This window comes from Trichomonas vaginalis, chromosome III, assembly GCF_026262505.1.
Source record: "Trichomonas vaginalis G3 chromosome III, whole genome shotgun sequence".
NCBI lineage: Eukaryota > Parabasalia > Trichomonadida > Trichomonadidae > Trichomonas > Trichomonas vaginalis.
The window spans coordinates 12486669-13593159 of NC_067205.1; the positions used below are offsets into that span (position 1 = coordinate 12486669).

At 32.3% G+C, this 1106491-nt stretch overlaps 492 protein-coding genes, 1 non-coding gene and 74 pseudogenes across 567 annotated transcripts in view, besides 127 other annotated features; 297 read left to right on the top strand and 270 right to left on the bottom strand.

Annotated features, from left to right (window-relative positions):
• The window catches only part of TVAGG3_0689310 (SNAP receptor protein), a gene marked incomplete at both ends in the record, with an annotated part of 949 nt that extends 413 nt beyond the window's left edge, over nucleotides 1–536 (top strand). The window contains one exon of the mRNA XM_001311568.1: nucleotides 170–454. Within this exon, the coding sequence (XP_001311569.1) occupies nucleotides 170–454 (285 nt within the window).
• Nucleotides 537–714: 178 nt separating this feature from the next.
• Nucleotides 715–1645, bottom strand: TVAGG3_0689320 (uncharacterized protein; the record flags this gene model as incomplete). Its single annotated transcript, XM_001311567.2, has 1 exon — nucleotides 845–1639. One exon carries the CDS (start codon nucleotides 1637–1639, stop codon nucleotides 845–847), a length of 795 nt encoding a protein of 264 aa, XP_001311568.1.
• A 2086-nt stretch (nucleotides 1646–3731) lies between these two features.
• Nucleotides 3732–4670, bottom strand: TVAGG3_0689330 (uncharacterized protein; the record flags this gene model as incomplete). Its single annotated transcript, XM_001311566.2, has 1 exon — nucleotides 3759–4655. The coding sequence occupies one exon, from the start codon at nucleotides 4653–4655 to the stop codon at nucleotides 3759–3761; it is 897 nt and encodes a 298-aa protein (XP_001311567.2).
• A 447-nt stretch (nucleotides 4671–5117) lies between these two features.
• Nucleotides 5118–5872, top strand: TVAGG3_0689340 (classic zinc finger domain-containing protein; the record flags this gene model as incomplete). The annotated part of the gene is made up of 1 exon (XM_001311565.1): nucleotides 5119–5811. The coding sequence occupies one exon, from the start codon at nucleotides 5119–5121 to the stop codon at nucleotides 5809–5811; it is 693 nt and encodes a 230-aa protein (XP_001311566.1).
• A 347-nt stretch (nucleotides 5873–6219) lies between these two features.
• Nucleotides 6220–6627, bottom strand: TVAGG3_0689350 (uncharacterized protein; the record flags this gene model as incomplete). The annotated part of the gene is made up of 1 exon (XM_001311564.1): nucleotides 6220–6627. One exon carries the CDS (start codon nucleotides 6625–6627, stop codon nucleotides 6220–6222), a length of 408 nt encoding a protein of 135 aa, XP_001311565.1.
• Nucleotides 6628–6695: 68 nt separating this feature from the next.
• Nucleotides 6696–7348: a mobile genetic element.
• A 118-nt stretch (nucleotides 7349–7466) lies between these two features.
• Nucleotides 7467–7596: a mobile genetic element.
• A 464-nt stretch (nucleotides 7597–8060) lies between these two features.
• Nucleotides 8061–8225: a mobile genetic element.
• A 761-nt stretch (nucleotides 8226–8986) lies between these two features.
• TVAGG3_0689390 (uncharacterized protein) lies at nucleotides 8987–9223 on the bottom strand (the record flags this gene model as incomplete). The annotated part of the gene is made up of 1 exon (XM_001295156.1): nucleotides 8987–9223. One exon carries the CDS (start codon nucleotides 9221–9223, stop codon nucleotides 8987–8989), a length of 237 nt encoding a protein of 78 aa, XP_001295157.1.
• A 1323-nt stretch (nucleotides 9224–10546) lies between these two features.
• Nucleotides 10547–12064: a mobile genetic element.
• A 622-nt stretch (nucleotides 12065–12686) lies between these two features.
• TVAGG3_0689410 (HNH endonuclease family) lies at nucleotides 12687–13391 on the top strand (the record flags this gene model as incomplete). The annotated part of the gene is made up of 1 exon (XM_051242992.1): nucleotides 12687–13391. The coding sequence occupies one exon, from the start codon at nucleotides 12687–12689 to the stop codon at nucleotides 13389–13391; it is 705 nt and encodes a 234-aa protein (XP_051089579.1).
• Nucleotides 13392–31761: 18370 nt separating this feature from the next.
• Nucleotides 31762–33283: a mobile genetic element.
• Nucleotides 33284–34556: 1273 nt separating this feature from the next.
• TVAGG3_0689430 (uncharacterized protein) lies at nucleotides 34557–34793 on the top strand (the record flags this gene model as incomplete). The annotated part of the gene is made up of 1 exon (XM_051242993.1): nucleotides 34557–34793. The coding sequence occupies one exon, from the start codon at nucleotides 34557–34559 to the stop codon at nucleotides 34791–34793; it is 237 nt and encodes a 78-aa protein (XP_051089580.1).
• A 1003-nt stretch (nucleotides 34794–35796) lies between these two features.
• Nucleotides 35797–35870: a mobile genetic element.
• Nucleotides 35871–38161: 2291 nt separating this feature from the next.
• Nucleotides 38162–38803, top strand: TVAGG3_0689450 (proteasome regulatory particle assembly; the record flags this gene model as incomplete). Its single annotated transcript, XM_001316709.1, has 1 exon — nucleotides 38162–38803. The coding sequence occupies one exon, from the start codon at nucleotides 38162–38164 to the stop codon at nucleotides 38801–38803; it is 642 nt and encodes a 213-aa protein (XP_001316744.1).
• A 674-nt stretch (nucleotides 38804–39477) lies between these two features.
• Nucleotides 39478–40227, top strand: TVAGG3_0689460 (phosphatidate phosphatase protein; the record flags this gene model as incomplete). Its single annotated transcript, XM_001316710.1, has 1 exon — nucleotides 39478–40227. One exon carries the CDS (start codon nucleotides 39478–39480, stop codon nucleotides 40225–40227), a length of 750 nt encoding a protein of 249 aa, XP_001316745.1.
• Nucleotides 40228–40444: 217 nt separating this feature from the next.
• On the bottom strand, nucleotides 40445–40990 carry TVAGG3_0689470 (protein modification by small protein conjugation; the record flags this gene model as incomplete). The annotated part of the gene is made up of 1 exon (XM_001316711.2): nucleotides 40533–40976. One exon carries the CDS (start codon nucleotides 40974–40976, stop codon nucleotides 40533–40535), a length of 444 nt encoding a protein of 147 aa, XP_001316746.1.
• Nucleotides 40991–43311: 2321 nt separating this feature from the next.
• TVAGG3_0689480 (cysteine S-palmitoyltransferase protein) lies at nucleotides 43312–44851 on the bottom strand (the record flags this gene model as incomplete). The annotated part of the gene is made up of 1 exon (XM_001316712.1): nucleotides 43456–44805. One exon carries the CDS (start codon nucleotides 44803–44805, stop codon nucleotides 43456–43458), a length of 1350 nt encoding a protein of 449 aa, XP_001316747.1.
• Nucleotides 44852–45174: 323 nt separating this feature from the next.
• Nucleotides 45175–45700, bottom strand: TVAGG3_0689490 (Nbl1 / Borealin N terminal family; the record flags this gene model as incomplete). Its single annotated transcript, XM_001316713.1, has 1 exon — nucleotides 45215–45685. The coding sequence occupies one exon, from the start codon at nucleotides 45683–45685 to the stop codon at nucleotides 45215–45217; it is 471 nt and encodes a 156-aa protein (XP_001316748.1).
• A 1446-nt stretch (nucleotides 45701–47146) lies between these two features.
• On the bottom strand, nucleotides 47147–47362 carry TVAGG3_0689500 (uncharacterized protein; the record flags this gene model as incomplete). The annotated part of the gene is made up of 1 exon (XM_001316714.1): nucleotides 47147–47362. The coding sequence occupies one exon, from the start codon at nucleotides 47360–47362 to the stop codon at nucleotides 47147–47149; it is 216 nt and encodes a 71-aa protein (XP_001316749.1).
• A 364-nt stretch (nucleotides 47363–47726) lies between these two features.
• Nucleotides 47727–49073, top strand: TVAGG3_0689510 (uncharacterized protein; the record flags this gene model as incomplete). The annotated part of the gene is made up of 1 exon (XM_051242994.1): nucleotides 47727–49073. One exon carries the CDS (start codon nucleotides 47727–47729, stop codon nucleotides 49071–49073), a length of 1347 nt encoding a protein of 448 aa, XP_051089581.1.
• Nucleotides 49074–49222: 149 nt separating this feature from the next.
• Nucleotides 49223–65474: a mobile genetic element.
• On the top strand, nucleotides 50900–51580 carry TVAGG3_0689530 (uncharacterized protein; the record flags this gene model as incomplete). The annotated part of the gene is made up of 1 exon (XM_051242995.1): nucleotides 50900–51580. The coding sequence occupies one exon, from the start codon at nucleotides 50900–50902 to the stop codon at nucleotides 51578–51580; it is 681 nt and encodes a 226-aa protein (XP_051089582.1).
• Nucleotides 52811–54442, top strand: TVAGG3_0689540 (phage tail repeat-like family; the record flags this gene model as incomplete). Its single annotated transcript, XM_051242996.1, has 1 exon — nucleotides 52811–54442. The coding sequence occupies one exon, from the start codon at nucleotides 52811–52813 to the stop codon at nucleotides 54440–54442; it is 1632 nt and encodes a 543-aa protein (XP_051089583.1).
• TVAGG3_0689550 (uncharacterized protein) lies at nucleotides 55065–55730 on the top strand (the record flags this gene model as incomplete). Its single annotated transcript, XM_051242997.1, has 1 exon — nucleotides 55065–55730. The coding sequence occupies one exon, from the start codon at nucleotides 55065–55067 to the stop codon at nucleotides 55728–55730; it is 666 nt and encodes a 221-aa protein (XP_051089584.1).
• On the top strand, nucleotides 56137–57591 carry TVAGG3_0689560 (annotated as a pseudogene). The gene has a single exon. A coding segment is annotated over exon 1 (1455 nt).
• Nucleotides 58129–58446, top strand: TVAGG3_0689570 (uncharacterized protein; the record flags this gene model as incomplete). Its single annotated transcript, XM_051242998.1, has 1 exon — nucleotides 58129–58446. The coding sequence occupies one exon, from the start codon at nucleotides 58129–58131 to the stop codon at nucleotides 58444–58446; it is 318 nt and encodes a 105-aa protein (XP_051089585.1).
• Nucleotides 58925–59197, bottom strand: TVAGG3_0689580 (uncharacterized protein; the record flags this gene model as incomplete). The annotated part of the gene is made up of 1 exon (XM_001316717.1): nucleotides 58925–59197. The coding sequence occupies one exon, from the start codon at nucleotides 59195–59197 to the stop codon at nucleotides 58925–58927; it is 273 nt and encodes a 90-aa protein (XP_001316752.1).
• TVAGG3_0689590 (integrase core domain containing protein family) lies at nucleotides 59219–60736 on the bottom strand (the record flags this gene model as incomplete). Its single annotated transcript, XM_051242999.1, has 1 exon — nucleotides 59219–60736. The coding sequence occupies one exon, from the start codon at nucleotides 60734–60736 to the stop codon at nucleotides 59219–59221; it is 1518 nt and encodes a 505-aa protein (XP_051089586.1).
• Nucleotides 60860–61954, bottom strand: TVAGG3_0689600 (CBG23764 family; the record flags this gene model as incomplete). Its single annotated transcript, XM_051243000.1, has 1 exon — nucleotides 60860–61954. One exon carries the CDS (start codon nucleotides 61952–61954, stop codon nucleotides 60860–60862), a length of 1095 nt encoding a protein of 364 aa, XP_051089587.1.
• Nucleotides 62146–64370, bottom strand: TVAGG3_0689610 (annotated as a pseudogene). Its single transcript has one exon. A coding segment is annotated over exon 1 (2225 nt).
• Nucleotides 65090–65564: a mobile genetic element.
• Nucleotides 65565–67324: 1760 nt separating this feature from the next.
• Nucleotides 67325–68302, top strand: TVAGG3_0689630 (solute carrier family 35 member F6 family; the record flags this gene model as incomplete). The annotated part of the gene is made up of 1 exon (XM_001316718.1): nucleotides 67325–68302. The coding sequence occupies one exon, from the start codon at nucleotides 67325–67327 to the stop codon at nucleotides 68300–68302; it is 978 nt and encodes a 325-aa protein (XP_001316753.1).
• Nucleotides 68303–68617: 315 nt separating this feature from the next.
• TVAGG3_0689640 (uncharacterized protein) lies at nucleotides 68618–68851 on the bottom strand (the record flags this gene model as incomplete). The annotated part of the gene is made up of 1 exon (XM_001316719.1): nucleotides 68618–68851. The coding sequence occupies one exon, from the start codon at nucleotides 68849–68851 to the stop codon at nucleotides 68618–68620; it is 234 nt and encodes a 77-aa protein (XP_001316754.1).
• Nucleotides 68852–70889: 2038 nt separating this feature from the next.
• Nucleotides 70890–90325: a mobile genetic element.
• Nucleotides 71623–72053, bottom strand: TVAGG3_0689660 (protein of unknown function, DUF4107 family; the record flags this gene model as incomplete). The annotated part of the gene is made up of 1 exon (XM_051243001.1): nucleotides 71623–72053. A coding segment is annotated over one exon (431 nt), but the record flags the coding sequence as incomplete, so codon positions are not given.
• Nucleotides 72282–73158, bottom strand: TVAGG3_0689670 (annotated as a pseudogene). The gene has a single exon. A coding segment is annotated over exon 1 (877 nt).
• Nucleotides 73208–73615, top strand: TVAGG3_0689680 (uncharacterized protein; the record flags this gene model as incomplete). The annotated part of the gene is made up of 1 exon (XM_051243002.1): nucleotides 73208–73615. The coding sequence occupies one exon, from the start codon at nucleotides 73208–73210 to the stop codon at nucleotides 73613–73615; it is 408 nt and encodes a 135-aa protein (XP_051089589.1).
• Nucleotides 73616–73828, top strand: TVAGG3_0689690 (protein of unknown function, DUF4106 family; the record flags this gene model as incomplete). Its single annotated transcript, XM_051243003.1, has 1 exon — nucleotides 73616–73828. A coding segment is annotated over one exon (213 nt), but the record flags the coding sequence as incomplete, so codon positions are not given.
• TVAGG3_0689700 (protein of unknown function, DUF4106 family) lies at nucleotides 73829–74062 on the top strand (the record flags this gene model as incomplete). The annotated part of the gene is made up of 1 exon (XM_051243004.1): nucleotides 73829–74062. A coding segment is annotated over one exon (234 nt), but the record flags the coding sequence as incomplete, so codon positions are not given.
• TVAGG3_0689710 (uncharacterized protein) lies at nucleotides 74557–75105 on the top strand (the record flags this gene model as incomplete). The annotated part of the gene is made up of 1 exon (XM_051243005.1): nucleotides 74557–75105. The coding sequence occupies one exon, from the start codon at nucleotides 74557–74559 to the stop codon at nucleotides 75103–75105; it is 549 nt and encodes a 182-aa protein (XP_051089592.1).
• TVAGG3_0689720 (uncharacterized protein) lies at nucleotides 75371–76135 on the bottom strand (the record flags this gene model as incomplete). Its single annotated transcript, XM_051243006.1, has 1 exon — nucleotides 75371–76135. The coding sequence occupies one exon, from the start codon at nucleotides 76133–76135 to the stop codon at nucleotides 75371–75373; it is 765 nt and encodes a 254-aa protein (XP_051089593.1).
• Nucleotides 76153–79017, top strand: TVAGG3_0689730 (organellar and viral DNA polymerase type B; the record flags this gene model as incomplete). The annotated part of the gene is made up of 1 exon (XM_001316722.2): nucleotides 76153–79017. The coding sequence occupies one exon, from the start codon at nucleotides 76153–76155 to the stop codon at nucleotides 79015–79017; it is 2865 nt and encodes a 954-aa protein (XP_001316757.1).
• On the top strand, nucleotides 79078–80163 carry TVAGG3_0689740 (integrase core domain containing protein family; the record flags this gene model as incomplete). Its single annotated transcript, XM_051243007.1, has 1 exon — nucleotides 79078–80163. One exon carries the CDS (start codon nucleotides 79078–79080, stop codon nucleotides 80161–80163), a length of 1086 nt encoding a protein of 361 aa, XP_051089594.1.
• On the top strand, nucleotides 80423–81046 carry TVAGG3_0689750 (uncharacterized protein; the record flags this gene model as incomplete). The annotated part of the gene is made up of 1 exon (XM_051243008.1): nucleotides 80423–81046. A coding segment is annotated over one exon (624 nt), but the record flags the coding sequence as incomplete, so codon positions are not given.
• On the top strand, nucleotides 81261–82202 carry TVAGG3_0689760 (organellar and viral DNA polymerase type B; the record flags this gene model as incomplete). Its single annotated transcript, XM_001316723.1, has 1 exon — nucleotides 81261–82202. One exon carries the CDS (start codon nucleotides 81261–81263, stop codon nucleotides 82200–82202), a length of 942 nt encoding a protein of 313 aa, XP_001316758.1.
• On the top strand, nucleotides 82546–83373 carry TVAGG3_0689770 (KilA, N-terminal/APSES-type HTH, DNA-binding family; the record flags this gene model as incomplete). Its single annotated transcript, XM_051243009.1, has 1 exon — nucleotides 82546–83373. One exon carries the CDS (start codon nucleotides 82546–82548, stop codon nucleotides 83371–83373), a length of 828 nt encoding a protein of 275 aa, XP_051089596.1.
• Nucleotides 83664–84137, bottom strand: TVAGG3_0689780 (uncharacterized protein; the record flags this gene model as incomplete). Its single annotated transcript, XM_051243010.1, has 1 exon — nucleotides 83664–84137. The coding sequence occupies one exon, from the start codon at nucleotides 84135–84137 to the stop codon at nucleotides 83664–83666; it is 474 nt and encodes a 157-aa protein (XP_051089597.1).
• TVAGG3_0689790 (organellar and viral DNA polymerase type B) lies at nucleotides 84229–85575 on the top strand (the record flags this gene model as incomplete). Its single annotated transcript, XM_051243011.1, has 1 exon — nucleotides 84229–85575. One exon carries the CDS (start codon nucleotides 84229–84231, stop codon nucleotides 85573–85575), a length of 1347 nt encoding a protein of 448 aa, XP_051089598.1.
• Nucleotides 85681–86538, bottom strand: TVAGG3_0689800 (uncharacterized protein; the record flags this gene model as incomplete). Its single annotated transcript, XM_001316724.1, has 1 exon — nucleotides 85681–86538. The coding sequence occupies one exon, from the start codon at nucleotides 86536–86538 to the stop codon at nucleotides 85681–85683; it is 858 nt and encodes a 285-aa protein (XP_001316759.1).
• On the bottom strand, nucleotides 86563–86823 carry TVAGG3_0689810 (uncharacterized protein; the record flags this gene model as incomplete). The annotated part of the gene is made up of 1 exon (XM_001316725.1): nucleotides 86563–86823. The coding sequence occupies one exon, from the start codon at nucleotides 86821–86823 to the stop codon at nucleotides 86563–86565; it is 261 nt and encodes an 86-aa protein (XP_001316760.1).
• TVAGG3_0689820 (uncharacterized protein) lies at nucleotides 88928–89398 on the top strand (the record flags this gene model as incomplete). Its single annotated transcript, XM_001316727.1, has 1 exon — nucleotides 88928–89398. One exon carries the CDS (start codon nucleotides 88928–88930, stop codon nucleotides 89396–89398), a length of 471 nt encoding a protein of 156 aa, XP_001316762.1.
• On the top strand, nucleotides 89447–89683 carry TVAGG3_0689830 (uncharacterized protein; the record flags this gene model as incomplete). Its single annotated transcript, XM_001316728.1, has 1 exon — nucleotides 89447–89683. One exon carries the CDS (start codon nucleotides 89447–89449, stop codon nucleotides 89681–89683), a length of 237 nt encoding a protein of 78 aa, XP_001316763.1.
• A 114-nt stretch (nucleotides 90326–90439) lies between the features above and the next one.
• Nucleotides 90440–91459: a mobile genetic element.
• TVAGG3_0689850 (integrase core domain-containing protein) lies at nucleotides 90629–91459 on the top strand (the record flags this gene model as incomplete). Its single annotated transcript, XM_051243012.1, has 1 exon — nucleotides 90629–91459. The coding sequence occupies one exon, from the start codon at nucleotides 90629–90631 to the stop codon at nucleotides 91457–91459; it is 831 nt and encodes a 276-aa protein (XP_051089599.1).
• Nucleotides 91460–91930: 471 nt separating this feature from the next.
• On the bottom strand, nucleotides 91931–92455 carry TVAGG3_0689860 (uncharacterized protein; the record flags this gene model as incomplete). Its single annotated transcript, XM_001316729.1, has 1 exon — nucleotides 91931–92455. One exon carries the CDS (start codon nucleotides 92453–92455, stop codon nucleotides 91931–91933), a length of 525 nt encoding a protein of 174 aa, XP_001316764.1.
• Nucleotides 92456–92624: 169 nt separating this feature from the next.
• Nucleotides 92625–94539: a mobile genetic element.
• Nucleotides 93155–93414: a mobile genetic element.
• Nucleotides 93745–93818: a mobile genetic element.
• An 865-nt stretch (nucleotides 94540–95404) lies between the features above and the next one.
• On the bottom strand, nucleotides 95405–95917 carry TVAGG3_0689900 (protein ubiquitination; the record flags this gene model as incomplete). Its single annotated transcript, XM_001316730.1, has 1 exon — nucleotides 95405–95917. The coding sequence occupies one exon, from the start codon at nucleotides 95915–95917 to the stop codon at nucleotides 95405–95407; it is 513 nt and encodes a 170-aa protein (XP_001316765.1).
• An 88-nt stretch (nucleotides 95918–96005) lies between these two features.
• TVAGG3_0689910 (protein ubiquitination) lies at nucleotides 96006–96617 on the bottom strand (the record flags this gene model as incomplete). Its single annotated transcript, XM_001316731.1, has 1 exon — nucleotides 96006–96617. The coding sequence occupies one exon, from the start codon at nucleotides 96615–96617 to the stop codon at nucleotides 96006–96008; it is 612 nt and encodes a 203-aa protein (XP_001316766.1).
• Nucleotides 96618–97112: 495 nt separating this feature from the next.
• Nucleotides 97113–98387, top strand: TVAGG3_0689920 (uncharacterized protein; the record flags this gene model as incomplete). Its single annotated transcript, XM_001316732.1, has 1 exon — nucleotides 97113–98060. One exon carries the CDS (start codon nucleotides 97113–97115, stop codon nucleotides 98058–98060), a length of 948 nt encoding a protein of 315 aa, XP_001316767.1.
• Nucleotides 98388–98457: 70 nt separating this feature from the next.
• Nucleotides 98458–98832, bottom strand: TVAGG3_0689940 (protein of unknown function (DUF4326); the record flags this gene model as incomplete). The annotated part of the gene is made up of 1 exon (XM_001316733.1): nucleotides 98458–98832. One exon carries the CDS (start codon nucleotides 98830–98832, stop codon nucleotides 98458–98460), a length of 375 nt encoding a protein of 124 aa, XP_001316768.1.
• A 288-nt stretch (nucleotides 98833–99120) lies between these two features.
• On the top strand, nucleotides 99121–100152 carry TVAGG3_0689930 (protein ubiquitination; the record flags this gene model as incomplete). Its single annotated transcript, XM_001316734.1, has 1 exon — nucleotides 99121–100152. One exon carries the CDS (start codon nucleotides 99121–99123, stop codon nucleotides 100150–100152), a length of 1032 nt encoding a protein of 343 aa, XP_001316769.1.
• A 277-nt stretch (nucleotides 100153–100429) lies between these two features.
• Nucleotides 100430–100569: a mobile genetic element.
• Nucleotides 100570–100771: 202 nt separating this feature from the next.
• TVAGG3_0689960 (protein ubiquitination) lies at nucleotides 100772–102292 on the bottom strand (the record flags this gene model as incomplete). Its single annotated transcript, XM_001316735.1, has 1 exon — nucleotides 100772–102292. The coding sequence occupies one exon, from the start codon at nucleotides 102290–102292 to the stop codon at nucleotides 100772–100774; it is 1521 nt and encodes a 506-aa protein (XP_001316770.1).
• A 130-nt stretch (nucleotides 102293–102422) lies between these two features.
• TVAGG3_0689970 (ribosomal protein import into nucleus) lies at nucleotides 102423–105108 on the top strand (the record flags this gene model as incomplete). Its single annotated transcript, XM_001316736.1, has 1 exon — nucleotides 102430–105036. The coding sequence occupies one exon, from the start codon at nucleotides 102430–102432 to the stop codon at nucleotides 105034–105036; it is 2607 nt and encodes an 868-aa protein (XP_001316771.1).
• Nucleotides 105109–105782: 674 nt separating this feature from the next.
• On the top strand, nucleotides 105783–106348 carry TVAGG3_0689980 (uncharacterized protein; the record flags this gene model as incomplete). The annotated part of the gene is made up of 1 exon (XM_001316737.2): nucleotides 105857–106237. The coding sequence occupies one exon, from the start codon at nucleotides 105857–105859 to the stop codon at nucleotides 106235–106237; it is 381 nt and encodes a 126-aa protein (XP_001316772.1).
• A 1212-nt stretch (nucleotides 106349–107560) lies between these two features.
• On the bottom strand, nucleotides 107561–108326 carry TVAGG3_0689990 (arfaptin homology (AH) domain/bar domain domain-containing protein; the record flags this gene model as incomplete). The annotated part of the gene is made up of 1 exon (XM_001316738.1): nucleotides 107667–108314. One exon carries the CDS (start codon nucleotides 108312–108314, stop codon nucleotides 107667–107669), a length of 648 nt encoding a protein of 215 aa, XP_001316773.1.
• Nucleotides 108327–116614: 8288 nt separating this feature from the next.
• TVAGG3_0690000 (Ankyrin repeat family) lies at nucleotides 116615–117154 on the bottom strand (the record flags this gene model as incomplete). Its single annotated transcript, XM_001316739.1, has 1 exon — nucleotides 116615–117154. One exon carries the CDS (start codon nucleotides 117152–117154, stop codon nucleotides 116615–116617), a length of 540 nt encoding a protein of 179 aa, XP_001316774.1.
• A 667-nt stretch (nucleotides 117155–117821) lies between these two features.
• TVAGG3_0690010 (proteasome regulatory particle assembly) lies at nucleotides 117822–119201 on the bottom strand (the record flags this gene model as incomplete). Its single annotated transcript, XM_001316740.1, has 1 exon — nucleotides 117822–119201. One exon carries the CDS (start codon nucleotides 119199–119201, stop codon nucleotides 117822–117824), a length of 1380 nt encoding a protein of 459 aa, XP_001316775.1.
• Nucleotides 119202–121138: 1937 nt separating this feature from the next.
• Nucleotides 121139–122279, top strand: TVAGG3_0690020 (protein disulfide isomerase family; the record flags this gene model as incomplete). Its single annotated transcript, XM_001316741.2, has 1 exon — nucleotides 121152–122151. A coding segment is annotated over one exon (1000 nt), but the record flags the coding sequence as incomplete, so codon positions are not given.
• Nucleotides 122280–127505: 5226 nt separating this feature from the next.
• Nucleotides 127506–128654, top strand: TVAGG3_0690030 (uncharacterized protein; the record flags this gene model as incomplete). Its single annotated transcript, XM_001316742.1, has 1 exon — nucleotides 127506–128654. One exon carries the CDS (start codon nucleotides 127506–127508, stop codon nucleotides 128652–128654), a length of 1149 nt encoding a protein of 382 aa, XP_001316777.1.
• Nucleotides 128655–128705: 51 nt separating this feature from the next.
• TVAGG3_0690040 (uncharacterized protein) lies at nucleotides 128706–130310 on the top strand (the record flags this gene model as incomplete). Its single annotated transcript, XM_001316743.1, has 1 exon — nucleotides 128706–130310. One exon carries the CDS (start codon nucleotides 128706–128708, stop codon nucleotides 130308–130310), a length of 1605 nt encoding a protein of 534 aa, XP_001316778.1.
• A 563-nt stretch (nucleotides 130311–130873) lies between these two features.
• Nucleotides 130874–133599, top strand: TVAGG3_0690050 (uncharacterized protein; the record flags this gene model as incomplete). The annotated part of the gene is made up of 1 exon (XM_001316744.1): nucleotides 130879–133404. One exon carries the CDS (start codon nucleotides 130879–130881, stop codon nucleotides 133402–133404), a length of 2526 nt encoding a protein of 841 aa, XP_001316779.1.
• Nucleotides 133600–135203: 1604 nt separating this feature from the next.
• Nucleotides 135204–135645: a mobile genetic element.
• Nucleotides 135646–136968: a mobile genetic element.
• Nucleotides 136967–157048: a mobile genetic element.
• On the bottom strand, nucleotides 137925–138158 carry TVAGG3_0690090 (uncharacterized protein; the record flags this gene model as incomplete). Its single annotated transcript, XM_051243013.1, has 1 exon — nucleotides 137925–138158. One exon carries the CDS (start codon nucleotides 138156–138158, stop codon nucleotides 137925–137927), a length of 234 nt encoding a protein of 77 aa, XP_051089600.1.
• On the bottom strand, nucleotides 139412–139987 carry TVAGG3_0690100 (uncharacterized protein; the record flags this gene model as incomplete). Its single annotated transcript, XM_051243014.1, has 1 exon — nucleotides 139412–139987. A coding segment is annotated over one exon (576 nt), but the record flags the coding sequence as incomplete, so codon positions are not given.
• On the bottom strand, nucleotides 140015–140338 carry TVAGG3_0690110 (uncharacterized protein; the record flags this gene model as incomplete). Its single annotated transcript, XM_051243015.1, has 1 exon — nucleotides 140015–140338. A coding segment is annotated over one exon (324 nt), but the record flags the coding sequence as incomplete, so codon positions are not given.
• Nucleotides 141013–141647, top strand: TVAGG3_0690120 (annotated as a pseudogene). Its single transcript has one exon. A coding segment is annotated over exon 1 (635 nt).
• On the top strand, nucleotides 143352–144219 carry TVAGG3_0690130 (Prim-pol domain family; the record flags this gene model as incomplete). Its single annotated transcript, XM_051243016.1, has 1 exon — nucleotides 143352–144219. A coding segment is annotated over one exon (868 nt), but the record flags the coding sequence as incomplete, so codon positions are not given.
• Nucleotides 145346–145675, top strand: TVAGG3_0690140 (uncharacterized protein; the record flags this gene model as incomplete). Its single annotated transcript, XM_051243017.1, has 1 exon — nucleotides 145346–145675. The coding sequence occupies one exon, from the start codon at nucleotides 145346–145348 to the stop codon at nucleotides 145673–145675; it is 330 nt and encodes a 109-aa protein (XP_051089604.1).
• On the bottom strand, nucleotides 146819–147280 carry TVAGG3_0690150 (KilA, N-terminal/APSES-type HTH, DNA-binding family; the record flags this gene model as incomplete). Its single annotated transcript, XM_051243018.1, has 1 exon — nucleotides 146819–147280. A coding segment is annotated over one exon (462 nt), but the record flags the coding sequence as incomplete, so codon positions are not given.
• Nucleotides 147881–148629, bottom strand: TVAGG3_0690160 (annotated as a pseudogene). Its single transcript has one exon. A coding segment is annotated over exon 1 (749 nt).
• TVAGG3_0690170 (keratin-associated protein family) lies at nucleotides 149285–150281 on the bottom strand (the record flags this gene model as incomplete). The annotated part of the gene is made up of 1 exon (XM_051243019.1): nucleotides 149285–150281. A coding segment is annotated over one exon (997 nt), but the record flags the coding sequence as incomplete, so codon positions are not given.
• TVAGG3_0690180 (uncharacterized protein) lies at nucleotides 156547–156867 on the top strand (the record flags this gene model as incomplete). Its single annotated transcript, XM_001291515.1, has 1 exon — nucleotides 156547–156867. The coding sequence occupies one exon, from the start codon at nucleotides 156547–156549 to the stop codon at nucleotides 156865–156867; it is 321 nt and encodes a 106-aa protein (XP_001291516.1).
• Nucleotides 157049–157359: a mobile genetic element.
• Nucleotides 157360–157656: a mobile genetic element.
• A 2171-nt stretch (nucleotides 157657–159827) lies between these two features.
• Nucleotides 159828–182030: a mobile genetic element.
• Nucleotides 160610–160930, bottom strand: TVAGG3_0690220 (uncharacterized protein; the record flags this gene model as incomplete). Its single annotated transcript, XM_001296888.1, has 1 exon — nucleotides 160610–160930. The coding sequence occupies one exon, from the start codon at nucleotides 160928–160930 to the stop codon at nucleotides 160610–160612; it is 321 nt and encodes a 106-aa protein (XP_001296889.1).
• TVAGG3_0690230 (uncharacterized protein) lies at nucleotides 160978–161220 on the bottom strand (the record flags this gene model as incomplete). The annotated part of the gene is made up of 1 exon (XM_001296889.1): nucleotides 160978–161220. The coding sequence occupies one exon, from the start codon at nucleotides 161218–161220 to the stop codon at nucleotides 160978–160980; it is 243 nt and encodes an 80-aa protein (XP_001296890.1).
• On the bottom strand, nucleotides 161371–161727 carry TVAGG3_0690240 (repellent protein 1 family; the record flags this gene model as incomplete). The annotated part of the gene is made up of 1 exon (XM_051243020.1): nucleotides 161371–161727. A coding segment is annotated over one exon (357 nt), but the record flags the coding sequence as incomplete, so codon positions are not given.
• On the bottom strand, nucleotides 163363–163787 carry TVAGG3_0690250 (uncharacterized protein; the record flags this gene model as incomplete). Its single annotated transcript, XM_051243021.1, has 1 exon — nucleotides 163363–163787. A coding segment is annotated over one exon (425 nt), but the record flags the coding sequence as incomplete, so codon positions are not given.
• Nucleotides 163851–164105, top strand: TVAGG3_0690260 (uncharacterized protein; the record flags this gene model as incomplete). The annotated part of the gene is made up of 1 exon (XM_051243022.1): nucleotides 163851–164105. The coding sequence occupies one exon, from the start codon at nucleotides 163851–163853 to the stop codon at nucleotides 164103–164105; it is 255 nt and encodes an 84-aa protein (XP_051089609.1).
• On the bottom strand, nucleotides 165078–167966 carry TVAGG3_0690270 (annotated as a pseudogene). The gene has a single exon. A coding segment is annotated over exon 1 (2889 nt).
• On the bottom strand, nucleotides 168021–168896 carry TVAGG3_0690280 (organellar and viral DNA polymerase type B; the record flags this gene model as incomplete). The annotated part of the gene is made up of 1 exon (XM_051243023.1): nucleotides 168021–168896. A coding segment is annotated over one exon (876 nt), but the record flags the coding sequence as incomplete, so codon positions are not given.
• TVAGG3_0690290 (uncharacterized protein) lies at nucleotides 168989–169462 on the top strand (the record flags this gene model as incomplete). Its single annotated transcript, XM_051243024.1, has 1 exon — nucleotides 168989–169462. One exon carries the CDS (start codon nucleotides 168989–168991, stop codon nucleotides 169460–169462), a length of 474 nt encoding a protein of 157 aa, XP_051089611.1.
• On the bottom strand, nucleotides 169479–170087 carry TVAGG3_0690300 (KilA, N-terminal/APSES-type HTH, DNA-binding family; the record flags this gene model as incomplete). The annotated part of the gene is made up of 1 exon (XM_051243025.1): nucleotides 169479–170087. One exon carries the CDS (start codon nucleotides 170085–170087, stop codon nucleotides 169479–169481), a length of 609 nt encoding a protein of 202 aa, XP_051089612.1.
• Nucleotides 171355–171675, bottom strand: TVAGG3_0690310 (organellar and viral DNA polymerase type B; the record flags this gene model as incomplete). Its single annotated transcript, XM_051243026.1, has 1 exon — nucleotides 171355–171675. One exon carries the CDS (start codon nucleotides 171673–171675, stop codon nucleotides 171355–171357), a length of 321 nt encoding a protein of 106 aa, XP_051089613.1.
• Nucleotides 172635–173038, bottom strand: TVAGG3_0690320 (annotated as a pseudogene). Its single transcript has one exon. A coding segment is annotated over exon 1 (404 nt).
• Nucleotides 173665–175101, bottom strand: TVAGG3_0690330 (keratin-associated protein family; the record flags this gene model as incomplete). Its single annotated transcript, XM_051243027.1, has 1 exon — nucleotides 173665–175101. One exon carries the CDS (start codon nucleotides 175099–175101, stop codon nucleotides 173665–173667), a length of 1437 nt encoding a protein of 478 aa, XP_051089614.1.
• Nucleotides 176217–176640, bottom strand: TVAGG3_0690340 (organellar and viral DNA polymerase type B; the record flags this gene model as incomplete). The annotated part of the gene is made up of 1 exon (XM_051243028.1): nucleotides 176217–176640. A coding segment is annotated over one exon (424 nt), but the record flags the coding sequence as incomplete, so codon positions are not given.
• On the top strand, nucleotides 176869–177430 carry TVAGG3_0690350 (annotated as a pseudogene). The gene has a single exon. A coding segment is annotated over exon 1 (562 nt).
• Nucleotides 178994–179514, bottom strand: TVAGG3_0690360 (annotated as a pseudogene). The gene has a single exon. A coding segment is annotated over exon 1 (521 nt).
• Nucleotides 179564–180163, top strand: TVAGG3_0690370 (annotated as a pseudogene). The gene has a single exon. A coding segment is annotated over exon 1 (600 nt).
• On the top strand, nucleotides 180670–181145 carry TVAGG3_0690380 (annotated as a pseudogene). The gene has a single exon. A coding segment is annotated over exon 1 (476 nt).
• Nucleotides 181342–181698, bottom strand: TVAGG3_0690390 (uncharacterized protein; the record flags this gene model as incomplete). The annotated part of the gene is made up of 1 exon (XM_001290356.2): nucleotides 181342–181698. One exon carries the CDS (start codon nucleotides 181696–181698, stop codon nucleotides 181342–181344), a length of 357 nt encoding a protein of 118 aa, XP_001290357.2.
• A 1650-nt stretch (nucleotides 182031–183680) lies between the features above and the next one.
• Nucleotides 183681–184683: a mobile genetic element.
• A 4489-nt stretch (nucleotides 184684–189172) lies between these two features.
• Nucleotides 189173–195554: a mobile genetic element.
• TVAGG3_0690420 lies at nucleotides 190462–190953 on the top strand (annotated as a pseudogene). Its single transcript has one exon. A coding segment is annotated over exon 1 (492 nt).
• On the bottom strand, nucleotides 191240–191764 carry TVAGG3_0690430 (uncharacterized protein; the record flags this gene model as incomplete). The annotated part of the gene is made up of 1 exon (XM_051243029.1): nucleotides 191240–191764. A coding segment is annotated over one exon (525 nt), but the record flags the coding sequence as incomplete, so codon positions are not given.
• Nucleotides 191790–192191, top strand: TVAGG3_0690440 (uncharacterized protein; the record flags this gene model as incomplete). The annotated part of the gene is made up of 1 exon (XM_051243030.1): nucleotides 191790–192191. One exon carries the CDS (start codon nucleotides 191790–191792, stop codon nucleotides 192189–192191), a length of 402 nt encoding a protein of 133 aa, XP_051089617.1.
• TVAGG3_0690450 (protein of unknown function, DUF4106 family) lies at nucleotides 192188–192811 on the bottom strand (the record flags this gene model as incomplete). Its single annotated transcript, XM_051243031.1, has 1 exon — nucleotides 192188–192811. The coding sequence occupies one exon, from the start codon at nucleotides 192809–192811 to the stop codon at nucleotides 192188–192190; it is 624 nt and encodes a 207-aa protein (XP_051089618.1).
• TVAGG3_0690460 lies at nucleotides 193206–193972 on the top strand (annotated as a pseudogene). The gene has a single exon. A coding segment is annotated over exon 1 (767 nt).
• Nucleotides 194196–194722, top strand: TVAGG3_0690470 (annotated as a pseudogene). The gene has a single exon. A coding segment is annotated over exon 1 (527 nt).
• TVAGG3_0690480 (uncharacterized protein) lies at nucleotides 194867–195301 on the bottom strand (the record flags this gene model as incomplete). Its single annotated transcript, XM_001284309.2, has 1 exon — nucleotides 194867–195301. One exon carries the CDS (start codon nucleotides 195299–195301, stop codon nucleotides 194867–194869), a length of 435 nt encoding a protein of 144 aa, XP_001284310.2.
• Nucleotides 195555–197203: 1649 nt separating the features above from the next.
• Nucleotides 197204–198207: a mobile genetic element.
• Nucleotides 198208–202656: 4449 nt separating this feature from the next.
• Nucleotides 202657–209035: a mobile genetic element.
• On the top strand, nucleotides 204228–204440 carry TVAGG3_0690510 (uncharacterized protein; the record flags this gene model as incomplete). Its single annotated transcript, XM_051243032.1, has 1 exon — nucleotides 204228–204440. One exon carries the CDS (start codon nucleotides 204228–204230, stop codon nucleotides 204438–204440), a length of 213 nt encoding a protein of 70 aa, XP_051089619.1.
• On the bottom strand, nucleotides 204637–205251 carry TVAGG3_0690520 (uncharacterized protein; the record flags this gene model as incomplete). Its single annotated transcript, XM_051243033.1, has 1 exon — nucleotides 204637–205251. One exon carries the CDS (start codon nucleotides 205249–205251, stop codon nucleotides 204637–204639), a length of 615 nt encoding a protein of 204 aa, XP_051089620.1.
• Nucleotides 206528–207273, top strand: TVAGG3_0690530 (uncharacterized protein; the record flags this gene model as incomplete). Its single annotated transcript, XM_051243034.1, has 1 exon — nucleotides 206528–207273. A coding segment is annotated over one exon (746 nt), but the record flags the coding sequence as incomplete, so codon positions are not given.
• TVAGG3_0690540 (protein of unknown function, DUF4107 family) lies at nucleotides 207776–208213 on the top strand (the record flags this gene model as incomplete). Its single annotated transcript, XM_001280390.1, has 1 exon — nucleotides 207776–208213. The coding sequence occupies one exon, from the start codon at nucleotides 207776–207778 to the stop codon at nucleotides 208211–208213; it is 438 nt and encodes a 145-aa protein (XP_001280391.1).
• TVAGG3_0690550 (uncharacterized protein) lies at nucleotides 208359–208793 on the bottom strand (the record flags this gene model as incomplete). The annotated part of the gene is made up of 1 exon (XM_001280389.2): nucleotides 208359–208793. One exon carries the CDS (start codon nucleotides 208791–208793, stop codon nucleotides 208359–208361), a length of 435 nt encoding a protein of 144 aa, XP_001280390.2.
• A 1648-nt stretch (nucleotides 209036–210683) lies between the features above and the next one.
• Nucleotides 210684–211686: a mobile genetic element.
• A 343-nt stretch (nucleotides 211687–212029) lies between these two features.
• TVAGG3_0690570 (uncharacterized protein) lies at nucleotides 212030–212449 on the top strand (the record flags this gene model as incomplete). Its single annotated transcript, XM_051243035.1, has 1 exon — nucleotides 212030–212449. The coding sequence occupies one exon, from the start codon at nucleotides 212030–212032 to the stop codon at nucleotides 212447–212449; it is 420 nt and encodes a 139-aa protein (XP_051089622.1).
• A 424-nt stretch (nucleotides 212450–212873) lies between these two features.
• On the top strand, nucleotides 212874–215174 carry TVAGG3_0690580 (positive regulation of protein exit from endoplasmic reticulum; the record flags this gene model as incomplete). Its single annotated transcript, XM_001301818.2, has 1 exon — nucleotides 213242–213727. The coding sequence occupies one exon, from the start codon at nucleotides 213242–213244 to the stop codon at nucleotides 213725–213727; it is 486 nt and encodes a 161-aa protein (XP_001301819.1).
• Nucleotides 215175–215265: 91 nt separating this feature from the next.
• On the top strand, nucleotides 215266–217428 carry TVAGG3_0690590 (surface antigen family; the record flags this gene model as incomplete). Its single annotated transcript, XM_001301817.1, has 1 exon — nucleotides 215266–217428. One exon carries the CDS (start codon nucleotides 215266–215268, stop codon nucleotides 217426–217428), a length of 2163 nt encoding a protein of 720 aa, XP_001301818.1.
• A 213-nt stretch (nucleotides 217429–217641) lies between these two features.
• TVAGG3_0690600 (glycine-rich protein family) lies at nucleotides 217642–218909 on the bottom strand (the record flags this gene model as incomplete). The annotated part of the gene is made up of 1 exon (XM_001301816.1): nucleotides 217662–218678. One exon carries the CDS (start codon nucleotides 218676–218678, stop codon nucleotides 217662–217664), a length of 1017 nt encoding a protein of 338 aa, XP_001301817.1.
• Nucleotides 218910–218945: 36 nt separating this feature from the next.
• Nucleotides 218946–219729, top strand: TVAGG3_0690610 (uncharacterized protein; the record flags this gene model as incomplete). Its single annotated transcript, XM_001301815.1, has 1 exon — nucleotides 218999–219676. One exon carries the CDS (start codon nucleotides 218999–219001, stop codon nucleotides 219674–219676), a length of 678 nt encoding a protein of 225 aa, XP_001301816.1.
• A 334-nt stretch (nucleotides 219730–220063) lies between these two features.
• Nucleotides 220064–221332, bottom strand: TVAGG3_0690620 (chromatin remodeling; the record flags this gene model as incomplete). Its single annotated transcript, XM_001301814.1, has 1 exon — nucleotides 220207–221316. The coding sequence occupies one exon, from the start codon at nucleotides 221314–221316 to the stop codon at nucleotides 220207–220209; it is 1110 nt and encodes a 369-aa protein (XP_001301815.1).
• A 606-nt stretch (nucleotides 221333–221938) lies between these two features.
• On the top strand, nucleotides 221939–223009 carry TVAGG3_0690630 (protein of unknown function (DUF3447); the record flags this gene model as incomplete). Its single annotated transcript, XM_001301813.1, has 1 exon — nucleotides 221939–223009. The coding sequence occupies one exon, from the start codon at nucleotides 221939–221941 to the stop codon at nucleotides 223007–223009; it is 1071 nt and encodes a 356-aa protein (XP_001301814.1).
• A 1756-nt stretch (nucleotides 223010–224765) lies between these two features.
• Nucleotides 224766–226260, bottom strand: TVAGG3_0690640 (chaperone protein, calreticulin/calnexin family; the record flags this gene model as incomplete). Its single annotated transcript, XM_001301812.1, has 1 exon — nucleotides 224806–226248. One exon carries the CDS (start codon nucleotides 226246–226248, stop codon nucleotides 224806–224808), a length of 1443 nt encoding a protein of 480 aa, XP_001301813.1.
• Nucleotides 226261–226790: 530 nt separating this feature from the next.
• Nucleotides 226791–227480, top strand: TVAGG3_0690650 (small Rab GTPase Rab6b; the record flags this gene model as incomplete). The annotated part of the gene is made up of 1 exon (XM_001301811.1): nucleotides 226803–227378. The coding sequence occupies one exon, from the start codon at nucleotides 226803–226805 to the stop codon at nucleotides 227376–227378; it is 576 nt and encodes a 191-aa protein (XP_001301812.1).
• A 705-nt stretch (nucleotides 227481–228185) lies between these two features.
• Nucleotides 228186–229023: a mobile genetic element.
• A 948-nt stretch (nucleotides 229024–229971) lies between these two features.
• Nucleotides 229972–230000: a mobile genetic element.
• Nucleotides 230001–230474: 474 nt separating this feature from the next.
• Nucleotides 230475–231239: a mobile genetic element.
• A 361-nt stretch (nucleotides 231240–231600) lies between these two features.
• Nucleotides 231601–232441: a mobile genetic element.
• Nucleotides 232442–232687: 246 nt separating this feature from the next.
• On the top strand, nucleotides 232688–233397 carry TVAGG3_0690700 (transcription-initiator DNA-binding domain ibd family; the record flags this gene model as incomplete). Its single annotated transcript, XM_001301810.2, has 1 exon — nucleotides 232693–233328. The coding sequence occupies one exon, from the start codon at nucleotides 232693–232695 to the stop codon at nucleotides 233326–233328; it is 636 nt and encodes a 211-aa protein (XP_001301811.1).
• Nucleotides 233398–233738: 341 nt separating this feature from the next.
• TVAGG3_0690710 (carbohydrate transport) lies at nucleotides 233739–234812 on the bottom strand (the record flags this gene model as incomplete). The annotated part of the gene is made up of 1 exon (XM_001301809.1): nucleotides 233784–234797. The coding sequence occupies one exon, from the start codon at nucleotides 234795–234797 to the stop codon at nucleotides 233784–233786; it is 1014 nt and encodes a 337-aa protein (XP_001301810.1).
• Nucleotides 234813–235056: 244 nt separating this feature from the next.
• TVAGG3_0690720 (CKK domain domain-containing protein) lies at nucleotides 235057–239036 on the bottom strand (the record flags this gene model as incomplete). Its single annotated transcript, XM_001301808.2, has 1 exon — nucleotides 235072–238752. The coding sequence occupies one exon, from the start codon at nucleotides 238750–238752 to the stop codon at nucleotides 235072–235074; it is 3681 nt and encodes a 1226-aa protein (XP_001301809.2).
• A 1100-nt stretch (nucleotides 239037–240136) lies between these two features.
• Nucleotides 240137–257626: a mobile genetic element.
• On the top strand, nucleotides 240261–240689 carry TVAGG3_0690740 (uncharacterized protein; the record flags this gene model as incomplete). Its single annotated transcript, XM_051243036.1, has 1 exon — nucleotides 240261–240689. One exon carries the CDS (start codon nucleotides 240261–240263, stop codon nucleotides 240687–240689), a length of 429 nt encoding a protein of 142 aa, XP_051089623.1.
• On the top strand, nucleotides 241262–242627 carry TVAGG3_0690750 (DNA/RNA polymerase superfamily; the record flags this gene model as incomplete). Its single annotated transcript, XM_051243037.1, has 1 exon — nucleotides 241262–242627. A coding segment is annotated over one exon (1366 nt), but the record flags the coding sequence as incomplete, so codon positions are not given.
• Nucleotides 244962–245836, top strand: TVAGG3_0690760 (annotated as a pseudogene). The gene has a single exon. A coding segment is annotated over exon 1 (875 nt).
• TVAGG3_0690770 (uncharacterized protein) lies at nucleotides 246413–246709 on the top strand (the record flags this gene model as incomplete). The annotated part of the gene is made up of 1 exon (XM_051243038.1): nucleotides 246413–246709. One exon carries the CDS (start codon nucleotides 246413–246415, stop codon nucleotides 246707–246709), a length of 297 nt encoding a protein of 98 aa, XP_051089625.1.
• Nucleotides 248562–249503, top strand: TVAGG3_0690780 (organellar and viral DNA polymerase type B; the record flags this gene model as incomplete). The annotated part of the gene is made up of 1 exon (XM_001296941.1): nucleotides 248562–249503. One exon carries the CDS (start codon nucleotides 248562–248564, stop codon nucleotides 249501–249503), a length of 942 nt encoding a protein of 313 aa, XP_001296942.1.
• TVAGG3_0690790 (organellar and viral DNA polymerase type B) lies at nucleotides 249667–250222 on the top strand (the record flags this gene model as incomplete). Its single annotated transcript, XM_051243039.1, has 1 exon — nucleotides 249667–250222. A coding segment is annotated over one exon (556 nt), but the record flags the coding sequence as incomplete, so codon positions are not given.
• TVAGG3_0690800 (KilA, N-terminal/APSES-type HTH, DNA-binding family) lies at nucleotides 250354–250680 on the top strand (the record flags this gene model as incomplete). The annotated part of the gene is made up of 1 exon (XM_051243040.1): nucleotides 250354–250680. The coding sequence occupies one exon, from the start codon at nucleotides 250354–250356 to the stop codon at nucleotides 250678–250680; it is 327 nt and encodes a 108-aa protein (XP_051089627.1).
• On the top strand, nucleotides 250816–251223 carry TVAGG3_0690810 (uncharacterized protein; the record flags this gene model as incomplete). Its single annotated transcript, XM_051243041.1, has 1 exon — nucleotides 250816–251223. One exon carries the CDS (start codon nucleotides 250816–250818, stop codon nucleotides 251221–251223), a length of 408 nt encoding a protein of 135 aa, XP_051089628.1.
• TVAGG3_0690820 lies at nucleotides 252276–253176 on the bottom strand (annotated as a pseudogene). Its single transcript has one exon. A coding segment is annotated over exon 1 (901 nt).
• Nucleotides 257627–258760: 1134 nt separating the features above from the next.
• Nucleotides 258761–258976, top strand: TVAGG3_0690830 (uncharacterized protein; the record flags this gene model as incomplete). The annotated part of the gene is made up of 1 exon (XM_001299312.1): nucleotides 258761–258976. The coding sequence occupies one exon, from the start codon at nucleotides 258761–258763 to the stop codon at nucleotides 258974–258976; it is 216 nt and encodes a 71-aa protein (XP_001299313.1).
• A 1187-nt stretch (nucleotides 258977–260163) lies between these two features.
• On the top strand, nucleotides 260164–262307 carry TVAGG3_0690840 (armadillo (ARM) repeat-containing protein family; the record flags this gene model as incomplete). Its single annotated transcript, XM_001299313.1, has 1 exon — nucleotides 260164–261501. One exon carries the CDS (start codon nucleotides 260164–260166, stop codon nucleotides 261499–261501), a length of 1338 nt encoding a protein of 445 aa, XP_001299314.1.
• Nucleotides 262308–262487: 180 nt separating this feature from the next.
• On the bottom strand, nucleotides 262488–263509 carry TVAGG3_0690850 (vacuolar protein sorting-associated protein 26c family; the record flags this gene model as incomplete). The annotated part of the gene is made up of 1 exon (XM_001299314.2): nucleotides 262608–263498. One exon carries the CDS (start codon nucleotides 263496–263498, stop codon nucleotides 262608–262610), a length of 891 nt encoding a protein of 296 aa, XP_001299315.1.
• An 814-nt stretch (nucleotides 263510–264323) lies between these two features.
• Nucleotides 264324–264623, bottom strand: TVAGG3_0690860 (protein of unknown function, DUF563 family; the record flags this gene model as incomplete). Its single annotated transcript, XM_001299315.1, has 1 exon — nucleotides 264324–264623. The coding sequence occupies one exon, from the start codon at nucleotides 264621–264623 to the stop codon at nucleotides 264324–264326; it is 300 nt and encodes a 99-aa protein (XP_001299316.1).
• A 519-nt stretch (nucleotides 264624–265142) lies between these two features.
• Nucleotides 265143–265207: a mobile genetic element.
• A 2088-nt stretch (nucleotides 265208–267295) lies between these two features.
• Nucleotides 267296–282684: a mobile genetic element.
• TVAGG3_0690890 lies at nucleotides 267332–268163 on the top strand (annotated as a pseudogene). Its single transcript has one exon. A coding segment is annotated over exon 1 (832 nt).
• Nucleotides 268658–269657, top strand: TVAGG3_0690900 (annotated as a pseudogene). Its single transcript has one exon. A coding segment is annotated over exon 1 (1000 nt).
• On the top strand, nucleotides 271394–271966 carry TVAGG3_0690910 (DNA/RNA polymerase superfamily; the record flags this gene model as incomplete). Its single annotated transcript, XM_051243042.1, has 1 exon — nucleotides 271394–271966. The coding sequence occupies one exon, from the start codon at nucleotides 271394–271396 to the stop codon at nucleotides 271964–271966; it is 573 nt and encodes a 190-aa protein (XP_051089629.1).
• TVAGG3_0690920 lies at nucleotides 272091–273406 on the top strand (annotated as a pseudogene). The gene has a single exon. A coding segment is annotated over exon 1 (1316 nt).
• On the top strand, nucleotides 273667–273963 carry TVAGG3_0690930 (uncharacterized protein; the record flags this gene model as incomplete). The annotated part of the gene is made up of 1 exon (XM_051243043.1): nucleotides 273667–273963. The coding sequence occupies one exon, from the start codon at nucleotides 273667–273669 to the stop codon at nucleotides 273961–273963; it is 297 nt and encodes a 98-aa protein (XP_051089630.1).
• TVAGG3_0690940 (organellar and viral DNA polymerase type B) lies at nucleotides 275515–276243 on the bottom strand (the record flags this gene model as incomplete). The annotated part of the gene is made up of 1 exon (XM_051243044.1): nucleotides 275515–276243. The coding sequence occupies one exon, from the start codon at nucleotides 276241–276243 to the stop codon at nucleotides 275515–275517; it is 729 nt and encodes a 242-aa protein (XP_051089631.1).
• Nucleotides 277258–277686, bottom strand: TVAGG3_0690950 (KilA, N-terminal/APSES-type HTH, DNA-binding family; the record flags this gene model as incomplete). Its single annotated transcript, XM_051243045.1, has 1 exon — nucleotides 277258–277686. A coding segment is annotated over one exon (429 nt), but the record flags the coding sequence as incomplete, so codon positions are not given.
• Nucleotides 278058–278756, bottom strand: TVAGG3_0690960 (phage tail repeat-like family; the record flags this gene model as incomplete). Its single annotated transcript, XM_051243046.1, has 1 exon — nucleotides 278058–278756. One exon carries the CDS (start codon nucleotides 278754–278756, stop codon nucleotides 278058–278060), a length of 699 nt encoding a protein of 232 aa, XP_051089633.1.
• TVAGG3_0690970 (uncharacterized protein) lies at nucleotides 281243–281870 on the bottom strand (the record flags this gene model as incomplete). The annotated part of the gene is made up of 1 exon (XM_051243047.1): nucleotides 281243–281870. A coding segment is annotated over one exon (628 nt), but the record flags the coding sequence as incomplete, so codon positions are not given.
• Nucleotides 282685–284542: 1858 nt separating the features above from the next.
• On the top strand, nucleotides 284543–284758 carry TVAGG3_0690980 (uncharacterized protein; the record flags this gene model as incomplete). Its single annotated transcript, XM_001321176.1, has 1 exon — nucleotides 284543–284758. The coding sequence occupies one exon, from the start codon at nucleotides 284543–284545 to the stop codon at nucleotides 284756–284758; it is 216 nt and encodes a 71-aa protein (XP_001321211.1).
• Nucleotides 284759–286913: 2155 nt separating this feature from the next.
• On the bottom strand, nucleotides 286914–288760 carry TVAGG3_0690990 (sphingomyelinase DDB GG0288017 family; the record flags this gene model as incomplete). Its single annotated transcript, XM_001321175.1, has 1 exon — nucleotides 286971–288023. One exon carries the CDS (start codon nucleotides 288021–288023, stop codon nucleotides 286971–286973), a length of 1053 nt encoding a protein of 350 aa, XP_001321210.1.
• An 806-nt stretch (nucleotides 288761–289566) lies between these two features.
• Nucleotides 289567–290243, top strand: TVAGG3_0691000 (uncharacterized protein; the record flags this gene model as incomplete). The annotated part of the gene is made up of 1 exon (XM_001321174.1): nucleotides 289567–290109. One exon carries the CDS (start codon nucleotides 289567–289569, stop codon nucleotides 290107–290109), a length of 543 nt encoding a protein of 180 aa, XP_001321209.1.
• A 1805-nt stretch (nucleotides 290244–292048) lies between these two features.
• On the top strand, nucleotides 292049–294166 carry TVAGG3_0691010 (cysteine proteinases family; the record flags this gene model as incomplete). Its single annotated transcript, XM_001321173.2, has 1 exon — nucleotides 292049–293716. The coding sequence occupies one exon, from the start codon at nucleotides 292049–292051 to the stop codon at nucleotides 293714–293716; it is 1668 nt and encodes a 555-aa protein (XP_001321208.1).
• A 302-nt stretch (nucleotides 294167–294468) lies between these two features.
• TVAGG3_0691020 (uncharacterized protein) lies at nucleotides 294469–294690 on the bottom strand (the record flags this gene model as incomplete). Its single annotated transcript, XM_001321172.1, has 1 exon — nucleotides 294469–294690. One exon carries the CDS (start codon nucleotides 294688–294690, stop codon nucleotides 294469–294471), a length of 222 nt encoding a protein of 73 aa, XP_001321207.1.
• Nucleotides 294691–294766: 76 nt separating this feature from the next.
• On the top strand, nucleotides 294767–295753 carry TVAGG3_0691030 (S1-P1 nuclease family; the record flags this gene model as incomplete). The annotated part of the gene is made up of 1 exon (XM_001321171.1): nucleotides 294767–295753. One exon carries the CDS (start codon nucleotides 294767–294769, stop codon nucleotides 295751–295753), a length of 987 nt encoding a protein of 328 aa, XP_001321206.1.
• A 26-nt stretch (nucleotides 295754–295779) lies between these two features.
• TVAGG3_0691040 (uncharacterized protein) lies at nucleotides 295780–296464 on the bottom strand (the record flags this gene model as incomplete). Its single annotated transcript, XM_001321170.2, has 1 exon — nucleotides 295858–296427. One exon carries the CDS (start codon nucleotides 296425–296427, stop codon nucleotides 295858–295860), a length of 570 nt encoding a protein of 189 aa, XP_001321205.1.
• A 4142-nt stretch (nucleotides 296465–300606) lies between these two features.
• Nucleotides 300607–302626, top strand: TVAGG3_0691050 (annotated as a pseudogene). The gene has a single exon. A coding segment is annotated over exon 1 (2020 nt).
• Nucleotides 302627–302927: 301 nt separating this feature from the next.
• Nucleotides 302928–321899: a mobile genetic element.
• On the top strand, nucleotides 304040–305078 carry TVAGG3_0691070 (annotated as a pseudogene). Its single transcript has one exon. A coding segment is annotated over exon 1 (1039 nt).
• On the top strand, nucleotides 306887–307577 carry TVAGG3_0691080 (annotated as a pseudogene). The gene has a single exon. A coding segment is annotated over exon 1 (691 nt).
• TVAGG3_0691090 (Poxvirus D5 protein-like family) lies at nucleotides 308491–308841 on the top strand (the record flags this gene model as incomplete). Its single annotated transcript, XM_051243048.1, has 1 exon — nucleotides 308491–308841. One exon carries the CDS (start codon nucleotides 308491–308493, stop codon nucleotides 308839–308841), a length of 351 nt encoding a protein of 116 aa, XP_051089635.1.
• TVAGG3_0691100 (protein of unknown function, DUF4108 family) lies at nucleotides 308880–309298 on the top strand (the record flags this gene model as incomplete). Its single annotated transcript, XM_051243049.1, has 1 exon — nucleotides 308880–309298. A coding segment is annotated over one exon (419 nt), but the record flags the coding sequence as incomplete, so codon positions are not given.
• Nucleotides 309315–309767, bottom strand: TVAGG3_0691110 (uncharacterized protein; the record flags this gene model as incomplete). The annotated part of the gene is made up of 1 exon (XM_051243050.1): nucleotides 309315–309767. The coding sequence occupies one exon, from the start codon at nucleotides 309765–309767 to the stop codon at nucleotides 309315–309317; it is 453 nt and encodes a 150-aa protein (XP_051089637.1).
• Nucleotides 309805–310680, top strand: TVAGG3_0691120 (protein of unknown function, DUF4106 family; the record flags this gene model as incomplete). Its single annotated transcript, XM_051243051.1, has 1 exon — nucleotides 309805–310680. One exon carries the CDS (start codon nucleotides 309805–309807, stop codon nucleotides 310678–310680), a length of 876 nt encoding a protein of 291 aa, XP_051089638.1.
• TVAGG3_0691130 (KilA, N-terminal/APSES-type HTH, DNA-binding family) lies at nucleotides 311172–312017 on the bottom strand (the record flags this gene model as incomplete). Its single annotated transcript, XM_051243052.1, has 1 exon — nucleotides 311172–312017. One exon carries the CDS (start codon nucleotides 312015–312017, stop codon nucleotides 311172–311174), a length of 846 nt encoding a protein of 281 aa, XP_051089639.1.
• On the bottom strand, nucleotides 312106–312516 carry TVAGG3_0691140 (organellar and viral DNA polymerase type B; the record flags this gene model as incomplete). Its single annotated transcript, XM_051243053.1, has 1 exon — nucleotides 312106–312516. The coding sequence occupies one exon, from the start codon at nucleotides 312514–312516 to the stop codon at nucleotides 312106–312108; it is 411 nt and encodes a 136-aa protein (XP_051089640.1).
• TVAGG3_0691150 lies at nucleotides 313634–314574 on the bottom strand (annotated as a pseudogene). Its single transcript has one exon. A coding segment is annotated over exon 1 (941 nt).
• Nucleotides 315586–316446, bottom strand: TVAGG3_0691160 (uncharacterized protein; the record flags this gene model as incomplete). The annotated part of the gene is made up of 1 exon (XM_051243054.1): nucleotides 315586–316446. One exon carries the CDS (start codon nucleotides 316444–316446, stop codon nucleotides 315586–315588), a length of 861 nt encoding a protein of 286 aa, XP_051089641.1.
• On the bottom strand, nucleotides 316595–317185 carry TVAGG3_0691170 (DNA/RNA polymerases family; the record flags this gene model as incomplete). The annotated part of the gene is made up of 1 exon (XM_051243055.1): nucleotides 316595–317185. One exon carries the CDS (start codon nucleotides 317183–317185, stop codon nucleotides 316595–316597), a length of 591 nt encoding a protein of 196 aa, XP_051089642.1.
• Nucleotides 321900–325311: 3412 nt separating the features above from the next.
• Nucleotides 325312–326238, bottom strand: TVAGG3_0691180 (cysteine-rich, acidic integral membrane protein-related family; the record flags this gene model as incomplete). Its single annotated transcript, XM_001321162.1, has 1 exon — nucleotides 325312–326238. The coding sequence occupies one exon, from the start codon at nucleotides 326236–326238 to the stop codon at nucleotides 325312–325314; it is 927 nt and encodes a 308-aa protein (XP_001321197.1).
• Nucleotides 326239–326660: 422 nt separating this feature from the next.
• TVAGG3_0691190 (solute carrier family 35 member F6 family) lies at nucleotides 326661–327839 on the bottom strand (the record flags this gene model as incomplete). Its single annotated transcript, XM_001321161.1, has 1 exon — nucleotides 326690–327829. One exon carries the CDS (start codon nucleotides 327827–327829, stop codon nucleotides 326690–326692), a length of 1140 nt encoding a protein of 379 aa, XP_001321196.1.
• Nucleotides 327840–327872: 33 nt separating this feature from the next.
• Nucleotides 327873–328161: a mobile genetic element.
• Nucleotides 328162–328527: 366 nt separating this feature from the next.
• Nucleotides 328528–329177: a mobile genetic element.
• A 187-nt stretch (nucleotides 329178–329364) lies between these two features.
• Nucleotides 329365–331146, bottom strand: TVAGG3_0691220 (protein serine/threonine kinase protein; the record flags this gene model as incomplete). The annotated part of the gene is made up of 1 exon (XM_001321160.1): nucleotides 329686–331131. The coding sequence occupies one exon, from the start codon at nucleotides 331129–331131 to the stop codon at nucleotides 329686–329688; it is 1446 nt and encodes a 481-aa protein (XP_001321195.1).
• Nucleotides 331147–331558: 412 nt separating this feature from the next.
• Nucleotides 331559–333220, bottom strand: TVAGG3_0691230 (uncharacterized protein; the record flags this gene model as incomplete). The annotated part of the gene is made up of 1 exon (XM_001321159.1): nucleotides 331578–333218. The coding sequence occupies one exon, from the start codon at nucleotides 333216–333218 to the stop codon at nucleotides 331578–331580; it is 1641 nt and encodes a 546-aa protein (XP_001321194.1).
• Nucleotides 333221–333882: 662 nt separating this feature from the next.
• On the top strand, nucleotides 333883–336753 carry TVAGG3_0691240 (uncharacterized protein; the record flags this gene model as incomplete). Its single annotated transcript, XM_001321158.1, has 1 exon — nucleotides 333883–336753. The coding sequence occupies one exon, from the start codon at nucleotides 333883–333885 to the stop codon at nucleotides 336751–336753; it is 2871 nt and encodes a 956-aa protein (XP_001321193.1).
• A 1427-nt stretch (nucleotides 336754–338180) lies between these two features.
• On the bottom strand, nucleotides 338181–339275 carry TVAGG3_0691250 (surface antigen family; the record flags this gene model as incomplete). The annotated part of the gene is made up of 1 exon (XM_001321157.1): nucleotides 338181–339275. One exon carries the CDS (start codon nucleotides 339273–339275, stop codon nucleotides 338181–338183), a length of 1095 nt encoding a protein of 364 aa, XP_001321192.1.
• Nucleotides 339276–339350: 75 nt separating this feature from the next.
• TVAGG3_0691260 (ribonuclease inhibitor domain-containing protein) lies at nucleotides 339351–340142 on the bottom strand (the record flags this gene model as incomplete). Its single annotated transcript, XM_001321156.1, has 1 exon — nucleotides 339351–340142. The coding sequence occupies one exon, from the start codon at nucleotides 340140–340142 to the stop codon at nucleotides 339351–339353; it is 792 nt and encodes a 263-aa protein (XP_001321191.1).
• A 1213-nt stretch (nucleotides 340143–341355) lies between these two features.
• On the top strand, nucleotides 341356–342662 carry TVAGG3_0691270 (proteasome assembly; the record flags this gene model as incomplete). Its single annotated transcript, XM_001321155.2, has 1 exon — nucleotides 341373–342593. The coding sequence occupies one exon, from the start codon at nucleotides 341373–341375 to the stop codon at nucleotides 342591–342593; it is 1221 nt and encodes a 406-aa protein (XP_001321190.1).
• Nucleotides 342663–343424: 762 nt separating this feature from the next.
• On the top strand, nucleotides 343425–344219 carry TVAGG3_0691280 (cell division; the record flags this gene model as incomplete). Its single annotated transcript, XM_001321154.2, has 1 exon — nucleotides 343425–344219. One exon carries the CDS (start codon nucleotides 343425–343427, stop codon nucleotides 344217–344219), a length of 795 nt encoding a protein of 264 aa, XP_001321189.2.
• Nucleotides 344220–344258: 39 nt separating this feature from the next.
• Nucleotides 344259–347264: a mobile genetic element.
• On the top strand, nucleotides 344968–346643 carry TVAGG3_0691300 (annotated as a pseudogene). Its single transcript has one exon. A coding segment is annotated over exon 1 (1676 nt).
• An 80-nt stretch (nucleotides 347265–347344) lies between the features above and the next one.
• TVAGG3_0691310 (uncharacterized protein) lies at nucleotides 347345–349440 on the top strand (the record flags this gene model as incomplete). Its single annotated transcript, XM_001321152.1, has 1 exon — nucleotides 347440–349173. The coding sequence occupies one exon, from the start codon at nucleotides 347440–347442 to the stop codon at nucleotides 349171–349173; it is 1734 nt and encodes a 577-aa protein (XP_001321187.1).
• Nucleotides 349441–349667: 227 nt separating this feature from the next.
• Nucleotides 349668–350839, bottom strand: TVAGG3_0691320 (motor protein; the record flags this gene model as incomplete). The annotated part of the gene is made up of 1 exon (XM_001321151.1): nucleotides 350128–350808. One exon carries the CDS (start codon nucleotides 350806–350808, stop codon nucleotides 350128–350130), a length of 681 nt encoding a protein of 226 aa, XP_001321186.1.
• A 127-nt stretch (nucleotides 350840–350966) lies between these two features.
• On the top strand, nucleotides 350967–351998 carry TVAGG3_0691330 (beta1,3-galactosyltransferase family; the record flags this gene model as incomplete). The annotated part of the gene is made up of 1 exon (XM_001321150.1): nucleotides 351149–351982. One exon carries the CDS (start codon nucleotides 351149–351151, stop codon nucleotides 351980–351982), a length of 834 nt encoding a protein of 277 aa, XP_001321185.1.
• Nucleotides 351999–352195: 197 nt separating this feature from the next.
• Nucleotides 352196–352674, bottom strand: TVAGG3_0691340 (cellular response to nitrogen starvation; the record flags this gene model as incomplete). The annotated part of the gene is made up of 1 exon (XM_001321149.1): nucleotides 352287–352658. One exon carries the CDS (start codon nucleotides 352656–352658, stop codon nucleotides 352287–352289), a length of 372 nt encoding a protein of 123 aa, XP_001321184.1.
• A 1332-nt stretch (nucleotides 352675–354006) lies between these two features.
• TVAGG3_0691350 (uncharacterized protein) lies at nucleotides 354007–358152 on the bottom strand (the record flags this gene model as incomplete). The annotated part of the gene is made up of 1 exon (XM_001321148.1): nucleotides 354610–358152. One exon carries the CDS (start codon nucleotides 358150–358152, stop codon nucleotides 354610–354612), a length of 3543 nt encoding a protein of 1180 aa, XP_001321183.1.
• A 1508-nt stretch (nucleotides 358153–359660) lies between these two features.
• Nucleotides 359661–360307, top strand: TVAGG3_0691360 (RRM Nup53 like domain-containing protein; the record flags this gene model as incomplete). Its single annotated transcript, XM_001321147.1, has 1 exon — nucleotides 359661–360233. One exon carries the CDS (start codon nucleotides 359661–359663, stop codon nucleotides 360231–360233), a length of 573 nt encoding a protein of 190 aa, XP_001321182.1.
• A 1344-nt stretch (nucleotides 360308–361651) lies between these two features.
• On the top strand, nucleotides 361652–366650 carry TVAGG3_0691370 (uncharacterized protein; the record flags this gene model as incomplete). Its single annotated transcript, XM_001321146.1, has 1 exon — nucleotides 361674–366530. One exon carries the CDS (start codon nucleotides 361674–361676, stop codon nucleotides 366528–366530), a length of 4857 nt encoding a protein of 1618 aa, XP_001321181.1.
• A 438-nt stretch (nucleotides 366651–367088) lies between these two features.
• Nucleotides 367089–372078, top strand: TVAGG3_0691380 (aggrephagy protein; the record flags this gene model as incomplete). Its single annotated transcript, XM_001321145.2, has 1 exon — nucleotides 367393–372078. One exon carries the CDS (start codon nucleotides 367393–367395, stop codon nucleotides 372076–372078), a length of 4686 nt encoding a protein of 1561 aa, XP_001321180.1.
• A 187-nt stretch (nucleotides 372079–372265) lies between these two features.
• Nucleotides 372266–372443: a mobile genetic element.
• An 86-nt stretch (nucleotides 372444–372529) lies between these two features.
• On the bottom strand, nucleotides 372530–374563 carry TVAGG3_0691400 (spectrin binding; the record flags this gene model as incomplete). Its single annotated transcript, XM_001321144.1, has 1 exon — nucleotides 372530–374563. The coding sequence occupies one exon, from the start codon at nucleotides 374561–374563 to the stop codon at nucleotides 372530–372532; it is 2034 nt and encodes a 677-aa protein (XP_001321179.1).
• A 445-nt stretch (nucleotides 374564–375008) lies between these two features.
• Nucleotides 375009–377687, bottom strand: TVAGG3_0691410 (microtubule binding CLASP family; the record flags this gene model as incomplete). The annotated part of the gene is made up of 1 exon (XM_001321143.1): nucleotides 375009–377687. The coding sequence occupies one exon, from the start codon at nucleotides 377685–377687 to the stop codon at nucleotides 375009–375011; it is 2679 nt and encodes an 892-aa protein (XP_001321178.1).
• Nucleotides 377688–377845: 158 nt separating this feature from the next.
• Nucleotides 377846–378289, top strand: TVAGG3_0691420 (uncharacterized protein; the record flags this gene model as incomplete). Its single annotated transcript, XM_001321142.1, has 1 exon — nucleotides 377846–378289. The coding sequence occupies one exon, from the start codon at nucleotides 377846–377848 to the stop codon at nucleotides 378287–378289; it is 444 nt and encodes a 147-aa protein (XP_001321177.1).
• Nucleotides 378290–378872: 583 nt separating this feature from the next.
• On the bottom strand, nucleotides 378873–379468 carry TVAGG3_0691430 (uncharacterized protein; the record flags this gene model as incomplete). The annotated part of the gene is made up of 1 exon (XM_001321141.1): nucleotides 378998–379468. One exon carries the CDS (start codon nucleotides 379466–379468, stop codon nucleotides 378998–379000), a length of 471 nt encoding a protein of 156 aa, XP_001321176.1.
• A 2918-nt stretch (nucleotides 379469–382386) lies between these two features.
• TVAGG3_0691440 (uncharacterized protein) lies at nucleotides 382387–382740 on the top strand (the record flags this gene model as incomplete). Its single annotated transcript, XM_001321140.1, has 1 exon — nucleotides 382387–382740. The coding sequence occupies one exon, from the start codon at nucleotides 382387–382389 to the stop codon at nucleotides 382738–382740; it is 354 nt and encodes a 117-aa protein (XP_001321175.1).
• Nucleotides 382741–382790: 50 nt separating this feature from the next.
• On the bottom strand, nucleotides 382791–383168 carry TVAGG3_0691450 (uncharacterized protein; the record flags this gene model as incomplete). Its single annotated transcript, XM_001321139.1, has 1 exon — nucleotides 382791–383168. One exon carries the CDS (start codon nucleotides 383166–383168, stop codon nucleotides 382791–382793), a length of 378 nt encoding a protein of 125 aa, XP_001321174.1.
• Nucleotides 383169–383536: 368 nt separating this feature from the next.
• On the bottom strand, nucleotides 383537–387239 carry TVAGG3_0691460 (uncharacterized protein; the record flags this gene model as incomplete). Its single annotated transcript, XM_001321138.2, has 1 exon — nucleotides 383537–387239. A coding segment is annotated over one exon (3703 nt), but the record flags the coding sequence as incomplete, so codon positions are not given.
• Nucleotides 387240–387304: 65 nt separating this feature from the next.
• TVAGG3_0691470 (uncharacterized protein) lies at nucleotides 387305–388829 on the bottom strand (the record flags this gene model as incomplete). The annotated part of the gene is made up of 1 exon (XM_001321137.2): nucleotides 387305–388829. A coding segment is annotated over one exon (1525 nt), but the record flags the coding sequence as incomplete, so codon positions are not given.
• Nucleotides 388830–389495: 666 nt separating this feature from the next.
• On the bottom strand, nucleotides 389496–390681 carry TVAGG3_0691480 (uncharacterized protein; the record flags this gene model as incomplete). Its single annotated transcript, XM_001321136.2, has 1 exon — nucleotides 389496–390681. A coding segment is annotated over one exon (1186 nt), but the record flags the coding sequence as incomplete, so codon positions are not given.
• A 705-nt stretch (nucleotides 390682–391386) lies between these two features.
• On the top strand, nucleotides 391387–393090 carry TVAGG3_0691490 (growth factor receptor domain family; the record flags this gene model as incomplete). Its single annotated transcript, XM_001321135.1, has 1 exon — nucleotides 391393–393051. One exon carries the CDS (start codon nucleotides 391393–391395, stop codon nucleotides 393049–393051), a length of 1659 nt encoding a protein of 552 aa, XP_001321170.1.
• Nucleotides 393091–393129: 39 nt separating this feature from the next.
• TVAGG3_0691500 (cysteine-rich, acidic integral membrane protein-related family) lies at nucleotides 393130–393808 on the bottom strand (the record flags this gene model as incomplete). Its single annotated transcript, XM_001321134.2, has 1 exon — nucleotides 393130–393804. One exon carries the CDS (start codon nucleotides 393802–393804, stop codon nucleotides 393130–393132), a length of 675 nt encoding a protein of 224 aa, XP_001321169.1.
• A 460-nt stretch (nucleotides 393809–394268) lies between these two features.
• Nucleotides 394269–395653, top strand: TVAGG3_0691510 (NADP biosynthetic process; the record flags this gene model as incomplete). Its single annotated transcript, XM_001321133.1, has 1 exon — nucleotides 394279–395379. One exon carries the CDS (start codon nucleotides 394279–394281, stop codon nucleotides 395377–395379), a length of 1101 nt encoding a protein of 366 aa, XP_001321168.1.
• Nucleotides 395654–396721: 1068 nt separating this feature from the next.
• On the top strand, nucleotides 396722–397513 carry TVAGG3_0691520 (uncharacterized protein; the record flags this gene model as incomplete). The annotated part of the gene is made up of 1 exon (XM_001321132.2): nucleotides 396722–397201. The coding sequence occupies one exon, from the start codon at nucleotides 396722–396724 to the stop codon at nucleotides 397199–397201; it is 480 nt and encodes a 159-aa protein (XP_001321167.1).
• Nucleotides 397514–397777: 264 nt separating this feature from the next.
• TVAGG3_0691530 (RNA splicing) lies at nucleotides 397778–400936 on the top strand (the record flags this gene model as incomplete). Its single annotated transcript, XM_001321131.1, has 1 exon — nucleotides 397783–400893. The coding sequence occupies one exon, from the start codon at nucleotides 397783–397785 to the stop codon at nucleotides 400891–400893; it is 3111 nt and encodes a 1036-aa protein (XP_001321166.1).
• A 563-nt stretch (nucleotides 400937–401499) lies between these two features.
• On the top strand, nucleotides 401500–402441 carry TVAGG3_0691540 (HMG-box family; the record flags this gene model as incomplete). Its single annotated transcript, XM_001321130.1, has 1 exon — nucleotides 401500–402441. The coding sequence occupies one exon, from the start codon at nucleotides 401500–401502 to the stop codon at nucleotides 402439–402441; it is 942 nt and encodes a 313-aa protein (XP_001321165.1).
• A 788-nt stretch (nucleotides 402442–403229) lies between these two features.
• TVAGG3_0691550 (cysteine-type peptidase protein) lies at nucleotides 403230–404611 on the top strand (the record flags this gene model as incomplete). Its single annotated transcript, XM_001321129.2, has 1 exon — nucleotides 403230–404588. One exon carries the CDS (start codon nucleotides 403230–403232, stop codon nucleotides 404586–404588), a length of 1359 nt encoding a protein of 452 aa, XP_001321164.1.
• Nucleotides 404612–405057: 446 nt separating this feature from the next.
• TVAGG3_0691560 (glycoprotein 38 family) lies at nucleotides 405058–406692 on the bottom strand (the record flags this gene model as incomplete). Its single annotated transcript, XM_001321128.1, has 1 exon — nucleotides 405058–406692. The coding sequence occupies one exon, from the start codon at nucleotides 406690–406692 to the stop codon at nucleotides 405058–405060; it is 1635 nt and encodes a 544-aa protein (XP_001321163.1).
• A 640-nt stretch (nucleotides 406693–407332) lies between these two features.
• Nucleotides 407333–407755, top strand: TVAGG3_0691570 (cysteine-type peptidase protein; the record flags this gene model as incomplete). The annotated part of the gene is made up of 1 exon (XM_001321127.1): nucleotides 407466–407690. One exon carries the CDS (start codon nucleotides 407466–407468, stop codon nucleotides 407688–407690), a length of 225 nt encoding a protein of 74 aa, XP_001321162.1.
• A 175-nt stretch (nucleotides 407756–407930) lies between these two features.
• TVAGG3_0691580 (glycoprotein 38 family) lies at nucleotides 407931–409547 on the bottom strand (the record flags this gene model as incomplete). Its single annotated transcript, XM_001321126.1, has 1 exon — nucleotides 407931–409547. The coding sequence occupies one exon, from the start codon at nucleotides 409545–409547 to the stop codon at nucleotides 407931–407933; it is 1617 nt and encodes a 538-aa protein (XP_001321161.1).
• Nucleotides 409548–410248: 701 nt separating this feature from the next.
• Nucleotides 410249–411289: a mobile genetic element.
• Nucleotides 411290–411375: 86 nt separating this feature from the next.
• On the bottom strand, nucleotides 411376–412671 carry TVAGG3_0691600 (protein serine/threonine kinase protein; the record flags this gene model as incomplete). The annotated part of the gene is made up of 1 exon (XM_001321125.2): nucleotides 411376–412671. The coding sequence occupies one exon, from the start codon at nucleotides 412669–412671 to the stop codon at nucleotides 411376–411378; it is 1296 nt and encodes a 431-aa protein (XP_001321160.1).
• Nucleotides 412672–413550: 879 nt separating this feature from the next.
• On the bottom strand, nucleotides 413551–414797 carry TVAGG3_0691610 (annotated as a pseudogene). Its single transcript has one exon. A coding segment is annotated over exon 1 (1247 nt).
• Nucleotides 414798–414867: 70 nt separating this feature from the next.
• Nucleotides 414868–433419: a mobile genetic element.
• On the bottom strand, nucleotides 415701–416171 carry TVAGG3_0691630 (repellent protein 1 family; the record flags this gene model as incomplete). The annotated part of the gene is made up of 1 exon (XM_001582480.2): nucleotides 415701–416171. The coding sequence occupies one exon, from the start codon at nucleotides 416169–416171 to the stop codon at nucleotides 415701–415703; it is 471 nt and encodes a 156-aa protein (XP_001582530.2).
• On the bottom strand, nucleotides 416202–418232 carry TVAGG3_0691640 (annotated as a pseudogene). Its single transcript has one exon. A coding segment is annotated over exon 1 (2031 nt).
• On the top strand, nucleotides 418278–418550 carry TVAGG3_0691650 (uncharacterized protein; the record flags this gene model as incomplete). Its single annotated transcript, XM_051243056.1, has 1 exon — nucleotides 418278–418550. The coding sequence occupies one exon, from the start codon at nucleotides 418278–418280 to the stop codon at nucleotides 418548–418550; it is 273 nt and encodes a 90-aa protein (XP_051089643.1).
• TVAGG3_0691660 (HNH endonuclease family) lies at nucleotides 419483–420049 on the top strand (the record flags this gene model as incomplete). The annotated part of the gene is made up of 1 exon (XM_051243057.1): nucleotides 419483–420049. The coding sequence occupies one exon, from the start codon at nucleotides 419483–419485 to the stop codon at nucleotides 420047–420049; it is 567 nt and encodes a 188-aa protein (XP_051089644.1).
• Nucleotides 420145–422304, bottom strand: TVAGG3_0691670 (organellar and viral DNA polymerase type B; the record flags this gene model as incomplete). Its single annotated transcript, XM_051243058.1, has 1 exon — nucleotides 420145–422304. One exon carries the CDS (start codon nucleotides 422302–422304, stop codon nucleotides 420145–420147), a length of 2160 nt encoding a protein of 719 aa, XP_051089645.1.
• On the top strand, nucleotides 424048–424503 carry TVAGG3_0691680 (uncharacterized protein; the record flags this gene model as incomplete). The annotated part of the gene is made up of 1 exon (XM_051243059.1): nucleotides 424048–424503. One exon carries the CDS (start codon nucleotides 424048–424050, stop codon nucleotides 424501–424503), a length of 456 nt encoding a protein of 151 aa, XP_051089646.1.
• TVAGG3_0691690 lies at nucleotides 424546–425630 on the bottom strand (annotated as a pseudogene). Its single transcript has one exon. A coding segment is annotated over exon 1 (1085 nt).
• Nucleotides 425864–426178, bottom strand: TVAGG3_0691700 (phage tail repeat-like family; the record flags this gene model as incomplete). Its single annotated transcript, XM_051243060.1, has 1 exon — nucleotides 425864–426178. One exon carries the CDS (start codon nucleotides 426176–426178, stop codon nucleotides 425864–425866), a length of 315 nt encoding a protein of 104 aa, XP_051089647.1.
• Nucleotides 426346–426971, bottom strand: TVAGG3_0691710 (annotated as a pseudogene). The gene has a single exon. A coding segment is annotated over exon 1 (626 nt).
• On the top strand, nucleotides 428510–429040 carry TVAGG3_0691720 (uncharacterized protein; the record flags this gene model as incomplete). Its single annotated transcript, XM_051243061.1, has 1 exon — nucleotides 428510–429040. One exon carries the CDS (start codon nucleotides 428510–428512, stop codon nucleotides 429038–429040), a length of 531 nt encoding a protein of 176 aa, XP_051089648.1.
• On the bottom strand, nucleotides 429304–429821 carry TVAGG3_0691730 (annotated as a pseudogene). Its single transcript has one exon. A coding segment is annotated over exon 1 (518 nt).
• TVAGG3_0691740 (protein of unknown function, DUF4106 family) lies at nucleotides 430342–430770 on the bottom strand (the record flags this gene model as incomplete). The annotated part of the gene is made up of 1 exon (XM_051243062.1): nucleotides 430342–430770. A coding segment is annotated over one exon (429 nt), but the record flags the coding sequence as incomplete, so codon positions are not given.
• On the top strand, nucleotides 431551–432126 carry TVAGG3_0691750 (uncharacterized protein; the record flags this gene model as incomplete). The annotated part of the gene is made up of 1 exon (XM_051243063.1): nucleotides 431551–432126. The coding sequence occupies one exon, from the start codon at nucleotides 431551–431553 to the stop codon at nucleotides 432124–432126; it is 576 nt and encodes a 191-aa protein (XP_051089650.1).
• A 465-nt stretch (nucleotides 433420–433884) lies between the features above and the next one.
• Nucleotides 433885–434584, bottom strand: TVAGG3_0691760 (DDE endonuclease family; the record flags this gene model as incomplete). Its single annotated transcript, XM_001298881.1, has 1 exon — nucleotides 433885–434584. A coding segment is annotated over one exon (700 nt), but the record flags the coding sequence as incomplete, so codon positions are not given.
• Nucleotides 434585–437520: 2936 nt separating this feature from the next.
• Nucleotides 437521–438257, top strand: TVAGG3_0691770 (uncharacterized protein; the record flags this gene model as incomplete). The annotated part of the gene is made up of 1 exon (XM_001298879.2): nucleotides 437532–438137. One exon carries the CDS (start codon nucleotides 437532–437534, stop codon nucleotides 438135–438137), a length of 606 nt encoding a protein of 201 aa, XP_001298880.1.
• Nucleotides 438258–441337: 3080 nt separating this feature from the next.
• TVAGG3_0691780 (uncharacterized protein) lies at nucleotides 441338–443211 on the top strand (the record flags this gene model as incomplete). Its single annotated transcript, XM_001298877.1, has 1 exon — nucleotides 441450–443111. One exon carries the CDS (start codon nucleotides 441450–441452, stop codon nucleotides 443109–443111), a length of 1662 nt encoding a protein of 553 aa, XP_001298878.1.
• A 1132-nt stretch (nucleotides 443212–444343) lies between these two features.
• TVAGG3_0691790 (uncharacterized protein) lies at nucleotides 444344–445168 on the top strand (the record flags this gene model as incomplete). The annotated part of the gene is made up of 1 exon (XM_001278938.1): nucleotides 444433–444674. A coding segment is annotated over one exon (242 nt), but the record flags the coding sequence as incomplete, so codon positions are not given.
• Nucleotides 445169–446225: 1057 nt separating this feature from the next.
• Nucleotides 446226–446462, top strand: TVAGG3_0691800 (N-acetylmuramoyl-l-alanine amidase family; the record flags this gene model as incomplete). Its single annotated transcript, XM_051243064.1, has 1 exon — nucleotides 446226–446462. One exon carries the CDS (start codon nucleotides 446226–446228, stop codon nucleotides 446460–446462), a length of 237 nt encoding a protein of 78 aa, XP_051089651.1.
• A 1369-nt stretch (nucleotides 446463–447831) lies between these two features.
• Nucleotides 447832–458074: a mobile genetic element.
• On the top strand, nucleotides 450275–450613 carry TVAGG3_0691820 (uncharacterized protein; the record flags this gene model as incomplete). The annotated part of the gene is made up of 1 exon (XM_051243065.1): nucleotides 450275–450613. One exon carries the CDS (start codon nucleotides 450275–450277, stop codon nucleotides 450611–450613), a length of 339 nt encoding a protein of 112 aa, XP_051089652.1.
• Nucleotides 452559–454187, top strand: TVAGG3_0691830 (phage tail repeat-like family; the record flags this gene model as incomplete). The annotated part of the gene is made up of 1 exon (XM_051243066.1): nucleotides 452559–454187. One exon carries the CDS (start codon nucleotides 452559–452561, stop codon nucleotides 454185–454187), a length of 1629 nt encoding a protein of 542 aa, XP_051089653.1.
• Nucleotides 454979–456079, top strand: TVAGG3_0691840 (uncharacterized protein; the record flags this gene model as incomplete). Its single annotated transcript, XM_051243067.1, has 1 exon — nucleotides 454979–456079. The coding sequence occupies one exon, from the start codon at nucleotides 454979–454981 to the stop codon at nucleotides 456077–456079; it is 1101 nt and encodes a 366-aa protein (XP_051089654.1).
• On the top strand, nucleotides 456163–456830 carry TVAGG3_0691850 (annotated as a pseudogene). Its single transcript has one exon. A coding segment is annotated over exon 1 (668 nt).
• On the bottom strand, nucleotides 457416–457736 carry TVAGG3_0691860 (uncharacterized protein; the record flags this gene model as incomplete). Its single annotated transcript, XM_051243068.1, has 1 exon — nucleotides 457416–457736. The coding sequence occupies one exon, from the start codon at nucleotides 457734–457736 to the stop codon at nucleotides 457416–457418; it is 321 nt and encodes a 106-aa protein (XP_051089655.1).
• Nucleotides 458075–459378: a mobile genetic element.
• On the top strand, nucleotides 458171–459298 carry TVAGG3_0691880 (Mariner transposase; the record flags this gene model as incomplete). Its single annotated transcript, XM_051243069.1, has 1 exon — nucleotides 458171–459298. One exon carries the CDS (start codon nucleotides 458171–458173, stop codon nucleotides 459296–459298), a length of 1128 nt encoding a protein of 375 aa, XP_051089656.1.
• Nucleotides 459379–460690: 1312 nt separating the features above from the next.
• TVAGG3_0691890 (DNA/RNA polymerases family) lies at nucleotides 460691–461773 on the bottom strand (the record flags this gene model as incomplete). The annotated part of the gene is made up of 1 exon (XM_051243070.1): nucleotides 460691–461773. The coding sequence occupies one exon, from the start codon at nucleotides 461771–461773 to the stop codon at nucleotides 460691–460693; it is 1083 nt and encodes a 360-aa protein (XP_051089657.1).
• A 3486-nt stretch (nucleotides 461774–465259) lies between these two features.
• Nucleotides 465260–465657: a mobile genetic element.
• A 1326-nt stretch (nucleotides 465658–466983) lies between these two features.
• Nucleotides 466984–468226, bottom strand: TVAGG3_0691910 (Ankyrin repeat family; the record flags this gene model as incomplete). The annotated part of the gene is made up of 1 exon (XM_001303200.2): nucleotides 467266–468207. One exon carries the CDS (start codon nucleotides 468205–468207, stop codon nucleotides 467266–467268), a length of 942 nt encoding a protein of 313 aa, XP_001303201.1.
• Nucleotides 468227–469020: 794 nt separating this feature from the next.
• On the top strand, nucleotides 469021–470178 carry TVAGG3_0691920 (Rad51-like protein A; the record flags this gene model as incomplete). The annotated part of the gene is made up of 1 exon (XM_001303201.1): nucleotides 469142–470131. The coding sequence occupies one exon, from the start codon at nucleotides 469142–469144 to the stop codon at nucleotides 470129–470131; it is 990 nt and encodes a 329-aa protein (XP_001303202.1).
• Nucleotides 470179–470628: 450 nt separating this feature from the next.
• Nucleotides 470629–471803, bottom strand: TVAGG3_0691930 (protein of unknown function (DUF3447); the record flags this gene model as incomplete). The annotated part of the gene is made up of 1 exon (XM_001303203.1): nucleotides 470991–471668. The coding sequence occupies one exon, from the start codon at nucleotides 471666–471668 to the stop codon at nucleotides 470991–470993; it is 678 nt and encodes a 225-aa protein (XP_001303204.1).
• A 297-nt stretch (nucleotides 471804–472100) lies between these two features.
• Nucleotides 472101–472219: a mobile genetic element.
• Nucleotides 472220–472505: 286 nt separating this feature from the next.
• Nucleotides 472506–474596, bottom strand: TVAGG3_0691950 (spectrin binding; the record flags this gene model as incomplete). Its single annotated transcript, XM_001303204.2, has 1 exon — nucleotides 473198–474570. A coding segment is annotated over one exon (1373 nt), but the record flags the coding sequence as incomplete, so codon positions are not given.
• A 389-nt stretch (nucleotides 474597–474985) lies between these two features.
• Nucleotides 474986–475216: a mobile genetic element.
• Nucleotides 475217–475297: 81 nt separating this feature from the next.
• Nucleotides 475298–475389: a mobile genetic element.
• A 493-nt stretch (nucleotides 475390–475882) lies between these two features.
• Nucleotides 475883–477646, top strand: TVAGG3_0691980 (uncharacterized protein; the record flags this gene model as incomplete). The annotated part of the gene is made up of 1 exon (XM_001303205.1): nucleotides 475883–477640. The coding sequence occupies one exon, from the start codon at nucleotides 475883–475885 to the stop codon at nucleotides 477638–477640; it is 1758 nt and encodes a 585-aa protein (XP_001303206.1).
• A 290-nt stretch (nucleotides 477647–477936) lies between these two features.
• TVAGG3_0691990 (glycine-rich protein family) lies at nucleotides 477937–479331 on the bottom strand (the record flags this gene model as incomplete). Its single annotated transcript, XM_001303206.1, has 1 exon — nucleotides 477968–478885. The coding sequence occupies one exon, from the start codon at nucleotides 478883–478885 to the stop codon at nucleotides 477968–477970; it is 918 nt and encodes a 305-aa protein (XP_001303207.1).
• A 1055-nt stretch (nucleotides 479332–480386) lies between these two features.
• On the bottom strand, nucleotides 480387–480653 carry TVAGG3_0692000 (uncharacterized protein; the record flags this gene model as incomplete). Its single annotated transcript, XM_001303207.1, has 1 exon — nucleotides 480387–480653. One exon carries the CDS (start codon nucleotides 480651–480653, stop codon nucleotides 480387–480389), a length of 267 nt encoding a protein of 88 aa, XP_001303208.1.
• Nucleotides 480654–480678: 25 nt separating this feature from the next.
• TVAGG3_0692010 (protein serine/threonine kinase protein) lies at nucleotides 480679–481662 on the bottom strand (the record flags this gene model as incomplete). The annotated part of the gene is made up of 1 exon (XM_001303208.1): nucleotides 480679–481662. The coding sequence occupies one exon, from the start codon at nucleotides 481660–481662 to the stop codon at nucleotides 480679–480681; it is 984 nt and encodes a 327-aa protein (XP_001303209.1).
• A 593-nt stretch (nucleotides 481663–482255) lies between these two features.
• TVAGG3_0692020 (uncharacterized protein) lies at nucleotides 482256–484425 on the top strand (the record flags this gene model as incomplete). The annotated part of the gene is made up of 1 exon (XM_001303209.2): nucleotides 482256–484292. The coding sequence occupies one exon, from the start codon at nucleotides 482256–482258 to the stop codon at nucleotides 484290–484292; it is 2037 nt and encodes a 678-aa protein (XP_001303210.1).
• Nucleotides 484426–484672: 247 nt separating this feature from the next.
• On the bottom strand, nucleotides 484673–485404 carry TVAGG3_0692030 (acetylation-dependent protein binding; the record flags this gene model as incomplete). Its single annotated transcript, XM_001303210.1, has 1 exon — nucleotides 484785–485255. One exon carries the CDS (start codon nucleotides 485253–485255, stop codon nucleotides 484785–484787), a length of 471 nt encoding a protein of 156 aa, XP_001303211.1.
• Nucleotides 485405–487020: 1616 nt separating this feature from the next.
• Nucleotides 487021–488517, bottom strand: TVAGG3_0692040 (protein of unknown function, DUF563 family; the record flags this gene model as incomplete). The annotated part of the gene is made up of 1 exon (XM_001303211.1): nucleotides 487021–488517. The coding sequence occupies one exon, from the start codon at nucleotides 488515–488517 to the stop codon at nucleotides 487021–487023; it is 1497 nt and encodes a 498-aa protein (XP_001303212.1).
• Nucleotides 488518–488546: 29 nt separating this feature from the next.
• Nucleotides 488547–488718: a mobile genetic element.
• Nucleotides 488691–488731: a mobile genetic element.
• A 954-nt stretch (nucleotides 488732–489685) lies between these two features.
• Nucleotides 489686–489722: a mobile genetic element.
• A 1179-nt stretch (nucleotides 489723–490901) lies between these two features.
• Nucleotides 490902–490939: a mobile genetic element.
• A 3578-nt stretch (nucleotides 490940–494517) lies between these two features.
• Nucleotides 494518–494707: a mobile genetic element.
• Nucleotides 494708–494868: 161 nt separating this feature from the next.
• Nucleotides 494869–494957: a mobile genetic element.
• A 162-nt stretch (nucleotides 494958–495119) lies between these two features.
• Nucleotides 495120–495208: a mobile genetic element.
• Nucleotides 495209–495369: 161 nt separating this feature from the next.
• Nucleotides 495370–495458: a mobile genetic element.
• Nucleotides 495459–495619: 161 nt separating this feature from the next.
• Nucleotides 495620–495708: a mobile genetic element.
• Nucleotides 495709–495869: 161 nt separating this feature from the next.
• Nucleotides 495870–495958: a mobile genetic element.
• A 161-nt stretch (nucleotides 495959–496119) lies between these two features.
• Nucleotides 496120–496208: a mobile genetic element.
• Nucleotides 496209–496369: 161 nt separating this feature from the next.
• Nucleotides 496370–496458: a mobile genetic element.
• A 161-nt stretch (nucleotides 496459–496619) lies between these two features.
• Nucleotides 496620–496705: a mobile genetic element.
• Nucleotides 496706–497069: 364 nt separating this feature from the next.
• Nucleotides 497070–497110: a mobile genetic element.
• A 70-nt stretch (nucleotides 497111–497180) lies between these two features.
• Nucleotides 497181–498272, bottom strand: TVAGG3_0692190 (attachment subunit-related family; the record flags this gene model as incomplete). The annotated part of the gene is made up of 1 exon (XM_001279380.2): nucleotides 497181–498272. One exon carries the CDS (start codon nucleotides 498270–498272, stop codon nucleotides 497181–497183), a length of 1092 nt encoding a protein of 363 aa, XP_001279381.2.
• Nucleotides 498273–498741: 469 nt separating this feature from the next.
• On the top strand, nucleotides 498742–499035 carry TVAGG3_0692200 (protein of unknown function, DUF4106 family; the record flags this gene model as incomplete). Its single annotated transcript, XM_051243071.1, has 1 exon — nucleotides 498742–499035. A coding segment is annotated over one exon (294 nt), but the record flags the coding sequence as incomplete, so codon positions are not given.
• Nucleotides 499036–499058: 23 nt separating this feature from the next.
• Nucleotides 499059–520004: a mobile genetic element.
• TVAGG3_0692220 lies at nucleotides 501841–502268 on the top strand (annotated as a pseudogene). The gene has a single exon. A coding segment is annotated over exon 1 (428 nt).
• TVAGG3_0692230 (uncharacterized protein) lies at nucleotides 502692–503342 on the top strand (the record flags this gene model as incomplete). The annotated part of the gene is made up of 1 exon (XM_051243072.1): nucleotides 502692–503342. The coding sequence occupies one exon, from the start codon at nucleotides 502692–502694 to the stop codon at nucleotides 503340–503342; it is 651 nt and encodes a 216-aa protein (XP_051089659.1).
• On the bottom strand, nucleotides 503569–504059 carry TVAGG3_0692240 (annotated as a pseudogene). Its single transcript has one exon. A coding segment is annotated over exon 1 (491 nt).
• On the top strand, nucleotides 506000–507043 carry TVAGG3_0692250 (keratin-associated protein family; the record flags this gene model as incomplete). Its single annotated transcript, XM_051243073.1, has 1 exon — nucleotides 506000–507043. A coding segment is annotated over one exon (1044 nt), but the record flags the coding sequence as incomplete, so codon positions are not given.
• TVAGG3_0692260 (phage tail repeat-like family) lies at nucleotides 507239–507649 on the top strand (the record flags this gene model as incomplete). The annotated part of the gene is made up of 1 exon (XM_051243074.1): nucleotides 507239–507649. The coding sequence occupies one exon, from the start codon at nucleotides 507239–507241 to the stop codon at nucleotides 507647–507649; it is 411 nt and encodes a 136-aa protein (XP_051089661.1).
• On the top strand, nucleotides 507669–508754 carry TVAGG3_0692270 (integrase core domain containing protein family; the record flags this gene model as incomplete). Its single annotated transcript, XM_051243075.1, has 1 exon — nucleotides 507669–508754. One exon carries the CDS (start codon nucleotides 507669–507671, stop codon nucleotides 508752–508754), a length of 1086 nt encoding a protein of 361 aa, XP_051089662.1.
• Nucleotides 509655–510482, top strand: TVAGG3_0692280 (KilA, N-terminal/APSES-type HTH, DNA-binding family; the record flags this gene model as incomplete). Its single annotated transcript, XM_051243076.1, has 1 exon — nucleotides 509655–510482. The coding sequence occupies one exon, from the start codon at nucleotides 509655–509657 to the stop codon at nucleotides 510480–510482; it is 828 nt and encodes a 275-aa protein (XP_051089663.1).
• On the top strand, nucleotides 513367–514205 carry TVAGG3_0692290 (organellar and viral DNA polymerase type B; the record flags this gene model as incomplete). The annotated part of the gene is made up of 1 exon (XM_001324891.2): nucleotides 513367–514205. A coding segment is annotated over one exon (839 nt), but the record flags the coding sequence as incomplete, so codon positions are not given.
• TVAGG3_0692300 (organellar and viral DNA polymerase type B) lies at nucleotides 514661–515236 on the top strand (the record flags this gene model as incomplete). Its single annotated transcript, XM_001290941.1, has 1 exon — nucleotides 514661–515236. The coding sequence occupies one exon, from the start codon at nucleotides 514661–514663 to the stop codon at nucleotides 515234–515236; it is 576 nt and encodes a 191-aa protein (XP_001290942.1).
• Nucleotides 515318–515860, bottom strand: TVAGG3_0692310 (uncharacterized protein; the record flags this gene model as incomplete). The annotated part of the gene is made up of 1 exon (XM_001290940.1): nucleotides 515318–515860. One exon carries the CDS (start codon nucleotides 515858–515860, stop codon nucleotides 515318–515320), a length of 543 nt encoding a protein of 180 aa, XP_001290941.1.
• Nucleotides 516200–516472, bottom strand: TVAGG3_0692320 (uncharacterized protein; the record flags this gene model as incomplete). Its single annotated transcript, XM_001293901.2, has 1 exon — nucleotides 516200–516472. The coding sequence occupies one exon, from the start codon at nucleotides 516470–516472 to the stop codon at nucleotides 516200–516202; it is 273 nt and encodes a 90-aa protein (XP_001293902.2).
• Nucleotides 516518–516946, top strand: TVAGG3_0692330 (uncharacterized protein; the record flags this gene model as incomplete). Its single annotated transcript, XM_051243077.1, has 1 exon — nucleotides 516518–516946. One exon carries the CDS (start codon nucleotides 516518–516520, stop codon nucleotides 516944–516946), a length of 429 nt encoding a protein of 142 aa, XP_051089664.1.
• On the top strand, nucleotides 516974–517521 carry TVAGG3_0692340 (uncharacterized protein; the record flags this gene model as incomplete). The annotated part of the gene is made up of 1 exon (XM_051243078.1): nucleotides 516974–517521. A coding segment is annotated over one exon (548 nt), but the record flags the coding sequence as incomplete, so codon positions are not given.
• On the top strand, nucleotides 517763–518354 carry TVAGG3_0692350 (uncharacterized protein; the record flags this gene model as incomplete). Its single annotated transcript, XM_051243079.1, has 1 exon — nucleotides 517763–518354. A coding segment is annotated over one exon (592 nt), but the record flags the coding sequence as incomplete, so codon positions are not given.
• Nucleotides 518579–519049, top strand: TVAGG3_0692360 (repellent protein 1 family; the record flags this gene model as incomplete). Its single annotated transcript, XM_051243080.1, has 1 exon — nucleotides 518579–519049. The coding sequence occupies one exon, from the start codon at nucleotides 518579–518581 to the stop codon at nucleotides 519047–519049; it is 471 nt and encodes a 156-aa protein (XP_051089667.1).
• Nucleotides 519099–519335, top strand: TVAGG3_0692370 (uncharacterized protein; the record flags this gene model as incomplete). The annotated part of the gene is made up of 1 exon (XM_051243081.1): nucleotides 519099–519335. One exon carries the CDS (start codon nucleotides 519099–519101, stop codon nucleotides 519333–519335), a length of 237 nt encoding a protein of 78 aa, XP_051089668.1.
• Nucleotides 520005–520289: 285 nt separating the features above from the next.
• Nucleotides 520290–521294, top strand: TVAGG3_0692380 (kinase-related family; the record flags this gene model as incomplete). The annotated part of the gene is made up of 1 exon (XM_051243082.1): nucleotides 520290–521294. A coding segment is annotated over one exon (1005 nt), but the record flags the coding sequence as incomplete, so codon positions are not given.
• An 810-nt stretch (nucleotides 521295–522104) lies between these two features.
• Nucleotides 522105–538419: a mobile genetic element.
• Nucleotides 523185–523956, top strand: TVAGG3_0692400 (uncharacterized protein; the record flags this gene model as incomplete). Its single annotated transcript, XM_051243083.1, has 1 exon — nucleotides 523185–523956. A coding segment is annotated over one exon (772 nt), but the record flags the coding sequence as incomplete, so codon positions are not given.
• Nucleotides 525710–526492, top strand: TVAGG3_0692410 (uncharacterized protein; the record flags this gene model as incomplete). Its single annotated transcript, XM_051243084.1, has 1 exon — nucleotides 525710–526492. One exon carries the CDS (start codon nucleotides 525710–525712, stop codon nucleotides 526490–526492), a length of 783 nt encoding a protein of 260 aa, XP_051089671.1.
• Nucleotides 526538–527773, top strand: TVAGG3_0692420 (uncharacterized protein; the record flags this gene model as incomplete). Its single annotated transcript, XM_051243085.1, has 1 exon — nucleotides 526538–527773. The coding sequence occupies one exon, from the start codon at nucleotides 526538–526540 to the stop codon at nucleotides 527771–527773; it is 1236 nt and encodes a 411-aa protein (XP_051089672.1).
• TVAGG3_0692430 (protein of unknown function, DUF4108 family) lies at nucleotides 527812–528231 on the top strand (the record flags this gene model as incomplete). The annotated part of the gene is made up of 1 exon (XM_001581977.2): nucleotides 527812–528231. The coding sequence occupies one exon, from the start codon at nucleotides 527812–527814 to the stop codon at nucleotides 528229–528231; it is 420 nt and encodes a 139-aa protein (XP_001582027.2).
• On the bottom strand, nucleotides 528248–528685 carry TVAGG3_0692440 (uncharacterized protein; the record flags this gene model as incomplete). Its single annotated transcript, XM_001581978.2, has 1 exon — nucleotides 528248–528685. One exon carries the CDS (start codon nucleotides 528683–528685, stop codon nucleotides 528248–528250), a length of 438 nt encoding a protein of 145 aa, XP_001582028.2.
• TVAGG3_0692450 lies at nucleotides 528922–529593 on the top strand (annotated as a pseudogene). The gene has a single exon. A coding segment is annotated over exon 1 (672 nt).
• Nucleotides 529967–530383, bottom strand: TVAGG3_0692460 (uncharacterized protein; the record flags this gene model as incomplete). Its single annotated transcript, XM_001293463.1, has 1 exon — nucleotides 529967–530383. The coding sequence occupies one exon, from the start codon at nucleotides 530381–530383 to the stop codon at nucleotides 529967–529969; it is 417 nt and encodes a 138-aa protein (XP_001293464.1).
• Nucleotides 531031–531972, top strand: TVAGG3_0692470 (organellar and viral DNA polymerase type B; the record flags this gene model as incomplete). Its single annotated transcript, XM_001293462.2, has 1 exon — nucleotides 531031–531972. The coding sequence occupies one exon, from the start codon at nucleotides 531031–531033 to the stop codon at nucleotides 531970–531972; it is 942 nt and encodes a 313-aa protein (XP_001293463.2).
• On the bottom strand, nucleotides 532261–532898 carry TVAGG3_0692480 (uncharacterized protein; the record flags this gene model as incomplete). The annotated part of the gene is made up of 1 exon (XM_051243086.1): nucleotides 532261–532898. A coding segment is annotated over one exon (638 nt), but the record flags the coding sequence as incomplete, so codon positions are not given.
• TVAGG3_0692490 (His-Me finger endonucleases family) lies at nucleotides 532924–533325 on the bottom strand (the record flags this gene model as incomplete). The annotated part of the gene is made up of 1 exon (XM_051243087.1): nucleotides 532924–533325. The coding sequence occupies one exon, from the start codon at nucleotides 533323–533325 to the stop codon at nucleotides 532924–532926; it is 402 nt and encodes a 133-aa protein (XP_051089674.1).
• TVAGG3_0692500 (DNA/RNA polymerases family) lies at nucleotides 533342–533800 on the bottom strand (the record flags this gene model as incomplete). Its single annotated transcript, XM_051243088.1, has 1 exon — nucleotides 533342–533800. The coding sequence occupies one exon, from the start codon at nucleotides 533798–533800 to the stop codon at nucleotides 533342–533344; it is 459 nt and encodes a 152-aa protein (XP_051089675.1).
• On the bottom strand, nucleotides 534507–535480 carry TVAGG3_0692510 (uncharacterized protein; the record flags this gene model as incomplete). The annotated part of the gene is made up of 1 exon (XM_051243089.1): nucleotides 534507–535480. A coding segment is annotated over one exon (974 nt), but the record flags the coding sequence as incomplete, so codon positions are not given.
• Nucleotides 536130–536294, bottom strand: TVAGG3_0692520 (uncharacterized protein; the record flags this gene model as incomplete). The annotated part of the gene is made up of 1 exon (XM_001298389.1): nucleotides 536130–536294. The coding sequence occupies one exon, from the start codon at nucleotides 536292–536294 to the stop codon at nucleotides 536130–536132; it is 165 nt and encodes a 54-aa protein (XP_001298390.1).
• On the bottom strand, nucleotides 536314–536715 carry TVAGG3_0692530 (uncharacterized protein; the record flags this gene model as incomplete). The annotated part of the gene is made up of 1 exon (XM_051243090.1): nucleotides 536314–536715. One exon carries the CDS (start codon nucleotides 536713–536715, stop codon nucleotides 536314–536316), a length of 402 nt encoding a protein of 133 aa, XP_051089677.1.
• Nucleotides 538420–538803: 384 nt separating the features above from the next.
• On the top strand, nucleotides 538804–539652 carry TVAGG3_0692540 (uncharacterized protein; the record flags this gene model as incomplete). The annotated part of the gene is made up of 1 exon (XM_001298391.1): nucleotides 538804–539652. One exon carries the CDS (start codon nucleotides 538804–538806, stop codon nucleotides 539650–539652), a length of 849 nt encoding a protein of 282 aa, XP_001298392.1.
• Nucleotides 539653–539656: 4 nt separating this feature from the next.
• On the bottom strand, nucleotides 539657–539899 carry TVAGG3_0692550 (serine threonine-protein phosphatase family; the record flags this gene model as incomplete). Its single annotated transcript, XM_051243091.1, has 1 exon — nucleotides 539657–539899. The coding sequence occupies one exon, from the start codon at nucleotides 539897–539899 to the stop codon at nucleotides 539657–539659; it is 243 nt and encodes an 80-aa protein (XP_051089678.1).
• An 18-nt stretch (nucleotides 539900–539917) lies between these two features.
• TVAGG3_0692560 (uncharacterized protein) lies at nucleotides 539918–540280 on the bottom strand (the record flags this gene model as incomplete). Its single annotated transcript, XM_051243092.1, has 1 exon — nucleotides 539918–540280. The coding sequence occupies one exon, from the start codon at nucleotides 540278–540280 to the stop codon at nucleotides 539918–539920; it is 363 nt and encodes a 120-aa protein (XP_051089679.1).
• Nucleotides 540281–540419: 139 nt separating this feature from the next.
• Nucleotides 540420–541237, bottom strand: TVAGG3_0692570 (annotated as a pseudogene). Its single transcript has one exon. A coding segment is annotated over exon 1 (818 nt).
• Nucleotides 541238–541492: 255 nt separating this feature from the next.
• Nucleotides 541493–544514: a mobile genetic element.
• Nucleotides 541630–542255, bottom strand: TVAGG3_0692590 (zinc ion binding protein family; the record flags this gene model as incomplete). Its single annotated transcript, XM_001285545.2, has 1 exon — nucleotides 541630–542255. A coding segment is annotated over one exon (626 nt), but the record flags the coding sequence as incomplete, so codon positions are not given.
• A 15-nt stretch (nucleotides 544515–544529) lies between the features above and the next one.
• Nucleotides 544530–566266: a mobile genetic element.
• On the bottom strand, nucleotides 545899–546219 carry TVAGG3_0692610 (uncharacterized protein; the record flags this gene model as incomplete). The annotated part of the gene is made up of 1 exon (XM_001297040.2): nucleotides 545899–546219. The coding sequence occupies one exon, from the start codon at nucleotides 546217–546219 to the stop codon at nucleotides 545899–545901; it is 321 nt and encodes a 106-aa protein (XP_001297041.2).
• TVAGG3_0692620 (uncharacterized protein) lies at nucleotides 548106–548720 on the top strand (the record flags this gene model as incomplete). The annotated part of the gene is made up of 1 exon (XM_051243093.1): nucleotides 548106–548720. The coding sequence occupies one exon, from the start codon at nucleotides 548106–548108 to the stop codon at nucleotides 548718–548720; it is 615 nt and encodes a 204-aa protein (XP_051089680.1).
• Nucleotides 551701–552543, top strand: TVAGG3_0692630 (keratin-associated protein family; the record flags this gene model as incomplete). Its single annotated transcript, XM_051243094.1, has 1 exon — nucleotides 551701–552543. A coding segment is annotated over one exon (843 nt), but the record flags the coding sequence as incomplete, so codon positions are not given.
• TVAGG3_0692640 (integrase core domain containing protein family) lies at nucleotides 552809–553431 on the top strand (the record flags this gene model as incomplete). The annotated part of the gene is made up of 1 exon (XM_051243095.1): nucleotides 552809–553431. A coding segment is annotated over one exon (623 nt), but the record flags the coding sequence as incomplete, so codon positions are not given.
• Nucleotides 553446–553894, top strand: TVAGG3_0692650 (annotated as a pseudogene). The gene has a single exon. A coding segment is annotated over exon 1 (449 nt).
• On the top strand, nucleotides 554197–555137 carry TVAGG3_0692660 (annotated as a pseudogene). Its single transcript has one exon. A coding segment is annotated over exon 1 (941 nt).
• On the top strand, nucleotides 555687–556097 carry TVAGG3_0692670 (organellar and viral DNA polymerase type B; the record flags this gene model as incomplete). Its single annotated transcript, XM_051243096.1, has 1 exon — nucleotides 555687–556097. One exon carries the CDS (start codon nucleotides 555687–555689, stop codon nucleotides 556095–556097), a length of 411 nt encoding a protein of 136 aa, XP_051089683.1.
• TVAGG3_0692680 lies at nucleotides 556186–557012 on the top strand (annotated as a pseudogene). Its single transcript has one exon. A coding segment is annotated over exon 1 (827 nt).
• On the bottom strand, nucleotides 557241–557714 carry TVAGG3_0692690 (uncharacterized protein; the record flags this gene model as incomplete). Its single annotated transcript, XM_051243097.1, has 1 exon — nucleotides 557241–557714. One exon carries the CDS (start codon nucleotides 557712–557714, stop codon nucleotides 557241–557243), a length of 474 nt encoding a protein of 157 aa, XP_051089684.1.
• On the top strand, nucleotides 557806–558639 carry TVAGG3_0692700 (organellar and viral DNA polymerase type B; the record flags this gene model as incomplete). The annotated part of the gene is made up of 1 exon (XM_051243098.1): nucleotides 557806–558639. A coding segment is annotated over one exon (834 nt), but the record flags the coding sequence as incomplete, so codon positions are not given.
• On the top strand, nucleotides 558690–559781 carry TVAGG3_0692710 (annotated as a pseudogene). The gene has a single exon. A coding segment is annotated over exon 1 (1092 nt).
• On the top strand, nucleotides 560273–561325 carry TVAGG3_0692720 (annotated as a pseudogene). The gene has a single exon. A coding segment is annotated over exon 1 (1053 nt).
• TVAGG3_0692730 (organellar and viral DNA polymerase type B) lies at nucleotides 561350–561580 on the top strand (the record flags this gene model as incomplete). Its single annotated transcript, XM_051243099.1, has 1 exon — nucleotides 561350–561580. The coding sequence occupies one exon, from the start codon at nucleotides 561350–561352 to the stop codon at nucleotides 561578–561580; it is 231 nt and encodes a 76-aa protein (XP_051089686.1).
• On the bottom strand, nucleotides 561662–562379 carry TVAGG3_0692740 (annotated as a pseudogene). Its single transcript has one exon. A coding segment is annotated over exon 1 (718 nt).
• On the top strand, nucleotides 564889–565359 carry TVAGG3_0692750 (repellent protein 1 family; the record flags this gene model as incomplete). The annotated part of the gene is made up of 1 exon (XM_001296543.1): nucleotides 564889–565359. One exon carries the CDS (start codon nucleotides 564889–564891, stop codon nucleotides 565357–565359), a length of 471 nt encoding a protein of 156 aa, XP_001296544.1.
• TVAGG3_0692760 (uncharacterized protein) lies at nucleotides 565407–565643 on the top strand (the record flags this gene model as incomplete). Its single annotated transcript, XM_001296542.1, has 1 exon — nucleotides 565407–565643. The coding sequence occupies one exon, from the start codon at nucleotides 565407–565409 to the stop codon at nucleotides 565641–565643; it is 237 nt and encodes a 78-aa protein (XP_001296543.1).
• Nucleotides 566267–566465: 199 nt separating the features above from the next.
• On the top strand, nucleotides 566466–566735 carry TVAGG3_0692770 (uncharacterized protein; the record flags this gene model as incomplete). Its single annotated transcript, XM_001296541.1, has 1 exon — nucleotides 566466–566735. The coding sequence occupies one exon, from the start codon at nucleotides 566466–566468 to the stop codon at nucleotides 566733–566735; it is 270 nt and encodes an 89-aa protein (XP_001296542.1).
• Nucleotides 566736–566784: 49 nt separating this feature from the next.
• Nucleotides 566785–567404: a mobile genetic element.
• TVAGG3_0692790 (zinc ion binding protein family) lies at nucleotides 566793–567266 on the top strand (the record flags this gene model as incomplete). Its single annotated transcript, XM_001296540.1, has 1 exon — nucleotides 566793–567266. One exon carries the CDS (start codon nucleotides 566793–566795, stop codon nucleotides 567264–567266), a length of 474 nt encoding a protein of 157 aa, XP_001296541.1.
• Nucleotides 567405–568064: 660 nt separating the features above from the next.
• Nucleotides 568065–568862: a mobile genetic element.
• Nucleotides 568863–569426: 564 nt separating this feature from the next.
• Nucleotides 569427–569789, top strand: TVAGG3_0692810 (uncharacterized protein; the record flags this gene model as incomplete). The annotated part of the gene is made up of 1 exon (XM_001307646.1): nucleotides 569427–569789. The coding sequence occupies one exon, from the start codon at nucleotides 569427–569429 to the stop codon at nucleotides 569787–569789; it is 363 nt and encodes a 120-aa protein (XP_001307647.1).
• Nucleotides 569790–571494: 1705 nt separating this feature from the next.
• Nucleotides 571495–588260: a mobile genetic element.
• On the top strand, nucleotides 571921–572790 carry TVAGG3_0692830 (phage tail repeat-like family; the record flags this gene model as incomplete). The annotated part of the gene is made up of 1 exon (XM_051243100.1): nucleotides 571921–572790. One exon carries the CDS (start codon nucleotides 571921–571923, stop codon nucleotides 572788–572790), a length of 870 nt encoding a protein of 289 aa, XP_051089687.1.
• Nucleotides 572805–573350, bottom strand: TVAGG3_0692840 (uncharacterized protein; the record flags this gene model as incomplete). Its single annotated transcript, XM_051243101.1, has 1 exon — nucleotides 572805–573350. A coding segment is annotated over one exon (546 nt), but the record flags the coding sequence as incomplete, so codon positions are not given.
• Nucleotides 573763–574164, top strand: TVAGG3_0692850 (uncharacterized protein; the record flags this gene model as incomplete). Its single annotated transcript, XM_051243102.1, has 1 exon — nucleotides 573763–574164. One exon carries the CDS (start codon nucleotides 573763–573765, stop codon nucleotides 574162–574164), a length of 402 nt encoding a protein of 133 aa, XP_051089689.1.
• On the top strand, nucleotides 574184–574336 carry TVAGG3_0692860 (uncharacterized protein; the record flags this gene model as incomplete). Its single annotated transcript, XM_001330290.2, has 1 exon — nucleotides 574184–574336. One exon carries the CDS (start codon nucleotides 574184–574186, stop codon nucleotides 574334–574336), a length of 153 nt encoding a protein of 50 aa, XP_001330325.2.
• On the top strand, nucleotides 574356–574940 carry TVAGG3_0692870 (phage tail repeat-like family; the record flags this gene model as incomplete). Its single annotated transcript, XM_051243103.1, has 1 exon — nucleotides 574356–574940. One exon carries the CDS (start codon nucleotides 574356–574358, stop codon nucleotides 574938–574940), a length of 585 nt encoding a protein of 194 aa, XP_051089690.1.
• On the top strand, nucleotides 576667–577125 carry TVAGG3_0692880 (DNA/RNA polymerases family; the record flags this gene model as incomplete). The annotated part of the gene is made up of 1 exon (XM_051243104.1): nucleotides 576667–577125. The coding sequence occupies one exon, from the start codon at nucleotides 576667–576669 to the stop codon at nucleotides 577123–577125; it is 459 nt and encodes a 152-aa protein (XP_051089691.1).
• Nucleotides 577156–577413, top strand: TVAGG3_0692890 (uncharacterized protein; the record flags this gene model as incomplete). Its single annotated transcript, XM_001287904.1, has 1 exon — nucleotides 577156–577413. The coding sequence occupies one exon, from the start codon at nucleotides 577156–577158 to the stop codon at nucleotides 577411–577413; it is 258 nt and encodes an 85-aa protein (XP_001287905.1).
• Nucleotides 578190–578774, bottom strand: TVAGG3_0692900 (uncharacterized protein; the record flags this gene model as incomplete). Its single annotated transcript, XM_051243105.1, has 1 exon — nucleotides 578190–578774. One exon carries the CDS (start codon nucleotides 578772–578774, stop codon nucleotides 578190–578192), a length of 585 nt encoding a protein of 194 aa, XP_051089692.1.
• On the top strand, nucleotides 579471–580055 carry TVAGG3_0692910 (uncharacterized protein; the record flags this gene model as incomplete). Its single annotated transcript, XM_051243106.1, has 1 exon — nucleotides 579471–580055. One exon carries the CDS (start codon nucleotides 579471–579473, stop codon nucleotides 580053–580055), a length of 585 nt encoding a protein of 194 aa, XP_051089693.1.
• TVAGG3_0692920 lies at nucleotides 580067–580283 on the bottom strand (annotated as a pseudogene). Its single transcript has one exon. A coding segment is annotated over exon 1 (217 nt).
• On the bottom strand, nucleotides 580751–581626 carry TVAGG3_0692930 (protein of unknown function, DUF4106 family; the record flags this gene model as incomplete). The annotated part of the gene is made up of 1 exon (XM_051243107.1): nucleotides 580751–581626. One exon carries the CDS (start codon nucleotides 581624–581626, stop codon nucleotides 580751–580753), a length of 876 nt encoding a protein of 291 aa, XP_051089694.1.
• On the top strand, nucleotides 581663–582121 carry TVAGG3_0692940 (uncharacterized protein; the record flags this gene model as incomplete). The annotated part of the gene is made up of 1 exon (XM_051243108.1): nucleotides 581663–582121. One exon carries the CDS (start codon nucleotides 581663–581665, stop codon nucleotides 582119–582121), a length of 459 nt encoding a protein of 152 aa, XP_051089695.1.
• Nucleotides 582138–582527, bottom strand: TVAGG3_0692950 (protein of unknown function, DUF4108 family; the record flags this gene model as incomplete). Its single annotated transcript, XM_051243109.1, has 1 exon — nucleotides 582138–582527. One exon carries the CDS (start codon nucleotides 582525–582527, stop codon nucleotides 582138–582140), a length of 390 nt encoding a protein of 129 aa, XP_051089696.1.
• TVAGG3_0692960 (uncharacterized protein) lies at nucleotides 582595–583779 on the bottom strand (the record flags this gene model as incomplete). Its single annotated transcript, XM_051243110.1, has 1 exon — nucleotides 582595–583779. The coding sequence occupies one exon, from the start codon at nucleotides 583777–583779 to the stop codon at nucleotides 582595–582597; it is 1185 nt and encodes a 394-aa protein (XP_051089697.1).
• TVAGG3_0692970 (uncharacterized protein) lies at nucleotides 583863–584333 on the bottom strand (the record flags this gene model as incomplete). Its single annotated transcript, XM_051243111.1, has 1 exon — nucleotides 583863–584333. One exon carries the CDS (start codon nucleotides 584331–584333, stop codon nucleotides 583863–583865), a length of 471 nt encoding a protein of 156 aa, XP_051089698.1.
• Nucleotides 584665–585201, bottom strand: TVAGG3_0692980 (protein of unknown function, DUF4106 family; the record flags this gene model as incomplete). The annotated part of the gene is made up of 1 exon (XM_051243112.1): nucleotides 584665–585201. The coding sequence occupies one exon, from the start codon at nucleotides 585199–585201 to the stop codon at nucleotides 584665–584667; it is 537 nt and encodes a 178-aa protein (XP_051089699.1).
• Nucleotides 588261–589443: 1183 nt separating the features above from the next.
• TVAGG3_0692990 lies at nucleotides 589444–590626 on the bottom strand (annotated as a pseudogene). Its single transcript has one exon. A coding segment is annotated over exon 1 (1183 nt).
• Nucleotides 590627–591473: 847 nt separating this feature from the next.
• Nucleotides 591474–592300, top strand: TVAGG3_0693000 (attachment subunit-related family; the record flags this gene model as incomplete). Its single annotated transcript, XM_051243113.1, has 1 exon — nucleotides 591474–592300. A coding segment is annotated over one exon (827 nt), but the record flags the coding sequence as incomplete, so codon positions are not given.
• A 148-nt stretch (nucleotides 592301–592448) lies between these two features.
• Nucleotides 592449–592886: a mobile genetic element.
• Nucleotides 592887–592942: 56 nt separating this feature from the next.
• TVAGG3_0693020 (uncharacterized protein) lies at nucleotides 592943–593095 on the bottom strand (the record flags this gene model as incomplete). Its single annotated transcript, XM_051243114.1, has 1 exon — nucleotides 592943–593095. One exon carries the CDS (start codon nucleotides 593093–593095, stop codon nucleotides 592943–592945), a length of 153 nt encoding a protein of 50 aa, XP_051089701.1.
• A 428-nt stretch (nucleotides 593096–593523) lies between these two features.
• Nucleotides 593524–593668: a mobile genetic element.
• A 942-nt stretch (nucleotides 593669–594610) lies between these two features.
• Nucleotides 594611–594728: a mobile genetic element.
• An 853-nt stretch (nucleotides 594729–595581) lies between these two features.
• Nucleotides 595582–596056, bottom strand: TVAGG3_0693050 (attachment subunit-related family; the record flags this gene model as incomplete). The annotated part of the gene is made up of 1 exon (XM_051243115.1): nucleotides 595582–596056. A coding segment is annotated over one exon (475 nt), but the record flags the coding sequence as incomplete, so codon positions are not given.
• A 505-nt stretch (nucleotides 596057–596561) lies between these two features.
• Nucleotides 596562–596951, top strand: TVAGG3_0693060 (protein of unknown function, DUF4106 family; the record flags this gene model as incomplete). Its single annotated transcript, XM_051243116.1, has 1 exon — nucleotides 596562–596951. A coding segment is annotated over one exon (390 nt), but the record flags the coding sequence as incomplete, so codon positions are not given.
• A 1986-nt stretch (nucleotides 596952–598937) lies between these two features.
• Nucleotides 598938–616311: a mobile genetic element.
• On the top strand, nucleotides 600017–600420 carry TVAGG3_0693080 (uncharacterized protein; the record flags this gene model as incomplete). The annotated part of the gene is made up of 1 exon (XM_051243117.1): nucleotides 600017–600420. A coding segment is annotated over one exon (404 nt), but the record flags the coding sequence as incomplete, so codon positions are not given.
• On the top strand, nucleotides 601204–601614 carry TVAGG3_0693090 (protein of unknown function, DUF4106 family; the record flags this gene model as incomplete). Its single annotated transcript, XM_051243118.1, has 1 exon — nucleotides 601204–601614. The coding sequence occupies one exon, from the start codon at nucleotides 601204–601206 to the stop codon at nucleotides 601612–601614; it is 411 nt and encodes a 136-aa protein (XP_051089705.1).
• Nucleotides 602922–603314, top strand: TVAGG3_0693100 (uncharacterized protein; the record flags this gene model as incomplete). The annotated part of the gene is made up of 1 exon (XM_051243119.1): nucleotides 602922–603314. One exon carries the CDS (start codon nucleotides 602922–602924, stop codon nucleotides 603312–603314), a length of 393 nt encoding a protein of 130 aa, XP_051089706.1.
• On the top strand, nucleotides 603758–603862 carry TVAGG3_0693110 (uncharacterized protein; the record flags this gene model as incomplete). Its single annotated transcript, XM_051243120.1, has 1 exon — nucleotides 603758–603862. A coding segment is annotated over one exon (105 nt), but the record flags the coding sequence as incomplete, so codon positions are not given.
• Nucleotides 604613–605031, top strand: TVAGG3_0693120 (annotated as a pseudogene). Its single transcript has one exon. A coding segment is annotated over exon 1 (419 nt).
• Nucleotides 605048–605494, bottom strand: TVAGG3_0693130 (uncharacterized protein; the record flags this gene model as incomplete). The annotated part of the gene is made up of 1 exon (XM_051243121.1): nucleotides 605048–605494. One exon carries the CDS (start codon nucleotides 605492–605494, stop codon nucleotides 605048–605050), a length of 447 nt encoding a protein of 148 aa, XP_051089708.1.
• Nucleotides 605531–606406, top strand: TVAGG3_0693140 (protein of unknown function, DUF4106 family; the record flags this gene model as incomplete). Its single annotated transcript, XM_001297257.2, has 1 exon — nucleotides 605531–606406. One exon carries the CDS (start codon nucleotides 605531–605533, stop codon nucleotides 606404–606406), a length of 876 nt encoding a protein of 291 aa, XP_001297258.1.
• Nucleotides 606884–607084, top strand: TVAGG3_0693150 (uncharacterized protein; the record flags this gene model as incomplete). Its single annotated transcript, XM_051243122.1, has 1 exon — nucleotides 606884–607084. The coding sequence occupies one exon, from the start codon at nucleotides 606884–606886 to the stop codon at nucleotides 607082–607084; it is 201 nt and encodes a 66-aa protein (XP_051089709.1).
• Nucleotides 607114–607698, bottom strand: TVAGG3_0693160 (uncharacterized protein; the record flags this gene model as incomplete). Its single annotated transcript, XM_051243123.1, has 1 exon — nucleotides 607114–607698. The coding sequence occupies one exon, from the start codon at nucleotides 607696–607698 to the stop codon at nucleotides 607114–607116; it is 585 nt and encodes a 194-aa protein (XP_051089710.1).
• TVAGG3_0693170 (uncharacterized protein) lies at nucleotides 608417–608713 on the top strand (the record flags this gene model as incomplete). The annotated part of the gene is made up of 1 exon (XM_051243124.1): nucleotides 608417–608713. One exon carries the CDS (start codon nucleotides 608417–608419, stop codon nucleotides 608711–608713), a length of 297 nt encoding a protein of 98 aa, XP_051089711.1.
• On the top strand, nucleotides 608735–609319 carry TVAGG3_0693180 (uncharacterized protein; the record flags this gene model as incomplete). The annotated part of the gene is made up of 1 exon (XM_051243125.1): nucleotides 608735–609319. The coding sequence occupies one exon, from the start codon at nucleotides 608735–608737 to the stop codon at nucleotides 609317–609319; it is 585 nt and encodes a 194-aa protein (XP_051089712.1).
• TVAGG3_0693190 (cytochrome B-C1 complex subunit 6, mitochondrial family) lies at nucleotides 609352–610071 on the top strand (the record flags this gene model as incomplete). The annotated part of the gene is made up of 1 exon (XM_051243126.1): nucleotides 609352–610071. The coding sequence occupies one exon, from the start codon at nucleotides 609352–609354 to the stop codon at nucleotides 610069–610071; it is 720 nt and encodes a 239-aa protein (XP_051089713.1).
• On the bottom strand, nucleotides 610121–610387 carry TVAGG3_0693200 (uncharacterized protein; the record flags this gene model as incomplete). The annotated part of the gene is made up of 1 exon (XM_051243127.1): nucleotides 610121–610387. One exon carries the CDS (start codon nucleotides 610385–610387, stop codon nucleotides 610121–610123), a length of 267 nt encoding a protein of 88 aa, XP_051089714.1.
• TVAGG3_0693210 (uncharacterized protein) lies at nucleotides 610418–610666 on the top strand (the record flags this gene model as incomplete). Its single annotated transcript, XM_001286588.1, has 1 exon — nucleotides 610418–610666. The coding sequence occupies one exon, from the start codon at nucleotides 610418–610420 to the stop codon at nucleotides 610664–610666; it is 249 nt and encodes an 82-aa protein (XP_001286589.1).
• Nucleotides 610674–611366, bottom strand: TVAGG3_0693220 (DNA/RNA polymerases family; the record flags this gene model as incomplete). The annotated part of the gene is made up of 1 exon (XM_051243128.1): nucleotides 610674–611366. A coding segment is annotated over one exon (693 nt), but the record flags the coding sequence as incomplete, so codon positions are not given.
• Nucleotides 611373–612683, bottom strand: TVAGG3_0693230 (uncharacterized protein; the record flags this gene model as incomplete). The annotated part of the gene is made up of 1 exon (XM_051243129.1): nucleotides 611373–612683. A coding segment is annotated over one exon (1311 nt), but the record flags the coding sequence as incomplete, so codon positions are not given.
• On the bottom strand, nucleotides 612857–613441 carry TVAGG3_0693240 (phage tail repeat-like family; the record flags this gene model as incomplete). Its single annotated transcript, XM_051243130.1, has 1 exon — nucleotides 612857–613441. The coding sequence occupies one exon, from the start codon at nucleotides 613439–613441 to the stop codon at nucleotides 612857–612859; it is 585 nt and encodes a 194-aa protein (XP_051089717.1).
• Nucleotides 613461–613625, bottom strand: TVAGG3_0693250 (uncharacterized protein; the record flags this gene model as incomplete). The annotated part of the gene is made up of 1 exon (XM_051243131.1): nucleotides 613461–613625. The coding sequence occupies one exon, from the start codon at nucleotides 613623–613625 to the stop codon at nucleotides 613461–613463; it is 165 nt and encodes a 54-aa protein (XP_051089718.1).
• Nucleotides 614614–615021, top strand: TVAGG3_0693260 (uncharacterized protein; the record flags this gene model as incomplete). Its single annotated transcript, XM_051243132.1, has 1 exon — nucleotides 614614–615021. One exon carries the CDS (start codon nucleotides 614614–614616, stop codon nucleotides 615019–615021), a length of 408 nt encoding a protein of 135 aa, XP_051089719.1.
• A 1444-nt stretch (nucleotides 616312–617755) lies between the features above and the next one.
• On the bottom strand, nucleotides 617756–617998 carry TVAGG3_0693270 (serine threonine-protein phosphatase family; the record flags this gene model as incomplete). The annotated part of the gene is made up of 1 exon (XM_001307647.2): nucleotides 617756–617998. The coding sequence occupies one exon, from the start codon at nucleotides 617996–617998 to the stop codon at nucleotides 617756–617758; it is 243 nt and encodes an 80-aa protein (XP_001307648.1).
• Nucleotides 617999–619577: 1579 nt separating this feature from the next.
• Nucleotides 619578–620565: a mobile genetic element.
• Nucleotides 620566–620634: 69 nt separating this feature from the next.
• Nucleotides 620635–641357: a mobile genetic element.
• Nucleotides 621438–621908, bottom strand: TVAGG3_0693300 (uncharacterized protein; the record flags this gene model as incomplete). Its single annotated transcript, XM_001296442.1, has 1 exon — nucleotides 621438–621908. The coding sequence occupies one exon, from the start codon at nucleotides 621906–621908 to the stop codon at nucleotides 621438–621440; it is 471 nt and encodes a 156-aa protein (XP_001296443.1).
• TVAGG3_0693310 lies at nucleotides 621939–623422 on the bottom strand (annotated as a pseudogene). The gene has a single exon. A coding segment is annotated over exon 1 (1484 nt).
• On the top strand, nucleotides 623468–623728 carry TVAGG3_0693320 (uncharacterized protein; the record flags this gene model as incomplete). The annotated part of the gene is made up of 1 exon (XM_001296443.1): nucleotides 623468–623728. One exon carries the CDS (start codon nucleotides 623468–623470, stop codon nucleotides 623726–623728), a length of 261 nt encoding a protein of 86 aa, XP_001296444.1.
• On the top strand, nucleotides 624312–624608 carry TVAGG3_0693330 (uncharacterized protein; the record flags this gene model as incomplete). The annotated part of the gene is made up of 1 exon (XM_001289465.1): nucleotides 624312–624608. The coding sequence occupies one exon, from the start codon at nucleotides 624312–624314 to the stop codon at nucleotides 624606–624608; it is 297 nt and encodes a 98-aa protein (XP_001289466.1).
• TVAGG3_0693340 (organellar and viral DNA polymerase type B) lies at nucleotides 624690–625595 on the bottom strand (the record flags this gene model as incomplete). The annotated part of the gene is made up of 1 exon (XM_001289466.2): nucleotides 624690–625595. A coding segment is annotated over one exon (906 nt), but the record flags the coding sequence as incomplete, so codon positions are not given.
• On the bottom strand, nucleotides 625862–627099 carry TVAGG3_0693350 (annotated as a pseudogene). The gene has a single exon. A coding segment is annotated over exon 1 (1238 nt).
• TVAGG3_0693360 (organellar and viral DNA polymerase type B) lies at nucleotides 627497–628532 on the bottom strand (the record flags this gene model as incomplete). Its single annotated transcript, XM_051243133.1, has 1 exon — nucleotides 627497–628532. A coding segment is annotated over one exon (1036 nt), but the record flags the coding sequence as incomplete, so codon positions are not given.
• Nucleotides 628627–628959, top strand: TVAGG3_0693370 (uncharacterized protein; the record flags this gene model as incomplete). The annotated part of the gene is made up of 1 exon (XM_051243134.1): nucleotides 628627–628959. A coding segment is annotated over one exon (333 nt), but the record flags the coding sequence as incomplete, so codon positions are not given.
• On the bottom strand, nucleotides 629118–629426 carry TVAGG3_0693380 (uncharacterized protein; the record flags this gene model as incomplete). Its single annotated transcript, XM_051243135.1, has 1 exon — nucleotides 629118–629426. One exon carries the CDS (start codon nucleotides 629424–629426, stop codon nucleotides 629118–629120), a length of 309 nt encoding a protein of 102 aa, XP_051089722.1.
• On the bottom strand, nucleotides 629508–629945 carry TVAGG3_0693390 (KilA, N-terminal/APSES-type HTH, DNA-binding family; the record flags this gene model as incomplete). The annotated part of the gene is made up of 1 exon (XM_051243136.1): nucleotides 629508–629945. A coding segment is annotated over one exon (438 nt), but the record flags the coding sequence as incomplete, so codon positions are not given.
• On the bottom strand, nucleotides 630034–630282 carry TVAGG3_0693400 (organellar and viral DNA polymerase type B; the record flags this gene model as incomplete). The annotated part of the gene is made up of 1 exon (XM_051243137.1): nucleotides 630034–630282. A coding segment is annotated over one exon (249 nt), but the record flags the coding sequence as incomplete, so codon positions are not given.
• Nucleotides 630813–631133, bottom strand: TVAGG3_0693410 (organellar and viral DNA polymerase type B; the record flags this gene model as incomplete). The annotated part of the gene is made up of 1 exon (XM_051243138.1): nucleotides 630813–631133. One exon carries the CDS (start codon nucleotides 631131–631133, stop codon nucleotides 630813–630815), a length of 321 nt encoding a protein of 106 aa, XP_051089725.1.
• Nucleotides 631160–631754, bottom strand: TVAGG3_0693420 (organellar and viral DNA polymerase type B; the record flags this gene model as incomplete). The annotated part of the gene is made up of 1 exon (XM_051243139.1): nucleotides 631160–631754. A coding segment is annotated over one exon (595 nt), but the record flags the coding sequence as incomplete, so codon positions are not given.
• TVAGG3_0693430 (integrase core domain containing protein family) lies at nucleotides 632072–632557 on the bottom strand (the record flags this gene model as incomplete). The annotated part of the gene is made up of 1 exon (XM_051243140.1): nucleotides 632072–632557. The coding sequence occupies one exon, from the start codon at nucleotides 632555–632557 to the stop codon at nucleotides 632072–632074; it is 486 nt and encodes a 161-aa protein (XP_051089727.1).
• TVAGG3_0693440 (keratin-associated protein family) lies at nucleotides 633226–633615 on the bottom strand (the record flags this gene model as incomplete). The annotated part of the gene is made up of 1 exon (XM_051243141.1): nucleotides 633226–633615. The coding sequence occupies one exon, from the start codon at nucleotides 633613–633615 to the stop codon at nucleotides 633226–633228; it is 390 nt and encodes a 129-aa protein (XP_051089728.1).
• On the bottom strand, nucleotides 635052–635934 carry TVAGG3_0693450 (annotated as a pseudogene). The gene has a single exon. A coding segment is annotated over exon 1 (883 nt).
• On the top strand, nucleotides 636273–637053 carry TVAGG3_0693460 (annotated as a pseudogene). Its single transcript has one exon. A coding segment is annotated over exon 1 (781 nt).
• On the top strand, nucleotides 637918–638319 carry TVAGG3_0693470 (uncharacterized protein; the record flags this gene model as incomplete). The annotated part of the gene is made up of 1 exon (XM_001317153.2): nucleotides 637918–638319. One exon carries the CDS (start codon nucleotides 637918–637920, stop codon nucleotides 638317–638319), a length of 402 nt encoding a protein of 133 aa, XP_001317188.2.
• TVAGG3_0693480 (protein of unknown function, DUF4106 family) lies at nucleotides 638316–638963 on the bottom strand (the record flags this gene model as incomplete). Its single annotated transcript, XM_001317152.1, has 1 exon — nucleotides 638316–638963. The coding sequence occupies one exon, from the start codon at nucleotides 638961–638963 to the stop codon at nucleotides 638316–638318; it is 648 nt and encodes a 215-aa protein (XP_001317187.1).
• Nucleotides 639169–640101, top strand: TVAGG3_0693490 (uncharacterized protein; the record flags this gene model as incomplete). The annotated part of the gene is made up of 1 exon (XM_001317151.1): nucleotides 639169–640101. The coding sequence occupies one exon, from the start codon at nucleotides 639169–639171 to the stop codon at nucleotides 640099–640101; it is 933 nt and encodes a 310-aa protein (XP_001317186.1).
• A 68-nt stretch (nucleotides 641358–641425) lies between the features above and the next one.
• Nucleotides 641426–643700: a mobile genetic element.
• Nucleotides 641628–642098, bottom strand: TVAGG3_0693510 (uncharacterized protein; the record flags this gene model as incomplete). Its single annotated transcript, XM_001317149.1, has 1 exon — nucleotides 641628–642098. The coding sequence occupies one exon, from the start codon at nucleotides 642096–642098 to the stop codon at nucleotides 641628–641630; it is 471 nt and encodes a 156-aa protein (XP_001317184.1).
• Nucleotides 643701–644258: 558 nt separating the features above from the next.
• TVAGG3_0693520 (Chain a 40s Ribosomal Protein S26) lies at nucleotides 644259–644615 on the top strand (the record flags this gene model as incomplete). The annotated part of the gene is made up of 1 exon (XM_001317148.2): nucleotides 644259–644615. The coding sequence occupies one exon, from the start codon at nucleotides 644259–644261 to the stop codon at nucleotides 644613–644615; it is 357 nt and encodes a 118-aa protein (XP_001317183.1).
• Nucleotides 644616–644798: 183 nt separating this feature from the next.
• On the bottom strand, nucleotides 644799–646260 carry TVAGG3_0693530 (uncharacterized protein; the record flags this gene model as incomplete). Its single annotated transcript, XM_001317147.2, has 1 exon — nucleotides 644799–645977. The coding sequence occupies one exon, from the start codon at nucleotides 645975–645977 to the stop codon at nucleotides 644799–644801; it is 1179 nt and encodes a 392-aa protein (XP_001317182.1).
• A 471-nt stretch (nucleotides 646261–646731) lies between these two features.
• TVAGG3_0693540 (methyltransferase protein) lies at nucleotides 646732–647812 on the top strand (the record flags this gene model as incomplete). The annotated part of the gene is made up of 1 exon (XM_001317146.1): nucleotides 646747–647415. One exon carries the CDS (start codon nucleotides 646747–646749, stop codon nucleotides 647413–647415), a length of 669 nt encoding a protein of 222 aa, XP_001317181.1.
• Nucleotides 647813–648301: 489 nt separating this feature from the next.
• TVAGG3_0693550 (cysteine synthase family protein domain-containing protein) lies at nucleotides 648302–649674 on the top strand (the record flags this gene model as incomplete). The annotated part of the gene is made up of 1 exon (XM_001317145.2): nucleotides 648455–649354. The coding sequence occupies one exon, from the start codon at nucleotides 648455–648457 to the stop codon at nucleotides 649352–649354; it is 900 nt and encodes a 299-aa protein (XP_001317180.1).
• Nucleotides 649675–650878: 1204 nt separating this feature from the next.
• TVAGG3_0693560 (bifunctional inhibitor/lipid-transfer protein/seed storage 2s albumin superfamily protein family) lies at nucleotides 650879–653737 on the top strand (the record flags this gene model as incomplete). Its single annotated transcript, XM_001317144.1, has 1 exon — nucleotides 650879–653737. The coding sequence occupies one exon, from the start codon at nucleotides 650879–650881 to the stop codon at nucleotides 653735–653737; it is 2859 nt and encodes a 952-aa protein (XP_001317179.1).
• A 5249-nt stretch (nucleotides 653738–658986) lies between these two features.
• Nucleotides 658987–659449: a mobile genetic element.
• Nucleotides 659450–662599: 3150 nt separating this feature from the next.
• TVAGG3_0693580 (DNA/RNA polymerases family) lies at nucleotides 662600–663222 on the top strand (the record flags this gene model as incomplete). Its single annotated transcript, XM_051243142.1, has 1 exon — nucleotides 662600–663222. A coding segment is annotated over one exon (623 nt), but the record flags the coding sequence as incomplete, so codon positions are not given.
• Nucleotides 663223–664585: 1363 nt separating this feature from the next.
• Nucleotides 664586–673778: a mobile genetic element.
• Nucleotides 666293–666729, top strand: TVAGG3_0693600 (Prim-pol domain family; the record flags this gene model as incomplete). Its single annotated transcript, XM_051243143.1, has 1 exon — nucleotides 666293–666729. A coding segment is annotated over one exon (437 nt), but the record flags the coding sequence as incomplete, so codon positions are not given.
• On the top strand, nucleotides 666752–667417 carry TVAGG3_0693610 (uncharacterized protein; the record flags this gene model as incomplete). The annotated part of the gene is made up of 1 exon (XM_051243144.1): nucleotides 666752–667417. The coding sequence occupies one exon, from the start codon at nucleotides 666752–666754 to the stop codon at nucleotides 667415–667417; it is 666 nt and encodes a 221-aa protein (XP_051089731.1).
• On the top strand, nucleotides 667447–668571 carry TVAGG3_0693620 (uncharacterized protein; the record flags this gene model as incomplete). Its single annotated transcript, XM_051243145.1, has 1 exon — nucleotides 667447–668571. One exon carries the CDS (start codon nucleotides 667447–667449, stop codon nucleotides 668569–668571), a length of 1125 nt encoding a protein of 374 aa, XP_051089732.1.
• Nucleotides 669263–670094, bottom strand: TVAGG3_0693630 (keratin-associated protein family; the record flags this gene model as incomplete). Its single annotated transcript, XM_051243146.1, has 1 exon — nucleotides 669263–670094. A coding segment is annotated over one exon (832 nt), but the record flags the coding sequence as incomplete, so codon positions are not given.
• On the bottom strand, nucleotides 671434–671973 carry TVAGG3_0693640 (uncharacterized protein; the record flags this gene model as incomplete). Its single annotated transcript, XM_001290632.2, has 1 exon — nucleotides 671434–671973. A coding segment is annotated over one exon (540 nt), but the record flags the coding sequence as incomplete, so codon positions are not given.
• Nucleotides 673779–675642: 1864 nt separating the features above from the next.
• On the top strand, nucleotides 675643–675858 carry TVAGG3_0693650 (uncharacterized protein; the record flags this gene model as incomplete). The annotated part of the gene is made up of 1 exon (XM_001317142.1): nucleotides 675643–675858. The coding sequence occupies one exon, from the start codon at nucleotides 675643–675645 to the stop codon at nucleotides 675856–675858; it is 216 nt and encodes a 71-aa protein (XP_001317177.1).
• Nucleotides 675859–675876: 18 nt separating this feature from the next.
• Nucleotides 675877–676113, bottom strand: TVAGG3_0693660 (N-acetylmuramoyl-l-alanine amidase family; the record flags this gene model as incomplete). The annotated part of the gene is made up of 1 exon (XM_051243147.1): nucleotides 675877–676113. The coding sequence occupies one exon, from the start codon at nucleotides 676111–676113 to the stop codon at nucleotides 675877–675879; it is 237 nt and encodes a 78-aa protein (XP_051089734.1).
• Nucleotides 676114–676173: 60 nt separating this feature from the next.
• Nucleotides 676174–678601: a mobile genetic element.
• Nucleotides 676612–677571, bottom strand: TVAGG3_0693680 (zebrafish ch211-108c17.2-related family; the record flags this gene model as incomplete). The annotated part of the gene is made up of 1 exon (XM_001317141.2): nucleotides 676612–677571. The coding sequence occupies one exon, from the start codon at nucleotides 677569–677571 to the stop codon at nucleotides 676612–676614; it is 960 nt and encodes a 319-aa protein (XP_001317176.1).
• A 1320-nt stretch (nucleotides 678602–679921) lies between the features above and the next one.
• TVAGG3_0693690 (uncharacterized protein) lies at nucleotides 679922–680674 on the top strand (the record flags this gene model as incomplete). Its single annotated transcript, XM_001317140.2, has 1 exon — nucleotides 679943–680620. One exon carries the CDS (start codon nucleotides 679943–679945, stop codon nucleotides 680618–680620), a length of 678 nt encoding a protein of 225 aa, XP_001317175.1.
• Nucleotides 680675–680771: 97 nt separating this feature from the next.
• TVAGG3_0693700 (flavodoxin-like fold) lies at nucleotides 680772–681467 on the bottom strand (the record flags this gene model as incomplete). Its single annotated transcript, XM_001317139.2, has 1 exon — nucleotides 680784–681452. One exon carries the CDS (start codon nucleotides 681450–681452, stop codon nucleotides 680784–680786), a length of 669 nt encoding a protein of 222 aa, XP_001317174.1.
• Nucleotides 681468–682591: 1124 nt separating this feature from the next.
• On the top strand, nucleotides 682592–684260 carry TVAGG3_0693710 (uncharacterized protein; the record flags this gene model as incomplete). Its single annotated transcript, XM_001317138.1, has 1 exon — nucleotides 682870–684210. The coding sequence occupies one exon, from the start codon at nucleotides 682870–682872 to the stop codon at nucleotides 684208–684210; it is 1341 nt and encodes a 446-aa protein (XP_001317173.1).
• Nucleotides 684261–684358: 98 nt separating this feature from the next.
• On the bottom strand, nucleotides 684359–685282 carry TVAGG3_0693720 (zinc ion transmembrane transporter protein; the record flags this gene model as incomplete). The annotated part of the gene is made up of 1 exon (XM_001317137.1): nucleotides 684378–685277. The coding sequence occupies one exon, from the start codon at nucleotides 685275–685277 to the stop codon at nucleotides 684378–684380; it is 900 nt and encodes a 299-aa protein (XP_001317172.1).
• Nucleotides 685283–685791: 509 nt separating this feature from the next.
• Nucleotides 685792–686574: a mobile genetic element.
• Nucleotides 686575–687098: 524 nt separating this feature from the next.
• Nucleotides 687099–687903: a mobile genetic element.
• A 641-nt stretch (nucleotides 687904–688544) lies between these two features.
• On the bottom strand, nucleotides 688545–689303 carry TVAGG3_0693750 (glucose import; the record flags this gene model as incomplete). Its single annotated transcript, XM_001317136.1, has 1 exon — nucleotides 688545–689303. One exon carries the CDS (start codon nucleotides 689301–689303, stop codon nucleotides 688545–688547), a length of 759 nt encoding a protein of 252 aa, XP_001317171.1.
• An 86-nt stretch (nucleotides 689304–689389) lies between these two features.
• On the bottom strand, nucleotides 689390–689801 carry TVAGG3_0693760 (glucose import; the record flags this gene model as incomplete). Its single annotated transcript, XM_001294098.2, has 1 exon — nucleotides 689390–689801. A coding segment is annotated over one exon (412 nt), but the record flags the coding sequence as incomplete, so codon positions are not given.
• Nucleotides 689802–691098: 1297 nt separating this feature from the next.
• Nucleotides 691099–691565, top strand: TVAGG3_0693770 (glucose import; the record flags this gene model as incomplete). The annotated part of the gene is made up of 1 exon (XM_001294097.2): nucleotides 691099–691565. A coding segment is annotated over one exon (467 nt), but the record flags the coding sequence as incomplete, so codon positions are not given.
• A 31-nt stretch (nucleotides 691566–691596) lies between these two features.
• Nucleotides 691597–692355, top strand: TVAGG3_0693780 (glucose import; the record flags this gene model as incomplete). The annotated part of the gene is made up of 1 exon (XM_001317135.1): nucleotides 691597–692355. One exon carries the CDS (start codon nucleotides 691597–691599, stop codon nucleotides 692353–692355), a length of 759 nt encoding a protein of 252 aa, XP_001317170.1.
• A 970-nt stretch (nucleotides 692356–693325) lies between these two features.
• Nucleotides 693326–693962, top strand: TVAGG3_0693790 (iron superoxide dismutase; the record flags this gene model as incomplete). Its single annotated transcript, XM_001317134.2, has 1 exon — nucleotides 693342–693926. One exon carries the CDS (start codon nucleotides 693342–693344, stop codon nucleotides 693924–693926), a length of 585 nt encoding a protein of 194 aa, XP_001317169.1.
• Nucleotides 693963–694577: 615 nt separating this feature from the next.
• Nucleotides 694578–694838, bottom strand: TVAGG3_0693800 (glucose import; the record flags this gene model as incomplete). Its single annotated transcript, XM_001317133.2, has 1 exon — nucleotides 694578–694838. The coding sequence occupies one exon, from the start codon at nucleotides 694836–694838 to the stop codon at nucleotides 694578–694580; it is 261 nt and encodes an 86-aa protein (XP_001317168.2).
• An 80-nt stretch (nucleotides 694839–694918) lies between these two features.
• TVAGG3_0693810 lies at nucleotides 694919–695518 on the bottom strand (annotated as a pseudogene). Its single transcript has one exon. A coding segment is annotated over exon 1 (600 nt).
• Nucleotides 695519–697701: 2183 nt separating this feature from the next.
• Nucleotides 697702–698347, top strand: TVAGG3_0693820 (glucose import; the record flags this gene model as incomplete). Its single annotated transcript, XM_001317132.2, has 1 exon — nucleotides 698081–698347. One exon carries the CDS (start codon nucleotides 698081–698083, stop codon nucleotides 698345–698347), a length of 267 nt encoding a protein of 88 aa, XP_001317167.2.
• A 406-nt stretch (nucleotides 698348–698753) lies between these two features.
• On the top strand, nucleotides 698754–706289 carry TVAGG3_0693830 (guanyl-nucleotide exchange factor protein; the record flags this gene model as incomplete). Its single annotated transcript, XM_001317131.1, has 1 exon — nucleotides 698754–706289. One exon carries the CDS (start codon nucleotides 698754–698756, stop codon nucleotides 706287–706289), a length of 7536 nt encoding a protein of 2511 aa, XP_001317166.1.
• A 202-nt stretch (nucleotides 706290–706491) lies between these two features.
• On the bottom strand, nucleotides 706492–707886 carry TVAGG3_0693840 (spectrin binding; the record flags this gene model as incomplete). Its single annotated transcript, XM_001317130.1, has 1 exon — nucleotides 706492–707886. The coding sequence occupies one exon, from the start codon at nucleotides 707884–707886 to the stop codon at nucleotides 706492–706494; it is 1395 nt and encodes a 464-aa protein (XP_001317165.1).
• Nucleotides 707887–707919: 33 nt separating this feature from the next.
• TVAGG3_0693850 (uncharacterized protein) lies at nucleotides 707920–710679 on the bottom strand (the record flags this gene model as incomplete). The annotated part of the gene is made up of 1 exon (XM_001317129.1): nucleotides 708024–710672. One exon carries the CDS (start codon nucleotides 710670–710672, stop codon nucleotides 708024–708026), a length of 2649 nt encoding a protein of 882 aa, XP_001317164.1.
• Nucleotides 710680–710796: 117 nt separating this feature from the next.
• On the bottom strand, nucleotides 710797–712070 carry TVAGG3_0693860 (peptidyl-threonine phosphorylation; the record flags this gene model as incomplete). The annotated part of the gene is made up of 1 exon (XM_001317128.1): nucleotides 711005–712045. The coding sequence occupies one exon, from the start codon at nucleotides 712043–712045 to the stop codon at nucleotides 711005–711007; it is 1041 nt and encodes a 346-aa protein (XP_001317163.1).
• A 2068-nt stretch (nucleotides 712071–714138) lies between these two features.
• TVAGG3_0693870 (STKc PLK domain-containing protein) lies at nucleotides 714139–716299 on the top strand (the record flags this gene model as incomplete). The annotated part of the gene is made up of 1 exon (XM_001317127.1): nucleotides 714434–716005. One exon carries the CDS (start codon nucleotides 714434–714436, stop codon nucleotides 716003–716005), a length of 1572 nt encoding a protein of 523 aa, XP_001317162.1.
• A 109-nt stretch (nucleotides 716300–716408) lies between these two features.
• Nucleotides 716409–717262, top strand: TVAGG3_0693880 (uncharacterized protein; the record flags this gene model as incomplete). Its single annotated transcript, XM_001317126.1, has 1 exon — nucleotides 716656–717018. One exon carries the CDS (start codon nucleotides 716656–716658, stop codon nucleotides 717016–717018), a length of 363 nt encoding a protein of 120 aa, XP_001317161.1.
• Nucleotides 717263–717365: 103 nt separating this feature from the next.
• On the top strand, nucleotides 717366–719401 carry TVAGG3_0693890 (glycine-, glutamate-, thienylcyclohexylpiperidine-binding protein family; the record flags this gene model as incomplete). The annotated part of the gene is made up of 1 exon (XM_001317125.1): nucleotides 717366–719333. One exon carries the CDS (start codon nucleotides 717366–717368, stop codon nucleotides 719331–719333), a length of 1968 nt encoding a protein of 655 aa, XP_001317160.1.
• Nucleotides 719402–719624: 223 nt separating this feature from the next.
• On the top strand, nucleotides 719625–720785 carry TVAGG3_0693900 (histidine acid phosphatase; the record flags this gene model as incomplete). Its single annotated transcript, XM_001317124.1, has 1 exon — nucleotides 719625–720785. One exon carries the CDS (start codon nucleotides 719625–719627, stop codon nucleotides 720783–720785), a length of 1161 nt encoding a protein of 386 aa, XP_001317159.1.
• A 528-nt stretch (nucleotides 720786–721313) lies between these two features.
• TVAGG3_0693910 (foie gras family) lies at nucleotides 721314–722984 on the bottom strand (the record flags this gene model as incomplete). Its single annotated transcript, XM_001317123.2, has 1 exon — nucleotides 721318–722970. The coding sequence occupies one exon, from the start codon at nucleotides 722968–722970 to the stop codon at nucleotides 721318–721320; it is 1653 nt and encodes a 550-aa protein (XP_001317158.1).
• Nucleotides 722985–723124: 140 nt separating this feature from the next.
• On the top strand, nucleotides 723125–723947 carry TVAGG3_0693920 (uncharacterized protein; the record flags this gene model as incomplete). Its single annotated transcript, XM_001317122.1, has 1 exon — nucleotides 723129–723929. One exon carries the CDS (start codon nucleotides 723129–723131, stop codon nucleotides 723927–723929), a length of 801 nt encoding a protein of 266 aa, XP_001317157.1.
• Nucleotides 723948–724189: 242 nt separating this feature from the next.
• TVAGG3_0693930 (WD repeat and HMG-box DNA binding protein family) lies at nucleotides 724190–727429 on the bottom strand (the record flags this gene model as incomplete). Its single annotated transcript, XM_001317121.1, has 1 exon — nucleotides 724231–727404. The coding sequence occupies one exon, from the start codon at nucleotides 727402–727404 to the stop codon at nucleotides 724231–724233; it is 3174 nt and encodes a 1057-aa protein (XP_001317156.1).
• A 4212-nt stretch (nucleotides 727430–731641) lies between these two features.
• On the bottom strand, nucleotides 731642–732769 carry TVAGG3_0693940 (protein of unknown function (DUF3447); the record flags this gene model as incomplete). Its single annotated transcript, XM_001317120.1, has 1 exon — nucleotides 731642–732769. One exon carries the CDS (start codon nucleotides 732767–732769, stop codon nucleotides 731642–731644), a length of 1128 nt encoding a protein of 375 aa, XP_001317155.1.
• Nucleotides 732770–735479: 2710 nt separating this feature from the next.
• Nucleotides 735480–735731: a mobile genetic element.
• Nucleotides 735732–736408: 677 nt separating this feature from the next.
• Nucleotides 736409–743252: a mobile genetic element.
• TVAGG3_0693970 (uncharacterized protein) lies at nucleotides 737034–737222 on the bottom strand (the record flags this gene model as incomplete). Its single annotated transcript, XM_051243148.1, has 1 exon — nucleotides 737034–737222. One exon carries the CDS (start codon nucleotides 737220–737222, stop codon nucleotides 737034–737036), a length of 189 nt encoding a protein of 62 aa, XP_051089735.1.
• Nucleotides 737433–737887, bottom strand: TVAGG3_0693980 (annotated as a pseudogene). Its single transcript has one exon. A coding segment is annotated over exon 1 (455 nt).
• On the bottom strand, nucleotides 742885–743250 carry TVAGG3_0693990 (uncharacterized protein; the record flags this gene model as incomplete). Its single annotated transcript, XM_051243149.1, has 1 exon — nucleotides 742885–743250. The coding sequence occupies one exon, from the start codon at nucleotides 743248–743250 to the stop codon at nucleotides 742885–742887; it is 366 nt and encodes a 121-aa protein (XP_051089736.1).
• Nucleotides 743253–744208: 956 nt separating the features above from the next.
• Nucleotides 744209–744464: a mobile genetic element.
• Nucleotides 744465–744510: 46 nt separating this feature from the next.
• Nucleotides 744511–744603: a mobile genetic element.
• Nucleotides 744604–745902: 1299 nt separating this feature from the next.
• Nucleotides 745903–747888, top strand: TVAGG3_0694020 (spectrin binding; the record flags this gene model as incomplete). Its single annotated transcript, XM_001317119.2, has 1 exon — nucleotides 745924–747810. One exon carries the CDS (start codon nucleotides 745924–745926, stop codon nucleotides 747808–747810), a length of 1887 nt encoding a protein of 628 aa, XP_001317154.1.
• A 65-nt stretch (nucleotides 747889–747953) lies between these two features.
• TVAGG3_0694030 (cysteine S-palmitoyltransferase protein) lies at nucleotides 747954–750110 on the bottom strand (the record flags this gene model as incomplete). Its single annotated transcript, XM_001317118.1, has 1 exon — nucleotides 749301–749909. One exon carries the CDS (start codon nucleotides 749907–749909, stop codon nucleotides 749301–749303), a length of 609 nt encoding a protein of 202 aa, XP_001317153.1.
• A 180-nt stretch (nucleotides 750111–750290) lies between these two features.
• Nucleotides 750291–751658: a mobile genetic element.
• Nucleotides 751659–752439: a mobile genetic element.
• Nucleotides 752439–772329: a mobile genetic element.
• Nucleotides 753164–753691, bottom strand: TVAGG3_0694070 (protein of unknown function, DUF4107 family; the record flags this gene model as incomplete). Its single annotated transcript, XM_001317117.1, has 1 exon — nucleotides 753164–753691. One exon carries the CDS (start codon nucleotides 753689–753691, stop codon nucleotides 753164–753166), a length of 528 nt encoding a protein of 175 aa, XP_001317152.1.
• TVAGG3_0694080 (protein of unknown function, DUF4106 family) lies at nucleotides 754846–755700 on the top strand (the record flags this gene model as incomplete). The annotated part of the gene is made up of 1 exon (XM_051243150.1): nucleotides 754846–755700. The coding sequence occupies one exon, from the start codon at nucleotides 754846–754848 to the stop codon at nucleotides 755698–755700; it is 855 nt and encodes a 284-aa protein (XP_051089737.1).
• TVAGG3_0694090 (organellar and viral DNA polymerase type B) lies at nucleotides 757846–758722 on the top strand (the record flags this gene model as incomplete). The annotated part of the gene is made up of 1 exon (XM_051243151.1): nucleotides 757846–758722. A coding segment is annotated over one exon (877 nt), but the record flags the coding sequence as incomplete, so codon positions are not given.
• TVAGG3_0694100 (ATP binding) lies at nucleotides 759181–760932 on the top strand (the record flags this gene model as incomplete). Its single annotated transcript, XM_051243152.1, has 1 exon — nucleotides 759181–760932. The coding sequence occupies one exon, from the start codon at nucleotides 759181–759183 to the stop codon at nucleotides 760930–760932; it is 1752 nt and encodes a 583-aa protein (XP_051089739.1).
• Nucleotides 760952–762037, top strand: TVAGG3_0694110 (integrase core domain containing protein family; the record flags this gene model as incomplete). Its single annotated transcript, XM_051243153.1, has 1 exon — nucleotides 760952–762037. One exon carries the CDS (start codon nucleotides 760952–760954, stop codon nucleotides 762035–762037), a length of 1086 nt encoding a protein of 361 aa, XP_051089740.1.
• Nucleotides 762275–762822, top strand: TVAGG3_0694120 (annotated as a pseudogene). Its single transcript has one exon. A coding segment is annotated over exon 1 (548 nt).
• On the top strand, nucleotides 763698–764199 carry TVAGG3_0694130 (annotated as a pseudogene). The gene has a single exon. A coding segment is annotated over exon 1 (502 nt).
• Nucleotides 764398–764778, top strand: TVAGG3_0694140 (KilA, N-terminal/APSES-type HTH, DNA-binding family; the record flags this gene model as incomplete). Its single annotated transcript, XM_051243154.1, has 1 exon — nucleotides 764398–764778. The coding sequence occupies one exon, from the start codon at nucleotides 764398–764400 to the stop codon at nucleotides 764776–764778; it is 381 nt and encodes a 126-aa protein (XP_051089741.1).
• Nucleotides 765490–767582, bottom strand: TVAGG3_0694150 (uncharacterized protein; the record flags this gene model as incomplete). The annotated part of the gene is made up of 1 exon (XM_051243155.1): nucleotides 765490–767582. A coding segment is annotated over one exon (2093 nt), but the record flags the coding sequence as incomplete, so codon positions are not given.
• On the bottom strand, nucleotides 768485–768743 carry TVAGG3_0694160 (annotated as a pseudogene). Its single transcript has one exon. A coding segment is annotated over exon 1 (259 nt).
• Nucleotides 768789–769222, top strand: TVAGG3_0694170 (annotated as a pseudogene). Its single transcript has one exon. A coding segment is annotated over exon 1 (434 nt).
• Nucleotides 770854–771312, top strand: TVAGG3_0694180 (repellent protein 1 family; the record flags this gene model as incomplete). Its single annotated transcript, XM_051243156.1, has 1 exon — nucleotides 770854–771312. The coding sequence occupies one exon, from the start codon at nucleotides 770854–770856 to the stop codon at nucleotides 771310–771312; it is 459 nt and encodes a 152-aa protein (XP_051089743.1).
• On the top strand, nucleotides 771360–771596 carry TVAGG3_0694190 (uncharacterized protein; the record flags this gene model as incomplete). The annotated part of the gene is made up of 1 exon (XM_051243157.1): nucleotides 771360–771596. The coding sequence occupies one exon, from the start codon at nucleotides 771360–771362 to the stop codon at nucleotides 771594–771596; it is 237 nt and encodes a 78-aa protein (XP_051089744.1).
• Nucleotides 772330–772520: a mobile genetic element.
• Nucleotides 772521–776653: a mobile genetic element.
• A 644-nt stretch (nucleotides 776654–777297) lies between these two features.
• Nucleotides 777298–779292, top strand: TVAGG3_0694220 (uncharacterized protein; the record flags this gene model as incomplete). Its single annotated transcript, XM_001329282.1, has 1 exon — nucleotides 777298–779292. The coding sequence occupies one exon, from the start codon at nucleotides 777298–777300 to the stop codon at nucleotides 779290–779292; it is 1995 nt and encodes a 664-aa protein (XP_001329317.1).
• A 238-nt stretch (nucleotides 779293–779530) lies between these two features.
• Nucleotides 779531–779568: a mobile genetic element.
• Nucleotides 779569–780737: 1169 nt separating this feature from the next.
• Nucleotides 780738–780775: a mobile genetic element.
• Nucleotides 780776–781239: 464 nt separating this feature from the next.
• TVAGG3_0694250 (molting protein mlt-4 family) lies at nucleotides 781240–783165 on the top strand (the record flags this gene model as incomplete). The annotated part of the gene is made up of 1 exon (XM_001329283.1): nucleotides 781240–783165. The coding sequence occupies one exon, from the start codon at nucleotides 781240–781242 to the stop codon at nucleotides 783163–783165; it is 1926 nt and encodes a 641-aa protein (XP_001329318.1).
• Nucleotides 783166–783406: 241 nt separating this feature from the next.
• Nucleotides 783407–783533: a mobile genetic element.
• A 220-nt stretch (nucleotides 783534–783753) lies between these two features.
• Nucleotides 783754–786807, bottom strand: TVAGG3_0694270 (5'->3' exoribonuclease family; the record flags this gene model as incomplete). The annotated part of the gene is made up of 1 exon (XM_001329284.2): nucleotides 783754–786807. The coding sequence occupies one exon, from the start codon at nucleotides 786805–786807 to the stop codon at nucleotides 783754–783756; it is 3054 nt and encodes a 1017-aa protein (XP_001329319.1).
• A 641-nt stretch (nucleotides 786808–787448) lies between these two features.
• On the bottom strand, nucleotides 787449–790001 carry TVAGG3_0694280 (uncharacterized protein; the record flags this gene model as incomplete). Its single annotated transcript, XM_001329285.1, has 1 exon — nucleotides 787712–789379. One exon carries the CDS (start codon nucleotides 789377–789379, stop codon nucleotides 787712–787714), a length of 1668 nt encoding a protein of 555 aa, XP_001329320.1.
• Nucleotides 790002–791890: 1889 nt separating this feature from the next.
• TVAGG3_0694290 (protein serine/threonine kinase protein) lies at nucleotides 791891–793444 on the top strand (the record flags this gene model as incomplete). The annotated part of the gene is made up of 1 exon (XM_001329286.2): nucleotides 792104–793048. The coding sequence occupies one exon, from the start codon at nucleotides 792104–792106 to the stop codon at nucleotides 793046–793048; it is 945 nt and encodes a 314-aa protein (XP_001329321.1).
• Nucleotides 793445–793872: 428 nt separating this feature from the next.
• Nucleotides 793873–795764, top strand: TVAGG3_0694300 (HSP70 NBD domain-containing protein; the record flags this gene model as incomplete). The annotated part of the gene is made up of 1 exon (XM_001329287.2): nucleotides 793882–795729. One exon carries the CDS (start codon nucleotides 793882–793884, stop codon nucleotides 795727–795729), a length of 1848 nt encoding a protein of 615 aa, XP_001329322.1.
• Nucleotides 795765–796121: 357 nt separating this feature from the next.
• TVAGG3_0694310 (dolichyl-phosphate-mannose-protein mannosyltransferase protein) lies at nucleotides 796122–796637 on the bottom strand (the record flags this gene model as incomplete). Its single annotated transcript, XM_001329288.1, has 1 exon — nucleotides 796122–796637. One exon carries the CDS (start codon nucleotides 796635–796637, stop codon nucleotides 796122–796124), a length of 516 nt encoding a protein of 171 aa, XP_001329323.1.
• Nucleotides 796638–800332: 3695 nt separating this feature from the next.
• Nucleotides 800333–819376: a mobile genetic element.
• On the bottom strand, nucleotides 802780–803293 carry TVAGG3_0694330 (annotated as a pseudogene). Its single transcript has one exon. A coding segment is annotated over exon 1 (514 nt).
• On the top strand, nucleotides 803357–803893 carry TVAGG3_0694340 (protein of unknown function, DUF4106 family; the record flags this gene model as incomplete). Its single annotated transcript, XM_051243158.1, has 1 exon — nucleotides 803357–803893. The coding sequence occupies one exon, from the start codon at nucleotides 803357–803359 to the stop codon at nucleotides 803891–803893; it is 537 nt and encodes a 178-aa protein (XP_051089745.1).
• Nucleotides 805217–806212, top strand: TVAGG3_0694350 (uncharacterized protein; the record flags this gene model as incomplete). The annotated part of the gene is made up of 1 exon (XM_051243159.1): nucleotides 805217–806212. One exon carries the CDS (start codon nucleotides 805217–805219, stop codon nucleotides 806210–806212), a length of 996 nt encoding a protein of 331 aa, XP_051089746.1.
• TVAGG3_0694360 (protein of unknown function, DUF4108 family) lies at nucleotides 806250–806669 on the top strand (the record flags this gene model as incomplete). The annotated part of the gene is made up of 1 exon (XM_051243160.1): nucleotides 806250–806669. One exon carries the CDS (start codon nucleotides 806250–806252, stop codon nucleotides 806667–806669), a length of 420 nt encoding a protein of 139 aa, XP_051089747.1.
• On the bottom strand, nucleotides 806686–807138 carry TVAGG3_0694370 (uncharacterized protein; the record flags this gene model as incomplete). The annotated part of the gene is made up of 1 exon (XM_051243161.1): nucleotides 806686–807138. One exon carries the CDS (start codon nucleotides 807136–807138, stop codon nucleotides 806686–806688), a length of 453 nt encoding a protein of 150 aa, XP_051089748.1.
• Nucleotides 807175–808050, top strand: TVAGG3_0694380 (protein of unknown function, DUF4106 family; the record flags this gene model as incomplete). Its single annotated transcript, XM_051243162.1, has 1 exon — nucleotides 807175–808050. The coding sequence occupies one exon, from the start codon at nucleotides 807175–807177 to the stop codon at nucleotides 808048–808050; it is 876 nt and encodes a 291-aa protein (XP_051089749.1).
• TVAGG3_0694390 (uncharacterized protein) lies at nucleotides 808582–808746 on the top strand (the record flags this gene model as incomplete). The annotated part of the gene is made up of 1 exon (XM_051243163.1): nucleotides 808582–808746. One exon carries the CDS (start codon nucleotides 808582–808584, stop codon nucleotides 808744–808746), a length of 165 nt encoding a protein of 54 aa, XP_051089750.1.
• TVAGG3_0694400 (KilA, N-terminal/APSES-type HTH, DNA-binding family) lies at nucleotides 808795–809601 on the bottom strand (the record flags this gene model as incomplete). Its single annotated transcript, XM_051243164.1, has 1 exon — nucleotides 808795–809601. The coding sequence occupies one exon, from the start codon at nucleotides 809599–809601 to the stop codon at nucleotides 808795–808797; it is 807 nt and encodes a 268-aa protein (XP_051089751.1).
• Nucleotides 809690–810304, bottom strand: TVAGG3_0694410 (organellar and viral DNA polymerase type B; the record flags this gene model as incomplete). Its single annotated transcript, XM_051243165.1, has 1 exon — nucleotides 809690–810304. One exon carries the CDS (start codon nucleotides 810302–810304, stop codon nucleotides 809690–809692), a length of 615 nt encoding a protein of 204 aa, XP_051089752.1.
• Nucleotides 810361–810551: a mobile genetic element.
• On the bottom strand, nucleotides 811195–811389 carry TVAGG3_0694430 (uncharacterized protein; the record flags this gene model as incomplete). The annotated part of the gene is made up of 1 exon (XM_051243166.1): nucleotides 811195–811389. The coding sequence occupies one exon, from the start codon at nucleotides 811387–811389 to the stop codon at nucleotides 811195–811197; it is 195 nt and encodes a 64-aa protein (XP_051089753.1).
• Nucleotides 812376–813236, bottom strand: TVAGG3_0694440 (uncharacterized protein; the record flags this gene model as incomplete). The annotated part of the gene is made up of 1 exon (XM_051243167.1): nucleotides 812376–813236. The coding sequence occupies one exon, from the start codon at nucleotides 813234–813236 to the stop codon at nucleotides 812376–812378; it is 861 nt and encodes a 286-aa protein (XP_051089754.1).
• On the bottom strand, nucleotides 813292–815430 carry TVAGG3_0694450 (uncharacterized protein; the record flags this gene model as incomplete). Its single annotated transcript, XM_051243168.1, has 1 exon — nucleotides 813292–815430. One exon carries the CDS (start codon nucleotides 815428–815430, stop codon nucleotides 813292–813294), a length of 2139 nt encoding a protein of 712 aa, XP_051089755.1.
• On the bottom strand, nucleotides 815497–816081 carry TVAGG3_0694460 (His-Me finger endonucleases family; the record flags this gene model as incomplete). The annotated part of the gene is made up of 1 exon (XM_051243169.1): nucleotides 815497–816081. One exon carries the CDS (start codon nucleotides 816079–816081, stop codon nucleotides 815497–815499), a length of 585 nt encoding a protein of 194 aa, XP_051089756.1.
• Nucleotides 816236–816820, bottom strand: TVAGG3_0694470 (phage tail repeat-like family; the record flags this gene model as incomplete). Its single annotated transcript, XM_051243170.1, has 1 exon — nucleotides 816236–816820. One exon carries the CDS (start codon nucleotides 816818–816820, stop codon nucleotides 816236–816238), a length of 585 nt encoding a protein of 194 aa, XP_051089757.1.
• TVAGG3_0694480 (uncharacterized protein) lies at nucleotides 817012–817413 on the bottom strand (the record flags this gene model as incomplete). The annotated part of the gene is made up of 1 exon (XM_051243171.1): nucleotides 817012–817413. The coding sequence occupies one exon, from the start codon at nucleotides 817411–817413 to the stop codon at nucleotides 817012–817014; it is 402 nt and encodes a 133-aa protein (XP_051089758.1).
• TVAGG3_0694490 (uncharacterized protein) lies at nucleotides 817431–818390 on the top strand (the record flags this gene model as incomplete). Its single annotated transcript, XM_051243172.1, has 1 exon — nucleotides 817431–818390. One exon carries the CDS (start codon nucleotides 817431–817433, stop codon nucleotides 818388–818390), a length of 960 nt encoding a protein of 319 aa, XP_051089759.1.
• A 1345-nt stretch (nucleotides 819377–820721) lies between the features above and the next one.
• On the bottom strand, nucleotides 820722–820834 carry TVAGG3_0694500 (annotated as a pseudogene). Its single transcript has one exon. A coding segment is annotated over exon 1 (113 nt).
• Nucleotides 820835–822893: 2059 nt separating this feature from the next.
• TVAGG3_0694510 (uncharacterized protein) lies at nucleotides 822894–824066 on the bottom strand (the record flags this gene model as incomplete). The annotated part of the gene is made up of 1 exon (XM_001329298.1): nucleotides 822950–823282. The coding sequence occupies one exon, from the start codon at nucleotides 823280–823282 to the stop codon at nucleotides 822950–822952; it is 333 nt and encodes a 110-aa protein (XP_001329333.1).
• A 75-nt stretch (nucleotides 824067–824141) lies between these two features.
• On the top strand, nucleotides 824142–824899 carry TVAGG3_0694520 (uncharacterized protein; the record flags this gene model as incomplete). Its single annotated transcript, XM_001329299.1, has 1 exon — nucleotides 824180–824887. The coding sequence occupies one exon, from the start codon at nucleotides 824180–824182 to the stop codon at nucleotides 824885–824887; it is 708 nt and encodes a 235-aa protein (XP_001329334.1).
• A 450-nt stretch (nucleotides 824900–825349) lies between these two features.
• TVAGG3_0694530 (protein tyrosine/serine/threonine phosphatase protein) lies at nucleotides 825350–826717 on the top strand (the record flags this gene model as incomplete). Its single annotated transcript, XM_001329300.1, has 1 exon — nucleotides 825350–826717. The coding sequence occupies one exon, from the start codon at nucleotides 825350–825352 to the stop codon at nucleotides 826715–826717; it is 1368 nt and encodes a 455-aa protein (XP_001329335.1).
• Nucleotides 826718–827087: 370 nt separating this feature from the next.
• TVAGG3_0694540 (uncharacterized protein) lies at nucleotides 827088–828489 on the top strand (the record flags this gene model as incomplete). Its single annotated transcript, XM_001329301.1, has 1 exon — nucleotides 827815–828402. The coding sequence occupies one exon, from the start codon at nucleotides 827815–827817 to the stop codon at nucleotides 828400–828402; it is 588 nt and encodes a 195-aa protein (XP_001329336.1).
• Nucleotides 828490–828552: 63 nt separating this feature from the next.
• On the bottom strand, nucleotides 828553–831758 carry TVAGG3_0694550 (regulation of cell shape; the record flags this gene model as incomplete). Its single annotated transcript, XM_001329302.1, has 1 exon — nucleotides 828559–831753. The coding sequence occupies one exon, from the start codon at nucleotides 831751–831753 to the stop codon at nucleotides 828559–828561; it is 3195 nt and encodes a 1064-aa protein (XP_001329337.1).
• A 215-nt stretch (nucleotides 831759–831973) lies between these two features.
• TVAGG3_0694560 (uncharacterized protein) lies at nucleotides 831974–833105 on the bottom strand (the record flags this gene model as incomplete). Its single annotated transcript, XM_001329303.1, has 1 exon — nucleotides 832000–832794. One exon carries the CDS (start codon nucleotides 832792–832794, stop codon nucleotides 832000–832002), a length of 795 nt encoding a protein of 264 aa, XP_001329338.1.
• Nucleotides 833106–833160: 55 nt separating this feature from the next.
• TVAGG3_0694570 (amino acid transmembrane transporter protein) lies at nucleotides 833161–834687 on the bottom strand (the record flags this gene model as incomplete). Its single annotated transcript, XM_001329304.1, has 1 exon — nucleotides 833217–834647. The coding sequence occupies one exon, from the start codon at nucleotides 834645–834647 to the stop codon at nucleotides 833217–833219; it is 1431 nt and encodes a 476-aa protein (XP_001329339.1).
• A 1008-nt stretch (nucleotides 834688–835695) lies between these two features.
• Nucleotides 835696–837960, bottom strand: TVAGG3_0694580 (von Willebrand factor A domain-containing protein 5A family; the record flags this gene model as incomplete). Its single annotated transcript, XM_001329305.2, has 1 exon — nucleotides 835744–837960. One exon carries the CDS (start codon nucleotides 837958–837960, stop codon nucleotides 835744–835746), a length of 2217 nt encoding a protein of 738 aa, XP_001329340.1.
• Nucleotides 837961–838308: 348 nt separating this feature from the next.
• Nucleotides 838309–839013, bottom strand: TVAGG3_0694590 (uncharacterized protein; the record flags this gene model as incomplete). The annotated part of the gene is made up of 1 exon (XM_001329306.1): nucleotides 838309–839013. The coding sequence occupies one exon, from the start codon at nucleotides 839011–839013 to the stop codon at nucleotides 838309–838311; it is 705 nt and encodes a 234-aa protein (XP_001329341.1).
• A 252-nt stretch (nucleotides 839014–839265) lies between these two features.
• Nucleotides 839266–839817, top strand: TVAGG3_0694600 (bromodomain family; the record flags this gene model as incomplete). Its single annotated transcript, XM_001329307.1, has 1 exon — nucleotides 839304–839702. The coding sequence occupies one exon, from the start codon at nucleotides 839304–839306 to the stop codon at nucleotides 839700–839702; it is 399 nt and encodes a 132-aa protein (XP_001329342.1).
• A 239-nt stretch (nucleotides 839818–840056) lies between these two features.
• Nucleotides 840057–841482, bottom strand: TVAGG3_0694610 (spectrin binding; the record flags this gene model as incomplete). The annotated part of the gene is made up of 1 exon (XM_001329308.1): nucleotides 840461–841069. One exon carries the CDS (start codon nucleotides 841067–841069, stop codon nucleotides 840461–840463), a length of 609 nt encoding a protein of 202 aa, XP_001329343.1.
• Nucleotides 841483–841810: 328 nt separating this feature from the next.
• On the bottom strand, nucleotides 841811–842775 carry TVAGG3_0694620 (uncharacterized protein; the record flags this gene model as incomplete). The annotated part of the gene is made up of 1 exon (XM_001329309.1): nucleotides 841867–842769. The coding sequence occupies one exon, from the start codon at nucleotides 842767–842769 to the stop codon at nucleotides 841867–841869; it is 903 nt and encodes a 300-aa protein (XP_001329344.1).
• A 359-nt stretch (nucleotides 842776–843134) lies between these two features.
• On the bottom strand, nucleotides 843135–844201 carry TVAGG3_0694630 (uncharacterized protein; the record flags this gene model as incomplete). The annotated part of the gene is made up of 1 exon (XM_001329310.1): nucleotides 843197–844201. The coding sequence occupies one exon, from the start codon at nucleotides 844199–844201 to the stop codon at nucleotides 843197–843199; it is 1005 nt and encodes a 334-aa protein (XP_001329345.1).
• A 391-nt stretch (nucleotides 844202–844592) lies between these two features.
• TVAGG3_0694640 (carbohydrate binding) lies at nucleotides 844593–845919 on the top strand (the record flags this gene model as incomplete). The annotated part of the gene is made up of 1 exon (XM_001329311.1): nucleotides 844606–845889. One exon carries the CDS (start codon nucleotides 844606–844608, stop codon nucleotides 845887–845889), a length of 1284 nt encoding a protein of 427 aa, XP_001329346.1.
• A 1517-nt stretch (nucleotides 845920–847436) lies between these two features.
• Nucleotides 847437–848339, top strand: TVAGG3_0694650 (RNA polymerase II transcription regulator recruiting protein; the record flags this gene model as incomplete). The annotated part of the gene is made up of 1 exon (XM_001329312.1): nucleotides 847437–848255. The coding sequence occupies one exon, from the start codon at nucleotides 847437–847439 to the stop codon at nucleotides 848253–848255; it is 819 nt and encodes a 272-aa protein (XP_001329347.1).
• Nucleotides 848340–849911: 1572 nt separating this feature from the next.
• On the top strand, nucleotides 849912–852938 carry TVAGG3_0694660 (phosphorylase kinase regulator protein; the record flags this gene model as incomplete). The annotated part of the gene is made up of 1 exon (XM_001329313.1): nucleotides 849912–852938. One exon carries the CDS (start codon nucleotides 849912–849914, stop codon nucleotides 852936–852938), a length of 3027 nt encoding a protein of 1008 aa, XP_001329348.1.
• Nucleotides 852939–853046: 108 nt separating this feature from the next.
• Nucleotides 853047–853084: a mobile genetic element.
• Nucleotides 853085–853660: 576 nt separating this feature from the next.
• Nucleotides 853661–853697: a mobile genetic element.
• A 265-nt stretch (nucleotides 853698–853962) lies between these two features.
• Nucleotides 853963–853993: a mobile genetic element.
• Nucleotides 853994–855555: 1562 nt separating this feature from the next.
• Nucleotides 855556–858464: a mobile genetic element.
• TVAGG3_0694710 (MULE transposase domain-containing protein) lies at nucleotides 856275–857723 on the top strand (the record flags this gene model as incomplete). Its single annotated transcript, XM_001329314.2, has 1 exon — nucleotides 856275–857723. One exon carries the CDS (start codon nucleotides 856275–856277, stop codon nucleotides 857721–857723), a length of 1449 nt encoding a protein of 482 aa, XP_001329349.2.
• A 147-nt stretch (nucleotides 858465–858611) lies between the features above and the next one.
• Nucleotides 858612–859111: a mobile genetic element.
• A 729-nt stretch (nucleotides 859112–859840) lies between these two features.
• On the top strand, nucleotides 859841–860456 carry TVAGG3_0694730 (uncharacterized protein; the record flags this gene model as incomplete). Its single annotated transcript, XM_051243173.1, has 1 exon — nucleotides 859841–860456. A coding segment is annotated over one exon (616 nt), but the record flags the coding sequence as incomplete, so codon positions are not given.
• Nucleotides 860457–861739: 1283 nt separating this feature from the next.
• On the top strand, nucleotides 861740–862226 carry TVAGG3_0694740 (uncharacterized protein; the record flags this gene model as incomplete). The annotated part of the gene is made up of 1 exon (XM_051243174.1): nucleotides 861740–862226. A coding segment is annotated over one exon (487 nt), but the record flags the coding sequence as incomplete, so codon positions are not given.
• A 505-nt stretch (nucleotides 862227–862731) lies between these two features.
• Nucleotides 862732–863304, top strand: TVAGG3_0694750 (DNA/RNA polymerase superfamily; the record flags this gene model as incomplete). Its single annotated transcript, XM_051243175.1, has 1 exon — nucleotides 862732–863304. The coding sequence occupies one exon, from the start codon at nucleotides 862732–862734 to the stop codon at nucleotides 863302–863304; it is 573 nt and encodes a 190-aa protein (XP_051089762.1).
• A 56-nt stretch (nucleotides 863305–863360) lies between these two features.
• Nucleotides 863361–863813, top strand: TVAGG3_0694760 (uncharacterized protein; the record flags this gene model as incomplete). Its single annotated transcript, XM_051243176.1, has 1 exon — nucleotides 863361–863813. One exon carries the CDS (start codon nucleotides 863361–863363, stop codon nucleotides 863811–863813), a length of 453 nt encoding a protein of 150 aa, XP_051089763.1.
• A 24-nt stretch (nucleotides 863814–863837) lies between these two features.
• TVAGG3_0694780 (integrase core domain containing protein family) lies at nucleotides 863838–865373 on the top strand (the record flags this gene model as incomplete). The annotated part of the gene is made up of 1 exon (XM_051243177.1): nucleotides 863838–865373. One exon carries the CDS (start codon nucleotides 863838–863840, stop codon nucleotides 865371–865373), a length of 1536 nt encoding a protein of 511 aa, XP_051089764.1.
• Nucleotides 863838–871933: a mobile genetic element.
• TVAGG3_0694800 (uncharacterized protein) lies at nucleotides 865393–865713 on the top strand (the record flags this gene model as incomplete). Its single annotated transcript, XM_001329315.1, has 1 exon — nucleotides 865393–865713. One exon carries the CDS (start codon nucleotides 865393–865395, stop codon nucleotides 865711–865713), a length of 321 nt encoding a protein of 106 aa, XP_001329350.1.
• On the bottom strand, nucleotides 866462–868840 carry TVAGG3_0694810 (keratin-associated protein family; the record flags this gene model as incomplete). The annotated part of the gene is made up of 1 exon (XM_051243178.1): nucleotides 866462–868840. A coding segment is annotated over one exon (2379 nt), but the record flags the coding sequence as incomplete, so codon positions are not given.
• Nucleotides 870123–870780, bottom strand: TVAGG3_0694820 (annotated as a pseudogene). Its single transcript has one exon. A coding segment is annotated over exon 1 (658 nt).
• TVAGG3_0694830 lies at nucleotides 870813–871618 on the bottom strand (annotated as a pseudogene). The gene has a single exon. A coding segment is annotated over exon 1 (806 nt).
• Nucleotides 871934–872459: 526 nt separating the features above from the next.
• TVAGG3_0694840 lies at nucleotides 872460–872882 on the top strand (annotated as a pseudogene). Its single transcript has one exon. A coding segment is annotated over exon 1 (423 nt).
• A 365-nt stretch (nucleotides 872883–873247) lies between these two features.
• On the top strand, nucleotides 873248–873473 carry TVAGG3_0694850 (annotated as a pseudogene). Its single transcript has one exon. A coding segment is annotated over exon 1 (226 nt).
• A 3958-nt stretch (nucleotides 873474–877431) lies between these two features.
• On the top strand, nucleotides 877432–878061 carry TVAGG3_0694860 (surface antigen family; the record flags this gene model as incomplete). The annotated part of the gene is made up of 1 exon (XM_001278276.1): nucleotides 877432–878061. A coding segment is annotated over one exon (630 nt), but the record flags the coding sequence as incomplete, so codon positions are not given.
• Nucleotides 878062–878901: 840 nt separating this feature from the next.
• Nucleotides 878902–881506, bottom strand: TVAGG3_0694870 (notochord cell vacuolation; the record flags this gene model as incomplete). The annotated part of the gene is made up of 1 exon (XM_001329318.1): nucleotides 878925–881261. One exon carries the CDS (start codon nucleotides 881259–881261, stop codon nucleotides 878925–878927), a length of 2337 nt encoding a protein of 778 aa, XP_001329353.1.
• Nucleotides 881507–881664: 158 nt separating this feature from the next.
• On the bottom strand, nucleotides 881665–882887 carry TVAGG3_0694880 (protein localization to nuclear inner membrane; the record flags this gene model as incomplete). The annotated part of the gene is made up of 1 exon (XM_001329319.1): nucleotides 881838–882710. One exon carries the CDS (start codon nucleotides 882708–882710, stop codon nucleotides 881838–881840), a length of 873 nt encoding a protein of 290 aa, XP_001329354.1.
• Nucleotides 882888–883702: 815 nt separating this feature from the next.
• On the top strand, nucleotides 883703–884513 carry TVAGG3_0694890 (protease family; the record flags this gene model as incomplete). The annotated part of the gene is made up of 1 exon (XM_001329320.1): nucleotides 883917–884435. One exon carries the CDS (start codon nucleotides 883917–883919, stop codon nucleotides 884433–884435), a length of 519 nt encoding a protein of 172 aa, XP_001329355.1.
• A 455-nt stretch (nucleotides 884514–884968) lies between these two features.
• Nucleotides 884969–885613: a mobile genetic element.
• A 176-nt stretch (nucleotides 885614–885789) lies between these two features.
• TVAGG3_0694910 (ATP binding) lies at nucleotides 885790–888187 on the top strand (the record flags this gene model as incomplete). Its single annotated transcript, XM_001329321.2, has 1 exon — nucleotides 886525–888015. The coding sequence occupies one exon, from the start codon at nucleotides 886525–886527 to the stop codon at nucleotides 888013–888015; it is 1491 nt and encodes a 496-aa protein (XP_001329356.1).
• A 505-nt stretch (nucleotides 888188–888692) lies between these two features.
• On the top strand, nucleotides 888693–889324 carry TVAGG3_0694920 (jerky protein homolog-like; the record flags this gene model as incomplete). Its single annotated transcript, XM_001329322.2, has 1 exon — nucleotides 888693–889274. One exon carries the CDS (start codon nucleotides 888693–888695, stop codon nucleotides 889272–889274), a length of 582 nt encoding a protein of 193 aa, XP_001329357.1.
• An 823-nt stretch (nucleotides 889325–890147) lies between these two features.
• Nucleotides 890148–890648: a mobile genetic element.
• Nucleotides 890649–890679: 31 nt separating this feature from the next.
• On the top strand, nucleotides 890680–891339 carry TVAGG3_0694940 (protein kinase regulator protein; the record flags this gene model as incomplete). Its single annotated transcript, XM_001329323.1, has 1 exon — nucleotides 890680–891339. The coding sequence occupies one exon, from the start codon at nucleotides 890680–890682 to the stop codon at nucleotides 891337–891339; it is 660 nt and encodes a 219-aa protein (XP_001329358.1).
• Nucleotides 891340–891549: 210 nt separating this feature from the next.
• On the bottom strand, nucleotides 891550–892618 carry TVAGG3_0694950 (RNA lariat debranching enzyme protein; the record flags this gene model as incomplete). The annotated part of the gene is made up of 1 exon (XM_051243179.1): nucleotides 891582–892589. One exon carries the CDS (start codon nucleotides 892587–892589, stop codon nucleotides 891582–891584), a length of 1008 nt encoding a protein of 335 aa, XP_051089766.1.
• A 621-nt stretch (nucleotides 892619–893239) lies between these two features.
• On the top strand, nucleotides 893240–893831 carry TVAGG3_0694960 (protein of unknown function (DUF3447); the record flags this gene model as incomplete). Its single annotated transcript, XM_001329324.2, has 1 exon — nucleotides 893241–893726. One exon carries the CDS (start codon nucleotides 893241–893243, stop codon nucleotides 893724–893726), a length of 486 nt encoding a protein of 161 aa, XP_001329359.1.
• Nucleotides 893832–894360: 529 nt separating this feature from the next.
• Nucleotides 894361–894699, top strand: TVAGG3_0694970 (Ankyrin repeat family; the record flags this gene model as incomplete). Its single annotated transcript, XM_001329325.1, has 1 exon — nucleotides 894361–894699. The coding sequence occupies one exon, from the start codon at nucleotides 894361–894363 to the stop codon at nucleotides 894697–894699; it is 339 nt and encodes a 112-aa protein (XP_001329360.1).
• A 377-nt stretch (nucleotides 894700–895076) lies between these two features.
• Nucleotides 895077–898286, bottom strand: TVAGG3_0694980 (nuclear export signal receptor protein; the record flags this gene model as incomplete). Its single annotated transcript, XM_001329326.1, has 1 exon — nucleotides 895161–898268. The coding sequence occupies one exon, from the start codon at nucleotides 898266–898268 to the stop codon at nucleotides 895161–895163; it is 3108 nt and encodes a 1035-aa protein (XP_001329361.1).
• Nucleotides 898287–898417: 131 nt separating this feature from the next.
• TVAGG3_0694990 (uncharacterized protein) lies at nucleotides 898418–899529 on the bottom strand (the record flags this gene model as incomplete). Its single annotated transcript, XM_001329327.1, has 1 exon — nucleotides 899025–899519. The coding sequence occupies one exon, from the start codon at nucleotides 899517–899519 to the stop codon at nucleotides 899025–899027; it is 495 nt and encodes a 164-aa protein (XP_001329362.1).
• A 529-nt stretch (nucleotides 899530–900058) lies between these two features.
• TVAGG3_0695000 (uncharacterized protein) lies at nucleotides 900059–900987 on the top strand (the record flags this gene model as incomplete). Its single annotated transcript, XM_001329328.2, has 1 exon — nucleotides 900234–900875. One exon carries the CDS (start codon nucleotides 900234–900236, stop codon nucleotides 900873–900875), a length of 642 nt encoding a protein of 213 aa, XP_001329363.1.
• A 404-nt stretch (nucleotides 900988–901391) lies between these two features.
• Nucleotides 901392–903340, bottom strand: TVAGG3_0695010 (chaperonin subunit zeta CCTzeta; the record flags this gene model as incomplete). Its single annotated transcript, XM_001329329.2, has 1 exon — nucleotides 901747–903333. One exon carries the CDS (start codon nucleotides 903331–903333, stop codon nucleotides 901747–901749), a length of 1587 nt encoding a protein of 528 aa, XP_001329364.1.
• A 612-nt stretch (nucleotides 903341–903952) lies between these two features.
• Nucleotides 903953–905836, bottom strand: TVAGG3_0695020 (acetyltransferase (GNAT) domain-containing protein; the record flags this gene model as incomplete). Its single annotated transcript, XM_001329330.1, has 1 exon — nucleotides 905303–905836. The coding sequence occupies one exon, from the start codon at nucleotides 905834–905836 to the stop codon at nucleotides 905303–905305; it is 534 nt and encodes a 177-aa protein (XP_001329365.1).
• Nucleotides 905837–906072: 236 nt separating this feature from the next.
• TVAGG3_0695030 (Ankyrin repeat family) lies at nucleotides 906073–907262 on the top strand (the record flags this gene model as incomplete). The annotated part of the gene is made up of 1 exon (XM_001329331.1): nucleotides 906073–907239. The coding sequence occupies one exon, from the start codon at nucleotides 906073–906075 to the stop codon at nucleotides 907237–907239; it is 1167 nt and encodes a 388-aa protein (XP_001329366.1).
• Nucleotides 907263–907988: 726 nt separating this feature from the next.
• TVAGG3_0695040 (spectrin binding) lies at nucleotides 907989–909914 on the top strand (the record flags this gene model as incomplete). The annotated part of the gene is made up of 1 exon (XM_001329332.1): nucleotides 908737–909741. One exon carries the CDS (start codon nucleotides 908737–908739, stop codon nucleotides 909739–909741), a length of 1005 nt encoding a protein of 334 aa, XP_001329367.1.
• Nucleotides 909915–909986: 72 nt separating this feature from the next.
• On the bottom strand, nucleotides 909987–910646 carry TVAGG3_0695050 (LysM domain-containing protein; the record flags this gene model as incomplete). The annotated part of the gene is made up of 1 exon (XM_001329333.1): nucleotides 909987–910646. The coding sequence occupies one exon, from the start codon at nucleotides 910644–910646 to the stop codon at nucleotides 909987–909989; it is 660 nt and encodes a 219-aa protein (XP_001329368.1).
• Nucleotides 910647–910957: 311 nt separating this feature from the next.
• On the bottom strand, nucleotides 910958–911305 carry TVAGG3_0695060 (uncharacterized protein; the record flags this gene model as incomplete). Its single annotated transcript, XM_001329334.1, has 1 exon — nucleotides 910958–911305. The coding sequence occupies one exon, from the start codon at nucleotides 911303–911305 to the stop codon at nucleotides 910958–910960; it is 348 nt and encodes a 115-aa protein (XP_001329369.1).
• Nucleotides 911306–911710: 405 nt separating this feature from the next.
• Nucleotides 911711–913759, bottom strand: TVAGG3_0695070 (spectrin binding; the record flags this gene model as incomplete). Its single annotated transcript, XM_001329335.1, has 1 exon — nucleotides 911711–913759. The coding sequence occupies one exon, from the start codon at nucleotides 913757–913759 to the stop codon at nucleotides 911711–911713; it is 2049 nt and encodes a 682-aa protein (XP_001329370.1).
• Nucleotides 913760–914522: 763 nt separating this feature from the next.
• TVAGG3_0695080 (endothelial differentiation-related factor 1 multiprotein bridging factor 1 family) lies at nucleotides 914523–915073 on the top strand (the record flags this gene model as incomplete). Its single annotated transcript, XM_001329336.2, has 1 exon — nucleotides 914537–914875. The coding sequence occupies one exon, from the start codon at nucleotides 914537–914539 to the stop codon at nucleotides 914873–914875; it is 339 nt and encodes a 112-aa protein (XP_001329371.1).
• Nucleotides 915074–915537: 464 nt separating this feature from the next.
• Nucleotides 915538–916613: a mobile genetic element.
• Nucleotides 916614–917898: 1285 nt separating this feature from the next.
• Nucleotides 917899–920613: a mobile genetic element.
• Nucleotides 919179–919312, top strand: TVAGG3_0695110 (uncharacterized protein; the record flags this gene model as incomplete). Its single annotated transcript, XM_001329337.2, has 1 exon — nucleotides 919179–919312. A coding segment is annotated over one exon (134 nt), but the record flags the coding sequence as incomplete, so codon positions are not given.
• On the top strand, nucleotides 919419–920471 carry TVAGG3_0695120 (uncharacterized protein; the record flags this gene model as incomplete). Its single annotated transcript, XM_001329338.2, has 1 exon — nucleotides 919419–920471. One exon carries the CDS (start codon nucleotides 919419–919421, stop codon nucleotides 920469–920471), a length of 1053 nt encoding a protein of 350 aa, XP_001329373.2.
• Nucleotides 920614–923023: a mobile genetic element.
• On the top strand, nucleotides 921415–922811 carry TVAGG3_0695140 (annotated as a pseudogene). The gene has a single exon. A coding segment is annotated over exon 1 (1397 nt).
• Nucleotides 923024–923255: 232 nt separating the features above from the next.
• Nucleotides 923256–923277: a mobile genetic element.
• Nucleotides 923278–924018: 741 nt separating this feature from the next.
• Nucleotides 924019–924649: a mobile genetic element.
• Nucleotides 924650–925998: 1349 nt separating this feature from the next.
• Nucleotides 925999–927302: a mobile genetic element.
• Nucleotides 926095–927222, top strand: TVAGG3_0695180 (Mariner transposase; the record flags this gene model as incomplete). Its single annotated transcript, XM_051243180.1, has 1 exon — nucleotides 926095–927222. The coding sequence occupies one exon, from the start codon at nucleotides 926095–926097 to the stop codon at nucleotides 927220–927222; it is 1128 nt and encodes a 375-aa protein (XP_051089767.1).
• Nucleotides 927303–928750: 1448 nt separating the features above from the next.
• TVAGG3_0695200 (DNA/RNA polymerases family) lies at nucleotides 928751–930151 on the top strand (the record flags this gene model as incomplete). The annotated part of the gene is made up of 1 exon (XM_051243181.1): nucleotides 928751–930151. One exon carries the CDS (start codon nucleotides 928751–928753, stop codon nucleotides 930149–930151), a length of 1401 nt encoding a protein of 466 aa, XP_051089768.1.
• Nucleotides 930152–931369: 1218 nt separating this feature from the next.
• Nucleotides 931370–932672: a mobile genetic element.
• On the bottom strand, nucleotides 931450–932576 carry TVAGG3_0695220 (annotated as a pseudogene). The gene has a single exon. A coding segment is annotated over exon 1 (1127 nt).
• A 118-nt stretch (nucleotides 932673–932790) lies between the features above and the next one.
• On the top strand, nucleotides 932791–933222 carry TVAGG3_0695250 (uncharacterized protein; the record flags this gene model as incomplete). Its single annotated transcript, XM_051243182.1, has 1 exon — nucleotides 932791–933222. The coding sequence occupies one exon, from the start codon at nucleotides 932791–932793 to the stop codon at nucleotides 933220–933222; it is 432 nt and encodes a 143-aa protein (XP_051089769.1).
• Nucleotides 933223–933737: 515 nt separating this feature from the next.
• TVAGG3_0695270 (phage tail repeat-like family) lies at nucleotides 933738–934127 on the bottom strand (the record flags this gene model as incomplete). Its single annotated transcript, XM_051243183.1, has 1 exon — nucleotides 933738–934127. One exon carries the CDS (start codon nucleotides 934125–934127, stop codon nucleotides 933738–933740), a length of 390 nt encoding a protein of 129 aa, XP_051089770.1.
• Nucleotides 933738–938592: a mobile genetic element.
• On the bottom strand, nucleotides 937170–937780 carry TVAGG3_0695290 (uncharacterized protein; the record flags this gene model as incomplete). Its single annotated transcript, XM_051243184.1, has 1 exon — nucleotides 937170–937780. A coding segment is annotated over one exon (611 nt), but the record flags the coding sequence as incomplete, so codon positions are not given.
• Nucleotides 938593–938742: 150 nt separating the features above from the next.
• Nucleotides 938743–940088, bottom strand: TVAGG3_0695300 (annotated as a pseudogene). Its single transcript has one exon. A coding segment is annotated over exon 1 (1346 nt).
• A 361-nt stretch (nucleotides 940089–940449) lies between these two features.
• Nucleotides 940450–940664, top strand: TVAGG3_0695310 (annotated as a pseudogene). The gene has a single exon. A coding segment is annotated over exon 1 (215 nt).
• A 3427-nt stretch (nucleotides 940665–944091) lies between these two features.
• TVAGG3_0695320 (uncharacterized protein) lies at nucleotides 944092–944746 on the top strand (the record flags this gene model as incomplete). The annotated part of the gene is made up of 1 exon (XM_001329341.1): nucleotides 944103–944663. The coding sequence occupies one exon, from the start codon at nucleotides 944103–944105 to the stop codon at nucleotides 944661–944663; it is 561 nt and encodes a 186-aa protein (XP_001329376.1).
• Nucleotides 944747–946052: 1306 nt separating this feature from the next.
• TVAGG3_0695330 (protein transport) lies at nucleotides 946053–946973 on the top strand (the record flags this gene model as incomplete). The annotated part of the gene is made up of 1 exon (XM_001329342.1): nucleotides 946060–946833. The coding sequence occupies one exon, from the start codon at nucleotides 946060–946062 to the stop codon at nucleotides 946831–946833; it is 774 nt and encodes a 257-aa protein (XP_001329377.1).
• A 310-nt stretch (nucleotides 946974–947283) lies between these two features.
• On the bottom strand, nucleotides 947284–948680 carry TVAGG3_0695340 (regulation of vesicle fusion; the record flags this gene model as incomplete). The annotated part of the gene is made up of 1 exon (XM_001329343.1): nucleotides 947468–948565. One exon carries the CDS (start codon nucleotides 948563–948565, stop codon nucleotides 947468–947470), a length of 1098 nt encoding a protein of 365 aa, XP_001329378.1.
• Nucleotides 948681–948829: 149 nt separating this feature from the next.
• On the bottom strand, nucleotides 948830–950095 carry TVAGG3_0695350 (uncharacterized protein; the record flags this gene model as incomplete). The annotated part of the gene is made up of 1 exon (XM_001329344.1): nucleotides 949022–950095. One exon carries the CDS (start codon nucleotides 950093–950095, stop codon nucleotides 949022–949024), a length of 1074 nt encoding a protein of 357 aa, XP_001329379.1.
• A 345-nt stretch (nucleotides 950096–950440) lies between these two features.
• On the bottom strand, nucleotides 950441–951455 carry TVAGG3_0695360 (phosphatidylinositol transporter protein; the record flags this gene model as incomplete). Its single annotated transcript, XM_001329345.2, has 1 exon — nucleotides 950478–951320. One exon carries the CDS (start codon nucleotides 951318–951320, stop codon nucleotides 950478–950480), a length of 843 nt encoding a protein of 280 aa, XP_001329380.1.
• Nucleotides 951456–951733: 278 nt separating this feature from the next.
• Nucleotides 951734–952573: a mobile genetic element.
• Nucleotides 952574–952678: 105 nt separating this feature from the next.
• Nucleotides 952679–952707: a mobile genetic element.
• Nucleotides 952708–953236: 529 nt separating this feature from the next.
• Nucleotides 953237–976149: a mobile genetic element.
• TVAGG3_0695400 (uncharacterized protein) lies at nucleotides 954206–954664 on the bottom strand (the record flags this gene model as incomplete). Its single annotated transcript, XM_001329347.1, has 1 exon — nucleotides 954206–954664. One exon carries the CDS (start codon nucleotides 954662–954664, stop codon nucleotides 954206–954208), a length of 459 nt encoding a protein of 152 aa, XP_001329382.1.
• On the bottom strand, nucleotides 954695–956269 carry TVAGG3_0695410 (uncharacterized protein; the record flags this gene model as incomplete). The annotated part of the gene is made up of 1 exon (XM_051243185.1): nucleotides 954695–956269. One exon carries the CDS (start codon nucleotides 956267–956269, stop codon nucleotides 954695–954697), a length of 1575 nt encoding a protein of 524 aa, XP_051089772.1.
• On the bottom strand, nucleotides 956297–956731 carry TVAGG3_0695420 (uncharacterized protein; the record flags this gene model as incomplete). The annotated part of the gene is made up of 1 exon (XM_051243186.1): nucleotides 956297–956731. The coding sequence occupies one exon, from the start codon at nucleotides 956729–956731 to the stop codon at nucleotides 956297–956299; it is 435 nt and encodes a 144-aa protein (XP_051089773.1).
• On the top strand, nucleotides 956777–957031 carry TVAGG3_0695430 (uncharacterized protein; the record flags this gene model as incomplete). The annotated part of the gene is made up of 1 exon (XM_051243187.1): nucleotides 956777–957031. One exon carries the CDS (start codon nucleotides 956777–956779, stop codon nucleotides 957029–957031), a length of 255 nt encoding a protein of 84 aa, XP_051089774.1.
• TVAGG3_0695440 (uncharacterized protein) lies at nucleotides 957056–957913 on the top strand (the record flags this gene model as incomplete). Its single annotated transcript, XM_051243188.1, has 1 exon — nucleotides 957056–957913. One exon carries the CDS (start codon nucleotides 957056–957058, stop codon nucleotides 957911–957913), a length of 858 nt encoding a protein of 285 aa, XP_051089775.1.
• On the bottom strand, nucleotides 957974–958534 carry TVAGG3_0695450 (organellar and viral DNA polymerase type B; the record flags this gene model as incomplete). Its single annotated transcript, XM_051243189.1, has 1 exon — nucleotides 957974–958534. The coding sequence occupies one exon, from the start codon at nucleotides 958532–958534 to the stop codon at nucleotides 957974–957976; it is 561 nt and encodes a 186-aa protein (XP_051089776.1).
• Nucleotides 958972–959845, bottom strand: TVAGG3_0695460 (organellar and viral DNA polymerase type B; the record flags this gene model as incomplete). Its single annotated transcript, XM_051243190.1, has 1 exon — nucleotides 958972–959845. A coding segment is annotated over one exon (874 nt), but the record flags the coding sequence as incomplete, so codon positions are not given.
• On the bottom strand, nucleotides 961102–961886 carry TVAGG3_0695470 (organellar and viral DNA polymerase type B; the record flags this gene model as incomplete). The annotated part of the gene is made up of 1 exon (XM_051243191.1): nucleotides 961102–961886. A coding segment is annotated over one exon (785 nt), but the record flags the coding sequence as incomplete, so codon positions are not given.
• TVAGG3_0695480 (uncharacterized protein) lies at nucleotides 962371–962844 on the top strand (the record flags this gene model as incomplete). The annotated part of the gene is made up of 1 exon (XM_051243192.1): nucleotides 962371–962844. One exon carries the CDS (start codon nucleotides 962371–962373, stop codon nucleotides 962842–962844), a length of 474 nt encoding a protein of 157 aa, XP_051089779.1.
• TVAGG3_0695490 (uncharacterized protein) lies at nucleotides 963110–963427 on the bottom strand (the record flags this gene model as incomplete). The annotated part of the gene is made up of 1 exon (XM_051243193.1): nucleotides 963110–963427. The coding sequence occupies one exon, from the start codon at nucleotides 963425–963427 to the stop codon at nucleotides 963110–963112; it is 318 nt and encodes a 105-aa protein (XP_051089780.1).
• Nucleotides 964169–965422, bottom strand: TVAGG3_0695500 (Prim-pol domain family; the record flags this gene model as incomplete). Its single annotated transcript, XM_051243194.1, has 1 exon — nucleotides 964169–965422. A coding segment is annotated over one exon (1254 nt), but the record flags the coding sequence as incomplete, so codon positions are not given.
• On the bottom strand, nucleotides 965790–966460 carry TVAGG3_0695510 (annotated as a pseudogene). The gene has a single exon. A coding segment is annotated over exon 1 (671 nt).
• Nucleotides 966716–967431, bottom strand: TVAGG3_0695520 (integrase core domain containing protein family; the record flags this gene model as incomplete). The annotated part of the gene is made up of 1 exon (XM_051243195.1): nucleotides 966716–967431. A coding segment is annotated over one exon (716 nt), but the record flags the coding sequence as incomplete, so codon positions are not given.
• Nucleotides 972016–972439, bottom strand: TVAGG3_0695530 (uncharacterized protein; the record flags this gene model as incomplete). The annotated part of the gene is made up of 1 exon (XM_051243196.1): nucleotides 972016–972439. A coding segment is annotated over one exon (424 nt), but the record flags the coding sequence as incomplete, so codon positions are not given.
• TVAGG3_0695540 (uncharacterized protein) lies at nucleotides 973976–974170 on the bottom strand (the record flags this gene model as incomplete). The annotated part of the gene is made up of 1 exon (XM_051243197.1): nucleotides 973976–974170. One exon carries the CDS (start codon nucleotides 974168–974170, stop codon nucleotides 973976–973978), a length of 195 nt encoding a protein of 64 aa, XP_051089784.1.
• A 2637-nt stretch (nucleotides 976150–978786) lies between the features above and the next one.
• Nucleotides 978787–980166, bottom strand: TVAGG3_0695550 (bifunctional inhibitor/lipid-transfer protein/seed storage 2s albumin superfamily protein family; the record flags this gene model as incomplete). Its single annotated transcript, XM_001329349.1, has 1 exon — nucleotides 978787–980166. One exon carries the CDS (start codon nucleotides 980164–980166, stop codon nucleotides 978787–978789), a length of 1380 nt encoding a protein of 459 aa, XP_001329384.1.
• Nucleotides 980167–983457: 3291 nt separating this feature from the next.
• Nucleotides 983458–983505: a mobile genetic element.
• Nucleotides 983506–985906: 2401 nt separating this feature from the next.
• Nucleotides 985907–986833, top strand: TVAGG3_0695570 (guanylate cyclase protein; the record flags this gene model as incomplete). The annotated part of the gene is made up of 1 exon (XM_001329350.1): nucleotides 985907–986833. The coding sequence occupies one exon, from the start codon at nucleotides 985907–985909 to the stop codon at nucleotides 986831–986833; it is 927 nt and encodes a 308-aa protein (XP_001329385.1).
• A 79-nt stretch (nucleotides 986834–986912) lies between these two features.
• TVAGG3_0695580 (guanylate cyclase protein) lies at nucleotides 986913–990095 on the top strand (the record flags this gene model as incomplete). Its single annotated transcript, XM_001329351.1, has 1 exon — nucleotides 986913–990095. The coding sequence occupies one exon, from the start codon at nucleotides 986913–986915 to the stop codon at nucleotides 990093–990095; it is 3183 nt and encodes a 1060-aa protein (XP_001329386.1).
• Nucleotides 990096–990696: 601 nt separating this feature from the next.
• On the top strand, nucleotides 990697–992642 carry TVAGG3_0695590 (uncharacterized protein; the record flags this gene model as incomplete). Its single annotated transcript, XM_001329352.1, has 1 exon — nucleotides 990715–992634. One exon carries the CDS (start codon nucleotides 990715–990717, stop codon nucleotides 992632–992634), a length of 1920 nt encoding a protein of 639 aa, XP_001329387.1.
• Nucleotides 992643–995418: 2776 nt separating this feature from the next.
• On the bottom strand, nucleotides 995419–995491 carry TVAGG3_0695600. Its single transcript has one exon. It is a non-coding gene; the product is annotated as a tRNA-Met (tRNA).
• A 509-nt stretch (nucleotides 995492–996000) lies between these two features.
• TVAGG3_0695610 (ubiquitin-like family) lies at nucleotides 996001–996456 on the top strand (the record flags this gene model as incomplete). The annotated part of the gene is made up of 1 exon (XM_001329353.1): nucleotides 996001–996456. The coding sequence occupies one exon, from the start codon at nucleotides 996001–996003 to the stop codon at nucleotides 996454–996456; it is 456 nt and encodes a 151-aa protein (XP_001329388.1).
• Nucleotides 996457–996692: 236 nt separating this feature from the next.
• On the bottom strand, nucleotides 996693–997383 carry TVAGG3_0695620 (NAD(P)H nitroreductase YDGI-related family; the record flags this gene model as incomplete). The annotated part of the gene is made up of 1 exon (XM_001329354.2): nucleotides 996817–997377. One exon carries the CDS (start codon nucleotides 997375–997377, stop codon nucleotides 996817–996819), a length of 561 nt encoding a protein of 186 aa, XP_001329389.1.
• A 322-nt stretch (nucleotides 997384–997705) lies between these two features.
• TVAGG3_0695630 (glycoprotein 38 family) lies at nucleotides 997706–999142 on the bottom strand (the record flags this gene model as incomplete). Its single annotated transcript, XM_001329355.1, has 1 exon — nucleotides 997997–999106. The coding sequence occupies one exon, from the start codon at nucleotides 999104–999106 to the stop codon at nucleotides 997997–997999; it is 1110 nt and encodes a 369-aa protein (XP_001329390.1).
• A 149-nt stretch (nucleotides 999143–999291) lies between these two features.
• Nucleotides 999292–1000336: a mobile genetic element.
• Nucleotides 1000337–1000748: 412 nt separating this feature from the next.
• Nucleotides 1000749–1001839: a mobile genetic element.
• Nucleotides 1001840–1002302: 463 nt separating this feature from the next.
• On the top strand, nucleotides 1002303–1003143 carry TVAGG3_0695660 (RNA polymerase II transcription regulator recruiting protein; the record flags this gene model as incomplete). The annotated part of the gene is made up of 1 exon (XM_001329356.2): nucleotides 1002303–1002779. The coding sequence occupies one exon, from the start codon at nucleotides 1002303–1002305 to the stop codon at nucleotides 1002777–1002779; it is 477 nt and encodes a 158-aa protein (XP_001329391.1).
• Nucleotides 1003144–1003427: 284 nt separating this feature from the next.
• Nucleotides 1003428–1003465: a mobile genetic element.
• A 673-nt stretch (nucleotides 1003466–1004138) lies between these two features.
• On the top strand, nucleotides 1004139–1004642 carry TVAGG3_0695680 (uncharacterized protein; the record flags this gene model as incomplete). The annotated part of the gene is made up of 1 exon (XM_051243198.1): nucleotides 1004139–1004642. One exon carries the CDS (start codon nucleotides 1004139–1004141, stop codon nucleotides 1004640–1004642), a length of 504 nt encoding a protein of 167 aa, XP_051089785.1.
• Nucleotides 1004643–1004699: 57 nt separating this feature from the next.
• Nucleotides 1004700–1005802: a mobile genetic element.
• Nucleotides 1005803–1006512: 710 nt separating this feature from the next.
• Nucleotides 1006513–1006549: a mobile genetic element.
• Nucleotides 1006550–1008319: 1770 nt separating this feature from the next.
• On the bottom strand, nucleotides 1008320–1008805 carry TVAGG3_0695710 (uncharacterized protein; the record flags this gene model as incomplete). The annotated part of the gene is made up of 1 exon (XM_001329357.2): nucleotides 1008320–1008796. The coding sequence occupies one exon, from the start codon at nucleotides 1008794–1008796 to the stop codon at nucleotides 1008320–1008322; it is 477 nt and encodes a 158-aa protein (XP_001329392.1).
• An 8-nt stretch (nucleotides 1008806–1008813) lies between these two features.
• On the top strand, nucleotides 1008814–1009400 carry TVAGG3_0695720 (uncharacterized protein; the record flags this gene model as incomplete). Its single annotated transcript, XM_001329358.2, has 1 exon — nucleotides 1008827–1009294. One exon carries the CDS (start codon nucleotides 1008827–1008829, stop codon nucleotides 1009292–1009294), a length of 468 nt encoding a protein of 155 aa, XP_001329393.1.
• A 235-nt stretch (nucleotides 1009401–1009635) lies between these two features.
• Nucleotides 1009636–1010177, top strand: TVAGG3_0695730 (uncharacterized protein; the record flags this gene model as incomplete). Its single annotated transcript, XM_001329359.1, has 1 exon — nucleotides 1009639–1009860. One exon carries the CDS (start codon nucleotides 1009639–1009641, stop codon nucleotides 1009858–1009860), a length of 222 nt encoding a protein of 73 aa, XP_001329394.1.
• A 1923-nt stretch (nucleotides 1010178–1012100) lies between these two features.
• TVAGG3_0695740 (spectrin binding) lies at nucleotides 1012101–1014023 on the bottom strand (the record flags this gene model as incomplete). Its single annotated transcript, XM_001329360.1, has 1 exon — nucleotides 1012120–1014021. One exon carries the CDS (start codon nucleotides 1014019–1014021, stop codon nucleotides 1012120–1012122), a length of 1902 nt encoding a protein of 633 aa, XP_001329395.1.
• A 115-nt stretch (nucleotides 1014024–1014138) lies between these two features.
• TVAGG3_0695750 (serine-type endopeptidase protein) lies at nucleotides 1014139–1016292 on the top strand (the record flags this gene model as incomplete). The annotated part of the gene is made up of 1 exon (XM_001329361.1): nucleotides 1014361–1016223. The coding sequence occupies one exon, from the start codon at nucleotides 1014361–1014363 to the stop codon at nucleotides 1016221–1016223; it is 1863 nt and encodes a 620-aa protein (XP_001329396.1).
• Nucleotides 1016293–1016436: 144 nt separating this feature from the next.
• On the bottom strand, nucleotides 1016437–1017537 carry TVAGG3_0695760 (uncharacterized protein; the record flags this gene model as incomplete). The annotated part of the gene is made up of 1 exon (XM_001329362.1): nucleotides 1016437–1017537. The coding sequence occupies one exon, from the start codon at nucleotides 1017535–1017537 to the stop codon at nucleotides 1016437–1016439; it is 1101 nt and encodes a 366-aa protein (XP_001329397.1).
• Nucleotides 1017538–1017643: 106 nt separating this feature from the next.
• Nucleotides 1017644–1047378: a mobile genetic element.
• Nucleotides 1019397–1024348: a mobile genetic element.
• TVAGG3_0695790 (uncharacterized protein) lies at nucleotides 1019594–1019830 on the top strand (the record flags this gene model as incomplete). Its single annotated transcript, XM_051243199.1, has 1 exon — nucleotides 1019594–1019830. A coding segment is annotated over one exon (237 nt), but the record flags the coding sequence as incomplete, so codon positions are not given.
• Nucleotides 1020084–1020698, bottom strand: TVAGG3_0695800 (uncharacterized protein; the record flags this gene model as incomplete). Its single annotated transcript, XM_051243200.1, has 1 exon — nucleotides 1020084–1020698. One exon carries the CDS (start codon nucleotides 1020696–1020698, stop codon nucleotides 1020084–1020086), a length of 615 nt encoding a protein of 204 aa, XP_051089787.1.
• On the top strand, nucleotides 1020724–1021125 carry TVAGG3_0695810 (uncharacterized protein; the record flags this gene model as incomplete). Its single annotated transcript, XM_001329363.1, has 1 exon — nucleotides 1020724–1021125. The coding sequence occupies one exon, from the start codon at nucleotides 1020724–1020726 to the stop codon at nucleotides 1021123–1021125; it is 402 nt and encodes a 133-aa protein (XP_001329398.1).
• Nucleotides 1021122–1021745, bottom strand: TVAGG3_0695820 (protein of unknown function, DUF4106 family; the record flags this gene model as incomplete). The annotated part of the gene is made up of 1 exon (XM_001329364.2): nucleotides 1021122–1021745. The coding sequence occupies one exon, from the start codon at nucleotides 1021743–1021745 to the stop codon at nucleotides 1021122–1021124; it is 624 nt and encodes a 207-aa protein (XP_001329399.2).
• Nucleotides 1022252–1022908, top strand: TVAGG3_0695830 (uncharacterized protein; the record flags this gene model as incomplete). The annotated part of the gene is made up of 1 exon (XM_051243201.1): nucleotides 1022252–1022908. A coding segment is annotated over one exon (657 nt), but the record flags the coding sequence as incomplete, so codon positions are not given.
• Nucleotides 1024346–1033064: a mobile genetic element.
• On the top strand, nucleotides 1024620–1024825 carry TVAGG3_0695850 (organellar and viral DNA polymerase type B; the record flags this gene model as incomplete). The annotated part of the gene is made up of 1 exon (XM_051243202.1): nucleotides 1024620–1024825. A coding segment is annotated over one exon (206 nt), but the record flags the coding sequence as incomplete, so codon positions are not given.
• Nucleotides 1025180–1026473, top strand: TVAGG3_0695860 (annotated as a pseudogene). Its single transcript has one exon. A coding segment is annotated over exon 1 (1294 nt).
• On the top strand, nucleotides 1026527–1027218 carry TVAGG3_0695870 (organellar and viral DNA polymerase type B; the record flags this gene model as incomplete). The annotated part of the gene is made up of 1 exon (XM_051243203.1): nucleotides 1026527–1027218. A coding segment is annotated over one exon (692 nt), but the record flags the coding sequence as incomplete, so codon positions are not given.
• Nucleotides 1027901–1028393, top strand: TVAGG3_0695880 (annotated as a pseudogene). The gene has a single exon. A coding segment is annotated over exon 1 (493 nt).
• On the bottom strand, nucleotides 1028475–1029192 carry TVAGG3_0695890 (annotated as a pseudogene). The gene has a single exon. A coding segment is annotated over exon 1 (718 nt).
• On the top strand, nucleotides 1031701–1032171 carry TVAGG3_0695900 (repellent protein 1 family; the record flags this gene model as incomplete). The annotated part of the gene is made up of 1 exon (XM_051243204.1): nucleotides 1031701–1032171. One exon carries the CDS (start codon nucleotides 1031701–1031703, stop codon nucleotides 1032169–1032171), a length of 471 nt encoding a protein of 156 aa, XP_051089791.1.
• Nucleotides 1032221–1032462, top strand: TVAGG3_0695910 (annotated as a pseudogene). The gene has a single exon. A coding segment is annotated over exon 1 (242 nt).
• Nucleotides 1033293–1033712, top strand: TVAGG3_0695920 (protein of unknown function, DUF4108 family; the record flags this gene model as incomplete). Its single annotated transcript, XM_051243205.1, has 1 exon — nucleotides 1033293–1033712. The coding sequence occupies one exon, from the start codon at nucleotides 1033293–1033295 to the stop codon at nucleotides 1033710–1033712; it is 420 nt and encodes a 139-aa protein (XP_051089792.1).
• On the bottom strand, nucleotides 1033729–1034178 carry TVAGG3_0695930 (uncharacterized protein; the record flags this gene model as incomplete). Its single annotated transcript, XM_051243206.1, has 1 exon — nucleotides 1033729–1034178. One exon carries the CDS (start codon nucleotides 1034176–1034178, stop codon nucleotides 1033729–1033731), a length of 450 nt encoding a protein of 149 aa, XP_051089793.1.
• TVAGG3_0695940 lies at nucleotides 1034394–1035087 on the top strand (annotated as a pseudogene). The gene has a single exon. A coding segment is annotated over exon 1 (694 nt).
• TVAGG3_0695950 (organellar and viral DNA polymerase type B) lies at nucleotides 1035488–1036429 on the bottom strand (the record flags this gene model as incomplete). Its single annotated transcript, XM_051243207.1, has 1 exon — nucleotides 1035488–1036429. One exon carries the CDS (start codon nucleotides 1036427–1036429, stop codon nucleotides 1035488–1035490), a length of 942 nt encoding a protein of 313 aa, XP_051089794.1.
• Nucleotides 1037090–1037452, bottom strand: TVAGG3_0695960 (uncharacterized protein; the record flags this gene model as incomplete). Its single annotated transcript, XM_051243208.1, has 1 exon — nucleotides 1037090–1037452. One exon carries the CDS (start codon nucleotides 1037450–1037452, stop codon nucleotides 1037090–1037092), a length of 363 nt encoding a protein of 120 aa, XP_051089795.1.
• TVAGG3_0695970 (uncharacterized protein) lies at nucleotides 1037678–1038052 on the top strand (the record flags this gene model as incomplete). The annotated part of the gene is made up of 1 exon (XM_051243209.1): nucleotides 1037678–1038052. One exon carries the CDS (start codon nucleotides 1037678–1037680, stop codon nucleotides 1038050–1038052), a length of 375 nt encoding a protein of 124 aa, XP_051089796.1.
• Nucleotides 1038167–1039027, bottom strand: TVAGG3_0695980 (uncharacterized protein; the record flags this gene model as incomplete). Its single annotated transcript, XM_051243210.1, has 1 exon — nucleotides 1038167–1039027. The coding sequence occupies one exon, from the start codon at nucleotides 1039025–1039027 to the stop codon at nucleotides 1038167–1038169; it is 861 nt and encodes a 286-aa protein (XP_051089797.1).
• TVAGG3_0695990 (His-Me finger endonucleases family) lies at nucleotides 1039053–1039637 on the bottom strand (the record flags this gene model as incomplete). Its single annotated transcript, XM_051243211.1, has 1 exon — nucleotides 1039053–1039637. One exon carries the CDS (start codon nucleotides 1039635–1039637, stop codon nucleotides 1039053–1039055), a length of 585 nt encoding a protein of 194 aa, XP_051089798.1.
• TVAGG3_0696000 (uncharacterized protein) lies at nucleotides 1040816–1041691 on the bottom strand (the record flags this gene model as incomplete). Its single annotated transcript, XM_051243212.1, has 1 exon — nucleotides 1040816–1041691. A coding segment is annotated over one exon (876 nt), but the record flags the coding sequence as incomplete, so codon positions are not given.
• Nucleotides 1041732–1043654: a mobile genetic element.
• Nucleotides 1042855–1043114: a mobile genetic element.
• Nucleotides 1043447–1043605: a mobile genetic element.
• TVAGG3_0696040 lies at nucleotides 1043797–1044381 on the bottom strand (annotated as a pseudogene). Its single transcript has one exon. A coding segment is annotated over exon 1 (585 nt).
• Nucleotides 1044584–1044984, bottom strand: TVAGG3_0696050 (annotated as a pseudogene). Its single transcript has one exon. A coding segment is annotated over exon 1 (401 nt).
• Nucleotides 1046228–1046820, bottom strand: TVAGG3_0696060 (annotated as a pseudogene). The gene has a single exon. A coding segment is annotated over exon 1 (593 nt).
• A 3514-nt stretch (nucleotides 1047379–1050892) lies between the features above and the next one.
• On the top strand, nucleotides 1050893–1051567 carry TVAGG3_0696070 (uncharacterized protein; the record flags this gene model as incomplete). Its single annotated transcript, XM_051243213.1, has 1 exon — nucleotides 1050893–1051567. One exon carries the CDS (start codon nucleotides 1050893–1050895, stop codon nucleotides 1051565–1051567), a length of 675 nt encoding a protein of 224 aa, XP_051089800.1.
• Nucleotides 1051568–1053968: 2401 nt separating this feature from the next.
• Nucleotides 1053969–1054795: a mobile genetic element.
• Nucleotides 1054796–1055450: 655 nt separating this feature from the next.
• Nucleotides 1055451–1055487: a mobile genetic element.
• Nucleotides 1055488–1056668: 1181 nt separating this feature from the next.
• Nucleotides 1056669–1056706: a mobile genetic element.
• Nucleotides 1056707–1057082: 376 nt separating this feature from the next.
• TVAGG3_0696110 (porin domain-containing protein) lies at nucleotides 1057083–1058235 on the top strand (the record flags this gene model as incomplete). The annotated part of the gene is made up of 1 exon (XM_001305024.2): nucleotides 1057094–1058137. The coding sequence occupies one exon, from the start codon at nucleotides 1057094–1057096 to the stop codon at nucleotides 1058135–1058137; it is 1044 nt and encodes a 347-aa protein (XP_001305025.1).
• Nucleotides 1058236–1058646: 411 nt separating this feature from the next.
• TVAGG3_0696120 (tautomerase/mif family) lies at nucleotides 1058647–1059010 on the bottom strand (the record flags this gene model as incomplete). The annotated part of the gene is made up of 1 exon (XM_001305025.1): nucleotides 1058659–1058907. One exon carries the CDS (start codon nucleotides 1058905–1058907, stop codon nucleotides 1058659–1058661), a length of 249 nt encoding a protein of 82 aa, XP_001305026.1.
• A 2591-nt stretch (nucleotides 1059011–1061601) lies between these two features.
• Nucleotides 1061602–1063047, bottom strand: TVAGG3_0696130 (uncharacterized protein; the record flags this gene model as incomplete). The annotated part of the gene is made up of 1 exon (XM_001305026.1): nucleotides 1061602–1063047. One exon carries the CDS (start codon nucleotides 1063045–1063047, stop codon nucleotides 1061602–1061604), a length of 1446 nt encoding a protein of 481 aa, XP_001305027.1.
• A 4432-nt stretch (nucleotides 1063048–1067479) lies between these two features.
• Nucleotides 1067480–1069146, bottom strand: TVAGG3_0696140 (Ser-tRNA ligase family; the record flags this gene model as incomplete). Its single annotated transcript, XM_001305027.2, has 1 exon — nucleotides 1067522–1069027. One exon carries the CDS (start codon nucleotides 1069025–1069027, stop codon nucleotides 1067522–1067524), a length of 1506 nt encoding a protein of 501 aa, XP_001305028.1.
• Nucleotides 1069147–1070310: 1164 nt separating this feature from the next.
• TVAGG3_0696150 (bifunctional inhibitor/lipid-transfer protein/seed storage 2s albumin superfamily protein family) lies at nucleotides 1070311–1071831 on the bottom strand (the record flags this gene model as incomplete). The annotated part of the gene is made up of 1 exon (XM_001305028.1): nucleotides 1070311–1071831. The coding sequence occupies one exon, from the start codon at nucleotides 1071829–1071831 to the stop codon at nucleotides 1070311–1070313; it is 1521 nt and encodes a 506-aa protein (XP_001305029.1).
• A 553-nt stretch (nucleotides 1071832–1072384) lies between these two features.
• On the bottom strand, nucleotides 1072385–1072966 carry TVAGG3_0696160 (uncharacterized protein; the record flags this gene model as incomplete). Its single annotated transcript, XM_051243214.1, has 1 exon — nucleotides 1072385–1072966. The coding sequence occupies one exon, from the start codon at nucleotides 1072964–1072966 to the stop codon at nucleotides 1072385–1072387; it is 582 nt and encodes a 193-aa protein (XP_051089801.1).
• A 2731-nt stretch (nucleotides 1072967–1075697) lies between these two features.
• On the bottom strand, nucleotides 1075698–1080418 carry TVAGG3_0696170 (guanylate cyclase protein; the record flags this gene model as incomplete). Its single annotated transcript, XM_001305029.1, has 1 exon — nucleotides 1075746–1079996. One exon carries the CDS (start codon nucleotides 1079994–1079996, stop codon nucleotides 1075746–1075748), a length of 4251 nt encoding a protein of 1416 aa, XP_001305030.1.
• An 8679-nt stretch (nucleotides 1080419–1089097) lies between these two features.
• TVAGG3_0696180 (guanylate cyclase protein) lies at nucleotides 1089098–1089727 on the top strand (the record flags this gene model as incomplete). Its single annotated transcript, XM_001298062.2, has 1 exon — nucleotides 1089098–1089727. One exon carries the CDS (start codon nucleotides 1089098–1089100, stop codon nucleotides 1089725–1089727), a length of 630 nt encoding a protein of 209 aa, XP_001298063.2.
• Nucleotides 1089728–1090016: 289 nt separating this feature from the next.
• On the top strand, nucleotides 1090017–1090720 carry TVAGG3_0696190 (guanylate cyclase protein; the record flags this gene model as incomplete). The annotated part of the gene is made up of 1 exon (XM_051243215.1): nucleotides 1090017–1090720. A coding segment is annotated over one exon (704 nt), but the record flags the coding sequence as incomplete, so codon positions are not given.
• A 414-nt stretch (nucleotides 1090721–1091134) lies between these two features.
• On the top strand, nucleotides 1091135–1092220 carry TVAGG3_0696200 (guanylate cyclase protein; the record flags this gene model as incomplete). Its single annotated transcript, XM_001296382.1, has 1 exon — nucleotides 1091135–1092220. The coding sequence occupies one exon, from the start codon at nucleotides 1091135–1091137 to the stop codon at nucleotides 1092218–1092220; it is 1086 nt and encodes a 361-aa protein (XP_001296383.1).
• A 4969-nt stretch (nucleotides 1092221–1097189) lies between these two features.
• Nucleotides 1097190–1098363, top strand: TVAGG3_0696210 (DDE endonuclease family; the record flags this gene model as incomplete). Its single annotated transcript, XM_051243216.1, has 1 exon — nucleotides 1097190–1098363. A coding segment is annotated over one exon (1174 nt), but the record flags the coding sequence as incomplete, so codon positions are not given.
• Nucleotides 1098364–1098563: 200 nt separating this feature from the next.
• On the top strand, nucleotides 1098564–1099127 carry TVAGG3_0696220 (cysteine proteinases family; the record flags this gene model as incomplete). The annotated part of the gene is made up of 1 exon (XM_001298085.1): nucleotides 1098564–1099127. One exon carries the CDS (start codon nucleotides 1098564–1098566, stop codon nucleotides 1099125–1099127), a length of 564 nt encoding a protein of 187 aa, XP_001298086.1.
• A 1509-nt stretch (nucleotides 1099128–1100636) lies between these two features.
• On the top strand, nucleotides 1100637–1100999 carry TVAGG3_0696230 (uncharacterized protein; the record flags this gene model as incomplete). Its single annotated transcript, XM_051243217.1, has 1 exon — nucleotides 1100637–1100999. The coding sequence occupies one exon, from the start codon at nucleotides 1100637–1100639 to the stop codon at nucleotides 1100997–1100999; it is 363 nt and encodes a 120-aa protein (XP_051089804.1).
• An 18-nt stretch (nucleotides 1101000–1101017) lies between these two features.
• TVAGG3_0696240 (serine threonine-protein phosphatase family) lies at nucleotides 1101018–1101260 on the top strand (the record flags this gene model as incomplete). The annotated part of the gene is made up of 1 exon (XM_051243218.1): nucleotides 1101018–1101260. The coding sequence occupies one exon, from the start codon at nucleotides 1101018–1101020 to the stop codon at nucleotides 1101258–1101260; it is 243 nt and encodes an 80-aa protein (XP_051089805.1).
• Nucleotides 1101261–1101264: 4 nt separating this feature from the next.
• On the bottom strand, nucleotides 1101265–1102113 carry TVAGG3_0696250 (uncharacterized protein; the record flags this gene model as incomplete). The annotated part of the gene is made up of 1 exon (XM_051243219.1): nucleotides 1101265–1102113. One exon carries the CDS (start codon nucleotides 1102111–1102113, stop codon nucleotides 1101265–1101267), a length of 849 nt encoding a protein of 282 aa, XP_051089806.1.
• Nucleotides 1102114–1102566: 453 nt separating this feature from the next.
• Nucleotides 1102567–1106491: part of a mobile genetic element that runs on past the window's edge.
• Nucleotides 1104511–1104910, top strand: TVAGG3_0696270 (annotated as a pseudogene). The gene has a single exon. A coding segment is annotated over exon 1 (400 nt).
• Nucleotides 1105321–1105686, top strand: TVAGG3_0696280 (phage tail repeat-like family; the record flags this gene model as incomplete). Its single annotated transcript, XM_051243220.1, has 1 exon — nucleotides 1105321–1105686. A coding segment is annotated over one exon (366 nt), but the record flags the coding sequence as incomplete, so codon positions are not given.
• The window catches only part of TVAGG3_0696290, an 859-nt pseudogene continuing 192 nt past the window's right edge, over nucleotides 1105825–1106491 (top strand). Inside the window, exon 1 of the mRNA in view lies at nucleotides 1105825–1106491. This exon is cut by the window's right edge and continues 192 nt beyond it. Coding sequence covers nucleotides 1105825–1106491 — 667 coding nt within the window.

Below are 1106491 nucleotides of genomic sequence, written 5' to 3' on the forward strand. Positions count from 1 at the left end.
TACCACATTAAACGAAGAATACAAGAAGCTTCATCATGAATTTAAGCTTCAACAAACAACATTTCAGACTCAATATTTTAATTTAGACAAACAGACTAACGATGATTCAAATTTACTTATAGAATTCGAAAATATATATACAGGAAATAATAATTCCAATCAGAGATCAATGGAAATGCAACAAAGGCAAAATAATCAAGAATTAGAAGAAATGACACGAAGAGCAAGAGAAGTACAAGAACTATTCTCAGATTTAGCAACAATTATTTCAGATCAAGGTACAATTATTGATAGAATTGATTATAATATTTCTGAAGCTTTAACCAATGCTCAAAAAGGTCATGAAGCTGTAGAAGAAGCTGAAAAATACCAAAAGGGATCAAAGATGTGGATCTGCGCCATGATTATGGGAATATTAGTTTTAATTTTATTTATTATTGCTTTGTTAAAGTAAATAAACATGTTTATAATGAATAAATTATTTAAACAAAGATAAATAAGTAAAAACAAATTTCGATATTCTGAATTGGAAACGTTTTTTAAATATTTTCGATCTTATACTGATAGTGCTTGGAATAGAAATATCAGTAAATTCAAGAGAACGAAGAATTTCTTCAGAATTGAGAGAAATTAAAATATTGAAAATAATAGTTTCATCTGGCTTGATTGTAATATTTTTCCATGTGTATGTATATCTTGTAGTGCCATCGAGGAATTGTGTCATATGATAACCTGGATAATTATACTCCATACCATTATATATAGGGAAATTTAATGAATTTCAAATATTTTATTTAACAATATTTATAAAAAACAAAAATAATACAACACAGAGTAAATCTAATTAGATCTCTTCAAAATCATCAGTAAATCCTGTCTTTTTAAACGATATTGTAGATGAATATTTGGATATTCCTTTTGAAGTGGTCGTAGTTGTAGTAAATGTAGATTCTTTCTGCATAGTATTCATCTTAGACTTATTTGCTTCACTAGCTGTCTTAAATGTTGAGTGGCCTTGAAGAAGACTTTTATCTGATTCAGATTCATTATGATGAGTAGAAATACTTGAAGAAGATGATAATATAGATACTTCTGAGTCTTCGATTCCAGAAGATTGATGCAATTGTGTGTCTTCGAGCTTTGGAGTGAAAACTTTTTCATTTGGAGGTGGAATAAGTGGCTGTGAGGCAATGATTTCAACCGTTTTAGAATGCTCGTTACCAGGGAAGTATTCAACTGTTGCTGTTAAATATAATCTTGCAACTTCTTTTCTATTTGAGTCTCTCATGATGGCTTCAATATCTTTTGACTTACTTCTACCTATTAAGATTAGTGCAGAAGCAAGCATTGGTTTAAATTCGTATTTTGTCGTTCCTAAAATAACAGAATCTTTTTTCATTCCAATGTTGAAAGAAACAGGCCAAGATTTGATTGCGTTAAATAAGTCTGTTGAAATCATAATTTGATATGTCTTTTTAATGTCCCAGGATGTGTTTTCAAGTTCATCTTTGTCTGGTTCCCATGGAAAAGCTGTTGGCTCATTATCAGCAACAGTAATTGATAGTTGTGGATCGAATATATAATCTGCTTTGATAATAAGTTTTTTAAGTTCGATTTCAACAGCAAAAACAAGACTCATTTTTAAACGTATACAAAATGTGACAATTTTATAAAAAAGTGTCACTTAGATTTAGAAAAACAAAAGCTTTTAACCTCAAGGAAGTCCATCAGCTGCCTCGCATCATTACAAAATGATTTATATAAGAGCATTTAGATGTGCTTTTTATTAGCATCATCTATAAAATAAGTATTTTTCAATTGATAAAATTGAAACAATGCCGTGTGAAATAATCGGAGTGTTCATACAACTTATATGATTTAAAAATACTCTCATAGAGATTCATGCCCAATATCAAAACGAAGCTTTGATATCAAAGGCTTATAGTTATAAGCATTACCATAAATCTGCATGTATCAGGATGCTACACGCCTGTAACTTATATCTTATTATCTTTGAATTAATGCCAAATGGGCGTAAGCATGCGCTTGAAAATTTAATAAATAGTTATTTTATTGTAAATCCTTTGAATCTTGGATCCGAGGACCCACAATTTTTAATGAAATGATGAAATTTTATACAATTTTATGAAAAAGTAATATCAAAAAGAAATAATAAAATTTCTTTACTAAAAATTCTATCAATAGTAATTCTTTATGATAAATGTAACTCGTGATTGATTCAGAATTCTTTTTAAGTTTTTTGTTTAAATTAATTTTCAAATAATATCTGCATGTGTTCTAGGTGATGAAGCAATTTCATCCTTGTGCAATTGATTCTTCTCTGATTCAAAGCTGTTTACGTTGAAATTTCGTTTCTCGTCACTTCTTGTTATTGCTCCTGTTTTGGGATCGACAATATATATTGTTTCGTTTTCACATTCATAATTCCATATAATTTTCATGAGATTGCGTGCTTTGGTAGCCATGGTTGGAAAATATGTAAACCATTGAAAATTTGATTTGAATTAGAACTATTAACGCCAACATTCTCAAAAATATTACTATGCATGCCCAGGATGAACACTTTCTATAAAAATTTTATCGATAATATCTCAAATGTTTTTTTACGGTTTATCTCAATTATTTCCAAAATGACTATGATCCTGACAATTTTCTTGACTTTTGCTCATATTGCAATTTTGTGATAATTTAATGATTTTGGCCATATCTAACCTAATTTTTATATGTAATTCCAATAATGATGAAGTGAGGTTAAAAATATCAAACAATTGATATCATATTTTCAATACCCTTGATTCATGGAATGAGAGCTTTGAAGAGATAATTTAAAATACGACAAATATATGACAAAAAAATCAGAATTTCAAAAAAATATTAATAATTCATGTATAAATCCGATACGAATTCGCAACACAATAGTATCTAATAATTCGAATGCTAGTTTGAGATTAGTTCAGGTCTTTTTTATATTTATTTTAAAAATAATAAAATGCGAGCGAACCACTAACTTTATAAGGTAAAGTAAAATTGAATGGGAAAGAGATATGAGAAAATTTAAGATGTAATTTGTTTATTATAATAATATTGGAAATATTCTAGTATTGTGCTTGAGTTGATATTTACATACTGTGGACGGCAAAATATACTGCGACGCCAAGTGTAATAATGAAGCTAACTAATAATAAAACGAAAAGTTTATCATTTCCGATGATTAATGTTTCTTCACTTTTGTTGGCAGCCTCTTTTGAACCTTTTGTGTTCAGTTTTTCTTCCTTTGCTTCAATTTTTGCCTGGTTTTCTTTTCCGCTCATATAAATGTCACTTTTTGAAAATTTGATCGTCACTAAAATTTTAGAACAAAAATATTTCTCCCTTATTGAAGTGCAATATTAAAATTATTTGAGCTAATTTGCATTTTTCCCACATACTTTTTAAAAATTAGGAACTTATTTTATTTGATTTCAAATTAATTTTGGAATTGATCAATAACAGTGCAATTTATAATGTTCCTAGAACTTTCTGTGCACATAAATTGTAATTATGTAACCTCAATTTATCTTCCACTTACTTTTTGATCCAATATTTTATAAATTGTTAAATTATTTAAACAAGAACACAATGGAATTGTTAGAAAACCTTTAATTGATGACCTTAAGGAAACTAAATCATTGGTTTTTATATAAATAATTTCTCATTAAAAAAATTGGATTTTTTTTACTTCTATACAATAATATTGTTTAATAAACTTGATTCATATTATTTGGGAATGGTGGTACAGGTATCTGTCCCCCGAAATATCCGAAAATATTATAATCTATTGGTATTCCAGCAACTTCAGGAGGTAAAAATAGAGTAGGAGCTGACTGTTGAATGAATGGTTGAGAAGGTGGAACTTCTGGCTGAGAAAAGCCTGGTGGAGAACTAATTGTTTGTGGAAATGATTCAAAGGAAGAAACAGGAATAGAATCCATGCGCGGTGAATTTACCACTGAATCAAAGCCTTTCTGGTAAGTGTTTTCGATCTGTGGAGGAGTTTGAACTGGTTGATTAAGAATAACAGGATTTAGTTGCATTGGAGAAACAAATTTCGGTTCAGAAATTGGTACATCTGATTGATTTATTGATGGCATTGTTGTTGGCTGATTTTGATTTGATATTTTTTTTCTAGGTACATAAGTTTGTTGTTGTTCACGTCTATTGTAAGGTCTACGATTTTGATAATCTTTTCTTTCATAATTCTGTGAGTTTTGATTTAAGGATGGATATTCATTTTGAGAATTTGTTCTTGTTCTATTTTCTTGTTGCTCGTTTCTTGTGGTATAATGCTGTTGCTCTGGTTTGAATTTCTGCTGTCTTTGATTTAAATTGCGCTCTTCCCTAATGGGTCTTTCATTATTTGTTTCATTATTTGTATTTTGAACTTTTTGAACTGGTGCAGACTTAGGAGTTAAATCCTGTTGTACATATAATTGCTTTTTCTCTGGTTGCTTTTGCTTTGATTTGAACTCTTCAAAATCTCCTGAAATAAGTCTATCAATAACCTCATCTTCTGTGCGAAGCTCCGCAAGAAGATCTTGAATGGTTAATATATCAACATTAGGAAACATTTCTGCAATTCTTGCGGCTTTACTCATTATTTAAAATGTTTTTTCTGTTTCTGTTTATAAAATTGATTCTGTATCTCTGTATGACCAAATAAGTTCTATCGTCCTGAAAAATCTTCATCTTGAGTGAGTGTTTTTTACAAAAGCCTATATATTCAGTTAGTGACATTTGAAATAATACAAGATTCCGGCTAATTTCTCTGTCTTACAACCCTTAACCTCTATTTTCTTGTAATACACATTTAAATCGGAAAACTGCCATTTAAATTAGCTGACATAGTCTATATTTACAAAATATGGTTATTACATCCACATTGAATTCAAATTATTCTACTGTTCATTAATTTTTCAATTAAATTTCATGCAATTTCATTGGATTTTGAATTGATGCGTTATGGCATATCTCAGTGATATCATTTTCAGCTGAATTTGGAGTCAGTAATTGATTTGTTTCCACATGAATAAAAAAGTGACTAAAAAGTGACAATGTTAAATGAACTGTCCTCTTTGCGACTTTACATTCCAAACAAATTCTCAATTTTTAAAGCATATATTAGAAGCTCACGACAAAGACCATTTCTATTTTAACAATTTAATAGCCGGATTCAATACTTGCAAAGAATGCGGCACAAAATTGTCAACAAAACAAGAAACAATATCACATATTTCTACTTGCAAGACAGACAAAACGCTATACTTCATATCAAAAAAGGCAAACAAGCGTGCAAAAAAGCATGTTGAATTACTTGGTCCGTTTTGCTTGAAGCTCAGTCAACAGAATAAGCCACAAAATCAGAAAAAGGGATATAAGAACGATCAACGTCAAAATCAGCAAGAAAATATTGATGATTTAGTTGAAGATGAGGAGAATGAAGAATATATTAGGTTTATTGGTGATACAATAGCAACAAACGGATTGGATGTTGGAAAAGCCGATGTAGGTCCTATAGCTCCAGTCACTGCTGAAACAAAAGAAACTCTTGATCCAAATTCTGTTGCTTTGGATGATGAATTCTGGAAGCAACTTGATAAAATAGATTCGGCAATGAGAATGCAGAACAAAATCGATATTGATGAAGATGGAAACCCAACTTGCACACTTTGTAAACAAACTTTCCATTCCTTGGCCCGACTTCTTCAGCATTACTGGACTACACACAAGGGAATGCTTTCTGAATACAAATAATAGTGTTTAAAGTATAGAATTTAATAATATTTTACGTTTTTTCTTATAACTCTAATATTTGTCTTACGTGTTTATGGCTCATATGTAGACGTGATCAATTATATAATATATATTACATTTCAATGTAATATTTGATATGATTTTGATTAACGTTTCCAATTCAATTAGAAATTCTTTATATGCATTCCTTATATTATATAATTATGTATTTACTCACTTATTTTAATAGAATACAAAATCTAAAATCTCAATTTTTGATCACATGAATAATTAGTTCATTTGAAGCATTGATTGTATAAACAAACTGATAATACTAGTTTGTAGAAAACAATTTTTTTCGCATTCATGAATGATAAAGTATTTATAAACAAAGTATTACAATCAATCATCAACAATTAATTATCATGGTTAAATAGGAGAAAGTAGATTTTCTGCGCGAACTCGTAGTGTTTCCATATAATCTGATAGGCTATGGAGTTGATTTACGACTTTTGCAATATATTGATTCTTTTGGATTAGATTTGGTGATAAACCTGAAATAAGTCTATCTATATCTTGTTGAAGCACTACAATTTGGTGAATTATAATTAAAGAGTCTGCGTTAAGATTATTAATTTCTATTTCCTCTTCTTCTTCAACATATTCGTATTCTTCTTCTTCTATTTCTGGGTGTTCAAAAATAAATGGCTTTTCTGTTATTAGTTTATCGACTGCATCTGCAAAGTTTTGAGAAAGTTTTACTATCTCCTTCTGACGAGAAACAAATACTTTATCATCCCATTGCTCTTCTTGGAGTGTTTGAACATTGTTAGTCATCAGATTTCAAATGTACGTTTATTTGTGATGTTTACAATTTTTCTTCAAAATCTCATACGATTCTTAAGGGTGGACACGAGAGGATCATGTAAACTTCAGAATTTAGAACCTTATTTTTAGGCATTATCTTGGCTCCCTATTTAGGCTCGAAAAGCAAAAAATATCAAAAAATACAACTTGACTCCATTATGACCCTTTCATGGAGGTAGTTTTTATCCGCTAGTATTTTCCCTTTGAATCTCTTTACAATTCGAAATCAAATTCAAATCTCAGTAGAAGAAAGGAAGAATCGACTTACTACGGTTGTAATACGAATAAATACATATATTTAATTATTTTTATTTACATAATAATTGTTTGAAGCTCATATTCCATCAAATTTTTAAATAAAAACATTAAAATGTTGAAAATGTTCATATATTTTAATAGGGTTTTGGCACTTTATTGAGGAATTACTACATACATAGTCGAACTGAACTTGATATTTTGAAATTTAAATTATTTATCAAAATTAAAATTTAACTTGAAATTTATAATTATTTAGTCATATTTTGCATAATTCTAAGTAGATTTTGCAAAAAATCAAGAAAGAAAAATTTTAACGTGCTTTATTTTTTCTTTTTTATAATAATACATATTATTATATAATTAACATATTCATAATGTTTCACCCTTTCAAAAATATAATCCTCCTCCTCTCAAATAAACGTACATACGGGTGGCCTCTTTTTTCAAAAAATTAAAATTTGAAATTTTGGGCTCAAATATTAGAGATTTTTTCAACCTTCAATAGGGCTGTACAAAATCGAGAAAAACATTGCCGTGCGGTAATATAGGGTCAAAAAAATTGCGCCTCGGCGGCTCCGCCGCCTCGGCACTATTAAGTGCGCATTATATTTAATATGTCCTTCTTTTTTTTCTTTTTTCTTCTTCTTCTTTTCCTTTCCTTCTTCTTTTCCTTTCCTTCTTCCTCTCCTTCCTCTTCTTTCCTTCTCCTTCTCTTTTTACAACAACGTCGAAGATCTTCGAATTTGATTGTTGGAAAAGCATCTATTTCAGATAAAGGATGCCTTTCTCACAGTCAACATACAAGGGTCCTGGCTGAAACGTTCTCAAAAAGCCTGAGATGGTAATTCTCTGATCACTCATAGCTGGGCAGGTAGTCATTGCTGACAATACCTGTCTTTATGCATGTACGCTTTCATGTATATGGGTTTACACTATCAATTCGCAAAGTTGTTCCGAATTCTTCCAAAATGGAAGGACCCGAAACAACTTTGCTTGTTAACGATACAGACGCATTACTTTGCATTGATACTGTGCTGAGTTGTGTAGAAAGTTTGATTAGAGTTGTTTTGTTCTGGTATCTCTCATCTTCTGATGAGAGAAATCAAAGCAACACAACTCTAATGAGTTTGTTTTCACTCATTTATATGTAGGTTTTTAGTTCGATTGGAGCTGCTTCATAATGAGATCTCTCATCAATTGATGAGGGAGATCATAACAAAGCAGCTCTAATGTATATGCTCGTATTAACCGGGTTGTAATGCGTTGTAACGTCAGCTTGTAGTTCGTTTGGGGCCACTTCACATTGAGATGAGAAGAAATGATTAAAGGACTCTGAAAGGCTTTGGCCGTTGATGTTGTAATCGCATTACTTGGAACTAGCTGGATGCTAAGCTAGTTAGTATGGTTAAGTTGGGTACGGCGGCACTGCGTTCCACCTTACCCAAGTTAACCTTAAATATTTATGAAACCGTTAACGTAAATTTTACAACACAACCATAACACCAACTTAACCTTAAATATTTACAAACCGTCTGACACATAAATGACTTCACTAACGAACTCACTAATGTAAAAAATAAACGTTCTCACTATCGTTCTCACTAACGACTTCACTAATGTTCTCATAAATTTTCCTCAATATCTTCATCATCAGTGTTAACCCTATTGTAGTCATACTTGAAGCCATAAACTTTCTCTAACTTCTTAACGTACAATTTACATAACTTACCTTCATCATCGTATGGTTTAATGATATAACTATTTCTATCTTTATACACAGTCAATGAAAAGTCAACTGGTCTCGGATGCATTTGAAAGAACATGTTATGCTCAGGAAGGAAGAATAAATGTTTAAATGTATGTTTGTTATATTTTTCGATTTGTATGAGTTGCTTTTGTTCTGTCATTTACATCCAAATAAAAATTTTCAGTAAAATAAAAAATACAATAAAAATTAATGATATCACCACTCCCACACGTATGAAAACATAGCACAAAAATAAATTTAGGTGAAGTGGTGAGATCTCACCTCTTTTTTCACCTGTTTTTTCACCCTGTTGAATTCATTGCTTTATAACTCTCTTCCTTTCTCCAACTCTTCTAACTTCTTCCTAAGTTCAGCAATGTTGTCCTCATGAAGTTTAATCTTTCTCAAAATTCCTTCTTTATCTAATGGTTGCTTTATCTTTCTAAACTGAACTCTACCATCCTTCATAGTATGAATGTAAAAACCTTCTGGAATAGTTCCTGATTTAATGTATTCTACCAAAAACTTTTGTTTCATTGCTTCAGTGACTTTATTTGTCATTTTACTCTAAGGTGAAGCTAGCACAGCGATAATGGATTTCATGACTTTTTAGTATTTCATGCAATCTTAACAGATAGCCTTATAAGTACTTCCAGTGTCCCTAGCTATCCCTCCTTTTTATATAACTCCATGACATTTATAATCTCGCGAAACTTAACAGGTAGCATAACAGATTAAAATCAGATGAGGTTTTGAACCAAAATTTCTAAGCAACGTTGTCAAGGATTTTTGAGGAACTAGGGACAGAGTGTGGCAAAGTCCAAGATTTAATTTATCTTCATCTGTTTCATCAGCTATCTCATCTAATATGCCAATATTTTATTCATAACTCGTGGCAAACCCACTAACTTTCGTTATGTTCATCTGCGTGCTTCATCTGATAGAAAGTATGACTTTCATTAACTCTGTGAGATAATGAAAACTACTAGGGACAGAGACCATGACAAAGTTTATGACTTTCATTATTTCCAGAACTTAATGAAAACTACTAGGGACAGAGACCATGGCAAAGTTCATGATTTAATTTATTCTCTCACTAACAACAAACACAAACTCCAACACTAACGTCAAGTACTAACCTCAGCACAAATGACAAACACTAACAACAAACACAAACTCCAACACTAACGACAAAAATAAATGTCCTCACTTCTTAACAAAGTAATATGTGCTTCTTACACCACCATAGCTCAAACGTTTCTTTTCAAACATCGATTGAAACTTATTTTGAGCCATTGGCTTTAGTCTCTTTTTCTTCAAATACGCCAAGAAATCTTCTTCACATCTTTTCACTTCATAGCCTTCTTTAAACTCCTCCTTGTTAAGTTCTATGAAATCCTTTATCTCATTCTTTGTTGCAATGGCTTCTTCACGAACGACATCGTGAACTATTTCATCATTGCATTCATGTATGACCTCCTCACTGTTCTCATGAACTATTTCATCACTGTTCTCATGTATGACCTCCTCACTGTTCTCATGAACTATTTCATCACTGTTCTCATGTATGACCTCCTCACTGTTCTCATGAACTATTTCATCACTGTTCTCATGTATGACCTCCTCACTGTTCTCATGAACTATTTCATCACTGTTCTCATGTATGACCTCCTTACTGTTCTCATGAACTATTTCATCACTGTTCTCATGTATGACCTCCTTACTGTCTTTCATAAGCGTTTCAAAGTCTCCTTTACTCATTACTTCAATCTCATGCTGTTCACAGTAGTACTTAAACTCACTGTATATGTCTTTGTTGTATGTTATATTGCTTCCCATGTACTCCATGAATTTTTCAAGCACTTCCTCATAATTCACTGTTTCTTTCTTTCCACGACCTTCTAATATCATACTTGCTTCGTAAATATAACTTCTTGCAGAACCGTCTCGCTTTCTACTTCTCTTCACAAATTCTCTCATCTTGCCACCAAATACATTTGAACTACATGCAAAGAATTCATTCTCCTTCGCAAATTCTTTATATCTTCTGTAGCACTCTGTACAATTCCATCCGGATACAAACTTTTCATAGAACTCCTCGTAAAACATTTGGTAAGGTGTTTTGTTCATTTCGATGAGTTCTTGTTTAGCCCTGGTGAATGGTATCTTCCTTACATCAAATTCACTTAAATCTTTCTTCATGAAGTACGTCAGTAAGTTTGAATAAAACTCTTCATTAAAGCTTTCAATGAGATTTGAGAAATATTCGTAATTTCCTTTGTATCTGCTGCTTACGTCAATGACAACAAATCTTCTGTCGTCTTTGTCAATCTTTACTGAGTTGAAGTTGTTAGATATCATGATAATATTACAAACATTTTATCTTTCTTACTGGCTGACACTTCTGATTTAAGTCCAACTGAGTCTCTGTTACTATTGACTTTAGTGCGTCGTGGTTCATGACCTTAGACGTATCGCATGAGCTTAGTTCATTGCATACGATGAGCTTCATGTTCTCAATAGCAGCATTGAATCTACCAACCACATTCTCTATTGCCGTTATATTATTGTTGGCGTACTTGCTAATGAGCTCGCATAGAACATTACTAAGTATATTCTTACCAGTTCCTTGCTTTCCTGTTAACAAAAGTACTGTTCCAGTCTTTCCACAAGGATTTTGAACGATGTAGGCGAACCAGTTCAAAACATACTCATAAAGCTCTTCATCCTCATTACATATGACATCGTGAACATGTTTCAAATATCCTTCAATAATGCTTTCATCTACTTCATTCAGTACCTCATACTCATATCCTCTGAAATAGCTGTAAATGTCATCTCTTTCGTCAAAGAATCTCATACCTGACTTCATAAGATAGTTCTTGTTCTGACCCGCTTCATAAATCATCAGTGCGTTCACATCCTTCTCTCAATACGTCCTACATAAACACTCTTCATGAGCTTATTGAATTCCTTGCTATCTACTGACACAAGTGTTGTTGTGTCTCGTATTCCATCATAATCTTTCACTAGATATGTCATACATGCTCCGTCAATAACGACAACACATCTTCTTAAGTCATTTATAACACTAGCTATGTCAATACCGTCCTCACTCATGTACTTATTTCTTCTCAAGTCCTTTAGTGTGAAAGTGTCTCTAAGTTCTATTTCAAGCAATTCATTTACACATCCTTTGCAATACTTCTCTATAAAATATTTCTGTCGTTCTTTACTAAGTTTCTTAACAGCTCTGAAGAACCATGTGTTTTGACTCAAACATCCTTCACAACTTCTCTCATTCATTCCTAGTTCTTTTATGTCATTATCTTCAACCTCTATGGTCTCATTGACTAAGGTCAAAGGGTTCTTAGTCATTGCTGGTCTTATCTGAAACAATGTTTGTGCAACAGGTTTAACTAGTTCAGCAACGTCCTTCCTTAATATGAATAGCTGTTTCCACTCATCTTTGCTAACAGTTCTTTCATAACCACTGACAGTAATAATTTCATTTGCTGACCTTAGACACTTATGTTCTATCATTTGTATTGCTTTTGTGTAAGGCTTTCGTGAGCATAGGTTGTATATGTCATTCCTGCAATGTTCATTCATGCCAATAGTACTAAATCCTTTCTTTGCTGTTGAGTGCATAATATCCATTAGTTCCTGTGTTCGTATTGCTGTCTCATAAAATACAATAAGACCTTTGTCATTTATGACGTACTTACCGAAAACATTGCTTATATTCTTTAACCATGAAATAACATCCTCATTCATGCTGTCAAACATGAAGTAAGGTCTTACATACTCTTCACTTATAAGATACTCCACAAAATACTTGTTAAGCTCTATGTCCTCGTGAGCGATTTCATTAGGTTTGATATTAGTTCCTTTTGTCATTGCTGTCATGTACTTCACTCTCATAGTTCCTTTCAATAGCGTAAAAATACTTCATTGTTTCATAACTGCTCTAAATTCTGTTCAAAATTCGTACAACATAACTTTTTAACATTAGTGAAAGAACATGAGCGAAACAACAACATCTAACATTACAGAAGAAGTCAATGACAATGCCGATGAAAACATTACAGAAGGAGCTAGTGAAAATATTGACGAGTTCAGTGAGGAAGAAGATATTGAGGACGTCAATGAGAACGTTAGTGGGGAACAAACTCAATGGGAAACATTGAGAAATCATGAAGATTATGAGATTTGTACGACATATCCTTTTACTATTCGTCGAAAGAAAGACAAACATATTATGAGTGAATGCTTAAATAATTATGGTTACATTATGCTTAGTTTAAACAACAAAATGTACTTAAAGCATAGAATTATTGCAGAACAATGGATTGAAAATCCAAACAATTTGAAAGAAATAGACCATATAAATCATGATAGAACGGACAACAGAATCTCAAACCTTCGTTGGTGTTCTAGATCTGAAAACAATAGAAATAAAAGCAAGTACGGCGATATAGTTTATGAGTTTGTTGATGAAATATCTGACGAAGCTGTTGAAATAACAGATTATGGTAAGCATTCGTTTGAGTTCTACTACTATGTTGAGAATGAGGACGCATTCTATTATTATACAGGTCTTAACTATCGAAAACTTCATATAAACTTTACAAAAACAGGTGCTGCTTATGTTTGTATGATAGATACAGAAAACAAGAGTGTAATTTTATTCATAAACAAATTCAAACGCTTGTACGGCTTCATGTAGGACAAACATTATTTTTCAACACTAACGCCAACACGTAGGACAAACATTCATGACTAACATTATTGTATAAACTTCGTCGTAAATGTTTTGTCAAGACTTCATCGTAAATGTTTTGTCATGATTTCATCATAAACACTTTGTCATGACTTCATCGTAAACACTTTGTCAAAACTTCATCGTAAATGCTTTGTCAAACTGCATCGAAACTAAACGTAAACACTTTGTCAAGACTTCTTCGTATATGTTTTGTCAAGACTTCTTCGTAAACACTTTGTCATGACTTCTTCGTAAACACTTTGTCAAGACTTTGTCATGACTTCTTCGTATATGTTTTGTCATGATTTCATCGTATATGTTTTGTCAAGATTTCATCTTATATGCTTTGTCAAGATTTCATCGTATATGCTTTGTCATAATTTCATCGTATATGCTTTGTCATAATTTCATCGTATATGCTTTGTCATAATTTCATCGTATATGCTTTGTCATAATTTCATCGTAAATGCTTTGTCATGATTTCATCGTAAATGTTTTGTCATGATTTCATCGTAAATGTTTTGTCATGATTTCTTCGTAAATGTTTTGTCATGATTTCATCGTATATGCTTTGTCAAGACTTCTTCGTAAATGCTTTGTCAAGACTTCTTCGTATATGCTTTGTCATGATTTCATCATAAATGCTTTGTCATGACTTCGTCAAGATTTCATCATAAATGCTTTGTCATGACTTCGTCAAAACTTCATCGTAAATGTTTTGTCATGACTTCGTCAAGATTTCATCGTAAATGTTTTGTCATGACTTCTTCGTAAATGCTTTGTCATGATTTCATCGTAAACACTTTGTCATGACTTCATCGTAAATGTTTTATCATGACTTCATCGTAAATGTTTTATCATGACTTCATCATATATACTTTGTCAAAACTTCTTCGAAACTAAACATAAACACTTTATCATGACTTCATCGTAAATGTTTTGTCATGACTTCATCGTAAATGTTTTATCATGATTTCATCGTAAATGCTTTGTCAAGATTTCATCGTATATACTTTGTCAAAACTTCATCGTAAATGTTTTGTCATGATTTCATCGTATATGTTTTGTCATGACTTCATCGTAAATGTTTTGTCATGATTTCTTCGTATATGTTTTGTCATGATTTCATCGTAAATGTTTTGTCATGACTTCTTCGTAAATGTTTTGTCATGATTTCTTCGTAAATGTTTTGTCATGATTTCATCGTATATGTTTTGTCAAGATTTCATCGTATATGCTTTGTCAAGACTTCTTCGTAAATGCTTTGTCATGACTTCTTCGTATATGTTTTGTCATGATTTCATCATAAATGCTTTGTCATGACTTCGTCAAAACTTCATCGTAAATGTTTTGTCATGACTTCGTCAAAACTTCATCGTAAATGTTTTGTCATGACTTCGTCAAGATTTCATCGTAAATGTTTTGTCATGACTTCTTCGTAAATGCTTTGTCATGATTTCATCGTAAACACTTTGTCATGACTTCATCGTAAATGTTTTATCATGACTTCATCGTAAATGTTTTATCATGACTTCATCATATATACTTTGTCAAAACTTCTTCGAAACTAAACATAAACACTTTATCATGACTTCATCATAAATGTTTTGTCATGACTTCATCGTAAATGTTTTATCATGATTTCATCGTAAATGCTTTGTCAAGATTTCATCGTATATACTTTGTCAAAACTTCATCGTAAATGCTTTGTCATGATTTCATCGTATATACTTTGTCAAAACTTCATCGTAAATGTTTTGTCATGACTTCATCGTAAATGTTTTGTCATGACTTCATCGTAAATGTTTTGTCATGACTTCGTCAAGATTTCATCGTAAATGTTTTGTCATGACTTCTTCGTAAATGCTTTGTCATGATTTCATCGTAAACACTTTGTCATGACTTCATCGTAAATGTTTTATCATGACTTCATCGTAAATGTTTTATCATGACTTCATCATATATACTTTGTCAAAACTTCTTCGAAACTAAACATAAACACTTTATCATGACTTCATCGTAAATGTTTTGTCATGACTTCATCGTAAATGTTTTATCATGACTTCGTCAAGATTTCATCGTAAATGTTTTGTCATGACTTCATCGTAAATGTTTTATCATGACTTCATCGTAAACACTTTTGTCATGACTTCATCGTCAAAACTTTTATCATGACTTCATCGTAAATGTTTTATCATGACTTCATCATATATACTTTGTCAAAACTTCTTCGAAACTAAACATAAACACTTTATCATGACTTCATCGTAAATGTTTTGTCATGACTTCATCGTAAATGTTTTATCATGATTTCATCGTAAATGCTTTGTCAAGATTTCATCGTATATACTTTGTCAAAACTTCATCGTAAATGCTTTGTCAAGATTTCATCGTATATACTTTGTCAAAACTTCATCGTAAATGTTTTGTCATGACTTCATCGTAAATGTTTTGTCATGACTTCATCGTAAATGTTTTATCATGATTTCATCGTAAATGCTTTGTCATGACTTCTTCGTAAATGTTTTGTCAAGATTTCATCGTAAATGTTTTGTCATGACTTCATCGTATATACTTTGTCAAAACTTCATCGTAAATGTTTTATCATGATTTCATCGTATATGTTTTGTCATGACTTCATCGTAAATGATTTGTCATGATTTCATCGTAAATGCTTCATCGTATATGTTTTGTCATGATTTCATCGTAAATGATTTGTCATGATTTCATCGTAAATGCTTCATCGTATATGTTTTGTCATGATTTCATCGTAAATGTTTTGTCAAGATTTCTTCGTAAATGTTTTGTCATGACTTCATCGTAAATGTTTTCAGTGTCACCACGTCACCATGTCACCAGGTTAATTAACTTCTCTTAAAATTACTGACAACATGACATTTTGACAACATCAACAAAGGAATTTCATCGTAAATGTTTTGTTATGATTTTATCATATATACTTTGTCAAGATTTCTTCGTAAATGATTTGTCATGACTTCTTCGAAACTATACATAAACACTTTATCAAGACTTCTTCGTATATGTTTTGTCAAGACTTCTTCGTATATGTTTTGTCAAGACTTCATCGTATATGTTTTGTCATGACTTCATCGTAAATGATTTGTCATGACTTCATCGTAAATGTTTTGTCATGACTTCTTCGTATATGTTTTGTCAAGACTTCTTCGTATATGTTTTGTCAAGACTTCATCGTATATGATTTGTCATGACTTCTTCGTATATGTTTTGTCAAAACTTCATCGTAAATGTTTTGTCAAGACTTTGTCATGACTTCATCGTAAATGATTTGTCAAAACTTCATCGTAAATACTTTGTCATGATTTCCTCGAAACTAAACATAAATACTTTGTCAAGGTTTCATCGTAAATGATTTGTCATGACTTCATCGTAAATGATTTGTCATGATTTCATCGTAAATGTTTTGTCAAGATTTCTTCGTAAATACTTTGTCAAGGTTTCATCGTAAATGATTTGTCAAGACTTTGTCAAGACTTCTTCGTAAATGATTTGTCATGATTTCATCGTAATGAGTGTAAATGACCCAAAAATAATGTTTAGGTGAAGAGGTGAGATCTCACCTGTTTTCTCACCTAATTTTTCACCCTCATGAATTTGTCAAGGTTTCATCGTAAATGATTTGTCATGACTTCTTCGTATATGTTTTGTCAAGACTTCTTCGTATATGTTTTGTCAAGACTTCATCGTATATGATTTGTCATGACTTCTTCGTATATGTTTTGTCAAGATTTCTTCGTAAATGTTTTGTCAAGACTTTGTCATGACTTCATCGTAAATGATTTGTCAAAACTTCATCGTAAATACTTTGTCATGATTTCTCGAAACTAAACATAAATACTTTGTCAAGGTTTCATCGTAAATGATTTGTCATGACTTCATCGTAAATGATTTGTCATGATTTCATCGTAAATGTTTTGTCAAGATTTCTTCGTAAATACTTTGTCAAGGTTTCATCGTAAATGATTTGTCAAGACTTTGTCAAGACTTCTTCGTAAATGATTTGTCATGATTTCATCGTAATGAGTGTAAATGACCCAAAAATAATGTTTAGGTGAAGAGGTGAGATCTCACCTGTTTTCTCACCTAATTTTTCACCCTCATGAATTTGTCAAGGTTTCATCGTAAATGATTTGTCATGACTTCTTCGTATATGTTTTGTCAAGACTTCTTCGTATATGTTTTGTCAAGACTTCATCGTAAATACTTTGTCATGACTTCATCGTAAATACTTTGTCATGACTTCATCGTAAATGATTTGTCAAAACTTCATCGTAAATGTTTTGTCAAGACTTTGTCATGACTTCATCGTAAATGATTTGTCAAAACTTCATCGTAAATACTTTGTCATGATTTCCTCGAAACTAAACATAAATACTTTGTCAAGGTTTCATCGTAAATGATTTGTCATGACTTCATCGTAAATGATTTGTCATGATTTCATCGTAAATGTTTTGTCAAGATTTCTTCGTAAATACTTTGTCAAGGTTTCATCGTAAATGATTTGTCAAGACTTTGTCAAGACTTCTTCGTAAATGATTTGTCATGATTTCATCGTAATGAGTGTAAATGACCCAAAAATAATGTTTAGGTGAAGAGGTGAGATCTCACCTGTTTTCTCACCTAATTTTTCACCCTCATGAATTTGTCAAGGTTTCATCGTAAATGATTTGTCATGACTTCTTCGTATATGTTTTGTCAAGACTTCTTCGTATATGTTTTGTCAAGACTTCATCGTATATGATTTGTCATGACTTCTTCGTATATGTTTTGTCAAGATTTCTTCGTAAATGTTTTGTCAAGACTTTGTCATGACTTCATCGTAAATGATTTGTCAAAACTTCATCGTAAATACTTTGTCATGATTTCTCGAAACTAAACATAAATACTTTGTCAAGGTTTCATCGTAAATGATTTGTCATGACTTCATCGTAAATGATTTGTCATGATTTCATCGTAAATGTTTTGTCAAGATTTCTTCGTAAATACTTTGTCAAGGTTTCATCGTAAATGATTTGTCAAGACTTTGTCAAGACTTCTTCGTAAATGATTTGTCATGATTTCATCGTAATGAGTGTAAATGACCCAAAAATAATGTTTAGGTGAAGAGGTGAGATCTCACCTGTTTTCTCACCTAATTTTTCACCCTCATGAATTTGTCAAGGTTTCATCGTAAATGATTTGTCATGACTTCTTCGTATATGTTTTGTCAAGACTTCTTCGTATATGTTTTGTCAAGACTTCATCGTAAATACTTTGTCATGACTTCATCGTAAATACTTTGTCATGACTTCATCGTAAATGATTTGTCAAAACTTCATCGTAAATGTTTTGTCAAGACTTTGTCATGACTTCATCGTAAATGATTTGTCAAAACTTCATCGTAAATACTTTGTCATGATTTCCTCGAAACTAAACATAAATACTTTGTCAAGGTTTCATCGTAAATGATTTGTCATGACTTCATCGTAAATGATTTGTCATGATTTCATCGTAAATGTTTTGTCAAGATTTCTTCGTAAATACTTTGTCAAGGTTTCATCGTAAATGATTTGTCAAGACTTTGTCAAGACTTCTTCGTAAATGATTTGTCATGATTTCATCGTAATGAGTGTAAATGACCCAAAAATAATGTTTAGGTGAAGAGGTGAGATCTCACCTGTTTTCTCACCTAATTTTTCACCCTCATGAATTTGTCAAGGTTTCATCGTAAATGATTTGTCATGACTTCTTCGTATATGTTTTGTCAAGACTTCTTCGTATATGTTTTGTCAAGACTTCATCGTAAATACTTTGTCATGACTTCATCGTAAATACTTTGTCATGACTTCATCGTAAATGATTTGTCAAAACTTCATCGTAAATGTTTTGTCAAGACTTTGTCATGACTTCATCGTAAATGATTTGTCAAAACTTCATCGTAAATACTTTGTCATGATTTCCTCGAAACTAACATAAATACTTTGTCAAGGTTTCATCGTAAATGATTTGTCATGACTTCATCGTAAATGATTTGTCATGATTTCATCGTAAATGTTTTGTCAAGATTTCTTCGTAAATACTTTGTCAAGGTTTCATCGTAAATGATTTGTCAAGACTTTGTCAAGACTTCTTCGTAAATGATTTGTCATGATTTCATCGTAATGAGTGTAAATGACCCAAAAATAATGTTTAGGTGAAGAGGTGAGATCTCACCTGTTTTCTCACCTAATTTTTCACCCTCATGAATTTGTCAAGGTTTCATCGTAAATGATTTGTCATGACTTCTTCGTATATGTTTTGTCAAGACTTCTTCGTATATGTTTTGTCAAGACTTCATCGTATATGATTTGTCATGACTTCTTCGTATATGTTTGTCAAGATTTCTTCGTAAATGTTTTGTCAAGACTTTGTCATGACTTCATCGTAAATGATTTGTCAAAACTTCATCGTAAATACTTTGTCATGATTTCCTCGAAACTAAACATAAATACTTTGTCAAGGTTTCATCGTAAATGATTTGTCATGACTTCATCGTAAATGATTTGTCATGATTTCATCGTAAATGTTTTGTCAAGATTTCTTCGTAAATACTTTGTCAAGGTTTCATCGTAAATGATTTGTCAAGACTTTGTCAAGACTTCTTCGTAAATGATTTGTCATGATTTCATCGTAATGAGTGTAAATGACCCAAAAATAATGTTTAGGTGAAGAGGTGAGATCTCACCTGTTTTCTCACCTAATTTTTCACCCTCATGAATTTGTCAAGGTTTCATCGTAAATGATTTGTCATGACTGCATCGTAAATGATTTGACAAGACTTCTTCGTATATGTTTTGTCATGACTTCATCGTAAATACTTTGTCATGACTTCATCGTAAATGATTTGTCAAAACTTTGTCATGACTTCATCGTAAATGATTTGTCAAAACTTCATCGTAAATACTTTGTCATGATTTCCTCGAAACTAAACATAAATACTTTGTCAAGGTTTCATCGTAAATGATTTGTCATGACTTCATCGTAAATGATTTGTCATGATTTCATCGTAAATGTTTTGTCAAGATTTCTTCGTAAATACTTTGTCAAGGTTTCATCGTAAATGATTTGTCAAGACTTTGTCAAGACTTCTTCGTAAATGATTTGTCATGATTTCATCGTAATGAGTGTAAATGACCCAAAAATAATGTTTAGGTGAAGAGGTGAGATCTCACCTGTTTTCTCACCTAATTTTTCACCCTCATGAATTTGTCAAGGTTTCATCGTAATGAGTGTAAATGACCCAAAAATATATTTTAGGGTAGAAGGGTAGATCTAACCTCATTTCTACCCTCTTGAATTTTCATGAATTTGTCATGATTTCATCGTAAATACTTTGTCAAGACTTTGTCAAGGTTTCATCGTATGTTTTTGCCAGATTGATTTCATCGTAAATGATTTGTCATGATTTCTTCGTAAATGCTTTGTCAAGACTTCTTCGTATATGTTTTGTCATGACTTCATCGTAAATGATTTGTCAAAACTTCATCGTAAATGTTTTGTCAAGACTTTGTCATGACTTCATCGTAAATGATTTGTCAAAACTTCATCGTAAATACTTTGTCATGATTTCCTCGAAACTAAACATAAATACTTTGTCAAGGTTTCATCGTAAATGATTTGTCATGACTTCATCGTAAATGATTTGTCATGACTTCATCGTAAATGATTTGTCATGATTTCATCGTAAATGTTTTGTCAAGATTTCTTCGTAAATACTTTGTCAAGGTTTCATCGTAAATGATTTGTCAAGACTTTGTCAAGACTTCTTCGTAAATGATTTGTCATGATTTCATCGTAATGAGTGTAAATGACCCAAAAATAATGTTTAGGTGAAGAGGTGAGATCTCACCTGTTTTCTCACCTAATTTTTCACCCTCATGAATTTGTCAAGGTTTCATCGTAAATGATTTGTCATGACTTCTTCGTATATGTTTTGTCAAGACTTCTTCGTATATGTTTTGTCAAGACTTCATCGTATATGATTTGTCATGACTTCTTCGTATATGTTTTGTCAAGATTTCTTCGTAAATGTTTTGTCAAGACTTTGTCATGACTTCATCGTAAATGATTTGTCAAAACTTCATCGTAAATACTTTGTCATGATTTCCTCGAAACTAAACATAAATACTTTGTCAAGGTTTCATCGTAAATGATTTGTCATGACTTCATCGTAAATGATTTGTCATGATTTCATCGTAAATGTTTTGTCAAGATTTCTTCGTAAATACTTTGTCAAGGTTTCATCGTAAATGATTTGTCAAGACTTTGTCAAGACTTCTTCGTAAATGATTTGTCATGATTTCATCGTAATGAGTGTAAATGACCCAAAAATAATGTTTAGGTGAAGAGGTGAGATCTCACCTGTTTTCTCACCTAATTTTTCACCCTCATGAATTTGTCAAGGTTTCATCGTAAATGATTTGTCATGACTTCTTCGTATATGTTTTGTCAAGGTTTCTTCGTATATGTTTTGTCATGACTTCATCGTATATGATTTGTCATGACTTCATCCTAAATGCTTCGTCAAGATTTCATCGTATATGTTTTGTCATGAATTTACATCGTAAATGATTTGTCATGATTTCTTCGTAAATGATTTGTCATGATTTCTTCGTAAATGATTTGTCAAGACTTTGTCAAGACTTCTTCGTATATGTTTTGTCATGATTTCATCGTAAATACTTTGTCAAGACTTTGTCAAGATTTCATCGTAATGAGTGTAAATGACCCAAAAATATATTTTAGGGTAGAAGGGTAGATCTAACCTCATTTCTACCCTCTTGAATTTTCATGAATTTGTCATGATTTCATCGTAAATACTTTGTCAAGACTTTGTCAAGGTTTCATCGTATATGTTTTGTCATGATTTCATCGTAAATGATTTGTCATGATTTCTTCGTAAATGCTTTGTCAAGACTTCTTCGTATATGTTTTGTCATGATTTCATCGTAAATGCTTCATTGTATATGTTTTGTCATGATTTCATCGTAAATGTTTTGTCAAGATTTCTTCGTAAACACTTTGTCATGACTTTGTCAAGATTTCATCGTAAATGTTTTGTCATGACTTCTTCGTAAACACTTTGTCAAAACTTCATCGTATATGTTTTGTCATGATTTCATCGTAAATGATTTGTCAAGATTTCATCGTATATGTTTTGTCAAACTGCATCGAAACTAAACGTAAATGATTTGTCACGGCTTCATCGTAAATGCTTCATCGTAAATGATTTGTCAAGGTTTCATCGTAAATGATTTGTCATGATTTCATCGTATATGCTTTGTCATGACTTCTTCGTATATGTTTTGTCATGACTTCTTCGTAAATGCTTCATCGTAAATGCTTTGTCAAGGTTTCATCGTATATGTTTTGTCAAGACTTCTTCGTAAATGATTTGTCATGACTTCATCGTAAATGCTTTGTCAAAACTTCATCGTAAATGCTTTGTCATGACTTCTTCGTAAACACTTTGTCAAAACTTCATCGTATATGTTTTGTCAAGATTTCATCGTAAATGTTTTGTCAAGGTTTCATCGTATATGTTTTGTCATGATTTCATCGTATATGTTTTGTCATGATTTCATCGTATATGTTTTCAGTGTCACCACGTCACCATGTCACCAGGTTAATTAACTTCTCTTAAAATTACTGACAACATGACATTTTGACAACAGGTACGAAAGGAGGAAGGCATTTATGAATTATTTTTGAAGAACTGAAGGTGTCACCACGTCACCATGTCACCAGGTTAATTAACTTCTCCTAAAATTACTGACAACATGACATTTTGACAACATCAACAAAGGAATTTCATCGTAAATACTTTGTCAAGACTTTGTCATGACTTTGTCATGACTTCTTCGTAAATGATTTGTCATGATTTCATCGTAATGAGTGTAAATGACCCAAAAATAATGTTTAGGTGAAGAGGTGAGATCTCACCTGTTTTCTCACCTAATTTTTCACCCTCATGAATTTGTCAAGGTTTCTTCGTATATGTTTTGTCAAGACTTCTTCGTATATGTTTTGTCAAGACTTCTTCGTATATGTTTTGTCATGACTTCATCGTAAATGCTTCGTCAAGATTTCATCGTAAATGCTTCATCAAACTTAAACGTAAATGATTTGTCATGATTTCATCGTAAATGTTTTGTCAAACTGCATCGAAACTAAACGTAAATGATTTGTCAAACTTCTTCGTAAATGCTTTGTATAAACTTCTTCGTATATGATTTGTCAAGACTTCTTCGTAATGAACGTAAATGACTCAAAATATATTTTAGGTGAAGAGGTGAGATCTCACCTGTTTTCTCACCTAATTTTTCACCCTCGCCGCTTAGCGGCTCAGACCCTTTGGATCTCGTGAATTTTCATGAATTTATATATTAATGTTTTCGTGAATTATGAAGGTGTCACCACGTCACCATGTCACCAGGTTAATTAACTTCTCCTAAAATTACTGACAACATGACATTTTGACAACACAGCAGGATTAATGCAAAAATGAATTCCAATCATACAAACATAAGCGATGTGTCATAATGAGTGTAAATGACCCAAAAATAATGTTTAGGTGAAGAGGTGAGATCTCACCTGTTTTCTCACCTAATTTTTCACCCTCATGAATTTGTCATGATTTCATCGTATATGCTTTGTCAAGACTTCTTCGTAAATGATTTGTCGAGATTTCATCGTATATGTTTTGTCATGACTTCATCGTAAATGATTTGTCATGATTTCATCATAAATGCTTTGTCATAACTTCATCGTAAATGCTTTGTCATGACTTCTTCGTAAATGCTTTGTCAAGGTTTCATCGTAATGAGTGTAAATGACCCAAAAATAATTTTTAGGTGAAGAGGTGAGATCTCACCTGTTTTCTCACCTAATTTTTCACCCTCATGAATTTGTCAAGGTTTCATCGTAAATACTTTGTCATGACTTCATCGTAAATGATTTGTCATGACTTCATCGTAAATGCTTTGTCAAGGTTTCATCGTAAATGATTTGTCATGACTTCATCGTAAATGCTTCATCGAACTTCATCGTAAATGCTTTGTCATGACTTCATCGTAAATGTTTTGTCAAAACTTCATCGTAAATGCTTCATCGAACTTAATCGTAAATGCTTTGTCATGACTTCTTCGTAATGAGTGTAAATGACCAAAAATAATGTTTAGGGTAGATGGTTAGATATAACCCAATAACTACCCTCATTTCATTCTATACACAATTTACATCATAGACGATTTAATAGATAAAATATATTTTATGTCTGTAATTAATTAGTTAATAATGTAGCGGATGAACTGCAGAAATATATTTTATCGTTAATGTTTTCGTAAATATTTTTAGGATACTTTCACCAAATAATGTTTATATCAGATGAAACAGTAAAGTATTTTATTATTAAATCGTCTATATGTAAATTGTGTATAGAATGAAATGAGGGTAGTTATTGGGTTATATCTAACCATCTACCCTAAACATTATTTTTGGTCATTTACACTCATTACGAAGAAGTCATGACAAAGCATTTACGATTAAGTTCGATGAAGCATTTACGATGAAGTTTTGACAAAACATTTACGATGAAGTCATGACAAAGCATTTACGATGAAATCATGATAAAACATGAGGGTGAAAAAACAGGTGAAAAAACGGGTTATATCTAACCATCTACCCTAAACATTATTTTTGGTCATTTACACTCATTACGAAGAAGTCATGACAAAGCATTTACGATTAAGTTCGATGAAGCATTTACGATGAAGTTTTGACAAAACATTTACGATGAAGTCATGACAAAGCATTTACGATGAAGTTCGATGAAGCATTTACGATGAAGTCATGACAAATCATTTACGATGAAACCTTGACAAAGCATTTACGATGAAGTCATGACAAATCATTTACGATGAAGTCATGACAAAGTATTTACGATGAAACCTTGACAAATTCATGAGGGTGAAAAATTAGGTGAGAAAACAGGTGAGATCTCACCTCTTCACCTAAAAATTATTTTTGGGTCATTTACACTCATTACGATGAAACCTTGACAAAGCATTTACGAAGAAGTCATGACAAAGCATTTACGATGAAGTTATGACAAAGCATTTACGATGAAATCATGACAAATCATTTACGATGAAGTCATGACAAAGTATTTACGATGAAACCTTGACAAATTCATGAGGGTGAAAAATTAGGTGAGAAAACAGGTGAGATCTCACCTCTTCACCTAAACATTATTTTTGGGTCATTTACACTCATTATGACACATCGCTTATGTTTGTATGATTGGAATTCATTTTTGCATTAATCCTGCTGTGTTGTCAAAATGTCATGTTGTCAGTAATTTTAGGAGAAGTTAATTAACCTGGTGACATGGTGACGTGGTGACACCTTCATAATTCACGAAAACATTAATATATAAATTCATGAAAATTCACGAGATCCAAAGGGTCTGAGCCGCTAAGCGGCGAGGGTGAAAAATTAGGTGAGAAAACAGGTGAGATCTCACCTCTTCACCTAAACATTATTTTTGGGTCATTTACACTCATTATGACACATCGCTTATGTTTGTATGATTGGAATTCATTTTTGCATTAATCCTGCTGTGTTGTCAAAATGTCATGTTGTCAGTAATTTTAGGAGAAGTTAATTAACCTGGTGACATGGTGACGTGGTGACACCTTCATAATTCACGAAAACATTAATATATAAATTCATGAAAATTCACGAGATCCAAAGGGTCTGAGCCGCTAAGCGGCGAGGGTGAAAAATTAGGTGAGAAAACAGGTGAGATCTCACCTCTTCACCTAAAATATATTTTGAGTCATTTACGTTCATTACGAAGAAGTCTTGACAAATCATATACGAAGAAGTTTATACAAAGCATTTACGAAGAAGTTTGACAAATCATTTACGTTTAGTTTCGATGCAGTTTGACAAAACATTTACGATGAAGTCATGATAAATCATATATGTTTAAGTTTGATGAAGCATTTACGATGAAATCATGACAAATCATTTACGTTTAAGTTTGATGAAGCATTTACGATGAAATCTTGACAAAGCATTTACGATGAAATCATGATAAAACATGAGGGTGAAAAAACAGGTGAAAAAACGGGTTATATCTAACCATCTACCCTAAACATTATTTTTGGTCATTTACACTCATTACGAAGAAGTCATGACAAAGCATTTACGATTAAGTTCGATGAAGCATTTACGATGAAGTTTTGACAAAACATTTACGATGAAGTCATGACAAAGCATTTACGATTAAGTTCGATGAAGCATTTACGATGAAGTTTTGACAAAACATTTACGATGAAGTCATGACAAAGCATTTAGGATGAAGTTCGATGAAGCATTTACGATGAAGTCATGACAAATCATTTACGATGAAGTTCGATGAAGCATTTACGATGAAGTCATGACAAATCATTTACGATGAAACCTTGACAAAGCATTTACGATGAAGTCATGACAAAGTATTTACGATGAAACCTTGACAAATTCATGAGGGTGAAAAATTAGGTGAGAAAACAGGTGAGATCTCACCTCTTCACCTAAAAATTATTTTTGGGTCATTTACACTCATTACGATGAAACCTTGACAAAGCATTTACGAAGAAGTCATGACAAATCATTTACGATGAAACCTTGACAAAGCATTTACGATGAAATCATGACAAAGCATTTACGATGAAATCATGACAAATCATTTACGATGAAGTCATGACAAAGTATTTACGATGAAACCTTGACAAATTCATGAGGGTGAAAAATTAGGTGAGAAAACAGGTGAGATCTCACCTCTTCACCTAAAAATTATTTTTGGGTCATTTACACTCATTACGATGAAACCTTGACAAAGCATTTACGAAGAAGTCATGACAAAGCATTTACGATGAAGTTATGACAAAGCATTTATGATGAAATCATGACAAATCATTTACGATGAAGTCATGACAAAACATATACGATGAAATCTCGACAAATCATTTACGAAGAAGTCTTGACAAAGCATATACGATGAAATCATGACAAATTCATGAGGGTGAAAAATTAGGTGAGAAAACAGGTGAGATCTCACCTCTTCACCTAAACATTATTTTTGGTCATTTACACTCATTATGACACATCGCTTATGTTTGTATGATTGGAATTCATTTTTGCATTAATCCTGCTGTGTTGTCAAAATGTCATGTTGTCAGTAATTTTAGGAGAAGTTAATTAACCTGGTGACATGGTGACGTGGTGACACCTTCATAATTCACGAAAACATTAATATATAAATTCATGAAAATTCACGAGATCCAAAGGGTCTGAGCCGCTAAGCGGCGAGGGTGAAAAATTAGGTGAGAAAACAGGTGAGATCTCACCTCTTCACCTAAAATATATTTTGAGTCATTTACGTTCATTACGAAGAAGTCTTGACAAATCATATACGAAGAAGTTTATACAAAGCATTTACGAAGAAGTTTGACAAATCATTTACGTTTAGTTTCGATGCAGTTTGACAAAACATTTACGATGAAGTCATGATAAATCATATATGTTTAAGTTTGATGAAGCATTTACGATGAAATCATGACAAATCATTTACGTTTAAGTTTGATGAAGCATTTACGATGAAATCTTGACGAAGCATTTACGATGAAGTCATGACAAAACATATACGAAGAAGTCTTGACAAAACATATACGAAGAAGTCTTGACAAAACATATACGAAGAAACCTTGACAAATTCATGAGGGTGAAAAATTAGGTGAGAAAACAGGTGAGATCTCACCTCTTCACCTAAACATTATTTTTGGGTCATTTACACTCATTACGATGAAATCATGACAAATCATTTACGAAGAAGTCATGACAAAGTCATGACAAAGTCTTGACAAAGTATTTACGATGAAATTCCTTTGTTGATGTTGTCAAAATGTCATGTTGTCAGTAATTTTAGGAGAAGTTAATTAACCTGGTGACATGGTGACGTGGTGACACTGAAAACATATACGATGAAATCATGACAAAACATATACGATGAAACCTTGACAAATCATTTACGATGAAATCATGACAAAACATATACGATGAAGTTTTGACAAAGTGTTTACGAAGAAGTCATGACAAAGCATTTACGAAGAAGTCATGACAAAGCATTTACGATGAAGTTTTGACAAAACATATACGATGAAATCATGACAAAACATATACGATGAAACCTTGACAAATCATTTACGATGAAATCATGACAAAACATATACGATGAAGTTTTGACAAAGTGTTTACGAAGAAGTCATGACAAAGCATTTACGATGAAGTTTTGACAAAGCATTTACGATGAAGTCATGACAAAACATATACGAAGAAGTCATGACAAAGCATATACGATGAAATCATGACAAATCATTTACGATGAAACCTTGACAAATCATTTACGATGAAGCATTTACGATGAAGCCGTGACAAATCATTTACGTTTAGTTTCGATGCAGTTTGACAAAACATATACGATGAAATCTTGACAAATCATTTACGATGAAATCATGACAAAACATATACGATGAAATCTTGACAAATCATTTACGATGAAATCTTGACAAATCATTTACGATGAAATCATGACAAAACATATACGATGAAGTTTTGACAAAGTGTTTACGAAGAAGTCATGACAAAACATTTACGATGAAATCTTGACAAAGTCATGACAAAGTGTTTACGAAGAAGTCTTGACAAAGTCATGACAAAGTGTTTACGAAGAAGTCATGACAAAACATATACGATGAAACCTTGACAAAGCATTTACGATGAAGCATTTACGAAGAAGTCATGACAAAACATATACGAAGAAGTCTTGACAAAGCATTTACGAAGAAATCATGACAAATCATTTACGATGAAATCATGACAAAACATATACGATGAAACCTTGACAAAGTCTTGACAAAACATATACGAAGAAGTCTTGACAAAGTGTTTACGAAGAAGTTTTGACAAAGTGTTTACGATGTAAATTCATGAGGGTAGAAAAGAGGGTAGAAATGAGGTTAGATCTAACCATCTACCCTAAACATTATTTTTGCAGAATTCAGCAACAAAATGAACGAGGTCAGGATGTATGTAAATACCTTTGAATTCATTCATAACGCCCTTAGTAAGCTCATAAAATGCTTGTTTTGAGGTTGAGCCACTTTTGGCTCGACCGTATTCTTTCAACCAAAACTCAAGAATTTCCTGCATGAATTTTGTATAAAAAGCAACAGTCTGAATTCCGGCGGTTGCTATATTCTTCACAAAACGCCTTATAATACTCTTCCCAGGACTTATTTTCCAACAACTTTCTAAAGTCTTTCCTAAACTGACGGCACAAAGTGGCTTAACGAAAACATTAATATGTAAAATTCATGAAAATTCATGAGGGTAGAAAAGAGGTGAAAAAACAGGTTAGATCTCACCTCTTCACCTAAAATATATTTTTGGGTCATTTACACTCATTACGATGAAACCTTGACAAAGCATTTACGATGAAATCATGACAAATCATTTACGATGAAATCATGACAAAACATTTACGATGAAGCATTTACGATGAAGCATTTACGATGAAATCATGACAAAACATATACGATGAAATCATGACAAAACATATACGATGAAATCATGACAAAACATATACGAAGAAATCATGACAAAACATATACGATGAAATCATGACAAAGCATTTACGAAGAAGTCATGACAAAGCATTTACGATGAAATCTTGACGAAGCATTTATGATGAAATCTTGACGAAGTCATGACAAAACATATACGATGAAATCATGACAAAACATTTACGATGAAGTCTTGACAAAACATTTACGACGAAGTTTATACAATAATGTTAGTCATGAATGTTTGTCCTACGTGTTGGCGTTAGTGTTGAAAAATAATGTTTGTCCTACATGAAGCGTACAAGCGTTTGAATTTGTTTATGAATAAAATTACACTCTTGTTTTCTGTATCTATCATACAAACATAAGCAGCACCTGTTTTTGTAAAGTTTATATGAAGTTTTCGATAGTAAGACCTGTATAATAATAGAATGCGTCCTCATTCTCAACATAGTAGAACTCAAACGAATGCTTACCATAATCTGTATTTCAACAGCTTCGTCAATATTTCATCAAACAAACTCATAAACTATATCGCCGTACTTGCTTTTATTTCTATTGTTTTAGATCTAGAACACCAACGAAGGTTTGAGATTCTGTTGTCCGTTCTATCATGATTTATATGGTCTATTTCTTTTCAAATTGTTTGGATTTTCAATCCATTGTTCTGCAATAATTCTATGCTTTAAGTACATTTTGTTGTTTAAACTAAGCATAATGTAACCATAATTATTTAAGCATTCACTCATAATATGTTTGTCTTTCTTTCGACGAATAGTAAAAGGATATGTCGTACAAATCTCATAATCTTCATGATTTCTCAATGTTTCCCATTGAGTTTGTTCCCCACTAACGTTCTCATTGACGTCCTCAATATCTTCTTCCTCACTGAACTCGTCAATATTTTCACTAGCTCCTTCTGTAATGTTTTCATCGGCATTGTCATTGACTTCTTCTGTAATGTTAGATGTTGTTGTTTCGCTCATGTTCTTTCACTAATGTTAAAAAGTTATGTTGTACGAATTTTGAACAGAATTTAGAGCAGTTATGAAACAATGAAGTATTTTTACGCTATTGAAAGGAACTATGAGAGTGAAGTACATGACAGCAATGACAAAAGGAACTAATATCAAACCTAATGAAATCGCTCACGAGGACATAGAGCTTAACAAGTATTTTGTGGAGTATCTTATAAGTGAAGAGTATGTAAGACCTTACTTCATGTTTGACAGCATGAATGAGGATGTTATTTTCATGGTTAAAGAATATAAGCAATGTTTTCGGTAAGTACGTCATAAATGACAAAGGTCTTATTGTATTTTATGAGACAGCAATACGAACACAGGAACTAATGGATATTATGCACTCAACAGCAAAGAAAGGATTTAGTACTATTGGCATGAATGAACATTGCAGGAATGACATATACAACCTATGCTCACGAAAGCCTTACACAAAAGCAATACAAATGATAGAACATAAGTGTCTAAGGTCAGCAAATGAAATTATTACTGTCAGTTTATGAAAGAACTGTTAGCAAAGATGAGTGGAAACAGCTATTCATATTAAGGAAGGACGTTGCTGAACTAGTTAAACCTGTTGCACAAACATTGTTTCAGATAAGACCAGCAATGACTAAGAACCCTTTGACCTTAGTCAATGAGACCATAGAGGTTGAAGATAATGACATAAAAGAACTAGGAATGAATGAGAGAAGTTGTGAAGGATGTTTGAGTCAAAACACATGGTTCTTCAGAGCTGTTAAGAAACTTAGTACAGAACGACAGAAATATTTTATAGAGAAGTATTGCAAAGGATGTGTAAATGAATTGCTTGAAATAGAACTTAGAGACACTTTCACACTAAAGGACTTGAGAAGAAATAAGTACATGAGTGAGGACGGTATTGACATAGCTAGTGTTATAAATGACTTAAGAAGATGTGTTGTCGTTATTGACGGAGCATGTATGACATATCTAGTGAAAGATTATGATGGAATACGAGACACAACAACACTTGTGTCAGTAGATAGCAAGGAATTCAATAAGCTCATGAAGAGTGTTTATGTAGGACGTATTGAAGAGAAGGATGTGAACGCACTGATGATTTATGAAGCGGGTCAGAACAAGAACTATCTTATGAAGTCAGGTATGAGATTCTTTGACGAAAGAGATGACATTTACAGCTATTTCAGAGGATATGAGTATGAGGTACTGAATGAAGTAGATGAAAGCATTATTGAAGGATATTTGAAACATGTTCATGATGTCATATGTAATGAGGATGAAGAGCTTTATGAGTATGTTTTGAACTGGTTCGCCTACATCGTTCAAAATCCTTGTGGAAAGACTGGAACAGTAACTTTTGTTAACAGGAAAGCAAGGAACTGGTAAGAATATACTTAGTAATGTTCTATGCGAGCTCATTAGCAAGTACGCCAACAATAATATAACGGCAATAGAGAATGTGGTTGGTAGATTCAATGCTGCTATTGAGAACATGAAGCTCATCGTATGCAATGAACTAAGCTCATGCGATACGTCTAAGGTCATGAACCACGACGCACTAAAGTCAATAGTAACAGAGACTCAGTTGGACTTAAATCAGAAGTGTCAGCCAGTAAGAAAGATAGAAAATGTTTGTAATATTATCATGATATCTAACAACTTCAACTCAGTAAAGATTGACAAAGACGACAGAAGATTTGTTGTCATTGACGTAAGCAGCAGATACAAAGGAAATTACGAATATTTCTCAAATCTCATTGAAAGCTTTAATGAAGAGTTTTATTCAAACTTACTGACGTACTTCATGAAGAAAGATTTAAGTGAATTTGATGTAAGGAAGATACCATTCACCAGGGCTAAACAAGAACTCATCGAAATGAACAAAACACCTTACCAAATGTTTTACGAGGAGTTCTATGAAAAGTTTGTATCCGGATGGAATTGTACAGAGTGCTACAGAAGATATAAAGAATTTGCGAAGGAGAATGAATTCTTTGCATGTAGTTCAAATGTATTTGGTGGCAAGATGAGAGAATTTGTGAAGAGAAGTAGAAAGCGAGACGGTTCTGCAAGAAGTTATATTTACGAAGCAAGTATGATATTAGAAGGTCGTGGAAAGAAAGAAACAGTGAATTATGAGGAAGTGCTTGAAAAATTCATGGAGTACATGGGAAGCAATATAACATACAACAAAGACATATACAGTGAGTTTAAGTACTACTGTGAACAACATGAGATTGAAGTAATGAGTAAAGGAGACTTTGAAACGCTTATGAAAGACAGTAAGGAGGTCATACATGAGAACAGTGATGAAATAGTTCATGAGAACAGTAAGGAGGTCATACATGAGAACAGTGATGAAATAGTTCATGAGAACAGTAAGGAGGTCATACATGAGAACAGTGTTGAAATAGTTCATGAGAACAGTAGGAGGTCATACATGAGAACAGTGATGAAATAGTTCATGAGAACAGTAAGGAGGTCATACATGAATGCAATGATGAAATAGTTCACGATGTCGTTCGTGAAGAAGCCATTGCAACAAAGAATGAGATAAAGGATTTCATAGAACTTAACAAGGAGGAGTTTAAAGAAGGCTATGAAGTGAAAAGATGTGAAGAAGATTTCTTGGCGTATTTGAAGAAAAAGAGACTAAAGCCAATGGCTCAAAATAAGTTTCAATCGATGTTTGAAAAGAAACGTTTGAGCTATGGTGGTGTAAGAAGCACATATTACTTTGTTAAGAAGTGAGGACATTTATTTTTGTCGTTAGTGTTGGAGTTTGTGTTTGTTGTTAGTGTTTGTCATTTGTGCTGAGGTTAGTACTTGATGTTAGTGTTGGAGTTTGTGTTTGTTGTTAGTGAGAGAATAAATTAAATCATGAACTTTGCCATGGTCTCTGTCCCTAGTAGTTTTCATTAAGTTCTGGAAATAATGAAAGTCATAAACTTTGTCATGGTCTCTGTCCCTAGTAGTTTTCATTATCTCACAGAGTTAATGAAAGTCATACTTTCTATCAGATGAAGCACGCAGATGAACATAACGAAAGTTAGTGGTTTGCCACGAGTTATGAATAAAATATTGGCATATTAGATGAGATAGCTGATGAAACAGATGAAGATAAATTAAATCTTGGACTTTGCCACACTCTGTCCCTAGTTCCTCAAAAATCCTTGACAACGTTGCTTAGAAATTTTGGTTCAAAACCTCATCTGATTTTAATCTGTTATGCTACCTGTTAAGTTTCGCGAGATTATAAATGTCATGGAGTTATATAAAAAGGAGGGATAGCTAGGGACACTGGAAGTACTTATAAGGCTATCTGTTAAGATTGCATGAAATACTAAAAAGTCATGAAATCCATTATCGCTGTGCTAGCTTCACCTTAGAGTAAAATGACAAATAAAGTCACTGAAGCAATGAAACAAAAGTTTTTGGTAGAATACATTAAATCAGGAACTATTCCAGAAGGTTTTTACATTCATACTATGAAGGATGGTAGAGTTCAGTTTAGAAAGATAAAGCAACCATTAGATAAAGAAGGAATTTTGAGAAAGATTAAACTTCATGAGGACAACATTGCTGAACTTAGGAAGAAGTTAGAAGAGTTGGAGAAAGGAAGAGAGTTATAAAGCAATGAATTCAACAGGGTGAAAAAACAGGTGAAAAAAGAGGTGAGATCTCACCACTTCACCTAAATTTATTTTTGTGCTATGTTTTCATACGTGTGGGAGTGGTGATATCATTAATTTTTATTGTATTTTTTATTTTACTGAAAATTTTTATTTGGATGTAAATGACAGAACAAAAGCAACTCATACAAATCGAAAATATAACAAACATACATTTAAACATTTATTCTTCCTTCCTGAGCATAACATGTTCTTTCAAATACATCCGAGACCAGTTGACTTTTCATTGACTGTGTATAAAGATAGAAATAGTTATATCATTAAACCATATGATGACGAAGGTAAGTTATGTAAATTGTACGTTAAGAAGTTAGAGAAAGTTTATGGCTTCAAGTATGACTACAATAGGGTTAACAGTGATGATGAAGATATTGAGGAAAATTTATGAGAACATTAGTGAAGTCATTAGTGAAGTCGTTAGTGAGAACGTTTATTTTTTACATTAGTGAGTTCGTTAGTGAAGTCATTTATGTGTCAGACGGTTTTGTAAATATTTAAGGTTAAGTTGGTGTTATGGTTGTGTTGTAAAATTTACGTTAACGGTTTCATAAATATTTAAGGTTAACTTGGGTAAGGTGGAACGCAGTGCCGCCGTACCCAACTTAACCATACTAACTAGCTTAGCATCCAGCTAGTTCCAAGTAATGCGATTACAACATCAACGGCCAAAGCCTTTCAGAGTCCTTTAATCATTTCTTCTCATCTCAATGTGAAGTGGATGTTTTGATATGATTTTTCTCATCATAAGATTGGAGGAATCATAGCAAAACAACTCTAATGGGTTTACCATCATCTACTTGTATGTAGATGTTTGGGAAATTGTCTTGTTAATCGATTTTCGAGATGACTTTCAAATGCTATAATCAAATGACAAACAAGTCTAAGATTTCTCGACAATACATCAAAACATGATGTTTGTAAGTGCGATGAGATTAGAGTTTTTGAAGGAATGACAAGAGAAGTAGGGAAGCTCGGCATTCGCCGAGCAAATTAAAAATTAACGTATGGATTAAATTTTAAGAGGAATTCAATTTTAATTACGGGTTGTTCAAATATTGATTAATATAAATTTATTAATAAGAATAAACAATTTTTGTTTTTGAATTTATTCAATTTATAGCTTTACATATAGTTTCAAAATTGTACAACTATGATTATTTCAACAAAAAATATCTTACTTTTTCACTTCACTTTCACCCTCACTTTTTCCGTAATTCAAAATTCAACATTATGTATTTTAATTCCTTATAGTATTTTTAACATAATTAATCAAATAATAATTGGAAGTTCTGAACTCACTTTTTCCGTAATTCAAAATCAAAAATATGAATAATATATCTATTTATTATATACTAATGCTATTTTCAACTAGAAGTGAGGTACGGTAATCTTACGGATTCCCGTAACTCAATTTTACGGAAAAAGTGCAGTAAACTACTCAATTTACGGAAAAAGTGTCGTAAACTATTGATGTGGCGGTAAAATCACGGTAATTCACGGAAAGCTATATGCGAAAATTTGAAATTATACAAAATCGAGCGAAACACTTTTAAATAGGTTGTTCTCGTATTTAAAATACTATTCCCAGATTTATTGTCGTCAGAATATTTCCAAATTTTTGCCGATTTACAAAAAATGATTTACAAAGCATATTTTTTAATCTAAAAAATTCCTAAAAAAAGGAACCGGTGTGCGGAAACCTCGGTAAATTACCGCGGTTCCCGTTGGGACTGCCATAACCTTCAACGATATATGTTGTCTATATCAGACCTCCTTTCTTTTTGATACTTAACATTGTTCCTAAATCTTAGCCGTTAAGGCTGTTCTGAAAATATTTTTTTTCGAAAAAATTCGAAAAAAATTCTTAAAATTCAAAAATCCCTTAATTCCTGAGGATTTTGGAAAAAAGTTTTTACATGAACATGTGTATATTATATGAAGTATATTGATAAGGTAAAAATCAAATTTTATTGCATATTCATCGAGAAAATAAACTAACGAATCCCTCAAAATTGAGAGGGTAATCCTCCTCCTCTCAAATAAACGTACATACGGGTGCACCCTTAATATCATAACTACAAATATAAATCAATCGGTGCATATACTTAGACTTGCACTTAGACTTTTAGAATACTTTAGATATAATATTGCATTGAGAAAATAGATTTTATTCATGAACCCGTAATGTTTCCGTATAATCTAAAAGGTTGTGGAGCTGCGAATATTAATATCCGAAATCTTCGTGGACATTGTTTTCCAGATTTATCTAATGCCATTACCATGGTAAATTATGTAACATGGCAATTGGAAAAATTTTGCCGCATACGATTATTTTCCATTCAAAAAAATTGAATTCGAAATATAATAAATATTGCTTTATTCTAACAATATAAAGGATATCTCGTAGTGGGTAACGAGTTTACTAAGCATCTAGCTCGTGGAAATTGGGTTCCTACGATAATTTTTTGGGAAATGTAGATTTGAAATCTTCAATTCTGGTTTAATAAACGCTGGTATATCCTTGGTGTTTGAAATAAACTGCGACAAATGTGTTGGATTCGGTTTCAGTATGGAATTTCTGGCCTGTGGGAAAAAGTCACCTTACGCTTCCATTTTATTCAATTTTTTTGAGGGAAAAAAACGAAATTATAGGTGGCAGATTTTTTATAGGAACAAACGACAGACTTTAAATTCGCAATTCTGATTTCAAAGGTGAATCGCAAAAAATCATACACACATGAAATATAATCTAAATTTTTAATTTTTAACTCTCGAAAATTTGCATCAAAATTTTTCTTAATGTCCAAGAAAGACTTTCCTCCAAAGTCATACAATGAATTGCGAAGCACATACACAAACTACATCGACGCGTACAATGCATTGTATCAGCTGATTACGGAAAATGAAGAAGAATTAAACTCAATTTACAAAATGATCAAAACAGAATTGATTGAATCCAACAAACAACTTCCTAAAAATATTATAAGAGACATCGCATTTATAGTTCGCTATAATAATCGCTATATGAAGTCGTATTTATACCTTGCCAAACTCATTTCTGATGAATATCATGTCACGGACGTCAGACGTATTGAGATTGTTTTTAATTTCTTTTTTTATAAAGAATATGGAATTAAACTATGCATTGAACACGGTTTCATGACTATTAGCGAAGAAAATACGGATTTTCTTACAAAAAATACAATTTACAGAGCCATTATGAATGATGACAAAGAAGCATTCATTTCATTCACGCAAAGAGAAGGATTTGATAAAAAACAAAAACTTGAAAGCAGAAATATCCAAATATGAAAGAGAAAAAAAGATATGGAACTTTTGATAAAAAATATACATTACTTGAATTATGTTGTTACCACGGAGCAGTTGATTGTTTCAAGTTTTTAAGAACAACATATGATTCAACACCAAATAAAGCATGTCTACGATTTTCATTTTTAGGTCGAAACAAAGAGATCTTGAGTGAATGCTTGAAATATGAAAAACCAGATGATGAATGCATGAAATATGCAATTATTTCGCACAACATTGATTTTGTTACATTCTTGATGAATGAACATAAAATGAAAATCAATCCATATGATTGTGGGCTTTATAAAAATCTCGAATCATTTTTGGTTTATTACGATCAAATTCATAATTATCACAAATGTATTGTTCATTCCGCGATGTTCGCTATTCCATCTCTTTTGGAATATTTTGTTTCACATGGTGGATATATCAATAAAAGTAATCAACGTGGAGATACAGCTCTTCATTATGCAGCACGTTTTAATAGTAAAGAAATGGCGGAGCTTCTTCTTTCATATGGTGCATATATCGACAAAATGAATAATTTGGAAGAAACACCTCTTCACACTTCAGCAATCTACAATAATATGGAAGTAGCCGAATTTTTTATTTCCCATGGTGCAAGCAGATGGTTGTCTTAAGTTTAGATATTTAACCTTGGAAACTTCAAACTAAACATTAATATAATATTGAATAGATGAAATTTCTTTATTTCTGAAAGCCAGGATAATGTGTATGAATAACTATTATTAATAGGGATTTAAAAACGGTTTCGCCAAATGGCGAATTACTGAAAATTCGCTAACTCAGCCTTTATTTTTCGAATTCGGCGAACTCAAAAAGTGACATTATTAATCTCGCTATAATCATTCATAATTTTTGCATATGTCAAATAGTTACAGTATGTTTATAACTTTATTTCGTATAGTCATGATGCTCATGATAACCATTTTGAATTTAAGTAGAAACAAAGAGATCTTGAGTTAATCATCCTCAAAAAATTCCAAAAAAAAATTGCAAAATCCAAAATTTGTTAATGAAAACTACATTTTTTCTCTAGTGTAATCATCCACAACGACAGAATCCGACGGCTCCCGTTGGGAAATACATAGATTATAGGCATCAATACTTGTTTTTGGAAACTTATCATATAACTTCAAATAAATTAATACAGTACCATGTAAGGAAAATTTCACATAACTCAGCCTTAAACTTCTCATTAGGAATTTTAAAATTCAAAGGAAAATTCCTTAGCAATTGTCACTTTTTAATCTGAATATATTTTTAGAATTTGATTTTTCACAAAAAAAACACAATGAAGGAATATGTAAAAAATAACTGGAAGAAATTAGACATACCGAACATGATTATTGCAGGTATGATGTGTTCGATCTACGAAATATTATTTTATTTTGTCAATTCAGATCCATTATATGTACCACCAGAAGATTCAAATTCACAATTTCCTTATAGATCTAGTACAGTTGCTTTTGATAAATTGATGTTGTATCAGTTCTTTATATATTTCTTTTCAATTATTGCTGCCTATCTTTTACAAAGATTCTTTCCTAGATTTTTCAGAAAATTTAGACCATTTACGCTAGCTTGGAATATAGTTACCATTGAATTTAGTACAGGTATTATTATATCTATCTTCAAAAACTATGTTGGAAGAGCAAGACCAAATGTTTTCGATAGCTGTAATAGTACAAATGTTAATGGTGGCAAGTCGAATTGTCCAAAAGCAAAAACAGATGAATATTATTATGAATCATTCAGAAGTTGGCCATCAGTTCATTCGCAGATGGGTGTTTCAGGAATGACTGTTCTTGGTCTGTTTATTCAAAGGTTAATTAAAACAAAAAATATGTTTGGAATTCTTATATCATCAGCACCGATTTTGTATGGATTCTATGTTGGTGCTACGATAATCAGAGATTTTAAACATCATCCAGATGATGTTCTTGCTGGTTTTGTTGTTGGATTCGTTTGGGCTCTCATTGGATGGGATATCATGAACGATTCTATATTCAAAAAATCGAATAATGACCAATACTTTGACTAATGGCATGATATTGCAGCAACTGTTTCTAAAAAGTGCAATTTTTATCATAAAATGTAAAATTCAAATGCTTACCATGAATTATATATATGAACTCATTACATACATACAATATTTAACATCAACGAATCTCGAGAAATCATTTTTCGAGGTAATTTTATTTTTTCGCATCGGAAGGAATGTAATCGATGATTTACATTATTAAAAACCACTTAGGACATTGTTGTAAGTTGAATGAATTTTTAGAAGAAAAAAAAGTCGGAGATAACAATTATTTTTTTGTTTTGAAAGCATTATCTTTTAAATGTTTATGTAGCATACTTGCGTGTCCATTCACGGGCGTCGCGCTCGAAAGCAGCCTTGTCAGCCTTATATTGACGAGCAATATCTGGAACAAGAGGATCATCTGGGTTTGCATCATTTAACAAAGAGCAGATAGAGAGAAGAACTTTAGAAATGGTCAAAGCTGGGGCCCATTTATCTTTAAGAATATCGAGACAAATAGCGCCACGTGGAGAAATATTTGGATGGTAAACACGTGTCTTAAAGATAATATGTGGTGGCTTGAATGGATAGTCTGGTGGGAATTGAATGTCGAGCATGAAAACGCCAGATTCATATGGTGTGTCCGGTGGGCCAACGATTGTGCCTGTCCAGTGGAAAAGATCTGGTCCCTCTGGTCCAGCCGAGCAATTGCAAGGTGGATCACGAGAGATTTCTTGAAGCTCTTTCTGAATTCTTCGAAGAGCCATTAAAAAAATTAAATCGCACTTTTTTTTCTCTGACCACTTAATTCTGAAAAAACGGTTGAAATTTTTTCATGGAAAATGTTTGTATTTATAACTCAATTAAAGCCTAATAATATTTTGAGCGATAAAAAAATTCTGAGCTTTATAGGCTTTTGACAGTGTAAAGTCATAATTTTTATTCAGCTAATGGTTGTTTCTATATAAATGCAGCAATTTGAACAGCTATTTCTAAGGATGTCAATTCGGAAAATTGTTTTCATTTTAGGAGAATATAATTTTCCTTTTGGAAAATTTAAAAAGTGAGACGCGCAGGATTCGAATTTTTAAAAAAGTTGATTTAAATATATTCTAGTGTGATTTCTAAGGATAATATCATATTTAAAATAAGAATATACTAGTTTGGGTGGTATAATTTTTTCGATAAATTTGAGAATATGTACGTTTAGGGTATCAAAAGTGTCAATTCGCTCAGCGAAAGCTGAGCTAGCTTCGTTCTCGAAAGAATAGGGAAGGAGTGAAAGAGAGTGATACAGATGTTGACACATTCATATCATTTCAACAAATTTTGATCAAATTGAAATTCAATGAAATTCAATTCACTTCATATCCTTCAGTCAGTACATTGACATCCTTCTACATCACAATGATAACTCGTACATCAATAGTTCTACAACTAACTCAGAAAAAACAAGATTTTTACTTCCAGCTTACAGCTTTTAAAAAGTTTCGATGATAAAAATCACTCTACTCTTGTTTATCGATATGTTGTGATAGTAGGTAAACGTATTCTTATCGATATTAATAAAAATATTTTTACGAAAATCTGAACCAATTACAGAGTTATTCATAAAGTTTATGATAACTGTAATTACTTCATCTTTGTTTTATATTTGAATAAACAATTTAATTTAATTTAATTTGCATAATTTTTTTTAGTTGAAAAACAGGAAACTTATTTGAGTTTGTATTATTTTTATCGTTCAATTCATTGTATCAGTGAGTGATCCAGGTATTTAAGATATTTAGAAAAAATTTATTAATTTGATTAACAAATTTTAATCAAAATAGCAAAAATCTATTTGATAGCTGTAAGCAAATAATAATTTCTATTTCAAGCAAAATCACTTATTTTCATCTAAACGTATAAAATTGTCAATTTTATGAGAATAAATTTAAAATCTCATGAAATATAAAGAAGAGTAATATTTTTCAATTTTCTTTTTTTCTTTGTCTCAAATATTTTCTGTTGGGAATTTTCTTGTTATCAAAAAATAATTTTAATATTTGTTTATTTCATTACATACAATAAAATTTTAAAAACTCTATTTCTTCTCAAGAAAATTTTTCCTTCATATGAAGAAACATTTTGTTCTCCATTTGATGCTGAGTCTAAATCTCGATTTTTGAATTTTCTTCTTTCCAAATTTCTTTTTTCCAAATTAGAAGTTTAATTCAAATTTTCAATAGTTTATATATTTTCTCAAACCGTCTTAGATTTTCTTACTTTTTGGGGATTTTCTCTCAAAATATACAAAAATAGTAATATCAATACATGTGTCTAATATACTTTAAAACCATCGTGATAAAATTCAAAAACGAAGAGATCTTCTCTCCAAATTTTTTTCAAAATCAAAAAAATGAGATAAAAAAGCACGTTTGGAAATTCATTTTTAGCATTTTAGGAATTTTCTCACTTTTCTTCCAAATTGACATCCTTACTATTTCTACAAAATATTAGCGAATGTCAATCAAATTTCCGAAAATTTTGCAAAAAACGATAATTTTTCCATCAAAAAAAATCTTCTTGAAAAAATGTATCATTTTATAATTGCAAATAAATATAATCATTAAATATATACTAATGATGTGGTTATTTAGTTTCATTTCCTTAGATTTGAAATGAAATTTCGAATCTATTTGAAATCAGGCTTATCCATTAAAGGACTTGATGTGTTTCATGATAGAAATACTTTTTATGCTAATATCTAAAAATGTGTCCATGCTCAAATGTGATCTCATAAAAGTGACATTTGTTGAGCCATAATTTTTAAAAGCTGTTCCAAAGAGTTACATCTATCATTGGTAATAGCCGATCTTTGATCAAAGATTAGATAATATTAAAGTATGTATTCACCAACTGCGATGATGAGAATTCCTCTCGTTCAACATCTTCGTGTCGAGATTATTCTTAATCACTAGCACCCTTTTTATTTCAATACTAACACACAGTTATTAATCACTCTTACTTGTTTTCCCTCATTCTTTCTCTTTAGACTAAATAATTCTAAACGTATTTACAATTTTTCTTTTTATTTATCATTTTTTAATCTTTTTACTTCTGGTCTATTAAAGATTTGATTCATTTATTAATGTTAATACTAAAATTTGATAATTTTTTTTGGTAATAAAACAAAAATAAAAGAATCTTTATTTAGAAAAATTCCTAAACATAATTAACAAAATTCTATTATATCGGTTTCGATTAAGCCTCGATTCCTGAGCCAGATCCAGATTGATCTGGTGCATCTGAAACATTTTCGATATCTTGAGGAGCTTCTTCGACTTCCTCCTTCTTTTCCTTTTTCGCCTTCTTCTTCTTATCCTTCTTATGCTTTTTATCTTTCTTTTCTTTTTTATCCTTCTTATGTTTCTTTTCTTCCTCTTCCTGTGGTGGCTGCTCTTCATTTGCTGGAGGATTCTCAGGATCCTTTGGCGGAGGAGTCATTCCTGTTGGTGGTAAAAGTTCGAAATCTGGAATGAGTCCATTGGCAACCTGTTCATAAGTAGGTACTGGCTTTCCACGCTCATTCTCTTCTACTGTTGGACAAGCTCTAACGTATTCTTCAGTAACTTTCGGATATTCGGGCAATTGGTCAGGATCATTATCTCTGTTAACTTTCCATTCGTATCCATCATTAACTCTTGGGATTGGGAATGGGCAGAGATAAACTGGGCAGTAACTGCATGGTCCGCATGTTTCTCTGATATTTGCACAGCAACCGAGATCGTAATAGTTATGTTTGTCTTCTAAGCTGGCTTTCTTGAACTCTCCGAGTGTTGTTTCGTTGTGGAAAAGATATTTTGTATGGCGTAAAAATATTGTCATGAAAAACAAGAAGAAACCGAGGTCTGGAAGTATTAATATGCAAATTAAAACACGCGGAGCTGTAGCAGTGAACTTTTTAGCATCAACGATACTCCATATCTCGAGACCAATTATAACAAAGAAAACCATGAAAGTCCAGAACGTCCAGAAGAGCTGAAGGTAGAATAATCGATAGTTTTTGAGACCAATCCAGTTTGATACCCATTTGCAAACGTGATCTGCGCGTAAAACTAGTCTCCTCGCTTGAATACTAAGAGAACCGCGCTGAGGACGATCGTTACTTTTAGCAAAGTTAAATTGATCGTTGTTGGTGATGATACCATCCATTTGTTCTTCATAAGTATATTCTTCCCTTCTTTCGACAGCCCAATAAAATGGGACGTATCCTGGCGAACGACACATGCACAACATGTAAGAAATGAACCAAAGCATGAAAACTATTGATAAAACAACTACAATAACGATCTTATATTTTTTCGTGATTTTGTCATTGGCTATTGCGGACCATAAGCCAGCTACTAATGATAAAAAGAAGAGAATTAAGACAATTGGAGGAAATTTACAATTGCATTCCCATTGATTGATAAAATAAGATTTAATTTCTGGAAAATATGCAATATTAAAGCAGCAAATTTTCCCTTTTCTTTCCCATTTGCTAAATTGTGGTATTATTTGATCGCAATGTTCAATATTAAGCACCTTTCCCTCATAAAGATGAGGATCCATTCTTATCCAAAAAAATTAGGTACTTTTTGAATTTAATGGTTTTTCATTGATGTTATATAACCTTTGTGGACTCCATATATCTAATTTTAACTCTTTTTTTCAACTTCGGAAATTTCTTACAGTGAAAACATTTTAAACGTTTTTATATATCCAATAATATTCCATCATTTTTTTTTCGATGATTTAAAATTGTGATAATTGAAAAAGTAAATTCAATTTTTGATGTCGCTGAAGATAATTCTTATATTTCAATATAGAAGCGTTTTAAAACAAAATAAACTTGAAAAATCGTAGATTTTGTAAATTTTACTTGATCAAAAGACCCAAAAATCATTCGTAAATATAGATTTAGAAATAACATAGAAAGGTTTAATATTTTACAGATATTTCAATTAAAATTGGTATCCAATCATAATTTTGCCGCAATTTTTCTTGGGGTAGGTTTTTCTCTAGTAGGTGTTTTAGGTCTTGCACTTGATGCTGGTAACTTAGGTGGAAGGCGTCCCCTTGTAGGAGTTTTTCTTCCCGAAGATTTTTGAGCCATTTGAGCCTTTTGGTTCAAAAGATCTGAAAGAGAAGCATTTTGATATAATGCATTCTTTGTAGGCTTTTTAGGAGTAGTTTGTCCTTTTGTTGGTGTTTTCATTGGAGATTTCGGAATGAAAGCGCAGGCAGCTTTTTGAATATCTCCTCCAAACTCTTCAACAAGTCGTTTCATTGGCATTTTACGAACAGAATCTGGAATTGATAATAAAGTTAATTCGAGAGCGTTTAACATGCCATTAATTGCAGTTTCCATGTTCTTAAGAATTACTTCTTTCCTAGAAGCTGTTTCTTGGTCGAATTCAAGAATGAGTTGAGCCGGATCACAATCAGTCATACTGGTTGCTTAAACGTACATTCTCTCAATTTTTTTATGAAGTGTAAAGAATTTTATGAAAATTTAATATCAAAATCGGAGATCTCATGAAGCTCAAAGAGTAACTAATAAATCTGATGTTAAAATTAATAGAAGCTCAATATTTTTAAATATCTAATGACATTTTCATTAGTAATACATAGTACTGTTATACCTAATTATTCTCAGTGAAACCAGGAAAGTATTTTGATTACAGACTAAATACTGAAAATAATTTTTCTAAAATTATAAATTATCTGCTTCTCAAAATCTTTTTTCATGTTGTTATTCCTCTAATATGTTTAAATTCATTTGATAGGATCGATATTAATGCATAAATAATAGTGGAAATACTCCAAGTAGTATATATGACGGGTTATGTGACTTTTTTTGTAAACGTAAGAATTCATACAATATCGAGCGATTTTGTATCATTTTTTTTAACATATGAAGTAAAAAATGTATGATTCTTACGGTTTTTATTCTTACGTTTTTGAATAAATCAAGATTTAAAAATTTTCAAAATTGTAAGACATTTACACTCAACCCATACATAATGAAATAAACACATTTTAAAAAAATTAACATTAATTTTAAAATAATTTATTTTTTCATCTTTTATAAAAGAAGCTATATATATAGATGATGTCAGATATTCCGCGATTAATTAAACATTGTTTAAATCCTGAATGGAATCAATGGAGTCATAATCAAAGACCTCATAAACGAGTAAAAAGAAATTAGAAACTAATGATTATTTGAATTTATGAAATCAATTATTTGATTCATTCTTTCTTCAATCTCTTCTATTCTTTTTGTTAAATCATCAATTTTCATTAATGAGGTGATTCTTGATTGAGGAATAGATTTCAAACTAATCACCCCTTTTATTTTTGAAATTTTGAATCCATCAACTTTAAACATTTTATTCAATTTACACGTTGTCAATTCTTCAAATAATTTTTTATTATTAGCATAATAGTCATTAAATTCTTCAACAGATGAAAAAATTTTTATTTCAGTAATTGGTTTAACAACGTTTATTTTTTGTTGAACATTTTCACTTTCATTTATTTCTTCCTCCTCTGTTTCATTTATTTTTAAAAACGGTTTCATTTATTAATAAATAAAAATTAGAATATAAGTGATGAAATATATTTTTTTAATTAATATTAAATCAGAAATGGCGGCAGGATTCTTTAAAAATTATGGGATGGAATTAAGAAAGCTGCAGGTTGGGTTCATAAAAAGATTATTAAACCCATTGCAAACTTTTTGGCACCAGTAGCGAAAACGGCAGGAACTATCATAGGTGGTGTATTAGGTACTAAAGCAGGTAATCCGGCGATGGGAGCACAAGCAGGTAACGCAATTGGTGGAATAGCTGAAGGAATACTTAATAAAATAGGAGGTAGATAGTGGAAAAATAAATAAATATTATTTTTAGCTTAGTATCGGTTGTAGTCTTTGATAAACTTTTTCTCCTTTATTTAAAATTTCTCTTATTGGGGCAGCTTTTGGCGTTATTGATTCAGCTATTCCACTAATTGCTTCTTTATTCTTAAATATCCAATTTGCTCCCTTCTTCAATGTTTCCCAAACTTTACTCGCCCCTCTTTTTACTCTATCCCACAGTTTCTTAAATATACCTGCAGCCATAGTTGATTATTTCATTAAAATTAAAAATTCATTTCCATCTTTTAATTTTGATTTTTTTATTTATTAATAAATGACGACTAACTATTTAGTGCCAAACACTAAACCGATTAATGGAAATGTGTTTCATTCATTCGAAAAGATAAATGAAATATTCGCAAAGAATGATGGTAGAAGATATTATAGAGAACTTGAAAGTTCATGCTATGACTCTGATGCTCCATATTTTGATGATAAACAAACTCATTTAAGAATTACAAACCCAGCTCATGATGTGAACCAATTAGGTGACACATATATTAAACGCAAAGTTAAAGCAACTCTAGTTTCAAATAAAGCTTTCACATGTGATGCCGCTTTTAAATGTATGCGTTTATTCGTTGGTTACAAATCATCAAATCAAAGCTTTAAACAATTAGAAGTAGAAACCGAAAGAGGTGATGCCGGTTATCTTCAGATGGATTGCGCCCGTGAATCTTTTGCATTTGCAACATATAAACCAAAATCAGAAAGGAAAGTTAAAAAGTTTGTTCATTCGTTATATAATAATGTTCAAAAATATGATAACTCAGTATGTGGTAAATATATTGACCCTTCAGAAGTTTTCAAGAAAGCAAATGAAGAAGTTGATGTCACTTTTGATATGATTATTCCGGTAAATGATTTGTTAGCATTTCAGGCGTTCGATGATTATCCTAAATCATTTGGTGATATCATTCTTAAATATTATGTTTTCAGGGATACTTTAGTATTTTGTCAGGTTGACCCGTTAAGAGTTGCTGATTTACAAAATTACGTTTATGAAAAGATAACTGATGAAAATTATGAAAAGATTATGAATCATGTTTATAAATATGATCGCAAATTCCAACAAATCGGACTTCCTACCAAAATAATTACAAACATAGCCGCTACATCTGCTGACGCAACAGTTGATGACGTTATTATTTCATGCACAAAGATGGAAGTTTTAGAGGATAAATGCATTACACCAGGATACGGTTTAATTGAAGAATCAGTTAAAGCAATACCACGTTTATTTAGTAAGGAAGATCCATTCATGATTCCAGCTCAACATATTGACGTTTGTTCACTAAATGGAGGTTGCATCACTCCTGAAGGTATTAGCTCAGATTTCTCATACGCTCTTCATAATGTTACAGATGTTGTGTTAACATTTCCGAAGAATGCAATGCAAAGAACAGTTTTAGAAAATCCAATGCTTCGAGGTCTTCAGGTCACTATAGATTCCAGAAACTTCCCCGATCAAGCGATGACCACAGTGGGTGACATATTCTTTACACGTATGCTTCGAGCTTCTGATTTAGATGGAGTGAATGAATGCACGGAAGAATACGAGGACTCATTAACTAGACCACTGAATGCAGATGATGGCACGCCATTAGCTAGAACATGGAAAGACCAAACTTCATTCTTATGCACTATTCCAGTTCAACGTGATGGAGCGGGTATATTCTTTGATGGATTAGAAACTTTCAACTCACAAGTTACAGTACAAGTGAAAGCTTATCCAATCATTCAGGGTGGAAATGACACTTACTGTTCAAAGGTGACAAATCCTCCTCAGGTTTGGTTTACTAGGACTACATATTGGACATGGACACCAGACGAAGGTTTGAAATATCATCCAACAGGTACACCACCACAGTATAGAAGTTCATATGATGAAATATTGATGAATAGAAATGTTTAAAATTATAAATTTATTTTTGATTAAATGGATTTAAATTCATCCACTCCTTATGAAGAATTAGCAGGAGTATATAATACATACGTAGATGATATGATTAATGAAGCATTGAGTGATAATAGAAATGCTCTATCTAAGGAAAATTAATGAAAATTCCATATTCTGAATGTTACTTAAATTCAATCACTGCAGCAATTGGTAAACAAAATAAAGGTAAAACATTAACGATATTAAAACAAATTATCATTATTGCTAACACTTCCCCCCATTCACATGTGTTAATTTATATCAACCGTTCAGGTTCACCTTCAGATGATACATTTGAATCTTTAAAGCATTTAATCAAAATTCCAATTATTTATTTATCACAAGAAGAAGCAGAAGATTATTTAAAAAACTTTTTAATGTATAAAAGAATTATATAATACAATCAAGAAGCAAGGATTAGAGGATAAAATTATTGATAAACAACGGGATGAATTATTTGAAACACTTTCTATTTCAAAATTTTGATAGAGAATTTTTGCATTCACTCATTTTTCTTAAGATGATGCAGTGAAATCAAACTAATAACAAATGAGAAATCATATTTTAATCAGTTATTAACTCAATGTCGACACATTCAGTGTTCATTCTTTATGGCTGTTCAATATTTCAAAGCATTAAGCACAAACATTAAATCAAATCTATCAACACTTTTCATTTTCAGTGGGTTTAGTCGTCAACAGTTGAACGTTATGCTTTATCAAGTGAATTTACCAATGAGCATTAATGAACTTTACACACAATATCAGCAATTAGGTGAACATGGAAAAATAATAGTTGATTTAAATAAAGGAGGTGTTAAATTTGATTAACTTTTTATAATTAATTTTATTTTTTATTAATAATTAAACATGACAGAAATAGCAAATCTCTCTACAAGTTCCATTAAAACAAGGGACAAACAAAAGGGGTGCATATAATAGAACTATGAAAGTTCCTGAGGAATGAAAGAATTAGTTCATATTGTTGCTGGTCTTCAAAAAGATGTTAAAACAAATGAGAAACGTTTTAACATTACCAGAAGCTCAAGCATATGCCAAACGTCATGGTCCAAATTGGGAAGCACACGAAGCAGACATTACGGGTCCAAATGGAAAACCCGATGGTATAAATGAAGTTTTCGTTACTGATGGTCAAGGTAATATTAAAGTCATAAATGGTTACAAATTAACTATATCTGATTATCCTAAACGTAAAGCATATAATGAACGTTATCCTATGCAATTTGATGAAAATGGAAAAGCTGTTAAACAATACATTGGAGAAGGTGAAAATGGTCCAATTAATTCATACCGTCATAATCCATATTCTTATTTCAATGAAGAATTAAATGCTATTGAAGAGGGACCGGATGGATTACCACGATATTCTAACCAGTTTGATGGTCAATATGCAAATATTAGACCCGAAATTTCAGCTAAGAAATTCTTTAAAGTTGCTTTATTCGATCCAGTTTTCGCAAATGTTAAAGATGAACTTAAACAGCAATTCCAACCAATTATAGTAGCAAGAATTGCATCGGGTGCTTTATCTCAAGCATTCAAAGATTTAATTAAGAAACCATTATATCAGCAACGAGGTTTAACTTATGATTTAGTTAAGGAATCAGATAAAAGAAAATTTGAGAAATCAGATGATTATAAGAATGCAATTAATGAATATATTAGGTCTATTAATTTCGATGAAACAGCTAAAAATCAACTTCATGAACAAATACAGGGAATAATAGATTCAAAAGTTCCAGTAAAATAAAAGTTTAAATATATTTTTTTATTCGATTATAAATGAGAAGACGTTTCACTAATCAAAAGAACACTAACGCAAAAGCAGAGATTACGGTTGGTTATAACGTAAATGATGATAAATCACGAATTATTCAAAATGTTAAAGTTAATGTTAGCCCTGAATTAACAAGGTCAGCAACTCAACCAAATTTATTAACTCGTGACTTACCGAAGAATGAGGGGAATGAGGAGAATGAAGAAAACTATGAGAATGGAGACCCAATCATTTTATCTGAACCTGGTAAAGAACCCGTTGAAATTCCCACTTATCCAACATACCCCCCACCTCTTTCATCAAACATCGAGAACCCATATAAAATAGACATTAATTCTGAATTAATGAAAATTTACCGTGATATAATAACTGATAATTATGATTCAATAATAAATTTAATTGACCAATCCGGTTTAATTATTTTACCTTATGAATCATTAATTCGCATTATCGCCATTCTTTGTGATGTTCAAGATTCAGACGTTAAGATTCAATTTTTCATAGATGATGAGGTTTCATGCTGCGGAACAGTTGCAAAAATAAATCCTATAAAGGATATTAGCACAATTAAGATATCAAAGAATGGAACAACAACAGAACTTCATTTAACATATAATGATATTTATAATAAAATAGTTGATGAATATAAAATATCACTTGAAAAATTCTTTGTTAAGGCTATTTAATATTCAAGCATTAACATTATCGAATAATAATCCTTTGAATCATAATCAATAATAATTGACCTTTCACCAGTTTCTATCGTTTGTTTTATTTCTTTTTGTTCCCCACTATCCGGATCGGACATTGTAATTGTTTTTGTTATAGTATCAGCTTTATCTTTAACTTCAATCTTTTTTCCATCGGGATATTTAAACCAAAATTCCAAAAATTCGATATTGTCAATCTGTTCATATTTTAATCTATCAATTACATTTTTAATACCATCTGAAAATCTTATGAAATGGTCATTATATGGGTTTGATTGAACTAAATTTGAATGAAGTGAAATATAACCTGTTGATGAATATGACATCGACTCATATTTTCTGAAAACACTAAAATTTATAACATGAATGAATTTCTTATTCGTTGAATTTATGAATTCTTGAGGTAATCTTATTCTAGTTTTATTTATCACTGGAAAATAACGCTTTACCATATTTTTAATCGTAATAAAAATGTCAATTATCAATATTATTTCGAATAATAGTTGTGAATTAAATTTAACAGTTAGCGGAATTTATAATGTTACTCTCGTTTCTGTGAGTGGTAAATTTAATCCCATTCTTTTAGACCCTTCAGATTATATATCATTTATTAAAGATGACCATGAAAAAACGTATGATATGTATATAAATAATGTGATAGCGAAATGGGATATTAACACGATTTTAAGTTATTTAAATGAATCATTTATCGTATGGTATGAAGAAAATTTTAAATCAAAACCTGATAAACTTTTTGAACTTGATGAAATAAATAACCTTATTAAATTTCCGCTGAAAATTAAATTTTGTACTCCTCATCTTTGTTCATTGTTGGGGATATTAAATTTTGAAAAAGATGTTGGGGATGTTTTGTATTCTGACACTGGTTCCAATTTCATTTTAATCAAATGTGATAAAGTTAATACCCCAATGAGATTTTCACATCAAACATTAGACCCTAACTCTTACCCATCAATACAAAACATTTTATCCATCAACTTAAACACATTTTCTTTATCATATCCGTTTCAATTATCCGGTAATTCATTTATTCTTCATTCAAAAGATTTATCAAATATTAAATTTAGAATAACTGACCTATTTGATTGTGATTTAGAATTTATGAATGAAATATTATGGCAATTTCAAATAGAGAAAATAGCTGATGAGATAACGGATTAAATATTTATTTTTAAATCGTAATAAATGATTAAACAACAGCGACCACAGCAACTTAAGGCACAAAGCGCCCAGGTCCTTCAAACCATTACATACGCCATATATGCATATAATTCAAAGATGGCAGAACAAACGCAAAGGTTGAAATATGGAGATTTGGAGATAGTATTGAAAAATGACCATTTTGAATTCGTTTGCAAAGGTGGTGCAGTGATATCAAATATAAAAGAAATTTTATTTATGAATTCAAAAATTAAAGGAATAACAGATGATATAACATCAATTCCACCAGAAGAACAAAGATATTACGCATTAAATGCATTTCCTAAAGTTTTGAAGATTGGAAGATTTAATTTAAATGAGGAATTCATAAAAGGTTTCCTTAATGACATAATGAAGAAGGCAGATAAGGAATATGTTAATGGTGAATTAATGAAGAAGGCAAATTTGGTTTATGTTGATGAAAAAGATAATGAAATTAAAGAAAAGGTTGAATGGTATCATGAATGGGCATCAAATATTTTTAAAACTAAAGCTGATACAGGATGGGTTTCAGGATGTTTAGACCTTAAAGCAGATAAGGAATATGTTAATGGTGAATTAATGAAGAAGGCAAATTTGGTTTATGTTGATGAAATATACCAAAGTTTGATAGGAACAACAAAAAATATTGAAACTATTGTTGGTGACTTTTCTGTCAATGAAGAAAATAAATATTTTAGATGGCAGTTTGTACAGTCCTTAAAAAATGGTACACGGTGTAAACTCATTCCGAAAAATAACAATGAAATGTATGTAAGCTATAAAAAGAATGATGGTACACAAGTTAAAGTTCCGTTAGACAACAACTGCTACTTAAACTTATATGGAGACGAACAAAAGAAATATATAAGAGTTTATGAAATGGCAGATATGACATTGCCTAACCCAGCTCCAGCACCATATTATTATGACTATGGAGATAACAATAGAACACCACGTGTAGATGAACAAAAGCTAACATTATATTTAGATTATTATAGATATAAAAGATATAATGCAATAGAAAAAACGAGAATAGTATATTATTATACAGATGACAGAAATAAATATTATAGTCAAGATTTTACCTACCCTGAAAACATGAGATTATATTATAAAAAATATTCTGACACAAACCAGAAGAAACCTGAAATAGTTGCACTATATTTTAAGTTCAAAAGAGACAATCCTATATTATCTCATATGTTTGATTTAATGAACCCAGTAGGTTCTATTTATACATCTATGGATGCAAGAGGTCCTCAAGTAATGTTTGGTGTTGGTGCATGGGAACAAATAGTCGACAGGTTTTTGTATTGTGCAAACTCTTCAAAGGAAACAGGTGGAAGTAAAACAATTACAGGCGAAAATTTACCTGCACACAGTCACTACATAGATTTAAGCACATCTCAAGCAGGTTGGCATAAGCATAGATATTGGGATTGGTTAGGAATGACAAAAGGTAAAGGATATGATGTTAAAGACGACGTTAAGTTTGCTATAAATTGCTACTGGAGTGACACTCAGGGAGAAGGAAACCATACACATTTCGTTTCAGGATATACACAAACAACGGGACAAAGTAAAGAATACATGCCACCTTACATGACAGTTTACGCATGGTATAGAGTTCAATGAACGCTCAATGTTTGTAAAAAAACTTTAGAACGGACTGAAAGTCCTGAGCTCCAAAAGAGCGAACGGAAAAATTTAAATTTTTATTTTTAGTATAAATGAAGATTCTACCATATGGTGTTATTGGAAGAGATAAAGATGGAAACCCAATATTTGATCCAAAGTTAAAATTAAAGTTACTGACAAGACAACAACTTGAAAAGTTGCTGAAACCAAAACAGGATGAGAAAATGAGAAAGAGAAAAATTTAAATTTTTATTTTTATCATAAATGACAAAATTAATTAAACCAACTATTTCTAAATTAATGATACCAATGAAATCATTTCATGGAGTACTTATCCCAGGTTCTTCACAATTAGCCGGGGCAAGTGTTGTGACTCAAGGTGGAACATTAGCGAATCCATTTAAATTATTAACTAAAGATGAACTTAATAAAATGATAACAAAATTTTATTTCAGTGCTACCGGGTCACCAGGTCACCGGGTCACCGGGTCACCAGGTAATTTAACTTCTTTTAAAAAATGAGACAACATGACATTTTGACAACATCACTGGAGGAAGGCGATAATAAAGTTAGTTTTAAAATTATTTTTATTTTTTTATTTTGTATGTAAGAACAGAAATGTCAGTCGAAGCACAGACGTTCACAAACAAATCTAATGGTGAAACATTCACAAAAGGCAGTTATAATGGTATTGAAGTCTTACGTAGAGACAAGGATGGTTACATTAATGCAACAAAGATGGCAAGAGAAGCGGGAAGGTTAAACCATTTAAACAGATTTCTCAATAGTACTAAAATGCAGGAAATTCTTAAGTTTTGGATGAACGAATACGGTCGAGCCAAAAGTGGCTCAACCTCAAAACAAGCATTTTATGAGCTTACTAAGGGTGTTATAAATGAATTCAAAGGTATTTACATATATCCTGACCTAGTTCATTTTGTTGCTGAATGGTGCTCAGTAAAGTATGCATTTTATGTCAAAGATATTATGAACTCCATAGACAAGAAAGTTCATAAGAAATTAGATGAAGAAGAACTCGAAGATACAGTAGAGAATGCTAAACATTTGTTTGAAGAAGAAGTTGGAAAAATGTGCGAAAAACAATTAGAACATGAACATGAGATATGTTATGGTTATAGAGATTCTTCATACGAACTAGACCAATGGGAACAAGAAGATTTAAAGAGAGAATTTAGAGAATATGAACTCGCTAAGATAGCATTTGAAGCTGCAGAAAAGAAGTTAAAAGTTTGGGGTCGTTTTGTACAAAAATATTGTGAGTAAATGAACCATTTATTTTTATCATAAACGACTGGAAATATGTTTTATCGTTAATGTTTACGTTAATGGTTTCAGGTTATTCAATAATTAATTATTTTTGAATAACTGATGGGGTCACCGGGTCACCAGGTCACCAGGTAATTTAACTTCTCTGAAAAAATGAGACAACATGACATTTTGACAACAGTCCTGGAAATATGTTTTATCGTTAATGTTTATGTTAATGGTTTCAGGTTATTCAATAATTAATTATTTTTGAATAACTGATGGGGTCACCAGGTCACCAGGTAATTTAACTTCTCTGAAAAAATGAGACAACATGACATTTTGACAACAGTCCTGGAAATATGATGCAGTCCAAAAATAAAGTTAGTTTTAAAATTATTTTTATTTTTTTATTCCTATATAAATGACGGCAACAAACAACAACAGCAACTTTATCGTTTCTGATAAAAAAGTTATTGATTCATTAGTTGAGGAATTAGTTGTGGCAGAAACTAAAACCCTCAACGAAAGAATTGGTGAAAACATGATTGATTTACATAACTACCTCAAACATGATGGAGGAAGAGGAAGGAAAACTGGTACGGCTTTATTAGTAAATAAAATATCAAATTTAACGATTATAGATGTTGATATCAATAAATCGTACAATGATGAACTTAAAGAAACAGTTAGAAAAGACATTCTATCAAAACTTTCAGATAAAGATGTTATCGTTAAAACCGCTTCAGGAGGTCTTCACATTTATTGCAACACTAATTTCTTCTATGCAGTTTCGAACAGAATGATTAAATGTTATTCCTGCAATGATTACGATATTGACATAATGACTTCTATGGATGATTCAAAGCGTTCATTAGTGGTTATGGCTGATTCAAGAGTTCGCAAGAATGCAACAGAACCACAATACATACTCATTCATTCGTGGAAGTTACGATTCAACATTAACTAGAACAGTGAATGATATATTAAATGATTTGAATATTAAGGTAAGAGTTGAACAGAAGAATGAAGAAATAAAGAGTATAATGAATGAAAACAAAGATGTAAACATTGACGATAAACTTGCCCAGAGCATAGTTGATGGCATCAGTGATTTTGAAGTACATAATGACGGTGGAAACATGAATTTAGAAAAAGAAGTTACATTATTCACACTGTTTCAAGCAATTAATTCGTTACCTAATCATTTAATTAATGAAGCATACGATAACGTTTATAACTTCTGCAGTTTAACAGAAAATGCAAAAAGTAATTTTGATAAAGCACGTAATAGATATGCACATTTAATGACTTCTCCATTTGTTTTGGTGAAGATTCTAAAACTATATCAAAAGGAATATTATGATGAATATGTTTTGCCTTTATTACGTAAGCCAAAAATAACATTTGATATAAAACTTGATGACTCGTTTTTGATAACAGATATTAGACGCAAGGCTGAAAATCATCAGTATAAAAACAGTTCTGAAGTAATTGAGGATTTATCACGTGTAATCCGTTTTGTAGATTGTGGAAATAAATACTTCATTCAAAAGGACTATAATATCCACGACAAAATGAATCAAATATCATTCGTTCTTCAATCAAACATGAAAGAGTCACTCAAAATGATTAAATTATTTAAAGAAGAAGGTAAAACCATAACAGCATGGGATGTACTACTAAATCAATTGTCTTCATTAACCGTTAAGGTGTTTGCTTTAAATCTGATTCCCCAGATGTTTTCTCAACGTTTCAAGGTTATAAATACAACATTCTCGAAAAACCAGATTACTCAAAAATTGAGATGTTTATGAATTTCATTAAAGAAGCCGTTTGTGATAATAACGATGAAGTGTATAAATACCTACTCGGCTGAATTGCATCAATGATTCAACATCCTGGAATCAAGAATGAAACAGCAATTATTTTGAAAGGACTTCAGGGAATAGGTAAAAACAGATTTACAGACATTATTTCTGAACTTCTCGCCGGTTATTCATGCAAAAACATTACTGAAATAAGTGAGCTAACAGGTAATTTCAATTCAGTAGTTGAGAATAAAATGTTTCTTGTACTTAATGAACTCAAGAATGTTGGTGAAGACAAACTCGCAAACTTCAACGCTTTGAAATCAATTATTACGGATAATGAGATTAGAATTAATGAAAAGAATCAACCCAGAAGAACTGCTCAGAACGTTGCAAACTTCATTTTCGTAACTAATAACGTTTACCCTGTCAAAATTGAAGTTGGAGACAGAAGATATGTAGTTTTAAGAGTTAATGGTAAATTCAAGGGTCAATTTGATTACTTCAAGAATTTGATGAATTCATGCACTAAGGAATTTTATGATAATTTACTGACGTATTTTATCAATTACGACCTTTCATCATTTAATGTACGAATCATACCGATGACTGAAGCCAAACAAGATTTAATTGAATTATCAACAAATCCTTTAGATGTATGGATAAATACACATTATGATGAATTGTGCGCAGGTATGAAGTGTAAAAATGCGCTATTCTGCAAACCATCAGACATGAAAGACAAAAACTTTCAAATGAGCATTAAGGATAAATGTGATAGGAAACAAAGAAAAATAGATGGTAAACAGACATGGTATTATGTTTTGAAAGAAGAAATGAAAGGATTATATAAACAGGTTGAACCAAACGATAATGAGGATTCATTTACTGACGATGAAATACCTGTAAATGAAGCTTTATAAAGTATGATTTGAATTTATTTTTGCATTAATTCCCCTATGTTGTCAAAATGTCATGTTGTCTCATTTTTTCAGAGAAGTTAAATTACCTGGTGACCTGGTGACCTGGTGACCCCATCAGTTATTCAAAAATAATTAATAAATACCTTCCTCATTAATGTTTTCAGGTTCTTCAATAATGCTTCATAAGTACCTCTCCCTATGTTGTTGTCAAAATGTCATGTTGTCTCATTTTTTCAGAGAAGTTAAATTACCTGGTGACCTGGTGACCCCATCAGTTATTCAAAAATAATTAATTATTGAATAACCTGAAAACATTAACGATAAAATAACTGATAACAAAATTTAATTTTTATATAAATGGATACCCCACAAGCTCAAAATTTACCACGAATCATAACAAGGGAGGAAATGATAAAAATGATGCAAGAACAAATTAAAAACAACAAACCACGAAAACTGAGAAGATGAGGAATAAAAATTAAATTTGGATTGAGTTTAAAAATTCATCTTTATTAAATTCATCTCTTCCAATCAATTTATTTATTCTATTAAATTCTTTTATTTTTGCTTCACTCAGTTTAAGGATTGAACGATAAGTTTCTAATTTTTCGATTATTTCTTTCCTCTCTTTATCGTTTTCAGCCCCACCACATTGCTGCTTCTTTTTGCAATAGCATATTTTTGATTTAATTTTGTTTAGTTTCTTTTTATATTCATCATCTAGACTCTTGGCAGCTTCATTGTCACTCATTTCTTACGAAATAAAAAAAAATTAAATATTATTTAAATATAATGGAGTAATAAAATAAATCGGAATTTCTATTAATTTATTGTCAACTTCAACTAATACATTGCCGTTAATGTATCTAACAAATTCAGCTATTGTGTCAAATCTTCGTCTTCTTTTTGTCATTGATTTATCAGTTTTTCCATAATCGAGATGAATCAAAACTTTATCCCCTTGTTTAAAATTCATGAGCCCCGAATTAATTTGTTCACGTTTAACATCATTCAACCTTTCCATTTGCTTTCTAATATATTCCCATTCTTTTGAAATATCATTTTTCATTTCCACTGGTTTCATGTTTATAGTTCTATGCCATGTATTATTGTAATAATATACTAACTGTTGTATGATGGAGTCATGATTTCCATCCCAGTATATCTGACCGTTAACCCCTAACGCATCTCTAAGAGTTCTCATTACCGCATCAACTATTTTATTATGAAACGTATATGGAGAGGATGAAAAGAAAAAATTAATTTGTGGGAAATAATGAGCCATAGCTGCCTGAAATCCTTTATCACCATCACCCCTGATATTATCTACTCTTTCATGATCTAGTAAGTATTGTATAGCTCTTCTTGTTTCCTGTTCTGTTTTCCCTTTCACCGGAATGCAATATAAATATCTAGTGTTAATGTTAATGGCAAATAAATAAGTAACGTTTCCTTTTGAATATTCTAAATGATCTATTTCGTATGAATATGGATATGGAGCAAATGAAGGGCGACTAAATTTTTCCTTTAACGGTTGAATTTTCGGGTCAATTGGTTTATTTAATATCTTGAAATCCTTTTTAAAATCTTTTTGCTTCTTTAATGTTTGAAATGGATATAATAAAGTGAATGATGAAGGATTAACTGAAGGAGGAGGTACTGTCGTTGGAGGTTTTGGTGTTGCAAGTGTTTTAATTTTATCTGCTTTGATTTTGGATGATGAAGTTTTAGTTGTTGATTTTCCTTTCATTAATTCTGGATGTATTCTATTCATTTGTTTTAAATATGCTGTATATAAAGGTTTGATATACTTTCCCGCTTCGAGTTTATGTTGAAGGATGAATTCCAAAAGTTGATCTTCATTTAAAAGTCGGGCTGAACATGGTTTAACTAATGAATCATAAATTAAAGCTTGTGCATCATTTATGGTCTGAATGACCTGGGCGTTTTGCCCCTTTGTTTTTTGCGGCTCAGGATTATATAAATTATATAATTCATCAATATCTTCTTCTGTTAATACTTTATTTTTGAAATCTTTCAATTGTTTAACTTGTGATTTAGTTTTTCCCTTTGCATATTCATTATTTTTAATTTTGTCTTTAATTTTAGAAATTATTTTATCATGATATTTCAAAATTTCATTTTTATAATAATGATAATAATAATCCATATCATCACCCGTTATATTTTCATCATATTTTTGGAGATATGCTTTTAATTCATAATAAGTAAGAAAATTTTGATTAAATACTAAATCATCAATTAAAATTTTTAAATCTACATTATCCATTTATATAAAAATAAAATAAATGTTTTAAGGGCGCCCACCTCTTTGATCAAGAATCAAAACCATCATTAACGGTTCCTTTTGTCTCTTCTGTGGCATTTCATTAAAATAAAATTTTAAATTGTATTAAATAAACGGCATACAACATCCATTTTCACAACATACAGCCTTAGTGTGTGCTCCTGTTAATGCAGTCTTACCAATTGTTAAGCGAGTCATCATCCTGTTTTTAAGTTGTAAATTAATATTCTGACCATCAAATATCACTTTATCATTTATTATATCCAAATAATTTTTAGGTGTTAATTGTTTATTTTGTCGTAAACTAACACCTTTCATTTTTTGTGCAATCTTTTTAAAATCACCCCCATCAATTGAACCGTTGAATGATGTATAACACTTGGGGCATAAAGCAACCATGTTATCACCTTGTTTCTCAATTGCTAAACCCAATAACTTCTTCTCATGTGCTTTTTCTTCTGCTTTATTCTTTAATTTAGGTTTAAATTTCTCATCAAAACAAAAGAAATCAAAAGGTGCGAATTTGAAAATGTTTTTATCATAAAATTGTTTATCGGTTACAATTGCTTGAAATGCTTGAGTGTTAGGAAGATTTGGGTCGCCAGCGATTGCCCAATAAGATGAATCAGTATCACCTTCAATGAAATGAAAACGATTAACATCCATGCATTTATACATAAAATCATAAATGAAAACCAAATACCAGTATTTTGCGTTATCTAAAGTGAAGAATGCCTCTTGTAAACATGTATCACATCTATAAAATCTATCTTTGAGCATCACTTGATATGTATCTTCACCTATTTCTCTTATGTTTTTAAACTTATTTGACATACATGCAACGCGTGCCTTCTCTGCATTTATTATTTTAGTCTTTGTGTAATTTTGTGTATTCATTGCATCGTAACCATATGATCCATTAAGCGAAATCTTGCAAAATAAACTTTTTCCTTTATTTCCTTCTAATTCAGCCTTTTGTCTTTCGTTCATAAATTTGTTCGCAAATTCATTAAAACAAGTGTTTTTAGTAAATGTTAAAATTGATTGAATATCATCGATGATAAAATTAAACCTGTCTATTAGATACCAAAGATAATAAGAAGAAAATGGTTGATATTGGTTGTGTGTTGATGCTAACTGAGTTAATTTTCTCTGTTTCTGGTCAACTGGTAGATTGTTTGATTTCATGTAATTATACATAAAACTACCAATTGTTTTTTCATCTGTGATAATATCTAAGTTTCTTATTATCGGTAAAAAGTTTATGTAATCATTAATGTATTTTTCATCAATGTGACCCTTTACTTCAGCCACGAATAAAGTATTTTTCTTCTTAATAATTCCTAATGCTTTTGCTTTCTTTGTTGCTGTATCACAAATGATAACACCATTCAATCTTCCTGGCATATACATTTTATGGTCAGTATATTGAATGAAATCATGAGGATTAGATGAAAATGATGAAGGGTATATTGAATGAAATCATGAGGATTAGATGAAAATGATGAAGGATATAATGAATTAAAATCAACACCAACGAAATGAGTCATAATGTTGGTGGTGTCCTCATTTGATACAGTTTTAGTTTCTGGACTATATGAAAGTTTATTAATGTGCGTGATTCCTTTAAGATTTACTCTATGTTGAACATTTGATAGACCACCAGTAATTCCATTACGGAGAATGTGATAAGCTTCAACTGAATCTAAAGTCATTGGTAAATTATTTTTTAATGCATAATTTCTTAAATTGATTCTTAAACGTTGAACATCTTCATCTTTATTTGATTTTACGACATTGCAATAACAACACATTAACTGACAATTTTCTTTGGTATGTGGTTTTTCATTATCGATTCTATCCAATGTTGGTTTATTTGCATATGTAAACGCTTTACCACACATTTTGCATTTAGATGAAAGGATTAAATCGTGATAGTATTGAAAATCATCCATTGAAACATTATTTTTAGTATCTCTTTCCGCTTTTTCATCTTGTTTCTTATATGATTCAATTTTATATTTCCAATACTTTTTCGTTAATTCAAAACTTGATTCTATCTCTTCCTCAAGATATTTTTCATTAGGATTAAAGTCTTTATATGCTAAAGCGTAACGAATCATTGAAGCATTCGATGATAAAGAAAGATTATGAAGCATATCAATTTTATAAACAAATGTTTCTTCAATAATTTTATCGATTGGGTCAATCATAATTTCAACATCTTTATTGCAATAATGAATAAAATATTCTAATCTATTCTTAAAGTTTTTAGCATCATTGAGATATATTTGATAATCACTATCTGATATAGTTTCTTGAGTTAATGCTGAATAAAATGAATCTTGAGTGAATGGTTCCACTTTATATAATTCTTCTTCGTAATTTTCCCACGTGATGAATTGATAAGGGAAAAAGGATTTAACACGTGTTTTATTGTTTCCGAAATCTTGAGTGAATTGGTCTAATGTCCCACCCGCTATATAATTTCTGATGTCAATAAATCTTAATTCATATGGAGCGTTTGTTTTCTTTACAATGATTTGCTTAAATTGTGAAGATGAACCCAGCATTGATTTTATTTTCCATTTTGCAGTGTTTAAATCACGAAGAATTAAATTTAAATCAAACTTTCCCGAATTAAAACCTATGATATTCACTTTATTGAATTCCTCATCTAGAAGTTCTTTAAATGCTTCCTTCTGTTTTTCATTTAATGTATGGGACAAAGTCCCCGCCGTTTGCGACTTCAATAATTCTTGTATTGACTCATATTTGATTTAGCAACTAATGAACAGGTTGAAAATAAAAACTCAATCCAATCAGAAATAAAAGAATCACTCGAAGTTAAGCAAAAATTCCTCGTATATGTTTTATCGTTTAATTTAACCGTTGATGATACCATGAATGGTTTTAAGTAAGCGTTCAAAGTTGCACACTCAGAAAGTTGTAATTCTTCTTTAGTCTCTAATGTTTCGAAGTCAAAAGTAATATAATATCTTGTCGGTTGATAATATTCCTGCAAATTATGAGCTAATAACCACTGATATATCTTCTGTTTCGTAATATGTGGTGCATATGGTTGCTGTGTCTTTTGCAACTGAACGTCTTGAATTAATCTCCCATTATTTTCTTTACATTTCTCACAATGCTTTAAAAATCTTCTTTGGTTTTTCCTTTCTGGATCATCACGGATAGAATAAACTTCTTCTTTACAATATGGACAAACTTTATAGCCGGTGGGTGCTTCAACGTCTGTTATTCTGTCAGCGTGAAGTTTTCCACATGGACTCTGTGTTAATAAAATATTTACTGTTTCAAATTCTGGATCTATCATTATTGATTCCACTAATGGAAAGTCTACCTTATTTATGTCCACGTCTTCTGGTTGAGGATCACAATAATAGAAATCAATATTAACATTTAACATTCTCGCTAATCTCTCACTTTCTGATGAAATGTCAAACCCTTCATATACATCTAATGCTTCATTTAAATAGCTTCTACGAGTTTTAGGATTAGCACCATCAGGAATGTTATAGAAGCGTTTAAATAACCTTCTACCTTCTGCTCTAATTTGATTATCATTCATTTTAGCTGTTCCGTTTTTGTTCATTTATGTAAGAATAAAAAATTAAAAAATAAACTTTATTTTTTAAAGCCCATAAAATGAATTAAGAACACATAAATTTTTATCATCTGCGACGTGACAAATACATTTTAATTTACTCAAGAATGCGTACCCCGATACATTAAATCTAATTCCTGTCTTATTTAATTTCACAACTTTGAAAAGGAATGTATGAATAGCTATAAAATGATGAGAAGATGTTTTATGGGTTGCTTCCATTTTTTCTGAAATAAATGAATAAATATAATGCTTATATGTTTTCATATCTTTTATGTTCTTAATAACGAATGGTATAGACCTTTCCACTTCGTCTTCCTTCGGTGCTGTTCTTTCATATGAAACATTATTGGTATCTTCAATAATGAAACCACAATCACATAAAATTTTATAGGTTCCAATGGTTTCTTTTGATATTTTATCTAATAAATCAAAAACTTTATCAACACCTGTGCATTTATTTAAATAATAATTTGTGTAAATATCATGATCTTCTTTCTTAATCGTATTAGTTGCATATGTCACGTTTTTTAGTGCTTTTTTGAATTTTTCGGAATCTAAAGGTGGTGAAAGTAGGATACAGGGGTATTCTTCATTATCAATAAATTGTAACTTATGTTTACGAATAAATTTAGTTCCTTCTTCTGAAAGTGTTTCGTCTATTTCACCATCTAATAAATTTTGTGTTGATTCTGAGACATAATTTTTATATCTTTCTTCATGAGATTTCTGAACTTCTGATTCTGAAGCTGGGATATTCATTAAACCCTCTACTTCATTTTCATTATATTTTTCAACTTCTCTTAATTCCTTAATTTTTTCATCTATTTCATCTCTTATTTTTTTCAGTCTTTCAATTTCATCGTATTCATCATCTTTAATCCGTTCTTCATAATATTCAGGGAAAACATCAGGTTCTTTAGGTTTTTCTTCTTCAGATGTGGGATATAAGAAATTTATAACATCATCTTTATTCATTTTTCCATCATAATCAAAATCATTTAAGAACTCCGCGAATTTTTTACAATTTCTTAAATAATATTTATCAACTTCATAACCCGCCTCCTCTAATATATTTTTTATTTCCTCGTTTGTGAATCCCAATTTTTTAACGTTGTTAGTTTTGACGCTCATTTTCATACATAATAAAAAATAATAAACATAACTAAGTTTCTAATTTCTTTTTACTCGTTTATGAGGTCTTTGATTATGACTCCATTGATTCCATTCAGGATTTAAACAATGTTTAATTAATCGCGGAATATCTGACATCATCTATATATATAGCTTCTTTTATAAAAGATGAAAAAATAAATTATTTTAAAATTAATGTTAATTTTTTTAAAATGTGTTTATTTCATTATGTATGGGTTGAGTGTAAATGTCTTACAATTTTGAAAATTTTTAAATCTTGATTTATTCAAAAACGTAAGAATAAAAACCGTAAGAATCATACATTTTTTACTTCATATGTTAAAAAAATGATACAAAATCGCTCGATATTGTATGAATTCTTACGTTTACAAAAAAAGTCACATAACCCGTCATATATACTACTACTCCACTTCAAAGTTTATTGCTCAAACAAACTGTTCTTTTAATAGTAACAGCGCTCATTGTTTAAAATAAAATAACTTATCATGCAAATAAATGCCAGAAACGTGAAAGGAGCACTTTGAAGATTAAAATCAAATCTATATTTACACTAAATAAAAATGTTTAGTATATTGGAAATTAATTTGAGAAAGTTCTTCATAGGAATCAGGTGATTTAGAGTTTTTTTCAGAAGAATCGCATTTGAATGTTTGGTAGAATGATAAAATGCTACTTTCATAAATCGGATTTTCAGTAATTAAAGGAGAGCCAGATGTTGAAGATATATAGTTTCTCTGTTCGATGTATGAATTCTTAATTGTGACTGAAGAACGAACAGCGCAAAATAAATAGTGTTTATCATTTTGATCATTTTTGTCAAAAAAGCAGTTTTCAAAAATAGAATTTTGAGTTTGGTAGAAATAAATCAAGCCAGCAGATTTAGTGTTCTGATTCAGTTTTACAAAATTAGAATATTGAACTGTTATTGGAGCTGAATTAAAAGTTAAACTTTGATGAGTTGATAATAATCTATAAAAATTCGAAAAATTGATGATAGATTGGGAATTTATATAATGACACGAACAAGATGATTGTTCATTAGCAGTTAAACTCGTCATATTCGTAGAAGAAAGTACAAATAAACCATTTTTAATGTAAAATGTTGAATATCCTAAATACGTTCGGCCACAGTCATATATTGATGATTCAATAATATAATTTTTGGATTGTGAATCATTTACTTGGCAATATGAAAAATGCCCATTAAAATTTTCGTTGGATGATAATCTACATTTTATGGCGCAGAATCTTCTTTGAATAACTTCTGAACTTCCATTACCAACAAATTGTAAAGCTGCACCGTTTATTTTGCTGTAACAATTGTAAAATATACAATTAGAATGTAGTAATTTAGCATCAATGACTGATATGAATTCAATTGGATGATGTTCTAAAAATGATATAAATTTGCGATTAAAAATGAAGCATTCGTTTCGAGAATTAAAATTAATTGTGATATTTTTCTTATCAACGTAATCTCCGTCATTGATTGTGGTAAAGTATTGATTCCATACTTCTCTTGGAATGCCTGAATAGCGGAACTTGTTAAATAATGTGAAGAAAACTGAGATAATTTATAAAATGAAAAATTGATGTTTTGAAAAGGATCTATCGTCAAAAAGTTTAACAAATGTGACCAAGTTAAACAATTCGATTGTGATGAGTGTCGGCATTTTGTTTTCATTAACAATTCTTTATAGAAAATTCTTTCTGAACCTTTCAAAAAAATTGAGAAAGCTCTTAAATCTGATCAGAATTTAAATTCAATTGGATATCAATTTTTCAGAATGGAGAAAGAAGCTGATTTTGGGAGAACACGAAGAATATGGTATATTGCCGGAGTTGTTGCAGGAAACTTATTAAGTTACTATCTACGAGGCCTCTTTTATACTAGAAAGTCACAAATTTGGAATGGATGCCCTTTTATTATATTTAAACGACCATGGATGGGTACTCTCGTAATGACAATAGGTATTTCGCTTTGTACACTTGTTTATTATATCAAAACATTGTTAGATCCAAAAAATCATCCAAAATTTTCTCATACACCCACTTACATCTATCTATTCATTGCTTTAATAGCATTTTTAGACATATTTATTTCAATAGTTCCATCATATACAATTTCCGAAAATTTAGGTCCATTTTCAGTTGCAACTCGATATTTTGATCTATTATTCATCATTATTATACAGAATGTATTCATGACGCCAATTCGTTATGCATATCAATGGGTTTCTCTAGGAATTGTTGCATTTGGAATTGTTTTTGTTGCAGTTGGAGTCTTTAAGAATAAAGAAACAAGACTAAAGCTATTACCTTCTTTGTTACAATTAGCTTCACAGCTGTTTATTTCAATTAGAACTGTTTTGATCCAAAAAGTTTCGCATGAAAATGATATAAATCCTTGGTTTTTAACTGGATTCGATGGAATCTTTGGATTCCTCATTGTTCTCTTCGGAGGATATCCTTTAGCATATTTCCTACCCGAAAAATCATTCTCTTCTCTTCATGAAAACCTTTGTTCTTCTGCTTTATTGACTTTTCATTCGATTTCAATCATTATTTTATTTTTGATTTATATTCCAATAACATGCATATATAATGCATCTATCACGGGAACAATCACTACTACTAATGCTGTAGGATACACGATTGTTGAGATGATTTGTGGATCAATAAATTGGATTATAGATTTGATAATTTTTCATGCTTTCAATGGAAAGTTCATTCTGGAAGCAGATAAAAAGTTTGGCGTTGAATGAGATAGTTTTAGCTATTTCAGATTGTTAGGATCATTGACATTCCTTCTTGGAGGAGCCATATATTTGAAAATAATCAAATTCCCGTGCTTTAGCTATCCTGCACCTTCTGTAACAAAAATTAGTATGTCTGAATCTGCCTTCGAGATGAATTATAACGTAGCAATTAATGTTTAGAAACAACAATCATAATAATGATTGAAAATTGTTTGTTGGTTTGGAAATCCAAAATTAAATTTATATGAATTTAGTTATATCTAGGGATTTTTAAATCCTTTTATCCATAAACTTGAATACTTTCCTTATGTCATTATTTTTTTATATACTAATAAAGAATATCATGTAGTGAGTCTGCAAAAAGATTTTAACTTCTGATGTGGAATACGTAGAGTATACAATATGATAAACTGTTGAGTTGACTCCGGTGATTGTTGGATAAGATCTGAATTCGAGAACACGCATGTCACTGTGATTGCTTGGAGTTGTGAATGCTGTGATCGGTGTGGATGAGAATGCAAAGAAATGAGCTAAGGAGTAATCTTGAGCTGTCATGTTTCCTGATTTATCATCTTCTTCAACGAGACTGAATTTTTATACGTGTGTTGGAGTGGCAACAATGACATCGTTTGTGGCATAATATGAAACTACGTTATAATAGCATAAAACTGATACTTTGGCAAAATGATTTTTCATTATGACTTGGTTTGAGGGTAATTTCAAAAGATTCTTATATACGAAAAAAGGAGATTTGACAGAATGTCAAATCTCCTCAAAAAGTGACAGTTTACATGGCAAACAATTGCGAGCAATTTTTAGCCATTTTGGCTGAGAACTAGGGTCTGCGAGGTACATAGATAGAATCACTACCTCGCAGACTCTAGTTCTCTATATGGCGCCGAGAAATTTTGGTGAAATGTCGTCGCATTTCACCAAAATTTTCTCGACGCCATAGGATGAATTGGAGGGTGTGAGATACTATTACATATAATAGTACTCACACCCTCCAAAACCTCGAAAATCTCAAAATTTCCTGCAATTATCATCAACTTTGCATAGCACAATCGACCAAAAATTCATTCAATTGTCCTTCTTCTCAATATTTCTTAACTCTTTCGATTTCTTTCAAAATATCTTTCAATAATCTTTCAATGATAAATATTATACAAAAACGATTAGTATGAAACTTTTTTGCATTTTAAAAATATTTTATATTTCTGTTTTTATTTCAATTTTTATATTTTTATTTTCCTTTTTTTTAGATGAAACTTATTTGTTTACCAATATTCCTTATCTTATAAATTTTTTCAATTGAATACTACAATAATTTTATCTCTCCTTTATTAAATTTTCGATTTTTATGTTAATTCTAATTCTTTGCACTATTTCTTGTCTAAATCTTCTAAAATTTTTATTTTAATTTAATTTGACACATAATCATCCTTTTAATTTTCGATTCAAATCCTTATCCTCTTCATTATTTTTCAATAATTTTTTTCATCGTAATTTGTAAAATTCGTTCTTTTTTAGCTGTTTAAATAATCCAAAACCATGATATTTATTATTGTTAATTATTCCTAATCATCTTTTTTCCATTATTTTAATTTTTATCTGAACCATTTAAATTAATTTTGTTAAGAATATTTTTTCAATATAGACTTCTGAAATAATTAAATTATTCTCAAATTCTCACAAATTATTTCATTTCAAATTTGTTTAAAATGAATTTGTACACCTTAGTTGATTCAGCTTGGCTTGAAACAGCTCTAGCACAGATTCAAAGGCGCACACCGTTAGCCATTGTTCTCACAAATGTTCCACTAGTCAACAACACTATTCGTTTATCAATTAACAAGATAACATTTTACACAGCTCTCTTATGTAATAGACTAATTACTATTGAAGAGTACTTACATCATACATACAAACTTCAAGAGTTTACTACTTTCTACATTAAATATAATAATCGACTCTACGAGTGTTCATCCATTTTGAAACACAGAGATGACACTCTCCTTACCGATTATTTGATATTACAAAGTTCAAACGACTCTCGTATACAGGACGAACCCTCATCAGCCAGCACTCCTCTACAACGCCAGCTTTCATCAGCCAGCACTACCAACTCTGTTCCACAGCAACAGCTCTCAACAGCCAACGCTCCTCTACAAAGCCCACTTTCTGCCAACACCCCGCCACAACGCCAGCTCTCTGCCAACGCTCCTCTTCAACGCCAGCTTTCATTAGCCAGCAGTACCAACACTCCCCCACAGCAACAACTCTCTGCCAATACTCCTCTTCAACGCCAGCTCTCTGCCAATACTCCTCTTCAACGCCAGCTCTCTGCCAACACTCTTCCACAGCAACAACTCTCTGCCAACACTCCTCTTCAACGCCAACTCTCTGCCAATACTCCTCTTCAACGCCAGCTCTCTGCCAACACCTCGGCACAGCAACAACTCTCTGCCAACACTCCCCCACAGCAACAGCTCTCTGCCAATACTCAGCCTCAGCCTCACCCATCTGTGTCTATTCCCCTTAAGCGCGGGAGACCCAAAGTTAATGTACCAAAAGATCTTAAGGTAACTATTAGAAGTTAGTATGGGTTAGTTGGGTACGGAGGCACTGCGCGCCTCCTTACCCATTATATGTGAATTTGACACTTTACGAAACCGTTAACGTATATTTTACAACATGAACGCAAAAACTAACTTAACCTTAAATATTTACAAAACCACCAACCATTTCACCTCACTAACGAACTCACTAATGAAAAAATAAACGTTCTCATAAATTTTCTTCAATATCTTCATCGTCAATGTTAACTCTATTGTAGTCATACTTGAAGTCATAAAGTTTCTCAAGTTTTGAAATGCATAGTCTTGTTAACTTACCTTCATCATCATAAGTTTTTATAAAACTACCATGACAATCTTTATAAACAGTCAATGTATAATCTACTGGTCTAGGATGAAGTGTAAAGAACATGTTATACTCAGGAAGGAAGAATAAATGTTTAAATGTATGTTTGTTATATGTTTTGATTTGTATGAGTTGCTTTTGTTCTGTCATTTATATAAAAATAAAATAAAAAATAATTTTAAAAAAATAAACTTAAAAATAAATGATATCACCACCCTCACACGTATGAAAACATAGCACAAAAATAAATTTAGGGTAGATGGGTATATCTAACCCGATTTCTAACCCGATTTCTATCCTGTTGAATTCATTGCTTTATAACTCTCTTCCTTGGTTTCTTTTTAGTTGCTTTCTTAACATCTGTCTCCAACTTGACTGTCTTTCTTCTTCGGCCGTAATGATACCAGTTACTTCCACCAGTCAATGGGTCAAATGGTCTTTCGTAAGGGTTTCCATACATTCCATAGGGACCATACGGAAGAACTACTGGTGGAGAAGAAACATTTTCTTTAGTTCCATCGAATCTATTTAAATGCATTGTTTCACCTTTCATCTGGTCATTAAAGTCTTTTGCGTGTTTTGCAAACTCATCGTCCTTTCCTAAAGCATTTTCTGACTCAGTCGCAACCAAATTGGATGCTTTATTTATGAGCCCTATTTTATTTAATCTTAACTTCTTTGCAACCCAGCCTCCAATCTTCCCTTTATTTGCATCTAATGTCTTCGAAACCCTTCCTCCACTCATTTTATTTACTGCGTCATAAGCTCCAAGTGCTTTTGCTCCAAATGCTAATGCTTTTGTTCCCATTGCGCCTAAAGCTGCCCAAGCTACCATTTACACCATATTAAAATCATCTCTCTTCAATATTATCTCATAAAAGTTCTCGTTACTGGAGAAAGTCAATGAAACATAAGCGTTCTCACGGGCTTCGCCCTCACCGCTTTGCGGTCTATCTAACTTCTTTCTTATTTCATCTATACGCTTCAAAATGTCTGAACAATTGCTAACATCTTCTACAACAGTTATTTCATCATGAATGACCTTCAAGAACAAGTTCATTTAATATGCTATTAAAATCATCTCAATAATGAGTCCATCCTTTCCATCTTTAGGTAGCACAACATCTTTCATTGAAGAAGGTTCGACAAGTCTTATGTTAAACTTACTGACAAAGTTTGTTATACTATAATGCTTCGGCGGCGAATACATGTAGTTTGAAAGACATAATATAGATTCTTCAGCAAATTCACTTATACTGGATTTTATAACAATGTTTTCACGAGACCAAATGCCACCAATTGAAACTTGTAAGCAATCCTGCTGAACCTTCTACTGTAAACGTCGATGGTAACATTCCACGAAGGTCATCTATTGACATCGTTGAGTCACTGAATTTAAAGATTTTCTTAAAGCAATCGTCATTATATAACCATGCAATAGCTTTGAAGTTTTCATTCGAATATACATCTGCTTCATTAAATGTAAAACCTGACTTCTTTGCAGAGACGACTTTAAAATCTATTGAGTTTGTTTCAAAATTATATGCTATGGTAACTTCTGAAGGTAATGGATGTCCTTCCGCAGTAAGTTGTTCTCTCACTACCGTTTGAAGCTTTGTGTTAAAAACTTTCATGTCATCTCCTGTGTCTAGGTTCACATACACAGCAACAGGAAAACTATCTTGCTTCTTTGTTTCATCATTATACCTCAAAACATTAAAGTTCTTCAATAATATTGTTCTTCCTACTGGAATACTTCTAACTTGTCTTATTTCAATAGCTTTCTCACCTCCTACATACTCTACCCAGTGTCTTGGATATTCATAAGTATACTGACTTTCTTGAATTTTGGTTGGTTTCATCATAACGTGTTCATAGTATATCTTTATACTCTTGTCAGTTAGACTCGGTGCTATGTTCTGAATATTTCTGACTTGCATTTTTAATGGAGATAAAATGAAGCATTTAATACATGACGTAGATGAAGACATGAATGAAACTACAGACAAACTTAACTCTTCTCTTATTCTTCCTTTCAGTAAGGACTATGCGTTCTGTTCAAATGGTGTTTATTTCTATTGTGGAAAGATGGGGTCAGGAAAGACATTTAACCTCATTCGTTGTATACTCATAACAGAGCGTTTAGGAAATGACTCATATTATGACCAAATCATTATATCAGCAACTTCAGACTCTATGGACTCAACAGCGAAAACATTCATGTCAAAAGTTCAAGCCTCAGTCGTTAAAGTTCCAGATAGCAAACTCATTGAATTTCTTCAACGTTACATTCGACGTAAGAGAAAATATTATGCCATCGTAGAGTTCATACAGTCAGGAATGCAAAAGACCTCGGAAGAAATGGAAAGAATTATTGACAAACACCACTTACGTTAGTACTCAGGAGTTTACGATATGAAACGACTGACAAACTACATTCTATCAAAACTTTCAAAATACCCCTTCAAAAAGTATCCTTCAAACACTCTGCTCGTTTGTGACGACTTCGCTGGAAAAGGTTTAGTGTCAAAGCCTGACTCACCATTAGCTAACGTCATTACTAAAGTCAGACATTACCACTTAACTGTAGCAATACTTATGCAAACATAGCGTTTTCTTGCTTTAAACATAAAACGTCTCATAACTGACTTCGTTATCTTTCAAGGTTTCTCACGTTATGATATTGAACTCATTTGGAAACAGTCAGGTATAACATTACCTTTTGAAGAAATTTGGGAAGCATATAAGTCTCTCATCTCTCCTCGTTCATACCTTGAGATTCATATCATGACTAATACCATTAAAGTTAAAAATATTCCATGGGAACGACCAACATTGTTTTAAAGTTTAACCTTCAATTGACTGATGGTAAACAAATTCCATGCATCTCTGTCGCCATTTCTGTTAATATTTTTGCTGTCATTCATATCATCCACTTCCCCATCCGTTAGCTTTTGAGGATATGTGTTAGAATAGCTGTTCTTAAATGAAGGCTTTTCACCTTGAGAGCATAAACTCTATAACTTTCTGCATACTTTATGTTTGAACCTCCTGAGCCATCATTGACATAAATTTTTATAGGCTTCCACCCTTTGTTCATGTTCCTGCTTCTTCCCTTAGCTCTTTTGTTCAGTAGTCCTACATCTTTATACACAGCACCTGTCTCAGTGAATTCAACAATATTTTCATTCGTTAGCTTTACATTCAAACCCTTGTCGAGTATATTGTTCATTTCATACATATAAAAGGTTTTTATTCTATATGAAATAAGAAGCAAATCCATCTTAGCTGGTGCCGTTAATGTTCCAATTGAACCAACATCAAATGTTGACTCACGAATGACAAACAATATTGTCATAAAGAACTATAGTTCAGAGTGTTTGAAAGAAAAAGAACCAGAACTTAAGTCGGTGAATTTAAACTCAGCTTCAAGTGCAAACGCTAACGCTACATCAGATGTTAAGTTAGAGTATCCACCACTGGACCAAATTCTTTCAAGAGAAGCCAACGACAACCCTTACACAAATGTTCAAACAAATCCTTCAGATAACGTAGACCATTACCTTCTTCAGTTATACCAAACAATTTTACTCAAAGACGATAAGAAGCTTTTGACAAATCTTATAAGTAAGAACCAAATAATTCTAACAAAGGAGGACCTTGAAAATGTTATCTCACGAATAACAGGGAAACAATGTGTCATTGACTATCTCGACCCTGAAATCGAATGCTGCGGTCAAACTCCACTATTCATGAAAATAGGTAACATCCGCATCATTGAAACACCAGGAACTACAGGAGTTGAGTTTAAGTATAAATATTCGAACGAGTATACAAAACTTTCAACAGAATATAAACTTTGTTTGAAATATGTTTTAGTAAATTAAAGCAGTCAGGAGGGCTCTTTGAGCCCATCTTGGCGCTTTGCGCCGTCAGTCAAAAAAAAATTTCAAGTTAGCAATTTGTAATATCTATCCAAAACTTCTTCAACAGTATCGAACTCATCTTCATAATGCAAACCTAATCTTATTGACTTGGTGCAGTTTTCACTAACACAATATTTTTCTGTTCTCTTGACTGACATAACTAACTCATTTGTTTCATCAAACAGCAACAACCAAAGTTCATGACCTAATACATAACATTCATACTTTATATTTTTAGCTCTGAGTTCTCTTGTAAGCTGATGCATTTAATATTATCTAAAAAGTCTACTTCAACAGTCATTCGCACTGGTGCCTTCAGTTCTACAGGCTCTCCTTGAAAGTCAACAAGTCTGAATTGCATATCTTTCAAATTATGAGGACTAATGCGAACCCATTTACCTAAATGAGTTGCTATGACAGGAACGTTTGGAATGAACATTGAATTTACTTCATAACAGAAAGACTTATATTCTACTGAACCTTTACTATTAACTCCTGAAATACCTGTGACATTAGCTATTTTTGACTCAATGTACAAACAATTACCATAACATACGTATGGAACAGATTTCATCTCAATCGTTTTGTCAACACTTTTCAAAGGAAATGTCATATGGTATGCTCCCAGAAGCAATTGAACTCTATGACTCATTCTTGGTATCTTAAACTCTTTCTCGCTGCTGAACTTCAATGTTCCCTCAGAAGAGAGTTCGACATCTATGTTGTCAATAGTTTCTTCATTTATGAGAGTATCTATGACTCCAGCAATTTTATCTATTCTATACCCAACTCTGTTAGGAAATGTTACAACACTTCTTTTGTCATCTATTTCAATCTCTATGAAATCTGTTTCATCTGTTATGACAAAAGTTGCGATAGTATTGAAGTCAACAACTCTGAAAGCAAGCGCTTCATTCTGAAGACCTAAGTTTGTTTGTAGTTTTACTGTCCCGTATTCGTTCGGGTCTGTACTTTGTAAATAGAACAACATTTTATTCTTATTAAAATATGAGTATTGCTGCATATGCGTATGAAACAAATGAAGCAAGAAGAGCACATGAAATAGTAAATGAAAACTCAACTTTAACAGTGGAAGGCAATGATTTAGTCATTGACGATGGAAAAACTAAAAAAGTCATTGATTTCGATACTTTTAACACTTATGACCCATTCATTACAACAAGCAAGGTTCCCATCATAAATGATGGAACGGTGCAATATATAAATTCAACAGTAGATGCCTCATTAGTGAAAGTACTAAATGTTCTCATTGAATTGTTAAAGAGCTTTCGATTTGACGACAACATTAAATGCCTAAAGAATTTAGTCATGAATGAGAAACAAATTCTCGGCGTTGCTGGTAGCAGTAATGATGTACACCTTATGACATTAGAATATTATAACGAACATAAAGATGAACTGAAAGGAGAGAAGGGTGACACTGGAGCTCAAGGACCACAAGGACCACAAGGAATACAAGGAATACAAGGAATACAAGGACCTCAAGGCGAAAACGGTTTGGATGGTGAAGATGGAAAGGATGGAAAAACTGCTAAATCATGGATATGGAACCTTATAAATACTGGTTTAACAGCTGCTTCATATGGAGTTCTTCAATACCAAATCGGAAAGATATGGGCAGTACTTGGTGAAGAAGCTTTAGATGACGTTAAAAATGCTTTGAACTTCATTTCAAATGGTTCGGATACTATTAAAACTTTATCTGGTTGGATGCAAGAAACAAGGAGTCAAATAGATACTGTAAGACGTATAGCAAACAATGCACGTACGGGATTGGATACTTTACGAGAAGCACAAAATACACTAAAGGAAGCAAATGATATTCTTGGCTCAGTATCAGACATGCATGAAGATTGGCTTAAAGGTATTGACAAATCTTTAAAAAATCACAGTCAGTCTATTGCTGACTACAAGAAAAGTATAGATTTTTTACATAGTGCTATGGACGTACATGATGGAAGCATAAGGAACTTACTTAATGCTAACAATAACTTACCAGGAACTATTAAAGCATTTATAAAGTCCTTTGTAAAACCTGGTGCTCTAACATTTAGGTCTTTGAGAGCAAGAGCATTGAAGTCAAGAGATGCAGAAACTCCAACAGAACCTACAGAAGGAACTGAAACAACAGAAACTCCAGAAGAACCACCAAAACCAACAGCTAATGAAATATTGTTCGAATATTTTCCAAGGTACTCTGTTCTCATTGCATACATTCAAGAAATACTTAAGAAAGCAGACTTGACTTTAGGAGATGATGAAAGTTCTGTATATCTTTCGTTCCAGTTTCAAATAGCAGAACTTTTGAGACAGATATGCTTAACGTATGACAACATCTCTGATTTCACAAGATATGATGACGACCATGACCCCGAACACGGTGAAGAAGAAGTTTTAACACAAAGTCTCATTATTGACACCGAAGATGGTGAAGTGGATGTTCTTCAAGAGCTGAAGAAAAATACTTCTTCGGGAGGTGGTGGTAGGCATGAACTTGAAATAAATGAGATAGAAGAGAAATTAGCCGAAAAAGCAGATAAAAACCATGTTCATTATATAAGTTCAGACGAACAAATTATAACGGACTACCACGGATATTTAATACAGGATGAACAAATAAGCACTGAAGATATTAATGAAAGAAGATATAAATTCATTCGTGCTAAAGGTTATGACATACACTGTACTGTACAGTATGACACAGGTAAAGCACCAGAAGCATTTGGTTATAACAATGAAATTTATGCTTCATACTTCTTTGTTAACGGTGTATTAGTTGAACCAAGATTTACATTGAGAGTTAAGACAAAAATAACTTTTGAAGATGCTATTAAAAGTAAAGCTGACAAAGATGAACTTGACGCAACGAACAAAGTTTTGAAATCTCATAAACACAATATCTCCGATATAAATGAACTTCAAGCTACATTAAATAGTAAAGCTGACAAGAACCATACACATGAATCCTTCACTACTGTTAGAGCAGACGACATAATATTGAACTATACCCTTGGTTCAAGTGCACCTTTAGAGAATCCAAGTACAAGCGTAAAAGATACTCTTAATAGTTTAAATAGTAAATGTATGAACATTGAAGGTCATGTCAGAAACTTTGAAACATATAAACTACCAGCAATGTTAGATAAGAAAGCAGATAAAGAACATACACATAACTCCTTCTCAACTGTTGCTTTAGAAAGTATTGAAGGAACGGTTGGCGGAACTGGTGGGGATGCATTATATTATAAACCTCCTAACTTTCCACAAGGTTTAACATCGAATGAAGACATAACAACGAAGAAAGAAATTAGCTGTAAAAATGTTTATGTCATGGATGATGAAAATAGTGTTAAATTCACTGCTCAAGATTTATATGATAAGAAAGCAGACAAAACAGAGCTTCAAACATTAAAGACTGAAATACTTCAAACATTATATCCTGTTGGTTCTTTATATACATCAATGAACTCAACAAATCCAGCAACAGTTCTGGGTTTTGGTACATGGCAGCAGATTGTAGATAAATTCTTATACTGTGCTAACTCTTCAAAGCAAACAGGAGGTTCGAAGAAAATTTTAGAAGCAAACTTACCTGCGCACACTCATACAGGAACTACAAACTTTTCTGGCGACCATAGCCACTCATTAAGAGACCACCCATTATACAACTCAGACTATAAAGCTGGCAATGATGTTTTATCTCCATCTTATAACAATTCAGCAAAAAAGACTTTTCGACCAACTGAACCAGGAGGAAATCATATCCATACTTTCACAACAAATCCAACAAGCTCGGGTGAAGATTATATGCCACCATTTATGACTGTATTCGCATGGTACCGCGTTCAATGAACGCGCTTGAGCCTGTTTTGCAGGCTTACCGTACAGCTTAAAATCTTTATTTTTACATAAATGAGCTTGAAAGAAGTATTCGAACAACATCCATGGAGGTCATTTAAGAAGTTCAATGAAGCTGCAAAGAGTTGGGGATTTACTAACAGAGCTGAGGTTAAAAAGTTCTTTGACAAAAATGTTGTACATCAAACAAAAATAAACCCTTACGACTACTTTTTACCAATTTACTCCAACACTCCTGACGCATACCAATTTGACACTCTCATTCAAAGCAGAAAAGGAGGACATAAACCATTCCTCATCTTCATTAATGTTAACACTCGCAAAGCTTTTGCGTATATAATGAAAAATAAAGGAACTCGTGAAGTGTTAAGAGTTTTACAAAAGTTTGTAGCTGAACATAGCCCAAGTACTTTAACATCAGACCAAGACAGTGCATACCTCAGCAATGAAATCACAGATTTTCTCATTAAGCATAACATAACTCACTACACTACTGAAGACCATAACCATAACATACTCGGCATCATAAACCGCTTCATAAGAACGCTCAGAGATTTAAACCAAGAGCGAGACTTTACCGAAGAAACAATGAAACATTTTCTCGAAGTATATAATTCCTCAACACATTCTACAACAGGACATACACCAAATTCAATGACACAACAACAAGAAGAAAAGTATATACAAAAGAAACGAAGCCAAACACAAAATATCAGAAATTCAACACAATTTACCCTCATTCCTGGTACAAAAGTTCGTGTAGTTCTTGACGACAAACCGTTGACAAAGAAACGTTTAAGGTTAAGTCGAAATTATTATATCGTAGACTCTACGCAAGGTAATGGATATCTTATAAAAGCTGCTGACGACTCCATTGCATTTTACCCTCGACATAAATTAGTCGAAAGTAGTAATGGCAAACTTGCTGAAACCATTGACGAAGCAAAGCGAGGAGTGGTTATTGAAATACTTGGCTATAACACAAACGATGACACTTATAAAGTAAGATATGAAGGAGGCGTTGAAGATGTTATACCATCTAAGAACTTGAGAGAGTCGAAGCCAACACATCTGGGACCATTAGAGCGGGAGTACTGGAAAGATAAAAATATGCCAGAAAGAATAAGAAAATTCTTCTAAACTTTTTCATTAGATGTAAATCAGACATGAACGAGAACAGTCATGATATCATTAATGGTACCATTTATTTTAACATAAAGACGCAAAGCGGCGGGGCATAGCCCATGAACAAAAATAATTTTTAGGGTAGATGGATATATCTAACCTCATTTCTACCCTCATTTCTACCCTCATGAATTTTCATGAATTTCCTTAAGATAGAAAAAATAAAGTTAGTTTTATTTTTATTTATTTTTTTATTTTGTATGTAAGAACAGAAATGTCAGTCGAAGCAAAAACATTCACTAACAAATATAATGGCGAAACATTCACAAAAGGCACTTATAACGGTATTGAAGTCTTACGTAGAGACAAGGATGGTTACATTAATGCAACAAAGATGTGTCAGCAGTTTAGGAAAGACTTTAGAAAGTTGTTGGAAAATAAGTCCTGGGAAGAGTATTATAAGGCATTTTGTGAAGAATATAGCAACCGCCGGAATTCGGACTGTTGCTTTTTATACAAAATTCATGCAGGAATTCCTGATGAAATCAAACAGGTTAGAGGAACGTATGTAGACCCAAGACTTATAAACTATATAGCAATGTGGGCTTCTCCAAAATATTGCATAGCAGTTGGAAAAATTATGGACTCCATAGACAAGAAAGTTCATGAGAATTTAGATGAAGAAGAACTCGAAGATACAGTAGAGAATGCAAAACATTTGTTTGAAGAAGAAGTTAGAAAAATGCATGAAAAACAATTAGAACATGAACGTGAGATATGTTATGGTTATAGAGATTCTCCATACGAACTAGACCAATGGGAACAAGAAGATTTAAAGAGAGAATTTAGAGAATATGAACTCGCTAAGATAGCATTAGAAGCTGCAGAAAAGAAGTTAAAAGTTTGGGGTCGTTTTGTACAAAAATATTGTGAGTAAATGAACCATTTATTTTTGTCATAAACGACCAAAAAATAATGTTTAGGGTAGATGGTTAGATCTAACCCGATTTCTAACCCGATTTCTACCCTCATGAATTTTCATGAATTTCCTTAAGACAGAAAAAATAAAGTTAGTTTTATTTTTATTTATTTTTTTATTTTGTATAAAAGATATGATTTCAACAATCGGCACAACAACAATTCAAACAACAACAGCACCAAACTCGTTAGTCATGAATCCAACATCTATGTTAGTAGAGATGAAAAACTTCATTCCTTCTTCATATAGTTTTGGAACAGAAATACAAAGAATAAAACAAGAACTTTTAACAAGTAATTTAGACTGTACCGCACAGGATGAAGAAAATGAAGAATATCTTTATGACATGCAGGACATTATTGACCATTTACCCAAATTGCCTGAAATCCAACAACAAAAGCTCACTATTCCTGAATTCGATGAAATTGAAGTTAAAGTTAGTGATTCTGCAGAAATAAAGAAGTTCATACGAAAGGTAAATTATGAGTTTCTAGGATATCATTGCAACCATAAAGTTATGGATAAAGATTGCGACATGGTATATAAGAACATCTCTGACATATATAAATCTGGGGAGTTTAAGACATACGACAACTTTGTTTCATTAGCTGCAAAATGTGTATGGCAGATAAGAGATAAAGATAGAAGAGGTAAGGTATGGCATGAACAGATAAAACCAACTGCTTCAGATTTAAAGAAAACCATTGACGCCTTAGTTGTTTTAGCAGGTAAGGTTTCAGAATATAACGCAAAAATGAATCCGCAATGTTCTAAATGTAAAGCAGCAATTAGGAAATATAACTATTCAGTAAAAGAGATAGAACGTATGCGAAACGACTATGCTGACTTAAAGAAAGAAGCAGAGAAACCGGCAGAAAATAAAATGAACATGTTAGAATTTCTGAACAAAAACTATCCAACTGCTGACGATTTCCTTCTATCTGATGTCAAGAAGAAGTATAAAGAAACTTTCGGCATTGTTAAAATTTTTGATATCCTCAGCGAAGAAATAGAAGCTACAAAACTGTTTAGAGTCTCACGAATTCATAACGTTTACCATGTAAAACGGTTATAAAATAACTGGGGTAGAAATGAGGGTAGATATCGGGTTAGATCTAACCATCTACCCTAAACATTATTTTTATTGAATTCAGCAACAAAATTCTGAGTAAAATAATTTTTAGGGCATGTGTCAAACCGTTGAGTTTTCACAAAATTCCAAAAATAACGTTTACCATGTGAAACGTTTATAAAATAACTGGGGTAGAAATGAGGGTAGATATCGGGTTAGATCTAACCATCTACCCTAAAATATATTTTTATTGAATTCAGCACAAAAATAATGAATTTCCTTAAGATAGAAAAAATAAAGTTAGTTTTATTTTTTTTATTTTTTTATTTTGTATGTAAAGACAGTAATGTCAACATCAGAGAACACAACAACTGCTATCGTTCATGAAGCCATAAATGAAGAATACGAGTACATACAGTATAACAAACAGTTACGTCTCATTCGTTCAGTCAAAGATGACATGTACCAAATGCAGAGTATAATGAATGCTCTTCGTTCTACAAAGCAAGCATATCATTGGTTTGAAAACCAACAGACAAAAGAACTTTTAGAAGAATTTCCTCATATGATTGCTTCCCTCGGAAAACCGGGGGAAGAGATTCCGTATGAAAATCGCAAGAATTTGGCTCCTGGTTTGAAAGGTTATTATGTTCATAGACTTTTAGTAAATGCTGTAGCAATGTGGGCTTCACCTCGTTATGCTTGTTATATTTTCATGATGTTAGATGAACTATATAAAGCAGAATGTGGAGAGATGGAAAAGAAACTTCAAGCAAAAGATGAAGTCATTGAATCCAAAGACAAAAGCATACAGAAAAGAATACCGCGTTCAGTACCAAAAGGAAAGGAAAAGAGTTATAAGTATATGATATATACTGAAGAGTTGGAGAAAGAAGAAGACAGTGACATGGTTATGTTGCATTTAGTGAGAAGAAACAACAAGAGCTTTTACGACTTAGCTAAGATATATAAATCTGACAGAAACTGGTTCTATCGTGAAAACTTACCGATTTCAATGACACCGAATGAGCAAATAAAGGAAATTGTCAAAAATACTCTTCCTCAAACACACTATGACATCAAAGGTTGCACAATACTTACATTCAAAGAAGACTTAACATTACTGAAGGAAAAAATAACAGAATATTTCGATAACTTCAAAGAGGAAGAATAAAAAAAATCTAAGCTAATTTTATTTTTTTTATAAAATTTTATCTCATATGAAAGAACATGAATTTAGAATATTCGGAACTCATGACAGAAGAAGAGAACGAACAACATGTAAAAGATTATGCAAAATTTCTGAAGACATACAAAGCATTTAAACAATATCTAAATGCTTCTAAAGATTATGCAAAATTTCTGAAGGTATATAAAGCTTATGAAAAAGCGTATGAAAAGTTTATACATTGGGGAATTGTTGTAAAATATCGATATGAAGACTAACCAAAAATATATTTTTGCTTAAATAGCTTCAGGGTCTATTTCTTCAACCATTTCACTTCCTTCGTCAATGTCAATAGAAGCTTCTTCAACCTTTGGTAAGAATTTCTGTATAACATCTTTGTTCGTTATTGTCTTCAGAGATGAAGGATAATATTTCACATTTGTTTCACCTTTCTTATATTCTTTCTGTTCGGAAAGATTCATAGCAATACTGAAGAAGTCAATGTTAGAGTTCTTTATGACAGTATAATGAGTATCTTTGACATTCACGAAGAAACTCTTTTGTTTCAAAACTACTGCTAACTCTTGTGAAGTATAACGTTTGCGGTCAATGACGATAGCTAATGGTCTGACATACTGACCAAACTTAGATTCTTTCACAAACTTCTTGTTAAAGATAACATTAACGTTTGCAGCACCATTGAACTCATTCTTGATGGCAGTAGCGAGAGCATTGTATGAAAAGAACTTGCAATCTTGCATGTGTTTCATTAAAATAAAAATATTAAATTATTTTGAAAAATAACTTAAAAAAATCTAATCTAATTTTTTCAAAAAATATTTTTTTTATTTCCTACTAAAGATGTATCGGAAGTTGTCTAAGTTAGAACACTCGGAAATAAAACAACTTCTTACAGAAGCTAATATAGATGTTGCAAAACATTACGCAACAAACAAAAAAGCACTCGCTGACATCCTCAATGACTATAATGGTGCAATAAGTTATGATAGAATTCATGAGTTCATAAAGCCGCAACGCAGCGAGGACGAAGTCCATGCAAGAGCATTTCCTTTAAATGACGTTGCTATTGACTTATATCATAGACGTTCAGTACCTCATGAAGTAAGAAGAGAAATGTTTGACATAACAAATGCAAACGTTGGTGAAACAAGAAGAAGAGACGACATACTGAAACAACAGAGAAGAGAGATGTTTAAGAGCGCTATAGAACAAGTTCGCAAAGCTAACGATGTCATTCGTTCCATTGACGACAAACCAAAAGAAGGTGAGAGATGGTTAAAGAAAGATGAAGAGAATAGGAAGAGAAATGTGAAGTCAGGCAATAGACTCATTGACTTTAACATCGAAGCTTTAGATGAACCAAACAGAGACTACTTACACAAACATTTCGGTAAGGTTTTCATGAGACTCTTAGAGAAAATTAAAATAAACTCACAACAGAGATGGATGGTATGTTATAAACTTGGTGGAAAGTATGAATGTTCTACGTTAAACCTCAATAATATTGGAACATTACTACATCAGCTCTTGAAGGAGAACTTTATATCAGAGATAGAAGCAAATGCTGCAGGTATTGTTGAAATGCACTATGACTTCTTCTTGACAAACATAAAGAATCTTACCGAAATAAAGATGTATGATTTAACAGAATATGAAGGCTTAACGATGTCAGATGTAAAGAAAGGCAAACCAAAAAAGAGACCATATAGAGATGAAAGCACACTGACAAATGACCAGAAAGCCATTTTGGAAGCTCTTAAGCAAACAGGAAACCCAGCACTTATAGAAAGCTTTTGGAAAGATAATGGTGAAAAGAAGTTTTATAAGAAGAGAAGCGGTCAGTTCTGGAAGTATCTTTGCACATTACCTATAAATCTTGAACGCTACCAAATTTTCAATGAATTGAACAAAAGAACTGCAGCACTTATGACAGAAGACAATTGTTTCGTTTATGCTTGCATTCAGGCTGGAGTAAATGAAGAAACTATTGACCACATGAGAGAAGTCATTCGTGTTAGAACATATGACAAAGACTCTGAGTTCAGTTTAATGAAACTTTACAAAGCACTTTATGACGGTCAAGAGATTGCATTCGACTTATGTAAGTCTGCTACACCTGCATTTGAAGAGAAGTTTAACTTTTCTATTCAGACTAAGACTTCATTCATAAGAAAGCTTAAGTTCTGAGGTCATGAATGAGAAAAATAATGAGGTCATTTATTTTTGTCAGCAGTGAGACCATTCATGATAAAAATAAGCCGCTAGCGGCAAGGGCGAAGCCCATGTGGTCATTTACAATACTGCGATGGTAGAGTTTAAGAGTTGTGCTTCAATGTAGAGACAGTCCTTATGGTCTGGAGGTAAGAACACTGGGCAGTTATGGTCATGAGTGGAGAACATGTCTATCCAAAACTCACGATTGAAGCCAGTTAATTTATAGTATTTAGGGTTAGGAAGTGGTGAAGTTCTTGTATGACCAATGAACTCATTTTCAACTCCCTTACTTAAGTTTGAATATAATATAGCTTGCTTTCTATCCCAAATGCCAGGTGTTACAATCTTTGAAAATTCATTTTTCCTCGGAAGCATTGCATCATAATTGAAAACATTCTTGAAATCATCACCTGGTTCAGAGATTTGAAATCTTATACGTAATGGATTTTCTTTCTCTTTAGCGACTTCATTGAATGGTGAGAATACAACAAACTGACAGTCATGTGTTCCATCTTCATTTTCATTAAATTCATAATGAAAGTCTAGAAGTTGTGGCTGACTACCTTCTTCTTTCAGTTGTGCAAGAAACTCACGTAAAGGCTGTAAAGTTTGTACTTCAATGTTGAACTTTTTCTCGAACATCTCATTAAATGAAATCATACATTGTTGCAATGTTGTATCGTCTTTAAAGTATTTGTATATGTGAATGTTTTGGGCGCTTAAAGACTGTTCGTCATTTTCTATCTCGACTTGAAGTATAAAGTCAACCTTTCTGAAAGCACGTGTTATATACATAGATGTTATGCCAATGTACTTCTCTTCATTTATGTTCACAATCCAGTCTGTTGGAAACTTAAACGGTACTCTGTTCCCCTTTATTTTGACGTCAGGGTTTTCACTACTGAATGCAACAGATAAAGGTATTTGTCTATACATTTAGTTCCGATAAAAATAAACCATTTACTCTTTCTTTGCTTCAGCTTCTTTAGCTTTTGCTTCAGCTTCTTCTCTAGCTTTCTTCGCCAGCAAACGTGGGTTCTTTTGTCTTCCAGCAGCTAATGCAGCAAGTTGTTTTTCACTAAGTTTTCTCTTTGGTCTCTCTGGCTTTTGTTCTTGTTTTTGTTCCTTCAGTTCGGATAAAATTTGCTCACGAATTTCTTTCTTCAATGCTTCAACATCTATTACCCCTTGGGTCTTGTCCGTAGGGCTTGTCTGAGTCATTTGACTGCAGATAAAAAACAAAATTAAAACTTTAACCGATGTAAAATGAGCTTGTCAAAATCAGAGCGAGAAGTCTATTATATTAAATGACGCAAGAGGAATACAACATCCTTTCTATTACGTAAGTCAGAGTAAAGATGGTAAAATATACGTAAGAAAAAAGAGGTTCATTAGCGAATGCAGAAAGCGACAACATTAAGGTGCATGGCACCGAGGCGAAGCCCATGTTAAGCCTTCTATTCAAACTGAAAAGTCAATAGAACCAGAAGAAAAGAAGCCAGATGTACTTTCAATAACGAACCAAGAGCTTATTGCAAAGTTCGTGAATTTCATTGAAAAACAAATCGAGTCAAAGAATCCTGACCCGCCAGTGAAAGAAGTTGAGACAAAAGAGAATGTACAGTTCATTGAAAATGTCAAGAAACAACTTCCACCACGAATGCCAAGAAGAAGAGTGAGAATAATCAAGTAAATAGATATTTTTATCTGAAGTAAATACATGCAGAACGAACAGCTAAACGAATTTACTCCAGCAGAGCATATTCATCAGATTCGCTCATATTTCAATATCATAGACAATGCAGTTCAAATTGGTGACACTAATAGAAAATATTGCTGACGCAAAGATTCCATCACAACCTGGAACTGCTAAAGATAACACATGGGTAACATTCAATCTCTCACCTCCTGGTGAAAATATGTTGGACCTTTACAATACATTCATTACGTATAAAATGGAAGGTCAATTTATTGTAGATAAAGAAATTGGTTCAGGTTCCAATAAAACAAACCCACCAGGATTTTGGATTGGTTTCGATGACGCTTTCTATGCAGTTGCTGGATATCAAATCCTTGCAAATGGTCGTATCGTATATTCTCAGACAACGCAAGAGAAGAAGCATATATAACTTCAAACTCACAAACTACCGAACAAATAAAGAAAGTAGATGTTTTCTCAAAGACTCGACATGAAGATGTATGGAGTCATTCGGGAACATGCAGAACAGGACAAATTGTTAGTGGTCCAATTACAGCAGGAAAATCATTTGATTTTAAGCTTCGTTTAAGAATTCCTGTTAGAAGATTCCTTCCATTAGAAGCTATTCGATTTATTCCAGCTTTTGCAGGAAACATTCAGCTTAAAGTAAAGTTCAGTAGCGACGCCTTACAATGCACATCTATATCTGTAAATGATATCATTGCTTTCAATCCAACTCTTAAAGTTGCATTTGCTTCAGATTCAAATCCACCGACAAATAAATTTGTTCCATGGAATGAACCATTCACTATGATAACGAAGGCAGTAGAAGCTAGTGGAACAGTTACTATTACAACTGTAACCCAGCAACTATTTCGAACAAAGATGGATTTTAATGAATGTTTCATTAATCCAAAGTCATTCTCTTTAGACCCTAACATTATACAGAACTTGTAGAACATTATACAAACGAGGCTTTATGTTTTCCTGTTAAAGTTATGGATTGGATTCCTATGGACGGTTCATTCTCAAAGAATACAGATAGTTCAAGTGCAACATTTACAGCAGCTTATACGCCTATTAATGTTAAAAGTATTTGGGCACTATTTAGAAAGAAAGACAACTATTATGTTAATTTTGAGAACCCTAAGTTTAAATATCTTCAGCTTTCCATGGGAGCTTATGGAAATATGCCTGCAGAACCTGAAAAATCATATGGACCTGTATTTTTATGAATGGTTGCGAAACGCTTGCAATACAAACAATGATATGATTGGATTTAATGAAGATGTTATGAGGTCATTGGTGGATGATGGTAGTGTGGAACATAAATGGGATAGCTATGACAACACACATTTCTTATGTGGTTTTCCAACAGAAGTGGACTTTTGCTTCCAGCAAGGTCAAACATTTACTGCTCCAATAACATACAAATTGTCTGTTAAAGGACCTATTGAACTAGCAACTGAAAATGTACCAAAGCCACTTATTGGATTTATGAGGGATTGTTGCTTTGCCATTCAGGTGCGTGCTAATGGAATCCCAATAATAAGATTAGATGACTATAACTTAGCTACGGACGACGGTGAGGAATAAAGGATGAACGTTTATTTTTAAAGCTTATAAATGAGTTCTTCATCAAGCTCTCGTGAACCTTCACCATCTATGAAACAAACTTTACCAAACGATTATGGAGCACCTATTGAATATTTCTTACGAGCTGCACAATGGCAAAGAGCAGTCTCACCAAGGTTAGGTGTTCCACCAGCTCCTGTCAAAAATAGCATTTGGTCAGGTCCTTATATAAGATATGGTCTCCCACTAGGTTTGCTAGCTACAGCAGGAGCAGTTATGATGTTGAAAAGAAATAAAGCAAATGTTGTAAATAATACTGAAGTAGCTGAAGTTAAACAAACTCTGACACCTTCGCCAAAACCAACGTCAAAACCAACACCTTCACAAACAACACCTTCAATGACTCCTGAACCTATGAAAGTACAAACTCCTGTTCAAAAGTCAACTCCTAAACCGACTCCAACATTTAAACCAGAACCTACTCCTCAAATAAATCGTAAAACTCCTGCGTTTCCTTACTGAAAAAATAACGTTATTTTTATTTAATATTAAAATTTTTATTTGATTGAAATGACGACTAAAGTCACTGAAGCAACGAAACAAAAGTTTTTGGTAGAATACATTAAATCAGGAACTATTCCAGAAGGTTTTTACATTCATACTATGAAGGATGGTAGAGTTCAGTTTAGAAAGATAAAGCAACCATTAGATAAAGAAGGAATTTTGAGAAAGATTAAACTTCATGAGGACAACATTGCTGAACTTAAGAAGAAGTTAGAAGAGTTGGAGAAAGGAAGAGAGTTATAAAGCAATGAATTCAACAGGGTAGAAATCGGGTTAGTTATCGGGTTAGATCTAACCTTCTACCCTAAATTTATTTTTGCGCTATGTTTTCATACGTGTGGGAGTGGTGATATCATTAATTTTTAAGTTTATTTTTTAAAATTATTTTTATTTTATTTTTATATAAATGACAGAACAAAAGCAACTCATACAAATCGAAAAATATAACAAACATACATTTAAACATTTATTCTTCCTTCCTGAGTATAACATGTTCTTTACACTTCATCCTAGACCAGTAGATTATACATTGACTGTTTATAAAGATTGTCATGGTAGTTTTATAAAAACTTATGATGATGAAGGTAAGTTAACAAGACTATGCATTTCAAAACTTGAGAAACTTTATGACTTCAAGTATGACTACAATAGAGTTAACATTGACGATGAAGATATTGAAGAAAATTTATGAGAACGTTTATTTTTTCATTAGTGAGTTCGTTAGTGAGGTGAAATGGTTGGTGGTTTTGTAAATATTTAAGGTTAAGTTAGTTTTTGCGTTCATGTTGTAAAATATACGTTAACGGTTTCGTAAAGTGTCAAATTCACATATAATGGGTAAGGAGGCGCGCAGTGCCTCCGTACCCAACTAACCCATACTAACTTTAGAAACCTAATTGAGCAGCATGGCCATCTTGGAATAATCTCCGCCTATAACCAAATAAATAAAGATATCGAATATGCCAAATCTCATTTTGAAGCATTTTTGGACATGAAGACGGGTATTGTTCCACAGCCAACGCCTACCCAAGCATGGTTCTCCGCTATTGAGCGTTTTAAGCCCCTGAATCAAATTTCTTCCACAATTCCTTCCGGACTTATGATTGAAGAGTCTCCATTATCATTTCCATCTGAGCTGAGGAACATTAAATATCTTACAAACCCTCTTCCACATCCCCCTCAAGACATATGGTAGAAAGAGCTTTTAGAGAGCTAGGCTTGGCACGTCCAAGGGGACCCTATCGGCCAAAAGGAAAGACAAGATACTCAGCTGCCTTTCCTAACCAAATATGGCACGTTGATATCCACTCTCTTGGCAAAAAGAGAAGTCAGATTCTTTATGCTGTGATTGATGACTGCACAAGGCTCATCATAGAATGGCAGCATCTTTCGTCAAAACATGCTAGCCAAACAGTGAAAGTAATTAAGAGAGCAATAGCCCGTTATGGACCACCACATACAATTTGGTCCGATAATGGCGGCGAGAATAAAGGCGAGTTCCTAAAGGTTATGAGGGTTCGGGGGATCAATAATGTATATATTGTCCCCCATTGCCCATACCAAAATGGGAAAATCGAGCGCTTGTGGCCTAACATAGAGAGCATAGAGTTGTCATGGGCAAAGATTCAACAATGGGTTGAGTACTATAATGCTAAACCTCATCTAGCATTACCAACTCATTATGTGAATGGAAAACAAATTCACTATAGCCCATCTGAAATGTGGAAGAAACTTCCAATTTGGAAGAGGGGAATACCGGCAAAATGGATTGTGGATGGAGTCTCTCAAGATTTTCTTCCAGGTTCACTTATGGCCAATGAGATGCCAGAGCTCCAAGGAATCGAAGAAGATGAATGGGAAAAAGAAGGCGAGGAAGTTGAAGAAGAAGAAAATAAGGCGAATCTGGTTGAAATAGAAGAAGATAGTAATGAAGAAGAAGAATACGAAGTAAATTATGAAGAAGAATATCAAGAAGATTATGAAGACCCTTATGAAGAAGATTATGATGATTCATTTTAATATTACGAATATAATATCACTTTTTCTATTTTTGACACGTAAAGTTGTCACTTTTCTGTCAAACTGTTTTTATCATTTTCGTATATAACAAGATGGCTTCACAACGATATTTAAAAAGGCTCAAAATTTGAAGTTCTTAAAAATTGAGTTCTTTTTTTCGTATCGTTTGTCCTCTTATTTCCCAGTAACGTTATGTCAGACGATTTTTTTATTTTTTCAGACAAATAATCACACTTTGAGATTACATTCATCCATATATCTATACAATATATCTTTTCTACCGAAATTCCGAAGAAACTCAAGAATTATATTTTTTGTTATTCATTCAAGAATAGTATGTTATTGTTATTCATTCAAGAATAATGTGTTATTCATCCAAGAAGATAATTCATCCAAGAGTTTTTTGCTGAAATATATTCAAAAATTTAGAATCCAATACGATTTTCTCCAAAGGAGGAAAATTTTTTTTAATTACCAACTAAAGGCATGGACCATCCCACCAATGAGCCCTCGGTTGGAATTTGAACCCATAGCTTGGGCTTCCGGGTAAGAGAGAATTAACATTCGTAGTTCTGGGACAGGAGGTAGTCTTCCGCAATCATGAATTTTGCACCAACCGGGGTAAAGTTCACCTGATGGACAGTTCTTTTCTTCTTCACTCCAACCAATACGCCATCGCCCTGTTGATGCTATGGGATCAATTGGAAATGGTTTCCATTGGTAATTCTCTTCAAAAGGATATGGTTTTCTTTCTCTATCGAGTTTCGAAAGCAATTCTTTAAATTTTATTTGATGACCCCAAGGTAATGGAGTATTCGTAGTTGAGATTGGTTTTCTTGGTGTATCCAATCCTACAAGTGGTCGGGTAAGTATCTTTTCTTCTAAACTCCAAACAGGCTGGATAATTCTTCTTCTTGTCCTAGAATGACTAGGATAGGAAAGACTTAAGCTTGAAAGCACAAATAACATAATAATTTTACTTTTTTCAGATTCCATTGAATTTTTTGTTTATTAAATTTTTAACAAAATAGTTCATAATTAGTTAAAAAAGGATTATACAAACTAATTTTTCTGTCATATTTGTCAAATGACATCGATGTCATTTGCCAAATATGACAGAAACTAGAAGTAAGTGTGTCCTCACCATTTATAGTATAGATAGAATTAGGGCTGTACAAAATCGAGAAAAACATTGCCGTGCGGTAATATAGGGTCAAAAAAATCGCGCCTCGGCGGCTCCGCCGCCTCGGCACTATTAAGTGCGCATTATATTTAATATGTCCTTCTTTTTTTCTTTTTTCTTCTTCTTCTTTTCCTTTCCTTCTTCCTCTCCTTCCTCTTCTTTCCTTCTCCTTCTCTTTTTACAACAACGTCGAAGATCTTCGAATTTGATTGTTGGAAAAGCATCTATTTCAGATAAAGGATGCCTTTCTCACAGTCAACATACGAGGGTCCTGGCTGAAACGTTCTCAAAAAGCCTGAGATGGTAATTCTCTGATCACTCATAGCTGGACAGGTAGTCATTGCTGACAATACCTGTCTTTATGCATGCACGCTTTCATGTATATGGGTTTACACTATCAATTCGCAAAGTTGTTCCGAATTCTTCCAAAATGGAAGGACCCGAAACAACTTTGCTTGTTAACGATACAGACGCATTACTTTGCATTGATACTGTGCTGAGTTGTGTAGAAAGTTTGATTAGAGTTGTTTTGTTCTGGTATCTCTCATCTTCTGATGAGAGAAATCAAAGCAACACAACTCTAATGAATTTGTTTTCACTCATTTGTATGTAGGTTTTTAGTTGGATTGGAGCTGCTTCATAATGAGATCTCTCATCAATTGATGAGGGAGATCATAACAAAGCAGCTCTAATGTATATGCTCGTATTAACCGGGTTGTAATGCGTTGTAACGTCAGCTTGTAGTTCGTTTGGGGCCACTTCACATTGAGATGAGAAGAAATGATTAAAGGACTCTGAAAGGCTTTGGCCGTTGATGTTGTAATCGCATTACTTGGAACTAGCTGGATGTTAAGCTGTGTAGAATGTTCGATTAGAGCTGTTTTGATATGATTTTTCTCATCATAAGATTGGAGGAATCATAGCAAAACAACTCTAATGGGTTTACCATCATCTACTTGTATGTAGATGTTTGGGAAATTGTCTTGTTAATCGATTTTCGAGATGACTTTCAAATGCTATAATCAAATGACAAACAAGTCTAAGATTTCTCGACAATACATCAAAACATGATGTTTGTAAGTGCGATGAGATTAGAGTTTTTGAAGGAATGACAAGAGAAGTAGGGAAGCTCGGCATTCGCCGAGCAAATTAAAAATTAACGTATGGATTAAATTTTAAGAGGAATTCAATTTTAATTACAGGTTGTTCAAATATTGATTAATATAAATTTATTAATAAGAATAAACAATTTTTGTTTTTGAATTTATTCAATTTATAGCTTTACATATAGTTTCAAAATTGTACAACTATGATTATTTCAACAAAAAATATCTTACTTTTTCACTTCACTTTCACCCTCACTTTTTCAGTAATTCAAAATTCAACATTATGTATTTTAATTCCTTATAGTATTTTTAACATAATTAATCAAATAATAATTGGAAGTTCTGAACTCACTTTTTCCGTAATTCAAAATCAAAAATATGAATAATATATCTATTTATTATATACTAATGCTATTTTCAACTAGAAGTGAGGTACGGTAATCTTACGGATTCCCGTAACTCAATTTTACGGGAAAAGTGCAGTAAACTACTCAATTTACGGAAAAAGTGTCGTAAACTATTGATGTGGCGGTAAAATCACGGTAATTCACGGAAAGCTATATGCGAAAATTTGAAATTATACAAAATCGAGCGAAACACTTTTAAATAGGTTGTTCTCGTATTTAAAATACTATTCCCAGATTTATTGTCGTCAGAATATTTCCAAAATTTTGCCGATTTACAAAAAATGATTTACAAAGCATATTTTTTAATCTAAAAAATTCCTAAAAAAAGGAACCGGTGTGCGGAAACCTCGGTAAATTACCGCGGTTCCCGTTGGGACTGCCATAACCTTCAACGATATATGTTGTCTATATCAGACCTCCTTTCTTTTTGATACTTAACATTGTTCCTAAATCTTAGCCGTTAAGGCTGTTCTGAAAATATTTTTTTTTCGAAAAAATTCGAAAAAAATTCTTAAAATTCAAAAATCCCTTAATTCCTGAGGATTTTGGAAAAAAGTTTTTACATGAACATGTGTATATTATATGAAGTATATTGATAAGGTAAAAATCAAATTTTATTGCATATTCATCGAGAAAATAAACTAACGAATCCCTCAAAATTGAGAGGGTAATCCTCCTCCTCTCAAATAAACGTACATACGGGTGCACCCTTAAATTGCGAACATGTCATAAATTAAATTTCAATTCTTCTTCTCAAAAATATTTTACTTTTCTTGAAATAATGCATGCAATAATCTGCTCGAACAAATAAAACTTATTACAATACAAATGTTCAAAACTTAAGCAAGGCATTTCCCAAATGATAAAGAACGAAAACTATATTGAGATCTACAGGCGTGTAGTGTTTTCTTGTTGTAAAGTTGACCAAATTTGCACAACTTTTCCTGCAAATTTGCACAAATTAATAACATCATATACTCAAAAAACATCAAAATACTCACATTTGTATATCTGATTTCTTCATTCATGCAAATAGCTTTTATGAGCATTTTATTTCTTTTATTATTTTGCGAAAAAAGTCACTTCATATTGGCTTGGAGTCCACCAGAAGTTCAGCCACATGTTGCTCAAAAATAGAATGACAAATACTTTTGATATGCATCATATATAATGTTTATTACATTTTCAAGTGTAAAAAATAACTTTTTAGGTATCTGAGAAGTATCAAAGATGCTAAAAGTTGAGAGGATCACTTCACTTGGAGAGAATCCTTAATATTTGCATCATGTGAAATAAGAAATTCAAATATTTCTTTATTACCATGAATTGTTGCATAATAAAGTACTGTTTGCCCTAATTTATATTTTTCATTGATATCTGCACCATGAGAAAGAAGGAACTCGATTGTTTCTTTATTATTATTCTTTGTTGCATAATAAAGTGCTGTATTTCCATATTTATCTTTTTCATTGATGTTAATATCTTTTTCATTATTGTCGACTATAATTTGATTGTATGACTCAAGTAATAATCTACAAATATCAGAATTTTGCGCTTTACTTGCGAAAAGAATAATTCCACAATTAGTGCGATTATCTTTGTTAGAAAATGTATTGTTTTTGAAAATATCTATAGTTTGGGGAAATGCAGCAGCCCATGGAAAGATAATTTTTTTGTTCCTTTTGAATAGAATAAAAACAGCATTAAGGTTTTGATATGTGATGATATCTTCATAAATGGATCTATATTTTTCATCATGCATCAAATTCTTTTCTTTTGCCGATTTCCAATCTTTTCCGTATAAAACAGGAACCCTGTATAAACTTCTATCTAAAACGTATTCAAACAATTTATGATTGTGTTCTTATAATACTCCTGAGACAATTAATGTCCATTTTATTTTCTTTCAAGCATTTGTTGATGATGTCTTGATTTCCTCCAATTACTGCGTAGTTAAGACAGTTTTCAGTTATTTTACTAATATCATTTGAAATTAAGAAATAAAATATGTTAACTGATCCAAAGTAAGCACAAGCTTCGATTAGTGTTAACTTTACATTAATACCTTGTACGAAAGCATCAATATCGAAATTAGGAACTTTGAGAAAATCTTCATCATCAGATATTGAATGCTGAACTGTGTATTCCTTGAACTTATCAATTTGATCATGCATAACTATATATTCGATCGAATCTTCCTTTTCAAATTCGAAATCCCAAAATGAGAAATCGGCGCCGATATGTTTGAGTATTTTGAAGTAATTTGCACCAGATGCATAATTATATCTAATTGCTTCACGAATTAACTTTGTAATATGCTTGATGGAAAGATGATATTTCGAAATCAAAGTATTTGTAATTGTATTACACATATCTTCGATGGGCTCATTAGATTTTATGTGGAAGAGCCTTTCTAGCGCCGCTATAAAGTCCTCATATTGTTGAGAATAGTCAGAACTCATAATGAAAAATTTTTGACTAATTTTTTTTTACAATTTGAAGATTAGTCAAAAGTTTTTGAAATGCTATGTCATAGTTTTATTCTTCTGTTTGCCTGCACAATATGGTTGTAATTACATTCGATAAGAATACTTTTGAAATTTTTATTTTATCAATAAAAAATAAAAATACAATAGCATCAAATTTTCAAATTTGAGGTTACAGCAGGCTCCAGTTTTAAGGAAACAGATACTTTAAAATTATATATCGGAAAAAAAGAAGACTTCGTTTGCCTTTAAACAAAACAGTAGTAAACATAGAGATATCGATTTACTGAGGATATATTGCATTCCAACTTGCATGCCCTGTGGGATTAATTACTTGATAAAATCTGAAGATAATTCGGATCTTTGAAAACTAAATTTCTCTGGACTTATTTGCACTACAATTGACATCTTTAGTAAACAGTATTATTTTAGTATTTAAATGTTGTCTTAATTTTTTTGTCATTTTTTTATATGAGTTCCGATGATTTTTCAAGTATTTTAACTTCTATTGATCAGTGGTTCATTGAGAACGGGGAAACGTGCAGCCCAAGGTCAAATGAGCTATCTTTTAAAGGATTTCTGCTCGTTTCTTTAGCAAAACAAAGAGATGATAAAAACCTTGATTTCGATGAAATGATAATCAATAATCTTATCAGATATTCAATAAAAACGAATTCATACGATTTACAAATACAACTTATTCAGACTTTAGCAGAAAATTACATTGATCGAAACAAAAATGCTGATTTCTTAATCAAAAATCAATTATTTGATTGGATTTATAGCAGATTCAAAGATTCAGTCACAAAATATCCACAATTAAAATTGGCATTGTTTCATTTAGTTTTTAACTTGATTATATATACAAATGACTTAGCTTGGCTTCCACACGATTTCTTTTTCGAGCTTTTCCCATCTAGTTTAACAGATGAATTCAGATTTCCAATTGATATTTTTATTTCTGAGGTTTTACCAAAAGTTTTCATCCAAAAGAATTTAGCCGATGCGAAATTACCAAATAACCAGTTCTTAATTTTATGTTACGAAATAGGAATTGAAGATCAAAATTTTTTAAATTCGATGATCAAATATTTTCCAAGATATTTCAATTTTTCGGATAGAGAAACACAAATACCTTCAGAATTATTTTCAGCTCTGCTAAATTACTTCAATGAAAACCCAAATAACGAATTTTACTTGAATTTCCTTAAGATATTTGATATTGGAGTTTCAAATGAAGATTTGATGCTTCTTTTCATTTCAATGTTTGAAAATATCTTCAACTTTGCGAAAGAAAACGAAATTTTCAACAATAACTCGATTCCTATTTTAATTTCAATAAAACAGAAACTTCCACGTGATGTTCCAGAGTGTGCTTTCATTAAAACTGCAGATATCGGAATACAAACCCTACAATAAAATTTTCAAAAATTATTACTTCGATTTTACCGGAAAGAATCATCTTTTTTTATAATTCTAATAAACATGTTGTTTTTCTATAAATTTCTTGATTATTTTTCATAACTTTTAAAAATCATTAATTGAGCAAAAAATACATGATTCCTATTTGCAAACAATATAAAAAGAAACGATTAAAACCCAAAGCTTACATTATTATACTAGATTTTTCAAAATTTCAAAATAGAAAGTGGTAAATTCACACGAAAGCTTTATTCTAAATAGTTTAATCATTTGTTCAGAAAGAATAAATAAAATTATAAAGTAATTTAAACACAAACAACAAAGTAAAAATATAAAAAAAGTGATAATTTAATTTTTCATATTTGAATTATTTATTTTGATGGGTTTTCGTTATTCAATTTTGAGTAAAGAATGAATAACAAGACATCCCCATGACATTGACAGTCTTTAAGGGATTTGGAACGTCGTTTCTGTTGTGGCACCAACAACCGAGTTCTTTGAATTCAAGAAGAAATGAAAGATCTTCGTTCTTGAATTTTTCGTAATATAATTCAAGACATCTTTCAAGTCCATATTCTTTGACTTTATATGGATTCTGCAGGCGAGAACCAACTGCTCCAGGAACATATTGACTCATATCTCTTCCAATATATAAATGATCTTCATCGCTTTTCCACTGTGCAAAACTTTTATATCCACGTTGAAGAAGACTTTCTTTGTGGACATCAACAATTTTAGGATACCTGACATTAGCAGCAGATGTAGACATTGCAAACAATAATCTCTATTGACAATAAAGCTCCATCAACATTTTTTTTCAAAGTCTCCTATATTCCTACTGAATTTTTTTAAGATTTTTTTTGGCGTAATTTTGTTCTTTTGATAAATATGATTCCGGGGCTATATTAAAGAAGATATTAAAAAATTAGAAAACAAATTATTTATTTTTACCATCTAATTTTAAAAAAGCCAGAAAAGTTTGTGTATAACCTCAATTGATTATGAATCTTATGCCAAAACTATTTGCAATTGGTACAATGATGAAGATTTTGTTGGAATGAGAACAGTATCAGAACTCACTAAGATCTTGGATCTTTGCGTTTTATCACCAAATCAATTTAATACATTATTCCAAATCATAAGTAATAAATATACCAGTTCAGAAACATTATTCATTTTGCAGCATTCTCAGATAGGTGCATTTGAAAACTTTAAACTTGCAATTGATGTTTTGGAAAACATTTCAAGAATATTTAAAATCAAAATAATTCAAGATATTTGCAATTGTTTCAAAAGAGAAAATACATGTGACAAAACTCAAATAAAAAACTATCAAACGAGAATATTGAAATTCAATAAAAATTCAGCTGACTTTGAGAAAATATACGCTTTTCTAAGGCTTGCATTAGAAGACAATGATCAAAATGCATTTAATCTTGCATCAGAGCATGGATACATTAATGTGAAAGATAAAAATGGAAAGACATGTCTCCATCATGCAACTTGTGAAAGTAATCTCAAATTACTAAAATATCTTTGCTCTACAACAAACATTGATCTCGATGCAAAAGATTCCTTGCAAAATACAGCTCTGCATTATGCGATTCAAAATCATGACAACAATTGTCTCCAATATCTCTGTTCACTTCCAAATATTGATGTTAATGCGAAAGATAAATTAGGGGAAACAATTCTACATCATTCAATCAGAAATAGAAACCTCAATCGCATTAAATACATTTGTTCAGTTAAAAATTTAAATATTAATGCAAAAAATAACGCAGGAAAAACAGCTCTTCATTATGCAGTAATTATAAATGATACAAACATTTTACATTTTATTTGTTCTCATCCAAATATTAATTTTAATGAAAAAGCAAACTCTGGAATGACAGCTCTTCATTATGCAGCTAAAAGAAGAGATTTAAACAATATTAAATACCTTTTATCTTTTCCAAACATTGATATTAATGCAAATGATAATGATAATAACTCAATTCTTCATTATGCAGCTCTGAATAGTAATGTTGAAGTTATCAAATATCTCAATTCGACTTATAATCTGGATATTAATGCAAAAAATAATTAATGATACACCTTATGATTACTCTATTAGCACAAATGTAAAGAAATACATTTTGCAAGTCTCAAGCATTACAAATGTTGGCAACAGAAAAAGGCATAAGTATATTTTTGCATATAACGAATTTAATGATGATCATTTTAGTTTTTATTCATCAGAAGACTTTACACCTAATTATTGAAGATTTTAATTCTGCATTTCCGTTTTTCTAAGTATAAGCTCAACAATGATACTGCTCACAATTGTCAGAAATTTTTTAAACTCAGAAAATTGTAAAAATTAAGGGTGCCCTATAGACGATAAACCACCCTCAGAAAAGCACTTTTAAGGCTATTATATTGAGAACTAGAATCTGGATAATCCATTCATTCGAGTTCTAATAAGGTTAATTTTGTGATGTTTACATTATCGTTATAGGGCACCCTTAATAAAAAATTTCAGTTTTTATAAAAAAATATTATTGATTTAAACATACAATTTATTATTACAATATAAATCTTGCTCCACCGACGTCATCTTCTTCATTTGGCTCTATCATTTGAATAATATGAGATTTCCGAGAAAATTAATAAAAAATTTCAGTTTTTATAAAAAAATATTATTGATTTAAACATACAATTTATTATTACAATATAAATCTTGCTCCACCGACGTCATCTTCTTCATTTAGCTCTATCATTTGAATAATATGAGATTTTAGTTCTGTTGCTCGATCATTATTAGGTCTAAGTGATAATGCTTTGTCTATATATTCCAGTGCCTTCTCATATTGCTTCATATAAGTGTAAACTTCGGCAAATTTGTAATAAATGAAGAAAATGCTCTTACAATCAGAGAATTCTTGGAGCAACTGTATTGCCATTTCAAACTGTTGTGATTCACAATGGCAATCAACAAGTCTACCAAGAGCTTCCATGTTTTCTCCGTCGCATTTCAAAGCTGTTCGTAAAAGTTCAAGGGATTCGTTTGGTTTGACTCTTCCTTGGGCTATAGCTAATATTGTAAGTGCCATTGATCCTTCAGGAGTATTTTTATCAGAGAATTTTTGGCAAGCTTCTAATGAAAGGACAGTTGCTGCTTCTGTGTTACCAATAAACATCTCACAGTGGACAAGAGCATCATATGTGTATATTTCGGCGTGTATCTGATGAGCTTTAAGGAAAGATTCTTTCGCTTTTTTCACACTGTTGATATCCCCTTTAGAAAACCTTAGCTCTCCCTGCCTAAAATATGCACGATACGATTTCGGATCCAAATTAATGGCGTGGCTCGTAATATGAAGAGCACGGTTTGAATCTCGTTTCATCTCTTGCAGATGGCTAAAAGCGAGCCATGCATTAGCAGATTGTGGATTGTAGTTTAAAGCGTCGACTACTAAATTGCTTAATTCCTCTTCTTTGCCTTGAGATTTTAAAAAATCTGCTCGAAGATCGATGATTTCGAGCTCATTCCATGGTAATTGTGATACAAATAGCTCAAGTCCTCTATCATCTTTCATCATATGGCAACAAATGCAAAGTTGGACCAAAATTGGCCGACATTTTGGGAATTTCTTGTCTAATTCGAATAAAATATCTTTTGCTGCTTTGTATTTGCAGAAATATATATTTTTTCTCGCTTCAACGTATTGATTAAATAAATCATTTCCTGGATATTCCTGAAAATCTGTGAATCCAAGAGCAATTAAGTAATCAATTATATCTATGGAATAAGGAAATTGCGAATACGCTGTAAAGAAAAACGGGAATGCACCATTTCCCATTCCTTGTGTTTGATCAATTCTTAAGTAGCATTTTCCAGCCAATATGTTAAGTTTAAGACTTTTTTCGATTTCATTAAATTGTTGGCTATTTAAAATCCCTGATATCATATCAAATTTGTTTAATTCGTAATATGATTCGAGTAAAACTTCATAAAATGTAATTTTTGCTTGCTCATTTGTAATATTTTCTGGTTTAACGGATTCTATCAGTTGAATTGCATCAACAAATCGTTTCTGGTTGACAAATGAATTTGCTTTTGCGATTAAATATTCTAAATTCGACGGATTATGTATATCACTCCAAAAAGAAAGAGAATTATTCAATCCAATTGAGCTCAATTGCATCAAATCCTCAAATTTTGGTGAGAAAACTTCATCTGACATTAAATTTTTGACATATAAAAATATAATTAATCTAATAAATATCAGTTCCTCTATGTTGTTAATAAAAATAACTTAAAATTAGTTAAATTACGGAAAAAATGTCAAATTTTTAAACAATTTTTTTTGTGAAAAAAAATATGGAACTTTCCTCAGAATTAATAACCGAAGCTACAACGGTATTAGAGAATCTGAGGGAATTCAACTCAGAAATTCGTAATCCTGCTGAAAAATGGATTCTCGAATTAAGAGAATCAAATCCTGAATTATATATGTTCCTTTTAATGAAGATTATCTCCGATTCCAATATAACTGGTGCCTCAAAGCCATATGCAGCTGTTTTACTATATGCATTTTTTCGAAAACGCACTTCAGATCAACAAAGAGAATTTAATACGTATTGGAGTCAAATAGATATCAACATCCGCAACGAATTTTTTCTCGGTACTATGTCATGCATTAACAATGGCAATGAAGAGCTTCTAATTCAAAGCGCAAACTTACTTGGCGCATTTTTCGCAATTGAATATCCTCTCGAAACATTTGACGAGCAAATACATCAACTACTAGAACAGACAGACCTATCATATCCACCGCATGAACGTGCTGCAGCTTTTCAAGTATTTTTATGCTTTACTCGTTGTTGCACAGACTATTCGCCAAACTGTGGCAAAGATCAGATCTTCCACCAGTTTTCTCCGATACTTTTCCAGCGAATTTTGGCTCAAATGAACGATCCATCGGATGAAAATTTACAATATTTAGCTGCATCGATATTTTCACAGAACTTATCATTCTTCTACAGAGTTATGTCATTCCCTGACGTTTTTAACTCAATGATTTCAACAATTTTCGATTTTATTCGATTAGAAAATCCAAAACTTTACAGAGAGGGCTTCAGCATACTCATGAAAGCAATAGATTACTTCTATCCGCTTCTCGAAGACTACAAAAATGACATAATTGAACTTATCGGACTAAATCTCGACTCAGGGAACGAAGAACGCATTGATCAGGCCTGTTTAGTACTCCAGCTTATCGGAGAAGTCGAATTCGATGTCTTAATCGATGATAAAAGTCGAATAAAATTGAGACATCGAGATTTCGATCATTTCCTTGGATTTTCAATATGCGTATTCGATAATTTACTTACAGCTCTTGTCCATTTAACTCTTTCCATTGATGAAAACGCATCTCTTGAATTTTCAACCGAAATTTCTGCGTTTTTATCACTCGCAGACCTTGCCTGCACAGTTGGCGAAGCCCAGAGAGATACAATTGTTGAGTTTGTCGACTCAAACATCAATTCTCCCGAATGGAATATCAGATTTGCCTCAGTTCTCATGATTTCCGTGGCTTTACGCATTCCTTGCTTCAAGTCCATACCTCAGAACATACTCAGCACCCTCGGAATCTACATTACGATGCTGGATGATCCAATTCCCATCGTAAAAGAAGCCGCAATGTGGTGTCTCGGCCGCTGCATTCAGAAATTTTCAGAACTCGCTATGAATTCGGAGCGGTTTACCTTAGTTGTTCAGAAATTATCCGAAATTGTATCGGCATACTCGAAATTATCGGGCAGAGCATGCTGGCTTCTTAAGCAGTGCATCATGTCCATTGCGGATACCGCGGATGTTTCAGTTTTGACCGATAATTTCGGAGTATTATCACAATTTTTATGCGATGTAGCAGATACACAATCCACAGAATCCTCAGACCATGCCTATGCAGTTTCCGATCATGCATTTGCTGCTCTTACCCAGTTAATTGCATGCACACCCACTCCATCCCCTGATGAGTGCATGATTGTGCTCGACAGAGTTGTTTCTCAGCTCCAAATCAACATGCCTAGTGTTCATCTCAAAGATACACCAGTCCACACTGTCAGCAAGATGATATGGATCTGTTCTGTCGTTGAAAACATTTTATTTGTTCACAAAGAACTTGTTTCAACAATAGAAGACAAAATGATGGAAATGTTGTTGCAAATCGTTCAAGCCAACGACATTGATTTAGTTCGAGAATCACTACCAGCGATGGGTGCAATAGCTTGTTCAATTGGTCCTTCTTTCATGAAATATTTAGACCAATTGTTGCCTATTTTATATCCATTGCTAAGTGGTCAGGTGAACCCAAAATCCATCCGACCAGCCGCTTTATTACTTGGTGATTTATACATCGCTGGTGTTACTTTACCCCCTGAAGTAATCACAGAGTTCATTGGCTTGTTGATACAAAGATTAAAAGCAGAAGATGCAACACCAACAACGAAATACTCCATTATTACTGTTATTGGAAATATTTCAGGTTTAGTTGGTGAACTCGCTTTTAATTGGCTGGATGAATTGTTACAAACAATTGCAAATGAACTAAAAAGTGTCAAAGAACAACATGATGAAGAAAGTGGAGATATGATGTTGTTGTGCAAACTCCACATCTCTGTTTTAAGTACTTACAAACAATTACTTCCAATTCTCTCAACAGATAGAAATGGTATTAAAAAAGTGAAGTCATTCTTCACAATTTTTGAGATAGTTTCTAGATGGACGAAACGAGATAACGAAGTTTTGTCTGCAGCTGTTGATTTGATCGCTGAAATAGCAGTAACAATTGGAAGACCTCTACACGTAATTTTGAATTCAAGTGTAGTTGTGAAGTTACTGGAATTCGCAATAAGTGAAGGAGATACTGAACAGTTGCAACAAAAAGCATCTGAAGTATTACAGCATATAACGAAATGTTAATTATTTTTTGTATTTTTATATACTTTTGTTTTTTTATTTTTTTTTGTTAATAAAAAGTAACTGAATTCGGACATTTCATAATCTATTTGATTTAGCATTTTAGTGCAATTACAAAAGAATAATTTCCACGATTCTTAAGAACATATGAATTAAAGTCAGATTAGCTTTAGTATCCCCTTAAATCGTTTTGAAGAATTCATAATTCAATAAATAGTTAATCAAATCGGATATTTCATAATTTATTTTTTAGTATTTTATATATTTGCTATATGATTAATGATTGCTTTAAGAGTTCACATACGCGAGTTATTCATTAATTTCAGCAATTCTGCATGCCATATTTCAGAAATCATTGAAAAAATTCTTTCTCATGACAAAGACAACAAGGCAAAGAATATTTTTGATATTGTTAACTATAGTTTTAATGAAGTGGGGAACTTTACTAATGAATGAGGAAAAGATTTATTGAATGTACAGCTATGCGATAGTTTAGATACAACAAAACCATTGAAATTATAACAAATATATGATACAACAGTTCCCAATCGATTGCTACGTCCAATAACTCAGCTATGATGTATTGTAATGGTGTCACTTTTCCAAACGAATTCAACAAACTTCCATTTTAGTAATGGAATAATATTTTTAACTGAATCTTGAAAATTTTTATCGTTATGTTTTTACAATTTATGACACTCAAAAATTTGAGAACTTATGGCGGGATGAAGTATAAAAGTGTCATTTTCACAAGAAATGAGTGACGAGATCCCAGAGTTCGAGAAGCCAACAAACCATACATTTGTTGCAGGCGAGCAGATCTATGTTATTGATCCAAATGGTTTTGATCTTTATGCTGCAGAAATCAGAAGCATTGGCGAAAACTCATGGCATATCCACTACCCATTGTACCCAGAAGATGATTTCACTGCTAAAAACACCAGCCGCTTCCTCCTCAAAACTGAAAAGAATACAGCTATCTTCAACGAGCAGGAAAGCATCAGACTTGCCAAAGCAATCGAGGAAGAAGAAGAGAGCACCGGCGAGCCAGATGATCCATCAGACGAAGATGCTCATGTCGAAGAGGAAGAGTAAGTACAATTTTTATTTATTTCAATTATTAAACGATTGTTATATTTATACATTAATTTTTTTGACATGTAAATTTATTTTATTGGCAAAAAAACCCAAAAATCGGAAATGATTCCTTTATTTTTAGCGTTTGGGACTTCATTTTGTACATATACAGTAAATGTTGATAATAATGAACCAACACAATACACATTTGCTCTTGAAGAAACTGAACATATCTGTATAAATTCATCAGTTCCTTATTTATCAATAGTTTTCGATTCATCATCACTGGTAAAAATGGAGATTTATGAAAAAAGATACAGTAACATAAGTTTTCGTGAGACACAATATTTCCCAACTGTTCATACCGGTTATGATTTTTCAAACTCAATAGTTTCATTTGATATTGAACCATTACTATCTTGCTTAGTATCATTCAAACTATTTTCTTTTCCAAATGATTGCGATTATCGTTATATTTCAAATTTCAATTACGATGAATTTACAATACATTCGAAATTCGGCAAAGTATTATCACACAACAAAGTGTGCATTTGGTATACAAACAGAAGATCTCAAATCTCGATAGATTCAACAGAAAATTTAAATTTATCTGAACAAATTCAAGTTTGCACGTCCGAAAATGCATGCAAACCTTATAACAGTAATATGAAAATGCCAAATAAAAACTTATATTTGACGATTTCGCACATACCCGAAAATTATGAATCCAAAATAGGATTTTCCTTTGAAGCTCTTGATCCTGAGATCATTGTACATCCGTTTTCCAATATACTAAGCAAACATCAACCAACTTTATTTGAAGTTCAAATAATCCATTTCTCAGCTAAAGAAAATGATGAAGATTATGATGAAAGCGAATTGGATCTTGTTCTTGTAGTTATTTTCGTTATTTTGGTTTCAATTTTGATATTACTCCTTGTATTTTCATTTATTGCTTTGAATTGGCTTAGAAAACCCAAAGAAATCGATGATTCAACAAGATCTTTATTAAGGCCTGATCAAAACAATGAATTTCCTGCGAATTATTATCCAACCGCCTTCCCTTATCATCAATCACAAAACCAACCTCAATATTTCGCTCCTGGAGTGTTTGTACATTAATTCCTATATCTTTTGTTTTTAATATAGAGTAAAATACTACTATTTTAGTTAAATCATGTTCAATCTTTGTAGTTTTAATGGATCTGACGCAATGGTGAATAATAAAATAATCACAAGTATCTTACTTATCACCATTTTTTCAGAAAATTCTTGAATGAATTCAATAGAGAAATGATGAATGAATTCAAAGTTTACATTTCTCATCAATATGTAATCAAAAAAATATCTTATAAAATCGAGAAAATTCCTGATATTTTATCAAATAACAACTCATGGGGAATTGTCTGTAGGAAGTAAAAAGTAATGGCTTTTAGAATTGGATATAAAAACGAGTATTAAAACATTTTTTATTGTCAGGATGTGACAAAATAATACCGAAATTAAAAATAATAATAATAAATAGAATTCAGGTACCTCGAGTTGGAAACATAATTTTAAAATTTGTTCATGTAGTTCATAAGCAAGACATATGCCAAACGGAATAAATTATTTAGTGGTTGTTCAATAATTTCGTATTGGTGCTCCCAAATTTCATCAACTTGCGTTATGTACATCTGAGTATATGTTTCCATTTCATTCTTTGCGTCTAAGTATTCTTTTTCAGCTTTTTGAATTTTAACATCAGTTCCTTTTTGATGAACTGATTCTAAGTTACTTTTTGTTGAACTGTAAAGTAAGTAAGCCTTTCTTCGCTTATCTTTAATGCTTTCAATGCTTTCTAATTTAACTTTGATTTCATGAATATGCTGTTGAATATATTTAGACTCGTCTTTAATGAAATCACTGTTAATGCACTCCATTAAATCACCAAACATCTTTGCGAGCTGTTTTGCAGGTTTTGATTGAGAATTTTGGCAAGCAATAGCATTCGTTGTGGCAGCGTCTGAAAATTCTTTGCCGGTAATTGCAAGAGGCTGGATACCGCGGATCAACAAAAGCATATCTTCAAATAATGATGTAACTTTTTCGTGAATTATTTCAAATCTTTGTCGTGCATCTTCATACTTGGGATCAACTTCTTCATTTGCCATGCCTGTCTTTTCTTTAATAGCTTGAACTCCAATCTTGAAAAGTTTCGACATATTTTTTTATATAACGTCAGAAATTAATAGGGTTTTTTGACACGAATTCAAAATTGAATACATTACAAATTAATAGATGGGAATTCTCTTCTAAAGAATTAAGAATTTTAAAGTGAGTCAGATAGATGAGAAGACCTATTTCTGATTAACGTTCGCTTAAATATTCAAATGTTTCGGAAGTGTTGTGCATGAAAAATAGTGTGACTTCACTTTTGACAGAAAGTGACACTATTTCTGATGGTTTTTCTTTATTGTCAGATTTATAAATGGATAATAATGCTGTAAATCAGATATTAATTAAAAATATTTAAGATTTATGTTCGAATTGAAAAGCAAAATGATATTTTTTTTAATTGAAAAACGTTATTATCTGATATTTTGAAGTTTTTAATATTTTTAGTATCTTAAATTATTGAATGCATACGTTTTTTATGTTCTCAATTTTAAAAAAAATTGTGAAGAATTTAGTTTTTTGGAGATGGATGTTTAATATTTGTGAGTGAGAATGCAAGCAGGAGTTTGGTACTTTAAGGCTAGGTTGAGATAGATTTCCCATTTATTATCTGTGAATCTATTGTTTGAAAATTCAAGATATAAAAATAATTATCAAAAAATTTTATATTTTTAAATACAATAGGGTGGAAGTATAGGACGATGAGATAGCAAATGATATATTTTATAATGGGAGGTAATCTGAAATAAGTAGCAAATTTTATGCGATTTTTGATTGGAGTTGGAGGGTGTGAGTACTATAGCATGTAATAGTATCTCACACCCTCCAATTCTTCCTATGGCGCTCGAAAAATTTTTGGTGAAATGCGACGACATTTCACCAAAAATTTTCGCGCCATATAGAGAACTATAGTCTGCGAGGTACTGATTCTATCTATGTACCTCGCAGACCATAGTTCTCAGCCAAAATGGCTAAAAATTGGGTGCAATTGTTGACATTGCACCCAATTTTTAGCCATTTTGGCTAAGAATTGGAGGGTGTGAGTACTATAGCATGTAATAGTATCTCACACCCTCCAATTCTTCCTATGGCGCCGAAAAATTTTTGGTGAAATGCGACGACATTTCACCAAAAATTTTCGGCGCCATATAGAGAACTATAGTCTGCGAGGTACTGATTCTATCTATGTACCTCGCAGACCATAGTTCTCAGCCAAAATGGCTAAAAATTGGGTGCAATTGTTGACATTGCACCCAATTTTTAGCCATTTTGGCTAAGAATTGGAGGGTGTGAGTACTATAGCATGTAATAGTATCTCACACCCTCCAATTCTTCCTATGGCGCCGAAAAATTTTTGGTGAAATGCGACGACATTTCACCAAAAATTTTCGGCGCCATATAGAGAACTATAGTCTGCGAGGTACTGATTCTATCTATGTACCTCGCAGACCATAGTTCTCAGCCAAAATGGCTAAAAATTGGGTGCAATTGTTGACATTGCACCCAATTTTTAGCCATTTTGGCTAAGAATTGGAGGGTGTGAGTACTATAGCATGTAATAGTATCTCACACCCTCCAATTCTTCCTATGGCGCCGAAAAATTTTGGTGAAATGCGACGACATTTCACCAAAAATTTTCGGCGCCATATAGAGAACTATAGTCTGCGAGGTACTGATTCTATCTATGTACCTCGCAGACCATAGTTCTCAGCCAAAATGGCTAAAAATTGGGTGCAATTGTTGACATTGCACCCAATTTTTAGCCATTTTGGCTAAGAATTGGAGGGTGTGAGTACTATAGCATGTAATAGTATCTCACACCCTCCAATTCTTCCTATGGCGCCGAAAAATTTTTGGTGAAATGCGACGACATTTCACCAAAAATTTTCGGCGCCATATAGAGAACTATAGTCTGCGAGGTACTGATTCTATCTATGTACCTCGCAGACCATAGTTCTCAGCCAAAATGGCTAAAAATTGGGTGCAATTGTTGACATTGCACCCAATTTTTAGCCATTTTGGCTAAGAATTGGAGGGTGTGAGTACTATAGCATGTAATAGTATCTCACACCCTCCAATTCTTCCTATGGCGCCGAAAAATTTTTGGTGAAATGCGACGACATTTCACCAAAAATTTTCGGCGCCATATAGAGAACTATAGTCTGCGAGGTACTGATTCTATCTATGTACCTCGCAGACCATAGTTCTCAGCCAAAATGGCTAAAAATTGGGTGCAATTGTTGACATTGCACCCAATTTTTAGCCATTTTGGCTAAGAATTGGAGGGTGTGAGTACTATAGCATGTAATAGTATCTCACACCCTCCAATTCTTCCTATGGCGCCGAAAAATTTTTTGGTGAAATGCGACGACATTTCACCAAAAATTTTCGGCGCCATATAGAGAACTATAGTCTGCGAGGTACTGATTCTATCTATGTACCTCGCAGACCATAGTTCTCAGCCAAAATGGCTAAAAATTGGGTGCAATTGTTGACATTGCACCCAATTTTTAGCCATTTTGGCTAAGAATTGGAGGGTGTGAGTACTATAGCATGTAATAGTATCTCACACCCTCCAATTCTTCCTATGGCGCCGAAAAATTTTTGGTGAAATGCGACGACATTTCACCAAAAATTTTCGGCGCCATATAGAGAACTATAGTCTGCGAGGTACTGATTCTATCTATGTACCTCGCAGACCATAGTTCTCAGCCAAAATGGCTAAAAATTGGGTGCAATTGTTGACATTGCACCCAATTTTTAGCCATTTTGGCTAAGAATTGGAGGGTGTGAGTACTATAGCATGTAATAGTATCTCACACCCTCCAATTCTTCCTATGGCGCCGAAAAATTTTTGGTGAAATGCGACGACATTTCACCAAAAATTTTCGGCGCCATATAGAGAACTATAGTCTGCGAGGTACTGATTCTATCTATGTACCTCGCAGACCATAGTTCTCAGCCAAAATGGCTAAAAATTGGGTGCAATTGTTGACATTGCACCCAATTTTTAGCCATTTTGGCTAAGAATTGGAGGGTGTGAGTACTATAGCATGTAATAGTATCTCACACCCTCCAATTCTTCCTATGGCGCCGAAAAATTTTTGGTGAAATGCGACGACATTTCACCAAAAATTTTCGGCGCCATATAGAGAACTATAGTCTGCGAGGTACTGATTCTATCTATGTACCTCGCAGACCATAGTTCTCAGCCAAAATGGCTAAAAATTGGGTGCAATTGTTGACATTGCACCCAATTTTTAGCCATTTTGGCTAAGAATTGGAGGGTGTGAGTACTATAGCATGTAATAGTATCTCACACCCTCCAATTCTTCCTATGGCGCCGAAAAATTTTTGGTGAAATGCGACGACATTTCACCAAAAATTTTCGGCGCCATATAGAGAACTATAGTCTGCGAGGTACTGATTCTATCTATGTACCTCGCAGACCATAGTTCTCAGCCAAAATGGCTAAAAATTGGGTGCAATTGTTGACATTGCACCCAATTTTTAGCCATTTTGGCTAAGAATTGGAGGGTGTGAGTACTATAGCATGTAATAGTATCTCACACCCTCCAATTCTTCCTATGGCGCCGAAAAATTTTTGGTGAAATGCGACGACATTTCACCAAAAATTTTCGGCGCCATATAGAGAACTATAGTCTGCGAGGTACTGATTCTATCTATGTACCTCGCAGACCATAGTTCTCAGCCAAAATGGCTAAAAATTGGGTGCAATTGTTGACATTGCACCCAATTTTTAGCCATTTTGGCTAAGAATTGGAGGGTGTGAGTACTATAGCATGTAATAGTATCTCACACCCTCCAATTCTTCCTATGGCGCCGAAAAATTTTTGGTGAAATGCGACGACATTTCACCAAAAATTTTCGGCGCCATATAGAGAACTATAGTCTGCGAGGTACTGATTCTATCTATGTACCTCGCAGACCATAGTTCTCAGCCAAAATGGCTAAAAATTGGGTGCAATTGTTGACATTGCACCCAATTTTTAGCCATTTTGGCTAAGAATTGGAGGGTGTGAGTACTATAGCATGTAATAGTATCTCACACCCTCCAATTCTTCCTATGGCGCCGAAAAATTTTTGGTGAAATGCGACGACATTTCACCAAAAATTTTCGGCGCCATATAGAGAACTATAGTCTGCGAGGTACTGATTCTATCTATGTACCTCGCAGACCATAGTTCTCAGCCAAAATGGCTAAAAAATTGGGTGCAATTGTTGACATTGCACCCAATTTTTAGCCATTTTGGCTAAGAATTGGAGGGTGTGAGTACTATAGCATGTAATAGTATCTCACACCCTCCAATTTTCCTATGGCGCCGAAAAATTTTTGGTGAAATGCGACGACATTTCACCAAAAATTTTCGGCGCCATATAGAGAACTATAGTCTGCGAGGTACTGATTCTATCTATGTACCTCGCAGACCATAGTTCTCAGCCAAAATGGCTAAAAATTGGGTGCAATTGTTGACATTGCACCCAATTTTTAGCCATTTTGGCTAAGAATTGGAGGGTGTGAGTACTATAGCATGTAATAGTATCTCACACCCTCCAATTCTTCCTATGGCGCCGAAAAATTTTTGGTGAAATGCGACGACATTTCACCAAAAATTTTCGGCGCCATATAGAGAACTATAGTCTGCGAGGTACTGATTCTATCTATGTACCTCGCAGACCATAGTTCTCAGCCAAAATGGCTAAAAATTGGGTGCAATTGTTGACATTGCACCCAATTTTTAGCCATTTTGGCTAAGAATTGGAGGGTGTGAGTACTATAGCATGTAATAGTATCTCACACCCTCCAATTCTTCCTATGGCGCCGAAAAATTTTTGGTGAAATGCGACGACATTTCACCAAAAATTTTCGGCGCCATATAGAGAACTATAGTCTGCGAGGTACTGATTCTATCTATGTACCTCGCAGACCATAGTTCTCAGCCAAAATGGCTAAAAATTGGGTGCAATTGTTGACATTGCACCCAATTTTTAGCCATTTTGGCTAAGAATTGGAGGGTGTGAGTACTATAGCATGTAATAGTATCTCACACCCTCCAATTCTTCCTATGGCGCCGAAAAATTTTTGGTGAAATGCGACGACATTTCACCAAAAATTTTCGGCGCCATATAGAGAACTATAGTCTGCGAGGTACTGATTCTATCTATGTACCTCGCAGACCATAGTTCTCAGCCAAAATGGCTAAAAATTGGGTGCAATTGTTGACATTGCACCCAATTTTTAGCCATTTTGGCTAAGAATTGGAGGGTGTGAGTACTATAGCATGTAATAGTATCTCACACCCTCCAATTCTTCCTATGGCGCCGAAAAATTTTTGGTGAAATGCGACGACATTTCACCAAAAATTTTCGGCGCCATATAGAGAACTATAGTCTGCGAGGTACTGATTCTATCTATGTACCTCGCAGACCATAGTTCTCAGCCAAAATGGCTAAAAATTGGGTGCAATTGTTGACATTGCACCCAATTTTTAGCCATTTTGGCTAAGAATTGGAGGGTGTGAGTACTATAGCATGTAATAGTATCTCACACCCTCCAATTCTTCCTATGGCGCCGAAAAATTTTTGGTGAAATGCGACGACATTTCACCAAAAATTTTCGGCGCCATATAGAGAACTATAGTCTGCGAGGTACTGATTCTATCTATGTACCTCGCAGACCATAGTTCTCAGCCAAAATGGCTAAAAATTGGGTGCAATTGTTGACATTGCACCCAATTTTTAGCCATTTTGGCTAAGAATTGGAGGGTGTGAGTACTATAGCATGTAATAGTATCTCACACCCTCCAATTCTTCCTATGGCGCCGAAAAATTTTTGGTGAAATGCGACGACATTTCACCAAAAATTTTCGGCGCCATATAGAGAACTATAGTCTGCGAGGTACTGATTCTATCTATGTACCTCGCAGACCATAGTTCTCAGCCAAAATGGCTAAAAATTGGGTGCAATTGTTGACATTGCACCCAATTTTTAGCCATTTTGGCTAAGAATTGGAGGGTGTGAGTACTATAGCATGTAATAGTATCTCACACCCTCCAATTCTTCCTATGGCGCCGAAAAATTTTTGGTGAAATGCGACGACATTTCACCAAAAATTTTCGGCGCCATATAGAGAACTATAGTCTGCGAGGTACTGATTCTATCTATGTACCTCGCAGACCATAGTTCTCAGCCAAAATGTCAAAAATTTCGGAAATTCGAAATAATTTTTTTGAGAAAAAATTAACCGTTTAACATTGCCAAAAATCTAAAAAACTCACAATTTTTTTAAATTGATAACCCTCAAAACGTTTCCAATCAATAATTTGAGAGTCTATATGATAATGTAAAAGTTAAAACATTCAAGTATTTAAGTATTTCTTTAAAATATTAAGTTTTTTATTTTCCAATAAAATTCTAATATCAAATATTTTTATTTAACGATTAATTTTATTTATATTTTTATAGTTTTTTTTAAGAAAAAATATTGTTAGGGTTTTATGGATTTTCAATTAATATACAAGATAATTCATGAATGTATATATTTCCAAGTTTTTAAGGATGCAACACTTTACATTTGTAAACTGTCAAAAGTGAAGTCACGCTATTTTTCATGCATTACACAAATGTTTCGGAAGAATGATTCAAAATCTGTATAACATGAATTGCCAAAAAGTCATATTGATAATGAAAATATGAACAGATTATCAGTAAACACTTTTGAAATATGAACAAAACTTGCATGTTCAATCAATATATAGAGCAAATTTATAAATGTTGTAAATGTCAAAAAAGTCATGTAAAGTTCTCAAATCTTCCTATTATGAAATCAAATTCAATTTTGCAAATCAAGAATCTTCTCATATATAAGTTACATAGTAAAGAAGCCATTTCAGCTTACTTTATAAAGAGAAATCCACAAATGCATGATAAAATTGCAATAATTTGTGCTGAATTTACCTTCTATGAGAGTTTTAACTTACAATAGATATGCAATTATCAGATTAGCTATTTAATTGAAGTAATATTTCAGATGATAAAAGTTTTATTTATTTTATATGATAAATTACTAAATTAAACAAACTTTTTAAAACAATATGAAAATATAAAGATATTGAACAGTTAACCTAAAAGAAACAACAGAATTATATTTACAACTTGGACATTTTGAATTAAAATAGTAAGAAAGATAACAAACGCCTGTTTCAGAGCTATTCAAAGCTGTTGTTGCCTTCCCAAAGATCGATGAAGGACCGTTTTCATATACAAAAATTGTAACATGTGGACTTAAAACAAAAGGTTTAATTGCAGATTTTTCAACAATATTTCCGCAAAAATACACAGATACATTTGAAATTATTAATCCTAGAAAACTGCTTCCAATTGAACTCAGATTTGTACCAAATGGAAAAACTACTTTTTCAACCCTATGAAAATGATATATACTTTCATTGTCGATCGTTGTGAGAGTTGGAGGAAGAACAAGAGTAGTTAGATATAAATTTCGAATTCCATTTTGGCCAATTTTAGAAATAGGAGCTAATATGATGAGTGTCCTAAGATAATCTGCATCTTGTAGTGCTGCATGACCAATTTCTGTAATAGGATACCCTTTGAAGCTTTCTGGAATTATTAATTTGTTTATTTTGCATGAATGTCTTCCATGAAATCCATTCAGTTTGTTATATAGATTTCCATCACCTAAGATATAATGATCTGTAGAAAATGTGTAAACAAGATCACAAGGATTGATGCTCGAAACTTTTTTTAAAAGGTTTATTTCGAATATATCTAGAATTTAATATAAGAAGCTAAGGATTCTTTAAAAAACCTTCCTAAATTGATACTAAAGCATAAATCACATTTTGAATGATTCATTTCTATCTCATTATGCAGTTGAAGGATGTCCTAGTACATACTTTTATGATAAAGATGTATCAGATAAAAAAATTCAAAAAGATTGTTAAGAATGTTTATAAGCTTTCATTAACTGCAGTAAATATATTTATTTTCAATTAATATATAGAACGAAGTGTATCAACTCACATCATCATATCTGAGCTATAAATTAAAATGCAGAAATTCAAAATTACCGTTTGAGTATCTTTTGAAACATTTGAATTTCATTTTCAAGCTTATAAGTTCTTTAAAAGGACAAGATATTCTTAAGTAATGCAATTAAATAGTTTCATAATGTTTGTTCAATGTAAGTGTGATTCATGCTATTTTTCGATAAAAATTAATATAAAATAATTAAGCTAGTTTCATATCATATATTTTATGAGTACAAGACATATATATTAATAATTTTTACAGTTCATGAGAGCTTTATTCGACGGCATCATGTTGCATGAGAATTGTTGCAATTTTACGGCTATAGTTTAAAGCAATATCAAGGGGAGTTTGTCCTTGATTATCTGCTGAATTTAAATCTGCACCTAATGAGATAAGTTTTTCAACAATGCCAACTCTGCCATTTTCAGCAGCAATATGAATTATTTTTCGACCATTATTATCTTTTGCTTCGATATCTGCACCTTGCGAAATAAGAAAATCTACAATTTCTTTTCTACATTGATGAAGTGCATAATGAAGAGGAGTTTCTCCATAATTATCTCTTGAATTGATATCTGCTCCAAGTGATTTAAGGAGAGCAATTATTGATTTTTTATTATTTTCGACGGCGATGTGTATTGGAGAACGCCCAATATCATCGTGTGAGTTGATATCTGCTCCATTTTCAACCAAATGTCTTATTAATGCTTTGCTATTACCTTTAGCTGCTAAATGGAGAGCAGTTTCTCCAGAGTTATCTTTTGCTGTGATATCTAATCCTTTCGTTTTAAGAATTTCATTGATAATTATCATTGATTGATAAATTGCGATTGCATAATGAAGAGGAGTTTTCTGATAATTATCTTTGGAATTTATATCTGCACCGTTTTGAATGAGAAGTTTTATAGTATTTTTACCATTAGATATTGCTGCTATATGAAGAGCAGTCTGCCCTTCATTATTCTTTGCATGAACATCTGCCCTTTTTTGAAGAAGAAATTCGGCAACTACTTTGTTGTTGTTTTTAACTGCAAGATGTAGAGGAGTTGTTTCATTTTTATCTTTCGCATTAACATCAGCACCACGTATAACAAGAAGCTCTTCTAAATCTTGACATTCATCTTCATCATCTTCATCATAATAATTACTTACAACAGCATAATGGAGAACAGTTTTGTCATTATTATCTCTGTCGTTCACATCTAGACCTTGAAGAATGAGATATAATGTGATTTCTAAATTATAATTTCTGGCTGCTAAATGAAGTGCTGTTGCTCCAGTATCTGTTTTGGCGTGAATATCAGCATCATGCGAAATTAGAAATTTAATGAAATCTAATTTTTCGCTGTCAACTGCTGTATGTAATGGGGTAAATTGATTATTATCTTTTGAATTGACATCTGCACCATGCGATATGAGGAGCTCTGCAATTTCTAAAGTATTATTTGCAATTACCGAATTATGAAGAGCTGTCTGTCCATTATGGTCTGTAGCATTTATATCTGCGCCGTGAAAAAATAAGAAATTCCACTATTTCTTTCTTATTTTCAAAGACTGCACTCAGAAGAGGAGTGAATTCTTTAAACTTTGTCTTCATATTGAGATCTGCACCAAGTGAAATAAGAATTTGTGCTGCTTCTTTAGAATTATTTTCAACTGCAATATGAAGAGCTGTGGTATTATCATATCCATATGTTGCATTGATATCAGCACCATGTGAAACAAGTGTTTCAATCAAAACATTACAATTTTTAGTGACAGCATAATGAAGAGGCGAATAACTTCCATTATTTTGTGCATTAACATCTGCGCCATGTGAAATAAGAAGTTCAACCATTTCTTTGTTATTATTCTTAATTGCATAATGGAGAGCAGTTTTGTCAGGAAATTTGAATGAATTTATAAATTTTTGATCAGCAAATGATGAATTCAAAATCAATTTGCATATTTCGATATTATTGTGTAAACATGCAAAATGTAAAATGTTTTTGTCGTATTTGTCTGTCTTTGTTAAATTTAGATTTTGAATATGATCTCTTAAAATGTCGATTGATTGTGGAAATGTTGCACACCATGGAATAATTGAATCTTTATCTTTATCGAATAGAAGGAAAACTCCTTTCAAGTTATGAGACATGATGATTAATTTGAATGAGAAATCTTCTGGTTTACACAAATCTCTTTCGAGAAGATATTCGAGGAATTTATTGTTGTGAGAAGTCATAACTGTATCAAGCATGTTTCTATCCAATTCATTATTTTTCATGCATTCATTGATAATGTCTGTATTTCTACCAATAATAGACATTTCAAGGCATTTTTTGTTGATTTCAATTTCATAATTTGAAATGAGGAAATAAAAGATATTAACAGATCCAAAATAGCAACATGCTTCAACAAGAGAGAGATTGTAATATTGCATTGCATCCATTGAGAATTGATCTATTGAGTGATTTGTAACATATTCTCTAAATCTATCGATTTGATCATACATAATAATGTATTGAATTTCATCTTCTTTTGGAAACGATTCTTCGATTTGATTGATTTCGGCTGAGCCAAATTCTTTTGTCAAAAACAATTCAACATTTTCATCAATTATACTTAAATTTGGAACATCATAAAGTTTAGCAAGAAGATGCACAATAATTTTGAAATATAAAATTATTGATCGATAGTTAAATTGAGCTGCTAAGAGAACACTTCCTATAATATCGTTCACTGGTACTTTATACTTTGTGATAATAATCGATGATATCAAATCAAGAACACGGTCTGCTGAGTCAGTTGAACTTAAGCAAAATAGCTGTTCGTATGCATCAATAATGTCGGCATATTTGTGTAAATATTCAGAGATCATGACAAAAGTGTTTGTTGAGCCAAAACTTCAAAAGTGACATAGAAACATTAGAATCAAATCTTTTTTTCTCTCTTTAGTGTTATACTCTTAAATGTACTTATGATTATCAATGATTTGACCGACCATGGATAAATGTTATTAGAAATATGGTCTTCATGAATGAACAATGTCTTTAAATTGATACAAATCTATACGATTTTAGCATTATATTTGATATTGAAGGAGAAAGATACTAATTAAGAAATGATTAAACGTGATTTATGCTTTACTATCGATTTAGGAAGGTTTTTAAAAGAATTCTTATCTTCTTATATTAAATTCTAGATATATTCGAAATAAACCTTTTAAAAAAGTTTCGAGCATCAATCCTTGTGATCTTGTTTACACATTTTCTACAGATCATTATATCTTAGGTGATGGAAATCTATATAACAAACTGAATGGATTTCATGGAAGACATTCATGCAGAATAAATAAATTAATAATTCCAGAAAGCTTCAAAGGGTATCCTATTACAGAAATTGGTCATGCAGCACTACAAGATGCAGATTATCTTAGGACACTCATCATATTAGCTCCTATTTCTAAAATTGGCCAAAATGGAATTCGAAATTTATATCTAACTACTCTTGTTCTTCCTCCAACTCTCACAACGATCGACAATGAAAGTATATATCATTTTCATAGGGTTGAAAAAGTAGTTTTTCCATTTGGTACAAATCTGAGTTCAATTGGAAGCAGTTTTCTAGGATTAATAATTTCAAATGTATCTGTGTATTTTTGCGGAAATATTGTTGAAAAATCTGCAATTAAACCTTTTGTTTTAAGTCCACATGTTACAATTTTTGTATATGAAAACGGTCCTTCATCGATCTTTGGGAAGGCAACAACAGCTTTGAATAGCTCTGAAACAGGCGTTTGTTATCTTTCTTACTATTTTAATTCAAAATGTCCAAGTTGTAAATATAATTCTGTTGTTTCTTTTAGGTTAACTGTTCAATATCTTTATATTTTCATATTGTTTTAAAAAGTTTGTTTAATTTAGTAATTTATCATATAAAATAAATAAAACTTTTATCATCTGAAATATTACTTCAATTAAATAGCTAATCTGATAATTGCATATCTATTGTAAGTTAAAACTCTCATAGAAGGTAAATTCAGCACAAATTATTGCAATTTTATCATGCATTTGTGGATTTCTCTTTATAAAGTAAGCTGAAATGGCTTCTTTACTATGTAACTTATATATGAGAAGATTCTTGATTTGCAAAAAATTAATTTGATTTCAGAAGTGTTTCGACCCCAGACCTCAATGCCCGAGCCAGTGGCTTGGTGAGTAGATATCATGTGACATAATAAATATATTAATATTGTTTGTTATCGAATCTATCACTTTTTACACTCAAATATATTTAAAATTGCTTTTCATTTCGAAATTTTCATTGCCACTTTGTATATTAATAGATATATTGATATATAGAAATATTTTAAAGTATGAAGATCGTATATGAATGCAATTTTGAGAAATTTGCAAATTATCCAAATATTAAAAATTTAATGCAATTATTAATCACAAATAAATGTAACTTATAAAAACATCCAAATTTTCTCTTTAAATTTGGATTTAATTTAATTTCTGAGAATTTTTCAAAGGTTTACTTCATCACAATTTTTAAAAAGATTTAAAATAAGAAGTTCTTATTATAATAAACATAATGGTTAAGAAATAAATTTACCCTTGTCAGACGATTATTTTATTTTTTCAGATAAATAATCGTATTCCTGGACTAGGGACTTCCATAGTAACTATTTTTACAATATATATTTTCTATTTCTGCAAGAAAATTTACCCTTTTCTATCAAATTTTCTGTCGAAACACTTCTTTGATTTCATATATGAGGAAGATTTGAGAACTTTACAAGACTTTTTTGACAAATTTTTTAAAAATGTTTTATCTCTTCCTTCAAGCTTCAATTTGCGAGATTCCATATCTCACATTAGCAGAAGCAGACAGGTTACTAACAGAGGAAAAGCATAAACCGGTTTTAATTTCACTTGAATCAGTTTGGTGTTCAAGATGTAACGAATACAAGAATGTTCAAGCAAAACTTGATTCATTTTTCGAAGATAATGATAAAATTATTATGAAAAAGATCTCATGCGAAAAAGAACCAGTATTATGTAAAAAATTTCAAGGAGAAGGTGTTCCTAGAGTATATATGGCCACAACAACAGCCGAAAAATCACGTTTATACAACGAATCTCGCACATATGAAGAACTAAAATCATTTATTCGAAAATATATTGAACCTCCTGTGATTCAGATTGAAGATGAAGAACAATTGCAATCAGAATTAGAAATAAATCAGAATTTATCATTATTCTTCTTACAAGATCTGCAACGCACATCTTATTCAGAATTATTTTTAGAATTTGCGACAAAATATGATGAATATCCAGCCAGATTCTACAATTTCTCATACAAGCACTATAACACTGACAAACCACTCTTATATTACCAATTTCCCTTATTAAATCAGACTTTAGAATATAATCAAGCATGGGAAGCGAAAGAAGTCGAAAGATTCATATACGCACATCTGTATCCTAAGTACTGTAATCCTTCATCGCTATTTTTCAAAATTCAGAAAGATTTACACGAACCTTTTATTATTTTAGAAGATTACTATAAAAAGCACACATTAGATGTTTTTAACATTACTCTACAACTTCCTGATGGTATGAAGATCGCAGATACCGATTGTTTGGAGATGGAAACTTATTGTCGTTCAATTGGCGTCAATCCAGCTCGAAGACCATTCTTTGCAATCCACAATAACTATTTGGACATCTGGTATGACTTTTTGGACAATTATGACAAAGATAAAGTCATTGAATGGGCAATTAAAGTTTGGAATGGGAAAATTTCAGGATCAGGACCAGGCGCTGGTATATTAGGTATCTATAGAAGGAATCTGCAGCCTTATGCTAAGAAATTCGAATTTTTGTTCCCTTATATCGGAATTTTAATTTTAGTTTTTATTTTTGTTTATTTATTTGTAACATATTGCGAAATTTATAGCATTGATGATGTTGATCATGAGAAAAATGATTGATTTTCATCATTTTGAATAAAATTTTTTGTTTTTGCAATTTCACAATTACTCGTTTTTTAAGTGAATATTGATTCTTAGAGTTTTAATTCGGCTTATTTATTCTATTTTTTTAAAACAATAATGTCCACATATGGATTACAATGGTTCCTCAAATCTCCAACATCATCAGCAAGTGGATAAACGCAGCGATCAAGTCACAGATTCAACAGCATTGTTGTACTTGGCAGAAAATGATATTGGATTAAATGACCACAACCAATCCAGTATTATGATGCAGCGTCACCAATTCATATTGACTTTGGTGACTCAACTAAAGGTCTTTTCAATCGAACTTGCTAGAACATCTTGTATGTCATGTGTTAAATGCTAAGCCAGTTTATTTATATATAGTGGAAATCTTTAACCGATAACAAATATTTGCGGGTAATTCTTGTTGAGTTCAATTCAGATTTCATTGATGCAGATTGTGCATTTTCATGCATATAAATGAACAAGTTTCAATGCTTATTAAAGAAGCAAGTGATTCGACACTATACATTCGACATTTCTTTTTATTATGAATTTTATGCAAATTCATAATAAAATTTTTGAGGATGTTTTATTGTCGTCTGGAAAAAGTGACAAAATTATTATTGTCGTCTAAAAAGGTGACAAATTATTATTGTCGTCTGGAAAAGTGACAAAATTATCATTGTCGTCTAAAAAATAGATTTTTCAAGCATGTTTCGGTACCTAAATAAAGGAAGAACATCAATTCCATCTATGTATATAGTATGCAAACACGCATGATATATGGAGTAGCTCTTTATCTGGCTAAAAATCCTATTATTTGAAAATTCGCATTGTCGTCTAAAACCGCCAGACGACAATAATAATACCCCAAAATTTTTATGACCATTAATTTGGACAAATGTATGAAAAATGACATTGAAATTCAAGTAATCACCAAGAAATAAGAACATTGTGTAATATCATATCTTTAATAACCTTCAAAGAAATATAGAATCATGAAAATGTAATTAAAATCCGATATTTAAAAAATTAAATTACTCACTTCGCTAATATTTTCTATAAGTGTGACAATCTTTCCCCAATGTATATATGGAGGTCATTTGATTCCACTAATGAAGCATTGATAAATTAGTTGAAAGATTATATTTACAATATCTTTTTGACAATACTTTTTTGACACTTTTTAAAATATAATTACAACAAAATATGTCATGTTCAGAGGAGGCAGCAATTGATGATTTCAATGATTTTAGCAATATTAATCCTATTGATGTATTCGAGTACCCATGCAAAGCATCCAAATTAATTTGGGATATCAACTCAAATAATGTTTTACAGCAATCATTACAAATCATAGAACTTATTAAATCAAACAAAATATCCATTCAAATGGTATTTCACTTGGTAGATATTTATTCAAGACTTCGTTATAAAGATGTTGTAAATTTTGCTGATTTTTATCAAAAGATATCAAATGAATTTTCTTACTATTTTTTCCTGAAACTTATAGACTAGCAAGTGCATTATTTTATAAAGGTTTTAAATTTGGAAACTATATGAACCTCAATTTACTAAAGAAGAAATACTCAATGTATTCCCAACAGAGTCTCCTTTATATTACATTGCATGGGACAAGGTTGATGATCTTAAAAGGAAATTCCCAAATCTTGAATTTAACATTGATAGAAGGTATGGTTTGGATCCATTTGAGTGTGCAATTTTATTCGGGTCGGAATTATGTTTCAATTACTTGAGGAATCAAGGATCTTATTATTCCAGAGACTCAGAAAAGTATGCTATTCAGAGTGGAAATGCATACATTTTTTCCCAAATGATTGAAGATGGCCGAAAATTTGATAGAATGATTAACATTGCATTGGGAAATAGACATTATGATATTGCTGAATATCTTAAATCAAATTTGGGACAATTTCCTGACGCACTTGCAGAAATTCTATATTACGGAAATTATGATGTTGCATCATATTTACTTTCAAAAGGAGCAGATATCAACAAAAAATTCAATTTTTTGTCTATTCATTTACATCATTGTTTTATAGAATTCTATCTATTGTTATATCCATCTTTGCTTATTATAATTCTCTTTGTTTTCAAATCTTTTATTTGATTATGGAATTGTTTCCAATTTCACACCCTTCATTATTTAATTATATCCCAATTCTTTTAATATCTCTTGTTGTTTTATTGTATTCGCTTAGATTTATTATTATTCATTGTAATATATAATTCCATATCTTTTAATATCTACTATTGTTTTATGAAATTCCCTTCGAGTTTATATCTATCATTGACTTAAGATGTTATTTTAATATTCATGTTCATAATTGATTAATGAAATTCATTTAATATTAATTATTGTCCTCTTTGTGATGCAATCAGAGATCATTTAATTGAAATTATCAAATTCCTAATAGAGCATGGTGCTGATGTCAACATAAGACTTTTTATCTTTCTTCTTATATTAATTGTTTCTTTATTCTATTATTTTTATATCTATATTTATCATTGTTCTATTATATTCTCGTTATTATCAAATTTATCATTAATTTATTTGATTCGTTTTAGTATATCTATTACTGTTTTATTATATTCTCCTAATTATTATATTCTTCAATAATTAATCGAATTCTTTTCATGTTCATATTTATCTTATTTTAATGTAATTAGTTTTCTTTTTATATTTGTCATTGTTTTTTTATATTCTCATTGTTTTAATATCCATTATTGTTTTATTGGATTATCTATGTATTAACATTTATCTTCGAATTATGCAATTTTCTTTGATTTTATATAATTCATTGATTTCTAACATTCTATAAATTTATATATTTTCATTTGTCTCATTCAATTTGGTTTAAACTGATGAAATTCCACTAAGTATTGCAATTAACGAAAATTCAATTGAAATGGTCAAACTGTTAGTTGAATATGGTGCAGATGTCAACAAGATACATTTTGTCTTTAATTTCACATTAATTATTTTTTCAGTGGATTAATTTTCATTTCATATTTCCCATTACTTTTTGACAATCATCTTCTTTTCATATTTATCATTAATTTATCGCATTCAATTTCTTTTCATATTGACCTTTGAATTATCGTATTTTTAATGACTTCATATTTACAATTGTATTACAGAATTATCTCTTTATAAATATCTATCATTGAATAATAAGATACATTTATTATTAATCAATGTCCCCTCAGTGATGCAATCAAAGTAAATTCCTTCGAAATTGTTCAATTCTTGGTTGAACATAGTGCATATGTAAACATGAAACTTATTCTCTTTATTTTCATATCTATCAATTTGTTGTGAAGTGCTATTTTTTCTCATGTTATTCAGCGATTTATAAAACCATATTTCTTTTCATATCTGTCATTGGTTTATAGAATTCTATATATATTTATTATATCTATCATTGTTATATCAAATTATCTTTACTTTATTACTTATTATTTACTTATGGAATTTCATATAAATGTCCTCTCAGTTATGCAATCCAAAAGAATTCTTTCGAAATTGTGAAATATTTGGTTGAACATGGTGCAGATGTAAATATGAAGCTCTTTCTCTTTATGCTAATATCTATCATTATCTTATGGAATTTTCATTATTTTCAAATCCATATTATGTTAATCCAAACGAATTTCCACTAGATTCCTCTATGATCATGGCGCAAAGACTGATCAATGATTTTATATTTTAAATTAAAATAAAAATTGCTTTATAAATGTGTTTTTTCTTTTCATTAATTTGAGCAAATATCCTCTTTATTCTATATATCGCATTTGAATCTTTTTTTATCTTTGATAATTAATTAGATTTTTATATATAAATTCAAACCTTGAATCATCTCTCGAAGTCCGTATTGGTGTTAACAGTGGATGTCCACTAATCTGTGGTGTCCTTGGAAGCGACAAACCAACATTCTACATCATCGGTGACTCAATAAATTCTGCCGCATGATTAGAGTCTAAAGATATCCATGGACGTGTTCAAATTTCAGAATGCACGAACTCCCTCATCGATGGTATCGACTACACCATCGAAGAACGCCGCGAGATCTTTCTCAATGGCAAAGGAAACCTGAAGACTTACTTTTTTTCTCTCCCTAACAAAAATAACAACATTGAAAACTCTTTGTTAATAAATTTGGGTCTTCAATCAGAAAAATAAGAATAGACACTTTAATCAAAATTAAACAATTTGAATGTATAAAAATTCTATTTTTATATTCTTTTTTTTATGAGCCTCCTTAATAAGAGAATGAGTGTGATCATTATTTAAATTGTTTGATCATAGGAAATAAAGGAGAATATTTATTTTCCAGAAACCAATAATTTATTTGCTGGATGCCAAGGAAATGTTGGAACACTGTCATTAAGCTATAACCAATAAATTCTTTATTTTTGTACTTTTTGTTACGAATAATATAAAAAATTAGTTTAATATCGATTTTAAATTTCAAATGACATTTTAATTACTGAAACTCTCGGGATATGTGCTATCGTATAGAATCTAACCAACTTTTAAAAAAATCTTCATTAATTAAATTTAACTGATCTTCATGATACTATCAACTTGAATATTCAATTTATAACACGGAAATGAATTTTAATTTCCTAAAATTATTTATTACCGGAAAAGACCTTCAATTTCTTTTCTCAAATAAATTCAATCAAGCAAATCAAAATCATTAAAATAAGTTTTAGCAAGATAAATAGCTAAAAATTAGTGGTATTATTTTGAGAAAAATAAAACGATTTTTATAATCTATTCAATTTTCAATGCTTGATTTTTATAATCTATTAACAAAACGGAGCTTGCATTTTAAAATTGTTTTAAATTTTATCAGATCATTTCAGAAGATTGAAAACTTCTCTGAAAATTTTGATAAAATTCGTTCTAAATTTAAAATTCTTTCATAAAAATAGCATAGAATGCTATTTAAAGGTCTCAATAAATTTTCCAACGGCGCAATTTTTTTTCCTTTAATTTGTGATAAAGCAGATTGAAATTTCAATAAGTCATTTTATCATTCTTATTCCTATATATTTTTTGGTAATATGATTGTTTTATAAATCAAAAATATCAATTGTATTGATCGTTGAATGTAAACTTATGAAATATTCATTACTTTATATTAAATGTACCTCTTATGGCTTCTTGCATTTGATTATCACTTCCCAGAATGCACCGTAAAGGAAAAGGAAGATGCCAAATATTATGAATTCCAAACAATTACAATTCCACCTGGACAATGCTTCGCTACATGGAGCAGTGCAATGATCGGAACTCTTGATAATGAAACAAAATATAAGGTATCTTACAAAACAATGCCATGCGAAAATGGTGAGGGAATTAGTAACGAAATTGAATATAAATATGAAAATCCATTATTTTTAAATAAAGACGGAAGTTCAGTAGAGAATTATTACAAAATACAAGCTGTTAATCCTCAAAAGGAAATTGTTCTCTTCTTTTCTAAAATTAATCCAACAATTAGATCCCAATTTGTGACAAGGGATAGTTTTATTGTCAATTTAAATTCTGGCAATTTTAATATAATTTCTGATAAAGACAAAGATGTTTGCATTGCCTTTATCTTAAAGTATCAATATCAGCATGTAAATTTTGCGTCAAATGCAAGTATGGAATTAAAGAATGGCACTACGACCCATGACGGGGACTCTCAAAGTGTGACCACCGCTAATCCATATATTTTTGAAATAAAGTATGACGAACCAACCAGAACAACAATTGATTATTATATTGAAATGAGTAATTCAGTCTATGATTTAAATAAGCACATATTTTATCAAGGAATCGTTCCTCTAATCAACGGACCAATTACATATCAAGAAGCATTGAAAGCAACATTCGATTACAATCAGGCATACCATGACAAAGTAGATTCATCTTACTATTCTAAATGCCAACACTCATATACAAGGAATGATAATGCAGTCAAAACATTCAATCTTAAGTCAGGTGAATGCTTGCGAACTTCAACACCAGTAATTCTTTCTGGAAATAAAAATTATGATGCTGAAGGAATAGTCATAGATAAAAAGGGAAGATATCAGGGAACATTTACATCACAAAACCCACTGTTCTTGTCAGTTAAAGATGAAGAACATAAGGTTTATTCAAAGATAACATGTCATGAAGCAAAGGAATGTTCAGTTCAAGTATCAAAGATTATACCAACTACTGATAAAACAGGATCATATGTAACTACAACAAATAAACATTTCAATAATAAATCATTATTTCATGCTTTTTTGCATATTTAAATTTGAATCGAATTTCGCCGTTGGATGTAAACTCCAGAATTCATAATTTTAATGATTTCACTCTGGATTATCTCCATAGATAATCCATTTCAAGAATGTACTGTAAGCATCCCAGTAATACTGGCAAAATACCAATTTCAAACAATCGAAATTCCAGCTGGACAATGTTTGGCCACAAATGCTGATGCAATGATTGCTACATACTCTGATGAAGAGAGGTATAAATTATCATACAAAACAACAACTTTTGAGAATGGTCAAGTGAAATTTAGTGATGAAATTCAATTTGAGGTTGAAAATCCTCTCTTTTTGAATCATATTGATAGCCAAAAATATTACAAAATATCTGCAGTTAATACATCAAAGACAATCAATCTTTTCTTTATGTTAATTGATGGGACAGGAAATGATGGATCAATTCATGAAACTTACATTGTTAACATTGCAAAAGGAGATTTTCAAATAGTTTCAAACAAAGATAAGAAAATTTATATTGGTGTGATATATAAAAATGCTTTAGAACACTTAACAATATCATCAAATAATTCAATAAAAGTTCTCTATAAAGATAAGGAAGAATCTGGTACTTTTCAAATGTATCAAGAACAAGGTCCGTTTGTTCTTGAAATAACAGCTTCTGGTCCAACATTAACCAAAGTTGATCATTATGGAACTTATAATGGTATTTTTGATGCAAACCAATTTCAAGTTTATGAGGGAATTGTTCCCGCAATTAATGGGCCAATTTCAAGTACAGATGCTTGGATTGCAGAGTCAAAACGTAATAGAGCAATCCAATACGAAATAGATGAATCTTATAATGGTGAATGTAATTATTCTTACACAGAGAAAGACAGTATTATAAAGACATTCAATCTTAAAGCAAATGAGTGCCTAAGAACAACCGTTCCTGTAATTCTTTCTGCTAATAAAAATTACTCTGTCAAAGGACAAACTAGAGATTCACAAGGCACTTGGACCTCTGATTTTACAGCAGCAAGTCCATTATTTTTAAACGTAAATGATGGCGGTCGTGTTTATTCAAAAATTACCTGCGATGATTGCAAAATTCAAATTTCTCAAATTATACCATCCACGAAAATAACTAATTTATTTGTTGATACTGTAATTAAAGGACTATATAACGGACAAGCTTCAAAGACAGCAAAGGGGTACTCATTTATATCTTTGAAACCATTAACCATCACGATCGAATCCGAGTTAGGAGCATATTTTGCAAGGCCTACAGATGAAGAGTCTACATTAATAAAAGGGCAAAAAATTATAAAAACACAAGGATCGGATTTATTCCAACTCTACAATAGTGGATTTGATAGTAAATTCACAATCACTCTTTCCGGAGGAAGATCATCAACTGAAGATGAGGAATTTTTATTCCCCGATTATTCAGGTGAAGTTCCTAGTAACAATGGACCAATAAAAATAACAGGAGTAAATAGCGTGAAAGAGAGTCCAAAAGGATCAAATGGTGGTAGCTCTGTATGGATTCCAATTGTCGTTGCAATTGTTGTAATTCTTGTAATTGCAGGAATTGTTGTTGGACTTGTTCTTTTCTTCATCAATCGGAAGAAGAAAGAAGCAGAAAACGCCCAAGATTCACCAGATACTAAAGAAAATAACCCAGCCCAACCTTAAGTTAATAATAAAAATCAAAATTTTAAATTATTTTTAAATTAACAATTGCACTCAATTCCATGAAAATTATAAGAATACATAAAATCAGAATGTGAATGGATTCTTCCAATTGATATGAAAAACTAGTAAAATTTTGATTGAATGAAATCATCGGATTTCTCATCTATTGAATAGATGGAATTCATTATTAAGTTGTCATTCTTTCAAAATCCAAAACATGTATTACTTGTTATTAATGAATTATCTATCAGAAGTGTGAATGAAAATACATTGTTGATATTTTTATGCATTAATTACTTGTACACCATGAAATAATCTCAAATAATGAAGTCTGACTTTGTTTTACAACTATGAGTGTTAAGATTTCAAACAAATCTTCTGTTTTTTTTAGTAAATATCCACCAGAAATACAAAATAAAGTAAAGTATACACGAACATCAACTCAACAAAGTAAATTCTATGATTGTACACTGAAAAATCTCAACTATTGAATTTCCGATTAAAGTTTTTTAATTGTAAAGTCCTGAAAAATTTGGCGAAAATTTTATTTCATTTTTTTCATAATTTGATGCAACTTCCACAGAATTTTGATTATCACTTAACTCCAGCTGAGCAAAAAGCAATAGAAAGGATAGTCCCACTTCACCAAGCGAAAATTCACCTTGCTTTCCGAGCAAATTTCATATATGAAAACAAAGAATACAATAATGCGGCGATTGCTTTATCAGAGCATATGATTACAATATGTACACCAGGATTTTTAATCTTTACATTGAAATTCTTTACATCATTTCATCTATTTAAGATTACATCAATTTCTACATTAGATGATCGAACAGCTGTCATTGAATATGGTAATGAATCAATTACTATATGCACTCCAGTATGTATGAGGTTCATCCGCAGCATTCTTCGCAATTTTATTTTATCAAATCCGTCTTTACCTGCAAATCTAAGGTTTAAATTCACTTGCCACAACATGGACTTCTTCCCTCCATTCCATCCGAGCCTATCTCCTTCCCAAATTTTCCAATTTACTTATAATGCTTTTTGTTCTTATTACGATACGACTTATTACCACGAGATTCCTATGTTTTACCACAGCCTGTTAACATCAGGAAACTGCATTTTCGATTTGACCAAACTTCCACTGAAAATTTTGGAATATGGCTTACAAGATTCAGCAGAATTGCGACCAATTACGTCCAGTTTAGTCTATACGCCATTTACGTATGGTTTTGTCTGTAATAACTTCACTCGCCACGACATTTTTCAATCAATAGCTCCGATTATCGAACAAAACGAAAGTATCAGGATAATTAAGATCACTGATGCCGAAGCTGTCGATGGCTGCGTTCAAATCGCTCATGCAATGGAAAATTCTCAAAATTCAAATATAGTTTACTGGGATTTCTCCAAAAACAAGCTTACAGACACCGAGGCATTCACTGCAGCATTGTCAACATACAGAGCACCCGTGAAATCGATAAAACTGAACTTTTGCGAGTTATCAGATTTATCAATTTCATTACTCTTCCAAAGCATCACGGCGAACGAATATATGCATGACATTGAAGAGATATCTTTATTAGGATCAAGAATTAACGCTTATAATGCGGATTTGATCATGGAATTCCTTCAAGAAATATTTCATAACGAATTCATACGATTAAAGTCATTACATTTATCGTATGTTAGTAATGTAGGCCAAATAATAGCATTTATCAGCCAGAGCGGCTTCCAAATTGAAAAGATTTCGATAACAAATACAAATCTTTCTGATTCCGGGGAAGTTCTTTGTGATTTCGTCCACAATGCTCCTAAATTAAAATACCTATGCTTAGATGGCTGTAAATTCCTAAAGGAAGACATGTTAATGCTGATAAATTCAATTGGAGTGAACGAACACGTAGAAAAGATAGATTTATCATTGGCCGATGTAAATTTCAGTTCCGATGATTTTGAAGAGATTTTCAATTTCTTTTCTGAAAAAATTCCATTGAAAATCAGATCCCTTGTATTAGATGGCTGCAATATTTCTGTGGATAATCTAAGGTCATTTGTCCAGAAGTCCAGCGACTTCGTTCGTCTCTCCAAGCTTTCTCTTTCGAGAATCTTCAAAGAAGGCACTCCGAACATCTCCTACGAGTTATCGCAGATTGCAAACATCTCCACCTTGGAGTCTATCATCATTAGAGGTGACGATTCGCACAAATTAGGAAAAGATTTAATTCAATTAATTTGCGCTTTAAGAATTTCACCAACAATCAAGATGATTGACTTTTCCAATAATAATATAGGCGATATTGGCTTAAGATGTCTCACCAATCTCGTTTTGAGTTGCACAAATATCAAATCTGTTGTTTGTGACGGTTCCCATCCATCAGATTTCTCCCAAATAGCTTCTTACATGGATACATTGGCAACTGATTACTCCCTGCTCGCTGCTCCGCTTCCTGTTGAAGACATTTTCGATTTAATTGTCGGAGAAGAGGAAAATCTCATGAAAAGACGCATTTCGGAGATCACAAACCTCCAGACAAGGCTTGAAAACAACTTATCTAAGAACAGAGCACGCGAGGGAGTACATTCTGACCTTACAATGCAAGATGATGAAATTCTTAATGAAATTATCGACAAAGCAACAGTTGATTTAGCTGGATTGTTGTCTAATTATGAACTTAAGACACATGCTGCTATTACAAACGTTGTTGGTTTGCCTCTTCCGTTCGAACCTGAAATGAAACAACAAAATTCAATAGAAAACGATACAGAGGACACAGAAAACAACAACAATTACGTAAACAGCGAAATGATGGAAGTTGTGAGAGAAAATGGTTCCGAAATCGACGGATTACAGACATTACAGTTTAACTCACTGTTGATAAGACGTCCTGATGCTGCAGAAAGAGTTGGAAAGGCTGTTCACAGCATTTACCTCTACGAACTAGGTGAATCTGATTCTTATGACGATTACGATGAAGAAGAAGAGAATTTCGAGATTGAAGATGAAGAAGAACCAAAACCATCCGAATTCAATGTCGATGATGTAGAAATTGAAGAAAAAGATGCAGATGAAGAAAATACAAAATAATTAACGAAAATGACTTGTTTATTATGTTATATACTATATACATATTTGTTTTATATACTATAAACTGTTTATTTTTTTCATATTTTTTCTAAAATTAATCAAAAATAAAAAATAATCATGTAAGAAATAAAAAATAAAATAAAACTCATAGTCACTAAACTAATTTGTGGAAGGTTTAATAAATCTGATTTTTTATAAACCGTTGAAAATAAAATTCAATGTTTTTCTCAATTTTCTGACATATTCAAAAATATAAAAATTTATAACAGAAAATTATTTCTGATTGTCATAAATATTTTAAATCATTAAGGATGTCAATTCGGAAAATTGTTTTCGTTTTAGGAGAATATAATTTTCCATTTGGAAAATTTAAAAAGTGAGACGCGCAGGATTCGAACTTTTTTAAAAGTTGATTTAAATATATTCTAGTGTGGAATCTAAGGATAATATCATATTTAAAATAAGAATATACGAGTTTAGGTAGTATTATTTTTTTCGATAAATTTGAGAGTATGTACGTTTAGGGCATCAAAAGTGTCAATTCGCTCAGCGAAAGCTGAGCTAGCTTCGTTCTCGAAAAAATAGGGAAGAAGTGAAGGAGAGTGATACAGATGTTGACACATTCATGTAATTTCAACAAATTTGATCAAATTGAAATTCAATGAAATTCAATTCACTTCATATCCTTCAGTCAGTACATTGACATCCTTCTACATCACAATGATAACTCGGGAATCAATAGTTCTACAACTAACTCAGAAAAAAAACAAGATTTTTACTTCCAGCTTGCAGCTTTTAAAAAGTTTCGATGATAAAAATCACTCTACTCTTGTTTATAGATATGTGATGATAGTAGGTAAACGTATTCTTATTGATTTTAATAAAAATATTTTTACGAAAATCTGAACCAATTACAGAGTTATTCATAAAGTTTATGATAACTGTAATTATTTCATCTTTGTTTTATATTTGAATAAACAATTTAATTTAAATTGCATAATATTTTTTGGTTGAAAGACAGGAAACTTAGTTGAGTTTGTATTATTTTTATCGTTTAATTCATCGTATCAGTGAGTGATCCAGATATTTAAGATATTTAGAAAAAAATTATTAATTTGATTAACAAATTTTAATCAAAATAGCAAAAATCTATTTGATAGCTGTAAACAAACAATAATTTTTATTTCAAGCAAAATCACTTATTTTCATCTAAACGTATAAAATTGTCAATTTTATAAAAATAAATTGAAAATTTCAAGAAATGTAAAGGAGAGTAATATTTTTCAATTTTCTTTTTTCTTTGTCTCAAATATTTTCTGTTGGGAATTTTCTTGTTATCAAAAAATAATTTTAATATTTGTTTATTTTATTACATACAATAAAATTTTAAAAAACTCTATTTCTTCTCAAGAAAATTTTTTTCCTTCATATGAAGAAACATTTTGTTCTCCATTTGATACTGAGTCTAAATCTCGATTTTTGAATTTTCTTCTTTCCAAATTTCTTTTTCCAAATTAGAAGTTTAATTCAAATTTTCAATAGTTTATATATTTTCTCAAACCGTCTCAGATTTTCTCACTTTTTAGGGATTTTCTCTCAAAATATACAAAAATAGTAATATCAATATATGTGTCTAATATACTTTAAAACCATCGTGACAAAATTCAAAAACGAAGAGTTCTTCTCTCCAAGTTTTTTTCAAAATCAAAAAAATGAGATAAAAAAGTACGTTTGGAAAATTCATTTTTAGCATTTTAGGAATTTTCTCACTTTTCTTCCAAATTGACATCCTTAAAATCATTTAATTTATTTTATTTCAAAATTTAAAATTTTAATATTTAATTATATAAATTAAAATAAACATTTTTACAAATTTTTATAAAAAAATATGTGACATATCGTTTTACCACAATTCAAAATAATTAATGTTGATAAATGTATTTAATATGTAATATTAAACATATTTTGCGCGAGAAGTGAGTTGTGGTAACTTTCGTGGATATCCATCGTTCATTTTATGGTAAAAATTCTCAATTTGTGGGGAAAGTTCTCAATTTTGTGGTAATTTTTATGTACCACAACTCAATTTGTGGTCACTTCATCTTACCACGTGGTAAGTTTTTATAAAACTCTTTATTTACCATTGATTTCTGATTTAATATCAATATCTTGAATAATCAAGCATATCTATCGCTTTAAATTTTATTCTCTAATTCCAAAAAAAATTCAAAAATCAAAAAAGAGAAAGGGACAGACTAGCCCATTGTCACTTTTTAATTTCGCAAATGAACGCTTATGGAGTGGAGTTTTTTGGGTAAATCTGATTTGCTTATAAATGAAATAAAATCAAAAGAAACCATATTGGCATTATATTATGCAAAAATAAATGATCTTACTTAGTACTTTTAAAGTTAATTTCAGAAAAAATTTGACACAATGGTATCCGGCACATACAAGTTGTGTACAACCAAAATATAAGTTGGTTTAAACATATATTGCTATATCTCATGATCTTACTTAGTACTTTTAAAGTTAATTTCAGAAAAAATTTGACACAATGGTATCCGGCACATACAAGTTGTGTACAACCAAAATATAAGTTGGTTTAAACATATATTGCTATATCTCATGATCTTACTTAGTACTTTTAAAGTTAATTTCAGAAAAAATTTGACACAATGGTATCCGGCACATACAAGTTGTGTACAACCAAAATATAAGTTGGTTTAAACATATATTGCTATATCTCATGATCTTACTTAGTACTTTTAAAGTTAATTTCAGAAAAAATTTGACACAATGGTATCCGGCACATACAAGTTGTGTACAACCAAAATATAAGTTGGTTTAAACATATATTGCTATATCTCATGATCTTACTTAGTACTTTTAAAGTTAATTTCAGAAAAAATTTGACACAATGGTATCCGGCACATACAAGTTGTGTACAACCAAAATTTCATATCCCTAGTTTTACATTTATGTTTAGTTTTATTTCACCTAATTTTCAAAGATCATAATTGAATTAGATGGCCAAGCTATTCAAAACATGACCAAGCTTATCAAAATAAGATCAATATATTCAAAATTCTTTATTCTTTCAAATCATTTCATTTTAATGCAGATCCAAGATCACGAACTCACATATATCGAGTTGCTTAAGTATGGAGTGCAACAAGAAATCCAAGCAGGTTGTAGTTATTCATATAAAACTAGGAAAGAAAGAAATCAAATCCAATTTAATTGTAAGTGGCCGAATTGTCCATGTCGCTTCCTTGTTGATACACTTCCCGATGACAAGTACCACATACGAAAAATGTATTAACACCCACAATCATTCTGCCCCTTTTCCAAACAAATCACAACAAATTACATCATATTTTTATAGATCTTATTTAACAAGATATTTTGAATCAAATCAAGACCGTGTTTACGCACAATTAAGGTGTTTCAAAGATCTTAATATCCCATTTGATAGTGGGATCATTCCGGAAATGTTTCAACAAGAGATTTCGAAGAAATGACACAATTTAAAAAAAGTCGAATGCATCAGTATGCTTGAAGTTAGTATACATATCAAGGGTACGACGGCACTGCGTTCCACCGTACCCATTATATGTGAATTTGACACTTTACAAAACCGTTAACGTATATTTTACAATACAAACGACAACACTAACTTAACCTTAAATATTTACAAAGCCGCCAACCACTTCACCTCACTAATGTAAAAATAAACGTTCTCACTTACAAAAGTATTGCAACTCCTCCCATTGCTGTGCTTCATATAACAGCTCATAATCTTCTGACTCACTTTCTTCTTCATATAGGTCAAAATCACTGTCATAGTTTATACCTGTAAGTTTTGACAAAGCTAATGAAACACGCTTACCGTTTGTATCATATGCTTGTATAAACTTTCCATTATGCTTGTAGTCATAAACGCTCAAACTAACTTTACCCTTTCTCCCTCGTATCTGATAGAATGTATTTTCACGAGGAACGAAGAACAAATTCTTGAACTCATGACCGTTGTAGTTTGTTATCTCAATAGTTTTCGTCATTTATATAAAAATATAAAAATAAAAAAAAAATAAAAAAAAAAAAATAAACTTAAAATTAATGATATCACCACCCTCACACGTATGAAAACATAGCGCAAAAATAAATTTAGGTGAAGTGGTGAAATCTCACCTCTTTTTTCACCTCTTTTTTCACCTCATGAATTCATTGCTTTATAACTCTCTTCCTTTCTCCAACTCTTCTAACTTCTTCCTAAGTTCAGCAATGTTGTCCTCATGAAGTTTAATCTTCCTTAATATACCTTCTCTATCTAATGGTTGCTTTATCTTTCTAAACTGAACTCTACCATCCTTCATAGTATGAACGTAAAAATTCTGGAACCGCTCCTGATTTAATGTATTCTACCAAAAATTTTTGTTTCATTGCTTCAGTGACTTTAGTCGTCATTTTACTCTAAATAAAATGTTCAAATAAAATAAAACTAACGTTATTTTTTTTCAGTAAGGAAACGCAGGAGTTTTACGATTTATTTGAGGCGTAGGTTCTGGTTTAAATGTTGGAGTCGGTTTAGGAGTTGACTTTTGAACAGGAGTTTGTACTTTCATAGGTTCAGGAGTCATTGAAGGTTTTGCTTGTGAAGGCGTTGGTTTTGGCGATGGTGTCGGAGTTTGTTCAAATTCAGCTACTTCAGTATTATTTATAACATTTGCTTTATTTCTTTTCAACATCATTACTGCTCCTGCTGTAGCTAGCAAACTAGTGGGAGACCATATTTTATATAAGGACTTGACCAAATGCTATTTTTGACAGGAGCTGGTGGAACACCTAACCTTGGTGAGACTGCTCTTTGCCATTGTGCAGCTCGTAAGAAATATTCAATAGGTGCTCCATAATCGTTTGGTAAAGTTTGTTTCATAGATGGTGAAGGTTCACGAGAGCTTGATGAAGAACTCATTTATAAGCTTTAAAAATAAACGTTCATCCTTTATTCTTCACTGTCGTCAGTTGCTAAGTTATAGTCGTCAAGTCTTATTATTGGTATGCCTGACTGTCTTACTTGTATTGCAAAGCAACAATCCCTCATAAATCCAATAAGTGGCTTTGGTACGTTTTCAGTTGCTAGTTCAATAGGTCCTTTAACAGACAATTTGTATGTTATTGGAGCAGTAGATGTTTGACCTTGCTGGAAGCAAAAGTCCACTTCTGTTGGAAAACCACATAAGAAATGTGTGTTGTCATAGCTATCCCATTTATGTTCCACACTACCATCATCCACCAATGACCTCATAACATCTTCATTAAATCCTATCATATCATTGTTTGTATTGCAGGCGTTCGCAACCATTTCATAAAATACAGGTCCATATGATTTTTCAGGTTCTGCAGGCATATTTCCATAAGCTCCCATGGAAAGCTGAAGATATTTAAACTTAGGGTTCTCAAAATTAACATAATAGTTGTCTTTCTTTCTAAATAGTGCCCAAATACTTTTAACATTAATAGGCGTATAAGCTGCTGTAAATGTTGCACTTGAACTATCTGTATTCTTTGAGAATGAACCGTCCATAGGAATCCAATCCATAACTTTAACAGGAAAACATAAAGCCTCGTTTGTATAATGTTCTACAAGTTCTGTATAAATGTTAGGGTCTAAAGAGAATGACTTTGGATGAATGAAACATTCATTAAAATCCATCTTTGTTCGAAATAGTTGCTGGGTTACAGTTGTAATAGTAACTGTTCCACTAGCTTCTACTGCCTTCGTTATCATAGTGAATGGTTCATTCCATGGAACAAATTTATTTGTCGGTGGATTTGAATCTGAAGCAAATGCAACTTTAAGAGTTGGATTGAAAGCAATGATATCATTTACAGATATAGATGTGCATTGTAAGGCGTCGCTACTGAACTTTACTTTAAGCTGAATGTTTCCTGCAAAAGCTGGAATAAATCGAATAGCTTCTAATGGAAGGAATCTTCTAACAGGAATTCTTAAACGAAGCTTAAAATCAAATGATTTTCCTGCTGTAATTGGACCACTAACAATTTGTCCTGTTCTGCATGTTCCCGAATGACTCCATACATCTTCATGTCGAGTCTTTGAAAAAACATCTACTTTCTTTATTTGTTCGGTAGTTTGTGAGTTTGAAGTTATATATGCTTCTTCTCTTGCGTTGTCTTGAGAATATACGATACGACCATTTGCAAGGATTTGATATCCAGCAACTGCATAGAAAGCGTCATCAAAACCAATCCAAAATCCTGGTGGGTTTGTTTTATTGGAACCTGAACCAATTTCTTTATCTACAATAAATTGACCTTCCATTTTATACGTAATGAATGTATTGTAAAGGTCCAACATATTTTCACCAGGAGGTGAGAGATTGAATGTTACCCATGTGTTATCTTTAGCAGTTCCAGGTTGTGATGGAATCTTTGCGTCAGAATATTTTCTATTAGTGTCACCAATTTGAACTGCATTGTCTATGATATCGAAATATGAGCGAATCTGATGAATATGCTCTGCTGGAGTAAATTCGTTTAACTGTTCGTTCTGCATGTATTTACTTCGGATAAAAATATCTATTTACTTCATTATTCTCACTCTTCTTCTTGGCATTCGTGGTGGAAGTTGTTTCTTGACATTTTCAATGAACTGTACATTCTCTTTTGTCTCAACTTCTTTCACTGGTGGGTCAGGGTTCTTTGACTCGGTTTGTTTTTCAATGAAATTCACGAACTTTGCAATAAGCTCTTGGTTCGTTATTGAAAGAACATCTGGCTTCTTTTCTTCTGGTTCTATTGACTTTTCAGTTTGAATAGAAGGCTTAACATGGGCTTCGTGGACTTCACCCTTGCCATGCACCTTAATGTTGTCGCTCTCTGCATTCGCTAATGGTACCTTTCTTTTTCTTACATATATTTTACCATCTTTACTCTGACTTACATAATAGAAAGGATGTTGTATTCCTCTGGCGTCATTTAATATAATAGACTCTCGTTCTGATTTTGACAAGCTCATTTTACATCGGTTAAAGTTTTAATTTAGTTTTTTATCTACAGTCAAATGACTCAGTCAAATCCTACGGACAAGACCCCAAGGGGTCATAGATGTTGAAGCATTGAAGAAAGAAATTCGCGAGCAAATTTTATCCGAACTGAAGGAACAAAAACCAGAACAAAAGCCAGAGAGACCAAAGAGAAAACTTAGTGAAAAACAACTAGCTGCATTAGCTGCTGGAAGACAGAAGAACCCACGTTTGCTGGCGAAAAAAGCTAGAGAAGAAGCAAAAGCAAAGGAAGAACAAAAAGCAAAGGAAGCTGAAGCAAAGAAAGAGTAAATGGTTTATTTTTTCCGAATTAAATGTATAGACAAATACCTTTATCTGTTGCGTTCAGTAGTGAAAACCCTGACGTCAAAATAAAAGGGGAACAGAGTAACGTTTAAGTTTCCAACAGACTGGATTGTGAACATAAATGAAGAGAAGTACATTGGCATAACATCTATGTATATAACACGTGCTTTCAGAAAGGTTGACTTTATACTTCAAGTCGAGATAGAAAATGACGAACAGTCTTTAAGCGCCCAAAACATTCACATATACAAATACTTTAAAGACGATACAACATTGTTGCAATGTATGATTTCATTTAATGAGATGTTCGAGAAAAAGTTCAACATTGAAGTACAAACTTTACAGCCTTTACGTGAGTTTCTTGCACAACTGAAAGAAGAAGGTAGTCAGCCACAACTTATAGACTTTCATTATGAATTTAATGAAAATGAAGATGGAACTCATGACTGTCAATTCATTGTATTCTCACCATTCAATGAAGTCGCTAAAGAGAAAAAAAATCCATTACGTATAAGATTTCAAATCTCTGAACCAAGTGATGATTTTAAGAATGTTTTCAATTATGATGCAATGCTTCCGAGGAAAAATGAATTTTCAAAGATTGTAACACCTGGCATTTGGGATAGAAAGCAAGCAATACTTTACTCTAATATAGCCAAAGGCGTTGAAAATGAGTTCATTGGTCATACAAGAACTTCACCACTTCCTAACCCTAAATACTATAAATTAACTGGCTTCAATCGTGAGTTTTGGATAGACATGTTCTCCACTCATGACCATAAATGTCCAGTGTTCTTGCCTCCAGATGGGAAGGACTGTCTCTACATTGAAGCACAACTCTTAAACTCTACCATCGCAGTATTGTAAAATCTACGCTAGCTTTATTTTTATCACGAATGACCTCATTGCTGACAAAAATAAGCCGCTAGCGGCAAGGGCGAAGCCCATGACCTCATTCATGACCTCATTGCTGACAAAAATAAGCCGCTAGCGGCAAGGGCGAAGCCCATGACCTCAGAACTTCAACTCAAAGAGTCCGGAGACAAAGTCTCATGGTTTTTAGGTTATTCAATAATTAATTATTTTTGAAGAACTGAAGGTGCTACCATGCTACCATGTGCTACCAGGTCATTTAACTTCTCTGAAAAAGTGTGACAACATGACATTTTGACAACAGTTCAGGAGGAAGGTAGTTATGAATTATTTTTAAAGAACTGAAGGTGCTACCATGCTACCATGTGCTACCAGGTCATTTAACTTCTCTGAAAAAGTGTGACAACATGACATTTTGACAACAGTTCAGGAGGAAGGTAGTTATGAATTATTTTTAAAGAACTGAAGGTGCTACCATGTTACCATGTGCTACCAGGTCATTTAACTTCTCTGAAAAAGTGTGACAACATGACATTTTGACAACAGTTCAGGAGGAAGGTAGTTATGAATTATTTTTAAAGAACTGAAGGTGCTACCATGCTACCATGTGCTACCAGGTCATTTAACTTCTCTGAAAAAGTGTGACAACATGACATTTTGACAACAGTTCAGGAGGAAGGTAGTTATGAATTATTTTTAAAGAACTGAAGGTGCTACCATGCTACCATGTGCTACCAGGTCATTTAACTTCTCTGAAAAAGTGTGACAACATGACATTTTGACAACAGTTCAGGAGGAAGGTAGTTATGAATTATTTTTAAAGAACTGAAGGTGCTACCATGTTACCATGTGCTACCAGGAAACTTCTTCAGTGTGACAACATGACATTTTGACAACAGTTCAGGAGGAAGGTAGTTATGAATTATTTTTAAAGAACTGAAGGTGCTACCATGTTACCATGTGCTACCAGGTCATTTAACTTCTCTGAAAAAGTGTGACAACATGACATTTTGACAACAGTTCAGGAGGAAGGTAGTTATGAATTATTTTTAAAGAACTGAAGGTGCTACCATGCTACCATGTGCTACCAGGTCATTTAACTTCTCTGAAAAAGTGTGACAACATGACATTTTGACAACAGTTCAGGAGGAAGGTAGTTATGAATTATTTTTAAAGAACTGAAGGTGCTACCATGCTACCATGTGCTACCAGGTCATTTAACTTCTCTGAAAAAGTGTGACAACATGACATTTTGACAACAGTTCAGGAGGAAGGTAGTTATGAATTATTTTTAAAGAACTGAAGGTGCTACCATGTTACCATGTGCTACCAGGTCATTTAACTTCTCTGAAAAAGTGTGACAACATGACATTTTGACAACAGTTCAGGAGGAAGGTAGTTATGAATTATTTTTAAAGAACTGAAGGTGCTACCATGCTACCATGTGCTACCAGGTCATTTAACTTCTCTGAAAAAGTGTGACAACATGACATTTTGACAACAGTTCAGGAGGAAGGTAGTTATGAATATTTTTAAAGAACTGAAGGTGCTACCATGCTACCATGTGCTACCAGGTCATTTAACTTCTCTGAAAAAGTGTGACAACATGACATTTTGACAACAGTTCAGGAAATATGATGCAGTCCAAAAATAAAGTTAGTTTTAAAATTATTTTTATTTTTTATTCCTATATAAATGACAGCAACAAACAACAGCAACAACTATATCGTTTCTGATGAAAATATCATTGATTCATTAGCTGAGGAATTAGTTGTGGCAGAAACTAAAACCCTCAACGAAAGAATTGGTGAAAACAGGATTGATTTACATAACTACCTCAAACATGATGGAGGAAGAGGAAGGAAAACTGGTATGGCTTTATTAGTAAATAAAATATCAAATTTAACGATTATAGATGTTGATATCAATAAATCGTACAATGATGAACTTAAAGAAACAGTTAGAAAAGACATTTTATCAAAACTTTCGGATAAAGATGTTATCGTTAAAACCGCTTCAGGAGGTCTTCACATTTATTGCAACACTAATTTCTTCTATGCAGTTTCGAACAGAATGATTAAATGTTATTCCTGCAATGATTATGATATTGATATCATGACTTCTATGGATGATTCAAAGCGTTCTTTAGTGGTTATGGCTGATTCAAGAGTTCGCAAGAATGCAACAGAACCAATCAAAACATACTCATTCATTCGTGGAAGTTATGATTCAACATTAACTAGAACAGTGAATGATATATTAAATGATTTGAATATTAAGGTAAGAGTTGAACAGAAGAACGAAGAAATAAAGACTATCATGAATGAAAACAAAGATGTAAACATTGACGATAAACTTGCCCAGAGCATAGTTGATGGCATCTGTGATTTTGAAGTACATAATGACGGTGGAAACATGAATTTAGAAAAAGAAGTTACATTATTCACACTGTTTCAAGCTATTAATTCGTTACCGGATCATTTAATTAATGAAGCATACGATAACGTTTATAACTTCTGCAGTTTAACAGAAAATGCAAAAAGTAATTTTGAAAAAGCACGTAGTAGATATGCACATTTAATGACTTCTCCATTTGTTTTAGTGAAGATTCTAAAACTATATCAAAAGGAATATTATGATGAATATGTTTTACCTTTATTACGTAAGCCAAAAATAACATTTGATATCAAACTTGATGACTCGTTTTGATAACAGATATTAGACGCAAGGCTGAAAATCATCAGTATAAAAACAGTTCTGAAGTAATTGAGGATTTATCACGTGTAATCCGTTTTGTAGATTGTGGAAATAAATATTTCATTCAAAAGGACTATAATATCCACGACAAAATGAATCAAATATCATTTGTTCTTCAGTCAAACATGAAAGAGTCACTCAAAATGATTAAATTATTTAAAGAAGAAGGTAAAACCATAACAGCATGGGATGTACTACTAAATCAATTGTCTTCATTAACCGTTAAGGGTGTTTGCTTTAAATCTGATTCCCCAGATGTTTTCTCAACGTTTCAGGGTTATAAATACAACATTCTCGAAAAACCAGATTACTCAAAAATTGAGATGTTTATGAATTTCATTAAAGAAGCCATTTGTGATAATAACGATGAAGTGTATAAATACCTTCTCGGCTGGATTGCATCAATGATTCAACATCCTGGAATCAAGAATGAAACAGCAATTATTTTGAAAGGACTTCAGGGAACAGGTAAAAACAGATTTACAGACATTATTTCTGAACTTCTCGCTGGTTATTCATGTAAAAACATTACCGAAATAAGTGAGCTAACGGGTAATTTCAACTCAGTAGTTGAAAATAAAATGTTTCTTGTACTTAATGAACTCAAGAATGTGGGTGAAGACAGACTCGCAAACTTCAACGCTTTGAAATCAATTATTACGGATAATCAAATTAGAATTAATGAAAAGAATCAACCCAGAAGAACTGCTCAGAATGTTGCAAACTTCATTTTCGTAACTAACAACGTCTACCCTGTCAAAATTGAAGTTGGAGACAGAAGATACGTAGTTTTAAGAGTTAATGGTAAATTCAAGGGTCAATTTGATTACTTCAAGAATTTAATGGATTCATGCACAAAGGAATTTTATGATAATTTACTGACGTATTTTATGCAATATGACCTTTCATCATTTAATGTACGAATCATACCGATGACTGAAGCCAAACAAGATTTAATTGAATTATCATCAAATCCTTTAGATGTATGGATAAATACACATTATGATGAATTGTGTGCAGGTATGACGTGTGAAAATGCTCTATTCTGCAAACCTTCAGACATGAAAGACAAAAACTTTCAAATGAGTATTAAGGATAAATGTGATAGGAAACATAGAAGAATAGACGGTAAACAAACATGGTATTATGTTTTGAAAGAAGAAATGAAAGGATTATATAAACAGGTTGAACCAAACGATAATGAGGAATCATTTACTGATGATGAAATACCTGTAAATGAGCCGCTAAGCGGCGAGACCTGAAGGTCTAGCTTTATAAAGTATGATTTGAATTTATTTTTGCATTAATCCTGAACTGTTGTCAAAATGTCATGTTGTCACACTTTTTCAGAGAAGTTAAATGACCTGGTAGCACATGGTAGCATGGTAGCACCTTCAGTTCTTCAAAAATAATTCATAACTACCTTCCTCCTGTGTTGTTGTCAAAATGTCATGTTGTCAACATGGTAACATGGTAGCACCTTCAGTTATTCAAAAATAATTCATAACTACCTTCCTCCTATGTTGTTGTCAAAATGTCATGTTGTCACATTTTTTCAGAGAAGTTAAATGACCTGGTAGCACATGGTAACATGGTAGCACCTTCAGTTCTTCAAAAATAATTCATAACTACCTTCCTCCTGTGTTGTTGTCAAAATGTCATGTTGTCAACATGGTAACATGGTAGCACCTTCAGTTATTCAAAAATAATTCATAACTACCTTCCTCCTATGTTGTTGTCAAAATGTCATGTTGTCACATTTTTTCAGAGAAGTTAAATGACCTGGTAGCACATGGTAACATGGTAGCACCTTCAGTTCTTCAAAAATAATTCATAACTACCTTCCTCCTGTGTTGTTGTCAAAATGTCATGTTGTCAACATGGTAACATGGTAGCACCTTCAGTTATTCAAAAATAATTCATAACTACCTTCCTCCTATGTTGTTGTCAAAATGTCATGTTGTCACATTTTTTCAGAGAAGTTAAATGACCTGGTAGCACATGGTAGCATGGTAGCACCTTCAGTTCTTTAAAAATAATTAATTATTGAATGACTGGGAAATAAATTCACGAAAATTCAAGAGGTGAGAAAAGAGGTGAAAAAAGAGGTGACATCTCACCTAGCCGCTTTGCGGCTCTGACCCTTTGGGTCTCTTCACCTAAACATTATTTTTACTGAATTCAATAAAAATAAATGGTTCATTTACTCACAATATTTTTGTACAAAACGACCCCAAACTTTTAACTTCTTTTCTGCAGCTTCAAATGCTATCTTAGCGAGTTCATATTCTCTAAATTCTCTCTTTAAATCTTCTTGTTCCCATTGGTCTAGTTCGTATGGAGAATCTCTATAACCATAATATATCTCACGTTCATGTTCTAATTGTTTTCACACATTTTCCAACTTCTTCTTCGAACAAAGGTTTAGCATTCTCCACTGTATCTTCGAGTTCTTCTTCATCTAACTTCTCATGAACTTTCTTGTCTATGGAGTCCATAATATCTTTGACATAAAATGCATACTTTACAGAGCACCATTCAGCAACAAAATGAACGAGGTCAGCATGTATGTAAATACCTTTGAATTCATTCATAACGCCCTTAGTAAGCTCATAAAATGCTTGTTTTGAGGTTGAGCCACTTTTGGCTCGACCGTATTCTTTCAACCAAAACTCAAGAATTTCCTGCATTTTAGCACTATTGAGAAATCTGTTTAAATGGTTTAACTTTCCTGCTTCTCTCGCCATCTTTGTTGCATTAATGTAACCATCCTTGTCTCTACGTAAGACTTCAATACCGTTATAAGTGCCTTTTGTGAATGTTTCACCATTAGATTTGTTCGTGAATGTTTTTGCTTCGATTGACATTTCTGTTCTTACATACAAAATAAAAAAAATAAATAAAAATAAAACTAACGTTATTTTTGGTCTTTTGTGAAAATTCACGAAAATTCAAGAGGTGAAAAAAGAGGTGAGAAAACAGGTGAAATCTCACCTAGCCGCTTTGCGGCTCTGACCCTTTGGGTCTCTTCACCTCAATTATATTTTTGGTGTAAATTTATGACAAAAATAAATGGTACCATTAATGATATCATGACTGTTCTCATTCATGTCTGATTTACATCCAACGAAAAAGTTTAGAAGAATTTTCTTATTCTTTCTGGCATGTTTTATCTTTCCAGTACTCCCGCTCTAATGGTCCCAGATGAGTTGGTTTAGATTCTCTCAAGTTCTTAGATGGTATAACATCTTCAACGCCTCCTTCATATCTTACTTTATAAGTGTCATCGTTTGTGTTGTAGTCAAGTATTTCAATAACCACTCCTCGCTTTGCTTCGTCAATTTCAGCAAGTTTGCCATTACTACTTTCGACTAATTTATGTCGAGGGTAAAATGCTATGGAGTCGTCAGCAGCTTTTATAAGATATCCATTACCTTGCGTAGAGTCTACGATATAATAATTTCGACTTAACCTTAAACGTTTCTTTGTCAATGGTTTGTCGTCAAGAACTACACGAACTTTTGTACCAGGAATGAGGGTAAATTGTTTTGAATTTCTGATATTTTGTGTTTGACTTAGTTTCTTTTGTATATACTTTTCTTCTTGTTGTTGTGTCATTGAATTTGGTGTATGTCCTGTTGTAGAATGTGTTGAGGAATTATATACTTCGAGAAAATGTTTCATTGTTTCTTCGGTAAAGTCTCGCTCTTGATTTAAATCTCTGAGAGTCCTTATGAAGCGGTTAATGATACCGAGTATGTTATGGTTATGGTCTTCAGTAGTGTAGTGAGTTATGTTATGCTTAATGAGAAATTCTGTGATTTCATTGCTGAGGTATGCACTGTCTTGGTCTGATGTTAAAGTACTTGGCTATGTTCTGCTACAAACTTTTGTAAAACTCTTAACACTTCACGAGTTCCTTTATTTTTCATTGGATATGCATATGCTTTACGAGTGTTAACATTTATGAAGATGAGGAATGGTTTATGTCCTCCTTTTCTGCTTTGAATGAGAGTGTCAAATTGGTATGCGTCAGGAGTGTTGGAGTAAATTGGTAAAAAGTAGTCGTAAGGATTTATTTTTGTTGATGTACAACATTTTTGTCAAAGAACCTTTTCACTTCAGCTCTGTTAGTAAATCCCGAACTCTTTGCAGCTCCATTGAATTTCTTAAAAGACCTCCATGGATGTTGTTCGAATACTTCTTTCAAGCTCATTTATGTAAAGTTAAAGATTTTATTCTAGGCTCAAGCGCGTTCATTGAACTCTATTCCATGCAAATACAGTCATAAATGGTGGCATATAATCTGCACCCGAGCCTGTTGGATTTGTTGTGAAAGTATGTGAATGATTTCCTCCTGGTTCAGTTGGTCGAAAAGTCTTTTTTGCTGCATTGTTATAAGATGGAGATAAAACGTCATTGCCAGCTTCATATTCTGAGTTGTATAATGGATGGTCTCTTAATGAGTGACTATGGTCGCCAGAAAAGTTTGTCGTTCCTGTATGAGTGCGGTGGAAGGTTTGCTTCAGTAATTTTCTTCGAACCTCCTGTTTGTTTGAATATCTAGCACAGTATAAGAATTTATCTACAATCTGTTCCCAGTACCGAAACCCAGAACTGTTGCTGGATTTGTTGAGTTCATTGACGTATAAATAGAACTATAGGATATAATGTTTGAAGTATTTCTGTCTTTAATGTTTGAAGCTCTGTTTTGTCGGCTTTCTTATCTAACATTGCTGGTAGTTCATATGCTTCAAAGTTTCTGGCATGATCTTCGGTATTCCTGCAACTCTTATCTAAATTGTTAAGAGTATCTTTTACGCTTGTACTTGGATTTTTCTAATGGTGCACTTGAACAAGGTCAAAGTTCAATATTATGTCGTCTGCTCTAACAGTAGTGAAGGATTTATGTGTATGGTTCTTGTCAGCTTTACTGTCATATAAATCTTGAGCAGTGAATTTAATATTATGTTCATCCTTCATGACATAAACATCTTTACATCTAATGTTTCTCATCGTCGTTATGTCGTCATCCGATGTTAAACCTTGTGGAAAGTTAGGAGGTTTACAATATATTGCATCCCCACCAGTTTCTTCAACCGTTCCTTCAATACTTTCTATACCAACAGTTGTGAAGAAATCATGTGTATGGTTCTTATCTGCTTTCTTATCTAACATTGCTGGTAGTTCATATGCTTCAAAGTTTCTGGCATGACTTTCAATGTTCCTGCAACTGTTATCTAAATTGTTAAGAGTATCTTTTACGCTTGTACTTGGATTTTCTAATGGTGCACTTGAACCAAGGTCAAAGTTCAATATTATGTCGTCTGCTCTAACAGTAGTGAAGGATTTATGTGTATGGTTCTTGTCAGCTTTACTGTCTAATGTAGCTTGAAGTTCATTTATATCGGAGATGTTGTGTTTATGAGATTTCAAAACTTTGTTCGTTGCTTCGAGTTCAACTTTGTCAGCTTTACTTTTAATAGCATCTTCAAACGTTATTTTTGACTTAACTCTCAAAGTAAATCTTGGTTCAACTAATACACCGTTAACATTGAAAGTAGAGGCATAAATTTCATCGTTATAACCAAATGCTTCTGGTGCTTTAGCTACATCATACTGTACAGTACAGCTTATGTCATAACCTTTAGCACGAATGTATTTATATCTTCTTTCATTAACATTTTTTGTCTTCACTTCATCACTTCGTGTTAAATATCCATGGTAGTCCGTTATAATCTGTTCGTCTGAAGTTATATAATGAACATGGTTTTTATCTGCTTTTTCGGCTAATTTCTCATTAACATCATTCACTTCTAATTCAACTCTTCCGCCAGAACTCTTATTATCATCATTAATCTTTTTCATTAATTCGGTAATTACGTCATAAAGACTATATTCTGTTTTCGGTTTTGTAAATAATGAGTCAAAATTTCTTTTCATCATTACATCGCTGACATTAATGATATCACCAATTCCTTTTTCATTTATTCTCTTCATTAATTCTGCAATAATGACGAATATATAATCTGTTAATTTATTCTCTTCATCGAGGGTTTATAGAATGTTTTGAAATTGAATCATTAACTCCTCTAAATAACAATAACATATCAGAGATACGTTTTTAATGTCTTGAATAACCCGACAGTATCCTCGCCACTATGGTGGCTCTGAGCCCGTTGGGCTCTGTTGTTCATGTTCTTCGTTCCGTCGTTACGTGGTTTTATATCTCTAACCATCATCAACGCAGCCCTAACCGGAGGGTTTGTTGCTACCTGTTCGAAAATCGTCCGTTATGTATGGTATATCTAAATAATTTCTTTGTGTTTGTTAAAACATTTGAAAACAAGTCTTTTAAAACCATCTAAAAATTTCCTGTTTCACCTAATGTTCTTGCAGCATTTACAAGCTCACCCATTCCCGCTTTTGACCCCAAAAACGTCCATATTGCATTTATTTCACTCTGTATAGTTGTCCATTCAGCGAAACTAACACCCGCATTCGCTAAGCTGAAAATGAAATTCAGTGGATCGAACTTAATTCCACTTCTTTTTCAATTTCAACGAACTCACTAACATGAGATTTTAAATATTCTTTCGTTAAAATTGTTTTCCCCGATGTTATGTCATTAACGAAACTATCACGTCAAAAGTTAACGAATTCAATTTCGTCGTTGATGCTTTTATTTCATACACCGCTTTATCGATAGTTTTTGGCTCACCTTCTTTAGAAGCATATGAAACATTAATGAATGAATTATATGTATTCGTGAATGAGTTAAATCAATGATTTTCATTAATGACGCCTTTAATGATTCATTAACTGTTGAATCCCTTAAAACAATTATGAACTGTCCTTTATGAAAGGTACACTGCAAACCGTCGAGTTTGGATCAAATGCTGTAGTTGGTGCAGGAATATTAATGATATAAGTCATTAAATCATTAAGTGACGTAAATAATGTTGTCGTTTTTGATTTAATTTCTTTAGCATCTGTTATATATGGTAATTTTATTTCTGTAGTTTCTGAATTAAAGATATTCGCTAAAATGTTTTGTAAACTGTTTTGAACAGCAGTATAACCGTTGAATCCGGAACCTCTTACGATTTACCATCCTTAATAAAAGGCATTGTACATGACGTAGTGTTGGGTCAAATCTTTCGGGATTATAATTCAACATAATATTCTAACGCTTCATGAACAGACTTATATACTGTTGTGTCGTTCTTCATGACAACTTCACCATTTACAATGAATGGCATTGTACATGGAGTTAAAATAGGGTCAAACTTTTCATAGTCCTTCCATGTTATGTATTTCTCGGTATTTCCATCAGAAACAATATTTGTCAGTAAGTGTGAGAGAGTATTGACCAAAATATAAACGTTTAGCTCTGTCAGCTTCATACGCATATGCAGCAATACTCATATTTTAATGAGAATAAAATGTTGTTTTCTATTTGCAAAGTACAGACCCAAACGAATACGGACAGTAAAGCTACAAACAAACTTAGGTCTACAGAATGAGCCACTTGCATTCAGAGTTGTTGATTCAATACTATCGCTTCATTCGTTATAACAGATGAAACAGATTTCATGGAGCTTGAAATAGATGGAAAGAAGCATGAAATAAGATTTCACAATAATGTAGAATATAAGATGGAAACATTAGCTGGAGTGTTAAATGCGCTCATAAATACTACAATAAACAAGGATAACGAAGAAAACTTAATGAATGTTAAACTTATTGCAGGAGTTTTGAAGTTCAGTTATGCGAAGGAGTTTAAGATAACACGAATGAGTCATAGAGTTCAATTGCTTCTGGGAGCATACCATATGACATGTCCTTTTGAAAAGTGTTGACAAAACGATTGAGATGAAATCTGTTCCATACGTAATGTTATGGTAATTGTTTTATACGTTGAGTCAAAAATAGCTAATGTCACAGGTATTTCAGGAGTTAATAGTAAAGGTTCAGTAGAATATAAATCCTTCTGTTATGCAGTCAATTCAATGTTCATTCCAAACGTTCCTGTCATAGCAACTCATTTAGGTAAATGGGTTCGCATTAGTCCTCATAATTTGAAGACATGCAATTCAGACTTGTTGACTTTCAGGGCGAGCCTGTAGAACTGAAGGCACCAGTGCGAATGACTGTTGAAGTTGACTTTTTTAGAAAATTTAAATGCAACAGCTTACAGAGAACTCAGAGCTAAAAATATAAAGTATGAATGTTATGTATTAGGTCATGAACTTTGGTTATTGCTGTTTGATGAAACAAATGAGTTAGTTATGTCAGTCAAGAGAACAGAAAAAGGCGTCAAAGGCGCCGAGCGCAAAGCGCTATAATTGTGTTAGTGAAAAATGCACAAGTAATAAGATTAGGTTTGCATTATGAAGATGAGTTCGATACTGTTGAAGAAGTTTTGGATAGATACTATAAGTTGCTTTAATTTACTAAAACATATTTCAAACATAATTTATATTCTGTTGAAAGTTTTGTATATTCATTCGAATATTTATACTTAAAACTCACTCCTGGAGTACCTGGTATTTCAATGATGCGGATGTTACCTATTTTCATGAATGGTGGCGTTTGACCACAGATTCGATTTCAGGTCGAGATAGTCAATGACACATTGTTTCCCTGTTATTCGTGATATAATTTTCAAGGTCCTCCTTTGTTAGAATTATTTGGTTCTTACTTATAAGATTTATCAAAAGCTTCTTATCGTCTTTGAGTAAAATTGTTTGGTATAACTGAAGAAGGTAATGGTCTACGTTATCTGAAGGATTTGTTTGAACATTTATGTAAGGGTTGTCGTTGGCTTCTCTTGAAAGAATTTGGTCCAGTGGTGGATACTCTAACTTAACATCTGATGTAGCGTTAGCGTTTGAAGCTGTGTTTAAATTCACGGATTTCAGCTCTGGTTCTGGCTCTTTCAAACACTCCGAACTATAGTTCTTTATGACAATATTGTTTGTCGTTCGTGAGTCAACATTTGATGTTGGTTAATTGGAACATTAACGGCACCAGCTAGATGGATTTGCTTCTCATTTCATATAGAATAAAAACCTTTTATATGTATGAAATGAACAATATACTCGACAAGGGTTTGAATGTAAAGCTAACGAATGAAAATATTGTTGAATTCACTGAGACAGGTGCAGTGTATAAAGATGTAGAACTACTGAACAAAAGAGCTAAGGGAAGAAGCAGGAAATGAACAAAGGGTGGAAGCCTATAAAAATTTATGTCAATGATGGCTCAGGAGGTTCAAACATAAAGTATGCAGAAAGTTATAGAGTTTATGCTCTCAAAGGTGAAAAGCTTCATTTAGAACAGCTATTCTAACGCATATCCTCAAAAGTTAACGGATGGGGAAGTGGATGATATGAATGACAGCAAAAATATTAACAGAAATGGCGACAGAGATGCATGGAATTTGTTTACCATCAGTCAATTGAAGGTTAAACTTTAAAACAATGTTGGTCGTTCCCATGGAATATTTTTGACTTTAATGGTATTAGTCATGATATGAATCTCAAGGTATGAACGAGGAGAGATGAGAGACTTATATGCTTCCAAATTTCTTCAAAAGGTAATGTTATATGACTGTTTCCAAATGAGTTCAATATCATAGCGTGAGAAACCTTGAAAGATAACGAAGTCAGTTATGAGACGTTTATGTTTAAAGCAAGAAAACGCCATGTTTGCATAAGTATTGCTACAGTTAAGTGGTAATGTCTGACTTTAGTATATGATGTTAGCTAATGGGAGTCAGGCTTTGACACTAAACCTTTTCCGGCGAAGTCGTCGCAAACGAGCAGAGTATTTGAAGGATACTTTTTGAAGGGGTATTTTTGAAAGTTTTGACAGAATGTAGTTTGTAAGTCGTTTCATATCGTAAACTCCTGAGTACTGACGTAAGTGGTGTTTGTCAATAATTCTTTCCATCTCCTCAGAAGTCTTTTGCATTCCTGATGTATAAATTCAACGATGGCATAATATTTCCTCTTACGTCGAATGTAACGTTGAAGAAATTCAATGAGTTGCTATCTGGAACTTTAACGACAGAGGCTTGAACTTTTGACATAAATGTTTTCGCTGTTGATCATAGAGTTGAAGTTGCTGATATAATGATTTGGTCATAATATGAATCTTGATAAACGCTCTGTTATGAGTATATGACGAATGAGGTTAATGTCTTACCTGACCCCATCTTTCACAATAGAAATACACCATTTGAAACAGAACTCTAGTCCTTACTGAAAGGAAGAATATGAGAAACTGTTGAGCTTTTCACTGCTTTCATTCATGTCTTCATCTACGTCATGTATTAAATGCTTCATTTTATCTCCAATATTAAAAATGCAAGTCAGAAATATTCAGAACATAGCACCGAGTCTAACTGACAAGAGTTAAAGATATACTATGAACACGTTATGATGAAACCAACCAAATTCAAGAAAGTCAGTATACTTATGAATATCCAAGACACTGGGTAGAGTATGTAGGAGGTGAGAAAGCTATTGAAATCAGACAAGTTAGAAGTATTCCAGCAGGAAGAACAATTATTGAAGAACTTTAATGTTTTGAGGTATAATGATGAAACAAAGAAGCAAGATAGTTTTCCATTGCTGTGTAATGTGAACCTAGACACAGGAGATGACATGAAAGTTTTTAACACAAAGCTTCAAACGGTAGTAGAGAACAACTGACTGCGGAGGACATCCATTACCTTCAGAAGTTACCATAGCGTATATTTGAAACAAACTCAATAGATTTTAAAGTCGTCTCTGCAAGAAGTCAGGTTTTACATTTAATGAAGCAGATGTATATTCGAAATGAAAACTTAAAGCTATTGCATGGTTAGATAATGACGATTGCTTTAAGAAAATATTTAAATTCAGTGACTCAACGATGTCAATAGATGACCTTCGTGGAATGTTACCATCGATGTTTACAGTAGAAGGTTCAGCAGGATTGCTTACAAGATTGTCAATTGGTGGTATTTGGTTCGTGAGAAATTGTTTATAAAATCCAGTATAAGTGAATTTGCTGAAGAATCTATATTATGTCTTTCAAACTACATGTATTCGCGCCGAAGCATTATAGTATAAAAACTTTGTCAGTAAGTTTAACATAAGACTTGTCGAACCTTCTTCAATGAAAGATGTTGTGCTACTAAAGATGGAAAGGATGGACTCATTATTGAGATGATTTTAATAGCATATTAAATGAGCTTGTTCTTGAAGGTCATTCATGATGAAATAACTGTTGTAGAAGATGTTAGCAATTGTTCAGACATTTTGAAGCGTATAGATGATATAAGAAAGAAGTTTATGAAGCCGCAACGCGGCGAGGACGAAGTCATGAGAATGTTTATGTTTTCATTGACTTTCTCAGTAACGAGAACTTTTATGAGATAATATTGAAGAGAGATGATTTTAATATGGTGTAAATGGTAGCTTGGGAGCTTTAGGCGCAATGGAACAAAAGCATTAGCATTTGGAGCAAAAGCACTTGGGCTTATGACGCAGTAAATAAAATGAGTGGAGGAAGGGTTTCGAAGACATTAGATGCAAATAAAGGAAAGATTGGAGGCTGGGTTGCAAAGAAGTTAAGATTAAATAAAATGGCTCATTAAATAAAGCATCCAATTTGGTTGCGACTGAGTCGGAAAATGCTTTAGGAAAGGACGATGAGTTTGCAAAACATGCAAAAGACTTTAATGACCAGATGAAAGGTGAAACAATGCATTTAAATAGAGTCGATGGAACTCTTCTCTCCACAGTTCTTCCGTATGGTCCTATGGAATGTATGGAAACCTTACGAAAGACATTTGACCCATTGACTGGTGGAAGTAATTGGTATCATTACGGACGAAGAAGAAAGACAGTCAGTTGGAGACAGACGTGAAGAAAGCAACTAAAAAGAAACCAAGGAAGAGAGTTATAAAGCAATGAATTATGAGGTGAAAAAAGAGGTGAAAAAAGAGGTGAGATTTCACCTTCACCTAAATTTATTTTTGCGCTATGTTTTCATACGTGTGAGGGTGGTGATATCATTAATTTTAAGTTTATTTTTTTATTTTATTTTTTATTTTATTTTTTATTTTATTTTTATATAAATGACGAAAACTATTGAGATAACAAACTACAACGGTCATGAGTTCAAGAATTTGTTCTTCGTTCCTCGTGAAAATACATTCTATCAGATACGAGGGAGAAAGGGTAAAGTTAGTTTGAGCGTTTATGACTACAAGCATAATGGAAAGTTTATACAAGCATATGATACAAACGGTAAGCGTGTTTCATTAGCTTTGTCAAAACTTACAGGTATAAACTATGACAGTGATTTTGACCTATATGAAGAAGAAAGTGAGTCAGAAGATTATGAGCTGTTATATGAAGCACAGCAATGGGAGGAGTTGCAATACTTTTGTAAGTGAGAACGTTTATTTTTACATTAGTGAGGTGAAGTGGTTGGCGGCTTTGTAAATATTTAAGGTTAAGTTAGTGTTGTCGTTTGTATTGTAAAATATACGTTAACGGTTTTGTAAAGTGTCAAATTCACATATAATGGGTACGGTGGAACGCAGTGCCGTCGTACCCTTGATATGTATACTAACTCTTGAAGCTGTTCAGAAAGGTCTGAAAAATGATACACTTGATCCCAACATTGTTTACTCAACATTAAAAATATTATTGCAAAGAAAACATTTGATTTAATAAACATTTAATTTATTATAATTAATTTTTTATTACAGTATAGTAAAAAATGCTATAAATAAATTATTATATTTTATTAAAATGTGACTTTTAATAGTAAGTGAATAAAATAAATCAGGAATTGGGAAAGAAATAAGGTTAATTAAAAATAATGAAAATTACAAGTTTAAGGTTAATGAAAAAGTGACAATGGGCGAGTTTGTCCCCCACTCATCAAAAAATGAAAAAAATATTTAGAATTTTTTCCGTCAAAAATAAAAAATGTTCCCACTGAGTGGTTTCCATGGAAAGTTACTACTGGGTCCCACAGGGATTGGCCTAGGGCTGTACAAGATTTAAAAAAACATTGCCGGGTTACCGTAGAGGCCTAAAAAATCGCGCCTCGGCGGCAAGCCGCCTCGGCATTAAGAATGCGCATCTAAATTTTTATATGTCCTTCTTTCTTTTATTTTTCCCTTCCCTTTCTTTTCTTTTTCTTTTTTCCCTCCTCTTGCTCTCATTTACCTTTTTTTCCTTTTCTCATCATTTTTCAAAATTTAAAATTTTTATCAAAAATCTTGCCTATAAAAGCAGACTATGGAACCTTTTAATGCCTCTTAATCAATATTATACAGCATAAAGCATATTAAATGAAAGTAATTACGTATAAATTTATTTTATTATCTTATTTATTAATTCTTTAGCATGTATTGTTTAATATTAACTTTTCTGTACATTAAATATGATATCTCCAAAGTATGAATGCCTTGTAACGAAACGAAAACTTAATTTTATGTTGAATATTTGTCACAAACATTAGATTATTAAAATATATGTTGGATATCCCTTAGTATGAGACTTCATGATTCTTGTTGTCTAACGTGAGCTTTGGATTGCAAGCTCTGTGGTTAACGAACATAAATTAATTGTAAAGTTTTCAAAAATTGTCATCGTTTCTATCAGCATCTATTTTTCCTTTAAAATAATATATTTGTATGAATACAATATTTAGTAATTTTTTTATTTCCCATAATTTCATTCAAAATTTCAGAAAAAATTAATTTCTATTCAATATTATTTCAGCTTCAAAACACTTCATTCTTATAGATGTTGATTCAATAAAGTGTGATTCTATTTATATGAGGTAGGGGCATGAGGCTCGGCAAGTCTTATTGCTTTTTACCTCAATTTAGGTATTAAATAATTATAATGATTCATAGTGGCCGCTGCTGACTGGCCATCAGCAGTCCCCTGGCCAAGATTAATATAATTATTTAATACTTATCCAGTTTTACATCAATAACAACAAAGCTAATCAATCATCATTCAGAAATGCGGGAAATTACTACTAATATTAAAGATTGATAGACATTAGGCTGGCCACCTTCTGTCTAATATCTTTACGAATAAAAATAATACTTTTTAAAACAAATTATTTAATAAATTTTATTAAAAAACAAAATCAAATATCAAATTGATCATCATTCAACTTGATGAAGAAGCGGCATGCTACATATTCTTCTTTGCATGATTCGTTCATTGAATTTCTTGTCTTTCGCAATTCAGATATTACACGTTCTACATCTGCTTCACTGCACGAAAGTGACATCATCCTTTTTCCAATTGGTCTTATTGCTTTTAGTTGCTTTATGCCATTCATGTACCAAAACTTGCCATCATTTTGAGCAAGATGATGACCATTTATAAGATGGGAATCATCTTGCTCTATGAAGAAATCGTAAGCATCACTCAATTCCTTGGCTCTATCGTCTTTATTGATCGTTGGATCAACTGTTGATTCGGCAATTGCTCTTTGTCTGAGGATTGTTATCATGAATGTGTATAGATCTTTTATCTCTTCATCTACAACATCCCAGACCAAGGAATTCCTCGAACCATCGGCATTTGTTTCGGCTGCATGATCGTCGTTAAGCATTTGTTCCTCTTCTGCTTGCTGGATCTCTTCATCATGCTCGGCTACCTCGTCAACACGTTCTGTTCGTTCTTCTTCAAGGATTTCGCCGAGTTTCTCAAATGTGATCTCGCGATTGATGATCCTCAGGGAAGGAATCGTTGGGACTTGCACATCTTTCAACTGCATTATAGGTGGATAGCTTGTCTTTCCTCCAAAACCCTTCTTGTCTCTGATGATCTTCCTTGCTAACGGTGTAAAGCCGAAAGCAAACCGAAGCAAATCAATTCTACCATATTCTTTCATATCATTTTTGAATATTGTAGTGATTGATCGGAGAATCTCTTCACCATCTGGCGTTAATCTTCCTGCCATGTCATCCAACATCCCTTGGCACTGTTGTATCATCAGGAATGCATAAGCACCCATGGACTTGTTGGATTTCAGCCATAATTGAAGTTGCTTTAATGACTTGAATATCATTAAAGCATCTTTAAAGAGTGGAGGAATTCCATCACGTGTCCATTGTAACTGTTCACGTGTAGCTCTGGAAAGGGATAGTAGAAGATCTCCACTTCTTAAAGCAGTATTAATTGTTTCCAGATTATCAAAGATGAAAAACAGAGTATCATATATGTAGAGCCAGCGAGTTTCCGGGATTGATGGAACCCTGATCTTGTATCTCGCTCTCATATCGTGATTCTTAAAGATAATGATAATCTGGTGAACTCTATTCATCAATTCATTCAACAATGGACATTGCTTACGTGCGTGGACAATAGCATTGTTAGTTAGTATGACTATCTTCAGTACTGTGGCACTGCGCGCCATCTTACTGAAGATATGTCAATCTGACACTTTACAAAACCGTTAACGTATATTTTACAACACAACCATAACACCAACTTAACCTTAAATATTTACAAAGCCACCAACCACTAACGACTTCACTAACGAATTCACTACCGTCCTCACTAAATAAAAATAACCTTATTTTTATTTTTTTAAATTTTTTATTTCATTACAAAGACATGTCTGACTACATTTACTATGACTCTTTCCCAGAACGTTTCCGTGAGCTGTTTAAAACTCAAGTAAAACTGAGGAACATGCATTTTAACAAAGACAGACCCATTGACGATGAAAGAAACCCTGAATATATTACAATCCCATATGACGCAAAGTTCATTGCATACATTCCTTATGGTCGCAGAGGAACGAAAACTATTTCAACAAAGAACAAAAATTATTTCTGGAGCGATGAAGAAAATTGCCTTATCTACATAAATGAATACTTAAATAAAGCTACATATTGTACAAAAGAAGGTTGGACTGGATTTGAGCTCTACATATACGACGACGATGGAAACAGACGTTGTGTATACCCATACGATAATATGTACCATTGTTTTCATCAAGCATTAAACGAATACATAGTCAGTAAGGGTCTCATTCCTGTTGAGTAGATATGCTTTATTTTTGTTCTGTCATTTATATAAAAATAAACGTTCTCACTAACGTTCTCACTAATGTTTTCACAAACGACTTCACTAATGTAAAAATAAACGTTCTCACTTACAAAAATATTGCAACTCCTCCCATTGCTGTGCTTCACATAACAACTCATAATCTTCTGACTCACTTTCTTCTTCATATAGGTCAAAGTCACTGTCAAAATAAATGTTAGTAAGTTTTGACAAATGTAATGAAACACGTTTACCGTTTGTATCTATTGCTTGTATAAACTTTCCATTCTTCATTCCTTCATAAACGCTTAAACTAACTTTACCCTTTCTCCCTCGTATCTGATAGAATGTATTTTCACGAGGAACGAAGAACAAGTTCTTGAACTCATGACCGTTGTAGTTTGTTATCTCAATAGTTTTCGTCATTACATCCAAATAAAAATTTTCAGTAAAAATAAAACTAATGAAATATTTTATTCCTCACTGTCGTCTGCTTTCTCCAACTCTTCTAGCTTCTTCTTAAGTTCAGCAATGTTGTCCTCATGAAGTTTAATCTTTCTCAAAATTCCTTCTTTATCTAATGGTTGCTTTATCTTTCTAAACTGAACTCTACCATCCTTCATAGTATGAACGTAAAAACCTTCTGGAACCGCTCCTGATTTAATGTATTCTACCAAGAACTTTTGTTTCATTGCTTCAGTGACTTTAGTCGTCATTTTACTCTAAATAAAATGTTCAAATAAAATAAAAATAACGTTATTTTTTCAGTAAGGAAACGCAGGAGTTTTACGATTTATTTGAGGCGTAGGTTCTGGTTTAAATGTTGGAGTCGGTTTAGGAGTTGACTTTTGAACAGGAGTTTGTACTTCCATAGGTTCAGGAGTCATTGAAGGTGTTGTTTGTGAAGGCGTTGGTTTTGGCGAAGGTGTTGGAGTTTGTTTAACTTCAACTACTTCAGTATTATTTACAACATTTGCTTTATTTCTTTTCAACATCATAACTGCTCCTGCTGTAGCTAGCAAACCTAGTGGGAGACCATATCTTATATAAGGACTTGACCAAATGCTATTTTTGACAGGAGCTGGTGGAACACCTAACCTTGGTGAGACTGCTCTTTGCCATTGTGCAGCTCGTAAGAAATATTCAATAGGTGCTCCATAATCGTTTGGTAAAGTTTGTTTCACAGATGGTGAAGGTTCACGAGAGCTTGATGAAGAACTCATTTATAAGCTTTAAAAATAAACGTTCATCCTTTATTCCTCACCGTCGTCCGTAGCTAAGTTATAGTCATCTAATCTTATTATTGGGATTCCATTAGCACGCACCTGAATGGCAAAGCAACAATCCCTCATAAATCCAATAAGTGGCTTTGGTACGTTTTCAGTTGCTAGTTCAATAGGTCCTTTAACAGACAATTTGTATGTTATTGGAGCAGTAGATGTTTGACCTTGCTGGAAGCAAAAGTCCACTTCTGTTGGAAAACCACATAAGAAATGTGTGTTGTCATAGCTATCCCATTTATGTTCCACACTACCATCATCCACCAATGACCTCATAACATCTTCATTAAATCCTATCATATCATTGTTTGTATTGCAAGCGTTCGCAACCATTTCATAAAATACAGGTCCATATGATTTTTCAGGTTCTGCAGGCATATTTCCATAAGCTCCCATGGAAAGCTGAAGATATTTAAACTTAGGGTTCTCAAAATTAACATAATAGTTGTCTTTCTTTCTAAATAGTGCCCAAATACTTTTAACATTAATAGGCGTATAAGCTGCTGTAAATGGTGCACTTGAACTATCTGTATTCTTTGAGAATGAACCGTCCATAGGAATCCAATCCATAACTTTAACAGGAAAACATAAAGCCTCGTTTGTATAATGTTCTACAAGTTCTGTATAAATGTTAGGGTCTAAAGAAATGACTTTGGATTAATGAAACATTCATTAAAATCCATCTTTGTTCGAAATAGTTGCTGGGTTACAGTTGTAATAGTAACTGTTCCACTAGCTTCTACTGCCTTCGTTATCATAGTGAATGGTTCATTCCATGGAACAAATTTATTTGTCGGTGGATTTGAATCTGAAGCAAATGCAACTTTAAGAGTTGGATTGAAAGCAATGATATCATTTACAGATATAGATGTGCATTGTAAGGCGTCGCTACTGAACTTTACTTTAAGCTGAATGTTTCCTGCAAAAGCTGGAATAAATCGAATAGCTTCTAATGGAAGGAATCTTCTAACAGGAATTCTTAAACGAAGCTTAAAATCAAATGATTTTCCTGCTGTAATTGGACCACTAACAATTTGTCCTGTTCTGCATGTTCCCGAATGACTCCATACATCTTCATGTCGAGTCTTTGAGAAAACATCTACTTTCTTTATTTGTTCGGTAGTTTGTGAGTTTGAAGTTATATATGCTTCTTCTCTTGCGTTGTCTTGAGAATATACGATACGACCATTTGCAAGGATTTGATATCCAGCAACTGCATAGAAAGCGTCATCGAAACCAATCCAAAATCCTGGTGGGTTTGTTTTATTGGAACCTGAACCAATTTCTTTATCTACAATAAATTGACCTTCCATTTTATACGTAATGAATGTATTGTAAAGGTCCAACATATTTTCACCAGGAGGTGAGAGATTGAATGTTACCCATGTGTTATCTTTAGCAGTTCCAGGTTGTGATGGAATCTTTGCGTCAGAATATTTTCTATTAGTGTCACCAATTTGAACTGCATTGTCTATGATATCGAAATATGAGCGAATCTGATGAATATGCTCTGCTGGAGTAAATTCGTTTAGCTGTTCGTTCTGCATGTATTTACTTCGGATAAAAATATCTATTTACTTCATTATTCTCACTCTTCTTCTTGGCATTCGTGGTGGAAGTTGTTTCTTGACATTTTCAATGAACTGTACATTCTCTTTTGTCTCAACTTCTTTCACTGGTGGGTCAGGGTTCTTTGACTCGGTTTGTTTTTCAATGAAATTCACGAACTTTGCAATAAGCTCTTGGTTCGTTATTGAAAGTACATCTGGCTTCTTTTCTTCTGGTTCTTTTGGTGGCTCAGTTTGAACAGAAGGTTTTATATGGGCTTCGCCCTCGGTGCCATGCACCTTAATGTTGTCGCTTTCTGCATTCGCTAATGGAACCTTTCTTTTTCTTACGTATATTTTACCATCTTTACTCTGACTTACGTAATAGAAAGGATGTTGTATTCCTCTTGCGTCATTTAATATAATAGACTCTCGCTCTGATTTTGACAAGCTCATTTTACATCGGTTAAAGTTTTAAGTTAGATTTTTATCCGCAGTCAAATGACTCAGACAAGTCATATGGACAAGACCCAAGGGGTCATAGATGTTGAAGCATTGAAGAAAGAAATTCGCGAGCAAATTTTATCCGAACTGAAGGAACAAAAACAAGAACAAAAGCCAGAGAAACCAAAGAGAAAACTTAGTGAAAAACAACTTGCTGCATTAGCTGCTGGAAGACAAAAGAACCCACGTTTGCTGGCGAAGAAAGCTAGAGAAGAAGCAAAAGCAAAGGAAGAACAAAAAGCTAAAGAAGCTGAAGCAAAGAAAGAGTAAATGGTTTATTTTATCCGAATTAAATGTATAGACAAATACCTTTAACTGTTGCGTTCAGTAGTGAAAACCCTGACGTCAAAATAAAGGGGAACAGAGTAACGTTTAAGTTTCCAACAGACTGGATTGTGAACATAAATGAAGAGAAGTACATTGGCATAACATCTATGTATATAACACGTGCTTTCAGAAAGGTTGACTTTATACTTCAAGTCGAGATAGAAAATGACGAACAGTCTTTAAGCGCCCAAAACATTCACATATACAAATACTTTAAAGACGATACAACATTGTTGCAATGTATGATTTCATTTAATGAGATGTTCGAGAAAAAGTTCAACATTGAAGTACAAACTTTACAGCCTTTACGTGAGTTTCTTGCACAACTGAAGGAAGAAGGTAGTCGGCCACAACTTATAGACTTTCATTATGAATTTAATGAAAATGAAGATGGAACTCATGACTGTCAATTCATTGTATTCTCACCATTCAATGAAGTCGCTAAAGAGAAAGAAAATCCATTACGTATAAGATTTCAAATCTCTGAACCAAGTGATGATTTCAAGAATGTTTTCAATTATGATGCAATGCTTCCGAGGAAAAATGAATTTTCAAAGATTGTAACACCTGGCATTTGGGATAGAAAGCAAGCTATATTATATTCAAACTTAAGTAAGGGAGTTGAAAATGAGTTCATTGGTCATACAAGAACTTCACCACTTCCTAACTAATACTTAAATTTGGCTTCAATCGTGAGTTTTTGGATAGACATGTTCTCCACTCATGACCATAACTGCCCAGTGTTCTTACCTCCAGACCATAAGGACTGTCTCTACATTGAAGCACAACTCTTAAACTCTACCATCGCAGTATTGTAAAATCTACGCTAGCTTTATTTTTATCACGAATGACCTCATTGCTGACAAAAATAAATGACCTCATTCATGACCTCATTGCTGACAAAAATAAATGACCTCAGAACTTCAACTTACGAATAAAGCTTGTTTTAGTCGTTATTGAGAAGTTAAACTTCTCTTCAAAGCAAGGTTGACATGACTTACATAAGTCAAATCCAATCTCTTGACCGTCATAAAGTGCTTTATAAAGTTTCATGACACTGAACTCAGAGTCTTTGTCAAATTTTCCTTGCGGAACCATTAAACCTTTATCTTCATTGTAATAGCATTGTATAGCTTCAGGAAACATTTCATTAGCGGTTAAAGCAATAACATCTTGCTTCACGCCTTTCATTCTGCAGTGAAATGCAACTTCATTTAAATCGTTAGTGAGTAAGTCTATGTAGGTCTTCTTTCCACAAAATATTGACTTGTATGCTAAACTTTGTTTTCCAGGTGTTATTTCTGCGAAGTCGCTATGAAACTGACCAAGGTTTTTACCAATGAGAACTCTTCCATAACGTTTCTCAAACTCTTCAGCTAAACGAGGGATATCTTCATTGTAGAGATGCATACTGTCGGTATCGCTATAAAAGATGTCCATTCCTAAGTCTTCAGCAGTACAGAATACTTCACACATTATTCTCTTCGACATAGATAGAATGTTAACACCAAATGGACAGAAGTTAAAGTGTCTGCAAATGCTTTTCGTTAGCTTGAAAATAGTTTTATCTGAACCATCCAAACCTTCGAACTTCACTATATGGTTGTAATTTCTTATAGCATATCTTATAGCATCTTTGTCATCTACTATGGTTATTTTTGACTCAATAGGAGATAAAATGGTTTTGCCATAAATGCTGTTCAGAATGAGTTTTATAATTTCTTGTAATGGGTTTTCTTCTTTCTTATACTTTAACCTTAACTCAAACAATTTCTTAACTTCATCTCTTATTCTCAAATCTCTGTTTCCATCGTAATAGTATCCTTGCAACACTTCACATTTGACACCTTGATATTTTATGAGGTCTTGTAATGTTATATGGTCAACATACATTAAACAGCAAGTGTTTGAACTTCTGGGAACGTTAAGTTCTGGATTTAGTTCAGGGTCACAAACTATTAAAGGAAAGTGTCTGTGTATACCAATCTCTGTTATCTTAATGAGAACAAAGAAGCCAGACATAAACTTTTCACCAATGGGTTCCTTTTGGTCGTCATCGAATAAATGTCTCATGAGATACTCTGTGCTTAGCATCTCATCCTTCATAACCTTTGGAATTCCTTCCAAAGTATAAAGTCTTGCTATAGCTGATGGATATAATGAAACAGCGTCGAAATCAGCAATGAGTTTCTTTTCGCTCTTTTGTTTCATGTTATCTGACAGCATACATCTTCCACCTTGAATGCATCTCGAAATAAATTCTCTTGGTTTATTTGAGAGGTCATAAAGATTTCCATTCGGGAAGTACACTCTGTTCTCAAATAATTTGTTAGCAATAAAACAAATACTAACGTAGTCATAAACGTTTAAATCAAACTCTTTCAATAAGTCATTGCGGAACTTTACAAAACCTTCTCTTAAAATTCTTACATCTTGTTTGCAGTAAAACGTGCTATATTTTTCTAAGTCGAAGTGGTTCTCATCTATTCTGCAACCTTTGATGGAATCTATGTTCTTCATGAACGTTTCAATATCTTTTACAAACTTACACGCTTCAGAAATGACACCAGTTCTGTTGTCATTTGCTAACAAAGTACTGCTGTAGTAGTTGTATGGAAATACTTCTTTCGGTCCTGTTTGTAAGTTAAACATAGCAGGAAATAGTTTAAGCTTCTTATTTATAACACTGTAAGAGTCTTTTATAATAATTGCCCGTCCTTTATATAAACCAGTTATTTGCATTGTTCGTGAACCTTTAATGATGGGAGTTCCTTTCACTTCTGTCATGTGTCTTAAGATGAAGTTTATATCATAACTGAGGTTATGGAAATATATTAAACTCTTGTCAGGAAGTCGCTCCAAAAATTCTGTTGCAGTTTGACCCCATATGCTTTCACTCACTGAACCATCTTCACTGTCAAACAGATGTTAAAAGCTTTATGAAAGCCATCGGTACTGCACTCAAAGTCAGCAAAGAAAACGTGCTCAGGAATGAACTTGCACTTATTTTTATTTACTTCTTTTGACTCTGCTTTCTTCTTCAGTTGTACACAATACTTTGGAGCATATGTCAAATCTTTAAATGGTGCAAGGTTCTGTTTATATAAGTCAGTCGTATATGTGAAAAGTTCTCCATAAGAAATAGGTTCGAAATATTTGCACTCCCACAATGTTTTCATAACATCCCATAACGGTGTTGTTCTATCATAACGAACTACATATTTGTTCTCTCTCTTTGTATAAATCTTCATCTGTTTCTCAATGTTCATTCCACCACAAGCTTTGAGAATTTCTTTATAGTTTCGAATGAAGTATGTTGTCATTGGTAATCTTTCATTTAGCATGTAGTGGTGTTCAACAAGAAGTAAGTCAATAGTTCGAGCAGTTTCACATTCTTTTGGTATGTAGTGAATTATTCTGTTATCTTTGGAGTTGTCGAAATAACCAATGGTAACATTAAATGCTATACCAGTTGCGTCAGAAATTTCTTGTACTTTACTTTGAGGAAAGTCTCTAACACGAATGACTTCTCTCATGTGGTCAATAGTTTCTTCATTTACTCCAGCCTGAATGCAAGCATAAACGAAACAATTGTCTTCTGTCATAAGTGTTGCAGTTCTTTTGTTCAGTTCATTGAAGATTTGGTAGCGTTCAAGATTTATAGGTAATGTGCAAAGATACTTCCAGAACTGACCGCTTCTCTTCTTATAAAACTTCTTTTCACCAAGGATTTCATTCCAGAAGTCATCTATATCTTGTTTATCTCCTGTTTGTTTAAGTCTGTTCAATAATCTTTTCTGTTTCTGTCAGTGTGCTTTCATCTCTATATGGTCGCTTCTGTGGCTTTCCTTTCTTTACATCTGACATCGTTAAGCCTTCATATTCTGTTAAATCATACATCTTTATTTCAGTAAGATTCTTTATGTTTGTCAAGAAGAAGTCATAGTGCATTTCAACAATACCTGCAGCATTTGCTTCTATCTCTGATATAAAGTTCTCCTTCAAGAGCTGATGTAGTAATGTTCCAATATTATTGAGGTTTAACGTAGAACATTCATACTTTCCACCAAGTTTATAACATACCATCCATCTCTGTTGTGAGTTTATTTTAATCTTCTCTAAGAGTCTCATGAAAACCTTACCGAAATGTTTGTGTAAGTAGTCTCTGTTTGGTTCATCTAAAGCTTCGATGTTAAAGTCAATGAGTCTATTGCCTGACTTCACATTTCTCTTCCTATTCTCTTCATCTTTCTTTAACCATCTCTCACCTTCTTTTGGTTTGTCGTCAATGGAACGAATGACATCGTTAGCTTTGCGAACTTGTTCTATAGCATTTTTAAACATCTCTCTTCTCTGTTGTTTCAGTGTGTCATCTCTCTTTCGTGTTTCACCAACGTTTGAGTTCGTAAGTTCAAACATCTCTTGACGAACATCATGAGAAAGAGCTTTACGAGTATGACCAACGTTCGCATTTGTTATGTCAAACATCTCACGCCTTACTTCATGAGGTATTGAACGTCTATGATATAAGTCAATAGCAACGTCATTTAAAGGAAATGCTCTTGCATTTATGAACTCATGAATTCTATCATAAGTTATTTCACCATTGTAGTCATTGAGGATGTCAGCGAGTGCTTTTTTGTTTGTCGCGTAATGTTTTGCAACATCTATGTTAGCTTCTGTAAGAAGTTGTTTTATTTCCGAGTGTTCTAACTTAGACAACTTCCGATACATCTTTAGTAGGAAATAAAAAAATATTTTTTTGAAAAAATTAGATTAGATTTTTTTTAAGTTATTTTTCAAAATAATTTAATATTTTTATTTTAATGAAACACATGCAAGATTGCAAGTTCTTTTCATACAATGCTCTCGCTACTGCCATCAAGAATGAGTTCAATGGTGCTTCAAACGTTAATGTTATCTTTAACAAGAAGTTTGTGAAAGAATCTAAGTTTGGTCAGTATGTCAGACCATTAGCTATTGTCATTGACCGCAAACGTTATACTTCACAAGAGTTAGCAGTAGTTTTGAAACAAAAGGGTTTCTTCGTGAATGTCAAAGATACTCATTATACTGTCATAAAGAACTCTAACATTGACTTCTTCAGTATTGCTATGAATCTTTCCGAACAGAAAGAATATAAGAAGGGTGAAACAAATGTGAAATATTATCCTTCATCTCTGAAGACAATAACGAACAAAGATGTTATACAGAAATTCTTACCAAAGGTTGAAGAAGCTTCTATTGACATTGACGAAGAAAGTGAAATGGTTGAAGAAATTGACCCTGACGTCATTTAAGCAAAAATATATTTTTTTATTCTTCCTCTTTGAAGTTATCGAAATATTCTGTTATTTTTTCCTTCAGTAATGGTAAGTCTTCTTTGAATGTAAGTATTGTGCAACCTTTGATGTCATAGTGTGTTTGAGGAAGAGTACTTTTGACAATTTCCTTTATTTGCTCATTCGGTGTCATTGAAATCGGTAAGTTTTCACGATAGAACCAGTTTCTGTCAGATTTGTAAATCTTAGCAAGGTCATAAAAGCTCTTGTTGTTTCTTCTGACTAAATGCAACATAACCATATCTTTATCTTCTTCTTTCTCCAACTCTTCAGTATATATCATATACTTATAACTCTTTTCCTTTCCTTTTGGTACTGAACGTGGTATTCTTTTCTGTATGCTTTTGTCTTTGGATTCAATGACTTCATCTTTTGCTTGAAGTTTCTTTTCCATCTCTCCACGTTCTGCTTTATATAGTTCATCTAACATCATGAAAATATAACAAGCATAACGAGGTGAAGCCCACATTGCTACAGCATTTACTAAAAGTCTATGAACATAATATCCTTTCAAACCAGGTGCCAAATTCTTGCGATTTTCATACGGAATCTCTTCTCTCGGTTTTCCGAGGGAAGCAATCATATGAGGAAATTCTTCTAAAAGTTCTTTTGTCTGTTGGTTTTCAAACCAATGATATGCTTGCTTTGTAGAACGAAGAGCATTCATTATACTTTGCATTTGGTACATGTCATCTTTGACCGAACGAATGAGGCGAAGTTGTTTGTTATATTGTATGTATTCATATTCTTCATTTATGGCTTCATGAACGATAGCAGTTGTTGTGTTCTCTGATGTTGACATTACTGTCTTTACATACAAAATAAAAAAATAAATAAAAATAAAACTAACTTTATTTTCTGACTTTCACAAAAGACCAAAAATAAACGCTTTACATGTATTTTTCAGCAACTTCGTCAAATAATTTTATAGCTTTATCTATCTCATCTACTTCAAACGTTTCTTTACCTTTCATGGGAGCACCATACATTTTCTCAAAAACTTCAAGCAGTTCTGTTTCAGCAGCTCTCATATCATTAACGAACACAACCTTGACTCTATTGACTGTACTGTCATATCTTTGAGTTATATTATATGTTCTTCCTATCTTATATCTCTTTGTATTGAAGTCCTTCGGTTTCTGAACGATGTAAAGTAAGCCTTCACTGCAACGTTCTGAGTCGAATGAACCATATGTTATGAAGTTATATCCAACAACTGGGTCTAACCATAACAAAACTATTGGTATAAGACTTTTGTCTATAAGATATGCTCTTGTTCCATGAAATGCTACTGATATCATAAGCTCAGGATTTCTTGTCAAAATTTTCTGAGTTGAAGCATTTCTAACCCAGTCGTTTGTTTTCTTTCCAGATGGAGATATAATGTCTGACAAAGAATATTTGTTGTATTTCTTTGAGTATCTTACGTTTAAATCACCTATTCTAACCACTTTGGTGTCATTGTCTATCTTTCTAACTGTTTCAAACTCAATGTTTGTCATTACTGTCTTTACATACAAAATAAAAATTTTTCTTAGAAAAAAAATTAGCGTTATTTTTTTATCTTAAGGAAAATTCATGATTTTTGTTGCTGAATTCAATAAAAATATATTTTAGGTGAAGAGGTGAGATTTCACCTGTTTTCTCACCTAATTTTTCACCCCAGTTATTTTATAAGCGTTTTACATGGTAAACGTTATTTTTTAAATTTTGTGAAAACTCAACGGTTTGACACATGCCCTAAAAATTATTTTACTCAGAATTTTGTTGCTGAATTCAATAAAAATATATTTTAGGTGAAGAGGTGAGATTTCACCAGTTTTCTCACCTAATTTTTCACCCCAGTTATTTTATAAGCGTTTTACATGAATTGTACGATGTATATTTGAAATTCTAAACAATTTCGTAGCTTCTATTTCTTCTGTCAGTATGTCAAAAGTTTTAACAATGCCGAAAGTTTCTTTATACTTCTTCTTGACGTCAGATAGAAGGAAATCGTCAGCTGTTGGATAGTTTTTGTTCAGAAATGCTAACATGTCCATTTTATCTTCTGCTGGTTTCTCTACTTCTTTCTTTAAGTCAGCATAGTCGTTTCTCATACGTTCTATCTCTTTTAGTGAGTAGTTATATTTCCTCATTGCTGCTTTACATTTTGAACATTGCGGATTCATTTTTGCGTTATACATTGAAATTTGACCTGCTAGAACAACTAAGGCGTCAATGGTTTTCTTTAACTCAAAAGTTGTTGGTTTTATTTGTCCATTCCATATTTTACATCTTTTATCTTTATCTCTTATCTGCCACACACATTCAGCAACTAATGAAACAAAGTTATCGTAGTCTTAAACTCCTCAGATTTATATATGTCAGAAATGTTTTTATAAACCATGTCGCAATCTTTGTTCATAACTTTATGGTTGCAATGATATCCTAGAAACTCATAGTTTACTTTACGTATGAACTTCTTTATTTCTACTGAGTCAGTTGGTTTCACTTCTATTTCATCGAATTCATGAATAGTGAGCTTTTGTTGTTGGATTTCAGGCAATTTGGGTAAATGGTCAATAATGTCCTGCATGTCATAAAGATACTGTTCATTTGTTTCATCTTTCGCACTACAGTCTAAATTACTTGTTAAAAGTTCTTGCTTAATTCTTTGTATTTCTGTCTCAAAAGTATATGAAGAAGGAATGAAGCTTTTCATCTCTACCAACATAGATGTAGGATTCATGACTAGCGAGTTTGGTGCTGTAGTTGTTTGAATTGTTGTAGAACCTATTGTTGAAATCATATCTTTACATACAAGATAAAAAAATAAATAAAAATAAAACTAACTTTATTTTTTCTATCTTAAGGAAATTCATGAAAATTCACGAGAAAGCTAAAGCAATCTGAGCCGCTAAGCGGTGAGAAAACAGGTGAGAAAACAGGTGAAAAACAGGTGAAAAAGGAGGTGAGAAATTAGGTGAGAAATTAGGTGAAATCTCACCTCTTCACCTAAAATATATTTTTGTCTGATTTACATCTAATGAAAAAGTTTAGAAGAATTTTCTTATTCTTTCTGGCATATTTTTGTCTTTCCAGTACTCCCGCTCTAATGGTCCCAGATGTGTTGGCTTCGACTCTCTCAAGTTCTTAGATGGTATAACATCTTCAACGCCTCCTTCATATCTTACTTTATAAGTGTCATCGTTTGTGTTATAGCCAAGTATTTCAATAACCACTCCTCGCTTTGCTTCGTCAATGGTTTCAGCAAGTTTGCCATTACTACTTTCGACTAATTTATGACGAGGGTAAAACGCTATGGAGTCGTCAGCAGCTTTTATAAGATATCCATTACCTTGCGTAGAGTCTACGATATAATAATTTCGACTTAACCTTAAACGTTTCTTTGTCAATGGTTTGTCGTCAAGAACTACACGAACTTTTGTACCAGGAATGAGGGTAAATTGTGTTGAATTTCTGATATTTTGTGTTTGGCTTCGTTTCTTTTGTATATACTTTTCTTCTTGTTGTTGTGTCATTGAATTTGGTGTATGTCCTGTTGTAGAATGTGTTGAGGAATTATATACTTCGAGAAAATGTTTCATTGTTTCTTCGGTAAAGTCTCGCTCTTGATTTAAATCTCTGAGCGTTCTTATGAAGCGGTTTATGATGCCGAGTATGTTATGGTTATGGTCTTCAGTAGTGTAGTGAGTTATGTTATGCTTAATGAGAAATTCTGTGATTTCATTACTGAGGTATGCACTGTCTTGGTCTGATGTTAAAGTACTTGGGCTATGTTCTGCTACAAACTTTTGTAAAACTCTTAACACTTCACGAGTTCCTTTATTTTTCATTATATGCAAGCTTTACGAGTGTTAACATTAATGAAGATGAGGAATGGTTTATGTCCTCCTTTTCTGCTTTGAATGAGAGTGTCAAATTGGTATGCGTCAGGAGTGTTGGAGTAAATTGGTAAAAAGTAGTCGTAAGGGTTTATTTTTGTTTGATGTACAACATTTTTGTCAAAGAACTTTTTAACTTCAGCTCTGTTAGTAAATCCCCAACTTTTTGCTGCTTCATTGAACTTCTTAAATGACCTCCATGGATGTTGTTCGAATACTTCTTTCAAGCTCATTTATGTAAAGTTAAAGATTTTATTCTAGGCTCAAGCGCGTTCATTGAACGCGGTACCATGCGAATATAGTCACAAATGGTGGCATATAATCTGCACCCGAGCCTGTTGGATTTGTTGTGAAAGTGTGTGAATGATTTCCTCCCGGTTCAGTTTGTCGAAAAATCTTTTTTGCTGAATTGTTATAAGATGGAGATAAAACGTCATTGCCAGCTTCATAGTCTGAGTTGTATAATGGGTGGTCTCTTAATGAGTGGCTATGGTCGCCAGAAAAGTTTGTAGTTCCTGTATGAGTGTGTGGGGGTAAGTTTGCTTCTTTAATTTTCTTCGAACCTCCTGTTTGCTTTGAATATCTAGCACAGTATAAGAATTTATCTACAATCTGCTTCCACGTACCAAAACCTAAAACTGTTTCTGGATTTGTTGAATTCATCGACGTATAAATAGAGCCTATAGGATATAATGTTTGAAGTATTTCAGTCTTTAATGTTTGAAGCTCTGTTTTGTCTGCTTTCTTATCATATAAATCTTGAGCAGTGAATTTAACATTATTTTCATCATCCATGACATAAACATTTTTACAGCTAATTTCTTTCTTCGTTGTTATGTTTTCATTCGATGTTAAACCTTGTGGAAAGTTAGGAGGTTTATAATATAATGCATCCCCACCAGTTCCGCCAACCGTTCCTTCAACACTTTCTATAGCAACAGTTGAGAAGGAGTTATGTGTATGTTCTTTATCTGCTTTTTTATCTAACATTGCTGGTAGTTCATGTGTTTCAAAGTTTCTGACATGACCTTCAATGTTCATACATTTACTATTTAAGGAGTTTAGTGTATCTTTTACGCTTGTACTTGGATTCTCTAAAGGTGCACTTGAACCAAGGGTATAGTTCAATATTATGTCGTCTGCTCTAACAGTAGTGAAGGATTCATGTGTATGGTTCTTGTCAGCTTTACTATTTAATGTAGCTTGAAGTTCATTTATATCGGAGATATTGTGTTTATGAGATTTCAAAACTTTGTTGGTTGCGTCAAGTTCATCTTTGTCAGCTTTACTTTTAATAGCATCTTCAAACGTTATTTTTGACTTAACTCTCAAAGTAAATCTTGGTTCAACTAATACACCTTTAACAGAGAAAGTAGAGGCATAAATTTCATCGTTATAACTAAATGCTTCTGGTGCTTTACCCGTGTCATACTGTACAGTACAGCTTATGTCATAACCTTTAGCACGAATGTATTTATATCTTCTTTCATTGGGGTCTTCCGTCTTCACTTCATCACTTCGTGTTAAATATCCATGGTAGTCCGTTATAATCTGTTCGTCTGAAGTTATATAATGAACGTGGTTCTTGACTTTATCACTCAGAGCTAAAAGCTCATTTTTGTCTGCTTTTTCGGCTAATTTCTCATTAACATCATTCACTTCTAATTCAACTCTTCCGCCAGAACTCTTATTATCATTAATCTTTTTCATTAATTCGGTAATTACGTCATAAAGACTATATTCTGTTTTCGGTTTTGTAAATAATGAGTCAAAATTTCTTTTCATCATTACATCGCTGACATTAATGATATCACCAATTCCTTTTTCATTTATTCTCTTCATTAATTCTGCAATAATGACGAATATATAATCTGTTAATTTATTCTCTTCATCGAGGGTTATAGAATGTTTTGAAATTGAATCATTAACTCCTCTAAATAAATCAATAACTTCAGGATACACGTTTTTAATGTCTCGAATAACCCGACCAGTATCCTGTTGTTCATGTTCTTTGTTCCCGTCGTTACGTGGTTTTATATCTCTAACCATCATCAACGCAGCCATAACCGGAGGGTTTGTTGCTATCTGTTCGAAAATCTGACCGTTATGTATGGTATATCTAAATAATTTCTTTGTGTTTGTTAAAACATTTGAAACAAGTCTTTTAAAACCATCTACAAAATTTCCTGTTTCACCTAATGTTCTTGCAGCATTTACAAGCTCACCCATTCCCGCTTTTGACCCCAAAAACGTCCATATTGCATTTATTTCACTTTGTATAGTTGTCCATTCAGCGAAACTAACACCCGCATTCGCTAAGCTGAAAATGAAATTCAGTGGATCGAACTTAATTCCACCTTCTTTTTCAATTTCAACGAACTCACTAACATGAGATTTTAAGTATTCTTTCGTTAAAATTGTTTTCCCCGATGTTATGTCATTAACGAAACTATCACCGTCAAAAGTTAACGAATTCAATTTCGTCGTTGATGCTTTTATTTCATACACCGCTTTATTGATAGTTTTTGGCTCACCTTCTTTAGAAGCATATGAAACATTAATGAATGAATTATATGTATTCGTGAATGAATTAAAATCAATGATTTTCATTAATGACGCCTTTAATGATTCATTTACTGTCGAATCCCTTAAAGTAATTAATGAACTGTCATTTATGAAAGGTACACTGCAAATCGTCGAGTTTGGATCAAATGCTGTAGTTGGTGCAGGAATATTAATGATATAAGTCATTAAATCATTAAGTGACGTAAATAATGTTGTTGTTTTTGATTTAATTTCTTTAGCATCTGTTATATACGGTAATTTTATTTCTGTAGTTTCTGAATTAAAGATATTCGCTAAAATGTTTTGTAAACTGTTTTGAACAGCTGTGTAAACCGTTGAATCCGGAACTCTTACGATTTCACCGTCCTTAATAAAAGGCATTGCACATGGTGTAGTGCTTGGGTCAAATCTTTCGGGATTATAATTCAACATATATTCTAACGCTTCATATACAGACTTATATACTGTTGTGTCGTTCTTCATGACAACTTCACCATTTACAATGAATGGCATAGTACATGGAGTTAAAATAGGGTCAAACTTTTCATAGTCCTTCCATGTTATGTATTTCTCGGTATTTCCATCAGAAATAACAATATATTTGTCAGTAAGTGTGAGAGAGTATTGACCAAAATATAAACGTTTAGCTCTGTCAGCTTCATACGCATATGCAGCAATACTCATATTTTAATGAGAATAAAATGTTGTTCTATTTGCAAAGTACAGACCCAAACGAATACGGGACAGTAAAGCTACAAACAAACTTAGGTCTTCAGAATGAGCCACTTGCATTCAGAATGGTTGACTTAATACTATGCTTCATTCGTTATAACTGACGAAACAGATTTCATGGAGCTTGAAATAGATGGAAAGAAGCACGAAATAAGATTTCACAATAATGTAGAATATAAGATGGAAACATTAGCTGGAGTGTTAAATGCTCTCATAAATACTACAATAAACAAGGATAACGAAGAAAACTTAATGAATGTTAAACTTATTGCAGGAGTTTTGAAGTTCAGTTATGCGAAGGAGTTTAAGATACCAAGAATGAGTCATAGAGTACAACTTCTTTTGGGAGCATACCATATGACATTTCCTTTGAAAAGTGTTGACAAAACGATTGAGATGAAATCTGTTCCATACGTATGTTATGGTAATTGTTTGTACATTGAGTCAAAAATAGCTAATGTCACAGGTATTTCAGGAGTTAATAGTAAAGGTTCAGTAGAATAAATCCTTCTGTTATGCAGTCAATTCAATGTTCATTCCAAACGTTCCTGTCATAGCAACTCATTTAGGTAAATGGGTTCGCATTAGTCCTCATAATTTGAAAGACATGCAATTCAGACTTGTTGACTTTCAAGGAGAGCCTGTAGAACTGAAGGCACCAGTGCGAATGACTGTTGAAGTTGACTTTTTAGAAAATATTAAATGCAACAGCTTACAAGAGAACTCAGAGCTAAAAATATAAAGTATGAATGTTATGTATTAGGTCATGAACTTTGGTTGTTGCTGTTTGATGAAACAAATGAGTTAGTTATGTCAGTCAAGAGAACAGAAAAATATTGTGTTAGTGAAAACTGCACCAAGTCAATAAGATTAGGTTTGCATTATGAAGATGAGTTCGATACTGTTGAAGAAGTTTTGGATAGATACTATAAGTTGCTTTAATTTACTAAAACATATTTCAAACAAAGCTTATAGTAAGTAGATAGTTTTGTATACTCGTTCGAATATTTATACTTAAACTCAACTCCTGTAGTTCCTGGTGTTTCAATGATGCGGATGTTACCTATTTTCATGAATATTGGCGTTTGACCACAGCATTCGATTTCAGGGTCGAGATAGTCAATGACACATTGCTTTCCTGTTATTCGTGATATAACATTTTCAAGGTCCTCCTTTGTTAGAATTATTTGGTTCTTACTTATAAGATTTATCAAAAGCTTCTTATCGTCTTTGAGTAAAATTGTTTGGTATAACTGAAGAAGGTAATGGTCTACGTTATCTGAAGGATTTGTTTGAACATTTATGTAAGGGTTGTCGTTGGCTTCTCTTGAAAGAATTTGGTCCAGTGGTGGATACTCTAACTTAACATCTGATGTAGCGTTAGCGTTTGAAGCTGTGTTTAAATTCACGGATTTCAGCTCTGGTTCTTTTTCTTTCAAACACTCGAACTATAGTTCTTTATGACAATATTGTTTGTCGTTCGTGAGTCAACATTTGATGTTGGTTCAATTGGAACATTAACGGCACCAGCTAAGATGGATTTGCTTCTCATTTCATATAGAATAAAAACCTTTTATATGTATGAAATGAACAATATACTCGACAAGGGTTTGAATGTAAAGCTAACGAATGAAAATATTGTTGAATTCACTGAGACAGGAGCTGTGTATAAAGATGTAGAACTACTGAACAAAAGAGCAAAGGGAAGAAGCAGGAATATGAACAAAGGGTGGAAGCCTATAAAAATTTATGTCAATGATGGCTCAGGAGGTTCAAACATAAAGTATGCAGAAAGTTATAGAGTTTATGCTCTCAAAGGTGAAAAGCCTTCATTTAAGAACAGCTATTCTAACGCATATCCTCAAAAGCTAACGGATGGGGAAGTGGATGATATGAATGACAGCAAAAATATTAACAGAAATGGCGACAGAGATGCATGGAATTTGTTTACCATCAGTCAATAAAGCATAAATTTAAAACAATGTTGGTCGTTCCCATGGAATATTTTTGACTTTAATGGTATTAGTCATGATATGAATCTCAAGGTATGAACGAGGAGAGATGAGAGACTTATATGCTTCCCAAATTTCTTCAAAAGGTAATGTTATACCTGACTGTTTCCAAATGAGTTCAATATCATAACGTGAGAAACCTTGAAAGATAACGAAGTCAGTTATGAGACGTTTTATGTTTAAAGCAAGAAAACGCCATGTTTGCATAAGTATTGCTACAGTTAAGTGGTAATGTCTGACTTTAGTTATGATGTTAGCTAATGGTGAGTCAGGCTTTGACACTAAACCTTTACCAGCGAAATCATCACAAACTAATAAAGTGTTTGAGGATATTTTTTGAAGGGGTATTTTGAAAGTTTTGACAGAATGTAGTTTGTAAGTCGTTTCATATCGTAAACTCCTGAGTATTGACGTAAGTGGTGTTTGTCAATAATTCTTTCCATCTCCTCAGAAGTCTTTTGCATTCCTGACTGTATAAATTCAACGATGGCATAATATTTCCTCTTACGTCGAATGTAACGTTGAAGAAATTCAATGAGTTCACTGTCTGGAACTTTAACGACAGAGGCTTGAACTTTTGACATAAATGTTTTCGCTGTTGAGTCCATAGAGTCTGAAGTTGCTGATATAATGATTTGGTCATAGTAAGAGTCGTTTCCTAAACGTTCTGTTATGAGTATATGACGAATGAGGTTGAATGTCTTTCCTGACCCATCTTTCCACAATAGAAATAAACACCATTTGAACAGAACTCATAGTCCTTACTGAAAGGAAGAATGAGAGAAGAGTTAAGTTTGTCTGTAGTTTCATTCATGTCTTCATCTACGTCATGTATTAAATGCTTCATTTTATCTCCATTAAAAATGCAAGTCAGAAATATTCAGAACATAGCACCGAGTCTAACTGACAAGAGTATAAAGATATACTATGAACATGTTATGATGAAACCAACCAAAATTCAAGAAAGTCAGTATACTTATGAATATCCAAGACACTGGGTAGAGTATGTAGGAGGTGAGAAAGCTATTGAAATCAGACAGGTTCGAAGTATTCCAGCAGGAAGAACAATATTATTGAAGAACTTTAATGTTTTGAGATATAATGATGAAACAAAGAAGCAAGATAGTTTTCCCTGTTGCTGTGTATGTGAACTTAGATACAGGAGATGACATGAAAGTTTTTAATACAAAGCTTCAAACGGTAGTGAGAGAACAACTGACTGCGGAAGGACATCCATTACCTTCAGAAGTTACCATAGCATATAATTTTGAAACAAACTCAATAGATTTTAAAGTCATCTCTGCAAAGAAGTCAGGATTTACATTTAATGAAGCAGATGTATATTCGAATGAAAACTTCAAAGCTATTGCATGGTTAGATAATGACGATTGCTTTAAGAAAATATTTAAATACAGTGACTCAACAATGTCAATAGATGACCTTCGTGGAATGTTACCATCGACGTTTACAGTAGAAGGTTCAGCAGGATTGCTTACAAGATTTCAATTGGTGGTATTTGGTCTCGTGAGAACATTGTTATAAAATCCAGTATAAGTGAATTTGCTGAAGAATCTATATTATGTCTTTCAAACTACATGTATTCGCCGCCGAAGCATTATAGTATAACAAACTTTGTCAGTAAGTTTAACATAAGACTTGTCGAACCTTCTTCAATGAAAGATGTTGTGCTACCTAAAGATGGAAAGGATGGACTCATTATTGAGATGATTTTAATTGCATATTAAATGAGCTTGTTCTTGAAGGTCATTCATGATGAAATAACTGTTGTAGAAGATGTTAGCAATTGTTCAGACATTTTATTGAGAATAGATGAGATAAGAAAGAAGTTAGATAGACCGCAAAGCGGTGAGGGCGAAGCCGTGAGAATGTTTATGTTTCATTGACTTTCTCCAGTAACGAGAACTTTTATGAGATAATATTGAAGAGAGATGATTTTAATATGGTGTAAATGGTAGCTTGGGCAGCTTTAGGCGCAATGGGAACAAAAGCATTAGCATTTGGAGCAAAAGCACTTGGAGCTTATGACGCAGTAAATAAAATGAGTGGAGGAAGGGTTTCGAAGACATTAGATGCAAATAAAGGAAGATTGGAGGCTGGGTTGCAAAGAAGTTAAGATTAAATAAAATAGGGCTCATAAATAAAGCATCCAATTTGGTTGCGACTGAGTCAGAAAATGCTTTAGGAAAGGACGATGAGTTTGCAAAACACGCAAAAGACTTTAATGACCAGATGAAAGGTGAAACAATGCATTTAAATAGATTCGATGGAACTAAAGAAAATGTTTCTTCTCCACCAGTAGTTCTTCCGTATGGTCCCTATGGAATGTATGGAAACCCTTACGAAAGACCATTTGACCCATTGACTGGTGGAAGTAACTGGTATCATTACGGCCGAAGAAGAAAGACAGTCAAGTTGGAGACAGACGTGAAGAAAGCAACTAAAAAGAAACCAAGGAAGAGAGTTATAAAGCAATGAATTCAACAGGGTGAAAAAAGAGGTGAAAAAAGAGGTGAGATCTCACCACTTCACCTAAATTTATTTTTGTGCTATGTTTTCATACGTGTGAGGGTGGTGATATCATTTATTTGTATATAAATGACAGAACAAAAATAAAGCATATCTACTCAACAGGAATGAGACCCTTACTGACTATGTATTCGTTTAATGCTTGATGAAAACAATGGTACATATTATCGTATGGGTATACACAACGTCTGTTTCCATCGTCGTCGTATATGTAGAGCTCAAATCCAGTCCAACCTTCTTTTGTACAATATGTAGCTTTATTTAAGTATGCATTTATGTAGATAAGGCAATTTTCTTCATCGCTCCAGAAATAATTTTTGTTCTTTGTTGAAATAGTTTTCGTTCCTCTGCGACCATAAGGAATGTATGCAATGAACTTTGCGTCATATGGGATTGTAATATATTCAGGGTTTCTTTCATCGTCAATGGGTCTGTCTTTGTTAAAATGCATGTTCCTCAGTTTTACTTGAGTTTTAAACAGCTCACGGAAACGTTCTGGGAAAGAGTCATAGTAAATGTAGTCAGACATGTCTTTGTAATGAAATAAAAAATTTAAAAAAATAAAAATAAGGTTATTTTTATTTAGTGAGGACGGTAGTGAATTCGTTAGTGAATTCGTTAGTGAAGTCGTTAGTGGTTGGTGGCTTTGTAAATATTTAAGGTTAAGTTGGTGTTATGGTTGTGTTGTAAAATATACGTTAACGGTTTTGTAAAGTGTCAGATTGACATATCTTCAGTAAGATGGCGCGCAGTGCCACAGTACTGAAGATAGTCATACTAACTTTGTTCAAGACGTGGTTAAGGCAACGAATGTACACGGTTTGTAAGCCAGGGAAAAGGGCTCCTTCTGGCCTCCAGTGGCAGAGTCCTTTAACCTGGGCTGGCAAACCATCTCCGACTACTCCAGCTACGTGGTTTTTATTAACGTTAAGAGAATCAAACCATGTATGGTAGTCCTCGTATGTCCAATTAGTCGAAATTGTTGTGTCGAAGAATTGGTGGCGATCTGTTTTGCCTGGATTGCACACACAAGAGAATAGACTATGACAGCTGCTGTGTGTTCCGCAGTCCAGGGAAATTGAGAAGATGCGGAATTCCTCGCAGAACTTTAGGCCCCGAGAGGAGTCTGTTTTGCCTAAAGTAATCAATGCCTCTCTGACACCGCGCCGTGTGAACTCAATGTCTGGGATTGTAAAGTTGATGCCCTGTTCGCGATTGACTTTATTTTTAAGCCATTTGGCGAAGCTCTCTAGGAAGCTTTTAAATGCTGGCTTCATTGTGGCATAAAGGCTTATATCTAGGCTCGCAATAAGCCTGGCAATGATCTCTTCTAACGAAGGATCATTACCAGAGCCAACTGCTTGCTGAGTATTCTCAACTTGGTGCTCCGCAGGAACGTAGTTGGGCATTGGGAGTAAAAATTTGCACTTATGATCTTTAAAATCATTTTTCCTGCTTTTTTTAATGCATCGCACGAACTGCCCTTGAACTAATGTTTCACTACATTCGGCACAGTATGTAAAGAGCCTTCCTTTGTCTGATTGATTAGGCTCATTCTCATAATAGCCGATCGTAGTGAAACATTTTTTCCACACTTTGTTTCCAATTTTTCAGGAGTTGGTGGATATTTCGTCTTCTTAAATGGAATCCACTCATCATATACATGAGGATCCCATGCAGTCATAATAAAAATAAAGCTTTTTGAATATATTCAATTTTTAAATGATATTTTCACGGGTTAAATATAAAATAAAGAATAAGATGTAAATTATTAAAATATTTAATTTTAAATTTTGAACCTGTGATAAATATTTTTTTGCATTGTTATTAATAATGAAAAATAAAGCTTATTTCAATGAAAATTGTTCTGCAAATTTATTTCACTTTTGACCTCACTTTTTCCGTAATTCAATTTTTTACTTTTAATATTTTAGATCTTCATAATATCATTTGAAAAATTAACCATATAAAAAAATCAAGTTATCAATTCACTTTTTCCGTAATTCAAAAATCAAAAATATAAATAATATATCTTTTTATCAAATATTATTATTATATTCTATGAAAAATGAGGTCCGGAAATTTTGCGGATTCCCGTAACTCAATTTTACGGAAAAAGTGCAGTAAACTATTCAAAATACGGAAAAATTGGTGTAAACTAATGATTTTACGGTAAAATCACGGAAAGTCCCGGAAGAATATATGTGCCTATATGAAATTATACAAAAATGAATCAAACGCATTTTAAAAGATTGTTCTTGTATTATAAATGCTATTCGCAGATTTATTAGTTGAAGAAAATTACCAAATTTTTGCCGATTTACAAAAAATGATTTACAAAGCATATTTTTATAAGGCTTTAAAAATCTTTAAAATGTGACCGGTGACGGAAATCCATGGTAACCAACCGCGGTTCCCGTTTGGAATGCCATAGATTGGCCTAAGTATTTCTTAATAGAATGTGAAATAAAGTAAAATTAACTATATTCAAAATGGAAAAAAATCCAAAAAAATTTTGAAAAAAAGAATTTCATGATAAAAAGCATAAATTTTGCATCAGAAAATTAAATTCAGGTATTTTTTTGAAATAGAAAGAGTCCTAAAATTAGTTAAAAATCATTTTTTATTCAAAAGAAACGCTATTTTTAAGGAATTGAAAAGAATTTTATTTAATAATATTTTATTTATAGAATTTGCATATATCATATGCATAGACATATTGAATTGTAAACCTGAGAACACTAATTACATTAACTTGTCGTTCAAATTATTGCATCGAGAAAAAAGTGCTATAAATTTACTCAATTAGTTTACAAACGTAAATATTTGGCATAAACTTTACGTTTGTAAACTAATTTGGTAAACTCGTAGTTCAAATTATTGCATCGAGAAAAAAAGTGCTATAAATTTACTCAATTAGTTTACAAACGTAAATGTTTGACATAAACTTTACGTTTGTAAACCAATTTGATTAAATTTAGTAAATTTTAGTTCGAATGCAAGTTTTCTCGGTAAATCATTTTTTAGACCTCAAATGAGATGTATGATCATATGAGTCACATATGATTTAATCCGAATATGTGTGAGAATTGAGTTTAAAACGAAGTTTATTTTTTGGACTATATTTCGCCATTTTAAAATGTGTAATAATGATATAATTCGCATGAAATTGAAAAATATTGACTGGATGTGTAATGGTTTTATAATTGCAATGTTGATTTGATCGAATTTAAATGAATATATAACGCGATGAAATTTCGAATTGCTCAAATGTCTGTAATTCATATATGGTGCACATATTAATATTACATTTCGTTGATATTTACCACATAAACCTTTAAATATTAAGTCATTTTAAAGTTATATGCGATTTAGTTTCAAAATGCACGTTTAGAAAAAGACGATAACGATTAAATTACAAAATCGATAACGACCCGAAAAAAATTGAATGCACTTTCAAAAAAATTTCAAAAGGTAAAAGTTGGCTTTTTATACTTGGTATATGCACTTAATATATGATAAATATTCATTTTAATTTCAATACTTCCTAAATTGTTCTAAAATCAGTCTGGTGGGATTAATTTGTCTGCCATGTCAAATTTTCAAAAAAGTATGCAAATAAAAGAGTATACGAATAACATATTTAAAACAGAAAAAAGAGTCTAGTTTTGGATAGTGTAATTCGATTTCTTGGAAATTTTTTGAAAGAGTATTCAATTTTTTCTCATAAAATTTAGGGCGTATGGATATTTAAAAAAAATATTTTCTTCATTTTTAAGATGGGTAAAACATCTAAGTTACACACTCGCATTGTCATGGTCAATGACGTTCGAAATGGTCAAGTTTCAGGAACTATATACTGCATTGGAAAGAATGGAATGTCGATTCTTACTACAAAATTCGATTCTTTCAGAGGGCATTTGAAACAAACAGCAGAGCCAATCGGAATGGAGTATCATGAAGTAGAAAGGAACATCTTACGGTGCTCATGGAATCCTCAATCTTCAGAAATACAACTTCTTGAAGATAATGGAGTGAGAGTTGAAGATCAACCTGTAAACACTAGAACAGAGACACAACGCTATGATCAAGATACTCAATTACTTTCAGATCTTACAACTCCTCCCAATAGAGTAAATTCTCAACCTACTTCTAATGATACCAGCTATGGATTCCCTGACTTCTTAGATCCACAAGATGACCAATTCATATTTAATAATAGTAATATCGATATCCAAATTGCTGATGATTTTCTCTTAAATTATTAATACTTTTTACTTTCAATTTTTGCAAGTAAAAGAAACTATATATTGACCAATATTTCATTCATCACAAAAATAAGATTCATGAATATTTTAATCTCACAAAAGTATTACATATTGTTATATTCTATAAATATCTTTGTTAAATTCTAATATTTGAAGAATTATTGCTTCTAATCGGCGCTTGTCTACACCCACAACTTCAGCACATGATTCTTTTAAAAAGCTTTGAGCTTGATTATTTGCTCAAATTTTAAATTCTCTTTTATGAGATTTATTGGAATTATTCAGCTTCTCTTAATCTGCTGAAAATTACTGGTTTCGATATCAAATAGTTAACAACATTTTTTTTCAAAGAGATAATTGATGCTTTTTCTTTTTGCAAAAAGATCAATTGCTCTTTTCCATTATAACCAGAACCAGTTAATTTTGCAGCCATCAGACAATATTAATGTAAAATTTAGTGGTATTCGATCGAAAAAATTTCCTTTCCAATATAATTTGAATTTTGGCAACGCAATATGCCAAAGTAATACATCGAATAGTATTAGGTCGTCATTTGGACAAAATATTCTCGGTGATTTCAGAACTAAAACCATAGAAAACATTAATTTTTTAGAAGATCAAGAATTTTCTTGCAGATGCTTCCATACTTTATCAGAAGAACAAGCTGAAATACTCAATTACCTATCCGAAAACGATTATCTTTCTTTATTTTCAGTTGAAAAATTTCAAAATGAAACAAGGATTTCATATTTCTGAAGGAAGATACTTCCTTACTAAATACAAATTTGATATACAATACGCAACGGAAGTGAAATCAAATGTAGTTCATTATAAAATCATTGATATTGTTCCAAGTCAAGAAATTGGACACCAAACTTCTTATAGTGATAATGTATGCACAGAAATTACAAACACCTCCCATTATCAAAGAAGGAACAAATGTTAGTTTAACTTATCAATTCACTTTTACAGAAACAAAGCTTTATCCACCTTCAACAATGCAGCCAACATTCGCATTATCATCCCTTAAGTTACAATTACTTATTAATATTGCAATTTTAGCATTTTTGTTATATTTCACACCAAAGTACTCAAATTCATTTGGTCCATTAGAAGAACAAACAGACGATAGTGTTTGGTATTATTTACGTGGTGATTTGTTCAGAATGCCACAAAATATTTCGATTTTATGCACATTTTGCGGGATTCACAATTAATGGCGTTTTTTGACAGTTTATGAAATGGCACTGAAATTTCTCTTTCTTACTGATGATAAGAATAATTTCGATATAAAATACAATAATGAAAAATTTACTAGGTATACCGAGGAGTTTTCTCTACAAATTTTGTTGTTGATGGTTACGAAAAATACATTTTAGGAAAGGAAAATGGAAAAACAACATTCAAGAATTGATATTTCGAAAAATATTTCCTAATGAAACTTATCCTTATACTGCTTATTTAGTAAAAAACGAAGACCGTCAAAATCACAAAATTGATATTTACACGAATTTTGTTTAAATGTTGATCGTGCAGTCACCTATAACATTGAAGGCGATAACGGTATCAAGATTGAACTTAACAAAAAAGGTGATATTACATTTTTATATAGAGACAAACAAGTTAAAAATGTCTCTACTTATTGGTATGGATCTTATAATTCAAATTATAGATATTGGTATACAGAAGGATCCACTCAGAAAATATATAGATTTGGGGAGTATCATTATAATTATCATTACACACCATTTATAGATGTCTCGGGAAGATTTACATATACATGGAAAGATATTACTATCACACCAAGTGAAACTATTATATTCAATATTTTAATTTCTCTCTATTCTGTAGAAATTCTCCACCCTCCTGTTATTACTAATATTTCAATTCCAAACATTTTCAATACAGGATCTAAAATATTTAATGTTGCTATGAATGTTACAGATGTTGATAAAAATTCAAATTATTCAATCTTTTATTGCTTTGATAATTGTGTTTCAAAAAATGAAACAAAAGCATATCAATCAAATGGTTGGATAACAGAAAAGATAGTGATCCCATTTAACGAAGGAAATCATTCAATATCAATCTGGGCTAGAGATTATACAGGTCTTTCTTCTCAAGTATTTACAGGAAACTTCATTGTGGTAAACAATTCTCAAACGAAAGATTGGGGTAACTTGAATCTGCATAAATCAATGCTTAGAGTTAAACGCAGAAAGTAATTTTGATACGTTGCATTTTTATTGAGCTCCTTTATCAATAAAATTTCCAGACATGAATATGAACATTATTACAGATTGTCGTCCCAATATATAAAGTAAACACTGTTTTAATTCTCAATTTGAATTCGTCTCCAGTATCATCAGCACATACTCTCTTCTCAAAGCTCAAATCGAAATTTTAATTATTGAATTCAGAAATATAAAGATATGAAATTTACATAAATGGGATCTTCTATTTTTGATTCTGATAAAAATCCCAACATTATGCATTTTTTTCTCATTGATTCAAATATTCAAAATAGCTAGCACTATATGCATATTTGTTTCATATATTATAAATTGTTTATTTTTTCATATTTTTCAAAAAAATTTTAAATGCCAACTAAAATATCGAAATAAATTACTAAAATAAATTTGTAAAATGGTGATTACTTATGGGAAAGCAAGCTGTTTCAAAATATATTTGCCGATTTTTTTTTGATAAATTTTGACATGCGAAATTCTAAAAAAATATTTGCATTGATGCTTGATGAATATGCTCTTTTTGGCAGTTATTTACAAGGATATTGATCCAAGCTGCTATTCAGCCGATGGTAAAAACCTTACTAGTGTTAACGATACTTCTTCATATCTTAGAATTTCAGCAAAATGTGAAATAGTAGAATATAGTTGTTTCTATGGACTAAAGTCGTTAATTTCATTTACTTTTGAAGAAAAACCTAATTTAACATTAATTGGTCCAAATGGTTTTGGTTTTTGCGATCACCTTACAAAAATTGATTTATCTTTTTGTCATAAATTGAAAATCATATCAGCATATGCGTTTTATTTTTGTGATGCAGTTGAAGAGATTCTTTTACCAGAAGGACTTTTAGAAATTCATGGAATTGCTTTTGGATTTATTGATAAAGTAAAGTGTATAACAATTCCAGCTTCTGTGAAAATAATTCAAGATTCTGCATTTAGTGAATTCACTAGTCTTCAAAGTATTACATTCGCAGAAGGTTCAGAATTAACTTATTTAGATAACATTTTTAGCGGTTCTTTTTTAATAACTTCATTTGAAATTCCGGAAAATGTTACAAAAGTCAACGGAAATGTTTTCTTTGGTACAGCGGTTAAAAATATTTCAATTCATCATAAAAACAAATATTTAATTCTCGTGGATGATACTATTTATTCTTCAAACAAAAGTATTTTATTTTGCTCATTTAAATATTCATCTGGAGAATATGAAATTCCAAATGATGTTATAACTTTAGGAGAAAGATGTTTTTATGGGTTAACCCTGAATAATATAATAATCCCAGAAAACGTGAAAAGAATCGAAGAATATGCTTTTGCACTTTGTTACGATTTAAATTCTGTAACAATTAAAGGAATTTTAGAATATATTGGCGATAAAATTTTTTATGATTGCTTTAATATGGAAACTATTTATTTCACTCTGTATAGTTGTCCATTCAGCGAAACTAACACCCGCATTCGCTAAGCTGAAAATGAAATTCAGTGGATCGAACTTAATTCCACCTTCTTTTTCAATTTCAACGAACTCACTAACATGAGATTTTAAGTATTCTTTCGTTAAAATTGTTTTCCCCGATGTTATGTCATTAACGAAACTATCACCGTCAAAAGTTAACGAATTCAATTTCGTCGTTGATGCTTTTATTTCATACACCGCTTTATTGATAGTTTTTGGCTCACCTTCTTTAGAAGCATATGAAACATTAATGAATGAATTATATGTATTCGTGAATGAATTAAAATCAATGATTTTCATTAATGACGCCTTTAATGATTCATTTACTGTCGAATCCCTTAAAGTAATTAATGAACTGTCATTTATGAAAGGTACACTGCAAATCGTCGAGTTTGGATCAAATGCTGTAGTTGGTGCAGGAATATTAATGATATAAGTCATTAAATCATTAAGTGACGTAAATAATGTTGTTGTTTTTGATTTAATTTCTTTAGCATCTGTTATATACGGTAATTTTATTTCTGTAGTTTCTGAATTAAAGATATTCGCTAAAATGTTTTGTAAACTGTTTTGAACAGTGTAAACCGTTGAATCCGGAACTCTTACGATTTCACCGTCCTTAATAAAAGGCATTGCACATGGTGTAGTGCTTGGGTCAAATCTTTCGGGATTATAATTCAACATATATTCTAACGCTTCATATACAGACTTATATACTGTTGTGTCGTTCTTCATGACAACTTCACCATTTACAATGAATGGCATAGTACATGGAGTTAAAATAGGGTCAAACTTTTCATAGTCCTTCCATGTTATGTATTTCTCGGTATTTCCATCAGAAATAACAATATATTTGTCAGTAAGTGTGAGAGAGTATTGACCAAAATATAAACGTTTAGCTCTGTCAGCTTCATACGCATATGCAGCAATAGTCATATTTTAATGAGAATAAAATGTTGTTCTATTTGCAAAGTACAGACCCAAACGAATACGGGACAGTAAAGCTACAAACAAACTTAGGTCTTCAGAATGAGCCACTTGCATTCAGAATGGTTGACTTTAATACTATTGCTTCATTCGTTATAACTGACGAAACAGATTTCATGGAGCTTGAAATAGATGGAAAGAAGCACGAAATAAGATTTCACAATAATGTAGAATATAAGATGGAAACATTAGCTGGAGTGTTAAATGCTCTCATAAATACTACAATAAACAAGGATAACGAAGAAAACTTAATGAATGTTAAACTTATTGCAGGAGTTTTGAAGTTCAGTTATGCGAAGGAGTTTAAGATACCAAGAATGAGTCATAGAGTACAACTTCTTTTGGGAGCATACCATATGACATTTCCTTTGAAAAGTGTTGACAAAACGATTGAGATGAAATCTGTTCCATACATATGTTATGGTAATTGTTTGTACATTGAGTCAAAAATAGCTAATGTCACAGGTATTTCAGGAGTTAATAGTAAAGGTTCAGTAGAATAGAAATCCTTCTGTTATGCAGTCAATTCAATGTTCATTCCAAACGTTCCTGTCATAGCAACTCATTTAGGTAAATGGGTTCGCATTAGTCCTCATAATTTGAAAGACATGCAATTCAGACTTGTTGACTTTCAAGGAGAGCCTGTAGAACTGAAGGCACCAGTGCGAATGACTGTTGAAGTTGACTTTTTAGAAAATATTAAATGCAACAGCTTACAAGAGAACTCAGAGCTAAAAATATAAAGTATGAATGTTATGTATTAGGTCATGAACTTTGGTTGTTGCTGTTTGATGAAACAAATGAGTTAGTTATGTCAGTCAAGAGAACAGAAAAATATTGTGTTAGTGAAAACTGCACCAAGTCAATAAGATTAGGTTTGCATTATGAAGATGAGTTCGATACTGTTGAAGAAGTTTTGGATAGATACTATAAGTTGCTTTAATTTACTAAAACATATTTCAAACAAAGCTTATAGTAAGTAGATAGTTTTGTATACTCGTTCGAATATTTATACTTAAACTCAACTCCTGTAGTTCCTGGTGTTTCAATGATGCGGATGTTACCTATTTTCATGAATATTGGCGTTTGACCACAGCATTCGATTTCAGGGTCGAGATAGTCAATGACACATTGCTTTCCTGTTATTCGTGATATAACATTTTCAAGGTCCTCCTTTGTTAGAATTATTTGGTTCTTACTTATAAGATTTATCAAAAGCTTCTTATCGTCTTTGAGTAAAATTGTTTGGTATAACTGAAGAAGGTAATGGTCTACGTTATCTGAAGGATTTGTTTGAACATTTATGTAAGGGTTGTCGTTGGCTTCTCTTGAAAGAATTTGGTCCAGTGGTGGATACTCTAACTTAACATCTGATGTAGCGTTAGCGTTTGAAGCTGTGTTTAAATTCACGGATTTCAGCTCTGGTTCTTTTTCTTTCAAACACTCCGAACTATAGTTCTTTATGACAATATTGTTTGTCGTTCGTGAGTCAACATTTGATGTTGGTTCAATTGGAACATTAACGGCACCAGCTAAGATGGATTTGCTTCTCATTTCATATAGAATAAAAACCTTTTATATGTATGAAATGAACAATATACTCGACAAGGGTTTGAATGTAAAGCTAACGAATGAAAATATTGTTGAATTCACTGAGACAGGAGCTGTGTATAAAGATGTAGAACTACTGAACAAAAGAGCAAAGGGAAGAAGCAGGAATATGAACAAAGGGTGGAAGCCTATAAAAATTTATGTCAATGATGGCTCAGGAGGTTCAAACATAAAGTATGCAGAAAGTTATAGAGTTTATGCTCTCAAAGGTGAAAAGCCTTCATTTAAGAACAGCTATTCTAACGCATATCCTCAAAAGCTAACGGATGGGGAAGTGGATGATATGAATGACAGCAAAAATATTAACAGAAATGGCGACAGAGATGCATGGAATTTGTTTACCATCAGTCAATTAAAGCATAAGATTTAAAACAATGTTGGTCGTTCCCATGGAATATTTTTGACTTTAATGGTATTAGTCATGATATGAATCTCAAGGTATGAACGAGGAGAGATGAGAGACTTATATGCTTCCCAAATTTCTTCAAAAGGTAATGTTATACCTGACTGTTTCCAAATGAGTTCAATATCATAACGTGAGAAACCTTGAAAGATAACGAAGTCAGTTATGAGACGTTTTATGTTTAAAGCAAGAAAACGCCATGTTTGCATAAGTATTGCTACAGTTAAGTGGTAATGTCTGACTTTAGTTATGATGTTAGCTAATGGTGAGTCAGGCTTTGACACTAAACCTTTACCAGCGAAATCATCACAAACTAATAAAGTGTTTGATGGATATTTTTTGAAGGGGTATTTTGAAAGTTTTGACAGAATGTAGTTTGTAAGTCGTTTCATATCGTAAACTCCTGAGTATTGACGTAAGTGGTGTTTGTCAATAATTCTTTCCATCTCCTCAGAAGTCTTTTGCATTCCTGACTGTATAAATTCAACGATGGCATAATATTTCCTCTTACGTCGAATGTAACGTTGAAGAAATTCAATGAGTTCACTGTCTGGAACTTTAACGACAGAGGCTTGAACTTTTGACATAAATGTTTTCGCTGTTGAGTCCATAGAGTCTGAAGTTGCTGATATAATGATTTGGTCATAGTAAGAGTCGTTTCCTAAACGTTCTGTTATGAGTATATGACGAATGAGGTTGAATGTCTTTCCTGACCCATCTTTCCACAATAGAAATAAACACCATTTGAACAGAACTCATAGTCCTTACTGAAAGGAAGAATGAGAGAAGAGTTAAGTTTGTCTGTAGTTTCATTCATGTCTTCATCTACGTCATGTATTAAATGCTTCATTTTATCTCCATTAAAAATGCAAGTCAGAAATATTCAGAACATAGCACCGAGTCTAACTGACAAGAGTATAAAGATATACTATGAACATGTTATGATGAAACCAACCAAAATTCAAGAAAGTCAGTATACTTATGAATATCCAAGACACTGGGTAGAGTATGTAGGAGGTGAGAAAGCTATTGAAATCAGACAGGTTCGAAGTATTCCAGCAGGAAGAACAATATTATTGAAGAACTTTAATGTTTTGAGATATAATGATGAAACAAAGAAGCAAGATAGTTTCCCTGTTGCTGTGTATGTGAACTTAGATACAGGAGATGACATGAAAGTTTTTAATACAAAGCTTCAAACGGTAGTGAGAGAACAACTGACTGCGGAAGGACATCCATTACCTTCAGAAGTTACCATAGCATATAATTTTGAAACAAACTCAATAGATTTTAAAGTCATCTCTGCAAAGAAGTCAGGATTTACATTTAATGAAGCAGATGTATATTCGAATGAAAACTTCAAAGCTATTGCATGGTTAGATAATGACGATTGCTTTAAGAAAATATTTAAATACAGTGACTCAACAATGTCAATAGATGACCTTCGTGGAATGTTACCATCGACGTTTACAGTAGAAGGTTCAGCAGGATTGCTTACAAGTTTTTCAATTGGTGGTATTTGGTCTCGTGAGAACATTGTTATAAAATCCAGTATAAGTGAATTTGCTGAAGAATCTATATTATGTCTTTCAAACTACATGTATTCGCCGCCGAAGCATTATAGTATAACAAACTTTGTCAGTAAGTTTAACATAAGACTTGTCGAACCTTCTTCAATGAAAGATGTTGTGCTACCTAAAGATGGAAAGGATGGACTCATTATTGAGATGATTTTAATTGCATATTAAATGAGCTTGTTCTTGAAGGTCATTCATGATGAAATAACTGTTGTAGAAGATGTTAGCAATTGTTCAGACATTTTATTGAATAGATGAGATAAGAAAGAAGTTAGATAGACCGCAAAGCGGTGAGGGCGAAGCCCGTGAGAATGTTTATGTTTCATTGACTTTCTCCAGTAACGAGAACTTTTATGAGATAATATTGAAGAGAGATGATTTTAATATGGTGTAAATGGTAGCTTGGGCAGCTTTAGGCGCAATGGGAACAAAAGCATTAGCATTTGGAGCAAAAGCACTTGGAGCTTATGACGCAGTAAATAAAATGAGTGGAGGAAGGGTTTCGAAGACATTAGATGCAAATAAAGGAAGATTGGAGGCTGGGTTGCAAAGAAGTTAAGATTAAATAAAATAGGGCTCATAAATAAAGCATCCAATTTGGTTGCGACTGAGTCAGAAAATGCTTTAGGAAAGGACGATGAGTTTGCAAAACACGCAAAAGACTTTAATGACCAGATGAAAGGTGAAACAATGCATTTAAATAGATTCGATGGAACTAAAGAAAATGTTTCTTCTCCACCAGTAGTTCTTCCGTATGGTCCCTATGGAATGTATGGAAACCCTTACGAAAGACCATTTGACCCATTGACTGGTGGAAGTAACTGGTATCATTACGGCCGAAGAAGAAAGACAGTCAAGTTGGAGACAGACGTGAAGAAAGCAACTAAAAAGAAACCAAGGAAGAGAGTTATAAAGCAATGAATTCAACAGGGTGAAAAAAGAGGTGAAAAAAGAGGTGAATCTCACCACTTCACCTAAATTTATTTTTGTGCTATGTTTTCATACGTGTGAGGGTGGTGATATCATTTATTTTTATATAAATGACAGAACAAAAATAAAGCATATCTACTCAACAGGAATGAGACCCTTACTGACTATGTATTCGTTTAATGCTTGATGAAAACAATGGTACATATTATCGTATGGGTATACACAACGTCTGTTTCCATCGTCGTCGTATATGTAGAGCTCAAATCCAGTCCAACCTTCTTTTGTACAATATGTAGCTTTATTTAAGTATGCATTTATGTAGATAAGGCAATTTTCTTCATCGCTCCAGAAATAATTTTTGTTCTTTGTTGAAATAGTTTTCGTTCCTCTGCGACCATAAGGAATGTATGCAATGAACCTTGCGTCATATGGGATTGTAATATATTCAGGGTTTCTTTCATCGTCAATGGGTCTGTCTTTGTTAAAATGCATGTTCCTCAGTTTTACTTGAGTTTTAAACAGCTCACGGAAACGTTCTGGGAAAGAGTCATAGTAAATGTAGTCAGACATGTCTTTGTAATGAAATAAAAAATTTAAAAAATAAAAATAAGGTTATTTTTATTTAGTGAGGACGGTAGTGAATTCGTTAGTGAATTCGTTAGTGAAGTCGTTAGTGGTTGGTGGCTTTGTAAATATTTAAGGTTAAGTTGGTGTTATGGTTGTGTTGTAAAATATACGTTAACGGTTTTGTAAAGTGTCAGATTGACATATCTTCAGTAAGATGGCGCGCAGTGCCACAGTACTGAAGATAGTCATACTAACTTTGTTCAAGACGTGGTTAAGGCAACGAATGTACACGGTTTGTAAGCCAGGGAAAAGGGCTCCTTCTGGCCTCCAGTGGCAGAGTCCTTTAACCTGGGCTGGCAAACCATCTCCGACTACTCCAGCTACGTGGTTTTTATTAACGTTAAGAGAATCAAACCATGTATGGTAGTCCTCGTATGTCCAATTAGTCGAAATTGTTGTGTCGAAGAATTGGTGGCGATCTGTTTTGCCTGGATTGCACACACAAGAGAATAGACTATGACAGCTGCTGTGTGTTCCGCAGTCCAGGGAAATTGAGAAGATGCGGAATTCCTCGCAGAACTTTAGGCCCCGAGAGGAGTCTGTTTTGCCTAAAGTAATCAATGCCTCTCTGACACCGCGCCGTGTGAACTCAATGTCTGGGATTGTAAAGTTGATGCCCTGTTCGCGATTGACTTTATTTTTAAGCCATTTGGCGAAGCTCTCTAGGAAGCTTTTAAATGCTGGCTTCATTGTGGCATAAAGGCTTATATCTAGGCTCGCAATAAGCCTGGCAATGATCTCTTCTAACGAAGGATCATTACCAGAGCCAACTGCTTGCTGAGTATTCTCAACTTGGTGCTCGCAGGAACGTAGTTGGGCATTGGGAGTAAAAATTTGCACTTATGATCTTTAAAATCATTTTTCCTGCTTTTTTTAATGCATCGCACGAACTGCCCTTGAACTAATGTTTCACTACATTCGGCACAGTATGTAAAGAGCCTTCCTTTGTCTGATTGATTAGGCTCATTCTCATAATAGCCGATCGTAGTGAAACATTTTTTCCACACTTTGTTTCCAATTTTTCAGGAGTTGGTGGATATTTCGTCTTCTTAAATGGAATCCACTCATCATATACATGAGGATCCCATGCAGTCATAATAAAAATAAAGCTTTTTGAATATATTCAATTTTTAAATGATATTTTCACGGGTTAAATATAAAATAAAGAATAAGATGTAAATTATTAAAATATTTAATTTTAAATTTTGAACCTGTGATAAATATTTTTTTGCATTGTTATTAATAATGAAAAATAAAGCTTATTTCAATGAAAATTGTTCTGCAAATTTATTTCACTTTTGACCTCACTTTTTCCGTAATTCAATTTTTTACTTTTAATATTTTAGATCTTCATAATATCATTTGAAAAATTAACCATATAAAAAAATCAAGTTATCAATTCACTTTTTCCGTAATTCAAAAATCAAAAATATAAATAATATATCTTTTTATCAAATATTATTATTATATTCTATGAAAAATGAGGTCCGGAAATTTTGCGGATTCCCGTAACTCAATTTTACGGAAAAAGTGCAGTAAACTATTCAAAATACGGAAAAATTGGTGTAAACTAATGATTTTACGGTAAAATCACGGAAAGTCCCGGAAGAATATATGTGCCTATATGAAATTATACAAAAATGAATCAAACGCATTTTAAAAGATTGTTCTTGTATTATAAATGCTATTCGCAGATTTATTAGTTGAAGAAAATTACCAAATTTTTGCCGATTTACAAAAAATGATTTACAAAGCATATTTTTATAAGGCTTTAAAAATCTTTAAAATGTGACCGGTGACGGAAATCCATGGTAACCAACCGCGGTTCCCGTTTGGAATGCCATAGATTGGCCTAAGTATTTCTTAATAGAATGTGAAATAAAGTAAAATTAACTATATTCAAAATGGAAAAAAATCCAAAAAAATTTTGAAAAAAAGAATTTCATGATAAAAAGCATAAATTTTGCATCAGAAAATTAAATTCAGGTATTTTTTTGAAATAGAAAGAGTCCTAAAATTAGTTAAAAATCATTTTTTATTCAAAAGAAACGCTATTTTTAAGGAATTGAAAAGAATTTTATTTAATAATATTTTATTTATAGAATTTGCATATATCATATGCATAGACATATTGAATTGTAAACCTGAGAACACTAATTACATTAACTTGTCGTTCAAATTATTGCATCGAGAAAAAAGTGCTATAAATTTACTCAATTAGTTTACAAACGTAAATATTTGGCATAAACTTTACGTTTGTAAACTAATTTGGTAAACTCGTAGTTCAAATTATTGCATCGAGAAAAAAAGTGCTATAAATTTACTCAATTAGTTTACAAACGTAAATGTTTGACATAAACTTTACGTTTGTAAACCAATTTGATTAAATTTAGTTAAATTTTAGTTCGAATGCAAGTTTTCTCGGTAAATCATTTTTTAGACCTCAAATGAGATGTATGATCATATGAGTCACATATGATTTAATCCGAATATGTGTGAGAATTGAGTTTAAAACGAAGTTTATTTTTTGGACTATATTTCGCCATTTTAAAATGTGTAATAATGATATAATTCGCATGAAATTGAAAAATATTGACTGGATGTGTAATGGTTTTATAATTGCAATGTTGATTTGATCGAATTTAAATGAATATATAACGCGATGAAATTTCGAATTGCTCAAATGTCTGTAATTCATATATGGTGCACATATTAATATTACATTTCGTTGATATTTACCACATAAACCTTTAAATATTAAGTCATTTTAAAGTTATATGCGATTTAGTTTCAAAATGCACGTTTAGAAAAAGACGATAACGATTAAATTACAAAATCGATAACGACCCGAAAAAAATTGAATGCACTTTCAAAAAAATTTCAAAAGGTAAAAGTTGGCTTTTTATACTTGGTATATGCACTTAATATATGATAAATATTCATTTTAATTTCAATACTTCCTAAATTGTTCTAAAATCAGTCTGGTGGGATTAATTTGTCTGCCATGTCAAATTTTCAAAAAAGTATGCAAATAAAAGAGTATACGAATAACATATTTAAAACAGAAAAAAGAGTCTAGTTTTGGATAGTGTAATTCGATTTCTTGGAAATTTTTTGAAAGAGTATTCAATTTTTTCTCATAAAATTTAGGGCGTATGGATATTTAAAAAAAATATTTTCTTCATTTTTAAGATGGGTAAAACATCTAAGTTACACACTCGCATTGTCATGGTCAATGACGTTCGAAATGGTCAAGTTTCAGGAACTATATACTGCATTGGAAAGAATGGAATGTCGATTCTTACTACAAAATTCGATTCTTTCAGAGGGCATTTGAAACAAACAGCAGAGCCAATCGGAATGGAGTATCATGAAGTAGAAAGGAACATCTTACGGTGCTCATGGAATCCTCAATCTTCAGAAATACAACTTCTTGAAGATAATGGAGTGAGAGTTGAAGATCAACCTGTAAACACTAGAACAGAGACACAACGCTATGATCAAGATACTCAATTACTTTCAGATCTTACAACTCCTCCCAATAGAGTAAATTCTCAACCTACTTCTAATGATACCAGCTATGGATTCCCTGACTTCTTAGATCCACAAGATGACCAATTCATATTTAATAATAGTAATATCGATATCCAAATTGCTGATGATTTTCTCTTAAATTATTAATACTTTTTACTTTCAATTTTTGCAAGTAAAAGAAACTATATATTGACCAATATTTCATTCATCACAAAAATAAGATTCATGAATATTTTAATCTCACAAAAGTATTACATATTGTTATATTCTATAAATATCTTTGTTAAATTCTAATATTTGAAGAATTATTGCTTCTAATCGGCCTTGTCTACACCAACTTCAGCACATGATTCTTTTAAAAAGCTTTGAGCTTGATTATTTGCTCAAATTTTAAATTCTCTTTTATGAGATTTATTGGAATTATTCAGCTTCTCTTAATCTGCTGAAAATTACTGGTTTCGATATCAAATAGTTAACAACATTTTTTTTCAAAGAGATAATTGATGCTTTTTCTTTTTGCAAAAAGATCAATTGCTCTTTTCCATTATAACCAGAACCAGTTAATTTTGCAGCCATCAGACAATATTAATGTAAAATTTAGTGGTATTCGATCGAAAAAATTTCCTTTCCAATATAATTTGAATTTTGGCAACGCAATATGCCAAAGTAATACATCGAATAGTATTAGGTCGTCATTTGGACAAAATATTCTCGGTGATTTCAGAACTAAAACCATAGAAAACATTAATTTTTTAGAAGATCAAGAATTTTCTTGCAGATGCTTCCATACTTTATCAGAAGAACAAGCTGAAATACTCAATTACCTATCCGAAAACGATTATCTTCTTTATTTTCAGTTGAAAAATTTCAAAATGAAACAAGGATTTCATATTTCTGAAGGAAGATACTTCCTTACTAAATACAAATTTGATATACAATACGCAACGGAAGTGAAATCAAATGTAGTTCATTATAAAATCATTGATATTGTTCCAAGTCAAGAAATTGGACACCAAACTTCTTATAGTGATAATGTATGCACAGAATTACAAACACCTCCCATTATCAAAGAAGGAACAAATGTTAGTTTAACTTATCAATTCACTTTTACAGAAACAAAGCTTTATCCACCTTCAACAATGCAAGCCAACATTCGCATTATCATCCCTTAAGTTACAATTACTTATTAATATTGCAATTTTAGCATTTTGTTATATTTCACACCAAAGTACTCAAATTCATTTGGTCCATTAGAAGAACAAACAGACGATAGTGTTTGGTATTATTTACGTGGTGATTTGTTCAGAATGCCACAAAATATTTCGATTTTATGCACATTTTGCGGGATTCACAATTAATGGCGTTTTTTGACAGTTTATGAAATGGCACTGAAATTTCTCTTTCTTACTGATGATAAGAATAATTTCGATATAAAATACAATAATGAAAAATTTACTAGGTATACCGAGGAGTTTTCTACAAATTTTGTTGTTGATGGTTACGAAAAATACATTTTAGGAAAGGAAAATGGAAAAACAACATTCAAGAATTGATATTTCGAAACAATATTTCCTAATGAAACTTATCCTTATACTGCTTATTTAGTAAAAAACGAAGACCGTCAAAATCACAAAATTGATATTTACACTGAATTTTGTTTAAATGTTGATCGTGCAGTCACCTATAACATTGAAGGCGATAACGGTATCAAGATTGAACTTAACAAAAAAGGTGATATTACATTTTATATAGAGACAAACAAGTTAAAAATGTCTCTACTTATTGGTATGGATCTTATAATTCAAATTATAGATATTGGTATACAGAAGGATCCACTCAGAAAATATATAGATTTGGGGAGTATCATTATAATTATCATTACACACCATTTATAGATGTCTCGGGAGATTTACATATACATGGAAAGATATTACTATCACACCAAGTGAAACTATTATATTCAATATTTTAATTTCTCTCTATTCTGTAGAAATTCTCCACCCTCCTGTTATTACTAATATTTCAATTCCAAACATTTTCAATACAGGATCTAAAATATTTAATGTTGCTATGAATGTTACAGATGTTGATAAAAATTCAAATTATTCAATCTTTTATTGCTTTGATAATTGTGTTTCAAAAAATGAAACAAAAGCATATCAATCAAATGGTTGGATAACAGAAAAGATAGTGATCCCATTTAACGAAGGAAATCATTCAATATCAATCTGGGCTAGAGATTATACAGGTCTTTCTTCTCAAGTATTTACAGGAAACTTCATTGTGGTAAACAATTCTCAAACGAAAGATTGGGGTAACTTGAATCTGCATAAATCAATGCTTAGAGTTAAACGCAGAAATAATTTTGATACGTTGCATTTTATTTGAGCTCCTTTATCAATAAAATTTCCAGACATGAATATGAACATTATTACAAGTCACCCACATGAATGATCTCAGAATTGCGTCCAGTATCATCAACATACTCTCTTCTCAAAGCTCAAATCGTTTTAATTATTGAATTCAGAAATATAAAGATATGAAATTTACATAAATGGGATCTTCTATTTTTGATTCTGATAAAAATCCCAACATTATGCATTTTTTTCTCATTGATTCAAATATTCAAAATAGCTAGCACTATATGCATATTTGTTTCATATATTATAAATTGTTTATTTTTTCATATTTTTCAAAAAAATTTTAAATGCCAACTAAAATATCGAAATAAATTACTAAAATAAATTTGTAAAATGGTGATTACTTATGGGAAAGCAAGCTGTTTCAAAATATATTTGCCGATTTTTTTTTGATAAATTTTGACATGCGAAATTCTAAAAAAATATTTGCATTGATGCTTGATGAATATGCTCTTTTTGGCAGTTATTTACAAGGATATTGATCCAAGCTGCTATTCAGCCGATGGTAAAAACCTTACTAGTGTTAACGATACTTCTTCATATCTTAGAATTTCAGCAAAATGTGAAATAGTAGAATATAGTTGTTTCTATGGACTAAAGTCGTTAATTTCATTTACTTTTGAAGAAAAACCTAATTTAACATTAATTGGTCCAAATGGTTTTGGTTTTTGCGATCACCTTACAAAAATTGATTTATCTTTTTGTCATAAATTGAAAATCATATCAGCATATGCGTTTTATTTTTGTGATGCAGTTGAAGAGATTCTTTTACCAGAAGGACTTTTAGAAATTCATGGAATTGCTTTTGGATTTATTGATAAAGTAAAGTGTATAACAATTCCAGCTTCTGTGAAAATAATTCAAGATTCTGCATTTAGTGAATTCACTAGTCTTCAAAGTATTACATTCGCAGAAGGTTCAGAATTAACTTATTTAGATAACATTTTTAGCGGTTCTTTTTTAATAACTTCATTTGAAATTCCGGAAAATGTTACAAAAGTCAACGGAAATGTTTTCTTTGGTACAGCGGTTAAAAATATTTCAATTCATCATAAAAACAAATATTTAATTCTCGTGGATGATACTATTTATTCTTCAAACAAAAGTATTTTATTTTGCTCATTTAAATATTCATCTGGAGAATATGAAATTCCAAATGATGTTATAACTTTAGGAGAAAGATGTTTTTATGGGTTAACCCTGAATAATATAATAATCCCAGAAAACGTGAAAAGAATCGAAGAATATGCTTTTGCACTTTGTTACGATTTAAATTCTGTAACAATTAAAGGAATTTTAGAATATATTGGCGATAAAATTTTTTATGATTGCTTTAATATGGAAACTATTTATTTCACTCTGTATAGTTGTCCATTCAGCGAAACTAACACCCGCATTCGCTAAGCTGAAAATGAAATTCAGTGGATCGAACTTAATTCCACCTTCTTTTTCAATTTCAACGAACTCACTAACATGAGATTTTAAGTATTCTTTCGTTAAAATTGTTTTCCCCGATGTTATGTCATTAACGAAACTATCACCGTCAAAAGTTAACGAATTCAATTTCGTCGTTGATGCTTTTATTTCATACACCGCTTTATTGATAGTTTTTGGCTCACCTTCTTTAGAAGCATATGAAACATTAATGAATGAATTATATGTATTCGTGAATGAATTAAAATCAATGATTTTCATTAATGACGCCTTTAATGATTCATTTACTGTCGAATCCCTTAAAGTAATTAATGAACTGTCATTTATGAAAGGTACACTGCAAATCGTCGAGTTTGGATCAAATGCTGTAGTTGGTGCAGGAATATTAATGATATAAGTCATTAAATCATTAAGTGACGTAAATAATGTTGTTGTTTTTGATTTAATTTCTTTAGCATCTGTTATATACGGTAATTTTATTTCTGTAGTTTCTGAATTAAAGATATTCGCTAAAATGTTTTGTAAACTGTTTTGAACAGCTGTGTAAACCGTTGAATCCGGAACTCTTACGATTTCACCGTCCTTAATAAAAGGCATTGCACATGGTGTAGTGCTTGGGTCAAATCTTTCGGGATTATAATTCAACATATATTCTAACGCTTCATATACAGACTTATATACTGTTGTGTCGTTCTTCATGACAACTTCACCATTTACAATGAATGGCATAGTACATGGAGTTAAAATAGGGTCAAACTTTTCATAGTCCTTCCATGTTATGTATTTCTCGGTATTTCCATCAGAAATAACAATATATTTGTCAGTAAGTGTGAGAGAGTATTGACCAAAATATAAACGTTTAGCTCTGTCAGCTTCATACGCATATGCAGCAATAGTCATATTTTAATGAGAATAAAATGTTGTTCTATTTGCAAAGTACAGACCCAAACGAATACGGGACAGTAAAGCTACAAACAAACTTAGGTCTTCAGAATGAGCCACTTGCATTCAGAATGGTTGACTTTAATACTATTGCTTCATTCGTTATAACTGACGAAACAGATTTCATGGAGCTTGAAATAGATGGAAAGAAGCACGAAATAAGATTTCACAATAATGTAGAATATAAGATGGAAACATTAGCTGGAGTGTTAAATGCTCTCATAAATACTACAATAAACAAGGATAACGAAGAAAACTTAATGAATGTTAAACTTATTGCAGGAGTTTTGAAGTTCAGTTATGCGAAGGAGTTTAAGATACCAAGAATGAGTCATAGAGTACAACTTCTTTTGGGAGCATACCATATGACATTTCCTTTGAAAAGTGTTGACAAAACGATTGAGATGAAATCTGTTCCATACATATGTTATGGTAATTGTTTGTACATTGAGTCAAAAATAGCTAATGTCACAGGTATTTCAGGAGTTAATAGTAAAGGTTCAGTAGAATAGAAATCCTTCTGTTATGCAGTCAATTCAATGTTCATTCCAAACGTTCCTGTCATAGCAACTCATTTAGGTAAATGGGTTCGCATTAGTCCTCATAATTTGAAAGACATGCAATTCAGACTTGTTGACTTTCAAGGAGAGCCTGTAGAACTGAAGGCACCAGTGCGAATGACTGTTGAAGTTGACTTTTTAGAAAATATTAAATGCAACAGCTTACAAGAGAACTCAGAGCTAAAAATATAAAGTATGAATGTTATGTATTAGGTCATGAACTTTGGTTGTTGCTGTTTGATGAAACAAATGAGTTAGTTATGTCAGTCAAGAGAACAGAAAAATATTGTGTTAGTGAAAACTGCACCAAGTCAATAAGATTAGGTTTGCATTATGAAGATGAGTTCGATACTGTTGAAGAAGTTTTGGATAGATACTATAAGTTGCTTTAATTTACTAAAACATATTTCAAACAAAGCTTATAGTAAGTAGATAGTTTTGTATACTCGTTCGAATATTTATACTTAAACTCAACTCCTGTAGTTCCTGGTGTTTCAATGATGCGGATGTTACCTATTTTCATGAATATTGGCGTTTGACCACAGCATTCGATTTCAGGGTCGAGATAGTCAATGACACATTGCTTTCCTGTTATTCGTGATATAACATTTTCAAGGTCCTCCTTTGTTAGAATTATTTGGTTCTTACTTATAAGATTTATCAAAAGCTTCTTATCGTCTTTGAGTAAAATTGTTTGGTATAACTGAAGAAGGTAATGGTCTACGTTATCTGAAGGATTTGTTTGAACATTTATGTAAGGGTTGTCGTTGGCTTCTCTTGAAAGAATTTGGTCCAGTGGTGGATACTCTAACTTAACATCTGATGTAGCGTTAGCGTTTGAAGCTGTGTTTAAATTCACGGATTTCAGCTCTGGTTCTTTTTCTTTCAAACACTCCGAACTATAGTTCTTTATGACAATATTGTTTGTCGTTCGTGAGTCAACATTTGATGTTGGTTCAATTGGAACATTAACGGCACCAGCTAAGATGGATTTGCTTCTCATTTCATATAGAATAAAAACCTTTTATATGTATGAAATGAACAATATACTCGACAAGGGTTTGAATGTAAAGCTAACGAATGAAAATATTGTTGAATTCACTGAGACAGGAGCTGTGTATAAAGATGTAGAACTACTGAACAAAAGAGCAAAGGGAAGAAGCAGGAATATGAACAAAGGGTGGAAGCCTATAAAAATTTATGTCAATGATGGCTCAGGAGGTTCAAACATAAAGTATGCAGAAAGTTATAGAGTTTATGCTCTCAAAGGTGAAAAGCCTTCATTTAAGAACAGCTATTCTAACGCATATCCTCAAAAGCTAACGGATGGGGAAGTGGATGATATGAATGACAGCAAAAATATTAACAGAAATGGCGACAGAGATGCATGGAATTTGTTTACCATCAGTCAATTAAAGCATAAGATTTAAAACAATGTTGGTCGTTCCCATGGAATATTTTTGACTTTAATGGTATTAGTCATGATATGAATCTCAAGGTATGAACGAGGAGAGATGAGAGACTTATATGCTTCCCAAATTTCTTCAAAAGGTAATGTTATACCTGACTGTTTCCAAATGAGTTCAATATCATAACGTGAGAAACCTTGAAAGATAACGAAGTCAGTTATGAGACGTTTTATGTTTAAAGCAAGAAAACGCCATGTTTGCATAAGTATTGCTACAGTTAAGTGGTAATGTCTGACTTTAGTTATGATGTTAGCTAATGGTGAGTCAGGCTTTGACACTAAACCTTTACCAGCGAAATCATCACAAACTAATAAAGTGTTTGATGGATATTTTTTGAAGGGGTATTTTGAAAGTTTTGACAGAATGTAGTTTGTAAGTCGTTTCATATCGTAAACTCCTGAGTATTGACGTAAGTGGTGTTTGTCAATAATTCTTTCCATCTCCTCAGAAGTCTTTTGCATTCCTGACTGTATAAATTCAACGATGGCATAATATTTCCTCTTACGTCGAATGTAACGTTGAAGAAATTCAATGAGTTCACTGTCTGGAACTTTAACGACAGAGGCTTGAACTTTTGACATAAATGTTTTCGCTGTTGAGTCCATAGAGTCTGAAGTTGCTGATATAATGATTTGGTCATAGTAAGAGTCGTTTCCTAAACGTTCTGTTATGAGTATATGACGAATGAGGTTGAATGTCTTTCCTGACCCCATCTTTCCACAATAGAAATAAACACCATTTGAACAGAACTCATAGTCCTTACTGAAAGGAAGAATGAGAGAAGAGTTAAGTTTGTCTGTAGTTTCATTCATGTCTTCATCTACATCATGTATTAAATGCTTCATTTTATCTCCATTAAAAATGCAAGTCAGAAATATTCAGAACATAGCACCGAGTCTAACTGACAAGAGTATAAAGATATACTATGAACATGTTATGATGAAACCAACCAAAATTCAAGAAAGTCAGTATACTTATGAATATCCAAGACACTGGGTAGAGTATGTAGGAGGTGAGAAAGCTATTGAAATCAGACAGGTTCGAAGTATTCCAGCAGGAAGAACAATATTATTGAAGAACTTTAATGTTTTGAGATATAATGATGAAACAAAGAAGCAAGATAGTTTCCCTGTTGCTGTGTATGTGAACTTAGATACAGGAGATGACATGAAAGTTTTTAATACAAAGCTTCAAACGGTAGTGAGAGAACAACTGACTGCGGAAGGACATCCATTACCTTCAGAAGTTACCATAGCATATAATTTTGAAACAAACTCAATAGATTTTAAAGTCATCTCTGCAAAGAAGTCAGGATTTACATTTAATGAAGCAGATGTATATTCGAATGAAAACTTCAAAGCTATTGCATGGTTAGATAATGACGATTGCTTTAAGAAAATATTTAAATACAGTGACTCAACAATGTCAATAGATGACCTTCGTGGAATGTTACCATCGACGTTTACAGTAGAAGGTTCAGCAGGATTGCTTACAAGTTTTTCAATTGGTGGTATTTGGTCTCGTGAGAACATTGTTATAAAATCCAGTATAAGTGAATTTGCTGAAGAATCTATATTATGTCTTTCAAACTACATGTATTCGCCGCCGAAGCATTATAGTATAACAAACTTTGTCAGTAAGTTTAACATAAGACTTGTCGAACCTTCTTCAATGAAAGATGTTGTGCTACCTAAAGATGGAAAGGATGGACTCATTATTGAGATGATTTTAATTGCATATTAAATGAGCTTGTTCTTGAAGGTCATTCATGATGAAATAACTGTTGTAGAAGATGTTAGCAATTGTTCAGACATTTTATTGAGAATAGATGAGATAAGAAAGAAGTTAGATAGACCGCAAAGCGGTGAGGGCGAAGCCCGTGAGAATGTTTATGTTTCATTGACTTTCTCCAGTAACGAGAACTTTTATGAGATAATATTGAAGAGAGATGATTTTAATATGGTGTAAATGGTAGCTTGGGCAGCTTTAGGCGCAATGGGAACAAAAGCATTAGCATTTGGAGCAAAAGCACTTGGAGCTTATGACGCAGTAAATAAAATGAGTGGAGGAAGGGTTTCGAAGACATTAGATGCAAATAAAGGGAAGATTGGAGGCTGGGTTGCAAAGAAGTTAAGATTAAATAAAATAGGGCTCATAAATAAAGCATCCAATTTGGTTGCGACTGAGTCAGAAAATGCTTTAGGAAAGGACGATGAGTTTGCAAAACACGCAAAAGACTTTAATGACCAGATGAAAGGTGAAACAATGCATTTAAATAGATTCGATGGAACTAAAGAAAATGTTTCTTCTCCACCAGTAGTTCTTCCGTATGGTCCCTATGGAATGTATGGAAACCCTTACGAAAGACCATTTGACCCATTGACTGGTGGAAGTAACTGGTATCATTACGGCCGAAGAAGAAAGACAGTCAAGTTGGAGACAGACGTGAAGAAAGCAACTAAAAAGAAACCAAGGAAGAGAGTTATAAAGCAATGAATTCAACAGGGTGAAAAAAGAGGTGAAAAAAGAGGTGAAATCTCACCACTTCACCTAAATTTATTTTTGTGCTATGTTTTCATACGTGTGAGGGTGGTGATATCATTTATTTTTATATAAATGACAGAACAAAAATAAAGCATATCTACTCAACAGGAATGAGACCCTTACTGACTATGTATTCGTTTAATGCTTGATGAAAACAATGGTACATATTATCGTATGGGTATACACAACGTCTGTTTCCATCGTCGTCGTATATGTAGAGCTCAAATCCAGTCCAACCTTCTTTTGTACAATATGTAGCTTTATTTAAGTATGCATTTATGTAGATAAGGCAATTTTCTTCATCGCTCCAGAAATAATTTTTGTTCTTTGTTGAAATAGTTTTCGTTCCTCTGCGACCATAAGGAATGTATGCAATGAACCTTGCGTCATATGGGATTGTAATATATTCAGGGTTTCTTTCATCGTCAATGGGTCTGTCTTTGTTAAAATGCATGTTCCTCAGTTTTACTTGAGTTTTAAACAGCTCACGGAAACGTTCTGGGAAAGAGTCATAGTAAATGTAGTCAGACATGTCTTTGTAATGAAATAAAAAATTTAAAAAAATAAAAATAAGGTTATTTTTATTTAGTGAGGACGGTAGTGAATTCGTTAGTGAAGTCGTTAGTGGTTGGTGGCTTTGTAAATATTTAAGGTTAAGTTGGTGTTATGGTTGTGTTGTAAAATATACGTTAACGGTTTTGTAAAGTGTCAGATTGACATATCTTCAGTAAGATGGCGCGCAGTGCCACAGTACTGAAGATAGTCATACTAACTTTGTTCAAGACGTGGTTAAGGCAACGAATGTACACGGTTTGTAAGCCAGGGAAAAGGGCTCCTTCTGGCCTCCAGTGGCAGAGTCCTTTAACCTGGGCTGGCAAACCATCTCCGACTACTCCAGCTACGTGGTTTTTATTAACGTTAAGAGAATCAAACCATGTATGGTAGTCCTCGTATGTCCAATTAGTCGAAATTGTTGTGTCGAAGAATTGGTGGCGATCTGTTTTGCCTGGATTGCACACACAAGAGAATAGACTATGAGCTGCTGTGTGTTCCGCAGTCCAGGGAAATTGAGAAGATGCGGAATTCCTCGCAGAACTTTAGGCCCCGAGAGGAGTCTGTTTTGCCTAAAGTAATCAATGCCTCTCTGACACCGCGCCGTGTGAACTCAATGTCTGGGATTGTAAAGTTGATGCCCTGTTCGCGATTGACTTTATTTTTAAGCCATTTGGCGAAGCTCTCTAGGAAGCTTTTAAATGCTGGCTTCATTGTGGCATAAAGGCTTATATCTAGGCTCGCAATAAGCCTGGCAATGATCTCTTCTAACGAAGGATCATTACCAGAGCCAACTGCTTGCTGAGTATTCTCAACTTGGTGCTCCGCAGGAACGTAGTTGGGCATTGGGAGTAAAAATTTGCACTTATGATCTTTAAAATCATTTTTCCTGCTTTTTTTAATGCATCGCACGAACTGCCCTTGAACTAATGTTTCACTACATTCGGCACAGTATGTAAAGAGCCTTCCTTTGTCTGATTGATTAGGCTCATTCTCATAATAGCCGATCGTAGTGAAACATTTTTTCCACACTTTGTTTCCAATTTTTCAGGAGTTGGTGGATATTTCGTCTTCTTAAATGGAATCCACTCATCATATACATGAGGATCCCATGCAGTCATAATAAAAATAAAGCTTTTTGAATATATTCAATTTTTAAATGATATTTTCACGGGTTAAATATAAAATAAAGAATAAGATGTAAATTATTAAAATATTTAATTTTAAATTTTGAACCTGTGATAAATATTTTTTTGCATTGTTATTAATAATGAAAAATAAAGCTTATTTCAATGAAAATTGTTCTGCAAATTTATTTCACTTTTGACCTCACTTTTTCCGTAATTCAATTTTTTACTTTTAATATTTTAGATCTTCATAATATCATTTGAAAAATTAACCATATAAAAAAATCAAGTTATCAATTCACTTTTTCCGTAATTCAAAAATCAAAAATATAAATAATATATCTTTTTATCAAATATTATTATTATATTCTATGAAAAATGAGGTCCGGAAATTTTGCGGATTCCCGTAACTCAATTTTACGGAAAAAGTGCAGTAAACTATTCAAAATACGGAAAAATTGGTGTAAACTAATGATTTTACGGTAAAATCACGGAAAGTCCCGGAAGAATATATGTGCCTATATGAAATTATACAAAAATGAATCAAACGCATTTTAAAAGATTGTTCTTGTATTATAAATGCTATTCGCAGATTTATTAGTTGAAGAAAATTACCAAATTTTTGCCGATTTACAAAAAATGATTTACAAAGCATATTTTTATAAGGCTTTAAAAATCTTTAAAATGTGACCGGTGACGGAAATCCATGGTAACCAACCGCGGTTCCCGTTTGGAATGCCATAGATTGGCCTAAGTATTTCTTAATAGAATGTGAAATAAAGTAAAATTAACTATATTCAAAATGGAAAAAAATCCAAAAAAATTTTGAAAAAAAGAATTTCATGATAAAAAGCATAAATTTTGCATCAGAAAATTAAATTCAGGTATTTTTTTGAAATAGAAAGAGTCCTAAAATTAGTTAAAAATCATTTTTTATTCAAAAGAAACGCTATTTTTAAGGAATTGAAAAGAATTTTATTTAATAATATTTTATTTATAGAATTTGCATATATCATATGCATAGACATATTGAATTGTAAACCTGAGAACACTAATTACATTAACTTGTCGTTCAAATTATTGCATCGAGAAAAAAGTGCTATAAATTTACTCAATTAGTTTACAAACGTAAATATTTGGCATAAACTTTACGTTTGTAAACTAATTTGGTAAACTCGTAGTTCAAATTATTGCATCGAGAAAAAAAGTGCTATAAATTTACTCAATTAGTTTACAAACGTAAATGTTTGACATAAACTTTACGTTTGTAAACCAATTTGATTAAATTTAGTAAATTTTAGTTCGAATGCAAGTTTTCTCGGTAAATCATTTTTTAGACCTCAAATGAGATGTATGATCATATGAGTCACATATGATTTAATCCGAATATGTGTGAGAATTGAGTTTAAAACGAAGTTTATTTTTTGGACTATATTTCGCCATTTTAAAATGTGTAATAATGATATAATTCGCATGAAATTGAAAAATATTGACTGGATGTGTAATGGTTTTATAATTGCAATGTTGATTTGATCGAATTTAAATGAATATATAACGCGATGAAATTTCGAATTGCTCAAATGTCTGTAATTCATATATGGTGCACATATTAATATTACATTTCGTTGATATTTACCACATAAACCTTTAAATATTAAGTCATTTTAAAGTTATATGCGATTTAGTTTCAAAATGCACGTTTAGAAAAAGACGATAACGATTAAATTACAAAATCGATAACGACCCGAAAAAAATTGAATGCACTTTCAAAAAAATTTCAAAAGGTAAAAGTTGGCTTTTTATACTTGGTATATGCACTTAATATATGATAAATATTCATTTTAATTTCAATACTTCCTAAATTGTTCTAAAATCAGTCTGGTGGGATTAATTTGTCTGCCATGTCAAATTTTCAAAAAAGTATGCAAATAAAAGAGTATACGAATAACATATTTAAAACAGAAAAAAGAGTCTAGTTTTGGATAGTGTAATTCGATTTCTTGGAAATTTTTTGAAAGAGTATTCAATTTTTTCTCATAAAATTTAGGGCGTATGGATATTTAAAAAAAATATTTTCTTCATTTTTAAGATGGGTAAAACATCTAAGTTACACACTCGCATTGTCATGGTCAATGACGTTCGAAATGGTCAAGTTTCAGGAACTATATACTGCATTGGAAAGAATGGAATGTCGATTCTTACTACAAAATTCGATTCTTTCAGAGGGCATTTGAAACAAACAGCAGAGCCAATCGGAATGGAGTATCATGAAGTAGAAAGGAACATCTTACGGTGCTCATGGAATCCTCAATCTTCAGAAATACAACTTCTTGAAGATAATGGAGTGAGAGTTGAAGATCAACCTGTAAACACTAGAACAGAGACACAACGCTATGATCAAGATACTCAATTACTTTCAGATCTTACAACTCCTCCCAATAGAGTAAATTCTCAACCTATTTCTAATGATACAGCTATGGATTCCCTGATTCTTAGATCCACAAGATGACCAATTCATATTTAATAATAGTAATATCGATATCCAAATTGCTGATGATTTTCTCTTAAATTATTAATACTTTTTACTTTCAATTTTTGCAAGTAAAAGAAACTATATATTGACCAATATTTCATTCATCACAAAAATAAGATTCATGAATATTTTAATCTCACAAAAGTATTACATATTGTTATATTCTATAAATATCTTTGTTAAATTCTAATATTTGAAGAATTATTGCTTCTAATCGGCCTTGTCTACACCAACTTCAGCACATGATTCTTTTAAAAAGCTTTGAGCTTGATTATTTGCTCAAATTTTAAATTCTCTTTTATGAGATTTATTGGAATTATTCAGCTTCTCTTAATCTGCTGAAAATTACTGGTTTCGATATCAAATAGTTAACAACATTTTTTTTCAAAGAGATAATTGATGCTTTTTCTTTTTGCAAAAAGATCAATTGCTCTTTTCCATTATAACCAGAACCAGTTAATTTTGCAGCCATCAGACAATATTAATGTAAAATTTAGTGGTATTCGATCGAAAAAATTTCCTTTCCAATATAATTTGAATTTTGGCAACGCAATATGCCAAAGTAATACATCGAATAGTATTAGGTCGTCATTTGGACAAAATATTCTCGGTGATTTCAGAACTAAAACCATAGAAAACATTAATTTTTTAGAAGATCAAGAATTTTCTTGCAGATGCTTCCATACTTTATCAGAAGAACAAGCTGAAATACTCAATTACCTATCCGAAAACGATTATCTTCTTTATTTTCAGTTGAAAAATTTCAAAATGAAACAAGGATTTCATATTTCTGAAGGAAGATACTTCCTTACTAAATACAAATTTGATATACAATACGCAACGGAAGTGAAATCAAATGTAGTTCATTATAAAATCATTGATATTGTTCCAAGTCAAGAAATTGGACACCAAACTTCTTATAGTGATAATGTATGCACAGAATTACAAACACCTCCCATTATCAAAGAAGGAACAAATGTTAGTTTAACTTATCAATTCACTTTTACAGAAACAAAGCTTTATCCACCTTCAACAATGCAGCCAACATTCGCATTATCATCCCTTAAGTTACAATTACTTATTAATATTGCAATTTTAGCATTTTTGTTATATTTCACACCAAAGTACTCAAATTCATTTGGTCCATTAGAAGAACAAACAGACGATAGTGTTTGGTATTATTTACGTGGTGATTTGTTCAGAATGCCACAAAATATTTCGATTTTATGCACATTTTGCGGGATTCACAATTAATGGCGTTTTTTGACAGTTTATGAAATGGCACTGAAATTTCTCTTTCTTACTGATGATAAGAATAATTTCGATATAAAATACAATAATGAAAAATTTACTAGGTATACCGAGGAGTTTTCTACAAATTTTGTTGTTGATGGTTACGAAAAATACATTTTAGGAAAGGAAAATGGAAAAACAACATTCAAGAATTGATATTTCGAAACAATATTTCCTAATGAAACTTATCCTTATACTGCTTATTTAGTAAAAAACGAAGACCGTCAAAATCACAAAATTGATATTTACACTGAATTTTGTTTAAATGTTGATCGTGCAGTCACCTATAACATTGAAGGCGATAACGGTATCAAGATTGAACTTAACAAAAAAGGTGATATTACATTTTTATATAGAGACAAACAAGTTAAAAATGTCTCTACTTATTGGTATGGATCTTATAATTCAAATTATAGATATTGGTATACAGAAGGATCCACTCAGAAAATATATAGATTTGGGGAGTATCATTATAATTATCATTACACACCATTTATAGATGTCTCGGGAAGATTTACATATACATGGAAAGATATTACTATCACACCAAGTGAAACTATTATATTCAATATTTTAATTTCTCTCTATTCTGTAGAAATTCTCCACCCTCCTGTTATTACTAATATTTCAATTCCAAACATTTTCAATACAGGATCTAAAATATTTAATGTTGCTATGAATGTTACAGATGTTGATAAAAATTCAAATTATTCAATCTTTTATTGCTTTGATAATTGTGTTTCAAAAAATGAAACAAAAGCATATCAATCAAATGGTTGGATAACAGAAAAGATAGTGATCCCATTTAACGAAGGAAATCATTCAATATCAATCTGGGCTAGAGATTATACAGGTCTTTCTTCTCAAGTATTTACAGGAAACTTCATTGTGGTAAACAATTCTCAAACGAAAGATTGGGGTAACTTGAATCTGCATAAATCAATGCTTAGAGTTAAACGCAGAAAGTAATTTTGATACGTTGCATTTTTATTGAGCTCCTTTATCAATAAAATTTCCAGACATGAATATGAACATTATTACAGATTGTCGTCCCAATATATAAAGTAAACACTGTTTTAATTCTCAATTTGAATTCGTCTCCAGTATCATCAGCACATACTCTCTTCTCAAAGCTCAAATCGAAATTTTAATTATTGAATTCAGAAATATAAAGATATGAAATTTACATAAATGGGATCTTCTATTTTTGATTCTGATAAAAATCCCAACATTATGCATTTTTTTCTCATTGATTCAAATATTCAAAATAGCTAGCACTATATGCATATTTGTTTCATATATTATAAATTGTTTATTTTTTCATATTTTTCAAAAAAATTTTAAATGCCAACTAAAATATCGAAATAAATTACTAAAATAAATTTGTAAAATGGTGATTACTTATGGGAAAGCAAGCTGTTTCAAAATATATTTGCCGATTTTTTTTTGATAAATTTTGACATGCGAAATTCTAAAAAAAATATTTGCATTGATGCTTGATGAATATGCTCTTTTTGGCAGTTATTTACAAGGATATTGATCCAAGCTGCTATTCAGCCGATGGTAAAAACCTTACTAGTGTTAACGATACTTCTTCATATCTTAGAATTTCAGCAAAATGTGAAATAGTAGAATATAGTTGTTTCTATGGACTAAAGTCGTTAATTTCATTTACTTTTGAAGAAAAACCTAATTTAACATTAATTGGTCCAAATGGTTTTGGTTTTTGCGATCACCTTACAAAAATTGATTTATCTTTTTGTCATAAATTGAAAATCATATCAGCATATGCGTTTTATTTTTGTGATGCAGTTGAAGAGATTCTTTTACCAGAAGGACTTTTAGAAATTCATGGAATTGCTTTTGGATTTATTGATAAAGTAAAGTGTATAACAATTCCAGCTTCTGTGAAAATAATTCAAGATTCTGCATTTAGTGAATTCACTAGTCTTCAAAGTATTACATTCGCAGAAGGTTCAGAATTAACTTATTTAGATAACATTTTTAGCGGTTCTTTTTTAATAACTTCATTTGAAATTCCGGAAAATGTTGCAAAAGTCAACGGAAATGTTTTCTTTGGTACAGCGGTTAAAAATATTTCAATTCATCATAAAAACAAATATTTAATTCTCGTGGATGATACTATTTATTCTTCAAACAAAAGTATTTTATTTTGCTCATTTAAATATTCATCTGGAGAATATGAAATTCCAAATGATGTTATAACTTTAGGAGAAAGATGTTTTTATGGGTTAACCCTGAATAATATAATAATCCCAGAAAACGTGAAAAGAATCGAAGAATATGCTTTTGCACTTTGTTACGATTTAAATTCTGTAACAATTAAAGGAATTTTAGAATATATTGGCGATAAAATTTTTTATGATTGCTTTAATATGGAAACTATTTATTTCCCATTTTCAACAATGATAGTTAATGCTGAATTGTTTTGTCCATTGCATTCTTCAAATTTACGAATGATATTTACTAACAAAACATTATTTTCTAATGATGCAATTGGAAAAGAAACGAAAGTTTCAATATCATATCTGGATGAATCAGATCTTTTTATTTTTAAAAATTCATTGATTATGAATTCAATTCAAACATTGGTTTATGAATTTTGGGGATACAATTACACAACAATTACTATTCCTAACTCAGTAACAACAATAAAAGAAAGAGCTTTTGAAAGCTCTTCACTTAATAATATACATGTTGAAAAGGATTCTAGTCTATCTGTAATAGAGAATCTTGCCTTCAACAATTGTTCAAATTTAGAATCCTTTGATTTAACAAATTTGCCCTTAAGTTCCATTGGATTTTCTGCATTCAAAGGATGTTCGAAATTGACTCATATCAGATTTTGGTTATCTAAATTGATTTTAATGGATAATGCATTTGAAAATTGTATAAGTTTAAAGAGTGTTAGTAATATATTTAATATTCCTGAAAGATGTTTTGCTGGATGCATTAATTTGAGGGAAATTTCTTTTTGTGAAAATACAGAGATCATTGGAATTCGAGCATTTGAAAATTGCTATTCCTTAGAAACAATAACAATTCCAGCATCGGTTCAAATAATATCAGAGTATTCATTCCTTAATTGTAGAAAACTTAAATCAATCACATTCAGTTCAATAAATAGTTTGTCTTTTATTGCAGTCAACTCTATCTCTGTTTGTGATTCTCTTACAAATATAAGTAACTTTGAATCAGATAAATACAAATCAATTGATAATACACTTTACAGAAAGAATGAATCAGGAGAATATCTAATTTATCATTTGAGTAATTCTATTAATGATATGCTTACTGTCAATTGTGATACTATTTGTAGTTATTCGTTTAATCACAGCAACAACATTCAGAAAATTAAAATAGTTAGTGTTTATTTGATTGAAGAATTTTCATTCAATAATTGCATCAACCTTAAATATATAAATTTCCCTCTTTCAGTTCAAACAGTTCAACCTATCGCATTCAATGAATGCAGATCCATTAAATGTCCACTTATTATTGAAAATCAATCAAGCACTTACATTAAAATGCTTGTTGATTCTGGTATTCCTCAATCAATAATTACTTCATGTAAAAATTCTCGTAGTCCTAATATAGATAAACTACTTTTAGATAATTTCAGGAAAGCCAGAAGACATTAAATTTAATAAGTATTTTCCACAAATTCTAATTTTCAGTTATGTTATACTTTGTTATTATGTAATGAAATTAAGTTTTACATAATAGTACAAGAGATTAAAGTTCTAACATTTGGATACATTTTATATTTAATCTCTTAATTGAGCCGTTACTCCATGTAAATTAGATTTAGATCGAAAAAAAGAGCCAAAATTAATATATATTAAATGAGCTAAAACATTATTAAATATATAGTTTATTCACTGATGAACTCAAAAATGAATAAGAATAGAGATATATGATAAACATTTGTTATGCAAGAACACTCATTTAAATCACTCAATATAGTAATTCGGGCAAATCCATTTCCTACATGTCCAAGTTCTTCAAATCCATCAACTACATTTAGTGCAGGCATGTCAGAATTTCCTTGAATAGTTTGAGTGTTTTTGAAGGATAATCCAGAAGGGTGAATGTTGGTTTCTAAAGCTCTTCCTCGATCATCCATCGCAATACAGCCTAGATGACCACTAATAAAGGAACTTCCACCGCCTCCCCCTGAAGTATATTGATCAGGATAAGAAACTTTTCCTCCAAATCCGCCGTAGTACCCTCCTCCACCGCTCCCACCTGTTGACTCGCCATCTTCTCCATTTCCTCCTTGGTAAACTTGGTTGCCAGTCGTTTGTGTGGCACCTGAGACAGGGGGAAGAGGCGAACCGGATACAACAGCTCCATTCGTCCCGTTGATTCCACCGCCGTGGCCACCAAGGCCAGCACGTATAAATGATCCGCTACTTCCACCACCAGCCGCCACCATAATTCGATCATAAATGGTAGGGCTGTATGTGGAAGTTTTTCGAAATCTCATATCAGTGGATCCTCCGGATCCAGCAGATGGGCCATCACCTTTGTTAGTATCAAACCCTCCAGGAGCTCCACCATTGAATCCTGCAGTTCCAACAGCAGACGAACCTGCAGTAGTGTTACCTCCTTTAGTACCGACAAAAAAAGTAAAATATGTTTTTTGTCTCAACTCAATCTCACCTCGAGTATAGCCGCCTTTACCACCGGGATAATTATATCCACTACCAATTGTGTTCCCAGCACTCGCTCCCCAAAGCTCAATTCGATATTTTCCCTTTTGAAATTTTGTTTTATAAATTCCATTATTAACACCATTGAATATATAGCAATTAAATACCTTATCATGCTTGGCAATATAGTATTCTTCATTACCAGGAGAAGTATAATATTCGCATGCGTTTATCATGAATCAAATTGATTAATCTAATCATTGATGAAATGGCTCTCAGGAATGAAAGGCTGATACAAGCAACTCCATAATAGAAAGAAATCAAATGGTTTCAATGATAACGTTCTTAACTCTAGATCTAAAGTTTTGAGTAAAGAGTTCATCATTATGTATGAGTTCCTTGATATGGTAATGGGAAAAGGTATTGAAGTTTGTGATAATTTTATTGTATTTGTTATGAATATTGTCTTTCTAAAATTTGATTTTTAAAAAAGTGACGTGTAAAAATGGATGTTTTTAATCTTCTTTTAATTCTATTAATAATAGTATTTTCTATTATGTTAATACAGACACAGTTCATGGAAGATCTCAGATATGAGATTAGGAAGTTTTTCAGGCGTCCTTCAACTCCAAAAGTTGCAATCCAGAAATCTAAGTCCACAGTTTCATTAGAACGTCAAGTATCAGATGATGAAGAAACTTCAACATATGTTCCAACATATAAATCAAATTCTTTCGCACCATCTACATTTACAAAAGTTTTACGCTCACCAAGGACAAATAATCAAAAACCAAGTCATTATATTCCACCTTCATTCATGACAGAACCATCTTTTGTTAAAAATCAAAGGCTTGCGTTTTCACAATCAAAATCAGAACAAAAATCTACGAAATATGCTCCTGCAGCTGAAGTAAATACAGCAGCAAATCAATACTGGAGCAAAATATCGCCTGCTTCCAAGCTCCGTTTAATTGAAGAAGCCACAATTCCAACAGTTTTACATGCTACAGTCAAAGAGACAGAAAAATCATCTGGTACTGCGGGCACATCAGATAGTGGTAGTTCTGCGGCTGCTGCACCTGCAAAACCAGGAGGTTTGTCTCTTGGAGGCGGAAAGATGAATTTCTCACTTCCATCAAAGCCAAAGAACGATGACAGCAGCTCCACAGGAAATACCCTTGGTGGTGGGCTCGGTGCAATGCCAAAGATTCAATTAAAATTAGGCAAGAAATAAATATAGAGAAAATTTTTATGAATAAAGATGAAATGTTAATAGAAAAATACTTCTTTTTATCAGTCATTATAAATATATTCTTTTACATTCATTAAAAAAATTATGAAAAAATATTCCAGACAATTTAATATATTAAGCAATGTATTGGTTTCTTTTGACAATACTGATACTTTTGAAGAATGTTTTGTTCAGTTTTAAATAACATATTGAGATATTCAAATATCGAATTAAAAAAGATAAATGATATCATGCAAAATTGAATTACTCATAATAGTGACTTAAAATGCCAATATAGAAATAGATTTTGAACAAATAAATATGAATTATTCTTTCTTATTCAATGGTTTTAAGAGCCAGGAAATGATAATATGATTGTAGTATGTGTTTAAATGATGAATCAACAATGATAACATTCAGAATAGATGAAATCTTTATAAATAAAGAAAATTTTTTTAATTTATTAGATAAAAAATCATTGTTTGTAGTTCTAAATGACATCTTTATTAATATACAACATGTAAACAAGAAAATTAAGCATTTTTAGACTTTTGGATACAAGAATTCTTTGTTTCAGCGGTAATTTCGTCAATTTCAGTATCAATTTCATCCCAGTTTGGTTTTTCATCCATTGCTGGCATTTCTGGTGTTTCTGTCTCAGGATCTGCATTAAATTCGAAAAATTCGTTGAGATCCGACTTATGTTGGAACTCATGACTCATTACAGAGTTCATAGTAGTAAAATCACCTTCTTTGAATCTAAGAGCTGTAACTAAACAATCTAAAGGCGATGTATTGGGTTTCTGCTGAGTATTTGTAACAGGAGCCTTGTTGATCTCATTAGACTCCATTGCCCAGTCAGTTATGCCTTTTTCAAGCTGATCGGCGAGTCTTTTCTGTATTTCGGCATTTAAAATGGTTGTTGGAGGCATTTGAGGCTGATTGAAAGTCCTAAATTCAAAAGCAATGTGTGATGCACCGATTTGCTTAAAAGCAATGCTGTTTGTAAAGCATTTAGGACATAAAACGATACCTGGGTATTTTTTAGAAAGGAAATGACCATCAGAGCACTCAGATTTGCAAAGAGTGCATGGCATTGTCAAATGATGAGTCTGTATGTTGTTTTGTTGGAAAATTAATCTTTGATCGAAAATTAATGAATATTCATCAGATAGCGTCTTTCCATCAGGTGTAACATCTGATTCTCCTTGAAGAGAGTTCTCGAAATTGATCAATCCCCATAAAGCTAAGAACCTATGAATTCGTTTAATTAAAGGAAAGTTTCCACCGTGAATATGACAAACGGTTGTGACTCTGAGTGGTTGTGTGGGGAATAAACGGAAGAGTTTAACGCATAAGTTGCGAATATTTTTATATTCTTCTTGATTTTCGTATTCTTTCAGCTCAGGAAACTCTAATTTTTCAATTTCATGGATTTTATCGAAATCGAACCATCTAGAATGTGCTGGAATTACAAATGGCCAGAAACTTTTTCCTTTTGGATGCGCAGAACGTGGATAAACTGACGGTTTAAGCGTGGTTTGGCATACTCGTGACCTTTTTGTGCTCATTGATTCGAGCAAAGTGTCCGGTTTCAGTCTCTTGAACCAAGGTTTCTCGATTTGCTCGAAGGGATGAGTCATTTACAAAGTTTACAAAAATTTACAATATTTTACAAATCAACAATCTATGTCATGATTAAAGAACCATCCATTTATTAGACAAAATATTAAATTAATTCCAGTTACAAATTTTTATCAGAACCAGTCATGTATTATTTTTGACACTTTACAAATTATTTTTGACGCTTTACATGCCCCTCCCTGAGTTCGAAAATTATTTGGTCGAGTCCCCAAATGTCCCCCACGCGACATCCTTAAGAAAAAAGTAAAAGGGAAAAGGAGGAAAAGAAAGAAAAAGGAAAAATATAGGTCATATTACATATTGGATGACTTTAACTTTGTGTTGTTCATGATCGGAGGTTGCGACGCGCCTGAATGGCTAGAACTGCCGCCGAAGGCCCGATTTTTTTACAAGATTATTTTTTTTTCCAAGATCCTTTCACAGAATTTGGGTTTATCATCCAGAAACGGCCACCACATTCGACCTTCTTATTCTTATAATGTTATTTTATATCTGTGAACTAAATTGAAATTCATAATTTTTATCCGACATCTTTGTGATCATTGCATTTTTTTTTCTTCTAATTATTTTAAAGGATGTTTTGTATGGTAAAAGGAAATTTTATGGCTTTTAAATTTTTACATGCCGAGGAGGAGGAAGGGTAATCCTAAACAATACTTCCAATTGCGAAGTATCAGCAAATACTACATCGATTCATATAATGCGTTATACCAGCTCAAAACGGAAAAGGAAGAAGAATTAAACACAATTTACAAAAATGTCATAACAGAATTGATTGATTCAAAGAAACATTCACCCAAAAATATTATGGAGGATATTTTAAATATCATTCCGTATAATAATCGCTATGCAAAGTCATATTTATATCTTGCCAAACTCATATCTGATAATTATCATGTCGAAAAGGCCGACAGTCTCGAGAAGATTTCCAACTTCCTGTTTTATAAAGAATATGGAATTATATTAGACAAATTTTTTGGTTTCAGTGATATCAAAACAGATAATCTTGATATTCATACACAAAATACGATCTACAGCGCAATTATGTATAATGACAAAGAAAGATTCATCATATTTACTGGAACAGATGAATTTGATAAAGATCAAAAACTCAAAAGTTATTTATATCCAGATTCTAAAAAAGGATATTCATTACTTGAATTATGTTGTTATCATGGAGCTGTTGATTGTTTCAAGTTATTAAGAACGAAATTTAACTCAGAAATAACCAAAAAATGTCTAAAATTTTCATTTTTAGGAGGAAATCCAGAGATCATGAGCGAATGTTTGAAATATCAAAAACCAATTTATAAGTGCATGGAATATGCAATTATTTCACACAACATTGATTTTGTTACATTCTTGATGAATGAATACAAATTAAAGATCGATTTAAAACACTGTGGAATTTACAAAAATCTTGATACATTTTTGGTTTATTTTGATAAAACTAATCATATTAATGAATGCTTTATTGAATCGGCGAATTTTTCTATTCCATCTCTTTGTGAATATTTCCTATCACATGGTGCATCTGTCAATGCAAAAGATAGTGATAAAGAAACCGCTCTTCATTTTGCATCAATTTATAATTGTAAAGAAACAGTCGAAGTTCTTCTTTCACATGGTGCAAATATAGATGAAAAAGATGAATTTTCTGAAACATATTGCTTAATATTCTATTTGATTTGAAATACATCTATTACTAATTGAATTACAATTTTTCCTTTATTAAGATATTGCAAATCTGACAAGACTTTTGACTTATTATAACATTATTTACTGTGAGGCATTTTATATTTGCAGATACAACTTTCATGGAAAATTGAATGTTTTTTAGGGGTTGGTTTCTGGTTTTCCTACAAGTGCAAAAAATGCATAAAAACGATTATTTTGCATTCAAACTGTGCAAGAAAGTCAATCATTCGTCAACTCTTTTTGGCACTTCAAGGAAGTTATTCCGAATATTATTACTTCATAGATGATTATAAGGAAAAATCCGATAACGAAACTATATCAGGAAGCGGTAATTGTTACATTCATCAAGCAATATTTTCATACTATTATGTATTTCTGCTAGCAGAAAGGAATTACGTGAAGTATGTATATTTTATAATAACAGTTCCACAGAAAATGGTGGATCATTCTATATATCAATCTGAATGCGTCCTAGTTCATATTTGTATATTACTTTCATCAAGCACTAGTTATGGATGCGGATATTACATTGAATCAGTTCAAGATAGTACCGATAAAAGATATGCAATTGAATGTTCAGTTTCGAAATGCAGAGGAGAGTGGTTTTCTTTTTATCATTCGCATGGAGATATCCAAGTAAGCAATATGAATACATCTTACCATCATGACATTACTTCTTATGCTGCATATTCAATTGGCAATCCAACAGATACATGAATAATGAATTTCACAACAGCATCAAATACATCATCCTCTGATCAAGGTGGAATGTTCATTTATGGTTTCAATAGTGAAAATATTTAAAAAATGAATATAATATATAAAATGAGTCTTCTGAGATCAGACTAATTACCTGGTAACTGATATTATGTTTAGTAGCTTCTGCAAAACTGAATATTAGCATTTCAATATAGGGATTAATTTGCTTATTTGATGAACAATTCAACATTGAATATATTTCTTAAAATAATGGCAAGTGTTCATTAAAAAAAATTAGTCATGTTTGTTAGGATATACAAATTATAATGAGCATTATCACTGAGGTTTCTGGGAATATACCTCATAAACTAGAAAAATTGGGAAATTGTATCAAACAAAAATCAAAAATTAGTATTCATCCTTCATGGTATTGTGATCTCTTTTGATAGTCATCACCTCAGGACATTGTATTAGGTGTAATGTGTCACTTATGCACAATATATTTGGAATAACTTTGTAGACATATTTATTATGAAAACCAATAAGGGCGCAATTCCAACTTTCTGAGATAACAGGCACAAAACTTATGCGCTTTACCTATCTGATTTAATATGACTTGCAACAATATTCTGGTATTAAATAGGAATGGAAAAAATTTGGTTTAATTTACTGTGAAATCCTCTTCACAGTTAGAAATTGTCAAAAAATTGAGAAAATGTCAAAAAGTGGTAAATGCACCATTTAGGGCTAACATGAGGGAGATTTTATATGTTCACTATTCCAAGACACTTCGAACTTTTCAATATAAATGTAAAAGTTTTCATTCATCAAAAGCACATCTCAATAAGGTCGCAAAAAAAATGCGGAAATTAAAACCAACAGTTTGAGTACTTTCTGAGAGTCTGTTCGTCAGAAAGTATACATTTGTAAACTTTCTGACACTAAAAAATTTTTGTCCTTTCAAAGTTTTTGATATTGTCAAAAAGTATACATCGGCGCTCTCAATTTTCCTCTCAAACGGCGGTTTTTTAAAAACGCTTATAGATAATAATAATAAAAAAATATAAACTCACTTTTATTTTTTATTTTTTTTATAACTCAGTTTCTTCTTTAACACCCATGTTGAAATCTTCCTTTAACTCCTTCTCAGCGCGATTCTTATCACGGTTCTCGCGGAGTTTATCTCTTGCCTCCTTCGATGCAACGTTTAGAGCGAAAACTTCCTGTTTCATGAAGTACGGATTGTTGTCGCAGTTGTAAGGGAATTCAAAGTCCTGGATTGATGGCTGCGGTGGCAATTCCGAAGTAGAGAAGATGAAGTTTCTATCTGTTTCACCATCATCTTCTGTACTTGATGTACTTGACGTTGCAGAACTCGAGTAGAAGTCAGCATCTGTCTTTTCTTCGGCCGATTTATGTCTCAGTTTGTGGAGTTCTTCTTCAGCCCTCTTTTCTCCCCGGTAGCGCTTCATCGCTGCTGCCTCGTCATCTCTGAGGACAAGGAAGTTCTCTCTGAGCTTCTTCTCGGCGTAAGAAAGGTCATCTGTAACTAAAAAGTTGTCAAAAATCGTTCCTGGCTTCGCCTGGAAGACTTCTAAGCCCATGAAGCCCATATCTTCGAATACGGCGAAGTTTGGATCATCTATGAACTCTGGATTGAGAATCTGTTTAGGAATCCAGTCACCTTTGTAATTTGGATTTGGAATCATCTTCGGTTTCCATACTCCAAGGAAATCTGGGTTCTTTATCATCGGGCGAACCCATTTTCCTTTAATAGATTCGCGCCAATCCGATGGTTGTCGAGCATCTGGATCTGGAATTGTTGGACGCTCATCCCAATCGGCTGGTTTCTTGTCATTAGGATCTGGAATCTCCTCACGATCATCCCAATCCTCTGGTTTGAGGTCTGTTGGGTCGGGGATGTATTTCGGACCTCCGATTTCGAAATCTGTATTGATATTCTCACCATGGAGTACTGGCTCGCCATCTATGCGGACTTCGTATGTCTTGTTCGCAAAGATAATCAATGTATAAGAGTGTGTTAACTCATCATGTGGAACATCAATGTATTTGTGAACATCATAAGATGTTTCGTTTCTGGTAATGAATAAGTATAACTTATGCTGCTTCTTTTCGCATACATCTGGACCGAACATGATTTGATATGGTGTTGTTGGATTGAATTTCAATGGTTTTTCATTTTTACCAAGTAATTTGATGTAAGCACCTGAGCACTCATATCCGCCTTCAAATTTAACTGTATATTGAACAACAAACGTTTTTCCGGATGTATTAAATGGTTTTTTGAATTTACTTGTGATTTGATAATAACCACTTTCTGATACTGTTTGAAGACCACGTTGGATTTCGGCATTTGCATAATAGTTACCTGCTGTTAATTGAAATTGGCCCATAATACCATCACCTTTTGAAGGACGATGCTTACTATAGACCCATCTCTGCTCCCAGTCATCATCTAATTCATCTTCAAAATAAACTGTAGAAAGTGAACCGTAGACCAGGAAAAGAAACATCTTTATTTGGTTACGACGATTATTTTTTTGTTCAAATCACTTGATATGTAACTATTTCTTACATTTTCGAATCAAATATGACATATGTAAGGACTAAAACAAACAAAAATCTTATCAATTTTGAAATATGTTATATTTTTCATGTGATTCAAATATCTTCTACTCCAAAACATTATTTTTCAATGTAATTTATTGTACTCTTATATAGTAAAATGCATTTATAGGATATATAAGTTAGTTCAGGCGAACATACTGAATAATATTTCATAAAAATTGATATTCAGAATGATTTTAATGGTTTTTCTATGAATGATCATATGCATATATAGACTATTATGTTTTCTCGTTTAAGTCATTGCATTCAATGGTTCTAATATTGAATACATTAAAATGAATATCGTTAGATCTGAATTGATCACTAAAAATAATGATCATTGATTGTTGAAACCGAATGTCTATAAGAATATATACATATACTCTTATATTGTTTAATGATTATGCATGGAAATTGAACTCTCGTTTATCAGTAGAAAAAAAAAACTTTACGATTAAATATGTCGACAAAGTGCAAAGTTGTTTTCCTCGGTTCGGCAGGTGTTGGAAAAACATCTCTCCTCAACAGATTGATGACAGATGAATTTTCTAATCAGTATAATACAACAATTGGCGTTGATTTCTTCACAAAACCAGTACAAGTTCAAGGAAGAACAGTAACTCTGCAAATTTGGGATACAGCAGGTCAAGAAAGATTCAAATCTCTTATGCCATCATATATTCGAGACTCTTCAGTTGCTGTTATCGTTTACGACGTCTCAGATGAGAAATCATTCGATGAGGCACAGGAATGGTATGAAACAGTAATGCACGAAAGAGGTAATGAAGCTAAATGCGTCCTTGTAGGTAATAAAATTGACTTAGAAAGAAGAGTTGACTTAAAACATGTTGATGATTTCGCAAAACCACGCCAAATGCAGACAATTGAAACTTCCGCAAAAACTTCTTCTGGAGTAGCAAGATTATTCAAATTAATCAGCGAATTAGCTCCAGATGTTACAAAAATTCCTCAAGTTTACGTTCTTCCAATAGAGCCAAAACCAATTGAACAAAATAGAGAAGGTTGCCAGTGCTAATGGTTTACAATTTCGATAATATTATTATCAATATTATTATATATATATACTTTCATTTATTTAAATCATAACATAGTTATACCTACTTTATATGTATTAAAGCATTACATTATGTAAATACTTAAAAGTTCATGTTATATTTAATCGATTTATTTTTTCAACCGAAAAATTGAACGAAAAGCAATCCTTAACTTTATTTCTATGCAAAACTTGAGAATTAGATATCCATAACATAGGAAGAAGGAGAACAAATAATAATATTGGGAAATATGTTCAAACTAGAAGGGTATCAACATCATATCATAATGAGATATTCTAATAGAATCACATAGTCAATGAGCCATTCTTAAATATTGTGCTAAGCCTCCCAATACCGTTGAATTAATGAAAAAATGTAAAAGCCTTACATCGCATATATAGAAAGCCCTATCATTCTATATACAATTTTAATTATAATGTAAAGAGAGCGAATACTCCTTCGAAAAAAGAAATCAATTTTGGAAGGTGGCCTGGTTTCAAAAGTCGTGACCGATACTGTATTATTTCTTGTTAGTACTAGTCATTGCGAATAACAATCATTTGCGGCCAAAATGACCAACATTTTGATTTTGTTAGAAAAAGATGATTATTTGAGAGCCCAGACAGTTATATAAATCGATATTAACTTTAACTGTCAATTTTAACCCATAAAAACTTTTGTTCAAAATTTAAATTGAATGATAGAAAATCAATATATCTAGAATATGATATAAATCAATTTGATCCAATAATTTTCATTCTTGGTCAAATGAGTGTCAATTTCTCCTGTTATAGACCGAAAATAGATTTTTTCGGTTTTCTCTTCAAATAATTGAAAGAATGATACTATTGTAGGTTTATTATATTATATAGCATATAATCATGCTATAGCCGAAAATTATAAGTTTTGAGAAGATTGAATATAACACAAATAAATTTGAATGTAAGTTAAATTGCTTGTTGTTTTTAATAGCTATTTAATGAGAAATCCAATATTGCAAAATTCAAATTGAATGATTGAAAGAACAGAAAAAGTCATTCTTTTCAATTTCGAATATGTTTCATTGTATTTATAATTATATGGCAAATAAGATATTTAAACTTGATTTTTGAAGGAAAATTCACAAAATTGAATAAATTCAAATAATTTTTATTCAAAAATAAACTAGTTATTTGAGTTTAATACTAATTATCAATTAAAACTACAAAGTTTGTAATTTAAAATATTTTGTGAGATCAGATTGAATTAATTCAAGGTTCTTTTCAATTAATATTAATGACCATATTACGCATTTTCGAACATTCTAAACCAAATATATAAAAATGGGAGACGAATGTTAAATTTGCTAGACATGGGGGAGTTGTTTACCGAGTTTTAGCTCTTATCTCTAACAAAAAATTAATTTTTAAAAAAATGACCGAATACGTTTCACAGCGAGAAAAAAATAAAAGGCAAGATAGAATTTTCTAGACATAAAGAAGTTGTTTACCGAGTTTTAGCTCTTATCTCTAACAAAAAATTAATTTTTAAAAAAATGACCGAATACGTTTCACAGCGAGAAAAAAATAAAAGGCAAGATAGAATTTTCTAGACATAAAGAAGTTGTTTACCGAGTTTTAGCTCTTATCTCTAACAAAAAATTAATTTTTAAAAAAATGACCGAATACGTTTCACAGCGAGAAAAAAATAAAAGGCAAGATAGAATTTTCTAGACATAAAGAAGTTGTTTACCGAGTTTTAGCTCTTATCTCTAACAAAAATTAATTTTTAAAAAAATGACCGAATACGTTTCACAGCGAGAAAAAAATAAAAGGCAAGATAGAATTTTCTAGACATAAAGAAGTTGTTTACCGAGTTTTAGCTCTTATCTCTAACAAAAAATTAATTTTTAAAAAAATGACCGAATACGTTTCACAGCGAGAAAAAAATAAAAGGCAAGATAGAATTTTCTAGACATAAAGAAGTTGTTTACCGAGTTTTAGCTCTTATCTCTAACAAAAATTAATTTTTAAAAAAATGACCGAATACGTTTCACAGCGAGAAAAAAATAAAAGGCAAGATAGAATTTTCTAGACATAAAGAAGTTGTTTACCGAGTTTTAGCTCTTATCTCTAACAAAAAATTAATTTTTAAAAAAATGACCGAATACGTTTCACAGCGAGAAAAAAATAAAAGGCAAGATAGAATTTTCTAGACATAAAGAAGTTGTTTACGCGAGTTTTAGCTCTTATCTCTAACAAAAAATTAATTTTTAAAAAAATGACCGAATACGTTTCACAGCGAGAAAAAAATAAAAGGCAAGATAGAATTTTCTAGACATAAAGAAGTTGTTACCGAGTTTTAGCTCTTATCTCTAACAAAAAATTAATTTTTAAAAAATGACCGAATACGTTTCACAGCGAGAAAAAAATAAAAGGCAAGATAGAATTTTCTAGACATAAAGAAGTTGTCTACCAAGTGTCAGCTGTTACTTCTTCTCAATACTGATAAAATAAAAATCTTTATTATTTATTTAACCTTTATTGTTTCATTAAACTTCATTTATTTTATATTATAGTTTTATTCTTTTAGCTACTTGTAAAATAATCTAATTTTATATCATCATTTTACCGGATTATTCTTCAGTACATCGATTGTGTATCTAAAATAATATCATTATCCTTATTCTGTTTTTTCCAAAATTCTTTTAACTATCTTTTTTGGTTAGATTACTTTATACTTTTTACTTTTATTTTTTAATTTCAAAAAAAATCTGGTGATTGTTCTATTCTGTTACAATGTGCATTATCATATTCTAATGAATTATTCATTACATACATTTAAAAAACTTGTTAAAAATGAAATTAAAAAATTATGTTTATTATTACGCTGTGAATGTGTCAACAGCGGTCATGCCTGTATCTGTATCCCATATTTGCCACAACCTTTCTGTATCTGCATTTGTGTATTTCGGTTTCAGCTGATACATTTGATTTGGCGTGTAATTTGTTCCAGTTAATGGATTAATTGGGAGATCTTCATCATGCGGTGTGTTATTATTGTACTCCCAAATAAAGGCAGGAATAGCCTGAATGCTTTGGCAGCGCTCCAATGTCGGCCAGAATCTCTCAATCTTCCCATTTTGGTAGGGGAGAATGAGAGTCTGTATGCCGCCATTGGACGCCCCAAAGATCAAGTAGATCTTGAAAGGCGCCCCTATTTTCTGAACCGTTGTCGGTCCAGAAACAATAAGGGGCGCCAAATTCAATGAAGGCGGAAGCCGCAACGTTCGCTGTCGTCGCTGCCAGCATATCTGGTATTTGTATACACGCTAGGACTTTGCGGCTAAAATCGTCGATTATGCCATAAATATACTGGCCACGAACACCCCTAAAATAATGAACATCTGCGTGCCAGATAAGATTGGGTGAAAGCGCCCAATATCTTACTGCTGTTTCTGGCCCGGCATGCTCTAATCGCGTCTTGGTGAAATGATTTTCTTTGAAGTATCTGCATACTTCTCTATAAGATACATCAATTTGTTGTAATTTCAAACGTTTCCATTGTTTTGTTTGACCACAGGGAAAGGCCCAGTGGTCATGTATCACAGCAAGAGCTTTGATTTGGTCGTAGGGATTGACCCTACGACCTTTCTTGCCTTTAGGCAATGGGATATTCTGTAAGCTAAATTAATTTTGTAAAAAAGATTTTGAAACATCTAAATATTTGAAATCATTTGATTGAAGGGTTGGGGCGATGGGAACATGGGTGCAAGCTTCTTCCCATGTCATTTTACCTTCTTCAATCTGATTGGAAATACCAATTAGGTAAATTCGATCGACATACCCTTTGTAAGGATTCATTCTAATGAAGTACGTTAACAATCAAAATATTCTATAAGTGTCTAGTATGGAATTCAAAAGAATAAAGAAAATGGTAACGTAAATAAACGTATTATGAAATAATTTATAATTAAAATGAAAAATAGAAAAAATAATAAGTAAAGTGACTGGAAATGAAAATGAAAATCAGTGTACATTTTTATTTTTTTCTCGCTGTGAAACGTATTCGGTCATTTTTTTAAAAATTAATTTTTTGTTAGAGATAAGAGCTAAAACTCGGTAAACAACTTCTTTATGTCTAGAAAATTCTATCTTGCCTTTTATTTTTTTCTCGCTGTGAAACGTATTCGGTCATTTTTTTAAAAATTAATTTTTTGTTAGAGATAAGAGCTAAAACTCGGTAAACAACTTCTTTATGTCTAGAAAATTCTATCTTGCCTTTTATTTTTTTCTCGCTGTGAAACGTATTCGGTCATTTTTTTAAAAATTAATTTTTTGTTAGAGATAAGAGCTAAAACTCGGTAAACAACTTCTTTATGTCTAGAAAATTCTATCTTGCCTTTTATTTTTTTCTCGCTGTGAAACGTATTCGGTCATTTTTTTAAAAATTAATTTTTTGTTAGAGATAAGAGCTAAAACTCGGTAAACAACTCCCCCATGTCTAGCAAATTTAACATTCGTCTCCCATTTTTATATATTTGGTTTAGAATGTTCGAAAATGCGTAATATGGTCATTAATATTAATTGAAAAGAACCTTGAATTAATTCAATCTGATCTCACAAAATATTTTAAATTACAAACTTTGTAGTTTTAATTGATAATTAGTATTAAACTCAAATAACTAGTTTATTTTTGAATAAAAATTATTTGAATTTATTCAATTTTGTGAATTTTCCTTCAAAAATCAAGTTTAAATATCTTATTTGCCATATAATTATAAATACAATGAAACATATTCGAAATTGAAAAGAATGACTTTTTCTGTTCTTTCAATCATTCAATTTGAATTTTGCAATATTGGATTTCTCATTAAATAGCTATTAAAAACAACAAGCAATTTAACTTACATTCAAATTTATTTGTGTTATATTCAATCTTCTCAAAACTTATAATTTTCGGCTATAGCATGATTATATGCTATATAATATAATAAACCTACAATAGTATCATTCTTTCAATTATTTGAAGAGAAAACCGAAAAAATCTATTTTCGGTCTATAACAAGTGTCAATTTCTCCCAAGTGTCCTACCCCCTGTAAAATCATGTGTGTACTAATCTTCCATCAAAAAATTTTAAGATTGTTCGAATATAAATTTATTGTGCATATCGTATCTCTTTCAAAATTTGTGAGTTTTTACAATTTCCAAAATCGGTCGAATATAAACCATTAGTTTTCGTCAATCGTTTTAAATAGGAATAATTTAAATAAGATATAATTGTGAAGTTTACTATAAATTTTACTAAAAAAATTAATGATCGATGACCCGACGCTAAACCATTTAATAAAGAAAGACCCACTCATTGGACGCTTTTCATTGCAAGATCAGCGCGAATATTTACAGTTATACCAATATTTCCAATCATGTGACGAAAAAAATAAGCGAAATCATGGTATGGATACCTTCATAACGCACTTAATCAAAGTTCATCAATTTATTAATCAAAAGGACTGCTTCGATATTTATAGAGGTTTTGTTTGCGGCATAGAGTTCGGCAGAGGTTTCATAATTGTTAATACAAAACGCCTGAAAAGGCTCATGTGGCGTTCAAAATCATGTGTTAATGGATGCCTTCAGAAGTTAGGCTATCAAATGAATAGAAAAGAACAAGATGTTTCAGGATTCTTCACAACCATTCTTCCAGGAGTTGAAGCTCAGCTCTGCAATAGCCGTCAATGGTGTGTAAGAAAGAGAACTAGCTCTTCACCTGTATGCTTTGTTTCATTCTTGCCCTCTATTTTGACTGATAGATACGGTTTTCCTCAGCCATGCGATTTGGATGACGAAGATTACGAAGAAGAACCTGAGCCACCATCATATCAGGATCCATTCCCTTATCTCGATGTTAAGGCGCTGTTGAATAATCATAAATCTAATGTACTTGTTTAATTAAAATACTCGAAATAATAAAATTTATTTTAATTTATGATAAAATCTTCATTTCCTTAGATTTAATATTTTTTTATTTTTTTGTTTTTCGGTTTTGATATGTTTTGAGTATCGGAAATTAGAAATTGTCTCTAGTCTAATCTATTTTAATAAGAGATATTAAACGTTAGTCTCAATTGATTTTTTCAACGTTGATTACAAAACAAAATAAAGCTTCATGATCTTGAAATTGAAATGCCATGGATATGATAAAATTAATGATAACAGTTATCCACGTTAACACCCAAAAATTAAAAAATGGCAAAAATAATTTTAAGATTTCGATGGATTATTTAGCTTATTTCAAAGTCAAATGGTGTATATATCCTATAAAAACCAGAATTATATAGAAAAGAAATAAAATTATTTATGAATTTTTTTTGTATGTATATAAAACAAAATATAAGATAGTTGTATTAGTTCTTTGTCTCTTCAGAACCATTGCTGTTGATTTCAGCCTGGCTCTTTGCAGCGAGAAGTCCTTCTTGATCGTTATCTTTGTCATTCTTTGAAGGAGCTGGCGGAGCAGCTGTAAGTTTGAGGTATGTGTACCAGATGCAGCCAAACATTGAGACACAAAGTCCGATAATCTTTTTGATGAATTGTTCTCTTGTTTCGTTTTGGTTTCTAAAGAAAAGGATGCCGAAGATGAAGATGAGGATGGACTTCATGTGGCCGCAAACTTGGTAAGTAATTGCTGATGTTTTGCCAATAAGGAAGAATGAGCAGATATTAACGGAAACGGCGATGAGGCCTGTGGAGAGGATGACAGGAATTGTTCTGATGGTAAGATCTTGGTTGAAAATGGCGTTTGGACCCCAAGATTCGAGAAGGAAGCCAACAATCAAAGCAACAACGAACTGTGGGTAGGCAGTTGTATGCTGAAGCTGGAGTGGGCTAAGAGTGAACTCTTTTTGTTTGGATCCTGTGTAGATTTGGAACAATGAAACGCAGCAAACAGCAATAAAGGCAATAATGGAGCCAAGTATGTTGAACTGGATATCATTGATTGAGAAAATGCCAATACCAACAAGGAGGATGCCAAGAGAAAGAAGAATTGGGAAACTTGTTGTTTTTCCTTGGACAAGGTAGTCATAAACAACCATAAATGGAATGCAGCAAAGCTTAGAAAGCTGATAGAATCCGACTGAGTTTAATTGAAGGTTGAAATTCATGAAAACGACGGCGCCAACACCAATTGAGCCCATTTTCCATTTTTCAAATGCTGGCATTGATGTACCACGCTCGAATGCTCCTAATCTGCACATAACTTCAAGAAGACCCCATGTCAAAAAGAAATGATACGCTGTAAGTAATGTAATGGATGTAAAACCAAAATTATCCATGACATGCTTGTTTGTGATGATAATAACAGTTGAAGAAAGGATACTTCCGACAATCCAACCAAAAGTTGCGATTTCAAAAACCATTTTTTTTTCTTTTTTTTTTATTGTTTATTGAGTGGCCACCGTTTTTTGTACTGATATAATCATCTTGATTTCACATATATAATTATATTCACATCCTAATAAGTATACTTTTTAAATGGTAGTTGTTCGATTTCCTTTAGAAATAATTATAAATATTTTTATAATTATCGATAATTAATACAATATTATGATATTATCTGTTCTTGGATCTGTATAATTAAAAGATATGCAAATTACATAAAAATTTTTAATTCATAACAAAAAACATAATATTTTACCACGATTGTGGTTCTAAATCTCTTTTCAGAACAATAGCATCTGTTGTTTGTGTGTAATGGAATGTATCCAACTTATCAAATTTCTTTGTTGACGTATTAAATTTGAAGAAAACTCCAACATCTTTACAATGAATCACGCTTGGACCTTGGCCATGAAATCTAACGCATTTAGTGCAATTCTCATCAAGAATATAAGATCCTTTGTATTTCATGTTGATTGAAGACATCAAAAGAATAATTCTATCTGAAGGAAAACCTGATAAAGCTGCAATTAAGTCATCTCTTCTTGAATCATTTCTTTCACAAGGAAGTAAATTAAATGTCAAAGCAAGTTTTATAACGCCAAGGTTAGGCATGATGGTTGTGTTGCGAGCTTGTATTTGACGCTTCTCTTCTTTAGTGAAATCATTGAATTTGAAGGAATTTATTTCAACTTTTCCTGGAATTTCACTAAATGATTTTCTTGGAGGAACATCAAAGAGATCTTCTGTGTCATCCATCCTTAATGTGCGATCTCTATGTATTGCAGCAACTAATGTTTGTGTTTCAGCTGTGTTTGTCGGTGAAGTATTTTGAATCATCATATCTTCTTTAACAACTTCCATTTTTTGAGGTCCTGTATCTTCCTTTGGGTCATGAGAACTGCCCTTCTCTTCTTTTTCCGTTTTCTGAGTTAAATTCTCTGATATATTTGGTTTGATTTCAACATATCTTGATTTTTCTTGGAAATCTTCACTATGTTTGTCTGACAATTCATCATTACTCTTTACTTTTTGATCTTTGTCTGTTTGACTTTTGGTTTTGCTTTTTTTAGATTTTCTTTCTGAATTTTCAGAGACATCTGCTTTTCTCCTGCTTGCATGACTAATATCTGAATATTCAGAATATTTGTTGCTACTATCACTGTCTTTCTTAACAGTTTTTGTTCGATGTTTTGAATAATCAGTAGAATATTCATCAGAATCACTACTTTTGCTTAATCTTATATCAGATGATGAGTCATGGTGATGCTTTTTATTCTTCTTTTTCTTCTTTGTATCAGATGAATTCAAATCAGGTTCAACTTCAGAAGTTTGCACTGCTTTTGTTGTTTTTGTGTTACCATCACCAAATATATTTGATGATATCTCCATCAGCATCCTAGGAATAGAATCATCTCTTGAAACAACCCTCTTCAAAATGGAAAGTAAAGTGTTTTCAACATTTTTAACTTTGTTTTCATTTGCATATTTTCCATACTGCATTCTAACAGATTTCCTGAGTGTTTCTGCGTTTTGTCTGCTAGGAGGCAGTGAATAGAAATACCTCAAAGCATCAGCCATCGCTGCGGAATCATCTTCGTCTAATTCTCCAAGACAAAGAGTCATTTCTTGTGATTCTTTGTTCGTTCTCTCGAAATTTGGCTGAGAACTGGTCCTTGTAAGTATCTGTTGTGGAGTATTTTGTGTGAAATATGGTTGTGAATAACTTTGTTGGAAAGGAGGCATAAATTGAGGGGGAGGAACACCATAGAACGGGGGATATCCTGTGTTCATGTAAGGATTTGGCATTTGAGCGGTGAAATAAGGATTTGGATATGGATTCGGATATTGTGGAGGAGGTTGTGGTGGTTGATACATTGTTTGATACTGAGTTTTGTTTTCTTCTGGTGGTTTTTGTTGAGATTTCGATAAAGTTTCGGCTGCTTGAGATATTTTAAGTCTGCTTGCCTCTAGTGCAAGTCTTTGTGCTGCTCTTGCAATATTTTTCGCTTCTGACTTCAAACTTTGTGAGTTTAAATTTGATTCAATTTCTGAACTCAAATTTCGGCTGGACTTCGATGAAGAATGATGTGATTGCGACTTGCTACCAGTTGATATTGAAAAATGCTCTGATTTTAGCTCATCATTCTTCGAATAATCTGATTTCATTGTATCACTTGTGTTTGATTCGAATTTGGAGTATTGGTTATGATCTGATGATGAAATATTACTTGTATGTGATGGTTTTCTATGTTTATGGCGAGATCTACTCGAATATGATTTCTTAGATTCGCTTGGATCATTAACATGTGGTTCTGAATCAATACTTTCTATTGAGTTATCAGTTTTGCGGCAGCTTTCTCTTCTTAAGAATCCATCGTCATTTGTTTTTGCAGAAATTTGGCTAGAAACAGATAAAGGAGCATGTTTATCTGGTTCTGAATTAAAGTCAGAGCGTTTAACAGCTGATGCTTTGTATTTCATTTTGTCTTCATTCTCTTTTTGATCTGTATCTGATAGAACAATCACTTGGTTGAGAGAAGAAGAACTTAAATGATCTGATTTGTTTGATTTCTTAGAATGACTTGATTTGCTTTTATTTGATGAATTTGATTCATGTAAAGATTCTTCTTGTAATTGTGTGAGTCCATTTTCACTACTCTTTGATGATTTACTTGATAAACTTAATCCAACTTCTTTTATGCTTTCTTCCTTGAGTTCATTTGTTTTCTCTGTTTCTTTGTTTTTGTCATTTTCTTCATCAGAAATATCTCTTTCTTTAACAAGTTCTACTTCGTTGTTTTCTGTTTCTTTTTTATCATCTTGGCTTTCATTTTCAATTGGAATTTCTTGTTTTTCAACTTTTTCCTTATTTTCTCCCTTTGTTTCATTAACTTCCTTATCTTTGTTTTCTTCTTGAGTTTCATTGACATCTTTATCTTTGTTTTCTTCTTCTGTTTTTCCATTAAGATCTTTGGTCTCATTCTCTTTTGAAACATCTAAATTTTCACCTTTCTTTGCTTTGTTTTCTTCTTCTGTTTTTCCATTAAGATCTTTATTTTCATTCACTTTTGAAACATCTAAATTTTCATCTTTCATTGCTTTGTTTTCTTCTTCTGTTTTTTCTACGTTTTCTTTTGTTGATTCATTTGATTGTTCAGGCTTTGTTTCATTGGTTTTTTGTTCTTTTTCTTTTGTTTGATCTTTTGATTTCGTATTTTCTTCTTTTTCAGTTTGTTTTTTCTCGGATTTTTGTTTAGGTTTTGTTTCTTTTTTGGCTGGTTTTGGTTTCTCGGGAGGTTTAATTGGAGCAACATAAGGAATGTATTGTTTTGGAAGTTGCTGAACTAATTGTTTTGGTGGTTCTTGGCTTACAGGCATTGGAAGTAACTCTATTGGCTTCGGCTGATCAAGTTTAACAAATTTTTTAGCTGCAGGACGAGTTGATGAAAAAATATCTGCGATGAAAGTGTATAAAAGCTGCTGACTGAGTTTTCTTCTTGGAGGAACAAATGCATTCAATGAATCTGTTACTTTATGTATTAAATCCCAATTTTTGTTGATTTGGTCTTCATTTAAATTTTCTCCAATTTGAATTTCTTTTTGATTAATTAGTTGCGGGAAAACACGTGAAAGAACAGCTGCCATATGCTGCCCATTAAGTAAATTCGTTGATAAATCTTTGCACGGAGGTAAATTTTGTATTGTTGAAAATTTTGAAAGCCAAAGCAAAACTGCTTCATCAAGCATAGTAGGTCGATGTTCTAGTATAAAGTAGGAGCGAGGTAAGCGTTGAAGATCTTTACAAATATCATCTATTGTTAAAGATTTATCAACAATTAGCCATTCTAGCACTAAACAAAGCGCAGTATGGTGTGTTAAGTTTTCATTAGCTAATTCTTGCGGTATACAGTCAGATGATGGCTTATATCCCATTTTTGATAGTAAATCTATTATTGATGTGAACGTTATTTCCGGATCTTTGTATTCTACTTGAGATTCTGATATTGCATTGATTATTATAGCATATGGTAATGCTGTTTTGATATCATTTTGTGTAATTTCGTTATTTGGATATTTTTGATGTTCAAATTTTCGAATTGGTGCGCAAAATTCTAGTGATAATAATGGAAGACGTGTCTCTTCACTTTCATAGCTATCTATTCGTTTTACTACTGTTTTTAGCCACGAAAAATGAATCTCAAATTCATCAGTTTCACCTTCAATCATTATGAAGATTTCGAATATGAGAGAGTAAGATTTTTAATAATATCCTAATTGTAAATGAGAATTGCAAGAAAATATTTGATTATGAAGAGTAAAATTAATTTCAAAATGTAGTAGTAGGATAGGAAGGGTTGTGTGACTTTTTTTGTTACGTCTATATATAGATGAAGGTATATTTTCACATCTTCTATATATAGATGATATAAAAATTTTTTCTTACGTTTTTTAAGTCATGAATTCGTAAGAAAGCGCGACATTATTAAATAAATTAGTAATAAATATTATATACTAAACACATTTTAAAAAATTAACATTAATTTTAAAATAATTTATTTTTTTATCTTTTATAAAAGAAGCTATATATAGATGATGTCAGATATTCCGCGATTAATTAAACATTGTTTAAATCCTGAATGGGTTAAACTTCAATTTAAAAATGAAGATTGTGAATTATTAAATGAATATGAAAGCCAAAATAAGCTAATGAGGTATAAATATAATGATAAAGAATATTTAATTTCATGGAATCAATGGAGTCATAATCAAAGACCTCATAAACGAGAAGAAGAAATTGAAAATAATGAAATGGAAATCATTGATGACATTAAAGAGGATGGAATTCCTAAATTTTGTAGAAAAACCTTTAGAACTAAGTTAGGAGCATATAAACGTAGAGTATTAAATCCTGAATATCTTAAACATATATTTAAAAAGGAAGACTGTGAATTATTAAACGCTAATGAATATGAAAATGCTAAATCAAAACTGAGATATAAATATATTGGAAGTGATGAAAGGTGTAAAGATAAAGATAAAGTTTATTCAGTTTCATATAATAACTGGCACACGTTAGGGATAAGAAAACATTTAGGAGATTATGGGAAATGTTCTGAATTCTTTAAATCTAGTATGTACGAGAGAATAAAAGAAATTAGAAATAATTATTTTCATGAATGAAAGATTCACTACCATAATGAAATAAAAAATAATTTTTTTAAAAAATAAACTTTAAAAATTCATGTCTTACATTTTTGAATAATTTATTTTTTATTTTGTATGAAATGAGCGTCAAGACTAACGACGTTAAAAAATTGGGATTCACAAATGAGGAAATAAAGGATATATTAGAGGAGGCGGGTTATGAGGTTGATAAATATTATTTAAGAAATTGTCAAAAATTCGCGGAGTTTTTAAATGAGTTTGATTATGATGGAAAAATGAATAAAGATGATGTTATAAATTTCTTATATCCCACATCTAAAGAAGAAAAACCTAAAGAACCTGATGTTTTCCCTGAATATTATGAAGAACGAATTAAAGATGATGAATACAATGAAATTGAAAGACTGGAAAAAATAAGAGATGAAATAGATGAAAAAATTAAGGAATTAAGAGAAGTTGAAAAATATAATGAAAATGAAGTAGAGGGTTTAATGAATATCCCAGCTTCAGAATCAGAAGTTCAGAAATCTCATGAAGAAAGATATAAAAATTATGTCTCAGAATCAACACAAAATTTATTAGATGGCGAAATAGATGAAACACTTTCAGAAGAAGGTACTAAATTTATACGTAAACATAAGTTACAATTTATTGATAATGAAAAATACCCTTGTATCTTACTTTCACCCCCCTCTCGATTCTGAGAAATTCAAAAAAGCTCTTAAAAACGTGACATATGCAACTAATACGATTAAGAAAGAAGATCATGATATTTACACAAATTATTATTTAAATAAATGCACGGGTGTTGATAAAGTTTTTGATTTATTAGATAAAATATCAAAAGAAACCATTGGAACATATAAAATTTTGTGTGATTGCGGTTTCATTGTTGAAGATACTAATAATGTTTCATATGAAAGAACAGCACCGAAGGAAGATGAAGTGGAAAGGTCTATACCATTCGTTATTAAGAACATAAAAGATATGAAAACGTATAAACATTATATTTATTCATTTATTTCAGAAAAAATGGAAGCAACCCATAAAACATCTTCTCATCATTTTATAGCTATTCATACATTCCTTTTCAAAGTTGTGAAATTAAATAAGACAGGAATTAGATTTAATGTGTCAGGATATGCATTCTTGAGTAAATTAAAATGTATTCGTCACGTCGCAGATGATAAAAATTTATGTGTTCTTAATTCATTTTATGGGCTTTAAAAAATAAACTTTATTTTTATTTATTTTTTAATTTTTTATTCTTACATAAATGAACAAAAACGGAACAGCTAAAATGAATGATAATCAAATTAGAGCAGAAGGTAGAAGGTTATTTAAACGCTTCTATAACATTCCTGATGGTGTTAATCCTAAAACTCGTAGAAGCTATTTAAATGAAGCAATAGATGCATATGAAGGGTTTGACATTTCATCAGAAAGTGAGAGATTAGCGAGAATGTTAAATGTTAATATTGATTTCTATTATTGTGATCCTCAACCAGAAGACGTGGACATAAATAAGGTAGACTTTCCATTAGTGGATTCAATAATGATAGATCCAGAATTTGAAACAGTAAATATTTTATTAACACAGAGTCCATGTGGAAAACTTCACGCTGACAGAATAACAGACGTTGAAGCACTCACCGGCTATAAAGTTTGTCCATATTGTAAAGAAGAAGTTTATTCTATCCGTGATGATCCAGAAAGGAAAAACCAAAGAAGATTTTTAAAGCATTGTGAGAAATGTAAAGAAAATAATGGAAGATTAATTCAAGACGTTCAATTGCAAAAGACCCAGCAACCATATGCACCACATATTACGAAACAGAAGATATATCAGTGGTTATTAGCTCACAATTTGCAGAAATATTATAAACCGACAAGATATTATATTACTTTTGACTTTGAAACATTAGAGACTAAAGAAGAATTACAACTTTCTGAGTGTGCAACTTTGAATGCTTACTTAAAACCATTCATGGTATCATCAACGGTTAAATTAAACGATAAAACATATACGAGGAATTTTTGCTTAACTTCGAGTGATTCTTTTATTTCTGACTGGATTGAATTTTTATTTTCAACCTGTTCATTAGTTGCTAAATCAAATATTGAACAATATGAAGAATTATTGAAGCCGCAAACGGCGAGGACTTTGTCCCATACATTAAATGAAAAACAGAAGGAAGCATTTAAAGAACTTCTAGATGAGGAATTCAATAAAGTGAATATCATAGGTTTTAATTCGGGAAAGTTTGATTTAAATTTAATTCTTCGTGATTTAAACACTGCAAAATGGAAAATAAAATCAATGCTGGGTTCATCTTCACAATTTAAGCAAATCATTGTAAAGAAAACAAACGTTCCATATGAATTGAGATTTATTGACATCAGAAATTATATAGCGGGTGGAACATTAGACCAATTCACTCAAGATTTCGGAAATAATAAAACACGTGTTAAATCCTTTTTCCCTTATCAATTCATCACGTGGGAGAATTACGAAGAAGAATTATATAAAGTGGAACCATTCACTCAAGATTCATTTTATTCAGCATTAACTCAAGAAACTATATCAGATAGTGATTATCAAATATATCTCAATGATGCTAAAAATTTTAAGAATAGATTAGAATATTTTATTCATTATTGCAATAAAGATGTTGAAATTATGATAGAACCAATTGATAAAATTATCGAAGAAACATTTGTTTATAAAATTGACATGCTTCATAATCTTTCTTTATCATCGAATGCTTCAATGATTCGTTACGCTTTAGCATATAAAGACTTTAATCCTAATGAAAAATATCCTGAGGAAGAGATAGAATCAAGTTTTGAATTAACGAAAAAGTATTGGAAATATAAAATTGAATCATATAAGAAACAAGATGAAAAAGCAGAAAGGTATACTAAAAATAATGTTTCAATGGATGATTTTCAATACTATCACGATTTAATCCTTTCATCTAAATGTAAAATGTGTGGTAAAGCGTTTACATATGCAAATAAACCAACATTGGATAGAATCGATAATGAAAAACCACATACCAAAGAAAATTGTCAGTTAATGTGTTGTTATTGCAATGTCGTAAAATCAAATAAAGATGAAGATGTTCAACGTTTAAGAATCAATTTAAGAAATTACACATTAAAAAATAATTTACCAATGACTTTAGATTCAGTTGAAGCTTATCACATTCTCCGTAATGGAATTACTGGTGGTCTATCAAATGTTCAACATAGAGTAAATCTTAAAGGAATCACGCACATTAATAAACTTTCATATAGTCCAGAAACTAAAACTGTATCAAATGAGAACACCACCAACATTATGACTCATTTCGTTGGAGTTGACTTTAATTCATTATATCCTTCATCATTTTCATCTAATCCTCATGATTTCATTCAATATACTGACCATAAAATGTATATGCCGGGAAGATTGAATGGTGTTATCATTTGTGATACAGCAACAAAGAAAGCAAAAGCACTGGGAATAATTAAGAAGAAAAATACTTTATTCGTGGCTGAAGTAAAGGGTCACATTGATGAAAAATACATTAATGATTACATAAACTTTTTACCGATAATAAGAAACTTAGATATTATCACAGATGAAAAAACAATTGGCAGTTTTATGTATAATTACATGAAATCAAACAATCTACCAGTTGACCAGAAACAGAGGAAATTAACTTAGTTAGCATCAACACACAACCAATATCAACCATTTTCTTCTTATTATCTATGGTATCTAATCGACAGGTTTAATTTTATCATCGATGATATTCAATCAATTTTAACATTTACGAAAAACACTTGTTTTAATGAATTTGCGAACAAATTTATGAACGAAAGACAAAAGGCTGAATTAGAAGGAAATAAAGGAAAAAGTTTATTTTGCAAAATTTCACTTGATGGATCATATGGTTACGATGCAATGAATACACAAAATTACGCAAAGACTAAAATAATGAATGCACAGAAGTCACGCGTTGCATGTATGTCAAATAAGTTTAAAAACATAAGAGAAATAGGTGAGGATACATATCAAGTGATGCTTAAAGATAGATTTTATAGATGTGATACATGTTTACAAGAGGCATTCTTCACTTTAGATAACGCAAAATACTGGTATTTAGTTTTCATTTATGATTTTATGTATAAATGCATGAATGTTAATCGTTTTCATTTCATTGAAGGTGATACTGATTCATCTTATTGGGCAATCGCTGGCGACCCAAATCTTCCTAACACTCAAGCATTTCAAGCAATTGTTACCGATAAACAATTTTATGATAAAAACATTTTCAAATTCGCACCTTTTGATTTCTTTTGTTTTGATGAGAAATTTAAACCTAAATTAAAGAATAAAGCTGAAGAAAAAGCACATAAGAAGAAGTTATTGGGTTTAGCAATTGAGAAACAAGGTGATAACATGGTTGCTTTATGTCCTAAGTGTTATACATCATTCAACGGTTCAATTGATGGGGGTGATTTTAAAAAGATTGCACAAAAAATGAAGGGTGTTAGTTTACGACAAAATAAACAATTAACACCTAAAAATTATTTGGATATAATAAATGATAAAGTGATATTTGATGGTCAGAATATTAATTTACAACTTAAAAACGGGTCAATGACTCGCTTAACAGTTGGTAAGACTGCATTAACAGGGGCACACACTAAGGCTGTATGTTGTGAAAATGGATGTTGTATGCCATTTATTTAATACAATAAATATTTTATTTTTAATGAAATACCACAGAAGAGACAAAAGGAACCGTTAATGATGGTTTTGATACTATGATTCAAAGAGGTGGGCACCCTTAAACATTTATTTTATTTTTATATAAATGAATAACACAGATTTAAAAATTTTAATTGATGATTTAATATTTAATCAAAATTTTCTTAGTTATTATGAATTAAAATCATATCTCCAAGAATATGATAACACTATAATGGGTGATGATATGGAATATTATTATCCATATTATAAAAATGAAATTTTGAAATATCATGATAGAATAATTTCTAAAATTAAAGACAAAATTAAAAATAATGAATATACAAAGGGAAAAACTAAATCACAACTTAAACAGTTGAAAGATTTCAAAAATAAAGTATTAACAGAAGAAGATATTGATGAATTATATAATTTATATAATCCTGAGCCACAAGAACCAAAGCCAAAGGAACAAAAACAAAAGAAACAAAACGCCCAGGTTCTTCAGACCATAAATGATGCACAAGCTTTAATTTATGATTCATTAGTTAAACCATATTCAGCCCGACTTTTAAATGAAGATCAACTTTTGGAATTCATCCTTCAACATAAACTCGAAGCGGGAAAGTATATCAAACCTTTATATACAGCATATTTAAAACAAATGAATAGAATACATCCAGAATTAATGAAGGGGGAATGAATTCCAAAACTTCATCATCCAAAATCAAAGCAGATAAAATTAAACCACTTGCAACACCAAAACCTCCAACGACAGTACCGCCTCCTCCTTCAGTTAATCCTTCATCATTCACTTTATTATATCCATTTCAAACATTAAAGAAACAAAAAGATTTTAAAAAGGGTTTCAAGATATTAAATAAACCAATTGACCCGAAAATTCAACCGTTAAAGGAAAAATTTAGTCGCCCTTCATTTGCACCATATCCATATTCATACGAAATCGATCATCTGGAATATTCAAAAGGAAACGTTACTTATTTATTTGCCATTAACATTAACACTAGATATTATAATTGCATTCCGGTGAAAGGGAAAACAGAACAGGAAACAAGAAGAGCTATTCAATACTTACTAGATCATGAAAGAGTAGATAATATAGGGGTGATGGTGATAAAGAATTTCAGGCAACTATGACTCATTATTTCCCACAAATTAATTTTTTCTTTTCATCCTCTCCATATACGTTTCATAATAAAATAGTTGATGCGGTAATGAGAACTCTTAGAGATGCGTTAGGGGTTAACGGTCAGATATACTGGGATGGAAATCATGACTCCATCATACAGCAGTTAGTATATTATTACAATAATACATGGCATAGAACTATAAACATGAAACCAGTGGAAATGAAAAATGATATTTCAAAAGAATGGGAATATATTAGAAAGCAAATGGAAAGGTTGAATGATGTTAAACGTGAACAAATTAATTCGGGGCTCATGAATTTTAAACAAGGGGATAAAGTTTTGATTCATCTCGATTATGGAAAAACTGATAAATCAATGACAAAAAGAAGACGAAGATTTGACACAATAGCTGAATTTGTTAGATATATTAACGGTAATGCATTAGTTGAAGTTGACAATAAATTAATAGAAATTCCGATTTATTTTATTACTCCATTATATTTAAATAATATTTAATTTTTTTATTTCGTAAGAAATGAGTGACAACGAAGCAGCCAAGAGTCCAGACGATGAATATAAAAAGAAACTAAACAGAATTAAATCAAAAATATGCTATTACAAAAAGAAGCCACAATGTGGTGGGGTTGATGCCCATAAAACTAATGGAACTGAAAACGATGAAGAGAGGAAAGAAATAATCGAAAAATTAGAAACTTACCGTTCAATCCTTAAACTGAGTGAAACAAAAATAAAAGAATTTAATAGAATAAATAAATTGATTGGAAGAGATGAATTTAATAAAGATGAATTTTTAAACTCTATCCAAATTTAATGTTTATTTTTCTTTGACAACATCTCTCTTTCCATCATTACTGCATAACCACATTTTCTCAGTTTTAGTGGTTTGTTATTTTTAGCAAGTTCTCGCATCATTTTTATCATTTCCTCCCTTGTTATGATTCGTGGTAAATTTTGAGCTTGTGGGGTATCCATTTATGATAAAAATAAAAATTTGTTATCAGTTATTTTATCGTTAATGGTTTTCAGGTTATTCAATAATTAATTATTTTTGAATAACTGAAGGTGCTACCATGTTACCATGTGCTACCAGGTTAATTAACTTCTCTGAAAAAATGAGACAACATGACATTTTGACAACAACACAGGAGGAAGGTATTTTATCGTATATGTTTTGTCAAGACTTCTTCGTAATGAGTGTAAATAACCCAAAAATAATGTTTACGTTAATGGTTTTTAGGTTATTCAATAATGAATTATTTTTGAATAACTGAAGGTGCTACCATGTTACCATGTGCTACCATGTTAATTAACTTCTCTGAAAAAATGAGACAACATGACATTTTGACAACAACACAGGAGGAAGGTATTTATGAATTATTTTGAATAACTGAAGGTGCTACCATGTTACCATGTGCTACCATGTTAATTAACTTCTCTGAAAAAATGAGACAACATGACATTTTGACAACAACACAGGAGGAAGGTATTTATGAATTATTTTTGAATAACTGAAGGTGCTACCATGTTACCATGTGCTACCATGTTAATTAACTTCTCTGAAAAAATGAGACAACATGACATTTTGACAACAACACAGGAGGAAGGTATTTATGAATTATTTTTGAATAACTGAAGGTGCTACCATGTTACCATGTGCTACCATGTTAATTAACTTCTCTGAAAAAATGAGACAACATGACATTTTGACAACAAGCCCGGAAATAAATGTTTACGTTAATGTTTTGTCATGATTTCATCGTATATGCTTTGTCATGACTTCATCGTATATGCTTTGTCATGACTTATGAAGGAGGCGTTGAAGATGTTATACCATCTAAGAACTTGAGAGAGTCGAAGCCAACACATCTGGGTCCATTAGAGCGGGAGTACTGGAAAGACAAAAATATGCCAGAAAGAATAAGAAAATTCTTCTAAACTTTTTCATTAGATGTAAATCAGACATGAACGAGAACAGTCATGATATCATTAATGGTACCATTTATTTTAACATAAAGACGCAAAGCGGCGGGGCATAGCCCATGAACAAAAATAATGTTTAGGGTAGATGGTTAGATCTAACACGTTTTCTAACCACTTTTCTAACCTCATTTCTACCCTCAAGATTTACAAACGTTTAACGTGATATACGTTATGAATTTTCATGAATTTTATATATTAATGTTTTCGTTAAGCCACTTTGTGCCGTCAGTCAGTCAGTCAGTTTAGGAAAGACTTTAGAAAGTTGTTGGAAAATAAGTCCTGGGAAGAGTATTATAAGGCATTTTGTGAAGAATATAGCAACCGCCGGAATTCAGACGGTTGTTTTTTTATACAAAATTCATGCAGGAAATCCTTGAGTTTTGGTTGAAAGAATACGGTCGAGCCACTTTTGACTCCACCTCAAAACAAGCATTTTATGAGCTTACTAAGGGCGTTATAAATGAATTCAAAGGTATTTACATACATCCTGACCTCGTTCATTTTGTTGCTGAATTCAGCAAAAATAATGTTTAGGGTAGATGGTTAGATCTAACACGTTTTCTAACCACTTTTCTAACATGGTCTAAAACTCTCGAAAATCATGAATTTTTGACATTTCCTTATGAAAGAAAAATAACGCTAATTTTTTTTCTAAGAAAAATTTTTATCTTGTATGTAAAGATATGATTTCAACAATACGTTCTACAACACTTCAAACAACAACTTCACCAAACTCTTTAGTTATGAATCCAACATCTATGTTAGTAGAGATGAAAAGCTTCATTCCTTCTTCATATACTTTTGAGACAGAAATACAAAGAATTAAGCAAGAACTTTTAACAAGTAATTTAGACTGTAGTGCGAAAGATGAAACAAATGAACAGTATCTTTATGACATGCAGGACATTATTGACCATTTACCCAAATTGCCTGAAATCCAACAACAAAAGCTCACTATTCATGAATTCGATGAAATAGAAGGGAAACCAACTGACTCAGTAGAAATAAAGAAGTTCATACGTAAAGTAAACTATGAGTTTCTAGGATATCATTGCAACCATAAAGTTATGGACAAAGATTGCGACATGGTATATAAGAACATCTCTGACATATATAAATCTGGGGAGTTTAAGACATACGACAACTTTGTTTCATTAGTTGCTGAATGTGTATGGCAGATAAGAGATAAAGATAAAAGATGTAAAATATGGAATGGACAAATAAAACCAACAACTTTTGAGTTAAAGAAAACCATTGACGCCTTAGTTGTTCTAGCAGGTCAAATTTCAATGTATAACGCAAAAATGAATCCGCAATGTTCAAAATGTAAAGCAGCAATAAGGAAATATAACTACTCCGTCAAAGAGATAGAACGTATGCGAAACGACTATGCTGACTTAAAGAAAGAAGTAGAGAAACCAGCAGAAGATAAAATGGACATGTTAGCATTTCTGAACAAAAACTATCCAACAGCTGACGATTTCCTATTATCTGATGTCAAGAAGAAGTATAAAGAAACCTTCGGCATAGTTAAAATTTTTGATATTCTTCGTGAAGAAATAGAAGCTACAAAACTGTTTAAAGTCATGAACCATCGCAACATATACCATGTAAAACGCTTGTAAATAGTTATGTTAGAAAAGTGGTTAGAAAACGTGTTAGATCTAACCATCTACTCTAAACATTATTTTTGTCTGAAAAATGACCAAATTTCATGAATTTCATTAGTTAGAAAAATAACGCTAATTTTTTCTAAGAAAATTTTTTATTTTGTATGTAAAGACAGTAATGTCAAACATTGAGTTTGAAACAGTTAGAAAGATTGACAATGACACCAAAGTGGTTAGAATAGGTGATTTAAACGTAAGATACTCAAAGAAATACAACAAATATTCTTTGTCAGACATTATATCTCCATCTGGAAAGAAAACAAAGGACTGGGTTAGAATTGCTTCTACTCAGAAAATTTTGACAAGAAATCCTGAGCTTATGATATCAGTAGCATTTCATGGAACAAGAGCATATCTTATAGACAAAAGTCTTATACCAATAGTTTTGTTATGGTTAGACCCAGTTGTTGGATATAACTTCATAACTTATGGTTCATTCGATACGGAACGTTGCAGTGAAGGCTTACTTTACATCGTTCAGAAACCGAAGGACTTCAATACAAAGAGATATAAGATAGGAAGAACATATAATATAACTCAAAGATATGACAGTACAGTCAATAGAGTCAAGGTTGTGTTCGTTAATGATATGAGAGCTGCTGAAACAGAACTACTTGAAAAGTTTGAGAAAAGGTATGGTGCTCCCATGAAAGGTAAAGAAACGTTTGAAGTAGATGAGATAGATAAAGCTATAAAATTATTTGACGAAGTTGCTGAAAAATACATGTAAAGCGTTTATTTTTGGTCTTTTGTGAAAGTCAGAAAAAATAAAGTTAGTTTTAAAATTATTTTTATTTTGTATGAAATGACAGTAATGTCAACATCAGAGAACACAACAACTGCTATCGTTCATGAAGACATAAATGAAGAATACGAGTACATACAATATAACAAACAACTTCGCCTCATTCGTTCGGTCAAAGATGACATGTACCAAATGCAAAGTATAATGAATGCTCTTCGTTCTACAAAGCAAGCATATCATTGGTTTGAAAACCAACAGACAAAAGAACTTTTAGAAGAATTTCCTCATATGATTGCTTCCCTCGGAAAACCGAGAGAAGAGATTCCGTATGAAAATCGCAAGAGGGTAGAAAACATGTTAGAAAAGGTGTTAGATCTAACATTCTAACATAAACATTATTTTTGGGTCATTTTCGTAACTAACAACGTCTACCCTGTCAAAATTGAAGTTGGAGACAGAAGATACGTAGTTTTAAGAGTTAATGGTAAATTCAAGGGTCAATTTGATTACTTCAAGAATTTAATGGATTCATGCACAAAGGAATTTTATGATAACTTTTTAACATATTTTATCAATTACGACCTTTCATCATTTAATGTACGAATCATACCGATGACTGAAGCCAAACAAGATTTAATTGAATTATCAACAAATCCTTTAGATGTATGGATAAATACACATTATGATGAATTGTGTGCAGGTATGACGTGTAAAAATGCTCTATTCTGCAAACCATCAGACATGAAAGACAAGAATTTTCAAATGAGCATTAAGGATAAATGTGATAGGAAACATAGAAGAATAGACGATAAACAAACATGGTGTTATGTTTTGAAAGAAGAAATGAAAGGATTATATAAACAGGTTGAACCAAACGATAATGAGGATTCATTTACTGACTATGAAATACCTGTAAATGATGCTTTATAAAGTATGATTTGAATTTATTTTTGCATTAATCCTCCTGTGTTGTTGTCAAAATGTCATGTTGTCTCATTTTTTCAGAGAAGTTAATTAACATGGTAGCACATGGTAACATGGTAGCACCTTCAGTTATTCAAAAATAATTCATAAATACCTTCCTCCTGTGTTGTTGTCAAAATGTCATGTTGTCTCATTTTTTCAGAGAAGTTAATTAACATGGTAGCACATGGTAACATGGTAGCACCTTCAGTTATTCAAAAATAATTCATAAATACCTTCCTCCTGTGTTGTTGTCAAAATGTCATGTTGTCTCATTTTTTCAGAGAAGTTAATTAACATGGTAGCACATGGTAACATGGTAGCACCTTCAGTTATTCAAAAATAATTCATAAATACCTTCCTCCTGTGTTGTTGTCAAAATGTCATGTTGTCTCATTTTTTCAGAGAAGTTAATTAACATGGTAGCACATGGTAACATGGTAGCACCTTCAGTTATTCAAAAATAATTCATAAATACCTTCCTCCTGTGTTGTTGTCAAAATGTCATGTTGTCTCATTTTTTCAGAGAAGTTAATTAACATGGTAGCACATGGTAACATGGTAGCACCTTCAGTTATTCAAAAATAATTCATAAATACCTTCCTCCTGTGTTGTTGTCAAAATGTCATGTTGTCTCATTTTTTCAGAGAAGTTAATTAACATGGTAGCACATGGTAACATGGTAGCACCTTCAGTTATTCAAAAATAATTCATAAATACCTTCCTCCTGTGTTGTTGTCAAAATGTCATGTTGTCTCATTTTTTCAGAGAAGTTAATTAACATGGTAGCACATGGTAACATGGTAGCACCTTCAGTTATTCAAAAATAATTCATTATTGAATAACCTAAAAACCATTAACGTAAACATGAGACTTTGTCACCGGACTCTTTGAGTCACTTAACGTAAACATTATTTCTGCAGTTCATCCATTACTTCATTACCTAATTAATTACAGACATAAAATATATTTAGTTCATTCGGTAAGCCTAAACCCTTTGGGTCAAGTCTCAAGCACATTCAATGAACGCGGTACCATGCGAATACAGTCACAAATGGTGGCATGTAATCTTTACCCGAGCCTGTTGGATTTGTTGTGAAAGTGTGTGAATGATTACCTGTGGTTCCACAGAAAATACCTGTGCTTGAATCTACTGGGTCAGTTGTGATATCATCTCTATTCATTCCCCATCTATACGAACCCGCTGCAAGATTTGTATAACCTCTTTTTGTTATTGAATGTGAATGATTTCCTGTTGTGTTTGTAGTTCCTGTATGAGTGTGCGGTGGAAGGTTTGCTTCTTTAATTTTCTTCGAACCTCCTGTTTGCTTTGAATATCTAGCACAGTATAAGAATTTATCTACAATCTGCTTCCACATACCAAAACCTAAAACACTTGCTGGATTTGTTGAGTTCATTGACGTATAAATAGAACCAACAGGATATAATGTTTGAAGAATTTCATTTTTCATGCTTGTAATCACATCATTTACTTCCGACTTCTTTGCATAATTTTCATTCACATATGTTTTATCTGCTTTAAGGTCTAAACATCCTGAAACCCATTCTGTATCAGCTTTAACTTTAAAAGTCTCCGATGTCCATTCATGATACCATTCAACCTTTTCTTTAATTTCATTATCTTTTTCATCAACATAAACCAAATTTGCCTTCTTATTTAACTCACTATCCACATATTCCTTATCCACCTTCTTCATTATGTCGTTTAGGAAACCTTCTATGAATTCCTCATTTAAATTAAATCTTCCAATCTTCAAAACTTTAGGAAATGCATTTAATGCGTAATATCTCTGTTCTTCTGGTGGAATTGATGTTATATCATCCGTTATTCCTTTAATTTTTGAATTCATAAATAAAATTTCTTTTATATTTGATATCACTGCACCACCTTTGCAAACGAATTCGAAATGTTCATTTTTCAATACTATCTCCAAATCTCCATATTTCAACCTTTGCGTTTGTTCTCCCGTCTTTGAATTATATGCATATATGGCGTATGTAATGGTCTGAAGGACCTGGGTGCTTTGTGCCTTAAGTTGCTGTTGTTTAATCATTTATTATGATTTAAAAATAAATATTTAATCTGTTATCTCATCAGCTATTTTTTCTATTTGAAATTGCCATAATATTTCATTCATGAATTCTAAATCACAATCAAATAGGTCAGTTATTCTAAATTTAATATTTGATAAATCTTTTGAATGAAGAATAAATGAATTCCCGGATAATTGAAACGGATATGATAAAGAAAATGTGTTTAAGTTGATGGATAAAATGTTTTGTATTGATGGGTAAGAGTTAGGGTCTAATGTTTGATGTGAAAATCTCATTGGGGTATTAACTTTATCACATTTGATTAAAATGAAATTGGAACCAGTGTCAGAATACAAAACATCCCCAACATCTTTTTCAAAATTTAATATTCCCAACAATGAACGAAGATGAGGAGTACAAAATTTAATTTTCAGCGGAAATTTAATAAGGTTATTTATTTCATCAAGTTCAAAAAGTTTATCGGGTTTTGATTTAAAATTTTCTTCATACCATACGATAAATGATTCATTTAAATAACTTAAAATCATGTTAATATCCCATTTCGTTATCACATTATTTATATACATATCATACGTTTTTTCATGGTCATCTTTAATAAATGATATATAATCTGAAGGGTCTAAAAGAATGGGATTAAATTTACCACTCACAGAAACGAGAGTAACATTATAAATTCCGCTAACTGTTAAATTTAATTCACAACTATTATTCGAAATAATATTGATAATTGACATTTTTATTACGATTAAAAATATGGTAAAGCGTTATTTTCCAGTGATAAATAAAACTAGAATAAGATTACCTCAAGAATTCATAAATTCAACGAATAAGAAATTCATTCATGTTATAAATTTTAGTGTTTTCAGAAAATATGAGTCAATGTCATATTCATCAACAGGTTATATTTCACTTCATTCAAATTTAGTTCAATCAAACCCATATAATGACCATTTCATAAGATTTTCAGATGGTATTAAAAATGTAATTGATAGATTAAAATATGAACAGATTGACAATATCGAATTTTTGGAATTTTGGTTTAAATATCCTGATGGAAAAAAGATTGAAGTTAAAGATAAAGCTGATACTATAACAAAAACAATTACAATGACCGATCCAGATAGTGGGGAACAAAAAGAAATAAAACAAACGATAGAAACTGGTGAAAGGTCAATTATTATTGATTATGATTCAAAGGATTATTATTCAATAATGTTAATGCTTGAATATTAAATAGCCTTAACAAAGAATTTTTTAAGTGATATTTTATATTCATCAACTATTTTATTATAAATATCATTATATGTTAAATGAAGTTCAGTTGTTGTTCCGTTCTTTGATATCTTAATTGTGCTAATATCCTTTATAGGATTTATTTTTGCAACTGTTCCGCAGCATGAAACCTCATCATCTATGAAAAATTGAATCTTAACGTCTGAATCTTGAACATCACAAAGAATGGCGATAATGTGAATTAATGATTCATAAGGTAAAATAATTAAACCGGATTGGTCAATTAAATTTATTATTGAATCATAATTATTAATTATTATATCACGGTAAATTTTCATTAATTCAGAATTAATGTCTATTTTATATGGGTTCTCGATGTTTGATGAAAGAGGTGGGGGTATGTTGGATAAGTGGGAATTTCAACAGGTTCTTTACCGGTTCAGATAAAATGATTGGGTCTCCATCTTCTTTATTTTGCTCCTCCTCCTTTTTCGGTAAGTCACGAGTTAATAAATTTGGTTGAGTTGCTGACCTTGTTAGTTCAGGGCTAACATTAACTTTAACATTTTGAATAATTCGTGATTTATCATCATTTACGTGATAACCAACCTTAATCTCTGCTTTTGCGTTAGTGTTCTTTTGACTAGTGAAACGTCTTCTCATTTATATTCGAATAAAAAAATATATTTAAACTTTTATTTTACTGGAACTTTTGAATCTATTATTCCCTGTATTTGTTCATGAAGTTGATTTTTAGCTGTTTCATCGAAATTAATAGACCGAATATATTCATTAATTGCATTCTTATAATCATCTGATTTCTCAAATTTTCTTTTATCTGATTCCTTAACTAAATCATAAGTTAAACCTCGTTGCTGATATAATGGTTTCTTAATTAAATCTTTGAATGCTTGAGATAAAGCACCTGATGCAATTCTTGCTACTATAATTGGTTGGAATTGCTGTTTAAGTTCATCTTTAACATTTGCGAAAACTGGATCGAATAAAGCAACTTTAAAGAATTTCTTAGCTGAAATTTCAGGTCTAATATTTGCATATTGACCATCAAACTGGTTAGAATATCGTGGTAATCCATCCGGTCCCTCTTTAATAGCATTTAATTCTTCATTGAAATAAGAATATGGATTATGACGGTATGAATTAATTGGACCATTTTCACCTTCTCCAATGTATTGTTTAACAGCTTTTCCATTTTCATCAAATTGCATAGGATAACGTTCATTATATGCTTTACGTTTAGGATAATCAGATATAGTTAATTTATAACCATTTATGACTTTAATATTACCTTGACCATCAGTAACGAAAACTTCATTTATACCATCAGGTTTTCCATTTGGACCCGTAATGTCTGCTTCGTGTGCTTCCCAATTTGGACCATGACGTTTGGCATATGCTTGAGCTTCTGGTAATGTTAAAACGTTTCTCATTTGTTTAACATCTTTTTGAAGACCAGCAACAATATGAACTAATTCTTTCATTCCATCAGGAACTTTCATAGTTCTATTATATACACCCCTTTTGTTTGTCCCCTGTTTTAATGGAACCTGTAGAAGATTTGCTATTTCTGTCATGTTTAATTATAAATAAAAAATAAAAATTAATTATAAAAAGTTAATCAAATTTAACACCTCCTTTATTTAAATCAACTATTATTTTCCCATGTTCACCTAATTGCTGATATTGTGTGTAAAGTTCATTAATGCTCATTGGTAAATTCACTTGATAAAGCATAACGTTCAACTGTTGACGACTAAACCCACTGAAAATGAAAAGTGTTGATAGATTTGATTTAATGTTTGTGCTTAATGCTTTGAAGTATTGAACAGCCATGAAGAATGAACACTGAATGTGTCGACATTGAGTTAATAATGATTAAAATATGATTTCTCATTTGTTATTAGTTTTGATTTTACTGCATCATCTAGAAAAATGAGTGAATGCAAAAATTCTCTATCAAAATTTGAAATAGAAAGTGTTTCAAATAATTCATCCCGTTGTTTATCAATAATTTTATCCTCTAATCCTTGCTTCTTGATTGTATTATATAATTCTTTATACATTAAAAAGTTTTTTAAATAATCTTCTGCTTCTTCTTGTGATAAATAAATAATTGGAATTTTGATTAAATGCTTTAAAGATTCAAATGTATCATCTGAATGTGAACCTGAACGGTTGATATAAATTAACACATGTGAATAGGGGAAGTGTTAGCAATAATGATAATTTGTTTTAATATCGTTAATGTTTTACCTTTATTTTGTTTACCAATTGCTGCAGTGATTGAATTTAAGTAACATTCAGAATATGGAATTTTCATTAATTTTTCCTTAGATAGAGCATTTCTATTATCACTCAATGCTTCATTAATTATATCATCTACGTATGTATTATATACTCCTGCTAATTCTTCATAAGGAGTGGATGAATTTAAATCCATTTAATCAAAAATAAATTTATAATTTTAAACATTTCTATTCATCAATATTTCATCATATGAACTTCTATACTGTGGTGGTGTACCTGTTGAATGATATTTCAAACCTTCATCCGGTGTCCATGTCCAAGATGTAGTCCTAGTAAACCAAACCTGAGGAGGATTTGTCACCTTTGAACAGTAAGTGTCATTTTCACCCTGAATGATTGGATAAGCTTTCACTTGTACTGTAACTTGTGAGTTGAAAGTTTCTAATCCATCAAAGAATATACCCGCTCCATCACGTTGAACTGGAATAGTGCATAAGAATGAAGTTTGGTCTTTCCATGTTCTAGCTAATGGCGTGCCATTATCATCATTCAGTGGTCTAGTTAATGAGTCCTCGTATTCTTCTGTGTATTCATTCACTCCATCTAAATCAGAAGCTTGAAGCATACGTGTAAAGAATATGTCACCCACTGTGGTCATCGCTTGATCGGGGAAGTTTCTGGAATCTATAGTGACCTGAAGACCTCGAAGCATTGGATTTTCTAAAACTGTTCTTTGCATTGCATTCTTCGGAAATGTTAACACAACATCTGTAACATTATGAAGAGCGTATGAGAAATCTGAGCTGATACCTTCAGGAGTGATGCAACCTCCATTTAGTGAACGAACGTCAATATGTTGAGCTGGAATCATGAATGGATCTTCCTTACTGAATAAACGTGGTATTGCTTTAACTGATTCTTCAATTAAACCGTATCCTGGTGTAATGCATTTATCCTCTAAAACTTCCATCTTTGTGCATGAAATAATAACGTCATCAACTGTTGCGTCAGCAGATGTAGCGGCTAAGCTTGTAATTAATTTGGCAGGAAGTCCGATTTGTTGGAATTTGCGATCATATTTATAAACATGATTCATAATCTTTTCATAATTTTCATCAGTTATCTTTTCATAAACGTAATTTTGTAAATCAGCAACTCTTAACATGTCAACCTGACAAAATACTAAAGTATCCCTGAAAACATAATATTTAAGAATGATATCACCAAATGATTTAGGATAATCATCGAACGCCTGAAATGCTAACAAATCATTTACCGGAATAATCATATCAAAAGTGACATCAACTTCTTCATTTGCTCTCTTGAAAACTTCTGAAGGGTCAATATATTTACCACATACTGAGTTATCATATTTTTGAACATTATTATATAACGAATGAACAAACTTTTTAACTTTCCTTTCTGATTTTGGTTTATATGTTGCAAATGCGAAAGATTCACGGGCGCAATCCATCTGAAGATAACCGGCATCACCTCTTTCGGTTTCTACTTCTAATTGTTTAAAGCTTTGATTTGATGATTTGTAACCAACGAATAAACGCATGCATTTAAAAGCGGCATCACATGTGAAAGCTTTATTTGAAACTAGAGTTGCTTTAACTTTGCGTTTAATATATGTGTCACCTAATTGGTTCACATCATGAGCTGGATTTGTAATTCTTAAATGAGTTTGTTTATCATCAAAATATGGAGCATCAGAGTCATAGCATGAACTTTCAAGTTCTCTATAATATCTTCTACCATCATTCTTTGCGAATATTTCATTTATCTTTTCGAATGAGTGAAACACATTTCCATTAATTGGTTTGGTGTTTGGCACTAAATAGTTAGTCGTCATTTATTAATAAATAAAAAATCAAAATTAAAAGATGAAAATGAATTTTTAATTTTAATGAAATAATCAACTATGGCTGCAGGTATATTTAAGAAACTGTGGGATAAAGTAAAAAGAGGAGCGCATAAAGTTTGGGAAACAATGAAGAAGGGAGCAAATTGGATATTTAAGAATAAAGAAGCAATTAGTGACATTGCTGAATCAATAACACCAAAAGCTGCCCCAATAAGAGAAGTTTTAAATAAAGGAGAAAAAGTTTATCAAAGACTTCAACCGATACTAAGATAAAAATAATTTATTTTTCCACTATTTACCTCCTATTTTATTAAGTATTCCTTCAGCAATTCCACCAACTGCGTTACCTGCTTGTGCTCCCATCGCCGGATTACCTGCTTTAGTACCTAATACTCCACCTATGATAGTTCCTGCCGTTTTCGCTACTGGTGCCAAAAAGTTTGCAACGGGTTTAATAATCTTTTTATAAACCCAACCCGCAGCTTTCTTAATTCCATCCCATAATTTTTTAAAGAATCCTGCCGCCATTTCTGATTTAATATTAATTAAAAAATATATTTCATCACTTATATTCTAATTTTTATTTAATGATAAATGAAACCGATTTTGAAAATAAATGAAACAGAGGAGGAAGAAATAAATGAAAGTGAAAATGTTCAACAAAAAATAAACGTTGTTAAACCAATTACTGAAATAAAAATTTTTTCATCTGTTGAAGAATTTAATGACTATTATGCTAATAATAAAAAATTATTTGAAGAATTGACAACGTGTAAATTGAATAAAATGTTTAAAGTTGATGGATTCAAAATTTCAAAAATAAAAGGAGTGGTTAGTTTGAAATCTATTCCTCAATCAAGAATCACCTCATTAATGAAAATTGATGATTTAACAAAAAGAATAGAAGAGATTGAAGAAAGAATGAATCAAATAATTGATTTCATAAATTCAAATAATCATTAGTTTCTTAAAGTTCAATGTTGATTCTGAGACATGAATTTTTAAAGTTTATTTTTTATTCATTTTTCTCGTTTATGACTCCATTGATTCCATTCAGGATTTAAACAATGTTTAATTAATCGCGGAATATCTGACATCATCTATATATAGCTTCTTTTATAAAAGATAAAAAAATAAATTATTTTAAAATTAATGTTAATTTTTTAAAATGTGTTTAGTATATAATATTTATTACTAATTTATTTAATAATGTCGCGCTTTCTTACGAATTCATGACTTAAAAAACGTAAGAAAAAATTTTTATATCATCTATATATAGAAGATGTGAAAATATACCTTCATCTATATATAGACGTAACAAAAAAAGTCACACAACCCTTCCTATCCTACTACTAAATGTAATTTGTTGTAACTATAGCAAGCAATTAATAGCTCTGATTATTATTCAAGCGATTAACGCCTTTTATGATCTATTTTCACTTTTTATTTCATTTTTATTTATGGAGGATCCTGATTTTGACGAAGAGGTAAAAGGTACTAATGAAATAATAGAAGATATTCCAGAAAACTTAGGAAAGAAAATGGATGTACACTATATAAACCTGTTTATAGAAAAATTAGAAAGTTATAATAATAGAACCATTGAAAGTGCTTTAATAGATATCCTAAGAATCCCTTTAAACAACTATCTAGAACCAAAGCAATTTCCAATAACATTTAGAGAATCAATTTTAAAAGTTTTCCAAATTAATCACAAAAAAATAATAAATTTAGCATCTCAGTTCTTATTATCTCTTGTCAAGTATAACTCATTGTTCCTAACACAGATTGCTGGATCAGTCTTGTTATCAATTCTCATTCCAAAACTTGAAGATTTTGCAAATGATGAAAAAACACTTTTTTATTTGCTAGAATTATGTTCTTGGTATACGACGTCAAATCCAATAACTCAAACGGCCTATCAGAAGGATGTAGCACAAATCTTGATCAAGCATTATGATCTTTCTCATTCAAAAATTTTAAATTTTTTGTTGATAATTTCTTCATCAAAGTATTTTGTTTGTTTCGAAGAAGAAGAGCAAATTCTTACAATATGTTCTAGCATAGCTTTCGCTGATAATCGTCCCCCAATTGAAGAAATTGACTATTCTCTAAGAATCATGGAGAAAATCATCAAAAAGAATCCAACATCAAATTTTGTCACTTTTTTGGAAAATAAGAATGATTTATTTAAGCCGATTTCCTTGATTACAGAAAGTCAACTTGTATTAGATAGTTCGTTGTTATTCTATATGACTATATCAGAAATAAGTGATGCGATATCAAAGATGATTCTCGATGAAAAAATTTTAGAAAAATTCATTGAATCTATTCAACCAGATAATCTTCCAATTTTCAAAAGATTTATTTTTTCTGTTGCTCAGACTGATAGATGCAATACTTGCACTGCAATTTGCAATAATAAAATGATTGAAATTATTAAATTGGGATATGAATTAAATGCTGACATTAGATTTGCGTCAATATATATTCTATGTTTTATATTATGCGAAGTATCTGATTATAATGTTGCTATGGCTGTTTTTTCAGATTCCGAAATTACAGAATTCCTCAATACATTATATGGATGTGGATTTAGTGACTTATTTGGAGCTGTTATAAGATCGGTGAATATTCTTTATGAAAGAGGCAAAAATCAGAAAAACTCAGAAGAATTTTATCAATTTATTAAATCTGATGAATTACTATCAGAAGCAAATGAGATAGCATCAAATGAAAATAGTAAATACTATAAGGATGCTATCTTTTTTACTGAAATTTATGATCAAATCGATTAAATCATATGTGTATGTATGTTTTCAGTGTAGATCTAAATAGTGTTGGTTGTTTTGAATTAGTTTGTTTCTTAAATGTTTGATTCTTAAAAATATATATGATTTTTTTTACAATTTCTTAATTTGTTCCAATAAGAAAGGCTAGCTGAATTTTGAAAAGAATAGAGGACAAAGCATTGAAGATTTAATCAGCAAAAAAACTGATATCGTATTAAAAAGATTGAAATAATAAGAAAACAAATATAGAGTTTATTTCTAATAAGTAACAAATTCATCTCTAAAGTAAATTATATTGATGTTAGAATCATTCGTTGATAATTAGGTTAACTAACCTGAATCTCGGGCTCATGCTCTTGAAAAACAGTACTATTAGCTCTAAAACTATATGGTTCTTAATATTATCTGAACTATCTCGAGGTGGTTGTACTAAAATTGTTAAAATTGAAAATATAAATAAGCAAATAACAAAAGAAATAATGACATAACCTGTCGAACGATTTAATCGAATATATGTAGCAATAGGTATGATCGCTAAAATGATTATTACTGCTAAATACGTGTTGAAAACTAATTTTGAAGTTGAATATTTAACTTTTTGGACAACAACTATGTCTTGTGTAATGCAATCATCTAATTCGAGTAATTTTCCATCTTGAATAAGTTCCAACTCTGCGTTTAATTTTTTAATTCTATCTAATGAAGAAATTCTTGAGAACATTTGCTCAGCACTGCAACTGAATGGTACATTGTTAAGCAAAATCTCACTTTTGTCTGGTAAAACTAATGATACGTTATGTCGAGATTCCATCAAATTAATTGAACAAATAAAATATAATTCAATTTCCCTCAATTATTGATTTTGATTGTGTATTAATTAATAATTTTACAAGTTGCTCTATGAAATATTTGGAAATTATCAAAATTGAATTGGAAATTTAGAATTTAGTATGTTATAATTAGGAAATGCTTTTCTTTATGGATGACTATGTGTTTGGTAATAATAAAAAGAGAAATTTACAAATAAAGATTAATTTTCTGTTTTTTTACTTTGTAATGAAATAAAAAAAAATCACCTACTAAATACTTTTAAATGAATTATATAAAATTATTTAGTAAGCAAGATCGTGATAGAGTTTCAAAGGAATAGTTGTTGAAGCGTAAGCTCCGTTTGTGAAGACAATACGGACCTTAAGGCTTGTTGATACTGAGAACAGTGGGGTCTCTAAATCTGCGCTAATATGGATGCGAGACCATTCAATGTTAAATGGAATTTGGATTCCATGTGGAGGATCATTTTCTGCGATATATGTACGGCTCTTTTCAGAGTTTAATGTCTGTGGATTTGTTCTGTCGATTAGAATTGTTTCATTACGAATGTATGAAACTGTAATTGCTTCAATCGGAGTATCTGAGTCGACAATAGTAATCCAACCGGTCGGAGGCTTCGTGAATGTGGCAACATTAGTATTGAAATGAATGTGAGCTTTAAAGTTTGCCTTCTTGCCCATTGACCTTTGCGGGTTAACTTTATTAACATTAACTTCAACGGGTTCGCCTGCTGGAATATTTTTATCTAAATCGGCAACAATGAAGAATCCTTTCGTGCCAACAATGTCAGATGAGAGAAGACCTCTCTTTATTACGAATTCAACAAAGTAGTCAACGGAAATGTATTTGCAACGAATGGATTCTGTCATTTTGCTTTCCTTAGGAACTGTAAATTCAAAAGGAAGAGTATATCCATCTTCAATTACAGTTGGAGCTGGATTAATCGGTATATTATGTTGCCAAACAATACGATCTGCAACTTTTGGAATTGGATCGTCGAAACTTGTAAGGCCGTGACCATTTGGATCAACAGTTCTGATGCAATATGCTGTGCATGTTACTTCTTTTGGTTTTATTTTCTCTGTTGTTTTTACTTTAACAGCACCTTTTATTTTCTCTCCAGTAAAGTAAGATCTTGTAAATCTGTCGTACTCAAATGTAATTTCGGTCATTTATTATTTCGTAAACTTGTCAATTTTGATGTCACCTTTAACTTATGTTTTTGGCGATGTCGCAGAACATAGGTGTTTTAGGACACGCAAACTCAATGTCACTCCTTCAATCAAAGAAAGGTCCAAAAAAAATGGAAATTTTTGATGACATCATAAAAGCATATTCTCTATGAATATAAGGTTCTGTTAGAACTTTCTACGAGAAATATATGGATGGTATGATATACCATTGATCCATATGAAGCATCTGAATGAAAGTCATTAAATATTGTTAAATTTAACATTGAAAAATTATAAACCATTATGGATAGTCTGTATTAAGGTAATGCACATTAAAAGTGTTAGTTTGCAAAAGACAAAATTTTATTATATACAAAAAATAAAAAAAAATTAAAAATATATTAGATAAAGTAATTGAATTCGGCAATTTGAGGCCATTTATGATGCTCTGTGACATAAAAGGCCAAATCAATAGCTTTTAATGACTCTGTAATATTAACATTAGTTATAGATGGCTGATAATGAAGCAATCCTGGATAATACAAGTTAATTTGATATATCTCAATTGATATTGGAACAACAATATTGCTTACGTCAATTCCGGGCCCTATCAGTTTAATAACGCATGTTTTATCAGCCATATACATAATATTATTACAAGAAGAGCCTGTAGTTGTCATCATAATTCTACAAGTCGAATATGTTTTAGCGGCCTCATGCGCAACTAACGTGTCTGGAATAAGAAAGAAATCATAATCAGGATATTTCTTCTTTGCGGCTTCAATCAATGCTGCGTAGTTTTCCACGACTCTAAGAGGTCCTTTCCTATTCAAAAACCCCAATTTTTGTCGGAACAATATGAGATACGTTAAAAGTTTTTCTAAGTACAATATGAAGATTATCTATTGCTGGTCCGTAATACCCTCCATGAGGTCTTGGTTCAACAACTGTATAAAGGTTCTCACAAAAAATCCATTGCTCTGGTTGAAGTACAATTGTTCTTCCTTCGAACCCAAAAACAATCATGATTTCCTTCCACATAGAAGGATCTCCTTTTACAATGATATGTGACTTCTTTTGTATTTCATCCGGGAAAAGTACTGTCTGGGTCAAAACTTCATTCATCAAATGTCCAAACATGCCTGCTTCTATATGGCCAAGGACTATAACGTTCTCATATGCACCAACAACTCTGCCAGGTTGATAATAAAAGTTGTCTACAATGATGTTGATATCTCCTAATGCAAATACTGTATCTCCTAATACAAATAATTAGAGGCATACATTTTCTTTGCATGTACCCAATTTCCATGAAAATGGCTGGCTTGAGCAATTAGAGATTCTCTGCGTTTAATTATTTTATGTATAAATAAGTTCATTTTTTCTCCGTAGAATAGAGCGAAATCCTTCCTTTTAGTTGGGAAAGTCTTGCTTAACTTGAATAATGATTTAAAAATAGTTGATGGGCAATAACTTTTTTCTTTCGTCGAATTTACTGCATATAATATGTATTGATACTTGGATCTTGTAGCGGGATAAGTTATCATCATAATGTTGTAGATGGAAAATGATGCTAAAAAGATGATTGTGTGATATTTTTGGAACAAAATAAAAAGAAAGGAACTTGAAAAGACATAAATCGGATCCTAAGAGGTACTAATGTAAACTATTCAATTTTTGATAGATTTGCATCAAAATTGAATAGTTTACTTTTATCTTGAAAGGATAATTGAATAGCGGGGATCCATTTAATGACAAAAATTTGAATCCCTTTACGTACATATTCTATGATCTAATTCAATGTTATATTTGTCATTATTTTTTAACTTTTATTGACCCACCTAAAAAACGCCATTTTCCACACGAGTTATTACGTATTTTCCATACAATTGAGCTTAAAGCCACTATGCCGAGGTTATGTACATTAAAAATCTGTCAACTTAAATGAGTTGATTTGATCTCTATATGCGTCTGACATAATTTAAAATGTGACACCAATTTACAAATAATATCTAAGTTTTTGTTTTGAATAGAAAGATCAAATCGTGCATCCTGATAATCAGAAATGCAATATCATGATACTTTTATATCTTAAATTTAATCTTTTTGTTTGAATTGACATGCTTTAGAAGCTTTATATATATATTGTCTCTAATACTCTAAGTAGTATCTTAATTAGCTTCTCGATTGTTTAATGGGATTCACCAAGATATGAGCTTGCAAATTGAAAATTTTGAGAGATACGTTGTCGATCAGAGCCCTTAAAATTGGAGATTCAAGACGATCGCGTTTTTGGGACAAGTTAAAGAAGTAGAACTTCATGTTAAATGAAACAATCACCAAAATGATTTTTATACTTCAGGAGCTCTGTTTGCGAACGAAATTGATGACTCAACACCAAAGTGTGATGTAATGTAGTTAAACTTCTTGTTATCAGCCTCAAGTTTGACAATTCCTGAGAGGATATTCTGTTTTTTTGGAAACCTTGGGCTTCTGTATCTTGCTATTTGAAGAGCTTAATAAGAAATTGCCTATAGAAATATGTACTCGCATAAAATGGAGCGTATAGCTAATATATTTTCATTGAATGAAAGCAATGCTGTATCGTTGGAAAAAGGAATTTTAAAGCCAATATTAGGAAAATATAAATTTATTATTTTAAAGTAGATATATTTACAGCAACATATAGAGTTTTATAAATATCCTTAACAATATTTTTGATGTCTTTAATTTTGAATTTTTGCTTTTTGAATGTTTTATCTGATACATTCTTATTATCAATTAATGGAGCAGGGCAATTATCTGTTGTATAATGTATTATTAATGAATCTAATGGTTTAACTGATTCATAAGAAACTGAATAATACCAATCTACAGTTGATGTGATAGTGTTTTCAGAAAAATAACAATTCTCAACAATTTTTGGTTTATGGGATAATAAAAAGTTTGCTTTATTCCCAATGAATGAACAATTAGAAAAAATAGTTGATGTTTCACAGCTAATTATTGAAGCTCTATCCCCTTTATATTCATTGTTTAAAAAATTACATTTTGTAAAATTAGTAGTATATGTGGAAGGGTTGTGTGACTTTTTTTGTAAACGTAAGAATTCATACAATATCGAACGATTTTGTATCATTTTTTTTAACATATGAAGTAAAAAATGTATGATTCTTACGGTTTTTATTCTTACGTTTTTGAATAAATCAAGATTTAAAAAATTTTCAAAATTGTAAGACATTTACACTCAGCCCATACACAATGAAATGAAAAATAAATCATTAAAAAATTAACATTAATTTTAAAATAATTTATTTTTCATCTTTTATAAAAGAAGCTATATATAGATGATGTCAGATATTCCACGATTAATTAAACATCATTTAAATCCTGAATGGAATCAATGGAGTCATAATCAAAGACCTCATGAATGAAAGATTCACTACCATAATAAAATAAAAAAATAAACTTTAAAAATTCATGTCTCAGAATCAACATAGAACTTTAAGAAACTAATGATTATTTGAATTTATGAAATTAATTATTTGATTCATTCTTTCTTCAATCTCTTCTATTCTTTTTGTTAAATCATCAATTTTCATTAATGAGGTGATTCTTGATTGAGGAATAGATTTCAAACTAACCACTCCTTTTATTTTTGAATTTTTGAATCCATCAACTTTAAACATTTTATTCAATTTACACGTTGTCAATTCTTCAAATAATTTTTTATTGTTAGCATAATAGTCATTAAATTCTTCAACAGATGAAAAAATAAACTTTAAAAATTCATGTCTTACATTTTTGAATAATTTATTTTTATTTTGTATGAAATGAGCGTCAAGACTAACGACGTTAAAAAATTGGGATTCACAAATGAGGAAATAAAGGATATATTAGAGGAGGCGGGTTATGAGGTTGATAAATATTATTTAAGAAATTGTCAAAAATTCGCGGAGTTTTTAAATGAGTTTGATTATGATGGAAAAATGAATAAAGATGATGTTATAAAATTCTTATATCCCACATCTAAAGAAGAAAAACCTAAAGAACCTGATGTTTTCCCTGAATATTATGAAGAACGGATTAAAGATGATGAATACAATGAAATTGAAAGACTGGAAAAAATAAGAGATGAAATAGATGAAAAAATTAAGGAATTAAGAGAAGTTGAAAATGAAGTAGAGGGTTTAATGAATATCCCAGCTTCAGAATCAGCAGTTCAGAAATCTCATGAAGAAAGATATAAAAATTATGTCTCAGAATCAACACAAAATTTATTAGATGGTGAAATAGATGAAACACTTTCAGAAGAAGGTACTAAATTTATTCGTAAACATAAGTTACAATTTATTGATAATGAAAAATACCCTTGTATCTTACTTTCACCCCTCTCGATTCTGAGAAATTCAAAAAAGCTCTTAAAAACGTGACACATGCAACTAATACGATTAAGAAAGAAGATCATGATATTTACACAAATTATTATTTAAATAAATGCACGGTGTTGATAAAGTTTTTGATTTATTAGATAAAATATCAAAAGAAACCATTGGAACATATAAAATTTTATGTGATTGTGGTTTCATTATTGAAGATACCAATAATGTTTCATATGAAAGAACAGCACCGAAGGAAGATGAAGTGGAAAGGTCTATACCATTCGTTATTAAGAACATAAAAGATATGAAAACTTATAAACATTATATTTATTCATTTATTTCAGAAAAAATGGAAGCAACCCATAAAACATCTTCTCATCATTTTATAGCTATTCATACATTCCTTTTCAAAGTTGTGAAATTAAATAAGACAGGAATTAGATTTAATGTATCAGGGTACGCATTCTTGAGTAAATTAAAATGTATTCGTCACGTCGCAGATGATAAAAATTTATGTGTTCTTAATTCATTTTATGGGCTTTAAAGAATAAATTTTATTTTTTAATTTTTTTATTCTTACATAAATGAACAAAAACGGAACAGCTAAAATGAATGATAATCAAATTAGAGCAGAAGGTAGAAGGTTATTTAAACGCTTCTATAACATTCCTGATGGTGTTAATCCTAAAACTCGTAGAAGCTATTTAAATGAAGCAATAGATGCATATGAAGGGTTTGACATTTCATCAGAAAGTGAGAGATTAGCGAGAATGTTAAATGTTAATATTGATTTCTATTATTGTGATCCTCAACCAGAAGACGTGGACATAAATAAGGTAGACTTTCCATTAGTGGAATCAATAATGATAGATCCAGAATTTGAAACAGTAAATATTTTATTAACACAGAGTCCATGTGGAAAACTTCACGCTGACAGAATAACAGACGTTGAAGCACTCACCGGCTATAAAGTTTGTCCATGTTGTAAAGAAGAAGTTTATTCTATCCGTGATGATCCAGAAAGGAAAAACCAAAGAAGATTTTTAAAGCATTGTGAGAAATGTAAAGAAAATAATGGAAGATTAATTCAAGACGTTCAGTTGCAAAAGACACAGCAACCATATGCACCACATATTACGAAACAGAAGATATATCAGTGGTTATTAGCTCATAATTTGCAGAAATATTATAAACCGACAAGATATTATATTACTTTTGACTTCGAAACATTAGAGACTAAAGAAGAATTACAACTTTCTGAGTGTGCAACTTTGAACGCTTACTTAAAACCATTCATGGTATCATCAACGGTTAAATTAAATGATAAAACATATACGAGGAATTTTTGCTTAACTTCGAGTGATTCTTTTATTTCTGATTGGATTGAGTTTTTATTTTCAACCTGTTCATTAGTTGCTAAATCAAATATTGAACAATATGAAGAATTAATGAAGTCGCAAACGGACTCTTTGAGTCCTGAAGGTCTTTCAGACCAAACGGCGGGGACTTTGTCTCATACATTAAATGAAAAACAGAAGGAAGCATTTAAAGAACTTCTAGATGAGGAATTCAATAAAGTGAATATCATAGGTTTTAATTCGGGAAAGTTTGATTTAAATTTAATTCTTCGTGATTTAAACACTGCAAAATGGAAAATAAAATCAATGCTGGGTTCTTCTTCTCAATTTAAGCAAGTCATTGTAAAGAAAACAAACGTTCCATGTGAATTGAGATTTATTGACATCAGAAATTATATAGCGGGTGGAACATTAGACCAATTCACTCAAGATTTCGGAAATAATAAAACACGTGTTAAATCCTTTTTCCCTTATCAATTCATCACATGGGAGAATTACGAAGAAGAATTATATAAAGTGGAACCATTCACTCAAGATTCATTTTATTCAGCATTAACTCAAGAAACTATATCAGATAGTGATTATCAAATATATCTCAATGATGCTAAAAACTTTAAGAATAGATTAGAATATTTTATTCATTATTGCAATAAAGATGTTGAAATTATGATTGACCCAATTGATAAAATTATTGAAGAAACATTTGTTTATAAAATTGACATGCTTCATAATCTTTCTTTATCATCGAATGCTTCAATGATTCGTTACGCTTTAGCATATAAAGACTTTAATCCTAATGAAAAATATCCTGAGGAAGAGATAGAATCAAGTTTTGAATTAACGAAAAAGTATTGGAAATATAAAATTGAATCATATAAGAAACAAGATGAAAAAGCAGAAAGGGATACTAAAAATAATGTTTCAATGTATGATTTTCAATACTATCACGATTTAATCCTTTCATCTAAATGCAAAATGTGTGGTAAAGCGTTTACATATGCAAATAAACCAACATTGGATAGAATAGATAATGAAAAACCACATACCAAAGAAAATTGTCAGTTAATGTGTTGTTATTGCAATGTCGTAAAATCAAATAAAGATGAAGATGTTCAACGTTTAAGAATCAATTTAAGAAATTATGCATTAAAAAATAATTTACCAATGACTTTAGATTCAGTTGAAGCTTATCACATTCTCCGTAATGGAATTACTGGTGGTTTATCAAATGTTCAACATAGAGTAAATCTTAAAGGAATCACGCACATTAATAAACTTGCATATAATCCAGAAACTAAAACTGTATCAAATGAGGACACCACCAACATTATGACTCATTTCGTTGGAGTTGACTTTAATTCATTATATCCTTCATCATTTTCATCTAATCCTCATGATTTCATTCAATATACTGACCATAAAATGTATATGCCGGGAAGATTGAATGGTGTTATCATTTGTGATACAGCAACAAAGAAAGCAAAAGCACTGGGAATAATTAAGAAGAAAAATACTTTATTCGTGGCTGAAGTAAAGGGTCACATTGATGAAAAATACATTAATGATTACATAAACTTTTTACCGATAATAAGAAACTTAGATATTATCACAGATGAAAAAACAATTGGCAGTTTTATGTATAATTACATGAAATCAAACAATCTACCAGTTGACCAGAAACAGAGGAAATTAACTTAGTTAGCATCAACACACAACAATATCAACCATTTTCTTCTTATTATCTATGGTATCTAATCGACAGGTTTAATTTTATCATCGATGATATTCAATCAATTTTAACATTTACGAAAAACACTTGTTTTAATGAATTTGCGAACAAATTTATGAACGAAAGACAAAAGGCTGAATTAGAAGGAAATAAAGGAAAAAGTTTATTTTGCAAATTTCACTTGATGGATCATATGGTTACGATGCAATGAATACACAAAATTACGCAAAGACTAAAATAATGAATGCACAGAAGTCACGCGTTGCATGTATGTCAAATAAGTTTAAAAACATAAGAGAAATAGGTGAGGATACATATCAAGTGATGCTTAAAGATAGATTTTATAGATGTGATACATGTTTACAAGAGGCATTCTTCACTTTAGATAATGCTAAATACTGGTATTTGGTTTTCATTTATGATTTTATGTATAAATGCTTGAATGTTAATCGTTTTCATTTCATTGAAGGTGATACTGATTCATCTTATTGGGCAATCGCTGGCGACCCAAATCTTCCTAACACTCAAGCATTTCAAGCAATTGTTACCGATAAACAATTTTATGATAAAAACATTTTCAAATTCGCACCATTTGATTTCTTTTGTTTTGATGAGAAATTTAAACCTAAATTAAAGAATAAAGCTGAAGAAAAAGCACATGAGAAGAAGTTATTGGGTTTAGCAATTGAGAAACAAGGTGATAACATGGTTGCTTTATGTCCTAAGTGTTATACATCATTCAACGGTTCAATTGATGGGGGTGATTTTAAAAAGATTGCACAAAAAATGAAAGGTGTTAGTTTAAGACAAAATAAGCAATTAACACCTAAAAAATATTTGGATATAATAAATGATAAAGTGATATTTGATGGTCAGAATATTAATTTACAACTTAAAAACGGGTCAATGACTCGCTTAACAATCGGTAAGACTGCATTAACAGGAGCACACACTAAGGCTGTATGTTGTGAAAATGGATGTTGTATGCCATTTATTTAATACAAGTTACAATTTATTTTTAATGAAATGCCACAGAAGAGACAAAAGGAACCGTTAATGATGGTTTTGATACTATGATTCAAAGAGGTGGGCACCCTTAAACATTTATTTTATTTTTATATAAATGAATAGCGTAGATTTAAAAATTTTAATTAATGATTTAGTACTTAATCAAAATTTTCTTAATTATTATGATTTAAAAGCATATCTCCAAAAATATAATAATATAACGGGTGATGATATGGAATATTATTATCCATATTATAAAAATGAAATTTTGAAATATCATGATAGAATAATTTCTAAAATTAAAGACAAAATTAAAAATAATGAATATACAAAGGGAAAAACTAAATCACAACTTAAACAGTTGAAAGATTTCAAAAATAAAGTATTAACAGAAGAAGATATTGATGAATTATATAAATTATATAATCCTGAGCCACAAAAACCAAAGCTGAGGTCTAAAGTAGCAAATGTTCAACAGCTAAAGGAACAAAACGCCCAGGTCCTTCAGACCATAAATGAAGCACAAGCTTTAATTTATGATTCATTAGTTAAACCATATTCAGCCCGACTTTTAAATGAAGATCAACTTTTGGAATTCATCCTTCAACATAAACTCGAAGCGGGAAAGTATATCAAACCTTTATATACAGCATATTTAAAACAAATGAATAGAATACATCCAGAATTAATGAAGGGGGAATGAATTCCAAAACTTCATCATCCAAAATCAAAGCAGATAAAATTAAACCACTTGCAACACCAAAACTTCCAACGACAGTACCGCCTCCTCCTTCAGTTAATCCTTCATCATTCACTTTATTATATCCATTTCAAACATTAAAGAAGCAAAAAGATTTTAAAAAGTGTTTCAAGATATTAAATAAACCAACTGACCCAAAAATTCAACCGTTAAAGGAAAAATTTAGTCGCCCTTCATTTGCACCATATCCATATTCATACGAAATCGATCATCTGGAATATTCAAAAGGAAACGTTACTTATTTATTTGCCATTAACATTAACACTAGATATTTATATTGCATTCCAGTGAAAGGGAAAACAGAACAGGAAACAAGAAGAGCTATTCAATACTTACTAGATCATGAAAGAGTAGATAATATCAGGGGTGATGGCGATAAAGGATTTCAGGCAACTATGACTCATTATTTCCCACAAATTAATTTTTACTTCTCATCTTCTCCATATACGTTTCATAATAAAACAGTTGATGCGGTAATGAGAACTCTTAGAGATGCGTTAGGGGTTAACGGTCAGATATACTGGGATGGAAATCATGACTCCATCATACAACAGTTAGTATATTATTATAATAATACATGGCATAGAACTATAAACATGAAACCAGTGGAAATGAAAAATGATATTTCAAAAGAATGGGAATATATTATAGAAAGCAAATGGAAAGGTTAAATGATGTTAAACGTGAACAAATTAATTCGGGGCTCATGAATTTTAAACAAGGGGATAAAGTTTTGATTCATCTCGATTATGGAAAAACTGATAAATCAATGACAAAAAGAAGACGAAGATTTGACACAATAGCTGAATTTGTTAGATATATTAACGGTAATGCATTAGTTGAAGTTGACAATAAATTAATAGAAATTCCGATTTATTTTATTACTCCATTATATTTAAATAATATTTAATTTTTTTTTATTTCGTAAGAAATGAGTGACAACAAAGCAGTCAAGAGTCCAGACAATGAATATAAAAAGAAACTAAACAGAATTAAATCAAAAATATGCTATTACAAAAAGAAGCCGCAATGTGGTGGGGTTGATGCCCATAAAACTAAAGTAATTGAAAACGATGAAAAAGATAAAGAAATAATCGAAAAATTAGAAACTTACCGTTCAATCCTTAAACTGGGTGAAGCAAAAATAAAAGAATTTAATAGAATAAATAAATTGATTGGAAGAGATGAATTTAATAAAGATGAATTTTTAAACTCTATCCAAATTTAATTTTTATTCCTCTTCGACAACGTCTCTCTTTCCATCATTAGTGCATAACCGCATTTTCTCAGTTTTAGTGGTTTGTTATTTTTAATTCGTTCTTGCATCATTTTTATCATTTCCTCCCTTGTTATAATTCGTGGTAAATTTTGAGCTTGTGGGGTATCCATTTATGATAAAAATAAAAATTTGTTATCACTTATTTTATCGTTAATGTTTTACGTTAATGGTTTTTAGGTTATTCATTAATTAATTATTTTTGAAGAACTGAAGGTGTCACCAGGTCACCAGGTCACCAGGTTAATTAACTTCTCTGAAAAAATGAGACAACATGACATTTAGACAACAACACAGGAAGAAGGCAGTTATGAATTATTTTTGAAGAACTGAAGGTGTCACCAGGTCACCAGGTCACCAGGTTAATTAACTTCTCTGAAAAAATGAGACAACATGACATTTAGACAACAACACAGGAAGAAGGCAGTTATGAATTATTTTTGAAGAACTGAAGGTGTCACCAGGTCACCAGGTCACCAGGTTAATTAACTTCTCTGAAAAAATGAGACAACATGACATTTAGACAACAACACAGGAGGAAGGCAAAAATAAATTCCAATCATACTTTATAAAGCTTCATTTACAGGTATTTCATCGTCAGTAAATGAATCCTCATTATCGTTTGGTTCAACCTGTTTATATAATCATTTCATTTCTTCTTTCAAAACATAACACCACGTCTGTTTATCGTCTATTCTTCTCTGTTGTTGACATATCTGTCTTTATATTCCGGATAAAAAAATATTTTATAAAAAACTAACTTTATTTTCTGACTTTCACAAAAGACCAAAAATAAACGCTTTACATGTATTTTTCAGCAACTTCGTCAAATAATTTTATAGCTTTATCTATCTCATCTACTTCAAACGTTTCTTTACCTTTCATGGGAGCACCATACCTTTTCTCAAACTTTTCAAGTAGTTCTGTTTCAGCAGCTCTCATATCATTAACGAACACAACCTTGACTCTATTGACTGTACTGTCATATCTTTGAGTTATATTATATGTTCTTCCTATCTTATATCTCTTTGTATTGAAGTCCTTCGGTTTCTGAACGATGTAAAGTAAGCCTTCACTGCAACGTTCCGTATCGAATGAACCATAAGTTATGAAGTTATATCCAACAACTGGGTCTAACCATAACAAAACTATTGGTATAAGACTTTTGTCAATGAGATATGCTGTAGTTCCATAGAATCTTACCGATATCATAAGCTCAGGATTTCTTGTCAAAATTTTCTGAGTTGAAGCATTTCTAACCCAGTCGTTTGTTTTCTTTCCAGATGGAGATATAATGTCTGACAAAGAATATTTGTTGTATTTCTTTGAGTATCTTACGTTTAAATCACCTATTCTAACCACTTTGGTGTCATTGTCTATCTTTCTAACTGTTTCAAACTCAATGTTTGTCATTTCTGTTCTTACATACAAAATAAAAATATATTTTAGGTGAAGAGGTGAGATTTCACCTGTTTTCTCACCTAATTTTTAACCCCAGTTATTTTATAAGCGTTTTACATGAATTGTACGATGTATATTTGAAATTCTAAACAATTTCGTAGCTTCTATTTCTTCTGTCAGTATGTCAAAAGTTTTAACAATGCCGAAAGTTTCTTTATACTTCTTCTTGACATCAGATAATAGGAAATCGTCAGCTGTTGGATAGTTTTTGTTCAGAAATGCTAACATGTCCATTTTATCTTCTGCTGGTTTCTCTACTTCTTTCTTTAAGTCAGCATAGTCGTTTCTCATACGTTCTATCTCTTTGACGGAGTAGTTATATTTCCTCATTGCTGCTTTACATTTTGAACATTGCGGATTCATTTTTGCGTTATACATTGAAATTTGACCTGTTAGAACAACTAAGGCGTCAATGGTTTTCTTTAACTCAAAAGTTGTTGGTTTTATTTGTCCATTCCATATTTTACATCTTTTATCTTTATCTCTTATCTGCCATACACATTCAGCAACTAATGAAACAAAGTTGTCGTATGTCTTAAACTCCCCAGATTTATATATGTCAGAGATGTTCTTATATACCATGTCGCAATCTTTGTCCATAACTTTATGATTGCAATGATATCCTAGAAACTCATAGTTTACTTTACGTATGAACTTCTTTATTTCTACTGAGTCAGTTGGTTTCACTTCTATTTCATCGAATTCATGAATAGTTAGTTTTTGCTGCTGAATTTCAGGCAATTTGGGTAAATGGTCAATAATGTCCTGCATGTCATAAAGATACTGTTCATTTGTTTCATCTTTCGCACTACAGTCTAAATTACTTGTTAAAAGTTCTTGCTTAATTCTTTGTATTTCTGTCTCAAAAGTATATGAAGAAGGAATGAAGCTTTTCATCTCTACCAACATTGACGTAGGATTCATGACTAGCGAGTTTGGTGCTGTAGTTGTTTGAATTGTTGTTGTGCCAATTGTTGAAATCATATCTTTTATACAAAATAAAAAATAAATAAAAATAAAGTTAGTTTTATTTTTTCTATCTTAAGGAAATTCATGAAAATTCACGAGAAAGCAAAAGCAATCTGAGCCGCTAAGCGGTGAGAAAACAGGTGAAAAATTAGGTGAGAAAACAGGTGAAATCTCACCTCTTCACCTAAAATATATTTTTGTCTGATTTACACTCATTACGATGAAATCATGACAAAGGATATACGCTCATGTTTGACAAAACATTAACGATGAAACCATGACAAAACATTAACGATGAAATCATGACAAAACATTAACGATGAAATCATGACAAAACATTAACGTAAACATTTATTTCCTGTGTTGTTGTCTAAATGTCATGTTGTCTCATTTTTTCAGAGAAGTTAATTAACCTGGTGACCTGGTGACCTGGTGACACCTTCAGTTCTTCAAAAATAATTCATAACTGCCTTCTTCCTGTGTTGATGTCTAAATGTCATGAGGTTAGAAATGAGGTTAGATCTAACCATCTACCCTAAAAATTATTTTTGGTGAATTCAATAAAAATAAATGGTTCATTTACTCACAATATTTTTGTACAAAACGACCCTAAGCTTTTAACTTCTTTTCTGCAGCTTCTAATGCTATCTTAGCGAGTTCATATTCTCTAAATTCTCTCTTTAAATTTTCTTGTTCCCATTGGTCTAGTTCGAATGGAGAATCTCTATAACCATAACATAACTCACGTTCATGTTCTAATTGTTTTTCACACATTTTTCTAACTTCTTGTTCGAACAAAGGTTTAGCATTCTCTACTGTATCTTCGAGTTCTTCTTCATCTAATTTCTCATGAACTTTCTTGTCTATGGAGTCCATAATATCTTTGACATAAAATGCATACTTTACAGAGCACCATTCAGCAACAAAATGAACGAGGTCAGGATGTATGTAAATACCTTTGAATTCATTCATAACACCCTTTGTAAGCTCATAAAATGCTTGTTTTGAGGTCGAGCCACTTTTGGCTTGACCGTATTCGTTCATCCAAAACTCAAGAATTTCCTGCATTTTAGCACTATTGAGAAATCTGTTTAAATGGTTTAACTTTCCTGCTTCTCTTGCCATCTTTGTTGCATTAATGTAACCATCCTTGTCTCTACGTAAGACTTCAATACCGTTATAAGTGCCTTTTGTGAATGTTTCGCCATTAGATTTGTTAGTGAATGTTTTTGCTTCGACTGACATTTCTGTTCTTACATACAAAATAAAAAATAAATAAAAATAATTTTAAAACTAACTTTATTTTTGGGCTGCATCATATTTTCGTAAATGTTGTCAAAATGTCATGTTGTCTCATTTTTTCAGAGAAGTTAAATAACCTGGTAGCACATGGTAACATGGTAGCACCTTCAGTTCTTCAAAAATAATTAATTATTGAATAACCTAAAAACATGAGACTTTGTCTCCGGACTCTTTGAGTCACTTAACGTAAACATTAACGTAAACATTTATTTCTGCAGTTCATCCATTACTTCATTACCTAATTAATTACAGACATAAAATATATTTAGTTCATTCGGTAAGCCTAAACCCTTTGGGTCAAGTCTCAAGCGCGTTCAATGAATGCGGTACCATGCGAATACAGTCACAAATGGTGGCATGTAATCTTTACCCGAGCCTGTTGGATTTGTTGTGAAAGTGTGTGAATGATTACCTGCGGTTCCACAGAAAATACCTGTGCTTGAATCTACTGGGTCAGTTGTGATATCATATCTATTCATTCCCCATCTATCCGAACCCGCTGCAAGATTTGTATAACCTCTTTTTGTTATTGAATGTGAATGATTACCTGTTGTGTTTGTAGTTCCTGTATGAGTGTGCGGTGGAAGGTTTGCTTCTTTAATTTTCTTCGAACCTCCTGTTTGCTTTGAATATCTAGCACAGTATAAGAATTTATCTACAATCTGCTTCCACGTACCAAAACCTAAAACTGTTGATGGATTTGTTGAGTTCATTGATGTATAAATAGAACCAACAGGATATAATGTTTGAAGAATTTCATTTTTCATGCTTGTAATCACATCATTTACTTCCGACTTCTTTGCATAATTTTCATTCACATATGTTTTATCTGCTTTAAGGTCTAAACATCCTGAAACCCATTCTGTATCAGCTTTAACTTTAAAAGTCTCCGATGTCCATTCATGATACCATTCAACCTTTTCTTTAATTTCATTATCTTTTTCATCAACATAAACCAAATTTGCCTTCTTATTTAACTCACTATCCACATATTCCTTATCCGCCTTCTTCATTATGTCGTTTAGGAAACCTTCTATGAATTCCTCATTTAAATTAAATCTTCCAATCTTCAAAACTTTAGGAAATGCATTTAATGCGTAATATCTCTGTTCTTCTGGTGGAATTGATGTTATATCATCCGTTATTCCTTTAATTTTTGAATTCATAAATAAAATTTCTTTTATATTTGATATCACTGCACCACCTTTGCAAACGAATTCGAAATGTTCATTTTTCAATACTATCTCCAAATCTCCATATTTCAACCTTTGCGTTTGTTCTGCCGTCTTTGAATTATATGCATATATGGCGTATGTAATGGTCTGAAGGACCTGGGTGTTTTGTGCCTTAAGTTGTTGTGGTTTAATCATTTATTATGATTTAAAAATAAATATTTAATCCGTTATCTCATCACCTATTTTTTCTATTTGAAATTGCCATAATATTTCATTCATGAATTCTAAATCACAATCAAATAGGTCAGTTATTCTAAATTTAATATTTGATAAATCTTTTGAATGAAGAATAAATGAATTCCCGGATAATTGAAACGGATATGATAAAGAAAATGTGTTTAAGTTGATGGATAAAATGTTTTGTATTGATGGGTAAGAGTTAGGGTCTAATGTTTGATGTGAAAATCTCATTGGGGTATTAACTTTATCACATTTGATTAAAATGAAATTGGAACCAGTGTCAGAATACAAAACATCCCCAACATCTTTTTCAAAAATTAATATTCCCAACAATGAACGAAGATGAGGAGTACAAAATTTAATTTTCAGCGGAAATTTAATAAGGTTATTTATTTCATCAAGTTCAAAAAGTTTATCGGGTTTTGATTTAAAATTTTCTTCATACCATACGATAAATGATTCATTTAAATAACTTAAAATCATGTTAATATCCCATTTCGCTATCACATTATTTATATACATATCATACGTTTTTTCATGGTCATCTTTAATAAATGATATATAATCTGAAGGGTCTAAAAGAATGGGATTAAATTTACCACTCACAGAAACGAGAGTAACATTATAAATTCCGCTAACTGTTAAATTTAATTCACAGTTATTATTCGAAATAATATTGATAATTGACATTTTTATTACGATTAAAAATATGGTAAAGCGTTATTTTCCAGTGATAAATAAAACTAGAATAAGATTACCTCAAGAATTCATAAATTCAACGAATAAGAAATTCATTCATGTTATAAATTTTAGTGTTTTCAGAAAATATGAGTCAATGTCATATTCATCAACAGGTTATATTTCACTTCATTCAAATTTAGTTCAATCAAACCCATATAATGACCATTTCATAAGATTTTCAGATGGTATTAAAAATGTAATTGATAGATTAAAATATGAACAGATTGACAATATCGAATTTTTGGAATTTTGGTTTAAATATCCCGATGGAAAAAAGATTGAAGTTAAAGATAAAGCTGATACTATAACAAAAACAATTACAATGACCGATCCAGATAGTGGGGAACAAAAAGAAATAAAACAAACGATAGAAACTGGTGAAAGGTCAATTATTATCGATTATGATTCAAAGGATTATTATTCGATAATGTTAATGCTTGAATATTAAATAGCCTTAACAAAGAATTTTTCAAGTGATATTTTATATTCATCAACTATTTTATTATAAATATCATTATATGTTAAATGAAGTTCAGTTGTTGTTCCGTTCTTTGATATCTTAATTGTGCTAATATCCTTTATAGGATTTATTTTTGCAACTGTTCCGCAGCATGAAACCTCATCATCTATGAAAAATTGAATCTTAACGTCTGAATCTTGAACATCACAAAGAATGGCGATAATGTGAATTAATGATTCATAAGGTAAAATAATTAAACCGGATTGGTCAATTAAATTTATTATTGAATCATAATTATTAATTATTATATCACGGTAAATTTTCATTAATTCAGAATTAATGTCTATTTATATGGGTTCTCGATGTTTGATGAAAGAGGTGGGGGTATGTTGGATAAGTGGGAAGTTCAACAGGTTCTTTACCGGGTTCAGATAAAATGATTGGGTCTCCATTCTCATGGTTTTCTTCATTCTCCTCATTCTTCGGTAAGTCACGAGTTAATAAATTTTGTTGAGTTGCTGACCTTGTTAATTCGGGGCTAACATTAACTTTAACATTTTGAATAATTCGTGATTTATCATCATTTACGTTATAACCAACCGTAATCTCTGCTTTTGCGTTAGTGTTCTTTTGACTAGTGAAACGTCTTCTCATTTATATTCGAATAAAAAAATATATTTAAACTTTTATTTTGCTGGAACTTTTGAATCTATTATTCCCTGTATTTGTTCATGAAGTTGATTTTTAGCATTTTCATCGAAATTAATAGACCGAATATATTCATTAATTGCATTCTTATAATCATCTGATTTCTCAAATTTTCTTTTATCTGATTCCTTAACTAAATCATAAGTTAAACCACGTTGCTGATATAATGGTTTCTTAATTAAATCTTTGAATGCTTGAGATAAAGCACCTGATGCAATTCTTGCTACTATAATTGGTTGGAATTGCTGTTTAAGTTCATCTTTAACATTTGCGAAAACTGGATCGAATAAAGCAACTTTAAAGAATTTCTTAGCTGAAATTTCAGGTCTAATATTTGCATATTGACCATCAAACTGGTTAGAATATCGTGGTAATCCATCCGGTCCCTCTTGAATAGCATTTAATTCTTCATTGAAATAAGAATATGGATTATGACGGTATGAATTAATTGGACCATGTTCACCTTCTCCAATGTATTGTTTAACAGCTTTTCCATTTTCATCAAATTGTATAGGATAACGTTCATTATATGCTTTACGTTTAGGATAATCAGATACAGTTAATTTATAACCATTTATGACTTTAATATTACCTTGACCATCAGTAACGAAAACTTCATTTATACCATCAGGTTTTCCATTTGGACCTGTAATGTCTGCTTCGTGTGCTTCCCAATTTGGACCATGACGTTTGGCATATGCTTGAGCTTCTGGTAATGTTAAAACGTTTCTCATTTGTTTAACATCTTTTTGAAGACCAGCAACAATATGAACTAATTCTTTCATTCCATCAGGAACTTTCATAGTTCTATTATATGTACCGTTTTTGTTTGTCCCTTGTTTTAATGGAACCTGTAGAAGATTTGCTATTTCTGTCATGTTTAATTATAAATAAAAAATAAAAATTAATTATAAAAAGTTAATCAAATTTAACACTTCCTTTATTTAAATCAACTATTATTTTTCCATGTTCACCTAATTGCTGATATTGTGTGTAAAGTTCATTAATGCTCATTGGTAAATTCACTTGATAAAGCATAACGTTCAACTGTTGACGACTAAACCCACTGAAAATGAAAAGGGTTGATAGATTTGATTTAATGTTTGTGCTTAATGCTTTGAAGTATTGAACAGCCATGAAGAATGAACACTGAATGTGTCGACATTGAGTTAATAATTGATTAAAATATGATTTCTCATTTGTTATTAGTTTTGATTTCACCGCATCATCTAGAAAAATGAGTGAATGCAAAAATTCTCTATCAAAATTTGAAATAGAAAGTGTTTCAAATAATTCATCCCGTTGTTTATCAATAATTTTATCCTCTAATCCTTGCTTCTTGATTGTATTATATAATTCTTTATACATTAAAAAGTTTTTTAAATAATCTTCTGCTTCTTCTTGTGATAAATAAATAATTGGAATTTTGATTAAATGCTTTAAAGATTCAAATGTATCATCTGAATGTGAACCTGAACGGTTGATATAAATTAACACGTGAGAATAGGGTGAAGGGTTAGCAATAATGATAATTTGTTTTAATATCGTTAATGTTTACCTTATTTGTTTACCAATTGCTGCAGTGATTGAATTTAAGTAACATTCAGAATATGGAATTTTCATTAATTTTTCCTTAGATAGAGCATTTCTATTATCACTCAATGCTTCATTAATTATATCATCTACGTATGTATTATATACTCCTGCTAATTCTTCATAAGGAGTGGATGAATTTAAATCCATTTAATCAAAATAATATTTATAATTTTAAACATTTCTATTCATCAATATTTCATCATATGAACTTCTATACTGTGGTGGTGTACCTGTTGAATGATATTTCAAACCTTCATCCGGTGTCCATGTCCAAGATGTAGTCCTAGTAAACCAAACCTGAGGAGGATTTGTCACCTTTGAACAGTAAGTGTCATTTACACCCTGAATGATTGGATATGCTTTCACTTGTACTGTAACTTGTGAGTTGAAAGTTTCTAATCCATCAAAGAATATACCCGCTCCATCACGTTGAACTGGAATAGTGCATAAGAATGAAGTTTGGTCTTTCCATGTTCTAGCTAATGGCGTGCCATTATCATCATTCAGTGGTCTAGTTAATGAGTCCTCGTATTCTTTCTGTGCATTCATTCACTCCATCTAAATCAGAAGCTTGAAGCATACGTGTAAAGAATATGTCGCCCACTGTGGTCATCGCTTGATCGGGGAAGTTTCTGGAATCTATAGTGACCTGAAGACCTCGAAGCATTGGATTTTCTAAAACCGTTCTTTGCATTGCATTCTTCGGAAATGTTAACACAACATCTGTAACATTATGAAGAGCGTATGAGAAATCTGAGCTAATACCTTCAGGAGTGATGCAACCTCCATTTAGTGAACGAACGTCAATATGTTGAGCTGGAACATGAATGGATCTTCCTTACTGAATAAACGTGGTATTGCTTTAACTGATTCTTCAATTAAACCGTATCCTGGTGTAATGCATTTATCCTCTAAACTTCCATCTTTGTGCATGAAATAATAACGTCATCAACTGTTGCGTCAGCAGATGTGGCGGCTAAGCTTGTAATTAATTTGCAGGAAGTCCGATTTGTTGGAATTTGCGATCATATTTATAAACATGATTCATAATCTTTTCATAATTTTCATCAGTTATCTTTTCATAAACGTAATTTTGTAAATCAGCAACTCTTAACGGGTCAACCTGACAAAATACTAAAGTATCACTGAAAACATAATATTTAAGAATGATTTCACCAAATGATTTAGGATAATCATCGAACGCCTGAAATGCTAACAAATCATTTACTGGAATAATCATATCAAAAGTGATATTAACTTCTTCATTTGCGTTCTTGAAAACTTCTGAAGGGTCAATATATTTACCACATACTGAGTTATCATATTTTTGAACATTATTATATAACGAATGAACAAACTTTTTAACTTTCCTTTCTGATTTTGGTTTATATGTTGCAAATGCGAAAGATTCACGGGCGCAATCCATCTGAAGATAACCGGCATCACCTCTTTCGGTTTCTACTTCTAATTGTTTAAAGCTTTGATTTGATGATTTGTAACCAACGAATAAACGCATGCATTTAAAAGCGGCATCACATGTGAAAGCTTTATTTGAAACTAGAGTTGCTTTAACTTTGCGTTTAATATATGTGTCACCTAATTGGTTCACATCATGAGCTGGATTTGTAATTCTTAAATGAGTTTGTTTATCATCAAAATATGGAGCATCAGAGTCATAGCATGAACTTTCAAGTTCTCTATAATATCTTCTACCATCATTCTTTGCGAATATTTCATTTATCTTTTCGAATGAGTGAAACACATTTCCATTAATCGGTTTGGTGTTTGGCACTAAATAGTTAGTCGTCATTTATTAATAAATAAAAAATCAAAATTAAAAGATGAAAATGAATTTTTAATTTTAATGAAATAATCAACTATGGCTGCAGGATTCTTTAAGAAACTGTGGGATAAAGTAAAAAGAGGAGCGCATAAAGTTTGGGAAACAATGAAGAAGGGAGCAAATTGGATATTTAAGAATAAAGAAGCAATTAGTGACATTGCTGAATCAATAACACCAAAAGTTGTCCCAATAAGAGAAGTTTTAAATAAAGGAGAAAAAGTTTATCAAAGACTACAACCGATACTAAGATAAAAATAATATTTATTTTTCCACTATCTACCCCCTATTTTATTAAGTATTCCTTCAGCTATTCCACCAATTGCGTTACCTGCTTGTGCTCCCATCGCTGGATTACCTGCTTTAGTACCTAATACTCCACCTATGATAGTTCCTGCCGTTTTTGCTACTGGTGCCAAAAAGTTTGCAACGGGTTTAATAATCTTTTTATAAACCCAACCCGCAGCTTTCTTAATTCCATCCCATAATTTTTTAAAGAATCCTGCCGCCATTTCTGATTTAATATTAATTAAAAAATATATTTCATCACTTATATTCTAATTTTTATTTAATGATAAATGAAACCGATTTTAAAAATAAATGAAACAGAGGAGGAAGAAATAAATGAAAGTGAAAATGTTCAACAAAAAATAAACGTTGTTAAACCAATTACTGAAATAAAAATTTTTTCATCTGTTGAAGAATTTAATGACTATTATGCTAACAATAAAAAATTATTTGAAGAATTGACAACGTGTAAATTGAATAAAATGTTTAAAGTTGATGGATTCAAAATTTCAAAAATAAAAGGAGTGGTTAGTTTGAAATCTATTCCTCAATCAAGAATCACCTCATTAATGAAAATAGATGATTTAACAAAAAGAATAGAAGAGATTGAAGAAAGAATAAATCAAATAATTAATTTCATAAATTCAAATAATCATTAGTTTCTTAAAGTTCTATGTTGATTCTGAGACATGAATTTTTAAAGTTTATTTTTTTATTTTATTATGGTAGTGAATCTTTCATTCATGAGGTCTTTGATTATGACTCCATTGATTCCATTCAGGATTTAAATGATGTTTAATTAATCGTGGAATATCTGACATCATCTATATATAGCTTCTTTTATAAAAGATGAAAAATAAATTATTTTAAAATTAATGTTAATTTTTTAATGATTTATTTTTCATTTCATTGTGTATGGGCTGAGTGTAAATGTCTTACAATTTTGAAAATTTTTTAAATCTTGATTTATTCAAAAACGTAAGAATAAAAACCGTAAGAATCATACATTTTTTACTTCATATGTTAAAAAAAATGATACAAAATCGTTCGATATTGTATGAATTCTTACGTTTACAAAAAAAGTCACACAACCCTTCCACATATACTACTAAAATTATATTTACCAAAATAACACGACACTACTGATAAAATTATAGTTGATGAGTTTGATGCTGTAGTGAAATTTACAATTCCTGTATCTGTTATGTAATCAATTGCAAATGCAGAATAACTAGTAATTTCATGACAAGATGTATTCATATTACTTATATGGACATCACCACGCCTATGATAAAAAGAGGCAGTTTCTCCACTGCATTGTGAAATTGAACATTCAAATGCATAACTTTTGTTGTAACTATTTTCAACTGATTCAATATAATATCCAGAACCATAACTAGTGCTTGATGAAAAATATATACAAATATGAACTAAAACGGAATCAGAATTTTTGAAATAGAACGATCCACCATAATATCTGGAGCTATTATTGTAAAACGTACATGTTTCAAGTAATACTTTGCTATTAGAATTAAGGGTGATTGCTGTTTTTTGAAAATGAAATGAAAATATTGCATGGTGAATGTAATAGTTGCCATTTCTTGATATAGTTTCGTTTTTAGTTTTATCAATAGGCTCAATTGTGCCGTAATAATCCGAAAAACTTCTTTGAAGTGCCAAAAAGAGTAGATGAGGGATCGATTTTCTTTAACACGAATTTCTGAATGTTGAATCATTCGAATAATATTGGAAATACCGTTAAATATGATTTACATGTGGTTGGGAAAGCAATTTAAGGGCATAGAACTTTCTGACATCCTCGCACAAAATCAATCATAAGGTTGAAATCTCAAGAATATAATGATCTGATGTTTAGATATCCAACGAAAAATTGATGTCCATGTTTATACAAGTTTATTTGATCACAGACACTATAATTTGTATCTTATTAAGCTTCTCGATTGGTAAAAGCTGGGCATCCTAGGAGTTCAAGAGATTGAACTTTAAGCTATATGAAATCTAATATTTTGTACCTTATTAGAAACTAATTTATTATTCATTCACTCCATATGTTATAGATGGAGGTAATTCTTGAAGCAAAATGTTTAATATAAAAATATAAGCGATATTAGTTATATTTATTTTTTTAATGGTTATCTAAAAAAAAAATTAAAAGTTTTTATGCTTCAGGAGCTCTGTTTGCGAATGAAACTGTTGATTCAACACCAAAATGTGATGAAATGTAGTTGAACTTCTTGTTATCAGCCTCAAGTTTGACAACTCCTGTAACGTGAGCACCAATGTAGTAAGGACCTTCGAGAGGGTTGAAAGCGATGACGTAATCAGTTGACAAGTTCTTGTTGATGTCACGTTTATCAGTAATAATCTTGTCGCCAGCTCCATAAGTTGGAACATGATCATGCTGAGAGTCGTAAAGGAGGTCGATGAACTCGCACTTATCAACTTTGAATGAATTGAGGAGTCTTTCGTATTCGTTTCTGGTTAATTTTCCGGCTGTGATTGGTTTGATGGAATCAATGTTAAGATTGCCGAGAACAATGACTGGGAATTGATCCTGTGTATGGTTTTTAGAGATTAATCTCATTGTTTCTCTTATTTGGTTCATTCGTACAGCTTGGCTCTCTGGAATGGAGTTATCCGTGAGAGATTGCAAGTTTGTAGCTATTACATGGATGTACTGTGTCGCTGTTGTTTGGATTCTTGCGTAAACTGAGCCCTTGGAAACAAAATAATCTTGTCCACAGCAGAGTTGGAATATAGTGTAGTCATGTTGAAGGATTGGGAGCTTTGAGAAGATTATAACGCCACCATCTGCAACAGCAATTGATGCCATCTCAACATTTGGTAATCCACAGGAATAATTGAATCCTAATTCTTTCATGCTGTTGGCAAAGCTCTTGATACTGTGGAATGGAGATGAATGTGCTTCGTTAATTGCAACAACGTCATACTGCTTAACGTGTTTAAGTAATTCATGAATTCTTAACTCGTTGTTCTGATCGTGAAATGGATGGAAGATCTTTGGGTGCATCTGCATATCAATCGTAAGGAAACTAACATGGTCGATATTAACGTTAGGATCTGGTTTTGATACAGGTGTATTTGCGTTATAATGGACTAAACGTCCGATAATCTTCAAATAGATATACCCACCAACAACTAAGAAGAATACACCAATAAGGACATTCTGTATAATTACTAAAGCGTCCATTTTTGGATTTTTATTTTTCTAATGTAATGATAAATTTTCAATAACGATTAATTTCTTTCAAATTTTTTTTTAGTGAGTTTTGAAACTTTGAAAAAATGATATTCTTGCTGATAACCCAGTCTTTGGGTTTCAGTAATGAGACGTTATCTTTCAAGAGTTGCCAAAAAGGTAGTATATTTAATATTAACTCGGCAAATTTAATTCATTCACCAAAATTTCCAGGAGACCAAGTGAAATTTTCATTAGACCTTGAGCTTTTTGGTCGTGTCATAGATCCTATTATTGAAATTCATCTTTATAAGCTCAGGACACCAGATATTCGATATCGTCAAAAATTATGTGATCTTAGTCTCATGAAATGCCCATCTCATTTTGCAGAATTCGTTTACGGTACTAGTTTTACAATTCCTCCAAATTTACAACATGGAAAATATCGTCTTCGAGTTTTATTCTTAGAAGATCATCAAAAAGTTGGTTGTTATGAATCTCAATTAATAGTAGGCAATAATTCTCATTAGAATTAGATAATTTCAGCGAAATTCATTAAAAAAACGTTGAATCTTATCAATACAAATAAAATTCAAATATCCAACAGCCCTTGTATAGTTATAAGATCTTATTATTGAACCATTTTCAAAAAAAAATTGAAAAACAATCAAAATAGAGTAAATTTATATCAATGATATGAAAAATGAACGATGTTGTAATGTAATTTTCTAAAAACTTCGTTATCGAAATAATCTAATTTTTTGATGTTTTTTAATTTCTGAAACATATGAAAAAATAAATAACAATGTGTGCATAAAAATGTATGCTCTTCTAATACTTATTCAGAAAAATACAATTTCTATCATAAGGAAAAAGTATTTTCAAGCGCCAAAGTTGTTTCAGTCATTATTTGATCTATGCTATGGGATAGTTTGAATGCCCATAACTCTCTTTAAATCAATTTATAGGAAATATCCTATAATTATCAAAATAAATTGTCATTATTCATCAAAAAATAGATAAACTTATGCCAATTCGATGCATTCCAAGTTATAAACCGGAATATATAATATTAAATAAGTTTTTTGAAATCAAGCAAACGGCAAAATATGGCTTTAACAAAATACTACAACGGAGCGAAGATGTGTCTCAAAAGTTGCACTATATGGTTAATTCTTGTTTATTCTAAATTTGTTGTATTGAATGAATCGCAAAATTGAATCAAATAAACCGTTTGATTCAAAATTGGATCTAAATTCAATGGGGCTCGGCGTTGATTCAGCTTTTTTGCTTTACCTCTGAGCAAAGTATCCTCGGTTAATGATAAAAGCAGCCTATCCCAAGACTGCTTGCGATTATTGTATGCCAATTTTTCAAAGAAAATTTCAGATCCAAATTTTGGACCTCTTTCTCCATAAATTATTTCACTAACACTCACTCCGTTCTACATGTATTACTTTCTCTCAATTTGAATTGACAAAAACTAAAAAATGACGCGGCAAAAACGGCTATTTTTTTGAATTAAATCGGTTTTTCTTTCAATAACATTTTTTCCATGTTCCTTCTTTGTCTTGTTAACTTAGGAGAATCCAGACTGAGACGCCCACGTCATCATATGAGAGAACATATACAGGCAAACAGCTGGTTTGGTTGCCATGAAACCAAAAATACATACGCAGAAAAATTAGTTATTAACCGTGTTGATGGTGATAAAGACACAGACACAGTTTACACAACTGATATATCATCTCTTCGCGATCTAGTTGCAACCAAATATCCTCTTCTTCTTCCTAACTTTGAATATTATGACGGTAGTGCACCCTATCATGAAGTCAAGTATTCAAGTAATACTGGACATTTTGTCATTGAAATTCAAAAAGTCACTCCCTATAGAGAAGGAAACCAATATCGTGTTGTTTTCGAAAAAGGACAAGGATCCTGTGATTACACAGCTCAGACAAAGACTGTTTACACTAAAAAATGTTACGGAAAGAAGATGAATCAGAGAGAAACATTTGAAAACAGAGCTCTTTCAAGTGAAGAGTTCCAATATCTTCTTACTGCCATTCAAAATAAGATTGGCTGGAAATTCTTATGAATTTCAAATTTAATTTTACGTAAATAATTACGATTTCAGGTAAATATTAAAAATAATATTATTCATTCTAATATAGAATATATATTAGTGATACAATAACTTATTTCTGAGGTTACATTGTTATTGGAATATAACATTGTCTGAATATTGAGTAATTTAATGATCTAGAGAGTGTTCATTATGCTTTGCTATACCTTAATTATTATAATGATTAATTAGTTAAATTACAATGATTTGAATTAAATTATGAATTATTTCAAATTATGTCTTATCAATTATAATGATATAGGATCACAAATTACTTACTAATACTATGCGGGCTGCAACAGATTTCAAATCAAGAACTCCATTTAATGATTTGGAAAACCACAATCATTAAACTCCATTATAGTGGAGTTTCACTAGATGCAATGTCACATCTTTAAACATATTAAAACACAAGCATGCCATTAGATTTATCACCCTATAACTTATTAGATGATAAGAATTATGATGTTAGGTTTCAAATTGTATTATACTTTAATGTTTTGCGAAATCTATCAAAGTATACTCCAAATGGGTTCATACTTAATTGAATGATTATTTTTCCCCAATATGCAAAATAGATTGCCTCAGCTGGTTATGAAATCGAGATGAAATCTCATTATAGCATGCCAGTACCTGAATCCCAGCATTTTTGGAAAAATAGACTTGCGATTGGCTCTCGTCTAAACTCTCATTTAGATGAGAGTTCAGCATAGGAAAAATTTGAATAATACTTTAATTTTGTTCAATTGATCGTTGCACTCCATGCTGCGAATCCGGACATTTCTTTAATAGTGACGAAAATATGACTAAAGTTAGACCTATCTAAGATAGATGGAGAGGTCCATTAATGGAAATGCTAAATGGTACTACCTATTTAACAAATGGAAATGGAAGAGTACAATTTTTTAACGATGAATTGGTGTATTCTGTAATAAGAATGGAACTTGTTACTCTGCATTTTATCTCATAAATGTATCTACAACTTACCAAGTAACTGTTGACAAGAATCCTAAATGCATTTGAAAGATCAGAAGGGTATTACATGTAATAAAGATGGAAATAATGTAACCATGCAGCAATTATTAAATATGATGGTGTTGTATTAGAAGAAGGAAAAAGTAAAACAGTCTTGATTGTTGGCCTTGTTGTTGCCTTTATTGTTTTAATAGTAATTGTTGTAGTGATTATATTAATGGAGAAGAAGAAGAAATATAACAGCAAACAATCTAATGACGACGAAAACATTTAAAAAATATCACTATATTTCGTTCGATACTTCACAGTAAAATATATCAAATTTTAATTTTTATATCACAAAGATTATATCGGTGGGTTTAAGTGTATCCCTCAAATGAGTAGTAATTATAAACAACAGGTTACAAATTTTCAATATTAGTAAATATCACCAAAGCATTTATTTATGTTTCAAATAGTGGTTTCTTACTAATCTACAATGACATTCATCGATTGAGCAAACAAAAATAGAATAATGAGAAATCAATGCATAACAATTCAACGATGAAAGATATATTATCATATAAAAATAAACTAATTGTGAGAATATAATAAAATTCGGAAGGTTCAAATTGAGTATTGAGTGGATTTGAAAATGCTATCGTACACCACTTACAGAACCAGAAGTCAGCATTATCTATGATATTGTTAGAGAAAAGATTTCTCATTAAATAAAAACTTAATTTAAAATAAAAATACTTCGGACCATTTAAGGGATTGGTCTGTAAAATTTAAATATAAAATATAACTTTTGAAAAATTGCATTGAAAACAAACTTTGGATATTTATTACAGAATGAAAGAAATTCACATTACTTCAATATTATTAATTTTTTTAATTCAATTAAGGATGTTCACCCATTCAAATTTCAGTGCATTCAAAATGAAAGTTCATTTTGATGTTGTCAATTATTTTAAGTCATATCGCCTGTGAAACAGATCCACAGCAGATTATTAGGAATATAGATTCTTGCCTCCAACAAACTCCAAGAGAAATCGATTTTCGAAATGCAAAAGTTTGGATTCATGGAGTAAATATTTCATTTTATGACCCTTCAAACAATAATTGGAGTGTCGAAGCAGATTCAAGGTTTTATTGGTATCCAGGATCTGGTTTCTATGATGTTAATAAACATTATCCAAGAAATCGAAATCCTTATAACTCTGATGATAATATGTGTTGGGCTGGTTCAGCATCTAATGCACTATTATGGTTCCTAAATATAAATGATGACGAAGTCCAATATTATTTGAAGAAACATCCATATATTGCTGAAACACTCCCATCATATAAATTCAACCAGGTTGGATATGATCCAATATTCGACTACTTCCATGAATATTTTGAAGACCAACAATCCTGGCCAACCAAAGGATTTCAATGGTTCCTTAATGGTGTTCCAAGTGGAGGCAGAATCAAGAGAAGAAGTAACTTAAGCTTTGAAGGATTCTTCCATGATATTTTCACAGGCAAAGAACTTTTCACAAATACAGTCAGAATGCCTAAGAAAGAAGTTTTCAATGCATTTATTAAGGAATCTCTTAGAATGAACAGAGCCATTGGCTTTGTTGCTAATCTGAAAAACACAGGAAACCATGCCATGACCTTTTGGGGATTCGAATTTGATGATGAAGGAAATGTAAATTACGCATATGAAGCTGATAACAATGAATACAATGACTTTGATAGGTCATTTGTCAGAAGAAGAAAGATACAGTATTCAAATTATGCCGGACAATATGCAACACTAATGAATACTGGGTATGAATGGCCAGTCACAGAAGTTTATGCTGTTGATGCTCAAAAAGCTATTTGGAAGCGATACATTTCAAAAGAAGAAAATCCAAGTGCCTATGAAGAAGAAGAAGAGAGACTTCAAAGAGAGGAAGAAGAGCGTCGTCGTAGAGAAGAAGAAGAAAGACGTCAGAGAGAAGAAGAAGAAAGACGTCAGAGAGAAGAAGCAGATAGACGTCAGAGAGAAGAAGAAGAAAAACGTCAGAGAGAAGAAGCAGATAGACGTCAGAGAGAAGAAGAAGAAAAACGTCAGAGAGAAGAAGAAGAAAGACGTCAGAGAGAAGAAGAAGAAAAGCGTCAGAGAGAAGATGATGATGAAGAAGCAAAACGTCAGAGAGAAGAGGAAGAAAAATGTCAGAGAGAAGAAGAAGAAAAGCGTCAGAGAAAAGATGATGAAGAAGCAAAACGTCAAAGAGAAGAGGAAGAAAAACGAGAAAAAGAAGAGGAGGAAAGGCATGAAAAAGAAGAGGAAGAAAAGCATCAAAAGGAAGAAGATGAACGGAAAAAGGAAATTGACGAAACTGAGATAAAGAAGAAAAAAGAGGAAAATAAAGAACAACAAGGAAATGATGATTCGAACCGCAATGAAGATTTGCAAAAGGAAGCTGACGGAAAATATACTAAAATCATTGGAATAACATCCGGTATAGTTGTTGCTATTGTTGTTGCTGTAATAATTATAGTTACTGTTATCATCATCAAATCAAAGAGGAATGAGAAAGTGAATGGAACTTCATCATCAGGTGATGATGACTGCACATATATTTCCTAAAATATTACTTATTTCATAGTTGCAGACTTTTAAAAAGAAAATATTTGATCAAAATAAAAATACTCCTAGAGAAATTGCTGGTTTTTTGATAGTGGATAAAAAATTGCAATTATAGTTTGGTTACTATAACATATTGGGAATAGGAATTCATTGTATGAGCTTTGCCGTACAATTGGTGATAATTTCATTTGCAATGAAATTTTACATATTTTTCATTTAAGAACAAGATATCAGTTCCAATGTCACCAGGTATTGCATTGATGTAATGTCTCATTTCAATAAATTAGTGTCACAATAAATTCTAATAGAATTTTCTAAAGTATTCGCTTATACAAAAAGTTTGTCTTATATAAGAAATCAAACATTAATTTAACTTCCTCAAATATAATTGAATGGACTCATATCATATAGCAACTTGTGGACTGAAATTATATTAAATTAAATTTGATTTTTTTGGGCCAAACAATCGTGGTATGCTTATGTATTCATACAATCGTATTCAGCTCATTTAGACAAATAGAAACATGATACGCATGTTATTAAATTTTAATTTCTATCTTTTTTTTGTGCGGCTAATATTACAAAGCTTCTATTTTCTTTCATCCATATATGTTTAAGCCATTATAACTCAAGATATTAAAATCTCCATAATGAAATCGAGAAATTGAAAGCTCCTGGAAATATAAACTCCAAAATATTTTCATCTCTCTTAAAAATGATACGTAATTTGTCATATAAAATAATTAACAATATCATTCTTTATTTATTCCTCCTTTAGGTGCTGAAGGAATATCCTTATCTTTAGTGGTTTTGATCTTGTGGATCTGGTCGTCAGCAAGAGAGGTGTCTTCGTGGTTGGCACCTGCTACGATAATCTGATCCTCAAAGGCAACCGTTTTGTTGGACCAGATTCTGGTGCCTTTCGGGACTCTAAAAACTATGCCATCGATATGCACTTCTACGTTTTGATTCATTAAATTTAATATCCAATATGATAGGAAAAAAACGATAAAATCCAATTCAATAAAATCAACAAAAAAAAATTAGATAATGTTATTTGTTTTTTCATTGATACGAGTGAGTAAATCATGGTGGGGTGCTCCTCACTATACTGTAGCTCGTTTGGCTGAAACTAGGCTCTCTCCAGAGCAGTTAAAATACATTAATGATATTCTTGAAACATGGACAAGTGAAAAAGCCGTTTTTCATGATACAGCAAATTGGCATGATGATATCAAAGCTGCAAATGTTGCTATTATGGCCAATTGGCATTTCCGAAATCAACCAATATTTTCTTCTGATTATGAAGGAGACTTTTCATATCCAACAACTTACAACATTACTGATGCCAGTAAAGACTGTATCAATACTATAATGAGCGAAACTACTACAAGCCAATGGATTTTAGGTTTTTGTTTCAGAACATTGTCTCATTTTGTTGCTGATGCTCATTGTCCAGTGCATTCAGCTGGTAGATGGAGCAAAGCTTTTCCAGATGGCGATAGAGGAGGAAACTCCCAAGCGGTTGTCTGCACTTATGGCCAACCATGCAGAAATATGCATATGCTTTGGGATTCTGCATGCCTAGATTTCCAAATATGGCCATTATCCAAGAATGATGTGGACGAATACGAAAAAAATCTTACAAATCTCTTAAATAATTATCAGCCAAAAACATATCTCCCTGAAACATATCAAAGTACTGATCCAGATGTATGGGAAAATGAAGCGTATCGGTATGCTTCGAAATATGTTTACGGAAATTTACCCGATGATTTTACTGCCAACGATACTTACATCAAAGAAGGTGCTAATGCCGCTAAGCAGCTTATTTCAGCTGCCGGATATCGCTTAGGCGAAGTCCTCCTTAAATTCTTTGAAGCTAGGAAAAATAGTTTACCTCAGCTTTATGAGAAGCCTAAAGGAACATGGTTGATAGTCGCATGGGTAATTAATGGTATCCTTATTTGTGTGAGTGTCGTTTATACTGTTGGTGAAATTCGTTCTATTGGAAAGAATCGTCACCACAAAATCTAAGATTAATAAAAAATTAAGTATCTATCTTAAAAATAATAAACATTTACTCTATATATAATATACAAATAATCTATATTCAAGGAAATAGAAAATGAATCGGAAACTTAAGCGTCAATCTCTGGGACGAAGTAGTTCATTGACTCAACGTATGAGCCAACAATTGGTATTGAAGTGTTTGAAAACATAAAATCGTAATCATCATCTTCAACTCCGTAAATTGTATTCGCTGGTGTATCATTAGTGTTGGCCTCATTGGCATCAAAGAGGCTGTAGTCATCGTCGTCCGATGTCATTCTCTTGAAGAAAGGAAGGAAACTCTGAGGAATTAAGTCCTCTGTAGATTGAGCTGTCGATAAGACAGTATCATCGTTGCAGTCTATTTGATTTGAAACCTGTATAAAGAGGTTATCATTTGATTGATAAAGATGATAAGATTTCTTGCAGCTGTAGCAAGATAAAATGATATGATGCTCATTAACTTTAGTAAGTTTAACGCATCCAAAGTCTAAAACAGAAACTGAATACATTGGAACATGATAGACTGGAGTTTTTCTTCCCAAAATTTCTTGCTGTTCTGTTTTAGATAAGCCTGTGTGCTTAGCTTCGCATATTTCAGTGTCGTCTATTGTTATGTTGTTGCACTTGCAGGCCAGGCTTCTTGATTGTGTGAACATTTATGAAACTGAAAATTAAAATTTTAATTCAAAAAAATTTTTACGGCCATTATATGAAAATTCCGCCAAGTAAAAATGAAATATTTGATGACACAATAACTCACCAAAATATCCAAAATAATTTTGCAAATTACCTCAGACTTTTCAGAGGATTGAGTGGCAACTCAATCCTCTGAAATAGTCTGTGGTAATTTTTAGTTTCTACACTATTTCAATATAAGCTCCATTTTTAAACAGTTTTTAAAAATCGAGCATTGAAAAGTGTGATGAGACTATAGAATCTCAAATTGTTCTCAAAAAACTCATTTAAAAAAGTTTTCTCCATTAAAAAATATTGCTATTTGCACTGTTGTCCACATAACAAGTATAAAATTTTCTCATTGAATTTGAATTCAATAGGGACATGATTTTCATTCAATTTTTTAGGTCGAATTATATCATTTATTTATAGCAAAGGAATCGATTATGTAACTGAAATTTTTCAATTACGTTAAAATATATTTTCATTGATCGTGGTTTATTGAAAAAGGTGATCAATGGGCCAAACTTGGAATGGTCGCTGACATATTTCTTCATTAAACAGTTCTCGTTTTAAATTGTATATTTAAAACTATTTTCCCATCGTTCAAGTTACAGAAATGGCATCGGAAATTACTCAATTTTGAGTAATTTTTATTTTATCTAATGGGTATTACTATTAATATATGCCATCAGTATACATATGCTTTTTTGCAAAAATAATGCTCAAATCTTTGAAAAAAAATGAGATGTCATGAATGTTAACTCCATTCTTGTTTTCTAATAAAATCTAATACGTTGGTATATAATTTAACAATGTGTGTACACCATTAAACGATCCTTGATCATCTTTTAAGGTGATAAATTGAGAAAGTGGTCGCCTTTACATTAGAATCTTATAATGCATCCTTTGATGTGTAATTATATTGGGTAATATAAATTTATCACATTAGTAAATGATAATCATAGATAATCTGAATTTAGAAAGGTGACCAAACTATTTTTTGAAAGTCCGCCATAACTTTAATGGTACTATTTCAGCGTGTACAATGAATACAAAAATTCTAAGAGTGCCACATAAAATAGTACTTTAGACTTGAGTTAATGCTACCAAGCAAATGTTAAAAAGATGACTTTAGTGTTTTGATAATCAAAGATTAAAATCATTATTGTCTAAATCAATAATCATAACGACAGAAGTTAATGTTTTTTCATCAGTGCTTTAAATCCATTTTTAAAAGTATACCTCAAAAATCAAAATATCAAAAAAAAATTGGCCGATAGGTTTGGCTTTAATTTTTGTCTGCTTTTATGATTTGATATGGATGTTATAATTTTAAAAGTTGAGCCAAATTCACCAATAGATTTTTGAGATTTGCAAATACTCAATAATTTTCAGCGTGTTATCTTTTATTAAAAGAACTATTTGGTTTCAGTATCATATAAATTGATATTTACTTTCTATTTGAACCTTCATTTAGCTAATGATTTAGTAATACAGATTTCATCTAATCCTTATAAGAGAATTTTGAATTTGTTATAATAAAAAAACAAACAGATATAGCTTACACTTCTATAATAAAGATACCTTTTATAGAAATCAGTATGAAATGTGTTTTTTGACACGTAAAGCTCTCAATTCATTATAACATGTTTGTCGATTTTTATATATTTTTCGCTTTCATTATCTATGATATTAAAAATTATGTCATCAGAATGTGAAATAATTAAACAAATGCCCTGCGGGAAGTATTTTATACTAGAATTTATAAAAAAAATCACTGTACGTTTAGCCTACTGGTTATGTCGTGGGGTTCAAAGGCAATATGTTCAAATCAGTAAGCACCCAGTTTTTTTTTTTTTTTATTTTTTTTAACAAGGTGAATATAACTTTTGATCGAAATCAATGAGTTACATGAATTATCATTTATCTAACTACAATTAAATTGTGAAAATATACTATCCAATATTAGCGTTTAATAAAATCAAAGATTATTGACTTATATTTTGAAAGTAATCTAAGCAGAATTTAGATATCCAAATTCTAAATATCTTCATGCTTAGATGCTAGATAATATATTCTTATTTGAAAAATTTATAATGTTATTATTTTCTTATTTGATATTTACTACAAGCAGAAAAGCATTTATATTGTAAATTAACAGATTATGATAATTATACTCGTTTTTATATGTTCTTAATGAAGAATATCAAACGTATTTCTATGAGTTTTAAAAAATGAAAAGTTTTAATATGGCTAATATATTTATTATCATTAATAGAATAAAAAAGTTTTTTTCGCATATCACTCGATGATTTACCTTCGAGTTTTGATAAATTTCGAAAAAATTTAAGGAATGCTCTTTGAATTTCTTTACCTATAAGCATATTATCTGCCGTATTATTTTTCGCTAATTGTAGAATTTTATTTAATTTTAATAATTAACCTTCTAAGCTTATTGAGAGATCACATTGTATATTTGATACGTAGTACATATGCTAAATCTGTGAATTAGATTGTAAGATATTGAACAAACGTTCTTAAACATTTTAGATTTTAGGGAATTACTGAATTAAACTATATTTCTTATATGATATCTTCATGTTTGGATGCTTTGGGTATAATTTATTGGGCTTTTTCTATCCAAATGTTTGGCAATGGTAACCCAATTTCTAACAAATTTATGATGGAAAAATTTATGACTTTTATGGAGCCGAAAAAAAAGCATAGAATGAATAAGACTATTAAAGATAAGCTGTAATTTGATTGTGAATTTTAAGAAAAGAATTTGGATTAAAATTTGAAATTCTTTTTTTTGAAAATTAGCCGATGATATGCTTAAGCTAAAAATTACTAGAAGCGGTGTGATATAATTTATATAAAAACAAAATACAGCTTGATTTATATAGTAATTTATGCTTTACATGTATTTTATATAAATTTTTATTGAATTCAAATATTCAATAGTTTTTTATGCTAGATTAGTTGTATTTATTTAAATATATTATATTGGCAACCCTTCTTTACCCTGTCCTAATAAACGCATTTTGTAAAAAAATATAGTGCATCAGTTTCGAACTAGCGTCCCCGGTACCCAATAGTATGGGGTAATAACCATTCGACCATTTGCCACGTAAAGCATCGCCAGATTTTTTTTGTATTTAATCACTCCCAAAACACTGTTTTGGCTTATTGGAAGCATATCAGACATAATCGCCATAATCAAAAAATCTATATACCCAATAACTAATAAATTTGTCGATATAGATTTTCCATAAAATTAGTTTTTAGTCTGATCTTAAAATAAATTTAATTTTTTATAAAAAAAATCACATTTAAAAGTACCTTTTTAGTAGCTCGAAATCCTGTTGGTGGATTTCGGGCGTACTTCAAAATTAGCTTTTCTTCTACATATGCAAGCTATATTTTAAATATGGGGCAAATCGGATCGGCGAAAGGAGTTTAGTTAACTTTGAATTTAGATAGAATTATCTATATAAAGTTGTATTGGCTTCAGAGTTTGTTTGCTATCAGAAGCAAATCGATTTCCAATTAAATATTTAATGTCGGGATTACTAATTAAGTAATTTGAATTAAATTGACAATAAATTGCCAAAAAATATATTGCAATTGCAGAAAATGCACTTTTGTGAAAGGTATGCTGAGGTTTTATATCCTATTGTGTAAATTATTATATTATCGAAAAAATTGTCATATAGCAAGCTAATTCTTAGAAAACGATTCATGAATTCAATAAGTATATTGCAAATATGTGAAAGTCATACCATCAATTTATAATTCAAATGAGATCTACAATGATTTGAAAGAAAGAACCGGATATTGGAAACTTATTCATTGTCTCGATATTGCCCGATATTTTGAAAAAAAAAAGGTAGTGGGGCCTCCAGGCACTTCGTGCCCTCTAGCCCTGAAGATGTTTAGTATAACTTTGTCCGGACAAGTAAGGGTCTATCGTCGCTACAGGAAAAGTTACGGGCGTTCCAAGGAAGTATACTTTGAGAAGCCTTTTCTCCATTTTAAAACAAGATAGGACGGTTATTTTACAAAACTGACAACACTTTGACCGAGTAGTTTTTTTGTGCTGAACAAAAAGTGTCATATAAACATCTGTCAAAAACCGCTTTTTAACTTCACTTAAAATGCCACGTAAGCTACGTAAGAATATACGTAAGAGGAAGAGAGCATTGAAACATCCAATAGTAAAACTGACACCACAACAACAGTTGCAACAACAAATTATGAATGACCCCACTATGTTGCAACAAATGTCAAGCAACCCTATGCTTTTAAACCGAGTTATTGGTGCACAGAGTGGAGGTTTAAGAGCGGCACTTTTAGCGAAAATGGCAGGCTATGGTGGAGCTGCAGACGGAACAGCTTATAACCCTCAAAGTCAAATGAATTTGAGTTCACTCAAAAATCAAATAACAGATGTCAAAAAGTCAAACATAGACATACAGAAACAAATAAGTGAAAACGAAAAGAAACTAGAATATGACAGACACACAAAGAAACTCAATGAGTTAAACGTAGAGAAAAAGAAAAGAAAGAAGAACAACTGAAAGAACTAAGTACAGAGGAATATGCGAAAAAAGTGTCAGAAAAAGCAGCAGAAGTAGCAAAAATGGAACAAGATGTTATAAATTTGAAAAACCATACTACTCAATATAAAGTACTGAAAGATGAAGAAATAAAACAAAAAGCCCTGAAGACATATATGGATAGCGATGAGTATAAAAAAGAAGTTGAAGCAAATGTAAAGGCAGAAAAACTTTTACAGTTGCAAACCAAACCGTACAGTATGAAAACTTAGCACAAGAAAGTAAAAATAACGACGCAGCCATGCAAAAGGCAATGAAAAGCGCAGAATATATAAAAGCTAATAATGACTGGTTAGATGCCCAAGCCAACGCCAAAGCAGCCCAACTTATAGGGTCAATAAGGACAAAAATACAAGCGGATGAAGACAGTTCAAATGAAGCTTTAATGAATGCTGACTTTAAGAACGCCTTCGAAGCTCTTCATAGTAAGGTGAACTAGTGAACGACTTCTCATCTGGAAAGAAACTGAAGTCTGAAGGTTTCGACAAAGAGTTAAGAGAAGTAGCACAAAATATGACGAAAATAACAGATGCAGCAACGAGACAGGCAGTTCAAAGTGCCTATGACGCCGTTAGAGCAACTGTTGTGGAAAGTCAAGAAAAAGAGTTACAACAAGACCAAAACAGACCTAGTAAATGCTTTCTTAAAAACGAAAAGTCAGGTAGGACATTATGCTGCAGATGGAACATATGTGCCAGCTGGTGGAACTTATATACCAGCTGGTGGAACTTATATACTAGCTAGTGGAACTTATATACCACCAAACCCTCCAAGAGAAGCACCTGCACCAGGACTACCTAAAACATTTACATCGTCACATGGACACAGACACAGGCATGCACCAAAACCAACACAACAACCAACAGTTCAAAATCCAGCACAACAACCAACAGTTCAAAACACTGCACCACAACCAACAGTTCAAAACACTGCACCACAACCAACAGTTCAAAACACTGCACCACAACAACCACAAACAGAGCAAGGACATAAAAGAAGTAGAGAACAAGGAAACCAAGAATTCTTAAAAATGCTTAAGGAAGACTATGGTTACCCAGATACTCTTGACTTTAGTGACAGATATAAAGAAGCTATTAAAAAGTTCAAGGAAGGAAATGCTGACCCGAACCTATTTAGCTTTATGGTTCAGCACCAAATCGGATATAATTTCAAACCTGGAAAATACAAGCTCGCTAAGGGATATGATTTAATAGCATATCATCCAAATGACATGACTGAATTTACTCCGAGATATTTGGTGTCAGAGCTAAATGATAATTCAACTCTCTTCATGAAACGCGTAAAAAATAGAGACGGAACGAAAGAAGAAAGGCTTATGAGTCCGGATGACTTAGATGGGGAATTTGTTAAAAACGGTCTCGGAATATATGAAATGCCAGCAGATGAGGTACAAGAAACTCCACAGGAAGAAGTTCAGATACAACCAGACATGGAAGAAATAGTTCAGCAACAACAGCTAGAAGAGCCTGAAGGAAACGAACAAGTTCCTCCTTTGGAAACTAACTTCACAGAACTAGATGAAGATTTGGAACAGCCGAAAAATCTTGACCCTCAACAAGACTATGAGGTGAATATGGAATCTTTCCAAGAGTCTAAGAAAAATTCGGCTGACATAGTAGAAGAATATCGAAAAATGTTCGCCGACATACAAAAGACTCCAACATCAGATGAAAATATTCAGCATAGAATGGAAGAACTGAAAGAAAGTGTACGCAAATACAACAATCCTTTTTACTTACGACCATATAACGTTCAATCTTTGGCTGAACTCGGTGAAAAATAAAAGGTTAAATTTCACCAAAACATATAGAAATGAAACATTGTTTAAAGTTCATTCAGAACCTAACCAATATGGAAACAAACCTACTTTTGTTTCTGCAGACTATGGAACTACAATGAGATGGGGTCATAAAGCTAATCCGGATAGGTGGTTCATAAACTTACAACCACAATTCCAAGAAGTTGTAGACGCAATGGAAGTGAATGGTGAACCAGATATAGCTGGTATTTTCAGCGCGGCTTTAATGCCATTGAAAGATATGAAAGATGCAGATATTTTGAACCAGTATGAAATGAACATGGCTGATGGAAATATAACACCTGACGTTCTAGAACATTTATCTCAAAGAACTACACAGAACCATAGAGATGGTATATTTGGTGAAGAGTTTAGAAAGAAAGTTAGGGAGAGAGAAGGAAGAGAACCTATTGTACATGACCTTGCAAACGAAAGTTTGCAAAATGTCATAAAAACTTACTTTGCAGACAATGAACCGAGAAGGGATGAATATTTAAGAAAACTCAAATGGACAGTACCAAATGAAATGTTAGTATTGAAAAAACATGTTCCTTGACAAAATAAAACCAACTACAGAAATAAATGACGCAAGACTGAAACATTGGGTAAAAGCTTTCCCATTCACAAAAGATATTATTGGTAACATGGAAAGAAAACCAGAATGGCTACAAAAACATATATTTGGAAACGAGCTTATTCCATATGGACAAGCTCTGTTTGAAGAGCTTGAACCGGAAACTCAGGAAAAGTCATGCAAACAATACGCGAAGACTCAAATAAAACTATGACAAAAATCTTTCTAGGATATAGGTTACCTGAGATGGGCGACCAGAGCCCAAAGGCAAAAAGGACATGGGAAATTTACAACATACTAGGTGAACATGAGGCAAAGATGCAACAACTTGAAGCAGAGGGCAAGTTACCAAAAGCGACACCAAAGAAGAAGAGTAGAACAAAGTGAAAATAGTGAAGAAGTAACTTCATCTAGTGAAAGTAGTGGCAATGAAGGAAAAAGAAGAGTTAAAAAACTCAGTCAGGAAGAAAGTAAAGCTTGGTACGAAACAATTATGACAAATAAATCCAACTATTCTATATTTTTACCCATATGAAATGTACGCCGCTCAGAATATAACACCAACAGTTTTGGATGCCATGAACGGAAATGTTTCCGAATGGTATAACGAATGCGACAATGCCATTAGAAGGTCAGAAATAGTTCCTGGAACTTACGAATATACAACTGCTGTTTCTTATGGAAACGTAGGTGAGTTTGGAGAAGGTTCTTCAACAACAGTAGATATTGCTTGCGACAGGTTTCATATTATTTCTATTGACAACTCATTCTTATACGTGGAACAAGACATTGAAATAAAACCTTCTGCCAAGTTGTCTGACAAGAAAGGTTGCAATGGAATTTTCTATGTCGGATACCAATATGCTCCAGAAGTTTTCATGGGATATAAGATATATTCTAACTCTAACTCTGACTTAGTTCAAACAGTAACATGGGCAAACTATGAATGGTTCGCTTTGAGAAACTCAGTACAACCACAAGCTAGAGAACAAACAGACCAGTATGCAAATATTGAGAAAATAAGAAACTTGACCCTAACGTTCCAGGAGTTTATGTTAACCTTTCTGGTTCAGATGGAACTGCTGCCACTAAAGTAAAACTGAAACTTAGAGTTCCTTTGTCATCTTTCCTCATCTTCAGGTTTTTAAGATACTTGCCAAACTGGGCAGGAAAAATTTCTATTGAACTTACTCCAAGCAAAAATAACTTAGTCATTGCACCAACACAAGACCCATTCACTCTTACAGACGTAATGGGAACAAATAAAACATCATTCGCCGACTTTTGCAAAGACAAAGTTGACTTAGACTTTGGTTTCTCAAACTTCAACAATGAAGTAAACTATTATTTCAATGCTGCTGGAACTGCTTGGGACCCAGTTAAGTTCACATGCGAAAAGTTTGAATGCAAGAGAATAGAAAGCAGACTTGCAGTCTATATGTTGGACCCAGATATTTCAAATGCTTTAGCTGCCAAATATATTGCAGTTCCACTTATGTTCCCTATACACCAAATATCTGTCAAAGACTTTGCAGGTGAAGTTGGAAACCAAAGTGCTGACCCAGGTGCAAGAACAGATATTGCTTTAACAACTGCAATGAAACATGCAGATACTATGTTTGTACTGTTCAGACGAACTATAAATGACTATTCTTGTTTCTACAACCCCGGTATTAAATATCATATAAACATAGATGGCAAAATATTATCCAAGAGAAGAATATTCTACAGTTGAGGATATGAGGTCATACAACTTGACATTAGATGCTATGAACTTTAACAACAATTTCACAACAACCATTAACCCTGAAATGCAAAGTTCTATTATGCCATATGTGAAAGTATGGACTCATACAGGAGGTCAAAAAACTCAATATACAAATATGGAGACCGTTCAAACTTTTGGCTTGGCATTCCATTTGCTGACTCAGAAGACTTTATGGGTGGTATTTCAACTGTTTGGTACAGTTCAAATACAATATACTGGTGACAGAGACGGTCCAGATGAATTGAGAGCAAAGAAGTTTACAAAACCAATAGCACTTTTCACGGAAGATGCTCTTTTGAAGATTCGTTCGATGAAACCTGCTGGGGCTCCTCAGATTGGCATAACGACAGCTTCCATCGAGCAGATTTTGGCAGCAGGTCAGTAAGTTGTTCTTGAACTGACTTCTCTCCGTCAAATATTGACAGTACGCCAGTTTTGACATAATATTGTATTATAAACTTTCCTTTAGAAATATCTGTAAGTTTTGAAGTTATATTTTTGTCTGCTTCAAGAACTTTCACCATTTCAGTTATACCAACTTTCTTTGCTTTATGAAAATATTTAGGTTCAGCAAATATTGCTATTCTATAACATTTACCATTGTTTGTATAAAGAACTATTCTGTCAATGTATTTGTATTGTTTGTGTGTGTAAACTTTGTTCTGCTTCAATTCGAAGAGATACTCGAATACGTCCATCTTTTTATTCTAAGTAAAATGTCATTTCCGAAAAATAGAAGCGTGAGTGTTTCAAAAGGTTTAATGGCGGTGGCAGATGTGAAGTTAAATTCACCAACTCAAACAAACAGTCAAAGTGTTATTGTCAATGTCAAAGACAGAGATGTTGAAGTGGGGAAACCATACGAAGACGAAGATGGTATAGCAATTGTTCCTGTAAAAGAACAACCAACATATCCTGAAAGTTAGCAGAGACTTAAGTTCTGTTGCAGATATTCGAAATGACACCAACAACTTAAAGACAAACTTCAAACTCAGGAGAAGATTTGTCAAGCTTTAGGTATAATGTTAAACTTGGTCGAACACAACCCTGTAAAAGTGAACTCATATGTCATTGCACCTCATGAAGTTTTGAAAGAACTATTGAAACTTTTGACAGAGGCAGACGATATAAACATCAAAGAAATAGAACCCGACATTAGTTGCTGTGGTGTTTCATATAATGTCATTGACAAGATATACGTTATGAAAGGAGGTGAAACGTTGAACTTAAAGTATAGTTTCCCAGACGTCATAAAAATATTTGACGACCACAACATTTCATTAAAATTTATTTGCTAAGTAAAAATGTCAAACTTCTTGAAAGATGTTTGAAGAAAAATAATAAGACTTATTTCATGTAAAGGACTTTACACACTTTTGAACGATATGAAAGACCCTGTTTTGTTTTTCGTGTAGACAAAGGAAAGTTCTATGTCTTTACAAAATATTTGAACTTCTTAGACAGAGAACTTCAAGAAACGCCATGTGAAAGTTTAGATGAAGTCTTCTCCACTTTCAGAAAAACTTTTAAATATATATAAATGGCAGAAGATATAATGGTTTATACTATTACGACTAAAAACCCTGAGTCATATAATTCTATAACAACAAACTTACAAAGTCCTCAAGGACGGTATTGTAAACTAACTTTAAACACAATGACGACTAAAGCCTGTTTTGCTCTTTTGACACCAGAAGACTTTATTGTTGTGAATGGTAAAAAATACTCCTTTGAAGATACTTACTCAGATATACCACCAACAGGTTTTGTTGACTTATTTAATACTTTAAGTACGGGTGTAAACATGTGCTGCAACTAGAGCAGGTTTCATTATGTTTGGATGTCCGACTGAGTTTACTATAAACGATATGAGCTATAATACAAAACTTATTTCTGGTTTTTACTACCAACAGTTTCCTATAACAGGAAAAGGTGTCATACAAGGAATGTCTATTCCATTGACATTAAGCACACCAATCTTATATATTGTTTCAAACTTAGGTTCAAAGTGTTATTCGAATGTTGACAGAAACTATTATGACCAAAAGATACTTATGCGTATAAACAATACTTTCTCTGCTGGTTTGCCTATTGTTCATTCGAATGCAGAATTTTCAACCTTAGTGAACTCAAACACTTTGGCAAGTATAACGTTGACATTAGTTGACGCAAACTTTGTTCATGTAAAACTTTTATGTCCTATGTATTTGTCAATGACGGCAGAAAGTTTCGAATTGGAAGATGCAACTGGTGAAAGTATTGTATTACAAGAACAACTTCAACAACAAATAGCTCAAGAACAACAAATGCAACAAATGCAACAAATGCAACAACAAAGTCAAGAATAAAAAAAATATTTTTTTTATTTTTATAAAAATGTACAGAATAGATGTTTCAGATTTTTATGACTTCCAAGCATTCAGAAATATGTGTCCATTTCGAGACTATAACAAAGCAGTCGAGAATTTGAAACGTTTAGTCATTTATGTCGACTCTGCCCCAGAATGTTATGTTATGAAAGAATGGGATGTAGTCTTTAACAAACCTAAAGCAACAATAGTTTCAGAACAAGAATGTAGACAGAAACTTAAGAAAATAAAAGTCGTACAAGTTGGCATGAAGATGTTAGATGCTTGGGATATCTTATTGTCAAAGTTAGAAGATTTTTCAGTTCGAGGTATAAAGTTTTATACACCTTCTCCAAACTTCTATTCTATCTTCACTGGATATAAATATGAACAAGTAGAATGGAAAGAAAATATTATAGAAGCTTGGTTAGACCATGTCAAAGAAATTATATGCAATGGAAACGAAAGAGTCTATGAGTATATCTTATGTTGGTTTGCAAACATCTTACAACATCCAAGTGCTAAGAATGAAACTGCTCTCATTATAATTGAAAAACAAGGAACTGGTAAGAACACATTCTTTACAGATATTTTGTGCAAACTGTTAGAGGGCTATTCGAATCCGAATATGACAAACTTAGAAAACATCTGTGGCAAGTTTAACTCCTCAATAGAGAATATGAAACTTATAGTTTGTAACGAACTTCAAAGTATAGATACAACAAAAGTTTTGAACTCAGATGCTTTGAAGAGTCTTATAACAGACAAAGTTGGAGTTGTTGAAAGAAAGTATAAAGACCAAAGAGTTTGTGAAAATGTTGCAAACTTCATTATGGTTTCAAACAATACTGTTCCGATGAAGTTAGAAAGTTCTGACAGAAGATATGTAGTTGTCAGAACGTCAGATTCTCATATGCAAGATACAGAATATTTTGACGACTTAGCAGAAACTTTGACATCTGACTTTTACAACCACTTGTTCTCATATTTCATGACATTAGATATTTCTAAGTTCAATCCAAGACAAATTCCACATACCGAAGAGAGACAAACATTGTTAGAAGCAAACAAGAGTGTATATGAACTGTTCATAGATGAAACTGACTTTGAGTGTTTAGATGAAAGGTCATTGTACGATTCGTATAAACAATATTGTCAAGAATATGGTTATATGACAGCGTCTAAACGAACATTCTTGGCAAATGTCAAAAGTCTTTTAGACGTACAGAATGGTGTATATACAAAGAAAAATTTTTCTGAGTAAATTTTAAAAAAAAAATATTTTTTTATCCGATAGAAAAGATGGCAAAATTCATCTCAGTAAACAAGTACATGTCAGGACTTAAAGAAGAACTAGACCCATTCACATATTTGAATGTTTACTTCTACCATTTTGAAAAGTCTTCATTCAGCAAAGTTTGGAACATCGAACCAGTTAAGTTTGCTGTCGTGACTAAAAATGGTGCGAAATTTGAAGACTTAGACATAGAAGGTTTGTTAACAGTCAAAGAAAGTTTTGACAGAAGGTTTTCAAACCTTAAAGAAGGCAAAGCATACAAACTTGTTATACCTTATGAACCAAAGAAAGCAGACGACTATGAATATTATGAGTCTAAAGTTGTAGAAGTTCAAGGTAAATTGGGTAAAAAGATTTTAGAGTCTAAGCCAGTGTTTACTCCTAAAGAGGAGAGAACATTGACATTGACCCAGAAATGTTCTAAAAATAAAAGTTTATTTTTACATGTCAAATTTCTTTTTCTCTGGAACTGGTTCAGGTTCTTTCTTCTCTTCTTCTACTTTCTTTTCTTTCTTTTCTCTCTTCTTCTTTTCTGGTGGAGTTATGTCAAATTTGGCGCAACTATATTTATGTAAAAGTTCTTTGTCCTTTAATAGCTCATCTATTCTGTTTTCTATTTCATCTTCAAGAACAGCGCATGTGTCTTCTTTGCATTCTAAGAACTTTTGTTGGACTTCATCTTTCCAATCGGCGTCATCTCTGTCAACAAGTCTGTCATTGACAAATTTTAAGACTGCTCTGCTTAATGTTTTATGGTTCTTGTCATATTCCCAGAAACAGAACTTTAGAACAAATTCACCTTTCTTGTTTACACTATGTAAGATTTTATGGTCGACAGATGTTTTGCTGTCGAAAAGCTTGTCTCGAATATAGATAGCGAAATCGCTAGACATTTTCTAAAAGATAAAAATTTTAATTTTTTCTAAAAATATGTTAGAAAAAAAGTTTGCTGACATTGACAAGAAATTTGAGAATGTTTTAAACAAGAACAAGAGGAAGTTAGAAAATGCTCAGATAAAGCCTATACATGAAAAGTTCTTATTTGCTCAGAATGGTATAACAGGTCTAATTGCACCACCTGGGTCTGGTAAGACTTTCACTTATCTTAAAATGGCTGCACAACAACAAGAACTAGATGAGAAGAACCCATTCTATGAGTTAGTTGTTATTTGTAGTACTTCTGGTCAATTTGACCAAACCGTCAATTCGTTCAAAGATATTATAAAGAAGTCTAAGTTAGTATGTATAAAGGATACTGAGTTGTTAGATTGGATAAAGAAGTACCAAAGAAGGGTTTTGAAGTACAATGCTATAAATGAGTATATAAATTCTAAGTTTAAAGACCCAAATGAGGAAATGCAGAGAATATTAGAGAAGAAACACTTCAGAAACAAACAGAAAGAGATAGAATACATTTCGAAGAAATTGCAATCTTACGATTGGAAGACATACCCTCATAGATGTCTTCTTATCTTAGATGACTTTGCTTCTCATCCTTTGCTTAAGAATAGAGAACAAGATATGTGTCGAATTCTTAAGAAGCTCAGACACTTTAACATCTCAGTTGTCATTTGTGTACAGACAGCCAAGAGTTTAAGTAAGGATGTAAAGAGAATACTTACTGACATTGTACTTTTCCCCGGATTGTCCGAAGACGATTTCATGGAACTTATGAAAGAGTCCATGGCAGGTAAGTTTGACAGATATGAACTATGGGAGAAGTACAAAGTCATACAAGACCCTCATACTTCTTTCAGAATTCATATCTACGCGAACATAGTTCAAATTGTAAAAAGTCAAGCGTAAAAAATCTAAGTGTTTAGTCTTAGTAAGTAAGTCTGTTGTGGTTCTGCAGCTTTCGGTTCTTCTGGCTTTGGAAGGCATTCAGGAAGAGGAACGTCAGTCATCCGTTTGTGTCCTGTCGGAAGGAAGAACTTTTCCTGTCGGAAGGAAGAACTTTTCCTGTCGGAAGGAAAAATTTTTCCTGTCGGATGGAAAATTTTTTTCTGAAGTTCGACCAAAAAGTTCTCAATTTTCGAAAATTTGAATGGTTTACGGACGGACAACTGGAAAAATTTTTCCTGTCGGATGGAAAAATTTTTCCTGTCGGAAGGAAAATTTTTTCCTGTCGGATGGAAGAGTTCTTCCTGTCGGAAGGAAAATTTTTTCCAGTTGTCGGGAAAATATTTTCCTGTCGGATGGAAGGACTCGGAATGCAAGAAAGACTTGACGAGGCAATTTACCTAATTGAGCTACCTGAGCCATCTGAAGTCAAGCGTAAAAATAAAGAGTGCAATTTACTCTACTTGTTTGAAGTTGTCAAAATACTCTGTTATTTTTTCCTTTAACAATGGCAAATCTTCTTTGAAGGTAAGAATTGTACAACCTTTAATATCATAGTGTGTTTGAGGTAAAGTATCTTGAACTATTTGTTTCACATCTTCATTTGGAGTCATTGAAATCGGTAAGTTTTCGCGATAGAACCAATTTCTGTCAGATTTGTAAATCTTAGCAAGGTCGTAAAAGCTTTTGTTGTTTCTTCTGACTAAATGCAACATAACCATATCTTTATCTTCTTCATTTTCCATCTCTTCAGTATAAATCATATACTTATAGTTCTTTTCCTTTCCTTTTGGTACCGAACGTGGTATTCTTTTCTGAATGTTTTTGTCTTTTGCTTCAATGACTTCATCTTTTGCTTCAATGACTTCATCTTTTGCTTGAAGTTTCTTTTCCATCTCTTCACGTTCTTGTCTATGAATTTCGTCAAGAAGTCTGTAAACATGCCATGCATAACGAGGAGAAGCCCACATTGCAACTGCATTTACTAAAAGTCTATGTACATAATATCCTCTTAAATTTATTGGCAAATTTTTACGATTTTCATGTGTTTTATGCAAGACCGAAAAAAGTCGGTCTAGAGAAATTTCACTCAAAAGTTCTTGTGTGCTTTGGTTTTTGAACCAGTCGTCTGCGTGTTTAGTGTCTGGAGCAAAACATGCTGTCAAAATACTTTGCATTTGGTACATATCGTCTTTGACCGAACGAATGAGACGGAGTTGTTTGTTAAACTGTATGTACTCGTATTCTTCATTTATAGCTTCATGGACTATAACTGTTGTTGTGTTCTCTGTTGTTGACATATCTGTCTTTACATACAAAATAAAAAAATTTGTTAGAAAAAAATTAGCGTTATTTTCTGACTTTCACAAAAGACCAAAAATAAACGCTTTACATGTATTTTTCAGCAACTTCGTCAAATAATTTTATAGCTTTATCTATCTCATCTACTTCAAACGTTTCTTTACCTTTTATGGGAGCACCATACATTTTCTCAAACTTTTCAAGTAGTTCTGTTTCTGCAGCTCTCATATCATTAGCAAACACAACCTTGACTCTATTGACTGTAGAGTCATATCTTTGAGTTATATTATATGTTCTTCCTATCTTATATCTCTTTGTATTGAAGTCCTTCGGTTTCTGAACGATGTAAAGTAAGCCTTCACTGCAACGTTCCGTATCGAATGAACCATATGTTATGAAGTTATATCCAACAACTGGGTCTAACCATAACAAAACTATTGGTATAAGACTTTTGTCAATGAGATATGCTGCAGTTCCATAGAATTTTACCGATATCATAAGCTCAGGATTTCTTGTCAAAATTTTCTGAGTTGAAGCATTTCTAACCCAGTCCTTTGTTTTCTTTCCAGATGGAAATATAATGTCTGACAAAGAATATTTGTTGTATTTCTGAGTATCTTACGTTTAAATCACCTATTCTAACCACTTTGGTGTCATTGTCTATCTTTCTAACTGTTTCAAACTCAATGTTTGTCATTTCTGTTCTTACATACAAAATAAAAAAATAAATAAAAATAAAACTAACTTTATTTTTTCTATCTTAAGGAAATTCATGAATTTCATAGAGTTTTGGCGACTAAGGTTTCTTACCTACTCGCTGTTCTTCACTGTTTTCATACGGAATCTCTTCTCTCGGTTTTCCGAGGGAAGCAAGCATATGCCATTTTTTGACGAAGTGAAGGTTTGCACTTCGTCAAAAAAATCCCTGAAATCAAGAATTTTGTTGCTGAATTCAGCAAAAATAAAGTTTAGGTGAAGAGGTGAGATCTCACCTGTTTTCTCACCTGTTTTCTCACCTGTTTTCTAACATGGTCTAAAACACACAAAACTCATGAAATTTGGTCATTTTTCAGCAAAAATAAAGTTTAGGGTAGAAGGTTAGATCTAACCTCATTTCTACCCTCTTTTCTACCCCAGTTATTTCACAACCGTTTTACATGGTAAACGTTATTTTTTAAATTTTGTGAAAACTCAACGGTTTGACACAAGCCCTAAAAATTATTTTACTCAGAATTTTGTTGCTGAATTCAGCAAAAATAAAGTTTAGGTGAAGAGGTGAGATCTCACCTGTTTTCTCACCTGTTTTCTCACCTGTTTTCTAACATGGTCTAAAACACACAAAACTCATGAAATTTGGTCATTTTTCAGCAAAAATAAAGTTTAGGGTAGAAGGTTAGATCTAACCTCATTTCTACCCTCTTTTCTACCCCAGTTATTTCACAACCGTTTTACATGGTAAACGTTATTTTTTAAATTTTGTGAAAACTCAACGGTTTGACACAAGCCCTAAAAATTATTTTACTCAGAATTTTGTTGCTGAATTCAGCAAAAATAAAGTTTAGGTGAAGAGGTGAGATCTCACCTGTTTTCTCACCTGTTTTCTCACCTCTTTTTTTCACAAGCGTTTTACATGAATTGTACGATGTATATTTGAAATCCTAAACAGTTTTGTAGCTTCTATTTCTTCGCTGAGGATATCGAATGTTTTAACAATGCCGAAGGTTTCTTTATACTTCTTCTTGACGTCAGATAATAGGAAATCTTCTGCTGTTGGATAGTTTTTGTTCAGAAATGCTAACATGTCCATTTTATCTTCTACCGGCTTTTCTGCTTCTTTCTTTAAGTCTGCATAGTCGTTTCTCATACGTTCTATCTCTTTGACGGAGTAGTTATATCTCCTCATTGCTGCCTTACATTTAGAACATTGCGGGTTCATTTTTGCGTTATATTCTGAAACCTTACCTGCTAAAACAACTAAAGCGTCAATTGCTCTCTTCATCTCAAACATAGCGGGTCTTATTTGTTTGTTCCATACCTTACATCTTCTATCTTTATCTCTTATCTGCCATACACATTCAGCAACTAACGAAACAAAGTTGTCGTAGGTCTTAAATTCTTCAGATTTATATATGTCAGAGATGTTCTTATATACCATATCGCAATCTTTGTCCATAACCTTATGGTTGCAATGAAATCCTAGAAACTCATAATTTACTTTACGTATGAATTTCTTTATTTCTACTGAGTCAGTTGCTTTGACTTCAATTTCATCGAATTCAGGAATAGTTAGTTTTTGCTGTTGGATTTCAGGCAATTTGGGTAAATGGTCAATAATGTCCTGCATTTCATAAAGATACTGTTCATTTGTTTCATCTTTCGCACTACAGTCTAAATTACTTGTTAACAGTTCTTGCTTTATCTTCTGGATTTCTGTTTCAAAAGTATATGAAGAAGGAATAAAGCTTTTCATCTCTACTAACATTGACGTAGGATTCATGACTAACGAGTTGGTGCTGCTGTTGTTTGAATTGTTGTTGTGCCGATTGTTGAAATCATATCTTTTATACAAAATAAAAAAATAAAAAAAAATAAAACTAACTTTATTTTTTATTTCGGGAAAATTCATGAAAATTCAAGAGGTGAAAAAAGAGGTGAGAAAACAGGTGAGATCTAACCTTCTACCCGACATTCTCGTCAAATACAAAAAAATACAAAAAAATGACACTTTTTCATTAGATAACTGTTATTTTTTGACGAAGTGAAGGTTTGCACTTCGTCAAAAAAATCCCTGAAATCATATCTTTTATACAAAAAAATACAAAAAATGACACTTTTTCATTAGATAACTGTTATTTTTTGACGAAGTGAAGATTGACACTTCGTCAAAAAAATCCCTGAAATCATATCTTTTATACAAAATAAAAAAATAAAACTAACTTTATTTTTTCTATCTTAAGGAAATTCATGACAAATTCAAGAGGTGAAAAAAGAGGTGAGAAAACAGGTGAGATCTAACCTCTTCACCTAAACATTATTTTTGGGTCCTTTACGCTCATTACGATGAAGAAGTCTTGACAAAACATGTACGAAGAAGTCATGAAAATTCATGAGGGTGAGAAAAGAGGTGAAAAAACAGGTGAGATCTCACCTCTTCACCTAAATTATATTTTTGGGTCCTTTACACTCATTACGAAGAAGTCTTGACAAAACATTTACGAAGAAGTCATGAAAATTCAAGAGGTGAAAAAAGAGGTGAGAAAACATTTACGAAGAAGTCATGACAAAACATTTACGAAGAAGTCATGAAAATTCAAGAGGGTAGAAAACAGGTTAGAAAACAGGTTAGATCTAACCTTCTACCCTAAATTATATTTTTGGGTCCTTTACACTCATTACGAAGAAGTCTTGACAAAACATGTACGAAGAAGTCTTGACAAAACATTTACGAAGAAGTCATGACAAAACATATACGATGAAATCATGACAAAACATTTACGAAGAAGTCTTGACAAATTCACGAGGTTAGAAAACGTGTTAGATCTAACATGCTAACATAAACATTATTTTTCAATACTTTTTCAGCACTTTTCCGTAGTTATATATGAAAGACAATTCGAGATAAAAGTCATAGTACAATGGAATAATATGTTGCACACCATTTGTTGTGAACCAAACTTGAAAGTCAGAGAAACTGTTACTAGGTGGTTCGTAGAATTTAGAAGCAAAGTCATAAAAGTCCTTACCAATACATAGAAAACTATTGTTGCTTGAACTGAAACTTGCATGACACATAACATTTTGAGGGTCAAACACGTTTCTATAAACTGTCAAATCTGCTGGTGGAAGTATAAATTGAAATGGACCATCTGGTGGTAATGGTTCGTTCTGGTTTAGTAACCGAAGAAATTGTGCCCAAGAACGTTTGTCTACTTTCCAAAATAAAAACTCTGTATCTCTTGGAGGGTTAATTTCAATCTTTTGAAATGAAACGGTGGAGTTCATCTTGTCATATTCTAGTTTCAGATAGTATGTTCCATTTAGTAAAGAGTCGTATTTTTCTTGAAATTCCCAATAATATTTGTTCATTTGAGTTTGAAAGTCATTTAGAGTTTTCTCAAGACTTTCGTCTGAACGAACTGTAAAGATTCTCATTTCGTCAAATTTGTCTATTAGACCATCAGAACCTTTATACTGCCCATGAAAATATACTGCGAACATAAATGCGTTAGTTCTATTTGAAAACAAAACTCTTCTAAATCCTATTGCCTTTGCATCTGAAGGACTTTGAAGCCAACGAATTGGATAGTCAAACCTGTATGTTCGGGATGAAATTTCTTCATCTGAAATAGTCCTACCAGCATTTGTAAAGATATAGTCTAACGGTTTTGTATCTGCTACTTTTGTTCTTTGTTTTTCAACCTGAAGCATTTAATATATGTAAAAATATATTGTTTTAAAATGGTATGCCATTTCATATTTCTCATCTAACAAACAAGTTTCCCAACGGTCTTCTCCAACAAACTCAGCGTACATTTCAAATAAAATTAAAAAATGTCACTTTTTTGAAAATAATTTTTTATTTCATGCAATGTTTTATTTCTGTGCCGTCTTCAAGTATGCCCCAGTACTTACGCTTGGAGAGGACATGAACTTCGGAAAATACCTTATCTAGCTTAAAACAGCCCATCTTTTCACCGACCATGCCCATTTCAATGAGTTTGTTGTACCCTTCTTCGTTCGTCATGAGTGCGTCAATGTTCTCATAGTAAACCTTCACTTTGGATTTGACTTCGGAGAAGAATTTGTTGTAGTTGTCAAGGACTGCCTTTGCGAACTGAGGGTAAGACCAATGTTCGACAATAGGTTTTAATGTGGTTACTAAGCCACTTTGACCTTGAGTGAATTCGTACTTCAAAACAAAAGGAGAAAACCTTTCAACAAAGTTGTCGACCTTCTCATAATGTTTACTCTTCATCTCTTGAGGTTTCTTAATGGAATATCCCCATGTCGAATTCATAAGCAATTTGAGTGTCATTGCAAGTTTGGGGTTTGAAGCTTTCCTAATATCATACAGTTGTTGTATGACTTTTCCAACTGTATAGTTCCTTCCCGGGAACTCACTATCTTCGTTTGGAATTCCAGTCGGAATATATTGGACAAACCTCATGTACGCAGCGTTAAGGTCGACATAGTATATCTTTTCGTTTGAGTCGAACTTGTCGCAACCAATTGGTCCAGTTTGTGGAAATTCAAGTGAGTCTCTTATCTTCTGAGAAACTGTTATGTCATAAACATCGTCGAAGGCAACCTGTTTCATCATAAAACCTTCTGACCTAACCAGATGCTTTACCAATACAAATTTTGCCCGTCAAATTGGATGTCTCATGGAGTTTGTTTGATCAGCATGCGTTGACAAGTTCTAGCAACCTCATTGGAAGTTCTTCTGTTAGGTTTTGTATCCGAACATTCCAAACTCCTTGTGGGCTCTGTGTTTCTTTGTACTAGAAGTTTGTCTGGAACACTTTTGGTCTTGCTCAACAATGAAAAGTTTGTTTCGTCTTTTGGTACAAATTTTTACTGTCAGCTTGTCATCTGGATTGGTTCCAACAAACCTTTCTCGAAAAAGAATGTTTACAGCTCTGACAATGTTGCAACTTGCCTTTTCCGAACAATGGGTTTGTAAGACTTTCCGTCAACATGAAGTGGTTGTGGACAATTACATCATCTTCAACCATGGTAAATTGAACTCAACAAATAGTCCGTAATGTGAAGAACCTTTAGCTGTAGGTATGTTGACTCGGATATTGAACATTGCCAACGTGCAGATTTTGCCCAATTGAACCTTCTGGAGAATGTAACCTTCGTCTTCACACATGAGCTCAAGATAACTGTCATCTTTCTTCTCTGTAATCAAGACCGAGTTTTCCTGAGACATGTAAGAATTGCAGGTTCTTGAACAATTGTTTTCAAATTGAATTGTAAATTCCATACCTTGTCAAGTCAATGTCGACTTATTTATGAACGGGAAGTATCCGCATGTTTGTTCTGACTAGCTTGAGGGTTAGGTTGGTACCATTCGAACTTGACACTTGCAGATTCCTTCCAATTGCATTCAAATGATCTGAGTCGGATTCAACCATTTTCGTTCTCTCTTCTGTAAGTCTTGAAAGCGTCAAGAAGCATTGCAGCTGTTGTGACATGCCATGTGCATAGTAAATGTGACCATCCAATCTTCTTAATGGTCAATCTAGATTGTATCCCTTTCTTATTTTCCATCTTGTAATGGCAGCAAGTACTCCCATGAAGACTTCTTTGTTTCTTTCCTTCGTCCAAAGTTAACTGTAAAGGTTCGATCCGAGAATGTAAATTTGACTTCTAACTTCACGATATACTTTTCATATCATATCTTGTTCTTTTCCATGGGAGCATGAACCATACCTCTGCCTACCTTTTTTTCCTTCTCAAAGGATGCAATTGTTCGTCATGTTTCCAGTAGAATCTTGGCAAAGCCGTCGTGTCCTTCAACTTGAGGTTCACTAACACATCGAAAGGCAATGTCCATAAGACGTTCTTCTTCTAACTCTCTAGTCTGTTTGGATAATTGCACCGTGCTGTTTCCAAATCCATTTCGTAGCGAAGCACCAGCAATTCTGTCATAGACTTTTATGGTCTTCCTTCCTATATTTAAACTTCTTCGAAACTCTCCAACCATATCTTTGCAACTCTGCTTTTATTGCTAGCAGATTTTCTATCCATTCAATAGGGGGCATTTTTATAAAAATAAAAAAATATTTTTTCTTTACTTTACATAACCGCCTGCTGCCATAAGTCTTTGACGCCAACCCATACCAGCTAATGAAGGTTGACTTTGGTTTTTTCCCAAACTAAACTTTGGTTTTGGTTTATCTTCAGTTTTTGGTTTTTCTTCTTCTATCGGTTTTTTCGTCACTTTCGGTTTCTCTCGATTTACTTCACTGCAGGACAGTTGTGTCGTCAACATCTTCATAAATACTATATGCCATTTGTTTTTTTTTTCCCTTTCAACTTTTGTGTTTGTTGTAAGTTTTAGAATATTTTCGACTCTAAGTCAATGAGATGTTCTTATAATGAACTGTTGGTCAGTGAAGTAAACTTTTCCATCTGTTGTCTCGAAAGCTCCTTCAGACTTCAATATTTATTGTGAGAGTCTGTTTTCTTTTTTGAGATACTTGCGTTTCCATTTTTATGAAAAGTGACTTTGTTTTGTTAGGGTTTTGTATTTCCAGACCTGGACTTTCTATTTGATTTTTTTCTTCTCATCTGTAAGTTCTTTGACAGGTTTTTGACAATGGTTCTGAACTTTTTGTTTGGGTGTCAAATCTACCGTTTCAACTTCTTCGGTCATTTCATGTCAGTAAAAAAATTTTAGTTTGGTTTGTTTTCAAACTGGTTGTTTAGGTTTTTTAAGTCGGCCTAAAACTTCTGAGGTATAGGAAGAACTTGACAAACCCGTTGTGTAACTGCTGAAGCCGACAAATCCATCTTGAACCCCATTTGTTCAATGCTGTATTGTTCATTTCATCTCAGTAAAAAACTTTACATTCCCCACGTTGAGGCGGTTGAGGTTGGTTATTTGTTTACCCACTGTTGTGCATGGTTTATCCTTGTTAAAGAATCTTTCACCTTGGTCCATATAGTGTCCCTGTGTGTATAGTAGTCATTTGTTTGTTATAATAAATATTCCTGCTTTCCTTCCATATTGTCCATCCCATCCTTGACTTTTCCTCTTGTTTCAGGATTTGGAATAAGATTTGTTGCATCTCGTGCTACATCCAACCTTTCTGTACAGTTTGTATAATAGTGTGCTTTCTCTTTCAGTACAATCTAATGTACTCAAAATCTTCCTTCCAACTCCAAATACACCTTGCTATTGTTCCCACGCGGGCAAAAATCTGGATGCAACTCCTGCTAATGCGCCAAATAAACCCATTTCTTATAGGATAAAAAATGACGAATCCAAACAAGGACCCTATGTTTCTAAAGCGACAAAAGAAAGCACTCATGGTAAAAATCTTTAGTTCAACACCAAATGCTTGTTTATGGATATCTTGGAAAACATTCCGAGTAATAGAGAAGATGGACCACCATATGGTAATATTTGTTGGTCAAAACACAAGATAGTGTGAAGCCAATACCATTACAAGTCCAAAGCTATTTTAGATATCTTAGCACTTTGACAATATTCGTTGACAAAATACCATCCAACAAAACTGACATCTGACTGTGAAAGTTCTTTCAAATCAATGATGTAAAAAAACTATCTGCGTTCAAAAAATGTAAACCAAATATTTCATTGTCCCGACACAAACCATTTCTGCTCTTGTGTCATTGACGTTGTATAAAAAATGTAAGAGACCTTAAACAACCACAAGTGTGGTGAAGCAAATGAAATGTCATATACGACAAATATAGACACTTCTCCATGGCAAAGATGAGAACAGTTTTAATATTTACAATAGCCTGTAAACAAAAAGGTTGGGAAACCACTCCCCTGAAGAATGAAAAACACCCTGACTTAGAGAAAGACTATATATTTTAATAATTTTAGTCAAAAGAGACAAACAAGAAGAATGCCGGGCTTCAAACTTAAGAAAGGCGAAAAGTAAAATAGAATAACCTAAACGCGACCCATATGAAATACTATTGACTATGACAACAATGGGAACCCGCAGGTACTCACATTCGTGTTCGTAAAAATAGAAGAAAGTATACAAGAAATATTATGAAGTTTTGGCAACCATGGCAAAAATGTACACACTGCAAGCAGAAGAATAAACTACTATGTCAGACCTCGTTTCAAACTTGTCAAAGTTCAAGTGGTATACTTTCAAAGACACGTTCCTAACAAATATAAGACAACTCCGACGAAATATGCTAAAGAAGTTGAAAATGACGACTAAGCATTTCTATACCATGCGTAAACTGTCATGTAAGGTGGCATGTCGTCTTTACTTTGTCCCGTTGTTTGGCGTATATCCCCGAAACGCGATGTGTATGGTTTCCATCTCCTGAGTGTTACCCCAGAAACAATTTTAAGCAAACTGACGCGTTGTCTTTAACATCATATCCTTTACCTTTTGTCTTGCTGACCAATCCCAAATTTATGCTTATGCCAACCTGCTTGAGTGTACTTAAATCTATGTAGTGACTATGTGCAGGTAAATTTTCACCTGAAAATCGTTTTTACTTCCACCTGTTTCCTTTGAAGAGTTTGCACAATACAAAAACCTGTCGACTATTTGAGTCCAAGTTCCAAAACCAAGTACTACTTCTGGTCTGGTAGAGTTCATTGACGTATAAATAGAGCCTGTAGGATATAATGTTTGAAGTATTTCTTGTCTTTAATGTTTGAAGCTCTGTTTTGTCTGCTTTCTTATCTAACATTGCTGGTAGTTCATATGCTTCAAAGTTTCTGGCATGACTTTCAATGTTCCTGCAACTGTTATCTAAATTGTTTAGTGTATCTTTTACGCTTGTACTTGGATTCTCTAAAGGTCACTTGAACCAAGGTCAAAGTTCAATATTATGTGTCTGCTTGTAAAAGTTGTAAAAACTTGTATGTGTATGGTCTTATTTGCTTTCTTCTCTAACTCATCGTTAACATAAGTTTTCTCTGCTTTAAGGTCTAAAACATCCTGAAACCCATCCTGTATCGGCTTTAGTTTTTAAAATCTTCGATGTCCATTCATGGTACCAGTCAACCCTTTCTTTCATTTCGTTATCTTTTCATCCACATATTCCTTATCCGCTTTCTTCTCTAACTTACTAGCCACATATCCCTTATCTGCTTTCTTTTCAAGGCTAACGTTTAAGTCTGTTATTTCAGATATAGAATGTATATGAGTCTTTTTAGAATATTCGTTTTCAGCTCTTGTCACTTCACTTGACATTTTTATTGTCAACATATGTTTTGTCTGCTAGTTCAGGATGAGTATGTTCTTTTGTTGCAATAAGCATTGTTAGTCTTTCTTCTTCTTTGCTATTGAATCGTCACATATTCTTTGTCAGCTTTGTTGTCACATCTGTTTTCAAAAGAAGTTCATTTATAGGTTTCTCGTTTAAGTTCCTTTTGTTGGATTTATACAGACAGTATTGTTCTTCTTGTCTTGAAATAGAAACTCATCTGTCATTGGTTTAATGTCAGTTTTAAGTTTCCTTCTTTCAATGACTCAGATATCTTAGAATAGTTTTGAAAAGTTTGTTGTGTTCTTATTTAGAGCTTGCATAATGAGTTGTCGGTTGTGTTGTATTTCTCTTATGGAAGCAATATCTTTCGACATTTTTATTCTAGATAAATATGCTTCCAATAGAAAAAGAAAATTCAAGAGTTGCTACAACTAAACCATTAGATGAACTTTTACTAATGTCGGTCAAAAGTTTGAGACAGAGACCGTAAAGATGAAGGCTATCGTTTTGACTACCCATTAAGATGGTTAAGAGACCCATCTGCCACAAAAGCTATTGGCTTTCGTAGAATGAAGTTCATTTCAGACGCCATACATGGTTTCCCATTTACGGTCGGTTTTGAAGTTCGATACTATAACAAAGAAAAACGTATGTATGAGAAATTTGAACAGGGAAAACTTTTACAAGTTAGTTTGCTTGTAAACTTAGAAACAACTCTTCAAGCTTTTCAAGAAAAAATAAACGATATCTATATCGAATATGCAAACCAGTATACATTGACGAGGGAGAGTACCATCTCGATATTATTTATGACAGGAAAAATGCAACTGTTAAAATCAATAGAATAGAAGACCTTGGAGAAAACGTTTATATTTCTACAAAATATAACAACTTGCATGGTATAGATTTATGAGGATGTTAAATCAGCCTGCAGCATATCCAGTACACCCAGACTTTTATGAAGTCGAAACCTAATGGAACATATGAAATGTTTTCGACCAAGATGCTATTATTGTTCATGCTTCATTTTCTGGCGCCAAAACTCTTTTGTTATGCTTGGCAAATGACTTTTACGAAAACTACCAAAGTTATACGAACCACCAAGTGGAAGTATTTCAGACTTTCAAGTATGGTTTACTACAGATGGAAGAAAAGAATAATTCCATTATACCATGCGTTTACTTAGAACTTAGTTTCATATACAACTACTATCGAACGGTAAAAATATAATTTTTTATACGGTTGAGGTGTGTGGATTTGGTTGCCAACTAGACTGTGGTGCAGGTTCAGGCTGTTGTATAACAGAGCTTGCTCTTCTGGTTCAGGGTCTTTAGGTATAATACCAACGAACTGACCTACTCTTTACCACATTTTTGACTCCGTTCCAAATTCCTCTTCCTACGGTTTTTATTCCATCCCATATACCTCTTCCAACATTTCGAAAGAAGTTTCCTATCTTACTGAAGAAACCCATTTTACTATATGTAAAAATCTAATGTCCGCCTATCTCTTACGTTTCCTGTTGAGTTCCATAGCATTCTTTAACTGAGCTCATACATTCTGTTTCTCCTCTGGTAGAAAACATATTCTGGGTCAACTCCTGTGTTCGCGTCAATCTGCATAAAGTTGTTTATATCCCACTTCAGGGTTTGTATAAAACTCTTTCATCTCATATTTGCATACCATGGTGGCAAACTAACGCAGCGTCATTTGACATGGCAGTTTGCATTTGTACATCTGTTGGCACTTGCCATAGTTTGCCATTGCAGTTTGTATTCTAACTTCATTTGGAATATTCTCTGGGTTTGGTTGTCCAGGTTGCTGTGCATTCGCTAAGTTCTGTGCGTCCATTTAATATTAGATAAAAATATCTCTTAGAGTACATATACTGGACATTTGCAGGCATTGGTTCATCTTCATATTCTCTGTACTTTTCTGCCACGTCAAAGAAATAAATGACACAATGGAAAAAACTAAAACAAGTAGTCCTATTTCAAACCACATTTACTTCTAATAAAATTTCTTTGTTATGACACTTTCTCCGGTTATAGGACCTCTCTCATATTCTATCTTGTCATATCTAAACTCATAGTCATGTATGTCCTCTAACCATCTCATAACGGTTCCACCACTTTTATCGGATGTAAAGTAAAAGCATGGATGGTTATGTAAAACGTCTAAAGTTTCTAAAGAGTCTCTCAAAGTCCAGTCTACTTGGTATTGAAAATCCCATGTGTTTATAGAACGGCGGGTCCACTATAAAGAAAACATTTTCCTTGTCTTTATATTTTTCATACAATCTGTCCAATAACATCTCACAAACTCTATACCCTCAATATATTTTTCTATGTCCTCTTTGAAAACATTTGTATAGTTAAGTATAAAACTTTTGACATAAGTGTTTCAATGTCATGAACTCTTATAGAACCACTTATAATAGTCTAGCAGATATACTTCCCAGTCTATATATTCTGCTTTTTTCAAAACCTCTCTCACAATATTTTTCTTATCTAATGGTATACGTTCCATCTTACCTATAGGTATCTTTCTTTTAACTCTTTCATATATTGTTTGTGTCTGGAATATGTTTGAGACGGTCCATATAGTTGTCGAAGTCATTGCATATAATCTTTGAGTCTGGGAATATTGTATGGCACAATGGGATATATAGAAACTTCCACCGAACAAATCTACAAATGTTAGACCATTCGGTAGTTTCTTAAGTTCTCTCAATATAATATCTTTACATTTACTCTTATTTCCAAAGAACGGTAACGGAGGTTTTGTAAAATTCATTTATATATAATAATAAAAATGTTTTTACCCGAAAAGTGACAGAAAAGTGACAAAGCATGAAAACATATATAATTTGTGAAAAGCGACACATTATATAATGTTTTCGACCCAGAAGAAGGCTTCTTCCCAGAAGCAATGGAGGAAGAAGAAGAGTCCTCCGAATTCACACCAGAAGACTAACAATTTTCCGAATAAAAACTTCATTTATACTAAACATCTTCAGGGCTAGAGGGCGCAACGCGCCTGGAGGCCCCACTACCTTTTTTTTTTTTGATATTAATATTTTCTAGAATTTTCAATCTTGGAAAATTATTGCTTTATTGGATAATAGATATTTAGTTTAATCGGAGGCCATGGATCTTCTTGTGTCGAAGATGCTCGTATTTTCAATATGTTTTCAAGCAAACAATTCATTCAGGTATTCAACAAAAACATTTGGTGTAGTTAGCACAGCTGTTGTATGCATAGCAAGCAAATGTATTGTATTAAATGCATTGTATAAAAAATGATTTAATTTGATAAAAACTTTGAAATATTTATTTTATCAAAAATTTAATTGTTGCAGTGGCAGTCAGCTCCACACTTGCATCCTTCGTTGCAATTGCATCCTTCTCCGCAGTGGCAGTCTGGAGAACACTTGCTATCCTTTGTGCAGTGGCAGTTGCTTCCACACTTGCATCCTTCGTTGCAGTAGCATCCTTCGTTGCAATTGCATCCTTCTCCGCAGTGGCAGTCTGGAGAACACTTGTTATCCTTTGTGCAGTGGCAGTTGCTTCCACACTTGCATCCTTCGTTGCAGTAGCATCCTTCGTTGCAATTGCATCCTTCTCCGCAGTGGCAGTCTGGAGAACACTTGTTATCCTTTGTGCAGTGGCAGTTGCTTCCACACTTGCATCCTTCGTTGCAGTGGCATCCTTCTCCGCAGTGGCAGTCTGGAGAACACTTGTTATCCTTTGTGCAGTGGCAGTTGCTTCCACACTTGCATCCTTCGTTGCAGTAGCATCCTTCGTTGCAATTGCATCCTTCTCCGCAGTGGCAGTCTGGAGAACACTTGTTATCCTTTGTGCAGTGGCAGTTGCTTCCACACTTGCATCCTTCGTTGCAGTAGCATCCTTCGTTGCAATTGCATCCTTCTCCGCAGTGGCAGTCTGGAGAACACTTGTTATCCTTTGTGCAGTGGCAGTTGCTTCCACACTTGCATCCTTCGTTGCAGTGGCATCCTTCTCCGCAGTGGCAGTCTGGAGAACACTTGTTATCCTTTGTGCAGTGGCAGTTGCTTCCACACTTGCATCCTTCGTTGCAGTAGCATCCTTCGTTGCAATTGCATCCTTCTCCGCAGTGGCAGTCTGGAGAACACTTGTTATCCTTTGTGCAGTGGCAGTTGCTTCCGCATTTACAACCTGGGCAACATTGGCATTTGAACCATTGGGACTTGCCGGCGTTTTGCTTGTTGCAATCGCATGTTTTCTGTGAAGACATCTTCAAAAATGACCTGAGATATTTTTATAGGAACTCAAATTTATTTTCAATACAAAATTTCCTCGCTCTCAAAAAATCTTTCTCAAATTTTTAATTCAATGTATGGTTTTAACAAATATACTTATCATTATCTAAGCATCAATAATCCTTCAAAAAAATCTAAGACGTAAATCTTTTGAATTTTTCAAGATTTATCTTCTCAAAAATATTTTGCTAGTGTCAAGCCGCCAGAAGAGAAAGCGTATGATTCGTATTGATGAATTTTTTAATTGTGAAAATAAAAGAATGCAAGTTACTTACTATTGGAGGTTGTTAATACCTTCATATATTGATGAAAATTTCAAATTTTTGAAATTATCCACAAGTTATTTTCGGACTTTTGGTTTTAATCTATTTAAAAAAAATATCTATTATATAGATAGTATTTTATTAAGAACAAAATCTAAAATATTTAAACTTCAAAATTCACTTCAGATGGAGTTTCAGATATATTTATTTTCGTCACAGATGCAGCCGGATACTTAAAACATGGGAATTTGATTATTTTCAAATAAATAGCTCCTCCTAGAAGGAAAGTTAATGATCCAATCAATCTAAAGTAGCTTTTATCAGTCCATCTAACTCCAAACTTTTCATCTGATCTCAATATGAATTTTCCATTGAAAGCATGATAAATAATCAAATCTATAATCCATGCAATTGATCCACTGATCATTTCAACAATAGTGAATCCTACAGCATTAGTAGTCATGATAGTTCCTGTTGTACAGCCATTATATACACAAGTAATCGGGATATAAATCAAAAATAAAAGAATAATCGTCAAAGAATGAAAAGTCAACAAAATTGAAGAACAAAAGCTTTCATGCAAAGAAGCAAATGAATGTTCAGGTAAGAAATTCGCAATTGGATAGAATCCGAAAAGAACAAGTAAAAATCCATATATTCCGTCAATTCCTGTAAATAACCAAGGAGAAACATCATTTTCATGTAAAATTTTTTGGATAATGATAGTTCTTATTGACATGATTAGCTGTGCAATTAACTGAAGAATGGTAGGAAGTAGCTTTGCTTTAAATTGGGAGCCTAAAAGAACTCCAATTGAAACGAATATAATTCCAAGTGTTACGATTCCGAGTGCAAACCATTGATATGCATAATGAATTGGAGTCATAAATATGTTCTGTATAATAATGACAAAAAGTAGATCGAAATATCTAATTGCAATTGAAATTGATCCCGTATTCTCTGAAATTGCAAATGAGTAGATTGCAGATATCAATATATCTAATAATGCTGGTAGAACAATCATTAAATAGATGTATAACGGAATGTGTGTAATTTTTGGATAATTTTTTGGATCTATCAAAGTTTGAATATAATAAACTAATGTACAAATGGAGATGCCAATAGTCATTACTAGTGTTCCTATCCACGGTCTATCAAAATTAATATATGGACAGCCACTTTTATATCTTGACTGTCTGGAGTAGAAGAGTGTTCGCATATAGTAACTTGCTAAGCTTCCCAACATCGAGCCTGTGATATACAAAATCCTTCTTGGCTTTCCGAAATCGACTTCTTTTTCCATTCAAAAAAACTTTTCATACAGTTAGATTCAAAATATTTAACCTGAGTAGGGGTAATTTTAGCTAAAAGTGACACACCTATAAAAAGTGACACGCCCGTGAAGGGTGTGATTACCGATTGGTAATTTCGACAGTTTAGAATTTAAAATTTTTTATGGAACTGTTGCGAGTTTCATAAAGAATTTAAGGAATATAAGCAAAGATTTGAATCAAAATCTTCGAACTAAGCCGCTCGCTTCGCTCGCGCAAATTACAGAATTTGGATGCAATACCCCTCAATTCATTGTTGAGAATGCCAAGTCTTTTCAAGATAAAATTATTACAGATTTCCACCGAGAGAGGGTCAAAGTTGCTATTTGTCACTTTTCCACAAGAATATAATGGGGAAAAAGTTATCATATAGTTGATCTCATTCACTGAGGTGAGAGATGCATGTAGTGTAATTTGATAAACAGTGGGATTGCTGCTCTAAGTCCTAGGTTCGAGATACATTGGCTTCATTTTTCTCTTTTTTATTGACGTAAACTATTCAATTTTTGTGTTATCCATTCAAATTTCAGAATTTTTTTTGCAGATTTCACGCTACATTCGAAGTTACCTTTTGTAACAACCACCACCGCCTACGAAAGACGAAAGTGTGTCACGATTTCACCCGGAAATCCGACGGTTGTTTAAGAGTAAGCACTTTTGGCACCTACTCGATTTCCACCTTCAAATTTATACAACATTATAAAAATTTATGAATAAAAACTTGATATAAAATAACATTTTTATTTTTACTTAAAAAAGGTTTTTGATAATAAATTTATTTTATTTCGAAAAAGTAGCAATAATCGTAAAAGGGTATTGATAGGCTTGCTAAAGTAACTAATTTTAGCTGTCAAATACTTTTGTATTTTGAAGTAAATTAGTATAAATTTGTTTTTACTTTTATTTCGAAAAAGTAGCAATAATCGTAAAAGGGTATTGATAGGCTTGCTAAAGTAACTAATTTTAGCTGTCAAATACTTTTGTATTTTGAAGTAAATTAGTATAAATTTGTTTTTACTTTTATTTCGAAAAAGTAACAATAATCGTAAAAGGGTATTGATAGGCTTGCTAAAGTAACTAATTTTAGCTGTCAAATACTTTTGTATTTTGAAGTAAATTAGTATAAATTTGATATTATTTTAACTCCCTTTGAAAACCTCAATTTTCCATACAGAGGGAACGGGAATAGCATCCAATATTCCCTGAGAATGGTTGCGCATTCTCAGTTCCCTCTATATTTCGAACGAAGCTCTCATCGGTCTTTTTTTTAATACTAAACGTTTTTTTCCCTGTCACTTTTAGCTAAAATTTGGGTTTGCCGAATCAATCGGATTTCTGAAAAATTCAGTAAAAAAAATTCAATGGGGTATTTCTATTTTGCCCTGGACACGATAGGAGAAAGGTAAGCTGGACAGTTTTCGGTTAAATGCATCTTCGAAATATGGATAGTGACCAAAAAATATGATTTATCAGAACCAAAATTTAAATTAACTTAACAATCAGCTGTGTAAATATCTCACATACATCTTCAGCTCATTTTCTGTTTTAGCTGCATAATTTGATGCAAAAAAAAGATAAAAATGAAAAAAAAATAATATGAAAAAGTTGAAGAAAGACAAAATAGAGCTAAATAACTTGAGCTAATTTTCATATTAGGCAGCAATATAGGCAATAGATAGTTGGAAAGAAGTAGCACATTCAATGAGGGATTAATACCAATTTTTGGAATAGGAAAGTGATAAGCAAGAAGTCAACAAGGAAGATATAATAAGAAAAATCATATTTTAAACACAATACATAACACAAAAAATGAATCCTAAAAAATTATTCATGCCCATGGCGGAATAACATACTTATATTGTCCTCGTGGCGCTGCGTTGACATTTGATTGTTTTGGTGGATAAGCCCGAGGAGGTATTTTGTTTGCGAAGCAATATCTCGGGGATGGTCTTGGAGCATAGTAGTTTGCTGGTGGCCATCTGGCTTCTGCTGGAGGTTGTGGCTTGTAAATCTTATTATGGATTGGTTGTTTTTGTGGATTTACATTTTCATCATTTTGTCTGTGAATTATATGCCTTGGAACTGGTTTAGGCTTTGGTTGGATGATTATTGGTACCTTTGGCTGTTGTATAATTGGTGGAACACTAGGAGATCTCTGTGATAAAGGTTTGCTCTCACGTCTATCAGATTCAATTTCATCACTGATTTTGAGCTTCTTTGGTGACCACCAATCATGATCAGCAACCATCATTAATTCTCTTGTGGATATTAAATCAGCGTCTTTTTCTGTTGCTGGACCTCCTTTGACATGTAATCTTTCTGCCATAGGTCTGACCAAATCCTTATCATCTTCATAGTTTGGGGCTGGGAATGCACACTGATTGATCTTTCTTGGAACTTTGATTGTTGGTAAAATATCAAAATCATCATGAGAATGTAAAAGTTGCTGTTCTTCTGGGAGCAAAGAAGCAATCAAGTGCATTCTATTCTTAATGCATGGCATATTCATAAGTTCCTCAGAACTTGGTCTGTTATCAGGATTTGTTTGAAGTAATAAGTTGACAATATTCTGAATCTCAGATGAATAACCGTTTCTAATTGGGCCAATTCTACCAGCAAGAATACGGCGGCCTAACTCCTCTGTTGAATTTGCAATGAATGGGAAGGAAAAGTTGAGCATTTCATAGAGAACTACTCCAAGAGACCACATGTCACACTTGGCATCGTATGGGCGACGACGCCAGATTTCAGGTGCAAGATACAATGGTGTACCTATCTGAGTTTTAGCGAATTGATGAGAGTGGAGGATTGTACTAATTCCCAAGTCACCAATTTTAACTAAATCTGGTGCGCAAAGAAGTAAGTTAGCACTCTTGATATCTCTATGAACAACTCCTTTCTCATGGAGAACTCTGAGACCTTCTGTAACTTGAATCAGGAATCTCCAAATATCATCTTCAAGGAGTGGTCTATTTGTCCTTTTCCTTCTATCAATGAGTTTGGAAAGATCTCCTAAGCGTGCGTATTCCGTAATAACGCATAAACGTGTTTGTAATGCAAATGCTTCATAGAAACTTATAATGAATGGTGAGTTAAATGATGCCATCAATCTGATTTCGTTGACTGAATCTTCTAATTCTCTTTTGCACATTCCTGCTGTATTAACAATCTTAACAGCATATGATTGATCATTAGCTATTCGTTTCGCTTTGTAGACTGTACCGTATGAACCCTTTCCGAGAACCTTCTCTTGTAGAAAACCAGGAATATTCATTGGTGTACGTTTAAGAAATCTTTTATTCAATTTTTGAGAAGAATATTTTTCAACAGATTTTACAAATTATATTGAATTTGAAAATGGCAGATGTTCGATTGCAATACAGAATTTTCGGTTTTCAAGAAATTTTATAGGAAATTGTGCTCAAATAGGAAGAGTAATATAAACTAGAACTCTGGAAGCCAAAATCAAAAATAATACTTTATATAATTATTCAATCAAGTGCATCCAAAGTTCAATCTTTGATTTTTTTTGAAAATTGATCTCATATCTGCAAAGATATGATTTGAGTTTGAATTATATCTGTTTTTAAAGATATAGATTAGTGATATATTACGTCCATAATTCTGTATTATTGTTTCTTTTTGAAGAGATTTTGAGATTTCAAAAAAATGAAGACCAAAATAGCTATTAATGAATATAACAAGTATAAAACGCACACTTTATTTCTTAGAAGATCCACTAAGGAATCTAGTTACAGAGATAATGAAAGAAAAGAATAAAAGCCAGAGAAGAAGCGCCTTGTTGTTAGTGAATTCTTCATATCCTGTGTATTGGAAGAAATCCTCAGCGCTTGGAAGTACTTTTTCTTCTTCAGATAAATTAATATTTTCTTCAACTGGTTGAACAATAGAAATCACGTTCATAGATTTGAGTTTAACATCAATTGAATCATTGGATGTCTCCGGATCAGGAATCTTAAACTTTGGAATGCATTTCGGAACAATTTTTAGATTTCTAACTTTGTTTCCTGACTTTGTTGACTCTTCGTCAGCACCTATTGATTGTAGTGATGGCGAAATTGTCAATCCTGGGTTTGACATCTTAAACAAACTCTCTTCTGTCGAACTTATCGAATCAAACTCGTTTTCTGCCAATTTATGAATGGGAGCAACAACAGCAATCTCTTCCTCGTTGTTTGGTAACTGGTCTGTTTTGGATGGATCGTTGATTTTGATGTCAAATTCGGTACTTTTCGATTCTGGAATCACAAAGTCGGCGAATTTGCATGTAATGATATCATCGATCGCGGTTTTGATGATCTTGGCGCGTTTGGTCTTCATGGCCCACTTAACTTTCGAGTCAAACTCGACAATTAAATTTTCGCCATCATAATACGTTTTTCTGAGGTAAGTAGTGAGTTCTTCATCGACAATATTGGTGGACAAGTCTTTGGTAATGTAAACGCGCTGTTGGGATATGTAAATATACCTTCTTTGGTAAAATAATCCTCCGACCACTTTAAACTTGACTTTTTCCATGAAACCGGCCTGGCAACCGTCACTGATAATTGTATTGAAGTAGTATTGCTTGGCTGTCTTAGGATCTGTAACTTTGTTTTTCCTGATATGAAAAATTGTTCGTTCTATCAATTCGCTTTCGGAAGAATTCTTGACTTCTACTGGTACGCAACGCGATATATTCTGGCGAACGTATGTTTCTGTAATTTGAGGTATTTTTTCTGATAAAAATTGAAATGCGGCGATTTTACCCCAAGCATCGAGAGAATAAGCCGAAATTGACATTTTGTTTGCAAGTCTGAAGTTTTCTAAGTAATTTGCGATTGTTGTTTCAGGATAATTCCAAATATCTATTGGAGGAATTTTTTGAACGATAAATAATGTATCATGGAACCAGCCTTGAACGCATAATGGAAGGGAGTATGAAAGCATCTTGTAAACAATGTTTTTCTTGCCTTCGCGTTGATACTGGTAGCCCATTAAATAAACTAGAGGAATGTCATTAAGAACGTCGAACATAATGTGGAATACTGGCTTCAAAACATCTATTTGCTTTTGAGAATATGTTTCGCATTGCTTGAAACCGCATAAAACAAAGCGAGGCATGGCTTTCAAATTAATTTCGCCTTTTGCACTAATTGAGCCGATAGTTTTAGTATCTTCGAGAACGTCAAAGTTTCCATTTGCTTGTTGCTCTATTATAATAATGTCTCCGTAATGAAAAACGTCAATTTTGTTTTTAAGTCCTTCTTTTAACTTTCCAATTGTAGATTTCTCTGGTAAATTCATACTGGCAAAGAGAATTTTGGCATTGGACATAAAGCTTACATTGACGGCTTTCATTTTTAAAATTGGATTAAATTTTTAGAAAAAGTGACGTTTCCGATGTCAAATTGTAAACTATTCAATATTAAGAGCACATTAAAAAAACAGAAGATAACAATACTTAAGAGCTTCGGATGAATCTGGCAAATTACATTACTCGAAACAGATCAGAGGACTCTTTATTGTCTAAATAATAATGAATAACTAAAATATATAACTCTAATATACGTGTTAACCATTCCAAGATATGAATATACTTGCCTTATTTCTATGAATGTTATATTTAAAGTATTGCATAGTAGTAAGTTCTTTGGATGAAGAAAGCTAAAGATATTGCCTTATAAGGAATGCAAGAATGGTGTGTTACTATGCAATAGCTTGTAAATCTTTATTTTTTGTATAAACATTTTGTTCTTTATGTAAGACAATATGAATTCAATTACATCGGCATGAGAATTGAAATTATGAATCCGATTAGTGATGAACATGATTTGACTTTCCAATGCAAGTATGAATTTGAGGGAAAATTTAAATAGATTGCAATTATTGATTTTGATGACAGATTTGTTGTATGAAAAAAATCTTTTCAGATCCCAATTCGTGTGTTTTCAATATTATTAGATAGTTGTTTATGTCAATGTTACAATATCACTTTCCAACTCCTTCAATTTTGTATAAAAAAATGACGCGTTCTCCAACTTTGATTCTCTCGCACTTAATTAAAACTAAAATCCTAGAAGATAATGGTGCGGATGAAGTCCTAACATTGCTTGAGCATGATGCTGCATCTTCCATCGCTGTAACAACTGTTTCTTCTTTCTCTACCGATGGAAGTTTCCCAAGACTTGACTCAGAATTCAAAATAAACTGGATGATGCAAGCTATAGCGTATTGCTTTTCATTATCAACGCTATATCAAGATGCTATTTCAACAGCTTTAGATATCTTTCATCGCTGGTTGACTAGCTCTAACTTTTTCAAGGATAAAGAAACACACAACAAGTATGCTCAACAAATCTTTCGTTACATGTCATTAGTTGTTGATTTTCAAAATGATAATTTATATCCAGGTGCAAGACAGAAACTGATTGAAAAATTGCAGCGTGTTTTACGTGATTGCATTACAAAATCGAGTTATTTCGACGAACAAACATGGGATACTTTAATTCGTGTCCTAATTGGCTGTTCTGACTTCCTAACAACAGAATACATTGTTCAAACACTGTCAGATACTATAAGAATTCCTCTTCTCGAGAAATTCTTGGAATTGACATTTTTAACAATTTCTTTTTCGAAATTGACAACAGAAACAGTTTGGGAACTAATCAGGAAGTATATCTCAAAGTGGGCCTTTATTGAACAGTTTATGCATAAATGGAGCCTCGCAATCCAAAACGAATACGAAATAATTCTGACAACTTTATTTAACGATAAACTACAGAAGAACGAGAACATTGATAGGAATATAATATCCGGTGCTGCTTTCCGTATCTCCCAGTACACAAATTCCGTCAATCCTGATGAAATTTCCAAAGAAATTCCGTTATTTACCATTTTCTCTCTTATGTTTGAAAAACTGATGAAGATCAGTCAGAACTTTGTTGAAAAGTGCAAAGACCTTTATATTCCTCGTTTTCCGGCAGATTTGTATTTTTCATTATTTGGCAAAAACATTTTTGAGCCATTTGCCAAGTACGATCCTGTTCTCCTTAAAATCCACTCATCCATTCTTATGTTCATTTGCGGTTCCTGGGACCTTTCCAACTCAAAATGGGAACCATACGTTTTGACAATGGTTTTGAAGTCAATTAAAGAGCAGATGAAGTTCATAACGGTTATGACAGGCTACCAGTTACTGTCAGGATACATGAATGACCAAATTGTCGATTCATTTTTGAATATGTTAGTTGCACCAAATCCAGTCTTCTATACAGATGAAATTTATTACTACAACTATGCAATTATTATACAGCAGTTGTCAGAAGTACGCTTAATTGATCAATCAATTTTCAGAAATATTATTTCTGGAACGGAAGAAGCCAGAACGATGTCTCTTGTATTTAGCATTGTTTCTAAGCAAGATCCATCTCTTTTCGTTGAAGAATTGGCTAAAGTTATTAACAAATATTCTTCATCTTCTTTTGTTGAGAATATCATACTTAATGTCAACTTAATTGTTGCAGCTTCCATTCCATTTAATGATATTTCACTCAAACCATACATGGACATTGTTCTTCCTGTGATTTCTGAAAGAGGATATTCAAATTCTGCTCTTCTTATGTCATTTTTAGTTCTTGTTGCACAGATATCACTGATTGGCAACCAAGTTCTCAAATCTGATTTTACTGAGCAGTTTGTTCAATTCGCTGACCAAAATCAAAATTCTGGTGTTAGCCGCTACATCAATTATACTGTTGGAATGCTTTGTGCGCTTCCTCTTGATACATCCCTTCTTAACAATACCTCGTTTATCCGTGCCGTTCCTCCAAAAGTAGATGACAGATTATTATTAAAGCCTGTGTTCTCAGTTCTTGTCGGAGATGATCATTTGATCTTTCTTGCAGGCGATAAGACCCGTAAATCGTCATTTATTGTTCACATTAGAGAACCAAGGGGTTCATTTGCCTTCGAATTAACAGATGAACCAGCCCCGAACAATTTATCAGAGATACCAAAGCCATCTGATCTTCATCTACCTCCTTCCACCGCTGTCAATCCTGTTGAATCAGATCCATGCAGAATTGAAGGGGCAGAAGACAGAATGATGAAGGTCCATGCAACAGATAAAAGCTATTCAGAGCCAAATACCAAGAAATACCAGCATATTTCCATTCGTTCTGAACAAAAAGACGATGAAGAAGGAAAATTAGTCATGTTACGCCACAAATTCATTGATTTCCTGTTCCAAACTGGTCTCCAGAACAATATTTACAAGGTAGATGATGAATTATCTGTCATTAAACAGTTCGATGTGATCGAATCTGTTCCTATCATTCCAATCAAGCTTATCCACTTATCCCATGAGAAAATTGATGACGAAACACCTTCATATTCACGTTTCAAACAGAGTTTGGGATCATTATTCATTAATAATAATCTTATTTCGGAGAATGGCGGATCATTACAGAGCAGAGTTGCTGATATGGGTGTTTGCAGGCTTAATTTCGATGCCAGAAACACTGAATCAGAAATAGCCGTCATTTTCTCAGAATCATCAATGAATTTGAACACGAAATCGCCAGATTTCCCTCACCACAAGCTCACAATCATCGTAGAGCAACATTCAGCAGATGGATACAGGATCAGCGTTCTTTCTACGAGGAAAGCTTTCGTTTGGACAGAACCTGAATTCAGATTCATCAAATCAGCGAATATTGGAAAGGAAATTGCATCAATTGCGTTCATCTACTTCATGACTGTTAAACCAGAGTCTGTTTTCAAATCAATAGAAATGAGGAACGAATTCTTCCAGAAATTGAACAAAACAGCTCTGAATCCTTTCGAAATTGCAAATAGTCTTCCACCTGATAATTTCAAACCAATTTTGGTTTGATATTAAAATTTTTTTTATCGGAATTTTGTTAGAATAAAAATATATATATTGTATTTTATCTCTCTTTTTCATGATGTCAGTATCAATATAAAAGTTTATAATGGGATCAATAGCACTTCTTATAACCACAAACTGTTCTATCAAAGATTATTTCACGTTGTCGAGATTTCGCAATTAAAAATCTTCAAGTTATTGTCATCCTTACAACGAGCTTTTAGTATTTAGATTGTATTAGGATCTGAGTCACCATCTAAATACTAAATAGAGTTCAACAGCAAATGTATTTCCAAACGTATCTCAATTTTTATGGTTTGATAAACTATTGAAATCAAATATTGTCGAGTCTCATATATAGTAAATATTTTAAAACTAACCATTCATGTTATATTCGAATTAATTAAATAATTCCTCGTCATCATACACTGAACATCTACCCAGTGAAACTACAAATGGGTAATAATTTTTACATAATTTTTTTTTCAACGTTCAAAAATATACATGTAACATATTTACTGACTAGTGGATTTGATGTTAATACTAAGATTTCTTAGGAAATATCATTTAGTCTTATGTTTCTCTAAAATTTCGTGAGAAAATAATTGAACTTTTTATTATCGGTCACTTATTATCATCAGTTCTATTAAGAAAATAATGTTCTTTTTTACTGATTGACTTGAAATCAAAAGAATATGAAATTATAATTTAAATTGTCTCTACCAACTGCATACTGAAGTGCAGTAGATCTGACTTTGTCTCTTGAATTTATTTTAAAGTAGATATATTTAATGCTACAACAAATGAAGATTTAAAATGTTTTTATGTATAAATAAAGAAAAACAATATTTATCTACGAAGAGTGCTATTTTGAGAAAATATATTATGATAATCAAACTTTGTAGAATTGTTATTGCTTAATAAAGGAATATTATTTACACGAAATATCAAATATCGATGATCAAAGTCAATACTTATCATTTTATATCTATTCATATACATTATTCAATATATGAATAGGTAAATATTGAAGTATTAATGGAAATTTGATCTAATGATCGAGAAAATTATGAGACAATATATAGATACCACTGGGTTATTAATGTCCTCTATGGATAAACATTAATCGTTAATCATTGAAACAAGTTTAGCTGAGAAATAATTGTTAGTGTTGATTTACTTCTTATATTTACCATAAAATTTCATACATAGCCTGTTTTTGTAGATTATGTATTTGAGTATGTTGAGGTATTGATAATTCCTTTTTCGAGTGTAATAGTTGTGAACTCATTTTGGAATGATTATTGAATACTGTTTCCAAAATGAAAAGGTATAAGCAGAGCAATCATCATTATTTCATAGAAATAAAAATTCATATATGTATTTCAGTTAAATGATATTATTGATATAAAAGTAAATTGAAAATAAATTTTTTAAAATAGTCCAAAATACAGAATAACAGTGAATGCATAGAGAAGTGATGGTGTGATTTCTGCGTTGATAACTCTGCATTGACATGTAAGGAAGTCACATGAGTATATAGCTTTAGGGTTGAGAAGACATTCTGATATGATTTTACGAATGAATGACATTGTTCGATTCTCGATGATGACACCACATCGGAGATGATCACACCCGAAGAAGAGAGAACTCTCGACGTTAGTGACACACTTAGGGATGTTGATAGTGGTCAGTGAAGAACAGTTCGCAAACGCATATTGTTTGATGTTCGTAACAGAGTCGTCTGGGATAGAGATGCTGATGAGATTTCTGCATCCCATGAATGCGCCTAAAGATATAGTACGAAGTGTCTGTGGGAGATTGAAGAACTTTATCTTTGAAGCTGGTGGGAAGCAGAAGAGGATTGTCTTTGACTTGTTGTAAAGAGCGCCGACATCAGCTGTGAAGTAGTCACTTCGTGGACACTCGATGACTGAGAGAGATGAACATCCTTCGAAGAACAAATTTCCAATGCTTTGAAGAGAGCAGTCTTCAGGAATTGTTAACTTGGCGAGATTTTTGCACCCTTTGAAGACGTAGTCTGACATGTACTCTGTTTGATTTGGAACTGTGAATGTTGTGATGTTAGTGTTCTCGAAGCAATTAGATCCAATCTCTTTGACATATGGAGGAAGTGTGATGTATGAAAGATTAACACATTTGCTGAAGCAGCCCATGCCAATAGATTTAAGTTTACTGTCAGCAGGGAATGTGATATTCGTTATTCCTGTGTTGTAAAAGGCAGACCTATCAACATTCTCTAATGAAGATGGGAAAACAACTTCTCTCAATGACAAACAATTTAAGAAACTTGAATCTTGAATCAATGTAACATTGTTTGAGAAAATAATATTTTTGAGATTCTTACAATCAGAAAAAGCATATTCTTTGATTGTTGCGTTTTCGCATTCAGAAAATTCAATTGTTTCAATACTTGTGCAGCCGTAAAAAGCATGAGTATATATTGTTTTCAGATTATTCCCGAATTTAATTGTTTTGAGTGATGTACACCCAATAAAAGCACGCATGTTGATTACTTCAAGAGAATTTGTCAAATTCTTGTAGTTAGAAAATGCTGAGCCACTTATAGTTTTAAGCTTCGATTAGCCATCAAAAATAATAGTTTTTAGATTATTATTGTCACTAAATACATTGTCATGAATCAATACAACATCTTCTGGAATTGTGTATGATTCTTTTTCACTCAAACATAATGACAGAACTGTTCTTGAATTAAATATGAGATTTTGATCATCTCGGATGAATGGAGATCCTTCTTCAAAGGTAATATTTGTATGCGAAGAGAAACATCCGCCCCCGAGACTTGTTACTGATCTTGGGATTGTTACATCAATCAAATTATAACAATATGCAAAAGCTTTAAGGCCAATACTTCTCAATGTATTCGGAAATACAATACTAGATATATTTGCTTCCATAAAACATAATGAGCTAATACTAGTGACTCCATTCTCTATAGTAATTTCATTTAAGCTTTTGCAGCTTTGAAATTGTCCAAAGCCATTTAAATTAATGGAAGATGGAAGATTTAATGACTTTAATTGGGTGCCAATAAATGCGTATGTTTCGATTGTTTTCACGTTTGGTGTGAATGTAATGGATTCGATAAAAGATAATCCAAATGAATAATATCCTATATTTTCTATAAAGTTTGGAGTTGTAAATGATTTGGAGTAATTTATTGGAAAGAAAACTAAAGATTTTTTATCTTTCGTATATAAAATGCCGTTAACTGATGTAAAAAATTCACTTTCTTCATCGCATTCAATTGTCTTAAGTGGTTCTGGGGATTCTAGGTTTGCATTCATCACCGAAACATATTTTGGAATAAAAAGAGTTTTAAGAATTGTTCCTTTAAAGCAGCCGGTATCCATTGTTTGAAGTTCAGAATCTGATGTAATGAAAACATTCTCAAGTTTGGAACAATAAATAAAACAATGTTTTGACAATACTTGGACTGAAGATGGTAAAGATATATTTACTAGTGAACGGCAACTATAGAATGCATATGTATTGATTGTTCTAAGAAATTGACAATTTGAAAAATCGATCGAATTGAGTTCTGTGCATTGATAAAATGCACAATCACTGATTGTATTAAGTTTGGAATTCGCTTGAAATGTAACAGATTTGAGAGTGCGTCTGCTACCTTCGAATGCATGATTCCCGCAATACGATGGACCAAGTTGTCCAAAAATAACCTCGCACCCAGATTTGATCTCAATATTTGTAACACCATTAGTAGAATACAATATTCGATCATTGTCCTGATAATTTTCTTCAATTTGTATTTATTGGTGCATTTTCGGAAAAAAATTGAGAGAAATAAGGTTACTTTTCGGATCCGCCAAAATACAATTCATAAAAAGTACAGTCATACTAGATATGCTTTATAACATCTAATTGGCCTAGATATTATTTTGATATAAGATTCATTTTTCTATATAATACTGATATACCTCTTGTAATAGATATTTAGACACTGGTATTTAAGAGATATTTGTAGATGATTAGTGGTCATAATATAAAAATAAATTTTATATCAATTCAAGACTTGAAAATTAAAGGCTTAACAATTTCCTGATTATCCAGAACAGTTAAAAAAAATTTAAATTTGTTGACATTTAATTAACTATTGGATGTTGAAAGATTTTGCATGAATTAATTACCAACTTATAATATCTCGAACTAACAAAAATTGTTCATTGAAAAAGATAAACTTGGTCCAACACCTCTTCATTGTGCATTCAAATAAAAAATTTTAGATGCGTCTGATTTCATACTTCGAAGGGAGAAAACATCTTTGAAGTAGTCAAATGGATATTATGTTTTTAGATTGAATCAAAATTTGAACTTCATAAAAATTTTTGCATATGAACTTAAGGAAAATCTTATCATTTCCTATATAATGAAAAATAGATATAATTTTACAGCAGAATTTTAGTGATCAAAAATTATTTCACCAAAATTTTTCCGAGTTTCGACAAAATTTTAACTAATTTATATTTAACAGAAAACTTCTATTCCGATGCACTACTAATTTTTCAAAAATTTTAATATAAAAATCTGACCAATCAATTGTTGTCACTTTTTCTAATTTATAAATGAGTAATTCATACCAAGCCGTTGTCATGATGATTGATAACTCAATCACCTCCATTAACGGCGATTTTTATCCAAATCGTCTTGCTGCGCAAACTCTTGCCGCTGATCGACTTCTTGCCAGCTATCACAAGAACTCTGCTAAAAATCAGTTTGCTGTTGCAACAATTGGCTCGGGAAACTTCGGTATTCAATTATCACTGTGCAAAGACATGATCAAAGTCAGCCACGCTTTAGATGCAATCACAATTGGTGGAGAAATTCGTTTTGAAAACGCTATTCGCTGTGGATTCTTAGCTCTTCGTCACCGTGATCAAGAAGTCTCTATCAAAAGGATCGTAATCTTCGTTGGTTCCCATCATGATTTTACACAAGAAAGAATCGAAGCTCTTGTACGTGATACTAACAAGGAAGCCGTTGGTGTTGATATTATAGCCTTTGGTGATGATGTTAACTCACCAGAAATCTTAGAAAGTTATATTAAGCAATTAACTCAACCATCTCACTTTATCCGTCTTCAAGTCAGCAAGACAATTCTCTCTGACTTAGTTTTACTCTCTCCAATCGGCCCGGGAGATGCTGGCGATCCAAATATTGTTGATGATGACATTCAACAAGCCATCAACGCTTCTCTTCAAGAATATGCCGATGAAGATGAAGAATTCCGTAGAGTCCTCGAAGAATCTAGGCATGAAACAGAAAATCAAAATTATCTCAACTCAGTTCGTCAATACATCAACGAAAACAACACAGCAGATGGCGGCGCTGATGAGGAGATGGATCCCGAGCTCCAGGCTACTCTTGCTGCTTCAAGAAACGAAGCACAACAAAATTCGGAACCTAAGCCAGCAGTTCCAGTTCCAAAGGCTCCAGATATGGGCGAAGATGATCTGAATGACCCAGAATTACAGAGAGCATTGAGAGAATCATTACAGGAGGCAGAAATGAACGATCCTGAATTACAAGCAATTCTAAAGGCTTCTATGCAAGATGCTCCAAAGGAAAATAATGATGATATTGATATGGATGATCCTGAATTAAAGGCAGCTCTTGAAGCTTCTCGCGAACTTCCAGAAAATAATAATGACAAGATTCAACAGGAATTAGAGGATCCAGATACATTAAATAGCATTTTGTCTGGCCTCCCTGGTGTTGATCCAAATAGCGACCTCTTCAAGAAGGATAAGAAGAAAGATGACGAAAAAGATAAGGACAAGAAGTAAATAAATGCTTTTATTGATATTGATTTTATATGAATTTTTTAATTATTTCCCTTTTTATACCATTAATAAAAAAAATTCAAAATATATTTTCAATTATCATTTAAAATTGGGTAATTTTTAAGCTAAAATTTCAATTTCAGAAGGAAATTGCATGATATTGTATTGTAACCTTTTCTATTTTCAATATGAAACTTTATTCATACTATTTTAACTTGTATTAACTTATGTAAAAGGAATGTGACTCAAGTCAAACTTGCTTAAACCGAATTTGCAGTTTATATTGATTAGTGATCTCAAATCAGAGAAATATCGTTTACAAGAAAGCCGAAAAGGCAGAGTGTGAAGTGTACATTTATGACTTCATAGTAGATATATAACAGCAATTTTCGAAAAATTAAAAATTTTCAAAATATTTTAAAATTTCTTACGCTATTATATATTGTGGAAATAAGGAAATGCTTTTTCATTAAATTTTAAGAATTATACTATTATCACTAAGATAAAATTGTTGAATAAAATTTGATGTTTCTAAATTTATTCATTTGAGTGTCCAAGACCATAATAACATTGATTTTCTTGTGGAATAATTCATGAATATTTCATAATAACGTTCCATATAGCAACTTTTTTCGGGTGGATTTTGTTTGACAATGCAACATACGTTAAATACTCAAACGAACACACCGTGTGCAATATATTACAAGTTCCTAAAATAATTCATCATATACATTTGCCGATAAACAATTTACTGCGTTCTTTTCAAATTTCTAAACGTCTATTCTCTCAATTTTTCTTACATTTATTTCGAGAAATCATAATTCTCCTGTCACTATGATAGAGAATCAGTCGGTAGATTTCTTAAATAGTACAAATGCAAGCTTTTCTGAAGCTTCAAATCTTACTTCGTCGTTTATTGCATGTGGAGAAGATCAACCATTGTTCGTTTTTCAGCAAGAAAGCCAAAATCCTAATCACGAACAACGTTTCAAGAACAAAGAATGTCCTATCGGTGATCCCAGGAATATTTTAGATGTTACGCAGTACCAACACATCATTTACCGATCTTTATGCCAAAATGAGCTTGAAATCAAAAGAAACTTCTTTATTCAAGATGAAATAAACTTCTTGGATAGAGGAGTTGCATTTGATTCAATGTCCCATGTACATTATAGGTTAAACATGGGAACTAACGGATTATACATTGCTTTTGGAATCATGGACAAGTATATGACTACACACCAATTACCACGCAGCAAACTGAAACTTTATTGCAATGCTGCTGTTTTCATTGGTTCGAAAGTTGAAGATTACAGACCGCCACGTGTGAGAGACTTAATAAGAATGGCCGATCACTGTTTTGGTGGTAATACTTTCTCTTCCAGAGAACTTTATGAAGCTGAACATGACTTATTAGCCACAATTGGTTTCAATATCACATTTGGCACTCCATTGCTCTATATGACTCAATTAATGAGAATATCTGGTCATAATACTGAGAATATTCTCATTGCCAGATACATTTTAGAAATTATGCAGACTAATATTAATTTTGTTGGATTACCATATTCAATGCATGCCGCAGTCGCTGTTATGGTAGCAAGAATTTTCGAAGGAAAGAGTCGCTAGACACCAGAGCTTGCAGGGTACACAAACTACTCCGAGAATGAGTAGGGGTAATTTTAGCTAAAAGTGACACACCTGTAAAAAGTGGCACACTCGTGAAGGGTGTGATTACCGATCGGTAATTTCGACAGTTTAGAATTTAAAATTTTTTATGGAACTGTTGCGAGTTTCATAAAGAATTTAAGGAATATAAGCAAAGATTTGAATCAAAATCTTCGAACTAAGCCGATCGCTTCGCTCGCGGCTTTCTTTATTATTTTAAATTTGCATATTTCCATCAAAAGTTCATAAGGTAAAAAATTTCGTTTATATTATTGCAAAATAAAATCTTCATTATCAAAATAATATTAAATGATAATATAATATAATTTATAAACAACTATTATTTAATAGAGTTTAATTGCCAAGGTTCATCTAATTTTTTGATTTTTAATGTTTTATGAATTTTATTTATCATGTATATATCTAATGAAGATTATATATGTAGAAGATAAGTACCTTAATATGTACGTAAAAATTAATGAAATTTATTTTGAATGTAGAACCGAGCAATTTTCAAATTTTGTGCTTTTTTTGAATTTTCTCGATACCAGATAAGTTGTGTTGGCTAAATAATATATGGATACAATGTGTCTTATAGATGAATATATGCACAAAGTTTAAGAGGCCATTTTCTTTCAGAAACCGAGATTTGTGAATTTTTTCAAATTTTGTGCTTTTTTTGATATTGAAATTTCATTTCATTTTTTTGATGCATATCGATGCACCATGCGAACTTAAAGAAAGGCTATCTTATATAGATGCTATGAAAGCTGTCATTGATAACGAATGCCATGCAGGTTGTCCATATCAATTAAAAAAAAATCCAAATTTAGGGGGGAACAAAATTAAAATTCAGGTGCAGTGCAGATAAATGTGAAGCATGTATCTCATTTCTAAAGGATGATGAAGAATATATCCTAACAGAATATAATGGAACACATAATCACAATCAAATCAAAGATGAGACAAAGAAATACCACACATTATCACAATGCTATCGTCGGGTACTTATTAATTTTATAAAACAGGGGGGTGATCCGAAAATGGCTCAAATTGAATGCGACAAAAAACTTGATCTGGATGATCCACTTAACAGGCCATCTTTTTTGAATGCATCTTCAGATCAAATGAAAACAATTCAGGAAAAAGGAAATAAAAAGATCAAAGGTATTCAAAAGTACGATGATAATCAATTCAAGTCAACTCAATTATTTAAGGGTATCAAAGAACAAGAGTCACCAAAAGATTTAATTTATTTCGATGTCGATAATTACAACAAACCAAAGAAATTAATCTTTTATTATGCTTCTTTCAAATTTCTGGACATAATCAAAATTGTGAAAGAGCATTTTATTGATGCAACCCATTCATTACTTGAATTTAAAATGTTGTTTTACATGATATCAGCCAAATTTCCAAATACACATGCATTCCCAATTTTTCAATTTGTCGTTTATCCAAACACTTCAGAAAATATTGCATTCTGTCTCAAGGCATTTTTTAACTGGGCAAAAGTAAAACCAAAATATTTTATGTCAGATTGTGCACAAGAAATCGAAAATGCGATTATCAACTCTTTTCCAGAAGTTATCCTTCATTGGTGTGCAGTTCATGTAATGAGGGCGTTCAGAAAAAATTTGAAAGATTATGCATTTGAGAGTTCAGACAAATTGATATTAGATACAAAAATGAACTATCTTGCATACGGCAGAAATGGCAAGAAAGAAATGGATTGAACCAACGTTCAAAAAAATTCTGGAAATAGCCGAAAAATTCCCAGAATTTTCAAAATACATACAAAATCAATGGATATCAAACCAAGAAAGATGGACAGCCGCTGAAAGAGATGAAAATTTAGCTCTCACAAATAACATTTCAGAATCGATTAACAAAAAAATTAAATATTACTACTTTGGCGGAACAATTTTCATGAGATTTGATCGATTTGTGATGAAATTAATCGATTTTATCGTTCCTTCATTTTATTACAGAATTTCTCAAGATATAAGGCTCAGAGACAAAATTCCAAATCCGTTGCCATCTGAAAAAAAGCCAAAAAAGTCTACAATCAGACTGGATACAGAAAAATGTATAATGCTCACTGATAAAATTAAATCGTTAATAGTTAACTCATCAGCAAACTTAAATACGCTTCAATTGGGTTTAGATGACCTACTTGATAAAGTTGTCAAGGCAGCAAAGGTTCAAAAACGAATGACCCAGTATTTTTCGAAATTAAGTATCCCAATGGAAATCAAGCTTAGTATTCTCACGCAAATTACAGAATTTGGATGCAATACCCCTCAATTCATTGTTGAGAATGCCAAGTCTTTTCAAGATAAAATTATTACAGATTTCCACCTTCAAATTTATACAACATTATAAAAATTTATGAATAAAAACTTGATATAAAATAACATTTTTATTTTTACTAAGAAAAAAAGGTTTTTGATAATAAATTTATTTTATTTCGAAAAAGTAGCAATAATCGTAAAAGGGTATTGATAGGCTTGCTAAAGTAACTAATTTTAGCTGTCAAATACTTTTGTATTTTGAAGTAAATTAGTATAAATTTGTTTTTACTTTTATTTCGAAAAAGTAGCAATAATCGTAAAAGGGTATTGATAGGCTTGCTAAAGTAACTAATTTTAGCTGTCAAATACTTTTGTATTTTGAAGTAAATTAGTATAAATTTGTTTTTACTTTTATTTCGAAAAAGTAACAATAATCGTAAAAGGGTATTGATAGGCTTGCTAAAGTAACTAATTTTAGCTGTCAAATACTTTTGTATTTTGAAGTAAATTAGTATAAATTTGATATTATTTTAACTCCCTTTGAAAACCTCAATTTTCCATACAGAGGGAACGGGAATAGCATCCAATATTCCCTGAGAATGGTTGCGCATTCTCAGTTCCCTCTATATTTCGAACGAAGCTCTCATCGGTCTTTTTTTTTAATACTAAACGTTTTTTTTCCTGTCACTTTTAGCTAAAATTTGGGTTTGCCAAACCACAATGTGATATTGAAAATGAAATCACTAAAACTAAATAAAAAGGAACAACATAATAAATAGATTTGATAGCTCGTATAAATCAAATGTGTATAAGTGTTCGTATCAAATTACGTATAAATATGGTCTGAAATGCAAGAAAAGAGTTCATGACGATTATTTTCCTCATAAATGTTTTGGATTTTGCCTATAGTATCAAGCATTTGGCTTGGATATGAGCTGATCCCATTTCTCAAAGTCAGAGACCTTAATATAATGATGAGAATATTCAGTGGATGGCTTTTAGGCGTTCAAATCACAGCAATGGCATTATACGTTATTAATTTCATTATTCCGTTTAATTTTGTTATTGTTCTTATAATTTCTGGTGGAGAAATCGCTGGATCTTTAGTTCTTCATAAAAAAGGCCAAAAATCTACATTATCATTTGAAAAAGCTCCCTGGTTTATTGCTTTTATTGCATTTGTTGCTGGTTGCTCATTCAAACACTTATCTGGTGTTTACAAATTGGCTCCAGAGCAATCTCCAACAGCATTAACCCCAATTATGGACAGAGAGTTATCTTTTATTCATTCAGTTCTCTATGGATTGAATAACCGTCGCAGAAATGTCTTATTTTATGCAGATCCAATGATTTCAGGCAAATATTACTACGGATATTCCTTACCACTCTTATATACAGCCTCCTTAATGTCCACAGGCTTATCATACAGCGGAGCATCAATCGTAATATGCTTTATTAACACAATGGCAACTGCTTTTTCAATATTTAATTTCGCAAAGAAATACACACGTTGGCCAGCCTTAGCCGCCTTCGTTTACATGTTTTCAGGCAGCTGGGCTGGCTTTTTATACTTCAAAGCCGCAAATCGACTCAATCCAAACAATGATTTAGTTCATCAGCTTTCCAAGTCACATACAACAGTTTGGTATCATTTATTCGGTTACTTACTCAGTCTCTCCAAAGCTACGTCGTTTACTATTGCTTATTCTCAGTATTCTATTTTCTGGATGCCATCCGACCTCAGCGCGATCTTTGCGGCATGTTGCCCGAGTGTTGCCAGTTCCGCTGCATTATTTGCAACCCTCTTTGGTATGCAGAATGAGAATAAAATGCTGATTGGCTGTACATTGACTTTAATCTTGCGAATCTTCCCATTTGATTGGACTTACAAGCCATTATTCAGAGAAGCCGAAATGCGCGGAACATTCTTCGCGCCAATAGTTATTTGGTGGGTCGGTTTAGGACCAATTTTCACCATAATCGCTGTTTTCTTTTGGGTTCTTCCGAAAAGTACGTTTAAATATTACTTTTTATCGACAGTTGGACCTTTCCTGCTGCTGAATTTCTTCAGGGAAGGTAATGACCACCTGCAGAACTCGCTTGCTATTGCTTGTACGTTGTATCCGCTTTCAATTGTCGCATTCGTCGAATTAATGAGGAGATTCATCAATTGGCCGGACGATGAAGAGAACAAAGGCATCGCAGCATTCTTCATGACATTTACAATCGCTTTCCTGTTGTTCGGAGGCTTTATTGTCTCAAGAAGATTAGAATTTCCAAGACAATACATGATTTCAGATGAAGACAAAGAAGCAATACAATGGCTTCGAAAAATACCAAAAGATTCAATCGTTTACGGTTCTCCTAAGCAAATGTCGCCGATTGCTGTCAGCGGTCGTCAGCAGTTCTTAGGAAACAAACACGAATTGTTCGCTCTTGGAGTTAATATCAAGAAGAGGCTGGAAGAAGTTTCTCAACTTTCAACTGAAGATATTAACGTTTGGAAGCAATTAAAGATTACACACGTACTTGCTGAACCAGTAAGTAGCATCGTGGCACCTGATGGTTGCGAAGAAATTTCAAGAAACGCAAAATACTCTTTGTGCAAAATTCCCCAGTAGTTAGATAGGAAATTGATCCTTTTTATTTGGTTGTTATCGATTAAAATATAATTGTTGTTAACTACATCTATTGCTTTTCATTTTTTCCCATTAATATCTTCATAAAATCACTTAAAACTATTAAGAAAGCAAAAATTCGACTGGAATTGTATTTCAACTGTCAATGTCACCAAGTTTTCATATGTTATTTTAGTATTCTTGTCTATTTAATAAAGAATATCTAAAACGTTTGAATTTTTATATTATTGTAAGTTAAATAGAATTGATATCATAAGGTTAATATAATACCATGTTATTGAAATTCCAAAAAAAATTCAAAATTTGATTTTTAATTTCATTTTCAATAAATTTTTTATTAAAATTTATATTTTCCAATTTTTTTGGAAAAAATTAAAACTATATAATTAATTTAAATTAAATTTTATAACTAATTCAACTTAAAACTTCTTGATATCTTAGTTTTGTCGAAATTATTTTTTTATTTTTCGCTTATAAACGTGTTAAATATTATCCATTCCATATTTTAGAAATTTTTACAGATTATTTTTAAGGTTCCATCTCATGGTAAGAAAAACGATTCATTCTCTCAGATTCTCACAACAATTAGCCACGATAAACCAATAGTCATCATATCCAATAAGTATGTGATTATAAGGTGATATATTGATAGATAAATAGACGTTTAGCGATCATTTTGGGTTCCTAACCTTGGTGTTCAGAAATGTTGATAAGCTACATCTATTCAACATGTAATGATATGACATTTCGTAATTAAATAAAGGTTATAAATTAAACGATTTTGAATTCATTTTGGTTTTTGTCCTTAGAATGTTTTCCAAAAAGATTAGACGCATTCAAGAAGCCAAAAAAGAAATTCCAAACAGCATTTAGTAGTAGCATAATTTGATATTTTTAACAAATGAAATCTAAAAAAAATAGAAAATTATATGTACATTAATGAGTAGCTGGAGGTCTAGCAGTCTTCGCTTTGATGAATAATGTCATGCGAACTCCATCATTTGCGCGAACGAAATCGAATTCGAAGGAAGTAGAGTCATCTACATCAAATTCAAGGACATTAGAGAATTTGATTTCCAATTCTCTATTTGTAATGGCTTTAAATCTGTCCATCAAGACCTTCATCAACTCGATTTTGAAAGAAGTCATGATAAGCTCTGAATTATATTCTGGTAGATGAATAACGACTGCATTATCTGTTTCCAAAGATGTCGAAATGGACTTAATATCGGAAATGGGAATTGGATTTGGAATAATGTAAGCGTTTAAGCGAGTATTGGTAATACATATGTGATTTGTTGTAACAATAAATCCACAATCTTCCATGTGGTTCCTGTTTGTCAAACGAGTGCAGTGATCAGCAAAATACAAATCTTCTGGTGGGCTGAAAGAAAAGAGAATTTGGTCAACTACATTATCTTCATGCATACCTAAATGATCGCCAATATAGTATTTACTTGCGGAAGACTCACGACGATGCTTTTTACCTTTGAAAAAAGCGTCTGCAGCCTGTTTTCTTGCAATTTCTTCTGGTGTTTGATCACCACCTGATGTGAGACGCTCTCTTCTCTTTGGAGCAAGGCTTGGCTGAAGAGGCTGGTCTGAAGGAGTAGACATTTATTTTTCTTATGAAATGATCACGTTTTTGAATTTCTTCACTTTTTCAAATTTCATATTGAAATTTTATCACAAATATTGTTCATTAATATTCTGGGATTCCGGAATTTCAGAATATAAAATCACCAAAAAGTGACAATCTATAGCAGTGAAATTTCCAGATAATTTAGCATCAAACGATCGGAAGTTTTTACTGTATTTAACATATTCAGTATTTGTAGGTTCAGTACTAATTATATCTATAATATATTCACTTTCTCTTCTATCTTTGATTGAAGAAAATCCATTAATAATTGAAAGTGCAAATCTATCATACGAAAAGAATATCTACATTGCCGTTATGTCCGGTGCATCATTAAAAGATAAAATTGATTTCACTTATTCGCAATGGTATGAAAAATTGCGTTATTCCAACTTTACGTCCGGAATGGGATTCTTCATTGACGGCAAAATGAAATCAATAAGTGGGGAAATACCATATCATTTTGTAAATGATCCCGATGATATATCTACCCATAAATTAATTTCAAAATTGTTCGCCGCGCTTAAATATTTTCTTGAACACTCCAATGCAGGTTGGTTTCTAAGAATATGCGAAGATACTGTAATCAATCTTGATACATTCCCATTATTTTTAAAAGAACTTAACGAAAATTTTAATCCATATCAAGATTTTGTTATTCAAGGTGCCTGCCTTGGAAAAATCAATACTACATATCTTCAAGGAGGCTCTGGCTTCGTATTTTCCAGAAGAGCAGCTTATCAAATTTATCAAGATTATTCTTGGTTCAGAATGATGACAAACATTAACAAAGCTGATGACAGACTTCTTGGCTACTACCTATCCAAAATTGGAGTACCTCCTGCAAACTTTACTTCGCGTTGGTTTCTTGGCCATTCTTTCTGGAAACAGGAGAGTGCTCTTAAAGCTGTCACTAATGTGTCTAACATTGAAAAGTGTACAGTGCCTGTTTCAAGGAAAGGATGCAGAAAATTCCTTACAAAAGTGAAAGATATCACTTTTTGGCATGATAGAGTGCCTTTTGATGAGTTTGTTCTTCAGCATGAGAAAATAAGAGCAGCTACACCCGATAATTTATACTTTTATGTTCCAATTAACAAACCTGTTTTATGTTTAGGTGATTCAACAACCGAAGCAAGATACTATGATTAATATTATATTATAAAACTTATAGAGTAAATGTTTGTTCTATCTATTAACCAAACTATGCATTTTTTAAATAAATTTTACCGTATTAAAAAGTTTTCGTATTAATTCATTAGGAAAAGGCAAATAAAACTCAATAGTTAGTTACATGTCCTATAAAACCGTACAAAATTTTTCGAATTTTTAATCGGAAGAAATTTTGAAAAGAAAAGATTTTGGTTGTAGTTGGCATTAACAATAGTTGTTTATTTCACATATTCGATTTATTGAATCGGGAGTGATTAACAATCTTCATGAAAAAAGATTTAATTTAATTAGAGCCGAATGAGTTATCAGAGCTGTATAAGCAATACATAAATCCATCCTCATCACGGTTTTCTTCGTAGAGAGCTCCCATTGTAGAGTTTGGTGGTGGGAGTTTCTTATTAACAAATAAGAAAATTGCTTCAGCGGATTGAAGATTGATTCTCTTACGGACAACATAGATGAATTGTCCGATGGATAATTCTGATGGGACAAGGAATTTTTGTCTTTCGATATCAGGCAAAGTGCATTTTGGATCTTTGTCAACAATAACTGGAACATGAGACTTGAATTTACGAATGATACCTGCTGACTCCTGGCATCTGTCAGCGAAGGACTTTTCGCGTTTGTAGCGAGATTCGTTCTTTGATGAAAACATTATTTTTTTTTTGAATTCGGATCCATAATTAAAAATTATTGAGGGGGAGAATCGGATACTAAAATTTTTAGGAAAAATTTTTGGTGGATCACCAACGTTCATTTTGGAATAACATGGAGAAGTATAGTGGATCAATTTTACTTCTCCATAAAAATTCAAAAAAAAATAGTTATCTTCCCAATTTTTTTTTCACAATCCACTTAGATCAATCACTTTAGATTCTGGATTGTAGGTATAACAAACTTTTCATGAAACAAGTGTGGTCTTGAGGTTAACGAATAAAGAATCCCATTAATTGGCATTATATTTCTTGGCAGGGTTTTTCCTATCCATAGCAAAGCAGTTCAATTGTTAATAAACCTATGTTATTAAGTCCTTTGAATACATAAACGTTTCAATTCCGAGATTATGATCGAGACTCACTGATAATGGCCTAGAACGAGGTTATAAGTTGCGCATAATTTTGTAAATGTGATTTGATCATCTTAGTATTTTGCATTATTTCTTTAAAATCGTTTTAAACGTTCCAATAATAAAGTGGATAATATTGTTTATGTGTTTAAATATAAAACATATTGGTATTAGAGAATGAATAGACCTTAAATACATGATTTTGCTTAAAGAATAAAATCTAATCTTAATTTTTAACCACAACAAAGTTTAATCTAATACGTTGAAGGTATTTGAGGAAAAACAATAATGATATTTACTTATTCTCTTCTTCGTTACTGTATATTTCTTTGTGTAATGCGCGATCAAAGAATATATAACTTCTGAGAATGAAAATATTTATAATTTTCACTTTGTGATCTAATGTTCTCTTATTCATACACAAGAAAACACGTGTTGTAATCAATTTTTAGAAATTTTGAAAATTTTCTGGTGAAAAACATCTAAAGAATAAAACCTACTGAATCGAAGACCATTCTATATATCAAAAGTATATGAATCAGTATGTTCCAAGAAATCTTTTGTTCCGGGTGTCATAACAAAAGTTGTAATCCCACCTTTAAGGAATGTTACTGGGTCTTTAACATCTTTATTTAGTTCTTGTGCTACTTTCGATATTTCATGAGCAGCATTAACAGAGCGAGCTCTTCCAAATTTGCAATATTAATATTATGAAAGAATATTTATGATTACTTAGCGTATTTTTCAAAAGATCAGCTATTTATGCATCAGTGATTGAGAAAAAAGGAAAATGAATTGCGCCTTTTATGACTCCAAATTCGCCATAATCAGTATCTCTGACATCTACAACGCCAATCTTACTTTTCTTTTTGAGAAGGTCAAGCAATCCTTCGGCAGTGATACCTGTAGGTGCAAATTCTCCCATTTTTTGCTTCACTTCTATGGTTTACTTTTGAAGGAGGAAATTATATTGAGCTTATATGCATATTACTTATTAGCAATACACACTTCCAAATTATCGACGCAAAAGGAAGCTGGTATTATAGTTGTTCAGCTAAATTCTAAAAAAAAATATGGTATGGTGAGCGAATCATAATCATATGATTAAATTTAGCGATTACAAAGATTAGAAAGATGAGTCTTAATGGATGATTGAAACCAAAGCAGTATTTTACTCGAAATGAAAAATCTGCCATGTAGAGTTATTTCAAATATTTTGGGGTAAATGCACCGGCAACCCATGCATGAAAACTCACCCACGTTATTCTTTTTTAAATCCATGCCACTCTTCATCGTCAATACATCAATTATAGGAATCAACATATATCACCAATACTTTAACCTGCATATAAACTAATTATTTACTAAAGTATTAAATATTTCATTTAAAAATTAATACTAGTAACTTCTAAATTTAGTTTGTGCTGATTTCATTATCAATTACTCATTCCAGTCAAATGAAAAAGATTTCATATTCAAAAGGTAAAGTTCATAAGTTCACATCAACAAGATGATTTGTATAAAAATAAATTGTTCAAACTTATACCTCATAATTTGTTAAAAAGTCTTCTTCTTCTGCTCCATCAGTTTGTTGCTGATAATCTTTGAGTACTGAGTCAAATTCGGTTGTTTTTTCATTATCAATATCTTGTTTTGTTTCTTCGTTTTCAACGTTATCTTGAGCAGTTCCTTCGCTCCACTCGTATTCACCTGATTTATATAAATACCAATATGCGAAGTATGCAGCAGCCGCAATGACAGCAAGCAAAAGAATAACACCGATTACAATTCCAGCAGCTTTACTAGAATTATTCGGTTTCGATTCTTTTGAAATACTCTTATATTCACCAATTTCATTGTGAACAATGAATGATCTCTCTTTCTCTGGGGATTCGTTTTGGATTGTTACTTTAGCTTCTTCATCATCACTGGCAGTGTTATGGATGTAGATAATAACTGGACCATCATATTGATCATCACTGGAAACTCTTCTTGTATTACTGAGTTTTGTTCCATCAATACTATAAACTATAATGATGATCTTACTGTTTGTACTATGGAATTTTGTCAACGCTTTTGAAGAGAATTGAGCTGCAAAGATCATGATTGTTTGGTTTTCCTTCAATACGTATTTAACATCCTTAGATTTCTTATTTCCGATGCTGAGTTCAACAGTTCCAACAAGTGATATTTTATCTTCTGCCTGTGGAATTGATTCTTGATTGAAAACAAAAACTTTAACTGTTCCTGATCCTGAGATTTCGAGTGTTCCTTTTTCATAAAAATCAATTGAGTAAACATTATTGCTGATAACATCATACTTTGATGAACCAATCTTTGCAACTGCCTCGATATCATTGTTGTCTTCTGGATTGAAGACAATGTTAAGGTTTTTAGAAACCACATAAGTTTGACCATCCTTCGATAATGTTAAAAGATACTTTCCTGGATTCAGATCTGTTGAAGGTTTTGGATCCGGTGCCTTTGTTGGATCCGGTGTCTTTGTTGGATCCGGTGTCTTTGTTGGATCTAGTGCCTTTGTTGGATCTGGTGCCTTTGTTGGTTCAGGGACTTTTTCTTTAATGATAAAACTATTTTCGCCAAACTTGAAGTTTCCTGAAATATATGAATCTGTGTACTTCTGATTAACATCAATAGCATTTTCGATTCCATATTTGTCTTGATAATTTTCGTCAAATCTGAAATACATTGCCATGAAATTCAGATTTTCGAACTTAGAATCTTTATTGGCTTCTTTGATCTCTTGGGAATCAAAATCAATTGAATATTTCATATATTCTTTTCCTCTAATATGCAAATTTGTTTCTGGAACGGATAGATAAACGACTGCATATTGTTTTGATGCTTCTAATTTAGACCTATCCAAATAATATCTATATTCATACCCGTGGATAACAACATCTAACGAATCAGATTCTGCAATCTTCAAAAGTGCAACTTTAACTTCATCAGTATTGTTTAGTAAATAATATTTACCATATGTTATTGGAGAAATATCATCTGAAACCTTGCTAAGCATTGTAAAATAGCATGACTCATTTGCTGGTGGTGCAATTATATATGATGAATTAGTTTGAGGAACTGAAATAATTCCATAGTTACCAATAAAGCCATCACTATCATATACCTGTATTTTAGCATTTGCAGACTGAGGATCTATTGTTAATTCTGTAATATTTTCATAAATATCCAAATTTTGATTGCTGCCATCGAGATATTCTAGATTGATGACCTGAAGGCGTTTCTTAAAGAGCAAATGGATTTTTTCATTAAATGTCAACTCGGAATAATAATCAACTTCCATTATATATTTAACACCATCGCTAACCAAATCTCCCATGTTACTATACCTATTATAGATAAATTGTGTATCAACCGATGGTACAATATCTGATATATTATGTCTTGTTATCATAATTTTGATTCCACGATCGATATTGTAGTATGAATATATTTTACATACATTTTGATTTGATATGAAAAACCTTTTTCCAAACTCCGACCTGACATTGTTTATAAATAAACTTTCCTCTTGAGATGCAGTTATTAATATATCCATTGGAATATTAGATGCTAATATATAACGGTTGGAATTATAAAAAGATAATTCATAATAGCCACCGATATTATTCATTATAACTGTGTAATGAACACGGGTTACATCATCTAATGAATCTTGCACAAGAACGTATTTCATTATTTTCGTCCTGCCACCATATGGAGTGAATACATTAGTAATAAAAGTATATCGATCATAATAAAAATCCCGTGGATTATTCTTAAATTCTGTGGGATTAATAATGGCAAGGTAATGACTATATCCTGTTATATTAAAAACAAGCGCAGCTCCTTCTGCAGGAATTTGGACTTCACCAATTGAATCTTCGATGCGTATTCCATATTTTAGCTCTGATTTTCTCTCCCAGACTTGAGTATCAACACTTTTGTATCTATATGAATTTGGAGATAATGATGTTGGCTGGGTTGAAAGTAATGAATTTATGTAAAGGAATTCATAATTCAGCCTATGAACGTATTGGTTTCTGATTGCAAACCGTTTTAATTCTCCAGAAATACGTACTGAATAATCCATATCAAACGGATAAGAACCTACAATGTATAAATTATAATATTCACGGCCACGTTTTCCATTTTTTAATACATATCCAAAGTGGTCGATACATACATCAGAATATACGTTCGAAGACTCTCCTAAATTAAAATCATAGTAAATGAATTTCAATTCAGCATATATTAATCCTTTTGTATAGAAATTAATTCTTTTTGAAAATTGTCTAGCTTGCAGTTTAATCAATTTTTCAGCCCGAGTTCCATCTTCATAATATAACTTATCATATTCAGTTACTAAGCATACATAGTTTTGTGATGACGAATTTGCTGGTACTAGAATAGAAAAATTTGTATGAGAAACAACACCAATGGTTTTTCCATATTCTAAAGCTCCGGCATATATGAGATCATCACTGAAATCCATATCATAATTGCTTGCTTTAGACCATTGATAAAAATTCTTGGGATATTCTTTTATATTGACTGTAGTTGTTACTTTAAAATATCCATTGCTGAATGAAGATCCATATTTTGAAATTTCTAAATGCATAAATGTCGATGTAATTAATGACAAATCATTTTTCTCGGATCCATTTAGTTTTATCTTAAGATGTTCTGGCTTAATTTGGTAATTGATTGGAATTGAGCTAATGAAGACAAAATCATAAGAGACACCTCCGAGATCTTTGTCGAGTTCTGTTCCTATTGCATTGTAATAGATTCCATCAACTTCATAATCAAATATCCAAAATTCTACTTCATTATTTTCATCTAATCTACCTTCGAAAAAAATTTTATTTTGAACATCATTTGAAAACCATTTATTATCTCCAAAAGGATAGGCTAATAACTTTTCATTAGGACAAACAAAAACAGATGCTTGTTGTAAACCATTTGGTAGGGACACTACTGTATAGCCATTTATCGTTATTTTATTATAGCCCAATAAACCAGTAATGGCTAGAGTGTTCTGGATTAAAATGGAAAGCATTTTAAAAAAATGACTTTACCAAAAATTAATGTATATTCAAATTCTTTTAAACTTTTTCAATTAACTTCACAATTTTTGGATGAAATTCCAAAATGCTCTAAATATAATTGGGCTCTGTTCATTAAAATTAAAATTCTAATTTGACTTTTCTAGTCAAAGGTGAACAGTCAAAAACGGTATCAAAATTGCCCTATATATGAGAGATCAGGCAATGGTCATTAAAAAAAATAAAGCTTTCAATAATTTTGAATAGTTTCGAATTTTCGTGTTTTTTTATAAAAATAGGACTAAACTTTCCATTATAAATGATATCTATTTTTGGCCGAAAAATTTGTGAATACGAAAAAACGTTCGTTCAAATGAAGTGTACGGCCACTCAAAACCAAAGAAAGAATATCAACTTTATGTATGAAATTGAGACTTCGTCTCAATTTCATACATAAAGTTGGAAATTTTTTTAACTTAGAATTCGGAGGGGAAAAATGTGAAAATGAAAATTCCTAAACTAGAATTGGTTTATAAAGAGTATAAAAATGATTTGAGAATCTTATTCTCGATTTTTAATAGAAACATTTAATTCACAATATTTTTTATTGATCCATTCTGCAAATGTTGTGATATCTGATCCAAGGAAAGCCATCCAATAGAAACTTTTGCTATGCAATTTTCATCTTTGTTGCAGTAGTCATTTATAACAAAATCATTATTACGAGCATTATTAACAACTTCTTTCATGTCAACTACACCGTTTTCGGATGAAATTTCAAATGAAAATACAGATGAAAATTTATTTCCAAAAATTTTAACGCATTTAATCTCTGAAAATATGCCATAAAGCTTTTCTGAGAGTCTGTTTACGTATTCCAAACGTGCTGATCCAAGAGTTTTGAGGAAATCGATTGCATCTGCTGCAGATATGATAGGCAAGAACGGAAGAGAGCCATCTTCAAGTCTTTGTGATGGTTTGAGGCGTAACTTCTCAAATGACTGCGTTGTCAACGCGTAAACAAGTGTTCCTCCACCGATTGATATGAAAAGAAAGAAAATATTATTATAATATAATCAATATGGAAAGAATGGTAATCCAATTATAAAATGATTGATTTGAAAAGAAATCGAGAGAAAATGATGATTAATATCGAGAGAAATTGATGTATTATTTTATTTCAAAAGATTTTTTTGGACGCTATCTTTGGACGGAATAGACGAGTTTCAATCCACTCTGAGGACTGGGGCAGCATCTTGTGTCACTTTTTGAATTATTCTTGATTGCAGACACGCTTTGAGCCATCATGTATTAATTATCAAGATCGATTGCTTATATGTTGAAATCCTATGATTCGTATTCAAAAATGAAAATCTTCAATACGACCAAAAACATATCATCGAAAATCATTTTTGAATCCGAATCATAGCATTTCAGCATATAAACATTCGATCTTGATAATTGATACATGATGGCTCAAAGCGTGTCTGCAATCAAGAATAATTCCAAAAAGTGACACAAGATGCTGCCCCAGTCCTCAGAGTGGATTGAAACTCGTCTATTCCGTCCAAAGATAGCAACTGCGAAGGTCTCTGATAGAGGACTTAAACGAGGTAGCTTCAGGAATATGTCAGAGAAAGCATTATTCGGTAAAACTGGTCCTGAATATCTTGGCGAACCTCCAACAAATTCATTATACGATATTACTCTTCACGAATCAGTCAGCGATTTATCATCGGTTTCTTCTGGGTGGATAACAGTTTACGGAAATTCAACTATTTCCAAAAATGAACTAATTCACTACTTTATTAAATATGGAGAAATAATTAGTGTCGAGTATCAGGCGTGCAACTGGATCTCGCTTGAATTTTCAAAGAGGACTGAGGCCGAACGCGCAGTTAAGGAAAATTCAAAGCCAATTTTGATATATGGTAGATCAGCGGTATTTGCACGAATGGGAAGACATCAAGCGAATAAAGAGAATGAAGAGCAAGAAGAAATACAAGAATTAGACACTTTAGAGAGCACCGAAGAACTGTCACTTCTAACTCAGATACAGCTATTCTTGGAGTCACTTCTTTACATGTTTATATAATTTTTCTTTGATTTTGTTTTTATTATAAATAGAGAATAAACTTTTGTACTTTCTTAATACAATCTCATATTGACTTGCTTCTACAACATAATAACTTTTTCTTTTTATCCATCACTTTCATCAAAATTTATCATATAATAACATCAGATTGCTCCAATAAGTTAACCATAACCTTACGATCATCTTATTATGCTTATTCATTTACATCTTTTTGCTTGTTTTAAAACTAAATTCTCTTTGAAGTTATCAAAAGGAATTTATGCTTTAAATCATAACTATCTCAATAATATTCTCTCTGAAAATAACAGCGGTGATTGATTTCCATCAGGAATAACGAATAACAACTTATTGGAAATAGACGTTTACACTCAAATACAATAATACTGCTCACATGAAATTTCATGCCTAGTGTTATACCAAAATAGTTCAGTAATTTAGAAAGATTCCAAACCAATGATATTTGGGTCTTCAATAACTTTGATATTCGATGAATAAACGATCTTTTAATTCAAATCATTGCAAATATTAAAGACAGCGAAGAGTCTTTCTTAATTAAAATGATCCCAAGATGAATTCAATTTTTCTTGACTTCAAAATGAAGGATGACACACATTTAATTAATCAATGCTTAAACACCCGAAAGATTATCTTCTCCATAATTCATTATTTGCAATTTTATGAATATTTGGATTTCAATTCTGCTTGAAATAAAGGCTTTCTTTTCAGCATAAAGAAATTTATTTGGAACCTAACCAAAGGTGACCAAAGATTCACTCTCCTTTGATTAATAGGTTCTATCTTCGCCCAAAATCATCTTGTAATATCTTTAAAATATGTAGATCGATGAATAATATAGCAATAATATACAAAATACAAACTTATTAAAGGCTTATAATTGATCTGACTAGTCGCAGGTTTTAGTGATAAAAATATTCATATGCCAATGAAAAAAAACGATAAAATATTTTATGGACGTTGTTTCTTCTGCGTAGTTATAGAGTATCAAAAAGAAATGTTAATTTGCATTATCAATTTTTTTTATCAGTCTCAAACTTTGTGAGCAGTTTTGTGAGAATAGCAATGTGCACATTAACTCTAATTTCTTTTTATACTATTTAGAATCATTTCTAATTATATTTCCTTACTTATTTTAAATAAACAACAGAAAATTAATAAAGAACTTCTGAAATCCTTATTACACACTGGAATGAAGTATGTTTATTTAAATTCGTTTGTATTGAAAAGTATTCAATGTGGGGATTGAGGATGTGCAAAATTTCGGACTTAGCTATATAACATATAGTTTAAAAAGCTGTGATTGATGCTCTCAAAAATGTGAAAACTTATTTCAAATATTTAAGTATTGTAAACAACTTTTTGTGTAAGTATTCAAATTCCTCTAAAAAAAAAGAAATAAAAAACTAACTTATTTTTTTTGGTATGGAAAATCCTAAGATCGTTCTTGGTTTAAAGGCAGAGAAGAGGATTACGCCACCAGATGAACTAACTGATGATGATGGTAATTTCTTTTCAACAAGTTCCGACGAGGCAAAGCCTTTATCGCTACAAACGACTCCCGTTGTTGCACTTACTCAACCCGGAAAGCGTTTTAACATAGTAGGATTTTCTGATGCCTCATCCAGAATCACAATGATTTGTGCCGCACTTAAAGAATACGAAAGACCAGAACCATATAAAGGGACATTAAACTTTATTCCGGATAAAATTATTTCACCAAATGACATTTCTCAACTACAACAATATCTAATCGGCAACATTCAAAAATTTCCAATTGATAAAACAAGTTTTAACGATTTAGTATGTGCACAACTGACTCTTGTAGAATTCTTAATATCGAAAGATAGGAAAATACTCGAAAGATTTACGAAAATTAAGATTGATTCGAGAGTTATGATGTTAATTAATTATTGTTTAGCTAAATCAACACAAGATCATAGTGTTTCTTGTTACTATTATCTATCAACATTAGAGGAATTCCTCAAAATCAATGCTTATCCCCCTCTAATTTGTTTATTCCCTGATTGTACAATAGAAAATTGCGGTTTACAGATAGCGATTGATATGATGACCATATTCCCTAAGCACCCTATATTGCCATCTGTACTCCATAGCCTTGCCGCTTACAATAACGATATTTTAACAATATCTAATAAGGTTTCAAGCTCAACAGACAGTGATGATGACTTCAGTGATAGTTTTTTCGAATTCGTCAAGCAAAAGCAATCTTATATCCCCAAAAACTTCTCTACATCCCTTATTACATTAATCGAAGAGAAACCACAGAACCCACTTGATTTTTCTGTAGCTCCCATGAAGCAGGAAACAATTTCTGTGTCAGTTACAATTCCTCCAAAAACCGTTACTTATTATTTTGACGAAGAGAACAAAACGAAGCTTTCTACTACAGCATTTTCGGATTGGATCATTTCCCTACGATCAATTTTTAAGAAAAAGTCACTTGCTGCACTTGATTGGCGCAAGAGTATAAAATTAAACCCGTTCAGAGAATCTACGTCAGCTCCGTTCTTACCAATAGTCAATGAAGCAGAAGCAAACATCAGCCAAGGCATATACAACGCGCAAAGTTATATAAAATTATATTCTTTGATTGGAGATCCAAATGCGTTATTACAATCACTTCCTAATATTCCTCAGAACGAGTTTTTCCATCTTTACTACCCAATTCTTCAGATTTTGAACACATCATCAAATACTTTAATTACAAAGGGCTGTATCTTCCCAAACCTCATTGAACTTGAGTACATGGCCCATAACGCCCTTAAGAGTGCCGGCTCGGGCAATCCATTGGAAGGATTGTTAGATTTAGTTCCAAGTGACCCAATTAACAGGTCAAGCTTCGATCCACTTGAACACAGAAGGCCAATGCCAGATCTAGAGGTCGAATACAAGGAAAATATCGTTAATTACTTGGCAGCTGCAGATATCGAGTTAGTTGCCAACGGAAGATCACCATTTACATGCCAAAGGTTATCAACAAAGCCACCAATAGTACTTTCCAATCATCCTATCCTCAATAGAGTACTTAGAGCTTCTTATCTTTGGGATGCATACAAAACTAAGAATTTCCCACCATTCTTTGCCTTCAGGATTGGCTTTGCAGCAGCTCTAGCCGCTATAGATATCGACAGCTATTTTTCCTGCGACGTAATGTTCGAAATAATCAGATTAGTTTATCTCAAGATGCCAGATCTCGTCAGGAGTCCTGCAGTACGTTCCGCTGTTCTCTTCTTTGCAGAAACACTCGAGCGCAGTGATAGATATTACCATGCTTCACTTGTATTAGATAATTATTTCTTATCCGACGTCAATGACTCAACAAGTGCCACAGCCATAGCCCAAATAGCCCAGAGAAACGGAGATACAGTCCGTGCCTGCTTCTTCTACTCCGAAAGCCTCAAATCTCTTATTACTCAACAAAGAATCGACGAATCTCTCTACATCGGCCAGATTCTTGCACAAATATACTTCGAGAACGGCATGTTCCATCTCGCGATATCCGTTCTTTCCTTTTTACTTCGAAATTCCTACAACATCGCATCAAACGAGCGAAATGTCCGACTTTTTTCGAAATCCAGTGGTACAATCAAGAGATACAGAAACAGCCAGCATTTAACTATCCCCGAGTTCAATCCAAACCCGAATGCCATCAATACAATGTTAGTTTGCTGTTCTTACATCGATACATTGATAAGAGCACGAATGTTTTCACAAGCGAACTTAGCATTGGATGCATTTAAATCAACAATGGAAGCACCGATCCTCAGAACAGTTTTGGCTTATTTGGATTCTCGATTACTCCTGAAATCGAATAAATACGAAGAAGCCATTGAAAAACTGCCAAATTTTGACATCCACGACCAAAGATCGAATACAACACATATTTCTTTATTGAGTGGTGCGCAATTTGACAATTCAACAGCTGTTCTCAACATGATGACGCGCGGTTCATTGCACAGAAGGTTCTTCAGAGATGGACACGCGTGGAGTGAATTAGTAATTCACGCGAAATCATCATACAGAGCGTTGGGATACGGATATTTCTGGAGAGGACAAAGTTTCGCAATTGCATTGAGCGAAATGAATTTTAGATCGAGTATTTCGATGTCTACAAATTTGAATCACATTCAAAGCAGATACTTGAAATACAAGGATGAAAACAAACTTTATAATGAAAGAGAGTTAACTAATGAAAGTTTGAGTTGTTTCGCTTTGGCAAGGGTTTATTTCGAAAGAGTTGGCTGCATAAGGAAAGAAACTGAAGCTGCACTGAAATACTGTGATGTTTTATTGAGACATTTCTTCGATATTACAGGCGAAGAAACTGAATTTGCAACAGTTGTTGTCACACAACCTGTATTAGATACAACATGCAAATTCGCAAAACCAAGAGGAGATCAGTTAAAAGTCGCTGAACACGTAATAACTCTTGAGAATTTCGCTGATGAATGCTCAAGAATTTTGTATTTCGCAGAGAAAAACGCGGAAAAATTAATGATGCCAACATTGATTTTATACGCTCAAGCACTATTAGCAAAACTTAACTTAATAAAGAACAGAAAAGAATTGGCACAAACGTACTTCGATTACGCATTTAACTGCTTCATGAAGTACTCAGATAACGGAAGATTTATTCCAAGAGTTATTGCTAATTCTACATTGAGAATGTTCGAAACAATTCTTGAAATATTATGTGATACGTTAAGTTGTTTTGACTCTGATTTCATTAATGATAGAATTGCTTTGTATGACATTTTGAATGATTTAAGAACTCTTTTAGTTAATAGAATAAGGAATGTATCAATGGGAACAAAGAAAGGAGTAATTGGATCATTGGATATGGATACAGAAGCTTTGACATTGGCAAATCCGAAATTGCCATCATTTAACTCTGTTTTGGTTGAAGGAGGATATCTAAAGAACGACGACGGAGACTTCACTGATTCAGAGACATCATTCATAGCAATCTTCAGAGCTATCTCAGCAAACATAAGATTGTTCGAACAGCAGAAGATTGACCAGGATTCACTTCACATGAGAAACAAAAAATATTGTGTCATGCTTGAAAAAACCGCTCAAAAAGTCAAAAACATGACAAATTTGGATTTAAGTTACAAAGCGGCCAAATCAAATTCCGAACTTGCAAACAATGTTATACTGATGATGAGATTGTCTACAGCTATATTCACATACGTGCCAAGTTCAGGAACAAAGCATTTCATGAAATTCAAACAGTTTTCTCATTTGAATAATATTTCAATCGACCAATTAAATGTCAAAATTGACTTTTCCGCTGACAGTTTTCCTTTGTCAGTTTTTGAGGCACTTTTCTCTTTTATTTACGTTGACAAGAAAGGCTCTGGCGACAAGTTTATTCAAGGCGAGAAAGGGATCAAAGATCTTCAAATTCTCAAGGAAAGTTTGTTCGGAGATCTTTTGGAGAACTGTCCGAATTTGAAGTACAAATGCGCAATAACTCCCGACGAATTGCCAAGCGACAAAAAACTTGTCTTCTCAAAACCAAAGGGCCAATTAGTCAACATCGATCCATGTGTAGGAAACGCTGTTTATTTCATAACAAGTAGAGAATTGAATGGTCTTCCTTTAGAAGTTTTGTTCAAAGAAAACCTTGTGTTTAGATTGCCATCGTACGCTGCTTTGTTTATGAAACCAAGTCACAACATGGGCGGTATCCAGAAGATGATTGTTTTCAGAAGAGAAACAATGAACCCGTTGCAGTTAAGACAGGAAGGAATCCAAAGATCTGCTGAAGCTTGCCAAGGAACATTTTCAGCAATTGGTGCTTCAGAGTTTCCGAAACAACATGTTGAAGGATTGGAAAGAACATTGCCTTGTCCGTTCCCTCTTTTCTCTTCCAACAAAAACAATGATTTCTATCTCTCGAAGTACAAATTCATTTGTGTCGAAGAAGTTAAGCCGGGATCAGTGGCAATGGCAACTTCTTCCAAATACTTGTTCGTGTTCACTTACACTGATTTGTGCGAGATGCCAACAATGGTTGAGAACTTGTTGTCTAACGCTCCGAACTCTTTCTTCATGTTCATTCCAAGTTTCGCTGTTAGAGATTGTTTCAAGGAAATGAGCGACATCGTGAAGAGAAACAAAGAAAGACAGATTGGAGGTGAAGAACATTTGAGACTGTTGAATAACGCTACTGCTTTTGTTGCTGCAATGCAAATGACTTTGATGAAGAAGATTCACGCTCCAATTCCTGTTTTCATGCCAAAGTACGAATGATTTACTTTTTATTTGTTTTTTATTATATTTTTTTGTTGTTTGTATAGTTTATATTTATATAAATGTTTGTTTGTTTTATGTATACTTACAAAATTAATCATTTATTTAACTTAATTATAGAAGATGAGATTAAATCAATTTTGATTTTTAGATGAGATGTATTTGTTGTACTCATAAATTTTTATGCTTTAGGAAATATGAATATACTATGAATTCAAGCTAAGATATTGCCTCAAAATAAATTAAATCAATAACAATTTTCATCTTGATATCTTAATGAGTCAATAAGAAGCTTTTAATCATTTTCAAATAAACTAATATGATATGATTAACTTCTCAAATTGAGTAATATTTTACTATATCAAAAAATGTTAGTTCTATTGACTAATTGCTGTGCTTTATAGATTCCTGTCACTATGTATTTGTAAGACTATGAATTAAATTATCCAAAATTTCAACAGTGTTATAAAATCTTGAATTTTTTGGCAACTCGCTTATTGCTATACTAAATTTTTGACAAAATTATGCATTATAATGAGGGTAAATTGTATATAATAATATACAATGACATTTCAAGCTGATCAAATTTCAAAATAATTATTGAGCAAATTCAAAAGTTAAGGCATATAAGTATCCATTATAGACGAGAACAGAGCATTATCCTTTGTTGAGAATCAATCCGTCAGATTCTTCATTCTGATATCATCTTTCCTATAACAAAAGAAAAGTAAAAGGGTGATCTAATCATCAATACAAGAAACAAATAAGGAACAAATGACACTCATTTCACCATCCGCTAGAATTGTTTGACACTCTGTTGATTTCTCATAAAAAAATAACGAAAATCCTGAAAAAAAAAAGAATGCGCTCAAGAAAACATCCAATTCAAAGTCTTCTTGAGACTGCAGCCGCCGCAAACACTCTTGCAGGTGATCTTCACGAGGCAATTAAACTAACAATTATCCCACGCATTCCAAATCTCGATAAAAATCAAAGATTTGAATTAGGTGAAGATGTGAAAAATAAAATGAAATCAGTTGATATATTACGTAAAATGGGCTTTAAATTAGTTGTCGACGAACACTTATTCGATCCTGTTCCAAAAGAATTACTCGATTCTCGGTATTCCGTATCCATTCAGTTATTAATTGTATTCTATCAAAGTGTAACATGGGCATATGATCCTAATCATACTAAAACTTCAGAAGAACTCTCTTACATTTCTCAAGAAATAAAACCTATTTTAGATAAAGTAGGAGTAGCAGAGAACCAACTTGAGTATTGTTTCAAGAAAGCTGTTAAATCCTTCTTTCGCGATCCAAATGCTAAGCTATCCGAACAAGCTGCCTTAGATTTACTCGAAATCTTCGACAAGTCCAAATTTTTTACAAAGAAATTAACGAAAATATTTTCTAGACTAGTAGTACTATCAAATAACATCACTATCCAAACAAGAAATGCTCTTTTGTCATTTTTAGTTCACGCATCATCAGAAAAACGACCTTATTTTATCAATTCAGATCTTTCTACAATCGGAGAAGTTATTAGTCAAAATATTAGTACGTTAGATTCAAAAGGATTAATGATATTAGGATATATGAGTAAATATGCACCGAAAGAGATCATGGTTACGCTTATACAGACAATACCATATTGTTTATACTCACTTATACCTTCAAGTGGCAAAGTTTACAACGACAAACCTGATTCTCGTTTTGAATTAATCGATGTTTTTCAATTACCTCTAGATTTCTTCGATATGGAGTTACAATCAGATTCTTTATACAACTTCACATTTCCTACAGAGTTTTCTTTCTCCAAAACAGCTTTAGCGGATTATTCAGAAAAAATTGCGAATTCTTTAATACCTTTATCAAATTTCTACAGAGATATTTTCTTCAGGACATGTCAAGAGATCATTATGCACGAAAATACAGGTTCTTCAATCACTTTTACTTGTTTATTAATATTAATCATAGAAAAACTAATGATTGTCACTAGTGTTAGCAACTCATATAATGTTATTACAGAATCAAAACTCATGAGCATGTCATCACAGAATATTTTTGAAGAAATTGATGATGATATAAATTATGGCCGACAAAAACTGTTCAAAGTACTTTGTCGACATTCCCCTGAACTTATTATTGACTTATTTGCCAGATTTTCCAACTCTCCACTTTTAATTGCGGAGTTTATTGTCAGATTGTTTTCCTGCAACATTTCTAAGTTTTCTTTGAAGTTCCTTGTCAACGATGGCTTCATCAACTGTTTCATTGCATCTATCTATCAACTAGAAAACTACAAGAAACCGAGATGTATCATTTTTGACTTTCTTTCTTTCCTTTTACAACAAAATGAAACGGAATACCTCTGTTTGTCATCATCAACATTCTCCAAACTGTATTTCAGATTCTTGTTCAACAGACAAGTAGGTTTAAAAATAATTCCTAATGTCAAAAATTTCTATTGTTTACAAAACGATATCAAAAAATTTAATTCGTCACTTTTGTTCCTTAAAAAAGTATTGGATTCGTGTGCAGAAAACATCTCTAAATCAAACGAATACGCACCTTTGGCTCATTCAATAATTGACTGTATTTTGGCGGTTATGTCACATCACTTTTTAGATTTACCATTTATGTTATCATTATTTGAAGATCTTATACAAATCAACAAAACAGTTCTATCAAAAAATTATTTGTTGGAATTTCTCTATCGTTTAACTTTACAATTTCCAATGGTTGAACTAAAAAGTGACAGTTTTACAACACTTGTAGAAATTATGATGAAAACAGAAGGTAAAGAGCCATCGGATGAAACATATGATTTGGTCGGAAAAATTACGAATCGTGGCAGTTTTGACACTTTACATTATCTGCCAATTTTGACACATATTGGTCCATCAATTTCTTTTGCTTTGTTTGGCCAATCCGAGCGATTTACAAAGATTTTAGAAGCTTTCCTGAGAATGATTGATTTGCAGACATCTACTGTTTATTTACTACATGATTATGGTGTTGATTCGATGCTTATTCAGTGTTTTACTCAAGACACAGATATTCCTTATGTCACTTTTTGTAATTATGTTTTACAAATAAATTTGACAGAAAAATCGTCAGATTTAGCCATTAAATTGATATCTAAGATTATTAGTATATCATGTAACAAGAACATCTTGAATCATTTCACGCAAATGCTACAACACAAACACTCAATAAAAGCGAGTCGTTTGATTGATGAATCATTTGCAAGATCTTCTTCTTATGGTGGAACAATCTTTGCATTGGGATTTCTTCCGGAACAGTTCACTATAAAGAAAGTTCCAGCGGAGATATTTAATAAGAGCTTCTCTATAAAGGTGAGATTCACTACTGATACTGTTTTGATGTACAAAATGTTGGGAAACGTTTTTCTTTTCAAAATTTGTGATGAACAAAATTCATCAATTTCGGTTTTCTTCTGTAGAGGACAAATTTTTGCTGTTTATGATGATAAAGACACAGTGACTACTGCTTGCTTAATGAGAACTGTGGACAGCGGAATTTGGTCTGACTTCATTTTCTCTTTCAAAATTTTGAATGATCCAATAATTAAGGTTATAACTTTCACCTCACTTAACATGAGTGGCTGCAGCAGTGACATGAAATTTGTTCCTTTCGTAGGTGACACAGTTAAAGTAATTGTTGGTGGATCAGACAGATCACAAGAAAACAGACAATTCGGACAGTTTTGCTCCTTCAAAATTTTCAAAGGAATTTTTTCGTCAATAAATGACATTGACGATAAAAATACGTTAGTTTTTGATGGCTCCAATTTGCCGTTGACAAACAACGACATCAAAATTGATAACGTTACTGTTTTCGCACGTACAAGTAATCCAAACATCTTGGAAGTCGCGTCAACAATTAATTACGCAAATGTTTTGTCACATTTATTAAATCTGACGGATATAAATTGTTTTGACAACATTTTGTCAATTTTGCGTCAGATTTTTACAGTCACCATTGACTTTGACGGGTATGAAAGGATAATCAACTTCATTTTGAGTCATCAAGAGTTGATTTGTTTCGATACATTTAAGAAATTGTTGATTACTTGTGAAACTCTTCGAACTGATTTGAAAGAATACTTTTATTCAGCAATTATAGGAAATCTCTTCATTTGGGCGAAATCTTCCAAGAAAGAGTTCGAAAAGATCATGCTTTATTACGCAAAGATCATGCGCATAAATGCAAAATTCAATGTATCAAGATATTTCTTCTTCTTTTCTGATCTTTTCGGAAATCAAGGTCAATGTAGAAAAGAAAAAGTGACAAGAGATTATTTTGTCACTTTTATGAACAAATGCATTATATTTGCGAATGTTAATGATGCGCAGTATTTGCAGGAATTGATTATGAAGAATACAAATAATCACGACATTTTTGTTGTTTTCCTGAATTTGTTTGTAAGAATTGATGACAAAACTTTGGAAAAAATGTCAGGAAAAGAGCAGATTTACCAAGATTTTGTTAAATCAATTAACTATGATGTTGAAGAGTCATCTCTTCTCTTCCACGCCATTATGAAACTCTCGAGATACAATGATTTGAGTTTGATTTTGGTTGTTGTCAAAAAACTGGAATCTTTGCAGATTTCTTCTCAAGTTTTCAACGAATTATTCTGCCAAACATATGATTATCCTGAGATGAGTCTTCCTTTGTCTTTCCTGGCACTCGGTCTCGACTACAAAGACAAGAAATTCATTTTAACTTCGATGGCAGATTTTGCAATGAATAGTTCAGGAGGAAACATAATTCTTGAGTTCCCTTATTGGTTTGTTTGTCCAATTTTGCTTTCAATACAACTAGGAAGAGACATTTTCTATTCTACATCGTCTTTCTTGGCTTCTGTAATAGAAAGATGCCAAACTCCGGATCAAAGAAGTGAACTGATAAAAAATGTCTTCCTTTTCTTAGTTTTTAGCGGTTTGACGACTCCTGACCGTTTAGAAATTCTTATTTCTACTTTTATTGACGAGATATACGAGAAAAATAACGATCTTACTTATACATTGATTTTTGTTATTTTTAATTTTATTTTCTTCAGATTTGACAACCAAAATTTGTCACTTCACCTTTGGCAAAAGTTCCATGATTTCCAGTATTTTGGAGATTTCGGATCCCTCAAATCTCCTCTTCCTGAAATCAAATCTTTCTCTGATTTGAACAATGTTTTGAATGTGAATTTCAGAGAATACAATCCTATATTTAATTTGCACATTGATTCAGAGCATAACTCATGGAATGATGCAGGAAAGTCTCAGATTCTTTTGCTATTGATTGATAAAGTCGTTTACGAGGATGATTTTATCAGACACTTCATTCCTTTCTTTACAAATAAGTCTTCACTAGAAAAGGATGAAGTTATAAAGATCTTCAATAGACTTGATTCTTATGTCAACCAAAATGCGAATTACTTCAAAGATGCTTTCATCTCTTTCATCGATTCGATTAAGATTTCTTTGAAATCTTATGAAGATAACGCTGAAAAATATTTGAATTAAAATATTTATTATTCATTGTTTGTTTTAATACTTAAAAAATGTTTATTTCGTAATTTCATTCCTTTAACTTTAAGAGGGCTTTTACACTCATCATAATCCCAGTTAACTTCTGAATGAAGGCCATGCCATAGGGGTGTAATTACACCCTTAAAGTGGAGTCTCAAAAAAATTGTTTATTTCAAGAGGTTGACATTCTCCAAAAATTACAATATATCTTTATTGAGATTGTAAAAAAGTATAACAGTAATATAAGGTACTAAGTAGTTATTTAAAATAACTTCTTCCCCTACATAGTTAATGACTATTTACCTTAGAATATTGGGATAGAAAGTTTGTGTGTCAGAAAGTGGTAAGTGTACCCTTAAGCAATATTGTTAAAAAAAAAACATTTACTACATAAATCATATGGGTTTTCCTACAAGTGCACCATATGTAAAACCCAAACATATAATTATTTAATTATGTGAATTAGGGGCCGACTATGGATATATTTTTTCTCTGTTTTTACACAACCATTTCTACTCAAAAAGTCAATAACATCTTGATGATTGTTTTTAATGGCCAAGTCAAGTGGTTTTTCATTTCGATTGTTTGTTGGATTTCTATCAACTTCTTTCTTTAATAAGAGAAGTTTGCAAGCATCAATTTGTCCAGCTGATGCAGCAATATGAAGTGGAGTTCTTTTGCCCTTATCACTTTCATTAACACCATGGTTTATAAGCGCAAATTCGATACCTTCGACATATCCAATTCTACAAAACTCATGAAGAATGAAATCATCTTTAGAATTGTATCCACATTTCTCGAGATATTGAATGAATCCGAGATTTGCCATGCTTGCAGCTTCAATAACAATATTTGTTAATCTGTCGCCAGCTTTTGTAAGCTTCAGATATTCGTGTTTGACTGCATATTCAATTGTTTCTTGGTCATTATTCATAAATGAATCCACAAGTAATTCGAATATTATATCAAAGTTTCTTGGCTCTTTTGGAATCTGTTGAAGTTTTTCGAGTGGTGATAAATCTTGTTGAATGCTAATAGTTTGATGTCGTTCATCATTTATTATAATTATATTATTTGGAGCTTTTAATGTTTTTTGTGATGATGATGGAGTGCATCCATTGCTTCTCAGATAATCAATAACTTGTTGATGACCTTTTTTAATTGCCAAGTCAAGCGGTGTTTTATTATTAACGTTTTTTGGATTTTTGTCAATTCCTCGTTGTGATAAAAGAAATTTACAAGCACCGAGTTGTCCTGCTGATGCAGCATTGTGAAGTGCTGTCCTTCCACCATCATCTTGTTCATTAACATCATGATATTGAAGTGCAAATTCAATACCTTTAATATCACCAAGATAACTAAACTCATGAAGAATGATGTCATCTTGAGGATTGTATCCACATTCAACTAAAAATTGGATGTATTCAAGACGTCCTTCGTCAAGGACTGCCATAGCCATAGTTAAAATTCCACCATTTGGATTTTTAAGTTTAAAATAATCATTTTGAACTGCATATTCAATTGCTTCTTTATCCTTTATATTGATTGCATCAAGAATAACTTGTAGTATTATTAGAAAGTTTAATTGTTTTTTAGGAATCTTTTTAAGCTTTTCAACCGGAGATAAATCTTTTAGTTCATCAATTATAGGTAATATTTCATCTTGCTCGTCTGCGTTTAATTTTCGGATACGTGGCGGTATGCTTATTTTGGTTTCAACTTCTTGTTTAGTTTGTTTATCAGATTTTTTGTGTTTTGGTGGTGGTCTTTCATCAGGTTGTTGATCTATTGGATTATCTTTTTGCTTTGTTACATCTTGTTTAGTTTTCTTATCAGATTTTTTGTGTTTTGGTGGTGGTCTTTCATCAGGTTGTTGATCTGTTGGATTATCTTTTTGCTTTGTTACATCTTGTTTAGTTTTCTTATCAGATTTTTTGTGTTTCGGTGGTGGTCTTTCATCAGGTTGTTGATCTGTTGGATTATCTTTTTGCTTTGTTACATCTTGTTTAGTTTTCTTATCAGATTTTTTGTGTTTTGGTGGTGGTCTTTCATCAGGTTGTTGATCTATTGGATTATCTTTTTGCTCTGTTACATCTTGTTTAGTTTTCTTATCAGATTTTTTGTGTTTTGGTGGTGGTCTTTCATCAGGTTGTTGATCTATTGGATTATCTTTTTGCTCTGTTACATCTTGTTTAGTTTTCTTATCAGATTTTTTGTGTTTTGGTGGTGGTCTTTCATCAGGTTGTTGATCTATTGGATTATCTTTTTGCTTTGTTACATCTTGTTTAGTTTGTTTATTAGAATTTTTATAATTCGGTGGTGGTCTTTCATCAGGTTGTTGATCTGTTGGATTATCTTTTTGCTTTGTTACATCTTGTTTAGTTTTCTTATCAGATTTTTTGTGTTTTGGTGGTGGTCTTTCATTAGGTTGATTTTGATTTGATATGGCATCAATTACATCCCCATGTTGTTGTAACATTATTTAAGTTCACCTATCAAATTGATTTTTTTGACTAAATGATCGTTAACAAAAAGTGATATTTTTTTGCTTTTTGAAATTTTTATTTAGTCAGACTAATAAGTAGTCAAAATTTATGTTTTTGATAGCACTTTTTCAAAAATTGAGGGAATAAGGCAGAATTTTAAATTTGAAAGAGGGATACTAAAATGAGGCTATAGCAATATAAAATCAATTATAACAAATAAAAATACAATTATGTTCTGATGGTTTTAGTATAATATTCTTAAAAATGGAAAATTTCAATTATAAATTGCAGACTTCTTTCTTAATATTACTCAAATAGAAGCTGTATCTTTACATAAATGACCAACGTATTATATATTCATATAAATGTCTTCATTTTAAATTAATTTTGTGCCGTAATAAAAAAAAAATACAAAAATTAAAATATACAAACAATTTATTATTGATTAAGCTTGCTAACATATAACGAAATCAATCTTTGCTTTGAAATATCCAAATCTCGTGTGACTTGCTCAGCTATTTCTCCATACGTATGGATTAGCAATGCAATACAAAAAACAACACTTTTTCGAACAAATGTATTAATATGATTAACATTATCGCATAAAACTTTCGAGATCTGCCGAACGAAAGGCTTAATTTTATCTGGGTTCGCTTTAATCACAGAGTAAAGCTCATCAACATATTGCGATGCCATTTTATTTGTTGAATTAATTCCATTAAGGAAAAATCCAACTAGTTTTTCAGAATCTGCTCTTGCCTCTAATAATCTGATCAGTTTTTGAGAGTTCGGAGTTGATTTGTCCATATCAATTTGACATATTGCGCACTCAAGAAGAATTTCAAAATTATCGCAGCCTTTTTGATCAAGACAGTCGCACATAACACCAAAAAGCTTATCAGCATCTTCAATAACATCATTGTGGTGATGAACTGCATTAACAAGTGATGCATAAAACTTTTTTGATGTTTTTACGTATTCAGCAGCGCTGATATTTCTTAAATACTGTCTAACATTAGAGCACAATAGTTCTATGTTACTTTCTGAGTCAATATCAGGACTTTCTTGAGATTTCGCATCCGAATAATTCAAAATCGAGTTCAAATATTCCGAAGTTAGAAGGTCATATTCATGGGAAAGGTCAGTGAGAACGTTTCTGTTTTGGCGGGCGATGGAAACAAGTATTGTTTGGGCTTCATCTGGGCATGATTTCATGTGCATTATTCCTAATTTCGCAAGTTTTTTAGCAACAACTAAATTTGATAGATCAGTTTTAGGATTTTCGGTTAAGGAAGCTGCAAATTTAGTTAGTCTCGCTGAAGGAACTTGAGTAAGAACGATTGCAATGAGATCATTTGAATTATAATTTTTTCTAATTGTAGAGAGAAGATTTTCGAGCAGCTCTTCATTATCTGATGCTACAATATCACTTAATAAGCCGCCAAATAGTATTTCAAACATTGATTGAAGAGAAGACTTAAATTCATTAGGGAAAATATCCATCAGAGTCGAAATCAGAGACATGGACTTATTAGATAGAGCTCTAGACTTGCAGTTAAGAGTAATTACAAGTCCTGGAACAATATATCTCATTTGAGAAAATAATTCTTTTGTTCTATTCTGATCAAGGTATTTGGATATTTGATCAACCAGTTCTTTTTCATTGCCTTCTTCAAGCAGGATTGCGCTTTTTCGGAGAGGAGTAAATTCATTATTTGCAGGAGAAGATGCTCGCTTCTTTCCAAGCCTTGGAGGCGGAAGGTTCTTTTCCATAGGTTCTGATTTTCGCTTGGTTGTTTTCTGTTCGTTAATTTTGATTTCTTCATCTGATAATTTCGGATTTTTATCAATGCTCCTTTCGGTACTTTTATACCTTATATTGTCATCATTGTTCTGCTTTTGATGAGGACTGAAATTCATTTCATTTCCATAATTTGAGACTCTTACTGAGCTTGATCGATGTTTGTTAGACATTTTAGACTTCTTCTTTGATGGAATTTGAGATGGAGACTTTGATCTTGCTATATCAGCTGTTTTACTGAAAATCGGAATCATTGATGGCTTTTCAACTTGTTTTTTCGGCTTCTTTTTAAATGGAAGCTTACTTTGTCTCTGATTTGGATTAAGTTCATCGGGTTTTGTTAGGCCATTTTGCTCAGCAAGTCTCCTTTTTTCAGATTGTCGCTTAACTTCTTCTATATATGATTTTGGAGAATGAGGGGAGAATAGTAAATGTTCTGATACTTTAGTTTCTATTGGAATTACAGGTGAACAATGGACTTCAGGAACATCATCTTGAGTTTCTTTAATTGGAGGCGTTCCTGGAGGAACTTCAGCAGACAAAACAGCAGATTTAGTCTTGGAGTCTAATGTTGCAAGAAATAGCTCTGAATATTTCGAGAATTTTGATGCAAATAATTTTGAAGCAATTCTAGCTGAATTCCGGACAAGTGGTTGTGAGTCAACCAATAATAGTCTTAATGTTCTCATTACTATTTCGTTATATTGATCAAGAATGTGTTTTCCCCAAAAATTTAACATTAGAATAAAAGAATCTGCTGAGATCTGTCTATTTTCACCAGCTTTGGATTTTGACAAATCAACAATGCTGAAAAATACATTTTTCTTTGGACAATATTTTACAATTTCGAAAATTGCTAATTTGCAGCTTTCGGCTATAATCAATGTTCCATGCGTAGTTTGTTTTGACAAAGGCGCTATTACTTCACCAAAAACAGCGAATTTTTTGCGTAAATTATGAACTAATTGCGCTATAAATAAACATGATTGTTTGACTAATGCACTTCGTAAATTACAACATCCAGCAACAAGTCCAGGTCCTAAATTTGAAAGCTTGTCTGAAAATTCATCAAATTCTAAGGCTCCGTCATTGACTAGACCCATTCCTCGTTTTATTGCCTTAACTTGTTCATCCCATTCAACGCCTTGAGCAATCTTTTCAGAAAGGTATTCTATTTCCTTGGAAGCTTGTGCTGCATTTCGAATATTTACCGGAGGAACATCAAAACCTGCTTTTTCGAATTCAGATCTCGTGTCCTTAGCTATATCTGCAGCAGATGTCATATTGTTTTGTGCAGATTTTTTGCTACGGATCATACGAAATTTCAGAAATTTTTATAAAAAAATGAACGTTTAAAAATTTCAATTCAATGAACATTCGTATCGGATTAGATCACGATAATATAGTAGGACAACTAGAGTTGCATAGACCTCATTCAAATTTGATTTTAGCGTAAAAATGTCAAAAAATTTTCATGACTGATTCATCAGAAGCTGACCATAAACTGGATAATATTGATTGCACAGATTTCTTACATATTTCTCCATTTTATTGCTATTGCTTGGTTCTAAAAGGATTACCACCTTCAAAGATATCTCATGATGAAAGAAAAAAGATGAAAGATAGTTGGAAGGATCTCAAAACATCATTCAAGTTATACTATGTCGATATGGCAAACTCAAAATGTGGTGGTAAATGGAATTCAGATAAGTTTTATGAAAAAGATGGGGTGATAATAGCACAGAAAACACAATTGCCTGTTCAAAGATTTACCCCTATTACAGATATTATTGATCTCCAAAATAATCAACAAAATAATGATTTTAATTCAGTTTTAAATAAAATAGAAAATACAATCAATCTTACTACTAAGATGCATTTATATGATACAAACAATTGGGCTGGATTTTCAAATTGAAAATTTTGATATTTTGTTTCTATCTTAATGCTTACATGCACACTTAAAGATAAGTAGACTGAACAAAATCCTAGCTTTAACCTAATTTAATTTTTAATTTTTGTTGTTTTTTTGTATGAAAAATCAAAAAAAATTAGACATTATACAAAGTTATATGATAGCTATCATTTGTAATTGTTAATAAATACCAGAGGAATACCCATACTCTAAATAGTTTTTACTTAAACCATTATTTATGCTACATCTCATTAATTTTATCTTTCTATTCAAATGATAAGCTTTCTATACTCTGCCAAGGTATAGTACATTCAGCAAATCAATCAATTTTTTTTTAAGTTCTGCTATTTATCCATTATGAATATTAAATATATTTTGAAAGTTCTTATTCTAGGAATATTTCCTACTGTAGAGTTTCATTTGGTTTGTCCTGTTAATTCTTGAAACCGCTATATTAAGGATTGATATTCAACTGATCTAGGTTGATGAAACTCTATAATATAGGTTTCCTTTATTTTAACTCTCAAAAACATTTCTGTGAGAAGTGATTAGTATCAAAAATCTGAAAAAAATAAAATAGAAAAATAAAAAACTATCATGGTGTTTATTTTAATAAAATTAAGATTGTAAACCGAAAGAAGATCCGAATTTTGATTATATCCGATCGATAGAATTTATATTTAATTTTTAATTTTGAATTTGTGCAGATTGTTACTGATATGGATTATCATTTTGTGTCTCTGGAGAATACGCTTGCGGCTGATATTGTGGAGGTTGATATGGCTGAGATGCATTAACCTGTGAATTTGGTTGAGGTGGATATCCTTGTTGTGGATAGTTTTGTGGTGGATACTCTTGTTGTGGGTAATTCTGCGGTGGATAATTTTGAGGGGGATATGGTTGTGGTGGGTAACTTTGTGGGGGATATTGTTGTGACTGAGCTGGTTGCTGAGGATATGGTTGTTGATAATATTGCTGTGGAGGATATTGTTGCTGTTGAACGCTACCTTGAGGTTGTCGATGCTTTTTGCTGCTTGAACTCGAAGATTTTCTTTTATCTGTGCGTAAATGATCTGGAGTACAGCATCCTTGTATTGTTCCTCTACGACACAAAATAAAAATCAGAAGTATAATGGCAAAAACCAATACGAATATATAACCAAAGTAACCAAAACTAGCCATGATTAAATATTTCAAATCTTTCAATTTTGTGTCACCAAAGAAAAAATAATAGTTGAAATTTTACTTTATTTATTTATATATAGAAAATTAAATTATTTTTATTGATGGGAAATTTCTGATTGTACGGTTTTTAAAATAATGAATATCCCTATGCAATATGCATATTTAATTATAATATGAAGAACAAGATTGAATGAAATCGGAGCATTTTAATAGCAAATTAAATATATTGTTGGGGCATTTTCTTAGGAGAGGGTAAATTTGAATACCATTCAAAAGTAAAAATTCACAATTTGTTCGATTTGGACATATAATCTATTATTATATATAATGTAATTAAGAAAAAAAATAAAATGACCTGCATATATTAATTATTTAGATTGCAAGATTCAAAAAAGCTATTAAAATTAGAGACTAAATAAATAGCGAATTGATTCATATGGATTTATGTAATTGTGAACATTAAAAGAGTTTATTTATTGATCTAATAAAAAAAGATAAATATTAATGAGAAAATTGAAAGAATAGAGTGTCCCATTCACTCGTGTTGGTCGCCAATGTATCATTCTGGGAGAATTGCCTCTGCATGTTTCCCACAATGGCACAACAATGTTTTGGAGAAAGACCTGGAAGGGGGTCCTTTCTCAAGGTCAGGGCCCCTTCTAGTCTTTTCTGGTCCTGAAGGAGCGCTTCTGACTGGTCTGTGCGCTGCTTCCAGGAAGATCAGGAGATTGCGCCAATAAGCTCCTATCAACAAATTTTGACTAAAAATATAAAGTATCCTTTTGTGATTTAACGAATAGCTCAATTTTAAAATAGATTTGATTCTAATAATAAATTGAATGAGTTTCGCTTACGTTTAGAATTTAATGATTTATATGATTTTTTCGTTCACAGAAGAGTCATTGATATCCAATATCAAAAAAACAGCAAAGACACACCATAATAAATGATATTGTGTTGCATGCTAAGATCAGTCATAATGTAAACCTCTCAATTTGATTGTCGTGGGAAGTATCTCAATTCCTTCAAAAAAATTGAAAAACTATTTAATTTTAAAAATATAATACTTTTAATTAGTTAATTAATTGGAGATATTTTTAAAAAATCACTTTTGATAATACTTTTGAGAACTTTAATTAAAAAAATATATTCAAAAATATCCAGGATATCAAGAGGGAATTGTTCCTTATGAGGTATATAGTTATGATGTATACCTCATAAGGAACAATTCCCTCCTTAAAACGAGAAAACTTGTTCGAAATTGTTTATCATTTCGAACAAGTTTTCTCGTTTTTAATAAGAAACTAAAGGCTATGAGGCACTGATTATATATTAGTGCCTCACAGCCTTTAGTTTCTAATAGATAGCTGGGAAACTTTCTCCAAATGATAAGTTATTCAGAGAAAGTTTCCCAGCTATCAAGAGGGAATTGTTCCTTATGAGGTATATAGTTATGATGTATACCTCATAAGGAACAATTCCCTCCTTAAAATCGTAGACATTTTTATACTTATTAATCAACCATTCAAAATCATATTCCTCTGAAAAGTTATTTTATTAAAAATTTAGAATTTTAATAAATATAGAGTTTGAATTTCATACAATACCTATATATTTTCAATAATGGAATTTGAAAACCATTCTCAAAAGTTCTCAGAAAACCTTTTTTTCATTAATTTTAAGAAATCTGAGTATTAAATTAAGTGATAAATTCGTTTGACACTACTTTAATTTTTAAATTCAAAAAATTATATGTGCTTCTTAAAATGACTCAAAAAAATTTTATTATAAAATAATATATAATATTAAAAATCCCACAACATTTTTTACTTTACATAATCGTACTTCCTCGACGATTAATTTCCACTCAATTTCTATCGTTGACCGAACTTAGCATGCAACAATTGAAGCTAAATATTACATATTTCAACATATCTAAAAAATTATTATAAGATTAGATCTTATGCAATGCCGAGCAGTTTCCTAAAGCATAATTACTTATTTATACAGAATCAATTATATAATATTCACATTGCAAATTATATACATTCTCACGAAGCAACATGAAATAGACTGTCCGAATTTGAATTCAAATAGAGATCTACTTCAAAAGGATTTCTTACAATATGTAATCTCGATGTTGATCACTGGAATACAAGGGATGCACGTAATTTACAATTTGTTGCAAAAATAGTAGTGCAACAAAAATTTTATTTTTAGCTTGTCACTTGATATATAACAATTGCAAAAACTCAATCAAAAATAGGATTTGAACAACTTTTTAAAATTGTGAGAAAAATTCTATCGGCACATTCTATTCAATTTTAAAGTATTTCTTTCATATTCCAATCGATTATTCAATATTTGCCAATCACAAATTTTAGTTCAAAATTCAAAAAATCCCTAATTTTAATTTCAGATGAAATCTCGCAAAAATAACATTGTTTTAACCATATAAATATATATTTTATATATTGTATAGTGATTTTTTAATATTTTTATGAGTAAAATCGAGAGTGAAGAAATGTGGACTACAAAAAACGATAGAAATGAATAGTTTACATGGGAATTCAATACTTACAAGTATTCAATGTCACTTTTGTGCTCGAGATTTTGACTCTAGTATAGATCACTTTTTAAAGCATAATTAGCTAAAATCTTTAATTGAAATTTTCAATGCTAATACAAATTTGATTATTAATACTAAATATCATATTCTTTGTAATTCCATAAGAATATTTTTCTAAATCTATTGAAAATTGAAATGAAAATTTTTATACGATCGCATTATGTACTGATAACTTTTTTGATAAAAAAAGATTTTGATTGTAAAATTGCAATGTAAAGTTCTCAATTGATGCAAGAAAAACGTTTGGATTTTTGTGATAAATATTTGACTTGTTTGATCAACTAAAATGAGTTTCGAAGGTCACTATCACTCCAGCTTACTCGCATGCTTCTCAGATCCTTGTTTATGTGTTTGCGGATTCTTTTGCACCCCATTTCTTCAATTTGCAAACGCTTATTCGTTAAGTACATATACTCCAAATTGCGTTACTGCATGCTGCTTGTTCATCCACCCATATGCTGTTCGTCTTGAAATCCGTAACAAGGAACATATGCCACTAAGTTTATTCACAGATTGCTTAGTAACCAACTTTTGTGCTCCCTGCGCTGTCATTCAAGATGCAAAAGAAATAAATCACATGCGCTACAATATGATGAGATATAATCGTCCATCAAGTAGACAAGTTTCACCTAGAATGTAATTTTATTTATTAAAAAAAAGAGGGCATTATTAATATTTTTAACCATTTATTCAAATATCAACATTATACTTTGTTGAAATAATTTTCTTTAATTCCTTGAAATAAGCTGTCTTGTTAAACTTACTCTGTTCATCCATCAGCATACATTTAACTTCAGTAAAATAGTCACTATGTCCCGATGAGTTTGCTTTCCAAAGAACATTTTCGGTCAATTCCTCTTCATCTCTGTCATAACAAATTGCTTTTGCTGTTGCAAATTTTTCCTTTCCGGTTCTTTCTTCTTTAGTTTCTGTACTTGAGACAAGCATCAGCAATAAAATTATCGCTTTGAGCTTGTCATCAGGTGAAAGTGTTTGTTCATTGTCATCAGGTGTAAGATTTTCTTCAGATGTTTTGTCATCTTTTTCAAAGATTCTCTTTCTTAACATTTCTTTACTAAAAGCTTCGTCTTGATCATCAAAACCAAGCGAAGATGACAGATTTAAGTTCGTTGAAATAGAATCACTTATACTAGTAATGAAATCTGAATCAAGGAACTTGAAAGAGAAAGTTGATGTCTGTTCAAGAATTTTCTTAACAATCTCTGTTGAAACTTGAACTGGGTTGAATTCAACACTCAACGTGTAAGATTTTGTACCATCTTGGAACTTGTGGAAATTATCGAATTCATTTTTAACAATAGCGAACAACAAACCATTGAGTTTCGCTTGAGAAAGATCAATATAATCTTTGCTTTCTTGTTTTTGGATCTCTAAATTGTAGTTATAAATCAATCTAATCAAATTATATGTCTTTGTCAATTCTTCGAGATAAGAATTGATTTGATCTTTGAAAGATCTGTCTTTGAGTGAAGGGTTTTCATTGATATATTCTCTGAAATCAACTAATTCTCCAGAATCTTCCGTTTTTCCAGATTTTTCCAAATCAGTAATGAATTCAACAAACAAATTATCCCTTCCGAGTTTTGATTTAATTCCAAGCAATTTATCATAAGAATATGATAAGCACAAAATGTAAAGAGCTTCGAGATGGCATCTGAACATTGCTTTCCATTTTTCCAAGAAGTCATAAACTGGCTTAATGTGTTTCGTTCTTTCTGCTTTTGATTCTTTTTCTTTAGAAGGTTTGACAAATTGTTCTAAAATTTCCAAAAACTTCATTTTCTGTTCAGAACTCTCGTTCATAAACAAATAATAAGTAACAAATGATTTGATAGTCATCAAACAATACTTTGTCGATTGGTAATTATTATCACTAGCTGTTACAATGTGGAATATCAATGCTTCTTGTGAATTTTCGTTAATGAAAAGTGCCAAATTTTTGTTGGCACTTTCTTCTTTTTCTTCTTGCCCTTCAAAGTGAATTTCATTTTCAAGGAAGAAACTGTTGACGAATTTAGAATTTTCCAAAGATTGCTCATTCTTGAAATCATTGAGCATGTCTTTGAAGAAATTACCTTTGTAGTACTTGATAAATTCGAACAATTGTGGATCAGTGTATGCTCGATCTCCTGCTTGAATTTCATGATCAAAAAGGTCAAAAATCAAATTTCTTGGATTTTTACCTTGGATTTTTTCTTTCAAAGTATAGTATTCGGAGCTAATTTCGGCCTTGTTTGTATCATCAATTTTCGATACTGCCAAGTCTTTAGTCTCATCTTGTTCAAAGCAATCTTTCAAATCAGGATTTTCGCCATAAATCTTCCTATCAATCGTGTTTGCTTTGATTTCATTACCTGTTAGACCTTCTGAATCTTTTGGTTTAGGAGTAAATTTGTCTTCTTCAAGCATCTTTGGAGAAAGGAATTCTTTCATTTGCTTAATTTCATCTTCAAATCGATTATTATCATTATGATTAAATATGTAACAGAAAACATATGATAAACTTGAAAAATTATTTGCAGAATTGAAAGATTGTACAATATTTCCTTTGATTCCTTGTTCATCCAAGCTCAAAATGAATCGTTTCGTTGGATAATCCAATTCTGAAAATTTCATTTTGTTGTCTACAATCTTAATAAAATCTATTTCATTCTTGAATTTATCAGCATTTCCTGTATTATCAGTGTTTTTAGCTATTTCTTCATAGCGCTTCAGCATGAAATAGAATTTATCATAGAATTCCTCCAAAGTATTGCAGAAACAGTTAATGAAAACTCTGTTCAAGTTTTGAATGTTACTTTGATTTTTGTTACTTTGATCTTTGTTACTTTGATCTTTGTTACTTTGATCGTTGAATTTCTTTAAACATTTACCAGCGTTTTCCTGGATATACTTTTGAACAAATTCACGAAGAATCTCCTTTTGTTCTTTTTGTATTTTTTTGTGTTTATTTTCCAAGTGACTCAAAACTATTTCATTAAGTGGATCGTAATATTTAGATTTGATTTGCTTATGAATTGCAACAATTTGATTTGCTCCAAAATTCTTTGATGGGGTATCAATCCAGTAAACAGGCCATTTACTTGTCGAAATAACGTAATCTGGGATTTTTGTTCCTTTAACTTGAAGAACGATGGCAACATGATTTGTACATTTTGTTTTATTGAAGAAATCTTCAATCAACGATGTGTAATGATACAATTCGTTATGGTCTTGATGAGAGATGGAAATGATTGTGTTCTTATTTTGTATGTAATTGAACAACATAGTTTCATTCGCAACCATTTCATGAAGAACAAAATCAATGTTTGATTCAGTTTCGAATTTGAAATCATTCACGTAATCGTTTGTGACACAAATACACATTTTCTTGTTTTGAATGTAATCGCTCAAATTCAAATGCATGTCTTCAACTGCAGGATCTTTAATCTCTTTGATTTCCTCTACACATTTTTTAAGATCTTTGTCATTTTTAATTTTCTCTTCATATTCTTTAACATAAGCTTCTGTGAAATGTTCCATTCCATATCTAATGATCCTTGCTCTAAGTATTTCATCATCGTCAATACATTTGTGATATTTTTCTTCATCATGATGAATTGCTTTGAATTCATCAATTATTTCCTTTAATTCTTCATCGTTTTGACTTGATTCGAGTCCGATATGGAAAAATTGATCATCAGTTGCTCCCAAATAAAACAATATCTCGTATTGAGAAGAAAATCCATTAAAGATTAAAGGTGTTTTGAATCTTTTAAGATGCTCAATCAAAATTTTCGCCGAACTTTCCTTCTGCTTATCTTTCTTCTTTTTTGCAAGCCATTGCTTCCTAAGAATTCCAATGTTTGATTTCTTGAATTCCCAAACAACTATGATTCCATCAATAGCATTTCCAGTATTGTTAAGATCTTCAAGTGTTATTGGAGAAACAATCTTTATTTGTTCATCTGGGCTGATAATTTTTTCCAAGTAGAAATTGACTTCAGGACTAATGGCAATTTCTTGCTTTGTGAAGCTCATTGAGCAAACGTTAATTTGATTAAGATCACATTTATTGTATTTTTCGATATCAGAAAGATCGTGGTTACAAGGTTTATCATCACCTGGGGACATTTTTCTGATTCTCATTGCGTCGAATTTGAACTTTTCAAATTTATTCATAAGTTCGTTTTTATCATTTTGTGTGAGTGTATCTTGAGCATCAACAAACTCTTCGAAATTCTTGATGTAATCATTAAAAGACAAAGTGATTGCGTTCAATCTATCCTGCATAGAAAGAGGAACATTGTTTACCAAATCTTTTTTGTTGCAAACCATCAAGAAATGCATTCTCGGCATCTGTTTTGGATTAAGATGAACAGAAAATCCATCAATATGCGTGTAAGGATTGTAGTCATCACTTGGATCATCAGGATTCGAGTAAGGTTTCTGTTGATTGACGATATCCAAGTTTAATTCTATACTTGGATTATTTCCTTGGATGAGGAAAATTAAATGTTCATTGGATCTTTCCTTCATGAATTGCTCGCAAATCTGGAGAGATGATTTGTTGGCGTAGATATTACGAGGCTGCTTGAAATTGTTCTCGTATAAATTGATGATAATGAATCGCTTGAAATAAGATAAAACATCCAAGAATTCATTAACAACTGGAACACTTTCATAGTGTTTAGTGATGAATAAAATGGATCTAGCCAATCTGTGGTCAAACAACAATGATTTAATGATACATAATACATTGTTATACTTTGGCAAGTTGTAATCATTATGTGGAAACTTTTCTCTCCAAATTGCTTTTGTTTTTTCAACAGCGTCTTTAAATGTTTCGCCAAGAGAAATGAAAGAAGAAACAACAATCGGATAATGGATTTCAATCGGATCAGATTGTTGCATGATGATTGTGTAGACAGGTCGCATCAAACTCTGACTGTTGTTGATGTATTTCTTGATAGAATTAAAGAAATTTTGTGTTGATTCATCAACATCATCCTTCGTAATTTTTTCAAGTGTCTTTGGATCATAATCAATATGTCCATATTTTTGTTCTTTTGTTAATGAATCGAAAAACTTCGCTTCGTCGGAATCTGGATTTTTAATGGCATATTTTTGTTTCTTCATAATAGAAAAGGCTCTGATTAAATCATCGGTTGTCGGCCTTGATCCCGAAATAACAACAGATCTATTCATAATAGCGTGGTCGATTTGGTAATTAGATGCTCCGACAGGGAAAATTTTTTCGAACTTTTCTGAGATGTCTGAAATATCATCTGATAATCCTGTATTTTGTTGATCTGTTTTGATCTTGTAATGAATACCTTTATCAAAGATATAATAGAGTTCTTTGATGTACAAGCTTGGATTGAGATTTCCAAATCCCAATTCATCAAGGAAAACCATAGCTGTGTATAGTCTAACTTGGTTATCTCGATGATGATGTCTCATGCAATCATAGAAATGAGATTCCAAACAACTTGTTTGAGAAATGATACTCGTGAGAAATGTCGAACAATAGAAATCATTTGATTCACCTGGTTCATTTGATGTTTCATTTGTTACAGGTTTATAATGATATATCTTGAAATATTCGACAGCCAAAGATTTAGCTGTTCCTGGTTTTGCAATCAATAAAATGGGTAACAATTCATGCATGTAATGGAATATATTGTATCCGATGTCAAGAGCAGCGAGATTGAACATGATGCTGTTAAGTTTCAAAATTTTTGGCTCTGGAATGTATTTGTAACATTGTGCAAAACTGTATTCATACATTTTCTTTTGAATATCAAAATTATAATTCTTATTTAAATGATCCTTGAATGCTTTGTTTAGAATCTTGTTCGCTTCGTGTGTGATGTAGCCTTGAACATCAACATTGAGCATCTTATTTTCACCGTTTTGGAGATATTCAGCCTTGTTGTCAATTTTAGCAAAACCAGGATTCAAAAATTGTACGAAATCAGCTCTGAAATTACGTTCTTCTACATCTTTATCTTTATCTTTTTCATCAAAAAGATTTGAGAATTCCCAGTATTTTTTGAGATTATTGATAGTGAAATTACTACTTTTGTCATCTTTGTCATCTTTGTCATCAATGAATTCGGCATTAGTCGTATAAGGCAAAATAAATCTCATGTAAATGCCAACAGAAAGAGCCAGCTCGAAATTTCCTGTTTGTTTATAAACCAACTTAAAAATGTGTGAAAAATGAATGGCATTTCTATAAGAAATTGCTGCCTTTTCGCGAATGATATTGTATATAACTTTATACAACTCCCAAATGCAATCTTGGATTACAAACCTTTGTTTTGACTCCAAATTAGCTGAAAAACCATCATTCTTCTTCCTCTTTTGTTTTGTTGTTGTATCATCATCACCATAATTTTTCGTTAATTCTGTTTCAATGATTGTCATCATGCATTGTTTTTCATCTTCATCGTTGAGATTAATTTCGTATTCGATTATTGCGAATTCGATCATTTCAGGAATATCTCTGACTTTGTAAGTATAGTTAAAGTGATTGATACGGAACAATTCCTTTTCTTCTGATGTTTGGAGATCCATGAAATTAATGGATTTTGTTGGCATAGAAATGAATTGTTTGTTGCCAATCAATGACAATTTCTTGGAGATTTCATTGGAATTGATCAATGGATTCGCTGCAACAATGAAAGAGATGTTTTTCTCTTTCTTCATGAAGATCTCTCGCATCTTGTGAGCGATGTAACAACCTGCGGTACATGTATTAGCTTCATCAACAAAAATGAGGTATTTTTTCGATTTGTTTTTTTGTACATCTTCTTCAATAGCTTCAACAATTCTTTGGATTTCTAATAACTCTGTACCACCATTGCAATTGATTGTCTTTGTAAGACTACCAGTAATTTTTGACAAAATTTTAGAAATGACATTAGAAATTTTTGTTTTTCCTGTTCCTGTGTTTCCAACTAAAATTACTTCTTGATGATTATAAACTCTCAACAAAGCTTTTAATAGTCGTTTAGCAATGGAATCATTCAATCCAACTTTAATATCATACTCCCTTGAAAGAAAGGTTTGGAAATCATTAGTATCGCATCCGTAAACATCACTTCCGTTCAAATTTAATTCATTGTCGAATGTGCCGAGCTTAAAATATTTCTTATTTTCCTTGAACCTGTCTGGAACTCGGATGAACATTCTGTCTTTATTATCGAACTTATCTGGTATAATATTCCATGCGTAAAGAGCTGATATCCTGTTCTTTTGGCTTTGATCTTCTTTTATCAAAGCAGTAACACGATTAAAAATGTCTTCATTATCTAACATATCAATATTTGATTTAGGATCAATTTTTGGCCAATTCTTTCAGTTCATTTCTTAATTCTGCCAGTTTCGTTATATCATTTGTTATTTCGTTTTCATAATGTGGTTCGTAAATCTTGAATGCATTGTCTGTCCTCAAATCAGAATCCCAATTATTTCTTAAATTGTTTAAATCAAAAATAAAGCTCAAATACTTTGTATTAGAAATATTTGGAGGGAACTCGAAAATGATCTTTTCAAAAACATTGTTAATATCAATGAATTCTCCAGTCTCATTGTATCCTGAGTTACCTGTTAACTTGCGCATAGAAATCAAATATAAATCATCAAAAAATTCTGGACATGCGTTTCCTTTGAATAGTTCTGGTGAAAATGTCATTAATATCTTTTTGTTGCTTCGAAGATATTCAAGGATCTTGAGCTGATATGATTTTTCTGGATCTTCTATATACATTCTCACACAATCTTTGATGTCATTTGTTAATATCTTTTGTTTGATTTGATCAAAGTCAATGTCTTTTTGTTCAAATTTAATTTCTTTTAGCCCTCCTTCTTTAAACAAATTTTCTTGGGCTATTGATGAAACAATGCATATGGCTTGCTGTGTTTCAGATGACCAATTTGAAGTAAGTTTTTTGATGGATTGGATTTCATCAGGAGCTAATGTTTCTGGATGAACAAAAATGACGGGTTGGCGGCCAATGAGTTTGTTAACGAGTTGCATTTTGTCTTTGAATCTATCGCCTGAACGACAGAAGATACGACAGTAATTGCGAGATTGTGGCAAATTTTGATATCCGGAAAAAACTTCGTATGGATGATTGACTTTGATGTATTTTATCTCTTTTTTGATCTGTTGTTCCTTTATGGAAACATGATCTGTAACGTATTGAAATCCTGTTTTCAAGAATGAATTAAAAGTATTAGATCTCTGGTTTTGTGAGAAACAAACGTCGAAGTTATCTAATGATTTTATCTTGCCTTTCATTTCGATGTCTCTGCCGATCTTCCATATTAAGCTGTTCTGAATATAATTCCTTTTATCTTGTTCGGGCTTTTTATTCTTCGCATTGATCATTCTAAGAGTTTTTTTCATGCTCTTTACTCTGTCTAAGGTAATTTTTCGTGCATAAAGCGGTGGATATCCTTGGTCTCTGAGCTTGATCAGAATTTCGCGGAGTTCGAGAACAGGTTCATAAAACGTGTTGAATTTTGCTTCAATATCAGTCTCACATGAGTGCTTAATTTGTGTACTCATAGCATTCAATTCGGAAAATTGAATTCGGATTGTACTATTAGTAACAAAATTTAACTCTACAAATGTCTCTTGAGGAGAAATGGTCCATAGAGGGTTGTTCTTCTCGTCCGCTATGTCCGAAGTTTTCATTCTTAGTTGTTTTTCACCTACATCCATTTTTTTGAATTATAATTTTGTTGGAATTTTAAAGTTTTTTTTTATTCCATTCCTTTCCATAAATTATCCAACAAAAAACAATTTCCTAAAGTATTCAATTTCGTGCTCATTGTTTAATTGATTTTTTCCACTTAAACTACTTACTTAACATATATTTTCCTTAAGTGAATGATTCAAGGAGAGATAATGAGAATTTAGATCATGTTAGTTGTACTCATATCATATACATTAAAGTTGGAGTATTTGTTTATGCAATTCATTTATTTATGAATCTGATATAATCTATACGAATCTATCATCTATTCATATGTTACTTTGTTCTCATATAGCTGAGATTAACTTTTCCCTAGAAAAAAACACACAATTATATGAAGTTTTGATAAAACATGCTGGGAAACCATTTTCAAGAAGCTTGAAACAATATTTTATTTATTCTCACAGCATTCTAAAGTATATTAGTTATTAATATTGATATTTCTCCATCAAATCCTTATCTTTGTCAAATTTTCATTGAAATTCAGTTCCACAGTTTTTTGACACTTTTGACAAAAAAAAATGATTTCTTTCATATTTACGTTATCGCTTTCTGTTTCGGAAGAAATAAATAAGACATCCAATATTAGTAAAGCGCATACAATTAAAGAAAATATTAGTCAGATTACCAAATCATCAATTGTTAATAATTCAAGTATAAATTTAACAAAGAGTCAGCGTATAGCCAATAAAACTAGAAAGTATAACGAATCAGTAGCTGATAAAGCAACTCCACAGCAAAAAACTATAAATCATTCCATAAATTCAACCAAATCAAATATTTCTAACAAAAATCATGCAACTTCATTAAACATTTCCAGCAAAAATTCTACAATTCCACACGAAATTAAAAATACAACAAAATATACCAATGAAACAAAAATAAACAAAAATTCAACTCTGAAAAACCAAACAAAGATAGAAGAAGTAATACCTAAGCATGAGAAATTACCAGAAAAAGCAAAGGAAACACAGAAAAAGCCATCCAAGGAAGTAGAAAAAGAAGATGAAACCAAAGATACACAAGATGATCATCATACATCTGATCCGGGCATGGAAGATGAAGATAGTCAAGATGATGAGGAAGATACAAGAAGACCAGTCCCCGGACAAGAAGAACAATTTGAATATGGTTTTCCAACGTTCAAATTACCAGAATTTTGGAGGGATAGTATTACAAAGAAGACATATCATTTCCCGCAAACACAAGAAGAATTCGATGCCCTCCCACCTAAATTCCAAAAAGCAATTTCAAAAATTTTGGAACAGAAGAAGAGCCAATACCTCAACATGATTATGTCAAATCCAAGATACAAAGCCGCATATGAAGAATATTTGCTTAGAAGTCAACAAAATCAAGATCCACCACAAAATTACGAAAATCAACAGACAAACGATAATTACGAAACCGTAAGAGATTACTATGACACAGAAAAATACCAAAGGCAATACAGATCCCAACAAAAGTACCGTGATGAAGATGTAGAAGAAAATGAAGATTATCAGCCTAAACCTCAACGCCAGGACATTAATCCTAGATCCAGATTACCACCTAATACCGAATTCGATGGAGAAGGCAGACTTACTTGCGTACAAGGATTTTTCGGATTTGAACCGATCGATTATCATGGTTGCTGGACATGCCATCCATCATGTCACTACAGAGCTGATTGTATCAACCCTGGATACTGCAAATGCGCTGACGGATACACTGGAGATGGCGTAAAATACTGTAATGCGCCAACACCGTTTATTCTTAAGGCCAAGAGTGTGAAAGGAGTATTATCAGCTCAGTACATTGGTGTTAACAAGGATTTCATTGTTAGAGAAGCTTATTGCAGATTTAATGAGAAAATTATTACAAATGCAACAAGTTATGGTAACAATACTATATTCTGCAAAGTTCCTGCTGGTCAGAGATTTGACCGTATCCGGATTTCTCTCGATGGATCCTCTTGGAGCGAAGAAGCTCACATTTTTAATATGTTTTCAAACAAACAGTTCATTCAGATATTCATAATCACGTTTTGTGTAGTTGGAGCAGCTGTTGCATGCATAGTAAGCAAATGTACAAGAGGAAATAGGAAGTATTACGATGAAGAACCATTGATGGCTAATAAGAACTCAATTCAAAATACTTATTTAGAGAATGGTGCAAATAATCTTGATGAAGCTCTTTAATTTTTGTATTAAATGTATTTTATAAAAATAATGATTTAATTTGATAAAAAATTTATTTTTTTTTATTTTATCAAAAATTTAGTGGTTGCAGTGGCAGTCTGGAGAGCACTTGCATCCTTCGTTGCAGTGGCATCCTTCTCCGCAGTGGCAGTCAGCTCCGCACTTGCATCCTTCGTTGCAGTGGCATCCTTCTCCGCAGTGGCAGTCTGGAGAACACTTGTTATCCTTTGTGCAGTGGCAGTCAGCTCCGCACTTGCATCCTTCGTTGCAGTGGCATCCTTCTCCGCAGTGGCAGTCTGGAGAGCACTTGCATCCTTCGTTGCAGTGGCATCCTTCTCCGCAGTGGCAGTCTGGAGAACACTTGTTATCCTTTGTGCAGTGGCAGTCTGGAGAGCACTTGCATCCTTCGTTGCAGTGGCATCCTTCTCCGCAGTGGCAGTCTGGAGAACACTTGTTATCCTTTGTGCAGTGGCAGTCAGCTCCGCACTTGCATCCTTCGTTGCAGTGGCATCCTTCTCCGCAGTGGCAGTCTGGAGAGCACTTGTTATCCTTTGTGCAGTGGCAGTCAGCTCCGCACTTGCATCCTTCGTTGCAGTGGCATCCTTCTCCGCAGTGGCAGTCTGGAGAGCACTTGTTATCCTTTGTGCAGTGGCAGTTGCTTCCGCATTTACAACCTGGGCAACATTGGCATTTGAACCATTGGGACTTGCCTGCGTTTTGCTTGTTGCATTCGCATGTTTGCTGTGAAGACATCTTCAAAAATGACCTGAGTAATTTTTATAGGAACTCAAATTCATTTTCAATACAAAATTTCCTCGCTCTCAAAAAATCTTTCTCAATTTTTTAATTCAATATATGGTTCGAGCAAACATGCTTAGTTATCAGTAATCAATAGGAAAATTCGAATTTTGTATATTTCATTTTATCTTTCAATTTTTCAGGCTCACTTCCTCTCAATTCTATTTTGCTGGTGTCAAACCGTCTTCATTGGGATTCACAAGTGCCTAATATTACTGTACAAATCTATTAATGCTAAGATCAGAGTCCTAATCCTAAGTAAACTCTCGAAATTCAACCAGAATTCTTAGATATTTACAACTTCCATCTTATATATACCTTTGAATAGAATGGTATTGAATGTAGCAAGTTATAATATTAGTTTGGGCTCAATCTCTATATACAATCAAGATTTTAACTTTTTGTCAAATGTCAAGTTTTCAAAATTGAATGCAAAAAAGACTTAGTTTCTTCAACGGAGCAGTTCTTGAATCATGCTCTCGTTTGGACGATATTATTCCTAAAACTAATTTTAGAGTCTCTCCATTCAGTTTATTTGGCGAAAAAGATGGATCTATGCATCTTGAGTGGATTCATCGTCCATCCACTTGTCTTCTTATAGAAAAAATTAATGACAAAGTTGCCAGAGAGTACCTAATTAAATCTGCAGATTTCTTAGCAAAAGTTAAACATTTTACAGTTTATGTTGAACAATATTTATACGACGCGGAAAAAGCATATACATTTTGGCAGCCATATAACACAGATCAACATGGAAACATAGATTTTATTCTGATTTTTGGAGGAGACGGAACTCTTCTCCATGCATCTTATTTATTCAACGAATTTTGCCCACCAATTTTATCTTTTGCAGCAGGATCGCTTGGATTCCTTACACAATTTCAAATGGAGGAATACAAAGATGCGATTGACGATTTAATTCGAGGAGTTCTATACATTAACTCCAGAACTAGATTATTTGGAGAGCTTAAGAACAGCGAAGACCAAATATTAGATACAATACAAGCCACAAACGATATAGTTATTATGCCAACTATCGCTTCTTCAGTTTGTTCGATAGATGCTTTTATAGATGGAGAATATTTCACAACCGTTATCGGAGATGGACTCATCGTATCAACAGCTACAGGTAGTACAGCTTATAATCTTAGTGCTGGTGGCTGTATGGTTCATCCATCTGTTTCTTCAATTCTTTTCACTCCAATCTGCGGCCATTCTCTTAACACACAACCAATAGTACTCCCCGATTGCTGCGAAATTTCTTTCAAGATTTCTGAATCAGGTCGAACAAATAGTCCATATAATATTAACTACGATTCAAAGAGAACTACTATCTCGAAAGGGAATGAACTGTGCGTAAGAATATCCGCATTTCCTTTACCAACTGTTTGCAAACAGTCTCCAATTGGAGATTGGCTCCATTCGATTTCAACAGTTTTACGTTGGAACCAGCCAATGATAAATATGACGGCTGATAACAACGAAGCTATGAAATCTTGCAATATCTCTGATAGAAATACTTATCATTAATTAATATTTATAGAATTAGTAATTCTTATGCAACTTAAGATAGAGAAAATCCAAAACTCTTTATGTTTATGATTTTGAATTTGAATTTTTTGTAAATTATCATTGTAATTTTATATTAACTATTTCACTATCTTTTTTAGCCTAATGTAATCATATTGCCTTTCCGTTCTACTGTTAATGAACAAAATTGAAATTTCAATATTAAATTCTGTATATTTATTATAAAAAAACACTTATGATGTAGTTCGCATTCTCAACGTATGGGATAATAAAGGAGAGATATACACAAATGATATAAAAATCAAAATATATATCTAATTTCCAATTTATTTTGCATTAATTGGATCATTGAATAAATAAAAAGTCTCTTCTAGTTGTTTTGTTGCTACATCTAGCTCTTTCTAAGTTCAAAATAACATCAAGACTTTCCTTGTTGAAGGAATAAAATCATCATTATTACTATACATGATATTTGTATAGTATATATCATTTTTATTATTATAGCTGAGATTTTATCACCTTTAAATTGATGAATGAAAAAAATTTAATATCAGAATCAAAAAAATGTTGGTTTTTTCCACTTCAAAAGGATTGAACTTAAGAGTTTGGATAATAATAAAGCTAGCAGGTTTTCCAAAAAATATTCAAAATCTATTTTTTCATATGAAAAATCAAATATTTGATTTTCATTTTTCTTTTTTCGATTTTTTTTTGGAATTTTCACTTATGACATAGGACAGAATGAGTATCTTAATTTTATTACAAATCGTATGATATGATGAATTATATTATTATTTTAAAAATACATTTTTGATATCAAATATCAAACCAAATAATATTCAATTTTAAAACAAACGTATTACACTGTTTACAAATCTAAGCTAAATTAGTAGAGTACATCGATGAAAAGAGTATATAACAGGTTTTTAGTATATTTATTTTCATATTAGATGTTTCAACACACAATATTAAAATTGTAGTTGGCACATGAGATATCTGAACTTGTTGGCACTAGGTGCATGATAAAGTAAGCTTCAATTTTATACCAATATTGTAAATTGAACCAATTATACGGCATTGTATTGATGTACAATTCGATTTATGATATAAAACTGATATACTACTTGCACCAGATTGTGCCATCGTAACATTTAAGAGATTTCACGAGATAATTCTGGATGATTATATAACTCAGGATTGGCTTAGCCGATTTTATCCAAACTACATATGCATAGTCGGCATCTGGAGTTTTAGGCCATAATTTTGGTTAGATGCGAGCGTTTGTACCTTTGATTTGACGTCTAATAAAAATTGAGATAAAATTTTAAACGTCACTTTTTAAATGAATGATTTTGATTATAAATACCATAAAAGATCACCTAAAAGGTGGAATTTTGATGAGCTTAATAATGAAAAAGAGTACCTAGATAACATTGCTATCGATATTTTAAGTACTTGCAGAAGTGAATTTACTGATCCAGAAAATTTTCAATTTAAGCCAGTTATTACACCAACAATTTCCTCACCACATCGTTTAAGCACCGCAAGTTACTCAAGTATTTCATCTAAATCTGTTTCTAGTCAATCATCAAATTCATCAACTCCACCAAATAGAAATAAATCGCAGACAAGTAATAATTTCGAGTCAAATTCACATCAAAGTTTTGCTTCTTTTCTGTCTGATAGCGATCATGAAACATTTAGTAGCTTTGAGAAGAAACCTAAGCCAAAAAAGCAACCAAAACCATATAGAATCAAGAGAGATCAAGAAATAGATGAATTTGTCGATAATATTACGGATTATACAAAATGGAGAACATAAGAGGTATTTTATCCTTGCTGCCCATATCACTCCTTTTACAATTGATCAGGAAGAATCAACAACCGATTTATTTCAAACAATTTTGCGATAATTTTGATTTGATATCAATTTTATCAATTAATTTCAAATTTTATTGTCCCTTTGCTTTAAGTAGATTATTTCGAATTGAATTACCATGATATGGTATTCAAATAACTTTCTATTTTAACAATATGAAATACCATATTGATTTTTATAGATATTGAACCTTTCACCACGCTTACACACGAAGAATGTTACGATCGAATAAAAACTTCATCATCTTTTACCAAATTTAATTTTTTTTATTATTTTGCTTTTTGTTTGAATAGCTAATTAGAATCATAATGATTTCGGTTAAAATAGATTATATAGCTCCAATTATACTAATGTACTTTAAAATCGATATTCTAACATGTTATTAATGATATTAACATGCCATTATGCGGACAAATTTAATTTTTGCACTATGAATTACTTATATTCTGATTTTTATGCTAATTGTCTGAAAGCAGGAAATCCAGAGAAGAAGTTTGTAAAGTTCTCAAAATAAAGCATTGCAGATGAGATATCTCCATACGACAATTCAAAACAGCCAAAAGATTCTGCAATGCATATCCCTTGACCAAAATGAACAGGAAGGCATGGTGCTAGAAATTTTTCGAAATTATGCACAAGTTCTTCTTATTGAAAAAATAAATCAAGAAGTACAAATAACAAGACATGAAATGTACCCGTTTGGTGTTGAAATTAAGCACGTAGTTCCAATTGGCTCCCACTTGGCCGTCATTACTAATGATTGTCACTTGATGATGACAGAATCCACTCCTCCTTTCAAGCGTGTATCATGCGACAAGCTTTACAAAGGTAACACTCCTACGAGCATCCCTATTGCTCACTGCGCAGCGTCAACAAACGGAGAATTTCTTGTTTGTTGTGGCTATGTTGGAAACGCAGTTGTAGCTTCATTCGATTCAGAAGATAAACCAACAATCAAAACCATCAAATTCCCAGAAAACTTCATCATTCATAGCGCAGTTGCTACAGAAATGCCAGAATATTTTGCATTTTTAATCTCATCTATTGAAACCAATCAAAAGCATATCATTAAAATCGATGTCAATGATTCAAAGCTCTTCGAACACATAGAAGTTGATAATGATTCTCGCGAATTAATTTCAGTTTTTAACAACGAAGGTTACGCAAAGCAATACTTATTCACTGACCACAAATTCAAAGCTGGAGTATTCCAAGGTGTTGTTGAAGTACCAATTGAAGCTCCTGTCGCTTCTTATTTCTCAAATATGGCAGGTGAACTTGCTTATCAATTGACCAACGGCAAAATCTACGTTTGCGATCCGAAAGACTTCCAAATCACACCTCGCGGAGAACTACCTTTGATCTCTCATTTCTGTCCCCTACCAAATGACCTTCTTCTATGCGTTGCAGAGCATGGAGATGCGTTCGTCGTTCAAGTAGCTCATACAAGCGGTCTCTGCAATAACTCAATTAACTTCGAATACTTCCCTAGAACTCCAATTCCTTTAATGCCCGTAATTTCAAACGCTCAGTTCGTAGAAAACGATATGGTTGTTTGCAGTGGTGTTGGCAAGTACACAAACATCGTTACAATAAGCAATACAATACCTCATACGATATCTCAGATTGATTACAACCAACAAGAGTATTTTTCACGTAATTGCCCAACATTCAAACAATTGTCGAAATTCCCGAACCACCAATTACAGTTATTTGCACTCCAAGAAGGAATTCTTGTTTCTACGCCGAAAGCAACAGTCAGCGTTACAGGAAGCTTCAGCAAAGCCTTACAATCCCAGAAAACCATCAAAGCAGGAGTTTTCAATGGCGAAACTGTTCAGATTCACGATCATGGTATTGCATGCTTAACTTCTGGCAAACAGTGGTATAGCGACAATATTCTCGTGGCAGCAGAGATCACAAATGATATGATCGTGGTCTGTGAACCAACAGGGGATGTCTCATTATTAGGTACAGACTTAACCGTGGTCGCTAAGACAAATATACCTGCAGCGAAATGTTTCTGTTTCTGCGACGAACTACTCGCTGTCGCATCCGATAGCGATAAAGGAACGGCCATTATTACAATTTACTCGAAAGACCTTACGCCAACGGACAATGTCCTTCAGCTTACAACACCCGTGAACAGTATGGTCTATATTGAAGAGCAGAATGCTTTGTTCGCTTCAGCTTTCAGTGGTAATGTAAATAAATATGCTTTCGACAACCTCGGTAACATTGTTCAGAGCACACAGACCATCCTTACGACAGCAGTCCCTGCTTCGCTTCTCAAATTCCATGATTCTGTTTTAATTATTGCAGATAAAGTTTTTTACTTCTTCGGAGACGAACTATTCGCAATGAGACTTGATACAGAAGAAATCATTGCGGCTGCCTCTCTTCCGAACGAGAAATCTTTTGTCATTCTCACTAAAAACGACAAACTCCAGCAAATAGACGTAGAAAACACCGAAAACGACGTAAACAGAGTCTTGTTCCCCGTCAGCCAAATGCCAAGAAGGGTTATCGTTGATGGAAAACGCTCATATATCATATGCAGGTCGAATCGTGGCTTAAATACCATATCAAGCATTGTTGTCATAGATAAGGAGATCAATCTCGGTACTTATCCAACAAAAACTTATGAAATGGGAATTGAAGTCACTTCACTTACTGTTTTACCTGGCCATTGCATTATCGTATGCACGAACAACTACCACAAAAACACATGGAGCCTGACGAAGTACGATTGCACGAATCCAACATGTTTTGTCGAAATTATCTCGAAGAAACAATTTGGATTGCAATCTCCGCAAGCCGTTACGTATGTTCCATCACAGAAAGCAATATTATACAGTAGAGCTGGCGATCAGTCCTCATTGATGGGCGTTGACGAAGATTTGAAGAGTGATTGGAAATTCCGTATAGTTTTCAATTCATTTTCAATGCTAACTGTTATAAATAATACTGTATGGTGCGCTTCTTCCATGGATAGAGTCTCCGCGATCAAATTTATCACTGATTCAAAGACACAAACACAGAAAACAATTTTGGCGACTGAAGCCATGCCAAGGCAGGCCACAGCTATCGTAGGTTTAGACGATAATTCAGTTGCTGTAGGAGATAAATTTGGAGGAATCACAATCCTCAGACTTAGCGATGATTTCGCTGTCGACATCCCATGGAAGTTCGCAACATCATCTACCGCATTAATACAATACAGCGAAGGCCAGAAGAAGCCAATTCCATTAGATGTAGGTCGAATTGACAGAGTTGCTTCTTTCATGGTCGGAGAGATGGTCACTTCACTTATGGTATCTCCTGCATCAAAGACTTTGTATTATACAACATTACTTGGTCAGATTGGTGTTTTGATTCCAATTTCAAACGAAGAAGAGTTTAACAGCTTGGCTTCCGTTGAAACACAGACAGAGAAGGCTTGCTCGAACTTCTTCGGATTGATGTATCCAAAGGCTATAGATAGCGGAAGAATGGGTATCTTAAACTGCGATATGATTGAGATGCTCAGATTATTACAGGAATCAGATCAAGAGAGAATAGAACAGGGTCTTAAGATCCATAAAGAAGCAATAATGGGCCTTATTTGCAGACTCAAAGCCAGTGCAAAGTTTTAGAAATAATATTATTTTTATTTTTTATTATAATGTCATAAAATTTTATTATACAGGTTTTAAAGATGCACTCTTTTTATGCATTACTGTTACATAATCTAGAAAAATGAAAAATCAAGATATATGTTCGCGAAAAGCCTGAAAAAGTAAAGATTCAAGAAAATATATGATTTACTGCATTATGCAAATTATATTTAGGCTCCTATTGGAAATCAATTGATTCTGGATGAGATGATGATCATATTTGAAATCAAATTATATGTTATTAGTAAAGAGATTGTAGCTATGCCCATATCACATAAAAATCTTTCTATATAGACCCATCTCAATCGTGCTTCTATGAGTTCATAGCTCTAATTTATGAGATTTGTCCAATCATCTTTAAGATAGTTCGTTTTGGTGTAATATTTTATAACTTGGAAGTTTTCTATTGAAAGTAATTGAATATCAGACAATGTTTGCTGAGATCTGTTCTAAAAAGATCTCAAAGAACTGAATAATGCTTATTTGGAGCAGAATTTGCTGATATAGAGTGGTAGCTATATTGGGAATGATCGCTAACATGCTTTTTAGTTACAAGTAGTGAGAATTTCTCAAAAGTGACAATAAATGGATTCTGAGAAAAAGAAAGGGAGAAAACCAAAGAATGCCAAGAATGAGAAGCCAACAAAGGAAAAAGGAAAGAAGGGAAAAGGCAATAATAAAAAAGATGCAGCAATAAAAGAGGAAGCAAAGCAAGATAAGCAAATTAAAAAGAGATCCGCATGGAATTTCTACTTTGGTGAAGTTCGCCAGCAGCTTCAACAAGAATTTCCAGATAAGACCTTCCCAGAAATCACAAAAATCGCTTCAGAACGATTTAAGAACCTTGATCCTAAACTGAAAGAAAAATACAACGAACAAGCCCTTAAATCAAAAGCTATATACGAAAGTACTATCCAAGCTCAAAATCCAGAAAATGCTCCGATTTCCAAAGCCGAAAAAGAAAGGAAACAAAAAATTTCTCCATACTTTAGATTTTCTGTTTTGAAACATGAAGAATTAAAGAAGAACAATCCAGACATGACATACAAAGAGCGTGCTGCAATAGTTTGGGATGTTTGGAAATCTTTATCGATGATTGAAAAGACATATTTCGAAACAGACGCAAGTGCTGCTACAGCCTCTCTTGAGCATCACGAAGAGCCAAAGGATGAGGAAGAAAAGAAGAATTCTGACGCTGAAAAAGATAATTCCGATAAAGAAGACCATTCAGACAACGAAACAGGAAATCAGAGTAAGGATACTACAGATGATCATCCAGATGATCAACCAGATAACGAAGAATCAAATAATCAAGAACAAGATGAAAATCAACACTCAGAAGCTCAGCAAGAACATTCAGAGGCACAACAGGAGCACTCTGAAGCTCAACAAGAACATGAAAAAGAGAAAACTTATACAGAAACAAAGAAAAATGAAGAAAGTGTAAATTCTGAAAAAATCAATCCAGAAAATACAAATAACGATGTCAAACAAGTAGAAAACGAGCCTGCTAAAGCAGAAAATTGATTTGTATATTGTTTTAATTTATATATTAATAAATTTTTGTCTTTATTATTGTTGTAATTCTCATACTTCTACCATTTGATAGCCATTGTATTTTATTGCAAGTAACACACCTAGATGTTTTTTTTTATAACTTAGAATATGATATCTCAGAATTTTCATAGAGGTAAACTTGTGAAATATATCTTGCAGTAATTTACCATTGAAGGGACTTCTTTTTATTTAGAAAGAAACGCTAAATGATCTTTACATTATGGTGTTTTATGGATCTATCCGAATAAATTTTATGGGTTATCAAATTTTCTTTTTTTTCTCATAATAGACATGTTTTCATTCCATGTAAATATGCTCATTATATACATCAGTCCATATAGATACATATTGCTATAAGGGATTTACTCTCAAACATTTTATATGATGAGCTAGATGCAATTAAACTATACTTAAATTGAGTTCAATTAAGATTGATTTTTATGTTACAAATGGGACTTTGAGTCCAGTATACTATGATAAAATCGTAAGCATATCGTACCTAAGGCAAATATATACCAAAAGTTATACTAGTTCAATCCATTGCCTTTATCTCAAAATACACTGGATAACTTGTGTCACTTTTCCAAAGATATGAAAAACAAAAAAAAGTTTGATTCCTTTGATTTGTTAGTTAGAGTTTTCTGTTCATTTAATCATTTAACTATTATACATGCTTTTTATTATATCAAATAGTAATTTTTAAAATATTTTTTTGAGGCGTCGGTTGAAAAAATTGAATAAGTGAAGTTGCATTTATAATGGTCCTTTCGTTTTTGTTTGCATCATTATGTCTTAGTGAGAACCTCCCACTTTGGCCGAAGACTTATCATCTTCGAGGCAAGTGGCAAATTCCTTACCAAAAAATCAATATTCCTTTCCTTGTTCAAACAGATTTAAAGAAAAACAGGCAATCAGAAACAAGCTACGAAAATCTCCTTAACGAAATCCATATTTTAGGCACTGGTGTTTATCAGCTTCAAGTTTCTTCAGAAGTTGGCCCAACCTGCCACTTATCTCCAGTTGATGACCCAGATGATGATGAATTAACAGAATACCTTCCAACAGACAACAAGCAGTGGAAATACAAGGGAACAACTGTTATCAATGGCAAAGAAGCTAAATATTGGCAATATGACTATGAAGGCATCGACAGATGGTACAATCGCTTCTATGTTGAGAAGAATACAAATACACCACTTCGCTATCTCATGAATGGTCCAAGTATTCGTGGATCACACGCCTCAGTCTACATTTTCGATATTGAAGACTTCGGTCCAGAGCTTGACGAATCTCTTTTCTTAGTTCCAAACGGCTGCATCAATTCCACAGAGTCATCTGGTCGCCGTCGTCGTGATCTTTCTCGTCCACGTCTTCCAAAGGGATCCAATGCCGAAACATGCCCAACATACGATCAGAAGGTCATCCAGAACCTTCCAGAGTCATTTTCATGGCGTAATGTCCCATACGTCCTCGAATATCCACATGATCAAGCTGTTTGTGGTACATGCTTCGCATTCGGTGCATCCGAGGCTATCAATGGTCAGTTCTCTCTCAGAGCTAATAGATCAATCATTACTTCAGTCCAACAACTCGTTGATTGCACATGGGGCACAATTAACTACGCATGCGATGGCGGCGAGCACGACGAAATCTACAGGATCCTTAGGGAATCAAAGATGGAGCTCACACTCGAAGATGAGTATCCATATCTCGGAGTTGGCAGTTATTGCGGCAAAAACTTCAAGCATACAGTTGGCTACGTCAAGGGATGCTATAAGATCCCAGAGCACGACAACGAGAAGCTCAAATCCGCTCTCTTCGAGCACGGACCACTTGCTGTCGGAATTATCGCTGATCAGGATGGTTTCGGCACATTAACAGACAACATCTACGATAACGCTAACTGCTACGTCCACGACAAGGTAAAGATCGACCATTCCGTACTTCTTACAGGATGGAAGAGAATTAACGGCGTCGACGCTTGGGAAATCATGAACTCATGGTCAGACGTCTGGGGCGATCATGGCTTTGGATACATTGTAATGGGAGATCACGATTGTGGCATCACGGAGGACGTATTCTTCCCAATTGTCCACTTCGAAGAAAAATTCTATTAAATAATAAATAATCAGTTCTTATTACTTACTTTTTTTCCTTCTCTATTTACTTTATTTTCAATTTTGATATTTTGAAAAATTCAAATGAAAATTCTCTTGACCAGATATTCAAATAATAATATTTTAAAGAATTCGAATATTCCCCACATTCTCAAATTGATCTAATGAATCATTCACTGAATCATATTGAAAAAATAGTTCATTACCATTTAAATTCAGCCGCGAAAACATAAATGCGAAATTGAACAATAGTTGAGAAAAAGTCTTCTTAAAAAATTTGATTTCTTAGACTTTTAATATTCACTATAATATATAAATTTGAAGTACATCATGAAAACTCTTAGAAAAAGAAGTATAGTGACTATAAATAGACCAATATTATGATCATATATGATGCATAACTAATAAATTGATTAATAAAAGCAAGCAGAGCAAAATATATTAAAAAAAGTTTTAAAAATAATGAAATTTATACTTTTTCTCCTGATCCAGATTCACTCGATTTCTTCCTAAAAACGAAGAACCAAACAAGAACGCAGATAATTACAATAAAGGCAATCACACCAATTACGATGCCTGCAATTGCGCCCCCACCAAGACCGTTCGATTTAGTCTCTTCGTCTTCATTGCTTTCTTTAACAAATGTTACGTCGCTATCTGCTGAATGAGCCTTAACTTCTTCCTCTGTTTTGACACCAGGTGGAATTTCGTAGATAATATTGCTTGCAAAATATGATGGGTTTTTTGCATTTGCTGTTTTTTCAGGCTTAATAGTAATATGAATTTTTGACTCATCAACATATTTACCTTTTTGCAAATCAGGAAATGCCATTATAGTGTGGCCTGAAATATTTCCTTTCTTTGATTCCTCAGAATTATTCATCAGAAAGAGATCGAAGTTATTGCTTCCTGTTCCTTCAATTTTCTTGCTTTCTGGTGTATATGCAGTTAAACCGAATGTTACCATTTTATCTTTCGTATATAAAACTTTTTGATCAAATTCAAATTCGTTCTTTGTTGTAAAGAATGAATAATTAGTTACAGAATCAGTATGAATTGGCTCTGTAATTGTGGCAAGTTGAATTATGCATTTTACTGTAGAGTCAGAACATTTAATAACACTTAAGTATTGAGATCCACCTACACTAAATAGATTTTCATATGTTTTACCTTTGTCGTTTTTATTAGACCTATCATAAACTGTAACTTTGTATTTTGACGTTGATGCGAAAACAAAACTTCCATCTGCGCATATTGCTTCACCTTCTGGAATATAGAGCTGTTGATGATATGGATAATCATAAATACTTAATGCTTCCTTGCATTCATCTGGATACGCATACTTTTCATTTATTTCTTCTGTGAATATATTCTTATTATCCTCAGTAAATTTGCTAACTTCTTCAAGAGTGAATGCATCATCACCTGGAAGAATGTAGAACACATCTTCTCCAAATGGATTTTTGAAATTAGAAGCTGTTTGTTTTGTTGTATCTTCTTTCCATACAACATTAATTTGCTCAGCAAGTTGCTGACCTAAAGTGGATAAGCCAAGATAGGATGCAGCACCAAAACTATCTGAGATATCACTGAAATCTTTAATAACCGAATGAGGGTTCACAGTGAAAACTGGGGGATATTGAGTCCATGTAAATAGTCCTAATGATCGTAGTGGAGAAATAACAATGTACTTATTGAATGATTTCATTGTCGTAAAAACGGTAAAAGATTTCTTGTTATTAATACTTGGATATGAAGAACTCAATCCTAAAATGCTTACTTGCAAATCCGTAGAAGGGTCCTTTGCTTCTATCTTCATTTCCTGAATATTGGAATAAGATCCAAAGTAAAATGGATTTTCTTTCGTTCCTGTTTTTATAATAATTTCTTCTTCATTGATGCCTCTTTTAGAAATCTTATATGTAGCTACGAATTGATTATCAGATTTTATAAGCACTGACCCTTTTATGCATAAAACTGAGCCTTTCGAAACAGTTTTTGTAATGAGTTTTGATGGCGGATATACATCGATTGAGTTACTATAACTGCATCCTTCAATGGATATATCTGTTGAGCAAATATTGTTCAAGAAAAATGCAAACATAATGTGATTTGAAGTAATATTGAAATATAACCGCTATTTCTATTGAATTATTTTATGTTTAACACACTATAAACATTTCCAATTACAAACAATAATTTCATAATTTTGAACAAAAAACCGTTGCTCTGCTTCTAACGACGATAAAAAATTCTATGAAACCATTTACTTTTGATGTTAAAGTTTATTTCGGAATCAAAAACAGATCTACTCTTTTGGATGCCTTTTAAAAAAGGGGTATTATTATTGTCGTCTGGCAGTTTTAGACGACAATACGAATTTTCAAATAATAGGATTTTTAGCCAGATAAAGAGCTACTCCATATATCATGCTTGCTTGCACACTATATACATAGATGGAATTGATGTTCTTCCTTTATTTAGGTACCAAAACATGCTTGTAAAATCTCTTTTTTAGACGACAATGATAATTTTGTCACTTTTCCAGACGACATTGATAATTTTGTCACTTTTCCAGACGACAATAAAACATCTTCTTTAAAAAACAGCTTTTAATAAAATGCAGATTAATAATGTTGGATTTTTCATTATTGAAGTATCAAAATTAAAACATTTAACAGACACATTTTATGTTTGTTTGTCTTAATTTGTTATTTTTCTGGGTTGACTTTTTCCGATTCTAATTTTTCTTCATTTTTCTCTTCATCATGCATTTATTGAACTTCGGAGTGTTCTTGATATGACTATGAAGGCATCGACAGATGGTACAATCGCTTCTATGTTGAGAAGAATACAAATACACCACTTCGCTATCTCATGAATGGTCCAAGTATTCGTGGATCACACGCCTCAGTCTACATTTTCGATATTGAAGACTTCGGTCCAGAGCTTGACGAATCTCTTTTCTTAGTTCCAAACGGCTGCATCAATTCCACAGAGTCATCTGATCGCCTTCGTCGTGGAATGTTTGTATTTAAAAGAAGTTTAATCTCCATTGCATTCTCAAATAGATCCAATGAATCATTCATTGAATCGTATTGAAAAATAGTTCACTATCATTTAGATTCAGCTGCGAAAACAATACCTAAATCCATAAAAGTTTAGCAATTCTTGTATTACCTGTTTGCACAATAGCTGAGAAAAAGTCATCACGAAAAATTTGATTCATACAGCTTATAAAACTCACTGAATAATACAATATTAAAGCTCATCATGAATATTATTAAAAAGAAATATAGTGAATATCGAAAACTATGGTTTTAAAAAGTGTTTATAAGCAATTTATACTTTTTCTCCTGATCCAGATTCACTCGATTTCTTCCTAAAAACGAAGAACCAAACAAGAACGCAGATAATTACAATAAAGGCAATCACACCAATTACGATGCCTGCAATTGCGCCCCCACCAAGACCGTTCGATTTAGTCTCTTCGTCTTCATTGCTTTCTTTAACAAATGTTACGTCGCTATCTGCAGAATGAGCCTTCACTTCTTCCTCTGTTTTGACACCAGGTGGAATTTCGTAGATAAGATTGCTTTCAAAATATGATGGTTGATATTCACTTGATGATTTTCCGCGCGCAATAGTAATATGGAATTTTGACTCGTCAACATATTTTCCTTTTTCCATTTTAGGCGTTGCCATTAAGACTTCATCACCATAAACATCTTTGTACTGAGAGAGGCCGAGGTTATTGCTTCCTGTTCCTTCAATTTTCTTGCTTTCTGGTGTATATGCAGTTAAACCGAATGTTACCATTTTATCTTTCGTATATAAAACTTTTTGATCAAATTCAAATTCGTTCTTTGTTGTAAAGAATGAATAATTAGTTACAGAATCAGTATGAATTGGCTCTGTAATTGTTACACATTGAACTCTACATTCTTTAACAGAGTCATCGCATTTAATAACACTCAAGTACTGAGATCCACCTACGCTAAATGGGTTTTCATAAGTCTTACCTTTGTCGTTTTTATTGGTCCTGTCATATACAGTAGCTTTGAATTTTCCTCTTGATGCGAAAACAAAACTTCCTTCTGTGCATATTGATTCACCCGATTTGAGATTTGCTATATTATAGTATGGATGATCATAAAGACCTAATGGAGCCTTGCAATCATCTGGATACATATACTTTTCACTTATTTCATCTGTGAACATATTCTTATTATCCTCAGTGAATTTAATAACTTCTTCAAGAGTGAATGCATCACCACCTGGAAGAATGTAGAACACATCTTCTCCAAATGGATTTTTGAAATCGGAAATAGGTTGTTTTGTTTTATCTTCTTTCCATGCAATATTAACAGGCTCAGTAATTTCCCTACCATAAGTGCTTAAAGCAAGATAACATTGGTAACTATTCTCAAAATTTGTCCTACTGTAATTATCGAAATCTTTATGAATCGTATGCGTGTTTACATCGAAACTTAGTGGATATTGGCTCCATGTATATAGTTGTAATGATCTTAATGGAGATATAGCAATGAACTTATTGAATGATTTCATTGTCGTAAAAACGCCGTAAGTGTAAAACATACTCGTTTCTGACGGTGCCACTCCAATAATTTCTATTTGTAAATCTTGGGAAGGATCTTTTGCTTCTATCTTCATTTCCTGAATATTTAGATAAGATCCAAAGAAAAATGGATTTTCTTTTGTTCCTGTTTTAACTATCGTTTTGACTCGTGTATAGTCTTCCTTGGTAATTTTATATGTAGCTACAAATGGTTTATCAGATTTTATTAATATTGCTCCTTTAATGCATAAACTAGTACCTTTCGAAACAGTTTTTGTAATGAGTTTTGATGGCGGATATACATCGATTGAGTTACTATAACTGCATCCTTCAATGGATATATCTGTTGAGCAAATATTGTTCAAGAAAAATGCAAACATAATGTGATTTGAAGTAATATTGAAATATAACCGCTATTTCTATTGAATTATTTTATGTTTAACACACACTATAAACATTTCCAATTACAAACAATAATTTCATAATTTTGAACAAAAAGCCGTTGCAATGAAAATCCTATGAAACAATTGATTTTTGATGTTAAAGTTTATTTCGGAATCAAAAACAGAGCTGTTCTTTTCTCGAGGCACCAAATGAACAAAAAACCGTTGCACCAAATGTTATGAAACAATTTACTTTTGATGTAAGAGTTTATTTCGGAATAAGAAAAAACAGCTTCCTGATAAAGTTGCAATTTCTATGATAGAATTATCAGAACTAAAAACATAATTCACTATATTCATTAGTTATTTTTTCTGGATTGATTCTATTGGATTCTAAAGTTTCTTCATTTTTCTCTTCTTCATGCATTTGTTCAACTCAATGGTGTTCTTGCCAAGTATATTTTTAATTAAATGATGATTAAATGATTCATGAACAATAAAAATGGATTCATGTCATTATATGAGCACAATCGCTCACTTCCTTTATTTATTGTAAATTGTCTAAAATCAATAATTTTTTTATTTCAGACTCATTAATCAAAGAAATGGCTACATTGATGATTTTATGGTATTTCTTCTTATTTTATCATATACGAAATAATTTCTTTCATTTTGTAAGAAAAATCAAGAAAATTTAAGGGGGCACCCGTATGTACGTTTATTTGAGAGGAGGAGGATTACCCTCTCAATTTTGAGGGATTCGTTAGTTTATTTTCTCGATGAATATGCAATAAAATTTGATTTTTACCTTATCAATATACTTCATATAATATACACATGTTCATGTAAAAACTTTTTTCCAAATCCTCAGGAATTAAGGGATTTTTGAATTTTAAGAATTTTTTTCGAATTTTTTCGAAAAAAAAAATATTTTCAGAACAGCCTTAACGGCTAAGATTTAGGAACAATGTTAAGTATCAAAAAGAAAGGAGGTCTGATATAGACAACATATATCGTTGAAGGTTGAAAAAATCTCTAATATTTGAGCCCAAAATTTCAAATTTTAATTTTTTGAAAAAAGAGGCCACCCGTATGTACGTTTATTTGAGAGGAGGAGGATTATATTTTTGAAAGGGTGAAACATTATGAATATGTTAATTATATAATAATATGTATTATTATAAAAAAGAAAAAATAAAGCACGTTAAAATTTTTCTTTCTTGATTTTTTACAAAATCTACTTAGAATTATGCAAAATATGACTAAATAATTATAAATTTCAAGTTAAATTTTAATTTTGATAAATAATTTAAATTTCAAAATATCAAGTTCAGTTCGACTATGTATGTAGTAATTCCTCAATAAAGTGCCAAAACCCTATTAAAATATATGAACATTTTCAACATTTTAATGTTTTTATTTAAAAATTTGATGGAATATGAGCTTCAAACAATTATTATGTAAATAAAAATAATTAAATATATGTATTTATTCGTATTACAACCGTAGTAAGTCGATTCTTCCTTTCTTCTACTGAGGTTTGAATTTGATTTCGAATTGTAAAGAGATTCAAAAGGAAAATACTAGCGGAGAAAAACTACCTCCATGAAAGGGTCATAATGGAGTCAAGTTGTATTTTTTGATATTTTTTGCTTTTCGAGCCTAAATAGGTAGCCAAGATAATGCCTAAAAATAAGGTTCTAAATTCTGAAGTTTACATGATCCTCTCGTGTGCACCCTTAACTAAATCAATATAAGATATTTATATTCCTGTAAAAATTTATAATAAAAATCCTTGGATTGAAAAAAAAAGAAAGAAAAATCATCAATTCATATTGGAATCATAGTATGAGAATCCCTGAACTGCGCCATCATCGCCAATTGCCGGCTGAACGAATGAATCAGCAGCAATTTCACTTGTAAATTCAGGATCGAAGTTCTGAGTGTTGAGGGGATCTTTAACTTGTGGTACGAATGATGGTGTGTAGTCACGGTTGTAAACTTTGACCCAATCAAATCCTTCGAAGAAAGGATGAGATTTGAGATCGTCGAATTTAGCTCTCTGTGCTGGATCCTTAGCGAGTAATTTGTTGATAAAGTCGATAATACGATTGTCAAGGCCTTGTGGGAAAACTGGTGGTTCATTGACAATTTTGCCAAACATAACAGCTTTGTTATCATCGTAGAAGGGAGTAACACCGAGAATCATTTCAAAAGCAAGAACGCCGAGTGCCCATTCATCGATGGCGTAAGAATAAGTTTGTTGCATAATAACTTCTGGAGCAAGGTATTCTGATGTTCCGCAGAAGGTAGATGTTGATTCCGAATCGATGAGTGATTTAGAGAGACCGAAATCAGTAAGTTTGATGTGTCCCTCAGCATCGAAAAGAATATTTTCTGGTTTTAAGTCTCTGTAAACAATACCCAATGAGTGGAGATATGAGAGGGCAAGGCCGATTTCAGCGATGTATAAGCGAGCATCGTTAAGTGGGATTGTACCGACTTTATCCATATGATAGAAAAGTTCGCCACCTGCAGCGTATTCTAAGCCAAGGTAAAACTTGGCTGGTGTCTGAAATGCGAAGCAAAGATTGACTAAAAATGGATAATGAGCTCTCATCATAATATTACGTTCGGCCAAAACGGAGTTAGCTTTTCCGGGTTCGTTAATACGTGACTTGTGGATTGACTTAATTGCGTACAAGTCTCCTGTATCGAGTTTTTGGACGAGCATGACTTTACCATAAAAGCCTCTTCCGATAACAGAGATAATCCTGAAATTATCCATTGTTAGATGCTGCATTGGTAACTTGATTTGATTAATAGCTGCAACCCAGCGAGCAACTTCTTCTGGAGAGCCAGCTGTAAATAATAATGGATCAGCGCCAGCTGAAGGAATAACTTGGAATCTTGGTGTTGAAGCACCAGTTACTATCTCGGCAGTAGTATCTGGTCCCAAATCAATCACTTGCTCGATATGAGTCTGTTCTTCATCTTTTGAAATAACAATTTTCTTTTCATTTAACGTAACGAAACGCTTATGCCATAAACCTTGATTGGTGCCTTTTTTCTTAAGCCAGCTTTTAAGTCCATAAAGGTCTGGAGTATCTGTTGAACTCATATTTTATTTTTTTGAAAAAAAAAAGTTCTAAAAAAAGTTTTCAGGCTGTCAGCGGTATTTTAAATATAATTGAATGAAAATAATCGTTACATTTCTACAGATATGAAATTTTAATATTTTTTATTATTAATATCATTCTCTAATACATATGAATGATTTCATGAAATACTGAAAATTGAGAGGAGGAAATTTTAATTACCGTACCTTGAATAACCGGCGAACCATTCAATTGGTCATAGACCAATTTGAGATACCCTTTTCAGAGGAATCTAAAATGTTGTTTATATGGTTATTTATATATTATTTAATCATTTTCTTAAATAAAAATCATAAGTTCTCAATTTTTCTTCATAACGATTCTTATAAATTTTAATGTTTTTACTATGAGTGCTAAATATTATTAATTACTAAATGATTTTAAAAAGAATAAACATATTTTTACTTTGTACGTTAACATACGTTAATATCACTTCGGCTATGGATAGAGGCCAACAGCGCCTTATTAATGAGAAAAACATTAGCCTCTTATCAATGAGATGGAAGTGTATTCGTGGATTACAATTGTGAATTCAGATACACTTCCATCTCAAAAAATGCAATCAAATTTGTATTGAATTGCATTTTTTGAATACATGCTATTGGCAGTTGGGTTTTTAGTGCATTTATATTATATTGGTACTAAGGCTTTTGGAAAATTTACAAAATAAATTTAATATTTTGTAAATGTTATCGGTTCTTACGCTTTTGGAAGGAGGGATGGTATTTTTGGAGCATTTATATTACATTGGTACTAAGGCTTTTGGAAAATTTACAAAATAAATTTAATATTTTGTAAATGTTATCGGTTCTTACGCTTCCTCTCTTCATCAAGATGCTTCCTCACTCCATCATGCATCCATCATGAAGCTTCCTCTCTTCATCAAGGTGCTTCCTCTCTTCATCAAGATGCTTCCTCTCTTCAACAAAGTGCTTCCTCTCTTCTTCAAAGTGCTTCCTCTCTTGATCAAGATGCTTCCTCTCTTCTTCAAGATGCTTCCTCTCTTCAACAAAGTGCTTCCTCTCTTCTTCAAAGTGCTTCCTCTCTTGATCAAGATGCTTCCTCTCTTCTTCAAGATGCTTCCTCTCTTCAACAAAGTGCTTCCTCTCTTCTTCAAAGTACTTCCTCTCTTGATCAAGATGCTTCCTCTCTTCTTCAAGATGCTTCCTCTCTTCTTCAAGATGCTTCCTCTCTTCAACAAAGTGCTTCCTCTCTTCTTCAAAGTGCTTCCTCTCTTGATCAAGATGCTTCCTCTCTTCTTCAAGATGCTTCCTCTCTTCAACAAAGTGCTTCCTCTCTTCTTCAAAGTACTTCCTCTCTTGATCAAGATGCTTCCTCTCTTGATCAAGATGCTTCCTCTCTTCTTCAAGATGCTTCCTCTCTTCAACAAAGTGCTTCCTCTCTTCTTCAAAGTGCTTCCTCTCTTGATCAAGATGCTTCCTCTCTTCTTCAAGATGCTTCCTCTCTTCAACAAAGTGCTTCCTCTCTTCTTCAAAGTGCTTCCTCTCTTCAACAAAGTGCTTCCTCTCTTCTTCAAAGTGCTTCCTCTCTTCATCAAGATGCTTCCTCACTCCATTATGCAGCTGCTTCTTTTCTTCATCAATTCCTCTTCACCCTGGAGCTCCTCAGCTTTATATCATTTTAATTGGATTTTTTGAAATCCACCTGCAGTAGGATAAAGGAGATGTAACTCACGACTAAGAACCTGGCCATATGCTCCATTCCAGGCCAAAACAGATTGCATAGCCACAAACAGATTGAAATACCAATCCTGTTGCTGCATGGGGCGTCCATATTCCATTTGGAAGACTTGCATCATCACATTTGGATCTGTAAGGACTTTGTCGTTGACAAAATTGGGCCTTGCAGGAGGAACTCCATTTGCTACAATGTATCTGGAAGCAAGAGGTTTGTTCATATCCAATGGATAGATTCCTGTTGCTTTAAAAGCATTTTCGATGTTTGTAGCTGTGCAAGACACACTACATGCATCAAGGAAGCTGCGAACCATGATATAGCGCAGTTCTCTGGCGTTCCATACATAATTGATCACCATATGCCCTTGCTGATCGTACCGGATAGTCGCCATAAGTTAGTATACAAGTCTTGGGTACGGCGGCACTGCGTTCCACCTTACCCAATACTTGTGAATTTGACACTTTACAAAGCTGCCAACCACTTCACCTCACTAACGAACTCACTAATGTAAAAAATAAACGTTCTCACTATCGTTCTCACTAACGACTTCACTAATGTTCTCATAAATTTTCCTCAATATCTTCATCATCAGTGTTAACCCTATTGTAGTCATACTTGAAGCCATAAACTTTCTCTAACTTCTTAACGTACAATTTACATAACTTACCTTCGTCATCGTATGGTTTAATGATATAACTATTTCTATCTTTATACACAGTCAATGAAAAGTCAACTGGTCTCGGATGTATTTGAAAGAACATGTTATACTCAGGAAGGAAGAATAAATGTTTAAATGTATGTTTGTTATACTGTGGAATTCGAATGAGTTGCTTTTGTTCTGTCATTTACATCCAAATAAAAATTTTCAGTAAAATAAAAAATAAACTTAAAATTAATGATATCACCACCCTCACACGTATGAAAACATAGCGCAAAAATATATTTAGGTGAAGTGGTGAGATCTCACCTCTTTTTTCACCTCTTTTTTCACCCTCTTGAATTCATTGTTTTATAACTCTCTTCCTTTCTCCAACTCTTCTAACTTCTTCTTAAGTTCAGCAATGTTGTCCTCATGAAGTTTAATCTTTCTCAAAATTCCTTCTCTATCTAATGGTTGCTTTATCTTTCTAAACTGAACTCTACCATCCTTCATAGTATGAATGTAAAAACCTTCTGGAATAGTTCCTGATTTAATGTATTCTACCAAAAACTTTTGTTTCATTGCTTCAGTGACTTTAGTCGTCATTTTACTCTAAATAAAATGTTCAAATAAAATAAAAATAACGTTATTTTTTCAGTAAGGAAACGCAGGAGTTTTACGATTTATTTGAGGAGTAGGTTCTGGTTTAAATGTTGGAGTCGGTTTAGGAGTTGACTTTTGAACAGGAGTTTGTACTTCCATAGGTTCAGGAGTCATTGAAGGTTTTGCTTGTGAAGGCGTTGGTTTTGACGTTGGTTTTGGCGAAGGTGTTGGAATTTGTTTAACTTCAGCTACTTCAGTATTATTTACAACATTTGCTTTATTTCTTTTCAACATCATAACTGCTCCTGCTGTAGCTAGCAAACCTAGTGGGAGACCATATCTTATATAAGGACTTGACCAAATGCTATTTTTGACTGGAGCTGGTGGAACACCTAACCTTGGTGAGACTGCTCTTTGCCATTGTGCAGCTCGTAAGAAATATTCAATAGGTGCTCCATAATCGTTTGGTAAAGTTTGTTTCATAGATGGTGAAGGTTCACGAGAGCTTGATGAAGAACTCATTTTTAAGCTTTAAAAATAAACGTTCATCCTTTATTCCTCACTGTTGTCCGTAGCTAAGTTATAGTCATCTAATCTTATTATGGGGATGCCATTAGCACGCACCTGAATGGCAAAGCAACAATCCCTCATAAATCCAATAAGTGGCTTTGGTACATTTTCAGTTGCTAGTTCAATAGGTCCTTTAACAGACAATTTGTATGTTATTGGAGCAGTAGATGTTTGACCTTGCTGGAAGCAAAAGTCCACTTCAGTTGGAAAACCACATAAGAAATGTGTGTTGTCATAGCTATCCCATTTATGTTCCACACTACCATCATCCACCAATGACCTCATAACATCTTCATTAAATCCTATCATATCATTGTTTGTATTGCAAGCGTTCGCAACCATTTCATAAAATACAGGTCCATATGATTTTTCAGGTTCTGCAGGCATATTTCCATAAGCTCCCATGGAAAGCTGAAGATATTTAAACTTAGGGTTCTCAAAATTAACATAATAGTTGTCTTTCTTTCTAAATAGTGCCCAAATACTTTTAACATTAATAGGCGTATAAGCTGCTGTAAATGTTGCACTTGAACTATCTGTATTCTTTGAGAATGAACCGTCCATAGGAATCCAATCCATAACTTTAACAGGAAAACATAAAGCCTCGTTTGTATAATGTTCTACAAGTTCTGTATAAATGTTAGGGTCTAAAGAGAATGACTTTGGATGAATGAAACATTCATTAAAATCCATCTTTGTTCGAAATAGTTGCTGGGTTACAGTTGTAATAGTAACTGTTCCACTAGCTTCTACTGCCTTCGTTATCATAGTGAATGGTTCATTCCATGGAACAAATTTATTTGTCGGTGGATTTGAATCTGAAGCAAATGCAACTTTAAGAGTTGGATTGAAAGCAATGATATCATTTACAGATATAGATGTGCATTGTAAGGCGTCGCTACTGAACTTTACTTTAAGCTGAATGTTTCCTGCAAAAGCTGGAATAAATCTTATAGCTTCTAATGGTAAAAACTTTCTAACAGGAATTCTTAAACGAAGCTTAAAATCAAATGATTTTCCTGCTGTAATCGGCCCACTAACAATTTGTCCTGTTCTGCATGTTCCCGAATGACTCCATACATCTTCATGTCGGGTCTTTGAGAAAACATCTACTTTCTTTATTTGTTCGGTAGTTTGTGAGTTTGAAGTTATATATGCTTCTTCTCTTGCATTGTCTTGAGAATATACGATACGACCATTTGCAAGGATTTGATATCCAGCAACTGCATAGAAAGCGTCATCGAAACCAATCCAAAATCCTGGTGGGTTTGTTTTATTGGAACCTGAACCAATTTCTTTATCTGCAATAAATTGACCTTCCATTTTATACGTAATGAATGTATTGTAAAGGTCCAACATATTTTCACCAGGAGGTGAGAGATTGAATGTTACCCATGTGTTATCTTTAGCAGTTCCAGGTTGTGATGGAATCTTTGCGTCAGAATATTTTCTATTAGTGTCACCAATTTGAACTGCATTGTCTATGATATCGAAATATGAGCGAATCTGATGAATATGCTCTGCTGGAGTAAATTCGTTTAGCTGTTCGTTCTGCATGTATTTACTTCAGATAAAAATATCTATTTACTTCATTATTCTCACTCTTCTTCTTGGCATTCGTGGTGGAAGTTGTTTCTTGACATTTTCAATGAACTGTACATTCTCTTTTGTCTCAACTTCTTTCACTGGTGGGTCAGGGTTCTTTGACTCGGTTTGTTTTTCAATGAAATTCACGAACTTTGCAATAAGCTCTTGGTTCGTTATTGAAAGTACATCTGGCTTCTTTTCTTCTTGTTCTTTTGGTGGCTCAGTTTGAACGGAAGGTTTTATATGGGCTTCACCCTCGGTGCCATGCACTTTAATGTTGTCACTTTCTGCATTCGCTAATGGAACCTTTCTTTTTCTTACGTATATTTTACCATCTTTACTCTGACTTACGTAATAGAAAGGATGTTGTATTCCTCTTGCGTCATTTAATATAATAGACTCTCGCTCTGATTTTGACAAGCTCATTTTACATCGGTTAAAGTTTTAATTTTGTTTTTTATCTGCAGTCAAATGACTCAGACAAGCCCTACGGACAAGACCCAAGGGGTCATAGATGTTGAAGCATTGAAGAAAGAAATTCGCGAGCAAATTTTATCCGAACTGAAGGAACAAAAACAAGAACAAAAGCCAGAGAGACCAAAGAGAAAACTTAGTGAAAAACAACTAGCTGCATTAGCTGCTGGAAGACAAAAGAACCCACGTTTGCTGGCAAAGAAAGCTAGAGAAGAAGCAAAAGCAAAGGAAGAACAAAAAGCTAAAGAAGCTGAAGCAAAGAAAGAGTAAATGGTTTATTTTTATCCGAATTAAATGTATAGACAAATACCTTTAACTGTTGCGTTCAGTAGTGAAAACCCTGACGTCAAAATAAAGGGGAACAGAGTAACGTTTAAGTTTCCAACAGACTGGATTGTGAACATAAATGAAGAGAAGTACATTGGCATAACATCTATGTATATAACACGTGCTTTCAGAAAGGTTGACTTTATACTTCAAGTCGAGATAGAAAATGACGAACAGTCTTTAAGCGCCCAAAACATTCACATATACAAATACTTTAAGGACGATACAACATTGTTGCAATGTATGATTTCATTTAATGAGATGTTCGAGAAAAAGTTCAACATTGAAGTACAAACTTTACAGCCTTTACGTGAGTTTCTTGCACAACTGAAAGAAGAAGGTAGTCAGCCACAACTTATAGACTTTCATTATGAATTTAATGAAAATGAAGATGGAACTCATGACTGTCAGTTTGTTATATATTCACCATTCAATGAAGTAGCTAAAAAGAAAGAAAATCCATTACGTATAAGATTTCAAATCTCTGAACCCAATGAAGACTTCAAGAATGTTTTCAATTATGATGCAATGCTTCCGAGGAAAAATGAATTTTCAAAGATTGTAACACCTGGCATTTGGGATAGAAAGCAAGCTATATTATATTCAAACTTAAGTAAGGGAGTTGAAAATGAGTTCATTGGTCATACAAGAACTTCACCACTTCCTAACCCTAAATACTATAAATTAACTGGCTTCAATCGTGAGTTTTGGATAGACATGTACTCAACTCATGACCATAACTGCCCAGTGTTCTTACCTCCAGACCATAAGGACTGTCTCTACATTGAAGCACAACTCTTAAACTCTACCATCGCAGTATTGTAAAATCTACGCTAGTTTTATTTTTTCTGAAAATTTTTATTTGAGTGAAAGGCATGGAAGGTGAAGGACATTGGCAAACACTCGAACATGACAATGACTATGAAATCTTTTCAGAGTACCCTTATCCAATTAGACGTATAAGCAATAAAAGAGTTGTTAGTGAGTTTGACCAAGGAAATGGTTATATTTGTGTAAATTTAAACAAACACAAGCTAATGAAACATAGAATAGTTGCAGAAACTTTCATTCCGAACCCTGAAGGACTTCGTGAAGTAGACCATATAAACAGAGACAGAGGAGACTTTCATATCTCGAACTTAAGATGGACGACAAGAAGAGAAAACATGAGAAATATTTCTGGTTCAAATGGCTATTGGTTTGACATTGTTGACTCTCTTCCTGAAGACGCTGTTGAAATTATACAATACTCATATCACACGTTAGAGAACTACTACTATGTCCCAAGTGAAGATGTCTTTTACTGTTTCATGGGAACTCAATACAGACGAATGAATGTCTTAAGACAGTATAACAAAGATTATATAAACATTACAGATGTAGAAGGAAGAAGAACAAAGCTGTTTATTGCAAAGTTTAAGAGAGACAATGGTTATGTATAAATGACAAAAATATATGACCACATGGGCTTCGCCCTTGCCGCTAGCGGCTTATTTTTATCACGAATGGTCTCACTGCTGACAAAAAATAAATGACCTCAGAACTTCAACTTACGAATAAAGCTTGTTTTAGTCGTTATTGAGAAGTTAAACTTCTCTTCAAAGCAAGGTTGACATGACTTACATAAGTCAAATCCAATCTCTTGACCATCATGAAGTGCTTTGTAAAGTTTCATTAAACTGAACTCAGAGTCTTTGTCAAATTTTCCTTGCGGAACCATTAAACCTTTATCTTCATCATAGAAACACTGAACAGAGTCAGGAAACATTTCATTAGCGGTTAAAGCAATAACATCTTGCTTCACGCCTTTCATTCTGCAGTGAAATGCAACTTCATTTAAATCATTCGTGAGTAAGTCTATGTAAGTCTTCTTTCCACAAAATATTGACTTGTATGCTAAACTTTGTTTTCCAGGTGTTATTTCTGCGAAGTCACTATGAAACTGACCAAGGTTTTTACCAATGAGAACTTTCCATAACGTTCTAAACTCTTCAGCTAAACGAGGGATATCTTCATTGTAGAGATGCATACTGTCGGTGTCGCTATAAAAGATGTCCATTCCTAAGTCCTCAGCTGTACAGAATACTTCACACATTATTCTCTTCGACATAGATAGAATGTTAACACCAAGTGGACAGAAGTTAAAGTGTCTGCAAATGCTTTTCGTTAGCTTGAAAATAGTTTTATCTGAACCATCCAAACCTTCGAACTTCACTATATGGTTGTAGTTTCTGATGGCATATCTTATAGCATCTTTGTCATCTACTATGGTTATTTTTGACTCAATAGGAGATAGAATAGTTTTGCCATAAATACTGTTCAGAATGAGCTTTATATTTTCTTGCAAAGGATTTCCTTCTTTCTTATACTTTAATCTTAACTCAAACAACTTCTTTACTTCATCTCTTATTCTAATATCTCTGTTTCCATCGTAATAGTATCCTTGCAACACTTCACATTTGACACCTTGATATTTTATGAGGTCTTGTAATGTTATATGGTCAACATACATGAGACAGCAAGTGTTTGAACTTCTGGGAACGTTAAGTTCTGGATTTAGTTCAGGGTCACAAACTATTAAAGGAAAGTGTCTGGGTATTCCAATCTCTGTTATCTTAATGAGAACAAAGAAGCCAGACATAAACTTTTCACCAATGGGTTCCTTTTGGTCGTCATCGAATAAATGTCTCATGAGATACTCTGTGCTTAACATCTCATCCTTCAATACTTTTGGAATTCCTTCTAAAGTATACAATCTTGCTATAGCGGATGGATATAATGAAACAGCGTCGAAGTCAGCAATGAGTTTCTTTTTGCTCTTTTGTTTAATGTTATCTGACAACATACATCTTCCACCTTGAATGCAGCGTGAAATAAATTCTCTTGGTTTATTTGAGAGGTCATAAAGATTTCCATTCGGGAAGTATACTCTGTTCTCAAATAATTTGTTAGCAATTGAACAAATACTAACGTAGTCATAAACGTTTAAATCAAATTCTTTCAATATGTCATTGCGGAACTTAACAAAACCTTCTCTTAAAATTCTTACATCTTGTTTGCAATAAAACGTGCTATATTTTTCTAAGTCGAAATGGTTTTCATCTATTCTGCAACCTTTGATGGAATCTATGTTTTTCATGAATGTATCTGCATCCTGTATAAACTTACATGCTTCAGAAATGACACCAGTTCTGTTGTCATTTGCTAACAAAACACTGCTGTAGTAGTTGTATGGAAATACTTCTTTCGGTCCTGTTTGTAAGTTAAACATAGCAGGAAATAGTTTAAGTTTCTTATTTATAACACTGTAAGAGTCTTTTATAATAATTGCCCTTCCTTTATATAAGCCAATTATTTGCATTGTTCGTGAACCTTTAATGATGGGAGTTCCTTTCACTTCTGTCATGTGTCTTAAGATGAAGTTTATATCATAGCTGAGGTTATGGAAATATATTAAACTCTTGTCAGGAAGTCGTTCCAAAAATTCTGTTGCACAGTTCTGACCCCATATGCTTTCACTCACTGAACCATCTTCACTGTCATAACAGATGTTAAAAGCTTTATGAAAGCCATCCGTACTGCACTCAAAGTCAGCAAAGAAAACGTGCTCAGGAATGAACTTGCACTTATTTTTATTTACTTCTTTTGACTCGGCTTTCTTCTTCAGTTGTACACAATACTTTGGAGCATATGTCAAATCTTTAAATGGTGCAAGGTTCTGTTTATATAAGTCAGTCGTATATGTGAAAAGTTCTCCATAAGAAATAGGTTCGAAATATTTGCACTCCACAATGTTTTATAACATCCATAGAGGTGTAGTTCTATCCATGCGAACTACATATTTATCTTCTCTCTTTGTATAAATCTTCATCTGTTTCTCATGTTCATTCCACACTCCTTCAAGATTTCTATATAGTTGCGAATGAAATATGTTGTCATTGGAAGTCTTTCATTTAGCATGTAGTGGTCTTCAACAAGAAGTAAGTCAATAGTTCGAACAGTTTTACTTCTTTTGGTACGTATCTCTTTATTTCATTATGTCTTGAGTCATTGAAATAACCAATGGTAACATTAAATGCTATACCTGTTGCGTCAGAAATTTCTTGTACTTTACTTTGAGGAAAGTCTCTAACACGAATGACTTCTCTCATGTGGTCAATAGTTCTTCATCTACTCCAGCTTGAATGCAAGCATAAACGAAACAATTGTCTTCTGTCATAAGTGTTGCAGTTCTTTTGTTCAGTTCATTGAAGATTTGGTAGCGTTCAAGATTTATAGGTAATGTGCAAAGATACTTCCAGAACTGACCGCTTCTCTTCTTATAAAACTTCTTTTCATCAAGGATTTCATTCCAGAAGTCATCTATATTTGTTTATCTCCTGTTTGTTTAAGTCTGTCAATAATCTTTTCTGTCTTCTGTCAGTGTGCTTTCATCTCTATATGGTCGTTCTGTGGCTTTCCTTTCTTTACATCTGACATCGTTAAGCCTTCATATTCAGTTAAATCATACATCTTTATTTCAGTAAGATTCTTTATGTTTGTCAGAAGAAGTCATAGTGCATTTCAACAATACCTGCAGCATTTGCTTCTCTCTGATATAAATTCTCCTTCAAGAGCTGATGTAGTAGTGTTCCAATATTATTGAGGTTTAACGTAGAACATTCATATTTCCACCAAGTTATAACATACCATCCATCTTTGTTGGGAGTTTATTTTAATCTTCTCTAAGAGTCTCATGAAAACCTTACCGAAATGTTTGTGTAAGTAGTCTCTGTTTGGTTCATCTAAAGCTTCGATGTTAAAGTCAATGAGTCTATTGCCTGACTTCACATTTCTCTTCCTATTCTCTTCATCCTTCTTTAACCATCTCTCACCTTCTTTTGTTTGTCGTCAATGGAACGAATGACATCGTTAGCTTTGCGAACTTGTTCTATAGCGGCTCTTAAACATCTCTCTTCTCTGTTGTTTCAGTGTGTCGTCTCTTCTTCTTGTTTCACCAACGTTCGCATTTGTTATGTCAAACATCTCTTGACGAAATCATGCGAAAGAGCTTTACGAGTATGACCAACGTTTGCATTTGTTATGTCAAACATTTCTCTTCTTACTTCATGAGGTATTGAACGTCTATGATATAAGTCAATAGCAACGTCATTTTAAAGAAATGCTCTTGCATTATGAACTCATGAATTCTATCATAAGTTATTTCACCATTGTAGTCATTGAGGATGTCAGCGAGTGCTTTTTTGTTTGTCGCGTAATGTTTTTGCAACATCTATGTTAGCTTCTGTAAGAAGTTGTTTTTTCCGAGTGTTCTAACTTAGACAACTTCCGATACATATTTAGTAGGAAATAAAAAATTTCTTAGAAAAAAATTAGCTTAGATTTTTTAAGGCTGTTTAAAATATTTCGAACTTTTTATTTTAATGAAACACATGCAAGATTGCAAGTTCTTTTCATACAAGCTCTCGCCACTGCCATCAAGAATGAGTTCAATGGTGCTTCAAATGTTAATGTTATCTTTAACAAGAAGTTTGTGAAAGAATCTAAGTTTGGTCAGTATGTCAGACCATTAGCTATTGTCATTGACCGCAAACGTTATACTTCACAAGAGTTAGCAGTAGTTTTGAAACAAAAGAGTTTCTTCGTGAATGTCAAAGATACTCATTATACTGTCATAAAGAACTCTAACGTTGACTTCTTCAGTATTGCTATGAATCTTTCCGAACAGAAAGAATATAAGAAAGGTGAAACAAATGTGAAATATTATCCTTCATCTCTGAAGACAATAACGAACAAAGATGTCATACAGAAGCTCCTACCAAAGGTTGAAGAAGCTTCAATTGACATTGACGAAGGAAGTGAAATGGTTGAAGAAATTGACCCTGAAGCTATTTAAGCAAAAATATATTTTTGTCTGATTTACATCTAATGAAAAAGTTTAGAAGAATTTTCTTATTCTTTCTGGCATATTTTTGTCTTTCCAGTACTCCCGCTCTAATGGTCCCAGATGTGTTGGCTTCGACTCTCTCAAGTTCTTAGATGATATAACATCTTCAACGCCTCCTTCATATCTTACTTTATAAGTGTCATCGTTTGTGTTATAGCCAAGTATTTCAATAACCACTCCTCGCTTTGCTTCGTCAATGGTTTCAGCAAGTTTGCCATTACTACTTTCAACTAATTTATGACGAGGGTAAAACGCAATAGAGTCGTCGGCAGCTTTTATAAGATATCCATTACCTTGCGTAGAGTCTACGATATAATAATTTCGACTTAACCTTAAACGTTTCTTTGTCAACGGTTTGTCGTCAAGAACTACACGAACTTTTGTACCAGGAATGAGGGTAAATTGTTTTGAATTTCTGATATTTTGTGTTTGACTTAGTTTCTTTTGTATATACTTTTCTTCTTGTTGTTGTGTCATTGAATTGGTGTATGTCCTGTTGTAGAATGTGTTGAGGAATTATATACTTCGAGAAAATGTTTCATTGTTTCTTCGGTAAAGTCTCGCTCTTGATTTAAATCTCTGAGAGTCCTTATGAAGCGGTTAATGATACCGAGTATGTTATGGTTATGGTCTTCGGTAGTGTAGTGAGTTATGTTATGTTTAATGAGAAAATCTGTGATTTCATTGCTGAGGTAAGCACCGTCTTGGTCTGATGTTAAAGTACTTGGGCTATGTTCTGCTACAAACTTTTGTAAAACTCTTAACACTTCACGAGTTCCTTTGTTCTTCATTGGATATGCATATGCTTTGCGAGTGTTAACATTAATGAAGATGAGGAATGGTTTATGTCCTCCTTTTCTGCTTTGAATGAGAGTGTCAAATTGGTATGCGTCGGGAGTGTTGGAGTAAATTGGTAAAAAGTAGTCGTAAGGGTTTATTTTTGTTTGATGTACAACATTTTTGTTAAAGAACCTTTTCACTTCAGCTCTGTTAGTAAATCCCGAACTCTTTGCAGCTTCATTGAACTTCTTAAATGACCTCCATGGATGTTGTTCGAATACTTCTTTCAAGCTCATTTATGTAAAGTTAAAGAGTTTATTCAAGACGGTACCATGCGAATACAGTCACAAATGGTGGCATATAATCTGCACCCGAGCCTGTTGGATTTGTTGTGAAAGTATGTGAATGATTTCCTCCTGGTTCAGTTTGTCGAAAAGTCTTTTTTGCTGCATTGTTATAAGATGGAGATAAAACGTCATTGCCAGCTTCATACTCTGAGTTGTATAATGGGTGGTCTCTTAATGAGTGGCTATGGTCGCCAGAAAGTTTGTCGTTTGTATGAGTGTGCGGTGGAAGTTTGCTTCAGTATTTTCTTCGAACCTCCTGTTTGCTTTGAAGAGTTAGCACAGTATAAGAATTTGTCTACAATCTGCTGCCATGTACCAAAACCAAGTACTACTTCTGGATTTGTTGAGTTCATTGACGTATAAATAGAACCTATAGGATATAATGTTTGAAGTATTTCTGTCTTTAATGTTTGAAGCTCTGTTTTGTCTGCTTTCTTATCTAACATTGCTGGTAGTTCATGTGTTTCAAAGTTTCTGACATGACCTTCAATGTTCATACATTTACTATTTAAGGAGTTTAGTGTATCTTTTACGCTTGTACTTGGATTCTCTAAAGGTGCACTTGAACCAAGGTATAGTTCAATATTATGTCGTCTGCTCTAACAGTAGTGAAGGTTTATGTGTATGGTTCTTGTCGGCTTTACTGTCTAAAGAAGTTTGAAGTTCATTTATATCGGAAGATGTTGTGTTTTAATGAGATTTCAAAACTTTGTTCATTTGCTTCGAGTTCAACTTTGTCAGCTTTACTTTTAATAGCATCTTCAAACGTTATTTTTGACTTAACTCTCAAAGTAAATCTTGGTTCAACTAATACACCGTTAACATTGAAAGTAGAGGCATAAATTTCACCGGTATAACCAAATGCTTCTGGTGCTTTAGCTACATCATACTGTACAGTACAGTGTATGTCATAACCTTTAGCACGAATGTATTTATATCTTCTTTCATTGGGGTCTTCCGTCTTCACTTCTTCATCCCGTGTTAAATATCCATGGTAGTCCGTTATAATCTGTTCGTCTGAACTTATATAATGAACATGGTTTTTATCTGCTTTTTCGGCTAATTTCTCTTCTATCTCATTTATTTCAAGTTCATGCCTACCACCACCTCCCGAAGAAGTATTTTTCTTCAGCTCTTGAAGAACGTCCACTTCGCCATCTTTGGTGTCAATAATGAGACTTTGTGTTAAAACCTTTCCTGTCTTAATGGATGTTTGTAAAACTTCTTCTTCACCGTGTTCGGGTCATGGTCGTCATCATATCTTGTGAAATCAGAGATGTTGTCATACATTAAGCATATCTGTCTCAAAAGTTCTGCTATTTGAAACTGGAACGAAAGATATACAGAACTTTCATCATCTCCTAAAGTCAAGTCTGCTTTCTTAAGTATTTCTTGAATGTATGCAATGAGAACAGAGTACCTTGGAAAATATTCGAACAATATTTCATTAGCTGTTGGTTTTGGTGGTTCTGTTGGAGTTTCTGCATCTCCTGACTTCAATGCTCTTGCTCTCAAAGACCTAAATGTTAGAGCACCGGGTTTTACAAAGGATTTTATAAATGCTTTAATAGTTCCTGGTAAGTTATTGTTAGCATTAAGTAAGTTCCTTATGCTTCCATCATGTACGTCCATAGCACTATGTAAAAAATCTATACTTTTCTTGTAGTCAGCAATAGACTGACTGTGATTTTTTAAAGATTTGTCAATACCTTTAAGCCAATCTTCATGCATGTCTGATACTGAGCCAAGAATATCATTTGCTTCCTTTAGTGTATTTTGTGCTTCTCGTAAAGTATCCAATCCCGTACGTGCATTGTTTGCTATACGTCTTACAGTATCTATTTGACTCCTTGTTTCTTGCATCCAACCAGATAAAGTTTTAATAGTATCCGAACCATTTGAAATGAAGTTCAAAGCATTTTTAACGTCATCTAAAGCTTCTTCACCAAGTACCGCCCATATCTTTCCGATTTGGTATTGAAGAACTCCATATGAAGCAGCTGTTAAACCAGTATTTATAAGGTCCCATATCCATGATTTAGCAGTTTTTCCATCCTTTCCATCCTTTCCATCCAAACCGTTTTCGCCTTGAGGTCCTTGTACTCCTTGTACTCCTTGTATTCCTTGTGGTCCTTGAGGTCCAGTGTCACCCTTCTCTCCTTTCAGTTCATCTTTATGTTCGTTATAATATTCTAATGTCATAAGGTGTACATCATTGCTGCTACCAGCAACGCCGAGAATTTGTTTCTCATTCATGACTAAATTCTTTAGGCATTTAATGTTGTCGTCAAATCGAAAGCTCTTTAACAATTCAATGAGAACATTCAGTACTTTCACTAATGAGGCATCTACTGTAGAATTTATATATTGCACCGTTCCATCATTTATGATGGGAACCTTGCTTGTTGTAATGAATGGGTCATAAGTGTTAAAAGTATCGAAATCAATGACTTTTTTAGTTTTTCCATCGTCAATGACTAAATCATTGCCTTCAATGGTTAAAGTTGAGTTTTCGTTTACTAGTTCATGTGCTCTTCTTGCTTCATTTGTTTCATACGCATATGCAGCAATAGTCATATTTTAATGAGAATAAAATGTTGTTCTATTTGCAAAGTACAGACCCAAACGAATACGGGACAGTAAAGCTTCAAACAAACTTAGGTCTTCAGAATGAAGCACTTGCTTTCAGAGTTGTTGACTTCAATACTATCGCAACTTTTGTCATAACAGATGAAACAGATTTCATAGAGATTGAAATAGATGACAAAAGAAGTTTTATAACATTTCCTAACAGAGCAGAGTATAGAATAGATAAAATTGCTGGAGTCATGGATACTCTCATAAATGAAGAAACTATTGACAACATAGATGTCGAACTCTCTTCTGAGGGAACATTGAAGTTCAGTAGCAAGAAAGAGTTTAAGATACCACGAATGAGCCATAGAGTACAATTGCTTCTGGGTGCATACCATATGACATTTCCTTTGAAAAGTGTTGACAAAACGATTGAGATGAAATCTGTTCCATACGTATGTTATGGCAATTGTTTGTACATTGAGTCAAAAATAGCTAATGTCACAGGTATTTCAGGAGTTAATAGTAAAGGTTCAGTAGAATATAAGTCTTTCTGTTATGAAGTAAACTCAATGTTCATTCCAAACGTTCCTGTCATAGCAACTCATTTAGGTAAATGGGTTCGCATTAGTCCTCATAATTTGAAAGACATGCAATTCAGACTTGTTGACTTTCAAGGAGAGCCTGTAGAACTGAAGGCACCAGTGCGAATGACTGTTGAAGTTGACTTTTTAGAAAATATTAAATGCAACAGCTTACAAGAGAACTCAGAGCTAAAAATATAAAGTATGAATGTTATATTTTAGGTCATGAACTTTGGTTGTTGCTGTTTGATGAAACAAATGAGTTAGTTATGTCAGTCAAGAGAACAGAAAAATATTGTGTTAGTGAAAACTGCACCAAGTCAATAAGATTAGGTTTGCATTATGAAGATGAGTTCGATACTGTTGAAGAAGTTTTGGATAGATATTACAAATTGCTAACTTGAAATTTTTTTGACTGACAGCGCAAAGCGCCAAGATGGGCTCAAAGAGCCCTCCTGACTGCTTTAATTTACTAAAACATATTTCAAGCAAAGTTTATATTCTGTTGAAAGTTTTGTAAACTCGTTCGAATATTTATACTTAAACTCAACTCCTGTAGTTCCTGGTGTTTCAATGATGCGGATGTTACCTATTTTCATGAATAGTGGAGTTTGACCACAGCATTCGATTTCAGGGTCGAGATAGTCAATGACACATTGTTTCCCTGTTATTCGTGAGATAACATTTTCAAGGTCCTCCTTTGTTAGAATTATTTGGTTCTTGCTTATAAGATTTATCAAAAGCTTCTTATCGTCTTTGAGTAAAATTGTTTGGTATAACTGAAGAAGGTAATGGTCTACGTTATCTGAAGGATTTGTTTGAACATTTGTGTAAGGATTGTCGTTGGCTTCTCTTGAAAGAATTTGGTCCAGTGGTGGATACTCTAACTTAACATCTGATGTAGCGTTAGCGTTTGAAGCTGTGTTTAAATTCACCGACTTAAATCTGGTTCTTTTTCTTTCAAACACTCCGAACTATAGTTCTTTATGACAATATTGTTTGTCGTTCGTGAGTCAACATTTGATGTTGGTTCAATTGGAACATTAACGGCACCAGCTAAGATGGATTTGCTTCTCATTTCATATAGAATAAAAACCTTTTATATGTATGAAATGAACAATATACTCGACAAGGGTTTGAATGTAAAGCTAACGAATGAAAATATTGTTGAATTCACTGAGACAGGAGCTGTGTATAAGGATGCAGAACTACTGAACAAAAGAGCTAAGGGAAGAAGCAGGAACATGAACAAAGGGTGGAAGCCTATAAAAATTTATGTCAATGATGGCTCAGGAGGTTCAAACATAAAGTATGCAGAAAGTTATAGAGTTTATGCTCTCAAAGGTGAAAAGCCTTCATTTAAGAACAGCTATTCTAACGCATATCCTCAAAAGCTAACGGATGGGGAAGTGGATGATATGAATGACAGCAAAAATATTAACAGAAATGGCGACAGAGATGCATGGAATTTGTTTACCATCAGTCAATTAAAGCATAAGATTTAAAAACAATGTTGGTCGTTCCCATGGAATATTTTTGACTTTAATGGTATTAGTCATGATATGAATCTCAAGGTATGAACGAGGAGAGATGAGAGACTTATATGCTTCCCAAATTTCTTCAAAAGGTAATGTTATACCTGACTGTTTCCAAATGAGTTCAATATCATAACGTGAGAAACCTTGAAAGATAACGAAGTCAGTTATGAGACGTTTTATGTTTAAAGCAAGAAAACGCCATGTTTGCATAAGTATTGCTACAGTTAAGTGGTAATGTCTGACTTTAGTTATGATGTTAGCTAATGGTGAGTCTGGTTTTGACACTAAACCTTTTCCGGCGAAGTCGTCACAAACGAGCAGAGTGTTTGAAGGATACTTTTTGAAGGGGTATTTTGAAAGTTTTGACAGAATGTAGTTTGTAAGTCGTTTCATATCGTAAACTCCTGAGTATTGACGTAAGTGGTGTTTGTCAATAATTCTTTCCATCTCTTCTGAAGTCTTTTGCATTCCTGACTGTATGAACTCTACGATGGCATAATATTTTCTCTTACGTCGAATGTAACGTTGAAGAAATTCAATGAGTTCACTGTCTGGAACTTTAACGACTGAGGCTTGAACTTTTGACATAAATGTTTTCGCTGTTGAGTCCATAGAGTCTGAAGTTGCTGATATAATGATTTGGTCATAGTAAGAGTCGTTTCCTAAACGCTCTGTTATGAGTATATGACGAATGAGGTTAAATGTCTTACCTGAACCCATCTTTCCACAATAGAAATAAACACCATTTGAACAGAACTCATAGTCCTTACTGAAAGGAAGAATAAGAGAACTGTTGAGCTTTTCACTGCTTTCATTCATGTCTTCATCTACGTCATGTATTAAATGCTTCATTTTATCTCCATTAAAAATGCAAGTCAAAATATTCAGAACATAGCACCGAGTCTAACTGACAAGAGTATAAAGATATACTATGAACACGTTATGATGAAACCTACCAAAATTCAAGAAAGTCAGTATACTTATGAATATCCAAGACACTGGGTAGAGTATGTAGGAGGTGAGAAAGCTATTGAAATAAGACAGGTTCGAAGTATTCCAGCAGGAAGAACAATATTATTGAAGAACTTTAATGTTTTGAGGTATAATGATGAAACAAAGAAGCAAGATAGTTTTCCTGTTGCTGTGTATGTGAACCTAGACACAGGAGATGACATGAAAGTTTTTAACACAAAGCTTCAAACGGTAGTGAGAGAACAACTGACTGCGGAAGGACATCCATTACCTTCAGAAGTTACCATAGCATATAATTTTGAAACAAACTCAATAGATTTTAAAGTCATCTCTGCAAAGAAGTCAGGTTTTACATTTAATGAAGCAGATGTATATTCGAATGAAAACTTCAAAGCTATTGCATGGTTAGATAATGACGATTGCTTTAAGAAAATATTTAAATACAGTGACTCAACGATGTCAATAGATGACCTTCGTGGAATGTTACCATCGACGTTTACAGTTGAAGGCTCAGCAGGATTGCTTACAAGATTGTCAATTGGTGGCGTTTGGTCTCGTGAGAACATTGTTATAAAATCCAGTATAAGTGAATTTGCTGAAGAATCTATATTATGTCTTTCAAACTACATGTATTCGCCGCCGAAGCATTATAGTATAACAAACTTTGTCAGTAAGTTTAACATAAGACTTGTCGAACCTTCTTCAATGAAAGATGTTGTGCTACCTAAAGATGGAAAGGATGGACTCATTATTGAGATGATTTTAATTGCATATTAAATGAGCTTGTTCTTGAAGGTCATTCATGATGAAATAACTGTTGTAGAAGATGTTAGCAATTGTTCAGACATTTTGAAGCGTATAGATGATATAAGAAATAAGTTAGATAGACCGCAAAGTGGTGAGGGCGAAGCCCGTGAGAACGCTTATGTTTCATTGACTTTCTCCAGTAACGAGAACTTTTATGAGATAATATTGAAGAGAGATGATTTTAATATGGTGTAAATGGTAGCTTGGGCAGCTTTAGGCGCAATGGGAACAAAAGCATTAGCATTTGGAGCAAAAGCACTTGGAGCTTATGACGCAGTAAATAAAATGAGTGGAGGAAGGGTTTCGAAGACATTAGATGCAAATAAAGGGAAGATTGGAGGCTGGGTTGCAAAGAAGTTAAGATTAAATAAAATAGGCCTCATAAATAAAGCATCCAATTTGGTTGCGACTGAGTCAGAAAATGCTTTAGGAAAGGACGATGAGTTTGCAAAACACGCAAAAGACTTTAATGACCAGATGAAAGGTGAAACAATGCATTTAAATAGAGTCGATGGAACTAAAGAAAATGTTTCTTCTCCACCAGCAGTTCTTCCGTATGGTCCCTATGGAATGTATGGAAACCCTTACGAAAGACCATTTGACCCATTGACTGGTGGAAGTAATTGGTATCATTACGGACGAAGAAGAAAGACAGTCAAGTTGGAGACAGACGTGAAGAAAGCAACTAAAAAGAAACCAAGGAAGAGAGTTATAAAACAATGAATTCAAGAGGGTGAAAAAAGAGGTGAAAAAAGAGGTGAGATCTCACCACTTCACCTAAATATATTTTTGCGCTATGTTTTCATACGTGTGAGGGTGGTGATATCATTAATTTTAAGTTTATTTTTTATTTTACTGAAAATTTTTATTTGGATGTAAATGACAGAACAAAAGCAACTCATTCGAATTCCACAGTATAACAAACATACATTTAAACATTTATTCTTCCTTCCTGAGTATAACATGTTCTTTCAAATACATCCGAGACCAGTTGACTTTTCATTGACTGTGTATAAAGATAGAAATAGTTATATCATTAAACCATACGATGACGAAGGTAAGTTATGTAAATTGTACGTTAAGAAGTTAGAGAAAGTTTATGGCTTCAAGTATGACTACAATAGGGTTAACACTGATGATGAAGATATTGAGGAAAATTTATGAGAACATTAGTGAAGTCGTTAGTGAGAACGATAGTGAGAACGTTTATTTTTTACATTAGTGAGTTCGTTAGTGAGGTGAAGTGGTTGGCAGCTTTGTAAAGTGTCAAATTCACAAGTATTGGGTAAGGTGGAACGCAGTGCCGCCGTACCCAAGACTTGTATACTAACTGCCATATCAAACAACTTCTTGAATTGGGCCTTCAAGGGAGAAAAAATCCCAACATCAAGAGGTTGTAAGATATGAGATGTATGGCCTGGGAGAACAAGAAGCTCGATATTGAAGGCGCTCAAGAGGCGAACGGCCAAGAAAGAGAGCCTGGATGGATGACCATCTACAATTAGGAGAAAAGGTACCTGGGCATCAAACACATTCATTTGAGACCTTTTCTCCTGTACTTTGCAGATGAACATGATACAGTATACCATAAAAAGGTATTTGTTCATCCATCCACTCTCGGAGCGAACAAAAAAGCGTCCAGATCTTCCAATTCCGCATCAAGGGTCTTCTTTTGTGGAAGTATCACCATTGGCTTCATAGTTGTACCATCTGCAAAGATGGTACAGACCCCTGTAAGATGTGGAAGCTGAGACTTTTCAGCGCGAACTGGGCGATTCCGGCCAGCAGTAAGAACTTTATAGCGACGTTTGGAATAGAGCATTGTCTCGTCCATATTCGCAATAAACTTCTTCCTGCGGGCAAAGTATCTATGCTTGGAGAGGAAAAATTGGCGAATATGGTTTGCGTCACAGGTAGAGCGTCGGAGCATATCAATAGTTTGGGAGCTCACAATCCGAATTGACAATCTTGTGGCGATATGATTAAGCCAGCCACGGGATGGCGATGGGCAGTAATCATCGAGCTTCGCTAGAAGATGCGGGCATCTTGCAGCGATTAGTACCCGCGCCGCAAATTTTAATCTCCTATTTTGTAATTCCGTACAGACAGCAATGGCCATTGATGTTGTAATACAGTTCAAGTCGTCTGCCATCTCTTGAACAAGTTTTTTGAACTGCATTTCATCTGGTAGTGACAAAAGGGTCATACCACCCCCTGACTGACCTTTTGTCCATGAACGACAAGTAGCAGTGCGCATGATTGCGCGTGCTACTGTCGTCTTTGAAATTGAGTAAACATTCCGTATTTGTTGATAAGACTCGCCATTTACTCTTCGATAGAGTAAATCGAGTTGCATCTGGGTCAATAGCCCAAGATTTTTATAGTTTTCTAATTCTGCAAACTCGGGAATTCGTGTTCTTGGTTGCATTTTTTTAAACGGGAACTTCACAAATTTGGTTCATGGCCATAAAAACTCATTCAATTTTTCTGAGATTTTTTTTCATCACTCACTCAAAACGCAGAGGACCATTCTTCTCAAAATTGAATTATTTTCTCAAATATTGAGTGAGTAAAATGGGCACGTTGTGTAAATTGATTCAAAATTTTTTATTGGTACACGACCTTTGAAATTGGTCTCGGGCTATTCAACCTACGGTATCTATTGCTATTGAAGCAATTGATCTGTTTAGAGTGCTTAACATTTGAAAAACAAGAACTAACGTGGATAGATTAACTATGTTATTATCAAGAATATAGATTTTTTGACTATATGTAATGATGTCTATTGATCTTTGTTTTGTTGCCATATGTTTTCAAGCATATTGATACACAAGTATATGTCACATATAGACATTGAGATGGTTTGGTATCTACACTGTTCCTTCTTGATAATTGCTTTGAAAATTTCAAATGTGGGTGTTTATACTATTTGAATTTATTAAAGTGCTTTCTATTAATTTTTGGTAATTATATATGCTTTATTTAAGATGTCAGACATAAAGATAAATGTGCCATTAAAATCTCGGCATAAATGTAGAAATATCATAAAGTGCATATCATACCATTTGAAGGCAATTTCGAATGTGATTTCAAATTTATAAAAAAGCTATAATTATTTGATATTCCGATTAGATTTTTTGTTATTTTGTTATAATATAGGAATTTGTAGCATTAGGAATTCTTAAAAGTAAGTTTTATATCAATATTTATGAAAAATAGAAACAATTTCTTATCAAAAAAAGAAAAAATTTTATTATATCGAACAATTATTGTATCCAATAAAAATATTTGTTGAATACCGTATTATCTTTTGGAGCAAAGCAGAAATTAGAGTTATTCATAACTGTACATAGATTTGAATAAAAATATTTTAATTTTCCTTCTCGTGGCATATTTTTGATTATTTCCATATGTCTTTTAATCAATTGGATGATCTCATCATGTGCTGTAGGATCGATTGCCGAGAGAGTTGGAGAACATTCATAAATGTAAATAATTGAATGAGAAGCAACAACGTAATTCTGCTCTCCAGTTAATATTCTCTTTATATATGGTACTCCATATCTTATGGCTCTATCCGGATTGGCAAATAACAAATTCAACAGATATGCAACGTAATAGTGGCAATATGTTTGCTCCTTTTCATATTTTGTATCTTTGAGGCTCTGAATTTCTTGTGAAAGGTCTTCAAACAAACGATCAAAAAATTCCGGATAAATTGTACAAAGATAATTGACCAGAATGGTGAATTGAAAGATAATAGATGGATGCTGGTTCTCAGGAGCAAATGTTAACGAATCTTCAATGAAATTCCAAATTTCTTCCATAATTTCATCAATATTTGAAGCTTTGTTGACTAAAGAAATGAGAACTTGCCATGTATCTTTAGAATTTCTGGCAAGAACTGATACAATTTGATCATCTTCCTGATATTTAATTCCAACTCTAATACTCTTGAATTTGACACCTGGAAACGGTTGCAGGGCTGGATCCTGATTTTGTGGGGTCTGTTTCTGTGCATTTTCTGGTGGTTTTGTAACATTTTGAATTTGAATAGGTTTGTTCTGGCCAAATTGAGCCAAATTCGGATCTGGAGGCTTTTGTTCGTTCTGTTGTTGATTGTTGTTGTTATTCTGAGGCAAATTCTGTTGATTAATAAATGGATTAGCTGGATTTGATAAATTACCTGTCCAATCGTTATAGTACCTGGATTAGCAGGTTTGGTACCGGATTTTGCATAATTTGACCAAAATTATTATTATTTTGATTTTGAGCATTTTCTGAAGTAGTTTGAGTTGTTTGGGCTTTATCTTTATTCTCTGAAATAATTTGACTTGGTTTTTTAGCATTTTCTGAAGTGTTTTGAGGCTGATTGTTTTGTATTTCTTGATGTGTTGGTTTTTCTTGGACATTTTCTGTATTTTGTGTTGCATTCTTTGCTTCTTCATTTGTAGGCTGATTTTGAGGGTTTTGTTGAGTAGGATTTTCTGAAATTTCTACTTCTGGGAATGAATTGGCAGGATTTGCAAAATCACCTTGGCCAATAGATATGTCACCTGGATTTGCAGGGTTTGGAACAGGATTTTGAATAATTTGGTCAAAATTATTATTATTTTGATTTGGAGCATTTTCTGAAGTGTTTTGAGTAGTTTTGTCTTTGTCTTTATTTTCTGAAATGTTTTGGCTTGGGTTTTGAATATTTCCTGAAGTATTTTGATTATTTTGGTCATTTTGTATTTTTTCTGCATTTTGGCTTGTATTCTTTGTTCCTTCATTTGTAGGTTGATTTTGGGTGTTTTGTTGAGTAGGTTTTTCTGCATTTTGTCCATTTTGGAATGGATTAGCAGGATTTAAGTATGCTTTAGTATTATCTGATTGTTGAGGATTGTTAGATATCGGAGAAGTATAAGCTGGAATGTTTATTTGCTCATTATCTTTATGTTGCTCTGAATTTTGAGTTGGATTAGTTTGAATTTGCTGGGGATTGCTAGTTTGCGCCGAATTTTGAGGATTTGTCTGATTTGTTTGATTATCGATTGAAACTTCAAGAAAATCAGCATTTTCGTTTGATGCTTCAGTAATTTTCTGATCACTATTCTGTGTTGTCTCTTCCTTTGTTTCTGGTGGTGGAGTTGGTTCTGGTTCTTTGATTTCCGGAATAATTGATACGTGATTTCGCTTTTTTAGTTTAGTATATTGGATTTTTTGCATTGTACTGCAAAATACCTTTGGTGAGCAAATCATTTTGAACGTTTGTTTGGTATTTTCAGAACAAAGCATAGATTAAAAAAAATTATTAAATTTTTTGTCACGTAAATAATTTATTGTCAGAAAAACAAATAATTATTTTATAATTGATGGAAAATTAATTCATAATGAGTTCAAATGCCGATATAAAGAAATCTCTGCAAGATCAACTCGGTGAATCATCTTTTGCCGAGTTTGATCTAACCAGTCAAGAAGTTGTTATTCGATGGATATCAACAGATAAGAAAGAAAATGAATATAGTCCAGGCACTGTATTAACAATTTTTGATGCAAGCGGTGATCGTTTACTCAATAACATAGACAACCTTGTTTTCATGTTCTTTGCTAAAGAAACACAAGATAATGATATGGATGAGAATGCCATTGAAAATGGAGATGACCAAACAAGCGAACAACCCACACCTACAGAATCCAATCAGTTAGCGCCTAATAAAACAAAAAAGAAAGTTCTAAATTTCGAAGAACAAATAGATTTATCTTACAGTCACAAGGATCTTAGATTCAAAAATGGCACTGGTTTTTGTTTCTCAAAAAGGAAAGATTGTAAAGTTCCTGAACAATCAATTGAAACAAAATTATATTTACTTGAACTTCACTTGAATAAAGATGGAAATGCGAAACCATCTAGTAATTCAGAAACAGGAGAGAGTAGTACTAATCGATTAGATCTTCTGGTCAAAATACTTGAATACGTTTTAAAACATAATACTTAAAATTGGGTTTTCAATTTGGTCTTCTTTTTATATGATTTTAAATGTGCACTTACCACTTTTTGACGTGCCCTCATAATGTCAATATATATATTTATTTTACTAGTGAAATATTTTCAAAAACCATATTATGTACTCTATAGTGATTTATATTAACTTTTCCCACCAAAAATATTAACTTTTTATCTGAGAAATTTGGGATAGATTATAGAAAATGTCAGAAAGTGGTGTTTGTACCCTTAACAAATTTATTAAGTTGTTGTTTGTATAAGGTCGTCAAAAATTGTGCGCTTTTTAAAAATCATCGTTTGAGGGGAAAATTGAGTACTTTTTGACACAAAAATCCACTAAGTTAGTGTCAGAAAGTTTACAAATGTATACTTTCTGACAAACAGAGTCTCAGAAAGCACTCATAGAGCGGTTTTTAATTTCCACATCTTGAAGCATTTTTGATTTATTTCGATCAAACTAATGATGTAAACAAATGCTTTGTTTATACACCGATGTTTAATATTCCATTTATATTTGCGAATTTTTCCTATCACATTGTGCAAATATCAATGAAAAAAGTGATTGTGGAGAAACTGCTCTTCATATTGCAGATTGGAATAATAGTAAAGAAATAGCCGAACTTCTCCTTTTACATGCTGCAAATATTTCATATGGAGGAAAAAGAACTTATGAACAGTTAATAAACAAGCATATAAAAAACAATTTATTCAATAAAAATATATAAAATTTCATTCTGCATCAGACATATTTCGAATCTGATGTGTTGAGTGTCTTTTTTGGGCCAAAACTTTTGCATCAACTTCATTTTCTTCTTCTTGTATAACAATCGGAATTGGAGGTAAATCATCTTCCATGAATGACGATAAAAGTGTCAATTTAACACTTGGCAAAATTTTATTTGTTTGATCATGTGAATTCTTATTTTTCTGGCTTCTTTCGCTTCCTTTTGCAACATTTTTAGTTGAGGTGGTTTTGTCTGGTTATTATTTGTGTTATTATTCTGTTTCTGTTTTGGTTTTGGCCTTGTTTTCGTTGGAGGCTTCGTTTTCTTTATTTTCCACGCTTTTTTCTCAATCGGATAAGGCAGATCTGAATCGAACGGAAGGAAGAGCTCTGTTCCCTTCATTATAGCAGGACCAGACGAAGAAGACCTCTCATCAGTTATAGGACCTCTTGATCTAGCAGCATAAAGCATTGCACAGACATTTCCATTGACAATTTGTAGTTTTACAACACAATTGAAATGGAAACTTCTTCTTATGTACAATGCGTATTTGCTTGTGGTCTGTGAGATGTCTATAGCAACGGGAGTGCCTTGTATAGTGATGCAGGTGCGAGGAATACCTTCTTCCGCTCGAATTTCGTCTTGATGACACAATAAACCTGGAATTTGGCAAATAAAAGCGCCATCATCGATATTTTCCATCGCGCAGACAGTGTGATGGCTTGTAAAGCCTAGGTTGGCGGCAGATGGCATGGAAGGAAGCTTGGGAAGTGGCTCTGTCATGACATTTTGGCGAATTGAATCTGATATCTCGAGACCTGGTATAGAATAGAGTTTGTGCTTAGGGAATGGCTTGTAGAGAAAGTTTACAGCTATCTCATCCATGGTTTCCATAACAGTTAGCTTAGGAATTTCAAAAATACTCGAAATTGCAGAAACAAAAATCTTCCAGAACTCATGGCCGTAGTCGAAAGCGTTTGTTCCGAACTGGTTAAATAGTATTGTAATGGATTTATGGTAAGAAAGTTCAGAACTACCGAGCATTTCTGTAATCATAGTTCTGAAGTCTCCTTCTGGTATTTTCTTGATGATTTCTTCTGTGTTGGATGGTACTGTTTTCGTAAAATCTTGTGAAAATGATTTTTCTGGTATTTGGAAGTATGGTTGCTTAAATTGCCGAGATCCGCAAAATTGGCAGACAAAGTTCTGTGGATTACGTCCGAATTGTAGTTTTGCGCATGACTTGTGAACATAATATCCACATGCCACGCATTTTATGATAGGTTCGTCGAATTTCATGTTTTTGCGACAACTGCAGCGTAATGGTAAATATTGACAGTAGGGACATATGAAATTGGTATCTGGCGTAACTCTGGCTATGCCAACACAAGCGCCATGGCAGTAAAAGTTGCATTTTGAGCAACATACCAAAACTCCATTTTTATGTGTTTGCTCGCATGGGCAACGTATAAAGTATGGAGTCTTGTTCATATCGAAGTACATATACGGAGCTGGTGGATCTTTTGCCATGTAAGGATCATTAGGTTGTACAACAAAATTACCACCTATTTCAGTGAGCTGTGGGATGATCCTGCTGTTCGGTCTCGGAAGTATGTATCCTGTAAACGGTATTGGAGTGTAATTTGAGTTAGTTGAGAATGGACGTGGAGGTATTGTAATTGGATTGATTTTGACAGTATTTTCTTGGATAGAATCGTTTTCTGACTCTTTTTGATTGGTTGTGTCGATCTCAACTGGCTTTTCTTCTATTTTTTGCTCAGGTTCTTTTACTTCATTTTGCATACTCAGATTTTGGAATTTACCCTTTGATATTACCCTTCTAAAATTTTCAAATCATTCATCGCTTTTAATAATGGAATTAAAAAGAGCAACAAGCATCATGGAAGAAAACTCAAAAACAATTCATCGTTCTTTTAGAATATGATCATTTACAAACAGATGAAATGAATACAGAACTAATATTATTGATTATCGATATGCTTTTGAAAATAAAGTTTATACTTTAACTGATTTTAGAATATTGCAATCAATAAAAAATCAATTCATACGAATTTTATTAAAATGCTCAGCTATAAGTTCTATTTGTCAAATTTTTGATATACAGCAAGCACATCATTTTATAGTAGTATTTGCTCATATAATATTTAATCTATTCTTATATCAGCATCATAAAGTAGTCAGACACTTTCAAAACTGTAATTATTCTCAATTATAACTTGTGTTAAAGAAATGGATCTATGTAATTTGGAATAACAATACAAATTTCTAAATTGAATTGTAGCAATATCTTGTCTTTTTATAAATAGTATACGAGGAAATAGACTTCGTGTAGGTAATGATAATTCAAATATCGATGCTGCTATTTCATTAATGTGAGTGTCTTCCCAGCGAGGTTAAATTTTAAATGAAAAAATGTAAAATTTTTCAAGAACGAAAAAATGTAAATGATATTGGATAATAAACAATATTGTGTTTTTCAACTCGATCATGGCTTTCAATTTTCCGATCATGAAAAATTTTTTTCATAAAAAATTTCTTGAATTCATATTTTATAATTCATGGAAGATTTCAACGAAAGTGAGCAGATTGAACTTAAGGGTGATGTAGCCATCAAGTTTAAAGTTCAGTCATTTAACTGTTTAGTATATAAAGAAAGTGTTCCTGTGATCAGGAAACCAGTTTTGCTCAAAAACGACCCAGTGATAGGATTAACTGATAGTTTATTGAAGAATCCAACATCCACAGTTTCGAAACTAACATTTCCATTCCTAGTTAATATTTATAGTACACAATTTCATCAATTAGATCAAGCTCCTCCACAATGCCCAAAGTGTGGAGCATATTTAGTCCAAGAATCGTTTAATAATACTATCCCAGCATCATGCCCATTCTGTGAACACCCTGTTTCCTGTCAAAATTCTCATATTTGCATTCCAAATCACCATCAAGAAGGAATCTACATATTTGTACTAGTTGGTGATGTTAACCCTGCGTTTTATGACAAGATTATGTCATTCAAACAGAAATTTGTTCTTTGTTCATATTCAGATCACTTAACATTTTTGGCCAAAGCAAAGAATGGTTATCAACTCCTGGAGTGCTTTGACTCTGAAATGCCACCATCCATTATTTTAAGCGATTTACAGCAGGCTCCAACTCAATTTCCAAAATCCGAAATCAGAAAATCGAATTTCAATGAAATTTTAGCATGTATCAATACAGCGATACCAAATACAGAAATAGCTCGTCATATTATCATAGTTAACGAGCTTCCTCATACATGTCCAGAATATTTTGATCTTAAAAACGCAACATTAAGCGTTCTTTCGACCAATAGTTTCAGATGCAAATGTAGAAGCATGTGTCCATTAACAGGAGGGCTTTTCCTGCCTCATCATCACTCTTTACCTGATTATATAACTCATGTTAATAAAATAACATTGAAAGCAGTTGGAACCAGCATAGAAAACAATAATATGCATCTTACAGCACCAGGATTCTATTCTGTTATCAATGGAATGAGTATTTCCTCATTAACTGAAAAAACAATTCAAATTATTGTTGAAAGAGCCGGGTTTTCTTTTATTTCTACATTTTCTTTGAAACCTGTAGAAGGATTACATAACTTCCTTTCTAATTCCCAGCTCGTTCCCTTCTTAATTTCGTTGAATAATTCACCTTATACGAATATCATTAAGGAGTACACGAGAAATACATCAGTAATTGAATTTCCATCACAGTTAATATATGCTCCTCATTTCTCTTCGTATTTTAGATACCAAATTAACTCGATTAATCGAGTTTTATCGTGTAGACCGTTTTTATTACAAATCAAGCCTACATTGAGAGTTCCACAATTCGTTTCTGAAGAGATAATCTCGAATTTATCTATTCTTTTGATCCTTATCGATTATACAATTTATATCTTTGTTGGAGGCGATGTAAAGAGAAGTGATTGGAGAGAAATCATTGGAGAAGAGCCAGATAATGCAATGATGTCGTTCGAAGTCTTAGACAAAGGTTTGGAAAACGATCTTTGGAAATCAATTAGATCTATCAAGGAACAGTTCATTGGAATGGATATTCCTGTCATTGCTGTGCCAAGTGAAAGTGGCAGAAGATCAGAAATCATTGAAGAATTGAAAGTTGATTCTGATGGTAGCAATAACTTACTTCTGAAGAAGTTTGGTGAGATAGCATCAGCTATTGCAAACATTTAATTCATTATTTTTCATAGGTTGTATATAATTTTTTTATAAAATAAATTATTTATTTTTGTTTATTATTAATTCTTACGATTTTAAGGTCATAACATTATATGGTATTGTTTATTCTTGTTATTATGATTTGATATTTAAATGTAGTTGGAAATATAGATAATTTTGGTAATTAAATGGTGAATATCCTTTGGTTGGTTTATTAGAAGAAGTTTTTAGCGTATCTTTAATCCAAGAATTTATATAATCCAAGTAGTATATGTTGAAGGGTTGTGTGACTTTTTTTGTTACATCTATATATAGACGATGCATTAAAATATATTTATTTATAAATCATTAAAAAATTAACATTAATTTTAAAATAATTTATTTTTTTATCTTTTATAAAAGAAGCTATATATAGATGATGTCAGATATTCCGCGATTAATTAAACATCATTTAAATCCTGAATGGGTTAAACTTCAATTTAAAAATGAAGATTGTGAATTATTAAATGAATATGAAAGCCAAAATAAGCTAATGAGGTATAAATATAATGATAAAGAATATTTAATTTCATGGAATCAATGGAGTCATAATCAAAGACCTCATAAACGAGAAGAAGAAATTGAAAATAATGAAATGGAAATCATTGATGACATTAAAGAGGATGGAATTCCTAAATTTTGTAGAAAAACCTTTAGAACTAAGTTAGGAGCATATAAACGTAGAGTATTAAATCCTGAATACATAAAACATTTATTTAAAAAGGAAGACTGCGAATTATTAAACGCTAATGAATATGAAAATGCTAAATCAAAACTGAGGTATAAATATATTGGAAGTGATGAAAGGTGTAAAGATAAAGATAAAGTTTATTCGGTTTCATATAATAACTGGCACACGTTAGGGATAAGAAAACATTTAGGAGATTATGGTAAAAGTTCCGAATTCTTTAAATCTAGTATGTGCGACATTATTAAATAAATTAGTAATAATTATTTTCATGAATGAAAGATTCACTACCATAATGAAATAAAAAATAAAAAAATAAACTTTAAAAATTCATGTCTTACATTTATGAATAATTTATAAAAAGTTTTTATTCCTACAATTCCTATATTACCATTAATAAAAAGAATATATTTTATAATAGTTTCATTTCGAACATGTTAAAATTTATCTGCATTTCGAAAATTTTTATTATAAATGATAATATAATTTATTAAATTAATATATAACTTATGAATTTTTACTTTTTGTATGAAATAAAATTTAGTATTAATAAAGTTATAAAATAAATTGGTGCATGTTAGATGTAAATAAGATATAAAAAAGGTGTTTATGAATACTTTAGCAGAACTTCTACTGGTAGAGTTTATACTGGCAGAACTTCTACTGGCAGAACTTCTACTGGTAGAGTTTATACTGGCAGAACTTCTACTGGTAGAGTTTATACTGGCAGAACTTCTACTGGCAGAACTTCTACTGGTAGAGTTTATACTGGCAGAACTTCTACTGGTAGAGTTTATACTGGCAGAACTTCTACTGGTAGAGTTTATACTGGCAGAACTTCTACTGGTAGAGTTTATACTGGCAGAACTTCTACTGTTTCCCTCAAAATTGAATACTTTAGCAGAACTTCTACTGGTAGAGTTTATACTGGCAGAACTTCTACTGGTAGAGTTTATACTGGCAGAACTTCTACTGGTAGAGTTTATACTGGCAGAACTTCTACTGGTAGAGTTTATACTGGCAGAACTTCTACTGGCAGAACTTCTACTGGTAGAGTTTATACTGGCAGAACTTCTACTGTTTCCCTCAAAATTGAATACTTTAGCAGAACTTCTACTGGTAGAGTTTATACTGGCAGAACTTCTACTGGTAGAGTTTATACTGGCAGAACTTCTACTGGTAGAGTTTATACTGGCAGAACTTCTACTGGTAGAGTTTATACTGGCAGAACTTCTACTGGCAGAACTTCTACTGGTAGAGTTTATACTGGCAGAACTTCTACTAGTAAAGTTTCTACTGGTAGAACTTCTACTGGCAGAATTTCTACTGGTTATATATGGTGTCAATTTTTTAAAAAATTTTGAATTCAATGAGTTATATCAAAAATAAAATTCTTGAATAGAGTAAAAAAATTTAAATAATTTATTTAAATATTTTCTTCTGACATTTTTGAATAATTTATTTTTTTAATTCGTAAGAAAATGAGTGGATCAAGATTCGTAACCGTCAATCAATTAATGGATGCTCTTTCACCAATTCTTGAAAATGTTAAACAAGTAGATGTTTATTTCGATGATTATGTAGAAAGTTTATATTATAAAGGTAAACATAATATTAAACCCATTGCTTTTGCATTTGATAATAAATTAATTGAAAATGCAAAAATTTGGGAATTAATTCCAGATATTGAATATATAACGAATATAACTAATAAATGGTTCAAACGAATTCCAACCACAAAAGTTCTTTGTAAATTAATGATCAAAACCGAGGCCAAAGAATTTCATGAATTTACATATCATCCAAATAAAGTTTCAGAACTAGAAAATGAAAAACTTCAGAAAAAATTAAACGATAGACTTTCAAATGATCGTATTGAAAAAATAAATAAACTAGCAGAAGTTGCATTTAATAATGAAATATTTGATGAATATAACCTTGAACTCAGTGATGGGCTTTAAGGACCCGGGCTCAACGAGTCATGATTTATGAAATCAATAATTTGATTTATTCTCTTCAATAATTTCTATTCTTTTTGTTAAATCATCTATTTTCATTAATGAGGTGATTCTTGATTGAGGAATAGATTTCAAACTAACCACTCCTTTTATTTTTGAAATTTTGAATCCATCAACTTTAAACATTTTATTCAATTTACATGTTGTCAATTCTTCAAATAATTTTTTATTGTTAGCATAATAGTCATTAAATTCTTCAACAGATGAAAAAATTTTTATTTCAGTAATTGGTTTAACAACGTTTATTTTTTGTTGAACATTTTCACTTTCATTTATTTCTTCCTCCTGTGTTTCATTTATTTTTAAAATTGGTTTCATTTATCATTAAATAAAAATTAGAATATAAGTGATGAAATATATTTTTTAATTAATATTAAATCAGAAATGGCGGCAGGATTCTTTAAAAAATTATGGGATGGAATTAAGAAAGCTGCGGGTTGGGTTCATAAAAATATTATTAAACCCGTTGCAAACTTTTTGGCACCAGTAGCGAAAACGGCAGGAACTATCATAGGTGGAGTATTAGGTACTAAAGCAGGTAATCCGGCAATGGGAGCACAAGCAGGTAACGCAATTGGTGGAATAGCTGAAGGAATACTTAATAAAATAGGAGGTAGATAGTGGAAAAATAAATATTATTTTTATCTTAGTATCGGTTGAAGTCTTTGATAAACTTTTTCTCCTTTATTTAATATTTCTCTTATTGGGGCGGCTTTTGGCGTTATTGATTCAGCAACGTCACTAATTGCTTCTTTATTCTTAAATATCCAATTTGCTCCTTCTTCAATGTTTCCCAAACTTTATGCGCTCCTCTTTTTACTTTATCCCACAGTTTCTTAAAGAATCCTGCAGCCATAGTTGATTATTTCATTAAAATTAAAAATTCATTTTCATCTTTTAATTTTGATTTTTTATTTATTAATAAATGACGACTAACTATTTGGTGCCAAACACTAAACCGATTAATGGAAATGTATTTCATTCATTCGAAAAGATAAATGAAATATTCGCAAAGAATGACGGTAGAAGATATTATAGAGAACTTGAAAGTTCATGCTATGACTCTGATGCTCCATATTTTGATGATAAACAAACTCATTTAAGAATTACAAATCCGGCTCATGATGTGAACCAATTAGGTGACACATATATTAAACGCAAAGTTAAAGCAACTCTAGTTTCAAATAAAGCTTTCACATGTGATGCCGCTTTTAAATGCATGCGTTTATTCGTTGGTTACAAATCATCAAATCAAAGCTTTAAACAATTAGAAGTAGAAACCGAAAGAGGTGATGCCGGTTATCTTCAGATGGATTGCGCCCGTGAATCTTTCGCATTTGCAACATATAAACCAAAATCAGAAAGGAAAGTTAAAAAGTTTGTTCATTCGTTATATAATAATGTTCAAAAATATGATAACTCAGTATGTGGTAAATATATTGACCCTTCAGAAGTTTTCAAGAAAGCAAATGAAGAAGTTGATGTCACTTTTGATATGATTATTCCGGTAAATGATTTGTTAGCATTTCAGGCGTTCGATGATTATCCTAAATCATTTGGTGAAATCATTCTTAAATATTATGTTTTCAGGGATACTTTAGTATTTTGTCAGGTTGACCCGTTAAGAGTTGCTGATTTACAAAATTACGTTTATGAAAAGATAACTGATGAAAATTATGAAAAGATTATGAATCATGTTTATAAATATGATCGCAAATTCCAACAAATCGGACTTCCTGCCAAATTAATTACAAGCTTAGCCGCTACATCTGCTGACGCAACAGTTGATGACGTTATTATTTCATGCACAAAGATGGAAGTTTTAGAGGATAAATGCATTACACCAGGATACGGTTTAATTGAAGAATCAGTTAAAGCAATACCACGTTTATTCAGTAAGGAAGATCCATTCATGATTCCAGCTCAACATATTGACGTTCGTTCACTAAATGGAGGTTGCATCACTCCTGAAGGTATTAGCTCAGATTTCTCATACGCTCTTCATAATGTTACAGATGTTGTGTTAACATTTCCGAAGAATGCAATGCAAAGAACATTTTAGAAAATCCAATGCTTCGAGGTCTTCAGGTCACTATAGATTCCAGAAACTTCCCCGATCAAGCGATGACCACAGTGGGTGACATATTCTTTACACGTATGCTTCAAGCTTCTGATTTAGATGGAGTGAATGAATGCACGGAAGAATACGAGGACTCATTAACTAGACCACTGAATGATGATAATGGCACGCCATTAGCTAGAACATGGAAAGACCAAACTTCATTCTTATGCACTATTCCAGTTCAACGTGATGGAGCGGGTATATTCTTTGATGGATTAGAAACTTTCAATTCACAAGTTACAGTACAAGTGAAAGCTTATCCAATCATTCAGGGTGAAAATGACACTTACTGTTCAAAGGTGACAAATCCTCCTCAGGTTTGGTTTACTAGGACTACGTATTGGACATGGACACCGGATGAAGGTTTGAAATATCATCCAACAGGTACACCACCACAGTATAGAAGTTCATATGATGAAATATTGATGAATAGAAATGTTTAAAATTATAAATTTATTTTTGATTAAATGGATTTAAATTCATCCACCCCTTATGAAGAATTAGCAGGAGTATATAATACATACGTAGATGATATGATTAATGAAGCATTGAGTGATAATAGAAATGCTCTATCTAAGGAAAAATTAATGAAAATTCCATATTCTGAATGTTACTTAAATTCAATCACTGCAGCAATTGGTAAACAAAATAAAGGTAAAACATTAACGATATTAAAACAAATTATCATTATTGCTAACACTTCCCCCTATTCACATGTGTTAATTTATATCAACCGTTCAGGTTCACCTTCAGATGATACATTTGAATCTTTAAAGCATTTAATCAAAATTCCAATTATTTATTTATCACAAGAAGAAGCAGAAGATTATTTAAAAAACTTTTTAATGTATAAAGAATTATATAATACAATCAAGAAGCAAGGATTAGAGGATAAAATTATTGATAAACAAGGGATGAATTATTTGAAACACTTTCTATTTCAAATTTTGATAAAGAATTTTTGCATTCACTAATTTTTCTAGATGATGCCGTGAAATCAAAACTAATAACTAATGAGAAATCATATTTTAATCATTATTAACTCAATGTCGACACATTCAGTGTTCATTCTTTATGGCTGTTCAATACTTTCAAAGCATTAAGCACAAACATTAAATCAAATCTATCACACTTTTCATTTTCAGTGGTTTAGTCGTCAACAGTTGAACGTTATGCTTTATCAAGTGAATTTACCAATGAGCATTAATGAACTTTACACACAATATCAACAATTAGGGAACATGGAAAAATAATAGTTGATTTAAATAAAGGAAGTGTTAAATTTGATTAACTTTTTATAATTAATTTTTATTTTTTATTTATAATTAAACATGACAGAAATAGCAAATCTTCTACAGGTTCCATTAAAACAAGGGACAAACAAAAAGGGTGCATATAATAGAACTATGAAAGTTCCAGACGGAATGAAAGAATTAGTCCACATTGTTGCCGGTCTTCAAAAGGATGTTAAACAAATGAGAAACGTTTTAACATTACCAGAAGCTCAAGCATATGCCAAACGTCATGGACCAAATTGGGAAGCACATGAAGCAGACATTACAGGACCAAATGGAAAGCCTGATGGTATAAATGAAGTTTTCGTTACTGATGGTCAAGGTAATATTAAAGTCATAAATGGGTATAAATTAACAATGACGGATTATCCTAAACGTAAAGCATATAATGAACGTTATCCTATGAAATTTGATGAAAATGGAAAAGCTGTTAAACAACATATCGGAGAAGTAAAATGGTCCAATTAATTCATACCGTCATAATCCATATTCTTATTTCAATGAAGAATTAAACGCTATTGAAGAAGGACCAAACGGATTACCAATATGTTAATCAGTTTGATGGTCAATATGCAAATTTGAGACCTGAAATTCCAGCTAAGAAATTCTTTAAAGTTGCTTTATTCGATCCAGTGTTCAATGAACAGAAAGAAGCAATGAAAGCAGAATTTAAACCAATTCAAGTGGCAAGAATTTCTTCATCTTCACTTTCAGAAGCGTTCAAGGAATTGATAAAGAAACCACTTTATTCTCAACAAGGTTATAACTTTGATTTAATTAAAGAAAGTGATAGACGTAAATTAGAAAAATCAGATGGTTTTAAGAATGCATGTAATGAAATGATTAAAGATATTGTAAATGATAAAATAAGACTGGAAGAAACTCAAAGCAATATCAATAACATAATTGGTGCAGTTACAAAGAAAGTATAAGCAAACAAGGATGAACCTTGGGATATTACCGTAACAACTAAATAAAACTTTAAATATATTTTTCTTTTTTTTATTCAATTATAAATGAGAAGACGTTTCACAAGTCAAAAGAACACAAACGCAAAAGCAGAGATTACGGTTGGTTATAACGTAAATGATGATAAATCACGAATTATTCAAAATGTTAAAGTTAATGTTAGCCCTGAATTAACAAGGTCAGCAACTCAACCAAATTTATTAACTCGTGACTTACCAAAGAAAGAGGAGGAGCAAAATAAAGAAGATGAAGACCCAATCATTTTATCTGAACCTGGTAAAGAACCCGTTGAAATTCCCACTTATCCAACATACCCCCACCTCTTTCATCAAACATCGAGAACCCAGGAATCTACGATTCCAGTCGCAATGCGCCATATAAAGTAGACATTAATTCTGAATTAATGAAAATTTACCGTGATATAATAATTAATAATTATGATTCAATAATAAATTTAATTGACCAATCTGGTTTAATTATTTTACCTTATGAATCATTAATTCACATTATCGCCATTCTTTGTGATGTTCAAGATTCAGACGTTAAGATTCAATTTTTCATAGATGATGAGGTTTCATGCTGCGGAACAGTTGCAAAAATAAATCCTATAAAGGATATTAGCACAATTAAGATATCAAAGAACGGAACAACAACTGAACTTCATTTAACTTATAATAACATATAAATAAAATAGTTGATGAATATAAAATATCACTTGAAAAATTCTTTGTTAAGGCTATTTAATATTCAAGCATTAACATTATCGAATAATAATCCTTTGAATCATAATCAATAATAATTGACCTTTCACCAGTTTCTATCGTTTGTTTTATTTCTTTTTGTTCCCCACTATCTGGATCGGTCATTGTAATTGTTTTTGTTATAGTATCAGCTTTATCTTTAACTTCAATCTTTTTTCCATCGGATATTTAAACCAAAATTCCAAAAATTCGATATTGTCAATCTGTTCATATTTTAATCTATCAATTACATTTTTAATACCATCTGAAAATCTTATGAAATGGTCATTATATGGGTTTGATTGAACTAAATTTGAATGAAGTGAAATATAACCTGTTGATGAATATGACATTGACTCATATTTTCTGAAAACACTAAAATTTATAACATGAATGAATTTCTTATTCGTTGAATTTATGAATTCTTGAGGTAATCTTATTCTAGTTTTATTTATCACTGGAAAATAACGCTTTACCATATTTTTAATCGTAATAAAAATGTCAATTATCAATATTATTTCGAATAATAGTGTGAATTAAATTTAACAGTTAGCGGAATTTATAATGTTACTCTCGTTTCTGTGAGTGGTAAATTTAATCCCATTCTTTTAGACCCTTCAGATTATATATCATTTATTAAAGATGACCTTGAAAAAACGTATGATATGTATATAAATAATGTGATAGCGAAATGGGATATTAACATGATTTTAAGTTATTTAAATGAATCATTTATCGTATGGTATGAAGAAAATTTTAAATCAAAACCTGATAAACTTTTTGAACTTGATGAAATAAATAACCTTATTAAATTTCCGCTGAAAATTAAATTTTGTACTCCTCATCTTCGTTCATTGTTGGGGATATTAAATTTTGAAAAAGATGTTGGGGATGTTTTGTATTCTGACACTGGTTCCAATTTCATTTTAATCAAATGTGATAAAGTTAATACCCCAATGAGATTTTCACATCAAACATTAGACCCTAACTCTTACCCATCAATACAAAACATTTTATCCATCAACTTAAACACATTTTCTTTATCATATCCGTTTCAATTATCCGGGAATTCATTTATTCTTCATTCAAAAGATTTATCAAATATTAAATTTAGAATAACTGACCTATTTGATTGTGATTTAGAATTTATGAATGAAATATTATGGCAATTTCAAATAGAAAAAATAGCTGATGAGATAACGGATTAAATATTTATTTTTAAATCATAATAAATGATTAAACAACAACACAACTTAAGGCGCAAAGCACCCAGGTCCTTCAGACCATTACATACGCCATATATGCATATAATTCAAAGACGGCAGAACAAACGCAAAGGTTGAAATATGGAGATTTGGAGATAGTATTGAAAAATGAACATTTCGAATTCGTTTGCAAAGGTGGTGCAGTGATATCAAATATAAAAGAAATTTTATTTATGAATTCAAAAATTAAAGGAATAACGGATGATATAACATCAATTCCACCAGAAGAACAGAGATATTACGCATTAAATGCATTTCCTAAAGTTTTGAAGATTGGAAGATTTAATTTAAATGAGGAATTCATAGAAGGTTTCCTAAACGACATAATGAAGAAGGCAGATAAGGAATATGTTGATAGTGAGTTAAATAAGAAGGCAGATAAGGAATATGTTGATAGTGAGTTAAATAAGAAGGCAGATAAGGAATATGTTGATAGTGAGTTAAATAAGAAGGCAGATAAGGAATATGTTGATAGTGAGTTAAATAAGAAGGCAGATAAGGAATATGTTGATAGTGAGTTAAATAAGAAGGCAGATAAGGAATATGTTGATAGTGAGTTAAATAAGAAGGCAGATAAGGAATATGTTGATAGTGAGTTAAATAAGAAGGCAGATAAGGAATATGTTGATAGTGAGTTAAATAAGAAGGCAGATAAGGAATATGTGGATGAAAAAGATAATGAAATATATGAAAAAATTAAGGAAAGGGTTGAATGGTATCATGAATGGACATTGAAGACTTTTAAATTTAAAGCTGATACAGGGTGGGTTTCAGGATGTTTAGATCTTAAAGCAGATAAAACTTATGTTAACGATGAGTTAAATAAGAAGGCAGATAAGGAATATGTTGATAGTGAGTTAAATAAGAAGGCAGATAAGGAATATGTTGATAGTGAGTTAAATAAGAAGGCAGATAAGGAATATGTGGATGAAATATACCAAAGTTTGATAGGAACAACAAAAAATATTGAAACTATTGTTGGGGATGTTTCTGTCTATGAAGAAAACAAATATTTTAGATGGGAGTTTGTACACTCCTTAAAAAATGGTATACGGTATAAACTCATTCCGAAAAATAACAATGAAATGTATGTAGGCTATATAAAGAATAATGGTACACAAGTTAAAGTTCCATTAGACAACAACTGCTACTTAAACTTATATGGAGACGAACAAAAGAAATATTTAAGAGTTTATGAAATGGCAGGTATGATGTTGGCTGACCCAGCTCCAGCACCATATTATTATGACTATGGAGATGACGACAGAACACCACATGTAGATGAACAAAAGCTAACATTATATTTAGATTATTATAGATATAAAAGATATAATGCAATAGAAAAAACGAGAATAGTATATTATTATACAGATGACAGAAATAAATATTATAGTCAAGATTTTACCTACCCTGAAAACATAAGATTATATTATAAAAAATATTCTGACACAAACCAGAAGAAACCTGAAATAGTTGCACTATATTTTAAGTTCAAAAGAGACAATCCTATAATATCTCATATGTTTGATTTAATGAACCCAGTAGGTTCTATTTATACATCTGTGGATGCAAGAGGTCCTCAAGTAATGTTTGGTGTTGGTGCATGGGAACAAATAGTTGACAGGTTTTTGTATTGTGCAAACTCTTCAAAGGAAACAGGGGGAAGTAAAACGATTTCAGGTGAAAATTTACCTGCACACAGTCACTACATAGATTTAAGTACATCTCAAGCAGGTTGGCATAAGCATAGATATTGGGATTGGTCAGGAATGACAAAAGGTAAAGGATATGATGTTAAAGACGACGTTAAGTTTGCTATAAATTGTTACTGGGATGACACTCAGGGAGAAGGAAACCATACACATTTCGTTTCAGGATATACACAAACAACGGGACAAAGTAAAGAATACATGCCACCATTTATGACTGTATTCGCATGGTATAGAGTTCAATGAATGTGCTTGACCCAAAGGTCTGGGCTTACCGAATGAACTAAATATATTTTATGTCTGTAATTAATTAGGTAATGAAGTAATGGATGAACTGCAGAAATAAATGTTTACGTTAATGTTTACGTTAATGTTTATGTTAATGTTTTCAGGTTATTCAATAATTAATTATTTTTGAAGAACTGAAGGTGTCACTACGTCACCATGTGTCACTCGGTTAATTAACTTCTCTGAAAAAATGAGACAACATGACATTTTGACAACATTTACGAAAATATGATGCAGTCCAAAAATAAAGTTAGTTTTAAAATTATTTTTATTTTTTTATTCCTATATAAATGACAGCAACAAACAACAACAGCAACTTTATCATTTCTGATGAACAAGTTATTGATTCATTAGCTGAGGAATTAGTTGTGGCAGAAACTAAAACCCTCAACGAAAGAATTGGTGAAAACAAGATTGATTTACATAACTACCTCAAACATGATGGAGGAAGAGGAAGGAAAACTGGTGTGGCTTTATTAGTAAATAAAATTTCAAATTTAACGATTATAGATGTTGATATCAATAAATCGTACAATGATGAACTTAAAGAAACAGTTAGAAAAGACATTTTATCAAAACTTTCGGATAAAGATGTTATCGTTAAAACCGCATCAGGAGGTCTTCACATTTATTGCAACACTAATTTCTTCTATTCAACCTCGAACAGAATGATTAAATGTTATTCCTGCAATGATTATGATATTGACATAATGACTTCTATTGATGATTCAAAGCGTTCATTAGTAGTTATGGCTGATTCAAGAGTTCGCAAGAATGCATCAGAACCAATCAATACATACTCATTCATTCGTGGAAGTTATGATTCAACATTAACTAGAACAGTAAATGATATATTAAATGATTTGAATATTAAGGTAAGAGTTGAACAGAAGAATGAAGAAATAAAGAGTATAATGAATGAAAACAAAGATGTAAACATTGACGATAAACTTGCCCAGAGCATAGTTGATGGCATCTGTGATTTTGAAGTACATAATGATGGTGGAAACATGAATTTAGAAAAAGAAGTTACATTATTCACACTGTTTCAAGCAATTAATTCGTTACCGGATCATTTAATTAATGAAGCATACGATAACGTTTATAACTTCTGTAGTTTAACAGAAAATGCTAAAAGTAATTTTGAAAAAGCACGTAGTAGATATGCACATTTAATGACTTCTCCATTTGTTTTGGTGAAGATTCTAAAACTTTATCAAAAGGAATATTATGATGAATATATTTTACCTTTATTACGTAAGCCAAAAATAACATTTGATATCAAACTTGATGACTCGTTTTTGATAACAGATATTAGACGCAAGGCTGAAAATCATCAGTATAAAAACAGTTCTGAAGTAATTGAGGATTTATCACGTGTAATCCGTTTTGTAGATTGTGGAAATAAATATTTCATTCAAAAGGACTATAATATCCACGACAAAATGAATCAAATATCATTCGTTCTTCAATCAAACATGAAAGAGTCACTCAAAATGATTAAATTATTTAAAGAAGAAGGTAAAACCATAACAGCATGGGACGTACTATTAAATCAATTATCCTCATTAACCGTTAAGGGTGTTTGCTTTAAATCTGATTCCCCAGATGTTTTCTCAACGTTTCAGGGTTATAAATACAACATTCTCGAAAAACCAGATTACTCAAAAATTGAGATGTTTATGAATTTCATTAAAGAAGCCATTTGTGATAATAACGATGAAGTGTATAAATACCTTCTCGGCTGGATTGCATCAATGATTCAACATCCTGGAATCAAGAATGAAACAGCAATTATTTTGAAAGGACTTCAGGGAACAGGTAAAAACAGATTTACAGACATTATCTGAACTCCTCGCCGGTTATTCATGTAAAAACATTACTGAAATAAGTGAGCTAACGGGTAATTTCAACTCAGTAGTTGAAAATAAAAATGTTTCTTGTACTTAATGAACAAGAATGTAGGTGAAGACAGACTTGCAAACTTCAACGCTTTGAAATCAATTATTACGGATAATGAGATTAGAATTAATGAAAAGAATCAACCCAGAAGAACAGCTCAGAATGTTGCCAATTTTCATTTTCGTAACTAATAACGTCTACCCCGTCAAAATTGAAGTTGGAGACAGAAGATACGTAGTTTTAAGGGTTAATGGTAAATTCAAGGGTCAATTTGATTACTTCAAGAATTTAATGGATTCATGCACTAAGGAATTTTATGATAACCTTTTAACATATTTTATGCAATATGACCTTTCATCATTTAATGTACGAATCATACCGATGACTGAAGCCAAACAAGATTTAATTGAATTATCAACAAATCCTTTAGATGAATGGATAAATACACATTATGATGAATTGAGTGCAGGTATGACATGTAAAAATGCGCTATTCTGCAAACCATCAGACATGAAAGACAAGAATTTCCAAATGAGCATTAAGGATAAATGTGATAAGAAACAGGTAAGAATAGATGGTAAACAAACATGGTGTTATGTTTTGAAAGAAGAAATGAAAGGATTATATAAACAGGTTGAACCAAACGATAATGAGGATTCATTTACTGACGATGAAATACCTGTAAATGAAGCTTTATAAAGTATGATTGGAATTTATTTTTGCATTAATCCTGCTGTGTTGTCAAAATGTCATGTTGTCTCATTTTTTCAGAGAAGTTAATTAACCGAGTGACACATGGTGACGTAGTGACACCTTCAGTTCTTCAAAAATAATTCATAAATGCCTTCCTCATTAATCCTGTGATGTTGTCTAAATGTCATGTTGTCTCATTTTTTCAGAGAAGTTAATTAACCGAGTGACACATGGTGACGTAGTGACACCTTCAGTTCTTCAAAAATAATTAATTATTGAATAACCTGAAACCATTAATGAAAACATTATTTTTGGGTCATTTACACTCATTACGATGAAGTCATGACAAATCATTTCCGGGACTGTTGTCAAAATGTCATGTTGTCACAAACTTTAGAACGGCATAATTTAAATTTTTATTTTTATCATAAATGGATACCCACAAGCTCAAAATTTACCACGAATCATAACAAGGGAGGAAACGATAAAAATGATGCGAGAACTTGCTAAAAATAACAAACCACTAAAACTGAGAAAATGTGGTTATGCAGTAATGATGGAAAGAGAGACGTTGTCGAAGAGGAATAAAAATTAAATTTGGATTGAGTTTAAAATTTCATCTTTATTAAATTCATCTCTTCCAATCAATTTATTTATTCTATTAAATTCTTTTATTTTTGCTTCACTCAGTTTAAGGATTGAACGGTAAGTTTCTAATTTTTCGATTATTTCTTTCCTCTCTTTATCGTTTTCAATTACTTTAGTTTTATGGGCATCAGCCCCACCGCATTGCGGCTTCTTTTTGTAATAGCATATTTTTGATTTAATTCTGTTTAGTTTCTTTTTATATTCATCGTCTGGACTCTGAATCTTAATTGAATCAGGACTCTTGGATGCTTCGTTGTCACTCATTTCTTACGAAATAAAAAAATTAAATATTATTTAAATATAATGGAGTAATAAAATAAATCGGAATTTCTATTAATTTATTGTCAACTTCAACTAATGCATTGCCGTTAATATATCTAACAAATTCAGCTATTGTGTCAAATCTTCGTCTTCTTTTTGTCATTGATTTATCAGTTTTTCCATAATCGAGATGAATCAAAACTTTATCCCCTTGTTTAAAATTCATGAGCCCCGAATTAATTTGTTCACGTTTAACATCATTCAACCTTTCCATTTGCTTTCTAATATATTCCCATTCTTTTGAAATATCATTTTTCATTTCCACTGGTTTCATGTTTATATAGGGTGTCCAAATGTGCGTTTAGCACAGCGCTCTATATGAGACTATTAAAGGAGATATATGCTGATTATAAATATATAATAAAAAATATGAATATATGTATATGATGAGTAAGTTGTATTTTGGCGCCATGCCGGGATATAAAATGAATTTTGAGACAAGAGGCGGTTTCGCAGGAAATTTTGGCGGGATTTTTTTCATTTTTTTAATGAATCATAAAGAAAACATCCTCGCTCTTGCAAAAAAATGCAAAGACTGTAAAAAAATCTACGAGACATTGGTAAAATGCTTCGGTATGGATGCTCCTAGCTATTCCACTGTAAGGTATCATGTTAGGATGTATCACTTCATGAACAAAAAGGCGCCCATCATAAAAATTGACAAAAAATCGCCGGATCAAAGAAAAATCAAAGCAATTCTTCAAGCGCTAGATGAAGACCCAAGAGCATCACTCAGAAGGATAGAGGAGATGACAAAAATACCACGTACAACAGTCAGTTATTATCTGCACAATTATTTGAACTACAAATTAGCGTATACACGTTGGGTTCCGCACAACCTTAATTCAGTTCAAAAAAAATCTAGAGTCCAATCTTCGAAAGAGCTCCTCTCTATATTGGCTGCGTATCAATCCAAGAAGTTTCGCTTTTTAGTAACAGGGGACGAGTCTTGGTTTCAATATGCAACAGAAGCCAAAATCATGTGGATCCCGAAGGATGAAAATCCGCAAACATTCCCGAAGAAAAAAATTGACACACCAATGATGATGTTGTCGGTTTTTTGGGGCGTGAATGGTATCATCGCAATTGATATTCTTCAAAAACCTAATACGATGAATGCTCAGTATCTAATTGACAATGTTCTTACTCAAATTATCAATTCTGATGAGTTTGAGAAATCCAAACAACAAAAACAAAAGTTTGCAATTCATTTTGATAATTCAAGAGTTCACAAAAGTCATAAGGTAATGAATTACTTGTTGGAAAACAATGTCAAAGTTGTTCCAAACCCAATTTATTCACCTGATATTGCACCCTCTGACTTTTATTTATTCGGCACGCTAAAAAAGAGAGCTGAAGGACGCGAATTCGCGAGTCCAGATGATCTTGAAAATTTTGTAAGAGAGCAATTTGAGCAATTTTCTCATGATGATTTAAAGCGTGTCTTTCAAGCCTGGATCGATCGCTGCGAACGCGTGATTGAATCCAATGGTGATTATATTTAAATAAACTTTATATATATGTAACTTGTTTCTTTCTATTCGCAGTATTCAGGTTTGTGCTAAACACACTTTTGGACACCCTATAGTTCTATGCCATGTATTATTGTAATAATATACTAACTGTTGTATGATGGAGTCATGATTTCCATCCCAGTATATCTGACCGTTAACCCCTAACGCATCTCTAAGAGTTCTCATTACCGCATCAACTATTTTATTATGAAACGTATATGGAGAGGATGAGAAGTAAAAATTAATTTGTGGAAAATAATGAGCCATAGTTGCCTGAAATCCTTTATCACCATCACCCCTGATATTATCTACTCTTTCATGATCTAGTAAGTATTGAATAGCTCTTCTTGTTTCCTGTTCTGTTTTCCCTTTCACTGGAATGCAATATAAATATCTAGTGTTAATGTTAATGGCAAATAAATAAGTAACTTTTCCTTTTGAATATTCCAGATGATCGATTTCGTATGAATATGGATATGGTGCAAATGAAGGGCGACTAAATTTTTCCTTTAACGGTTGAATTTTCGGGTCAATTGGTTTATTTAATATCTTGAAATCCTTTTTAAAATCTTTTTGTTTCTTTAATGTTTGAAATGGATATAATAAAGTGAATGATGAAGGATTAACTGAAGGAGGAGGCGGTACTGTCGTTGGAGGTTTTGGTGTTGCAAGTGGTTTAATTTTATCTGCTTAATTTTGGATTTCATTCCTTCCTTCATTAATTCTGGATGTATTCTATTCATTTGTTTTAAATATGCTGTATATAAAGGTTTGATATACTTTCCCGCTTCGAGTTTATGTTGAAGGATGAATTCCAAAAGTTGATCTTCATTTAAAAGTCGGGCTGAATATGGTTTAACTAATGAATCATAAATTAAAGCTTGTGCTTCATTTATGGTCTGAGGGACCTGTGTCTTTTGTTCCTTTTGTTTTTGTTCCTTTGGCTTTGGCTTTTGCGGCTCAGGATTATATAATTTATATAATTCATCAATATCTTCTTCAGTTAATACTTTATTTTTGAAATCTTTCAACTGTTTAAGTTGTGATTTAGTTTTTCCCTTTGTATATTCATTATTTTTAATTTTGTCTTTAATTTCAGAAATTATTCTATCATGATATTTCAAAATTTCATTTTTATAATATGAATAATAATATTCCATATCATCACCCGTTATATTGTTATCATATTTTTGGAGATATGCTTTTAAATCATAATAACTAAGAAAATTTTGATTAAATACTAAATCAGCAATTAAAATTTTTAAATCTACGTTATCCATTTATATAAAAATAAAATCAATGTTTTGGACCCGTAATGTCTGCTTCGTGTGCTTCCCAATTTGGACCATGACGTTTGGCATTTCATTAAAATTTTAAATTGTATTAAATAAATGGCATACAACATCCATTTTCACAACATACAGCCTTAGTGTGTGCTCCTGTTAATGCAGTCTTACCGATTGTTAAGCGAGTCATTGACCCATTTTTAAGTTGTAAATTAATATTCTGACCATCAAATATCAATTTATCATTTATTATATCCAAATAATTTTTGGGTGTTAATTGCTTATTTTGTCTTAAACTAACACCTTTCATTTTTTGTGCAATCTTTTTAAAATCACTCCCATCAATTGAACCGTTGAATGATGTATAACACTTAGGACATAACGCCACCATGTTATCGCCTTGTTTCTCAATTGCTAAACCCAATAACTTCTTCTCATGTGCTTTTTCTTCAGCTTTATTCTTTAATTTAGGTTTAAATTTCTCATCAAAACAGAAGAAATCAAATGGTGCGAATTTGAAAATGTTTTTATCATAAAATTGTTTATCGGTAACAATTGCTTGAAATGCTTGAGTGTTAGGAAGATTTGGGTCGCCAGCGATTGCCCAATAAGATGAATCAGTATCACCTTCAATGAAATGAAAACGATTAACATTCATGCATTTATACATAAAATCATAAATGAAAACCAAATACCAGTATTTAGCATTATCTAAAGTGAAGAATGCCTCTTGTAAACATGTATCACATCTATAAAATCTATCTTTAAGCATCACTTGATATGTATCTTCACCTATTTCTCTTATGTTTTTAAACTTATTTGACATACATGCAACGCGTGCCTTCTGTGCATTCATTATTTTAGTCTTTGCGTAATTTTGCGTATTCATTGCATCGTAACCATATGATCCATTAAGTGAAATCTTGCAAAATAAACTTTTTCCTTTATTTCCTTCTAATTCAGCCTTTTGTCTTTCGTTCATAAATTTGTTCGCAAATTCATTAAAACAAGTGTTTTTCGTAAATGTTAAAATTGATTGAATGTCATCAATGATAAAATTAAACCTGTCTATTAGATACCAAAGATAATAAGAAGAAAATGGTTGATATTGGTTGTGTGTTGATGCTAACTGAGTTAATTTTCTCTGTTTCTGGTCAACTGGTAGATTGTTTGATTTCATGTAATTATACATAAAACTGCCAATTGTTTTTTCATCTGTGATAATATCTAAGTTTCTTATTATCGGTAAAAAGTTTATGTAATCATTAATGTATTTTTCATCAATGTGACCCTTTACTTCAGCCACGAATAAAGTATTTTTCTTCTTAATTATTCCCAGTGCTTTTGCTTTCTTTGTTGCTGTATCACAAATGATAACACCATTCAATCTTCCCGGCATATACATTTTATGGTCAGTATATTGAATGAAATCATGAGGATTAGATGAAAATGATGAAGGATATAATGAATTAAAATCAACACCAACGAAATGAGTCATAATGTTGGTGGTGTCCTCATTTGATACAGTTTTAGTTTCTGGATTATATGCAAGTTTATTAATGTGTGTGATTCCTTTAAGATTTACTCTATGTTGAACATTTGATAAACCACCAGTAATTCCATTACGGAGAATGTGATAAGCTTCAACTGAATCTAAAGTCATTGGTAAATTTTTTTAATGCATAATTTCTTAAATTGATTCTTAAACGTTGAACATCTTCATCTTTATTTGATTTTACGACATTGCAATAACAACACATTAACTGACAATTTTCTTTGGTATGTGGTTTTTCATTATCGATTCTATCCAATGTTGGTTTATTTACATATGTAAACGCTTTACCACACATTTTGCATTTAGATGAAAGGATTAAATCGTGATAGTATTGATAGTCATCCATTGAAACATTGTTTTTGGTATCTCTTTTTCGCCTTTTTATCTTGTTTCTTATATGAATCATTTTATATATTCCAATACTTTTTTGTTAATTCAAAACTTGATTCCACATTTTCTTCTTCTGGATATGTTTCGTTAGGATTGAAGTTCTTATATGCTAACGCGTAACGAATCATTGATGCATTCGATGATAAAGAAAGATTATGAAGCATGTCAATTTTATAAACAAATGTTTCTTCGATAATTTTATCAATTGGGTCAATCATAATTTCAACGTCTTTATTGCAATAATGAATAAAATATTCTAATCTATTCTCAAAATTTTTAGCATCATTGAGATATATTTGATAATCACTATCTGATATAGTTTCTTGGGTTAATGCTGAATAAAATGAATCTTGAGTGAATGGTTCCTTTTTATATAATTCATCTTCGTAATTCTCCCATGTGATGAATTGATAAGGGAAAAAGGATTTAACACGTGATTTATTGTTTCCGAAATCTTGAGTGAATTGGTCTAATGTTCCACCCGCTATATAATTTCTGATGTCAATAAATCTCAATTCATATGGAACGTTTGTTTTCTTTACAATGATTTGCTTAAATTGTGAAGATGAACCCAGCATTGATTTTATCTTCCATTTTGCAGTATTTAAATCACGAAGAAAATTAAATTTAAATCAAACTTTCCGAATTAAAACCTATGATATTCACTTTATTGAATTCCTCATCTAGAAGTTCTTTAAATGCTTCCTTCTGTTTTTCATTTAATGTATTCATTAATTCTTCATATTGTTCAATATTTGATTTAGCAACTAATGAACAGGTTGAAAATAAAAATTCAATCCAATCAGAGATGAACGAATCACTTGATGTTAAGCAAAAATTCCTCGTAAATGTTTTATCACGGTCTACGTCCTCGCCGCTTTGCGGCTTTATTTTGACAGTTGATGATACCATAAATGGTTTTAAGTAAGCGTTCAAAGTTGCACATTCAGAAAGTTGAAGTTCTTCTTTAGTCTCTAATGTTTCGAAGTCAAAAGTAATATAATATCTTGTTGGTTTATAATATTCCTGCAAATTATGTGCTAATAGCCATTGATATATCTTCTGTTTCGTGATATGTGGTGCATATGGTTGTTGTGTGTTTTGTAATTGAACGTCTTGAATTAATCTTCCATTATTTTCTTTACATTTCTCACAATGTTTTAAAAATCTTCTTTGGTTTTTCCTTTCTGGATCATCACGGATAGAATATACTTCTTCTTTGCAAAAGGGGCAAACTTTATATCCTGTGAGTGCTTCAACGTCTGTAATTCTGTCAGCGTGAAGTTTTCCACATGGACTCTGTGTTAATAAAATATTTACTGTTTCAAATTCTGGATCTATCATTATTGATTCCACTAATGGAAAGTCTACCTTGTTAATGTCTACGTCTTCTGGTTGAGGGTCACAATAATAAAAATCAATATTAACGTTTAACATTCTTGCTAACCTCTCACTTTCTGATGAAATGTCAAACCCTTCATATGCATCTATTGCTTCATTTAAATAGCTTCTACGAGTTTTAGGATTAACAGCATCAGGAATGTTATAGACGCGTTTAAATAACCTTCTACCTTCGGCTCTTATTTGATTATCATTCATTTTAGCTGTTCCATTTTTATTCATTTATGTAAGAATAAAAATTAAAAAATAAATAAAAATAAAGTTTATTTTTTTTAAAGTCCGAGACTCAGAGAGTCCAGGGCTAAAGTCCATAAAATGAATTAAGAACACATAAATTTTTATCATCTGCGACGTGACGAATACATTTTAATTTACTCAAGAATGCGTACCCTGATACATTAAATCTAATTCCTGTCTTATTTAATTTCACAACTTTGAAAAGGAATGTATGAATAGCTATAAAATGATGAGAAGATGTTTTATGGGTTGCTTCCATTTTTTCTGAAATAAATGAATAAATATAATGTTTATAAGTTTTCATATCTTTTATGTTCTTAATAACGAATGGTATAGACCTGTCAACTTCGTCTTCCTTCGGTGCTGTTCTTTCATATGAAACATTATTGGTATCTTCAATAATGAAACCACAATCGCATAAAATTTTATATGTACAATTGTTTCTTTTGATATTTTATCTAACAAATCAAAAACTTTATCAACACCTGTACATTTATTTAAATAATAATTTGTGTAAATATCATGGTCTTCTTTCTTAATCGTATTTGTTGCATATGTTACATTTTTCAGTGCTTTTTGAATTTTTCAGAATCAAGAGGAGGTGAAAGTAATATACATGGATAATCTCCATCGTCAATAAACTGAAGCTTATGTTTATGAATAAATTTTGTGCCTTCTTCTGAAAGTGTTTCGTCAATATCACCATCTAATAAATTTTTAGTAGATTCCAAAAAGTAATTTTTATATCTTTCCTCATGTGATTTTTGAACTTCTGATTCTGAAGCTGGGATATTCATTAAACCCTCTACTTCATTCTCAGCATTTCTCAATTCACTAATTCTTTCATCTATTTCATTTCTTAATTGTTCCAATTTCTCAATCTCATCGTTATAATATTCATCTTGTTTAATTTTTTCTTCAAAATATTCAGGAGGTGTTTCAAGGCTCTCTGAGCCCAGGTCCTCTGGACCATAAAGAGGAATATTCTTCTGTTTTTCAACTTTTTTGGATATAAATATCTCATTATAGCCTTTTTAGTAATTGGCCCGTTATATTTTAAATTCATTCAACAATCTGGAAAACTCTTTCACATTCTGCATATATGTTGGATAAGAACCGTCTCCAAAATTTTCTAAAATATTTCTAATTCTGAATTAGTGAACTTTAAAGATTTCAATGAATTAGTTGTTATACTCATTTATTATAAAATAAAAAATAAAAAAAATAAATTTAACTTAGTTTTAATTTTACGTAAGAAGTCAATTTTTTATATACCGTCATTTGTAGGTATTATTTCTATCAGATAAAAATTATTTTTCTATTTGTCATCTTTATATAAAGATAAAAAATATTTTTGATTAATAAGGAATTAATTTCATTTTATGTCTTATAATGTGCGCATATGTATTTAAAAGGCATTCATTGAATTGCTTTTCAATCTCTTCTTTTTTTCATCTTCGAATATTATATCATTTTCATGTTCGAAGCTTGTAAGTTTTATCTTCAAATATTATATTAGTTTCATATATCAAATTATGATATCGGTCATATTCTTTTAAGTGATAAATAAATACAAAATTTACGGTTCCTTTAATTTTAAATTCAAAATTAATTTTACAACAGCTTTGTGGATCAATTAGTAAATCAATCAAATAATGTTCAAAATCAGATATTATTCTTTTTCCATACATTTTATATTAAATAAAAAAATCTAACTTTATTTTTTCGGAGTTTTGTGACGAAGTGCGAATCTTCACTTCGTCAAAAATATATTCTTTTTATTAATGGTAATATAGGAATTGTAGGAATAAAAACTTTTTATAAATTATTCATAAATGTAAGACATGAATTTTTAAAGTTTATTTTTTTATTTTTTATTTCATTATGGTAGTGAATCTTTCATTCATGAAAATAATTATTACTAATTTATTTAATAATGTCGCACATACTAGATTTAAAGAATTCGGAACTTTTACCATAATCTCCTAAATGTTTTCTTATCCCTAACGTGTGCCAGTTATTATATGAAACCGAATAAACTTTATCTTTATCTTTACACCTTTCATCACTTCCAATATATTTATACCTCAGTTTTGATTTAGCATTTTCATATTCATTAGCGTTTAATAATTCGCAGTCTTCCTTTTTAAATATATGTTTTATGTATTCAGGATTTAATACTCTACGTTTATATGCTCCTAACTTAGTTCTAAAGGTTTTTCTACAAAATTTAGGAATTCCATCCTCTTTAATGTCATCAATGATTTCCATTTCATTATTTTCAATTTCTTCTTCTCGTTTATGAGGTCTTTGATTATGACTCCATTGATTCCATGAAATTAAATATTCTTTATCATTATATTTATACCTCATTAGCTTATTTTGGCTTTCATATTCATTTAATAATTCACAATCTTCATTTTTAAATTGAAGTTTAACCCATTCAGGATTTAAACAATGTTTAATTAATCGCGGAATATCTGACATCATCTATATATAGCTTCTTTTATAAAAGATAAAAAAATAAATTATTTTAAAATTAATGTTAATTTTTTAATGATTTATAAATAAATATATTTTAATGCATCGTCTATATATAGATGTAACAAAAAAAGTCACACAACCCTTCAACATATACTACTAATCCAACAAATTAACTTATTAATATGATCATTGGCTTTTTAGGTACTCAAAGGTTTAGATACTTATACTTTATGAAGGCAAGTTTAGTTTTGTAAATTACCACCCAATTAATCAGAATCATCCATGATCTTTTAAAATAATCCGAATTTGTTATCTATGATTCAAGTTATGCATTTTATAGACTTCTTAAGGGTATACTTACTACTTTTTGATATGCTCTCAAAATTTCAACCTATATCTTTATTGTAATAACAAAAAAAGTATAAAAGCCATATGAGGTAGTAGGTAATGATTTATAATAACTTTTTCCAGGCCAAAAATATTAACTATTACATGAGAAAATTAGGATGTATAAAAAAAAAAACTAATGTGAGAAAATCTCGATATTTTTAATCCTTAATTTGATTGAGTAAAATACTGTTATTGAATTTTAAGTGGTCAATAATTTATTTTGGCTTTTGAGCTTGTTTACTCTTTGCCTTTCTAAAGCAAGTGTCGCAATAATAATATCCATCGCCATCGAATTTCTTTGTTGCATCCTTGTCGCAATTGTGGCATTTGACAGTTAAACTAACTTCTTCATCCTTATAATTGTACTTCAATGCTTGTTTAAGCTTCTCTCTTTCTGCCTTTTGTTCGTTTTCATCGAATGAGCTTTTACGGGTAACTTCATTCAATGCGTTCTTGAACTCTTTGCTCATTGGAGTTTGGTCCTCAGTATCCTGAGCATGGTTAAATCCATCCATTCCTGTTATGTCGAGCAAATTGTAGGCTCTGAGAAGGAATAAGGCCTTTGAATCCTTATTATACAATGCAAGGCTCGTAAGTTTAGATGAGATTTTGTTATCATGGTCTTGCGTGTTATTGTCGTATGTTTTGAAAGCAGTTTCAAAGTTTTCTAAAATAGTGATAATCTGGTGGTATCCGGAGTTAGAAAAGGCTGTAATTGCAACAGATTTCATCAGTTCGATATCATTTTCCTTATTTTCTGGTTCGTCTTGTGCGCCATCTGTACTTATTAAATCAGAAATCAATTTGTTGTCGAAATATTTCTTCAAAAGAATGTGGAAACATGCTGGATCATCTGTAATAACGGCACAGTGAAAAGCTCTGAAGCCATCAATGTTCTTGACTAAGTCAACATTTTTATAAGAATCAAGAATGTGTTTAAGAACATTTGTTGCTCCGCAAGCTGCACAATACATTACTTGTGTAGCTCCCTTGGGGCAATATCCCTTCCTTGTTGCTGTTCCACGAATTGGGCAATCTAAATCCTTATTCTTTGGAAGTTCTGCATTGATGAGGGCACCGGATACTTTAATGCCCTTGAATTCTTCAACATCATCTTTTCTAATAGCCTCAATGATCCTCGACTGAGTTGTTGCCATTAATAAATTTGAATCTTTTGATGGAAAATTTATTGCCACACGGTTTTAAAAAAAACCACAATATTTCACATAAATAGCGATTAAAATGCATATCAGCTTTGTTTTTGTGGATTTTTTTTAAAGGAATTTTTATTCGAAGGAAGTCAAAAAATGCGAAAATAAATTCCTGATATTTTCTTCGACTTTGGATCAATATGTTATCAATTTAGCAGTTAAAGAGATTTTTGATTCCACTTTGAATGTCAGAGCCTAACGAGGGACTCATAACATATTGATCCAAAGTCGTTAGACTATTTTTTTTAATGAATATGTAATGCCCAAAACAATTTGTAGCGATTGGTCTATTTAATATCCAAAATAATCAAAATTATCATATAAAATTTCGAAATCCTGAATCACATGTCATTATGAGCACATGGCATTTAAAATAATATGCAGATATAATGTCATTCAATGCAATATTAATGAAAATTTTTCAAATAACTGCTTTATCAGATAATATTTTTTTTTTCTTTATTAAGCTTAAGCATATTTATTCAATTCTTTTTCATTAGAATCATTTCGAACAATAGAATAAAGTAATACTAACTATAAGCAATGTGATCAGCAATTATTCATTCTAAGTTCAAATATTGCAATCATCCATTGAAACCGCACAGGATAGTCAATAATGGAAATTGACTCATGGAAGTTTCATTAGATTAACGTTATATTTATTAGAAAAAATTTTTCTCGCTTTCAAATCCATTTAATTTTCATTGCTTTGAAAAGTGCCATTTGATAAAAATATATCGTATTTAATCAATATTTCGTATAAATTAATAAGTAAAGGTTGTATATAATATTACTGAGTCGATAGCTCATCATTAAAAAAAGTGACCACTTAGCGAGGAAGTTCCTCTTTCCAGTTTCAAAAAAAAATTTTCAAAAAAACATGGATACTGAAGTTGCTCAGGAAGGTGCAGCAGGACCACTTTTGATACAAACACTTGAAAAGCAAGGTATTGCTGCGGGAGATATCAAAAAACTCCAAGAAGCTGGCTACAATACCGTAGAATCTGTTGCTTTCACAACAAAGAAGCAGCTTATTACAGTCAAAGGTATCTCTGAAGCCAAAGCAGATAAAATCATGGCCGCTGCTGCCCAGCTTGTTCCTATGGGTTTTGCTTCTGCTTCCGACTACAACCAAATTCGAAAGGAGATGGTATATCTTACAACAGGTTCCACGGAACTAGACAAGTTACTCGGAGGTGGTATCGAAACAGGCTCTGTTACAGAAATATTCGGTGAATTTAGAACAGGAAAAACTCAATTATGCCATACATTAGCTGTTACCTGCCAACTTCCTATAGAAAATGGAGGTGGACAAGGAAAGTGTCTCTGGATTGATACAGAAGGCACCTTTAGACCAGAAAGAATTATTCCAATCGCCCAAAGATTCGGATTGGACCCAGATGACGTCATGGATAACATTGCATACGCACGTGCTTACAATAGTGACCACCAATCACAGCTATTGGTTACTGCTTCTGCGATGATGGCCGAAGCTCACTATGCTTTGTTAATTGTTGACTCTTCTACAAACCTTTATAGAACAGATTACAGCGGTCGTGGCGAATTAAGCGCCAGACAAATGCATCTCGGTCAATTCCTTAGAAATATCCAAAGATTGGCTGATGAATACGGAATTGCTGTTGTAATCACTAACCAAGTCGTTGCACAAGTTGATGGTGCAGCCATGTTCGTATCTGACCCTAAAAAGCCAATTGGAGGAAATATCATGGCACATGCATCGCAAACAAGGCTTTCGTTGAGAAAAGGAAGAGGAGAAACACGTGTTTGCAAGATTTATGACTCTCCTTCGCTTCCTGAGAACGAAGCTACTTTCCAAATTACAAATGGTGGAATTACTGATGCTGAATAAACTATTTTTGAATTGTTTGAGTAAATATTAATGTATTTGGTTGGTAATTGTTTAAAAAATTAAAAATAACCTTTGTTAAAAGAAAAAATTGTTGAATAATTTGTTGAATTTGCTCCTTTCCAGCCTTTCAATAATAATATGTCATACCGGAAGAGAAACTAGCAGAATAACAGCTTATTGGCCTGAATATGATGAAAAAAATCAATAACATGTATCAAAATAGGCGTCGGAGAGATATGATTCAGCACCCCATTAGACAATAGTAGTTATAAACTCAAATTCAATATGATTTTTAACAAAACATGAAATATCTCAATGATTTTTGATATTGCAGTATTTTGCCTACCAGAAGTTACATTTGTAAGCTTCGATATCAATGTAAAGAAAATTTACGATAAAATCCTACCGATTTTCTGCATAAAAACTGTAGTTTAACTCATATCTTACAATTAGCATGATAAGAGTCTCACATTCCGCGTGAATCAATTTAATTGATATCCAAATTTAGTAAAGCAATTATATGTTATATAGTTTTGTTATTGATAAAAGTAATTATACAAAACAACTATTTTTTATATAGTTTTTATATAGCTGATATACCGCTAGCAAGAATTAGTGATATGAATTTCATAAATTAGTTGATGGTTAGTTTTAGACCCAATAAAAAATGAGTAAGGTAGAATTTCGACTATTTCTTTACAATTAAACCATGTTGCAGAATAAAGAGCAGTTTCTCCAGAATCATTTTTTTCATTGATATTTGCACCATGTGATATGAAATATTCGCAAATGGAAGGAATATTAAACATCGGTGAATAAACAAAGCATTTGTTAACATCATTAGTTTGATCGAAATATACTAAAAATACTTCAGATTATTATACAAACAACAATTAAATAAATTGATCTTTATATTGTGCTCATTCATCAAGAATGTCACAAAATCAATGTAGTGTGAAATAATTGCATATTCCACGCATTTTTCAGTTGGTTTTTGATATTTCAAACATTCGCTCATGATCTCTGGATTTCCTCCTAAAAATGAAAATTCAAGACATGTATGTGTTATTTCTGAGTTAAATTTCGTTCTCAAAAACTTAAAACATTCAACAGCTCCATGATAACAGCATAATTCAAGTAATGAATATCCTTCGAAAGAATATGGATATAATTCGCTTTTAATTTTTTGATTTTTATCAAATCCTTCTCTTTCTGTGAATGAGATGAATCTTTCTTTGTCATTATTCATAATTGCTCTGTAAATCGTATCTTCTGAATGAATATTGCGATTTTCTGAATTAATTCTATTTAAATCATTAAACATGTCTAATTTAATTCCGTATGCTTTATAAAACATGTAGTTAGAAATGCCTGGAATAATGTTGACGGCTGTTATTTGATAATCCTCAGAAATGAGTCTCGCAAGAGTCAAATATGACTTTGCATAGCAGTTATTACATGGAATAATCCTTAAAATATCTCTTATAATATTTTGTGGATTATATTTCTTCGAATCAATCAGTTCTGTTTTGATCATTTTGTAAGTCGAGTTTAATTCTTCTTCATTTTTGGTTTTTAGTTGATACAACGTAATAAATAAATCAATATGGTACTTATAGACGCTTACCAATTCAATGTGTTCGTTTATGTGAATGCCTTGAGCAGATATGAAAAATTTGAAATTTTCCAAAAAAAAAATTACCACCAAAATGCTTTAAAAATGAAATGGGTTATGTTTCATCAAAAAATTGTTCAATAAAAGATTCAAAATTTTTCGATTGTTTTTTCCGATTGGAATTTAAAAAAAATTGTTCGCAATTTGGACGTTCATGAACGTTAAAAGTTCTGAAAATATGAATGCTTGCAAACAATTTTTTTTGAATTTATAGATAAAAATAGTGACACATCATGCATTATTAAGCCCTTAACATAATGCAACAGATAAATCTGTATAAAAATAACTAGTTATTTAAGGCTGCACTTACGCCCATCTGACTTTAATTCAAATTTTTGACAACTGGCGTGAAGCTCCATTGAAATTTAACCTTAAGTTGAATGCTGTGTCATAGGGGCATAAGTGTACACTTAACAAACTCCATAAAAATGATGCAAAGATGAATAAGTAATAATGCGAAGAAAAGCAAGATAGAAAACAAAAAATTATCAACGATATACTTAATTTACGCTATTTTTGATGAAAAATGAATATGTCAAAAATATTTATTCCATCATCTTGTTATGTACACCGCACCACAGATGAATACGAAGAGATATCAATTTCCAGAATTTTGCAAAAAAAAAATGAATTCTCAATATATTTTTTTTCTGTCATTTTAAGTTAATGCTAGAAAATTTATGATATATTGCTATTTATTATATTATATGTTTCAAAAAATGATTCCATGAAAATTTTGCCATAAGACGCAAGAAATAGCAAGACTGATATAGTAATTTTTTTTAATTCTAATGAAATTCATTATCGAAAATATCAGAAAAGAAATAAGAGCATCTTATAATGGAAAATTATATTTTTGCACCACGCGAAAGAAGAAGGCGGGCCACTTCATCATGATTTAATTTTAATGCAAGACTAAGAGCAGATTTTCCATCTTCATCTTTTTCATCAATATTTGCACCACGTGAAAGAAGAAGTTCGGCTGTTTCTTTACAATTATTTTTTGCTGCATAATGAAGAGGGGTATATCCATATTTATTTTTTTCATCGATATTTGCACCACGTGAAAGAAGAAGCTCGGTTATTTCTTTACAATTATTTTTTGCTGCATAATGAAGTGAGGTATTTTCATTATCATCCTTTGCATCGATATTTGCACCATGTGAAAGAAGAAAGGCGACATTTCTGTATTATTAGCATTTATTGCAGATTGAAGAGTGATTTGTCCATATAGATCTTTTTCATTGATATTTTGACCATGTGAAAGAAGAACTTCGATTGTTTCTTTATAATTCAATTTTGCAGCAATATAAAAAACACCATCTCCATATCGATTTTTTTCATTGATATTTGCACCATGTGAAAGAAGAACTTCGACTATATCTTTATAATTATGTGCTGCTGCAAAATGAAGAGCGGTTTTTTCAGAATATTCATCTTTTTCATCTATATTTGCACCATGTAAAAGAAGAACTTCGACTGTTTCTTTATAATTTTGTTCTGCTGCAAAATGAAGAGCGGTTTTTCCAAATAATTTATCTTTTGCATTGATATTTGCACCATGTGAAAGAAGAACTTCGACTATTTCTTTACAATTATAAATTGATGCAAAATGAAGAGCGGTGTATCCAGAACTATTTTTTGCATTGACATTTGCACCATGTGAAAGAAGAACTTCGACTATTTCTTTACAATTATGTTCTGCTGCAAAATGAAGAGCGGTGTATTCAGAACTATTTTTTGCATTGACGTTTGCACCATGTGAAAGAAGAACTTCGACTATTTCTTTACAATTATGTGCTGCTGCAAAATGAAGAGCGGTTTCTTTATCACTATCTTTTGCATTGACATATGCACCATGTGATAGGAAATATTCACAAAGATATGGAATAGAAAAATTCGCCGATTCAATAAAGCATTGATTAATATTATGAGTTCTATCGAAATAAACTAAAAATGTATCAAGATTTTTATAAATTCCACAGTGTTTTAAATCGATCTTTAATTTGTACTCATTCATCAAGAATGTAACAAAATCAATGTTGTGTGAAATAATTGCATATTTCATGCACTTATAAGTTGGTTTTTGATATTTCAAACATTCGCTCATGATCTCTGGATTTCCTCCTAAAAATGAAAATTCAAGACATTCTTGAGTTATTTCTGAGTTAAATTTCGTTCTTAATAACTTGAAACAATCAACAGCTCCATGATAACAACATAATTCAAGTAATGAATATCCTTTTTTAGAATCTGGATATAAATAACTTTTGAGTTTTTGATCTTTATCAAATCCATCTGTTCTAGTAAATATGATGAATCTTTCTTTGTCATTATACATAATTGCGCTGTAGATCGTATTTTGTGTATGAATATCGAGATTATCTGTTTTGATATCACTGAAACCAAAAAATTTGTCTAATCTAATTCCATATTCTTTATAAAACAGGAAGTTGGGAATACTCTTGAGACTGTTGGCCTTTTTGACATGATAATTATCAGATATGAGTTTGGCAAGATATAAATATGACTTTGTATAGCGATTATTATACGGAATGATATTTAAAATATCCTCCATAATATTTTTTGGTGGATGTTTCTTTGAATCAATCAATTCTGTTATGACATTTTTGTAAATTGTGTTTAATTCTTCTTCCTTTTCCGTTTTGAGCTGGTATAACGCATTATATGAATCGATGTAGTATTTACTGATACTTCGCAATTTGAAGTATTCTTCAGGATTACCCTTCTTCTTCCTCGGCATGTAAAAATTTAAAAGCCATAAAATTTCCTTTTACCATACAAAACATCCTTTAAAATAATTAGAAGAAAAAAAAAATGCAATGCTCACAAAGATGTCGGATAAAATTTATGAATTTCAATTTAGTTCACAGATATAAAATAACATTATAAGAATAAGAAGGTCGAATGTGGTGGCCGTTTCTGGATGATAAACCCAAATTCTGTGAAAGGATCTTGGAAAAAAAAAATAATCTTGTAAAAAAATCGGGCCTTCGGCGGCAGTTCTGGCCATTCAGGCGCGTCGCAACCTCCGATCATGAACAACACAAAGTTAAAGTCATCCAATATGTAATATGACCTAAATTTTTCCTTTTTCTTTCTTTTCCTCCTTTTCCCTTTTACTTTTCTCTTTCATCATGGCTCTCGGATATTTTGACCGAGCCCACTCACGCATTAAACTTTTAATTCGTTCTCTGGCCGACAAAGAGCCAGAGAACAACATCTGCATTAACATACGCTGAAGTTTTCTGGATTTCCTTCCTCATTTGAGAGAAATTCAGAAAACTTCAGCATAAACGAATTACAGACATGTTCTCTCTCTCTTTGTGGGCCAAGTACCACAACTACATTACACCAGGGCAGAGTTCTTCCGAGGCCTCTCATCAAATTATGGACTTCTGGAAATACAGTCCTATTCGATTAATTACAGAATCCTAGGCCTTTTGGGAACTAGGAAAGAGTAGTAAGAGTACTTTAACGCAATGTTCATTACGAAATCTCTCATCGAATGAGAGATTTCGTAATGAACATTGCCCATTTCGAGTAAATTCACATCCCTGACCATCACGGGTTCAGGGAGTAGTACTGTAGTCCATGAGAGCAATAACGTATAACTAATGTCGCCAGAAGCACAACAATTACGCAGCCTAGCTACGCTATTTTAGCAGCTAGGCTACATATATATCGTGCTTCTGGCTTGCAGAAACCTCAAGGAAGACCATTGGAGTTCTCCAGCCGAAATCACTTGCTGATGTGGATGGAGCAGCACTATGATTGGCCAGATCAAAGGCTGCATAGCATCCAAGCAAGTGGATAGTCGGTAGTGACTCCAGCTGTGGTCCACCATGAGATTATGACACAGATCAAAAAACTACGTTGTCGCGCTATTAAAAACTTGCTAATATAACGATAATTAATTAGATTTTATCAAAAATATCGAAAATTTTGAGATTTTTAAGATTTTCTAATTTTATTTCATCGATCAGATAAGTTTTTATCAAGCCAAATATCAATATAATTTGTGCTTTTGCTAAATATTATATCAAAATGGCAGAATGCTTAATGATTCTTCTTTCTTTGATCTAGATTCTTTTAGTAAATCAACAGATCCGATATATAATACAGTATCAGTTAGCGACATTCTGCAAACAACATATCCTGATGCTTTATCTTTTAAAATTCTCTCGATTGATGAACCAATATCTTATCTTTTTTTAATTCGATTCAAGCATGGGCAAAAAATCGTCGAACTCTCAAAAGACTTGAAGAATTTAAAGCCACTATGTTCTTTTCAACGATATTCTGTTGTGATAGCAGCATCAATAAATTCCGCCCACGACAAAATTATTGTAACAATGTTTCAATCGTCAAATACATTCACAGAAAGCTCAAACTATGCTATAAAATGCATTTTACTTAACACAAATCCTCAAATTGTTTATCCAATTTCAAATATTCTTACTTCCAGACCTATTGTTGAATGGATCCCTAATTCCAACCGATTTGTTATCTTTACAAATGAAAATAGATATGAAATATGGGAATTAAATTGTTCAAAAAACGAATTTGAAATTAATCGAGTTTCAAAGTCAGAAAAAGGCATCACATGGGTTGGTCTACTTAATAAAAACGTTTTAGAATACACGAAAAACAACAAAGATGGGCATATTCTTACATCTGTAATTGATTCAAGCAATAATACAAAAACTAACCTTCCTCCTGTCACAGCTACCGAATTTTTCTACAGCCATCTCTCTGTGCTTACCCACGATGTCTTCTTTATTAACTATTTGCAACATTTGATGATTGCTCTTCCAGCAGTAGGTCTTTCCTTAGATTTTATATTCAGAGCAGGTAAAATGGATATTTTCGATGTCGCAGCGATCAGAAATGACATCCTTATAATCAATACTCCACCAAAATATTTTCTTTGTATTTTATTAGATTCTTATTGCCAGCCACGAGCTGTTTTCACCATTTCCCAGCGTCGCGATGTTCAACTATCCTTCATAGAGTCATCAAACTACACTGTTGTCGATATCAAAACAGGACAAATTTCGACAATTGAATTTGATTTCGAAGAAATAAAGAAGAACCAGCCAGAAGCATTCTTACCATTAATGCATGATAAAGTTCTGTCTTGTGAAAACTCTTTTGATGTTCTTTCCCTAATAGATATGAATATTTTGAAACTTTTTTGGTTTGGCGAAATTATTGAAGAATTTATTTTATGCCACATCCGAAAATGTTTCAAATTGGCGAAAAACTTTAGTTTGTACGACTTCCTCAATTCCAGGTTGACAACATTAGTTCCTTCCCGACACTACATTGAAATGCTGAGTTACTTTTTACCTTACCAAAGTAAAATGGTCGATGAACTGAAATCTCCCCCTCAAATTATGAATTGGAAGAAAGCTTTTCAAAAACTGCCAGAATTGAGTGACTTAAAAGGTGTCATTTCTGCAGCAATAGAAAGTGTTTCTCCTGTTCATTTCAAAGAGGATGTAAGATACATTGCGATGCTGCAAGTGTTGACTGTTTATTTTAGAGTTGGAGAAGAGTTCAAGGCTTCGAACACGATGAAGAAAGAGACAATGAAAAATTTGTCTGAAAATGAAAAAGAAATTTGGCTCGCGAAAGGAATCATTATTTTCAACGAAATGGACTTAAAAGATAAAGAACAAGAGACATGTCAATGGTGGATTCTCAGAACTACTTTTGATGTAGAAGAAATAATAGATAAAGATGCTGAATTCAAGACTAATAACATACTGAAATATATGTTAGATACTTATGATTGTCAAGATTTATAAATAAAAAAAATTTTTTTTGTGTTTTGTTTTTACTTCAAAATATATATTTTTTTTGGAAATTATTATGTGGCTTCATAAGAAAGACATCAGATAAGTTTATTGCATTTCGAAACATATACAACAGATCAATTCCTTAATCATCAAATTTGAAAATGAGACATATGAAAATTTCAGCTCTTTATAAGAGATTCAATTTATTTTTGACTCTCACTTAGTATTTAGGTAATTTATTTATGTCTCTCGTTTAGTATTTATGTAACTTTATTATGTGATGTTTATCACTTTATATTTGGCTCATTTATTTATGTAAAGTCTATCACTAATAATTTATTTAGTCGGAGAAATTTCAAATAAAAGAAATAGAGAAAAGCCATAAAAAATATTTTGTTGCGAATCACAGGAGACGATAACAGCGGAATCAATGATTGTTATCAATAGCTTTCCGTTTCCTTCCCAAATTCCAGAAATAGATTTCACATCAGTAAACAAAAATTGTTTTTGATCTATGAATTCATAAGCCCTTGTTTGAACTGGTTCATAAGATGAATCATAGGCTGTAACCTGTCCATGTGGAATTATTGCATCTTTTGTCAAAGCCCAAGAACTTCCACCTCCAGAGCCGCTATTTGAATCATGAGAAGCAAAGCCGCCAAACCAGCCACTTCCAGCGCCTGGACGATCATTTCCTCCAAGAGGCGTTAGGTATCCATATTCATTCAAAGATCCATTAGAACGAGAGGATTCTCCATAGCCAAAACTGAAACCAAAAGTAGAGTTGGCAGATTTTGATGCATCATATTTTCCATGTCTCCATGCTCCAGGGGCAGTGAACCCGCCGCCAGATCCCCCTGACCCATCGTCATCAGTAACAAATTGGGTTTGAACATAACCATCATCAGAGCCCCCTCCACCGCCGCTCACAATCACGCGGTGCCACAAATCATTTGACAAAAACTTGACGGCGGTTTGCCCACCACCGCTTCCTGAACCATAGTTCTGAAAGTTCATAGCATCACCGCCGCCACCATAGCCGCCTTTAAGGGTATGGGAAGGCGTTTGGTCAAATTTTCCTTGACCACCTATGGTTGCATACGCGGTTATTTCTTTGGAAATTTTGATGTTACCGGATATATAGCCGCCGGGGCCACCACGGTTTGCTACTTTCCTGCATATGGTATTTCCGTGGAATTGGTCTATTATTTCTTGATTTATACAATTTAAATTTTCATCGATATGGCATGACATTGTATTGGGTGGTGAGCCACCAGAAGCTCCATATAACTCAAATTTATAGAATCCTGGTCGAAGAGTAATGATATAATCGGTACAATCATAATGTGATGTGCACGGATAATCGAAAGTATATGTCTTTGTTGTTTCATTATAGCTAACTTGTTTGGCTCCTTTTGATTTATTGAATAATTCTGAGTTCAATATAATCTATGTCACTTAATTGAATCCATTCAATATAAAATGTCACATTTACAGTATGTTTGAATATATTATCATTGTTTGCTATATGATTTTAAACAATTTCAAATAAATATTTCGAGAGCTAAATTTCAGATCAATAATTTCTGTTAAAGTTCATTGTGAATAGCACTATTCATATCCTTCAAAGACTCTCATTAAATTCAGATTCCAGAATCAAACAGTCTTGTACAAAGTTTTGGATAACTACCATAAGCCAGAGATTTTGTGTGTGCAACTTGTTATATAAAAATTTGTGCTTTGATAGCATTGTATACGTGTTATGAGATCTTCATTCATATTTATTAAGTAAGAATAATTTTCAAAGAACAATGTACTTAAATAGCATTATGTAATTTTTGTAGAAACAGAAACACTTATATTAAAATCTATTTTTATAAAAATAACAAACAAAAGAAAAAAATATTTCACTATTCCACGTAACATGATTTGTTAGCCATTGCATAGGTTGAAGTTAATTTATTGTTTAAATAAATATTTGCGCTAAAATTGAAATATTTTTGGAATTTTAACAATTGTTCGTGTTGTCAGTAACTCAATAAATTATTGGTTCCAAAATCAATATCGATATTAAAACTGGTTTGAGGAAAGCCAATGGTCTGACATTTTTAAAATGAATTTCGGTTTTAATTTAATTTTCCTGTTATTGTTAAGCATTAAGGTAACATATGTTGTGTTTTTAATATTTTAGGGATCAAATTTTAATACATTGATAATTTTCAAATTCTGAATCATAAGATAGGGACTTCACAAAAATTGTATACTATTGGTAAAACTATTTTGAAATAAAGATATGCAGAAAATGAGTGTTAATCTATATAAAGTAGAAAAGCTGATTGAATACATTGAAATTTGGAACTTATACTCTTGACGAAATTTGGTTCAAAATCTAAATGCATTATATAATGATCATAAGTGTAAAATTAACCGCTTCTTTGTTAACAAAAATCAAAAAAAATCAACTATGAATTTATTTTACAATTTTGGTTGTCTATTTTTAGACTACAACAAACACTATTATTTACACTTGACCAACTTATAAAAGGTATGTCGTTATTCATTCAATTTCATGAACCTCAGAATTTGTATTAAACCATGTCTTCAAATTTTTCAGTGCGTATCTTTGAAAACGAATTGCATTGGTAATAGTTTCTTGACGTATTTAATTATTAAATGATTGTATTAATAAAGATATCAATAAGTATAAGTTTCGTATGGCTAAATTATAGAAACAGCAAAGATAAAAAAAATCAAATTAAAGGAAAATCATTTTCCTCTGGTTCGGTGATGGTGTTAATGCTGGTAAAGCTGATTGTTGGCTAGTATTTTGTGGAATGAAAATCTTCAACGAGACAGAATGACTTCTAGGTTTTGTTGTCTTTTGAGGCATCTTCTTCATAGGACTAATTTGCGATGAAGGGTGTTTTATTGCTGAATGTTCAGGTTGGCAGGAAATTAATTTCTTTAAATTGTGGATTTGATTCTTTCCTGCTCGTATTTCTTCTGGGGAATGCAATTTCATCAAAAACTGACGCTTAAGGAAGTATTTATATAAAAGTGGATTCAGTCAAGCGACCATCCAATAAATCAGACTCTAATGTAGAAATATTGCATCCGTTCTTCGAGAGGCTATTAACTACTAATGAATTAATGTCTGATTTATCATGTGGTGTAATAACATATTTAAGGTTTTCATTGAATTGAGTTGTTGGGTAATATGATGCTCTATTTGCCAATATCCATGGGTGTACTGCAATCTCTTCGATGGTAATTCTTTCAGAAGGTTCTTTTGTCAGTAATTTTAATAATAAATCGCGGCAATCCTGAGATATCGATGTTGGTATTTGTGGATCTTTGAAACAGATGTCTTGTTTGAGTTCTCTTTGATCCTCTGATGCAAAAGGAAATGTTCCGGTAACCATTAAATATAATAATATTCCACATGACCAGATATCAATAGATTGGGTGTATGGAATTCCACGTAGCATTTCTGGTGAGCTATAAACAAATGTTCCGCACCTTTCATTCATTTCTTCTTTTGTGTTCATGAAAGAAGATAAGCCGAAATCGATTAGCCTAATATCGTCATTATTGTCAACTATAATATTTTCGGCTTTGATATCTCTATGAATGATTTTTGCAGTATTGTGTAAATAATTGAGTGCTGAAACAATTTCGCAGAATATCTTACAGGATTGTTGTTCTTTCAGTTTCCTTTGAGATACTATTCTATCCAGTAATGTGCCTTTCTCTCCAAATTCTAGTGCTATGTATACACCTGCGTTATCTTCTGTTGTTGCATAAAATTGGGTTAGAAATGGATGTTCAATTTTATTGTAAATAGCTAATTCTGATTGAAAAACAGTTCTATTGGCTTCGGTCATCAAATTAATCTTATCGACACATTTAATTGCAACTTGAATATTCGTTTTAGAGTTCAAAGCTGTAAATACTTTTCCGAATGCGCCTTCACCGATCTTTTTAAAGTGACTAAAACCTGGAAATAGTCGTTCATCAATCTCGTGAATCATTTTGAAAAAGTGACTCATGAAGAAATTAATATGAAAAGATTATTACTAAACACTTTATGCATTATATTAAAAATTGTAGAAATATTTTTGTCACATTTAAAAAATTGTGAATGAGATTTCAAAAGGTAAAATACGTTTAAACTTGATCAATCTATTCTAATTGCATCTAAATTCATATGTGTTTGTTTTGATTTAAAATGATGATTTGAATCAATATTTCTAATAAAATCAAAATTGAATGGTACGAATATTTTTTGAAAAATGTAATTAATAAAATTTTAAATATTGTACTAAATATCACAACAATCATTAATTAAAATTCTCTTCAACATTCAAAATTTTCTTAGTTCAAAACAAAAATATTCTTAAAATTTACTCTAATTTATTAATGCAATATAATCAATAGAAATCAAAATTTGAATTCATCGACAAAGATAATGATCCAATTATGAAACTGTGCTTAAACGATTAATATCCTGGTATACATCATGAATTCATTATTAATTTTGTTTGAAAATAATATTGATCTGTATTTCTGACATGTAAATTAAATTTTGGCAAAAAAAATCTTTCATGAAATTCGTTATTTTATGATGATCGAAAATTCGTCCGATTTCGAAGAAAAAGAAGTCGAGACGAAGGAAAATCAGCAAGAAGAATCTCCACAATCTTTAATTCCCAAAATGCAATTATCAGAAGATGAAGTTCGCAAAATATTCAACGCAAAATGCGACGATTTTGGAATTTTCGCTACCAACCAATTATTCGATCGTTTTCTTCAAAACCAAGTTAGGAAATCATTTTCTAAAATATTTGAGATGAATAGTTGTTCTTTAGGACCAAAAGCTGCTTCTGCAGTAGCAAAAGTTGTTTTTGCCCATCCTCATATCAAACTCTTATCAATTAATGGTAACTCAATTGGAAACAAAGGTGTATTACAGATCGCAGAGTTGATTTATCGTTCTCATACTTTGATATCTGTTGATGTTTCTTCAAATTCAATTGGTGATTCCGGAGCAAAAGCTGTTTTCATGGCAATGAAATCTAATAAGACTATTGTGTCTCTTTCAATTGGTTCTTCAACTGGCGTTTCAAGAAATTCTCTTGGAAGTTCATCAGCTGCTGAACTTTCTTCTTTATTAAAAGAAAACCATGTGCTCTCTGATCTCGACATAAATATGTGCGAAATTACTCAAGATACAATTTCCACAATTGCAACTGGTTTGAAGTTTAATCATACATTGCAAGTCTTAAATCTCGGTAATAACAACATATGTTCAAAGGGTTGTCGCAAATTACTTCATGCCATTATGAATTCTCAAATTACTACACTTAATATTTCGAATAATCATATTAAAGACGATACGGCACCAATATTTGTTCAATACTTTACTAAAAACGATAAAATCAGATCGTTAAATATAGCAGGAAACCATTTTACAAAAGTTTTTACAAAAGCCATCGCACAAACTTTCGCGGATTGCTCCCAGATTACAGACCTAAACATGTCACATAATCCTCTTGGTAGCCAAGGCATTGACGAGTTCGGAGTTGCAATTGCAAATAATCATTATCTCCAAAACCTTAATATATCAATGTGCCAGATTGATTCCATCAATTTCCAGAGTTTTTGTAACAAACTCGAGAAGAATTCGTCAATTTTGAACTTAAATCTTTCCCATAATCCAATTGGAGACCAAGGAGCTGTAATGCTTTGTAATGTTATTAAAAAGCATCCAACATTAGTAGATATTGATTTAGAACTTTGTGAAATCACAGATGTCGGTGGAGATCAGTTGATTCCTTGTTTTGAAGTTTCTCAAACAATTCAAAGAGTTTCCGTTAAAAATAATCTTGTTAGAAACGGAAAAATTCTTGTTGATGTCACTCAGAACAATCCACGTTTGATTTATTTTAATATCGAATACAATGATATAGATTTCAAGTATTATAATCAAACCAACAAGAATATTCAGTCCAATTATAATCATTGGCGTGGAAAACGTAAAGAAAAACTGAAAAATCAGGTAAATAAAACATCAGATGTTGAATTTTCACTTTATGCAACGAGAGATAACATTGTTAATGAAAGAAATGAAATTGTAAGCCACCACTCTACAATTGAAGAACTTAAAGTCAAATGTGACGAATTGAAAATTACAAAAGAGGCCAGTTTGAAAGATTTAGGCGAAAAATTAGAATTTGTGACCAAAGAAGCATCACAACAGATGGAAAGAATCCATGATATCAGACAAGAAATGGATTTCAGAAAAGAAGAATTTGAAAAAGATATTGAAATGTTACAACACAAGAAATCAGTAGAATTAGATAACTTTAGACGTGATACATCAGCTCTCAGTGGCTTAGAAAGTAGAATTGCTGATACAAGACAAAAGGTTTATTCTGATATGCAAGAATTGAATAACAGAGTTATTGGAGCACGCCAGAAATATCAGGATGCAGTTCAGTTAATGATTGAAGCTTGGCAAGCCGCCAGACAAGCTGCTGCAAAGAATCAGCCTGAGAAACCCGAAAATGAAAGCCAAAAGAGAAAAAAGAGTTCAAGAAGAAAGAAAATGTCCAATGCTGAAACTAATCCGGACTCAAATCGAACAGAAGGTTCGAAATAATTTGTATTTTTATTTGTTTATTTGTTTTTTAAATTAGTATAGATTGTTTATTAGTATATGTGATAACTATTTTCATAAATGCTAATAGATACAGACTTTAGACATTGAATTATAAGATGAATCGAGATTCTATATGTTTCTCCCCTAATCTATATCTGATATTAATGTGATTAAATATATTATATAATTAAAACTGACTTGTAATACTTTCAAAAGAATTCTTCATATATTAAATAACAATTTTTAAAATATTGATTATCTTAACGGGGGATATGGATTTTTGCACTTGCTTTCGATATTATTATCAAATGTTAGTCATTTACAGAGTCAATTAGTGATTTTATCAAGTGCAATTTGATGAAATTTAAAAACTATAAAATTACTGACCAAAAATCATATTTTAAATAATTATGTTAAAGTATATTTATACTATTCATAGAAAGCTATGGTAAAGAAGACTTATTTGATTAAAAGGTATACAATTCAACTTTTTTATGCTGTTGACTTTTCATCATCTCCATGGCCAGCCGTGAGAGATCCTGTTGGGTCTAATTCAACTGGCGGATGAAGAAGAACGCCAAGAAGCTTCTGTGTAGTTCTCTGTATTTTACGAGTCCATTCTTCCTCTGGAGTACTTGGGAAGCGTTTCATTTTTTCGTTAAACCACTGAGCAGCTTCAAGAGCCATATGTGTGAATAATGTATCATCACCATTGTATAGTTTTGCGTTTGACCAAATTAAGTCAACATCGTCCTTAAATTGGTCAAGGTTACTGTATGCTCCATCGTTTAATTTCTTTTGAACCTCGCGGAGAGCCATTGGGTTTTTAACAACTTCGAGGTAATCTGGAGCACCATCACGCTCTGGATCAACAAGCTCGACAAATGGTGAGCAGATTTGCCATGAAATAAGTTTTTCGATGATCTGTAAGCATTTTGTAAGCTGGAACTTGTTCAACGACATTTCCCTTGGGTATTAATTGTCACGTTTTTTGGAAGTTTTTTTTCTTCATTCCCATTGTGCCTGCTTTGATAGGTTAGTATTTAGAAATAGCATTTGATATAAATCCTTAATTTAGGAAATAAATCTGTATTCGTTTAGTATCCAAGTTATTTTTTATTTGAAACACTAATTAGAAGTATGTCAATGACATGACGATATATGAATCCACATGATATATTGAAATTCGTGAGATCATAGAGTTTTGTTTGAAATCGAAAAATATAAGTATGTAAGAAGATAATTTGAGCAACTGTATCTTCAGAAATATATGCTTTATAATGAAATAATTAGTATATCTTTAGTTGCTTTTGATCTACTTAGTCAATTTCTTTCATATTTCGCAAAAGAGAAGTTTATTATTTACTATAACTGATTACAGTACAAGTTCTAACTACCCAGATTTTCCTTACTTTTACCACCCCTCTAAAGCTGGGGACACCGCCTATCGTTGGGAATAGCTATTAAATAGAACTACCAAGGGTATTTTTCGAACTGCCGGTGTAGTGGAAACATCCGACATTATGATTCATTATGCCAAGGTTTGATTCCCATTTACCCAATTTTTTTCTTTTTTGGATCATGAATTTTTTTTTGGGTCACTATAAGATTTGTTTCATGTTCTAAATCTGCTGCATATGTAATCTATTTTTATTTACCTATTTTTTAAAAATCTATTGGATTGCCAAATTTGAATATATTTAAAATCATAAAAATCTAAAAAAAACTATAAATATATGTTTTATGCATAGTGCCGATACTCAAATATCAGATTACTTAGATCCATGAATAATATCCGAATTTTTTTTTCTTAAAATTAAACTTCAAAACTTCTTGCAATCTTATTCTTAATCAATTGTAAATTTTTAAAACCATTTTTTAAAATAATTTTGCGTAAATTTTATTCTCATGTTGTTTTAATCGAAAATTGATACATTTTCAAAAAAATAATATTGACTTATGAAATTCATTTTTAAGGTGAAATAGTATTGTTTTTATTAAAGTATATGAATAATATATAAAAAATTAATGAATAATATAAGCAGATTTTTAGTTTACAAAACAAATATGAGCAATGCAATTTCAAACTTTTGCTGGCAATTTCGATATTGCTCAAGTTTGTAGTATTTGTGATACCTATAACATCGGCTTAATCAAAATTCGATTTTTCTTATGAGTTATTGAGAAAATTTGATTGCAATGAGAAGGATTTCGACGTTTTTGATAAACTAAGAGCTGAGCTTTAGGGGTTCAGTTCATTTATGGCTGTAGTTTGATGCGTAGATCTCTTTTTTATTGTAAATTCTTTCAGCATGGAGATCGAGAATGAATCTTTTGAGAACTTTATGAGTTTTTACACCCGTAAAGAGGTCCTTCGAGGAAAGATAGTCCAGACTACATGAAGATGTGGGTTAACCAAAAAAATCCGATGGTTTCCCCATATTCATGTAGATCTTCGAAAAAATGAGCACCAAAAAAGCCAAAAAAATAGGCTTTTTATTGGATTTGTACACTAGATCAATAATCTATTTAGGATCTGACACTCTTTTTAGCCAGAGATATGAGGTCCTTTCTAGGAAAACGATCTATTCATCCATAAAAAAAATGAATTATCGTTTTCCCCAGAAATTACATGGGGAGTGGTAAAAGTAAGGAAAATCTGGGTAATTCAAAATGGTTAAAATAATTGGCATATATAAAAAGTCTTTATTTGTTAACAGAATAAAAATTATTTCAATGATGGAACTTGTTTTGACCATTTCATGAAATCATCAATATTAATATTAAAGTTGATATCAACATCCATTGTTATATATCTCCAGAAGTTTTCTCTAAGAAGTAAAGTGTTAGAATACATAGAAAGGTGAGCAAACGGAATTAATCTGTCCCAGTGGTTCTGTTTCGGATATTTACCACTGCTCATCTGCGGAATCATCTCAATAATATCTGTTCCCTCATTTGCGAAGAATTGGTTGTAGAAAGCACCGCCATGAGGACCCACAATTGCTTTAGCCTTTGAGAACGTCCTAATCAAGTCATCAAGGCCTCCGCCGCCGTTATGAATTATAACATGGTCGTTTCCGTGGATTTTGGCAAGCGGGTCCTTTATATCTCTTACATTATAAATAATACGGGCATTACCACCGCCGGCGCCTCCACCTCTTGGAATAATAATAATATCTTTTTGTTCTGGATGAGGAAGGTTCATTTTCATTCTGTACCAATCGTAATATGCTGGATGTAAGACTCTCATACTTGGAATAACAATGAGATTCGTTGCGGAGACAACTGCCGACTTAGATGCGCAAGACGTTTTAATTTTGAAGCCAAGACGCTGGACAATTTGTTGTGTGATACCATTGCATGCTGCTGTTGATACAGTAACATCCTTAGGATCAATACCAGTAGCAATTGAAGCGAAAGCCATATGTGGAACGCCATTATCGAAAAAGTGCTGGAAAATTTCAATTAAATGGCCACCGAAGGCAAATAAGTTTCCTTTGAACTGTGGATTAGATGTTGGCTTTGGCCATTCGCAGTAATTCAAGTGATGAGTGTAATTATGGTTTTTACACTTATCTTCATTGCAATGAGACATTTCTCCATTAGTAATTTCCCATACAACACCTGTATGCCACATATTTGAGTCATCGAAATGCCAATGATTTTCTGGCTGTTTCCAGAAGAGATCTATTTGTTTCTTTGTCAAGCCGTTTGGTAAATACCATTTGAAAGGTGGGAGCCATACGAAATGCTCCTTCATGAATCCGGAATCAAATGTAACAATATCTATTGAATAGTTATTGAAATTGAACTTTCTAGATGAGCGAGTAGCCGAGTAATTGTGGAGAACAAATACCCCTGGAGATATTTCTAAGTTTGCAACACCTTCGAAATCTAAATCAAAGTTTGCTGGGATAAGAGGCTCTGGCGCTGGGCCATTTTGAGCTTTGAGGTTGTTTTCTTTCATTTCTTTATCTTCTGTAAACACTGTGTCTTTGTAAGGACTGAAATTTTGAGCTCGTTTCTTTGCTTCCTTATTAATGGATTTTGGTGGATTCTTATTAATAGGTACTGATTGAATTGGTGAGTCGAGTTTATTTATTTGTTTAGGTTCTGTTGTTGTAGTAGGAACTTCAGGGGTAGCTGTTGAATCTGTTTTTTTGGGCTGAAATCTTATAAGAAATGGCAGAATAATAGCTACAGAAATGTATATCAAATTCATTATTAAGAATTTGAACCTAGAAAACATTAGAGTATATAAGAATTTCTGAAAAAGTGACACCCAAAAAGTGATACTTTCAATAGGGAGTAACACTTAAAAAGTGACAATTTAAAATTCACAATAAATAAAAATAATAAATTTTTTAGTCTATTAAATTATTCTTTTCTTTGAAATGTTCCATATTAAGTTCTGTCAAAATGTAAGCTATTCAATTCTATCGTCGGGGAAAGTATCACAAATCTATCAATTTTTTTTGTAAAAGTATACAAAAACATATGGTGTTCAATTAGTTTATAATAATATAAATATTAAGATTATCCAAAATAAGAAAAACTAGGTTTTGAGAACACTTTTGAGATGATAATCAAAATATTTTGATTGAAAAATAATATATTATTTATCAGATATAGAATGGATTTTTTCAAATTTACAAATTCTGAAAAATAAACAGTTTTGTAAAGTAAAAAAAATGAACGAAAACTCGAGACCTCGTATTCCAAATGAATGGGTAAGATATATGTATGAAAAACTTGAAAGTGGTAAGTAAGGATGTCAATTTGGAAGAAAAGTGAGAAAATTCCTAAAATGCTAAAAATGAATTTTCCAAACGTACTTTTTTATCTCATTTTTTTGATTTTGAAAAAAATTTGGAGAGAAGAACTCTTCGTTTTGAATTTTGTCACGATGGTTTTAAAGTATATTAGACACATGTATTGATATTACTATTTTTGTATATTTTGAGAGAAATCCCTAAAAAGTGAGAAAATCTGAGACGGTTTGAGAAAATATATAAACTATTTAAAATTTGAATTAAACTTCTAATTTGGAAAAAAGAAATTTGGAAAGAAGAAAATTCAAAAATCGAGATTTAGACTCAGCATCAAATGGAGAACAAAATGTTTCTTCATATGAAGGAAAAAAATTTTCTTGAGAAGAAATAGAGTTTTTAAAATTTTATTATATGTAATGAAATAAACAAATATTAAAATTATTTTTTGATAACAAGAAAATTCCCAATAGAAAATATTTGAGAGAAAGAAAAAAGAAAATTGAATAATATTACTCTCCTTTATATTTCATGAGATTTCAAATTTATTCTCATAAAATTGACAATTTTATACGTTTAGATGAAAATAAGTGATTTTGGTTAAAATAGAAATTATTATTGTAATAAACAGAAATTCATCAAAAGTGACAGCTCTCAATTTTTTGACATTTGTAAATTCTAAATTGAATGAGAAAAATGAAATAATACTAAGCATAATACAATATTCTAGATTTAATTATAATTAGGAAAAAGTTAGTTTTGAGAGTACTTTTCATAGGCATATAGAATGAAATCTTCTGAAAAATAATATCACATAAACTCATATTATTTTCTAATATATAACTATTTTATATAAAAATCAAATTCAATGATCTTAAAAGCGAAGGATAAACCTCAAAATTTACGAATATAATGAGTGGGAATATAATGCTTATCTATCATAAAACCATATGAAATATCAATTTTTGCTTTACGCCTAATTTTTGACGACAATTAGCAAAAAATGTTAAATGTTAACACTCAGTCCATTTGAATATGAAAAATAAAATTGACTTTGATTAAATGTTTTTATTTATCATGCAATTCTTCTTGCGACCAAAGATTTGAATCAAATTTCCAAAAAATAAGATAGCTTAAAAAATAATATACGGTAGTGTTTACTAATAGATGAATAGTATATAAATTCTATTAAAATGGATTTGATCCAAAAAAATATAAAACCAAAAATAATTGTTATAATTTAAATGAAGAATTAATTTAAAACGATTTTATTTATGATCAAATTTTATATATTTTTTTGGATCAAATCCATTTTAATAGAATTTATATACTATTCATCTATTAGTAAACACTACCGTATATTATTTTTTAAGCTATCTTATTTTTTGAAATTTGATTCAAATCTTTGGTCGCAAGAAGAATTGCATGATAAATAAAAACATTTAATCAAAGTCAATTTTATTTTTCATATTCAAATGGACTGAGTGTTAACATTTAACATTTTTTGCTAATTGTCGTCAAAAATTAGGCGTAAAGCAAAAATTGATATTTCATATGGTTTTATGATAGATAAGCATTATATTCCCACTCATTATATTCGTAAATTTTGAGGTTTATCCTTCGCTTTTAAGATCATTGAATTTGATTTTTATATAAAATAGTTATAGATTAGAAAATAATATGAGTTTATGTGATATTATTTTTCAGAAGATTTTGTGTTCTTCTTCAAAATTTTATTTTTATATTAAACAGAATCTTTACAAAATATACATTTACTTTAATTAATATTTAAAAACGTGCTCTATCAAAAGTTCCAAAAATTCAATATTTTAGCTTTTCTGAGGTGTCACTTTTGATGAATTTCTGTTTACAACATTATTTGCTTACAGCTATCAAATAGATTTTTGCTATTTTGATTAAAATTTGTTAATCAAAATACCCAGATTTTCCTTACTTTTACCACTCCCCATGTAATTTCTGGGGAAAACGATAATTCATTTTTTTTTATGGATGAATAGATCGTTTTCCTAGAAAGGACCTCATATCTCTGGCTAAAAAGAGTGTCAGATCCTAAATAGATTATTGATCTAGTGTACAAATCCAATAAAAAGCCTATTTTTTTTGGCTTTTTTTGGTGCTCATTTTTTCGAAGATCTACATGAATATGGGGAAACCATCGGATTTTTTGGTTAACCCACATCTTCATGTAGTCTGGACTATCTTTCCTCGAAGGACCTCTTTACGGGTGTAAAAACTCATAAAGTTCTCAAAAGATTCATTCTCGATCTCCATGCTGAAAGAATTTACAATAAAAAAGAGATCTACGCATCAAACTACAGCCATAAATGAACTGAACCCCTAAAGCTCAGCTCTTAGTTTATCAAAAACGTCGAAATCCTTCTCATTGCAATCAAATTTTCTCAATAACTCATAAGAAAAATCGAATTTTGATTAAGCCGATGTTATAGGTATCACAAATACTACAAACTTGAGCAATATCGAAATTGCCAGCAAAAGTTTGAAATTGCATTGCTCATATTTGTTTTGTAAACTAAAAATCTGCTTATATTATTCATTAATTTTTTATATATTATTCATATACTTTAATAAAAACAATACTATTTCACCTTAAAAATGAATTTCATAAGTCAATATTATTTTTTTGAAAATGTATCAATTTTCGATTAAAACAACATGAGAATAAAATTTACGCAAAATTATTTTAAAAAATGGTTTTAAAAATTTACAATTGATTAAGAATAAGATTGCAAGAAGTTTTGAAGTTTAATTTTAAGAAAAAAAAATTCGGATATTATTCATGGATCTAAGTAATCTGATATTTGAGTATCGGCACTATGCATAAAACATATATTTATAGTTTTTTTTAGATTTTTATGATTTTAAATATATTCAAATTTGGCAATCCAATAGATTTTTAAAAAATAGGTAAATAAAAATAGATTACATATGCAGCAGATTTAGAACATGAAACAAATCTTATAGTGACCCAAAAAAAAATTCATGATCCAAAAAAGAAAAAAATTGGGTAAATGGGAATCAAACCTTGGCATAATGAATCATAATGTCGGATGTTTCCACTACACCGGCAGTTCGAAAAATACCCTTGGTAGTTCTATTTAATAGCTATTCCCAACGATAGGCGGTGTCCCCAGCTTTAGAGGGGTGGTAAAAGTAAAGAAAATCTGGGTAATAATTTTTTTCTAAATATCTTAAATATCTGGATCACTCACATATACAATGAATTGAACGATAAAAATAATACAAACTCAACTAAGTTTCCTGTCTTTCAACTAAAAAAAATTATGCAAATTAAATTAAATTGTTTATTCAAATATAAAACAAAGATGAAGTAATTACAGTTATCATAAACTTTATGAATAACTCTGTAATTGGTTCAGATTTTCGTAAAAATATTTTTATTAATATCGATAAGAATACGTTTACCTACTATCACAACATATCGATAAACAAGAGTAGAGTGATTTTTATCATCGAAACTTTTTAAAAGCTGTAAGCTGGAAGGAAAAATCTTGTTTTTTCTGAGTTAGTTGTAGAACTATTGATGCACGAGTTATCATTGTGATGCAGAAGGAAATCAATGTACTGACTGAAGGATATGAAGTGAATTGAATTTCATTGCATTTCAATTTGATCAAAATTTGTTGAAATGATATGAATGTGTCAACATCTGTATCACTCTCTTTCACTCCTTCCTTATTCTTTCGAGAACGAAGCTAGCTCAGCTTTCGCTGAGCGAATTGACACTTTTCATGCCCTAAACGTACATACTCTCAAATTTATCCAAAAAATTAATACCACCTAAACTAGTATATTCTTATTTTAAATATGATATTATCCTTAGAAATCACACTAGAATATATTTAAATCAACTTTTAAAAAAGTTCGAATCCTGCGCGTCTCACTTTTTAAATTTTCCAAAAGGAAAATTATATTCTCCTAAAATGAAAACAATTTTCCGAATTGACATCCTTATGGTGAGTTAACATACGCAACAGTTTTGAAAAAAGTTCCATATTCTTATCAAAATGTTACAATTTTCAAACAAATTTCAAGAAATACTCTCAAAAAAGCATTCAAAGAAATCGGTGGTACACCAAAAATTAAAAGTGGTCCTCCACAAGAGGAATTAACTCCAGAGTCTCATCACACTTTTCAATGCTCGATTTTTAAAAACTGTTTAAAAATGGAGCTTATATTGAAATAGTGTAGAGACTAAAAATTACCACAGACTATTTCAGAGGATTGAGTGCCACTCAATCCTCTGAAAAGTCTGAGGTAATTTGCAAAATTAATTTTGAAGGTTCAGAATTCTTATGAAAATTACAAATGTGGGGTTCAAAAATTGTATTGGACTCTCAATATGAATCCAAAACAATTTCAAATCAGTTACAATGCAGTTATTAAGGCAGCAAAATTTCTGGGAATTTACAAAGAAAAAGATAAAAGTAATCCAAAAGCATATTATGTGGATTATGAAGCAATTCTTCCAAATACAATCTGGCATGTGGATATTCATTTTTTGAAAGAACCAGAAACTTTACCGGTTTATGGAATAATTGATGACAAAAGTCGTTATTTGTTAGCATTGAAATTGCTTCGTAACAAAAGTTCAACAGAAACTTCAAAAGTGGCAATTGCAACAGTTCAAAAATATGGAGCACCTTTCTGTTTCTGGTCAGATAACGGTAAAGAAAATGAGGGAGAGTTCACAAAATTTTTGAGTACTTATGACATTCAAATCAGAAAATCAGCTCCATACATGCCACGTCAAAATGGCAAAATTGAACGCCTCTGGCCATCACTGGACAAAAATGCTCCAAAGTCTTCAGAATTTGAGAGCATCAATCAGGAATTGGAAGAATTCAGGCAAAAATACAATGACATGCCACATGGCGCTCATCCAAAAATTGGAGTTCGACCATACACTCCAAGAGAGGTTTACAACAAATTTAAGAAATGGACCAAGGATGATAAACCGCTCTGGAAAAAATGTGTTAATAAGCAGTGGGAAGTTGAAGAGATTCCAAACTATTGAAATATTCTATATTTTTTTCAAAAATTCTCATTCAAATTTGAATTTGGTTTTCAAAATTATGAATAAACATTATTTTTATTAAACTTGATTTTTAGCTCTGAAGAATCAAAAGAATTTAGCGAGAAAGAATATGCAGCTCACATAGGGGTAGATAAAGATATATCTCGAAAAAAATTGAATTTATTGTAAAGAATGAAGAAGTTCATTTTAAGATTGAGTTGATTTTCAACCAAAACGAGAGAGCATGCAGGCAAATGAAATTCGAAAAGTGAAAGGAATGACATATGCAAAAGAAAAGATTCAAATAACGCAAGCGAAATATAGATCAGTTAAAATCAGAATAAAATTTCGATCTTTTCTACAGGGAACTAAAGGCTATGAGGCACTGATATAATCAGTGCCTCATAGCCTTTAGTTCCCTACTAAAAGTGAGAAAACTTGTTCGCAATGCGAAATGATTGCGAACAAGTTTTCTCACTTCAGCGAGGGAATTGTTCCTTATGATGCATACATTATAAATATATACATCATAAGGAACAATTCCCTCTAGATAGCTGGGAAACTTTCTCTAAATAACTTATCATTTGGAGAAAGTTTCCCAGCTATCTACTGGGAACTAAAGGCTATGAGGCACTAATATATAATCAGTGCCTCATAGCCTTTAGTTTGTTATTAAAAACGAGAAAACTTGTTCGAAATGATAAACAATTTCGAACAAGTTTTCTCGTTTTAAGGAGGGAATTGTTCCTTATGATGCATACATTATAAATATATACATCATAAGGAACAATTCCCTCTAGATAGCTGGGAAACTTTCTCTAAATAACTTATCATTTGGAGAAAGTTTCCCAGCTATCTACTGGGAACTAAAGGCTATGAGGCACTAATATATAATCAGTGCCTCATAGCCTTTAGTTTGTTATTAAAAACGAGAAAACTTGTTCGAAATGCGATAAAATTTGCGAACAAGTTTTCTCGTTTTAAGGAGGGAATTGTTCCTTATGATGCATACATTATAAATATATACATCATAAGGAACAATTCCCTCTAGATAGCTGGGAAACTTTCTCTAAATAACTTATCATTTGGAGAAAGTTTCCCAGCTATCTACTGGGAACTAAAGGCTATGAGGCACTAATATATAATCAGTGCCTCATAGCCTTTAGTTTGTTATTAAAAACGAGAAAACTTGTTCGAAATGATAAACAATTTCGAACAAGTTTTCTCGTTTTAAGGAGGGAATTGTTCCTTATGATGCATACATTATAAATATATACATCATAAGGAACAATTCCCTCTAGATAGCTGGGAAACTTTCTCTAAATAACTTATCATTTGGAGAAAGTTTCCCAGCTATCTACTGGGAACTAAAGGCTATGAGGCACTAATATATAATCAGTGCCTCATAGCCTTTAGTTTGTTATTAAAAACGAGAAAACTTGTTCGAAATGATAAACAATTTCGAACAAGTTTTCTCGTTTTAAGGAGGGAATTGTTCCTTATGATGCATACATTATAAATATATACACCATAAGGAACAATTCCCTCTAGATAGCTGGGAAACTTTCTCTAAATAACTTATCATTTGGAGAAAGTTTCCCAGCTATCTACTGGGAACTAAAGGCTATGAGGCACTAATATATAATCAGTGCCTCATAGCCTTTAGTTTGTTATTAAAAACGAGAAAACTTGTTCGAAATGATAAACAATTTCGAACAAGTTTTCTCGTTTTAAGGAGGGAATTGTTCCTTATGATGCATACATTATAAATATATACATCATAAGGAACAATTCCCTCTAGATAGCTGGGAAACTTTCTCTAAATAACTTATCATTTGGAGAAAGTTTCCCAGCTATCTACTGGGAACTAAAGGCTATGAGGCACTAATATATAATCAGTGCCTCATAGCCTTTAGTTTGTTATTAAAAACGAGAAAACTTGTTCGAAATGATAAACAATTTCGAACAAGTTTTCTCGTTTTAAGGAGGGAATTGTTCCTTATGATGCATACATTATAAATATATACATCATAAGGAACAATTCCCTCTAGATAGCTGGGAAACTTTCTCTAAATAACTTATCATTTGGAGAAAGTTTCCCAGCTATCTACTGGGAACTAAAGGCTATGAGGCACTAATATATAATCAGTGCCTCATAGCCTTTAGTTTGTTATTAAAAACGAGAAAACTTGTTCGAAATGATAAACAATTTCGAACAAGTTTTCTCGTTTTAAGGAGGGAATTGTTCCTTATGATGCATACATTATAAATATATACATCATAAGGAACAATTCCCTCTAGATAGCTGGGAAACTTTCTCTAAATAACTTATCATTTGGAGAAAGTTTCCCAGCTATCTACTGGGAACTAAAGGCTATGAGGCACTAATATATAATCAGTGCCTCATAGCCTTTAGTTTGTTATTAAAAACGAGAAAACTTGTTCGAAATGATAAACAATTTCGAACAAGTTTTCTCGTTTTAAGGAGGGAATTGTTCCTTATGATGCATACATTATAAATATATACATCATAAGGAACAATTCCCTCTAGATAGCTAGGAAACCCTAAATTAACTATTAATCTTTGAGATATTTTTTTATTGAGATTAATACGTTTTTCTAAATAATTAAAATGTAAAATTTTGATTGTGAACTCATCTCTAATATTTTGGCTCCTTAATATATTTGAATCATGATCTTTGAGAAGAGTTCTCAAAAGTATTCACAAAAGCTATTTTTCCTTGAAATTTAAAAATCCTGTTTATCATATATTACCGAATTCAATTCCCTACATATTTCAAAATATTCTATGAACATTTCAATTTTTGAAAAAAACATATTTTTTCCAAATATATTTATTATCATATTTCTAATAATATTTCCTAAAGCGTCACTTTTTACTTCCTCGACGATTATTTCCCTCTCAAAAATTCAATAGCTTACATTTTGACAGAACTTAATATGTAACACGCCCTCTAGCCCATATAGAAAAGAATTTATTTAGATTAAAATTAGAATTTTTATTCTGAAATGTTTGCTTTAATGTTTTTTACGGATGGAAATGAACTGGATATCGTCTGAGTCTTCGCTTGTTTCCTCCTCCTCTTCTTCTTCTTCGTCCGAATTGTCTTCATCTTCACAATAACCAGATAAGAAGATGGTTATTTTGGTTTGTTCTGGTTTTTTGAGAAGCATTTTGGCTGTGCCAGTAAAAACGAACTCAAGATTTTGATAGAATTGTCTGCTTGAGTGAGTGAATTTGCATACTGTAAGTGGCATTGCAACTCGGTTTGCTTGAACAGATATTATTGAAACATCTTCTCCATCTGGTATCCGTTCAGGAATATCTAAAGCGGCTGTTGTTATAATATGCATATTGTTTTCGTAATGCAATTTTGGATATATTTCGAATGGATGTGCAGCTACACCAGCTGGAGCAACAATGGAAAGATTCCAGGAGAAAGAACCGCGTTTGTTTTCATCTTCTTTCCAATTGTAAGTTAAAGGATAAGGACGAAAGTCGTTGAGTGTTTCATATAGCTGTTCTCTTAAGTTTGGTTCACAGCAAATAATGAACTCGTCAATTGCTTGAAGAGATACCATAGTTGAAACATAAGGCAAATTCGACAAGAAAAAGTCAACCATTACTGTCGGGTTTTGAACTTTGTTTTCTAATGTTTCGACTGGTTTTATTATACTTTTGAAATATCTATCATAGTCATTGTTGTCTGTTAAGGACAAATTGTTTGGATAAGCTGCAATGAGTCTTCTATATCTTGCTTCTGTTGTTGAGAATGAGAAGACACCTTCTGGTTCTGTAGGAGTGTAAGTTTTTAGTTGAACTTTGCGTATGTTTGGTGTCTGATTTGAGTCTGATTGGACTGAAACAACTTGAGCTTCTGTAGTTTGTTGTGTTATTGTTTGTTCTGAAGGTTGCTCTGATGTTTGTTCGACTTCTGCAGTTTCTTTTGGTTGAATTTGAGCTTCAATTTGTGTCTGATTGGAGTCTGATTGGACTGAAACCTGTGTAACCTCTTTGGACATACTAGTAAAGTATGAGGATATAAGTGTTTGACCTTTAAAGAGCTTTTGTAAAGAATTGTCAGTCATGCTACTACTGTGGTCTTGCATTAGACAAAAATGAACTGACCAGAAGTTTGTGGAAAATGAATATTGAATAAAAACCGTTTTTGTCAACGGTAACCCCCTCTATTTTTTATTTTATTTAATAGTTACCGTTGGAAAAACGTTTATCTCAAATATTGAATGAACTATAAACGTTTTTTGTTTTCTATATATACTTTTTTGTCCAACGGTAAAACTTTTTACACAACGGTTTTTGAGAGTCGTCGCCGTTGACTTTTTTGTAGAGCACTCAAAATAGTATAACTTTGTCCGGACAAGTAAGGGTCTATCGTCGCTACAGGAAAAGTTACAGGCGTTCCAAGGAAGTATACTTTGAGAAGCCTTTTTCCCCTTATAGAATGAGATAGGACGGTTATTTTACAAAACTGACAACACTTTGACCGAGTAGTTTTTTGTGCTGAACAAAAGTGTCATATAAACATCTGTCAAAAACCGCTTTTTAACTTCACTTAAAATGCCACGTAAGCTACGTAAGAATATACGTAAGAGGAAGGGAGCATTGAAACATCCAATAGTAAAACTGACACCACAACAACAGTTGCAACAACAAATGATGAATGACCCCACTATGTTGCAACAAATGTCAAGCAACCCTATGCTTTTAAACCGAGTTATTGGTGCACAGAGTGGAGGTTTAAGAGCGGCACTTTTAGCGAAAATGGCAGGCTATGGTGGAGCTGCAGACGGAACAGCTTATAACCCTCAAAGTCAAATGAATTTGAGTTCACTCAAAAATCAAATAACAGATGTCAAAAAGTCAAACATAGACATAGTTAGTATCCCTATCTTGGTTATGGTGGCACTGCGTTCCACCTTACCCAAGATAACGGTTTGACACTTTACAAAACCACTAACGTATATTTTACAACACAAACGACAACACTAATTTAACATTAAATATTTACAAAGCCGCCAACCTCTTCACCTCACTAATGTAAAAAATAAACGTTCTCACTAACGTTCCCATTAATGTTCTCACTTACAAAAGTATTGCAACTCCTCCCATTGCTGTGCTTCACATAACAGCTCATAATCTTCTGACTCACTTTCTTCTTCATATAGGTCAAAGTCACTGTCATAATTAATGTTTATAAGTTTTGACAAAGCTAATGAAACACGCTTACCGTTTGTATCTATTGCTTGTATATATCTTCCATAATGCTCTTTGTCATAAACGCTCAAACTAACTTTACCCTTTCTCCCTCGTATCTGATAGAATGTATTTTCACGAGGAACGAAGAACAAATTCTTGAACTCATGACCGTTGTAGTTTGTTATCTCAATAGTTTTCGTCATTTACATAAAAATAAAATAAAAATAATTTATATAAAAATAAAATAAAAAATAAACGATATCACTACCTTCACGCGTATGAAAACATAGCACAAAATAAATTAAGGTGAAGTGGTGAAATCTCACCTCTTTTTTCACCCACTTGAATTCATTGCTTTATAACTCTCTTCCTTGATTTCTTTTTAGTTGCTTTCTTTACATCCGTCTCCAACTTGACTGTCTTTCTTCTTCGTCCATAATGATACCAATTACTTCCACCAGTCAATGGGTCAAATGGTCTTTCGTAAGGGCTTCCATACATTCCATAGGGACCATACGGAAGAACTGCTGATGGAGAAGAAACATTTTCTTTAGTTCCATCGACTCTATTTAAATGTATTGTTTCACCTTTCATCTGGTCATTAAAGTCTTTTGCTTGTTTTGCAAACTCATCGTCCTTTCCTAAAGCATTTTCTGACTCAGTCGCAACCAAATTGGATGCTTTATTTATGAGCCCTATTTTATTTAATCTTAACTTCTTTGCAACCCAGACTCCAATCTTTCCTTTATTTGCGTCTAATGTCTTTGAAACTCTTCCTCCACTCATTTTATTTACTGCGTCATAAGCCCCAAGTGCTTTTGCTCCAAATGCTAATGCTTTTGTTCCCATTGCGCCTAAAGCTGCCCAAGCTACCATTTACACCATATTAAAATCATCTCTCTTCAATATTATCTCATAAAAGTTCTCGTTACTGGAGAAAGTCAATGAAACATAAACATTCTCACGGGCTTCGCCCTCACCGCTTTGCGGTCTATCTAACTTCTTTCTTATCTCATCTATTCGCTTCAAAATGTCTGAACAATTGCTAATCATCTTCTACACAGTTATTTCATCATGAATGACTTTCAAGAACAAGCTCATTTAATATGCAATTAAAATCATCTCAATAATGAGTCCATCCTTTCCATCTTTAGGTAGCACAACATCTTTCATTGAAGAAGGTTCGACATGTCTTATGTTAAACTTACTGACAAAGTTGGTTATACTATAATGCTTCGGTGGCGAATACATGTAGTTTGAAAGACATAATATAGATTCTTCAGCAAATTCACTTATACTGGATTTATAACAATGTTCTCACGAGACCAAACACCACCAATTGACAATCCTTGTAAGCAATCCTGCTGAACCTTCAACTGTAAACGTCGATGGTAACATTCCACGAAGGTCATCTATTGACATCTTTGAGTCACTGAATTTAAATATTTTCTTAAAGCAATCGTCATTATCTAACCATGGCAATAGCTTTGAAGTTTTCATTCGAATATAACATCTGCTTCATTAAATGTAAAACCTGACTTCTTTGCAGAGACGATTTTTAAAAATCTATTGCATTGTTTCAAAATTATATGCTATGGTAACTTCTGAAGTAATGGGTTGTCCTTCTGCTATAAGTTGTTCTTTCAATACCGTTTGAAGCTTTGTGTTAAAAACTTTCATGTCATCTCCTGTATCTAAGTTCACATACACAGCAACAGGGAAACTATCTTGCTTCTTTGTTTCATCATTATATCTCAAAACATTAAAGTTCTTCAATAATATTGTTCTTCCTGCTGGAATACTTCTAACTTGTCTTATTTCAATAGCTTTCTCACCTCCTACATACTCTACCCAGTGTCTTGGATATTCATAAGTATACTGACTTTCTTGAATTTTGGTTGGTTTCATCATAACGTGTTCATAGTATATCTTTATACTCTTGTCAGTTAGACTCGGTGCTATGTTCTGAATATTTCTGACTTGCATTTTTAATGGAGATAAAATGAAGCATTTAATACATGATGTAGATGAAGACATGAATGAAACTACAGACAAACTTAACTCTTCTCTTATTCTTCCTTTCAGCAAAGATTATGAATTCTGTTCAAATGGTGTGTATTTCTATTGTGGAAAGATGGTTCAGGAAAGACATTTAACCTCATTCGTCATATACTCATAACAGAGCGTTTAGGAAACGACTCTTACTATGACCAAATCATTATATCAGCAACTTCAGACTCTATGGATTCAACAGCGAAAACATTCATGAGTAAAGTTCAAGCATCTGTCGTTAAAGTTCCAGATAGCGAACTCATTGAATTTCTTCAACGTTACATTCGACGTAAGAGAAAATATTATGCTATTGTAGAGTTCATACAGTCAGGAATGCAAAAGACTTCAGAAGAGATGGAAAGAATTATTGACAAACACCACTTACGTCAGTACTCAGGAGTTTACGATATGAAACGACTGACAAACTACATTCTATCAAAACTTTCAAAATACCCCTTCAAAAAGTATCCTTCAAATACTCTGCTCGTTTGTGACGACTTCGCCGGAAAAGGTTTAGTGTCAAAACCAGACTCACCATTAGCTAACATCATTACTAAAGTCAGACATTACCATTTAACTGTAGCAATACTTATGCAAACATGGCGTTTCCTTGCTTTAAACATAAAACGTCTCATAACTGACTTCGTTATCTTTCAAGGTTTCTCACGTTATGACATTGAACTCATTTGGAAACAGTCAGGTATAACATTACCTTTTGAAGAAATTTGGGAAGCATATAAGTCTCTCTCTCTCCTCGTTCATACCTTGAGATTCATATCATGACTAATACCATTAAAGTCAAAAATATTCCATGGGAACGACCAACATTGTTTTAAAGTTTAACCTTCAATTGACTGATGGTAAACAAATTCCATGCATCTCTGTCGCCATTTCTGTTAATATTTTTGCTGTCATTCATATCATCCACTTCCCCATCCGTTAGCTTTTGAGGATATGCGTTAGAATAGCTGTTCTTAAATGAAGGCTTTTCACCTTTGAGAGCATAAACTCTATAACTTTCTGCATACTTTATGTTTGAACCTCCTGAACCATCATTGACATAAATTTTTATAGGTTTCCACCCTTTGTTCATATTCCTGCTTCTTCCCTTTGCTCTTTTGTTCAGTAGTTCTACATCTTTATACACAGCACCTGTCTCAGTGAATTCAACAATATTTTCATTCGTTAGCTTTACATTCAAACCCTTGTCGAGTATATTGTTCATTTCATACATATAAAAGGTTTTTATTCTATATGAAATGAGAAGCAAATCCATCTTAGCTAGTGCCGTTAATGTTCCAATTGAACCAACATCAAATGTTGACTCACGAACGACAAACAATATTGTCATAAAGAACTATAGTTCGGAGTGTTTGAAAGAAAAAGAACCAGATCTTAAGTCGGGAGGGCTCAAAGAGCCCATCATGGCGCATGGCGCCGTGAATTTAAACACAGCTTCAAACGCTAACGCTACATCAGATGTTAAGTTAGAGTATCCACCACTGGACCAAGTTCTTTCAAGAGAAGCCAACGACAACCCTTACACAAATGTTCAAACAAATCCTTCAGATAACGTAGACCATTACCTTCTTCAGTTATACCAAACAATTTTACTCAAAGACGATAAGAAGCTTTTGACAAATCTTATAAGTAAGAACCAAATAATTCTAACAAAGGAGGACCTTGAAAATATTATATCACGAATAACAGGAAAGCAATGTGTCATTGACTATCTCGACCCTGAAATCGAATGCTGTGGTCAAACTCCAATATTCATGAAAATAGGTAACATCCGCATCATTGAAACACCAGGTACTCCAGGAGTTGAGTTTAAGTATAAATATTCGAACGAGTATACAAAACTATCTACTTACTATAAGCTTTGTTTGAAATATGTTTTAGTAAATTAAAGCAATTTGTAATATCTGTCCAAAACATCTTCAACACTATTGAACTCATCTTCATAATGCAAACCTAATCTTATTGACTTGGTGCAATTTTCACTAACACAATATAGCGCTTTGCGCTCGGCGCCTTTGACGCCTTTTTCTGTTCTCTTGACAGACATAACTAACTCATTTGTTTCATCAAACAGCAACAACTAAAGTTCATGACCTAATACATAACATTCATACTTTATATTTTTAGCTCTGAGTTCTCTTGTAAGCCGTTGCATTTAATATTTTCTAAAAAGTCAACTTCAACAGTCATTCGCACTGGTGCCTTCAGTTCTACAGGCTCTCCTTGAAAGTCAACTAGTCTGAATTGCATGTCTTTCAAATTATGAGGACTAATGCGAACCCATTTACCTAAATGAGTTACTATGACAGGAACGTTTGGAATGAACATTGAATTTACTTCATAACAGAAAGATTTATATTCTACTGAACCTTTACTATTAACTCCTGAAATACCTGTGACATTAGCTATTTTAGACTCAATGTACAAACAATTGCCTAACATACGTATGGAACGGATTTCATCTCAATCGTTTTGTCAACACTTTTCAAAGGAAATGTCATATGGTATGCTCCCAGAAGCAATTGAACTCTATGACTCATTCGTGTTATCTTAAACTCCTTCGCATAACTGAACTTCAAAACTCCTACAATAAGTTTAACATTCATTAAGTTTTCTTCGTTATCCTTGTTTATTGTAGTATTTATGAGAGCATTTAACACTCCAGCTAATGTTTCCATCTTATATTCTACATTATTGTGAAATCTTATTTCATGCTTCTTTCCATCTATTTCAAGCTCCATGAAATCTGTTTCGTCAGTTATAACGAATGAAGCAATAGTATTAAAGTCAACAACTCTGAAAGCAAGCGCTTCATTCTGAAGACCTAAGTTTGTTTGTAGCTTTACTGTCCCGTATTCGTTTGGGTCTGTACTTTGCAAATAGAACAACATTTTATTCTCATTAAAATATGACTATTGCTGCATATGCGTATGAAACAAATGAAGCAAGAAGAGCACATGAACTAGTAAACGAAAACTCAACTTTAACCATTGAAGGCAATGATTTAGTCATTGACGATGGAAAAACTAAAAAGTCATTGATTTCGATACTTTTAACACTTATGACCCATTCATTACAACAAGCAAAGTTCCCATAAATGATGGAACGGTGCAATATATAAATTCAACAGTAGATGCCTCATTAGTGAAGTACTGAATGTTCTCATTGAATTGTTAAAGAGCTTTCGATTTGACGACAACATTAAATGCCTAAAGAATTTAGTCATGAATGAGAAACAAATTCTCGGCGTTGCTGGTAGCAGTAATGATGTACACCTTATGACATTAGAATATTATAACGAACATAAAGATGAACTGAAAGGAGAGAAGGGTGACACCGGACTCAAGACCACAAGGAATACAAGGAATACAAGGACCTCAAGGCGAAAACGGTTTGGATGGAAAGGATGGAAAGGATGGAAAAACTGCTAAATCATGGATATGGAACCTTATAAATACTGGTTTAACAGCTGCTTCATATGGAGTTCTTCAATACCAAATCGGAAAGATATGGGCAGTACTTGGTGAAGAAGTTTTAGATGACGTTAAAAATGCTTTGAACTTCATTTCAAATGGTTCGGATACTATTAAAACTTTATCTGGTTGGATGCAAGAAACAAGGAGTCAAATAGATACTGTAAGACGTATAGCAAACAATGCACGTACGGGATTGGATACTTTACGAGAAGCACAAAATACACTAAAGGAAGCAAATGATATTCTTGGCTCAGTATCAGACATGCATGAAGATTGGCTTAAAGGTATTGACAAATCTTTAAAAATCACAGTCAGTCTATTGCTGACTACAAGAAAAGTATAGATTTTTTTACATAGTGCTATGGACGTACATGATGGAAGCATAAGAACTTACTTAATGCTAACAATAACTTACCAGGAACTATTAAAGCATTTATAAAGTCCTTTGTAAAACCCGGTGCTCTAACATTTAGGTCTTTGAGAGCAAGAGCATTGAAGTCAAGAGATGCAGGAAACTCCAACAGAACCTACAGAAGGAACTGAAACAACAGAAACTCCAGAAGAACCACCAAAAACAGCTAATGAAATATTGTTCGAATATTTTCCAAGGTACTCTGTTCTCATTGCATACATTCAAGAAATACTTAAGAAAGCAGACTTGACTTTAGGAGATGAATGAAAGTTCTGTATTCTTTCGTTCCAGTTTCAAATAGCAGAACTTTTGAGACAGATATGCTTAATGTATGACAACATCTCTGATTTCAAAAGATATGATGACGACCATGACCCCGAACACGGTGAAGAAGAAGTTTTTACAAACATCCATTAAGACAGGAAAGGTTTTAACTCAAAGTCTCATTATTGACACCAAAGATGGCGAAGTGGACGTTCTTCAAGAGCTGAAGAAAAATACTTCTTCGGGAGGTGGTGGTAGGCATGAACTTGAAATAAATGAGATAGAAGAGAAATTAGCCGAAAAAGCAGATAAAGAACATAAACACAATATCTCCGATATAAATGAACTTCAAGCTACATTAAATAGTAAAGCGGACAAAAATGAACTTGACGCAATGAACAAAGTTTTGAAATCTCATAAACACAATATCTCCGATATAAATGAACTTCAAGCTACATTAAATAGTAAAGCGGACAAGAACCATGTTCATTATATAAGTTCAGACGAACAGATTATAACGGACTATCATGGATATTTAACACAGGATGAAGAAGTGAAGACGAAAAATGTTAATGAAAGAAGATATAAATTCATTCGTGCTAAAGGTTATGACATACACTGTACTGTACAGTATGACACAGGTATAGCACCACAAACATTTGGTTATAACGCTGAAATTTATGCTTCATACTTCTTTGTTAACGGTGTATTAGTTGAACCAAGATTTATGTTAAGAGTTAAGGCAAAAATAACTTTTGAAGATGCTATTAAAAGTAAAGCTGACAAAAATGAACTTGACGCAACGAACAAAGTTTTGAAATCTCATAAACACAACATCTCCGATATAAATGAACTTCAAACTTCTTTAGACAGTAAAGCAGACAAAAACCATACACATGAATCCTTCACTACTGTTAGAGCTGATGACATAATACTGAACTTTGACCTTGGTTCAAGTGCACCTTTAGAGAATCCAAGTACAAGCGTAAAAGATACACTTAATAGTTTAGATAGTAAATGCACTAATATTGAAGGACATGCCAGAAACTTTGAAGCACATGAACTACCAGCAATGTTAGATAAGAAAGCTGACAAAAACCATACACACGAATTCTTCACAACTATTAGAGCTGATGAGATAATATTGAATTGGGCTATTGCTTCATCAAGCATGCGTGCTGAAGATATGCACACTAACCTAAGAGATATGGTTGTTGATTTAGCCAATAAAACCGACAAAATATATGTAGATGAAAAATTAAATTGGTATGATACAAAAGCAATGAATTATACAGAAGAAGCAAAGGAATGGGTAGATGAAAATTATGCAAAGAAGTCGGAAGTAAATGCTGCGCTTAATGGAAAAGCCGATAAAGAGCACGTGCATGAAGAATTTCAAACAATCAAGATTAAAGAAATTAAGGCATGCATCGAAATAGTAACAAAAACAGGAAGAAACGGTGCAACTGTACAAGAACAAAGAATTTATCCTCCTACTTTTCCTAATGGTTTAATAACAAACAATATAAATATTGTAGACGGCGATGGATTTATAAACGTTAAACATGAACTTCTAACAATGAAGACTCAGATTCTTGAAACCATATATCCTATAGGCTCTATTTATACGTCAATGAACTCAACAAATCCGGCAAGTGTTTTAGGTTTTGGTACGTGGAAGCAGATTGTAGATAAATTCTTATACTGTGCTAACTCTTCAAAGCAAACAGGAGGTTCAAAGAAAATAGGTATTGAAAACCTTCCTTCACATATGCATAAGTTCAGTGGAACAACATCTGTAGAAGGAAATCATTCACATTCAATAACAAAAAGAGGTTATACAAATCTTGCAGCAGGTTCGGATAGACAGGGAATGCATAGATATGATATTTCAAGTGACCCAGTAGATTCAAGCACAGGTATTTTCTGTGGAACTGCAGGAAATCATACACATGTTGTAGCTGGTATTACAGACCCAGCAGGTTCGGGTGCAGATTATATGCCTCCATTTATGACTGTATTCGCATGGTACCGAGTTCAATGAAATCTTTAACTTTACATAAATGAGCTTGAAAGAAGTATTCGAACAACATCCATGGAGGTCTTTTAAGAAATTCAATGAAGCTGCAAAGAGTTCGGGATTTACTAACAGAGCTGAAGTGAAAAGGTTCTTTAACAAAAATGTTGTACATCAAACAAAAATAAATCCTTACGACTACTTTTTACCAATTTACTCCAACACTCCTGACGCATACCAATTTGACACTCTCATTCAAAGCAGAAAAGGAGGACATAAACCATTCCTCATCTTCATAAATGTTAACACTCGTAAAGCATATGCATATCCAATGAGGAACAAAGGAACTCGTGAAGTGTTAAGAGTTTTACAAAAGTTTGTAGCAGAACATAACCCAAGTACTTTAACATCAGACCAGGATTCAGCATACCTCAGCAACGAAATCACAGAATTTCTCATTAAGCATAACATAACTCACTACACTACTGAAGACCATAACCATAACATACTCGGTATCATTAACCGCTTCATAAGAACGCTCAGAGATTTAAACCAAGAGCGAGATTTTAACGAAGAAACAATGAAACACTTTCTCGAAGTATATAATTCCTCAACACATTCTACAACAGGACATACACCAAATTCAATGACACAACAACAAGAAGAAAAGTATATACAAAAGAAACGAAGCCAAACACAAAATATCAGAAATTCAACACAATTTACCCTCATTCCTGGTACAAAAGTTCGTGTAGTTCTTGACGACAAACCATTGACAAAGAAACGTTTAAGGTTAAGTCGAAATTATTATATCGTAGACTCTACACAAGGTAATGGATATCTTATAAAAGCTGCCGACGACTCCATAGCATTTTACCCTCGTCATAAATTAGTCGAAAGTAGTAATGGCAAACTTGCTGAAACCATTGACGAAGCAAAGCGAGGAGTGGTTATTGAAATACTTGACTATAACATAAACGATGACACTTATAAAGTAAGATATGAAGGAGGCGTTGAAGATGTTATACCATCTAAGAACTTGAGAGAGTCAAAGCCAACACATCTGGGTCCATTAGAGCGGGAGTACTGGAAAGACAAAAATATGCCAGAAAGAATAAGAAAATTATTCTAAACTTTTTCGTTGGATGTAAATCAGACATGAATGAGAACAGTCATGAAATTATTAATGGTACCATTTATTTTAACATAAAGACGCAAAGCGGCGGGGCATAGCCCATGAACAAAAATAATTTTTAGGGTAGATGGGTATATCTAACCTCATTTCTACCCTCATTTCTACCCTCATGAATTTTCATGAATTTCCTTAAGATAGAAAAAATAAAGTTAGTTTTATTTTTATTTATTTTTTTATTTTGTATGTAAGAACAGAAATGTCAGTCGAAGCAAAAACATTCACTAACAAATTATATGAAAAAAATAATAATGATTACCCCTCATTAACCAGGGAAATGACGGATTCTATAGTTCGTAAATTCGATGAAATACAGGATATGTGGTTCGACAGATTCGACATGAACGATAAGGAAAAGAGAAAGAACGATAACAATTTACTTACTAAAAGAATCCTAAAATCTAAAATAGGTGAGGCTTCAACATTTAACACAGTACATAACTTTTACACCGCTGTTTATATTTTCAATAATTTATTTAACGATGAACGAGAAAGAAAAAGTATGTTTAACGGAAGAAATGAATATGATTTTATCCTTTGTGCTGTTCGGGATGTGGACATGAAACTAAAGAAAATATTCTTATTACAAGATGACACGGTTGAAGATGAAATCAATGAGTTTTTAAATCGTGATTTAAATGAAATTGATGAAGTTATGACCGAATGTTATAAAAAGTTCAAGAGGTGAAAAATTAGGTGAAAAAAGAGGTGAAATTTCACCACTTCACATAAATTATATTTTTACTGAAAAATGACCAAATTTCATGAATTTTCATAAAAGAGAAAAATAACGTTAATTTTATTTTTATTTATTTTTTTATCTTGTATGTAAAGACAGTAATGACAACATTAGAGAACACAACAACTGCTATCGTTCATGAAGCCATAAATGAAGAATACGAATACATACAATATAACAAACAATTGAGACTCATTCGTTCTGTCAAAGATGATATGTATCAAATGCAAAGTATAATGAACGCTCTTCGTTCTACAAAGCAAGCATATCATTGGTTTGAAAACCAACAGACAAAAGAACTTTTAGAAGAATTTCCTCATATGATTGCTTCCCTCGGAAAACCGAGAGAAGAGATTCCATTCGAAAATCGCAAGAATTTGGCACCTGGTTTGAAAGGTTATTATGTTCATAGACTTTTAGTAAATGCTGTAGCAATGTGGGCTTCACCTCGTTATGCTTGTTATATTTTCATGATGTTAGATGAACTATATAAAGCAGAACGTGGAGAGATGGAAAAGAAACTTCAAGCAAAAGATGAAGTCATTGAATCCAAAGACAAAAGCATACAGAAAAGAATACCACGTTCAGTACCAAAAGGAAAGGAAAAAAGCTATAAGTATATGATTTACGCTGAAGAGATGGAGAAAGAAGAAGATAGAGATATGGTTATGTTACATTTAGTGAGAAGAAACAACAAGAGCTTTTATGACCTCGCTAAAATATATAAATCTGACAGAAACCGGTTCTATCGTGAAAACTTACCGATTTCAATGACACCGAATGAAGATGTTAAACAGATAGTTCAAGACACACTTCCTCAAACACACTATGATATTAGAGGTTGCACAATACTTACATTCAAAGAAGACTTAACATTACTGAAGGAAAAAATAACAGAATATTTCGACAACTTCAAAGAGGAAGAATGAAAAAAATCTACGCTATATTTATTTTTTTATAAAATTTATCTCATATGAAAGAACATGAATTTAGAATATTCAGAACTCTTAACAGAAGAAGAGAACGAACAACATGTAAAAGATTATGCAAAATTTTTGAAGACATACAAAGCATTTAAACAATATCTAAATGCTTCTAAAGATTATGCAAAATTTCTGAAGGTATATAAGCTTATGAAAAAGCGTATGAAAGTTTATACATGGGGAATTGTTGTAAAATATCGATATGAAGACTAACCAAAAATATATTTTTGTTCAAATAACGTCAGGGTCAATTTCTTCAACCATTTCACTTCCTTCGTCAATGTCAATTGAAGCTTCTTCAACTTTTGGTAAGAACTTTTTGTATGATCTTGTTCGTTATTGTCTTCAGAGATGAAGGATAATATTTCACAGATGTTTCACACTCTTATATTCTTTCTGTTCGGAAAGATTTAAAGCAATACTGAAGAAGTCAACGTGGAGTCTTTATAAACAGTATAATGAGTATCTTTTACATTCACAAAGAAACCCTTTTGTTTCAACACAACTGCTAACTCTTGTGAGTATAACGTTTGCGGTCAATAACAATAGCTAATGGTCTGACATACTGACCAAACTTAGATTCTTTCACAAACTTCTTGTTAAAGATAACATTAACGTTTGAAGCACCATTGGAACTCATTCTTGATGGCAGTAGCGAGAGCATTGTATGAAAAGAACTTGCAATTTGCATGTGTTTTCATTAAAATAAAAATATTAAATTATTTTGAAAAATAACTTAAAAAATGTAATCTAATTTTTTAAAAAATATTTTTTATTTCCTACTAAAGATGTATCGGAAGTTGTCTAAGTTAGAACACTCGGAAATAAAACAACTTCTTACAGAAGCTAACATAGATGTTGCAAACCATTACGCGACAAACAAAAAATCACTCCTGACTTCATTAAAGACTACAATGGTGAAATAACTTATGATAGAATTCATGAGTTCATAAAGCCGCAACGCGGCGAGGACGAAGTCCATGCAAGAACATTTCCTTTAAATGACGTTGCTATTGACTTATATCATAGACGTTCAGTACCACATGAAGTAAGGCGTGAAATGTATGACATAACAAATGCAAACGTTGGTCATACTCGTAAAGCTCTTTCTCATGACGTTCGTCAAGAGATGTTTGAACTTACGAACTCAAACGTTGGTGAAACAAGAAGAGCTGTACCACATGAAGTAAGAAGAGAAATGTTTGACATAACAAATGCAAACGTTGGTGAAACAAGAAGAAGAGACGACACACTGAAACAACAGAGAAGAGAGATGTTTAAAAGTGCTATAGAACAAGTTCGCAAAGCTAACGATGTCATTCGTTCCATTGACGACAAACCAAAAGAAGGTGAGAGATGGTTAAAGAAAGATGAAGAGAATAGGAAGAGAAATGTGAAGTCAGGCAATAGACTCATTGACTTTAACATCGAAGCTTTAGATGAACCAAACAGAGAATATTTACACAAACATTTCGGTAAGGTTTTCATGAGACTCTTAGAGAAAATTAAAATAAACTCACAACAGAGATGGATGGTATGTTATAAACTTGGTGGAAAGTATGAATGTTCTACGTTAAACCTCAATAATATTGGAACATTACTACATCAGCTCTTGAAGGAGAACTTTATATCAGAGATAGAAGCAAATGCCGCAGGTATTGTTGAAATGCACTATGACTTCTTCTTGACAAACATAAAGAATCTTACTGAAATAAAGATGTATGATTTAACAGAATATGAAGGCTTAACGATGTCAGATGTAAAGAAAGGCAAACCAAAAAAGAGACCATATAGAGATGAAAGCACACTGACAAATGACCAGAAAGCCATTTTGGAAGCTCTTAAGCAAACAGGAAACCCAGCACTTATAGAAAGCTTTTGGAAAGATAATGGTGAAAAGAAGTTTTATAAGAAGAGAAGCGGTCAGTTCTGGAAGTATCTTTGCACATTACCTATAAATCTTGAACGCTACCAAATCTTCAATGAACTGAACAAAAGAACTGCAGCACTTATGACAGAAGACAATTGTTTCGTTTATGCTTGCATTCAGGCTGGAGTAGATGAAGAAACTATTGACCACATGAGAGAAGTCATTCGTGTTAAGACTTTCCCAAAGTAAAGTACAAGAAATTTCCGATTCAACAGGTATAGCATTTAATGTTACCATTGGTTATTTCAATGACTCAAGACATAATGAAATAAAGAGATATATACCAAAAGAATGTGAAACTGTTCGAACTATTGACTTACTTCTTGTTGAAGACCACTACATGCTAAATGAAAGACTTCCAATGACAACATACTTCATTCGCAACTAAAGAAATTCTCAAAGCTTGTGGTGGAATGAACATTGAGAAACAGATGAAGATTATATACAAAGAGAGAAGATAAATATGTAGTTCGTTATGATAGAACAACACCGTTATGGGATGTTATGAAAACATTGTGGGAGTGCAAATATTTCGAACCTATTTCTTATGGAGAACTTTTCACATATACGACTGACTTATATAAACAGAACCTTGCACCATTTAAAGATTTGACATATGCTCCAAAGTATTGTGTACAACTGAAGAAGAAAGCAGAGTCAAAAGAAGTAAATAAAGCTAAATGTAAGTTCATTCCTGAGCACGTTTTCTTTGCTGACTTTGAGTGTAGCACAGACGGCTTTCATAAAGCGTTTAACATATGTTATGACAGTGAAGATGGTTCAGTTAGTGAAAGCATTTGGGGTCAGAACTGTGCAACAGAATTTTTGGAACGACTTCCTGACAAGAGTTTAATATATTTCCATAACCTCAGCTATGACATAAACTTTATCTTAAGACACATGACAGAAGTGAAAGGAACTCCCATCATTAAAGGTTCACGAACAATGCAAATAACTGGTTTATATAAAGGACGGGCAATTATTATAAAAGACTCTTACAGTGTTATAAATAAGAAACTTAAACTATTTCCTGCTATGTTTAACTTACAAACAGGACCGAAAGAAGTATTTCCATACAACTACTACAGCAGTACTTTGTTAGCAAATGACAACAGAACTGGTGTCATTTCTGAAGCATGTAAGTTTGTCAAGGATGCAGATACATTCATGAAGAACATAGATTCCATCAAAGGTTGCAGAATAGATGAGAACCACTTCGACTTAGAAAAATATAGCACGTTTTACTGCAAACAAGATGTAAGAATTTTAAGAGAAGGTTTTGTAAAGTTCCGCAATGACTTATTGAAAGAGTTTGATTTAAACGTTTATGACTACGTTAGTATTTGTTCTATTGCTAACAAATTGTTTGAGAACAGAGTATACTTCCCGAATGGAAATCTTTATGACCTCTCAAATAAACCAAGAGAATTTATTTCGAGATGCATTCAACGTGGAAGATGTATGTTGTCAGATAACATGAAACAAAAGAGCGAAAAGAAACTCATTGCTGACTTCGACGCTGTTTCATTATATCCATCCGCTATAGCAAGACTTTATACTTTAGAAGGAATTCCAAAAGTATTGAAGGATGAGATGTTAAGCACAGAGTATCTCATGAGACATTTATTCGATGACGACCAAAAGGAACCCATTGGTGAAAAGTTTATGTCAGGCTTCTTTGTTCTCATTAAGATAACAGAGATTGGAATACATAGACACTTTCCTTTAATAGTTTGTGACCCTGAACTAAATCCAGAACTTAACGTTCCCAGAAGTTCAAACACTTGCTGTTAATGTATGTTGACCATATAACATTACAAGACCTCATAAAATATCAAGGTGTCAAATGTGAAGTGTTGCAAGGATACTATTACGATGGAAACAGAGATTGAGAATAAGAGATGAAGTAAAGAAGTTGTTTGAGTTAAGGTTAAAGTATAAGAAAGAAGAAAACCCATTACAAGAAATTATAAAACTCATTCTGAACAGCATTTATGGCAAAACTATTTTATCTCCTATTGAGTCAAAAATAACCATAGTAGATGACAAAGATGCTATAAGATATGCTATAAGAAATTACAACCATATAGTGAAGTTCGAAGGTTTGGATGGTTCCGATAAAACTATTTTCAAACTAACGAAAAGCATTTGCAGACACTTTAACTTCTGTCCACTTGGTGTAAATATTCTATCAATGTCGAAGAGAATAATGAATGAAGTATTCTGTACTGCTGAGGACATGGGCTTGCATATAGCCTATCAGGATACGGACAGTATGCATATTTTCAATGAAGACATCCCGCGTTTAGCTCAGGAATTTCAGAAGAGATATGGTAGAGAACTTATTGGTAAAACATTAGGTCAATTTCATAGCGACTTCGCAGAAATAACACCTGAAAAACAAAGTTTAGCATACAAGTCAATATTTTGTGGAAAGAAGACCTACATAGACTTACTCACTAACGATTTAAATGAAGTTGCATTCCACTGCAGAATGAAAGGCGTGAAGCAAGATGTTATTGCTTTAACCGCTAATGAAATGTTTCCTGAAGCTATACAATGCTATTACAATGAAGATAAAGGTTTAATGGTTCCGCAAGGAAAATTTGACAAAGACTCTGAGTTCAGTGTTATGAAGTTATATAAAGCACTTCATGATGGTCAAGAGATTGTATTTGACTTATGTAAGTCATGTCAACCTTGCTTTGAAGAGAAGTTTAACTTCTCAATAACGACTAAAACAAGTTTCATACGTAAGTTGAAGTTCTGAGGTCATTTATTTTTGTCAGCAATGAGGTCATTCGTGATAAAAATAAGCCGCTAGCGGCAAGGGCGAAGCCCATGTGGTCATTTACAATACAGCTATTGTAGAGTTTAACAATTGTGCTTCAATGTATAAACAATCTTTCCCATCTGGAGGTAGCAAAACAGGTGCTTTATGGTCATGAGTGGAGTACATGTCTATCCAAAACTCACGATTGAAGCCAGTAAGCTTGTAATATTTAGGATTTGGCAGTGGTGAATTTCTTGTATGACCAATGAACTCATTTTCAACGCCTTTGGCTATATTAGAGTAAAGTATTGCTTGCTTTCTATCCCAAATACCTGGAAATCTAATTTCTGAATAATCATTTTTCCTCGGAAGCATTGCATCATAATTGAATACACTTTTGAAATCATCACTTGGTTCAGAGATTTGAAATTTTATACGTAATGGATTTTCTTTCTTTTCAGCTAATTCATTGAATGGTGAAAATATTATGAATTGACAGTCATGTGTTCCATCTTCATTTTCCACGAACTCGTAATGAAAAGCTATTAATCTTTCTACAATTCCTTCTTCTTTCAGTTTTGCAAGAAAATCACGTAAAGGTTTTAATATTTCTAAATCCATGTTGAACTTCTTTTGAAAATTTTCGTAAAATGTAATTATACAGTCTTCTAACGTCGTACTATCATTGAAGTACCTGTACATGTGAATGTTTTGAGCACTTAAAGACTGTTCGTCATTTTCTATCTCGACTTGAAGTATAAATTCAACCTTTCTGAAAGCACGTGTTATATACATAGATGTTATGCCAATGTACTTCTCTTCATTTATGTTCACAATCCAGTCTGTTGGAAACTTAAACGTTACTCTGTTCCCCTTTATTTTGACGTCAGGGTTTTCACTACTGAACGCAACAGATAAAGGTATTTGTCTATACATTTAGTTCCGATAAAAATAAACCATTTACTCTTTCTTCTCTTCAGCTTCTTTAGCTTTTTGTTCTTCCTTTGCTTTTGCTTCTTCTCTAGCTTTCTTCGCCAGCAAACGTGGGTTCTTCTGTCTTCCAGCAGCTAATGCAGCAAGTTGTTTTTCACTTAACTTTCTCTTTGGTTTCTCTGGCTTTTGTTCTTGTTTTTGTTCCTTCAGTTCGGATAAAATTTGCTCACGAATTTCTTTCTTCAATGCTTCAACATCTATGACCCCTTGGGTCTTGTCCGTAGGGCTTGTCTGAGTCATTTGACTGCAGATAAAAAACAAAATTGAAACTTTAACCAATGTAAAATGAGCTTGTCAAAATCAGAACGAGAGTCTATTATATTAAATGACGCCAGAGGAATACAACATCCTTTCTATTACGTAAGTCAGAGTAAAGATGGTAAAATATACGTAAGAAAAAGAAAGGTTCCATTAGCGAATGCAGAGAGCGACAACATTAAGGTGCATGGCACCGAGGGTGAAGCCCATATAAAACCTTCTGTTCAAACTGAGCCACCAAAAGAACAAGAAGAAAAGAAGCCAGATGTACTTTCAATAACGAACCAAGAGCTTATTGCAAAGTTCGTGAATTTCATTGAAAAGCAAACCGAGTCAAAGAACCCTGACCCACCAGTGAAAGAAGTTGAGACAAAAGAGAATGTACAGTTCATTGAAAATGTCAAGAAACAACTTCCACCACGAATGCCAAGAAGAAGAGTGAGAATAATGAAGTAAATAGATATTTTTATCTGAAGTAAATACATGCAGAACGAACAGCTAAACGAATTTACTCCAGCAGAGCATATTCATCAGATTCGCTCATATTTCGATATCATAGACAATGCAGTTCAAATTGGTGACACTAATAGAAAATATTCTGACGCAAAGATTCCATCACAACCTGGAACTGCTAAAGATAACACATGGGTAACATTCAATCTCTCACCTCCTGGTGAAAATATGTTGGACCTTTACAATACATTCATTACGTATAAAATGGAAGGTCAATTTATTGTAGATAAAGAAATTGGTTCAGGTTCCAATAAAACAAACCCACCAGGATTTTGGATTGGTTTCGATGACGCTTTCTATGCAGTTGCTGGATATCAAATCCTTGCAAATGGTCGTATCGTATATTCTCAAGACAACGCAAGAGAAGAAGCATATATAACTTCAAACTCACAAACTACCGAACAAATAAAGAAAGTAGATGTTTTTTCAAAGACTCGACATGAAGATGTATGGAGTCATTCGGGAACATGCAGAACAGGACAAATTGTTAGTGGTCCAATTACAGCAGGAAAATCATTTGATTTTAAGCTTCGTTTAAGAATTCCTGTTAGAAAGTTTTTACCATTAGAAGCTATAAGATTTATTCCTGCATTTGCTGGTAACATTCAGCTTAAAGTAAAGTTCAGTAGCGACGCATTACAATGCACATCTATATCTGTAAATGATATCATTGCTTTCAATCCAACTCTTAAAGTTGCATTTGCTTCAGATTCAAATCCACCGACAAATAAATTTGTTCCATGGAATGAACCATTCACTATGATAACGAAGGCAATAGAAGCTAGTGGAACAGTTACTATTACAACTGTAACCCAGCAACTATTTCGAACAAAGATGGATTTTAATGAATGTTTCATTCATCCAAAATCATTCTCTTTAGACCCTAACATTTATACAGAACTTGTAGAACATTATACAAACGAGGCTTTATGTTTTCCTGTTAAAGTTATGGATTGGATTCCTATGGACGGTTCATTCTCAAAGAATACAGATAGTTCAAGTGCAACATTTACAGCAGCTTATACGCCTATTAATGTTAAAAGTATTTGGGCACTATTTAGAAAGAAAGACAACTATTATGTTAATTTTGAGAACCCTAAGTTTAAATATCTTCAGCTTTCCATGGGAGCTTATGGAAATATGCCTGCAGAACCTGAAAAATCATATGGACCTGTATTTTATGAAATGGTTGCGAACGCTTGCAATACAAACAATGATATGATAGGATTTAATGAAGATGTTATGAGGTCATTGGTGGATGATGGTAGTGTGGAACATAAATGGGATAGCTATGACAACACACATTTCTTATGTGGTTTTCCAACAGAAGTGGACTTTTGCTTCCAGCAAGGTCAAACATCTACTGCTCCAATAACATACAAATTGTCTGTTAAAGGACCTATTGAACTAGCAACTGAAAATGTACCAAAGCCACTTATTGGATTTATGAGGGATTGTTGCTTTGCAATACAAGTAAGACATTCAGGCATACCAATAATAAGACTTGACGACTATAACTTAGCTGCGGACGACAGTGAGGAATAAAGGATGAACGTTTATTTTTAAAGCTTATAAATGAGTTCTTCATCAAGCTCTCGTGAACCTTCACCATCTATGAAACAAACTTTACCAAACGATTATGGAGCACCTATTGAATATTTCTTACGAGCTGCACAATGGCAAAGAGCAGTCTCACCAAGGTTAGGTGTTCCACCAGCTCCTGTCAAAAATAGCATTTGGTCAAGTCCTTATATAAAATATGGTCTCCCACTAGGTTTGCTAGCTACAGCAGGAGCAGTAATGATGTTGAAAAGAAATAAAGCAAATGTTGTAAATAATACTGAAGTAGCTGAAGTTAAACAAACTCTGACACCTTCGCCAAAACCAACGTCAAAACCAACACCTTCACAAACAACACCTTCAATGACTCCTGAACCTATGAAAGTACAAACTCCTGTTCAAAAGTCAACTCCAAAACCGACTCCAACATTTAAACCAGAACCCACACCACAAATAAATTGTAAAACTCCAGCGTTTCCTTACTGAAAAAATAACGTTATTTTTTATTTAATATTAAAATTTTTATTTTATTGAAATGACGACTAAAGTCACTGAAGCAATGAAACAAAAGTTCTTGGTAGAATACATTAAATCAGGAACTATTCCAGAAGGTTTTTACATTCATACTATGAAGGATGGTAGAGTTCAGTTTAGAAAGATAAAGCAACCATTAGATAAAGAAGGAATTTTGAGAAAGATTAAACTTCATGAGGACAACATTGCTGAACTTAAGAAGAAGTTAGAAGAGTTGGAGAAAGGAAGAGAGTTATAAAGCAATGAATTCAAGTGGGTGAAAAACCGGGTGAAAAAAGAGGTGAGATTTCACCACTTCACCTTAATTTATTTTGTGCTATGTTTTCATACGCGTGAAGGTAGTAATATCATTTATTTTTAAGTTTATTTTTATATAAATTATTTTTATTTTATTTTTATGTAAATGACGAAAACTATTGAGATAACAAACTACAACGGTCATGAGTTCAAGAATTTGTTCTTCGTTCCTCGTGAAAATACATTCTATCAGATACGAGGGAGAAAGGGTAAAGTTAGTTTGAGCGTTTATGACAAAGAGCATTATGGAAGATATATACAAGCAATAGATACAAACGGTAAGCGTGTTTCATTAGCTTTGTCAAAACTTATAAACATTAATTATGACAGTGACTTTGACCTATATGAAGAAGAAAGTGAGTCAGAAGATTATGAGCTGTTATGTGAAGCACAGCAATGGGAGGAGTTGCAATACTTTTGTAAGTGAGAACATTAATGGGAACGTTAGTGAGAACGTTTATTTTTTACATTAGTGAGGTGAAGAGGTTGGCGGCTTTGTAAATATTTAATGTTAAATTAGTGTTGTCGTTTGTGTTGTAAAATATACGTTAGCGGTTTTGTAAAGTGTCAAACCGTTATCTTGGGTAAGGTGGAACGCAGTGCCACCATAACCAAGATAGGGATACTAACTGACATACAGAAACAAATAAGTGAAAACGAAAAGAAACTAGAATATGACAGACACACAAAGAAACTCAATGAGTTAAACGTAGAGAAAAAGAAGAAAGAAGAACAACTGAAAGAACTAAGTACAGAGGAATATGCGAAAAAAGTGTCAGAAAAAGCAGCAGAAGTAGCAAAAATGGAACAAGATGTTATAAATTTGAAAAACCATACTACTCAATATAAAGTACTGAAAGATGAAGAGATAAAACAAAAAGCCCTGAAGACATATATGGATAGCAATGAGTATAAAAAAGAAGTTGAAGCAAATGTAAAGGCAGAAAAACTTTTACAGTTGCAAAACCAAACCGTACAGTATGAAAACTTAGCACAAGAAAGTAAAAATAACGACGCAGCCATGCAAAAGGCAATGAAAAGCGCAGAATATATAAAAGCTAATAATGACTGGTTAGATGCCCAAGCCAACGCCAAAGCAGCCCAACTTATAGGGTCAATAAGGACAAAAATACAAGCGGATGAAGACAGTTCAAATGAAGCTTTAATGAATGCTGACTTTAAGAATGCCTTCGAAGCTCTTCATAGTAAGGTGAAACTAGTGAACGATTTCTCATCTGGAAAGAAACTGAAGTCTGAAGGTTTCGACAAAGAGTTAAGAGAAGTAGCACAAAATATGACGAAAATAACAGATGCAGCAACGAGACAGGCAGTTCAAAGTGCCTATGACGCCGTTAGAGCAGCTGTTGTGGAAAGTCAAGAAAAAGAGTTACAACAGACCAAAACAGACCTAGTAAATGCTTTCTTAAAAACGAAAAGTCAGGTAGGACATTATGCTGCAGATGGAACATATGTGCCAGCTGGTGGAATTTATGTGCCAGCTGGTGGAATTTATATACCACCAAACCCTCCAAGAGAAGCACCTGCACCGGGACTACCTAAAACATTTACATCGTCACATGGACACAGACACAGGCATGCACCAAAACCAACACAACAACCAACAGTTCAAAATCCAGCACCACAACAACAACCAACACAACAACCAACAGTTCAAAATCCAGCACAGCAACCAACAGTTCAAAACCCTGCACCACAACAACAACCAACACAACAACCAACAGTTCAAAATCCAGCACAGCAACCAACAGTTCAAAACCCTGCACAACAACAACCAACAGTTCAAAACCCTGCACAGCAACAACCACAAACAGAGCAAAGACATAAAAGAAGTAGAGAAAAAGGAAACCAAGAATTCTTAAAAATGCTTAAGGAAAATTATGGTTACCCAGATACTCTTGACTTTAGTGACAGATATAAAGAAGCTATTAGAAAGTTCAAGGAAGGAAATACTGACCCGAACCTATTTAGCTTTATGGTTCAGCATAAAATCGGATATAATCTCAAACCTGGAAAACACAAGCTCGCTAAGGGATATGATTTAATAGCATATCATCCAAATGACATGGATGAATTTACTCCGAGATATTTGATGTCAGAGATAAATGATAATTCAACTATCTTCATGAAACGCGTAAAAAATAGAGACGGAACGAAAGAAGAAAGGTTTATGAGTCCGGATGACTTAGAAAGGGAATTTGTTAAAAACGGTCTCGGAATATATGGAATGCCAGCAGATGATGTACAAGAAACTCCACAGGAAGAAGTTCAGATACAACCAGACATGGAAGAAATAGTTCAGCAACAACAGCTAGAAGAGCCAGAAGGAAACGAACAAATCCCTCCTTTGGAAACTAACTTCACAGAACTAGATGAAGATTTGGAACAGCCGAAAAATCTTGACCCTCAACAAGTGTATGAGGAGAATATGGAATCTTTCCAAGAGTCTAAGAAAAATTCGGCTGACATAGTAGAAGAATATCGAAAAATGTTTACCGACATACAAAAGACTCCAACATCAGATGAAAATATTCAGCATAGAATGGAAGTACTGAAAGATAATGTACGCAAATACAATAATCCTTTTTACTTACGACCATATAACGTTCAATCTTTGGCTGAACTCGGTGAAAATAAAAGGTTAAATTTCAACAAAACATATAGAAATGAAACATTGTTTAAAGTTCATTCAGAACCTAACCAATATGGAAACAAACCTACTTTTGTTTCTGCAGACTATGGAACTACAATGAGATGGGGTCATAAAGCTAATCCGGATAGGTGGTTCATAAACTTACAACCTCAATTCCAAGAAGTTGTAGACGTAATGGAAGTGAATGGTGAACCAGATATAGCTGGTATTTTCAGCGCGGCTTTAATGCCATTGAAAGATATGAAAGATGCAGATATTTTGGACCAGTATGAAATGAACATGGCTGATGGAAATATAACACCTGACGTTCTAGAACATTTATCTCAAAGAACTACACAGAACCATAGAGATGGTATATTTGGTGAAGAGTTTAGAAAGAAAGTTAGGGAGACAGAAGGAAGAGAACCTATTGTACATGACCTTGCAAACGAAAGTTTGCAAAATGTCATAAAAACTTACTTTGCAGACAATGAACCGAGAAGGGATGAATATTTAAGAAAACTCAAATGGACAGTACCAAATGAAATGTTAGTATTGAAAAACATGTTCCATGACAAAATAAAACCAACTACAGAAATAAATGACGCAAGACTGAAACGTTGGGTAAAAGCTTTCCCATTCACAAAAGATATTATTGGTAACATGGAAAGAAAACCAGAATGGCTACAAAAAACATATATTTGGAAACGAGCTTATTCCATATGGACAAGCTCTGTTTGAAGAGCTTGAACCGGAAACTCAGGAAAGAGTCATGCAAACAATAAGCGAAGACTCAAATACAAACTATGACAAAATCTTTCTAGGATATAGGTTACCTGAGATGGGCGACCAGAGCCCAAAGGCAAAAAGGACATGGGAAATTTACAACATACTAGGTGAACATGAGGCAAAGATGCAACAACTTAAAGCAGAGGGCAAGTTACCAAAAGCGACACCAAAGAAGAAGAGAAGAGTAGAACAAAGTGAAAGTAGTGAAGAAGTAATTTCATCTAGTGAAAGTAGTGGCAATGAAGGAAAAAGAATAGTTAAAAATTCAGTCAGGAAGAAAGTAAAGCTTGGTCCGAGTGGGTTTTATTATGACATATAAATCCAACTATTCTATATTTTTACCCATATGAAATGTACGCCGCTCAGAATATAACGCCAACAGTTTTGGATGCCATGAACGGAAATGTTTCCGAATGGTATAACGAATGCGACAATGCCATTAGAAGGTCAGAAATAGTTCCTGGAACTTACGAATATACAACTGCTGTTTCTTATGGAAATGTAGGTGAGTTTGGAGAAGGTTCTTCAACAACAGTAGATATTGCATGCGACAGGTTTCACATTATTTCTATTGACAACTCATTCTTATACGTGGAACAAGACATTGAAATAAAACCTTCTGCCAAGTTGTCTGACAAGAAAGGTTGCAATGGAATTTTCTATGTCGGATACCAATATGCTCCAGAAGTTTTCATGGGATATAAGATATATTCTAACTCTGACTTAGTTCAAACAGTAACATGGGCAAACTATGAATGGTTCGCTTTGAGAAACTCAGTACAACCACAAGCTAGAGAACAAACAGACCAGTATGCAAATATTAAAAAAATAAGAAGACTTGACCCTAACGTTCCAGGAGTTTATGTTAACCTTTCTGGTTCAAATGGAACTGCTGCCACTAAAGTAAAACTGAAACTTAGAGTTCCTTTGTCATCTTTCCTCATCTTCAGGTTTTTAAGATACTTGCCAAACTGGGCAGGAAAAATTTCTATTGAACTTACTCCAAGCAAAAATAACTTAGTCATTGCACCAACACAAGACCCATTCACTATTACAGACGTAAAGGGAACAAATCAAACATCATTCGCCGAATTTTGCAAAGACAAAGTTGACTTAGACTTTGGTTTCTCAAACTTCAACAATGAAGTAAACTATTATTTCAATGCTGCTGAAACTGCTTGGGACCCAGTTAAGTTCACATGCGAAAAGTTTGAATGCAAGAGAATAGAAAGCAGACTTGCAGTCTATATGTTGGACCCAGATATTTCAAATGCTTTAGCTGCCAAATATATTGCAGTTCCACTTATGTTCCCTATACACCAAATATCTGTCAAAGACTTTGCAGGTGAAGTTGGAAACCAAAGTGCTGACCCAGGTGCAAGAACAGACATTGCTTTAACAACTGCAATGAAACATGCAGATACTATGTTTGTACTGTTCAGACGAACTATAAATGACTATTCTTGTTTCTACAACCCTGGTATTAAATATCATATAAACATAGATGGCAAATATTATCCAAGAGAAGAATATTCTACAGTTGAAGATATGAGGTCATACAACTTGACATTAGATGCTATGAACTTTAACAACAACTTCACAACAACTATTAACCCTGAGATGCAAAGTTCTATTATGCCATATGTGAAAGTATGGACTCATACAGGAGGTCAAAAAACTCAATATACAAATGGAGACCGTTCAAACTTTTGGCTTGGCATTCCATTTGCTGACTCAGAAGACTTTATGGGTGGTATTTCAACTGTTGGTACTGTACAAATACAATATACTGGTGACAGAGACGGTCCAGATGAATTGAGAGCAAAGAAGTTTACAAAACCAATAGCACTTTTCACGGAAGATGCTCTTTTGAAGATTCGTTCGATGAAACCTGCTGGGGCTCCTCAGATTGGCATAACGACAGCTTCCATCGAGCAGATTTTGGCAGCAGGTCAGTAAGTTGTTCTTGAACTGACTTCTCACCATCGTAAATAGTTATGACACCTGTTTTGACATAATACTGTATTATAAACTTTCCTTTAGTAATATCGGTCAGTTTTGAAGTTATATTTTTGTCTGCTTCAAGAACTTTCACCATTTCGGTTATACCAACTTTCTTTGCTTTATGAAAATATTTTGGTTCAGCAAATATTGCTATTCTATAACATTTACCATTGTTTGTATAAAGAACTATTCTGTCAATGTATTTGTATTGTTTGTGTGTGTAAACTTTGTTTTGCTTCAATTCAAAGAGATATCCGAATACGTCCATCTTTTTATTCTAAGTAAAATGTCATTTCCGAAAAATAGAAGCGTAAGTGTTTCAAAAGGTTTAATGGCGGTGGCAGATGTGAAGTTAAATTCACCAACTCAAACAAACAGTCAAAGTGTTATTGTCAATGTCAAAGACAGAGATGTTGAAATGGGGAAACCATACGAAGACGAAGATGGTATAACAATAGTTCCTGCAAAAGAACAACCAACATACCCTGAAGTCAACAGAGACTTAAGTTCTGTTGCAGATATTCGAAACGACTACCAACAACTGAAAGACAAACTTCAAACTCAGGAGAAGATTTGTCAAGCTTTAAGTATAATGTTAAACTTGGTCGAACACAACCCTGTAAAAGTGAACTCATATGTCATTGCACCTCATGAAGTTTTGAAAGAACTATTGAAACTTTTGACAGAGGCAGACGATATAAACATCAAAGAAATAGAACCCGACATTAGTTGCTGTGGTGTTTCATATAATGTCATTGACAAGATATACGTTATGAAAGGAGGTGAAACGTTGAACTTAAAATATAGTTTCCCAGACGTTATAAAAATATTTGACGACCACAACATTTCATTAAAATTTATTTGCTAAGTAAATGGCAGAAGACATAATGGTTTATACTATTACGACTAAAAACCCTGAGTCATATAATTCTATAACAACAAACTTACAAAGTCCTCAAGGACGGTATTGTAAACTAACCTTAAACACAATGACGACTAAAGCCTGTTTTGCTCTTTTGACACCAGAAGACTTTATTGTTGTGAATGGTAAAAAATACTCCTTTGAAGATACATATTCTGAAATACCACCAACAGGTTTTGTTGACTTATTTAATACTTTAAGTACGGGTGTAACATGTGCTGCAACTAGAGCAGGTTTCATTATGTTTGGATGTCCGACTGAGTTTACTATAAACGATATGAGCTATAATATAAAACTTATATCTGGTTTTTACTACCAACAGTTTCCTATAACAGGAAAAGGTGTCATACAAGGAATGTCTATTCCATTGACATTAAGCACACCAATCTTATATATTGTTTCAAACTTAGGTTCAAAGTGTTATTCGAATGTCGACAGAAACTATTATGACCAAAAGATACTTATGCGTATAAACAATACTTTCTCTGCTGGTTTGCCTATTGTTCATTCGAATGCAGAATTTTCAACCTTAGTGAACTCAAACACTTTGGCAAGTATAACGTTGATATTAGTTGACGCAAACTTTGTTCCTGTAAAACTTTTATGTCCTATGTATTTGTCAATGACGGCAGAAAGTTTCGAATTGGAAGATGCAACTGGTGAAAGTATTGTATTACAAGAACAACTTCAACAACAAATAGCTCAAGAACAACAAATGCAACAAATGGAATAACAAAGTCGAGAATAAAAAAATAATATTTTTTTTATTTTTATAAAAATGTACAGAATAGATGTTTCAGATTTTTATGACTTCCAAGCATTCGGAAATATGTGTCCATTTCGAGACTATAACAAAGCAGTCGAGAATTTGAAACGTTTAGTCATTTATGTCGACTCTGCCCCAGAATGTTATGTTATGAAAGAATGGGATGTAGTCTTTAACAAACCTAAAGCGACAATAGTTTCAGAACAAGAATGTAGACAGAAACTTAAGAAAATAAAAGTCGTACAAGTTGGCATGAAGATGTTAGATGCTTGGGATATCTTATTGTCAAAGTTAGAAGATTTTTCAGTTCGTGGTATAAAGTTTTATACACCTTCTCCAAACTTCTATTCTATCTTCACTGGATATAAATATGAACAAGTAGAATGGAAAGAAAATATTATAGAAGCTTGGTTAGACCATGTCAAAGAAATTATATGCAATGGAAACGAAAAAGTTTATGAGTATATCTTATGTTGGTTTGCAAACATCTTACAACATCCAAGTGCTAAAAATGAAACTGCTCTCATTATAATTGGAAAACAAGGAACAGGTAAGAACACATTCTTTACAGATATCTTATGCAAACTGTTAGAAGGTTATTCGAACCCTAATATGACAAACTTAGAAAACATCTGCGGTAAATTTAACTCTTCAATTGAGAATATGAAACTTATAGTTTGCAATGAACTTCAAAGTATAGATACAACAAAAATTTTGAACTCAGATGCTTTGAAGAGTCTTATAACAGATAAAGTTGGAGTTGTTGAAAGAAAGTATAAAGACTCAAGAGTTTGTGAAAATGTTGCAAACTTCATTATGGTTTCAAACAATGCTGTTCCGATGAAGTTAGAAAGTTCCGATAGAAGATATGTAGTTGTCAGAACGTCAGATTCTCATATGCAAGATACTGAATATTTTGACGACTTAGCAGAATGTTTGACATCTGACTTTTACAACCACTTGTTCTCATATTTCATGACATTAGATATTTCAAAGTTCAATCCAAGACAAATTCCACATACCGAAGAGAGACAAACATTGTTAGAAGCAAACAAGAGTGTTTATGAACTGTTCATAGATGAAAGCGACTTTGAGTGTTTAGATGAAAGGTCTTTATATGATGAATATAAACAATATTGTCAAGAGTATGGTTATATGCCAGCGTCTAAACGTACATTCTTGGCAAATGTCAAAAGTCTTTTAGATGTTGAGAATGGTGTATATACAAAGAAAAATTTTTCTGAGTAAATTTTAAAAAAAAATATTTTTTTTATTCTGAAGAAAAGATGACGAAATATATTTCAGTAAACAAGTACATGTCAGGACTTAAAGAAGAACTAGAACCATTCACATATTTGAATGTTTACTTCTACCATTTTGAAAAGTCTTCATTCAGCAAAGTTTGGAACATCGAACCAGTTAAGTTTGCTATTGTGACTAAAAATGGTGCGAAATTTGAAGACTTAGACATAGAAGGTTTGTTAACAGTCAAAGAAAGTTTTGACAGAAGGTTTTCAAACCTTAAAGAAGGCAAAGCATACAAACTTGTTATACCTTATGAACCAAAGAAGACAGACGACTATGAATATTATGAGTCTAAAGTTGTAGAAGTTCAAGGTAAATTGGGTAAAAAGATTTTAGAGTCTAAGCCAGTGTTTACTCCTAAAGAGGAAGAGAACATTGACATTGACCCAGAAATGTTCTAAAAATAAAATTTTATTTTTACATGTCAAATTTCTTCTTCGGTGGAACTGGTTCTTTCTTCTCTTCTTCTACTTTCTTTTCTTTCTTCTTCTTTTCTGGTGGAGTTATGTCAAATTTCTCCGAACCATATTTATGTAAAAGTTCTTTGTCCTTTAATAGCTCTTCTATTCTGTTTTCTATTTCATCTTCAAGAACAGCGCATGTGTCTTCTTTGCATTCTAAGAACTTTTGTTGGACTTCATCTTTCCAATCGGCGTCATCTCTGTCAACAAGTCTGTCATTGACAAATTTTAAAACTTCTCTGCTTAATGTTTTATGGTTCTTGTCATATTCCCAGAAACAGAACTTTAGAACAAATTCACCTTTCTTGTATACACTATGTAAGATTTTATGGTCTACAGATGTTTTGCTGTCAAAAAGTTTGTCTCGAATATAGATAGCGAAATCGCTAGACATTTTCTAAAAGATAAAAATTTTAATTTTTCTAAAAATATGTTAGAAAAAAAGTTTGCTGACATTGACAAAAAATTTGAGAATGTTTTAAATAAGAACAAGAGGAAGTTGGAAAATGCTCAGATAAAATCCATACATGACAAGTTCTTATTTGCTCAGAATGGTATAAAGGTCTAATTGCACCACCTGGGTCGGGTAAGACTTTCACTTATCTTAAAATGGCTGCACAACAACAAGAACTAGATGAGAAGAACCCATTCTATGAGTTAGTTGTCATTTGTAGTACTTCGGGTCAATTTGACCAAACCGTCAATTCGTTCAAAGATATTATAAAGAAGTCTAAGTTGTATGTATAAAGGATACTGAGTTGTTAGATTGGATAAAGAAGTACCAAAGAAGAGTTTTGAAATATAATGCTATAAATGAGTATATAAATTCTAAGTTTAAAGACCCAAATGAGGAAATGCAGAGAATATTAGAGAAGAAACTTCAGAAACAAACAGAAAGAGATAGAATACATTTCGAAGAAATTGCAATCTTACGATTGGAAAACGTACCCTCATAGGTGTCTTCTTATCTTAGATGATTTCGCCTCTCATCCTTTGTTAAAGAATAGAGAACAAGACATGTGTCGAATTCTCAAGAAACTTAGGCACTTTAACATTTCAGTTGTCATTTGTGTACAGACAGCCAAGAGTTTAAGTAAGGATGTTAAAAGAATACTTACTGACATAATACTTTTCCCCGGATTGTCCGAAGACGATTTCATGGAACTTATGAAAGAGTCCATGGCAGGTAAGTTTGACAGATATGAATTATGGGAGAAGTACAAAGTCATACAAGACCCTCATACTTCTTTCAGAATTCATATCTACGCAAACAAAGTTCAAATTGTAAAAAGTCAAGCTTGAAAATTAAATGTTTAGTCTTAGTAAGTCTGTTGTGGTGCTGGGGCTGTCAGTTCTTCTGGCTTTGGAAGGCATTCAGGAAGAGGAACGTCAGTCATCCGTTTGTGTCCTGTCAGAAGGAAAATTTTTTCCAGTTGTCGGGAAAATTTTTTCTGAAGTTCGACCAAAAAGTTCTCAATTTTCGAAAATTTGAATGGTTTACGGACGGACAACTGGAAGCGTTCTTCCTGTCTTCGGGAAAATTTTTTCCAGTTGTCGGGAAAATTTTTTCCTGTCGGATGGAAGGACTCGGAATGCCAGAAGGATTTGACGAGGCAATTTACCTCATTGAGCTACCTGAGCCATCTGAAGTCAAGCGTAAAAATAAAGAGTGCATTTACCCTACTTGTTTGAAGTTGTCAAAATACTCTGTTATTTTTTCCTTTAACAATGGCAAATCTTCTTTGAAGGTAAAAATTGTACAACCTTTAATATCATAGTGTGTTTGAGGTAACGTATCTTGAACTATTTGTTTCACATCTTCATTTGGAGTCATTGAAATCTGTAAGTTTTCGCGATAGAACCAATTTCTGTCAGATTTGTAAATCTTAGCAAGGTCGTAAAAGCTTTTGTTGTTTCTTCTGACTAAATGCAACATAACCATGTCACTATCTTCCATATCTTCAGTATAAATCATATACTTATAGTTCTTTTCCTTTCCTTTTGGTACCGAACGTGGTATTCTTTTCTGAATGTTTTTGTCTTCTTTCATCATATCTTCTCTCTGCTTTGTACAAAGTTCGTCAAGTAGCATAAGTATGAGAATTCTCGGTCTAGAGGAATTTCACTCAAAAGTTCTTGTATGCTTTGGTTTTTGAACCAATCGTCTGCGTGTTTAGTGTCTGGAGCAAAACATGCAGTCAAAATACTTTGCATTTGGTACATATCGTCTTTGACCGAACGAATTAGACGCAATTGTTTGTTATATTGTATCCATTCATATTCTTCATTTATAGCTTCATGGACTATAACTGTTGTTGTGTTCTCTGTTGTTGACATATCTGTCTTTATATTCCGGATAAAAAAATATTTTATAAAAAACTAACTTTATTTTTGGAATTTTGTGAAAACTCAACGGTTTGACACATGCCATATGCCATTTTACTCAGAATTTTATGCTGAATTCAGCAAAAATAATGTTTATGTTAGAATGTTAGATCTAACACGTTTTCTAACATGGTCTAAAACACACAAAACTCATGAAAACAATTTATTTTTAACACTTTCACAAAAAAATAAAAAATAATGTTTATGTTAGAATGTTAGATCTAACACGTTTTCTAACCACTTTTCTAACATGGTCTAAAACACACAAAACTCATGAATTCTCGTGAATTTCCTTAAGATAGAAAAAATAAAGTTAGTTTTTTATAAAATATTTTTTTATTTTGTATAAAAGATATGATTTCAACAATCGGCACAACAACAATTCAAACAACAACTTCACTAAACTCTTTAGTTATGAATCCAACATCTATGTTAGTTGAGATGAAAAGCTTCATTCCTTCTTCATATACTTTTGAGACAGAAATCCAGAAGATAAAGCAAGAACTTTTAACAAGTACTTTGGACTGTTGTGCGAAAGATGAACAAAATGAACAGTATCTTTACGACATGCAGGACCTGGTGGAACATTTACCCAAATTGCCTGAAATCCAACAACAAAAGCTCACTATTCCTGAATTCGATGAAATAGAAGTAAAAACAACCGACTCAGTAGAAATAAAGAAGTTCATACGTAAAGTAAATTATGAGTTTCTTGGATTTCATTGCAACCATAAGGTTATGGACAAAGATTGCGATATGGTATATAAGAATGTTTCTGACATATATAAATCTGAAGAATTTAAGACCTACGACAACTTTGTTTCGTTAGTTGCTGAATGTGTATGGCAGATAAGAGATAAAGATAAAAGATGTAAAATATGGAACGAACAAATCAGACCTACATATTCTGAGTTAAAGAAAACCATTGACGCCTTAGTTGTTCTAGCAGGTCAAATTTCAATGTATAACGCAAAAATGAATCCGCAATGTTCAAAATGTAAAGCAGCAATAAGGAAATATAACTACTCCGTCAAAGAGATAGAACGTATGCGAAACGACTATGCTGACTTAAAGAAAGAAGTAGAGAAACCAGCAGAAGATAAAATGGACATGTTAGCATTTCTGAACAAAAACTATCCAACAGCTGACGATTTCCTATTATCTGATGTCAAGAAGAAGTATAAAGAAACCTTCGGCATAGTTAAAATTTTTGATATTCTTCGTGAAGAAATAGAAGCTACAAAACTGTTTAAAGTCATGAACCATCGCAACATATACCATGTAAAACGCTTGTAAATAGTTATGTTAGAAAAGTGGTTAGAAAACGTGTTAGATCTAACATGCTACCCTAAAAGTATTTTTCAATACTTTTTCAGCACTTTTCCGTAGTTATATATGAAAGACAATTCGAGATAAAAGTCATAGTACAATGGAATAATATGTTGCACACCATTTGTTGTTAACCAAACTTGAAAGTCAGAGAAACTGTTACTAGGTGGTTCGTAGAATTTAGAAGCAAAGTCATAAAAGTCCTTACCAATACATAGAAAACTATTGTTGCTTGAACTGAAACTTGCATGACACATAACATTTTGAGGGTCAAACACGTTTCTATAAACCATCAAATCTGCTGGTGGAAGTATAAATTTAAATGGACCATCTGGTGGTAATGGTTCGTTCTGGTTTAGTAACCGAAGAAATTGTGCCCAAGAACGTTTGTCTACTTCCCAAAATAAAAACTCTGTATCTCTTGGAGGGTTAATTTCAATCTTTTGAAATGAAACGGTGGAGTTCATCTTGTCATATTCTAGTTTCAGATAGTATGTTCCATTTAGTAAAGAGTCGTATTTTTCTTGAAATTCCCAATAATATTTGTTCATTTGAGTTTGAAAGTCATTGAGAGTTTTTTCAAGACTTTCGTCTGAACGAATTGTAAAGATTTTTATTTCGTCAAATTTGTCTATGAGACCATCAGGACCTTTATACTGCCCATGAAAATATACTGCGAACATAAATGCGTTAGTTCTATTTGAAAACAAAACTCTTCTAAATCCTATTGCCTTTGCATCTGAAGGACTTTGAAGCCAACAAATTGGATAGTCAAACCTGTATGCTCGGGATGAAATTTCTTCATCTGAAATAGTCCTACCAGCATTTGTAAAGATATAGTCTAACGGGTTTGTATCTGCTACTTTTGTTTTTTGTTTTTCAACCTGAAGCATTTAATATATGTAAAAATATATTGTTTTAAAATGGTATGCCATAGTCTGTAATTTCAATTGTTTCATCTTCTAGTTCGTCGACAAATTCGAATACAATATCTCCAAATTTGCCTTTGTTCTTATTGTTTTCAGAACGAGTGACCCAACGTAAGTTTTCAAGTCTATTGTCGTTTCTTATATGGTTTATATGGTCTACAAAAGGTAAATTGTTAGGATTCAGTATAAAATGAGTTGCAATGACAACATGTTTAAGATAGTGTTTTCCACCCATCTTCATAATAGCATATCCGTCATTTCGCTCCCATTCGCTTAAAACTCTTTTTGTCTTTTTGTTTCTGACTTCAAATGACTCACAACAGTGAATTTCATATTTCTCATCTAACAAACAAGTTTCCCAACGGTCTTCTCCAACAAACTCAGCGTACATTTCAAATAAAAATTTTTTACTTCATGCAATGTTTTATTTCTGTGCCGTCTTCAAGTATGCCCCAATATTTCCTTTTCGATATTACATGAACTTCGGAAAATACCTTATCTAGCTTAAAACAGCCCATCTTCTCACCGACCATACCCATTTCAATGAGTTTGTTGTATCCTTCTTCGTTCGTCATGAGTGCGTCAATGTTCTCATAGTAAACCTTGACTTTGGATTTGACTTCGGAGAAGAATTTGTTGTACTCGTCAAGGACTGCCTTTGCGAACTGAGGGTAAGACCAATGTTCGACAATAGGTTTTAATGTGGTTACTAAGCCACTTTGACCTTGAGTGAATTCGTACTTCAAAACAAAAGGAGAAAACCTTTCAACAAAGTTGTCGACCTTCTCATAATGTTTACTCTTCATCTCTTGAGGTTTCTTAATGGAATATCCCCATGTCGAATTCATAAGCAATTTGAGTGTCATTGCAAGTTTGGGGTTTGAAGCTTTCCTAATATCATACAGTTGTTGTATGACTTTTCCAACTGTAGAGTTCCTTCCCGGGAACTCACCATCTTAGTTTGGAATTCCAGTCGGAATATATTGGACAAACCTCATGTACGCAGCGTTAAGGTCGACATAGTATATCTTTTCATCTGAGTCGAACTTGTCGCAACCAATTGGTCCAGTTTGTGGAAATTCAAGTGAGTCTCTTATCTTCTGCGAAACTTCTCCTGTTATCTCATAAACATCGTCGAAGCAACCTGTTTCATATAAAACCTTCTGACCTAACTCAGATGCTCTCCAATACAATTTGACGTCAATTGGATGTCTCAATGGAAGTTTGTTTATAGCATCTTGAAGTTCTTGCAACCTCATTGGAAGTTCTTCTGGTTCAGGTTGGTATCCGAACAATCCAACTCCTTGTGGAACTGTGTACTTCTTTTGTACTAGAACTTTGTCTGGAACAACTTTTGGTCTTGCTAACAATGAAAAGTTTGTTTCGTCTTTTGGTACAAAAGTTTCTGTCAGCTTGTCATCTGGAATTGGTTCCAACAAACCTTTCTCGAAAAGAATGTTAACAGCTCTGACAATGTTGCACTTGCCTTTTCCGAACAATGTGTTTGTAAGACTTTCGTTCAACATGAAGTGGTTGTGGACAATTACAATCTTCAACCATGGTAAGTCTTTGTCAACAACATAGTCGTCATGTGAAGAACCTTTAGCTGTAGGTATGTTGACTCGGATATTGACATTTGCCAACGGTGCAATTTTTGCCAATTGACCTCTGAGAATGTACCTTGTCTTCACACATGACTCAAGATACTTCATCTTCTCATCTGTAACAAGACCAGAGTTCCTGAGACATGTAAGAATGCAAGGTTCGTTGACAATTGTTTCAATTGAATTGTAAATTCCATACCTTGTCAAGTCAATGTCAGACTTATTTATGAACGGGAAGTATCCAGCATGTTGTCTGACTGCTTGAGGGTTAGGTTGGTACCATTCGAACTTGACACTTGCAATTCCTTCAATTGCATTCAAAATGTCTGAGTCGGAGTCAACCATTTGTTCTCTCTTTGTAGTCTTGAAAGCGTCAAGAAGTTTTGCGGCTGTTTGTTCATTGCCATGTGCATAGTAAATGTGACCATCCAAATCTGTTATGGTCAATCTGAGATTGTGTCCTTTCTTATTTCCGTCTTGTATGGCAGCAAGTACACCCATGAAGCCTTCTTTGTTCTTTCCTTCGTCAAAGTTTACTGTAAAGGTTCGACCAGATGTAATTTGACTTCTAACTTCACGATACTTTTCATATGAATATCTTGTTCTTTCCATGGGAGCATGTGCGTCTTCACCTTTTCCTTTTTTCCTTCTCAAAGGATGCAATTGTTCGTCATGTTTCCAATAGAATCTGGCAAAGCCGTCGTGTCCTTCAACTTGAGGTTCACTAACATCGAAAGGCATGTCCATAAGACGTTCTTCTTCTAACCTCTCTAGTCTGTTTGGATAATTGGCACGTGCTGTTTCCAAATCCATTTCGTAGCGAAGACCAGACAATTTGTCATAGACTTTTATGGGTCTTCCCTTCCTATATTTAAAATTCTTCGAAACTCTCCAACCATATCTTTGTAACTCTGCTTTTATTCTAGCAGACTTTCTATCCATTCTATATGGGGCATTTTTATAAAAAATAAAAAAAATATTTTTTTCTTTACTTTACATAACCGCCTGCTGCCATAAGTCTTTGACGCCAACCCATACCAGCTAATGAAGGTTGACTTGGTTTAGTTTGGAAACTAAACTTTGGTTTTGGTTTATCTTCAGTTTTTGGTTTTCCTTCTTCTTCGGTTTTTCGTCACTTTTCGGTTCCTCTGACTTTACTTCACTTGCAGGAACAGTTGTGTCGTCAACATCTTCATAAATATCATATGCCATTTGTTTTTGTTTTCCTTTCAACTTTTTGTGTTTGTTGTAAAGTTTAGAATATTTCGACTCTAAGTCAATGAGATGTTCTATAATGAACTGTTGGTCAGTGAAGTAAACTTTCCCATCTGTTGTCTCGAAAGCTCCTTCAGACTTCAATATTTTATTTGTGAGAGTCTGTTTCTTTTTTGAGATACTTGCCGTTCCATTTTTATGAAAAGTGACTTTGTAGTTAGGATTTGAGTTACCAGATCTGGCACTTTCTATTATTGAATTTTTCTCTTCATCTGTAAGTTCTTTGACAGGTTTTGACAATGGTTCTGAACTTTTTGTTTGTGGTGTCAAATCTACCGTTTCAACTTCTTCAGTCATTTCATCTCAGTAAAAAATTTTAATTTGGTTTGTTTTCAACTGGTTGTTGTTGTGGAGGTGGGATGGTTCCTTTAATAATATCATTCAGTTTCACATGCTGAGCCTGACTATATGGTATCGGTTTAAATGCTGGAAGCCGACAAATCCATCTTGAACTCATTTGTCTCAATGCCGCATTGTTCATTTCATCTCAATAAAAAACTTTACATTCCCCACGTTTGAGGCGGTTGAGGTTGGTTATTGTTTACCCACTGTTGTGCATGGTTATATCCTCTGTTAAAGAATCTTTCACCTTGGTTCATATAATTTCCTGCTTGGTTATAGTATTCATTTGCTTTGTTATAATAATTTCCTGCTTGTCTTCCTACATTGTCCATCCATCCTTGAACTTTTCCTCTTGTTTCAGGATTTGGAATAAGGTTTGTTGCATCTCGTGCTACATCCCAACCTTTCTGTACAGTTTGTATAATAGGTTGTGCTTTCTCTTTAAGTATACCTAATGTACTCAAAATCTTCCTTCCAACTCCAAGTGCACCTCTGGCTATTGTTCCCACTGCGGGCAAAAATCTGGATGCAACTCCTGCTAATGCGCCAAATAAACCCATTTCTTATAGGGTAAAAAATGACGAATCCAAACAAGGACCCCTATGTTTCTAAGGCAACAAAAAAAGCACTCATGATAAAAATCTTTAGTTCAACACCAAATGCTTGGTTTATGGATATCTTGGAAAACATTCCGAGGTATAGAGAAGATGGACCACCTGGTTAATATTTGTCGGTCAAAACACAAGATACTGTGAAGCCATACCATTACAGTCCAAAAATATTTTAGATGTGAAAACTGCTTTGACAATATTCGTTGACAAATACCATCCAACAAAACTGACATCTGACTGTGAAAGTTCTTTCAAATCAGATGATGTAAAAAACTATCTGCGTTCAAAAAATGTAAACCAATATTTCATTGTCGACCAAAACCATTCTGCTCTTGGTGTCATTGACGGATGTATAAAAATGTTAAGAGACTTAAACCAACCACAAGGTGGTGAAGCAAATGAAATGTCATATGACGACAAGTATAGACACTTCTCCCAGGCAAAGATGAGACAAGTTTTAAATATTTACAATAACCGTAAACAAAAAGGTTTGGGAAACCACTCCCCCGAAGAAATGAAAAACAACCCTGACTTAGAGAAAGACTATATATTTAATAATTTAGTCAAAAGAGACAAACAAGAAAGAATGCCGGGCTTCAAACTTCAGAAAGGTGACAAAGTAAAAATAGAAATACCCAAACGCGACCCATATGAAAATACTATTGACTATGACAACAATGGGAACCCGACAGGTACTCACATTCGTGTTCGTAAAAATAGAAGAAAGTATACAAGAGAATATTATGAAGTTTTAGGCAAACATGGCAAAATGTACACACTGCAAGCAGAAGATAAAACTACTATTGTCAGACCTCGTTTCAAACTTGTCAAAGTTCAAGGTGGTATACTTTCAAAAACAGTTCCTAACAAATATAAGACAACTCCAGACGAATATGCTAAAGAAGTTGAAAATGACGACTAAGCAATTCTATACCATGCGTAAACTGTCATGTAAGGTGGCATGTATTCTTTACTTTGTCCCGTTGTATGTGTATATCCTGTAACGAAATGTGTATGGATTCCTTCTCCCTGCGTGTCACTCCAGTAACAATTTATAGCAAACTTAACGTCGTCTTTAACATCATATCCTTGACCTTTTGTCATTCCTGACCAATCCCAATATCTATGCTTATGCCAACCTGATTGAGATGTAGTTAATCTTATGTAATGACTGTGTGCAGGTAAATTTTCACCCGAAATCGTTTTACTTCCACCTGTTTCCTTTGAAGAGTTTGCACAATACAAAAACATGTCGACTATTTGAGTCCAAGTTCCAAAACCAAGTACTACTTCTGGTCTGGTAGAGTTCATTGAAACATATAATGAGCCAACCGGGTAAATAAGATTCGGCAAAATTTGTTTAAGCACATTGACTTCCTGTCTTAGATGCATAATGTCATCTAACTTTTCTTGAAGTTCATTTACGTCAGAGATGTTATGTGTATGAGTCTTATTTGCTTTAGTGTTTAAGGTTTCTTGTAAGTTTGTAATATCAGATATAGAATGTGTATGAGTCTTATTTGCTTTTGTCTCTAATGTTTCTTGTAAGTTTGTAATATCAGATATATAATGTGTATGAGTCTTTTTAGAATATTCGTTTTCAGCTCTTGTCACTTCACTTGACATTTTATTGTCAACATATGTTTTGTCTGCTAGTTCAGGATGAGTATGTTCTTTTGTTGCATAAGCATTGTTAGCTCTTGTCACTTCACTTGACATTTTATTGTCAACATATGTTTTGTCTGCTTTGTTGTCAACATCTGCTTTCAAAAGAAGTTCATTTATAGGTTTCTCGTTTAAAGTTCCTTTTGTTGGATTTATACAGACAGTATTGTTTTTATTGTCTTGAAACAGAAACTCATCTGTCATAGGGTTTATTGTCAGTTTTAGGTTTCCTTCTTTCAATGACTCAGATATTTTAGCATAGTTTGAAAAGTTTGTTGTGTTCTTATTTAGAGCTTGCATAATGAGTTGTCGGTTGTGTTGTATTTCTCTCATAGACGCTGTTTCATTTGACATTTTTATTATAGATAAAATATGCTTCCAATAGAAAAAGAAAATTCTAGAGTTGCTACAACTAAACCATTAGATGAACTTTTTACTAATGTCGGTCAAAAGGTTGACATAGACAATCTAAAGCATGAAGGCTATCGTTTTGACTACCCATTAAGATGGTTAAGAGACCCATCCGTCACAAAAGCTATTGGCTTTCGTAGAATGAAGTTTGTCTCACAAGTTCAAACAGGTTTTCCATGTATGGTCGGTTTTGAAGTTCGATACTATAACAAAGAAAAACGTATGTATGAGAAATTTGAACAAGGAAAACTTTTACAAGTTAATTTGCTTATAAACTTAGAAACAACTCTTCAAGCTTTTCAAGAAAAAATAAACGATATCTATATTGAATATGCAAACCAGTATAACATTGACGAAGGAGAATACCATCTCGATATTATTTATGACAGGAAAAATGCAACTGTTAAAATCAATAAAATAGAAGACCTTGGAGAAAACGTTTATATTTCTACAAAATATAACAACTTGGCATGGTATAGATTTATGAGGATGTTAAATCAGCCTGCAGCATATCCAGTACACCCGGACTATTATGAAGTCGAAAACCCTAATGGAACATATGAAAATGTTTTCGACCCAGATGCTATTATTGTTCATGCTTCATTTTCTGGTGCGCAAAACTCTTTCTTATGTCTGATGAATGACTTTTACGAAAAACCTACAAAGTTATATGAACCGCCGAGTGGAAGTATTTCAGACTTTCAAGTATGGTTTACTACAGATGGAAGAAAAAGAATAATTCCATTATACCATGCGTTTTACTTAGAACTTAATTTCATATACAACTACTATCGAACGATAAAAATATAATTTTTTAATACGGTTGAGGTGTTGGATTTGGTTGCCAACTAGACTGTGGTGCAGGTTCAGGTTGTTGTATAACAGGGGCTTGTTCTTCTGGTTCAGGGTCTTTAGGTATAATACCAACGAACTGACCTACTCTTTTACCAATATTTTTGACACCGTTCCAAATTCCTCTTCCTACGGTTTTGACGCCATTCCATATACCTCTTCCAACTCTTCTGAAGAAGTTTCCAATACTACTGAAGAAACCCATTTTACTACGTGTAAAAATCTAATGTCCACCTAGTCTTTTGCGTTTCCTGTTGAGTTCCATAGCATTCTTTAACTGGAGCTCATACATTCTGTTTCTCCTCTGGTAGAAAACATATTCTGGGTCAACTCCTGTGTTCGCGTCATCTGCATAAAGTTGTTTATATCCCACTTCAGGGTTTGTATAAAACTCTTTCCATCTCATATTTGCATACCATGGTGGCAAACCTAACGCAGCGTCATTTGACATGGCAGTTTGCATTTGTACATCTGTTGGCACTTGACCATAGTTTGCCATTGCAGTTTGTATTCTAACTTCATTTGGAATATTCTCTGGGTTTGGTTGTCCAGGTTGCTGTGCATTCGCTAAGTTCTGTGCGTCCATTTAATATTAGATAAAAATATCTATTACGAGTACATATGCTGAACATTTGCAGGCATTGGTTCATCTTCATATTCTCTGTACTTTTCTGCCACGTCAAATAAATAAATGACACAATGGCAAAAACCTAAAACAAGTAGTCCTATTTCAAACCACATTTACTTACTAATAAAATTTCTTTGTTATGACACTTTCTCCAGTTTATGGGACCTCTCTCATACTCTATCTTGTCATATCTAAACTCATAGTCATGTATGTCTTCTAACCATCTCATAACGGTTTCCAAACCACTTTTATCGGATGTAAAGTAAAAGCATGGATGGTTATGTATAACGTCTAAAGTTTCTAAAGAGTCTCTCAAAGTCCAGTCTACTTGGTATTGAAAATCCCATGTGTTATAGAACGGCGGGTCCACTATAAAGAAAACATTTTCCTTGTCTTTATATTTTTCATACAACTCTGTCCAATGACATCTCACAAACTCTATACCCTCAATATATTTTTCTATGTCCTCTTTGAAAACATTTGTATAGTTAAGATATAAAACTTTTGACATAAGTGTTTCAATGTCATGAACTCTTATAGCACCACTATATAATAGTCTAGCAGATATACTATCCCAGTCTATATATTCTGCTTGTTTCAAAACCTCTCTCACAATATCTTTCTTATCTAACGGTATACGTTCCATTTTACCTATCTGAATCTTTTCTTTCAACTCAGTCAATATATTGTTTGTGTCTGGAATATGTTTGAGACGGTCCATATAGTTGTCGAAGTCATTGCATATAATCTTGAGTCTGGGAATATTGTATGGCACAAATGGGATATATAGAAACTTCCACCGAACAAATCTACAAATGTTAGACGATTCGGTAGTTTCTTAAGTTCTCTCAATATAATATCTTCACATCTACTCTTATTTCCAAAAAATGGTAACGGAGGTTTAGTAAAATTCATTTATATATAATAATAAAAATGTTTTTACCCGAAAAGTGACAAAAAAGTGACAAAACATGAAAACATATATATATTGTGAAAAGTGATACAAAAAGTGATATTTAAAAAGTGACACCATTCATATGATGTAAATAACAACGGTTTTGGTTTTGTCACCGGCTGGTCGGCTGGGGTTCGGTCCTCCTCTTGGGTCTTGGGCAAAATTTTTAGGGGCTAGAGGGCGCAACGCGCCTGGAAGCCCCACTCACCTGACCTAGAATTATAACAAAATTCATTAATTTCTAACATATACGTATCTAACAATTCATTTGGAATTTCAAACGATCTTAAATATGTAATTGAATTTTGTATCTTCTCATTATTTGAGAAAGTTTTTCTTCAGCATTTTCCAATCAAATCTTAATGGATTCAAATTGGCTTCTTGATTCTGAACAAAATTTAATACTTGGTATAAACGTGATTGAACTTCTCTTTTCAATTTTGTTTTATAATCTGTCAATCGAGGCTCGCGAATTCTAATTGAAGGAATAAAACCTGTTTGAAGTAAATCGTTTTTAATACGATAAAAGTAATTGGGTGCAACTTCTTCTAAAAGATTTTTGACAAAAACATCAATTCTTTGATTTTTAACGCAGCCAAAATCGTGATATTTTATCTTTTTAAATAAAGATTCAGAAACGTTATTCACAACGGTTAATTCATTTGGTCTGGCAGCGGCTATCCACTGTTGTTTATGAATGTCCCACTGACGTGTAAAGTATTGATTAAATTCCAATTGATCTTGAATTTTATCAATAATGTGCTCTTTATACATTTTTGCAGCATCTTCTTCTGTGCAATCACGATAATAACATAAAATGTTCATAAATTTTTCGACTTCTGATCTAATCTCTTCATCATTTATCTTTGAGAGATTCTTTTTAAGTGCGCGTATTACATGTAGCGCGCACCAAAAGATATTGCACTCCGGAAATGAATTCCTAATCCCGTTGAAAATGTTTAGTGCACAGTCAGACATGATAAATTCAGGTTCTGTGTGAGTTGTTTCAAAATATTTACTTAAGCAAAAAGAAATATTTTCACTATTATCTGGATATATTATAAAATAACACAAAGGGATAGAATGAGTATTAGCAAATTTGGTAGCTAATACATAAAAAGGAAATCCATGAATAATTAATTTAAACGTAGAGTCTAAGTGATAAATTGGTGGTTTTTCATGAATTTGAGAGATCATATCATTATCAGAGTAAATAAAAACCAATTTGTCTGGAAAATCAGTATCTTCACCTTGAATGTCAAAATAAATAAGGTCATCATGTTGATCTTCCCATTGATTAACATAGTTTTGTAAAGATTGAAATTGATTTAAAGATATGTCTGGTAAAGATCTCATAAGATCTTTTTGTTGTAAATAATATTTCAATTGATTGATTGCAGTTTGTTTCATAGTCATGTGAATACAAGTATGATCTTTAGGTATTTCAAGCGTTTTGTTGACTTCTTGTGTTGCATTAAGTGGACTTCCGTGATTCATGAGAAATTTTTTAATCCAAGCACGGTAAGTACCACTTGTAGGTGTATTTTTATGTTGTGGTGGTGGTCCTGAGTGAATATGAGTTAAGTTTGCAGATTTAAAAATGTAATTGTCGAAATTTTTAATAAATTTAAAGCCTGCTGGGCAGCCTTCGTATTCGCATCGGTGGTAGATTAATACTCCTGTTCCAATTGATAGTTTTTGTGGGTCTTTGACAAATCTTATGTTACCATGCAGCTCTGCAGCTATAACAAAACGAGAATATTCTAAATATCCTATGGCTTGATCAACCTCGCATGGAGGATCGGGTGGAGGATGTTGCATTGAGCAGCAAAAAGGAAAAATAAAATTGAAAACTCACATTGAAAAAATAACGGTTTAATAGAAAATATTTTTTTTCTTCTGAAAAAGAATTATCTTTGAGTATCTAAATTGGGATAAAGGATATAGAATAGATAACTAGTACTTAATATATGATACATGTACACGAAATGGAAGAATGTGTACTAAAAGAAAGAGAAATTTTAGCTTAATATTTTACATACGAATCAATTATCTTTGGTTAAAAGGTAGAATTGTTGGCTATGATGTACTGATTCATGATCAGTACATCATAGCCAACAATTCCTTATACAAAATTCAAAAACTTGGGTGCAATCAGTTCTGATTGCACCCAAGTTTTTGAACTTTCTTGAGGGAATTAAAGGGTGAGAGATTTATAGTCTATCTATATATCTCCCACCCTCTAATTCCCTCCCTGACAGCGGGAAACTTTGTCTGAATGTTAAACTATTCAGACAAAGTTTCCCACTGTTTGCGAAGGAATTGTTGGCTATGATGTACTGATTCATGATCAGTACATCATAGCCAACAATTCCTTATATAAAGTTCAAAAACTTGGGTGCAATCAGTCTGATTGCACCCAAGTTTTTGAACTTTCTTGAGGGAATGGAAGAGTAAGAGGTATACATTATGAATATATACCTCTTACCCTTCCATTCCCTCTCTGACAGCGGAAACTTTGTCTGAATGTTAAACTATTCAGACAAAGTTTCCCGCTGTCAGCGAAAGAATTGTTCCATCTGGTGCATAGAGTGTGAATCTATGCACCAAATGGAGCAAGTCCCTCGCGAAATTGCCAAAACTTGCGTCGCATTTCAAAGATTGCGACCCAAATTTTGGCGATTTCTAGTAGAGATGGAGTATTTTGAGTCACTGACCTATATGCAGTGGCTCAAAGGGCTCCATCTCTACTTTGAAGCAAGGAAACTTTCCTCGAAATTTTGATAATTTGAAGAAAGTTTTCAAGCAATTAACAAAGGATTACTCGCTATGAGGTAAAAATTCTAGATTTTCACCTCATAGCGAGAGCTTCCCTTTCATTGCTTGAAAACTTTCCCCAGCTTCAAAATTGGGGAAAGGGCTGTAAAGTCGACTCCGATACCAGCAGGTACCAGAGTATTTAAAAGAGAAGCCCTCGTACGAGTTTCTAAGAAGACCTTCTCATTCAAGAAGATCTTAATAGAAAATCGTACGAGGGCATTGAAAACTCGCGTCTGGTACATGTTGGTACCAGAGTGTTTGAGATTTGAAGACTCTGGTACTAACATGTACCAGAATTTATGATGAATTTAAGATGGACCATTATAAAATGGTAGCGGTTTGTTTCAAAAAATTTTAGATGAGATTTGCATAGATATAGATTATATGATTTATACATATGAAAAATAATATATAAAAGTTAGTACACCAGTCTTGGGTATGGTGGCACTGCGTTCCACCTTACCCAATACTTGTGAATTTGACACTTTACAAAACCGTTAACGTATATTTTACAACATGAACGCAAAAACTAACTTAACCTTAAATATTTACAAAGCCGCCAACAATTTCACCTCACTAACGAACTCACTAATGAAAATAAACGTTCTCATAAATTTTCTTCAATATCTTCATCATCAGTGTTAACTCTATTGTAGTCATACTTGAAGTCATAAAGTTTCTCAAGTTTTGAAATGCATAGTCTTGTTAACTTACCTTCATCATCATAAGTTTTTATAAAACTACCATGACAATCTTTATAAACAGTCAGTGTATAGTCAACTGGTCTAGGATGAAGTGTAAAGAACATGTTATACTCAGGAAGGAAGAATAAATGTTTAAATGTATGTTTGTTATATGTTTTGATTTGTATGAGTTGCTTTTGTTCTGTCATTTACATAAAAATAAAATAAAAATAATTTTAAAAAAATAAACTTAAAAATAATGATATCACCACCATCACACGTATGAAAACATAGCACAAAAATAAATTTAGGTGAAGTGGTGAAATCTCACCTCTTTTTTTCACCCGGTTTTCACCCACTTGAATTCATTGCTTTATAACTCTCTTCCTTGGTTTCTTTTTAGTTGCTTTCTTCACGTCTGTCTCCAACTTGACTGTCTTTCTTCTTCGTCCATAATGATACCAGTTACTTCCACCAGTCAATGGGTCAAATGGTCTTTCGTAAGGGTTTCCATACATTCCATAGGGACCATACGGAAGAACTACTGGTGGAGAAGAAACATTTTCTTTAGTTCCATAGAATCTATTTAAATGCATTGTTTCACCTTTCATCTGGTCATTAAAGTCTTTTGCGTGTTTTGCAAACTCATCGTCCTTTCCTAAAGCATTTTCTGACTCAGTCGCAACCAAATTGGATGCTTTATTTATGAGCCCTATTTTATTTAATCTTAACTTCTTTGCAACCCAGCCTCCAATCTTTCCTTTATTTGCGTCTAATGTCTTTGAAACTCTTCCTCCACTCATTTTATTTACTGCGTCATAAGCTCCAAGTGCTTTTGCTCCAAATGCTAATGCTTTTGTTCCCATTGCGCCTAAAGCTGCCCAAGCTACCATTTACCCCATATTAAAATCATCTCTCTTCAATATTATCTCATAAAAGTTCTCGTTACTGGAGAAAGTCAATGAAACATAAACATTCTCACGTGCTTCGCCCTCACCGCTTTGCGGTCTATCTAACTTCTTTCTTATCTCATCTATTCTCAATAAAATATCTGAACAATTGCTAACATCTTCTACAACTGTTATTTCATCATGAACGACCTTTAAGAACAAGCTCATTTAATATGCAATTAAAATCATCTCAATAATGAGTCCATCCTTTCCATCTTTAGGTAGCACAACATCTTTCATTGAAGAAGGTTCGACAAGTCTTATGTTAAACTTACTGACAAAGTTTGTTATACTATAATGCTTCGGTGGCGAATACATGTAGTTTGAAAGACATAATATAGATTCTTCAGCAAATTCACTTATACTGGATTTTATAACAATGTTCTCACGAGACCAAACGCCACCAATTGACAATCTTGTAAGCAATCCTGCTGAACCTTCAACTGTAAACGTCGATGGTAACATTCCACGAAGGTCATCTATTGACATCTTTGAGTCACTGAATTTAAATATTTTCTTAAAGCAATCGTCATTATCTAACCATGCAATAGCTTTGAAGTTTTCATTCGAATATACATCTGCTTCATTAAATGTAAAACCTGACTTCTTTGCAGAGACGATTTTAAAATCTATTGCATTTGTTTCAAAATTATATGCTATGGTAACTTCTGAAGGTAATGGGTGTCCTTCTGCTATAAGTTGTTCTTTCAATACCGTTTGAAGCTTTGTGTTAAAAACTTTCATGTCATCTCCTGTATCTAAGTTCACATACACAGCAACAGGGAAACTATCTTGCTTCTTTGTTTCATCATTATATCTCAAAACATTAAAGTTCTTCAATAATATTGTCCTTCCTGCTGGAATACTTCTAACTTGTCTGATTTCAATAGCTTTCTCACCTCCTACATACTCTACCCAGTGTCTTGGATATTCATAAGTATACTGACTTTCTTGAATTTTGGTTGGTTTCATCATAACGTGTTCATAGTATATCTTTATACTCTTGTCAGTTAGACTCGGTGCTATGTTCTGAATATTTCTGACTTGCATTTTTAATGGAGATAAAATGAAGCATTTAATACATGACGTAGATGAAGACATGAATGAAACTACAGACAAACTTAACTCTTCTCTTATTCTTCCTTTCAGCAAAGATTATGAATTCTGTTCAAATGGTGTGTATTTCTATTGTGGAAAGATGGGTTCAGGTAAGACATTTAACCTCATTCGTCATATACTCATAACAGAACGTTTAGGAAATGACTCATATTATGACCAAATCATTATATCAGCAACTTCAGACTCTATGGACTCAACAGCGAAAACATTTATGTCAAAAGTTCAAGTCTCTGTCGTTAAAGTTCCAGACAGTGAACTCATTGAATTTCTTCAACGTTATATTCGACGTAAGAGGAAATATTATGCCATCGTAGAGTTCATACAGTCAGGAATGCAAAAGACTTCTGAGGAGATGGAAAGAATTATTGACAAACACCACTTACGTCAATACTCAGGAGTTTACGATATGAAACGACTGACAAACTACATTCTATCAAAACTTTCAAAATACCCCTTCAAAAAGTATCCTTCAAATACTCTGCTCGTTTGTGACGACTTCGCCGGAAAAGGTTTAGTGTCAAAGCCTGACTCACCATTAGCTAACATCATAACTAAAGTCAGACATTACCATTTAACTGTAGCAATACTTATGCAAACATGGCGTTTCCTTGCTTTAAACATAAAACGTCTCATAACTGACTTCGTTATCTTTCAAGGTTTCTCACGTTATGACATTGAACTCATTTGGAAACAGTCAGGTATAACATTACCTTTTGAAGAAATTTGGGAAGCATATAAGTCTCTCATCTCTCCTCGTTCATACCTTGAGATTCATATCATGACTAATACCATTAAAGTCAAAAATATTCCATGGGAACGACCAACATTGTTTTAAAGTTTAACCTTCAATTGACTGATGGTAAACAAATTCCATGCATCTCTGTCGCCATTTCTGTTAATATTTTGCTGTCATTCATATCATCCACTTCTCCATCCGTTAGCTTTTGAGGATATGGGTTAGAATAGCTGTTCTTAAATGAAGGCTTTTCACCTTTGAGAGCATAAACTCTATAACTTTCTGCATACTTTATGTTTGAACCTCCTGAGCCATCATTGACATAAATTTTTATAGGCTTCCACCCTTTGTTCATATTCCTGCTTCTTCCATTAGCTCTTTTGTTCAGTAGTTCTACATCTTTATACACACCACCTGTCTCAGTGAATTCAACAATATTTTCATTCGTTAGCTTTACATTCAAACCCTTGTCGAGTATATTGTTCATTTCATACATATAAAAGGTTTTATTCTATATGAAATGAGAAGCAAATCCATCTTAGCTGGTGCCGTTAATGTTCCAATTGAACCAACATCAAATGTTGACTCACGAACGACAAACAATATTGTCATAAAGAACTATAGTTCGGAGTGTTTGAAAGAAAAAGAACCAGATCTTAAGTCGGTGAATTTAAACACAGCTTCAAACGCTAACGCTACATCAGATGTTAGGTTAGAGTATCCACCACTGGACCAAGTTCTTTCAAGAGAAGCCAACGACAACCCTTACACAAATGTTCAAACAAATTCTTCAGATAACGTAGACCATTACCTTCTTCAGTTATATCAAACAATTTTACTCAAAGACGATAAGAAGCTTTTGACAAATCTTATAAGTAAGAACCAAATAATTCTAACAAAGGAGGACCTTGAAAATATTATATCACGAATAACAGGAAAGCAATGTGTCATTGACTATCTCGACCCTGAAATCGAATGCTGTGGTCAAACTCCAATATTCATGAAAATAGGTAACATCCGCATCATTGAAACACCAGGTACTCCAGGAGTTGAGTTTAAGTATAAATATTCGAACGAGTATACAAAACTATCTACTTACTATAAGCTTTGTTTGAAATATGTTTTAGTAAATTAAAGCAATTTGTAATATCTATCCAAAACTTCTTCAACAGTATCGAACTCATCTTCATAATGCAAACCTAATCTTATTGACTTGGTGCAGTTTTCACTAACACAATATAGCGCTTTGCGCTCGGCGCCTTTGACGCCTTTTTCTGTTCTCTTGACAGACATAACTAACTCATTTGTTTCATCAAACAGCAACAACCAAAGTTCATGCCCTAATACATAACATTCATACTTTATATTTTTAGCTCTGAGTTCTCTTGTAAGCTGTTGCATTTAATATTTTCTAAAAAAGTCAACTTCAACAGTCATTCGCACTGGTGCCTTCAGTACTACGGGCTCGCCTTGAAAGTCAACTAGTCTGAATTGCATGTCTTTCAAATTATGAGGACTAATGCGAACCCATTTACCTAAATGAGTTACTATGACAGGAACGTTTGGAATGAACATTGAATTTACTTCATAACAGAAAGACTTATATTCTACTGAACCTTTACTATTAACTCCTGAAATACCTGTGACATTAGCTATTTTAGACTCAACGTACAAACAATTGCCATAACATACGTATGGAACGGATTTCATCTCAATCGTTTTGTCAACACTTTTCAAAGGAAATGTCATATGGTATGCTCCCAGAAGCAATTGAACTCTATGACTCATTCGTGTTATCTTAAACTCCTTCGCATAACTGAACTTCAAAACTCCTGCAATAAGTTTAACATTCATTAAGTTTTCTCCGTTATCCTTGTTTATTGTAGTATTTATGAGAGCATTTAACACTCAGCTAATGTTTCCATCTTATATTCTACATTATTGTGAAATCTTATTTCATGCTTCTTCCATCTATTTCAAGCTCCATGAAATCTGTTTCGTCAGTTATAACGAATGAAGCAATAGATTAAAGTCAACAACTCTGAAAGCAAGCGCTTCATTCTGAAGACCTAAGTTTGTTTGTAGCTTTACTGTCCCGTATTCGTTTGGGTCTGTACTTTGCAAATAGAACAACATTTTATTCTCATTAAATATGACTATTGCTGCATATGCGTATGAAACAAATGAAGCAAGAAGAGCACATGAACTAGTAAACGAAAACTCAACTTTAACCATTGAAGGCAATGATTTAGTCATTGACGATGGAAAAACTAAAAAAGTCATTGATTTCGATACTTTTTAACACTTATGACCCATTCATTACAACAAGCAAGGTTCCCATCATAAATGATGGAACGGTGCAATATATAAATTCAACAGTAGATGCTCATTAGTGAAAGTACTGAATGTTCTCATTGAATTGTTAAAGAGCTTTCGATTTGACGACAACATTAAATGCCTAAAGAATTTAGTCATGAATGAGAAACAAATTCTCGGCGTTGCTGGTAGCAGTAATGATGTACACCTTATGACATTAGAATATTATAACGAACATAAAGATGAACTGAAAGGAGAGAAGGGTGACACTGGACCTCAAGGAATACAAGGAATACAAGGACCTCAAGGCGAAAACGGTTTGGATGGAAAGGATGGAAAGGATGGAAAAACTGCTAAATCATGGATATGGGACTTATAAATACTGGTTTAACAGCTGCTTCATATGGAGTTCTTCAATACCAAATCGGAAAGATATGGCAGTACTTGGTGAAGAAAGCTTTAGATGACGTTAAAAATGCTTGAACTTCATTTCAATGGTTCTGATACTATTAAAACTTTATCTGGTTGGATGCAAGAAACAAGGAGTCAATAATACTGTAAGACGTATAGCAAACAATGCACGTACGGGATTGGATACTTTACGAGAAGCACAAAATACACTAAAGGAAGCAAATGATATTCTTGGCTCAGTATCAGACATGCATGAAGATTGGCTTAAAGGTATTGACAAATCTTTAAAAAATCACAGTCAGTCTATTGCTGACTACAAGAAAAGTATAGATTTTTTACATAGTGCTATGGACGTACATGATGGAAGCATAAGGAACTTACTTAATGCTAACAATAACTTACCAGGAACTATTAAAGCATTTATAAGTCTTTGTAAAACCTGGTGCTCTAACATTTAGGTCTTTGAGAGCAAGAGCATTGAAGTCAAGAGATGCAGAAACTCCAACAGAACCTACAGAAGGAACTGAAACAACAGAAACTCCAGAAGAACCACCAAAACCAACAGCTAATGAAATATTGTTCGAATATTTTCCAAGGTACTCTGTTCTCATTGCATACATTCAAGAAATACTTAAGAAAGCAGACTTGACTTTAGGAGATGATGAAAGTTCTGTATATCTTTCGTTCCAGTTTCAAATAGCAGAACTTTTGAGACAGATATGCTTAATGTATGACAACATCTCTGATTTCACAAGATATGATGACGACCATGACCCGAACACGGTGAAGAAGAAGTTTTACAAACATCCATTAAGACAGGAAAGGTTTTAACTCAAAGTCTCATTATTGACACCAAAGATGGCGAAGTGGACGTTCTTCAAGAGCTGAAGAAAAATACTTCTTCGGGAGGTGGTGGTAGGCATGAACTTGAAATAAATGAGATAGAAGAGAAATTAGCCGAAAAAGCAGATAAAGAACATAAACACAATATCTCCGATATAAATGAACTTCAAGCTACATTAAATAGTAAAGCGGACAAAAATGAACTTGACGCAATGAACAAAGTTTTGAAATCTCATAAACACAATATCTCCGATATAAATGAACTTCAAGCTACATTAAATAGTAAAGCGGACAAGAACCATGTTCATTATATAAGTTCAGATGAACAGATTATAACGGACTATCATGGATATTTAACACAGGATGAAGAAGTGAAGACGAAAAATGTTAATGAAAGAAGATATAAATTCATTCGTGCTAAAGGTTATGACATACACTGTACTGTACAGTATGACACAGGTATAGCACCACAAACATTTGGTTATAACGCTGAAATTTATGCTTCATACTTCTTTGTTAACGGTGTATTAGTTGAACCAAGATTTATGTTAAGAGTTAAGGCAAAAATAACTTTTGAAGATGCTATTAAAAGTAAAGCTGACAAAAATGAACTTGACGCAACGAACAAAGTTTTGAAATCTCATAAACACAATATCTCCGATATAAATGAACTTCAAACTTCTTTAGACAACAAAGCAGACAAAAACCATACACATGAATCCTTCACTACTGTTAGAGCTGATGACATAATACTGAACTTTGACCTTGGTTCAAGTGCACCTTTAGAGAATCCAAGTACAAGCGTAAAAGATACACTAAACAATTTAGATAACAGTTGCAGGAATATTGAAGGTCATGCCAGAAACTTTGAAGCACATGAACTACCAGCAATGTTAGATAAGAAAGCAGACAAAACTTATGTGGATGCAGAAATAACAAAGAAATTTTCGAAACCAGATACAATGACATTTACAACAGAAATTATAAATGGTGAACCAGCAACTCCATTTGAATTTGTTAGAGGTCTTCAACCAGATACTTTTGAATTTTTCTTGGATAATTCTATTGAACTAACATTACATTATAAAAGTGGAACAAATGCAACATTTCATCCGGGAGATACATTCCAAATGGTATTTAATGACATGAGTTCTTTAGAATATGTTTATAGAGTTATGAGCATATATGATTTAATATATCCTATAGGAGCTGTTTATACGTCTATGAATCCAATAAATCCAAACACTTTATTTGGTGGTAGATGGTATGAAATAGTTGACAGTTTTCCATTCTACACTAATACGCAGTCAATGAAGATGGGAGGTTCAAAGAAAATAGGTATTGAAAACCTTCCTTCACATATGCATAGGTTCAGTGGAAGAACATCTGTGGAAGGAAACCATTCACATTCAATAACAAAAAGAGGTTATATAAATCTTGCAGCGGGTTCGAATAGACAGGGAATGAACAGATATGATATCTCAGATGACCCCAAAGATGTTAGCACAGGTATTTTCTGTGGAACTGCAGGAAATCATACACATGTTGTAGCTGGTATTACAGACCCAGCAGGTAATGGAAAAGATTATATGCCTCCTTATATAACAATGCACGCTTGGATACGAGTTGGTTAAACTCTTTAACTTTACATAAATGAGCTTGAAAGAAGTATTCGAACAACATCCATGGAGGTCTTTTAAGAAATTCAATGAAGCTGCAAAGAGTTCGGGATTTACTAACAGAGCTGAAGTGAAAAGGTTCTTTAACAAAAATGTTGTACATCAAACAAAAATAAACCCTTACGACTACTTTTTACCAATTTACTCCAACACTCCTGACGCATACCAATTTGACACTCTCATTCAAAGCAGAAAAGGAGGACATAAACCATTCCTCATCTTCATAAATGTTAACACTCGTAAAGCATATGCATATCCAATGAGGAACAAAGGAACTCGTGAAGTGTTAAGAGTTTTACAAAAGTTTGTAGCAGAACATAACCCAAGTACTTTAACATCAGACCAGGATTCAGCATACCTCAGCAACGAAATCACAGAATTTCTCATTAAGCATAACATAACTCACTACACTACTGAAGACCATAACCATAACATACTCGGCATCATAAACCGCTTCATAAGAACGCTCAGAGATTTAAACCAAGAGCGAGACTTTACCGAAGAAACAATGAAGCATTTTCTCGAAGTATATAATTCCTCAACACATTCTACAACAGGACATACACCAAATTCAATGACACAACAACAAGAAGAAAAGTATATACAAAAGAAACGAAGCCAAACACAAAATATCAGAAATTCAACACAATTTACCCTCATTCCTGGTACAAAAGTTCGTGTAGTTCTTGACGACAAACCATTGACAAAGAAACGTTTAAGGTTAAGTCGAAATTATTATATCGTAGACTCTACGCAAGGTAATGGATATCTTATAAAAGCTGCTGACGACTCCATAGCGTTTTACCCTCGTCATAAATTAGTCGAAAGTAGTAATGGCAAACTTGCTGAAACCATTGACGAAGCAAAGCGAGGAGTGGTTATTGAAATACTTGGCTATAACACAAACGATGACACTTATAAAGTAAGATATGAAGGAGGCGTTGAAGATGTTATACCATCTAAGAACTTGAGAGAGTCGAAGCCAACACATCTGGGACCATTAGAGCGGGAGTACTGGAAAGACAAAAATATGCCAGAAAGAATAAGAAAATTCTTCTAAACTTTTTCATTAGATGTAAATCAGACAAAGCATTTACCAGAAAGAATAAGAAAATTCTTCTAAACTTTTTCGTTGGATGTAAATCAGACAAAAATATATTTTAGTTGAAGAGATGAGATTTCACCTGTTTTTTCACCTGTTTTCTCACCTGTTTTTTCACCTGTTTTTTCACCTGTTTTCTCACCCTCACCACTTAGCGGCTCAGACCCTTTGGGTCTCGTGAATTTTCATGAATTTCCTTAAGATAGAAAAAATAAAGTTAGTTTTATTTTTATTTATTTTTTTATCTTGTATGTAAAGATATGATTTCAACAATAGGTTCTACAACAATTCAAACAACTACAGCACCAAACTCTTTAGTCATGAATCCTACATCTATGTTAGTAGAGATGAAAAGCTTCATTCCTTCTTCATATACTTTTGAGACAGAAATACAAAGAATTAAGCAAGAACTTTTAACAAGTAATTTCGACTGTAGTGCGAAAGATGAAACAAATGAACAGTATCTTTATGACATGCAGGACATTATTGACCATTTACCCAAATTGCCTGAAATCCAACAAAAAAGCTCACTATTCATGAATTCGATGAAATAGAAGTGAAACCAACTGACTCAGTAGAAATAAAGAAGTTCATACGTAAAGTAAACTATGAGTTTCTAGGATATCATTGCAACCATAAAGTTATGGACAAAGATTGCGACATGGTATATAAGAACATCTCTGACATATATAAATCTGGGGAGTTTAAGACATACGACAACTTTGTTTCATTAGTTGCTGAATGTGTATGGCAGATAAGAGATAAAGATAAAAGATGTAAAATATGGAATGGACAAATAAAACCAACAACTTTTGAGTTAAAGAAAACCATTGACGCCTTAGTTGTTCTAGCAGGTCAAATTTCAATGTATAACGCAAAAATGAATCCGCAATGTTCAAAATGTAAAGCAGCAATAAGGAAATATAACTACTCCGTCAAAGAGATAGAACGTATGCGAAACGACTATGCTGACTTAAAGAAAGAAGTAGAGAAACCAGCAGAAGATAAAATGGACATGTTAGCATTTCTGAACAAAAACTATCCAACAGCTGACGATTTCCTATTATCTGATGTCAAGAAGAAGTATAAAGAAACTTTCGGCATTGTTAAAACTTTTGACATACTGACAGAAGAAATAGAAGCTACGAAATTGTTTAGAATTTCAAATATACATCGTACAATTCATGTAAAACGCTTATAAAATAACTGGGTGAAAAATTAGGTGAGAGAAAACAGGTGAAATCTCACCTCTTCACCTAAAATATATTTTTATTGAATTCAGCAACAAAAATCTGAGTAAAATAATTTTTAGGGCATGTGTCAAACCGTTGAGTTTTCACAAAATTTAAAAAATAACGTTTACCATGTAAAACGCTTATAAAATAACTGGGGTGAAAAATTAGGTGAGAAAACAAGTGAAATCTCACCTCTTCACCTAAAATATATTTTTATTGAATTCAGTAACAAAAATCATGAATTTTCCTTAAGATAAAAAAATAACGCTAATTTTTTTCTAAGAAAAATTTTTATTTTGTATGTAAAGACAGTAATGACAAACATTGAGTTTGAAACAGTTAGAAAGATAGACAATGACACCAAAGTGGTTAGAATAGGTGATTTAAACGTAAGATACTCAAAGAAATACAACAAATATTCTTTGTCAGACATTATATCTCCATCTGAAAAGAAAACAAACCATTGGGTTAGAAATGCTTCAACTCAGAAAATTTTGACAAGAAATCCTGAGCTTATGATATCAGTAAGATTCTATGGAACTACAGCATATCTCATTGACAAAAGTCTTATACCAATAGTTTTGTTATGGATTGACCCAGTTGTTGGATATAACTTCATAACTTATGGTTCATTCGATACGGAACGTTGCAGTGAAGGCTTACTTTACATCGTTCAGAAACCGAAGGACTTCAATACAAAGAGATATAAGATAGGAAGAACATATAATATAACTCAAAGATATGACAGTACAGTCAATAGAGTCAAGGTTGTGTTCGTTAATGATATGAGAGCTGCAGAAACAGAACTACTTGAAAAGTTTGAGAAAATGTATGGTGCTCCCATGAAAGGTAAAGAAACGTTTGAAGTAGATGAGATAGATAAAGCTATAAAATTATTTGACGAAGTTGCTGAAAAATACATGTAAAGCGTTTATTTTTGGTCTTTTGTGAAAGTCAGAAAATAAAGTTAGTTTTATTTTTATTTATTTTTTTATTTTGTATGTAAAGACAGTAATGTCAACATTAGAGAACACAACAACTGCTATCGTTCATGAAGCCATAAATGAAGAATACGAATACATACAATATAACAAACAACTTCGCCTCATTCGTTCGGTCAAAGATGACATGTACCAAATGCAAAGTATAATGAATGCTCTTCGTTCTACAAAGCAAGCATATCATTGGTTTGAAAACCAACAGACAAAAGAACTTTTAGAAGAATTTCCTCATATGATTGCTTCCCTCGGAAAACCGAGAGAAGAGATTCCATTCGAAAATCGCAAGAATTTGGCACCTGGTTTGAAAGGTTATTATGTTCATAGACTTTTAGTAAATGCTGTAGCAATGTGGGCTTCACCTCGTTCTGCTTGTTATATTTTCATGATGTTAGATGAACTATATAAAGCAGAACGTGGAGAGATGGAAAAGAAACTTCAAGCAAAAGATGAAGTCATTGAATCCAAAGACAAAAGCATACAGAAAAGAATACCACGTTCAGTACCAAAAGGAAAGGAAAAAAGCTATAAGTATATGATTTACGCTGAAGAGATGGAGAAAGAAGAAGATAAAGATATGGTTATGTTGCATTTAGTCAGAAAAACAACAAGAGCTTTTATGACTTAGCTAAAATATATAAATCTGACAGAAACTGGTTCTATCGTGAAAACTTACCGATTTCAATGACACCGAATGAGCAAATAAAGGAAATTGTCAAAAGTACTCTTCCTCAAACACACTATGACATCAAAGGTTGCACAATACTTACATTCAAAGAAGACTTACCATTACTGAAGGAAAAAATAACAGAATATTTCGATAACTTCAAAGAGGAAGAATAAAAAAATCTAAGCTAATTTTATTTTTTTATAAAATTTTATCTCATATGAAAGAACATGAATTTAGAATATTCGGAACTCATGACAGAAGAAGAGAACGAACAACATGTAAAAGATTATGCAAAATTTCTGAAGGTATATAAAGCTTATGAAAAAGCGTATGAAAAGTTTATACATTGGGGAATTGTTGTAAAATATCGATATGAAGACTAACCAAAAATATATTTTTGCTTAAATAGCTTCAGGGTCAATTTCTTCAACCATTTCACTTCCTTCGTCAATGTCAATAGAAGCTTCTTCAACCTTTGGTAAGAATTTCTGTATAACATCTTTGTTCGTTATTGTCTTCAGAGATGAAGGATAATATTTCACATTTGTTTCACCCTTCTTATATTCTTTCTGTTCGGAAAGATTCATAGCAATACTGAAGAAGTCAATGTTAGAGTTCTTTATAACAGTATAGTGTGTATCTTTGACATTCATGAAGAAACCCTTTTGTTTCAAAACTACTGCTAACTCTTGTGAAGTATAACGTTTGCGGTCAATGACAATAGCTAATGGTCTGACATACTGACCAAACTTAGATTCTTTCACAAACTTCTTGTTAAAGATAACATTAACGTTTGAAGCACCATTGAACTCATTCTTGATGGCAGTAGCGAGAGCATTGTATGAAAAGAACTTGCAATCTTGCATGTGTTTCATTAAAATAAAAATATTAAATTATTTTGAAAAATAACTTAAAAAATGTAATCTAATTTTTTTAAAAAAAAATATTTTTTATTTCCTACTAAAGATGTATCGGAAGTTGTCTAAGTTAGAACACTCGGAAATAAAACAACTTCTTACAGAAGCTAACATAGAAGTAGCAACACATTACGCGACAAACAAAAAAGCACTCGCTGACATCCTCAATGACTACAATGGTGAAATAACTTATGATAGAATTCATGAGTTCATAAAGCCGCAACGCGGCGAGGACGAAGTCCATGCAAGAACTTTTCCTTTAAATGACGTTGCTATTGACTTATATCATAGACGTTCAGTACCTCATGAAGTAAGAAGAGAAATGTTTGACATAACAAATGCAAACGTTGGTGAAACAAGAAGAAGAGACGACACACTGAAACAACAGAGAAGAGAGATGTTTAAAAGTGCTATAGAACAAGTTCGCAAAACTAATGATGTCATTCGTTCCATTGACGACAAACCAAAAGAAGGTGAGAGATGGTTAAAGAAAGATGAAGAGAATAGGAAGAGGAATGTGAAGACAGGTAATAGACTCATTGACTTTAACATCGAAGCTTTAGATGAACCAAACAGAGAATATTTACATAAACATTTCGGTAAGGTTTTCATGAGACTCTTAGAGAAAATTAAAATAAACTCACAACAGAGATGGATGGTATGTTATAAACTTGGTGGAAAGTATGAATGTTCTACGTTAAACCTCAATAATATTGGAACATTACTACATCAGCTCTTGAAGGAGAACTTTATATCAGAGATAGAAGCAAATGCCGCAGGTATTGTTGAAATGCACTATGACTTCTTCTTGACAAACATAAAGAATCTTACCGAAATAAAGATGTATGATTTAACAGAATATGAAGGCTTAACGATGTCAGATGTAAAGAAAGGCAAACCAAAAAAGAGACCATATAGAGATGAAAGCACACTGACAAATGACCAGAAAGCCATTTTGGAAGCTCTTAAGCAAACAGGAAACCCAGCACTTATAGAAAGCTTTTGGAAAGATAATGGTGAAAAGAAGTTTTATAAGAAGAGAAGCGGTCAGTTCTGGAAGTATCTTTGCACATTACCTATAAATCTTGAACGCTACCAAATCTTCAATGAACTGAACAAAAGAACTGCAACACTTATGACAGAAGACAATTGTTTCGTTTATGCTTGCATTCAGGCTGGAGTAAATGAAGAAACTATTGACCACATGAGAGAAGTCATTCGTGTTAGAGACTTTCCTCAAAGTAAAGTACAAGAAATTTCTGACGCAACAAGTATAGCATTTAATGTTACCATTGGTTATTTCAATGACTCAAGACATAATGAAATAAAGAGATATATACCAAAAGAATGTGAAACTGTTCGAACTATTGACTTACTTCTTGTTGAAGACCACTACATGCTAAACGAAAGATTACCAATGACAACATACTTCATTCGCAACTATATAGAAATCTTGAAGGAGTGTGGTGGAATGAACATTGAAAAACAGATGAAAATATATACAATGAGAGATGGTAAATACATTGTTCGCATGGATAGAACTACACCGCTATGGGATGTTATGAAAACATTGTGGGAGTGCAAATATTTCGAATCTATTTCTTATGGAGAACTTTTCACATATACGACTGACTTATATAAACAGAACCTTGCACCATTTAAAGATTTGACATATGCTCCAAAGTATTGTGTACAACTGAAGAAGAAAGCCGAGTCAAAAGAAGTAAATAAAGCTAAATGTAAGTTCATTCCTGAGCACGTTTTCTTTGCTGACTTTGAGTGTAGCACAGACGGCTTTCATAAAGCGTTTAACATATGTTATGACAGTGAAGATGGTTCAGTTAGTGAAAGCATTTGGGGTCAGAACTGTGCAACAGAATTTTTGGAACGACTTCCTGACAAGAGTTTAATATATTTCCATAACCTCAGCTATGACATAAACTTTATCTTAAGACACATGACAGAAGTGAAAGGAACTCCCATCATTAAAGGTTCACGAACAATGCAAATAACTGGTTTATATAAAGGACGGGCAATTATTATAAAAGACTCTTACAGTGTTATAAATAAGAAACTTAAACTATTTCCTGCTATGTTTAACTTACAAACAGGACCGAAAGAAGTATTTCCATACAACTACTACAGCAGTACTTTGTTAGCAAATGACAACAGAACTGGTGTCATTTCTGAAGCATGTAAGTTTGTCAAGGATGCAGATACATTCATGAAGAACATATATTCCATCAAAGGTTGCAGAATAGATGAGAACCACTTCGACTTAGAAAAATATAGCACGTTTTACTGCAAACAAGATGTAAGAATTTTAAGAGAAGGTTTTGTAAAGTTCCGCAATGACTTATTGAAAGAGTTTGATTTAAACGTTTATGACTACGTTAGTATTTGTTCTATTGCTAACAAATTGTTTGAGAACAGAGTATACTTCCCGAATGGAAATCTTTATGACCTCTCAAATAAACCAAGAGAATTTATTTCGAGATGCATTCAAGGTGGAAGATATGTTGTCAGATAACATGAAACAAAAGAGCAAAAAGAAACTCATTGCTGACTTCGACGCTGTTTCATTATATCCATCGCTATAGCAAGATTGTATACTTTAGAAGGAATTCCAAAAGTATTGAAGGATGAGATGTTAAGCACAGAGTATCTCATGAGACATTTATTCGATGACGACCAAAAGGAACCCATTGGTGAAAAGTTTATGTCTGGCTTCTTTGTTCTCATTAAGATAACAGAGATTGGAATACATAGACACTTTCCTTTAATAGTTTGTGACCCTGAACTAAATCCAGAACTTAACGTTCCCAGAAGTTCAAACACTTGCTGTTTAATGTATGTTGACCATATAACATTACAGGACCTTATAAAATATCAAGGTGTCAAATGTGAAGTGTTGCAAGGATACTATTACGATGGAAACAGAGATTTGAGAATAAGAGATGAAGTTAAGAAATTGTTTGAGTTAAGGTTAAAGTATAAGAAAGAAGAAAACCCATTACAAGAAATTATAAAACTCATTCTGAACAGCATTTATGGCAAAACCATTTTATCTCCTATTGAGTCAAAAATAACCATAGTAGATGACAAAGATGCTATAAGATATGCTATAAGAAATTACAACCATATAGTGAAGTTCGAAGGTTTGGATGGTTCAGATAAAACTATTTTCAAGCTAACGAAAAGCATTTGCAGACACTTTAACTTTTGCCCACTTGGTGTAAATATTCTATCAATGTCAAAACGTATTATGAATGAAGTATTCTGTACTGCTGAGGACATGGGCTTGTATATAGCCTATCAGGATACGGACAGCATGCATATTTTCAATGAAGACATCCGCGTTTAGCTCAGGAATTTAAGAAGAGATATGGTCGCGAACTTATAGGAAAAACCTTGGTCAATTTCATAGCGACTTTGCAGAAATCACAAAAGATAAACAAAGTTTAGCTTATAAAAGTATTTTCTGTGGAAAGAAGACCTACATAGACTTACTCACTAACGATTTAAATGAAGTTGCATTTCACTGCAGAATGAAAGGTGTGAAGCAAGATGTTATTGCTTTAACCGCTAATGAAATGTTTCCTGACTCTGTTCAGTGTTTCTATGATGAAGATAAAGGTTTAATGGTTCCGCAAGGAAAATTTGACAAAGACTCTGAGTTCAGTGTTATGCAGTTATATAAAGCACTTCATGATGGTCAAGAGATTGGATTTGACTTATGTAAGTCTTCTAGTCCTTGCTTTGCTGAAAAGTTTAACTTCTCAATAACGACTAAAACAAGCTTTATTCGTAAGTTGAAGTTCTGAGGTCATTTATTTTTGTCAGCAATGAGGTCATTCGTGATAAAAATAAGCCGCTAGCGGCAAGGGCGAAGCCCATGTGATCATTTACAATACTGCGATGGTAGAGTTTAAGAGTTGTGCTTCAATGTAGAGACAGTCCTTATGGTCTGGAGGTAAGAACACTGGGCAGTTATGGTCATGAGTGGAGAACATGTCTATCCAAAACTCACGATTGAAGCCAGTTAATTTATAGTATTTAGGGTTAGGAAGTGGTGGTAGTTCTTGTATGACCAATGAACTCATTTTCAACGCCTTTGGCTATATTAGAGAAAAGAATAGCTTGCTTTCTATCCCAAATGCCAGGTGTTACAATCTTTGAAAATTCATTTTTCCTCGGAAGCATTGCATCATAATTGAAAACATTCTTGAAATCATCACTTGGTTCAGAGATTTGAAATCTTATACGTAATGGATTTTCTTTCTCTTTAGCGACTTCATTGAATGGTGAATATATAACAAACTGACAGTCATGTGTTCCATCTTCATTTTCATTAAATTCATAATGAAAGTCTATAAGTTGTGGCTGACTACCTTCTTCTTTCAGTTGTGCAAGAAACTCACGTAAAGGCTGTAAAGTTTGTACTTCAATGTTAAACTTTTTCTCGAACATTTCATTAAATGAAATCATACATTGCAACAATGTTGTATCGTCTTTAAAGTATTTGTATATGTGAATGTTTTGGGCGCTTAAAGACTGTTCGTCATTTTCTATCTCGACTTGAAGTATAAAGTCAACTTTCCTAAATGCACGTGTTATATACATATTTGTTATGCCAATATATTTTTCTTCATTTATGTTCACAATCCAGTCTGTTGGAAACTTAAACGTTACTCTGTTCCCCTTTATTTTGACGTCAGGGTTTTCACTACTGAACGCAACAGATAAAGGTATTTGTCTACATTTAGTTCCAATAAAAATAAACCATTTACTCTTTCTTCACTTCAGCTTCTTTAGCTTTTGCTTCAGCTTCTTCTCTAGCTTTTTCGCCAGTAGTCTTGGGTTCTTTTGTCTTCCAGCAGCTAATGCAGCAAGTTGTTTTTCACTAAGTTTTCTCTTTGGTCTCTCTGGCTTTTGTTCTTGTTTTGTTCCTTCAGTTCGGATAAAATTTGCTCGCGAATTTCTTTCTTCAATGCTTCAAAATCTATGACCCCTTGGGTCTTGTCCGTAGGGCTTGTCTGAGTCATTTGACTGCAGATAAAAAACAAATTAAAACTTTAACCGATGTAAAATGAGCTTGTCAAAATCAGAGCGAGAGTCTATTATATTAAATGACGCAAGAGGAATACAACATCCTTTCTATTACGTAAGTCAGAGTAAAGATGGTAAAATATACGTACGAAAAAGAAAGGTTCCATTAGCGAATGCAGAGAGCGACAACATTAAGGTGCATGGCACCGAGGGTGAAGCCCATATAAAACCTTCTGTTCAAACTGAGCACCAAAAGAACAAGAAGAAAAGAAGCCAGATGTACTTTCAATAACGAACCAAGAGCTTATTGCAAAGTTCGTGAATTTCATTGAAAAGCAAACCGAGTCAAAGAACCCTGACCACCAGTGAAAGAAGTTGAGACAAAAGAGAATGTACAGTTCATTGAAAATGTCAAGAAACAACTTCCACCACGAATTCCAAGAAGAAGAGTGAGAATAATGAAGAAATAGATATTTTTATCTGAAGTAAATACATGCAGAACGAACAGCTAAACGAATTTACTCCAGCAGAGCATATTCATCAGATTCGCTCATATTTCGATATCATAGACAATGCAGCTCAAATTGGTGACACTAATAAAATATTCTGACGCAAAGATTCCATCACAACCTGGAACTGCTAAAGATAACACATGGGTAACATTCAATCTCTCACCTCCTGGTGAAAATATGTTGGACCTTTACAATACATTCATTACGTATAAAGTGGAAGGTCAATTTATTGTAGATAAAGAAATTGGTTCAGGTTCCAATAAAACAAACCCACCAGGATTTTGGATTGGTTTCGATGACGCTTTCTATGCAGTTGCTGAATCAAATCCTTGCAAATGGTCGTATCGTATATTCTCAAGAACGCAAGAGAAGAAGCATATATAACTTCAAACTCACAAACTACCGAACAAATAAAGAAAGTAGATGTTTTCTCAAAGACTCGACATGAAGATGTATGGAGTCATTCGGGAACATGCAGAACAGGACAAATTGTTAGTGGTCCAATTACAGCAGGAAAATCATTTGATTTTAAGCTTCGTTTAAGAATTCCTGTTAAAGATTCCTTCCATTAGAAGCTATTCGATTTATTCCAGCTTTTGCAGGAAACATTCAGCTTAAAGTAAAGTTCAGTAGCGACGCCTTACAATGCACATCTATATCTGTAAATGATATCATTGCTTTCAATCCAACTCTTAAAGTTGCATTTGCTTCAGATTCAAATCCACCGACAAATAAATTTGTTCCATGGAATGAACCATTCACTATGATAACGAAGGCATAGAAGCTAGTGGAACAGTTACTATTACAACTGTAACCCAGCAACTATTTCGAACAAAGATGGATTTTAATGAATGTTTCATTCATCCAAAGTCATTCTCTTTAGACCCTAACATTTATACAGAACTTGTAGAACATTATACAAACGAGGCTTTATGTTTTCCTGTTAAAGTTATGGATTGGATTCCTATGGACGGTTCATTCTCAAAGAATACAGATAGTTCAAGTGCAACATTTACAGCAGCTTATACGCCTATTAATGTTAAAAGTATTTGGGCACTATTTAGAAAGAAAGACAACTATTATGTTAATTTTGAGAACCCTAAGTTTAAATATCTTCAGCTTTCCATGGGAGCTTATGGAAATATGCCTGCAGAACCTGAAAAATCATATGGACCTGTATTTTATGAAATGGTTGCGAACGCTTGCAATACAAACAATGATATGATAGGATTTAATGAAGATGTTATGAGGTCATTGGTGGATGATGGTAGTGTGGAACATAAATGGGATAGCTATGACAACACACATTTCTTATGTGGTTTTCCAACAGAACTTTTGCTTCCAGCAAGGTCAAACATCTACTGCTCCAATAACATACAAATTGTCTGTTAAAGGACCTATTGAACTAGCAACTGAAAATGTACCAAAGCCACTTATTGGATTTATGAGGGATTGTTGCTTTGCAATACAAGTAAGACAGTCAGGCATACCAATAATAAGATTGACGACTATAACTTAGCACTGACGACAGTGAGGAATAAAGGATGAACGTTTATTTTTAAAGCTTATAAATGAGTTCTTCATCAAGCTCTCGTGAACCTTCACCATCTATGAAACAAACTTTACCAAACGATTATGGAGCACCTATTGAATATTTCTTACGAGCTGCACAATGGCAAAGAGCAGTCTCACCAAGGTTAGGTGTTCCACCAGCTCCTGTCAAAAATAGCATTTGGTCAAGTCCTTATATAAGATATGGTCTCCCACTAGGTTTGCTAGTTACAGCAGGAGCAGTAATGATGTTGAAAAGAAATAAAGCAAATGTTGTAAATAATACTGAAGTAGCTGAAGTTAAACAAACTCCGACACCTTCGCCAAAACCAACGTCAAAACCAACGCCTTCACAAACAACACCTTCAATGACTCCTGAACCTATGAAAGTACAAACTCCTGTTCAAAAGTCAACTCCAAAACCGACTCCAACATTTAAACCAGAACCCACACCACAAATAAATTGTAAAACTCCTGCGTTTCCTTACTGAAAAATAACGTTATTTTTATTTAATATTAAAATTTTTATTTGATTGAAATGACAAATAAAGTCACTGAAGCAATGAAACAAAAGTTTTTGGTAGAATACATTAAATCAGGAACTATTCCAGAAGGTTTTTACATTCATACTATGAAGGATGGTAGAGTTCAGTTTAGAAAGATAAAGCAACCATTAGATAAAGAAGGAATTTTGAGAAAGATTAAACTTCATGAGGACAACATTGCTGAACTTAAGAAGAAGTTAGAAGAGTTGGAGAAAGGAAGAGAGTTATAAAGCAATGAATTCAAGTGGGTGAAAACCGGGTGAAAAAAGAGGTGAGATTTCACCACTTCACCTAAATTTATTTTTGTGCTATGTTTTCATACGTGTGATGGTGGTGATATCATTATTTTTAAGTTTATTTTTTTAAAATTATTTTTATTTTATTTTTATGTAAATGACAGAACAAAAGCAACTCATACAAATCAAAACATATAACAAACATACATTTAAACATTTATTCTTCCTTCCTGAGTATAACATGTTCTTTACACTTCATCCTAGACCAGTTGACTATACACTGACTGTTTATAAAGATTGTCATGGTAGTTTTATAAAAACTTATGATGATGAAGGTAAGTTAACAAGACTATGCATTTCAAAACTTGAGAAACTTTATGACTTCAAGTATGACTACAATAGAGTTAACACTGATGATGAAGATATTGAAGAAAATTTATGAGAACGTTTATTTTCATTAGTGAGTTCGTTAGTGAGGTGAAATTGTTGGCGGCTTTGTAAATATTTAAGGTTAAGTTAGTTTTTGCGTTCATGTTGTAAAATATACGTTAACGGTTTTGTAAAGTGTCAAATTCACAAGTATTGGGTAAGGTGGAACGCAGTGCCACCATACCCAAGACTGGTGTACTAACTATAAAAATATAATTTTGAGATAATTATGTAAATAATATTTTAAATATTTGAATTTGAGGTATAATTTTATAGTAAAAAGGTCAGGCGAGTGGGTCTTCCAGGCGCGTTGCGCCCTCTAACCCCTAAGAAATTTTGCTCTCTACCCCCTAAATTTTTCCAAAGTTTATTCCAACAAAAACTAGAATGTCATTCCATAATTGGGACGAAGTCATTGCGCACTTTTCTACGCACCAACCAACACCAGAGCAGTTAGAAGTGCTTGAGAAGATGAAGGAGGAGACTCTGGAGTACTTGAGACAACAAATTGCAAATTACAATTCGAAGATTGACGAAACAGTCTATAGAGTCTCATCGGCAGAGTCACATATAGAAGTGGACCAGTTGGTCAGTGACTTATTATATTATACTGCTGAACGAAACAAATTATATAACAAATTGAAAGAATTGGAATAAAAAATTAATATTTTACTTATATTTTTTTAAAAAAAACTTTTTTATTCGAAAAAATTTATGAACATTTTATGTTATTATCGTGATTGCACAGAAGAAGATGCTGCAAAAATGTATAAAGAGCACATTATTGATAAAATTCAAGATCAATTGGAATTTAATCAATACTTTACACGTCAGTGGGACATTCATAAACAACAGTGGATAGCCGCTGCCAGACCAAATGAATTAACCGTTGTGAATAACGTTTCTGAATCTTTATTTAAAAAGATAAAATATCACGATTTTGGCTGCGTTAAAAATCAAAGAATTGATGTTTTTGTCAAAAATCTTTTAGAAGAAGTTGCACCCAATTACTTTTATCGTATTAAAAACGATTTACTTCAAACAGGTTTTATTCCTTCAATTAGAATTCGCGAGCCTCGATTGACAGATTATAAAACAAAATTGAAAAGAGAAGTTCAATCACGTTTATACCAAGTATTAAATTTTGTTCAGAATCAAGAAGCCAATTTGAATCCATTAAGATTTTGATTGGAAAATGCTGAAGAAAAACTTTCTCAAATAAATGAGAAGATACAAAATTCAATTACATATTTAAGATCGTTTGAAATTCCAAATGAATTGTTAGATACGTATATGTTAGAAATTAATGAATTTTGTTATAATTCTAGGTCAGGTGAGTGGGGCTTCCAGGCGCGTTGCGCCCTCTAGCCCCTAAGAAATTTTGCCCAAGACCCAAGAGGAGGACCGAACCCCAGCCGACCAGCCGGTGACAAAACCAAAACCGTTGTTATTTACATCATATGAATGGTGTCACTTTTTAAATATCACTTTTTGTATCACTTTTCACAATATATATATGTTTTCATGTTTTGTCACTTTTTTGTCACTTTTCGGGTAAAAACATTTTTATTATTATATATAAATGAATTTTACTAAACCTCCGTTACCATTTTTTGGAAATAAGAGTAGATGTGAAGATATTATATTGAGAGAACTTAAGAAACTACCGAATCGTCTAACATTTGTAGATTTGTTCGGTGGAAGTTTCTATATATCCCATTTGTGCCATACAATATTCCCAGACTCAAAGATTATATGCAATGACTTCGACAACTATATGGACCGTCTCAAACATATTCCAGACACAAACAATATATTGACTGAGTTGAAAGAAAAGATTCAGATAGGTAAAATGGAACGTATACCGTTAGATAAGAAAGATATTGTGAGAGAGGTTTTGAAACAAGCAGAATATATAGACTGGGATAGTATATCTGCTAGATTATTATATAGTGGAGTGATACGAGTTCATGACATTGAGACACTGAGTAGGGGTAATTTTAGCTAAAAGTGACACGCCTGTAAAAAGTGACACACCCGTGAAGGGTGTGATTACCGATCGGTAATTTCGACAGTTTAGAATTTAAAATTTTTTATGGAACTGTTGCGAGTTTCATAAAGAATTTAAGGAATATAAGCAAAGATTTGAATCAAAATCTTAGACCTAAGCCGCTCGATTCGCTCGCGGCTTCCGCGAATTACAGATCAGCAAAGATTTGAATCAAAATCTTCGAACTAAGCCGATCGCTTCGCTCGCGGCTTTCTTTATTATTTTAAATTTGCATATTTCCATCAAAAGTTCATAAGGTAAAAAATTTCGTTTATTTTTACTAAGAAAAAAAAGTTTTTGATAATAAATCTATTTTATTTCGAAAAAGTAGCAATAATCGTAAAAGGGTATTGATAGGCTTGCTAAAGTAACTAATTTTAGCTGTCAAATACTTTTGTATTTTGAAGTAAATTAGTATAAATTTGTTTTTACTTTTATTTCGAAAAAGTAGCAATAATCGTAAAAGGGAATTGATAGGCTTGCTAAAGTAACTAATTTTAGCTGTCAAATACTTTTGTATTTTGAAGTAAATTAGTATAAATTTGATATTATTTTAACTCCCTTTGAAAACCTCAATTTTCCATACAGAAGGAACGGGAATAGCATCCAATATTCCCTGAGAATGGTTGCGCATTCTCAGTTCCCTCTATATTTCGAACGAAGCTCTCATCGGTCTTTTTTTTAATACTAAACGTTTTTTTTCCTGTCACTTTTAGCTAAAATTTGGGTTTGCCTTGAGACACTTATGTCAAAAGTTTTATATCTCAACTATACAAATGTTTTCAAAGAGGACATAGAAAAATATATTGAGGGTATAGAGTTTGTGAGATGTCATTGGACAGAGTTGTATGAAAAATATAAAGACAAGGAAAATGTTTTCTTTATAGTGGACCCGCCGTTCTATAACACATGGGATTTTCAATACCAAGTTGACTGGACTTTGAGAGACTCTTTAGAAACTTTAGACGTTATACATAACCATCCATGCTTTTACTTTACATCCGATAAAAGTGGTTTGGAAACTGTTATGAGATGGTTAGAAGACATACATGACTATGAGTTTAGATATGACAAGATAGAGTATGAGAGAGGTCCCATAAACTGGAGAAAGTGTCATAACAAAGAAATTTTATTAGTAAGTAAATGTGGTTTGAAATAGGACTACTTGTTTTAGGTTTTTTCCATTGTGTCATTTATTTATTTGACGTGGCAGAAAAGTACAGAGAATATGAAGATGAACCAATGCCTGCAAATGTTCAGCATATGTACTCGTAATAGATATTTTTATCTAATATTAAATGGACGCACAGAACTTAGCGAATGCACAGCAACCTGGACAACCAAACCCAGAGAATATTCCAAATGAAGTTAGAATACAAACTGCAATGGCAAACTATGGTCAAGTGCCAACAGATGTACAAATGCAAACTGCCATGTCAAATGACGCTGCGTTAGGTTTGCCACCATGGTATGCAAATATGAGATGGAAAGAGTTTTATACAAACCCTGAAGTGGGATATAAACAACTTTATGCAGATGACGCGAACACAGGAGTTGACCCAGAATATGTTTTCTACCAGAGGAGAAACAGAATGTATGAGCTCCAGTTAAAGAATGCTATGGAACTCAACAGGAAACGCAAAAGACTAGGTGGACATTAGATTTTTACACGTAGTAAAATGGGTTTCTTCAGTAGTATTGGAAACTTCTTCAGAAGAGTTGGAAGAGGTATATGGAATGGCGTCAAAACCGTAGGAAGAGGAATTTGGAACGGTGTCAAAAATATTGGTAAAAGAGTAGGTCAGTTCGTTGGTATTATACCTAAAGACCCTGAACCAGAAGAACAAGCCCCTGTTATACAACAACCTGAACCTGCACCACAGTCTAGTTGGCAACCAAATCCAACACCTCAACCGTATTAAAAAATTATATTTTTATCGTTCGATAGTAGTTGTATATGAAACTAAGTTCTAAGTAAAACGCATGGTATAATGGAATTATTCTTTTTCTTCCATCTGTAGTAAACCATACTTGAAAGTCTGAAATACTTCCACTCGGCGGTTCATATAGCTTTGTAGGTTTTTCGTAAAAGTCATTTGCCAAGCATAAGAAAGAGTTTTGGGCGCCAGAAAATGAAGCATGAACTATCACAGCATCTTGGTCGAAAACATCTTTAAATAAATATGGTTCATCTCTTGCATATCGACTGTAGATATTTGCTAAAGGAAGTTCGACTTTCTGATTTAACATTCTTTGCAAATAATACCATGACATTGCAGTGAATTCTGTATATATTTGTTCGTCTTTATTTGGATTGTTTTCGTAGATTTGAAATGACACTTGTGAATTTTGTTTGTCATATACAATTCTCACATAAAGTGTGCTATCGGTATTTGCATATTCATCAGCATATTTTGCATAACATGAATTTATTTTATCTTCTATATTTTTTAACGCAGTCTGTAGAGAAGATGAAAGGTCAACTTGTATTAGCTCAATTTCTTCTCACATTTTTCGTTTCCCTTCAGATATATAATCTATATGAAACCTTACAATAAATGGAAAACTTTTATCTTCTACAGACACAAATTTTATTCTTCGAAAGCCAATAGATTTAGTAACAGATGGGTCTCTTAACCATCTTAATGGGTAGTCAAAACGATAGCCTTCATGCTTTATAGTATCTAAGTCAAACTTTTGACCGACATTAGTAAAAAGTTCATCTAATGGTTTAGTTGTAGCAACTCTAGAATTTTCTTTTTCTATTGGAAGCATATTTTATCTATAATAAAAATGTCAAATGAAACAGCGTCTATGAGAGAAATACAACACAACCGACAACTCATTATGCAAGCTCTAAATAAGAACACAACAAACTTTTCAAACTATGCTAAAATATCTGAGTCATTGAAAGAAGGAAACCTAAAACTGACAATAAACCCTATGACAGATGAGTTTCTGTTTCAAGACAATAAAAACAATACTGTCTGTATAAATCCAACAAAAGGAACTTTAAACGAGAAACCTATAAATGAACTTCTTTTGAAAGCAGATGTTGACAACAAAGCTGACAAAGAATATGTCATTGAAAAAGCTCAAGAAGAACATGACAGAGCAGATGCAACATATGCAACAAAAGATGACGTTGAAAATAAAGCTGACAAAGAAACTGTAGATATGTTGGCACAAACGGTTTCAAGTCATGACAGAGCTTTAATGGAAGATGGACAACAGTTGAAAGAGCTTGAGAAAGGTGTTACAGAGTTAAGGAATACAAAAGCAGACTTGACATGGATAACTGGATATGTAGATGCAACAAAAGAATATATTTTTGCATGGACAGAAGGAACATATCCACAAAAACAGCATACACATTCTATATCTGATATTACAAACTTACAAGAAACCTTAAACAGGAAAAGTGACGTTGGACATACACATACCATTGCAAATATTACAAACTTACAAGAAACATTAGAGACAAAAGCAAATAAGACTCATACACATTCTATATCTGATATTACAAACTTACAAGAAACATTAAACAGGAAAAGTGACATTGGACATACACATACCATTGCAAATATTACAAACTTACAAGAAACATTAGAGACAAAAGCAGATAAAACGTATGTCAATGAAATATACCAAAGTTTAGTTGGAACAAAAAATATTGAAACTATTGTTGGTGACTTTTCTGTCAATGAAGAAAATAAATATTTTAGATGGCAGTTTGTACATTCCTTAAAAAATGGTATACGGTATAAACTCATTCCGAAAAATAACAATGAAATGTATGTAAGCTATATAAAGAATAATGGTACACAAGTTAAAGTTCCATTAGACAACAACTGCTACTTAAACTTATATGGAGACGAACAAAAGAAATATTTACGAGTTTATGAAATGGCAGATATGACATTGCCTGACCCATCTCCAGCACCATATTATTATGACTATGGAGATGACGACAAACCACCACATGTAGACCCAAAAAAGCAAACATTATATTTAGAATATTATAGATATAAAAGATATAATGCAATAGAAAAAACGAGAATAGTATATTATTATACAGATGACAGAAATAAATATTATAGTCAAGATTGTACATACCCTGAAAACATAAGATTATATTATAAAAAATATTCTGACACAAACCAGAAGAAACCAGAAATAGTTGCACTATATTTTAAGTTCAAAAGGGACAATCCTATAATATCTCATATGTTTGATTTAATGAACCCGGTAGGTTCTATTTATACATCTATGGATGCAAGAGGTCCTCAAGTAATGTTTGGTGTTGGTGTATGGGAACAAATAGTCGACAGGTTTTTGTATTGTGCAAACTCTTCAAAGGAAACAGGTGGAAGTAAAACGATTTCAGGTGAAAATTTACCTGCACACAGTCATTACATAAGATTAACTACATCTCAAGCAGGTTGGCATAAGCATAGATATTGGGATTGGAGAGGAATGACAAAAGGTCAAGGATATGATGTTAAAGACGACGTTAAGTTTGCTATAAATTGTTACTGGGATGACACGCAGGGAGAAGGAATCCATACACATTTCGTTACAGGATATACACATACAACGGGACAAAGTAAAGAATACATGCCACCTTACATGACAGTTTACGCATGGTATAGAATTGCTTAGTCGTCATTTTCAACTTCTTTAGCATATTCGTCTGGAGTTGTCTTATATTTGTTAGGAACTGTTTTTGAAAGTATACCACCTTGAACTTTGACAAGTTTGAAACGAGGTCTGACAATAGTAGTTTTATCTTCTGCTTGCAGTGTGTACATTTTGCCATGTTTGCCTAAAACTTCATAATATTCTCTTGTATACTTTCTTCTATTTTTACGAACACGAATGTGAGTACCTGTCGGGTTCCCATTGTTGTCATAGTCAATAGTATTTTCATATGGGTCGCGTTTAGGTATTTCTATTTTTACTTTGTCACCTTTCTGAAGTTTGAAGTCCGGCATTCTTTCTTGTTTGTCTCTTTTGACTAAATTATTAAATATATAGTCTTTCTCTAAGTCAGGGTTGTTTTTTATTTCTTCGGGGGAGTGGTTTCCCAAACCTTTTTGTTTACGGTTATTGTAAATATTTAAAACTTGTCTCATCTTTGCCTGGGAGAAGTGTCTATACTTGTCGTCATATGACATTTCATTTGCTTCACCACCTTGTGGTTGGTTTAAGTCTCTTAACATTTTATACATCCGTCAATGACACCAAGAGCAGAATGGTTTTGGTCGACAATGAAATATTGGTTTACATTTTTTGAACGCAGATAGTTTTTTACATCATCTGATTTGAAAGAACTTTCACAGTCAGATGTCAGTTTTGTTGGATGGTATTTGTCAACGAATATTGTCAAAGCAGTTTTCACATCTAAAATATTTTTGGACTGTAATGGTATGGCTTCACAGTATCTTGTGTTTTGACCAACAAATATTAACCAGTATGGAGGTCCATCTGTTCTAACTCTCGGAATGTTTTCCAAGATATCCATAAACCAAGCATTTGGTGTTGAACTAAAGATTTTTATCATGAGTGCTTTCTTTGTCGCTTTAGAAACATAGGGGTCCTTGTTTGGATTCGTCATTTTTTACCCTATAAGAAATGGGTTTATTTGGCGCATTAGCAGGAGTTGCATCCAGATTTTTGCCCGCAGTGGGAACAATAGCCAGAGGTGTATTTGGAGTTGGAAGGAAGATTTTGAGTACATTAGGTATACTTAAAGAGAAAGCACAACCTATTATACAAACTGTACAGAAAGGTTGGGATGTAGCACGAGATGCAACAAATCTTATTCCAAATCCTGAAACAAGAGGAAAAGTTCAAGGATGGATGGACAATGTAGGAAGACAAGCAGGAAATTATTATAACCAAGCAAATGAATACTATAACCAAGCAGGAAATTATATGAACCAAGGTGAAAGATTCTTTAACAGAGGATATAACCATGCACAACAGTGGGTAAACAATAACCAACCTCAACCGCCTCAAACGTGGGGAATGTAAAGTTTTTTATTGAGATGAAATGAACAATGCAGCATTGAGACAAATAAGTTCAAGATGGATTTGTCGGCTTCCAGCATTTAAACCACGTGTTTGTAAAGTTCTTCCTATACCTCAGGAAGTTTTAGACCGACTTCAAAAACCTCAACAACCAGTTGAAAACAAACCAAACTAAAATTTTTTACTGATATGAAATGACTGAAGAAGTTGAAACGGTAGATTTGACACCACAAACAAAAAGTTCAGAACCATTGTCAAAACCTGTCAAAGAACTTACAGATGAAGAGAAAAATTCAATAATAGAAAGTGCCAGATCTGGTAACTCAAATCCTAACTACAAAGTCACTTTTCATAGAAATGGAACGGCAAGTATCTCAAAAAAGAAACAGACTCTCACAAATAAAATATTGAAGTCTGAAGGAGCTTTCGAGACAACAGATGGAAAAGTTTACTTCACTGACCAACAGTTCATTATAGAACATCTCATTGACTTAGAGTCGAAGTATTCTAAACTTTACAACAAACACAAAAAGTTGAAAGGAAAACAAAAACAAATGGCATATGATATTTATGAAGATGTTGACGACACAACTGTTCCTGCAAGTGAAGTAAAGTCAGAGGAACCGAAAAGTGACGAAAAACCGATAGAAGAAGAAAAACCAAAAACTGAAGATAAACCAAAACCAAAGTTTAGTTTCCAAACTAAACCAAGTCAACCTTCATTAGCTGGTATGGGTTGGCGTCAAAGACTTATGGCAGCAGGCGGTTATGTAAAGTAAAGAAAAAAATATTTTTTTATTTTTATAAAAATGCCCCCATATAGAATGGACAGAAAGTCTGCTAGAATAAAAGCAGAGTTGCAAAGATATGGTTGGAGAGTTTCGAAGAATTTTAAATATAGGAAAGGAAGACCCATAAAAGTCTATGACAAATTGTCTGGTCTTCGCTACGAAATGGATTTGGAAACAGCACGTGCCAATTATCCAAACAGACTAGAGAGGTTAGAAGAAGAACGTCTTATGGACATGCCTTTCGATGTTAGTGAACCTCAAGTTGAAGGACACGACGGCTTTGCCAGATTCTACTGGAAACATGACGAACAATTGCATCCTTTGAGAAGGAAAAAAGGAAAAGGTGAAGACGTACATGCTCCCATGGAAAGAACAAGATATTCATATGAAAAGTATCGTGAAGTTAGAAGTCAAATTACATCTGGTCGAACCTTTACAGTAAACTTTGACGAAGGAAAGAACAAAGAAGGCTTCATGGGTGTACTGGCTGCAATTCAAGACGGAAATAAGAAAGGACACAATCTCAGATTGACCATAACAGATTTGGATGGTCAACATTTACTATGCACATGGCAATGAACAAACAGCCGCAAAACTTCTTGACGCTTTCAAAACTTCAAAGAGAGAACAAATGGTTGACTCCGACTCAGACCTTTTGAATGCAATTGAAGGAATTGCAAGTGTCAAGTTCGAATGGTACCAACCTAACCCTCAAGCAGTCAGACAACATGCTGGATACTTCCCGTTCATAAATAAGTCTGACATTGACTTGACAAGGTATGGAATTTACAATTCAATTGAAACAATTGTCAACGAACCTTGCATTCTTACATGTCTCAGGAACTCTGGTCTTGTTACAGATGAGAAGATGAAGTATCTTGAGTCATGTGTGAAGACAAGGTACATTCTCAGAGGTCAATTGGCAAAAATTGCACCGTTGGCAAATGTCAATATCCGAGTCAACATACCTACAGCTAAAGGTTCTTCACATGACGACTATGTTGTTGACAAAGACTTACCATGGTTGAAGATTGTAATTGTCCACAACCACTTCATGTTGAACGAAAGTCTTACAAACACATTGTTCGGAAAAGGCAAGTGCAACATTGTCAGAGCTGTTAACATTCTTTTCGAGAAAGGTTTGTTGGAACCAATTCCAGATGACAAGCTGACAGAAACTTTTGTACCAAAAGACGAAACAAACTTTTCATTGTTAGCAAGACCAAAAGTTGTTCCAGACAAAGTTCTAGTACAAAAGAGGTACACAGTTCCACAAGGAGTTGGATTGTTCGGATACCAACCTGAACCAGAAGAACTTCCAATGAGGTTGCAAGAACTTCAAGATGCTATAAACAAACTTCCATTGAGACATCCAATTGACGTCAAATTGTATTGGAGAGCATCTGAGTTAGGTCAGAAGGTTTTATATGAAACAGGTTGCTTCGATGATGTTTATGAGATAACAGGAGAAGTTTCGCAGAAGATAAGAGACTCACTTGAATTTCCACAAACTGGACCAATTGGTTGCGACAAGTTCGACTCAAACGAAAAGATATACTATGTCGACCTTAACGCTGCGTACATGAGGTTTGTCCAATATATTCCGACTGGAATTCCAAACTAAGATGGTGAGTTCCCGGGAAGGAACTCTACAGTTGGAAAAGTCATACAACAACTGTATGATATTAGGAAAGCTTCAAACCCCAAACTTGCAATGACACTCAAATTGCTTATGAATTCGACATGGGGATATTCCATTAAGAACCCTCAAGAGATGAAGAGTAAACATTATGAGAAGGTCGACAACTTTGTTGAAAGGTTTTCTCCTTTTGTTTTGAAGTACGAATTCACTCAAGGTCAAAGTGGCTTAGTAACCACATTAAAACCTATTGTCGAACATTGGTCTTACCCTCAGTTCGCAAAAGCAGTCCTTGACGAGTACAACAAATTCTTCTCGAAAGTCAAATCGAAAGTTAAGGTTTACTATGAGAACATTGACGCACTCATGACGAACGAAGAAGGATACAACAAACTCATTGAAATGGGTATGGTCGGTGAAAAGATGGGTCGATTCAAATTGGACAAAATTTTCACCGAAGTTCATGTCCTCTCCAAGCGTAAGTACTGGGGCATACTTGAAGACGGCACAGAAATAAAACATTGCATAAAATAAAAACGTTTTTTAAAAAAGTGACTTTTTTTAATGGCGTACATCCCTGAGCGCTTCGTCCAGTTCAACCAAATGTTGGTCTCGGACCCAGACAAGAGATATTCCAAGCCCGAACTCGACCGTCTCTTCAAAGAATGGATTACAGACTACAGAGGAGACGAGTGGTTGACAATTGAATTTGCTCGGGCTTGGAATTGCTACAGAAGCGTCTTAGACGTGGACCCAAGACTCACGTACAGAGGTTGGGATGTGGTCTTCACATTCCAAAATTGGTACGAACACCAAAAATAAAAACTTAAATTTACTTGGGGTTTCCCCCTAAAATAATTTTTTTTACTCTTAGAACCACTCGAGGTTCTCCTTACGGTTGTTGAGCTTGTCACCGTCAATGTGTCTGACCTTCGTCTTCTTGTCTGGATTTGGAACCCATTGAATTGCGACAAGCTTGCCCATGGAAATTGAACCGCGATTCCGAAGGTTAAGGTTCAAGTGTCCCAAGTTGTTGAGGACTGGGGTAAGAACCTTGCCTGTCTCCTTGTTGCGGATTTGGTATGGGTAGGGTTGGGAAATTTCGTAACCGTCATCGGCAACAAGGGTTGCCCATGTAGCGGCTTCAGGAACTTCTTCTTCTTCCTCTTCCTCTTCTTCGTGTTTCTCTTCTTCCTCGACAATTCCTTCTTCAATTTGGTACTCACGAATTACGGTGTTGCATGTTCTGTCCTTTCCGAGTGCCGCCCAGATGGTGTCAATCTCTTCGAAGAAACGGTAGATGAGTCGGGCAAGGTCTCGGTTCTCTCTCTCGTAATTGCGCAACGATTCTGAGAAATCGTTCAGGACTTTTTCATTGGAAGCTTGGTTCATGAGGAACTCACCTTTAAGTTCCTTCATCTCTGTCATAAGACTACTTTGGAGAGTCTTAACGGTGTTTGTCAGATGAGCTTTCAATTGGGCAATTTGAAGTTGAATTGGGCGCTTGTCTGCCAACCTTGAAAGGACATCTTCCATTGAGTTTGGCTTCGGTGCTTGTTCGGACATCGAAAAAATGAAGTGGTTTGAGAATGACGGTTTTACTTCAAAAAGCTTGTTATGACGGTTAAGTCATACAACAAGTTTAAAATAATATCTTGTTCTTCTTCTGAACGTTTGTTGTCTCTTCCGATAAAAGTTTCGAACATGAGAACCAAAAAACGTTTTTTGAGATTGCGGAAGAGTTCAGGCAAATTTTCATATTCTGGATATGTTGGGAGCAGTTCAAAACATCTGAGCTGACTTTCGGACAAAATTGGGACAATGTCAGAAAATTCATCTTTGGTCGGACTGCTTGAAGGTAAGTCCCTTACATGTAAGTAGCTCTGGTAAAGTCTTCTCATTTCTGCTAACTTTTGGAGTATAGCTTCGTAGTTTAGAAGTTTCAATTTTAATTGTCTTATTCCACTCTTTACTTCTAAACGGTAACTATCCATGAGGTCAAGGGTTGCTTTAGTTGCCTTAAGTGGAGCTATCTGTTCCTTGACTTCTGCAATTTTGGTTGCAATTGTGGTTTGAGCTCCTTCAAGTTCGCCGTCTATGTCGTTCTCAACACCTTCAACCATAGCTTGAAACTCTTCATCGGTCCATTGAGATTGGTGTGGGACGAATTTAACTTGCTTCATTCAAAAAATGAAAAAAATGTTTTTACTCTAAACGTTAAGGTTTACTGAATTGGTTGGATATCGCCTTCACAGGTTATGTAGAACGGCTGACCAGAGAAGTGGAACAGTGCTCTGAGAATTTGTATAATTCGTGGAATTGGACTCTCTCTGTTTGGAAGTTGTATCCACGGACGCTTTGCAAAGAACTTCAAGAGGGTTTCTTTCTTCATCTCCTTTATGTCGTCTACAGGAGTGTTTTCTGGTATTTGTAGGACAATTCCGGTTTCAATTTCGATTTTCAGCGCACCTCTTCCAGACAACCAGAAGCCGAGGGACTTGTTGGCTTTGTCCTTGCCCAAGTACTGCTTAACAACTTCATTTATCTCTATAAGGTAAATTGCCTCATCTAATGGCTCGATGTTGTCCATTGTTCTGTTTCAGAACTAGTCTTGTACTTTTTCAGAACTAGTCTTGTACTGTTTCAGAACAATACTTGTACTGTTTCAGAACAATACTTGTACTTTTTCAGAACAAGACTTGAACTTTTTCAGAACAAATTTCCCGTAAAAGCTCTCAATTTGTGAGAAAAATTTTCTGTTTCAGAACTAGTCTTGTACTTTTTCAGAACTAGTCTTGTACTGTTTCAGAACAATACTTGTACTGTTTCAGAACAATACTTGTACTGTTTCAGAACAATACTTGTACTGTTTCAGAACAATGTCCGACGTACCACCAACCGAGCCCATATCCCAACCAGCAGAACCGAAAGCTGCAGAACCACAACAGTCTCCTCAGCAACCTCAGTTCCAGCAAGTACCTCCGAATTACTACCAATTTCCACGTCAAGGTTACTACCCACCACAAGGCTTCCCGAACTATCCTCCTCAGCCTATGCCTTACTTCCCCAACCCATGGATGTTCCAGCAAGCTCCACCCCGGCAATTCCAATCTCAATCTCAATCCAAGAGAGACCAAGAGTTCGAGGAAGGTCTGAACCGTTTACGCAAAGAGTACGCTACAGCCCCGATGGAAGACGACAGGCTTTCAGTCTCTTCCCTAAGGTCGACCAATTCGACTCGTACCACAGATTCGGTTCGTGACCGTGAAGACTACCTCAAGCAGTCTGAGAGACTCTTCATCTTACAGCCATTTACAGCTGGAGCTCTCAAGAACATGCGCAATTACGAAGGTCAAACACCATCTGGAGACCGCAAAACAGACGTGCTTACAAGAGCAGTCCAACTGGTCAAGACAAAGACGGAGATAGTCGACTTCATTCTTGCAGCTTGCCCATACAAGTAAAAAATAAACAATTACGAGTTAAACTTTTTATTCTTTCTTTTCTGAGTTGTTTAGAGCTGGTTTCTCTTGTAGGAACCTTTCGTACTCTTCCATGGTCATGGAATTGCGAATTTGGTACGCAATTCCAGGTTCGTTATTTTTGAACCTTACGTATGTAACGCTTCCATCCTCCTCAGGGAAGTAAGCTGCTAACATCTGACCAAGTTTTCTCGGTGACTCGGAGCTCATAAAAAATGTCACTTTTTAAACGTTAAGTTTTTAGTCTTATTTTACCCTTTGTTTTTCATGGTAGTATTGGACTGCAATTTCTCCAAATTCTCTGTGTCGGAGTTCTTCAGCATTTTCCAAGGTGTACCTGGAGAACTCAAAGAAGTTGTCAAGAACATACTGCCATGCTGCTCTTCTGAGTTCGTCGGTATTTTGGAAGTGTTGCACCTTCAAGTCTTCGGACATGAAAAAATGTCACTTTTTATTTTAAACCGTTTTGGCATTTCTCATGAGTGAGTATAGTTCTGCCGAACCATTAGAAGAGAAAAAGTACCCTTGCTGGCAAAAGACAAAAATAGTTGCCTTAGTTGTCATTGCAATTGTACTCGTAATTGAATTCATTGTACTTCTCTTCACGTACATAAAACTCAGCAATGGTATTTGCTTTAAGAAGTTACCATCTTACTAAGACAAAACATTTACATTTTTCAAGCTTGACTTTTTACAATTTGAACTTTGTTTGCGTAGATATGAATTCTGAAAGAAGTATGAGGGTCTTGTATGACTTTATACTTCTCCCATATTTCATGTCTGTCAAACTTACCTGCCATGGACTCTTTCATAAGTTCCATGAAATCGTCTTCGGACAATCCGGGGAAAAGTATTATGTCAGTAAGTATTCTTTTAACATCCTTACTTAAACTCTTGGCTGTCTGTACACATATTACGACTGAAATGTTAAAGTGTCTGAGCTTCTTAAGAATTCGACACATGTCTTGTTCTCTATTCTTTAACAAAGGATGAGAGGCGAAATCATCTAAGATAAGAAGACATCTGTGAGGGTACGTTTTCCAATCGTAAGATTGCAATTTCTTCGAAATGTATTCTATCTCTTTCTGTTTGTTTCTGAAGTGTTTCTTCTCTAATATTCTCTGCATTTCCTCATTTGGGTCTTTAAACTTAGAATTTATATACTCATTTATAGCATTATATTTCAAAACCATTCTTTGGTACTTCTTTATCCAATCCAACAACTCAGTATCCTTTATACATACTAACTTAGACTTCTTTATAATATCTTTGAACGAATTGACGGTTTGGTCAAATTGACCAGAAGTCGAACAAATGACAACTAACTCATAGAATGGGTTCTTCTCATCTAGTTCTTGTTGTTGTGCAGCCATTTTAAGATAAGTGAAAGTCTTCCCCGACCCAGGTGGTGCATTTAGACCTGTTATACCATTCTGAGCAAATAAGAACTTGTCATGTATAGGTTTTATCTGAGCATTTTCTAACTTCCTCTTGTTCTTGTTTAAAACATTCTCGAATTTTTTGTCAATGTCAGCAAACTTTTTTTCTAACATATTTTTAGAAAAATTAAAATTTTTATCTTTTAGAAAATGTCTAGCGATTTCGCTATCTATATTCGAGACAAACTTTTTGACAGCAAAACATCTGTAGACCATAAAATCTTACATAGTCTAAACAAGAAAGGTGAATTTGTTCTAAAGTTCTGTTTCTGGGAATATGACAAGAACCATAAAACATTAAGCAGAGCAGTCTTAAAATTTGTCAATGACAGACTTGTTGACAGAGATGACGCCGATTGGAAAGATGAAGTCCAACAAAAGTTCTTAGAATGCAAAGAAGACACATGCGCTGTTCTTGAAGATGAAATAGAAAACAGAATAGAAGAGCTATTAAAGGACAAAGAACTTTTACATAAATATGGTTCGGAGAAATTTGACATAACTCCACCAGAAAAGAAGAAGAGAGAAAAGAAAGAAAAGAAAGTAGAAGAAGAGAAGAAAGAACCTGAACCAGAGCCAGTTCCACCGAAGAAGAAATTTGACATGTAAAAATAAAATTTTATTTTTAGAACATTTCTGGGTCAATGTCAATGTTCTCTTCCTCTTTAGGAGTAAACACTGGCTTAGACTCTAAAATCTTTTTACCCAATTTACCTTGAACTTCTACAACTTTAGACTCATAATATTCATAGTCGTCTGTCTTCTTTGGTTCATAAGGTATAACAAGTTTGTATGCTTTGCCTTCTTTAAGGTTTGAAAACCTTCTGTCAAAACTTTCTTTGACTGTTAACAAACCTTCTATGTCTAAGTCTTCAAATTTCGCACCATTTTTAGTCACAATAGCAAACTTAACTGGTTCGATGTTCCAAACTTTGCTGAATGAAGACTTTTCAAAATGGTAGAAGTAAACATTCAAATATGTGAATGGTTCTAGTTCTTCTTTAAGTCCTGACATATACTTGTTTACTGAGATGAATTTTGTCATCTTTTCTTCAGAATAAAAAAAATTTTTTTTTAAAAATTTACTCAGAAAAATTTTTCTTTGTATATACACCATTCTGAACATCTAAAAGACTTTTGACATTTGCCAAGAATGTACGTTTAGAAGCTGCCATATAACCATACTCTTGACAATATTGTTTATATTCATCATATAAAGACCTTTCATCTAATGACACAAAGTCGCTTTCATCTATGAACAGTTCATAAACACTCTTGTTTGCTTCTAACAATGTTTGTCTCTCTTCGGTATGTGGAATTTGTCTTGGATTGAACTTAGAAATATCTAATGTCATGAAATATGAGAACAAGTGGTTGTAAAAGTCAGATGTCAAACATTCTGCTAAGTCGTCAAAATATTCAGTATCTTGCATATGAGAATCTGACGTTCTGACAACTACATATCTTCTGTCAGAACTTTCTAACTTCATCGGAACAGCATTGTTTGAAACCATAATGAAGTTTGCAACATTTTCACAAACTCTTTGGTCTTTATACTTTCTTTCAACAACTCCAACTTTGTCTGTTATAAGACTCTTCAAAGCATCTGAGTTTAAAACTTTTGTTGTATCTATACTTTGAAGTTCATTGCAAACTATAAGTTTCATATTCTCAATTGAAGAGTTAAATTTACCACAGATGTTTTCTAAGTTTGTCATATTAGGGTTCGAATAACCTTCTAAAAGTTTGCACAAGATATCTGTAAAGAATGTGTTCTTACCTGTTCCTTGTTTTCCAATTATAATGAGAGCAGTTTCATTTTTAGCACTTGGATGTTGTAAGATGTTTGCAAACCAACATAAGATATACTCATAAACCTTTTCGTTTCCATTGCATATAATTTCTTTGACATGGTCTAACCAAGCTTCTATAATATTTTCTTTCCATTCTACTTGTTCATATTTATATCCAGTGAAGATAGAATAGAAGTTTGGAGATGGTGTATAAAACTTTATACTACGAACTGAAAAATCTTCAAGTTTTGACAATAAGATATCCCAAGCATCTAACATCTTCATGCCAACTTGTACGACTTTTATTTTCTTAAGTTTCTGTTTACATTCTTGTTCTGAAACTATTGTCGCTCTTGGTTTGTTAAAGACTACATCCCATTCTTTCATAACATAACATTCTGGGGCAGAGTCGACATAAATGACTAAACGTTTCAAATTCTCGACTGCTTTGTTATAGTCTCGAAATGGACACATATTTCTGAATGCTTGGAAGTCATAAAAATCTGAAACATCTATTCTGTACATTTTTATAAAAATAAAAAAAAATATTATTTTTTTTATTCTTGACTTTGTTGTTCCATTTGTTGCATTTGTTGTTCTTGAGCTATTTGTTGTTGAAGTTGTTCTTGTAATACAATACTTTCACCAGTTGCATCTTCCAATTCGAAACTTTCTGCCGTCATTGACAAATACATAGGACATAAAAGTTTTACAGGAACAAAGTTTGCGTCAACTAATGTCAACGTTATACTTGCCAAAGTGTTTGAGTTCACTAAGGTTGAAAATTCTGCATTCGAATGAACAATAGGCAAACCAGCAGAGAAAGTATTGTTTATACGCATAAGTATCTTTTGGTCATAATAGTTTCTGTCGACATTCGAATAACACTTTGAACCTAAGTTTGAAACAATATATAAGATTGGTGTGCTTAATGTCAATGGAATAGACAAACCTTGTATGACACCTTTTCCTGTTATAGGAAACTGTTGGTAGTAAAAACCAGATATAAGTTTTGTATTATAGCTCATATCGTTTATAGTAAACTCAGTCGGACATCCAAACATAATGAAACCTGCTCTAGTTGCAGCACATGTTACACCCGTACTTAAAGTATTAAATAAGTCAACAAAACCTGTTGGTGGTATTTCAGAATATGTATCTTCAAAGGAGTATTTTTTACCATTCACAACAATAAAGTCTTCTGGTGTCAAAAGAGCAAAACAGGCTTTAGTCGTCATTGTGTTTAAGGTTAGTTTACAATATCGTCCTTGAGGACTTTGTAAGTTTGTTGTTATAGAATTATATGACTCAGGGTTTTTAGTCGTAATAGTATAAACCATTATGTCTTCTGCCATTTACTTAGCAAATAAATTTTAATGAAATGTTGTGGTCGTCAAATATTTTTATAACGTCTGGGAAACTATATTTTAAGTTCAACGTTTCACCTCCTTTCATAACGTATATCTTGTCAATGACATTATATGAAACACCACAGCAACTAATGTCGGGTTCTATTTCTTTGATGTTTATATCGTCTGCCTCTGTCAAAAGTTTCAATAGTTCTTTCAAAACTTCATGAGGTGCAATGACATATGAGTTCACTTTTACAGGGTTGTGTTCGACCAAGTTTAACATTATACCTAAAGCTTGACAAATCTTCTCCTGAGTTTGAAGTTTGTCTTTCAGTTGTTGGTAGTCGTTTCGAATATCTGCAACAGAACTTAAGTCTCTGTTAACTTCAGGATATGTTGGTTGTTCTTTTACAGGAACAATTGTTATACCATCTTCGTCTTCGTATGGTTTCCCCATTTCAACATCTCTGTCTTTGACATTGACAATAACACTTTGACTGTTTGTTTGAGTTGGTGAATTTAACTTCACATCTGCCACCGCCATTAAACCTTTTGAAACACTTACGCTTCTATTTTTCGGAAATGACATTTTACTTAGAATAAAAAGATGGACGTATTCGGATATCTCTTCGAATTGAAGCAAAACAAAGTTTACACACACAAACAATACAAGTTCATTGACAGAATAGTTCTTTACACAAACAATGGAAAATGTTATAGAATAGCAGTCTTTGCTGAACCTAAATATTTTCATAAAGCAAAGAAAGTTGGTATAACTGAAATGGTGAAAGTTCTTGAAGCAGACAAAAATATAACTTCAAAACTTACAGATATTTCTAAAGGTAAGTTTATAATATAGTATTATGTCGAAACAGGTGTCATAACTATTTACGATGGTGAGAAGTCAGTTCAAGAACAACTTACTGACCTGCTGCCAAAATCTGCTCGATGGAAGCTGTCGTTATGCCAATCTGAGGAGCCCCAGCAGGTTTCATCGAACGAATCTTCAAAAGAGCATCTTCCGTGAAAAGTGCTATTGGTTTTGTAAACTTCTTTGCTCTCAATTCATCTGGACCGTCTCTGTCACCAGTATATTGTATTTGTACAGTACCAACAGTTGAAATACCACCCATAAAGTCTTCTGAGTCAGCAAATGGAATGCCAAGCCAAAAGTTTGAACGGTCTCCATTTGTATATTGAGTTTTTTGACCTCCTGTATGAGTCCATACTTTCACATATGGCATAATAGAACTTTGCATTTCAGGGTTAATAGTTGTTGTGAAGTTGTTGTTAAAGTTCATAGCATCTAATGTCAAGTTGTATGACCTCATATCCTCAACTGTAGAATATTCTTCTCTTGGATAATATTTGCCATCTATGTTTATATGATATTTAATACCAGGGTTGTAGAAACAAGAATAGTCATTTATAGTTCGTCTGAACAGTACAAACATAGTATCTGCATGTTTCATTGCAGTTGTTAAAGCAATATCTGTTCTTGCACCTGGGTCAGCACTTTGGTTTCCAACTTCACCTGCAAAGTCTTTGACAGATATTTGGTGTATAGGGAACATAAGTGGAACTGCAATATATTTGGCAGCTAAAGCATTTGAAATATCTGGGTCCAACATATAGACTGCAAGTCTGCTTTCTATTCTCTTGCATTCAAACTTTTCGCATGTGAACTTAACTGGGTCCCAAGCAGTTCCAGCAGCATTGAAATAATAGTTTACTTCATTGTTGAAGTTTGAGAAACCAAAGTCTAAGTCAACTTTGTCTTTGCAAAATTCGGCGAATGACGTTTGATTTGTTCCCTTTACGTCTGTAATAGTGAATGGATCTTGTGTGGGTGCAATGACTAAGTTATTTTTGCTTGGAGTAAGTTCTAGAAATTTTTCCTGCCCAGTTTGGCAAGTATCTTAAAAACCTGAAGATGAGGAAAGATGACAAAGGAACTCTAAGTTTCAGTTTTACTTTAGTGCAGCAGTTCCATTGAACCAGAAAGGTTAACATAAACTCCTGGAACGTTAGGGTCAAGTCTTCTTATTTTCTCAATATTTGCATACTGGTCTGTTTGTTCTCTAGCTTGTGGTTGTACTGAGTTTCTCAAAGCGAACCATTCATAGTTTGCCCATGTTACTGTTTGAACTAAGTCAGAGTTAGAATATATCTTATATCCCATGAAAACTTCTGGAGCATATTGGTATCCGACATAGAAAATTCCATTGCAACCTTTCTTGTCAGACAACTTGGCAGAAGGTTTTATTTCAATGTCTTGTTCCACGTATAAGAATGAGTTGTCAATAGAAATAATATGAAACCTGTCGCAAGCAATATCTACTGTTGTTGAAGAACCTTCTCCAAACTCACCTACGTTTCCATAAGAAACAGCAGTTGTATATTCGTAAGTTCCAGGAACTATTTCTGACCTTCTAATGGCATTGTCGCATTCGTTATACCATTCGGAAACATTTCCGTTCATGGCATCCAAAACTGTTGGCGTTATATTCTGAGCGGCGTACATTTCATATGGGTAAAAATATAGAATAGTTGGATTTATATGTCATAATAGAACCCACTCGGACCAAGCTTTACTTTCTTCCTGACTGAGTTTTTAACTCTTCTTTTTCCTTCATTGCCACTACTTTCACTAGATGAAGTTACTTCTTCACTACTTTCACTTTGTTCTACTCTTCTCTTCTTCTTTGGTGTCGCTTTTGGTAACTTGCCCTCTGCTTCAAGTTGTTGCATCTTTGCCTCATGTTCACCTAGTATGTTGTAAATTTCCCATGTCCTTTTTGCCTTTGGGCTCTGGTCGCCCATCTCAGGTAACCTATATCCTAGAAAGATTTTGTCATAGTTTGTATTTGAGTCTTCGCGTATTGTTTGCATGACTCTTTCCTGAGTTTCCGGTTCAAGCTCTTCAAACAGAGCTTGTCCATATGGAATAAGCTCGTTTCCAAATATATGTTTTTGTAGCCATTCTGGTTTTCTTTCCATGTTACCAATAATATCTTTTGTGAATGGGAAAGCTTTTACCCAATGTTTCAGTCTTGCGTCATTTATTTCTGTAGTTGGTTTTATTTTGTCAAGGAACATGTTTTTCAATACTAACATTTCATTTGGTACTGTCCATTTGAGTTTTCTTAAATATTCATCCCTTCTCAGTTCATTGTCTGCAAAGTAAGTTTTTATGACATTTTGCAAACTTTCGTTTGCAAGGTCATGTACAATAGGTTCTCTTCCTTCTCTCTCCCTAACTTTCTTTCTAAACTCTTCACCAAATATACCATCTCTATGGTTCTGTGTAGTTCTTTGAGATAAATGTTCTAGAACGTCAGGTGTTATATTTCCATCAGCCATGTTCATTTCATACTGGTCCAAAATATCTGCATCTTTCATATCTTTCAATGGCATTAAAGCCGCGCTGAAAATACCAGCTATATCTGGTTCACCATTCACTTCCATTGCGTCTACAACTTCTTGGAATTGTGGTTGTAAGTTTATGAACCACCTATCCGGATTAGCTTTATGACCCCATCTCATTGTAGTTCCATAGTCTGCAGAAACAAAAGTAGGTTTGTTTCCATATTGGTTAGGTTCTGAATGAACTTTAAACAATGTTTCATTTCTATATGTTTTGTTGAAATTTAACCTTTTATTTTCACCGAGTTCAGCCAAAGATTGAACGTTATATGGTCGTAAGTAAAAAGGATTATTGTATTTGCGTACATTTTCTTTCAGTACTTCCATTCTATGCTGAATATTTTCATCTGATGTTGGAGTCTTTTGTATGTCGGCGAACATTTTTCGATATTCTTCTACTATGTCAGCCGAATTTTTCTTAGACTCTTGGAAAGATTCCATATTCTCCGCATACTCTTGTTGAGGGTCAAGATTTTTCGGCTGTTCCAAATCTTCATCTAGTTCTGTGAAGTTAGTTTCCAAAGGAGGGACTTGTTCGTTTCCTTCAGGCTCTTCTAGCTGTTGTTGCTGAACTATTTCTTCCATGTCTGGTTGTATCTGAACTTCTTCCTGTGGAGTTTCTTGTACCTCATCTGCTGGCATTTCATATATTCCGAGACCGTTTTTAACAAGTTCCCTTCTAAGTCATCCGCATTCATAACCCTTTCTTCTTTCGTTCCGTCTCTATTTTTTACGCGTTTCATGAAGAGAGTTGAATTATCATTTATCTCTGACACCAAATATCTCGGAGTAAATTCATCCATGTCATTTGGATGATATGCTATTAAATCATATCCCTTAGCGAGCTTGTATTTTCCAGGTTTGAATTATATCCATTTGGTGCTGAACCATAAAGCTAAATAGGTTCGGGTCAGTATTTCCTTCCTTGAACTTTCTAATAGCTTCTTTATATCTGTCACTAAAGTCAAGAGTATCTGGGTAACCATAATTTCCTTAAGCATTTTTAAGAATTCTTGGTTTCCTTTTCTCTACTTCTTTTATGTCCTTGCTCTGTTTTGGTTGTTGTTGTGCAGGTTTTGAACTGTTGGTTGTTGTTGTGCAGTTTTGAACTGTTGGTTTGGTTGTTGTTGCTGTGCAGGGTTTTGAACTGTTGGTTTTGGTTGTTGTTGCTGTGCAGGGTTTTGAACTGTTGGTTGTTGTTGTGGTGTTGGTTGTTGTTGCTGTGCTGGATTTTGAACTGTTGGTTGTTGTGTTGGTTTTGGTGCATGCCTGTGTCTGTGTCCATGTGACGATGTAAATGTTTTAGGTAGTCCTGGTGCAGGTGCTTCTCTTGGAGGGTTTGGTGGTATATAAGTTCCACTAGCTAGTATATAAATTCCACCAGCTGGCACATATGTTCCATCTGCAGCATAATGTCCTACCTGACTTTTCGTTTTTAAGAAAGCATTTACTAGGTCTGTTTTGGTCTGTTGTAACTCTTTTTCTTGACTTTCCACAACAGTTGCTCTAACGGCGTCATAGGCACTTTGAACTGCCTGTCTCGTTGCTGCATCTGTTATTTTCGTCATATTTTGTGCTACTTCTCTTAACTCTTTGTCGAAACCTTCAGACTTCAGTTTCTTTCCAGATGAGAAATCGTTCACTTGTTTCACCTTACTATGAAGAGCTTCGAAGGCATTCTTAAAGTCAGCATTCATTAAAGCTTCATTTGAACTGTCTTCATCCGCTTGTATTTTTGTCCTTATTGACCCTATAAGTTGGGCTGCTTTGGCGTTGGCTTGGGCATCTAACCAGTCATTATTAGCTTTTATATATTCTGCGCTTTTCATTGCCTTTTGCATGGCTGCGTCGTTATTTTTACTTTCTTGTGCTAAGTTTTCATACTGTACGGTTTGGTTTTGCAACTGTAAAAGTTTTTTTGCCTTTACATTTGCTTCAACTTCTTTTTTATACTCATCGCTATCCATATATGTCTTCATGGCTTTTTTTTTATCTCTTCATCTTTCAGTACTTTATATTGAGTAGTATGGTTTTTCAAATTTATAACATCTTGTTCCATTTTTGCTACTTCTGCTGCTTTTTCTGACACTTTTTTCGCATATTCCTCTGTACTTAGTTCTTTCAGTTGTTCTTCTTTCTTCTTTTTCTCTACGTTTAACTCATTGAGTTTCTTTGTGTGTCTGTCATATTCTAGTTTCTTTTCGTTTTCACTTATTTGTTTCTGTATGTCTATGTTTGACTTTTTGACATCTGTTATTTGATTTTTGAGTGAACTCAAATTCATTTGACTTTGAGGGTTATAAGCTGTTCCGTCTGCAGCTCCACCATAGCCTCTGCCATTTTCGCTAAAAGTGCCGCTCTTAAACCTCCACTCTGTGCACCAATAACTCGGTTTAAAAGCATAGGTTGCTTGACATTTGTTGCAACATAGTGGGGTCATTCATCATTTGTTGTTGCAACTGTTGTTGTGGTGTCAGTTTTACTATTGGATGTTTCAATGCTCCCTTCCTCTTACGTATATTCTTACGTAGCTTACGTGGCATTTTAAGTGAAGTTAAAAAACGGTTTTTGACAGATGTTTATATGACACTTTTTGTTCAGCTCAAAAAACTACTCGGTCAAAGTGTTGTCAGTTTTGTAAAATAACCGTCCTATCTCATTCTATAAGGGGAAAAAGGCTTCTCAAAGTATACTTCCTTGGAACGCCTGTAACTTTTCCTATAGCGACGATAGATCCTTACTTGTCCGGACAAAGTTATACTATTTTGAGTGCTCTACAAAAAAGTCAACGGCGACGACTCTCAAAAACCGTTGTGTAAAAAGTTTTACCGTTGGACAAAAACGGTTTATCTCAAATATTGAATGAACTATAAACGTTTTTTGTTTTCTATATATACTTTTTATAGTTCATTCAATATTTGAGATAAACCGTTTTTCCAACGGAGACTTTTCAATAAAATAAAAAATAGAGGGGGTTACCGTTGACAAAAACGGTTTATTTCAAACTTTTCTATGAGTAGTCCGAAAAAAAACAGTTCATTTTTCATAATGGAAGGAAGAACAAGTGTCGCAAACAATTCTTCGACTACCTCTGCAGTTAAAGTTCCTACAACTTATGTCTCACCATTCTCAAAACCCTTACGACCTCCTATAATACCAAAGCAACTTCCTCATACAATTCAAGACAATTTGTCCAACAATTTGAGTTCTTCTTCTCAAAACACAACAGATACAGTTGTCCAAACAGCACCAGAACAAGTTTCACATAGTTCTACAATTCAAGACAAATTGTCCAACAATTTGAGTTCTTCTTCTTCTCAAAACACAACAGAAACATCTGAAACAGATTTACAACCAGCACCAGAACAAGTTTCACATAGTTCTACAAGTATGTTAACAAGAGCACAATTTCAAGATTTAATTTCTCTTGAACAATATTCGAGTAACGAAACACAAACCGACGACTGTAACCTCTCGCTACCCGAATCCATTCAAAGAAAATACGCCATGAAAAGACTGAAATTGTTGTATAAACTTCTTAACAATTGGGGGGTCGAAGACAACTCAGATTATAGTGAAATGTTTAACAAAGTCATAGAATCTGTTAAACCAATTGAAAACGACATAAAAAATCCCGGTGTTCTTGTAGACCTTTTCGCCTCAAAATTACCAGTTACAACCAATCTAATAGCAACACAAGCTATAGAGCAATTTATTTTATGTTTTCCCAAGCAATATAGACAACACCTGAGGGAAACAAGAATAGGAAAATTTCAATTGGTGTATCCTACAACATACAACTATTACGAAGAAGCAAATGAATATGGAGAACTCTCATTCCATTTCACACTTTCAGTTCCTGAGGGAGAAGAAAAAGCAATCTATCATGTACAATCTCTTGCAGGATGTGAAGGAAAACCCCACATAATAACTACTGTTGCAATTGACAAACCCGCAAGAGTCGAAGACGATGTTTTGTTCGCGTCCATTGCTGGTTTTGGCATGGGAGAACCAATTCCAATTTCCCATTTCACAGAATACTCAGCACAACATTTTCAAAATGTAGAATTCGTGTTCTACGACCATCAAAAGTTCCTGTTAACAAAACCAAAGAAACAATTTGTCTCAATATTTGTTGCTGGTCATGTGGCTGACAAAGAGCCATCAGATACTGACAATGAAGAAGAGGAGGAGGAAGAAGAAAACGATAGCGATGTTGTAAGACGAGTTACGGAAAGTGAGGTGAACCGAAAAGTGACACTTATTTGGTCGGATAAATTCCCTATATATTTACTGTCAAAAAAATCAGACTTTTTTTGCTTTAAAAAATTTATAAGTTAATTATTGAGAACGAAGGTGAAAGGAAATGGATATCTCTTACCTTTCATTCCCTCGAGAAAGTTCAAAAACTTGGGTGCAATCAGTTCTGATTGCACCCAAGTTTTGAACTTTGTATAAGGAATTGTTGGCTATGATGCACTGATCATGAATCAGTACATCATAGCCAACAATTCCTTCGCAAACAGCGGGAAACTTTGTCTGAATAGTTTAACATTCAGACAAAGTTTCCCGCTGTCAGAGAGGAATGGAAGGGTAAGAGTATATATTCATAATGTATACTCTTACCCTTTCATTCCCTCGAGAAAGTTTCAAAAACTTGGGTGCAATCAGTTCTGATTGCACCCAAGTTTTTGAACTTTGTAAAGGAATTGTTGGCTATGATGCACTGATCATGAATCAGTACATCATAGCCAACAATTCCTTCGCAAACAGCGGGAAACTTTGTCTGAATAGTTTAACATTTTGGAGAACGGTTTCGACGTTAATACCGCTTTGAATAGTTTAACATTTTGGAGAACTTATACAAAGTTCAAAAACTTTGTCTGAAGAATTCTTCCATCTGTTAAAGGGACATTTTGGAGAACGGTTTCGACGTTAATACCGCTTTGAATTTGTTGATTAGCTTGATTTAACCATTCTAAATCAATTAAATCGAAGATTCTACCACTCATTGGAAAATTATAAGTTTTGAAAAAAACCGTAAATCATTATTGAATCTAAAAATATTTATGTACAAAAAGTCGGTATATATTCTATAATTATTTAAAATAATGAAAAAGTTGATTTGTGAATCATTGAAATATTAATGCTGTTATATATATATATCAGATGATATAAGATGATTTTTTTAAATAAAAAATAAAATTTAATTTTTTAATTGTTAAAATAAGAATAGTAAGCTTGACAAGTAATTTAAGTTTTTGCTTTGTAAAGTTATTTGGTTGGCAAATGCATTGTGTCACTTTTTGTTTGAGTTCACTTTCCGTAATTTGTCTTATGATAGCGATGTCGTTCTTATCGAATAAAAACTTTAATGTTTTACTAGGTTTTTTAGGGGGTAGAGGGCACGAAGTGCCTGGAAGCCCCACTCACCTGACCTATTTCAAAGAAAAGAATAATTTAATAGACTAAAAAAATTTATTATTTTTATTTATTGTGAATTTTAAATTGTCACTTTTTAAGTATTACTCCCTATTGAAAGTGTCACTTTCTGGTGTCACTTTTTCGGAAATTCTTATATACTCTAATGTTTTCTAGGTTCAAATTCTTAATAATGAATTTGATATTCATTTCTGTAGCTATTATTCTGCCATTTCTTATAAGATTTCAGCCCAAAAAAACAGATTCAACAGCTACCCCTGAAATTCCTACTACAACAACAGAACCTAAACAAATAAATAAACTCGACTCACCAATTCAATCAGTACCTATTAATAAGAATCCACCAAAATCCATTAATAAGGAAGCAAAGAAACGAGCTCAAAATTTCAGTCCTTACAAAGACACAGCGTTTACAGAAGATAAAGAAATGAAAGAAAACAACCTCAAAGCTCAAAATGGCCCAGCGCCAGAGCCTCTTATCCCAGCAAACTTTGATTTAGATTTCGAAGGTGTTGCAAACTTAGAAATATCTCCAGGGGTATTTGTTCTCCACAATTACTCGGCTACTCGCTCATCTAGAAAGTTCAATTTCAATAACTATTCAATAGATATTGTTACATTTGATTCCGGATTCATGAAGGAGCATTTCGTATGGCTCCCACCTTTCAAATGGTATTTACCAAACGGCTTGACAAAGAAACAAATAGATCTCTTCTGGAAACAGCCAGAAAATCATTGGCATTTCGATGACTCAAATATGTGGCATACAGGTGTTGTATGGGAAATTACTAATGGAGAAATGTCTCATTGCAATGAAGATAAGTGTAAAAACCATAATTACACTCATCACTTGAATTACTGCGAATGGCCAAAGCCAACATCTAATCCACAGTTCAAAGGAAACTTATTTGCCTTCGGTGGCCATTTAATTGAAATTTTCCAGCACTTTTTCGATAATGGCGTTCCACATATGGCTTTCGCTTCAATTGCTACTGGTATTGATCCTAAGGATGTTACTGTATCAACAGCAGCATGCAATGGTATCACACAACAAGTTGTCCAGCGTCTTGGCTTCAAAATTAAAAGAAACAATAAGAATTACCGAAAAAGTGACAAAACATCAAAAACAGGGAGGGGGTCTCAATTTTTATTACTTATATTATTTTACAATATTTATATAAATACTCTTTATAATATATTTTAAGGTCAGGTGGGTGGGTCTTCCAGGCGCGTTGCGCCCTCTAGCCCCGGAGAAACTAGAGGAGGAATGATACAAAGACCAGATGAAAAAAATAAAAATATTATAATAAAATTAAATTTTTAGTCTTAAATTGTTTTTTTTATTCGGTATATTCTGAATCTTGAATGTCTTGGAAATTTTCTTCTTCTTCGCTCTCTGAGGTGAGGATTTCTTCGACTTCTTCTTCTTCGCCATTGGGAGCAACAAATCCTGCGATGAAAACTTTGTATATACCTTCTTGAGGAGTCTCTATGATGAAAGTCGTATTGTTGAGGAAATGGAACTCGACATCTTGAACAAATTGGCAACTGCTGTGTGTGAATTTTGCAATTGTGAGAGGCTTTCCTTTAGAGCCATTGGGAAAGCTTGAGATAGTTACTGTTCCTCCATATGGAACTCTGGCAGGAATATCTAAAGCAACAGTTGTTATAACGTGGAAATTGTCTTGAAATTGGAAAGGTTCAATGCAGTATAGTCGTTTTGACTGGTTGTCTTTTGTGTAGAAATATAAATAGAATGACCTTTCACCATGTTCATTCAATTCTTCCAAATAATTTTATGAATTTGGATATAAACGGACAAATTCAGCAATTTTAACTTCTTGTAAATGCTTCTGCAAGTTCTTTGGAAACAAGTGAATGAACTGGTCAATAGCTTGCAACGCTATGAGATTGGCAGTAACGGGTAAATATGAAGCAAACATGTCAACAAGTACGCCAGGGTCTTTGATTTCGTTTTCAAGAGGCTGAATGGCATCCATGACAGCTTGAAACATCTCGTTATAATCTCGATTGTCTTCTGAACCCCACTGTTCATTTAACTTATCTAACAATTCTAACCTTTTCTTTGCGTATTTTCTACGAACTTTCTCTGAAAGAGGAGTGTCGCTATCTTGTGTGTCTTGAATTTGAGACTTAAATTGTTTGCTAAAGGCGAGATATCGTGTTTGTGACCTAGTGGTCATTGCAGAATGTGTTTCTGTATGTTCGATTGGATGTGTTTCTGTATTTTCGGGTGGTTGTGTTTCTGTATGTTCGATTGGAGTCTGATTGGTATGAACTTCTTCTGAAAATGCTTCTGTTCCGATAGTTGTTGTTGCCTGACCTGTTGGCTGAGCTGTTTCTTTGTGCAAATGCATATTGTCCAACAATTTGTCTTGAATTGTATGAGGAAGTTGCTTTGGTATTATAGGAGGTCGTAAGGGTTTTGAGAATGGTGAGACATAAGTTGTAGGAACTTTAACTGCAGAGGTAGTCGAAGAATTGTTTGCGACACTTGTTCTTCCTTCCATTATGAAAAATGAACTGTTTTTTTTCGGACTACTCATAGAAAAGTTTGAAATAAACCGTTTTTGTCAACGGTAACCCCCTCTATTTTTTATTTTATTGAAAAGTCTCCGTTGGAAAAACGGTTTATCTCAAATATTGAATGAACTATAAAAAGTATATATAGAAAACAAAAAACGTTTATAGTTCATTCAATATTTGAGATAAACCGTTTTTGTCCAACGGTAAAACTTTTTACACAACGGTTTTTGAGAGTCGTCGCCGTTGACTTTTTTGTAGAGCACTCAAAATAGTATAACTTTGTCCGGACAAGTAAGGATCTATCGTCGCTATAGGAAAAGTTACAGGCGTTCCAAGGAAGTATACTTTGAGAAGCCTTTTTCCCCTTATAGAATGAGATAGGACGGTTATTTTACAAAACTGACAACACTTTGACCGAGTAGTTTTTTGAGCTGAACAAAAAGTGTCATATAAACATCTGTCAAAAACCGTTTTTTAACTTCACTTAAAATGCCACGTAAGCTACGTAAGAATATACGTAAGAGGAAGGGAGCATTGAAACATCCAATAGTAAAACTGACACCACAACAACAGTTGCAACAACAAATGATGAATGACCCCACTATGTTGCAACAAATGTCAAGCAACCCTATGCTTTTAAACCGAGTTATTGGTGCACAGAGTGGAGGTTTAAGAGCGGCACTTTTAGCGAAAATGGCAGGCTATGGTGGAGCTGCAGACGGAACAGCTTATAACCCTCAAAGTCAAATGAATTTGAGTTCACTCAAAAATCAAATAACAGATGTCAAAAAGTCAAACATAGACATACAGAAACAAATAAGTGAAAACGAAAAGAAACTAGAATATGACAGACACACAAAGAAACTCAATGAGTTAAACGTAGAGAAAAAGAAGAAAGAAGAACAACTGAAAGAACTAAGTACAGAGGAATATGCGAAAAAAGTGTCAGAAAAAGCAGCAGAAGTAGCAAAAATGGAACAAGATGTTATAAATTTGAAAAACCATACTACTCAATATAAAGTACTGAAAGATGAAGAGATAAAAACAAAAAGCCCTGAAGACATATATGGATAGCGATGAGTATAAAAAAGAAGTTGAAGCAAATGTAAAGGCAAAAAACTTTTACAGTTGCAAAACCAAACCGTACAGTATGAAAACTTAGCACAAGAAAGTAAAAATAACGACGCAGCCATGCAAAAGGCAATGAAAAGCGCAGAATATATAAAAGCTAATAATGACTGGTTAGATGCCCAAGCCAACGCTAAAGCAGCCCAACTTATAGGGTCAATAAGGACAAAAATACAAGCGGATGAAGACAGTTCAAATGAAGCTTTAATGAATGCTGACTTTAAGAATGCCTTCGAAGCTCTTCATAGTAAGGTGAAACAAGTGAACGATTTCTCATCTGGAAAGAAACTGAAGTCTGAAGGTTTCGACAAAGAGTTAAGAGAAGTAGCACAAAATATGACGAAAATAACAGATGCAGCAACGAGACAGGCAGTTCAAAGTGCCTATGACGCCGTTAGAGCAACTGTTGTGGAAAGTCAAGAAAAAGAGTTACAACAGACCAAAACAGACCTAGTAAATGCTTTCTTAAAAACGAAAAGTCAGGTAGGACATTATGCTGCAGATGGAACATATGTGCCAGCTGGTGGAATTTATATACTAGCTAGTGGAACTTATATACCACCAAACCCTCCAAGAGAAGCACCTGCACCAGGACTACCTAAAACATTTACATCGTCACATGGACACAGACACAGGCATGCACCAAAACCAACACAACAACCAACAGTTCAAAATCCAGCACAGCAACAACAACCAACACCACAACAACAACCAACAGTTCAAAACCCTGCACAGCAACAACAACCAAAACCAACAGTTCAAAACCCTGCACAGCAACAACAACCAAAACCAACAGTTCAAAACCCTGCACAACAACAACCAACAGTTCAAAACCCTGCACAACAACAACCACAAACAGAGCAAGGACATAAAAGAAGTAGAGAAAAAGGAAACCAAGAATTCTTAAAAATGCTTAAGGAAAATTATGGTTACCCAGATACTCTTGACTTTAGTGACAGATATAAAGAAGCTATTAGAAAGTTCAAGGAAGGAAATACTGACCCGAACCTATTTAGCTTTATGGTTCAGCATCAAATCGGATATAATCTCAAACCTGGAAAATACAAGCTCGCTAAGGGATATGATTTAATAGCATATCATCCAAATGACATGGATGAATTTACTCCGAGATATTTGATGTCAGAGATAAATGATAATTCAACTCTCTTCATGAAACGCGTAAAAAATAGAGACGGAACGAAAGAAGAAAGGGTTATGAATGCAGATGACTTAGAAAGGGAATTTGTTAAAAACGGTCTCGGAATATATGAAATGCCAGCAGATGAGGTACAAGAAACTCCACAGGAAGAAGTTCAGATACAACCAGACATGGAAGAAATAGTTCAGCAACAACAGCTAGAAGAGCCAGAAGGAAACGAACAAGTCCCTCCTTTGGAAACTAACTTCACAGAACTAGATGAAGATTTGGAACAGCCGAAAAATCTTGACCCTCAACAAGTGTATGAGGAGAATATGGAATCTTTCCAAGAGTCTAAGAAAAATTCGGCTGACATAGTAGAAGAATATCGAAAAATGTTCACCGACATACAAAAGACTCCAACATCAGATGAAAATATTCAGCATAGAATGGAAGTACTGAAAGATAATGTACGCAAATACAATAATCCTTTTTACTTACGACCATATAACGTTCAATCTTTGGCTGAACTCGGTGAAAATAAAAGGTTAAATTTCAACAAAACATATAGAAATGAAACATTGTTTAAAGTTCATTCAGAACCTAACCAATATGGAAACAAACCTACTTTTGTTTCTGCAGACTATGGAACTACAATGAGATGGGGTCATAAAGCTAATCCGGATAGGTGGTTCATAAACTTACAACCTCAATTCCAAGAAGTTGTAGACGCAATGGAAGTGAATGGTGAACCAGATATAGCTGGTATTTTCAGCGCGGCTTTAATGCCGTTGAAAGATATGAAAGATGCAGATATTTTGGACCAGTATGAAATGAACATGGCTGAGGGAAATATAACACCTGACGTTCTAGAACATTTATCTCAAAGAACTACACAGAACCATAGAGATGGTATATTTGGTGAAGAGTTTAGAAAGAGAGTTAGGGAGAGAGAAGGAAGAGAACCTATTGTACATGACCTTGCAAACGAAAGTTTACAAAATGTCATAAAAACTTACTTTGCAGACAATGAACCGAGAAGGGATGAATATTTAAGAAAACTCAAATGGACAGTACCAAATGAAATGTTAGTATTGAAAAACATGTTCCTTGACAAAATAAAACCAACTACAGAAATAAATGACGCAAGACTGAAACATTGGGTAAAAGCTTTCCCATTCACAAAAGATATTATTGGTAACATGGAAAGAAAACCAGAATGGCTACAAAAACATATATTTGGAAACGAGCTTATTCCATATGGACAAGCTATATTTGAAGAGCTTGAACCGGAAACTCAGGAAAGAGTCATGCAAACAATAAGCGAAGACTCAAATACAAACTATGACAAAATCTTTCTAGGATATAGGTTACCTGAGATGGGCGACCAGAGCCCAAAGGCAAAAAGGACATGGGAAATTTACAACATACTAGGTGAACATGAGGCAAAGATGCAACAACTTGAAGCAGAGGGCAAGTTACCAAAAGCGACACCAAAGAAGAAGAGAAGAGTAGAACAAAGTGAAAGTAGTGAAGAAGTAACTTCATCTAGTGAAAGTAGTGGCAATGAAGGAAAAAGAAGAGTTAAAAACTCAGTCAGGAAGAAAGTAAAGCTTGGTCCGAGTGGGCTTTATTATGACATATAAATCCAACTATTCTATATTTTTACCCATATGAAATGTACGCCGCTCAGAATATAACGCCAACAGTTTTGGATGCCATGAACGGAAATGTTTCCGAATGGTATAACGAATGCGACAATGCCATTAGAAGGTCAGAAATAGTTCCTGGAACTTACGAATATACAACTGCTGTTTCTTATGGAAACGTAGGTGAGTTTGGAGAAGGTTCTTCAACAACAGTAGATATTGCTTGCGACAGGTTTCATATTATTTCTATTGACAACTCATTCTTATACGTGGAACAAGACATTGAAATAAAACCTTCTGCCAAGTTGTCTGACAAGAAAGGTTGCAATGGAATTTTCTATGTCGGATACCAATATGCTCCAGAAGTTTTCATGGGATATAAGATATATTCTAACTCTGACTTAGTTCAAACAGTAACATGGGCAAACTATGAATGGTTCGCTTTGAGAAACTCAGTACAACCACAAGCTAGAGAACAAACAGACCAGTATGCAAATATTGAGAAAATAAGAAGACTTGACCCTAACGTTCCAGGAGTTTATGTTAACCTTTCTGGAAACTGCAGCAGCTAACAAAGTAAAACTGAAACTTAGAGTTCCTTTGTCATCTTTCCTCATCTTCAGGTTTTTAAGATACTTGCCAAACTGGGCAGGAAAAATTTCTATCGAACTTACTCCAAGCAAAAATAACTTAGTCATTGCACCAACACAAGACCCATTCACTATTACAGACGTAAAGGGAACAAAAACGTCATTCGCCGATTTTGCAAAGACAAAGTTGACTTAGACTTTGGTTTCTCAAACTTCAACAATGAAGTAAACTATTATTTCAATGCTGCTGGAACTGCTTGGGACCCAGTTAAGTTCACATGCGAAAATTTGAATGCAAGAGAATAGAAAGCAGACTTGCAGTCTATATGTTGGACCCAGATATTTCAAATGCTTTAGCTGCCAAATATATTGCAGTTCCACTTATGTTCCCTATACACCAAATATCTGTCAAAGACTTTGCAGGTGAAGTTGGAAACCAAAGTGCTGACCCAGGTGCAAGAACAGATATTGCTTTAACAACTGCAATGAAACATGCAGATACTATGTTTGTACTGTTCAGACGAACTATAAATGACTATTCTTGTTTCTACAACCCTGGTATTAAATATCATATAAACATAGATGGCAAATATTATCCAAGAGAAGAATATTCTACAGTTGAGGATATGAGGTCATACAACTTGACATTAGATGCTATGAACTTTAACAACAACTTCACAACAACCATTAACCCTGAAATGCAAAGTTCTATTATGCCATATGTGAAAGTATGGACTCATACAGGAGGTCAAAAAACTCAATATACAAATGGAGACCGTTCAAACTTTTGGCTTGGCATTCCATTTGCTGACTCAGAAGACTTTATGGGTGGTATTTCAACTGTTGGTACTGTACAAATACAATATACTGGTGACAGAGACGGTCCAGATGAATTGAGAGCAAAGAAGTTTACAAAACCAATAGCACTTTTCACGGAAGATGCTCTTTTGAAGATTCGTTCGATGAAACCTGCTGGGGCTCCTCAGATTGGCATAACGACAGCTTCCATCGAGCAGATTTTGGCAGCAGGTCAGTAAGTTGTTCTTGAACTGACTTCTCTCGTCAAATATTGACAGTTTTACGACATTTACTATATTATAAACTTACCTTTAGAAATATCTGTAAGTTTTGAAGTTATATTTTTGTCTGCTTCAAGAACTTTCACCATTTCAGTTATACCAACTTTCTTTGCTTTATGAAAATATTTGGTTCAGCAAAGACTGCTATTCTATAACATTTTCCATTGTTTGTGTAAAGAACTATTCTGTCAATGTATTTGTATTGTTTGTGTGTGTAAACTTTGTTTTGCTTCAATTCGAAGAGATATCGAATACGTCCATCTTTTTATTCTAAGTAAAATGTCATTTCCGAAAAATAGAAGCGTAAGTGTTTCAAAAGGTTTAATGGCGGTGGCAGATGTGAAGTTAAATTCACCAACTCAAACAAACAGTCAAAGTGTTATTGTCAATGTCAAAGACAGAGATGTTGAAGTGGGGAAACCATACGAAGACGAAGATGGTATAACAATTGTTCCTGTAAAAGAACAACCAACATATCCTGAAGTTAGCAGAGACTTAAGTTCTGTTGCAGATATTCGAAACGACTACCAACAACTGAAAGACAAACTTCAAACTCAGGAGAAGATTTGTCAAGCTTTGTATAATGTTAAACTTGGTCGAACACAACCCTGTAAAAGTGAACTCATATGTCATTGCACCTCATGAAGTTTTGAAAGAACTATTGAAACTTTTGACAGAGGCAGACGATATAAACATCAAAGAAATAGAACCCGACATTAGTTGCTGTGGTGTTTCATATAATGTCATTGACAAGATATACGTTATGAAAGGAGGTGAAACGTTGAACTTAAAATATAGTTTCCCAGACGTTATAAAAATATTTGACGACCACAACATTTCATTAAAATTTATTTGCTAAGTAAATGGCAGAAGACATAATGGTTTATACTATTACGACTAAAAACCCTGAGTCATATAATTCTATAACAACAAACTTACAAAGTCCTCAAGGACGATATTGTAAACTAACCTTAAACACAATGACGACTAAAGCCTGTTTTGCTCTTTTGACACCAGAAGACTTTATTGTTGTGAATGGTAAAAAATACTCCTTTGGATACATACTAAATTACCACCAACAGGTTTTGTTGACTTATTTAATACTTTAAGTAACGGGTGTAACATGTGCTGCAACTAGAGCAGGTTTCATTATGTTTGGATGTCCGACTGAGTTTACTATAAACGATATGAGCTATAATACAAAACTTATTTCTGGTTTTTACTACCAACAGTTTCCTATAACAGGAAAAGGTGTCATACAAGGAATGTCTATTCCATTGACATTAAGCACACCAATCTTATATATTGTTTCAAACTTAGGTTCAAAGTGTTATTCGAATGTCGACAGAAACTATTATGACCAAAAGATACTTATGCGTATAAACAATACTTTCTCTGCTGGTTTGCCTATTGTTCATTCGAATGCAGAATTTTCAACCTTAGTGAACTCAAACACTTTGGCAAGTATAACGTTGACATTAGTTGACGCAAACTTTGTTCCTGTAAAACTTTTATGTCCTATGTATTTGTCAATGACGGCAGAAAGTTTCGAATTGGAAGATGCAACTGGTGAAAGTATTGTATTACAAGAACAACTTCAACAACAAATAGCTCAAGAACAACAAATGCAACAAATGGAACAACAAAGTCAAGAATAAAAAAATAATATTTTTTTTATTTTTATAAAAATGTACAGAATAGATGTTTCAGATTTTTATGACTTCCAAGCATTCAGAAATATGTGTCCATTTCGAGACTATAACAAAGCAGTCGAGAATTTGAAACGTTTAGTCATTTATGTCGACTCTGCCCCAGAATGTTATGTTATGAAAGAATGGGATGTAGTCTTTAACAAACCAAGAGCGACAATAGTTTCAGAACAAGAATGTAACAGAAACTTAAAAAATAAAAGTCGTACAAGTTGGCATGAAGATGTTAGATGCTTGGGATATCTTATTGTCAAAGTTAGAAGATTTTTCAGTTCGAGGTATAAAGTTCTATACACCATCTCCAAACTTCTATTCTATCTTCACTGGATATAAATATGAACAAGTAGAATGGAAAGAAAATATTATAGAAGCTTGGTTAGACCATGTCAAAGAAATTATATGCAATGGAAACGAAAAGGTTTATGAGTATATCTTATGTTGGTTTGCAAACATCTTACAACATCCAAGTGCTAAAAATGAAACTGCTCTCATTATAATTGGAAAACAAGGAACAGGTAAGAACACATTCTTTACAGATATTTTGTGCAAACTTTAGAAGGTTATTCGAACCCGAATATGACAAACTTAGAAAACATCTGTGGTAAATTTAACTCTTCAATGAGAATATGAAACTTATAGTTTGCAATGAACTTCAAAGTATAGATACAACAAAAGTTTTAAACTCAGATGCTTTGAAGAGTCTTATAACAGACAAAGTTGGAGTTGTTGAAAGAAAGTATAAAGACCAAAGAGTTTGTGAAAATGTTGCAAACTTCATTATGGTTTCAAACAATGCTGTTCCGATGAAGTTAGAAAGTTCTGACAGAAGATATGTAGTTGTCAGAACGTCAGATTCTCATATGCAAGATACAGAATATTTTGACGACTTAGCAGAAACTTTGACATCTGACTTTTACAACCACTTGTTCTCATATTTCATGACATTAGATATTTCTAAGTTCAATCCAAGACAAATTCCACATACCGAAGAGAGACAAACATTGTTAGAAGCAAACAAGAGTGTATATGAACTGTTCATATATGAAACTGACTTTGTGTCATTAAATGAAAGGTCTTTATATGATGAATATAAACAATATTGTCAAGAGTATGGTTATATGGCAGCGTCTAAACGAACATTCTTGGCAAATGTCAAAAGTCTTTTAGACGTACAGAATGGTGTATATACAAAGAAAATTTTTCTGAGTAAATTTTAAAAAAAAATATTTTTTTATCCGATAGAAAAGATGACAAAATTCATCTCAGTAAACAAGTACATGTCAGGACTTAAAGAAGAACTAGACCCATTCACATATTTGAATGTTTACTTCTACCATTTTGAAAAGTCTTCATTCAGCAAAGTTTGGAACATCGAACCAGTTAAGTTTGCTATTGTGACTAAAAATGGTGCGAAATTTGAAGACTTAGACATAGAAGGTTTGTTAACAGTCAAAGAAAGTTTTGACAGAAGGTTTCAAACCTTAAAGAAGGCAAAGCATACAAACTTGTTATACCTTATGAACCAAAGAAGACAGACGACTATGAATATTATGAGTCTAAAGTTGTAGAAGTTCAAGGTAAATTGGGTAAAAAGATTTTAGAGTCTAAGCCAGTGTTTACTCCTAAAGAGGAAGAGAACATTGACATTGACCCAGAAATGTTCTAAAAATAAAATTTTATTTTTACATGTCAAATTTCTTTTTCTCTGGCTCTGGTTCTTTCTTCTCTTCTTCTACTTTCTTTTCTTTCTTTTCTCTCTTCTTCTTTTCTGGTGGAGTTATGTCAAATTTCTCCGAACCATATTTATGTAAAAGTTCTTTGTCCTTTAATAGCTCTTCTATTCTGTTTTCTATTTCATCTTCAAGAACAGCGCATGTGTCTTCTTTGCATTCTAAGAACTTTTGTTGGACTTCATCTTTCCAATCGGCGTCATCTCTGTCAACAAGTCTGTCATTGACAAATTTTAAAACTGCTCTGCTTAATGTTTTATGGTTCTTGTCATATTCCCAGAAACAGAACTTTAGAACAAATTCACCTTTCTTGTTTACACTATGTAAGATTTTATGGTCTACAGATGTTTTGCTGTCAAAAAGCTTATCTCGAATATAGATAGCGAAATCGCTAGACATTTTCTAAAAGATAAAAATTTTAATCTTTCTAAAAATATGTTAGAAAAAAAGTTTGCTGACATTGACAAAAAATTTGAGAATGTTTTAAACAAGAACAAGAGGAAGTTAGAAAATGCTCAGATAAAACCTATACATGACAAGTTCTTATTTGCTCAGAATGGTATAACAGGTCTAATTGCACCACCTGGGTCGGGTAAGACTTTCACTTATCTTAAAATGGCTGCACAACAACAAGAACTAGATGAGAAGAACCCATTCTATGAGTTAGTTGTTATTTGTAGTACTTCGGGTCAATTTGACCAAACCGTCAATTCGTTCAAAGATATTATAAAGAAGTCTAAGTTAGTATGTATAAAGGATACTGAGTTGTTAGATTGGATAAAGAAGTACCAAAGAAGAGTTTTGAAGTACAATGCTATAAATGAGTATATAAATTCTAAGTTTAAAGACCCAAATGAGGAAATGCAGAGATTATTAGAGAAGAAACACTTCAGAAACAAACAGAAAGAGATAGAATACATTTCGAAGAAATTGCAATCTTACGATTGGAAAACCTACCCTCACAGATGTCTTCTTATCTTAGATGATTTCGCCTCTCATCCTTTGTTAAAGAATAAAGAACAAGACATGTGTCGAATTCTTAAGAAGCTCAGACACTTTAACATTTCAGTCGTAATATGTGTACAGACAGCCAAGAGTTTAAGTAAGGATGTTAAAAGAATACTTACTGACATAATACTTTTCCCCGGATTGTCCGAAGACGATTTCATGGAACTTATGAAAGAGTCCATGGCAGGTAAGTTTGACAGACATGAAATATGGGAGAAGTATAAAGTCATACAAGACCATCATACTTCTTTCAGAATTCATATCTACGCAAACAAAGTTCAAATTGTAAAAAGTCAAGCTTGAAAAATGTAAATGTTTTGTCTTAGTAAGATGGTAACTTCTTAAAGCAAATACCATTGCTGAGTTTTATGTACGTGAAGAGAAGTACAATGAATTCAATTACGTGTACAATTGCAATGACAACTAAGGCAACTATTTTTGTCTTTTGCCAGCAAGGGTACTTCTTCTCTTCCAATGGTTCGGCAGAACTATACTCACTCATGAGAAATGCCAAAACGGTTTAAAATAAAAAGTGACATTTTTTCATGTCCGAAGACTTGAAGGTGCAACACTTCCAAAATACCGACGAACTCAGAAGAGCAGCATGGCAGTATGTTCTTGACAACTTCTTTGAGTTCTCCAGGTACACCTTGGAAAATGCTGAAGAACTCCGACACAGAGAATTTGGAGAAATTGCACTCCAATACTACCTTGACAAACAAAGGGTAAACAAAGGGTAAATTAAGACTAAAAACTTAACGTTTAAAAAGTGACATTTTTATGAGCTCCGAGTCACCGAGAAAACTTGGTCAGATGTCGGCAGCTTACTTCCCTGAGGAGGATGGAAGCGTTACATACATAAGGTTCAAAAACAACGAACCTGGAATTGCGTACCAAATTCGCAATTACATGACCATGGAAGAGTACGAAAGGTTTCTACAAGAGAAACCAGCTCTAAACAACTCAGAAAAGAAAGAATAAAAAGTTTAACTCGTAATTGTTTATTTTTTTTACTTGTATGGGCAAGCTGCAAGAATGAAGTCGACTATCTCCGTCTTTGTCTTGACCAGTTGGACTGCTCTTGTAAGCACGTCTGTTTTGCGGTCTCCAGCTGGTGTTTGACCTTCGTAATTGCGCATGTTCTTGAGAGCTCCAGCTGTAAATGGTTGTAGGATGAAGAGTCTCTCAGACTGGTTGAGGTAGTCTTCACGGTCACGAACCGAATCTGTGGTACGAGTCGAATTGGTCGACCTTAGGGAAGAGACTGAAAGCCTGTCATCTTCCATAGGGGCTGTGGCATAATCTTTGCGTAAACGGTTCAGACCTTCTTCGAACTCTTGGTCTCTCTTCGATTGGGATTGAGATTGGAATTGCTTGGGTGGAGCTTGCTGGAACAACCAAGGATTAGGAAAGTAAGGCATAGGTTGAGGAGGGTAGTTCGGGAAGCCTTGTGGTGGGTAGTAACCTTGACGTGGAAATTGGTAGTAATTCGGAGGTACTTGTTGGAACTGAGGTTGCTGAGGAGACTGTTGTGGTTCTGCAGCTTTCGGTTTTTCTGGTTTGGGAATGGACTCGGTTAGTGGGACGTCGGACATTCGTTTGTGGCTTAACCGTCGGACCACAACGATAAAAATCTCTGCTACTAGCAGTACTTTTACTGACAGTAGCAGTACTTTTACTGACAGTAGCATTACTTTATCGTCGAAAACCCTCTCAAATTTTCCTTTTTACTGACATTAGCAGTACTTTTACTGACAGTAGCAGTACTTTTACTGACAGTAGCATTACTTTATCGTCGAAAACCCTCTCAAATTTTCCTTTTTACTGACATTAGCAGTACTTTTACTGACAGTAGCAGTACTTTTACTGACAGTAGCAGTACTTTTTCTGACAGTAGCAGTACTTTTTCTGACAGTGGCAATGGTCGAGGTCGAACCTACCGACGAGGCAATTTACCTAATTGAAATTAACGAGCTTGTTAAAGACTTCCTCAGGCAGAATGTAAAAGGCAAGCTTGTTAACGGTTGGATAACGGGAAGGGCTGCCTTGAATCTCGAGACTTCGACCGGAATTCCAATTCAAATACCAGAAAACACTCCTTTCGACGACATAAAGCAAGCAAAGAAGGAAGCCATTATAAAGTTCTTTGCCAAGCGTCCTTGGATACTACTTCCAAACAGAGAGAACCCTTTCCCAAGAATGAACCAAATTCTCAAGGGTCTTCTCCACTTCTCGGGTCAGCCGTTCTACATAACCTGTGAAGGCGACATTCAGCCAGTTCAGTAAACCTTAACGTTTAACTTCACTTTTTTTATGTTTTTACTCACACTCGTACTCAACAGGTTTGTGTACAACTATTTCAACTGTGAACCTTGTATTGACCGGTCTTCCTGTAAATGCAAGGTTGGTCAATACATAGTTTATGGTGGCAAGAAGGACAGTGGGGAATGTTATTCTGAGATCTGTTGTTGCGCTCGAGAGAGATTTGAAATTTCAGAGCCACCTCCCCCAAGAACTCCAACACCAACACTCAAGTTGCCAAAGACTCATGTGAAGAAGAAGTCATATAACAAAGCACTTATAGCCATATACATGGCACGTTTAGAGTAAAAACATTTTTTCATTTTTTGAATGAAGCAAGTTAAATTCGTCCCACACCAATCTCAATGGACCGATGAAGAGTTTCAAGCCATGGTTGAGGGTGTTGAGAACGACATAGACAGCGAACTTGAAGGAGCTCAAACCACAATTGCAACCAAAATTGCAGAAGTCAAGGAACAGATAGCTCCACTTAAAGCTACCAAAGCTACTCTTGACCTCATGGATAGTTACCGTTTAGAAGTAAAGAGTGGAATAAGACAATTAAAATTGAAACTTCTAAACTACGAAGCTATACTCCAAAAGTTAGCAGAAATGAGAAGACTTTACCAGAGCTACTTACATGTAAGGGACTTACCTCCAAGCAGTCCGACCAAAGATGAATTTTCTGACATTGTCCCAATTTTGTCCGAAAGTCAGCTCAGATGTTTTGAACTGCTCCCAACATATCCAGAATATGAAAATTTGCCTGAACTCTTCCGCAATCTCAAAAAACGTTTTTTGGTTCTCATGTTCGAAACTTTTATCGGAAGAGACAACAAACGTTCAGAAGAAGAACAAGATATTATTTTAAACTTGTTGTATGACTTAACCGTCATAACAAGCTTTTTGAAGTAAAACCGTCATTCTCAAACCACTTCATTTTTTCGATGTCCGAACAAGCACCGAAGCCAAACTCAATGGAAGATGTCCTTTCAAGGTTGCCAGACAAGCGCCCAATTCAACTTCAAATTGCCCAATTGAAAGCTCATCTGACAAACACCGTTAAGACTCTCCAAAGTAGTCTTATGTCAGAGATGAAGGGACTTAAAGGTGAGTTCCTCATGAACCAAGCTTCCAATGAAAAAGTCCTGAACGATTTCTCAGAATCGTTGCGCAATTACGAGAGAGAGAACCGAGACCTTGCCCGACTCATCTACCGTTTCTTCGAAGAGATTGACACCATCTGGGCGGCACTCGGAAAGGACAGAACATGCAACACCGTAATTCGTGAGTACCAAATTGAAGAAGGAATTGTCGAGGAAGAAGAGAAACACGAAGAAGAGGAAGAGGAAGAAGAGAAACACGAAGAAGAGGAAGAACAGAAAAACGAAGAAAAGGAAGTTTGGGCAACCCTTGTTGCCGATGACAGTTACGAAATTTCCCAACCCTACCCATACATAATCCGCAACAGGGAGACCGGCAAGGTTCTTAACCCAGTTCTCAACAACTTGGGACACTTGAACCTTAACCTTCGGAATCACGGTTCAATTTCCATGGGCAAGCTTGTCGCAATTCAATGGGTTCCAAATCCAGACAAGAAGACGAAGGTCAGACACATTGACGGTGACAAGCTCAACAACCGTAAAGAGAACCTCGAGTGGTTCTAAGAGTAAAAAAATTTTATTTTAGGGGGAAACCCCAAGTAAATTTAGGTGTTTAGTTGGATAAGTAGGCACAATTAATGGTAATTTGGAAAATTAGCTCCCGACCTTTGAATTGGGCTCTTTCGTTATCTTCCCAGTTGCGTAGGAGGTCGTCCCAGAGGAGTTGGTAGAATTGCCAATTCAAGGACGATTTGTCCTCCCAGGCATTGAGGATGTACTGCTCGTAGAGTCTCATGACCTCTGCCTTGCACCATACACCCTCTCCCTTGGAACGTAAGGCTTCTTCGAAGTGCTCGAATGCGATTGGCTGCTTGACCATCCGAAATGACACTTTTTGTCCATTTGGTCAATGTTCGTGTCTCGTGCCATAGTCGACGAAAATACAGACAAACAGGTTATATATGAGTTTGAGACCAAGAATGGTGTAACTCGACCTGTCCGATTCAAAAACTCCGAGGGCGACCATGAAATTAAACGGAAATTAGCTAGGAAGGAATATAAAATGGACTGGTTGCCACCACCTCCACCACCTTTACCTGTTCCTCAAGTAAATAAGCCTTTCCCGTTCCCAAGAATTCCCACATTTAAATTCAAATAAAAATTTTTTACTTCATGCAATGTTTTATTTCTGTGCCGTCTTCAAGTATGCCCCAATATTTCCTTTTCGATATTACATGAACTTCGGAAAATACCTTATCTAGCTTAAAACAGCCCATCTTCTCACCGACCATACCCATTTCAATGAGTTTGTTGTATCCTTCTTCGTTCGTCATGAGTGCGTCAATGTTCTCATAGTAAACCTTAACTTTCGATTTGACTTTCGAGAAGAATTTGTTGTACTCGTCAAGGACTGCTTTTGCGAACTGAGGGTAAGACCAATGTTCGACAATAGGTTTTAATGTGGTTACTAAGCCACTTTGACCTTGAGTGAATTCGTACTTCAAAACAAAAGGAGAAAACCTTTCAACAAAGTTGTCGACCTTCTCATAATGTTTACTCTTCATCTCTTGAGGGTTCTTAATGGAATATCCCCATGTCGAATTCATAAGCAATTTGAGTGTCATTGCAAGTTTGGGGTTTGAAGCTTTCCTAATATCATACAGTTGTTGTATGACTTTTCCAACTGTATAGTTCCTTCCCGGGAACTCACCATCTTCGTTTGGAATTCCAGTCTGAATATATTGGACAAACCTCATGTACGCAGCGTTAAGGTCGACATAGTATATCTTTTCATCTGAGTCAAACTTGTCGCAACCAATTGGTCCAGTTTGTGGAAATTCAAGTGAGTCTCTTATCTTCTGCGAAACTTCTCCTGTTATCTCATAAACATCGTCGAAGCAACCTGTTTCATATAAAACCTTCTGACCTAACTCAGATGCTCTCCAATACAATTTGACGTCAATTGGATGTCTCAATGGAAGTTTGTTTATAGCATCTTGAAGTTCTTGCAACCTCATTGGAAGTTCTTCTGGTTCAGGTTGGTATCCGAACAAACCAACCCCTTGTGGAACTGTGTACTTCTTTTGTACTAGAACTTTGTCTGGAACAACTTTTGGTCTTGCTAACAATGAAAAGTTTGTTTCGTCTTTTGGTACAAAAGTTTCTGTCAGCTTGTCATCTGGAATTGGTTCCAACAAACCTTTCTCGAAAAGAATGTTTACAGCTCTGACAATGTTGCACTTACTTTTACCAAAGAATGGGTTTGTAAGACTTTCGTTCAACATGAAGTGGTTGTGGACAATTACAATCTTCAACCATGGTAAGTCTTTGTCAACAACATAGTCGTCATGTGAAGAACCTTTAGCTGTAGGTATGTTGACTCGGATATTGACATTTGCCAACGGTGCAATTTTTGCCAATTGACCTCTGAGAATGTACCTTGTCTTCACACATGACTCAAGATACTTCATCTTCTCATCTGTAACAAGACCAGAGTTCCTGAGACATGTAAGAATGCAAGGTTCGTTGACAATTGTTTCAATTGAATTGTAAATTCCATACCTTGTCAAGTCAATGTCAGACTTATTTATGAACGGGAAGTATCCAGCATGTTGTCTGACTGCTTGAGGGTTAGGTTGGTACCATTCGAACTTGATACTTGCAATTCCTTCAATTGCATTCAAAAGGTCTGAGTCGGAGTCAACCATTTGTTCTCTCTTTGAAGTTTTGAAAGCGTCAAGAAGTTTTGCGGCTGTTTGTTCATTGCCATGTGCATAGTAAATGTGACCATCCAAATCTGTTATGGTCAATCTGAGATTGTGTCCTTTCTTATTTCCGTCTTGAATTGCAGCCAGTACACCCATGAAGCCTTCTTTGTTCTTTCCTTCGTCAAAGTTTACTGTAAAGGTTCGACCAGATGTAATTTGACTTCTAACTTCACGATACTTTTCATATGAATATCTTGTTCTTTCCATGGGAGCATGTGCGTCTTCACCTTTTCCTTTTTTCCTTCTCAAAGGATGCAATTGTTCGTCATGTTTCCAGTAGAATCTGGCAAAGCCGTCGTGTCCTTCAACTTGAGGTTCACTAACATCGAAAGGCATGTCCATAAGACGTTCTTCTTCTAACCTCTCTAGTCTGTTTGGATAATTGGCACGTGCTGTTTCCAAATCCATTTCGTAGCGAAGACCAGACAATTTGTCATAGACTTTTATGGGTCTTCCTTTCCTATATTTAAAATTCTTCGAAACTCTCCAACCATATCTTTGCAACTCTGCTTTTATTCTAGCAGACTTTCTGTCCATTCTATATGGGGCATTTTTATAAAAAATAAAAAATATTTTTTTCTTTACTTTACATAACCGCCTGCTGCCATAAGTCTTTGACGCCAACCCATACCAGCTAATGAAGGTTGACTTGGTTTAGTTTGGAAACTAAACTTTGGTTTTAGTTTATCTTCAGTTTTTGGTTTTTCTTCTTCTATCGGTTTTTCGTCACTTTTCGGTTCCTCTGACTTTACTTCACTTGCAGGAACAGTTGTGTCGTCAACATCTTCATAAATATCATATGCCATTTGTTTTTGTTTTCCTTTCAACTTTTTGTGTTTGTTGTAAAGTTTAGAATATTTCGACTCTAAGTCAATGAGATGTTCTATAATGAACTGTTGGTCAGTGAAGTATACTTTTCCATCTGTTGTCTCGAAAGCTCCTTCAGACTTCAATATTTTATTTGTGAGAGTCTGTTTCTTTTTTGAGATACTTGCCGTTCCATTTCTATGAAAAGTGACTTTATAGTTAGGGTTTGTATTTCCAGACCTGGCACTTTCTATTATTGAATTTTTCTCTTCATCTGTAAGTTCTTTGACAGGTTTTGACAATGGTTCTGAACTTTTTGTTTGTGGTGTCAAATCTACCGTTTCAACTTCTTCGGTCATTTCATCTCAGTAAAAAATTTTAGTTTGGTTTGTTTTCAACTGGTTGTTGTTGTGGAGGTGGGATGGTTCCTTTAATAATATCATTCAGTTTCACATGCTGAGCCTGACTATATGGTATCGGTTTAAATGCTGGAAGCCGACAAATCCATCTTGAACTTATTTGTCTCAATGCTGCATTGTTCATTTCATCTCAATAAAAAACCTTACATTTCCCACGTTTGAGGCGGTTGAGGTTGGTTATTGTTTACCCACTGTTGTGCATGGTTATATCCTCTGTTAAAGAATCTTTCACCTTGGTCCATATAATTTCCTGCTTGGTTATAGTATCATTTGCTTTGTTATAATAATTTCCTGCTTGTCTTCCTACATTGTCCATCCATCCTTGAACTTTTCCTCTTGTTTCAGGATTTGGAATAAGATTTGTTGCATCTCGTGCTACATCCCAACCTTTCTGTACAGTTTGTATAATAGGTTGTGCTTTCTCTTTAAGTATACCTAATGTACTCAAAATCTTCCTTCCAACTCCAAATGCACCTCTGGCTATTGTTCCCACTGCCGGCAAAAATCTGGATGCAACTCCTGCTAATGCGCCAAATAAACCCATTTCTTATGGGTTAAAAAATGACGAATCCAAACAAGGACCCCTATGTTTCTAAGGCAACAAAGAAAGCACTCATGATAAAAATCTTTAGTTCAACACCAAATGCTTGGTTTATGGATATCTTGGAAAACATTCCGAGGTATAGAGAAGATGGACCACCATACTGGTTAATATTTGTCGGTCAAAACACAAGATACTGTGAAGCCATACCATTATGGTCCAAAAATATTTTAGATGTGAAAACTGCTTTGACAATATTCGTTGACAAATACCATCCAACAAAACTGACATCTGACTGTGAAAGTTCTTTCAAATCAGATGATGTAAAAAACTATCTGCGTTCAAAAAATGTAAACCAATATTTCATTGTCGACCAAAACCATTCTGCTCTTGGTGTCATTGACGGATGTATAAAAATGTTAAGAGACTTAAACCAACCACAAGGTGGTGAAGCAAATGAAATGTCATATGACGACAAGTATAGACACTTCTCCAGGCAAAGATGAGACAAGTTTTAAATATTTACAATAACCGTAAACAAAAAGGTTTGGGAAACCACTCCCCCGAAGAAATGAAAAACAACCCTGACTTAGAGAAAGACTATATATTTAATAATTTAGTCAAAAGAGACAAACAAGAAAGAATGCCGGGCTTCAAACTTCAGAAAGGTGACAAAGTAAAAATAGAAATACCTAAACGCGACCCATATGAAAATACTATTGACTATGACAACAATGGGAACCCGACAGGTACTCACATTCGTGTTCGTAAAAATAGAAGAAAGTATACAAGAGAATATTATGAAGTTTTAGGCAAACATGGCAAAATGTACACACTGCAAGCAGAAGATAAAAATACTATTGTCAGACCTCGTTTCAAACTTGTCAAAGTTCAAGGTGGTATACTTTCAAAAACAGTTCCTAACAAATATAAGACAACTCCAGACGAATATGCTAAAGAAGTTGAAAATGACGACTAAGCAATTCTATACCATGCGTAAACTGTCATGTAAGGTGGCATGTATTCTTTACTTTGTCCCGTTGTATGTGTATATCCTGTAACGAAATGTGTATGGATTCCTTCTCCCTGCGTGTCATCCCAGTAACAATTTATAGCAAACTTAACGTCGTCTTTAACATCATATCCTTGACCTTTTGTCATTCCTCTCCAATCCCAATATCTATGCTTATGCCAACCTGCTTGAGATGTAGTTAATCTTATGTAATGACTGTGTGCAGGTAAATTTTCACCTGAAATCGTTTTACTTCCACCTGTTTCCTTTGAAGAGTTTGCACAATACAAAAACCTGTCGACTATTTGTTCCCATACACCAACACCAAACATTACTTGAGGACCTCTTGCACCATAGATGTATAAATAGAACCTACCGGGTTCATTAAATCAAACATATGAGATATTATAGGATTGTCCCTTTTGAACTTAAAATATAGTGCAACTATTTCGGTTTCTTCTGGTTTGTGTCAGAATATTTTTTATAATATAATCTGATGTTTTCAGGGTAGGTAAAATCTTGACTATAATATTTATTTCTGTCATCTGTATAATAATATACTATTCTCGTTTTTTCTATTGCATTATATCTTTTATATCTATAATATTCTAAATATAAGGTTAGCTTTTGTTCATCTACATGTGGTGTTTTGTCGTCATCTCCATAGTCATAATAATGTGGTGCCGGAGCTGGGTCAGGTAATATCATATCTGCCATTTCATAAACTCGGAAATATTTCTTTTGTTCGTCTCCATATAAGTTTAAGTAGCAGTTGTTGTCTAATGGAACTTTAACTTGTGTACCATCATTCTTTTTATAGCTTACATACATTTGATTGTTATTTTTCGGAATGAGTTTATACCGTATACCATTTTTTAAGGAATGTACAAACTGCCATCTAAAATATTTATTTTCTTCATTGACAGAAAAGTCACCAACAATAGTTTCAATATTTTTTGTTCCAACTAAACTTTGGTATATTTCATTGACATATGTTTTATCTGCTTTAGTGTTTAAGGTTTCTTGTAAGTTTGTAATATTTGCAATGGTATGTGTATGTCCAACGTCACTTTTCCTGTTTAAGGTTTCTTGTAAGTTTGTAATATCAGATATAGAATGTGTATGAGTCTTATTTGCTTTAGTGTTTAAGGTTTCTTGTAAGTTTGTAATATCAGATATAGAATGTGTATGAGTCTTATTTGCTTTAGTGTTTAAGGTTTCTTGTAAGTTTGTAATATCAGATATAGAATGTGTATGCTGTTTTTGTGGATATGTTCCTTCTGTCCATGCGAAAATATATTCTTTTGTTGCATCTACATATCCAGTTATCCATGTCAAGTCTGCTTTTGTATTCCTTAACTCTGTAATACCTTTCTCAAGCTCTTTCAACTGTTGTCCATCTTCCATTAAAGCTCTGTCATGACTTGAAACCGTTTGTGCCAACATATCTACAGTTTCTTTGTCAGCTTTATTTTCAACATCCTCTTTTGTTGCATATGTTGCATCTGCTCTGTCATGTTCTTCTTGAACTTTTTCAATGACATATTCTTTGTCAGCTTTGTTGTCAACATCTGCTTTCAAAAGAAGTTCATTTATAGGTTTCTCGTTTAAAGTTCCTTTTGTTGGATTTATACAGACAGTATTGTTTTTATTGTCTTGAAATAGAAACTCATCTGTCATAGGGTTTATTGTCAGTTTTAGGTTTCCTTCTTTCAATGACTCAGATATTTTAGCATAGTTTGAAAAGTTTGTTGTGTTCTTATTTAGAGCTTGCATAATGAGTTGTCGGTTGTGTTGTATTTCTCTCATAGACGCTGTTTCATTTGACATTTTTATTATAGATAAAATATGCTTCCAATAGAAAAAGAAAATTCAAGAGTTGCTACAACTAAACCATTAGATGAACTTTTTACTAATGTCGGTCAAAAGTTTGACTTAGATACTATAAAGCATGAAGGCTATCGTTTTGACTACCCATTAAGATGGTTAAGAGACCCATCTGTTACTAAATCTATTGGCTTTCGAAGAATAAAATTTGTGTCTGTAAAAGATAAAAGTTTTCCATTTATTGTAAGGTTTCATATAGATTATACATCTGAAGGGAAACGAAAAATGTGGGAAGAAATTGAGCTAATACAAGTTGACCTTTCATCTTCTCTACAGACTGCATTAAAAAATATAGAAGATAAAATAAATTCATGTTATGCAAAATATGCTGATGAATATGCAAATACCGATAGCACACTTTATGTGAGAATTGTATATGACAAACAAAATTCACAAGTGTCATTTCAAATCTACGAAAACAATCCAAATAAAGACGAACAAATATATACAGAATTCACTGCAATGTCATGGTATTATTTGCAAAGAATGTTAAATCAGAAAGTCGAACTTCCTTTAGCAAATATTTACAGTCGATATGCAAGAGATGAACCATATTTATTTAAAGATGTTTTCGACCAAGATGCTATTATTGTTCATGCTTCATTTTCTGGCGCCCAAAACTCTTTCTTATGCTTGGCAAATGACTTTTACGAAAAACCTACAAAGCTATATGAACCACCGAGTGGAAGTATTTCAGACTTTCAAGTATGGTTTACTACAGATGGAAGAAAAAGAATAATTCCATTATACCATGCGTTTTACTTAGAACTTAGTTTCATATACAACTACTATCGAACGATAAAAATATAATTTTTTAATACGGTTGAGGTGTTGGATTTGGTTGCCAACTAGACTGTGGTGCAGGTTCAGGCTGTTGTATAACAGGGGCTTGTTCTTCTGGTTCAGGGTCTTTAGGTATAATACCAACGAACTGACCTACTCTTTTACCAATATTTTTGACACCGTTCCAAATTCCTCTTCCGACAGATTTTATTCCATTCCATATACCTCTTCCAACTCTTCTGAAGAAGTTTCCAATACTACTGAAGAAACCCATTTTACTACGTGTAAAAATCTAATGTCCACCTAGTCTTTTGCGTTTCCTGTTGAGTTCCATAGCATTCTTTAACTGGAGCTCATACATTCTGTTTCTCCTCTGGTAGAAACATATTCTGGGTCAACTCCTGTGTTCGCGTCATCTGCATAAAGTTGTTTATATCCCACTTCAGGGTTTGTATAAAACTCTTTCCATCTCATATTTGCATACCATGGTGGCAAACCTAACGCAGCGTCATTTGACATGGCAGTTTGCATTTGTACATCTGTTGGCACTTGACCATAGTTTGCCATTGCAGTTTGTATTCTAACTTCATTTGGAATATTCTCTGGGTTTGGTTGTCCAGGTTGCTGTGCATTCGCTAAGTTCTGTGCGTCCATTTAATATTAGATAAAAATATCTATTACGAGTACATATGCTGAACATTTGCAGGCATTGGTTCATCTTCATATTCTCTGTACTTTTCTGCCACGTCAAATAAATAAATGACACAATGGAAAAAACCTAAAACAAGTAGTCCTATTTCAAACCACATTTACTTACTAATAAAATTTCTTTATTGTGACACTTTCTCCAGTTTATGGGACCTCTCTCATATTCTATCTTGTCATATATAAACTCATAGTCGTTTATATCTTCTAGCCATTTCATGACACTTTCCAAACCACTTTTATCGGATGTAAAGTAAAAGCATGGATGGTTATGTATAACGTCTAAAGTTTCTAAAGAGTCTCTCAAAGTCCAGTCTACTTGGTATTGAAAATCCCATGTGTTATAGAACGGCGGGTCCACTATAAAGAAAACATTTTCCTTGTCTTTATATTTTTCATACAACTCTGTCCAATGACATCTCACAAACTCTATACCCTCAATATATTTTTCTATGTCCTCTTTGAAAACATTTGTATAGTTAAGATATAAAACTTTTGACATAAGTGTTTCAATGTCATGAACTCTTATAGAACCACTATATAATAGTCTAGCAGATATACTATCCCAGTCTATATATTCTGCTTTTTTCAAAACCTCTCTCACAATATTTTTCTTATCTAATGGTATACGTTCCATCTTACCTATAGGTATCTTTTCTTTTAACTCTTTCAATATATTGTTTGTGTCTGGAATATGTTTGAGACGGTCCATATAGTTGTCGAAGTCATTGCATATAATCTTTGAGTCTGGGAATATTGTATGGCACAAATGGGATATATAGAAACTTCCACCGAACAAATCTACAAATGTTAGACCATTCGGTAGTTTCTTAAGTCCTCTCAATATAATATCTTTACATCTACTCTTATTTCCAAAGAACGGTAACAGAGGTTTTGTAAAATTCATTTATATATAATAATAAAAATGTTTTTACCCGAAAAGTGACAGAAAAGTGACAAAACATGAAAACATATATAATTTGTGAAAAGTGACACAAAAAGTGACACCATTCATATGATGTAAATAACAACGGTTTTGGTTTTGTCACCGGCTGGTCGGCTGGGGTTCGGTCCTCCTCTTGGGTCTTGGGCAAAATTTCTTAGGGGCTAGAGGGCGCAACGCGCCTGGAAGCCCCACTCACCTGACCTGAAATCCTCCAAAAATTCTTCGAAATGTTCTAAAATATAATCTGGAGAATTATAACAAAATTCATTAATTTCTAACATATACGTATCTAACAATTCATTTGGAATTTCAAACGATCTTAAATATGTAATTGAATTTTGTATCTTCTCATTTATTTGAGAAAGTTTTTCTTCAGCATTTTCCAATAAAAATCTTAATGGATTCAAATTGGCTTCTTGATTCTGAACAAAATTTAATACTTGGTATAAACGTGATTGAACTTCTCTTTTCAATTTTGTTTTATAATCTGTCAATCGAGGCTCGCGAATTCTAATTGAAGGAATAAAACCTGTTTGAAGTAAATCGTTTTTAATACGATAAAAGTAATTGGGTGCAACTTCTTCTAAAAGATTTTTGACAAAAACATCAATTCTTTGATTTTTAACGCAGCCAAAATCGTGATATTTTATCTTTTTAAATAAAGATTCAGAAACGTTATTCACAACGGTTAATTCATTTGGTCTGGCAGCGGCTATCCACTGTTGTTTATGAATGTCCCACTGACGTGTAAAGTATTGATTAAATTCCAATTGATCTTGAATTTTATCAATAATGTGCTCTTTATACATTTTTGCAGCATCTTCTTCTGTGCAATCACGATAATAACATAAAATGTTCATAAATTTTTCGACTTCTGATCTAATCTCTTCATCATTTATCTTTGAGAGATTCTTTTTAAGTGCGCGTATTACATGTAGCGCGCACCAAAAGATATTGCACTCCGGAAATGAATTCCTAATCCCGTTGAAAATGTTTAGTGCACAGTCAGACATGATAAATTCAGGTTCTGTGTGAGTTGTTTCAAAATATTTACTTAAGCAAAAAGAAATATTTTCACTATTATCTGGATATATTATAAAATAACACAAAGGGATAGAATGAGTATTAGCAAATTTGGTAGCTAATACATAAAAAGGATATCCATGAATAATTAATTTAAACGTAGAGTCAGTTAGTATACAAGTCTTGGGTATGATGGCACTGCGTTCCACCTTACCCAATACTTGTGAATTTGACACTTTACAAAGCCGCCAACAATTTCACCTCACTATCGTTCTCACTAACGACTTCACTAATGTTCTCATAAATTTTCCTCAATATCTTCATCATCAGTGTTAACCCTATTGTAGTCATACTTGAAGACATAAACTTTCTCTAACTTCTTAACGTACAATTTACATAACTTACCTTCGTCATCGTATGGTTTAATGATATAACTATTTCTATCTTTATACACAGTCAATGAAAAGTCAACTGGTCTCGGATGTATTTGAAAGAACATGTTATGCTCAGGAAGGAAGAATAAATGTTTAAATGTATGTTTGTTATACTGTGGAATTCGAATGAGTTGCTTTTGTTCTGTCATTTATATAAAAATAAAATAAAAATAATTTTAAAAAAATAAAATAAAAAATAAATGATATCACCACCCTCACACGTATGAAAACATAGCACAAAAATAAATTTAGGTGAAGCGGTGAAATCTCACCTCTTTTTTCACCTGGTTTTCACCCTGTTGAATTCATTACTTTATTCCTCACTGTCGTCTGCTTTCTCCAACTCTTCTAACTTCTTCTTAAGTTCAGCAATGTTGTCTTCATGTAATTTAATCTTTCTCAAAATTCCTTCTTTATCTAATGGTTGCTTTATCTTTCTAAACTGAACTCTACCATCCTTCATAGTATGAATGTAAAAACCTTCTGGAATAGTTCCTGATTTAATGTATTCTACCAAAAACTTTTGTTTCATTGCTTCAGTGACTTTAGTCGTCATTTCAATCAAATAAAAATTTTAATATTAAATAAAAATAACGTTATTTTTTTCAGTAAGGAAACGCAGGAGTTTTACGATTTATTTGAGGAGTAGGTTCTGGTTTAAATGTTGGAGTCGGTTTAGGAGTTGACTTTTGAACAGGAGTTTGTACTTCCATAGGTTCAGGAGTCATTGAAGGTGTTGTTTGTGAAGGCGTTGGTTTTGACGTTGGTTTTGGCGAAGGTGTCGGAGTTTGTTTAACTTCAGCTACTTCAGTATTATTTACAACATTTGCTTTATTTCTTTTCAACATCATTACTGCTCCTGCTGTAACTAGCAAACCTAGTGGGAGACCATATTTTATATAAGGACTTGACCAAATGCTATTTTTGACAGGAGCTGGTGGAACACCTAACCTTGGTGAGACTGCTCTTTGCCATTGTGCAGCTCGTAAGAAATATTCAATAGGTGCTCCATAATCGTTTGGTAAAGTTTGTTTCATAGATGGTGAAGGTTCACGAGAGCTTGATGAAGAACTCATTTATAAGCTTTAAAAATAAACGTTCATCCTTTATTCCTCACTGTCGTCAGTTGCTAAGTTATAGTCGTCAAGTCTTATTATTGGTATGCCTGACTGTCTTACTTGTATTGCAAAGCAACAATCCCTCATAAATCCAATAAGTGGCTTTGGTATTTTCAGTTGCTAGTTCAATAGGTCCTTTAACAGACAATTTGTATGTTATTGGAGCAGTAGATGTTTGACCTTGCTGGAAGCAAAAGTCCACTTCTGTTGGAAAACCACATAAGAAATGTGTGTTGTCATAGCTATCCCATTTATGTTCCACACTACCATCATCCACCAATGATCTCATAACATCTTCATTAAATCCTATCATATCATTGTTTGTATTGCAAGCGTTCGCAACCATTTCATAAAATACAGGTCCATATGATTTTTTCAGGTTCTGCAGGCATATTTCCATAAGCTCCCATGGAAAGCTGAAGATACTTAAACTTAGGGTTCTCAAAATTAACATAATAGTTGTCTTTCTTTCTAAATAGTGCCCAAATACTTTTAACATTAATAGGCGTATAAGCTGCTGTAAATGTTGCACTTGAACTATCTGTATTCTTTGAGAATGAACCGTCCATAGGAATCCAATCCATAACTTTAACAGGAAAACATAAAGCCTCGTTTGTATAATGTTCTACAAGTTCTGTATAAATGTTAGGGTCTAAAGAGAATGACTTTGGATGAATGAAACATTCATTAAAATCCATCTTTGTTCGAAATAGTTGCTGGGTTACAGTTGTAATAGTAACTGTTCCACTAGCTTCTATTGCCTTCGTTATCATAGTGAATGGTTCATTCCATGGAACAAATTTATTTGTCGGTGGATTTGAATCTGAAGCAAATGCAACTTTAAGAGTTGGATTGAAAGCAATGATATCATTTACAGATATAGATGTGCATTGTAATGCGTCGCTACTGAACTTTACTTTAAGCTGAATGTTACCAGCAAATGCAGGAATAAATCTTATAGCTTCTAATGGTAAAAACTTTCTAACAGGAATTCTTAAACGAAGCTTAAAATCAAATGATTTTCCTGCTGTAATTGGACCACTAACAATTTGTCCTGTTCTGCATGTTCCCGAATGACTCCATACATCTTCATGTCGAGTCTTTGAGAAAACATCTACTTTCTTTATTTGTTCGGTAGTTTGTGAGTTTGAAGTTATATATGCTTCTTCTCTTGCGTTGTCTTGAGAATATACGATACGACCATTTGCAAGGATTTGATATCCAGCAACTGCATAGAAAGCGTTATCGAAACCAATCCAAAATCCTGGTGGGTTTGTTTTATTGGAACCTGAACCAATTTCTTTATCTACAATAAATTGACCTTTGACTCGGTTTGCATTCGCTAATGGAACCTTTCTTTTTCTTACATATATTTTACCATCTTTACTCTGACTTACGTAATAGAAAGGATGTTGTATTCCTCTTGCGTCATTTAATATAATAGACTCTCGCTCTGATTTTGACAAGCTCATTTTACATCGGTTAAAGTTTTAATTTTGTTTTTTATCTGCAGTCAAATGACTCAGACAAGCCCTACGGACAAGACCCAAGGGGTCATAGATTTTGAAGCATTGAAGAAAGAAATTCGCGAGCAAATTTTATCCGAACTGAAGGAACAAAAACAAGAACAAAAGCCAGAGAGACCAAAGAGAAAACTTAGTGAAAAACAACTTGCTGCATTAGCTGCTGGAAGACAAAAGAACCCAAGACTACTGGCGAAAAAAGCTAGAGAAGAAGCTGAAGCAAAAGCTAAAGAAGCTGAAGTGAAGAAAGAGTAAATGGTTTATTTTTATTGGAACTAAATGTAGACAAATACCTTTATCTGTTGCGTTCAGTAGTGAAAACCCTGACGTCAAAATAAAGGGGAACAGAGTAACGTTTAAGTTTCCAACAGACTGGATTGTGAACATAAATGAAGAAAAATATATTGGCATAACAAATATGTATATAACACGTGCATTTAGGAAAGTTGACTTTATACTTCAAGTCGAGATAGAAAATGACGAACAGTCTTTAAGCGCCCAAAACATTCACATATACAAATACTTTAAAGACGATACAACATTGTTGCAATGTATGATTTCATTTAATGAAATGTTCGAGAAAAAGTTTAACATTGAAGTACAAACTTTACAGCCTTTACGTGAGTTTCTTGCACAACTGAAAGAAGAAGGTAGTCAGCCACAACTTATAGACTTTCATTATGAATTTAATGAAAATGAAGATGGAACACATGACTGTCAGTTTGTTATATATTCACCATTCAATGAAGTAGCTAAAGAGAAAGAAAATCCATTACGTATAAGATTTCAAATCTCTGAACCAAGTGATGATTTCAAGAATGTTTTCAATTATAATGCAATGCTTCCGAGGAAAAATGAATTTTCAAAGATTGTAACACCTGGCATTTGGGATAGAAAGCAAGCTATTCTTTTCTCTAATATAGCCAAAGGCGTTGAAAATGAGTTCATTGGTCATACAAGAACTTCACCACTTCCTAACCCTAAATACTATAAATTAACTGGCTTCAATCGTGAGTTTTGGATAGACATGTTCTCCACTCATGACCATAACTGCCCAGTGTTCTTACCTCCAGATGGGAAAGATTGTCTCTACATTGAAGCACAACTCTTAAACTCTACCATCGCAGTATTGTAAATGATCACATGGGCTTCGCCCTTGCCGCTAGCGGCTTATTTTTATCACGAATGACCTCATTGCTGACAAAAATAAATGACCTCAGAACTTCAACTTACGAATAAAGCTTGTTTTAGTCGTTATTGAGAAGTTAAACTTCTCTTCAAAGCAAGGACTAGAAGACTTACATAAGTCAAATCCAATCTCTTGACCATCATGAAGTGCTTTATATAATTGCATAACACTGAACTCAGAGTCTTTGTCAAATTTTCCTTGCGGAACCATTAAACCTTTATCTTCATCATAGAAACACTGAACAGAGTCAGGAAACATTTCATTAGCGGTTAAAGCAATAACATCTTGCTTCACGCCTTTCATTCTGCAGTGAAATGCAACTTCATTTAAATCGTTAGTGAGTAAGTCTATGTAGGTCTTCTTTCCACAGAAAATACTTTTATAAGCTAAACTTTGTTTATCTTTTGTGATTTCTGCAAAGTCGCTATGAAATTGACCTAATGTTTTACCAATAAGTTCTCTACCGTATCTCTTCTTAAATTCATGAGCTAAACGTGGTATGTCTTCATTGTAAATGTGCATCGAATCTGTATCCTGATAGGCTATATACAAGCCCATGTCCTCAGCAGTACAGAATACTTCATTCATAATACGTTTTGACATTGATAGAATATTTACACCAAGTGGGCAAAAGTTAAAGTGTCTGCAAATGCTTTTCGTTAGCTTGAAAATAGTTTTATCTGAACCATCCAAACCTTCGAACTTCACTATATGGTTGTAATTTCTTATAGCATATCTTATAGCATCTTTGTCATCTACTATGGTTATTTTTGACTCAATAGGAGATAAAATGGTTTTGCCATAAATGCTGTTCAGAATGAGTTTTATAATTTCTTGTAATGGGTTTTCTTCTTTCTTATACTTTAACCTTAACTCAAACAATTTCTTAACTTCATCTCTTATTCTCAAATCTCTGTTTCCATCGTAATAGTATCCTTGCAACACTTCACATTTGACACCTTGATATTTTATAAGGTCCTGTAATGTTATATGGTCAACATACATTAAACAGCAAGTGTTTGAACTTCTGGGAACGTTAAGTTCTGGATTTAGTTCAGGGTCGCAAACTATTAAAGGAAAGTGTCTATGTATTCCAATCTCTGTTATCTTAATGAGAACAAAGAAGCCAGACATAAACTTTTCACCAATGGGTTCCTTTTGGTCGTCATCGAATAAATGTCTCATGAGATACTCTGTGCTTAACATCTCATCCTTCAATACTTTTGGAATTCCTTCTAAAGTATAAAGTCTTGCTATAGCGGATGGATATAATGAAACAGCGTCGAAGTCAGCAATGAGTTTCTTTTTGCTCTTTTGTTTAATGTTATCTGACAACATGCATCTTCCACCTTGAATGCATCTCGAAATAAATTCTCTTGGTTTATTTGAGAGGTCATAAAGATTTCCATTCGGGAAGTATACTCTGTTCTCAAACAATTTGTTAGCAATAGAACAAATACTAACGTAGTCATAAACGTTTAAATCAAACTCTTTCAATAAGTCATTGCGGAACTTTACAAAACCTTCTCTTAAAATTCTTACATCTTGTTTGCAATAAAATGAGCTATATTTTTCTAAGTCGAAGTGGTTCTCATCTATTCTGCAACCTTTGATGGAATCTATGTTCTTCATGAATGTATCTGCATCCTTGACAAACTTACATGCTTCAGAAATGACACCAGTTCTGTTGTCATTTGCTAACAAAGTACTGCTGTAGTAGTTATATGGAAATACTTCTTTCGGTCCTGTTTGTAAGTTAAACATAGCAGGAAATAGTTTAAGCTTCTTATTTATAACACTGTAAGAGTCTTTTATAATAATTGCCCGTCCTTTATATAAACCAGTTATTTGCATTGTTCGTGAACCTTTAATGATGGGAGTTCCTTTCACTTCTGTCATGTGTCTTAAGATGAAGTTTATATCATAACTGAGGTTATGGAAATATATTAAACTCTTGTCAGGAAGTCGTTCCAAAAATTCTGTTGCACAATTCTGACCCCATATGCTTTCACTCACTGAACCATTTTCACTGTCGTAACAGATGTTAAAAGCTTTATGAAAGCCATCGGTACTACACTCAAAGTCAGCAAAGAAAACGTGCTCAGGAATGAACTTGCACTTATTTTTATTTACTTCTTTTGACTCGGCTTTCTTCTTCAGTTGTACACAATACTTTGGAGCATATGTCAAATCTTTAAATGTTGCAAGGTTCTGTTTATATAAGTCAGTCGTATATGTGAAAAGTTCTCCATAAGAAATAGGTTCGAAATATTTGCACTCCCACAATGTTTTCATAACATCCCATAACGGTTGTTCTATCATAACGAACTACATATTTATCTTCTCTCTTTGTATAAATCTTCATCTGTTTCTCAATGTTCATTCCACCACAAGCTTTGAGAATTTCTTTATAGTTTCGAATGAAATATGTTGTCATTGGTAATCTTTCATTTAGCATGTAGTGGTCTTCAACAAGAAGTAAGTCAATAGTTCTAACAGTTTCTCATTTTTTTGGTATATATCTCTTTATTTCATTATGTCTTGAGTCATTGAAATAACCAATGGTAACATTAAATGCTATACCTGTTGTCGGAAATTTCTTGTACTTTACTTTTTGAGGAAAGTCTTAACACGAATGACTTCTCTCATGTGGTCAATAGTTTCTTCATTACTCCAGCCTGAATGCAAGCATAAACGAAACAATTGTCTTCTGTCATAAGTGCTGCAGTTCTTTTGTTCAGTTCATTGAAGATTTGGTAGCGTTCAAGATTTATAGGTAATGCAAAGATACTTCCAGAACTGACCGCTTCTCTTCTTATAAAACTTCTTTTCACCATTATCTTTCCAAAAGCTTTCTATAAGTGCTGGGTTTCCTGTTTGCTTAAGAGCTTCCAAAATGGCTTTCTGGTCATTTGTCAGTGTGCTTTCATCTCTATATGGTCTCTTTTTTGGTTTGCCTTTCTTTACATCTGACATCGTTAAGCCTTCATATTCTGTTAAATCATACATCTTTATTTCGGTAAGATTCTTTATGTTTGTCAAGAAGAAGTCATAGTGCATTTCAACAATACCTGCGGCATTTGCTTCTATCTCTGATATAAAGTTCTCCTTCAAGAGCTGATGTAGTAATGTTCCAATATTATTGAGGTTTAACGTAGAACATTCATACTTTCCACCAAGTTTATAACATACCATCCATCTCTGTTGTGAGTTTATTTTAATTTTCTCTAAGAGTCTCATGAAAACCTTACCGAAATGTTTGTGTAAGTAGTCTCTGTTTGGTTCATCTAAAGCTTCGATGTTAAAGTCAATGAGTCTATTGCCTGACTTCACATTTCTCTTCCTATTCTCTTCATCTTTCTTTAACCATCTCTCACCTTCTTTTGGTTTGTCGTCAATGGAACGAATGACATCATTAGCTTTGCGAACTTGTTCTATAGCACTTTTAAACATCTCTCTTCTCTGTTGTTTCAGTGTGTCGTCTCTTCTTCTTGTTTCACCAACGTTTGCATTTGTTATGTCAAACATTTCACGCCTTACTTCATGTGGTACAGCTCTTCTTGTTTCACCAACGTTTGCATTTGTTATGTCAAACATTTCACGCCTTACTTCATGAGGTACTGAACGTCTATGATATAAGTCAATAGCAACGTCATTTAAAGGAAAAGTTCTTGCATGGACTTCGTCCTCGCCGCGTTGCGGCTTTATGAACTCATGAATTCTATCATAAGTTATTTCACCATTGTAGTCTTTAATGAAGTCAGCGAGTGCTTTTTTGTTTGTTGCGTAATGCTTTGCAACATCTATATTAGCTTCTGTAAGAAGTTGTTTTATTTCCGAGTGTTCTAACTTAGACAACTTCCGATACATCTTTAGTAGGAAATAAAAAAATATTTTTTTGAAAAAATTAGATTAGATTTTTTTTTAAATTATTTTTTCAAAATAATTTAATATTTTTATTTTAATGAAACACATGCAAGATTGCAAGTTCTTTTCATACAATGCTCTCGCTACTGCTATCAAGAATGAGTTCAATGGTGCTTCAAACGTTAATGTTATCTTTAACAAGAAGTTTGTGAAAGAATCTAAGTTTGGTCAGTATGTCAGACCATTAGCTATTGTCATTGACCGCAAACGTTATACTTCACAAGAGTTAGCAGTAGTTTTGAAACAAAAGGGTTTCTTCGTGAATGTCAAAGATACTCATTATACTGTCATAAAGAACTCTAACATTGAATTCTTCAGTATTGCTATGAATCTTTCCGAACAGAAAGAATATAAGAAGGGTGAAACAAATGTGAAATATTATCCTTCATCTCTGAAGACAATAACGAACAAAGATGTTATACAGAAATTCTTACCAAAGGTTGAAGAAGCTTCTATTGACATTGACGAAGAAAGTGAAATGGTTGAAGAAATTGACCCTGACGTCATTTAAGCAAAAATATATTTTTTTTATTCTTCCTCTTTGAAGTTATCGAAATATTCTGTTATTTTTTCCTTCAGTAATGGTAAGTCTTCTTTGAATGTAAGTATTGTGCAACCTTTGATGTCATAGTGTGTTTGAGGAAGAGTACTTTTGACAATTTCCTTTATTTGCTCATTCGGTGTCATTGAAATCGGTAAGTTTTCACGATAGAACCAATTTCTGTCAGATTTGTAAATCTTAGCAAGGTCATAAAAGCTCTTGTTGTTTCTTCTGACTAAATGCAACATAACCATATCTTTATCTTCTTCTTTCTCCAACTCTTCAGTATATATCATATACTTATAACTCTTTTCCTTTCCTTTTGGTACTGAACGTGGTATTCTTTTCTGTATGCTTTTGTCTTTGGATTCAATGACTTCATCTTTTGCTTGAAGTTTCTTTTCCATCTCTCCACGTTCTGCTTTATATAGTTCATCTAACATCATGAAAATATAACAAGCATAACGAGGTGAAGCCCACATTGCTACAGCATTTACTAAAAGTCTATGAACATAATATCCTTTCAAACCAGGAGCCAAATTCTTGCGATTTTCGTACGGAATCTCTTCTCTCGGTTTTCCGAGGGAAGCAATCATATGAGGAAATTCTTCTAAAAGTTCTTTTGTCTGTTGGTTTTCAAACCAATGATATGCTTGCTTTGTAGAACGAAGAGCATTCATTATACTTTGCATTTGGTACATGTCATCTTTGACCGAACGAATGAGGCGAAGTTGTTTGTTATATTGTATGTATTCGTATTCTTCATTTATGGCTTCATGAACGATAGCAGTTGTTGTGTTCTCTAATGTTGACATTACTGTCTTTACATACAAAATAAAAAAATAAATAAAAATAAAACTAACTTTATTTTCTGACTTTCACAAAAGACCAAAAATAAACGCTTTACATGTATTTTTCAGCAACTTCGTCAAATAATTTTATAGCTTTATCTATCTCATCTACTTCAAACGTTTCTTTACCTTTCATGGGAGCACCATACATTTTCTCAAACTTTTCAAGTAGTTCTGTTTCAGCAGCTCTCATATCATTAACGAACACAACCTTGACTCTATTGACTGTACTGTCATATCTTTGAGTTATATTATATGTTCTTCCTATCTTATATCTCTTTGTATTGAAGTCCTTCGGTTTCTGAACGATGTAAAGTAAGCCTTCACTGCAACGTTCCGTATCGAATGAACCATAAGTTATGAAGTTATATCCAACAACTGGGTCAATCCATAACAAAACTATTGGTATAAGACTTTTGTCTATAAGATATGCTCTTGTTCCATAGAATCTTACTGATATCATAAGCTCAGGATTTCTTGTCAAAATTTTCTGAGTTGAAGCATTTCTAACCCAGTCGTTTGTTTTCTTTTCAGATGGAGATATAATGTCTGACAAAGAATATTTGTTGTATTTCTTTGAGTATCTTACGTTTAAATCACCTATTCTAACCACTTTGGTGTCATTGTCTATCTTTCTAACTGTTTCAAACTCAATGTTTGTCATTACTGTCTTTACATACAAAATAAAAATTTTTCTTAGAAAAAAATTAGCGTTATTTTTTATCTTAAGGAAAATTCATGATTTTTGTTGCTGAATTCAATAAAAATATATTTTAGGTGAAGAGGTGAGATTTCACCTGTTTTCTCACCTAATTTTTCACCCCAGTTATTTTATAAGCGTTTTACATGAATTGTACGATGTATATTTGAAATTCTAAACAATTTCGTAGCTTCTATTTCTTCTGTCAGTATGTCAAAAGTTTTAACAATGCCGAAAGTTTCTTTATACTTCTTCTTGACATCAGATAATAGGAAATCGTCAGCTGTTGGATAGTTTTTGTTCAGAAATGCTAACATGTCCATTTTATCTTCTGCTGGTTTCTCTACTTCTTTCTTTAAGTCAGCATAGTCGTTTCTCATACGTTCTATCTCTTTGACGGAGTAGTTATATTTCCTCATTGCTGCTTTACATTTTGAACATTGCGGATTCATTTTTGCGTTATACATTGAAATTTGACCTGCTAGAACAACTAAGGCGTCAATGGTTTTCTTTAACTCAAAAGTTGTTGGTTTTATTTGTCCATTCCATATTTTACATCTTTTATCTTTATCTCTTATCTGCCATACACATTCAGCAACTAATGAAACAAAGTTGTCGTATGTCTTAAACTCCCCAGATTTATATATGTCAGAGATGTTCTTATATACCATGTCGCAATCTTTGTCCATAACTTTATGGTTGCAATGATATCCTAGAAACTCATAGTTTACTTTACGTATGAACTTCTTTATTTCTACTGAGTCGGTTGGTTTCACTTCTATTTCATCGAATTCATGAATAGTGAGCTTTTGTTGTTGGATTTCAGGCAATTTGGGTAAATGGTCAATAATGTCCTGCATGTCATAAAGATACTGTTCATTTGTTTCATCTTTCGCACTACAGTCGAAATTACTTGTTAAAAGTTCTTGCTTAATTCTTTGTATTTCTGTCTCAAAAGTATATGAAGAAGGAATGAAGCTTTTCATCTCTACTAACATAGATGTAGGATTCATGACTAAAGAGTTTGGTGCTGTAGTTGTTTGAATTGTTGTAGAACCTATTGTTGAAATCATATCATTACATACAAGATAAAAAAATAAATAAAAATAAAACTAACTTTATTTTTTCTATCTTAAGGAAATTCATGAAAATTCACGAGAAAGCAAAAGCAATCTGAGCCGCTAAGCGGTGAGGGTGAGAAAACAGGTGAAAAAACAGGTGAGAAAACAGGTGAAAAAACAGGTGAGAAAACAGGTGAGAAAACAGGTGAGATTTCACCACTTCACCTAAAATATATTTTTGTCTGATTTACATCCAACGAAAAAGTTTAGAAGAATTTTCTTATTCTTTCTGGTAAATGCTTTGTCTGATTTACATCTAATGAAAAAGTTTAGAAGAATTTTCTTATTCTTTCTGGTATATTTTTGTCTTTCCAGTACTCCTGCTCTAATGGTCCCAGATGTGTTGGCTTTGACTCTCTCAAGTTCTTAGATGGTATAACATCTTCAACGCCTCCTTCATATCTTACTTTATAAGTGTCATCGTTTATGTTATAGTCAAGTATTTCAATAACCACTCCTCGCTTTGCTTCGTCAATGGTTTCAGCAAGTTTGCCATTACTACTTTCGACTAATTTATGACGAGGGTAAAATGCTATGGAGTCGTCGGCAGCTTTTATAAGATATCCATTACCTTGCGTAGAGTCTACGATATAATAATTTCGACTTAACCTTAAACGTTTCTTTGTCAACGGTTTGTCGTCAAGAACTACACGAACTTTTGTACCAGGAATGAGGGTAAATTGTGTTGAATTTCTGATATTTTGTGTTTGGCTTCGTTTCTTTTGTATATACTTTTCTTCTTGTTGTTGTGTCATTGAATTTGGTGTATGTCCTGTTGTAGAATGTGTTGAGGAATTATATACTTCGAGAAAATGTTTTATTGTTTCTTCGGTAAAGTCTCGCTCTTGATTTAAATCTCTGAGCGTTCTTATGAAGCGATTAATGATGCCGAGTATGTTATGGTTATGGTCTTCAGTAGTGTAGTGAGTTATGTTATGCTTAATGAGAAATTCTGTGATTTCGTTGCTGAGGTATGCACTGTCTTGGTCTGATGTTAAAGTACTTGGGTTATGTTCTGCTACAAACTTTTGTAAAACTCTTAACACTTCACGAGTTCCTTTATTTCTCATTATATACGCAAAAGCTTTGCGAGTGTTAACATTTATGAAGATGAGGAATGGTTTATGTCCTCCTTTTCTGCTTTGAATGAGAGTGTCAAATTGGTATGCGTCAGGAGTGTTGGAGTAAATTGGTAAAAAGTAGTCGTAAGGATTTATTTTTGTTTGATGTACAACATTTTTGTTAAAGAACCTTTTCACTTCAGCTCTGTTAGTAAATCCCGAACTCTTTGCAGCTTCATTGAATTTCTTAAATGACCTCCATGGATGTTGTTCGAATACTTCTTTCAAGCTCATTTATGTAAAGTTAAAGATTTCATTGAACGCGGTAAGCCTAGATCCTTTGAGTCAAGGCTCAAGCGAGTTCATTGAATTCGGTACCATGCGAATACAGTCATAAATGGTGGCATATAATCTTCACCCGAGCCTGTTGAATTTGTTGTGAAAGTGTGTGAATGATTTCCTCCTGGTTCAGTTGGTCGAAAAGTCTTTTTTGCTGCATGGTTATAATCTGGAGATAAAACGTCATCGCCAGCTTTATATTCTGAGTTGTATAATGGATGGTCTCTTAATGAGTGACTATGGTCACCAGAAAAGTTTGTAGTTCCTGTATGAGTGTGCGGTGGAAGGTTTGCTTCTTTAATTTTCTTCGAACCACCTGTTTGCTTTGAAGAGTTCGCACAATAGAGGAATTTATCTACAATCTGTTCCCACGTACCAAAACCTAAAACACTTGCCGGATTTGTTGAATTCATTGATGTATAAATAGAGCCTATAGGATATATGGTTTCAAGAATCTGAGTCTTCATTGTTAGAAGTTCATGTTTAACGTTTATAGTTTTATTGCCTTCTACAATATTTATATTGTTTGTTATTAAACCATTAGGAAAAGTAGGAGGATAAATTCTTTGTTCTTGTACAGTTGCACCGTCTCTTCCTGTTTTTGTTACTATTTCGATGCATGCCTTAATTTCTTTAATCTTGATTGTTTGAAATTCTTCATGCACGTGCTCTTTATCGGCTTTTCCATTAAGCGCAGCATTTACTTCCGACTTCTTTGCATAATTTTCATCTACATAAGTTTTGTCAGCTTTCTTATCTAACATTGCTGGTAGTTCATGTGCTTCAAAGTTTCTGGCATGACCTTCAATATTCCTGCAACTGTTATCTAAATTGTTTAGTGTATCTTTTACGCTTGTACTTGGATTCTCTAAAGGTGCACTTGAACCAAGGGTATAGTTCAGTATTATGTCATCAGCTCTAACAGTAGTGAAGGATTCATGTGTATGGTTTTTGTCTGCTTTGTTGTCTAAAGAAGTTTGAAGTTCATTTATATCGGAGATATTGTGTTTATGAGATTTCAAAACTTTGTTCGTTGTGTCAAGTTCATTTTTGTCAGCTTTACTTTTAATAGCATCTTCAAAAGTTATTTTTGCCTTAACTCTTAACATAAATCTTGGTTCAACTAATACACCGTTAACAAAGAAGTATGAAGCATAAATTTCAGCGTTATAACCAAATGTTTGTGGTGCTATACCTGTGTCATACTGTACAGTACAGTGTATGTCATAACCTTTAGCACGAATGAATTTATATCTTCTTTCATTAACATTTTTCGTCTTCACTTCTTCATCCTGTGTTAAATATCCATGATAGTCCGTTATAATCTGTTCATCTGAACTTATATAATGAACATGGTTCTTGTCCGCTTTACTATTTAATGTAGCTTGAAGTTCATTTATATCGGAGATATTGTGTTTATGAGATTTCAAAACTTTGTTCATTGCGTCAAGTTCATTTTTGTCCGCTTTACTATTTAATGTAGCTTGAAGTTCATTTATATCGGAGATATTGTGTTTATGTTCTTTATCTGCTTTTTCGGCTAATTTCTCTTCTATCTCATTTATTTCAAGTTCATGCCTACCACCACCTCCCGAAGAAGTATTTTTCTTCAGCTCTTGAAGAACGTCCACTTCGCCATCTTTGGTGTCAATAATGAGACTTTGAGTTAAAACCTTTCCTGTCTTAATGGATGTTTGTAAAACTTCTTCTTCACCGTGTTCGGGGTCATGGTCGTCATCATATCTTGTGAAATCAGAGATGTTGTCATACATTAAACATATCTGTCTCAAAAGTTCTGCTATTTGAAACTGGAACGAAAGATATACAGAACTTTCATCATCTCCTAAAGTCAAGTCTGCTTTCTTAAGTATTTCTTGAATGTATGCAATGAGAACAGAGTACCTTGGAAAATATTCGAACAATATTTCATTAGCTGTTGGTTTTGGTGGTTCTTCTGGAGTTTCTGTTGGAGTTTCTGCATCTCTTGACTTCAATGCTCTTGCTTTCAAAGACCTAAATGTTAGAGCACCGGGTTTTACAAAGGACTTTATAAATGCTTTAATAGTTCCTGGTAAGTTATTGTTAGCATTAAGTAAGTTCCTTATGCTTCCATCATGTACGTCCATAGCACTATGTAAAAAATCTATACTTTTCTTGTAGTCAGCAATAGACTGACTGTGATTTTTTAAAGATTTGTCAATACCTTTAAGCCAATCTTCATGCATGTCTGATACTGAGCCAAGAATATCATTTGCTTCCTTTAGTGTATTTTGTGCTTCTCATAAAGTATCCAATCCCGTACGTGCATTGTTTGCTATACGTCTTACAGTATCTATTTGACTCCTTGTTTCTTGCATCCAACCAGATAAAGTTTTAATAGTATCAGAACCATTTGAAATGAAGTTCAAAGCATTTTTAACGTCATCTAAAGCTTCTTCACCAAGTACTGCCCATATCTTTCCGATTTGGTATTGAAGAACTCCATATGAAGCAGCTGTTAAACCAGTATTTATAAGGTCCCATATCCATGATTTAGCAGTTTTTCCATCCTTTCCATCCTTTCCATCCAAACCGTTTTCGCCTTGAGGTCCTTGTATTCCTTGTGGTCCTTGTGGTCCGGTGTCACCCTTCTCTCCTTTCAGTTCATCTTTATGTTCGTTATAATATTCTAATGTCATAAGGTGTACATCATTACTGCTACCAGCAACGCCGAGAATTTGTTTCTCATTCATGACTAAATTCTTTAGGCATTTAATGTTGTCGTCAAATCGAAAGCTCTTTAACAATTCAATGAGAACATTCAGTACTTTCACTAATGAGGCATCTACTGTTGAATTTATATATTGCACCGTTCCTTCATTTATGATGGGAACCTTGCTTGTTGTAATGAATGGGTCATAAGTGTTAAAAGTATCGAAATCAATGACTTTTTTAGTTTTTCCATCGTCAATGACTAAATCATTGCCTTCAATGGTTAAAGTTGAGTTTTCGTTTACTAGTTCATGTGCTCTTCTTGCTTCATTTGTTTCATACGCATATGCAGCAATAGTCATATTTTAATGAGAATAAAATGTTGTTCTATTTGCAAAGTACAGACCCAAACGAATACGGGACAGTAAAGCTACAAACAAACTTAGGTCTTCAGAATGAAGCGCTTGCTTTCAGAGTTGTTGACTTTAATACTATTGCTTCATTCGTTATAACTGACGAAACAGATTTCATGGAGCTTGAAATAGATGGAAAGAAGCATGAAATAAGATTTCACAATAATGTAGAATATAAGATGGAAACATTAGCTGGAGTGTTAAATGCTCTCATAAATACTACAATAAACAAGGATAACGAAGAAAACTTAATGAATGTTAAACTTATTGCAGGAGTTTTGAAGTTCAGTTATGCGAAGGAGTTTAAGATAACACGAATGAGTCATAGAGTTCAATTGCTTCTGGGAGCATACCACCATATGACATTTCCTTTGAAAAGTGTTGACAAAACGATTGAGATGAAATCCGTTCCATACGTATGTTATGGCAATTGTTTGTACATTGAGTCAAAAATAGCTAATGTCACAGGTATTTCAGGAGTTAATAGTAAAGGTTCAGTAGAATATAAGTCTTTCTGTTATGAAAGTAAATTCAATGTTCATTCCAAACGTTCCTGTCATAGTAACTCATTTAGGTAAATGGGTTCGCATTAGTCCTCATAATTTGAAAGACATGCAATTCAGACTAGTTGACTTTCAAGGCGAGCCCGTAGTACTGAAGGCACCAGTGCGAATGACTGTTGAAGTTGACTTTTTAGAAAATATTAAATGCAACAGCTTACAAGAGAACTCAGAGCTAAAAATATAAAGTATGAATGTTATGTATTAGGGCATGAACTTTGGTTGTTGCTGTTTGATGAAACAAATGAGTTAGTTATGTCAGTCAAGAGAACAGAAAAAGGCGTCAAAGGCGCCGAGCGCAAAGCGCTATATTGTGTTAGTGAAAACTGCACCAAGTCAATAAGATTAGGTTTGCATTATGAAGATGAGTTCGATACTGTTGAAGAAGTTTTGGATAGATATTACAAATTGCTTTAATTTACTAAAACATATTTCAAACAAAGCTTATAGTAAGTAGATAGTTTTGTATACTCGTTCGAATATTTATACTTAAACTCAACTCCTGGAGTACCTGGTGTTTCAATGATGCGGATGTTACCTATTTTCATGAATATTGGAGTTTGACCACAGCATTCGATTTCAGGGTCGAGATAGTCAATGACACATTGCTTTCCTGTTATTCGTGATATAATATTTTCAAGGTCCTCCTTTGTTAGAATTATTTGGTTCTTACTTATAAGATTTGTCAAAAGCTTCTTATCGTCTTTGAGTAAAATTGTTTGTATAACTGAAGAAGGTAATGGTCTACGTTATCTGAAGGATTTGTTTGAACATTTGTGTAAGGGTTGTCGTTGGCTTCTCTTGAAAGAACTTGGTCCAGTGGTGGATACTCTAACTTAACATCTGATGTAGCGTTAGCGTTTGAAGCTGTGTTTAAATTCACCGACTTAAGATCTGGTTCTTTTTCTTTCAAACACTCGAACTATAGTTCTTTATGACAATATTGTTTGTCGTTCGTGAGTCAACATTTGATGTTGGTTCAATTGGAACATTAACGGCACCAGCTAAGATGGATTTGCTTCTCATTTCATATAGAATAAAAACCTTTTATATGTATGAAATGAACAATATACTCGACAAGGGTTTGAATGTAAAGCTAACGAATGAAAATATTGTTGAATTCACTGAGACAGGAGCTGTGTATAAAGATGTAGAACTACTGAACAAAAGAGCTAAGGGAAGAAGCAGGAATATGAACAAAGGGTGGAAGCCTATAAAAATTTATGTCAATGATGGCTCAGGAGGTTCAAACATAAAGTATGCAGAAAGTTATAGAGTTTATGCTCTCAAAGGTGAAAAGCCTTCATTTAAGAACAGCTATTCTAACGCATATCCTCAAAAGCTAACGGATGGGGAAGTGGATGATATGAATGACAGCAAAAATATTAACAGAAATGGCGACAGAGATGCATGGAATTTGTTTACCATCAGTCAATTGAAGGTTAAACTTTAAAACAATGTTGGTCGTTCCCATGGAATATTTTTGACTTTAATGGTATTAGTCATGATATGAATCTCAAGGTATGAACGAGGAGAGATGAGAGACTTATATGCTTCCCAAATTTCTTCAAAAGGTAATGTTATACCTGACTGTTTCCAAATGAGTTCAATATCATAGCGTGAGAAACCTTGAAAGATAACGAAGTCAGTTATGAGACGTTTTATGTTTAAAGCAAGGAAACGCCATGTTTGCATAAGTATTGCTACAGTTAAATGGTAATGTCTGACTTTAGTAATGATGTTAGCTAATGGTGAGTCAGGCTTTGACACTAAACCTTTTCCGGCGAAGTCGTCACAAACGAGCAGAGTGTTTGAAGGATACTTTTTGAAGGGGTATTTTGAAAGTTTTGATAGAATGTAGTTTGTCAGTCGTTTCATATCGTAAACTCCTGAGTATTGACGTAAGTGGTGTTTGTCAATAATTCTTTCCATCTCTTCTGAAGTCTTTTGCATTCCTGACTGTATGAACTCTACAATAGCATAATATTTTCTCTTACGTCGAATGTAACGTTGAAGAAATTCAATGAGTTCGCTATCTGGAACTTTAACGACAGATGCTTGAACTTTACTCATGAATGTTTTCGCTGTTGAATCCATAGAGTCTGAAGTTGCTGATATAATGATTTGGTCATAGTAAGAGTCGTTTCCTAAACGCTCTGTTATGAGTATATGACGAATGAGGTTAAATGTCTTACCTGAACCCATCTTTCCACAATAGAAATACACACCATTTGAACAGAATTCATAATCTTTGCTGAAAGGAAGAATAAGAGAAGAGTTAAGTTTGTCTGTAGTTTCATTCATGTCTTCATCTACGTCATGTATTAAATGCTTCATTTTATCTCCATTAAAAATGCAAGTCAGAAATATTCAGAACATAGCACCGAGTCTAACTGACAAGAGTATAAAGATATACTATGAACACGTTATGATGAAACCAACCAAAATTCAAGAAAGTCAGTATACTTATGAATATCCAAGACACTGGGTAGAGTATGTAGGAGGTGAGAAAGCTATTGAAATAAGACAAGTTAGAAGTATTCCAGCAGGAAGGACAATATTATTGAAGAACTTTAATGTTTTGAGATATAATGATGAAACAAAGAAGCAAGATAGTTTCCCTGTTGCTGTGTATGTGAACTTAGATACAGGAGATGACATGAAAGTTTTTAACACAAAGCTTCAAACGGTATTGAAAGAACAACTTATAGCAGAAGGACACCCATTACCTTCAGAAGTTACCATAGCATATAATTTTGAAACAAATGCAATAGATTTTAAAATCGTCTCTGCAAAGAAGTCAGGTTTTACATTTAATGAAGCAGATGTATATTCGAATGAAAACTTCAAAGCTATTGCATGGTTAGATAATGACGATTGCTTTAAGAAAATATTTAAATTCAGTGACTCAAAGATGTCAATAGATGACCTTCGTGGAATGTTACCATCGACGTTTACAGTTGAAGGTTCAGCAGGATTGCTTACAAGATTGTCAATTGGTGGCGTTTGGTCTCGTGAGAACATTGTTATAAAATCCAGTATAAGTGAATTTGCTGAAGAATCTATATTATGTCTTTCAAACTACATGTATTCGCCACCGAAGCATTATAGTATAACAAACTTTGTCAGTAAGTTTAACATAAGACTTGTCGAACCTTCTTCAATGAAAGATGTTGTGCTACCTAAAGATGGAAAGGATGGACTCATTATTGAGATGATTTTAATAGCATATTAAATGAGCTTGTTCTTGAAGGTCATTCATGATGAAATAACTGTTGTAGAAGATGTTAGCAATTGTTCAGACATTTTGAAGCGTATAGATGATATAAGAAAGAAGTTAGATAGACCGCAAAGCGGTGAGGACGAAGCCCGTGAGAACGCTTATGTTTCATTGACTTTCTCCAGTAACGAGAACTTTTATGAGATAATATTGAAGAGAGATGATTTTAATATGGTGTAAATGGTAGCTTGGGCAGCTTTAGGCGCAATGGGAACAAAAGCATTAGCATTTGGAGCAAAAGCACTTGGAGCTTATGACGCAGTAAATAAAATGAGTGGAGGAAGGGTTTCAAAGACATTAGATGCAAATAAAGGAAAGATTGGAGGCTGGGTTGCAAAGAAGTTAAGATTAAATAAAATAGGGCTCATAAATAAAGCATCCAATTTGGTTGCGACTGAGTCAGAAAATGCTTTAGGAAAGGACGATGAGTTTGCAAAACACACAAAAGACATTAATGACCAGATGAAAGGTGAAACAATGCATTTAAATAGATTCTATGGAACTAAAGAAAATGTTTCTTCTCCACCAGCGGTTTATCCATACGGACCTTATGGAATGTATGGAAACCCTTATGAACGACCATTTGACCCATTGACTGGTGGAAGTAATTGGTATCATTATGGACGAAGAAGAAAGACAGTCAAGTTGGAGACAGACGTGAAGAAAGCAACTAAAAAGAAACCAAGGAAGAGAGTTATAAAGTAATGAATTCAACAGGGTGAAAACCGGGTGAAAAAAGAGGTGAGATTTCACCGCTTCACCTAAATTTATTTTTGTGCTATGTTTTCATACGCGTGAGGGTGGTGATATCATTTATTTTTTATTTTATTTTTTTAAAATTATTTTTATTTTATTTTTATATAAATGACAGAACAAAAGCAACTCATTCGAATTCCACAGTATAACAAACATACATTTAAACATTTATTCTTCCTTCCTGAGCATAACATGTTCTTTCAAATACATCCGAGACCAGTTGACTTTTCATTGACTGTGTATAAAGATAGAAATAGTTATATCATTAAACCATACGATGACGAAGGTAAGTTATGTAAATTGTACGTTAAGAAGTTAGAGAAAGTTTATGTCTTCAAGTATGACTACAATAGGGTTAACACTGATGATGAAGATATTGAGGAAAATTTATGAGAACATTAGTGAAGTCGTTAGTGAGAACGATAGTGAGGTGAAATTGTTGGCGGCTTTGTAAAGTGTCAAATTCACAAGTATTGGGTAAGGTGGAACGCAGTGCCATCATACCCAAGACTTGTATACTAACTAGAGTCTAAGTGATAAATTGGTGATTTTTCATGAATTTGAGAGATCATATCATTATCAGAGTAAATAAAAACCAATTTGTCTGGAAAATCAGTATCTTCACCTTGAATGTCAAAATAAATAAGGTCATCATGTTGATCTTCCCATTGATTAACATAGTTTTGTAAAGATTGAAATTGATTTAAAGATATGTCTGGTAAAGATCACATAAGATCTTTTTGTTGTAAATAATATTTCAATTGATTGATTGCAGTTTGTTTCATAGTCATGTGAATACAAGTATGATCTTTAGGTATTTCAAGCGTTTTGTTGACTTCTTGTGTTGCATTAAGTGGACTTCCGTGATTCATGAGAAATTTTTTAATCCAAGCACGGTAAGTACCACTTGTAGGTGTATTTTTATGTTGTGGTGGTGGTCCTGAGTGAATATGAGTTAAGTTTGCAGATTTAAAAATGTAATTGTCGAAATTTTTAATAAATTTAAAGCCTGCTGGGCAGCCTTCGTATTCGCATCGGTGGTAGATTAATACTCCTGTTCCAATTGATAGTTTTTGTGGGTCTTTGACAAATCTTATGTTACCATGCAGCTCTGCAGCTATAACAAAACGAGAATATTCTAAATATCCTATGGCTTGATCAACCTCGCATGGAGGATCGGGTGGAGGATGTTGCATTGAGCAGCAAAAAGGAAAAATAAAATTGAAAACTCACATTGAAAAAATAACGGTTTAATAGAAAATATTTTTTTTCTTCTGAAAAAGAATTATCTTTGAGTATTTAAATTGGGATAAAGAATATAGAATAGATAACTAGTACTTAATATATGATACATGTACACGAAATGGAAGAATATGTACTAAAAGAAAGAGAAATTTTAGCTTAATATTTTACATACGAATCAATTATCTTTGGTTAAAAGGTAGAATTGTTGGCTATGATGTACTGATTCATGATCAGTACATCATAGCCAACAATTCCTTATACAAAGTTCAAAAACTTGGGTGCAATCAGTTCTGATTGCATCCAAGTTTTTGAACTTTCTTGAGGGAATTAAAGGGTGAGAGATTTATAGTCTATATATATATCTCCCACCCTCTAATTCCCTCCCTGACAGTGGGAAACTTTGTCTGAATGTTAAACTATTCAGACAAAGTTTCCCGCTGTTTGCGAAGGAATTGTTGGCTATGATGTACTGATTCATGATCAGTGCATCATAGCCAACAATTCCTTATATAAAGTTCAAAAACTTGGGTGCAATCAGTTCTGATTGCACCCAAGTTTTTGAACTTTCTTGAGGGAATGGAAGAGTAAGAGGTATACATTATGAATATATACCTCTTACCCTTCCATTCCCTCTCTGACAGCGGGAAACTTTGTCTGAATGTTAAACTATTCACACAAAGTTTCCCGCTGTCAGCGAAAGAATTGTTCCATCTGGTGCATAGAGTGTGAATCTATGCACCAAATGGAGCAAGTCCCTCGCGAAATTGCCAAAACTTGTGTCGCATTTCAAAGATTGCGACCCAAATTTTGGCGATTTCTAGTAGAGATGGAGTATTTTGAGTCACTGACCTATATGCAGTGGCTCAAAGGGCTCCATCTCTACTTTGAAGCAAGGAAACTTTCCTCGAAATTTTGATAATTTGAAGAAAGTTTTCAAGCAATTAACAAAGGATTACTCGCTATGAGGTAAAAATTCTAGATTTTCACCTCATAGCGAGAGCTTCCCTTTCATTGCTTGAAAACTTTCCCCAGCTTCAAAATTGGGGAAAGGGCTGTAAAGTCGACTCCGATACCAGCAGGTACCAGAGTATTTAAAAGAGAAGCCCTCGTACGAGTTTCTAAGAAGACCTTCTCATTCAAGAAGATCTTAATAGAAAATCGTACGAGGGCATTGGAAACTCGCGTCTGGTACATGTTGGTACCAGAGTGTTTGAGATTTGAAGACTCTGGTACTAACATGTACCAGAATTTATGATGAATTTAAGATGGACCATTATAAAATGGTAGCGGTTTGTTTCAAAAAATTTTAGATGAGATTTGCATAGATATAGATTATATGATTTATACATATGAAAAATAATATATAAAAATATAATTTTGAGATAATTATGTAAATAATATTTTAAATATTTGAATTTGAGGTATAATTTTATAGTAAAATATATTATAAAGAGTATTTATATAAATAATGTAAAATAATATAAGTAATAAAAATTGAGACCCCCTCCCTGTTTTTGATGTTTTGTCACTTTTTCGGTAATTCTTATTGTTTCTTGAATCTGTTTTTTTGGGCTGAAATCTTATAAGAAATGGCAGAATAATAGCTACAGAAATGAATATCAAATTCATTATTAAGAATTTGAACCTAGAAAACATTAGAGTATTTGTATTTTTGACGTGTAAATGAAAGGTTTTCAACTCTTCAAAAAACAACGTGAGGAATTGATTTATAGGTTTATATTGCACACACTCATGTATAAATTAATATTCATTAATAAGATGAAAATTAATGGAAAACAACACAGAAATAATTCGAAATTTGATAATTATGAAAGATGATAGATTTCCATGAAATCTCTACCAATATAAAAGCTTTTCTTACTTCTACTCATGCTCAAACATCTAGAAAACCAATATTTTGCATCGATATCGGCCATAACAATTTTATATTGAAGATATTATTTGTAACAAATGAATAAGTAATATATTTATATGATTATTTCTACCGCTTTCTATTCATATTTTGGTATTTTCTTGACACGTAAAATCTATTTTACATAGCAAAATTAATTCAATTTCTTGAGAAAAGTGACGATTGGTCCGCCTTTCAGATGCCAGTCAAGAGAAGGAATCATGGCCGTTCCAAGATGAACCGTGGCCACACAAGAACAGTCAACTGCATGAACTGCGGCCGCCAAGTTCCAAAGGATAAGGCAATCACACGTTTTGCCATCAAGAATATGGTTGATGCTTCATCAGCTAAGGATGTTTCCGATGCTTGCATCTATCAGGGCTACGAGCTTCCAAAGACATACCAGAAGCAGTACTACTGCGTTTCTTGCGCTGTCCACCGCCACGTTGTTCGTCCACGTAACGTCAACGTTCGCCGCAACCGTGTTCCACTCTTCCTCAAGCTCAGACTTGAGAAGCTCGAACAGCGCAACGCTCAACGCCTTTCCAAGGAGTAAATTTTATTTTTAATTGATATTGAACGATACAATCTTCATAAATTATCATCAAATCAAATCTTTACGATTCTAAAACATATTTAACATTTACAAAAAAAAATCAAATTTGATAAATGCTAATTACTATATATATGAGTGAAATAATATGATAATTATAATCAAAATAATAATTTTATTTTTATTTCATGCACTTTTGATCTGAATTACATTTATCATATATCCGATAATCAATAAAGCAGCGCAAGCAATTCCTGGAAGACAAATGAGAAGAAGACTTGCTGTGTTGCGTGCTTTAGCAATCTGAAGTGTGTTTTCGTTTTCGTGGAAATCATTTTCCATTGAAATGACGCCAATGATTTCTTCGGACATTTCTTCAGATGTATTGTAGCTTTCGGAAATGAAAAGAACAAAAATACCGGTTAATGACAAAACCATTGACATAAGATAAGCAGCGGACATTCCGAAAAATTCATTGATGTAGGCCTTTAAGAAGGCGCCAACGAGTGGTGTAATAAATAAGCCAAGAGCTGGGAAGAGATCAAGGAAAAGTGTCCATTTGCATTTTCCATTGTTATAACCTGCAAGTCCGATGAATTCGGCAATGCAAAGAAGGATAAGGATCTCTAATGGTGATGATGCTACTTGGAATGGCTGATTAATGCCAAAAAGTGCAAAAATTACGAAAAGACCTAAAACAACAAAGCCAGAGTAAAGATAAACGTAGGATGGAATTGCACGATTAAGTGTTTGAGTACAGAGGTGATTGATAACGATAAAGATGACAAGTCCGAGTAACAATCTATAAGAAACAAGTCCGATCTTTTCAGTGAATGCTGAGAATGCAACAAAATGTAAAATAAAAGCGCCTGCAATTAATGGCTTTGAGAAGCAATAAACAGCAAGAATAAGTGAAATGAAAGGAATAATCTTAGAATGCGTAGAAGGTGGAATCAAAAAGACTGTTTTGGCTTGGATTGTTTCGAGAGAGTTAGCTGGGAACTTGATTGTTGTTTCAAGCTCTATGTTGGATGCATTGTTATAAATTGTGGAAAATGCATTAAATCCTGAATATGTATTTCCTGTAATTTTGATCATCGCTTGATTTGAGTCTGTGACTTGTGAATATCCGTTTGATGATTTAGACATAAAATTAACTGCCATGGTTTCCGAATTAAATGTTGGCTTCAAGTTGAATGTCATGTATGATTCGACACCTAATGGAAGAGTTGATGTTGTATTAAAAGTCACGTTATAAGTAGTAGAATCGCTATCTTGTGGAATAACCAATGTTTCGGATTTTGTCAAGAAGAAGACAGAAAGCAAGGATGATTCTACTGCTAAAATTCCTGTAATTATTGACATATAAGAGAAAACATATCTTGGGTGGTTGCCCGTGATTTTGAACATTTATGTATGTTGTCAGTTTTTTTTATCAATATCTATCGATTTCTGATATCTGAACTATTCATTATGTATCCTTGATTTAAGATAGAGGATTGTGTATTTTGGAAAATCTGAAAAACAAAAGATATGATTCTGATAATTTCTTGACTTATGTTAATGAACAGCTATTGTATGTTAGAATTATCTTAACATTAAGTCAATTCATTGTGATGCCTATAATCTTACACAGGTGAAATCAAATATAAATCTCATTAGACTCAATGATCAAAATTATGGTCAAATCATTATTTGTCATGTTTTCTAGCTTCTTATGAAATAAGTATATCAATAACAAATGATTCACTCAAGATTTGAGTTTGAATTTGAATTTAAGGAAATCAAAAGTAGAATTTATAAGATATGGTCTTTTTCTAGCATATTAAGTGTTATAGTGATGAAAAGTATTTTATCGGAATTAAGCTCAAGCTATGAGTTTATATAATGAAGCTAAAAGATGCTAAATCTAATATAACTGATACTTATTTTGCAAAGCCAGACTGATATTGTAATCAAAAGTCCGAAATATTTCCCACATTTATTTTGATTGAGTCATTCTTGAATGTAATGAACTCATGGGTCTGGATCACATACTCACAGCAAATAACCATGAAGAATACTGTCCGGATCATGTTAATACAGTCAAGAAAAAAAAAAGCTATTTTAGACTGTTATTTTAAAAAGTGACAAAATGAAATCAGTTTTTGAAGCAGTTAGTGATGATGAAAATGAGGAAGAAATTGAAGAGGAGCCTGTTGTTAGAGAAAAGCCAATATCATGGGCTGATAATAAGTACTGGGATGAACGATATACAAAAAATCCAAATCAATTTGAATGGTATTTACCTTGGAAAAAGCTGAAAGGCTCACTTGGAAGATATATTGATGGATGTACTAGTGCACTCCATGTAGGATGCGGAACTTCAACGTTAGGAATAGATATCCAAGAAGATGGAGTTAAAAATGTTCTTAATATTGATACATCAGAAACTGTTATACAAGAAATGTCATCTAAATATGAACGAAAAAGGAATAAATTCGAAGTTGGAGATATAAGAAACCTTGAATATCGGAAAAACTCATTTGACTTGGTTATTGATAAAGGCACAATGGATTCTATGATGTGTGCCGAAACTTCTCAGCATGATATTGGAAAAATGTTCAAGGAAATTTCTAGAGTTCTCAAGCCTGGCGGAACATTCATAGAAATATCTAACGCTTGCGAAGAACTACGTTTATCATATTTTCAGCCTACTCTCTACAACTGGAAAATACTTGGCGTTATCAAAATACCAAAACCAATTCTGAAAGATGATTTCTATTATGCTTATATTGCTAAACTCAATGAGGCTCAAGAATAATGAATTGGTCAGTATATATTGTTGTTAATTTAATAAAGGTTCATATTAGTCAATATATTACTTATTTTCTAGAAACTTTTCATTACAATAATGATATGTAAATGTATCTTTGCATGCTTGTTAAAGTATTACGAACCCAAACTAAAAATATTGAAAATTTGATTGATTTTCCCATATTTTGAATATTTTATGCTAAACAATGATAGAAGTTAACTGTCTGAAAGGGATCTGTGATATAAATTACATGTTATTCATTACAAATTTAATTCGTCCGATTTTTGATTAGTCTCTGAAGCATTATGAATGAAATCTGGATCATGTTGATTGATATGCTTGTATTTTACTTGATTATTAAGCCCTTATGTTCTAATTGAGTATTTCAGGTAACACTTTCAAAGGGTTTACAATTCCTAACCAACAATATTTTTATCAAAAAATTTTCTTAATTATTTGTTGTTATTAGCATGTATTTGCATTATTGCGAACACCGAAAATCAAAAATAAAATTCAAGGTGAAGAATGAAATCAAATTTTGGGAAATATTTTCGTCTATAGTGTGTAATAAGTCATATATTTTTTCGAGTAAGATTTGGAACGATCAACTAAAAGTCAATGTTTGACCAACTGTGATCTCTGAAAAAATTAAAGGTATTTTGTTTAATTCCATATAAGTACTTGCTTTATTATGTACACCTAGACATGCGATTCCATCAAAGTTGATATCTGACAATTGGCTGGCTAAACTTTTCTCCTTATCAAAAAAATTATTCGTTTCAGAAAATTTTATTGTTAAAATCATGTATTCAATTTATGGCAATTAACAAGATTTTAAAAATATTTTGATGATGGCTCATAAAATTCAATTTTACATTTCGTGATAAAGTTGCTTACTATATCATATAGTACATGAATATCGATGAAATTTTGAATAAAATTTTTCAAGGGTATCCTCAGAAATTATGAACAAACAGAATCTCAAATAAATTGATAAGATTGAAAGGAAGAAAGTCCAAAATCATTTTTCATCTTTCCCTCTAGAATGATCTACAACAACATCCTCGAGACAATCGGAAACACACCAATGGTCCGCATCAACCACCTTAACCCAAACCCAAAGGTTCAGATGTATGCTAAGCTTGAAGGATTTAACCCAACAGGCTCCGTTAAGGACAGAATCGCTCTTAAGATGATTGAGCAGGCTGAATCCGAAGGACTTCTTAAGCCAGGTTCCACAATCATCGAAGCCACATCCGGAAACACAGGTATCGGTCTTGCTATGATTGGCCGTGTTAAGGGCTACAATGTCGTCATTGTCATGTCAGAAGGTGTTTCTCTTGAACGCCGTAAAATGATCAAGGCTTTCGGTGCCGAAATCATCCTTACTGATAAGAAGCTTGGTACAGATGGCGCCATCCGTAGGGTTGCTGAAATCCTTAAGGAGAACCCAGGCAAGTACTTCAATCCAAACCAGTTCTCCAACGAGTACAACAAACTCGCTCATTACAAGACAACAGCCGAAGAGATCTGGGCTCAGACAGAAGGCAAGATTACACACTTCGTTTCTGCTGTTGGCACATCTGGCACACTTATGGGCGTCGGAATGAACCTTCGTGAAAAGAATCCAAACATCAAGATCGTCGAAGCTCAACCAACAAAGGGACACTACATCCAGGGCCTTAAGTCCATGGAAGAAGCTATCGTTCCAGCTATTTACGATCCATCCAAGATTGATGAGCACATCCTCATCGAATCTGAAGAAGCATTCGACACTGCTCGCGAAGTCGTTGCTAAGGAAGGTATATTCATCGGTATGTCCGCTGGTGCTGCTATGCTTGCAGCTCAGAAGGTAGCCGCGAAGCTTGATGAAGGCGTTATCGTCGTTCTTCTTGCTGATAGAGGTGAGAAGTACCTTTCTACAAAGTTGTTTGAGACCGAATAAATGCTATTATAATCTATAAATAAATCATCGAGATTTTTTTGAAATTTTCTATAATTTTTTATTATTTTACTAATTCGTTATCTTTCTTTTCATGAGAAGATGTGTGCAAATAAGATATTTGAAGCTGAAAATCAAATAAAGTACTCACAAAATCTAGATTGAGAGGCGGTCAATGACTTTTGAGGGGAAATTAACGCATGGAATTTAATATTATTTAGGTTGATATTCTTGCTTATTATTTCAGAAAAAAATCTTAAAAATTTCAATATGAAAATTGAAAGCAATTCAAAAAAATTGCTAACATGTAAATTTTAATATCCTATGCATAATTTCATATTTTGAATATTTTTTATTTTTGTTTAAAACTTAAAATTTTGCGAATTTAATATAATTTATAAAATATAATACGTATATATATTTAAAATACACTAAATTTAATTGTTAATTGACGTTTTTGGGAATGAATTTTATCAAAACATGCCTGAATCCGAAAATTTGAAAGAACGAATTACACAATCATATATGTAGAATTCAAAATACAAACTTAAAGATTGTATACGTTTAAAATTATTCAGATTGGGTTTGATTTCCACTCATTCTGTTTCTTTTGAACTCTAACACTAACATTTCATGATGATTACATGATCCATTTATACATGGTTGAATTGTTCCAGATTCTACCAGAAAATCAATCCAAATTTCTCAATGCATTCATGTTGATTGGACAAAATTTAAAATTTATCAGCCTGTTTCCAGAGAAACTCATATATTCCCTAATGAAATGTAATTTTTGCTACATTTATTTCAATCAAATTTCAAAAAATTGACTGCAGAGCTTGAAAAGGTGATGAATCATGTTGTTATTAGATGTACATATTAGATTTACTATTTCCAAAAAAATGCTCAAATTTGAATAGTTTTTAGAAAATTTGGAATTACACTCCTTACATTATATATAATTAAATGTTTAAATTTTATTTATTTTTCCCTTTTAATTTTATAACGTGCTCTATCAAAACTAACCTCTCAATTGAAGGCCACAAAATCTAAGTAGTGAGGGTACACAAATTTTGTATGGAGTCCGGTTCAATTTTTGAGAGCCTCACTACTTAGATTTTGTGACTACCTTAATTTTGGTAAATCAATGTTCAATTGAATTCTAAAATATTGACTCAGTAATACAATATAATTTTAATACGTCAACATTTTTCAGATTTAGTCTGTGCGGTCGAATTGAATTTTCTCAATTTCAATTGAACTCCTAAAAAAAATTTCTTATTCCAATAAATGAAAGCATTCATTGGTCACTCCATGTTAGTAAAATTCCTAAAGTTATCAAAATTGGGCTGTAGTTTTTGCAAAAGGAAAGCATCATTCAAAATTTTGCCCGGTAGATCCATTCAAATTATTCGAACATTAATTAAAAAGAATAGTAATATATTTCGGATTAACAAGACAAAATCCAAAAACGTTTTTTTCTCATAGAAAACTTTCTGCATAATCATTGAAAAATTTTAAATTCAAATGCTCTATCTCTTTTTCGTTTTCTCCAACTCCGCAATATTAAGAAGTGCTACATCTGGTACTCTTACTATTACCAATACAATCTTTCAGAATTACGCTAATGATAGAGCTATAAATACAGATCAAAATGCAGCATTAACGGTTTCTGACGTAACTTTTTTCAACTTTAGAGGAGGATATGCTCCTTGCATTAATGCAGCCGGAAGAGGCACAACTACAGTCACAAAAGTATGTTGCCAGTATTGTTTTGCTTCAGATTCTTGCAGTTTCATGAGACAACTCAATAGCCAGTTAGAAATGACATATACTATGATATCTTACTGTGGAGCCGCTACAGACTATTCAAATAATGATGGTTTGATTTTTGAATCATCAAGTGGTTCAACCATCAAATATGTGAATGCTTCTTCAAACAAACCAAAGTACTGCACATTGAATGTATTATACGCTTCTCAACCAGTCCAATTTTGCGAGTTTATTAATAATTCTCACGTTTATCAAGCTCTTTACGTCAAAGGCGGTGTTACGGAATGTAAAAACAATATATTCCATAAGAACGTAGGTATTGGACTCTTTGTTGAGTCATATTCCAGTTATTATGTCAGAAATTGTTTATTCACTTTAAACAACAATTATGACATTAAAGCTCAGTCAGCAACAGTATACATTGAAAGTTGCGATTTCTGGAATAAGAAAACCGATGGATCTGTCATTGAAAGCGGATCAAATAATCATTTCTGGGGAGAACATAATCCAACTGAAGTAATTGTTGCTAATCCATATTGGGGAGAGCAAAACAACAGATGTCCATATAATCCTTTTACTCCTCCTACATACCATCCCCTTCCATCTCCTTCAACTCCTCCTGCAACGATGTATAAAACTCCGGTAGGAACACCATTCTTATCACCAGTTGTAACACCTTATAATACACCAGTAGATACCATTGATTCTACTCCTTTCGGTACTCCATTTAATACATTTCATGAAACTGCCAAAGAAACACCGAATGAAACACCATTAGTTACACCATTTATTACATTTGAAAATACTCCACATGATACACCATTTTCAACTGTTGTTTTAACTCCAAATTATACTCCATTTAATACTTTCTCAGAAACAGCAAAAGAAACACAATATGATACACCATTCAACACATTTATAAATACTCCTAATGATACTCCATTAGTTACTCCATTTTCTACGCCTTTCCAAACGAATTTCATGACATTTGATGAAACTCCTTTTATAACAGCTCATGAAACTCATTTTGAAACTCCATTCAGTACATTATCATATACACAAATAGAAACACCATATATTACACCTTATGACACTCCATATTTAACCAATTATGAAACAATCAAAGAAACATTAAAAGAAACTACATTTTTGACAGAATTTGAAACACCTTTTGTTTCTCCTTTCCAAACAATTGAAGAAACATATAAAGAAACACCAAGAGAAACTGTATTTATAACTCCTTTTGATACTGTATTTTTAACTCCATTTAATACACCATATGAAACTGTTTATGAAACACCATTTATAACAAACCATGAAACAATCAAAGAAACATCAAAAGAAACTCCATTTGATACACCTTTTATTACAGTATTTGAAACACCTTATTTAACTTATCAAGAAACATATAAAGAAACACCATTTGAAACTGTATTTGATACACCTTTTGATACAGTTTATTTAACACCTTTTAATACTCCATTTGATACTGTATTTTTAACTCCTTTTAATTCTCCTTTTGAAACTGTTTTCGAAACACCATTTATAACTAACCATGAAACTGTTAAAGAAACTAACTTTGAAACACCATTTAATACAATTGTTGAAACTCCTTTTGATACTCCTTTTGTTACAAATATCAAAACACCTTATGAAACACCATATTTAACTGAATGTGAAACACCTTTTATTACTAATTTCCAAACAGAAAAAGAAACACCTTTTGAAACTGTTTTCGAAACACCATTTTTAACTAATCATGAAACAGTTAAAGAAACAAATTATGAAACACCTTTTGATACACCATATTTGACTGTATTTGAAACACCTTATATAACTAATTATGAAACACCATTTTTAACAAATTATGAAACACCAATAGAAACTGTTTCTAAAACACCTTTTGAAACATTTTTGATGACAAATATTATGACACAAAAAGAAACTCCATTTGAAACACCATTTTATTCACTCAAAATGACAATGTTTGAGACACCTTTGATGACAATTTCTCAAACACCATTTAATACAGCAGTAGAAACAGTTTATTCAACACCAATTTTCACTGCAAATAAAACACCATTTAATACAATGTCGATGACATTGAATCCAACAAAAACTCCAAAAGAAACAGCATCACCAAGTAAATCACCAACACCAGCTCCATCATTGGATCCAGCATTACTTGGATGGGAGAATCCAATAGACCATATTTCTCCTTATTCATGGATAGGTATTGGTGTTTTGGCTTTAGTTGTTGTTTCGATTATTGTCGTTGTTGCAATTTGTTTGAAGAGAAAACCAAAGGTAATTGTACATAGATTGGAAGGAGCTTCTGAATCATCAACAATTTATGAATATACAGAATCCAGCTATGAAGAAAATCATGAGGAAGAAGAGCACGAAGTAAATGAAGAAAATGAAAGTTTAGTTTTGTTCTCTGAAAGAGAATTAACTGTAGAAACTGGAGAAAATTCTGTTTACACAAATTCAAGGGATTACGGAAATCCACCAGAAATTATCTTCTCAGATAATTCTGATTGCACCGATTCCAAGCTTTCTAATGAATGCAATGGAATCAAAAACCATAATATTAGTTTGCTTATATTATAAATAAAATGTTTGTATTTATCTATGCTATAATCAAATCTAAATTTTTTAAAAAAATCTTCTTGTAATCAAATGGTATGATCAAGTCCATTAAACTTGATATCGAAGAAAATCCAAAACACGCTCAATAATGAATTTCACATGTTTATAATCAGTCGAATTTCGTTACGAATATGTAGTTGATTCTTTCAGTAAAGCAACAACAAAATACATTTAAAATTACGCGCAAACAATTAATACATCTTGGGCTCCATAAGCAAAAGCATCACTCTCCAAAATGCTTAAATCAAATAAGATGGTAGTTACTCCATATTGGGCTATCTCTGTGGACATCTGTTTTCTTGAAAATATGGAATCCAAAAAAATATGCAAAGATATTGTAAAAATTATAAATTTGTGGGTTTATTTTCAATATACTGTGCATATTGCTTACATCCTTTTCAATTTAGAGTTAGTTTTTCTTTTTCTTTTTGGTATGTTTAACAACTGCCATAGAAAGGGGAAATTCAAAAATATGAGCCCTATATAACAATGATGAATATAACTAGGAATAGAATTTCATAAAACAATGATGAATATAATCAGGAATAGAATACGATAAAACAATGATGAATATGAAAAGAAGTAGAATTTCATAAAACAATGATGAATATGAAAAGAAATAGAATTTCATAAAACTATGATGAATATGAAACGAAATAGAATACGATAAAACAATGATGAATATGAAAAGAAGTAGAATTTCATAAAAATATGATGAATATAAAAAGAAATAGAATACGATAAAACAATGATGAATATGAAAAGAAGTAGAATACGATAAAACAATGATGAATATGAAAAGAAGTAGAATACGATAAAACAATGATGAATATGAAAAGAAGTAGAATTTCATAAAAATATGATGAATATGAAAAGAAATAGAATTTCATAAAACAATGAAGAATTCTATAATAATCACATTCTTCCGCACCATGTTCAACTAATAAGTTAATAATTTCGTCTGATCCTGCCTTGCGTGCAATTGAAAGAGGACATTTACTAATATCAAGAGAATTTGATTAAACAACATTGAATATGAAAAGAAAAAGAATGTATTGAAATAATAATTAATTTGAAATTTTATAGAATTTGATAAAACAATGATGGATATTAATAGAGAGATAATGTTATAAAATAATGATTAGTATGAAAAGAAAGAAAATGCGATAAATAAAGGATGGATATTAGAGGAAAGAAAATGTCATAAAAAATTGATCAATATGAGAAGAAAGAAAATGTTATAAAACAATTAAGAATATGAAAAGAAGTAGAGTAGTATAAAACTATGATTAATATGAAAAGAAATAGAATTCCATAAAAAAGTGATGAATATGAAAAGAAACAGAATTGAATAAAACAATGAAGAATATGAAAAGAAATAGAATACGATAAAATAGTGATGAATATAAAAAGAATGAGAAAAAGAATCATGTTAACATTTGCACCATGTTCAACCAAGAATTTAACAATTTCAAGCGAACCTGCTTTGATTGCAACAGATAGAGGGCATTTATTACTATCAAGAGAATTTGATTAAACAACATTGAATATGAAAAGAAAAAGATTTTCATTAAAACAAAGGTTAATTTGAAATTTTTCGGAATTTGATAAATAAATGACAAATATGAAAAGAATAAGAATTACATATAGCAATGATAAATATAAAAAGAATAAGAATGCTATAAAACTATTATGAATATGAAAAGAGATAGAATGTAATAAAACAAAGAAGAATATGAAAAGTAGTAAAATTGAATAAATAAATGATGAATATGAAAATAAATAGAATGTAATAAAACAAAGAGGAATATGAAAAGAAAAAGAATTCCATAAAACAATGATCAATATGAATAGAAATAGAATTCTATAAAACAATGAAGAATATAAAAATAAATAGAATGTCATAAAATAATGATAAATATGAAAATTAAAAGAATGTCATTAAATAATGAAGAATATGAGAAGAAATAGATTATAATAAAACATTGAAGAATATGAAAAGAACGAGAATGTGATAAATGAATAATCAATATGAAAAGATGAAGAATTAACTAAAACAATGATAAATATGAAAAGAAATAAATTGTTATTAAACAATGATAAATTTGAGAAGAAACAGAATGTAATTAAAGAATGATGAATATGAAAAGAATAATAATTCCATTCAACATTGATGAATGTGAAAATAAATAAAATTGAATAAAAAAATGATGAAAATGAATGGAAAGAAAATGTCATAAAGCAAAGATGAAAATCAAACTAGATAGAATATAATATAGCAATGAAGAATATGAAAAGAAATAGAATACGATAAAATAGTGATGAATATAAAAAGAATGAGAAAAAGAATCATGTTAACATTTGCACCATGTTCAACCAAGTATTTAACAATTTCAAGCGAACCTGCTTTGATTGCAACAGATAGATGACATTCATTACTATCAAGAGAATTAGATCAAAAAACATTGAATATGAAAAGTAAAAGAATTCCATAAAATAATGATGAATATTAATAGGGGAAAAATGTGATAAAGCAATGAAGCATATGAAAAGAAATAAAATATAATAAAACAATGAAGAATATGAAAAGATGGAGAATTAAATAAAACAATGATGAATATGAGAAGAAAGAGAATGTCATAAAACAATGATTAATGTATAAAGAAATATAATTCCATAAAACGATGACAAATATGATCAGAATGAGGAAAAGTATCTTGTCAACATCTGCACCATGTTCAATCAAACATTTAACAATTTCAATTGATTCAAATTTAATTGCAACAGATAGGGGACATTCATTAATCTCAAGAGAATTTGTTAAAATAATGACGAATGTGATAAGAAAATAAATGTATTTAAACAATGATGGATATGAAAAGAAAAATTATGTCATAAAACATTGGTGAATATGAAAAGAAATAGAATTATATAAAAGAATGATGAATATGAGAAGAAATAGAATTCTTTAATACAATGATAAATATGAAAAGAAATAGAATACAATAAAAGAATGTTGGATATGATTAGAAATAGAATAAGATAAAACAATAATGAATATGAAAAGAAATAGAATGTAATAATAGAATGTTGAATATGAAAAGGAGTGAAATTTCATTAAACAATTATGAATAAAAGTAGAAATTGAATACCATAAAGCAATGATAAATATGAAAAGAAATAGAATTTCATAAATCAATGATGAATATGAAAAGAGATAGAATTGTGTAAAGTAATTATGAATATGAGAAGAAATAGAATTTCATTAAAAAATGATGAATATAAGAAGAAATAGAATTATATAAAAGAATGATTGATATGAATAGAAATAGGGTGTAATAAAAGAATGTTGAATATGAAAAAGAAATAGAATGTAATAAATGAATGATGAATATGAAAAGAAATAGAATGTAATAAATCATTGATGGATGTGAAATGAAAGAGAATAAATTCCTCGTTGACATCTATTCCCTTCGAAAGTAAATACGAAGCAATATCAAAATTTCCGAAAAACAAGCATTCGGCCAATAAACAATTAGGGGATTGGCCCAAATTTGTCCCAAAATAATCAGCAATTGCATAATTCCGATATTTTAATGCAGTGTTAATCATTCCTTTAAAAGATTTACCATCTTCTATCATCTGCATAAAAATATTTTGATTTCCGCCTTGAACGGCCTTTTTTTCCGAAGAATTTGTATATTTAACTCCTTTATTCTTCAAATAAATGAAACACAACTCTGATCCGAATTTAATTGCGCAATTAAGTAGAGTCGAGTGATTATATTCTTTCTTCATATTAACATCAAGGTTTGGGAATTTGCTTTTAAGATCATCAACTTTGTCCCATACAATGTAGTAATAAGGAGAATCTTTTGGATAAATATTGAGAAATTCTTCTTCTGTTTTCTTGGGTTTGAATTCTTCAAACTTGCCTTTATAATGTAATAAGGCAGTTAAAACAGAGTTATCTGGTTTCTTAATGATTGAAAATTCATCTAATATCTTGTTGTAAAGTTCTGCAAATAATCCAAGTTTTTTAACAAGCAAATTTGAAAAAACATCAATCAGACCAAGTGCTATTTTGATAGATATTTTATTAGTTTTGATTAAATCGATGATTTGTGATGATGATTGTAAAATATTATTGGAATTAATGTCCCATATTATTTTTGAAGCTTGACAAGGATCCGCGAATATTTCAGTAGGTTTGATATCACTAAAAAACGTTTTGCCTATAATTGCTGCTTTCTTATATCTTGACATCGAAACTTAGAAAAATTTAAATCGCGACCAAACCGTTGTAATCACCAATGAATTCAAATTTTAAAGAGGATAACTTTAGCTGTTTTAAAAGGCTCATCATTAGACAATTGTTTGGGTAAAGTATTAAGTCCAAACTCTTACTTTTCAACCCTGAATAATTCAGGATCTGGGAAAAGCATATGAAACGTATGTATTTTTATCACAAGTAACTTATTGATTATCTCAATGTGTCATAAATATTTACATAAAATAGCATTTGGACTTTTTTCATGAAACAATAAATGAAAAAGGGTATTCCGAACATTTTCCTTAAAATTTGATTTATGCATCATTATTCAAAATGTAATTTATGGTAATTAGCTGTTAAATGCTGAAATCGTTTTAGTAGTAGGATAGGATGGGTTGTGTGACTTTTTTTGTAAACGTAAGAATTCATACAATATCGAGCGATTTTGTATCATTTTTTTAACATATTAATTTTAAAATAATTTATTTTTTTATTCTTACATAAATGACCCAACAAGTAAAACCAGATAAAATAGATTATCGAATTTTAGAGGATGGTGTTCCTGTTTATATTCAAAGATTTAAAGGGAAGCAATATTATAGAATTGTTAATCCTGAATACATAAAACATTTATTTAAAAAGGAAGACTGTGAATTATTAAACGCTAATGAATATGAAACCAATAAATCAAAACTGAGATATAAATATATTGGAAGTGATGAAAGATGCAAAGATAAAGATAAAGTTTATACAGTTTCATATAATAAATGGAAAACCAATAAGATAAGAAAACATTTAGGAGATTATGGGAAATGCTCTGAATTCTTCAAATCTAGTATGTACGAGAGAATAAAAGAAATTAGAAATAATTATTTTCATGAATGAAAGATTCACTACCATAATGAAATAAAAAAATAAACTTTAAAAATTCATGTCTTACATTTTTGAATAATTTATTTTTATTTTGTATGAAATGAGCGTCAAAACTAACGACGTGAAAACATTGGGATTCACAAATGAGGAAATAAAGGATATATTAGATGAGATGTGTTATGAAGTTAGTAAATATTATTTAAGAAATTGTCAAAAATTTGCCGAGTTATTAAATGATTTAGATTATGATGGAAAAATGAATAAAGATGATGTTATAAATTTCTTATATCCCACATCTGAAGAAGAAAAACCTAAAGAACCTGATGTTTTCCCTGAATATTATGAAGAACGGATTAAAGATGATGAATACGATGAAATTGAAAAACTGGAAAAAATAAGAGATGAAATAGATGAAAAAATTAAGGAATTAAGAGAAGTTGAAAAATATAATGAAAATGAAGTAGAGGGTTTAATGAATATCCCAGCTTCAGAATCAGCAGTTCAGAAATCTCATGAAGAAAGATATAAAAATTATGTCTCAGAATCAACACAAAATTTATTAGATGGTGAAATAGACGAAACACTTTCAGAAGAAGGTACTAAATTTATTCGTAAACATAAGTTACAATTTATTGATAATGAAGAATACCCTTGTATCCTACTTTCACCACCTTTAGATTCCGAAAAATTCAAAAAAGCTCTTAAAAACGTGACATATGCAACTAATACGATTAAGAAAGAAGATCATGATATTTACACAAATTATTATTTAAATAAATGCACGGGTGTTGATAAAGTTTTTGATTTATTAGATAAAATATCAAAAGAAACCATTGGAACCTATAAAATTTTGTGTGATTGTGGTTTCATTATTGAAGATACCAATAATGTTTCATATGAAAGAACAGCACCGAAGGAAGACGAAGTGGAAAGGTCTATACCATTCGTTATTAAGAACATAAAAGATATGAAAACTTATAAACATTATATTTATTCATTTATTTCAGAAAAAATGGAAGCAACCCATAAAACATCTTCTCATCATTTTATAGCTATTCATACATTCCTTTTCAAAGTTGTGAAATTAAATAAGACAGGAATTAGATTTAATGTATCAGGGTACGCATTCTTGAGTAAATTAAAATGTATTCGTCACGTCGCAGATGATAAAAATTTATGTGTTCTTAATTCATTTTATGGGCTTTAAAAAATAAACTTTATTTTTATTTATTTTTTAATTTTTTATTCTTACATAAATGAACAAAAACGGAACAGCTAAAATGAATGATAATCAAATTAGAGCAGAAGGTAGAAGGTTATTTAAACGCTTCTATAACATTCCTGATGGCGTTAATCCTAAAACTCGTAGAAGTTATTTAAATGAAGCAATAGATTCATATGAAGGGTTTGACATTTCATCAGAAAGTGAGAGATTAGCGAGAATGTTAAATGTTAATATTGATTTCTATTATTGTGATCCTCAACCAGAAGACGTGGACATAAATAAGGTAGACTTTCCATTAGTGGAATCAATAATGATAGATCCAGAATTTGAAACAGTAAATATTTTATTAACACAGAGTCCATGTGGAAAACTTCACGCTGACAGAATAACAGACGTTGAAGCACTCACCGGCTATAGAGTTTGTCCATATTGTAAAGAAGAAGTTTATTCTATCCGTGATGATCCAGAAAGGAAAAACCAAAGAAGATTTTTAAAGCATTGTGAGAAATGTAAAGAAAATAATGGAAGATTAATTCAAGACGTTCAATTGCAAAAGACCCAGCAACCATATGCACCACATATTACGAAACAGAAGATATATCAGTGGTTATTAGCACATAATTTGCAGGAATATTATAAACCGACAAGATATTATATTACTTTTGACTTCGAAACATTAGAGACTAAAGAAGAATTACAACTTTCTGAGTGTGCAACTTTGAACGCTTACTTAAAACCATTCATGGTATCATCAACGGTTAAATTAAATGATAAAACATATACGAGGAATTTTTGCTTAACTTCGAGTGATTCTTTTATTTCTGATTGGATTGAGTTTTTATTTTCAACCTGTTCATTAGTTGCTAAATCAAATATTGAACAATACGATGAATTATTGAAGTCGCAAACGGACTCTTTGAGTCCTGAAGGTCTTTCAGACCAAACGGTGGGGACTTTGTTCCATACATTAAATGAAAAACAGAAGGAAGCATTTAAAGAACTTCTAGATGAGGAATTCAATAAAGTGAATATCATAGGTTTTAATTCGGGAAAGTTTGATTTAAATTTAATTCTTCGTGATTTAAACACTGCAAAATGGAAAATAAAATCAATGCTGGGTTCATCTTCACAATTTAAGCAAATCATTGTAAGAAAACAAACGTTCCATATGAATTGAGATTTATTGACATCAGAAATTATATAGCGGGTGGGACATTAGACCAATTCACTCAAGATTTCGGAAACAATAAATCACGTGTTAAATCCTTTTTCCCTTATCAATTCATCACATGGGAAAATTACGAAGAAGAATTATATAAAGAGGAACCATTCACGAAAGATTCATTTTATTCAGCATTAACTCAAGAAACTATATCAGATAGTGATTATCAAATATATCTCAATGATGCTAAAAACTTTAAGAATAGATTAGAATATTTTATTCATTATTGCAATAAAGATGTTGAAATTATGATTAACCCAATTGATAAAATTATTGAAGAAACATTTGTTTATAAAATTGACATGCTTCATAATCTTTCTTTATCATCGAATGCTTCAATGATTCGTTACGCTTTAGCATATAAAGACTTTAATCCTAATGAAAAATATCCTGAGGAAGAGATAGAATCAAGTTTTGAATTAACGAAAAAGTATTGGAAATATAAAATTGAATCATATAAGAAACAAGATGAAAAAGCAGAAAGGGATACTAAAAATAATGTTTCAATGGATGATTTTCAATACTATCACGATTTAATCCTTTCATCTAAATGCAAAATGTGTGGTAAAGCGTTTACATATGCAAATAAACCAACATTGGATAGAATCGATAATGAAAAACCACATACTAAAGAAAATTGTCAGTTAATGTGTTGTTATTGCAATGTCGTAAAATCAAATAAAGATGAAGATGTTCAACGTTTAAGAATCAATTTAAGAAATTATGCATTAAAAAATAATTTACCAATGACTTTAGATTCAGTTGAAGCTTATCACATTCTCCGTAATGGAATTACTGGTGGTTATCAAATGTTCAACATAGAGTAAATCTTAAAGGAATCACGCACATTAATAAACTTTCATATAGTCCAGAAACTAAAACTGTATCAAATGAGGACACCACCAACATTATGACTCATTTCGTGTGGTGTTGACTTTAATTCATTATATCCTTCATCATTTTTCATCTAATCCTCATGATTTCATTCAATATACTGACCATAAAATGTATATGCCGGGAAGATTGAATGGTGTTATCATTTGTGATACAGCAACAAAGAAAGCAAAAGCACTGGGAATAATTAAGAAGAAAAATACTTTATTCGTGGCTGAAGTAAAGGGTCACATTGATGAAAAATACATTAATGATTACATTAACTTTTTACCGATAATAAGAAACTTCGATATTATCACAGATGAAAAAACAATTGGCAGTTTTATGTATAATTACATGAAATCAAATAATCTACCAGTTGACCAGAAACAGAGAAAATTAACTCAGTTAGCATCAACACACAACCAATATCAACCATTTTCTTCTTATTATCTTTGGTATCTAATAGACAGATTTCATTTTATCATTGATGACATTCAATCAATTTTAACATTTACGAAAAACACTTGTTTTAATGAATTTGCGAACAAATTTATGAACGAAAGACAAAAGGCTGAATTAGAAGGAAATAAAGGAAAAAGTTTATTTTGCAAGATTTCACTTAATGGATCATATGGTTACGATGCAATGAATACACAAAATTACGCAAAGACTAAAATAATGAATGCACAGAAGGCACGCGTTGCATGTATGTCAAATAAGTTTAAAAACATAAGAGAAATAGGTGAAGATACATATCAAGTGATGCTTAAAGATAGATTTTATAGATGTGATACATGTTTACAAGAGGCATTCTTCACTTTAGATAATGCTAAATACTGGTATTTAGTTTTCATTTATGATTTTATGTATAAATGCATGGATGTTAATCGTTTTCATTTCATTGAAGGTGATACTGATTCATCTTATTGGGCAATCGCTGGCGATCCAAGTCTTCCTAACACTCAAGCATTTCAAGCAATTGTTACCGATAAAAAATTTTATGATAAAAACATTTTCAAATTCGCACCTTTTGATTTCTTCTGTTTTGATGAGAAATTTAAACCTAAATTAAAGAATAAAGCTGAAGAAAAAGCACATGAGAAAAAATTATTGGGTTTAGCAATTGAGAAACAAGGTGATAACATGGTTGCTTTATGTCCTAAGTGTTATACATCATTCAACGGTTCAATTGATGGAAGTGATTTTAAAAAGATTGCACAAAAAATGAAAGGTGTTAGTTTACGACAAAATAAGCAATTAACACCTAAAAATTATTTGGATATAATAAATGATAAATTGATATTTGATGGTCAGAATATTAATTTACAACTTAAAAACGGGTCAATGACTCGCTTAACAATCGGTAAGACTGCATTAACAGGAGCACACACTAAGGCTGTATGTTGTGAAAATGGATGTTGTATGCCATTTATTTAATACAATTTAAAATTTTATTTTTAATAAAATGCCACAGAAGAGACAAAAGGAACCAAATGGTTTTGATACTATGATTCAAAGAGGTGGGCACCCTTAAAACATTGATTTTATTTTTATATAAATGGATAACGTAGATTTAAAAATTTTAATTGATGATTTAGTACTTAATCAAAATTTTCTTAGTTATTATGAATTAAAATCATATCTCCAAAAATATAATGAAAATATAACGGGTGATGATATGGAATATTATTATCCGTATTATAAAAATGAAATTTTGAAATATCATGATAAAATAATTTCTAAAATTAAAGACAAAATTAAAAATAATGAATATTCAAAGGGAAAAACTAAATCACAACTTAAACAGTTGAAAGATTTCAAAAATAAAGTATTAACAGAAGAAGATATTGATGAATTATATAATTTATATAATCCTGAGCCGCAAAAGCCAAAGGAACAAAAACAAAAGATGCAAAACACCCAGGTCCTTCAGACCATAAATGAAGCACAAGCTTTAATTTATGATTCATTAGTTAAACCATATTCAGCCCGACTTTTAAATGAAGATCAACTTTTGGAATTCATCCTTCAACATAAACTCGAAGCGGGAAAGTATATCAAACCTTTATATACAGCATATTTAAAACAAATGAATAGAATACATCCAGAATTAATGAAGGGGGAATGAAATCCAAAATCAAAGCAGATAAAATTAAACCACTTGCAACACCAAAACCTCCAACGACAGTACCGCCTCCTCCTTCAGTTAATCCTTCATCATTCACTTTATTATATCCATTTCAAACATTAAAGAAGCAAAAAGATTTTAAAAAGTATTTCAAGATATTAAATAAACCAATTGACCCGAAAATTCAACCGTTAAAGGAAAAATTTAGTCGCCCTTCATTTGCTCCATATCCATATTCATACGAAATCGATCATCTGGAATATTCAAAAGGAAAAGTTACTTATTTATTTGCCATTAACATTAACACTAGATATTTATATTGCATTCCAGTGAAAGGGAAAACAGAACAGGAAACAAGAAGAGCTATTCAATACTTACTAGATCATGAAAGAGTAGATAATATCAGGGGTGATGGCGATAAAGGATTTCAGGCAACTATGACTCATTATTTCCCACAAATTAATTTTTTCTTTTCATCCTCTCCATATACGTTTCATAATAAAATAGTTGATGCGGTAATGAGAACTCTTAGAGATGCGTTAGGGGTTAACGGTCAGATATACTGGGATGGAAATCATGACTCCATCATACAACAGTTAGTATATTATTATAATAATACATGGCATAGAACTATAAACATGAAACCAGTGGAAATGAAAAATGATATTTCAAAAGAATGGGAATATATTAGAAAGCAAATGGAAAGGTTGAATGATGTTAAACGTGAACAAATTAATTCGGGGCTCATGAATTTTAAACAAGGGGATAAAGTTTTGATTCATCTCGATTATGGAAAAACTGATAAATCAATGACAAAAAGAAGACGAAGATTTGACACAATAGCTGAATTTGTTAGATATATTAACGGCAATGCATTAGTTGAAGTTGACAATAAATTAATAGAAATTCCGATTTATTTTATTACTCCATTATATTTAAATAATATTTAATTTTTTTTATTTCGTAAGAAATGAGTGACAACAAAGCAGTCAAGAGTCCAGACGATGAATATAAAAAGAAACTAAACAGAATTAAATCAAAAATATGCTATTACAAAAAGAAGCCGCAATGCGGTGGGGTTGAAAACGATAAGGAAATAATCGAAAAATTAGAAACTTATCGTTCAATCATTAAACTGAGTGAAGCAAAAATAAAAGAATTTAATAGAATAAATAAATTGATTGGAAGAGATGAATTTAATAAAGATGAATTTTTAAACTCAATCCAAATTTAATTTTTATTCCTCTTCGACAACATCTCTCTTTCCATCATTACTGCATAACCACATTTTCTCAATTTTAGTGGTTTGTTATTTTTAACATGTTCTTGCATCATTTTTATCATTTCCTCCCTTGTTATGATTCGTGGTAAATTTTGAGCTTGTGGGGTATTCATTTATGATAAAAATAAAAATTTGTCATAAACGACCAAAAATATATTTTATCGTTAAGTGACTCAAAGAGTCCGGAGACAAAGTCTCATGGTTTTCAGGTCATTCAATAATTAATTATTTTTGAAGAACTGAAGGTGCTACCATGTTACCATGTGCTACCAGGTTAACTAACTTCTCTGAAAAAATGAGACAACATGACATTTAGACAACAACACAGGAGGAAGGCAGTTATGAATTATTTTTGAAGAACTGAAGGTGCTACCATGTTACCATGTGCTACCAGGTTAACTAACTTCTCTGAAAAAATGAGACAACATGACATTTAGACAACAACACAGGAGGAAGGCAGTTATGAATTATTTTTGAAGAACTGAAGGTGCTACCATGTTACCATGTGCTACCAGGTTAACTAACTTCTCTGAAAAAATGAGACAACATGACATTTAGATAACACAGCAGGAAATATGATGCAGTCCAAAAATAAAGTTAGTTTTAAAATTATTTTTATTTTTTTATTCCTATATAAATGACAGCAACAAACAACAACAACAACTATATCGTTTCTGATGAAAAAGTTATTGATTCATTAGCTGAGGAATTAGTTGTGGCAGAAACTAAAACCCTCAACGAAAGAATTGGTGAAAACAAGATTGATTTACATAACTACCTCAAACACGATGGAGGAAGAGGAAGGAAAACTGGTATGGCTTTATTAGTAAATAAAATTTCAAATTTAACGATTATAGATGTTGATATCAATAAATCATACAATGATGAACTTAAAGAAACAGTTAGAAAAGACATTTTATCAAAACTTTCGGATAAAGATGTTATCGTTAAAACCGCTTCAGGAGGTCTTCACATTTATTGCAACACTAATTTCTTCTATGCAGTTTCGAACAGAATGATTAAATGCTATTCCTGCAATGATTACGATATTGATATAATGACTTCTATGGATGATTCAAAGCGTTCTTTAGTGGTTATGGCTGATTCAAGAGTTCGCAAGAATGCATCAGAACCAATCAATACATACTCATTCATTCGTGGAAGTTATGATTCAACATTAACTAGAACAGTGAATGATATATTAAATGATTTGAATATTAAGGTAAGAGTTGAACAGAAGAACGAAGAAATAAAGAGTATAATGAATGAAAACAAAGATGTAAACATTGACGATAAACTAGCTCAAAGCATAGTTGATGGCATCTGTGATTTTGAAGTACATAATGACGGTGGAAACATGAATTTAGAAAAAGAAATAACCTTATTCACACTGTTTCAAGCAATTAATTCGTTACCGGATCATTTGATTAATGAAGCATACGATAACGTTTATAACTTCTGCAGCTTAACAGAAAATGCAAAAAGTAATTTTGAAAAAGCACGTAGTAGATATGCACATTTAATGACTTCTCCATTTGTTTTAGTGAAGATTCTGAAACTTTATCAAAAGGAATATTATGATGAATATGTTTTACCTTTATTACGTAAGCCAAAAATAACATTTGATATAAAACTTGATGACTCGTTTTTGATAACAGATATTAGACGCAAGGCTGAAAATCATCAGTATAAAAACAGTTCTGAAGTAATTGTGGAAATAAATATTTCATTCAAAAGGACTATAATATCCACGACAAAATGAATCAAATATCATTCGTTCTTCAATCAAACATGAAAGAGTCACTCAAAATGATTAAATTATTTAAAGAAGAAGGTAAAACAATAACAGCATGGGATGTACTACTAAATCAATTGTCTTCATTAACCGTTAAGGGTGTTTGCTTTAAATCTGATTCTCCAGATGTTTTCTCAACGTTTCAAGGTTATAAATACAACGTTCTCGAAAAAGTAGATTACTCAAAAATTGAGATGTTTATGAATTTCATTAAAGAAGCCATTTGTGATAATAACGATGAAGTGTATAAATACCTACTCGGCTGGGTTGCATCAATGATTCAACATCCTGGAATCAAGAATGAAACAGCAATTATTTTGAAAGGACTTCAGGGAACAGGTAAAAACAGATTTACAGACATTATTTCTGAACTTCTCGCTGGTTATTCATGTAAAAACATTACCGAAATAGGTGAGCTAACGGGTAATTTCAACTCAGTAGTTGAAAATAAAATGTTTCTTGTACTTAATGAACTCAAGAATGTAGGTGAAGATAGACTCGCAAACTTCAACGCTTTGAAATCAATTATAACGGATAATGAGATTAGAATTAATGAAAAGAATCAACCCAGAAGAACTGCTCAGAATGTTGCAAACTTCATTTTCGTAACTAACAACGTCTACCCTGTCAAAATTGAAGTTGGAGACAGAAGATACGTAGTTTTAAGGGTTAATGGTAAATTCAAGGGTCAATTTGATTACTTCAAGAATTTAATGGATTCATGCACAAAGGAATTTTATGATAACCTTTTAACATATTTTATGCAATATGACCTTTCATCATTTAATGTACGAATCATACCGATGACTGAAGCCAAACAAGATTTAATTGAATTATCAACAAATCCTTTAGATGTATGGATAAAGACACATTATGATGAATTGTGTGCAGGTATGACATGTAAAAATGCTCTATTCTGCAAACCATCAGACATGAAAGACAAGAATTTCCAAATGAGTATTAAGGATAAATGTGATAGGAAACATAGAAGAATAGACGATAAACAAACATGGTGTTATGTTTTGAAAGAAGAAATGAAAGGATTATATAAACAGGTTGAACCAAACGATAATGAGGATTCATTTACTGACGATGAAATACCTGTAAATGAAGCTTTATAAAGTATGATTTGAATTTATTTTTGCATTAATCCTCCTGTGTTGTTGTCTAAATGTCATGTTGTCTCATTTTTTCAGAGAAGTTAGTTAACCTGGTAGCACATGGTAACATGGTAGCACCTTCAGTTCTTCAAAAATAATTCATAAATACCCTCCTCCTGTGTTGTTGTCTAAATGTCATGTTGTCTCATTTTTTCAGAGAAGTTAATTAACCTGGTAGCACATGGTAACATGGTAGCACCTTCAGTTCTTCAAAAATAATTAATTATTGAATAACCTAAAAACCATAAACGTAAACATTAACGTAAACATTTATTTCTGCAGTTCATCCGCTACTTCATTACCTAATTAATTACAGACATAAAATATATTTAGTTCATTCGGTAAGCCTAAACCCTTTGGGTCAAGTCTCAAGCACATTCAATGAACGCGGTAAGCCTGCAAAGTAGGCTCAAGTGTGTTTATTGAACACGGTACCATGCGAATACAGTCACAAATGGTGGCATGTAATCTTTACCCGAGCCTGTTGGATTTGTTGTGAAAGTGTGTGAATGATTTCCTGCGGTTCCACAGAAAATACCTGTGCTTGAATCTACTGGGTCAGTTGTGATATCATATCTATTCATTCCCCATCTATCCGAACCCGCTGCAAGATTTATATAACCTCTTTTTGTTATTGAATGTGAATGATTACCTGTTGTGTTTGTAGTTCCTGTATGAGTGTGCGGTGGAAGGTTTGCTTCTTTAATTTTCTTCGAACCTCCTGTTTGCTTTGAATATCTAGCACAGTATAAGAATTTATCTACAATCTGCTTCCACGTACCAAAACCTAAAACTGTTTCTGGATTTGTTGAGTTCATTGACGTATAAATAGAACCAACAGGATATAATGTTTGAAGAATTTCATTTTTCATGCTTGTAATCACATCATTTACTTCCGACTTCTTTGCATAATTTTCATCCACATATGTTTTATCCGCCTTAAGGTCTAAACATCCTGAAACCCATTCTGTATCAGCTTTAACTTTAAAAGTCTCCGATGTCCACTCATGATACCATTCAACCTTTTCTTTAATTTCATTATCTTTTTCATCAACATAAACCAAATTTGCCTTCTTATTTAACTCACTATCCACATATTCCTTATCCACCTTCTTCATTATGTCATTTAGGAAACCTTCTATGAATTCCTCATTTAAATTAAATCTTCCAATCTTCAAAACTTTAGGAAATGCATTTAATGCGTAATATCTCTGTTCTTCTGGTGGAATTGATGTTATATCATCCGTTATACCTTTAATTTTAGAATTCATAAATAAAATTTCTTTTATATTTGATATCACTGCACCGCCTTTGCAAACGAATTCGAAATGTTCATTTTTCAATACTATCTCCAAATCTCCATATTTCAACCTTTGCGTTTGTTCTGCCGTCTTTGAATTATATGCATATATGGCGTATGTAATGGTCTGAAGGACCTGGGTGTTTTGTGCCTTAAGTTGTTGTGGTTGCTGTTGTTTAATCATTTATTACGATTTAAAAATAAATATTTAATCCGTTATCTCATCAGCTATTTTCTCTATTTGAAATTGCCATAATATTTCATTCATGAATTCTAAATCACAATCAAATAGGTCAGTTATTCTAAATTTAATATTGATAAATCTTTTGAATGAAGAATAAATGAATTCCCGGATAATTGAAACGGATATGATAAAGAAATGTGTTTAAGTTGATGGATAAAATGTTTTGTATTGATGGGTAAGAGTTAGGGTCTAATGTTTGATGTGAAAATCTCATTGGGGTATTAACTTTATCACATTTGATTAAAATGAAATTGGAACCAGTGTCAGAATACAAAACATCCCCAACATCTTTTTCAAAATTTAATATCCCCAACAATGAACGAAGATGAGGAGTACAAAATTTAATTTTCAGCGGGAATTTAATAAGGTTATTTATTTCATCAAGTTCAAAAAGTTTATCAGGTTTTGATTTAAACTTTTCTTCATACCATACGATAAATGATTCATTTAAATAACTTAAAATCATGTTAATATCCCATTTCGTTATCACATTATTTATATACATATCATACGTTTTTTCATGGTCATCTTTAATAAATGATATATAATCTGAAGGGTCTAAAAGAATGGGATTAAATTTACCACTCACAGAAACGAGAGTAACATTATAAATTCCGCTAACTGTTAAATTTAATTCACAGTTATTATTCGAAATAATATTGATAATTGACATTTTTATTACGATTAAAAATATGGTAAAGCGTTATTTTCCAGTGATAAATAAAACTAGAATAAGATTACCTCAAGAATTCATAAATTCAACGAATAAGAAATTCATTCATGTTATAAATTTTAGTGTTTTCAGAAAATATATTCTATGAAACTATTTATCCCCAATGAAGTAGATAAAGATATTAAATATTACTTTAAATCTCTTTAAAACATATGAATAACGAATCATAAAAAATTATCATTTTTCAAGTTTCAAATCAAAAAGGATGAAATCATGAAAAAAATTATGGATTATTACATTTTTATCATTAATGGGATGCTAGATTAGAATTAAACAATGAAATTGGTTAACCAGAAAAGGAAGATTGGGGTATTATTATTGTCGTCTGGCGGTTTTAGACGACAATGCGAATTTTCAAATATATCCCGATGGAAAAAAGATTGAAGTTAAAGATAAAGCTGATACTATAACAAAAACAATTACAATGACCGATCCGGATAGTGGGGAACAAAAAGAAATAAAACAAACGATAGAAACTGGTGAAAGGTCAATTATTATTGATTATGATTCAAAGGATTATTATTCAATAATGTTAATGCTTGAATATTAAATAGTCTTAACAAAGAATTTTTCAAGTGATATTTTATATTCATCAACTATTTTATTATAAATATCATTATATGTTAAATGAAGTTCAGTTGTTGTTCCGTTCTTTGATATCTTAATTGTGCTAATATCCTTTATAGGATTTATTTTTGCAACTGTTCCGCAGCATGAAACCTCATCATCTATGAAAAATTGAATCTTAACGTCTGAATCTTGAACATCACAAAGAATGGCGATAATGTGAATTAATGATTCATAAGGTAAAATAATTAAACCGGATTGGTCAATTAAATTTATTATTGAATCATAATTATTAATTATTATATCACGGTAAATTTTCATTAATTCTGAATTAATGTCTATTTTATATGGGTTCTCGATGTTTGATGAAAGAGGTGGGGGGTATGTTGGATAAGTGTGAATTTCAACGGGTTCTTTACCAGGTTCAGATAAAATGATTGGGTCTCCATTCTCATGGTTTTCTTCATTCTCCTCATTCTTCGGTAAGTCACGAGTTAATAAATTTGGTTGAGTTGCTGACCTTGTTAATTCGGGGCTAACATTAACTTTAACATTTTGAATAATTCGTGATTTATCATCATTTACGTTATAACCAACCGTAATCTCTGCTTTTGCGTTAGTGTTCTTTTGACTAGTGAAACGTCTTCTCATTTATAATCGAATAAAAAAATATATTTAAACTTTTATTTTGCTGGAACTTTTGAATCTATTATTTCCTGTATTTGTTCATGAAGTTGATTTTTAGCATTTTCATCGAAATTAATAGACTTAATATATTCATTAATTGCATTCTTATAATCATTGATTTCTCAAATTTTCTTTTATCTGATTCCTTAACTAAATCATAAGTTAAACCTCGTTGCTGATATAATGGTTTCTTAATTAAATCTTTGAATGCTTGAGATAAAGCACCTGATGCAATTCTTGCTACTATAATTGGTTGGAATTGCTGTTTAAGTTCATCTTTAACATTTGCGAAAACTGGATCGAATAAAGCAACTTTAAAGAATTTCTTAGCTGAAATTTCAGGTCTAATATTTGCATATTGACCATCAAACTGGTTAGAATATCGTGGTAATCCATCCGGTCCCTCTTCAATAGCATTTAATTCTTCATTGAAATAAGAATATGGATTATGACGGTATGAATTAATTGGACCATTTTCACCTTCTCCAATGTATTGTTTAACAGCTTTTCCATTTTCATCAAATTGTATAGGATAACGTTCATTATATACTTTACGTTTAGGATAATCAGACATAGTTAATTTATAACCATTTATGACTTTAATATTACCTTGACCATCAGTAACGAAAACTTCATTTATACCATCAGGTTTTCCATTTGGACCCGTAATGTCTGCTTCGTGTGCTTCCCAATTTGGACCATGACGTTTGGCATATGCTTGAGCTTCTGGTAATGTTAAAACGTTTCTCATTTGTTTAACATCTTTTTGAAGACCAGCAACAATATGAACTAATTCTTTCATTCCATCAGGAACTTTCATAGTTCTATTATATGTACCCTTTTTGTTTGTCCCATGTTTTAATGGAACCTGTAGAAGATTTGCTATTTCTGTCATGTTTAATTATAAATAAAAAATAAAAATTAATTATAAAAAGTTAATCAAATTTAACACTTCCTTTATTTAAATCAACTATTATTTTTCCATGTTCACCTAATTGCTGATATTGTGTGTAAAGTTCATTAATGCTCATTGGTAAATTCACTTGATAAAGCATAACGTTCAACTGTTGACGACTAAACCCACTGAAAATGAAAAGTGTTGATAGATTTGATTTAATGTTTGTGCTTAATGCTTTGAAGTATTGAACAGCCATAAAGAATGAACACTGAATGTGTCGACATTGAGTTAATAACTGATTAAAATATGATTTATCATTTGTTATTAGTTTTGATTTCACCGCATCATCTAGAAAAATGAGTGAATGCAAAAATTCTCTATCAAAATTTGAAATAGAAAGTGTTTCAAATAATTCATCCCGTTGTTTATCAATAATTTTATCCTCTAATCCTTGCTTCTTGATTGTATTATATAATTCTTTATACATTAAAAAGTTTTTTAAATAATCTTCTGCTTCTTCTTGTGATAAATAAATAATTGGAATTTTGATTAAATGCTTTAAAGATTCAAATGTATCATCTGAAGGTGAACCTGAACGGTTGATATAAATTAACACATGTGAATAGGGGGAAGTGTTAGCAATAATGATAATTTGTTTTAATATCGTTAATGTTTTACCTTTATTCTGTTTACCAATTGCTGCAGTGATTGAATTTAAGTAACATTCAGAATATGGAATTTTCATTAATTTTTCCTTAGATAGAGCATTTCTATTATCACTCAATGCTTCATTAATCATATCATCTACGTATGTATTATATACTCCTGCTAATTCTTCATAAGGGGTGGATGAATTTAAATCCATTTAATCAAAAATAAATTTATAATTTTAAACATTTCTATTCATCAATATTTCATCATATGAACTTCTATACTGTGGTGGTGTACCTGTTGGATGATATTTCAAACCTTCGTCCGGTGTCCATGTCCAATACGTAGTCCTAGTAAACCAAACCTGAGGAGGATTTGTCACCTTTGAACAGTAAGTGTCATTTTCACCCTGAATGATTGGATAAGCTTTCACTTGTACTGTAACTTGTGAATTGAAAGTTTCTAATCCATCAAAGAATATACCCGCTCCATCACGTTGAACTGGAATAGTGCATAAGAATGAAGTTTGGTCTTTCCATGTTCTAGCTAATGGTGTGCCATTATCATCATCATCATCATGGTCTAGTTAATGAGTCCTCGTATTCTTCCGTGCATTCATTCACTCCATCTAAATCAGAAGCTTGAAGCATACGTGTAAAGAATATGTCGCCCACTGTGGTCATCGCTTGATCGGGGAAGTTTCTGGAATCTATAGTGACCTGAAGACCTCGAAGCATTGGATTTTAAAACCGTTCTTTGCATTGCATTCTTCGGAAATGTTAACACAACATCTGTAACATTGATAGAAGAGCGTATGAGAATCTGAACTGATACCTTCAGGAGTGATGCAACCTCCATTTAGTGAACGAACGTCAATATGTTGAGCTGGAATCATGAATGGATCTTCCTTACTGAATAAATGTGGTATTGCTTTAACTGATTCTTCAATTAAACCGTATCCTGGTGTAATGCATTTATCCTCTAAAAACTTCCATCTTTGTGCATGAAAATAATAACGTCATCAACTGTTGCGTCAGCAGATGTAGCGGCTAAGCTTGTAATTAATTTTGGCAGGAAGTCCGATTTGGTTGGAATTTGCGCATCATATTTATAAACATGATTCATAATCTTTTCATAATTTTCATCAGTTAATCTTTTCATAAACGTAATTTTGTAAATCAGCAACTCTTAACGGTCAACCTGACAAAATACTAAAGTATCCTGAAAACATAATATTTAAGAATGATATCACCAAATGATTTAGGATAATCATCGAACGCCTGAAATGCTAACAAATCATTTACCGGAATAATCATATCAAAAGTGACATCAACTTCTTCATTTGCTTTTGAAAACTTCTGAAGGGTCAATATATTTTCCACATACTGAGTTATCATATTTTTGAACATTATTATATAACGAATGAACAAACTTTTTAACTTTCCTTTCTGATTTTGGTTTATATGTTGCAAATGCGAAAGATTCACGGGCGCAATCCATCTGAAGATAACCGGCATCACCTCTTTCGGTTTCTACTTCTAATTGTTTAAAGCTTTGATTTGATGATTTGTAACCAACGAATATAACGCATGCATTTAAAAGCGGCATCAATGTGAAAGCTTTATTTGAAACTAGAGTTGCTTTAACTTGCGTTTAATATATGTGTCACCTAATTGATTCACATCATGAGCCGGATTTGTAATTCTTAAATGAGTTTGTTTATCATCAAAATATGGAGCATCAGAGTCATAGCATGAACTTTCAAGTTCTCTATAATATCTTCTACCGTCATTCTTTGCGAATATTTCATTTATCTTTTCGAATGAATGAAACACATTTCCATTAATCGGTTTAGTGTTTGGCACCAAATAGTTAGTCGTCATTTATTAATAAATAAAAAATCAAAATTAAAAGATGAAAATGAATTTTTAATTTTAATGAAATAATCAACTATGGCTGTGGGTATATTTAAGAAACTGTGGGATAGAGTAAAAAGAGGAGCGCATAAAGTTTGGGAAACAATGAAGAAAGGAGCAAATTGGATATTTAAGAATAAAGAAGCAATTAGTGACGTTGCTGAATCAATAACACCAAAAGCTGCCCCAATAAGAGAAATATTAAATAAAGGAGAAAAAGTTTATCAAAGACTTCAACCGATACTAAGATAAAAATAATTTATTTTTCCACTATCTACCTCCTATTTTATTAAGTATTCCTTCAGCTATTCCACCAATTGCGTTACCTGCTTGTGCTCCCATCGCCGGATTACCTGCTTTAGTACCTAATACTCCACCTATGATAGTTCCTGCCGTTTTCGCTACTGGTGCCAAAAAGTTTGCTACAGGTTTAATAATATTTTTATGAACCCAACCCGCAGCTTTCTTAATTCCATCCCATAATTTTTTAAAGAATCCTGCCGCCATTTCTGATTTAATATTAATTAAAAAATATATTTCATCACTTATATTCTTATTTTTATTTAAGGATGGGCACTCATAGGCTCCTGACAGCAGAAAAATGTTATTATCTCACAATATAAAAGGAATCATAGGAATCTACAACTATATCTATATTGTTGGAAGACTTCTTAATGTATCATGCATATAAGTTATATCAATAACTCCATTATGTTATATGATTGTAATCATATTTTCGTTTCATGTTCAAAAACATTAAAATCATACTAACTATATGAGTATTATATTTAGGAAGCTGATATATAGATATGATAAAATGCTAGGTTTTGTGATTAAGAATATATACTTATCTTTTAGAAAATAATACTTTTATAAAAAATTATAACTTATATAATCTAAAAATTTTGGACAATTAAAAAACATTAATTAAAAATAGAAGGTGAAAGTGTTTATTCAAAGAAGGTGCAAGAATATGATGTTTTGAGGGTGAAATAAATTTAATAATTATTTATGTGATTTAAGAGTAATACGATCATCGGTAGCTTGAAGACCTCTCTTTATAGCTCTTAATGCCGCAAACTTTTTTTGAACTTGCTTTGAATTTTTGAATGCTTTGATTAAATCTTTTGTTGTATCATACATTCTGAAATATCTGTTCATCATTTCTGGCATTGTTGGTAAATTTAACCTGTATCTTATTGCTACAATCGTTTCAAACATACTTTCATTGAAATGCAATATTGTGACTGCCATCCTAATTGGCCAAGAAGCATGCCAATTAATATTTTTATTAGCAAGCATTGCTTTGATATGGTTTATCGATTCAACTACTTGAGTTGAATGAATCTTTTTTACCATATCAAAGATTTTTACGGTATCTTCGAGGAATTTTTTAAGTGTTTTTATAGCAGTTTTATTTTTTGCATATTTCCATGGTTTAATCATCTTGCATTTTTCAGGATCTGGACAAAATTTATGATTTCCGGCATAATGTTTAGCGGAATTCAACCATAAAAACTTCTTTGTTTTAATTGACATATGTGTGTCATTGAGAAGTTGCCTAAGCCAACGCAATAAATTCTTTGAAATGCTAGATAAGATTCTGAATTCTGGCAGTTTGAGCTTTTTCTGTATATTGTTAAGAAAATGTCCAGGATCTCTGTATTCTCTGATACCTTTGAACGTATTTTTGATTGTAGAAACAATTTTGACATCGCCATCATGCACAAAAAAATTTACACGTTTTTCATTATTCCAACGCTTCAGCATTCTTTTTAAGCCTTCAAATTCCATTTCATTTGATTTTCCGTTGAAATTACCTTTGAAATTTTTAAAAGATTTAGATATCACTTCCCAATCTACAATTTTTTTGAGTTTCTCTTCTACAAATTGTACATAGCAAAACATTGCATTTCTTCTCTGACTCCAAGAACCGTCAAACAAAAGTCCCGAACATTTTCTCATTCGAGATTTCCAATAATTAACAGATTCTCTGGCAACTTCTATGATAACACGACCAACCTTTTCTTGGACTCGATGAAATGTAGCTTCTGACGGAACTTTGATGTTATTCAGCATGAATTGAAATTCTGATTGGCAAAATGTAGCGCCGCTCAATAATACAGATAGCACAAATTCAACAGTGTTGACGACATATGGCTCTACCCTATTTTTCGCGCTTTGAACTAAGTTCTTTATACGCTTTGCAACTGCTTTTGTTCGCCGCGGCATGAAAAATGAAGAATAACTTGACGGTTTCTTGAACAAATGGTCGCACATTCAAATATTGTGATGTACGATCAGGATAAAAGAATGTTGTTGCCGTGAATTTAGAAAATAGCAAAATTTCAATTTACGCAATCGAGATATAACTTGATCGTTTGAGCGATAACCATGGCACCCATAGTATTAATGAAAGTACTCATACTTACAATTATTTTCTCCCATAGGAATATTGTTCAATATACTTCACCTATAGAGGAAATCTCGAAATAAAATCGAATTTTTTCAAAAATTACAAAAATCAATTTTTTACAAAGATGTGCGAAAAATAACATTATATACGCATCAAATCAAAGCATTATATGGAGCATTATAATTCTATATATGATTGTCCATCTTGCTGTTGTGCTATTTTTTTTAAACAATAATTTCATTGTTGAAATTAAATTTGCAATTTCAGTAAAAATTGCGACCCATCATTTTGAATATAATTGAATTAATACATTTATTGTAAGAATATTATATACCAAATATTAGACTTCCACATGAATCCTGGTATGATATTATAAGTATTGCAAAATTAGAAAAAATATGCTCATGATATACTAAAATTCATGTTTCAAGGTTAACTTATAAATAAAATAAGTTCGAGAAATGCATCACTAAATATTTGAGCTTGTGCACTATAATGCTATATAATAGTCTTCACTGTTTTTAATATATTGACTTTGCTAGACTTGATTTTTTTCATCACCCTAATGAGTGCCCATCCTTAATGATAAATGAAGCCGATTTTAAAAATAAATGAAACAGAGGAGGAAGATAGTGGAAATGTTCAACAAAAAATAAACGTTGTTAAACCAATTACTGAAATAAAAATTTTTTCATCTGTTGAAGAATTTAATGACTATTATGCTAATAATAAAAAATTATTTGAAGAATTGACAACATGTAAATTGAATAAAATGTTTAAAGTTGATGGATTCAAAATTTCAAAAATAAAGGGGGTGGTTAGTTTGAAATCTATTCCTCAATCAAGAATCACCTCATTAATGAAAATTGATGATTTAACAAAAAGAATAGAAGAGATTGAAGAAAGAATAAATCAAATAATTGATATCATAAATTCAAATAATCATTAGTTTCTTAAAGTTCAATGTTGATTCTGAGACATGAATTTTTAAAGTTTATTTTTTTATTTTTTATTTCATTATGGTAGTGAATCTTTCATTCATGAAAATAATTATTTTCAATTTCTTCTTCTCGTTTATGAGGTCTTTGATTATGACTCCATTGATTCCATTCAGGATTTAAACAATGTTTAATTAATCGCGGAATATCTGACATCATCTATATATATAGCTTCTTTTATAAAAGATGAAAAAATAAATTATTTTAAAATTAATGTTAATTTTTTAATGCGTTTATTTTTTATTTCATTATGGTAGTGAATCTTTCATTCATGAAAATAATTATTTCTAATTTCTTTTATTCTCTCGTACATACTAGATTTGAAGAATTCAGAACATTTCCCATAATCTCCTAAATGTTTTCTTATCTTATTGGTTTTCCATTTATTATATGAAACTGTATAAACTTTATCTTTATCTTTGCATCTTTCATCACTTCCAATATATTTATATCTCAGTTTTGATTTATTGGTTTCATATTCACTAGCGTTTAATAATTCACAGTCTTCCTTTTTAAATAAATGTTTTATGTATTCAGGATTAACAATTCTATAATATTGCTTCCCTTTAAATCTTTGAATATAAACAGGAACACCATCCTCTAAAATTCGATAATCTATTTTATCTGGTTTTACTTGTTGGGTCATTTATGTAAGAATAAAAAAATAAATTATTTTAAAATTAATATGTTAAAAAAATGATACAAAATCGCTCGATATTGTATGAATTCTTACGTTTACAAAAAAAGTCACACAACCCATCCTATCCTACTACTCGTTTTGATGAAAATTTAGTTATTATATTAGAAGTTCATAAATATATTTCAGCAAAATCTAGAAGTTTAAAAAAGGAGTTTTCATCATTCCTCATGAGTTTTCTATCGGAATAAAATTTTATACAAAAAAAAATTGACAATTTCCCAAATGGAACCTAAGTATTTTTGCATGATATTCCTTGGAGGCCTTTACTTAGTAACAAGTAATGCAGTAGGCCTATTTTTGTCTGTTTCTTTCCTTTCAAAAATCTCTGGAATCTTGAATTCAATTGCTATTTTAGCTTTAGGCGGATACTTTGGATATATAGCATACCTTAAGAGACAAACTAAAGAATACTTATACATTTATGCCGGTGTCGGTGCTATTGGCATAATCGGCGGAATTGAAATGATGATTCAATCTTTTAAAGAAGATTTCTACACAAAATCATGGTTCCTTAGATTCATTGCTGTCTTATTTATGGGAGGAGCTCTTCAAGAAGCAGCTAGTCTTTACTATTACATCCCAATTCAGAGATTCGGCACCGGACTCATCCCAATTTTCAACATTTCCGAAATCCAGCAGATGTATATCTTCTTACTTACAACATTAATTTCAGTCTTTATTCAAGCTGTCGCAATCTGCCCTAATTTCCCAGAATCAAGCCACTTCGGATACATGATTCTCAGAGTATTCATTGCATGCTTGTTTTCTCTCGTTGTTGGTGGAGCCACAGGCTACTTCCTCAATACAAGATCTGAAAACGCTGGTTACATTACACAGGCAGATCAACCAAGCACAGCTATTGAACAGGTTGTTGATGTTGAAGCCCCACAAGCTAACTAATTTTTACTAATTCATATTTTTTCTTCAAAAAAAATTAAAATTCTTTTTTCTTTTTATCAGTGTTATATCTTAAAACCTTTTTCATTGATAAATTTTTTCTTTTTATTAATAATTTTTTTTTCTCATAAAAAAAAACAATTAATAAATGAATACGTAGTTGTTTTTACTTGGAAGCGAGCTTAACACCCAGGTTAAAAGCATTCTTCAGTTCAATTGGATCATGCTCTCTGACGTAGTTGTTGATTAAATCCATATCAAAGAGAGGCATTTCATAGTCTATGTTTGCTTTTGGTGTTAAGACTTGTGTGCAGTTAGTAACGACTCCAGCGCATGGACCAAAGACTATTTCCATAGCATCTTTGATATGTTTGTGATTTGGCCAGTATGTTTTCTCGAACATTTCCTTTGATGCACCCATTGAGAATACAAGTCCTGTCTTGATTCTTCTGCCGAATTTGCTTGGTGTCTTTGTGTACATGAAATTACTGTAAATTGCACGTTCGAAGAAGGAGTAGAAGTAGGCGCTTGGGTTGCCCATGTATATTGGGGAGCCAATTGCAAAAGCATCAACTTCATGAAGTTGGTCAAGATACTTCTGAAGGTCATCTTTGATAACGCAGCGGTTTGGAGAGCTTGGTCTCTTGCATTCAAGACATGATTGGCATGGTTTGAATTTCAGTCTGCTGAGTTGAACGATTTCGGCTGTTTTGCCAACTGATTCAACGCCATGTGCTACTTCCTTAAGAAGTTTCATGGTATTGTTATTAGATCTTGGTGAACAGTTGAAAATTAATACATTTGCAGCAAATCTGGATCCGACAGATGAAAGCATTGATTGGAGTGAAGTCAGTACTCAAAAAATACGATGTAGAATTTTTGTGAACAAAAAACAGTAGAGCATTTCGATTATTCCAATGCATAGTACTATAAAAGCTGATCTAATTTAATGGAGCGATGATACTTAGTTCTTGAAATTTCATTGTTCGCGAACCAACATGCGTACAAAATTGATATAGTCTCTAGATTATTATTTTTCCTATCAAAACAAGTATAAATATGAGTAAATTTCCTCGAACCGAGACTTATTCTCGGAAAATTAATGGATTATTAATAAATATGGAAACGGATAGAGATAATAAAATACATTTTTGTAGTAATGATAACTTTCAAAAATTCAAAATCCAATAAAATTCTTTATAAAATTCTTAGAAATCACCCATCTATTTCTGAAAACAAACATTTTCATTAATTATTAAAACATTTTATATATTTATTTTTCTAAATATATTAGTCAATTATGGGAAAAGTTAAAAATTTACATGAAAAAATCCCAAAAAATTACGAAAATGAAAAATCCATTATTAAAATTGTTGTAATATCAAAGGATTTCATTGATTTCAAATATTTTTTGGAAAAAGTTCCTTAACTAGTACACTGGCAAAGTAGTTGGTCAACACAGATCTCTATGTTTTTCGGCTTCATTCACTGAAATACTATCTTTCCAATATTTCATGGACTTATAACAAGCAATGTTTACATCACGTTCATAAACTAGCCATAATCAAGCATCACCTACCAAAAACATGCTCAAATTAAAGATTTAAGATTTCCAATCTTGCGTATTTATAATATTCAAGTTAATTTAGTAGACAAATTTTAATACATACAGCAGTTATATCCTTTTACCCTGCTAATGAGTTGATGTGTTTTAAAATTCAAGGTATTATAATTCAATATTGATATACACGTCGTTACCATACCAATAAAACCCAAATCTTGCGACTGAAATACAAATTTGCTGACAGAAGATTTTAAATTATCCAATATATGCCAATATATTTTTTTGTTTATTCGAATTTAAACATTAATTTGTCTAAAAATACCATTGTCCTACGACAATAAGTATACTTTCTATTATACTACCATGAATTTTTTTCCCCTTGAATTTTTTTTTATATTTTTTATTGAATCCAAAAATTATGATGGAAATTAATGTTGAATGTATATTTTAAATTCTAACAACAGTGTCTATAAGTCAAATCAGAGTCCTTGACAAATCTATCTCTGGAAGCTCTATTATTGCTTCAATAATGAATGATGATCATAAAAATTTTGGTCAAATTAAAGGATCAGGAAGTGTATTACAATTAAATTGCACACACATATTCAAAACAACTATACAGAATCATATTCAGCCACCTTTCTACATATTAATTCAATTACAAAAAAGTATTGCCTTATTTACAGGCATGTATGAAATATCGAATTACATATCTGAGATATCTGGATCAAAGGGTGTTTCTCGCTTCTCTGGATGGGTGAGTTTACACTCCCCTTTTGGTACGACTGGGGCAAATATATTTATTCAAGGTGCTATCACGTCATCTAATTCAAAGATGTCAATAGTTCTCCCAAGCCAAACCAAAACTACCTCAGATTCGAGACGCTTCGATAACTCAAGATCGTTAGATAAAAATACTCCACCAAAAGATCGATCAATTCATGAAAGACCAAGCATAAATAAATCGTCTAGTACGAGATCTCAAAGTTCTCGCTCATTTAGTTCGACAGAAAACGATATGCTAGCAACATATAACAATACTGAGCGAGAAATACAGAAAATCAACAATAAAGTCGATAGAATACTAACTCAGCAATCATATGTTTCTAAGCCAAATAAAAGACTCTTCTGCGATACTTCTGATATCCAATATTCCGAAGTCAAGCAACAGCCAACTCCACGGAAGAAGAAACATAGCGATTCAAATACATCTACAATACCTAGATGCGCACGTCCTGAGTTCAATGTAAAGAAAACTCCACCACAAACTCATAATTTCTCCTTCAAACCAGACTTAAGTCATAATAAGCCAAAGACACAAAAGGCCAAACCTAGACCATCTGCGATTAAAAAGGATTCGTCTTCTTCCAGCCTTAGTGAAGAAAAAGTCGTCAAGAAAGAAGAAGTTAAACAAGAAGTCAAAGAACAAAAAATTGAAGAGAAGAAAGAGGAGAAAATCGAAGAAAAGAAGGAAGAAAAAGTTGAGGAAAAGAAAGAAGAAAAGGCTGAAGAGAAGAAAGAAGAGGAAAAGAAATCAGATTCTGATTCTTCATCTGATAGCGATTCATCATCTCTTAGCATTTCAAGTAAATCTGATAAGAAACAAGAAGAAAAGACAGAAGAAAAACCAAAAGAAGAAGAGAAGAAAGAGGAGAAAAAGAAATCAGAATCAGATTCTTCGTCATCAGATAGCGATTCATCATCAATTAATATTTCAGATGATGAAAAGAGTAAAACTAAAGAAGATAACACCGAAAAATCAATTAAAATTAGCTCTTCAAGCGATGGTTTGGATTCAATCTTGAATTCAACAAAAACTTCAGCAGCTTCTTCACCAACAAAAGAGAAAGTTACAGATGCTACTGATAAAAAAGAAGAAAAAGCTAAAAAGGAGAAGAAAAGCGATGATTCAGATAGTTCTTCTTCTGAAAAGAAAGAAAAGGCGAAAGATAAGGAGAAAAAGAAGGACAGTGACAGTTCTTCTTCAAAGGGTATCTTATCAAGCTCATCTTCTAGTGGATTCTTCTAATTTATTATTTTTTTGTGATTTATTTTTGTTTATTCTTTGTTTAATAAAATATCTATATAAATTAAAATTGTTTGTTTGGTATAATGGTCGCTCAATTATAAAGGTTTTAAAAATTTCGGAAAAAATTAAAGTAAAGATAACTGTAATTCTTTAAAGTAATCTTTTTTTTAATCAGCGAAAGTTTCAACGATTGCAATCAAGAGCATCCACAATACTCCAATAAAGAACATCATGAAGTGCCAGAATTTCTCTCCACAAGCCCATGTTGCTTTATGTTCAAACATTTCAGCCCATTCGTGGCAGCCAACGAACAAGAAAGTGCCTGCTGAAAAAGCAGCAATAATTCCTGTAGTCAAGCCGCTCTTCATATTTGCAATGAAAATACCAACAATAAGACCTATTGGTGACATTAATGTGTAAACGATAACCATGACCCAGAATAGTATCTTGTTTGGTTTATCCTTAAGGATAATTAAGGAAAGAGCGAAGGCTTCGACTGGCTTATGTCCGACAATTGCGCAGAAAATGGCAATGATACTGCCTAATTCCTTCATAATGCCGAGAGCCAAACCTTCGATTGCGGAATGGATATCCATAATGATGTAAAGGGCTGAAGCTGGGACGGAAAGAGCATTGCATTGAGATGAAAAATAGCTTGTAACGTATTCGCTTTCGTTAGATTCGAGCAAATTCGAATTAAGCTCGCTCTTGTTTTCGAGCTTTTCGTGCTTGTTATGACCATGATGATCATGCTCATCGCCAATTTGGAATTCTTCATCATGTTCTCCGTATGAGAACAACTCGATAGATGTGAAAATAACGAATGTGCCAATGCAAATCGCTGGAGCGAGCGGATAATCAATCTTCTTCTCCATTTTATCAAATTCTTCGAAGGAATCAGCAAGAAGATGGGCCAAACCTGCACCAAGGAAAACACCACCTGCAAGAGCTTCTAAACGCGATTGCCACCTTATGCTTTTGATACAAAGTGGTAAGGAGCTTCCAATAAGTGTGGTGAACCAAATCACAAAAGCGGAAATCCACTTCAAGAGAGTTTTTTTGTCCATTTTTGAACCACTTTACATTTCTTTTCAAAATAAAACTATAAGGGTCTCAATTTGATTTCTGATTAAATGTATGGCACATTTACATATTTTCACGAGTGTTAAATTATTTTGGAATTTCGGGGTTTTTGTCAAATTTGAAAATTGAAAGAAAGTTAATCTGAATTTTATTTTTAAGAAATTGGAACGAACATACTTATGATGCTTAATGACTGAATCAATTCAAATTTTATGAAAAATTAATCTGAAAAGGATAAACGATCAAATCATGCTGATTACAATAATGGATATCAAATTTCGTCTCAATAGCCTAAACCTCCAATGATTTGGGCATTTTAGCGTATTCGAGCCGATTTGAATTGGATTTCTACCTGATTGCGGTTAATTCCCATCAAAAAGTGGTTATTATCATGAAAAAGAAAGTTCACTTTCTCAAGAAATTGAATTAAAGTGAAATACAATAGTTACACGATCATTGTATGAACAAGCATTTAATTAATTAAAATTTATTTTTATCAAAGGTACATTCACTATTTTTGACAAAATTTTAAATTTTCATGGGGTTGTAAATCTTATAATAACTAGATGAATAAGGAATGAATCCCAGTATAATGTGTATCATTATATTAAACACTATATGTAAGGCCAATGATTCTATTAACACTTATGAAGATCTATAGTATTTGAGCAGATAAATTTGATAATTTCCAAAACTCTTATATTTCAAAATTAAAGTGTGCGAATGCATTTAAATGAGAGCAAAAAGAGATTGATGCTGTTAAAACTAGGTGTTAATTTGCAATTATTTCGCATCACAAGAACTACCCAGTAAATTCGGCTATCTTTCTTTGCAATTATTCTCCATTATACATATAATATAATGGTTAGGGTTTGAAGAAAAGTTACTAGAGAATTATTGACTTTTGAAATAATGCAGAATTTTACTTGAAGAAATCATTAATTTATGAGTTCCAAATTGCTAAGCATGACGAAGGATCATTAAATTTGCTACAATTAAATACATTTATTGCAGAATTAAGATTTTTGAAATTAAAAGTTTGAAATATTGCCTTTTTGAATAAAAATTTAAATTTTATTATATAATCATGATAATATCTTATAGAAATTAAAAGAAAATATTTTAAACCATTCAAATATTTTGAATGTCTTATCAATTTAAAATATTAAAAGATAGCTTGATTTTATCATCATTAGTTGTTATCAAAGTTTTCTTCTTTTGATGAACAACAGTAAATGATTTGTTAATAGCTTGTCTTCCTTTTTTGCACCAAAATCAAAATTCTCACCCGATCAGTAATCGAAAATTTTGTAGCATACGATTATTTTCCATTGAAAAATTATCACTAAAAAACTTTAAAAAATTAACTTTTATTCTTAATTTCATGTATGAAGGAGGTAGGAAATGACTTTAAGATTGACATCCTATTCATGGCTAAAGTTTTAGGAACTTTGAAGCCTAATTTGATATTGAAATTTTGGAAGATCAATGAATATGGGGATAAAAGTTGCATATCCTTGGACATTAAGAGGACATGTTATGAGAGTGGATAGCGTTCGACGATTCACTGAAAAAGTTACTCCTCGAAAAGACTATCTAAAGCCATCAAGTTTTTTGAATATTTTCTATCGTCTTTTTATTTTTAGTAAATTAGGATGCTCATTAAACAGTATGATTAAATATACAAAAATTTTTAATTTATTTTTCAAGGGAAAATAATCATACGCTACAAAATTCTTTCGATTCATCATTCAATTGAGAATGATAATTTTGTAGCATATTTAGAAAAATGCTACAAAATTATTAAGTTATGATGATAATCTTGCACTCAATTTTGAAACTCTCTGATTTACAAATAAGCATTCCTTTGGAAAAGCAGTCCTATTATGATTCAAGATATTTTAAAGCCCCCATTTCATACAATGCGCAGATATATTCGAAATTGCAAGAACTCTCAAGAAAAATGCAGCAGCAAAGAAGATTCCATAGTTTCTAGCATCAAAAATTTACAACCTTAATACAACAGTTAAAGAGAAGCTCGAAAAGAAAATAATTAACCATAAAGCTGGAAACCATTCGATATATACTATTAGATCTAATAAAAAGTTAATTATAACATATTTTACATGCTATTTGTTGACTCTGTTCCATTATATTACCATATATATCTTTTTGAAATCTAAAATATTTTTACGATTTTAACCATGTGTTGTTGAAACCATATATCAATCTTAGCTAAAGTATAGTTTATGAGTTTGTCACCATCTAACGTATGAATTTTCAAAAATGTCAAATATGTTCATTTTTTCTGTATATTCAGCCATAATTTCACGTAGTTATACTATTCAACTATTATTTAATATTTTTATCGATTTAAATATATGATGAGATGCTTAGTTCTCCCGGAAATCGATTTTTAATCGCAATTTTAACTTTCCAAAAAAAATTCAAAAATAAAAATCCCTCTCAATTTTCTAAGTTTTCTAACTCGCCAAATCTCTAGCCAAATTTTTTTGGCCCGTATAAATATTGTTAGGCACTATATAGGGATGCTATTTATCCTATTTTCATCCCATTTTACTGTTATCGCCTAGTGAATGTACCTTTTTTTTATCACTGATGATTTCTTTTTTTTTTTAACGTTAGATGTTTAAAGATTTGATCATTATTGGTTAACAATTCTCCTACTAGGAGTTTTTATCATATGAAATTTAAAGAAATCATTGTTTTGCTTCTTGATTGTGGTTTGAAGATTTAAATGAGGCCCATTGTTCAAAAAAATTTAAACTAAGAGTAGAACATCAACAATGATTATGAGAAATGCGTAATTCAGGTTAATATTATAAAATATTATAATAGGTCGTTTAATCTTATACAATAGAGAAGATTGATAAAACTATGATTAACAATAATCTTTTGAAGTATTAAGTCTATTGTTACTCTTCATGATTTTTTGATATCTGGAAATTTGGAAGATATTATAGAAATTTTATTATATGATAGATTAGACCTCATTGAAGGCAAACTCAAAACATATGTATATCAACAAATCTAATAAGGAATAAGAAATGTTTAATTTTTAATGGTTTTTGAGGGAATGTGACATGAGTAAAAAGTAGATTCAAACACGGTATCATTAAATAACTTAAGAACGTTTGTAAATCATGTTCAAAAAGATGATATATAATCGAATAAGGATTTTTATTAAATTAATACATATAATAAAATAAGAGGCTTAAAAATATCTTGTTTTAAGCCTGTACATCTTCGTCGTTGTCGAGAGATTCTGCTTTGTCTTCTTGTGGTTCTCTGATGAACCAGAAGCCAAAGATTGTGCCGGCGATTGTGATGATACCGTAGAAGAGGAAGAGACCGAGGTCACCCATCTTGGACTTCCTCATTGCTGGTGATGCGTAGACGATGATGAAGGAGAAGAGCCATGATGTCATTCCGTTGATAGCGGATGCCATTGGGCGGACTGAGAGTGGGAAGAGTTCTGGTGAGGAGTACCATGGCATTGGTGCGAGACCGAGACCGAAGCCGAACTGGTAGAGGAAGATGAGGATAACTGGGAGAACGTTTGACCAGTCGTACTTAGAGTTGAATCCGAAGATGATGAGGGATGCAGCGCAGACGATGCCTGAGATTGTCCACATAGCACGGCGACCAACTTTCTTGATGAGACCGCCTGAGAAGAAGCATGCGATGAGCTGAGCTGCTGTAGCGATGAATGACTGGATACCTGGTGTGATGCCATTGATGTTTGCGTTCTCGAAGAGCTTGCTGAGATCTGAGAGAATAGCGTTGATGCCTGAGAACTGCTGTGTGAGCATGATGAGGATGAGGACTGTGAGTGGCCAGATGTACTTAGCCTGGAAGATTGATTCTTGTTCTTCCTTCTTCTCCTCCTTGTTGTCTTCCTCTGCTTCTTGCTGGTGGATTGCTGTTTCTGGGATGAGCCAGATGAGACCAAGCTGGAGAGCGTGTGAGACAGCGGAGTAGATGCACATGACGTATGGCTTCTGGTATTCACCGATGAGGTAGAGAATGAGGATACCGATGACGATGAAGATCTGGTTGAATGTTCCGTAGAGACCTGTCTGCTCAGCTGGAGCGACTTCGAGGAGTAAGAGTGGGCCGAGTGATGAGAAAGCACCAAGCATGAAGCCTTGGAGAACACGCATTACGAAGCCCATCCAGAATGTCTTGACTTTCATGAATGCTAAGATAACCCAGAATATGATCGAGAGGATGTTGATGATTGAAGCGACGAGGCGGCGACCTAAGCCGAATTTGAAGAGTAAAGAAGGAATGTATGGACCGATTGCACCAGTGAGCTGGCTGATGGCGACGAAGAGGTCCCAGTGCTTATCTGGGAATTCTGAACCCCACTCCTTGCGGAAGTATGAAGCGGCTGGTGATGGGTAACCAATCAGGTAGCCGAAGCCAAGTGGTGTGAGGCAGACAATAGCTGCATACAATAGTTCGCGGCGGAAGAATGAAGACATGTTCTTTCTGTCCAAAGTCTTGAGAAATGAACTTACTTAGTTTCCGTGACATTCTCTCAATTTTTTCTGAGAACTTCTTACATATCAATGAGAACTCTCTGAATTTCATAATGAAACGAAAAATCTTTGTTCCGCGCTTACCGCTATGAAATGGGTCGTACGCAAAAAGGTTGTTTAATGTTAGGCCATTTCTCATTCAATTTTTGACAAGTCAATGAAAAGCCTTCTGAATTTTGGCACGGGTTATTTACATCAATTTGATATGGATAAATCAATATAAAAATGTCTAGATGGATTTATCATTGTTATACGAAGTACGCATGCTCATATTATTATGTTTTCACATTTTGTTTCTGTTGTGTGGTCATACACTATTGATTTATCACAGACATGTTAACATAAAAAATAAAGATCTATGCATATGTTTTATTCATCGATATAAAAAGACTTGAACTTGATTATTCAAACTTTTGTCAGGAATTTTATTCAATAATCAATGATTATCGATATCTCTAATATAATCTATTTTATTGTATGTTGCTAATCATATTTACATTACCAGTCCACGAAACAGTGAGTTGAGAAATAAGGATCGATCTTACGCAACGAATTTGTTAGATAACCTGTGATAAATGCAACATACATATGGAGTATAATCCAAATATCATATATGAACATTTCTTAAGAAACTTTACATCGAACAATCTTCAAACAAAAAAATTCAAATCAATAAAATTGAATAAAAATCAAAGTTTATTATTTGATATTGCATGGTAGATGCAGGAATGAACTCATTTTGTCACAATGAACGGTTTGTGTGAAAAATAATTTTGTAAAAAGAGATTTTATTAGATGTTATATAATTGTCTGTAATATATACTGAGATCTATGTTTTTTTATGAAAACAGTCTGTGATAAATCAATAGTGTATGACCACACAACAGAAACAAAATGTGAAAACATAATAATATGAGCATGCGTACTTCGTATAACAATGATAAATCCATCTAGACATTTTTATATTGATTTATCCATATCAAATTGATGTAAATAACCCGTGCCAAAATTCAGAAGGCTTTTCATTGACTTGTCAAAAATTGAATGAGAAATGGCCTAACATTAAACAACCTTTTTGCGTACGACCCATTTCATAGCGGTAAGCGCGGAACAAAGATTTTTCGTTTCATTATGAAATTCAGAGAGTTCTCATTGATATGTAAGAAGTTCTCAGAAAAAATTGAGAGAATGTCACGGAAACTAAGTAAGTTCATTTCTCAAGACTTTGGACAGAAAGAACATGTCTTCATTCTTCCGCCGCGAACTATTGTATGCAGCTATTGTCTGCCTCACACCACTTGGCTTCGGCTACCTGATTGGTTACCCATCACCAGCCGCTTCATACTTCCGCAAGGAGTGGGGTTCAGAATTCCCAGATAAGCACTGGGACCTCTTCGTCGCCATCAGCCAGCTCACTGGTGCAATCGGTCCATACATTCCTTCTTTACTCTTCAAATTCGGCTTAGGTCGCCGCCTCGTCGCTTCAATCATCAACATCCTCTCGATCATATTCTGGGTTATCTTAGCATTCATGAAAGTCAAGACATTCTGGATGGGCTTCGTAATGCGTGTTCTCCAAGGCTTCATGCTTGGTGCTTTCTCATCACTCGGCCCACTCTTACTCCTCGAAGTCGCTCCAGCTGAGCAGACAGGTCTCTACGGAACATTCAACCAGATCTTCATCGTCATCGGTATCCTCATTCTCTACCTCATCGGTGAATACCAGAAGCCATACGTCATGTGCATCTACTCCGCTGTCTCACACGCTCTCCAGCTTGGTCTCATCTGGCTCATCCCAGAAACAGCAATCCACCAGCAAGAAGCAGAGGAAGACAACAAGGAGGAGAAGAAGGAAGAACAAGAATCAATCTTCCAGGCTAAGTACATCTGGCCACTCACAGTCCTCATCCTCATCATGCTCACACAGCAGTTCTCAGGCATCAACGCTATTCTCTCAGATCTCAGCAAGCTCTTCGAGAACGCAAACATCAATGGCATCACACCAGGTATCCAGTCATTCATCGCTACAGCAGCTCAGCTCATCGCATGCTTCTTCTCAGGCGGTCTCATCAAGAAAGTTGGTCGCCGTGCTATGTGGACAATCTCAGGCATCGTCTGCGCTGCATCCCTCATCATCTTCGGATTCAACTCTAAGTACGACTGGTCAAACGTTCTCCCAGTTATCCTCATCTTCCTCTACCAGTTCGGCTTCGGTCTCGGTCTCGCACCAATGCCATGGTACTCCTCACCAGAACTCTTCCCACTCTCAGTCCGCCCAATGGCATCCGCTATCAACGGAATGACATCATGGCTCTTCTCCTTCATCATCGTCTACGCATCACCAGCAATGAGGAAGTCCAAGATGGGTGACCTCGGTCTCTTCCTCTTCTACGGTATCATCACAATCGCCGGCACAATCTTTGGCTTCTGGTTCATCAGAGAACCACAAGAAGACAAAGCAGAATCTCTCGACAACGACGAAGATGTACAGGCTTAAAACAAAATATTTTTAAGCCTCTTATTTTATTATATGTATTAATTTAATAAAAATCCTTATTCGATAATATATCATCTTTTTAAAATTATTACCTCCCTACTGGTTTTACATCTAGCCTATTTTATCATACTTCACAACTTTCTCATTTGGCCTTTAATATCCTCAATTAGTAATTTTTGTTTCAGATATTTTAATTTGCATTTTTCTAATCAGCATGTAGAATTCTAGCATTTATTAATATGCTTTAAATATAGAAAACATCGGGAAATTTTGTGAAAATTTTATCTTGATTAATTTTTAGTAAATTCGAGCATTAACTCTTTACATGTGAGCAACAGACCCATAAAATTCACCGCATCAGTATTTTTCGGCAGGATTATTAGTATTCAGATGATCGTTCCTGAATATTTAAGAAAAATATCCTAACGGTCTTATATCTCAGCCAAAACATAGCACGTATGTTCTAGGTCTTCCTAGTATTCTATAAATATTTGATATTTTGTTGAGAACCGATAGGCATATTTATAATGGTTCGGTGTTTTCGGGAACAAAATAATTATATCTCGGTTCTATTTTAAGTGTTTCTTCAAAAGGTTTATCCAAACAAAGTGAAATTTAAGTCTGAAGTAATTTGCAATTTATTGCCTTGTAATTTGGATTTATTTGCATTCTGCTAGCTCCAAATTCATAGAGTATTCTACACCAATTTAAATTAGCCACTTAAAGGCGAAGATTCGTTTTGGATTCGTAGATTAGTTGGCTAATTATAGTTCGTATTTTTTCAATGAAAAATATTTTTTCTTAGTTGGCCATCCAAACCGTACATCAAATATACCCTGTAATATGGCTATTTTATCACATTCATCCAACGATTAATTTTTATTTCTAGTTGAGGGGAAATTATTTTTTGTGAGTAAAAAACCGTCAACAATCTAAACAAAATTTAAATTGCATAAATAAATTTTGTTCACTTCATTTCAGCAAAAATGTTCACAATGGAGCATCCTTCCTACTTGAAGACTGGTCTTCCAGGCTTCTTAACACAGCACGCTGTCGAGATCCACGTCACAAAGCACCACCAAGCTTACATCGATACAGCTAACAAGCTCATCGTTGGTTCTGGCCTTGAAGGCAAGTCCATCGAGGAAGTTATCCAGAAGGCTCAGGGCCCACTCTTCAACAACGTTGCCCAGCACTTCAACCACTCCTTCTTCTGGAAGTGCCTTACACCAGAAAAGGTTGATGTTCCATCAAAGGTCGCTGATGTCCTTGCTTCTAACTTCGAATCCGTCGAGAAGTTCAAGGAAACATTCACAGCTAAGGCTTCAACAGTCTTTGGCTCCGGCTGGTGCTATCTTTACAAGAACAAGGATGGCAAGTGCGAAATCGGCCAATACTCTAACGCTGTTAACCCAGTCAAGGATGGCCACAAGCCACTCCTCACAGTCGATACTTGGGAGCACGCCTGGTACATCGATTACGAGAACAGAAAGGCTGAATACTTCAAGAACTTCTGGAACCATGTTAACTGGAACTTTGTTGAACAGAACATGAAGAATGCCGGACTTTAAATAAAATAATTTTCTATTTATTATATTTAATTATCGTTTTTTCAGGTAATTTTTTTCTTTGTATTCATTCCTGGGCATAACTAATGACAGTATTTCATCTTTTGCAATTTTTTTGAACTGTGATCTAATAAAATAATTCGTTAATCATTTAAAGATCCTGTTGTTGCAAGCGATTTCATAAGAACTGTTCCATGGAGATCTCTCCATTAGAACCCATAGATTACATGTATCAACCAAATGGACGCCGAGAAGCTAAATTGTTAGAAATCTTTGCTGTTATCAATTAGCAGGCCAGAGATTCTTAAACATTAGAATGATGAACGTGAGAGTTCACTCAATTGACGCCTGCTCTGATATAGATATGGAATAAATCTTCGATTCACCCTCTTCCATATAATGCCAATGACTGTTTCTGCCCGAGATATTTCTGATGATTGTATATTTAATGAGAGGCTTCATATGGAACATTGCCCTATTTGAGGAAATTTACATCCCTGATCCTTCAGGGATCAAGGGTAATTTAATAGAGAATAGTTGGGTTTTTGGTATAATCATATTAGATTTGAATAAAAAGTCACGATATATAATCGAATAAGGATTTTTATTAAATTAATACATAAAATAAAATAAGAGGCTTAAAAATATTTTGTTTTAAGCCTGTACATCTTCATCGTTGTCGAGAGATTCTGCTTTGTCTTCTTGTGGTTCTCTGATGAACCAGAAGCCAAAGATTGTGCCGGCGATTGTGATGATACCGTAGAAGAGGAAGAGACCGAGGTCACCCATCTTGGACTTCCTCATTGCTGGTGATGCGTAGACGATGATGAAGGAGAAGAGCCATGATGTCATTCCGTTGATAGCGGATGCCATTGGGCGGACTGAGAGTGGGAAGAGTTCTGGTAGGAGTACCATGGCATTGGTGCGAGACCGAGACCGAAGCCGAACTGGTAGAGGAAGATGAGGATAACTGGAGAACGTTTGACCAGTCGTACTTAGAGTTTGAATCCGAAGATGAGGGATGCAGCGCAGACGATGCCTGAGATTGTCCACATAGCACGGCGACCAACTTTCTTGATGAGACCGCCTGAGAAGAAGCATGCGATGAGCTGAGCTGCTGTAGCGATGAATGACTGGATACCTGGTGTGATGCCATTGATGTTTGCGTTCTCGAAGAGCTTGCTGAGATCTGAGAGAATAGCGTTGATGCCTGAGAACTGCTGTGTGAGCATGATGAGGATGAGGACTGTGAGTGGCCAGATGTACTTACTGGAAGATTGATTCTTGTTCTTCTTCTCCTCCTTGTTGTCTTCCTCTGCTTCTTGCTGGTGGACTGTTTCTGGGATGAGCCAGATGAGACCAAGCTGGAGAGCGTGTGAGACAGCGAGAGATGCACATGACGTATCTGGTATTCACCGATGAGAGAATGAGGATACCGATGACGATGAAGATCTGGTTGAATGTTCCGTAGAGACCTGTCTGCTCAGCTGGAGCGACTTCGAGGAGTAAGAGTGGGCCGAGTGATGAGAAAGCACAAGCATGAAGCCTTGGAGAACACGCATTACGAAGCCCATCCAGAATGTCTTGACTTTCATGAATGCTAAGATAACCCAGAATATGATCGAGAGGATGTTGATGATTGAAGCGACGAGGCGGCGACCTAAGCCGAATTTGAAGAGTAAAGAAGGAATGTATGACCGATTGCACCAGTGAGCTGGCTGATGGCGACGAAGAGGTCCCAGTGCTTATCTGGGAATTCTGAACCCACTCTTGCGGAAGTATGAAGCGGCTGGTGATGGGTAACCAATCAGGTAGCCGAAGCCAAGTGGTGTGAGGCAGACAATAGCTGCAACAATAGTTCGCGGCGGAAGAATGAAGACATGTTCTTTCTGTCCAAAGTCTTGAGAAATGAACTTACTTAGTTTCCGTGACATTCTCTCAATTTTTCTGAGAACTTCTTACATATCAATGAGAACTCTCTGAATTTCATAATGAAACGAAAAATCTTTGTTCCGCGCTTACCGCTATGAAATGGGTCGTACGCAAAAAGGTTGTTTAATGTTAGGCCATTTCTCATTCAATTTTGACAAGTCAATGAAAAGCCTTCTGAATTTGGCACGGGTTATTTACATCAATTTGATATGGATAAATCAATATAAAATGTCTAGATGGATTTATCATTGTTATACGAAGTACGCATGCTCATATTATTATGTTTTCACATTTTGTTTCTGTTGTGTGGTCATACACTATTGATTTATCACAGACATGTTAACATAAAAAAAGATCTATGCATATGTTTTATTCATCGATATAAAAAGACTTGAACTTGATTATTCAAACTTTTGTCAGAATTTTATTCAATAATCAATGATTATCGATATCTCTAATATAATCTATTTTATTGTATGTTGCTAATCATATTTACATTACCAGTCCACGAAACAGTGAGTTGAGAAATAAGGATCGATCTTACGCAACGAATTTGTTAGATAACCTGTGATAAATGCAACATACATATGGAGTATAATCCAAATATCATATATGAACATTTCTTAAGAAACTTTACATCGAACAATCTTCAAACAAAAAAATTCAAATCAATAAAATTGAATAAAAATCAAAGTTTATTATTTGATATTGCATGGTAGATGCAGGAATGAACTCATTTTGTCACAATGAACGGTTTGTGTGAAAAATAATTTTGTAAAAAGAGATTTTATTAGATGTTATATAATTGTCTGTAATATATACTGAGATCTATGTTTTTTTATGAAAACAGTCTGTGATAAATCAATAGTGTATGACCACACAAGAAACAAAATGTGAAAACATAATAATATGAGCATGCGTACTTCGTATAACAATGATAAATCCATCTAGACATTTTTATATTGATTTATCCATATCAAATTGATGTAAATAACCCGTGCCAAAATTCAGAAGGCTTTTCATTGACTTGTCAAAAATTGAATGAGAAATGGCCTAACATTAAACAACCTTTTTGCGTACGACCCATTCATAGCGGTAAGCGCGGAACAAAGATTTTTCGTTTCATTATGAAATTCAGAGAGTTCTCATTGATATGTAAGAAGTTCTCAGAAAAAATTGAGAGAATGTCACGGAAACTAAGTAAGTTCATTTCTCAAGACTTTGGACAGAAAGAACATGTCTTCATTCTTCCGCCGCGAACTATTGTATGCAGCTATTGTCTGCCTCACACCACTTGGCTTCGGCTACCTGATTGGTTACCCATCACCAGCCGCTTCATACTTCCGCAAGGAGTGGGGTTCAGAATTCCCAGATAAGCACTGGGACCTCTTCGTCGCCATCAGCCAGCTCACTGGTGCAATCGGTCCATACATTCCTTCTTTACTCTTCAAATTCGGCTTAGGTCGCCGCCTCGTCGCTTCAATCATCAACATCCTCTCGATCATATTCTGGGTTATCTTAGCATTCATGAAAGTCAAGACATTCTGGATGGGCTTCGTAATGCGTGTTCTCCAAGGCTTCATGCTTGGTGCTTTCTCATCACTCGGCCCACTCTTACTCCTCGAAGTCGCTCCAGCTGAGCAGACAGGTCTCTACGGAACATTCAACCAGATCTTCATCGTCATCGGTATCCTCATTCTCTACCTCATCGGTGAATACCAGAAGCCATACGTCATGTGCATCTACTCCGCTGTCTCACACGCTCTCCAGCTTGGTCTCATCTGGCTCATCCAGAAACAGCAATCCACCAGCAAGAAGCAGAGGAAGACAACAAGGAGGAGAAGAAGGAAGAACAAGAATCAATCTTCCAGGCTAAGTACATCTGGCCACTCACAGTCCTCATCCTCATCATGCTCACACAGCAGTTCTCAGGCATCAACGCTATTCTCTCAGATCTCAGCAAGCTCTTCGAGAACGCAAACATCAATGGCATCACACCAGGTATCCAGTCATTCATCGCTACAGCAGCTCAGCTCATCGCATGCTTCTTCTCAGGCGGTCTCATCAAGAAAGTTGGTCGCCGTGCTATGTGGACAATCTCAGGCATCGTCTGCGCTGCATCCCTCATCATCTTCGGATTCAACTCTAAGTACGACTGGTCAAACGTTCTCCCAGTTATCCTCATCTTCCTCTACCAGTTCGGCTTCGGTCTCGGTCTCGCACCAATGCCATGGTACTCCTCACCAGAACTCTTCCCACTCTCAGTCCGCCCAATGGCATCCGCTATCAACGGAATGACATCATGGCTCTTCTCCTTCATCATCGTCTACGCATCACCAGCAATGAGGAAGTCCAAGATGGGTGACCTCGGTCTCTTCCTCTTCTACGGTATCATCACAATCGCCGGCACAATCTTTGGCTTCTGGTTCATCAGAGAACCACAAGAAGACAAAGCAGAATCTCTCGACAACGATGAAGATGTACAGGCTTAAAACAAAATATTTTTAAGCCTCTTATTTTATTTTATGTATTAATTTAATAAAAATCATTATTCGATTATATATCGCCATTTTTAACACTCGACTATTAAAGAGTCCTACCTCTTTTCATTAGTTCAAGATTATCAAATTAATCTTATTACAATATCTTTTAATACCAATACCACCCAAATCATAATATGCCCAACATACCAACCTATACTTTGATCATTTTTATTAAATTTTCAGGTTGGCAGACATTTCATATTCTTCACTCAATTCAAATCCCATTTGTAATGTAAAACAATTCGATTTACACCAATCATCAAAAAATTATAATTAATTATTTCATTTTCTGCGAATGGATCCCAAAATTTTAGTGCATTTTTTTTTCTTGTAAAATCTTTTATTTTTATTTTTTATGGGAAACGAAACTTCCCAAGTACAACCTAACGAAGAAGTTAATCCCCAATTTGAAGAATCGTATTTCCACTCATACCTTACATTTACTAGAGAAGAAATGGGCGAAGAACAAGAAATTTTTAATTTACCTAAAGAAGCTTTAATTAATTTGCTTCTATTTAGTCCGGAACACATTGAGGACAAAAGGAGAATCATTCAATATATATTAAATAGTCCAACTAAAGAAATTATTGATACATCATACTTAAATCCGTATTATGAAATGTATTATAAATCGAAAGAATTAACAAATACTCGAATTAAAACAGATACAGCTCCGAAAATCAAAATGGAACCAGGAAATGAATCATCAATTCTAATTGATGTAATTACTACCTTATTTAGTTCAGTATTTTCAATTGATTATGATATAATCCCAGCTAAAAACGCATTAGATATCATTAAATCCATACCAAACACTCCAAAAATGCTTCCACCTTATTTAGATTTTAAATTACAAGGTCCTCATTACTCAGGATTACTCACACAACAACAGGTGTATCCAAAAGGTATCACATCCAACGGAAGTTTCCTTTTTATCCTGCATCCGGATTCAAATTTAACAGTTTTTCCACTTTTAGACAACGGAGCGTTACTTGATCCATTCACAGTTACATTAAATCTCATACCATCAACTTATCCATCATTGTTTGCGACTAAAGATCAAGTAATTGTGAAATCATTTACAAATCATTACCAATTTTCTATCAAACGAATTCTTGAAAGACCAAAATCGACAGTCCGAGGCAAAGAACTCCAAAATTTCAATCAAAATGTCATCGCTACCGATGGAGCTGTTTATGTTTCATTATCTCCTGACAAAACAGTCCGAGTTTTTGATATTCAAACCAATAAACTGATTAACGAAGTTCTATTAGTACAAGGAAATGCTCCTTTGCATCCAGAAAGGCCTGATTTGCTAGATGATAATTTTATCTTCAAAAGTATTGTTGAAACTAACGGTTCTTTCCTTTCTTTCTATGTTACATTGGACAACAATCAAGTTCTCTGCAGGCAATTCTCACTTATCAATGGAAATCATACTGGAGATATCGTATTTGAGCAAGAAAACAATATAATGGCCTTAAATCTGAACATTATCCACAAAATGCACTATTCCGTTAAAAACACAGGCAGCCAGTTAGTTGTAGAATCATTCAAATACGAAGGCGTTGATGATCCTTTCATTTTTGGTCTGAAAGTTCCGATAATTATGGATCTTTCCGGATTAGATCAACAATTGTTGTTTTATGTCAATCTTATTCTTTTGTCTTCCATCGGTCCACAGATTCCTGCCGAACTGAAACTGAAGAATGTCGATGAATACATCATTTTATTGTCAAACATCATGAATTTAATGGGCCAAGATTCGAAAAATCCAAAAGTTTTGATTACATTGCAAACATTTATTTTAATTGCCAGTTTGCATTCCGAGATGTTCCTTAATTCCCAGAAGATCAACAAAACTTTGGAATCAATTTTAATAAATTTGCCCAAAAAAATTAATGATGAAATAACTTTGAGTTTGGTGTCACTTTTGTTTACAAAATGTTTTGACAGATTCATGACTAATAATATTTTGAATACTATTATATCAGCTGTTGATGTTGCAAAAGGTGCTTTATTCGATAGATTGATAAGTGATATTTCAAGATCAAAATTTTTGTGTTTTTTGTCAATGACAGAAAATAATGTCATTTCACTTCAACTGTTGAAAAGTGACAACCATGATATATCATCATCTAATTTAATGAGGTTCTTTTATCTGCAGCAAAGAGTGTTAGTAAGAGAAGTAGCAAGGGAACTTGAAAATGATACTTTTTCTTCTTTGAAAATTTTCCAATCTAAAACAAAAAGTGTCACTGTTTTAGATTTCTTCGGAGAATATTCTTCTGTTATTATTAACTCCTTCATTAACTCTCTGAATAACTTTATTGCATTCGAAGATCTCCAGAAATCGTCTATTTTTAAATTAGTGTCAAATTTCTTGTCACTTTTATCAGGAATTTCTGATTATCATTCAATTTCTCAAATAATTTTGCCATTATTGTCTATGTTGACAATTTCTCTTTCTAATTTCTTCAAAACATATCAGATTGATATTATGGGACCAGCAAAAGAATTTTTATTATTAATTTCTTTCTTGTTTGGTTTGTTTAGTTCAACTTTGGTCAGAGGAGGTGATGTGTCAGATTTTGAAGAAAGAAACATTTTTTTAATTGTTGAAAATTCTTATCTGATGGATGATGAACAAACTTTGATATCTTATCTTAATTTTGACAAGAATTCAAACAAGAATTCTAAAATGAATGAAATCTACAAATTCTGGAAACCTCAAATCAACAAAAAACTAAGAGATGATGCAAAAGAAATTGATAGTTTTTGTTTGACGGTTTTTGTAAAGCATATTAAAGGAGCTGTCGAAGAAATGGAGAAATCAATAGAAAAACAAAAAGTTTCTGATCCATTCAGAGTTGTTTTAGAGAATATCTTCAAAATAAGGAATTTCTTTATGCAGCAAAAAAGAGAAAACCAGAGTTTGGATGAATTTGATCAAAAATTGTCACTTTTAATTAATCTAAAAAGTGACTTTTCAGATAAAAGCAACATTGAAGATTGTTGCAAATCTATTACGGATTTCTTGATCTCTAAAGATCCTGCGAAATCTTTGATATATTTCATTACAAACCAGAAAATAAGAGTTACTTTGACATCTATAGGTTTCGCTTTGTTGCAGGACATTTTTTCAAAGAATTTGGATAATTTATTTTACACGACGATAGCTATCGTCCTGTCAAAAATTGAAGATTTTGACAATTTGTCAAAAATATTAAGTCATTCCAAGAAATCAATTTCTTTCTTGATTTCTTTCATTAAAAGCGCCATGGAGATGAAATACGTGATGCCAATTATGCCGTTGATTATCAAATTGTTCAAATCAAAAGTAATTCCTGATGAAGAAATCGGAAAAATTACTACTTCTCAATTTTTGGCGGTTTTAAACTCAGAAACAATCTTGGAACAAGAAATAGCTGTTGTTTATGATTTTATTAATTTGATCCCACAATCTTTGGCGGTTTTGACAGAAAAACTAACACATAATCCTTTAAATTCACATTTAAGTTTATTTAGCATTTATATTGAAAAAAGCTATAATTGTCCAACAGATTTATACGACAAATTCCTTGATTTCGTCTTGAATTGCGATGATTCACAATCAATGATTGCAAGAAAATGCTTGTTTAATGCTACAAAGTTTGCGAAAATAGAGAATGATAAATTCAAATCAGATCTAATGAGAATAATTACTTTCATTGGAGAAAACTTACTTAATTCAAAGAATTTAATAAAATGTTCAGAACTTGTCAATTTTCTCAGACAAATTTTGAAGGATTCCGGTGAAAAATCAACAATTTTGAGAAAAATTATTATGAGTACAACTCTAAAGACAAATATTAAACAAATCGCAACTGTTTTAGCGATTTTAGGTGGCTCTATAGAAACAATAAGACCTTTCAATCAATGCCAAATGAAAACAGATGCTTCTACATCACAGGATATCATCATTTACTCTAATGATACTTTCATTAATTTGCCAATAAATGAAACTGCAAAAATTGAAGATTTACCAAAAAGTGACGTTTTGGCGGTTAGTGAAGTTCCCTTTGACATTTTAGATTATCCTGATTTTGATTTTATTTTGGACTTCTCGAATCTCGTTATCAAGTCTGAAAATTCTGTTTTGACCGTTATTTATTTGAATTGTTTGTCAAAATTTGCAGAAAACGAAGATTTTTGCAAATCATTGTCAAATAGGATCAGTTTAACTAAGTTTATATCGAAATATATATCAACATTTGATAACATGGATGTATTCATCGAAAAATACTCCAAATTATCAAAATACAGACCATTAAACACATTTAGAGGTTTCGAAATACTCATGAAAAAGAATCAATGTACTTATCTGTCAAAACCGTTGTCAAAAACTGCCAAAGTGAAGTTATTAATTGAGAGTGAAGATAATTTTGTAGGGTGCATTGGAATTATTGATTCTCATGACTACAAATGCAAGACAAATAACTTAATTTTGCTTCCACAATATATTACAGCACCAATTGATAGAGGTGTTGAACAGAAAATGCCTGCAAAATATATAATTGTTGAAGTTGATTTTTCTCAAAAAACTTTCACAGTAAATGGAAGTTTTGTTCCATGGATTTCTGATGCAACAAAATTCCACAGAATCATTGTTTATCCAACAAAACAATCAAAGATTATATCAATGAATTTGATGGCTGATGATTCATGTTATGCAAAGACATTTCCTATCAATACAGATGTTGTTGGAATTTCTGATTTGGATGACAATAAAAGAAGGAAATTGTTTTCAATGCCTGCTCATGTTCAACAAAATAGAAAAGAATTAAAAGAATCTTTGGAAGCAAGAACTATTACAAGGTTTTCTAACTTGATCACAACAAAATACGAAGAAATTGGTATCAATCCACCTCCTTTAGGTTGTATAGATCCTAAAGAAGCAGACGAAATGACAGAAAACTTGAGAAATTTAATGAATGAACAAATTTTGTTTGAATTAAGATGTCAAATTTCTTCTATCGTTCTGACCAAAATGATTTCATATGTTGGAGATGAAGCGATATTAGTAGAAGCATCAATTCGATTATTCTCTATTTTGTTGTGCCAATTAGAACAGTTTTCTTTGAATTTATTACATGAAATTAAATTCCCATTTGATTTGAATATAACGGTTTTGACACCAAACATTCCATCAAATCTTTTAATGCAAGATATGACGGAATATGGCCTTTCATGTATTAGAAAGATATCAAGTTCACGTGACTTCTTCCCTAATATACAGAAATACATTGAAAGATTAGTTGGAGAACCAAAAACACATCTTTTAACTGACACCAAAAAAGATGTTGATCTTTTAATTCCTGCTTTCAAAGATGACACATTTTTTGTTCCACATGGAAGCAATTATTATGTTGGATACTCTATATTTAACAAAGATCCATCATTTGGATTGGATTCTGTATATGTTTATACACCTTGTGTTGCTTCAGAAGATTCTTTGATACAAGTTCCTGCTACGTCATTAACAAATCCAATGTTTATGTTAAAAATCGATCCAAATACAACATCATGGATCTTTGGAACTGATTTTGAAATTCTGTTATTATTAAGAACATTGTTTTTAATTGGATTTAACAAATACAATCCTTTATTCATAAGATCAAAGATAATAGAGTTAACAGTTGTTAATTCTCCAATGACTTCTCGTCATGTACCAGAGTTATTGAATACATTATGTAACAATATAATTAAATCTGATAATTATACAACGGAATACATGAAATTGTTGTATTTGTTGATCTCTTTCGTGAATACTTTGGAAACTAATCATAAAAACTTCGATGCTATACTTACTTTCACAGATCAGGAAGTAATGAAGATGGCAGAATCTAATTCTGAATTGTCTCAATATTTCCCTGAATTCGGTTTGACAAATGAACCTGTAAAAGGTGACAAAACCGTTACAATTACAAATCTTCCTAATTTCAAGTTAGACGGAAACAAAGCGCAGATGAGACATTTGTTTAATGTCATGACAACAGTTGCTGTTCGGACAGATACTATTGATGGATTTCCTTTCTTTGTTTTGATTCCTTATTGGTTTGCTTTGGATTATTTACTTGGAAATTCAAAAACAACTGAAATAATTGTTGATAAAATCTCTCCGGCATCAGTTTCTATATATTGTACTTGTAAATTGGAATTATCCTTTAAACAAAGGACACAAGAAGATAACGCAATTTTGATTGTTGACCAATCAAATGATTCACAACTTTTCAGACAATATAATTTCCCAATGATTATAGAAGTCAGAGAAAAAATAACTGTTGTTATTTTATCAGATGATGACAATCGTATTTTGAAGATTGATGACTTGGTTTACAAAGAAATCAAAGAAGATGTGAAATTAAATCAAAGACCAATTCCAAAGAAAATCGATTTTGTTCCTGACCAAATAAGAAATGAATTTGTAAATGACATGAAGTTGTTAAGAACGAAATGGAATGCAAGCGAAACAATTAATTTGTTGCAGTCTTTCCCAGAAGATCTATTAAGTGCAAAAGACTTCTTTGAGATTGCAAAACTTGCTTTTGAAACGAGTTTGATGAAAATTTATCCGCCGAAAGTTGTTTTGTTGCAATCTTTCATGATTCATGTAATTAATTATGTATATTTAAATAATAATGATGTTACTTTGCAAAGGAACATTATTCATTATATTTCTCCTTCGAAACAAGCACAAGTCTTCTTGAACGAGATTAAAATATCAGAATCTTCTCCTGATTTCACTATCAACAGAAGAAAAGCAAGACAAGTTGTTTTGTCTAATTCAGGAGATTGCAGAAACACAATTATTCATCAGTTTTCTGAGTTTGTAGATACACATTCAACATCGAGTTTGAGAGGTCGTGGAAGACCTTGGAGAGTTCATTTCACTGATGAATCAGCAATTGATGCTGGTGGACCTTCTCGAGAAGCATTTAATGAAATAGCAATTTCTATTTTCCAATCACAATCGAAATTGTTTATTTTAAGTCCGAATGGAAGAAATCATTCAGGAGGAATGAGAGATGTTTATATTCCTTTCTCATCATTGAGACCATTTACTTCAAGATCTTTGTTTTATGCTGTTGGAGTTTTCATTGGAATTGTGATTCGAAATGGCTATTTCCAAGATTTTCCTTTCGCTCCTTTCGTCTGGAAATATCTTGCGAATGAACCATTGGACAAAAACGACATTCTTTGTTTGGATGAACATTTCGCGAACATGGCAAATTCATTGGTTACTATCAATGAACATGATTTCAACAAAACTTATGCCAACATGAAATGGGCTGTCACTGATTGGGATGATTCAACAAATTGGCTTAAATCAAAAGACCAAATTGTTGGTTACAATGATATAAAGAATTATCTCAACATGTGCGTTGGAGCGAGAATTAATTCAGTGAAGGCTAATTTGGAAAACATGAAAAGAGGATTTTATGATAATTTGGGATTTTCCAATCCAAGTATCTTCAATTCTAACTTGATTTCTTACTTGGCACAAGGATCGAGGACAGTAACAACTCAAGCATTTAAATCAATTACTTCAATGCTAGCGCCAACAAATCAACAAGAGAGGTATTTCTGGGAAGCTGTCGACAGAATGACAAATGAACAGAGATCTTTGTTGCTGAAATTCGCAACAACAATGACAAGGATTCCAAATCCAGCCATAAATTTAGGATTTAAGTTGTTTGTGAACTTTGAAGCTCAACTAAGTGATAGTTCACTTCCAAAGGCTTCTACTTGCTTCAACAGACTCTATCTACCATTGTATTCCAGCAGTGAAGTTATGTACAATAAACTTGTAACTGCAATCGAATTTTGCGATACAATGGAAAACAGTTAAATTTATACTTATATTTTTGTTTGATTATTTTTAATTTGTAAATATTTATTTTTAGAAAAATGTATTTCAAACGAAAATGAAACAATAACATTATCGAAAAAGTTTTTGAAGCAAATATTTTGTTCAGAAAGAAAATTTCATAATATTGAATTTAAAAAGGATTAGAAAAGCTTAAGTTGATATAGAGTTTAGTAAACATTTTCTATTCTGTAAATCCATTTCTTCGAAGAATATCAACACATTGTTGTTGTTTGAGTCGAATTGTCAATTGAAGAGCAGTTTCATTAGCATTAGTTTTTATATTTTTATTTATATTTGTTTGAGAGCTAAGATATTCACAGATATTTGCTCGATTATTATATATAGCATCATGAAGAGGTGTTTCATTCCCATTATTTACATCATTAATATCGATGAAGTTAAGAGCAAATTTTACAGCTTCTAGATTTCCCTCCTGACAGAAAAAGTGAAGAATTGTTCTCTTGGTAGAAGATCTACTTCTAATATCTGCACCATGATTAAACAAATGTTGAACTAGATTTAGATTATTTTTCCGTGCTGCTTCAAGAATCATATTTCTATTAAACTTACCCTGAACGTCAGAATATTTTTCATCAATCGCTAATTTTATTGTTGCAATATCTGCTTCACTTGATGCTTTTTCAAGAATTTTAAAGATTTTACCAAAGTTATCTTTTGTTTTACTCAAACTCATTAATTTTCTCATGTTTTCATCTGAGTGATCCAAACAATGATATTCTTCAATTTTAGAATTCTTGAAAGGGTTCGGAATAGATTCTCTACTAAAATAGTTTGCATTAGAGATTTGAAGCTTATGTGGAATTAGTGAACGATGGAGAAGTGCACGTTCGAAAACTTCTGTTGAGATAGACTCTAAACTGTGCTTAATTGAATGATTTTTGATAGATGTGATAGAGTTATTGTTGCAAAATTCAACTCTGACATGGTTAAGAAGAGGAAAGAATGAGTTATCTATTTCACTCATGGATATTATTGTACTGACTACTGAATCTTCATTTGATACTTTAAGAGATTTTGAAGTTAAAACTCGTTCAAAAAAGTCATAACCATATCGTTTGAATGTTATAATTTTATAATCTTCTTGAAAATCAAACATTCTTGATGCAAAGAAAGAAATGCATTCATTGATCTTATTGGTATCATTTTTTGTTGTTGCACAATCATAAATATCATAAAAATTCTCTTTGTTGATTTCTTTATAAGTGGAATTAACAAATGCGCAAAATATATCTGTTAAGAATTCGATTCCAAATGCTTTACCAACTTCAAATATATCTCTATTATGCAGGCAATCATTCTCGAACCTAAGAGCTCCAGTTTTGAAAAATTCAGAAATAATATCAATTGTGTTGTTGCATAATAAATTCAAATATGTAGTAACAGATTTAATTGAACTATCACGCAAATACTGATCATGAACAGTTTTTGAAATCATGATTGAAATATGTTTGTATGATTCAATTTTCTCATCATTAACAATGAAAGAAAATGGCTCTTTACCTTTAATATCATTACCCCATTCGATCACTAGATACTTCTTTGTAATCATATTCATTTTTTTTTTAAATTTGTGGAATTTTATCGATCACTTCACTTCATTTTTAATTCAATAAATTACCATCTCATGAGAGCATCATTTTGCAAATTATAAAATACAAACATTTATTTAAAAATATAGAAATAAAAAAATCATTAATTAACAGTTAATGAGTATAAAGGAATTATCTTCTTTGTATCCAATATTAACAAAGTATCACAGCCTCCATTAACAAAATTAACAGATTTTACCTTTCTTTGACGTAATATTGGTTCGTCTGAAGGTTGTGGTGGCTTTTTAGAGAATATGGCTTCTTCATCATCATAGCAAATGACCAAAAACGTTGAAATCTTTGGCTTTGATCTAAATTTCCTAAACGCAACAATTGTTTTAGGGAAAAATCCATCGAAAAACAAAGGAGGATCTTCGCAAGGAACTAAGAAAAGCTTCAATTGCTTCGATCTATATTCAGCTTCAATAAATTTCTCTGTATTTGCTGCTTTAATCACATTAACTTTGCTGATCGAATAATTAATGGCGAACTGAGACCACATTAATAAAAGTTTTGATTCTTTGCAGTTCGGATCCAATGAAACAGGATATTGAGAATCCAAAGGTTGTCTAAAACTTCCAAATATTTTTCTTTCACAAATCTCGATGTCGCCAACAGCTTCATAAATAGAAGGATTAAAATCACTTGGAATAGATTTTTGAGATGATTTTAGAACATATTGTTGATTTGTTTTATGCTTTGGAACTTCAGGAACATCATATTCGTATTCTCGACTTTGATAAGATGATTCTGAAATTGGATTTAATCTATAGCTATGATTATGATGATGAACATGAGTTTTTTGTTGTGAGATTGCAAATCTCATTAATTCATTTTGTTCTTCAAGTTTCTTTGCTAATTTCATCAATTTTGATTCTTCTTCCTTTTTTCTTGATCTTTCTTTCATCCGATGAATCATTTTTGAGTTTCCACCAAGTAGGAAATCAACAATTTCAACAACTTCTTTGTATGTTGGATACTTTTTCGTTGTTTTATGTCTCATTTTCCTTAATTCATGTACAAGAATTGCATTTTGTTGTGTAAGAGCATCAAGTAACTTAGAATATGTTTGAGATTTATCTGTATTTTGTGTCTGTCTGTGAGGTTTAATATAAGAACTTTCTATTGAATCAATTTGACTTCCGATTTGTTTTTCTTTTATTTCTGTTGATTCTCTAAGTTGCTGCAATTCTTCTTTTACATCGACCTTTGCATCTAATTTTGATTGCAATTCTTCATTAAATTTCTTATATTGATTTAATTCGGATTCAAGATGTTCATTTTGGATTTTTAACTTCTTAATGAACTCTTCTTTAGTATTATCATCAATTGCTTCGATTTCTAATGAAGGAGCAGCTTCTTGTTGCGTTAATTTAGATTTCTTTGGACTTTCTGGAGTTTTTTCAACAATAGTTTGAGAACTATGAGATTCTGCTTGAGTTCCAACAGTAGAATACGTTGGAACTATCAAGGAAATTGATAATGATTCTTCATCATCTGCCAAATTATCAGTTATTTGAGCATCTTTATCGGATTCCTCTTCTTCATATTGTTTTTCAACGGATTCATCTTCCTTTTCTTTGATTTCGACAACTTTTTGATTAATTATTTTTTCTGATTTTTCTTCTTCTTCATAAAAATAAGAAGACTCGCTGTAAAGAACATTTGAATCAACTTTTATACCATCAAGGATAGTTAATGATTCATTTGTTGATAGTATTTTGTTGCGATATATATGACGAAGATGTTTTTTCATTGGATGCTCATTATCATACTGTTCATTTGATTCATATATCTTCTGTCCTTTAGAAAGATCTTCATCAGCATATAGATTTTTGCAAACAGGGTTCCATCTCGTATCTAATAATCTTAATTTCTTTGATTTGGTGAGTAAATCAGCAAATCCATTTGCATCTTTAATGCAACATCCAGAGATATCAACAGCTTCAATATTAGGAAATAGTTTTGCAATGAAGTTTGCGTTTGCTATTTTAGAAAAGTTTAATTTGATTGACCTTATTGTTTTAATTGGATATATTGAGTTAAAACCTGTTTCATCAATTGGATTATTTGATAAATTAATATGTATGAGTGATTGGCATCCTTGAAATGGGAGAAAAGATGAAATTAAACAACCTTCTAAGTTAATATCTTCAAGATTTGGATGGTTTATCAGATTAACTACCGTAATTTCATTATTAGAACCTTGGAAATGTTTAAGTAGTGGGAAATTATTAATTCCATCAAGAGATTTTAGTTTACAATCTCCAACGTAAAGTTCTTTCAATGATGGAAAGTTATGACCAAAATCTAAATGCTCTATACAATTCTTATGTAAATCTAAAACAACAAGGTATGGCATAACATTTTCAAGTCTTATTTCTTGAATTTGATTTTTTGAGGCCAAAATACGCCTAAGCTTTGTATTACTGTCTATTCCATTTAGAGAAGTAATTTGATTCTTCGAAATATCGAGTAAAACCAAATTTGGTAATAAATCAAGTCCGTTAATATTAGATATCAAGTTACCGGATATATCAAGGAATTTAATTGTCGAAAACTTTTGGAAAAACTTCCTTTCTAGAGTTGGAATTTTGTTATTTGATACTTTCAATACTTGAATTTCATCTGTTTTGCAAAATTTGTCTATTTCTTGAAATGTTTTTAATCCACTCTCCCTAATATCAACAATATTCTCTTCATCAAAAGATTCTTCTTCAGTGAAATCCGAAATGTTCAATGAAGAAATCATCTTTCAAGAATAATGAACATAAACCCTTAACAATTTCAAAATCGCATTCAATAAGAATTAAAATCATTCACATAATAGCTCCAAAATATGTTCAAAAATTATTTGATTAATATGAGTTCAATTTCTCGTATATTTGTTTTAAATCCTTTAATACATGACGATGTATATTCCTTTTACATTGATTTGATAAGATTTTGAGTGAAATTCAAAAAGATTTTTTTTGAAAACGAGATTTAAACAAATTTTTCATTGCCATTATAAATCGACAAGTTTGAAGTGAGATAGACATATAATATAAAGTTTACTTACAAACAAAATAAATTATAGATCAATTAATCTAGGATTCCGCTAGATTTCCTCTTCTTTGTAGCATTTGCATGCAATTCTTCGAAGTATGGATGAAGAACAATGGCTTTGAAAGTTAATCTTTTTGCTGGATCTTTTTCAAGAACTCCTTTTAGTAATGATACTAGATTTGAAGGTGTATCTGGCGGTATTATTAGATCATTTGAGTGAATATGCTTGTAAAGAGCTAAAATTCCGCCACCGTTCAAAAATCCTTGGCAAGACTCTAAATCAAAAGGTAAATGTCCGAAAAGAGACATATACAATGATACTCCATATGCCCAAACATCAGCTGGCATTGGATGGAATTTTGTTCCTCTACATTCTTCAGGGGCCATAAACATTGGTGTTCCTTTTACATCCGTTGCGTATGAACTTTGTTTTGCTACTTCTTGGGATACCGAAAAGTCGGATAAAACGAAATGACCGAGATTAAATGCAAGAATATTTGCCGGCTTAATATCTCGATGAACAATCAAGTTGGAATGAAGGTACTCACATGCTGTAGCTATTTGGTAAAAGCATTTAGAAATTGTGTTAGTATTCAGTAAATTTTGCGAAAGTAAATGTTTCAGGCTTCCAAGTGGACAATAAGGCATAACTATGACGAGAGAGTTCGTCCTGGTATCATCAAATGCTTCATTTAGTGTAATTACATACTTATGACTTAGTTTACTTAAGATATCTAATTCTCTTTGTACTAATACGTATGGTTGATCATCATTTGATATTCGTTTCTTCTTCAACACGCTATGACTGTATATTTTTGCCACACATAGCTCTTTCGAATCTTCCTTGATAACTTGAAAAACTCTTGACATTGGTCCACATGCTATTTCTGACAATATGTGGTATCCATTAATCGTTGGATCATCCGACTGTAGAATGTCTGAGAGTGCAGCAGAATCATTTAAGATTTCATGGTGAAAAAGATCATTATTTTCACTTTGAACTTGATTATCTTCATCTGATTGTGAATCACTAATATCATTTCCTATCGCCGCTGACTTAGAGCTTCCACAACCCATTTAGCCAGGAACGTTACTATTTTTTTTTATTTCCACACAATTATCAAAATTTTGTAAAGATGATTTTAAATTGAAGGAGGGAGCGGATCAGCTCCGTGATAATCAAGTTATTTGAAGTTATACTTAAGGAAGTCAATTTGGAAAATTGTTTTCACTTTAGGAGAATATAATTTTCCATTTGGAAAATTTAAAAAGTGAGACGCGCAGGATTCGAACTTTTTTAAAAGTTGATTTAAATGAATTTTAGTGTGGAATATAAGGATAATATCATATTTAAAATAAGAATATACTAGTTTAGGTGGTATTAATTTTTTCGATAAATTTGAGAGTATGTACGTTTAGGGCATGAAAAGTGTCAATTCGCTCAGCGAAAGCTGAGCTAGCTTCGTTCTCGAAAGAATAAGGAAGGAGTGAAGGAGAATGATACAGAAGTTGACACATTCATATCATTTCAACAAATTTTGATCAAATTGAAATTCAATAAAATTCAATTCAATTCATATCCTTCAGTCAGTACATTGATATCCTTCTGCATCACAATGATAACTCGGGCATCAATAGTTCTACAACTAACTCAGAAGAAACAAGATTATTACTTCCTGCTTACAGCTTTTAAAAAGTTTCGATGATAAAAATCACTCTACTCTCGTTTATCGACATATGGTGATAGTAGGTAAACATATTCTTATCGATATTAATAAAAATATTTGTACGAAAATCTTATCCAATTAGAGAGTTATTCATAAAGTATATGATAATTATAATTACTTTATCTTTGTTTTATCTTTGAATAAACAATTTAATTTAAATTGCATAATATTTTTTGGTTGAAAGACAGGAAACTTAGTTGAGTTTGTATTATTTTTATCGTTTAATTCATCGTATCAGTGAGTGATCCAGATATTTAAGATATTTAGAAAAAAAATTATTAATTTGATTAACAAGTTTTAATCAAAATAGCAAAAATCTATTTGATAGCTGTAAACAAACAATAATTTTTATTTCAAGCAAAATCACTTATTTTCATCTAAACGTATAAAATTGTCAATTTTATGAAAATAAATTGAAAATCTCATGAAATGTAAAGGAGAGTAATATTTTTCAATTTTCTTTTTTTCTTTGTCTCAAATATTTTCTGTTGGGAATTTTCTTGTTATCAAAAAATAATTTTAATATTTGTTTATTTCATTACATACAATAAAATTTTAAAAACTCTATTTCTTCTCAAGAAAATTTTTTCCTTCATATGAAGAAACATTTTGTTCTCCATTTGATACTGAGTCTAAATCTCGATTTTTGAATTTTCTTCTTTCCAAATTTCTTTTTTCCAAATTAGAAGTTTAATTCAAATTTTCAATAGTTTATATAGTTTCTCAAACCGTCTCAGATTTTCTCACTTTTTAGGGATTTTCTCTCAAAATATACAAAAATAGTAATATCAATACATGTGTCTAATATACTTTAAAACCATCGTGACAAAATTCAAAAACGAAGAGTTCTTCTCTCCAAATTTTTTTCAAAATCAAAAAAATGAGATAAAAAAGTACGTTTGGAAAATTCATTTTTAGCATTTTAGGAATTTTCTCACTTTTCTTCCAAATTGACATCCTTATTATACTTCTTCGATCTCTCTCCTTCGATGTGTGGAAATATTTCCACTCTAGAGCATTTTGTTTTCTAAAAAGGTATTTTTCAATGTTCCTCAAATTTAAGTAATTTTCTTCAAGATCCAAATATAGGACTTGCTAGCCTTAGTAGTGCATAAACCTAAAATATATAATCGATTTACTGGCAAGAAGTTGTAAAAACATATAAGAAAGCTAGCTCATTTAATATTCATATTGTAAAAGAAATGAATTTCCAACTAAAGGTCAATGAAGGAAATTTTATTGAATGAAATACTATAGAAATTGAATTTATGAGAAATATTTCTTGATATATAGTTGAGAAGATGTTTGAGGTTTTAATAGTTTTATTTCTTTCTTTCTCTGCTTTATTCCCTGAGATAATTCTAATCAAAAAAGAGATTTCAATGTTTTTTTTCTTTTGTTTGCCAATGTGAGAGCGAAATCTAATATGATTTGCGTTTCACATATGTATTCTCAAGAGAATACGATTTATCTTGAAGAATGGAGATCAAATAAGAAATTTTGCTACGATAACACTTCAATATTATTCTTGATTTGTAAAACATTCAAAATTCCGCCCCGAATTGTAATAATCTTGATGCCTCAGAAAAACGGCAACCAATTGAGAAGAAAAAATCATAGTATTTCCAGCATATTGTCTGATAGGAAATAGTTCCTATACTCTTCTCTCTTTAAATCATGCATCCATTTCATATCATACCAAAAACTTTACAAAAAAAATTTATAAACAGCCCGCCAGATGAGTGAGTCTTTACCTCCTGTGCCGACTGTTTTGCATCGCACGACAAAAGACGGCACTAAGGTAACGTACACTATCAAAGATAAAATGGGAAGTGGTGGATTTGCAACAGTTTATAGCGGTGAAGAAATGCCAGGCCGATTACCTGTTGCAATTAAGTGTATTTCCCAAACACGTGTAGCGGATCCTAAAGTACGAAGGAAATTAATTAGCGAAGTCGATATTCATAAGTCTCTACACCATCAAAACATCGTTGAATTTAAAGGAGTTTTTCAAGATGAGAATTACGTCTATATTTTATTAGAACTTTGTCCGAATGGAACTGTTTTAGATATGCTAAAGAAGAACAATCCATTTTCAGAAAAACAAACTTCGCAAATTTGTTACCAATTATTAAATGCGTTAATTTACTTACACGAGCACCGTGTTATTCATCGCGATCTTAAATTACAAAATTTACTTCTTGACAAAAATAATCACATGAAACTCGCTGACTTCGGTCTCAGCGCGCAATTACAAAGTGATGATGAAAAGAAGATGACTTTATGCGGAACGCCTAGTTATTTGAGTCCTGAAGTTGTTGGTGGCGGTGGAAAGAGAGGACATACTACCTCTGTTGATATCTGGGCCACTGGCGTTTGTTCATTTTTAATGTTAACCGGAAAACAGCCATTTCAAGGCTCAGATAAGAAAATAACATATAAAAACATATCACACGTCAGCTACCAATGGCCAGAAAAATCTCATGTTTCGGATCTTGCAAAAGATTTTGTCGACCATGCTCTTCAGAAGGATCCAAATGCCCGCCCAACAGCTAAAGAACTTATTACTCATCCGTTTATTACTACATACAACTCAGAATTTATTACTCAAACTCTCAAAACTCCGGTTGCTGCTACTACGCTAGATTCTTCGAGGAATCTGATAATGACTTCTCGACCAGATAATTCTAGCTCGCCAGCTGAGGCCGAGGAAGCTCCGGAAACTCATGAATCTGGACAACCCCTCCGCCTTCCATCGTATTCGGTTAGAATATGGTGGGATTACTCACACAGATACGGTTTGGCATATATGCTACATAATCATATATGCGGGGCTTGCTTTAACGATTCATCCAGAATTATTTTGTCTCCAGATGGTACTTTTTGCCAATATTGGGCATCACCACAGACTCCTGCTCCAGAGATAGTTGAGATGAGCACCATAGAAGTTTCTCCAATCAGAAAGAAACTTCTTTTAATTCAACATTTCGCAGTCGAACTCCGCCAAAGGGCTGGAACTATGCATTATCCGCCAATAGAAATTACAGACCAGAAGATGACGATCCCTCACGTTAAGTATTGGGCTCGTACAAGAGATGGAGTGTTATTCAGAATGGCCAACAGAAATATTCAGGCCAATTTCAGAGACCACACCAAGTTGGTGATAGAGAGCAATAGCCGGAATCTGTTTTACGACACAGGAAGAGGCGTACAGCAATTGACCCTCGGAGATCTTGGAGATCGCGAGAGGTATCATGAAGTACGTAAGAGATTTGTAATTGTTAAGGAAATGGCGAAAGAACTTGTCTGAAATTTATTTTTGTTATATTTTGTGTTAATTCTAAAATAATATATATGATAATCGCTTTTTTGCTCAATTACATGACAAAATAAGAATGAATATATCTAATCCTAAAAATAATACAATTCTCAGGGCTGAGTTTGAGTGAGATCGTCAAGATCATTGACAATATTCTCTCATCTCGGCACTAAAAGACATGGATCATAGGATATGACTTATAAAGAGATCAAAGTTTTGCTTACAGCTTTCGTGGCGAATTGTCCAAATTTCAGACGCATCTCCACGAGACTGAGCAAACAATTTGAACTTCAACATCAAAATATCGAAAAGGTGGTCCTAACCTTGAGAACTGATCTCATTCACTTTCATTCTGGTGCTTTTTATATCGCATTGCGATTGTCTGTTGTCAAAATCGACAGTAACTGCAGGTTATCGCAATAATATGTTACAGGAAGTGCAACAGTAGTGCCAGAATGTACATGTCGCGAACTTTCCTGAATCTCAGATATGGTGCAAGACAAAGCGGTTTTTGCCAATATTGTCGCTCAAGCCGGCACAGAATGACTAGAAAACGGTCCTAACATTGAGAAAGGGCCTCTTCCCAGTCTTTCTGAGACACTTCAACCATAATAATTTTGTCTCCCCCTAAAATATAAAAAATGAGTGCAAATAAATTTGCTCCGGCAACAATCAGATCCAAACACAGATATTATCTTGTTCGCATAGAAAAGACCAAAGATAATGCGGTAGTTCAAAAAGAAGACTTTGTAAAAGCAATTGCAGAAATGTATCAACAATTATTCGGAACATATTACCTCAATTTGCTTCCAATGGATGTATACGATCAAGGAAATGATAGGTTTATAGTTGATACAACACCAGAATTTGCGGTCACATTTCGAACTGCTCTAACTCTTCCAAGCCCTCACCAATCAATTCATAAATTCGAAGTCATTAGCGAATCATCATATCTTCAACCACTTATACATGATTCTAGACTATTTTACCCTCCATTAATTTAAATTATATTATTTGTTTTTTTATTATAGAACTCTAAACTGTTGGATTACTAATGCTTACTCCTTTTCAAACCATTTCTACAAAATTTTGCTTGTTATGAAAAATTTAATATTTTTTTTTTCACATTCTAATGATAACACACTAAAATTTTCTTTATTTTTAAAAGGGTTAATTGATAGTATTAAAAAATCTGCTTAGTTCGAAATCAAAATCAATAAAATCATTTTATCTTTTGAATTACGAATCCAAAATTCATAGATTTTGATGAATAAGTATTAGACATTCTATTTCCATCAAAACAAAAGACTTTCGAGAAAGATTTTAGACTAACGAACAATAAAAAAAAAGTATGAAAGCTGCAACTTCGCTTGGATATCAAATAATATCTTGTTCGAGCGAAGATTCGACGCATCCGATATCTTCGATCATCAATTCATCAATTAATTCGACCGGATGGCAGACATCTCCAAACCCTCGTTATCCAGTTGAATTTGTTGTTGATCTTACAACGGTTGTTGAACTCGAAACGCTACAGTTTGTTAGCCATCAGTTCAAAATAGCTAATCGCGTCGATCTTTACGTCGCAAAATCAGACAAAGATTTTAAAGCATTAGGATCTTTCAATTTTTCAAACAATGCACACTCAAATTACACATCTCGCGAATTAAAGAGCGCAACACTTAATGGAATTAAAGCACAATTCATCAAAATCGTTATTCCAGGCTGCCATGCAAATCCAAATAACCCAACTAATCAAGTTGGCATCGTATCTTTCAATGTACTCGGCCGTGGTGGCGTACCTAAGTCTTCTGTTCCTAAATCTATGGGATCAAATGGCTTAGATGGTGATTCATCCGACATTCTCGAGCAACTTGAACGTCAAAAGCGCGAAGCTGTCGAAAAAGAAGATTTCAAACGTGCTGAAGTACTGAAAAAGCAAATTGAGCGTCTTAGACGCGCTTATGATCAAGTTGTTGTTCTTCAACAGCAAAAGAAAGATGCAATTGCTCGTGAAGACTTCGTAACAGCACAGAAGCTTAAAGCTGAAATAGATTACCTCTTAAATGGCTCAGATCCAACTCGCGATCAATCAATGCAAAATCAGCCACCACCAAGACAAAGTATCAATCAACAATCATTCCAGTATCAAGACCAATACCAAAACCCACCACAAAATCGTACTTCCTTCAATATTCCTGAAGATGATTTGGATGAACAGCCAATACAAGAGCGCAGACGTCAATTACCACAGAAAACACAAAAATTACCACCTAAACCAGCTCCAGAACCAGAAGAACCGCCGCCACGCCGTCAATCTCGTCCTCTGGAAGACGAAATTCCTCCAGCCGTCCAAAGAAACTTCGGAGAGGACAGAAGACCAAAGAATGTTGATATCGCAGCATTCGAAGCTAACGCACAAGAAGATGAGCCTCCAAGAAGAAATCGTCATCAAATTGAAGGCGCAAATCCAGATGAAAGGCCAATACACCCATCAAAGGAAGCTGGTGCATCCAATCCTTCACCAAGCGGTGGTGGAGGAGGTGGCGGAGGCCGAGATCTCCAAAAAGAACCAGATGAGCTAAGTGGAACCAATAAATCCGAAGCCGGCTGCTTAGTTGACATTGTTTCCGAACGCTTAGTTGCCTGCTTCTTCAGTAGGGCGTGGAACTTGAAGATCGACGGAATTAAAGAAATCGCTAACAGATTAGTTGGCGATAAAACGTTATCTGCCAGCCAGAAAGGCGATGCCTTCTACAGATACTGCTATATCATGAGACACAGAGTTGTAGAAGACCACAAAGCCGTTTTTTCAGCCTCATTAGAAGGAATTAAACTTCTTGGTGAGAAATTAGGAGTTTCTCAGAGTGATTTCAGTCGTGGCATGCAACAAGTTGTTCCCCCTCTCCAACCAAAGATCGGCTGTTCCCAACAGATTTTGTCCAAACAGACATGCAAGTTTTTGAGATGGGTTGTATCGAAAGGGTGCGCCGATTGTGTCATTCCGATGCTGATAAAGAGTTCCTCAAAGCCTCAGCAGTGGAAAGCACCTCTCGCGCAATTATCTACCCTCCACAAAATCGTCTTAGCAAAGGAAGGAGATTATGCAAGTTTAGGTTTGTCTTTGGACCAAATTATGAATTTTATCGTTCCAAATTTGGAGAGTGCCGCAAAGGAAGTGAGAGATGCTGCCATAGAGTTTGTTGTTACTATGAACATATTGGTTGGAACAGCTGTTGAAAGATTCATGGAGAAAGTTAATCCAAGAATTAGAAAGGAGATTGACGAAAAGATTAAGGCAAATCAGGAAGCTGAGTAATGTTTTTTTATTAGTATATTTTTTTGTAATATTTATTATGAAGTTGTAATATTTTTCTTGAAATTTAAAAAAATAATTATTTCAACTTAATCAAACTGTTTCCCAAATTATTATATAATATCATTATTCATCTCTGAGATATTGGCCTTATTCTCAATTAGATAATAATAAGAATTATAATTTTTCAGATTTCATTTTGTACTGACCAGTTTAAATTATTATATTTCATTAGTATTTCAATATTTTCTATTTGTTTTTGTATAGAATCATTCATTTTTTATAATTTGTATTATGATTTTCTTCTTGACAGGTGCAACAGCATTTGATTATTCATACTGTGCACCAAATTATCCTTCATACAAGCCAAATCAAGAAGCAGATCTAATACAAGTGCAGCTCTTAACCAGACATGGAGCAAGAACACCACTTCACTTATCTAAAAACTATTCAAATCACTGGAAATGCATGTATGATGACATGAGATCAGCAGGAAATGATTTTTTACAGCCATATCATGTACACGTTTCTTATGGAAGTTCAATTTTCGTTGGAAATTGCGTTTACGGACAATTAATACATACAGGAAAAGCAGGATTAGCGAAATTAGGCAAATACTTAAAGAAAATTTATATTGATCAGTTGAAATTTATTCCGCCAAATTTAGATCAAGAAACAGTAAAATTCCGAACAACACAAGCTCACCGAACAATAAATTCACAGATATCGCTTATATCAGGCATGTATCCTCATGCAAGTAACGTAGAAATGTATATTGCAGATAAAAATTACGATCCATGGCGAAGAACAAGCCTACTTTGTCCGAAATTCGCAAAATTACAGAAAACTATACCAGAAGACAATCATATTACTAATCAAACCCTTCAAGATAAAATTAGTAATATTTTGGGTGTCGGATGGAGCTCTACAAACGATGTGATGACATCTGCACTATGTAATAACTACAAACTTCCTCCAAATATTACTATGAAAGACGTAGATGATGCGATAGAGCTTAAAACAAAACAGATGCAATTTTTTTATTCCCATTCTGATGTTTTTCCTTTGTTTTTCTCGTTTTGTGCAAGCGAAATGGTCAATGAGATGTTGAAAAGGATGAATGGAGATTCAAATACGAAGTTCATCCACTGGTCAGCACATGATGGAAACATTTTAGGATACTTAGGATTGCTTGGATACACTGACAACAAATGGCCGCCTTACGGATCGTATATATTGACAGAGCTGCTTAGATTTAGAAGCAATGGAACATATATTGTTCAGTTTAGATATAATGGAAAACTTCTGAAAATTCCGAGGTTCAAAAATGAAACTTTTGTTTATTTTAATGATTTTTTGAAATTTTTGACATCAAGTATGCCAAAATTCCTTAATGAATGTGACTTCAATACAACACAGTTCAAGATGAGTGATACATTTTATGTATCAGCTTAATTTTTTATTATTTTTATTATATTATTTTTGTTATTATATATTTCTTTTGTTTTGTAAATGTTATTTTGTTTATAGGTAACTTAAGAGTAACAATCCTTACTTATACATTTTTAATTTTTTATCAACTCAATAAAATTAAGATTAATGACTGCGCAAACACCGCGATTTGCTAATATTCAACACTGTAAATGATATATTATATTATGAACATCTAATTGCCCCTCTATAATAGAAGTTAATAAATTCTTTTTCTTGTTTTAGGCTCATTCTTTTCAGATGATCCTCCAATATAGAAAATACCACATTTGAAATAACTGAGCCTCAGATATCATTTTAGAAACCGAAATTAGAATTTTATTGAATAAAATAATGTCTTCAACAGATTGAAATGTATAGTAATCAATTTAAGTACATTTAAAATCTAAAACAATAAGTAATTTCATTCGAATTAGATATTTTTTTTCTGAGATATGTTTAAATTTATGATAATTTAATAAAGAAATAGTTAAAATATAGATAAATAATATATAGTTTATTGATAAGCAACAGTTATCTGAGAAACATAAGATTTGTTAAGTTCTGGAATGTTAATTTTCGGCAGGTATAAAAATCCTGTCGTGAGAGGGATGTATTTAATAGGAATTTCCTTCTTCTGGTTACGCCACATGTGGAAATTGAGTTTTCCTGGACCTTCGAGGAAGAAATTTGGAGTTTTTTCAACGCAAAGGGTGAAATTAAGGAGTTCGCTCTCATTTGGAAGTCCTTGACCTCTTTCAATGATAATCTTGCAGTCAATTACGTCATTTATCGTTGAACAATCTGGAGCTTCGTATTTAATCTGAATTGGCAACAAATCCTGCTTGATCTCGGGAGTCTTGAAGCATATAGATCCTTCATCAATGCCTTCTGCGTGGAAATCAACGAGAATTTCGTGGAAAATCGGATTAGATGTCTGGCCAAGGAAAGTAAACGATTCCTTTGGCTTCACAGTACTCGGAAGACAATTAATATCAAAGAAATCAATCGTTCCTGTGATGAATGAAATCGTAATCGGGATTGAAAGTACATTTGTAAGAGTTGTCTCGATAATTACTGAAGCATCAGGGTTATCGATAACTGGTAAGATTTGGACTTCGAAATCTTGGTTCAAATATTCCATTTTTGTCTTAAATGGAGAAATGAAATTAAATTTCAGAGGTTTCTTGAAAACTCCTGTTCCGAATTCATCAGTATTGAATGAAACAGTCAACATAATAGCTGTTTGGAGTTCAACATGTGTCATAATTGATAAATCTAAATTAATTGTTGAATTTGCTTCCATGTCCCCAAGATTATTGACTTTTTCAATAGGATTTCCGTTATATGTACCACTGAGAGTAATTGCAGACTGACTTTGCTCATAAATGAAGGAAGTTTGGACATTATGAAGTGTAAGATCGCCAGAAGTGATTGTAATCTTGAGAGGAAGCTTTGTACCGATTACGCATTGTGTTGGCATTGATACATCAATCTTACATGACGATTCATCTGGAATAATAAATATTTTTTCAGTAAATGTGGATTCGAAGGTAAGAGTGATGTTATTGACTACTAAATTGATTGATGCTGCACGAAGCATTCTCTTTTTAGGGGGTGGCGTGAATGTTCCACTGATTTTTGTTGGTGTCAAATTTGATAAATCTCTTGGACCAAGAGAATGAACAAAAGGTTGTCCATCATCAACTGTAAATTCAATGTTGATATCATCGCAATGAATATTTTTGGTTAAAAATGATTCTAAGTGGAGATCAAATTCGATATCTTTGCCAGTTGAAACTTCTGTATTTGGAAAACGCAATTTAGTGGCAATTGGGAATATTCTAACAAATCTTTCATGAATCGGTAAGCAAATCTTTGAACATGTCTTAGATTCTTCTAAAAATCGATCAAATAATTCTTCGGATTTTGGTGAACGAATTAATCGAGACTGGCGAAGTACTGTATCAAAGATAGAAAGCTCAATATGATTTGTATTTTTATCAATTGTTTCTTTTAAATCAAGAATTGAGTCTAATAAAGGATAAAAGTTATATGAAACAACTTTTTCGAAGCAATCACCAATCAAATTAGCTGCTCCAGCAAAATACCCATTATCTACTAATTCTTTTGTCTTCGAAATGTTCGCAATTACTTCACTACGCGACATCCCTTAGATAATCGTTTTCTTCTCAAAATATTTGTAAATTTATGAAAAATGTCACATTTATTCAAAAATATACAAAAATATATAATTTATATAAATAATAATTTTTATTAAAAATTATTTTAGACACTTTTTGACGATAACTTTAACGTACAGTAAATATGCGAGGTGTTACAACAGAGTATAGAGAGTCATACTGTTGGATAAAACCATGCAAATCAAGACGTGGTGATAACTATGATGATATGATTCGTAAAAAGATCGACGGAACTTATGATGAAGACGAAAATGGATATGATAATAACGGTTTATCTGATTCTTTCGATGGAAACGGCATGAATTCTAGAAATAAGAATGGAAATAACGGAATCAACGGAAATAATGAAAATGGAAAGTCAAATAATGGCTTTATAGGATTATCTTTAGAAGATTGCTTACCAGATAAGACACCAAAGCCAAAGGATAAGTCTCCCGTACCAACGCCAATGACAAACGGAGGTAACGCAAACAATACAAACGGAAATGGCGCAGCCACAGAAGAAAAACCAAAATCGTTTGGACGCAAGAGCCTTATTTCTAAGAAGAAATCAAAGAAAGCATCACAAGAATTCAACGATAAAGCATCATCAAGATCAGGAAGCAGTTTCTGCAACTTTGGACAAGGTAACAGCACAAGATTAAATCCTAAATTTAACTACACAACATATAACGTCCAAGCAGGCGATGGAATCAATCCAAATACACTTATTAGAACTGGTTGCCGCGGTATTGTACGCTCAAAGTATAGTAAGCCGTTAGATTCACAATCAGTTCATATGTACAGACCTGAGTTCTTTACATCTGTTAATGATGCTCCTGATGATATTAAGGAAGAGCTCCAAGGCCCATTCTGGGTTTCTTGGCCAGAAAATACTCCTCTTCCAGATGAATATATTGAACTCAAGCCTGTTCTTTCTCTCTAACTTATGATTTATTGATTTTGATTAAATTATTTACAAATGTAATACATTTTTTCATCATATTAATTCATCTTAAACTAAGCACATCGCAATTGACAAAAGATGGTGTATTTTAGAAGAAATATTGCACACATGGGAAATAGTGTAAATTATTGAATTCAGAGGAAAATTACAAAAGAATTGCCCAAAATGCAAAAGAATTGCCCAAACCGACATGCTTAAATAAATTAAAAATGCTTTGTTGTCTTTTTGATAAAAAGATTATTATTTTTTTATTACAAGAAAACTTAAATTTATATATAATTTAAGAAAATCCGAAAGATGCAAGAGAAGAAATACCAGTAGGCTTTGTAGATCCAACAAGCTTCCTCTTTGTTTGTTTCTTCTTTGGTTTATCAGTAGATTTCTTCTTCTTTGCTTTATCTTTTTCATTTTCTTTTTCAACTTCTTCGACTTCTTTTTCTTCATCGGAAGAAGATGAGGAATCATCAGCCAATCTCTGCTTCTTTGTTCTCTTCTTCTTCTTTGGTTCTTCCTTCTGTTTCTCATCATCTTTAGATTTCTTAGTCTTTTTAGTCTTCTTTTGTTCATCTGTTTGTTTAGATTTAGCTTTAGTTTTCGTTTGTTTCTTCGGTGCTTTGAGAGATTCAGGAACATTTTCAAGATCATCAAGAAGTTCTTCATCAGAATCAATACGTTTCTTCTTAACTTGTATATCAAATATTGTTGATCTCTGTGATTCTCTAGGTTTATCATTCTTTGGTTTCTCTTTCATCTTTTCGATCTGGTTTTCATTCTTTTCTTCCTCTTCTTCTTCATTTTCATCATTTGTTGGAGGTGGTTTCAATCTCTTTAATTCGCATTTCTTTATTCTCTTATCACGGAAAATAAATGGCTTTTCTTTAGGCGTGTTTATGAAATCTTCCAATCTATTTATAATAGTGTTTTCTCCTCTCATCACTGCGAATTCCAAAGCTCTTCTATGCACTTCTTCATCATCTGTTAATTGTATAACTTGAACAGCTTGAAGATATTTCCTTTCTACGAGGCAATCTCTAAATCTCTCTAATATTGCTGCAGCATCAGGATTTCTACAAGAAAGAGGACTATTTATTGGTATAATTGTTATTGGACTTGTTCTTAATGTAACTAAAGATGGAAGCGGAATTGTGTTTGGAACTTTTTCTCCTTCTTTAATAATGTATCCATAGATATATCCGTTTTCAACATAAGCTGTATAGAATGTTTCATTTCCTTGTAATTCATTGTTCAAATCTAAAACAGGTGACCAAAAAGTACCAAAGTTTTCTGTTAATTTGAAAATATAATTATCACCACTTTGTATGAAACATTCTTTAGTTTCAGCATCAAAACCTATCCATTTAAGAGGTTGTTTTCCAGCCAATAAACTTTTAGCAATTGATTTGCGACTTTCCACATGGAAAATCTCAAATTTATGAAGAGATCCAGTAACAATAACAAGTAATTCATCAAAAGCAGCCATTGTTATTGGCCTATTATCTAATTCTATAGAAGCAAGAACAACACCGACAGTATCCAATATATGGAATCTGTTTAATGATGTTGCAATTGCAAAGAAAGAAGATCCAGCGGCAACAAGAACAGCACTTTCTCCAAAATCTAAATTTCCTTTTGCTTCATTTAAAATTGTTTGTCCATCATCGGAATAAACTCTCAACACGTAACTTGTTGATGAACAAATGATGACATTCTGTCCGTAGATAGAAACAAACTGTGCATTGATTGTATCATGACCATCTATTTCTGCAAATGGCATGATAGAATCAGGTCTTAATAATTTGACAGATTTTTCTGCGAAATCTTTCATTCCTTGTATTGCTACTGCTGTACTATTGAAACAGACAATTCTATCTTCATCATCATTATCAACATTAACACAACCAGGCATAAACTGTCTTGTTAATGTTTCGACATAATTCTTCTTTGTTTCGTCGTTTTTCTTTTGTTCAAAATCACTTTCATCGGATGGTAATGGTGGAGGAGGTTCGTAGACATGTTCTGAATTATCTACAGTTCTGTTTTCGGAATTTGGAGGTACTTTTTGGGAATTTTCTTCATCCGATTCTGATTCCAAAAAATCTTGTGGTTTTGATGTGTTTTCTGTCACTTTTTGTTCGTTATTATTTTCAGAATTTTTTTCATTATCTGAATCAGACAAAAATCCCTTAGATTGATTGGAATATTCTTCTTCTATCAAAGGAGCCAAAGATGAAACATGAGACTCATCATCACTGTTACTTTTTTCTAATGGTTTTGGATTTTTAATTGTTTTCTGGATTGGCACTAAATCAAGCTTTTGTTGTTTAGCATGACTTTTAGATTTAGCCATTTTCTTCTTTTGGACAGTGTCTGTGTCTTTCATAGATGTTTTGAGACTTCCGAAAGCATCGATTTTGGAATTTTTCTTTTCTTTTTTATTTTCATTTTTTTCTTCAATTTTATCTTTATCTTCATTATCTGAGATGAAATCTTGTGTTACAACTTCTTCGATATCTTCGCCTGCAGGAGTTTGTATGTCAGAGAGTTCAGAAAATTCTATTTTGAAAATTGTTCCATCTTCATTTCCTCCAATGATAGAACTCAAACACCAGTTAATGCATTTGATGCCAGTGATAGATGATTTCATGTAGAACTGTGATTTGATCGTTTGGTTGCTGTTGTTTAATGTTTGTGGTCTCTTGAAAATGAAAATGTTACTTTCTGAGTCAATAGCTGTAATATAGTCACGTGGGGATAGTGATAAGAATTTAATTGGTGTTGACATATCAGAAATAGTAATAATATCTTCTGTTTGATGGTTTACGTCTAAAATTGAAAACTTCGAACTTTCTGATTCGGAAGAGAAGAGTAAATAGGCTGGATATCCCCAAGATAATGATGTAGGAGGACAATTGATCTCTTTCTCAAATATGTTTGCGTTGTTGTTTAAAGAAAAAACGTGTAATTTTTGTGATTGTGTATATATAGAATAATATTGACCATCATGGCTCATTTTTGCCCATAATATTTCTGATGGTGCTGTATTCTCGTAAATAATTGTTCCGCTTGTATGGTCGATAACGAAATATTGGTTGTTTTGGCAGCAAACAAGAACATTGTTGCCTTTGCCAGAACATGAGATGAAAGTTATGGATTCTGGAAGAGTTAGTATGTTGTGAATTGTTTGAATTTCTGGCCAATCGACCTTATATAAGACTTTTGAAGTACCACCGCATATTATAGACTTGTGATCTGAACAAAAAGATGCTGATTGCAGGATGTCTTCCGAAATTTTCTCTAAATTTGTGTTTGCTGCATCACTTAAATCTGTTTCGTTTAGTCTTTGAATTCTTCCGTCATCTTGACCAATGGTAATAATCATATTGCCATATGGATCACTGAGTACTTCTCTGACACAACCGAAATGAACTGGTTGCTCAAGCTCTCGAAAGCTCATTCAACCAGGAAAAAATTTTTAAACGCGCGCAAAATGAATTATAATTATACTTTGACTAAACAATGCAACAATTCAAATAACAAGAAAAACATAATCTAATAAATGGCATGTTCAAATTTATTAGACAAGCATATCATGTGATTTATTGATCTGCAGTGCGAAGTTATATATTTGATCAAATATAATTTGGGGCTTCAGGTGGCTTCGCTTGCCCTTAGGGCAAGCACGCCACTTTCGGCCAAATTAAATAATTTTTTGAAAAATTGAATTATTCACTATTTAGTTGGCGCAAAAAGCCAACCAAATAATGAAGAATACTAATATATGTTTACTTAAAATATATCTTTTAATCATACTTAATATGATTAAAATTTCTGAACGAAAACTATCAAAAATAAGTCATAAAAATATAAAAATAAGAATCTAATTTATTGTAGAATAAATATCCGCAAAGCGCCGATAGAATTAATTGAAAATTTGGTGTTACATTGGTACATTTATTGAGCTCGTGTAGATATTTAGAGAATAGTTGATATTGATGATGCATTGTACAGGACATGATGTATAAATTTATCATCTACTAATGATATATCAGAGATTTCTAACATGTTTATAAATTTTGTTTTTTTAGTCGGAATCACTCATGCAAATGGATTTTACATGAGAAATATGAATATATTTCAATTTTTGTTTTTCAATCATCTCATATTTCGACTTTGACTCTGGGAATTTCCATAAGATTTCATATATTTTTAGAGTATGTGACATTATTAATTTGTGCAAATTTACAAGAAAAGTTGTGCAAATTTGGTCAACTTTACTGTGCAACAAGAAAACAATGCACGCCCGTAATTCCCAATAAAGTTTTCGTTCTTCATCATTTGTGAAATGCAGTGCTTATGTTTTGAACGTTCGTATTGTAGCAAGTTTTATTTTGTGCGAGCAGACTATTGTATGCATTATTTCAATAAAAGTTAAAAAATGAAATATCAAATATCAAATCAACTAAATTTAATAAATATATTATATGAAATTTGATCACAATACATTTTTGAACTATGTCATTTAGTTAAAAATCAAGTTTTTATTATAATAAAAATGAGAATAATAAAAATATAAATATTAAGAATATTTATCAAATATATGATTTAAAAGATAATAATAAATCAATTTGGCCGATCTAAAAATGCTTAAAAAGACTGAATTGACTGCACAAGATAAAATTAATGAAATTTTTGAATATTTCCATTTTTGTATAAAAAAATTAAGTGAAAAAGTATTTAATTTTCACTGCTTCTCCCATCTCTGAAATTTGCACAATTTTTCTCCTAAGTCTCCAAAGCATACTAAGTCTCAAGTTAATCTTCTGATGATATATTCTATCTATACACTAAATATGAGTCCTTTTCTCAAACTGGAAATGGTGATATAACACTTAATACTTTAGATAAATATTGTTTTTAACTTTTATCAATATATATATAGGTTGTTTTATTATCGTCTGGTAAAAGTGACGAAATTATCATTGTCTTCTTAAAAAGAGATTTTATAAGCATGTTTTGGTACCTAAATAAAGGAAAAACATCAATTACATCTATGTATATAGTGTGCAAACACGCAAGATATATCTAATAGCTCTTTATCTGGCCAAAAATTCTATTATTCGAAAATTCACATTGTCGTTTAAAACCGCCAGACGACAACAATAATACAAAAAAAATTCCTTTTGAGAATATACAATTGAGATATAACTTAGATGATGAGTATTGTTGATTAGTTTTGGTCACAGAATCTTGAAATACTCTGGAATTTAATATTTATGATATATTAGACAAATGTTGTTTTTAACTCTCACCAATGTATTATATTCAAAATCAAAACAAAAAATTCAGGGATATTTTTAAAAACTTATATTAATCTACAACTTATATTAATTAAGTGGTGAATAAATGTAATGATATAAATATGGTATTTGAATTAAAATATGTTTTATTCAATTAACAGGACGTGTGTTAAGAGTAATAGTAAGAGAGAGACGGATATAATTAGATTTATAATATACATTGTTATTGATTGTTATAGGAACATATGGAATTGTGATGTCTTCAATAGAGATGTATTGAAGAATTTCAATCGTTTTTTGATCCGAAAGACCTGTTCTGTTATCATAATGAATATAAGTTGATTTCTCCTTAAGGATACCCTTACATTGCGTAGTTAGAAAGAGAATATGATATTGTCATGATTGCTAAAGTTTTAGGCTCCAGAAATGAATATACATCAAACTGAAACAATTGATAAATTGAATGAACTTTTGAGAGGTTCTCAAATAAAAAAAATTATCTAATTTTTTACAATATTACTATTATTTTATCCACATATGTATATATAGTAATTTGAGAAAACTTTTAGGAAAAAATAAGTTTAATAAAAATCTGAATTTTACTTGTTGTGGGATTGTTATTAATTGACACTCCAGACGTATTACTAATAGTTATGCGTATGCAATTAAAGTATTTCTGATGGACAAAATGTGAGATTTATATCAGATAATTCATTTCTACTATTAAGTTATTCATTTATGAGTTTGCACTTATTCGCACTAAATAAATAACTATTAAAAATTGTTTTAATTAATTGACACCATATAATAGAGTGAATTTTGTTTGATCAAACAACAATAGATGATAGATATAAAGCCAAGAAACTTGCTATTAATATGCTCTACTTGCTATTTCAATGTAAGTATGATATTTTCTAAATGTTTCGTTCAGATAACTTAGATATATTAGTCAAAATTTGAAATTTTAATAGCACATATATTAAAAATAATTATTATTCATAAAAGATTAATGAAATAGTAAAAAAAATCAATCAAATTATAAAAATACAACATTTAGAAGAATTCTTATTATCCTTCAAAAAGTCAGTATTTCTGCTGTAATTTTCTACAACATTGTAGTTATTGCACTTTGTCTATGGATTTGTATATATGTTATATATAAATTATATATATAAACTGCCCATAAGTGCAATTTTTATATAAATTGTTTATTTCTTTAACAATTTCATATGAAATATGCTTTTTTAAGCGTATCAAAGCTGTGTTCTTAATGTGCATGGATATATCAAGAAAAATGTCGAAAAAAAATGTGAATTCACAAATTCACTGAATTTTCACCGTTTTTTGAATTTTGCTACAGCACTAATATTAAATAATACTAAAATCTTCTGTCTTTGTAAAAGAATAAATTCTGACAAAAAGTGCTCGTTTAAATTTAATGATCATCTGTATGACTAAGTGGTAAAAAGTGTTTATGACCAAAAAAGGGTTACATGCTTAGTCTATTTTTCTGACAGGATACTCTAGATTTACATGATCTCTATTTCATATCTCCGTTTTTAGATTCTTCGACAGATTTTATGATAGAAAACCAAGATTAACAAATTTCCGGCATGTTAATGAAGAAATCTGCAGCTACCCTCAATATTATTTCAATAATCAGTATCGTTTCTCTTACAATTTATTTTTTTCTCAATAATTTAACAAGAAATAACAATACACACTTGGTTTTACGTATAAAAGCTAAGTGTCGAACTTAATCAACTTTACTTACTTAGCAAATGAATATTTTTGTGGTTGCGAGTTCTGAATGCTGAAGTTTTAGATTTCTCTATAAATGATATCATTGCACTTACAATGTTGTTCCAGCCTATTGCATAAATCATAGAAAATCCAAAAAAAAATAATATAAAGAAAATTCATGTCATGAAGTTCAAAAAATACCGTGTAACATTAAAATTTGTTATGCATAATACATTTTAGCTATTATTGATTTTTTTTAATTTTCGAGAAATTGAATGGTGAGTCCGATAGAGAAATTTTTAAAAATCCTAGTCCCTCATAGAAGTAATTTCCCTCGTCTCCCATACTTCCAAATGTATGCATATGACATAAACTTTTATGCATTACACAAGTGGCCAATAATATCTATAGAGTAAAAAATTAGAAATTTAATTTTTTTATATGATAGTTATATTTCAGATTTGCGAGCGTAACTTTTTTCTCCATGGCATACTTGTTTTAAGAGCAAATGATCAAAATCGTCCTTCAATTATTGAAGGAGCTGATATCTTTTGAAAATTGAATTGAAAGGGTATTCAATTTTCAAATTTCCTCTCAATTTTGGAAACATATCAACTCTATGAATTAACAATTATGTGCCTTCACAGTTTATCAGTCATATAAGGTGCTTATAAAGAAAAAAGTTACGCTCGCAAAATATGTTTTTATATAGATTTCACATAAAATAATTATGTAATTTCTAAAAAGAATATTTTTGTTCTTGAATATTAAAGTGTATTGTAGTTTAAAAAGTTTTAAATATGTTGCTAAAATTTCAGGTTTATAGCTCATGTCTAGCATGACTTCTTCGTATGCGCAAAAAATCTGACACGTAAGGGTATCCTTAAAAAGTTTTTTTATATCATCTGTTAAAATTGTTCGATGTGTTACAAATAGGTGACTATTGCGTAGAAAATAGTAATCAGCTTGATAATCAATATTAGCTAAAAACTTTCCAGGAATGGAGATATTTTTCGGATCCACATAAAACGGATTAACATGTACTGTATCATAAAATATTATGCGTCCAACTGTAATTGTATTGATATTGTTTAGGAATGTAATATATATTAACGATAGACAAGATTCAAATGCATAATCTCCAATGTATGTTAAACATCCAGTGAATGTGAGATTTGTTATGTTTGTGCAATATCCAAATGCTTGTACTCCAATAGATGTCACACTCCATATTGGTGAAATATATTTTAATGATGTACAATTCCAAAATGCTTCACGTCCAATAGGTGCATAATTCGATGTGAATGATAAATTTGTGAGTAATGTGCAATAAGAAAATGACCAATAGCCAATTGATTTCACAATACCTGTTATTGTGAAATTTATTAATGATGTGCAATTATAAAATGCTCTATCGCCAATAGATTTTACATCTCCTAGCAATGTGACACTTGTTAAGTTTGTGTATTCGCGAAATGCTTCATTTGCAATAGTTGCAGAACTCACTCGAAATGTTATATCGTTGATTGTTCTCAAATACGGAATTGCTTCTATTCCAATATATGTTAAACTACCAGTGATTGGGATATTTGTTAAGTTTGTGCATAAATTAAATGCACGATCTCCAAGGGATACTAAATTTCCTAGAATTGTGATACTTGTTAATGCTATGCATCCTTCAAATGCACTATTTCCAATATATGCCTCATTCCCTAGAATTGCGATACTTGTTAATGATGTGCATTGATAAAAAGCACTATTCCCAATTTTAGTTATCATAGATGGAATTGTGAGTTTTATGAATGAACACCATGCATCAGATTGTGCAATTCGTAAGTGGACATCCTACAAATGCAGAATTCCCAAGATGTGTTACTTTTTCTGGAATTATGATATTCGTAAATGAACTATAACTAAAAATAAATGATACTATTTGATCTACAACCATTTACATTTTCTGGAAAAATGATACTATTTGATCTACAACCAGGAAATGAACTATCTCCAATATATATTACGTTTTTTGGAAAAACGATACTATTTAATTCACAACCAAAAAATTCCTCATGTTCAATAACTTCTAAACTTTCTGGGAAATATATTGATTTTAGATGGCATCCAGAAAAGCAATCACTTCCTATTCCTATAATGTTTTTAGGAAGTAAAACTGTTTCCAAAGAGCTGCAACCATTAAATAATGATTCATTGAGAAATGTCAGTTGATTGCAATTACTGAGATTTGCTGAGCTAATTCATAAAAAGCTAAAGCTATAATTATAACTACTCATGATTTGACTATCTTCTTCGAAACTAATTGATGTGATATCAAGGAAACAATCATAAAATGCTGTGTGATAGGAGTCTTCACTAAATATTTCTTTGACTGTTTTAGGGATAACAATATTTTCATAAGACCCATCACAACCAATAATAATTTCATTATTTGGATCTTGATATTGAAATTCACTATAAGCAAAACTTTCTGAAAGTAGAAAACAAAACAAAATCAGTCTAAGATTATCTTTTTTAGAAATTCATAAATACGAAACTCGAACGTGTATATATTTATTTTTAAAAACTATATATCATTAATAAATATAGTCAATGCAGGAAAAAAGAAATAAAAAAATACGTGATTTTATTTCTAAAAACAAAGAAATTTGTAATAGAAATTGGTGCATAATGTTAACATCGTATTGTAATTTGCCACATCATGGTTGAATTATAAAATTTATCTTGCATTAGGTTGGATATGAATGTTGATGTATCAATGTGATTTTAGATGAGTTTGGAACTCTTTTGAAGGTAATACATTTAATTCAGCATGTCTTGATGTGAAAATAAAGAGAGAAAAAGAAAGAATTTATACAGCCATTCTGAATTTCAGAACTTTTAACGTTCATCAAAACAAAATACCTTAAAAGTAAATTATTTAATAATATATGAAAAATTGTAGTGTTATAAATTTCTGATTAGTTTACATAAAATGTAAAATCTGCAATCACTTTCGTTTATTTTATGCATTATGACATCACTTAAAAAAACAACGCAAATTTTTATGTCAGATTGTGAATCGAATGAGAGTTAAACCAAAATTTCAGAAAAGAGAGTCTTTAACTTAAAATACTTTAATAAATCTTTGCATTACCAGATTGTGAGTAAGTACCCATCATATAGTTGGGCATGATTTTTTTTTAGTGTGCTACCCTCCAAAATTCAGTTTTGTGCGGTGAAACCTGTTATTGAGGAAAACTGTTGAATCTGGTCGTACCGTTTCGAGCCGTGTTTAAGCCATGCAAGAGTCAGACTTGGATGATATAAGTTATTAGTTGATCTGAATCTTCAATATCTAAGTTGATGTATTATTCTAGTTTTGAGCATACACATAGATTTTAGTGAGTATTTGCATATATGTCTTATCATTTCTTAGTGGTTTACCGCATGATTTGCATTAAAATAGAATTGATTTGAGGAATAATTGCAAATAAGCGAGTAATTATGTTATCACATTGGATAACCTATCTTAATATTATATTTTGGACGAATTTTAAGTGTCACAGAAATTGAAAGCAATAATATTTGCGGGAAGATTTGAATGGATATTTCGGTTGGCGGGGAAATTTGAAAGAAAAAGAGGCGCCAAAAAGGTGCCATTTTTCATTTGGTTTTCTCTCTCGAGCAGCCAAGTAATCCGTATTACGGATGTGCTAGTAAGTCAAAGCAGATCTTTACATCAGTTGTGCGATGTTAAGATTCTCATTTGATTGAAAACAAAAGCTGTAATCGCTTTACTTTTGTTGTCTCGTAATAGCTCAAAGCTGATGAATACACCAGTTGTGCGGCGTTATTTATCGAATTTGAGTTCATAGTATTCAATGAAAGTTTTGGTTAATGATTTTTAAAATTATTGACTTTCCTTTAACACGTCATTTAGGATCACCCACGTTTCTTACAGTTCATCCCGTCTTGATAGAATCTTGTTGAAAATGCTATCATAGCCAATTTCCAGAATTATTATTATTTTTTTTGCTATAACATAAATTGACGAACAAAATCATATGCCAAGGGAGAGGTTATCATTCTATTTCAGATCCCTTAACTTTTAAAGAGTTAAAAATATGGATCTCATCCTGGAACGTTTGTCAAGACTGAAAACATATGAAACATCAAAATCTTTTGAAATCAACAGAATACTGGAAAGAACCGCGGTCGTTGTAAAACTTTTGATATTACAAATAAATGTTTTAACGGACAAGAGTGCAAAACACACTCTTGTCAGTCACAATGTTTCATTCCGGGAGACATTGCCTATGCATGTCTCCCACAACGGCACAATCTTTTTGCAATCACAAGACGATTGCAAAACTTTGACCGATAAGAGTGCAAAACACACTCTTGTCAGTCTTAATGTGTCATTCCGGGAGACATTGCTTATGCATGTCTCCCACAATGGCACAATCTATTGGGAATCAAAAGATGATGGGGGTATTTTTGACAGGCAAAGTGCAATATTGATAGGTGATTGCACTTTGCCTGTCACATACATCTCGACAGAGGCAACATTCGATATGAAAGTTGCCTCTGTCGAGAAACTTCCTCACACCTCAAGAGATGCGAAGAACTTTTGACAGGCAAAGTGCAATATTGATAGGTGATTGCACTTTGCCTGTCACATACATCTCGACAGAGGCAACATTCGATATGAAAGTTGCCTCTGCCGAGAAACTTCCTAACATCTCAAATAAATACAAATTCATTATCCTAATTCTACTACTTTACATAACAAATCATCTTATAAATATTCATATAACTTCAATAACATTAAATCTAATTTCTTATCTCATAATACTTTCTTAATTTGATTCATCTTTTGACAAAATTTTAAAATTGAGGCACAATATATATCAACCCATGCACCACTACCGATGCAGGCTCAACCGCGCATCTTTCGTTTTTTTTTGCATGTTTTTCGTCTCAAAGCATGGTCAATAGACCGTCTCAAAGACGAAAAACATGCAAAATTTTTATACACTCTCATAATAACATATGACAGATAGGGAAGAGAAAACACCATATAATGCTGCATAAATACTATATATTGAAAAAGATATTAAATATATTTTATTAAAATCATAATAAATATGTGTTTACTTAACGTGATAGATGTACCTAGTATAATTATTATTGAATGTACTAAGATATATTTAAATAAAGATATTTTTTGTATATTATATAAGATTGGAATTAGTATTTATGAAGAAATTGCAACAACGCGTTGTGATATGTGTGGATATATGATTTTGAGAGAGAATAATTTTGGATTTTTCATATTTTAATATGGATGTGATTTGATCATATTGATAGTGTTGTATTATAGAGTGTAAGTGGGATGGAATTCTTTTTTATTTGTAATAGATTTCGAGAGAGGCAACTTTCATATCGAATGTTGCCTCTGTCGAGATGTATGTGACAGGCAAAGTGCAATCACCTATCAATATTGCACTTTGCCTGTCAAAAGTTCTTCGCATCTCTTGAGGTGTGAGGAAGTTTCTCGACAGAGGCAACATTCGATATGAAAGTTTCCTCTGTCGAGATGTATGTGACAGGCAAAGTGCAATCACCTATCAATATTGCACTTTGCCTGTCAAAAGTTCTTCGCATCTCTTGAGGTGTGAGGAAGTTTCTCGATAGAGGCAACTTTCATATCGAATGTTGCCTCTGTCGAGATGTATGTGACAGGCAAAGTGCAATCACCTATCAATATTGCACTTTGCCTGTCAAAAGTTCTTCGCATCTCTTGAGGTGTGAGGAAGTTTCTCGACAGAGGCAACTTTCATATCGAATGTTGCCTCTGTCGAGATGTATGTGACAGGCAAAGTGCAATAACCTATCAATATTGCACTTTGCCTGTCAAAAGTTCTTCGCATCTCTTGAGGTGTGAGGAAGTTTCTCGGCAGAGGAAACTTTCATATCGAATGTTGCCTCTGTCGAGATGTATGTGACAGGCAAAGTGCAATCACCTATCAATATTGCACTTTGCCTGTCAAAAGTTCTTCGCATCTCTTGAGGTGTGAGGAAGTTTCTCGACAGAGGCAACTTTCATATCGAATGTTGCCTCTGTCGAGATGTATGTGACAGGCAAAGTGCAATCACCTATCAATATTGCACTTTGCCTGTCAAAAGTTCTTCGCATCTCTTGAGGTGTGAGGAAGTTTCTCGACAGAGGCAACATTCGATATGAAAGTTTCCTCTGTCGAGATGTATGTGACAGGCAAAGTGCAATCACCTATCAATATTGCACTTTGCCTGTCAAAAGTTCTTCGCATCTCTTGAGGTGTGAGGAAGTTTCTCGGCAGAGGAAACTTTCATATCGAATGTTGCCTCTGTCGAGATGTATGTGACAGGCAAAGTGCAATCACCTATCAATATTGCACTTTGCCTGTCAAGAGTTCTTCGCATCTCTTGAGGTGTGAGGAAGTTTCTCGACAGAGGCAACTTTCATATCGAATGTTGCCTCTGTCGAGATGTATGTGACAGGCAAAGTGCAATCACCTATCAATATTGCACTTTGCCTGTCAAAAGTTCTTCGCATCTCTTGAGGTGTGAGGAAGTTTCTCGACAGAGGCAACATTCGATATGAAAGTTTCCTCTGTCGAGATGTATGTGACAGGCAAAGTGCAATCACCTATCAATATTGCACTTTGCCTGTCAAAAGTTCTTCGCATCTCTTGAGGTGTGAGGAAGTTTCTCGACAGAGGCAACTTTCATATCGAATGTTGCCTCTGTCGAGATGTATGTGACAGGCAAAGTGCAATCACCTATCAATATTGCACTTTGCCTGTCAAAAGTTCTTCGCATCTCTTGAGGTGTGAGGAAGTTTCTCGACAGAGGCAACATTCGATATGAAAGTTTCCTCTGTCGAGATGTATGTGACAGGCAAAGTGCAATCACCTATCAATATTGCACTTTGCCTGTCAAAAGTTCTTCGCATCTCTTGAGGTGTGAGGAAGTTTCTCGACAGAGGCAACATTCGATATGAAAGTTTCCTCTGTCGAGATGTATGTGACAGGCAAAGTGCAATCACCTATCAATATTGCACTTTGCCTGTCAAAAGTTCTTCGCATCTCTTGAGGTGTGAGGAAGTTTCTCGACAGAGGCAACTTTCATATCGAATGTTGCCTCTGTCGAGATGTATGTGACAGGCAAAGTGCAATAACCTATCAATATTGCACTTTGCCTGTCAAAAGTTCTTCGCATCTCTTGAGGTGTGAGGAAGTTTCTCGACAGAGGCAACTTTCATATCGAATGTTGCCTCTGTCGAGATGTATGTGACAGGCAAAGTGCAATCACCTATCAAATTGCACTTTGCCTGTCAAAAGTTCTTCGCATCTCTTGAGGTGTGAGGAAGTTTCTCGACAGAGGAAACTTTCATATCGAATGTTGCCTCTGTCGAGATGTATGTGACAGGCAAAGTGCAATCACCTATCAATATTGCACTTTGCCTGTCAAAAGTTCTTCGCATCTCTTGAGGTGTGAGGAAGTTTCTCGACAGAGGAAACTTTCATATCGAATGTTGCCTCTGTCGAGATGTATGTGACAGGCAAAGTGCAATCACCTATCAATATTGCACTTTGCCTGTCAAAAGTTCTTCGCATCTCTTGAGGTGTGAGGAAGTTTCTCGACAGAGGAAACTTTCATATCGAATGTTGCCTCTGTCGAGATGTATGTGACAGGCAAAGTGCAATCACCTATCAATATTGCACTTTGCCTGTCAAAAGTTCTTCGCATCTCTTGAGGTGTGAGGAAGTTTCTCGACAGAGGAAACTTTCATATCGAATGTTGCCTCTGTCGAGATGTATGTGACAGGCAAAGTGCAATCACCTATCAATATTGCACTTTGCCTGTCAAAAGTTCTTCGCATCTCTTGAGGTGTGAGGAAGTTTCTCGACAGAGGAAACTTTCATATCGAATGTTGCCTCTGTCGAGATGTATGTGACAGGCAAAGTGCAATCACCTATCAATATTGCACTTTGCCTGTCAAAAGTTCTTCGCATCTCTTGAGGTGTGAGGAAGTTTCTCGACAGAGGAAACTTTCATATCGAATGTTGCCTCTGTCGAGATGTATGTGACAGGCAAAGTGCAATCACCTATCAATATTGCACTTTGCCTGTCAAAAGTTCTTCGCATCTCTTGAGGTGTGAGGAAGTTTCTCGACAGAGGAAACTTTCATATCGAATGTTGCCTCTGTCGAGATGTATGTGACAGGCAAAGTGCAATCACCTATCAATATTGCACTTTGCCTGTCAAAAGTTCTTCGCATCTCTTGAGGTGTGAGGAAGTTTCTCGACAGAGGAAACTTTCATATCGAATGTTGCCTCTGTCGAGATGTATGTGACAGGCAAAGTGCAATCACCTATCAATATTGCACTTTGCCTGTCAAAAGTTCTTCGCATCTCTTGAGGTGTGAGGAAGTTTCTCGACAGAGGAAACTTTCATATCGAATGTTGCCTCTGTCGAGATGTATGTGACAGGCAAAGTGCAATCACCTATCAATATTGCACTTTGCCTGTCAAAAGTTCTTCGCATCTCTTGAGGTGTGAGGAAGTTTCTCGACAGAGGAAACTTTCATATCGAATGTTGCCTCTGTCGAGATGTATGTGACAGGCAAAGTGCAATCACCTATCAATATTGCACTTTGCCTGTCAAAAGTTCTTCGCATCTCTTGAGGTGTGAGGAAGTTTCTCGACAGAGGAAACTTTCATATCGAATGTTGCCTCTGTCGAGATGTATGTGACAGGCAAAGTGCAATCACCTATCAATATTGCACTTTGCCTGTCAAAAGTTCTTCGCATCTCTTGAGGTGTGAGGAAGTTTCTCGACAGAGGAAACTTTCATATCGAATGTTGCCTCTGTCGAGATGTATGTGACAGGCAAAGTGCAATCACCTATCAATATTGCACTTTGCCTGTCAAAAGTTCTTCGCATCTCTTGAGGTGTGAGGAAGTTTCTCGACAGAGGAAACTTTCATATCGAATGTTGCCTCTGTCGAGATGTATGTGACAGGCAAAGTGCAATCACCTATCAATATTGCACTTTGCCTGTCAAAAGTTCTTCGCATCTCTTGAGGTGTGAGGAAGTTTCTCGACAGAGGAAACTTTCATATCGAATGTTGCCTCTGTCGAGATGTATGTGACAGGCAAAGTGCAATCACCTATCAATATTGCACTTTGCCTGTCAAAAGTTCTTCGCATCTCTTGAGGTGTGAGGAAGTTTCTCGACAGAGGAAACTTTCATATCGAATGTTGCCTCTGTCGAGATGTATGTGACAGGCAAAGTGCAATCACCTATCAATATTGCACTTTGCCTGTCAAAAGTTCTTCGCATCTCTTGAGGTGTGAGGAAGTTTCTCGACAGAGGAAACTTTCATATCGAATGTTGCCTCTGTCGAGATGTATGTGACAGGCAAAGTGCAATCACCTATCAATATTGCACTTTGCCTGTCAAAAGTTCTTCGCATCTCTTGAGGTGTGAGGAAGTTTCTCGACAGAGGAAACTTTCATATCGAATGTTGCCTCTGTCGAGATGTATGTGACAGGCAAAGTGCAATCACCTATCAATATTGCACTTTGCCTGTCAAAAGTTCTTCGCATCTCTTGAGGTGTGAGGAAGTTTCTCGACAGAGGAAACTTTCATATCGAATGTTGCCTCTGTCGAGATGTATGTGACAGGCAAAGTGCAATCACCTATCAATATTGCACTTTGCCTGTCAAAAGTTCTTCGCATCTCTTGAGGTGTGAGGAAGTTTCTCGACAGAGGAAACTTTCATATCGAATGTTGCCTCTGTCGAGATGTATGTGACAGGCAAAGTGCAATCACCTATCAATATTGCACTTTGCCTGTCAAAAGTTCTTCGCATCTCTTGAGGTGTGAGGAAGTTTCTCGACAGAGGAAACTTTCATATCGAATGTTGCCTCTGTCGAGATGTATGTGACAGGCAAAGTGCAATCACCTATCAATATTGCACTTTGCCTGTCAAAAGTTCTTCGCATCTCTTGAGGTGTGAGGAAGTTTCTCGACAGAGGAAACTTTCATATCGAATGTTGCCTCTGTCGAGATGTATGTGACAGGCAAAGTGCAATCACCTATCAATATTGCACTTTGCCTGTCAAAAGTTCTTCGCATCTCTTGAGGTGTGAGGAAGTTTCTCGACAGAGGAAACTTTCATATCGAATGTTGCCTCTGTCGAGATGTATGTGACAGGCAAAGTGCAATCACCTATCAATATTGCACTTTGCCTGTCAAAAGTTCTTCGCATCTCTTGAGGTGTGAGGAAGTTTCTCGACAGAGGAAACTTTCATATCGAATGTTGCCTCTGTCGAGATGTATGTGACAGGCAAAGTGCAATCACCTATCAATATTGCACTTTGCCTGTCAAAAGTTCTTCGCATCTCTTGAGGTGTGAGGAAGTTTCTCGACAGAGGAAACTTTCATATCGAATGTTGCCTCTGTCGAGATGTATGTGACAGGCAAAGTGCAATCACCTATCAATATTGCACTTTGCCTGTCAAAAGTTCTTCGCATCTCTTGAGGTGTGAGGAAGTTTCTCGACAGAGGAAACTTTCATATCGAATGTTGCCTCTGTCGAGATGTATGTGACAGGCAAAGTGCAATCACCTATCAATATTGCACTTTGCCTGTCAAAAGTTCTTCGCATCTCTTGAGGTGTGAGGAAGTTTCTCGACAGAGGAAACTTTCATATCGAATGTTGCCTCTGTCGAGATGTATGTGACAGGCAAAGTGCAATCACCTATCAATATTGCACTTTGCCTGTCAAAAGTTCTTCGCATCTCTTGAGGTGTGAGGAAGTTTCTCGACAGAGGAAACTTTCATATCGAATGTTGCCTCTGTCGAGATGTATGTGACAGGCAAAGTGCAATCACCTATCAATATTGCACTTTGCCTGTCAAAAGTTCTTCGCATCTCTTGAGGTGTGAGGAAGTTTCTCGACAGAGGAAACTTTCATATCGAATGTTGCCTCTGTCGAGATGTATGTGACAGGCAAAGTGCAATCACCTATCAATATTGCACTTTGCCTGTCAAAAGTTCTTCGCATCTCTTGAGGTGTGAGGAAGTTTCTCGACAGAGGAAACTTTCATATCGAATGTTGCCTCTGTCGAGATGTATGTGACAGGCAAAGTGCAATCACCTATCAATATTGCACTTTGCCTGTCAAAAGTTCTTCGCATCTCTTGAGGTGTGAGGAAGTTTCTCGACAGAGGAAACTTTCATATCGAATGTTGCCTCTGTCGAGATGTATGTGACAGGCAAAGTGCAATCACCTATCAATATTGCACTTTGCCTGTCAAAAGTTCTTCGCATCTCTTGAGGTGTGAGGAAGTTTCTCGACAGAGGAAACTTTCATATCGAATGTTGCCTCTGTCGAGATGTATGTGACAGGCAAAGTGCAATCACCTATCAATATTGCACTTTGCCTGTCAAAAGTTCTTCGCATCTCTTGAGGTGTGAGGAAGTTTCTCGACAGAGGAAACTTTCATATCGAATGTTGCCTCTGTCGAGATGTATGTGACAGGCAAAGTGCAATCACCTATCAATATTGCACTTTGCCTGTCAAAAGTTCTTCGCATCTCTTGAGGTGTGAGGAAGTTTCTCGACAGAGGAAACTTTCATATCGAATGTTGCCTCTGTCGAGATGTATGTGACAGGCAAAGTGCAATCACCTATCAATATTGCACTTTGCCTGTCAAAAGTTCTTCGCATCTCTTGAGGTGTGAGGAAGTTTCTCGACAGAGGAAACTTTCATATCGAATGTTGCCTCTGTCGAGATGTATGTGACAGGCAAAGTGCAATCACCTATCAATATTGCACTTTGCCTGTCAAAAGTTCTTCGCATCTCTTGAGGTGTGAGGAAGTTTCTCGACAGAGGAAACTTTCATATCGAATGTTGCCTCTGTCGAGATGTATGTGACAGGCAAAGTGCAATCACCTATCAATATTGCACTTTGCCTGTCAAAAGTTCTTCGCATCTCTTGAGGTGTGAGGAAGTTTTCTCGACAGAGGCAACATTCGATATGAAATTCCTCTGTGAGATGTATGTGACAGGCAAAGTGCAATCCTATATATTGCACTTTGCCTGTCAAAAGTTCTTCGCATCTCTTGAGGTGTGAGGAAGTTTCTCGACAGAGGAAACTTTCATATCGAATGTTGCCTCTGTCGAGATGTATGTGACAGGCAAAGTGCAATCGTCTTGTTATTGCAAAAAGATTGTGCCATTGTGGGAGACATACATAGGCAATGTCTCCACGGATGGCACATTGTTACCGACAAGAGTGCATAATACACTCTCGTCGGTCAAAAGTTCCCCAATCAACTTCTGATTGAGCAAAATTGTATCATTATCTGAGGCATGCACTAGCAATGTCTCCCAGAATGAGATATTAAGACTGACATCAATAAAGCTTTTTATATAGTTGAAACTAGATTCATTCTTCATAGCGTTCAAATTTTTATTAGAAATAATGTAGTTAATGCTAAAATTGTAGTATTTACGTAGTGATAATCATATTCATACTGTAATTCATGTGATTATAATGCAAACCCACTAAGTAATTCTTTTGCTAAATTGAAATTGAAAATTTGATTATGCCATTTTGAGCTCGATGTATTAAATGTAAAACATTTTTCATATGAGAATGCAAAATCCAAAGACTTTTCTATTTGTTAAGTTGCTTGAATCGTGAATTTGGAATTTTTATCAAAATATGGGCAAATAAGCTCGGCGTTGTCACACATTCACTCCCCCTGAAGTTGTGCTTTAATCAGAAGTCATGCTATTTTTCCAAATTTTTTTCAAAATAGAGAAAATGATGAAAAATCTCTCATTTATTACATTCAAAATTTTAAATTTGAATTTTTTTTGGAAAATTTGTGATTCAAATTTCAATTTCTCCAAGTAAAACTGAAAATATTAACAGATCAAATCATAGAATTAACTTATCAAATTCTGTTGTATTCATTTCTTGCGATAATTCCGTTCAAAAGCTTTGTTTAAATCTATTTATTTTAATAATAATAAAATAGATAGATCTCCGCTATGAAAACATGATACCATGCTGATATGAAATATGAGTTAACATATAATTAAAAAGTTTCTACAATTAATAAGAAATTTATTACTAACTCTTTATTTTAACTATATTGAAACTTTTTATATGCATTCTGGCCAGTAAAGATCCAGAGAACCACATCTGCATCAATTTATGCTGAAGATTTCTGGATTTCATTACTCTTTTGAAAGACATCCAGATATCTTCAGCATAAATGAATTACATACATGTTCTCTCGCTCTTTGTGAACCACCTACCACAACAAAATTACCTTAGGCAAAGTTCGGCTGAAGTCTCCCATATGATGAGAAAGAAACTTTAGAGCAGCTTGCCATATCCGACTAATTACACAATCCCTAGCCCTTTGGGGACTATGGAGCTGTAGTAAAAGTATTATAAGGCAAAGTCCTTCCGAGGCCTCTCATCAAATGCGAGACTTCGGAAGGACTTTGCCTCATTCGAGTAATTCTACATTCCTGGGACGTTAAGGACCAGGAAGCAGCAGTATAAAGTATGAGGGCAATGACGTATAACTAATATCTCAATAAACGCAGTATCCATGCAGCCTAGCTACTATACCATTGCAGCTAGGCTGCATAGATATTGCGCTTCTGGCTTGCAGAACTCTCATGGTAGACTAAGCGGAGATCTGATGCTGAAATCACTTGCTGATGTGGATGGAGCAGCACTATGATTGGCCAGACCAAAGGCTGCGTAGCATCTCAGCAAGTAGATTATCGGCGGTGACTCCAGCTATGGTCCACCATGAGATTATGACATTTTTACGATTTGACGGGAATGCTTTGACCTTTACGAGTAAAATCACATCCGACACCTTTGATGGGTCAAGAAGTAGTGGTATACAATAAGTGTTGGGATTGCAAAGATGAATCTGAATAGACGCAAAAGTAAGAGAGACAGGCGTGAGATAACCGGTAAGAGTCAATGGAAAGTATCGAAGGTGTCTCTAGTTTGAAAGTCCAAACAGCTGCAGGGAATTAGTGTTGGGCCTTAATGCAATTGATCATCAGAAACTATTTATTACTACACTTATCATCATTACATGTTGTGCGATGTAATAACTAAGAAAGAAATAGCTCAGGAGATCAATGAAATTCTCTTTGGCTAGCTCTTCGAGACCAACTCTTTTCTTCATGTTTTGTCATTGCATGTTGTGCGGTGCAATAAATAATGAAGATTTACTTGGCTGCTCGAGAGAGAAAACCAAATGAAAAATGGCACCTTTTTTGGCGCCTCTTTTTCTTTCAAATTTCCCCGCCAACCGAAATATCCATTCAAATCTTCCCGCAAATATTATTGCTTTCAATTTCTGTGACACTTAAAATTCGTCCAAAATATAATATTAAGATAGGTTATCCAATGTGATAACATAATTACTCGCTTATTTGCAATTATTCCTCAAATCAATTCTATTTTAATGCAAATCATGCGGTAAACCACTAAGAAATGATAAGACATATATGCAAATACTCACTAAAATCTATGTGTATGCTCAAAACTAGAATAATACATCAACTTAGATATTGAAGATTCAGATCAACTAATAACTTATATCATCCAAGTCTGACTCTTGCATGGCTTAAACACGGCTCGAAACGGTACGACCAGATTCAACAGTTTTCCTCAATAACAGGTTTCACCGCACAAAACTGAATTTTGGAGGGTAGCACACTCAAAAAAAAATTATTCCTATAGTTGAATAGATTTTACTCAAATACTGGTCTCAACACATAAAATAGAATCACGAAGAAATTTGTAAACTTCATCAAAAAAAAAAGAACTCACAAAATGGCATCGCAATTGGAAAATGCCTTGCTTGAAGCCATTCATTTAGACAACACACAGAAATTCAGATCTCTCACATATGGCAAGCCTGGCACACTCAAAGTTCAAGATAAATTCTTAACACAAATCACAGCATTATCAGATTCACCAGGCTGCTGTGCATTAGCAATTGCAATGGGCGCACCTGTTAACTTAGTTGGTGACGTCATGGCCCCACTTAATTGCTCATCCTATGTTGGAAGTATGGAAACTGCAGTTTTACTTATAGAAGCAGGAGCTCGCTTAAATTCTATTTACAAGGGCGAAACACCAGTTATGCTTGCTGTTAGGTACTCTACACTAGATCACGTTAACCTACTTCTTGGCTCAGGAGCAGATCCTTGTGATATTGTCTATGCAGGTGAATACGCAACAGATCCAAAGATGCTTGACTTATTCATTAACAATGGACCATTAGATGATGCTCTTGAAGCTGCTGTTTATGCAAGAAAAATAGATAATGTTGCCTCATTAATTCAATACGGTGCCAAGCCAAGCTCCATGTCACTTCTTACTGCTTGCTGCTTCAACTTTGCAGGAATTGTTAAGATGCTCATTGAATACGGCATCAAAGCAGATGATGTCGCAATGCAGACATGTATTTACTGGAATTCCATTCAAGCCATGGAAGTTTTAATAGAAAAAGGTGTTCCAGTTATTCCATTCGATATTCACTACGCAATTTTACATAATAAACCAGCATCTCTCAAGCGTCTTCTGGAAGAGAAGGTTGACCTTGAAGCCGAGATTGGTGGTACATACGCAATACATACAGCTGTTCGTCATGGCCGTGTCGACTGCTTAAACATCTTATTAGAAAAAGGTGCCAAAGTTAATGGCGCAGATTCGCTCGGATGTACACCACTTCACTGGGCTGCTCTCAGACGTAAATCCCAGATCATGTCAATCCTTCTTGATCACGGCACGATTGTCAATATCGAAGATCCGAAAGTTTTCCAGCCACAAATACTCGAGCCAGACTTTGGTTGGACAGCACTCCATGTATCTGTCGAAGGCCCTGGTTTCGATACAGTTCGCATGTTACTTGATAGTTCTGCATCTCAAACAAAGAAGTGGGATGGCCGTACACCATTACATACAGCTTTGTTCTTGAACAGAGAAGATCTTATTCCACTTCTCATAACTCACGGTGCAGACTTAAATGCAACAGATGTAACAAACCAGACGCCTGTCGAATACGCATTATCATCTGGTCGCGAAGACCTTGCTGCCCTCATCAGGAAGTGCGCGTCACCAGATTTCGCAGCAGCAAATGCGGCGCACGGCCAATTTGCAACAAAGAACGCTACAGAAGCGGAGAACACAGAATTCTACGAAGAAAACGGCGAAAAGAAACAGAGGAAGAAGAGTCTTTCAGCAGCTATCGCAGACACAGAGAAAGAAGACGACAACGCTGACAACGTATTGCAGCAGTTGAGGTCAGGAGAAGGTGTCAATGAAGAAGGCGGAGCTGCAGAAGATGACGAGGATCTCATGAAGCAGATGGAAGAGATGAAGAAGGCACAGGAAGGACAGAAGACAGATACATTCGAGAGAGAAGAAACAGATGAAGAAAAGAAGAAGAGGAAGCAGAAGGAAGAAGACGATGAACTCGCCAAACTTGCAGCAGAACTCGGTAGTGATGATGGTGCGGATGAAGACATGGCAGCTCTCATGGCTGACTTAGAAATCGATGCTGCTCAAAATGCTGATGGAGAAGATGAGGATATGGATAAGCTTATGGCAGATCTCGCTGCTGACGTTGGAAGCGATGATGATGAAGACCTCGATAAGTTAATGAGTCAGATGGCTGCTGAAGCTTCTGATAACGATGATAACGAGAAGAAGTAAAATTATTAATAAAAAGAATTTTAAATTTTCTCGAAAATAATAAAAAATCATTTTTAAGGGTGCACCATTAACCCTTTCTGACATAATCTCAAGTTTAACTTCACTATTTCTAGCCCAATTTATACAATTTTGTGCCAGTAACTTTAGGGGAGAGCTTCCCACTTTCTGGAAGAGTCTCAATTTTTTAAAAATGGAGACTCTCATCGGCTTTTTATGTCCCAATATTTTGGATGAAAAGTTAAAATTCTTATGTCGGATAAAAGTAATTATTGGTGGCATTTGATGTTATATTATAACACTATGCATACCCTAGAGTATTATGGAAAAATATTGGTAAAACTTGGGTTGATTAATCAATGAATGATATTTTGAAACTATAAGTCAAAAAAAAAAATTGAAGTCAAATAAGAATGACCTTGAAAGAATTTAATGATCTCTCGCCGTATGAAACCATAAGTATTTTAGACCATAATATTGCCCGGAAAAGAAAGGATGGTAAACCTGATCGGCGCTATTCACTTAGAACTGAAAAGAGTATAAATAGAGCTGTTAATTTTCTTAATTCCATAAATAAACCATATGCTATATATGTTAGTCCAAATGTTAATCCATCTGTTAGTCCATATGTCAAAAAAGATAAAATTACTCCAAATTGGGTCCATATTTGCATTCCTACAGAATTATTGAATACCAACGATCCATTATAAGGCATAGATCTTTCAGAGAAGAAAATATACCCAATGGAATATAATCTTAAAGAAGATATTGACAAAGCTACAATCTTAAGGAATATCTCTAAAACTATGACAAATTTATCTTAGTATGAAGTCCCAAAGCAAGAAAATAATGAATGCGAACCAGCTATCGAGCAAACAGAAGTTTATACAAAAATAGAATGTGAAAAGTTAGATTCTGATTTTGTTTCACTTGATTTTATTGAAGAAGAGTCATCTCCAGTAGCAGATCAATAACTATTTTCATGAACTTCATATTATATGAGAATATATATCTTTATTTTTTATTGATTTATTGATCTTTAATTATACTATCCAATGCTATATGCATTTTAATCCTTCTAATCAAGATTCAAGAAGTTTTATCACCTATCTTTTGAAATATCTGAATTTATGTGTTTTAATGATGTTTTCAGTATAGCGTGCTTATTCCATAGATAAATTAACCAATAATTCCGTATGAAATCAGGTCTGTCTAGAAAATTAAAATAATATTTCAAAATCTTAAAATGCTACTCTATTGAATTCATATGTTTACTTTTTCTATATTTTGTTATATATGTTAGAACTAAATATTGATTAACAAATTAAATTCGACAACTTTTTTATTGCATTTCCGGGTTTTCTTTAGTCATGATTAGCTGCCCAGCTTATTTTAAAAGATTTGATGAGGAGTTGTTCATTTATTTTGATATTGAAGATAGAAATTTTTATTAATAAACAATAATATACAAAATTAAATATAATAAATAAAAATTAAAGGAGGGGAGTTCCTACAGTCCATTCAATATCTGGCCAAGCAAATTCTGTCTCGTATAAATAGTTTGGTAATAATCTTTCTTTCCAAGTAGGTCCAAATGTTTCAAGCAGCAAATGCACACCTCTCTTCCATGTAATCGAAGCTTTTTGGTGAGTATGACTGAAAGTTTCAAAAGATTGATAAGCAAAGCTAGATCCGAAGCCAATTAGAATGCAACCTAATATAAATCCGTATATAGATACAATCAACGTAATTACATTTATTCCTGTTGCTACAATCGACCAAGTTCCTGAAATTCCAACAAAAATTCCGAAAATTCCTGAATAAAAGAATGACAGTATGAAAGGTTTGAAGTTCCTATCGCCAACACATGAACCAATCACTCCACAATGATGGTCTTGACGTAAAACGCAAGTTTCGCACATCGAACAGTGATATGATCTAGCTGGAACAGGAATTTGGCAGTGTGGGCATATTTTGCAAGCTTGTAAACAAAATGGTATATCTCCTTGTTTAATTTGCTTTAAAACGCCTTTTCTTTTGAGAGAATCTTCAACACGACCTGGATCTGTAAAGCCTGCTGTAAACCATGACCATTGAAACATCAAAAATGACGCTAAATTTAAGGCCCAAAATACTGATGCGATTGTTGTATTTAAAGGGGATGTCATCACTAATGGTAAACAATAAAACTGTGCGCATCCGAAGATAACTGATGAAAATGTAAACACGAGTGAGTTTGGAAAACACTTTGCACAAAATCGGACAACAAACATTTTCCAAAAATGGGAAATTTTAATGTGAAATTACTCCTAAATGACTTATTAGCATACATCTTTAAAAGTAAAGTCATACTTTTCATATTTTTCGGAAAAGTGTCAAATAAGAAAAAATGGTTAAAAGGAGAGCTGAAGAAGTATAACATATGTAATCAGACTGTTTAGGTAAATTAAAAGGTAGAAAATTTTAATTCTTATGAATATCTCGGGCGCGTAAAGGGTTGGCGTCCTAACGCGTCCTGATGTAAACTATTCAATTTTTGAGAAGTTTACACCATAATTGAATAGTTTATGGCGTCCTGAGAGGAGATTTCAATGGGTATGGCGTCCTAAAAAATAGAAGAAAATGATTTTTTCTCGATTTTTCTAGAAATTGAATTTTTTAAAAAAGAAAAAAATCAAAACGTATACATTCAAGAAAGACTATAAATGAAGATTTTTCTATTTTTTTTCATTCTAAAACATCTTTTTTTGGATAATTTTTTTTTAATAAATATGTAAGAAAGATTGAAGAAAAAGTAAATTTACTTTAAGAAAATTCGTTTTACATGATGTAAGACCCATAACAACTATAAATATTCAATTATTTAAAATAAAAAAAGAAAAACAGATTAAATGTATCTCACATCAAAATCCATTGACCTAAGGATGTTAAGTTTCTGTTTTTAAAAGTTGATATTTTTTTTTTAATTTTAAGAAAATTAATAGCATGTTATTAGACAATAGGAGTGTAATGATATTGACTAAACAGAAATGAGAGAATAGAGATATAATTTTGATAAGCAATATTGCGAACAAATTCTGAAGTAAAATTGCGATCAATAATTGAAAATTACGATCATGTACTGAAAAATGACGATCGAATTGAATGAATAGAATTATATCTAAGAAAAAATAAATTGTATTTAGAAGATGAACAAAGAAAGGTGTATGCTAAAAATCATTTAACAATAAATGGAAATAAAACGAAATTGTTAAAAGAAAAAAATGAAAATTGTTAAATAATATATTATTTTTTAGTCATAAGAATAAAAATATAGTAGTTATAAAAGGAATTAGACTTCATATATCAATACTTTTTCTCTGTAGATGTGGAACGTTTGCTTTTCGATCTCTTTCGATGAACTTGAAAATATAAGTTATTATCGCTGAGAATCCTTTCCGAAATAGGAGCTTTACGTTTAGGAGGATTGTCGGATGAATTTTGTTTTTTATTGTTTGATTTTGTTGTTATGGAAGATTTTTTCTTATTTTTTTCAGAATTTTGCTTGCTATTAACTGAAACTTGTTTTGACGGCCCAACAATAGCATTTGTAGTAGGAAGAATTCCCAATAACGAGCGCATTTTCGATAATTGTTTTTCAATATGATCAAGAAGGTCCAGCTTATGTTCTAGATTACTAGACATTTGATTTGTAGAAGGATGGTTTTGATTTTCTGGTTCTAAATCTGTAGAGTCTGCAATATTTGAATTTTCGGAGCGAATTGGAGCATCTGAACCTTGATTTGTATCGGCTTGCTCAAAATTAGTTTGAATTGGAGTGGATGAATTAAAATCTGGATGATTTAATGTTTTCTCGTAAACGAAAAAGGGGATTTGACTCCGTCAAATCCCCGCTCACAAAAAGTGGACTTTACATGTCAAATTTTAAATGCATGTAAGGTCCACTTTTATGAGTTTTAGGAAGGAATTGGAGGCCATGAGTTACTGACATTTCATCAGTATCTCATAGACTCCAATTCCTTCGCAAAATGGGAGAAACTTTGTCCGAATAGTTTAACATTCGGACAAAGTTTCTCCCATTTTAAGAAGGAATTGGAGGGTAAGAGATATACCATATGAATGTATATCTCTTACCATCCAATTCCTTCTAGAAAGTGTCCAAACTTTGGGTTAATTGCAAACTATTAACCCAAAGTTTGGACACTTTCAAGTGGAGATGGAAGGCTTTGGGGTAATATTAATACAATATACCTCAAAGCCTTCCATCTCCACTACAAATGGGAGAAACTTTGTCCGAATAGTTTAACATTCGGACAAAGTTTCTCCCATATTTCAATGTAATTGCTACCTGTGAGGTACTGATTTGAAGTCAGTGCTTCACAGGTAGCAATATTCACAAAATTTAAAAACATTTTATCAGTTCGTTAGATAACCAGAGCCTCCTAGGTACTGAACCAGAATCAGTGCCTAGGGGACTCTAGTTATCTATATAAATCTGAGAAACTTTGAGGAAATTGTTCGACATTTCCTCAAAGTTTCTCAGTAATTTAGTGAGGAATGTTCGTTATCGTGTAAATATTTATAATATATACATGATAACAAACATTCCCCGCTAAAAGATGTAAAATCTTAGTTAGTATGGTTATGTTGGGTATGGTGGCACTGCGTTCCACTTTACCCAATACTTGTGAATTTGACACTTTACAAAACCGTTAACGTATATTTTACAACACAAACGACAACACTAACTTAATCTTAAATATTTACAAAACCGCCACCCACTTCACTTCACTAACGAACTCACTAATGTAAAAATAAACGTTCTCACTATCGTTCTCACTAACAACTTCACTAATGTTCTCATAAATTTTCCTCAATATCTTCATCATCAGTGTTAACCCTATTGTAGTCATACTTGAAGCCATAAACTTTCTCTAACTTCTTAACGTACAATTTACATAACTTACCTTCGTCATCGTATGGTTTAATGATATAACTATTTCTATCTTTATAAACAGTCAATGAAAAGTCAACTGGTCTCGGATGTATTTGAAAGAACATGTTATGCTCAGGAAGGAAGAATAAATGTTTAAATGTATGTTTGTTATATGTTTTGATTTGTATGAGTTGCTTTTGTTCTGTCATTACATCCAAATAAAATAAAAATAAAATAAAAAATAAACTTAAAAATTAATGATATCACCACCCTCACACGTATGAAAACATAGCGCAAAAATAAGCCGCTAGCGGCAAGGGCGAAGCCCATGTTTATGTTAGAATGTTAGATCTAACACGTTTTCTAACACGTTTTCTAACCTAGCCGCAAAGCGGCTCTGACCCTTTGGGTCTGTTGAATTCATTGCTTTATAACTCTCTTCCTTGGTTTCTTTTTAGTTGCTTTCTTCACGTCTGTCTCCAACTTGACTGTCTTTCTTCTTCGTCCGTAATGATACCAGTTACTTCCACCAGTCAATGGGTCAAATGGTCTTTCGTAAGGATTTCCATACATTCCATAGGGACCATACGGAAGAACTACTGGTGGAGAAGAAACATTTTCTTTAGTTCCATCGAATCTATTTAAATGCATTGTTTCACCTTTCATCTGGTCATTAAAGTCTTTTGCGTGTTTTGCAAACTCATCGTCCTTTCCTAAAGCATTTTCTGACTCAGTCGCAACCAAATTGGATGCTTTATTTATGAGCCCTATTTTATTTAATCTTAACTTCTTTGCAACCCAGCCTCCAATCTTCCCTTTATTTGCATCTAATGTCTTCGAAACCCTTCCTCCACTCATTTTATTTACTGCGTCATAAGCCCCAAGTGCTTTTGCTCCAAATGCTAATGCTTTTGTTCCCATTGCGCCTAAAGCTGTCCAAGCTACCATTTACACCATATTAAAATCATCTCTCTTCAATATTATCTCATAAAAGTTCTCGTTACTGGAGAAAGTCAATGAAACATAAACATTCTCATGGACTTCGTCCTCGCCGCGTTGCGGCTTCATAAACTTCTTTCTTATCTCATCTATACGCTTCAAAATGTCTGAACAATTGCTAACATCTTCTACAACAGTATTTCATCATGAATGACCTTCAAGAACAAGCTCATTTAATATGCTATTAAAATCATCTCAATAATGAGTCCATCCTTTCCATCTTTAGGTAGCACAACATCTTTCATTGAAGAAGGTTCGACAAGTCTTATGTTAAACTTACTGACAAAGTTTGTTATACTATAATGCTTCGGCGGCGAATACATGTAGTTTGAAAGACATAATATAGATTCTTCAGCAAATTCACTTATACTGGATTTTATAACAATGTTCTCACGAGACCAAATACCACCAATTGACAATCTTGTAAGCAATCCTGCTGAACCTTCTACTGTAAACGTCGATGGTAAATTCCACGAAGGTCATCTATTGACATCTTTGAGTCACTGAATTTAAATATTTTCTTAAAGCAATCGTCATTATCTAACCATGCAATAGCTTTGAAGTTTTCATTCGAATATACATCTGCTTCATTAAATGTAAAACCTGACTTCTTTGCAGAGACGACTTTAAAATCTATTGCATTTGTTTTAAAATTATATACTATGGTAACTTCTGAAGGTAATGGATGTCCTTCCGCAGTCAGTTGTTCTCTCACTACCGTTTGAAGCTTTGTGTTAAAAACTTTCATGTCATCTCCTGTGTCTAGGTTCACATACACAGCAACAGGAAAACTATCTTGCTTCTTTGTTTCATCATTATACCTCAAAACATTAAAGTTCTTCAATAATATTGTTCTTCCTGCTGGAATACTTCTAACTTGTCTTATTTCAATAGCTTTCTCACCTCCTACATACTCTACCCAGTGTCTTGGATATTCATAAGTATACTGACTTTCTTGAATTTTGGTAGGTTTCATCATAACGTGTTCATAGTATATCTTTATACTCTTGTCAGTTAGACTCGGTGCTATGTTCTGAATATTTCTGACTTGCATTTTTAATGAAGATAAAATGAAGCATTTAATACATGACGTAGATGAAGACATGAATGAAAGCAGTGAAAAGCTCAACAGTTCTCTCATTCTTCCTTTCAGTAAGGACTATGAGTTCTGTTCAAATGGTGTGTATTTCTATTGTGGAAAGATGGGTTCAGGTAAGACATTTAACCTCATTCGTCATATACTCATAACAGAGCGTTTAGGAAACGACTCTTACTATGACCAAATCATTATATCAGCAACTTCAGACTCTATGGATTCAACAGCGAAAACATTTATGTCAAAAGTTCAAGCCTCTGTCGTTAAAGTTCCAGACAGTGAACTCATTGAATTTCTTCAACGTTACATTCGACGTAAGAGAAAATATTATGCTATTGTAGAGTTCATACAGTCAGGAATGCAAAAGACTTCAGAAGAGATGGAAAGAATTATTGACAAACACCACTTACGTCAATACTCAGGAGTTTACGATATGAAACGACTGACAAACTACATTCTATCAAAACTTTCAAAATACCCCTTCAAAAAATATCCTTCAAACACTCTGCTCGTTTGCGACGACTTCGCTGGTAAAGGTTTAGTGTCAAAACCAGACTCACCATTAGCTAACATCATAACTAAAGTCAGACATTACCACTTAACTGTAGCAATACTTATGCAAACATGGCGTTTCCTTGCTTTAAACATAAAACGTCTCATAACTGACTTCGTTATCTTTCAAGGTTTCTCACGCTATGATATTGAACTCATTTGGAAACAGTCAGGTATAACATTACCTTTTGAAGAAATTTGGGAAGCATATAAGTCTCTCATCTCTCCTCGTTCATACCTTGAGATTCATATCATGACTAATACCATTAAAGTCAAAAATATTCCATGGGAACGACCAACATTGTTTTAAAGTTAACCTTCAATTGACTGATGGTAAACAAATTCCATGCATCTCTGTCGCCATTTCTGTTAATATTTTTGCTGTCATTCATATCATCCACTTCCCCATCCGTTAGCTTTTGAGGATATGTGTTAGAATAGCTGTTCTTAAATGAAGGCTTTTCACCTTTGAGAGCATAAACTCTATAACTTTCTGCATACTTTATGTTTGAACCTCCTGAGCCATCATTGACATAAATTTTATAGGCTTCCACCCTTTGTTCATATTCCTGCTTCTTCCCTTAGCTCTTTTGTTCAGTAGTTCTACATCTTTATACACAGCTCCTGTCTCAGTGAATTCAACAATATTTTCATTCGTTAGCTTTACATTCAAACCCTTGTCGAGTATATTGTTCATTTCATACATATAAAAGGTTTTTATTCTATATGAAATGAGAAGCAAATCCATCTTAGCTGGTGCCGTTAATGTTCCAATTGAACCAACATCAAATGTTGACTCACGAACGACAAACAATATTGTCATAAAGAACTATAGTTCAGAGTGTTTGAAAGAAAAAGAACCAGAACTTAAGTCGGGAGGGCTCAAAGAGCCCATCATGGCGCATGGCGCCGTGAATTTAAACTCAGCTTCAAACGCTAACGCTACATCAGATGTTAAGTTAGAGTATCCACCACTGGACCAAATTCTTTCAAGAGAAGCCAACGACAACCTTACACAAATGTTCAAACAAATCCTTCAGATAACGTAGACCATTACCTTCTTCAGTTATACCAAACAATTTTACTCAAAGACGATAAGAAGCTTTTGACAAATCTTATAAGCAAGAACCAAATAATTCTAACAAAGGAGGACCTTGAAAATGTTATCTCACGAATAACAGGGAAACAATGTGTCATTGACTATCTCGACCCTGAAATCGAATGCTGTGGTCAAACTCCACTATTCATGAAAATAGGTAACATCCGCATCATTGAAACACCAGGAACTACAGGAGTTGAGTTTAAGTATAAATATTCGAACGAGTATACAAAACTATCTACTTACTATAAGCTTTGCTTGAAATATGTTTTAGTAAATTAAAGCAGTCAGGAGGGCTCTTTGAGCCCATCTTGGCGCTTTGCGCCGTCAGTCAAAAAAATTCAAGTTAGCAATTTGTAATATCTGTCCAAAACTTCTTCAACAGTATCGAACTCATCTTCATAATGCAAACCTAATCTTATTGACTTGGTGCAGTTTTCACTAACACAATATAGCGCTTTGCGCTCGGCGCCTTTGACGCCTTTTTCTGTTCTCTTGACTGGCATAACTAACTCATTTGTTTCATCAAACAGCAACAACCAAAGTTCATGACCTAATACATAACATTCATACTTTATATTTTTAGCTCTGAGTTCTCTTGTAAGCTGTTGCATTTAATATTTTCTAAAAAGTCAACTTCAACAGTCATTCGCACTGGTGCCTTCAGTTCTACAGGCTCTCCTTGAAAGTCAACAAGTCTGAATTGCATGTCTTTCAAATTATGAGGACTAATGCGAACCCATTTACCTAAATGAGTTGCTATGACAGGAACGTTTGGAATGAACATTGAATTGACTGCATAACAGAAGGATTTATATTCTACTGAACCTTTACTATTAACTCCTGAAATACCTGTGACATTAGCTATTTTTGACTCAACGTACAAACAATTACCATAACATACGTATGGAACAGATTTCATCTCAATCGTTTTGTCAACACTTTTCAAAGGAAATGTCATATGGTATGCTCCCAGAAGAAGTTGTACTCTATGACTCATTCTTGGTATCTTGAACTCTTTCTTGCTACTGAACTTCAATGTTCCCTCAGAAGAGAGTTCGACATCTATGTTGTCAATAGTTTCTTCATTTATGAGAGTATCTATGACTCCAGCAATTTTATCTATTCTGTACTCGGCTCTGTTAGGAAATGTTACAACACTTCTTTTGTCATCTATTTCAATCTCTATGAAATCTGTTTCATCTGTTATGACAAAAGTTGCGATAGTATTGAAGTCAACAACTCTGAAAGCAAGCGCTTCATTCTGAAGACCTAAGTTTGTTTGTAGCTTTACTGTCCCGTATTCGTTTGGGTCTGTACTTTGCAAATAGAACAACATTTTATTCTCATTAAAATATGACTATTGCTGCATATGCGTATGAAACAAATGAAGCAAGAAGAGCACATGAACTAGTAAACGAAAACTCAACTTTAACCATTGAAGGCAATGATTTAGTCATTGACGATGGAAAAACTAAAAAAGTCATTGATTTCGATACTTTTAACACTTATGACCCATTCATTACAACAAGCAAGGTTCCCATCATAAATGATGGAACGGTGCAATATATAAATTCTACAGTAGATGCCTCATTAGTGAAAGTATTAAATGTTCTCATTGAATTGTTAAAGAGCTTTCGATTTGACGACAACATTAAATGCCTAAAGAATTTAGTCATGAATGAGAAACAAATTCTCGGCGTTGCTGGTAGCAGTAATGATGTACACCTTATGACATTAGAATATTATAACGAACATAAAGATGAACTGAAAGGAGAGAAGGGTGACACCGGACCTCAAGGACCACAAGGAATACAAGGAATACAAGGAATACAAGGAATACAAGGACCTCAAGGCGAAAACGGTTTGGATGGAAAGGATGGAAAGGATGGAAAAACTGCTAAATCATGGATATGGGACCTTATAAATACTGGTTTAACAGCTGCTTCATATGGAGTTCTTCAATACCAAATCGGAAAGATATGGGCGGTACTTGGTGAAGAAGTTTTAAATGACGTTAAAAATGCTTTGAACTTCATTTCAAATGGTTCGGATACTATTAAAACTTTATCTGGTTGGATGCAAGAAACAAGGAGTCAAATAGATACTGTAAGACGTATAGCAAACAATGCACGTACGGGATTGGATACTTTACGACAAGCACAAAATACACTAAAGGAAGCAAATGATATTCTTGGCTCAGTATCAGACATGCATGAAGATTGGCTTAAAGGTATTGACAAATCTTTAAAAAATCACAGTCAGTCTATTGCTGACTACAAGAAAAGTATAGATTTTTTACATAGTGCTATGGACGTACATGATGGAAGCATAAGGAACTTACTTAATGCTAACAATAACTTACCAGGAACTATTAAAGCATTTATAAAGTCCTTTGTAAAACCCGGTGCTCTAACATTTAGGTCTTTGAGAGCAAGAGCATTGAAGTCAAGAGATGCAGAAACTCCAACAGAACCTACAGAAGGAACTGAAACAACAGAAACTCCAAAAGAACCACCAAAACCAACAGCTAATGAAATATTGTTCGAATATTTTCCAAGGTACTCTGTTCTCATTGCATACATTCAAGAAATACTTAAGAAAGCAGACTTGACTTTAGGAGATGATGAAAGTTCTGTATATCTTTCGTTCCAGTTTCAAATAGCAGAACTTTTGAGACAGATATGCTTAATGTATGACAACATCTCTGATTTCACAAGATATGATGACGACCATGACCCCGAACATGGTGAAGAAGAAGTTTTACAAACATCCATTAAGACAGGAAAGGTTTTAACTCAAAGTCTCATTATTGACACCAAAGATGGCGAAGTGGACGTTCTTCAAGAGCTGAAGAAAAATACTTCTTCGGGAGGTGGTGGTAGGCATGAACTTGAAATAAATGAGATAGAAGAGAAATTAGCCGAAAAAGCAGATAAAGAACATAAACACAATATCTCCGATATAAATGAACTTCAAGCTACATTAAATAGTAAAGCGGACAAAAATGAACTTGACGCAATGAACAAAGTTTTGAAATCTCATAAACACAACATCTCCGATATAAATGAACTTCAAGCTACATTAAATAGTAAAGCGGACAAGAACCATGTTCATTATATAACTTCAGACGAACAGATTATAACGGACTACCATGGATATTTAACACGAAGTGATGAAGCGAAGACAAAAAATGTTAATGAAAGAAGATATAAATACATTCGTGCTAAAGGTTATGACATAAGCTGTACTGTACAGTATGATGTAGCTAAAGCACCAGAAGCATTTGGTTATACCGGTGAAATTTATGCCTCTACTTTCAATGTTAACGGTGTATTAGTTGAACCAAGATTTATGTTAAGAGTTAAGGCAAAAATAACGTTTGAAGATGCTATTAAAAGTAAAGCTGACAAAGTTGAACTCGAAGCAACGAACAAAGTTTTGAAATCTCATAAACACAACATCTCCGATATAAATGAACTTCAAGCTACATTAGACAGTAAAGCTGACAAGAACCATACACATAAATCCTTCACTACTGTTAGAGCAGACGACATAATATTGAACTTTGACCTTGGTTCAAGTGCACCATTAGAAAATCCAAGTACAAGCGTAAAAGATACTCTTAACAGTTTAGATAAGAGTTGCAGGAACATTGAAAGTCATGCCAGAAACTTTGAAGCACATGAACTACCAACAATGTTAGATAAGAAAGCAGACAAAACTTATGTGGATGCAGAACTAACAAAGAAATTTTCGAAACCAGATACAATGACATTTACAACAGAAATTATAAATGGTGAACCAGCAACTCCATTTGAATTTGTTAGAGGTCTTCAACCAGATACTTTTGAATTTTTCTTGGATAATTCTATTGAACTAACATTACATTATAAAAGTGGAACAAATGCAACATTTCATCCGGGAGATACATTCCAAATGGTATTTAATGACATAAGTTCTTTAGAATATGTTTATAGAGTTATGAGCATATATGATTTAATATATCCTATAGGAGCTGTTTATACGTCTATGAATCCAATAAATCCAAACACTTTATTTGGTGGTAGATGGTATGAAATAGTTGACAGTTTTCCATTCTACACTAATACTCAGTCAATGAAGATGGGAGGTTCAAAGAAAATAGGTATTGAAAACCTTCCTTCACATATGCATAGGTTCAGTGGAAGAACATCTGTGGAAGGAAACCATTCACATTCAATAACAAAAAGAGGTTATACAAATCTTGCAGCGGGTTCGGATAGACAGGGAATGCATAGATATGATATCACAACTGACCCCAAAGATGTTAGCACAGGTATTTTCTGTGGAACTGCAGGAAATCATACACATGTTGTAGCTGGTATTACAGACCCAGCAGGTAATGGAAAAGATTATATGCCTCCTTATATAACAATGCACGCTTGGATACGAGTTGGTTAAAATCTTTAACTTTACATAAATGAGCTTGAAAGAAGTATTCGAACAACATCCATGGAGGTCATTTAAGAAATTCAATGAAGCTGCAAAGAGTTGGGGATTTACTAACAGAGCTGAAGTGAAAAGGTTCTTTGACAAAAATGTTGTACATCAAACAAAAATAAACCCTTACGACTACTTTTTACCAATTTACTCCAACACTCCTGACGCATACCAATTTGACACTCTCATTCAAAGCAGAAAAGGAGGACATAAACCATTCCTCATCTTCATAAATGTTAACACTCGTAAAGCATATGCATATCCAATGAAAAATAAAGGAACTCGTGAAGTGTTAAGAGTTTTACAAAAGTTTGTAGCAGAACATAACCCAAGTACTTTAACATCAGACCAAGACAGTGCATACCTCAGCAATGAAATCACAGAATTTCTCATTAAGCATAACATAACTCACTACACTACTGAAGACCATAACCATAACATACTCGGCATCATAAACCGCTTCATAAGAACGCTCAGAGATTTAAATCAAGAGCGAGACTTTACCGAAGAAACAATGAAACATTTTCTCGAAGTATATAATTCCTCAACACATTCTACAACAGGACATACACCAAATTCAATGACACAACAACAAGAAGAAAAGTATATACAAAAGAAACGAAGCCAAACACAAAATATCAGAAATTCAACACAATTTACCCTCATTCCTGGTACAAAAGTTCGTGTAGTTCTTGACGACAAACCGTTGACAAAGAAACGTTTAAGGTTAAGTAGAAACTATTATATCGTAGACTCTACACAAGGTAATGGATATCTTATAAAAGCTGCTGACGACTCCATAGCATTTTACCCTCGACATAAGTTAGTTGAAAGTAGTAATGGCAAACTTGCTGAAACCATTGACGAAGCAAAGCGAGGAGTGGTTATTGAAATACTTGGCTACAACATAAACGATGACACTTATAAAGTAAGATATGAAGGAGGTGTTGAAGATGTTATACCATCTAAGAACTTGAGAGAGTCAAAGCCAACACATCTGGGACCATTAGAGCGGGAGTACTGGAAAGACAAAAATATGCCAGAAAGAATAAGAAAATTCTTCTAAACTTTTTCATTAGATGTAAATCAGACATGAATGAGAACAGTCATGATATCATTAATGGTTTTATATTTACACCAAAAAATAATGTTTATGTTAGAATGTTAGATCTAACACGTTTTCTAACCACTTTTCTAACATGGTCTAAAACTCTCGAAAATCATGAATTTTTGACATTTCCTTATGAAAGAAAAATAACGCTAATTTTTTTCTAAGAAAAATTTTTATCTTGTATGTAAAGATATGATTTCAACAATCGGCACAACAACAATTCAAAACTACAGCACCAAACTCGTTAGTCATGAATCCAACATCTATGTTAGTAGAGATGAAAAGCTTCATTCCTTCTTCATATACTTTCGAAACAAAAATCCAGAAGATAAAGCAAGAACTTTTAACAAGTAATTTAGACTGTAGTGCGAAAGATGAAACAAATGAACAGTATCTTTATGAAATGCAGGACATTATTGACCATTTACCCAAATTGCCTGAAATCCAACAACAAAAACTAACTATTCCTGAATTCGACGAAATTGAAGTCAAAACAACTGACTCAGTAGAAATAAAGAAGTTCATACGTAAAGTAAATTATGAATTCCTTGGTTTTCATTGCAACCATAAAGTTATGGACAAAGATTGCGACATGGTTTATAAGAATGTTTCTGACATATATAAATCTGAAGAATTTAAGACCTACGATAACTTTGTTTCATTAGTTGCTGAATGTGTTTGGGAAATAAGAGATAAAGATAGTAGAGGTAAGGTATGGAACGAACAAATAAGACCCGCTATGTTCGAGATGAAGAAAACCATTGACGCCTTAGTTGTTTTAGCAGGTAAGGTTTCAGAATATAACGCAAAAATGAATCCGCAATGTTCAAAATGTAAAGCAGCAATGAGGAAATATAACTACTCCGTCAAAGAGATAGAACGTATGCGAAACGACTATGCAGATTTAAAGAAAGAAGTAGAAAAACCAGCAGAAGATAAAATGAACATGTTAGAATTTCTGAACAAAAACTATCCAACCGCTAACGATTTCCTTCTTTCAGATGTCAAGAAGAAGTATAAAGAAACTTTCGGCATTGTTAAAACATTCGATATACTAAAAGAAGAAATAGAAGCTACAAAACTGTTTAAAGTCATGAACCATCGCAACATATACCATGTAAAACGCTTGTAAATAGTTATGTTAGAAAACATGTTAGAAAACATGTTAGATCTAACATTCTAACATAAACATTATTTTTGCTGAATTCCGTATGAAATTTCATGAGTTTTGTATGTTTTAGACCATGTTAGAAAACATGTTAGAAAACATGTTAGATCTAACATTCTAACATAAACATTATTTTTATTGAATTCAGCAACAAAATTCTGAGTAAAATAATTTTTAGGGCATGTTAGAAAACATGTTAGAAAACATGTTAGATCTAACATTCTAACATAAACATTATTTTTGCTGAATTCCGTATGAAATTTCATGAGTTTTGTATGTTTTAGACCATGTTAGAAAACATGTTAGAAAACAGGTTAGATCTAACATTCTAACATAAACATTATTTTTGCTGAATTCCGTATGAAATTTCATGAATTTCCTTAAGACAGAAAAAATAAAGTTAGTTTTTTATAAAATATTTTTTTTATTTTGTATGTAAGAACAGAAATGACAAACATTGAGTTTGAAACAGTTAGAAAGATAGACAATGACACCAAAGTGGTTAGAATAGGTGATTTAAACGTAAGATACTCAAAGAAATACAACAAATATTCTTTGTCAGACATTATATCTCCATCTGGAAAGAAAACACACGACTGGGTTAGAAATGCTTCAACTCAGAAAATTTTGACAAGAAATCCTGAGCTTATGATATCGGTAAGATTCTATGGAACTACAGCATATCTCATCGACAAAAGTCTTATACCAATAGTTTTGTTATGGTTAGACCCAGTTGTTGGATATAACTTCATAACATATGGTTCATTCGATACGGAACGTTGCAGTGAAGGCTTACTTTACATCGTTCAGAAACCGAAGGACTTCAATACAAAAAGATATAAGATAGGAAGAACATATAATATAACTCAAAGATATGACAGTACAGTCATAGAGTCAAGGTTGTGTTTGCTAATGATATGAGAGCTGCAGAAACAGAACTACTTGAAAGTTTGAGAAAATGTATGGTGCTCCCATAAAAGGTAAAGAAACGTTTGAAGTAGATGAGATAGATAAAGCTATAAAATTATTTGACGAAGTTGCTGAAAAATACATGTAAAGCGTTTATTTTTGGTCTTTTGTGAAAGATAGAAAAAATAAAGTTAGTTTTATTTTTTTTTATTTTTTTATCCGGAATATAAAGACAGATATGTCAACAACAGAGAACACAACAACAGTTATAGTCCATGAAGCTATAAATGAAGAATACGAGTACATACAGTTTAACAAACAACTCCGTCTCATTCGTTCGGTCAAAGACGATATGTACCAAATGCAAAGTATTTTGAACGCTCTTCATTCTACAAAGCAAGCATATCATTGGTTTGAAAACCAACAGACAAAAGAACTTTTAGAAGAATTTCCTCATATGTTTGCTACCCTCGGAAAACCGAGGGAAGAGATTCCATTCGAAAATCGCAAGAATTTGGCTCCTTGTTTGAAAGGATATTATGTTCATAGACTTTTAGTAAATGCCGTAGCAATGTGGGCTTCACCTCGTTATGCTTGTTATATTTTCATGACATTTTGACAACAGTTCAGGAGGAAGGTAGTTATGAATTATTTTTGAAGAACTGAAGGTGCTACCATGTTACCATGTTGACAACATGACATTTTGACAACAGTTCAGGAGGAAGGTAGTTATGAATTATTTTTGAAGAACTGAAGGTGCTACCATGTTACCATGTGCTACCAGGTCATTTAACTTCTCTGAAAAAATGAGACAACATGACATTTTGACAACAGTTCAGGAGGAAGGTAGTTATGAATTATTTTTGAAGAACTGAAGGTGCTACCATGTTACCATGTTGACAACATGACATTTTGACAACAGTTCAGGAGGAAGGTAGTTATGAATTATTTTTGAAGAACTGAAGGTGCTACCATGTTACCATGTGCTACCAGGTCATTTAACTTCTCTGAAAAAGTGTGACAACATGACATTTTGACAACACAGCAGGATTAATGCAAAAATAAATTCCAATCATACTTTATAAAGCTAGACCTTCAGGTCTCGCCGCTTAGCGGCTCATTTACAGGTATTTCATCATCAGTAAATGATTCCTCATTATCGTTTGGTTCAACCTGTTTATATAATCCTTTCATTTCTTCTTTCAAAACATAATACCATGTTTGTTTACCGTCTATTCTTCTATGTTTCCTATCACATTTATCCTTAATACTCATTTGAAAGTTTTTGTCTTTCATGTCTGATGGTTTGCAGAATAGAGCATTTTCACACGTCATACCTGCACACAATTCATCATAATGTGTATTTATCCATACATCTAAAGGATTTGATGATAATTCAATTAAATCTTGTTTGGCTTCAGTCATCGGAATGATTCGTACATTAAATGATGAAAGGTCATATTGCATAAAATACGTCAGTAAATTATCATAAAATTCCTTAGTGCATGAATCCATTAAATTCTTGAAGTAATCAAATTGACCCTTGAATTTACCATTAACTCTTAAAACTACGTATCTTCTGTCTCCAACTTCAATTTTGACAGGGTAGACGTTGTTAGTTACGAAAATGAAGTTTGCAACATTCTGAGCAGTTCTTCTGGGTTGATTCTTTTCATTAATTCTTATCTCATTATCCGTAATAATTGATTTCAAAGCGTTGAAGTTTGCGAGTCTGTCTTCACCCACATTCTTGAGTTCATTAAGTACAAGAAACATTTTATTTTCAACTACTGAATTGAAATTACCCGTTAGCTCACTTATTTCGGTAATGTTTTTACATGAATAACCAGCGAGAAGTTCAGAAATAATGTCTGTAAATCTGTTTTTACCTGTTCCCTGAAGTCCTTTCAAAATAATTGCTGTTTCATTCTTGATTCCGGGATGTTGAATCATTGATGCAATCCAGCCGAGAAGGTATTTATACACTTCATCGTTATTATCACAAATGGCTTCTTTAATGAAATTCATAAACATCTCAATTTTTGAGTAATCTGGTTTTTCGAGAACGTTGTATTTATAACCTTGAAACGTTGAGAAAACATCTGGGGAATCAGATTTAAAGCAAACACCCTTAACGGTTAATGAAGACAATTGATTTAGTAGTACATCCCATGCTGTTATGGTTTTACCTTCTTCTTTAAATAATTTAATCATTTTGAGTGACTCTTTCATGTTTGACTGAAGAACAAATGATATTTGATTCATTTTGTCGTGGATATTATAGTCCTTTTGAATGAAATATTTATTTCCACAATCTACAAAACGGATTACACGTGATAAATCCTCAATTACTTCAGAACTGTTTTTATACTGATGATTTTCAGCCTTGCGTCTAATATCTGTTATCAAAAACGAGTCATCAAGTTTGATATCAAATGTTATTTTTGGCTTACGTAATAAAGGTAAAACATATTCATCATAATATTCCTTTTGATATAGTTTTAGAATCTTCACTAAAACAAATGGAGAAGTCATTAAATGTGCATATCTACTACGTGCTTTTTCAAAATTACTTTTAGCATTTTCAGTTAAACTGCAGAAGTTATAAACGTTATCGTAGGCTTCATTAATTAAATGATTAGGTAACGAATTAATTGCTTGAAACAGTGTGAACAATGTTATTTCTTTTTCTAAATTCATGTTTCCACCGTCATTATGTACTTCAAAATCACAGATGCCATCAACTATGCTCTGAGCTAGTTTATCGTCAATGTTTACATCTTTGTTTTCATTCATGATAGTCTTTATTTCTTCATTCTTCTGTTCAACTCTTACCTTAATATTCAAATCATTTAATATATCATTCACTGTTCTAGTTAATGTTGAATCATAACTTCCACGAATGAATGAGTATGTATTGATTGGTTCTGTTGCATTCTTGCGAACTCTTGAATCAGCCATAACCACTAAAGAACGCTTTGAATCATCCATAGAAGTCATGATATCAATATCATAATCATTGCAGGAATAACATTTAATCATTCTGTTCGAAACTGCATAGAAGAAATTAGTGTTGCAATAAATGTGAAGACCTCCTGAAGCGGTTTTAACGATAACATCTTTATCCGAAAGTTTTGATAAAATGTCTTTTCTAACTGTTTCTTTAAGTTCATCATTGTACGATTTATTGATATCAACATCTATAATCGTTAAATTTGATATTTTATTTACTAATAAAGCCATACCAGTTTTCCTTCCTCTTCCTCCATCATGTTTGAGGTAGTTATGTAAATCAATCCTGTTTTCACCAATTCTTTCGTTGAGGGTTTTAGTTTCTGCCACAACTAATTCCTCAGCTAATGAATCAATAACTTTTTCATCAGAAACGATATAGTTGTTGCTGTTGTTGTTTGTTGCTGTCATTTATATAGGAATAAAAAAATAAAAATAATTTTAAAACTAACTTTATTTTTGGGCTGCATCATATTTCCTGAACTGTTGTCAAAATGTCATGTTGTCACACTTTTTCAGAGAAGTTAAATGACCTGGTAGCACATGGTAACATGGTAGCACCTTCGGTTATTCAAAAATAATTCATAACTACCTTCCTCCTGTGTTGTTGTCAAAATGTCATGTTGTCACACTTTTTCAGAGAAGTTAAATGACCTGGTAGCACATGGTAACATGGTAGCACCTTCAGTTCTTCAAAAATAATTCATAACTACCTTCCTCCTGAACTGTTGTCAAAATGTCATGTTGTCACACTTTTTCAGAGAAGTTAAATGACCTGGTAGCACATGGTAACATGGTAGCACCTTCAGTTCTTCAAAAATAATTCATAACTACCTTCCTCCTGAACTGTTGTCAAAATGTCATGTTGTCACACTTTTTCAGAGAAGTTAAATGACCTGGTAGCACATGGTAACATGGTAGCACCTTCAGTTGTGCAAGAAACTCACGTAAAGGCTGTAAAGTTTGTACTTCAATGTTGAACTTTTTCTCGAACATCTCATTAAATGAAATCATACATTGCAACAATGTTGTATCGTCTTTAAAGTATTTGTATATGTGAATGTTTTGGGCGCTTAAAGACTGTTCGTCATTTTCTATCTCGACTTGAAGTATAAAGTCAACCTTTCTGAAAGCACGTGTTATATACATATTTGTTATGCCAATGTACTTCTCTTCATTTATGTTCACAATCCAGTCTGTTGGAAACTTAAACGTTACTCTGTTCCCTTTATTTTGACGTCAGGGTTTTCACTACTGAACGCAACAGTTAAAGGTATTTGTCTATACATTTAATTCGGATAAAAATAAACCATTTACTCTTTCTTTGCTTTTGCTTCTTTAGCTTTTGCTTCAGCTTCTTCTCTAGCTTTCTTCGCCAGTAGTCTTGGGTTCTTTTGTCTTCCAGCAGCTAATGCAGCAAGTTGTTTTTCACTAAGTTTTCTCTTTGGTCTCTCTGGCTTTTGTTCTGGTTTTTGTTCCTTCAGTTCGGATAAAATTTGCTCACGAATTTCTTTCTTCAATGCTTCAACATCTATGACCCTGGGTCTTGTCCGTAGGACTTGTCTGAGTCATTTGACTGCAGATAAAAAACAAAATTAAAACTTTAACCGATGTAAAATGAGCTTGTCAAAATCAGAGCGAGAGTCTATTATATTAAATGACGCAAGAGGAATACAACATCCTTTCTATTATGTAAGTCAGAGTAAAGATGGTAAAATATACGTAAGAAAAAGAAAGGTTCCATTAGCGAATGCAGAGAGTGACAACATTAAGGTGCATGGCAAGGGCGAAGCCACGAAGCCCATATAAAACCTTCTGTTCAAACTGAAAAGTCAATAGAACAAGAAGAAAAGAAGCCAGATGTTCTTTCAATAACGAACCAAGAGCTTATTGCAAAGTTCGTGAATTTCATTGAAAAACAAACCGAGTCAAAGAACCCTGACCCACCAGTGAAAGAAGTTGAGACAAAAGAGAATGTACAGTTCATTGAAAATGTCAAGAAACAACTTCCACCACGAATGCCAAGAAGAAGAGTGAGAATAATGAAGTAAATAGATATTTTTATCCGAAGTAAATACATGCAGAACGAACAGTTAAACGAATTTACTCCAGCAGAGCATATTCATCAGATTCGCTCATATTTCGATATCATAGACAATGCAGTTCAAATTGGTGACACTAATAGAAAATATTCTGACGCAAAGATTCCATCACAACCTGGAACTGCTAAAGATAACACATGGGTAAATTCAATCTCTCACCTCTGGTGAAAATATGTTGGACCTTTACAATACATTCATTACGTATAAAATGGAAGGTCAATTTATTGCAGATAAAGAAATTGGTTCAGGTTCCAATAAAACAACCCACCAGGATTTTGGATTGGTTTCGATGACGCTTTCTATGCAGTTGCTGGATATCAAATCCTTGCAAATGGTCGTATCGTATATTCTCAAGACAACGCAAGAGAAGAAGCATATATAACTTCAAACTCACAAACTACCGAACAAATAAAAGAAAGTAGATGTTTTTTCTCAAAGACTCGACATGAAGATGTATGGAGTCATTCGGGAACATGCAGAACAGGACAAATTGTTAGTGGTCCAATTACAGCAGGAAAATCATTTGATTTTAAGCTTCGTTTAAGAATTCCTGTTAGAGATTCCTTCCATTAGAAGCTATAAGATTTATTCCTGCATTTGCTGGTAACATTCAGCTTAAAGTAAAGTTCAGTAGCGACGCCTTACAATGCACATCTATATCTGTAAATGATATCATTGCTTTCAATCCAACTCTTAAAGTTGCATTTGCTTCAGATTCAAATCCACCGACAAATAAATTTGTTCCATGGAATGAACCATTCACTATGATAACGAAGGCAGTAGAAGCTAGTGGAACAGTTACTATTACAACTGTAACCCAGCAACTATTTCGAACAAAAGATGGATTTTAATGAATGTTTCATTCATCAAAGTCATTCTCTTTAGACCTAACATTTATACAGAACTTGTAGAACATTATACAAACGAGGCTTTATGTTTTCCTGTTAAAGTTATGGATTGGATTCCTAGGGACGGTTCATTCTCAAAGAATACAGATAGTTCAAGTGCAACATTTACAGCAGCTTATACGCCTATTAATGTTAAAAAGTATTTGGGCACTATTTAGAAAGAAAGACAACTATTATGTTAATTTTGAGAACCCTAAGTTTAAATATCTTCAGCTTTCCATGGGAGCTATGGAAATATGCCTGGCAGAACCTGAAAAATCATATGGACCTGTATTTTTATGAATGGTTGCGAACGCTTGCAATACAAACAATGATATGATAGGATTTAATGAAGATGTTATGAGGTCATTGGTGGATGATGGTAGTGTGGAACATAAATGGGATAGCTATGACAACACACATTTCTTATGTGGTTTTCCAACAGAAGTGGACTTTTGCTTCCAGCAAGGTCAAACATCTACTGCTCCAATAACATACAAATTGTCTGTTAAAGGACCTATTGAACTAGCAACTGAAAATGTACCAAAGCCACTTATTGGATTTATGAGGGATTGTTGCTTTGCCATTCAGGTGCGTGCTAATGGAATCCCAATAATAAGATTAGATGACTATAACTTAGCTACGGACGACGGTGAGGAATAAAGGATGAACGTTTATTTTTAAAGCTTATAAATGAGTTCTTCATCAAGCTCTCGTGAACCTTCACCATCTATGAAACAAACTTTACCAAACGATTATGGAGCACCTATTGAATATTTCTTACGAGCTGCACAATGGCAAAGAGCAGTCTCACCAAGGTTAGGTGTTCCACCAGCTCCTGTCAAAAATAGCATTTGGTCAAGTCCTTATATAAGATATGGTCTCCCACTAGGTTTGCTAGCTACAGCAGGAGCAGTTATGATGTTGAAAAGAAATAAAGCAAATGTTGTAAATAATACTGAAGTAGCTGAAGTTAAACAAACTCCAACACCTTCGCCAAAACCAACGCCTTCACAAGCAAAACCTTCAATGACTCCTGAACCTATGGAAGTACAAACTCCTGTTCAAAAGTCAACTCCTAAACCGACTCCAACATTTAAACCAGAACCTACTCCTCAAATAAATCGTAAAACTCCTGCGTTTCCTTACTGAAAAATAACGTTATTTTTATTTAATATTAAAATTTTTATTTGATTGAAATGACGACTAAAGTCACTGAAGCAATGAAACAAAAGTTTTTGGTAGAATACATTAAATCAGGAATTATTCCAGAAGGTTTTTACGTTCATACTATGAAGGATGGTAGAGTTCAGTTTAGAAAGATAAAGCAACCATTAGATAGAGAAGGAATTTTGAGAAAGATTAAACTTCATGAGGACAACATTGCTGAACTTAAGAAGAAGTTAGAAGAGTTGGAGAAAGGAAGAGAGTTATAAAGCAATGAATTCAACAGACCCAAAGGGTCAGAGCCGCTTTGCGGCTAGGTTAGAAAACGTGTTAGAAAACGTGTTAGATCTAACATTCTAACATAAACATGGGCTTCGCCCTTGCCGCTAGCGGCTTATTTTTGTGCTATGTTTTCATACGTGTGAGGGTGGTGATATCATTAATTTTTAAGTTTATTTTTTATTTTATTTTTATTTTATTTGGATGTAATGACAGAACAAAAGCAACTCATACAAATCAAAACATATAACAAACATACATTTAAACATTTATTCTTCCTTCCTGAGCATAACATGTTCTTTCAAATACATCCGAGACCAGTTGACTTTTCATTGACTGTTTATAAAGATAGAAATAGTTATATCATTAAACCATACGATGACGAAGGTAAGTTATGTAAATTGTACGTTAAGAAGTTAGAGAAAGTTTATGGCTTCAAGTATGACTACAATAGGGTTAACACTGATGATGAAGATATTGAGGAAAATTTATGAGAACATTAGTGAAGTTGTTAGTGAGAACGATAGTGAGAACGTTTATTTTTACATTAGTGAGTTCGTTAGTGAAGTGAAGTGGGTGGCGGTTTTGTAAATATTTAAGATTAAGTTAGTGTTGTCGTTTGTGTTGTAAAATATACGTTAACGGTTTTGTAAAGTGTCAAATTCACAAGTATTGGGTAAAGTGGAACGCAGTGCCACCATACCCAACATAACCATACTAACTAATCTTATAAGAAATAATTCCAAAAGAATAACAAATTTTATATGAAACTGAACCTTATGATGTAGTGATTCAAGATCACCGCTTCATAAGATTCAGTTTCAATCTCAAGTATCTCAAAAGTAAGGCTCTATTTTTTGCCATGTAAAGTATCACTTTTTGTCAAACCGTTTTTATCGTTTTCGTTTACAACAGTTTCATTAAATAATGCCATAATTTTTTCTCTTTTTTCATTAATAAACTTAGTGATCATTGTATCTTTATCTGTTAGATCGATCGATTTGAGTATATCTGCATCATGAACTGGAATATTTTCGAACAATGAACTCGATTCTATGGAACCATATGGAGAAATCTCGTTCTGAGTCAAAGAAAGATCACTTACGTTGTATTGTTTGATAGAAAAAATTGTTTTCTCAAGTTCTTTTTGAAAGCAGTCAAGAATATAATTTTTGTAGCTATCAGTGATAACGGTTTTTATATGGCGCTCGATCTTCTGGTTATTTTTGATGGCGTTATATTTATCTAATTGGATTTGAGATATCTTCTTAATAGCTTCATAAATGTTTGGATGTTTTAACGAAGAAAATTCTGAATGCATACTCTCGAGGCAATCATTAGTGAATATTGCAGTTGCATTATTATATTGAGATATTAAATTGTAGTGCGGCAACCAAACTTTGTTGAAATAATCAATATAATCTTTGATCGAATCAACTTTATTTTGATTAATTATATGCATTGTAAGTACAAATTCTTCATGAGACATGAATGGAGTAATAGAATATAGCTTAAATAAAGAATTTTGTAAAGTATTGAAATTTTTTGTATAAAGTGCTACAAGTTTCCTGTGTAAAGCTTGTTTGAAATGAAATAGGCATCCAATTATACGGACTTTAGGGAAAATTTGTTGAAGTGCCTCTATCATTCCCTTTTCAAAATCACAATGAATTTGAATTAGCTTTGAAAATTGAATACCCTTGACAGTAAAAATATATTCAAATGCCTTCTTATAAGATTCAAATGTGCGGTTTTTCATGAATATAAATAAAAGTGGTAGATATTGATTTGTTGAAGGTTCACAAATCATAATTGTTAGCATCTGTCCTTTTTGAAAATGTTTTGGTGTAATTTTAAAAGTTCCATCGCAAAATAAATCTGTGGCTTCTTTTGCAAATTGAATTGCCTTCTCAAAACCAAAAAACATCGTCTCACAATTTGCTTGAAAATCATGGCCAATGAAAAACTGCTCGCCATTTATTAAACAAAAATTAGCAATTTCATCGTCTGTAATTTTTTCTCCAACAGAAAATTTTCTGGACTTATTATAAACTTCCCTGACCAATGAATCTTTAATTAATGGGTTTTCATCAGTACCAACAGCAAGTTCTGTCATAAATTTTTTAATCTGCTGAAAAGTGCCGTTGTCTTCAGAAAATTTTGCCATTGCCTTATTGTATATTTCTGTCAGAGTCATTGATTTATGAAGATCATTTTTTTCATTTTGTAACTTTTTAAATTGTCTGCATTCGGGTATATGTTCCTTTTGTAAATCTTCGGAAACTGAACTGTTCTCAATTTTAACTAAATAACGTGCTTGACAAGAATGATCGATGCAACGGTAGTAACGTTCAATATTATTTGAATTAATAATATTTGTATGATCATGCGAATAAAGCATATCTTTGCGAACAATTGTATCAGGATATTTTCCAGTAACTGCGGGAATATTTTTAACTGCAATATAACTAAAATATCTTCTGACAGCTTTAGATTCATTTTCGGCGTATTTAATATTAAAATATTGAAGAACTTGTTTGATTATATTCGTTTTTTCATCTCTCGATGTTGATTTTTGGTATTTATCAGATTGTTCCCTGATAAATATTTTATTTTCGTCTGTAAAGTTTGCTCTTTTTTGATTAAATATAGATGATTTTCCCATTAAAAAATGAAATGATGCAAAATTTACGAAAACCGTTCGAAAATTGAATCAAAAATGAAAAGTAATACTTAAATGAGTAATTCTTTGAGATATTGGTCTTAGATTGAATGTAGCGTCATTCTTATATAGAATATATATTCATATCATCGGAAATATGATAAAAAGCATATAATAAATGTCAAAAAAGTGAACAAATAAGCAAAGATATTTTTTAAAAAACAATGAAAAGTAATACTTAAACAAGTAATTCTTTGAGATATTGGTCTTAGATTGAATGTAGCGTCATTCTTATATAGAATATATATTCATATCATCGGAAATATGATAAAAAGCATATAATAAATGTCAAAAAAGTGAACAAATAAGCAAAGATATTTTTTAAAAAACAATGAAAAGTAATACTTAAATGAGGAATTCTTTGAGATATTGGTCTTAGATTGAATGTAGCGTCACAAATTTCACAAATATAATTTACTATACAATTTTATTCATTTTTTTAAAATGGCTGACGACAGTCTGTATCAACTAACTCAACTAGTCAAGCATAATGATTATTCTTCGGATTCATTAAATCAACTTTATCAATGCATAAGTACAATGACAGAAAGATCAATTGGATGCTTGAATTGGGATAAATTTTTCAAAAAAATCACAGTGACTGATGAAGTTCTTTTACATTTTTTAGCATCCGTTTTAAACATTGAAAAGATATCAGAATGTTTCAAGGATTCTATTTTTTATCACAATATTAATCTTGAAAAATTCAGTAATTTAACTGAAACAGAACAACAAACAATTTTAAATTCCTACAAAGCGGATAAATTTACATATTACATAATGTGCTCACAAATTGTAAAATCAAACTGGAACAATTTATCCCAAACTTTAGTTAATATTGCAAATCAATATTTGCCATTTTTAGATGAAGAAAAGCAAATATATATATTTACTGAAATAACTGGCAATTATCAAAATTTTGAAATTTCAGTTGCAAACTTGTTACTTTTTTATGAAAACAATGAAGAAAAATTAAGCAACTGTTTTAATTTAACATTGTTCCAGCAAATTTATTCCAAAAATGGAATCGAGCAAATGATATTTTTTGCTGCAAATACAATTTGTTGCAATAACACTTCTATCAATTTTTACAATCTCCTTGAAATTGAAGAAATGAATCCATTTGATTTTTTTTATTTCTCAATTCAATATAAAGAGATATTAAATTGCGATGATTTTCCAAAAGTTACAGAAGTAATCACAGGTTTAATCTCAGCTTCAAATATTAATGCTATTATGCGAATTTGCCAAAAAATTTGGATAAAATTACATTTTATAAATGTAATTATTGCCATATTACCTCAATATGGAATTTTATCACAAATGCAGCAATAATTCTTCCTGATGAAGATTTATTAATCAAATTATTAAAATTCATAGAAAAAACAGAAAAAGCAACAGATGAATTATTCGAACCGGAGAATGATTTGGGTTTCTATGAATATTTAAATTCGATTTTCTCAGATATTACATCTGCGAGAAATAAGCAATTTCTCTTGGAATTTCTAAATACCCATGAAGATGACTTCACTTATGATCAAACATTGTGAGGTCATTTTTGATCAACAAATTAATTGAAATTCCGATCAAAAAAAATTCACAAATTGGATCAAAAAAATCGAATCTCAAGTTAAAAATAAAAAATTTCTACATTTTTATCAAATTTAGATTTTTTTTTCAAATCATGCGAATTGATTGAATAATTGCATATTTTATCCCATGCATCTAGAAGTATGTGTAATATTTTTGCTTTCATCAAGAAATTGTCGAATTTGATCTTAATTTTTTTTGAAAAATATACTTTTAGAAAAAGAAATAGTGATTGAATAGCTGCCCATGCTGTAAAAGGGTTATTTTTACAAGTAAAAAATTGTTATTTTTCGAGCAAGTCGAGGCTTTTTTACCATCTTATTTTTGAAAAATTTACGAAAAATTATATCTGAAAAAAACGCTTCATTTTGATATCTTACAATGATAAAATACCAATGTTGCTGGGATATAATAGCTACACCTGGACATCTACTACATTAATGCGTATGACAGGTAAAGTTGATTTCAAAAGTATAGCCTGGAAAGATTACAATAAATCAACGATAATTCAAAAAAATTTCTTATAAGTTAACATAATAAAAATTTAATTTTTATATTGCTTGTATTATACTTAAGTATATAATATATTTAAATCTTAGAATGAAAATTCGGGACGCCCTAGCTATTCAATTTTCCCTTAGGACGCCCATAAACCTCTCAAAAATGTGATGTAAATATCACAATTTTGAGAAATTTACACTAGGACGCCTTAGGACGCCAACCCCCTTTTTTACCATATTTTTACAAATAATTAGAAAAATGAATTCCGTTTAAATAAAATATTATACGATGTGAAGCAACAGCAGTTCTATTTAAAATTCAATTGTCATTGTATAGTGATGATGATTCATTACATTTTGGAAATAACTTCTCTTGGTGTTCTATAATAGCTTTATATTCAAATATGAGTTGATATGTAAATATGAGTATCTTGCCCTTGACTCTAATAAATATAATAATCCTTTTGCTCTGAATTAAGTACTAGTGGGGATAGTTTTTGATAAAAATCGACCTTTAATTGGATTAGTTTGGCTCGTTTTAAACATATCTTTAAAATTTACCATTATTACAAGCATCAATGGTTGAATCACCTCAATAGCAATTATACAATTGAAATAGTAAGCTTGAGATACGTACAATAACTCCGAATTATAATATTCTGCATCAGGCGCTGGAATTAATAACTTAACCAATATTTTGAAAATAAAATCATGACAAAAATGGTTAGAATATATATCAATCATTGTCCGCTTACTGTGTTTGCTATTTGTAGCTATTCCCTTGAGAATACTGTATCTTTATCTAACAAAATCGAAATTGAAAGCGATATATAAAAAATTCTGATGAAAAGTGTCATTTGCGCTTCAGAATTTTTTCAAATGAGTGTACCTTTTTTTCTAAATCCGGGTGCGAAGCCACAAGAAAAGCCAAAAACTATCACTGTTGTTCGGCGAATTGTAGCTCAACCAATTGAATCTATTAAACCACCTTCACAACAAGTGTCTGTAACTGTAATTCGCAAATTTGCTCCACCCCCACCAGCTGAGCCAGTTTCCAAACCACCACCGACTCCACCAAAAGAACAAGCATCATATCCTTCAAAATTAAGTGATATATTAGCATTTTGTATTTTATCCAAAATTTTATTGACAAAGAATGAAATAGAAAAATTAAATGGTATTTTCTCAAAACTAATCATTCATTCCACTCCAGCACAGATCTTAACAATGAAAGTTAATCAAATAGTTGATAAAACCGAGGTTTTAAGAAAAATATGGCAAATCATTATCAATAAAGAGTCATCTGTAGTTGATGACTTGTATTCACAAACAAAAGCGTTAATTAACGTTTTTCTTAGTAATAATATACCAGAAGACGTAATTATCAATCACTTTTCATATATTATGCTTTCTATCAAGCCAAGGTTTTCATTTGTTCACATATTTTCTGCAATTGTTCAGAATCAGTCAATAAATATAAAAGCTACAGATTTATCCAAAATTCTATCACTTACAAAAGGAATCATTAAGCTTCTTAGAACTCATAAATTCAATTCTGACACAAGTTCAATCGATAAACTCTCGTTTGCCGAATTAATTCAAATTGATGAGCCAGAAAATCCATTTGATCTTCTTAAAAAAGATGACAGTATGATACCTGTTGTAAAGGCATCGAAACCTTATACTCCAAAGCCGAAACTTAACATTTATCAGATGAAACATTTTTCTCCGAGTTATGTACCGTTCAAAATCAATATAAACGCGAACGAAAATCCTATTATTCTCAATCATCTCACAAAAATGTTTCCTGTAAGCGTAGATATCCAAGGACGATACAAACCGCCGCCTGATAAAATCATTCCTGTTCAATTTACAGATTTCTTTCAAATTTTAGAATCAATCGAAGTTGTTGAGAACAAGACAGAGCGTGTGTTTGCTTTTTCAGACAACAACCCGTTTATATCTTACGCAATCGGTACGGCCGGTCGAGATAACTACGGAAACCTTTGGTCTGACATTTATCCGCATATATCCAACGACAAAGTAAGGAAAATCGTAATCAACAGATGTCGAAAGAACTTAAGTAACTACCAAAGTGAGCATTGCGAGGTCGTTAAGACTGCAGAATCAGTATTTATCACTAGACCAATCAATGAATTCCTCAAGAGCATTCTTTTATCGAATATGCCTAATGAATTTGAGTTTCCATTCGTTGAGAATGAAGTTTCTATGTATATTGAGCATATTATTGCCACATCTGCAAATCATAAAATACAATCTTTAGTTTGGTTCTTGAATGAAGTACTTTCCTTCATTCAAATGCCAAACCCGATTGTATTCATTCATACTACAATGTTTGCAGGTGTTTTGTGGTTATTTTCCAAATTATGTTCCGAAATCAAAGCAATTTTTGACGCAACTGCCATTGAAATGAACACATTTGATGCTGTTATCGACAAAGCGTTTGATGAAATACAGTCAAAGAGCTTTCCAATTCCAGATATCTTTTCAATGCACAAACCATTGACAGAAATCTTGAAATCCATCGTGCAGTTCAAGCTCGTATCAGATGAGATGAGAAACGAGGCCATCAAGCATTACGGAAAGATAGCTATCCATATAAGCCACTTTTATCCAATCATTGAAAAAATGAATTTAATTTGTCACTTTTTGAGAACCGATCCCCACATGAAGAAGCTAAATTTGCTGATGACTAACCTCGGAATGTACAGCAACGATGATACCAAGAAGGATGGATACTTAGATTCAAGAATGGCGTTGTACAGAGCTGCTGTTAAAAACATTTCTCTTTACAAGCTGATTAATATCAAATTGGACAGAGAAAGTGGTAAGGTATTGTTAATAAGAGACTAGATTTTCTTATTATATGTTTTATTTTGTTTGTTTATGTCATAAATTTGTTAATTTTTTTAATTTTGTTTTTAATTATAGATTTTAATCAAAAGAAATGAAATTTTCCCTAGAAGTAGCATCATTTACTTATAAAGTCTCATGCTACCTATCATTTGTAATATTTTTATAATGTAAATGAATACAAAAACGTTTTGTTGTTATAAAAACTAATAAACAATTGCATGAGCCAGAGTACAACTGTTGTAAACAGAAATTCATCAAAAGTGACACCTCAGAAAAGCTAAAATATTGAATTTTTGGAACTTTTGATAGAGCACGTTTTTAAATATTAATTAAAGTAAATGTATATTTTGTAAAGATTCTTTTTAATAAAAAAATAAAATTTTGAAGAAGAACACAAAATCTTCTGAAAAATAATATCACATAAACTCATATTATTTTCTAATATATAACTATTTTATATAAAAATCAAATTCAATGATCTTAAAAGCGAAGGATAAACCTCAAAATTTACGAATATAATGAGTGGGAATATAATGCTTATCTATCATAAAACCATATGAAATATCAATTTTTGCTTTACGCCTAATTTTTGACGACAATTAGCAAAAAATGTTAAATGTTAACACTCAGTCCATTTGAATATGAAAAATAAAATTGACTTTGATTAAATGTTTTTATTTATCATGCAATTCTTCTTGCGACCAAAGATTTGAATAAAAGTTCAAAAAATAAGATAGCTTAAAAAATAATATACGGTAGTGTTTACTAATAGATGAATAGTATATAAATTCTATTAAAATGGATTTGATACAAAAAAATATAAAACCAAAAATAATTGTTATAATTTAAATGAAGAAGTAATTTAAAACGATTTTATTTATGATCAAATTTTATATATTTTTTTGTATCAAATCCATTTTAATAGAATTTATATACTATTCATCTATTAGTAAACACTACCGTATATTATTTTTTAAGCTATCTTATTTTTTGAACTTTTATTCAAATCTTTGGTCGCAAGAAGAATTGCATGATAAATAAAAACATTTAATCAAAGTCAATTTTATTTTTCATATTCAAATGGACTGAGTGTTAACATTTAACATTTTTTGCTAATTGTCGTCAAAAATTAGGCGTAAAGCAAAAATTGATATTTCATATGGTTTTATGATAGATAAGCATTATATTCCCACTCATTATATTCGTAAATTTTGAGGTTTATCCTTCGCTTTTAAGATCATTGAATTTGATTTTTATATAAAATAGTTATATATTAGAAAATAATATGAGTTTATGTGATATTATTTTTCAGAAGATTTTGTGTTCTTCTTCAAAATTTTATTTTTTTATTAAAAAGAATCTTTACAAAATATACATTTACTTTAATTAATATTTAAAAACGTGCTCTATCAAAAGTTCCAAAAATTCAATATTTTAGCTTTTCTGAGGTGTCACTTTTGATGAATTTCTGTTTACAACAATTTTCCCTAGAAGTAGCATCATTTACTTATAAAGTCTCATGCTACCTATCATTTGTAATATTTTTATAATGTAAATGAATACAAAAACGTTTTGTTGTTATAAAAACTAATAAACAATTGCATGAGCCAGAGTACAACATACAGTAATCTGCTTGTTTTGATATATTTAAATTTGAATGATGGAAAAAAATTACACAGATTTTTTTTTCCAATCATAATGAACGATTTATTAAAACAGTATGAAGAGTTCATAGAAGTTTATGAGAAGCTGAACCACTTAACAACAAGTGATACAAGTGAAGAAATTGCTAATTTGTTAACAAAATGTATAGAAATTAGGTACGACTCAAATTATAAAGTGTTTCTTAGCAGTGTTGTCAATGCTATTAAATATCACATTAAATATATCAGTATTTATTCCAAAATTCTACTCTTAATCAAAGAAAAATATCCTGAATTTTACATGATTAAAGAACTTGACGACATAAAATTTATAGATGATTCTGCTCTAAAAGAAGAGTTTAATTTCATTATCATTAATGACCAAATTGATAAATTCAAAGATTATGTTACGCAACACGGTGTTACAGAATTTACTTTTGGTGTTTATATATTGGAGCAAGAGTCAATCCTTGATAGTTGTGCATATTTCGGATCGGTGAATATTTTCAATTTTCTTCATTTGAATTATGATTATGAAATTACAAATCAAAGTCTTTACAATGCTATAATTGGTGGTAATACAGATATAATCAATGAGTGCTTAAAATACATTCAAGTTGATAGTAAATGCGTAAATGTTGCTATTGAATCTTATAACAATACATTTCTTCAATATATTTTTGATCATGATTTGATTCAAAACTTTCAAATAGAACCAGAACAAGTTATATTATCACAAAATTTAAAAGCAGTTTTTATTCTTTATGAAAATGATAAAAATTCTATTATTCCTTGGTGTGCTGCTTTCCCACAAACAATTGAACTTTTAAAAAACGGAAATCTTGATTTTTCAAAGATTGATTCTAATAGTATGTCGATACTTCATTATGCCAGTAAATATGATAATTTTGAAATATGCAAATTGTTTGTAGACACATTAGATATTCATCATTGTAATATAAATGCAAAAGATCAAAATTATATGAATGCAATTCAATATGCCGTGGAAAATTACAATAAAGAAATAGTTGAACTTCTTCTTTCTCATAATGCTGATGCTAATTCAAAAAACAAAAATGATGTAACAATTCTACACATGGCTATTAAAAAAGAAAATGCTGAAATGGTTAGGCTTCTTATTTCATATGGCGCAGATGTCAATGCAATAGATATAGAAGGAAACACTCCCCTTATTTATGCTGTGAAAAGTGGAAAAAAATCTTTATCAAAATTAATTCGTCTTCATGCAGATTTAAATTCTGAAGAGAATGAAAGAAATAATATTATCAAAATTCTTATAGCTGCTCATGCAAATCTTAACTATCAGGATGTAAAAGGGCGTACTGCCCTGCATTATTCAGCTAGGAATATAATTCAATTTATTGATAGCGCACTTGTTACTGCAGGTGCTGATTTAAACTGTCAAGATGGAAAGGGACGAACTGCTCTTCATTATGCAGCAAAACATAATAATACTAAAATTGCAAAATTTCTTATTTCTAATAAAGCAGATATCAACATAAAAGACAAAGATGGAAACACCCCTCTCCTTATTTCCACAGAAAAAAATAATGATAATATGTCAAAGCTATTAATTTTAAATAATGCGAATTTGAATGAAGCCAACAATAATGGAGAAGTTCCTCTTCATAATGCCGCTAACAAAAATAGTAAAGAAATAGTAGAGTTACTTATTTCTCATGGGGCGGATATTCATATTCAAGATGTTTATGGTCGAACTCCTCTTAACATCGCAGCTTCATGTAGCAGCAGGGAAATACCAGAAATACTAATTTTGAAAGGCGCAGAAGTCAATATTCAAAATAAATTCGGAAAAACACCTCTTCAAACAGCAACTATTTGCAAGAATAAAGACATTGTGGATTTGCTTATTTCTCATAGTGCAAATATAAATTTGCAAGATAACGATGGCATATCTCCTCTTTACATAGCAGCAGAGAATAATTGCGAAGAAATAGCTGCTTTTCTCATTTCTCATGGCGCATTTGTTGATATACCGGATAAAAATGGAAAAACTCCTCTTTTAAAAGCAGCCGAAAACAATTGCAAAGAAGTTGTTGATTTGCTACTTTCTCATGGTGCAAAACCTAATCTGGCTGATAACTGTGGTATAACTCCTCTTTCATTTGCAGTCGAAAGAGGTTTCAAAAGTATAATTGATTCAATAGTATCAAATTGTGCGGATATTAATTATTATACATACTAAATAACTATTATGGAACATCCACTTAAGACCAATTATTTTTTATGTTATTATAAAAAATTAAATCACATTTAATTTAATTAAACAAGACTTGAAATTGAAAGATTTCAAGTATTTCATCATTATTCTAAATAAATGGATTCGTCACGAATAGATAGAAAAGAATCACCTCTATTATAAAAGAAAGAATTTTAACTATTATATAGGGGAAAAAACAATCATCATGAATATAAAAGCCTCGTCATTAAGGCCGCACTTACGCCCGTCTGACTTTAATTCAAATTTTTGACAACTGGTGTGAGGCGTCATTGAAAATTAACCTTAAACATCTGAATTGAAGGTCATAACATAGGAACGTAAGTGCACCGTTAATAAAAAATCGAAAATGCAATTTCCACTACTATATTAAGAGAAAATAATCATTCATACAAAGAAAACAATCATTCATACAAACAATACAATCATCATGAATATAAAAGAAAACAATCATCATTGAAAGAAATAAAAGAAAAGTAATATAATCAACATCTTTTTTATTTATACATATACTATAAAATAAATCTTCTAATATATGAAAAATAAATGATTTGATTAATTGTAGTAAAGTATCAAATCATTCTGGCAAGCAACGAAACCTCTCTGAGAGTTCAATCTCATTCTCAGTGTCGATCCCAAGTCGAAAGGAGTGTCAGCAACAACGTAAACATCGTGTGTCTGGTAATTGAAACCAATAACAGTTCCATGGGTTCCGAAAGGAACAGGGCCATTTGGAGCGATTGAAGTAACTCTGTCACCGATACTTATCTTGCTTCTAGATGCTGGATATCCACCTCTAACAATGAACTGCTTTGGATTTAATGTCACTTCACTTCCTTCTGTTTCTTCGAACTTTAATTTGTCCAATCTCACTTCCAACATTGTAGAAGAAGTTCTTGTTACAATGCTTATTGAAGTATCGATCAAGAACAATCCAGCGACTTCTGATTGATTGTGTATCCAGTTCTGTATCTCTTCAATCTTTGCAGGAGCTTTCTCAGGTTTTCCTGCCAATGTATCTCCAAAAATCGTGAGTTTCGGACGTCCTTTCTCTGATGTCTGGATTTTGGCTTTCTTTGAGTAGAAATCGGCCAATCCTGTGTTCTCCAAATACTCCTTGCAAATGTTCAAAACAGATCTGGAATACATGATTGATCCGTCTCTTTGTTTCTGTGCAATTCCGTCCATAACTAAGTCCCTGTAGGAAAGAGTCAATGCGACATCAGGAACACGAACATCGCCTTGGAAATTGAGGACTTTTACGGTACTTAACATGCAGGAAACAACTTCTGGCTTGAGTTCTAAATCAGTGGCAAGTTCGTTGATGGATAATGGATAACTGTCATTGCGGAGGAAGCTGCCATCGAATGGAGTTGAAAGAATTAATTTGGCAGTGATGTAGCCGGTACCTTGGTCGACACTTGTCACTTTTGCAACTTTTCCTTGGTCGGCACCTTCTATTATGATTACCCTTGATCCTACTTCAGGGAGCTTAGGGGGTTCTGGAGTGAGGTACCTCTTCATTGTTTCGACAGTGTCTGTTACGATTAATTCGGCTGGGAAAAGGAATTCTTCGTCAGATTTGATTACGGAGCCGTTGATTGACTTGATAGCGTACGGCTGAACTATCAATCCAACAGTGCACTTCTCGCAATCTAAGCCTTTCGTCCTCTTCAAATTCGAAATCAAATTTTCCATCTTCTTTGCACCGCCGCAAGTAAGGAGGTTGCCAGGAGAGCGGGAATCAACAACGAAACAGTCTTTGTTGTTGAAACAGCCCATAACTTTGCCTGGAATCAAAGTTGGCCAATTGCAAAGTACAATTTTACCAATAAGCTGTTTCGCCGTTTCAAGATCTTTGTACTTTTCATTTTCGCCTACTTCTTCGAAGTCCGGAACGATAAACATCGAAGGATATCTGGATGGTTTACCAAATATGGCCAATTCGTTTGAAGAGTTCTCGTAATCGTACTGGAATATTCCATTGAGTGTTGGAAGGCCCGGTGGATCCTTTGTAAGCTTCGTTTGTGGTTTTCCTGGATTCATAATCTTGAGTTCATCGAATTCGTTTCTCTTTTTCTCTTTCGGTGACAGAGCTCCGAACACTCTTGATGTTTCTGTCCTTATTTTCTCCATATCAACGAAAGGAATCAGAGTAACTCCTTCGTATTCGTATTTGCGGCCATTGAGGTCGATTTCGAACTTGTCTGGATAGTATTCGGCCAACGGTGATGGCGAAAACATAAGTGAAGCAATGGGATATGGAAGTAAATAGGACATTTTCGGAGGAAGAATGGAAAGAAGCTGCTCAAATGGTAGCGGTGGACGTCCTTGTTCGAAGTTCGGTTCGTAATCGAGAACATATTCCGCAACAAGAACTAATGGAGGAGGATAGAAATAATGGAACTGCCAAGTGTAATCTGGGCAGCCTTCGAAGTAGTATTTGAGGACCCAGTTGAAGGAATCGATCACTGAATGGCATAATTCCTCTTCAAACTCTTTATTAAATCCGGATTTATACTTTGATTTGAGATATGAACGGGCTCCTTCCTTTGTATGTAATTCTGTTGACTTGGCGTGCTTTGTTTTAGCTGGTTTGCCGCTCGGACGAGCTTTGGACCTAACATTTGCGACAACTGCTTTAAGGAACGCGAGAAGGTTCTCTTTGTCGTATGTAATCTCTTCGGTAATGAGGTATTTCTTGCGATCGAGTAATGAGAGGCGATAAGCTGTCAAAATATTGTCGAAATCGCCGTTATGAATGTCGATTTCTGGAAAATGAGGAATGAAGTCGTTTCCGATGAGGAATGAGATGGCAACAAAATCATTGATGAGCCTTGGTAGGTCGGATTCAGGGAATTCCTTTTGGAAATAATCGCGAAGTAAAGGAAGATGAAGAAGCTCGAAATCTCCAGGACTAACACGGAGTTTGTCGATTTCTCCGTTGGCTACATCCTCGTTGGGGCCCATCCAGCTTCCCCATTCACGCATAAGATAAATATTCTTTAATCCTGTTTGAAGAGCGAGGAAAACGAGATCGGCATCGGGTGAATAGATACAATGTGTAGCGAATTCGTCATGTTCCTCTGTAAACATGTGTTCTCTCATGTAATTAAAGAATTTATTTTCGCCTTCGCCTGGTGTACGATGAGAACTGTAAATAACTTTTGGTTGTGACCAAATTGGATCGTTTTCAATCCTTGAATTGATGAACTTTAAGAGATGCTCGTGTAATTCTTCCATAAACTCTGTACCAACAGAAATAGCGGCCGTACTGAAGGTTCCATCTTCGTGGTCGCGTGCTGCGACGAAGCGGCGAGATCTTTGCTGTGCGCATTTAGCTAGTGGAGCTGGGCCATCGACAGCGATAAACAATAGACTCTCTGGCTTGATTGTTTGAACTAAAAGATCGACATAACGGCATATTTCATTGAATAATACAGTGTTATCACCATCTAATGATGGTTTAACAAGCCGAATACTGTTATAAATAATACAGTTGAAATCAATGTAAAAGTTATTGATTCTTGGATAAGATAGGCGGTTTGCCCTTTGTCTTATCAAAGGATATCTTTGAACAAGCCAACGGTAGAAGCCTGCAACACCCATGATAAATTTTGAATAAAAAAAATTCAATTGAGTAAACCGAAATTCCGCCGGAACCAATTAATTATTATCCATTCAACAACCAAAAGAAATAATTAATAAAAAGACTCAAAATTTTTGTCAATTTTTTTCCATCAACAAGTGAGGAGTCAAAAAATTTACATCAAAAACCAGTAATAAGGAACTAGTTTTCTTCTATATATTGAACAGAAGATTGGAACAAAAATGATATTGAACAAAAATCCATAAAAATTGTGATATTGATTGTTGGGGTTTATAAACTTGAGGAACTTTATCAGAGCACTTGTTCATAACGTTAACAGTTGCGTAGCATAATTTGGTTAAAATTTGATTGATTCAAACGTTAATTCATGGAATTCCTAATTCTATGAATATCTAATAAGATGGGTTTGTTATATTGATATTGTTCTTGTTTTGATTTTGTTGAACTCATCAAATATTTTATTATGAGATTGATATCGTCTTTAACTAATCGATTTAAAGTATGTTTATGCGTATTAAGGCACCTAAAAATGAATGGATAATAACTTAAAAACAACAATAACATATACAAAATTTAATATAATACAAATAAAATAATATATAGCAAAAAAAAAAGATGAGAACATGAGTAACAGAATTATCGAATAATATGCTCAATCACATATTTTTTGCAATTGAAGTATCTGATAACAAAATATCATCTTCAATTAAAAAGCTTTCTATATTTTTGTAGTTCTTTCTTAATTTGATGAAATAAATAACCATGTAAACTATCACTAAGAACAAAGAGCATGAACCAATTACAATGATTAGTAACATATAATGAGACTTTGCCGATTTATCATTATCGTGATGATCATCATCATTATCATCATTTATTGATGCAATGGAAATGCATGTCATATTATTTCTTAATGTCCATCTTAAATTGACTTGTTATTCCATTGAATGCCCAATGAGGACTTGTAAAATTACTTGTAATTGTGGACAAATTATAATAAAATTCATCTGCACAAAAAACATCAATACTAAAATTATTCCAATCTCGGTTATAATAAAGTTGATCCCTTTCATCATCATTAATAAATGCTATGTGAAGATTTCTAGTTGTCTGGTTATTGTAATAAAACTTCTTTGTATATAAATAACCAGTTTTGTAAATAGAATAATGAATATCAATTTCTTCAACTCCAGAAATTTCGTCAATCATTGTCAAACAATTATCGTGTATACTTAATATATTGCAAGTGAAATTATTGTCTATTCTTGTTGCATTTGTTGAGATATTAAGAATTTGTGGTCTAAATTTCACAGATTGCGATGAATAGATATTTGCTGTGGCAATCATTAATGATTTTACATCATATATCAATTCTTCATGGAAATTAAGGCATCCTTTGTCTTCAAATATCACAATTAAGTTATTTGATAATAAGTTTTTGTATATTTTTTCATCATTAGGGATAATTTGGCATTGAATTACTCTAAGCTTTAAAAACTGTGTTGATGTCATCAATTTTTGAACTGGATATAGGGTAATACTGTCATAAACAGGAGGAAGATATAAATCATAATTTCCATTAATGCGTGAAAAGTCTGTATTATTCTTTTTTGATACCATTGCTCCATTAACCAGAGTTAATCTCCAAGATTTGTAATTTGCAAATTCAAAAAGAGAATTTTCAACAATGAAGGTAGTTTCATAAATCGTAAGCAAATTAATATCGTAAAAACGCGCTTCCTCTGCTAGAAATGATGTTACGTTTGACATGATTGGATTGATGATAGTTAATTCAGTTACTTTTCCTCTAACATTGTCCAATATTTGGCAACTTTCTAATTTCAAACTTCTTACGAAAACTTCAAAATCTGTTAAAATTGCATTCTGAATTCTAAGTTCTTCAAAGAAATCATAATCGGCAAAACAAATTTTGTTTCTTTCACAATATATATTTAAATATCTGGTGAAGGAATAACTTGCATTAATTACAATCGTTTCGTTACCAAAATCTTTAAAATAAACATCAACAATTTCAGAAGTCCTCCCAAGTGTATTGAGAAAAGAAATATTGTTATGTCTTAGAAGCAAGCATCCTTCGAAAGGAGGTTTCGCTCTTGATTCGGAGATAAAGATAATACTAGGTACAAATGTATTATAATATACAATTTCGATATATACGATTCCTGTTTCTTTATCATGAATATAATCAATTGAAGGATATCCCGGCTTTTTATAGTTGTAATTGGATTTAACATAAAAATAATCAACTGTCTTAGCCTTTGCAAATTGAAATTTAATGACATCTTCTTGGCTGGCAATATTAAGAGATATAGGCGTTTTGATTTTCAGATGATCGCAAACTAAAAATGGACAATCAAATGCTTTCGTTCTGAAATATGATTCACCGATTATTTCAATTGTTTTCGCGTGAATTTGGTAATAATCATGAATGATGCTTATCTGGTTACATGTTAAATTGCAATCTTTGAGATTCCCGGTTCCATTTACTATCAATAAATTTGTTTTTATCGTTAGGGGTTTTGAAAGAAAAGTGACTTTCTCATTTATCATTAAACGATTTATAGTTAATATTGTATCTTCGAATTCTGTTATTATATTAAAATCACCTGCAAGATGAATGCTTTTGAAATATATTTCTTGTGTATAAAAATGAAATTCACTCTTAGATTTTGGCGGTAATTTTATTTCTATCGGAAAAACTTTGCAATAAACATGAAATTTTGTAAAGCTTGAAGCAAACGCTAGCATATTTACAACTAGTCCATCCCATGATGATGGTAAAAGACGAATATCGCAATTATTTCAGAGAATAAAATTCATTTGAGTTTTATATGAGATAGATGATGTAAATTTATTGTATAAAAATAATGTTACTGAGTCACATACCGTAATATTCATCGTGAAATTGAGGTTTGGTAAAATTGTATAGCCGATTTTTGTATTCTTTTGAATTTCCTTTGATATTACAATAGAGCGTCCAATGAGAGCAATGGTTGTTGAATTTGGAACATTATCTATTCGGAGAGTTGTCGATTGAGTATTAATTGAAATTGTGTCGAAAGTGCCGCTATTAGATGAAAAGTCCAGCTTGTGTATGATATCATTTGTACGAGGAATACTAGGCACGGAGATGGAAATGTAGAAAAAGGAAAAAAGCAGAGCCATATCAGAATGTAAATTGTCACTTTGAATTTAATTTATAATAAATTCGAATGTGTAATCATTAATGCAATATGATATATTTTAAAGGAAAAAGTGGTTTAAATTAATTGAGAACCCTTCAAAAAAAATTATGAAACTTGTTTTCTGGATCAAAAAAATGACAAAAATGGAATTAAAAATTGATTGTAATTGAATGCAAATCGGTTTTTTTCACTTTTTAAATTAGATTTTCGATGCTTCTGATTCAATGGTTGATGATCCTTTTCATGTTTTATTCATTTGGATAACTAACATTTAGGTTAATAAATTGAACAAGCATTAAAGCTTGATCTGATTCCATTTTAAAAAAACAATTAATTGTGAATATTGGAATTCAAAAGTTAAAAATATGTATTTTAATACTGATATTAGTGTGTTTTAATAACTAAAGATTTTGTGAGCTTAAATTCTATTCATGTCTTTAATTTTTAATATTTTATCAATAATTTATTAAATAAGCTTGCCACACAGTTTAATAATAAGTGCTTGATTATTAGAAATAAAATTCAAAGGTATGCAAGCTATTTTTGAAAAAAAAAATGTTATCGATCTGCATTTGATTATTTCATATAACAATAATTTCATTGATCGTTCAAATACTTTATAACTATAACATTTTTATAGTAATTCACAGCAATTTGATGTTTGAAATTAATTTTGAAATTTGATTGAAGAAAGCAGTCATTTTGAGTAATGTGTTTGTAACCCATAGTGGATATATATAATGTTTTGAAGATTATTAGAAGATAGTGAAAATAAATTATGAAATTTGAAATACGATATGAGTGAAATTAAGTCATTAATGAGACAATAGAAATTTTTTAGATAAGTAATTTAAAAATTGTAAAATCTTGTGAGAAAGTGCGACCAATAGGAATAAAGCAAAACAATTTTGTTTCCTCTTCTGAAATTAAATTGAAAAGTATCAGCAAGGGAAAAAATTGAGAATATTTATGAGATATGTGTATACAGTAGAAATGATTGTTCAAATTTATTTGGAAAAATTGAATTTTGCAAATTACCTCAGACTTTTGAGAGGATTGAGTGGCAACTCAATCCTCTGAAATAGTCTGTGGTAATTTTTAGTCTCTACACTATTTCAATATAAGCTCCATTTTTAAACAGTTTTTAAAAATCGAGCATTGAAAAGTGTGATGAGAGTTGATTTTTAAATATCAGTAATAACTTCGGAATATTGTGTTTTACAATAGAATATCGAGGGAAAAGAATTTGAAACAATTTTTTGAGAAAAGTTAAATATTGAGGGGGTATGTTACGTAATTAACAAAAACAAGTAAAAATATTTCGATATAATGAGGATATGAAATTTATTCAAAATAATTCAAATAATTCAAATAATTCAATTTTTATTGTCTTTTCCTTGTTAATAATACATCAGATTGAATAAAGCAATATTTATTTTCATTTCTTAAATTTTCTTTTCAATTTTTAATAAAAGATATTTGGGATCTACATTTAAAAATTCTAATATTAATTTGAAAATAATTTCCAATTAGCTTTTGAATTATATCTCAAAAAATAAAATATATAAAGTTGAAAATAATATAAGTGAAACATTTAGAAAAAAGTATTAGTTATTACTTTATCACATTGTTTTATATTCACAATTATTTTCAAATGTAAGCATATTTCAATTAAAACTTTTAAATATGTATTCTCTTGCATCATTGCATCCTTTATTTAATTTCTTATAACCAAAAAATACTTTCAAAATTCAGTGTAAATTCAAACTTTAAATGTATTCCTTTTAGCTATACATTTGACCACTGTGCCAATTCGTCCTAACGATTTGTATTGTTAATGCCGGTTTTTATAATCAAATTGAATTATTCTCAACATTTTCAAAGCATTTTCTTTTCTGTTATGTGCGCCTTTGTTCTAGAAGATTATGTTATTCAATCAAATGTTGGAGGCTGATCCTTCGCTCAAGTTTATTTGGCAATACATAAAAAGACTGGCTCCAGAGTTGCAATCAAAGTTATTCCAAAAGAATCTGCTGAAGCAGAGGCTAATTATCAGCTTAGTATTCAACGAGAACTATAAATCTTAAGGATGGTAAGTCATCCCTTTATCGCTCAGCTTTTCGAAATCATCGAAAATGAACATTATTACTTTGTTGTTATGGAATTTGTGCAAAATGGTACTCTTCTTACTTACATCAATGAGCGTTGTCAATTAAAAGAGCAAGAAGCTGCTAATATTTTCGCTCAAATGATCTTAGTCCTTAAATATCTTCAAGACGACTGCAATGTATGTCATCGTGATATCAAAGCTGAAAACATTTTAATGGACACTAATTACAATATATGTGTTATTGATTTCGGTCTTTCTAACATCAGTCCTGAAAATCTTATGAACACCCAATGCGGATCTCCAGCATATGCTTCGCCAGAAATGATACTTGGTCAACAATATACATTCTCATCTGATATTTGGTCTTGTGGCTGCGTACTTTTTGCGATGGTTTGTGGGAAATTACCTTTCTACGATGAAAACATTTCTCGTTTAGCACAAAAAATAGTTTATACAGAGCCTCAATATCCAAGTACCTTAAGTCCTATGTGCACTGATCTATTAAAGAGAATTCTTACAAAGAAGCCAGAAGAAAGAATCACAATCAATGAAATCATGAATCACGACTGGGTTCACCATCAGATCCAAGAGATGACAGAAGTTATTTCCAAATTCGAATACGATGAAGAAATCATTAAAGAACGAGTCATGAATGATGCTCAATCTAATATTGTCAACCAAGGAACAGTTGCATTATCAATCATAAAGAGAGAATTGCTTATGTATTCTATCCATCAAATTAGAAATGCTCAAATATTAAAACCAATGAGGCATAACTCAATCGCGAAATTGGATCCTTTGCCTCGTTTAGGCAAGCTTGATAAGTGCGCCCCGGCAAGAAGACGTTCATTAACAATTACTTGCAATCCTCCCCCTCTTATTAATGCAAGACGTAAGATACCTTCATTTAGACATAATCTTTAACTGTTTTTTTTTTCACAAATTTTTATAACTCTATTTATTTGTAAAGAAATTATGGATTTTGTTATTTATATTTCATACTTTTTATCAGTATATGTTGGGATTGATATTACAATATGGATTCTTAAAGGTAAATTCAAATTACAGGTGAATGATAATTTAGCTCATTCTCTTTTTAATAATTTAGCTTAATATTATTCTCACATTGGCCATTCAATTCATTGGTGAATAATCTCAATAATCAGTATTAATGTTTTTGAGATTATCTCTTCTTCCCTTAATATATTTAAGTGATTTTTTGAATCATATTTGATCATTCTCTAACTTTTCACTAAAATTAAATTAAGTACCTCATTTTTTAATTGTTATTATACCAAATAATAATGTTGATTCCAAAAGAATTATTTATAGTTTATTTGAGCATTTTCAAACAAATATTGTGAAATTTGAAAATTTGCAATAAAATTTAGTTTTATAAAGCACCCGTATTTCTTTTATAAATTGGATTGCAATGGAATAAATCTTTTACTAAGAATTTCTGCTTTTTCCCCTATTTCCAATGATTATTTTACGACTATTTTTTTTCGAAATTTTATGCCTATTTCTACTCATTTAGATAATAATTATGGATACTTTTAAGTTAATTGATTCAATATTTTAAATAATAGGTTCACCCTATCACCTAAGAAAATATGCCAGCAGTTTTTCAATTGCGAAAAAAAAATCGTTAGCTTTTTTAATTTAAATTTCGGCTCTTTGATATGTTTGATGAATAGTTCTAAAAACTACAACTTTTTGAGATTTCTGACTATAAAAAAAACCAGTTCAAAAAAAAAATGACCAACTCCAAACCCAGTACCATGCTTGGCATTGATCTTGGCACATCTTCCATAGTCGTCCACCACATTGCAGACACTCGCACAGAAAAGAATTCTATTGTACCTCTTAATTTCCAAGGAAAAGAAACTCTCCCTTCCTACGTAATGATTCAAGAAGGAGGCTCAGTAGCATGTGGAGCTGCCGTTAAAGATCAGATTGCCAACAATCCTTCAAGAGTAATTTTCGGAGCTAAACGTTTGATCGGTCATAAGTATCACGATCGTCCAGTTCAGGAACTTTTCGAGAATGTTGGTTTCGAAATTCAACCTGACGAAGATGATAATCCATTAATCGTAGTTGACGGCAAGAAATACATGCCAGAAGAAATTTCCAGTTTCTTGTTAGAACATGTAAAGGAAACATACAAGAGCGCTACAGGCAAAGAAGCTACAGACTGCGTCATTACAGTTCCAGCTAACTTCAACGACGCCCAAAGAAACGCTACCAAAACAGCTGCAAGAATCGCCAACTTAAATGTCCGCAAGTTCCTCAGCGAACCAACAGCTGCCGCCATCGCCTACTACAACATCGAACCAAAGGATAAAATCCATTTGTTAGTTTTCGACTTTGGTGCTGGTACACTCGATGTTTCCATCGTTTACATTGATGGCCAGGTATTCAATGTCAAGGCTGTTGCTGGTAACTCAAACTTAGGTGGCGCAGATATAGATAAAATCATCGCTGACTATTGCATTGAACAATTCAAGAAGAAGCAGTCTGACTTTAATCCAAAGGATCCAAACAACAAGAAAAACATGGCACTTCTTCTTAAAACAGCAGAAGAAACAAAGATAGCACTTAGCTCAATGGATAACTCACAGATTACCGTTCCAAACTTTTACAATGGAGAAGATCTTAGTGTCAAGCTTAGAGTTAGTAAGCTCAACAGCTTGATTGAGCTAATTCTTGACCAAATTCCAACTCCAATTCATTCTGCCCTCAAAGCAGCTAGTCTCAAACCAGCCAACATCGATGGTGTCTTGCTTGTCGGTGGTTCCAGCATGATCCCAGCTGTTAAGGATAAACTTGAAGAAATCTTCCCAGAAAAGATCAAGTCCGCCTTAAATCCATTGAAGGCTGTATCTGCTGGTGCAGCCACAATTTGCCAGAAATTCATGAATGGTCAGCTCAGAGACTGCGAAGATGTCAAGGATTATGTCCGTCAAAGAACTGTTTCACCACCAATGTTCGCTCCAGGAACAATCGCTGTCGTTGATGTCCAGCCAATTACCATTGGTATCAAGACAGCAAACGATAGATTCCAGAAGTATATCATCTCCAACAAGCCAATCCCACAGAAAACACAAATTGCCTTCAAGGTCAAAGAGAATAATACTCTTACCATTCAAGTATACCAAGGCGAAAGCTCCAAGTGCTCAGAAAACATATTCCTCAGAGATGTCACTTTCAAGAACATTCCAAAGCAATCTACAAACGTTCTTCTTACTATCGCTATTAACAATGAAGGTATGCTCGTTGTCGAAGCTAATGATCCTGAAACAGGTTACGCCCAGACAATCGACTTCCACTACGATGGCAAGCTCGATGATGCAAAGGTTCAGGAGATTATTAGAAGGCATAAGGCTGCAAATGAAACTGGAAAGAAGAAGGCTGAAGAAAAATTAACTCAATTATACGATGAAAGCAAGAAGTTGAAGAGCACCAATAGAGATTTATATATGCAAATTCAGCATCAAATCGATGAAGCACTTGATGAAATCGATGAAATGGAAGATTCAGGAGACTTCAAGAAATTCTTTGAACTTGCTGATCAAATCAGTAAGAAGATTCAGAGCAATATTTAGATATAACATTTTAAGTTAAAAGGTTTTTATATAAATTTTATTTAGATTTTAGCTAATTACGCAATCTCGTGAAAACCCGAGATATTTTCTGCCTAGTTGTACTCATAAAATAGTTTATTTCCTTTGAATTATGAGTATAAATAAAGAATTTTAAGCTCATTTTCCTTCATAAAGCCCTTTTTCAAGTTTTTTGAAAGGAGTTTACTCGGTATTGAAGGAATGAATAGAGTCTGGAGACTTAACGTTGGAAAATGAAATTATTTAAATTAAAATTTCAATTCTGAATCATAACTTAAAAATGCAAAGTTGTATATATCTTTCATGCATTTTAAAGCTTTTCGACAGAAAGTTTATTACTATACAAACAAAAATTATAAAAAATAAAAATTAATCTAACTAAGTGATGAATTTGAGCTGTTACTAGTCACATTCAGCCGCTTTGGGTTCCAAAACATTAATTCATTATCTCTTCTATACTTTCCTGTGACTAAAGGAACCCAAAGCCAAAATCCAAACGCGGTGAGGATAATTGCACAAGAAGCAGTAATACCTTTTATTTTTGGAGGAAACAGCTCTAATGATGCTCCAAATGCACAACAACCAAGCATCATTGGTATTAAGTAATGATAAAGGAACATTACTCGTGGTATCAAATAAAATGGAAAGCATGAGAAGCACCATCCAACAACCCAAATCATATTTGTCAAATAATTTCTAGATTTGTACAAAATCAAGCACATTACAAGTCCGATCAATCCGAAATAATATGAAAATACATTTCCCTGGCATAATATTAGTTCTTCACCTTCCATAAAGAAGCGAACATCAACACCAGTCAAAAATGGCCATTGAGATGGCGTACTAGCAGACATGTGTGAGCCAGTAATCTTCATATTATCTTGGTGCATGATTTTCGAAAATCAAAAGAAGGATTCGATATTCTGATTATGTCAAAATTATAATCGACATAATTGTTTAAAATCAGCTGATCCATTAGCTCTTGTGTCATGTATTTATAACCTGGACCAGCATAAAGTAGTAAAATAAAGTGAATCGAAAATGAAATTTCATAAACTGAAAAAGCAATCAAAAATAATGAAATTCCATACTGAATCAATTTTTTCACATAAGAGTAAAACGAAATTGAGATGTAATTTCTAAAAACTAGCATATAAACGTAAGCATCAATTAAACATATTCCCCATGCAGTATTTTTGCATGAACAGGCTCCACCTAATGATAATCCTGTAAGGGTGTGCCACAGAAGAAATTTTTTGTCTTCAACACTGAGTGATGATGTGTAAAATAAAATTAATAAATGACAGCATACAAAAAAGTGCAAAATTCCATCAGTTAGTATATATCTTCCTTCTATTAATAGAGATGTGTCAAAAAGTGTTAGCATTGAGCTTGTTAAGGAAGATAAGATTGAAAATGATAAAATTCGCATTGACAAGTAAATCAGAACAGGACATAGACTTGATATGATTGAAGGAGTAATTCTTAACTGAATGTAGGCAGGATTTGTGTATTGCGAATTGTTTCGATAAACAAAATCTATATCTCCTTGGTATTCTGATAAATTTGCAAAATAAAACATGATTAATTTTGCTAATGGTGGGTGAATATCGAAGAAAAACTGTGATTGTGTATACCAATTTGTGAAATTTCCAAAGTGAACTTCGTCAAAAGTACTCCTTGGCGGATAATCTATGCACCATAAGTGATTTGTAATGCTAAATAATAAAATTATAAAGCATAAAGTAATATCAGTAATCCCCAATTTTGGGGAATTACCTATTCCGATTTTCATTGATCCATTCTATTATTTAAAGTAGTGAAATTACCATACAGATTGACAAATAGCAAATATTAAAAAAAAAAAAAAAAAAAAAAAGGGTAGTGGGGCCTCCAGGCACTTCGTGCCCTCTAGCCCCTGAAGATGTTTAGTATACAATGAAGTATAAAATGAGGTTTTTTTTGGGTGAAGGGGGCTTCCCAGGCACTTCGTGCCTTCTAGCCCTAAAAATTTTTGAAAGTCGTTGCTGTTGACTTTTTCGGTAGAGGACTCAAAATAGTATAACTATGTCCGGACAAGTAAGAGTCTATCGTCGCTATAGTAAAGTTACGGGCGTTCAAAGAAGTATACTTTGAGAGACTCTTTAGAAACTTTAGACGTTTTACATAACCATCCATGTTTTTACTTTACATCCGATAAAAGTGGTTTGGAAACCGTTATGAGATGGTTAGAGGATATACATGACTGTGAGTTTTATTTACGATAAGATAGAATATGAGAGAGGTCCTATAAACCGGAGAAAGTGTCATATAAACATCTGTCAAAAGCCTCTTTTTTACTTCACTTAAAATGCCACGTAAGCTACGTAAGAATATACGTAAGAGGAAGAGAGCATTGAAACATCCAATAGTAAGACTAACACCACAACAACAGTTGCAACAACAAATGCTGAATGACCCCACTATGTTGCAACAAATGTCAAGCAACCCTATGCTCTTAAACCGAGTTTTTGGTGCACAGAGTGGAGGTTTAAGAGCGGCACTTTTAGCGAAAATGGCAGGCTATGGTGTGAGCTGCAGACGGAACAGCCTATAACCCTCAAAGTCAAATGAATTTGAGTTCACTCAAAAATCAAATAGCAGATGTCAAAAAGTCAAACATAGACATACAGAAGCAAATAAGTGAAAACGAAAAGAAACTAGAATATGACAGACACAAAAGAAACTCAATGAGTTAAACGTAGAGAAAAAGAAGAAAGAAGAACAACTGAAAGAACTAAGTACAGAGAATATGCAAAAAAAGTGTCAGAAAAAGCAGCAGAAGTAGCAAAAATGGAACAAGATGTCATAAATTTGAAAAACCATACTACTCAATATAAAGTACTGAAAGATGAAGAGATAAAACAAAAAGCCCTGAAGACATATATGGATAGCGATGAGTATAAAAAGAAGTTGAAGCAAATGTAAAGGCAGAAAAACTTTTACAGTTGCAAAACCAAACCGTACAGTATGAAAACTTAGCACAAGAAAGTAAAAATGACGACGCGGCTATGCAAAAGGCAATGAAAAGCGCAGAATATATAAAAGCTAACAATGACTGGTTAGATGCCCAAGCCAACGCTTAAAGCAGCCCAGCTTATAGGGTCAATAAGGACAAAAATACAAGCGGATGAAGACAGTTCAAATGAAGCTTTAATGAATGCTGACTTTAAGAACGCCTTCGAAGCTCTTCATAGTAAGGTGAAACTAGTGAACGACTTCTCATCTGGAAAGAAACTGAAGTCTGAAGGTTTCGACAAAGAGTTAAAAGAAGTAGCACAAAATATGACGAAAATAACAGATGCAGCAACGAGACAGGCAGTTCAAAGTGCCTATGACGCCGTTAGAGCAACTGTTGTGGAAAGTCAAGAAAAAGAGTTACAACAGACCAAAACAGACCTAGTAAATGCTTTCTTAAGAACGAAAAGTCAGGTAGGACACTATGCTGCAGATGGAACATATGTGCCAGCTGGTGGAACTTATATACCACCAAACCCTCCAAGAGAAGCACCTGCACCAGGACTACCTAAAACATTTACATCGTCACATGGACACAGACACAGGCATGCACCAAAACCAACACAACAACCAACAGTTCAAAATCCAGCACAGCAACCACCTCCACAACAACAACCACAACCAGCACAACAACCAACAGTTCAAAATCCAGCACAACAACAACCACAAACAGAACAAGGAAACCAAGAATTCTTAAAAATGCTAAAGGAAGACTATGGTTACCCAGATAGTATTGACTTTAGTGACAGATATAAAGAAGCTATTAGAAAGTTCAAGGAAGGAAATACTGACCCGAACCTATTTAGCTTTATGGCTCTGCACCAAAGGGGATATAATCTCAAACCTGGAAAATACAAGCTCGCTAAGGGATATGATTTAATAGCATATCATCCAAATGACATGAACGAATTTACTCCGAGATATTTGATGTCAGAGCTAAATGACAATTTAACTCTCTTCATGAAACGCGTAAAAAATAGAGACGGAACGAAAGAAGAAAGGTTTATGAGTCCGGATGACTTAGAAAGGGAACTTGTTAAAAACGGTCTCGGAATATATGAAATGCCAGCAGATGAGGTACAAGAAACTCCACAGGAAGAAGTTCAGATACAACCAGACATGGAAGAAATAGTTCAGCAACAACAGCTAGAAGAGCCTGAAGGAAACGAACAAGTCCCTCCTTTGGAAACTAACTTCACAGAACTAGATGAAGATTTGGAACAGCCGAAAAATCTTGACCCTCAACAAGAGTATGCGGAGAATATGGAATCTTTCCAAGAGTCTAAAAAAAATTCGGCTGACATAGTAGAAGAATATCGAAAAATGTTTGCCGACATACAAAAGACTCCAACACCAGATGAAAATATTCAGCATAGAATGGAAGTACTGAAAGAAAATGTACACAAATACAACAACCCTTTTTACTTACGAGCATTTAACGTTCAATCTTCGGATGAACTCGGTGAAAATAAAAGGTTAATTTCAACAAAACATATAGAAATGAAACTTTGTTTAAAGTCATTCAAGGATGGAAACAAACCTACTTTTGTTTCTGCAGACTATGGAACTACAATGAGATGGGGTCATAAAGCTAACCCGGATAGGTGGTTCATAAACTTACAACCACAATTCCAAGAAGTTGTAGACGCAATGGAAGTCAATGGTGAACCAGATATAGCTGGTATTTTCAGCGCGGCTTTAATGCCATTGAAAGATATGAAAGATGCAGATATTTTGGACCAGTATGAAATGAACATGGCTGATGGAAATATAAACCTGACGTTCTAAAACATTTATCTCAAAGAACTACACAGAACCATAGAGATGGTATATTTGGTGAAGAGTTTAGAAAGAAAGTTAGGGAGAGAGAAGGAAGAGAACCTTTGTACATGACCTTGCAAACGAAAGTTACAAAATGTCATAAAAACTTACTTTGCAGACAATGAACTGAGAAGGACGAATATTTAAGAAAACTCAATGGACAGTACCAAATGAAATGTTAGTATTGAAAAACATGTTCCTTGACAAAATAAAACCAACTACAGAAATAAATGACCCAAGCCTGAAACGTTGGGTAAAAGCTTTCCCATTCACAAAAGATTGTTGTAACATGGAAAGAAAAACCAGAATGGCTACAAAAACATATATTTGGAAACGAGCTTATTCCATATGGACAAGCACTGTTTGAAGAGCTTGAACCGGAAACTCAGGAAAGAGTCATGCAAACAATACGCCAAGACTCAAATACAAACTATGACAAAATCTTTCTAGATATAGGTTACCTGAGATGGCGACCAGAGCCCAAAGGCAAAAAGACATGGGAAATTTACAACATACTATACTTGAACATAGGCAAAGATGCAACAACTTGAAGCAGAGGGCAAGTTACCAAAAGCGACACCAAAGAAGAAGAGAAGAGTAGAACAAAGTGAAAGTAGTGAAAAGTAACTTCATCTAGTGAAAGTAGTGGCAATGAAGGAAAAAGAAGAGTTAAAAACTCAGTCAGGAAGAAAGTAAAGCTTGGTCCACGTGGGTTCTAATTATGACATATAAATCCAACTATTCTATATTTTTACCCATATGAAATTACGCCGCTCAGAATATAACGCCAACAGTTTTGGATGCCATGAATGGAAATGTTTCCGAGGTATAACGAATGCGACAATGCCATTAGAAGGTCAGAAATAGTTCCTGGAACTTACGAATATACAACTGCTGTTTCTTATGGAAACGTAGGTGAGTTTGGAGAAGGTCTTCAACAACAGTAGATATTGCTTGCGACAGGTTTCATATAATTTCTATTGACAACTCTTTCTTATACGTGGAACAAGACATTGAAATAAAACCTTCTGCCAAGTTGTCTGACAAGAAAGGTTGCAATGGAATTTCTATGTCGGATACCAATATGCTCCAGAAGTTTTCATGGGATATAAGATATATTCTAACTCTGACTTAGTTCAAACAGTAACATGGGCAAACTATGAATGGTTCGCTTTGAGAAACTCAGTACAACCACAAGCTAGAGAACAAACCCAGTATGCAACTATTGAGAAAATAAGAAGACTTGACCCTAACGTTCCAGGAGTTTATGTTAACCTTTCTGGACAAACTGCAGCAGCAGTAACCAAAGTAAAACTAAACTTAGAGTCCCTTTGTTTTCCTCATCTTCAGGTTTTTAAGATACTTGCCAAACTGGGCAGGAAAATTTCTATCGAACTTACTCCAAGCAAAAATAACTAGTCATTGCACCAACACAAGACCCATTCACTCTTACAGAAGTAGTGGGACAAATAAAACGTCATTCGCCGACTTTTGCAAAGACAAAGTTGACTTAGACTTTGTTTCTCAAACTTCAACACTGAAGTAAACTATTATTTCAATGCTGCTGGAACTGCTTGGGACCCAGTTAAGTTCACATGCGAAAAATTTGAATGCAAGAGAATAGAAAGCAGACTGCAGTCTATATGTTGGACCCAGATATTTCAAATGCTTTAGCTGCCAAATATATATTGCAGTTCCACTTATGTTCCCTATACACCAAATATCTGTCAAAAGACTTTGCAGTGAAGTTGGAAACCAAAGTGCTGACCCAGGGTGCAAGAACAGATATTGCTTTAACAACTGCAATAACATGCAGATACTATGTTTGTACTGTTCAGACGAACTATAAATGACTATTCTTGTTTCTACAACCCCGGTATTAAATATCATATAAACATAGATGGCAAATATTATCCAAGAGAAGAATATTCTACAGTTGAGGATATGAGGTCATACAACTTGACATTAGATGCTATGAACTTTAACAACAATTTCACAACAACCATTAACCCTGAAATGCAAAGTTCTATTATGCCATATGTGAAAGTATGGACTCATACAGGAGGTCAAAAAACTCAATATACAAATGGAGACCGTTCAAACTTTTGGCTTGGCATTCCATTTGCTGACTCAGAAGACTTTATGGGTGGTATTTCAACTGTTGGTACAGTTCAAATACAATATACTGGTGACAGAGACGGTCCAGATGAACTGAGAGCAAAGAAGTTTACAAAACCAATAGCACTTTTCACGGAAGATGCTCTTTTGAAGATTCGTTCGATGAAACCTGCTGGGGCTCCTCAGATTGGCATAACGACAGCTTCCATCGAGCAGATTTTGGCAGCAGGTCAGTAAGTTGTTCTTGAACTGACTTCTCTCCGTCAAATATTGACAGTACGCCAGTTTTGACATAAAATTGTAAGATAAACTTTCCTTTAGAAATATCTGTAAGTTTTGTTGTTATATTTTTGTCAACGTCAAGAACTTTCACCATTTCGGTTATACCAACTTTCTTTGCTTTATGAAAATATTTTGGTTCAGCAAATATTGCTATTCTATAACATTTTCCATTGTTTGTGTAAAGAACTACTCTGTCAATGTATTTGTATTGTTTGTGTGTGTAAACTTTGTTTTGCTTCAATTCAAAGAGATACTCAAAGACGTCCATCTTTTTATTCTAAGTAAAATGTCATTTCCGAAAAATAGAAGCGTAAGTGTTTCAAAAGGTTTAATGGCGGTGGCAGATGTGAAGTTAAATTCACCAACTCAAACAAACAGTCAAAGTGTTGTTGTCAATGTCAAAGACAGAGATGTTGAAGTGGGGAAACCATACGAAGACGAAGATGGTATAACAATAGTTCCTGTAAAAGAACAACCAACATACCCTGAAGTTAGCAGAGAGTTAAGTTCTGTTGCAGATATTCGAAACGACTACCAACAACTGAAAGACAAACTTAAAACTCAGGAGAAGATTTGTCAAGCTTTAGGTATAATGTTAAACTTGGTCGAACACAACCCTGTAAAAGTGAACTCATATGTCATTGCACCTCATGAAGTTTTGAAAGAACTATTGAAACTTTTGACAGAGGCAGACGATATAAACATCAAAGAAATAGAACCCGACATTGCTTGCTGTGGTGTTTCATATAATGTCATTGACAAGATATACGTTATGAAAGGAGGTGAAACGTTGAACTTAAAATATAGTTTCCCAGACGTCATAAAAATATTTGACGACCACAACATTTCATTAAAATTTAGTTGCTAAGTAAAAATGTCAAAACTTCTTGAAAGATGTTTGAAGAAAAATAATATAGACTTTATTTCATGTAAAGGACTTTACACACTTTTGAACGATATGAAAGACCCTGTTTTGTTTGTTCGTGTAGACAAAGGAAAGTTCTATGTCTTTACAAAATATTTGAACTTCTTAGACAGAGAACTTCAAGAAACGCCATGTGAAAGTTTAGATGAAGTTCTTCTCCACTTTCAGAAAAACTTTTAAATATATGTAAATGGCAGAAGACATAGTGGTTTATACTATTACGACTAAAAACCCTGAGTCATATAATTCTATAACAACAAACTTACAAAGTCCTCAAGGACGATATTGTAAACTAACCTTAAACACAATGACGACTAAAGCCTGTTTTGCTCTTTTGACACCAGAAGACTTTGTTGTTGTGAATGGTAAAAAATACTTCTTTGAAGATACTTACTCAGATATACCACCAACAGGTTTTGTTGACTTATTTAATACTTTAAGGACGGATGTAACATGTGCTGCAACTAGAGCAGGTTTCATTATGTTTGGATGTCCGACTGAGTTTAGTATAAACGATATGAGCTATAATACAAAACTTATATCTGGTTTTTACTACCAACAGTTTCCTATAACAGGAAAAGGTGTCATACAAGGTCTATCTATTCCATTGACTTTAAGCACACCTATTTTATATATTGTTTCAAACTTAGGTTCAAAGTGCTATTCGAATGTCGACAGAAACTACTATGACCAAAAGATACTCATGCGTATAAACAACACATTCTCTGCTGGTTTGCCTATTGTTCATTCGAATGCAGAGTTTTCAGCTTTAGTAAACTCAAACACTTTAGCAAACATAAACTTAACCTTAGTCGACGCAAACTTTGTTCCTGTAAAACTTTTATGTCCTATGTATTTGTCAATGACGGCAGAAAGTTTCGAATTGGAAGATGCAACTGGTGAAAGTATTGTACTACAAGAACAACTTCAACAACAAATAGCTCAAGAACAACAAATGCAACAAATGGAACAAATGCAACAAATAGCTCAAGAATAAAAAAAATATTTTTTTTTATTTTTATAAAAATGTACAGAATAGATGTTTCAGATTTTTATGACTTCCAAGCCTTCAGAAATATGTGTCCATTTAGAGACTATAACAAAGCAGTCGAGAATTTGAAACGTTTAGTCATTTATGTCGACTCTGCCCCAGAATGTTATGTTATGAAAGAATGGGATGTAGTCTTTAACAAACCAAGAGCAACAATAGTTTCAGAACAAGAATGTAGACAGAAACTTAAGAAAATAAAAGTCGTACAAGTTGGTATGAAGATGTTAGATGCTTGGGATATCTTATTGTCAAAGTTAGAAGATTTTTCAGTTCGTGGTATAAAGTTCTATACACCATCTCCAAACTTCTATTCTATCTTCACTGGATATAAATACGAACAAGTAGAATGGAAAGAAAATGTTATAGAAGCTTGGTTAGACCATGTCAAAGAAATTATATGCAATGGAAACGAAAGAGTCTATGAGTATATCTTATGTTGGTTTGCAAACATCTTACAACATCCAAGTGCTAAAAATGAAACTGCTCTCATTATAATTGGAAAACAAGGAACTGGTAAGAACACATTCTTTACAGATATTTTGTGCAAACTGTTAGAGGGCTATTCGAATCCGAATATGACAAACTTAGAAAACATCTGCGGTAAATTTAACTCTTCAATAGAGAATATGAAACTTATAGTATGTAACGAACTTCAAAGTATAGATACAACAAAAGTTTTGAACTCAGATGCTTTGAAGAGTCTTATAACAGACAAAGTTGGAGTTGTTGAAAGAAAATATAAAGACCAAAGAGTTTGTGAAAATGTTGCAAACTTCGTCATGGTTTCAAACAACGCTGTTCCGATGAAGTTCGAAAGTTCTGACAGAAGATATGTAGTTGTCAGAACGTCAGATTCTCATATGCAAGATACAGAATATTTTGACGACTTAGCAGAAACTTTGACATCTGACTTTTACAACCACTTGTTCTCATATTTCATGACATTAGATATTTCTAAGTTCAATCCAAGACAAATTCCACATACCGAAGAGAGACAAACATTGTTAGAAGCAAACAAGAGTGTATATGAACTGTTCATAGATGAAACTGACTTTGAGTGTTTAGATGAAAGGTCATTGTACGATTCGTATAAACAGTATTGTCAAGAGTATGGTTATATGACAGCGTCTAAACGAACATTCTTGGCAAATGTCAAAAGTCTTTTAGACGTACAGAATGGTGTATATACAAAGAAAAATTTTTCTGAGTAAATTTTAAAAAAATATATTTTTTTATCCGATAGAAAAGATGACGAAATATATTTCAGTAAACAAGTACATGTCAGGACTTAAAGAAGAACTAGACCCATTCACATATTTGAATGTTTACTTCTACCATTTTGAAAAGTCTACATATGACAAAGTTTGGAACATCGAACCAGTTAAGTTTGCTATTGTGACTAAAAATGGTGCGAAATTTGAAGACTTAGACATAGAAGGTTTGTTAACAGTCAAAGAAAGTTTTGACAGAAGGTTTTCAAACCTTAAAGAAGGCAAAGCATACAAACTTGTTATACCTTATGAACCAAAGAAAGCAGACGACTATGAATATTATGAGTCTAAAGTTGTAGAAGTTCAAGGTAAATTGGGTAAAAAGATTTTAGAGTCTAAGCCAGTGTTTACTCCTAAAGAGGAAGAGAACATTGACATTGACCCAGAAATGTTCTAAAAATAAAATTTTATTTTTACATGTCAAATTTTTTCTTCGGTGGAATTGGCTCTGGTTCTTTCTTCTCTTCTTCTACTTTCTTTTCTTTCTTTTCTCTCTTCTTCTTCTCTGGTGGAGTTATGTCAAATTTCTCCGAACCATATTTTTGTAAAAGTTCTTTGTCCTTTAATAGCTCTTCTATTCTGTTTTCTATTTCATCTTCAAGAACAGCGCATGTGTCTTCTTTGCATTCTAAGAAGTTTTGTTGGACTTCATCTCTCCAAGAGGCGTCATCTCTGTCAACAAGTCTGTCATTGACAAATTTTAAGACTGCTCTGCTTAATGTTTTATGGTTCTTGTCATATTCCCAGAAACAGAACTTTAGAACAAATTCACCTTTCTTGTTTACACTATGTAAGATTTTATGGTCTACAGATGTTTTGCTGTCGAAAAGCTTGTCTCGAATATAGATAGCGAAATCGCTAGACATTTTCTAAAAGATAAAAATTTTAATTTTTCTAAAAATATGTTAGAAAAAAAGTTTGCTGACATTGACAAAAAATTTGAGAATGTTTTAAATAAGAACAAGAGGAAGTTGGAAAATGCTCAGATAAAACCCATACATGACAAGTTCTTATTTGCTCAGAATGGTATAACAGGTCTAATTGCACCACCTGGGTCGGGTAAGACTTTCACTTATCTTAAAATGGCTGCACAACAACAAGAACTAGATGAGAAGAACCCATTCTATGAGTTAGTAGTCATTTGTTCGACTTCTGGTCAATTTGACCAAACCGTAAATTCGTTCAAAGATATTATAAAGAAGTCAAAACTAGTATGTATAAAAGACTCTGAGTTGTTAGATTGGATAAAGAAGTACCAAAGAAGAGTTTTGAAGTACAATGCTATAAATGAGTATGTCAATTCGAAGTTTAAAGACCCAAATGAGGAAATGCAGAGAATATTAGAGAAGAAACACTTCAGAAACAAACAGAAAGAGATTGAGTACCTTTCGAAGAAATTGCAATCTTACGATTGGAAGACTTACCCTCACAGATGTCTTCTTATCTTAGATGACTTTGCTTCTCATCCTTTGTTAAAGAATAGAGAACAAGACATGTGTCGAATTCTTAAGAAGCTCAGACACTTTAACATCTCTGTTGTCATTTGTGTACAGACAGCCAAGAGTTTAAGTAAGGATGTTAAAAGAATACTTACTGACATTATACTTTTCCCCGGATTGTCCGAAGACGATTTCATGGAACTTATGAAAGAGTCCATGGCAGGTAAGTTTGACAGACATGAACTATGGGAGAAGTACAAAGTCATACAAGACCCTCATACTTCTTTCAGAATTCATATCTACGCGAACAAAGTTCAAATTGTAAAAAGTCAAGCGTAAAAAATGTAAGTGTTTGGTCTTAGTCTGTTGTGGTGCTGGGGCTGTCGGTTCTTCTGGCTTTGGAATGGACTCGGTTGGTGGTACGTCGGACATTCGTTTGTGTCCTGTCGGAAGGAAGAACTTTTCCTGTCGGAAGGAAGAACTTTTCCTGTTGGAAGGAAAAACTTTTCCTGTTGGAAGGAAAAACTTTTCCTGTTGGAAGGAAAAACTTTTCCTGTTGGAAGGAAAAACTTTTCCTGTTGGAAGGAAAAATTTTTCCTGAAGGTCGGCCAAAAAGTTCTCAATTTTCGAAAATTTGAATGGTTTACGGACGGACAACTGGAAAAATTTTTCCTGTTGGAAAGAAAAATTTTTCCTGTTGGAAGGAAAAACTTTTCCTGTTGGAAGGAAAAACTTTTCCTGTTGGAAGGAAAAACTTTTCCTGTTGGAAGGAAAAACTTTTCCTGTTGGAAGGAAAAACTTTTCCTGTTGGAAAGAAAAACTTTTCCTGTCGGAAAGAAAAACTTTTCCTGTCGGAAGGAAGGACTCGGAATGCCAGAAGGACTCGGAATGCCAGAAGGACTCGGAATGCCAGAAGGACTCGGAATGCCAGAAGGACTCGGAATGCCAGAAGGACTCGGAATGCCAGAAGGACTCGGAATGCCAGAAGGACTCGGAATGCCAGAAGGACTCGGACAAGACAATTTACCTCATTGAGCTACCTGAGCCATCTTTGGTGTCAAGCTTGAAAAATAAATGGTTCATCTACTCTGCTTGTTTGAAGTTGTCAAAATACTCTGTTATTTTTTCTTTCAGTAGCGGTAAATCTTCTTTGAATGTAAGTATTGTACAACCTTTCATATCATAGTGTGTTTGAGGTAACGTATCTTGAACTATCTGTTTAACATCTTCATTCGGTGTCATTGAAATCGGTAAGTTTTCGCGATAGAACCAATTTCTGTCAGATTTGTAAATCTTAGCAAGGTCGTAAAAGCTTTTGTTGTTTCTTCTGACTAAATGCAACATAACCATATCTCTGTCTTCTTCATTTTCCATCTCTTCAGTGTAAATCATATACTTATAGTTCTTTTCCTTTCCTTTTGGTACCGAACGTGGTATTCTTTTCTGTATGTTTTTGTCTTTTGCTTCAAGCTTGTTCTCTAGCTCTTCACGTTCTTGTCTATGAATTTCATCTAACATCATGAAAATATAACAAGCGTAACGAGGTGAAGCCCACATTGCAACAGCATTTACTAAAAGTCTATGTACATACCAACCTCTCAAACCATTTGGCAAATTTTGACGATTTTCGTACGGAATCTCGACCCGCGGTTTTCCGCGGGTCGCAAACATATGAGGAAATTCTTCTAAAAGTTCTTTTGTCTGTTGGTTTTCAAACCAATGATGTGCTTGCTTTGTAGAACGAAGAGCATTGAAAATACTTTGCATTTGGTACATGTCATCTTTGACCGAACGAATGAGACGTAACTGTTTGTTATACTGAACCCACTCATATTCTTCATTTATATCTTCATGAACGATAGCAGTTGTTGTGTTCTCTGATGTTGACATATCTGTCTTTACATACAAAATAAAAAAAATATTTTATAAAAAACTAGCGTTATTTTCTATCTTGTATAAAAGACCAAAAATAAACGCTTTACATGTATTTTTCAGCAACTTCGTCAAATAATTTTATAGCTTTAGCTATCTCATCTACTTCAAACGTTTCTTTACCTTTCGTGGGAGCACCATACATTTTCTCAAACTTTTCAAGTAGTTCTGTTTCAGCAGCTCTCATATCGTTAACGAACGCAACCTTAACTCTATTGACTATACTGTCATATCTTTGAGTTATATTAAATGTTCTTCCTATCTTATATCTCTTTGTATTGAAGTCCTTCGGTTTCTGAACGATGTAAAGTAAGCCTTCACTGCAACGTTCAGTATCGAATGAACCATATGTTATGAAATTATATCCAACAACTGGGTCAATCCAGAACAAAACTATTGGTATAAGACTTTTGTCTATAAGATATGTTCTTGTTCCATAGAATCTTACCGATATCATAAGCTCAGGATTTTTTGTCAAAATTTTCTGAGTAGAAGCATTTCTAACCCAGTCGTGGGATGTTTTCTTTTCAGATAGTGTTAAAATGTCTGACAAAGAATATTTGTTGTATTTCTTTGAGTATCTTACGTTTAAATCACCTATTCTAACCACTTTGGTCTCATTGTCTATCTTTTTAACTGTTTCAAACTCTGTGTTTGTCATTTCCTGTTCTTACATACAAAATAAAAAAAAATATTTTAAAAAAACTAGCGTTATTTTTTTATTTTTCTATCTTGAGGAAATTCATGATTTCATAGAGTTTTTTCACTGTTTTCATAGAGTTTTGGCGACCAGGGTTTTTCTCCCACTCGCAATTTTTCACGATTTTCATAAGCGTAGTATATGGTAAACGTCATTTTTTTACGAAGTGCAAAAGTTCTCTTCGTAAAAATTTCACGATTTTCATAAGCGTAGTATATGGTAAACGTCATTTTTTTGACGAAGTGCAAAAGTTCACTTCGTAAAAAAAATACAGTTATATCATGAAATTTGGTCATTTTTTTCAGCAAAAATATATTTTAGGTGGAACCAGGTCACCAGGTCACCAGGTCAAATGAACTTCTCTTAAAATTACTGACAACATGACATTTTGACAACAACACAGGAAATAGATTTCATCGTATATGTTTTGAAGAACTGAAGTGTGCCCATGTGCCCATGTGCCTAGGTCAAATGAACTTCTCTTAAAATTACTGACAACATGACATTTTGACAACAACACAGGAAATAGATTTCATCGTCAATGTTTTGTCAAACATGAGCGTAAATCAGACAAAAATGAGTTTTGGTTGAAAAAACAGGTGGAGCCAAAAGTGGTTCGACCTCAAAACAAGCATTTTGTGAAGAATATACCAACCCGCGGAATTCCGGCGGTTGCTTTTTTTATACAAAATTCAAGAGTTTTGCGTGTTTTCTACGATGTTGTCAAAATGTCATGTTGTCAAGATTTTTCAGAGAAGTTAAAATGACCTAGGCACATAGGCACATAGGCACACCTTCACTTCTTCACCTAAAATATATTTTTGCCGAATTCAATAAAAAAAATGGTTCATTTACTCACAATATTTTTGTACAAAAGGACCCCAAACTTTTAACCTCTCTTCTGCAGCTTCTAATGAAATTTTAGCGAGTTCATATTCTCTAAATTCTCTCTTTAAATCTTCTTGTTCCCATTGGTCTAGTTCGTATGGAGAATCTCTATAACCAGAACATATCTCACGTTCATGTTCTATTTGTTTTTCATGCATTTTTCTAACTTCTTGTTCGAACAAAGGTTTTGCATTCTCTACTGTATCTTCAAGTTCTTCTTCATCTAATTTCTCATGAACTTTCTTGTCTATGGAGTCCAGAATTTTTCCAACTGCTATACAATATTTTGGAGAAGCCCACATTGCTATATAGTTTACGAGTCTTGGGTCTACATACGTTCCTCTAACCTGTTTGATTTCATCAGGAATTCCTGCATGAACTTTGTATAAAAAGCAACCGCCGGAATTCCGGCGGTTGGTATATTCTTCACAAAATGCCGTATAATACTCTTCCCAGGACTTATTTTCCAACAACTTTCTAAAGTCTTTCCCAAACTGCTGACACATATTTGTTACATTTATATAACCATCCTTGTCTCTACGTAAGACTTCAATACCGTTGTAAGTGCCTTTTGTGAATGTTTCGCCATTAGATTTGTTCGTGAACGTTTTTGCTTCGACTGTCATTTTCAGTTCTTACAATAAAAATAAAAAATATTTTTGGGTGGCTTAACCGTCGGACATCCGTTTGTGGTTCGACCTCAAAACAAGCATTTTGTGAAGAATATACCAACCGCCGGAATTCCGGCGGTTGCTTTTTTTATACAAAATTCAAGAGTTTTGCGTGTTTTCTACGATGTTGTCAAAATGTCGTGTTGTCACACTTTTTAAAAGAAGTTAAAATGACCTGGTGACCTGGTGACCTGGTTCCACCTAAAATATATTTTTGCCGAATTCAAGAGTTTTGTGTGTTTTCTACGGTGGGGCCAAAAATGGCTCGACCTCAAAACAAGCATTTTGTGAAGAATATACCAACCCGCGGAATTCCGCGGGTTGCTTTTTCAGCACAAAATTCAAGAGTTTTGTGTGTTTTCTACGATGTTGTCAAAATGTCGTGTTGTCACACTTTTTAAAAGAAGTTAAAATGACCGAGGCACATAGGCACATAGGCACACCTAAAAAACCATCTAACCAAAACTCATTTTTCAATACTTTTTCAGCACTTTTCCGTAGTTGTATATGAAAGACAATTCGAGATAAAAGTCATAGTACAATGGAATAATATGCTGCACACCGTTTGTTGTGAACCAAACTTGAAAGTCAGAGAAACTGTTACTAGGTGGTTCGTAGAATTTAGAAGCAAAGTCATAAAAGTCCTTACCGATACAAAGAAAACTGTTGTTGCTTGAACTGAAACTTGCATGGCACATGACATTTTGAGGGTCAAACACGTTTCTATAAACTGTCAAATCTGCTGGTGGAAGTATAAAATTAAATGGACCATCTGGTGGTAATGGTTCGTTCTGGTTTAGTAACCGAAGAAATTGTGCCCAAGAGCGTTTGTCTACTCCCCAATATAAAAACTCTGTATCTCTTGGAGGGTTAATTTCAATCTTTTGAAATGAAACTGTGGAGTTCATCTTGTTATATTCTAGTTTTAGATAGTATGTTCCATTTAGTAAAGAGTGGTATTTTTCTTGAAATTCCCAGTAGTATTTGTTTATTTGAGTTTGGAAGTCATTTAGAGTTTTCTCAAGACTTTCGTCTGAACGAATTGTAAAGATTTTTATTTCGTCAAATTTTTCTATTAGACCATCAGAACCTTTGTACTGACCATGAAAATATACCGCGAACATGAAGGCGTTCGTTCTATTTGAAAACAAAACTCTTCTAAATCCTATTGCCTTTGCATCTGAAGGACTTTGAAGCCAACGAATTGGATAGTCAAACCTGTAAGCTCCGGATGAAATTTCTTCATCTGATATAGTCCTACCGGCATTTGTGAAGATATAGTCTAACGGTTTTGTATCTGCTACTTTTGTTCTTTGTTTTTCAACCTGAAGCATTTCATATATGTAAAAATATACTGTTTTAAAAAATGTTTTTACTTCATGCAATTTTTTATTTCATGCAATGTTTTATTTCTGTGCCATCTTCAAGTATCCCCCAGTACTTACGCTTGGAGAGGACATGAACTTCGGAAAATACCTTGTCTAGCTTAAAAAGGCCCATCTTTTCACCGACCATTCCCATTTCAATGAGTTTGTTATAGCCTTCCTCGTTCGTCATGAGTGCATCGATGTTCTCATAGTATACCACAACTTTGGATTTGACCTCTGAGAAGAATTTGTTGTAGTTGTCAAGGACTGCCTTTGCGAACTGAGGGTAACACCAATGTTCGACAATAGGTTTTAATGTGGTTACTAAGCCACTTTGACCTTCGGTGAATTCGTACTTCAAAACAAAAGGAGAAAACCTTTCAACAAAGTTGTCGACCTTCTCATAATGTTTACTCTTCATCTCTTGAGGTTTTTTAATGGAATATCCCCATGTCGAATTCATAAGCAATTTGAGTGTCATTGCAAGCTTGGGGTTTGAAGCTTTCCTAATATCATACATTTGTTGTATGACCTTTCCAACTGTATAGTTCCTTCCCGGGAACTCGCCGTCTTCGTTTGGAATTCCAGTTGGAATATATTGGACAAACCTCATGTACGCAGCGTTAAGGTCGACATAGTATATCTTTTCATATGAGTCAAACTTGTCGCAACCAATCGGCCCAGTTTTTGGAAATTCAAGCGAGTCTCTTATCTTCTGAGAAACACCTCCTGTTATCTCATAAACATCGTCAAAGCAACCTGTTTCATATAAAACCTTCTGACCTAACTCAGAAGCTCTCCAATACAATTTGACGTCGATTGGATGTCTCAATGGAAGTTTGTTTATAGCATCTTGAAGTTCTTGCAACCTCATTGGAAGTTCTTCTGGTTCAGGTTGGTATCCGAACAATCCAACTCCTTTTGGAACTGTGTACTTCTTTTGTGCTAGAACTTTGTCTGGAACAACTTTTGGTCTTACCAACAATGAAAAGTTTGTTTCATCTTTTGGTACAAAAGTTTCTGTCAGCTTGTCATCTGGAATTGGTTCCAACAAACCTTTCTCGAAAAGAATGTTAACAGCTCTGACAATGTTACACTTACCATTTCCGAACAATGGGTTTGTAAGACTTTCGTTCAACATGAAGTGGTTGTGGACAATTGCAATCTTCAACCATGGCAATTTGAAGTCAACAACATAGTCGTCATGTGAAGAACCTTTCTCAGTCGGAATGTTAACTCGGATATTGACATTTGCCAACGGTGCAACTTTTGCCAATTGACCTCTGAGAATGTACCTTGTCTTCACACATGACTCAAGATACTTCATCTTCTCATCTGTAACAAGACCAGAGTTCCTGAGACATGTAAGAATGCAAGGTTCGTTGACAATTGTTTCAATTGAATTGTAAATTCCATACCTTGTCAAGTCAATGTCAGACTTATTTATGAAGGGGAAGTATCCAGCATGTTGTCTGACTGCTTGAGGGTTAGGTTGGTACCATTCAAACTTCACGCTTGCAATTCCTTCAATCGCATTCAAAATATCTGAGTCGGAGTCAAACATTTGTTCTCTCTTTGTAGTCTTGAAAGCGTCAAGAAGTTTTGCGGCTGTTTGTTCATTGCCATGTGCATAGTATATATGACCATCCAAATCTGTTATGGTCAATCTGAGATTGTATCCTTTCTTATTTCCGTCTTGTATGGCAGCAAGTACACCCATGAAGCCTTCTTTGTTCTTTCCTTCGTCAAAGTTTACTGTAAAGGTTCGACCAGATGTAATTTTACTTCTAACTTCACGGTACTTCTCATATGCATATCTTGTTCTTTCCATGGGAGCATGTGCGTTTTCACGACTACCTTTTTTCCGTCTCAAAGGATGAAATTGTTCGTCATGTTTCCAGTAGAATCTGGCAAAGCCGTCGTGTCCTTCAACTTGAGGCTCAGTAACATCGAAAGGCATGTCCATAAGACGTTCTTCCTCTAACCTCTCTAATCTGTTTGGATAGTTTGCGCGTGCTGTTTTTAAGTCCATTTCATAGGTCAGACCAGCAAGTTTGTCATAGACTTTTATGGGTCTTCCCTTCCTATATTTAAAATTCTTTGAAACTCTCCAGCCATATCTTTCTAACTCTGCTTTTATTCTAGCAGACTTTCTATCCATTCTATATAGGGGCATTTTTATAAAAATAAAAAAATATACTGTTTTAAAAAATGTTTTAAAAACGTTTTAAAATGGTATGCCATATAGCTTCTTGAATTTGTTAAGAAGTATTCGAACGCATTTTCCATCTGTATCTCTAGCGTTTACATGAGCATAGCCCGCCTTAGTAAAATATACTTGTAATTTCCTATAGTTTACGCCGGTATAAAAGTAGAAAGAGTCTTGTTCTTCGCTATAGTAGTAAAACTCAAACGTATGCTTACCATAGTCTCTAATTTCAATTGTTTCATCTTCTAGTTCGTCGACAAATTCGAATACAATATCTCCAAATTTGCTTTTGTTCTTACTGTTTTCAGAACAAGTGACCCAACGCAAGTTTTCAAGTCTATTGTCGTTTCTTATATGGTTTATATGGTCCACACACGGTAAATTGTTAGGGTTCGGTATAAAATGAGTTGCAATGACGACATGTTTAAGATAGTTTTTTCCGCCTATCTTCATAATAGCATATCCGTCATTTCGCTCACATTCGCTTAAAACTCTTTTTGTCTTTTTGTTTCTGACTTCAAACGACTCACAACAGTGAATTTCATATTTCTCATCTAACAAACAAGTTTCCCAACGGTTTTCTCCAACAAACTCAGCGTACATTTCAAATAAAATAAAAAAATATATTTTTAAAAAAAATGTTTTTATTTTAAATGGTATGCCATTTCATACTCTTCATCTAACAAACAAGTTGTCTGACGGTCTTCTCCAACAAACTCAGCGTACATTTCAAATAAAAAATAAAAAAATGTTTTTTTTACTTTACATAACCACCAGCTACCATAAGTCTTTGACGCCAACCCATACCAGCTAATGAAGGTTGACTTGGTTTAGTTTCCAAACTAACCTTTGGTTTTGGTTTATCTTCAGTTTTTGGTTTTTCTTCTTCTATTGGTTTTTCGTCACTTTTCGGTTCCTCTGACTTTACTTCACTTGCAGGAACAGTTGTGTCGTTAACATCTTCATAAATATCATATGCCATCCTTTTTTGTTTTCCTTTCAACTTTTTGTGTTTGTTGTAAAGTTTAGAATATTTCGACTCTAAGTCAATGAGATGTTCTATAATGAACTGTTGGTCAGTGAAGTAAACTTTTCCATCTGTTGTCTCATAAACTCCCGCAGACTTCAATATTTTATTTGTTATAGTCTGTTTCTTTTTTGAGATACTAGCCGTTCCATTTTTATGAAAAGTGACTTTGTAGTTAGGGTTTGTATTTCCAGACCTCACACTTTCTATTATTGAATTTTTCTCTTCATCTGTAAGTTCTTTGACAGGTTTTGACAATGGTTCTGAACTTTTTGTTTGTGGGGTGAGATCCACGGTTTCAACTTCTTCGGTCATTTCATCTCAGTAAAAAATTTTAGTTTGGTTTGTTTTCAACTGGTTGTTTAGGTTTTTTAAGTCGGTCTAAAACTTCCTGAGGTATAGGAAAAACTTGACAAACACGTGGTTTAAATGCTGGAAGCCGACAAATCCATCTTGAACTTATTTGTCTCAAAGCTGTATTGTTCATTTCATCTCAGTAAAAAAATTTACATACACCACGTTTGAGGTGGTTGCGGTTGGTTGTTGTTTACCCACTGTTGTGCATGGTTATATCCTCTGTTAAAGAATCTTTCACCTTGGTCCATATAGTGTCCTGCTTGGTTATAGTAGTCATTTGCTTTGTTATAGTAGTTTCCTGCTTGTGTTCTTACATTGTCCATCCATCCATGAACTTTTTCTCTTGTTTCAGGATTTGGAATAAGATTTGCTGCATCTCGTGCTACATCCCAACCTTTCTGTACAGTTTGTATAATAGGTTGTGCTTTCTCTTTCAGTATACCTAATGTACTCAAAATCTTCCTTCCAACTTCAAATACACCTCTGGCTATTGTTCCCACTGCGGGTAAAAATCTAGATGCGACTCCTGCTAACGCGCCAAATAAACCCATTTCTTATGGGTTAAAAAATGACGAATCCAAACAAGGACCCCTATGTTTCTAAAGCGACAAAGAAAGCACTCATGGTAAAAATCTTTAGTTCAACACCAAATGCTTGGTTTATGGATATCTTGGAAAACATTCCGAGGTATAGAGAAGATGGACCACCATACTGGCTAATATTTGTCGGTCAAAACACAAGATACTGTGAAGCCATACCATTATGGTCCAAAAATATTTTAGATGTGAAAACTGCTTTGACAATATTCGTTGACAAATACCATCCAACAAAACTGACATCTGACTATGAAAGTTCTTTCAAATCAGACGATATTAAAAACTATCTGCGTTCAAAAAATGTAAACCAATATTTCATTGTCGACCAAAACCATTCTGCTCTTGGTGTCATTGACAGTTGTATAAAAATGTTAAGAGACTTAAACCAACCACAAGGTGGTGAGGTAGATGAAATGTCATATGACGACAAGTACAGACATTTCTCCATGGCAAAGATGAGACAAGTTTTAAATATTTACAATAGCCGTAAACAAAAAGGTTTGGGAAACCACTCCCCCGAAGAAATGAAAAACAACCCTGACTTAGAGAAAGACTATATATTTAAGAGTTTAGTCAAAAGAGACAAACAAGAAAGAATGCCGGGCTTCAAACTTCAGAAAGGAGACAAAGTAAAAATAGAAATACCTAAACGCGACCCATATGAAAATACTATTGACTATGACAACAACAAGTACCCGACAGGTACTCACATTCGTGTTCGTAAAAATAGAAGAAAGTATACAAGAGAATATTATGAAGTTTTAGGCAAACATGGCAAAATGTACAGACTGCAAGCAGAAGATAAAACTACTATTGTCAGACCTCGTTTCAAACTTGTTAAGGTTCAAGGTGGTATACTTTCAAAGACAGTTCCTAACAAATATAAGACAACTCCTGACGAATATGCTAAAGAAGTTGAAAATGACGACTAAGCAATTCTATACCATGCACAAACTGTCATGTAACGTGGCATGTATTTTTTACCTCGTCCTGTAGATGTTGTTGTAAAAGTATGTTGGTGGTTTCCTCCTGGTTCAGTTTGTCGAAAAGTCTTTTTTGCTGAATGGTTATAATCTGGAGATAAAACGTCATAGCCAGCTTCATACTCTGAGTTGTATAATGGGTGGTCTCTTAATGAGTGGCTATGGTCGCCAGAAAAGTTTGTTGTACCAGAATGACTATGTGGTGGCAAGTTGTCGACAGATATCCTTTTGCTTCCACCTGTTTCCTTTGAAGAGTTTGCACAATACAAAAACCTTTCGAGTATTTGAGTCCAAGTTCCAAAACCAAGTACTACTTCTGGTCTGGTAGAGTTCATTGACGTATAAATAGAACCAACCGGGTAAATGGTTTGAAGTATTTCTGTCTTTAATGTTTGAAGCTCTGTTTTGTCTGCTTTCTTGTCATATAAATCTTGAGCAGTGAATTTAACTTTATTTTCATCCTCCATGACATAAACATCTCTACATCTAATGTATCTCATCGTTGTTATGTTTTTATCCGATGTTAAACCTTCTGGAAAGTTAGGAGGTTTCCAATCTAATACATCCCCACCAGTTTCTTCAACCGTTCCTAAAATATTTTCTATACCAACAGTTGTAAAACTTGTATGTGTATGGTTCTTGTCAGCTTTGTCATCTAACTTTTCTTGTAAGTTTGCAATATTTGCAATGGTATGTGTATGTCCAACGTCACTTTTCCTGTTTAAGGTTTCTTGTAAGTTTGCAATATTTGCAATGGTATGTGTATGGTTCTTGTCGGCTTTAAGGTCTAAACATCCTGAAACCCATCCTGTATCGGCTTTCGTTTTTAAAATCTTTGTTGTCCGTTCATGGTACCAGTCAACCCTTTCTTTAATTTCATTGTCTTTTTCATCCACATATTCCTTATATGCCTTCTTCACTAACGCACTAGTCACACATGCTAACTCATCGTCAACATATGTTTTATCTGCTTTCTTTTCAACATCCTCTTTTGTTGCATAAGCTTTGTTAGCTCTTTCTTCTTCTTTTGCTATTGCATCGTCTACATACTCTTTGTCAGCTTTGTTGTCAACATCTGCTTTCAAAAGAAGTTCATCTATAGGTTTCTCGTTTAAAGTTCGTTTTGTTGGATTTATACAAACAGTATGGTTCTTGTTGTCTTGAAACAGAAACTCGTCTGTCATTGGGTTTAATGTCAGTTTTAAGCTTCCTTCTTTCAATGACTCAGATATCTTAGAATAGTTTGAAAAGTTTGTTGTGTTCTTATTTAGAGCTTGTATAATGAGTTGTCGGTTGTGTTGTATTTCTCTCATAGACGCTGTTTCATTTGACATTTTTATTCTAGATAAAATATGCTTCCAATAGAAAAGGAAACTTCTAGAGTTGCTACAACTAAACCATTAGATGAACTTTTTACGAATGTCGGTCAAAAGTTTGAGACAGAGACCGTAAAGCATGAAGGCTATCGTTTTGACTACCCGTTAAGATGGCTAAGAGACCCATCCGTCACAAAAGCTATTGGCTTTCGTAGAATGAAGTTCATTTCAGAAGCCATACATGGTTTCCCATTTACGGTCGGTTTTGAAGTTCGATACTATAACAAAGAAAAACGTACGTATGAGAAATTTGAACAGGGAAAACTTTTACAAGTTGTTTGCTTGTAAACTTAGAAACAACTCTTCAAGCTTTTCAAGAAAAAATAAACGATATCTATCTCGAATATGCAAAACAGTACATTGACGAAGGAGAGTACCATCTCGATATTATATATGACAGGAAAAATGCAACTGTTAAAATCGATAGAATAGAAGACCTTGGAGAAAACGTTTATATTTCTACAAAATATAACAACTTGGCATGGTATAGATTTTTGAGGATGTTAAATCAGCCTGCAGAATATCCAGTACACCCGGACTTTTATGAAGTCGAAAACCCTAATGGAACATATGAAAATGTTTTTCGACTCAGACGCTATTATAGTTCATGCTTCATTTTTCTGGTGCACAAAACTCTTTTTTATGCTTGGCAAATGACTTTTACGAAAAACCTACAAAGCTATATGAACCACCGAGTGGAAGTATTTCAGACTTTCAAGTATGGTTTACAACAGATGGAAGAAAGAGAATAGTTCCATTATACATGCGTTTTTACTTAGAACTTAGTTTCATATACAACTACTATCGAACGGTAAAAATATAATTTTTTAATACGGTTGAGGTGTTGGATTTGGTTGCCAACTAGACTGTGGTGCAGGTTCAGGCTGTTGTATAACAGGAGCTTGTTCTTCTGGTTCAGGGTCTTTAGGTATAATACCAACGAACTGACCTACTCTTTTACCAATATTTTTGACTCCGTTCCAAATTCCTCTTCCGACAGATTTTATTCCATTCCATACCTCTTCCAACATTTCGAAAGAAGTTTCCTATTCTTCCAAAGAAACCCATTTTACTATATGTAAAAATCTAATGTCCGCCTAGTCTCTTACGTTTCCTGTTGAGTTCCATAGCATTCTTTAACTGGAGCTCATACATTCTATTTCTCCTCTGGTAGAAAACATACTCTGGGTCAACTCCTGTGTTCGCGTCATCTGCATAGAGTTGTTTATATCCCACTTCAGGGTTTGTATAAAACTCTTTCCATCTCATATTTGCATACCATGGTGGTAAGCCTAACGCAGCGTCATTTGACATGGCAGTTGCATTTGTACATCTGTTGGCACCTGACCATAGTTTGCCATTGCAGTTTGTATTCTAACTTCATTTGGAATATTCTCTGGGTTTGGTTGTCCAGGTTGCTGTGCATTCGCTAAGTTCTGTGCGTCCATTTAATATTAGATAAAAATATCTCTTACGAGTACATATGCTGAACATTTGCAGACATTGGTTCATCTTCATATTCTCTGTACCTTTCTGCCACGTCAAATAAATAAATGACACAATGGAAAAAACCTAAAACAAGTAGTCCTATTTCAAACCACATTTACTTACTAGTAAAATTTCTTTGTTATGACACTTTTTCCGGTTTATAGGACCTCTCTCATATTCTATCTTGTCATATCTAAAATCATAGTCATGTATGTCCTCTAACCATCTCATAACGGTTTCCAAACCACTTTTATCGGATGTAAAGTAAAAGCATGGATGGTTATGTAAAACGTCTAAAGTTTCTAAAGAGTCTCTCAAAGTCCAGTCTACTTGGTATTGAAAATCGTATGTGTTATAGAACGGTGGGTCTACTATAAAGAAAACATTTTCCTTGTCTTTGTATTTTTCATACAACTCTGTCCAATGACATCTCACAAACTCTATACCCTCAGTATATTTTTCTATGTCCTCTTTGAAAACCTTTGTATAGTTAAGATATAAAACGTTTGACATAAGTGTTTCAATGTCATGAACTCTTATAGAACCACTATATAATAGTCTAGAAGATATACTATCCCAGTCTATATACTCTGCTTTTTTCAAAACCTCTCTGACAATATTTTTCTTATCTAATGGTATACGTTCCATCTTACCTATAGGTATCTTTTCTTTTAACTCACTCAATATTTTGTTTGTGTCTGGTATATGTTTGAGACGGTTCATATAGTTGTCGAAGTCATTGCATATAATCTTTGAGTCAGGAAATACAGTATGGCACAAATGGGATATATAGAAACTTCCACCGAACAAATCTACAAATGTTAGACCATTTGGTAGTTTCTTAAGTTCTCTCAATAGAATATCTTTACATCTACTCTTATTTCCAAAGAAGGGTAACGGTGGTTTTGTAAAATTCATTTTATATATATAATAAAAATGTTTTTTCCTGAAAAGTGACGAAACATGAAAACTACTCGGTCGAAGTCTTGTCAGTTTTGTAAAATAACCGTCCTATCTCATTCTAAAGTTTCTAAAGGGTTTCTCAAAGTATACTTCTTTGAACGCCCGTAACTTTACTGTAGCGACGATAGACCCTTACTTGTCCGGAGATAGTTATACTATTTTGAGTCCTCTACCGAAAAGTCAACAGCAACGACTTTCAAAAATTTTAAGGGCTAGAAGGCACGAAGTGCCTGGAAGCCCGACAACACCCAAAAAAACCTCATTTTATACCACATTGCATACTAAACATCTTTGGGACTAGAGGGCACGAAGTGCCTGGAGGTCCCACTACCTTTTTTTTTTTTTTTTTTTTTATATTTTAATAGGATTTGTTTCTATGGAGAGAATTATTGAAAATCATATAATTTTTCATAAAGATTGTAAAATCTAGTTCTTTTCTAATTGCAATGATTGTCGCTAATAATGGTGGTCCATCAAACAGCCTTTCAATTTGTATCAAAAAATATCAAATACCCAATTGAGTTTAATGTTCAATTTAAGTATTATAATGGCATTGATTCCATTTCTTGCATAATTATGAAAGAAATGCATCAGAAAATCGAATATGCATGAAAAATAATTTAAAATACAAACAAAAACAAAATATATAGATATAACTAAATCAACATAATTGAGTAGGTATCATCGAGGACTGAATCTTGTCCTTTTCAACTGAATTTCCTTTCTTGATAAAGGACGAGTATATTGGCGATGCATAAGTCTTGCAGACTGTGGCATCTTTGGTATTTCTTGCTGCTGAACCTTCTCTGGCTTCTCTTTTTCCTGTTTTGGTTCCTTATTTTCGATAATTCTTCTTGATGTACTAATTGCAAGAGGAAATACGTTTGGAGCATGGCAGAGTTTAATCTCTGGTACAGATTTGCATTTATTAATAGTTGGTGGTAGAGTAAATGTAATTTGAGATTTTGGGTGTTCAAAAATCACAAATCGTTTGGATTCTTTTCGAACCGACATGAAAATATCTATTAGAAAGCATAGTATGAGATCATGATTGTTGTTGCTTTCTATTGCGTTGAAAAAGACTTCAAAATCAAAATAATCAATATGATGGTTTTTCATTGGTAGAATGCATAAATTGTAATTTTTACGTGCATCCTCCTTAAATTGTTCTGTTTCTTCTGAGATTTGATAAATTATTTGTGATTTTTCAATTTCAGAAGGAAAGCATCTTGCAAATATTGCTGCAATATAACTAAAATGTGCTATTGCTTTGAATAAAGGTGTGTTTTCGTTGAGTTTAATTGTACATGGAAATTTTGAAATCCAGGTCAAAAGAGCTTCTTCTCTAAATAGTGATCTTGAAGAAACTGTAAAAAATGATCTTGGGAGTCGTTGTAAATCTGAATAAATGTCATCAATATTAATTGAGAATTCAAAAATGATTTTCAAAAACAAATCAAACAGATTTTCTAAGGAAACTTGGTCATGGTTATCAAGGAGAGTTTCATCACATGGCGGTAAAGGTTTGAAACCGTTTATAAACAAAGTATTTAAAATTGATATATATGAAAATATTAGATTTGAATTAAATATTGCTGATGTCACTATTGCAATTGATCTCAAAGTTATGTCGCAATCGGTTGATCCTTTAAGATCAACATTTGCAATTTCAATACATTTCTTCTGGCAAAAATGTAAGCAAAGTAGTGAAGATGGGTTATTTTTGCATGACAGTATCCGATTGCTTATATTGCGAAACCATTGCTCTTTCACTTCAATTGATTTCATTTTATATAAAAACGATTAAAAAGTGACGCATATCGCGGGAAATAATTGAAAGCGATTTCACTTTTTTTGCGGCAATTTTTTATTTTGAAAATCTTTGTTTGAACAAGAAAAAAAATTCAAAATATGTTTTTGTTTTTCGCTAAAATTGCATTATCATTCGAAGAATACCCCGTTGCACAGATATTGAATGATGATTGGAATGCTGAATTAATCCAAACTGGACCAGATGGCCGCTTTATTTCTCAAAAATTATATTCGGCTAAGATGATTCCAAATGAAAAACAAGATAATATAGTAATAAAAGTTTATGAAGGTGATTTTCCATTCTTTGAAGCTAACGAAACAGATACAAGAACACCAATAATGAATTTGAATTTCGAATTAAAGTCAAAGCAAAATGGAACACTCATTGAATCAGATGACCAATACGAATTGGCCGAAATTAATTTCGTTGATACACTCGGAAGCCATCTTGGCGCGTATGGTTTATTCAATGGTTCCTATAGATATGCCATTGGTATTGTTAATTTAGCCACAATTCATATATCAATATACAGTTATGATCCACAAGAATATTACGAACTTATTTTGACTCGTACACAAAGACCGTCTGGAATTGATTGGTTCTCTAAGTACCAATCATATATAATTGGTGCGGTCTTCTTTGTCCTCGCATTGGGCTACCTAGAACTCGTTCCTATCTTTATGAGGAAGATAGGAAAGAAAGATACAACTCCTTTGGAGAAAAAGATGGAAGAAGATGAAAAGAAGGCAAGAGATGAAAGAAATCCAGTTAAGAAATCAATTGGTAAAAAGACAAAGAAAGAATAATTTTATAAAGTAAATTAAGATTCTATATTAGTTATTATAAAATTCAAAAACATATTTACTAACTCTTATTTCCATAGCTTTCACCTTATAAATCTTCATTTTAAATTTAATCGAAATCAATTAACGCAATAACAGTTAAATGAAGAAAATTATAACGTACATAAGTTGGTTAATAAAAATTCGCTACGTTTGAATGAAATTAGCACGAAAAATTGTCGAAATTTCAAATTGATCATAAGAAAGAGCAAATTTCACTAAAAATGAATCATAAAAGATTCTTTTTCGAACTATTCTATATAATAAGATATTTGATTTTTGAAAAATGCATATTTTTTCAGTTTGGTAAATTCACAAAGTAATATGGCCATATACGATATCAAATATGATGGATAAATGATTCATAGTTATTATTACACTTGAAATTTGACACTCTACGCTTATCATAATAATAAAAAAAAATTTATGTTGTTTTGTGATTCATTTTCTATTTTGACACCCTCGCCACCGAGCAAGAATGCGAAGACTCTAGCTCTTTCTTTGTGGCGTGTGACTCAAAATCCTCTTCGTTCTTCCTTGAAATCGTTATCAAAAGATTCATTAACAAATATCGAAGATCTTCAAAATAACACAATCCTCGCGTTGTTTTCTCTCATAGAAGAGCATAATGATACCAAAAAAGAAATAGATTTCGATTTTCCAGTTGAAGAATTCAAATCTGCTTTTACTCCTGAAGGCTTCTTGCATCCACTGACATTATCAAGTGGATGTGGATTCTGTTTCATTTTATCAGGTACTAACTCATCAATATTAGCCAGGGTAAGATGTATCTCTTTTACGCAAGTTCTCAATTCACGACCAATACAACCCGGTACATTTTTCAAAGTTGATCGAATTTTTGATTTATTTCCCGTTGCTACACAGTTTGCGCTCAGATTCCCCATTGTTGCGCCTCCATTTTCAAGAACATCGTTTTTGCCAAAGAAAAGTCTTACGAAAATTGCAAGCCAGCAAAAAGTTACAGAGCTAAGATGGGAAAAAATCGATAAACAAAGTCGCTGGCGTGAACATTTATCTGAAATTATTCCAAATATCTTTATAGCAAGCGAAGTTGTAGCCAAAAACGGTCCACTTCTTAAACGCAATGGAATTACGCATATCCTTAATACCTGTGAACAAGTCTGCCAATCCGCTGAAGGATTCATCAAATTATCTTTCAGAATGAACGATGGTGGTGGCGATTCTATCTTCAGTTCCATCTGGAAAGCCACAACATTCATCGATGATGCACTTGAAAACAACGGAAAAGTACTTGTTCACTGCCAGGAAGGAGTTTCTCGTTCCACTTCAATTGTCATTGGATATCTCATTATCAGACATGGATATGACTATGCAAAAGCGTTTAAGACTGTCCGCTCTTGCCGCCGTGTGGCATCTCCTAACCCTCGTTTCATTGCACAGCTCCTTCAGCTCTCTGAAGTTTGCGGAACAAATACTTCATCAAAAACTTGTTTCTTCAGCCGTGAAAAACAGTTGCCATTCGAAATCATCGAAAGAAGAGGCGAAATAATACCTGTACCATTATCAGAGAAGGCCCAGGAAAATGATGAAAAGGTATTTGTTGTCGTCGATTTCAACGGAAATGATGATGTCGGAATTTTCGGAGATGGAGATGAAGGAAAAATCATAAAAATGTACGGAAAGAAGGCTTCGGAAGATAAAATACAGGTCGCAGATGAGTTGATTGAGGACCTGAGAAGGTGTTTGAGAGTGGAACAGGATGATGAAGATGAAGACATTGATGAAGAAGAAAATTTATCTGATGATATGTAATTTTTTATTTTATTTCTTTATATTTATTTGTTTTAATAAAATACAACTAATGTTATAATATTTTACATCTTTACTAATGAAGAATTTGATAATAATTTTTTCATAATATTACGATTGGGTCAAAATACCGGAAGAGATGTACAAATATCCACTGGATCATTGCTCAGCAATGTAAGACTTATGTTTTTCTTTTTGATTTCGAAATCTTTTTCAAAAAAAATCATCCTTTGCAGAATTGGAAAATGTGGTTTATTGGTAATTTCATCTAAAAAATCTAGATATGCAACATTTTGATTTAATCGTCTTCTAATGGCTGGCCATCTGTTTAAATTGAATTTTGTGAGAAACTTTTGACTTCACATGATGTCATCGGAAAGTCTCAAAAGCATGGAAACTCAGACTGCTGATGGAGAAAATAAGCATGAATATTCTTTCCAAGTAGATGTAGTAAATCCTGGAATTCGGAGATTGGCCACTTTCTATAACGACAATTTTTGCAAAATTTATATAAATTCAAAGAAAATGGAATGCAAAATGCAATGTGTTATTTCTGCATCTAAAAAGGTGTTTATGTTATCACTTTTAGATAAGATGAGTCGAGAATTTACTTTTAATATCAAAATCCAAAATTTAATGGCAATCGAAATTGCTGAAAGATACTTGCAAACTGGTGAACTTCCTAATTACATTAGTCCAGACTTAATAAATGATCTGTTTGCAATTGGCGATGAACTCGAAATTGAAGATCTAAAAAACCATTGATAAATTTTCAGGAAAATATAGACATTAACTTAGAAAATGCATTCGACCTATTTAAGTTTTTACATTTATACGGAAATACTTCTGATTTATCCAAATTTGTTTCCAAAAACTTTTATCAATTCACAGTCGAGCAGATTGTTGAATTCTTTTGTAATTATGATCTTGAAGTATTGTGCAAGATCGTTAATGATCCAGAATTGATTGTTAAAGATGAAGACCAACTCATAAAATCATTCATTCTTTTATCTCAAAAAGATCCTTCATTCCAAATCGGATTTCAATATCTCAAGTTTGATGCGGCATCTCAAGAAATCATAGATATGTATATTAGATACATGAATGAATATGTTAAAACTGATAAATTATGGGAATCAATGTGGAAATTCTACAAATCAAATATAAAGATCATTACTCCAATAAGTAACTATCATCGAACAATGCATATTGAATGCAATCCAGGCAATCCACTCAAAGGTCTTTGGAGCTTTTTGAAGGATTTTGCCCATGGACAAGAGATTTTGAATATATATGTCAAAGCTTCAAAACCAGATTTATTGAATATAAATAATACCAACGAAAGAACGACTGGTATAAACGATTATTTTTATTTCGAACTTATTAATGCCAGATTTTCAGTTGAAGGATACTCAATAAAGACTGGAAAAAATCAATCAGGCGATTACCATCATTGGGGAAATAGTGTGAAGTTTTCAATTGAAGGAAGTCAAGATGGAGCCTACTGGGCAGAAATAGATACAAGCATTGACAGAACTAATAATTCAAGTACAGTATATACATTCAAGTGCAAGAATGTTTCAGATAAGTATAAATATCTCCGCCTTTATTATAAAAGCGGATCTGGTAATAATTTAGGATTGTACAATATCGAATTTTTCGGTTTTCTCACATGGGAGAAGAACTAGATTGCAAATTAGATCACTATAAAGTATCCAAAGTTTAATATATTATAATTTCTATGAGAATTACAAGATTTGTTTCAAATTATAAAATATAATAAACAAATAATAACTTTTATAATATATAACTCTTTGAATAACATAATAATAAAATATAAATATCTATATGTAATCGTCGTATACTGGAGATATTCCTGCAGTCTTAGACTTAATATTGATCTGTTGTTTGAGTGCTTCAGACAAATCCTGAGCGTGATATTCGTTTAAGCCTAAGAGAGGTGCATTAACTTGGAACAAATCTGCCTCGATGAACATTTCATCGATTGTTTGGTACCATCCATCATCCAATCTCTGGAAGAAGAGGTCCAGGTCCATAGGGAAAGAAAGGTTCTTCCATATTTTGTCTTTGATTTCATCAGATCTCAAAGAAACAAATGGTTTGTATTTCGCAGTTTCTTTGTAATGATTTCCGTAATTTGCCAATGTTCTTCCAAATTGTGCTGTTTCAGAAAGAGGTCCGTCATCAATCTGTATTTCCCAAGGAGAGAATTCGAAGTTTCCGCTTCCTTCATCGAGTTCAACAGTGATTGATGAGTCAGGATTTCTTTCGAAATCACTTCTGACATCAACAATTTTTGCATCGTAAAACTTCAATTTTCCATCTTCACTGAAAGCAACTGAAACAGGATCTCCCTTTTTGAAATTCTTGGCTCTCTCCATTGATCTGTTGAACAAGTCTTCAGGGACTAAGAATGGCTGGCTGTCGTCTTTAGGAAATGCAACAATTCCTTCTTTAATATTTCTCAAATTCAAAAATTCCAAAGAAATAATCAAATAATCAGGATCTATTTGGATTCCTTTGATTCTTGCTTGTGTTATATCAGGCATTGTTCTGTTCTTTCTATACGGAGGTTCATAGATACTTACAGCGCAATCATTCGCCAGTTTCTTATGAATTTCTTTGAGATAAATTACGTTTTCTCCTTTCTGAGGAACGAATTGATACTGAGATCTTTTCGTGTTGTACATCCACGGAGGCATTGGAGTATTAACAACAGGCAAAGCGATAGGAGGTGGAGAATCAGGTATTCTTGTGTTTCTCCTTGTCGCTCTTACCACTTGATGTGTGTCGTAGTCATCAGACAATGAATCACTGTCAATTGACTTTTTGATGTCAAATTCTTCATCATCATTAATGAAATCATCTTTTATGTAGTCATCGTGAGATCTTGAATGTCTTGATCTGTTTCTCGATGACGAAGATGATTTCTTTGGTGATTTAGGAGGTGGTTTCACCGGCATTTCTTCTTCATCAGAAAACATCGCTTCGCTTTCACTTTCGATCAAATCTTGGTCATCATCTTGAATAATGTTGTCATCGTCAACAACAATTGAAGATTGTCTTTGTATTGTTGTTCTTCTCTTCGATCTTGGTCTGATTGTTTCGTCAACAGGACCTGATGATCTTGTCTTAGGAAGAGGAGCTTCTTCTTGTGGAGAGTTGATGGATTCTGATTCATCATCTTCATCAGAAAACTCTTGTTGTATTGCTGCAATGTTGAAATCAGCATCATCATTGTCAATTTGATGTCGAGATGTGGAATTACTGAGTGTTTGTTCTTGTGCAACTTCTTCATCTTCATCCTCTTCTTCCTCTGCATTCCGCTCGTTTGTTTCGTCATCGAAATTGACCTTCCAAACATGTGTATCGCCTCTGATTCCGAATTCTCTGACTTGTGGAAGATTTCGCCATTTCTCGAGAACTTGTTTCTCTTCAACAACGATTCTGGAGTCGGCTTCAGGTCTTTGAACATTGAGCATCATCGATTCAAGGTTGTAATGAACTGGTTGTGGATCTAGAGGAAGTTTGGCCGCATTCAAAATTGGCTCAAAAATGGCTTGTGACGAAACATTGACAATGGCTCTGTCGTCGTCCTGAATAAATACTTGCTGTGTGGTAGTGAATGGCTGCGTGGTATGGCCGTATACTGTAATGCCTCCCATGGCGTCGGCGGCGAAAACATATTGGCCATCAGGCGACCAAATGGCTTCTGTGATGCCGTAGATGGTCTGATCGGCTTGCATCTTGCAGATAGCTTCCATCTTGTTGATATCCCAGATGGATGCGTGTCCGTTGTCGCAGCCAACAAATGCAATTTCTGGTTTCGTAGGATGTAACGCTAGAACTGAACAATGTTCGGTACCGTAGGTTACTGTTTCTGTTAGAGGTGTCGAATATGGGTCTGTCCATGCAACAATTTGTGTTGTTGTGATTGCAACAATTCTTGTTTCGTCGGCGTTCCAGTATGCTTTAATCGGCTTCTGGCGCGTGTTCTGTATATTACGAGGAGCAACATCCCACGTTTCTTGGTAGATTCCGCCCCTTTCTTCGTAAACTCTGATTGATTTTTCTTTTGGAGAATGGGCCAGGAGTTTGCAGCCAGTCTGGCGACTGAACGAAATAGTATCTACATCATCGTCGAGGCCTGAAAGGACTTGATATTTCGGTTCATTTACGTTTACAATAACAATTGAATGTGTAGCTGAAATAAATGAGAAAAATTGTGATCCTGGGCTAAAGCAAACCCAATTTGCCATTTTATGGTCTGGTATTTCGATATTATAATGTATTCCTAAAATTGCACCGGTATATGGATCAATTGGAGATAAACGGACATAACCATCTTCATATGCAGCACAAAGGTATTTTCCATCTGGTGAAAATTTGACGCAATTTATATAATACGAAACTGAGTAAGATTGAATGGCTAAAGTCTTTAAACTTGTAATGCAAATCTGGCAATCTTGTGCAGCAGATGCGAAGAATAGATTGGATGGGTGAATATCAATGTCGTTGATGATATGTCGATGGGCATGGACAGTTGCAATTAAAGTAAGCTCTGGAATTTTCCAGATCTTTATAAGAGAATCATCTGAGCCCGAAATAAGGATTTGTGATGTAATATCGGTTGTTAAACAGTAAATAGAATGAAAATGTCCAACAATTCGATGACTTGGAGTCATTCCATAGCATAAAGGCAATGGTGGTCCAAGTTGTTTTGTAAGAATGTCGGCTATTGATACGTGTTGATCTTTATTTGGAGGAGTTATAAATAAAGATGGGAATTGAGATTTAGGAAGAGCCATTGAAACGAGTCTCATTAATTGGTCGTTTGGAATACCACTCAAAGAGTGTGAATCTAACTCATGGAATGTTGGATTTTTTGAAAATACGCAAGATGGAAAGAGTTTTCTTCGCTCACACTCCTCTATGAACGAATTTCCGATCTCAGGGAAGCTAATTTTGAGGAGTTTTGCAATTAGAAAATATAGCTCACGCTGCGAATCATCATCCATAAATTTTTAGAAAAAAAAGTTTAGGATTTTTTCAAAAATAATTAGAAAAATCTTTAATATTTGATTCATTTTCTTGAAAACGAAAAAAATTTGGAGAAAACAATTTTGCAAAAGTTATTAAATATTCAACCTATTTCTAATTTTAATAATAAAAATGGTTTATCTTAATAATTTTCTTAAATTTCAATTAAAATTTAGTGTAAAAAAACATTTTGTAGTTAAAAACAATGCTAAAAACAAAAGGATTTATTGGAATGACGATCCATCCGGCATTATAAACTCCGAATGTGTTGTAAAACCGATAGAATTTCCCATCGATGATGAAAGATTCATGTTTGTACTATTATTAAGCGGTCTTGAATTATTCATGTCATGAGGAACAGGATCTGGCATATACTCAGGCGGAGGTAATTTTTCTTTCTTTACCTTTGCCTTTTGACGTTTAAGTAGTTCTGCTTTGGAAGGCTCAAGTTTGGCCTCTTCCTTCTTTGGTTGTGGGTTTGACGAAGGTACAAAAGCGTCTTTTATTTCTATGGGCTCATTAACATTCAAATGAGATATTCTCTGTGTAAATTTCTTCATATCGTCCTCTATACTATCTCTTAATACTTTCAATTGTGCATTCGGTTTGAATTGAAGCGATCTTTGTGATTGTCTAAGCGGAGTTCTTGGTTTCAGATCAAAATTAAACGAATCCGGTGTTGAAATTTGTGCAATGTTTACTTCAGGGAATGCAGAAAGTGAAGGTACGTTTGATTGTGTAACTAATCCATCAAATTTTGGAGCATTTATTGGTGTAACAGCAACTGGTTGATAAGAATAGTTAGATGGAGCAGGATCATTTTGATTCATTGGCCTATATTGCTTTTCTGGTGAATACATTGGTGGATTTTGTTGTGGTGGAGGGCGATTTGGCGATCTTTCAACGGGTTGCTGCTGACGAGGTGGTGGATCATCACCAAAAATACTTGATTGCATGATTCTGCGCTTGTTTTCTTCAAGACGAGGCGTGCGAGGAGCTTCTCCCCACCCCTGACTCATTTTTAGAGTACGTTATTAAATTCGGTGTAACCCCCTCTAAAAATAAATTTATAATTTCTTCAATAGCAAATTAAGCTTATTACATACAATATAGTACAATAACATTTCAAAAAATTTCAACTACGAATCCTCTATTAGCAGTTTAATAAAAGAGTTTTGCATTTTGTTGATAATCAATCAAAATTTCAACTAATTTCAAGAAATAAACTCATATTACTACAAAATCTTTTGATCTAATATCCAAATACAGTTCATTAATACCTACGAAAATGCATTCCCTCGATCAAAAATCCGATAAATTTATCATTTTCTCAGCTTTTTTCAACTAGAACATTATTAAACTTTATGATTCTTTTGATATAATATTTTAATATTTATTATTATTTGAATTTATGAATAAATACTATATTTTTTAAAATAAACTACTTCTTTGAGAATGCTGCAATGGCATCCTTAATTGAAGAATATGTACAAAGAATAGCCGCGATTATTCCAAATCCAACAAAGCACATGTGTAAGATTGAAATCCAAGATTTCAATGGATAAGTTTTCATTACTAATCTGCATAAGGATGGGAACACGAATCCTACAATACAGCCACCGAGGGCACCTCCAACACCCAAAATTGGCTTAATATCCTGTAAGAAGATAGCAATGACAAGATTGACTAGGTTGATTGCTGGAATAAGGATAAGTCTATGCTTTGTTGGCATTTCTTCAGGAAGGTTTTCATTCCAGGCCATTCCTCCGATAGAAGCAACCATTGAAACAACAATTGCTGGATAGGAAGCACTGACGGAGATGAACATGCCGATACGTACGAAAACCATCAAAATGTCGTCATCTGGGAATGATGACAAAACGTCTGAAGCCGTTTCTTGTCCGTACATAAGATAACCCAAAAGACCCGGAATAACGATGATAAGGAAGCAACTCATGAAGGTATATCCAATAATGCGTACGCGCTTCCTAACTGATGGGTTGTATGGCGTAATAATTGGCATCATAACAACTTGCAAGGAGAAGGTAAGGGCGTGAACTCCGAAAGCTGTGAAAAGACCCATACCGAAATCTATACCAACGGTATGGTCCGGTGGCATGTCTGGTTTTGATAAAGCTTGAGACGCGCGAATTAATATTGCAATGAAGTATAGAACTACGCCTAAAACTGACGGGATAGCGAATTTTGAAAGACATGACATGTGACGAGGGAATGTCATTAAGCCAGGAAGAACACAAAGGTAAATTATAACAACAAGGGCCCATTTCCATAAACCATCCATGTTAAGCTTGGCAAGCTTGAGCCATGAAACGACCTGGTTGGATCCAATAATTAAATATGCAACTGTGCAGGATAAACAGAAAATTAACTGGAAAATTGAAACTGTGTGCTGGGCCCACTTACCGAGAACTCTGTAAGCCATTTCTGCAATACCTTTCGAACCAGTTTCTCTTTGGATGCCAATTAATGTAACTCCGCCAAAGAAACAAAGGTAAGCACTTAAAATCAAAAGCATTATTGTAGAGCCAACACCACATGATGTGAATGTTGCAGGAACTGATACAATGCCTGCACCTACAAGTGTATTAATCAGATTGAAATACGTTGCTGTCCTACCTATTCTTTGAGCGTGCTGCTCATCAGCTGGAGGGGCATCAGGTTGGTCTACTTTGTCTGCCTCTGATACATTTTGGAAAGTAGGAAGTCCAGACTCGTCAACATTATCTGTCGGAAGATCATCGTGATGAGAGGATAGTGACTTATCATCCTCTAATATAAGAGGGTCGCCATGCTCATCAATTACTGCTGCTTCTGGGGCAGCGATAGGAACATCATCGATTTCTGGCTCCATGAAAAAATATTGAAAGGTAAAATTGTAAACTTAAAAATAAAATGATCGAGATTAGGATATGTCATCAAATGCATACCATCAGTTTAATTTGTAAGATCGATAGCAGATTTGAATTCACCGATAAAAATTTATCCTATTCAAAATGTTTCGAATCTATTGGATATATTTTTATTCTTTAATACATTTCAATGACTTTATTTCTTTTTTTCCAAAATTTTCTGTCATCATTTCACTTTTCCACCTATCAATGAAAATATTTCCTCTCTGAAATTTTTTATCCATCTTTCAACCATGTATCTATCAAATTTAATCTCACAATTTGAATTTTTTTCACAATATTTGTAAAAATCGTTAATCGGACTTTTATACTTAATTGATATACTTTCCTCGTAGAACTAGAATTGTTGAAGAGATACTGCATATAACCAAAAATCCTCAATAATCGGAAATGAAATTGTCGATAATGATCTGCAAATTCTATTGAATTTATTTTTGCCATGCAATTCTTGATTTTCTCACATAATTAATGACGAAAAAGTAAGAGAAAATCCTATCGAATGGTTTTTGATTGTCATTTTAATATTTCTTATATTGCATTATAGTATATCTTGAAACATATATGGTCAATGATTTCACATCAGGCAAAAATATCGCATTTTTAAATAGAATGTTTTCGATCATTACGAAGATCCCTACCAGATCCATTTCCAGTCTCAAACCTATTCAAATGAAACATGTGAAAGATGATAAATTGCCAATTAGTTCTCACTAGTTTGATAATGAATTTGATTTCATATAAAATCAGACATTTCATCATATATAGTTATGAGGAATACACATATATCTTTGAGTAGTAGTCTTTTTTTTTCTTATACATTCGAATGTATACCATATCACAAATTATTCAAACTTTTAGAACTTTTTCAGTCATCAAAATATTCTAAATTTATTTCCTCATACAAGTGTTTGTAAGAATCTAATACACTCACTCTTCAGAGCCAATATGAAGAGATATGATGTTGAATTCATAGTATTAAAAAGAACGAAATAAATACATAGTTCATTTAAACACTCCGTTTACATATAATATAGAAAATTACTTCATATTGTTCATTAATTTTTCAATATCTTCTTCCCAGTTTCTGTTAGCATCAAACTTCTGCAAGAACAAGAAAGATTTCTTAACAGCAAGTTCCCATAACTGAACATCCTTCATTCCTCTTAAATGAAGGCAGCAAATTACGAAAATTGTCAAGAAAACTTCATTTGGAACATCAATTGTTGGTGTTTCAGGGATATCAAATCCACAACAAATCTTAAGTTTGTTCTTATCACTCCAACTTCCGTCTGCATTTTGAATCTGAAGAAGTTTCAAGAGGAAGAAAGGTTTCTTTGATGAAATAGTTCTTTCCAATGCCTCTTTCCTTCTTTTATTCTCCTCGTTAAGCATTTTCTGGTAGTCAATCTTCTTAATTTCGTATTTTTCTTGAGGTTTCTCTTCATCTTTTTTAGGTGGAGGCGGTGGATGTATAATAACGCGATCGCTTGGTAGTTCAGGATGTTCATCAAAATGATCTAACTGAATAATTGCACTTGGATCAAGATTCCTTTGATTAATAGTCCGACCATTTACTGGATAAACATATGGCATTGTGTGAAAGGGAGGATATGGCATTGGACGAGGAAGTGGAACTGGGTTTGGTTGTGGTTCTCCCTTTTTCAGAGTTTTTTCTTCCCATTGTAAACCAACACTTGACATTTTAGTTTGAACAAGGGTGATATCGCCTTCCATTTCTTCATCTCTTTCGATAACTGCAACGCATGGCCTGTCAGGAGTCATAATTGCGTTTATGACATCTTCATCTTCGCTATTTCCGATATATTCCTGCAGAGCCCAGATTGTTCTCACAGCAGGATTATCAGTGTGAGAGATAACAGCGTTTACGAAGATTTCGTTTCCATAATAAAATTCAACTTTTTCGATTTTCGGGGATTGAACTTTATGTGAAAGCGAAAACGCCATGCCAGGAATCAAAGGAGATATTGGGATCTCGTTTCCATCGACAACTAACTTGCAATCACCGATTAATCCGCATCCAGTTATATTAATTACTGATAACAAGGCTCCAACAAGCGATTGCTCGTCGGGAACAGGAAGATAAATCGCATTATTACGCTTGGAGATCTCTTCAATGTTGCCTTGAGAGAAAGGATCGACCATAATAACAATGGAGTCCTCTGGAAGGGTTAGTTGTTCTTCGCATGGAGCACCTATTATTATAAGAACCTTTTCTTGTTGTAAATCTTTAACTTTTTCGGTAGATTTGTTGATAATTTCTTGTAAAGTGGTATGAGCTTCTTCTTTAGGAATCGGATTCCTTGAGAAGTTAAGTGCCTTTGTTCTCATCTCATTGGTATCTAAAACTGCTGGAGTTTCGAACATTGAATTATTATATTTTCCGTAATTGTAAACATTTACAGGGCAATCTGTTGGTAATGAGATCATAAAGAACTCTAAAGCCCTAAGTAATATGGAAAATTCGTTTGGAGTTACATTTGCTGAGTGTTCGACCAATAAACTGAAAACTGAGCTGTGCTGACGAATTCCGTTAGGAGAAGTAGCACTAAAGCGTATATAAGAGTTGTTATTAATTGTTGAAACAAGACATCTGGCGACTAATGGTTCTTGATACTTGATAACAACGTGGAAAGGATGGAAAAGCTTTAAATCACTGGATGTTACCAATCCATTTGGTAAATCGATCTTAGTTTCTGTGAAAGGTGTTGTAATCTGCTCAATCTTCTGTGAATCTTTGATATGAAGATTTAATTCAATTGGAGGAGGATTCAAACCAAGGCATAATATATCCTTGCTGTCAGAAATTGCTGTTGGTAAAATAAGTAAGAAACCGTCTGAAAGTGCTGTCATTCCAATATCGTAGTATAAAGAGAGAATACAATTCTCTGTTGGTCCAAGAGGTCCGATATCGATTCTAAGCTCATTAGTGGATGTAGATTGAACAATTGCTGCAAATTCTGAACTTGCAATAGCGTCATCATACTCTAATTTTGCATCTTCTTTGTCAGAAATCCTAGATGTGACTTTCTTTCCGGCGTATTCGATATCAAAATGTGTAGCGGCTACACCAATGGGGAGTGGGGATGAGAAACTGATTTCAATTGGATCATCCCTTTTATTTTCGAAGAAAACTTTGAAACAAGTTGCGCAAATGCCATCAAATACATCACCATCAATACTTATCTTTTTTATTGGTTGTGATTTGCCTGATATTATAGAAGGTGTTTTGCTCATCTTTTTATAAAAAAATGAAATGAATTTGTAAATTTTTATTTTTCTCTTCATAAAAAAATTTTTTTTTCATGATCAAAAATATTGATTATTTAAGGTTAATTTTCTGAAGGAATCTGTCTTCCTATCAAAGTATGAATAATTAAACATAGAAATTACTTAATACAATGAGTTCTTGCGAAGAGTTGGACCTTCTGACTTTACGTGGCATCAAAAATATTCTCATTTGAACGATTGAGTTAATTCATTAACAAAATATATCTGCTTAGAAGATTACTTATGCTTCTAATAGATGTGATCATTAAAAATTAGATATATCAAATCCTAATATTTAAAACAAAAAAGATTATTCTAAAAATAAGCTGCTGAATACTCAAGTTCTTTGACTTCATTAGCAATTCGTTCATGCTTGCGAGAAGCCTTTCTATGAGTCTCTTCTAGCTGATGATTTTCCTCGATTGCCTTTTCTAATAAGGCCTTAAGTTGCTTTTGTTGGTTTAATAAAGCACCACGCTTTTCTGTTAAACGAGACTCTTCATCTCTGTATGATATGGCCTTTTCATCAAGATCTGCTATGGCAAGATTTAATTTATTAATTTTTTCTTGATATTTGATTTTGGTATCAGACGTTGCTTGCTTTAGTTCATAAGTTTTAGCTTTATTGGCGTTTATTGTTGCCTTTAAATTTTGCATATTATCGTTATATTGAGTTCTGAGAGTTTCTTCTTCATTTTTGTATTGTTTTTCCTGTTGTTGCTTTAAAAATTCATATTCCTGATCTTTTTGCTTTTTCTTAAGAGTTATTCGATCGATTTCGTCACAAATTTCTCTGTATTCAGTCTTTAAATCAAGATTCGTATCTTCTTTATCATGTTCTAAATGCCTAATATTCAATTTAAGCTGTTTGATTTCTGAATCAAGATTTTGCATTTTTTCTACAAAATGACGATGCAATGAATCATCCTCATAATCAAAATCAGGTTCTTCATCAAACTCATAATGACTTTCTAGATCACTGACTCGAAGATCACTTGAGCTGTAAGAACTTTCATCCATCTTTTATATTTCTAAGCACCCAATTTACTTTCGAACCTGTTGAATTTATATTATCCCACAGTATTATAGTATAATCACTAAATTATAATTGACGTTTAGCAATATTCAAAGATATTAGGTCCAATTAATACATTTTTCGCTATTTTACCGAATTACATGAGATATACGGTTAAAAAATACTTTGAAAACATATATTAATGATGGATTGCATGACGATAGAAATGAGACTTTTTTTTCTTTTCTTATTTATGATTTTTACAGAAAATCAAAGAGATTGGTGTATCAAATTAATGAATTATCTATACAAATGGAATTTGACTGCTCCATTTAGGGCAGGTCTTGATCCATCTCAAGAATTATACAAAGAATACAAAGAAAAATCTCTCGAACCAATAGACTTAAATACAGTTAAAGTTGCTCTTTGGGCAGGTAATTACGAAAACATTGATAAATTCCTTGGTGATCTTAAAGCAGTTTTTGAAAATGCGAAAACTTTCCATGGCAGTGGAACAGTCATTTATATGATGGCAGAAGAGATATTAATCTATATTAAAAACCAAGAGCAATATAAAAACATGTCAGAAGACGAAAAATGGCTTTTAGAGCTCATGCAAATTCAAAACCGTCTCGAGGACCATATAAAGAATAAACCAGAAGAATTCTGCCAGTCCTTTATACCAGTTCGCTAAGTATACAGCGTTTATCCAAAAATTGTTTCGATATTTTTTGGTTTCAAATATTTTCACTGTTTTTAATATCGATCCCCTAATCCATTTTATACTTTAAATTCATATGATTATGAATTTGTTTTTGTAATAAAATTATTTTTTCTGAAAATAAGTCATTCTCAATAATTTTATTTGCTACCAGTATAGCCTACAAATTTGTAATACATTTCTTACAAAAATGTTCAGCCATGAAAAGGATTTTGTGGTGAATATAAAAATAATAATGATTTTTATAAGATTATAATATTGGTATAGTTAATTTTTATTTTTAGATTTTGTTCAATCTATTACATCATCAACTAAATTTGAAAGGGAGGCTTTCTCTTTCTTTTGAGTACGCTCTTGAAGAAGTTTAATTGTATCATGACATTCGCATTCCTCAGCCAAATCAAGCGCAGTCATTCCTTCTGAATCCTTTGCTGTAGTATCTGCCCCGCGATCCAAGAGAATTTTTGTAATTTCTGGGTAATCTTCCATTGCACTGACATGAAGAGGAGTTACGTCTAAGTCATCTCTTGCATTTACACGTGCACCATGAGATAAGAGTAGTAACAAGACTTCTTTACTTTTGTGTAATACGGCAACACTAATAACAGGCTGGCATTCTGCATCTTTTACATTAACATTTGCGCCACGTGCAACTAAAATCTTTGCTACTTCGATAGCATTAAATCTTGCAGCATGATGAAGTGGGGTATCTCCATAATCAGCTTTTGCACCTACGCTTGGCCATGCTTAACAAGAATTTCGGCTGCTTCTTTAGAGTCATAATATGCAGCCATGTGAAGTGGCGTATAATAATCAACATCTTTTGAATCAGGTTTAAATCTTATTTTTTCGATCAAGAATTTACATAATTCAGCATTATTACCGGAAGCTGCAAAGTGAAGAAGATTACGACGTTTGGAAGTTATTCTAAGGTAGTCAATATTTTCTTTGGTGATGATATCAAAAGCTTGAGGCCATTCAGCAAACCATGGAATTATAGAGTTTTTGTTCTTTTCGAACATCATAAAAACTGCTTTCAAGTTACGCGCTTTGTTTACATCATCAAAGTCACCATCAAATCTTAATGGATCATATAAATTTTTATCCAAAATAAATTTAAGGAGAGTATTATTATGAGAGCCAACAATATGATCCATGGAAACTTGGTCGAATTTACGAGTCTTCTGTAAACATTTATTGATGATATTAGTATTATTACTAATGACAGCATACTTGAGACATTTTTCAGTTATTGGTTCCTTTAAACTTTCATTTATGAAACTAAAAATATTCAGAGATCCAAAATAACAGGATGTTTCTATTGGACTGAGCTGACCCATGTATAGAAAATATGGACGAAAGTTTTTCAAAGTATTTGCGGCTACATATTCTTTGAATTTATCGATTTGATCATTCATAATAATATATAAAATATCTCCTTCTTTTGGATATGAAGGATCGTCTTCAATTTAATAAACATTATCAGCATTAAGTTTAACATCTACATGAATAGAGTGAAGGGACTCAATTATATTTTGAATTGCTGATGGACTAAATGAATATTCAGATAATAATTTGTTGAATATCCGTGTATAAAGCAAAATGCACCTATATTTGAATCTTATTGCCTCCAGTAAACTATTAACTAGTTCAGTTGTATTAACATTATACTTTGAAATTAAAATTGTTTTTATCTCGTTATAAATGTCTTCCCATGAGTCATTTAGCTTTAAGCGAAACAGCTTATCATACGTTTCAATGTATTGAGCGTATTGTATCATATACGGATTACTCATAGAGAAGATGTGTTTGTTTTTATAAAAATTATTTTTTTTTCCGTATATGAAGCCACAAAAAATAAAGATTCAAAAAAATCATTTAAACATTCGCGAATGCATTGTCGATACTTAACACGCATATTTGATCATTGATATCAGGTTAATTTTAAATGATGATTTCAAATTTCATTAATATTACGAAAATTGTATTAACACATAAATTATGTGGGATGATATAAAAGCATTTATCTCATTTACATTGAATCTTATCTGAATATTGCAAAAAATAGTCGAGATGCTAGTATTTGAAATAAATATCTTTAAACAAACAAATACTTTTATGGAAAGAAATAACAAATTTATCTGATATATCTTTTTGGCTTTGGATTTTTCAAAAATGGATCAATCATCCTATGCTTGATAGCAACTATTCTTAACCTCAAGCTAGAAAAGATAATCAAGACGCAAAGGAGAAGGTAAAACTTCTTCAAATAAGAAATTAAAAATTGCATCTCAATTCCAACCAAATGGAATTCTATAATAGCCATTAGAATTGAAACACTTAAAATAGGTGAAAAAACATTTGGAATTATAAAGGATAATAGAAAAGCAACCAAATTAACTTTGAAATATAACTTTGCACTCATTATATGGTAATGATATTGTCTTTCTAGTTGAAGGATATATGTAACATTACCCCAAGAGTTCTTAAGTGTGTCAAGAACAGTATGAGAGAGTGCTGTACTTTCGAAAACAGTTTTTTCGATTTGCTTTAGGGCTTCTGCGGATTTGAGCGTTTGATTTGTCATTTTAGATGAAAATATGGAAAGGAATTCTGATGAAAAGTTAATGGCATTCAACGTATTATTGAGAATTTGCTCAATCTGATTATATTGTGATAAATGCAAAGATTCATAACATAATTTGTCAATCTGTAGGTAAAATTTGGTGAACGTATCAAAATCAGCATCAGAGAGTTGACTGAGGAACTGGTCGTCGTTATTTCTATATGGTTTTCCTGGTTTTCGGTTATCTTTAGCAAGTTTACAGAGCATCATTTGGATGGCTAAATTCTTCCTTGATGTATGATCTAAACGATGGCAATATGAAATTAAACTCGTATTTAAATTATATGGGCATTTATCTGGCGATGTATTAATGATTTCCAGAATTGCTTCTATCCTTTTTGGATCTGATTCAGAATTTTCTGTATTTTGCTCTTCGCAGAAGACTCTGGAAACTAAAAGAGGGAGAAAAATCATTTTTTTAAACGGCTACTTTCACAATCCTCCCTTTTATTTAAATTAATGACTATTAAGATCTATACCTTTTATAGCAACCCAGACAAAGAGTGTAATGAATGTAATAAGACATCTCAAAATAGTTAATTTAGTAAATCTCCCTTATATTATCTACCATTTTGTCATAATTCTAAATCATATTGAACTGACTTCTATAACTTTGATATTTAATTGTATGTGTTATTTACTTTTTTGACTATTTCCAAAAATGTCATAACAAATGGTAAAGTAATAGAGTGATACAACTTAACAATTTTCATAATTACACATGCACATTATTATATTTCAAGGATATACTTTTAAAATAGTTAAATTAAAAATTCATGAAATTATTTACTATAAATACAAACAAGTTTGTGTCGAACAACACACACGTAGTAAAACTTTGCTAATCTACATCAAGTCCGCAAAGCTTTGAGATGAAATTTGAAATTCCTAATGAAAAAATAAAAATTGGATCAATATCGCATTTTGTATCGATTTCAACGACATTTTCATCAACTTTTCTAAGATAAAAGCACATTCTTTTGATGGATTGCTCGTGAAGAATATTATTTTTAATAGAATTTATATATTTTCGTCCTTCAAAGTCAAATTTAGGGAATTCATCAGATAAATGTTCAGGAATCGTTGATGAAAATCGATAGCAATTCTTACTTCCGTCGTCTGAAAACACGTAGAAAACAATTCTTCGAAAACGAGCTCTGACTTCAGATGCTATTGTATATTTTAGCCCTCCTATTTCAGTACCAGTCATTGTTTTCTCACGAATCGAGAATTGATCGAGATGTTGATCAATAACTAAACAAATAATGGGATCAACATCTTTGAAATGGCATTTTTGTTGATTTGTGATTGGTACATAGTTATGTTTTGGAATATATTTACTAGAAAAAAGTTGTTTCTCTCCTAGAAACATTGTAAATGTGGTAGAACTACCATAAAAGTGGCGGACTATCTTTCTGATAACTTTATAAGTTGTTAACTTTCCTGTATAAGAAAATTTATAATTGATGATATAATTTGAGGAGGTTTTATCTGATTTACTAGAATTTTCAATACTTTCTTCTGATACAACTGCTTCTTCTTTAACTGTTTCAGAATTTTGTTGTACTTGAACAATCGATGGTTGATTAATTTGTTCTCGAATTATGTTCTGAGATTTACGTTGTGTTGTAACGGCTATTTCTTCACCATCGTTTGATTTGTCAACAATATTATCATTATTTTCGTCTTCAAAAACGACAGCCTGACGAGTATTTGGTTTAGAACGAGTTTTTCTTTTAACTTTTGGGTTTGATCTATTCTCTTTCTGTTTTTTCTCTATTATAACTGGTAAATCATCGCTTTCTTCATCGCTTGAGCGCGGATCAAAGGTTATAGTTTTAATCATTTTGAAAATTTTGTAAAAAGAAAATGATTTTTACTTGAGTAAGTATGCAATATCATAATATCTAACTTTGAAAATTTTACAAATCGCCGATATATTTTACGGGCGCAGTCTCAATTATCGAAAAATTTGGTGCTAACGCAATTGTGATATAAGAAACAAATCCATATGCCCAGAGTCATGACACACTTTAAAATTTCATGCATGAATTTAAGTTATCTCATAAAAAGGTTAATCTCATATTTCATTTTCTAGAAACCAACCTGAAAAATAGATTTTTATACTCTAAACTTATAGTATGCCTTACAAACCTTGTATTGCTTGCATTCAAGCCACTGAATAAGACTATTTATACTCTGCTGGAATAGAAATTTAGATAGTTGTCACTTTTATTCCAAAATCCTATGATGTTATTTTTTGCTTCTTTATCATTCTCAGTCACCAGTTCAGATCTTTCTCCTCCATATAAGCAAGACAATGAAGGAAAGATCAATTACTGGGAATTACGAGGTGGAGCTTTATTAGAAGATTCCAGCATCTTGCTTTCACCACCAATTCAATATACACGAGGTGGTGTATGGTCAGTGGTAGAAATCCCCAAGGATGATTTCTCAATCACTTACGATTTCAAGATTTCAGAAGGAACACAAGGCGGCGGCCTTGGCTTTTGGTTTATTTCGGACTACGCAGCTTATGGTGAACTGTTTGGTGGTCCAGATACATTTAATGGATGCGCTCTTCTCGCAGGAATTAAAAAATTAGAATCATCTGATCGATTAGAATTACGCCTTTCATATGCTGAAAATGATGGCACAAAGAAAGTATCAGCAGGAGACTTAGCTGCTGCCGATTATGTTTTACAATTCGATAACAGAAACCATATTATTCTGAAAATTGAATTCTTCCAAAACGAACTAGTCATTTCCGGAACATCTGACGGCAAAATAGAGAATATCGTCGAATTCTTCAGAGTACAACGCAGAATTGACATTACAGAAAATTATTTCGGTGTTACATCACAATCAGACATTTATACAAGCAGATTCGACCTATACTCAGTTTTATTCGATTTATACGAAAAATCAGACTCGCACAAGAGGAAAGCATCAGCTTCTGAGCCAAATCAACAAATGCATTACACGCCTTCAGAAATGGGCAGATACAGATCGCCAATATTCCGAATTACCAACGAAGAAGCTGCTAGAAAAGAAAATGGAATACAAAAAGACGGTTCAAAAGATATAATTTTTGATATGATCGAAGAATTAACAGCTGCATCCCAAGAAGTTGCTTCATTCAAGGATGTCAATAGTATTATACGTAATAAAGTATCTGTTTACGCTTCAAAATGGCAGAAAAGAACAGTTTCTATGTTAGAAAGGGTCCAGAAGTCGAGAAACGTTACAGGAGCAACTTTGGAATTCACAAACCAAATCATGAAATCATTTTCCGAAACACTTCGCCATTCAAGCTTAAAAACTATGAATAGAATTATTGATTTACAGCAACAATTGGCCGATGAAGCCGAAGGAGGTGTTGACCATTACGGAGAACTCGATGCCATCAAGGAATCAGCTACAGCAAGCATTACTAAAAACCTTACTTATATTTCGATCATAGAAATCGTTATTGTAGCGATTGCCTTTGTTCTGTTGCAGCTTCCATCATTCAGAAAGAAATTGACTAATTAATTTTATATTTCTATCAATACTAAACACATAAATTATACATTTTTTCTTATTAATTATTAATTCTGTTTTTGAATGCTAAAGTTGGTATTTTTCGTTTCATTTCAGACTTTATTCTGAACAACAAACTCTCTTGCTTGAGCAGCTAAATGATTACAATATAAATCAAGTAATGATAGCTGAATAGCTGAATTTGATTTAAATCACTTCCAAATTTAAAAATCATATCAGCTCCATCTTATTAATAAATCCCAGTTAATGTCTGTATTTTTTCCTTATTTCACGGAGATTGATTTGTTTTCATCTAGAGTAATTATACAGATTATATACATGAGTCCATATGGGTGCATATTGCTGTAGGAAATTTCCTATAAGTCTTTGTAGATGACCAGATAAAAGCACTTGAATTACCCCATAAATTGTGATGGTATGGATATATAAAACACTAAGTCTGTAAACTGCATTGAAAGATAGTATCACTTACACAACTCCATAAACTCGATATAAAGATTACAACAATCTCTCAATAAAAAGAAAAATCGATTCGGATCAAAACTAATGTTAACACAGTTTGATGAAAGAACATTTGCAAATAGATATTGAGTAGGCTCTAATTGTTATTATTAGGTAATGAACTTTCTTTTTTTAACTTGAGCTTTCGGTAGAATTTTTAAACGGCAACATATTTGGACATAGCTGGGGAAAGTACAACACACAGTTTGAAATTTAATTAAAAACTGATCAGTACAGTATGAAACTTGAATACGACAGATCGGTATGACTCTATTTATAATATATTATTCTTCAACTACAATTTAGATTTCCTTATGCACCACTCTCGGTTCAAAGCTGGTCGACAAAGCAATTCCAGAAACTGATGAAAAATAATCTATAAGCACATGTATTTCATTATTAGTTTTACCTTATATTTTAAAGACAATTTATCGCAATCCAAACTAACAAAACAACATCGAGAACGCTAAATATTATATATGAGAAAGTAAATGCATATGAAATATGCATTGAGCCAAGCGATAATAACAAAAGTTTTAAAAATCACAGCTTTGAAAGCAAGATATGCCATTTATGCTAAGATACACCAGATCAAGTATCGCACAAGATCACCGTTTTTATGACAAATGGATCCTCCATTTATTTTCTACGATCATACTCGGAATAATAATTATTTTTAAACCGCCATTAATATTAAACAAGATGTGCTACAGAAATACTCTTTGATGTTATAGCATATTTTTCAGCGGAACATCGATTTAACGTACTTCAACAAATCTGACGCTAAATTTATCGATAGCAACTATTCGATTTTGTAAAGAAAACGAAATCTATTACCCTAGAAATCTGCGTATTTCGAATCAAAGCCGCATCGAAATTCCCACTTCCCATGATTGAGCACCTTTAACGTACATTTTTCCAAATATTGAAGAACATTACTATCCAAGTTTGACTAACCATGAAAATAAGTGCTTAAAATTTTCTAAGAAAATATTTGAGAACAATGGCGGGCTTTTTGAATTGTCACATTTTTAAGAATGGATGTTACAGCTCTGGCGCCCACAAGAGCGCGTCGTCAAACAGTCCACCTTACAACTAATGCCACATGGACTAAAGAAGAAGATGACCTTCTAACTCAAATCGCTTCATCATCAGAGAATATTGCTTGGAGCGTTGTTGCAAAACTATTCCCAAATAAGACTGCGCCTCAATTAGCAGGTAGATGGGAGAAAGTACTTGATCCTCATTTGATAAAAGGATCATGGACTCGAGAAGAAGATGAAATTATTATTGATTTTGTAGCAAAGAATGGAGATAAAGATTGGGCAAAACTTGCACTTCTTCTCAAAGGTAGAACTGGTAAACAATGCCGTGAGAGATTCAAAAACCACCTCGATCCTAACGTAGCAAAGAATTCTTGGACTGAAGAAGAAGATAACAAACTCATTGAACTTCACGCCAAATTCGGCAACTCATGGACAAAGATTTCGCACTACTTCGAAGGAAGAACAGATAACTGCATCAAGAATAGATGGAACAGTACTCTTAAGAAACGCCTTGAAAGAATAGAAAAAGGTGAACCTCTAGTCATGAAACGCGGTCGTAAACCTAAGAATGTCAAAGTTAATATGCCTAAACCAGATTTATCCTCGACATCGTCAACAGGAAACTCTGTTTGCTCATCACCTTTACGTCCATTTGATGGAAAGCGTATCATTATTGATTTAGTTCCAATTACAGATAATATTTCTATTATTCAAGCACGTTGCGATAGTAATAAATCGCCAAAACCATTAAATAGTCTTGAAGAGAATAGGAAAGGTCTTTTAGCGCTTATTGGAGCTACTACTAATTAATTTCTATTTGTTTTATTCTTATTTTGTTTATCGATTAATAATTTTCACTTCTAAACTTTCTTTTATTATGTTTTTGACTTTAAATGTGATGTTATTTCTAATCATATACTCTCATTCTTCTAATAAGATATTAGATTTTCCTGGAAAAATATGAGTTTCACAAACATCATGCCACAGATGTTAAATTTTGGAGTTTTAATGCTATTTAAATATGCCAGAACTTCAATGGGTTATAAATTGAAACATTGTTTCAATATTGTTTTAATTATAGATGTGTGTAGCTGATTTTATGTTAAAACTCATATAGTTATGCTTATGGATTAGGTTATTTTAGAGATTTTATAGAGAATTTGAAATTTGATTTTTAGAAGTGTATCAACTCTAACCATCATATCTAAGCTAAACTTGTTTCAACGATTAATGTTCATCCATAGAGCATCTTAATAATGCAGTTGTACATATATATTACCTCATAATTTTCTGGATCTTTAGATCAAGTTTCCATTAATACTTCAATACCTACCTGCTTATATATTGGATAATGCATATAAATAAATAGAAAAGAATAAGTATTAACTTTGATCATTGATTTTTGATATTTAGTGAAAATAATATCCCTCTATTAAGGAATAACAATTCTACAAAGTCTGATTATAATAATATATTTTCTAAAGATAGCATCCTATGTAGATAAATATTGTTTAATATTTAGAATTTGGAATTATAAAAATTTGTTTATGCATAAAAACATTTCCAACAAGTTAAAAATACTATATTAGAAATGTTTGGCATTATTTTGTCAAAGACTTAATCAAATTACCAAGATAATTTATGGCAAATATACAATTTGTTCAGTAATTATTTTTTTGGAAAAATACAACTTACACAATCCATGTCGTGAAGGGTGTATGCCAAAATTATAGCATGGATGTTTTTTTATATTATGATGATAGGTATTGGGAATTGTGATGGATCTTATGTGGTGTAAAGTGAATATTATTGTAAATTATTTCTGAGTATGAACTAATAAAAGGAAAATACTATTCAGCCACTAAATTGAAATTCAAAAATTCAATTTCAAGAACTATTATTAAAGACTTGTAAACACTTTCTGATTCTAAAATCATTCTTAGCCAATAAAAAGTTCTTTCAAGAATGTTTCTGCATGAAAGTTCACATTCCCATTTGTAATAAGATTTTTGCACTTTTCTAATTTGCCGCGTCAAATGTCAGGCGGGAGGCTATCAACTAATTAAAGATTATATAATGGTATTATATAATGGATTAAAAATACGATAGAATGTCAGGCGAAAATGAGGGGAAAAGTGAGAAAAAGTGGCTTTTCAGTTTTTAATTTTTAGTTGATACACCTCTTGATTTTTGGATTTGTTTGTGTCTTATATGGATCAATAGATAATTATTTAGAGGAGCTTTAGCTATGCTTAAACATGGTTTCAAATCAAGTAGCCAATCTTCCATCAAACAAAAAATTCCATACAAATCGTGTTATTCCGGAATTGGTAGAGTAAAAATAATTCCCAATAGACAAACTATTTATAATTCACATCAAATTAGGAAATTAAAATCTGGCGTCATCATTTTGCCCTCAAAATTATAGTGAGGCGCTCCGACGATTATTGTAAACCAAATTTTAGAATGTTGAATATCCATTTAACTAATCATACGTTCAAGCCATTCGAGCATAAGATTGAGGAATATCTCCCATTCCAATACTTAGGAGAATGGAGAACGAAATTCGAAACAGAAACAAAGGAAATTCAAATTGTTGACATTTCTTACTCCGAAGCACTCAAAGCTCTTGTTATCTTTACACAAAAAGAGATTCGTATCGTAGAGCTTCACAATGACACAACAATTGTTCCAATTCCAGAAGGCAACGTTGTTTGTGCCGAATTGAACAATGGAGGCGACTTTGCATTCATTTCCACAGATGCACATCCATACCTTGTTGAGCTTGAAACCAAAGAATTTACTAAAATTGAAGGAATTGAAGGCATTATCCAACATATTGCTTTCCGTGACGACAACAAGTTCATTGCCGTTGCCACAGACAAGCAGCTCCTCTCTATTGACCAGAACAAGCAAATCCACGGCAAGCATTCTCAAGATAACATCACAGGAATCACATGGAACCCAGCAGGCACGTGGATTGCAGTTTCTTCAGGCAAGAACGTCAGATTCTTCGAAAAGAACTGCGAACATCGTACAGGAATCGAGTTTGATACAGAATTATCCACAATCCAGTGGGGAAAGGAGAAAGACATTGTTGCAGTCGGTGATAAAACAGGCTACATACACTTCCTCTATACAAAGAACCGCAAATGGTACAAGAAATTCATGATTAATACTTCATTTGTCGGATATCTTAACTGGAGCACTCCATACGTCCTTGAATACCGTAACCAACAAGGTATTGGCCATCTTACCATCAACAACGTTGTCGACAGCAACGAAAACGACATATTTGTTGTTGAATCTAACAATGTCTTCATTTCACATTGGTCCAAGGCCCTGATTCCTCCACCACTCGCCCACGAATCCAGGGAATTCGATTCCCAAGTCACTTGTTTGGGAATTTCCAATGAAAAAGTTGCTGTTTTCACTATGCACAAATTACAGTTCATTGATGACACAGAGACATATGATTTACCAATGGCTCCTGTCCAAACAGCAACTTTCCGTGGTGGAAAATTGCTATTTGCCGCTGATTCCCATTTATTCGAATTTGACAATGGAAAGATCACAGAACTTAACAATACTAATGGCTTCATCTCATTCCTCACACCGAACTACACAGTTTACAAGGGCGCGAAGCTTGTAAACGCATCTGACAACAAATTCACCATTTTAGCAGATTATATATACGCATTTACAGACAACGATGGTCAGAAGGTCATGCAAATGATGCTTGGCGACCTCATTGTCGATGGTGCAACAGAATCATCGAATGTCTACTCGTATCTTGCTACAGGCAAGCTTATCGCATACACACACGACATCAGCAAGTTCACTGTTAAGTACTACGATGAAAAGCATACACGCGGAATCGAGAATTACGCTCATGTTTTGTATTTCAACCGTAAACTGTATTCCATTGTTACTCAGATGCAGCGCGGTAACACGGAGACCAACGCCCCACACGTAATTGTCGAGCACGAGGTCAAATCCCTCATCAAAGAGCACAAATACAACGATACCTTGTTTATCTCTAAGAGATACCAAGTTCCGTTCACCCGTATCATCAGGTTAGGCGAAGTCAGTATCCCAGAGCTCCTCCAGCAAGTTCCAGATTCAAAGCTCAGACCATTTATCTCAGTCTTAACTTGCATTCCTCCAAAAAGTGACACCCCACCAAAAAGTGACGAAGAACACAAAGAACGCGAGAGAGAAATTATGGAATGTGCTGAAAACAAATCCTTTGTGTACAAGATCCTCAGCCACCTGTTTTCCATTGAATTCAACGACAAAACAGAATGGAAACCAGAATTCGCTGAATCGAAACTTGCAATTTCATTTTTCTCTGTTGCATCCATCTGTTTCGTTCTCCTAGACAAGAGTGTCAATGCCGTAGCCTTCGCTTGCCAAATGAAAGACCCGCAAACTTCAAAACAAGCATTGGATTTCCTTTTGACACTTTTCGACGCCGATAACTTATTTGACATTTCCATGAGAACATACGATACAAAGACCATTGCAACAGTTGGCCATTACACAATGAGAGAGCCAAGTTTGTTCATTCCAATGCTTGAGAAATTCAACAAAATGCCACGTGATCTTATGATCGCCAAGATCCACAACAAACTCGGTGATTACGGAACAGCTGTGAAGTACTACGCGAAACTCGATGACCAGAGATACGTCACAAAGGCAAGGGATATCTGTCTCAGAGAGAAATGCTTCGACGAAGGATTGGAATCCTTCAAGAGAGGTTCAGAAGAATGGTTAGAAATTCTCAAACAAAAACTCGAACAACTCGAGGCAGACAAGAAGTACAAAGAAGTTGCAATCCAAGCAATTTCTTCCAACAACGAAGATATCATCCTTAAATACATCAACGCTATTTGTTTGGCAGGAAATCACGAACTCGCTCGCAGAAGAATTTCCAAAGAAAACTACAATAAAATTTTCGAAGTCTTGAAGAAACAAAAGAAGACTGAAGAAGCGGCATTCTTCTGTTTGAACTATTTGGATGACCAACCAACAGCAGGAGGATTATTCTTGAGTGCACAGATGTACGACATGGCTGAGAAATGCGGAGTTCCTGTTGAGAAAATCGCAGATTCCGCTTACAAGTACTTGAGTAATCTCTACAAGAGAAATGCAAAACTCGCACAAGATTTGCATGAACAGTTTGAACAGACAAAGAAGAAAGAGGAAACACATCATCCTGACAGTTCAAAGCGTAGTGGAAAGAAGAAAGAAAGTAGAGGTCTTCCTGCAATCATCTCTAAGTTGGAGCCATTGTTACCAACACAGAAAGATGACGAAAGATTAACTCTCGCTCAAACTTATTTGACAATGGTCGACAGAAATGATGACGCAAAGGAACTCAAGCAGCTCTACAACGCAATGGCAAGAGCTGTCTATCCAATACCTTCTTTGCCTGAAGGTCAAAAACCTTTAGTTCCTGAATACCTCAAACCAACTTTTGGTTATAGTTGAAACCAAAAATTTATATATATATATATTAGAATTTTATTTTTATTATTTTCTTTTTTTGATAAAAAAAATTATTTTATTTAAAGGTGCACTTTAACCTACTATATATATTGTTGTAAACAGAAATTCATCAAAAGTGACACCTCAGAAAAGCTAAAATATTGAATTTTTGGAACTTTTGATAGAGCACGTTTTTAAATATTAATTAAAGTAAATGTATATTTTGTAAAGATTCTTTTTAATAAAAAAATAAAATTTTGAAGAAGAACACAAAATCTTCTGAAAAATAATATCACATAAACTCATATTATTTTCTAATATATAACTATTTTATATAAAAATCAAATTCAATGATCTTAAAAGCGAAGGATAAACCTCAAAATTTACGAATATAATGAGTGGGAATATAATGCTTATCTATCATAAAACCATATGAAATATCAATTTTTGCTTTACGCCTATTCCCACTCATTATATTCGTAAATTTTGAGGTTTATCCTTCGCTTTTAAGATCATTGAATTTGATTTTTATATAAAATAGTTATATATTAGAAAATAATATGAGTTTATGTGATATTATTTTTCAGAAGATTTCATTCTATATGCCTATGAAAAGTACTCTCAAAACTAACTTTTCCTAATTATAATTAAATCTAGAATATTGTATTATGCTTAGTATTATTTCATTTTTCTCATTCAATTTAGAATTTACAAATGTCAAAAAATTGAGAGCTGTCACTTTTGATGAATTTCTGTTTATTACAATATATCTATTTTAATAGCAGAAAAGTATAGTGATTTATGATTACTTTTTCCCGATCAAAATTATTAGCTTCTGATCTTAGAAAATTGTATTTGATTCAAAAGAGGCTGCTTAGTTAGCAATAGATAGTCTTAACAATCATCTATTTTGAGGATGTAACTTGAATGTATAACCGAAGAGTGAAAATAGCCCAGGAATTGAAATACAAAAACTTGCTGAAGCATGCGAAGAAGGAAATATTGAACTTGTGTGTCAAAAAAAAATTGAGAGAATGTCAGAAAGTGGTAAGTACACCTCTCTTCTTTTTCCTATGGTGTACTTTTTTTTATTTCTGAGATGATCATAAAAACAACAAATCCTTGCTTTGATAGTAAAATACTATAATAACCACATTCGTTACTAATAATAATAATGTGTCTGTAAAACACTGTACATGGTGGTTTTTAATAACTTTTTACAGACAACAAATATCAGCTTTTCACCTAATCAATCAAGAAGTATAGTTAGATATGTCAAAAAATTTCATGCAATTATCACTTTCTGACAAGATCATAAAGAATCAATATATCTTTATTTTAATAGCAGGAAAGCATTACAGCCATACTAGGTACTATATAATGATTCTTGATTACTTTTTCCAGACCAAAAATATTAATTTCTCATCTTATTTATAAAGCTTGAGTGTCAAAAAAATTGAGAGAATGTCAAAAAGAATTTAACATATTTTCCCGGACTTTTCAGAGAATTGAGCTCAGGCTCAATTCTCTGAAACAGTCCGAAGAAATATGAAAGTCTGTCATAGCTTTCAATGATTAGCTCGATTTTAACGGAACCTTAAAATCGAGCATTGAAAAGTCTAGACAGACTTTCTATTTTGAATTTTCACATCAACATATCAAAAGAAAACCATTCTGTGAGTTCATACACACTATTACTATACTTCATATGTTAAGAATAATAGGAACAATTTTGGTCGATAACTTTGTCTGTGGACAAAGTTCCCTTTTTTAACATATCTTTATTTTAATAACAAAAAAGTACACTGTTATTAGTGATTTATAATAACTTTTCTCAGATCAAAAATATTATACTAGGGAAGTAGTATATGTTGAAGGGTTTAGTGACTTTTTTTGTGACGTCTATATATAGATGAAGGTATATTTTCACATCTTCTATATATAGATGATATAAAAATTTTTCTTACGTTTTTTAAGTCATGAATTCGTAAGAAAGCGCGACATTATTAAATAAATTAGTAATAAATATTATATACTAAACACATTTTAAAAAATTAACATTAATTTTAAAATAATTTATTTTTTTATCTTTTATAAAAGAAGCTATATATAGATGATGTCAGATATCCCGCGATTAATTAAACATCGTTTAAATCCTGAATGGGTTAAACTTCAGTTTAAAAATGAAGATTGTGAATTATTAAATGAATATGAAAGCCAAAATAAGCTAATGAGGTATAAATATAATGATAAAGAATATTTAATTTCATGGAATCAATGGAGTCATAATCAAAGACCTCATAAACGAGAAGAAGAAATTGAAAATAATGAAATGGAAATCATTGATGACATTAAAGAGGATGGTGTTCCTAAATTCTGTAGAAAAACCTTTAGAACTAAGTTAGGAGCATATAAACGTAGAGTATTAAATCCTGAATATCTTAAACATCAATTTAAAAAGGAAGACTGTGAATTATTAAACGCTAATGAATATGAAAATGCTAAATCAAAACTGAGATATAAGCCGGATTATAAAGAAAAATTTATACAAAATATAAAACCTCTTGTTGATGATTGGAATAACACATACTTAAAGAAACCCCACAAATCAGAAGAAATAGGGGCGGCGACAAATTTGCCCAGCCAGTAAAGTATTCAATTTTTTTTTTGCATTTTTTTTAAAGCTTCTTATCTTAAATCATGGAATGTCTCAAAGACAAAAGTAGCATACAGCATGTAAAGCTAAAGAAAGATAATCATAATTAATACCTTAATTTTTAATATTACGCATTTTTAGGTGCAAAATTTAAAAACATTCTAATACAATAGAGCAGTTTCCAAAAGTAGCATACAGCATGTAAAGCTAAAGAAAGATAATCATAATTAATACCTTAATTTTTAATATTACGCATTTTTAGGTGCAAAATTTAAAAACATTCTAATACAATAGAGCAGTTTCCAAAAGTAGCATACAGCATGTAAAGCTAAAGAAAGATAATCATAATTAATACCTTTAAAGTTTAAAATCTTGATTTTTTTTAAAATCAAATATTTATAACTTTAATACATACAGCTTAAACCTTATACTTGTTTTCTCTTGTGAGAAAGCAATCTTACAAAGCTAACAATCCTAAAAAAAAAGAATTAAAATTTAATAATTTAATCTAACAAAATTTCTCTCTTTATCCTTTTGCACTCTTTATATGCAACTCAAATCCATCATATAATATTCCTATAATACTCTTGCCTCAAACAATGACGAACAAACTGCTATTCTCATTTAATTACAGACCAAATCTATTCAAATTTCTGAATTTTTAATTTTCATTTCAATTTCAAATGGAATTAGAAGAAGAAACTATCTTTACTGTTAAGGATCTTTGTAAATTTGGAGTTAAACAAGAAATACAAGCACAGTATGGATATGGTGAACGTGTCAGGAAAGAAAGATCTCAGATTTCATTCCACTGCAAATATCCAAAATGTCCTGCACATTTTAATGTTGCAATCTTGGATCAAAATAAATACAAACTAATCAAAATAGTTGAAGAACATGATCATTCCGCCCCAAATGACAAAAGTCAATATTCGTCTGTCTTTTATCGCAAATATTTAGAACATTACTTCCAAACAGATGACAATCAAAGAGCGATAGCACAGCTAAATGCATTCAAAGATCTTGAAATTCCTCTTACAGGTCCGTCCATTCCAGAGATGTACGCTCAAAAACCACGTGCAATCAAACGATTTGCAGAGAGAATACATGCTCTTCAAACTAGATATTCTCCTGACGATGTTGTGTCATTGCAAATCTTTGTTCAGACAGTACAAGAAGAATCTCCAGATGATCTCATTGCATTTGAAGTCTCAGACAATAATATGTGTTTCTATTACGCGCCTTTTGAAGGCAAAGCTTATGCGCATAGTATCAAGACATTTCATATAGACAGCACCTTTAAATTGTTGCGATCAAACATTCCATTGTATGCATTTACTGGCAAAATCAAAGATTTTCACATTTTCCCTTTTTTATATTTCTTTTGTCAACCAGACACTTATCAAAACATTCAAGTTTGCGTGTGCGCCTATCTCAGATGGGTAACAATTGAGCCAGAATACATTAGCATGGACTGTGCTCCACAGATAGCTCAAGCAATAGAAGAAAGCATTCCACAAGCTCAAATACTTTGGTGCGGAGTACATGTTCTTCGTGCAATTCTTCGCAAATCAAATAAGTTTTCTTCTCAAGAAAAATTTGAACAATTCTATAATTTGATGAAGGATTTAGTCTTCAAATTAGATGCAGAACATGAGGAAGAAGCAAATGCTGCCTATGATCAAGTTCTGGAGTTGCTCGACACAGATCCAACAGCATCTCAATACTTTAACAGACAATGGCGTTACAACATATCAAGATGGATTGCTCGTGACAGGCGTGAAGGCGACGCAACTAACAATATTGCCGAAGCTCATTTTAGAACACTCAAACATGACTATTTTCCTGATCGAAAAAATCTCAGAATTGATGATGTTATTATAGAAATTTATACAAAAGTGATACCATCTTTCGTTATCAAACTCAAAATTGATCAAAATCCATCAGATGACCATGTTATTAGGATCATGGAAAAAGCAACTAACGCAGAAATTGATGTAAAAAGACAAAGAAAAATCGAGAATATTTCAATGCTCAATAGATTGCTCAATGCTGTTAGTGATGACTCAATAGATCCCACTAAAATATATCCTACCTTGAAAGTATTATTACAAAGAACTCATTTTATTTAATTTTGATTTTAATTTTAGATTAAATTATTAAATTTTAATTCTTTATTTTTTAGGATTGTTAGCTTTGTAAGATTGCTTTCTCACAAGAGAAAACAAGTATAAGGTTTAAGCTGTATGTATTAAAGTTATAAATATTTGATTTTAAAAAAAATCAAGATTTTAAACTTTAAAGGTATTAATTATGATTATCTTTCTTTAGCTTTACATGCTGTATGCTACTTTTGGAAACTGCTCTATTGTATTAGAATGTTTTTAAATTTTGCACCTAAAAATGCGTAATATTAAAAATTAAGGTATTAATTATGATTATCTTTCTTTAGCTTTACATGCTGTATGCTACTTTTGTCTTTGAGACATTCCATGGTTTAAGTTAAGAAGCTTAAAAAAAAGAAAAAAAAATGTAATAAAATAAAAAATTTTTAGTATCGATAATCTGAAATATGTTGTTTACTTAAGCCGCGAGCGAAGCGAGGGGCTTAGTTTCGTAGTTTCATACAATTATTTTTCGAATTTGTTCTTTTTGTCAACCGCGAGCGAAGCGAGTGGCTTTTTATTTTTTAAAATTTTTTTTTCTTTCTTACTTTTTTTCCCTTTACTTACAAATTTGATAGTAACTTACCAAATTTCTCTATCATATAATAATAAATTAATCCATTTTTTGTTTCAAATCTAACACTTTACCTTTCTGACATGTAAACCTGTCACTTTTCACTTCACCTCACTGGGCAAGTTTGTGCCCCCTCGAAGAAATAGAAAATGATGACACGTCTGATGAATTTTTCATTTATGAAGGTGATGTTTATAGATTAAATGAAAAGGCTTTATATAAAGATTATATACGGGGTAAGAAAAAATTAGATGAATTTTATAAAGCTTGTGTCTTGAATTATTAAAAATAAACTTCTTACGAAAAATTAAAACTTAGTTATATTTATTATTTTATTTTTTTTATTTTGTATGAAATGAGCGTCAAACTAACAACGTTAAAAAATTAGGATTCACAAACGAGGAAATAAAGGATATATTAGAGGAGGTAGGTTATGAAGTTAATAAATATTATTTAAGAAATTGTCAAAAATTTGCCGAGTTATTAAATGATTTAGATTATGATGGAAAAATGAATAAAGATGATGTTATAAATTTCTTATATCCCACATCTGAAGAAGAAAAACCTAAAGAACCTGATGTTTTCCCTGAATATTATGAAGAACGGATTAAAGATGATGAATAACAATGAAATTGAAAGACTGAAAAAAATAAGAGATGAAATAGATGAAAAATTAAGGAATTAAGAGAAGTTGAAAAATATAATGAAAATGAAGTAGAGGGTTTAATGAATATCCCAGCTTCAGAATCAGAAGTTCAGAAATCTCATGAAGAAAGATATAAAAATTATGTCTCAGAATCAACACAAAATTTATTAGATGGTGAAATAGACGAAACACTTTCAGAAGAAGGTACTAAATTTATTCGTAAACATAAGTTACAATTTATTGATAATGAAGAATACCCCTGTATCCTACTTTCACCACCTTTAGATTCCGAAAAATTCAAAAAAGCTCTTAAAAACGTAACTTATGCAACTAATACAATTAAGAAAGAAGATCATGATATTTACACAAATTATTATTTAAATAAATGCACAGGTGTTGATAAAGTTTTTGATTTATTAGATAAAATATCAAAAGAAACCATTGGAACCTATAAAATTTTGTGTGATTGCGGTTTCATTGTTGAAGATACCAATAATGTTTCATATGAAAGAACAGCACCGAAGGAAGACGAAGTTGAAAGGTCTATACCATTCGTTATTAAGAACATAAAAGATATGAAAACTTATAAACATTATATTTATTCATTTATTTCAGAAAAAATGGAAGCAACCCATAAAACATCTTCTCATCATTTTATAGCTATTCATACATTCCTTTTCAAAGTTGTGAAATTAAATAAGACAGGAATTAGATTTAATGTATCAGGGTACGCATTCTTGAGTAAATTAAAATGTATTCGTCACGTCGCAGATGATAAAAATTTATGTGTTCTTAATTCATTTTATGGGCTTTAAAAAATAAACTTTATTTTTATTTATTTTTTAATTTTTTATTCTTACATAAATGAACAAAAACGGAACAGCTAAAATGAATGATAATCAAATTAGAGCAGAAGGTAGAAGGTTATTTAAACGCTTCTATAACATTCCTGATGGTGTTAATCCTAAAACTCGTAGAAGCTATTTAAATGAAGCAATAGATGCATATGAAGGGTTTGACATTTCATCAGAAAGTGAGAGATTAGCGAGAATGTTAAATGTTAATATTGATTTCTATTATTGTGATCCTCAACCAGAAGACGTGGACATAAATAAGGTAGACTTTCCATTAGTGGAATCAATAATGATAGATCCAGAATTTGAAACAGTAAATATTTTATTAACACAGAGTCCATGTGGAAAACTTCACGCTGACAGAATAACAGACGTTGAAGCACTCACCGGCTATAAAGTTTGTCCATATTGTAAAGAAGAAGTTTATTCTATCCGTGATGATCCAGAAAGGAAAAACCAAAGAAGATTTTTAAAGCATTGTGAGAAATGTAAAGAAAATAATGGAAGATTAATTCAAGACGTTCAATTGCAAAAGACCCAGCAACCATATGCACCACATATTACGAAACAGAAGATATATCAGTGGTTATTAGCTCACAATTTGCAGAAATATTATAAACCGACAAGATATTATATTACTTTTGACTTCGAAACATTAGAGACTAAAGAAGAATTACAACTTTCTGAGTGTGCAACTTTGAACGCTTACTTAAAACCATTCATGGTATCATCAACGGTTAAATTAAATGATAAAACGTATACGAGGAATTTTTGCTTAACTTCGAGTGATTCTTTTATTTCTGATTGGATTGAGTTTTTATTTTCAACCTGTTCATTAGTTGTTGAATCAAATATTGAACAATATGAAGAATTAATGAAGCCGCAAACGGCGGGGACTTTGTCCCATACATTAAATGAAAAACAGAAGGAAGCATTTAAAGAACTTCTAGATGAGGAATTCAATAAAGTGAATATCATAGGTTTTAATTCGGGAAAGTTTGATTTAAATTTAATTCTTCGTGATTTAAACACTGCAAAATGGAAAATAAAATCAATGCTGGGTTCATCTTCACAATTTAAGCAAATCATTGTAAAGAAAACAAACGTTCCATATGAATTGAGATTTATTGACATCAGAAATTATATAGCGGGTGGGACATTAGACCAATTCACTCAAGATTTCGGAAACAATAAATCACGTGTTAAATCCTTTTTCCCTTATCAATTCATCACGTGGGAAATTACGAAGAAGAATTATATAAAGTGGAACCATTCATCAAGATTCATTTTATTCAGCATTAACTCAAGAAACTATATCAGATAGTGATTATCAAATATATCTCAATGATGCTAAAAATTTAAGAATAGATTAGAATATTTTATTCATTATTGCAATAAAGATGTTGAAATTATGATTGACCCAATCGATAAAATTATTGAAGAAACATTTGTTTATAAAATTGACATGCTTCATAATCTTTCTTTATCATCGAATGCTTCAATGATTCGTTACGCTTTAGCATATAAAGACTTTAATCCTAATGAAAAATATCCTGAGGAAGAGATAGAATCAAGTTTTGAATTAACGAAAAAGTATTGGAAATATAAAATTGAATCATATAAGAAACAAGATGAAAAAGCAGAAAGAGATACTAAAAATAATGTTTCAATGGATGATTTTCAATACTATCACGATTTAATCCTTTCATCTAAATGCAAAATGTGTGGTAAAGCGTTTACATATGCAAATAAACCAACATTGGATAGAATCGATAATGAAAAACCACATACCAAAGAAAATTGTCAGTTAATGTGTTGTTATTGCAATGTCGTAAAATCAAATAAAGATGAAGATGTTCAACGTTTAAGAATCAATTTAAGAAATTATGCATTAAAAAATAATTTACCAATGACTTTAGATTCAGTTGAAGCTTATCACATTCTCCGTAATGGAATTACTGGTGGTCTATCAAATGTTCAACATCGTGTTAATCTTAAAGGAATCACGCACATTAATAAACTTTCATATAGTCCAGAAACTAAAACTGTATCAAATGAGGACACTTCCAACATCATGACTCATTTCGTTGGTGTTGATTTTAATTCATTATATCCTTCATCATTTTCATCTAATCCTCATGATTTCATTCAATATACTGACCATAAAATGTATATGCCGGGAAGATTGAATGGTGTTATCATTTGTGATACAGCAACAAAGAAAGCAAAAGCACTGGGAATAATTAAGAAGAAAAATACTTTATTCGTGGCTGAAGTAAAGGGTCACATTGATGAAAAATACATTAATGATTACATAAACTTTTTACCGATAATAAGAAACTTAGATATTATCACAGATGAAAAAACAATTGGCAGTTTTATGTATAATTACATGAAATCAAACAATCTACCAGTTGACCAGAAACAGAGGAAATTAACTCAGTTAGCATCAACACACAACCAATATCAACCATTTTCTTCTTATTATCTTTGGTATCTAATAGACAGATTTCATTTTATCATCGATGATATTCAATCAATTTTAACATTTACGAAAAACACTTGTTTTAATGAATTTGCGAACGAATTTATGAACGAAAGACAAAAGGCTGAATTAGAAGGAAATAAAGGAAAAAGTTTATTTTGCAAGATTTCACTTAATGGATCATATGGTTACGATGCAATGAATACGCAAAATTACGCAAAGACTAAAATAATGAATGCACAGAAGGCACGCGTTGCATGTATGTCAAATAAGTTTAAAAACATAAGAGAAATAGGTGAGATACATATCAAGTGATGCTTAAAGATAGATTTTATAGATGTGATACATGTTTACAAGAGGCATTCTTCACTTTAGATAATGCTAAATACTGGTATTTGGTTTTCATTTATGATTTTATGTATAAATGCATGAATGTTAATCGTTTTCATTTCATTGAAGGTGATACTGATTCATCTTATTGGGCAATCGCTGGCGACCCAAATCTTCCTAACACTCAAGCATTTCAAGCAATTGTTACCGATAAACAATTTTATGATAAAAACATTTTCAAATTCGCACCATTTGATTTCTTCTGTTTTGATGAGAAATTTAAACCTAAATTAAAGAATAAAGCTGAAGAAAAAGCACATGAGAAGAAGTTATTGGGTTTAGCAATTGAGAAACAAGGTGATAACATGGTTGCTTTATGCCCTAAGTGTTATACATCATTCAACGGTTCAATTGATGGAAGTGATTTTAAAAAGATTGCACAAAAAATGAAAGGTGTTAGTTTACGACAAAATAAACAATTAACACCTAAAAATTATTTGGATATAATAAATGATAAAGTGATATTTGATGGTCAGAATATTAATTTACAACTTAAAAACGGGTCAATGACTCGCTTAACAATCGGTAAGACTGCATTAACAGGAGCACACACTAAGGCTGTATGTTGTGAAAATGGATGTTGTATGCCATTTATTTAATACAATTTAAAAACGTAGGGGTTGAGTCATGAATTTAAAATTTTATTTTTAATAAAATGCCACAGAAGAGACAAAAGGAACCGAATAGATTTATACCAAATGGTTTTAACTTTCAGATTCCAAATAATCAACCGCAACGAATTTTTCAAATCCCACCACAGCATCAACAGCAGCAACAACGACCACCACCACAACGTCAACGGAGAAGAACATTCACCCCTGAAGAAAGAAATTTCAATAATTTGATGCGTCAACAAAATCAAGGTTTGAGATTTTATCCGGGCAGTAATGGTATACATATAAGGCATCCAAATTTAGATAGAAGATATACCGCTGAGATTCATATTTTACCTAATAATACGATTAATTTTGCTGGATTTTATGATCATCATCAGGAAATCTGGACTCCACCATTTGATACCGTTTTAGAAGGAGGAACCGTTAATGATGCGATTCAATATGTAAATAATGGTTTTGATACTATGATTCAAAGAGGTGGGCACCATTAAAACATTTATTTTATTTTTATATAAATGGATAACGCAAATTTAGAAAATTTAATTGATGATTTAGTACTTAATCAAAATTTTCTTAATTATTATGAATTAAAATCATATCTCCAAAAACATAATAAAAATATAACAGGTGATGATATGGATTATTATTATTCATATTATAAAAATGAAATTTTGAAATATCATGATAAAATAATTTCTGAAATTAAAGACAAAATTAAAAATAATGAATATACAAAGGGAAAAACTAAATCACAACTTAAACAGTTGAAAGATTTCAAAAATAAAGTATTAACAGAAGAAGATATTGATGAATTATATAAATTATATAATCCTGAGCCGCAAAAGCCAAAGGAACAAAAACAAAAGGAACAAAACGCCCAGGTCCTTCAGACCATAAATGATGCACAAGTTTTAATTTATGATTCATTAGTTAAACCATATTCAGCCCGACTTTTAAATGAAGATCAACTTTTGGAATTCATCCTTCAACATAAACTCGAAGCGGGAAAGTATATCAAACCTTTATATACAGCATATTTAAAACAAATGAATAGAATACATCCAGAATTAATGAAAGGAAAATCAACAACTAAAACTTCATCATCCAAAATCAAAGCAGATAAAATTAAACCACTTGCAATACCAAAACCTCCAACGACAGTACCTCCTCCTCCTTCAGTTAATCCTTCATCATTCACTTTATTATATCCATTTCAAACATTAAAGAATCAAAAAGATTTTAAAAAGGATTTCAAGATATTAAATAAACCAATTGACCCGAAAATTCAACCGTTAAAGGAAAAATTTAGTCGCCCTTCATTTGCTCCATATCCATATTCATACGAAATAGATCATTTAGAATATTCAAAAGGAAACGTTACTTATTTATTTGCCATTAACATTAACACTAGATATTTATATTGCATTCCGGTGAAAGGGAAAACAGAACAGGAAACAAGAAGAGCTATTCAGTACTTACTAGATCATGAAAGAGTAGATAATATAAGGGGTGATGGTGATAAAGGATTTCAGGCAGCTATGACTCATTATTTCCCACAAATTAATTTTTTCTTTTCATCCTCTCCATATACGTTTCATAATAAAATAGTTGATGCGGTAATGAGAACTCTTAGAGATGCGTTAGGGGTTAACGGTCAGATATACTGGGATGGAAATCATGACTCCATCATACAACAGTTAGTATATTATTACAATAATACATGGCATAGAACTATAAACATGAAACCAGTGGAAATGAAAAATGATATTTCAAAAGAATGGGAATATATTAGAAAACAAATGGAAAGGTTGAATGATGTTAAACGTGAACAAATTAATTCGGGGCTCATGAATTTTAAACAAGGGGATAAAGTTTTGATTCATCTCGATTATGGAAAAACTGATAAATCAATGACAAAAAGAAGACGAAGATTTGACACAATAGCTGAATTTGTTAGATATATTAACGGCAATGCATTAGTTGAAGTTGACAATAAATTAATAAACATTCCGATTTATTTTATTACTCCATTATATTTAAATAATATTTAATTTTTTTATTTCGTAAGAAATGAGTGACAACGAAGCATCCAAGAGTCCTGATTCAATTAAGATTCAGAGTCCAGACGATGAATATAAAAAGAAACTAAACAGAATTAAATCAAAAATATGCTATTACAAAAAGAAGCCGCAATGCAGCGGGGCTGATGCCCATAAAACTAAAGGAACTGAGAATGATAAAGAGAGGAAAGAAATAATCGAAAAATTAGAAACTTACCGTTCAATCCTTAAACTGAGTGAAGCAAAAATAAAAGAATTTAATAGAATAAATAAATTGATTGGAAGAGATGAATTTAATAAAGATGAATTTTTAAACTCAATCCAAATTTAATTTTTATTCCTCTTCGACATTCTTTCCATCATTACTGCATAACCGCATCTTCTCGGTTTTCGTGGTTTGTTGTTTTTAATTCGTTCTTGCATCATTTTTATCATTTCCTCCCTTGTTATGATTCGTGGTAAATTTTGAGCTTGTGGAGTATTCATTTATATTAAAAATAAAATTTTATTATCAGTTATTTTATCATCATTTTATTAAGTTCATCTTTAGTTAATAATTTGAATGGATTCGCTAATGTTCCACCTTGAGCCACAACACTTGCCCCAGCTAATTGCGAAGAACCTGGGATAAGTACTCCATGAAATGATTTCATTGGTATCATTAATTTAGAAATAGTTGGCTTAATTAATTTTGTCATTTATGTTAAAAATAAAATGTTAAATTATTCAACTTCATTTTCTCATTTCTCATTTTTTCTCTTTTTCATCCTGTTTTGGTTTCAGCAACTTTTCAAGTTGTTGTCTTGTCAGTAACTTTAATTTTAACTTTGGATCAAATATTGGGTTTCCATCTTTATCTCTTCCAATAACACCATATGGTAGAATCTTCATTTATACTAAAATAAAAATTTAAATTATGCCATTCTAAAGTTTGTGCAACAAACATTGAGCGTTCATTGAACGCGAAACCATACATAAACTGTCATATAAGGTGGCATGTAATCTGTACCTCTTCCTGTCGTTTGTGTATATCCTGAAACGTTATGTGAATGTGTACCTGAACCGTTTGAAGTATACGTTTCATTCCATCTATTTTTATTACCGTACCAATATTTACCCCTGCTAGCGTCTCTATCAGACCATCCATCAGGAAATCCATTATTTCCATCAGGATATTCAAACGAATTAGTATAAGTATGACTATGCCAGCCCGAGTCTTGAGTGTTTAAATTAACATAATGACTATGAGCAGGTAAATTTTCGCCAGTAATCTTTTTACTTCCACCGGTTTGTTTTGAACTATTAGCACAGTAGAGGAAACGATCGGTTATTTGTTGCCATGTACCAAAACCGAATACATCAGCTGGATTTGTTGAATTCATTGATGTATATATTGAACCAATGGGGTAAATCATCTCAAGAATTGTATTTAATCCATTATGAATATTGAATTTATTATATAATATTGAAACTGGGTAAGAAATTAAAATTGGTCTTGTCATCAATATTAACGTATTATTTTTGAAAATTGCTTTTCTAACATCTTGAAATTTTGTGATTTCAGACCAGTTTCTTCCATCACTACTGATATTTACTAAATCACCACATCCTAAAGCAATGAAATACCAATCAATATAAAATAAATTAGTAAATCTATAATTTCGAGTAAGTTTTGGAGTGAATGAATAAACCAATTCCCAACTTGGTGTTTTCTCTGGATCCTGTGAAAAATCTTGTGATAAATAAATATGTCTGTTATAACTTACAGGATATGAATAGACCATACCACCTGAAACAAGAACACAAACATTTGAAGCATAACATAAAGCTTCAATGTCTCCATCAGCTTGAAAAATTTGTTCAAAATGACCAAATGGTATTGAATATGATCTATAAATTTTATCATTCTGTAGGATAAAATACATGTTGTTAATGTAATACCACTTACTTGTATAATCAATTTCCAAATCTGATGACATCATACTAAACATATAATAATTTACCCCATCCTCACTAATGAAAATTTGATTGACTTCATAAATTAGTACCCATTTATTATTAACGCATCTAATAGGATTATTTGGATATTTAAATTTAGCATCTTGATTTAAATTACATTTGAACCATTGGATACAATCGAATGAATAACAAGGGCAAAAATCATCTCCAACCGTTATCATTCCCATAAATTTACCGTTATTATATTCAACATATAAAATTCTTGGATTAATGATTGGCTCTCGTGTATCAGGATTCCAAACAGATGGAGTAAATGATTCATAGTTTTTAAAATCATTTGTTTTAAAATAATAAAGCACTCCAGCTGTATAAAATAAATACATGGTCACTCCATCGAAACATATCCATTCAATAGATTGAAATGTTTTATCTGATGATTTCGTAAAATTTAAAAATGGTGGAGTAAAATAGACCTCTGATTGTTTTATTTCTTCATTAACAAATGATATATCAGCTTTCTTTGCTAACTCAGTATTAATGAATGAAATAATTTTTTCCTTATCTGCTTTCTTCTCTAACTCATCGTTAACATAAGTTTTATCTGCTTTCTTCTCTAACTCATCGTTAACATAAGTTTTATCTGCTTTAAGGTCTAAACATCCTGAAACCCATTCTGTATCAGCTTTAACTTTAAAAGTCTCTAATGTCCATTCATGATACCCTTCAACCTTTTCTTTAATTTCATTATCTTTTTCATCAACATAAACCAAATTTGCCTTCTTATTTAATTCCTGGTCAACATAACTTTTAAATGCTTTTTGATTAATTACTCTTGAATTTTCATTAACTCTGAAATTTAAATTATCATAATTACTTTTAACTGTTGCATTTGTTTGATTAATTCTGTTATTTAATTCATCGAATTGAACATGTGTATGATCAACATCTGCTTTCTTATTTAACTCGGTATTTACATAAACTAAATCTGCTTTCTTATTTAATTCATTATTAACATAAACTAAATCTGCTTTCTTCATTAATTCAGTATTAACGTATTCCTTATCTACCTTCTTCATTAATTCAGTATTAACGTATTCCTTATCCGCCTTCTTATTTAATTCAGTATTAACGTATTCCTTATCTGCTTTCTTCATTAACTCACTATCCACATATTCCTTATCCACCTTCTTCATTATGTCATTTAGGAAACCTTCTATGAATTCCTCATTTAAATTAAATCTTCCAATCTTCAAAACTTTAGGAAATGCATTTAATGCGTAATATCTCTGTTCTTCTGGTGGAATTGATGTTATATCATCCGTTATTCCTTTAATTTTTGAATTCATAAATAAAATTTCTTTTATATTTGATATCACTGCACCACCTTTGCAAACGAATTCGAAATGGTCATTTTTCAATACTATCTCCAAATCTCCATATTTCAACCTTTGCGTTTGTTCTGCCGTCTTTGAATTATATGCATATGTGGCGTATGTAATAAGTTGCTGTTGTTTAATCATTTATTACGATTTAAAAATAAATATTTAATCCGTTATCTCATCAGCTATTTTCTCTATTTGAAATTGCCATAATATTTCATTCATAAATTCTAAATCACAATCAAATAGGTCAGTTATTCTAAATTTAATATTTGATAAATCTTTTGAATGAAGAATAAATGAATTCCCGGATAATTGAAACGGATATGATAAAGAAAATGTGTTTAAGTTGATGGATAAAATGTTTTGTATTGATGGGTAAGAGTTAGGGTCTAATGTTTGGTGTGAAAATTTCATTGGGGTATTAACTTTATCACATTTGATTAAAATGAAATTGGAACCGGTGTCAGAATACAAAACATCCCCAACATCTTTTTCAAAATTTAATATCCCCAACAATGAACGAAGATGAGGAGTACAAAATTTAATTTTCAGCGGAAATTTAATAAGGTTATTTATTTCATCAAGTTCAAAAAGTTTATCAGGTTTTGATTTAAAATTTTCTTCATACCATACGATAAATGATTCATTTAAATAACTTAAAATCATGTTAATATCCCATTTCGCTATCACATTATTTATATACATATCATACGTTTTTTCAAGGTCTACGACCTCGCCGCTATGCGGCTCATGGTCATCTTTAATAAATGATATATAATCTGAAGGGTCTAAAAGAATGGGATTAAATTTACCACTCACAGAAACGAGAGTAACATTATAAATTCCGCTAACTGTTAAATTTAATTCACAGTTATTATTCGAAATAATATTGATAATTGACATTTTTTATTACGATTAAAAATACGGTAAAGCGTTATTTTCCAGTGATAAATAAAACTAGAATAAGATTACCTCAAGAATTCATAAATTCAACGAATAAGAAATTCATTCATGTTATAAATTTTAGTGTTTTCAGAAAATATGAGTCAGTGTCATATTCATCAACAGGTTATATTTCACTTCATTCAAATTTAGTTCAATCAAACCCATATAATGACCATTTCATAAGATTTTCAGATGGTATTAAAAATGTAATTGATAGATTAAAATATGAACAGATTAACAATATCGAATTTTTGGAATTTTGGTTTAAATATCCCGATGGAAAAAAGATTGAAGTTAAAGATAAAGCTGATACTATAACAAAAACAATTACAATGACCGATCCGGATAGTGGGGAACAAAAAGAAATAAAACAAACGATAGAAACTGGTGAAAGGTCAATTATTATTGATTATGATTCAAAGGATTATTATTCGATAATGTTAATGCTTGAATATTAAATAGCCTTAACAAAGAATTTTTCAAGTGATATTTTATATTCATCAACTATTTTATTATAAATATCATTATATGTTAAATGAAGTTCAGTTGTTGTTCCGTTCTTTGATATCTTAATTGTGCTAATATTCTTTATAGGATTTATTTTTGCAACTGTTCCGCAGCATGAAACCTCATCATCTATGAAAAATTGAATCTTAACGTCTGAATCTTGAACATCACAAAGAATGGCAATAATGTGAATTAATGATTCATAAGGTAAAATAATTAAACCAGATTGATCAATTAAATTTATTATTGAATCATAATTATTAGTTATTATATTCACGGTAAATTTTCATTAATTCAGAATTAATGTCTATTTTATATGGGTTATCAAGTGGTGCTGGGTATGTTGGATAAGTGGGAATTTCAACAGGTTCTTTACCGGGTTCAGATAAAATGATTGGGTCTCCATCTTCTTTATTTTGCTCCTCCTCCTTTTTCGGTAAGTCACGAGTTAATAAATTTGGTTGAGTTGCTGACCTTGTTAATTCAGGGCTAACATTAACTTTAACATTTTGAATAATTCGTGATTTATCATCATTTACGTTATAACCAACCGTAATCTCTGCTTTTGCGTTAGTGTTCTTTTGACTAGTGAAACGTCTTCTCATTTATAATCGAATAAAAAAATATATTTAAACTTTTATTTTGCTGGAAGTTTTGAATCTATTATTCCCTGTATTTGTTCTTGAAGTTGATTTTTAGCTGTTCATTGTAATTAATAGACCTAATATATTCATTAATTGCATTCTTATAATCATCTGATTTCTCAAATTTTCTTTTATCTGATTCCTTAACTAAATCATAAGTTAAACCTCGTTGCTGATATAATGGTTTCTTAATTAAATCTTTGAATGCTTGAGATAAAGCACCTGATGCAATTCTTGCTACTATAATTGGTTGGAACTGCTGTTTAAGTTCATCTTTAACATTTGCGAAAACTGGATCGAATAAAGCAACTTTAAAGAATTTCTTAGCTGAAATTTCAGGTCTAATATTTGCATATTGACCATCAAACTTGTTAGAATATCGTGGTAATTCATCCGGTCCCTCTTCAATAGCATTTAATTCTTCATTGAAATAAGAATATGGATTATAACGGTATGAATTAATTGGACCATCTTCACCTTCTCCAATGTATTGTTTAACAGCTTTTCCATTTTCATCAAATTGCATAGGATAACGTTCATTATATGCTTTACGTTTAGGATAATCAGTTATAGTTAATTTGTAACCATTTATGACTTTAATATTTCCTTGACCATCAGTAACGAAAACTTCATTTATACCATCAGGTTTTCCATTTGGACCTGTAATGTCTGCTTCGTGTGCTTCCCAATTTGGACCTTGACGTTTGGCATATGCTTGAGCTTCTGGTAATGTTAAAACGTTTCTCATTTGTTTAACATCTTTTTGAAGACCAGCAACAATATGAACTAATTCTTTCATTCCATCAGGAACCTCCTGGAGTACTTACCAAAATCAATTTCCATTAAAAATGATGATTATTTATTAACATCAATTTCATTTAATGGTGTTTGGTCCAGAGAAGCGGCAATCATTAAATCAAGTATAAGTGAATTCGCTGAAGATTCTATTTTATGTTTATCAAACTGTTTATATTCTCCGCCGAAGCATTATTCAATAACTAATTATGTTAATAAATTTAATATAAAATTAGTTGAACCATCGAGCCTAAAAGATATTGTCCTTCCTGATGACAGAAAAGATAGTATTATTATCGAACTCATATTAATCGCTTATTAAAATTTAATTATATATAAATGAGTTCAACGACTGAAAGCGCATGGGCTAGTTTTGATGAAGATCCTAAACCGCGGAATTATAATAGAATTGTAATTCCTGTAGGTCTTTTATTAGCTGCTGGTGCTGTAGCGGGACCATATTTATATAGAAATTTATATAGAACACCGATTAATTCAACTGCCGGGGCTGATCTTATTCCAACAGGTCTGAAAAATCTACACCTATTCAAACAAGCCCGACACAGGAAAGGAACCGCGAACCACTCACACGTATTAGGTCTTTTATTAATTATTTAAAGAATAGAAGAAATTAATTTGTAATAAATGACGTCGTTAAATGTAAAAATAATTTGTGATGATATTACTATCATTGATGATGTAAGTGAGTGTGCTAATATAATTGATAGAATTAATGAACTAATAAAGAGGTTCAGTGTGAAAAAGTCAGAGTTTCATTAACGTTTAGCTCCGATGAAAAATTTTATGAGTTAATCATTATGAGAAATGATTTTAATAAGCATTAAATGGTATTTTCAACACTATCAGCTTTGTATGGAGGTTATAAAGCTATTGACGGTTTAACTGGTGGAGCTGTATCAAAAGCTTTAAAAAATAATGCTGGAATGCTTGTGGGAGCTGCTGCCAGAAAATTAAAATCTGAAAAGTTAAAGAAATTAGGTAACTGGGTGCTGACCAGTCGCAAAACCTTTTAGGTGAAGATAATGAAATATCTAAGCAGCTAAAAGATTTTAAAGGTCGGTTGAATGGTGAAGAGTTTAAATTAAATTCACTTAAAGAAAAGGAGAAACAGCCAGAATATCCACCAATCGAGGCACCGCCGATTAATTCAGCACCTGCGCCATCACCAGCACCAGCGCCAGTAACTGCAGTCGCAGCATATGACCCTGGCGGTTATGGAAGACCTTTTGACCCTAAAACAGGAGGTTCTAATTGGTTCCATTACGGTCGAAGATATATTTTAGCTAAAATTGCAAAAGCAAAGAAACTGTTAAAAACTAAAAAGAAACCAAGAGTTTTAAAGTAATTAAATGGTTAAAGATGTTCTCGAATACCCCGCACCACCTGAAACGCCTAACAATAATGATTTATATAATCGATTGAAAGCTTTAGGTAAAGTGTATTTATGGTTTAATTATCCTTATCATATGGCGGCTTATAAACTTTATAAGCACTATAAAGAAAGTAATAGACCTTCAACCGACCTAGTTGATCCACAGGAATTAAGGAAAAGACGACGATAAAAAAATAAAGTTAATTTTAAAAATATTTTTTATTTTTTACTTTTAATAAAATGAGTACTAAAATTACTGAAGCAACAAACAAAAATTTTTAGTTGAATACATTAAATCAGGAACTATTCCAGAAGGTTTTTATGTTCATCAAATGAAAGATGGTAGAGTTCAATTTATAAAAATTAAGCAGCCATTAAATAAAGATGGAATTTTAAGAAAGATTAAATTATATGAAGATAACATAACAGAACTGAAGAAAAATTAGAAGAAGAAAAATCAGATTAGATATAAAATTTTATTTTTATATAAAATGAATTTTACTAATAAATTATTAATTATTGTTTCATTACTTCTCATCTCCCGTGAAGCTCGTTTATGGTATGAATCTATAAAAGAGTTTGAAGACAGCAGCGATGACATTCCTGAATCATGCCAGCATATTTACTGTTGAAAATTCATGAGACCCAAAGGGTCTGAGCCGCTAAGCGGCGAGGTTAGAAATGAGGTTAGATATCGGGTTAGATATACCCTAAAATTAATTTTATCATTTATGAAAAATTTAGTATATACAGAAATTAAAAAATTTTTGAGTTAATTTATTTTTTAAAAATTATTTTTTTTACTCTGGGTGTTAAAATCTATGATAAAAAAAATAAATAAAAAAATTTTAACGTTAATTTTTTAAAGTTTATTTTTAAAAAATTATTTTTTTATTTTGTGAAGTGTCAAAAATTTTAACGTTAATTTTTAAGTTTATTTTTTTAAAAATTATTTTTTTATTTTGTAAAGTGTCAAAAATTTTAACGTTAATTTTTAAGTTTATTTTTTTAAAAATTTTTTTTATTTTTTGTAAATGTCAAATGTGTTTTACGTGTCAAACGGTTTTTGTAAATTTTAGTAATTTGGGGTCCGAGGGGCGTAGACCCGTGGTACCCAATTACTAGATACTAACTACTTTTTAAAGAATCCTGCCGCCATTTCTGATTTAATATTAATTAAAAAAATATAATTCATCACTTATATTCAAATTTTTATTTAATGATAAATGAAACCGATTTTAAAAATAACTGAAACAGAGGAGGAAGAAATAAATGAAAGTGAAGATGTTCAACAAAAAATAAACGTTGTTAAACCCATTACTGAAACAAAAATTTTTTCATCTGTTGAAGAATTTAATGACTATTATGCTAATAATAAAATATACATGGCACGGCGGGCGCAAAAAGTGACAAAATAGAATACCTATGGTGGCAAGACAAAGGAAACATTTTTGTAAGGCAAACATTATATCAAATACCTTTACTTTGTAATAAGAAATATAATTATCACGAAATTACAAATAAATATTGTTTAATATAATTAATAGCAAAATTGTTTTTTATTATTTCCCTTAAGACCTTACTTATTAAGTATACGTATAACAAGCTTGTACTGCATGTATTAGTTAATAGAACAAAAGAAAATGAGCTCAAATGAAAAAAATTTTCATGCTATTTTGGAAATATGCATATTCGAAGTATGAGAGTTGTAAACACTGAGAATTTTAAGCTTTGGGTGATGATAGTCTTTAATTTTTCTTGAAGTAGTAAATTATTTGATATGAAAAGTTAATGGCCAGCATAATCAATCGTGCGTTTCGTTTCTTGATTGAGAAATGATGATTGTGTGCTAATGAATTATTGCGTCTGACAGGTTATGATTATGGATACCTGAAATTAAGCTTTTATGGGAAACATCACCGAGCGCCATTTGGCGCCCCTAATGCTGTTTCTATCGGTATGATTAAGGAGCTTTCTTATGCACTTTCATCACTTGAACTTGAACGCTACAAGATATATGCCCCCCTCCCAATGGGAGGTGGGAGCAAAAATTGAAATGTTTACATTGATTTTTAAATACTTTACAAGCGCCCCTCCCAGTGGGCGCGGGCGCAAGTGATCGGGTCAAAAAAAATCATAAAAATATTCAAAATTGCGATTTTAATAGATGTTTAAGAAGCAAATTTATTAATAACGATATTTCATAGTACAAAATGTGTTCAATCTCTTCGTAAATCATTCAAAAAAATCAAAAGAATTTCCAAAATTCAATTTTTTTAGTAAAATTTATATCTTTTTCTATCGTCTCCTCCCCACCAGTGGGAGCCACCGGAGTCGCGGGCGGCGCCGCTGGCGCCAAAAAAGTAGCGCCCATCGTGCCATGTATAATTTATTACTAATTTATTTAATAATGTCGCGCTTTCTTACGAATTCATGACTTAAAAAACATAAGAAAAAATTTTTATATCATCTATATATAGAAGATGTGAAAATATACCTTCATCTATATAGACGTAACAAAAAAAGTCACTAAACCCTTCAACATATACTACTTAGGGACACAAATTGAGACGCGAAAAATTAATTGAGGGTGGTCCCCCGCTTAAAATAATGTAAACATCTGAATTTTATCCATAAAAATATTTTCGGAAAACATGCCATTTTTTTGAATGAAAAATCGATTACAAAATCGATTTTTATTCAAAAATGTTCACCTTTTCCTAGAATGCTGATTTTACTAAAAAATTACGCATTTGAATTTCATTCAAATGCGTCACTTTTTCCTAAAATCGCAAATTTTTAACACTTTCAATATAGAAAATGGTTTAAACAAAGGATGCCATAAGTAAAGGGAGTATTCAAACATGTTATTTTGGAGCAAGTTCGATAGTCAGTCATGTATTGCTTACAATGATTCTATTTAATGTGTTGAGACCTGTATTTGAATAAAATATATTCGACTGTATGATATATGCTTACTAGTGACCTGCCAATGTAATGATTTATTAAAGTATTTTAACTTAAAAGACTCTCTTTTCTGAATTTTTGTTTAAACTATCATTCGATTCACAATCTGATATAAAATTTTGCATTGTCTTATTAAGGGATATCATAATGCATAAAATAAACGAAAGTGATTGCATTTTTTACATTTTATGTAACTTTTTGTAATCTAACGATATGTGTTATTTGGCCAAGATCGAAATATTCAAAATTAAGTCATAAAAAATATAAACATAAGATGCCAATTGTAAATAAGATTCTTCTTTCATGAACGTTAAAAGTTCTGAAATTCAAAATGGTTCAATTAGATTTCCTTATTTTAATGATAGTTAGCTCAAAGTTCTTAAATTCAACATCAAGGCATAACTTCAAATAAATTTCAAACTCGTCTAAGATCACATTGTTACAACAAAATCCATTCCTTTCATTTTCTGCAATTCAAATCTTACAATTCATCCAAGAGGCTACAAATCACAATACTATATAATCAATAATTGCTATTACAAATTCCTTTGTTTTGTTTTTTTTTAAAGAATATAACTAATTCACAAGCACGTTTTTTCTAATTTCCTGCATTGACTATATTTATTAATGATATATAATTTTAAAAAATAAAGATATACACATTCGAGTTCGTATTTAAGAATTTATAAAAAAGATAATCTTCACTAGCTTTGTTTTGTTTTCTACTTTCAGAAAGTTCTGCTACTAGTGTTTTTCAATATAAAGATGCAAGTAATGAAACTATTATTGGTTGTGAAGGGTCATCTGATGACATTGTTATCCCTAAATATGTCAAAGAAATATCTTCTGAATACCCCGAAACCTCAGCATTTGGTGGCTGTATATGGGACATTCTATCAATTAGTTTCGAAGAAGATAGTCAAATCATGAGTATTTATAACGGTAGCTTTAGTATGTCAGTGTCAATCAGATCAGCAGATCTCAGTAATTGCAATAAACTGACATTTCTCAATGGATCGTTATTTAGTGATTGCAGTTTGGAAACAGTTTTACTTCCTAAAAACATTATTGGAATAGGGAATGGATGCTTTTATCAATGCCCTCTAAAAACTATAAATTTCCCAAAAAGTTTGACAGTTATTGAATCTGGTGCATTTTATAAATGTCAACTAACAAACATCACTCTACCAGAAAATTTAACTTATATAGGACACGTTTCATTTTCTAAATGTCCTCTAACAAACATCATTTTTCCAGAAAATTTAACTTATATAGGAGATAATTCATTTGTTGATTGCTCACTTAGTAATATCATAATTCCAAAAAAAGTTAAATATCTTGGGTATTATGCATTTGCAGGATGTCCACTTACGAATTGCACAATCTTAGCAAATATAACATCTATTGGAAATGGTACATTTGCATGGTGTTCATTCATAAATCTCACAATTCCATCTATGATAACTAAAATCGGAAATAATGCATTTAAAGGATGCTCATTGTTAACAAGTATCACAATTCTAGGAAGCGAGGCATATATTGGAAATAGTGCATTTGAAGGATGCACATCATTAACAAGTATCACAATTCTAGGAAATTTAGTATCCCTTGGAGATCATGCATTTTATTTATGCACAAACTTAACAAATATTCCAATCACTGGTAGTTTAACATATATTGGAATAGAAGCAATTCCATATTTGAGAACAATCAAAGATATAACATTTCGAGTGAGTTCTGCAACTATTGTAGATGAAGTATTTCGCGACTACACAAACTTAACAAGTGTCACATTGCTAGGAGATGTAAAATCTATTGGCAATAGAGCATTTTATAATTGCACATCATTAATAAATTTCACAATAACAGGAATTGTGAAATCAATTGGCTATTGGTCATTTTCTTATTGCACATCACTCACAAATTTATCATTCACATCGAATTATGCACCTATTGGATACGCTGCATTTTATAATTGTACTTCATTAAAATATATTTCACCAATATGGAGTGCAACATCTATTGGAGGATATGCATTTGCATATTGCAGAAACATAACAAATCTCACATTCACTGGATGTTTAACATACATTGGAGAACGTGCATTTGATTCTTGTCGATTGTTATCATGTATTACATTCCTAAACAATATCAATACAATTACAGTTGGAGACATAATATTTTTTGATGAACGTGGCGATGTTGCTTATATGGATCCGAAAAATATTTCCATTCCTGGAAAGTTTTTAATTAATTGTAGTTATCAATACAATTATCAATTTAAATACGGAAGTCACCTATTTGTAACACGCCGAACAATTTTAACAGATGATATAAAAAAACTTTTTCGTAGGAAATCAACTTATGTTCATTATGATAACAGAACAGGTCTTTCGGATCAAAAAACGATTGAAATTCTTCAATACATCTCTATTGAAGACATCACAATTCCATATGTTCCTAATACAATCAATAACAATGTATATTATAAATCTAATTATATCCGTCTCTCTCTTACTATTACTCTTAACCCACGTCCTGTTAATTGAATAAAACATATTTTTTTTATCCATATTTCTATTTCTCACACATTAAACTCTTAGATCAATGACAAATATTTCAAAGATTATTTCATATCTTGTGTTATTCATATCATGATTATATATTTTAAGATATTTATCTTAAGATATTTATTGGTTATTCAAATTAATCTATCGATATCTATTGTCACTGTATGGTATGTTCTAACTCATATGAGGAAACATTAAGTTTCAAATATCATTATTTTATCAAAATTTCCTGTTTATTTGCTTTAATGATACAATTACACCAAAATTTGAAAATAAATGGAATTGAAAGTACATCCTTTTATTATAAAAAAAGTTGTGAAATTTATAGAGATTATATAATAAGAAAAACACATAAATAAAAGTTTTATTATAAAAAAATATTAAGGTCTATTGATTTCTGTTGACCATTTAAGAGGATTTCCGACAAAAGGAACTCCAATGTCCATGATTGCTGGGTTTGCACACAATGCACATTCTTTACGCTGAACTGAACACTCTTTATGGTATTTGTGACCGCAAGGAAAGACTAAGAATGGCTTTCCGATAAGAGTCTGCTTGCAGAATGGACATGTTTCGTCTCGGGATATTTCAACACTGAATTTAGGTGCTTTGTTCAGAACATGAGCACGTGAGATTTTATCTTGTGTAATTTTAGATTCCTTAGTGATGTATTGTTGATCAGAACACATCTTTGCTATGTATGATTGCATTGATGTTGTTAAATCACTAACTTTAGCATCGTTTGGGAGGTATTCCAACGCAATGGACTGATCAATGCAGTTTTTCGACAAAAGTATGCGGCAGATCTGCTGTGCGACATCTCTTTGAACTGTGCTAAAGACTGCTTTAGTAACATTGCGCCTCAAATGAGCTCGCTCTGGAATCCTGACAATAGAATTGACACAATCTTCAATAGAAGAGTCAAGTGCAGCCAAAACACTATCAGTGTATTGTTTTGCAAAGAATAAACCATCTGAAAACTCTTTGTAGCGCTTCTGTGCGGAAAGAGATCTAATTACAGCCATTTTAGTAGGTAATGGGATGGCACTGTGCTTAAGGAACTCGAGATTACCTCTTTTGGCGCAGTATTCTGCATATAAATGCTTCAGAGCGTCTGTTGTAATTTTTGTAATCGGCGCTTCAGCGACAATGTCCTCGAATTCTGGGGCAGAGAGGATATGATTGAGTTTGTAGTTATCCCATGAAGGTAGTTTCCTGATAATCTCTTTTGTTTTATCAATATCGAAATGTAATAATCGAATTACGTAATCAACAATCAAATCTACGTCTGGGAGGAGCAATAGCTTGTCAAGAACAGCAGAATAATTACCACGATCATATAGTAAATCTAGTTTTTCTTTAATATCCATAAATTCTAACGCAAAATCAACTTCTCCGTACTGAATACAGAGCTCCTTGACATTCTTAACCGAAATAAGATTGACGCTTAGCAGGTTTTTGATGATAGGAGACGATTCCGAGTAATTTGATTCGGCATGAGCACGAATACAGAGTTCTAAGCATCGATACGCGAGGTTTGCCTGTAACTTGATGGTGGATCTTCCATTTCCGGCCGCATTTCGGAGATCCTTCAAGAGATATCTCAAAATTTTGATTCTATCTGTCGTATTGTAATGATTTAAGTGCTGTTGTAGTGATTTTCCTGAGTGTGTGAACAAGTGTAATGATAGTTTGAGGTTGTGGAGATTGAAAGATTGCGAGTAAAGCATATTGAAAAAGGATTCCGATGTATGGTTCGATCCTGGGAATGAATACCTTGTGAAACCGGTTTCTCTTAACAGATAAACGTCTTTCGTCACTGGATCTATATCGGCAAGCGTTGAAGGATCAACAGGAATACTCAAAAGTTCGTAAAGGTTGCTATCGTAGAGATAATTGATATGTACATTCATATCCATGGTAAAAACAAGTCCGTCGTTGATGGTATACCAGATCGTATTGCCTGGAATTGTAAAGAAAAATTGATTCGAAATAATATCATCGGGTTTTAGAGCTTTGTCATTGAGTTCGAAGCCAAAAATTCGCTCATTGGATACCCAAACGCCAATCATGTTTCCTTCAGTAACTAAAGGAGAATTGGCATTTCTAAGGCTTGGGAAGTGAGCGGCCTTTTGGTTCTGTATATGTTCGCATATGTAATTCAAATTCAAAATAAATGGCACGATTTGTGTTTTTGTAATGATAATCATTCCGATTTTTTGTAATTTGTCGAGATCTAGAATTAAAAGACCGACGGGTTTCTCTTGTATTTTCTTATGAACTTGTGGCATTGGGATAATTTGTGTTTGAGGATTCTTACTCGAGACGCTAACGACATATAAACTATCCGCGTTTGTTATCATGAAAAGAGTTGTCGTTGATTCTTTTTTAAGCCAAGAAACTGCTGTAATTGGATATTGAGCATCCATATGAATTGAATGTGGAATTAAATCAATATCAGAAACAAAATAAGTGCAATTTTGTGTTCTGTACATGCAATATTTGCCATCAGGAGAAACAAAAAGGAAAAGGATATTCTCTGCACCTTGTACTAGTCTGTATTTTGGTAAATCGTAAGTTAACATTCGGCAGAAAAAGAGTTTTCTGGTTTTTGTAAGAGCCCAAAGATTTCCATCCCTGATTTTAAATGAACCGTTCACTGGAGAAAACTCAGCAACATCGGAAAAATCAAAATCTTGTTGTGGAATGGAAGTCATAATAAAATTCTCTACTTTTACGATTATTATTCATTCAAATGGTTTGTTTAGTTTTCCATTCTCATAATCTATTATTTATTGATCCAGAAAATCAATAATTTGTTGTCACTTTTTCGGAATTAAAAAAATCACATTTATAGTTTTCAGTTTATTATCAACAAATGAATCATAAACTCGCTTGACAAAAGGTAGCATGGCTTGTTTCATATTGTCTGGATTCTACATATTCATTTGTAAACTTATTGCTCCACATTTTGTCTTGTTTCCTTGGATTTCTTATTTTTCTGAAAATCAACCATATTTTTTTAGAAGATTTTTTGACATTTTTTGTTTTGGATTCTAATTAAAAGATAGCTATTCTTCGCAACTTATAGCTGCAATTGATACTTTTCGGAGTGATATCATTGCATTTGGATTAAAAAATGAAATCAAAATCGATAAATCCATATTAGAGAAAAAGTTATTTTGTCTTCAAACTACAAAGGATTAGTATGATATGAATAGAACGAAAATTTCAATTAATGAAAACAATTTCATAAAATGTATTTACTTTTATCAATAAAAAATATATAAACTCTATTGGAGGTCAGAAATTGACAAATCAAGTGTATCAACGACTCGTTTGGCCTTCTTTGTCGTTGATTCGAGTGCTTCTATTGCATCTTGGTTATTCTTGAGCGCTTCAGCCAAGGACTTCAATGTTTCGCGATCGACAGACATTTGGGAGCGCTGTTTCTGGCGATCTTTCATCATTTGACTTTTAATTCTGATATTCGAAATTGCGCTGTTAAACATACCAGGGCGGTTCAAATCCAGGCTCTGTTGCTCAAGCTTATTCAACATTCGCCTTTCGTCGTCGTTTAAATTGTTTCCTTGATTACGTTTAACTTCTTCTTTTTCTACAACTTCCATCATGAGCTGGGAGATGATTGTAGTATTTTGCTTAATTCTCTCAAGGGAACCGCATAATTCTGTTGCATAAAATGAAGTCATTTCGCGTAATTTCGATTGGATAAGAGTCATTCGCTGAGACAATTCTTTTTCGATTGCTTTTTGAGCTTCAACTCTCTTGTGGAGGGCTTCGAAGCCATAAATTGCTGTAGGTACTAAATGCTCAGGATCTGGACAATCTTCCATGATCTTAACCCAATCTTTTATCTCCATGTTTGCAGGGCATTTTGGTTGTTGATCTGAAGTTCTCTTGTTGTAGAAAACATAGCAAAATTTATATCCTGGAGAAGATGGATCATAAGCTGATCTAACATTCCAAAGTCTATCGAAAAGAGGATCTTTGGCAAGCTGTGCTTGGTATGTTGGCTGTTTAGCTTGTGTTCCAAAACCGGTTGTTCCTGTTTTTCCAAACGTACTTGTGCTTGATGTACCTAATCCAGTTCCTGTGGCTGAAGTACCATAGCCTGTTGTAGTAGTTTTGTTTAAGCCGAAAGACATTTAAATCCAGAATATATATTTTAGTCGTCACTTTTTCAAAAAAAATTCGGGTATTTAGATATGTTAAAAAAAATTAAGAACTAAGTATGCTGTAACTGTCTGATTTGAAAAATTGAGTTAATGTCTATTATTGACCTCAGTAAAGAATCTTTTTTTGATATGAAATTTAGAATCCTGAGACTATCTTTAGCTCATTGATAAAGATGTGTGATCAATAAGATTAGAAATTTTATCTCATTGGTTAATTTAAATATATTCTTGAAAAATATTCAGATAATAATGGGTATTTTGGTGAAATTTATATATTTCTTATATGTGTGATAAATTTTGGAATCCCATAGCTTTAATATTTCTATAAATTTAAGATTAATGTTCAAAATTCACAGTTTGTGCCGACTGGTACGTTTCCGCATTGATAGCTGAACAATGATTGGTCAAAAGTAGAAGTCATAAATATCCAAGCATCCAACAACTTAAAGATGTATTCGAATTTTTGATGTGGAATCGCATATCTTTTATGGAGATTATTTCAACATACATATCACTGTTAATGAATTGGAAAATTACTTCTGTCAATTCGGCGAAGTTGAGATGAGTCTCACTATTAAAGGCAAAGGCTTTGAAGATTGAGTCAATTTGCATCAGACTGTTGAGTTTATGGATATTATACTAATGTTCAACCTATAAAATAATGTTGAAGCTAACTTGTGATCCAATACTATTCATAAAAAAAAAATCAAGAAATAATCTTTTGCTATTAGTAAATTTTAATGCATAAAATGAAACAAGAGATATTAGTTTTAACTAAGTTCCAGTCCAGAATGCTGTTCTATAACTCATTTTCCATAAAAAATATTGTCATAAAGATGAAAATAAAAAATAATTGATTTATGTCTTGAAAAACTAGATGTCCATGCCATATGTATATCCTTAATAACTCTTAAATTTGGTCTTGCAAAATTCTTTGAAAAATCACCCATTGAATGTCATTGAAAAAATTGAGATTTAATCGTTGGTTTCTATTCAAACTGTGAAAAATTAAGAATAAACATTTTCCTTTTGCTTTCCTCAGAGGATATCGTAGCTCAGGCTGATGACGTTGTCATTAGCCTCGATGAACTCGAAGGTCTTAAGTTCGGAGATAGAGTTGATGATTCGATCATTCATTTCTTGTGTAATTCTGAAGATCACAGATTTCAACAAGAAATGATGAATTATAAGTTTGTTTCTCCATATGTTACACAACTGTTTCAGAGAACACCAGAAGAAAATGCAATATATCTCTTTGAAGACTTCTCATTTACAAAATATGATTTAATTTTCTTTCCGATTTCCAACCTTAGAACGGATCACTTATGTCATTGGTCGTTGGTCGTTTGGTGCTCTGGAAAGAAGAATCGTTTCCTCCATTTTGATTCTTTAAAAAATAGAAACATTATACCTGCCAAAAACTTTGTACAAAAGATTATACATTGCTTAAAGATCAAGTCTTACTCGTTCAAAAATATGAAGGGACCAATTCAAGATAATACAACAGATTGTGGTATGTATTTGATGGCAATTATGGATGAAATAGCAACCACAAGAAAGGTCTCTGAAGAAATGAAGACGAAAATTACACCAGATTACATCAAAAATTTCAGAACTTTACTATCTCAATGCATTGCTAACTATAACACAACATTGAAAGGATGGGAATGCTATAGAGAAATGTTGACGAACTGATTTATCAAAGTTCTTTACTTTATATTATTATTTTTATTTATTTATTTATTTATTGTTATATACTATATTAAACTATCCATGATATTATATAAATATTTTAACCGATCCCATGAAACAAATTATCTCCATAATTTGTTTCATTAAATCTCTTTCACTGAATTCGCATACTCTCAAGAAACATACTTTCCATTATATCATTATTTTTATTCAAAAGATATTTATGGAAAGATTCCACTAAGTTATGGGAATCATACTCTGAAACGAGAGGAGAGGAGAGCGGTACATCTCACAAAAATTGACATTGTAAAGTTAAACAGTTTACAATTGTAAAATGACAAATTTGCCACTTATTTGCCAACTCCAAAAAAAAGTTTGGCGCCAAATCGCAAAAGTGTCATAATCACATGGTGGACCACAGCTTGAGTCGCCGCCGACTATTCACTTGCTGGGATGCTACGCAGCCTTTGATCTGGCCAATCATAGTGCTGCTCCATCCACATCAGCAAGTGATTTCGGCTGGAGATCTCCAATGGGTCTTCCATGAGGTTTCTGCAAGCCAGAAGCACAATATCTATGCAGCCTAGCTGCTAAGATAGCGTAGCTAGGCTGCATAATTATTGTGCTTCTGGCGATATTAGTTATTCGTTATTGCCTTCATGCATTTACACTACCGTCCCCTGGTCCCCAAAGGGCCAAGGATTCTGTAATTACTCGAGCAGAGCAAGGTTCTTCCGAGATCTCTCATTCCATCGAAAGATCTCGGAAGAACTTTGCCTTAAACTACTCAATTACTGTTCACTGGTTTTCAAAGAGCCAGGGATTCTGTAGTTGATCTAATAAGGCAGAGTTTTTTCCGAAGTCTCTCATTTGATGAGAGGCCTCGGAAAAAACTCTGTCTTAAGATAGCGTACTTGTGATCTCTAGCAATTTGTGTGTCAGAGAATGTAAATTTATTCGACTAGGACAGAGTTTTTCCGAAGTCTCTCATTTGATGAGAGGCCTCGGAAGAACTCTGCCCTAGTGTAATGTAGTTGTGGTGCTTGGCCCACAAAGAGCGAGAGAACATGTCTGTAATTCGTTTATGCTGAAGTTATCTGGATGTCTCTCAAATGAGAGAGGAAATCCAGATAACTTCAGCATAAGTTAATGCAGATGTAATTCTCTGGCTCTTTGTCGGCATTAAACTTTTTATTTGTCTCTGGCCACTCTGAAAATTATGTAAACTTCCCAAATTTGTCAAAAAAAAATTCAAATTTGAGATAAACTTTTCCCTAATATTTCATTTCTCCTTTGAATTCTTACATTTAACTCTATTATCTTGTTCATATTCATTTCTCTAAAGTTTTTCTCAAAACAATACCGCCTTTTCATATTCAATACTATTGTCCACCTTTCGTCCAACTTAAATAATTGATTTAGAAACAACAAAACAAAATAGATAAAAATAAATAATGCAGCAAGGTCCAGAAAGACCTAAAAAATCGAAATGACGGAGTGGATTTTTGATATAACTCACTAAATGGAAATTATGAGATATTATAATTAAATTTTTCACATTATCCGAGATATAAGAAAACTAGCATCCAGGTAGCTCGGATATATAGGTAGTATCTATTTTTGGAGAAAACTCCAAAAGTTAAAGTTATGATTTACTAATGAAAACAATTATAAGAGAAACAAGTAGCTGAAAAGGAGCATCATTTGATGTGACAAACAATTACTTATTCGTAAGTTTCTGCAATGTCTGTTCGAGGAGAAATGCTGCTTGATTTGGATGAACGTTTATGAGTTTTTAGAGTAAATAGTTGAAGAATTTGGAGTTCCGAGCATGAGTATGTTAAGTGGACAGTAGAGAAATTTGGTAGCAATGCATAACGGTTGCAATATTTTCGGTAGTTCAGAATAGAATCTGTTTGAGCATAAACATCAGATTGTTAGATATCCTTCAAGAGTAATTTTCGGAGCTAAAAGTTTGATTGGTCATAAATATCAAGATCATTCAGTTCGGGAACTTTTGGAGAATGTTGGTTTCGAAATTCAACCTGACGAAGATGATAATCCATTAATCGTAGTTGACGGCAAGAAATACATGCCAGAAGAAATTCTTAGTTTCTTGTTAGAACATGTAAAGGAAACATACAAGTGCGCTACAGGCCGAGAAGCTACAGACTGCGTCATTACAGTTCCAGCTAACTTCAACGACGCCCAAAGAAACGCTACCAAAACAGCTGCAAGAATCGCCAACTTAAATGTCCGCAAGTTCCTCAGCGAACCAACAGCTGCCGCCATCGCCTACTACAACATCGAACCAAAGGATAAAATCCATTTGTTAGTTTTCGACTTTGGTGTTCGTACACTCGATGTTTCCATCGTTTACATTGATGGCCAGGTATTCAATGTCAAGGCTGTCGCTGGTAACTCAAACTTAGGTGGCGCAGATATAGATAAAATCATCGCTGACTATTGCATTGAACAATTCAAGAAGAAGCAGTCTGACTTTAATCCAAAGGATCCAAACAACAAGAAAAACATGGCACTTCTTCTTAGATCAGCAGAAGAAACAAAGATAGCACTTAGCTCAATGGATAACTCACAGATTACCGTTCCAAACTTTTACAATGGCCAAGATCTTAATGTCAGGCTTAGAGTTAATAAGCTCAGCGACTTGATTGAGCTAATTCTTGACCAAATTTCAACTCCAATTCATTCTGCCCTCAAAGCAGCTGGTCTCAAACCAGCCAACATCGATGGTGTCTTGCTTGTCGGTGGTTCCAGCATGATCCCAGCTGTTAAGGATAAACTTGAAGAAATCTTCCCAGAAAAGATCAAGTACGCCTTAAATCCATTGAAGGCTGTATCTGCTGGTGCAGCCACAATTTGCCAGAAGTTCATGAATGATCAAATCAAAGACTTCGAAGATGTCAAGGATTATGTCCGTCAAAGAACTGTTTCACCACCAATGTTCGCTTCAGGAACAATAGTTGTCGTTGATGTCCAGCCAATTAGCATTGGTATCAAGACAGCAAACGACGGATTCCAGAAGTTCATACTCTCCAACAAGCCAATCCCACAGAAAGCACAAATTGCCTACAAGGTCAAAGATAATAATACTTTCACCATTGAAATCTACCAAGGCGAAAGCAACAAATGCTCAGAAAACATATTCCTCAGAGAAGTCACTTTCAAGAACATTCCAAAGCAATCTATACAAATTCTTCTTTCTATCGCTATTAACAATGAAGGTATCATCACTGTCGAAGCTTTTGATCCTGAAACAAAATATGACAAGACAATCGACTTCCACTACGATCCCATGCTTTATGATGAAAGGGTTCAGGAGATTATCAGAAAGCATAAGGCTGCAAATGAATCTGAAAGGAAGAAGGCTGAAGAAAAATTAACTCAATTATACGATGAAAGCAGGAAGTTGAAGAGCACCAATAGAGATTTATATATGCAAATTCAGCATCAAATCGATGAAGCACTTGATGAAATCGATGAAATGGAAGATTCAGGAGACTTCAAGAAATTCTTTGAACTTGCTGATCAAATCAGTAAGAAGATTCAGAGCAATATTTAGATATAACATTTTAAGTTAAAAGGTTTTTATATAAATTTTATTTAGATTTTATCTAATTACACAATCTAAATAGAGAGAAATTAATTCTTTTTATCCATTTCTTGGTACTTAAACAAAATGTTACTTATTTCTATCGCATATGGAGTATATATATATATATATTTTTTTTTTTGAAGGTAAGTGAGACGAATTCCTGAATTTATAAATAACAGGAATTAGATTTAATATGTATAGTTGCGTCGTTTCCAGTGGAAACGTAAAATCGGGAGTCGCCAAAAGAGAGGTTCATTTAGATCGCTCGTTGATATAAATGCATATAAAAAGACCCTTATTAATAAAGCATTTTAGATATTAAGTGCGGGCATATTTTTTACAGACATTTAAATTTCGAAATATATCTTATTGTCTTTGTTTTTTAATTTTTTGATTGATTTAGACATACAATCAGATTGTGCTTTTAATTTTAATAGCGATTGCAGTGGTTTCGCAGTTATTTTCTTATTGTAGCTTGCTCCAAAAAGCAAAACTTTCATCAAATTTTAAAATTTTTAGTGTCAGATTTTCCTCCCGATTTTACGTTTCCACTGGAAACGACGCAACTATATGAGGCAGATGATAGTAAGAATCACATTTCGTATGTTGCTGGTATAAGTGCTGCAGGTCAACGATTACAACCAATGCTTTTAAGCAACAGAATCCACACAGATCCTGATCTGGAGAGCACTTTTGCATTCAATTATTTTAAATTTGTCAAAACTCCAAAAGGTTATCAAACTCAAGCAAGCATGATAGAATGGATCAAACAGGTGTTGATTCCATATGTTAATATTGTTAGAACTGACAGTCAAATCGAACAAAGTCCTTTAGTACTTGTAATGGATGGTCTCTCCACACATTTCAATGATATTGTCAGAAATGCGCTTCAACCAATTGAACCTTTCATTTTGGTAGCATTGCCTCCACATTCGTCGCACAGATCCCAACCATTAGATAATGTATGCTTTGCTACAATGAAAAATGCTTTCAAAAATATCAAACCACGCAAAGACTTAACAGACTTTTCGGCAAAAATTGTCAGGATAAAAGAAGCAATTGACAGGTCATTTACCAACGAAAACATAATCAAATCTTGGGAAAATTGTGGATTCAACATAACATACTTTAAAGGTTTTATTGTCAAAGTTTCGTGGGATGAATCATTTGGCATGACATTATTGAACTATGCAAATCATACTCATGAAAATAATGAAGCAGTTTAATGACATATCAAAGAGCTTACCTATACTTTTCTATGTTCTAAACATCTTGTTTCTTTATATATCACATTATATTACTACTCATTTGGTTCAATACCAAAATATTTTTTTCAAATTATATTATGCAATCTTTTTAATCTTTGTGATTAACAATGAAATTCATTCAGATATATATCGACAACAACAAGTTAATACATTTATCATATGGTTGCAAATCAAAACAACGCATTTTTATTGCTGTAGGAGAAGAAATAAAATAAGGTTTCCGAAAATTTTTAGTGTCAGATTTTCCTCCCGATTTTACGTTTCCACTGGAAACGACGCAACTATAATGTATAATTCAATCCGATTCATTATGCATATATGGCATGTATATATCATGTTTCTTTTTGTCCGAAAAAGTTAAATAAAGTTTTATGTTGTATAGTATGAAGATATAAACGAGAAAGTACAAGAATTTCTTGTGTATGAACTGATATTGCGTTGTTCCTTTCCTTTTGAATTTGATTAAATGTTCATTAATCATTTCTTATTGGATATCAAATGCATAGTTACATTGTGATTTATGAGTTGAATAACACTGTTCGACTTAAAATAAAACCATATATTAGCCACAACGAACACAGTTCAAGATGAATTCGTTGGAAAAAAACATAAATGAAAGGATTTTTGGTCATTAAAATGTTATGCATAAGATGCAATGATCAATAAAGATAGAATTATTTGAAAATGCAGAGATTTTTGTGAAAATTTAGTAAATTTTATTGAGTTTTATGTTTTTTATTTTTCATATAATTTCAAACTTGAATTGTATGATCAAATATATGCATATTTTGATCCGAAAATTTATGGCATCAAAATTTCAATTGAATTTAAGGGTGGCTTCCGACCAAATTGTCACTTTTTACCCCAAGTGAGAAAATTTCGTAATTTATAACCAAGTTTTTTAAAATCTATATTTAATAAAGATTCTATTTTTCTTATTAAATTTCAAAAATGAGGGGGTTCGGAATCGTCCACAAATTGCCGAAAGGGTTTTTGCCAGTTTTGAATCCGCTTATTTTTATCGACCAAAATTATAATAAATATAATTTTCGATAAGTATTCTACCCAAATGATTCTTCAAAAAATTATTTTTCGGATTTTATTCCGTAAAAAAACGTTACAGAAAACGCCTAGAAAATTTCGAATTTTCCCTAAAAAATTCAGTGCAGGTCGATTTAAGAGATTTTTCAAAAATAATCATATCAGTAGATAGGGTATAATATAGAGGAGCTTTATGAATAACTCAAAATCCGGGAAACTCAATATTCAACGAGAAAAACGCTTAACGAATCTCACTTTTGGTGTAAACATCACAAAAAATTGAGAGAGCTTAAATTTTATTGTAAAGTGACAAAAATTTTAAATGCATTCAAGATATTCAACTAGAACAGCGCCCCATCGTATTTTTATTCAAGCATTGAACGAAAATGGATCAAGTAAAGACTGGAAGAAGTCGTTTCTTGAAGATCCAAACAATAAATGGCTTTGTGATATTCCAGATGATTACATTAATGAAATTAACAATGTTTACGGACTTTCAGATGAAATAGACAACTTCAACGAATGCAAAGATATCATTACGCATAAAATAAAAAGTGAAAATATTGATCCAGGAAAATATATCGAAGTTGAGAGGAATTTACCGATTGCATATGGAATGATTCATGCAAGATACATCATGTCGCCAGATGGAATGAACAATATGACAGAAAAATACAAAAGAAAAATATTCGGAACTTGCCCTAGATACTCTTGCAATAACGAACCATTATTACCTATAGGTATAAGTAGTCAAACTAAGGTTTCTACGGTTAAAGTTTTTTGTCCTTGCTGCAGAAGGATTTACGAGCCTCGCCCGCCTGTAAGCTTAGATGGAGCATTCTTTGGTCCAAATGTTGCTCATATGCTGATTGATCATTTAGATATTTTCGATCATAATTTATTATATAAACCATACATTAGAAAAGCCTGTGGTTTCAAGGTTTATGATCCTAGATTTGACGCAAAGCAACGTTTTCCATGAGATATTTTTGTAAATTTACAATTTCAACATTATTCGCGAAAAACTTCTTGAAAAAAAGAGGAACAGAATAGCATCTAACATCTCATTACAATTTAATCTTTAATTTATTGATTTTTTGATATTATTTTCTTTTATTTTTTTGTTTTTTATTTTTGTTTGTTGTTTGAATAAAAATATGTTTGAATCTATATATATAATGCATGAACATAAGTTTACGATGACAAATAAACAAATATAAAAAATTACATAATATTAGGGTTGTAAATTCCATAAGTTTCACAGAATTTTGCAGTCTGTACCTTATAGTCATTATTATATTCCATCACTGGTACTTTAATTGGTAAATCAGCAGAAGGTAAGGAATTGATTTTTGTCCATTCTTCATCCCAATCGATGTCTTTAAGAACACTTGGGTCCTTCATATATTCTTCTGTTTTCTTGAGAATATTAATCCACTCTCCTGAAATCATGAAATCACCCGGTTTCTCATCAAAAGTTTGTAATGAATACCAATTATCTTGAATCACTCTAGGAACAGCAATGAATTTGGTGCCTGGATTTGGTTCGCATTCAAATTTTATGTGATGATGTGCTGCAAACCAATATTTAGGTTGCTTTTTTTCTAGGATTTTTCGATAGTCTTGCATTCCAAAGTCATTAGAGTCATCTGAGTCAACAAGAGATTTTTTTGGGATTATATCTCTAAACATTTTAGGAATTCCTGATGGCCAATCATGCGTAACGAATATGTTCAACTGCGTAAGCCCATAAACTTGAAAGTTTGAAAAAGCTCGTGTATGATTCACAGAATAGCATTCCTTTTTTCTTACAGGGAAATGTTCATAGACTTTTTTCCAATAGTTTTTCACGTTATATACTCCACTAGTGCATGTGATCAAAAGGTCACCAAAATAAATTTGAGAAGCTCTGCCAGCAAAGTAGACATCTGGTGTAATCCACCCTCCGAATGGAAGCTGAAAAATAATATCGGTGGATTCGTTATTTCCGCCAATTACAAGCATTTTGCAGGGAAGATGTTTCTCTCCATTAGCTATTTTATGAAATGAGCCGAAACCTTGCGTTCCATTTGGTCTCTTATAAGACAGCAAATCCGATTCTGTGATAAAAGCCTCTAAATCACCCGCGACAATAATTAAATCAAGTTTGGTGCCATTCTCCACAAGCTTATTCACCTCATCAACAACTATATCCCATGAACCATGAACGCATCCGCAAACAAAAACTCTCATAGAGATTAAAACAATATAGTTAAGTTCCTATGAAAAATTTTTGACATTTTCTCAAAATTTGATCGATATGAATACAAATGCTGGTCGTGGAGTCAAAAATTCTACATTCAACATGATGAGTTCCCATTGCAATCGTGTATTTAATATTCAGACGATATTGCAAAAATTTTGACCCAACAACAGCGTTTGTATTTTTATCAATTATTTTTTCAGGAGAATTCTCTAGACAGAACGTTTTCAATGAATTACAATTGACTAGAGAGTGATTTAATACTCATGTTGGATGAAACAAGAACAAATCAAGCACAGATTTTAATCTTCAAAAAATATTTGAAATTGTTGAGGATGTACAAATTCATGAAGAATGCATCACTATCTATTTGAAAAGAAAGTTCGTGAATGCGTGCATATTAAACGGCAATCAATTTGCAGATTTTAGCTTGAATCGGAATTCTTATCATGTTTGGATGCGCGTATTCTACATCTGTAATATAACAGCCAAATCTGTTAAGTCTCATTTTCCCCTCAAAATTGAACATAAACGTGATCAATTTTTCTTCTCACAAAAAATATAATACAACTGAGATAGACAACATTTCAATAAAATTTTTCTATCAGATAAATTTTAAACGATAAAATCATTTTTTTCAAATGAATCCCAAGTCTTATAATACCCTTGTAACTGAGTACAAAGATTATATAGACACTGTAGACTCATTATACCGTCTTGACACAATAGATGAAAACGAAATTTCAGCATTATATAAACAAATAAAAGCAAATTTGATTGAAACGAAGATACTTACGCCAGAAGGAGTGCGACAAATGATTTCTAGAGCGTGCTTCATTAACAGTAGATCATTAAAAGGATATTTACAATTAGGAATGATTGTTAGAAACGAATATCACACAAAGGATGTAACGCATATACCGAAATTCTTTGATTACTTCACAAATAAAGAATACGGAGTCATTTTTAATGAAAGAAATAAAAGAAATTTGTATAAGTTTCGAGAGAAGGAAATTGTAATGGCAATAATGAACGATGACAAAGATTCTTTGGTCAGGATTACTGGAAATCAAGATTTCAATCCAAATGAAAAACATGATATGATCTTGAATCCAAATATAAAATAACCCTACACATTACTTGAATTATGTTGTCTCTTTGGTGCCTCAGATTGTTTCAAGTTTCTCAGATCGAAATACAAATTAAAAGTCACTCAAAGTTGTCTTAACATTTGTTACTTAAGCGGAAGACCAGAAATCATAAATGAATGTTTGAAACATGGAAAGACAAATCAAAAGTGCATGACACGTGCAATTGCTTCTCATAACATTTATTTTGTTATGAATTTAGCTTGAATGCAGTCAAAACTTTAATCTTCAAGCATTGTTTCTTTATGCAGACAAAGAAGGTTCGAATGTTAATCTCTTTAATTATTTCCTTGCATCAATTTCTTTTAACATTCCAAAGCTTTGCAAATACATTCTTTCCCTTGGAGTTAATCTCGCTTATCAAGGATTAGGATGTTTAGCACTTTATCAAGCATCAATTAATGGTTGTTATAATATTGCTAAGTTACTTATTAAAGAAGGTGTTTCTATTTCAGAAACATTCAAAGTTTATAAAAATATCTTGCATAATACAGTAAAATCAGGAAGCATTAAAACAGTTGAGCTCCTGATTTCTTATGGTATAGATCTCAATAAATCTGATGCTTCACATCAAAAGCCTTTATTTTACGCAATTGTTAATTGTCAACTAGAAATGGTTAAATTACTTGTCTCTCATGGTGCAAAAGTAAATGGCAACTGGTATCGTGAACCTCTTTTGAGTGTAGCCATAAGAGAATCCACAATAGAAATTGTTGATTATCTCATTGCATCAGGAGCAAGAATGAGTAGATTTTGGTTCTTTGGAACAACTCCTTTGGATGCTGCAATAAAGTTTAAGAGAAAAGATATGGAAGATCACTTCAATCCTTCACAACAAGGAAGATTTAGTCTAACTCACAACAGCTCAATAGGTAATTTAATTTTTGAAATTTTCGCGATTATTTTTATCTGTATTTTCTTCTATTATGTTAGAAAGATCTTCTTTATGTAAACAAGTAAAATCTTATTTTCTTTGTAATATCAATACAAAAGATTTTTCCAGAATAATAATTTTCTGTGCACAAACGCCCAAGTGATAGTACCTTCAATTCCGTTGATTAACTGATTACAAATTATGAACAATAATAAGAAAAAAGTATTATTCTATAAACTAATATAGTGATCCCTTAAGATTGATTTAAAGACAGAAAGATTATGATGCAGCCTTATAAGACATCACTTCATTTTGCAGTTTTTAAACACTATCATTCCTTGATCAAAGATTTGATGTCAAAATGTGGATGCTCAAATGAAATCAACTAACTAAGTCTATGAGCGATATCATGAGATCATCTTCAGTTTCAAAGTTTCATAAGATTTATTTAAATGATTGTTTTTTTTTTCGAAAAATAATATAAATTTTACAAAAAAAAATTCTAATTACAAAATGAAATATAATAATATAATATATCGTTACTCATCTAATTTGAAGACAACAATCTTCAATCCTACAGTTTGCACGAAATCAGTAATTTTCTGAATTTTTCCAGAGAAGTTTCCTTTTTCGTCATCGAGATCCTTCTCCAGATCAGCCTTGAAATTCTCAATTACGATCATGAAACTCTGTTTCCTGTCTTCAGGGAGCTGGTTCAAAATGGAATTCAACGCTTCATCAACTAATTCAGGGAACAGAACAAGGAACAGCTTCAGAGGGTCAGCTACGTAAAGTCTCTGGTCCGCTTTGAGTTTTCCTGGCCCGGAGAAGAGCAAATTCCACAAAGCCATTGTAGATCTTTGCGAAATTGTTTTCAAATTATCAGATGGTTCATTTCCGATGTAGAACTCGTCAACGATGTATCTGGCGACTGATTTGAGGATGTCGTAGCACTTATCTCTGTTTTCTGTGGCAACTTCGTCCATTAACATGTTAATCGCGAAATTCACGACAATTACGATCCAATCTGGGCAATCCGCGAGAACAGGCATTTGCTTCTGGCATATTTGGTTAAATAGCTGAGAAATGTCATTAAGATACTTAGTGAAATGAAGGAAATACATCATAAAATCTTCATCACTGAAAATTCCGAAGAAAAGTGACAATGTATCGGTAAAAGTGGTCAGACCGTAAACTTTGAAAGCATCAATGCAGACGTAGCCACCTTCGATCATTCTGTAGAAGACTCGTGCACAGTATGATACGAGTTTGATTGCTGTGTCTGTATCTTTCTTTTCGGTGCTTTCTCGCTCGGAATTCATCAAATCATTCGATAAAATTAGGACTGGGTTGATAATTTCTACGCATTTCTCGAAAAGAATGTTTCCTTTTGGTGAAAATGGTGGGAAACAGATCCTTTTTGTGGATAAATTCGGTTGTTGGACAATTATTGAGAACATCTTAAGAATTTGCATGATAACTGATGGATCATTGATATAACTATTAGCAAGGGCTACAAAAAAGTTCAAAAAGTTATTATAGAACCAATCAAATAAAATATCATAAAATTCTGCTGTTTTTGCTGCATTAAACAAGCCTCTGATATCAATAGCCAATCCTCTAGCTTCTGTGTCTGATATTCGTTGATTTTGAGGAACTCTGCTTAAAATAATATTCAATAACTCCGAAATTCCATCGAATTTCCTTGTTTCTATCAAAATAGCTAATAATTGTTGATAGAATATATACCTCTGGCGTTTCATTCTCTGTTGGAAGATGAAATTATTCTCATTTGCGTTATTTACGAATTTTACAAGCCCTTCGTGGGAATGAGCGAGTATATTCATGGCGAATACCGCGTCATTGATGAGGCTGTCGTGGCTGTCATCGCCACCAAAGCAAGATAATGTACAAAATAATCGTTCGGACAATAAGTCGGCGGCAACATTTTTGGAAGACACAGGAGATTGTAGGTCATTGCAAGCCTGGTAGAACAAAGTGTGGTCGCGGCCTTTATCCGATATGACTATAGTTCCCAGTATTATTGTTATAAAGTTGACAACGCTTTGTTCAAATTCAACAAATCTTTCTCCTTCGTTTAGCCAGTTGATTGAGTCATTAATTAATCGCATTGTATGACTAAATAAGTATACGTGGTAGTTGGCTTCTGAAAGATCATTAGGAACTGGATATTGATTTATCATCGTCCTTGCGACAACAGATATCATAATTCCGAGCTTCTTCTGTGCATTTTCTACAATAGATCTGTCTGTTATTGTACCTCTACTGTTGATAATCTCTTCCAAATGCTGCATAAGGTTTCTAATATGGGAACAAATGCCTGCAGGGTCGCTACGAATCATCATTTGAACTGGCTGTGTGATATTCGCAATTATACTTACAGGATATTGTTGAATCTCCGATGAACAAAGAAATTCAAGATATTGATGACAAATTGGAGCAATTTGAGCGGCAACGTTCTGTTTAAACTCTGCATTTCTGCATGTTGTTGCTATTGTGTTGAAAAGCTTAGCGCAAAACGAAAGACTGCTTTCTATTTTTGGAAATTCGTAATAATTAAATTTAATTGTGGACAACATTGAAACAGTTGCTTCAGAAAACTTTGTTATGAACTCAGCAAAGTTTCCTAGCTCCATTGAGACTTGTGGAGTGAATTTACTCGAAGCAGCAAACAGAATTTTCGAAATACACTCAACTAAGTCGATATTACTACCCCAATCTTCTGTAATATAGACACCAATCATATCTAGTAATGTTCCAACGATAGTTTGTAGTTGTTGTCTGAAATTATTTTCGGCAACTGAGACATAAGCTTCAATTGTTGAGAATGCTGATGCAATCATGTTTGGTTTGGTTCCTTCTGCCAATAAAACATTGCAGATGCTGAATAACTTTGAAAGATTCTCTGGATTTGAAACGATTTCTGACATTATTTGAGGAAGAGCGATTGTTTCGACTTTTACTTGTCTTGCTGATGACACTGTTTTTGTTTGTGGTGTTCTCAACGTATATCTGCATACTTTTATCGCTGCATCGAGTATTAATGCTGCATTTTCAGTATCAATCTCTTTATACGCTTCGTAACGAAGTGATTGTTCTAATGCAATCATAAAGAACTTATTACTGAAGTTAAGAACGAAGTGTGAACGGCAGCGAGGATTATTTAAATCAATTTCGGTATAAATGTTAGAAAAGATCAAAAGAGCTGAATATATTTGAATAGGTGATTGATCTAATAGCGTAGATATCTCTTCAACTATTTGAGAAATCTTATCATTGTAAGAAGCTAAAGCTGTTGTCAAAATTATAGCAACTGCGTGAGAGAATTGTCCTATGATGAAATGTGAAACCGGATATGTCGAGATTTTTGATATCATCCATGAAATTATTCCATGATTTTCATTACTGTTCCATTTCGGACAAATTACTGTTATTATATTCTTTATAGCGAGTGATGCGAACTCGGCGAGTTGAATTTTCTGCTCAGGAAGCTCAAAAAACGACTTAAACGTTTCAAGTCTTTCTGGATCTTGCGAAATTTCCATGAGCTCCTCATCAACTTGCGATGCTTTGAAGTAATCGGCTATTTTACTTTCCAAATATACAAGTTCTTCGGCTGTTGTCATGTTAATTCAAAAGACAAGATCGCTTAAAAAGTGACAAAGAATAAGGATCATATAGAAATATAATTCAGCACGTCCACATTAAGGAAATTTCACTATATATGTGTTATTAAAGAAATATTTTTGAAAAAAGCTCCAAGTGAACAAATCTTTTAGGCTCTAAAATTCCTTTTTATAAGGATACGGCATTGATTTCATTCAATGAAAATATTCTGATTATGTGTGCCAGTCAATACAGGTACATATTCCTATAAATAGTTTCCTCATAAGTTCTTATGAAAGAAAGATAGAGTCACCTCAATTCTCCTAAGTATTAGATACATAAGAAAATGTTATATCTCCACAATACCTTAATAAATTTGGTCCATTCAAAGGTAGCTAAATTTCATTGCAGGTGGCAAGTATATATCCATTAGAAAAATTGAAAACTGAATGAAGGAATTTTATAATCTCGAAGTGAAAAGAAAGTCTTCAAATTGTAATAATTAATGTTGTGTTTTGTTTTGCTTATAATTGGCAAGCACTGTTTGTAAAAATTAATGCCCAAATTTCTTATATAACCAAGATTTTCATTCATAAATTCTTTATTCAGTTGCTTGAATCAAATCACGAGGAAAAACATGGATAAATATTGAAATAAATATTATGGATAATAAAAAGAAAGAGAGAATAAACAAATTATTACATTTTTTTTATGAATAAATAAAAAAATACACTCAATACTTGATCAAGCTATGATGGAAAGTAAAACTAATAATTCTATTTCTTGTATTTGTCACCCAAAAGCTCTTGGAACGCTTCTATGCATAATTGGGCAAAATCGCTTTTGCTTAACTTCATCTCAATGCCGTTGAGAGTAATATCATAGGATGACTTATTAAAAGCTGGAATATCTTTATTGGTATAAAAAGTTTGAAAATTCTCTTTATACTGTATGTAATTTTGAATTTTTGTATCCATATATGGAAAGAATCTGCCTTGGCCGGCATCATAAAGATGATCAATAAGTTGTTCATCGGTTTGTATATTACTTAGTTTATTAATGTATGCTGATACAATATTGATGTAATTGGTTGGTACTTTGCTTTGATTGACTAAATTAATAAAGTTTGATGTGTGTTTATCTGAAAATTCAAAACCTGAAATATTCTTTCTGCTAGCTTCAAATTGAGCTGCTAATGGAGGATTTTTCGTATCCCTTAATCCGTATTGTCTCATATAAAATTTCTCCAAGTCAGTTTTCACGCCAGACATTGTATTGAACTGGAAAAAAAAATAATGTGGAAAATTTAACAAAATTCTCAATTTCATATTTTTCACGTGTAAACATCTCAATGCTCTCAATTTTTGAGAGCCAGACGTGAAGAATTTTAAAAATCATCTAATATTAGTCATAATGTCATGTTATTAGGCGTCTGGTATATTTATCAAAAAGGGAAACTCCTTACTGAAATTCATTACAAACTAATAATTATTCAAGGTATATATAAATTGGAACTAAACAAAAGTCTTATTCAAGATTGATCTTTAGTTTTTGTTAACGAAGATGTTGCAAATTATGGCAATTTTTGATTGCTATTATCAATTGTGCTATGATTAATGGCAATTGAATAACTCTTTTTTTATATACTGTGATGATCAGATAAATATCATAGCATCATAACTTTAAAGAATTAGTTACCATATTGTTAAGAGTTATCCACAATCATTACTAACATTGATATGAAATATGATTTCCATAGAGATATGGAAAACCTAAAGCTGGACGACGAAGTGATTGGCCTGGTTATGCTGTTTTCTATTTGTTATTAATTGTTATCGTAATTTTACAAAAAAAAATCAAAAATCCTAAGTCGATTTTGCAATAAACGAGTGCAAAATTATTTTTTATGACTGATCTGAATATATTTTTATATCAAAGTGATATCCATAGAATGTTAACTGCAGTGTCAAAAATCATTGAATTTGATGAATAAGTCTTTTCCACTTGTATTGGCGTGTTTATCAGGAATACTCACAACAATAGCAGGAATAGGCTTAGGTCTCTATGCTTATCAATGGTGGGATCAAGTAAACATTTTGTTTCCTGCTTGGGGTGGCAAATACGCACTTTTACCAAACCTAACAGAAATAATATGGTGCTCATGTGTTGTTTACCTTCTTCTATTAGCTTTGACATGTATTTCAGCAACATCCCACGTTTGTGGTGATACAATGCCAAAATTTACATTTGCCTTCGTTTTCATTGGCCTAACATTAAGCTTAGCTTCATCAATCACACTTGTTCTCAAAACTACAGAGAGCTCATGCAAAAAAATGAGAGAAACTGAAAAAAAGGCAGTTCCATCTGGAATTTTGACTAAATTTAATAATTGGATTAACGAATTTACTGAAGGATGGTCAGAAACTCAAATCCACGATTACAAAGAAAGCTATGAAAGCTGTGTCTGTGAAAAATACGGAACTAAAATTTGGATATGGATTGGATTTTCAATAGCAGCTCTTATTCTTGGTCTTTCATATGTTGTTGTTAACCAAGTAGAAAAGAAACGAATTCAAGATGTTCTTGAGGGAACTCCACTTTCCCAAGGAAATTACCAGTATCACTAGCTTAACATGCCGTGTTTCATGCAGCTTTATAGATATTCTAGTACTAAACTGTTATTTACATTGACTTTTTACAAAAAATTCTTTTTATATTTTTTTGGAAATTAAAAATTTCATAGCAAATGTTTATAAATCGATTTAGTAGTACATATATGTTTACCTATTTGTATAAAATACATTAGGTCCTATGTTATATTTCCATTTAAAAAGATCAATTCATAATCAAAGCATAATTTAAGATCGAAATGACAAATTTGATGATAGAAGGCTCAAATGTATTATCAATATACTATAAAACTAAGAAATACCTATCATTAAATGAATTTTCAATCCAAATCGTTTCCTTTCTTAATGCCTTTGTTTTTATCTTGAAAATGGATAAAAATTAATGATATATTAGCCCAAAAAAAATTCAAATTTATTAAAATGAATAAGAAAAATATCAAAAATTATCAAATATTAAAAATGAAAAAAATTTGGAAAAATTTCATAATTTTAAAACAATAAAGGTTATTTATTATTGTCTGTAAAATGATTGTTGATGCTAACATTGAACTTTATTCATTTCATGAAATATTAATATTTGTATTTAACTCATTATCAAATAAATTCATATCTGAATTAACATATTCCATATAGACAATCATATGTTTTCGTAGAATTCATATCTCCATGATAAAATTGAAAATAATAAATTTTGAAAAAGAAATCCTTCATACAAATATGATACTCCTTCCTAAAAAGGAAATCAACATAATTTTTTTTGAAAAACAACAAAATAAAGTCATACAAAATTTGATATCAAATTAATAATGATTTGTGAGTAAATATGTATGTATAAAATTTATCAGATAAAAGCAAAAACTTTATCTTTTTACTTGCGCATCTGAACACCTGCTCTCAAAACTTCATCGACAAGGAGGAGCTGAGTTGCGACGAGTGGGGCTGACTGAAGTTGTTGTCTCTTAACTGAGTAGTTATCCCAGATTCCCTTCTCCTTCGGGTCGAGGAGTTCACCTGTTTCGAGATCGATACCCTTAACTTCACCCTTATCAGCGGCAGCCTGGAGAGCTACGAGGCAGTCAACAGCGTCGTGGCCAGCGTTCTGAGCGAGAACACGTGGAATTTCGAGGAGAGCTTCAGCGAATGCCTCGATACCGAGTCTGTTCTTTCCAGAGACTGACTTCTTGTATTCGTGGAGATGAGCGCAGAGGGCAGCTTCGAAAGCACCAGCACCGGCGATGGCGCAGGCATCTTCGATAGCGTTGTTGACGGCACGGAGACCATCACGAACGGCATCCTGCATCTGCTTGAGTGTATGGTTGTTTGGACCGCGCATGAGAATTGTAACAGAACGTGGTGCCTTGACGTCCTCGATGAATGTCCAGTGGTCTTCGCCAACGATTGTTTCGTAGACGTGGCCAGCCCAGCCGAGGCAGTCTGGTTCGAGGTTCTCGACGGAGTTCATCTGGCGACCACCGCATGCAAGTGTAAGACGTTCCATGTTACGTAGCTTGGCACGGCGGACAGCGGAGATGCCAGCGCGCTGGAGCTTCTCGAGGGATGGAAGATCGATACCCTTCATGTTTGCAACTAAGAAATCTTCGCCATTTGTGCAAACCTTGTTCTTGAGGTCAATGATCTTCTGGACCTTGGCATCAACGAACTTGCGCTCGGCTTCGGCCATCTTCTCACGCATGTCAGCAGCGTTGGAAGCGAATTGTGTATTAACTTCGGTATTTTCGAATTCAAGAGAAACGTTGCATGTAAGAATGTAAACGTTGTGCATATCACGCTTCATTGATGGGTGGCGGAAACCGTGGTCGAGAACAAGACCGCGGATAAGAGCTGTATCAGATGCGAGCTTTGACATCATTGTGAGCTGCTCAACCATGAAGAGGTTGACCTTCTCGCCATCGCGCTTGATTGCGAGGACAGCATCTGTAACAATCTCTGTTAACTGATCAATGAGTTCTGGTGGAAGCTTTGTGCAGAGGGATGTGCGAGCAACGTTGAGGAGGAAGTCGCGATCAACCTTTGGTGTTGTCTTGAACTTCTCGATGAAGCGGAGGGCCTCATCACGTGCATCTTCAAGACCTGTTGTAAGAACACGTGGATGGACACCTTCGGCAAGACGGCGTTCGCATTGCTTGAGCATAGCATCGATTAAAATGATTGTTGATGTTGTGCCATCACCTGTATTTTCATCTTGAGCGGCAGCTGCACGAGAAATCATGATAGCTGTTGGATGAATGATTGTAAGGTTCTTGAGAAGAACTGTGCCGTCCTTTGTGAGCTGAACATCACCAGCACCACCGACGAGCATCTTTAATGTGCCGCAGGGGCCGAGATTTGTTTTAAGAATGTCAGCAAGTGAATGTGAGGCATTGAGGTTCATTGAGAGAGCCTGGTTGTGGCGGTAAAGTTCTGCCTGTGAGTTAAGCTGAGAAACAGCGGCCATTAAAAAAAAAGTGATATGTAGCCAGAATAAGCCGTTTACAAATTCGTTTCAAAATTTCATTTTTCTCTGTAACATCATTTTCATCTTCATATGAGATCTCTCTAATATAATTCTAGATAAAATTCACCTGACCACATAAAATGAGATGACAGAAAACATGAGTTTTACTTTCCGTTTTCATAAATTGTACTTTGAAATTATACATACATTCTATTTCTGAGAATATTTTTAGACAAACATTAAATTTTCTGATGGCCACTTCAAAATCCTTTTTCTTTCCAGTTCGCTTATATTGAATTTTCATATACTAGTGCATTTATGATAAATACACTCTGCAAAATTGTTGGTTCTCTTATATCAACCCAATTTTTTTTTCCTTCATTATCATATTTATAACTTACAACACTAAGAATAAATTCACATCTAGATGGGTTGCATATTGCAGGATCCTTTTTCTCGTTATACGTTTTATAGCATCAAAATCAATCTCGATTTCTATCAATTTTTGTAAATTCTGATGAAAAATAGTCATGTAACTGCAAAACTACATCCAAAACACAAATCTTCAATAATTCTTGGTAATTTCGAAAATGACACTTTTTCTTGTAAATTGAAGAAGAATATCGAGAGCTGCAAAATCTTCTTCAATCACATTTATCAAGGAGTACAACCAGTTAAACAGCCAGAACGATTTTGGTCTCTTTCAAAAACAGATTTATTATGTTTTCTAATAATGATAATCCCAACGTTACTGATATGGACAGTTACTTCATATAAAACATCAATAAAAACCATATTAAAATATTGGGATGGACCTAATTACATATATGCTGCAATAACATTATATAGAATTCCAGAAGATTATATATGGAAGAGATATTTCAATTACGATCCATCATATTTTGCATGTCACTTACCAGGATATCCAATGCTTATTAGGATTTGCTCTTTTATTTGTTTTGGAAACTACGTTTATGGAGCTTTTTTGAGTATTTTAGTATCAAACTTCTTATTATCGTATTCTTTTCGAAGGTTACTGATTGTTTTTAGATGTGTTAAAGATCCAACATGGTCAACAATCGTATTATCATTAATTCCTTTCAGACTTGTAATATATCATTCAGTACTAGCAAGCGAACCACTTTTTATTACATTTATTTGCCTTTCTTTTATATTCTACAAATTTGATCGAATATCTACGATGATCTTATTTATTTGGTGTGGATGCTTTACAAGAATCGAAGGTATGGCTGTTGGATTCATAATTGGTGTATGTTATCTCATTAGATTCGATATTTTACGAGCATTACTTATGTTTTCAACTTTTATACCAGATTTATTCCTAGTATGGTTCCACACAATAATGTTTAATGATCCTCTAGCTTATATCCACTTTAATTCCGGAAATCAGCAAATTATGTCATTACATCTGTTTTTTGATATATTTGTTACATCCAGATATGGTTCAGAACTTGTTACATCACATGTATCCACAATTTATCTACTAGGATTGATTGGAGTGTTTTATTTGCTTCCATCTGCTTCTCCTTTAAGTTTCTTTTCAGGATTCTTCTATTTGTACGTATCTCAACTGAGGCATTTAGATACTGGAAGATATTTTATCCCTTGTTCTGTTTTTTCTCTTGTTGCCGGTTTCGATTCAATTTTCGGAAATTATAGAGGTAATTTGATATCTCTTATTGCTTATCCAATATTTCTATCATTCCTAGTATGGTATGCTGTGGCTCAAATACCATCAAATATTTGTACTGATGAATTCTTTGATGAAGTCATTAATTCAAGAGATTTTAACTTGTAACATACACACACTATCTATTATGTTTGTTTGTATATCTATGTAAAAGGTATTTTGCTATGAATTATAAAGATTTTTATGATGAAATTTTTAATTTAATCAATAAAATTATTAAAATTTTGATAAAAATCAAAATAATACGCATTTTTTTTTCTATTGAGTTTCTTCATCAGCATTAAATCCATCTGAAAATCTTAGAATTCCGGTAATTCCATCAAAACCCCCAGGAACAAGTTCTATTCCGAAAACATTCTCATCTGGACAAGGGAAAGGCATTTTAATATTATATGTTGAGAGTCTTTTATATCCGAATTTTGGATAAAGCCATGAATGGCCAACTAGCACAATTGTTTTATGACCAAGTTCAATCGCCTTTTGATGAGCCGCATTGATTAAAAGCCTTCCATATCCTTTGTTTTGGAAATTTGGCAATATAGAAAATGGACCAAGGATAAGAGTTTCATATTTCTCATCGACAAATGCTTTTGTTAGAAGTATATGACCAATTATTTTCCCATCTATTTCCCCGACAAGTTCAAGGCCAGGAATGTACTCTTTAGATGCTCTGAGTTTTGTAACAATATATTGCTCTTTGTGGCTGGCATGGTCAGCATTTCTGAATGCTTCCTCTACCACATGAAATATAGGATCGAAATCCTCTTGAGATACTTCACGAATTTTCAACATTAAATAATAAGCTTCAGCTGAAAGAATTTAGCTTACTCAATGATTTTATTTATTGGTCATTTCATTATTGAAGCTCAATTCCAAATCTAATTAGAAATTATTTTAAGTTTTTTATATTTATCAATGTGATGCGTATGTACTAATGATCAAAAAACTAAATATCGTGAAGTTGAGCAAATTCGTTATTTTTTTTACATTTTCAATAACGTTTTTTTTTTCTTTCAAAAATTTTTTTCATGAGTGATATTTTCACACTTATAGCCGAAGGCAAACTGGAAAAAAGCGATGTCACATTCGCAAACGTTAACAGCATATTCACTCCAATCGAAGGTAGAGTTGATTCTGAAAAATTCTTTGGAACAAATCCGTTTCTTTTTGCTGTCATGAATAACAAGAAAGAATACTTAAAAATGCTTAAAGACAAAGGCGCCAATATCAATTTTATTCAAGTTTCTCCTATTGATAAAGACTTTATTTATACAAAACCAACTTCTCCAATTGGAACACCAGGATTTTACAACGAAGCTCAAACTGAAGCCATTGAAAACAAATGCGGCGATAATGCTATGATACTTGCTATCAAAAATAAAGATAATTTCGAAATGCTCGAATACTTACATACTGAACTTGGTTTCCCACTAGATTATGTTAACTATGAAGGAGAAACATTGGCACATATTGCCATCGACAATAATGCTGCAAATTGTATGGTCTATGTTCTCAACAATTATCCTCAAGCATATGACATTAAGGATAACGAGGGCTTAACTCCTGTAGAACGAGCTAAATACTACGACGTCAATAGCTGCAACTGGGCCTTCTATAGGGTTTCTTCTGCTAGATCAACAAGTAGTCAAAGCAGTAGAGAAGGCCAAGCTGATTCTAAAAACGCAGTCCAGATTATCGATTTACCACTTCCTGAACTTTTGGAAAGAAAAACAGACTTAAAGCTGATTTACGATAAAAAGAAGAAACCATTAGCAAAACCTCAATGGGATGATTCAATTAAAAAGCAACTTCTTAAAAAGCTCGATGATTTCGCAAATTATAAGGATGAATTCGGCAGAAATATATTACATCTCGCAATTTTGAACAGGGCTACAGATGCATTCACAGAAATCATGAAGACACATAGTTATCTTTTACTTGAACCTGATAATGCAGTTGAAAATTTTGATGAACCGACGAAACCAGGAGAAACACCTCTTGAAATGCTGTTTAAATACAGTCAAGTCAAAAATCGTGATGAAGACTTTGTTCAAACAGCAATCCACGACCTTTGGGTTCATTATCAAAACCAGTTTAATGATGATATTAAAAATCAATTCACAGAGCTTTTCGAAAAAGACAAATCCTTTGAGCAATTACTATGCCCAGGTGGAACTGCACTTTTCTCATTTTAAATGTTCTTTTTATTTAAATAAATTTTATAAAATTATATTCATTATTATTTTTTTTTATTAAATAAAGCTCCTGAATAGTATTGGAAAATTTACACAGCTTCACTCATGATTATTTATAGCTTATATTGAGTAGGTGCCAAAAGTGCTTACTCTTAAACAACCGTCGGTTTTCCGGGTGAAATCGTGACACACTTTCGTCTTTCGTAGGCAGTGGTGGTTGTTACAAAAGGTAACTTCGAATGTAGCGTGAAATCTGCAAAAAAAATTCTGAAATTTAAATGGAGAACACAAAAATTGAATAGTTTACGTCAATAAAAAAGAGAAAAATGAAGCCAATGTGTCTCGAACCTAGGACTTAGAGCAGCAATCCCACTGTTTATCAAATTACACTACATGCATCTCTCACCTAAGTGAATGAGATCAACTATATGATAACTTTTTTCCCATTATATTCTTGTGGAAAAGTGACAAATAGCAACTTTGACCCTCTCTCTAGCTTATATTTTCTACAATCATGATAATGTCAAAATAATTATCCAAACTCTCCAATTCTTAGTATTTTTCATGTAAACTCGATACTTATGAATATTTTCTGTTCAAATCCTAAGGGTTCACTATAGTTTATTGGCATTGAGATTTAATGCCGACAAAAAAGTTAGAATCCGAACCAAAACTTCGCACATATGTTTGACTCGGATAATAGGTTTAAATGCGTCATTAGGCCGAATGACGATACAAAACGGTTTGGTAGAAAAATCCCCTTAATGGAAGAACAGCATTATCAAGACTATCTAGATCTTTTTAGTGAGTACGATGATGTTTTTAGGGACCTCTTCAATCTCAATACATTAAACCTTGATGAAATCAATCAAATTTACAAAAATATCAAAGAAAAATATCTCGAAACCAAAAAAATTCTTCCGTTTCGTATGTTGTTGTTGATACAAGACTATGCGATTCATAGAAATCGTTTCTTTAAATCATACTTCGAAATTTTCAAAAACATTGCGTCTGACTTTCATATTACCGCAAATTATTTGATTCGTTCGCTTTTCAACTATTTTTATTACAAAGAAACAGGAATTCTTATAACAGAAAGGGATAAAAAATTTGATAACTATGAAAAACAAAATCTTTCATTGGAGGTCCATGCACAAAACACAATTTATAGGGCTATTATGGATGATGATATAATATCATTTATACCATTTACGGAAAAGGAAGGATTTGATCCAGATCAAGAACTAAGAAGTGATTTTTATCCTTGCTCGCTTGATTTAAATGAATTGTGCTGTTATCATGGAGCAGTCAAATGTTTTAAGTTTTTAATAACAAAATTCAACCCGAAAATCACACATACGTATGTGCCTTGGTTATTCATTTTTGGGTGGAAATGCAGAGATCATTAATGAATGTTTAAAAACTATATTATCAATAAGCACCACGACTAAAGATAATATAGTTTTAACACATAATATTGATTTTGTTACATATTTGATGAATGAACATGATATCTTCATTAATCCTTATTTCAGCAGTGTAAATTGTAATATACAAGCATTTTTTATTTATTTAGATCATACCAAAGATATTTACGAATGTATCAGAAACTCACCACTATTTGGTATACCCTCACTTTGCGAATATTTGCTTTCGCGCTGGCCTGACGTTAAGATGAAATCTGGAGAACTTGGCGGAACAGCTCTTCATAAAGCTGCTGAATATCATTTTACAGAAATACTTGATGTTTTTATTCGTCATGGCTATGATATAGATATAAAAGATATCAATAAACGCACACCACTTGATGAAGCAATATCACAAAGAGACTTTGAAACTATTAAATTCCTGATTTCACATGGTGCAGATGTCAATGCAAAAGTTCATTGTGGAAAAACACCTTTTCATGATGCAATACGGAACAATTGTTCTATTGATATAATAAAATTTCTTATTTCACATGGTGCAAATATCAATGCAAAAGACGATTGTGGAAAAACACCTCTTCATGATGCAATGTGGAAGGTTTCTATTGATCTCATAGAATTTCTTATTTCACATGGTGCAGATGTCAATGCAAAAGACGATTGTGGAAAAACACCTCTTCATGATGCAATGTGGAAGGTTTCTATTGATCTCATAGAATTTCTTATTTCACATGGTGCAGATGTCAATGCAAAAGACGATTGTGGAAAAACACCTCTTCATGATGCAATACGGAACAGTTGTTCTATTGATATAATAAAATTTCTTATTTCACATGGTGCAAATATCAATGCAAAAAGTAATAAAGGAAAAACTCCTCTTCACAAAGCAGTGTCACATTATCAATTAGGAGTAGCAAAATTTCTTATTTCACATGATGCAGATGCCAATGCAAAAGATAACAACGGGAAAACCCCTTTTGATCAGAAAAATGGTAAAAGCGTCTATGAATACATTTATTATGTTCCTAAAAGTCTTACTCAAGAGGAAATTGAATCTCTTTTCGATGACCTTTAATCTCAAGTTTCAAATACTCAGTTTGAATGAATATAGAATGATTAACATTAGTGTGAACAACGACACCTTTTTTATATGATATTCATTATTTCTTTTATCATATGAAGAACTCAATATTTCTTCTTTTTTTTATCAAACCAATATGCTTAGAGCTTCATGACTTTGTTCTAAACAGAAATCATGTAAACATTCCTTGTTAATTTAAATATATTTTCATTATAAAAACAAAAATTTTAGTGAATATTTTACCAAGAATCATCATGCTCTTCGTAATAAAATGATTCATAAGGATATCCATCTTTAACAACATCGCGACCAGGATCATACAATTTTCCAGCTGAATCAACAACAGCATAGTGGATCTTACCATCAATGTTATATCTTCTTAATTCGAACTGATCATATTGAAGTCTTCTACGTGGTTTAATTTGTCTAATTAAGGCAAATTCCTTTGCTTTTTTCCAGTCATATATGTTAGCATTTTTGTCGAAACCATGTTCATGGGACATGAATTCTTCGCATTGATTTGCATTTGATCTTGAATGTGGACCCATAAAGCAGAAGCTAAGAAGCAACGATCCATTTCGAGGAATAGCTTCTGATTGAAAGACTTGTGAGTCCATATAGAAATATTTATCCATTGTGCGTGGGCATTGATACGGAATTTTCAAAACGAGTCCGTCAAGAATTGAAAATCCTAAATTAGGATTTGCTCTTTTAATGTCTTCCAATGTAACACCGTATTTACTATATTTCTGCACTATTCCATCCAAACCAAGAGCGCTATCATGGAAATAACGGAAAAAGCAATCATCCGAATTTTTCATTGGAACATACTCAGGTGGCTGAATAACTGGTGGTCGTGGTAACTTTGAGAACCGTTCAGCAATTATCCAATTTAACATTTGTCACTTTTTATGATCATTCATATTTTTTTAATGAAAAATCATTGTTGTAAATAGAGAAAAATATTTCCCATTATGAGCAACTTTTGAATTCCAAAAAACCGCAAAAATATTGAATTTTTTTCCCAAAAATACTATCAAAGATAACAATACATTTTACGAAATAACCGATTTTGACTTGTTAGATAAATAATAAGGTTATGATCTGAAGGATGGCTATCGACCAAATCGTCTCTTTTTAGCCCAGGCGAGAAAACTTTGTAATTTATAAACAAGTTTTTTTTAAATACTTTAATAGTAACGTTCTAGTTTTAGTTAAAATCGATAATTAACTCAGTTAATCTCGACTGTAAGAAAAATTCTCCACTAGATACATTTCTAAATTCAAGTCTTGTTACCCATTTTGCACCGATACTTCTGTTTCCAGATCCTGCAAACCCAGTTGTTCCTTCAAGACCGCATCCTAATGATAGGGAATTTTCCGGACGAAACTCGGATTTACTATCTTCTTTCTTAATACTGTCTTTTATTATGTTATCACGCTCATAATCAGTAAGTTGATTAAATTTTGCAGCGATTTCTTCATCAGCTACGCAACACAAATTGTTATCACGATAGATTTCTACTAAATTAGAAAGGTCAGTATTGACATTATTCATAAAATTCTGTTAATGAATTTCACTTTTATTGTAAATATCACAAAAATTTGAGAAGGTTTTCTGGTCGGAAGCCTGAACTTTGTATGATTGATTTTATATTTTCCAAAATGTCTTTTGAGCTTGTCCCTTTTTGAGATATTAACATTTTTCTATCACATATGAGCAAATGAGATATAACTAAATAGAAAACTAAATATCAATAAAAAAAGGCAATGTGACGTATATATATATAAAAGCTGCAAACAATCTTATTTCACATGATGCACTTACAAATTGAAAAGATCAATTAGGATATTCATTTCTACTACTAATGAGTGAATGAGTTATAGTTATTGTTTCACATTATTATAAATTCAATAAAAAAATTTTTTTTGTTATCAAGCAAAGAATATAAATATATTTTGTTTAATTGAAAGCCGATGTCGCGTAAAATCCCATAGAACAAATTGGACATTGCGAGCGTTTTTCAACGAACTTTTCAAGACATTCTCTGCAAACAACAGCATGACCACACGGAATTAGTTTCAACATGTGCTTTTTAGTTCCACAAATTGAGCATTTTCCGTGTTCTGGCTTTAGCGGAGTCTTCAATCTCATTGGTTGTGACAAAGCCAATATCGATGCTTGTTGTCTTGTTCTTCTTGGAGCTCTCTTGATCTGAGCCTTTGCACCAGCAGAAACAAGTGCATTAATAATCTCTGTCATCTTCAAATCCTGTGCAAGCTTAAATGGAGAGTGGCCTTGGTTGTTTGGATCAGCTCCGGCCGCCAAAAGAGCTTCAACAATTGGAAGAGACCTCAAACCAACAGCGTTGTAAAGAGGAGTCATTCCTGCATTGTTTACATGATCCAAACCACATTCCTGGAGAATAAGGAGCTGAACAACATGAACGTTGTTAGATCTAACAGCTGGGAAGAGTGCGTTCTCATTATCTTCATTGATTGTACGTGGATCGGCGCCGTTTTGGAGGAGATATTCAACGATTTTTTCGTTGCCCATCCTTGCGGCGACAAAAAGTGGAAGTTCTTTTCCTGACGAACATTCCACGTCCGCTCCTGCATTAACAATCGCTTTGACAACTTCGAAATTACCTGTCTCGATGGATCTGATCAATGGCAATCCATCAGGCTGCTCTAGATTCAAGTTGTAACGGTTTGAAAGAATTTTTCTGATACCGCCGATATTTTTCTGTCTGATGTAATTGAAGAGCTGTTGAGGTGGTGGCGCCAAGTCCAAATTGGAGGTATTCATGGCTGCTCTTGCTAGCGATGGGTCGCTCTCTCTGATGGCCTCGCAAATGTCCTGTTCTCCCATTTCCATAGCGTGGGAGAAACAGTTTGAGCGGCCAAGAGAAGCTGTGGCTCCTGCTTGAAGGAGAAGCTTGGCAATGACGGGCTGGTGTAAGGAGATTGCAGCGAAAATCGGTGTAAGACTGTCGTGGTTGAATATATTGATGTTTACGGACTTGGAAATAAGTGTTTTGACAAGTTCGACATTTCCTGTACGGACAGCAATGAAAATTGCTGATTCTCCTTCTGCATTTTGAAGCTCTAGGTCGGCACCACTGGAAATAAGTAGGTCAATGATTTCGTGGTTGTTATTTAATATGGCCATATGCAATGGAGGTTCAAGGAATGTTTTGGTTTGGGCATTGATGTTAGCACCGTAATCTAGAAGCATGTTGACGCATTCGTATGCGTTGTTTTCAACTGCAGCGTGTAATAAAGTTTCGTTATCGAAAAATGTCTTGTTGACGTTAACTCCTTCGATGTTCTTTTCGAGTTCTTTGAAGTTGTTTGTGATGCAATATTCAAATAATAGTGTTATCGGGTCATCGTAGCCTCTTGAGTTTTTATTTCTCGCAGAAACTACTTCTGATGACAAAACTTCTGGAGTTTGAGTTGTAGATGCTCTGCTTGACATTGGCATTGACATGAGTTTCTTGATTTCCTCTTGCGAAACGCCATTTACTTTTTGATCAACATGAATGTCAAGTAATGGTTTTGTAAGAGATGTGCTCTTGAATTGGACAGCAATGGTGAAAGGAGTTTCTCCTGCCTTGTTTTTGTGGTTACCATCAGCGCCATTTTGTAATAAATATTCGAGAAATTCTGGGCGTTTAAATCTGATAGCAGTAAAAACAGGTGTTTCACCTTCGATGTTTTCTGTGTTAATATCAGCGCCTGATTTGATAAGAGCGTAAAATGCTTCGCTTTGACCTTCTTGAGTAGCAATTTGTAATGGTGTATCTTCATAGCCTTCTGTCTTGGCTTCTAAATCCATTTTTTGTTCAATTAAGTAATTTAATACGTTCATTGAATTGCATTTTGCAGCCATATGCAACAAAGTTTCACCATCGAAGTTAGCTGTATAAATATCAGTTCCAGCTTCAAGCAGTTTCTTGACCTCATCAAGATTATCAGTCTCAGCCGCTTGGAAGATCGGGATAGTCATCTTGATTGAGAACTTGAAATAACGAGCAAAATCTAAAGTCTTACGGACTTGATATTTTCATATCCCATTAGATTGTACAACACATTTATATTAAAATTATAATAAAAATTTGTTCAATTCATAAGTTTTCAGATTTTGATTGTCAAAAATAATGAAAATATTAAGCAATTTCAATCATATTTCAATTGATATTAAACGAATTTGGTGTGATCACAACAAAAATCATCAAAACAATACACTAAATTTCAAAATCATAAAATTTCACGCTAGAATTACAAAATAATGTAATAAAACGTATTACCATGAAGAAAATTTATAAGATCTTCTTAAAATAGCCGTATTGCGCTTGATAAACCAAATTTCTTATTTTTCATTTGCTGAATAAATCGATTTTAAGTACATCATTACGAACAATTGCATAAACAATCGTTACTGAATGTAATTAAGATGCGCTACGAAGAGAAATACAGGTAGTTCGAAGATTTGATTTCAATTCTTATAAAATTCAAGGGTATAACACGAGGGAGTGCATGTATGCAGCTATTTATTAAACAACAATCCGAAATAGGGATTACATTACCCCAAATTTTTTGATGGAATAAAAATTTCATCAACAAATTTTTGGCAAAAAATTTTGAATAAATTATGAAGTGGCAAAATTATCGATATCGATGAGATAATGAATTGTAGATATATAATTGACCATTTTTTTGAAAAATAACATGTCAATTAATTGGCCGGCTGAATTTTTACTCAATATCACTTCATTTCTAAAAAATGTATGATCAATTCGCTAAACCAGCAACATATGTTACACGCGGTGGTGGCGCTACCCAGGGTGCCGGCCAGAAGAAGCATGTCGATAGCCATGCTAAGAAGTTTGCTATGATTGAAAATGATAACGATCATTTCGGTGATCACAGACAGAAGGTTGGCATTGAGATGGCCAACAAGATTAAGAACCTTAGAAACGCTAAGGAGTGGACACAGAAGGATCTTGCTCTCCATGCTGGTGTCAAGATCGATGTTGTCAAAGACTACGAAAGTGGCAATGCAGAGCCAAATGCTAAAATCATTAAGAGATTTGAACAAGTACTTGAAGGTCCTCTTAGATAAGGATTTATTCGAATAATTTCGGATACTTTTCTATCCGGAACCTGTTTTTATGAGTAAACCGCTCTTTTTGTCTAATTTTATGTTAATAATTTTTCATACTTCGATTCATTTTCAAATATTTTATATTTTTAGAAAATAATTATTTCAATATCATTTTTTTTCTTTTTGTTGTGAAATCAATAACGATGTAACTACATTGGCATATAACACAAGGGTTTCGTTTTGGTTTAACCATGTTATTCATAGTTAATCCTTATAAAATCTTATGAATCTATATTCTACTCTGTTATAACTAGCATCGCAACCAAGAAAATATAGTATTTATTCATTTGATTGAATGATGATTTTCCTTAATTCATATAATGAAATCAAATTTTGTTTCCTTTCTTACGCTGCTTGCATTTTCTTTTGATATTTATTCTAATACATATAGTTTAATGCATTGATTCATTGATCATTATATTAGAACATTTCGGACCTAATGCTCAGATTCTTTCCCCTATGCTTAATAACTAATGCAAATGAAATCAATTTCAGATTCTATGGATTTCGATAGATACAACATGCCAAATTCAATGAATATAATACTACCAACATAATAATGACCAAATAATGCTGGAAAATAAGATCTGGATTTTGCCAATTAAGGGTTTCGTTTTGCTGAGTGGGGGACAAACTCGCCCATTGTCACTTTTTCATTAACCTTAAACTTGTAATTTTCATTATTTTTAATTAACCTTATTTCTTTCCCAATTCCTGATTTATTTTATTCACTTACTATTAAAAGTCACATTTTAATAAAATATAATAATTTATTTATAGCATTTTTTACTATACTGTAATAAAAAATTAATTATAATAAATTAAATGTTTATTAAATCAAATGTTTTCTTTGCAATAATATTTTTAATGTTGAGTAAACAATGTTGGGATCAAGTGTATCATTTTTCAGACCTTTCTGAACAGCTTCAAGCATACTGATGCATTCGACTTTTTTAAATTGTGTCATTTCTTCGAAATCTCTTGTGACTTTTTTGATAACTTTAACACTTCTCTCTGAATCCAGACCTTTAATTTGCAACTTAATCAGGAATGAAGGAACAACACTGGAATATAACTCGATGACAAGTTCATCGAGTCGAAGATTTGGTTGTACACCACTTGTATGTGCCGGATACCATTGTGTCAAATTTTTTCTGAAATTAACTTTAAAAGTACTAAGTAAGATCATGAGATATAGCAATATATGTTTAAACCAACTTATATTTTGGTTGTACACCACTTGTATGTGCCGGATACCATTGTGTCAAATTTTTTCTGAAATTAACTTTAAAAGTACTAAGTAAGATCATGAGATATAGCAATATATGTTTAAACCAACTTATATTTTGGTTGTACACCACTTGTATGTGCCGGATACCATTGTGTCAAATTTTTTCTGAAATTAACTTTAAAAGTACTAAGTAAGATCATGAGATATAGCAATATATGTTTAAACTAACTTATATTTTGGTTGTACACCACTTGTATGTGCCGGATACCATTGTGTCAAATTTTTTCTGAAATTAACTTTAAAAGTACTAAGTAAGATCATTTATTTTTGCATAATATAATGCCAATATGGTTTCTTTTGATTTTATTTCATTTATAAGCAAATCAGATTTACCCAAAAACTCCACTCCATAAGCGTTCATTTGCTAAATTAAAAAGTGACAATGGGCTAGTCTGTCCCTTTCTCCGTTTTGCTAAAATTGTCACTTTTATAGCATATTTGTTTTTGGATGTTTTGCGAAACCAAAAAAAAACTATGATATACAATGTGTGTGTAAAGAAAATACTTTATTTACTAGTTAAAAAATCATTTGGTATTGATCAAGTTATTTCTTCTGGATAAGATATTATATGGATAATTGGATAGAAAATACAATTATATAATTTTGTACCTGGTTTAATTAAGCTAATTGTCATCAGAAACTTGTAATTTTTATGAATTTCAGATTTTCTTTTCATTACTGCTTTTCTTAATAGGTCAAGTTCTTATTTACGTTATAAAGTATGATATTTACAAATATCAAGTTATCGTGTTTTTTGAGAAATTATGAGAAACAAACAAAAATGAAAAAGATAGGAATAGCAATGAATAGTGATGTGGGTATAGAAAATGTAAGAGATATGAATGCAAAGCAATCAGTATTTAGGACATTGACCATAGATTTCGAAAAAAAAATGCTGCATATTGAGCGAAAACTATGATTATATTATAAGGCTGTCATTTAAAGCATAATGAAACTATTCCCTTTTCATTTTAATCGAATAAGATAGTAAAGATTTTTGAATTAGCTAGAAACTGATGAGATGTTTTCACAAATCAGATTTTTAATCTCTATAATGCATAATTCACTCAATATCTCAATTTTGATATTGCGAGATATTTTTGCTATCGGTTTCGCAATTTTGACACAATAGCAAGAGGGTTCTATAAGCATTATTATCAACGTAGAATCTGAATATCATATCAGAAAATGTCGCAAATCTGACATTTATCCGACCAAATAGCAAAAATAATTGAATACTTTTCGCAAAAACTTTAAAAATCGATAAAAATATGAAATATAGATATTAAAGAGACTTTTTATATAATATTCATAAAGATTTTCCAAAAATATGATACCGCAAAATTAAAAAAGTGACGTCTTGAGTGGAGTCAAAGGTCGAAATTGCTAGCTAAATGTTTTTTAGCGAAATTGCGTATTGTACGTTTTTTTCGCAAAACGAAACCCTTATGCCAATTAGCAACAAAAGTACATGCTGTTATTCTGTCAGCAATAGATATCTAATACATACCTCAAATGAGGAAGCCTTTTGAAGAAAGGAATGAAGATAGAGGACAAATTACACGAATATGTATTTACTTGGTGAAAAACTTATATGTTCAAATATCTTGTCGTTTTCATTCAAAATCATTTTTATTTTAATTTATATAATTAAATATTAAAATTTTAAATTTTGAAATAAAATAAATTAATTTTTAAGTTTTGACAATGAAAATAAGCTCTGTGACCATGTAAATATATATCTATGCAAAACGAGAGGTTATGCCATAATTTTTTTAGTTATCAAATTTTCCTTTTTTTGAGAGAAGTCTCTCAATAATTTGAGAAGAATCTTTGATATAAAGAGATACACATTTGTAGAACGAAGTAAGTGTTTTCCAAACATTTTATATGTTCATCCTGTATAACAATATAAAGCTGCATAGTGCCATCTTGTGCGTTTGCTATTTTATGCACTTTTCATTGAGATAATCCCTCTTCTCGGGTGATTTTAACAGTCAACTCAATTTTAAAATAAAGATTTCATCAAAATGATTTCGAAATTCGGATATTGATTATATAAATAGCACTGTTAACATATTTTGGATGAGTAAAAAATACCTTGTTTTGTATGCATTTAGTACACCTTTATTTTTGATTAAAACTATAAAATTTTTATTCCTTATATAATAAATAGTATATGTTACATAAACATGAAATTCAATAGCATTCAATTTTGGATTTTTTAGATTTGGTAAATTTTAGAAGAAATAAAATCAGCAATCAAAATAAAGAAACTTTTTTTGTATCTTCTATGATTACCTTTTGGTACTAAATTTTGCATTAATAAGTAAATTATCTGTATTATTCTGTGAGCACAAGCCCTCAGTTATGCTGGTAGTGAATGATGAATCGTCATTTTGCGAAGAGAACGCGATTATTAAGGTAATTTTGAGAATTGTCTTGAATTTTTTAAAATTAAAGTTAATTGAATAGGTAGGATAACTAGCCTTTGCTAAATTTGTATAATTTGACCTTATTCTAGTTGGATCTGAGAATATTTTGCTGAAATAATAAATTATATCGCCGATTTATGAAAATTTCTCTGATGGGACCGACTCGCTGAAACGTATTAGTGTTAATGGTAACTTGTCTGAATTTTCAAATTTTTTTCGAAATCCAAAAAATCACAAACAAAAGCATCAAAATTAGATTTGCATTTAAGGTTTTCATTTTTTTTTGGAAAATAAAAATATTTTTCCCCAATAAAGTTTATTTTTACTTTTGAGAGGAATAGAAACGTTATTTTGGAATTTTGAAACGACAGAAATGTTCCATTTTTTAATTTTTGATTGAACCGTTATCCATTGAAAAACCTCGATTTTAAAATGTTATTCCAAAATATTCATCTAATGATATAGTATATATTTATTAATTATTACTTTTTATTCAATTTTCACTTTTGGCGGGATTTCATTTTTTTTTGTTGTATGGGCCATATTGTTCACCCAAAACGGAAAACAAAGGCAATGCATAACATTTTACTCCACGAACGTCGTCGACTCTCAGCGCGACAGATGCTTGGTGCTTGCATAATGACCGGAATGCCATATACAAAAGGTGCTCGCTTTCTTTCTCTTTGTGGAACTAAGCCCCCTGTGAAGAGTGGTGTCATGAGACAACAGAGATTTTGTGACGATAAGATTAGAAGACTTAAAAGTATTTCCCTAATGCTGTCGAGAAAGTCCTTCAGTGGTTACTTATCCATTGATGCAAGATGGACGCACAGGCGAAACTCGCCAAGTTGTACAGTAACTGCGCTCGATGCTGTCACAAAAAGAGTTCTTGCATGCGTGAACATCAACCATATTGGTGGAAACAGACAGCATACTCAGTATTCCGGAGCTTCCAACAATATGGAAAGTGCTGGAACTCGAATCATCTTGAAGCAATTAAAGAAATACAATATCTTGAAAGATGTTAAAGAGATTATTAAAGACCGAGATAACAAAAGTGTCTCTGTCTTTAAAGAATTTGGCGTCTCTCATCTTGAAAGATTCGATCCAGGTCATGTATCAAAAAATATCTCAAAAGATTTTACAAAGTTCTCAGCTTCTCATAAGACAGTTGAAGTTTTCAACGACAAGACTCAGAAGATTGAAAAAATAGAGAGACCTTTCTGGGGTCTGAATGCAAGCCTAAGTATGTGGCTTTGGTCATGTTTTGCCGAAGAAAATATTGACAAACGTACGAAAATGTGGGAGAATTGTGTCTACCATTACGTAGGCAATCATTCTTTTTGCGAACCGCACAATTACAAATGCTTTGAATGGCAAAAAGATGTCAATTCGATCCAACTTCAATTCATGCTCTATGACTGGGTTCACAAATGGACACCCATAGTTTCCAAAGTTTCTTCCATTGGATCTACCTGCATGAATGAAGCGTTTAACTCCAAAATTGCATGCTATTTGGACAAATCAAGAGCCTGGAAGAACATTAACATTAGAGTTAACGTTGCAATCTTAGAATGGAATGATCCAGAGCATTTTCTCGGAGATATACAAAAAGCATTACATCTTCCCCCACTTCCAGAAGATTGTGTCAAATCATTTGAAGAGAATTGTTACTCCAAAATGATATTGAAACAAAAAACTGTTACAAAAGGTTCTAAAAAACAGAACAAATACAAAAAATCCATTCAGAGTGTACCAGGAGGAGATTATCAAGTTTTCAAGTCCGAATGGGAATCAGAAGACGAAGACATTGATGACTTTGATTAACGAAAATTACATTTTATTTATTGTTTTTGTTTTTAATTAAATTATTATTATGCTCATTTTCTTATTTTGATTTTTTCTCATTATGATATAAATAATTTATTAATGCATTTATCCAATAATTATGCTATGATATTTTTATGCCGAGAAAGGGACAGACTAGCCCATTGTCACTTTTCAATTTAGCAAATGAACGCTTATGGAGTGGAGTTTTTGGGTAAATCTGATTTGCTTATAAATGAAATAAAATCAAAAGAAACCATATTGGCATTATATTATGCAAAAATAAATGATCTTACTTAGTACTTTTAAAGTTAATTTCAGAAAAAATTTGACACAATGGTATCCGGCACATACAAGTGGTGTACAACCAAAATATAAGTTGGTTTAAACATATATTGCTATATCTCATGATCTTACTTAGTACTTTTAAAGTTAATTTCAGAAAAAATTTGACACAATGGTATCCGGCACATACAAGTGGTGTACAACCAAAATATAAGTTAGTTTAAACATATATTGCTATATCTCATGATCTTACTTAGTACTTTTAAAGTTAATTTCAGAAAAAATTTGACACAATGGTATCCGGCACATACAAGTGGTGTACAACCAAAATATAAGTTGGTTTAAACATATATTGCTATATTTCATGATCTTACTTAGTACTTTTAAAGTTAATTTCAGAAAAAATTTGACACAATGGTATCCGGCACATACAAGTGGTGTACAACCAAAATTTCATATCCCTAGTTTTACATTTATGTTTAGTTTTATTTCACCTAATTTTCAAAGATCATAATTGAATTAGATGGCCAAGCTATTCAAAACACGACCAAGCTTATCAAAATAAGACCAATATATTCAAAATTCTTTATTCTTTCAAATCATTTCATTTTAATGCAGATCCAAGATCACGAACTCACATATATCGAGTTGCTTAAGTATGGAGTGCAACAAGAAATCCAAGCAGGTTGTAGTTATTCATATAAAACTAGGAAAGAAAGAAATCAAATCCAATTTAATTGTAAGTGGCCGAATTGTCCATGTCGCTTCCTTGTTGATACACTTCCCGATGACAAGTACCACATACGAAAATGTATTAACACCCACAATCATTCTGCCCCTTTTCCAAACAAATCACAACAAATTACATCATATTTTTATAGATCTTATTTAACAAGATATTTTGAATCAAATCAAGACCGTGTTTACGCACAATTAAGGTGTTTCAAAGATCTTAATATCCCATTTGATAGTGGGATCATTCCGGAAATGTTTCAACAATCTACAGATGCTTTAAAAAAGTTTTCTAAACGCCTTCATGCAATCAATACCCGTTTCTCAGCGGATGATGTTACATCTCTTGCAATTTTTGTCGACATGGTTAAGAGTCATTCTCCAGATGATCTCATCGAGTTTATTCACGAGCCAGATCGTATGATTTTCTATTACGCCCCATTCGAAGCAAATGCTTTTTCACATCAAATACAAACTTATCACATTGATTCCACTTATAAGCTCTTGCGCTCTCGCATACCATTTTATGCCGTCACTGGCAAATTCGCGGAATCAATTGTTTTTCCGTTTTTGTATTTTTTCGTTTGGCCCGACACAAGTGAAAATATACAAGTTTGTCTCACAGCATATTTTGGCTCCATCAATCGCGAACCATCTTATTTTTCAATGGACTGCGCACCTCAAATCACAAATGCTGTTGAAACAGCCATCCCCTTATGCCAGATCATTTGGTGTGGCGTTCATGTGTTGCGCGCTGTCATGAGAAAGGCTGAAAAGTTTCAAGATCGTTCCAACTTCGAAACTTTCTATAACTTAATGAAGTTATTGGTCTTTGGTTCTGAAGAGGAAGAAATTGATCCTGATGAAGTTTACAACAATTTAGAAGAAATTTTAAATGAGGAACCTGCTGCCCGTGAATACTTTGACCGACAGTGGCGCCATCATCTTGACAGGTGGATGCTTCGCTATAGAAATGAAGGAGATGGAACAAACAACATCTCGGAATCACATTTCAAGGTTTTGAAGCACCAGTACTTCCCAGAAAGGCGAAATCTTCGACTCGATGAACTTGTCATCGAGTTATATTCCAGTGTTGTTCCTTCATTCCTGATTAAGTTGCAAATTAAAGGTCTGGATTCAGAGAGAAATGTTAAAGTTATCAAAAAAGTCACAAGAGATTTCGAAGAAATGACACAATTTAAAAAAGTCGAATGCATCAGTATGCTTGAAGCTGTTCAGAAAGGTCTGAAAAATGATACACTTGATCCCAACATTGTTTACTCAACATTAAAAATATTATTGCAAAGAAAACATTTGATTTAATAAACATTTAATTTATTATAATTAATTTTTTATTACAGTATAGTAAAAAATGCTATAAATAAATTATTATATTTTATTAAAATGTGACTTTTAATAGTAAGTGAATAAAATAAATCAGGAATTGGGAAAGAAATAAGGTTAATTAAAAATAATGAAAATTACAAGTTTAAGGTTAATGAAAAAGTGACAATGGGCGAGTTTGTCCCCCACTCTTTTTATGCCTTATTTCATTTCTCTTATATTTGATAATCTGGTAAAATATAGTTCAGACTATAATCATTTTAGATTATTGATATATTTATATAGGTTAGAATAAAATTAGTTTCATTTTCTACTTTTATTTTGAATTAATAATTTATAATATCAAATATTATGGCGTAACCTCTCCTTTAAAATATAGATATATATAGGCCTATAGAGTTTATTGGCACTCTCAAAACTCTAGAATTTTGAGTTTACTATACCCTGAATCTACTACTTTTAATGAAATGTATTAATATTCAACAACAAATCTAATTTACCAAATTTACAAAATTACTTTTGAATTCAACCTCAGTAGTAGGATATGACGGGTTTAGTGACTTTTTTTGTTACATCTATATATAGACGATGCATTAAAATATATTTATTTATAAATCATTAAAAAAATTAACATTAATTTTAAAATAATTTATTTTTTTATCTTTTATAAAAGAAGCTATATATAGATGATGTCAGATATTCCGCGATTAATTAAACATTGTTTAAATCCTGAATGGGTTAAACTTCAATTTAAAAATGAAGATTGTGAATTATTAAATGAATATGAAAGCCAAAATAAGCTAATGAGGTATAAATATAATGATAAAGAATATTTAATTTCATGGAATCAATGGAGTCATAATCAAAGACCTCATAAACGAGAAGAAGAAATTGAAAATAATGAAATGGAAATCATTGATGACATTAAAGAGGATGGAATTCCTAAATTTTGTAGAAAAACCTTTAGAACTAAGTTAGGAGCATATAAACGTAGAGTATTAAATCCTGAATATCTTAAACATCAATTTAAAAAGGAAGACTGTGAATTATTAAACGCTAATGAATATGAAAATGCTAAATCAAAACTGAGATATAAATATATTGGAAGTGATGAAAGGTGTAAAGATAAAGATAAAGTTTATTCAGTTTCATATAATAACTGGCACACGTTAGGGATAAGAAAACATTTAGGAGATTATGGGAAATGTTCTGAATTCTTTAAATCTAGTATGTACGAGAGAGTAAAAGAAATTAGAAATAATTATTTTCATGAATAAAAGATTCACTACCATAATGAAATAAAAAAAATAAAAAATTTTAAAAAATAAACTTCTTACGAAAAATTAAAACTTAGTTATGTTTATTATTTTATTTTTTTATTTTGTATGAAATGAGCGTCAAAACTAACAACGTTAAAAAATTAGGATTCACAAACGAGGAAATAAAGGATATATTAGAGGAGGTGGGTTATGAAGTTGATAAATATTATTTAAGAAATTGTCAAAAATTTGCTGAGTTATTAAATGATTTAGATTATGATGGAAAAATGAATAAAGATGATGTTATAAATTTCTTATATCCCACATCTGAAGAAGAAAAACCTAAAGAACCTGATGTTTTCCCCAAATATTATGAAGAACGAATTAAAGATGATGAATACGATGAAATTGAAAGACTGAAAAAAATAAGAGATGAAATAGATGAAAAAATTAAGGAATTAAGAGAAGTTGAAAAATATAATGAAAATGAAGTAGAGGGTTTAATGAATATCCCAGCTTCAGAATCAGAAGTTCAGAAATCTCATGAAGAAAGATATAAAAATTATGTCTCAGAATCAACACAAAATTTATTAGATGGTGAAATAGACGAAACACTTTCAGAAGAAGGTACTAAATTTATTCGTAAACATAAGTTACAATTTATTGATAATGAAGAATACCCCTGTATCCTACTTTCACCACCTTTAGATTCCAAAAAATTCAAAAAAGCACTAAAAAACGTGACATATGCAACTAATACGATTAAGAAAGAAGATCATGATATTTACACAAATTATTATTTAAATAAATGCACGGGTGTTGATAAAGTTTTTGATTTATTAGATAAAATATCAAAAGAAACCATTGGAACCTATAAAATTTTGTGTGATTGTGGTTTCATTATTGAAGATACTAATAATGTTTCATATGAAAGAACAGCACCAAAGGAAGACGAAGTTGAAAGGTCTATACCATTCGTTATTAAGAATATAAAAGATATGAAAACGTATAAGCATTATATTTATTCATTTATTTCAGAAAAAATGGAAGCAACCCATAAAACATCTTCTCATCATTTTATAGCTATTCATACATTCCTTTTCAAAGTTGTGAAATTAAATAAGACAGGAATTAGATTTAATGTATCAGGGTACACATTCTTGAGTAAATTAAAATGTATTCGTCACGTCGCAGATGATAAAAATTTATGTGTTCTTAATTCATTTTATGGGCTTTAAAAAATAAACTTTATTTTTATTTATTTTTTAATTTTTTATTCTTACATAAATGAACAAAAACGGAACAGCTAAAATGAATGATAATCAAATTAGAGCAGAAGGTAGAAGGTTATTTAAACGCTTCTATAACATTCCTGATGGTGCTAATCCTAAAACTCGTAGAAGCTATTTAAATGAAGCAATAGATGCATATGAAGGGTTTGACATTTCATCAGAAAGTGAGAGATTAGCGAGAATGTTAAATGTTAATATTGATTTCTATTATTGTGATCCTCAACCAGAAGACGTGGACATAAATAAGGTAGACTTTCCATTAGTGGAATCAATAATGATAGATCCAGAATTTGAAACAGTAAATATTTTATTAACACAGAGTCCATGTGGAAAACTTCACGCTGACAGAATAACAGACGTTGAAGCACTCACCGGCTATAAAGTTTGTCCATATTGTAAAGAAGAAGTTTATTCTATCCGTGATGATCCAGAAAGGAAAAACCAAAGAAGATTTTTAAAGCATTGTGAGAAATGTAAAGAAAATAATGGAAGATTAATTCAAGACGTTCAATTGCAAAAGACACAGCAACCATATGCACCACATATTACGAAACAGAAGATATATCAGTGGTTATTAGCTCACAATTTGCAGAAATATTATAAACCGACAAGATATAGGGTGTCCAAAGGTGCGTTTAGCACAGCGCTCTATATGAGACTATTAAAGGAGATATATGCTGATTATAAATATATAATAAAAAATATGAATATATGTATATGATGAGTATGTTGTATTTTGGCGCCATGCCGGGATATAAAATGAATTTTGAGACAAGAGGCGGTTTCGCGGGAAATTTTGGCGGGATTTTTTTCATTTTTTTAATGAATCATAAAGAAAACATCCTCGCTCTTGCAAAAAAATGCAAAGACTGTAAAAAAATCTACGAGACATTGGTAAAATGCTTCGGTATGGATGCTCCTAGCTATTCCACTGTAACGTATCATGTTAGGATGTATCACTTCATGAACAAAAAGGCGCCCATCATAAAAATTGACAAAAAATCGCCGGATCAAAGAAAAATCAAAGCAATTCTTCAAGCGCTAGATGAAGACCCAAGAGCATCACTCAGAAGGATAGAGGAGATGACAAAGATACCACGTACAACAGTCAGTTATTATCTGCACAATTATTTGAACTACAAACTAGCGTATACACGTTGGGTTCCGCACAACCTTAATTCAGTTCAAAAAAAATCTAGAGTCCAATCTTCGAAAGAGCTCCTCTCTATATTGCGTGCGTATCAATCCAAGAAGTTTCGCTTTTTAGTAACAGGGGACGAGTCTTGGTTTCAATATGCAACAGAAGCCAAAATCATGTGGATCCCGAAGGATGAAAATCCGCAAACATTCCCGAAGAAAAAAATTGACACACCAATGATGATGTTGTCGGTTTTTTGGGGCGTGAATGGCATCATCGCAATTGATATTCTTCAAAAACCTAATACGATGAATGCTCAGTATCTAATTGACAATGTTCTTACTCAAATTATCAATTCTGATGAGTTTGAGAAATCCAAACAACAAAAACAAAAGTTTGCAATTCATTTTGATAATTCAAGAGTTCACAAAAGTCATAAGGTAATGAATTACTTGGTGGAAAACAATGTCAAAGTTGTTCCAAACCCAATTTATTCACCTGATATTGCACCCTCTGACTTTTATTTATTCGGCACGCTAAAAAAGAGAGCTGAAGGACGCGAATTCGCGAGTCCAGATGATCTTGAAAATTTTGTAAGAGAGCAATTTGAGCAATTTTCTCATGATGATTTAAAGCGTGTCTTTCAAGCCTGGATCGATCGCTGCAAACGCGTGATTGAATCCAATGGTGATTATATTTAAATAAACTTTATATATATGTAACTTGTTTATTTCTATTCGCAGTATTCAGGTTTGTGCTAAACACACCTTTGGACACCCTATATTATATTACTTTTGACTTTGAAACATTAGAGACTAAAGAAGAATTACAACTTTCTGAGTGTGCAACTTTGAACGCTTACTTAAAACCATTCATGGTATCATCAACGGTTAAATTAAACGATAAAACATATACGAGGAATTTTTGCTTAACTTCGAGTGATTCTTTTATTTCTGATTGGATTGAGTTTTTATTTTCAACCTGTTCATTAGTTGTTGAATCAAATATGAGTCAATACAATGAATTATTGAAGTCGCAAACGGCGGGGACTTTGTCCCATACATTAAATGAAAAACAGAAGGAAGCATTTAAAGAACTTCTAGATGAGGAATTCAATAAAGTGAATATCATAGGTTTTAATTCGGGAAAGTTTGATTTAAATTTAATTCTTCGTGATTTAAACACTGCAAAATGGAAAATAAAATCAATGCTGGGTTCATCTTCACAATTTAAGCAAATCATTGTAAAGAAAACAAACGTTCCATATGAATTGAGATTTATTGACATCAGAAATTATATAGCGGGTGGGACATTAGACCAATTCACTCAAGATTTCGGAAACAATAAATCACGTGTTAAATCCTTTTTCCCTTATCAATTCATCACGTGGGAAAATTACGAAGAAGAATTAGATAAAGAGGAACCATTCACGAAAGATTCATTTTATTCAGCATTAACCCAAGAAACTATATCAGATAGTGATTATCAAATATATCTCAATGATGCTAAAAATTTTAAAAATAGATTAGAATATTTTATTCATTATTGCAATAAAGATGTTGAAATTATGATTGACCCAATTGATAAAATTATTGAAGAAACATTTGTTTAAAATTGACACACTTCATAATCTTTCTTTATCATCGAATGCTTCAATGATTCGTTACGCTTTAGCATATAAAGACTTTAATCCTAATGAAAAATATCCTGAGGAAGAGATAGAATCAAGTTTTGAATTAACGAAAAAGTATTGGAAATATAAAATTGAATCATATAAGAAACAAGATGAAAAAGCAGAAAGGGATACTAAAAAATAATGTTTCAATGGATGATTTTCAATACTATCACGATTTAATCCTTTCATCTAAATGCAAAATGTGTGGTAAAGCGTTTACATATGCAAATAAACCAACATTAGATAGAATCGATAATGAAAAACCACATACCAAAGAAAATTGTCAGTTAATGTGTTGTTATTGTAATGTCGTAAAATCAAATAAAGATGAAGATGTTCAACGTTTAAGAATCAATTTAAGAAATTATGCATTAAAAAATAATTTACCAATGACTTTAGATTCAGTTGAAGCTTATCACATTCTCCGTAATGGAATTACTGGTGGTCTATCAAATGTTCAACATAGAGTAAATCTTAAAGGAATCACACACATTAATAAACTTTCATATAGTCCAGAAACTAAAACTGTATCAAATGAGGACACCACCAACATTATGACGCATTTCGTTGGTGTTGATTTTAATTCATTATATCCTTCATCATTTTCATCTAATCCTCATGATTTCATTCAATATACTGACCATAAAATGTATATGCCGGGAAGATTGAATGGTGTTATCATTTGTGATACAGCAACAAAGAAAGCAAAAGCGCTGGGAATTATTAGAAAGAAAAATACTTTATTCGTGGCTGAAGTAAAGGGTCACATTGATGAAAAATACATTAATGATTACATAAACTTTTTACCGATAATAAGAAACTTAGATATTATCACAGATGAAAAAACAATTGGCAGTTTTATGTATAATTACATGAAATCAAACAATCTACCAGTTGACCAGAAACAGAGGAAATTAACTCAGTTAGCATCAACACACAACCAATATCAACCATTTTCTTCTTATTATCTTTGGTATCTAATAGACAGATTTCATTTTATCATCGATGATATTCAATCAATTTTAACATTTACTAAAAACACTTGTTTTAATGAATTTGCGAACGAATTTATGAACGAAAGACAAAAGGCTGAATTAGAAGGAAATAAAGGAAAAAGTTTATTTTGCAAGATTTCGCTTAATGGATCATATGGTTACGATGCAATGAATACACAAAATTACACAAAGACTAAAATAATGAATGCACAGAAGGCACGCGTTGCATGTATGTCAAATAAGTTTAAAAACATAAGAGAAATAGGTGAAGATACATATCAAGTGATGCTTAAAGATAGATTTTATAGATGTGATACATGTTTACAAGAGGCATTCTTCACTTTAGATAACGCAAAATACTGGTATTTGGTTTTCATTTATGATTTTATGTATAAATGCATGAATGTTAATCGTTTTCATTTCATTGAAGGTGATACTGATTCATCTTATTGGGCTATTGCTGGCGATCCAAATCTTCCTAACACTCAAGCATTTCAAGCGATTGTAACCGATAAACAATTTTATGATAAAAACATTTTCAAATTCGCACCTTTTGATTTCTTTTGTTTTGATGAGAAATTTAAACAAAAATTAAAGAATAAAGCTGAAGAAAAAGCACATGAGAAGAAGTTATTGGGTTTAGCAATTGAGAAACAAGGTGATAACATGGTGGCGTTATGCCCTAAGTGTTATACATCATTCAACGGCTCAATTGATGGAAGTGATTTTAAAAAGATTGCACAAAAAATGAAAGGTGTTAGTTTACGACAAAATAAACAATTAACACCTAAAAATTATTTGGATATAATAAATGATAAAGTTATTTTCGATGGTCAGAATATTAATTTACAACTTAAAAACGGGTCAATGACTCGCTTAACAATCGGTAAGACTGCATTAACAGGAGCACACACTAAGGCTGTATGTTGTGAAAATGGATGTTGTATGCCATTTATTTAATATAATTTAAAAAACGTAGGGGTTGAGTCATGAATTTAAAATTTTATTTTTAATAAAATGCTACAGAAGAGACAAAAGGAACCGTTAATAATGTGATTCAATATGTAAATAATGGTTTTGATACTATGATTCAAAGAGGTGGGCACCCTTAAAACATTTATTTTATTTTTATATAAATGGATAATGCAGATTTAGAAAATTTAATTGATGATTTAGTATTTTATCAAAATTTTCTTAATTATTATGAATTAAAATCATATCTCCAAAAACATAATAACAATATAACGGGTGATGATATGGGTTATTATTATCGGTATTATAAAAATGAAATTTTGAAATATCATGATAAAATAATTTCTAAAATTAAAGACAAAATTAAAAATAATGAATATACAAAGGGAAAAACTAAATCACAACTTAAACAGTTGAAAGATTTCAAAAATAAAGTATTAACAGAAGAAGATATTGATGAATTATATAAATTATATAATCCTGAGCCGCAAAAGCCAAAGGAACAAAAACAAAAGAAGAAAAAGCCGAAAACAACACCAAAAGAGAAAGTAGCAAATGTTCAACAGCTAAAGGTGCAAAACGCCCGGGCCCTTCAGACCATAAATGAAGCACAAGCTTTAATTTATGATTCATTAGTTAAACCATATTCAGCCCGACTTTTAAATGAAGATCAACTTTTGGAATTCATCCTTCATCATAAACTCGAAGCGGGAAAGTATATCAAACCTTTATATACAGCATATTTAAAACAAATGAATAGAATACATCCAGAATTAATGAAGGGGGGAATGAAATCCAAAACTTCATCATCCAAAATCAAAGCAGATAAAATTAAATCACTTACAATACCAAAACCTCCAACGGTAGTACCTCCTCCTTCAGTTAATCCTTCATCATTCACTTTATTATATCCATTTCAAACATTAAAGAAGCAAAAAGATTTTAAAAAGGATTTCAAGATATTAAATAAACCAACCGACCCAAAAATTCAACCGTTAAAGGAAAAATTTAGTCGCCCTTCATTTGCACCATATCCATATTCATACGAAATCGATCATTTAGAATATTCAAAAGGAAACGTTACTTATTTATTCGCCATTAACATTAACACTAGATATTTATATTGCATTCCGGTGAAAGGGAAAACAGAACAGGAAACAAGAAGAGCTATTCAATACTTACTAGATCATGAAAGAGTAGATAATATAGGGTGTCCAAAGGTGTGTTTAGCACAAACCTGAATACTGCGAATAGAAATAAACAAGTTACATATATATAAAGTTTATTTAAATATAATCACCATTGGATTCAATCACGCGTTTGCAGCGATCGATCCAGGCTTGAAAGACACGCTTTAAATCATCATGAGAAAATTGCTCAAATTGCTCTCTTACAAAATTTTCAAGATCATCTGGACTCGCGAATTCGCGTCCTTCAGCTCTCTTTTTTAGCGTGCCGAATAAATAAAAGTCAGAGGGTGCAATATCAGGTGAATAAATTGGGTTTGGAACAACTTTGACATTGTTTCCACCAAGTAATTCATTACCTTATGACTTTTGTGAACTCTTGAATTATCAAAATGAATTGCAAACTTTTGTTTTTGTTGTTTGGATTTCTCAAAACTCATCAGAATTGATAATTTGAGTAAGAACATTGTCAATTAGATACTGAGCATTCATCGTATTAGGTTTTTGAAGAATATCAATTGCGATGATGCCATTCACGCCCCAAAAAACCGACAACATCATCATTGGTGTGTCAATTTTTTTCTTCGGAATGTTTGCGGATTTTCATCCTTCGGGATCCACATGATTTTGGCTTCTGTTGCATATTGAAACCAAGACTCGTCCCCTGTTACTAAAAAGCGAAACTTCTTGGATTGATACGCACGCAATATAGAGAGGAGCTCTTTCGAAGATTGGACTCTAGATTTTTTTTGAACTGAATTAAGGTTGTGCGGAACCCAACGTGTATACGCTAGTTTGTAGTTCAAATAATTGTGCAGATAATAACTGACTGTTGTACGTGGTATCTTTGTCATCTCCTCTATCCTTCTGAGTGATGCTCTTGGGTCTTCATCTAGCGCTTGAAGAATTGCTTTGATTTTTCTTTGATCCGGCGATTTTTTGTCAATTTTTTATGATGGGCGCTTTTTGTTCATGAAGTGATACATCCTAACATGATACGTTACAGTGGAATAGCTAGGAGCATCCATACCGAAGCATTTTACCAATGTCTCGTAGATTTTTTTACAGTCTTTGCATTTTTTTGCAAGAGCGAGGATGTTTTCTTTATGATTCATTAAAAAAATGAAAAAAATCCCGCCAAAATTTCCCGCGAAACCGCCTCTTGTCTCAAAATTCATTTTATATCCCGGCATGGCGCCAAAATACAACATACTCATCATATACATATATTCATATTTTTTATTATATATTTATAATCAGCATATATCTCCTTTAATAGTCTCATATAGAGCGCTGTGCTAAACGCACCTTTGGACACCCTATATAAGGGGTGATGGTGATAAAGGATTTCAGGCAGCTATGGCTCATTATTTCCCACAAATTAATTTTTACTTTTCATCCTCTCCATATACGTTTCATAATAAAATAGTTGATGCGGTAATGAGAACTCTTAGAGATGCGTTAGGGGTTAACGGTCAGATATACTGGGATGGAAATCATGACTCCATCATACAGCAGTTAGTATATTATTACAATAATACATGGCATAGAACTATAAACATGAAACCAGTGGAAATGAAAAATGATATTTCAAAAGAATGGGAATATATTAGAAAGCAAATGGAAAGGTTGAATGATGTTAAACGTGAACAAATTAATTCAGGGCTCATGAATTTTAAACAAGGGGATAAAGTTTTGATTCATCTCGATTATGGAAAAACTAATAAATCAATGACAAAAAGAAGACGAAGATTTGACACAATAGCTGAATTTGTTAGATATATTAACGGCAATGCATTAGTTGAGGTTAACAATAAATTAATAGAAATTCCAATTTATTTTATTACTCCATTATATTTAAATAATATTTAATTTTTTTTATTTCGTAAGAAATGAGTGACAACAAAGCATCCAAGAGTCCAGACAATGAATATAAAAAGAAACTAAACAGAATTAAATCAAAAATATGCTATTACAAAAAGAAGCCGCAATGTGGTGGGGTTGAAAACGATAAAGAGAGGAAAGAAATAATCGAAAAATTAGAAACTTACCGTTCAATCCTTAAACTGAGTGAAGCAAAAATAAAAGAATTTAATAGAATAAATAAATTGATTGGAAGAGATGAATTTAATAAAGATGAATTTTTAAACTCAATCCAAATTTAATTTTTTCAGTGCTACCATGTTACCATGTGAGTTGTTGTCTTGTCAGTAACTTTAATTTTAACTTTGGATCAAATATTGGGTTTCCATCTTTATCTCTTCCAATAACACCATATGGTAGAATCTTCATTTATACTAAAATAAAAATTTAAATTATGCCGTTCACTCTTTTGGAGCTCAGGACTTTCAGTCCGTTCTAAAGTTTGTTTCACAAACATTGAGCGTTCAATGAACGCGGTACCATGCAAATATAGTCACAAATGGTGGCATGTAATCTTTACCCAAACCCGTTGGATTTGTTGTGAAAGTATGGACATGATTTCCTCCTGGTTCAGTTTGTCGAAAAGTCTTTTTTGTTGAATCGTTATAAGCTGGAGATAAAACATCATAACCAGCTTCATACTCTGAGTTGTATAATGGGTGGTCTCTTAATGAGTGGCTATGGTCACCAGAAAAGTTTGTAGTTCCTGTATGAGTGTGCGGTGGAAGGTTTGCTTCTTTAATTTTCTTCGAACCTCCTGTTTGCTTTGAATATCTAGCACAGTATAAGAATTTATCTACCATCTGCTTCCACGTACCAAAACCTAAAACTGTTGCTGGATTTGTTGAGTTCATTGACGTATAAATAGAACCAACAGGATATAATGTTTGAAGTATTTCATTTTTCATGCTTGTAATCACATCATTTACTTCCGACTTCTTTGCATAATTTTCATCAACATAAGTTTTATCTGCTTTAAGGTCTAAACATCCTGAAACCCATCCTGTATCAGCTTTAACTTTAAAAGTCTCAAATGTCCATTCCTTATCCGCCTTCTTCTCTAACTCATCGTTAACATAAGTTTTATCTGCTTTAAGGTCTAAACATCCTGAAACCCATCCTGTATCAGCTTTAACTTTAAAAGTCTCAAATGTCCATTCCTTATCCGCCTTCTTCTCTAACTCATCGTTAACATAAGTTTTATCTGCTTTAAGGTCTAAACATCCTGAAACCCATCCTGTATCAGCTTTAACTTTAAAAGTCTCCGATGTCCATTCATGATACCATTCAACCCTTTCTTTAATTTCATTATCTTTTTCATCAACATAAACCAAATTTGCCTTCTTCATTAACTCACTATCCACATATTCCTTATCCACCTTCTTCATTATGTCGTTTAGGAAACCTTCTATGAATTCCTCATTTAAATTAAATCTTCCAATCTTCAAAACTTTAGGAAATGCATTTAATGCGTAATATCTCTGTTCTTCTGGTGGAATTGATGTTATATCATCCGTTATTCCTTTAATTTTTGAATTCATAAATAAAATTTCTTTTATATTTGATATCACTGCACCACCTTTGCAAACGAATTCGAAATGGTCATTTTTCAATACTATCTCCAAATCTCCATATTTCAACCTTTGCGTTTGTTCTGCCGTCTTTGAATTATATGCATATATGGCGTATGTAATGGTCTGAAGGACCTGGGCGCTTTGCGCCTTAAGTTGTGGTTGCTGTTGTTTAATCATTTATTACGATTTAAAAATAAATATTTAATCCGTTATCTCATCAGCTATTTTCTCTATTTGAAATTGCCATAATATTTCATTCATAAATTCTAAATCACAATCAAATAGGTCAGTTATTCTAAATTTAATATTTGATAAATCTTTTGAATGAAGAATAAATGAATTCCCGGATAATTGAAACGGATATGATAAAGAAAATGTGTTTAAGTTGATGGATAAAATGTTTTGTATTGATGGGTAAGAGTTAGGGTCTAATGTTTGATGTGAAAATCTCATTGGGGTATTAACTTTATCACATTTGATTAAAATGAAATTGGAACCAGTGTCAGAATACAAAACATCCCCAACATCTTTTTCAAAATTTAATATCCCCAACAATGAACGAAGATGAGGAGTACAAAATTTAATTTTCAGCGGAATTTAATAAGGTTATTTATTTCATCAAGTTCAAAAAGTTTATCAGGTTTTGATTTAAAATTTTCTTCATACCATACGATAAATGATTCATTTAAATAACTTAAAATCATGTTAATATCCCATTTCGCTATCACATTATTTATATACATATCATACGTTTTTTCAAGGTCATCTTTAATAAATGATATATAATCTGAAGGGTCTAAAAGAATGGGATTAAATTTACCACTCACAGAAACGAGAGTAACATTATAAATTCCGCTAACTGTTAAATTTAATTCACACATTATTATTCGAAATAATATTGATAATTGACATTTTTATTACGATTAAAAATATGGTAAAGCGTTATTTTCCAGTGATAAATAAAACTAGAATAAGATTACCTCAAGAATTCATAAATTCAACGAATAAGAAATTCATTCATGTTATAAATTTTAGTGTTTTCAGAAAATATGAGTCAGTGTCATATTCATCAACAGGTTATATTTCACTTCATTCAAATTTAGTTCAATCAAACCCATATAATGACCATTTCATAAGATTTTCAGATGGTATTAAAAATGTAATTGATAGATTAAAATATGAACAGATTGACAATATCGAATTTTTGGAATTTTGGTTTAAATATCCCGATGGAAAAAAGATTGAAGTTAAAGATAAAGCTGATACTATAACAAAAACAATTACAATGACCGATCCGGATAGTGGGGAACAAAAAGAAATAAAACAAACGATAGAAACTGGTGAAAGGTCAATTATTATTGATTATGATTCAAAGGATTATTATTCGATAATGTTAATGCTTGAATATTAAATAGCCTTAACAAAGAATTTTTCAAGTGATATTTTATATTCATCAACTATTTTATTATAAATATCATTATATGTTAAATGAAGTTCAGTTGTTGTTCCGTTCTTTGATATCTTAATTGTGCTAATATCCTTTATAGGATTTATTTTTGCAACTGTTCCGCAGCATGAAACCTCATCATCTATGAAAAATTGAATCTTAACGTCTGAATCTTGAACATCACAAAGAATGGCGATAATGTGAATTAATGATTCATAAGGTAAAATAATTAAACCGGATTGGTCAATTAAATTTATTATTGAATCATAATTATTAATTATTATATCACGGTAAATTTTCATTAATTCAGAATTAATGTCTATTTTATATGGGTTCTCGATGTTTGATGAAAGAGGTGGGGGTATGTTGGATAAGTGGGAATTTCAACAGGTTCTTTACCGGGTTCAGATAAAATGATTGGGTCTCCATTCTCATGGTTTTCTTCATTCTCCTCATTCTTCGGTAAGTCACGAGTTAATAAATTTGGTTGAGTTGCTGACCTTGTTAATTCGGGCTAACATTAACTTTAACATTTTGAATAATTCGTGATTTATCATCATTTACGTTATAACCAACCGTAATCTCTGCTTTTGCGTTAGTGTTCTTTTGACTAGTGAAACGTCTTCTCATTTATATTCGAATAAAAAAATATATTTAAACTTTTATTTTGCTGGAACTTTTGAATCTATTATTCCCTGTATTTGTTCATGAAGTTGATTTTTAGCTGTTTCATGTAATTAATAGACCTAATATATTCATTAATTGCATTCTTATAATCATCTGATTTCTCAAATTTTCTTTTATCTGATTCCTTAACTAAATCATAAGTTAAACCCCGTTGCTGATATAATGGTTTCTTAATTAAATCTTTGAATGCTTGAGATAAAGCACCTGATGCAATTCTTGCTACTATAATTGGTTGGAATTGCTGTTTAAGTTCATCTTTAACATTTGCGAAAACTGGATCGAATAAAGCAACTTTAAAGAATTTCTTAGCTGAAATTTCAGGTCTAATATTTGCATATTGACCATCAAACTGGTTAGAATATCGTGGTAATCCATCCGGTCCCTCTTCAATAGCATTTAATTCTTCATTGAAATAAGAATATGGATTATGACGGTATGAATTAATTGGACCATTTTCACCTTCTCCAATGTATTGTTTAACAGCTTTTCCATTTTCATCAAATTGCATAGGATAACGTTCATTATATGCTTTACGTTTAGGATAATCAGTTATAGTTAATTTGTAACCATTTATGACTTTAATATTACCTTGACCATCAGTAACGAAAACTTCATTTATACCATCAGGTTTTCCATTTGGACCCGTAATGTCTGCTTCGTGTGCTTCCCAATTTGGACCTTGACGTTTGGCATATGCTTGAGCTTCTGGTAATGTTAAAACGTTTCTCATTTGTTTAACATCTTTTTGAAGACCAGCAACAATATGAACTAATTCTTTCATTCCATCAGGAACTTTCATAGTTCTATTATATGCACCCTTTTTGTTTGTCCTTGTTTTAATGGAACCTGTAGAAGATTTGCTATTTCTGTCATGTTTAATTATAAATAAAAAATAAAAATTAATTATAAAAAGTTAATCAAATTTAACACTCCTTTATTTAAATCAACTATTATTTTTCCATGTTCACCTAATTGCTGATATTGTGTGTAAAGTTCATTAATGCTCATTGGTAAATTCACTTGATAAAGCATAACGTTCAACTGTTGACGACTAAACCCACTGAAAATGAAAAGTTGATAGATTTGATTTAATGTTTGTGCTTAATGCTTTGAAGTATTGAACAGCCATAAAGAATGAACACTGAATGTGTCGACATTGAGTTAATAACTGATTAAAATATGATTTCTCATTTGTTATTAGTTTTGATTTCACTGCATCATCTAGAAAAATGAGTGAATGCAAAAATTCTCTATCAAAATTTGAAATAGAAAGTGTTTCAAATAATTCATCCCGTTGTTTATCAATAATTTTATCCTCTAATCCTTGCTTCTTGATTGTATTATATAATTCTTTATACATTAAAAAGTTTTTTAAATAATCTTCTGCTTCTTCTTGTGATAAATAAATAATTGGAATTTTGATTAAATGCTTTAAAGATTCAAATGTATCATCTGAAGGTGAACCTGAACGGTTGATATAAATTAACACATGTGAATAGGGGGAAGTGTTAGCAATAATGATAATTTGTTTTAATATCGTTAATGTTTTACCTTTATTTGTTTACCAATTGCTGCAGTGATTGAATTTAAGTAACATTCAGAATATGGAATTTTCATTAATTTTTCCTTAGATAGAGCATTTCTATTATCACTCAATGCTTCATTAATCATATCATCTACGTATGTATTATATACTCCTGCTAATTCTTCATAAGGGGTGGATGAATTTAAATCCATTTAATCAAAAATAAATTTATAATTTTAAACATTTCTATTCATCAATATTTCATCATATGAACTTCTATACTGTGGTGGTGTACCTGTTGGATGATATTTCAAACCTTCATCCGGTGTCCATGTCCAATATGTAGTCCTAGTAAACCAAACCTGAGGAGGATTTGTCACCTTTGAACAGTAAGTGTCATTTTCACCCTGAATGATTGGATAAGCTTTCACTTGTACTGTAACTTGTGAGTTGAAAGTTTCTAATCCATCAAAGAATATACCCGCTCCATCACGTTGAACTGGAATAGTGCATAAGAATGAAGTTTGGTCTTTCCATGTTCTAGCTAATGGCGTGCCATCATCTCATTCAGTGGTCTAGTTAATGAGTCCTCGTATTCTTCTGTGCATTCATTCACTCCATCTAAATCAGAAGCTTGAAGCATACGTGTAAAGAATATGTCGCCCACTGTGGTCATCGCTTGATCGGGGAAGTTTCTGGAATCTATAGTGACCTGAAGACCTCGAAGCATTGGATTTTCTAAAACCGTTCTTTGCATTGCATTCTTCGGAAATGTTAACACAACATCTGTAACATTATGAAGAGCGTATGAGAAATCTGAGCTAATACCTTCAGGAGTGATGCAACCTCCATTTAGTGAACGAACGTCAATATGTTGAGCTGGAATCATGAATGGATCTTCCTTACTGAATAAACGTGGTATTGCTTTAACTGATTCTTCAATTAAACCGTATCCTGGTGTAATGCATTTATCCTCTAAAACTTCCATCTTTGTGCATGAAATAATAACGTCATCAACTGTTGCGTCAGCAGATGTAGCGGCTAAGCTTGTAATTAATTTGGCAGGAAGTCCGATTTGTTGGAATTTGCGATCATATTTATAAACATGATTCATAATCTTTTCATAATTTTCATCAGTTATCTTTTCATAAACGTAATTTTGTAAATCAGCAACTCTTAACGGGTCAACCTGACAAAATACTAAAGTATCCCTGAAAACATAATATTTAAGAATGATATCACCAAATGATTTAGGATAATCATCGAACGCCTGAAATGCTAACAAATCATTTACCGGAATAATCATATCAAAAGTGACATCAACTTCTTCATTTGCTTTCTTGAAAACTTCTGAAGGGTCAATATATTTACCACATACTGAGTTATCATATTTTTGAACATTATTATATAACGAATGAACAAACTTTTTAACTTTCCTTTCTGATTTTGGTTTATATGTTGCAAATGCGAAAGATTCACGGGCGCAATCCATCTGAAGATAACCGGCATCACCTCTTTCGGTTTCTACTTCTAATTGTTTAAAGCTTTGATTTGATGATTTGTAACCAACGAATAAACGCATGCATTTAAAAGCGGCATCACATGTGAAAGCTTTATTTGAAACTAGAGTTGCTTTAACTTTGCGTTTAATATATGTGTCACCTAATTGGTTCACATCATGAGCGGATTTGTAATTCTTAAATGAGTTTGTTTATCATCAAAATATGGAGCATCAGAGTCATAGCATGAACTTTCAAGTTCTCTATAATATCTTCTACCGTCATTCTTTGCGAATATTTCATTTATCTTTTCGAATGAATGAAACACATTTCCATTAATCGGTTTAGTGTTTGGCACAAATAGTTAGTCGTCATTTATTAATAAATAAAAAATCAAAATTAAAAGATGAAAATGAATTTTTAATTTTAATGAAATAATCAACTATGGCTGCGGGTATATTTAAGAAACTGTGGGATAAAGTAAAAAGGGAGCGAGTAAAGTTTGGGAAACATTGAAGAAGGGAGCAAATTGGATATTTAAGAATAAAGAAGCAATTAGTGACATTGCTGAATCAATAACACCAAAAGCTGCCCCAATAAGAGAAGTTTTAAATAAAGGAGAAAAAGTTTATCAAAGACTACAACCGATACTAAGATAAAAATAATTTTAAAATAATTTATTTTTCCACTATCTACCCCTATTTTATTAAGTATTCCTTCAGCTATTCCACCAATTGCGTTACCTGCTTGTGCTCCCATCACCGGATTACCTGCTTTAGTACCTAATACTCCACCTATGATAGTTCCTGCCGTTTTCGCTACTGGTGCCAAAAAGTTTGCAATGGGTTTAATAATCTTTTTATGAACCCAACCCGCAGCTTTCTTAATTCCATCCCATAATTTTTTAAAGAATCCTGCCGCCATTTCTGATTTAATATTAATTAAAAAATATATTTCATCACTTATATTCTAAATTTTATTTATTAATAAATGAAACCAATTTTAAAAATAAATGAAACAGAGGAGGAAGAAATAAATGAAAGTGAAAATGTTCAACAAAAAATAAACGTTGTTAAACCAATTACTGAAATAAAAATTTTTTCATCTGTTGAAGAATTTAATGACTATTATGCTAATAATAAAAAATTATTTGAAGAATTGACAACATGTAAATTGAATAAAATGTTTAAAGTTGATGGATTCAAAATTTCAAAAATAAAGGGGATGGTTAGTTTGAAATCTATTCCTCAATCAAGAATCACCTCATTAATGAAAATAGATGATTTAACAAAAAGAATAGAAGAGATTGAAGAAAGAATGAATCAAATAATTGATTTCATAAATTCAAATAATCATTAGTTTCTAATTTCTTTTACTCGTTTATGAGGTCTTTGATTATGACTTCATTGATTCCATTCAGGATTTAAACAATGTTTAATTAATCGCGGAATATCTGACATCATCTATATATAGCTTCTTTTATAAAAGATAAAAAAATAAATTATTTTAAAATTAATGTTAATTTTTTTAATGATTTATAAATAAATATATTTTAATGCATCGTCTATATATAGATGTAACAAAAAAAGTCACTAAACCCGTCATATCCTACTACTAACCTCTTTTTAACGTGTTTTGCCACGTTTCTTTATTAAGGATACCCTTACGTGTCAGATTTTTTGCGCATACAAAGAAGTCATGCTAGACATGAGCTATAAACCTGAAATTTTAGCAACATATTTAAAACTTTTTAAACTACAATATACTTTAATATTCAAGAACAAAAATATTCTTTTTAGAAATTACATAATTATTTTATGTGAAATCTATATAAAAACATATTTTGCGAGCGTAACTTTTTTCTTTATAAGCACCTTATATGACTGATAAACTGTGAAGGCACATAATTGTTAATTCATAGAGTTGATATGTTTCCAAAATTGAGAGGAAATTTGAAAATTGAATACCCTTTCAATTCAATTTTCAAAAGATATCAGCTCCTTCAATAATTGAAGGACGATTTTGATCATTTGCTCTTAAAACAAGTATGCCATGGAGAAAAAAGTTACGCTCGCAAATCTGAAATATAACTATCATATAAAAAAATTAAATTTCTAATTTTTTACTCTATAGATATTATTGGCCATTTGTGTAATGCATAAAAGTTTATGTCATATGCATACATTTGGAAGTATGGGAGACGAGGGAAATTACTTCTATGAGGCACTAGGATTTTTAAAAATTTCTCTATCGGACTCACCATTCAATTTCTCGAAAATTAAAAAAAATCAATAATAGCTAAAATGTATTATGCATAACAAATTTTAATGTTACACGGTATTTTTTGAACTTCATGACATGAATTTTCTTTATATTATTTTTTTTTTTTGGATTTTCTATGATTTATGCGATAGGCTGGAACAACATTGTAAGTGCAATGATATCATTTATAGAGAAATCTAAAACTTCAGCATTCAGAACTCGCAACCACAAAAATATTCATTTGCTAAGTAAGTAAAGTTGATTAAGTTCGACACTTAGCTTTTATACGTAAAACCAAGTGTGTATTGTTATTTCTTGTTAAATTATTGAGAAAAAAATAAATTGTAAGAGAAACGATACTGATTATTGAAATAATATTGAGGGTAGCTGCAGATTTCTTCATTAACATGCCGGAAATTTGTTAATCTTGGTTTTCTATCATAAAATCTGTCGAAGAATCTAAAAACGGAGATATGAAATAGAGATCATGTAAATCTAGAGTATCCTGTCAGAAAAATAGACTAAGCATGTAACCCTTTTTTGGTCATAAACACTTTTTACCACTTAGTCATACAGATGATCATTAAATTTAAAACGAGCACTTTTTGTCAGAATAGATTCTTTTACAAAGACAGAAGATTTTAGTATTATTTAATATTAGTGCTGTAGCAAAATTCAAAAAAACGGTGAAAATTCAGTGAATTTGTGAATTCACATTTTTTTTTCGACATTTTTCTTGATATATCCATGCACATTAAGAAAACAGCTTTGATACGCTTAAAAAAGCATATTTCATATGAAATTGTTAAAGAAATAAACAAATTTATTAAAATTGCACTTATGGGCAGTTTAGATATATAATTTATATATAACATATATACAAATCCATAGACAAAGTGCAATAACTACAATGTTGTAGAAAATTTACAGCAGAAATACTGACTTTTTGAAGGATAATAAGAATTCTTCTAAATGTTGTATTTTTATAATTTGATTGATTTTTTTTTACTATTTCATTAATCTTTTATGAATAATAATTATTTTTAATATATGTGCTATTAAATTTCAAATTTTGACTAATATATCTAAGTATCTGAACGAAACATTTAGAAAATATCATACTTACATTGAAATAGCAAGTAGAGCATATTAATAGCAAGTTTCTTGGCTTTATATCTATCATCTATTGTTGTTTGATCAAACAAAATTCACTCTATTATATGGTGTCAATTAATTAAAACAATTTTTAATAGTTATTTATTTAGTGCGAATAAGTGCAAACTCATAAATGAATAACTTAATAGTAGAAATGAATTATCTGATATAAATCTCACATTTTGTCCATCAGAAATACTTTAATTGCATACGCATAACTATTAGTAATACGTCTGGAGTGTCAATTAATAACAATCCCACAACAAGTAAAATTCAGATTTTTATTAAACTTATTTTTTCCTAAAAGTTTTCTCAAATTACTATATATACATATGTGGATAAAATAATAGTAATATTGTAAAAAATTAGATAATTTTTTTTATTTGAGAACCTCTCAAAAGTTCATTCAATTTATCAATTGTTTCAGTTTGATGTATATTCATTTCTGGAGCCTAAAACTTTAGCAATCATGACAATATCATATTCTCTTTCTAACTACGCAATGTAAGGGTATCCTTAACTCATATTTTTATTCCTTTCATATATCTTTTTTTCTAAAATTAATCAGGTTGTTCATTCCTTCTTTCAATTGTGAAATTTTTCAGAACCTTTGAATTGAATAAGTCCTCACAAAAATGTCAGACCAGTATTTTAAAGACCATTAATTGTTTCTAACTAACATGTCTTCTCACTCCAATTGCCATTCCTGCCGCTGCTGTAACATACTTATTAGTGATACTCACAACTGTCACTCTGTGATGAACCAACAAGCCAAGAATAAGGATGAAAACGAAGATTTTCCTGTTTATAAACAATCAATTAAAATTAATGATAACTCTTTCATAGAAATTGATAACATTGATTTCCTCAGGTGCAACATCCGCTGTACCAAATGTAACAATTGTCTCACTTTAACAAACAACCAAAATAGAACATTTGGAAGGTTTAAGCGTTCCAGAAGGTCTTCTGACTTCAATTTCTCTCATACCGCTTACAAATTGAACGTTTTGCCCAAATGTTTCAAATCCCTCATCGTAGATTCATCTGAAGAACAAGAAGACAATGCTGATGTTTATGATTGCAGATCGGACAATGATATCATTGATGTACCTTCTTCCCAAGCTGACTCGATTTTCGACTCCGATGAAGATGATTTTAACTACATGTTCTCGAATACGATGCCAACTTTCGTTGGATCATATGTAGAAAGTTTATTTTTAGTCAATGAGATTATAGCCTAATTGTTTTTAACAAATTTTTGGTAATTATCATTATTTTTAACTTATCTTCAGATTATTTATGTTTATAAATGTTTCTTTCGGAATCTTATGTTTTTGTTAGCCTGTTTTTTGAGTCCCAAACACTAAGGACAAATAATTTTTTTATCAAACTTCGTTAACAGCAAATTGACTGTTTATCTCTATTTAGTATATATAAAATATGAATGTAAGAGCTTTTCTGTTGATTAGCATTATTAAAAGTATAACCTCATAAGCGAATAATGAAGCAATAAATTAAATCATATAATAATTCATAATTAATGATTTAATTATGATATAAAAGGTATGTTGACATCAAATTTAAGATCTGTAAGGAAAACTAAATCTTCAAACCTTGAATCAATTCTCTCAATCTGAAAACATAAGTTTTCACTTTAGATTTTTCTAAATTATTAAATACCTTCTTCATATCTTGCTGCAAACAGTAATTAATAATGGAAAATGCAAATACGACATATTGCGAAATATTTGAAACATAAAACGAAAAAAATATTGTTTCTCACTAATTGACTACCAAAATTTATCCCTAATAGATGTTATTCTTTATTATCTGAGGATCAATACAAAACTATTTGAGGGTCAATTCAGATAAGAAAGTCATTTGCTATAGAATTATATGTTGATACTAAAATTGGTTTGCAATGTAAATATAATTATGTATTAGCTTGGATCCAATTATACCCCATAAATAGTTTCGTGTAAGAATTTGAGGATTCCTTTAATTATTAGTAATTTTAAAACAATAAAGCTAAAACATAAGAAATTCAGCAATGTCTATCAGCATATTCACATTTTATTATTATTTTATCATTAATTTATGGGAATATTTCAATAAAAAAAATAAACATAATTGTTTTGTGTGATTCATACTTTTTCTCAATGTATGAATCAAAGCATGTATTAACAGGAAAATTCGACTCAAATATAATTTTAGGGATCGTGATATTTTTCTCAAGTTTCAAAAATAAGTATCTCCTTAAACACTCCAAAAAGAAACTAAGGACTGTAAATTATTTCCATCATCATTTCTTGCTTTATAATTCGAAAAAAAAAATTATTTGTTAACATCCATGATTTTGTGATAGTAGAAATGAATAGAAATGAGTACACAATTATGATCAGTAGGATGGAGCTTGTTAATATTCTGAATATATAAGATCAATTAAAAACATTTTGCATATTTCTGTTTTCATTCGTTTGACCCTAGCTGGAACATGACTTTATCAATTTGGTTGTATGACTATGACTAGAAATTTGCTGTGATCTTCTAAAAAAGCAAGAAAAAATTTTTTTGTCTACGAAATCTACAAAAAAAATATTTTGAATGAAAAATAATCGCACTGGTTGTTTAAAAATTATGGCAGAGAATCCATTTGCATATGATGGATATGATCAGGCTGAGCTTCCTGAGTTCTCAACTGAACCACCTGCACATCAAACAAATACTACACATTCAATTACGTCAAATCCTCAATTATCAAAAAAGGCAAAATTAGAACAACTCAAAGCACGCGAAGCAGAGCTTTTAAAGAAGCAAGATCAACTTAAGGTTCAAGCAGCAGAAGTTACACTCGTACCAAATTGGCCTTCTTTCTATCCAATTGTTAGATACAATATTGATAACGATTTAAGTGCATCAGCAAAGCCTACCGTACAAAATGCTTTTTATGGACTTGTTTCTATAAGTATTGCTTGCTTTGTAAACGTTTTAGCAGTACTTTTAGTTACAGGCTTAAGTCAGTACTCTAAAACATCAGCTTTAGTATTTGCCATCATCCAAGGATTCGCTACTGTCTATGTTGGCTTGAATTTTTCATATATGGGAATATATGAAGCTTGCAAGAGACGTGACGTGCCTTTCAGATGGACAATCTACCAGTTTTGTTTCGTAGGATGGTGTGGCTACCGTACTGTTGGATTTCCAAACAGTGGATCTGTTGGTTTTGCAGTATTATTAGATTTAATCGCGAACAACTCAAAAGGACTTTCCAAATTTATAGCTTTTATTAATTCTGCGCTCTCTGCTGTTGCTTTATACTTCGAAATTAGAGCGATGGTCGAAGCTCAAAAATACCAAAAGGTTTCTGGAAGAGTTGACGAAGTCGCCTTAAATCCAGCTGAAACCGTCTAAGTTATTTTATTTGTTTCGAATGTTAAAAATATTTTTTTGTATTTTTGCGATTTTTCATAACTATTTATCTATAAAGAGCTTTTAATATCATAGGATGTTTGAATGTGATATGGAAAATATTGCAAAACTTATAAATTCGGCAAAATCTAATCGACTTTTCGAGAACTATTAAAGTTTGAGAATTTTAATCAACAATAAAATATTTTCAAGCTAAAATAGATGATATTGTATGATATCATTTCTTGTAATTCCATACTCTAAATTCCAAAAAAAATCTTGTTTTTAAAATTTTCATGATAATTTTGTAATTTTTGATAATCATTTTTTGAATTTTGAAAAAAATTTGGAAAAATTCGAAGATGTCATTTTAAAGAATAACAAATAGTATGTCTAATTTACATCGAAAAATTGCTTTTACTTACATTTTGATTTTTATGAATTTTAATTCATAAATTTCATAACACCATTTTGCTTTACATTAGTTATTCTGGTGTTTTCAAATTCAGAGTCAACTCTTTTGGAAAATATCGAATCAATATCGTCTGAAAACTAAATGAAGAGTAATGATTCATATGAAAGTAATAAACATTTTTAAAAGTAAAGTAAATAATAAATGACAGAAAAAAAAGTTAAATTATTTCTTTGAAAAGTTGAAGAACTTTTCAATATCCTTCTTGAAATCGAATTTCTTTGCAGTCTTGTGATCGGCGGTCCAGCACTGGTTTGCGAATTCGAGAACAGATTTAATATCTGTAATTTCTAAGTTTTGTAGAGCTGAAATTGTAGTTCCGTAGTCGCCTCTTACGAGTCTGCTTGATACACTTTTGACGTGTCCGATACCTACGTAGTAAATAAATAAGACTAATTGGTCGAAATGAGCGAATAAAGCATCCCAAATTGCCAAAAGAGAAGGCAAATCATGTTCCTGTGAGAACATCAGGTTGAACCAACGATAGCAGTATAACAGTGGGTGTAAGTTCAAGCCTTCTATGATAGAGGCTTCATTTGGAAGATGCTTCTTCATAAGGTTAACAAAATCGTTCAATTTGTGTAGGATAATGGATGAATGATCTGTGGTAGTGTATAAATCGCAGATTTCGGTTTTTGTAAGAAGCTCTTGTAAACAATGGAATGAAAGAGCTTCAACAGTCTCCATACTGTTATCGAACAAAGTTTCTTTGGCATGGAGTAGCACATAATAGAAAGGAGGAAGGAGTTCGTTAAAACCTTGCATATAACCTAATCCTCTATGGAAAGAAGAGAATGTATACAATATACGTTCTAAGCGGCGAGCATGAACTCCAAATTGGAATATGTTTTCGTCCTCAGGGTTTGGAGTTGCGTTTGGAATCGGTTCAGGAGGGAAGAAAAATATAGTTCTGCCTGTACGAACAATATCACCGTGAACAATAGTCATCAGTGACTTATTTTGTAGATTGAAATTATCAGCACACATTTGATTAGGCATGTGTTTAGTGTGCCAATCCTTTAATTCATCGGGAACAAGTGACCAATACTCAGCAACAAGATTTTTCTTCGTCTCTGGCCATAAACTTGGATTCATAGGATATATACCTAGCATAGCTAACCAAGCATATGCGCGATCTTCTGGTGGAAGTCCATCTAAAGAATGCGAAGATATTTGACGGATCTCATCAATTGCTATTAATTCTCTATCAAATGATGAATGCATCAAAGGCATGATCTTAAATTCAACTTCCTTGGTGTTCATTTTACTTTACGTGACGGTTGTTGGATGACAAAAACTTCCTCATTTATTGAATATTATATAAGGATTATTTTTCACATCCAAAATTTCTAATCCAACTAAAAAGTGACATTTCAAATACTGCCATCAATTTCATGATCTATTCTATTTTAATTTTTAAAGTCATTCTTTATACGTTCAATTTTCATCTTCTAAAATTATGATAGTTACAATTTTGACTTTTGATCTCTTTATTTGATCTGAAATTCCATCCCAACAGTAAGAAAAACAGAGTAGTACACTCAGAAATAACTATTTCGCATATTATGCACGATATTTTTTAAATTTAATTTCATAATTCTTTTTTTATAATATTTAGAGTAATAATTATAAACCTAAAGATCCTCCAAAACATTATACAACGTAGCAAAAACATTAAATAAATATAATATTTAAGCATAACATGAATATCAAACAATTTTATTCCTTAAAAAGGTCACGAATTTCCTGCAGTTTAGCAGTAATCTTAGTTGATCTAACCTTAGTTGTTCTTGGTGTTGAGCGGCTTGTTGTCACATCAGATGTTGGAATTGGCTTCATATCAAATGAAATATGGAATTCATAAGGGAATTGAAGCTTCTCCATTAAATCTGATATGGTGTCATTAGTATCTACAACATTTTCTTTCATCTTTGTGAGAGATTCATCAAATTCTATGAGACCATCGATCAAATCTCGTATTTGCTTTGTTTTTATAAGAACATTGCTTTTGTCTCTTGCTAACTCAGCGCTTTTCAAGCTGAATGGCTGTGGAAGAGGCTTAATTACGGCTTCAACAGCATCAATAATTTTTATGCACCTAGAAGCATAATCATGTATTGAAAATTTGCTAGAAGGTGGTAGCTCCCTCATAGAAATGAGAAGAGTTTCCCTTTTGTAACTTCCTAATTCTTCATCAATCCATTTTTTCTGAGATTCAAGGTAGCTATCCTCTATTGAAGTTACACGAACAAGAGAGAATACGCTTTCAAGTAATTCAGTCAATTCAACAAGATAACCATGTAAAATTTTAACCAAAGGGATAATTCCTTTTAATGTAGTACGATTCATTAGTTGAACAAAAGATATCCAATTTTCTACAAATTCCTTGCCCGATTTTGAGAGTGCTCCAGAAAACGGAATCTTACTTTGAATTTCTGCGTAAGAAAGATTGAAATGGTTTTTAGCCATGCTTGCAAATGCTCTGAATGTTGTGTTTACATGACCAAATTGGTAAAGTAACTGATCATTTGTCGTTTCAACTTTACATGTAGCGACAAACATCCTAAACGCGTTACAAAACAATTCAAATCTTTCAATAGCGGGGTTGAGATACAAGAATATCGGATGTTCATTATGATATACCTTTTGTACACGGGCAGATCTACATTGTGATTGAGATCTTTGCGCCATTGTTCGACTTGAAGAGGTGAAAAAAGTTCTTTGGCTATTAGGATGCGGAACTGACTTAACCATAGTAATATCTATCTTTGGTAGTTGTATCTGAGTCTTCATAATATTTCAAAAAGTGACAATCGATAAAATTTCGTCACTTTTTGTAGAATTTTGAGCAAATTGGAACTTTCCACTCGTTGCGAAGATCAAATCAAATAGATAATATTTACGATCCTAGTGAGCATGTACACTTAATGAAATTATCATGGCTATTGAAGAGTATGAATTTCTTAATCGAATTTAAAACTTCTCAATCAAATGCGAAACATGGCAAACGAACACTAATCAAAGCACGATTTGTGTATAAACTTTTGATTTTAGGCTAAATTTTAAAATATAATTGTTTTCTCATTGAAATATTCGATTGTCATCTATACCAACATATTAGAAAAAGGAATTATAGTTCACGGGATAAATATTAATAATTTAAATTAGTAATAATTTAAAAATATATAAAATAAAAAACATTATGGGATGGAGCAACTTCGGATGCTAACATATTTTGAACTTTCTGATAGCAGTCGCTTTCATATTCTCTTGCCTTCTTCAGGTCGATGTCAAACCAAGAAGGAGCTGTTAAAACCATTCTCTGGTGAGAGTTTGCGTATATATTTGGCATAAACTGCTTGCCAATGAATTCCTCAGTGGGACCACCGATTGCAAATATGTCAATATTGATTCGGATTATCTTTCTTGCGATAACCATTGGTCCCTTGTATTCCTTTACCCACTCTGGTAAAGTGTCTTTATTGTTTACAGTGGCTTTTGGCAATTTTTCAATATTTGCCTGAGGACATTCAAATTCACCAACTTTTACACCTTCTTCTTCAGTTGGCCAGTTAACAATGTCAATATAATGGATTTCTCTTTTAGCAAGCTCTTCCTTTGTATATAATTCTGCATCATTCTTGATGAGATTTTCTTCATTGTTTTGGAATTCTGAAACAACTGTTGTAACCGTCATGTTCAATGTCTTCTCATTATCTTTTAGTACGAAATGAGAATGTTGATATGGGAATTGGTCATAACAGTCTTCAACTAAAGTTGATAATGTGTTTGGAAGTACCCATCTTAAAGCAGATGGCAATTTGTTTGCAAAACTGTATATATACTGAGAGTACAATGCATCCTTTTCATTATACTTCCTCATTTCACTTGAAGTTCTTTCAATTCCTTCCTTATCATTTGAATCTTCAAGTGTTTTCTTTGCTACAGCATATATTTGAGCTATTTGATACTGTTGTACTGTCATTGGAACAATAACACGCCATTCAATGATCCTCATTTCCTAAAAAAATAAAGTAAAGTCAAGGAAAATTTTTTCTTTCAAAACTTCATCGTCAAAATTTAATACAAGTCCTTCTATTTTTTATACCATAATATCATATGAGATCTAATTAAAGGGACATGCGATTTTTTATATAATATGTCAAATTTCAACTTTTCACTGGAATCTAAACTTTACAATTATCAAAAAATTTGGATTATAAGAAATTAAATTTTGTTCATCATGTTACAAATAATGGAAATACATATGTTTGACTTTCAATAGTTGCGACTACTTTTTCATTCAATCCAATTATAAACTATTCAAATTAAATCAATGCATAAAATATTGGTTAATCCCAAATTTTAAAATAAAGGTCTTATATGCAAATTAACAAAGTTTATTTGGTCAGATATACAAAATCAAAATTGTTATAAACCGAAAATAGATTTTTTCGGTTTTCTCTTCAAATAATTGAAAGAATGATACTATTATAGGTTTATTATATTATATAGCATATAATCATGCTATAGCCGAAAATTATAAGTTTTGAGAAGATTGAATATAACACAAATAAATTTGAATGTAAGTTAAATTGCTTGTTGTTTTTAATAGCTATTTAATGAGAAATCCAATATTGCAAAATTCAAATTGAATGATTGAAAGAACAGAAAAAGTCATTCTTTTCAATTTCGAATATGTTTCATTGTATTTATAATTATATGGCAAATAAGATATTTACACTTGATTTTTGAAGGAAAATTCACAAAATTGAATAAATTCAAATAATTTTTATTCAAAAATAAACTAGTTATTTGAGTTTAATACTAATTATCTATTCAAACTACAAAGTTTGTAATTTAAAATATTTTGTGAGATCAGATTGAATTAATTCAAGGTTCTTTTCAATTAATATTAATGACCATATTACGCATTTTCGAACATTCTAAACCAAATATATAAAAATGGGAGACGAATGTTAAATTTGCTAGACATGGGGGAGTTGTCTGCAAAGTTTTAGCTCTTATCTCTAACAAAAAATTAATTTTTAAAAAAATGACCGAATACGTTTCACAGCGAGAAAAAAATAAAAGGCAAGATAGAATTTTCTAGACATAAAGAAGTTGTTTACCGAGTTTTAGCTCTTATCTCTAACAAAAAATTAATTTTTTAAAAAAATGACCGAATACGTTTCACAGCGAGAAAAAAATAAAAGGCAAGATAGAATTTTCTAGACATAAAGAAGTTGTCTACCAAGTGTCAGCTGTTACTTCTTCTCAATACTGATATAAAATAAAAATCTTTATTATTTATTTAACCTTTATTGTTTCATTAAACTTCATTTATTTTATATTATAGTTTTATTCTTTTAGCTACTTGTAAAATAATCTAATTTTATATCATCATTTTACCGGATTATTCTTCAGTACATCAATTGTGTATCTAAAATAATATCATTATCCTTATTCTGTTTTTTCCAAAATTCTTTTAAATATCTTTTTTGGTTAGATTACTTTATACTTTTTACTTTTATTTTTTAATTTCAAAAAAAAATTTGGTGATTGTTCTATTCTGTTACAATGTGCATTATCATATTCTAATGAATTATTCATTACATACATTTAAAAAAACTTGTTAAAAATGAAATTAAAAAATTATGTTTATTATTACGCTGTGAATGTGTCAACAGCGGTCATGCCTGTATCTGTATCCAATATTTGCCACAACCTTTCTGTATCTGCATTTGTGTATTTCGGTTTCAGCTGATACATTTGATTTGGCGTGTAATTTGTTCCAATTAATGGATTAATTGGGAGATCTTCATGCGGTGTGTTATTATTGTACTCCCAAATAAAGGCAGGAATAGCCTGAATGCTTTGGCAGCGCTCCAATGTCGGCCAGAATCTCTCAATCTTCCCATTTTGGTAGGGAGAAGTTAGTATGGTTATGTTGGGTATGGTGGCACTGCGTTTCACCTTACCCAAGTTAACCTTAAATATTTACAAAACCAGTAACGTATATTTTACAACACAAAACGACAACACTCACTTAACCTTAAATATTTACAAAACCGCCAACCACTTCACTAACGAGCTCACCAACATTTTCACTAACGACTTCACTAATGAAAAAATAAACGTTCTCACTATCGTTCTCACTATCGTTCTCACTAACGACTTCACTAATGTTCTCATAAATTTTCCTCAATATCTTCATCATCAGTGTTAACCCTATTGTAGTCATACTTGAAGCCATAAACTTTCTCTAACTTCTTAACGTACAATTTACATAACTTACCTTCGTCATCGTATGGTTTAATGATATAACTATTTCTATCTTTATAAACAGTCAATGAAAAGTCAACTGGTCTCGGATGTATTTGAAAGAACATGTTATGCTCAGGAAGGAAGAATAAATGTTTAAATGTATGTTTGTTATATTTTTCGATTTGTATGAGTTGCTTTTGTTCTGTCATTTACATCCAAATAAAAATTTTCAGTAAACTTAAAAATAAAATATAAAAATAAACGTTGTCAGAGGTGAAAAATAAATTTAGGTGAAGTGGTGAGATGTCACCTGTTTTTTCACCTGTTTTCTCACCTCTTGAATTCATTACTTTATAACTCTCTTCCTTTCTCCAACTCTTCTAACTTCTTCTTAAGTTCAGCAATGTTGTCCTCATGAAGTTTAATCTTTCTCAAAATTCCTTCTTTATCTAATGGTTGCTTTATCTTTCTAAACTGAACTCTACCATCCTTCATAGTATGAATGTAAAAACCTTCTGGAATAGTTCCTGATTTAATGTATTCTACCAAAAACTTTTGTTTCATTGCTTCAGTGACTTTAGTCGTCATTTCAATCAAATAAAAATTTTAATATTAAATAAAAATAACGTTATTTTTTCAGTAAGGAAACGCAGGAGTTTTACGATTTATTTGAGGCGTGGGTTCTGGTTTAAATGTTGGAGTCGGTTTAGGAGTTGACTTTTGAACAGGAGTTTGTACTTCCATAGGTTCAGGAGTTATTGAAGGTTTTGCTTGTGAAGGCGTTGGTTTTGGCGAATGTGTTGGAGTTTGTTTAACTTCAGCTACTTCAGTATTATTTATAACATTTGCTTTATTTCTTTTCAACATCATAACTGCTCCTGCTGTAGCTAGCAAACCTAGTGGGAGACCATATCTTATATAAGGACTTGACCAAATGCTATTTTTGACAGGAGCTGGTGGAACACCTAACCTTGGTGAAACTGCTCTTTGCCATTGTGCAGCTCGTAAGAAATATTCAATAGGTGCTCCATAATCGTTTGGTAAAGTTTGTTTCACAGATGGTGAAGGTTCACGAGAGCTTGATGAAGAACTCATTTATAAGCTTTAAAAATAAACGTTCATCCTTTATTCCTCACTGTCGTCCGCTGCTAAGTTATAGTCATCTAATCTTATTATGGGGATGCCTGACTGTCTTACTTGTATTGCAAAGCAACAATCCCTCATAAATCCAATAAGTGGCTTTGGTACGTTTTCAGTTGCTAGTTCAATAGGTCCTTTAACAGACAATTTGTATGTTATTGGAGCAGTAGATGTTTGACCTTGCTGGAAGCAAAAGTCCACTTCTGTTGGAAAACCACATAAGAAATGTGTGTTGTCATAGCTATCCCATTTATGTTCCACACTACCATCATCCACCAATGACCTCATAACATCTTCATTAAATCCTATCATATCATTGTTTGTATTGCAAGCGTTCGCAACCATTTCATAAAATACAGGTCCATATGATTTTTCAGGTTCTGCAGGCATATTTCCATAAGCTCCCATGGAAAGCTGAAGATATTTAAACTTAGGGTTCTCAAAATTAACATAATAGTTGTCTTTCTTTCTAAATAGTGCCCAAATACTTTTAACATTAATAGGCGTATAAGCTGCTGTAAATGTTGCACTTGAACTATCTGTATTCTTTGAGAATGAACCGTCCATAGGAATCCAATCCATAACTTTAACAGGAAAACATAAAGCCTCGTTTGTATAATGTTCTACAAGTTCTGTATAAATGTTAGGGTCTAAAGAGAATGACTTTGGATGAATGAAACATTCATTAAAATCCATCTTTGTTCGAAATAGTTGCTGGGTTACAGTTGTAATAGTAACTGTTCCACTAGCTTCTACTGCCTTCGTTATCATAGTGAATGGTTCATTCCATGGAACAAATTTATTTGTCGGTGGATTTGAATCTGAAGCAAATGCAACTTTAAGAGTTGGATTGAAAGCAATGATATCATTTACAGATATAGATGTGCATTGTAAGGCGTCGCTACTGAACTTTACTTTAAGCTGAATGTTTCCTGCAAAAGCTGGAATAAATCGAATAGCTTCTAATGGAAGGAATCTTCTAACAGGAATTCTTAAACGAAGCTTAAAATCAAATGATTTTCCTGCTGTAATTGGACCACTAACAATTTGTCCTGTTCTGCATGTTCCCGAATGACTCCATACATCTTCATGTCGAGTCTTTGAGAAAACATCTACTTTCTTTATTTGTTCGGTAGTTTGTGAGTTTGAAGTTATATATGCTTCTTCTCTTGCGTTGTCTTGAGAATATACGATACGACCATTTGCAAGGATTTGATATCCAGCAACTGCATAGAAAGCGTCATCGAAACCAATCCAAAATCCTGGTGGGTTTGTTTTATTGGAACCTGAACCAATTTCTTTATCTACAATAAATTGACCTTCCATTTTATACGTAATGAATGTATTGTAAAGGTCCAACATATTTTCACCAGGAGGTGAGAGATTGAATGTTACCCATGTGTTATCTTTAGCAGTTCCAGGTTGTGATGGAATCTTTGCGTCAGAATATTTTCTATTAGTGTCACCAATTTGAACTGCATTGTCTATGATATCGAAATATGAGCGAATCTGATGAATATGCTCTGCTGGAGTAAATTCGTTTAGCTGTTCGTTCTGCATGTATTTACTTCAGATAAAAATATCTATTTACTTCATTATTCTCACTCTTCTTCTTGGTATTCGTGGTGGAAGTTGTTTCTTGACATTTTCAATGAACTGTACATTCTCTTTTGTCTCAACTTCTTTCACTGGCGGGTCAGGGTTCTTTGACTCGGTTTGTTTTTCAATGAAATTCACGAACTTTGCAATAAGCTCTTGGTTCGTTATTGAAAGTACATCTGGCTTCTTTTCTTCTGGTTCTATTGACTTTTCAGTTTGAACAGAAGGTTTTATATGGGCTTCGTGGACTTCACCCTTGCCATGCACCTTAATGTTGTCGCTCTCTGCATTCGCTAATGGAACCTTTCTTTTTCTTACGTATATTTTACCATCTTTACTCTGACTTACGTAATAGAAAGGATGTTGTATTCCTCTTGCGTCATTTAATATAATAGACTCTCGCTCTGATTTTGACAAGCTCATTTTACATCGGTTAAAGTTTTAATTTAGTTTTTTATCTGCAGTCAAATGACTCAGACAAGCCCTACGGACAAGACCCAAGGTGTCATAGATGTTGAAGCATTGAAGAAAGAAATTCGCGAGCAAATTTTATCCGAACTGAAGGAACAAAAACAAGAACAAAAGCCAGAGAGACCAAAGAGAAAACTTAGTGAAAAACAACTAGCTGCATTAGCTGCTGGAAGACAGAAGAACCCACGTTTGCTGGCGAAAAAAGCTAGAGAAGAAGCAAAAGCTAAAGAAGCTGAAGCAAAGAAAGAGTAAATGGTTTATTTTTATCCGAATTAAATGTATAGACAAATACCTTTAACTGTTGCGTTCAGTAGTGAAAACCCTGACGTCAAAATAAAGGGGAACAGAGTAACGTTTAAGTTTCCAACAGACTGGATTGTGAACATAAATGAAGAGAAGTACATTGGCATAACATCTATGTATATAACACGTGCTTTCAGAAAGGTTGACTTTATACTTCAAGTCGAGATAGAAAATGACGAACAGTCTTTAAGCGCCCAAAACATTCACATATACAAATACTTTAAAGACGATACAACATTGCAACAATGTATGATTTCATTTAATGAGATGTTCGAGAAAAAGTTCAACATTGAAGTACAAACTTTACAGCCTTTACGTGAGTTTCTTGCACAACTGAAAGAAGAAGGTAGTCAGCCACAACTTATAGACTTTCATTATGAATTTAATGAAAATGAAGATGGAACTCATGACTGTCAATTCATTGTATTCTCACCATTCAATGAAGTCGCTAAAAAGAAAGAAAATCCATTACGTATAAGATTTCAAATCTCCGAACCAAGTGATGATTTTAAGAATGTTTTCAATTATGATGCAATGCTTCCGAGGAAAAATGAATTTTCAAAGATTGTAACACCTGGCATTTGGGATAGAAAGCAAGCAATACTTTACTCTAATATAGCCAAAGGCGTTGAAAATGAGTTCATTGGTCATACAAGAACTTCACCACTTCCTAACCCTAAATACTATAAATTAACTGGCTTCAATCGTGAGTTTTGGATAGACATGTACTCCACTCATGACCATAAATGTCCAGTGTTCTTGCCTCCAGATGGGAAGGACTGTCTCTACATTGAAGCACAACTCTTAAACTCTACCATCGCAGTATTGTAAAATCTACGCTAGCTTTATTTTTATCACGAATGACCTCATTGCTGACAAAAATAAATGACCTCAGAACTTCAACTTACGAATAAAGCTTGTTTTAGTCGTTATTGAAAAGTTGAACTTTTCAGCAAAGCAAGGTTGACATGACTTACATAAGTCGAATGCAATCTCTTGACCATCATGAAGTGCTTTGTAAAGTTTCATTAAACTGAACTCAGAGTCTTTGTCATATGTTCCAACAGGTATGTGAATGTTCTTATCTTCATTGTAATAGCATTGTATAGCTTCAGGAAACATTTCATTAGCGGTTAAAGCAATAACATCTTGCTTCACGCCTTTCATTCTGCAGTGAAATGCAACTTCATTTAAATCGTTAGTGAGTAAGTCTATGTAGGTCTTCTTTCCACAGAAAATACTTTTATAAGCTAAACTTTGTTTTCCAGGTGTTATTTCTGCAAAGTCGCTATGAAATTGACCAAGGTTCTTTCCTATAAGTTCGCGACCATATCTCTTCTTAAACTCTGCTGCAAGCTTTGGGATGTCTTCATTATATAAGTGCATACTGTCGGTATCCTGGTAAAAGATTTGAAGTCCCATGTCCTCTGCAGTACAGAATACTTCATTCATAATACGTTTTGACATAGACAGAATATTAACACCAAGTGGACAGAAGTTAAAGTGTCTGCAAATGCTTTTCGTTAGCTTGAAAATAGTTTTATCTGAACCATCCAAACCTTCGAACTTCACTATATGGTTGTAATTTCTTATAGCATATCTTATAGCATCTTTGTCATCTACTATGGTTATTTTTGACTCAATAGGAGATAGAATAGTTTTGCCATAAATGCTGTTCAGAATGAGTTTTATAATTTCTTGTAAGGGGTTTTCTTCTTTCTTATACTTTAACCTTAACTCAAACAACTTCTTTACTTCATCTCTTATTCTCATATCTCTGTTTCCATCGTAATAGTATCCTTGCAACACTTCACATTTGACACCTTGATATTTTATGAGGTCTTGTAATGTTATATGGTCAACATACATGAGACAGCAAGTGTTTGAACTTCTTGGAACGTTAAGTTCTGGATTTAGTTCAGGGTCGCAAACTATTAAATGAAAGTGTCTGGGTATACCAATCTCTGTTATCTTAATGAGAACAAAGAAGCCAGACATAAACTTTTCACCAATGGGTTCCTTTTGGTCGTCATCGAATAAATGTCTCATGAGATACTCTGTGCTTAACATTTCTTCCTTCAATACTTTTGGAATACCTTCTAAAGTATAAAGTCTTGCTATAGCTGAAGGATATAATGAAACAGTGTCGAAGTCAGCAATGAGTTTCTTTTTGCTCTTTTGTTTCATGTTATCTGACAACATACATCTTCCACCTTGAATGCATCTCGAAATAAATTCTCTTGGTTTATTTGAGAGGTCATAAAGATTTCCATTCGGGAAGTATACTCTGTTCTCAAACAATTTGTTAGCAATAGAACAAATACTAACGTAGTCATAAACGTTTAAATCAAACTCTTTCAATAAGTCATTGCGGAACTTTACAAAACCTTCTCTTAAAATTCTTACATCTTGTTTGCAGTAAAACGTGCTATATTTTTCTAAGTCGAAGTGGTTTTCATCTATTCTGCAACCTTTGATGGAATCTATGTTCTTCATAAATGTATCTGCATCATGGATAAACTTACATGCTTCAGAAATGACACCAGTTCTGTTGTCATTTGCTAACAAAACACTGCTGTAGTAGTTATATGGAAATACTTCTTTCGGTCCTGTTTGTAAGTTAAACATAGCAGGAAATAGTTTAAGCTTCTTATTTATAACACTGTAAGAGTCTTTTATAATAATTGCCCTTCCTTTATATAAACCAGTTATTTGCATTGTTCGTGAACCTTTAATGATGGGAGTTCCTTTCACTTCTGTCATGTGTCTTAAGATGAAGTTTATGTCATAACTGAGGTTATGGAAATATATTAAACTCTTGTCAGGAAGTCTTTCCAAAAATTCTGTTGCACAGTTTTGACCCCAAATACTTTCACTAACTGAACCATCTTCACTGTCATAACAGATGTTAAAAGCTTTATGAAAGCCATCCGTACTACACTCAAAGTCAGCAAAGAAAACGTGCTCAGGTATGAACTTACATTTAGCTTTATTTACTTCTTTTGACTCTGCTTTCTTCTTCAGTTGTACACAATACTTTGGAGCATATGTCAAATCTTTAAATGGTGCAAGGTTCTGTTTATATAAGTCAGTCGTATATGTGAAAAGTTCTCCATAAGAAATAGGTTCAAATATTTGCACTCCCACAATGTTTTCATAACATCCCATAGCGGTGTAGTTCTATCATGCGAACTACATATTTATCTTCTCTCTTTGTATATATTTTCATCTGTTTTTCAATGTTCATTCCACCACACTCCTTCAAGATTTCTATATAGTTTCGAATGAAATATGTTGTCATTGGAAGTCTTTCATTTAGCATGTAGTGGTCTTCAACAAGAAGTAAGTCAATAGTTCGAACAGTTTCACATTCTTTTGGTATGTATCTCTTTATTTCATTATGTCTTGAGTCATTGAAATAACCAATGGTAACATTAAATGCTATATGTTGCGTCAGAAATTTCTTGTACTTTACTTTGAGGAAAGTCTCTAACACGAATGACTTCTCTCATGTGGTCAATAGTTTCTTCATTTACTCCAGCCTGAATGCAAGCATAAACGAAACAGTTATCTTCTGTCATAAGTGTTGCAGTTCTTTTGTTCAGTTCATTGAAGATTTGGTAGCGTTCAAGATTTATAGGTAATGTGCAAAGATACTTCCAGAACTGACCGCTTCTCTTCTTATAAAACTTCTTTTCACCATTATCTTTCCAAAAGCTTTCTATAAGTGCTGGGTTTCCTGTTTGCTTAAGAGCTTCCAAAATGGCTTTCTGGTCATTTGTCAGTGTGCTTTCATCTCTATATGGTCTCTTTTTTGGTTTGCCTTTCTTTACATCTGACATCGTTAAGCCTTCATATTCTGTTAAATCATACATCTTTATTTCGTAAGATTCTTTATGTTTGTCAAGAAGAAGTCATAGTGCATTTCAACAATACCTGCAGCATTTGCTTCTATCTCTGATATAAAGTTCTCCTTCAAGAGCTGATGTAGTAATGTTCCAATATTATTGAGGTTTAACGTAGAACATTCATACTTTCCACCAAGTTTATAACATACCATCCATCTCTGTTGGGAGTTTATTTTAATTTTCTCTAAGAGTCTCATGAAAACCTTACCGAAATGTTTGTGTAAGTAGTCTCTGTTTGGTTCATCTAAAGCTTCGATGTTAAAGTCAATGAGTCTATTGCCTGACTTCACATTCCTCTTCCTATTTTCTTCATCTTTCTTTAACCATCTCTCACCTTCTTTTGGTTTGTCGTCAATGGAACGAATGACATTATTAGCTTTGCGAACTTGTTCTATAGCACTTTTAAACATCTCTCTTCTCTGTTGTTTCAGTGTGTCATCTCTCTTTCGTGTTTCACCAACGTTTGCATTTGTTATGTCAAACATTTCTCTTCTTACTTCATGTGGTACAGCTCTTCTTGTTTCACCAACGTTTGCATTTGTTATGTCAAACATCTCTTGACGAACGTCATGTGAAAGAGCTTTACGAGTATGACCAACGTTTGCATTTGTTATGTCAAACATTTCTCTTCTTACTTCATGAGGTATTGAACGTCTATGATATAAGTCAATAGCAACGTCATTTAAAGGAAATGCTCTTGCATGGACTTCGTCCTCGCCGCGTTGCGGCTTTATGAACTCATGAATTCTATCATAAGTTATTTCACCATTATAGTCATTGAGGATGTCAGCGAGTGCCTTTTTGTTTGTTGTGTAATGCTTTGCAACATCTATATTAGCTTCTGTAAGAAGTTGTTTTATTTCCGAGTGTTCTAACTTAGACAACTTCCGATACATCTTTAGTAGGAAATAAAAAAATATTTTTTGAAAAAATAAACTTAGAAAAATTATTTCTTTCTATATTTGCCATTCCGAACTTCGAAAAGATGTTTTATACCAGCATAGAATTTTTCTCTAGAGCTTGGTCTTATATTGTTTTCATGACAATATTTTCTATATTCTTCATATAAAGCCTTTTTTTCATACATTTCATAAGGACAATCTAACCAGAATAGTGCATATCCAGTTTCGTTATCTAGGTCTCTATATGTTTCTTCTGTTTGTAGAATTTCGCTTTCTTCTATTTGTAGAATTTCGCTTTCTCTATTTAGTTCTATGACTATATATTGTGGCTTAAAAAGATGTGGGCAAGAAGGGTCTGGCGCTATGTAAAAAGTTAATTTTTCTGTCATCTTTTCTATCGGATAAAAAATATTTTTGAAAAAATTAGATTAGATTTTTTTTAAGTTATTTTTCAAAATAATTTAATATTTTTATTATAATGAAACACATGCAAGATTGCAAGTTCTTTTCATACAATGCTCTCGCTAATGCCATCAAGAATGAGTTCAATGGTGCTTCAAACGTTAATGTTATCTTTAACAAGAAGTTTGTGAAAGAATCTAAGTTTGGTCAGTATGTCAGACCATTAGCTATCGTCATTGACCGCAAACGTTATACTTCACAAGAGTTAGCAGTAGTTTTGAAACAAAAGAGTTTCTTCGTGAATGTCAAAGATACTCATTATACTGTTATAAAGAACTCTAACATTGACTTCTTCAGTATTGCTATGAATCTTTCCGAACAGAAAGAATATAAGAAGGGTGAAACAAATGTGAAATATTATCCTTCATCTCTGAAGACAATAACGAACAAAGATGTTATACAGAAGCTCCTACCAAAGGTTGAAGAAGCTTCAATTGACATTGACGAAGAAAGTGAAATGGTTGAAGAAATTGACCCTGAAGCTATTTAAGCAAAAATATATTTTTGAATAACTGATGGTGTCACCACGTCACCATGTCACCAGGTTAATTAACTTCTCTTAAAAATGATGACAACATGACATTTTGACAACAGGTATGAAAGGAGGAGGGCATTCATGTCTTACATTTTTGAATAACTGATGGTGTCACCACGTCACCATGTCACCAGGTTAATTAACTTCTTTTAAAAATGATGACAACATGACATTTTGACAACACAGCAGGATTAATGCAAAAATAAATTCCAATCATACTTTATAAAGCTTCATTTACAGGTATTTCATCATCAGTAAATGAATCCTCATTATTGTTTGGTTCAACCTGTTTATATAATCCTTTCATTTCTTCTTTCAAAACATAACACCATGTTTGTTTACCATCTATTCTTCTCTGTTTCCTATCACATTTATCCTTAATGCTCATTTGAAAGTTTTTGTCTTTCATGTCTGATGGTTTGCAGAATAGAGCATTTTTACACGTCATACCTGCACACAATTCATCATAATGTGTATTTATCCATACATCTAAAGGATTTGTTGATAATTCTATTAAATCTTGTTTGGCTTCAGTCATCGGTATGATTCGTACATTAAATGATGAAAGGTCATATTGCATAAAATACGTCAGTAAATTATCATAAAATTCCTTAGTGCATGAATTCATCAAATTCTTGAAATAATCAAATTGACCCTTGAATTTACCATTAACTCTTAAAACTACGTATCTTCTGTCTCCAACTTCAATTTTGACAGGGTAGACGTTATTAGTTACCAAAATGAAGTTTGCAACGTTCTGAGCAGTTCTTCTGGGTTGATTCTTTTCATTAATTCTTATCTCATTATCTGTTATAATTGATTTCAAAGCGTTGAAGTTTGCGAGTCTGTCTTCACCAACATTCTTGAGTTCATTAAGTACAAGAAACATTTTATTTTCAACTACTGAATTGAAATTACCCGTTAGCTCACCTATTTCGGTAATGTTTTTACATGAATAACCGGCGAGAAGTTCAGAAATAATGTCTGTAAATCTGTTTTTGCCTGTTCCCTGAAGTCCTTTCAAAATAATTGCTGTTTCATTCTTGATACCAGGATGTTGAATCATTGATGCAATCCAGCCGAGAAGGTATTTATACACTTCATCGTTATTATCACAAATGGCTTCTTTAATGAAATTCATAAACATCTCAATTTTTGAGTAATCTGGTTTTTCAAGAACGTTGTATTTATAACCTTGAAACGTTGAGAAAACATCTGGGGAATCAGATTTAAAGCAAACACCCTTAACGGTTAATGAAGACAATTGATTTAGTAGTACGTCCCATGCTGTTATTGTTTTACCTTCTTCTTTAAATAATTTAATCATTTTGAGTGACTCTTTCATGGCTGATTGAAGAACGAATGATATTTGATTCATTTTGTCGTGTATGTTGTAATCCTTTTGAATGAAATATTTATTTCCACAATCTACAAAACGGATTACACGTGATAAATCCTCAATTACTTCAGAACTGTTTTTATACTGATGATTTTCAGCCTTGCGTCTAATATCTGTTATCAAAAACGAGTCATCAAGTTTTATATCAAATGTTATTTTTGGCTTACGTAATAAAGGTAAAACGTATTCATCATAATATTCTTTTTGATATAGTTTTAGAATCTTCACTAAAACAAATGGAGAAGTCATTAAATGTGCGTATCTACTACGTGCTTTTTCAAAATTACTTTTTGCATTTTCTGTTAAACTGCAGAAGTTATAAACGTTATCGTATGCTTCATTAATTAAATGATTAGGTAACGAATTAATAGCTTGAAACAGTGTGAATAATGTTATTTCTTTTTCTAAATTCATGTTTCCACCGTCATTATGTACTTCAAAATCACAGATGCCATCAACTATGCTCTGGGCAAGTTTATCGTCAATGTTTACATCTTTGTTTTCATTCATTATACTCTTTATTTCTTCGTTCTTCTGTTCAACTCTTACCTTAATATTCAAATCATTTAATATATCATTCACTGTTCTGGTTAATGTTGAGTCGTAACTTCCACGAATGAATGAGTATGTATTGATTGGTTCTGTTGCATTCTTGCGAACTCTTGAATCAGCCATAACTACTAAAGAACGCTTTGAATCATCCATAGAAGTCATTATGTCAATATCATAATCATTGCAGGAATAGCATTTAATCATTCTGTTCGAAACTGAATAGAAGAAATTAGTGTTACAATAAATGTGAAGACCTCCTGAAGCGGTTTTAACGATAACATCTTTATCCGAAAGTTTTGATAGAATGTCTTTTCTAACTGTTTCTTTAAGTTCATCATTGTACGATTTATTGATATCAACATCTATAATCGTTAAATTTGAAATTTTATTTACTAATAAAGCCATACCAGTTTTCCTTCCTCTTCCTCCATCGTGTTTGAGGTAGTTATGTAAATCAATCTTGTTTTCACCAATTCTTTCGTTGAGGGTTTTAGTTTCTGCCGTAACTAATTCCTCAGCTAATGAATCAATAACTTTTTCATCAGAAACGATATAGTTGCTGTTGTTGTTTGTTGCTGTCATTTATATAGGAATAAAAAAATAAAAATAATTTTAAAACTAACTTTATTTTTGGACTGCATCATATTTTCTGTGATGTTGTCAAAATGTCATGTTGTCAGTAATTTTAAGAGAAGTTAATTAACCTGGTGACACATGGTGACGTGGTGACACCTAAAAACATTCATGAAAACATTTACGAAACATTTACGAAACATTAACGTAAACATTAACGATAAAATATATTTCCGGGACTGTTGTCAAAATGTCATGTTGTCAGTAATTTTAAGAGAAGTTAATTAACCTGGTGACATGGTGACGTGGTGACACCTAAAAACCATTAACGATAAAATATATTTTTGGTCGTTTATGATAAAAATAAATGGTTCATTTACTCACAATATTTTTTTACAAAACGACCCCAAACTTTTAACTTCTTTTCTGCAGCTTCAAATGCTATCTTAGCGAGTTCATATTCTCTAAATTCTCTCTTTAAATCTTCTTGTTCCCATTGGTCTAGTTCGTATGGAGAATCTCTATAACCATAATATATCTCACGTTCATGTTCTAATTGTTTTTCACACATTTTTCCAACTTCTTCTTCGAACAAAGGTTTAGCATTCTCCACTGTATCTTCGAGTTCTTCTTCATCTAACTTCTCATGAACTTTCTTGTCTATGGAGTCCATAATATCTTTGACATAAAATGCATACTTTACAGAGCACCATTCAGCAACAAAATGAACGAGGTCAGCATGTATGTAAATACCTTTGAATTCATTCATAACGCCCTTAGTAAGCTCATAAAATGCTTGTTTTGAGGTTGAGCCACTTTTGGCTCGACCGTATTCTTTCAACCAAAACTCAAGAATTTCCTGCATTTTAGCACTATTGAGAAATCTGTTTAAATGGTTTAACTTTCCTGCTTCTCTCGCCATCTTTGTTGCATTAATGTAACCATCCTTGTCTCTACGTAAGACTTCAATACCATTATAAGTGCCTTTTGTGAATGTTTCACCATTAGATTTGTTCGTGAATGTTTTTGCTTCGACTGACATTTCTGTTCTTACATACAAAATAAAAAAATAAATAAAAATAAAACTAACTTTATTTTTGGTCTTTTGTGAAAATTCACGAAAATTCAAGAGGTGAAAAAACAGGTGAGAAAACAGGTGAAATCTCACCTCTTCACCTATAATATATTTTTGTCTGATTTACATCTAATGAAAAAGTTTAGAAGAATTTTCTTATTCTTTCTGGCATATTTTTGTCTTTCCAGTACTCCCGCTCTAATGGTCCCAGATGTGTTGGCTTTGACTCTCTCAAGTTCTTAGATGGTATAACATCTTCAACACCTCCTTCATATCTTACTTTATAAGTGTCATCGTTTATGTTGTAGTCAAGTATTTCAATAACCACTCCTCGCTTTGCTTCGTCAATGGTTTCAGCAAGTTTGCCATTACTACTTTCAACTAACTTATGTCGAGGGTAAAATGCTATGGAGTCGTCAGCAGCTTTTATAAGATATCCATTACCTTGTGTAGAGTCTACGATATAATAGTTTCTACTTAACCTTAAACGTTTCTTTGTCAACGGTTTGTCGTCAAGAACTACACGAACTTTTGTACCAGGAATGAGGGTAAATTGTGTTGAATTTCTGATATTTTGTGTTTGGCTTCGTTTCTTTTGTATATACTTTTCTTCTTGTTGTTGTGTCATTGAATTTGGTGTATGTCCTGTTGTAGAATGTGTTGAGGAATTATATACTTCGAGAAAATGTTTCATTGTTTCTTCGGTAAAGTCTCGCTCTTGATTTAAATCTCTGAGCGTTCTTATGAAGCGGTTTATGATGCCGAGTATGTTATGGTTATGGTCTTCAGTAGTGTAGTGAGTTATGTTATGCTTAATGAGAAATTCTGTGATTTCATTGCTGAGGTATGCACTGTCTTGGTCTGATGTTAAAGTACTTGGGTTATGTTCTGCTACAAACTTTTGTAAAACTCTTAACACTTCACGAGTTCCTTTATTTTTCATTGGATATGCATATGCTTTACGAGTGTTAACATTTATGAAGATGAGGAATGGTTTATGTCCTCCTTTTCTGCTTTGAATGAGATGTCAAATTGGTATGCGTCAGGAGTGTTGGAGTAAATTGGTAAAAAAGTAGTCGTAAGGGTTTATTTTTGTTTGATGTACAACATTTTTGTCAAAGAACCTTTTCACTTCAGCTCTGTTAGTAAATCCCCTCTTTGCAGCTTCATTGAATTTCTTAAATGACCTCCATGGATGTTGTTCGAATACTTCTTTCAAGCTCATTTATGTAAAGTTAAAGATTTTAACCAACTCGTATCCAAGCGTGCATTGTTATATAAGGAGGCATATAATCTTTTCCATTACCTGCTGGGTCTGTAATACCAGCTACAACATGTGTATGATTTCCTGCAGTTCCACAGAAAATACCTGTGCTAACATCTTTGGGGTCAGTTGTGATATCATATCTATGCATTCCCTGTCTATCCGAACCCGCTGCAAGATTTGTATAACCTCTTTTTGTTATTGAATGTGAATGGTTTCCTTCCACAGATGTTCTTCCACTGAACCTATGCATATGTGAAGGAAGGTTTTCAATACCTATTTTTCTTTGAACCTCCCATCTTCATTGACTGAGTATTAGTGTAGAATGGAAAACTGTCAACTATTTCATACCATCTACCACCAAATAAAGTGTTTGGATTTATTGGATTCATAGACGTATAAACAGCTCCTATAGGATATATTAAATCATATATGCTCATAACTCTATAAACATATTCTAAAGAACTTATGTCATTAAATACCATTTGGAATGTATCTCCCGGATGAAATGTTGCATTTGTTCCACTTTTATAATGTAATGTTAGTTCAATAGAATTATCCAAGAAAAATTCAAAAGTATCTGGTTGAAGACCTCTAACAAATTCAAATGGAGTTGCTGGTTCACCATTTATAATTTCTGTTGTAAATGTCATTGTATCTGGTTTCGAAAATTTCTTTGTTAGTTCTGCATCCACATAAGTTTTGTCGGCTTTCTTATCTAACATTGCTGGTAGTTCATATGCTTCAAAGTTTCTGGCATGACCTTCGATATTCCTGCAACTCTTATCTAAATTGTTAAGAGTATCTTTTACGCTTGTACTCGGATTCTCTAATGGTGCACTTGAACCAAGGTCAAAGTTCAATATTATGTCGTCTGCTCTAACAGTAGTGAAGGATTTATGTGTATGGTTCTTGTCGGCTTTACTGTCTAATGTAGCTTGAAGTTCATTTATATCGGAGATGTTGTGTTTATGAGATTTCAAAACTTTGTTCGTTGCGTCAAGTTCTGTTTTGTCAGCTTTACTTTTAATAGCATCTTCAAAAGTTATTTTTGACTTAACTCTCAAAGTAAATCTTGGTTCAACTAATACACCGTTAACAAAGAAGTATGAAGCATAAATTTCAGCGTTATAACCAAATGATTGTGGTGCTATACCTGTGTCATACTGTACAGTACAGTGTATGTCATAACCTTTAGCACGAATGAATTTATATCTTCTTTCATTAACATTTTTCGTATTCACTTTTTCACCCTGTGTTAAATATCCATGATAGTCCGTTATAATCTGTTCATCAGAACTTATATAATGAACATGGTTTTTGTCTGCTTTATTGTCTAAAGAAGTTTGAAGTTCATTTATATCGGAGATATTGTGTTTATGAGATTTCAAAACTTTGTTCGTTGCGTCAAGTTCATTTTTGTCCGCTTTACTATTTAATGTAGCTTGAAGTTCATTTATATCGGAGATATTGTGTTTATGTTCTTTATCTGCTTTTTCGGCTAATTTCTCTTCTATCTCATTTATTTCAAGTTCATGCCTACCACCACCTCCCGAAGAAGTATTTTTCTTCAGCTCTTGAAGAACGTCCCATTCGCCATCTTTGGTGTCAATAATGAGACTTTGAGTTAAAACCTTTCCTGTCTTAATGGATGTTTGTAAAACTTCTTCTTCACCGTGTTCGGGTCATGGTCGTCATCATATCTTGTGAAATCAGAGATGTTGTCATACATTAACATATCTGTCTCAAAAGTTCTGCTATTTGAAACTGGAACGAAAGATATACAGAACTTTCATCATCTCCTAAAGTCAAGTCTGCTTTCTTAAGTATTTCTTGAATGTATGCAATGAGAACAGAGTACCTTGGAAAATATTCGAACAATATTTCATTAGCTGTTGGTTTTGGTGGTTCTTTTGGAGTTTCTGTTGTTTCAGTTCCTTCTGTAGGTTCTGTTGGAGTTTCTGCATCTCTTGACTTCAATGCTCTTGCTCTCAAAGACCTAAATGTTAGAGCACCAGGTTTTACAAAGGACTTTATAAATGCTTTAATAGTTCCTGGTAAGTTATTGTTAGCATTAAGTAAGTTCCTTATGCTTCCATCATGTACGTCCATAGCACTATGTAAAAAATCTATACTTTTTCTGTAGTCAGCAATAGACTGACTGTGATTTTTTATAGATTTGTCAATACCTTTAAGCCAATCTTCATGCATGTCTGATACTGAGCCAAGAATATCATTTGCTTCCTTTAGTGTATTTTGTGCTTGTCGTAAAGTATCCAATCCCGTACGTGCATTGTTTGCTATACGTCTTACAGTATCTATTTGACTCCTTGTTTCTTGCATCCAACCAGATAAAGTTTTAATAGTATCCGAACCATTTGAAATGAAGTTCAAAGCATTTTTAACGTCATTTAAAACTTCTTCACCAAGTACCGCCCATATCTTTCCGATTTGGTATTGAAGAACTCCATATGAAGCAGCTGTTAAACCAGTATTTATAAGGTCCCATATCCATGATTTAGCAGTTTTTCCATCCTTTCCATCCTTTCCATCCAAAACCGTTTTCGCCTTGAGGTCCTTGTATTCCTTGTATTCCTTGTATTCCTTGTGGTCCTTGAGGTCCGGTGTCACCCTTCTCTCCTTTCAGTTCATCTTTATGTTCGTTATAATATTCTAATGTCATAAGGTGTACATCATTACTGCTACCAGCAACGCCGAAGAATTTTTGTTTCTATTCATGACTAAATTCTTTAGGCATTTAATGTTGTCGTCAAATCGAAAGCTCTTTAACAATTCAATGAGAACATTTAATACTTTCACTAATGAGGCATCTACTGTAGAATTTATATATTGCACCGTTCCATCATTTATGATGGGAACCTTGCTTGTTGTAATGAATGGGTCATAAGTGTTAAAAGTATCGAAATCAATGACTTTTTTAGTTTTTCCATCGTCAATGACTAAATCATTGCCTTCAATGGTTAAAGTTGAGTTTTCGTTTACTAGTTCATGTGCTCTTCTTGCTTCATTTGTTTCATACGCATATGCAGCAATAGTCATATTTTTAATGAGAATAAAAATGTTGTCTATTTGCAAAGTACAGACCCAAACGAATACGGGACAGTAAAGCTACAAACAAACTTAGGTCTTCAGAATGAAGCGCTTGCTTTCAGAGTTGTTGACTTCAATACTATCGCAACTTTTGTCATAACAGATGAAACAGATTTCATGGAGTTTGAAATAGATGACAAAAGAAGTGTTGTAACATTTCCTAACAGAGCCGAGTACAGAATAGATAAAATTGCTGGAGTCATAGATACTCTCATAAATGAAGAAACTATTGACAACATAGGTCGAACTCTCTTCTGAGGGAACATTGAAGTTCAGTAGCAAGAAAGAGTTCAAGATACCAAGAATGAGTCATAGAGTACAACTTCTTCTGGGAGCATACCATATGACATTTCCTTTGAAAAGTGTTGACAAAACGATTGAGATGAAATCTGTTCCATACGTATGTTATGGTAATTGTTTGTACGTTGAGTCTAAAATAGCTAATGTCACAGGTATTTCAGGAGTTAATAGTAAAGGTTCAGTAGAATATAATCCTTCTGTTATGCAGTCAATTCAATGTTCATTCCAAACGTTCCTGTCATAGCAACTCATTTAGGTAAATGGGTTCGCATTAGTCCTCATAATTTGAAAGACATGCAATTCAGACTTGTTGACTTTCAAGGAGAGCCTGTAGAACTGAAGGCACCAGTGCGAATGACTGTTGAAGTTGACTTTTTAGAAAATATTAAATGCAACAGCTTACAAAGAACTCAGAGCTAAAATATAAAGTATGAATGTTATGTATTAGGTCATGAACTTTGGTTGTTGCTGTTTGATGAAACAAATGAGTTAGTTATGCCAGTCAAAGAGAACAGAAAAAGGGCGTCAAAGGCGCCGAGCGCAAAGCGCTATATTGTGTTAGTGAAAACTGCACCAAGTCAATAAGATTAGGTTTGCATTATGAAGATGAGTTCGATACTGTTGAAGAAGTTTTGGACAGATATTACAAATTGCTAACTTGAATTTTTTTGACTGACGGCGCAAAGCGCCAAGATGGGCTCAAAGAGCCCTCCTGACTGCTTTAATTTACTAAAACATATTTCAAGCAAAGCTTATAGTAAGTAGATAGTTTTGTATACTCGTTCGAATATTTATACTTAAACTCAACTCCTGTAGTTCCTGGTGTTTCAATGATGCGGATGTTACCTATTTTCATGAATAGTGGAGTTTGACCACAGCATTCGATTTCAGGGTCGAGATAGTCAATGACACATTGCTTTCCTGTTATTCGTGATATAACATTTTCAAGGTCCTCCTTTGTTAGAATTATTTGGTTCTTGCTTATAAGATTTGTCAAAAGCTTCTTATCGTCTTTGAGTAAAATTGTTTGGTATAACTGAAGAAGGTAATGGTCTACGTTATCTGAAGGATTTGTTTGAACATTTGTGTAAGGGTTGTCGTTGGCTTCTCTTGAAAGAATTTGGTCCAGTGGTGGATACTCTAACTTAACATCTGATGTAGCGTTAGCGTTTGAAGCTGAGTTTAAATTCACGGCGCCATGCGCCAAGATGGGCTCTTTGAGCCCTCCCGACTTAAGTTCTGGTTCTTTTTCTTTCAAACACTCTGAACTATAGTTCTTTATGACAATATTGTTTGTCGTTCGTGAGTCAACATTTGATGTTGGTTCAATTGGAACATTAACGGCACCAGCTAAGATGGATTTGCTTCTCATTTCATATAGAATAAAAACCTTTTATATGTATGAAATGAACAATATACTCGACAAGGGTTTGAATGTAAAGCTAACGAATGAAAATATTGTTGAATTCACTGAGACAGGAGCTGTGTATAAAGATGTAGAACTACTGAACAAAAGAGCTAAGGGAAGAAGCAGGAATATGAACAAAGGGTGGAAGCCTATAAAAATTTATGTCAATGATGGCTCAGGAGGTTCAAACATAAAGTATGCAGAAAGTTATAGAGTTTATGCTCTCAAAGGTGAAAAGCCTTCATTTAAGAACAGCTATTCTAACACATATCCTCAAAAGCTAACGGATGGGGAAGTGGATGATATGAATGACAGCAAAAATATTAACAGAAATGGCGACAGAGATGCATGGAATTTGTTTACCATCAGTCAATTGAAGGTTAAACTTTAAAACAATGTTGGTCGTTCCCATGGAATATTTTTGACTTTAATGGTATTAGTCATGATATGAATCTCAAGGTATGAACGAGGAGAGATGAGAGACTTATATGCTTCCCAAATTTCTTCAAAAGGTAATGTTATACCTGACTGTTTCCAAATGAGTTCAATATCATAACGTGAGAAACCTTGAAAGATAACGAAATCAGTTATGAGACGTTTTATGTTTAAAGCAAGGAAACGCCATGTTTGCATAAGTATTGCTACAGTTAAATGGTAATGTCTGACTTTAGTTATGATGTTAGCTAATGGTGAGTCTGGTTTTGACACTAAACCTTTTCCGGCGAAGTCGTCACAAACGAGCAGAGTATTTGAAGGATATTTTTTGAAGGGGTATTTTGAAAGTTTTGATAGAATGTAGTTTGTCAGTCGTTTCATATCGTAAACTCCTGAGTATTGACGTAAGTGGTGTTTGTCAATAATTCTTTCCATCTCTTCTGAAGTCTTTTGCATTCCTGACTGTATGAACTCTACAATAGCATAATATTTTCTCTTACGTCGAATGTAACGTTGAAGAAATTCAATGAGTTCACTGTCTGGAACTTTAACGACAGAGGCTTGAACTTTTGACATAAATGTTTTCGCTGTTGAGTCCATAGAGTCTGAAGTTGCTGATATAATGATTTGGTCATAATATGAATCTTGACCTAAACGTTCTGTTATGAGTATATGACGAATGAGGTTAAATGTCTTACCTGAACCCATCTTTCCACAATAGAAATACACACCATTTGAACAGAACTCATAGTCCTTACTGAAAGGAAGAATGAGAGAACTGTTGAGCTTTTCACTGCTTTCATTCATGTCTTCATCTACGTCATGTATTAAATGCTTCATTTTATCTCCATTAAAAATGCAAGTCAGAAATATTCAGAACATAGCACCGAGTCTAACTGACAAGAGTATAAAGATATACTATGAACACGTTATGATGAAACCTACCAAAATTCAAGAAAGTCAGTATACTTATGAATATCCAAGGCACTGGGTAGAGTATGTAGGAGGTGAGAAAGCTATTGAAATCAGACAGGTTCGAAGTATTCCAGCAGGAAGAACAATATTATTGAAGAACTTTAATGTTTTGAGGTATAATGATGAAACAAAGAAGCAAGATAGTTTTCCTGTTGCTGTGTATGTGAACCTAGACACAGGAGATGACATGAAAGTTTTTAACACAAAACTTCAAACGGTAGTGAGAGAACAACTGACTGCGGAAGGACATCCATTACCTTCAGAAGTTACATAGCATATAATTTTGAAACAAACTCAATAGATTTTAAAGTCATCTCTGCAAAGAAGTCAGGTTTTACATTTAATGAAGCAGATGTATATTCGAATGAAAACTTCAAAGCTATTGCATGGTTAGATAATGACGATTGCTTTAAGAAAATATTTAAATTCAGTGACTCAACGATGTCAATAGATGACCTTCGTGGAATGTTACCATCGACGTTTACAGTTGAAGGTTCAGCAGGATTGCTTACAAGATTGTCAATTGGTGGTATTTGGTCTCGTGAGAACATTGTTATAAAATCCAGTATAAGTGAATTTGCTGAAGAATCTATATTATGTCTTTCAAACTACATGTATTCGCCACCGAAGCATTATAGTATAACAAACTTTGTCAGTAAGTTTAACATAAGACTTGTCGAACCTTCTTCAATGAAAGATGTTGTGCTACCTAAAGATGGAAAGGATGGACTCATTATTGAGATGATTTTAATAGCATATTAAATGAGCTTGTTCTTGAAGGTCATTCATGATGAAATAACTGTTGTAGAAGATGTTAGCAATTGTTCAGACATTTTGAAGCGAATAGATGATATAAGAAGAAGTTTATGAATGAGAATGTTTATGTTTCATTGACTTTCTCCAGTAACGAGAACTTTTATGAGATAATATTGAAGAGAGATGATTTTAATATGGTGTAAATGGTAGCTTGGGCAGCTTTAGGCGCAATGGGAACAAAAGCATTAGCATTTGGAGCAAAAGCACTTGGAGCTTATGACGCAGTAAATAAAATGAGTGGAGGAAGTTTCGAAGACATTAGATGCAAATAAAGGAAAGATTGGAGGCTGGGTTGCAAAGAAGTTAAGATTAAATAAAATAGGACTCATAAATAAAGCATCCAATTTGGTTGCGACTGAGTCAGAAAATGCTTTAGGAAAGGACGATGAGTTTGCAAAACACGCAAAAGACTTTAATGACCAGATGAAAGGTGAAACAATGCATTTAAATAGAGTCGATGGAACTCTTCCTCCACCAGTAGTTCTTCCGTATGGTCCCTATGGAATGTATGGAAACCCTTACGAAAGACCATTTGACCCATTGACTGGTGGAAGTAATTGGTATCATTACGGACGAAGAAGAAAGACAGTCAAGTTGGAGACAGACGTGAAGAAAGCAACTAAAAAGAAACCAAGGAAGAGAGTTATAAAGCAATGAATTCAACAGGTTAGAAAAGAGGTTAGATATCGGGTTAGATCTAACCTTCTACCCTAAATTTATTTTTGTGCTATGTTTTCATACGTGTGCGGGTGGTGATATCATTAATTTTTAAGTTTATTTTTTATTTTATTTTTATTTTATTTGGATGTAATGACAGAACAAAAGCAACTCATACAAATCGAAAAATATAACAAACATACATTTAAACATTTATTCTTCCTTCCTGAGCATAACATGTTCTTTCAAATACATCCGAGACCAGTTGACTTTTCATTGACTGTTTATAAAGATAGAAATAGTTATATCATTAAACCATACGATGACGAAGGTAAGTTATGTAAATTGTACGTTAAGAAGTTAGAGAAAGTTTATGGCTTCAAGTATGACTACAATAGGGTTAACACTGATGATGAAGATATTGAGGAAAATTTATGAGAACATTAGTGAAGTCGTTAGTGAGAACGATAGTGAGAACGATAGTGAGAACGTTTATTTTTTCATTAGTGAAGTCGTTAGTGAAAATGTTGGTGAGCTCGTTAGTGAAGTGGTTGGCGGTTTTGTAAATATTTAAGGTTAAGTGAGTGTTGTCGTTTTGTGTTGTAAAATATACGTTACTGGTTTTGTAAATATTTAAGGTTAACTTGGGTAAGGTGAAACGCAGTGCCACCATACCCAACATAACCATACTAACTGGAGAATGAGAGTCTGTATGCCGCCATTGGACGCCCCAAAGATCAAGTAGATCTTGAAAGGCGCCCCTATTTTCTGAACCGTTGTCGGTCCAGAAACAATAAGGGGCGCCAAATTCAATGAAGGCGGAAGCCGCAACGTTCGCTGTCGTCGCTGCCAGCATATCTGGTATTTGTATACACGCTAGGACTTTGCGGCTAAAATCGTCGATTATGCCATAAATATACTGGCCACGAACACCCCTAAAATAATGAACATCTGCGTGCCAGATAAGATTGGGTGAAAGCGCCCAATATCTTACTGCTGTTTCTGGCCCGGCATGCTCTAATCGCGTCTTGGTGAAATGATTTTCTTTGAAGTATCTGCGTACTTCTCTATAAGATACATCAATTTGTTGTAATTTCAAACGTTTCCATTGTTTTGTTTGACCACAGGGAAAGGCCCAGTGGTCATGTATCACAGCAAGAACTTTGATTTGGTCGTAGGGATTGACCCTACGACCTTTCTTGCCTTTAGGCAATGGGATATTCTGTAAGCTAAATTGATTTTGTAAAAAAGATTTTGAAACATCTAAATATTTGAAATCATTTGATTGAAGGGTTGGGGCGATGGGAACATGGGTGCAAGCTTCTTCCCATGTCATTTTACCTTCTTCAATCTGATTGGAAATACCAATTAGGTAAATTCGATCGACATACCCTTTGTAAGGATTCATTCTAATGAAGTACGTTAACAATCAAAATATTCTATAAGTGTCTAGTATGGAATTCAAAAGAATAAAGAAAATGGTAACGTAAATAAACGTATTATGAAATAATTTATAATTAAAATGAAAAAAAGAAAAAATAATAAGTAAAGTGACTGGAAATGAAAATGAAAATCAGTGTACAGTTTTATTTTTTTCTCGCTGTGAAACGTATTCGGTCATTTTTTTAAAAATTAATTTTTTGTTAGAGATAAGAGCTAAAACTTTGCAGACAACTCCCCCATGTCTAGCAAATTTAACATTCGTCTCCCATTTTTATATATTTGGTTTAGAATGTTCGAAAATGCGTAATATGGTCATTAATATTAATTGAAAAGAACCTTGAATTAATTCAATCTGATCTCACAAAATATTTTAAATTACAAACTTTGTAGTTTGAATAGATAATTAGTATTAAACTCAAATAACTAGTTTATTTTTGAATAAAAATTATTTGAATTTATTCAATTTTGTGAATTTTCCTTCAAAAATCAAGTGTAAATATCTTATTTGCCATATAATTATAAATACAATGAAACATATTCGAAATTGAAAAGAATGACTTTTTCTGTTCTTTCAATCATTCAATTTGAATTTTGCAATATTGGATTTCTCATTAAATAGCTATTAAAAACAACAAGCAATTTAACTTACATTCAAATTTATTTGTGTTATATTCAATCTTCTCAAAACTTATAATTTTCGGCTATAGCATGATTATATGCTATATAATATAATAAACCTATAATAGTATCATTCTTTCAATTATTTGAAGAGAAAACCGAAAAAATCTATTTTCGGTCTATAACAATACAAAATCAAAATCAAGAAATAAATATTTTCATAAATGAGTAATTACCATGGTATTTTATATTCATAGAATTCCCACGGATTTAACCACTTTTTAATTTTGAAACGAGTGATCGTTTGACATCATATCATAGTTTTAATATGGCTATATTAGTAATTCATTTTTTATAAGAAAAGTTCCCTCTTACATTTACAAATTTGATATTTGACAAATCTCTTCATGTTTAGCTCTATTCTTGAATATTATGAATATACAAAGCATGGATTTATCATTTCCAAATTTCAAAGTATATAAAATAAAGACATTTTTTTTTCAAATTACTTCATGATAGATCGAGCAATCTCAATATAATTTTCGTTACGTATTATCATATTTTATCCCAATGGATATTGAATTAGCTCATATATGCTGGTTATAGAGAAGATCATCGAATTTGTCGAACTTGGCCTAGGCTAATGAAAAAATCTTCTTTGTTTTCATAAGTGTTGGAAGATAAAATCCAAGAAACACTGTGTTAAGGGAGATGATACACTAAATGAAATTCATTTTTTTATTAAAATATACTGTTTGTGCATGTATATGACAGTTTGCGATCTTTGCTAAACTCTAGAGAGATAAACATGCCTCAAACACTCTCAATTCTCTATCTTAGATCATTATTTTCCAATAGGATCTATGATTTAGCGCTTATCGAAAAATTTGAATAAACAATCATTTATGAGCTCTAAAGATGATGAAACATAGGCTTTCAAGACTGACACAATCTAGGAAGGGATTCTCCACAATAGCATCATATATTTTCTTTGAATTCAACTTCAAGTAAATAAATATAAAATTAAAAACTCCGATGAAACTTATTTGGTCTGATATAGAGAAAACTATATTCATATAAATGTGAAAACAATCTAAATTTGAAATAGTTAAGGATTATAAAGCGAATTTATCAATTTGGAATTTAATAATTCAAGATATTGTTCGGAAATGCCATGTTCATTATTTATAAGAAGACAAATAACAACATGTGCAAGATTTCAAAAAAGAAACAAAAAAAATTTTTTTTCGAAAAATATAATACAAACAATTTTAATTAACATGAAATCCATCACCGCTATCATCTGTTTCATAAGATGCTAGGAAATCTGATGTTAAGTCTTCATCGGAAATATCATCAGATAAATAATGCGCAGTTCTCAGAGCTCTATATGACCTTACAATATTTACTATTGTAAGGATCACAACAATGATAATTAGAATCGTTCCTACAGAAACGTTTACAAACGTGGTTTTCTTCGGAACCTGTGTTTTGATGAACTCTGTTTGAATCGGAGGATGTGTCTCGTGAATTTCAGGGACATCATCACCTCTTATGATAACATTTGGTTCATCTTCGTATTGACCGTCCCATGTTTCTTGGGGAGTCATTTCAAGTGTTTGCTCTGGAACTTCTGGGTCTGGAGTTTGTTCCGGAATAGGAGTGGGAGTAGAAGGAGATTCAATATCACTTGAACTAGAGTCGGAACTTGGAGTTGAAGAAAATGTTCTGAAAGGTGTTTTGTCGTTGGTACGGAACATTGTTTTGAACGGAGTGGAGTGAGCGGTTGAAAATGGAGTATATTTCGCAGTGAAGTGAGGAGTTGAGTGCATTGTTGAGAACGGAGTGATGACTGGTGTATATGCTGCAGTACTATGTGGTGTAGAATGGAAAGTACTATGAGGAGTTTGATGAACAGTAATAATAGGAGTTCCAAATGGAGTTTGCGCGGGAACAAGAGATCTTTGGCCAAATGATTGATAATCACCTCCGCCTTGAATATTCGTGAAATCGAAATGAAGATTTTCAGGACTATTTCTAACTGCGAGTTTCATTCTAAGAACTTGTGCATCTACTGTTAAACTTTTCGAAGCTCCACGATTAATTTGCTGAATAGAATATCCTGATGCATATGATATTTCTCCGTTAGAAAGAGTATTGGTTATAGTAGTTTCTGCATGCTTATGGACAAAGTATAGGCAAAATGTTGTTGATCTTGGTTTTCCTGAGGCTGCGAGAACTTCATCCAAATCAAAATAATCTTTTATTGAAAAGTAAGTATCTCCACTGCAAACCATGTCATACGTAAAGCCTGCTCTTGCGAAAATCTGCCTAGATGTTTTCGGACGCACTAAAATAGATATAACTTGATTTTGATTTGATGCAACAAAAACTTTCTTGAGTTCGGATTCATCAGCTAAAGTAAATGAGTTATCATCCCAATTATTCGGATCTGTTGTCCATCCATAGTTATATTTGATTTGATCCCCTGGTTGTAAGTCGTAGATAACAAGATATGATCTTGAATTTTCTTGTAGAGACGATTTAAATAAGCATTCAGTTCCTGGTCCGCAAGTAGATTGGAAAACGGTTCCGTCGCCGGGAGAAGTTACAGTAGAAATGCAGGCGGATAAAGGAATCAGAAACAGCATCAAATAGAAATTGAAAATTGAGAAAGCATTGAAACAAATAACTTTGAAAATTTTGTTATGAAACAAATCATAAAAGATAAACACAGCTAAAATAAAGGAAAAACGAATTTGCAGATTGAAAGGGAAGAAAACAAATGAGAAAAATGAAATGCATTGTATTTAGTAATGCATTTTTGCTCGAAAATTTAGATAATAAATTCAAAACAAAAAATTTGATAAAAGTGTAAAATTGTAAAGTTCACAATCGGAATAATTTATGATAGAGTAATAGATGTTATGATAGAATATTAAAAATTAAAATTAAATAAATTCAAAAATGTTGAAATATGTCAAAAATTAAAATCAACATTTATAATACGAATTTAGCTATTCAATAATAACAATTTTTTTGTTCAATAATTTTGCAAATTACCTCAGACTTTTCAGAGGATTGAGTGGCAACTCAATCCTCTGAAATAGTCTGTGGTAATTTTTAGTCTCTACACTATTTCAATATAAGCTTCATTTTTAAACAGTTTTTAAAAATCGAGCATTGAAAAGTGTGATGCGACTTTCAGTTTTTTGAATCGACTTTTCGATTTTGAGAGAGTTTTCAATATGAAAATTCAATCGGAGTTATTGAAATTGTCTTTCTATTTTAAATTCTAGTATAGGGCATGAAAAAATAAAATGAATCGTAAAATTTTATGACAGTAAGTATTGAAAATTTAAAATCGTATCGAAATAACTAATTTAATATTTTAAGCTCAATGAAAAAATTACGTGGAATTATTTTCAATATTTGACAAATTTTCAATTCGAATATTAATTTTTTTATTTTATTATTCGACACGATTATATTGTGTGGTATTAATTTTGAACTTAAAATCAATTTTACCACTTTTCTATTTGAATCCATTTTTCTTTACATTTCAAATCCACACATTAATATATCAATCCAATTATATATTATTGTTTATTCCTATTAAAAATATATTTCTGTTTCATCATTCTATCAAACAAAACAAACTTTTCATTTAATATCCACTACTACAATCACGTTTCATTTTGTTCTACTAATTTTTCACCTAAATTAATCATATATTTATGGAATATGAATAATTTTATTTCATGAATATACTCCATAAAATTATTCAACCAATTCATGATTGTTTAAGATATATAATTGCGGTCTAAATACGCAATGATTGAGATTATCTTTCTTTAGATACAATTTGGATTGAAAAACAATTTGACACTTAACCCAAGTTCTAAATAATTAGCATAAACCTTGTTCTAATAATTTTCATAATTTAAATTCGTTATATCCAACAATTTTATTTTGATAAATGAATTCTAACTTAATTTAGCTATAATATATTATATTTTTCATACTTACATATTAGGGTGACATTTCCTATAAGTTAAATTAATCTCGGAACACATTCACTATTTTTTTTTATTCTTCTCCAAACTATTGCATTGATCCAATATGGATGTGAATTTAATCAAATAAAAATCCATAAAAGCATACTTAAACTTTTAAAACATGCATATTAACTTTTAATTTTGTTTTTGATTTGGTCAATTGTTGGTTTTATATAAAATTAATCATTGCAATCAATGGATTTAGAATGTTCATATTCTTTTAAAACTGTTTGGGTTCCCATGACAAGCTAGGAACTGTAAATATTTTTATTCAAAATATTACAGGTTTTCATCGAAACAGAGCAGAAAAACCATTTCCAAAGGTAAGAGATAAGAATTTAGTTTTAAAATTCTTCGAACATGGATTTTACAGAAATAAAATTTGAATAGATACTTAATTAGATTATTGCGTCACAAACAATAGTATACTCTCAGATAAGCGTTTTTTGTTTTTGATCACTGAAAAAGGATAAAATTTCAAAATTTTATATCACGATATTTTTGTACAACGTGTTCAATAGAATAATTGCAAAAGCGCGTAAATTATTTTTTGAGGAAGCCTGAAATTTTTTGAATAGTAATAAATTTAGAGGTAGGGCAACGATAGGTCAAAAAGGCTTCTCTGATAGATTTCCTTGCCTTTTGGATATGCTATAATATATAGCCTAGCATGATAGGATATGATGTCAAAAGTTAGAACATAACTTAGGATCTTGAGAAAAATGAAAAACAAAAATTACATAAAAAAAGAAAAATTTTATCTAATTTGTTTTTTTGGACCGAATAAGTAATTTTATTGAATTTCAATACGACACATAGATTTTATTATTAGTAATAAATATAATGGTTTACTATTAACAAGGAACCTAAACTAATGAAAATTTGATTTCAAATATTGTATATGATTATCATAGATTACCAAAATATATTGCTATTTATGAGGATATAATATTGATTATTAGTAAATCGTATAAATTTAATAAATATACCATGAATATTGAATGAATTTCTTGATTCATAGGGGTAAAACGCGCTTTTATATGATTTAGACAGAGAATTTATGAGATGTAAATAACACAATAAAGGTTTATATTGAATATTTTCTAAAAATAAATCGAAATTATAAAAAACAATACATTTATTCATTGAAACTACTTGGACAAATATGAAACAAGCATTCAGGCAATACTTTTGAGACTTCAACGCATCTGATAATTTTTATATAACTTCACCTCTTATGCTTAGAGTGGAGGTATTGAGATCGTATAAGTATAGATGAGCTCACATTCAGATATGATGTGTGAACTTCTGTTTTCACTGCAATTTTGAATCAGAATAAACTCAAAACAAGAATAAAATGATATACTCACTCTCTAAATGTGTTAGAGATTTAAAGTTGTATGAATAAAACGATTCATCTTTCGAAGCCTCCCATTTAATGAGAGACTTCGAAAGATGAATGTATTCATGTAGATGAAATACTATATATGACCATGTGTGATACTAAAGATATCAAAATGTTCATTTTTAAGTGCAATAGAAGGGTTATCTCTCGTAAAATCTCAATTTAAGGAAGATTTAGAAAGAACTCCTTTCCTAAGTAGATAGTGTGTGGTTTCTGTCTTTTGGTTGATCAGGAACTATGAAATTAAGTCGGACAGAAAGAAGTTCTTTCTAAAACAGACTCCAAATGAGTTGTTCGAAAAGAACTTCCTTCTGTATATGGATAATTGTAGTTACCGCACTGAAGTATGTGATTGTGATGATGGAGTTCTCGATAAATCTAAAATCGGATTAAGATTAATTGAAAACTCAAGTAATTCTTTGAAATCTTGTGTTGTCTGGCACTATAATAACCAAAGAATGAGAATATTATGTTGAATGATGAGTACGTGTGCTCGGCATTCGCCGAGCGAATTGAGTTTAACGTACTATGAAAAGTGACAAATTTGGGCTTTTTTCCTAGGGTTATGATCTCTTCCTTTCTGCTCAATACGACAGAAATGAAAGAATGAATTTGTACTCCCTAATTGATTACTACAATCTGTATCTATCTTTAACATAGAATTAGCTGCATTGTGATTTATACTCCAGAATTATTCAATTTAAGATCAACCTCGTAAATTTTAATCATATTGCACCAATACTCCTACGTTGAGATAAGAACATGATTATACATACCAAAGCCCCATATTAAAAATCAAAATTTAGCACCTCCATTATGCAACCACATTATTTGTCGCAAATAAGTATATTTACGCATATTATGATGCATATTCACACAACTCGTATACATGAAAAGTTATTAAAATCAGACAAAATTATTGCAATAAGGAAAAAAAAACAACTTTATTATATATGTTAGTAATGAATTACAAATATTTCTACACAGAATGCTCAATACTTCATATAATCTTCGAATATTTCTTATTACAAGTTAATACATTTTGACTCGAACATGATAAACAAAAGCTGACACGCTGATTACTACATTTATGAAAATATAGTACGTTTCCATTCATCTGTTTACTTGTTTTTGTTGGAATAAAATCATTTTTTTTTCTTTCATGAAATAAGAATTTTGCTGCGAAAGCAATATCTCTAACAATAATTAATACATTACGTCAACTCTGGAATGAGTATTTATCAAATATGATATCAAAATCAAAAATTAGTTGTTTTTTATGAGTAAAAACGATGTAAATTGATTATTTGACTAATTATCAAATACTTTGATTTTCCAAATTTTTTTTGAAATTGATTTTTTCTTGTGAAAATTCAAATTGTTTAATTTCATTTTTGAAATTTTGAATTTTTTTTGGAATTTTGAGTTGATCAATTCAGCAGAATTGATAATGCTATTGCTTTAGGGCATACCACAAGGTGATGAATAAAAGGTGAACATTAACAAATTATTTTAAATCACAAATATCATCCTCATCAACTTTAATTCTAAAAAGAACTGTACTGAATTATGAAAATGCATGATTTACATTATTAAAATCTTTGAATGAAAATAGTACAAGATAAGTTTTTATTCATTTTTAATTAGATTTAAACGAAAAACTACTCCATATTAAAATTTAAGTCGAGAAATCGTATTTTGTTCTTATTTGTTAGCATTTTGTAGACATTCTAATCTTGAATTAATTTGTTACATGATATTATTAACAAATTTAACTGAAAAAATATGTTAATATGGAATAAACCATGATTATATAAGCTATCAATGCTATATATACATATGTAAAAGATTCATATTAACTCAATTAACAAAAATGATAGATTTTCATAAAGGTTCAATCTAGGTTCGTCCGAAAATTTTGATTTTTATATAGAAGACATAGTTTCATATACATAATTAAATTTTCAAACAAATTTGATCATACCATTTATTAAGCAGGATAGTATATTAATTACTATCAGTATAAAAATATAAAAATGATTATATTTAATTATTGCATAATTTAGTCAAAGAGTTATAAGCCTCAAGTGATCGTTATCACCTTCAATGCACGTATATTTTATTGATTCATAGATATTTAATCTATGTTTGACATGTTGTTGTCGTCATTCGTTTTGTTCCCATTCTTCCTAAGTTAGAATTAGAGAATACACCATCCACATCATCTAATTTGGTCCTCAGCGATAGATTGGTTCATTTTGGAGGAGTCCCATCAGACAGTTTTCGAGCACCAAATATCAAATTTTAATGTATACAAATCTTTAGTGATTTATCTCTTTTATGATGAGTAAAAGGTTTCTGCTCATCAACATTTGATTTCCGACATATATGATTTCTAATTGCAATTATTTACTTTCTTTTTATAATCTAACTCTGTGACTCATACCATAAATTAATTATTGGAAAGTGTCAATATGTTTGGCACAACGCATGGCGGAAGATACCGAACCATGCAGGGAATATGATACGTTTAAGATCTCCGAACTTTTTTTCCAAAAATTTTCTATCGTTGCCCTACCTCTATAAATTTAACCTCTCAGAAAATTACATATTGTCAAAATCTCAATTCAAATATATCTTTGTACAATTTTATATCGCCTATATAATACGTGTGAGATACTATTAAAGAAAACTATATCTTCAAGTAATAAAATACGTTTTACTATTTAAAGCATTGAAATGTTTAAAAAGAAATTGATCAACGCACATATCTAATCAATATTCATCAATATTTTTGAATTATAGTTTGAAATTTGAATGCGTTTGTGAGAGTATTCAAATACAGAAATTGAATATAAGTATATAATTTGAATTGAATTAGTCGATTGAATTTTTTCTTTTTAAAAATAAAAACTCATTTCTTAAACAATGCAGGAAACAGCAATCACAGCATCATCATCACTACAAGATATATCTAATTCTGAAAACACCAAGCTAGAGCAATTGATTGATGTGCCTTTTACAAAGAAAGCAATTGCTGCATTGTTAAGGTTATTCAACTATTTTGACATTTACGCCCCAAGAATACCAGCTGTATATGATATTATCACCATTATAAGATTCTTCCAGCTTATTGGTGGTTCTATTATGGCAGCAAACACAGATTTGTTCAAACCCGGTACTTTAACTTTCAAAGTAATGTCAGTAATATCAGTTCTATTTCATGTAGTACCAGTTCAATACAGAGATGCAAATCTTGTTTATATTTTAACTGCAATTGATGCGATTCTTATTGTATTTGGCTTTTACTTAGTAATAACAGTATTCCAGTATAAAACAACTTCTAAAGTTCCAAGAATGTCATTATTAATACTAAGCTTCTATATCGCAATCGGTCCTTTTATCATTCTGCCACTTGCAGCCCAGTTTGTGGGCCAAATGATTTCAAATGAAATAGCTACAGCTTCAAAACCAGATAGTATTGAACTTATCCTCGCAATTGTGACTGTTACACAGTTTGTATTCTACATTTGGATGATGATGAAGACCTATACAACGACCATCATTTTCAGAGCTACAAGTTTACAAACATTAGAAGGAAGTGCTCAAAATAAAGTGTTTCTTGTCACTCTATTCAACACTTTAATCTGTGCCATAGCTACAGATATGGATAGAATACCTCAGACAGTTATAACAGCCATTTCAATGCTGATTTACGTCTTTTCAATTACTACAGTATTCAATTGCGGAACTTTCATAAGACATTCCCATCAAATAATGATTCTTGGAGGATCAATTCTTGGAATTGTCATAAGTGCCGTTAATTTCTGTCCAGCTGAGAAACAAAATCAATAAAATTAACAAACAATTCATAAAAACAAAGAACAGACTAAGAAACATTTGGGACCTAATCTTACAAGGAAGTACAAATGATATGGATTCCCCAATTAAAACTGCTTATCAAAGTGTCAAAGAATGCAAATCCGATGTCTTATATTTAAAGATGATTTATCCCAACAATAGATTTGCCTTAAAACTATATGCAAGATATTTACTTGAAATCAAATCAGATGTTGTTCAATACAGGAAAACATTAGATAGTATAGCTCTTTTACAACGAGGTCTTAAAATTAACAACGATACAGTTCATGATTTGGGAATGGAATCTTTTCCATTGATACCTGAAAGATTGAGCGATTCTGAATTGAACATTAAAACAGGAGAAAACGAATCAGGGGTATTAGACGAAATTGAAGTTGAAGAAATTAAAGATGAAGATTATGAATCTATTGTCAAACTTATTGATGTTCATAAGGTTCCAGCTATTCAATATTTGTATACAACTACAATAATAGCTTTCATATTCTTACTATTAATACCAATTATTGGAATTTGCGTTAGTTTTGGTTATTTCAAACAGAGTTTAACAGATCCAATAACATACATGGAAGGTGTAGCATATACAAGAAACATTGTTAATGTTATTTCATGTTTTGCTGTTCGTTGCTTATTTGAAGAACTCAAAGATCCAAATAATCCAACACAAAACATTATTGGTCCTCTAACAATGGTTCCAGGATTTCCAGCAGAAGCTTTTGGTGGAGAATATGTTGGAAGAAAAATTATTGAATTTTATGCCAAAAATATTGGAACGATGAACTCAATGATTTCAGGATTAAGATCATTTAAACCAGGAAACAAGCACATCGAAAAAGTAAGAGACTTGTTGTTTGCCAGGAATATTATTTATCACTTTTTCATTACTAAAGAAAATGTCAGGAATATCCCGTCATCTGCTGTTGATATTTCTTACCAATTGGCCTCAACTGTTGGAAGACTTTTGGATCATGATGTACTTAATGTTGATGTTGCCAAGAGTTCAGATTCTCTAACAGTCCGAAACAACAATGTATTAATCACTGAAGCCGCAAGTAAAGCATTGACTTCAATTGTCCAATATATCGGAGATAACCATGAAAAATATAACAAGATATTCTGGGGATTATTTGCCTTCTTTTCAGGCATGAATTTTATATTCATTGTTCTCATCTTTACATTTCAAAAGAAGAAATTAGAAAAGAACAAAAATGCAATTATAACAGCAATTTCAGAACTTCCAAAGACAGTCATTTCAAACGTTTCTGCAGCATTTAGTAATCTCAAAGGCAATCAGTCAACAAGTCAAAAAGCAAGTAATGGTCATGAATCAGAAACAAACAGACAAGAAGAATCAATTATTAAATTATTCTCTTCAATATCAGATGGTGTTAACTCATCATCTTCATATTTCGTTCTTTTCTGTTATGTTATGATCATTGCTTTGTCAATATTATGTTTCTGGTTTGCTGTTCAATGCTTCTTCAGTGCTTCAGATGTTGTTTTCTACAATTGCCATCATATCAATTACTTCTACGGTTCCATCACTTTCTTATTCGCATTGGCATCAAGACTTTATGATATTTGCCTTGCAACATATCATACTAACTTCAAAGATACAATTTTAGATGTCAATCAATCTATTAATGAAATGGAATCATATATTCCTTTAAAATTAACATACTTCCATTCGATTCGTCTTGGTGGAAGAGGTAAACGCGAAGTTCCATTTGAAGGAATGGCAGAAGCACTTGACCGAGCTACATCAATTATCAAATGCGACGATCCAATTAAGCCTCCAGTTGAAGTTCCTGAATCTACAAGATGTTTTTCTGCATCAAATACTTTATATATTGCAGTTTGTTATTTCAAACGATTTGTCAAATTAATGAAACAAGGTGTATTTCCACTTCCATGGGGATATCATGTTAATGATGTTTTCCAAGTTGGTCCATTAGAATTACATGAAGCTTTCTTCTCAAAGACAGGAGGAGAATTAGTTCCTTATATGATAAAATCAATCAGAAAACAAGAAACAAACTTAATCAGGAATTCAATACTATTTGTTCTTGGTGCATTCATCTTCCTCATTTGCATCTTATTTACAATCAACAAAGAAAACACATTGATTAAATTTACAATTGATCAATTGCTAAGAGTTCCTCCATCAGAGATATTGCGAAATCAACATATTATGCGACTTCTTACTGGAGATTATTCTGAAGAAGCAGAAGAAGATTTCAGTGGCAAATATATCCAATTTGCAAACGAAGTTATCAATAGATTAAATGATATTTTCATTGTTTGCCAAGAAGAAACAGGAAAGGTTGTTCAAGTCAATGCTTCTTTCACTAATATGTTCGGCATCACAAATGAAGAGATGGAAAATACAAATATCAAAGATTTCTTCATCGAATCTAGATTCCAATCTGATGGAAAACTTGATAGAGTATACACCAGAACAATGAATGCTGTATATACTAACGCAAATAATGAAAAATTCTTTATCGAATTCTCATCAACAAACGTAAATGGAAGAAGGATTTTCACAGGTAAAGATCAAACACAAAATGTTATGCATGAGAAATTGATACAAGATGAGAAAGATAAGAGCAATAAAATGCTTGCGTCAATTCTTCCTGCTAGTTTAGTTTCTCGCGTTCAAGCTGGCGAGAAAGACATCTCTTTCTCTGTTCAATCTTCTTCTGTTTTGTTCTTAGATATCGTGGAATTCACTCCTTGGTGTGGCTCACATGATGCTCATTATGTTATGAGAATGCTTAACATTTTGTTCAAAGAATTCGATGCAATTTGCAATGCACATAAGACAATGACAAAGATCAAATGCATTGGAGATTGTTACATGGCTGCCGGAGGTATCTTTGATGAAGTAAATCAGCCAGCTGTTCATGCAAAAGAAGTTGTTGACTTTGGATGCGTTGTCATCAAGAAACTTGAAGAAGTAAATATGAGCGAGAACGAAAAACTGAGAATAAGAGTCGGTGTAAATACAGGAGGTCCGATCGTTGCTGGTGTCATCGGAACAGAGAAACCAACATTCGAAATATTAGGACCTACGATCAATATCGCACACGAAATGGAACATCACGGTGTTCCAATGAAAGTACATATCTCTAGACCTGTTTATGAACTCATCTATGGCCAAACTTTTGACATCAAAGAAAGAGGTGAAATAGATGTCAAAGGAGGAAAGATGTTTACATATCTAGTCGATCCATAAAATACATTATCATGCATTGTATTGTATATTATAAACTATTTTTATATATTTAAGAAAATCAATATGTAAATTTCAAGGTAACTTATTGGCATAAAAGGCAATTTAACCAAGGAAAATATCGTTGTATACATATGGAATTGTGAATTGACCAGTGATTAAAGAATTTGATTAAGATTTCGGAAAGAAATGCAAAAAGTGACACTTTAATTTTTTTTGAAAATCTTTCTCTTTATTAGACCTAAATTTACCATAATTTAGGGCTTCATATGATTACCAAAGAAATTTCTAATTGTTTTTTGTTTAAGATGACTAACATTTGGCTTTTTGGTCAACTATTTTTATTATTTCTTATAAATTATTCAATTAAATTATGATTTCCAACCTTACAAGCCAGAAAAAATAAGTAATTTCTTATATGAAAATTGAATTCTAATGATTTCCTCTGCATTAATATTTTTTTTTAAATTAATCGATTTAAGAATAACTTATTGAATAATAATAAATTTATACACCCCAAAACTCACAAGCATAACAAATTGGTTCAAATCAATTATATCCCAAATTCATTCGATTTCGATTAAAATTTATATCCCAGCTATCAATTTTTTTCAACTAACAAATGACATATAATTGGACTTTTCGGAATCCTGACTATGGTTCATATTCTTATGATGTCTCTTATAAAAATTATAGAATTGTTAAACAAGGAATTCAATTCTATCTTAAAGTAGATAATGGATATGAAATGATAATGTCTAAAACAAAAGATTTGACTGTTGGAGATATTACAGCTTCAGTATCTTACAAATTATTTGGTGATGCAGATTATATTAACATTATTCACACGGTTAAAAACAATGGAACTAAATCACATAAAATCAGTATGAGAGTTGAGGCAAAAATAGAAATAGTCGATTTAAATGAAGGATTTAGTGGAGATTATTATTGTAATCAAATTAATATTGATGGATATAAAGGAGTTGAATTTCAAGGTGATGATAATCATAATGTTAGATTTATACTTAAGAACTCCCCTATGATTACAGATGTTGATACTTACTCATATTATCTTTGCCCTGATTATGGAGCATGGAATAATTGTACAGATTGGACCAATATTAATGCTGCTGCAAGAATTTATTTTTCATGGAAAGATCGAGAAATTAAACCAAATGAAATACAAAATTATTCATATAGTATTGGTAAAGGTAAATATCTCAAAAGAAAAGTTATCATACAAACACCAATTGAACCATGTTATGATAATTCAAACAAAATAAATCTTTCTCTATCAATTGAATCATTAAAAAAAGGTGAAACATTTTCTATATTCAGACAAGTTTTTGATAGTTCATTCAATTCGGTGACAGATAAATTGGAAATTGTTTCAAATCAAACAGACGATGGGAATACATTTAGCTACATAGATAAATTTACACTTCCTTCCTCCCCAGGAAACTACATTATTTCATATACAACACTTGATTCAAATGGGGAGAGGACCACATCAATTCCTATCGTGGTAAATAAAATTCCAAATATTAAACTGAAACAAAATATTGAAAAGGAATATCAATACAAATCATTTATCCCGATTAAAGTAGAAATCGATGATGATTCATTTGTGAATTTATCCATTCTTGATGATGGTGAAATTATAGTTAGTTATTCAATCGCATGCAATGGCAATAAACAAACTGTTGAATATAACTTGCTTCTGAATGGAAAAGATGATAATTCAGATCATAACATTTCTATTTACGCTTTCGACGAGTTCAACTTTAAATCAAATGTTTTGGATTTCAGGTATAAAATACCTAAATTAATGCCTGAGATTCAGATTTTATCACAGTTCTCTGAAACATATACAAGAAATGAAACCTACTACTTTACTGCTTCTGTTTTTTGCAAGGATGAAGTGAATTTCATCATGCTTGATGACAATCAGTATATTTACTTTTATGATAATGTTAAATGCCATGGAAAGACAATTGAAATGATTAAATCATTCTCAATTCCTGATGACTATGAATATGATTCTTCACATAAAATCTCCATTTTTGCTGAAGATTCTTCTCATGATACTTCAAATTACTATAACTTTTCTTATAAAGTTTTGCCAAATAATCCACAAATCAAATATCATGGCAACAGCCCATTATATATTAGGAGAAATATGACGTTGCAAGTTCACACAGATATAATGTTTGATATGAATTCCAGATATGGCGAAGTTTATTCTTCAATTAATGAAGAACAATATTCTTTGGTTGCAAAATTGAATGATATTACAGCTAATACATGGGGTTATTACGTATTCCAAATAGACATATCACACACTGGAAATAGAAATGGAAATAATACTATTAATTTATATACAATTGACTCCGATAATTTGAAATCTAATATTATTGAAAATAATTTTGGATTTTTTCGTATCGAGCAAACATGTTTTTGTAATCTTGTATGGAAAAGAAACTCCTTCTTTTTCTCACTATATAATGCAGTATTTACTGGCAAAATAAATAAATCTTTTTAGAAAAATTGAGAGAATATATGTAAAAACTATTTTTCATATAAGAAGTTACGACATTTTACTTTTTTCCCTAAATGTTTCTGATTTTTTATATAGGCTTTTAATAATAATCAAATTCTTTTCCGTTTCCTATTAAAAATTGATATATTTTCAATAGTTTACACGGAATAATAATATATTAAAATTCCAGTATGATCTCAATTCAATCATTGAAAAAACATGTAATATGATAGCTTTTACCTTCATTTTATTTAGATTGAATTGTAAATAAAAACTAAAAAACACATTAAATTTACACAGGTGTGGATATTCATATGTACAATGCGTCTATTTAGATTTGTAATAATGTATTTCAAATGCCAAGCTATGAGTCAAAAATAAAATGCAAATGAAGATTGTATTAAAGAATTTTATTTTCTTCAATTCGTTATCGATGCATCTTATAGGATGCGTAGCGTAATAGACCATTACTATTTTTGTAAAAATAAAAAATCAAATAAAAAATAACAGTTTTGGCAACAAAATCATATGATAAAATAGTTCGTTATATATAACATATAATCATATCAAAAGTTTCATAAAGTATGAACTTATTTAATAAAATTTTACAAATCAAAATAAAATCATTAAAATTCTGAATAAAAATAATATCAGAATACAGTATGAATGATTTTAGTAATTTGTTAAAATGAATTTTCATTGTAAATAATTTAAAAGTCAAAATTGAAAATAATTATATATTTGGATGGAAACACTATTGCATATGTAATTTAACAATGCCGAGTATAAATTAAGAAGATTTATTTTTTTATGATAATTAATTTCGTCGAATTTCTTGAAATAATGTATAATAATTAATAGATAATGCATTTGTATTACATGTTCTTCAAGAAAAGTAAATATGTAAATATTTTTCAGGTAATGTTCATGCAATATTTAAATAATTGTGAAAGAAATCAGGTTCAGAAAAATTTGTGAACAACCGAATAAGACCATGCATTTTTGTGAGATGACAGAAATTGCAAAAAAATCAAGATAAATTCGTTAAAATATTATCCATAGTATAATAATACAATGATTAATATAAACTGTTACAAAAAATAAAAAAAATTGATTTAGAATAGATTATTTATTAAGTTTAATCAATATAAATTAATTTAGACAAAATAAACTAAAAATAACCAAAATTTAATTTGAGAAAGTTATTTTAATACATATCATAAAGTTATAAATTATATCAATTTATCAAAATATTTTGGCAAGTTGATTTTTGTGAAGATGAAAAATTTTCTCAGAAAAAATAAAAAATATCAGCTCTCAATTTTGAAAAAGAAATTACACGGGAAATAACCATTTATTAGAATAGAAGCTTAATTATTTTTATATTAAATACAATTGAAAGATCAGGAAGTTAACAAAAATCACTTTTCAGCTTTTGAGTGTCAAATTGATCTATTTTATTGGGTAAATTCGATCATTTAATTTGAATATGGAATAATAATCTATATATGTTCTAATTTTTCATCTTTGGACATTTCAACACAAAGTGATTGATTATCAAATGATTTAATATTCTACATAAACAGTCAGATTTTCTTCATGGCAATCATAACATGTCCTTTCAAAAATACGAATTCAGAACTATTCAATTTAAATCGATTGAACTTAAAATTATCGTTACAAACGTTTGATAAAAATATGTTTCATGCATTTACAATTTGTCCATATTAATTCACTAAGAAAAAAGCAATTATCTAAATCTTTTCAATTTTTCAAAGAACTATTCATTTTTCGTTTTTGAAATTTTATGATATCAATAATAATTCTTACGTTCATGTATACATGTAACTTCCAAATAAAAAAATTCATATTCTTCGGTTTTTTTTAAAAATTTCTAAAAAGCCTTTTATTTTTCACTAGAATCAAATGAATAACTTCGATATGGTACAAACTCTTGTTTCAACCAGGAAGATTCGGAAATTTACTTTAGTATCTGACCAGAATATGAGAGATCATGATGAAATCCAATTAAGATTAGAAAATAATGGGGTAAAAATAGATCTAGTAACAGAGATATTAGAAAATAAATATGGAGGTAGAGTTACGGTAGAATGTTTATTGACTTTGGCAAGACACATGTCAAAGAAAATCAACATCAGGATTGATAGACTTGCCAATAGAAATAGATCAGCAATGCTATGTTGGTATGCTGAAAATTGGAATGATATCTACCCTTATATTAGAGACTTTGTTCCCTACAAAAGAAATTCCAAACTCACAAAATATAAGGAAGAGATAAAGAATGAAAATCCAACAATTGACCCTTCAGATTTACATCAACTTCTGAATAGACATTGAATTTTCATTTAGAAATTCTTATATTTTCCAAAATGTATTTATAATATTACCTTTTAATTAAAGCTGTAAATGTATACTATTCAAGTCCCAAATCCAATATATAATTTTTCTTCCATATCAAAGCTTATTAATAATCTTCAATTTTTGATCAACATATAACACCTTATTGGTGAGATCAAACATTGAAACAAGTCTATAATATTGCAATAATACATATGCAAATGGAAATTTCTAAATTGCCATCTAGGGATGCCAATAATATTTGCAAAAAATCACCAAAGAGTCTCTTTCATATGCGCATCAATAAGTTCATTTATTTTTTTCAAATGAAAAGTGTTAGTTACAGGTTATCATCTTGAGGAAACAAGGTGCATAGACAAATGATTGAAATCATCTAACTCAGCAAGAAAAAAAAATTAAAAAAAAGTATGCTTTCAGTGAGACTCGGACTCACGACCTTAGGATTATGAGACCTACGCTCTACCTACTGAGCTATGAAAGCTTACATCCTTTCAATTTTATATAATTTTTTGTACAAAAATGAAGATATTTAGCTGAAAAATAACCTCAATACTCCGATACATTGAAAAATTGAAAAATTATTACAGACCACATTAACATTATTGAGATCCTACACTGATCTTTAATTGACTAATTTTTAAAATAACGCCAAAGCACGTTTGCAATTTTTAAATATTTTTACTATCTTCAAATATCGTTTTCCTTAAATATCTATATTTAGCTATTCAATAACAAAATTGAAAACACATTCAAAACTGTTCCGATACATATTATTTCCGATCTGTATTACAATTATACAGTATAATTTTAAAATTAAAATCTCCAAAAATTTGAAAGACTATTCAAAATAACTTCTTCTGATTTATGATAACGTTTACAATCCATTCAATTTCAATTTATATTAAATAATAATCTATTCTTAGTACATGAATAATTTTCTTTGTTCTCCAATTTTTTCCGATAAATAGAATTTTGAATTCAAATTTTACAATGACGAATTCTCGAAGTACACGTCTTCTTATTAAGGTAATATCAAATAAATACGGATCAAAGATGTGTACCGTTGACCCAAATCATTGCATCTCCACTCTAAAAGATAACGAATCAGAAGAACATGTATTTATTTTCAAAGGTCAAATGCTTGCAGATAATTTTACATTTAAACATTATAGAATATCTGATGGGGATATAATTTGCTCGCTTATTGGATATACAACTCCACTCAAACAACAAGAATTGCATTTTGAAAAATTAAGAATGCAAGATATGGCAATAAATAAGTTATATGGCAATCAAAATTTATATAAGAAGGTTTCAGCTGAATGGATTCGCATTTACGAGACTAAACTAGCACCAATTTCGCTTCATAAACAAGTGACACTAAAAGTCCCTGAAAGATTGAAGACTCCTTCAAACATTTCACTTCCTGCTTTTTGGAATAAATAACTATCATGTGTTTGTTTTATTAAATATGAAGATAAGAAATCCTGCAATAAGGATTCGATTTTTAAGAATATATCTTAATCATCATAGAAAAATATAACAAATGTGCGATTATTTAAATCTCATAAGTAAGCAATGTGATGCGAAATCAGAAATATGTTTATATTCGATAATTGCAACATATTGTTAAATTTTGTCAGTATATTCGCTGTGATACAATAAGAAAATTATTTTATGATTTTATTCAATCTGATTTTAAAAGATTACCTTTATGCCCTTGAATTTACGCTGGTATCACATAATATGAAGATATATACAGTTATTGAAATAATATTAACGCCAAAATTTTGGAAATAGTATCATTTATTCAATGTATTTAACGTTAGACTTAATCTCCTTTTCTTGAAGGTGATCCTTCCATTCTGGAAGTGCCTTTCCAAGAGCAATTGAAAGACCAAGGTCTTCCTTTGGAATGTTAAGTGCTTTTGCAGTGAATTCTGAAGCGGCTGGATTAGCTGGCATTAAAACAGGAAGAGTATTATAGCCAAGTGCTTCAGCAGCTGCAATAACGCTCATTCCGGCTTCTCCCATATTCATTTCTTTAGAATCAGCATGGAAGTTCTTTGTTTTATTGGAAACCAAGAAAACAACACATGTTGCATCGCACCATATTGTTTGCTTAACATGCAACTCTGCGATTCTATTATCTAAATAATGTTCGAATTCTGGAATGTTATGATGAAGCTGATCTGAAAGGTTCTGCAAAAGTTCTTTGTTTGTGCAAACAACAAAATCAACTTCTTGTCTTCCATAAGAACATGGATAATTTTGTGCGGCTGTCATGATTTTTTCGAGGTCCTCACGTGGGATATTGAAATTTGGATCAAACATTCTAACAGAGCGTCTCTTTAAAAGAACATCCATTGTTTATAAATGAAGTGATGTTATCAGAAAAAATTGAGATATCTGACAATTGTTCGGCCAATTGTTTTTTAGGCATTTTTCTATAATATTCTGCTATTACTACATTGTCAGATCGTGTTCTATTTAAAACGGATGAAAACGAAATTTCTTAATCGTTAATTTATTATTAACTATGCATTTTACTATCTGCTCATTTAAAATTTCATAACTATAAGCAAAAATTCTTCTAAGAAAACGGTTTATTGTCAATTTTCAAGTTTCTTTAGTCTCTAAAAATATCAAAATTCTTTTTACCAATCAATATTCAAGCAGTTTTGGTCAAACACAATATACTTTGATATGTAATAAATCAATAACATACAAATGATATATGATATTTTATATTTCTATTCAATATACACCAAATAACATAACTGTAATGGCATTGTTTTGATCTACAATAGCGTTATCTTGATCAATAATAGCATTATCCATATATTTTTGATATTATATTGATATTGATTTATCAAAATGAGCTTTTACTAATAAAACAATGAATACTGTTAACAATGAGTAAAAAATAAGACAATGAACAAACGAAATATTTATTAAAATTATATTAAAAACATAATTAATAATTTTAAAGAACCTCATCATCAGTTGCGTTTAAATGTTCGTCAGGCATATCAGTATCATCATTCTTGGACTTTTTGATCTTATTTATAATCAAAAATGCAAGAGAAGCAACAATTACAACAAAAACAATTGAACCAACAGAAGCACCAGCTATTATTATAGCCTTTTTATCTTTATCTGCCAATTTGTCAGGTTTCACGGTTGGTTTATCTTGATTTGTAGTATTTGTTGAGTTATCTGGAGTTTCAAAGCAGTAATCTGGTATAACAATAGGAGCATTAGTATATCCAACAGAATTATCAAATTTTTCGTTTTGATCGTAATTTTGAAGTGTAAATAATCCTCCTTCATATGAAAGAGTACCTAAAATAGTTGGGAATAACCAATCATCAGAAGCTTGTGTACTTTCTGTTGAAATTTCATATGAAATTCTTAGTTTCGAGTCCATATTTTCTGATTTTGTGGGAGTTGATTTAACAAATAATGATTTCCTAGTTGAGATGGTTCCAGAAGGGTTTGTGATAGCACCACTTTCTGTTGATTGATCATAATAAACAAATTCAGTATTTTTATCGTTGGAATAGTCAAATTTACGCATCTTACTGTGTGCAAATAATGCTACAGTTGAAAAAGAAGTTGAACTATTTTGATAATTCTGCAAATTTGCACTTCCTTCTGGTGACGTTGAGATTAATGCTTTTTGTGCTATTGTTTTATCGGATATATTGAATGCATATGAAAATGGGATTGTCATGATCTGTATATTGCACGCATCATTTGTTTGTTTGCAGGTTAATTTAGTGATTGGCATCAACATTTTAGATTTATCAGAAACATATACCGAGGAAAGCTTCAGTAAGACAAATAAAGGATTATTGACTGATTGAGTTGATTTTTGAATGGTTGTTGAATCCTTATAGTATGGAAACACAGAAGATGCAGCAATCGTACCATTACTGCTTATCATAATGTTACCGACAATACAAATGAATTCGTCGTTTTCAACAGTGAACGAATTTGTGAATCCATAGATTTCTGATGCGATAAAAATTGATTGATTAATAGTACAATTAGCAATGGAACCATTATAATTGAATGGCGATGTTAAATCCATGCTTTGAGATACTTGCAAGATAAAAAACAAAAATACCATAAATCTTTGTCACTTTTATTATCTAACTTTCTTGATCAACGTCTTGAAATGGAATAAGGCTATGCAGTTCTAAAAAAACAATTACACATAGTAACAATACACAAAACAGACAAGCAAGTCTTTATTGATTCAAATTCATGCTTTAAGGGTGCACCTGTATGTACGTTTATTTGAGAGGAGGAGGATTACCCTCTCAATTTTGAGGGATTCGTTAGTTTATTTTCTCGATGAATATGCAATAAAATTTGATTTTTACCTTATCAATATACTTCATATAATATACACATGTTCATGTTCATGTAAAAACTTTTTTCCAAAATCCTCAGGAATTAAGGGATTTTTGAATTTTAAGAATTTTTTCGAATTTTTTCGAAAAAAAAATATTTTCAGAACAGCCTTAACGGCTAAGATTTAGGAACAATGTTAAGTATCAAAAAGAAAGGAGGTCTGATATAGACAACATATATCGTTGAAGGTTGAAAAAATCTCTAATATTTGAGCCCAAAATTTCAAATTTTAATTTTTTGAAAAAAGAGGCCACCCGTATGTACGTTTATTTGAGAGGAGGAGGATTATATTTTTGAAAGGGTGAAACATTATGAATATGTTAATTATATAATAATATGTATTATTATAAAAAAAGAAAATAATGCACGTTAAAATTTTTCTTTCTTGATTTTTTACAAAATCTACTTAGAATTATGCAAAATATGACTAAATAATTATAAATTTCAAGTTAAATTTTAATTTTGATAAATAATTTAAATTTCAAAATATCAAGTTCAGTTCGACTATGTATGTAGTAATTCCTCAATAAAGTGCCAAAACCCTATTAAAATATATGAACATTTTCAACATTTTAATGTTTTTATTTAAAAATTTGTTGGAATATGAGCTTCAAACAATTATTATGTAAATAAAAATAATTAAATATATGTATTTATTCGTATTACAACCGGAGTAAGTCGATTCTTCCTTTCTTCTACTGAGTTTTGAATTTGATTTCGAATTGTAAAGAGATTCAAAGGGAAAATACTAGCGGATAAAAACTACCTCCATGAAAGGGTCATAATGGAGTCAAGTTGTATTTTTTGATATTTTTTGCTTTTCGAGCCTAAATAGGTAGCCAAGATAATGCCTAAAAATAAGGTTCTAAATTCTGAAGTTTACATGATCCTCTCGTGTGCACCCTTAAAGGAAATATTTATTTATCGACTTATTTCATTTTCGGAAATCAAACACAAAATGCAGAGGTTCACAATTAGAATCATTTATCATTAATTTATTGAAATTAATATTATATTGTATAAAATGTCTCTAAATTATAATATTCATATAAGGGCAGTACTTTATTTAAGTTCCCAATTATCCTGATATCTTCATTATTTATGAAGTTAGATATTTTTTATGAAATAATTTTTTTAATATTTCCTCCATCAAAGATAATTTTGATATACCAGCTGAATTAGTTGATAATAATAATTATAAATTTGATGGGTGTTTACAAATATTTTCTGAATAACATTTTTTCCTTATGAATATTAGTAAAAAGTTGATAGTCTGCTAGTATTCAACTTAAATATCGACATCAATGATTTTTTAAGGGTCCACTGTAAAAATTGAAAGTCTCTCAAAATTGAGAGGCAATTTGCAAATAATCGTTATCGTCTTTTTTCGAAAATCCACTTTTCCTAGTGTTCTGATTAATATTTTGTGAATGTAACAATAAAGTATATGTTTTAGTAAGATGATAATACATTCTATCACTTCAAATCACATAAAAATTGTAAAATCAGCGAGTTTTATAAGAACATGATTTTTTCGAATTTTTTCGCTTCTGGATGCGTGTTTTGAAAAATAGATATTTTCGAATTTTGATTTTAATTTAAGTATAAATTTTATATTAGGAATTTTTTTGACCTATTTCCAATCATTAATTCCTAAGTTTTTCTAGGAATTTAATTGAGAAGAAATTAGGAAATTCGCTTTAATGCCATTACATCCTAATATTGTGATGCATGTAGTTTATATTTATTGAGGCTAATGCCGGAATATCGTGCATTTTATAAAAAATTCAAAGAATTGACAATTGGATAGCACAAATTTAATTCTCTAGACAAAGTATTATTGTTTATATATTCAAAGCATTATCCTTCGTTTTGAAATGTTGGCCAAAAATTTTCGTGTTATTTTTTGTGTTTCAGCATAAATTATGTATTGACTTATGAAAGATAAGCATTTTATTCATTATCATAAAGATATACCAAAACAAATTGTTTAAAATTTTAAAAAATGTGTATTTTAGTGGGTATTATTCTGGCCAATGCCCATTTTTAAACGATTTAATATTGACCATATCAATAGCCAACTCAATGTAAAAATTTAGATATAATTTTTTTCATTATTCAAACTTTGATAAATTTTAGTATAATGAATGATTTTGTTTCGTGTATGATACAGAAATGAAAAGCTTGATTAATATCATTTTGCATTTTTTCAAGAATGTTAGAGTACATCTACATTAAAAAATCGGATTCGAATTGCGATACTGCATCAAATTGTTGCACATCTGATAAGGATCTCAAAAGAGTAAAGTCAATTTTTTTGTGTTTTTTTAAGTTTTGGGCCTTAGTAAAAACACCATCTTGAGCAATATTTTTGGGACGACGATAGGCCTTATTTGGCCTTATAGTGTCCCCTTAAAGATTTTAAAATATATCTAAATTTCATTTCTGAAAAATCATCGAATTTTGATTGAAAACTAATTAACCACTAACATAAATAATAATTATTAATACAATAGGTGGAGAATATCTTTCAGTTAAAAATAAAATTAACTGACACTTTTTTCTTAAAATTCGACCACAGTATTGCCCTTTTAACTTATACTTATTTATTCATTATGCCAGAGATTAAACAAAAATTGATCCCCATCATTCAATTGATAAAATGTTCTCAAAACATATATTTGTAAACATCATAATTTATAAAAAACATTCAAAATTCTGAGGCATTCAATATTTCTAGAATACTGATTAATATTAATATATTAATATTTTCTAAATTTTTTTGCTTGATATTTTCAATGGTAATCGATTCGTAAACAATTGAAAATTGAAAACTTATCTCACTAAAAATTTTTCATTATTTTTTTTGAATGTTTGCTTCAAGTGAGAGCCTATCAAAGAACAAGTTTTCTTATGCCGATGACCGCCGCTTAAAGAAATGGGTAAAGATACTTGAAAATAACTGGAAGGAGATTGCAGAAAAAATGCATAATAAGAATGCAAGACAATGCAAAGATCGATGGGAAAAATACTTATCTCCAAATGTTAAAAGTGAGCCTTTTAGCATTGATGAAGATATTGCAATTCTGAACAATTATCAAGTAATTGGTCCAAAATGGATTGAAATGTCAAAATTAATTCCAGGTAGATCTGATGTTAGCCTTAAGTCGAGATACAAATTATTACAAAGACACGGGAAAACCTTGGAAATGCTTTTAAAAGTTAAATCTAATATGATTAAAATAGAAAATGAAGAAAAATTAGAAACCCAAGATGCTTTACTCCAGCTTGATGAATTGTTTAATACAAGTGATCCATTATTGGAAGATTTCGAGTTTGATTTTTAATTATTAAAAAAGAACTGATTGTTACTTTATTAAATTCAATATGTTTTATTTTTCTATTTTGTTTTATAAACATTTCGAATTTAGGATTTAGAATTTATTTAGCTTATATGCTATGAACATGACCATTATTATATGTATAATATTATACAGCGTTTCGAGCCAATTAATTCAAGATTTTTAGGTATATTTTTTTTTATGATTTTTTTCGGCCAATCAACATACTTTCTAGAAATATTTTGCAAACATACATTGATAAATATGAAAAATCACTCAGTAAGAGCAAATATCAAACATACAAGATATTTTATTCATCAAACTTTATTCTTTATCTAAAAATACCATAAGACAAATCAACATGTTTTGGATAATGGGTCGGGGCAAAAAATCAACAGATAACCTTCTCAAAATTATAATTGTTCGAGAGGAGGTGTTCAATATTTTGATTAAAACCGTAAGAAAGTGGAAGTTCACTTTTTTTGAAGAGGTTAGTTTACAAAGGGAATTAACAAATAATTAGATAACTTGGGTGGTAACTTCTTCTAGAAGAATAAGATATATATTTATTTGCTTTCATTCAATTTCAACTTCATCAAAATTCCTGATTTCAAAAAAACATGATAAAATTAATATATAACATGCAACTATATGTGTTGTAAACAGAAATTCATCAAAAGTGACACCTCAGAAAAGCTAAAATATTGAATTTTTGGAACTTTTGATAGAGCACGTTTTTAAATATTAATTAAAGTAAATGTATATTTTGTAAAGATTCTTTTTAATAAAAAATAAAATTTTGAAGAAGAACACAAAATCTTCTGAAAAATAATATCACATAAACTCATATTATTTTCTAATATATAACTATTTTATATAAAAATCAAATTCAATGATCTTAAAAGCGAAGGATAAACCTCAAAATTTACGAATATAATGAGTGGGAATATAATGCTTATCTATCATAAAACCATATGAAATATCAATTTTTGCTTTACGCCTAATTTTTGACGACAATTAGCAAAAATGTTAAATTTTAACACTCAGTCCATTTGAATATGAAAAATAAAATTGACTTTGATTAAATGTTTTTATTTATCATGCAATTCTTCTTGCGACCAAAGATTTGAATAAAATTTCAAAAAATAAGATAGCTTAAAAAATAATATACGGTAGTGTTTACTAATAGATGAATAGTATATAAATTCTATTAAAATGGATTTGATCCAAAAAAATATATAAAATTTGATCATAAATAAAATCGTTTTAAATTCCTTCTTCATTTAAATTATAACAATTATTTTTGATTTTTATTTATCATCCACATTCAAATTTGAATCTTATCACAAAAGAAGGACCACTTTTATGACTACTGCCAAATCTATAAGCAGAGAATGGCTATTTGAAGCTAAAAGAAGAATAGAAGAAGGTGAATCTTACAAAAGTGTGGGAAAGGAAGTTGAATTGGAAAATGGTAAAATTAAATTGAATGTTGCCGAAAATACAATAAGAAGAGCATTTCAACTTCAAGAAATCGAATTACCAAAAGTTAGTCGCGGCAGAAAACCAAATCCACCAACATTTGAGCAAAAACAATTAATTAATTCTTGTGTTTCACAATATAAAGGAGGAATTTCAAAAACTTATTTATTGATTAAAAGGTTTCAAAATATTGCTCAAAATCCCGATTGTGAGAAAGAAAAAGAAGAAATTGCAAAAGAATTTGAAAATATAGAAGATTTGACAAAAGATCAAATTTTTGACAATTTACAAAAAATAAAGCATCATCAAGTGGAAAAATTTATGATGGAATCAGGTTTATCTTCAAAAAAACCACTACCAAATATCGTGCCATATCAAAGAATTTGATATGGCACTGCGATATTCATTACCTTCATGGTAATGTTTCTTTTCCATTTTTTGCCATCTCGTAAACGAAAAAGAGGATTTGACGCAGTCAAATCCTCTCTCTCAAAAAGTGGACTTTACATGGCAAATTTCAAATGCATGTAAGGTCCACTTTGATCAGTTTCAGGATGGAATTGGAGGCCATGAGGTACTGACATTGCATCAGTATCTCATAGCCTCCAATCCCTTCAAAAAATGGGAGAAACTTTGGTCGAATAATTTAACATTCGGCCAAAGTTTCTCCCATAATTAATGAGAATGAAAGGGTAAGAGGCATATAGGGTCACTATATACCTCTTACCCTTTCATTTTCATTTGGAGGTCAACAAACCCGGAGTTAATTGCAAACAATTAACTCCAAATTTGTTTATGTTAAGGAAGGAATTGGAGGGTAAGAGGTACATAGTATGAATATGTACCTCTTACCCTGCAATTCCTTCTAGAAAGTTCCAAAACTTTGGGTTAATAGTTTGCAATTAACCCAAAGTTTTGGAACTTTCAAGTGGAGATGGAAGGCTTTGGGGTATACATTAATATAATATACCTCAAAGCCTTCCATCTCCACTACAAATGTGAGAAACTTTGTCCGAATAGTTTAACATTCGGACAAAGTTTCTCCCATCTTTCAATGTAATTGCTACCCGTGAGGTACTGACTTGAAGTCAGTGCTTCACAGGTAGCAATATCCAAAAATTTAAAAACATTTTATCAGTTCGTTAGAGAACTAGAGCCTCCTAGGTACTGAACCAGAATCAGTGCCTAGGGGACTCTAGTGATCTATATAAATCTGAGAAACTTTGAGGAAATTGTTCGACATTTCCTCAAAGTTTCTCAGCAATTTAGCGAGGAATGTTCGTTATCGTGTAGATATTTATAATATATACATGATAACAAACATTCCCCGCTAAAAGATGTAAAATCTTATAAGAAATAATTGCAAAAGAATAACAAATTGCAACAAATTTTATATGAAACTGAACCTTATGAGGTAGTGATTCAAGATCACCGCCTCATAAGATTCAGTTTCAATCTCAAGTATCTCAAAAGTAAGGCTTTATTTTTTGCCATGTAAAGTGTCACTTTTCCTGTCAAACCGCTTTTATCGTTTTCGTTTACAACATCCTAACGAATTATTCGAAGTTTCAAAATTTTGGTACGAGCCAGAATGCAAAAATGGGAGTTATATATCAAAGACGAATGAGTCTTAGCAAAATTTGAATAATTACATCATTTTAAATGACTACTAAACAATTTTATTTATGATCAAATTTTATATATTTTTTTGGATCAAATCCATTTTAATAGAATTTATATACTATTCATCTATTAGTAAACACTACCGTATATTATTTTTTAAGCTATCTTATTTTTTGAACTTTTAGTCAAAGCTTTGGTCGCAAGAAGAATTGCATGATAAATAAAAACATTTAATCAAAGTCAATTTTATTTTTCATATTCAAATGGACTGAGTGTTAAAATTTAACATTTTTTGCTAATTGTCGTCAAAAATTAGGCGTAAAGCAAAAATTGATATTTCATATGGTTTTATGATAGATAAGCATTATATTCCCACTCATTATATTCGTAAATTTTGAGGTTTATCCTTCGCTTTTAAGATCATTGAATTTGATTTTTATATAAAATAGTTATATATTAGAAAATAATATGAGTTTATGTGATATTATTTTTCAGAAGATTTCATTCTATATGCCTATGAAAAGCACTCTCAAAACTAACTTTTTCCTAATTATAATTAAATCTAGAATATTGTATTATGCTTAGTATTATTTCATTTTTCTCATTCAATTTAGAATTTACAAATGTCAAAAAATTGAGAACTGTCACTTTTGATGAATTTCTGTTTATTACAATATGCAGTATGGAATTATTTAGATAAGTAATTTGTTCACAAATATTTGTTTATCACATAATCAATTTAATCAAACGATCCTAATATAAAATTTATAAATACTCACCTATGACAATAATTTTAGCCATACAATATTCAGCAATTTTAATTATTATTTTTATATTTTTTTTAACTTTCTTTATTTTAGTAGGGCACACACTCAGTATTAATCAGTAGGTCACTAAATTTTTTTCACATAAGTAATGCCTCTGTTTCATTTGTATAATTTTTATCACTTATCGGCAAAACTATGCTTTCATATATTAAACAAACGAAAGTGACAAATTTTGATGAAAATATCATCTTTAGATTAAATAATTATTGAATATTTTCTGATCTTTCGCAATTCAAAAATTCCTAGCAGAGAACATTAAAAGATCAAACTAAGTGCTTATCACAATGTATTGGTATGAAGAAAAAGTCTTATCTTCCAACGAAATATATTGGGATTAAATTTTTGAACAGCTGACTCTTTTATTATACTTTCTTCATTTACACCTGCATCAGCAACCACTAAATAGTGTTGCTATCCATAATAACAACAAATTATATGCTATTATTTTTGAAAAATTTTAAAATTTGCGTTAATAACACTGCAGTGCGTGATCACCAGCATTGCCATTGAACATAAAAGCTTTTAGACTAGATAATATTTTAATTGTTGAGATAAGCTATTTGTTCAAATGCACACTAATTTTTAATTCAAATTTTCATAAACTTTGACAACAGATATGTATGAATACCACTATATCAAAATACACATTAAAACGAATTTTTAATTCAAAGAAATTAAATGTTATATCAATTGACAATTACAGGAATTATTATGCAGATTATTATTTTCGATTTTTGGGAATTAATACGATAGGAAAAAATTATAGAATTGAGAGAAATGAATTTGCAATCGACCGAAAAACTTTCGGTTTTGTCAAATTATAATGCCTTCTTTAGAGTATCAGGGTTTCTTTCCAATAGAGTCTGATATCTCTATGCTGGACCTAATAATTGCCAAAATTAAAATTGTTGATTTCCATGATCCTCCAATGTATTTTATTTTTATATTCCACATCATGTCGCTTTTTATTTTAATTAGAACAAGAAACAACATCTACATCTCATCGTTATACTTTGGGTTTATTGTATTATGTATATTTGGAACACCAAAAATTAACACTTTTATGATGGCCAACTTCTCAAGCTTTTACTTCTCGACTCCATATTTTGACGAAACGTACATCTTCATTTTCGTTTTCTGGACAGTTCCTATGATTTTTAACTGCTTTTTACTTCTATTCTTGATATTTTTCGATATTTGCAAGCAATCTATCGAAAAACTATTTTAATCATATTATTTGTATTTAATAAATTGTTATTGTTTGTTTATATATCCATTTATTTCTATAAGGCCACAAATTTACCGAAAACATACCTCACTTTCAGCATAATAAAGAATAGATTTTTAGTAAATACACTATATTTTCCAATAGTTACTTGAATAACTCGATTTTGAAAATAATAATTTTTTTGCCCTACCTTTCCTTTCGAACCATTATCAACGTCGTGTTTAAGTTACTATTTTTCATAGTTTTCTATAGTAATACATATAACTTTTTATGGATATTATTTTTTACCTTTGCCTAGGAGAGTATTAGTAAAAAAATCAGCTTATTACTAGTAAAACACGAAATATTTACAAGACAGAGTAGTTTAACTGCAATATTGAACAAAATTAATCCTCAAGATTGACAAAATCAGCATATCTTTCATCTTTACTTAATGCAGTATTAATTGTATCAAACAGTCCTTTTGCCATTTCTCTGTCTTCATTTGTTAACGGATCTAAAACGTTGATCATTTCCATTATAACTTCAACTCTCGAATCTTCTTTGAAGCAATTTTGCTCCTTGTCATACTGAGATTGAAAGAGTAAGTCAGCAACTTTATAACCTAAGCATCCTTTGACGTTATATTTATTTGCTATTTCTTTCATTGATTCATAACAAGAATATTGAATTGTAGGTAATACAGGAGAATTCTTCATTACTATAACTACATTTTTCATGATTTCAGGAAGAGGGATTGATTCTTTGGATAAAATCTCGTTCGTGTTGTTTTGAATCACTGTGGCATCTTCGATCTTTCCTTCTTTAAAGGCTTTAGCTAAAGTTAAGCTTGTTTCTTCATCAAATAAATAATTAAAACTCATTGTTTTGTCACTTTTATATAAAAATCATTTATGTCAGATAATCCGTTGCTCAAGCCTGAGAAATCGATTAAGTTAGGAAACGACTACACAGCAGGTAAAGTCACAGATCCATCAATTGTTACTGAATCAGTTGAAAAAATCTTAAAAAACGGATTACTTGAATATCACTATTTAATGAGAAATTTAACTCTCCTTTACTATTATGCTCCATATAAAATCGACTTAAAAGCTGCAATCTTAAAAGCTATGATTGACGTTGCAAAGAAATCAGATTATCAAGGAAGCATCAATTTTCAGATAGTTAGACTAATATTCGATTCACAATTCTCACTAAGCTTGATGTGCCTCAAGGAAAATTCTCATAAAGAAGTTATTGACCAAATGGTATTATTTATGGGTGAACTATCTTCAGAACAAGATAAAAAGAATTGCCAAGCTCTGCGAATTGTAATACAAAAAGCTCTCAAGGATAATTCAGATTATTCTTTCGTTTTTTAATTCCGTTTAGAAATGAAGATTAGATCACAAGGCTTTGCATGAAGATCTTTATCAGAAAATTCTTCTTTCTTACTTTTATTATGTTTCTTAAACTTTATTTTTCTATATTTTTTTTTCTTTTAATATAATAAATCTATAAAAGTAAATAGCTACTTTTGGATTTAATGAACAAATGTTTGATTTTTATGGCAATATATTGTTTATAAAATATTTTTCATTTCATTGTTCAAAGTAACCATATTTTTGGAGAAGAAATTTATATTTAGCTCATGGTGTTGTTGTATTGTACATTAAATAACAGCACAAAACCATCAAAATCTTATACGTTTATTAAAAAAGATCCGATGTCCAAAAACATGTTCTTTAGCCAGAATATACCAGTAAATACAAGAGTAAACACAATGCAATATGACAAAAGTCCAAAGCCTCAATATAACATGAATGTTTCTTGCCAACAGTACTCGAAAGTTAATACGATTCATCCAAAGTTTTATTCCACAGCTTCTTACGGAGTACAACATCCAGAATCACCGTTTTTACAGAAGATTATGAATTTCTTTGATTAATCAATTCTGTAATCGATATTTTGTTTTGTAAATAAAGATACTTTATGTTATAATATTATAAATTTATCACTTTTACAGAGTTTAAATTGCTATTATATAACAATATATAGCAAGAACCCAGTATTCAAGTTCTGTTTATAATTTTCAGAAATATTCTTTGATTCAACAATCATTTTACAATATATTGTTTAAAATATGAGAAAACCACCACATATTGTATCTACATATCTAATAAAAAATGAAAATTTTATTTCGAGAAAGCAGATATGATTTATTCAGCAATCTTGATTTTTGTATTCATATATAAGTGAAATAAGAATAGGCAATCTTGAAATAATCCTTATTTTGAATATAATCTTCCCATTGAAAGTCTTTAAAGAATTCATGGATGGCACTAATACAAGTTTCTTTTTCATTAATGTGAAGAGATTCTTCTGTGGAATTGAGAGATATTCCTTTTAGTTCAATTTTATTAATTTGATTCTTGTAATACTTATTGGCCAGGAAGTTAAACCATATATCTTCACATTTTCCTTCAAGCTGATTCAAAAGCGTTTTTGGGGCAATTTTACTCATTGAATTATATAATTGAAGAAATTTATAGTTCACCAGGGCGAATTTTGTGCTAATGGCATTATACCCATCTTGTGGATCAATTTCATATTTATTGTTACTAATTTTTCTTACAAAAGGTGTAAATATTTGAGGGAATTGATCTTTGTGAAAATCCAATTTGATTATCATTCTTTCTAAAACATTGTTAAATGATTGACCATTTATGATTACATCATCGTCAATCAATAATATCAAATGATTTGTTAAATTAGGAGGAAAATGATAAAAATTTAATATATTTCTTTGATTTGTGTCAATTCTCTTCAATGGGTATATGGAACTCATGTAATTTATAAACCCAATTTCTTGATCAGCAAAAATATAAATGGAATTGAAAAAAGTTACTCTCTTCAAATCAATTTCAGTTAAAACGCTAATTAACTTTCGTGGATCGTTGGACTTGGCATTTATAAAGATACTTGCCTTCAATTTATTGGTTGGATTGATTCCTTCTTGGAGGTAACAGGGGTTTTTAGTAATGCTCTGCTTGGGCTGAAAGAAGAGATTTGATTTAGATTGAATGAATGCAAACATACAGGTTAACATCTTGTAATATCACCGAATTTAGTTTATTGACGAGATATATCTCAAAAAATTATTTCAATTGATTTCACAAAACTTAATCCCCATTATATTTACCAAAAACATATATAGAATGAATTAAAATAATTTTATAAATTCTATACCAAGGTTCACTATTCAAAATTCAAAATATTCAATTTTTATTAAATAACCTTGTAAAATTTTTTTCACGCTAATAATCGTGATCGCATATTTTTAAATTATGATTATCAAATAATTGTTGAAACTCATTCAATTTTTCAAATTAATTTTAGCACCTTTCGTTAGAGTATCATTGAGAGCACACAATTATAGGCCTGATTTACGTTTCTTGTATAAATGTCATTCCTATGAAAAATTTGCATTCATTGCTAGATTTGTCATTCAAATTCAATACCCCTTATAAATCAAAGAGAAATCGCTATCTTTGAATTTCCGTATTAGAAATTGATAAAAATTAAAACGAAAATTGGTAAATGATTAAAATTATCAAGTCTTTTTCATTAATTAAAATAATAAGATTACTTTGAAGAAAAAATTTTGCATATTTTGTATTGATATTTTTATTGTATCACTTGATCTAATGAATGATACATTTTGGAAATGGCTTTCATTTGTAGAAATCTAATTTTTATTTCAGCGGATAAAATAATTTTTCAAATTAATTTCGATCCAAATTTGATAATATTACGGTAAACATTTCATATACAAGTCAAATGAAAGGAGGCTATTACATTACTCATTTGAAATTACAAGTCATTTATATTTTATATCAGTTTTCAAATGATTTTCGCATGAAGAAAAATAATCATTACAGGTGTGAAGTAACAAATTTACCTAATTTTTAGTGATTTAATATCTGTTCATCATCTGTAGTTCTTTGAATTTACATGAATCTATTATAATTTGCATGCTGAAAAAGCTTATTTTCAATAATCGAATTGTTTGATTTGAAAATACAGACATTTCGATTATAATACTTCATTCATTGATATTTAATTATTACGAATATTTATATAAAACAGAAAAATTAAATAAGAAAAATAATATTTTATCAAAAAAACAAAATAATATATAATGATTTCATTGGGGATTTGTTTTAAGAAGCTCTTTAATTCTGTCAGATGTCATGATATAAAGTGGTCCGTCCCAATTAAAGTGTCTCATTGTAGATCCAGCATTTACAAGCAATTCTACGATTTCAAAGTTGTTGTTTATTACTGCAGCGACCATTGGATCCAAGTTTCTGTTGTATCCATTTATTTTTGCACCTTTTTCAATTAAATATTTCGCAATTTCGTTGAAATTATTCCTAATCGCGGAATACAAAGGAGTTTCATTGATTTCAATAACATCTTCACCATAATCAATAGGAGCATTTCTTTTTTCGATCAAAGATTTCACAAATTCAAACAATCCTCTTCCAGAACAGAAAGTTAACACGCAAAACAAGTCATAATCAATGAAATTAATGTTTTCTAGTAGCATATTAAACAAATAAAATGTTTCATTCTTTGCTGTTTCCAACAAATATTCTTTTGTCAAAAATTTTCCTTTTTCAACATTTTGAATGAATTTTGTTGCGAAAATTAAATTATTCTTTTGAAGAACGAAGAACAACAATTCGTCATATATATCATTATAGACGAATTTCGGGGAGTTCATGATCATCAAAGCATTTTCATCATCATAACCATAAATAGCAGTTTTCAAAGGAAAATGTTCAACAAAAATATTTGGATCTGCACCATTTTGTATGAGTAACTCAACCATTTCATAATTATGAAGCATTACGGCACATGAAAGAGGTGTTTCAGGCATCTCTTGACCTGTTAAATTGATATTAACACCTTTAGAAATCAACAATTTCATGAATTCAACATTTCCTTTTTTCGCAGCAAAATTTGCCAAATTTCCAATTTTTAGATTAACATTTGGATCATAACCATTAGATATAAAGAGCTTAACAAGCTTAACACTATTAGTGTTCACAATCTTTCTGAATATTTTCGCATTACTTTCTGCATCAGAATTATCTTTGAAATTTTCAAGAATAAATTTATTTTCAATAAAAAAATCCTTCGAAATATAGTACTTCAAAACTTTTGCTCTATCAACATAATGTGTCATTCCATTGTTCACTAAGTATCTTAACAATCCGAAGTATCCATAATCAACGGCGTTTTCGTAAAATGGTGTTTTTGTCAAACCGTTTTGTAAACAAAAATAAAAAGCTTTAATATTGAAATATTGCAAGCACAAATTTGCATCTATTTCTTCACATTTGTATTTCATGAGTAGATAGTCTGATATATCATTATGATGTGTTGCAATACTGTATTCAAGACAGTTATCAAATTTTATCTTATTCGCTTCGAGGTTTTCAATTAATTCAAGGTTCCCACCGAATACTGCGTATGGTGCATGCGTAGAGTTGATGTCGAAACCATTTAGAATCATGTATTGGACACAATTTGTGAATCCTAAGACTAAACAGAGTTTAATGAGTCTTCCTTTGGTATCGTATGATATTATAGAGTAAGTATCTCGCTTTATTATGTTTTGAAGTTGTTGGATGTTGTCGTTAGGGAGATCTCGAAGTAAAGTTCTGTCTAAGTTGTTTAGTTCGTAAAGAGTGTTGTACACGTTGTCAAATTTGATGTTGTAATCTTTTGATAGTATTTTGATCAGCTGCTCGTATCTGTCGTCCATGAACAAGTTTTTGAAGTAACTTACGTAGTTAAAAACAACAGATATCGTTGTTTCATCTTCTTTCATTATCTGTGAGAGTGAATTTATCGTTGCTTCTAAGTTTTCGATGCTCAAATTCTTAAGTAAATCTTCAATTTTTGCGTAAACTTGAAGTTCTTGAGGCAAATCGATATTATTTATGGTTGATACGGAAAGATTATCAGGTAATGATCTTGTAAATGTAAGTCTTTTTCCTTTCGTATAATTTACGTACCCAGGAGCCCAGTTACTCATTAAATTTTTGTAAACCTTTCATTTTAATAATATTATCATATACATAAAATAATCTATAATTTAATCAATAAATTTATTTGTGAGTAAAAAATTGTCATTTTTTTTCTTGATTCATATTTCGGAAATAGCTAAGTACTGGCATTAAGTTGCCAGCTTAAAGATTAACCAATATGCTATCAATCGTAATGAGTCGTTATATCAATCATTATTTTCATATCAAACAAAAAAAATTTTCAGATTCATTTGTTAAATTTCTACGTTATCCATCCTATTTCACATATCTTTGATTCCAAACAAAATCATCAAACAATCTCACATTATTTTATTAAAAACTGAAGGATGACGAACAAATGGTATCTGGACAAAAATACAACTAGTTCATATCTTGTAAGAAACGAAGATTATGATATCATTGATACACGAAACGGCCTTCATTTACAAATTGATATTGACGGTGATCGAGGTGGTCATACTTTGTATCCAGCAAATTCTTTTACTTATCAAGATATTCAAGTTACACTTTCTGCAGAAAAAATTCCAAATTCAGATTACATTAACATACATCATACTGTTTCAAACAAAGGAACTCAAACGCATATAATAAATCTTCTGGTGAATTCTAATATAAAAATAAACGGAACAGAAAAATGTAATCAACATAACATTGAAGGATCTAAAGGAGTTGAATTTCAAGCAAATCCATATGTTAGATTTATTCTTAGGAACTCTTCTAATGTTACAAATGTTGACACTTACTCATATCATCAATGTGGTTCATTTGGACCCCGAAATAGTTGTACTGATTGGATTGATAGAAATGCAAATGCTAGGATTTATTTTTCATGGCAAAATCAAATAATTCAACCAAATGCTCCTCAAAAAACATTTTCATATAGTATTGGAACAGGTGAATATCCCAAACGAAAAGTCATATGTAATACTCAAATTGAATCACGCTATGATACTTCAAGTGTAATAGCTCTTTCTATTTCAGTTGAATCAATAGATCCAGGCCAATTATTTTCCATTTCCAGACAAATTTTTGATAGTTTGAATAAACCTCTTAGAGATAAAGAAGAAATTTCAAATCAAAATGATGATGGCACCAAATTTACACATGATGACATAGTCACTCTTCCTAATAAACCTGGTAATTATATAATCAGATACACAGTGAAAGATCCATATGGAGAAGAAACAACAGATGTCCCTATCTTTGTGAAGTTAATTCCAACAATTGAATTTATTTCTGCAATAAATTATACCCAGAAACCAAATTCGAGTTTTTCTTTCAAAGTCGAAATAACAACTGATATATCATTTAATTTCTCCGTTATTGATGATAAAAACTCAGAAGTATTTCATCGTAGTCAATCAATAAATGTTAAAGAAACAAAGGAAATTACAGTTGAATTTAATTTAGCTGGGTATTCAGAAGGACCACATCCATTCCGTCTTTTGGTAACTGATGATATGGGATACACAAATGAAACTACATTCTCAATTTCTATCAGCAAAGTTCCGACACTTATATTAAATACTGATTTTAAAAAATTCTACATGCCCAATGAAGAAGTTGATTTCTCAGTAACCATGAATGATGACACGAACGCTACTTTGTGTGTTAAAAGCGAAGTTAATTCCTATTATTTTTTCAAGAATTATTTTTTGAATAATGAAGAAAAAACTATTAATAATAAGTTTCAAATTAAGGACTATGAAGTTGGAAGCAATCATACTTTCTCTATTTATTTAGTTGATGAGTTCGAATTGATCAGTGAAATTTATAACCACAGTTTTACTGTGATTGATGGCAGTCCAATGATTAAACTATCAGATGTTATGCATCCTATTTCAATTGAATCACGAAACATGAAGATATCAGCATTCTATTACATTTGGCCAGGTTCATCCAAAGCAACATTTGTTAGTACAATCAACAAACTCACAAACATCACACTCCAACAAGTTGAAGATTTTACAGTTGAACAATGGAATCCAATTGAGCTTAGTGTTAGTGATACATACTTAGAAAGAAATACTAACAACAATATTTCATTCTATGCTATTGATTCACTTTCACGCATTTCCAACACTGTTGTATATACATTTGTCTTTGGAAATATAAAATGCGACTATACAAACTTTTATCGCATGTCTAGCTTTGCAGCTATTGCTGCTATGCAATCAGGAAAGAGGTAAATAAATATATTTAAAAGCGCTTTTTTTAAAAAAAATTAATCTCTTTAAATTAACAGCCTATTCTATGCCTTTGATTTTGTTTTACACTTTCAAATACAATAATTCACATCTTTCTTGATGATACTTTTTTTCTTCAGATTGTGGTTTTATTATGATTTCTAAATTTTTAGATTTTTAAATCATCTAATACATCACGGATTTTTCGTTTTTTTTTTAATTTCTTCCGGAGTAAAGCATGGCTACGGAAGAAAAACTGATCACTCTGCTTACAACTGTGTAATCATATTTGAAATCTTCGAGAAAAATTGAAGAATTTAATGTATTGGAAACGTTCAAAAGTGAGTTTATGACAGAGATGGAGATATTATTCATAGTATTTCTATAAAGATATTTAAAACTAACGCTAAGAATAATTGGATTCCATTGATCAAATATAAAATCTTCAAATTGTTGGAGGGAGATGTTTGTAAATTCGTTGATTGTACTAACAAATGTTGCTTTGGATGAACCTGGCCAAATGTAATAGTATGCTGAGATCTTCATGTTTCTTGTTTCAACTGAAATAGGATGCATAACATCTGAAAATTTGATCATTGGACTTCCGTCTCCAACTGTGTAACTGTAGTTATAAATTTCACTGATCAATTCGAACTCATCAATTGCATAAATAGATATGGAATGATTGCTGCCTACATCATAGCCAGGAATATGAAATTGGTCATTTATGATCTTCTCATCATTATTAACTTCGTAAAATTTATTGAAAACTTGGATTGAATCATGTTTGATTGTTATATTACAAAATGAATCATCATATAATTTTGCATTGAAAATTATGTCCGAATCCGGAAGATAGAATTGATTTATTGTTGAAATCATTTTCAAAATCGGAGAATTATTAATCAATATACTTATATTTTCAATTTCACTTCGAAATCCAAACTCATCTTCAGCAAACACAGAAAAGTTTTTCTTGCCAACTGAATACTTTGATAAATTAAATTCAACTCGAACATTCTGTTCTTCTCCATCACATTTAATCGAATCAGTTTGAAATGCAATTTTGTTTTCATTATCAACTACTTTTAAATAACATGATCTATCATCTGTTATATTAACTTCAAAACTAATATTTGAATTTGATGTGTAGTAATAATCAACATCAGAAATAATTTTTATTATTGGAACTCTAGTTATAGTGAATGAAATATACTCAATTTCACTTTTATATCCAAATTCGTCAATTGCATAAATTGAAAAGTTTTTCTTTCCGATCGTATAATTAGTAAGGCTAATATCAAATGGAATACTCATTTCTTGTTGTTTGCACTGGATTTTATCTGTTTGAAACAATTCTATAACAACAAACTTACAAAGTCCTCAAGGACGATATTGTAAACTAACCTTAAACACAATGACGACTAAAGCCTGTTTTGCTCTTTTGACACCAGAAGACTTTATTGTTGTGAATGGTAAAAAATACTCCTTTGAAGATACTTACTCAGATATACCACCAACAGGTTTTGTTGACTTATTTAATACTTTAAGTACGGGTGTAACATGTGCTGCAACTAGAGCAGGTTTCATTATGTTTGGATGTCCGACTGAGTTTACTATAAACGATATGAGCTATAATACAAAACTTATTTCTGGTTTTTACTACCAACAGTTTCCTATAACAGGAAAAGGTGTCATACAAGGAATGTCTATTCCATTGACATTAAGCACACCAATCTTATATATTGTTTCAAACTTAGGTTCAAAGTGTTATTCGAATGTCGACAGAAACTATTATGACCAAAAGATACTTATGCGTATAAACAATACTTTCTCTGCTGGTTTGCCTATTGTTCATTCGAATGCAGAATTTTCAACCTTAGTGAACTCAAACACTTTGGCAAGTATAACGTTGACATTAGTTGACGCAAACTTTGTTCCTGTAAAACTTTTATGTCCTATGTATTTGTCAATGACGGCAGAAAGTTTCGAATTGGAAGATGCAACTGGTGAAAGTATTGTATTACAAGAACAACTTCAACAACAAATAGCTCAAGAACAACAAATGCAACAAATGGAACAACAAAGTCAAGAATAAAAAAATAATATTTTTTTTATTTTTATAAAAATGTACAGAATAGATGTTTCAGATTTTTATGACTTCCAAGCATTCAGAAATATGTGTCCATTTAGAGACTATAACAAAGCAGTCGAGAATTTGAAACGTTTAGTCATTTATGTTGACTCTGCCCCAGAATGTTATGTCATGAAAGAATGGGATGTTGTCTTTAACAAACCAAGAGCAACAATAGTGTCTGAACAAGAATGTAGACAGAAACTTAAGAAAATAAAAGTTGTACAAGTTGGAATGAAGATGTTAGATGCTTGGGATATCTTATTGTCAAAGTTAGAAGATTTTTCAGTTCGAGGTATAAAGTTCTATACACCTTCTCCAAACTTCTATTCTATCTTCACTGGATATAAATACGAACAAGTAGAATGGAAAGAAAATGTTATAGAAGCTTGGTTAGACCATGTCAAAGAAATTATATGCAATGGAAACGAAAAGGTTTATGAGTATATCTTATGTTGGTTTGCAAACATCTTACAACATCCAAGTGCTAAAAATGAAACTGCTCTCATTATAATTGGAAAACAAGGAACTGGTAAGAATACTTTCTTTACAGATATTTTGTGCAAACTGTTAGAAGGTTATTCGAATCCGAATATGACAAACTTAGAAAACATCTGTGGCAAGTTTAACTCCTCAATAGAGAATATGAAACTTATAGTTTGCAATGAACTTCAAAGTATAGATACAACAAAAGTTTTGAACTCAGATGCTTTGAAGAGTCTTATAACAGACAAAGTTGGAGTTGTTGAAAGAAAGTATAAAGACCAAAGAGTTTGTGAAAATGTTGCAAACTTCATTATGGTTTCAAACAATGCTGTTCCGATGAAGTTAGAAAGTTCTGACAGAAGATATGTAGTTGTCAGAACGTCAGATTCTCATATGCAAGATACAGAATATTTTGACGACTTAGCAGAAACTTTGACATCTGACTTTTACAACCACTTGTTCTCATATTTCATGACATTAGATATTTCTAAGTTCAATCCAAGACAAATTCCACATACCGAAGAGAGACAAACATTATTAGAAGCAAATAAGAGTGAGTTAGTATCCCTATCTTGGGTACGGCGGCACTGCGTTCCACCTTACCCAAGATAACGGTTTGACACTTTACAAAACCACTGACGTATATTTTACAACACAAACGACAACACTAACTTAACCTTAAATATTTACAAAACCGCCAGCCACTTCACCTCACTAACATTTTCGCTAACGACTTCACTAATGAAAAAATAAACGTTCTCACTAACGTTCCCACTAATGTTCTCATTTACAAAAGTATTGCAGCGCTTCCCATTGCTGTGCTTCGTTCGCATTAGTCCTCATAATTTGAAAGACATGCAATTCAGACTTGTTGACATTCAAGGAGAGCCTGTAGAACTGAAGGCACCAGTGCGAATGACTGTTGAAGTTGACTTTTTAGAAAATATTAAATGCAACAGCTTACAAGAGAACTCAGAGCTAAAAATATAAAGTATGAATGTTATGTATTAGGTCATGAACTTTGGTTGTTGCTGTTTGATGAAACAAATGAGTTAGTTATGTCAGTCAAGAGAACAGAAAAATATTGTGTTAGTGAAAACTGCACCAAGTCAATAAGATTAGGTTTGCATTATGAAGATGAGTTCGATACTGTTGAAGAAGTTTTGGATAGATATTACAAATTGCTAACTTGAAATTTTTTGACTGACGGCGCAAAGCGCCAAGACCGAAGGTCCTGACTGCTTTAATTTACTAAAACATATTTCAAGCAAAGTTTATAGTCAGTAGATAGTTTTGTATACTCGTTCGAATATTTATACTTAAACTCAACTCCTGTAGTTCCTGGTGTTTCAATGATGCGGATGTTACCTATTTTCATGAATAGTGGAGTTTGACCACAGCATTCGATTTCAGGGTCGAGATAGTCAATGACACATTGTTTCCCTGTTATTCGTGAGATAACATTTTCAAGGTCCTCCTTTGTTAGAATTATTTGGTTCTTACTTATAAGATTTGTCAAAAGCTTCTTATCGTCTTTGAGTAAAATTGTTTGGTATAACTGAAGAAGGTAATGGTCTACGTTATCTGAAGGGTTTGTTTGAACATTTGTGTAAGGGTTGTCGTTGGCTTCTCTTGAAAGAACTTGGTCCAGTGGTGGATACTCTAACTTAACATCTGATGTAGCGTTAGCGTTTGAAGCTGTGTTTAAATTCACCGACTTAAGATCTGGTTCTTTTTCTTTCAAACACTCCGAACTATAGTTCTTTATGACAATATTGTTTGTCGTTCGTGAGTCAACATTTGATGTTGGTTCAATTGGAACATTAACGGCACCAGCTAAGATGGATTTGCTTCTCATTTCATATAGAATAAAAACCTTTTATATGTATGAAATGAACAATATACTCGACAAGGGTTTGAATGTAAAGCTAACGAATGAAAATATTGTTGAATTCACTGAGACAGGTGCTGTGTATAAAGATGTAGAACTACTGAACAAAAGAGCTAAGGAAAGAAGCAGGAACATGAACAAAGGGTGGAAGCCTATAAAAATTTATGTCAATGATGGCTCAGGAGGTTCAAACATAAAGTATGCAGAAAGTTATAGAGTTTATGCTCTCAAAGGTGAAAAGCCTTCATTTAAGAACAGCTATTCTAACGCATATCCTCAAAAGCTAACGGATGGAGAAGTGGATGATATGAATGACAGCAAAAATATTAACAGAAATGGCGACAGAGATGCATGGAATTTGTTTACCATCAGTCAATTGAAGGTTAAACTTTAAAACAATGTTGGTCGTTCCCATGGAATATTTTTGACTTTAATGGTATTAGTCATGATATGAATCTCAAGGTATGAACGAGGAGAGATGAGAGACTTATATGCTTCCCAAATTTCTTCAAAAGGTAATGTTATACCTGACTGTTTCCAAATGAGTTCAATATCATAACGTGAGAAACCTTGAAAGATAACGAAGTCAGTTATGAGACGTTTTATGTTTAAAGCTAAAAACCTCCATGTTTGCATAAGTATTGCTACAGTTAAAAGGTAATGTCTGACTTTAGTAATGATGTTAGCTAATGGTGAGTCTGGTTTTGACACTAAACCTTTTCCGGCGAAGTCGTCGCAAACGAGCAGAGTATTTGAAGGATATTTTTTGAAGGGGTATTTTGAAAGTTTTGATAGAATGTAGTTTGTAAGTCGTTTCATATCGTAAACTCCTGAGTACTGACGTAAGTGGTGTTTGTCAATAATTCTTTCCATCTCCTCAGAAGTCTTTTGCATTCCTGACTGTATGAACTCTACGATGGCATAATATTTCCTCTTACGTCGAATGTAACGTTGAAGAAATTCAATGAGTTCACTGTCTGGAACTTTAACGACAGAGGCTTGAACTTTTGACATAAATGTTTTCGCTGTTGAATCCATAGAGTCTGAAGTTGCTGATATAATGATTTGGTCATAGTAAGAGTCGTTTCCTAAACGCTCTGTTATGAGTATATGACGAATGAGGTTAAATGTCTTACCTGAACCCATCTTTCCACAATAGAAATACACACCATTTGAACAGAACTCATAATCTTTGCTGAAAGGAAGAATAAGAGAAGAGTTAAGTTTGTCTGTAGTTTCATTCATGTCTTCATCTACGTCATGTATTAAATGCTTCATTTTATCTCCATTAAAAATGCAAGTCAGAAATATTCAGAACATAGCACCGAGTCTAACTGACAAGAGTATAAAGATATACTATGAACATGTTATGATGAAACCAACCAAAATTCAAGAAAAGTCAGTATACTTATGAATATCCAAGACACTGGGTAGAGTATGTAGGAGGTGAGAAAGCTATTGAAATCAGACAGGTTCGAAGTATTCCAGCAGGAAGAACAATATTATTGAAGAACTTTAATGTTTTGAGATATAATGATGAAACAAAGAAGCAAGATAGTTTCCCTGTTGCTGTGTATGTGAACCTAGACACAGGAGATGACATGAAAGTTTTTAACACAAAGCTTCAAACGGTAGTGAGAGAACAACTGACTGCGGAAGGGCATCCATTACCTTCAGAAGTTACCATAGCATATAATTTTGAAACAAACTCAATAGATTTTAAAGTCATCTCTGCAAAGAAGTCAGGATTTACATTTAATGAAGCAGATGTATATTCGAATGAAAACTTCAAAGCTATTGCATGGTTAGATAATGACGATTGCTTTAAGAAAATCTTTAAATTCAGTGACTCAACGATGTCAATAGATGACCTTCGTGGAATGTTACCATCGACGTTTACAGTAGAAGGTTCAGCAGGATTGCTTACAAGATTGTCAATTGGTGGTATTTGGTCTCGTGAGAACATTGTTATAAAATCCAGTATAAGTGAATTTGCTGAAGAATCTATATTATGTCTTTCAAACTATATGTATTCGCCGCCAAAGCATTATAGTATAACAAACTTTGTCAGTAAGTTTAACATAAGACTTGTCGAACCTTCTTCAATGAAAGATGTTGTGCTACCTAAAGATGGAAAGGATGGACTCATTATTGAGATGATTTTAATAGCATATTAAATGAGCTTGTTCTTGAAGGTCATTCATGATGAAATAACTGTTGTAGAAGATGTTAGCAATTGTTCAGACTTTTGAAGCGTATAGATGATATAAGAAAGAAGTTAGATAGACCGCAAAGCGGTGAGGGCGAAGCCCGTGAGAACGCTTATGTTTCATTGACTTTCTCCAGTAACGAGAACTTTTATGAGATAATATTGAAGAGAGATGATTTTAATATGGTGTAAATGGTAGCTTGGGCAGCTTTAGGCGCAATGGGAACAAAAGCATTAGCATTTGGAGCAAAAGCACTTGGAGCTTATGACGCAGTAAATAAAATGAGTGGAGGAAGGGTTTCAAAGACATTAGATGCAAATAAAGGAAAGATTGGAGGCTGGTTGCAAAGAAGTTAAGATTAAATAAAATAGGGCTCATAAATAAAGCATCCAATTTGGTTGCGACTGAGTCAGAAAATGCTTTAGGAAAGGACGATGAGTTTGCAAAACACGCAAAAGACTTTAATGACCAGATGAAAGGTGAAACAATGCATTTAAATAGAGTCGATGGAACTAAAGAAAATGTTTCTTCTCCACCAGTAGTTCTTCCGTCCTATGGAATGTATGGAAACCCTTACGAAAGACCATTTGACCCATTGACTGGTGGAAGTAACTGGTATCATTACGGCCGAAGAAGAAAGACAGTCAAGTTGGAGACAGACGTGAAGAAAGCAACTAAAAAGAAACCAAGGAAGAGAGTTATAAAGCAATGAATTCAACAGACCCAAAGGGTCAGAGCCGCTTTGCGGCTAGGGTGAAAAAAGAGGTGAGATCTCACCACTTCACCTAAATCTATTTTTGTGCTATGTTTTCATACGTGTGAGGGTGGTGATATCATTTATTTTTAAGTTTATTTTATTTTTACTGAAAATTTTATTTGGATGTAAATGACAGAACAAAAGAACTCATTCGAATTCCACAGTATAACAAACATACATTTAAAACATTTATTCTTCCTTCCTGAGCATAACATGTTCTTTTCAAATACATCCGAGACCAGTTGACTTTTCATTGACTGTGTATAAAGATAGAAATAGTTATATCATTAAACCATACGATGACGAAGGTAAGTTATGTAAATTGTACGTTAAGAAGTTAGAGAAAGTTTATGGCTTCAAGTATGACTACAATAGGGTTAACACTGATGATGAAGATATTGAGGAAAATTTATGAGAACATTAGTGAAGTCGTTAGTGAGAACGATAGTGAGAACGTTTATTTTTTTACATTAGTGAGTTCGTTAGTGAGGTGAAGTGGTTGGTGGTTTTGTAAATATTTAAGGTTAAGTTAGTGTTGTCGTTTGTGTTTGTGTTGTAAAATATACGTTAACGGGTTTGTAAAGTGTCAAACCGTTATGTTGGGTAAGGTGGAACGCAGTGCCGCCGTACCCAACATAACCATACTAACTAGTATAACGTTTGCGGTCAATGACAATAGCTAATGGTCTGACATACTGACCAAACTTAGATTCTTTCACAAACTTCTTGTTAAAGATAACATTAACATTTGAAGCATTATTGAACTCATTCTTGATGGCATTAGCGAGAGCATTGTATGAAAAGAACTTGCAATCTTGCATGTGTTTCATTAAAATAAAAATATTAAATTATTTTGAAAAATAACTTTAAAAAATCTAATCTAATTTTTTCAAAAAAATATTTTTTTATTTCCTACTAAAGATGTATCGGAAGTTGTCTAAGTTAGAACACTCGGAAATAAAACAACTTCTTACAGAAGCTAATATAGATGTTGCAAAGCATTACGCAACAAACAAAAAAGCACTCGCTGACATCCTCAATGACTATAATGGTGCAATAAGTTATGATAGAATTCATGAGTTCATAAAGCCGCAACGCGGGCGAGGACGAAGTCCATGCAAGAGCATTTCCTTTAAATGACGTTGCTATTGACTTATATCATAGACGTTCAGTACCTCATGAAGTAAGAAGAGAAATGTTTGACATAACAAATGCAAAGTTGGTGAAACAAGAAGAGAGACGACACACTGAAACAACAGAGAAGAGAGATGTTTAGAGCGCTATAGAACAAGTTCGCAAAGCTAACGATGTCATTCGTTCCATTGACGACAAACCAAAAGAAGGTGAGAGATGGTTAAAGAAAGATGAAGAGAATAGGAAGAGAAATGTGAAGTCAGGGCAATAGACTCATTGACTTTAACATCGAAGCTTTAGATGAACCAAACAGAGACTACTTACACAAACATTTCGGTAAGGTTTTCATGAGACTCTTAGAGAAGATTAAAATAAACTCCAACAAGATGGATGGTATGTTATAAAACATGGTGGAAAGTATGAATGTTCTACGTTAAACCTCAATAATATTGGAACATTACTACATCAGCTCTTGAAGGAGAACTTTATATCAGAGATAGAAGCAAATGCTGCAGGTATTGTTGAAATGCACTATGACTTCTTCTTGACAAACATAAAGAATCTTACTGAAATAAAGATGTATGATTTAACAGAATATGAAGGCTTAACGATGTCAGATGTAAAGAAAGGCAAACCAAAAAAGAGACCATATAGAGATGGAAAAGCACACTGACAAATGACCAGAAAAGCCATTTTGGAAGCTCTTAACAAACAGGAAACCCAGCACTTATAGAAAGCTTTTGGAAAGATAATGGTGAAAAGAAGTTTTATAAGAAGAGAAGCGGTCAGTTCTGGAAGTATCTTTGCACATTACCTATAAATCTTGAACGCTACCAAATCTTCAATGAACTGAACAAAAGAACTGCAACACTTATGACAGAAGATAACTGCTTCGTTTATGCTTGCATTCAGGCTGGAGTAAATGAAGAAACTATTGACCACATGAGAGAAGTCATTCGTGTTAGAGACTTTCCTCAAAGTAAAGTACAAGAAATTTCTGACGCAACTGGTATAGCATTTAATGTTACCATTGGTTATTTCAATGACTCAAGACATAATGAAATAAAGAGATATATACCAAAAGAATGTGAAACTGTTCGAACTATTGACTTACTTTTTGTTGAAGACCACTACATGCTAAATGAAAGATTACCAATGACAACATATTTCATTCGCAACTATATAGAAATCTTGAAGGAGTGTGGTGGAATGAACATTGAGAAACAGATGAAGATTTATACAAAGAGAGAAGATTAAATATGTAGTTCGCATGGATAGAACTACACCGCTATGGGATGTTATGAAAACATTGTGGGAGTGCAAATATTTCGAACCTATTTCTTATGGAGAACTTTTCACATATACGACTGACTTATATAAACAGAACCTTGCACCATTTAAAGATTTGACATATGCTCCAAAGTATTGTGTACAACTGAAGAAGAAAGCAGAGTCAAAAGAAGTAAATAAAGCTAAATGTAAGTTCATTCCTGAGCAGTTTTCTTTGCTGACTTTGAGTGTAGCACAGACGGCTTTCATAAAGCTTTTAACATCTGTTACGACAGTGAAGATGGTTCAGTGAGTGAAAGCATATGGGGTCAAACTGTGCAACAGAATTTTTGGAACGACTTCCTGACAAGAGTTTAATATATTTCCATAACCTCAGTTATGATATAAACTTCATCTTAAGACACATGACAGAAGTGAAAGGAACTCCCATCATTAAAGGTTCACGAACAATGCAAATAACTGGCTTATATAAAGGAAGGGCAATTATTATAAAAGACTCTTACAGTGTTATAAATAAGAAGCTTAAACTATTTCCTGCTATGTTTAACTTACAAACAGGACCGAAAGAAGTATTTCCATACAACTACTACAGCAGTGTTTTGTTAGCAAATGACAACAGAACTGGTGTCATTTCTGAAGCATGTAAGTTTATCCGGGATGCAGATACATTTATGAAAAACATAGATTCCATCAAAGGTTGCAGAATAGATGAAAACCATTTCGATTTAGAAAAATATAGCACATTTTATTGCAAACAAGATGTAAGAATTTTAAGAGAAGGTTTTGTTAAGTTCCGCAATGACATATTGAAAGAATTTGATTTAAACGTTTATGACTACGTTAGTATTTGTTCAATTGCTAACAAATTGTTTGAGAACAGAGTGTACTTCCCGAATGGAAATTTATATGATCTCTCAAATAAACCAAGAGAATTTATTTCACGCTGTATTCAAGGTGGAAGATGTATGCTGTCAGATAACATTAAACAAAAGAGCGAAAAGAAACTCATTGCTGACTTCGACGCTGTTTCATTATATCCATCAGCTATAGCAAGACTTTATACTTTAGAAGGAATTCCAAAGGTTATGAAGGATGAGATGTTAAGTTCTGAATATTTGTTAAAGCATTTATTCGATGACGACCAAAAGGAACCCATTGGTGAAAAGTTTATGTCTGGCTTCTTTGTTCTCATTAAGATAACAGAGATTGGAATACATAGACACTTTCCTTTAATAGTTTGTGACCCTGAACTAAATCCAGAACTTAACGTTCCCAGAAGTTCAAACACTTGCTGTTTAATGTATGTTGACCATATAACATTACAAGACCTCAAAATATCAAGGTGTCAAATGTGAAGTGTTGCAAGGATACTATTACGATGGAAACAGAGATATTAGAATAAGAGATGAAGTAAAGAAGTTGTTTGAGTTAAGGTTAAAGTATAAGAAAGAAGGAAATCCTTTGCAAGAAAATATAAAGCTCATTCTGAACAGTATTTATGGCAAAACTATTCTATCTCCTATTGAGTCAAAAATAACCATAGTAGATGACAAAGATGCTATAAGATATGCCATCAGAAACTACAACCATATAGTGAAGTTCGAAGGTTTGGATGGTTCAGATAAAACTATTTTCAAGCTAACGAAAAGCATTTGCAGACACTTTAACTTCTGTCCACTTGGTGTTAACATTCTGTCTATGTCGAAGAGAATAATGTGTGAAGTATTCTGTACTGCTGAGGACTTAGGAATGGACATCTTTTATAGCGATACGGACAGTATGCATCTCTACATGAAGATATCCCTCGTTTAGCTGAAGAGTTTGAGAAACGTTATGGAAGAGTTCTCATTGGTAAAAACCTTGGTCAATTTCATAGCGACTTTGCAGAAATCACAAAAGATAAACAAAGTTTAGCATACAAGTCAATATTTTGTGAAAGAAGACTTACATAGACTTACTCACGAATGATTTAAATGAAGTTGCATTTCACTGCAGAATGAAAGGCGTGAAGCAAGATGTTATTGCTTTAACCGCTAATGAAATGTTTCCTGACTCTGTTCAGTGTTTCTATGATGAAGATAAAGGTTTAATGGTTCCGCAAGGAACATATGACAAAGACTCTGAGTTCAGTTTAATGAAACTTTACAAAGCACTTTATGACGGTCAGAGATTGGATTTGACTTATGTAAGTCATGTCAACCTTGCTTTGAAGAGAAGTTTAACTTCTCAATAACGACTAAAACAAGCTTTATTCGTAAGTTGAAGTTCTGAGGTCATTTATTTTTGTCAGTAATGAGGTCATTCGTGATAAAAATAAGCCGCTAGCGGCAAGGGCGAAGCCCATGTGGTCATTTACAATACTGCGATGGTAGAGTTTAAGAGTTGTGCTTCAATGTAGAGACAGTCCTTATGGTCTGGAGGTAAGAACACTGGGCAGTTATGGTCATGAGTTGAGAACATGTCTATCCAAAACTCACGATTGAAGCCAGTTAATTTATAATATTTAGGGTTAGGAAGTGGTGAAGTTCTTGTATGACCAATGAACTCATTTTCAACTCCCTTACTTAAGTTTGAATATAATATAGCTTGCTTTCTATCCCAAATGCCAGGTGTTACAATCTTTGAAAATTCATTTTTCCTCGGAAGCATTGCATAATAATTGAAAACATTCTTGAAGTCTTCATTGAGTTCAGAGATTTGAAATCTTATACGTAATGGATTTTCTTTCTCTTTAGCGACTTCATTGAATGGTGAGAATACAACAAACTGACAGTCATGTGTTCCATCTTCATTTTCATTAAATTCATAATGAAAGTCTATAAGTTGTGGCTGACTACCTTCTTCTTTCAGTTGTGCAAGAAACTCACGTAAAGGCTGTAAAGTTTGTACTTCAATGTTAAACTTTTTCTCGAACATTTTCATTAAATGAAATCATACATTGTTGCAATGTTGTATCGTCTTTAAAGTATTTGTATATGTGAATGTTTTGGGCGCTTAAAGACTGTTCGTCATTTTCTATCTCGACTTGAAGTATAAAGTCAACCTTTCTGAAAGCACGTGTTATATACATAATTTGTTATGCCAATGTACTTCTCTTCATTTATGTTCACAATCCAGTCTGTTGGAAACTTAAACGTTACTCTGTTCCCCTTTATTTTGACGTCAGGGTTTTCACTACTGAACGCAACAGATAAAGGTATTTGTCTATACATTTAATTCGGATAAAAATAACCATTTACTCTTTCTTGCTTCAGCTTCTTCTCTAGCTTTCTTCGCCAGCAAACGTGGGGTTCTTTTGTCTTCCAGCAGCTAATGCAGCAAGTTGTTTTTCACTAAGTTTTCTCTTTGGTCTTCTTCTGGCTTTTGTTCTTGTTTTTGTTCCGTCAGTTCGGAATAAAATTTGCTCACGAATTTCTTTCTTCAATGCTTCAACATCTATGACCCCTTGGGTCTTGTCCGTAGGGCTTGTCTGAGTCATTTGACTGCAGATAAAAACAAAAAAAACTTTAACCGATGTAAAATGAGCTTGTCAAAATCAGAGCGAGAGTCTATTATATTAAATGACGCAAGAGGAATACAACATCCTTTCTATTACGTAAGTCAGAGTAAAGATGGTAAAATATACGTAAGAAAAAGAAAGGTTCCATTAGCGAATGCAGAAAGCGACAACATTAAGGTGTGATATGGCAAGGATGAAGTCCATATAAAACCTTCTGTTCAAACTGAGCCACCAATAGAACAGAAGAAAGAAGCCAGATGTTCTTTCAATAACGAACCAAGCTTATTGCAAAGTTCGTGAATTTCATTGAAAAGCAAACGAGTCAAAGAACCCTGACCCACCAGTGAAAGAAGTTGAGACAAAAGAGAATGTACAGTTCATTGAAAATGTCAAGAAACAACTTCCACCACGAATGCCAAGAAGAGAGTGAGAATAATGAAGTAAATAGATATTTTTATCTGAAGTAAATACATGCAGAACGAACAAGCTAAACGCAATTTACTCCAGCAGAGCATATTCATCAGATTCGCTCATATTTCGATATCATAGACAATGCAGTTCAAATTGGTGACACTAATAGAAAATATTTCTGACGCAAAGATTCCATCACAACCTGGAACTGCTAAAGATAACACATGGGTAACATTCAATCTCTCACCTCCTGGTGAAAATATGTTGGACCTTTACAATACATTCATTACGTATAAAATGGAAGGTCAATTTATTGTAGATAAAGAAATTGGTTCAGGTTCCAATAAAACAAACCCACCAGGATTTTGGATTGGTTTCGATGACGCTTTCTATGCAGTTGCTGGATATCAAATCCTTGCAAATGGTCGTATCGTATATTCTCAAGACAACGCAAGAGAAGAAGCATATATAACTTCAACTCACAAACTACCGAACAAATAAAGAAAGTAGATGTTTTCTCAAAGACTCGACATGAAGATGTATGGAGTCATTCGGGAACATGCAGAACAGGACAAATTGTTAGTGGTCCAATTACAGCAGGAAAATCATTTGATTTTAAGCTTCGTTTAAGAATTCCTGTTAGAAGATTCCTTCCATTAGAAGCTATTCGATTTATTCCAGCTTTTGGAGGAAACGTTCAGCTTAAAGTAAAGTTCAGTAGCGACGCGCTTACAATGCACATCTATATCTGTAAATGATATCATTGCTTTCAATCCAACTCTTAAAGTTGCATTTGCTTCAGATTCAAATCCACCGACAAATAAATTTGTTCCATGGAATGAACCATTCACTATGAAACGAAGGCAATAGAAGCTAGTGGAACATTTACTATTACAACTGAACCCAGCAACTATTTCGAATAAAGATGGATTTTAATGAATGTTTCATTCATCCAAAAATCATTCTCTTTAGACCCTAACATTTATACAGAACTTGTAGAACATTATACAAACGAGGCTTTATGTTTTCCTGTTAAAGTTATGGATTGGATTCCTATGGACGGTTCATTCTCAAAGAATACAGATAGTTCAAGTGCAACATTTACAGCAGCTTATACGCCTATTAATGTTAAAAGTATTTGGGCACTATTTAGAAAGAAAGACAACTATTATGTTAATTTTGAGAACCCTAAGTTTAAATATCTTCAGCTTTCCATGGGAGCTTATGGAAATATGCCTGCAGAACCTGAAAAATCATATGGACCTGTATTTTATGAAATGGTTTGCGAACGCTTGCAATACAAACAATGATATGATTGGATTTAATGAAGATGTTATGAGGTCATTGGTGGATGATGGTAGTGTGGAACATAAATGGGATAGCTATGACAACACACATTTCTTATGTGGTTTTTCCAACAGAAGTGGACTTTTGCTTCCAGCAAGGTCAAACATCTACTGCTCCAATAACATACAAATTGTCTGTTAAAGGACCTATTGAACTAGCAACTGAAAATGTACCAAAGCCACTTATTGGATTTATGAGGGATTGTTGCTTTGCCATTCAGGTGCGTGCTAATGGCATCCCATAATAAGATTAGATGACTATAACTTAGCTACGGACGACAGTGAGGAATAAAGGATGAACGTTTATTTTTAAAGCTTATAAATGAGTTCTTCATCAAGCTCTCGTGAACCTTCACCATCTATGAAACAAACTTTACCAAACGATTATGGAGCACCTATTGAATATTTCTTACGAGCTGCACAATGGCAAAGAGCAGTCTCACCAAGGTTAGGTGTTCCACCAGCTCCTGTCAAAAATAGCATTTGGTCAAGTCCTTATATAAGATATGGTCTCCCACTAGGTTTGCTAGCTACAGCAGGAGCAGTTATGATGTTGAAAAGAAATAAAGCAAATGTTGTAAATAATACTGAAGTAGCTGAAGTTAAACAAACTCCAACACCTTCGCCAAAACCAACGTCAAAACCAACGCCTTCACAAGCAAAACCTTCAATGACTCCTGAACCTATGGAAGTACAAACTCCTATTCAAAAGTCAACTCCTAAACCGACTCCAACGTTTAAACCAGAACCTACTCCTCAAATAAATCGTAAAACTCCTGCGTTTCCTTACTGAAAAAAATAACGTTATTTTTATTTAATATTAAAATTTTTATTTGATTGAAATGACGACTAAAGTCACTGAAGCAATGAAACAAAGTTTTTGGTAGAATACATTAAATCAGGAACTATTCCAGAAGGTTTTTACATTCATACTATGAAGGATGGTAGAGTTCAGTTTAGAAAAATAAAGCAACCATTAGATAAAGAAGGAATTTTGAGAAAGATTAAACTTCATGAGGACAACATTGCTGAACTTAAGAAGAAGCTAGAAGAGTTGGAGAAAGCAGACGACAGTGAGGAATAAAATATTTCATTAGTTTTATTTTTACTGAAAATTTTTATTTTTATATAAATGACGAAAACTAATGAGATAACAAACTACAACGGTCATGAGTTCAAGAATTTGTTCTTCGTTCCTCGTGAAAATACATTCTATCAGATACGAGGGAGAAAGGGTAAAGTTAGTTTGAGCGTTTATGACAATAAACATAATGGGAGATATATAAAAGCAATAGATACAAACGGTAAACGTGTTTCATTACATTTGTCAAAACTTACTAACATTTATTTTGACAGCGACTTTGACTCAGACGATTGGAGTGACAGCAGCGATACTGAAGAATATGAACTATTGTGTGAAGCACAGCAATGGGAAGCGCTGCAATACTTTTGTAAATGAGAACATTAGTGGGAACGTTAGTGAGAACGTTTATTTTTTCATTAGTGAAGTCGTTAGCGAAAATGTTAGTGAGGTGAAGTGGCTGGCGGTTTTGTAAATATTTAAGGTTAAGTTAGTGTTGTCGTTTGTGTTGTAAAATATACGTCAGTGGTTTTGTAAAGTGTCAAACCGTTATCTTGGGTAAGGTGGAACGCAGTGCCGCCGTACCCAAGATAGGGATACTAACTGAGTGTATATGAACTGTTCATAGATGAAACTGACTTTGTGTCATTAGATGAAAAGTCTTTATATGATGAATATAAACAATATTGTCAAGAATATGGTTATATGGCAGCTTCTAAACGTACATTCTTGGCAAATGTCAAAAGTCTTTTAGATGTTCAGAATGGTGTATATACAAAGAAAATTTTTTCTGAGTAAATTTTAAAAAAATATTTTTTTATCCGATAGAAAAGATGACGAAATATATTTCAGTAAACAAGTACATGTCAGGACTTAAAGAAGAACTAGACCCATTCACATATTTGAATGTTTACTTCTACCATTTTGAAAAGTCTTCATTCAGCAAAGTTTGGAACATCGAACCAGTTAAGTTTGCTATTGTGACTAAAAATGGTGCGAAATTTGAAGACTTAGACATAGAAGGTTTGTTAACAGTCAAAGAAAGTTTTGACAGAAGGTTCTCAAACCTTAAAGAAGGCAAAGCATACAAACTTGTTATACCTTATGAACCAAAGAAGACAGACGACTATGAATATTATGAGTCTAAAGTTGTAGAAGTTCAAGGTAAATTGGGTAAAAAGATTTTAGAGTCTAAGCCAGTGTTTACTCCTAAAGAGGAAGAGAACATTGACATTGACCCAGAAATGTTCTAAAAATAAAATTTTATTTTTACATGTCAAATTTCTTTTTCTCTGGAACTGGTTCAGGTTCTTTCTTCTCTTCTACTTTTTTCTCTTTCTTTTCTTTCTTCTTCTTCTCTGGTGGAGATATGTCAAATTTCTCAGAACCATATCTATGTAAAAGTTCTTTGTCCTTTAATAGCTCATCTATTCTGTTTTCTATTTCATCTTTAAGAACAGCGCATGTGTCTTCTTTGCATTCTAAGAACTTTTGTTGGACTTCATCTTTCCAATCGGCGTCATCTCTGTCAACAAGTCTGTCATTGACAAATTTTAAGACTGCTCTTTGTAATGTTTTATGGTTCTTGTCATATTCCCAGAAACAGAACTTTAGAACAAATTCACCTTTCTTGTTTACACTATGTAAGATTTTATGGTCTACAGATGTTTTGCTGTCAAAAAGCTTGTCTCGAATATAGATAGCGAAATCGCTAGACATTTTCTAAAAGATAAAAATTTTAATTTTTCTAAAAATATGTTAGAAAAAAGTTTGCTGACATTGACAAGAAATTTGAGAATGTTTTAAATAAGAACAAGAGGAAGTTAGAAAATGCTCAGATAAAGCCTATACATGACAAGTTCTTATTTGCTCAGAATGGTATAACAGGTCTAATTGCACCACCTGGGTCTGGTAAGACTTTCACTTATCTTAAAATGGCTGCACAACAACAAGAACTAGATGAGAAGAACCCATTCTATGAGTTAGTAGTCATTTGTAGTACTTCTGGTCAATTTGACCAAACCGTCAATTTGTTCAAAGATATTATAAAGAAGTCTAAGTTAGTATGTATAAAGGATACTGAGTTGTTAGATTGGATAAAGAAGTACCAAAGAAGAGTTTTGAAGTATAATGCTATAAATGAGTATATAAATTCGAAGTTTAAAGACCCAAATGAGGAAATGCAGAGAATATTAGAGAAGAAACACTTCAGAAAAACAGAAAGAGATAGAATACATTTCGAAGAAATTGCAATCTTACGATTGGAAGACTTACCCTCATAGATGTCTTCTTATCTTAGATGATTTCGCCTCTCATCCTTTGTTAAAGAACAGAGAACAAGATATGTGTCGAATTCTTAAGAAGCTCAGACACTTTAACATCTCAGTTGTCATTTGTGTACAGACAGCAAAGAGTTTAAGTAAGGATGTTAAAAGAATACTTACTGACATAATACTTTTCCCCGGATTGTCCGAAGACGATTTCATGGAACTTATGAAAGAGTCCATGGCAGGTAAGTTTGACAGACATGAACTATGGGAGAAGTACAAAGTCATACAAGACCCTCATACTTCTTTCAGAATTCATATCTACGCAAACAAAGTTCAAATTGTATGAATTCAAGCTTGAAAAATCATTATTTTTGTGCTGAATTCAATAAAAATAATTTTAGGGTAGATGGGTATATCTAACCCGATTTCTAACCTCATTTCTACCCTCATGAATTTTCATGAATTTTATATATTAATGTTTTCGTTAAGCCACTTTGTGCCGTCAGTCAGTTAATGAAATTTACACCAAAAATATATTTTAGGGTAGATGGTTAGATCTAACCCGATTTCTACCCCAGTTATTTTATAAACGTTTTACATGGTAAACGTTATTTTTGGAATTTTGTGAAAACTCAACGGTTTGACACGTGCCCTAAAAATTATTTTACTCAGAATTTTGTGCTGAATTCAATAAAAATAATTTTAGGGTAGATGGGTATATCTAACCCGATATCTATCCTCATTTCTACCCTCATTATTTATAACCGTTTTACATGGTAAACGTTATGAATTCGTGAGACTCTAAACAGTTTTGTAGCTTCTATTTCTTCGCTGAGGATATCAAAAATGTTAACAATGCCGAAAGTTTCTTTATACTTCTTCTTGACGTCAGATAGAAGGAAATCGTCAGCAGTTGGATAGTTTTTGTTCAGAAATGCTAACATGTCCATTTTATTTTCTGCTGGTTTCTCTGCTTCTTTCTTTAAGTCAGCATAGTCGTTTCTCATTCGTTCTATCTCTTTGACGGAGTAGTTATATTTCCTCATTGCTGCTTTACATTTAGAACATTGCGGATTCATTTTTGCGTTATACATTGAAATAAAACCAGCTAGAACAACCAAGGCGTCAATGGTTTTCTTTAAATCTGAAGCAGTTGGTTTTATCTGTTCATTCCATACCTTACCTCTTCTATCTTTATCTCTTATCTGCCATACACATTTTGCAACTAATGAAACAAAGTTGTCGTATGTCTTAAACTCCCCCGATTTATATATGTCAGAGATGTTCTTATATACCATGTCGCAATCTTTGTCCATAACTTTATGGTTGCAATGATATCCTAGAAACTCATAATTTACCTTTCGTATGAACTTCTTTATTTCTACTGAGTCAGTTGGTTTCACTTCTATTTCATCGAATTCATGAATAGTGAGCTTTTGTTGTTGGATTTCAGGCAATTTGGGTAAATGGTCAATAATGTCCTGCATGTCATAAAGATATTCTTCATTTTCTTCATCCTGTGCGGTACAGTCTAAATTACTTGTTAAAAGTTCCTGCTTAATTTTTTGTATTTCTGTTCCAAAACTATATGAAGAAGGAATGAAGTTTTTCATCTCTACTAACATAGATGTTGGATTCATGACTAACGAGTTTGGTGCTGTTGTTGTTTGAATTGTTGTTGTGCCGATTGTTGAAATCATATCTTTTATACAAAATAAAAAAATAAATAAAAATAAAGTTAGTTTTATTTTTTATTTCGGGAAAATTCATGAAAATTCAAGAGGGTAGAAATCGGGTTAGATCTAACCATCTACCCTAAAAATTATTTTTGCTGAATTCAGCAACAAAATGAACGAGGTCAGGATGTATGTAAATACCTTTGAATTCATTTATAACGCCCTTAGTAAGCTCATAAAATGCTTGTTTTGAGGTCGAGCCACTTTTGGCTCCACCGTATTCTTTCAACCAAAACTCAAGAATTTCCTGCATGAATTTTGTATAAAAAGCAACAGTCCGAATTCCGGCGGTTGCTATATTCTTCACAAAATGCCTTATAATACTCTTCCCAGGACTTATTTTCCAACAACTTTCTAAAGTCTTTCCTAAACTGCTGACACATATTTGTTGCATTAATGTAACTATCCTTGTCTCTACGTAAGACTTCAATACCGTTATAAGTGCCTTTTGTGAATGTTTCGCCATTAGATTTGTTCGTGAACGTTTTTGCTTCGACTGACATTACTGTTCTTACATACAAAATAAAAAAATAAATAAAAATAAAGTTAGTTTTATTTTTTCTATCTTAAGGAAATTCATGAAAATTCATGAGGGTAGAAATGAGGGTAGATATCGGGTTAGATCTAACCATCTACCCTAAACATTATTTTTTGGTCCGGGAACAACTTTCTCTCAATTGGAGCTGTAGCATACTCTTTGCGTAAGAGGTTCAGCCCTTCTTCGAAGTCTTGGTCTCTCTTCGATTGAGATTGGAATTGGAATTGCTGGGGTGGAGCTTGCTGGAACAACCAAGGGTTGGGGAAGTAAGGCATAGGCTGAGGAGGGTAGTTCGGGAAGCCTTGTGGTGGGTAGTAACCTTGAGGTGGAAATTGGTAGTAATTCGGAGGTACTTGCTGGAACTGAGGTTGCTGAGGAGACTGTTGTGGTTCTGCAGCTTTCGGTTCTTCTGGCTTTGGAAGGCATTCAGGAAGAGGAACGTCAGTCATCCGTTTGTGTCCTGTCGGAAGGAAAAATTTTTCCTGTCGGAAGGGAAAACTTTTCCTGTCGGAAGGAAAAACTTTTTCTGTCGGAAGGAAAAACATTTTCTGAAGTTCGACCAAAAAGTTCTCAATTTTCGAAAATTTGAATGGTTTACGGACGGACAACTGGAAGAGTTCTTCCTGTCGGAAGGAAAAAATTTTCCCTTTGTCGGGAAAATATTTTCCTGTCGGATGGAAGAACTTGGAATGCAAGAAAGACTTGACGAGGCAATTTACCTCATTGAACTTAACGAGCTTGTTAAAGACTTCCTCAGGCAGAATGTAAAAGGCAAGCTTGTTAACGGTTGGTTGTCTGGAAGAGGTGCGCTGAAAATCGAAATTGAAACCGGAATTCCAATTCAAATACCAGAAAACACTCCTGTAGACGACATAAAGGACGCCAAAAGAGAAGCTCTTGTTAAGTTCCTAAACAAACGTCCTTGGATAAAAATACCAAACAAGGAGAACCCCCTACCCCATATGAAATTGGCAATTCAGTCTCTCCTTCACTTCTCTGGTCAGCCGTTCTACATAACCTCAGAAGGCGACATTCAGCCAGTTCAGTAAACATCTCATTTTAACTCACTTTTTTTATGTTTTTTGTGAAAGTGTCAAAAATAAATTGTTTTCATGAGTTTTCTACGATGTTAGAAAAAATGTTATTTTCTAATATCTTCACATTCAATACTTTTTCAGCACTTTTCCGTAGTTATATATGAAAGACAATTCGAGATAAAAGTCATAGTACAATGGAATAATATGTTGCACACCATTTGTTGTGAACCAAACTTGAAAGTCAGAGAAACTGTTACTAGGTGGTTCGTAGAATTTAGAAGCAAAGTCATAAAGGTCCTTACCAATACATAGAAAACTATTGTTGCTTGAACTGAAACTTGCATGACACATAACATTTTGAGGGTCAAACACGTTTCTATAAACCATCAAATCTGCTGGTGGAAGTATAAATTTAAATGGACCATCTGGTGGTAATGGTTCGTTCTGGTTTAGTAACCGAAGAAATTGTGCCCAAGAACGTTTGTCTACTTCCCAAAATAAAAACTCTGTATCTCTTGGAGGGTTAATTTCAATCTTTTGAAATGAAACGGTGGAGTTCATCTTGTCATATTCTAGTTTCAGATAGTATGTTACATTTAGTAAAGAGTCGTATTTTTCTTGAAATTCCCAATAATATTTGTTCATTTGAGTTTGAAAGTCATCTAGAGTTTTCTCAAGACTTTCGTCTGAACGAACTGTAAAGATTTTCATTTCGTCAAATTTGTCTATTAGACCATCAGGACCTTCATACTGCCCATGAAAATATACTGCGAACATAAATGCGTTAGTTCTATTTGAAAACAAAACTCTTCTAAATCCTATTGCCTTTGCATCTGAAGGACTTTGAAGCCAACGAATTGGATAGTCAAACCTGTATGCTCGGGATGAAATTTCTTCATCTGAAATAGTCCTACCAGCATTTGTAAAGATATAGTCTAACGGTTTTGTATCTGCTACTTTTGTTCTTCGTTTTTCAACCTGAAGCATTTAATATATGTAAAAATATATTGTTTTAAAATGGTATGCCATATAGCTTCTTGAATTTGTTAAGAAGTATTTGAACGTATTTTCCATCTGTATCTCTAGTGTTTACATAAGCATAGCCCGACTTAGTAAAATATACTTGTAATTTCCTATAGTTTACGCCGGTATAAAAGTAGAAAGAGTCTTGTTCTTCGCTATAGTAGTAAAACTCAAACGTATGCTTGCCATAGTCTGTAATTTCAATTGTTTCATCTTCTAGTTCGTCGACAAATTCGAATACAATATCTCCAAATTTGCCTTTGTTCTTATTGTTTTCAGAACGAGTGACCCAACGTAAGTTTTCAAGTCTATTGTCGTTTCTTATATGGTTTATATGGTCTACAAAAGGTAAATTGTTAGGATTCAGTATAAAATGAGTTGCAATGACAACATGTTTAAGATAGTGTTTTCCACTCATCTTCATAATAGCATATCCGTCATTTCGCTCCCATTCGCTTAAAACTCTTTTTGTCTTTTTGTTTCTGACTTCAAATGACTCACAACAGTGAATTTCATATTTCTCATCTAACAAACAAGTTTCCCAACGGTCTTCTCCAACAAACTCAGCGTACATTTCAAATAAAATAAAAAAATGTCACTTTTTAAAAAATAAATTTTTTATTTCATGCAATGTTTTATTTCTGTGCCGTCTTCAAGTATGCCCCAGTACTTACACTTGGAGAGGACATGAACTTCGGAAAATACCTTATCTAGCTTAAAACAGCCCATCTTTTCACCGACCATTCCCATTTCAATGAGTTTGTTGTATCCTTCTTCGTTCGTCATGAGTGCGTCAATGTTCTCATAGTAAACCTTGACTTTCGATTTGACTTCCGAGAAGAACTCATTGTAGTTGTCAAGGACTGCCTTTGCGAACTGAGGGTAAGACCAATGTTCGACAATAGGTTTTAATGTGGTTACTAAGCCACTTTGACCTTGAGTGAATTCGTACTTCAAAACAAAAGGAGAAAACCTTTCAACAAAGTTGTCGACCTTCTCATAATGTTTACTCTTCATCTCTTGAGGTTTCTTAATGGAATATCCCCATGTCGAATTCATAAGCAATTTGAGTGTCATTGCAAGTTTGGGGTTTGAAGCTTTCCTAATATCATACAGTTGTTGTATGACTTTTCCAACTGTATAGTTCCTTCCCGGGAACTCACCATCTTCGTTTGGAATTCCAGTCGGAATATATTGGACAAACCTCATGTATGCAGCGTTAAGGTCGACATAGTATATCTTTTCATCTGAGTCGAACTTGTCGCAACCAATTGGTCCAGTTTGTGGAAATTCAAGTGAGTCTCTTATCTTCTGAGAAACTTCTCCTGTTATCTCATAAACATCGTCGAAGCAACCTGTTTCATATAAAACCTTCTGACCTAACTCAGATGCTCTCCAATACAATTTGACGTTAATTGGATGTCTCAATGGAAGTTTGTTTATAGCATCTTGAAGTTCTTGCAACCTCATTGGAAGTTCTTCTGGTTCAGGTTGGTATCCGAACATACCAACCCCTTGTGGAATTGTGTACTTCTTTTGTACTAGAACTTTGTCTGGAACAACTTTTGGTCTTGCTAACAATGAAAAGTTTGTTTCGTCTTTTGGTACAAAAGTTTCTGTCAGCTTGTCATCTGGAATTGGTTCCAACAAACCTTTCTCGAAAAGAATGTTTACAGCTCTGACAATGTTGCACTTACTTTTACCAAAGAATGGGTTTGTAAGACTTTCGTTCAACATGAAGTGGTTGTGGACAATTACAATCTTCAACCATGGTAAGTCTTTGTCAACAACATAGTCATCATGTGAAGAACCTTTAGCTGTAGGTATGTTGACTCGGATATTGACATTTGCCAACGGTGCAATTTTTGCCAATTGACCTCTGAGAATGTACCTTGTCTTCACACATGACTCAAGATACTTCATCTTCTCATCTGTAACAAGACCAGAGTTCCTGAGACATGTAAGAATACAAGGTTCATTGACAATTGTTTCAATTGAATTGTAAATTCCATACCTTGTCAAGTCAATGTCAGACTTATTTATGAACGGGAAGTATCCAGCATGTTGTCTGACTGCTTGAGGGTTAGGTTGGTACCATTCGAACTTGACACTTGCAATTCCTTCAATTGCATTCAAAATGTCTGAGTCGGAGTCAACCATTTGTTCTCTCTTTGTAGTCTTGAAAGCGTCAAGAAGTTTTGCGGCTGTTTGTTCATTGCTATGTGCATAGTAAATGTGACCATCCAAATCTGTTATGGTCAATCTGAGATTGTGTCCTTTCTTATTTCCGTCTTGAATTGCAGCAAGTACTCCCATGAACCCTTCTTTGTTCTTTCCTTCGTCAAAGTTTACTGTAAAGGTTCGACCAGATGTAATTTGACTTCTAACTTCACGATACTTTTCATATGCATATCTTGTTCTTTCCATGGGAGCATGTGCGTCTTCACCTTTTCCTTTTTTCCTTCTCAAAGGATGCAATTGTTCGTCATGTTTCCAGTAGAATCTGGCAAAGCCGTCGTGTCCTTCAACTTGAGGTTCACTAACATCGAAAGGCATGTCCATAAGACGTTCTTCTTCTAACCTCTCTAGTCTGTTTGGATAATTGGCACGTGCTGTTTCCAAATCCATTTCGTAGCGAAGACCAGACAATTTGTCATAGACTTTTATGTATGGCAGTCCCAACGGGAACCGCGGTAATTTACCGAGGTTTCCGCACACCGGTTCCTTTTTTTAGGAATTTTTTAGATTAAAAAATATGCTTTGTAAATCATTTTTTGTAAATCGGCAAAAATTTGGAAATATTCTGACGACAATAAATCTGGGAATAGTATTTTAAATACGAGAACAACCTATTTAAAAGTGTTTCGCTCGATTTTGTATAATTTCAAATTTTCGCATATAGCTTTCCGTGAATTACCGTGATTTTACCGCCACATCAATAGTTTACGACACTTTTTCCGTAAATTGAGTAGTTTACTGCACTTTTTCCGTAAAATTGAGTTACGGGAATCCGTAAGATTACCGTACCTCACTTCTAGTTGAAATAGCATTAGTATATAATAAATAGATATATTATTCATATTTTTGATTTTGAATTACGGAAAAAGTGAGTTCAGAACTTCCAATTATTATTTGATTAATTATGTTAAAAATACTATAAGGAATTAAAATACATAATGTTGAAATTTGAATTACGGAAAAAGTGAGGGTGAAAGTGAAGTGAAAAAGTAAGATATTTTTTGTTGAAATAATCATAGTTGTACAATTTTGAAACTATATGTAAAGCTATAAATTGAATAAATTCAAAAACAAAAATTGTTTATTCTTATTAATAAATTTATATTAATCAATATTTGAACAACCCGTAATTAAAATTGAATTCCTCTTAAAATTTAATCCATACGTTAATTTTTAATTTGCTCGGCGAATGCCGAGCTTCCTACTTCTCTTGTCATTCCTTCAAAAACTCTAATCTCATCGCACTTACAAATATCATGATTTGATGTATTGTCGAGAAATCTTAGACTTGTTTTCATTTGATTATAGCATTTGAAAGTCATCTCGAAAATCGATTAACAAGACAATTTCCCAAACATCTACATACAAGTAGATGATGGTAAACCCATTAGAGTTGTTTTGCTATGATTCCTCCAATCTTATGATGAGAAAAAATCATATCAAAACAGCTCTAATCGAACATTTTACACAGCTTAGCATCCAGCTAGTTCCAAGTAATGCGATTACAACATCAACGGCCAAAGCCTTTCAGAGTCCTTTAATCATTTCTTCTCATCTCAATGTGAAGTGGCCCCAAACGAACTACAAGCTGACGTTACAACGCATTACAACCCGGTTAATACGAGCATATACATTAGAGCTGCTTTGTTATGATCTCCCTCATCAATTGATGAGAGATCTCATTATGAAGCAGCTCCAATCGAACTAAAAACCTACATACAAATGAGTGAAAACAAACTCATTAGAGTTGTGTTGCTTTGATTTCTCTCATCAGAAGATGAGAGATACCAGAACAAAACAACTCTAATCAAACTTTCTACACAACTCAGCACAGTATCAATGCAAAGTAATGCGTCTGTATCGTTAACAAGCAAAGTTGTTTCGGGTCCTTCCATTTTGGAAGAATTCGGAACAACTTTGCGAATTGATAGTGTAAACCCATATACATGAAAGCGTGCATGCATAAAGACAGGTATTGTCAGCAATGACTACCTGCCCAGCTATGAGTGATCAGAGAATTACCATCTCAGGCTTTTTGAGAACGTTTCAGCCAGGACCCTCGTATGTTGACTGTGAGAAAGGCATCCTTTATCTGAAATAGATGCTTTTCCAACAATCAAATTCGAAGATCTTCGACGTTGTTGTAAAAAGAGAAGGAGAAGGAAAGAAGAGGAAGGAGAGGAAGAAGGAAAGGAAAAGAAGAAGAAGAAAAAAGAAAAAAAATAAAAAAAAGAAGGACAGATAAAATATAATGCGCACTTAATAGTGCCGAGGCGGCGGAGCCGCCGAGGCGCGATTTTTTTGACCCTATATTACCGCACGGCAATGTTTTTCTCGATTTTGTACAGCCCTACTTTTATGGGTCTTCCCTTCCTATATTTAAAATTCTTCGAAACTCTCCAACCATATCTTTGTAACTCTGCTTTTATTCTAGCAGACTTTCTATCCATTCTATATGGGGGCATTTTTATAAAAATAAAAAAATATTTTTTTCTTTACTTTACATAACCGCCTGCTGCCATAAGTCTTTGACGCCAACCCATACCAGCTAATGAAGGTTGACTTGGTTTAGTTTGGAAACTAAACTTTGGTTTTGGTTTATCTTCAGTTTTTGGTTTTTCTTCTTCTATCGGTTTTTCGTCACTTTTCGGTTCCTCTGACTTTACTTCACTTGCAGGAACAGTTGTGTCGTCAACATCTTCATAAATATCATATGCCATTTGTTTTTTGTTTTCCTTTCAACTTTTGTGTTTGTTGTAAAGTTTAGAATATTTCGACTCTAAGTCAATGAGATGTTCAATAATGAACTGTTGGTCAGTGAAGTAAACTTTTCCATCTGTTGTCTCGAAAGCTCCTTCAGACTTCAATATTTTATTTGTGAGAGTCTGTTTCTTTTTTGAGATACTAGCCGTTCCATTTTTATGAAAAGTGACTTTATAGTTAGGGTTTGTATTTCCAGACCTGGCACTTTCTATTATTGAATTTTTCTCTTCATCTGTAAGTTCTTTGACAGGTTTTGACAATGGTTCTGAACTTTTTGTTTGTGGTGTCAAATCTACCGTTTCAACTTCTTCGGTCATTTCATCTCAGTAAAAAATTTTAATTTGGTTTGTTTTCAACTGGTTGTTGTTGTGGAGGTGGGATGGTTCCTTTAATAATATCATTCAGTTTCACATGCTGACCTGACTATATGGTATCGGTTTAAATGCTGGAAGCCGACAAATCCATCTTGAACTCATTTGTCTCAATGCTGCATTGTTCATTTCATCTCAATAAAAAACTTTACATTCCCCACGTTTGAGGCGGTTGAGGTTGGTTATTGTTTACCCACTGTTGTGCATGGTTATATCCTCTGTTAAAGAATCTTTCACCTTGGTCCATATAGTGTCCTGCTTGTTATAGTAGTCATTTGCTTTGTTATAATAGTTTCCTGCTTGTCTTCCTACATTGTCCATCCATCCTTGAACTTTTCCTCTTGTTTCAGGATTTGGAATAAGATTTGTTGCATCTCGTGCTACATCCCAACCTTTCTGTACAGTTTGTATAATAGGTTGTGTTTTCTCTTTCAGTATACCTAATGTACTCAAAATCTTCCTTCCAATTCCAAATGCACCTCTGGCTATTGTTCCCACTGCGGGTAAAAATCTAGATGCGACTCCTGCTAATGCGCCAAATAAACCCATTTCTTATAGGGTAAAAAATGACGAATCCGAACAAGGACCCCTATGTTTCTTAAGCGACAAAGAAAGCACTCATGATAAAAATCTTTAGTTCAACACCAAATGCTTGGTTTATGGATATCTTGAAAACATTCCGAGGTATAGAGAAGATGGACCACCATACTGGTTAATATTTGTTGGTCAAAACACAAGATACTGTGAAGCCATACCATTACAGTCCAAAGCTATTTTAGATATCTTAGCAGCTTTGACAATATTCGTTGACAAATACCATCCAACAAAACTGACATCTGACTGTGAAAGTTCTTTCAAATCAGATGATGTAAAAACTATCTGCGTTCAAAAATGTAAACCAATATTTCATTGTCGACCAAAACCATTCTGCTCTTGGTGTCATTGACGGATGTATAAAAATGTTAAGAGACTTAAACCAACCACAAGGTGGTGAAGCAAATGAAATGTCATATGACGACAAGTATAGACACTTCTCCATGGCAAAGATGAGACAAGTTTTAAATATTTACAATAACCGTAAACAAAAAGGTTTGGGAAACCACTCCCCGAAGAAATGAAAAACAACCCTGACTTAGAGAAAGACTATATATTTAATAATTTAGTCAAAAGAGACAAACAAGAAAGAATGCCGGCTTCAAACTTCAGAAAGGTGACAAAGTAAAAATAGAAATACCTAAACGCGACCCATATGAAAATACTATTGACTATGACAACAATGGGAACCCGACAGGTACTCACATTCGTGTTCGTAAAAATAGAAGAAAGTATACAAGAGAATATTATGAAGTTTTAGGCAAACATGGCAAAATGTACAGACTGCAAGCAGAAGATAAAACTACTATTGCCAGACCTCGTTTCAAACTTGTCAAAGTTCAAGGTGGTATACTTTCAAAGACAGTTCCTAACAAATATAAGACAACTCCAGACGAATATGCTAAAGAAGTTGAAAATGACGACTAAGCAATTCTATACCATGCGTAAACTGTCATGTAAGGTGGCATGTATTCTTTACTTTGTCCCGTTGTTTGCGTATATCCTGAAACGAATGTGTATGGTTTCCTTCTCCCTGAGTGTCACTCCAGTAACAATTTATAGCAAACTTAACGTCGTCTTTAACATCATATCCTTTACCCTTTTGTCATTCCTGACCAATCCCAATATCTATGCTTATGCCAACCTGCTTGAGATGTACTTAAATCTATGTAATGACTGTGTGCAGGTAAATTTTCACCTGAAATCGTTTTACTTCCACCTGTTTCCTTTGAAGAGTTTGCACAATACAAAAACCTGTCGACTATTTGTTCCCATGCACCAACACCAAACATTACTTGAGGACCTCTTGCATCCATAGATGTATAAATAGAACCTACTGGGTTCATTAAATCAAACATATGAGATATTATAGGATTGTCTCTTTTGAACTTAAAATATAGTGCAACTATTTCAGGTTTTTCTGGTTTGTGTCAGAATATTTTTATAATATAATCTTATGTTTTCAGGGTAGGTAAAATCTTGACTATAATATTTATTTCTGTCATCTGTATAATAATATACTATTCTCGTTTTTTCTATTGCATTATATCTTTTATATCTATAATAATCTAAATATAATGTTAGCTTTTGTTCATCTACATGTGGTGTTCTGTCGTCATCTCCATAGTCATAATAATGTGGTGCTGGAGCTGGGTCAGGCAATGTCATATCTGCCATTTCATAAACTCTTAAATATTTCTTTTGTTCGTCTCCATATAAGTTTAAGTAGCAGTTGTTGTCTAATGGAACTTTAACTTGTGTACCATCATTCTTTTTATAGCTTACATACATTTCATTGTTATTTTTCGGAATGAGTTTATACCGTGTACCATTTTCTAAGGACTGTACCAACTGCCATCTAAAATATTTATTTTCTTCATTGACAGAAAAGTCACCAACAATAGTTTCAATATTTTTTGTTCCTATCAAACTTTGGTATATTTCATTGACATATGTTTTATCTGCTTTATTTTCAAGGCTAACGTTTAAGTCTGTTATTTCAGAAATGTATGTGTATGTCCAACGGCACTTTTCCTGTTTAAGGTTTCTTGTAAGTTTGTAATATTTGCAATGGTATGTGTATGTCCAACGGCACTTTTCCTGTTTAAGGTTTCTTGTAAGTTTGTAATATTTGCAATGGTATGTGTATGTCCAACGGCACTTTTCCTGTTTAAGGTTTCTTGTAAGTTTGTAATATTTGCAATGGTATGTGTATGTCCAACGGCACTTTTCCTGTTTAAGGTTTCTTGTAAGTTTGTAATATTTGCAATGGTATGTGTATGTCCAACGGCACTTTTCCTGTTTAAGGTTTTCTTGTAAGTTTGTAATATCAGATATAGAATGTGTATGAGTCTTATCTGCTTTTGTCTCTAATGTTTCCTTAAAGACTTGGTATTTGGTTAATATAATGTATATGAGTCTTTTTAGAATATTCGTTTTCAGCTCTTGTCACTTCACTTGACATTTTATTGTCAACATATGTTTTGTCTGCTAGTTCAGGATGAGTATGTTCTTTTGTTGCATAAGCATTGTTAGCTCTTTCTTCTTCTTTTGCTATTGCATCGTCTACATATTCTTTGTCAGCTTTGTTGTCAACATCTGCTTTCAAAAGAAGTTCATTTATAGGTTTCTCGTTTAAAGTTCCTTCTGTTGGATTTATACAGACAGTATTGTTCTTATTGTCTTGAAATAGAAACTCATCTGTTATAGGGTTTATTGTCAGTTTTAAGTCACCCCCTTCAATGACTCAGATATCTTAGAAAAGTTTGAAAAGTTTGTTGTGTTCTTATTTAGAGCTTGCATAATGAGTTGTCGGTTGTGTTGTATTTCTCTCATAGACGCTGTTTCATTTGACATTTTTTATTATAGATAAAATATGCTTCCAATAGAAAAAAGAAAATTCTAGAGTTGCTACAACTAAACATTAGATGAACTTTTTTACTAATGTCGGTCAAAAGTTTGAGACAGATACGTAAAGCATGAAGGCTATCGTTTTGACTACCCATTAAGATGGCTAAGAGACCCATCTGTCACAAAAGCTATTGGCTTTCGAAGAATAAAGTTTGTATCTGTAGAAGATAAAAGTTTTCCATTTATTGTAAGGTTTCATATAGATTATACATCTGAATGGCAACGAAAAATGTGGGAAGAAATTGAGCTAATACAAGTTGACCTCTCATCTTCTCTACAGGCTGCATTAAAAAATATAGAAGATAAAATAAATTCATGTTATGCAAAATATGCTGATGAATATGCGAATACGATAGCACACTTTATGTGAGAATTGGTATATGACAAACAAAATTCACAAGTGTCATTTCAAATCTACGAAGACAATCCAAATAAAGACGAACAAATATATATATACAGAATTCACTGCAATGTCATGGTATTATTTGCAAAGAAATGTAAATCAGAAAGTTGAACCTCCTTTAGCAAATATCTACAGTCGATATGCAAGAGATGAACCATATTTATTTAAAAGATGTTTTCGACCAAGATGCTGTGATAGTTCATGCTTCATTTTTCTGGCGCCCAAACTCTTTCTTATGCTTGGCAAATGACTTTTACGAAAAACCTACAAAGTTATACGAACCACCAAGTGGAAGTATTTCAGACTTTCAAGTATGGTTTACTACAGATGGAAGAAAAAGAATAATTCCATTATACCATGCGTTTACTTAGAACTTAGTTTCATATACAACTACTATCGAACGGTAAAAATATAATTTTTTTAATATACCGTTGTGGTTTGCCAACTTGACTGTGGTGCAGGTTCAGGCTGTTGTATAACAGGAGCTTGTTCTTCTGGTTCAGGGTCTTTAGTATAATACCAACAAACTGACCTACTCTTTTACCAAATATTTTTGACTCCGTTCCATACTCCTCTTCCGACAGATTTTATTCCATTCCATATACCTCTTCCAACATTTCGAAAGAAGTTTCCTATCTTACTGAAGAAACCCATTTTACTATATGTAAAAATCTAATGTCCGCCTCGTCTCTTACGTTTCCTGTTGAGTTCTAGCATTCTTTAACTGGAGCTCAATACATTCTGTTTCTCCTCTGGTAGAAAAATATTCTGGGTCAACTCCTGTGTTCGCATCATCTGCAGTAAAGTTGTTTATATCCCACTTCAGGTTTGTATAAAACTCTTTCCATCTCATATTTGCATACCATTGTGGCAAACCTACGCAGCGTCATTTGACATGGCAGTTTTGCATTTGTACATCTGTTGGCACTTGACCATAGTTTGCCATTGCAGTTTGTATTCTACTTCATTTGGAATATTCTCTGGGTTTTGGTGTCCAGGTTGCTGTGCATTCGCTAAGTTCTGTGCGTCCATTTAATATTAGATAAAAATACTCTTACGAGTACATATGCTGAACATTTGCAGGCATTGGTTCATCTTCATATTCTCTGTACTTTTCTGCCACGTCAAATAAATAATGACACAATGGAAAAAACCTTAAAACAAGTAGTCCTATTTCAAACACACATTTACTTACTAATAAAATTTCTTTATTGTGACACTTTCTCCAGTTTATAGGACCTCTCTCATATTCTATTTGTCATATATAAACTCATAGTCATGTATGTCCTCTAACCATCTCATAACGGTTTCCAAACCACTTTTATCGATGTAAAGTAAAAGCATGGATGGTTATAGTATACGTCTAAAGTTTCTAAAGAGTCTCTCAAAGTCCAGTCTACTTGGTATTGGAAAATCCCATGTGTTATAGAACGCGGGTCCACTATAAGAAACATTTTCCTTGTCTTTATATTTTTCATACAACTCTGTCCAATGACATCTCACAAACTCTATACCCTCAATATATTTTTCTATGTCCTCTTTGAAAACATTTGTATAGTTAAGATATAAAACTTTTGACATAAGTGTTTCAATGTCATGAACTCTTATAGCACCACTATATAATAATCTAGCAGATATACTATCCCAGTCTATATATTCTGCTTTTTTCAAAACCTCTCTCACAATATTTTTCTTATCTAATGGTATACGTTCCATCTTACCTATAGGTATCTTTTCTTTTAACTCTTTCAATATATTGTTTGTGTCTGGAATATGTTTGAGACGGTCCATATAGTTGTCGAAGTCATTGCATATAATCTTTGAGTCAGGAAATACGGTATGACATAAATGGGATATATAGAAACTTCCACCGAACAAATCTACAAATGTTAGACCATTCGGTAGTTTCTTAAGTTCTCTCAATATAATATCTTTACATCTACTCTTATTTCCAAAGAACGGTAACGGTGGTTTTGTAAAATTCATTTATATATAATAATAAAAATGTTTTTACCCAAAAAGTGACAGAAAAGTGACAAAATATGAAAATATATATAATTTGTGAAAAGTGACATAAAAAGTGATATTTAAAAAAGTGACACCATTAATATGATGTAAATAACAACGGTTTTGGTTTTGTCACCGGCTGGTCGGCTGGGGTTCGGTCCTCCTCTTGGGTCTTGGGCAAAATTTCTTATGGGCTAGAGGGCGCAACGCGCCTGGAAGCCCTCCGAATAAAAACTTCATTTATACTAAACATCTTCGGGGCTAGAGGGCGCAACGCGCCTGGAAGCCCTCCGAATAAAAACTTCATTTATACTAAACATCTTCGGGGCTAGAGGGCGCAACGCGCCTGGAAGCCCCACTACCTTTTTTTGGGTCATATCAAGAAATACATTGCTTGCTGCCTATGAAAAATCCGGTTTACAAAAACCGAAAATTCCCAAAGGACCCAAACCGGATGAACTCGATCCCAAAGATATTCAGATGGTATTAGATCAGTACCAAAAATACCATTGTGGAATCCAAAAAATGTACTGGCGTCTCAATATGGATCTGTCAAAGTACTCAATTTCCAACAATACGGTTAAACGGATTTACTCCCTCTTAAATTTGAAGCAAGAAAAATCTGATCGTCCCTCCGCCAAATATTACACGCCTTACGAAGCTGTATTGCCAAACACTATTTGGCATGTTGATATCCATTTTTTATATGGAGCTCAGCATCTTCCAGTTTACGGAATAATCGACGATAAAAGTCGATTTTTAATTGCTCTCAAATTATTACCGTCCAAAAGTTCCAAAGAAACAGTTAAGGTTGCTCAAGAAGCAATAAGCCAACACGGAAAACCGTTTTGTTTTTGGTCGGACAATGGCGGAGAAAATAACGGATTATTTACATTGTGGCTCTCAAGAAATTACATCGAAATTCGCCACACATTACCACACATGCCACGCCAGAATGGCAAAATTGAACGTTTGTGGCCAACCCTCGAGAGAAATATTCCACATTCAGATAACCACCAAAACATTCAAAAGTTATTGGATGAATTCAAAAATTTATACAATTCAATTCCTCACAAAACTCTGCCATCAAATGGTTTTCGCCCAATGACACCACAAGAAGTTTACACAAGTATACCCAAATGGAACAGAACAAAGAAGGCCGAATGGTTGGTGACAAGAAACGGTCATCAAACTAAACAAGAAATTCCATCCCATTAAGGGTGCACCCGCATGTACGTTTATTTGAGAGTAGGAGGATTACCCTCTCAATTTTGAATGCTTCGTTAGCGCAATATCTCGATGAATATTGTATTAAAATTGAATTTGCCCATACCAATATATCTGATACAATATCCTTAAGTTTTACTAAAAAGAATTTTTTAAAATCTCTGCAGATTCGGGGATTTTTAAATTTTTTGATTTTTTTCGCAAATTTTTCGAAAAAAAATATTTTCAGAAGAGCCTTAACGGCTAAGTTTTATGTTTAATGTTGAGTATCAAAAAGAATAGGCGTCTGATATAGCCATCATATATCCCAGAAGCAAATAAAAATTCTGACCTTTTAAGCATAAAAAAATGAAATTTTATTTTTTGCAAAAAACAGGCCACCCGGATGTACGTTTATTTGAGAGGAGGAGGATTAAATTTTTGAAAGCAGTAAAATTTGTAAATATTCTAGTTATATAATAATATGTATTATTTTAAAAAATAAAAAATTAAAGCACGTTAAATTTTTTTTTGATGAATTTTTACAAAAGCTACTTAGGATTGTTGCATGCTAAGATCAGTCATAATGTAAACCTCTCAATTTTATTGTCGTGGGAAGTATCTCAATTCCTTCAAAAAATTGAAAAACTATTTAATTTTAAAAATATAATACTTTTAATTAGTTAATTAATTGGAGATATTTTTTAAAAATCACTTTTGATAATACTTTTGAGAACTTTAATTAAAAAAATATATTCAAAAATATCCAGGATATCAAGAGGGAATTGTTCCTTATGAGGTATATAGTTATGATGTATACCTCATAAGGAACAATTCCCTCCTTAAAACGAGAAAACTTGTTCGAAATTGTTTATCATTTCGAACAAGTTTTCTCGTTTTTAATAAGAAACTAAAGGCTATGAGGCATTGATTATATATTAGTGCCTCACAGCCTTTAGTTTCTAATAGATAGCTGGGAAACTTTCTCCAAATGATAAGTTATTCAGAGAAAGTTTCCCAGCTATCAAGAGGGAATTGTTCCTTATGAGGTATATAGTTATGATGTATACCTCATAAGGAACAATTCCCTCCTTAAAATCGTAGACATTTTTATACTTATTAATCAACCATTCAAAATCATATTCCTCTGAAAAGTTATTTTATTAAAAATTTAGAATTTTAATAAATATAGAGTTTGAATTTCATACAATACCTATATATTTTCAATAATGGAATTTGAAAACCATTCTCAAAAGTTCTCAGAAAACCTTTTTTTCATTAATTTTAAGAAATCTGAGTATTAAATTAAGTGATAAATTCGTTTGACACTACTTTAATTTTTAAATTCAAAAAATTATATGTGCTTCTTAAAATGACTCAAAAAAATTTTATTATAAAATAATATATAATATTAAAAATCCCACAACATTTTTTACTTTACATAATCGTACTTCCTCGACGATTAATTTCCACTCAATTTCTATCGTTGACCGAACTTAGCATGCAACAGGATTATGCAAAATATAGTAATTAAACATAAATTTCAAATCAGATTTTACTTATGATAAATATTTTAAATTTCCGAAAATTAAGTTCAGATCGACTCGATACGTTGTAATTACTAAATAAGGTGCCAAAAACCTATTAAACAGTATCAAAACTATCAAGATTGTAATGTTTTTGAAGAAAAATTTATAGAATTATGAACTTCAAACAGATATTATGTAAATAAAAATAATATAATGGATTTGTTTATTCGTATAATAGCAGCAATAAGTCGATTATTCACTTCTACTTCTGAGATTTGAATTTAATTTCGACAGAAAAAGAGATTCAAGAGGAAAATACTAGGGAATACAAACTGCCACCATGACAGGATTATTATGGAGCCAAGTTGTACTTTTTGATATTTTTAGAGTTTTACTACCTATTTAGGTACCAAGTAATTGCTTAAAAATTAAGGTTCTAAATTCTGAAGTTTACATGATCCTCCCGGGCGCACCCTTAAATTCGAATAAAATTTTAATTTTAATTTTAATTTTTTTTTAATGTGTAAGATATTCATCGTTTAGTGATTTGAGATTCTTTAAATAAAGTGAAAAAACAAGAAATAGAATAAATTTGTATAAAACCGAAATGAGATTAATTGAAAAATATTGAAAGATAGTATTGAAATCTCAAAAAATCTAAAATTTTTAAAAATTGTGAGAAAAAATATGAAGTTGGGAGCTATGAGGCGCTGATCTAGAATCAGCGCCTCATAGCTCCCAATTTCTCCTATAAAATGCTTATATTTTGCTTTAAATATGCAAAAATATGAGGGAAGTTTCCTCGCTTTTTTTCTGTAAATTGCTCCATGTTAAGCATGTGTATCAATTATATGCTTCATAAGGAACATTTTTCATTTACAAACTCTAAAGCTTGGGCGTAATGCTTTCAAATTGCGTCTGAATTTTTGAGTTTGTAAATGAGAATCCGAGTCTGCGAGGTACTGAATCTGGTTCAGTACCTCGTAGACTATAATTCCTGGTGGAAATGGGAGAAACTTTAGGGAAATATGTTGGCATTTCCCTAAAATTTCTCCCATTTAGAGTCGGAATTGGAGGGTGGGAGGAACATAGATAGACTTTGTATCTCTCACCCTCCAATTCCCTCGGGAAAGTCCGAAAACTCGGTCGCAATCAGATGCAATTGCGACCGAGTTTTCGAACTTTCTATTAGGAATAGGAGCCTACAAAGCACTGATTATATATCAGTGCCTGGTAGGCTCCTATTCCTTCTCTGAAGCTGGGAAATTTTGTCTGAATAGTTTAACATTTGGACAAAATTTCCCAGCTTCAGAGAGGGAATTGGAGGGTGAGGGGCATATAGGCATACTATATACCTCTCACCCTTTAATTCCCTCGGGAAAGTCCGAAAACTCGGTCGCAATCAGATGCAATTGCGACCGAGTTTTCGAACTTTCTATTAGGAATAGGAGCCTACAAAGCACTGATTATATATCAGTGCCTGGTAGGCTCCTATTCCTTCTCTAAATGGGAGAAACTTTGTTTGAATAAGATAACATGCGAACAAAGTTTCTCCCATTTAGAGTGGGAATTGGGGGTGGGAGGTACATAGATAGACTTTGTATCTCTCACCCTCCAATTCCTTCGGGAATGTTCGAAAACTTTGGTGCAATCACCAACGATTGCACCAAAGTTTTTGCGTTTAATTGAAGGAATTGCTCTTTATGATATATACAGTTACAATGCATATATCATAAGGAGCAATTCCTTCCAGATATCTGGCAAACTTGCTCGCAATGGTTCACAATTGCGAACAAGTTTTGTCATTTGTCAAGAGGAATTAAACCCTGCGAAGCGCCAGTTCTAGACTGGTACCTCGCAGGGTTTAATTTCTCATATTGGTAGCTTTTTATGTTTTTATATTAACAATAACTCATGAAAAAGATTTGCTTATATAAGAGGAAACTCTCTATCAGAGGTGCTGAATTCATGCATTCGCATCTGATAGAGAGTTTCCTTTTATATAAGCAAATATAAGAGAATCTATTTTTTTTTGGAGCGTATTCTCAAATATTGTATACTTATGAAAAGTGTTTTTTTCTAAAAATCTCAGAATATATTTACAATAGTAAAATAAATAAGATATTTAAATTTATTTTTAAATGCTTTTTTTTATATGAGATTCTCAAAAGTTATATCAAAAGTCTGTTTTTTCTAAAATCTAATATCATAATCTATTTCTCATTTTAACTACATCTTAATTCATTTTATTTTCTATATTTTTTCAATATTTTTGAGGGAATTGTGTTGCTTCCTCGATGAAAAAAATTGAGAGGTTTACACATTGACACTACTTAGCATGCAACAATTGTGATTTATTTGCTCTGTAATAAACAGAAATTCATCAAAAGTGACAGCTCTCAATTTTTTGACATTTGTAAATTCTAAATTGAATGAGAAAAATGAAATAATACTAAGCATAATACAATATTCTAGATTTAATTATAATTAGGAAAAAGTTAGTTTTGAGAGTACTTTTCATAGGCATATAGAATGAAATCTTCTGAAAAATAATATCACATAAACTCATATTATTTTCTAATATATAACTATTTTATATAAAAATCAAATTCAATGATCTTAAAAGCGAAGGATAAACCTCAAAATTTACGAATATAATGGGTGGGAATATAATGCTTATCTATCATAAAACCATATGAAATATCAATTTTTGCTTTACGCCTAATTTTTGACGACAATTAGCAAAAAATGTTAAATGTTAACACTCAGTCCATTTGAATATGAAAAATAAAATTGACTTTGATTAAATGTTTTTATTTATCATGCAATTCTTCTTGCGACCAAAGATTTGAATAAAAGTTCAAAAAATAAGATAGCTTAAAAAATAATATACGGTAGTGTTTACTAATAGATGAATAGTATATAAATTCTATTAAAATGGATTTGATCCAAAAAAATATATAAAATTTGATCATAAATAAAATCGTTTTAAATTACTTCTTCATTTAAATTATAACAATTATTTTTGGTTTTATATTTTTTTGGATCAAAATCCATTTTAATAGAATTTATATACTATTCATCTATTAGTAAACACTACCGTATATTATTTTTTAAGCTATCTTATTTTTTGAAATTTTATTCAAATCTTTGGTCGCAAGAAGAATTGCATGATAAATAAAAACATTTAATCAAAGTCAATTTTATTTTTCATATTCAAATGGACTGAGTGTTAACATTTAACATTTTTTGCTAATTGTCGTCAAAAATTAGGCGTAAAGCAAAAATTGATATTTCATATGGTTTTATGATAGATAAGCATTATATTCCCACCCATTATATTCGTAAATTTTGAGGTTTATCCTTCGCTTTTAAGATCATTGAATTTGATTTTTATATAAAATAGTTATATATTAGAAAATAATATGAGTTTATGTGATATTATTTTTCAGAAGATTTTGTGTTCTTCTTCAAAATTTTATTTTTTTTTATTAAAAAGAATCTTTACAAAATATATATTTACTTTAATTAATATTTAAAAACGTGCTCTATCAAAAGTTCCAAAAATTCAATATTTTAGCTTTTCTGAGGTGTCACTTTTGATGAATTTCTGTTTACAACAGCTCAAAATACATTCGAAAATGGCTGAAAAATGAAAATATTATGCAGTTTTTGCAAATTTAATTTTTTTCTTTGGTTAAAATTGTTTCGTAACCATATACTTTAAAATCCAGTTAGTGTTATAATTAGTTTGAACATCAAATTGATATACCTTATTTTGAGAAAAAAATGAATGGATTTTAATTTACCGTATTGATTTAATGAAACTGTAATCGGATTTGATCTGAAGACGATAAACTTTGCCAACTCTGACTGTCAAAACGCTTCTTTTGAATATAATTCAAATGAGATCTAATTAAAATAATTGCATATGTCATTAACTAACGATATTGATCGGTTATCTTTTCAATGACTAAATCTATACAAACCGTCAAGATCAAAAATTTAAATGCTCGCCTTTGTTGCTTGCATTAGGACAACCTATCCATATAGGTATCCAGTTTATCGCTATGACTTAAACGAGGAAGAAGACGAGAACTGGAAGAAGGTCTTCCATACAAGATATGGTGACTTCGAGCTCGACTTCGACTGGAACTCTGCTGAAGAGGAAGACGAGAACTGGAAGAAGATCTTCCACACAAGATATGGTGACTTCGAACTTGATTTTGACTGGAACTCCGCTGAAGAAGAAGAAGATGAGAACTGGAAGAAGATCTTCTATACAAAGTATGGCGATTTCGAACTTGACTTCGACTGGAACTCTGCTGAAGAAGAAGAAGACGAAAACTGGAAGAAGATCTTCCATACAAAGTATGGCGACTTCGAACTCGATTTCGACTGGAACAGTGAAGAGGAAGAAGATGAGAACTGGAAGAAGGTCTTCCACACAAAGTATGGCGACTTCGAACTCGATTTCGACTGGAACGGCTACGAGTACAACGAAGAAGAGTACGATGATGACAACCTCAGATTCGGCATTTACTACCACCTTCCAAAGGGCTGGGGCAAGCTCGGTCTCTCATATGAACGCAATGAAGAGGAATATGATGACGACAACCTCAGATTAGGCCTTTACTACCGCCTTCCAAAGTCATGGGGCAAGATTGGCATCTCATACGAACGCAATGAGGAAGAATACGACGATGACAACCTCAGACTCGGCCTCTACTACCATCTTCCAAAGTCCTGGGGCAAGATCGGTATCTCCTACGAGCGTAACGAAGAGGAATACGATGATGACAACCTCAGATTCGGCATTTACTACCATCTTCCAAAGGGCTGGGGCAAGATCGGTCTCTCATACGAGCGCAATGAAGAGGAATACGATGACAACAAGTTCGTTCCAAAGCCATGGATCATCCCTCCATTCGTTACACCATACTACGCCGAGTACAACGACTACGAGGAGTACGATGATGACAACCTCAGATTAGGTGTCTACTACCACCTTCCAAAGTCCTGGGGAAAGATCGGTATCTCCTACGAGAAGTGAAGATTAATTAAATAATTTTTCTTCAATAATTAGGTTTTTATTTCTTTTTTAATCATATATTTTTAGTCTCGTGGTTTTTCTTCTTTAAATTTATTTTTTCAAGTCTCTCTGACGAAATGCTTTTGTTCCACATGCTTGTTTATAATTTGTTCTTTACGCCTCATTACGAAATTAAATGAAATCTTTTCAATCAACAATGAAGCATTTCCTTAAATGATCCATATCCAGATAAAAGACCATCAACCTCTGAACTTCTTGATAGCCTTAATAATGTTATGAACGAACTCAATATTTCCAAGCACCTGTTAAAATTTATTAGAAATCAGTTCCAGCAAGGAATCTTATTCTATCTCTTACTAGAAAGATAGTTACTCCTTTTAAGCTTAGAAAAATCGAAGCTCTTTGATTAAAATTTGAATGTTTATTGTATTAATTCTTGATTGATATTCAAATATCAATGTATTTCTCAAATACTCTAAGTTATTTTGAATTACGATTTTTAATTTTATATCCAAACTGATTTATTTATTGGCAATTAAATAAGATACAAGTAAACCATTAGTGGACCAATTTTCAGGATTTTTATCACTGAAAACCAAGTATATACGATTTGCTGCAATTCCGTGGGATACAAACCATTCTGTGATTGCTTTGGCAACTTTCTTATTGTTTTCATTGTTAACACCACCAACTGCATTGATTTTAACAAATGCGGCATTATCTTCCGATCCTGCAAATCTTATGGACACATCATCTTCAAAAACAATCATTACTGCGTTCTCAGGCTTGTTTTGCTGAGCAGTAGGGTTGTACAAACTGGCACGCCTGCTGGCACACCTTTTTTGGCCAGCTGGCACGATTTTTTTAAAAAACACATTAAAAAAGTCACTTTTTGCCCCATCTAATGAGATTTTTTTTTACAATTTTTTCCCCTTATTTTTCAATTTAGATATGATTTTAAGCTCTCCAAATTGAAGTTTACCTGATGTTTCTTAGTTTTTATGATAATAAAATGTTGCAAAGTTGAGTTTGGATTCAATAAATTTAAGAAAATTTTATTTTACAATGAAATTATAAGAAAGGATGTTTTTATCCTATATCAAAGAGAATACATTTGTAGATCCCGACTTTTGACATGGTTGAAAATTCCAAAAAAAAATTCAAAATTTAAAAAAAAAATTAAAAAATATAAATTTCATGTTAAAAAATGATTTTTGAAATTTTTTTGGAAAAATAGAATGTCATATTTTTATGTTTTATTGCTATTTTTTACGAAATCAATAAAATATTTGTTAATTTGGCTGAGATTATAAATAAAATCTTTCTAAATCTTGCAATTGATTGCTAAAATCTGTTTTATGTATTAATTGGCATTGAGATTCGTTATAAAAGAATGCGAATTATTTTGTATGAGTAAACGTATTTTGTAAAATTTCAAATTCTCTTCTCTCATTACTTACCTTAGATCTCTCGGCTTTTAGCTCTCAGATTTCGCTCATAGAACTCAGGTTTTAGTTATGTACTCATAGATGTATCATTACTGCCCGCAGATCTCTCATTACTACCTTACTAACCAGATCTTAACTCTCATTACTACCTTACTAACCAGATCTTAACTCTCATTACTACCTTACTAACCAGATCTTAACTCTCATTACTACCTTACTAACCAGATCTTAACTCTCATTACTACCTTACTAACCAGATCTTAACTCTCATTACTACCTTACTAACCAGATCTTAACTCTCATTACTACCTTACTAACCAGATCTTAACTCTCATTACTACCTTACTAACCAGATCTTAACTCTCATTACTACCTTACTAACCAGATCTTAACTCTCATTACTACCTTACTAACCAGATCTTAACTCTCATTACTACCTTACTAACCAGATCTTAACTCTCATTACTACCTTACTAACCAGATCTTAACTCTCATTACTACCTTACTAACCAGATCTTAACTCTCATTACTACCTTACTAACCAGATCTTAACTCTCATTACTACCTTACTAACCAGATCTTAACTCTCATTACTACCTTACTAACCAGATCTTAACTCTCATTACTACCTTACTAACCAGATCTTAACTCTCATTACTACCTTACTCACCAGATCTTAACTCTCATTACTACCTTACTCATCAGATCTTAACTCTCATTACTACCTTACTCATCAGATATCTAATTATTTACATATGATTTCTCACATCTCACTCAAGTCTCATTACTTACCCTATCTTTTTAACCTTTTCTGATAATTACTGAAATAACTAAATCCTTTTTTTAGTTTAATTCTGATATTAAATTTTTAAAATCTCTTTAATTTTTTGAACTACGCCTTTAATTTGTAATTGCCGATTTCACAGATTTGAACCATTTAATAAAATAACATTATTCAACTTAATCATATCAAACATGGTAGTTTGATTTTCAGATCTACATTTTAAAAACCTCTTTATTATCTTGAGTTATACTTTTATTATATAATACCTGAGTTCATAACTGAAAACTCTTAATTAGAGTACAATATTCAACTTAATCATAACAAGATTTGTTGAATTTCAAATTTGATTTATATCTTCCATCACTTAAAACTCTCACAGCTTACAATATAAGCTAAAAAGTATATTTTCATAGTAATAAAATTAATTATTAAATTTTTTACTTTTTCCTTTCCAAAACTAGAAAAAAAGGAAGGGAAAAGGGAAAAAGAAGAAAGAAAAGAGAAAAAGAAAAAAAAAAAGAAGAGAAAAGAAGAAAAAATAATAATGAGCATATTATATAATTGTGGTCATAGGCCGAGTGGCGTGGAAAGGATGTCACCCTTCGGGCTCCACCCTTTCCACGCCACGAGGCCCGATTTTTGGCCACTTTTTTGATTTTGGCCGCGTGCCAGCTCCTGGCAGGCGGCCCGCAAAATTGTGCCAGTTTGTACAACCCTACTGAGCAGCAATGATACTAACAAAATCTTTCATGGCAGCACTCTTTTCTTCTTTGGTGAATGCAGTATTGGTCTTTATAACCAAAGCAGGCATGCTAAAAAATGAGGTCTTTTTTCAATTAAATTTTCTGAGTAAAATTCGATACAATTGAGAGGATTATTCAATATAAATTTGAATTTTAATCACACGTTATTTTTTTTCATATAACCATACTAAGAAATGTTAAAAAAAAAGTAAAATCATGGAGAATCGGATGAGGAATATGAAATATATTTAGATGTAAATAAGTAATAATGTTACGATTTTGGAAATGATGGCCTAGAATTTTCAAAATTGAATTTGATTTAAGGTTCTTTCCTTCGAAGCTGTATCTGTTTTCGTCTTTAAAGTTTAATGTAGATACTGATCAACAGCCTTGATTCTTAGACTAACTATAAATAAGTTTGTAAGTATAATGAATCGAATTGGTCCGGTCATATAATGAAAAACTTATGATTGTATAAAAAGAAATAATTTATTTAGAAATAAGAGGGCCAAACAAAAACATTTTGATCTTTGAAGACGATTTTTGCTTCACGTTCTTAACTGAGAAAGCAAGGAACTCAAAATTATGGAAGATGTGATTAGATTCTTTTCCAAGATTGTTGATTCCAATAATTTTCATCTGATAAAAACCTTGTTCATAGCCATTAATATTAAGATCTATTTGATAGCTATATGACATCAATGTTTGTGTGATTTTTGCTGTTGTACTTCCAATTTCTGTGTTATTAATTGAAGCATGAATTGTTACATCATTTTCATCGTTTTCTTCAGCCAAATAATCAAGAACATAACCAAATACATTCATTTCATTTTGGAGATAATAGTAATTTCTCATTGGATTAACTTTAATTTCTGGAGGAGGATTTTCTGCCTCAACAATTATTGAAGAACAATTGCTCATGTTGTATTTGTTTGTCGCGCAAATTTTGATTTCATTCGATCCAACATTAAATTTTGTGGATAAAGGAATTTCAAAGTCTAACAACTCTAATGATTCTGAATCTATATTAAGAATAGTCCAATTAAGAATATCTCCTTGATAAGTTGCTGTTACATTAACATAACTATCTTCATTCTTTTCATAAACTTTGCATCGACAAATCAAATGAGAATCTTTGTATCTAGTAATTCTTGAGTTGTATTCTAAGATATCTAAATTAGGAGGAAAGTATTCATACTCACTATAAATAAACTCAATTTCTTTCGTTGTACACAGAAATTCTTCATAACATGTAGAAAAAATAAGTTTGTGAGTGCCAAATTGAATTGTTTCTGGAATAGGAATTTCTTCGATGAATGAATAGATTTCGCTTTTATGATTCAATGTTTTGAAATTATCTGGTTTTGAAACATTTGTATTATCAATATAATAATAAATAGAAACATTTGATTCATCAATTTGACCTGAAATGTTGTATGAAACAATAAGTTTGTCATTGTAGTATTGATAAAGATGATGCTTTTGAATTGTGAAATTCATATCTGGTTGTGATCCATAAATTTGAACAGAAATATCATCTTCAGAAAACTTATTTTCATCATTCGCTGCTGATACTCGAAATATAATTTGATTTGTACCAATATCAAAATTTTTAGTTATTGGAACTGAGATATTAATATCATCTTCATATAATGAATCTTTTGAATATGTTTTTTGAATGATAATGTATTGCTGTTCATTCATGTTGATGATATCATCATAGAAAAGATAAACGTTGATATTGATTTGCTCATAATAACAAACATGAACAACAAGATCAATTGATGAATCAACATATTTCGTATAATTTCGATCAACTTCATTCACATGAAATATTGGTTGATTTGGAAGCACAACAAAACTAAAATTTGCACTTGTTTCTTTATCATTATCGTTTTTGGCCCATGCCATTGCAATATAATTACCAACATTCATTTCTTCAGGTATAAAACCGAATGATTCAGTTAAATTTTCATCTTCATCAAAAAAACTATATATTCTACTAACAGAAGAAAGAAAACTATTAGTTTTCAAAGAATAAATAGAATAAAGAAATTCACCTGATGTTTGTTTATCGCCAATAAATAATTCTAAATAAGTGCTGTCTATTTCATTAATGAAAATTATTGATTTTGATTGTTCGGTAATATATAATACTGGATTTTGATAATCATATACAAAAGGGAATTCATAATATGTGAAACCAAAATAATCAGAAATATTGATTGTTAAAAGGTGATTTCCGATTCTAACATCCCTATAAAAATACATTCATCCGAATTATCACAAGTAAAATTGATGGAATAATTCACTGAATCAATTATAGTATCATTTAATATTAAATCAAATCCTGGATAATCTTTAAGCCTAATATCAATAGATGAATCAATATAAGTGTTGAAAATAGGAGTTCCTCTAATTAAAATTCTGTAATCTGTATAAACAAAGTATTTTTCTTTGATTTGCGACTCAAATACAAATTGCGGTTTAAATCTAAGAACTTCAAATTCTTTTACAACAGTTTTCACCTTATTTTTTGAATCTGTTGCAACAAATTTCATTGAATGTGTCCCATTTTTTAATGGAGTTTCAATTAAATTGTGCATATAATCATGAAAGATATTTTGAGGATTGCATTCTTGAACATCATCAGAATGCGAAAAACCTAAACTTAATTTTTCTGTGTCAATAAATATATCAACGTGCGTCTCTACTCCAACTTCTTTGCAAATTGTTAAACTAAAATTTAAAAAATCACATTTACCAACTTCAAACCAATTAATATTGATTCTAGGATTATCTTCTAGTGGGTACATATTTATTTCATTTTAAATTATCAATTGAATGAATTTATTGATTTTTACATCCAATTTATATATTAGAGTAAAGGATATTATATTGTTAACTTGATAATGATGCATTAACACTTGGTTTCCGATGACTCAATATAAAAATCGAGTCATCTGAAAAAAATTCTGAAAGTAAAAGTGACAGAATCTGCCAAATCTTAATTAATTCACCTTTTTTCTAACATTTTTTAATGGAAAAGTAAACCAAGTTATTTTTTTCGCTGACTTTTTTCCCCGATACTAAATCGATTTCAACTTACAATGGATTCAAATTAATATTTCATGATCGATTTATATTTTAAACAATTCTAGGATTCCGAATTGAAATATAAATAGTGACAGATGTTTAGTTTTCTAAATTAGTCGATTTTGATTGCAATCATCGACATTTAAATAGAGAATGAAAATAAGAAAAGCATGTGAATTAACTAAAATGCTTTATTCTTCTCTTCGAAATAGTTGAAATACTTTGATTTTGAAAATAATATTCTGGACATTATCTTCTTTTATTTGGAAAATATCGGAAAATTGGTTTTGATGTTGAATATTTTATCTTCTCTCGCGAATATGTGAACTCAATCTCTTTAGTTGTACACAGAAATTCTTCATAACATGTGGAAAAAGTAAGTTTGTGAGTGCCAAATTGAATAGTTTCTGGAAAAGGAATTTCTTCTATGAATGAATAGATTTCATTTTTGTGATTCAATGTTTTGGAGTTATCTGGTTTTGAAACATTTGTATTATCAATATAATAATAAATAGAAACATTTGATTCATCAATTTGACCTGAAATGTTGTATGATACAATAAGTTTGTCATTGTAATATCAATAAAGATGATTCTTTTGAATTGTAAAATTCATATCTGGCCGCGGCCCTTCAATTTGAACATAAGTGCTGCCCTGAGAAACTTTACTTGTATCATTCGCTGAGAAAATTTGAAATATAATTTTATTTCTACCAATATCAAATTTGTCAGTAAGTGGAACTGAAATATTAATATCATCATCATATAATGAATCTTTTGAATATGTCTTTCTTGCAATAATATATTTCTGATGCCTTATGCTGATGAAACCACCAGGGAAAAAATAAACGCTGATATTGATTGGTTCATAAAAACATACATGAATAACAAGATCAATTGATGAATCAACATATTTTGTATAATTACGATTAGCTTCTTCCACATAAAATATTGGTTGATTTGGAAGTACAGAGAAACTAAAATTATAACTTGTTTCCTTCCCAAAATTATTTCTTGCCTGAACCTTTGCAATATAATTTCCGATATCTAAATCATCAATTAGAAACTCTAACTCAAACAATTTATTTTGATCTTCTTCAATTTCTATATTAGTTATAGCACTTCTTTTTATTTGATTTATTTTTTCCGAAAATATTGAAATTGTCATAAAGCATTCCCCTTCTCCATTTTGATCACGAATATAACCTTTGACAAAACCTTTTGTGTTATTTTCATTAGCAAAGAATTTTGATTTTGATTGTTCTGTGATATATATTTCTGGACTGTGATATTGATATTCAATAGGAAATTCATAATATGTGTAACCAAAATAATCAGATACGTTGATTGTTATAAGGTGATTTCCGATTTTAATTTCCTCCAATGAAATAGAATAATCAATGTCAGAAAATTCTCCTTTTTCAATAACAAAATCTGGATGATCTTTAAAATAGAAATCAAAAGAAGGATCAATATGACATGGTTCATTATGATAAAAGTATTCGTTGAAAACAGGAATTCCTTTGATTAATATTTCTGTATCGGTCTTATAAAAGTAAATTTGCTTGATTTCTGATTCAAAAACAAAATGAGGTTGAATTCTAACAACTTCAAATTCTTTTCTAACTTTGGTAATTTCTTGTTTTGAATTATTTTTAAGAAAAATCATTGTGTATGTTCCATTGGATAGATATGGAATATGAAACAGTTCTGTAAAAACATCTATAGGCAAATGAACTTCTTGATTTATTGGGCATTTATTACCCCAGCCATAAACTTGATTTAAATCAGGAAATGAATCTATGTAGGCATACAATTCCATGCTTTCCTCATTTTCGCATGCATTTACGTTATATGATAAATTATTTTCTATGAAATCGAAATCAACGTCTAGATATTTAGATTGATATTCAAAAGGAAATTCATATAAACTATAGCCAAAATCATTTGAAATATTGAATTTTAATGTATGATTTCCAAATCTAATTTTGCTCAATTCCATTGAATAAATTTCATAATTATTATCATAATCATTAAAATCTGGAGACAAATCACTAATACCATCGATTTCAGCCTCAAGTCTTGGAGTAATTTTTTCTTCATTGTTTATGATTTGAAATACAAATGTAATTTTTTGATCAATTTTGTATAAATATTTTTGTTTGATTTCTGGTTTGAAAATTAAATAAGGAATTTCCCTATAAACTTCAAATGTCTTTTCAACAACTGTTTCTCTGTTCTTCGAATCTGTTGCTACAAATTTCATTGTATGTGTTCCATTTTTAAGTGGAGGTCTAACTATATTATCTATAAAATCTTTGAAACCATTTCCAGGGCAACACCCTTTGCAAGGTCCAAAGCCATATCCCAAATCTATTGTATCAATAAATAATTTAACTGTTGTATCAAGTTCAATTTCGTTGCAAAATGTAAAACTATAATTTAGATATTTGAATTTATCAAAGTTAAACCAATCAAAAATGATTCTTGGATTATCTTCTAAGATATTTTTACCGAATTGATTGGAATTAGAGGTAAGATTTATTGAAATTTGAAATATGTCGATTTGTGTATCATTTAATAGGTTATCATGAAGAGTGATTGAGATATTATTAAAATTGTATTGCGACTTTTCTAATTTTAATCGAAATTTGATATTTTGAATTTTATTATTTTCTGAAATATTGAAATTTATGAGTGGTTGTTCATTATTTGAATCTTTTATGTATGATACATGCAGTGTGCGTCTTTCTTGCATTGAAAAATTAATTTGGTAGCCAAATTGGATCTCAAAACTTTCTTCTTGGTCAATTATTTCAGCCACTGGATGATGTAACACTGAATTGGTTCGAAAATTAATAGAATTGACAAGGTCAATCTTTAATTTTGGCCTATGCGGATTGAAAAAGCAGAAAAAAGTCATCATTGAAATAAAATCCATTACAATTTTTATCAAGAAAAATAAATGATTTGCATTATTCATGCAATATATGCTTTTATTTTGTATTCTGGCTTTATTTGACATTTTATTTTTTCGTTTCCTATTCAATTTTGTATCTTTGACGGATCTCGTTTGGATAAATAATGGCTGAATTCAATAACCCCATTAATTTTCGTTACAATTTGATAAGAAACTATCTAAGAATGATTTTGATTTCTGATTTTGGAAATTCAAAATTCAATTACCAATTTTAAAGTTTCTACAGTCCGGATTCTTAACTTATGGACAATATCTATCATATTTTTCATATGATTATTAAAAAAAATACAAATGAAAGCATTTGTTATTTTATTAAAATTTCTAAATAAACATCTTAAACACTTGTGTTGCCATCAACGCCAGCGACAGCCTTGGCATCCTGAACGAATGGGATGAAGTCGATATCCTTGAATTCTGGAACTGAGCAGTGTTCTGCCTGGAGATCAAGATCTGGCTTGTTGTAGTCCTCGTTTGAGTGGTTCTCACTGAGCATGAGTTCTCTCATGTATGGCTGAAGAACCTTTGGAATTCTGATACCTGTTGGTGTCTGGTAGTTCTCGAGGATGCAGCAGAGTGTTCTCTCTGTAGCGCAAAGTGTAGCGTTGAGCATGTGGACGTATTCCTTCTCACCGTCTTTGTTCTTTCCGTGGCCGTATCTGATATCGAGTTTACGTGACTGGAAGTCCTTGCAGTTTGAAGCGGAAACGAGTTCACGGTACTGGTTGTATGATGGGAACCATGCTTCGATATCGACTTTACGAGCTGTTGAGTAGTTGAGTTCGCCAGAGACGACTAAGACAGCGCGGAATGGAAGGCCGAGGGATTTGATGAATTCGCAGGAGTTGTGGACCATTTGTTCGTGCATCTTCTGAGATTCACCATTATGTGGTGATGTAATGCAGAACTGTTCAACCTTTTCGAATTGGTGGACACGGAAGATGCCCCAGTTATCCTTGCCTGAAGCACCAGCCTCTTTACGGAAGCAGGATGAGAAGCCGCAGTACTTCTTTGGTAATTGTGAGTCATCAAGGGACTCGTTGAGATGGTAGCCGCAGAGTGTTTGCTCTGATGTAGCGATAAGGAACATATCATCCTTTGGATCGTTTGTTGGAGAGTCGATGTGGTATAATGTCTCCTGGAAGTCTTCGAGTTGGCAAACACGGGCCATAACTTCACTCTTCATGAAGAATGGTGTATGGATGGCTGTGTAACCGTGGGCTTGGAGGAAATCAAGACCGTATCTGAAGAGAGCCTGGTTCAACTTGAGAGCCATGCCCTTAAGATAGTAGCCACGGTGGCCAGCGACACGGGCACCACGTTCTGGTTCGTAACCATCGATCATAGCAAGTAATTCGTTGTGTGGTCTGAAGTTTGGAATCTCTGGGATCTTGCCGCACATCATGATGACCTTGTTGTTAGCTTCATCGAGTGAATCTGGGACTTCTGGCTCGATCATAACACCAACTGTGGATAATTCCTTCTCGACCTTAGCGAATAATTCATCACGCTTTGCTTCGAGCTCTGAGATCTTAGCTGTAAGTTGACGGCATTTCTCCTTGATGGCTTCGATTTCTTCTGGAGCTAATTTGACACCACCCTTTGGCTTGAGAGAAGCTTGAGCTTGGTTCTTCTCCTTCATTGTGTCAGCAACAGCCTTAAGAGCAGCACGGTATTCTTCATCGTCCTTGACGATTTGGTCAATTAACTCTGGTGGACGATTTCTCTTTCTTTGGTTTTCACGCCAAACTTGGAGTTCTTCATCGGTCTTACCACGGAAGTTCTTGATATCAACACCAGCAGTGAATACCTGAGCAGCAGATGACTTCTTTGCAGCAGACATTCTTTGTTTAATGAAATGGCCAAATTTCTCTCAAATTCCAGTACTTGATAAAAAATTGAATGCTTCAATGAATTATTCAGTTCATTTAGATAGTATTATATATGCTAAGCAATATTACGACTATTGGGAAAATTAATGAAACTCAAATAACTTTTGGATAAATTGTTAATTTTACTTGTTATCATTAAATGATATTTTTCTAATTTTCAACAGAATTTGATAATCATGATATTTTGCAAAACGCATTGATACCTATATTTGTAACTATCAATAAAATTATTCTTATTGAAAATTTTGAAAGGAGAGCGTTTTCATTTCAATGTTAACAGTATTAATTCAATATGAAAACAAATCACAATCATTAACATGCATGAATATACGTTATTTTAAAATAGATATTTTGATCGGTATTCTCTTTCAATTTTACTTTATTCGGAAAATATGACCTGTTATCACACAAATAATACAAATATCTTATTTTCTTAATCTAAAAAGTTTGAAAAGATATTCTATCGGCTCACAAAATTCACCAAGGAAAGGCTTAATTTTTTCATATGAACATCGGCCACTCAACTTTCACATATCAGTGAGTGTCATTTTTATAAAAAATCCATCTTTCATCCTACCCTTTTCGCGGTTGCATTACTAAAATTATAGTAATTTTCTTCCTTCATCAAATAATAATTTTCATTGTTATTTCTTTCTATTTCGGACAAATTCATTTCTGAATATTATTGGACTATCCTTTCTTTCAATCATAAGAATCAGAATTTATACATCGAAAAATTGATCATACACTGAGTTTTACAGAAGAATTACGTAATTTGAATCATGAAATCCAAAATTTATGGTTTTATTGTTCAATTTCCTAAATCGCAACACAGATAGTATGTGCCAAGTCGAAATATCTAGTTAGGAAGGTGTTCTTTTAAATTTATTTTTTAATTTCTATTAAAAATTAAATTTTATTCTATTTTATAAACTTTAACACAATGTAATCTATTTGTTATCATATTAAATACAGCTAATTTTTAATTTTAGTTTATTATCCAAGAAGAAAAATCAAAATCCACAATTTTCCTGGGAAAATAAGACCAATATATATTTTTGTACGAATATATAATATTGATAAGATTATGAGTTGATTGGTTAAATATAATATTTTTTCTTAAATATCATTCAATAATGTGGATTGAAATTCTCTATTTCCTACTTATATATCATATAAAATCATTTTATTATCATAAAGTAACAAAGACATCTCATATTTTGTGTAAGATTACTTATTCATCTATTGTAACAATATCAGATCCTCCTCTCCAAAGTGGGTTAAGTACAATGACGCATTCTTCTGCTTTTGGAAGCTGAGCCTTCTCAATATCTATAACATAATGCTGTTTTCCATTATAATTATAGTAATTACTATTGTTAATGGCCGAATCTGATAAATCATCTTTCTGGCAACAATCATCACAAGGACAAAAGCAGCATCCTTTGCAAATTGGTTTGCAACAGCATTTGAAACATTTGAAGCAGCAGCAACATTGTTTCTTGCAGAATTTGCAACAGCAACAACAGATAATTATGATCAAAATTAAAAGGAGCAAAAGTCCTCCACCTAAACCTAATCCAAGGCCAAGACTTGGAAGACTTGGAGTTTCATCTTGTTGTTCCTGAGATTCTGTTGGTGATGGAGTTTTCTGAGCTGAACTGCTTGGAGTTTCTTTTGGAGTTGCAGACATCGAATTTGTTGGAGTGGGGAACATAGATGGAGAAGGTGACATTGAAGGTGTTGGTAATAAAGAAGGACTTGGGGATGGATAAATCGTTCCATATGGAGTTTGAACTACAGTTTGAAGAGGACTTTGATATGGTGTTTCTATTGCTGATGAACCTGGTGTTTGTTCCACTGTTATAAATGGAGTTGGGATCGCAGTTAAGAATGGGGTATTAAATGGAGTATGTACTGGTGTTGGATCTGGGGGGTTGAAATAAAGATAGCACTCTCTTTCATTTGGAATAGATGTCTTTATTTCTCCATTTAGTTGAACTATTAGGCCTTCGATTGCATTTACCGTATTGTATTTTGTTGCAGTGCCACAGGTACAGCCCTGAATATTAATTACAGTGTTACAATAGAATCTCATGAGCCTATCCTCATTACCAGTATTGAAAAAACAAGAATCATAATTAACTCTTATTATTTCATTATTTATGTTTTCAAAATAAAATATTGGTAATGATATTTCGCTTTTGAAAACAGAATTTTGGAAAACAGGATTATGAATGTTGCATATTCCAATTGTAGAAGATATATCAGCTGCAGTGTTATCTTCAAAACGGCAATTGTTAATAAGTAACGATGAACTATTGACACATAGTGCACCAAATGATGTAGTTGCTGTATTTTTGGAAAAATTACAGTTTAAAATATTTGTCTGAGAATTTGACATCGACCAAATTGCACCAATATCACGTGAGGCGGAGTTTTCACTAAAAATACAATCAGATATGTACAATGATGACGATAGTGTTGCTAATGCAGCTGCGTAAACCGCATAATTTTGAAAGTAATAACATTTTGAAGAATTCAATTTAGAATTGGTACAGAAAACAGCACCACCAACTTGAATGTCCATCCTAAATCCTACAGCATAGCATCTAATGAATTGGCTATTCTCTAGATTAACGCTTTCAGAAACACTGTAAATTCGATTTGATGGAGATAGTTCTGAATGAAGAAGAATGCTTCTGCGTAGTCTTGAACTATCTGTGAAGTGTCGTAATGCCATCAGTTTTAGCATTTGGCGCTTGAATAACTACTTGAAGTTTTTGATTAAATTTTGTGAGAGAAAAAATTGAAAGAAAAATGCATCAAATTTAAGAAGCATTCAATTAAAATTTTAAACGAAAAGACTTTCTAATGGTCATTTAAAATTAATTTTTATGCTTTGACTTTTAAGTTTTTGAGATAATGTCATAAATTTAGTAGATTTGGATTTAATTTTTGAGTTGGCTTAAAATATTAACGCTATAAATTCTTTCCAATGTGTCATAAATTATTATTAATTATTAAAATGTTCAATTTCAGAAAGAATTAAACGAATTGCCAAAAATATCTACTGTTTAATGTTGTAAAGAATAATATCATTATTAATCCTAAGAATTAAACTTATTTTCTAGTATTTTCAGTGTTGTAATGGAAATATTCAAATTATTTAAAATTGAGTGCGAAAGAATATTAAATAGAAAGGGATGCATGTAATTATTTCTATTGCATTTGTATTACTCTTATTAGATATCAAAAATATCAATTTTTCCGCAAAAATTTTATTAAAATTATTACAAATGTTAATACTAGATATAGACAACATTAACAGATTGAGAAGCTTCATCATTGTTGTTGCAACCGTTATTATCTTGCTGATTGCTTGTAGGATTTTCTGCTTTTAGAGTTTCTTCTTGAGATGAACTATATTCATCATCATACACATCTTCTTCACATGACTGAGGTTCATCTTTTTTCTTGTTTTTGCAGATTAAAAAGATAATTACAATAACAATTATTATAATTATCAAAGCTCCAGCAACCGAAGAGGCAATGATTATTGTCTTTTTGGTACTATTATCTGGAGAGCTTTCAGTAGGTACGATTGTCTGACTAGGCTGAATAATTATTGAATCATCAGAACTAGAGGAACTCGATGATGGGATATCTTCTTCTTCAGATTCTATACATGATTCGATTGGAATAAAGTCAAGTCTTATGTAATCATTATCACCAATTGTTCCATACTCATTTGTAAATTCATCGTCATCCTTAGGAGCGAATTTATTTATAAGAGCACTTGTAATCTGGAATTCTATTGGAGTAGAAACAACTTTTATAAAATGATTATTTGCAACGGTATTTCCAATTAACACACTGTTTTCTATCAAAATACCCGATCTTCATTCAAATAAGATTAAAGGGTTCTCATTTTTTACTTCATTTGATAAAAAATTGCAAGTAGTAATAGTAGCACTATTCTGACTAGATTTTATCAATGAATTGGCTGAGTCACATTTGGCGAAACACGTAAAATCGATTGTATAAGTTGAAGTTCCAATCACAAAAATATGATCAGCACTAGAAATCAACTCTGTGAAGTTACATTTTGTCATTTTGAAGTTGTTACTTATCTGGGATGAATAATTTGATGATTTTGCATTATAACAGGTAATTTCTCCGATTTCAACAGAGCTTGGGTTTAAATTCCATATACCGCAACCACGTTCTGAATGACAAGAATTCATACATAGTCTTGATAGAGTAAATTCGGAACTAGCTTCATAAAAGATTAAAATTATTGTATTTGCATCTGCGCCTGAACACGAATCAAAAACACAATTCTGAACACTTCCACTATGTGAATACGTTAAACTTTCAGCACGGAAGTATATTGGAGCTTCTCCATTTTGTATGTTCATAAATCTGCAGTTTAAAATCCGAAATTCTTCATCATTTTGTAAAATAAGGCTTTCTGTGATGTTTTTATTTGTTTCAACTATGGACAATCCCAAATATGAAAGCAAATAAAGCATATGATTTATGCGAAGATATAAAAATAACCCTCTTCAAATTTTGAAAGATTATTTGATATTTTTTCAATAGTTTTTATCAAATTTTTTGAATAAATTTTTTATTTTATGCATTTTTTTGATAAAAATGTGAATTGATTTAATTAGACAAGCAGAACTCAGTTTCTATAAGTGATATCTGTTTCATCTGATTAGTATAATGATAAAGTTTGCTATCTTTTACAATAATCTTTCCAAATCAAAGAAACAGCTTAAATTTAGTTATATTATTAACATAATCAACAATTTAAAGATAATTATATATCGGCAGAATAGAAATATCCAATTTTTATGTAAAACTTATTTGATTTTACGTCATTTTTATTCCTAGCCTCTTACAAACCTCGATAAACTTAAGGGTTTCGTTTTGCTAAAATTGTCACTTTTATAGCATATTTGTTTTTGGATGTTTTGCGAAACCAAAAAAAAACTATGATATACAATGTGTGTGTAAAGAAAATACTTTATTTACTAGTTAAAAAATCATTTGGTATTGATCAAGTTATTTTTTCTGGATAAGATATTATATGGATAATTGGATAGAAAATACAATTATATAATCTTGTACCTGGTTTAATTAAGCTAATTGTCATCAGAAACTTGTAATTTTTATGAATTTCAGATTTTCTTTTCATTACTGCTTTTCTTAATAGGTCAAGTTCTTATTTACGTTATAAAGTATGATATTTACAAATATCAAGTTATCGTGTTTTTTGAGAAATTATGAGAAACAAACAAAAATGAAAAAGATAGGAATAGCAATGAATAGTGATGTGGGTATAGAAAATGTAAGAGATATGAATGCAAAGCAATCAGTATTTAGGACATTGACCATAGATTTCGAAAAAAAATGCTGCATATTGAGCGAAAACTATGATTATATTATAAGGCTGTCATTTAAAGCATAATGAAACTATTCCCTTTTCATTTTAATTGAATAAGATAGTAAAGATTTTTGAATTAGCTAGAAACTGATGAGATGTTTTCACAAATCAGATTTTTAATCTCTATAATGCATAATTCACTCAATATCTCAATTTTGATATTGCGAGATATTTTTGCTATCGGTTTCGCAATTTTGACACAATAGCAAGTGGGTTCTATAAGCATTATTATCAACGTAGAATCTGAATATCATATCAGAAAATGTCGCAAATCTGACATTTACCCGACCAAATAGCAAAAATAATTGAATACTTTTCGCAAAAACTTTTAAAATCGATAAAAATATGAAATATAGATATTAAAGAGACTTTTTATATAATATTCATAAAGATTTTCCAAAAATATGATACCGCAAAATTAAAAAAGTGACGTCTTGAGTGGAGTCAAAGGTCGAAATTGCTAGCTAAATGTTTTTTTAGCGAAATTGCGTATTGTACGTTTTTTTCGCAAAACGAAACCCTTAATAAACTATACCAATTTCACCATACCTCAAGCCCTGTAGTTCAATTTCATTGGGTTCGGACATGAGATAGAGAATCATATTTTTTAACCTCATTTTATGATTTATGAATATAAATGTTCAATTTGATATAACATCATAAAAGGTTGATTAGAATAAGAGATTCGTTAATAAAAATAAATAATTCAATTAAAAAATTAACAAAATGTAAGAAATCTTTGATCATTTGATAGCAACCATCCACATGTGCTAACTACATTGGGTTATAAGATATTATTAAACTGTTTTGACAAAATTCCCGAACAAAAAAACTTTCTCAATATAAAAATCATTAATATAACATCTGACTAAATATGATTTTCCAGTTTTGAAATAAAACAAAGATTATGGGAAAGATATTAAAAATTATTTAGAATTTGATCACAAATAGCGAAAAGTAACCACAATTAACTTTCCCAATGAATGTACCCAGCAGGGGGCAATTTTATCATTTGATGACCCAAGCTCTTGCATCTTATAATTTAATCTAATTCAAAAGTAATGTTCGAAGACTTTTTTTAACAAGAAAAGTTTTAGCACATATAAAATAGAAAATTATGAAGATTTCAATAATCAAAGTTAAAAAATGAATTTAAATTGAATAATTTTTTTTATTAAAAATAAAACATACAAATACAAATATATAGATAAATATTATATATTACCTGATATCATGTTGAGGGCGAATGATTCGTTCTCTTCTTGTTTGTTTGGATGTCTAACGAAATAAGTCTTTCTGTTTCCTTTTCCTTTCAAATAAACTTCGCCTCTTTCTTCGATAATGAAATCAGATGATTCAATCAAATTTTTGGTTTCTTCAGATATCTGGACATTTCCAGGGATATCTGTTGATTGTAATCTTGCTGCAACATTGATAGGATCTCCAATGATATCGAATGTAGGTTTATCAGTTCCCAAGACACCTCCAATCAATGGACCTCCTGAGTTAACACCAACTCTTACTTCCAAAGAAGACTCGAGATTTGTGTTGATATCTGTCATCGATTTGATGCATTGCAAACAGCAATTTACTGCTTCTGTTGCATGATCTTTCGCTGTCTTCTCATCAGCATTATTGAACAAACCAGCAGCTGCCATGTAAACATCACCAATCAATTTGATTTTTGTGATTGATTGATATTTTGACACATTTTTGTCAAATGTGGCAAAAACTAATGACAAATTTTGCATAATTTCTGACGGACTTAAAGTAGCGGAGTAATTAGAGAATTTAACAATATCGATGAAGAATATTGTAGCTATTGGGATAGAGAATGAAATATCTTTCTCACCTCTATTGAGTCTTACAACTATATCCTTTGGCAAAATTTGATACAACAGTTTTTCTGACTTTGCTTTCGCTTGTTCAGCATCATTTCTCTTTTTGATTTCTTCTGTTTCATTTGTGAGAATGAAAACAATTGAGTTGATTTCTGTGTCATTTTCATTATCTTTCATTCCTATCATAGTCACAGAGAAAGGAACAGTCTTTCCATTATCATTTATCATTTCAATGTGATCTTGCCAAACTAAAGATCCTTGTCCATTCATCATCAAATCAAGCTGTGACAAAATCTTTTGTTGGCTTTGTATTGAAACGAAATTGATGATTTCTTGACCAAGCATTTGATCAGGAGTTAATCCAATGTTTTCTGTAATACTTGGATTAATTATTTCAACAACAGCATTTTGGTTTGTGATGATAATTCCTTCAGATGCTCCATAAACAATTGATTTTGAAATTGGCATTTCTTCGGAATTATTTGGAGCTGTTTTTCTGAAGAAACTAAGTATTTCATGTCTTGAAGCAACAATATGAGGAGGTAAATGTTGGAACAAAATGAGAACAAACTTAAAGTTCTCAATCATACTTGTCTTATATGTAAATGCCATTAAAAAGTTGACAACAGATAAAATCAAACCAAAAATCAAATACAAAGTCATTTTTGAAATACCATTTTCGTATTCATTGTTCATTAAATTATAAATTTTCTGTTGAACATTAACAACATTTGGATACAAATGAAACTCAAGCATATGTACAAGATTTGCTGAGTATTCATTATCAAATGTTCCATTGTATTCTTCTGGTTTATTAACAATATCATCAACAATGTTTTTGAACATTGAAATTTGTTGAATCAAATTTGAGCAGCAATACATATCATGAACAGACTTTGGATCATATCCTAACTCACAAACAGACTCTGTTTCAAGAGAATCTAAATCACTATCGAATCCAATTGATGCTTTGTAATCATCATCACCATTAATTAATTTATCATTTACATATTGTAAACCATCAATTAATAACTTAATTCTTTGCAACAAAACATTTGTATCTGGTGTAGTATGATTCAAATCCTGCATTAAAACAAAATTAATAGCATTATTACCTAACTCAGAAACAATTTCCATTTGGATGTTTGCTAAATATAACCATTCATCCATGTTTCTCAAATTTTTGGTGACTTTTCTTGATGTCAACAAAATAAAAGCGAATAATATCAAAACAACAAAAACAACAACAAAATAAAGGAATGTCATTATATCTCTTTTATAAGAGATAACTTCTTTCGCAACTGCAGGAGAATCATTTGAAGAATTCTCGAAATTTCCTATTGTCAAAGGTTGTTTTGCATCTTCTTTTTCTTTTGGAGATAAACTAAGAAGCATATTAAAAGCATTTGTTACTAAATTTCTGTAACTAAATACTAAATAAACTAAAGGAACAATAGAAAAGAAAGTTATTAATACTAATCCACCTCCTAAAAATCTATTGTAATACTTATAATAATCTTTTGATCTAAAACTTGAATAGTTCTTAAAATGTTCTAAAACGTGAATGGAATAATCTAAGATATCAAATGTATTAGCTGTTAATTGGCAATAATCATTTTCATCAAATATGTTTTCGCTGATCAAATTTTGGTTGTAATTTCCTGCTAAATAATTTTCTTCATAAGAATAGAAAACAATTTTATCTGTTAATGATGCAGGAACAACATTATCAACTTTAGAATCAACACATTCCGTTATATTCATCTGAGCAAATAATAATTCTGGTGCTAACTCATAGTTCCTAAATTTGCCTGTATATGTCGACAAAGAATCCAAAATTGTTCTCAATGTTTTTGACACTTTTCTTAATGATTCATAAAATTGGAAAACATAAGAAGAATCTGTTGATAACAAAGGTTTCGTTGTATATTTATCAGCAGATATATTACCTAATGCTTCATTACTTTCATTGTATCTTTTAGTATAATCCAAGTATTTTCTAAGTATGAAATATTGAGCGTAATTTGAATAGAAAACAATTGTTCCAACATTTTCAACATCATTGTGATTTTGTTTTCTCCATTTTTGCAATTTTTCACAAACAATAAAAGTTCCTACGAAAACACCAATCTCTATAATGAAAAACAAACAAGAGAAGATCATTACGTACCTTGCATGTGGAGGTTCTAAATCTTGTATTGAGTTATGGAAAGCTAATCTTAATTTCGAGTCTTTAATCATTTTCTTTCCGAAAAATTCTTCATTTTCTGCATCAACTTCTCCATCAAATGTTTCTTTACTTGAATCATGATTAGAAACTGTGAAATCATTTGTTTGATCTGTTTTCTTGACTCTTGATCCTTTAGTATCATATATTTCATCCTTCAAATATCTTGGGAATTTCTGTGCTAATGATCTAAAACTTACATCAACATTAAAATTGTTTCCATCAACAATTGCATCAGCTTTCATTGCGTAATAAATAGAACTATTAAAATCACAGAGACATTCAGCAAGGAAATTCGCATATTCATTGGCAATCTTGACATTATTTGGATTGTTTATCAAAACAGTATTTGAAAGGTTTACAAGGAAACTGGTCGGACAATTAGATTTATCCCAAAATTGTTGATAACCGTATTTGCAAGAATTATTCATCATATGTAATTTGTTTGATAATTCTAATGTGTCTTTTGAGTTTGAAACTAATCTTCTTGTCTTGATTTCACTGATCTGATATATCAAGAATCTATTGATAAATGACAATTTCTTTTTCGTCATCAGTTTCTTGTATAAAATATTCATTTTGTGGGATTCGCATGGAAAATATGTCAAAATTTGGAGACACAAACTTAATGATTTTTCATCTTTTGTATGAGAAATTATATAGTCTGTTAAATGTCCATCATAAAATAAAGGACAATATTCAGCTAATCCGACAACAATGTATTTCATGACTGTCAAAGAATTCTTACAAACTCCAATTTCATCGAAATAATCGTCATAATTTGTAATTCCATCTTGTTTTTGCAAATTTTGTTTTGTTTTATCGATGAGTTTCAAGAAAATTCGTTTGCAAACAACAGAAGAAACAACTAAAGTAACTAAGAATATGTAAACTGTTGGATAATAAGGAATTGATGGTTTGAAATATTGAATCATCAAGTAAATATCGAGAGCAGTTGTTACAACACCAAATGTAAAACTTGTTGGGTTTCTAAATAATGTATAGAATGGCATATATAAGTTTCTGTAACAATTCATGAATGCAACAAATAAATGAACAAATAACATGACAACATAGAACCAAGAATCAAAGAATTTGAAGAGAGCTGTAAGTATTACGCATACTGTTGTTGTTACAAAGAAAACAAGAACTGTTGGTGGATCATAAACTTGAAATGTTAAATTTGTTAGTACAACTGATCGAGATTTAAGTAAGATACCTATGATGAACATACCTAGTATGATGATGTATGAGAGTAATCCTATGCAGAGACCTCCAACAAGGAGTTTGTCCGATTTTTCATGCAATGCCGCAATGGAATGTGCAACAACGAAGGCAGATGGGACAAGAAAGATAGGTGTGAGGACTTCTAGTATGATTGCTGTGAGATTAAGCATGAAATGAGGAACGACATAGTATCTTTTGCTATAAAAAATAACAAATCTTAGCCATACAATGGAAAATAGAGCAATTGCTAGGGAAAGATATGCTATAGTTCTGTGAGGTCCCGAAAAATCTACCGGATTTTGAAAACAAAAGATTTTTGAAATTGTGATATATGTGTTCCTCCATTTTCCCGTGCAATTTGCAAATGGAGGTGCATATATCCAAAATTCTATTGACAAAATCTGAAATGATAGAAAGATTGATGCTAAGCTTGAAAACCACTCTGGAAATTTGATACTGTACATAATTTGGTCATAGAGTGGAAAGATTTCGTCAATAAACTGAGCTCTAGAGTTGATAAATGCATCCCTTGTTTTCTTATCAATTGTGGTAGATGTTTTTGATGAGGCATTGTTCTTAGAGCTCATTTTAGATAACTTTAAATTGAAAGGTTTATTATAAAAAAATTGAATGTGATCGTAAATTAAGGAAATACGTTAAATATGAAAATAATAGTAGTACAATGTACATCAATTTTTGAACAAAATTGATTTTAACAAAATTTCAACCTGTGAAATTTTTACAAAATACGGGGAAGTTTTGAAATAATATCTCAAATTGATTTCATATATTTTTAATCATACAATCAGTAAGAATTATGAAAGTAAGATTAATTCGATTGGCCGGAATTTCAACAAATTTGATAAGAAATATCATCGAAATTTGAGAGTACAGTCTGGCTTCATGATAATTTTGTATATTTTCTATGCTTGTTATAAAAGAGAACATATGAAAAATCAAATTAAATTGGATAGAATGAGTTCAAATTTTTGCTATGAAAAAAATAACCCAAAAAACGAATTGGTATAACTCATTGAATAATATAAGATTATGGTTAATTTTTTTTTAATTTTTCGAAATTTCTAAGATCTTTCAAAATGATCGGGACATCTGAAATTTTTTCAGTTGGTTTTCCGCAAATGTGATATTTATGATGTATATATATTAATGCGCAATTATCATTTTAATTGTATTAAAATTTAACATTTGAGGATTATTTTGTATTTCTCATAATTTAAACATATTTTTGATCCAATTATATAAAATTTTCGAAAAACAAAGGAGTAGGTGCCAAAAGTGCTTACTCTTAAACAACCGTCGGATTTCCGGGTGAAATCGTGACACACTTTCGTCTTTCGTAGGCAGTGGTGGTTGTTACAAAAGGTAACTTCGAATGTAGCGTGAAATCTGCAAAAAAAATTCTGAAATTTGAATGGAGAACACAAAAATTGAATAGTTTACGTCAATAAAAAAGAGAAAAATGAAGCCAATGTGTCTCGAACCTAGGACTTAGAGCAGCAATCCCACTGTTTATCACATTACACTACACGCATCTCTCACCTCAGTGAATGAGATCAACTATATGATAACTTTTTCCCCATTATATTCTTGTGGAAAAGTGACAAATAGCAACTTTGACCCTCTCTCAAAAACAAAGCCAACCAAAATTTTAAAATTTAATTTGATTGTATGGAAATAAAAATATTATTCGTGGTAGCATAAGTTGCATAGAAACACTTAAATGTTGATAGTGCGAATGGATCGGTAAAATGTCTATCGATTTCATTTAGTAATTATCGAAATGTTTCCTTCTAGAAATCAGGCACTGTCTCTATCAAAACTGATTAACATAGTCTAGAGTTTGATTATTCGAATTTTTATTATTTTTATCACTTATTTTTTAATATTCATTTTTAATAGAAGCAAATAATATACACATTATATAACACTTGTAATCTTGTATAAACTTGTTGTTACATTATAACACTTGAAATAATATGAAAAATTACTTTCAAACGGTAATTCAGACATCAATATGCAAATTTTATATTGTTCTCAAAAGATTATGACTAATTGCTGTTAATTTTTTCGTCATTAGATATAATGTTTGCAAGAATTTCATGAAATTTTATTTTATTTTCATGTAAATATCCTTAACTCTGTATAAAAAGTTTATTACACACTTGACATCTATGAATTAATGCTTTTATTTCATAATATATTAAAACAAAAATTTATCTTCTTCTTAAAATAAGATGTCCTAAACCTATGTTCTCTTTGCATTTTGGTGGTTTTTTCATTTGGAAATGACACGAAAAATCAAGATTTTCAATTGGATATTCTTCACATTTCAAATCAGAATTTTCATCACGGTTAAAAACATTATCACTTAATCCCCATGATTCAATTATTCTAATTTCTTCTTTTGTGGTAAAACATGATTCAGAATCTGTATCTATTGTAGCTCTCTGAATTGTAAGTGTATTAGAAAATGACTTAGAATTATAAAAATTATAGATACCATCATAAAAATACAAGTTATTCAAACAAATGAAATTACAAAAATAAAAAGTTGAATCAAACCCTTCAAAACTTAAGTCTCCATTAATTAATATCATATGAGAGTGTTGAGTATCTATATTTGTGCCTTGAAACCAAAAATTTTCAGTTTCGTTATTAAAAACAAAAAGTTGGTCTGTTGATATTGTTTCGCTTTGTCCAAAATGAATTGAGCGATAGTTTACATCTCCTTTCCTGGAATTCAATGTAATATTACAAGTTTGAATTAATATTTGGCCAAAGAGGGTTATAATTGACTCAGATGCATCACATTTATGAAGGGATCGAATGGACCTTTTTTTATGAAAGTGTAGATATTTTTTGGCTTGTCCTTGAAAAAACCATACCAAGATTGATGAAATCTATGGTGATTAGCAGAGATATGATTATGAACAACTTGTACTATTGCAACGCTATAGGATAAAAAATTCAAACTGATTTAGATTTGTCAGAAATCGTCAAATCAGATAAATCCGAAATTATTTACAAGACTTTGAAGCAAATGATTGGGTAGTTTAAAACACAGATTGGGACATGTATTTAGCGGATTTCTTCTGTACTAGCCATAACAAGACAAATTTATCCCATAAGTTACACAGCTATGGCATGAACTGTGTTAATTCCCAGAATACTGAAACTACATGAAACTAAAATAAATTGAAATATGAAACTAAAATAAATTGAATTTTTTGTTACTTTTTATTCAGTTTTGAATTAAACTCCTTTTTTATCGTAAAGTCTCTTATTCAATTTTTTGATTGAGATTCACTCAATATTGAGGAAGAAAAACGATAAGGAGACTTTAAGTAGGAAAATGGGTTTATTTATATAATTAAACAGCCATAACGTATTTAATTATTCGATGCTTCAGTCTCTTAGATTTGTTAATTTAGTGTGATTTTCATCTCCATTCAGTAAGGTATCAGTTTTTACAATTGAATTTCACTATTTGAAAAAGCATCAGAGTATTGATTCAATTGATTATAGTGATTTATATCACACTTATCATCTTCGTCTTAATATTAATATTGCCAATTTATCACTTTCCTTACATTTTGGTGGTTGTTTCATTTTGAACTTACAAGAAAAGTCGTCACCTTCAAATGGATTTCCACTATAATTGAAATCTGGATTGGTGGTATTTATTGTTTCATCACCTAGAATAAATACAGACTCCTCACCAGTAGTCATTGAATTAGTATTAAATGATGTTTCCGAATCAATAAAAATTCTAGTATTACTCTCAATAATTAAATTATTGACGCTAACGTATGAACTAGTGAATGTATAATGAATCTACAAAAATCAAAATATTGATTAAGCGTTTGAAAACTGAAACTCCCGTTAAATAATATCATATTATTGTGATTAGTGTTGACAGATGTGTCTATAAACCAAAAATCGTTTACTGTGTTGTTATGTAAAACAATAAGTTGATTTGTTGAAGTATGTTTACCTTTGCAAAATGCCAATGAGCAATTGTGAGTGGTATCTGACGCTGAATTCAACGTAATATTACAAGTTTGAATTAATATTTGGCCAAAGAGTGTTATAATCGAGTCTGTATAATAACATTTATGAATGGATCCCGATTTGATGATGTTTCGTTTGCTAGTTTGAGTATATGAGTGACAATGTTTTGTATTAAAGTGGTTTGTGGAATAAATGTAATTTTGGATGATATCGCCGTTAGATGTGATAGATATTGATGATGGATTTGATGAATCGCTGTTGTGAATGAATTGACAATACTCAATAAGAGTGTTAAATTCTGAGTCTGGAACATTGATTAAAATAGGGACTTGTTCGAAGTTTCTAAATGTAGAATATTTGATATAATTATTACTTTCTGTGCTAAACGGACTTTTTTTTGCAAAGATGTAAAACTTATAATCTTTATCTTTAAAAAATTCTCCCCAAGAATGATGTAAATGAGTGCTTGATTCCTGTGTAGAAGGGTTAGTAATCCAACATAAAAAATTAATTACAGTTGGGATGAGCATTCATTCAAAGAAAAAATGTAGCAAAATTTGACACTTTACAAAGAAAAAAAATATAATTTATTCTTTTTTACATAATACAAGTTAAAATGTATATGTCGCATTTTGGTGCATAAATATAAAGCTGAAATTTATTTTCTCTCGTTGAATTTGTTTTTTTTTCCTAAGGTGATTTTGACGAGTTAGTATCACCAACATTCTACCTTATATGCCTCATACTTACATATTGAGTTTCAAATCAAGACGCATGTTGGATTTTTGTTGGACTACCTTTAAATTTATAAGATTTTCATGATACAATCAAAGTTTATAACATGAATACTTAATTCCTTAATTTATGCTCATAAATCTTAAAATTTTGTTGGAAAATTGATGAAATAAATTATTTTCATTGAAATAATCAATTATCTCCTTCTAATAATAAGTTTTGATGAATCGTTATTATTTGGGCAAATGCATTTCTTTATTGCTGCTTTGCAATAATAATTATTATCGAATATAACTTCATTTATATCTTGTGGACCCGAATCTGTTGAAATATCTATCCTTTCATTGGAATCAATAATGATTTTTTCTTTCGTGTTTAAAGTCGTACTTTGAATAGTAATGTATCCATCAGTTGTAGGAATTTCAAAAGAATTAGCCTCTATGAAAGAATTTAGCATTGTTAAGTTTGAATCTACATATATGTTAACATCGTTTTTGACTTGAGCGAAGATTTCCTGTAGAAAACAGCTTTCAGTATTGATAAATAGCGATCCACCTTTAATTATAATAATCTGATCTCAAGCAGTGGAGAATCTGCAACCAAAAGTAGCTTTAAAGAATTTTCATCAATTAATTTTATATCCTTTAAAGTTGTATTAAATCTAGATTGTAAATGCATTTGATATGATTCATAATTGCAATGCGTGATATTAATCGATTCAATGTTATTAATAGAAGTGCATAAATGCAGTTTATATTGTTTGTATTGGTATTTGAATGATAAATAGTTGGATCTAGATGGTCAGTAGAACATATTCGATTTTGAATGATTTTTCCTAGCGTTTTAATAAATATGCATGATAGTTGTGATGGATCACTATTATTTCGAAAATGACAATCTTCAATTAAAGTATGAATAGGAGGAAATTCTGAATTTTGGCTATTTATGTATATTGAAACATTTTGCATGTTTGCAAATGTTGAACACTTGATGAACGTGTTGGTATTTTAGCGAAGGGTCCTTTTTGCACGAATACGTACAAATTTCTTGGTTCGTCTTTAAAAAAACCATACCAAGATTGATGAATATGATGGTTTATGTAAGGGTGATCATTTATTGTACGAATAATGGATACCCAAAATCTAAAAAGATTCAAAGTTAATGAAAAATATCGGCTTTTTTTGCCATTGTGAAGATAACCTTTTTCAATTTCTTCGTTATCTAAAAGTATTGCTTATTACAAGGATGTCGATTTGTCCACTTTAGGGTTTATTTCCTCCTCCAAATTGTAATACTTCTAAATTTTTGTCCCCTATATTTGGAAAATTAGAGTCTCAAAAATTCGGGCGGTTCTAAAATGTCCCCAAATGGCATTCTTACTTATTATGAGTATTCAGAATTCATGTATATGAATAAAGAATTTGATCAATTAATCTTATATAACTTGAAAGCTATTGTCCAAGGATACTATAGTTGAGTTTTAACTAAACTTTAAATATTTGCAACGATCAGATAATAACTAATAAATGATCATTTAATCTGATATTTATTAGTCTAAGAGCCTTATTATTTATAGTAATACTTTAAGAATAAAATATTACATTTTGGTGATTATACAATCACGTTTCAATAAATAGGAATTATTCATTTTGTATGCATAATCAAAATATTATAACTATTTTAATATAATACAAATGGTTACATTACATTTGCAATACAGAGATCTAAAATATTTTCTCTTTTCTTCGGTTTTACAAGGGAATGAGAAATTGACCCTGTTTCAAAAAGATATTTATATATATATGAAAAATATTTAATGATTTCATGATTAAATAATGTGTATATAGAATGCAATTATATTGATTGACTTATTTTCAAGTCTGATCAGATTTGTTAATCAATTATTAAATAACATCAAATTTAAAGTTTTTTGAATCGAAACACTTTATAAATAGCATATGCTAGTATTTGTTTTGTGTTTGATTTTTTGATTCTAACTACTTTGACGAAAAGAAAAATTAATTAAAAATAGTTGCAAAAATTAATATGATTTTCGTAATGCTTAGTAATATTGGTACTTGTTGGACATTTCAATTTAACGAAAAATATGGTTGCTATTGAATATTCAGATTGAAAGGCATTTAAATGAATAATTGATGAATTTTGGAGCTTAACATATTTACAAAGGGGACCAACTGTGCAGTTAATTTTATTGAGAAAAACCGTTATCTCACAATTATATTTCGTTTCCCAAATCTGGGAAAGTTTTATATTTTATAGATGTATGCTAAACTTGTATTTCAATTTATTAATAAAAGTATGATAATTCAAAACTGCCATTGAATGAAAAACATAATGCAAATTTCAATTTTCCTTTCAAAATTTGAATAGTTATTGTTAAATTCTTATGTTTAATTGACTATCGATCATCAATGCTAATCATTTTTAATGTTGTAAAATTCAATTACAAATTTCATTAACTTTTGAAGTTAGATTGTTCTAGTAATATAGAAACAAATATCACCGATATAATATTTCATTTTCGCCTAAAAAAGCTTATCTCAAATTTTTGATGAGTTCATTTTTTTGAAAACTGTGGTTTAAAATGCATTCAAATCTTTAACTGGGTTGCTAGTTTATACTTCTCGTATAGATAATGTAACGGAGACGTTTCGTAATTTGTTTCGTATTAGATAATACTCTCAAAAATTGTGATATTTTTCTGAGCTGCATTAAATCGATGTATTTTTATTTCCTTACTTGATAAATAATAATTTCATTTAACAATAATTTTTCTTTTGAATAATCAAATCTGAACTATTCTCAAAATTTGAAAATCATAGGATAATAATACCTTTTGCAGCTGCGTTCAGCCCTAAAACATCATTTAAATAATTAATTATTTTCCTTTGAAATTCAATTTACTCAATATTTTGATGTTAAATTCCTTAAAAATTGAATCAAATTAGTCAATTCACTTCTCATGGAAGATGCTCTGACATCTACATCAGTAACTTATACCGACTTTGCTTCTTCCTCAATCTCCAAGTATGCAGATCTTATTGACATTCCAATCACTACACGTGTTATCGATTATTTGATATCTCTCTTCAATTACTTTGATATATATGCCCCAAGAATACCATTAATTTACTCCGTTGTTACATGCATTCGATTCTTCCAACTAATTGGAGGTGCCTTCTTCTCTGCCAACACGGATTCTTTCCTTCCAGGTACATTCGCATACAAGGTAATGTCAATCATTACTGTATTGTTCCATATTGTCCCGTTACAGTACAGATTAGGAAAGGCTGCCATCATTTTATACTCGATTAACTCGGTACTGATTGTATTTGTTGTTCACTTACTTGTTACAGCATATTCTTATAAAAAGACGAGCAAAGTTCCAAAGATATCTTGCATTATTTTGTCAATTTTTAATGCAGTTGGTCCATACACGTTAATCCCGATTGTTGCTCAATACTCAGGCCAAACATTATCCGCTATCATACAAGGAACCGTTAAACCTAATCTTAAAGATCTTTTGGCCTTAGTGATTTCGTTTATTAACATCTTTCTCTTTAATTGGATCAATATTAAGGCATATTCTATATCACTGGTGTTTAGAATGTGTTCGTTCCAGTCAATTGAAGGTTCCCCACAAAACAAATTATTTATCACAACAACATTTGTAACGTTAGTTGCTGCATTAACGACATACTTCACCGCAATCCCATCTGCAGCAATGATAGCCATCTCAATCTTGTTCTTTATCTATTGCACGACAACTGTATTTAATTGCGGTACGTTTATTAAACAAAAGCATCAAGTTATGGTCCTTGGTGGTTCGATTCTTGGTATAGAACTATGTATTGCTAACTTGATCATTATATTCTTAAAGAAACCATGGAACGCCGCATTTTTCCTTGGTTTTGGTGTTGCTTCAGTTATAACATTTGTTTTGACGGAAGTTTTCATCAAAAGGAAAGGAAGAAGAGAGTTACAGATATTAGATGAAATTGATGACACAAAAGATATCTCATCCATCAGAACTAAGAACAAATTCAAACAGTTACTTGCTACAGGATTCACTTTTTCACATCCAGTTTGCATTAACTTTAATATTTTCAAATTAGCTGTTGAAGAATGGAAATTGGATTGTGATGTTTGGTCAGTTTATGCAAAGTTCATTTCCATCTATCCAGAGAACACAGGAACATTATGTTTTATTGCTCAGAACATTGTTAATCTCAAGTTAAACACAAACTTGTCAAATATCATTTTGAACTCAGCTGGATACATCATGAGAACAAGAGAAACAAAGTTTACTCCACAGTTAAAGACAAGAATCTCAAAGTTATCAAAGAATTTCAATAAAACAAAGACAAGACTAAGAAATATTTGGGATTTAGTTCTTCAAGGAAACATAAATGAATTGAATTTTGCCATCAAAAGAACAAAAGAATCAGTTGATGATTGCGAAAGAGAAATTGATCATTTAGTCATGACATATCCAAATAACAGATTTGTTGCAAGACAAAAATTAATCTTTTTAAGTGAAGTAAAAGGAGATCCAGTAAATGCAAAGCAATCTATTGATGAAATCATTAAACTTCAAAGAGGAATTGCAATCAAAGAAGATACAATCCATGAGTTAGGAATGATGGCATTTCCTAATATTCCTGATTATTGCAATGATTCAATGAGTACTGGAAAGACAATAAATGAAAACGAGTCAACAACTAATGATGAAACAGTATTTGATGATACGGTGAATTTCGAAGCTATTGAATCAATTTCTAAACAAATTGATAATCATGAAGTTCCAGCAATTCACTATATCTACAAATCAGCATGGCTTTGTTTCATTTTATTGGTGTTCTTGCTATTAGTTTCAATGATTATTGTATATCAATTCTACGCAGAAGCTTATTCAAAACCAATTTACATGATGCAAGGAATTGCAAAACCAAGAAACATCATAACAATGTTGACTGCTTTTGCTGGAAGATTTTTGTTCCAAGTCTTAGATGATCCAAAGAATCCAGGTTCAAAATTAATGGGTCCTTTAGACTATTACCTAACTTTAATATGGATAGCTATGGAGATAATAGAGATACAGAAGCAATCATGAAATTCATAGCTGCAAAAGTTTCATCATCAACAGAATTAATGACAGACATCATTCCTTATAAACCTAATAATGAATATATGGAAAATGTCAGAAAATTGTTATTTGAAAACAACATTAAGTTCTTCTTCTATTTGAACAATACTTATTGGGAAGAATCAACGACAACAGCAACAGAGATTTCCTATATCATTTCAAATCATGTTGGCAAACTATTAGACATGGATAGCGATGATGCGGGAGTCCTGATTCATTGATCATAAGAAATAACAATAACTATCCAACAACAGCGATGAATGAAGCTCTTAAATCAATGATCAATTATTTGATTGCTCTCAATGAGGACTATCAGAAAATATTCATGATCATTATGATAGTCATTATTTGTATCAATGTCATTGTTTATCCTATTGTTTACTTCACACAAATAAAAAAGTTAAGAGAGAACAGATATGAAGTTTTACAGTTAATGACAACTTTACCTAAAACTGTAATATCAGGAATTTCTGCTTCTCTTAACAAAATTAAAGATGAAAAGACAGCAACACAAACAATGACAATAACAAACACATCATCAAATCCAAATTATGAGCAAAACAGACAAGAAGAAAGCATCATTAAATTGTTTACTTCTATTTCAGATGGAACATCAAAAGCATCAATAGAAACAAGCATTTTGAATTTGATGATAATTATTGTTGCTTTATCTTGTGTCAGCTATTATCTTGGAATGAACTGTTTCATGGTTTCTTCCAATAATTTGGTATTTAACTGTCATCATATTAACTATTTGTTTGGATCAGTTACTTATTTATTTGGTGTTTGTGCAAGAATTTTCAAAGTTTCATTAGCAACTTGTGATGAATCATTTAAAGAATCAATATTAAGTATTGATGATGAAATCCAAAATATTCAAAGAATTTTGCCATATTTAGTTAACTATTTCCAGTTCATTCGTCTTGGAGGTGAAGATAGAAGAGAAGTTCCATTCTCTGAAATGAGTACTACAATCAATACTGCTTCAGATTTATTGACATGCACTGTTGGATTAACTCCTCCTAAGACAGTTATGGAAAGTGTTCATTGTTTAACTTCTGCAATGCAATTTATTGTTTCAACTGGATTAATGAAGAAATTCTATAACAATATGCTATATAGTATCTATCCAGATCCTAGAGATGTCTCATTGCAGCAATTATGGCAAATAGGACCCATTGAATTATATCAAACATTTTCTATCCAGCAGAAGAAAAATTAATTCCAATTATTGTTGAAAACCTTCACAGTCAGGGTGATAACTTGATAGAATACAACGTTATCTTCATCATATTGACTTTAATTCTGACAATTATTATTTGTGCAATTGCTTTTAACGAAGACAAATTACTTAAGTTTACATTGAAGTTGTTCATGAGATGTCCAGCAACAACAATTCTCAACAACCAGAGAATCATGGATCTCATTTCAGGCCACTATAATTATAAGAATGATGACAATTCCGAAAAACATGTTTGGTTCACAAATGAAGTTGTAAATAAATTGAATGATGTTGTAATTGTTTGCCAAGAAGAAACAAGTAAAATTATAACAGTTAATGCAGCTTTCGAAGAATTATTCGGCATCAAACAACAGGATATTGAAAACACTCCAATCAAAGATTTCTTTACAGAAGAAAGATTCAAATATGATGAAAATATAGACAGAGTTTTCACAAAAACAACAGATTTAGTTTTTCTCAACAAGTCAGGGAATAATGTTTATTTGGAGTTTTCAACATCAGCGATATCAGGAAGAAGAATTTATTCAGGAAGAGATCAAACACAAATTGTTATGCATGAAAAGCTTATTGTTGATGAGAGGAAGAAATCAGATGCTATGCTATCAAGTATTTTACCACCAATGTTAGTTCCAAGATTTCAAGCTGGAGAAAAGAATATTTCTTTCAGTGTACAAAGTGCAACAGTTTTATTCTTGGATGTTGTTGAATTCACGCCATGGTGTGGTTCTCATGATGCTCAATATGTCATGAGAATGTTAAACATCATGTTCAAAGAATTCGATGCGATAACAAATGCCCATAAAACAATGACGAAGATTAAATGCATTGGTGATTGTTATATGGCTGCTGGTGGTATATTTGATGAAGTAAATCAACCAGCTGTTCATGCAAAAGAAGTTGTTGATTTTGGAACATTAGTTATTAAGAAACTCTTAGAGATCGATGAAAGAGAAAACGAGAATTTAAGAATAAGAGTTGGAGTGAACACTGGCGGTCCAATCGTTGCTGGTGTCATCGGAACAGAAAAACCAACATTTGAAATATTAGGACCTGCAATTAACATTGCACATGAGATGGAAAACAAAGGAGTACCAATGAAAGTTCATATTTCTAGACCTGTCTATGAATTAATCTACGGTCAAAACTTCGATATTAAAGAAAGAGGTGAAATCGATGTAAAAGGAGGAAAAATGTTCACATATATTGTAGAACCATGATAATTTTATTATTATATATCTTATTTATGTTTGTTATATTTTATAAAATTTTTTTATAAAATTATTTCGTAATTAATCAAGTTTTTTAAGTCAATATAATTTTAAAATCAAAAAACTCTTTTTATTTAAAGATTACTCCTTTATTTGCTTTAGAATTTGACATTTTCATTTCAAATGTTTTGACAATTGTGTAAATTTCAAGAAATATATGATTTTCATATTGTAGTATAATTAATCAAGTAATTAGATTAAAAAGTTACATGAAAAATTAACAAAATTTTCGAAAATCAGGAGTTCAGCAAAATTAATTTCAAATGATTTGGGTATATGGACTGTTAAAGGAATCCGAACAACCAACTTTAATAAATGGCCTTTTAATAGTTATCCATTCGAAATGTAAATTTAATAAAAATATTTCAAAGCAACTATTCGATCAAATATAAAAGATAAAAAACAATAGTTTCGTATTCAAAAAAATAAATAATCGTTTTATTGGGGTTGATATTTAAATTAAACACATGGATATGATGCATGTAAGCAAAAACCGAGCAAAGAATTTTTCAGAACAATAATTAACGAATTGTGAATTGTGAGAACATTGAAAAAAATTGAATGCAGGGAAATGGTTCTAAATGGAAATAGTTAGAATATTATGTTGTGTTTTGTAATTTCTATTAATGCGATTCAAGACCAGAAATGGTTATTTTTTAAAAAATCATCTCATCTACTAGCAACTAGTCTAAATATACAATTATCGTATAACCAGCTTTTCATTAGAAATTGAAAATTAAAAACGATAACTAAACAAGTTAAAAGTATTGAAAAAATATTTTCACTTTCTGTAGGTATTATTTGTCAAAGATATCATATATGTAATGTGAGCTATTATATTTGCCATTTTAAAATTCAATCCTTCAAAATTTTGAAAAAGTTCTCAATTTATATGACACACAAATCAGAAACCAATATTTTTCGATAATTAATCGATATCATTAAGAAGCATTAACATTTATTGAAAAATATTTTTATAGATTTTGCTATTTGAGCAATGAAAATTTATTCATATATTACCCTCAATGATTTTATTAATGGGGAGAAGCTTCCTAAACTTTTTAATCCCATAAATATGGTCATTATCTGGAATAAAGAGTTAAGGATACCCTTACATTGCGTAGTTAGAAAGAGAATATGATATTGTCATGATTGCTAAAGTTTTAGGCTCCAGAAATGAATATACATCAAACTGAAACAATTGATAAATTGAATGAACTTTTGAGAGGTTCTCAAATAAAAAAATTATCTAATTTTTTACAATATTACTATTATTTTATCCACATATGTATATATAGTAATTTGAGAAAACTTTTAGGAAAAAATAAGTTTAATAAAAATCTGAATTTTACTTGTTGTGGGATTGTTATTAATTGACACTCCAGACGTATTACTAATAGTTATGCGTATGCAATTAAAGTATTTCTGATGGACAAAATGTGAGATTTATATCAGATAATTCATTTCTACTATTAAGTTATTCATTTATGAGTTTGCACTTATTCGCACTAAATAAATAACTATTAAAAATTGTTTTAATTAATTGACACCATATAATAGAGTGAATTTTGTTTGATCAAACAACAATAGATGATAGATATAAAGCCAAGAAACTTGCTATTAATATGCTCTACTTGCTATTTCAATGTAAGTATGATATTTTCTAAATGTTTCGTTCAGATAACTTAGATATATTAGTCAAAATTTGAAATTTTAATAGCACATATATTAAAAATAATTATTATTCATAAAAGATTAATGAAATAGTAAAAAAATCAATCAAATTATAAAAATACAACATTTAGAAGAATTCTTATTATCCTTCAAAAAGTCAGTATTTCTGCTGTAATTTTCTACAACATTGTAGTTATTGCACTTTGTCTATGGATTTGTATATATGTTATATATAAATTATATATCTAAACTGCCCATAAGTGCAATTTTTATATAAATTGTTTATTTCTTTAACAATTTCATATGAAATATGCTTTTTTAAGCGTATCAAAACTGTGTTCTTAATGTGCATGGATATATCAAGAAAAATGTCGAAAAAAATGTGAATTCACAAATTCACTGAATTTTCACCGTTTTTTGAATTTTGCTACAGCACTAATATTAAATAATACTAAAATCTTCTGTCTTTGTAAAAGAATAAATTCTGACAAAAAGTGCTCGTTTAAATTTAATGATCATCTGTATGACTAAGTGGTAAAAAGTGTTTATGACCAAAAAAGGGTTACATGCTTAGTCTATTTTTCTGACAGGATACTCTAGATTTACATGATCTCTATTTCATATCTCCGTTTTTAGATTCTTCGACAGATTTTATGATAGAAAACCAAGATTAACAAATTTCCGGCATGTTAATGAAGAAATCTGCAGCTACCCTCAATATTATTTCAATAATCAGTATCGTTTCTCTTACAATTTATTTTTTTCTCAATAATTTAACAAGAAATAACAATACACACTTGGTTTTACGTATAAAAGCTAAGTGTCGAACTTAATCAACTTTACTTACTTAGCAAATGAATATTTTTGTGGTTGCGAGTTCTGAATGCTGAAGTTTTAGATTTCTCTATAAATGATATCATTGCACTTACAATGTTGTTCCAGCCTATCGCATAAATCATAGAAAATCCAAAAAAAAAAAATAATATAAAGAAAATTCATGTCATGAAGTTCAAAAAATACCATGTAACATTAAAATTTGTTATGCATAATACATTTTAGCTATTATTGATTTTTTTTTAATTTTCGAGAAATTGAATGGTGAGTCCGATAGAGAAATTTTTAAAAATCCTAGTGCCTCATAGAAGTAATTTCCCTCGTCTCCCATACTTCCAAATGTATGCATATGACATAAACTTTTATGCATTACACAAGTGGCCAATAATATCTATAGAGTAAAAAATTAGAAATTTAATTTTTTTATATGATAGTTATATTTCAGATTTGCGAGCGTAACTTTTTTCTCCATGGCATACTTGTTTTAAGAGCAAATGATCAAAATCGTCCTTCAATTATTGAAGGAGCTGATATCTTTTGAAAATTGAATTGAAAGGGTATTCAATTTTCAAATTTCCTCTCAATTTTGGAAACATATCAACTCTATGAATTAACAATTATGTGCCTTCACAGTTTATCAGTCATATAAGGTGCTTATAAAGAAAAAAGTTACGCTCGCAAAATATGTTTTTATATAGATTTCACATAAAATAATTATGTAATTTCTAAAAAGAATATTTTTGTTCTTGAATATTAAAGTGTATTGTAGTTTAAAAAGTTTTAAATATGTTGCTAAAATTTCAGGTTTATAGCTCATGTCTAGCATGACTTCTTCGTATGCGCAAAAAATCTGACACGTAAGGGTATCCTTAAGCGTCATATGTCACTTTTTGTACTAAGGAAACATCGACTTTATGCGTTATGACTTTTCGATGAGGAAACAAGTGTTCACGTATTATAAACTTCCTTATCCCAATAAACCGGCCCTAAACATAATTAATTTTAAGCATTATAATGGTCTCTTTTCTATGATAACCAAATCAATTTGGTTATCATAGAAAAGCACCAAAAACTAGAATAGGAATCGGCAATATGGAATTATGAAACAACTAGGATAAAATGGATATGGGACATTCATGAATGCATTCACTTTTTTCAAGACTTTTTAATGAATTTCAAATTCCTCAGATTATTTTCAATAGATTTTCCGTACCATATCATTTTTATTAGACAAAGCTATCTTTTCGATGAAATTTTTGCAAAAATACTCTGTTTTGAAAAAGATTTATGTAAATTTTTTGATAAAAGTGTCTTGAATGATTATCATTGATAATACCATTCCAATTGAATGCTGTTTTCGGCTGCTTTTATAAAAATTTGATCATATTGTACTCATAATTTTTTTTGTATTTTGGTCAAAAACTAAGCTAACATCAGCTGTATATTTGCATAAGCCATTAATAAGCTTTGGTATAGGTTATACTGAGTTTAGACGATCATACAATTTAGACTTTTTTCATTTAATTTAGTCTAACAAAGAGTGATTATCTTACTATTTGATTCATAAATATATAGGAAATAATAGTTTTATACCTTAATATGATAAAATTTTATAAAATTTTCCCTTCTCCTTTGGCAATATTAGTCATTAATAGATATATTTAACATGATGGTTCTAAATATATGAATAGATAAAATTTTCCTTTCAATTTTACGAACCAAATTTATTACCATATCCTAAATTTTTTCTATGTTTATAGACCTTTGGAACTTTGTATGAAGTCTAAATATACATGTAGAGTATTCAAACAAAACAAATATCAAAATCTAAACCTTTGAATTACCTTCAATGCTTAACCGAATTACTAGATCTTATATATATGTGTGTACTAATACCTTTTGATGCATAAAAAACTCCAAAAGAGTTTCATTTTTAAAATAGTCGATATCAATTCAAAAAATTGAAACTATACCGTCAACTGTCAATTTTTCAATAGTTCGTTTTTTTAAATGTAATTGCTTTTTTTATATGCATTAATCATTTGATAGTAGTGGGATCAAATTACATATCTTAAAAATGTATTCCGAGTGGAAAAAAAATCAATAGAATTGACCACAGATATCTGTTTAATCCAAAAATATTATTAGAATCATATTTAATAAAAATGCTATGCTTTTAGAAATAAACGGAAGAATAAACGCACTGTTTCAAACCGTCAAAATTGAATTTGTGTCAAATATCTTGAATTTACAATTTTAGCTATTTAGATAATTAGAGAAGCATTTGATCAATTTTTGTGTTAAACAACTATTTTTCGAATTTCTGAGATATGAAAATTAATTCACTAACTTCTTAAAAACATGAATTGAATGAAAACTCTTAGAAGAAATGTTCATATCACTTTCATTAATGGAGTACAAGGATGATTCCGAGTTCTTGGATGATATCCAGAAGTCCAAAACCCGATCCAAGGAAATCGTGAGAATGCAAATGCACTTAGCTTATCTTGATGAATCAGAGCCCGCAAGTGAAGATGAAAATCAAGCACCAGCTAATGCCGAAGAATTTAAAGTTGTCAGAAAGTTTAGCTTACAAAAATTCCTTGAGGCACACCCAATCTTAAATGTCAAAGACCTTTGTAACTTTTCTTTGGATCAACTCTTGTATTTAGTTGATGTTGTTCGCGAGCATGAGTTTTCATCCAGACGCGGTCGGAAAAACGGTTGTGATCCATTAGATGCGTTATTCCTAACATTAACTTACTATTGCACTTATCTTCCATTGCAAAAAATGTCAGGAATTGTTAGTTTGAAACAGAGTTACCTCAGCAAAATCATTAACAAAACAACAAACAGGATGTTCCCAATTTTCATTGCTGAATTCATTCCAAAACAATATTCTCCCTGTGACAAGGAGTTCGATAACTTTCCAACATGTGTTGCTGCAGTTGATAGCTCTACTATTCCTTTTACCGTTCCTCTTGATCTTGCTGAGCGTAAAAGTTCATGGGATGCTAAAAACCATTGCAATGGTATGAAGGTTCAAGTTCTTGTTAATCCTTTAGGACAGGTAATTCACATGAATACAAGTTTTTTAGCTTCAGTTCACGATAAGAAAGTATTTGATTTATCAGGAGCTTCAGATTTTTTACATGTCCAACGTGGAGTTGAATCTGTTGCATTAGGACTTCTTGCAGATAGAGGTTACATCGGTATTCAGAAATACCATCCAACAGCCGTCATTATGCAAAGAGGTGATGACGAAGAAGTTACAAAACGCAATAATGCGATTGCACATGATCGCCAAATTGTCGAACGCCGCTTTGCACGCGATAAAAGTAATTGGAGTGTCTTGGCAATAGGATATCGTGGTGAAAAAGGCAATCTTCCACTTATTGTTCAAGGATTGTTTGCTTTAGATAACTATCACATCGATTCCACACCTCTCAGTGAGAAGGATAACTGCGATTTTCCTTGCACTCCAAAAGATGAAAAAGAAGCTGCAGCAACACCAGAACCAAATGGTTCAGGAAGCCCAATGCCAAAGCCAAGATGTGTTCCAAAAGATCTTTATCTCCAAACTCCAGAAACTCCAATGAAGATTCCATCTCCACTAGCTGGATATGAAAAGATTGATAAGATACTTGTTAAAAGAACACAAAATGCAATCTACAACATCGAAACAAAAATGTCAATTCCAGGATTACATAATGAGGGAGCTACCTGCCATGTCAATGTCGTTTTGCAAGTTTTGTTCTACGTAAATACTTTCAGAAAAGATGTAATGGAGCATTTGGGAGATGTCGGATATACGCCAGTGAAAGCACTTGCCGAAATTTATGATCAGATGTTGCACTACCGCCACAAGGAATACACAATTTCATGCTCACAATTCATCACAACACTCGGCAAGCAATACTTCCAGCAGCAAGATGCCGATGACACATTTCAAAAGATTGTGCATGATGTTACGGAATCAGCAAACAAACCAGATATTGCCGTTACATTCCAATATCAAACTGAGACTCCTGATGAAAGCTTCTATTCGGTTTCGCTTCACATTCCTCTTGTTGCAGCAGGTATTGATCAAGGAATTAAACAAATGTGCACAGATGATTCTCATATCAATGAAATCTCAACATTCCTCTGGGTCGACGTTCAGAGGAATTGGTCTGATCCAAATGTCTTCTTTGACAAATTTGAGATCAAGAAGAACTACAAAACTCAACACAGTGATGGAACGTATGTATTTAAGATACATTCCATTATTGCTTATCATCAAGGTCATTTCGTTGCCTTCGTCAACAAAGGAAGAGTTTGGTTCATGCTCGACGATGAAATTACTTAAATTGTTCCTGATGGTTTGATCAAAGGTCTTCAAGGTGGAGATGTTGGCAGCGATTTGTGGTCATATCTTGGTGGTGTCAAATGGCTTGCAAAATGTGTCATCTATCGCAAACACAAGTTCTATGGAGCTGGTGATGATGATGATTGAAAACAGTTTAATTTTTTTTAATCTTATTATAAGGGATAATTCTCTAAATATATGATTTTTTCTTAAGTTAGTGAATATTTTTCTTGTGTGCTTTTACTTATTTAAGTATTTAGTATTATTACTTAAAAATTTTGAACATTTATTTTATAATATTGAGATTTAAAATAAACTATTGCTCGATTGAAAAAAAAAAAAAAAAAAAAAGGTATTGGGGCTTCCAGGCGCGTTGCGCCCTCTAGCCCTGAAGATGTTTAGTATAAATGAAGTTTTTATTCGGAAAATTGTTAGTCTTCTGGGTCGAAAACATTATATAATGTGTCGCTTTTCACAAATTATATATGTTTTCATGTTTTGTCACTTTTCTGTCACTTTTCAGGAAAAAAACATTTTTATTATTATATATAAATGAATTTTACAAAACCACCGTTACCGTTCTTTGGAAATAAGAGTAAATGTAAAGATATTATATTGAGAGAACTTAAGAAACTACCGAATGGTCTAACATTTGTAGATTTGTTCGGTGGAAGTTTCTATATATCCCATTTGTGTCATACAATATTCCCTGACTCAAAGATTATATGCAATGACTTCGACAACTATATGGACCGTCTCAAACATATTCCAGACACAAACAATATATTGAAAGAGTTAAAAGAAAAGATACCTATAGATAAGATGGAACGTATACCATTAGATAAGAAAAATATTGTGAGAGAGGTTTTGAAAAAAGCAGAATATATAGACTGGGATAGTATATCTGCTAGACTATTATATAGTGGTTCTATAAGAGTTCATGACATTGAAACACTTATGTCAAAAGTTTTATATCTCAACTATACAAATGTTTTCAAAGAGGACATAGAAAAAATATTGAGGGTATAGAGTTTGTGAGATGTCATTGGACAGAGTTGTATGAAAAATATAAAGACAAGGAAAATGTTTTCTTTATAGTGGACCCGCCGTTCTATAACACATGGGATTTTCAATACCAAGTAGACTGGACTTTGAGAGACTCTTTAGAAACTTTAGACGTTTTACATAACCATCCATGCTTTTACTTTACATCCGATAAAAGTGGTTTGGAAACCGTTATGAGATGGTTAGAGGACATACATGACTATGAGTTTAGATATGACAAGATAGAATATGAGAGAGGTCCTATAAACCGGAGAAAGTGTCATAACAAAGAAATTTTATTAGTAAGTAAATGTGGTTTGAAATCGGATTGTTAGTTTTAGGTTTTTTCCATTGTGTCATTTATTTCTTTGACGTGGCAGAAAAGTACAGAGAATATGAAGATGAACCAATGCCTGCAAATGTTCAGCATATGTACTCGTAAGAGATATTTTTATCTAATATTAAATGGACGCACAGAACTTAGCGAATGCACAGCAACCTGGACAACCAAACCCAGAGAATATTCCAAATGAAGTTAGAATACAAACTGCAATGGCAAACTATGGTCAAGTGCCAACAGATGTACAAATGCAAACTGCCATGTCAAATGACGCTGCGTTAGGTTTGCCACCATGGTATGCAAATATGAGATGGAAAGAGTTTTATACAAACCCTGAAGTGGGATATAAACAACTTTATGCAGATGACGCGAACACAGGAGTTGACCCAGAATATGTTTTCTACCAGAGGAGAAACAGAATGTATGAGCTCCAGTTAAAGAATGCTATGGAACTCAACAGGAAACGTAAGAGACTAGGCGGACATTAGATTTTTACATATAGTAAAATGGGTTTCTTCAGTAGTATTGGAAACTTCTTCAGAAGAGTTGGAAGAGGTATATGGAATGGAATAAAATCTGTCGGAAGAGGAATTTGGAACGGAGTCAAAAATATTGGTAAAAGAGTAGGTCAGTTCGTTGGTATTATACCTAAAGACCCTGAACCAGAAGAACAAGCTCCTGTTATACAACAGCCTGAACCTGCACCACAGTCTAGTTGGCAACCAAATCCAACACCTCAACCGTATTAAAAAGTTATATTTTTACCGTTCGATAGTAGTTGTATATGAAACTAAGTTCTAAGTAAAACGCATGGTATAATGGAATTATTCTTTTTCTTCCATCTGTAGTAAACCATACTTGAAAGTCTGAAATACTTCCACTTGGTGGTTCGTATAACTTTGTAGGTTTTTCGTAAAAGTCATTTGCCAAGCATAAGAAAGAGTTTTGGGCGCCAGAAAATGAAGCATGAACAATAATAGCAGCTGGGTCGAAAACATTTTCATATGTTCCATTAGGGTTTTCGACTTCATAAAAGTCTGGGTGTACTGGATATGCTGCAGGCTGATTTAACATCCTCATAAATCTATACCATGCCAAGTTGTTATATTTTGTAGAAATATAAACGTTTTCTCCAAGGTCTTCTATTTTATTGATTTTAACAGTTGCATTTTTCCTGTCATAAATAATATCGAGATGGTATTCTCCTTCGTCAATGTTATACTGGTTTGCATATTCGATATAGATATCGTTTATTTTTTCTTGAAAAGCTTGAAGAGTTGTTTCTAAGTTTACAAGCAAATTCACTTGTAAAAGTTTTCCCTGTTCAAATTTCTCATACATACGTTTTTCTTTGTTATAGTATCGAACTTCAAAACCGACCGTAAATGGGAAACCATGTATGGCTTCTGAAATGAACTTCATTCTACGAAAGCCAATAGCTTTTGTGACAGATGGGTCTCTTAGCCATCTTAATGGGTAGTCAAAACGATAGCCTTCATGCTTTACGGTCTCTGTCTCAAACTTTTGACCGACATTAGTAAAAAGTTCATCTAATGGTTTAGTTGTAGCAACTCTTGAATTTTCTTTTTCTATTGAAAGCATATTTTATCTAGAATAAAAATGTCGAAAGATATTGCTTCCATGAGAGAAATACAACACAACCGACAACTCATTATGCAAGCTCTAAATAAGAACACAACAAACTTTTCAAACTACTCTAAGATATCTGAGTCATTGAAAGAAGGAAACTTAAAACTGACATTAAACCCAATGACAGATGAGTTTCTGTTTCAAGACAATAAGAACCATACTGTCTGTATAAATCCAACAAAAGGAACTTTAAACGAGAAACCTATAAATGAACTTCTTTTGAAAGCAGATGTTGACAACAAAGCTGACAAAGAATATGTAGACGATGCAATAGCAAAAGAAGAAGAAAGAGCTAACAATGCTTATGCAACAAAAGAACATACTCATCCTGAACTAGCAGACAAAACATATGTTGACAATAAAATGTCAAGTGAAGTGACAAGAGCTGAAAACGAATATTCTAAAAAGACTCATACACATTCTATATCTGAAATAACAGACTTAAACGTTAGCCTTGAAAATAAAGCAGATAAGGAATATGTGGCTAGTAAGTTAGAGAAGAAAGCGGATAAGGAATATGTGGATGAAAAAGATAACGAAATGAAAGAAAGGGTTGACTGGTACCATGAATGGACATCGAAGATTTTAAAAACTAAAGCCGATACAGGATGGGTTTCAGGATGTTTAGACCTTAAAGCAGATAAAACTTATGTTAACGATGAGTTAGAGAAGAAAGCAAATAAGACTCATACACATACAAGTTTTACAACTGTTGCTATAGAAAGTATTGAAGGAACGGTTGAAGAAACTGGTGGGGATGCATTATATTGTAAACCTCCTAACTTTCCACAAGGTTTAACATCGGATGACGACATAACGACGATGAGAAACATTAGATGTAAAGATGTTTATGTCATGAAGGATGAACATAATATTAAATTCACTGCTCAAGATTTATATGACAAGAAAGCAGACAAAACAGAGCTTCAAACATTAAAGACAGAAATACTTCAAACATTATATCCTATAGGCTCTATTTATACGTCAATGAACTCTACCAGACCAGAAACAGTTCTGGGTTTTGGAACTTGGACTCAAATAGTCGACAGGTTTTTGTATTGTGCAAACTCTTCAAAGGAAACAGGTGGAAGTAAAACGATTTCAGGTGAAAATTTACCTGCACACAGTCACTACATAGATTTAAGTACATCTCAAGCAGGTTGGCATAAGCATAGATATTGGGATTGGTCAGCAATGACAAAAGGTAAAGGATATGATGTTAAAGACAACGTTAAGTTTGCTATAAATTGTTACTGGAGTAACACTGAGGGAGGAGGAAACCATACACATCGCGTTTCAGGATATACGCAAACAACGGGACAAAGTAAAGACTACATGCCACCTTACATGACAGTTTACGCATGGTATAGAAATGCTTAGTCGTCATTTTCAACTTCTTTAGCATATTCGTCAGGAGTTGTCTTATATTTGTTAGGAACTGTCTTTGAAAGTATACCACCTTGAACTTTGACAAGTTTGAAACGAGGTCTGACAATAGTCGTTTTATCTTCTGCTTGCAGTCTGTACATTTTGCCATGTTTGCCTAAAACTTCATAATATTCTCTTGTATACTTTCTTCTATTTTTACGAACACGAATGTGAGTACCTGTCGGGTTCCCATTGTTGTCATAGTCAATAGTATTTTCATATGGGTCGCGTTTAGGTATTTCTATTTTTACTTTGTCACCTTTCTGAAGTTTGAAGCCCGGCATTCTTTCTTGTTTGTCTCTTTTGACTAAATTATTAAATATATAGTCTTTCTCTAAGTCAGGGTTGTTTTTCATTTCTTCGGGGGTGGTTTCCCAAACCTTTTTGTTTACGGCTATTGTAAATATTTAAAACTTGTCTCATCTTTGCCATGGAGAAGTGTCTATATTTGTCGTCATATGACATTTCATTTGCTTCACCACCTTGTGGTTGGTTTAAGTCTCTTAACATTTTTATACATCCGTCAATGACACCAAGAGCAGAATGGTTTTGGTCGACAATGAAATATTGGTTTACATTTTTGAACGCAGATAGTTTTTTACATCATCTGATTTGAAAGAACTTTCACAGTCAGATGTCAGTTTTGTTGGATGGTATTTGTCAACGAATATTGTCAAAGCAGTTTTCACATCTAAAATATTTTGGACCATAATGGTATGGCTTCACAGTATCTTGTGTTTTGACCGACAAATATTAGCCAGTATGGTGGTCCATCTTCTCTATACCTCGGAATGTTTTCCAAGATATCCATAAACCAAGCATTTGGTGTTGAACTAAAGATTTTTACCATGAGTGCTTTTTTTGTTGCCTTAGAAACATAGGGGTCCTTGTTTGGATTCGTCATTTTTTATCCTATAAGAAATGGGTTTATTTGGCGCATTAGCAGGAGTTGCATCCAGATTTTGCCGCAGTGGGAACAATAGCCAGAGGTGTATTTGGAGTTGGAAGGAAGATTTTGAGTACATTAGGTATACTTAAAGAGAAAGCACAACCTATTATACAAACTGTACAGAAAGGTTGGGATGTAGCACGAGATGCAACAAATCTTATTCCAAATCCTGAAACAAGAGGAAAAGTTCAAGGATGGATGGACAATGTAGGAAGACAAGCAGGAAACTATTATAACAAAGCAAATGACTACTATAACCAAGCAGGACACTATATGGACCAAGGTGAAAGATTCTTTAACAGAGGATATAACCATGCACAACAGTGGGTAAACAATAACCAACCTCAACCGCCTCAAACGTGGGGAATGTAAAGTTTTTTACTGAGATGAAATGAACAATACAGCATTGAGACAAATGGGTTCAAGATGGATTTGTCGGCTTCCAGCAGTTACACAACGTGTTTGTCAAGTTCTTCCTATACCTCAGGAAGTTTTAGACCGACTTAAAAAACAACAACAACCAGTTGAAAACAAACCAAACTAAAATTTTTTACTGAGATGAAATGACCGAAGAAGTTGAAACGGTAGATTTGACACCACAAACAAAAAGTTCAGAACCATTGTCAAAACCTGTTAAAGAACTTACAGATGAAGAGAAAAATTCAATAATAGAAAGTACCAGGTCTGGAAATACAAACCCTAACTATAAAGTCACTTTTCATAAAAATGGAACGGCTAGTATCTCAAAAAAGAAACAGACTCTCACAAATAAAATATTGAAGTCTGAAGGAGCTTTCGAGACAACAGATGGAAAAGTTTACTTCACTGACCAACAGTTCATTATAGAACATCTCATTGACTTAGAGTCGAAATATTCTAAACTTTACAACAAACACAAAAAGTTGAAAGGAAAACAAAAACAAATGGCATATGATATTTATGAAGATGTTGACGACACAACTGTTCCTGCAAGTGAAGTAAAGTCAGAGAAACCGAAAAGTGACGAAAAACCGATAGAAGAAGAAAAACCAAAAACTGAAGATAAACCAAAACCAAAGTTTAGTTTGGAAACTAAACCAAGTCAACCTTCATTAGCTGGTATGGGTTGGCGTCAAAGACTTATGGCAGCAGGCGGTTATGTAAAGTAAAGAAAAAATATTTTTTTATTCGAATTTGAAATGTACGCTGAGTTTGTTAGTGAACCTCAAGTTGAAGGAAACTTGTTTGTTAGATGAGAAATATGAAATGGCATACCATTTTAAAACAATATATTTTACATATATTAAATGCTTCAGGTTGAAAAACAAAGAACAAAAGTAGCAGATACAAAACCGTTAGACTATATCTTTACAAATGCTGGTAGGACTATTTCAGATGAAGAAATTTCATCCCGAACATACAGGTTTGACTATCCAATTCGTTGGCTTCAAAGTCCTTCAGATGCAAAGGCAATAGGATTTAGAAGAGTTTTGTTTTCAAATAGAACTAACGCATTTATGTTCGCAGTATATTTTCATGGCAGTATAAAGGTTCTGATGGTCTAATAGACAAATTTGACGAAATGAGAATCTTTACAGTTCGTTCAGACGAAAGTCTTGAGAAAACTCTAAATGACTTTCAAACTCAAATGAACAAATATTATTGGGAATTTCAAGAAAAATACGACTCTTTACTAAATGGAACATACTATCTGAAACTAGAATATGACAAGATGAACTCCACCGTTTCATTTCAAAAGATTGAAATTAACCCTCCAAGAGATACAGAGTTTTTATATTGGAAAGTAGACAAACGTTCTTGGGCACAATTTCTTCGGTTACTAAACCAGAACGAACCATTACACCAGATGGTCCATTTAAATTTATACTTCCACCAGCAGATTTGACAGTTTATAGAAACGTGTTTGACCCTCAAAATGTTATGTGTCATGCAAGTTTCAGTTCAAGCAACAAT